Here is a 1,134,960-nt window from a genome sequence, read left to right on the forward strand (position 1 = left end):
CACACTGCTGAGTATAAAGTAGATGAACAATATATCTGTTAAGGATCTCTTAATTGCAAGTGACATTAAAGCAAACTAAAAATGGTTTAAGCAAAAAGGAAATTAATTGGCTCATTTAACTGAATCGACCAGGGTTCACTTTAAATTCCCATTGGGGAAAGGGGGAATTGGGGAACCACACATAATAGTGACTGGTCTTCAGCACATGCTAACGCTGCTGAGCAGGAATGCTCAGGATTCCCTGACTTGGGGTCGTTGCTTTGGTCAGCTGATCTGGGGGACTCCACTGAGCTCTCCCCAAGGCACTCGCCTTTTTTGAGTTATAATCTCCTCGCTTCCAGGCAATTTCTGGGGCAAATACAAAGCCAGAAGTCCTATCAAGTTACCATATTTGAACTCAGAAACTGGCCTGGGAATTTCCATTTCCTAGCAACAGGCCTCTCTTCATTCCCTCTAACCTCAGCCTTGTGGTCTGTATCTTGATCAGTCAAAGGCCAATTTGAAACAATGGCCACCCAGGGAATCAAACTTCTCCCAAACCCTAATTCAATCTCCCACTGTGTTTCTTGGGTCACTGCCTTTGCTCACTCTGTAGACTGGGGGAAAAATCTGTTTTCCATCACTAAAGACTGGAATACCTGGGTGCTCAGCTATCTTAGGTCTCAGGATATAGGCGGAAAGGACTTCCTTAGCAAAACTGTGTTGTCATTCTCTCTTTCTTTTTTACTATACATTTTTATAATTTAAACTTTTAAAAGATTGTTGTTGATTCACATGCAGTTGTAAGAAATAATACAAAGATATCCCTCAGACACTTTTCCCATTTCCATCAGTGGTAATATTTTGCAAAATTATATCATAATATTACAACCAGGATACTGACATTGAAGTAATCTACCAATCTTATTCAGATTCCCCTAGTTTTACTTGTGATTATTTTTGGTTCATGTGTGTGTGTGTGTGTGTGTGTGGTGTGTATGAAAAGATGCTCAACATCATATGTCCTTAAGGAATTGCAAATTAAAACAACAATGAGATACCTCTGCACGCACATCTATTAGAATGGCCAAAATTCAAAACACCAGCAACACCAAATGCTGGTGAGGATGGGAGCAATGGGAATTCTCATTCATTGCTAGTGGGAAAGCAAAATGGTACAGCCACTTTGGAAGACAGTTTGGCAGTTTCTTACAAAACTAAACATACTCTTACCATACAACCAGCAATCATGCTCTCTAGTACTTACCCAAATGAGTTGAAACCTATGTCCTCAAAAAACCCGTGTACAGATGTTTATAGTAGCTTCATTCATAATTGTCCAAGCTTAGAAGCAAGAAAGATATCTTTTGGTAGGTGAATGGGGAAATAAACTATAGTATATCCATACAAGGGAATATTATTCAGCCCTAAAAAGAAATGAGCTATCAAGCCATAAAAAGACATGAAGGAAACTTAAATGCATATTACTAAGTGAATGAAGCCAATTTGAAAGGCTACACATTTTGTGTTACCAACTATAAGACATTATGGAAAAGGTTAAACTAGGGAGACAGTAAAAAAATATCAGTAGGTGCCAGGGGTTGAAGGGAGAGAGAGACAAATAGGCAGAACACAGAGGATTTTTAGGGCAGTGAAAATATTCTGTATGATATTATAATGGCGGAAACATGTCATTATTCTTTTGTCAAAACCCATAGAATATACAACTCTAAGAGTGGACCCTAATGTAAACTATAGACTTTGGGTGATAACAATGTGTCAATGTAGATTCATTTATTGTAACAAATATATCACTCTGATGTGGGATGTTAATAGTGGTGAAGGCTTTTGGGGGGGGGAGGAGGAGTATGTGTATATTCTCTCTACATTTTATTCAATTTTGCTGTGAACCTAAATTTACTCTAAAAAATAAAGTCTATTTTAATAAAATTACTTAAGCAAATTTGTGTGGGTCTATTTCCAGGTTCTCAAATCTGTTCCATTGATTTATATGTCTAACCCTCCACCAATACCACACTGTCTTGATTACTATAGCTATATTCCTTAATATTAGGTAGAGTGATTTCTCTCATTTTATCCTTCTTTTCAAAATTTTTTATCTATTCTAGAGCCTGTAGCTTTCTATATAATTTTACAAGAAGTTTGTCTATGACTACACAAGACATTGCTGGGATATTGATAGAAATTTCATTAAAACTATAGATCAATTTGGGGAAAATTGACATCCTTAAGATGTTAAGTCATCCAATCCATGAACATAGTATTCCTCTCCATGTATTTAGGTCTTATTTGATTTCCTTCATCAACATTTTTCAACTTTCAGCATACATATTCTGTATGTAAAAAAAGAAGTGTGTAACTATATGAGGTGATGGATGTTAACTAAACTTACTGTGGTAATCATTTAGCAATATATACATATATCAAATCATTATGTTGTACACCTTAAACCTATACAATGTTATATGTCGATATGTCAATAAAACTGGGGGAAAAAGATCTGTTTGGAGGCCGGCCCTGTGGTGTAGTGGTTAAGTTTGTGCACTCTCTTTTGGTGGCCCAGGGTTCAAGGGTTCGTATCCTGGGCGCAGACCTACACACTGCTCATCAAGACATGCTGTGGTGGCATCCCACATACAAAATAGAGGAAGATTGCCACAGATGTTAGCTCAGGGACAATCTTCCTCAAGCAAAAAGTGGAAGATGGGCAACAGATGTTGTCTCAGGGCCAACCTTCCTCACCCCCCCCAAAAAAAACAAAACAAAAAAACCCCTGTTTTGTTAAGTGTATACATAAGGGTTTCATTTTCTTTGGAGTGATTTTAAGTGGCGATACCCAATGAAAACTTTAGACTTTTAAGCTAAGGCAAGTTTCTTCAATAGACAACATTTTACACATGCAGTCACAAGTCATTCCTAGAGGAATTAAGTGCATCCTGTGTGACTCCATGAGGAGACCCTTGGAAGCTTGTGCCTGGTTTCCTCCAGACTTCAACTAATACACCTTTTTCCTTTTGCTGATTTTGCTTTCTATCCCTTCAGTGTAATAAACAGGGACCATGAGTATAACAACTTCTGAGTCCTATGAGTCCTTCTAATGAATCATCAAACCTGAGGAGACCTTAGGAACCCCCAAGACACCTTGTTTCAAATGTAAGCATTTAGTGCTATAAATTTTCCTCTCAGGACTGCTTTAGATGCATCTCACAATTTTGATAGATTGTATTTTTCAATATAATTTGGTTCTATGTATTTTTTAATTTACCTTAAGATTTCCTTTTTGACCAATGAGTTATTTAGAAGTGTGTTATTTAATTACATGTTTAGAAATTTTTTCCTATTGCCTTCCTGTTGTTTATTTCTAGTTTGATTCCATTATGGTCAGAGAACATGTGTTGTAATATTTCAATTCTTTTCAATTTATTGAGGTCTATTTTATGGCCCAGTATATGATCTATCTTGGCGAATGTTCCATGGACCTTTGAAAAAAATGTTTATTCTGCTACTGTTGGGTGGAGTTTTTTTAATATGTGAATTAGATACTGTTGGTTGATTGTGTTATTCATATCTTTTATATATTTTCTGATTTTCTGTCTAGGAGTTCTGTCAGTTGCTGAGAGGGGGTATTGAAGTCCTGAATTATAATTACAGATTTGTATATTTCTCCTTTCAGCTCCATTAGTTTTTGCTTGTTGTATTTTGAGGCTCTGTCGTTTGGTATGTATACGTTTAGAATCATTGTGTCTTCCTGGTGGATTGATCCTTTTATATGTAACATGACTCTTTTTCTACTTATCAGATATTAATATACTCACTCCTGCTTTTTTTCCCTTAATGTTTACATAGTATGTCTTTTTCTCTCCTTTTACTTTCATTAGACCTATGTCATTGAATTTGAAGTGTATTTCTTATAAACAGTATTTACTTGGGTTGTTTTTTGTTTGCTTGTTTTGTAATCCACTCTGCCAATCTTTGCCTTTGATTGGTATATTTAGACCATTTACATTTAAGATAATTATTGATATGTTAGTACCTAAGCCTGCCATTTTATTATTTGTTTTCTGTTTGTTTCTTCTGGTTTTTGTTCCTCTGTTTCTCCTTTCTTGACTTCCTATGGGTTACATGAACATTTCTTATAATTCCATCTAGATTTACTTATGGTGTTTTTGAGAGTATTTATTTTTATAGTTTTCTAGTGGTTTCTTTGGGTATTACAACAAACATATATGGCATATCACATTCTCCTAGCGTCAACATTTTATCACTTCAAGTGAGGAGTGGAAACCTCCCTTCCATTTAGGTCCCTTTACCTTCCTCACTTTTAAACATCATTGTCCTGAGTATCAGAAGATGTTAAAATTTTTGTTCTGTCATCAATTATGATTTACAATACTCATGAGGAGTAGGGCAGTCTAGTGTATGTACTCATATTTCCGCTTTTTTTGCTGTTCCTTCTTCCTTCCTAATAGTCCAAGATTTTTTTTTAATCGTTTCCTTTCTGATTGAAGAACTGTCTTTAGCCAATCTTTAAGGACAGGTCTGATAGCAACAAATTCTCCTAATTTCCTTTCATCACAGAATGTCTTAATTTTCTATTCATTTCTGAAGGACAGTTTTGCCAAATAAAGAATATGCAATAGACAGTTCTTCCTTTTAGCACTTAAAAAATGTGCCTTTTCCTTCTGACCTCCATGGCTTCATATGAGAAATCTATTGTCATTCAGATTAGTGATCCCCTATAAGTAAGCCTCATTTCTCTCTGGCTGCTTTCAAGATTTTGAAAGCATTTTGAAAACTAAAGATTGTTTCTTTAGTTTTCAGAAGTTTAATTATGCTGTATCTTAGTGTGGATTTGGGGGGATTTATCCTGTTTGCAATTGCTCAGCTTCTTGAATATGCATGTTTCTGTATTTGCCAAATTCGGGGAGTTTTCAGCTATAACTTTTTTGTATCCTCTTTCAGTCACATTCTCTTTTCCTTTCCTCTGGAACTCTGGTGATGTGAATGTTGGTTTTTTTGTTTTATATTGTCATACAGACTCCTGAGGTTTGGTTTTTTTTTTTCTTTTTTCTCTTAGTCTGTTTTCTGTTATTCAGATTGGGTGAATTCTATCACTCCATCCTCAAGTTCACTGATTCTATTTTTCATGACTTCCCTGCTCCTGTTGAGCCCATTCAATAAGTTTTTTTGTGTCTTATATCATGTTTTTCAGTTCTACGATTTCCATTTGATTCGTTTTTGTAAATTCCATTATTTGCTGAAGTTTTCTGTTTTTTCATTTGTTTCAGACGAATTTTTAATTGATTGTTAAATCATTTTTATGTGGCTGCTTTAAAATCTTTGACAGATAAATCCAATACTGGCTTCGTCTCAGTGTTCGTGCCAGTTGACTGTCTTTTCTCATTCATTCATTGTGATTTTCTTAATTCTTGATATGATGAGTGATTTCCTATTGTGTTCTGGATATTGTGTCTAGTACGTTAGGAAAATCTAGGTCCTATTTAAATCTTTTTATTTTATGACTCCATTTAGATTAAGCATACAGGTAGTTCCTGGACTACTTTTGGGGGCTGTGGTTCCAATAATAGTTTAATTTTCAGAGCATTTTTAGTGTTATTTTTGTCTGTTTGGTTTTTGTGAAGCTACTGGGGCTCCTACTGGTCCCTGCTGGTGCTGCCTGAGGTGGTAGAAGATTCACCAGGTTGGGCCACTGTGTGTCTATTGGTGGGAGAGGTGAGTCTCAAGTCTGTGGGCACAAAGAGGCTCCCTGGCCAGGCATTGTAGTGGTCGGATCCTCCTACCCATGCTCCCCATCATCCTCAGTGTCTCTGGGCAGAAAAGGGGAGTCTCAGGCCAGTAGGGTCAAAAAAGCTTTCCATGCCAGCCTTCTTCTTTTGGCTAAGTCTTTCTTGCTGGTTCTACCCACCTACCCTGATGTCTCTGGGCAGGGGAGGATATTCTCAAGTCCCACTAGGAAGAACACTTCCCTCAGCTGCTCCAGATCAATCTCCCTTGCCAGTGGTGTCTGGCTCACTTAATGTCATCAGAGAGACTCCTATTTAATCTGGGAAGGAATGAGCCTATATGGGCTGCCTTTTGTGGCTAGGTTGGGGGTCAGGAAATTCTGGGTCTCCTTTCTCTGTTTGGTGAGGGGATATAAGGTATCTTGCCACTGTGTTTTTGCTCCAGTCCAGGGGTCCTAAACCAGTTTGTCTTTTTCTTACCACCTTTAGGAGCTCTCCTTTTGGTTGCCTCTTACATTATTTATAGGGTTTATACTCATGCTTAGTGAGGAGGAACACAATCTATGCCATCTTTTCCAGGTATCAATCTCTTTTCACCAATAGGTCAGCTTTAAGCTTAACTGGTCTCTTTCCTATAGAGCTTTGCTGAAGGCCACAAGAAATAGCCAGTAGACTCTAAACATCATGAAAAGTATTGCATACTTCCCAAAGAGTTAAGGAGCTCTCTTTGTCTTTCATCCATCTCAGTCAGTTCTACATTTTTTGGCCATTTCTTTACAACATCTCAGTTCCTGGATCAATTTCTGAACCCCTAGGATCATCGACTTTAAGTAAAATAAATTGACTAACTAAAATTTTAAAAGGATCTTATTGTAAGGAGAGGGATCGCCCCAGAATTGAAGGGAGGCAAGTGGAAGAATCAGACTTGATAGGTTATAAAGAGGCAACCCCAGAAGCCTCAGGAGGAGAAACATCCTGAGAACCTCATCAGTCTCGTCACTAAAATGAATGGACAGGAAACATTTTTTCCATCCTTGGATCATACTATTAAGACTTAAATTACCAGAATAAAGGGCCCCTTTGCCTACATTTGTCACAGACCAATCCCTTGGCCAAAAGAAGGCAGAGCTCTTTAGCAGCCTTTCCAAGACAGTACATGATGGAGGAGAGATAATTCTGTTAAAGAATTTCCCAGGGCTCCATCAGCCCCTTATATTCACTAACTAGTCCTCTAATTTGTAGTCTTCTCTTGGTCTATACCACCACTGCTCTAAATCTTGATTTCATATTTTCTTACCTAAAATAATATAGTCTTCGAACCGATCGTTCTTGTCAAGATTCTTTATATTACAAATGATAGAAATCCAACTCAAACTAGCACAAGCGTACAAAGAAAACGCATTAACTGACGTAACTAGGAAGCTCTAAGGAAAATCTCAGCCATAGTTGGATCCAGGGGTTCAAATGATGTGAAGGGGACCCAGCCTCTCCTCTCCAACTCTCGCTTTTCCTTGACTCTTCTTCAATCTGTAGGATAAGATTTGGCTCCTTAGCACAACTCCTTATCACAAGATCTCCATGACCTGGTACTTCTCTAGCCTCATCTCTTGTATTCTGTGACTTTGACTTCAGATACAGGCAGCTCAACCTCCCTATATATCCCAAAGACACTGAGCCTGGAACACTGTGCTAACTCAACCCTTCTTCACCTACTAACTCCTCAGACCCTCTCCTCTTCCTCAGTGAAGGTTTGTTAAATTATTAGTTACTCTGCATGCAATTTACATGACGTCCTGATTTGTCCTTACGTACCATTCTAAGAATACAATAACAATAATAGATGACCCATAAGAACAAAATCTCTGGAGCCAGACTGTCAAGGTTTGACTCCCAGCTACTAAACTACTGGCCGTATAACCTTAGGCAAACTATGTAACCTCTCCGTGCCTCAATTTCCTCATCTGTAAAATTGAAACAACAATATTATCTATCCCACAGAGTCATTCTAAGTATTTAATTGAGTATATCCATATGAAATACTTAGAACTGTGTCTAGCACATAGAAAGTGCTCAGTAAATATTAATTATTCTTACTGCTATTGTTGAGACCTCCTTATGTGCTAGACACTTGGGACTACATCATGCAATCCTCACAACAATCCCAGTAATTAGATAATATCATTATCCACATTTTAGACATTAGGAAACTGAGGCTTGAAGAGATTAAATAACTTGCCCAGGATCACAGAGCTAGTAAGTGATGGAGCCAAAACTGGTGCATACCTGCCCTGTCGCACCCTAATGACTCTTGGAGTCTCGATGTTAGTACTCAGAGGGGCAAAACTAGATACGCTCGCAGAAAGAATATTGTCTAAGTGAGGCTTCCTCAGTCTGAGTTTGCTACATCTTGCTTGTGAACTGGTCTCTTTAAGTATTTGGTTTTTCTCAATGCCTCCAAGTGTGCCTTCTAATTAATGTATTTTGAGGTCCATTCAGCCTGAGCAGCAAAAGCATAAATCATCCATCTCTTCCCCAGCCTCAGGGATAAAGGCCGAGTGTGTGTTTTGAATACAGCTGTTGTAAGTTAACCACATCCTGGGTAAATCACCTTCACAGACAACCTACTGCTTTCCCAAGGAAGCATCAGCTTTAAGAAACCAGTATTAAGGATTCTTTTTTCTTAAAACGGTTTCATGATGCATGCCTCTTTGTTGGGGCTCCTTATTTGCAGAGACTATTAATCCTAACAGTGCCTTGACCCTTCTAAATCCATTGATCTAATGGGATGCTTTGCAGGCCCCACAAAGGGGTACATACACAGTTATAAATATCAGAATAAAAGATATTCAGTTAGGTTGGGTGTTTGGTGCCATGTTATAATAACCAGCTAAATTTCTCACTTTCTACCTGATTATTACACTGTCAATTGAGGCCAAACTACATTGCAGAGAGTTTCTGTGTCTCAAGATTGCACTCCTTGATCACACAGAAGGGATCCATTGGTAAACTGGTCAGAGATGGCTTCAAGGAGAGCAAAACACGGGGTAGTGGAAAGATCCCAAGGTGCTAGGTTGAAACCTTGGCTCTAGAAAATATTTTAATTACATGTCATCTCTGGGGCCTCATTCTTCTTGTATGAGACTTGTAAATGGGGATGTGTTAGATAATCTCTAAGGCTCCTTTCTGGCCAAAAGTCTATGGGTACAGAACTCACTATTCAAGTGATGGATAGCACAAACCAAATTGGCTTCAATTAACACACAATGCGAAGGAAGACTTTGGAGACGCAGAAGAAATTCCTGACGTGCATATATTCTTGTGTTAACATACACATACAGTCATGCACCGCATACTAATGTTTCTGTCAATGATGGACCAAATAAATGACCCATAAAACTAGTACTATATAGCCTAGGTGTGTAGCAGGCTATACCATCTAGGTTTGCACAAGTACACTGTCGGATGTTCACATAATGACAAAATAGCCTAACGACACACTTCTCAGAATGTATCCCCGTTGTTAAGAAATGCATGATTTCAGAAATATGAACTGTGCTTCCGAAGTGAGAATAACCTCCTCTTGCCTTCTGTCAGTGAGTCATTTTCTTCTGGTGTTTTATTTTTTTGTTTCAGCAAAAGGTTTGCCCACGGATGTTAACACTTTCTTCCTTGGGCCAGTAGTGAAACACAGAGATGGGTTGCAGAATTTGCAGAAGGTGATGGAATTGTAGAAATGAGGCCGCTGAATATGTAAAAAAAAACAATCATGGCTCTGTGGGAAGTGCATCTTCTTGCGTGTGCCATCTAATTATCATCTCTCATGATTTTCCTTCTTTTTACTGCCTTGTGTCTAGACAAAATAAAACTGCTGGAGATATTTACAAAATTATTTCCAATCCAAAAATCTTCTTTTTCATGTTACAGCCCACAGGGGATATTTTCCACTTTAATGATTTAGACCCAAAGAGATATGGTACCCATGCAAACACAAGCAAGCACCTCATGGCTGAAGCATACATCATGTGCTGGCAGCACAAACAGCAATAAGCCCAGGGCCTCGAATGCCACTCCATATGGAACAATTTTGGATTCACTCACTGATTCCCAAGGAATATTTTCTTACCCAGCCTGTACCGTGTTCCCAGCAACTCCCCAATCCTAATGGGCATTTGAGAACTTAGGGAAAGCATGATAGATGTGATGTCAAGCCATTAATTTAGCAATGCTTCAAGGAAGAAGCAAGAACGATTAATTCTTATACTTCAGAAATTATCTCCTTGGGGAAAAAAAAATAAAACCTCAAGATGCCATAGGAAGAGTAAAGAATGAGTGAGGGTAAAAAATCTCAGGCACTTAGGATGGTATATCTTCTTTGATATTCACATGATGCTGTCTGCGGCACTGATGCTGTCCAAAGGTTCTGCCATCATTGTGATTAGTAGTCCAAGGCAGTGTAGACCCAGAAGAGTAGGTGTGAACAAGAATAAAAACTACAAATCCTGCCCTGGTCCAGGACTATGTATTCAAGCTGTTCATTTGTCAGCACTGAGATAATGTTTCCACCACTCCCATTAGCATTGTCTGGGTTCCGACCATGTTCAAAAACCCATACAGGCTCTGTCATGGGGAATTCAACATGACTTTTGACCTCAGGGAGCTTATAAACCAGCAGGGGATTTAGCACATGCATATAAATAATTATGATCCAAAAGGAAATGATGTAATCACAGAGAATTCATAGGAGAGAGAGATTACTTCAAATGGAAGGAGCCTTGAAGCTCTGTTCATTCATGTACTCAACATTTACTGTGACCTCTTCATTGGGCCCAGCTCTCATTGAGAAGGGGTCATACCCAGATGAGAGAAAGCGAGAACAAAGCGCAAGAATACCTCTGATAATACAATGATGGATGCAGGAATAAAGTACCGTGGCTTGGCCTCCTCTCCTTTCGGGTCCCACTTCTCTTCTTGGGAATACTTCCTTAAAACTTTCTTTCACATGAATTCTTCCCTCAGGGTCTGCTTTGGGGAACTCCAACCTAAGGTGGGAACATTAGAAAGATTTTAGAAAAAAGAAGATGGAATGCGAGATGACACTAAAAGTAAGGCAGCCTACTGTGGCAGTGATGTCTTTAGACTGGGAATCAGGAGATGTCATCCCATAGCTAATTGGTAACCTTAGAACAGCAACCTTCTAATTCTGGCCTAAGTGTCCATATGCAAAACTTTTAATTTGGTCCAGAGGAACTGTGTAACTAAACATCAAGTAAGATTTCATTGGAAAAGACAGTTTACTTAAGGCAAATATATATTTTAAAAGGACTACACACACACACACACAACTCAGGAATACACATGTTAAATCTTTTACTTTGTTATCAATTTTCATGGCATCTTTCTCCATCTGCTTGGCCTTGGCAGAAAAAGCCGTATCTGTATTTTCAGGAAAAAAATAAAGCTGCCTGGATTCCAAGATCTTTCCCTGCCTTACACGGGGGCCTTACTGGTTTCAATACTTTTCCTCTTCCCCTCTGGGCTCAGTGAAGACTCATGGGTTTTTGTATCGGTTTTTCTTGGTGGTAGTCTAAGGTAGTGGTGAGGGAGGCTTTTGAAAGAGTTGACTAATAGCCATAAAACAAAAATTGCCTTCCCTGGGCAGTTTCCACTGCAGGAAAAGGATAATGGAAAATGTCTTTAATCTTAAAAATTTTTTTAAAAGAAACCGGTAAATCTTTTCGCAAAGCCTTAAAAACCCTGTTGTAATGTTTCTGTTACACAATCTTTCAATTTTCCCAGTTTGTCAGATGAATCATTCCCCTTTCACTGCATTTCCTTGTTGGGTTTTTGACTTAAAGAATTCCCTGCATAACTATTCTCTACAACTCAGGCCAGGAAAATTTTCCTAGATACTTCCCACAGAAATAAGAAGCTCTGTCTCACATATTTAATCATTGGATCTTTGCAAGAGTCCTGAGAAGTGGACGTGGTCATCAGCCTTACTGAACTGTGTTGTGTTCTCTGAGTCCTCGCAGGCTGTAACTCAGTGCCCAAGAGGAGCAGAGGGTTGACCAACAGTCTGTCTACCAACCAGTGGACCCTGAAAGTCCATCTTGCTGTCATTGACCTAGAAACTCTATGTGCACAGGATGAACCAGTGATCACCAACCAAAACTCAACTGGGCTTTTGCCTTGATTTTCTCAACTCCCTGAACTCAAACCTTACCTCTTACTAGGCTCCTGAAGTCTGCTGAGCTCTTATCAGTTCTATTTCCAGGAGCTGTCTCCCTAGCCAGGGCCCTGCACTTTCTGGATCCTGTCTCTTCCCCTGACTTCAGGCAGCACGCTGCTGCTGCTGGATTTTCCCTTACTCTTTCAGATCCTCTTACTCAGCCTTCCCTCTCTGGCTCCAGCCCCTGCCTGAGCTTGATGTGGATATTGGACCCCTGAATGTAGACCACAGCCTGCCCAAATGCCAAGCTCCTGCAGTGGGCAAGTTTCCTCAGCCTCCAACTCCTTCAGTACCAGGCTTGTCCTTTCCACTGCCAGCCATGTGGCTGTGATCTAAGTACACCCAGGAGCCCAACATTGTTTCAGTTGCACTAAAAATAATCTTACTGTGTGTATATGCAATCTGGCGTGAATATATATTATTAATGACAACAATAACAATTAAAATAGCTACAGTTTAGCAGGTAGTTACTCTGTGCCAGTTTCTATTCCATACACTACACAGATATTTTCCCATTTTACAGATTTAGAACTCAGGTTTAGAGAGGTCAAGTAACCCATTCCAGGATCACTACTTATAATTGACAGAGTAAAAACTGAATCCAAACATTTAATTCTAATATCTGTCCTCTTTTCCACTTTTATTATACCATAAAATGTATAAATCCTGGTATTATTTAGAAGAACATTTTTGAGACATAGTCCTTCTTTTCCCCTAGAGATGAATAGCAATTACGCAAGTCATTCACCCATGCAGATGAAATGGAAAATTGGCCCTAGACATAGATGAATCTACTGTAGCTCTTGCAATAGAGTGTTATGCAGTTGGCCATTAGATTGCATTAATCCTGAAAATACAATTATATCTGTAATTGTAATCCTGCAGTGTTCTTAGAACTGAAATACTATTATGTTTGCCACACAGGATGTTTATCTTTAGTGTAATGCTTTAAAAAATATAAATGAGCATTGATTAAAAATAGACCTTAGCCAATGAAGGGCACAGTTAAATAAACTCTCTAAGGGTACATTTCTGCTTATGCTAGATAAATTAGATCTTCCAGGGTAACAGAGTTTTATTCGGTCATTTTCCAGAAATGTTAATGAATACTCTTGATGGTCTGAAAGAGTTCCTTTTCTTCACCCAGGATGAGTATTACAATTTCAAAGAGCAAATCACACATTGACATAAAATATAATACTATAGCCCTTTCATGGTATACTGTTATTGTAGGTTTAAATGAATTAACTCTAATCCTTGGCTCTGATCATACCATGCCCCTTCTCAAAAACATCCAATGACTCTCCATTTTCTACAGAAGTTCAAAGCTTCTGTCATTCTAGTTTCTTCCCAAGAGGACCAGCAACTGACCTTACCAAATGTCTTCCCCACTTTATGCATCCTAGACCACTGGTCTTTTCTATGCACAATAGTTCCTTCCTGCCTTTGCTTATGCCTTCCTTCACATGGGTATCCTCACTCTACTCTTCATCACCCTTATATATTAAAAACACACCTGTCCTTCAAGGCTCAGCTCAAGTTCCTTCCATTTCATGATGTCCCATCTGATCTCTCCAGCTCTGAAGACCCTGTGAGACTTGATTTATCTCTTTCTTGTAGCGCAGGTAGCAGGCTACCTTGCAGTTATTAATTTATGTTTATGTTTTCTCTCTCTTTTTACTGTTAATTCTTTGAGGAGATGTACTGACTTTAGACATCAAGATTCATTTATTTATCAAACATTTCCTGGATATCTGCCTTGTGCCTACTATTTACAGCAGACATAGACACTAGTAAAACATTGATATTGGATCATTAGATAGAAAAACGAGACATGAAAAAAAAATGAAGTTCCTTGTGCAAGTCCTCCCTACTGTGTATAGCTTAAATGCTGTAGATGGCACTCATCTTTCATAGACCTCATTATTTTGAGAGAGCCGGCTTTCTCCTCTGGTAGTGAAAGTCACTTCTCTTAATGACATCTTTGTGGAAACTTTTGGATCCAGTCAGTAGCCATCTTTGGATCACAACCCAACTACTAGTTTTAAAGGGTGATTCAACCACTAGCCCCAAGCAGAAATGCCAATGTCACCATGCCCTTCTCCAATTCAAAAGAGTGGGCGTCATAGAATTCCAGTTCCATTCCAGCGCTGAAATTGAGGTGGTGAATGGCATGCTCTCAATATACACAAGCCAGTCCCTGGAGGCAGTTGTCGCCCAAAAAATTTCAATGGGCTAAGCAGAGGATTGACTTTGGTGACGGTCTGCTTCTTAGTAAATCAACAAATTGTTCTTTCACTTGGGGTGAAAATATGAAAAATAAAGAGAACACTTAATGTCACAGAAGGTCAAATTCCATAAAAGGCGTGCATGATATGTGGTCCAACCTCATCATTTTGGCAGATGGAAAAACTGAGGCTTGGAAAGAAATTGCTTGCACCAGGTCACAAAAAAAGCCAGTGGAAGCGTCGGGAGACTCTCCACGACCTGACACCCCTAATTCCCAGTCTCAGAGTCTTTGCAGGGCAACTTTTATGCCCCTTTTAATCTGTACCCTCTCCATATTTTTTCCCTCAAAGAAGGAACCTTATTTTCCTAAAAACTCGGACATCATTAGGCCCTATATTCAAGCCAGTATGTTGTGCTTCAGATCCACCTTATCTCTTGGTTTGGATTTAGTCTGCGTATATTCTTTCCTCTGTTTTCTAAACAGAACCCATTTAATGGTGACCTTAGAAGCTAAGCGAAGTAGAAAGGTGCCACAGTATTCTTCTTTGCTTTGCAAAATACTTGGAGAATAAACAATGGATGAACAGTATGGTCAGTGTCACTAGTCACAAGTGGTGGTGGGAACCAGGCCTGCTCTGGCTTGTTTCAGCTGTTCCCTTTCTCTAGGTCTTTGGGCTGAGACCAAGGTTCCAGTTCTAGTCCTGCTGGTGGGTCACCACACATCTCATGCAAGTAACACTCCCCTTCTCCGAACATGAGTTTCCTCCTCCATAAAATAATGTTCCTCCTAGCATTAGCAGATTACACGCTGTGACATGATGTTGTATCTAAATGGCTACAGAAACTATTTTATTTCTTTTTTTTTTTTTTTTCAGCTGAGGAAGATTTACCCAGAGCTAACACCTGTGTCAATCTTCCTCTATCTTGTATGTGGGTCGCTACCACAGCACAGCCACTGACAAGGATCTTGTGCCCAGGATCCAAACCTGGGGTGCTGAAGTGGAGCATACTGAACTTAACCACTAGGCCACCGGGGTTGGCCCGTCATTTTCTATTTTGTTGCACACTTTCTTCGAGCAAGACTGAGGTCATTTTCACCAGGGATCATCAAGTGTGCCCCAAGCAGCTGAGACACAGTGTAAAGGAGCAGTCAGAAGTCCTGGACATGAGGGCTAGCTCTGACACCTGCTCACCCAGTGATTTACATAATCTTTCTGGGACTCTATCTGCTCACCTGCGGACATAAGATAACACCTTCCTCCTTGCTCTTCATTCAAAACCCATTTATTGAAAATCTACAACGTAAAAGGGTTGGCATGAGGTTTTTGAGAAGTAACAGCTATCTAAGCAACTTATAAATTATGAAACACCTCATAGACGGAAAATGTTACCAATATTTTTATTCACCCCTGACTTAAAACTTCCTATATGTCTACCAGACTTGGATGACCCAAAAGAGGATAAAACACCTACTAAAACAGCAGAAAAAACAAATACAGCCAAAAAGCAGGGAATTGGCAAAGAAATTTATTCTTGACAGTTCAAAAAATACATTAAAGTTGTCATCACGGGGAAAAGTTCGTCTTCCTTTGAATTTCTGATGCTTATTTTATGACTTAAGATTTTTTCCAATTCCTAAAGATGAGAGTATTTTAGCTTTTCAATGCTCAGGGCTTCAGGACTTAACCAGCCCTGATATCCCTCAGGTAACTCAATTCACTTCAGCATTTGTTTATGGAGCACCTCACTGATTCAGAAACAGGCCTCTAAAGTCGGCATTAATGACCCAGAAGGATCTCAAGCTTGGGAGACGAGAGGTTGATTTTTACATCAGAATCCAAATTATGAGGCTTGAGATTTGTGTCTGGTTTTATATTTGACATTCAGCATCCTAAGAAAATACAGACCTGCAGAAACAGAAACAGGATGGTTCAGTGTATGGATCTGAGGGTTCCATGCAGAATCAGCTGGGTTCTTCCCCCATTTGCAGGTCCATCTGAGAGTAAACTCAGGTTGTCCAGAAGAAATTAAACTCTCCTCTGCCACCAGAGGGCCCCATCACCAGGTCATAGGACAGAAAATTACCATCTGAGTGAATGGCTCAGACTAGGAAGCATCTGCCTCCCCACTTGAATGTGGCAGCTGAAGCCATGAGCACATCACTCATGCCCTGGGTATGGTTTCTGTTTGCTCCCTAATTAATAACAGTGCTATCTCCCATATATTGGATACTACATGTCATATATTACTTACTTAATCCTCAAAATAGTCCTTGAAGTAGGTACTGTTGTTATTCTCATTTTACAGATAAGGAAAGTGAGACTGAGAGTAGGTAAACAATTTACCCAAATTGCTTAGCCAGAAAGGGACAGAGTCAGGATTTGAACCTGAGACTCTCTGATTTCCAAGTTCAAATTCTTAGCTGCAGTGCTGTCTTTTCCCTGTTACTTGGATAACTTGAGCAGCTTTTAGTTCATCATCCTGGGCCTGGCAGTGAGTTTAGGGAATGTAAGGACCATGCTAAGTGAGAATCCAGCTCGTGGAATGATCCAATTTCTAGGGGGAGGTGGTGGGCCCCTCCTTAACTAAAAGAGGGGGGAGCCTAAAGGAGAAGAGAAGGAAGGGAGAGGAAGTTGAGAAGCCCAGTCCTATCTTAAAATGGCTGTGGTTGGTCTGTGCTTCAAGCATTCGCCAATTCTGTTTTCTTCCACTATACCTAGAGCTGGGATATTATCCAGATAAAGTGCAAAAGGGTCCCAGTGCGAGCTATAGTTGCTCTAAGCCTAGAATTGAGACTAGCCTGGGGAGGCCCGGAGGACCTGTAGAGGGCGTGCTCAGGACTGAACCTACCTAAGGAGTCTCCTGAGAAAAAGGTCAGTCTAAGGAATAGTTGCCAAAGCCCTGGCAGAGATGCCTGAAACTGCCTCTGAGCTGGAGAAGAGGAATGATGTTGAGGACCACCAAATGTCTTCCCCTTAGATGCCACCCAACTCAGTCCCCAGGGACTTGCGCTCAAATCCTAGGGAAAAAAGACCTGCAAATAAGACCTGAATAGTGTGTTTTCACCCATTTTCTCCTTCAAGCTTTGAGAGGAAGAGATCACACCACTGTGGGACCAGTGTAACAGACAATGGTGCAAAGGTGAAAGAAAGGGGTTTTCCCCATTTTGCAGACACGAGCAGCAGTAGCACCAGCATCAGCGGTGGTACCACCTGTAGCAGGCAGGCACAGCAGTGTTCTTAATGGTGGACAGGATGGTATTGTGATTCCATTGGCAGATGCCAAGGGCCTTAGCCACAGCAGGAAGAAAAGCAGCGCCCTGGGGTGGGATTAAGAGAGCAAGAGCAGACAGAACCCTTGGTATAACTCTTTTGTCACCATCCATAGCGCTCACCAGCAGCAGGGACAGTGATGAAACTACCGGGGAAACAGGCACTTTGGTAACCAAGACTGAGAAGGCTTATTTGTACATCCATCAGTGAACCTCTGGGGACACCTGAAAATAATTGGGGGGATGGTTAGAGAGGGATAGAGCTCCAATATTTCACTGTTTTCTTGAATTTCTAGGAGGAGAGAAAAGTCCATTTAATTTTTGTTAAAATTAATTCATCGTCATTAAAATTCATCTCATTCATCCACCACAATGAGAACATCCTGAGAAGATTTATAAGGAACATGATCTCTCACTTCTCAGTTTCATGGAGGCAGGTAAAATTCAAGAGTTATAACCTGGCCCCAGAGTGGCAGGAAGGCATCTTTCCAGTCATTGCCTCTATCAGGAAGAGTTTACACAGCTCTCTTGAGGATGAGATGATGTGTCTTAAAGTAATGGATCCATGGCCTGGTTCCAGTAGATTCTTGAGGTTAAATTATTGGGGAATGGATAATTTTGTACAGAGAATTCCATAGCAGGCTAGAGTTGTGTTAGTTAACTTTTTGGAAGCCACTTCCAGCTCTAATCTGTGGTTCTTCGAAAAGTCAAAAAAATCTGGAGAGAGAGGGAGGTATCTGAGAATGATCTCCTTTCTGATGTGACATGTGGATCAGGACAAGCTTCACCTCTTCTCCTGGCTTTCCAGAAACGACAAGAAAACAAGTGAACATTCTCTATTAATAACTTGGCGTTCAAAACTAGAATGCTACTAAAATTGCAAAAACTTTGTGGCTCTTGGTACATGTTTTCATTGCCATATTCACTTATGGAGTTGCTTCTTTTTCACCACGTGACGAGAAAGAGCAGAAGAAGTTTCCAAACTTCCATGGAGCCTCTAACTGTCTGCACAAAGGGATGTCATGGATTTATTATTTGGCTGTCACTGAAACCTATGTTCTCTCATTTTCCCCCCTGGGTTAAGAATTGCCCTCATCTTGTGGCAACATCCCCCTTTTTAAGGGCTCCACTGAATTCCTAACAGTTTTCATATATTTAACTTCCTAGATAGTTTTCACAACGTGACACTGAAAAGTTCGGAGAGTGCCAAGGATGGGGGAGTATCTGGACCTTGACACCGCCCTAGGACTGAGGTGGAATTGGGCAATTATTGCTTCCTACTTAATGAAGATTCAGCAAGGAATACAAGCCTGCAGACACAGAGAACCAGCTCTAGCTCTACTACGCTCTGTTTCTCTCTGGATGTTTCTATAAAGCAACATCTCCCTACTCAAACTATAATGCTCTGACTATCCTTGTATATGTCTCCTATGGCCCTGTGTAAGTTTCTCTAGGGTATAGATCAGGAGAGCAATTCTGGATCATGGGGTACACATATTCTCAATTTCCTGACCGATTGCTCTCCAGAATGGCTCACCAGTTTACACTCCCAGCAGCAGTGCATGAGGATTCTCATTTCCCCATATCTGTGCTAAGAATGGTATCATCTGACTTTCTAGTTTTCACCAATCTGGTAGATGTTAAATGAGTCTCATTGTGGTTTTAATTTATATCTCTTTGATTACTTGTGATATTGGGATCTCATCATGAGCATGTAGGTAGTTTGGGTTTCCCCTTCTGTGAATTGCCTATTCATATTCCTTGCCAATTTCTCTCTTTTTCTTGTTGATTTGCAGGAATTGCTTAATTATTCTAGATATTAATCCCTTGTCAGTTTTAAATGCTGTAATTATCTTCTCCCAGTCTGTTTCTCATCTGTTACCTTTATCTACAGTGCCCTTCATTGAACAGAAATTCTTAATTTTTATGTAGTCACATCCACCCATTTTTCCCATTATGGTTTGGACATTTTGGGTCTGGTTCAAGAAATCACCTCTCATCCCAAAGTCACCAAGGTGTTTTCCCTCATTTTCTTACTAGCATATAATTTATCTGTACATTTAGATGTTTAATGCATTAGGAATTTTATCAATCTTCATTTTCCTCCATTTATTAAGTCGCTTTTTACAATACTATATGCTAAAAAAATTCATCTTTCTTCCACTGAATTATTATGTCAATCTATTATATATAAGGACATTATATAATTTATAATCCAAACTGGGAGAGATTTGATAGTAACAAGAGATGTTATTTGTAATTTTCCTAGGCTAACAGGCGTAAAGTAGAATTTTCCCAAGAAAATTGGAATAGATAGTCATCTTAATTTTATACCTTATTCCATATGGGACTGTTTATGGTTCTTTAATCTGCTCCACTGTTTTATTTGTCTGTTCATGTTACAGCCCACACGGTTTTCTTTTGCAGTTATGTAGTAACATAGGGTAGAGCAAATATTCCCTTTTGCTCTTTTTTCAAAAAAATTGTCATTTACTTCTATTTTGCAAAATGTATTTTAGACTCAGTATTTCAGCTCTCTCTGCAGAAATTTTGATTGGAATTCCATGCATTGTTTATTTAACTAGGAAAATTTGATATTTTTAAAATGTTAAATTGTCCCATCCACGAACATGGTTTATCTCTACATTTATTCAGAACTCCTTGTATGCCTTTTTGATAGAGATATTAATTTCCCCAAAATCATCTTGTACACTTTTTATTAGGTTAATATATTTATATTTTAAAGTTTTATTGGTATATTGTTAGTGATGAATATATCTAACTTATTTATTACTGATGAGAAGAATATTGTCTATTGTTATAAGATCACCTTTTATCAGACCTAGGGATCTACAGCAAATAGTGTAAAAGATTGTTAGTTTCCATAAATGATTACATCACCTGAAACTCTTTTCTCTTCCAATGTTGATACTTCATTATGCTTCTTGTTTTATTACATTGGTTATATTCTCTAGCACTAGTTTAACTAGTAGTGTGACATAAGGCTTTCTTGTCATATGAAATTTATTTAAAGTTTCTTCTTTAAACAAGATGTTTGCTGAAATTTTTTCATCTATAGTCTTTAACTAGGTTTAGTTTCTCTTCTATGCCTGGTTTTGTGAAAAATTATATTATTAATAGGAATTGAATTTTATAATAATTTTCTATCTCTATTGAATTAAGCATATGATCTGTTTCCTTAGTAAATGAATGTACTATGTTACACTGATAAATTTTCCAACATGGAAAATTTCTTGTAGTACTGAGATAAACCATTTAAGATCATGATATATTCTTTTTTAAAAAATAATGTTATGGGGCTGGCCTGGTGTCCTAGTGGTTAAGTTTGCATGCTCCGCTTTGGTGCCCTGGGGTTCACCGGTTCAGATCCTGGGCACAGACCTACACACTTCTCAACCAGCCATGCTGTGGCAGCGTCCCACATACAAAATAGAGGAGGACTGGCAAAGATATTAGCTCAGAGACAACCTTCCTCAAGCAAAAAGAGGAAGATTGGCAACACATGTTAGTTCAGGGCCACTCTTCCTCACAAAAAATAAAAATAAATAAATAAATAAAAATAATGTTGTAATTTGTGATCTAATGATTACCTTAGAATTTTTACATCTATGATTATAAGTAAAATTGGCCTATAATTTTCTTTACAGATAACATTTTTTTACAGTCAAACATCAATATTACACTAGCTTCAGAAAATGATTTAGGCAGCTCAGCCTCTTTTTCCTTTCATTGTCCAGAATAATTATTTTTATCATTTTTATTGCTTCTTTTCTTGTTGAGACACTTCTTCCAAGCGTGCTTGCAAAGAAGGTCTTTGTGTAATATATCATATATACTCTCTGCCTCCCCACTTCTTCGACAGGGGTCACCTGAAATTTCCTCTCTTGATCTCAACCACTCCTCCATAGAGCTAATCATCAATGGTATAATTAAAGAAAATTGTCTTGTACATATTTATATTTCATTGGCCTAAAACAGTGTCTAGAACACAGTATTCACTAAGTAAAAGTTTGCTGAACGAAGCACTGAATTTGTCTTTAGGTGATAGTCACAGCAGAAAAGGAAAAGCCAACAACATAAGGGATATGGCAAAAAAGACACTAGAGAAAATGTTCATCTGCCATGCAATCTTGCACGTCTTGACTTCCAGAGATATCTACGTCTATACAAACTAGGCTTGATAGAAATGTATAAATATATACAACATCAATCATGTATATATCAGGTATATGTGTACTATATATCTTGTAACGTAGATCAGAATTGCCTTGCTCACTTTTTAACTTTACGTGGTTTTCAGTGTCTCTTCTAATTTTTTTTTTTAATATTTTCTCCAGCAATCGGTGATGGAGTGCAGACATTGATGACAAGAGCCCTCTAATATTGTGGCTAAGGGCACAGACAATGGAGCCAGGTAGTCTAGGTTCAGGCGCTGACTTTGTCTTTTACTAGCTGTGTGATCTTAAATAAATTACTCAACATTTCTGTGCCTTAGTTTCATCATCTGTAAAATGAGATGATGATAATAGAAGCTAATTCATAGGATTGATGAGTGGATTAAATGAGTTAAAAAACATAAAGCACTTAAATAGTTTCTGGCAAACAGTAATATGTGCTAGCTATTATTTTTTAAAAAATGGCATTTGTGAAGCCTTCAATCAAGATTAAATGAATGAATTAAATCTTCTTTTCTTTGTACTTTATTGTGAAGTTTGTATGAACAGCAACAAAATGAAATCCGTCCCATCCCAAGAGAGGTGATCACGCACGATGATCTGCCATTAACCCTTCATGCTTCCAGGGGAGGTGGTACACTGCATTCCCTGGTGTGGTCCACTGCACTCCCTGCACATCCCCACTCCATAGGGTGGGGTGAGGCCAGGGAGCAGGATTAGAGTAACACTTCCAATCTTCTCTTTACTTCTTCCAATGCAAGGGGCTTGCCTACATCTAATCTTTAGTAAATTTAAGTGGGGATAATGGTTGGAAGAATGGGAAACTGGATTTGGTTTTAACTCAAAGCCGAATTATCCAATCCAGATTTATTAGCGAAGATAAAAAGCTGAGTTCAGTGTATTTTGATTCCTGAGTCCTGTGACTTTCAAAACCTATATGAGAAAGGGGTATGATTGACACCTCAGAGAGAGTGTTGCCAGATAAAATACAGGCTGCCCAGTTAAATACGAATTTAAATTTAACTGTCTGTTCATTTTGTTTTGTTTTGATTTTGTTTTTGTCTTTTGCTACATCTGACAACTCTACTCAGAAACCCCAATAATCATCTCACCCAATTCCCTCCTCTTGTGATGGGGAAACTGTGAAATCGATGATGAAATAAAGTCTCCTACATCTAGTGAATGGGCCCCAAGAGTCAAACCCAGGTCTTATGACATCTTTTCTTAAGGGAAGCACAAGAATGTCAGGGGTATTTGTAACAAAGCCAGTGAAAGGGGAGGAAATATCTCTGGTTTCTACTGCTGACCCAGTTACAAAAAATATCTTTCTTAAATTTGGAATCCAGCTTCCAATTTATTTGTGAAGCCCTGTACTACATTACCTTTTTCTTGTTGTTCCTAAAATCATTAACCTATTAAATAAAATGGCGTGGGCCTGCACTGGAAAAGCCTAGTGAATTGCTTTTGTCTGTTCTACAATAAACAACAGCACAGGAGCAGGTTGGCATTAATTACATTAAAGCCCTATTCATCTCTATTGATGTTAGTTCACATGGAATGTTTTATAACATCAACATTTTAAACTGTTTATTCCCTGCTCTTTTGATCAGAAGCAACAGCATCATAAAACAATGCACTTCTAAATGAACCACACTTCCACGCCTGCTTTCAGCTGTGAAAGTCACATCTCCCACATAAACTGGTTCTCTTTTTTCCTCCTTGAACGAATTTAAATTTCAATAAAAAGGTATTATTTTCTCTGGCTCCTTTAGCACAGGATAGCAGACATTATCGTATTAACAATTTCAGGATAGAAAAAAAGGTTCAGTTTTCATTGAACCTCTTCCCAAACTATTCAATTTGCCTAAAATAAATTCTCACATACAACCCACTAAATCACTTTGTTTTTTTCATTGAAAACGCTTATTCAATTCCATCTTCAATAGGAAGTAGACCATGATTAGCAACAGGGAGAAAGTTAAATTGGTCTCCCTTGCTCCTCTATTCCAAGATGCTTGATGTTTTCATTAAAATGCTTGTTATGATCTGTTCTGTAGGCAGGTTATTTATGCATGTGTCTGCCTTGTCTGCCAGATTGGGAGCTCCCTGAGGGCAGGGGTTATGTTGAACCCTAATACATACTGTGATAATAAATTACTACATTTGTTCAGCACTTCACTGTTGACAGAGACAAATGATCATGCTAACTACCATTTATTGAGCTTACCATGCTTCAGGCAATGTGCCTAGCATCTTACCGCCAATACATCACAACAACGCTGAGTAGTAAGAAATATTAGCACACCTCATTTACAGGTTAAAAATAACAAAATTGAGACTTTGAGGAGAGGGGTAATTAAAAACAGCTAGAAAATGCTGGAGCGGGAATTAAAATCTGGATCTCTTTACACTGGAAGAGTTTTATTTTCTTGGCCATTAGCTATAAGATCTCAGATGTGACAGACCATGATCGTGATCCTTCTCCATCCCTGACTTAGTACTGAGGAATGCAGAACAATGCATGCTATTCCAAGGGCTGCAGAAAGTGACCCCAGGGCCCTGGAGAAGAGATCGTTAAGTGACACAGTTGGTCATTTTCCAAAGCTTCATTATCTGGCTTTTCATTGTTTTTGCCACCTTTACACAGTGAGTAATGTGAAGAATGCCTAGGGTCTACTTTAAACATGAGTGTTATTTGGCAAGTAGGGACACCGGGATGCGGATCAGGGAGCTGGAAGCCTAGTCCAGACACTATGATTTATGGGAATTTCTCCATCTGTAAATTTGTGATGTTGAACTATATAATCAAAGTTTCCTTCTAGCTGTCTCTTCCTATAATCCCCTGGGATATGAGTTTCTTGAGAAACCCAGCACCCGGAACACAGCAAGTTCTCAATAATAAATACTTTCATGAAATAATGAATAAATGAATGAACAACAAAGTTATGGCCCTGACTTCAGTTCCAAAGAATCATAAATAAGGTTTCTCTTTACTCCAAGGCACGAGAGAGGATGTAAGCTTACTGTTCGCAATGTTAGCGCTTTCAAGCCTTCCAACACACTTCCATCTGGCCCTGATTTTCCATTTTCCCAATTTGGAACAACTTTTCCCATTCATTGGAATCGCTTCCTTTCTTATGTTTACAAAACAGATGATTTGGGGATTTTACATAATTTTACATATTATTACATAATAGACTAACTCAAACTGAGTCCAAGTACCGTCCACCAGCAGCTTGGACCTCTGCATTGGATGTAAAAAACACGATTCTGTCTGCCTTTGAAAACCTAGTGCAGGACTTCAACCTGACAATACTTTTGATCACAATAATGTTGCCCCTGTGGGCTTGTCCTGCATGCACCATGCATGTATTTATATTCCTAAGCAGAGTTTATAGTGTTTTAGTTCATTACAGTCTGGTTGTTCAAGTGAATGCAGAAAAATGAGATTTTTTTTAGCATAGTTCTGACTTTCTATTTACATATCTTACTTAGTCCAGATGTAAACTTTTAGAACAGCTGCATCCCTTAGATGCAAAGGATTTATTGCTTGCTTATAGGCATTGTGGATCCTGGTGGAGTATGTTTTGGGTTTCTTTTGGCAGGGTCAGCAGAGGCAGAGTGGGGCAGGCTGAGTGGAAATCTACTTGTTTACAAAAGTAGGCCTGAGATATAAATGTAGTGAAAACCACAAGAGTCATCAAGTGAAAAAATTTTATTTTAAGGTTGGTCAAGGAAAAAGGAAAGTGTTGATTTGGGATTTTTGTCCAGTGCCTTCCCACCTTCACTATATAAGCAAACAGCTACATAGCATTGCATGCCAGGTACTTTTCTAAGCACCTTACATATAGTGACTCATCTAAAATTCAGAACACTTTCATCAGCTCCATATTACTTACAAAGAAACAAAAGCCCAGAGAAGTAAAGTCATTTGCGTGAGGTTATTCAGTTATATAAGTGGCATAAATCAGGTTTGAAACCCGTCTGTCTCTGGAGTTGATGCTCTTCACATCCACACCATACCAAGCCGCCTCTGGAGTATCCATTCTTCATTATTGCAGTGGCCTCCTAACGGGCCTCCTTGGCTCCTGTCTTACACCCCCGCTTTCCAACCAATCTTTCACCAGTGTGATCTGTCTATAGTGCAACTTAGATGCATGTCATTCCCCAGTTCAAAACTCTTCGTTGGTTCGCAGCTCTCCTCCCAAATCAAGTGATACATCCTCACCCTGCTACTCCAAGTCTCCTCAACTTGGTCGCAACCCCGCCTTTCAAACTATTTCCTAAATCTCTCCCTCCACAAATCTTGCGTTCCAGCTAAACTTAAACTGCACTTGCCTTTCCCAAAACATAGTTTTGCTTTTCCTGTCTCCATGGTCTTGTCCCAGGGCATGGAAAACCCTCCCTAATACCAAGGCTAATATAAACCTCACCTGCCCTTCAATCTGCAAAAATGACATGCTCTCTTCTATGGACTGAATTATGTCCCCTTAAAATTCATATGTTTGTTGAAGCCCTAAGCCCCAATGTGATTGTATTTGGAGATAGGGTCTTTAAGGAGGTAATTAAGGCTAAATGAAGTCACAAGGGGGAGTACTAATTCAATATGGCTGGTGTCCTTATAAGAAGAGGAAGAGACATCAGGGATGCATGCACAGAGGAAAGGCCGTGTGAAGGCACAGCAAGAAGGTAGCTATTTGCAAACCAGGAAGAGAGGTTTCACCAGATACCAACCTTGTTGGCACCTTGATCTTGGACTTCCAGCCTCTGGAACTAGAAGAAAATAAATTTCTGTTGTTTAAGCCACCCAATCTGTGTCATTTTATAATGGCAGCCCGAGCTGAACACAATCTCCCTCACCCCTTAGAGTAGGGATTCTCAATGTTGAATTCAATGACCATTTTTGATAAATTTTGGTAATGCACTAACAAGGGACTAAAAAAATTGAAAAAAATAACATTGAAAAAAATCACCATTAATGACAACACAGTTACTTCTATGGAAGAACAGTGTCTTTCAATTTAAAAAATCATCCACAGTTATTTCACTTTTTCTGGATTATTGTACAGAATTGTGTTATTTTTTTTTATTGTAGACATATCGACTGATTTGATAGTGCTTTCTTAAATATTTGAAAAACAACACTTGTACATATTCTAGAGAACATTCTAAAGAGCAAGAACAGGCTCGATTACGCCATGTCTCTTCCCTCTTCCTGTCAGTAAGTCACTCCCTGCTCTCCCCCTTATTTCAGAAAAGACGTCAACCTCGGAGTGTGCTCACTCAGTCATACCACAATTCAGTTTAGTGCACTGTTCACATTTCATCAGCACCCATGAGAAGACACATCAGCAAACCAGTTGAGAATTATTACACCTGGGCATCAACCATCTGAGAGTCATAGGATAACACTCTAGATAAATATTAAATTTATTTCTGTTGGCAAAGGACTTAGCTTTAATAAATGCATGGAAACAAAGGACCAGAAAGTGTTGGTAATTAGGAGGAAAGATTACAGGGTGATTTTAGTTTAGTCTTTTTTTTTTTTAAATGTTTCTCTGCATTTCCAAATTTTCTCTGATGATCAGGTATTACTTTTAGAATCAGGGGGAAAAAAGAACAAATTCTCACTGAATAGAATCCCTAGCTATCCAGTCCCATGGGTACCTCTTTATAGAGTCTCAATAGAGCTGCCTTCCCCAATTAGCACCATTCCTGCCCTGCTCCTCGGTCTAGCATCCACACTTGAGGATCATTTGTAGTCACCAAGCCAATGTCCTTTCCCTCAGGTCAGTCGAATAAATTAACCATATTAATAGAAGCTAATGAGTTAATAGGGTTAAGTGTTCTACAACCTTAATTAATATATTTGAATTTTGATGATGACTTCAGAAAACATCCCCCAAATTTGGACTCTCTAGCCCCGGTGCTAGCCAGTGGTCCAACAAAGTGTAGGTGGGGCTAGACCAGCCTTCCAATCACTAATCAGAATGTGGTCACTGATGCAGTAGCCCTTCTCTGTGCTAGAGTAAAAAATTAGTTTTGTGGTATCAAATGGATGGTCACAGCACCATGCCAAATTGCAAAACTCTAATTTATTCCCACACATCTCTCTTACCCACCTTTGCTGACCCCCTCACTCTCAATCTGGAAGAATCAAGAGGCCTTAGAAAAATAAGAAAGTATTAATATGCCTATGCCTTAATCTGCTGGGAGACAATGTAGCATAACGTTTAAGGACTCTATTCAAACAAACAGACTTCATTTTGTTTTGTTTTACTTAGCATATCTTAAATTCCAAATGGACTTGCCCCATGACTGTTCCCTTTTCCATATCCATCTGATGCTTTCAGAGTCCATAAACTCTGCAATTCATTGTGCACGGACCAAGAACAATCTCTGACAGCAAAGAGTAAACCCAAAATAAGAATGTCGTTATTAAAGAGCCTCTCAGGCATCTTCCCAGTCTAAGGAAGATGGTAAAAATTCTTGCTTTAGAAGGAGGAAAGCATAGAATACAAATTAATTTCTCATTGAGACATTCCACTATTTAGTTAAAATAAAATAGTGCCAGACCTTGGGTTAGAACTATATTTTAGAAACCCAGGCCAGGGTTATTTCTGCTACATTAATGATTCTCAACCTTGGCTGCACATTGGACTCACCTACACAGCTTTAATAATTACCGATGTCCAGTCATACTCCAAGAGATTCTGATTTAATTGGTCTGGAGTATGGCCTGCACATCAAGAGTTTTTAAAGATCCCCAGGTGATTCTAATATGCAGCCGAGCTTGCAAACCACTGATCACAATGTGCTGCCTCTTCTGGTGACTAATGGCCAACCAGCTGGGTCCCACAGACAGTGAACAAAGGAGTATATGGCACCCACATTGTTCACCCCAGCCTCCCCTCCCTGCCTTTTCTCCCCATTCACATAAGTACAGATACATACTTAGCATAATGAGTTGTTTATTTAACCAATGGCTGCTGTCTCCTTTTAGAGCAGGATTCTTTAAACATTTTCTTAAAGACCCCAATAGTAAATATTTAGACTTTGCAAGTCATACAGTCTCTGTATGTATGCATGTAGAAACTACTCAACTGTGCCACTGTAGCAAGAAAGAAGCCATAGAAAATATGTAAGTAATGGGTATGGCTGTATTCCAACAAAACTTTATTTATAAAAACAGGCACCCAGCCCACAGGCTATGGTTTGCTGACCTCCAATTTAGGGTCTGTAAGGCAGATAAAGCAATTACTACATATTTTTATAACTGAGGCTGCAATGATTCTGATGCCAGTGGTCTTTAGAATTCCATTACAGTTGTTGGAGCATATTTGCCTGCCAAAAAGGAAGACTTGCTGAAGAATACTTCTACGCCCATTCCTGCTATTGAATAGAGCCACTTTTTCAGAGCGGAGGCCATAGCTTCTCCCCAAGAGCCCATACCCACAAATGTTTGGTACCTCCCTGATATCCCAACAGGGATGTCTCTCCCTCTGGACACCAGCAGCTCCTTCTCTGTACCTTTATTGCATAGCTTGTCACTTTTCACACTATTATTTTACGTGTTCTATTTCTCATTCTAGATCATAAGCAACTGGAGGATAGTTACTGTAAGTAATACTACTACTAATTATTATTATTGTTTTCATTTGCATATGTATGGTGCTTTACAGCTCACAATCCCTTTCACATCCACTAGGCCCTTAGATTAGGACAACCTCCCTGGGAGAGTAGTGGAGCAATTATGATCATCACCCGGATGTTAAGATGAGAAAACTGAGACTCAATCAGATTACTGAGCAGAGTCGAAACTTAAACCAGATCTTGTGATTGCAAGAAAGTGTGTTTAGTGGGAGTGGGGCAACTGCACATGGATTCAGAGAAATCTGTGTTCAAATTCACTTGGCAGTGGCCATGAAGACAATAGAAGACAACATACTTGCATTCACTGTGAATGTCAAGGCCAATGAGCACCAGACCCAACAGGCTACGAAGAAGCTCTATGACACTGATGTAGCCAAGGTCAACACCCTCCCTGATCGGGCCTGATGGAGAGGAAAAGGCATATGTTCCACTGGCTCATGACTATGATGCTTTGGATATTGCCCACAAAATTGGGATCATCTAAACTGAATCCAATTGGCTAAATCTAAATGTACATATTTTTAACTTAAAAAAAGAAATTCTATTGGTAGTTTTGTAATCTTGAGCAAGTCATTCAATCTCAGAATTTTGTTTCTTCAACTATAAAAATATGGATACCAGTGATTACTTACCTTTCTGGGTTATTTTGAGAATTAGAGACAATCTTATTAATGTTCTTCGCATTAATAAGCACTCAGTAATGGCAGCTACCGTTACTACTACCATTAATTCTGTTGTTGCTGATTATCTAGGGCTATTTCCATTTTGCGTACGCTCCCATTCACAGTTACATGCTTCATTGTATTTGGTACATGCCTTTAATTTAATAGGCATTCAATTAATGATAAGTGAATTTAATTAATTAATTAGTTTACTAATGACTTGGTTGTATAGGTGTATATTTAAAAATTTCTCCCACCATAAGCCTTTTAAAAGTAATGAAAATATCACCAAACGTAGAGGAAAATTAGATGGGTCCTTTTTAAAAAGATAATACATAAAGGGAATTTCCCTTCCCAACTCAAAGTCAATCTCTTTAGCCCAGTGTGCATGCCCAGAAACACTATTGTTAACTACGTAAAATAAGGGAACATAATGCCCAACTAATTTTCTCTTCCTCATGGAATCAATAATGCTTAGAAGTCAACAAAAACAAACCTGTCAGCAGGATTTTCTGGATTAGTAGATGCCCCACTCTGGCTGAATCATCAGCAAAAAGGATAAACTCCTGTTGATTTAGAGTTTTCCTTGGAAGACACTCCAAAACACCCCTGCAGAGTTCTGAAGAGGGTCAAAAGTTCAGCCTCAGAACTTGATTTGGAGACACCTCATTCAAGCTCCCCAGTTGCCTCTCATTTGCTCCACTGGGAAATCAGTGAATCGATTAAGACATGCTGAGAACCTACTATGGATCAGACACTTTCCCGGGGAATGAGGTGATGAAAGAAGCAAAAGATGTGGTCCATGTGTTCAAGCAGTTTATGACTTGATGAATAAGAACAGATGTACAATTCTGAAATAGACTCTAAAGTATGCTATGGGGTATTGACTTCAAATTCCAGAGAAAAAGAGAGAGAGAGCAGCATGGGCCAGGATAGGTGGAGAAAGTTCTGAGGGCAAATTCCCAGCTCTAGACTTCTAGTGGTACATCTATTTCTATTGAGTACTAGCATCTGTGCAGGCATTCGAGGAGGTAATGGCTAGAAGAAGAGGAAGAATCTTTACCAGCTGGCTCAAAAGGAGATCTGAAGAACAAGTTTCTGAAGAATTCTTCTCCATGCAGTCACTGAGTCCACACTATCTTATGACTCTCCCCTCCTCTAAGTCCTTGGAGTTTTTGCCATTCAGCCAGAAGGTGAGTGCTAAGAGAGAACGGATCACAAGAGGAAGCTTTTTATGGGCCAAGCCCGAAAGTGGGCACATCACTTCTGTTCTTATTCCATTGGACAGAATTCAGTCATGTGGTCATTCTAAACCACAAGGAAGGTGAGAAAAATTTATCTGTATGCTCAAGAAGAAGAGAATACATCAATATTAAAGAGCACTAGCAACTTTTACCATAGTGTGCCGTTCTCGCCATCATACTTCTGGTTCACTCTTTTTCCAACATATTGAACACACATCCTCCCCAAAGGACACAACACAAAGTCCCATCCAGTCACTGCACCAAACTCAAAGTTCAGGATGTCTCAATGTGTCCTCTCTGTCCTATCTGGATATATCTCCTCATGGTCCAATAATCTACTAGCTACGTGGAATATATAATGGTGGAATAAGGAAGGATTACCAAAATAGAAATGCTCATTCAGAAAAGAAAAGAATGGGAGACACACAGAAGTGATTGATCCGTAGTAATTCTTAATTCCCCCTGAGAGGTATTTTGAAGGCCTCCTGCTTTGGGGGTGAGGAAGATTAGCTGACTAGTTGTTGATGCTGCCCTTGGGAGGAGCTCTCTTGTCCATTTGTTTCTACGGCCACTGGCTCCCTCTCTGGGAAGTCCTTCCTTGTCCACTATCCTCCAGCCACATCTGAAGTGAATGTTTGCACTCTTTTGGAGCAATCCAAATTGCACAGCCGATTTCCTGATGGTACAATTATGAGGACCTGAAGAAAACAGAACAGCATTTTCCATCTTGGGTCATATTTTCTTTGACATTACATTGCACTAGAAAATTTGGTAGGTTTATGATATATTTGCTTCCTGTCATTTCCTCATGCAAATACACACACTCAAAGTCTTTCCTAGATAGAGAAGAGCATGAATATTGGAGAGGGCATTGGTTTCTGCTCTAAATACCACTGTGTAAAAAAGGAGAGAAATAAGAATGTGCATTTATATTTGCTTGTCATTTTAAGAATAAACAGTTGAATGATAAATACAGTGAGCAAGGGAAAACAGAGAAAATAGAGACAGAGTAGGAGCCAGATTTTCTGTTAACATTGTTTGAATTTTTGAAATACATAACTGTATTATTACCATTACCAAAAAATGTATTACTATTTCCAAAAAACAGCAACCTTTAAAACGAACATAAAGAAAACCTGGTGCTCACATGCATTCAAACAGCCTGTTTTCCTTTAGCCCTTCAGCATCAGTTCTCTCTGTGGGCTTCACTGATAATGTTTATTTTCACCAAATTTTGCTTGGACAAAAATGTGAGCAGATCAAATCAGTGGCAAGAGCCACGTGGCAAGATTCACTCCTAAATCCCCAGCCTAATAATATAACTCTCTTCTACTCCTCAGAGGAGGGATGGCAAGAACAAGCCACATAGTTATACATACCCTTAAAAGAAGATTGCAGCAAGGACAACTCTGAGGAAGAAGTGAAGATAAATATTGAGACATGACATTCTTTGGCATACATGAAATGTCTTTAGAAAGTGTCACATTTGGGTAAGTAGATGGAATAAGGAAGAACTTCTCAGACCAGCCTGCAAAAGAGAACTGTGAAACCAACCCATCCAAGGATCAAACTAAATCTATAGTTCATACCTGGCCACCAAAACTGAAATAGGAAACTAGGCAACACAAATTGGCCTTTGAAGTCAGTCAATATGCAAGGCTCAGATCTACAAATGCATTTTAGAGTGATTGGCTGCAATAGGTCTCTATAAATTTTGAAGGGCAGTCTTAAGAGGGAAGAAACTTGGTCTGTATGGTCCCAGAGAACAGAACTAGAAGCCTGGATGAAAGTTCCAAAGTTAAATTTTGTCCCCAATTAAGAAAGTTTTTAAACAGTTGTCTAGAAATGGGATGGATTCCTTTGAAATTTTGAGGAAGGAGTGCCACAGAGGCATGGAGGTCCACTAGTTGGAGGATCTATAGGTGCACTTGGGGCCAGGTGGTCTCTCAATCCATTCCAACCCCTGAAGCCTATGACTCAGTGCCTTGTGGGTGGCTTTGTCCCTCTCACTCTCTCTCATTCTCTCCCTCTCTGTGCCAATGCTTGACCATTATGCATGGGACATAGTGCGGACCAAACAGTAAGCAATACACAAATACAAGCATTGTCTCTGAAACCACAGCTGCAGGTAACAATGGTATGTGAAAAAAATATATTTGTTTTGCTTTTAACACACCTAAGGAGATAAGCTGTAGGGCATACGTTAACAGAACTTTGTTTGGAAGATTCAAAAGCCATTAGAAAAATAATAATAATAGCTAATATTTATTGAGGTCTTGACACATATATGCTAGGTATGATTAAGTGTTTTTCATGCATTAAGTCATCTAACCCATTTGGAGGAGGTGGCCTTTGAGCAATTGCTTAAAAAATAAACAAGACATTGACATGTCAATATAGTGGGCAGGTAGGTAGAATATAATGACTGAGCTCAGGTCCTGGGTGAAGCCTGTGTTGGTTCAGAGCAATATCCCAATAATGTCCTCCAATTCTCTATAGTACTGTAGAATTCTTGTTCAATATTCATCAGAGGAAGGGTGTTGTCTACAGACATGAAAGATGTAGATTCAGAAGAGTTCTTAGAGTAATCATTTATCAACATGCAGCTCCAGGGAGAATGGAGTAAGCAGATTTTTTTCTAAATTATGAAGTTTACAGAGACATTTGGAGAGCTTGGTGTTAAGTATTCTGTTCTATAACCGGAGCAGTTAAACCTTCAGGGACAGACTTAAATGTTTTTGTTGTGGTGATTGAGCATGAAGATAAATAGATTGAGCCAATCAGATTGGCAAGACTGTCCACAGTTCAATAGCTTATATCTAAGAATCACAAGTAACTCCAAATCACAAACTCCTAAGAAAGAGTTTGGACTCTAACAGCAAAGGAGAATAGTAAATACAGGAGCTAGAAGCCAGGGAATCTTGATTTCAAGTCCAAGTTTTGCCACAAGTGTTGATAACATTTGGGACACAATCTCCAATCCTCACATTCAGCAAGGTTCTCATGATGGAGGTGGAGAGGCACAGCCTTGATGCCCCTTCAAGGAAGATCTTCTTGCCCCACCTGCTGGGACTGCTGTCACGGACAGCTTCAGCTGTCAACCCCTCGGGGATTGCCTCAGATGCAGAGCTGTCTTGCCCACAGTGACTACCTTTCTGGTGTGGCACACATCTAAAAACTGATGGAGACTGGGCTGTAAAGGCCTGGCCATTGCAACCAAAGTGGGACAATTCTGTTGGACCATTTTAGCTCCAGAGCTTCTTGTGTTGTTAGTTGAAGTGACCAGACAACTAAGTTCCCCTATGGCAGCTCCATTTCTCCCTCCGCCCACTCCTGCATTCACCCCCCTGAGGGGAGTTGATCTCAAGGATGCTCTCTAGTAAACATTCTGCATACTCATCAATGTATCAATGTCTGCTTCCCAGAGAACTCAACCTTCCCCAGGTCACCAGTCACTGAGTTTGGGCTTACCTGCATCATCTTTCAATAAAACAAATGTCAAATTCACATGGAGTGACCTTGTAAAATTAGTTTACTTCTTTGGGCATCAATTCTCGATCTATAAAGTAGGGGCACCAAACATAAGGGTTCTTCTATATATATGAGCCCATATATTATATGGAATCTGCCCAGTGGCCAGGCAGAACAGGAAAACCCTATCCATATCATGTGAATCCAGAAACTGAATAATTCACTTTGATTAAAATATTACATTTACAATCCAGCTGTCTGGTGCCCACAGTGTCACATTTCTGCTACACAATTTAGAGTTCAGATCTGCTGATAGCTGAAATACAAGGAAATACCTGTGAAATTTACAGATATATCAGTTCTTTTCACAAGAATGGACTTTGGAGGAGGAAAGTAACAAGGAAAAAAGCATAAGAACTCTGGCCTCTGTAGAGGAGAAAGGGGTTTAAAATGTGGAAAACAAATTTCCCTGAATCACATATATGCATCAGGGAGGCCTAGGTACATGAGGCAGGGAACTGCACATTTAATGCTCTTCAATCTAAACCCATCCTATTCTTCATAACCAGAACCCACTAGGTTAAGTAGTATTGTGAAGCAACCACTAGAATTCAAAAGACCTCATCTTGAACCAGGGGTTGCATCAACTAGCTGTGCCACCCAGGGCAACTCAGGCTCTCTGAGGTAAATTCCTCTTCTTTAAAATGGACATGTTATGTTACTGCAATAAACAAAAAATTAAAAAAAATAATAATAATAAAAATAAAATGGACATGTTAGCAATTGCCCTGCCTTCCTTCAAAGGATACTAGGAAGATGAAGTGACATGTGGATATAAAAACACTTTGATGCATGCAACACATACATGGAATATATTTTTTCATCTCTGTATTTCCAATCCTCACAGTCAGAAAGGGTACCTGGTCATTGAGCTCATCTTATCCTTAGCATCTTTCAGTAAAACAAAGGTCAAATTTCCTCAAGGGAGAGAGGATTCTGGGAATATGGTGGAGTAGGAAGCACCAGGAATCTTTTTCCCCACCAAGACAATTGCACTGGCAGAATCCATCTGATGTAACTATTTGGAACTCTGGAGTCTATCAAAGGCTTGTAATTTCCAGGAGAAGTCTTGGAAAGTAAAACACAGTTAATTTCAATCAATTTCAACTCTTAGCACAGTAGCGGCCACCCATCCTCCACCCTCAGCTCAGTGCCAGCAGCTGTGAACATATTCCTGGAGCAGCTTGCACACAACTTAAAGAAGCCAAGGTGGGCAAAAAGGGCTCTATCCTCCAAGTATCTGTAATGGGTGCTCTGATCACTGATTGCTACTTCTGATCACAGTCCTGTAGACAAAGAGGTGGGTGACCATCATTGTTGTACCACCTCCCATTGTTGTAATCCTCTTCCCTTCCAGCTAAAGGGACTTTCAGGGGATTTAAAAGGCTAGTATCCTTTTTTTCCCCTCTCTTTATTTTTCTCTTTTCCCCCTTTTGGGAGTCAGACATTAAAGACTAGGTCATTCAAAAACAATTGCATGTACGGGGAAAATTAAAAAGTGACCATGCATGTCCAAGGAAAGGGACAGACTCATAAAAGACCTGAGAAGACATTATGTTTACATCTCATTCTTATCCTTGGCACAGAGACAGCCTACAACAACCAAAAAATGAACCAAAAAAACCCCAAAAATCAGCAAACCCAGGAGGAGGAGTCAATTCTGATTTCCAGAGTTACCACATTACTAGATTCAAATGTATAGTTTTCAATAAAAAATCATAAGAGAAATGGGAAAGTACGGCACATTCAAAGGAAAAAAAATAAGTGAACAGAAATTGCCCCTGAAAGAGACCTGATGGTAGATCTACTAGACAAAGACTTTAAAATAGTTATCTTAAAGATGCTCAAAGAACTAAAGGATGATGTGGGGAGGTCAAGAAAATGATGTATGAACAAAATGGAAATATCAATAAAGAGACAGAAAACGTAGAAAGAAACCAAAAAGAAATTCTGGGGCTGAAAAGTATAATAACTGAAATAAAAAATTCACTAGAGGGATTCAAAGGAAGATTTGAGCAGGCAGGAAAAAGAACCAGCAAACTTGAAGAAAGAATAATGGAAATTACTGAATCTGAGGAACAGTAAGAAAAAATATTGAAGAAAAGTAAATTGAGCCTAAGGGACATGTGTGACTCCATCAAGTGGACAAACATGCATGTTATGGGAGTTTCAGAATGAGAAAACGCAAAAGGAATATATGAAGAAATTATGGCTAAAAACTTCCCAAATTGAATGAACAGCATGAATATAAACATTCAAGAAGCTCAACAAACTCCAAGTAATATGAATTCAAGGAGGTCCACACTGAGACACATTATAATCAAACTTTTGGAAGACAAAGACAGAGAGAGGATCTTGAAAGCAGCAAAAGAGAAGAGACTTGTCACATACCAGAGATCTTCAATAAGATAAGCAGCAGACTTCTCATCAGAAACTTTGGAGACCAGAATGCAGTGGGCCCATATATTCAAGGTGCTTAAAAAAAAAGAAACTATCAACCCAAAATCCTGTAACTGACAAAATTGTCCTTCAAAAGTGAGGTAGAAATTAAGACATTGTCAAATAAACAAAAGCTTAGGGAGTTTGTCACCACTAGATCTGCCGTGCAAGAAATGTTCATGGGAGTCCTGCAAGGCAAATTGAAAAGATGCTAGACAGTAACTCTAAGCCATATAAAGAAATATAGATCTCAATAAAAGTAAATATATGGGCAATTATAAAAGCCAGTATTATTGTAACAATGGCTTGTAACTCCATTTTTTGTTTCCTACATGATTTAAGAGACTAATACGTTTTCTAAAAAACTATTTTTAGTCTAAAAGCTAGTCTGATAGAAACTTTGGTGACTAATTTCACATTTTGTTTTCTACATGATTTAAGGGACTAATGAATTTAAAAGATTATTAGTCTGTGTTTTGTGGAATATAATGTATAAGGATGTAAGTTTGTGACATCGATAACCAGAAGAAGCAGGGATGGAGCTGTAAAAGAGCAGAGTTTTTGTATGTTATTGAAGTTAAACTGGTATAAATTCAAATAAGATTATAATTTTAGAATGTTAAATGTAAGCTCCATGGTAACCACAAAGAGAATAGTTATAGACTAAACACAAATGGAAATGAGAAAGAAATTTAAACATGTCATTATAAAAAAGTAATTAAACACAAAAGAAGAGAGTAATGCAGAAGATGAGGGGCAAAAATGTATAAGGAATGTAGAAAACAAATAGAAAAATGACAGAAGCCCTTACTTATCAGTGATTACTCTAAATGTAAATGGATTAAATTCTCCAATCAAAAGACAGAGATTATCAGAATGAATAAAAACACCTTATCCAACTATAGGCTGTCTACAAGAGACTCACTTTAAATCCAAAGGCACAAACAGGTTGAAAGTAAAAGAATGGAAGAAGATATTCAATTCAAATAGTAACAAAAAGAGAGCAGGGATGGCTACACTATATAAGACAAAATAGACTTTAAATCAAGAAAGTTTACAAGAGACAAAGAAGGACTTTATAAATTAATAAAAGGTTCAATACAGCAAGAAGAAATAACAATTATAAACATTTATGCATCTAACAGCAGACCATAAAAATACATGAATGAAAAGCTGACAGAATTTAGGCAAAAAATTGACAGATCTATGATAAGATTTGGAGATTTCAATTCCCCACTCTCAATAATGGGTAGAACAATCCCAGGTAAGATAAATTAAAAAAGAGAGGACTTAAACAATACAATAAAACAACTAGAAATATATAGAACACTCTATCCAACAACAACAGCTACACCTTCTTATCAAGTGCACAAGAGACACTTTTCTGGATAAACCTTGTTAGCCCACAAATTAAGTCTTAATAGATTTTGAAAGATAGATATCATACAGGTATCTACTACAATCACAAGATGAAGATGAAGTTAGAAATCAACAACAGAAGTAAAACTGGAAAATTCATAGATTTGTGGAAATTAAATAACAAACTCTTAAACAATGATTGGATCAAAGAAGAAATCACAAGGGAAATTTAAAAAATACTTAGAAATGAATGAAAATAAAAACAACACACCAAAAATTATGGGACACAGTGAAAGCAGTGCTAAAGGGGAAATTTATAGCTATAAGCACGCACGTTAAAAAATAAGAAAGATTTTAAATCAACCACCTGACTTTACAACTTAAGGAACTAGATAAAAAGAGAACAAACTAAAGCTAAAGCTAGCAGAAGGAAGGAAATAATAACGATTACAGATAGATGAAATAGACAATTTTAAAAAATAGAGAAAATCAATGAAACCAAAAGTTGATTCTTTGAATATGTTAGCAAAAGTAACAAACCTTTAGCTTGGAGGACTAAAAAAGAAGAGAGAATATTCAAATTACTAAAATTAGAAATGAAAGTGGAGACATTAATAACAATGTTATAGAAATAAAAGAGATTATAAAAGAATACTATGAAGAATTGTATGCTAACAAATTTCATAACCTAGATGAAGCAAAAAAAATTCCATAAACACAAAATCTACCAATACTAAATCATGCAGATATAGAAAATCTGAATAGACATATAACTAGTAAGGAGATTGAATCAGTAATCAAAAATCTCCCAACAAAGAAAATCCCTAAACCTGAGGGCTTCACTGGTGAATTCTACCAAACATTTAAAAAACTAGTACTGATCTTTCTCAAAATTTTCCAAAAAATTGAAGAGGAAGGAACACTTCCTAACTTATTCTTAGAAGCTAGCATTATGCTGACACCAAAGCCAGGAAAAGATACTACAAGAAAAGATAGCTACAGACCAATATCCGTTATAAACATTAATGCAAAAAATCCTCAATAAAATACTAGCAAACTGAATTCAGCAGCATATTAAAAGGATCATACACCATGATCAAGTGGGATTTATTCTTGGAAAGCAAGGATGATTAGACAGATGAAAATCAATCAATATAATACACCACATTAACAGAATAAAGGAAAAAACTCATATGATCATCTCATTTGATGCAGAGTAAGCATTTGACAAAATTCAATACTCTTTCATGATAAAAAATAATGCTCAACAAACTGGAAATAGAAGGAAATTATCTCAACATAATAAAGCCATATATGAAAAACCCACAGTAAACCTTATACTCAATGGTGAAATATTGGAAGCTTTTCCTCTAAGATCAGAAACAAGGCAAGAATGCCCAATTTCACTACTTCTATTCAACGTAGTACTGGAAGTCCAACCAGAGCAATTAGACAAAAAAGGGAAATAAAAGACATCTAAATTGGTAAGAAAGATGTAAAATTATCTCTGTTCTCAGATGCTATGATCTTACATGTAGCAAACCCTAAAGATTACATACACAAAAAAACGTGTTAGAACTCATAAATGAATTCAGCAAAGTAGCAGGATACAAAGTAAACATGCAAAAATCAGTTGCATTTCTTTATACTAGCAATGAGAAATCTGAAAAGAAAATTATAAATACAAATCCATTTACAATAGAATCACAAAGAATAAAATACTTTGGAATTAACTTAACCTAGGAGGTGAAAGACTTGTACGATGTAAACTACAAACATTGCTGAAAAAAATTAAAGAAGACATAAATAAATGTAAACACATCCCGTGTTCTTGAATTAGAAGGCTTAATATTGTTAAGATGTCAATAGTACCCAAAGCGACCTACAGATTCAATGCAATCTCTATTAAAATCCCAATGATGGGGCCTAGCTTGGTGGCATAGCAGTTAGGTTTGTGCACTCTGCTTCAGAGGCCTGGGGTTTGCAGGTTCAGATCCTGGGCACAGACACACACAGTGCTTCTCAAGCCATGCTGTGGCAGGGGTCCCACATATAAAGTAGAGGAAGATGGGTATGGATGTTAGCACAGGGCAAATCTTCCTCAGCAAAAAAGGAGGATTGGCAACACATTAACATCTGTTAACAACCTCAGGGCTAATCTTCCTCAGCAAAAAAAAGAAAAAATCCCAATGGTGTTTCTTTGTAGGATAGAAAAGTTCATTTTCAAATTGATATGGGATCTCAAGGGACCCCAAATAACCAAAACAACTTTGAAAAAGAAGAACAAAGCTGCAAGATTCTATGAGTATAAGGGCTCAGTCCCACAAGACTGTCCCCTCTTCAGATGCCAGTGATTACTATTGGATCCTCAGGGTACCCACACCTCTATCTGATGTGGCTACAAGTTTGAGGGTTCCCATAACACCCCTCTCCCCTTTACAAGGATCGATAATTTTCTAGAACAACCTACAGAACTCAGGTAATTCTTTTTTTTTTTTTTTTTTTTTTAAAGATTTTATTTATTCATTTTTCCCCCCAAAGCCCCAGTAGATAGTTGTATGTCATAGGTTCACATCCTTCTAGTTGCTGCACGTGGGACTCGGCCTCGCGTTGGACAGAGAAGTGGTGCCTCGGGGCTTGCCCGGGATCCGAACCCGGGCCGCCAGCATCAGAGCGCGCGCACTTAACCGCTAAGCCACGGAGCCGGCCCAGAACTCAGGTAATTCTTTACTTACTGTTTCCAGTTTATTATGAAGGCTACAACTTAGGAAGAGTCAAATGGAAGAGAGGCGTAGGACACAGTATTGGGGTAGGGGAGACAGAGCTTCCATGCCCTCTCCAGACACATCACTCTCCCACCTTGATGTGATGACCAACTCGAAAGTCCTCTGAATCTCACTGTTCAAAAATTTTTATAGAGCTCAACCTCCAGCACCCCCACACACACATTTTCCTGGAGGTTCATGGGTAGGGCTAAAAGTTCCAACCCTCTATTCAGTTGCTCTTTCTAGTAACCAGCCCTATCCTTAGGCCATCTAGGGGCCCCAAACAAAATTACTTCATTAACTTGAACTCAGGTGTGATCAAAAGGAGCTTGTTATGAATAACAAAATATACTCCTATCACTTAGGAAATTCTAAGGGTTTTAGGAGCTCTGTGCCAGGAACTAAGACAAAGACCAAATATATTTTTATATTCCATCACAGCCTCTAGGAATAAAGTTAAATCCTGGTGTATAGAAGAAGGGTCTATCTCTTAGATAAGGCAAACTGGAGAAAAAGAAGAATCACGTGTCTTGAACCAGAAACAGAAATTGTGGGGAGGAGATGAGGAGGAAGTGTGCAGATGAACTAACTGCAAAGGAGGAAGTCTCCCCCCTCACAGTTGGTGATATAAGCATCAAGATGCGTAGGAGAAAATTCCTGGATTTTAGTTGTTCAGATGTGTCTTCCCTGGAGATATTTCCAGGAGCTAGAGAGATAAGACCTATTCAGGAACTTGGGAGGTTGTGCTAGTTCTTTGATGCTGGATGGTAGGTATGAAGGGGAGGAAGACTATCTTCTACCAACACTGGGCCCTTTCTGATTGGGCTACAAATTAAATTGACATGAGACTAAATAGCAGAAGAAAATCAAACAAAGCTCTATAACATGTATACATGGGAGAGACCCAAGAAAAGCTGGGTAACTCTACAAAATGGTGGAGGTGCTCTTCTTAAATACTGTCTTCAGCTAAAGACAAAGGAGGATGTTGGGGGTTGGAGGAGTCAGTTATGGGAGATTACCAGAAAAGCACAGTAAACAAGGGTAAGTTTATTATGCAGATTTAAGACCTCGCCTTCTGCATTGATAAGTTTCTAGAGATGAGGTCATCCCCCCTTCTTCCCAATACAGAAAGGGAAATACCTTTACAAATGGAGATTTCCCTTACAAATGTAAATGTTTGGTAAACAGAACTTTGATAAGAATGGGCTTAGCAAGGACCCTCCCAGTCTATCCATAGCCAGAGCTATCTATGGTGATGGTCTGTCCTGGGGACGGGCTTTCTATCTTAAATCCTTTTAGGCAGTTAGTGGTGGGGAGGTCAAAGTTTCTTTCAGAGTCTTCTGCTCAAAATAATCCACATACCAGAGTGGCACATCTTGGGGCAGCCTGCCCTAAACCCCATCAGTATCTTAGACTGTGAGCTAGTTGGGTAAGATCTAGGGGGATCAACTCATCTCACTTTATCTGGGACTGTCCCAATTTTAAAACTGAAATTCCCATGTCCCAGAAACCTCCTCATCCCCTGGCAAACTAAGATAGTTGGTCACCCTAAAAGATCAGAACTTTGCACTGTATTTTGTAAGCAAAACTTTATATTTTTCTTACCTTTGACTTTATTTCTCTATAGCTTTCCCCAGAATTTGATCTATTTAAAAATCCCAGGAACAATTTTCTGCACTTACAGAAGGTAAGAGTATTTAAAGAGTATTTAAAGGCGACAACCTGATGGTGTCAGTGCGATTACAATGAGAGAGCCCCAGGGGAAAAGTGACATATAAGGGAACAGAATTGGTGCTTCTCAGCCTAGAGATTCTCCTATCTGTGCCAAATCTTGATGATGTTTATCAAAGAAAGAAATGAATAGAGAGGGAGGGAAACATAAGTGATTTTTTCTATGCAAAATAACCAATAACCATTCTATAGATAAGAGAAATAAGGTGAATTCTACTTGAGTCAGAGTGAGGATTATAACCCAGGAAGGCCTTAGAAAGCGTTCCAGAGAAGCATGGTTTTCAATACAGTCTTATATCTTTTTAGAACAAAGAACATACCTTAAACAGACCCAGAGTACATTTTCATCAAAGTTTCAAAGAGACATTTAGTTGCAAATTAGCAGGTCCACATGACTGTGATGTCAGGAAAGGGTCTAATCCAGGTGTTATCATAGGGCATTACCAATAGGGCGTGGGAGGAGAAGTATGCATTCTCATCTTAAGAGAGTGCATTCTTTACTTTAATGGTTAAAGCAGATGTACAATATATGTTTGATAGGCCATAATTCAGCCTTTTTAGTACAAGCTAAATCAGTTTCGAAGTCGAATAGTTAACCCATATATCTCAGTATGCGAAAATCTCCTGTCAATTTGGATTTAAAAAACACATCACTTTGCATTATACCCTCAATGTCCATCCACGTTACCAGAGGGGAAGGGGGGAGGGAGGAGGGTGAGAGGGATAATTTGGTACATGTATGTGGTGATGGGTTGTAATTAGTATTGTGGTGGTGAACATGATGTAATCTATGCAGAAATAGAAGTATAATGATGTACACCTGAAATTTTTACAATGTTATAAACCAATGTTACTGCAATAAACAAAAAATTAAAAAAAAAAAAAAAACACATCAAACTGGCACCGATGAACCTCAATTTCTTTGAGTTGTTTTTCCAGCAATGAAAATGTAATTTATGCCAATTCATCTGCCCTCTCACACCAAGTCCATCTTGTGGTCAAGTTGCTCATAGCTAAGAGATATCAGCAAGACCACCTTTGATACCAGCTCAGCACAAGGTTGACATAAGGGAAGCCATATTGTAGAAAAGAAACCATATTGTAACTTTGAATGACCTCTGATTAACTAATCCAGCAAGATATGCACCCTCCCGAGATATACATGCTCTGTAGATTTTATGGCCGCTCCCAGCTGCAATAAGTCAATAACTTTGTTGTTTTGAGTTCCTAGTAAATGTGATAACCCCTGGGCAGAGAGTCAATGCTGATAGCCATCATCAATGACAACTGAAAAATCTGGGTATAGGGCGTTGCTCTGGTCTCTGATGCATATCCAGTAAAACAAAAGATTATCAGTAACTAAGACCAGATGTCTATTCACTTGAAGATCAGATGGGTGCCCGCACCTGGAGATCAGATGTCTGTGCTACGTGGAGACCAGATATCTGCCTCACCCGAGACCAGATGCCTCCTACACCTGGAGACCATTCCCCTATTTAGCTGGCCTGTAGTCTTTGTTCTGTAAGATGATTCTTTCGGATATTAGTCAGCTATCTTGCCCCTTGCTAGCACGCTGTAATAAAACCCTTTCTCTCCTACCACCTTGCCTCTCAACTATTGGCATGTCTTGCAGGGGTCAAATGACTCCCTTGGGCAGTAACACTTTCTCATAATTTAAGATTCAATTTCAGTATAAAGTGTATTTGATAAACTTTAATATCCTTTCTAGACCAAAAATTATAATAAAATAGGAAGTAGGAATAGATGGATATACCATTATGATTTCTGATCCTTTGTATGTGACAGTTTCTCTCTTCTAGTAGCTTTTAAAAACTTCTGCTTGTCCATGTTGTTCTGGGTCATTGTTAATTCATTATGATAGACACCACATGTATGCTTTCAGTATGAAGAGTCATATCCTTTGGATTTTGGAAATCTGACAAAATTATTACTTGGATAACTTCTCCTCCACTTGTTACCCAGCAAGGGAGTCTGCTGCCCAATGCATATAAAAAGGCAATACTATGGCCGTGGCTTTTGAGAAAAGAAAAGGTTTTATCATTAGGTTGACCAGAAAGGAGACAGGAGGCAGGGCTCTCAAATCTGTCTCCCTGATCCAGGATTTGGGGTCAAATTTAAGGGATTAGGGAGGGCAGGCTGGTGTGCAGAAGCACTGGTAGGACAGGTTTCGACTGGAAGGACTATAACATTTATGGCAAGGTGTGGAAAGGTGCTTTAATACTGGATCTTCATGGACAACAGACCCTTCATTTCTGAAGAGAGTCCAGCTTTTGAGTTCTGGTCGTGCCCTGGTCCTTTGGTTCCGTGGAGGGAGAATCTTTGGTTCAGGGTGTTATTTCAGGTCAAAATTTTCTCCTCTGCACATGCTCTGGCTTCATGACTTGCAGTTTTGGCTCAATGCCCCTATAGGCAATTTTAACATCCAGCCATTGATAAGATGGGGTCAGTTTAAACTGGTCCTGTGGTTACATACTGTTTACTCTGGTCTTTCTTTCTGGAGCTCCTAGAAGTTGGATATTGGAGTTTATGGTTTGATATTTCAGTTTTCTTTTCTTTTCTCTCTTATCAACCATCTCTTTGTTTTTATTCCAATTACTGGGTTATTTCCTTAATTTTATATTCCAACTATTTTTCATACATTTTTATTACGTTATTTTCAATTTTCCAAAAGCTCTGTCTTGTTCTCTGGTTGTTTTTGTTTGTTTTGTCATTAAATGTATAAAACATCTTTTCCTTATTTCCAGGATGTTCTATTTTCTTTTATCTCTCTGAGGTAATTATTTATAATCTTTTAATTGGCTTCTAGGATGATTGCTTTTTTCAAGTTCCATTTTATTGTATTTATTTATTTGTTTAGTCTGTTTTGTGAGAGATGTTTCTCAGATATCTGTCTTTTTTCTTGTAGTTGTCTATCTGTTTCCTTTGCCAAACTTTCTATTAGTCTGAGAAATTTTTCTTGTTGCTATTGAAGAACTCTTTACATATTAAGAAGATCAGCTCTATAGCTCTGTGTGACAACTATTTTTCTACCAATTAATCATTTGTCTTATTTGAGCATCTGCATAGAATATTTTAATTTAAATGGTTAAATTTATCGATCGTTTTATTTCAGAGGTTTTATTGATGCAAGCCTTCCATAATCCAAGACTGTATTTTTAAAAATGTTGCATTTTTTCCTAAAACATTTATGTATATTTATATATATATATATATTTTATATTTTAGTCTATCTGAGACTGATTTTGGTGTAAAAAGTGAGGTAAAAATTCTACTTTGTTTTTCCTCAAATAGCTAGATACTTGTTCCAACATAATTTATTGAGAAATTTATTGATTTGAAATGCCATTGGTATCAATTAGGGTTACATTTGGCTAAATATCTTAGAAACTTGATCAAAGTGATTGAATCAAGTACATTTTTCTGCCACATTTAACCAGAAATCTGAAGATATAAAGTCCTGGACTGGGTTTTGAAATGCCATTAATATCCCAGTCTCCTTCTATTCTGCTCCTTATATCTTTTATTCTCATGGTTGCCTCATGTCATATAAAGGCTGCTTGATCCCTCACATAAAATCAGCATATTCAGGAAGGAAGGAAGAAAAAAAGAGAGGAGAAGGAGAATAAAAAGAAGAAGAAGTATCTTACGGATCTTATGAGTATCTTATGGACGATATTTGCTGCAAGAGAGACTAGTAAATGAGTTTTTAAAGCTATATATATTGCTATCCTAAACAAATATCAGGCTTCCATTAATGAAAGAGAAAGGGAAAATGATTCTGGATACACAACTAACAGTGTCGGGTATTAAATCGTTACACGTGGACTTGATGGATGACCTAGTGCATTTGACTGTGTATAAAGTAATTATGCAGAGTAGTTTATAAAACTGTTAGAGCATCTGGGGATTAATTAGTTATATGTACTTAAAAATGAAGAAAATTAATAGGCAAAGCAATTATTAACTCCAGGAAAAACAAAGAATGGTACAAAAATTCAAGCAATCATGATTTCATATTTGTCTCAACTATAAACCTTGTTTTTATAACCATAATAATGTAAACATTGAAGTCTTGGTGACTTCAAAACAGAAGAAAAACCACTGCAAAGACAGCCTTTAAAGTTCCCATTTTTCCATCCTTGCTCATCTCCTGGCTTCCAGGTTACAGTGCATCAAGAACTTCCCTGAGGAGACTAATAACAAGAAAAATATCACAGACCCACTGGGTTCAAGTGGACTTCACATTAATTAGGACAACTCGCCAGCTTAACTTTTCTCTACAATATCCATGGCAAGTGGTTAGTTGGCTTCTACTTGAACATATCCACTGACAGGGAGCTCATTACTTCTCCAGACAGTCCATTCAATTCCTGGACAGCTCTAACCACTGCCAAATCATTCCCTGTGATCAGGTTAAGGTCAACCTACTCTGACTTCACGCTATTTATCCTTTTCTACTCCCTAAAGTCCTACTGAACATATCCAGTTCCTCTTTCAAAAGAAAATAACCAGCTATTTGAATACTGTTGTCAAGCTACTCACTTACAATCCTCCCCATGTCAAATTCTTCTACAGGCCCCCCCAGCCATTTTTAAATGATATGGTTTCACATTCCAGCGACATTTTGGACCTCTTCTTTAGGATGCACTTCATAGGGTTAATGTCCTTCTTAAAATGTGGCCCCAGAACAGAACACATGATTGACAGCTGGAGTGGGAAAAAAATATGAAAAACAAAGTTTCTGAATTTTACATTATATTAGGAGGCACCTTGTAATATAAGTTTCCTTTTGGGGTCCTTCTGGTAAAAGAGAAGACTGTTAGTCTTTATTAAAACTTATAAAAATTGTGCATTCCATCCCCCAGTCCTTTACCATACACATCTGTCCCCATTCACTATCCACAATACCGAAAAGGTGTCAAAGTCTAGGCATGAAGTAAGAGAGAATGGAGTCTCGGTGAGCCATCCTATCTTTCAGGAATCAAAGAAGAATTGTAAACTAAGGTTCTTTTAACCATCCTGAATATCAGATATCTAAGGATGAGATCTTTTCCCAATAACCTGTGCTACCCATATGGAGAACATGTCACAATTTGTGGGACTCAAACAGCCAGGATCTGTGTCTGATCTGCAGTCCCTTTCAGTATTCTTTTTCTTCGTATCTACTCATTCCTTTTCTTTATACTCATTTAGAACACACTAATGGAAGTAGCCTGCCACGTGGCTTTCTTTTTTGCCGCTTTTTCTCAGGAAATGTGATTAAAGGACTTGTAGTGGGCTGTTTTACACACAAATATTCAGACAGTCTCTTAGCAATAAATGGCTGCAGCTTCTATTATCTGTCTGACTTTGAGTTCTATTATCTGTTCTGAATTGGTGCAGGGCTCTGTAAAACAGTTTTTAGGCAGCCTCATTACTCCCTTCCACACCTTCTGCTCCATCTGAGAGTGCTGCTGCTCTGATTGCTGGGTAATGTTTGCCATTAGACAAGGCACGTAAAAGAATCAAGCTATGACTAATTCACTTGATGGCTGTGTGCCCTGTGTCATGCTCATTAACACCTCTCAACTCTGTTATTAAGGAAAATCACAGAGCAGACCTCAGCAGGCTCACATTTATAATATAAGATGCTTTATTTTTCCATCCGAACCACATCCTTATCACCAACTTATCCTAATCACCCTTACCTTCTACCCCAGGCCTATTCCACCCTGCCACACTTAACTAAGTCTTTCATTGAACAAATAAATGCTTATGGGAGGCTGTTGCCAAGAGATGCCTTTAGATTGTCTGGAAATGGGGATTTATGCCATCTGAAGAATCATCCAATCAGCTTTCAGCTGAAAAGTCATCCATAGATGCTCCTGGTGGAAGTCTAAAGAAAAAACAATAATAACACCTTAAAACATTTGCCAAACATGTTAAAGTATACCCAGCCCTTTTGTAAGCATTATTTCATTTGAGGTTTACAACAACCCTGTGTGGTAGGCTGCATAAATATTATTCAACCATTAGCTTCAACACTAGATTTCTAACTCAGAAGAGGTATTATATAAAAGACAAATAGGTTATCTACAATACTGGGAAAAATATAAAACAATAGTATTATTTATGTTTGACTTTCCCAAGCTTAGTGATCAAAGTAATGGCAAAAGCAGAGAAAGAGAAAGAGAGAGAATATATTTTCCTTAGTACTGATTCACAGTGTTCTGATCTAAGACTATAGAGGCATCATAGTTAGCAGCCTTAATCATTAACTCCAACTGAATAGTCATAAGTCCATATGGTAACCATTACTATTATTCACCAATATCTAGGTAACTTCTACTTCTGAGTACATGGAGGATTGCACTACTCTACCTCTCAAAGTTGGGCAATGGCCATGTGACTTGATTTGACCATGAAATGTGAGTGGAAGTGATATGTGCAGTTTCCATGTGGAAGCATTTAATTGCAGATGCTTAAATCTATAGCTTGGCTTTACCCTTGCCACAGGAATTGTAGAAGCGTGTATGCATATGGATGTACCATAAGATCAAAGCAGCCTGCAACACTGAGTTAGCACATGGGGGACAGTTGCCCTGGAGAAACACCTGGACTTTCAATAGAATTTGAATGATCACTAGTTAAATTTTTGTTATGCTAAATTACTAAGATTTTGGAGTTGTTACCACAGCATATCCTAGTCTATACTGACTGAGGTAGACTTTATTTTCTCTAAGTGTATCATAAAATTAAGCCATTTGTGGAAATGAAAAGTAACGGAGCATGGCTGAATGAAAAAGGAAATAACTGAACTTCATGCCAAAAATTCAAATCCACTCTAAGACATGAACTCTTTCAGGTACCAAGTAATGATTACCAAGGATTTTCACTGCACAAGGATAACCATCTAGTGAGGATGAGTGAAGTTTGAAATCTAATCATGTTTTGTTCACCAAGCTGTGCATTGTGCTTCAAGGCTGTGCCTAACCTTTTTATTTTATTTTTTATTTATTTTTATTTTTTTGGTGAGGAAGAGTAGCCCTGAGCTAACATCTGCAGCCAATCCTCCTCTTTCTGCTGGGCTAACATCTGTGCCCATGTTCCTCTACTTTATATGTGAGACGCCTGCCACAGCATGGCTTGATAAACAGTGTGTAGGTCCATGCCTAGGATCCGAACATGTGAACCCTGGGCCGCTGAAGCAGAGCACGCGAACTTAACCACTATGCCACCAGGCCGGCCCTGCAAACTTTTTCTAATTTACACAAAAGTACTTTATGTGAAAGCTGAATCCGTGAATTCAGATCTCACTTACTTTTTGGATGACCTATAAGACATCACTTAACTTCTCTAAATCTGCTCTTATTTTTCATCTTTAAAACATGAACAAAAATCTTTACCACTTTGATTGTTAGAAGATTTAAGTTGAATGAGATATATAAAAGTAAATACATAGTGTCCACAACATAGACCAATAGCACTCAAACCTAAACTATCAAGTTTGATTGTTGAAAGACTCCATCAGTAAATGTGCAGGTAGTGTTTGTGAATAGGACAAATGATCATTTTCCAAAATAAGTGGTTTGGGAAGCTTCACAAATGTAAATTATATCACACTTGCTTCCAGTTATCATAATATGTGTTTCCAAATGACAGAAATTGGGTGTGAACTAGTTTAGTAAAGAAAAGAATAAAAGAGAAAATAGTAATTAGTTCACATGTAAATAATAAATAAAACAAGATTTGAGTAAGCAAACCATGAGGAGAGATAATATGGACTTTGGAACAACTAGAATCAGGGACTTGAACATGACCACATGTCTCTTTCTTTCCATGTCTTTTTCTTTTTTGCTCTTTTTCTCTCTACGTATCATTTTCCTTTCCTTTCACTGCAAACTGGCTTCTTTCAGATAATAGGATACATAGCTGTCAAGAGTTCTTGAATTTTCTGCCAAAAGACAAAGACTAACTCTCTTTCTCAATTATATTTCAAGAAATTCTAGAAATAATTCTAATTGCCTAATCTGATCAAGGACCCATATTTAGACTGAAGGGAAGCAGAATATGCCACCCCAAAATATGTCACTTTGGCATAATGAATATTTTGAATGAAAGGTATTTGAGAAACAGCCAACACAAAAAGGACACTCAGACCCTTGTCTCGCTGAAAGCAGGAGATAAATCTCCCTTGTGAAAGGTATTCTTCTTGTACCAGGAGGGTAGAAGGCATACTTATCACCAGAGATAGGGAATTTAGGGTTGAGAAGGCTATATAAACAAACCTTGCTACTTCTTCACCAATTTACTACCCCGAGCCTAAACCCCTTTGTCTTGTCAATTCTTCACAAATGTATTGTTTCTTTGTCTAAAAGGTATAAAAACTTCCTGCTTTGGTCACTTATTTGAGTCTCATGTTTTTATGGGCTTCCGTATGTACGAAATTAAACTTGTTTTTCTCCCATTAATCTGTCTTATGTTAGTTTAATTATTAGACCAGCCAAAGAACCTATAAAGGAAAAAGGGAAATTTTTTCCACCCCTACAAGACCAATAAACTATTTTCGGAGAACAAAACACTGATTTGTCCAACTTGAGTAGTATGCCATTGATATACCAAATAAACTGTGACCAAAGATGGGATCAGGGTCATGGAAAATCATGGTAGCCCCAACTGAAAACAATTGGTTGGAATGGGAGAAGAAACGATTTCCAAAAGAAATGAAAGTTGTAGATTACACAATACTATAGATGTCCTCCTTAGATAGTAACTTAGGGTGAATCAGTTGGGAAAAGTGATGAAAACAAAAATAAATTCAACATTCTGTTGGGAAAAGGAGAACTAATTATCTGTATCATGGGTCCAGTGGTAGAATTTAGCAATGTATTTCTAACTATTTGAGTAATTTTCCAGAAATGCAGATTGCCTGGGCCAGCTGGATGTTTTCTTGTCCATCACCTCTCCTATTATAGGGCACCATTCACTCACCAGGGAGATGTAGATAAACCAACAAACTTCTAACTACATATTCCAGAAACCCCTTTGTTGTATGACTCTAAGTTAGAATTTGTCAATAGGAAAAACCCACATGAGATTTTGGAAGGGCAGAAGTGATTTTGGAGGTCAAAGTGGCCCCACAGGTGGCTAGAGGCAAGTTACATAGCTAGCCAAGATAGCTGATTGGGAGTTTTCCCTAATACTCAAGAATTTCAGCAGACTAATGAATGTACTTTAAGAACAATAGAAATTACCCAATCTAAACAGCAGAGGAAAAATGAGCAAAGCTGCAAGGACTTGTGGGAATGGAACAAAAGATCTAACAGTTGTGTTATGGGAGTGGTAGAAAACAGGGAGAAAAAGAGTGGAGCTGAAAAAGTACTTGAAGAAATAATGCATGAAAACTTCCCAAACTTGGCAAAAGAAACAAACACAAAATAACACAAAAACCTACAAATTCAAGAAGCTGAATGAACCCTGGGAGGAAAAATCCAAAGAAATCCATGCCAAGACATATCATAATCAAAGTTTGAAAACTAAAGACAAAGAAAAATATTGAATACAGCAAAAGAGAAATAACACTATACCTAAATGTAAAAGACCATTCAAATGACAGTGTATTTCCCATCAGAAATCACAGAGGCCAGAAGGAAGTGGCACAACACTTTTCAACTGCTTAAATAAAAAAACTGTCAACCCAGAAGGAAACTTCCATAGAAAATATCCTTTAGGAGTGAAAGGGAAATCAGACATTCTCAGAAATAGGAAAATTAAGAGAATTTGTCATCAGAAAACCTACCATAACAGAATGGCTGAGGAAGTTCTCTAAAAAAAAAAAAGAAGGAATCTTGGAACATCAGGAAGGAAGTACATGGTAAGCAAAAATATGGATAAATAAAATAGATTTTCCTTCTTCCCTTGAGTTTTCTAAATTATTTTTGACTATCAAAGCAAAAATTATCATGCTATCTGATGTGGATCTAAATATACATAGAGAAAATATTTAAGAAAATTATATTTTAAATGGAGGAAGGGTAAGAAATGTAAGGGAGGTAAAATTTTCATACTTCACTTGAACTGCTAAAATAACACCAGTAAGCAGTGATGTTATGTACATATCAGATAAAATCTAGAGCAACAACTAAAACAGCTATATGAAGAGATAACATCCAAAAAAGCTATAGAAAAATAAAAACGGGATTTTAAAAAGTGTCCAGTAGCTTAAAGGATGGTAGGAAAAAAGAAAACAGAGAAACAAAAAATAGAATAAATGTAAAACAAAATGGCAACTTAATCCTAAAATACCAATGATTATAATAAATGTAAGTGATCTAAATACATTTAAATGTATTAAATGATCTAAATACAATTAAAAGACAGAGATTGATAGAGGAGAAAAGAAGAATAAGGTGGTAAGAATCACCCTACCCGATATTAAGATTTACCATATACCTACAGTAATCAATACAGTTTGGTATCGGTGGAGGGATAGAAACATAGATCAATGGAACAGGATAGAGAACCCAGAAATAGATTCACAAAAATATGCCCAACTGATTTTTGACAAAGACACAAAAACAGGGAGGAAAGACACCCTTTTCAACAAATGGTGCTGGAGTAATTGGGCATCTGTACGCAAAGAAATAAACTTCAATCTAATCCTCACATCTTATACAAAAATTAACTCAAATGGATCATGGACTCAAGTGTAAAATGCAAAAGTATAAAACTTTTATTAAAAACATATGAAAAGTCTTTGGTATCTTGGGCTAGGCAACAATTTTTATAATTGACACTAAAAGCATGATCCATAAGACAACACAAATAAAGGGGACTTTATACAAATTACAAACTTTTGCTCCAGGAAAGAGCCTATTAAGGAGATGACAGAAGAAGCTACAGGCTAGGAGAAAATATTTACAAATTACATACCCAATGAAGGACTATTATCTAGAATATATAAAAGCTCTCACAACTCAACAGTAAAAACAAATGAACAACCAAGCACATGAAAGATGTCCATTGTCATTTGCCATTAGAGAAATGCAAATTAATACCATAATGTGACACCACTACATACCTATTTGAATGGCTAAAATAAAAAATAGTGACAACACCAAATGCTTGTGAGGCTGCAGAGAAATTGGATCATTCATATGCTGCTGGTGGGAATATAAATGGTACGGACACTCTGAAAACAGTTTGGCTATTTCTTTAAAAACTAAACATGTGATTACCATACAAACCAGCAATTGTACTCCTGGGCAAGTATCCCAAAGAAATGAAGACTTGTATTTATTCAGAAACTTATATACAAATGTTTATGGAACTGCATTAGTTTGTTACTACTGCTGTAACGAAGTACCAATACTGGGTGGCTTAAACAACAGAAATTTATTGTCACACAGTTTTGGAGGCTAGAAGTCCAAGATCAATGTGTCAGCAGGGTTGCTTCCTTCTTACAGTTGTGAGATAGACTGTTCCATGCCTCTCACCTAGCTTCTGGTGTTTTGCTAGCAATTCTTGGTGCTCCTTGCCTTGTTGAAACATCACCCCAATCTCTGACTTCATTTTCACGTTGTGTGCTCTCTGTGTTTGCCTGTCTCCAATTTACCCTTTTTATAAGAACATCAGTTACATTGGATTGGGGTCCATGCTAATAACCTCATCGTAACTTGATTACCTCTGTAAAGACCCTATCTCCAAATACAGTCATAATCTGAGTCACCGTGGGTTAGGACTTCAACATATGAGTTCTGGGGGATACAACGCAATTAATAACAAGCAGCTTTATTTGTAATGTCCCATAAATGGAAACAGCCCAGATGTCTTTCAGTGGGTAAATATTTAAACAAACTGTGGTACATGGTACCATGGAATATCAGTCAGCATTAAAAAGGAAAAACCGCTGATACATCAAACAACCTGGATGATTCCCAGCAAATTATGCTAAGTGAAAAAAGCCAATCCCAAAAGATTATATACTGTATAATTCCATTCACATAACATTCTTAAAATGACAAAATTATAGAAATAGAGAACAGATTTGTGTCTGCCAGGAGTTAAGACGGGGATGGGGCAGGAGGGAAGTGGTAGGGCTATAAAAGGGCAATAAGAAGGGTCTTTGTGGTGATGAAATGTTGTGTATCTTGACTGTATGAAAATCAATATCCTGGCCATGATATTGTGCTATAGTTTTGCAAGTTGTTACCGTAGGTGGAAACTAGGTAAAAGATACACGGGATCTCTCTCTGTTATTTCTTATAGTGCATATCAATTTAAAATTATCTCAAAGTAAGCTTTTAAAATAAATAAATAAGATATTTTTAAAAAAAGTTTGTGCTTGTCTTCCCAGATTATAATAATCATGTACGATAAAAGCAGAAGACAGAAAATAAAGAATAATACATGGAGAAACATTTTAAAATAACTCATTATCTAATATAAGTTTGGACTGTTATTTCTAAAAAGTAATGCTGTTACAATACATACGTAACCTAGATGACATCTGGTATCACCTTGTCCCTTAAAGTATAGATAAGGTTGAGTCAAACACGCCTTTACTCTCATTTCTCTTTCAGTGTTCTATAAAAATTGAAATAGTCTTCAAGATTTCTATTCTTACCTGGAGGTAGGAGTAGGAAGTGACTACAGCTCACAGGTACCTGTGTTTCTGAAATCCTGCTTTGGTTGAATCAGTCCCATATGTGAATCATCCACCAATCCTGTTCATGGCATATCAATGCCATTGCAGCACAGCCCCTTCTCTAAAACTCTGCTATCTTGAGCTAGGTGTGCACTTAGTATGTTTTAGTGATGATCAAAGGAAGGTGGCTGAGGAGAGTACTATGTCATACCAGAAAAATAGATTCAAACTGAGCACCAGACTTCTTTGTTCTAGGAAGACTTTGATTTGCCCACAACTGGGTATTGTTACTGTCCACTTTTCTCCCAAGGTCTTCAGCCTTTTATCCCCTCACATTTCTCCCTACACTCCCAAATTCCTGTTTGTGATTCCTGTTTCATTCAAAGAAGTTTAGCCTTCTCTTTTGTTATCTTGGCTCCTGATAGCCCATGACCTCTGAATATCGCTTTCCCACCAAGCAGTTTTCAAGAAATTTTCTAAACGAAGACATCTTTTCCTTAAGAGAAATTCTTACACCATTTGTTAAGAAAATACCCTTATTTTCCTTACTGTGCACTTGTTACAAAAGAATATGCTGCCACTGGGTACAGGCTGGCCACATCTAGAGACAGATGTGATCAATTACCCTGATCTTTGATTTCTCTGAATCACTTCTAACACTGGCCTCTTCAAAACTGGTTACGTTTGGGGAAAAGAAGGCATCTCAACAATCATTACATGAAAAAATAATAATGCTAATAAGTAAGGACATTTGTGCCAGTCACTCTTCCTTCTTTCTTGTTAACCAAACCCCAATGTTGCCTGAGCAGTAATATAACAAATCCCAGAGGATCAGTCATGATGGGTATTATGGGCTGAATTGTGTCCCCCTCAGAACTCAAATATTGAAGTCTTAACCCCCATTAACTCAGAATGTGACTATATTTGAAGATAGAGTCTTTAAAGAGAGAAATCAACTTAAAAATAAAATCAGTAGAGTGGCTCCTAATCCATTATGACGGTTGTTCTTGTAAGAAGAGGAGATTAAGACAGACACATGTGGAGGAAGGACCATGTGAAGACACAGGTAGACACAGTCATCTACAAGCCAAGAACAGAGACCTCAGAAAAAAAACAACCTAATTTTGGACTTCTAGCCTCCAGAATTATGAGAAAATAAATATCTGTTATTTAAGCCACCTGGTCAGTGGTACGTTGCTATGGCAGCCTTAGGAAACTAATATAATGGGTCTAAGTTAATCACGGAAATTTGGTTTTACTTTGTATACGGTGCAGTTTGGAAAATTAGATACAATGGAAGTTTTTAATGTCTTTTGAAAAAGTTTCTCATGTTGTTTTTTAGACAATATTCTATGAAGTCATGATGCTTGGACTTGTAACAGCCATCTTGAAAGCATGAAAAAAAAAAGAAAAAGAAAAAATTCCAGAGACATTGATCTTAACCTTTGACATCGATGAGTTGCTGATCCAAACCCAGAACTGCTAATCTCTGGACATCTTGTTTTGCGAGTTTTATCAATAAATCTAAATTGTTTGAATTCGTTTTGACAAGTACTCTCTTATTTGCAGTTAAAAGCATCAAAACAGCTACACTTTCCAGCATTGCATGAACTGATTTCGTATGAAGTCAGTCCAACTCTGTCTGAAATCTGGAAGATTCATTGTCAGAGGTAATATTAGTACAACAATCACAAGAATGAATTTCATCACATCAGAAAGTGGAGGAAAATGAATAGAGGTACACTAGTAAAATACCATTAAATTGTACCTAACGTCATTTGGTAGAAAGTACTCCCACCTCCCCCAGCCTTGGCATATTAATTCCTTCGTTTAAGAAACATTTCCTGAGCATCATCTACTTACATTGAGCTTGGTGCCACTTCCAATGAAAAGGATATTGAGCTTATTTATACTTTTGCCTGATTCTGGCGCAAGATTGTTTATTATGTATATGGAGACTAAATATTTTAGCAAGACCCATTTGGCTGATGCATAGAATCGAATGAGTCAGGTAAAACCTGGCCTGTTGCCTTTGGCTCCAAAAGCAGCCAGACACTGTCCTTTCTACTTTCTCCCCCATACCATGATAGAGAGCCCCCTCTAATAGAAAAACCACTGGTCAAAGCAGACAATACCTGAGGAAACAAAGTCAAATGGCACAGCCAGTTGGTAGCCACAGGGGGACTGTGCAGCTGCAAGTCTCTGCTCCAGAAAGCAGCCCGCTGGCACAGGCTGCTGTCCAGAGGGCAATACAGTTTGTAAAAGCATGCTGAGCCACTAAGACATGGTCAACTGCTACTCTCCCTAGAGCCTTGCTGCTCCAGAGGTGGGAGAACAGCCCACACAATTGGTGGCAAGTTAAACCATCCTTCTGAACTAAGCAATTCATAACCGGAGTGAGGAGGGGAAAGTAAAATAAGCCTTGGGTTTTTGTTTTTGTGTGTGTGTGTGTGTGTGTGTGTGTGATGACAGCCAAGAAATCATCCTTTTCCTTCCAGGTGCCCAATAGCTGAAAAGCCGCTTTTGAGGGTGCCAACGCTACCATCTCGGTATTGTTGCTCCACTGCAGGGTGGGTAGGGGTTGGCAATGAGACAGACTGTGTTTTAATTGGCCTCCTCCTGGAAGGGAAAGAGCCAAACATTTGCGGGATGCTTATTCGAGCCAGTTTCAGAGTAATAAAAGTGCATCTTTGATACACAGGGAGTTTATGTTCTTCATAAAAATGCTAATTGCAATCTTTGCAGAAAGGAGTGGCAAGAATGCTTTCCCCCTTAGGTTTTTTAATATGAATACGGTTGTACTCTGTGGATGACCTTGTATTCATTAAAGAGGGACAAGGCTTAATTCCTCTCTACAGCCTTTCAAAACCCACTTTAAGGATTCTACCACTCTGAACCCAAGAGCATTCAAACTCTTTTCATGGAAAACTGGAAAGCAATCTATTTGTTTCTTTTTTAAAAAAAAAATCTCTTAACACAAATACACCGGGGGAACTTAGAATATTTTTTCCTTTAGTGAGTATGTTTTTCCAAGGTCAATTTGGAGGTTCTTCCTATTTGGCTGAGAAAAACCGGAGCCCCGGTAAGCGCGTTCACAGCCCTCTCTGTGGCTTGGAAACCTTCCTCACCTACAGATGCTACAAGAAATTGCTGATGTTTTTCCAGGGCCCCCCTGTTTGCTTCTGTCGCTACAGAGAAGGAAGACAGGGTGATGAGTGAGGTTTTATTTGTCCTGCAGGATGACTCATTCAGCAAGAGTTTCCGACCCAGAATTCTCATCTTTCTTTGCTCTATTCATCCCCCTAACCTCAGCCCCTTTTATTTTTTGGTCCTTGGGCAGGTTTACATTCAGTGTCTCCTGTCATCCTCTCTCTCAAATCTCAAAAAAATAATAATGAGACTTTTTTTTTAGAAAAGAAGTTAAATTTCCCACAATTGCACTCAATTTTCTCTGGGAACTCATTTAAAGGGCAGGGGTTTTGAAACATGATCAACAAAATCATCAATTCTGGGTTATACTACATAGCATCCTTCCAGACTGAGCCAAGCCTTAAGAGGGAAAACAGCTCCCTTCAATCCCTCCCACCATGAATGGGACTCTGTGTCTCAGAAAATTTTTATTGAATATTTCCCGAAATGATGTCTGTCTTTCCAATAGGGAAAGTGTGCAGTCTTTCTCAGAACCCAGTCCCATCTTGAGTCCAGCTGCAGGCAGGTGTTACTCAATAGCCTTGGGCTGCTCTGGTGCTTACAACGTCTCCACAGTAGATGCTCTGCATTCTCAAGAAGTTTGGTCTTTTTTTGAAAAGAACTGGGGTGAAGGGACACTAAATATAAAGGAATCAAAACGTAGTAGACTAACTGAACAAAACATCTTACCATCTACCCAATTTTCATTGCAGCCAGGCAAATCCAGGAAAACAGATACAAAAATTTGCATTCATAAATTTGATTTCTAACATCTCTATCATTTCTTCTAATTTATTATAATGCATACAAGATACTGTTCTTTAAACCTTGTCTTTCCCCATCTGCAAATTGGGCAAAGACAAAGAAGGAACACAGAGCAATAATATTTCTCATGAAGATGCTGCTGCCCAGCTTTATACTGCACAGCCCTTTTATTCTAGGTCACATAATAAATGATCATATGGAAACTGTCTCTTCTGCATGTTCTAAATCTGGCACAGCGCAGTACTGACCAAGGAGCCCAGGTCAATAGTAGCTTCTGTGGCCTGCTGCTTATAGGAGTCAGGCTCTACCCCAGGCAAGAGTGATGAAGGCTGGGAGGGATCAGCCAAATCAAAGATCGTGTGTTAGGGAAAGCAAGGGTTTTAACTCAAGGAAGACTTGCTAGAAACATCAAGTTTAGGTCAAGGCTAGTGTCACAGAACCAAGAGTTCACAGCCAGAGTAATCAGTATCAAATGGTATGATGCTCTCCTAAAGATATGAAAAATGAACAGGTACTTAGTGGTTGGGATGAGGGGATAGAGAAGAAGCTGGTGAGCGTGAGGAGTGCAGAGGTCTTTCTAGAAGTGTTAATATCTGCATTAATGAAAGTATCTCTCCAATTAACCAAGTGAAGAATGGCTGAGTGGAGTGAGGTGAAGAGAGGGTACTACAAGAAGAAGGATCCACCTTAGCAAGGGCGTGGAGACAATACGCAGCATGGTGTGAGAGAGAAGCACAAGAATATGTGAATGATGAGTGAATGAATAAATAAGTGGCATGAAATGAGTAGGTAATAGCAAAGGGCACTCATGGCATTTGAGAAAGAAAGTGACGCAGTCAGATAAATGAATATGGAAACAGTATGCTGCAGGATCTTGGGAGAGTCAGAAGATACAGAGATTTGTGACATCCCCTGTTTTACCCCTACGGTCACACTAAACGTGCTGTTTAATAATTAAAATTTTTAAGTGTGTACCTTCCCCCTTGATAGCAGGTACAGATTCTTTTTTGTCTTGTCCACTTCTGTAACCCCAGCAATGGCTTAGTTCCTACATATAGAATATAGCATATATCCAATCTATATGTGTATTGACTATATGAGCATATTGATAAATAAATGTATAAAATGTAAAGAAGCCTAGGGCAATGACCGCTGGGATAGAAACAGAGATATATCCATGCACGTCTTCGGGACATGTTAAAATCAACAGCACTAGGTAACTGATTAGATTTGGGGCAAGAGAGACGGAGGAGTCAAAGGTGACAGATTTCAGAAATAAGTGTCTGAGAGAATGATGCTGCTTTGGGTGAGGGTGGGAGGCTACGTTCACAAGAGCAAGAGTGGGACCAGGTCCAGATGGGGACGAGGTTGGCTTTGGTCCTATTGAGTTAGGGTACTGATGGCTATCTTGTTGAAATGTCTAAAAAGCTGAAAATACAGAACTGAGGCTCAGAAAAGAGGTCAAAGCTAAAGAGAGAGGTTTGATTGTACCTGTAGAGAGGTGTCAGTTAAAGCTGTGGGTAAGAAAGAACTTGTCAAAGAGGAAGGGCAGAGATGAGAAAGTAGAGACAGAGCCTTTAGGGAGGGTGGCAAGATGAGCTGGGGTCTGAAGTTTGGGAACCGTGTCTTGATCTCAAGATTTAGTTATCTGATCTCTTATCCATCCAGCCAACCTAGAAAACACCACAGATCCTTGTCCTGTCTCGGGAGATGAGGCCTTTAAACGCACACTGTATTCCAGCCATTAACTATTATCACCAGTTCTCATATTAACCATTAACAGCTATGGAGCAGCTCACAGACTTGCCACTTGAGGCTGTGCATTGCAAACTTATTTTTCTCTCTGATGCTATTTAGCTTTTGATGATGTTCCTAAAATGAAAGGATTTTTTTTAATGAGCTGAGAGAGAATCCACTTAACCAAATTGTTCGTAAAAGAAATAAAACACATCAAGACTTTTTGCTTTGCGCCAATCCACCAATATAGGATCCTGCCATTGCAAGAACCTTCTTATGTAAATATTTTCAAGGAGAGTAAAAAAGGAAAGTGGTTTGGGGAGCCACCAGATGGAATAATACAAGAACAAACTTGAATACAGTTAAAATGGGCTACACCAACTACAGGGCATCCTCTCAGGAATCAGCTATTGCCTGGGGGCTGAGGAAGGAAAAATATAAAGGGAAAAGCAGTTTCTGGCAGAGTGTCTCTTGAGCCCCATTTCACCTCATCTCTGAAAACTGGGTTTTTGTTTTTATAAAAATCTTCAAAAACTAATTATAAAAGCTCCCTAATAATAATACTCATGAATTAATTCATTACCCATCATTCCTCTATAACTAACCTGTATTTTCTCCTAAAGTCTTTCAAAAGATACCATTTTGGTGCTTGGGGGTCCTTCAGCAGGAGTGGAGCTTCCTCCTGGGTTGTCCTCCCCTTCGCATTTTACTTCTAATGTTGCAGTCTGTTCACGCGGTTACGCATGAGCCTATGGTGCTTTTTCGGTTTCCATTTCTCCATCTGCCTTGGGGAGCCTGATTACAAAGAAAGGATTATTAAGAGATATATCAATTATATAATGTTTTTGTAACGGCTGTCCTGCCCTCCCCTCACCTCTCAGTGGGCTGCCCTATGCAACCCTTTTCCAACTCAAAGTACATTGGAAGCAAACTTGGCTCCCAATGCATTTTGCAAATAAACCACAAAATAACATGATTGTAAAAATGTTAGCTGCAAAAGTAATAAATAAGGAAATAAATAAGTGCATGACCACAGAGGCTTGTCTGGCTCCTCAGCTCTCTGACCACAGCAGCTCTCTGCTGTCTGTCCTCACTAGCAGGGAGGCCAGGAAAGTGGGATGACAGTTCATCCTTGCGCAGGGGTCTCATAGGTAGAAGTTACACAGAGATACATTTTTTTCCTCTCATTGTGAGGTAGATAGCTCTATGTCAAATCTATCCAACAATGAAAAACATTACCAGAGAGAGGGAGAGGTGGGCTTCTTGCCACCGTCATTTCAGATTCACATACCACTTTTGAGCACATAATAGGAGTCAGGTTCTGTGCCTGGGCACATTCATGTGACATCTCTTTAGTAAACTTGGGAAGTAGATATGATTAGTCCCAATATGCAGATGAGGAAACTGACTGAAGCCCATCAAGAAACAAGTAGAGGTCAGACTACAACGTTTCATAGATGCTATTAAATCTCTGTAATGGTGGGAGTGGGGTGAGGGAGCGTAGGAGAGATATGTGTGATTTTTTTCCCCTACTTTCAAGCCTGGCTGTTGAGATGTCCTCATTTACAAAGATTCTGGAATTAAAACACCAAAGTCTAAATATCAGGCTTGCCAAGTTTTTCACTTTTACTTTGAAATCCTGATAGCTGAAAACTCCTCTTTGCCAGGAGACCTCTAGGGTGGCTGAAGGAATCTGCCAAGAGTATGACCAGTACAATTCAGTTAAAGATGAAATGGGAGGCTGAAAGCTGGGCCTGAAATTGAATAATAGAATGCAAAATTTTCAATTCATGGCCCAGAATCCAGTATTCAACAATATTTTATGCCCCAGGACAGGGCTTAAATATTACAAACGGAAATGAGAGACCCTCATGATTAATATTCATGGAGATAGCAGCATGCTTGGACTTTGGTCAGAGCCCCTGCATCACACAACCTTCGAGGACCCTACTCACATCATGGTCATAGGAACAATGCCCCTCCCCCAGTGTTGTATAGTGCATGTGACCTGCAGAGCCATTTAAGACAGCCTTTCTTCCTGGAGGTACAAAAAGGGATAAAAAAGAAAACAGAAAAAGCACAGCCTCAAATAAGTTAACAGTCAAATGAGGGAGACAGATGAGTAGGCAAATGATAATTAAGGGTCAGGGTAGTTATAAGTGCTGTATGTGGACAAAGAATGGAACCACTGGTCAATTTGCCAATTTCACGTCCATTAATGTCTTTGGTTTTCACAACTCCATGAATAAGAGTTATTATCCCATTTTTCTAATGGGGAAACAGAGGTTCAAAGAAGGAAAGTGATTTTTCTCAAATCTCCAGTTCTTGGGTAGGAAGCCAAGCCCAGTGCCCAAGTCCCTAGACCCGGCCACATGGCTCCGCCCCCACCCCCTCACCACCATACTGGAAATGCTATAGAAGAGGGACCAACAGCCAGTCAGTGTGCCAGACTCAGGAGGAAACTGCTGAAAGCCACAGCCAGGGAAGAAGGAACAGAAACCTTAGGAACACAGGAAGCATAGAGATAACAAGAAGAAGACGGGAAGAGGCATGTATGACATAAAATGACCCACAGCACTTTTAGATTTATTAAAAGTCAAACCAAATTATTTTTTCAAGACATAGCATTCCAATGCTGATGGTTTATGGTTTTAATATAAATTTTATTGTAACTCATTTGGGATGGAACTCTTTCTAAAATAGATTATGCATTTATCTATATTCTAAAACAGAGAATGAAGAATGCAATCTAGTCTTTTTGGGGGGACTAAGGCTGTCACTTCCTTCACTGAACTCTAAGGTACGATGACAGTCTAGAGGACTCTCTATATTTAAAGGACTGCTTGACCTCCACACTCAATCCAGATTGCTATGATTTCTCATTCTTGAGGATTTGTGGTAGGGTTTTGTTTTGTTTTTCTGTCTTCTCACTTCTTATGAAGCCGTCAACCTCGTACTTCTCTCCACTTTTAGTAGCTTGCCTGTGGCAGCCCCTTCTCCCACTTCTGATTTTCTGGGTTTGGTCTCATATGTATTTGTAGGTAACCAAGTGTACTAGCAGTTTGTATGAACTAAAATTAATCAAGCTGTGAGTGAAGGACTGCAGCCCATCAGCAGACTGTGAACTATTGGTGTGTTAAGCTTGAGTCCTCCTTGTGGCTATGCCCAAGTCATTTGCTTATTTCCCAGGTTTATTTGTATTTTCTCAATAAGTGGCCTTCAAGACCTAACTCAAAACCTCCTTCAGAAAACACTCCATGAATACCCAGCAGAAATTACCTCTGCCTCTGAACTCCCAGACTTCCAGATGTGCCCTTTTTCAGTGGGAGGGGGGCAGTCACCACTGGCTACCTTGGGTTTGTTGTCAGTGGGGTTGCTCCTTCCATTACAATTAAAAGTTTAAAGACAGGATTTGCATTTTATTTGTCTTAATATCTTCCCCCAAGAAGGGCTTTATCCATAATTAAGACACAAATGTTGTCCTCAAGGAGATTTAATCCTAGTAGAAGGAGCAAAAGTGAGCAGGAGAAAAGAGAAAAAGTTGGTGGGGAAGGAAGATAGGGAGGGAGGTGGGAAACGGGAGGAAGAGAAAGGAGAAGTGGAAGACCCTTTAGTCCCTTAGCTTAGTCAACTTTTCCAAACAAAGTGGCAGCAGCACCAAGTCAGGGGCCACTTCCGGCATTTCCTGAGTCTCTCACTAGATTCCGTCCAGTGACTGCCAACAAATGTACCAGCTGCCGCCAGATCTAGGACTGAGGGACTGAACACGGGCACCCAGATGACCCCCCAACCATGCCCACCAGAATGGACACCAAAGCTCAGGAGATCCCACTGCCTGGAGGCTGGTGGGAGGAGGGAGCAGCCCCAGCTGGCAGGAGACAATACACTGCTGTCACTGTGGGCTCTGCCCTTTCCTGCCTCCCGGCAGCCTGGTTCCATAGCCTGAGCTTGTCCTGGGGTGAACTCATCAGAGGCCCTCTCACTTTCACACAGGTATTCAAATGAGTGAATGTTTTATTTTAAAAGACTTTGTTTGAAAATATGGTTTCAGAACTTTCTCTGTTCCTCTGGCTCTCAGGCTCACCAATGCCAGGATAAGAAAACTAGGCCAGTTTGAAATCAACAAAATCAAAGCAATTAAACATTGGTTGGACTCCCAATACATGCCCTGTGAATATCCCTGCTTTGGAACTTTCCACAACCTGTCTTCTTTTAGATTTGTTGTGGAGTGAATTGAAGTGCCTCACGCAACGTGGATTCCAGTTCATCACAGTATCATTCCCAATGGGTGCAGCGTGGCGTTGTCACGTAGAGTGATTGTCCTTCCAAGCTCTCACGGCTTTGATTGATGAGGCTACTGTGGTGGGCGCTGCACAGTATCTCTGTTGTTTTGGTCTTTCCAGTACCTACTGTCTCCTATTCTGGCAACAGCACTTCACTCTTCCTTTAAAGAACCACCCCTCCACTCTCAATCCATGTTGCTTATGAGGAACTGACCTCATTCCTCTGGACTCCCATGGTGGAGTTGACCCAGCCTTGGCCAATCAGCATATCTAACCTCACTGGCCACAGTAACTGAATTAGAGATGGACATATCCATGTCAGTCCATTGAGAGTTGGTTGTAAAATTTTTGCCAAAATTACTTGGGAGAAAGAAGAACAAAAAAACTTTTGGTTAAGGTTTTTGAACTGATAGGATATAAATATGCAGCTGCTGAGAAACACCAAGAAAGAGATGCCTGATAAAGAAGCCGACACAGAGAAAAGCACAGCCGATAGATGGAGAGAAACGTAGTTCTGATTTTCTTACTCGATGCCTGTTGCAATTATTCAGTTATGTGCTCAAAATGTGATTTTTCACTTAGTCTACTTTGAGTTGACTTTCTGTTAGTTGCAACCAAAGGAGTCCTGATTAGTCCAGGTGCAGAGACAAATGTAATAAAAAATTCCTATCTTTATAGTTTACAAAGCACCATCATATGCATTTTCTCATTTAAATATTATAAAAATTGCAAAAGTTGGCCGTTATCACGCTCTCTATTTACTATCTGAGAAAATGGAGGTTAACTAAATTGCCCAAGCTCTGGTAGCCCGTAGGTACCAGAGCCATCACAGGAATCTTGTGTTCCTGCTCTGAATTGAGTGGCATCCACTCTTATTTTAGGGAGTTTACAATCAAGAATGGAAGACAAGCTGAGCCTGAGTATAAAGTTAAACAACACAAAACCAGCCGGTCCATGCAATGGTGAAATACACTTCACGAGGCAGCATTTGTTTGTCAGTAAAACTGATGGTCCTTAAAGTAAATGATTTGTGTGTTGAGAGGGGAGAGAGTGCTGAGGCTTGGCCAGCACTAGGGGGATATATTGAGGAGAAGGGATTGCACTGTTGTTAAATTTCCCTAGAGGATTTCAAGGCATCTTGAGATGTCAGATCCAGAAAGGCCTTTAAAAATCTTGTAGTCCAATCCCATCTTTTTTACCAAAAAAAAGGAAACAGGACTGGTAAGAGAAAGGGGCTTGTTATTACTATTGGCTACTCATTGATTATCTACTAAGTTCCAAGCTCTATTTATGTACATTATCACCAATGCTCACATCAACATTGTGAGTTAAGTATTATTATCCCCATTTTTCAGATTTGGAAAATGAAACTCGCAGTTTCTCCCCTTGGTTCTTTTGAATAAACAGTGTTGTTATCTCAAATGCCCTTCCTTTTCTAATCTGAATGAGGAGCACCTCCTTACCTTCTAAGATATCCCTGAAGACCCCTCCCATAGAGATTTTTCTGCCCTTCACCCTTTGCTGTCCTCTCCCTCCACTCGAGCCTCAACCAGCCCGATCAAAGCACAACACTTCATTCGACTTAGAGGCCTTTGTTCACACATCCATCTCCCCTCTGCCAGACTGCAGGTTCCTTAGGTTAGATACTATATTTTACTCATCTTTGTAGCCCCGGTGCCTAGCTTAAAAGCTGGCACCAGAGCTAATGAGAGGAGTGAGAGAAAGAGAAAAGAGAAAACAGAGGACGCGGGCTTAGATCTAGGGAAGTGTCCGAAGTTGTGAGGCTGTGGAAGAACTGGAAAAGGCCAGGATGGAAGTGTTGGAGAAGAACCAGAGGAATGCTGGGTCTCGGGAAACACTGAATGAAAGATTGTCAAAAGTATGCAATGCTGTAGTGAGATACAAGAGAATGGGACTGGAGAAAAGTTCAAGTAGTGGATAAGCATGCTAGTCTTGCAACCTGCTGGTAATTCCTCAGAGGAAATTATCAGGGGTTTCAGATTTACTGAGAGAAATGCTTTTCTCTGCAGGCAATCTGGAGGATTTATGAAGTTCAGCAATGGTGTAATTACACTTCTAGGTCTGGTTTGCCTAAATGACCTAGGTTGAAAGACCTCCAGGGCTTCCAGTTTTCACCTTCAGAGTGGGGACTGGTTGAGGCAGCTTAGCTCACATAGGGGAAAACCCAGCAGGATGATGGTAAAGCATATTTCATATGCCAAGGAAATTAGGATTCAAAGCATAAGCTGAACTGATGATAAGCTTCACAAAGGTTTAGTTAAACACATAGGTAAGAGATTTTTAATGGATTACTATGAGAAATTTAGGGGATCCTCCTTAATTTTGGTTGTTGCAGTTAGGGAGACAAACCAGGCCCTTCTCCAGAATGCTCTTCATGGACACCATCAGAGACCGAATTCTGAGGTGGATTAGCCTTGGGTCTCTTCCCAGGGGGAGGAAAGAACAATGAACCAGAAGACCTAATTTCAGTGCTTCTGATTACCAGATCTGTGACGATTGAGCCAAGACTTTTCCCCCCTCTGAACTTCAGTGTTCTTATCTGTGATGTGGGTAGTATAATGATACCTTCCACACAGGGTTAGTATGGGAATCCAATAAGACACTGACCTTAAAAATTTTTTGTACTCTCTAAAGAGCTATACTAATACTACAAATTTCCAGCATGGTAGAAATGCTCTTATTACCAGTAGAGATCAAAGATGAAAATAGCCCCAAATTTGAAACTCCAGCCCACATAACTCAATCCTTTTCCATTTTTTATTCAGACTTTTAGGATTCATTAATCTTGGTATAAATGTCTGCTGGGATAGGAACTTTCTGGTGTATTCTTTCACTAACTGATTTATTTACCTATTATATTCTAAACATTGTTCTAGACACTGGAGATATGAACAGAAGAACAACAGCAACAATAATAGTAATAAATACCCAGTATTCCTCGAGCACTTTCTATGCTCCAGGTTTTATATTAAGCACTTGACATGTATTAACTCCTTCAATCTTTTTAATGTCACTATGAGGTAGGCATATTTATTAACTTCTTATCGTAGATGAGAAAACTAAGATTTGAAGAGGTCCAGTAATTTGTCCAAAGTCATATAGTGAGCAAGTTGCAAAGCCAGGGCTAGAACTGGGACTGGTCCAGGTTGCCTGTCTCTAAATCCTGTACATTGACCACTGTGCTAGACTGCCAGAATGAGCAGTAGCCTTACTCTCAGGGAACTTAACAGACAAACCAGATATGCAGACAGGTCAACAGGCAGTTACAATCACTGCCTCCGTAGGGGAGCACCTTGGAAGAACAACCTCTCTCAGAGAATGGAAATGTGTAAACCAGTTGATCAGTGCCTGGGAGCCAGGATCTGATGCTTAAGGCAGCACCGACCTCTAACCATATGCTTTGAATACTGAATATGTTTCTCTGAAAGATTTTCAACATTTTAGATCTAATCATAATACTACCCCTCACGTTTCTGTAGGATTTTATGACCTGTTTATAAGGTATTTTACATTCATGATCTCATTTGATCCTCCTAACAGTGATGTGAGATGGGTGGGCCTGGGACAATTATTCTCATTTTACACATGAGGAAACTGAGGCCCTGAGAGACAAGGCTACTGGTCGGGAGTCATCCACTTAGTAAGTGGCAGACCAGGGACTTCAAACCAGATCACCAGACTCAGATCCAGTTTTCACTAACATCTGGCCTCAAGAAAACATCATCTAGCATCTTGGTCCACAAGCTTTGATAAACTGAATTATCTCTCTGCTCAACCTGCAGATGTGTTATAAAAGATCTCAGAGTAGGGTTTTGAAGTTCTACTTTCCATAAACATAAAAATTTTTTTTAATTAAAGCTACTTTGTATTTATAGAGTGTCTTTTGTCATTTGCTTCTAAACAATCTCGGGCTCAGAGTTTAGAGAATTTTGTACTCCTGGGGATGACTCAGCCATTGACTTTGATCCCCCTTGACCTTGTCTAATGTGATCATTTTGGTCATTTTAAAACATTGCTGGTCACAGTACATAGCACTTAGGGAGGCCTGGCACACACAGAGCATATTGGTAGGAGAAATGCACCATACTTATTTCCCGGGGCAAGGAAAGCCCTCCAAGCAGCTTCTTCCACGAGCCGGAGCTGAAGACTAGCATTAGGGTATGAAATTGATTTCTAAGCGTCATGAAAAAGAGTCTGCCGAGACTTTGAACACATTTTCTACTTGCTGAGTATAGCCAATATAGTTTTAAACACCAGAATATGTTTTTTTATTTCCACCCTCTCTGTCTCTCTCCCTCCTTCCCTTCTTCACCAAAAGGCACTCAGCCACCCACTGGGTAGGTGGGAAAACTCCACACAGGCAGTTACTTCAATAGTGATTGACATTTGGTAAGGGACAAAAATTATTACAACCGACTCTTCTGTGTCTCTGTGGTTATGACGAATAAGAAGGTTATGAATGACTGGATTCCATATAGATATTTGAAAACTATTAATTTAAATTTAAGGCCCATTCTCTCCTAAATTTTGTCCAGGGTTGTTTATATAACCAAACATCCTTGAGTTGGATTTCTATTGCTCCTAAATATTTTGGAGAGGTTCTGGGAATAACCAAACTGAACTAGGGATTTTTTTTTTTTTTTTTCAGGAGGCCCAGGTTGAAATATGTTGTAATCTTATTTATCAAACTCAAAATTTGAATATGTGATTTGAAAAGTATGAATATCTTTACAGTGATGACGAAGCAGAAATCCAACACAATCCGTAAATTGCTAGGCATGTGATGATCTCCAGGAAGAAAAGAGTATGGAAGGGAAAGGCCAGCCAGACTGCAATACGAATGCATATCCTGAGAACTCAAGGACATCAGGGCAAGTCACGGACATCATAACTGTGTAAATGATAGCTACTCAAATCTCAACTCTATTCTCCAAAGTTATCCTTTGAAAACCACAGCTCTGATCATGATACTCAGCAGTTTAAAATGCATCCCTTTCCATCTAACTCCCGAGTGGTCCGTGTTCCTCCCTGTCCCCAAGTTGTTGCACATGCTATGTATGCCCTCTACCTGGAATGCCCCTCTCTGTCGTTTTCTCACTGGTAAATCCCTACATCCCAATCTCTGGCAAGCTCAGATGTCACCTCCTCTGAGAAACCTTCCCTGACTACCGGTAGGGTTAGTTGTTCCTTCCTCTGTTCTCCTTTAGCACTTTGTACATACCTCTGGGGTAGCATTAAACATGATGCATTGCAAGTTTTTACAGGTCTCTCCCCTTTGCTATGTTAGACTAGAATCATACCTTATATATCCTCAACGACTCACCCAATGAATGGCACATACCAGGTACTTAAATATTTAATGAAAGAAAGAAAAGAGAAAGAAGGAAGAGAGAGAGGGGGAAAGAAAGAAGGATGCAGGAGGAAACGGAAGAAAGAATGAAAAGAGCCCTGTTTTCCCAACTGATAATCCTGCTACAAAATAGAAATAATCTTTCCTCCCTCTTCACAGATATGGAGAATCCATATTTATTTCACAGTCTCTCAAGTAAGTTGCTCATTTGAATCTAATAAGACATTTATTGACTCTGGGTTTTCTATTGATTCCGAAGAGTCCTCTAGGAAGATTTAATAAGTGTAGAAAAGATAAATAAATGTACAGGTAATAAACTCTACATTACATAAGCAAACATTACTTAATTACATTCCTATTAATACACGGATTCTGTAATGAATTTTTGAGGCATTTAATTATCAATTTGACAAGATAATCTAGGAGTAGTTAATGATTATACCAGTAAATTGTTTTAAAAAATCATTGACAATTATTAAGTCTCGTAACAGACACCACACTAACTTGCTAGAGCTGTCTGGTTAAATAGACAGTAGTTAATTATGAGGTACTTACACATGCCTCAAATTTTAATATGCAAGCCTTTTTAATTGTGTAACGTCAAAAGAGTTGTGTAAGGGAAGAGTTTACCCACAGGGAATACTCATTCCATGCAGTGTGACCACCAGACAAGTAGGAGCATGATCTGTAATGCTTAGCCTGGTTTGTCACAGTTTTCATCTTTGGAAAGAAAGATAGAACTCCCTAAAAGAAACAAACGATTGTCACGTGCAGTCGGGCTTGTGGGGCCATTCAAACTCTCTTTCAGGGGGAACTACGGAAAAGTGGTCACATTACAAAAGTTTAGGATAACGATGGTAGTATTTGCTACCTTATGAGCACCAACTACTGGCCAGACACCGTGAAAAGTGCTCTATATAGACTACCTCTCTTAATGCTCAAAAGATAGAAAATTCCACCAATATGCCGGTTGCCCTTGGAATGTTTAGTGGGAGAGGAGGAACAAGAAATCACACACAGCAGGCCACTAAGATGACTTCATCTTGGCGTAAAATGGCAGCCAAAGGCTGCTGGCCGCACAGTCTGGAACCAGACAGAGGGCAATGGTCCCAGTGTTGAAGACGTAAACCCAGTCGAAGACTGTTTACTTTTCAGTGGTCCAAGTACCTATTTTTCAGCTCTTCCCCCACCAAGACTCTGTGGTTCCAGGAAACCCTTATCTGCTCTCCTGGCTAGGCCACTTTTTATTCAATGAGAAGTGGAGAGAAGAGATTTTACAAAGCACCTTTATTCTGACCCTCACAGTTCCGGATCTGACATTCTTTCTTGAGACTGCCTTATTCACTCCGCATTTTACCATTATTTTTGTACGTGACTTACTCTTCCCCATTAAAACCCAAGTTTCTAGGGTCCTACTCCTCTCCATTAGCCCTCACACTGCTTAATGCAGTGACTGCTGGCACAAACTAAACATTCAAAAGACCATTTCTTGAGTCGAATTGAATTAAACTGAATAGAATTACATTGTATTGGATGGGATTGCATTGCATTGCATTGCATCGGACTGGACTATATGGAATTGAGCCTTATAAGGAAGGAGAACAGACTCCAGAATCTGTATTTCTTTACTTTTAGGCTAAGGTATTTTCAGTGATAATAAAGCAGCATGAGAACCGTGCATGGATTCTGTGGCCAGACTACATAGTCCTAGGTTCAAACCTCAACACCATCACTTACCAGCTCTGTGATATAGGGTAAGTTCCTTAACTTCCTGTGCATCTCTGAGTAAAACTAGGATAATGGTAGTACCTGCTTTATACGACTGCTATGAAGAGTCCATTTAATTAACTAATTCTTGTAAAGTCCTTGGAATAGTGCCTGGCACACACAGCGCACTATATAAGTGTTTTTAAAATAAAAATAATTTTAAAAAACAAAATCACCACTTTGAATTGTATTCCATCTTATATTTTACAAAGTCCTTTCACATACGGCAACTCATATCACATATGCACGGCAAGGATTAGCCCCATCAATCACCATCTTGCCAATAAGAAAACCGAGGTTCACAAAAGCAGGTGCAGATCAAGAAATCAAGCAGGACATAAATGGTCTTAGGACTGGAGCCCAGTTCTGCCTTATTTAAGGCATATTTTCAGTTCAGTACGTACCATCTTCTTATGACATCCCTAACAGTTTTCATATGTAGTCCTGACTACAGTGTGTTTTGGTCACCTAATAGGCAAGAGTTATGCAAAGTCATAGCATCCTCCGTGTTATTGGAATAGCCTTTTTCTTGCCCAATACTCAGGAAAGCAGAAGATTCCAGCCTGGAGTAAGAAGAAAGGTCTGTGGTAGAAATAGCCCCAGTGAGGAAGTCAGGAAACCTGAATTCTGGCCGTGGCTCAACCACTAACTTGTGATATTAATAACTAACATTTATTGAGAACTTACTCTTGCCATGCACTATATTTATATCATTTAAACCTCATAAAAAGCCATGGGCATAGACACGTTTTTTATTCCATTTTGCAGATGAGGAAACTGAGGTACAGAGTCAGTAAGTAACTTGTTCAGGTCAAATTGCTGGTAAGGGCTATAATCAATCTTATTTGTAGAATGAGGGAATTGGACTGCATGACCTCAAAGGCACTTTCCAACCCAGTCCATCTAAAATTGAGTGAGCACTTGCCTAATCCCCACTCCTCTGAGGGGTAATTCTGTGGTTCTGGGCAACTCTATGACAAACCTCAGACATCTCAAGGCCTCCCAGGACACAAGGTTGAAAAACTGGTGAATCGTTGCATAATGTGGGATTTTCTAATCATTGAAAGAATGAGACATAAGTAAAAAAATGACAAAATATAAATATACCAGATCTTCCTCAGATCACCAATTTCATGTACACATTTGTTACATTTGTAATCATGAGATTCACTCTATTTTGCATTTTTCTTTCTTCACTTAATATGCCATCACGAACATCTTTCCAATAATTATTACTAAAATTCTTCGTAATTGTCATTTTCATGACTGTAAACAACCAGCAACAACTACCAAATGATATTTGGTCAAAGTATCATAATAAAATGATTGCCCTGTTGCTAAGTAGTTAAATAGCCTTTGGTGTATTTACTATTACATATAACGCTACAATGAACATCTTCGCACAGTTCATTTTTTTAATCAGTCATATTGTTTCTATAGCATACACTCCCCAAAGGCAAGGCTGAGGCAAAGGGTGTGTCCATGTGTGTGGCTCATACACTCTGAAAAGGGAGAGTGTAATATTGATGGTGACCACAAATGGCCCTGCACTGTTGAAATCTTAGGACATTGAACAGTGAATCTGGTTCCAGATTCTGAGTGAATATGACTGGTTTGCTAAGGTGATAAAACATTAATTTAACACAGGTTTTGAATGCTGAATTCTTGGTACCTGGCTCCAAGGCAAAGCTTACTTACTATTAAGGGGGAAAATGTCTGTAACAAGTACCTACAAGAAACAGACTTACAGGGATAGAAAGAGATCTTACGGGAATTTTCAAGGACCAAACCTTCAAGAGATTAGCATTCAGAAGACACAGTAAACCAGTTCTCTGGGACCTCACTTTGATATTTTAATTTTAATACTAAAGAAACACTGTCGCCAATGTCAGCTCATCAGAAAAGTTGGTTAAAGCTGGAAATCATATGAATGCACATATTTTAACTTCAGACATTCTTTTGCCACTCAAGAGACCAAGTCCTATCTTTAAGCATGCGTTTTCCAATTCCAGAGTTCCTTCCAGTTTTTCTTGACTAACTCACTCCTATAATGTATCCTCCATTATTTCCCATTTCAGGTGTTTTCGCTTTTATTTTGTCTTGTTTATCTGAATGGAAGAAAACTTTAAAAATTTTCAGAATTTTTGCCACTCTGACAGTTGCTTCAGTCGCAAACTAATTTTGAGTATTTTTCAGCAACTCATCCCCCTTGTGCCTTTCCAAGCAATTAATTCAGTTTTCATTGAACAAGTCTCTTTATTTTCATACTTATACTTCATCTGTTTGCATAAATTTAAATTGTAGAATGATATTTACTAATACAACTGCATAAACAGGTTTAGGGGGAAAAAATCAACTGACCCTTAGTAAGCACACAACTCAACTAGTGGGAGTGGGAGGGATACTAGAGAGCAGCCTAACATCCATAAGTTTTTAGTATGCAATGGGCATCTGTCAGAATGCCTTACAAGGGAATGGAGGACTTTGGTCAGTTATGTGGAAGGTACATCTGCTGAATAATCAGTATTCTTCAACACAGAAGAGAAGCAGAGAATGAGAACCGAATCCCTGTACTCTGAGTGCAAAAGCAGTGTATGTCTGCTATCTCTACGTCAACAAGAGGCTGAAGAGACACTAAGTCTAATTCTGTGGAATTAAAGCTAAGTGTCAGAGCTTGTGTCCTTCACTTTCTTGGAAACCTCATTCCACTGTCTATTTTAACTCAGTGATTTTTATAAATTTTGAGGTGATCCTAGACCCTTCCGATGAAATCTAAGAAGGTTTTTCTTAAAGAAAATGCACAGATGCATCAACATCTGGACGCAACTTCAGAGATCTCATAGATGTTCTCATGAAGCCTGATCCTACAGGATTCTGTCAATTCCAGATTAGGGATCCCTCTTCTAAGAGGGAGGAATGCTGTTGTAATGGTAACAGTTTCATCATTTGCTAGGAATTCTCAGCCAAGATACAATGTATGCTTGAAAGCCTTAAACATTTGAGCTGGATAAACCCTTAGAGATTACGAGGTTTCCCTCGTTTTAATAAATTGAGGCTCAGAGAGGGCAGCAGTTTATCTGAGGTCATCTGTCCATGACACAGTGCTCAGTATGGAACAGATTATTTTTCTACGCTCTATTAGCTTAAGAAGATAACTTCTTTTTAATAGCTAGTGAAGAGGACCACAGCTATATTTGAAGCTGAAATATCTGGCCAGGCTCCAGCTTCCAGATTCACTGAAGGAGAAAGACTCTGGGAGATATAGGAATTGGATCTTGAACCTGGAGCACCAGTGAAAGGTCCTGGGCTCCACTTCAAGCTTTACTACAAAGTCACTGTTGTTGGGGAATCATTGCTATTCATTTGGTCTAAGTCCTCTTGTGCAATTAGATAATTTGATTGGAAATTTCTAAGTTTCATTTCCAATTCCAAAACAAAGTCTGGGTTGTCTGCATTTTCTTGGCTTTTTTTCCTTACAGTCCAACCCAGAGATGGTGACCACCAGGGGTCAGACTTCCCAGGAGGAACCCAAGTCTTGGATGTTTTTAGCTGAGAGGAAAGGAGAGAGATCTTCTAGCCTGGCAAGGAGTGCCACATTTAAACTCTTTCAACATGTGAGACTCTATTATATTCTTAAAGATTTCTAAGAAACAGAGGTTTCACAACCCTCTCTTCCAAGAAAGTCTTCCTTGTATTTAACCTAGATCCCGCAAAGTTAATTTCAATCTATTTCTTGTGTGGTGTCTCAGTGGAGACTGGTAATCACTGGCTATTATCCTCCAGGTGTTATATGTGTTCTTCTGAGCAAGCGCCAGTTCATGTCTCAGTGTCTGTATCTGGAAAATGGGGGTCCACAATTAAATTCACTCTGTCACTAAATAGCACCTAAGTACCTGGCACTGTTCACACAAAACACAGACATGGACCAGCCCTCAACAAGCTTTGACAATCTTTGAGACTTCTAGTGTCAGTTTTAAAGTTCAATTATTAAATGAGATTACATGCCATATTCTTAAGTAGGGCCTCATTCTGTACTTTTCAAAATAAGGGAGTCAATAAATGTCTCTTAAAACCTCTTGCAGGTCTACGGCTGTAGGATTGTACGGCTCTGCTTGCTGGGCTAGTCTACTTCTAGTAGTCTTTCTTTCAGAGTTCTTTCTTTCAATCATTTTAATTACACTTTATATCTTTTTTCCCTTCAAAACCTGCCCATATTTTGTGCCTCTGACCCACCTTTTCTCTAAGTACTCTTCTCATCCAGAGCTTGCCATCTCCACTCACTTTCCAGGCTCTGTTTATCCAGTAGCTTTGGCAGAAGGGGAGCCAAGAGACATGCTCCTTGGCTCAGGGAAGCCCTCTTCCCATCCCATAAGGAGCTTAGTTTAGTTGTTGTTTTGTTTTGTCTTTAAAATTTTTTTTGCTGTATTTTAAAATCTCTATATATGTGTAAAAAATTCAAACAATATAAAAGTGTACACATTCAAGGATAAAATTTCTCATTTCCTCCTCTTGCCACAATTGCATACCTCAGAGGTAAAGGATATACACGTTTTGGTGATTATCCTTTCAGATTTTTTATTTCTGCACACACACACAAGCCTTTTGTTTTTACCCATTCAGTATTCTCAAGGAGGTACGTGCACTATTCCCTAAAGTTAGCTTTCTAGTGGGAATGAACAAACTGTCTATAAATACAGGAACAAGAATGAGTGTCAAAAACATTATGTTGAGTGAAAGAAGACTTATCCACACAAGTACATGCTATATTATTCTGTTTATATGAAGTTCTAGAACGGGCCAAACTCATGTATGGTGAAAAAAATCAGAACACTTTCCATCTAGTTGAGGAAGACAGGGCTCGACTGGGAGGAGACGTGAGAGTACCTTACAGGGTGATGTTAATGTGCTATATATCCTAATAGAGGTTTGGGATACACAGAGATGTGTGTTTGTCAAAACTAGGTGAATGTATAATTAAGACTGTGCATTTAAGTGTACATAAATATATATTAAAAAAACAGTAAACAAATATTGAACCCTAATGATGTTCACGCTAAAGAATTTAAGGGGAAGAGTACTGATGTATGCAAATTACTTGGAAATACTTAAAAAAGTAGATTGATGGATGGATAGAGGAATGGATAAATGGATGGATAAATGACGAAGCAAGTTCAGTAAAATGTTAATGGTAGAACCTAAGAAGTGGGTATGTGGGTGTTATAAAATTATTTTATTTTTGCAACAGATTTGAAATTTTTCACAATAAAACAGAAAAAAGAGTGCTTGCAAAAATTTTAGACACATATAGACTATTTTGAACACATTTTAAAACACATTTTAAAAATTTTAAACACAGAAATAGAATAGACTATTATTGATAATAACAACATCATCTTGTATTTTGAGCCCATAAGAAACATCATAAGGGCAAGAGGCCTAATGTTCTCCCCTAGGTCCTCACAAATTAGGAGCTATATTATTTATACAGGCTCCAGGAAAAAGAAAAAACCCTTAGGAAATAATAGTAATAGCTACAGTTTATTGGACACTCCTGCATACTATAAACTTCAAATACATTATTTCACTAAATTGTTTCACTTTGAAAAATAAATATTAGTGTCCCTATTTTAAGGAAAAGTAAGGATAAGGAGGCTCAGAGTTAAGCAAGTAACTCAAAATCACATGGCTGGTGAATGGCTGGGCCAAGCTTAAAACTGGGTCTTATATAACCCCACAGCCCATTTCTGCTCACTGGAATACACTGTCTCTCGCAGAGTGCCCCTCCTCGTCTCTGCCTGCTGGGGAGAACCACCAACCTTGCATCAAGGAATGCAGGAGATGAGGAGAGAGGGGCCCCCAAAGCCGTAACGGAGCAGTAGCTGCCTTGGTCCCCTGGACTGCTGTGGTGATGGGCTGAAGTTGGCTCCAGAAACCCTGGGCATCTCTCAGTGTAGGCTTTGAGATCAAGTGGCAAACTTCAGGCTTTCTAGAGGGAGCTAAAGGCAGTAAACTCTAAGCCAGTAATAAAAATCAAATGTGTTCTGATATGTTGGATCAAAACCTGGGAACTCCATGGGTTCCACCCTACCCCCCCGCAATAACAGCTGCAAATGTTTGTTTTATTCCGCTAACATCTGGCCAGCCCATGTGTAAACAGAATCAAGGGTCAGCATGAGGAAAGGATCTGAATGCTGCATTTCTCAGTCTCTTAAGGATATAGTGAAATGAGACAGAACCTGAATTAGGAAATCCTTTATAATTTCATCGGGATTTGGCAGCAGTTACCAAAGGCTCTTTGTGATCTCTTATCTACGAGTCCTTTCTCATGCCATCGTACAGAGGTAGTGTCGGGGAGTGGTGAGAACTCTGGATTGAGAATAGATGACCCAGATTCCAATTCAGGCTCCTCCAATAACTGCCCATGAAGTTTCGGGAAAATTTTTCTTTCTAGGTCTCATTTTACCATCTGGATTATAAGAGGGTAGAGTCCTCTTTAAGGATTCATCCAGCTTTAATCTTCAAATTTTTGGCATAATGTTAGTGGTTACCTTATTATTGTCTCTGTTTATTCAATAAGTATGTTCCTAGGCACTGCCTCTCCCATTGTCTACATGGTACTTCAAAGATTATCAATCCCCCAAAACTTTTTTATGTCCATTAAGTTTCACTTTGTTTCCCTCCTAAAGAACATGTTAGGACTAACCTCAATGCTAAAGATACGATGCAATCTATCAATTATTGCTTCTGTTGAAAAAGCTAATTATTTAAACAGGGTATTCTGCCGTGTTCAAAATTCTAAGCAGATTAAGTATTTGCTGAGCCTGATTTTTAATGTGAAATGTATGACTTTGAAATTTAAATATACTTTTAAAAATTTCAATACATATTCATTTCCTAAAAACTAGATCAAGGTAAAGTTCTTGTTTAAAATAAGCATGCTATTAGCCTTGATAAATGAAATGCAAACAAAATAATGCATTATGAATTTACAAATATACCTTGAATGCTAAGGTAAAGAATGTTGACTTAATTTAGTAGGCAATGAATGGCTGATGAAAGTTTTTAACTTAAGAAGTAATAAAATCTGAGATTAGAATGGAGTTATTCCGAGAATTGCCCTTTGTAACCCAGCCATTAGGCCTCAAGGAGAAGGTAGAATTCATAATTTTATGCCCATTGCACTAGACCTTATTTCCCCTCTAAATGCTATTTCTTCATCTCAAGATGATCTTTCAGGTGAACTACCACAGTGAATTCTTTCTCCAAATACTAATCAGCAAGATGAAACAAAAGAAAGAAATTGAAATAGAGGGAATGAGAAATAGAGAGGCAAGAGAACTTCATGGGATGGATCCATCTTATTCTGAGCTTGTGTTAAATAGGGGCAGCTCCGAGCTTCCCTGAGTGGGAACTCATCTCTCAAGTAAAGCCCAGTCTTTTTCATCCTTTCAGAGCTCTTGTTGGCCCTGCCTCCAAGATGGTTGAGACCACCGGGTCCTGCTCCAATCCAGCAGAGGGCGCTCTTGGAGCAGAATTGGGGACAGCGATGGGAAACTCTGGGAGGACAACTTGAACCTTCTTCAGCAAAGGGCTGGCTTGGTGTTATCTGAGCCTTCTGTGCTGACCTGAAAGACAGATCATTGGTCCTTCCTGCCTTGCCTTATAGAGTTCTGCTCATAGTCCAGTTAAACTCTGCCGAAGACCCTGTTTTCCAGCTCTACCTCTCTTCCCACTAAGAAAAAAATGACTAACTGGTCTTCAAGAGATAGGAAATCAGTTGAGAAATGTGACATCTAAGCAATTACAAGGAAAATCTTCTGAGAACTGAGAAATCAGCAAAAAGTTAACCAGGTTAAGTGTATGTCAGAGATAGCCAAATCAGTTTAAGCAAGATCACTTGTCTCCCTCTCTCTAACCCCACCCCCATCCACAAGGGAATTCATAAATTAAAAAAAAGTAGTGGCAGATATCATGGACAGAGCCCAAGTAATGACACAAAATGAACCTTGAACTAGGAAAGGGTAGCAGAAATCCACAAAGGTTTTTGAGCCCAGGAGTGATGTAAAAAAGCTTAGCAACTGGGTCGCCTAGCAAAAGATTTATCCATCGCAACCCAGACATTGAGATCCAGCTAGTAGCAAAAAATGAGCACCAAGGAACAGTGCAGATCTGGGCTCTAGCCCTGGCTCTGAGACTTCTTGGCTCTGTGTCTTGGGTCAAGTCCTTGGCGCAAATCTCTTTAAGCCTCAGTTTCCTTGTCTATCAAGGGAGAGAGCTGAACCACACAATCTGTCAGATTCATTTTATATTTTATATTCTGAGTCTATGGGTTTCTAGCATCTTAGAATTAAAATTTAAGTTTTCTTTAGGGAATCCATGTAAGGCAGATTAAAGATAGCTGTCTATGTCATTCAGTCATTATTCAGTGAACACACATGTCGTTTAGGGGGGAGAAGAGCTTGTGTCAGAAACCACCCCCATCCATATAGGCCCTTCAGCCACCTGCAGTGGAGGTGTGGTGTGGGGGCTACAGGTAAGGAAGAGGGCATCAGGTTCTTAGCTGGTTTTTGGACTTTAAGTTGAGTTGGTGGAGTTTGATCAGCCAACCCATGTAGACTGTGACTTTTAGGCAAATAGAACATGAGCACCAGAAGAGACCTCAGAGCTCAACTGCTCTCCCTTATCATTTGGGAAATGCTGAGACACAGATCTCGAGGCCACACAGTAGTTGGTAGAATAAACCTGGATTATGGTGTCCTTATAGGCTAGATTTAACTTCTATCCTAAAACCTCCTCACTTGCTGATCCTATAACCCTACCAGAACTATTTAGATTTTCTTCTTCTAATTATCACTGGGTTCTTGCACTACTCACAGTTCCTTCAAATCTTCTCACGCAAAACTACAACTCAAACACAGAAGCACTAAGTCAATAGTTGGTGTGAAAGCTGCTTTCACCTGTGATGCTCTGACATTTGGATCATTTACTTCAACTAAATTTAGGAGGTCTTCAGTCAATGCACTATTCATAACTAGGCTTATTTCTCCACTTTGCACACTGATTTGGATCCAACTGAACCCTTATTTATTTATTTATTTATTTATTTATGTAAACCTACTTGAGAAAAATATTTGAGTAAGCTTAATAAAAGGCATAAGTATTTTTAAACCCAACTATAAAACAGGAGCATAAATGCAACTATCTCTGAACCTATGAGAACTGTTGCAAACCCCAAAATGACCCCCTAAATTTTTTAAATGATATTTTCTTTTTTACTATATGAGTTCACTGAGAGATTTTCTATGGTGGTCATTACCTAAAAGCCATTAAATAACTTAACAGATGATATCCCAACAGCACCTTCATAATAAAGAATCATCCACACATCAATTTTATAGTGGACCTTGGTAAATGTCAAAGGCATACTGTCAAGGTGTACTTCTAAGGCAGAGTTCTGAGGCCCCAAGCCATGTAGTCCTAGATGGTATAAGGCTTCCTGGAAACCTAATACAAAATAGGGAGAGATCTGAAGCATCTTGAAGCACAGCTGGTTAGCATGAACCTCAATGCAATCTTCTCAAATATCAGCCGTCTCAGCCGGACTAGGAAGTAGATAGCAGACAAGTCTAGACAGAGGTTGCTGACCAGGCCCTAAAGTACAGATATACTGTGTTGGGGCCCAAAGAAAGGCTTTGGGATTTGGACACACAGGGAGTCCTTCAGACCTGCCTGAGATCTTCAGACTGGTCAGGCTTCCTCCCTGAAGAACAAGGCTGCTGGACTTGGCTTTGTATCTTACAGAGCAGTTACCTCATTCCCATCTCTTCCCTTCAACCCAAACACACACATACACATACACGCAGGCTGTTTCCTCGTGGTCTTTACTGTAGAATCACAGTGTGCTAGAGCTATTCGGGGCCATTTTATCAATTTATTTTACAGAGATGGAAACTGAAGCTCAGATGGAGGGGAGCCACCATTTGCTTAAGACCAAACTGGGATCCGAGAGATGCCAGGTCCAGAGTCTGCCCCTCCATCTAATAAAGGCGTCTCACTGAAACACACTGCAGGTCCTGCCATGCCCGTGCTCAGTCACCTCCATTGATCTACCATGGCCCTCAGGAAAGAGTGCAAACCTCTCATCCTGGCATTGAATTCCTCCATAGAATAGTCCTGTTTGCTTTGTATTCCTGTCTCCCTGTCTCCCTTCTTGATTGCTCATGTGACTCTTGCTCCCACTCAAACAGACCAGATTCATTCCCACCTCCGTCTTGAGACTGATTCTCCTGCCCATCCAGTTTCTGAGAGGCTGTTCTCAATGAACTGAGGTGTCCCAGACACTATAGCAGCATCATAAAATGGTCTCACATTATCTCCATGTGTGCCTCTCCAGAGAGTCAAAAACACACAGCACATTTTTACTTCTAATAATATTTTTTTGTGTAGTTACCAAGCCCTCTTAAAGCCTCAGCCCTCTCCTGTGTGGTAAGAATGGCAAATACACCCATTTTATAGGGGAGATGAAGGAAGTGAGACCCAATGCCGAGAAAGGGCATATGATTCATCCTCCAGAAAGCAGTGAGTCAGAGAGAAGGAGAAAGAAGACCCAGGCTTCCTGACGCTGGTGCTCCATTCATGGGCCCAGGCATCTTGCCTGCTGTTATTTCCAAATGCTTGATATCTTTAAAAATAAGTCAACAAACACTCATCCCTCTAGGCTTACTTTTGTGAAAACTTTTTATGATGATGCAAAAGGGCACGGTACCTTGTCTTTCCTAACCTCTGAGCTGTAGAATGTTAATTACATATTTTATAATAAAGCAGCTCTGAGCTTTCCAAATTGTGACCTCCTCCTAAGGCAACTACATAAATGAAGGTAATTCTGGAGAGTGGGACTGTCAAAGAAATTGGGCAAGGCCAAAAATCCAGTTCGGATTGGAAATGAAGGCTTCATCACACAGACCAATTCCCGACCTTCTCCAGTGTCTGATACCTATGTCCAACATCCAGCGGCCGTCCTACTGTTTAGGGGCTGAGAAGGATGGAAAGGGTTGGGCAAGGCAATTTTTTGTTGGGTCAGACAATTTTGAAATCCTGGAAAGGCTTGTCAAAAAGAAAGTGGTACAAGGTCCTTCCGCAGTTCTTCTCTGGGGAAGAGGAAGAGGAACAAACAGTAACACGCCTCCAGGCTGGTGAAAAGAGGAGAGCACAGAGCCCCAGGGAATCCTGTAAGAAACAGCTCTGACATGTTCTTCAAGGCAGTTCATCACATTTACTGTGTCCCTACTAATGTGCCAGGTACTTGGATAGAGATCCTCAGTAAGGTGACCGTGTATTTTATCATCCAAACCAGACACTTCAGGATGAAAGAGGGAGCTATTAATGATTATACCAAGAAAACAGGCACAAACTGGGAAGCAAACCAGGATATATGGTTGCCTTAGCCTTCAGGGATGAGACCAATAGCAAAGGGTCCCTCATCCACAGAGAAATCTCCACTCCATCAGAGGATACAAGGATATAATACGCACGAAGATGGCATAACCCAAGGCTGGCTGGCTATATTGAGACACTCACCATAAAGAAGTCCCAAGGAAGAGCTGAAGGAGAAAGATATATCTAGAGAGAGGAGTTGGCATTTGAGCTGAGTTTTGAGGGATGCAAAGGATCTGAATGTGTGGCAATGAGATTTTTTTTTAATCCGGGTGATTTTTTTTAAAAAAAGCCTCAACCAAAAAAAGCCTGCCACCCAGTGGCAGAGGAGCATGGGGCCTCTGTGGGGCATGGTAAGGAGGCAGAAGAGATCTGATGTGGTTGCAGTGAAAGGCACAGTGACACCAGGGAGGGATGCGGCAGGAAGGGTGCTGATACCCAGTCAGACTTGGTTCTAATCCTGTGGACACCACCAGGGATGAGCTGTCTTCCTTTCACCAGTGGGGTTGCATAGCTCAGCTTCCCTGTGTTGGACTTTGGTGGAGACTGCCCAGACGTCCAGACTCACATGGTGCTGGTCTCACCAGGCCGACTATCTTCCCTCCCACAAGTAAGGGAGTCTCCTTGTTTGAGGAACTGCATGACCTCTTCTGGTTTCAGTACCAAGCACTTTCTCTCTCCATCCAGCTACTGGAGAAGTGGGTTTGGACGTTAGCGGGAAATGTCTGTTTAGCAATCCGGCAGGGATAGACAGCTTGAGGGGGGTAGATTTTAGGGGCTACCCCCTTGTGAATATTCAAACCTTTGAAGCTTCATGGTGAGACCACGTATATTCTTATTTTCCAGGAGGACGCACAAGTCCAGAGGAAGTTCGGACCATGGGGCTTTCAGAGGGGTGGATGTCCAGGTAGTGAGGGAGAATCTGACACTGAGCAAAGCTTTGCAGCTTGTCAGAGCCTTTCACACGTGGCCCCCACAGTTTTGTGAGATAGGTCAGGAAGGTGTTATTACTGCGAACAATTGACATATAAGGGAATTAAGGAGCAGACAAATGGGTGACTCATCCAAGGTCACACAGCAAGTGACAGAGCTCAAGTCTCCTGGAGCCAGGCCGTGTACGCAGGCACCAACCCCACAGCCTGCTCTTGGAAAGGAGACAAGGGAGAGGAATAGGAGGGGAGGGAGGAAGGGGAGGCAGAGCGGGAGGAGGGAAGGAACAAAGAGGAGAATCGGAGGAAAGGGATGGCAAAACCCTTGACTTTAGTTGTGGGGTCTAGGATGGACCTTGAACCTTCTCCCTTAATCCTTTCTTTCCCTACTCCCCTTTTCCACCGGACCCAAGAGAATGGGCCCGAGGCTGTGCGGTGGGGAAGCGCTGCCGGGTAACGTCTCTCCAGAGGCGCGAGCGCGGCCCCGCACGGTTGCTGGGCCTTTCAAAGGCCACTTGTGCACTGGGACGCGGCGCAGGGGCGGCGGAGGGCCCGGGCCAGGAGGAGGGGCCGGCCTGCCTTTGGTGCCTAGAAATCAAAGCAGGCAACCTTGGGCCTTTGCTTCCCCTCACACTGAGGCACTTTTATTGGCGAGATGAAGGGAGGCAGAGCGGGCCTACAGTCCTCGCTTTGCTTTTGGAGGTTAATGACCCAGTTAGCAGCTCTTGGCTGCGTTTCCGACATTTTGCAGACATCAAGCCCCGCGTCTCTGCCAAGTACATTCTGTTCCCTGGAGCTCATCCAATGCATCTCAGATTACTATGTAATGCGACAAAGCGGGAGAGGCCGCGGGGAGGGGCGGCGGGGAGCGGGCGGGGCGAGCGGGCGGGAGGGCAGAGGCGGGACGCAGGAGCGGCGGGGCGGGGTCAGGGGGATGCCACTCTAAATATAGCTGCCCTCCTGCAAACGCATCCGCCACGGTGCTTGTTTACTGCCCCGGCGTGATCCCAAAGTGAGGGTCCGGAGGCCCTGGCGTCCAGGCGGTAACTGAAGGCATCCTGCGGCTGACAGCCAAGCCCCCGACCGGGGTCGAGGGCGGGGGTAGGGGCCGCCGGAGACTCCGGGCGGGGAGGGTCCGGGAGGGGAAGGAGGAGGGGAGGAGCTAAGGGATTAGGCCCCGCCTCCAGGCCCTTCCCGGGCAGCGCCGGCGGCCGCCGCAGCCTGCGCGCTAATTATAGACGTGAATGGAAAGCGGCAGCTTTTGAATGATTGTGTCGCTCGCTCTGCCTTTGGAGGCTGAGGAGCAGGTGCTGCCCTGCTAGATACAGAGTGATTCATCTAACAGCCCTCTGTCACACACGCACACTTACCGACGGACACGAATCCTCTAGCTCTCCCACCACTGCCCGAGGTGGATTCCAGAATTGGTTTAAGAGGCCTTGGCCTGGGGACCCGGGACAGAGACTGGGGGCCTTTTCCTGTCTCTCTCACGCCCTTTTAGAACTCTCCCCGCGGATGAGAAGAACCCCAGGCCTTTTCAAGCTCTTGGAAAATAGTATCTTGTTTTACAGTTGGAGAAAGTGAGGCTAGGAGAGAAGCTGGGATGTGCCTTGGGGCACCTGGTGAGTCAGTGCAGAGCGGAGAAGGAGCTCCGTCTGCTTACTAGGTTGGAACCCGTAGCAGGCTTCCTTCAGTAACATTAATTTGTGGGCATGGATCCTACCCATATGAGCATCCCCCTCCTTCCCTGGTTCAGCTCCTCCTCCATCCTACCCCCACCCCACCCCACTCCCACACAAAAAACTTGCTAATGCCAGCTGATCTCACGGGTAGATTTCCATGAGGCCTGGGAACTGGGTAACATGAAAACTATGCCCATTTTCCTGTCAGTTTTGTATGAGTCAATCTGATGTGCCCTCCATCAGCTTCATCCTGTTAAGAGGAACTGCAGAGGAGGCAAAACCCAGACTGTTCCTCCTCAGCATCTCACATGCACCTAATGCTCACAGTTAGCCAAGTGTTCTCATGAATATCATGACCTAATCCAGGCCACACTAGCACAGTAAAAAGTCTTGTGCCCATTTTACAGAGCCCCTGTAGAAATGGTATCTTGGAAGGGGGAAGTGGCTTGCTCACAATCATCTGCTGGTGAGCGGTCACGTTGCGAGGCAAACCCAGGACTCCACCCCCATCTTGGGCTGTGTCCAGTACTCAGGGTACTGCAAGGGGCAGCAGGGATCAACCTAGTCAGAGAGGGGCTGCTCTACGTGACCGGGATATCTCCAGCCTGGCCACTGGCTTCCTCTCCCCCGGGCCTCTCATACCCCCACCTCCATCCTAGTCCACAGTATGAAACTGGGCATGAACAGCTTCTGTCTTCTCTAGGGCCAGAAGTCTCCAGGCCCACTCACTGCTGCAGACTCTAAATAACAAGGCCAATCCCGCTCACCTCCTGGACCTATCTGCATCCCCTCATCTTTGCTGGCCACTCTAGACCTCACTCTTTCCAGTGTCTCCTCTGGCTATTGCTGTCCCCTCAAGATCTCTACCAGAGCAGATGGATAAAGCTTCAAGTACCATGCTGAAAAAAGAAGGGAGAGGGAATAGGAGTGAAGGATATTCTAACTGTTTCTTATTTGCCTCCTGGAAGCAAGGACTGTATCTTAGTCTTTGTAAGTCCCCACCCAGCCCAACAAACACAGGGTCTGGCCCAATGCACGGAGCATAACAGACACACAGAAATGTTAAAGAAGCATAAGAGTTTCACATGGCTGAGGAAATTCATATATATCTAGGCTGGCCATTGTCACACCTCTCTGACAACACAGATTAGTGGTTCAGAACATGGGTTTTGCATGTACAAAACCAGGCTGTGCCCTGATCAGTTGTACAATATTGGCAAATTGCTTACTGTCTCTAGGTCTCGGTTTTCTCATATGTAAAATGGGCATCGTTATACCTCACAGAGGCAGTGCTGAACAGTACTGGCAGTGCTGAGCCAGGAAAGGAGGGGAATGCTCATATGTGAATGGTTGACTCTATAAACACTACCTAGTTTGAAATCCAAATTCAGCTATGGGACTTAGGTAAGTTTTTTGACCTCCACATGACTCATGTATAAAATGAGGTTAATAAGAATGCCTATCTTAAAGTGTTGTGTGAATTAAATGAGTTAATAGACATAGAGGACTAAAAATAGTGCCTGGCACAGAGTAAGTGTTCAGTACAGATGACTATTGTTTTTTTGGAATTGGATAAAAATTGGATGATGTAATGTGTAGAGAGTTCCTAGCATGATGCCTAGCTGAGAGTTAGCACTCAGCAAATTATTATTATTATTACCTATAAAATGGGATTATGATAGTTCCTCTCACATAGAGTTGTTCTGAGGATTAATTTAGATAATATATATGAACATTCTTTGTAAAACTATATAGGACTGTTCATATATTTTATTATTAACTTTATTATTGGGTCACTGATTCAACAAATATTGTTGTGTGTTAACTGTGCCTCCTGTTTGAGATTCAGAGGTAAATAATATCCGTGCCTTCAAGCTGAGAATAAGAAGGTTAACCTGGGATGGATATACAAATAACTATGTATCACCAGGCAGAGGGTGATGAGCACTCTGATTAGCACAATAAATCAAATGCCATGAGGCATCAGGGAAGAGCAAGCAGATACCCCAAGGTGGGGAGAGGAGTTCAGGAATGGCTGTATCAAGGGTAAAGAAGCATGAACAGAGGCTGGAAGAATGAGCAGGATTTGGGCAAGTGGAGATAGAAGTGAGACAAAGACATTCCTGGTAAAAGGATCAGCAAGAGCAAGGGCCCCAAAGCAGGACTGGAAAGGGAGCGTTGAGAGAACTGCAAGTACACAAGCATTCAGAGAACATGGCCTGGCAGAGAACAGCCCAGGAGGTATGCTAGGAGGTCAGGCAGCAGAGTCCCAGGGGTCAGGGCAAGCCCAGGAGGGCCCTGTGATCCTCACTGATGACCTGGAGAGAAGATGTCCTGGGGATAGTCTAGGGATGATGATTCATGGTCAAACTGAAGAATCTCATGTAACAGAAGTGGAGACAGAGGGGAGGAATGTTTTTCCATGGCCAGAGCTGAAGTGGCAGAAACTGGCGTGTTTGCATAGCTCCTTCACAGCACCTCTCAGATTTCATAATTGCATATTTGCTTTTGTGTTTCGTTCGTTACACTGACATGTAAGCTCCATGAGAGATGGGAACGGGAGTCTTTCCTTCCTTACTTCTCCCTAGGACCTGCCACAGTGACTGGCACATAGTGGGAGCTCAATAAAGACTCGCTGAGCAAATGAGTGTTTCCTTGATCCCGAGGCCAAAAGGACCACAAAATAATCTAGAAGAGGTCAAAAGAGGCTCCAAGGAAGTTTTTCCTACCTTTAACTTCAGCAAACAGGTGGCCCAAGGGTGATGGAGAAGAGTTTAAATTCACTAAACAGGAGTGCAGGACTTGTTTCATGATCCCTCAAATACATCTATTTTTAGAAAATAAAATCAGGGAGAAAGGAAAAAGAAGAAACCTGGAGCAAAAATAAAATTCCTCCTGTAACTTTCCATCTCTTATTTAGTTACCTTAATGAGCCATCTTCTATTTTCAGTCCTCTCTTTCTAAAAAAAGGAAAGAAAAAAAAAAGAAGGAAGGAAGGGAAGAAAGTGAGAGAGAAGAAAAGAAGTTACCCAAGAAAGCTATGAATGTGGGCAACTGGTTTTGTTGCCACATTTGTCTTCTAAAACCCTCTATGACCTGGATGCCTTTCCAGGTCAAGTTGGGAAGCAGAAAAGAAATTCCCATCCTGGTTTCAGTTGTTAATGATTTGGGACAAAGCTAGCTGATAGAAGCTTTGCCTACTCTCCTATGCTAGCCTTCTTTAAAATATCAATGCCGTTTTCTTTCTTCATCTCTCTTCAGAAGGCAATTTGGTGCTATGTTTCTTGATCAGAGGCACAGAATGCTGGAGGTGGAACAAACAGAACCTAGAGGTTATGTAGTGCAACCCCTTTATGTAATAAATGAGAAAACCAAAGAAAAAGAGAGAGGAAATGAGTGGTCCAAGGTCAACAGCTCATCTGTGATGGAGAAGAGGACCCAAGACTTCTAATTTCAAGTTTAGTGCTCTTTCCAAACTCCACGACACCTCCTTTAATGGATTAACATTCATATTATAACATACAATGTTCATATTTCCCTGAAAATAAGGTAGCTTTGAGAGAAGCAGACCTGGGTGTGAATCCCAGTTCTACTGTACACCAGCTGTGTCACCTTAGGTGAGAAGCCAGATCTTCTACAATAGCAATGGCCATCATTGCTGAGCACCTATTTTGAGCCAAGCTCAGAAAAGTTAAGAAACTGGTCCAAGGCAGTGTAAGTTATAAATGGTAGAGCCAGAGTTTGAACTCAAGTCTGTCTGATTCTAAATCCCATAGTTTTTCCATTGTAGTATACTGATTCTCTATGCCTCGGCTCTCTCACCTATAAACTATGGGATTATTTTAGAGAATAAAAGAAATGTAAAGTGTCTAGCACAGTACTTGACACACAGTAGGTGCTTTATAAACAGCAGCTATTATTATTTTGAACAACGCATTTTGAATACTTGTTACATCTTAGGTCTTCCCATTTTGATTGTATTATGTTAGCTACTATCAATCATCATCACCATACTCATCAGCTCCCATCCTCCCAGTCTCAGCTTTACCCTAATGTGTCCTCTCAAGGGCTTGGGTTCCAAACATGGAAGATCTAAGCAGAGCAGGTAAGGCAGGATGGGAACCGAACCCACCTACTGGTGCTGAAATGCTGAGCAGACAGGTCAGTTCCAACAACAGCAGCTACATCCACTCACAGATCAGACGAGCATCAGGCAACAGAGTATCCAGGTACAGGAGCCTGGCTGGTTGTCCTCACTACGGGCCAGAGTACAGCGATTTGGGGTGGACAATGCCTAAGGCAGGTGGATCACAGATTCAGAAAGGCCAAATTATGGGAGCAGGGTCCAAACTAACATTTCTGGAAAGACTTTAGCTAGGAGGAAATAAAGCTGGATAGGAAGATCACCAGAAAAAGAACATAAAAACCAGGATTAAAGCAAAATCCAGTTGGAAGAAATAGAGATTAAAATGGACCTAGGGCTTCTGAACATTACAGATGAGTCTTTTTGCACTTCTAATTGTAAAAACTAATAAATAACCATGAAATTGTCTTGGCCATAAATTGTTTGCGGATACATTCTCTTGGAGTGAGAGTACCAAAACATTCATGGGAATGCTACCCACCAAATTCAGAATAGTGTTTTCCTCTGTAGAGAGTGGGAGGGAGAGAAGGAGAGAGGAAGAGGAAGTGGAAGGTGGGGGCTTTAACTATGTATATTATGTTTATTTCTTTTAAGAAAAGAGATCTGAAGAAAATATGGCAAAATGTTAGCATCTGTTAATTCTGATGATGAGTACATGACATCTGTTATATCTTTCCTGTATGGTTACATATTTAATAGTTTAAAATATAAAGTAATAAATATATTTAAAATCTAATAAATTATATTGGTATTAATATGTGGTCATTGTAGAAAATCTACAGATTTTATGAATAATGACATAGGAAAATAATGAGTTTGAAATATTACAGTGTTGGCTAGATGGTGTGGTATTTCTCAGGTATAACAAGGGGTCTTACTCCAATGAGAATTCATATAAGACCTTCGTGGTAGGTTTGCATACTGACAGTGCATATGTGTGTGTTAGGAGGAAGTTTTCAGGATTCTTCAAATCATACCATCTGGCCAAGCATTCCAGAAATGCCCAACTGTTGACCCCTAACCTGGCTGCCCAGAAAGTCCCATTTTAAGATAAGAACCAGGATCTTATACTCTCATATGAGAAGAAAACCTAAAAAGACTTCTGAATAATCAACGCTAATTTACAAACTTCACGAAGTAAAATTCATGGATAGAAACCCAGCAAGGATATAGAAGAACAGAACACCACCATCAACCACTGGATATAATTGACATTTATAGAACACTCTGCTCAACAAGGGCAGAATACACATTCTTTTTAAGTGCACATGGAACATTCACCAAGATAGACCATATCCTGGGTCATAAAGCTTATGGATGTCTCCCATGAAGCAAAGACCTTCAGACCCTCACTCAGAAACTAGTCTTATTTTACATAAAATTGATGGGCCATCTGGAGTCTCTGACCACAGCATGACAAAAGAGAAAACAGAATTGCTCCGTGATAGGCAATGCTCGTCAGTAATAGCTGGCTGCCAAGCCATTTGGGAGGAGACAGAAGGCTATAAAACATAGACACAGCACCCAGAGCACAGCAGTATGGGGCTATCTAGTTCAGGGGCAATGTATACCAACCCCAGAAATGCCTGAGGCTCTCCTGCACTAGTACACTCAGTGGTTTAGTAGAAAGAGCATGGGAGTCAGCTGAAGAGGGTTTGGTCCTGGCTCTGCCACTAACCCACAACAGGCTGTGGGCCAGTCTCTTTCACTTCTCCTTTCTGGGAACTGGCTTCCTCTTGGGCAAAATGGAGTTACTAGAATCTAGTGACTAGATCTCCAAAATGATTCCACTTCAACCTCTCTGTGACTATTTTTGTGTTCATTCTAATTCCCCCATGTCTTCAAGGAAAGGATGAATAATTCTCAGTAATTTTTGTGTTCAAAGGCAAGGCACCATGTGAGACCTCAGAGGGCATATCTGCTTATGTGGACTGGCTTATGCCCCCCACAATCCTGGATGTGCTCAGATGTGTCTCAAAGGGTTCCACAAGGACATATTTACAAACAGCTTCCAAAAAGCAGTAAAATAGCAAAACAAGCCTTGCAAGAGAATTTCTGTATACCAGACAATTTAATTCTGAACAATGGACCACATGAGGGTGTATAAATAACTAATTACGCTGGACAACATGAACAGCTTTTTTGGATGATTGCAAAATTGGGGAGGAAGGAAATGTGATGGGTATTTATATATTTGGGCTTCAGTCAAAGATTTCATATTCACTCTTAAGCAATTTGACTTACAAAATTAGCTCAGACTGGAACATGGTCAAACGACTGGAAACTGGCAGAAAGTCTGCTATCTGAGGGGGATGGTTTGTGCCCAAGCATCCAGGGGACTGGGATGGAGGGTTGGATGTGTGCTCCTGCAATCTCGGAGAGATGCCTTAGTCTCCGCAGGAACCTAGAGGAGTAGAAACTGTGTGGGGGCATTTGTAATAAGTGTTTCAATGGAAAGTCAACCTCATCTTGTTATCATGTAAGCGCATATTCCTGAGCACTCAATTCCATTTTTCCTGAAGCCTTAGTGTGTGATTAGTACTATGCCAAGTCCTGAAAATACAAAGACTGGATCTCTGTAAGAGGCATGGGGGTGGGCCGGCCCCGTGGCTTGGTGGTTAAGTGCGCGCGCTCCGCTGCTGGCGGCCCGGGGTTCGGATCCCGGGCGCGCACCAACGCACCGCTTCTCCGGCCATGCTGAGGCCGCGTCCCACATACAGCAACTAGAAGGATGTGCAACTGTGACATACAACTATCTACTGGGGCTTTGGGGGGAAAATAAATAAATAAATAAAATTATAAAAAAAAAAGAGGCACGGGGGTACCTCGCTCACCACTGTATATCTGCTGCCTACTTCTGTCTCTGGTACCTACCTACTAGGTGTGCAGAAATACTTGTTGGACCAATGAATTGTTGAATGAAATGAGTAACACATGATCCTTACCCAAACTGAATCCTGGGATTAGTAGTTGACATAAAACTGTGCAATTGTCTTTAATACGGAGCAGTGATCACCAAGGTGCCAAGGGCTCTGTGAGCACAGAGGAGATAGAGCAGTTAATTCTAATCCTAGGGATTGGCAAAGCTCTTTCCTTTCTGCTGCAGGGCCCTCACATACCCATTTCCCCATTGGTACTCTCTGCCTAAATCCTATTCATCTTCCTAACATCACTTCCAGAAAAGCCTTCCCTGACTTCATAGATGTAAATTAATACCCTCTTTCCCCCTCCCCCCTGCATCGTTCTGCCTCATGGCACCATGTTCTTTTTCTTCAAAACATACAGCACAATTACTATTAATATTTTTTATATGTTTACTTGTGTAAAGTCTACTCCTGCAATAGACTAAGAGCAACAGTCTATCTTGTTCATGGCTATCTCACCAACACCTAGCACAGTGTCTGATGCCCAGGAGTGTAGAGTTTTAAGTTTTTCATGGAATACATGAATACCTTTTTACAAAAGAAGTAGGATTTGGGCAGGACTTTGAAAAAGATTCTGACAAAGACAATATATGAGAAGAGAATTCCAGGAGGATGGATCAGCATAACCAGAAGCAAAGACAAGGAAAAGTACAGATAGGAGTGGCTGAAATGATCACTAGGAGCAGACCAGTGTTCACCACAAATGATATGCTAAAGGATAGCAGTGGGAACCATCAGTGGTTTTTGAAGAAAAGAAATAAAATTACCAGAGCCGGGACTTAGAAAAGTGGCTCAAGAAGGTCTATGAAGGATTGATTGGTGGAAAGAGAAACTGGAGAGAAAGAGACTATTAGGAGGCTGCTAAAGTGATCCATGGAAAAGTGATGGGGTCTGACCAGGGCAGCTCTAGTAGGAATGAAAAGATCAAAGACATGGCTGTAGAAGGATTGAATGGAATTGTATGTGAGGAGAAGGGAGAAGGAGATTCAGCAATGACCCTCGAGTTTCTACCTAGGAGAGTGGGTGAAGGGAGTGGAGATGTGAGCAGAGATTGCAAACACAGCAAAAGGAGGAGGAGTTGGAAATGAAGTCAGAGACTCTGATATGGATATCTGGTGTTTGAGGTGTTGAAGAGCCGTCAGTGGGAACTACCCAGGCAAAAGAAGGAAATCAGGACTAAGACGTGGATTTAGGCGACACTTGACGAGAGTGGGTGCTGGAGTTGGTGAGCCTTAGATGACAACTCCCTGGGACACACCGCCTCCATTTTTCCTGCACAGCAGCTCAGCCTGAGCCTCAGATAATGACTCGATAAGAGGGATTCCAGAATTCTCTAGGCTACTAGTACCCTGTTTCTGCCTCCTTTGCTGGATTCTGGACAGCAGAGGCACACCCTACACATCATTTCATTGTTGGCACAAATGTAGGCATTGCTCTTAGATCCTGGAAAATCACCTTTCTGCCTTGACGACCTTCTTGACTATCTCTCCTTCTGCTGTACCCTTCCAACCTGTGCATGTAGCCTGAGCTCACCCTACCTTCATTCTCCCCCATCCTACATTCCAAGCAGCCAAAGCTAAATTCCCCCTTGGCCACGTTGAACCCTGCATCCTCATCAAGAGTATGATGGACTTGGGGGAAAAAATAAACCCACACAGAGCTAGAAAAAATTCTCCCAATAGTAGAAATCTTAGCTCTGACTGATAGAAAGATTACACCCCTAAGCGTTTCCAAACTTAAATAATGAGAAAACCCAGCCAAGTGCCAGACTGGTGTGAAGGAATTTCCTAAGGTGAGGGGTACCACACAGTGCATTGGTCATGATGATCGACAGAGAGAACATTGTTTCTCACCAGTCATCCAGGGTCAGGTGTAGAGATGGGTGAGGCCAGACTAATGCAGACATACTCAGCTCTCAAGGAGTTTTTCCTTGAAAGAGAAAAACAAAGGCAGGATGAGAACTCAACAAGCTGCTTCCTTCGGGAGACCTGCTGCGGCAGAAGTAGCCCCTCACAGATCTGCCAAGAATGAAGCTTTTAAATTACTACTGACAAGGACACAGGGTCAGAAGTTCCTAGAATTGCTTCCTACTTGAGTCGAAGAAGTATAAGAAAGAAAGGGATTTGTTGTCAGATATGAGTGATTTTGAACCCTGGCCCATACTCCAACCCCCTGGAGAATTGGCTACCTCTGGAAGTGAAGGGGGATTCTGCCTAGTGGTGACAATCAGCACAAGTCATTTGTTCTTTCAATCCCCAAAATGTTTAGCTTGAGCCTTTCTATGGGAACAAGAACATTACTGCAAGGCAAATGGCCCTAGGACAGGACCATAGCACTCTTCTCCACCTCTCTAAAGGATGCCTATCATTTTTGCCTCATTTCAAAATTATTTATCTAACCTTTGATGTTGATATTCTTTTCCTTACGATGGGAGGCAGCAAATCTGGATGGGAAAAGCCCAAGTTCAAAAACCCATGCTGCCACTTACAGGCTTCTTGGTTCCCCTGAGCCAAGTATCAAAACAAGAGGACAATCCTTGCCTGAGCATTCTCAGGTTGTTATGAAGAATAGATCATATGTGTACATGGGAAAGGATTTTGTGCTCTTCAACTCTCCACACATCAGAGATTGTAATCATGCACTGACTAAACCTGTCAGGTGGATTTTCTTCTGCCTCAATGACCACTCCATTTTCCCTGAGGGTCATGAAGTATGGTAAGAGGCTGTCACTTGCCTTCTTGGGCTGCTCTCTCTCTGTCTCTGTCTACAATGAAAGTGACAGATCTATGGCTACTCAGCACCTCCAGCCTGTGAGAGCTGCTTGTGCTGCTTATGTTAGAGCAAGTAAGACAGGAAAAGAAAACAGACATTCCCACCATTAATAATCCATAACAAAGCATAGCCAAGCTATTCAGAGAAAACTGGATCAACCAACCTTGCCTAGAACATTCTGAAAATAAGCAACTTCATTCTGATGGATGGGAGCTTGGGTCCAGATTGTCCTGGGTCCCAGGCTCAGTGAGCCTCTTCTTGGCTGGGTGACCCCAACAAGGTCACCTAAATTCTCACAATGTCCTTATCCACATAATGTGGCTAATAACAGCAATGTATGAAAAGAGTTGCCAATGTTAAATTAAATGAGGTAATAACTATGAAAGTGTCTGTCACCTAGTAAGTCCCCAAACATATGGGTTTCCTTCCTTCCTCACAGGAGCAGAGAAAAGAAGTAATAATAATAATAACAGTAGTAAGAGCTAATGTTTATATAGCATTTATAATATAGGAGGCATTGATCTAGGACCTTTACTTATATTGACTCACTTAGTCTTCACAGCAACTGTTTTCATCCACGTGTCATAGGTGGGAGAGCTGAAGCTCATGGAGATGAAGTCCTTCCCTGAAGTCATGGAGCTCAGAGGGGCAGAATCAGGACCCGACGCAGGCGGTCTGACACTCAAAGCGTAGCATTTACCCACCATACTATAGCGCTTCCTATGATTATGGATGTTAACCCACAAGGGTCCTTTCAGGCTTATTCTGAGGTTTGATTCATAGGCTTTTTTCCTCTTATTAATATGGAATGGCTTTCTGGAAAATATATATTCTAATTCATTGTTTTTTCCATTTCACAAATATGCTTTCCTGTCATTTGTAATGATTCAGCTTCTGACAAGCTTGTTAGGGAATGTTATTCTTTCCCCACCTAAACTACCTTTGCAAAGTTCACACATGCAGTTATTTATGGTTTGAGGAAGAGCATCATATATGTAAACTGAAGAATGTTTATTAAAGTTAGAATTAACAGTGATTGATTTGATTTCACTGATGAGGTAATTGGGGAAATGAACAGGTAATTGGGTATTTACAGAAGAAGGTCATGAGCGGTTTCTGGGAGGCGCCAGTCAGATCCGTTCCAGAAGCCTTTGCTCAGCCTTGCCTTTCCCAAAACCACCCCACTGTGGAGCAGGAAAGCAAAGCACCGTGTTGGCATTTGCTGATGGCTGATTCACTTTTCTCACGAAAGCTGCACTCTGCTCTGATCTACTCTGATGCCTCCAAAGGTGCTGTTGTCTATAGAATAAAACCAAGCTTCAGCTGGACTTCAAGGGTCCCCCACCCTTGTCTGGCTTCAGACGACTTCTGCAACACTCAATTCCACCAGCTTCAAACCCTGCTCTTCGCCAGTCACTTTCTGAGCCCTCTCTCCCCTGGGCCTTTGCTCAGGGGAGTCCCTCTCCCTTTCACTCTGCCAATGTTCTAGTAAGTTTTCAAAGCTATTTAAACTGCACCTTCCCCACATGTTATGTCCCAGATACCCCCAATTCAGAATTAATCTTTTCTTGCTTGACTTTTTCACTGCATAGACTTATACCTCCTTTTTAGAATCAATCACTGATCATCTTGCATTATATTTTGTGTGTGTGCCTGCTCCTTCCACTAGAGTGAGCCCTGAATAGGCAGGGTGAAGGTCACATCCATCCCTGAACACCCCTATGGTCCTTCATCAGTATAATTCCTGGTGAAAAGAGGCTTTCAATAAATTTCGATTTAGTACTTGAATTGAGCTTCTCACACAGGAGATTGGAATCACTGTGTAACTATGTATTAAGTTGAGATCCCACCCCCAAAGGCTAAAGTAGCCAGTGAACTCTTCCCACAGTGACTGTAACACAGCACAGGCCATCAGCCTCTGAGAACCAGAGGGAAAACTCAGCTTTAAGCATCCATAGATCGACTTAACTAAAGGAGTCATTCCACCAGAAAGCACAATTATGATTTCTCTTATTATCCAGAGTATGAATAAAAATAGTTACACTGATAAATTAGTGGCAGGAGTCATTGATTTTTAGAAAGGAAAATTAATAATGCACAATGAAATTGTATTTATAGACTCATTCAGGCATTCTTTGCACATACTCCCTAATGATAAGAATTCACTCTATAGCACTTTACAATTGGTACATCAACATGTGATTTTATCCTCATACCAGCACAGAAAAGCTGGATCATTGTCAAGTTACAGTAAGAAAACCAAGTTCTAGGCAGGCAGAGGGACGAAGAATTATTTAGTGCTAGAGTTGGGTCTCAAACTCAGGACCCCTGACTATATCCTGGGTCCTCTTCTCCCAGGCATTGTGATATAGACTGAATGTTTGAGTCACCCCAAATTCATTCGTTTAAACCTAATCCACAATGTGATGGTATTTAGAGGTGGGTCCTTAGGAGGTGATTAGGTCATGAGTGTGGAGCCCTCATGAATGGGATTAGTGCCCTTATCAAAGAAGCCTCAGAGAGCTCCCTAGTCCCTTCTGCCACATGAGGACACAGTGAGAAGACAGCTCTCTGTGAACCATGAAGCATGCCCTCACCAGACACCAAATCTGCCAGCGCCTTGATCTTGGACTTCCCAGCCTCCAGAACTGTGAGAAAGAAATGTTTGTTGTTTAAGCCACCCAGTCTATGGTATGTTTGTTATAGCAGCCTGAACGGACTAAGACACATTGCCGAGGGTCTCAGGAACCTCCTGAGGGTAAGGCTTTCAGGTGAGCAACTTCCTCTCTAGACCCCGGGGTCCTTGTCAGAGGCTTGTGTGTATGTTTGTGCCACACCAGCCACTTGGTGGCACACACTTCAGGTGTCTCAGTGCAATGGAATTGCTCACCCCAGGGTGTTTCAGTCTCCGTGGTTCTCTGATGACATGTCAGAGGCTTACTTTCAATGTTTTTATCTAAGTCCCCTGCCTTCAGGAAATAAATAACCTATGTCCTAACTCTCTATACTGTGCCTTCTCCCTGTCACCTTCACCCTGCATGATAAACTACCTCATTCATTCAAATATCTTCTTTCAAAATGAAATTGGTGACATAACTGTACTCAGAGGAGGGGTTGTTCTGAGTGAGCTAAATCTTCATCTATTTTAGTAAAACATTAATTCACAGTATAAGCTCCCTGGTTGCCTAGAACAGAGCTTGGCACACAGGAGGTGCCCAATACATATTTATTGTTGAAGAAAGCAAATAAAACAAGAAATAATAATATTAATAAGCATATTATTTAGAGTTGTGGAGGTAATCACAATAAAAACTAGAGCAAGGATGGTTAGAAGTCATTGCCCAGGAGTAAAATGACTCACGGTGGGAAGAGCCTGAAGCAGGAGACTGTTCCTGTCTTCTGGAGTATTTGACTTGGGGGAGAAGTCAACCTAATCCAAACTGCAGCCTTTTCTTGGCCTTTCTACCTGCAAACTGAACCCTCCCCACCTGAAAACTGAGAACCACCCACTGGGGAGCGCATAGGCCCTATGTCCGCACCTGTTTCAACTACGTGGCTATCTTACTTTAATAAAAATTCAAACATTAAATATACTTTACAAATCAGTCCGTTTATATTCTTTGTGACTTGTGGTTTCTGGGTTGCATGAACAAAGGACCAAAAGTCTATAGCAAGAGCCCTTCCTTCCATTCTCCTTCTTACAGCCAAATGGAAGAAATAAACAAATGCCAAGAGGGGGCAGGTAGCCCTTTAACACGCTCAACACTGTTGCTTTCAGAATGCTTTGCTAAACCCTGTCCCCACCAATTCTCTCATAAACCTGTACCCAGAGTACACCAGAGCCCCAAACCACCCTGCCCCCATCTCCTGCTGCCCAGGCTGAATCTCAGGCCTCTCTAGCCCTGGGCAGCCCCGCCTGTGCAGACAGTGGAGGAGGAGTCCCTCTGGGCTAGTCTAACAGAAAGATCCCAGGACATGTCCACATGACAGCTGATTAGCCTGACACTGAGGCTGAGTGAGGATGGCATACCATACTGGTCAGGACACAACTTAAGCAATTAAGCTCCAAATAAACGTTTAAGTCTGAAACTAAAGAAGAGCAACAGAGAGCAGTGGGTGGAAGGAAGGAAATGTGTGCTCTGGGCCCCCCTCTGCCGCCAAACGGCTGTGGGTCTCTGACCAAGTCACTTCTCTGGACTACAGGCTGCACCCCCACAAGATGAGGACAAAATCCTGCCTTGCCAGCCTCATAGGGTGGTTGTGACAATAGGAGGATGTTAAAAAGATTGGGGAGCTATAAGGCTCTGCATATTTTGAAAGATTTTTGTTATCATACATTGGGCTGGAAAGAGAAGGAGAAATTGTTTTTTTTCCCTGGGCTGGAACTTTTGAGTCACAAAGCGGCTAACTCAGCAGCTTTGAGGCAGACCTATGGGAGGAATTCTGGCCTCCTGCCTCCTGTCCCAGTTGTTAAAATCCAGCACATTGCTCTAGAATAGAATGCATCATATAGATGTAATCTTTAAAAGCAAACCTACAAGAGCCCATGCACTACTCTCCAGGCACCCCCACAGGACCCCGGAGGACAGTCATGCTGACTCTCTGAACCCTGTGCTTTCTCCCCAGACTTAACCTTTCAGAGCCAGATTCAGAAAATAGGCATTGAGGGCCTACTGTTTCTGGGGGAGTTTCACGCGTTTAGCTAAGTCCCAACATCCCTGTGAGGCAGGTGCTATTATCTTCCCATTTTCAAGATGAGGACTGAGGTGAGGGAAGATGAAGTGAGTTACGCAAGCCTACACAGAGTTCAAGGCCCAGATCTTCTCCGTCTGAGATCCTGGGCTTTCTGGTGACCGGATGTGGGGCCAGGTAACCAACTTGTAGGGTGTCAGAACCTGAGCTCCAGGCTAGACTGGGCCAGAGGTGGGTGGACACATCACCATCCCCTCTCCCTGTAGAGCACCTACTCTCCAGGGAGGTTCTAGAGGCTTCCAGGTGGGGCTTCTCTAAGCCAGTAATAATAGTGCTGCCAACCTGGAGGGAGATGTTAAGAAGCTTTGCTTTCTCAGGTCTGTTCCTTGTTGGTTTCTCCGCTCTAGGAGGCCCTTGCAGGGCACTGTCAAACTCATGACAAATCTACAGCGGTCTCCCTATGGCAGGGGACCTTCTCCAGGTGGCACGCCCACCTCCATCTCACTCAGGCTGAGTGGGCACGGCCTGTGTAGGTTTCCAGCCAGTCATGGCCTCATCTGAGAACATCCTGGTTCCCTGTAGGCATCTGGGGACACCTACAATATGTTCCAGAAGGAGTCTCTTGGTCTCTGGTCAAGACAGGACTCAGGAGAGAGGGCTGTCATCCTGAAGGCGGGACAACTGTTACATTCTCTAACAATCTCGGGAAGCCTTGTGATCTTTGTCTCAGAGTTTGTTCTATCTACCTCAGCCCTTGATGATACAGGTTCCAGTTCAAAATTAGGGGATACTGGCTCTAGGGCACCCTTAAGCCAGGAATTTAACTAAATCTCTGGTTCTGAAAGAAGTTGTGGAGCCAAGGCTGGGATCCCAGATCCCACTGCTCTGTTCACCTGCTCTGCGGTGGTGAGTGTGAGTGCTCCCACAGGCCTAACAGGCAGCTCTGCTCCCTCTCTCCCCAGGCAGCTCCACGTCTTACAGCTATGCTTCAGGGCACCCCCTGGGCCCTCCAGCTCCCTCTCTGGGCCACAGGGAGGAATGTGGGCCTCAGGGGGCCTCTCTGACCATGGCCTGGGGTTTCCTGGTCAGGGTTTGGGGGAGTCAGGCTCTGCGGCTCTAGGAGAGTTGGGTACATAGGCCAGCCTAATTCTGGTCCTGAGAGGCAGAAAAGCATGCAGGCCTGGACTCATTGCCGGGAGCCAGGCACTGTCGGGGAGGGGATCCAGGAGGGCTGAGGGTATGAGGAGGCCACCTCAGGGCTGCTGTGGAGGAAGATGGGTAGAAGCTACTGCATAGGCCACTTCAGCTTCTAGGCCTTCAAGTTAGCTTCCCCAGCCTGTGGCAATGGCCTGTAGGGATCTAATTCTGATGCCTGCATTCTGAAAGGGCAGCTGGATGCAGCCAAGGCAGGCAAGGATCCTGACTGGCCTGTGTAGGCAGGGTATGAAAGGGATCTCTGGGGCTGGAAATGGGCAGGAACTGCCCCTTAGCAGGGTGAAGGCCATGGGTTTGGAGCAGCAAAAGGGGAAGTCACAGAATTACAGGCCTCAGAGTCCAAGGTGTCTTGAAGGTTCTGGGCACCAGCCTGAACCAGAGCTGGTTCAGAGAGAATTTGTGTATCTTCTTGTACCCAGCAAAAGGGAAAGGGCTTGATAATGTCGGGAACATGATTGGGCTTGGTTGGAGGGCTGCACGAGCCACCTCCTTCCCTAAAGTCTCTGGAATAAGCCCATGGGTCTCTCATTCTGAACTTTCGTGGGTCAAGCAGGAGAGGCCATTGCTGGAGAGAGTCTTGCCAAATACTTCTGGCACAAATCCAGGAGCTCACAGGTAGAAGGACTAGGTTGTGAGAGTGTGGTCTATAGTGGCTATCCTGGCCAGACTGGGAGGGCCTGGAAGGTTCAAGTTCAGTCAGCCCCTTCCACCTTTACATCCACTCCCCTAAAGGCTATGGAAAGCCCAGGCTTGTGGGCACAAGCAACTTGTCAGGAGAACATAAGTCTAGGCAAAGAGAGAAGGCTTCCTGGCCAGGTGCTAAGACGGGAAGGTCCTAGGAGGGTCCTGGGTGGTGAGTAGCACATAGCAGTGTGGTTGGGGACAAGCAAGGAACAGAGATGCAGGTAGTGATTGGGGCTTGGGTACCTAGGAGCAGGTACACACTCCCACACCTGGGCCAGGCTCGGGGGCAGGCTGTGTCCTATTAGGGTTGGGAACAGGAGAATGAAGTCAAGGATGTTAGCAATAAGATCCCATTCCAAGACTTTATAAAGGCAGGGCCTCAGGCAGAGGAGCAGTAGGACTAGACTCAGGTTCTATGTGCCGACAGAGGAATTGTAGCACCAGGGCCAAAGGAGACGAGCAGCCAGGCTGACCTGGTCCTTATTTCCCAGAGCTCCTGACCTAGGGCTTCTTCAATTCTAACTGACTTTCTCCCTAATAAGAACAAGAATTTCCCACTGCAGAACCTAGGGCCCGGTTGTGCTTTCACAAAGCCTACATGGAACCTGCTACAGGTTACTGGAAGGAGGCTCGAGAGCCAGGAGGGGCTCTGTAGAGCCCAACTCCATCTCTAAATCCCTGTGTGACTTTTAATAAATCCCATCACCTCCGTGGGTCTTAGGACCTCATGTGTGAAAAGAATAGAAAAAAAGGAGAGAAAGAAGAAAAAACAAAGAAGAATGCTGGACGAGATGATGTCCAAGCTGCTTCAGTCCCGTTGTTCTCTGACTCACGGTGATGCTCTCCTGCCCACATTTTCAAGAACCACTTCTGTTCCTTCCTGCCATCCTCTCAGAGAAGAATCCATACGTACGCCCAGAAAAAGCCACTGGTTAGATCTCATTTCCCAGCTCTGCAGAGCGCTGGCTTGCAGAGGAAGCTGGGGGGTTATGTGGGCTGGGGGGGGGAAATCTGAGGCCCAGAGCTGTAAATCAGGCTCAGAGGTTTGCATTCCCTGCTGTGTGACCTTCAGATGCCCTTCTCCACTCCAGAAACCAGCACACTAACACCCAGACTGAGGGAAGCGCGCCCAGCTCCCAGGCTGCCCCTGGAAGCTGGGCCCACTCTGAGGAGTTGTTTTGATTTTTCAGGAAAAACTGCTCAAAGCCAAACCTTCCCTCCCAAGAACAACATAGGCAGGGATTTTCTATGTGCCTGGGAAATGAAGGCTTTGGGCAGCCCTACGCCATTGCCTGGCTGGTGAGACCCACAGATAACATCCATACCTGAATCAGCACATAAGGTTCATAATTGCTATTGCTTTTTACTCTAAACACTTCTCACTCTTGCCAAGACTCTGGGCCTCCTGATGTATTTTAAATGGTTTTACTCTACCGTTTTCCAACCTGACTGTGTTGCTGCACATCTCTCAATACCCAGCCCACAAGTCCATGAATTCTGCAAGACCTTGGAGATACGGCAAATCCAGATTGAACTAAGGATTTCCTTGATGTGCTCACACACCATCCAATGAGAGCACTCTGCTGCTCTCTCACACAAGAGGAGGATGAGTTGAAACACTCTGAGAGTGTAGGACAGTGGAATGAGCACTGGATGAGGAGTCAAGAGAAGAATTCCCTAGAGCCAGCACTGGCTGACCCTCTTTCTATATGAGCTCAGGTGAATCACTTCCTCTTTGCAGGCCGGTTTCCTGGTCTGTGAAATGAGGGGGATCCTTCACTCATCAACCGACACTTGCCACATGCCTGCTCTCTGGTGAAGTGGTTCTCCTTGACCAAGGTCACGTCTCAAGGAATGGCAAAAAAGCCACACTGGGCAAATTTAACTCTGGAGATCAGTAGAGTATCCAATGTCAAAGTTAGTTTTGCCTCTATAAAGGAAATGGATCAGACACATTCTCATTCCTCTGAAAGCTCACAGCGTAGTGAAGGAGAGTGACACGTCCAAAGACAATCACCTGGCAGTGTGGTAAATGCTTTGATAGCAGTTACCCGGCTATTATGAGATACAGAGAGGGTGGTCCTAGAGTGTGTCCCAGAGAGGTGACAGCTAAGGTGAAATTCAAAGGCTGATCACCAGACAAAGAGGAGAAGGGAGGCAGAGAGAAGAACACGGAAAGGAGAGAGTTTGGTGGGTTGAAGAATTTCAAGTCATTCCCCAATGACATTGTGGGGTGAGAAGGGAAGAGGAAGTAAAGGATTAGGTAAATCAGACCTCCAGAGACCTGAGTACATCAGGCTGTGTGCATGTCAGGGTATGGGATTTATTTTTTTAATTTTTTTCCTGAAGGCACTGGGGAAACACTGCAATGCGGGAAATAACATAATCACATTTGAATTTTAGAAATCTCACTCTGGCTGTCTTGTAGGGGATGGTAGGAGAGGAAAAGAAATGGAAGGCAGGGAGATGGCTCAGGAAGCAAGAGCAAGAGGTGATGGTGTCGCAAGACATGTCAGGCACACCGGGAATGGAGGAGAGGGAACTGAGATCACAGTATATAGTGAGGGCCATGACTAGACGAGCATTTTCCATTTCTAACTTTCTAGGACTCTACTGCTAAAATCTCCCTGCACGCATTTCACCTCCCATTTTTACCCACCCCTCCTCCCACCTCCCACACACTCCGAAGTCTGGCTGGCCCCTCCCACTCCCAGGCTTGGATAATAGGTGTGGCAGCCGGCCCAGGCTGTCCCACCATCTTCTCCACCAGCATGTTCTGCTGCCTGAGCAGTTGGCCGCCGCCATGAGTGTTAATTGGAGAGACATCTGAAGTGACCAGACTGGTTACGCCGCCACCATGATAGACACACTCCATCTGCTCTAACAAGGCGCGTCTCAGTGCACACAGGAGGCCAGCCCGATTCCCTGCACCCGGGACTCGTTAGAAGTGAGACTCGAAGAAGTTAGATTCATAAGCTTTTAAACTGAAAACTCCCTCAGAGAACATTGAGTCCACACCCTTTGGTTTGATGGAGAAGAAAATAAAAGGCCCAGTCTCACTCAGGGTTACACTTGGAGCTCATGGCCAGGTCTCCTGATCTGTCCTCTGACCTTTGTAGGGGGCTAAGGTGTGAAGCTGGGAACTGAGCTTCTAAAATCAGGAACTGACCAGTATGGTTCCCTGCACAGATTTGCTCAAACTGTGTACTAACTGGCAGTGACATGACTTAACTTTAGGATGGAATTTTGTATTGAACCTATCAATTTCATTGAAACTTTTAATTCAAGTTATTCTGTTACATGGCTGGAGAGGACTTTAGAAATAATGTAGTTCAATGGTTTTCTCACTAGTATTTGTTTATTTGCTTTTGTTTCGTTTTAGTAGCAGAGCCTTTTTCAGATGATGAAACTGAGGCTCAGACAGGGGAGCATTTGGGCAAGGTGACACAATGAATAAGTGGTGAAGTACGATTAGAACCAAGCTCTTGGAACCCAAGCACGTGTTCCACATCCATTATCTTAATTTGCTCTTTACAACAACTCCGGTTGCTGCCCACCCAGTGCTCCACGATTCTAGGGACAGAGAGGAGGAGGGTTCCATAATGAATAAGTGTCTGCCTTATTTCAAACCCTAAAATCTTCTAGAACAGAGTCTTTTAATATTACCTAATTGTTGTATGGCATTTTCTATTTATTTATTGACACATATATAATTCCATTTTCGCTGTTTAGAACGTCACATATGCCCATTTTACGGAAGACACAGAGAAAAGAGAAATGAACTGCCATACCCCAGTCCCCTTGAGCCACGCACCACTTAACAAGGGGGATATCTTCTGAGAGGTGCATCATTAGGTGATTTCATTGTTATGTGACTACCATAGTGTGTCCTTACACAAACCTAGGTGGTATAGCCTGCTACACACCTAGGCTATATGGTAGCAATCTTAGGGGACCACTGCTGTTTATGTGGTCCGTCCTTGACCAAAACATTGTTATGTAGTGCATGACTGTAGTTATCTTATCGCTCATCCTGAGAGTACCCACACTCTAGTTAGCTGCCTTTTGTGGACTGAGTTCCAGTGGTGAATAACAGAGAGCCCTTGTTGCTAAGCTGCAGCATTGCAAATAACTGTGTGACTTCCTTGATTGTAGTTCATCAACAAGGGAGATGGAAGTCATTCAAGAGACCAATCTGGGACTTGTAATTAACCAGGAGGAGCAAAAGCATCTTGAACCAGCTGCAATCGGAGATCTCAGTGAAGAGAAGAGACTATTGTGTGCCTTTCCCTTCTGAAAGTCACACAATACCATGAAGCCCCATCCTTGGCTCCCTCTGCTTCCCCAGGTGATGAGAAGGTAAATGTGTCTGGATCTGCCCTGCCAAAAGTACTAAGGCAAAGCTGTGTGGCAGGCACTAAAGTCAGCAAGGTCTGCAATGCAGGTAAGATTGGATGCCATGGGCATGAGGAGGTGCTTCTGGAAAATCCTCGTCATCTGTGGGCCCAAGGCACATCCTCCACATGGATGGAAGAGAGAGGACCATGCCTAGGGGAGGCTCAGGACTGGGTCATCCCCTCTGCCTATGAACACTTTCATAACATCTGGCTATAGTGATCCTGAGGGAGAGAAAAAAGCAGTGAAAAATGCAGCTAAAAGCAGGGCCATAGCTTTTTACAGAAGGGGGCTTCAAATGCGTTCTAATTTAGTCTATTTTTGGTTAAGTGGTGATTGAGGCACTTGGCAACGACAGCTGCCTGATTCTTGGAAGCAGCTAACAATAATAATAGTGATAAAAATAAGAATAGCAGCAATAATTATAAGTATAAATATTATATTAAAATAACTACTATTACTTTAAGGACAGCTAACAGACATAAATAGTTTTTGGTCTGCAACATTCTTTACTGTTCATTATTGCATTTGCTTTTTACCAAACCTGTAAGAGGTGGGCAGGGCAGGATGGCAACCATGCCCACTTTACAGAAGAAGAAACTGAGGCCCAGAGTCAAGGATTGGATTGCTCAAATCACATGATAAATGAGGGGCAGAGCAGCCAGGGTTTGGGGACGAGAGAGTGGAGGAGAAAGTTTAATAATTTGGACCTGCTAAGGCCCAGTGAAGAGGAATGCTGATTTCCCTTTGGAAGGGATGCACATTGTTCATCTTTCTGGGCAAGATGACACTGAGAGGCTATACTGTTGAACGAGTCAAGAATCCTGGAGATGCAGCTGTGTATGTGGAATGTGACTTAAGAGGGACACTTTTAAAAGGTCTGTTCCAGTCTGTGGGCCTTGAGTGGACAATATTCACAGTTGCCTTGGCCTCACCTACGTGACAGAAGCCACAGAACCAATAAAGAAGGGAAAGAATTGATAAGCGGCTGCATATACACACACCTCTAACATCGCTCTTAAAGGTCACGCTTATGTCTCTGTCCTGTCTATCCCCTCCTTCTGCTGATGCAAGCTCCTTGGTGTCTAAGACTTTATCTTTTTCTTTTCTGTGTCCTTGGTGCCTATTACACTGCCGGGCACAGAGTAGTTTTGTTTAATGCGTGTTGAATGCATGTATGTGTAAAGGAATAGATGAATACATCAAGAGGCGACTGACTCTAGAACCGGGGATACACTGAATGCAACTCTTAACTGAGGTAGTGTGCTTCTTCGCACCAAAAACTTGGTCTCTGTGTGTCTTTCCCTATTAGACCACTAATATTTATTCCCTTGGAAAGTTCAGTGAGAACAAAAACAATGTGGAGTCTAAATGACAGAAGGCCAAATAGCAGCATGAGCCCAAAGGCATCACTGAGGGGGACTGCTTAACCGATGTCACATAGATGCTTTCCCTCCATTAGGCCTGGCAGCATCACTAACTGATAAAAAACCAACCGCCTGAAATGATTCCTGTGTATCAGTTCCAGCCCACCTGGATTCACAGGCACAACAGTTTCAATCACGTTCTAGGACTTCACCCAAAAGACGGTTTGATTTAAATTCAGATACCCAAAAGAAGGCATTTGATTTAAATTCAAAGGCATATTAGGCATCTACTTGTGTGAAGCCCCGTGTTAGGCACCCGGGGGATAAGACAATTATTGTGATTGGTCCTTGCTTTCAAGGAGTTTACAATATTATGAAAGACAAGATAGTACAAGACAAAAAATAAATAAATGCTAAGTAAAGTTTATTAGTTTCCTATTGCAGCTTTAACAAATTGCCACAAATTTTGTGGCTTAAAATGATACAAACTTATCATCATACAGTTCTGGAGGTCAGAAGTTTATGGATTCATAGGGCTGCATTCCTTCTGGGGGCTCTGGGAAAGAATCACTTTCCTTACCTTTGCCAGCTTCTAGAGGCCCACCCGCATTCCTCGGCTCCTGGCCCCCTCCCCCATCTTCAAAGCCAGCAGTATAACATCTTCTCTCTGCTCCAACCTCCTGCCTCCTTTTTATAAGGACCCTTTTGATGACACTGGGTCCACTTGGATAATCCAGGATAATTTTCCCATTTCAAGATCGTTAAGGGAATCGCATCTGCAAAGTTCCTTTTGCCATGTAAGGTAACATAGTCATAGGTTCTGGGGATTAGAGCATGAGCATCGTTGGGGGCCATTATTCTGTTGACCACATGAAGGAAAAATTAGAAACTTCAGGAGTACAAAGAAAGCCATGGTGAATTCCAGCAAGAAGCTTAAAGATCAGGAAAGGCATCACAAAGGAGGAGGCATTTGGACTGATCTTGAAAACCAGGATGTTATAGGACAAAATGACAGAGAAAAAGGTGACAAATAATCTGATGAGAGTGGAATATAAGGTGTATGTCGCAGAGAAGCACTGGGAGAAGAGGCTGATGATATTGTCGAGGCCAAACTGAGGAGGACCGTGAACGCCACCAGAAACCATTTGTGCTCCCTATATAAACAGGTACCTCCAACATTTTTGAGAAATGTTCTATCCTTCTGAAAGATCTTTCTAGTAACAGCGTGGAGGATGTACAAGAGAGGCAGCAGGCTAAAGGCAAGGCAACCAATTTGAAGTTATTGCGGTAGCCAAACCAATAGATGATGACTTAAACCATTGGCAATGGGGCTGGAAAAGGGGAAGATTTAGAGACACTGAAGAGGTAAATTTGTCAGGATTTGGTAACAAATTATATATAGAAGGTGAGAAACCCGAAAGAGACAGAGATATAAATGCAATAACTTGAATTGATACCCTTGTATCATTGTTAATTAGATGAACCAGTAGCCAAATTGTGTATGGGAAAAAGTGCAGATTTGGGGAAGAAAGAGGATGAGTTCAGTTTAGGAGTCCAAGGTGCCTGTGGGACTTCCAGGTGGAGATGCTAACAGGTAGGTGGAGTTTCAGAACTGGATCTTAACTGAGAGATCGGGACCCCTTACATCTGGCTACCGCCCCTTTGTCTGGTATAAGGGTCACAGCTAACGTAAGTTTTTAAAATGAGTTGCTGAGAATTGTTATCACATGTCAGAAATTCCAGTTCTTAAGATTGAAGGAAGGGTGACAAGAAGACCCAGCACTATCCCTAGGCTAGTGATTCTCAGATATGACTTTTCCACATGACACAACGAGGCAGCTGTTGTGGGTGTTGTCTTCAAAGAAACAAGAAGCGTGCCCCTGTGTATCTGTGACCAAAGACAGCCTGTGTGGGGCCCAGGCCTGTGAGCAGAGGCAGAGAAGAGTGGGTAAGAACACAGAGCTCTCTAGGGGGTGGGCTTACTCTCCTCCGTATATACATGTTCCAGCCAAACTCTCCTTCCTCTTTCCCGCCTCCGTGACTTATTACGTCTCCTTCTACTTAGATTGCTCTTTCTTCCTTCCCATCAAGCCGCAGCTCAAATGCTACCTCCTTTGGGAAGCCTTCCATGGTTCACCTCAAAGGAAATAATGCTCTCTCCCTACCAGTGGTTGTATTTCTTTTATGATTCTCTGCCTGTAGTATCCATTACTTTGTATTATAATCATCTGTGTATTTAAGGCTCTCTTTCTCACCAAACTCAAAATTTCTTGAGAGTGCAGATTCTGCCTGATCTATTTCTGTGAGCATGCTAGCACCTTACATAATGGCTTGCACACTCTAGGTGCTCCACAAATGTAGAATGAATGGATAAAAATAGTTGGCTGAACACTTATGTTATCCCTTCCTCTCTCTCCTACACTTTATTAAATAGACTTTGTGTGACCTTCTTGTGGGCAGGGGTCAGTTCTTACTAAACTCCCAAGGGACCTCCCACGAATACCTTTCCAACAACTGGAACTCAGTCAACCACTGTTGAACTCAGTTATGTTGATGACTTGTGACTTACAGCAGAGAGACTTGGAGTAATGATGCCCGGGATATGATTATGTTGAACCAATGAGAGCTTAAGGATAGCTCTGCGTTGGCCCATGAGTGGGAGAGGTGAGGCATCTTAGACCCTGGAGAAAAGAGGATCTGGGCCAGAAGCAGGTAGATCTTGGCTAACTGAGCAGACATGTGGACTCAGGATTCAGGAGGAAAACCAGCATGGGTCAGTGAGTACAGCAAAGGAGGTCTCGAGTCCTGGGTGCTAGGCCTGCCCGGGTTGATTTTTTCTTTTTTTTTTTTTTTTTGTAAGGAAGATCAGCCCTGAGGTGACATCCATGCTAATCCTCCTCTTTTTGCTGAGGAAGACCGGTTCTGAGCTAACATCTATTGCCAATCCTTCTCTCTTTTTTTTTTCCCCCCAAAGCCCCAGTAGATGGTTGCACGTCATAGTTGCACATCCTTCTAGTTGCTGTATGTGTGACGCGGTCTCAGCATGGCCGGAGAAGCAGTGCATTGGTACACTCCCGGGATCCGAACCTGGGCCGCCAGTAGCGGAGCGCGCGCACTTAACCGCTAAGCCACCAGGCCGGCCCCTGCCTGGGTTGATTTCTGATTAGCTCTGTGACCTTGAGCAAATTTTTCCATAACTATCATCTTCTCATAGAGGCCTTCACTGACCATTCAAGCTACAAAAGTACCCCTCACCCCCCGTCACCTTATTTTTGATTTGTTATAACACCAATAGAGTACATGAAATCATTGTGTGTTTGTTTGTGGGCTTACTTCCTGCTTCCCCTGCCAGAATACAAACAGATTGAGGGCAGGAACTCTGCCTGGCTGGTTTGTATCAGCAGCCCCATATTTTGAGTTTGCCATATTCTAGGTACTCAATACTTTCTCAGTGTTTGACTACCCATAAGACAGAGAAAGGTTGAGGAGTAGGAAGAGATGATTTCTAAGAAAGTTCTGCTTCTCCTAACTGTACAGTTGTACATTTCATTCTGTATACCTCTGATGCCCTTGGAAATTCCAAAATGATATATAAGTTTAAGTTTCCATTATAATGGCTTGCTCTTTGATATATAGTTGGTGGTCTAATCCTTTCTCAGGCCTCTTGGAAATTATATCAATAATATTCCTTGTTTTTGTTGAGGATGGTAATTTAAAATGCATTTTCTCACTTGATCCTACAACTTCTTGTGGGGAAAGGTATTGGTATCTTATTTCACAAGTGAGAAAACTCAAAGCTCAGAAGGGTAAAGTGATTTGCTCAGGGTCACACAGCTTGGCTTTGGCAGAGGCTCCAGCTCTCTTGATCCCAAGCCCTCTGCTTTCCCATTAGACCTCACTGCATCTCAGCCACCAGTAAGGTAAGGCCCTACATTACATGAAAAATTGTGTTCGTAAGACAAACTCTCCAGTCTGCAGTTGCTGACTCATCCAGGCTGGCGTAAGCAGGTGGGTTCACTGGGCCATTTAATTCTTCTCTCTGCCAATGCAAGATCAGTCCAACTGTGCTGAAACACTGAGTTGTAAGGCCAAGGGATTCTGGTCACAGAGAGAGAGTGTTACAGTGGAAAGTTGAAGATACCTAGACCTCATCTATTTTTAGCTTTTTCAAAGAAATGGAGAGACTGAGGCCCAGAAGAGGAAGTGACTTCCTGGTTCTCCTGAATCCAGATTTTTAAGTCATTGTACCTCAACTACTCAGTGTCTTATGAAGATGTGGGGGCAAGCCAAACTGGATTTTCTGCTTTAGAAAGCAGTGAGCCTGGTCTGCATTTTCTATGACCTGGTGGGGAAGCCTGAATTGATGAGGCAACAAGGAATAAGAGCCCCTCTGTCAGGGAGTGGAGAAGAGTGCAATCCTAGGTCCCTCAGAGCAAACCTCACAGCAAGAGGAATTGAAGCCACTGTCCCTTGAAGAGTGAGTGTGACATCTCTGCCCCTAGCCACATGCTGCCTCTACCTGAGCAGGTGGCCTGCCAACAGGCCAGGCCCATAGGTGAACCTGAGTGGTGCTCCCAGGGGAGGACCCCCTCCAAGAGCCTCCAAGGGACACAAGGTGCAGGACTTGAGTTTCCCTCAACTGACCACAAAAGACAAGCTCAAGTCCACCATTTTCTCCTCTGGAGAGGGTGGCAGGACAGACAGGGGAATTGAAAGAGATTTCATCTGTGACAGATGCTAGCACATCAGACATCATTGTTTTATCTTTACTTCTAAAGTAGCAGACCACTTTATCAACAAACAAGGCTAGAGAAAGGTGTTTTCTGATTTTTGGCTATAACAGTATTTTCTCCATTAGTGCTTAAAGCACTCTATACATTATCAGCATTTTCTAGTTTATTATATGTTTTCATATTCATCATATCCCTTCACCTTGCCAATAACTCTGTGAGGGAGGCAGACCAGGTATTCATTCATTCACCAAAGAGTTACCAGGCAGTTATCAAGACTTTACTCTGTGCCAGGAGCTGGGCTGGGTGCCAGGAACACATGTGTACAATGTGACAGAAGGGGAAACTGAGGCTCAGGAAGACGATGTGATTTTGCCTAAGAGTACAGAGCTATTCAGTGGAGGAACTGGAACTCACACCCAGCTGTGCCATGTGGCCTGGAGCTCTTCCCTTGTCGACACATACCTTACTGTCCACTTCTGCAGAGAAATTCAAAAGGATGATCAGCCCTCTCTTGTCGCTCTCTCCCTCTTCCTTTCTTCTCCTGATTTACATATTGCTAAATGATGAAATTATACAGTACATAATTCCACAGCAACTCTGCTGCTTAAAAAAAATTGGGAATGGAGTAATTAGGCAGAAAGGATTCTCAATTAGGCAGTGGATTCTGTTTCTAAAGCAGTAAATGGGGAAGAGATATTTTTTAACTGTCTCTTGAATATATTGCTAAGCAATGATTGCTGCCTCGGAGAGCAGAAACCCAGCTCTGAACTAGAACCCTCTGGGCTGGCCTCAGTTTTGTATCTGAGTTTCCTGCCTAGTTCTAGACCTTCAGATTTCAGAGGTAACCTCACACTTGAGGATCTCTAGCACGAAGATAGGCAGTCATAACCACCATTTAATTCTAGGTGTCTTCTCTAGTTTTCTATGTTTGTTTTAAGGTAAGAAATGTGAAAAGGAGAGTCCAGTGGTCTTGCCAAGATCCTTTGTGCTGGGAAGCAGCAGAAAATAATTGAAAGTACGTGGGTTTTCTAGAGCTGGTCCTGAATTCCTGATCTTCCACCTTCAAGTAGGGTGGCCCTATAGAATTCCATCTCTCTGAGCTTTAGTGGGCTAATGAACATTGGGTAATTCCAATCCCATACAATAATAGTGAGGATGATGGGAGGTAACGTAGGAGCTAGCATATGGTAGGAGCTAAGTGAAAAGTTCACTCCCTTTCCTAAGAGAGAATGTTCATTATGCTCAAATCAAGGAAGGATTGCCATTGGGAGAAGGGGGCAGATTTGTTCAACCAATTTCTCCTCTGTGGCACCAGAAGTTATAACTAGAATCAGTGGGTAGAAATTCAAGTGAATTATAGCTCAGTATTTAAAAAATGACTTTTTATAGAACTGTTCAACAGTAGAGTGCCTCAGAGGGTGAGTTTCTTGTCACTGGAGATAATCAAGCAGTGGCTCAACAGCTATTTGGAAGAGATACTTTAGAGCAGATTCCAGCTGCCAGTAAATGTTGAACAGCTTGATCACTTAGGTCTTTTCCAAAGCTAAGAGTCCATAATTCTGACTGTGTTCACTTGCCTTTTGTAGCTTGAAGGAAAGACCAATAGCTGGTTCATTTGCAAGGGCTTGTATCTGCCCCAAGGAGAATGAGCCCAGATGTAACTTTTAAGATCCTGGCCTTCTTCCTTCAGCATTACTGCTATTCATTGGGTTAATACAAACAGCATCTCATTCTGTCCCTAGGCCATGATTTCCAGGAGACTGTTAAAGAGAATCCTACGTCAAGTTTAGACTAAAGGCAAAGGAGTGGGCCTCATGGCCTCCTGGGCCCTTCATGCAAAACACAATCTAAAAGGCCCCCATAACTATTCACAGTGGGATACTGGCTTTGCTGGTATTTTATTTACTTGGTTGTTCCCTGGAAGATAAGTCATTTCTTGTGTGTGGACACCAATAAGGAAGCCTCTACTCATTATCCCAAATTCTGCTTGTTCTGGGATGGACTATGCCTTTGCCACAGTAGCCAGTGAAATCTGCCAAGTGTCTTTAATGGGTAAGCCCCACAAAGCTAAATGGATTTGATGCCAGACTTTGAGTGAAATAGAAAGCTTACCCAACCCTCTGAGGTTGACACATCTTAATATTTGCAGGGAAAGCAGGGCTTTTCCTATGAATTTCTTGGCAAGATTCAGTCAGACTGAAATTCATTCTAAGCATATGATGGGAGAACCATTCACAAGAATAATCCTTCACATGGGTACTTACACAGCCATTACTTCAAAACTCTGTTAATTTAAAATGTATGAATACTCTCATTTTATAGTTGGTTACATGACTTTCCCAAGAAAGGATTATAGAATCCACATGTAAGAACCAAGAGTATCAGAGATCAGCTATGGTTTACAAAAAAGATCTAGTCCAAATGATCTAGAGAAATTAGCTGTGCATCATTTTTGTGAAGTCTTACATAAAGCCAAGATTATGCAAAAAAGGGTAAATGTGGGGCTGCTCTGGTGCATGTAGGTAGAAGGCCAGTTGACCAGTTGAGGAAGCTGAGGCAACCACGTTAGGAAGTGACTCATTTGGGATCACACAATGGCAGGATTGAAACAGAGACCTTTTCCCACTTAGCCAGGATAGTAGGAAGGAACTGGCAGAAATGAAAAGAGAGAAATCCCGGTCCCCAGACTCTTGGAAGCACTGGGCTTTCCAACCCTGAGAATGTGTCCCACACTTCAGAATTCTTGGCCCCAGTTTTGACATCCGCTGTAGGAGAGAGTGCAAGGGATGGAGCCTCAGTCATCAGATTTTAAATGTTGGCCTGGTCAGACTGACAGAAGACCTAGACAACCAGGGAGGAGCCGCTGGCATAGGAGAGGAAGCAGCAAATAATCCCAGACAATCAACAAGTGTTCTGGAAACACCTTCTTTAACAGTAATAATGATATTTTACAGTTGCATTGATCTATAGTTTTCAAAGGACTTATTTGCATTGGTCTATAGTTTTCAAAGGACTTGCACATTCACTCTTTAGTTTGATCCTCACAGCAATCCTGTAAAGTAGTGGGGGTCGGTGTCATTATCCTCATTTTACAGGAGAAGAAACTGAAGCTTTGAGAGACTAAGTGATGGGACTGTGGCCAAAGTTAGTAAAAGGTGGTTCTTGAGTGATAACTCAGACCTTACTCCTTGTGAAGTTCTCTTTCTATACCATCGTCTCCTCCTGTTTTGGGTGATATGTGTGAAACAGAAGGAAAGATGTTAGAAATCTTTCTAAACATGTGCAGAGAATAAGTCTGATGTACTGGGAAGGTTTACACCCCCCTTCATTCCTCCCAACCAGGGGCAGATGTTGGTGAAAAGGATATCCATACCCCCAAATGGTGACAACCATATGGCTGACATGAAAACCATCCTTTCTTGCCCTTCTCCCTAAATATTATTAAAGGGAGAATGGTGGAAAGATGTCAGGCAGAGGCACATGGGAGCTGGGATTCTGTGAGGCTCATCAATTTTTAAAGTTTATGAGCTTCAGTCAGTCTTTCAAAAGGGAATACAAGATGACATGTCTGATCTTTCTAGTAGATCATCCGAAGGAGCCCTGATTCTCACTCTAGTTGGAGGATACACAACATGCATTCCAGAAACAATTAACAATTAGAGAATGTATATATGAACAATATATATGTGAAAAAAATATATATTTATGAAAATTTTACATGCAGACAAGGTAAATAATTCTTAAATAAAGATAATGTTTTATAGTTTTCGATAAAGTAATCAATTTACAATGTTTATGTGTCAGTATTAGAAATTTTTATAATATTATTTAACATTTATTGACTATTATAAGATAGGCACCATTCTGAAAGTTTTGCATGTATTAATAATACTAACAAATCCCATGTCTTCCGTATACCACCCTAGCCTGGAAGTAAGTGTGGGGACACGATTTTAGTTCCCCAACAGTCCTTTCCTGGTCCTTATCCACACTTGAACATCTACAATCTTCTATAAACTTCTCTCAAATTATTTCTGAGCAGCCTAGGGGGGGTGACTCATGTGTGCTACTGTACACAGCATCATTTGGAATATTTCATTTTGCTCCCTCCAGTTCCTTCTGTTGACTCTGGCAACTGAACGAGGCAAAATCGCCGTGCTGCTGCCCCAAATTCAAGTGCATGTAGCTGTCAAAGGTGCAGTCACCACTTATAGTTTCACCCTTAAAGCGTTACAGCTGCCTTGTGCTGCCTCCCTCTGTTTTGTAGGATGATGTAGGATGATGTTCCACGGAACCCACCAGCTGCCTGGTGCTCCTAATCTTTACCAACTTTAATAAAACCGCTGTTACAGATTTATTATGAGCACCCATTTTCCTGAGCTCTGGCATGAGTCGAGGAAGCAGGCAGACCAGAGGTATATGAATACAATACTCTGAGAATGACCCCTCTCCTTCCCCCAAGGCCCATGTTCTGTAGACCTTTGTTAGAGGCCTCCACTCACTCTCGTCCCTTAGAAACCTTCCTTCCCAGCAGGTATCTTGGTCCCCACTGCAAATAGTCATCTGCCAACCTACACCACAGACATTCCAGTCTTCTGCAGACAGATCTCCATGCTAGGATGGACTCACCCTAGCTGCACATCAACACTCCCTTATCACAGATGTCCATATTACATACATACATATAATCCACAGAAAATAAATTGTTAGATTGTGCCATACAGGCAACTGGAGTATATAACTTAGTTGAATACAACTCACTATCGGGGAGATTTTTAGACCATCAGGCCACTGCTTCCTCTCTGACCTTGAAAAGTGCAGGAAGCATAGGCTGTTCTAGGGACATGGAATGGGTATCAGGTTGCACTGTATTCTTCCAAGTATGAGTGCCACTGATGTGAAATCCATTTCCATCATTCAGGTGCTCAAGCCAAAGGCTAATGGGGCAGGCTGAGCCCTAGCTGTACTCAGACCTCTCGAGGCAAGTTCTCTAGTCTCCTCTTGCTCTATTTGCAAAAGCACTCAGAGGTCCCTCACCAGACCAACTGCCATCAGCCCAGCAGCGCCTGGCAAATGTCTGAAGCATCCTGCTTGGAGGTTTTACGCTTAGAAGGTAATGCTGAAACTCCTTAGACGAAGAGAACCAAGAAACGATAGATCACTTCCTACGTCCATTTCACAGAGGAAGACAGTATTTCAAGGAAGCGGACGTTTTACATCTACACAGTTTTCCACTTAGCTTCTGACCTCTTCTACTGCCACTGTAAATCTGATGACTGCCCAGCTGTCAGCCTCCCAGACAGCATTTCTCTCCAATGCCCCTTTAGGAGAAGAAAAAGTGCACTGGGGGAGAAAGAGACTGTCTCAGACAAGGTCCTTTCCCTTCTGTCTTTGTGGACAAGGCAAATGGTTGTAGCATGATGTTAATGAGGATTTGAAGGGGGCTGTGCATGTGCACGCACATGTGTGGATGTGTGTGCCTCTTGAAATGCTGTCTTTCTAATGATCCCTTCCTCTTCAGGCCCCTTTTGGAGTTGAAATTGTTGCTCATGAATAAGTTCTGAGATGGCAGTTATGAAAACAATTCTGTTTTAAAGAACTGTATGATTTTAAAGTTGGATTTCAGTCTTATCTCTGGCCGCCAACAAATTAAGCGACCTTGTGTAATTCATTTAAGCCCTTGAGTCTTGCTTTGTTGCATAGTTAAGAAAAATGCATTCACTGCACAAGCATACACGAAGCACCACTCAGTACCACGCTCTCGGCTAATTGTTGTGTGTGTGGGGAAAGGGGGAGAAAGGAGATAAGCAAAACCACAGTCCTTTCTATCAAGTTCTTACCTACTTCTTAATTCTTAACACTCTCTTTTCTTGTTTGTGTGACACCGTTTTCCTTCTCTATGATCATGCCCTGCCTGGCCCCCACCCCCAATCTCATCTTTCCTTTCACATGCGTCTTCCACTGCACATACTTAGACACTCTCTCTCCCTCCCATGCCACCTTCTATATGCTTGCTGTTTTGAACTACAAAGTACATGTGCTGTTTAGACTCCCCAACATTTTTCTACTTATACTCTGAAGGAGCCATTTCTCTCACCTTCATAGCATTATCACAGTTACAATTTTATCTTTATTTTTATCCTTTAATTAATGGCTGTCTCACCCGCTTGACTGAAATTTCCATATAGACAAGGCTCACATCTGTTCTTCTTCACCATTCTCTCTGCAGAGCCTGGCACATTACCTGATACACAGCAGGAGCAGGAACTTAGTATTTGTTAAATAAATGAATTAATGAACATTTGGTTCCTACTCTGCTCTTCAGTATATTCTACTTCAGGCTTGTTTAGCCCAATTGCCTCATTTTACAGATGAGAAAACTGAATTCCTGAGGGAAAGAAATTTGCTCAGCGTCACACTATGACTTAGAGGCTGAGACAGAACTAAACACCAGGTTTCCTGACTCCAGGGAAGGAATCTAGGACTCTTTCCATGCTGTTCTTCTTTTCCTTTTGGAGTGCAATTGAAATGCCTCAGGCATTACCAGTGTGTGATTAAGAAAAAAAAAAAAAAAAAAAAAAAAAAAAAGCAGGGGGCACATTGTTTTTACTGGAATTATGATACTACAAACTCCTACTGGCTTGGTTGCCAGAAATTAGCTTCCTTTAAGATATCTCCCACCTATAGCTGGGAGTCCTCAAAGAGGAGATTCATATGGGCCCACAAAGCAGAATGTCATCCGCCCTAATCTTTTGCCTCTGCTTTCACTGGTCCATAACTGATTCCTGCAGAATGAATGATAGACACCTCACTGCTTCCACCCACCAATGTGAGAACATCAGATTTGGTATTAAGGCTTCTGTCTCCAAGGTTTCTAGTCTGCAGGGTGCAAGATAGTCACTGGTTTCCTGAAGAAGGCAGGACAGCATCTCCTCCTTCCCCCATGCCTTCTGTACAGTTCTCGGTGTTCAGTCTCACAAAGGCTTGTGCAAATCCTCTAGATTCTATCAGCCTCAAACCCTTCTCTCCATAGGAGTCCCAAACCAGTTAGGGAGAGCAGGCACCATTGGTACCCTGAGTCATCTTCCCCAGCACAAGCCCCCAACCAAGTCTATGAAGGGACATTGATGGGGACTGGGACTGGGGGAGTGGGAAGTGGCGTCTACACTACTTTAGCCTGGGTTCGGGCGTCAGAAACATACCTTTTCATCAGTACTTGGGCTGAGGCAGCACAAAAATTTAGTTGTTCAGACAGCAAAGCTGATGACCACGCTTTTCCTTTGTAACAAAGGCACTTTTGCTGAATTCAAAGCATCCCAGGTGAAACTCCCTATTGTCTGTCAGGGGCTTCCTTTATATCATTTTGCATCTTTCACTGAATGCAGCCCACTGTGCTTCTCATGGAAGGCCCCCATAATGCATCTGTTTTGTGTTTATAGCACATCCTACAGACCAACCCAATTGTTTTGATGCTATGGATTTTGTCAAAACAAACACTTGGCTAAAAGTCATATGTCAGTCCGAAGGATGGTGAAATGGAATAAAGCCCTACTTGGCCTCTCATAGCTAAATCCTGATGGGGAAATGGAATTTCTCTACTCTTTCTTCCACCCTTTCATTTACTAATTCACTAGAATTTGGGTTAGATTCTGGGGCTACCACCAAAGATAAGATCCAGGCTTTGGCCTCAAGGTGCATACAGAGTCCAACTGTACAGGACATATGAGAACAGAAACAGTCTAGCATGTAGCATGATATGTGCTGTAAAATGCTGGCCATTGGGGTGTCTGGGAGAGAAGTGGCTAGAATCTAGGTATCAGAGGAGCGTAAGTCAACTCCAGAAAGATCTGAAATAAAAAAAAAGAAATACCCAAACCGGAAATTGGATATAACATGGACAAATAAGGGCCAGGAAACAGAGTGGAGAAGCAGATGGCTAAGTAGGACCAGACAGTAGTCAAGATCACTGAACAATATATATTTAGGTGAAAATAGAACCAAGCCAGAGGAAAAAGAGAGTGTGCACAGGGATCAGAGCATCTACAGCACAGGTATGCTCCTAGGGAAAGTTGGACTGATACAGCCAGTAAAGCAGAAGGGGCAGATCAGACCCTCTGCTGGGCCCGACAGACTTTGCAGGGTCTTTTGCTGTCTGAAGTTTGATGTGTGACTTCAATTTTATAGTGCTCCAATTTTTTTTTTTTTTTTTTTTGGCAACTCTAAGTAACTTGATCAAGGTCATGTCAAAGAAGATTTAGGGCCGTAAATAGGGCCCCGGACTCCACAAATTCTCTCTGTTGTCTGAGGACTCCCAACTCTGCAGAAGACAAGGCACAGAGCGCTCCACTTAGAACTGCGGATGTGGTGGGGAAGTGGAAACCAAGCTGACATTTGGTGTGTTGTAGCATTCCCATCTCTGGTTTAACACAAGCGATGTGTTTCGCTCACAAACTGGCACTGAGAGCTCATTTACATTTAAATAAGAGGCTTGTTAATGCCAGCAGGAGGACGCTGTCAATGCCAAGCCTGGCTCAGGATTCCTGCCAAGGAGTTTCTAAGAGCATCGCTCTAGGAAACTCCCCCAGAAGAGAAGCAAGCATGCCTTCTCATTAAGACAACTCTACCACAGTGACATTTGCCTCAGAGCGGCAAGCCTTTGGCTGGGCTGAAAGCAAGTTGGAGTCTCAGAAAGTTATCTGTTGCCAAGACAGTCATTTAGTTTGATTTGGCTCCACACCCACTCAGAGACCACCTGGCACATGTAGGGTGGCCTGGTTGGGAGGATGGCAGGCTCATTCATTCCCCACCTCTGGCCCCTTCAGTCCTGTCGGGAGGATGGGATGTTACTAAGAAGCACATGAAGAAGACCATCTTACAACATAAAAAAAGAGAGAGTCTACTCTGCTCTTGGACAGCTCTTAATATGGGAAGGTCCTTCCTGATATCAACAGGAAATATGTCTGTCTGTTGAAAGGAGGGTATACCCAAATGCCTACAGATACCAAGCAGGGAAGATAGAGGAGTGAGGCAGGCTGCTTAACCCTCAAAAGTGGTTGGGATTCTGGTAACCTGAAGTGTAGCTGTCTAGACTAAAGGAGAATGCACCACTCAGCAAGAATTGATCTTGGATTTTATAAACATGGATCTTGTCCAAATAGCTTAAAGACTAGTAGGAAAGTCAGATAATTAGGCAGGAATTACAACCCACCTAATAGGTACTATCTACACAGGGAAGTAAAAAGTGCTTAGAAGCACACGGGAGTGATAGGGGTACATACTCCAGAATTTAAAGGTCACAAAGGGACTGATGTTTAAATTCAATATGAAGGTTGAGCAGAAGTTACCTAGGCAAAGATGGATGGGAAGAGAGGGAAGAGAAGGTGCAAAGGCCCTGAGGCAAGAGAGAGCTCAAAGTACATTTGAGAACTGAAAGAAATTTTGTATGGTTAGAGCTTAAAATTCAAGGTCGGGAAAGGATGGAGAAGTAAATAGGAACTAGATTGTGCAGGGCTTTCCAAGCCACTGAAAGAGTTTGGACTTTAACCTAAGAGCAATGAGGTTAAGCAGAGGAGTAACAGGATCAGTCTTCCAAAAGGTAAATACTCCCATTTCTGATAAAGGAAGTAGCATGGTGGATAAAGTAGAGCTTAGGACTTGGAATCAGAAAGCTGTGGGCTCTGGGTCATAGCTCCACCACTCTATGAACATGGGCAGGCCTCATTTATCTCTCCTGTAAAATGGGAAGAACATATACCAATGTTGGTGAAATAATGGGGAGAAGGGAACTGTCATACCTTGGTGTTGGTACAGCAAAATCTTAAATTATTACTAAAACCTTGTCAGGTTTGACAATATGTAATAAAAGCCTTAAGAATGTGCATTCTCTTGGACCCAGCAATTCCATTTCTAATATTCATCTTAAAGAAAAAAGTTAAGTATTGTTTGCAAATATTTAGCTACAATGGTATTCAATGTAGTGCCAAAAAAAAGTGTATTAAGTCTTGCTGACTGGAGAGTCCTTGAACACTTTATCCTGCTGAGGTCATTTTGGCCTTTAATATTTAAACGAGATTGGCTCAGATACTCATCTCACGTGCAGGGGCAACCCTGTGACCCCAATCCCAATGTCTCTGGTGATTCTTGTTCTCCGAGTTGCCTCTGCCTCCAAAATCTGTTTAATTTTCCATCCCCACCATGTATTTTGCACGTGTCCCTTTTTGGCATAATACCACTCTGCATAATGCAATCCACTCCAAATACCCTGCGCTCCCACAGGTACCTTGGACACAAGCAAGGAAGGTGGTCAACTCTCACTAAGCGTTTGGACAATGAAGGGGTTGACATTCAGCAGACAACTCCCTTTCTTAGCAACACCCCATTCTAGGCCCCTTTCCATCTACTCTCCTCCGTTTTCCGGGATCCCTCATTCTTGGCCTCCTCCTTGGACACCCACCCCTCAGCTATTTCCCTTCCCCTTTATTTTTCAAATTCATCTGGCTCTCTACTCCTCAGTTCCTACCCCATCCTAACCAGAGACTCATGGATGGATTCTACTCAGGATCTTACTCGTTAACAGCACAGCAAAGTCTAAAGATTTGCCTCCCTGTCCCTGAGACCCTCTCTCAGTGGTCTTTGTAAGTGAAGGGCACAGTAGACGGATTTGTTTCCCCATTCATACGCATTATTCCAACCTCTTCCCGTTTTAGAAGGCGAAAGAGGCACAATATTTGGTTTTGTTTTTGTTTTAACACTCTCATTAGGTCTTGGAAATAATCTCGATGTCCCACAACGAGAATGAAATAAGTCATGGTACAATTATGTAATGGAGCATAACAGAGACATTAGGATGAAGTTGTGGAACAGGTATCAACATGGGAAAATGTTCAGGATTTATGGTTCAGTGAACAAGGAAAATACAAAATAATGTAAATGCTACAACTCCATTTAAAAATATGCATTCACTTGTATGTGTGCAGGAATAAAGACTGGAAAATGGCATTACTTGTAATCTCCAGAGTGCTGGTTCTCAAAGGAAGTGATTTCACTGCTAGGGGGCATATGGCAATGTCTGGTGACATTTTTGGTTGTTCCAAATGAGGGGCGGCGGGAGACAGTGTACTAATGGCATCTAGTGGGTAGAGGCTAAGGATGCTGCTAAACATCCTGCAATGCACAGGACTGTCCTCACAACAAAGGATTATCCAGCTCAAACTGTCATTGGTGCTGAAGTTAAGAAATCCTCTAGACGTGGGCTTACGGAATACTAAAACTTTCATTTTTGCTGGCTCATATTTTCGAGTTTTTCTGCAATCGCCATACAACTCATAGAGTTCTTTTTCAACGCACGTTAAGTGAATACTTCTGAAAAAGATCTGGAGCAAATGCCTATACTTTTGCTACAAGATAACTCACTTGAAAGTGGTTAGCACAGGGCCTCAGGTTTCCTCACCACCACACTAACTTTCTCTAAACCTGCCCCTTTAAATCGGAACCAAGGGGCAGGGGACCCAATCCCCCAGAAGTAAGAGATGACTCTCTTCCCAGCTGTGCTCCTAGTCATTCTCCCCACGATGGCCCAAGCCTTTGGGCACTTGTGGGTGAGCCAGTGAACTTGCTATTCACTGAAACTTCTTTAACTTTGTCACATATGTGGTCCCCCGAGGCATCTCAACAGGACCAGAGGAGTCTGGCAGGAGGAGACAGGGTGCCTCTGCACACCCAGAGCTCCAGGCTTCTGATCCTTCATTTACGGAGCCACGTCTTGGGGATGCTGTTGCCTTGGAGAACCTTTGCCAGCAAATGGTTCTTGTGGTAATCAAAGGGTGTTCGCCTGGAAGTTTAATCACTTAAAGAAGTGGTTTATTGCCCCCACAGACTCCTCTGCTATGAACATTAGACCTAATTAGTAGCTGAAATAGTGATGATTTAGCAGAGCCTCTGCATTTGATGGCTGTGGTTTCTGGGCCACCAATCACAGTTGAAAAGAAAAAGGCAATCAGCTCTGCCGTGTAATGAATCCTTCTTCCTAATTCCCAGGGAGCTGAAAGGCCCTGTGGGGGCTGGCTTTTCATTTGACCCTAAAACTGGTGGAAAATCAATGGTTATGGTAATGACTCACACCCTGGGAAAATTGAATCCTACAGTTGGAAGGGGCTTTGGTTGATTTTTGAAGGGGCACTGTGCCTCTATGTGAATGCATCTAGCTTTCTACAAGGAAAGGAGCAAAATCTCAGAGAGGGGAGATTTTCCTCCTTACCCAGGGATAGCAGGCTTTCTCTGGAATGGAGCATGGGACAGCCAATCCCTCTGCCACCAGGTTGGTTGGGGAGGAGGAGAAGCTGAGGCTGCTGACTTTCAGGACCAAGCCTAAATGTGGAAACGAATGACTGCAGCCAGGAGGAGTTGGGTGAGGCAGGGGCCGAGATCTTCCAAGATTTTGGAAGGAAAGAAGGAGGGGAGGAAATATTGGGACTCCATGTGGTCTGAAAGGCTTGGATTAGACAATTTTGGCTGTCTATCCTCTGCCATTGGTGTGGGAGAAGCAACCTTTCTGATCTTCCAAAGGTGCAATTAATGGGTGTCCTTCCTCTCTGTTTGTTCTCTTTGAAGACATTCCCAGAGCTTCCGTTCTTGTTCATTTCTCCATTTTCTCTCTGAGAGAAGTCACTACCAATCCTGTCTCCAGTGGTTTAGTCCACATGGAACAAGGTTCCGAATCTCTTTACTCACTGAAAACACCACTTGTTTCCCAGAAGACAGAACTAAGAGGCACGGTCTACAGGGAGGCAGAAGAAACTGCTGGCAGCCCAAAGGTGTGAGGACTTTTTTGGAAGGAACAGAGCTCCTGAAGAAAGAGAATGTTTACATGGAGCCTGAGCAGCTTGGCAGGGGTGTCGTGGCGACACCGCAAATCTCACAATGGGCAGGGAAAGTGTTGGCTCTTCACTAGACGACCTGGGCAGCGTCCTTTCCAGCTTGGATTTCAATATTCTTTGTTGCTTTTGTAAATAACACAGGACAACAAAAACAAAATCCAAGAACAAAAAGTCATTGCTAAACTTAAGGGAACTCTTGGGAGATTTTTTTTCCTCTCAAGTGGTTATGACGTACAGGAAGTCATTCTGTCCAGACGGCAGAGTATAACAACAGCCTGGAACTTTTCCATTCTACTGAGTCAAAAAAAAAAAAAAAAAAAAAGTGCCAGAGGAAGTAATATTAGTCAGTACTTAGTCACACTCGAAAACAATGGGATAGTTTAGACTGGCTTGACATAACACATTTGCATCTGGTTATGGCCAAGAAGAAGCCCTTTCAGTTGGCAAATTTTGTCCGCCGTTGGAAGGGATTAGAGTTCTTCCTCACCCCTGTGTTACAGTAAAGGCTACAAAATGGCTCTTCATGGTCCCTATGGGAGAAAGCTTTCATATACAAACTTAGAAAGATTTGAGAAGGGAAAAAAAGAGTGGAAAATCTCTCAGTGGCAAGAAAGGACAAGTCTATACTGGCTGATCTTCCTCTCCTCCTAGAGAAGTGTAATTGCCTTCCTCTTATTCTGCAACCGCACCTCTCAGTCTCCATTTCCTTTGGGCGCAACTCTGGAAAGACAGCACATCTTAACCCTTACCATCCCATACAGACACACTCATGCATTCATTCATTCCATCTCCACTGAATACTCATTTATTCAAGGTCTGTTATATCACTGGATCAAGGCATATAGAAATGAGTAAAACACAATTTCCAACCTTCAAAGTTTTAGTGGCGGTTTGAATAGAATAAAAGTAAATTTTAGCAGTAAGTATCCTAGTATATGTCTGCTCAAAGTTGTATGGGCTTATACACATAAGAGTGACATACACCATCCTGAAAGTCAAGGAAAGAAAATTTCTGGAGGAGGTAACATGGGGGCTGGGTCTTGGAGTGTGAGCAATGTCAAAGCTAAATAAAGCCAGACATTAGTTAAAGTGGATAAAATGGATTTTTAATCTGTAACTACTGACAGCAGTGGAAAGAGCTGAGCTCCATTTCCATTTGTGCAAGGTGACCAGGTGTTTTAAAGGGAGAATGAGGTAGTAAGGAGGGGAGTGGACCAGGGGCCCAAATAGAGTCAGGGAAGTGAAAAATTACAAAAAGCAAGTAAGAGGGTCCGTTATTGTCAATGCGACTAGGCCAGCTGTGTTTGTCTGCGAGCAATCGTGAAATTAGGATTCTATCCTCCCACAGAGACTGGGAGACAGAGGCCCTGTCCTTCCTGATAATTACATTTCAGAGGAATGGCTTTCAGGTCCTTCAAAGACATTCCCTGGCTGTAGGAGATGCATACATATATTTCTCAAAGGGATAGAGGAAAGATTCACAATTGTGAGTTTTTTAAAACAAATGCTCTAAGAAAGAAGGGGTCAGGGGCCTATCATCAGGTCTTGGCCAGAACAAATGGTAAATTCTTTTGATAGCCTTGAGTTTTCTCAGACAGAAACTCAAAGTGGGGCTGGGTCGTCCTCCCAGGCTGTGGCCTTAGGCTGCCAGCAGCCATGCTAGGGTTGGTCAAGTCTCTTAGTGCAGGGGTTTGGTTGGAATGCTTATGTGCCAGAGTTCTTTTGTAGTTTTCAGTGGGCACCAGAGGGGAAGGGGTAGGGGCAGCCTATATACAAAGTGAGTACAAGGGCATGGAGAACTGAGAAGGCGTGGTCTGTTTGGAAATGTTGCATAGTTTAATGGTGGGTATGTTGGGGGAGGAGTGGAAGTAGATAAATCTGGAAAGATAATTAGAGTCTTCAAGGTCATGCCAAGGAATTTGGGTTGTATCCTGAGGGCAATGGAGAGTAAGTAAAGGTTAAGATCAGGGGAACAGTGTGGTCCGATTTGTGGCTTGGAAACTGTCTGGCCATAGTGGAGGATGGTGTAGAGGTGGGTGTGAGGTGGTTCAGAAAGACTGAGACAGGGAGATAAGTGTGGACTCTGTGGAATGATTTCTCAAAGGAGTGAAAACCTGAACTATGGCAGGGTGGACAAAGTAAGGGAGGTGGGTATTAAGGAGAAGGAAGGGACAGGATACGGGAGCCATTCGATGAGGGAATGGGAGGGATTTGGGACAAAATTGAGGTTTAGGCCATGGGTGATCCAAAGAACACGGCAGACTGTTGACACGACCATCCTGTGTTTGTTTCTTCCTTCTTCCTTTGTTCCCTTGATGAGACAGGAGGGAGGGAGGAGGCTCTCTGACCTGAATTTAGGAATCTTGTTTGTGGTACTTCATGCAGAATTCTCGACCACTGTCAATTTTACATCATCGCAGGGAAGTAATGAGTATTTCATTTACTTCCTGAGCATAACAATCAAGGTAGAAAAGAAGTGAAACGCTTTGCTTTGGACATAAATCTGAAGTGAAGTTGAAAGAGGATCAATTTAATTCCATTGGATAATAATTTTTTTAGGATCTCTGGTGGGACAGGCTATGCTAGATACTTTGGGGACACCTAAATTGATAAGATCATTTCCTTCCCAGAAAAATCTTGATAATTGTTTGGATATGCAGACATGTACACAACTGAGGAGTGAGGATATGCTAGTTTGCACTGTAATGGGAACCTGGAAGAGGGAGAAATCAGTTTCAATAAAGAAAGCAGTGAAGTCTTCATGGAAGAAAAGTCTTTATAGAAGGTGCCAGAGGTAGAGAAGTGTGGGAAGAGACAGGGGAAGTGTCCTATAAGTGCATGGCCCACACTGAGAACTTTGCTCCCCAGTTTCCATTTTCCACTCATCCTCATCTACATTAACTAAAGGGCTTGCTTCCAAGATTTTGTTTAAAAAGTGCTGAGAAGTACTGGGGTTTCCCTTAGCCCTCCCCTAAAGCAGCCTTGATCTCGTGTGTACTGGCCGTGAAGGATGTGTTGTGCACTTGTCTCTGCACTGGAATGGAAAGTGGAGATATCAGGGAGCACTGTTTCTCTTCCTTTCTCTTTTAACTATTATATTATGAAATATATGGTAGATATAGATCACATATTATGATGCAAAATAATAAAATGAATGCCTATGAACCTACAATTCCACTAAAGAAATAGAATATTAATAACATCACTGAAGCTTCCCATAGGCCTTTCGTCAATCACATCTTCCTTCTTTTATCCTATATCCCCAGGATATATCATTAGACAACATAGTTTTGCTTGTTTTGAAATTTCCTATAAATGATATATTTATCCTTTTATGACTGTTTTTTCCTCTACTATTATGTTTCTGATAATTTACCATGTTGATTTATTCAACTATTGTTCTTTAATTTTCACTGTTATACATTATTCTATTGCAGGAATATTCTATTATTTACTTATCAGTTTTCCTTGGATGAGCATTTGTTTTATTGTCAGCTTTTTGCCGTTACAGATAGTACAGCCCTGTATCTTTGTATGTGCCTATGGGGCACATGAGCAAGAGCAGAATTGCTGGTCACAAAATTTACCCATCTTCCCCTTTATTTGATAATGCTAAATTATTTTCCAAAGTGATTTTAGCAACTTACACTCCCACCAGTATCATAGATATATACCCATTGCTCCATGTCATCCCCAATATTTGACATTATTGGACGTTTTGATTTTTGCTCATCTGGTTGGTGTGAAATGGTAACTCGTATTGGTTTTAATTTGCATTTCCCTAGTGACTAACTTAAGCATTCTTTCTTATGTCAGTTGGCTATGTGCATTTCCTTTTCCATGAAATGCCTGTTCTTGTGCCCATTTTTCTGTTGAATTTTCTTTTTGTTAGGAATTCTTTGGATATTCTGGACAGTAATCCTTTGTCAGTTTTATATCTACCAAATAGCTTTTCCCAGCTTGAAGCTATTATGAGTCTTTTGATTAACTATATTTCTTAATTTTAATGAAACCTAAATGGTCAGTTCTTTTATTTACAACTTTCATGCTTTTTATTTTGTTCAAGAAATGTGTCGTATCCTAAAGGTCACAAAAATTTTTTTTTTTAATTTTTTTTAAAATTTTATTTATTTATTTATTTTTTCCCCTAAAGCCCCTGTAGATAGCTGCATGCCATAGATGCACATCCTTCCAGTTGCTGTACATGGGACACAGCCTCAGCATGGCTGGAGAAGTGGTGCATGTGTGCGGGCCCAGGATCCGAACCCGGGCCACCAGCAGTGGAGAGCATGCACTTAACCGCTAAGCCACAGGACCGGCCCACAAAAATTTTTTAATAGGTCTTAAAGTTTTGCTTACATGAGGTAGGCATTGGACATTATTTTTTTCCACATGAAAACCAATTATCTCAGCATCTACCCTTCCCACAGTGATCTGCAATATCATCCAGGTCATATACTAAGCTACCATAAATACATGGTTTTTTTCTAGGATTCTCAACTATGGCCCATTTGTATAATTGTCGTTCTTAAATACAAATAATGTATTGCCTTAATTACTGTAGCTTTATAGAAAGTCTTATCTGGTAAAGAAAATTATCTTTCTTTGTTCTTCAAAAATGTCTTGGGTATTTTTGCATTTGCTTTTCCAAATAAATTTTAGAATTAGCTTATCAAAGTCCATAAAAATTCTGGTGAGATTTAAATTAGAATTTCATTAAATATATGAATCGGTTTAGGGAGAATTTACATTTTTATGATATTATTTCCCTATGTTTAAGTATGGTATATCTTTTGACTTATTTAGATCTACTTTAATGTCTTTTGGTAAAGTTTTATGATTTTCTTCATTAAGGCCTTTTACATTTCAAAAAAGATATTCTTAGATACTTTACATTTTTTGTTACTATTATATATGGTTTATTCAAAAATAAATTATCAAACTCCTTGTGGCTGTTGCACAGAAATAGGATGGATATTTTCACATATTAATGTTATATCCAGTGAACTTGCTTAACTTCTAATGCTAATTATTTTCATATTATTTTGGGTTTCTACATAGAGATCCTATAATTATATCGTCTATGATTCATGGCAGTTTGGTTTCTCATATTCCTTTCTTTATATATTTTATTCATGTTTCTATAACTGCATTGGCTAGAGTCTTCAGTACAAAGTTGAATAGAAGTGGTGATAGTGGGTGTCTTTCTCTTGTTTTTCATTTAAAGTAATTACTTCTAATGTTTCACCATTTAGGGTGATTTTTGCATAGATAGCCTTTACTTAGTCAAGGAAGTTTCTTTCCATTTCTTGTTTGCTAAGGGTTGTTTTTTATTATGAATGTTTTATTGTATTACATTCTTTTTCTTCATCTGCTGAGATATTATGATCACAAGACGTTTCTGTTTTGTTCTGTGAAAGTGTTGAATTACATTAACAGACTTTAATGTTCCACTACTTTCACATTCCTGGGATAAACTCAACTTGATTGAGATTGAATTATGTGATTGTCATTTTCTTTGCTCACCATCCCTTGTTGCACTGATATTCCTTCTTGGTTTATTTCCTTTCTTCCTGAAATATATCTTTTAGAATTCCTGTTAGTTAGGATCTATGGACATTAAGACTTCTCAGTTTTTGTTCATTTTTATATGTATTTATTTTTCCTAGAAATGGAAATTGTAGATAGAACTCTTTTTCCAGTCTCTTCCACATTATTAAAGTCATCAGTATGATAGCACTGGATTTGACAGTCAGGGGGCCAGAACTCAAGATCCAGCCTTGCCATTGTTCTGTGACCTTGGGTAAATTCCTTCATGTTTCCAGGATTTAGTATTCTCTCACAAGTTCGGAGTAAAGGCTCTCTAAGGGCCCCTCTAGTCCTCACATTGCGTGAATAGGAACACATGAATGAAGAGTTAGAATAGCAGTGTTAGGATACAGACAGCAAAAGGGGCTCAAGAACATAAAGAGAGTAATTTGAGAAAAACAGAGGACGGGAAGACAAAATTCCATGTTATATGTCCTTCTTTGTCTATGACTTTCTGGCAAGAAGTTATGAATACCCCGAGTCCCAGGGATTTATCTATCATTTGTTTATTCAAAGGTATCTCTTGTGTCTGGCACCTTTAAAAATGGCGGCCTCTCACTGAGTCCATGAACCTGTAGTTCTCAAACCTCTTAGCAGTAGTAGGCTGCGATGTGATGTTGGAGAGATGAAACCCAAGGCCTAAGTGGGAAAGACGAGGGGTACTCTTTTCTGAATTTCATGGAAGGAGTTTCATGTACCTTCTACATGTCACTTCTAGTCAGTCTTAAGGTTTAGTGGACAGACCACCAAACTGGGTATCAGGAGTACTGGGTTCTACTGCAGACAAGTTACTTAGAAAACGGACAAAAAGTGTTTAGTGAATGAATGGTGATCTTGGGTTATTAATTTCTTGCATTCTCAGCATTTTCATCTATAAAATGAGGATAAAATAATTCCATATCACAGGGCTATTAAAAATGGTATAACGAGCAGTGAAAGTTTTCAAAATGCTGTTACACTCTCCCATGTGTCTGAGTCTTCCTTTCCTTTCCTCATAGTTATTTGTATCCATATCTATTAGCTCTACTAGACTAATGACTCCTTGAAAGCAGGAACTATGTCAGATTCATATCTGTATCCCTCAAGGTGCCTCAGAGAGAGCGGATTCTCAGTGTTTGAAAAATATACATAGTACAGATGAATAAAAGGGTGAAAAAATCAGCCCATTGTTGGTTATGAGTGGAGTACCCCCACCCCCACACCTAGGGACTCATTTACTTAGATCCAGCTTTAAAAGGGAAAAATTCTTTACTTGCAAGGTTAAGACACAGAGTAATCAAGTAATTTTGGAACACAGCCACCCTTAAGATCTTCTGTGCTAACAGTGGAGAAGAGTGGGTGCCTTCATGTTCTTGTTGGCATCATATTTGCTTCAAGAGATATTCCCTTTCTCAGAAGACCATATGGAAAGCAAATGATGTACAAAATGAATCACAGTAAAAGGGGTCAGAAGAAAAGGAAACAGAGATTATGCAACTCAAAAAGAATTCCACACAAAGACAAGTAAAGGTACTAAGTTTATTGGATTTCTAAATATAATAAAGTAGTTGCAGTTCTTTTACAGAAAAGAAGGAATATGATTTTCATATTTATTGGAAAAACATAATTGATAGAAAAAGTGATAGAAGGTAAATAGAAACATGTAATATAGTTAGATAATGCATAAATACAAAAGAAAATACCCAAATCACTTGCTTATAACAGCTTTTATTCTCTTATTTTCTTAAGGAGCCATGTGGGCTATTTTGGATACGTCAGTGATGGTTAGTGATGTAGTGGAGAAATGTAATTCGCTAAGAATAAAATAAGAAAGAGACACCTATATTTTTACGAATATCCTGGCTCTGTCAGTATCACATGTATGAAAAAAGGCATATTCCTGATATGTTTTTGCATGGCTTTCCCTAAGTCAGGGAATGTTATTCAGACTAGCAGCTGATCATGGTGTGGCTATGATTGTACTTGGTGGGAAGTTCTTGCTCTTAGTAAGCACATTCAGCATAGAAGAACCTGGCTGTTCCCTGTCTCCCCCTTCTCCTTGATCTATCCACTTGTAAATATCATTTAACGTTTACATAGTCATGTAAACTCTACCTCTCATAGCCATGATCATCAGATTGAAACCTGGAGCAAAGCCATGTTATCTCTCCCCCAATCCATCTTGCTTCCAAGGAGGAAATCCTCTGTATCCCAATGCTCCTTCTGAGATTGCACAGAGATTTTTGAACTCTTACCTAGCACTAAAATTTGATTCCCTAAAAGATGGAAAATGACTAGTGTTGAAATTGAATAAGGCAAAACCAGAAAAAGAACATCAATAGGAACAGTGGATAATTTTAGTGAAGAGTATCACTCTTTCTCCAAGGAGACAACTGGTCTCATAAAATGACGACAACTAAAGTCGGGTGGTCCACACTCTTGAAATCATGAAATAATAATCTGTTCCACCTCATCCCTAGTTTATGTAGTGGAGCTCCTTATATGGAAGGCAGAATGGTGGCTGACCGCAATGGCATGGAAACCATCTTCCATAGATTAGCCCCCTTTACTTCCATTTGGTGCAACTGGGTGGGGTAGGAGACAACTTTGTGACCAAGAGAACATCAAGAGCTTCTTTGGAGAAAGGATAACTATAGGTTCTTGCTTTCCCAAAGCGGAGGCATATTCAAGTGGATATGGAGCCAACTGACTTAGAAGAAAAGAGAACGAATTGGCAAGTGTAATTTGCCAGCTGGTTGAGTCAGACGACACATTGAGAAAGATCTTTTTTGGAAGCATGTCCTCCCTTCAACCCTTTTCCTAAAATCATGCACTGTCTACCTCGTCCTATTTACTGGACCCTCTCCTATTGCCACACTTGGGTAAGAATCCCTCTTTCTAGGCTGTGCTGCTGCTCCAGCAACAATATCTACAGTTATAATGTCAGTGACAGAGCTATTAAAACAAAAGCCATTAAATAATATGTGCCACTTGTTAGGAGTCAAAGTAAAGATGCTCTAAGGATCTGGCAAGGACATTTGGCCCCCTGAGCCTCTAATCCTCACAGCCAAGACTTCTCTTCAGTTTTCACTGATGTTAGCTTGAGAGATAAAAGAAGTGGAAATGTGCTGACATTCTAAAGCCACCAATGTTCAGTTTATAAAACATACTTATGACACATAACCTAATACAGACTCTGGCTCTATTAATTCTCTTAAACAATCTTTTTCCTGACTAAATGTTCCAATTCCATAAAGCATATATTCCCTTGAAGCAGAGGACAGGAAACCTCAGCAATATGCCACCATCCAGTAGGATATAAATATAAAGTGGCCGTATCAGCAAGGAATGCTCAGGAAACGTGTTTGCAGCCTGTTTCACGGTGCCACTCGAGAGGGGATATTGGAAATGAGTGACTTTCTTCCATTTGGCAAAGGTTTCCTTATCTCAGCACCTACTCCTTTCCATGCTATGTTTTTGAAGGCTGCACAGTATGACTCTGGGTACCGTGTGTACATACATATGTAGGAATAACGTTTATGTTTCTCAGAATAGGCACTTTTTGAAGGCAGTAAATCTAAAAGTAAAGTTAATAGAGACTATATTTAGTGCTCATCTTCTCACTTTGCTGATGTGTATGCTGAAGAGAAGATCACAGATTTGAGTCAGTCTCGCAAAGAGGCCGGAGTCGGCAAATGGCTATATTCAGAACTGGGGAAGTCTTGCCAACTCGAGTGTAGCTGTTAAAAAGGCAGACTTGGAGAAGGTGCAATCGTTTTTCTCAAAGGTGACGGCACAGAAGGAGAAAAGCCTGTGACAAAGCCATGAAATAAAAGCTCGTGTGTGTGGCTCAGAGAAAATTACTATCCTCAGGCTCTGCATCTTCACGTCACATCTACATCGTGGCACCAATTCGCTACTCAGAAAGTTCTTTACCTTCCTTTTTTTGGTGTATCTGATAATTGCACATATTCCCAGTAGAGAAAGAGAGAGCCCCAAATCTGTTAAACTAATGATAAAGGTGAAGTTTAAAAGACAAAACAAAAAAACGAAGTAATTCATTGCATAGATCACGTGGGAAATGTTCAACGCAATATCAGCTGTGAAAGTTTTGCATCTAAGTTTAAATTTTTGCTTAAGGCACATTCAATCACATGATAATTTTATTCATGCTAAAGAATCAGACAATCAAGTGTCATTTCAATTCTATTTGCTCTTTGATATGTTTCCTGAAAAGGAATGAGGGCATAATTCAGATTTTTAGGGGGGAATTATTGTGACTTTGTTTAATAAGGAAACAATTTTTGGATAATTTGCTCATCAGCTTTCCCAAGAGAATAAATGGGTAGTAAAAGGAAGAAAGTCATTTAAAAGTGATTTTGCAACTACTTCATTATACAAGATTGGTGATTAAGATTTAGTTTCCAGGTTCCTAACTCTCGTTCATCAAGGATACACCTCAGTTCAGACATTTCAGTTGAGTTAAAAGACTGGAATGGTCTATACCAGTTTCAATTTGCTACCCAGTGCGGGAGGTCTAAGGCACTTTATACTTTTTTGGCAATTTCACCCTTATATGTTGATGTACTTGACATTCATCTAAAAACTAAGCAGGAGGTATACAGGGTTAGTAAAATGCAGACACTGCCCAAATATCAACTCGCCTTTTACTATCTGCAAGTTAAAATATGAGGCCATTCCTATTGTTGGTATTTAAATAATAAAAATTCCCTTTCCTCTCAAAGTCTGTGTTTGAAGGAATGGAACACATTGGCAGATACATCATAGCCTGGCTGAGCGATTCTCCTACTTCTGGTTTATAATTACTAAATAATCATCAACTGTCACCCAAAGAGAAAGAGAGATGAGAAGGAACTGGATTTTTTTCCCCTTTGTACTTAAGTCTCTCAAGAAAGAAAAGGAAAAATATACCCAGGAAAAGCTAGCTCTCTTCATTTCACATTTTTTAAACTAGTTCAGAAATGGAGTGAAATAATTTGTGAGGAAAGACATTCAGAGTTAATATTTACTCCCTCATCATGGAGGAAATGGAGTCAAGAAAGCAACTCATATTCTTATGCCTCAGCATGAAGCAAAGCAGCCACTGTACACAGTGGTGACAAAATGCAGCAATAATAATGGCCCAAGAATAGTTCTTTACCCTTTTCCCCACAGATAGAACTATAAAGAGAGAAGCAAGCAGGAGAGATAAATACTTTAGTTTCCACCCCCACCTCAAATTGCTTTGGCATATTTTAAGAGAGAAATGGATCCACACGAAATTTAAATAGCTTTTTCTTTTCCTTTTTGGCAGCCACAAAAATGGGTCAGGTCTAGGAATTATTAGTTTCTTGGCCTGAAAAACCCAAGTGTTTTAAAATAAGATTTCTTTTTTGAAGGATCAGCTTTCTTGGAAGATGTTTGTGTGAGTATGTGTGAGCGTGTGTGGGCATGTGTGCATGCACGTGCACGGGTGTGTGTTTCAAATATAAATACAACCCAATTGTATTTTCCCTAACTACAGGGGACTATATTGTATAGAATGGAGGAGGAAAAATTTTTATTAATAATTTTCTTTACTCTTATAAAGATAAATCAGGGTTTCTGGCTTCCTTTTTTTTTAAAGGGCTGCTTTTTCATATTTACTGCCTCACTGTCTTTTATTCTTTCTAATAAGATGTTACAAGTTCCACCCAAGTGAGTCTCTCCTCAGCTGTACTCATCTAGATAATTCTGAAAAGTTCTCAAAATGCTTCTTCTATTAATCCACTTCTGGGTGGGGGTACTCCATCTATTCTACAAGAATCGTCTTCTACTCCATCAGCCATAACATTTATCAAACCTCATAGGAAGATGAGGCACCTTTCCAGTCTCTGAATGTTGCCATCTTAGCCAAGATTACTACTCCGCTGGCACCTTCTGTGTTTCCCAGGTGTAAAGATGGGAAAGGGGTGGGAGGCCATTTGTTATTTAACTTGGCCCTCATTAATCCCAGAGAATAAGCAGATGGATGATGAGACCGGCTTGATGGATGGCAGACTCTAGGGAGGGAAAATGCTTAGAAAGCTTATTAGTTAAGATCATTTCAAAGGTCTCCTGCAGTAGACTGAACTCAGATGAAGAAAGAATATTTTTCAATCAGTTCAGATTTTAACTTAAAGCAAACAACTATAATGAGAAATGAGAGGAAATAAAAATCCAAGAGTACACATCAAAAGGCACAGCTTCCTGAGGGACACAACTCAAGAGAAGGAATGCCCAGTTGTTGAACTGCCATGTAGAGCAGCTTCTGAATATACACGAGGCTTCCAAATAAGTATCCTAGAAACAACACAGTGACAGGCATACTCCCTGATAGGCATAAACAAATCACAAAACTACAACAGCCCGGGGAGCCCAGTCTAGCCCATGGCAAAGACCAGAACTGCAATCAGTCCCATGGCATTCGTTTACGGATGTTTCAAGGTCATGGATTGGTTGTTGGTTCAGAAAAGCCTGATGCAGTGACATACACTTGGTGAGCCTCAATTAATGTAAACTGAGAGAGAATACTATGCATTGTTTACTGATAGCCGTTTCTGCCTCTGTGGGGCATAAATCGTAGCCCACAGGAGAGATACTTGCTTTAAGCCTCAAGTCACCTCCGCACTCCACTGCATTCTAAGTGATATGATCTCAGTTGATATTCTGAACCTCACAGTTCCAGAGAGTTTTTCAGTTAATGTAAGTAAACCAAGTGTCTCTGGGGAAATTTGCTGCAGTGTGCTTCAATGCCACAGTTGTTTGTTCTTAGTGGTGGCCTTTCCCCACCGACCTCATCACTGTGCTGATCAGACAGAATACCTAGTAGTTTCCCAGAAGAGGACACAGAAGATGCATGCAAGCTCTAACTGATCTCAAACACCACAGTACACACATGGATTTGTCGCCTGTTTGCTAAATGGTCTATGCAAATTTCCCCGGATGCCTTTGAATAGGGGACACTTTAGTCTGTGAGAAGCATACATTGTGCTCCGAGGTATTTTGTGCCCTGAGAGTGGCCACTGGAGAGAGAGCACTGGAGACCTGGGTACATCCCCAAATCTGCCACTTAACAGCTGTCTTGCTTTTGGCAAGTCACTTAAAGACTTTTGTTTAATGTGAGGAAGAACTTTCGTAGAAAGAGCTGCCCCAGTGGTAGAATGGACTGCTGTGCACAGTACTACCTATTGGCCAGGTCTAAGCTGTGGGATGGTGACTTGTCAGCAAAATAACAGAGGAGATTCAGATCCTTAAAGGGCCCATGATTCTATGTTTGTCTAGGAAGAGCACTGGTGTGTGGGGTCAGCTGTAACTCTACACTGGTGTAGAACACAAGATGATATAGTGACACTTGTCTCATTCTTGGTATATCATTCTACTCCTGGGGTTGAGAACTGAATTAGAAGCTACATTCAGTGCCAAGCTGATGCATTTGTGGGTTGTTTAATAAAGCTTCTATTTGGGTAAATTAGTTAAATATCTATCCGAGTGACATGAATAAGGTTTTCTCTTGACCCTAAGTAGATGGATCTTGGAAAAATTAATGAAGACATACAGTAAGAAAGGATTAAGGAAAGCATCTTACAGTGCTAAGGAATTAGCTGTAGGGTTTCTTCCTCTCTCTAGTATATCTAACTTTTTGCTTGTAGAATATTAATTTTTGTTTATAACAATGGCTGGAAATAGAGATACTTATTAGTGTGGTAAGATACTGCTGTAAATTAAATAACAATCAGAAAAACAGAGCAAAGATTTTAGTAATTTTTTTTAACTTCAAGGAGGAAATGTCAATGAATTTAATAAAAATGCATCTTCCACACAACTTTCCACAAAATAAGCCACATGCATGTTGGATAACTAAAGTAGAGTCTACAATTTTTTGTACAAGGACCAGGAGAGTAACATAGAAAAAGGAATAAGTATCTTTCCTTTCTATATTGAAGGAAAAATATGCCATTTTATATTTATTTCTCTTTAAACTTAATAAGATAAAGTTAGTTTTCTGTGCTTGCAACTAAAAAAGAGAAGACTGGTACAAATCAATTATAGTATAGTTATTTAGGCAAGACATTACAGAAAGTGGATGACTGAATTTGGGCAAGAGAACCACAGCCCAAAAAATCTCCTCCTTACTGTGCTTACCAGGTTAAGTCCATTGGAAAGGGATAGAACATTGGAAGTGTGAAATAAAAACCTCCAACCTTCAGAGAGGCTTAGGGTGTAGTGCAGCTTGCCTAAGAATACGTCAGAATATGTATCACCATCTGGTGGAAAGATAATGAGCTATGCCCCTCTCTCAGAGGGGATGAAATGACATGATAAGTTCTGGTGTAGTTATGGCCATGTCATGGGGCCTAGCAGCAGCTCTTATTATACTCTCTTCTGACAAGGGAAAAATATATCATTATCCATGTGATTTTTAAACACTTCATAAACTTGGAAATATAAATATTTTACTGGTTTAAACAACTACAATTTTTGATCCCTAAAACCCCTATGAAAATTCTCAGAGTTACACTACATAAGAACTCCCCTGCCGTTGTTTTCATTGTAGACTGCCCCTTCTCTCAAATTCCTCCTTCCCCTCCTGAATCCCACTCTTCTTGGATACAGGTTAAAAAAAACTGTCTGAATATCAAAACCACGAACTCACTGAGATGATCATTAATTCTTGGCAAATTCATTTCTGTATTGAATTAAGTATATATCAGTAAGTATGTTTTACTTTCCTCATATGTGATCCTCCCAAAAAGGAAAGTCAATGTCAACCCCGTGAAAACTTATAGAAAATGGAAGTGAGAAAAGAAACCAAAAATGGAAATATATTCCTAGAATTATAAGTGTTTTTCAAACAAACTTAAAAAAAAAAGGACACAGAGGGCATATTTTTATCAGTATTAGCCACAGTTCAAAAGAATCTTCAGACCCAAATTTTAATAAAATGCTTTACTGAGAGATTTGTTCTTCTCAGGTTGCTTTTTATAAACAGACTAGAAGCCTGTAACCGGTTCTCCAGGAAAAATCTTAGTGCTGATCTAGCCCTTGTAAAATACTGTGATTCAAGTATTAGGATTTAATATTATTGTCATGGGCAAAATGCTACTATGTGTAAAAATTTTGGAAGGATAACAGTTTTCTTCTGCCATAAGGAAAATGATCAAGTTTCATTGGAATAAAATAAGATGCCACCACTTATGATTGTTTTGTTGGTCAAACTGCCTTGGATTTAAAAAAAAAATCTTAACCTAGTCTTAGAAAGATCACTTTGCATATAGCTGAGAAAAGTAGGACAGTCATAAATGAATTTGCCAAGAACTCTATAATCTGAGTCCCTGATGTAAACTCATTAAAATAAAACTGAAAGACTCTATTATCTCATCTCACTTTATGAATAAACACAATCTGGAAAATAGGCCCTTTTAAAGGAAGGATTTATGAATGCTGCATATATTTTGCAGTAGCTTTCTTGTGTTAATATGATCATAATTCCATAAGGATCATAATGCATTGATTTAATTTATTTATGAAAACTCCAAGCAGGATAGCACTAATAGGTAGGATGGAAAGAAGGAATGAAGGGAGAGAGGAAAGAAAGTAAGAAGGAGGGAGAAAAGGAGGGAAAGAGAGAGGAAGAATTCTCACCTAGTCACGAAGAAGCTTTAATCAGATCATTTTTTTAAAGGTTTGAATAGTATGCTAATCAAACAACAGCCTCATGAGAAGAGTTATCTGTCAAGTAAATAACTTGATCTGAAGTGTTCATGGTTGCACCATAATAGTGAATCAGAACCAGGATTCTCAACTTGTTCTGTCCACTATTAAATTAAAAAAACAGACAAACCAAAGAACTATGGCAATTAAAAGTGGATACGCTGAATGAGTGTTAAAGGCTCAAGTTGAAGTCTCTGTCTTCATTATCTGACTAAAACCAGAGAAAGACCAAACATAACCACCACCAACATTCAATACGTCACCTTGCGGCATAAGAATGTTTTCATAATTTAGGAATCCATACGGTACTTTCAAGAGACTGGGAGAAAAGTAATGCTATTAGAATAGATTAAGATGAAGAGTTCAGACTTCTCTGGATTTTGTTTGACTTTTTTGATGAGTATATCTTTGAGACTTGGGGAGTGTTATTTATGTTATAGACTCTTCAGTGGAGTATTCATAGTAGTGTAAAGATTCTTTAAAAATAAGGCACAAATATACTGCTCTCTGATTGTTTCCCATGAAAGTGCACCAAAAGAGCTATCTCAGGAAATGGACTTGAGGCACATTTTGCAGAGGTATATCTTTTTCAGCCTACTGGCTTCCTACAGATGGCTAAAGCAGGGTATGGAACATGCTGTCATATTTCATTCATAACACACATGTACTGTAGCTCTAGGCAACAGATGGACAATCGCTTGTTTAAACTACAAATGTGAAATACTAAGGTAGAATAGCAATATTTCTAGAAATGTATATGGAAAAAACAGCCTTTCTAAGCCAAGAGGAATGGTGAGAGGCTGTGAGGTTACATCAGTGTTTCCCTGATCTCCCTAGCAGCTGCCATAATTTCCCCAACACCCTTCAAAACTTGATAATGGAGGGATCAGGGGGCAGCCGACACAGATTTGACAAGAGAAGCCCAAACCATATCAAATAGAAATAACACTGTTATTCTCGGCTGGTTCACATTAATAGGATTTTTACTAACTAGGAAAACTGTCGGTAGTTGTGTTTTCAGAATCCTGTCTATATTCCATAAACCCTCTCCTACAGCCCCATGGTAAAAGTGCTCTCTTTCTTCCTCTGGACCCAGATATAAAATAACTTGTTTAAATGTAGTTAGAGTTTTATATATTTTAAACATCATCATAAACATCTTTGCAGAATCTTTCACCGTGAGAAAACAATTATAGTGTTGATAACTCTACTGCATTAACCAGCATACACTCAATGAAGTCATTTTGATCAGAGAAGTTGCTCCTACCGAAACAATTTGTTAATGATGGGAAAAAGAACCCACATCTTTGAGCTGCAGAGATATCCAGCATCTCAAAGCCTTGATGCCTTATGTTGGGACACGTGACTTATTTTTGAGTTTTAAAGGCAATTTTTTTTTGCAGATGAGACTCTACATTGGGTCAGCATGAGCTGGGGATCCAAGCAATAAAGAAATCTGGTTTTGAAATGGTCTGCAAAGCCCATGACATAGTGGGTTTTTTTCCCCCTTTTCCATGTCTCTCATGTTACATAAAATTACCAAATATATGTGTTCTTGACATTTTTTTAAACCAGTATATTTTTACAAACTTTCTCTTATAGATTCTATAATTATTTCTATTATTTATATGAATTTAAATGATAACAATCAAGACAATACATCAAAAAACAATAGAATTATAACCGTTAAGGTAATATGATCTTTATATCTCTGTTATAGGCAAAATTTCATGTAACTAAAACAGTAAAGAGTGATTTGGCATTGTTTAAACCAAATGATTAATAGAAAAGACAAGAAAGAAATATAAATCATATATTTAAGAAATTTTGGAATAAAATATTGTAGGATCCTTTCCTTATTATACCGTGTGAAAGAAAAAAATCTAAATCTAAATACTTCTGCATATGTATGTGTGCACATTCATTATTATAAAAGTATAATAAGTCTATATTAAAAAGAGATTTACTTTAAAAATCTTTGGTAGAGATACTCTGAGGTTATGTGATAAAAATGCACTATAAAGATTGTAAGCAAGCAGGATTCTGGCAATGCCACAGTGATGGGTCTGTGACAGCATTTTCTTATAACTTTTTTTTTTGGTATGTAAACATTCAGTTACATAAGGACTTAAATGTAACAAACAAGTAGAATGTTATTGCATTTTATAGTATAAATATTTCATAAATGCTTCCTCTTTCTGCAAAATTTATAATAATATGACTGCACTTCAACAGATAAAATCCATCTCTCAATAAATTGGGCTTTTGGCCTCAAGACAATTTCTCCCAAATATTTCATAGAAAACAAGTTACTGAAGCAATTTAAGCAGATTATATTATCACCCCAATTGTCTAATAGTCAGTGCTCTTGAAAGTCATCAGCATGGTCTGGCCTTTAATTTGGAAGACAGAAATTCAGCAATACAGTTGCTATTGTATCCTAAAATTCACATGCTGCCCAGAGTGAATCCCACTGTGTTTCACATTATGAGAAACCTAAGATCAAGGATTAGAGCAGCAAGGTCAGGGAACGACAGTGGTGGAAGGAAACTCTGAAAACCTATAACTTTGGTGGCTCTAAAACAAAATTGTTAGGTGACCAAAGCAACTGAGCCACAAATTAACTTAGATGAGCTGTAGTGACCACAGGCTTAAGAATTTCTTATTGAAAAAAAAAAATTGCACCACTTTTACGATTATTCCTACAAAAGTAAAATAAGTTGAATCGGAATTCCTGAGGCATGGGTCGCAATTCAAAACATGCACTTGTAATTTTTCATTTCTGTTCTGAGTCTTAAAATTAAAAATTAAAACAAAAAGTCAGACTGGAAAACTGACTTTATCATTTTATAATCATGAAAAAGACATTTGTGGTTCAGGGAAGGGTACAAAAGGGAATGTAACTATATTTGTTATATTTGATTTCTTAAACTGGGTTTTAGGTATACAGGGATTCATTATATTATTATTTATACTTTTCTGTATATTTAAAATACCTCATAATTTAAAAAGTATATACTTGTGGAAGACTTGAAGAAAGGTTTAAGAAATCTCATCCAAAATAATTAGTTTACAAAACGGCAACCTGCCATTACTGAGATAGGTGTCTCTCCTCAAAAGAAACATGTTTGAGCCTAAGGAAGGATGGGTCTGCAGTTGGCAGGCAAGCGTTCCACTGCCCAATAAGAGTCTGAATAAAGATTCCAGGCAGAAACTCTGCATATTTTTAGCTCAGAAAGGCAATTTTTTTCAGTGATTGTTTTTGAAAGTGTGGTGTAAATGTCACATCGATGATATGAAAATGTCTCCTGCAATATGTAATTTGAATTGCAGAAGGATTATGAGAATAATGAAACTGTGGTTTTATAATCTTTTCAAGTTTTCCTGTCTTTTTAAAGTAAATTAAACAAAGCTACACAATTTTATTTTGCATGCCCCAATTTGCGATCGTCAGGCATAAAGGACCTGGGCCTAACGAAAAAAAAGAATTTGATCTGTTCTTTACAGCTATTTCCTCTAGAGAAGTAGTCAACTTTGGTAGTTGTGTTGGATATTAGAAAAACATGGCAATATTTCTGAGCTGAAAGCAGGACAGTATTGGAAATATTATATTCTAGACAAAATCAAGTCTGTCTGGATTATTATGTCCAGAGAGAACGGAAAAGGAAAATCTTAAGATAATATTGTGGGATAATAATGGGCTTTTCAAACATAGCCCCAAAATGCTTTTTCCAGCATGTTTCACCTGTAATTTGTTTAGAAAAAGATTGAACTTTGGATCTCTCACCAATACCTGTCTTCAAATGAGCCCTGACCACTGGTCACTATAGATTTTGTATTTGGACGGTCATAAATTAAATTGGGGCTTGTTTTAACCTATGTAGCTTACAGCTTAAATTTTTTATAGCTTAACATATAAATTGTGCATTTCTTTTTCCCAAGGGACATTTCAATTTAGAGCAACAGAAAGATATACTTTTCAAAACACAGAAAAAGAATGGCTATTCTTTTATGATCACAGGCAGCATGGAAGTGATAGGTTGGAGCCTTCAGGCCTAAAAGCACCTGTGAGTTGGCAGACTCACCCAGGAAAAACTGTGTGATAGCAAATACCACACTAAAAAAAGCCACTCAACCAGATGAAAAGTGAGACAAACATAGGGATTAAAAGTTACAGGAATGCAGAAGTGAATGGGATGGAGCATAATCCGTGCAAAAATGTGGAATTCCTTGGGAACAAAGGCCCATCAAGGTCCTACATGATTAAATGTGAAATGTGTACTTGGTAAGAACTTAAAAAAAAATCTCATAATCTATGTGTTTCTAAAGAAAGGTTAATAGTAGATGAAGAACAGAGACCATCCCATAGCTTGATAGCCTTTCCTCTATTTTCCTATTTCTTTTCTTCTCTTTTTCTTGTGTTTCATTCTTCTCCACACCAGCAGCTAACCAGCTACAACAGGCGAGTGAATTTAAAGGTCGGTGCTGGCCTTGGCGGTCAGCACTCGGATGCGGGCGGAGTTGCAGGCCTTGCAGAGGATGTGTCCATCCAAAGGGTAGCAGCCTTGGTTATCTCCTTCAGACAGGAGACCACCACAATCCTGGAAGAATGAAGACAGAGGGAAAGGATGTCAGTGAAAATGTCAACTATGTGCATGAAGACTGAATTCCTTAACTTTCCATTCAAGCCCTCCAGGAGGTGCCACTTACTACCTTTCCTCTTCATATACCACCTGCCCCCTCCATTCCTTCCCCAGGATATAACATAGTAGGTCTTGAATTAAACTGAATTAGAGATTAGGGGCATAAATACAAACAGGGTGAAATGACCCAGCTAAGGTCACTTAATAGGAAATAGAGGCACAGGAAGAGCCCAAGTTTCTAGGCTCCAAGTAGCAATTTTGCCTCCTCACTCAACAACAACAACAGCAAGAACAAGGGAAACTAAAACAAGAATAGATCCCTAACCACTAATTCATCTTTACCCTTTATTGTTAGTTTAAGGATCTCTCAAAGGGAATACACAGGTGCAGGAATGGAATTTCTCGGTAAAAGCTAAGCAGAAAGAAGGGCCACCGGTGGGCTCTGCATACTTACTCCAACTGTAGTAGGAAAATAAAATCCTAAGGTTTGTGGGGAGTAATGATTTGTACTTCCTAAAGGAGATACCTCAGTGTAGAGGAATGAGTGCTGGACTGGGAGACAGGGCCTCTGGGCACCTCCCTTGGTTCTGCCACTGCCTCTGTCACTGCAGGCAGGGCTGTTGTCACTCTGAAAATAATTCCTGCATTTCCTACCTTACCAAGATGTTGGGAGGATCAAAGAGGATAATGGATGTGAACATACTTTAAAAAAATGCAAAGAGCTACATAACTGTAAAAGATTATCCTTCCGTTGATAGCATCTCTGAGAGGCCATTTTGGGAAGTGTAATATAACAGTAAAATGCTGGCCCTTACCTTTGGAGAAAATAGAAATTTCTTTGAAAAAGAAAAATATACTACTTCATCTAGTGGTGTGTGCCCTTGCTAACTTCAGTAGAAACTCTTTTTTTAAAAGGCCACGACTGCTGCACGTCTCACCTCTGCTGTCTACCATGACAGCAAGGAGGTCATTGGGGCTCATGTCTGCATTTGACAAATAATGAAATTTCAGTTCAAAAAGGGTGTCACCCAGAACACCACAACAGCAGCAACAGCAGCAATAGTAATGCTCCCCAGGAAGGTCGGCTTTACCAAAATGAACAAGCAGATATTTTGCAGCTGTAGAGGCATTCGGGAAACTGAGCAATGGAACTCAATGAAATCTTTTCATTGCAATAAAAAGAAAGAAGAAAATTTCAGAAATGACAAGGTTTTAAGCATTTAATGAGCTAACATCTACAGTCACCTGAGTACCCTAAAGAGCCCAGAGTCGATCACAGTGTTGGAACCATCAATGCCTGGAATCTTAGAACCAAAAGAAGCCATACAAGGCATACAGTTTACAACTTCCTCATTTTATAGATGCGGAAGTGAGGGCAGGGAGGGAAGTGATTTGTCCAGTGTTATGCAGCATCCGTGGCAGGACTTGAACAGTGGTCTGCCCTCTTCTAATTCAGTGTTCCTCCCATTCTATAGTATTGTTTCTAAAAAAATTCACAGTATTTTGAAGCAAACTTAATTTGTATCCTCATCTGCAAAATGATCTTTAAGGAATCTGTTAGCTCTTTCACACTTATGATTCGGGTCAATTTTAGGACTGAACATTGTTGTTCCTCTTTAGTGCTATAAGCCAGTAGTTTTTTATTATCTTTTCTTATGTTAAGGCCAGAGAAAGGCATGCAACTTGGCTCTAGGGCAAAACAAAGCACATGGCATAAACAGGCGGTCAGTTACAGCTAAGGCAGTGACTGGGCTGAATGCAGTCCCAGAGAGCCAGCCTGTGTCTTGGGAACATCTCCTCATGGGACTAGAGGAGCTGATCTCATGAGGACATGATAATAAGGAAGTTTATATTACCCCACGGGGACAAGAGGGAGCTCGTAGTTGCTCAGCACTCAGTTTCTCACTCAGAAGAGCTAGTGGAAAACAAAACCCCTTCAAAAGAGGGACTCTGGGTCACTTACAGAACCAGGATACGAAAATATTTCAAAATCATTTTCTGAATGTGGTATCTTTTGATCCCCAGACTATAGGGGAAAGACTTGCTGCCCTTTGCTGTATAAATGACTACATGTCCCTTGGGCAAGAAGCCTACCTTGTCACTTCTAGCCTAGATTGCAGGTCTCTTGTATGTATTCCCACAGCACCTTGTGCATAGCTGTCCTGTAGCTGTCAGCAGTCATCTGACTCCTGTCTTAAGTGCTCAGTCAGTGCTCGCTAAATTACTGAATCTCCATGATTTTGAACATAAAGTTCCAACCCTGCCTAGAGGAATGAATTCTTATCCTTCTCAATTGGTGACAATGGCATCTCTGCCCCACAGGCGTATCAGAGCCAAAGTGAAAGATTCAGTATAATGATAATGATGATAATAATAATGATACCATTTCTCAATAATTTAGCACTTGATGATTTACAATGTCCCTTAATATATAATTTTGCATTTTAGTCCCACAGCCATATTTGAGGGAGTTAATAAGAATCTGAGTCCTTTTTACAGGTGGGGAAAGTGAGACTGAGACAGGTAAAGTGACATCCAATGTCACTAGCATTAAATGCCCCCGTCAGATCTAAGACCCAGGTCCTATGAACACAGGCACTAGGGCTTTCCTAGATTTAATAATTGTTATGTTTATGAACACTTGACTCTAACGAGCCTCAGTGCCTGCCATGCAGCGTGTGGGGGCGCTGACGACAGACCTCACAGCGGTAGCAGTGAACGTGGAAATCGCGATCCAGAGCCACAATCCGGACAGTCTCCTCCTGGCCCGGGGCTGGCATGATAGGCTCCTTGCACACAGAACATCGGGGTGCAAATTTCCTGAAAATGGAGAGAGAATTCTGGTTAGATACTGAGCAACAGACACTGACAAAGGGGTGAGACCCAGAGGCGAAAAGAAAAGATGTCAGGACATCTGGTCTGCCATGTCCTGTGACCTCGAGCAAGTCACTTGCCTTCTCTGGGTCTGCTTCCTCAGCTATAAAATAAGGGATTTAGACTCAGTGACTGATTAGGTCCTTCTAGATCATAAATATTGTGATAATTGGTGAAGTGGAGGAGTGACTGTGTGAATTGCTTACGCATGAAGAGCACCTAGGAGCTACTGGCCACGCGGCATGTGGCATGAAATTTATCTGTGGATAGATTGCCCTAGGCTTGGGCAGGCTAGCCAGAGGGGAGAACAAAGGTCCTGGTGGCCCCTACTTGTTTCTGACTTTTCCTTCTAGACTTTTGTATGTGCTCCCCAGGCCCTACCCAAATATTCTGAGGTTGGTGACTTTGCCTCATTCCCACTTATTAGAGCCTCTTTCTTTGAAATGTGCCTTGAATTCTAGGAATTAACACAAGAAACCTCAAATACATGTCTTTTCAAAGCAGCAGAAGTTAGAGAGTTTAAATACTCTTTACACCAAACTTACATAGTCAAGTTTGCACTTCTTACATTTTGGCTGTGTTAAATTTTTGTTTGAAAAGAAAAAGTTAAAAAGCTCTCAGGTTCTTTATTCTTTAAAGGATTTTAGCACTTCCAAAGGGTATGTGTATGTGGACACATATATACATACATATACATACACATATACGTGTGTTTTTGAGGTTAACTGTTGGTGAGGAATTGTAATATTTCCTAATCTCCTAATAGTCCTTAATATAACCAATGACCCTAACATTTTTTTCTCATACGGATTAATAGGCTGCAAATATAGGCCGTGCATCCACCTGTATCTTTTGGAAATTAGGGGTGGCATTTGTGAAGGTGTGAAATGAGACACGGTTTGAAATGGACATGGATAAGAACTGAAAAGAGTAAAAATAAGAAAAACAGACTGTGCAATTCTGTTTTTCATGGTAACGGTTTTAAGATTAATGATGTTAAAATTTATCTATTTGTAGTGAGACTGAAAAAGAAATAATGGTTGTAATCTAATACTTTGGAGAGCACTTTATGGTTGTTAAAGCATTTTTACATACATTATACTCTATATGTACATATTAATTTTCCTGGCAGCACCCAAAAGGCATCCGTATGGCTGCAATCTAAATAAATATGAATTAAGCAGCAGATCAATTGATTGCTATGAAAGAAAAATTAAAAGGATCATGGTACAACTGCAGCAGTAATCAGAGTTGTTATAATTGGTATTTTATGCAAGAAGTTTATACTTAGCAGCAACAAAATTGCTTTGGACTACCTGATTATTTTTGAATCTGGGTCATCAGTAGTGAAATAAGCAGGCTTCGGGAATTAATTGCAAAATTTCCTTTCCCCAAACCCATTGGGACTATACACTTTGTGAGGTCAGCAGTATGTCTTGCTTAACACTGTGTCTGTGAGCCTTCCCCAATTCCCCCAAGTAGGATTACTTACTCTTCTAGGATAAAATATCTTTCATTGAATTTGCCTATTTTGGTAGTAATTATTTGCATATCTTTGGGGACCACTACACTGTGAGCTTCCAAAGGACAGGATTTCTCTATTTCTGAGTCTCTAGAAACAACCACTGTGACTGGTGCAGAGAGTAGAAATTCAGGCTATATTCAATGAAATGAAGTATCTGCCATCTTTCTCTACAAAAAGATGTTACTTGGGCCTTTATGTTCAATCTCAAGGTCGTTTCTCTCTGGAAAGGCATAAACTGTATTCTTGCTGAGTAATGATTCCTTCCTACCAATTGGCCTCATTTCTATGATGGGAAAAAGCAAATTAAAAAGACAGGAAGTGGTTTCAACAGTCCCCACAGTGTTCCTTGGCTGGCATTTCGAGGATTGTTCAAAATCCCAGGTGGTCTATTTCAAGGCTCAGCTCACTAAGCAGGCAATAATAATAATAAAAATAAATTTGATAAAAACACCTTTGATGATGAAAATAGCTACCATTTATTGTGTGCTTATTATGTGCCAAGCCTTGTTAAGCACTCTAGACACTTGACCTTATTTTTTACTGACAGCAACATTATGAAGAAATATTTTTATCATTTCTACTTTATAGCCATGCGAGCCAAGGCTCAGAGAGGGATGGTCTTCATCATCTTGTATCCTGGCACATTTCTGGCAATCAACAAATGAATGCTGATTAAACAAATATATGGATGAGTGTAGTATCCCTGATAAGAAGGCACAGATAGTGGAATAAAGACTCAACTTAATGAAAGGGTCAGTTAAATAAGCCTGCTTTTCTGAGTCCACTGTCCTGGTACTGCAAATACAGAAAGAAACTAGGCCTCCAGCCGTCAGACTGGTGGGAGTTCTATATATGTTTGCATTTGTTCTATTAATTTATATATAATTATCCTATAGTATTGCAAAAATGATTTAAGGTGGTTACTCTAAAATTTTATGTGTGTGTGTGCGTGCGTGCGTGTGTGTGTGTGTGTGCTATCGATCGCCAATTTACAAAACTCTATAAAACACAGAGGAGATATAAGTTCAAACATGCGGATAAGGAGGGGCTGAGATCAGAGAAGACTTAGAGGAGATGGTAATTGAGTTGGGCCTTGAAAGATGGCCATTTAGGTGAAATGGCAAAGTGTGTGTGTGTGTGTGTGTGTGTGTGTGTGTGTGTGTGTGTGTGTGTTGGGGGGTTGGGGGTGACATACAGTCAGTCTCCCAGGGAGTTGAGTTTGAGAAGTCATCTGAAATGACGTGGGAAAAACGTTCCTACCTAATAGGCTGGAGGACTTGGGCCAACCCTTACTCAAGATAGTTATGTAGGGGATGGCCCATTACCAAGGCCTCAAAAATAATATTTCAGAAAGTTATTACTCAAAGTGCAGTCCAAGACTACCTGGGAGCTTGTCAGAAATGCAGAATCTTAGGCCCCACCCCAGACCGACTCAATTAGAACCTGCAATTTAATAAGATTCCTAGGTGACTTGTAAGCACATTAAAGTTTGGGAAGCAGTGGTTTCAAAGACAGGATACTAAGCAGGCAAGATAAATCCCTTCTCATGGGTCTCCTGTAACTTCCACTCCTAGGCTGCTCTAGTTATAGCCGAGCAAATCTTCCTTGAGTGTAGAGATGCTTTTCCTAACTCCATGCCCTTGATTTTTGCCCGAGTTGTTTCTTCTGCCAGGAATCTCCTTGTTTCCCACTTAAAACACTCTTCAAATTCTGCTTCCAGAGGCCTACTAAGATCCCAGGGCCAAGCAATCTCGTCTGATGCTGACAGCTCAAGCCTTTGCCTGCGCTTATCTCGTGGCGTTTATAAAGCCCTTTCTGCCTGATATCACACAGATTCTGCACCTACTCTGGCCCCTCCTCCTGGTGAGCTCCTTGCTGACAGCGGCTTCTGTCTATGTATCTGTGCCATTTCTACCTATGCAATTTCTCTCTTTGTCTCTCTCTCCTTTAGCACTTAGCACAGTAATTGGTACACAGAAAGCTCTTTGCAGATGTGGTTGAACTGAATGGAAATACATTTCCTAAAAGCTCACAAAGGCAGACCTTTTCAAAATGACCAAGAACAAGGCCCCCAAAAATTGTAAGCAGAAGGAGGCTGCATCTCCCTATCGATCCTCTCCTTAGCCTTGCAATGCCCACCCTGGGTTGGACTTTTAGCTGCTTTGAGTTCTAGTGCTTTCCACGCCCAGAAACAGAGTTCTGTAAAATTTTCTCATAGTTTCCTTTGGGAAATGAGGAAAAGATCAAAAAGCTTGTTCCCCTACATACCTGCCAGTCATGCAGACAACATTATTTTTAAAAAATAATTTGTGTTTTAACATGCCGTTGAATTATTTGGGGGGATTGGGGGTTTGAGATTATGTTTCCCTTTTAGTTGCTCAAGTCTGCTTTTCTGGAGTGTTCAGACCCACACACTTATGTCACCAGTCTCAAGTCTCTAATTATGCTCCCCACTCTTAGAAATGAAAGATAAATGGCTTAAATACAAACTTACATTTGTCAGAATTGATGTCCTGTTTTAATTGAGGGGTGTAATATATCAGTCTTTTCTAGCAACAGAAACGTATGCTCTGATTATATCTATCAGTCTTTCTTGGGTTAGGGTAAGTAAGAAAGGAGAGAAGCAGTGACAGAAACACACTCCCCATTGGTATTTTTTCACTTCCCTTAAATAGACGCAGGTTTTTTTTCATGTGTAATTACAAGCTAAAAATATCAATAACGTGAAGTACAATTTATGCTGTGACTGCCCTTTCAAAGTGAGCCCTTCCTTGTCTAATTCAGGTTGAGAATTTCTGCCTCTGGGGTTTTTTAATTCATTCAGCCTCACGTCTTTTGGTGAGGTTTTCACTTTCTTTGCTACTAGGCAAGTGGTCAGGAAATTCATTTTTAAAATATGAGTCTCAGGTCCCCAAACTGCTTGTGGCAAGTACCTCCCGGTTGTTGACAATCAACAGAGCGGTGAAAATTAACCCACAAAACTGCACATCTGGAGGCCGTAGAACGGATACCCAAATTGGTGAGCCATGCGAACTTCATCCCTTTGAGAGCCTCAGACTGTCCTCAAAGCCACTGCCCAGCAGAAACAAGCCAGAAAACGTTCGTGTCTACCATTTACAAATCACATCTATGGCTTTCATACCATTCTTAAAAATATGTAACAAATGTGATCTACCAATTTACCAACTAACAAACTGGCTAAATAAAAATAAACAAAACACAAAACTATAGCATTTTCATGAAAACCCCTGCTATAATAGAGGAAAGAGCGACCTACAAATGAGAGAATTGAGGGAGCAGGGACATGGTTTTCCAGGGCCATGAGTAAGTGGTCTTGACGTTGAGGCTCTACTTTCTAAACCTCCTCAAAAGACTGCACATTACTGATTAGTTAATTTTATTAGCAAATATCCTGAGGAAGAGAAGCCCTGGGATGGGAGGGTGTGAATATGTCAATAATGGCATGAAACTGCCTCCAAATATGTGAGATGCTTGCATCAATAAGAGGGACTGAATTGTTCTCTGTGTCCGTCCTCCCATAAACTCTTATCTGTAGAGTGACAGGGATGTAGAGGTCAGCTCTAGAGAGAATTCTGGGCTGTCAAAGCCAGAGAGTTTTAAGACAGGCTCTGGTCTAATGACTAAACCTAAGAGCTCAGAGAAATTGAGCCATTTGTCCAATGTCACACATCTTGTTCAGGTTTAGGCCAGGGAGGGCTACCCCGGGATCCTGGCTCTTTCCAATACACATACTCTGCAGCTGAGTCAACTTTCTCACTATTAAAGCCCCACAAAGATGCGACGGACAAGCCCCAGGGAAGCCTTGAAGCAGATGCCAGGCTGGAGGACCATGTGGATTACCAGATATCAATTCCTGCACTGGGTGAGGGACAAATAAGCTTTTTTTAAGGTCCCACCAAATCTTGAGATTCTATAGCTCTGAGAGAGAAGAATGTGTGGCCCAGAGGCCAGGCAATAAGCACAGACTCCAAGAGGACTGGCAGACTGGAGGAGGGAGAGTAGATTGCCTACTTGTGGAAGTCCTCAATGCAGTGGATGAGGCCGCCAGCATCCACGGTGAACGGGATCCCATCCAGGCTGCGGTGGCACATCACACAGGTAAAGCAGTGAGGATGATAGGCCTTCCCGGTGGCTCGGAGAATCCGCTCCATGATAGGCTTGGAGCATACGCTGCACTGCTCCAGGGTATTCTGTGAAGGGAAGGAAGAGGGCCAGTGTTAGGCTGGGACTTGAGGAGATCCATTTATGCATGACTTACAGCATGACAAGCACTTTTACAGAACACGTTGGCTCATGTGCTTCTTACAGTGCCTGAAGGAAGGCAGAGTGTATATCTTTATTATAATGAGAAAGAAATACAATTAGATGATCAAGTGGCTTTTTTAAGGTCACCCAGGTAATAGGTAACAAATCTAGAATTTAGAACACACAAATTATGGCTTCTACCTTTATTCCTTTCCACTATAGCAGGGATGATGGCAAACCTTTCTGTAAAGGCCCATATAGTAAATAGTTCTGGCTTTCTTGCAACAGCTCAATTTTGCCATTGTAGTATGTAGGGAGCTGTAGACAGTAAGTAAGCAAATAAGCATGCTTGCGTTCTAATAAAATTTTATTTGCAAAAGCAGGTAGTGGGCTGGATTTGGTCCATGGCTGTAGTTTGTTGAGGACAGAACTACACAACCCAGGATCTTCACTTGACGAACACTTCACTATTACTTCTAAAACTTGCTTCAACATCAAAGACCTAGTGGGATCACCAAAGACCCTAACATTTTAGAGCGTGGTCTGTCTGACAACTGACACTCGCAAAGCATGCTAGCTACAGAACCCAATCAGAGCCCGGCATAGTCAATGAGGTTTTTGATCATTTAAGGTCTTGATTCAAATGACATCTCCAAGTTGAGCATTGTGAACTCTTGATGGAAATGTTGAACCTAGAGGGGTTCTGGTTTTAAGAAGTGAATTAAGAAAGTTAATTTATCTGACTTTAAAAATATGCTGAGCTTTAAAAATACATAGCCCCCTGAAAAAGGATATCATTTATTGAGTCAGGACTCAGAAAGATTGACAAAATTAGCTGTTAACTTTCCACCCTTCCCTGGAATCCCATGCTGTCTTACCAAACAACCGTGTTTCACACGTAATATGCTATATTCCACCTGAGATGTCTGGGCTGACTCACTGAGTTTACAACCTAGAATAAATCTGGGATGCGGATCTGGTTAGAAGGATGCAAACTGGAAGGGAAGTGGAAATTAAGGAGTAACTGCCCCCTTACTATGAGAACCTTTAAATGGCCACAAGGCAAGAAATGCCTATGGATAGTTACCTAGAGTGCTGACGTCTCAACTACAGCAATGGTCTCTGATGGGCTTCCTTATTTGCATCTCTCTTCTTCTGTCATACTTCCCCATCCCCAAGTGACTTCCAGTTTCCTTTCCAAAACACAGATGTGACCAAGTAACTTTCCTGCTAGCAAAAACTTATAGGGCTGCATGATGTAAAAAGAGCTAGTTCCTTATCTGACTTTCAATCTCCCTTTCTAGGCTCAGATTCCCCTAATGGCTCAGACTGCTCACTCTTGTTCAAACCTATGAGAAACTTCCATACTTCTGAGCATTGGCTAGTGCCCGGAATGATTCGCAATTTGCCATTCTGACCTTTCAAGGTAGAGGTCAGAAGGCTACTCCACAGTGAAGCCTTTCTCAATGCCCTCAGTTGGAATAAACCGCTTCTTTCTCTCCCCTTCCCAAGCTATTTACGTTGCTTACAGCATGTATTTGTGCATATGTCTATTTCCTCTACTAGACTGCAGTTTCTTTAAGGGCGGGGACTATGTCTTAAGACTGTATTTCTCTGTCCCATACTGCACCCAGTATACTACCTGGAATTAAAATAAGCCCGGGATGAATGCATGCAAAAAGAATGAATGAAGGAATATTGTTTACATCCCACTCTGGCAGCACAGTGCTGGCCCAACTCCCCTGACTCTGGAATCTATCCCAAGATGAATTGGTAAATCCATCATCATGCTCTCCTCAAAGCTGCGGTTGCTGGAGGTTCTGAAATTGCTTAGTACGCCTCTGGTCACAGTCTAAACTCATGGAAACTATTAACCTATTTTTTTCCCCCATTTTGAAGTGGTGAAATTAAAATAGCAGAAGAACATAAGATGAGGGTCTGGTGATGACGATGGTCTGGACAATGAGGGCCCTGCTTCTTTTCTACCCCGGTGATCTGAGCTAATGTGGCTGGAAACTGTCTTCTCAGGGCTTGTGTTTTGCTCCTCTGTGGGTTTTACTTTTTTTGTTTTTTTTTTAAGCCAGCCCTGTAATGGAGTTGAACAAACCAGAAAATGCTTGACCAGAAAATGTTTTTGTTTGCATTGAGGCTTGGCTGCAAGATTCAGCCCATTTACTCAAAGTAGCAGCAACATAAAAGGTTGAGTCAGTTTCTAAGGAAAGACTTTATGGTCTATAGAAGCACTGTTCAAGGACAGGTAATCTGAACATTTCTACTTCAAAGGAAAAACAGTATAAAATATGCCTAAAGTGAGTCTATTGTAAAATGCCCCCAAATCAGAAAATAAAGATTCCAAGAATGTAGCTGACTGGAAGCTTGGTCTAGCAAATGGTGGAGGAGGATATATTAACTTTCTCTAGCCAGTTGCCTTTACTATACTCTTTTCTTTTCAGTCTCCACCTGGTCCACTAGGACCCTTAGATATATCTTCTCTTAGAGAAAGGATAAAGACTCTTACAATGTCAGGGAGGAGGGCACTGGGAGTTCCTTTAGTCCAGGCCTCTGATTTCACAAGTGAGAAAACAGACCTGGAGCACTGATACAGTTGGACTTGAGTCATGGAGTTCATTAGGTGGGACTGGTACCCCAGTTTCCTGACTCTCAATAACTCAGAGAGGAATCTGTTGAATTCATTATGTAACTATAGAGAGGGAAATTTGGTAGGTGAAGAATATGAATTGTCCCTCTGGCTTTGTCAACATCCACTGCATGATTTTGGGCAAATAATGTATTCTCTCTAGACCTCAGTTTTCTCATCTGTAAAATAATGATAATTCCAACTCTGCAATTTTATTACTCTGATATATCAGTGTGAACAAAAGTAGGAAAAGGCCAATGTTTCCATTACTAAAGATATATTAGAAACAACTGGATAACCTCTCATCTGAGGTTTGAAAGTAGGGTTCATGAGCTAGAAACCTGGCCTATATAACCTTTGCAATGTCTTCTCACTTGCAATTCCAGAAATTGCTAGCAGTAGAATTGCAAGGACCGTAGACGATCTCTGTGTCTTCTTATAGAAGGTTATTTTAAAGCCAGATGAAAAGATGTACTCTTCAGATAAACATGAAGCTTCTCTAAAGTAGGTTAAAATGAAATGTTTAATAAAGAAAATAAATAAGAAGTTTTCAAGCAAATAAGTGGAAGAAGGACATTTCTAAGTATATCTACTCAAATCACATCTTGTATGTGGAGTAGGGGTGCTATGTTTGATAGATGGGGAGGTAGGAGGGAAGAGCACACTCCAGCACAAGAACCTACCAAATCAGTAGAGTGCTTCATGACCTGGTTCTGGGTCCATCTCTACTGTTCTTCCCCGTGGACCCACCCTCCAGCTGCCACACTGAGCTCCGCCACATCTTTGATAAGCTATGTTCTTTTACAAGGCCAGACTACCCCATCCATTTTTGCCTAGAGAATATCTACTCATTCTTCAAGGTTAAGCTCAAATGTTACCTCTTCTGCAAAACCTTTCCTAATGCTTCCTCTGCTATACTCCAAGCGAAATAAGTAATTTCTTCCACTCTCATAGGATTGTATGCTGCTTCTCCTATGACACCAAATATGAGGTATTTGAGTTAATGGTTATGTCAATCTCCATGACCAAACTGTGACTATCCCTTTCTCTCCCCATGGAGCCATGGTCATAGGTTGAGTTTCCCAGGAAACAGATTCTGAAACAGAGATTTGCATGCAGGAAGTTATTGAAGAGTATCTTTGAGGTCCACACCTGTAGGAGAGTGCAGGAAAGTTCCTGGGCAGAGGGAGGAGTTGAACTATGATGCATTTACAACAAAGGCTTCTAATGGTTCCATGGAGAAGTCTGGAATGGGGATGGCCCTGCAGAGTTGTCCTTCCTTGGAGCTTGGGATAGGGCCTTTGTACCCCTGCATCTACCAGTTGATAGATACAGGTTCCTCCCAAGAAGGAGGAGTGATCTTGGGTGAAGAGGTTCCCTTCAGTTCAGGGTAATGACCAGAGACAGACTCAGCTATGAACTCCCAGCAGTTGGGGGAATGAGAGCCTGAGTCCTGAAAGGGGACCTGGGCTGTGCACCACAGCATCCACAACAGTAACCCTCCTTGCCCAGGGCCTGCACAGTCCATGAAACACAGCAGGCAACTGTTAACCAGCTGTGAAACCCCTTATAGTTTAAATTGAATGAATAGTCTAGATTTTATTCTTTTCTTAAAATTATAGGCAGTTTGAAGATTTTTTAGAAAATGTTTTAGGCAGTTACTCCAATGAAAGTATGGTTAAAGGAAGATGTCAAAGTACCAGAAAAAACAAGAAATTAGTCAGCTGCTAAAAGGCATAGCTTATAAACTTTTCTGAAATGATGGCAATACAATTGTGATTAAAAACAAAAAGTTAAGTGAAAATAAAAATAAAATCACAAACAAATCTTGTACACAAAACTCCCAAATGCAACTGTTTTTGAATTAGAGATACAATCTGGTTGTATCTTTTCTATCCTTGGATAATGTATAAATAACTTCTCTAATTCACAGGCAGAAGAGGTGGAAGAATCATCTGAATATAAATGAAGCATATAGGTAACATAAGCATTAACTACTAGTTAGACGATAAAGAAAAAGTATTTCTAAAATTTATATATTGCATAGGTGTATATACGTTCAAAATTGAGTATTTTAAATCAAGAGACATAAGTATTTGAAGATTCAGAAGACTATAAAAGGTTGCCATTTAGAAATGTTAAAATTTTCATTTCATAAAATTAAAATGTGTCTTATATTCAGTCTTTATTGTTTTTTTTCTTTTCTTAGGTGTGGAAGCAATATGGAAACAGGAAAGACTCTTGGAAAGGTAATGGTGACATCTCATGTTCTAGATATAGTTTTGGTCTTGTTGGGATAAGAATAAAAAGAAAAAATACGAGAGTTAGAAAGTATTAGACCTCTAAAAGCTTTTAGAGATTACTTTAGTCCAGGAGTATTCAACTCCCTTCACTTGCCTCCCTCTCCCATAATCCTTTTATTGGGGCAACAATTTATCAAGGAAGCACATCCAAAAGAGCCAAAAACCACTTCTGGATGAAGAGCATGAAAGGATGGAACCTGTGGGGGATCCACATTGTACAGTTTAAAAACCATAATTCTGATCTAACTACCAGATTCAAGCAACTAAGGCACAGAGAGGGAAAACAGCTAGTGGCAGATTTGGAGTTAGAATGTAAGTTTCCTAATTCTCCATCCAGTGGGGAATCCCTCTGCTATATCACAATATACCTATTCCATATTTCAGTAGACACACTCCATATTGCAAACATCAGGCATTCAGGCTGACTACCTGCAAGTCACATGCATATAAATAGAGAAAATGGGTTGAGATCTTAAGACAGTTTGTCCACTGTCAGTTTCATTGGCTCCCACAGGATAAGACAGAAAACTCATTGTTGGATTTCCAGCATCCCCAACAGTATCCTTGCACAAAACTGATGGTCCACAAACATTGGTTAGATGATGAATAATAAACTCTGGAGAAGTACTTTACATAAAATAAAATTATTCTATTTAACCATGCAAAACAGCTCTCTAATTCAGAGCTTCTCAACTGGCAGGCTGAGACACAGTGTGCCTGAAGTGGGTTTCAGGTGTACCACATTTGGAAGGGTCAGCAGGGGCCAGAGGTTTCCATAGCCCCTGGGTGGTCACCTCGGGCCAGGAGAAGCCTCATCCACTTAATCCAGTGTGCTGAATGAATGCCATCATTTTCCACATGAATCACGATGTGAAAAAGGTTGGGAAGCACAGCTCAAGTGTAGGTGTTCCCAACGGAATAGCAATGTGGTACAGTAAAAAGAGAACAAGGCTATGATTCAGCAAACCTTCATTGAAATGCCAATGCCAAATAATTATATTACCTAACTTAATTCTGGAATACAAACTTATTCTTGATTCTGATAATCAAGAAGCCTTCTCAAATTATGGCGGTACTTTGGGGTTTCCTTTGCAGATGAAGACATCATTTTACCTTGGTAATTCTCCTAATGAGCCTGCAGTACAAAACGTCCCAACAGCTCTGCCTCCCAGTGAAGCATGCATTTCTTATTAAAACTTTTCTTGCATTGTCCAAGTATCTTTCACCTACATCTATATCTTAATCTTAATCTATATCTGTATCTATATCTATATGTAACATGTGTTTCAAACAGACTGAAAATAATAATGGTAAACCTAGTGTCATCCCATTCCTATGACTCTGATTTTCTCATCCGAATCAAAATTCCTACTTTATGGACGAAAATTCTAATTTTTCAAGATAGGAAAATTTTTGAGTCAATTTATTAGATGGCATCAAACTCTCAAAATATATTTTCTTTTATGTCATGACCCACAAAAAAAGACAGCTATGAAACACATAACTGAAAACTCAGTAAAAGAACTTCAACTTTCTTATTTTTTGTTCACTTCCACTAATGTTTTTGAGTGTAACTCTTTGCATCCAAGGCCCATATTGCCTTAGCTTTCTTATAAATCCCCTTTAAAGAAACTTTTCACATGCTTTTCTGATGAGCCGAGTAGCCACCCCACTAGCACTGAAGAAAGTCTAAAGACTGGAACCAAGGGTTCAGCATCCTGGCTGGTACAGAGGAAGAGAGAAAAGACAAAGGCACCATTCCTGCCCTCAGAGGTTCCCGGTATGGTGGAAGAAGTAGGCAGTTCTATAAATAACTGACTAGAGGCAAAGGGCACAACAAATTGCTATTCAGAGGCTTGAATAATGTGTGATGGGGAACACAGAGAAGAGAGTAATTACTAATGAATGGTGAGGGAGCAGGCAACGTGATAGTGGTGTATGACTCTGGGAACCTATTCTAGGTGGGATTTGAATTAGCTCTTGAAAAAAAATGCTTCATAATCTTTGGAATTAATCTTACAACAAGAGTCTTCATTATCTAAGTCCCAGATATGCTTACACTGAACAAAACCTCAATTCTTAGGAAGAATATTGTAACAAAATCAGTGTATTTGGCAGCATTGAAGAAGAGGAAGTCCATATTGCCAGAGATGAACATCTATGTGTCAAATCAACACAAAACACATGTATGACTATTAACACAGAATTTAGAAAAAAAATTTCTCACAAGAGTTTCTGTTTTTGTTTGGACTAAATAAACTGGAATCAAAATTAAGGAATATGTCCTAAAACCACAAGGAAAAAAGCCAACAGAAAGGACAAAAAGATCAGGACAATTAGGTCACTTATTCAATTTTGCCATGAGCAACAAATGACATTCTTCGCAAAGTAAATAATGCCCTGTTGTTTATTCTGAAGCACTTGGGCTGGGATTATGATCTGAGGTTTAGTAAATTAAAAAAAAAAACAAGACATTAAAGGACATTTAGCTTGTCTCTACCTTAAGGCCCGTAGAGGTGCTATTTTACTTTAAAATGTGTAGACTTTGTGGTATGCTAGTTCTTCCAAAACACTTCTCTTGAAGGTCTCCTAACGCTTGAGAAATGTGATGGGGGTGGGGGGCTGGATGAGTGTGTCAAACCTTCATGCCAGGAGCAAAATGAAAAGATCACAACTCCATCGAGACTATTGTGTGAGGGAAAAAAGAATAGAATTCTTTTCCTTCCAAGCCAAGTCCGATCATGGATTTGCCATCACAGCATCTTCAAGGTACAGTCTGTTGGGACTTGGTAACTCAGGAACCAGAGCAGAGTCTGTCATACACGGTAAGAGAAATAGTGACAGAGATTCAAGAGACCTGGGTTCGAAGTCTAGGCAATTTTCTTGATGTCTCTGGCCTTTGGTTTCCTTGTCTACTAAACAAGATTGAAAGTGTCTACACTGCAGTGTTGTCAGCACTAAATGAGATCACATATATGAAAGCAAGTACTCAGTGTCTGGCTGTATAATAAATGTTAATTTTGGGTAATTCTTACAAATTCTAAGGGGGCTAGGGCATATATTTAATTAACTTGGCATTCTTTGATCATTTAATTGAATTACTATATTTAAGCACTACATTTTTCATTTTTCCTAAATTTTTCCTTTGCCATCAATTTTCCTGTATTTTGTAGCTCTACTTTTTTTTTAATGGATTATTTAAGGAATCCTGCATATGATACTCTGGGACAACTGAATAATGTCATAATATAAAATGGGCTTCTGGATTCCTAAGAGAGTCCACCCCCTGTTTCTCTGAGAATTTTGTGGAAAAGCTGTTCTTACTGCTAAGTAAACATTATTATACCTCAAATCCATGAATTTCTTAGCTCTTCATAAAAGTAATTTACATTATTTTATATTCTCAAAACAAAAACTGATGGCTTGCCCTGGAGAGTCTTCAGAGTTTACTAAGTGTACATAAACAGCACCTCATTTAATCTCCACAACAATCTGTTAAAGTAGGTAGAACTGTAGAATTCTTATCCCCATTACACGCCACAGTACTATAGATGTGGTCAGGATCTGAATCCACGTCTTCTAAGTCCAAAGACAAAACTGTCTACTTCACACTATCCTCCAATTAACAAGTTTCTCCATACCTTTCCATCTAGTTTCATATAATGGCAATTATACTGAATGCAGTTATTAATCTTGAGCAAACTGCTGTGCCACAGCCTTTCACAAATACATAGTTTGCTTGAATTTGAAAAAATTACTAAAATCATCTTGTCCAAGTCTCTCCCTTTATATACGAGGACACCATTCAGGGAAGTTGATTGCCTAATGTAAACTAGTGAAAGAGCTGAGTTCAGGTCTTTCACTGACCTGAAAGACCAGTGCCTGGTCTGACCCCAGATGCCCTGGTTGCTATACAGTGATCTTTCCCAAACCCCAGCCTAGATTCTTTTTGGACTACCAAAACTTCTCTTTGGTGTTCTAGCCCTTGTTAACAATAAGAATGTGATGGCTAATGCTCATTAGTTATTGACATAATTATTTTACATCACTAATGAAAAATCACTAGGCTGAGTATATTACATTACTTGGGTTTTTGCCACTGTCAAAACAAGGCTGTTGCACACTGATAAATATGAGGGCCCTTAGGCCAATAACTCAGAGGAGCCAAGCCTAACCTCAGCCTCGTGGCCCGATGTCTTAGGTCCAGCTTTCACAATTCCTGCTACTAGCAACTTGTAAACAGAGGTCATTAATAGACACTCAGACCAGTCCACTGAGGGAGTCACTTTCCAGAGTAGCTGGAATTTCATAGAATCTTGAATAAAATTCCGTACTCTGAGTGTCAATTTTCTCCTCTGTAGAATGGGATACTAATTATTCTGCCCTGTTACCTCCTAGAGTTGTGAGAATTAAATGAGATAAGAAATGTAAGATGCACCCGTTAAAAATGTAAAGAGATGTAAAGAGATTATTAAAAAGTTCTTTTCTCTGGGCAAAATTGCTGTTCCATGTGAGGATTGACCCTAACTCTTGGTTCTTCAGTCTCTGACTAATCAACTGAGCCCACTTTCCATTACTCGTATTACTAGAGAAGCAGACAACATGAGAAGCACACACAGACATTCACATATCCTGTGCATATTAAGTTTGGGAAAATACAGTGTTGTTTTTTTTCTTTTGTTTTTGTTGTTTTATTTCCAACAGATATTTTTTCTTGTTATATCTTTCTTTAATTTACATACCTGGAACACCTAATAAGTTATGGAGCAGTTACATATCATGCATTCAGATTGCATACAGAGAAGGCTCGTGGAATGAAGAGTTTGCTGCAGGTATACTTGGCAGGGTTCCCAACTAAGCCCCTGACGCCCGGACTGTGAGGCACCATCTTGACAACTCTCAATCATGTTATGTTCAATATAGAGTGAACAGGAGGCCCCAGTGGGGAAAATGATTTATCTTTGGGTCATGATGTTAATGTCAGCACTATTTGAAACTAGAATTGTTGAAATAGATATTTATGGAGACCCTGCATGGTACAGTGACAAAGAGAAATGACCCTAAGCCAAGAGCTGTACTCTAGTCTTGTGAAGGCTAGTCACTGGCATTTGCTTCTCTTGGCCTAAATTCCTTTACTTACAAAATAAGAGACTGACGTTAATAGACCTCTGGGTCCCTTGAAGCTCTGTGATTGATTTGAGGACCGAACAAAAGTTTCAATAAGGCAGGGCTCTTTGTCTTGTTTACTGCTTCATCCGCAGTTCACTGAACAATGCCTGGCACATAAAAGGAACTCAATAAATATTTTATTAAGTAAATGAATGAATGACTGAGAAGGAATACTCCAAAGAGTCATCCAATAGCGCCTACTCCCATAGACATACCCAAAATTTCATCACCGTCCCAGATGGCCTCCCGTCACCACCCTTTTTAAGCAGTCCCCTCTCCCGAGCCAGATTCTATCTCATTACCCTGTTACTTTCTGCACAGTCATTATCACTCTCTGATATCACTTCATGTATTATTTGCTGACATGCTTATTGCTTATCTCCCCACCAGTCTGTCTGAGACACTACTACATTCACAGCCTCTGAAGCAGTGCTTAACATGTAACAGGCACTTAATGAGGATTTGTTGAATGAAAAAAGTAAATGACATTAAACTACCTAACATCTAAGGTCTCTTCCAACTCTTAGGTTCTTTGAGTCTACCTCAGCAAGAGTATATTTCTCCAAAAAATTAGTGCTACAAATTTCGCTAAGAATATAAATGATCTGAAGTTAATTACTCAATGTAGTAGGTCAGACAATGTTCTTTTTACTTAGTATTTGTCTACTACTGGTAACTGATCCGTCCAGGGGCAAAATATAAAACCAGGCTTTAAGCAATGATGTTTTCACCTCTGTGTATACACAGTAATGACTGCTTGCCTGCACATTTCAGATGAGAATTAAATCCATTGTTAATCATCCATTAGAATCAAGATCTGCAAGCAGAGACTAGAAATGTTCCCAATACCATTCTGCTCACGTGTCGGGTCCCTTCAGAGCTGCCTGAAACTCAGCTTTGCCAAGATGTTTATTTTTTACCTGGCTTTATGAATTGCAATCACTTCCTAAATTATAACAAGCCACAAGTGGTCTGAACCAAACAACTAGGTCACGGGAGGTCTCTCCTTGTACTCCTGGGGATGATAGAAAAGCTTGTTTGAACCAAACTTGATCCTCTTTAAAAAGAAGGGGAAAACTTTAAGCCTCTAACTCCTGGGAGTGGCAAAGAGAACAGCCAGAGGGCCATGAGCTAACTTTGATTCGCTGGAGATCAGTTGAACAGATTTGGCAATGATTTGGCTTCTGTTGAAAACAAGCCCGTCTAATTATACTTCTGCCAGTGGAAGACAAAAGCACCACAGCTTAGAAAGGCCGGAATGACATGCCAACATCATGGCTGCGACCGTGTAGTTTCCTTCCAAGCAGAGCACTGTTGACATGTATGTCAAACACTCGGCTCTGGAACCCTCACGAGAATGTGACCTTCTGAGGAGCACAAAGGGAAGTCGGTGAAACGATTTGCTTTCCTTAAACTGTATCTTAGCTGTAATATTTTCTGACACTAGAAATAAAATAATTTCCTTTTTTTTTGGTTCTTCTTTCCACTCCCACCATGACAAACATGGTTAACATTAAGTAGGTATGAAAGGCACAGACAACGGGTACAGAGTTTTCCATTCTGTAACTGTTGAAAGACCAAGGGGACAGAACATACAGATGTTTTCTCCTTGGTGCTGCAAAACGGTGGTGGACTAACTCTTTCAGTGTCTCTGGAATGCAAATTTTCTTTCACAGTTTAGCAGTCTTTTTTGGATTTCAGCACAGTGAACTAACACTTTCCTGGATTCCAAGACCTCCAGAGAACCAGATGGATGAGAGGAATTGGGAAAAAAGAACCCACGCTCCTTGAAAAAGGTATGAATTTCTCACTCTGCATCTAGCCAAAAGCTCTGAAAATTACAAGAGCGAAATCACTTTCGGTTTGTTCAAATGCATGCCATCCTAGAGTTGTTTGTGGTGGGTAAAAAAAAAAAAAAATCTAAAGTGATTTGATGGTTTAGAGTCTGCATTCAGTTTCAGCTAGGAAGCAAACTTTCACAGAGATGATATGTTTACTACCAAAGGCAGGAAAGAATGTACATGGAAGAGATTACACAAGAGGATCATTCTCTATGCTGGTGCTCTACAGCCAGGGACTGCTCCCCAGTGCCAAATTTTTTAACTTAACACTCAAGGCCCTTCAGGATATTGTCTTACCTCTCCTTTCCAGGCACCAACTCCCACCATTCCCCCAAAGCAGTCTTCATTACTGTCAACCCAAACTTTTTAACACTTCCCGCTCCTTGTTCTTGCATGCCTTTACATCCACTGTTGCCTCAGCCTTGAACATTTTCCTTAACAAGTTAGATGACTCAACTTTTAGGGCGTGTGAGTGTTACCTCCTTTATTAAGCATTTCCCTAAACTTCTGTTCTTTCACAGCACTGTTCATACCTTCATTATAGCCAGAACCTAGTGTATAGTGTTTGTATGCTATGGGAAATGCTATGACAAAGTGCACTTTCCAAAGCTGATGACACCGACACATATCCCATCCCACATGCTCTTCCTCCAATGTGATCCTGACAGTCCACCAGGGAGAGTTGAGGCCCTAGGAGGACATCTGTAACTGCCTGGCCAATGGAATGTGGTAGAAGCAATGCTATATGACTCCTGATGTTACTCATAAAATGTGATACAGTTTTCTCTTGAGACATATACCTGTGAAGCCTTGAGTTGCCATGTTAGAAGTTGGGCTATCCTGAAGGTGCCATGCTAGAGAAACTACAGGCAAATAGAAGGAGATGCCTGAAGAACCCCTGTTGGTCCAGAACAGCTGTTCATGTATTCTCAGTCCGGGCACCAGGCATGTAGGTGAAGATGTCTTTGAGAGAACTCAGACCCAAATACCTCATGAGGGACCCCAAGCCGGGAAGTGCTGAGTTGAGATGCTATCAAATTCCTGACCCACCAATCTGTGAGAGATAATAAAAAATTGTTCTTTTCAGCCACTAAATTTTGAGGGGTTAGGCACATAGCCGTAGTAATTGAAATATAGGCATAGCTTGCACATTTGAATATGAGATCTTCAAAAACAAGGAATTAAAAACATATATATGTTTCTAGCAGTGAAGAGAGTGAGTGAAATATGGAAGAGATTGTTTGTTGAATAAATGCTTGAGTGAATGAATATTAACTTTTGGACATAGCCACATAAAATTAACTAATGAGGCTAGTTAGGTTTATTCAGCTACGGTATTTTGAGCAACGATAATGCCCAATTGATATGAATGCAAAATAGACCTTCCTTCTCCACACAGGGGACAATGTGGCTTTCAAATTCTGCAAGCTATTGTTTATTCCTACTAATAGCATGAGAATAAATTGGTACAGGAATATATGTATAATTCTTTTTCTTCAAAAGTATTTAGTACTATTCTTAACATCTTTACATGTGAAAAGACAAAAGCTTTCTTTTAGTGTGGGCATCAATTAATAAAGACAAATTGTCTAATTGTACAGTCAAAAAATTAAGGAGCTAGAATTTTACAGAGAGTTATGGAGGAACATGAGAGTGACGATGACCGTAGGGGTCATCTGCCCAGTCAATCTGATCCATAAATTCCCTCTATGAAACCCCTAGTCAGTCAGTCAGTCAGTCAGTGCTTATGTAGCCCTGGGACTGCCTGCATAGCAGGCATAGCAGACTTTCTTGGAAGGTGTGCATTCTACTGGTAGGTCTAATTGTTAGAACATTTTTTATTTTGATTTAAATGCCTTCTACCTCAGTAGCCTTACTTCTGTCTTCTAAGGACAAGTCTGTTGCCTTTTCTATGTAACAGTCCTAAAGAGTATTAAAAATACTGTCCCCCACTTAGTCTTTTCTTTATTGGGATAAGCACTTAGATTCCTTCAACAATTCCTTATGAGACATGATTTCTGTCATCTTACCCTCCTGAACACCCTCCTCTGCAAAAGTTCTAGTTTGTCAGGTTCCCTTCAAGGTGTACGGCCCAGAAATGAAGACATCATTTTAGGAACTACTGCTGCCCCTGTTCTGCACACTCCTCTTTATATGAGTGCAGCAAAAGAGTGTATTTACTTTTCTGTGGTCCTAGATTGTACTATTAATCTTGGAGTCAAATTGTCTCCCCTACAAGTCTTCATTTTTTTCTACATGAACAGCTGTCAAATTAAATGACCCTCATATGGACTCGTATAGTTAATTTTTTAAGGTAAGAAAAGGATTTGACTTTTGTCTCTCTTAGATTTTATCTCGTTGGATTTGGGTCATTGTTCCAGATAATTGAGAATTTTCACAATATTAGTGACCATCTTTTACGTATTACAATTCCTCCCATCCTTTACCTCAAACCAGGAAGTTCAGATCAGATAAATTTCAAGAGGTACAGTTTTTCTACTTTTGAAAGATGTTTGACATCAGAGTCAGCATCAACTCTCGTTTTCCTACATCCCATCAGGTATCAAGTCCTATTAATTTTGCCCAATAAATATTTTAATTCCATCCATTATTCTTTATCTCTACTATATTATTCTATCATCTCTCACTTAGATAATCACAGTAGCCTCCTAATTGGCCTCTTGGCCTCTCCATTTCTCTCTACTCCAGTCTTCCACCATATTGATTTGCGTACAACACAATAGCACATCAGACTCATCAAGCAACTGTAAAAAGTAAAGATTCTTGGGTCACCCCCAGACCTATGTAACCATAATCTCTGGGGTTGGGGCTCCAACATGCATAACTTTAAGAAAGTTCTATGGTTGTGCCAGAGCTTCTTGATCAAGATTGGCTAGCATTTGTGTTTTTATAAAGCAAAAAAGAACAAAACTATGCATCTAAACAAATTTATTATAGCTATCTGGAGAACAGTTTTGTCAAGGATTTAGATTCTTTTCAATCACTTTCTGGAAACCTAGGTCATCTTAGGGTTGGAGGAAACCTGAGGAAGGAAAGAGAAAGGACATGGGTACTGACATTTCTAGCCATAGATACCTATGGGGTACTAAGCACTGGGCGAGGCCCTTTCATGGATATTGTCCCATTTAATCCTTAAAATAATGCCAGCATGATAATTTTATCACTATTTTAGAGCAGAAACTGAAGTTTGGATTTTTGATTTATATGCACCCAAAGGCACAAATTGGCACACAGGAATTAAACGTGGGTCTGCCTGACTCCTATCTAGAAGGTCTAGGGATTAACAAATACAAAAATTTCTTAAGCAAAGGAGAAACATTGCATCTTGTACGGACACACAAAATGATGAATTTGCATGTATTCAAAGTGGTCTTATAGGCTTTGATTAAAGATCACATGTCTATGAGAAAACTCTATATTGTAGTAGAAAGAGCATTTAATTGGGAGTCAGGAAACAGCATACTAGTCCTGCAAGGTCACTAATTTGTAGTGGTACTCCTTGATGGTTGTTTCCGTAGAGCTGCTCTTCCCTTCTTTCTTTAGAACCTCTAAATTTTAGCTAGGTACACAGCTGCCCAGAATACATACTACATTTTTCAGCCTTCCCTGCAGCTAAGTTTGGCCATGAGACTGAGTTCTTGCCAAAGGGTTGAAGGTGGAATGAAAGTGTTCTCAGAGAGAAAGGCTACAGCCTCGTCCACTGGAAAGCAGGAGCAGCCATCTTGGACCCCTCAGTAGAAGCCACCAGCTGAGCATGGCAGAGGAACACAGAAGGAGATTGGGTCCTTGCCCGCCACTATCCTGGATCTTCTACTTCCTTTGGTGAAAGAAAATGAACTTTGTCTCACTTCATCACTATTACTGTTTTCTGTCACTCCAGCTGAACCCAATCCTAACTAATACACTTGCTTTGTGAATCAAGTCCAGTTATTCCCCTTCTGTGTACCTCAGTTTTCTTATTTATGCAACCAAGATGGACTAGATGACACTTAAGGTCCATTTTAGGTCTCACATTCTCTATGACTGAATGGCATGCCATAAGGAAAAGACTCCAAACTGAAATCAGGATCTCAAAGACACACCTGCACTCCCATGTTCACTGCAGTATTATCCACAGTAGGCAACGTACGGAAACAACCCAAGTGTCCCTTGATGGATGAATGGATAAAGAAAATGTGGTATATACAAACAATGGAATATTACATTGCCTTAAAAAGGAAGGAAATCCTGCTGTTCACAACAACATAGATGAACCTGGAGGATATTATGCTAAGTGAAATAAGTCAGTCACAGAGGGACAAATACTGCATGATTCCACTCACATGAGGTATCTAAAATAGTCAAACTCATAGAAGCAGAGAACACAATAGTGGTTGCCAGGGGCTAGAGGAGAGAGAAATGCGGAGTCATTATTCAATGGTTGTAAAGTTTTGGTTATGCTAGATGAGTAAATTTTAGAGATCTGCTGTACAACATAGTGCCTATAGTTAACAATACGGTCTTGCACACTTTGAAATTTGTTAGGATGGCAGATCTCATGTTAAGTGTCTTACTACAAAAAACAAAAACAAAACAAAACAAAAAACCCAAAGGAACACAAGGAAACTCTGGGAGGTGCTGGATGTATCTATCACCTTGATTGTGGTGATGGTATCATGGGTGTTTGCATGTGTTCAAACCCATCAAATTGTACACATTAAATACGTGTAGTTCTTTGTATACCAATTATACCTTAGGGGCCGCCTGGTGGCGCAAGCGGTTGAGTGCTGGCGCTCTGCTGTGGCGGCCCAGATTTCGCTGGTTAGGATCCCAGGCGCGCACCGACGCACTGCTTGGCAAGCCATGCTGTGGCAGCATCCCATATATAGTGCAGGAAGATGCGCATGGATGTTGGCCCAGGGCCAGTCTTCCTCGGCAAAAAAACGAGGAGGATTGGCAGACGTTAGCACAGGGCTGATCTCACAAAAAAGGTAAAAAAAAAAAAAATTGTACCTCAATAAAGCTGTTAAAGCAAATAAATAAATAAACCAAAAACTTCCTTGCTCCATCAGCTTGGCATGCTGCCGGCTAGTGACTGGTCCATAAGTGTGCTACATCAATACCAGTGTAAGCTACAGGAAGAGAGGGATCCATCCTGTCTAGAATGCCAGTATAACCAGCTATCAAGCAACTGCCTATCACTGGATATTCCAATGATATTCCAGTCAGCTTAGCCCCACCTGGAAGCTCATGAGATAAGGCTTGAGGCTTTGATAGTATCCACAAGTCTCAACTCACAGCTTGTTCTGCCAGTATCACCCCACCGTGGGGACATACATAAGAATTAGATAAGATCATAAATCTCAAATGATTAATTGTAATCATGGCCATGAAATCTCCCAGGATGGAGTATAACACTTTATGATCTATGATCATGAACATTTATGACTTGTTTATTTGCAAACACTCCCTATCAGGGCCAAGACTAGGGTAAAGCAAGTGAGGCACTTGGGGAGCAAAATTTAAGGAGGCGCCCACTTTCAGGGTCCTGCAAGTGCCTGAGAATGTCCTTCAATTTGGTTCCCCAGGAGCCTCACTTCCCTTACCCTAGTCCTGGCCCTGCTTCACGTTTTGTATTAACTATATTTTTCCCCTTAAGAAATTCTACCTAATGACTATAACTCATTTTAAATCTGCATTTTAACATTAACCATTTATTTCACATCAACTGAACTAAGGACTGTTTCCACTGATCCCATTGTGAAATATCATTTGCAGTTACAAGCCCATTCTAGGCACTTCATACATCCTCCTTTCCTTACTTGTTTTCCGGGTTTCAAGAACAGATATTTGCTGACAACTTGGTAGAGTTCAAGATAAAGCGTATGAGACAGACAATGAAAAAAAATATACAACTGCTCGGGTCACAACGGTAAGCTTTCATGCTTTAGCACAGTACCTTCTAACCAACTAGGCTACTGACCTACAAATATATTTTCAACAGTCTTATCATTATTTTCCAAAGCCTTGAACTACAAAGGGCCACACTGCATATACTGTCATCTTTCCAAAGCTTTCTCTTCTGACTTTATGGTAATCCTACCCACTTATCATCCAAAATAAAAACCCCAGAGTCTTCTTTGACTTCTCCATCTCTTTCATCCCTTACACATCTAAGCAATCAGCCCGTCTGTCCTGGCCCGCCTCTCCATCCCCACGGCTCGCACCCTAGTTCAGGTTCTCATCATTCCTGGCAGTACAGCTGCAACATCATTCATCAATGATCTTTGACACCAGGTTTGCTTTACTCCAGAAGTCTCATACTCAAATACAAGATGCAGAAAAACAACATCAATGAGTGACACGCTTTGTGTGTAAGTAATAAACAGTAGGGGCACTGCGGTAAATTGCAGAATGCAATTACTTCTCAGGTGGAAGATACTTCTCAGTTCTAGCTGATTGTTGCCAGGCAGAAATTGTGAACCCCACTTTTTAGTGGAAGCTGCAAATCTAGATTCTCCCAAATTTTAAGTTTGCAATGAGTTTAAGTAATTTAAAAATCTTTTGAATATCAAACAAAATACATCTGAAGATATGTGGTCTGAAAGTAGCCAGTGAGTGACCTCTGCCCTACTCTAGTTGATCACCTGTGCCACAGGTTCCAGAGCATACTGTCTCCATTATCAGTGTTCTCCTTGTCAAGGGTACACGGCATATACCTCAGAGGACATTTATGAAAGAAGTTGGCTATAAGCTCATTTCCAAAACGCAGACAGCATCAGATCTCTGCCTTGCCTGGAAGCCATAAAAAGATCCCCCTATGCCTACAGGAGAAATCCAACTCCTTGGCAGCCTGGTAAGAACGTTCACAACTTTGACTCTGTGGACAGTCAGCCATTCCTCTTATGTACCCTACATTCCAGCCAAATCAGATTGCTAGCATTTCCCTAACTATGTCCTACACTTTCCCCGCTAGTGCCTCTCTTCATATTACTCTTCCCACTTCATCTCTGACTGGACAGCTCCAGACTCCAGCCATATGTGGCCTCTTCTCCAGCACCTTCTCTGAGTGAGTCCCTCTCAGGCAGGACTGGTTGCTACCTCTTTCTTCATCCATAAAACTTTTGCAGGTGTCCTCTTGTGGCATTTGTTACACTGTGTTCTGGTTTTGTGTACATGTCTGTCTCTCCCACCCTATTTTGAGCTCCCGGAGAAGGGACCAAGTCTTACTCATCTTTCGCATCCCCTAGAACAGTGTCTGGTACAAAGCAGTAGGTGTGCAATAAGCGTTCCTTGACTAATGGACAACTAAACAAAAACACAAATTTCAAAAAGCTTTTAAGTTGATTTTGTTGAGGTTAACAGTGTGAATCCTCGTCTGGTTTAGGTAAGACTACACTTTATAGAAGAAAGCTGGGTTTAGAAGACAAAGGGAACAGCCTGGAAGTTTGAGCATCAATTATAACCATTTTCCTTATCCGAGGTAAGCAACAATAATACATGCTCTGTAGTCTTGTAGCATCTTACTCAGATGAACTCTCGGCCTATGGCAGATAGGACTGCCTTCACCTTGTGTGTGCGCCAACTTGCTCCAAGGTCACAGAGTCAGTCTTTGCCAGAAACAACAGATATAAGAACTCTCAACTCCCACGTCAGCGCTCTGAGTTCCAGAGCATACTATCTCCATTATCAGTGTTCTCCTTGTTAAGGGTACACGGAATATACATCAGAGGACATTTATGAAAGAAGTTGGCTGTGAAACCTGCTTAGATATGCTTCTCACTCACTCAGGTTCAATCAAGGAGAACAAATCACAGACACTCCAGTTACCTGAAGAGAGGACCATTCCAAAATACTAGATAAATAATGTATCTCTTGCAAGTGAAAACTCACTTCATGGTGTGAATTTTTTTGTAACTCACTAATCATCCCTCAAGTCCATTGAATTTTTAATCTCTCTCAAGCTTTTTACCATCCTCCCTCATACTTTCTAGTGACGGGGGATGACTTCCAGATTCTGAGGCTGTCTGAGCCTCAACTGCACAATCAGGAGACACATCTCCCCATACAGAGGTCTTATTTCTGCAATGCAGCACAGAGTGCAGTCATTTAATAAACCTTTTCTGATTATGCACCTCTGGTCCTTCACCAGAAAACAGCATGCACCAGGCCTTTAAAATATGATTTTCTGGCTCTAATCACAATTTGGTAAGGTACAAGGCAATAGTTAAAGGTCTCAGATCCAGTGAGTGTGAAAATGAAGTTTACACTTCATTTTGGAAGTTCCAAATTTAAAGTTTAAAACTTTGGACTTTAATGTTGATGTTAGAATGAGAAATAGCAGAAATGACAACCCCAAAGTAATTGCATTGGCACCTTTATTGGGTTCATATCTTGAATATACCATGAATTTTATATGTATTATCTAAGATCCTGAAAACAACCTTGAAAAGTAGACATCATTATTTCCAATTTACAGATAAGAACACTAAGCCTGAAAGAGGTTAGATGATTTTCCCAAAGTTATTTAACTGGAATGTAGCTGGGCCAAGATGTAAAAATAAGCCTTTCTGATTCTGCAAGTCCATGCTCTTTCCAGCCCACTGTGCTGCAAAGAATACATCCAAGGAGATAATAAAAATGATAGATACTCTCCAAATCCATTTTTGCTTAGAGATGGAATTTTGAATTTTCTACTATATATGGGTAAATATACTAACCTCTAAACTCCCTTGGTATCCAAAATGATTATATTATTGACTTAAGAGAAGCTGGAAAAATATCCTCCTTCACCGTTCAACTCCCTCCAGTGTATTTCATGCTAGGAACAGACACTATTTCTTAAACTGAAGCAAAGTTTGCCTTTAAAATAAAAAATTCATAGAAAGCATTTCCCGTAGGGAGAGGGATGTGTTTCAAAGGCCTTTTTTCAATAAATTGGGAAGAGGAGGAGAGGAAATATTAATAAGTTGAGTTCTAAAGTGAAATTGACAGTGCCAAATGAATAATATTAGCCAAGGACTAGGTGAAATATAGGGAGGCCAACACGTTGACCATCTGGTGCCTAAACTCTGATCACAAAACTACTACTACAAATCAGGAGGAAAGAACATAAGTCAACCATTTAGAAGCTACCACCAGAGACAATGGCTAAATGTGGGAGGGAGACAGAAAGAATGAATCCATAAAGTAGTTTTGAAGCATGACAAAAAAATATGATCAAGTATGGTATCTGTTGATTAGTTTTGCAAATTAATAGTATTCTAAGAATACTATTATTCTAAGACAATACTATATTCTAAGACTAATACTATATTCTAAGACAAATAGGTGAAATTTAAGACCCAACACTTTTTAGGGGAGTTTTTCTTTAGACAACACTTCTTCTCTATGCTCCAAGTCTAGAAAAGGGAAGTGTGGGGCATGTGGGGCGTGGGAGAGGAAGAGGGACCAGACAGATTTTCTTGAATAATCTGATGCTTTGGATACTTCACCACAGAGATGCAAATGAGTAAAATCCCAGGATTCACCGAGAAGGATGAGATGTCCAGAGCCCAGAGGAGAATTTTCAAAGGACCATAGGATGTCTGAGATGAAAGACCTGAGAGATTATCCAGTCCAATCAGACCATTTTACTGATGGAGAAATTGAGGCCTGGTGAGGAAGTGGCCAGTTACACTGCCGAGTGGGGGCAGAGCTGCTGTCGGAACCCAGGTCTCTTGGCTCTCAGGCCAGTGTTCTTCCCACTTCCACAAGACACTAGTAGAAACAATGGGGTAATAAATGCCTAATGTTTGTGTTAGGGCCCTTCATGGCAAAAACCTCAGGCCCTGGGGATTGAACAGAAGACGGATTTGATGCGAAGATTCAATACTTATATCCCCATGTTTTCCATGTATGTAAATTCATGACCAAATCAAAAAAGAAGAGAAGCATAAATGAATTGGGGCTACAGTCATACAATGTAAGAGTGCTCAATAACAAAAAGGAACAAATCTCTGATACAACAGCATGGATGAATGGATGAATCTCAAAAAACTGCATGTTGAATGAAAGAAGCTAGGTACAAAAATAAATATGGTATGATTCCACATATCTGAATTAACAGGACAGACAGAAATAATGTATGGTGACAGAAGTCAGAAAGTAGTTGCCTCTAAGGGTGGCAGGTGGGAATTCACTGGACAGAGTCATGAAGGTACTTCCAGGGTGATATATACAATTGGCACATCTCATCAATATTTTAGAGGCCTCAGCAGAGACACTTATAATCTGAGTATTTTATTGCATGTAAATTATGCCTCCATTAAAAATGAGAAAAAAAGTAAGAAGAAAGCAAGAAAGAATACTAACAAGTGATATTATAAATAAATATATTATGTTATAATATACTAATATGTAATAAATAAAATATAAATAAATAAAGTAAATAAACAAAAATAGGTAAAACATTAATTTTATAGCCCATTTAACATAATGAATGTCCTAGCTAGGCAAGGGTTTAACTGTCAAGTGCAAACAAACAAACTAAAATTGTGCTTTTTTCTTTTTTCAAGGAAGGACATCATTAGAAAGGGACGCTCTATTTCTTTGCTGCCTTAAATAGCTCCTATTCATAACTTAACCTTTTTTTCATAATGAGATCTGCAGCTTTTTCAATCAGATCTTTGAATCAACTTTTTACATAGAAAAGTTAAAGAACAATTTTAGAGGAGGAAGGGATATTTGAAATCATCTGGTTCAAGCATATAACTGAGTAGCTGAGAAAACAGATTCAGAAAGGGCAGGTGACTTTACCAGAAGAGGCAGGACTATGAGTTAGTTTTCTAAGTTTTCAGGATGAGCAATTTTTAGTGTACCACACGGTCCCATGGCCTTGAGAGATGGCTTAAAGCTAGCCCGCCTTCAGACAGCTGACTTTATAAAGCACCATCACCAAGAATACTAAAAGCATAAAGGTACAAATTATAGAGATTATTTCTCTAGTGTGTCCTCCACGCGGCTGACAAAAAGAATCCACAAAGACTGTGACTCACAAACACGTTTTATCGCTGGGCTCGTCTTAATGAAGGAGCAACAGTTTAACCACAGCCCAGGTGCTCCCCTGACTCTCTTGACAGGTCAGGGACAGTCTGACGACCCCACAGCCCACAGCAACCTCTGCGTTGGGACCTGAGAGGAAGAAAAGCAAATCCCAAACAGAGCATCATTTCCCAAGTGGTCTGGATGCCTGCCACATCAGAGTGCCCCACCTTTAGTACAAACTGAGCCCGAGCTTGCTCTGGAGGCCTGAGGGAGCCAGAAATGAGGCTGGACGTGGAAAGGAATGGTACTGGATTTCAGAATAGGCCAGGATACAGGTATGACTCATGCAATTTCATGTCGTGGGCAAGTCACTTCACTGTAGTTTCCTCATTTGTAAAATGAGGATAATAATGTCTTTTTGTGGAATTGAGAAAACTAAATGACATAGTGAGAGTCAAAGTCCAGCCCGCTACAAATGCAGGGATTCACTGTTGTAAGAGGTGACATAACGCCTTCGCCTAGCCTTGAGAATAGCAGTATGGCTTCCTTTCCCATTGTTAATATCTGGTCCTTTAGGTCTGAGGAAGACATGGTTGTATGTAGGTAAAACACAGCCTCCAGTGACCCCAACTATCCCTTGAATTCACAGATACTGGTCCCCAAATAGACAAGGGGTTCAACGAAGATCTGAACCATCACTCCCTGCCTCCACCAACAGCTGGAAAAAGGAAGAAGGAAATCCTGAGTTTCTGAGAATACGGAGGAATAGGAAAACACTGTGCTAGGAAAAACTAACTCTGTCTAGTGACAAATCTTTATGTCCCTGGGTATTCTAGGAATTAGGACTGGAATAATACCAATTACCCAAATTAACTTGACTGGTTGGTGCATTTTTCTCATGTCTTACGTGTAAAGCACACATTTATAATTTACTAGTTGTGGACAGTAAAACTCAAGTTCAGAAAAGTTAAGTACTTATCCTCGACGGGCTGTATAACATTTAAGTGGTGAAATTCGGTTTTACACTCAGGCCTGTCTGATTCAACCCTATGGCTCCCCCCCTCTCTTGCTGTTTCCTCAAATAAATGACCCTTTTAGCAGATGTGTTCGCCCAGTTTTGGCAATGATTACCACATTTACTGCTGGTCCTAGAAGTGATGTGCAAAATGTTTGCTGGAGCCTTGGGGGCTCTAACTATAGAGTAAACATCAGTTGTCCTTGTTGACCTCGTAAGGGAGGTGTGGGCCTTGAAATCTAACCTAGAGTAACAATTGACACTTGCAGACAGGTCTTAGATATTTAGATAAGACACTATTAAAAGCACCAATAAAACTGTTTCTCTGTTTATACACCAGACTGTCTGCCAGTTTCAGAGTTTAAAACAGCCTTGTGTAGGCCAAATGCCTTTTCCTACTTGTAGGTGCGGTCAGAAGTCTCTCTTTCCTAAAGAATTTTAGGTAAAGGAAGAAATCCTCTTTGGTGATCCTTATCAAGTTGTGAGAAGACAGAAGTGTGGGAGATACCACTGCAAGTAGTAACTCCTATCCCCCACTTTTAACTTCCAAAGTCTTATAAGAAATTGCATTTTAGATTTGCAAATGGGGAATGACAACCACTCGTGTGAAATGAAACTGGTCCCAACCTAAGGCTGTACATTTTCAAGGAGCAAAGTTCTTTCTAGAGTATTTTGAGAGAAAGAAGAGACAGTGAGGGGTGAGGGGCTGGATAAGCCCAGCCTTTCTATATGACTGACCACGTCAAATGTTTAATACCTCCAGAGCCTTAGGAAAGAACATGGGTTTAGGAGTTTCAAAATGTGGGTTTGAATCTCTCCCATTATTTAGAAGCAAGCTTATGTCACAAAATCCTTTATCTTCCTAGAATCTCTCTTTTTTCATCTGTAAAATGTCGATCACAATATGTCCAACAGTATTGTGGATACTTTAGAATACTAAAGCAAGAGAGAACATTTATTTCAATACTAGAATAACAATAAATAATATTAGCAATAATAGAATGATAAAGTAATAAAGTATTTTGCTAGCCATGAAATGTTAAATAAATATCGGCCATCATTTGAGATTGTTCTTCATCAGAAGCTACCTGACCAAATAAGACTTGGAATAGGAACCATTAGAGATAGTGGTTTTTAATAATATGAGTTTGCATAGATTAATCTCTGGCCCAAAGCTGTTCCACACTTTCCCATACTAGATAGATAGAGAAACAAGGCTTCCAGGGTTCCTGACTTTCCTAAGGTCATAAAGCTAAAAGGACACAGTGCTAGGATTCAGACCCAGATCTTATAAAACCAAGGCAAGGCTCTGCTTATTTCATTACTATTCTACCTCCTTTTCTTGACTCGAGCAATGATCCCTCTATATATCCTAACTCATTCTTGTTAAGTTTTGTTTCTTTCAAAGTAATGACAATATTTAGAAAGATCTCTAAGGTAGAAAACATTCTGGAAAGCAGAGCTGCAGGCACAGAAAAAGCAAAAGATGGCTTTAATACTTGATCACTGGCCGTGAAACTTGAAAGAGGGGCAATTTCAATATTTATCGCAAAATATGAACAAAGTCGCTAGAACAGACTGAATTTTTCAGTTGGTTATGAGAATGACTATTGTTCTTCTTTCCCCTGACCAAAAGCAACCCCAATTTAGCTATGAACACAAAGGACAGAGGTCTCATGCTGGAAATTAGGCAGGTAGTCCAGATTATTTCTCAGCTCTTCTCTATCTCTAGACCCAGTCAGTCTAGGAACAGTCACAAAACAGAGTGATATTACATTTTTATGGAAAAAAATATTGTGAATATACACATAGTATCTTGATTAAGGATAGTGCAAACTCCTAATTCATTCACTAACCATAAAGAATGCAAATATGTCAGCTTCCTCATCTGTAAGTGATAAGGATTTAGATAGGATCTCTAAAAGCCTGTGCAGCTCTGAGACTTTAGGATTTTATGCCACATGAACACCAAATTAGGCAACCAAGCTGGCTATGAAACCCAGGAATCAAGTCTCATGGGCCCAAGGCCATGTTGTGGAAAGATATTGAAAAAATTAACTCTGTAATTGCAAATATTTTAATTTCTATTCATTTGGGCCGTACTGCAAGTAACACAAACCATTTATTGAGTGTTAAAAAGCAATAAGAAATATATATCAATTAAGTGTTTTATGAAAACCTAGGTAGTGCATCTAACAGAATTAAGCAGCTCATGGAATCAAACTGGAAAATTCATCCATGCATTCATTCATGCGTTGAGCCCCTATTGTGTGCAAAGCATAATTATAAGCCCTGCAGGGATAGAGTGAAGAATCAGATCATGGATGCCACCCTTGTCAAGTTGCTTACACAGAAACAATAAGAAGAAACTCCATATAGGATTGGAAAGTTGACAAAACTGAAAAGTCATGGAACACCCAATGCTCATTGTAGAAAGCGAGGGCAGATATGACAGCTAAGACCAGCATCAATTATTGCTATAGAAATATGAACACACAGGAATGTTTTGTGCTTGCCCTCCTCCAAGCCTGTAGACTAAAGAGAATAATCTTTTATTTTATGCTTAAAGGGACAACATCAAAGAGTTTAAGGCTCAAGATGTGGGGAAGCCAAACCTCACACAAAGAGAAATCAAAACAGTAGTTTGGCAGTAGAAGCTTTTGATACATTTTTCTTTATTCTCCTTCTTCTTTAAAGAAAATTAAAATAAACATTTCCCAGAGTTTTGAGAAACCTAACATGACCCTACAGTTCTAGACAGAAGTAATATATGAAATTTATCTGAAATAAAAGGCAAAATGGCCTGAAAACATTTGTTCTAAATCCTAGCAGACAGGTGTTCACAGATATGTAACAAAGCACTTGTTTCCTTATCAAAAATACAAAGACATGCACAGGAACGAGAAGCAAGTGAGACAATTGTAATGGTTTATCTGCAACATAAACTATTGTCCTTGCTTATGAAGACTGCGCAGAGGCTTGTCCTTGATTCAAGAACTGCTAGCTTATTATGGACACCTCTTCTGTTAGGTAGGAATGAGCACTGCCACCCTGCCCACACATACCTCCATCGATATCACAAGATGGAGCCTTTCCTCACAGTAGTGCATGTCCTTCCTTGCTGCCACTACTGAGGGTTGCTGGAGTTATTTCTCACTTGCCTTATAGCTTATTCTCTAGTAGTGCCAGGACCCCGTGAATAATTATTTTATGTAACACTGAATCAAATGTGCTTGCTTTTGGGCTAAAGGATGCAACTAATTTGTATATGTGTCTGTGATACAATGAGGACAGGCAGTAAAGAAAATACACTGAACCAGGTAGGTTTTAGCTCTGCCACAAACTCTTCCCAGGACTTTCAGTGAGGCAATGACCCCCGTCAGGATTGAGTCGCTTCATCTGTGAAACGAGAAGGCTGAAATGAATTTTGTCAAGTTCTATGAATTATAATACTCATTCATCTCTGAACTACTGGGACACGATCCATCTGTAATTTGGGAGCTGCCCACACGGATTTTCACTGATCATTCAGATCTTCTCACTTGGTGTCCCAGATGCTATGGCAAGATCTAGGATTGCATTATCTGGTCCATGGGAAAAATGGAACCTATGAACATTCATTCATTTAGGAAACAAACAGTTATGGAACATCAGCTTTCTGCACGGCCTTATGCTAGCCACTGTCATAATGAACAAGACAAACAGGTTCTCTGCATTGCAAGAGCTGACCACCTAGTGGGGGAAACTGAGGAAATAAATAGATAAATTAAAATTTCAAGGGTGCATTTTATGGTTGGTTGGTGAAAAGTTCTTTAGGATCAAAGATGAGAAAGCAGGTAACTTCCCTGGTGGGGAAGGCCGATAGCATGACATCTGAATCACTGAGATAATCAGCCAGACAAACTCCAAGGAACCAGGTTCAAATAGTTCATACTAGTATTCAAATTAGCAGTGGACCTCAGGCCTAGACTGGAAAACAAAAACAAACAAATGAAAAACCAAAACAAACAAACAAACAAAAAACAACCAAAAAATGAAAACTGAAATCATGGACAAAAACTAGGTTTGATGAAGGATGAAGATACAAGATGCAGCACTGAGAGCACATTTCTATATGTTCCTGCCACTTGACACCACAACATGTACCATCATGCTGACAAGAGAACAGGGTGTGTACAGAGACAGGTAAAAATTCAGACTAAAGGTAGGAAACACTTCTGTGGGACCAAATACACAAGGCTATATAGACATTTGGCAGACTGAACATTTTTTAATCTAAGTTTTTAAAAGGAGGAGTTTGTGGAGGATTTTGGTTTCAATAATGAAATCTTGGTCTTGTTCTTACTAAAGTGGGCAAAACAAATCTACAATAAAATAGCGATACTTTTAATAGTCATGTGAATAGTACAATATAAACATATATATGAAATATACCCTGAAAAATACATGTCTAAACGTATTTTCCTCTTCCAAATGAGGATAACCACAATACATCAATAGTATATACCAAAAGAATTAACAGTGTTTGCTGGGATATCCTCAAAAGGAAAGACTAAACATCCTCATAATTTCTTGGGCTCTGAGGGATTAATTTACTTCTTTGTGGTTCATGGTTGTAGGAAGGACTCTAAAGAAAACAAATGAACTTGGGGCTGACTGAGAGTGTAAAGTGGTTGGATTTGTAAGTGATGACATTTTACTTAGTGAAATCTTTCATCAGATAAACTGCCAAGGCTCCACCAGCCCTTCAAGAACAGACAAACATGTTCAAACCAGTTTCGCCCGCAGACAGAAGGACGCTAATTGCTTTACCCAGATTCTCTTGAACCTTCTTGCATGCAGAAGCATAAAAATAGCCAAGCTGTATACATTGCCTCTAGGATCCAACCCTCCACCTGTGGAAAGGAATTCCAGTTTCAACTCTGTCTTGCTGCCTCAGGTTTGCTTTGGAGCCTAATTACCAACTAAGTTTGATGACAGTGTAACTGGCTCCAGGGGCTTCTTGTTCCTTCCAAACAAAACAAAAAACAAATTCCTGAAGCAAGACCTGAAATGTACTGCTGGGAATCCAGAATTAGTGATGCAATTCCAAACTGAGGCTGGTCTCCTCCTTATCTTCACATCAACAGCTTCCCTGGAGAGCCTGTCTCCATAAGTGTGGGCCAGCTTTGACAAATATTTACTCACAAATGACTATATTTTAATAATAATAATCATTTGCTATCATTTGCTGATTTACAGCCAACAACACTTTCATAGACGCTATCTCACTTGATGGCTACATCTCAGTGAAGAAAATATGCAGAGTAGGGCTCATTAATTTATTTAACTAGAGGAAAGATTACACTGCTGCCGCGTGGTAAAACTTAGAGTAAGACATCCAGCGTTATTGATCTGTCCCATGCATTCCCCTCTAGTCCTTCTTTTATGAAGGAGGAAGACTCTGGACTGTTAGCTACTTGAGACAGTCTAGGGCCAAGAGAACCAGGACCCCCTCACCAGCCTACCTGGGAATTCATGGTATAATGTAAGCTATCTCTGCAGTGTATTACCTTTAGAAGAGCTGACTTTAACAGCATGCAAACCTATTTAATACTGAAATGGGCTGCCCTTGAAATGGTAGCTCTCCGCCACTGAAGATGTTTAAGTAGAACCTTGATAGACACCAACGTGGACAACTGTAGGGGGGAAACTTTATTGGGTGAGGCTTTTCTAGATAATCTCTGTTTAGAAAATTGTGAAGAGTATTGTATTAGCTTTCAACTGCTGCCTAACAATCTTAGTGACTTAAAACAACATACCTCTATTATCTCATAGTTTCTCAGGGTCCATGCATAGTTTTGCTGGGTCCTCTGCTCAGAGTCTCACAGGCTACAATTAAGACGTGGGCTGAGATGCATTCTCATCTGGAGGCTCAAGTGGGGAAGAATCCATTCCCAAACTCATTCAGGTTGTTGGCAAAAGTCATTTCCTTTCAGCTCTATGACTGAGGGCCCTGGCTTTTTGTTGGCTATTAGCTAGAGGCCACCCTTAGGTCCTAAAGGTAGCCCACAGTTGCTAGAGGTCCCTTACAGTTTCCTGCTTCATGGGTTTCTCCAACATAGTCACTTAAATTCCTCAAGCCTAGAAGAACAGCCTCTCGCTCCAATCTGTTAAGATGGACTCTGATATAATGTATTGTAATCATGGTAGTTATAGCCCAATATCTTTGCCATCTTCTATTGATCAGAAGCAAGTTACAGGCCCCACCTGTACTCAAGGAGAAGGAATTACACAAAGACCTTAACAGCAGGTGTCACACTAGAGCCTGTCCTTCACAAATGTCTATGTAGAAAATCTAAGATCCTTTGCAACTTTCCCTTCTAATCTCTCAGAATAAATATGACACCTTTCCTTCTAGTGGAGCGTCATCAAAATCTAGGAGACACATATTTAACACCATCTTTATGAGACCCTCCTTTATTGTTCTGAGGGGAGGAGGTAGTAATGCATATCCAGAGAGTGGCGTGCTTAGCCCAAATGGCCTACAACAGTCATCCTTATGATACATAGTAAGGTACACGTAGCTTGATACATTTTCATAATAAAGGAAGTACTGCTTTATCATGGAGATAGTGCTAGACTGAGAATCAAAAGACTTGAGTTCTCATCCAGTTTTCCCATGGACTCATTGTTGTGGTCTTGGGCCAGCGACATCCAAAATGTTATGATTCTAAAATTAAGTTGAGGAAAACTCCATAAATGCTAAGAGATCTCTCTGACCTGGGTCTCCACCCAGGCAATGCATTGTGTATCCAATACCAAGAAGAGTGGGGTTGGGGGGTCAGGCCCACATGGTTCTCTGCTTGCCCTCCAGGCTCCCTGCTTGGAAAGCGTATCCTTCTCAGATTGTACAGAGTGGAAATGTGCCCAGCTAGAGACCAAAAATATGTCATTTTAAATCCAGGCAAGTGGGACTGGGCTGAGTTCTGGCTGCTTAGGCCTAAAAGAATCAGGAGTCTCCAGCGGCTGTTGGGACAACTACTACCAGGGAACTCCCCTCTCCCCTGGCTGTTGGGCCTGAATCCCTTGAGCTCTACTCCCTAATTTTGCTCTTCATATAGACATCTAGCTGACCCTCTCCATAGTGCCCCAGGACACTCTTGGTCTTTTCACTATCGCTGGTTTCAAAGCTATAGGGATGTTGCCATGCTGTAAGAATGTGCTGCTCATCTCCCTCCTCTCCATCTTTGCCAACTCAGATGATCTCAACCAAAATCCATTAAAATATGGAGCTCTTGCCTGACACCATCTCCTAGTAGTCCCTTGTGCATTCTGGGGAGCATAACAGAATGATTATCAAGAAATCTCAGGATCCTAACACAGATGACTTTCATAATCCAGGCCCCAGATCCTTGCTGCAAATCTTACTTAAATCTATTGAGCATCTATTATAAAATATAAAACACTATAGGTTTGAGATTTTGCAAAAATCTCTATACAACTTTAATATTTCCATGTCCCAAAGGATGGTTGATTAGTGATGCAATAGTCAGTTCAACAACAATCCGGCATAACTACAGAATTTGAATAGGTTCCCGGACTCTGTAATGAACTTGGCCCATAATGCTGAGTCTCTTACTATAAGAAGACAGATCAACACGTCACTAAGCATCACTGAATTGTACAGGTAGATATAGAGACCTCTGGGGTTTGCTTAGTGAATTGGAAATTGCCCAGAAACAACTTTCTTCACTGTTTCTCAAGTGTGTCTGCTCGTTGGGAGGGGGGCTATTTTTAAGTAATATTTAGACTCCGGGGATATTCGTGCATATTCTATTTTTTCATTGTATAAGTCTAAACAAGCTTTCATGAACTATATTCTTTACCATCAGTGTCAAAGCTTAGATATGCCTGAAAATTCTAAAGAGCTTCTGTTTTTCTGGTGTGTGTGGAAATTACCAGAAGTGTCCATTTCTTTCCTTCCCATACATCAGTCATTATATTTTTATAGAGCTTATTCATATCCTTGACATTCATACATGGCAATTTATACTTTCTGAAATTTCTTAACGTGTCTTTTAATCTTCAAAATATTCCTGTGAGTCACAGAGGGCAAGAGTTACTTTTATTTTAAAGAAGTGAAAACTGAGGCTTTAAGGCATTTTCCAGGGTCATATGATGAGTAAATAACAAAGCTGGGATGAGAATTAAGGTCATTCAAGTGCCAAGCATGAGCTTTTTCAACTCAGTATTATTGCTTCAGAACCTAAGATTTCAGGTGTCGACTCTGCCATTTTTAGCCACGCGTACTCGGATTTTTCACTTCACCTCTCTGATCTTCTGTTTCCTTATCAGAAACATGTAGCTGATAATATTTTAAGTTTGTACCTCACACAGTTGTTCTAAGTATCAAACGAGAAAATGTTTGAAATTGGGTCTTCTACTAGAAAGTGTTAAACAGCTGTGGACAAGCATTTTTACTAGAGATATAGGGCATGCATATAGGTTTTGGGAGGGGAGTGGGGACTCCCAACGGACAGAAATGGTTAAGATCATGTGAAGGTGGAACGAGGCTATAGGAACTGGCTGGATCCACAATAAAATGGTCTATGGAAAGCTTCTGTGAAGAAGCAGAGGAGTGTGTGAGTCAGTGAGACAAGGACCATGAGTCTGGCACTCTGTAAGAGATGGGAAGGAATGGTGATTAGAAGGTAGGGAGAGGAGGTGAAGAGAATGCGGCTCTTGTGTAGATGTCATATAAGAATGATGAGTATTAGAGAAGGGTTCTACAAACTGGCTTCCGCAAAAGATTCTTGTGCCTAGGAAAAGGGTATCCCATTGGTTTCTAATTTAGCGAGCAAACATAGAATCCTCTATGTGCCAGGCATGATGGAGGATATGGAGATCAACAAGATGTGGTCCTTGCCTTCAGAAGTTCACAGTCTAGTGGGAGGAAGAGACACAGACGAAAATACAGGTATTTTGAGAAAAATGGAATATTACAGGCACAAAGTTAAATCATAATACTACACATATAACATATACATATATACACAATATATATAATATATAATACAATATGTACCATTGTATTAGTATTAATACAAACAATCATTAAGTGTTTATAGGGGAGCAGGCCCTGAGTTGAGCACTTTACATGTATCATCTCATTTAATCTCCACAAGAACCCAAGAAGATACCAGTTTCCCTTATGATTCCTGATATACAGGTGAGGACACTGAGGCCCAGGGAGCTCTATTAACCTGCCCAGGTCACATGACTGGGAAGGAGGGAGCTGAGACTCCAATTCCAGCCCCACCTGTCTGGCTCTGCGCTGAGACCTTTGGTCCTCTCTCCCCAGCACTCTCTTTTCCCTCCCAGCTTATTTCTCCCCCAGCACTTATTACCTTTTAATGTTCTACACAAATTACCAATTATTTTGTTTATTGTCTGCCCATTCAAATGGAAGCTCCATGAGGGCAGGAATTTTTGTCTGTTTTCTCACTGTTTTGCTTCCTGTTGTATCCTCAACAACCAGAATGGTACCTGGGACACAATAGGTTCCCAATAAAATTTATTGAGCAGATAAATGAATGAATGTTAAGAGATCACATTATCCTATTGTGGGTCACACGGCTAAGGAAACATGTGGCCAGATGGAAACATTTGGAAGCCATGCACCATGAAAAGGTAGACAGAGAGGAAGGTAGGAAAAAGTAATGTAGATAAAGAAAGACTAAAAAGCAGGTGGTTGGGAAGCAGATGGGAGGAATAGGGGTGGTTTGCAGGTCAGTGAGAAGGATGATGAGAGAGATTTACAGTTCACATTCCACAGGCATTCAGCTCAGAACACACTCAGAGCTCTGAATTCACTCACGTATCGCTCTGCTACATACTTGAAGGAAGGAATCTTCTCCCCGCCCTACCATTTGGCTCTTGCCCTCATCCCCTCCTACAGCTGAAGTGCAGGACTCCCAATATTTTCTTCCTCTCTACTCCTCACCCTGTTGTGGGAATGTCAGCCAGCTCAACTTCCACTTCCTTTCGTGCTGTCAGTGACCCGACAGCCTGAACTGCAGTAATTAAGTCTTTCACCAAGTACAAAATTGAGTAAGACGTCTTATCTCCTTACCCGGGCTTCTGAGTCAGCTGTGCAGAACCACCATATGATGGAAGTAGTCATGTTTCCCTCTTAAGTTACTGCTATTTTGTTTGTACTATTTATATCAACAAGGAAATAAATGTATGGGGTGATGTGTGTGGGGTGGGAAATTATCTTCCCACAATCATGTGTGCAAGCAGTAGTATGTTTATGTCACTATTAGTCTAGCCTTGTTTCAAAAGAACATGCTGGGGTGGATGCCAGGTCTGAGTGACAAGTCCTAGTCTGTTATTCCCTTACTATGTTACGTGGACTAGGCACATATAAATCTTGGTTTCCTCATTTGAAAGTAAAGATGGTTAGAGGGGAGGTAGTGGTTAGATCATTTTGAAGTTCTTGTCATTCATATTAAAATTTTATTAATATTAAATATTAAAATTTCTCAAATCTCCTATATAATCAATCTCTTTTCAAAGCTCCAGTCAATGGAAATGCTTGCATCAGCATTCTACATATGGTTTCTGACATTTATTCATTCACCTATTCAATAAGTATTCTTTGAACAGCTATACTGTGTGAGGAAGTAAACCTGCCCCAAATCTGACTAGGGAAGGGGCAGGAGGAGATAAGATAGGAGCCTACCATCATCATGGAATTTCATATCTAGTAGTAGAGCTAAGGCATATTCAACTAAATAACAAATAACACAGGACAAAACGTGATAGAGAATATCAAAAGAAAGAGCTATAGAGATGACAGTGGGGATTCGGAGGAGAGGACTGTCACTTTCAGTCAGGGCAATTAGGGCAATATCTTTTCAGAGGAAGAGGTATTTGATTTGGGTCTTAAGGGACAGTATACACACATGCTGGTGGTGGTGGTGATAATGGTGGTGATGGTGGTAGTGGTGGTGGTGGTGGTGGTGTGGTGATGGTGGTGGTGGTGATGGTGATGATGGTGGTGATGGTGGTGGTGGTGATGACAGTGGTGGTGGTGGTGGTGGCAGTGGTGATGACAGTGGTGGTGATGGTGGTGGTGATGGTGATGGTGGTGAAGGAATTCCAGGCAGAGATAGCAATACAAGCAAAGATATGGAGATGGGAAAATCTATTGCTAATGTGAGGGGAGTATGAAGGGAGTTAGGGGGAATAGAGTGAGAAGTCAGATCATGGAGGACCTGGATGTCAGTCTAAGATATGTAGATATTATGTGATAGATATTATTTGACACTGCACATTAAGCCACATTCCTGTTTGTATGCAGTCTTCTGCCTATTAAAATGTAGAATGTCTATCCTAAGACACACTGACCATGTAGGACTAATAGGGCAGAACTTTCCAGATGAGACCTTGAACTAATTACTGCTGAAAGTTAATGGGGCAAGAATCTACACTGAGGATGGCAGGATGTCTCCAATAAGTAAATCTGCAGAAACAAGAGAGTATTTTGTTAGCCCTCTTACCCAAACCAAACATAAATTGGACGCATTCACAACTGGCAAAAAACCTCAGTGTATAAGAAAGCATGAGTTGCTCTCTCTCAAGAGGTAACCTGTCCACTGGAGTCTGGAAGTGTTTGCAAGTCTTCTCGCCAGCCAGTCCTCTCGCAGCTGCTTCTGTACCAAAATAAGTGACAGGCTATAGAGTATGCGCTGTACTCCACATAGAGCGGCACATAAAGTCCTAGGGGAGGGGAGGGTGAGAGGAGAGGCTGAGGGGGTGGAGAGAGGAAAGAAAGGCTCACCAGGTATCCTAGGTAACCAAAAAACATCTCGTACATTCTGCTTGAGAGTTCAGCGGCACATGGAGGAAAAACGTGCCCTACTTCTGTCAACATCAACAGCATGAGAACAGGACATCTCTGTACCTCAGTCAAGGTGGGAGCAGAGATTTCCAAGGCCTTTAAATCTTAAGCATTTGGCAAGAAAAGAAACACACAGAGTTGGAGTATGTGTGTGTGTGGTGGGGGGGGGGCGGGGGGGGTGGTACTGGAGTATGATGGTGAAGAAAGCTTTCACAGTGCAGAAGTTTGGAGGGAGATCTTATGAAGTTCCCAGGTCATTGAGGTTAACTAGTTTTGAAGGCAACATCCAATCAACTCAAGGGTTGGGGAGACATCCTGCAAGGGAAGGGCTCAACCCAAGTGGCTCACACTCTCCAAAGACAGGACATGTCTTGCTGTCATCTTGTTATCATCCTCAGTTTGGCAGACCACAGGGTTCTGGGAGAAAGAGAGTAACGGCCTTTGTATGTCCACTAACGAGCATAATAGTGCCCTAATAATTATGGCTAATTTATAGCTAATACTATAAATAGCACTTATAATGTCCAAGGAACTGTACTGAGATATATGTATATGCACATACACATATGTATTTACACATGTATGAATATATACCTGTATATATGTAAATGGTATATATGTATGAATATATATATATTTGTATATACACAGACATTCTCATTTAGTCCTCATATCAATCCTGTTATAGGAACTCTTACTATCCTCATTTTAGATATGAAAACTAAAACACAAAGAAGGTAAGTATCTTTGCCAAGGTCACCTAACTAGTTTATGGTGGAACTGGGATTTGAACATAGACAGCTTCGGAGTCCGTGCTGGAAACAAACAGGAGAAACTGCCATGCATAAAGAAAAAAAAGTACTTTCACACACATGCGACCTCTGGTGCAGGTATGCACACACACACACGTGCACACTCACACGAACACTCAGAGAAAGTCAGGCACCACTGCACCTCTACAGAAATGAACCTCAGACTGTCAAGGCAGCATAGCTGGTCACCACTATCTGACTTTATCATAATGTTATAAAAAAATCAGTGATGATATTAATAATCAGTACTAACTATGGTACATGGTCTTATAGTTCACAAACAACTTTCAAAATCAGACATTAACACAGAACGCCGTGAGGTAGCAAACCATAAACAGAAGAGGAAAATGTTTTCTGCTTCTTATGCAGCTGCTTCTGGTCACTTAAGATGAGTTTCTGCCAATCCATAATAGCAACACGATTCTCAGATGTTCCCTCACTCCTCATTCCCAGCACCATTATCCCACTCCACTTCAGCCTTCTAAAGCTCAGTATGTCATCATCACCTTGGCCTTTGATGGCTAAATTTATGCAGGAGACTGTGAGGTTTCATTTTGGAACTCAGATGAAGCCAGAGAAATGTGCCAAAGACGACGCTGGACATATGGTACTTAAAAATGATTCTGATGGAATTCAGAATAAGCGTGCCCACTGATTCCACATCTGTGGTGATGCAGCTGACATGCTGTTCAGCACAATATAACCACTCCCTCGTGCATGCCAGGTTCATGATCTTGCATGTGGTTCAAGGAGAGACAGAGCTCTTTGAGGACTGTACTATTCCAAGCAGCTCACAGAGCAACTCAAAGAGTACCATCCAAAGTTAAACAGCAATTCCAGAACTCTGGAAGGGGCTGTCATTCTAGATCAGAGCTGTCCAACAGAACTCTCTGTGATGATGAAATAGTTCTTCTGTGCTGTCCAATATGGTAGCCACTAGTTATATGTGACTGTTGAGCATTTGAAATGTGGCTAATGCCACTGAGTTGTTGCATTTTTAATTTTAAAAATTAAAATTTTAATTTTATTTAATTTAAATTTAAATAAGCCACATGTGGCTAGTGGCTACCATATTGGACAGTGCAACTCTGGATCATCTAGACCAGAATATTCATTTTGCTCCTACTGTAAGTCATCCCTTTTAAACCTCACATCACCCGAATGAGTGAATACACTTTTCAGAAGATGACACTGGGCTACAGAGGATAAACTGCTTGCTGAAAATCACACAGCCATTCCACAGTAGAGCCAGGATGACAATATAAACGTCCTGATTACTCTTCCACTTAAATACATATTTCTGAGATGAAATTATGATGCAAATAAATAGATGATTAGGAGTCAAATCATGACCATTAACCTCCCATTTTCTCCCTGAAATTAATGACTTTGGTAGTGAAGTATACTTAAGATCTAATGTTTTTAAGAATTAGGAACAGCAACAACAACAAAAGTCAGCCACAGAGATTGAATAGATACACAGAGGGCAGAATATAAAAGTTTACGACTACCAAATAATAGAATTGTCAAGTTGAAGACATAATTTGAAAATCCTATACTAAAAATTATTATTAATAGCGTAATCCTTTTGGACTAAGAAAAATATGCTAAAAAAAAAACCCATGAGAATCTTTGCTAACCAACTACTCTAATTCCACATCTTACCTCTATTATTCGCTGACATTATGTGACTTCATTTGTTCTTTGTCTTTCTATACTAGAGCATTTATAAATTTTCATAAAATCCAAAAGTATTTTGGATTCATGGGAATACAAAAAAGCCTCATCAAAACAAAACATTTTGATTTGTTTTACTTGTTCTTTTCTTATTAACATTTACAACACAGAAATTGTTTGTTTTTTTCCTCCCCCCATCCAAATCTGTACCCAATAAAAAATGTTTCCAAACTGGGATGCCAAGTTTCCATTCAAATCCCATTTTATTTCAGATCCCTGGGTGAACTCTCCTTAAAACAAAGATTTACACTGAAGCTTGGATGGACTTACTGCTGAAACAGTGAAATAAATCACCGCGTGGAGATCTGAGGAGCCCTCCAAGCGTCGATGGCATTGGGAGGGGATCCTTCTAGGGAAAAGTAGCAGCTTTAGCAAGGTCAGTGATGCTCTCTCTCTGACTACTAGGCAAAGTTGCTTATGATCCTGGAGACATTTATTCTCACCTATCTCTTCGAGAAAGGCTGAGAAATTTCACACCTCTTTGCCACATTATTTTGATTGTTATCCTGGCTTGCTTCTCTATGGCTCACAGATTGGCTAGAATTCTAAACAGAAATTCTAAAGAAGGAAGTAATTGAATCAGAAAATGTCCAAGCAAGACCTTTGCAGAAAAAGACACGCCATCTAACCTGTACTCAAGCCTTTGTGCAGGATGGTTGCCTTCCCCAAAAAACTATCCTAGTATAAGGTTTACAGTTTTTCTATATATCTATATAAAAAAACAATTATGAAGGGGGATTTACTTTGGAGGGATTTCACATTGACATAAGAAAGAATTTCCTGTACATATGGTCCCCAATTTTAGACACAATGCATTCCTGGAAATTGTATCATAAAGCAGATCACCAGAAGGGAAAGCTGTGATTGTGCCTGCTTCTTTCATTCAACAAACATCTACCGAATGCCCACTATGTCCCAGGCACAATGACAAGCTCTGTCCCATTTACATGGCCTAGAAAATGATCCATGCATCAGAATGGGTAAGGCAGTAAGAACAGAAATAAGTGTTTCTGAGGCTGTGTGAAATGAGCAGAGCAGCAGAGTGGTGAAGAGGAGGGACCTCTAGGACACTCTCTGGACCACTCAATTTGGAATTCAATCGCATACTACCCCAAGCCGTGACACAGATGTTTTATTTCTGCCTTATTTTCCAAGCAAATTATCAGCATCCTGTGAACATAGGCCATGTCAGACTTAGGTGACCCAAGTCCCAACGGAATTTCAGTGCTCCCATCAATCTGCTGCTTCCTCTATCGCTCTTGACCCATTCCTCCCACAGTTTGGCTCAGAGCTTCCTGATGCCTCAAGCCTCCAAATTCAGCCTCGCTTCTCCTGGCTAAGTAGATGACCTCAACTTTTTATATCAGAGAAGACAGTGTTCATATGCCACATTCCCCAATCTTTTTCTACTTCATCCCAAAGAGTTCTTGTTGTCATTTCATGACATGTTCTTCCTGTCTCAGAGGAGAAGTGTACCCAATGATTTCCAAGATCATGTTGTCAGTTAGCAAGGACTCCTTCAATACCAAGGTTCAATGCTTCTAAACCCCAGGGCGGTTCTGGCTTAAGTTCTGAGTCTTTAGGAAGAGCAGAAAACAGTCATTCCTTCAAATGCCAGGAAGCAATGGGGCACCAGGGAGCTCTTAGGGAGCAACTACTCTCCTGCCCGTGGGAAAAAAACAGCCCATAAAGAAAGGAATCAGGTGTACATCATATCACTTAATTTATTCCCAAAGTAAAAATTGGATTAATGTCCCAAAAGTTGTTTAAGGCTGTTTCCTGCAATCTTAATGTGTAAGAACAGAGGAATGAGGAAATCATAGTGTAATCATTTAGTATAAATGTTACACAAGTATTAAGAACTAGATTCTTAGAGAACATTTTTGGAAATATATGGGAAAATGTCCCTAGAAATAAAACAGATTTGGAATAAAAATACACACACATATTATAATCAACTTACACATAAATATGTAAATAGATGTCAAATAGGTAAGCATAAATATATAAATTTTATATAATATATAAACATGATCTCAATTGTGTTAAAAAAAAAGAAGGAAAAGATTAGCATGTTAGCTATTCCAACATGTTTATAGTGATAAAATAGCGGATTAAGGGATCACAGGTGATTTGAAATTTCCTTATCTTTTTAAAAATGTGTTTCTGTAAAAATAGTGAACATCATAATGAAAAAGATTTAAACCAATAATTCTCAACATTGGAGTCATCTAAAGAGTTCTCAAAATACTGATGCCTGGGACCCACCTCCAGATATTCTGATTTCAGTGGTCTAGGGTGCTGCCTGGGCATCAGGACTTTAAAAGCACCAGGTAATTCTAATGTTTAGCTATAAGTGAGAACCACAGTTTTTAAAATGTTTCTTTTCAACTATATACTTTATTTATTTTAAATATACAAATTAAAAAAAGAATGACGTTACAATTAAAAGTCACATTCATTAGGATTGTTGCAACTAAAATCTGAAAAAAAAAAATCAGAGACTACAGAGAGGGATGGAGGAGAGAACTGTACCAGAAATCTACAAAAGATGGTTACTGTATCACAACATTAAATTTAGGCTTGAGCTTCCTGGCACAAAGAAGGAAATAATATGAAATAAAAATAATTCCTGTTAAAGAAGCCTAGAACTAAATTCTAAGAGGAACTTATCTTGTACATTCAAAAAATGACATTGACATAGTGGAAAATATCTTTAAAACAGTTTCACCAAAAATACAGAGACATCTTTTCTTATAGAAGTTTCTTACACTGACTTCTTGTAAAAGCCAAAGGTAAAAATAAAAGCAAAATGTAAAGTGCTAGATTTTAACTGTGAAAATATGTCAGTGGTGAACTGAGCTAAATGATCTGGGTTTACTATAAGTGACACTATTTATTTATAATAAAATACAAGAACACTGAAAACTAAAAAGTGTATCCTTTTCATTGAACTTCCATATATCTGTACCACAGAAGTTAATTTCTCAGTTTAGTACTTTCTGATATGTAAATTGACCAGATTCAGGAAGTTTAAATTAGGAATATGTTGGGGGGTGGGGTGTAGTGGGGAGAAGCGAAGACAAACGTAGAATGTAATAATTCACATTACCAAATAGGAAAGTAAGGTTTTTGGGAAGAATATTCGATGAGAACTGTTGAGAACTGCTTTCCATACCCTTTACCCCAGTCAGACACACAGATTCACACAGACACAAACAGAGACATGCACACACTTTTTGTTTTATAGAGATAACTTCCAAAGTATATTTATAAATATTTAACTCGAAATAACTTGAAATTTTCAACTTGAATCTCCTCTGGTCTTTACTCAGTTGTGCACACACATGTACACACACACAAGTTTACAGGACAGCAACACACACTGGGGAGTATAGGAAAGAAGTTCTAAGGGGGAGAAATTTTTGACCTTTAACACAGAAGCAATGATTTATTGCTAACAGTACTTAATGTGATGACTTTAGAAATATGCTTACCACACTTCCTTGGGAGAATCTGCTAAAAACAAAACCGGCCCTATTACACAACAGTGAAAATAATTTCAGAGTCTTGTGGACCATGCTTGTGTAGCTGAAGTCACAGACACTGTGTAACCTTTTGAAACTTCTAGTCTGCTTCAAGTTAGGACATAAAGCTTCCTTTTCAAATAAGATGGCCAAAAATATATACTTATTTTTATAATTTAATCTCTCTAGGCTTTTAAATTGGTGGTTGGCAGAGTTAGTTGCTTAAAATACAGGTTTGGTCCTGCTACTCCAGTGCTCACAAATCTTCCTGGTGACCACCAGAGGTAAGTTTACCATTTAGGACCCTTCATGAACCAACCATAAATGATCTTTCTACCTTCATTTACTACTTCTGTCTTTTTGCATTCCTGCCCCACTGGCCAAATGATCACCACCTATGTGTTGATCTTTCCAAGGTCTAATCGTTGGCTCAGCCTCTTCAATCTTTCTCCTCCTTTGCCCCCAACACTATCTGTCGAAGATCCTACTCAGTCTTTAAGACCCAGCTCCCACCTTCTCTACAAAGAATTCCGTGATCACTAGTTAGCATGAATTCCTTTTTCACCCAATTTTATGCTTCTATCATAACACCCTTCAAATTCAACTCTTTTTTTTTTTTTGCAAACTACTTAAGTTTTTTCCTTCCTCTTAGAAACTCCCAGAGGGCAGACCCTTGTGGTGTTAGTCTTTGTAACCCCTACAGCAAGGGTACAGCATCAACAGGTATTCAGTACATACTTTTAAAAATGTATTTGGACCAATCAAATAGAGGCATACAGGAATAACAAGGATGGCAAAATTTCATAAATTATACACATACGCAGATAACATATGTGTTGCAACTCTTTAAAGATAAGGGAAAACGAATCTTTAAATTATCATCAACTGAATTCTCACGACAATTATCAGACAATTATCTTCATGACAAATCATCTTCTCCTCTTCCTACAACCCAAGCTGGGTTGAAAACAGATGCTGATTATAGAATGCTGGGAAGGAAGCTGGCATGAATTATGTGTTTACAAGAAGTCAGGTACTTCATATATATAATCCAATAGAAACACTGTAAGGGAAAGACTTACTCTATTTTTTTTTTTTTTTTGAAGAAACTAAGCCTCAGAAAGGTTAAAAATTTGCCCAAGGCCACATTGCTAGAAAATAGTACAAACCCTGGGCTGTAGAACTACTAAATCTATACCCTTTCCACCCCACCAAGCTCCTTCTCACATATCCATAATTAAGAATTCAGCTGAAGATTAAAAAGAGAGTGATTCTCATACTAGCTTATATTTTTGCAGGGCTTTAGAATAACACCTGTCCAATTGACATGGAACTACAAATCCCCGACAATTGCTTAGAGACTTAAGGGAAGAAATCGCTCAAGAGAGAAAATAGCAATAGAAACTATTATAGCACTCAGAAAAGCTTGAAAATTATTAAAATGAGAATGTATACTTCTATCAACTATTAAGTAGTTTTGTTAGATTAGACACATGGTAGGTTACTATTCACAAAAAAGCATCAGTGGCTGTACTAGAAAAATAAAAGGAACATTGATTAGAAGTCATTAAACTTGGATTTCAGTACAGAAAACTATGGACTTGCTGTGGTATCTTGAGTAAGTCATTTTCTTCACTGGAAATGTTTTTTTTTTTTTTTTTTTGCCTGTTTTCCCAAGAGAGGGGTTGATTATATGATTTCCAACATGCCCTTTATTTCTAACATTCTATAAACCTGAGGCCACTAACTGATAGACCTACAAGATGGCACTAACAAGGAAGAGAGACTCTGTTCATGCCTGCAGTCTGAACATTATTTGATGCACATCAAATTTGATCCACACCATTTTCCTAAAAGTACTTATACCTCATTGAAGATACTAAGTCAAGAATGAGAAGGAAGAACAGAAATGTAAACTCTTTAAATAGGTGTCTGAAGGTGATTCCCTCACTGCTTTCCTTTGAAGTGAGTCCAGACGTCTCACTGCTCTGTAGCATCTGTTTCTTCACTTTGGGTTAGGATTTGGGATTTCAGTTTTGAGACAAACACAGGATCTGGTTTTCCATTTTTGTTCTATATACAGAGCGACGTTACAACCATTTCAAATTCAAGCAGAACTCCTCTCCGTCCCACAGCCCACAAGAATTCTAACAGGGCTGGGATTTATTTTGGGGTGCGGAGTGGCAGTAGCAGTGAAAATACTTGTAAGATGGAAGAAGGTGCAATATGCTGCCCAGAAGGGATGAACTGCCAGGAGCAGCAAGGATGCGAAAACCTGGCATCCTACTTGAAACAGCTGCAGAAGAGGCATCCAGTTTGTTACATTCATGTGTGTATCTCCATACTACAGAGCTAAGTGCTTTTGCAGCCCTTTTGAAATCTGAAAATGGGTTTCCCATTCATTCAGAGCTATATATTGGCTCAAACTAGCTCTTGTTCAGAAAGGTCATCTGGCAGGTCCCTGCCCATTGTACACTGGAGTCTGCATCAAACTTAGATAAAGCTCTGTGAAAACAGGGCAAGTGCTGCTGGGAGGGTCCACAGAACTGCACCCGCATCTACTCCAACCCCAATTCCCTGGTAGCCAGTGCCCACGACACAGGGCGTTCTTACAAACAATAACAAATAATGAAGACATGACAGGAAATGGACACATCCCCGCTAAAAACTTTGTATTGGCTTCTGTATTAGTTCACTTCAAACTTATTTGAAAAGTCTTGTCTTTTCAAGGAGTCAAATTTTCGCTTCTTGATTATTTACAAATGCCTATTTCCATGCAACAATCAAAAAAGGGACTACTTGCTTCTCACTGCTTAGTCTTGAGGGAGAAGAGAGAAGATCAAAAGTAGCTTTTCCTCTATCAATGCAGGGGTTGTTACCAATATTTTGTAAGTAATTCAGATTATTGCAGTATTTTTAGTACCCCTACTGGGTGCTTAGCACTATGCTAAGTGTTTGGGATTACAGAAGACTTTTACATTATTTAGGAACACAAGATTAGTTATTTCATATGACTTGGCCTTGGCTTCCCAAGTACATTCAAGTTCTGTTCACTCCCCAGCAACTAAGTAAAAAACATTAATTCGTTTGGCACTGAATCCAAACGGCATAGGATTTCAGCAAAGGGGGAGGGTACATAAGAGAGAAGATCCCAGGAAAGGTTTCATTAACACTGATTTTAATATATATGGAGGGAGGTATAAGCTCTGACTGATTTAGGAGGTAGAATTGGAAGGGCAAGTCAGAAAACATCCCAGAGGATGAAAGGGGGCATTTGCATTCCGGCTTAGATAAAGAGAGTGAAAGCAATGAGTATGAGGTACAGAAGTACCCAGGGAGCATTTTATAGCTTATCAATTACAGTTTCTGATTTCATATCAAAGATCTCATTTGAAGACAAGGTCAAAAGTGGGCAAAAACTTTAGTCAATTGAAAAGAGAAGAAACCTCAAAAAACTAAAAAATCATATGAGTGAGATATATATTCATTTCTCTCTTATGAAACTTACTTTTGGATCGCTCTGAACAGAATGAAAATAACATAAGTGATCTGTTGATGTGAAGGCCTTTAGTAATGAAACACGCTTCCCCGCAGCCTGTAGGAGCCTGCCTGCAGCCTACCATGGGCTTGAGGCAGAGAAAGCGCCTGGTCTACCCTGAACAGTTGCCAAGGGAACAGCCAGCATTTTATGACATTATGGTCAGATTAGGGGGAAATAGACTGACCCTGTAACAACGCCAGGAGAAGACCAGCTGCTTGGAAAATCACAATGATTATCCAAAGTCTTCTTCCAAAACATGCACACAACAACAGAAAAGCCAAACCAACACATACAACCATGAAAACAATTGCTTTTTTTCAACAAATCCATTGTGGAGTCCTGGGCTAAACATAAAAGTCAATTACTACTTCGTTTTTCTTTTTTTTAAAGCAATTGGAATCCCCTGTTATTTTGTCTCATTCAGAGACATAATCTTAAGCCCAGACTTGCAATATTTTAACCAACATCAGCCAGAAAGGAAATGAGTCTATGTCAAAGTGCTTTAATAGCAAACCTATACCTGGCCCTGCAGTCCTTGAACATCTTGGCTTTCCTCAGAAAATACTCTTGGGAATAGATGCAAAATCTAATTATGCCTGTACCACATCAATGTGTTTATTGAAATGCCAGAAAAGTTATCCAGGTGGCCTAGGAGCTGGCTTGAATACAAGAGATAGGTTTGGGTTTGGAACTAAATCCAAATGGCATAACAAAGCTTTGTTATCCATATTGTAGATATCAGAGTGTAGCGTTAGGGGCACGAAATTCTAATCCATTGAACAAGTACTTGTTTAGTGCCTGGATCTTTGTAGATGTTTAATATATGTTGGCTGAGGATAACAATAACTAGTGTGTTTACTATGCTCTTACTATGTGTGAGGCACTGAGTTGGCTGCTTAGCATGTGTTTTCTCATTTAATCATCACAATTACTCAAAGGGAGGAGGACATATTATCATTATCCCCATTTTTCAGTTATGAACACTGAGTCTTGCAGAGGGGAAAGGTAACTTGCTCAATGCTCCACAGCTCACTGGCAGGGAAGCCTGTCTCCTGGGTCCTGCCTCTTACCATTCTACTATATTGCCTCTCAAGGCTGAGACATTGAAGCAATGCAAGGTCCAACTTCCCAAAGTGGGTGACAGATGGATTAGTAGACATTTGGTCCTGTCCAAAACATCCATAAGACATTTGGTCCACGTCAAAAGGTCCTTGATATTTGGTCCTGTCTAAAACGTCCATAAGACATTTGGTCCATGAGACATTTGGTCCATGCCAAAATGTTCTTGATATTTGCAGGACCATTTGGTCCTGTCTAAAACGTCCATCAGACATTTGGTCTCCACCAATAGGTCCTTGATATCTGGTTATATTTGGTCCTGTACAAATGTCCATGGAGACACTGGGTCCACGCCAAACGGTTCTTGATATTTGGTCCCGTCCAAAACCATTTGGCCCCGACCAAATATGCTCATGGATGTTTTGGATGGGACCAAATGTCAAGGAACTTTTGGCATGGACCCAATGTCTTATGGACCAAATGTCTTATGGACATTTTGGAGAGAACCAAATACCAAGGACCTTTTGGCATGAAGCAAATGTCTTACGGGTGTTTTGGACAGGACCCAATGTCCTGCAAGGAATAGATGAATCACACATTGTTTCTACCCTCTGAGCGGTTACAAAATAGTCTGCATTTAAGTGCATATGTGCGTATGTGTGCAGGAGAGCAAAAGAGAGGTGGAGAATACACATGTGTACAAACAAGTCTCATCCGAGCCAGAATGAATCTGATACTACAAGAGACTAAAGAAGAATTTGGGGAACAACAAAGAGGATTTCCAATCCCACTTGATCTGGAGGAAGCCATTTAATTTATCTGAGAGGAATACATGGAACCCAGGTGAGGGCACAGTCGAGTAGAATTTCAATTACTAGAAGTGAAAAGAAAGGCTTAATCCTCTAATCCAGAGCCACTTCCACAAGAGTGGACTGTAATACTGCAAGGGTATAAAACAGAAAGGGGGAAGGGAGATTTTAAACTTACTCCTGGGGTACTAATTATCTTCACCTCTACTTCTGAACTGAGTCAGTGCTATATAAATGATACTGGTGAATTGAGGTTGTAAAATTGCTCCCAAGCTGACTCCTTATTGTGGCTTGTCTTCTCAGTTACTATCTCAGTGTATATTTTTGGGCAACTTTCTCTTCTACTCAATGAGAAAGCTAGACTGGATGTTCTCCCAACCTAGGCTCGTTAGCATCTCCTAAGGTGATATTGGGATGCATTGCCCATGACAGATACTACATGAGTGTTTTGTTAACCAATTCCCTTGGGGAAGTAGTTCCTTTAAAATAAGCTAGATTTTGCTCAAGTGGATCCCTGAACTCTGCAACAGCATTGTGGAGCCTGGCTGTTCCAAGGGGCAGAGTGTAGCCTTTGTGTGGTGTCTAGCATTATCCGGCTAGGAGATTAAAAATGCAACTAGAAGAGGGCCTAGAAGTCTGCCTGACACATAGTAGGCGTCTAATGATATATTGAATGAATGAGCAAATGAGTACTCATTAAGAATTCATGTTCTGGAGGCACTACTTGGAATTAAATTTTACCACTACCTACCTACTCTTTTAACTTAACAGTAACCTACTTTTCTCTTTCAATATCAAGCAAATGATCATAATAATGGTACTGATTTAATAGATCACTGATATGATTAAATAAGATCAGGCATGCAAAATGCTCAGTACAAAAACTAGCGCAGAATAAAGAATGCATAAAGTGATATTACTGGAGAACCCAGAGGGACACGCATGAATGAATAAATGGGTATTGACGATACTGCACTTAAATAGCCAAGGTATTTGTTACTCTCACTGGAGAGTAATAAATTCACACATATGAGACTGTAGCATATAATTTCTATCATTCAAAGACCATTTTTAATTCAATTCACGAATTCTGTCTGTGTGGCACAAGTCTGTAAGCTCTAAATGTTACATCTGTTGCCAGGACAGGCTCTAGAAATTGGGGGCAACAATAGAAAATTCACACTGATTCAGAAGCTATGTTTTGTTCATAATCACCCATCAATTCTCCTATTTGTTTGGATTCATTTTCCTCCCCTTCCCCTACCCTCACTGACTGATACTCTAATTTAATAAGAGAACATAAAGGACACTAACAGAAGTGTAAATTTTCCTCTTGACTCAAATCTGTACTTGGAACATGAGATGTCTGGAGTAAAATTTATTAGATACAATATACAAAAATAGTAAAATATAATTAGCTCCTAGGGGTGGAGGAAATTTTAAAAAATTACCCATGAATAAGAGAAAAAATGTCACTCTGGGGTTACACCTTTGAATTATTTAATAACCACATCTATAAAGAGCACACTAATCTACCCCTTCAGTGAACATTTTGGAAACTGTTTACTTGGTTTTTAAAATATAATCTTAAAAAATCCTCTATATGCAAAAGAGAAGGGGAAAAATAAACACAGATGCGAAAGAAACAAACTGAATTGTGCTTTTTTGGGTTCTCCTAGTCATTTTTGCAAATTCTTTCAAAGTATGCATTTAGATCTTTTTATGTTCTGATTACATTCACCATTAAAACACTAGGAAAAATCACCATTGCTACCATTGTGGAATTGGAGGTTTATGCTAGCTGCAAGAAATAAGCTTTCCGAATTCTCTGGTTGCATCAAGAATGATGTTTGGCCACTAGCACGGCAAGCACCAATAAAAGGAATTGGGAAGCATTAGAATTAAGAATTTTGTAGCTGAAACACAGAGGGAAATGGACTAACCAGGATTCTCCAGATTCTGCTTTATTCTGTGTTGCCTACATCATCATCTCTGTAAACTACACTTGATTTTGGAAAACAAAACATATTTACAGAATATCTACAAACTTGCTCACCCTTGCCCTTGAACAAGCCAGGAGGAATGTAAGGGAATAAGAATTCTTTCCTTATTTCTGCAAAGATCCACAAAGTACACTACACAAGGTTTTGAGGAGAATAAGAAGACGCGTAAGACTATGGTCTACCACTCTTAGCTTTGAGTATAGCTGAGGGATTTCATCAAATACATATCTCCACAGAGTGCAACCGTGAGCAAATCCTTTCCTCTCCCTGGGCCTCAGTGGTCGCATCTGTGAGTGAGAGTTTTGGATCCAGCGATCTAAGGGTCTGCCATTCCTTAATGAATGGTTCTATGATTATTTCTTCCACAACAAAAGACCCAAATATCCTCAATAATTCCCATAAAACAAGGCCGTATGTTTCCTCCTTGACACGATGACTCTAAGTTCTATGAAATCTCTGAAGAAGATGACTCTAAGATAAAATTGATGAAGGAGGAGGATGCTGCTGCCGCTGCTGCTGCTGATGGCAGCTAATATTTCTTGAACATATAAGAGGTGCATGATGATGCACTGTTTAATTTATGTTGCTATTACGATTATTCACATTTTAGAGAAAGAAAGACTGAGTTTTATTCAGCTAGGGTGTGCAGAACTAGGATTCAAGTCCAAATCTCCAGATTCCAGTTCTTAGCTGCTATCTACAGTACTATAGTTGAAGGTCCAAATTCACTGACACCTTCTCCAATATGCCTTTCCTGATTTTCCCAGTCATGATTTGTCTCTCCTCATTCTTCTCTTTTTTTTGTTGCACAGCACTTGATCACATCCTATCTTTTAAGCTCCTTAATGGCAGTGACTTCATCTTTCATTTTCTAAGTGCCCACTGTGTAACAGGTTCTCAGTTAATGTTTGAGTATGTGAATAATGATAGATTTATCATGTTACAGTTTAAAAGATGTCCTGTGGTTATTTAAGATGGGTGTACCTTTCTACAACTTATACTTCATTGAAGATTTTTTAAAAAATAACTTACAAAAATTATAGATATATAACTTGTAACTCATATATACATATATGTACTCTATAACTTAACAATTCTGCTCCTATGTCTATACCTTACAGAAATATTTACATATGTGCACTAAAAGACATGTGATCAGAGAAGCATTATTTGTAGTAATGGACCCAATTCTAAACACAAATTTTTCTCAATAATAAAATAGAAACAATTATGGTGTTTTTCATACAATGGAAACTATATGTAAATGAAAATAATAAAGTGAGATTTATGGCTTCTGCATAAGATGGAGGAAGCTGGAAGTACTACTGTTTCCATCCTTACAACAAAAAACATGCCAGAAAGTCTGCAAATTCACAACTTCTTCTGAACCTATTAGAGAACTGAAGCTGTATAGCAACCAACTAACCTGAAATCTAAGGAAAGACAGATGCCTCCAAGAAGTGACAGGATGTGAGCACTTCCTTACCTGAGGACAAATGTCTTTGAATGCCATACTATTTGGTAAAAAGAATTCACCTAAAATTATTAACAAATTATTAAAGGCTGGTTGTGGACTAGTATAAGAACATAGAACTCCTGGGCAGTGCAAACAGAGGGGGATTCAATTCACCCTCCTTTGTAGGTTTTCTCCACAGATCCCACCAGATGCTCACAAGAAAGACTTGAGGTAGGGTAAGAGTCCTGATAAAGAGTCTGTCCTGGTGTAGTCCTGGGGAGTGGAACAGCACCAGCTGTGTGACAGGCTTAAACCCCTGCCCAGATCCTTCTACGATACACTCCCTTCAGAACAAAAGCCTTATGCCCCTGGGAAAAGGGCAGTGAATCCTGTTAGCTTTAGAGCACTAGTGAAGATGCACTGTGGCTCAGGGAAGGAAACAAAATAACAACTCTAGTCCTGGAGGAGAGAAGGATCATTGAGACAACCTGCTCCTGACACCCAGAGACACAGTGCCTCCCTAAAACTAGCTGAAACAGATCGGAGAGCACCTCTCTGACTTTATGAACATCAAGTAAAAAGTAACAGCAGTCTAGTATTGAGAGAGAGACTTCTCTGAGATACAGGCACAAAGAGAAGACCTAAATCTGAGAGTGGAGCAGACACTGAGAAAATCTCTTTGATAAACCACTCCCTACTGCAGAGACAAGGTACCATTAGAGGAATTTGAAATCTGTGGTGCACTGAGGGTAACAGGAGCAAAAAAGCACACCTCAAACTAAGGTCAACTCATGATTAGTTTGAGGTCTAGACTGATTCAAACACTCCACACTAAAGGCCTAACAGAAGAGAAGACATGCCTACTTCCAGGCATAAAACATATTGGGCTAAGTCTCTACTATCCTATGCAAGATGTCTGGTTTTCAATAAAAACTCACAATGCATATAAAGAAGCAAAAATAATACACTGTCAAGAGACAAAGCAACCAATAGGAACAGACTCAGATAGAACACAGATAGGGAATTTAAAATAACTATGATTAATGCTAAAGGCTTTAGTGGAAATGGCAGAAAACATGCATGATCAGCAGAGACACAGAGACTATGTCATATGATACTACGTGTCTCATTGTCTCTTACGAGAATAAAATGGAAATGCTAGAAATGAAAAACATAGTAATGGAGAAGGAGAATACTTTCCATAGGTTCATGAGTAGTATCAACAACTGGGGAAAGAATCACTAAACTTGAAAATAGGTCAATAGAAATTATGTAGACAGGAAAAACAAGAGAGTACAAAAGCACAGAACAGAGCACCCAGGAGCTGTAGGACAATAACAAAAACTGTTAGAATAGTTAGAATCCCAGAAGGAAAAGAGAGAGAAAATGAGGCAAGAAACAAACAAACAACAAACAAAAATGTGAAGAGATAATGGCTGAGTATTTTCTGAAATTAAGGACAAACAACCAATTGCAGATCCAAGACCCAAGAAATTAAGAGACCGCCCAGCAGGATACATACATATAAAAACCAAAACTAAAACTAAAATAACTACAAAACCCCATAAACATATTTTCAAACTGTTGAAAAACAAAACAAAAATATCTTGAAACCAGTCAAAGAAAAAATACACACTGCATAGAAAACAAGAAAGAAAAACTTGACAGAGACTTCTTGTCAGAAACTATGCAAGTGAGGGGACAATGGAATGACATCCTCAAAGTAATGAAAGGAAAAAGCTGTCAACAAAATGCTCAACTCAGTAAAAATATCTTTCAAAATGAAGGAGAATTAAAAACTGTTTCAGGCAAACAAAAATTAAGAAGGAATTCATTTCCAGTAGACCTACACTGCAAGACATGTTAGAGGAAGTTCTTAAGGCAGGAGGAATATGATATCAAACAGAAATCTGGATTTACACAAAAAAAATGAAGAGTGCTGGAAAAGTATAAATGAATAAACTTTTTCTTATTTTTAATTGCTCTACAAACTAAAAATTAGCAGCAATGTGATGTGGGTTTATAGCATGTATACAAGTAAAAAGAATGACAGGAGCACCAAGAATGGCAAAGAGATTGAGAGTATACTATTATAAGGTCCTCTACATACAGTGATACAATATTATCTGATGGTAGGCTCTGATTAATTAAAGATGTATATTTCAAATCAAAGGGCAACACTAATAATAAAATCAGGAGTACAAATAATAAGCAAATAGTAAAAATAAATGTAATTGTGAAAAATACTTAATCCAATGAAAGGCAGAAAGAGAAAAATAGAAAGAACAGAGAAAAATTTTAAAAAGCTAGCAAGACGGTTAATTTTAATCCAACCATATTAATAATGACATTAAATATAAATAGTCTAAACATACAAACTAAAATAAAGAGATTGTCAGACTGGATAAAAAAGTAAGACCCAACTATTTGTTGTCTAAAGGCAACCGACTTCAAATATAAAGACATTGATAGAAAAAAACCAAAAGGCTGGAAAAAGAAATACCATGGTAACTAATCAAAGAAAGCTATATTAATACCAGATAAAGTTCAAAACAAGAATGTTTTCAGGGTTAAAAAAGCACATTATGATAATAGCATGAATTCTGGGGTAAAGAAAACATAATAATTCTAATGTGTATGCACTTAATAGCAGGGCTTCAAAATACATTAAAACAAACAAAAAGTATACAACTAAACAGAGAAATAGACAACTCTACAATTATAGATGGGAGTTTCAGTACCCCTCTCTCAGTATTTGATAGAACAAGCAGATAGAAAACCAGGAAGGATAGAGAAAACTGAATAATACTATCAGCCAACTTAACCTAATTGACATTTATAGAACACTCCACTCCAAAACAGCAGAATACATATACTTTTGAAATGCATGGAACATTCACCAAGTTAGATTACATAAAACAAATCTTAACACATTTAAAAGAATTGAAGTTATACAATGTATGTTCAGACCATAAGGAAGTGAACTAGAAGTCAATAACAGAAAGACATAGAAAAAAAATCCAAATATTTGGAAATTAAACAACATACTTCTAAATAACCTTTGGGTCAAAAGGAAATCACGAGGGAAATTAGAAAATATTTTGAATGAAAATCAAAACACAACATATCAAAATTTGTAGGATGCAGCTAAAGCAGTGCTTATTAATTGTTTAAATTAGAAAAGACAAAAGATCTTAAATCAATGATCGAAGCCACAACTTTAAGGAAATAGAGAAGAGCAAATTAAACTCAAGGCTAAAGAAAAAGGAACAGAATAATAGAGTGGAAATCAATGAAATTGAGAGCAGAAGAACAATAGCGAAAATATTGACGGAACCCAAAGATGATTCTTGAGAAAAAAAATAATAAAGCCAATAAACTTTAACCAGACCGACCAATGGGAAAAACTAGATAACAAATAAATTATAAATATCATGAATGAGAGAGGGAACAACACCACAGTATGTACACACATTAAAATGATAATGAGAGAATACTGTAAACACCACTGTGCCTATAAATTCAGCCACTTAAACAGAATGATTTCTCGAGAGATGCGAGCTCTTAAAGTTCACTTAAGAATAAACTAAATTTGTAGATAAAAGCCTTATAACAAAGAAAATTCCAGGTTCAGGTGGCTTCACTGGCAAATTCTACCCAACATTTAAGGAATAACACCAATCCCCACAAATTCTTTCAGAATATAAGAGAGGAGAACACACTTATTAACTCCTTTTACGAGGCTAGCATTAACGTGATACCAAACTTAAATAAAGTCATTACAAAAAATTACCACTTACAAAAGCAATGAACACCTCATTATAAATTTTATAAAGTATGTACAAGATTTCTATGCAGAAAACTGCAAGACACTGATTAAATAAATTAAAAAGCTAAATAAATGGATAGCTACACCGTATTCACATATTGCAAGACTCATTATTGTTAAGATGTCATTTCTCCTTATACTGATGCACAGATTCAACACAATTCTAATCAAAAACCCAGTGGGATTTTTCTTTAAAATTGACAAACTGATTCTAAAATTTATATTGAAAGGTAAAATAACTAGAACAGTCAAAACAATTTTGAAAAAGCAGAACAAATCACACTGCTTGACTTCCAGATTTACTGTAAAACTATAGCTGTCCAGACAGTGTGAAAACCGAAGAATGGACAGACATATAGATTGATGGAACAGAACAGAAAATCCAGAGACAGACTCAAACATGGTTCATATGGTCCATATAATTCATATGGTTCACAACCCACATATGGTTAATTTAAAAAAATTGCACTGGAATATCAAAGAACCTTGATCCATAATTCAAACCTTATGCAAAAATTAACTCAAAATAATTAAAGATCTAAATGTAAAACTTAAAACTATAAAAATTCTAAAAGAAAATTAATGAACTATGTCTATATCTAAAATCTTAGAGGAACCACACAAACATAATGTCTAGCAAAAGAAACCTGCATAAAAGCCTATAACAAAAGTAGATAAAACTAATATGTAGCATTATAAGTCAGGATAGTGGTCATCCTTGGGAAGGAGGAAAGAAATAGTGTTGAGTGGCCGCCATGAGGGGAGCTTCTGAGGTACCATGCACGGCTAATGTTCCATCTCTTCACAGACTGGTGATTACAAGAGTGTGTTCACTTTGTGATATTTCAAGCAACTATACATTTGAGGTTTTTAAACTTATCTGTAAGTTTCATCTGTACAGCAGTAACACCATTTATTACTATTTTTTTAAAAGACACCCGTTGGTTGCTCTTATGAATCCTGTTTGATAATCTTTTCCCTTGAGACTCAGTTCTTCACATATAAAATAAGGAGGTTCAACTAGACCATCTTGGTTCCTTGCTTTGAACAAAATGGTAGCTTGATGAATGTTTCTTAGGTGAATTTAGCTGGTTTAATACTATTTACTTGGGATTGATGGAACAAATAATTTGCATTTCTATTACTGATTCCACAGCTTGAGATGAAGAGTTAAACCTCACAAGGTAAGTAATATGCTCCTTAAATGGATCCTTAAAAAAGCCTACAAGGTTCTAAAAGATCAGCACTCTTTTCCCCAAGTTACCTCTCTGATATCATCTCCTGCTGCTCCCCAGCTTGCTCACTCCTCCACGATTACGTGGACGTTTTGATGTTCCTCCAACACCGAAGGCACACTCCTGACTTAGGGTCTTGCACACAGCACCCTCCCTCACCACTTTCAACTCACTGCTCAAAGATCATTTTGAAGAAGTCAACCCTAACCACCCAATTAAAAATTGCAACCTCCACTTGCACTGCACTCTTGATTTCCTTTATCCTGTTAACTTTTCTTTCCATTGCATATATCACCTTCAAATATGCTGCCTGATTTACTTTTGTGTTAGGTTTATTGTATGTCTTCCCTTGCTAGAATGTAAGCATCAGGAAGGTAGAGGTTTCTGCTGTTTTGTTCTCTGATGCATCCAAAGACCCTGGAATACCTGCTGAAAGGACTTAATAAATAATTATGAAATAACTCTAGATAACAACATTTTTTAAAGGAATAAAGAGATTTTTGAGTATGCAAGAGTAAATTACCTTATAATATAAATATGCACCACTTTCCCATTTTAAAAATCTGTCTTGAATAAGCCTTTGAATAAATCTGTTATAATAAGTCTTATTTAACGATTAAACTGGTATAAAACAGTCTTGTAGATGACTGCAGAAATTAGGGCTTTCTTAAATGAACGAATACAGAAAGAAGTATTCAAAAGAATGCCCTCAGGCTACTACCTTGACCATTTAGAGTTATTACTCTACTCTTTTTTCAGAGAAAATGAAAGAATGAGAGCCACAGCTATCTCCTTTTTTTTCCTTTCAAATCTAAAAAATGAAACTGGGAAAAATCAAGCCCATTTCAGAAGAGACTAGAGCTAAAATATCAACACTGGCGTACATGATACGGGAATATGCTAAAAATAAAGCACATTTAATTACTGCAGTTACTGTCCAAACTAGCAATTCAATTGTTAACCTCATAATAAAGGGCAATAGATACTTAGATTATTCTTCACATGGTACGATGCTATTCACAAAAGATATGAACATTCATTATCCTTCCAACTCTACCCTAGTCAGGATGACGATGCATGCATGAGTACTCTCATTGCAAGAGGCAAGAAAGCACTGAGGCTCAGAGATATTAAGAAGATTTGCCCTAGATTAACCAGCAAAGGATGGCAAAGTGGGAAAAAGTACACAGCACTAGGAGTCAAGACACTAAGGATCTGGGTACCACTTTGATATTAACTACCTGAGTGCCTGCAAAGATTCACTCTCCACTTATAGAATTGAAAGCTTGACCCAAAGCAGCTACTCACAACTGTGGGCAGCAGATTCCTGCTGGGCTTTGAGTTAGCAGAGTCCTCAGATGAACCTGTCATCTATAGACTAAATAAAATAATAGATAATAAAAAAAATAAGAATCAAAATAATAATAAATGAGCCCTGAGCATACGTCTATAGTCATATGCATACTTCTAGTTTCAAACATACGTTGAAGTTATTGTAAAGAATAAAATACACATTAGTAGTAATTATTAGTATTAGTATTATTAAGGTATTATGAACTTTCTAACAGCGGTCTGTAAGCATTTTATGTATATCAACATATATTAATGGTATAGTTTATATTATATAGGTGTTTGAGATAAAATAGGAACTTAACTTTTAATCTCTAAATGCACTTCCAATTTAAAAATGCTAAGTTGCAAAGCCTGAAATATATCACTTTATGACAAATCTAGGGCTCTTCCTCCCATAGCAGTGGTTTTTGACATCTTTTTAGTCCCAGAAGCCTTTGTGTAATTTCAAGCCAAAAGCCCAATATGATATGTAGGTAAAAACTGGGCTGCTCTGCTCAGTATCGTGACTGGAGGGGGCAGGGGAGGTAGGGCCTGAAGAGCCCCTCCAGCCAGGCCACTTCTCCCCGCTCAGGACTTCCTCTAAGGAACTCACAGGGCTCTGCACAGCAGTTTCAAAATAACCACTGACAAAAGGTTAAAACCCATATAACTTCTGATCACATCAATGAGAAAAATAGGAATGACCCAACCAAAAAAAATGGACAAAGGATATGAATAGGCAAGTGGCTACCAGGCATATGAAATGATGCTAAACCCACTGAAAAGCACAAAAATGCAAAAGAAAACAATGGGATCCAATTTTGAGACAATCTTTTTGTCAGAAATTTAAAAGATGAACACGTTCAGGGTTAGTGTGAGTATGTGGAATCAGATATTCTTACACACCATTGAGAAGAATGAAGTGGGACTCTCTTTTTGGAGGGCTATTTCAGTAGGTATCAAAATGGAAATGCACATACACTTTTGACTCAGCAAGCTCAGTCTAGAAATCTATCTGACAGAAAGTCTTAAAATTGCATAAAGATAATTGCACACAGATATTTGCTTTTAATGGCAAAAAATGGAAACAATGTAAATACCTATCAGTGGAGAGATGACTAAAGTTACGGTTCATGAATCCTATAGAATGCTCTGGCATCATTAACAAGACAAAGGTAGACCCATATGTACTATCATTTTCAGAAAGAAACCGAGCATACATTGTTAGGGGAAAAACAAAAGTGAGATGCAAAACAATATGTATACTACTGTCTGTGTGTATAAATATGTGCATATATGTGTTTATAATGCATAAAAAATTCTGGGTTCTGGAAAAAGATACACAGAATTGTTAACAATGGCTTTCTCTAGGAAGAAGAGTTGAGACGAATTTTACTTTTTATTTTAGTTGCTTTTGCATAATTTGATTTTTTACTAGAAGATGAATTACTTGTATAATTAAAAAAGTAAGAACTCTGTACCATGTAGCATGCTGCCTCTCTACATATAAATTGCCTGAATGAGGAAATTTAAGCTTAAGTTACACATGAAGTGCAAGAGAGTATGGTAAACCCCACTTACATACTCTTGCGATGGTAAAGCTTTTAAAATGACGGTGGCACACTTTATGGGGAGTTCAGCACTTACACATTCTGAAGATAGAAAACATTAATACTTTATTGATGGAAAGAAAAAGGATTTTAACAACAATGAAAAAGAATTTAGTGGCATTAATAAAGAACTTCCTTAAAACAGCAAGTCACTGTTAAAATAATTAATAGAGCGAGAAGACATGGAAATGGAAAGCAGAGAATAGTGGAGCCTGGAAGCTTGCAGTCACCCCATGTCAAGCTCCTACAACTCTTGCGAAAAATATCTTCGAGTAAAAGTGGATCAGCATACAGGCCCATAAAAAGAGAGGTTTAATTTTTAAGTGGTTTTATATCTGTTGCAAATAGAAAGGTTAAATGGGTATTAAAAGAGCAGTAATTCTTTCTGATTAAATTTTTATCCAAAGATAGAGAGTAAAATGTTCAAAATGAAGTAAAGACTTGATTAACAGTTACAGGCGATGCCGTGAGAGGTAAAAATCTGACTGGCTGAGTGGGAGCTTTTATTTATTTATTTTTTAAGCTAAAGGTGATGTTGTAAAATCGGAACGTTCCCACTGTGCCAGACTGAATGAAAACTTGTTAAAAGGCAGCTGACTAATTCTGGATTATTTTTCTTATTGAGAAGACTTGGCTTACAACAAAGGGGAAAGAAGCAAAACAACTATGTACACGTAGCTGAACTGGCAATTAAATAATTATTCACCACAAATAGTTAATCACCCTTTTAAGTGAAGAGGGTGGAATCCAAACTGTAGCTGTATTTTAAGACACTGAGCAAGAAAATTCACCAGCAAGTGACAGAGCTCATAAAATCTAAACATGTAGAGGCTTCACAGAGGATGAACGCTCCCTTGCCTGAGGCATCATTCCCCTGTTTCTATTCAGCCTCTTCCCAGCTCGGGCTTCCCCAGTTACTATGAGTGCTTGACCCAGTCAACAAGTGGCTACATTAGGGTCTCACTAAAGTGTTCCTTGACACCAGGAACTATATCTTCTAGGTACTTCTCCCACCTCTCCAAGTAGTATTTCGAAGCAACTATATCCTACACTTCAAGAAGCACATAAAAGAACTGGAGCCTGTCCAAAGCAGAGAGACCAAGATGAACACAGGCAGAGAGCTGAAAACCTGAGCTGTGAGGAAAGATAGAAGGGACTTGGGCATGTTTACCTCGCAGAGAAGGCAGCTTAGGGGAGAACTGAGATTTATCTTTGAATATCTGGGAGAGTGAACAGACTTTATTATGTCCCTGGACAGGGCTAGATTGATGAGTTGCATTGTCTGTTAAGTGATAGTTCAATATGGGCAAGCTATCAAGAAAGCAGTGTCACGAGCACAGGTCCTAAAGTCTGACTGCCTGAATTCAAGTTCCAGTTCCTATAATATCTGTGCCAACTTGGACAAATTACTAAGCTTCTCTAAGTCTCAGTTTTCTCTTCTGAAAAATAAGATGGATCAGAGTACCCAATTCATGGGATGAAAGGCACCACATAAGTATTCACTGAATATTAAAATTATCATTATTAATTATAAGGTATTTTGTATTTCATGTAAAAATTAAATACCAACTGCAGACATATAAATGCATGCAGGATATAAGGTACTCTTTTTGATTATCTACCATAAGTCAAGCCCCACATCAGGAGTTATAAGTTTTCTCATTTATTCCTTACCAAGGAGATACTCCCATTCTCCTGGTGAAGAATTTAGGAGGTTTAGATAGGTTAAGAAACTCGTCCAAGGTCATAAATAAATGGTTGAATCATAGAGCTCAACTTGAACTTAATTCTTACTGACCTTAAAACACTTTTTCCCACTAGAAGGAGCTCTAGGAAACACAAATACAAAGATAAGTTACAGGCCCTTCTTTCAAAAGCTGCTCTTACAGAGAACATAAGACACACACATATAAATGCATAGTATATAAATAAAGATAAGCTACATTATAAAGTGAGCAGGAGAGGTGATGATTACTTCCAAGTGGTGAGACAAAGGGAAGCTTCAGGGATGAGGCAGCATTGGAGTTGGCCATGTAAGATTTAGACTAAAGATGTGGGGAAAGGCATTTCAATGCAGGGAACAGAACCAGCAAAAGCAGAGGGTCAGAAAAGGGTGGGACTTTTTGGGGAATACAAAGCAGGTCAGGATGGTTGGAGTGTAGGATGTGTGAAATGAGATGAAATCAGATAATTCAGGTCATATGCAAGGCTTTGTTCTCTTCAACTCTTCTATATCTAGAAGTCTAGAAGATTCCATGATTTTAATCTGTAGGCAACATTTAATCTGTAGGAATAAATATTCATTAGGCAGCATGGACAGATGGACTGGAGTAACTGCAAAATGCCTTCCCACAATTTTAATCATCGTGAACTCAACCCTCTTCCACGGGCAGTATAATTATGCATGTATCGTAATGCCTGGGATGTATCACACCATGTATTAACAAAATCATGAGCACTCAATAGCTTGACCATGGTTTTCTAGCAAATCCACGACAAAGACAGACTCTGTGTCCTATTAGTTTCTCTCTTCCCCTGCTTTGTTAAGTCACCAAAGCCCACCCTCACCAGTCCAGAGCCCAGTGTTGTGTATCCATGAAAAATATCTGAAGACAGTTCCCTCAAGCAGCCTTTCGATTCAGTGAGAAGAGAGTAAAATCAACAAATTTGTTGTCAGGGCAGATTTTGTGGAGATGGGAGTCTTGAGCTCCAATTTTAAAGTTAGTTAAAGTTTTTAGAAGAAAAAGAAAGGTCCTCTCAGTGGGGAGAAAAAGGGATGAACAATAAGTGACCTGGTTTGATCAGAAGCGATGTTTTTAAGGTTATGGAGAAGGGAGAACTACAATTGGATCTGTGTGGAAAAGTGGAAAGTATAGTGGACTAGGAATCAGAAGGGTGTAATCTAGACCCATTTCTGAAAATAACTGCTAGAAAGTTGGTAATAAGATGGAATTGGCTAGCAGAGGAAAGGCCTGGAAATATGACTCCAAGTCTAATGTGTCTTTCTACTAAATCACCTAGCAGAAAATGCAGACATGGCTCACATTTGGAACAGGAAAAACCTTTCACTCTTCAGGTTGTGTTCTCAACTAAGCCCTGTTTCCCTCAAGCTCATCTTCCTTTTAGCTCTAGGAAACAATGAGGAGAGTCGGAGAGACGTAGACTACATGGCATGTGGCTAAAAACCACAACACTTAGGGAAAAGGTTCCGCCATTCACTTACTCATGATGTTGCTTCCATATCTCCCCTATTGCCAAAGACCTTTCAGGAAAAGCCTGTGATGGATGAGTGGTATAAGAAGTAATGAAATGGCTGGGCTTTCCTTTACTTTTGGGAGCAAGGCCAACATCCTTAGCATGGCCTAAGTCCTGCATGGTCTATCTCTGAAAACTCATCTTGCATCATGCTTCTCCCTCAACCTCTGAGCTCTAACCACACTGGCCTTCTTTCAGTTCCTCAAATCAACATGTTCCACTGTCTGAGATATCTAAACTCCTACGCATTCCTCATAGCTCAGTGAAGTAGCACTTCCTCAGGAATGCTTTCTTGACCCCTCCGTCTAGGTTAAGTTCCTTTGTTTTACTTCTTTTAGGACAATACTCTTTACTTTTAAAACACCCTGTCTACCTCCCTTAATAGAACACAAACTTCCTGAGGGCATGTCACTTGTCTGTTTTTAATCACCACCTAATATCCAGTCACTGACATGAGGTAGGCTCTCAACTAGTATTTGTTGAATAACTGAATAAACATTTTCTTCCTCAAAAATAAAGTACATCCCCCAGTTGTGGACATGGAGGAGTTAGAGGTTAAATTATCTAGTTGGGGCTAATTGAGTCTATTTGTTAGTCATTATTTTAAATCAGACCAAGATAGAAAACACATTAGGAATAAAAATATATTATATTATATAGGAAAAGTGTCTTTTACATGCTTTGTTAAGCTAAGTAACCCAAAAAGTTTGATTTGGAAATTCCAGGAAAGTATACTGATTCAAATTGAGCTATGATGACAACAATGATGATAATGATGATGATGATGATGATGATGATGATGATTAAAGCATGGCAGAGATTAGCTAGATGTAAATGAAACCACTTCCTCTTCTTTTGGGGCACACAGTGTAGCTACATTCCAAGCCTTCTTTGCCACTGTAGCCAAGTGACTTGAGTCCCAGCCAATGGACTATGAGTAGAAAGAACACTATGCCACATTTCCCACTCTGGCCTACAACCATCCCCACCATGACTTCAAGAGTTCCCCAATGTAGATGCAGAGAATCTAGCACAGAACCCCCAGGCTCTAGGGAATAGTGGAGCCAGTGGATGGAATAATCCAGAGCCCTTGATTCCCCAAGTGGAAAGCATCTGCCAAATATCCAGTTGTATTTTATTAGAGAGAAATAAACTATTGTGTTAAACCACTGATATTTGGGGTTTGTTTGCTAAAGCCATTAACATTATTTGCTTAAATAATACGTAAAGTAAGACATTAAGAAAATTATATTTATTTTTTAAGCTTTCAAGTATTATCGAGAAAGCTTCACTTGAGGTGAAAGCATAAGGGTAGATTTGATGAATCAAATCCACTTCTAACATGGCTTTTGTGCCCAGGTCTACTGCTCCATTTTTTCAGCAGTTGTAGATTCCTAGGCCTGGGCATGATCACGGGGCCATTTTGTCTAGCTTCTGGCCAATGCAGAAAGTAAGACTTCTCATCGCAGGTCATCAACAGCCTCAGCCTGAGACCTTCGTAAGAGAGAAAGCACTTATGATGTGGACCCCTCGAGGTAGCTCTTCTCAGCCTGTATTAATCATTATAAAATTACTTCTTGTGCTGAACCCCAAATCTCCTCCATGTTTTTTTCCAATGAATTATTCTTTAAACACTTAAAGAAATGGGTTTAAAAAGGTCACTTGCCTTCTAATATGAAACTATATTCATATAGATAATATATGTAAATTAGGTATATATAAATTGAGAGCAAGATAGAATGGTGGGGGACAACCACAGAGTCACTTAAACTACAGTTGCAAAATATGCGAGAAAATTTGAGGGAAAAAAATCTAAATTCACTTGCTATATGGGTGGTACTTCGGGACTGGGTAGTTATCTTTCTTACAAATGAGTCATTAAAATTCAGACTTTTACGTGATATTTGATTATTAAATGATTTGTAGTAATATATTGCCAATGTCCAAGCCTTACTTTTAAAGATTTTGATTTTATTGTTCTAGGGTGGGGACTTGGGCATCAGAGTAAAAAAAAAATTCTCCTGGTGATTCTAATGTGCAAGAAGAGTTGAGAAACAGTGAGGTACACCTCTCTGTGACTATCAACTATCAATATAAATTATCCATATAGAAATCTTGCAGGGAATAAAATGTAATATTGTTTACAAAGATATCTGTCTAAAATCATCACTAAAATCAAGCTAAATTCATTACCTGAAGAAAAGCAGCTTTTCTTTCCATGATTTTCACTCATTATTTGAGTACCCCAGATTGGACGCTGATGAAGAGTCTTGGTGAGAAAGGCCTGGCTGGAGGTCAACTAAGACAAGGACTTATGTTCTGCAAACCACCTCCAGAGGAAATTATGCCAACAAGTCATCGTATTTATTACACAGGAGAAGCCCAAAGCCCCTTCTAGACATGGGATGTGAGCACCATGAGGGCAGGGACCAGTGTACCTTGTTTCTGGCTCTACTAACACCCATAATACTCGCTCCAGCACCTAAGGACACCAAGTTTTCCTTAAAGATTCTTTGAATGACATTGAACCCAGCTGGAGGGGAGACTGGAAAAGCTCACCCATGGGGGGAGGGGATGGCTTTCAAGAGGCCCTGGATACCCCTTTGTTAATTAAGAAAGCTCATATGCCCCCATATGAGTAGGCTTCACTTAAAGGGCAGGCTGGTGGTTACTCTGGCTTCAGAACATCAGTGAAATGATTGTTTATATCCCTCATCTGGGCCTCAATTTCACTATCAGTACAACGGGAAAAGGAGACTCAACTCTGTTATCGTTATGATCTCTTCCTTCTAGACTTCTAAATAAAAAGAAACTTCTCTGTGCCTCTGACTGCTGTCTGCCAACGCCTCCGACGCTAACAGCAACCACAGCTGGGCTCCCTGTGATGTGGACCAGTGCCCACCAGAGGGACTAGAGGCACACTCACTCGCAGTCCACGGCCCTGACTTCTTCCCCTCCATGGAAGCTGTCCCTTCTCCTCTTTATAAAAATCTTCCTTCACACCAAAAAGTGAGGAAGTTTTAAACTAAATGTAGCATCATCTTTATCTTACTATCCATACAGCTGATGCGGTGCCTCATGTATCCCAAAGGTCTTATTAGCAGGGTGGGGTGACTGAGCAGAGGAATGCACTTTGGTTTTACTTTATTTCTGATTTCATCACACATTATGACTGAGTAGGTAAGAGGAGGGACAAATTAATCTAATCCATTCTTGCTTGCTTTTGGCTACTTCTCCTCTACCTGAGTTGTCCAAGTAGCTTTATTTACTCCTACAAGAAATGTGCCTACTTTTAAATTATTTCCACTGCACCGCACTGTGTCAGAGAAGTTGGTCCTGCTAGAGGAACAGTGGCCCTTCAGAAGAAGAGGGAAGGGCCAATTATAAAATTGTGTCAGCAGAAATTCGAATTCTTAAGACTTCTAACGAGAAGTTTACCGAAACCCTAAACAGAAAGGTAGGTTCAGGGCCCCACTTCGCACCAGTAAACCGGCAATGCCTGGCACAATCTGAGGTGGAGGCAGCGAGTGTCCATGAGGCAGGAGGAGAAGAGTTACTATGATGCTACTACCCAATGGCTCGATGTTGACTGGCACAGGCTGCCTCCATCTGACTGGAGCTGCAAGTAGGAGAGATGGAAAACAATTCTCGAAGCAAGAATCATTCCAGATATTCTATCCTTTCCCTGTTAAACAAAATCTTGAAAGACATTAAATTGTTAACTCCTACCCTGTCCTACGAACTCTGAGAATACAATATGCACGAGTGGGCTGCACACAGTGCTTGGCTGAGGGAAGAGAACAAGGGGAAGGTGGTGAGAAGAGAGCCAGGTATCGGAGGAGCAAAAGCAGGTGATGGGGCTCAGAGACATGCGGTCTGTCTTGTCTAGAGCTCATTCATTCAGTACACACTAACACAGCATCTACTATGTGTCAGGCGCCAGGCTATGGCAGGGGATATAATAGTGTCCTTAATACAAGTGGAGGACAGAAACTTTCCCTGTCCTCAGAGAGTGGATGCAGACAAACAAAACCCAAATCCACACTAAAAAGTAATGGGTGCTCTGAAGGGAAACCCACAGAGCACTATGAGCAGCAATTATCAGCAGGACAAAACAGTCTTGAGAGGCCAGGGAAGCTCCATGGAGGAAGTGAAAACTCAGCTGAGACCTGAAGGATGGGAATGTGTCAGCCAGGCAAAAGCCCAGGGAAGAGTGTTCTAGCCAGAGAAGGATTATGCACCAAGGGCCATGGGTAGACCAATCATGGGGCAACTGGACAACTGAAAGTAGCCCAATGTGATCAGAGCACAGAGGGAGGAGAGGAGGTTGGAGAGATACAAAAGGTCTGTCTTATCTCAGCCACTTAGTGGCAGCAGCGCGTTCATTCAGTACATACATCACCAGCTCAAGGCCAGTGATAAAAGGTCACATAAACAAGGACATATTAACATACGTTAAGAAGCTTTGCTTTTATATACAGAATAACTAGTGACAGAGAGTACTGGGAAGAGGAACCCACTGAAGGGTTTGAAATAGGGGAGCAACACAGTGAGGTTTGAATTTCAGAAAGATCATTCATTTTTCCTTGAGGAAGATATCTTGGAGTAGGAGGCAAGTGCATGTATCTAGGTGACAAAGGGGCCTGAGGGAGCAAAGAGTGGAGGCACTCATTTCTCCCAGACACAGGGTCTGCATCTGCAGAATGAGGCCATTGTTGAGAGCTGATGGGGGCCTCTGGGCCCTTCCACTCTGAGGCTGACATTCCGAGACAGCTGACAGATCACAAGGCGCAGAAAAGGCCAAAGATTAGTCACCTGCTTGCTATTGTTTTGGGGCTGAAGGTGGGAATTCTGACTTACTGAGTGGAATTATTAAATTTTTTTGACTTTAAAAGTTGTATAAATCTAAAGCTTCCAAGGTTTTTTTTTTTTTTTCTTTAAGGTTTTTCTACTTGGGTCAATTAAGTTTTTTTTTTCCTTTAAGGTTTTTCTACCTGGGTCAATTAAGTTGGGCAAACCAATGAAAACCACTGTAGCTCACTGGAATAAGAAAAGCTGTTGAAGATGGATGCCAACTTTTCAAATTTTTATATGCATATACATATATTGATATACTCATTTAAAAACTGAATTGGCATAGAAGGATATAAAGTGAAAAGTAAAACTCCTTCTCAGAGGTAACCCCCCAAAAGTTAACTATTCCTATAATTTTTCTAGGCCTGTATATATGCATGTGTGTGTGTGTGTGAGATCCTCCCTTACACACATATACATTCACACATGAATGTGCATTTTCAAAGTTTTTCTTTAAACACAAATGAGATACTTTATGTACTGTTCTGTAACTGCGTTTTTCTTAAACTAGTTTTTCTTGGGTGTCTTTTATAGTACACATAGATTTACCTTGTTTTTCTAATAGCCTCTATATTATTGCATGAATTTTCCATATCTTATGTATTTTGTAATTTTATTTACTAGTCTCTTTACACTACTGAAAACAATGCCACAAAGTGTATTCTTGAACAGGTACTGCTGTGTCCTTGTGCAAATCTACTAAACAGCATATTACTGTTTGAAATTAAATCATAGTGTCAAACTTTTAGTTCCAAAAGGTTGTTATCAGTTTGTTTTCCGATCAAAAGCACACGAGACTACATGTTTCCCCACACCCTTGCCAAAACCAAGCATCAAACTTGTAAATCTTGGCCATTCTGATAAGGGAAAAATGGTATTTTAAACTGCATTACTTTAAATAAAATAAAGTAGAACATCTTTTCATAGGGTTATTAGCTATTTTTATTGCCTCTTCTATGAAATGCCTGTTGCTGTCTGCATTTTTTGTCTGGTGGAGGGTGCTTTTCATTTTTTTTTTGGTGAAGATGATTGGCTCTGAGCTAACATCTGTCACCAATCTTCCTCTTTTTGCTTGAGGAAGATTGTCCCTGGGCTAACATCTGTGCCAATCTTCCTCTATCTTTTATGTGGGACGCCCACCACAGCATGGCTTGATGAGTGATGTGCAGGTCTGAGCCTGGGATGAGAACCCGTGAACCCTGGGCCACTGAAGGGGAGTGCACAAACTTAACCACTACGCCACCAGGCCAGCCCCTGGAGAGTGCTTTTTAAATCAATTTTCATGAGATCTTTATAGATAATGAAAATTATTGGCTCCATTGTTTATTATTTTTGTTCAGATGAACAAGTTACTGAGCCTCAGTTTCCAAATGTATAAGGATTAAATGTGATAATGGATGAGAAAGCACATTGAGAACTGCCAAGCCCTGGGAACACATTTTTGTATTTTATAGAGATTTCTTCACTGGAGTGTTTTAAATCAATGCACATACATAATCTGGCCACACAGTGGGACAGAATGAGATAAGTGCTTCCCATCATAAAATAAAAAGACCCTTTAAAGGCATCCTGGGTAGTTCTTTGTGAATTACATGGACAGGCACAGTCAGTTGCTCCAGGGCAGTCCGCTAAACCAGGTGGGGTCAGCTTTTTGACTTCCAGCTCAATGTACTTTCCCCTAATCCAGGCATGTTATAATAACTGTTACAAAACAAAAAACGACTCACTGTGGACCTAACATATTAGGTGAAATAACAGCTGAGGTTAGAAGGACAACGGACTGGGAGGTTCAGCAAGGTCCTACTGCGACGAGCCAGCCAGCAGAGTAGCAGCCACAAACCTTAGAAGGGGCTCCAAAGACTTATGAAGCAACACTTACAGTCAGCATGGCTTGGACCCTGAGTCATTCTGGTCTATACAGTGTAGGAGAGAACTTGAAAAAACAATTGAAAAGAGTGCTGGCAAGATTTAGAGGAAATGACTAAAAGGTTTGGAAATCAGGGGCTGTGCAGCAGATATAGAAACTGCAGTCATTTATCCAGTATATGATCATTTACCCCATGGCCACCCTTGAGTGCTTATGCATATGGTTTTGTAGTCAGTGATCTCATCTTTGTTCAATTCAGTACAATCCATCAGTCAAGAAACATGTATTGAGTGCTTACTGTAGGATGCAATGAAGGACAAGATATCATCCCTGCTCTTACAGAGAGCTTATAGCTAATGGGGTACACGAGAAATACATAGGTAATTTAAATACAATCTTCTAAGTGGTATGATGGGAGTAAAGCAGAAGATGCTATCACAGCATGATGGGAGGATAAGGTACAAGAATCACACTCACTCTTGAGGGAAAAGTGATGTCTAAATTGAGGCTGGAAGGAGGGTAATTCTTGGCTAGGTGATGGAGATGGAAGTGAGAAACTGGCGCATTCCAGGAAGGGAAAGATTTGCCCCGCCCCAGAGGTAAGAGACAACCTCTCTGTTTTGGAAATGTATGTGTATGTGAGTGTGTGTATGGGCATGCAAGTGTGTACGTGTGACTATGGGCTTTTTATATGCCCATCTGAGGGGTGTGAAATTTATATTGAAGGGAATGAAAAGTCAATGACGGATTTTGAAGGAACTTGCCGCATAAATGAAGGTAGATATAAAGGGATTCAGAGTATTACACTCGAATTTGGTGAGTGAGTGGGTAAGAGGAGAGAGGGAAAGAAGGGCAGGAATTCAGGACAGCTCCCCCGTCTTCGGTTAGGGCAACCAGGTGGTGCCCCTCACAGAACAGCAACACAGGGAGAAGCGGGTTTAAAAGAGAAAATCATGGGGCTGGCCCCGTGGCTTAGCGGTTACGTGCCCGCGCTCCGCTACTGGCGGCCCGGGTTCAGATCCCGGGGGCGCACCGACGCACCACTTCTCCGGCCATGCTGAGGCCGCATCCCACATACGGTAACTAGAAGGATGTGCAGCTATGACATGCAACTATCTGCTGGGGCTTTGGGGGAAAAAATAAATAAATAAAATTATAAAAAACTATTAAAACTCTTAAAAAAAAAAAAGAGAAAATCGTGAGTTCTTTTTTGAAAGTGTTGAATTTGTGGGCCTCTGAGCCGATTTCTGAAGACTGTCTGGTAAGCTGACAGATACGTAGTCTGGAGCTCAGAGACAGATCTCAGCTGCAGATCTTGGCCAGAGAGTTTTCAGCACATAGATAATATCTGTAGTCACGGGGCCGATGAAATCACTCAGGAGAGTGTAGATTGAGACCAGAAGAGGGATTAGGGCGGAACTCAGAAAAACATTGAACTTAAGGAATGAAGAGAGGAAGGGAAATCTATTAAAAAGAGTGGGAAGTTGTGAGTAGAGAGGTAGGAAGAAAACCCAGAGTGTTCGGTTTCACAGAAGCCAAATGAAGAAAAGTGTTTCAAGGAGATAGTGTCAACAGCTTTAAATGCTGCGAAGGGCTCAAGGAAGATAGGGACTGAAAAGCCCTCAGTGCATTTAGCATCAAAGAAGCCACTGGTGATGTTGAGGAGTATAGTGTAAGTGGAGAGGTGGGACAAAAGCCGCATTGCAGGGAGCTGAGTTGTGAGTAGGAGGTGAGAGAGCAGAGAGAACAAAGCTTAGTAGTGCTGTGTGTACTGGCAAGTGCACGCACAAGTGCATACACACATATTTAATTCTAGGTAATTTTCTTACATGTAAAGATTCATGTATCCACCATCACAGCCAAGATACTGAATAGTTCCCTCAACACAAGGATCCCTCCTGTTGCCCTTTTATAACCACATCCACTCCCCTCATCCTTAACCCCTGACTCCTTCCCTCAACCCTAACCCCAACCCCAGACAACCACTCATTTGTTTTCCATTTCTATAACGTCATTTCAAGAATGTTGCATAAATAAAAAAATACAGTATGTAACCTTTGAGGATTGCCTTTTTCCACCCAGCACCATTCTTCTGAGATTCACCCAAGTTGTGCGTATCAATAATACATTCCTTTTTATTGATGAATAGTATTCCAGAGTAAGAATGCACCACAATTTAACTACTCATCTTGTTGAAGGACACTGGGTTGTTTCCAGTTTGGAGATATTACAAATAGAGCTGCTATGAACAGGTTTTTGAGTGAACACATCTTCATTTCTCTGGGATAAATGCCCAGGAGTCAATTGCTGGGTTATATGGTAGTTGCATGTTTAGTTTTTAAAGAAACTCCTAAAATACTTTCCAGTATGGCTGTACCATTTTACATTCCTACCAGCAATGTATGAGTGATCCAGTTTCTCCACATCCTTTCCAGTATTGATGTTCAACATTATTAGCCATTAGGGAAATGGAAATTAGGAATAAAAAGAGACATCACTACACATCTCTCAGAATGGCTAAAACAAAAAATTGTAATGATACCATCAAGGTACCTATTTGAGACATGTCAGCACATTGATGGTATTGAAAGCTTTGGAGGAAATGAGAGTGACTTAAGAGAGAATTGAGGGAGAAAAGTAGCCTAGAAAAACAAGACACATTAGGAGTCATGGAAGAGGGAGCAAGACAGGAAAGGAAACTGAGAAGTAGATAAATAGAATATCAGAAGGCTGGAGATGTCAAGGAAGTTGGGAGTAGAGCTTTTTAAGGATGAAATGACCATCCCCTGCTGAGGTATCAAGTCAAATGAACACTGACATTGACCTATGGTTTTGGCAATATGGGAGTCACAAGTCACAGATGTCCTCAGCCAGGGTAGAGGAGGTAGGAGTGGTGGTGAGAGGGGCCAGGCAAAAGGAAAGACAGAGTTCATGAGGTAAGGAAACAGAGGGAGCATATGTAATAAACAACTTTCTAGAGCTTGCCTGTGAGGAGGAGAGATAGCGATAGCTAGAGAGAGCTGTGTAGTCAGTGGAGGGAGAATATAGGCCATGCTAGAACACAAATGGACGCTGATGAGAAGAATCCAATCAAGAGAGAAACGTAGGATTAAGAACAGACGATCTATGGGAGCGAGGGCCCTGAGAGGACGAGGAGGATGGGATCAGCACATATGTGTAGATCAATTGGCATTTGATAATCTGATGTCTCTTCTGCTATTGTAACAGAAGGAACAAAGAGAATGGGCACAAATTTGATGGCAGAAGCTGAGGGAGTGTCTTCTGGTGGCTTCCATTTACATTGCTAAGAATGAAGCAGTCATCCCTTGAGGAGGAGGAGGTGGGGATGGGGGCAGTTAGAAATCCGGGTAGAGTGGAGAATGTATGCAACAGCTGAGAGCAGAGTGTAAGAATGTAGGCTGTGAGCGCGGTCAAGGTTGGTCACAATTTATAATAACATCAACATCCTTGGCTGTGTGCTTTTCTCCAGCAACATTCAGCTGCTCTGGTGAGCAAAAGACAAGTGGTTGAGTTCATCCAGATTGCAATACTGCCAAGAGAGTGTGGCAGGAGAGAAAAACAAACGATTGAGGGAAGACATTATAATATAAATTCTTATGGTATATTTATAATCTATTTGTCAGAGAAGGCATGGTATGAGAAGTGTCTTCAGGGTGAATCTCAGTAACATAGCTGGCATTTTATTAAACATCTATTAGGAGGCAGGCACTGTATTTGGCATTTAATTCACACGAACTTATTTAGTCTTCCCAGTAGTCCCACATGGTAAGTAGTATAGACGAGAAACCCTTGCTTTAGAGAACTGAAGAACCTTGACCCTTGTCACAAAGTAGAAAGTGGTAGGGTCTGGGTTCAAATCGATATCACTCTGACTCAAAGGCTGAGTTTTGTGCATTGCCTTCCAGGCTTCAGGTATGTGGAAACTAAGCCAAGTGGCCAGGATGGTCTTGAATGTCATGAGATACTGATTTTGGACTTTGCATCTTGATATTTCCTGATATGAATTTGCAATTGCAGGTGAAGCCAAGAACTCTTTAATTGCAAAAGGCATGGACTGATATTACCATATTATTTCCATCCAGGGCACATGAATAATTATGCTACTCTTTCAAGAAGGTAGGATATACCATGTGGGCTGTTGGTATAAGCATGTCAGGGGATTCATGTACAAACATGTCCTTTTTCTGTGCTCCAATTTTCATATTGGAAAGCCAGGTATAGGTCATTTTCATCCTTGCCAAGAGTCCTGTCCACCACATCTCTGATGAGTGGTCATCTAGTCTCTATCCCTCTCCTTCCAGTGTCAGGATGCTCCTGTTTCATGCGGTGTATCCTATTTCTTTGGATATCTTTCAAGTGTCCACCTTCCTTTTAATGCAGTACATATTGCTGAGAGCTAAATATGTCCCATGAATGGCACTAACCACTGTCCCAAGAAATTTTATTTGATATTCATAAAACCCTTATAAATATTGTTATAGCCATTTTACATAACAAAGAAACTGAAAACCCCGTTTACCTCTCCCAGTGGGTTCCGCCCAATGAACACACACAGGACCAGTCTAACTACTCTTTCACCCAAAAGCTCTCCAGTGCTGTCGTCTGGGTCCAGAAAAGCCTTTCAGCATCTAGATGCATGTTTTAAATACAACTTGAAAAGAGGATTGCTCAATCTCCTTTGAAAGTGTAACCCATTGCCTAACAGCTGAAAATGTCTCCTCCGTTACTGGAATTGGCTGCCCAGTACTGGGATTACTGGAAAGGGCTGTTATGATTGGGACACTTAATCAAACATGCAAATTTTCAGGAGCATTCTGAAAGATAGTGGGCTCCATTTGATAAGGACACAGATGCAGAAACAGAATGGTGTGATGAGAAGGCGCAGGAGGCGGGATGGGTGTGGCGCGATGGTGCTGAGGTCAGGGAGGCATGAGGAGGAGGTTTTTTCACTAGAACGGAAAAACAAGTAGACACATTGGATTTTTACTAAAAGTCCAGACTAAGCACAAGCTTGGGCTTCTGCAGGACTGTGTCCAACTGGCTGGAGAAACTGGCTGGAGACTAGGATCCCCGATGTTGAGTGCTTTCCCTGACTCCATAGCTGAGAGGTTCCATTTGCTGCCTTAGTTTTGGCTCTCACAGACTCCCCAATCTCACACGTTATTACAGATTCATTTTGGATAGGAAGACTGAAATGTTCCAAAGAAATGCTGCTCTAATAGCCCCTAGAAACCCAAAGGATTGCTTTCAAATTTACCAAAAGTCATTGAATTTGAATAACATCTCTGACGAAGGTATAAACATCAAAACTCTCCCTCCCTCCAAACCATTTACAAATACATCCTATCCAGGCAGAAACCAAAGAAGTGACAGGAAATTGACTTACAGATGTCCTAGTGGAAAGGACAAGGTTTAGTGCCACCATACCTTGCATTCAAATCCTCTGACCAAGCTCTGTGTTCTTGGGCAAGTCCTTTAAGCTGTCTGAGCCTTGATTTCCTTATATTAAAGATTTTAAAAAAGGAATTAAAAAAAAAAAAAAGATGGGCCGGCCCAGTGGTGTAGTGGTTAAGTTTGCATGTTCCACTTCGGTGGCCCAGGGTTCACAGGTTTGAATCCGGGGTGCAGACATACATACCGCTCATCAAGCCATGCTGTGGCTGCATCCCACATACAAAATAGAGGAAGATGGGCACAGATGTTAGCTCAACGACAATCTTCCTCAAGCAAAAAGAGGAAGATTGGCAACAGATGTTAGCTCAGGACCAATCTTCCTCATCAAAAAAAAAAAAAAGATGTCTGCACACTAGGCTCAAATTTACATTGGTAACGTTTTACAAACCGGAAAGCACTAAATAGTTATCATTATTGCTCTTTAATTCAACAATTAATGAACATCACGTATACTAGGAAACACTGAGTGCTACAAGTATAAAGAAATGAGTAAGTTACCCCTGCATGGAGATGAAACATATACTTTAATACAAGTTAGAGAATGATAAATATCATATATCTCATTTCTCATGCTTGAAATAGATTGAAGAGAACAAGACCTAACATGCAACCTTACTTTACTGCAACATAACTCAGAATCTTCCTGTTTTTTTCGTTGTCGCTATTTTTCTTTTAAATGAAGTTCTACATGTCCCGTTAGGTTAGGTCAATTTCTTTATTTAAGGCAATGCAAATTCTAAGCACTACACTAGAAGACTGATGTTGACATACTGGATAAATCCAGAAGTAAGTAGTCAGGGTGGTTAAGAGGCCTTGATATCAGGTCAGACAACAGATAGATGGAGGAACTAGAATTTAGCCAGAACAAGAGAAGATTCAGATGAACTTGAGAACTTTCTTCAAATGCCTAAAAGGCTTTTCATGTGGAAGCTGGATTAGCTGTCTTCTCTGTGGACCGACGAGTAGATGTTGTAAGGAAATAAACTTCCATCCAAAATAAGAAGTGACTATAACCTTTAGAGAATTCAACAACGGAAAAAGCTGCTTTGAAAGCTGCTAAATTTCCCATCACTGGAACCATGCTTATTTAAAATAATATAATGATGAAACCATTGCAAAACAACTTTGCAAAATCCATTGCAAAAAGGCTCCTTTTGAAAAGTGAGTAAGGACTACTCTGTTTGTTTCTTTCATAAATTGTTCACTTGGCTAACTGGCACACATTGAAAGTAGACCTCCATATTCCAAGACCCACCCATAGAAAGAGAACCAAAGGCACACTTGAGTTTGAAGGGGCCTTCTATGTACCACTCAGTGAGCCTCTGCCATCATCAGATCTCTGTGCTCCAGCCCACATGGAGACACGCCCCTTCTTGATTTTCTGCTGTCAATTGTACCAAATGAAATAATTCATTGTCTATAAAGTCTGCCTTACAATCCAGTTTTACTCACCAACGGAATGTGTCTGCAATAGGCACTTTCTCCAACATCCCTATCTTTTGAGCACATTATCATCAGGCACCTTTTCAGAAGGGGAGGTGGCAAATTACTTTAAACTGCATGAATTTCTACAAGTGCAGTAACATTCCTCAGTTTTTAAAGGGCATCTTTTTTTTTTTTTTTTTTTTAAAGTTGTCATTTGAATTCAAACTCTTTGGAAAACATGCATAATAATCTTAATGATCCCATTGAGCAGTTTAAATTCAAATTGTGGAGCATTTGAAATACCATGTTGGCAGCACTTTCCATAAATTACTCTCAGATTCAATACATCCCTACACACACACACACACACACACACACACACACACACACACAGCACACTCAAAAATCTTTAAATTATAGTTTCTCTTTTCTTGTCCCATTTAAATTGTTACTTGGTTGATAAATTAGTGCTGTAGTGTCTGCTTATAAATTTCCATATTATTTTTCAAGAAAATAATTTTGTGGCAGGCATAAATTTTTATTTCCCCTAAGGGTAAATGGAGGTTTGTTTTGTTGTGGGGTTCCTGGCTTTCGTGTGAACTTGTGCTTGTGTTTCTATGCACACACGGGTGTGTGTCTTGGTATTTGGCAATGAAGTCTGATTTACTCATTTACCTTGCAATTCACTGTGGATTCTAGTGTTTTTAGGAAATTTACTCATTTACCTTCCAATTCATTTTGTATACTGGCATTTTTAGGAAATGCTGGGAGACTGAATCAAAAGGTCACTTCTGCTAGAGAGACTGCTCACCTAGAATCTTTATAATGAGCTCCTATCTACAGCAGAATAGGATTAATTACATCTTGGGAACTTAATGATTAAAGGAATTTCTTTTAGACATTTGAAAGAAAAGACCTCATTTTCACTTTATTTCTAGTATCTTTGAAAATTAATATTTGTTCACAAAGCTTGCCAGTAAGATTTCAGAAACCAGGAAATGTATATAAATGTGCTGGGAAATATTCTGTTTGTAATATATGGCCAAAATAAAGCAATACAGAAGGCACGCACTGTGCAGCAGAATTCCAAGCTTGTGCAATTCACAAATTTAATCACAACTTTGCTGTGAGGAAAAATTTCCCCATAATTTTGAAAATATGGGTGTTCCTTGTCATTGAATGGCACTGAAATCCATCCCCTTCCTGTGGAAAACGGTTGGAATGTTTGATACGACTTAAAACATCAATGCAACAGTAATGTTTAGATACTTGGAAATAATCAGAATTTTTTTCAGACTGATTGAAGGCTGTTTTGATGTGTTAACAGCCCCTAATGAAAGTGACAATTCACCGACTTAAGAAGAGAATATTTGATACAAGTATAACTTTCTAGACTACAAATTTTGGGTATTAACTAGTTAAAATAGAGTATCAATACTGTATCGAGTATTGCTAGTTGGCATTTAGAATTTATCTAAATATTAACTAAGCTTAATTAGTATTTAGAAGCTATCTCATAAAGTTGTTTATTTTCCTTAAAAATGATTTTTAAAAGGCTAACTCAAATTTATAAATTAAAGACTATTTTACCTAAGGGACAGCAGAAAACCTCTCCAGTGTTATGGAAGTCAGAGGGAAAAATCATCAGCATCATCATCAACAAATATTGACTGAGTGCCCGTGGAGTGTGAGGCTTGGGCAAAGAGCTTCAAGGGACGCAGAGAGACATGTGATGAGGAAAGACATTGATAATCTAGTTGGCGAGACAGGACTGTGACACGCTTAGATATATAGCTACAAAATTAGTCCCTCAATCCTTTATGTCCCTCCTAGCCCCCAAAGACTGTTCATACACTCATTATGCACTTAACATTCCAGATGTTTGTCTGTTTGGATGGCACTCTCTTTCAAATGGTAAGCTCCCCAAGGTCTGGGATTGTTTGTTTTTCAACTTTGTATGCCCAGTGCCCACTACAATATTTGAAACATAGAGGAAGCTCGGTAAATACTCACTGGATGGATAAATGACTGAAGACCATTTAGGCAGGCAACTGAGGTGCAGAGCTAAGAAAACTAGACTTGTAGTCAGAAAATGGATGTCAGAGCCTCAGTTTCTTAGCACTGTGGGCACCTTCTCTGAGCCTCAGTTTTCTCATGTTTAATCCAGGAATAACACCCGCCTGGTGGGATTGTTGTGAACATCAAATGAAAAATAGCTACAAAAGTACTCTAGCCACAAGCATTTAAGTCTAAGGTATTATTATGCTAAGCGATTGGTACAGGTGGTAAATGCTAAAAGATATATAATTAACATAGCTGGAAAACAGATAAATTATTAAGTGAAGTTGCCTAATGCCATCCAACGGTGACTCAGGGAACTGGGAGACAAGTTATTCTTTCCTGAAAAAGCCTAATTAATCATTCTCTTCCATGTGAAGGTAACATATATATCAAATAACAAACTGGTTGTTATATGATTTAGGAAAGTCACATGGTTCTCTTTTACCTGGAAAAACTGCACTCTTACTGGCCTTCAGTTTACTAACCTGCAAAAGGGGCTTGGGTTAGAGGATCTTCAAGGTCCTTTCCAGCTTCAATGGCATCAACAAGGATTTCCACTCAATTCTACCAGCAAAATGGACTTAAACTGGGTAGAGGGACAGTGCAGCTTCTTTCCTAGCTTTTAAGTATCCCACTTTTCAGAAAAGGAAGGACAGCATCAACATGGCTTTTCCCTTGTCTGTTGTTTCTTGTGGTCTCAAGACAAAGGAATTTGGCCTTTGTAATGAATCCCATTAAGATGCCATCAGAGGAAGGTGATGAGTCCAAGACTATCTGTCACGTATGCAAAAAAACCCATGAACCTGAAGGTATTTTTTACCTCCTCTGCTCCCAAATTTTCTGCAGAATAATACACATACAATGAATGTTCAATAAATCCACACTTACCGACAGGCTGATTTCTTTTCCTTTAACCTCAGAAGTTGTAAAGGAGTTCAACATGACAAATAGATGTTTAGAAATTGGAATTGTTCTGGTTCCTTCTTTTCCCCCTATCAAATCCTAGTCCGCTTTCAAGGCCTGGCTCAAATGCTGCATCATCTGGGAAGTCTTTCTTGGTGCTGGTCCCTACCTCCCCTAACTCTTTTCTCTGAGCTCTCACCATTGCCCAAATCTCTCTCACAGATAGATTTTGCCTTGTATTATATTTATGTGCATGTCTGGTGCTTCTCATTCATCTAAGGGCCCTATGAGAGCATGGACTGAGTCTCATGCTGCTCTATGTCTCCCACAGCACTGAACTCAGCCCTTTGTACACAGAAAGTGCTCATTCAATGGCTCTTACAATTGGCAAATAGTTTACTCTTCAGTTAAAAATATTCAAGAGACATGTTTAAATGCTCACTTTTCCCAAGGCAATGAAGACAGTAATCCCCTCCACTTCCTGGATTCTCCTCTATAAGAACTCAAGAGACACCCTTGAGCAAAATTTGACAGCACAATTTCACAAAAACAACCTTCTTCGTTTTATTTTACTTTGAACTTAATTAATAGTAATGCTTAACCTGCCACCTCTTAATTACATTGGCAAGTTGGTGAGGTTTATTGATCCATGCATGAGGAGTTAATTCCAAAAGGGACTTTGACAAAAAGCACTTTATGGGAGAACACATCGTTATTCCAGCAGCTTTGCTGGAATGACCTGCAGACACTGCCTGGCCAGACTCAGGCCAGTCTGGCTTCCTGCCCCTTGTGCCAATTTCCTAATGATCTAATAGGAATGTGCAACAGCCCTCTAAAGAACCAAGTCTTTCTCTTTTCTCTGGTCTTATAAATGAGTTAAGATCTAGCAGGTAAAAAGAGTATCCTTAAGTTAAAATGCAGTGAGGCTATACAAGGTTTAAACATGAATAGGGCCCTACTGAGTGTCTAGCAAAATTCTTTAAAGGCAATAGGATGCTCAACAAACACCTCTTAAACACCTAAGTATGCAGCTTCTGTACCTAGAAACACAAGATATTCTAATCACCATTCCATCAACCAGTGCCAATAATGCATTCACAGACCTATGGCCAAAAGTTGTAATCATTGCTGTGGATTGAACTGTGTCCCTCCAAAAGTCATATGTTGAAGCCCTAACTCCCAATATGATGGTATTTGCAGATGGGGCCTTTGGGAGGCAATTAGGTTTAGATGAAGTTCTGAGGGTAGGGCCCTCAGGATGGGATTAGTGCCCTCTTAAGAGGAGACATCAGAGAGCTTGCTCTCTCTCTCTCCCTGCCCTGTGAAGACACAGTGAGAAGGTGACCTTCTGCATGCCAGGAAGAGAATTCTCACCAGAAGCCCACCATGCTGGCACCTTGATCTTTGACTTCCAGCCTCCAGAACTGTGAGAAATAAACTTCTGTCATTTAAGCTACCCAGTCTATGTAATTTTATTATGGCAGTCTGAGCTAAGACACTCATTTTTTTAAAAAAAGTACTAGATACTTCCCAAAGATGAGAGGTATTGCTCTGGGCACTATTTTGGGAGATGTGGAGTAAAGTTTGGGGGTGAACAGGGAAAAGAGAAACAAAGAACAATAGAAAAATGAGGCTGTTCCTAAGGAGCTCATGGTCTGGATACAGGAGGGTGAGATGGTCTGCCAATATCAGGCGGAGACAGTAAAGGGTTAAAACAAAGGTGAAGGATGAAAACAAAGGTACAGATAACAGCTCTGGGGATACAGGAGAGGGGTTGCTCGTCTTCAGCTGGAAGGGCATGGGGAAGGATTCTTAAAGCAGCGGTAACCAACTGGGACCCGAAGGCTGTAAAAAAGCCTGGCTGATCAAAAGAAGTCCTATCTGATGACAGGCCATCTGTTAGCTTGAATTTATTTAAGAGAAAGGTAGAGGCTAAGATTTAGACCACAGGAGCTTAAAGTTCTACTCTAATCCTTCACTAATTCCTGATTTTCCAGAGACCTTGGTTTTCTAAGCCTTGATTTTGTCAATTTGTAAAAAGGAATAGTAACAGTTCCCACTCATCTGTCAGGGGAATAAATATGTGGTATTAGCAGAAAATAAGATTACCATATGACACACAAGTACAGGCCTCCTCCTCCATGAAGACTTTTTGGATTCCTTTTTTACCTCCCAAATGTCCTTACTCTTCCCCTAGTTCTTTCCTCTGAGGTCCCAACACACTAAGTACTATTTATTTTGCGAAAAATTATTTGTATATTTGTTATGCTTTATAACAGAATTTGACGTCTTTGCCTAAACTAGACTAAAAATATAAATTTTCACTATTTTTGGGCATAAGTTTTAGAAAGTTCAGTTTTATTTTAACTAACGTGTCCCAACGGCTTTATTAATCTAAATTGCCTCAAACATCTTTCAGCATTATTAAAGAGCTCATAAAGTAAGAATAACTTCTGCGGAAGATATTTACTATCCTTTCAAAAAAATTGATATAATTTAAAAACTTCTTACATATGTGTGTTGTGCGTTCAGATTGCTTAAAGAGTTCTCAGTGCATCCATTCAATTGTGACCCCCCTAACCAAGTCTTTTCCCTTCTCTTGGCATCCTATTTTCCCATACTGTAAACATAGAAGTCTAAATTATTAAATAATCTTTAAGTTAAAAAAATAAGCAAATGTTTTTTGAAGACCTACAATATACCACGCCCTGTCACTATGAAGTGTTCAGAAAGAGCACTTGCCTTCTGTAATGATGACACCAACCTTGGCTGGCATTCTCTGATTCTGCAGGGAGGTGAGTAAAAGAGAGATCCAGGAAGCAGATTTTTTTTTCAAGTAAGCCTGGCTGTGGGAGGGAATTATCATGTCCCATTCAAAGTCATCAGAACATCAGACAACTTCCACTCAAACTCTCTGGCAGTTTTCATCTGCCAGTCGGGTTTGTGTGTTTGACCTTGAGTGCGGCAGCTCTTATGATAATTCTACGGCTGGAAGCTAGACAGCTGGCTTCACTCTCACATCTTTCCTTTCAATCTTTTATATTTACATTTCAGCAATGACTGCTCATAGGTTCCCAGAGCCAAGTTCTCCTCTTTGCTTCTTACACACACATAAGAGTCTCAAATTCACGGTACACCAAAGGGCAAAGAGTCAAAGACACTTTGAGGAGGAGACACTGGGGTCTAGAGCGAAACCAGGTCCCCCTCCAGCTCCACCTCCTTGTAAATATCAAAGCAGCGATAGACTCCGCTATTGTGACAAGAACTACAAAAAAGATGAATAAAATGTGACACCCTCCACCACAACACATACACTCGCTAAGGGTTTCAAATCTTGTAAGAGAATGTGTCAAAGACTCGAATGACTAAAATACCAGCTGTAGAGGGTTAAATCCTATGAGAGAGGTAGAAACAAAAGCCTTGCATGTTCAGGAAAGGCCACATCTATTTGGGGAAGTTCCAGGAAAGCTTTTTAAGGTTGCTTGATGTAGATTTTCAAATGATGGAGATGGGGAAAGGCACAAGGAGACCGCAGCCTAGGGCACAAACAGAGAAGACTAAGATATCAATGTCCAGGAGAGAGTCCAGTGTGCCCAAGTGTTGTCAAAAGAATGTGTAGGAGGGAGACGGGAGATAAAAGTGAAGTATTTTGGGACTATTTCTTACATGAGCTGGGCTGGAAGTACAGACATGTGGATTTTAACCTTGAGCATGCATAAGAATTCTCCCCAAGAGCCTTGTAAAAGATGCAAATTTCCTGGCTCCTTGTGCAGAAATTCTGGGGAGTGGCGCAGAATATGACTTTTTTAATGAGGACTGCAAGGCGATCCCAAAACGAGTGACCTGTGACACATTTTGGGAAAACTAAGCTCGCAGAGTCTCATGACTTGCTGCTGCCCCTCAGACTCTGCGAGCTCTCAAACCAGCAGTGTGCAGGTAGCATTCCAGAGACCGAAACGCTGACTCATAATTGTCCTTTGCTGATTCAAGTTAGTAAAAATCCTCCTTTGCAGATTGTGTATGTACGTCCCCAGGGCTTGGTTCTGTGCAGTTATTTACTGCTCAAAGCCCCCACACTTTGATTTTTTCTCAGCCTTGTCAGCATCTCTGAATCCTCATTTAGCTACAAGGTAAGAAATAGTACTTTCATTCTATTTGTGGGGAAATTTAAGGTAAGAGAAATGAGGTGAATGAAGAATAGTAGCTGGTCAAGCTGGGTGCGAATCAGGTCTGACTTGAAATTCCATGTTCTTTCTTAAAATCATTTGCTGCCTCACACCAGGTCCCCTAAGTGAAAGACTGAGTATCTTACTTAGGACTCTTGAACTTATTTTCAGGTTATTATTAATTATTATTTTATAATAATATATTATATTATTAATAAGTATTAATAATATTTTACATAATTATTTTATTATTTTTAAGATCGATTTTAAAGCATAATAACACACACACACACACACACACACACACACACACACACACACAATCACTCCTCTATGCCCCAATCCTTTTTCTTCTAATTGGAAATGTAAGGTTTTAGACATTTTTCTCTTCTGAGAATACAGAGCACTTCAGAAGACCCTACTAACACAGATTCCTTGCTGTAGGAGGGTAATTATCATTCCTTTATCCTTTAAGAGATACCAGACAAATATGAAACAAAATGAGGAACAGACTCCTTCCCTATTTTCTTTCCATCCTTTTATCTCTAAAGTAGGAAGTTTACTGAACCACTGCCAACAATTCACTCAGCCTAATGAAGTGTATAAGTAATAAGATTAAATAATCTTAAACCATTATTACAGTGGCCTGATGCTGACATTCATCCAAACTCTGGCAAATACAGAGAGGTGAGTTCATGCTTGATTTAAAAATAAACAAACTAGGGCAGCGGGAAGGTTCTAGCATAAAGTTTCAGAGGTATTTAACCTGGAAATCTGAGACTCTCCATCTTGGTTGGGGCTGAAGCAAACGCTGTCCTATTTCTACACTCTACAAACAAAATTTACAGAATCCAACATTTTCTAGGGATGTTTCTCTGGGGCCTGTGGCCACATATGGGTAAACCTCTTCACGTGACTCCCAGAGAAAGCAGTTCTTTGAAGGCATCGTCAAGCTCATGGTTTCTATTCTTGCCTCTGTCATTAATAAACCATATAACCTCAGGCAAATCAGTCATCTTTCTTGGGCTTTAGGTTTTCTCAGCTATAAAATGATGTTATTGGATTTCTAAGGTTCCTCATGGCCCATAAAAAGCATTCTAATTCTATGACAACAGAAATTTACATAGTTTGGGATAGGAACTGGAGGAAAATGGTATGTTCAGCTAGGCCTCTTGCTTGTTCTGGGCATCTATTTGAAGGTCTGTACCTCACTATCCTTACCAAAGGCCGCCTTGGAGCCTGCAGGGATGTGGTGAGCAGTAACCAAGATGAGCAAAGGCCTGGGGGCTATTTGGGGAAAAGGGCTAAATAAAAACCATTAGCAAAGGATAGTGGAGTAAGTATTCTTCCCCCACTGAAAGCCTTGCTGTTGTATAATTACAGGGTGATAATATGAATGCCTGTAACACCGAGAGGTGTTTTCCAAAGCATATTCAATCCCCAAATCATTTTGCTCATGAGTTAACTATCCCTGTAAAATTTTATAGCATTCTTCACTTAGCTCATTCATGCTTTTAAGGATTTAAAGATTTACTTATCTTTTATATTTATATATAAATAATTTATTTATATATTATATTTGTTGCTTCTGCATAAAGATTTTTTTCCTGTTATAATTTTTAAACGTAAATTTATTATTTTTATTTTGTCAAGTTAATAAACTTTTGCTAGTCTAATACTTTAGATTTTCTAGAAGAATAATCATATCACTTGTAAATATCTATACATCCTAGTCTCATAATTATGAGTGAAAAAGTCTCAGAAAAAGAGGTATGACAAAATGCCATTCATTTAAAATTAAGGAACACTATCTGCAAAAAATATTATATATTTTTTAGAGATATATAGTAAAAATATAAAGAAATGCATGGATATTAGCGTTAAATGCATTAAAAATGTATTTAAAATTTAGCATAGTGGTCACCTCTGTACAAGAGTTTTGATAATATAATTAGGGGCAAGAATCTAAGGGATTTCAACTAAATTTCTAATTTTTTTTCTTAAATCAGATAATTGGTATATGGAATGTCATCATATTATGCTTTATATCCTTATCTGTATTAGAAAAATTAGCTAATAAATTGAAATATTTATATATAACAAAGAAAAAGCTATATACATGAAAAAGATACATATAAGATTTTTCCTTTGTTTCCCAATTTTTCATTAAAAGGCTAGAATGTTAAGAAAAATATTAATCGTGGTCATCCTGTGCATACCTAGGAAGATCTAGGAAGAAGGCTGGCCATTAGTTTATTTTATCCTATTAAATACAAATCTTCTTTTTTCTTCTAGTTTACTTAGAGCTTGTTTTGTGTTATTGCAATTGTTTTTATTTTTAAACAAGAATGTGTGATAAATTTCATTAAATGCCCTTTTGGCATCTATGGAAATGACTAGGGTTTTTTTTTTTTAATTTGATGTATCAATACAATGAATTATGTTAAAAGGTTCCTAATATTGTCCTAACATGACAGTCATGGAATAACCTGGGATGTTTCATTATGTGGCATTTAATTTGCTAATATTTCATTTAGAATTTCTGTGTTGGTGAAAGTTAGATTAGCATAGGGTTTTCTTTTGCGGGCAACCTAGGTTAGGTATTATTAATTGTGATCAGGCTAGCTTTATAAATAATTATGCAAGCTTATCTTCCCTTGCTAGGCTCTGAAAGTTGAAATAGCACAGGAATCAGTTGTTCCTTAAAGATCTGAAAAATCCTGTCAGTTAAATTTCTTGGGTCTTTCTCAGGTAGTAGCTCTGCATTTCATCAATGTTTATGAGGTTATTCAGGTTTTCTTCCCCTGTATTTCAGATTTGCACAGAAAATAGCCTCTTTTATATAAAATTTTAAGCGCAATAAGTTTTAAATGTCTTTTATACCTATGCTAAGAGCTTCTTTTTCATTCCTAATTCTCCGTAATTTTTGTTTCTCTCTTTCTTTCTTGATTATCTTCACTGGATGTTTATTTTATTTTCAAAGAATCATCTCCTGGACCTAAAAATTCTAAATTTTTTCAGTTTATCAATAACTGCCTTCATTTTAACTAATTTCTTCTTCCTTTAGGTTGATTTTGTTGTCCTTTTCTAGTTTTTTAGGTTACTATATTTGCAGTCTCTCTGGTTGCAATGAATGATCCTAGCTTTACTTAGAATTCAACTTTGGCTGCATCTGCTTTTCGTTGTCATGCAGCCTTATCATCGTCACTACTTTCCAAGAATTCTCGAACCCAAGAGTGTGTTTATCTGCTTATCCTTTCATAGATTTCTTGTCTTACTGTACTGCTAGGGGCAACCCTGCCAGCCAAAGTAGGAACTGTCTACATTTTCCTTTTATACTATAATACGATGCTTTTCTAAGATTTCCATGGAGATTTGGAAAGAAGAAATAATCTCTTTGGTTGAATGGATTAAATCAATCATATTAATCATATTATTCAACTTCTATAATTGGCTTGTCAAAGACTGCAAGAAATGTGTTAAAAGTTTTATAAAGAATATGGTTTTACCATTTTTATCTCATATTTCATCAATATTTTTGTATTATGTATTTCAATGTAATGATATTTAATGAAGAAAGGCTCAGGGCTGTTCTTCAGGAACTGGGACATTTATCAATAAAATAATGTACCTTGGCCTATTTAATAGTTTTATCCTGACTGGTACTTTGTCTGCTATTAATATGGTAGTTAGTAGGTAATTAATATTATTTTCTTTTGGTCTGAATTTGCTATTACATCTTTTCCTATCTCTTTATCTTTAACTATTCATTTTATTGGTTCACTGTTTATCACCATTTTATTTGCCCTGGATATCCCCACACACTTTATTTTGATTAATTTATTTGTCTGCTGGAATATTTGTTTGAGTCACTTTTTCAGGAAGGGTATGTAGGTGATATACATTCTTTCTGAAGGCCCATGGAATATTTAAAACAAACTATTTTTGTAGAAGGCAAAGTTTGATATACTGTTATGTAACAAAAGCAAGTTACTAATTAGAAAGAATGGTATGATCCCATTTTGTGTGTGTGTGTGAACTACACGTACATACATGTGTGATTACATCTATAAACAAATAACTATATTCAAGTATATTGAAATAGAAAAGGTGTGTGGTAAAATGTAAACTGTTATAATATGTAGATGGTAAAGTTATGCATCTTTTTAATACATTTTCTAATTTTTCTCTAGTAAGCATATAATATTTAAAAACAAAGTTTTTTAAAAAAAGAATTACTCTATAAGGAAGAATATTCTGAGCTCAATATTTCTCTAACATGTCTAAAACACAAGGCGAAAGAGTTTGGGTTAACTACGTTTTTTTAATTTGACATTATGAGGAAATGGTAATAAATAAAAAATTAATTAGGAAAAAGGAAACCTAAGAGATGTCCAATGATTTGGTGGGCATGTGGAAAGAGCTGGACTTGAGAATCAAAGGCCAACGTCAAGTCTCAGATCTGACACTCACGCTCTATGGAACCGAGCAAGCTGACTTTTTTAAGACTCAGTTTCTGACTACTGGAAGTAAAGGCAATAATAATTGTACCTATTTTCTAGGATCATTAGAGAGTGACATGAGATAAAAGAAAAGTGCTCTGTAAAAGTTAAAGCACTAAACAAATGTTAGTTATTATTATGCTTATTTTTAACCATAAAAAAAGGTTTTTGCCTTAAAGCCTGAGGCATTGCAGGGAAAGTCACATATAAATGCTCAAAAGACAGGGGTTCATGGTTTTTCACCAGTAGAAATTCGGCATTTCAGGTTCTGTAATACTGGAAGGCATGGTTCATGTGGTCATCAATTAAAATTGTGGTAATGGAAGGCTATAATCACAGGGGGCTGTACACATGTTTATGTTCTTAGGAAGCTGAACATTAATTTCAGAGTGATAGTATAGACCCAGCAATAAAGTGCAAGTTTAGAAGATCTGTTCCTAGTCTTTGTTTTGTCTTTTACTTCGAAAATATCAAAGCCACTGTAAAATGGGACGAATAATCTCCCCCTTGTCTATTTCCCAAGGTTCTAATAGGGATGATAATGTGCAATAATAGAAGCCCAGGAGCACTGTAAAATATAAGGGGCTGTACAGATGGGAGAGATTACTATTCATAGTAGTTAGCATGGTTAAATCTCATAAGGGAATACTTGACAAACTCTCCTCTTTCCTGAACCATTTTCTCCTTCTTGGGAGAGTGCTTGGGGGATGCTAGTGTAACATCAAGAAGAAAGTGTGTATGTGTGTGTGTGTGTGTGTGTGGTGTCATAAAGAGAGACAGACACTCCTTGGAGATGAGAGAGCAAAGGTGGGCAATTAAGAAAAGAGAAGGAGGGAAATTCATGTGGATTTTTCACGTTTAGTCCAAACTCTCAGTTCATTTCCCAACACTCATATAAAGCACCGGCCATAACTGCTTTTAAAACATTTTATTAGGAGCAATTGAGCGTATAAAAGGACAACTTTCCCACAGAGGTACAAAACCTACCTCTTAATGTAGGTTGAAAAGTTAGAATGTTTTAACTGTAGCCATTTAGCAACATAAGGGAGCAAAAGGCCGCTAATGTCTTGGCCACTTATGCGTCAGATTCAGGAACCTTACAGTGTTTAGTCTCCCGTGGAGTTGGCCTCCTATTTCCTGAGACCTTTTAATCACTTGGATTTTAACTCTAATAAAAATGTCTGTACCAACTTCCACTGCTGGAGAGTTAGGAGTTGGATTGGATCCGCTCTGAGTAAGAGCCCTGGTTTAGGGGAAGAACCTTGGCTGCCATTTCATAAACAGACTTTTCCTGAGAATCTCTGTTGTGCTGTGTCTGTAGGCCCAGACTCCTTGGCAATGCTAAGAACACAGCAATTCCTTTGTAAATCTACACTTACGGGTAAACCCGTCTCATTAAAAGCAGAAGGACATGTAAGTGGGGGGCACTGTTGCTGTCCTTCATACGCATACCAATGTTAAAATCTTCTTACGTGAAGCATGAACGTCGTCTTCTCATACATGTCCTCATATTCCTTCTATGACATCTAATTTACTTCAGTATTTCCATAGCAACTGCCGCTATGAAATTACCCTAAACTTAGAGCATTTCTAAATTGTATCAGATTATGCTAAGGGAGAAAGCAATGATAATAATGTTATTAATCAGATTAAGCCCTTCTATTAGTAAACAACTTCATGATTTATAAAATATAACACTTATTCATTCCTTCTCTTTGAAGAAAGAGAGGAAGTTAATATCTCCCTTTAATAAACGGTCCTCAGAAATTAAATGACTTACCCAAGGTCACACCAGGAGAGCAAAGATTAGAACCAATATATTCAATTTATGTCACTTTATTTCCCAAGGAAGCTTAGTGCTCTTAATTTTAATCTGTTCACTTATATAAATCCGTAAGAATAATCAAAACTAAAATTTTAAGAAATCTATCACCAAAATAGAAAAGCATCTTGTTGATTTTGCTAATAATTACACAAAATTAAATTAAAATAACTATCACATAAAGCACTTATTAAATTGGTTCAAAATAAATATAAATAAACCTCTTCAATAGTAGATAGGTTATACTTTTAACATAGTTTCTCATTATTGCTGATGGTTCTGTAAATTGAAAAAATATTTCTAAAGAAATGTAGCAAAAGTTCTCCAAATTGCCATAAAGTAAACTCAGTAATATAAATCTAAGAATTTATGCTGAGGAAGTAATTTAAAATAGAAAAATATAAAAATTTTACTCAGTTATTTATAGGTATGTTATTTATAATACTAAAAGATCAGAAAATACCCAATACTTTTCTAGTGGCAAATGATTTTAAAATGTAGTGTATAAACATAATGTAAAACTAAACAGATAAAAAGCTAAAAATGAAGATTATTAACAATGGAAAGCTATATACATATTTATATTAATTCAATCAGTAGAGTACAAAACAAAACATGTAAAAAATGATGAAAGAGAACTACAATGCCTTAGGAAATCAAATTTGTTTAATTACAGCTATGTATGTGCAAGGATTAAGGAATTAAAAGACTATAGGAAAACACCAATAATCATTGAAGCAAAGATGAAGATATTATTGGCATATTTTCCCTGAAAATTATGTAAATGTTTAATTTAAATATGATTTAAAGTTGATCAATTTAGGCAAGAATAAATTAAATTTATATTAGACTAGTCTCTTCCTGGCCTCAGAGCATCAAACATGGTGGTCCTTACACAGAAATAATTAACTAAACCATTATCTTCAATATCTTATTCCATCAATAAAAAAAAAAAGGTACAGACTGAGACCCAGGGCCTGGGTTCTCTCTGCTTTGCACAGGATGTCTTTCAGACATCAGTTTCCACCGATGGAACAAGAAGAAACTTGACTGGATGACATCGTAGGTGCTTCCTGTTCTAAGGGCTTTGGTTCCAAGAGAGATACACACAGTCCTGGCGTCCTCCTTAATGCAAACTCTAGCTTTAAAACAAACCTACTTCATTTTATTCTCCCAGCTTCCCCAATTCCCCCCAAAGAGAACTCTTTATATTTCTAGTGTGGCAGCTTATCGGACTTATGAAAGTTCAGAGGAAATTAAAATGCAAAAACATCCATCTGAGGGCTTGAGGGCTGTACTGAACTCTGAGATCAATACTGAACAAGGGTCTCTGAGTAAAGCTTAACTGAATTCTGGTAAGAATTAAATTACATTTTAGAGTCACCATGGATAGATCTCATTAAAGAAACATCTTGATTAAAGGTTCTTATGAGGGAGAGAAGTCAAAAAGGATGGTAAGAATTTCCATTATTTGCATTCACCCAGGTCTTCCAAGGATGTGACTGAATATCTTCCTTGTCATAAGCATAGTATAGCATCAGTCAACCATAGCAGAGGAGCTGCATCCTAAAGAATCACTGAGCTCCTACGCCTGGAATGGAAATCGAAACCTGAGCCCACACACTGTAGAAACCCATAATTTAGTCAGATTAGACTCTCTTTGGTCTCATTACACACTCAGGAGAGCAAGCAAAGCATTTAAAAATGGGAGAGGGGTATGTCTAAGAGGTTAAAACAATTTCGTAAAGCCCAATGAATCTCACTGCACATGTAATGTCCTCGTGTTCAGAAATACTAAATAGGCTAAAATCCTATCAAAATTAATCTCAGAATAACATTTACTCTGCTACCATTCCCTCAGCAAGCCAAGTGTGCTTTATAAGGATTGCCTCATTTCATCTTTATAAGCCTTTGGGGAACATCCTGCCATCATCCCCACTGTACAGATGAGGAAATTGAGGCTTAGAAAGATCAAATAACTCTCCCAAGGAAACAAAGCATTAAGTGATGAAACCAAATTCAAACCCATGTTCTTCACATCATGTTATACTGTTTTCCAATATTGTTCATATGATTCCTACCTCATAAGCGACAAAAGAAAAACCGAAGGAGGCTGCCACAGGAGCATCATTAAAGTAGCAAGAATCAACAATGTAGTCAAAAAAGGATGAAAAACAGACACAAGAACTACAAAAAAAACAGCGGTATGTGGTCACTTAGTGTAAGGACAAGCAGTCATAGGTGCTTCTATAGGCTCTGCTGACATCACTGTTACAGAGCTCACTGCAATAAGTAATTTCATAGTGGTGGTCCTAAGTCATTGTGAATGACAGTCTGCACAGTCTGTTTACAAAGGCAGGGAATTTTATAATTTTCTCTTTTCAACAAAGATTTCAAAGGGCAATATGTGAAATATTCTTATTTAATGAAGAGGTAAGCTTTTGTCCACTACACTTTTCCTGATATGCAATTGTTCCTTCTAGATCAATAGGACATTACTGTGTTTGTGTTTATGTTCTGGACAAAGTAAACCATGTGGTGTTTGCAAAGAATATGGGACTAGGGGTGTGAACAACTGGATATAGCCTGGCTCTGACACTAATAAGAGAACATAAAAAGTTCCTTTCTTCCTCTTTGCATCTCTTACTCTCACTTGTAAGGAGAGGAGTTAGACAAATGATCTTAAGACTTTTTTTTCCAGCTCCAACATTGTGTGGCACTATAATGATGCTATATGCGTTTAAGTTGCCTTTGGGGAGGAAAATGAAATAAAATGGGACCTAAGAGATGCAAAACAATATTTAATCCTGCCAGATCTTAATCTTGAACTTTCAGATCTGTGCTACAGACTCCAGGGCTGCAATGAATTAGAGCTGTCAGGTTATGGGAAAATACCAATGAGGCCAGAAACTTCTGCAATAAGCTTGAACCTTGGGGATCTCCAAAGCTACGTATAAGTCCCAATACCTTGCACCCAAGGCTTGTTTTATGTTGAAATGCCTGGGCACAGAAGGCCAAATCATGCCTCTTTTGAGGGTTTGCAAAAAGGCACTACTTTTCCCACTAACAAGTGTTAAACAAAGGTTTAAAATCAAGCAGAAGGATTGCAAAGAAATTTACTTTAGATTAAAAAAAATTTATGTTCATTCATCAAATTGCTCCATTGGAAGACAGCTTAATGTGTAGATTTAAGTACCCTGGCAAAAAACTAAGATAACGTGACCATAGCATTTTTGAGCACTCAGCTATGTTATTAATATAGTTGTTATGTTCTTAAAAAAAGAGAAAACAATTTTTAGCTCAGTCAGCATTACGATTCATTTCCCTTTAAGGTGTTCTACAATAAAGGGTTTCTCTGTTTGCATCATTGAAAACCTACTAGATATGTTAGGAAAGAAATATTCTGGGTAGAAAAGAGGTGATTCAAAGGGCTCAGGAGTTTGAAAGAGCATTGACAAGACCAGAGGCCCTGCAACATTTCTCTACAAATACCACTTCAAGTACAGAGTGAGACCTAATAACAAGAGGTATGACCCTGCTACTTGGGAAACTTTCTGATGCTTCGAGAGAGAACATGCTAACTTGCACACACATGCTTGAAAGCCACTGGGTGATGATCTTCCCAGCAGACCACTAATTGAATGGCAGCCCTATCCCAACGCACCCCTTTCTGACTTCATATGAACATATGGAAAAAATTAAGATATGTTAAGTTACACACACGTGTATTTTGTAGTCTGGGGAGAAGTAAAGATCTGATGGCTACATTCTGTCTGGAGTGATTGGCATTTTGCCAAAGAAGACATCTTTGCAAAGCACCTGAGGATCAAATCTGAACTTACAATGTAGCAGGGCTCGCAGTAGGCTTTCTTCTCCACGGCATAGAAGGGCTGCCCTCGGAGCTTGTTGCTGCAGATGATGCAGGTAAAACAATCCACGTGGAAGACCTGATCCATGGCAGTGCATCCTGTACCTTCCCCAACTACGTTTTCCCCACAGCGAGCACAGCGGCCTGAAACAAAAAAGGGATTGACTGTCAAGAACACACCAAAGAATACCTTCAGTCCTTCTAAAGAAGCCAACATGGGGGAGACAGCAGATTCATAATGTCAGCAGCAGCAATAGGACCACCACTACTGACATCACTATCACAAGCAACATCACCAGCATTAGCCACCTCTATTCCACATAGGGCAGGAGTGATGGGGATTTTACAAGTCAGTTGAGGTGTTGATTCTCACAGCCAAGCTCCCACAGAAAGTGACAGAGTAGGACTCAGGTCTCCTGACATCGAGGCCAGTGCTCTGCCTCTAATCTCATTCTCAAGTGTAAGAGGAACATGACTCAGGATGGTAGGAGTGGAAGGCACAGTCTAGGAAAGCCTTCTCCTCATCTTGTTAGACTGTGAGGGAACTGGGTCCAAACTCAAACTTCAATTCCTTTCACAAAAGCCTGGGTTGTAAAACCTCTGCATCCAGCCCTCGGTGTTGGGCAGATTAAAAGGCAGTCCCTTTTATTTTCAGATAGCTCTGACTGCTAGAAAGTTCTTTTTTATAGTGAGTCGGAATGCCTCCTCAGTTTAACTGCTATCCAATAGTTCCAGTTCTGTCTTTTAGGGTCTCATGGAACAAGTCTCATCTCTTATATTTACTAACCTCTAAGATATTACAATTCAGTTAGCATTGCCTTCAAGTCTGTTCTTAGTTTTAACATCCCTAAATCCTGCAACAGTCCTACATACTACAGGGTTTTGAGTCCCTCATGGCCCCGGGTTCTGCAAAGTGTTAGCATTCTTAAATTAATTTATGGGACCACATATGGACATTAGGTTTAGCTTTAAAAAAATTCACATTAAGTTTTAAATAATACCAATAAAACATAATTTAAGGAAAACATTTATGTCAGTTTGAGGCATTGTGCTGGTTGCAATCTGTATCTATATCTGGCTCTGTCATGAGAATCTTGAGCCAGAGGTTAGATCCACATCCAGTTTCCCCTCTTATACTCTATTTCTACTAATGTAAAAAATCTTAACAAATAGTTAGAAGTTACTGGAAATGTCAGCAAGAAGCTGCAGGCTTTTACAGGTAAGCTATAGAAAATTTAGTGCTTCACATGTATCAGGCATTTTCTAGGCCCTTTTTACACATTAACTTATTTCATATTCACAACCACCTATGTGACAGATACCGTTATTATCTCTATATTACAGATGAGGAAACTGAGTCACAAGAATGGTTAACTAACTTCAAACCCAAGCAGTCCAGCTCCAGGATCTTACCCACTGTGTTCTCTGCCCCTGCCTAGTTCTGTTCATCAGGATTGAACACAGAGCTGACATTATGGAGAGATTTCTCGCTGGAGACTGCTTTCAACACTCCATCACAGTGGATTGACAACTGTTTCACACCTAAAAATGGGAAGGCTAAATGTTTCAACTTGGGAGAAAATAGGCAAATATATTTCTAATCCTCTCTGGTTGCATTGGCCCTAGAAAGTATTTCTTCATATTCTGTTGCAGGATTTGAATGCATCTTTAAAATATAGCCCAAACTATACATCATTTTTTCCCCCTAAGGAATAAGAAATATCAAGTGCTGGAAAAAGAGTTAAACTCTTGGAAACTGAGCTGCCTCCACTATAGTTGATAATATTATGAAGTCTTGATATCTTCACGTTTGATAAAAACTGATGTATAATATTTGTAATAAATTTTGTGGCTTGATTTACAAACTTCTATCCAAGAGTTAACTTGTACCTGTTTCTATTATAAGATGTTTTTCTTATATTCTTATATTCTAGAAAGGTGCCTTTAAAATTTTAGACTTTCATTGTCTTTAGTAACAAAATTAGGTTATTTCATATGGCAAAAACACCTTAATTGGTTTACTAGAAAGTTCACTATGCTGTGTTTGAAAATGATACTAAAATTCTGAGAGCTTCATGCCACCATCTGACAACATTTCATTACAGAAAACATTTTGGGGATTACATCAATCCATAAAGTCTAATTTGTGTGTGTGTGTGTGTGTGTGTGTGTGTGTGTGTGTGTGTGTGAGGAAGATTGGTCCTGAGCTAACATCTCTTGCCAATCTTCCTCTTTGTTTGCCTGAGGAAGATCGTCCCTAAGCTAACATCTGTGCCAATCGTCCTCTATTTTTTCTTTTTTTTTTTTGATATGTGGGATGCAACCACAGCACGGCTTGATGAGCAGTGTGTGGGTCTGCACCCGGGATCCGAACCCGTGAACCCTGGGCCACTGAAGCGGAGTGCATGAACTTAACCACTATGCCACCGGGCCAGCACCCCCATAAAGTCTAATTTTTAAAGAGCCATCATCATACTTAGTATTCAAACTTTTCTTTTTCAACTGCTTATGCAAAATCATCACGTTTGTCTCAGTATGTACTAATTCATTTCCAATATTTATATTGGAATCCTGTTCACTAAAATTTACATTGGTAATATTAATCTGAAGCAGTATTTATGGTATTATCTTTATTGCTATTTTTTTCCACCTTCAATGAATCATATTCAAATCACTGATCTATTTTGCTGAACTGAAGAAATAATGCAATACAATAGTAAAAATGAAAAATGTAGGTTTAGCAGGAGCAGAAAAAATATACTAATGACACGAAAATAGTCTGAGCTGAACAGCACAGTCGCTGAACACTGGTTAAACATCAATCAACACAGTTTTTGTGGTACAGGTGCAATCTTTAAGAATGTGATGATTATTAAGAGCATATTGGATTCCTGTGAAAATTATAATTTTACATTTTAAACTTATTAAATGCAGGTCAACGAAATTATTTTTATTTATTATTCTTTCCCTTTCTAGATGCCAAACTGGACTCCTTGATAGTCCATCAGGGACTATCAGTGATCTGTGGACGACTCTTAGGGAAAAAATTATTCTGGCCAAATGTTACCAACTATTGGTTATGGTGGTCTACGAGGCAGGCAGAGGTAGCAATTCTGATTCAGACTGTGGCTGCCCAAAGAGTAATATCTGGAATCCAAGAGCCTGAGCCTACGTTGTTTATGGAGAATTTGAGAGCTACCCATGAGGATCTGGGATAATTTCAATCACTGGTTAGAGAGAAAGGTCAGAGCAGAGCCCTAAAGGTCAGGCTGAAAAGATAAGCTTTGGAGTTCTCACTGCTGTTCAGCAGACATTCGCCAGGTATTTATTCTTTGCCCAGTACTATATTCTGCTTCTGTATGATATACAAAAATGGATTAGACAATGTCAGTGTCCTTTCCAGTCATTACGAGACTATATACGTCCTACAATTACACGAAAAAATGTGTAGTCACATGAGAAAGTGCCATAGAGATGAGAGAGGAAAATCTTATCTGAGAGGACTCAAGAAAGGTTTTGTGGAGAATGAGGCATTTAAGCCTGACCTTAAAGGATGGAATTCTGACAGGTGGGGATGGAAGAGAGAAAACCATTCTAGTTTCTTCCAAGAAAGAATGAGTGGCTGGGCTTAGTGGACCCAAAAACTCTGCAGTGACTTGGTGCTGGCACAACTAGGTTTTGTCTTCTCAGTTATGAAAGCAGATGGACTATATTCATAAGGAAACATCTTCTCCTTTATATTTTGGAGAATATTCTTCCAGAGCAGGTCAGGCTAATATGCTGGACCCAGACACGACCAGCTTGGCTGTCTCCTGTCTTTTTCCTATTCTTAGGAGAAATCGGGGACACCAGGCTGGAGGGCAGTCAGTCTGGCACCTTTAAAATCACAAGCACAGAAAAAGAGCAAAGAACAAAAATTAAAAATAGCCCTTACACATCAGCAGGACAGAAAAGGTGCTCGAATGTTCTCTTTACAGATTAACAAAGATTTACAAACCATGTCTGTTAGGGAGGCATTCATAATAGAAAGAAAGTTACTCAAGCATCGTGCAGCCTTGCCCCTAAAGGGGCTTACATAGCACATTAATTGAAAGCATACCACAATCATAATGCCCATCTTTTAGACAAGTATCTCAGTCCTTTTAAATGAGAAAAACCAGGGAGCAGTACAAGACTTGAAGGCATCAGAGCACAAAGGTAACATAGTTGATTAGGAAGAGGAAGAAGAGGGTCAAGTTCAGATCCAGGGCTGGTACGAGGAGCTTGTTGGCAAAGCTTAGTACAGTAATGTAAAGAATCCAATGACAGAGGATCAGACAGCACGGGGAGAATTTTGCCAGTGAATTGAGATACCTGAACTAAAAAAAAGCTTGCTTATATATTATTGTTTGCTATATATATTGCTTTATATCGACTGTGGAGCCAGTTCTGGATTCCTCTCACCCCCTTCCCACCTCCCTCCCCAACGACAGCAACCTCTGCAACATCTCTGAAACACTTCCTTTCCACCACATGCCTACTACTTAAATAGGGCTTCATTATCTTTCACGGGCCATTGCAATGGCCTACTGATTGTTCTACTATCTCTGATTTACTTCCTCTGACAAATGGAAAAGCTTTAAGGAAGTCTTAGCACTTTAGCCAAGTCTGCAAGGTTACACAGTTTTTGAACAAGTCATTTTTAGGAATGGCTGGGGGTGACATTCCTGGTAAATCAACAGGTTGAGAAGGCAGGTGGAGTAATGGGATATGGGTTTTCATATTTAATGGTTCCAGCTTTCTCTTTTCGTAATGTAAATTTATTTCCCTTATAATGTGAAAAAATTTCATTTAAAAATGTTTTTCTTGTGATCAGCACACCATTAATACAATAGGCCATAAATGTTCTTTTGCAAATACTGATTGTTTCTGAAGTGGGACCAAAAATGTCCATAGCCATTTTAAGAGTTGGTGACATGCTGATTGGGGGTGACATACTCTCACACTTATTATTCAACATCAAAAGTAAAACAGTAAATTTATGCAGACAAGAAGCCAGGTGACATTTGTCTTCATGGCCTCCTTGCTTTTAAATACAAATTTTAGGCATAAGCAAAATTAATATTCTATCTTTGAATATTATAATGAATTGAAACTCTATATGCCATTTTATGATATATCAGCTTTCTCATTAAGCACCTTTTAAAATATATTCTGAACGAAGTCCTGTTCCAAAAGTTGAATCAATAAGATTATATCAGGGTAGTGAAATGATGGTAAAGTATTCCTAGAATCAAAGCTTGCTCCAATTTATCCTACATATGGCCACTGGAGTGATCTTCCTAAAGCTCCATTAAGCTAATTCAGAAATTATCTTCCACTGAAGGTACAATAAGATAATATAACAAGTTTGCATTCTTTATGTGACAGGTCCATATGACATTCACTGAAGGTTCTAGGATGATGGCATTTTCTAATCACCAAAGCTTTTATTTTATGGAACCCTGTAGTATTAATGCATGTAATAACAGACAATCTGCTTTTTAAATTTAAGTCCTAGGACAGTAATTCTCAACCTTGCCTGTATGTTGGAGTCATCTAGGGGCACTTTAAAAAAATATGATCTCGGGGTTCCCTGCTCCAGAGATTCCGATTTCACTGGTCTGGGGTGGGAGGTCTTAGGATTAGAACTTTTAAAAGCTCTGCAGGTGATTTTAATGTTCAGCCAAGTTGAGCCACTGTTCCGTGGGGTGCCTATTACTGTACTGCTTGTCAGGATAACAGCTGACAAATATCGTCCAATTTCATCTGCATAAAAAACAATTCAGGGACAGACCGTTAACAATGAGTTTGCTGAAAAAAATAAATTTCTGTGGCATCGTAATATTTGTCGCTTTTCACCGAGAGTAATCTCCCTAATGCTGTCTCGTTATGTCTTAGTGTAGAGAGTTTTCGATGGCTTTCCACCCATTGATAACACACATGAACAGAATCAGCTAAGTTTTCTCATAAAATATTTTGCCAGCATTGAGCTAGAGAAAGAAGTTCACTTACAGTAATTAGAAGCGCTCCTATAGAACAGGCCTCTTTTGTGTCATAAATGAATTTATCATATGGTGCAGCTGGATGGTCTCAGACAATACAGACCTCACAAAGAATGTCAACTGAAAGCCATGTTAGGTATGATATCATATATTACATCATACATCAAATTGAGCTTTTACTATTTTCTTGGACTCTGCCTTTAAACAATGTAAGAATATTGTCTTCTATGGTTAGTGCGATTTAGCTCTGTGAGTACTGGAATCCTTATCCTGTCTTAAAAGCTGGACGGTAGGACACTTCAGTTCAGTCACTCTGCTTGTGTATATATAATTGCATTATACTCCTTCACTGTGTTATCGCTTAGATGGTGCTTACAGATTCAATGGGCACATGGATGGCAGGCAGGAGGTGGCAGACAGGTGGCTGTTCCCCTCTTTCTTTCTCTTCCCTATACTCTCTCTCTCATGCACACATATGCACAGACAGACAGCAGGAAAAGGCGCAAAGGCTGCTGTAGTACTAGGACCAGTGCTAGACATATGAAGCGTTCTGAGAAAGACAAAGTGAGAAAAATTTTAGTACAGAATAAAAAATTAAGCTAGGGCAACAACAAAAAAAGCAAAACAGACCAAACGAATCCCAAAATTGTCAGAACAGTTCGGGAATGGGTGGACAAAGGCCTGGGCTAATAACCGATGAGATGGAGGGAAGGCTGAGTGGCCCACTGATAAAAGGAAGTCACTGTGAAGTCTAACAGGAGGTGATTCATTTATAGATATATATTTGCTTAGGTTGGACCTTCAAGTAAGGAGGTAAACTGGGAGGGGGAGTCCCACACAGGGTTGCAAAGCAAGCATGTTTCACTCATTTAAATATATTGCATTGTGAAGAAGCATAACAAAAAACATGAAAGAAAATTATTGAGTTTTTTTCTCTGTGCCAGGCACTGCCCTAAGCAATCTACATACATTCTCTCACTTAATCCCATCAACGCTTATCTATTCTTATTTGGTAGATAAGAAACCTGAGATTAAGTCAGTTGGCCACAGTCTCAGAGGGAGAATGAGGTGGAGCTGGAATTGGAACCAGGTCAGACTTCTAAAGCCCATCTTCTGAATCAGCACGTGTTTTCCTAGGAATCCATTTTATTATTCAATCACAACTGACGTTTTTAGCATTGCTTAGGAGTGGGGCCCATTCCCACTCCTAGGGAAAGAAGAAGAGCCAGTACAGCATCACTTCTCCAACCTCCCCAAGTCTCCTAGCCTCAGGAGCACACAGTGAACGTCAGGATCTGCTACAGGTGGGGAAATCAGTACACGTGAGGGTCCTTCAGAGAAGATCTGGACGTGTTCAACCTCAAACTCTGGCTTCCCACCAGGAAAGCTTTTAAAAAAAAAATACTGATGCCCATGTTCCACTTCCAGAGATTCTGATTTATTTGGTCTGGGGTGGGGCCCTGAAATAACGATGCTAATGTGCAGAGGGTTTGAGAACCATCGCTCTAAAGGGAACCTTGTGTTTATGTGTTCCACCAAGTGTAGTTTGTCCTGGAATGTTCTTAGAAAGCAATGACAGCTAGGAGCAAAAGCCCTGGCCCTATGGAGCTACCTGTTAGGAAACTGCACTTTGTTGGGCTGTTGGAGGCAGTAAGCTGGGCACCATGTACCCTGGTCCCAGCCTTCACTAAACTCATTAACATATACATGCACAGCAGTCAGGACAATCACTTTCTGACAACAACTTCTATTCTCAGGAAAACCAGCACAAACAAAACCAACAACGACAGCAAAAGCAAAACAAAAAACAACACTGCTTTGCAGTTTTGGATATAATACATGGTACCCTTTAAATAAAGTTATATTTAACATGGTGCAAAGGCAATCAGACAGAACTGTGAGTCTTGCCCATGTTACTCACTAGCTATGGGAGCCTGGACAAGTTTCTTAAATTTTCTGAGCCTGAGGTCCCTTGTTTTCAAAACAAGCAACTAAGTAGACTCCCCCAAAGGACAGGTGGTCTTAGTTGAGTCATCTATCCAGCCATTCTGTCAACCCTTCAACAAACGCACTTACTGTGTCTCTATTCTGTGCCAAGTATAGCATGATAGAACTTGTCCTCTAACCTGGCTTTTTTTTACTTTAGAACTCCAAAATTCCTAGAAACATCTGGCCTGGCAGGAAGCTGTATATACCTTACAACATCCCTGACAGGAATATCAGTATCTATTTTGGCTAAAGCAAGATTTATCTTCAAGTTAATTCTTACACATGGATAGTTTCATATTCCCACTCTTAATTTTTAATCTATTCTTCTATATTTAAAATTCATTTTTATGATTGATCTGCTAAAAGAAAAAATCAATATTTACTAGTACAGTCACAACTGCTACTGCAACAATTATTTCGGACTTATGATTCGAGTCTGCTCTATGGCATCTCGCATGGGAATTTGCGTTTCACGCAAGCTCCACTCAAAGCTGAGAAAACTTTAAATTTGCCCAGTTACTTTTAGTTTTTTTTTTTTTTTTTTTTTTGGCAAAAAAAATCTCCAAATAAATTCTGGTTATTTAAAAGCAAACCTAACACTGAGGTAACTCAAGAGGGTGTTTCCAAAACTATTGTAGTTCAATGCTCAACAACAGTGATGATCTTCTCCCTTATGATGTTAACATGCACTTCTTATATTTATATAGTGCTTTAAAATATTAAATGTACTTTCTCACCTGAAGCTACCATAAAGAGCAAAATAAAAGTTATAACTAACATTACTTCTTTTACATTTCTGATACACGAAGATTGAGAGTAATTCTGCAAGTTCACAGAAAATTTCATCATTTCCATTATTTGAATCTTATAGTAACTAAAAGCTAGATAAGATAACTATTCTCTTTTAACAAATGAATTAACCTAGGAATACACTTGTGCACGACTAGACAGGTAGATAAGCAGTGTTGGAATTCAAGCTCAGTTCACCTGGCCCCAAGTCTAGTGGTCTTTGAGCTGGGCCACATTACCTGCACGCATGGCGCTGGACCCAGAGATGGGTGATATTCTCACCCGACACTATGTCCCGGGGAAGCCAATTTGTCTTCCTTGGGTTTTGCTTTTGCTTCTTAGTGCTGAAATGCTCATAATACAATGTTAAGAGGATTTAAAAAGTCCTAGAATATCAGAGCATGTGGAAAACTCAGAAAGCATCCTGTCCGACCTCGTTTACAGATGCAAAAGCAAAGGCTTAGACAGAGGCAGTGCCTTCATTAAGATCCTATAGCAAGCGGACAGCATTGATGGGACCTGAATCCAGGCCTTCAGGCTCTCAGGAGAGTGCTCTTTCAGCTGCACAGAACTATCTCCAAAGCGTGCTCCCTCAAATATTGGTTTCTTTCCACTAGTAGGCGCTGTTGCCTGGACACAAGGACTTTCTCCCTCTACGTATGGTAAAATTTCATTGTAAATGGGAGTATTGTGTGGGACAGTGCAGTCCACAAGGATGACTCCTACATGACTGCAGAGCAAGGTTAACTCCATTACCATCTGAACCAGCACAACCATTCCATTTCTGTCTGAAACATCCTAGTATGTTCTGGATTTGTATGTCTGTGTGTTCTGAAAATCAGAGGAATGGCAGCAAGATGTGGGTAGTGGGTTTTGCAGAGGTCCCTCAGGGCCCAAGAAGGCCAGGCTGGTCTGAACCTATTTGTTTTGTACATTGGAGTTATGCTTAATATTCACTTCATAGAAGGTTTCCAGTTTTATTTTGTTACTTATTTTTTTAAGAATAAAAACCACTCAAGTGGAATGAAAAGAACTGGGTTCTAATCCTAGCTCTACCGTACATATGATCTGTGACTTTGGGCAAGCTACTTGATCCATCTGAGCCAGTTCTAGGTACCTCAGCAGCAATCCCAGCCCTAGGTGACTCAAAGTGTTACTGGGAGGAATATATATACTGAAATATAAATGACAATATAGCGTTAGGAATTCCTTCAAGAAACATTACTGCGAAGTAAATTTTGTCATGAATATTGATACAAATCACATGCACAATAGAGTAGAAGGTACTTATATATCTGGGGCTTCCATCCAGAGATCATGTTCTAAGAAATTCCTATGCAAAAGCTGTAAGACGGATGGTAGTACTGGATGTGAGTGGACAGATTTTGAGGATCTAAGCTTCCTGGAAATGCTGGCGGTGCTGTTTATCTTTTCTCAGTGGAGTGGGCAGACGGATGCCATGAATATTTGACACATGATGCTACATCAGAGCTCAGAGGCAGACCCAGGCACGGAGTCTTAGACCTCAGGCCATCTCTGCCCCTGGGTGTCTGTAAAATCCTTGTTGCTAAACTGCAGTCTGCATCGATTCCATTTCCGGTGCTTGCATAGCAACACTGAGCTCTCTGAGCGCTGGAGTGACGTCTCGGGAACAGTTATTAATACACGTACGTATGCACAAGTATGTGAAAACACGCAAGATTGAAAGTAATTTGTGTATTACTTTTAGGTAATACTTCCCACTGGGACTATGCTCCTGGAAAAATTCCTCTCTCTCTCAAGAAGCTTGCACAGTCATCTGCTATCACTTACCAGAATGTTTGGAATAAAAATGGTGTCAGTTTTAAGGAAACACACTTCTCAATTTTCTTTGTTAACATCTGAATAAAACATGAGAAGTTTCCTACTTTTCCCCTCTCCCCTTTCATTCAGAGAATAAGTCCCTTCACAATCTTGCTTTGTGTGAGAGAGGAAATAAATAGCCACCCTTCTTTGCCACCTCCAGATTAGCAGAATCACTGGGTTTAAAAGTAGAAGAGTTTAAACTCCATTCTAATAAACTCTACTAGCTATCATCATTTCTGCTGGGTAGCACAATGTTTTATAATAAGAACAGAGCAAGAAATCACATTTCTACTTGGTAGGAGCTTACAGCCCCGTGAGATCAGGAGAGAGCTGCAGAAGAAAAGCATAGAAAGTTCTACAGGAAGGATTTGGTTGGGATTGAAGGAACACTTTCTGGACCATATGAGAGTTTGCAAAAATGGAACATTTCCTTAAGAAGCCATGTACCTGGGCTGGGCATATATTTTCTTTCTCCTCTTATAAACTGAATCCACTGAATCAAGTGTTTTTCTAAGCATCTTCCCAGTCTTCAATTTTTCATTTTAAGATAACTTTTATAAGATGAGCACACAAATTGAAGTTAGAGTAAGCCTGTCTGGGGGTAAGGAGAATCCACTCAATGGTCTTTGGACAGTATTTCAAGATCCCAAATTTGTTGAAACACTGTAAAAGTTATGAAATAAAAGAAACAACGAAACCAGGCAATAGGCATGTTCTATTTATGTCAGCAGAGTATTTCTGGGTGATTCCTCTTGTACTAATGTAGTTTCCATTTTTAGATGATCATATTCGGTAAACACACTTAATTTTTACAGGATGACTAATACGCCAGTGCCTAATAACTAGTGAGATAAAGCTTAGCGGGAGCTCCCAGAAACTATATAAATCCACAGAAACTGCACAAAAACAGATAAGCGCAGTAATGGGTTCTTGCATCAGCTCCTGCTATATGGCTTTATTTGTAGTTCTGTCTTGGGCAAGAGATACCACACAACGGGAGTGCAAAGTTGAAGGTCTTTAGCAAAAATTTGGACTGTAAACACAGCTTGGCATTATCAGCATTCTGTTAAGTTCAAAGAAGAGATAGTTACAACAAATACAGCTTGCTTTATTTCTGAAACAAAACTGTGCACATATTTGGGGCCATACTACTAATTAACCTCTAGATTGCTCCTTTCATCTATTCAGTGTGCTTTTCTCCCACTTGTTACAACACGTTGGGGTTATTTTTTCCCATTTGGAATATACTCAAACTATTCTCTTATAGGCACTAGAGAGTAGACTGGTACAGATGATGAAGGGACTAGAGAGACTGACTCGTACAGAAAGATTAAAGGAGCTATATATGTACCTAAAATGAGGCTGAAGGATGACTAAGGAGTGCCATGGGGATGGTCTATAAATATTTGAAAGGTGTAAACACGGAGGAATAATTTAGCTTGGTGCAGGTGGTACAACTGGGAGTGATGGAGTAGCTTAAAGAAAAGGGAAGATCTCTATTAAAAAAACATTTTAAATGTATATGATGTTATCCATGGGAAACAGCAAAATTGGAACAGAAGAGTAGTGGAGAAAGCAAAGGAATAGGAGTCAGAAGACATGAGCTTATGGGTTCGCTTTACCATATATAGCTGTGTGGCCTTAAAAAGGTAAGTTAACCACCATGGGCCTTAGATCCCTCTTTTGTAAATTGAAGTGTGAACCAGAATTAGAGATTTTTAAAGTGTGCTCCAAAGAACCCTAAGGGTTCTGAGGATTCAGGTGTATCGCATCCTTACAACAGGAAGGAAGAGTGGGGGGAGTGGTGACTGACGAGAGCCCCTTTATGAGTTTCATCTCTATACCGTCAACTTCCTCAGAATAAGTTTTCAGGAATTTATTGACGTAAAAAAAGTTTGCACAAGAAATTTACGAGCTTCAGGTTGAAAAAGGTATTAGAGATTGGTTTTAGACCCATTCCTGTTCAAAAGACTTTTGATAAGGCAGAAGACTCATCGAAGTTATGCTTTCACAAAATGTTAATTGCGTACCTACTATGAGCCAATGTAGCAGATACCGCAGTAAGACAGATATGCCCTTGTAGAACACACATTCCAAATGCAACTTTTATATACGATTGCCAAAAGTTCATAAACGAATAGAGGAATAATTCATGTAATTACCTGTTAGATTGAAAATAATTAATTCAATTTAATATTTATTGAGCACCTAACTACCAATCCTTAAGACTAGTGATCAATAATGTGGAGGGTAAACACTCACATTAAACAAATATTGAGCACTTACCATATGTCAGGCACTGTGTGTCAAACTAGGAATCCTCAATTTGTATCCCAGTGGCCCCTCGGTCATATGTCTTTGTGCACAACCAACCAACATGGCTATAAGCACAGCCTCACTCCTGCTCCAACTTGCTACCAGACTCACCTGTGTTTGATCCCAAACCTACTCATATCATTTGAACTTACTGTGATTACACAATTTAATTAACTGGTATATAAATTAATAAAAAAGAGTCACAATGTTTTAATTTAAAAAAATAACATCTAAGTAGAATGCTTTGGAAAAGTTCCATAAAGACATTTAGGAAAAAAAAAAGATAAATTGTTCAGTTAAGTATGAATAAGCAAATTTAAAATATTAGGGGAAAAAAGCTTAAAAATCACAATGCATTCTGTACGCACATTGTCGTACAAGTGTCTTTAAGTTCTTACTCTCCTTTAAAGGAACCCAATCTTAAGTGTGCATTTTGATAAATTTTAAGAAATTCATAGGCCCCTGTAACTACCACCATGATCAAGTTCTAGAACATTCTGGTTATCTCAAAAAGTTCCCTTGTGCCCCATTAGAGTCAATCCTCTCCCCCAGCCTTGTTTTCTATAGATTAAATTTGCCTTTTCTACAATTTCATAAAAATGGAATTATATAGCACATACTCTTTTTGCGGGGAGGGGGCGTAAAAGGGGTCTGGATCCTTTCACTCAGCATAATGTTTGTGAGGTTTTCCCACGTAGCTGTACTTATTAGTAGTTCATTTCCTTATTACTAATGGGTAGCATTCCATCGTAAAGATATAGCACAATTTGATCTTTCACCTGTTGATTGACGTCTGTTTCCAGTTTTTGCCTATTGCAAACAAAGCTGCTATGAACTTTTGTGTACAAGTCTTTGTATGGAAAAAAGACTTTGTCTGGACTCATGCTGGGTCATATGGTAAATATGTATTTAACTTTTAAAGACACTACCAAACTATTTTCCAAAGTGGTCGTACCATTTTACCTCCTCACCAGCAATGAATGAGAATTCCAGTTGCTCCATCTTCTAGTTAACATTTGATACTGTCTTTTTTAAATCTTAACCATTCAGAGGTACTTGATGGAGTTTTAATTTGTATTTCTCTGAAGACTAAAGACTTAGAGCATTTTTCATTTGCTTATTGGTTATTTGTATATTTTATTTAGAGAAGTGTCTGTTCAAATGTTTTGCCTATTTTTTAATTGAATTGTTTGTCTTCTGTTTGAGTTGTATGAGTTCTTTCTATATTCTGGACACAAGTCCTTTGTCAGATACATACAAATTGCGCTTATTTTCTCCCAGTGTATATCATATCATTTTGTAAATGGTGCCTTTTGAAAAGCAGAAGTTTTACATTTTTTATAAAATTCAATTTATCCTTTTTTTTCTTCTTTGGCTTGTATTTTTTTTTTTTTTCTCTAGGAAATCTTTGCCTCCCCCAACGTCATAAGGATTTTCTGTTTTCTTGTAAAAGTTTTATACTTTAGCTTTTATATTTAGGTCTATGATCCAAAATATGTGCAAGACCTTTACAATGAGATCTTTCTCAAAGCATTGCTGAGAGAAATTAAAGAAGATCTGAATAAAGGGAGTAATATACCATGTTCACGTCCTGGAAGACAATATTGTTAAGGTCATTTCTCCACAGTTTGATTTATTAAACATAAATCCTGTCAGATTTTATTGGTATAAATTGGCAGACTGATGGTAAAATTTGTATGGAAATACAAAGAATGCAGAATAGTCCAAACAATTTTCAAAAAGAAGAACAAAGTTGGAGGACTTATACTACCTGATATCAAGATTTGCTCTAAAGCTACCATAATTAAGACAGTGGGGGTACTGGCACAAGGATAAACATAAAGATAAAAATATTAAAATTAAATTTTGGTAATCTCTCTCTCTCTCTCTCAATTGGGATTCCCCAATTCAAAGTGCATTTTGATTAGCTCAGTGGATCCAAATGCACTAAAGAAGGTTCTGTTGTATTTTTTTCCATAAAATTTTGTCATAAAATTTCAAAGTTTTAGTTTAAATAACATGTTCAAGAAAACACTTCCTTTATTCATTTCCTCTAGGAAGACATTAAAAACTAGTGTTTTGATTTTTTTTTTTGATGGTGCATACCAGCGAAACATACTATTGCCTTTTTATTTATTTTCTCTTCCAGTGGGGAATTTGTATATATCTTATCAAATAAATTAATGTTTGCCCCAAATTTGTTTATTTGCTAAAAACAATAATTGTGCACAGTCATGGAAACTGAGAAGGGGCAGAAGATCAGCAGAGAGATTTTACATTTTGTCAGGAAATCAGAATAAGGACCTGGTTTTTGATAAACAAACAAACAAATAAAAACACACACACTTTTCTTTTCTTGGTAGAGTAAAGACGATAATCATTTTGCAGCTCACAAGATTCAAATTTAAAAGTGTTTCATTATAATGAAGTCATCTCTCATAGATCACTACAGAAAGATATGAATTTTTACAACCTGCTGAGCACATCAAATAAGTTTAACTGTACAATCACAATCTGAAGACAAAAGACTTCTAAATGGTCCTTACCCTATGAATTCAGGCTTATCTTTCATTTCTTACCATTTATCGTGCCTGAAATATTTAAAGTAAGTTATGAGGTCCTAAAGTATAAAGCACTCCTTATAAAGGAATGTTCTTCACTAATAAGTGAATGTAATTTTTCTAACGCTGTGGAATAAAATATTCATAATGGATTAATATGAAAGGATAGAGGCACAATTAAATGTAATTTCTCTTTATTAAAATTGATGTCAGATATTGGGCTTGGATAGGTATGCTCTAATAGAAAATATGAATGTAGCACAGCATAAAACATTACTTTCTTCTTGCAGACCTATAATGCAAGAGTATACTCTGAAGTCCACAGGTAGATCCATGAACTCATCGTTACTATCAGGAGCAAATTAAAGTTCAGAGCCTACTAGGCAACTTAGTCCCTATTGCAAAAGCAACATTTAGTAAACTATAGCAACAGAGTAATTGGCTTGATGATGCCTGTGCTAATGTCCACATTAGCTCTCATATTGGCAACCTGGAGGAAACTGCCTTACAGCGTCTGTCAGTATTTATGGGGATACATTTTGGCCTTGGGTTGACATGGATAACACCATTACTGACTTCTGTGGACATTGAGTCTGAGAAGCAAAAGGCAAATCTTTTATAACTCTTTAGTATCAACAAACTCAAGCCAACGATGGCCACTGAACGATAGTCATTGATTATTTGCTCTCATAAAATGTGAGATACAGAAAACCTAAGAAACAACTTTCAGAGATTATTATAAAATGGCACTGTTGTCAGGCAATTGTTTTATTGTCAAGCAAGCATAAAGGATTACTCCAAATTCTGGCCTTTACAGGAGATAAAGATAGGTTGACTGCAATTCAAAAGGTTCTTGCAAATTCTGGTCCTCAGCAGCCTCGTAGATAACACTGTTACATCCATGCAGAGTTGGTTTATCAAGGATATTTGTGATCCTGGAGTAACTAACTCCCATCTTATTTAGGAGTTAGCCTAGTCTCTTGGATGGGAACCAATTTTCAAGAAATTCCAGATTTGTCTTGTCACTCTCTTCTCAGTTTCCCCAGAATTTCATCGCCTAAAAAATTATGCATTGACACACTATTTGAAATTTAAAGCCCTCCATTATAGGACTATAAAATGTGATCCGTATACATCTCCTAAGAACCAGTACAGATCCTCAGTCTTACAGGGAATTAGGTGAGTTGCCTTCATGACTTCTGTTTCTCAAGTGCTCCATGTTTTCCAAACTCTATGTCTTTGTTTAGGTTTTTTCTACCTTCTTAATGCCTTGAATCTCATTTTCAACAATCACAATCATACATTATTATCCAACGCCTGTCTCAATGCTGCCTTCTCCAAAAAGCCAGGCAAGAAATCAGTCCTTTCCTTCTTTCTTTCCTCCTTCCCTCCCTCCCTTCCTTCTCTCTTTCTAATGAATACTGCAACGTTTCCTCTTCTGTGAACTGCCTATTTAAAATATCTTTGGCCATTTTTTCTATTGGGTTGTTCAAGAAGCCTTTCTTTATACCCCCAAAGTATATAGAATGTCTCTGTTCTTCAAATTACTGCAGAGATTTTAACTCTTTTCAGGCAATCATATTATCCATTTTGTGTCACAGGCATTTATATACTTGCCTCTCTCCCCTATAAGTTCTTGAGGAACCTCTACAGCGAAAACTATGCTCATTTGTATATGTACTCCGTGAAGATCCCAACCAATGCCTGACATCAGAAAAATACGTATATGAAGTGGCAAGCCATCATTTTTGAAAGAGTTTTTAAAAACTTAATCAATACAGCAAGTCTCTGCAAGAAAGAAGTTTGATATTTATGCCAGTTAATATTCTTATAGTAAGAGTTGAAAAGTACATCGCTAATTGGTTTATAGGAATTATGTGTTGCCAATGTTAAATAAAGGAAGAAAATGAATGTAACTTGCACAACAAGAGTCAAATATACATCGCACCAGGGATCCAATTATACGTTCAAAGCTAAGAGTTAGGGAACACTAGAAATCTCGGTGTAGCAACTAAGAACTATTTATATCTGTTATTAAAAGCAGTCTGCATTCTATCAAGTGACTATGTTTGGAAATGCGGATCCCTTGCACCTATATAAGTATCACCACGGTGAAATAAAGAACTTTAAATTCACCACTGAGGTAGAATAAAATCCTCCAGACAGTCCAAGTCATATTATTACATTCAAAAAGGAACAATTCAGAGTTTCTGAAGTCATTCTCTGCCTTTAAAACCTGGCTCTGTCACTTACTGGTTGTGCACCCTTGGGCAAGTCACATAACCTATCTGAGCTATAAGTTTCCTTATCTGTAAAACATGGAGATAATCATACCTACTTAATCAGAGTTGCTGTGGAACTTATATAAGTCATTGCTTGAAAAGAGTGTTGGATTGTGCCTGGCACATCCATAGATATCATCTTTATTGTTATTGCCAAAGAGGCTGCAGATTCCCTACATGACCGATCCTTATCATTTGGAAATAACACTGCTGAGGTCTTGTTTGCTATAAAATTTTATTTTCTTATCACAACACATCAAGATGGTGAACTAAGAGCACAATTACACTCCAAGACTCTATTGAAATAAAAGTATACAGATACCAAAAATAATAACAGCAAAAAGAGAGAGGGGAGAAAAAGAATTTATGTGGAGGAGGGAGGTTACAACAGACAAGATATTTCAAATTTATGTCTGGAATAAAAAAAGCAAATGAGAACAGGTTAACGAAGTGGAACAAGCCACATCTTAGAATAAGGTAGGCTGGAGCTGAGAGAGAGGTAAAATGAAGGTTGAACTGTAGAAGTAGTTGAAAGGTTGAACTTTCAAGTAGCACAGATTTTTCTCAACTAAGGGTTTCCTAGACACGATGACTACAATTTCAATCTCATCACACGGTGGGAAAAGGTGGATTAAAGCTTCCACAGTCCATACCTAGAGGGCACTGCCACATTACCTAAGACTACTAAACATTTCAAAATATAACATGATGGGTATATTCAGCAACAAACCATAGCCAAAGTCAGCCAAAAATCACTGTTGTTGAAGTGGTGCCTGGGTCTAGAACTGTCTAAGACTAAAAACATTGCTGAATATTTGCTTCTCCTGTCTCGTAGCTGAGGTCAAGTGGGAAGGGGATAAATGGCATCAGTAATTTCTTAGCTCTCTTCCAGAAGAGTGAAAAAAGGTGACCAATGGGGAGGAGTTCTGAAATCCATCCACAGAAAATTTAATCTGGGCTGCTTACCTGTCTACCAGGGATGTCAGGCTCACAGGTCTATGAGGAACGGCTCTTCGCTAAAATGTTGGCTTATGGAATTTTTGAGCCAGAAGAGACAACCTCAACAAATCTCTCTGGATTTTAGAATCCAGGTCCACTGACTCTGAATCTAGAGATCTCCACTGTCCCACTGACAACTTTCCTTACTTTTTTTTTTCATGCACTCTTATTTTGCTAGTTAGTTTTATTTATTTCTGTTTTTTAAAAGTCTTTTATGATTATAAAAATAACATGTGTTCATTGTAGATAACTTAAAAATTAAGGAAAATTATGTAGAAAATAATCACATATAATCTGATTACTGAGAAATAGGCTGTTTACATTTTAATGTATTTTCTTAGAGACCTTCTATACATATTTTTTATGTTTGATCACACTAAACACACAGGTTTGACCTATTTTCCTCCCTAAAGGGGAGTATTTTCCTACATATATTAAATTCTTCAAATACCTGTATAATGTTTAACAATATTTCATCATTTGGGATCTATAATATTTTATAAAACAAATCCTCTATTTTTGGTAATTTAGACTTTCTATTTGTCACTAGGAATTGTTCCTCAGTGAACATTTTTGTAAATAGACTTTGTTCAAATTCCTATTTCCTTAGGATAGATAGATACTTTTTTTTATATGTACATCTATCTGTCTGTCTGTCTGTCTTTCCATCTGGATTGAGAGATATGAAACATTTAAAGTTCTTGAGGAATATTGCCAAATAATTTTCCAGAAGCATTGGGCAAATTTACACTCTCATCAACTGCAAATCAGAGTAGTTTATTTTCCTAAATCTTTGCTAATTTCATAGATGAAAAACTAGACTTCAGTTGTTTTAATTTTCATTACATATCAGTGAGAATGAAATTTCTTTTAAGTTAATTATCCATTTGTATTTACTCCTTTACAAAAGTCTACCTCCTTTGCCTTTACCTATTGAGACTTTTGCAACAGCATGAAAATTTTCATATGGATATTAATTCTTTATCATATTTATTGCAAATATATTTCCCATTTATTTATTAATTTTATCTCTGCCATTCACATAGACTTAAATTTTTGTCAAATCTATTGATAATTTCTTTTGTGATTGCTCCTTATTACTTTATAAGCTTAAAGCATAAAGAAAGTCCTTCCTCAATACTAGATCAGATCAATATTTATATTACACTCTAGGTTTTTTTAAAAAGTTGCTGTTAGTTTTTAAACATTGAATTCTTTAATCCATTTGGATTGAGTAGATAGTGTGAGTTGAGGATCTTTCTTTTTCTGAAAGCACTACATTTTTGATAAGCCACAGTGCTTAATTTGAAAGAAGTTTAAACTTCAGGAGAGGTTTATGGCTGGCCTGTTTACCTCTCCTAATGAGTCCACTCTCTTCATTCTGCTCATCTAAACCACCTCTCCCACGCAGGGCTCCCCTAAATCATAATCCCGCTAACTCTGCTGGGATAGTCAAATGAAACAGGTGGCCCGGTCCAGGTCTACATTTGCTATCTGGCCACTTTGACACCTGTGTAGATACACAATGATTTTCCAACTGTTGGGTTGTAACTCCAATTCTTACCTCTGAAATATCATTGTGAAAATATCTGGGGGCATTTCTTTTTCTCCATAACTTTAAAATAGATTATTACATTAACATACAATGGAAATTTGATCACTATAAAGGTGATTTGACTTAATTCATTTAAGTATTTCATCTTTGTTACTGTTAGTGCTGTCCAGTCGATTCTGACTCCTAGTGTACAGCAGAGTGGAACCCTGCCCAGTCTTTTTCTGCCATCCTCTCACCTTCTGGCACAATCAGACAATGCTCTGCTGCTATTCATAGAGTTTTCATGGCTTTTTTTTTTTTTTTTTCCCCCGGAAGTGGGTGGCCAGGTCCTTATTCCTGGTTTGTCTAGTCTGGAAGCTCTGCTGAAACCTGTTCACCATGAGTGACCCTGCTGGTATTTGAAATACTGGTGGCATAGCTTTCAGCATCACAGCAACACACAGTAGCCATAGTATGACAACCAACAGATGGGTGGTGTGGTTCCCTGACTGGGAAATGATCCCGGGCTGTGGCAGTAGGAGCGCTGAATCTTAACCATTAGACCACCAACACTGGCTCATTTTGTCTTTCTACTTGTAATAAATTTATTGTTGATATACTTGGGATAGCTCTTCTGAAGGATTAATCAAGCCATTTAATTGCCTGTGACAAACACAGAATCATTTCTGAAGAACAAAGTTAGAAAGAAAAGTCAAGATCAGTGAGTCAGAGCCTAATGGTCTGGCTTAACCAAAAGAATCAGACTCAATAGTGTATTTTAATGTCTAGGTATATATTGGTTGAGCTTTCTGTGAAAAAAAGATTTCTGCTTATGATCAAAGATTTGAACTACTCCAATTTGAACTACATTTGCATATAACTTTCAAGGGTGGAATAAGTGATTGCCAGGTTCACATGTAGAAACCATATGAATGGTAGCAACCATTCATAGCATTCTTGAATTCAGGGCACAGGGTGACACTAAGTGGCTCCAATTTCAAGAAGGGCTGAATACCCAGGCTCTTGACCATATGCTCCCCCAACTTATCAGTGTTCCTCCTGGACTCTTTTCAAACTCACCAAATGCATCCCTTCCATTGAAGTCACTAGGATAGATGACAATCTTCACAGGTCATCTAATCCGTGCACCTGCCTTTAGGCAGGGCTGCTCTTAAAACCACCGCAAACAGATGGTTCTTTGCCGTTCTCAAAATTCCCCAGGGAAGGAAGGAGGTTCCACAGGCTGCCACAATAATCCATTCCCATGTCTCCCAGTCACCCCTAGGACACTGAATCCTAAGCATTAGTTAATAGCAGGTGGCAATGAGACAATTCTTTGTCTCTCCCTGAGGAATTGGAAATTGGCCAAATTAGCCATGGGGCAATTGCCAAAGTGTAAAGGAACCCAATGCTGCTCTGAGCTTTACAAATACCAAGTTAAGTGGGGTCTTTAGTGTTCCCAGCTGACAAAATATCAAATTCAGCAATGAGCTGGGCAAGTTTTATAATGATCTGTCAGGAATTTACATGTCAGTAATAAATTTCAACGCTTAATTTCTTTCAATTTCAAAAATTAGAGAAATAAAAAAGATAAAAATGACTTGGAAACAAATTTCTAAATAATTCTTAGATGGAAGAACACTGAATTATAAAATATTTATAATAAACTTCAAAAGACATATCAAAACCCATGGGATACAGATGAAGTCAGAGGGATATTTATAAATTTAAATGCTTTCATTATTAAACAAAAAAAAAAAAATAGAGAATGAATGAACTAACATTCAGATTAAGATGCGCCAAAAGTGAGTAACTAAATAAACTAAAAGTAGGAAGTAGAAATTAATAAAGCTCAAGACCAAAAGTAATGAGTTAGAGAATAAGCAAACTCCACGCTCATTTACATACACACAGAAGAAAACTTTTAGGGAAGCTTAGATAAGGGCAAAACAGAAAAACCGGATAAAATAAAAAGAGATATAAATACAAATATATTTAAAAAATTATAAGTGAGTAATATGCTAACACATGAGTAATATGCTAACATGAGTAATATCTTAACATGCTAACAACACAGTTAAAAATCTTGATGAAATAGATGATTTTCTAGCAAGATTTAAACTACCAAATGGATTCCAATAGAAATGAAAAAAAAAATCAGCAGCCCAATAATCACTGAAGAAATTTTAAAAGTTTGTTAGAGATCTACTAATAAAAAAGGCTGATATAGCTTTAAAGGTCAGTTCACCCTAATGTTTAAGGAAGACATAATTTCTAAATGATTCAAACTATTCTAGATCATATAAAAAAATGGGAGGTTTTCAAACTGATTTTAGGAGGTTAGCCTACGCTTAACACCAAACCATGATAATGTGCAAAAAGAAAAATATAGGCCAATCCTAAGTTATGAATATGTAGATACAAGGATTTTAAATGAATAACATTAACAACTTGAAGCTACCAGATTATTAAGTAGCACATATTATAAAGTGAGATTTATACTGACAATGTAAGGATGGATCCACTATAGGAATTCTACTAACATAATTCATTTACACGAACAAATAAAATGAGAAAAAAATGTTAAGTAAAGTTGAGTAAATCTACAAACTTAATAAAATTTAATGGTTAATAATTTTAAAAATCCAAGAGAGAAGTAGAATAAAATCTCCTATTAAAAAAAGTATTTAACTGAAACTAGCAGTGAACATTATATCAAAATAAAAACTAAAGGCCTTGCTAATAAAATAAGTAACAAGAAAGGATGTCCAACCCCATCACTATCATTCAATAATATTTCGAAAAATTTTAGTAAAGCCATAAGACAAGAAAATGAGATAAGCAATATAAACATGTGTAAATAACACTTAATGCTTCAAAGAATCCAAGTGACCCCAAGAGTTATAGAACTAATAACAGAATTCAGTAAGGTGTTTGGATAGGCAAGCAAAACTCAAGAGCTTCCTTTTATACAAGCAATAACCACTTAGAAATGGAAACAAAAAGATTATACAATAGCAACAAAACCTGATTTGTCTTGGAATAAAGTTATTGAGAGGAAGTATATGACTTAGATGAAGAAAATTATAAAAATGCATTGAAGGGCATGAAACACAACTTAAATTAAGGGAGAGAATACCATGGTGAAGCCTAATTTTTAAAAAATGACTTTCTACAGATTTATGGGGCAACATGCAAACAGTAAATTATTTTTCAGAAGTATTACAGAACTCTTCAGTTTTTCTACAGAGGTTTTTGTATCTTAATTGAAGCATATTAGCATGTATATATGTACACACACATATATATATACACACACATTTTTTGGTGAAGGAAAACAAAATTCCTAAGATAGGTTGAGAACTCTTTACTATAGACATAGCCACCCTGCAGCACAGAAATACAGGAGTGTTCTCTTTAGACTGTACCTATACGTAGTAAAATGAGACTTGGATTAGAATTAGGACTGCTGTCAAGGTAATCATTTCCAAAGTAACAAAGTTCAGACCAACCGTGGGTGACTATGGCAGCAGGAGATCAAGGAGAGCCAGTCTTAGCAATTTTTCACAGAGTTTGACTTGCACATGGGATTCTCCCACTTTGATACCCGCAGCCAAAGTAGTGGCTGGTCCAACTTTTCTCTCTGGCCCAAGTAAGAGAAAACAAATTACCTTTAAGGTCAGATAATAGAATGAAGAGGAGCACAAAGAAGAACTTTTACAACTCTAACAGTGTAAAGAGTATTTTCACTGATATTATTCAGCTTGATTTATATCCCAGTACTGTAGGAGATATATTTTTCACCTTCATTTTATAAGGAAGAAATATGAATCAGATACCTTAGAAGTTTTTGTCTTTTCTCTTTTTACTAGGATATTCTTTTATGATCAATATTAGTTAATTTAATTGTCATAATCAGCATTAATATGGCAATTTACAGTGCACAGTGGTTCTTGGAAGAGGGAATTTTAGAATGTCAGTGCAAGTGTATCCTTAGGACTATTAGAACACGTTCCTTTATTTCTCCTCCTATCCAGATCTTAGAATAACTTTATTCATTTCTGAATTGTGTCTGACCTGGTTCTCATCGTTGGAAATTAACATTTCCACTTGGGAACCATGTTTGTTTTCTAATTCAGAAAGCATCTATGCTTTGATGAACACGTCCTTTCCCCTAGTACAGTCACAAGATTCCTTAATTCCCTTTAGTGTCTTCCATGGAGTTTTCTACTACTCAATTCTGGAACTCCTGTCTTAACTATTTTCCGAAAACAAAACTGTTTCATAAGACTACCAGAGACTGGCATGGAATTGAGGGTAGAACACCTTTCCTCCCGACCTCTTCTCTTGACCCATATACTCTTTAACACATTTATTTTCCCGCGTCTTTCTTCCCTCACTCCTCTCCTTCCTTTTCCAGCACTTCTTTGTAAATAAAAAGAAGGAAAGAAAGGGAGATGGGGGGAGCGGGGGGAAGAGAGGAAGAAAACAATGAATGAAGGAAGGAAGGAAAAAAAGAAAGGAAAGAAGGAGCCTAGATGCATTAATTGAAGGATTGGACAAGGATGACCAATGTCAAGGGAAACCATAGCTGAGCTTCTAATAACTTATGAGCTTAAATGTTCCATCTAAAGGATCAAGCTTACTTGGGCATCAGGAAATTCATTCTAGAGACTCCAGGACCTTCATGTGGTTGTTGAGTCAGAATGACCTTTCCCGCAGTGTAGCCATCAGCACCACAAAAACTGTAGTCAAACTGCAAGCTTTCCTTTACACCAAGAGTAGAATCTACAGGAAGAGTTGAGCTCCATAAAAGCCAGGCTTTTTGGGGGCACCTCCATGCATGTCCCAAGGACCAGCCTCGCATTATTATCTCTAGACGACCACTGGAAATTTACCAGAAGGGTATTGCAGTAGGTAAGATAATGATTTCCCAAAGACGACCATGTCCTAACCCCTGGAACCTGTAAATATGTTACTGCATATGACAAAAGGGATTTTTCAGATGTGTTTAAGCTAAGGATCTTGAGATAGGGACATTAGCTGAGGTTATCCAGGTGGGCCCAATCTAATCACATAGGCGGTTAATATCAGAGGACCTTTCCAAGCTGTGGTCAGAGGGAAACTTGACTATGGAGAAATGGTCGCTGTGTTGCAGGCTTCGAAGATGGAAGAAATGGGCCAAAACCTAAGGAATGCTGGCAGCCTCTAGAAGTTGGAAAAGGTAAGGAAACGGATTCTCTCCTGAAACTTTCAGAAAGGAATGCAGCCCTACTAACACCTTGAATTTGGCCCATTTAGACCCATGTTGAACTTCTGACCTACAGAAAATAATAAGATAATAAATTTGTATTGTTTTAAGCCACAAAGCTTTTGGTAATTTGTTATAGCAGCAACAGAAAACAAATACAAGCATCATAAACTAATACTGACACAATCCTTTAGAGTCAATAAAATACCCTCATATCATATCAAACCAATTTGAGAGTGAAGAAGGGAGGAGAAGGCCTAAGGTGTTCTCAGGTTTTGCCCACTCATGCCATACCCTTCCCCCTTTTGAAAGATGATTTGAACTAAGATTACATATAATAAATCCAATCATACTTCCTTACCAAATTCCCCAAACATTCTTTTCTTATTTTATCTACATTTATAAGCGAGTACCAAAATATCTGTTACCTTGGGAGAATTCACTCAATTCACAACTACTAAACATTTTACAAATAAGTGATGCAAAAGGAAATAAAGTTTCCAGGGATAATGGAAAGAACCAAGTTTTAGCCTGGGCACTGCCAGTTGGCAGCTGTGGCTTAGACAACTGTTTCTCTCTGGACATCATTTTCTTCATCCAAAAAATGACAGAATTAAGAGATGACTTCAAGGTACTTTCCACTCTAAACCCATATAAATTTTTAAGTTGGCATCAAGACCTTGAAAGGTTTTCTGCTTGAAGGTGGGACCAGCACAAACCACACACACACACACACACACACACACGATGATTTTCTGAGGATTTGCTTATTTTTTGAAAATTGAAAGTAATGTTTAAATCCATATGTTGATATAATACACTTTTAAAATCTGACCGTCCTCCTTCAATTGAATCTGGTGGATTATTCATATAGTAGTCTTCAGCAGTAGTATTGCTGATGTGTGAAACTCAAAATACACACAAAACACACCAAAAACATAGTTGACTTGACTTGCATTTCTGCATACCTAGGCACTTCCTGTTTTGAACTATGAGAAAAAAGATAGCAATACGTTTTTCTTATCCTACAAGTCCCTTAAATTTGTTCTCAAGAAATTTCTAGCTCCATTATCCCTATGAAGTGGCTTCAGACTTTATCTAGGGTATTAGTATTGTTACACGGCAACAAAAGTAGTTATCCCCTCAATTTTTTCACTAATCTGATGTTACTGACTGTTTAACAAGAGTCAACAATTTCCCATTTTGCACAGAAAAAGATTCTTTCTATTACATATCACAGCACATCTCTCATCATTGGGTTCTCTATCCTCCCATGTCCCTCCACTTTTCCTTCAATTCAACTTTGCTTCAGTCCCAGAGAACTTCTGTGATGAAGCCTGCAGTCTTACTATTTCCCAATACATGATGCTTTCTTACCTTTGTTCTTTTGCACATGCTATTTCTTCCCTATGTAACATCCTTCCCTCCTTCTCTACTTAGAAACATTCTGTTCCTCCTTGAAGACTTGGCTCAGATATCACCCCTTAATAACCATACTCACCCCAGAGTCCCCAGACATTCTTTCCCATAGCCATATATGTACAGAACTCCTTTATAACATTTATCCCATGGTAAAGGGATTATTATATATTTTTGATTCCTGTTAACCTCTAATAGTTTATGAGTTTCTTGGGAGCAAAGACCTCTAAATTTAATTATTTATAGCACATTTTTTTCCAGAAAGGATTTACAGTAACTCTTGATTCATCTCACCTAGGTCAGTGATAGATATATAGTAGGCTCTCAACAAATATTTAACAAACAAACCAAATAACCTTATAATATCCTATGTCCTTACTAGACATACTGAGGCACTAGAGAAAAGAAATCACAGAAAATCTAGGAGATAATTCTCCTGCTGAGTTTCACCATCTCTGCTATTTGTTTAGTTATCAAAGGAACAGAAATTGAAAACAGACACAAACAAGCTATGCAACCCACAAACCTACCATTATGAAAATGTGCGTTCCATATTGATGAGCTGTTACTTAACTAGAACCAAGTGACTAGGTGTAGAGCAGCATAATATAATGAACTTATGCTCTCTTGACCAACTAATTTGTTACAGGATTCCAGGCAATTTAATCACACTCTTCTTTTTTTTCTTTCTGAGAAAGATTAGCCCTGAGCTAACATCTGTTGCCAAACCTCCTCTTTTTGCCGAGGAAGATTGGCCCTGGCTAACATCCGTGACCATCTTCCTCTACTTTATACGGGACGCCGCCACAGCATGGCTTCATAAGCAGTGAGTATGTCCATGCCCGGGATCCGAACCTGAGAAACCCAGGCCACCGAAATGGAGCGTGCGAACTTAACCGCTAAGCCACCAGCCGGCCCTGATCACACTCTTCTTTTTGCCTTGCAGTCCTCTAGAACCATCAAGGAGAACACAGTGCATTCCACAAAGGCAGTTTTGAGGAATAAACAAGAGAATTGCCCAGCCTTGAGTTTAGAAGGACTCAGGATCTACATGCAGATACATCATATATTAGCCACTCTCTGGTTCTTAATTTTCATTACATGAAAACTGATTAGTAATTTTCAAACCTTTTTATTTTTTCTCTTCCATCACACTTGGGGAATATGGCATACTGCATCAGCTAAATTTTCTCAGAGTGATAGCATTTTCTCAGTGGAGGTGGGCCTACGGTTACGTCAGAATCAGTGTGCGTGTACCAGGTAGGTGTGCATGGGTGTGTAGGTATAGTGATAAAAGTTCCCTCAAGTGACTCTTAGTTTTCAAGTTGAGAACCAGGAAACTCCCTCCAGGTCCCTCCAGCAAAAAACTATAATTTTATAATTCTATGAATGAGTAGTAGAAATGACACAGAAAGGACAGCAGTGTAAAATGCAGACTAATTGCAGAATATAGTGGCCAGTTGAGAAGAGTATCATCATTAAAAGCAGACATGCTGAGCAAACAGAAACGGAGATTGGTTTATGAAAATCTAGGCTGTGCTTCTTACTCTTATCTGTGTGACCTTGGAGAAGGTACTGAACTGCCTTCGGACTAAATTTTCTCATCTGTAAAATCCAGATAAGAATGCCTCACCACAGTGAGGATTAAGTATGATCAGCCGTGTAAAGCACTCAGCATGGTGCTTGGCACATAGTCAGTACTCAATAAATGAGTACTGTCAACAATTTTGAGGCCAATCTGTGCTAGAGGTACATAAACCAGTAAGAAGTGTCTCTGTCTTTAAAGGCTAGCATCGCATCCTACCTCCGGTTTAGAATCTCACATAACTCAGCTCTAGAATGGATTATCTAGAACTTCTGTGAATGAAATGAATATCAAAGTGTTTTTAATGTGTTTTATATTTACTCAATTACCCAAAGGAACTAGTTAATATTTTAATATCTTAACTGGAAATTCCAGAAGATCTTATGTGTGGCCATCAGCAGAGATTGGTTTCAAGTTTATGCCCAAACACAGAAAGCCGAAGTAATCTACATTATAATGTTCTAACACTCTTGGTATTGCAATAACGTAGTGAATGTTTTCTGACACTGTGTGTCAGGCACTGCTGTAAGTCATTTACATGTTTTACTATTAACTTCTTTGAACCTCAAAAATGTTATCATAAATACTATTATACTCATCCCTATTTTGCAAATGAGGAAACTGGTTCAAAGAGAGGTGAAACTTGCTCGAGGTCACTGTGGCAAAGTAGAAATTCAAATCCAGGAAGTCAGATGCCAGATCCCAAGCTTTGGGCTTCTCTGGTATGGTGGATAATGGTAGGGTCTCTAGATAAGCCTGAATTCTAGACCTACATGGGTGTCCTTGAATAAGCTACTTCCTTACTAGGTCCAGGTTTCTCTGTCTAAACTAAGGGATTTGGATTAAATCTAAGGCCCCCCAGCATCAGGAAAATCAGAATTATTACCCTGGTTCAAATATTGATTCTCTCCTTTCTGTGACTTTCTAACTCAAACTATCCAGCGATTTGAACGACAAGGATTAGGGTTAGAGGGAATCTCCATTTTCTCCCTTTTTTTTTTTTTTTGATATTTATTTTTTTTAGCTGCTGTTTTCTTTTGTTTTTCCTGGCCTGTGTTATGTTGGCAACACAAAGCTTTGTGTATATATCTACGTGTTTGTAAACGTTTATGTTGCTATTGCTGTATATTTCCTTTGTTTAGGAGAAATAATAAGTTATAAAACAAACACAAATGGAAAGGAAACAAAATTAGACCAGATTTCACCAAAAATAGGAAGCTTACAATTACATTTGTTCCATTATTTACTGCGAATTTCCACCTCTATCCCCACTGTGGCACTCACGATCCCCCTTTCCTAGTTAATTTTTCTCTATAGGACACACTACCATCTGATATGCTACAGATTTGACTTATCTTTGTGTTGTCTTTCCTTACTAGAACAGAAGCCCCAGAACAGAGGCTCTTTGTCTGCTTTATTCACTGCTTTTGTGCCAATGCCTACAACAGTGCCTGCACACAGTAGGTACTCAATAAGCATTGACAAATGGAACTAAATTGCTTCCTGATAAGAAGGATCATTGGGGGCTGATGGCATGTCACTATTGAATTTCTGCTTTCTTGGTTCCCTTAATGATATCATCAACCTAAGACAGAAGTCGAGGAATAAGCCTCATCCCTGCCTCTTACTCTCCCCTGACTTGTCACAACACGGCTGCCTTGGTTCAGGCTCTTATCATTCCCTTTAGATAATGCGAATGACACCCAGACTGACCTCTAGTCTCCCAAATCCTCTCCTGTTCAACACCTGTCCCCCCAATAGCACCCAAAGTGATCTTTAATGAATATCTATCAGATCACATCATTCCCTTGTTTAAACCCTTCATTGGATCCTCAGGGCCTTCAAGATAGATTCTAGACTCTTTAGGAAACAAGAAGCTCTTCTGATCTGACCACTGATCATCTTTTTAGTCTCATTTCCCCTCCTATACACTATTCTTTAGTCCTACTGCACTTTTTGCAATTCTCTGTTTGGTCTCTTTGTACCCACTGAATTGCTTGTCTGAAACACCTTTAAATACACAGTTTACCCAGAAAATTCTATTCACATTCAGCCTCAACATGACCTATGTTAGAAAACTTTTCCACTTTTCCAATCATAGTAGGCTGTTCTAACTTTCTTCCTCCACAGTACTTTTTACCTAACTCCAGCAATCCATTTATCATCATAATTGAGGTATTTGTAAACATGCCTCTCTCTATTTTTCAGACTACTGTTTAATGGAAATATCCGGTGCAGTGTTTGGCATTTAGTATGTCTTCAATAACAATTGAATAAATAAATGACGGAACAAATAAATACCATAAATTTCCTATCTAGAAATCCTTATCTTTCTATTTAAAGCATGTTTATAGAAGAAATCAGTTCCCAAATCCTTACATACAACACAAAGTTTAGAATTTTCCTAGTCTTACCTAAACAAATCTCGTGGCCTGTCTAGGGTATCTCTTGACTTCGAAAGTAACTGCAATGCTGAGGCCATTCCTTCCATAGGTATCTTCTTACATGATCTCCAAATGAAAATCCACCTTGAGCCCAATGCATCAGCGAGAATGCTGCTATTACAGACAAATTTTGAATGGCAACCGGATGCACACACCTGAATTGTACTTCCTTGATCTGCCAGAGGAGAACCGGAAGCAACAGTATCCCCACGCCATCTATGACCAGAGATGTAGAGCACGGGAGAATCCAGGATAGTAGGACGTGGGGTAGACTGTTCCCAGTACTGCTTTAGAAGCACAAGAAAAGTTTTCTTTAAAATCAGGGTGTCACAACAGCTGCCTGAAGACACCACACATCCAAAATTAGGAGTGGGAACTAAGTCGAAGAATCAGTTAATCGGTGTCTGGCTTCCTGAACCACCTTAATGAAACAAAATGCCAAAATTCACAGATACATTGACACTCCTGCTGACAGCCTAAAATAGCATCAACTTCCGACCGAGCGAGCCAATTGCTAGCTATTGCACTGAACTCTTCTTCCTGATGACATGTCAATAGGGTGACCTTATTTTCAAGATGAGTTCCCTTCTCCTTGCTCTCTCTCATTTCCACTTTGGCAGTGAGACTGGACTTGGCTTTTTCTAAGGCTCACTAGACTAGAAGATGTCACTGCAGATGGATTGATAAAAATTAAAAGTAACTATTTCCATATGTGAACAAGGCAGCACTGGATTGGGATGAAGCACTGGGGGAAGGGGATTTCTGGGTGGAGATATTGCTAAAATCACAAGAACCAGGTTTCAAGTTCAAGAGGGAACAGAGGACTAGAGATATACATCTCAAGTGCTGTTAACAGAAATAGTGTTACATTTAGCACTTCTCTTATATCATCTGGAGTAAGTGGCCCAGCTGGGCACTATTACTCTTGTAGGAGAGCCAAGACCGTATCCCTGCAGACACCCGGTGTAGCGCAAACAAAGTGATGGTGCACCTGGATTTCTACCCGCTGCCTGGTCAGTGGTGGGACCTTCAATCAGAGGAAATCAAATCATACTAAAAAAGTCTCCCAAGAGAAGCAGAGGGAGAAACAGAATGAGATTTGGCAGAAAAGCCATATGATGAGCACAGACTCTGTGGGCCCAAATTTCTGCCAGGCCTTAACTTAGCTGACCTGCAAAGCTATAGTCATAGGCACAGTACATGCAGGGGTTAAGAGCCAGGCTCTGGGTTCAAATTGTAACTCCAATAATTACTAGACCCTAGGCAAACTATTTAACTTCTCTTTGCTTCAATTTCTTCATCTGTAAAAGAACAGTACCAATGTCATAGGTTTATAGCCCCAAAATATGAGTAATGCATATAAAACTCATAGTATATAGTAAGTGCTCAATATATGCTAGTCTATTTTTCTTTTTAAGATTTTATTTATTTATTTTTTCCCCCCAAAGCCCCAGTACATAGTTGTATGTCATAGCTGCACATCCTTCTAGTTGATGTATGTGGGACGTGGCCTCAGCATGGCCGGAGAAGTGGTACGTCGGTGCGCGCCGGGATCAGAACCCGGGCCGCCAGCAGCGGTGCGCGCGCACTCAACCGCTAAGCCACGGGGCCGGCCCTATGCTAGTCTATTTTAAACAGAACCATTAGTGGGAATATTTAGGATCAAGTCATACTAGAGAATCTCTATTGCATGTAAAAGTCTTGGTGGAGTGGCACAGAGAGATTTAAGGGCTCATTTGGCTCTAACTCCTCATTTTGCTCTTTGGGGAAGAGTAAGATAAGGAAGATGTGGTCTCTCTTCTCGGCGATCTTACAGTAAAGAAGGAGATATAGATATATAAACATATTACATATAATATATATTACATATTATATATAATATATATTACATGTTATATATTATATATTATATGCACATTATATATTATATGCATATTAAATAGTATATATAACATATATACATACGTGTGTGTGTGTATACAGATGAAAAATAAAGGCCATCAAAGTCATGAATAAAATACAACTGTACAAGAATTAGAAGGAAATTAATTCTGACAGGAATTGGAGACTAAGTCCCAGGGTAGTTTACAGTGCCTCTCTATTTGTATAACGCACCTCCCGTTATTTATTTTTTTTAAAGCTACAGTTGCAAGTGAAGTATATTATACATCTGAATCCTGGACCCCAGCAGGACAAAGTCTTCACTTTTCTTTAATCACTCACATCAATAACCCAAGTAAGTTAAATTCAAGGAAGCAGCAATTCCACTCTGGCCTGGTGTCTGTCGCTTTGCTGTCTCCCTGCTCTCTACTGCCTGACAAAAGGACCCTGGGATAAGATGTGGTCCAAGTGTCTCCAGACTCTGATTGGCCTTTAACTGTTCAATAGAGATCACAGGTAAATTTCTTAATGGTTTGGACAACAATTGCTGATGGGTCTCAAACTCTCTTGATGGCAATGCTTTAACCAAGGCAGAAAAAGAAAGACAATTTCAGCAGACAATAGTCAAAGAAAAATTAACTGAGTTTTCTTCTACCTGCAATTCTTAGCCTAGTAGTAATGCACTCTTTGTTCTGCTGAAAAACACTCCATATTGATTATGCTGACACTGACAGTAAGCTGTGTGGTGGCTGGTTTTCTTTAAATTTTTTTTTTCACATCTCAGATGAGAAAGTGGGTTATGATTCATCCTGCACAATCTGAGTCAAAATTCATTTTTGTCTCTTTTCAATTAGTTGTCCTGCATTCCACATTAAAAAGCAAGAGTAGTTTGCTCAGCAAATGAGAACACTGTGGTATGTCTTTGTGTGTTGCTTTCTCACACACAATGACTGAAAAACAATTTTTGTATTCTCTAATGATATTCCAATAACAAGAGAACACCATAAGAAAACACAACAGGTTAGTTCAAATAGAGACAAACACTATTAAAAATTCAGAGAGGTTGATTATTACACACTAATCATAAATGGCAAAAATCAAGTCAGATGCTACGCTGGGAAGTGATGCTAACATCTTGTACACTTCTGATATGTTATGGTTTAGAATGCATTTTCACATCTATTTATTTAACTTGATCCTCACAATAAACATATAAAATAGATAGAGATAATGATATTTTTTAATAGGTGAAATAACTGACATTCAGGAAGGTTAAGAGGTTATATAAAATTGCTGAAACTGTGTGTAATTTAATCCAGAAAAACCTAAGTTAAGTATTTAGTTCCATCTCTTAACCTGTCCTTACATGAGCTGGTTTCTCTGGCAATAGGATAACTCTAATCTCAAAATTGCTTAGATAATGTTTTTAAATAATGCATACCAATACGTTCTAAAGCACATTACAAATGTCAAATGTCACCAATGTCACACAAAGATACAGGATTGACACTTGGATTTCCTGACTCCAAGTCCAGTGCTTGTTTCACTGTGCCATGTAACACAAGATGAATTATTCATTTTTATGACAGTGCTGTATTATCTACACTGAAGACCGTTGTCACATTAATGGTTACTAATATCACTATCACTTTTGTATGCCAAGTACCATTAGTGAACAATATTATTGACCCAGGAAAATCCTTAAACAGTGATGCTAGGGTATCCAGCTCAGTATACAGTATTCCTTATATTCTACAATCCTGTTTTATTTTTATTAACTGACACTTAAAGCTACTTTAAATGCAGAGGACCTTCTCATAAACCTTAAGAAATGAGGAACAGTACAGGGCAGAGTATAAAACGGTCTAGGAAATATAATTCTTGATTGTCTTTTCCAATTCTTCTGCAGAACTCTGAAGCAAGCAATGTTGTAATTCTACAGAGGGCAGCTATTTTCCTACCCACCTCCGTTTTAACAGTATATAGAAGACAACATACGAAAAGTGTTTGAGGCAAAGAAATTAAGAGGCCAAAGGATCCCAATAGATTATTTAGTCCAATCTCCTAACACAAGAGATGAGGCCTATGGAAAAGGGGCTGGCCTAAGATGTCACAGCAAGTCAGCGGGAAAGTGTCAGGCCCAAAATCTGGCCTCTGAATGCTTTATGTCTGGCTCTTTACACCACTTCCCAGCCTCTCATGATAACATGCCAACTCCGGGTATAAAAAAGCTGTTTATTTTATAAAACCTAACTCAATGGGTAACCTTGAGGACATCATTTCACCACGATATTCCATCAATTTGTCTTCTTGTTGAATTATATCCACATTTCTCAATATTTTGAACATTAGAGAGTTCATGGATAAACATTCTAAAATTTAAATATAGTATTTAGCTTAATGTCTTTTAGGGGAAAAAAGCAACTAGTTCTTCAACCCATCAAATCAAACTATGGATATTATTGACATAGATGAAAATAAAGTAGTTTTAAAAGTTAATTGATTTAAACAAAAATAATAGGTAAATACTAGTATAGATAGCTAATGTATATGGTAAAAATTATAAGGGTACCCTCCAATGACCAAAGAATGGGAAGCTCTCAAGATACATGATTTTTAAGTACCACTCTAACTTTGCCATGATCTTAAGGTTGAATAGGGCAGAAAGAGAGGCAGTGGAGGTTAACAACTGTTTTCCATTACCTCCTGCCTACTGCATCCTCTTAGGCTTCTTCAACAAGTCACTCCTGTACAGTGTGTCTGTTCTTGTTAAATTTTAACAAATGATGCTCACTTCCAGGTAGCAGTGGAGCTGGGTCCAGGACTCATAAATTGAAGGTTGATGGGCAGAGAACCAAACGAAGACTGAGATCACAGCTGTGCAGTGTCGTAATGAGCCTGGGATTATTTAACGCAACATGACTGATGTCCGAGTCAGAATTAGGAATAGAATGGGGATAAGGTCATTAATTTGGACCTGCTTCTGAGACTTCCTAGGTTATTGGCCTTGGATGTTTTCCGCTTGTTTTTCTTTAAAAGCAGTCAACTGTCTTTGTCTCTAACCACAGACAGTGCATTGCCAACCAATCTTTCCTCTCCAGCAATGGGTGTCTCTTCACGTGAACTCCTTTGGCATTTTACCTGGCACACGTCAGCTGGTAATAGTGGCAAAAGCCCCTGAACCCAGATGAAAAAGAATGTATTTTCCACTGCCAGTCATGGAATCTGATCTTCATCAAAGCCCTTGATGCTAGAGGATTTAATAAACGCTTTCTCTCCTTGCCCATTACGTTACCTGATTTCTATTATCTCCTATAGTACACACTACAATGGTTGGTCTATAGTAGGCACTCAATAAATATTTGTAGACAAATGAATCCATTCAATTAAAAGTACAACAGATGCCTACCAAGTAGAACTCCACAGATGTTCAAACAATGGCTTTGCTGACAGTCAATTAATTATGCCTTGTGACATTCTAAACTGACAATTCTAATGTCACTTCAAAGTCTGGAAGGAGATGATTATCTGTGTGTTTTAGAGAAAGTTGTGGGGAAAGTGCAGATCGGGGGGGGGGAAGCAGGGGCTGTGTGGAAGGGAAAGAGAATTGAGTTCACAGTTATCTGTATTCGTGTGTTTAAGATCAGAAAATGCATAATTAGCACTTGTAGGTTCAGGTCTCAACTCCACCATGTCTCAGTACACAACCAAAGACAACCTAAGAACTGAGACTTTTTTTGCCATACACAATGTGTGTGCCTACCAGCTCTTTCTCTCCCAAAATGTCGTTTGCCTCCACAGTTATTAGGCAAAGGATGTTTGATTATGAAGTAAAACTTTTCTACTTTTCTTTTCATTCTCTGATAAAGAGAATGGTGATCCCAATGTAAGTGAATGAGTGGGTGTCTGTTGTTTGTACTAAGAGAGTATGAAACACCAACTGTGGGTAGTGTTTCACAGCTTTGAAGGGGCCTAGTTTAAGTGAATGACCTTTCACAACTGGTTGCTATGGAAAACACATGTAAACATGGGAAAAAATGTTTCTTTCAATGTGATGTCCTGCCCATCCGGCCCAATTAAATTTCTTCAACAGAAGAAAATTGAGGATGTAAGAGATTATCCTAGGAACCAAGGACTACAAAGGAACCCCAGAGTAAGGGAAAATGTGATCTAGAACCTAAAAAAGAAAATCTATGTAACCTAACCATTGATCAATTTCAATCCTTAATTTTCACGTGAAATACATGCAAAAGACATCAAGTTCAAGGATGTCAATTTAATTTTGATTGGAGTTCATTGAATGGTGCAACCATGTCTTACTCTACATTATACATTCTCCAGTGCCTTTAAGTGGTTAAAAAAAAGGAATAAGAAAGTCTGAGTTATAATACATGGCTCTGTCACTAACTAGTTTGCAAACCTAGAAAACTCATTTTCATCATTTCTAAAAATGAGGGGATTTTCCTAGGTAGTCTCTAAGATTCCCTCTAGCTCTAATATTATATGATTCATAAGGTTCTAAATAAATATCTGTTAAATGAAAGAAATATTTTCTCCTGTAGTTTACTGTATACCATGTCCTGCCACAGGGAATATGGAATGTCTGCTCACAATTTGCATTTATAGGTACATTAATTAATTAAACAAATATTAAACATCTCCTATGTGCCAGGCCTTGTTCTATGACCGAAGACGGCACACAGCAGTGAACTAAACAAAAATTGTCTTCAATCAGACTTCCATTCTAGTGAGGAAGATAGACAATAAATATTACTATATTTATATTATAATATAATATAAAAGTGAGTAATTTAATGAGGATGAGAAAAAAAGATATTGGGGGTCTCTTCAGTTCTTTTGTATTTGAAAATCAAAGAGCTCAGGACAGTACATATACATAGGTCCTAACAGGTTATTGATTTTATTTTATTATTTATAAGGGCAATGTGTTCTTCACCCAAGTATGAATAAGGAGTATCCAGGTCTGAGTTCACAAAATTAGGAGGCCCACCCTACTTCCTCACCTTTGCGAACAGCCCTGACATTCCTCTTCCCTCCAGCAGAGACTAATTTCTATTCTTTACTCAGAAAGGAAATTTTGGCTATAGAGTTCAAAACACTCCCAGCTGTATGACCTTGAATGAGTCATTTGGGCTTCAGTTTTCTGGAAAGTGAAAGGTTGTCCTAGACAGTTTCTAAGATTAAATTCTTCTTTACAATACTATAAGTCTAGGTTTCCAAGTCAATGCTTAAAAACACACTATATAGCCAAATTAATTAAAAATTAAAGTGTGCTAAGATGGAACACATAAAATGCTTAGGATTATTATTTATTTAGTGCTGTAAACATATATTGCCCCGAGCAAACACTTTACCAGAAATCACTACCACAAAAGGAAATATATTTAATATGCTTCATTAACTAGAAAACATTCTATTCCCACGACCCACAGATACCTTAAACAAAAAGCTGGAGAGGAACAAAACCAAGAAATCCATTTTTTCCCAAATCAATACACCTTTTCTCTAAACCACTCATTTTCTAATTTTTCTTCCATTGTGGTTTTGGAGTTTTTAAGTAATTAGGTCATTTTTCTGTGAAAATAAGATCCTTAAGGCCTCAGGTTCCATCTGTACTAAAGGCAGCTGCCCACCTAGTGTCATTTCCCAGTTTGTAACTGACAGGAGCACTTTGGAAACCATTTTTTTGACACAGAATAATAAAAACAATGACATACAAATTACTGAGCACCTCTCAGTTGAGACCCTCTAAGCACTTTTCAAAGCAGTCACGTTGTTTATTGCACCGATGAAAAAGCTAAAACACAGAGCATGTTAACTGATTTATCTTATAGTCCACAACAAATCCAGCAACATGGTGCTAAGGGAGCACAACGGGGTGGAAAGAGAACAGGATCTGGAGTCAGCAGCCTTGGGCCCCAGTGCAATTCTGCTGCTTAAGGGATCTATGGCTTGTAGGGGCGGTGGTGTTAGCGGCTCCTGGATAGTGGAGAGTCCCTTAATGACTCAGATCCTCTGTGTCTCCATACGCCAAATGGAAATAAACATACTGGCTGTTTTGCAGGGCTGCTGTCTAGTTCAAATGATATAAGAAGTATAAAAGTGCTTTACAAAACATTATATAAATGTTAGTTGTAATCATGTAATAATAATTATAATCTGGGGGTAGAACTAGAAATTGGATGTAAGAAGCTGATTCCCAGGTAAATTTGATGCCTAAGTCACCGATGATCAGAGTTGGACAGTACTTTCAAAATTTAATCTCATAGTCCATGAGATGCTTGAATACCTACCACCACTTCCTCAACCAGGGGTTATTGGGCTTTGGCCTAGACTCTTTCAACTCTGCCAAGAACTTGCTTCTGTCTGTTAAAAAAGTTAATTCACTATACTGAATGGGAGTTTGCCAGCTTCCTCTCACTTGCCTTTGTGGCTAACTTTAGAAACACAAACATTAAGTTTAATTCCTTTTCCACATGGCAGTCCTCCAATAGCGATCAGGGTTCCAGGTGTTCTTTTCTCTGCACCTTCAACCATACCTCAAATACTGGTTTCCACTTTCCTAAGCATTTAGTCCAAGTCCTCTAGACATGCGCACTTATCGACTGGTCTTACTCATAGAAAAGAAATGGACTATCATCCCCACTGTTTGGGGCACGCTGCTTCTATCCATGAACATTCGTTGGACCTCCATTTTGCTCGCAAATGAGAAGATGCATAGCACCACATATGGTGAGCTGGTTCTATCGGTAAAGTCATCATAGCACATGCCCATTCGTGCTTTTCTTCTCCTGAAGCTTACCACGTGCCAGGTCCCCACTGCCTCGTATCTTCCACTTCTGTCCAACAGTCCTTTGAAGCAGTCAAGCCTAGTTCCCCCAGAACATACTTCGGGCTTTATGCAAAATTTCTCAATATATCTCACTAACAATACTTAGAGATAAACAAAAAATTCTTAGATAAATGTCAAGTGCTGTGAAGAGAATTTATTAGTGCTGCTCTGAAGGCATAGTGTTCTTCAAATAGCTCACTAAACAATTTTAAGACTCACACACTTCAGTTTTTTTTAAAAGAAAGAATAAGACAACACTATGTAAACAATGCCAAGATAATTACAGCTTTGTGCTTAAAAATAAGCTGGAAGATATTTTCAGTCCATCCTCAGATATATTACAGTATCTATTTCCAGAGATACTATATTCTAATAGTGTTATCTTCGGCCATAGGGTCTGCACAGCCAGAACACCATCCTTTTGGAGAGAATCATGCCATGGTCACAGACATAGACATGTGGAACCTCTCACATACAAACACGCTTTCTCTTTCAAAATGCATGAAAGCACAAAACTTAGAGGCTCTGGGTGTATCAACCAACATGGAAAACTCTTGGATAAATTCAAAGAGATGTATCAAGGATATCTAGAGACAAACAACTTTCTTTTACATTTCTCCCTCAAAATTGTCTGAAAAATCTAAGCTCCGATGCTGGCAACTAGCCCTGTAAGCTCCCCAATTTTCTAGCAATGATACCTTTCTCCCTCATTCATTTTAATAGCTAATTTTAATATTCTTCCGCTCCTATTTTAAATTCTGAAGTTTACCCTAACTTATAATAATGTATAGTTCACTACCTCTTTCTTTCTATGAATCCATCCCCAGAACTGAGAGTCTCCTCTAGTATAAATATATTTTCCTAGTTGCCCAGAGAAACTGGTTGCTCCAAGATGCACGCACTTGATCCAAGGCATGCAGTCTTACTGCAAATGATTTGGGCTAAAGACTCGTTGCCTGGTTAATTGCATTAGATGAGAATTTTCTCCTATCTCCAACTTTCTTTTATGTTTCCTTTATTCTCCCTACATGGTAGTGTTTTGAGGCCCACTCAAGGACACCATTGCCAACAGAAAGACACTTGGGAATGTGCTATCTACCAAACTTAAGCCCAAGTAGACAGAAAATGTTCATAGCATGAGAGACTTTATCTTCCCTTCAAAGATATGGACTTACTCAACTGCTATATTATGGTTCATTCTTTGTGGCATTTATATAATACTGTAATGCAACAGTCACAATTTTTGATGAAGATGGAAGATAGAGAGCATGGAAACACTAAAATTTGCATATTTTTGAAGAAATCATAAAAAAAAAATAACCAGCTGAGACTCAGTTGAAGGTTCCTGCTTGTAATCTTTTATCAAGGACTGGCTTGAGAAAACAAGATGAGCTGTAGTTATCAGTGATTTGCCTCCCCTCAAGGTCAATAGAAAGACTACAGTCAGCTAACATGGTTGATAGGGAGGTACCAGGTGTGCTATCTTCCTAAAGAATGTATCTGAGCCATGGCAAAAAGGCCACGCTTAGCATCACACCAGTTAATTCAGAATTACAGATAGTTAAAATAGATTGTCAGTGACATTGAAGTTCAGGCTACAAAACTCATGGCTCTGTGCACAGGTGGTCTCTCACTTGAAGATCATGACTTCAGGAGGGAAGGAATGACATGAGGCAGGGATAGCCAACGACTGACAAGCTGGAGGAACAACATATGACTTTCTGTAATGGTTATGAATCAGAACGGACTTGAGATCAGAAGAATAAATCCAAATCCTGAAACTTATTAGCTATGTGACCTTGAACAACTCACTGAGCTTCTCTGAATCTCGGTTTCCTCATCTGAAAAATAAAGACATCATCACCAGATCTGTCAGTCAGACCACGGTTGTGAATAGGCTTTTTAAACTTGTAGAGCTTTAGGTAAGTATCAGCTTCTGTCATCACCATCTTAAGGGTTATCATCTCACCAACAATAAAAAGGGTATGTAAAATAAACATACACAAGAAAGGGAAATCTCAAAGATCCACTATAATTGTTAAAACAGTTAAGTTTAGAAGGCACAGGAATGTGACTCTCTCTACTTCTCCCCCAAGAAAGGAGTCTTAAGATAATTCATTTGCAACAGGCTTCAATACTTCTTTAGGAGGAAGGGGGTCCTGTGTAGCTATGTAGTAGTAGCATCTCTAGCTGTTTTAATCTGAAGTCATTCTGGCTTCCCCACAATATCTATATCAATATCGATATCTGTATCTATCAATCATCCATCTAGACTGTTTCAAAGTAAGTTGTAGACATCATGACACTTCACCCTAAATACTTCAACATGTTACTCCTCAAAATAAGGATATTGTCCTATATAACCACTATGCCATTACTATACTCAAGAAATTAACATTAATGTATTATCTAATATAAACATCATATTCAAATTTCTCTGACCTTGCCCTAACTACTTTATAGTTTTTTTTTGGATCCAGAATCCAATCAAGATTCATGCCTTGCATTTGAATAGCATGTCTCTTTTAATTTCCTTTAATCTACAACAGTCTCTTATAACATTGACATTTTTAAAGAATTCAAGACAATTGTCTTGAAGAATGTCACATCATCTAGATTTGTCTATTTCCTAATGGTTGGATTTAAGTTAAATATTTTAGCAAGACTATTACATAGATGACGTTCTGTATTTCTTACTACATCATATCAGTTGGCACATGTCAATTTGTCCCATTATTGGTGATGCTAAATTTTGTCACTTAGATTAAGAAGGTTTCCTTCAGATCTCTTCATTGTAAAAGTATCTTTTCTCCTTTGTACTTAAGTCATCCGTGAGGTGATCTTTTGATATCCCTCCCAATACCTTTAAGCATACCGCAATTATAGTTAATTATAAAACAACTGTTAAAAGTGATGAGAGGCTCCATAATGAAAACAAACAAACAAACAAAAACACAAAAATATATTTAAGAATCATTGCACTTAAGGAAAAAAAAGAAAAATGGGGCTGCATGGAAAGAAAGCAACGTGATCACGGGGGAACCTACTCTGTTGACAAGATTATTTACATTTTGTTCCCTTTCACTCCCTGCTGCAGCTTGGAATCTAGGAGAGCTTTGACATGAAAGCACTTAACGACCTCCAGCAAATCAGCTATAGCGTCAATGAAAATTCTAGCGTTAAATAGGCAAAGTGATGGAAAAAGAGAATAGGTGATAGGTTGCGGTGGGGCTGGGAATGTTAATGCAAGAGAGTGAAGTTCTTTTAGGGTGGTGCTTGGCAGTGCTATTTCCAGCCCAGAATGGAACTAAGGTAAAATTCTGATGGGGAGCAAGAGAGGACTCATCCATCTCTCTTGGGTCAGCCCCTCTTGTTTGCAAACACACTGATATGTAGCCTTCCTTCTGTCATCTCCAGGCAGACTCATGGACTTCTACACTACGCCTCAGGCAGACCCAACGCAGTGCTGACATGTGCACTGACATCCCTTACATGTCTGCCTCTCTCCTGTCCTTCCCAGGGACTTGTGAATTCCGTGAGGGCAGAGCCTCTGCATCTCGGTGTCCCTAACACCCAGCAGAGGCAGGCATGGAGAATGTGCTTGGGAAATGTTTAATGTTTAAAGAGTGGAACAGTGAACAATAGCTCTGTTAACTCGTCCTTTGTTTCCTGCTTTTACCTAGCCAGTAAGAGGTAGAGCTGGCAATCAAATCAAGGCATTCTGGCTTTGGAGCCCACGGTCTTAACTACTATTCATGAAACAATTCCCATAGCATTTGATCTCGACATGCAAGGGCTCATTATGTAAGATAAAGTCCCTAGCCTTTAGTCAGGCATTAAAAGTCCTCTCCACATTAGTCCCAACCTACTTCCCCAAACTTATTTCCCAATATTTATTCCTTCATAGGTGCTTCACTCCAATGATTTTATTCCCTGTAATGTTAAAATTTCCCTCATCAGAAATGACATCACTTCTCTACTATCATCCCATTTCCAAATCCCTATCAGCATAATTTTAAAGACTTAACACAAAGGCTAACTACTGGATAAACACTTTTCCTTCCTACCTCAGGATGTCCTCTCTACTGTTTCTGAATTCTCAGAGAACTTTGGCTGAACTTCAATTAAGTCACTTGTCATTTTCTGCCTTGCATTATGATTCAACACCAGAACTCTGTACACATCCCCTGTTATACTACATGTACCTTTAAAGGTAGGACTCATGTCTGCCTATCTCCATATGCTCCAACGCCTAGCAGAGTAGCCTTCACGTAACAGGCCCTTGATGGATGTTTTCCACAGAAAGTAAATTTTCCTTGAATAATCCCGGCCTCAACTCAAATTTTGTTCATTCTATCTACTTAGAAGAGAATACCCTCTTATCATTTTCCATCTGTCCAAAGCTGATCTCCTTCATAAACTTTTTCTAAATATCCAGCCTAAACTTGGAGGTGACGGATTTGTTTATCACCTGGACTGTGGTGATGGCAGTACAAATGTATACATACATCCAAACCTACCAAACGGTATACATTATAATTATATGCAGTTTTCTGTATACCTCAATAAAGCTTGGGAAAAATCTTTTAGAAGAAAAACATGCATAGACCTGGAGTCTGGATTCTAATCCAGTCCTGCAATTTATTAGCTGTTGATATTGGGCAGATTACTTAACATTTCTGTGCCTTGATTTCCTAATCTCAAATAATAGCATTTACTTCATGGGGTTTTATTTTTTCCATAAGGATGAAACGAGTTAATTCCTATAAAGTATATAAAATAGTAATGCCATATTGTAAGCACTCAATAAAAGTTAACCATTATTCCATATTCTCTAATTTTCTCTCATGGTTTGTAATCCTCATTTGGCAATGATTATTTACCAACTGGTGATATGTTCTATGTTCTATTTTTGCCAGAAATTTAAATTTAAATCAAGTGTTATTAATTGATTTTTAATGGTCATATCTTGTTTTCTTAAACAAAGCATGGGATAACTTTGATTATTGAGCATATTCTATATGTCAAGAACTTGGCTAAGTGCTTTGTATAAATATTTCATTCATACTCACAAGAACAGTATAAGCTAGCTATTATTTCCGTATTATAGATAAAGCAAAACAAAAACAAAGATTTAGAGAGACTAAGCAATTTGTTCAAGTTTTCTAAGCTGGTAAGTAGTAGAGCTAGGACAACACTTGAAGGCAAAAATAATATTCAGTTTGTATCTGTTTCCCAGAATGATTAATATATATTCATTAACACAATTATCATCTATGTTCTATTTTCTTTATTGCTATGTATTTTGTTGCTATGATATTTGAGGCATATATACTTGGTATGTTAGCTTTTCATTTTTAATATACCTTAATACAGAGACCTTACGTTTCACTTTTAACATAAGTTTATCTTAGACTCTAATATAAACCCTTCTTGTACGTCAATGACAAGAGCATGATATACTTTTAGTACATTAATATAACTAGAGACTTTTTTTTACTCTTCTCCATGCATTTGTGCTAATCTCTATCAATTTATGTTTAGTTTTTAGCTTTGTTATACTTCTTTGGATTAATGCTGTTTCCATAGCGAACTTACTAGTGTTCAAAGAAATGCTAGAGAACACATGCTCCACACCTCTGATTCACCAAGGTGGGAGGGAAATGGGGCTCAGGCAGACAGGGAACATGTCAATATCACTTAGCCAGCGAAGGCAGAAGGGACCAGAATCAGAACTCTTTATTCCCACTATTGTGTTCCTTTTGCTATGCTACACTCCTCCTGCATACAAATAAGTGACATGTTTTTCATATCCTAACCCTGTCCATCTACGACGTGGCTTTGGACCAGTGCCCTCAGTTTACCTGTTGTTACACATTCCCAAATAGGAAGCAAGTGGGGAGACATAAAAATAGGAAATATTTGAAGAAGGAAAAGCCCTGTGCAATTTTTCCACCTCTGTGCCTTTGCTCTCACTGCTCCCCAGATGTAATATCCTTTCTCTAAACGTCCTTAAAGCAGTGCTAGTCAAAATACGGTCCACGGATGGGTATCTGACTAAGAAAGGTTTATCACCCGGTGATGAGACAAGTACAGAAACAGAGAGTGCGTACTTAGAAAATATTATAGCAATTTAATAGAGCAATTTATTCCTGTTGAATCTAATAATGGTAAAACTTGGTGTTCCATTTTGTGTTCTTTTTATTTCATTTGCTTAGTAAGTAATTTTAATTGTACACTACAAAAATATTGGTCTCCAACAGACTTCTACCATCACAGAAAATTTGAGAGGCACTGCTTTAACGGGTCCAGGTTCAAGTGCCACCAATTCTTCTATAGAGCATTCCTGATGTTCCTGATAAATGAGCTTTCAAATTTTATAATGCTTGACCTAAGCCTCTCTTATGCCTCTTATTACTTTCTACTTAGACTAGTAATTATTTGTGTGCTTTTCTCATCTCTTCAGAATAATTACAACCTTCCTGAGGACAGGTTATATATCCATAACACCTCATAATTGGCATATAATTCATAAATTCACATTATACTAATGGACTGGATGGATTAACTGTTCATAACTATTCACAGGTTTGGAGAGGGTAGAAGTCCAAAAAAACACAGAGAGCACAACTTTGCCTGAACTCAGATAGGGAAAGGATTGAGAGAGTACAGAGTTCAGACACTACCCAATTCCATATTTTGTATATGAGTATTTACATCAGTGAGAAACCCGAACATAATACAGAAACCCTTTTTCTCCCTAAAGACAATCTAATAAATTGTCAAAAATTAAGTTTTTAAATCAAACTTGTATCTCAAGAAACTCCACAGTACCCCTGAGATTTTAGTACAAGCTAAACAGATATCACATTATGGCAGTCTCACAAACCAATTTCCAGAACACTCGGTTATGTGGGCAGGCATACCAAATCCAATGCACCCAGACTCAAATCCTTTACCAGTAGAGCTGATAATATTCCCAATTACTAATTAAGGAAAACAGAACAGAGTACTGACTTCCGAAGTCAGCTCTAGACTCCACTCACCAAAGTATTCATCGGCAGGTGGATTTTCCATGTCATACAGCATCTTCTTGGTGAGGTGCTCGAGCTCATCTTCAGGGCGGAATGAGGGGGGAGTAGCCGGAGGCCCCAGTGATCCTGTTTGTCCACCCTGAAAGGCAGAAAAGACATAGTCCTTTAAATGCAATCTAGACATCAACGAAGGCAATCAAGTAGTGTTTGCATCATAGAGGAAAAAGCACTGGACGTGACTATTAGGAGTCCTGGGTTTTAGAATTCAGTTATCCAGTGTCTGACCTTGGAGACACCACTTTATTCACTTGCCTTATCTAGATGACTCATCTATCAGGCTTTAGAAATCCATGTTTACAACAGTAGGACACTATTTCATTCAACAACTGCTGAGTAATCACTATGTACCAGTCATATATTTATACAAAAGCTATATAAATTGAGCCTCCCCCCTTATGGAGCTTACAGTCAAGTGAGAGATATAGGCACACTAATAAGTAAAGATAAAGCTACTGCAGCAAGTGCATAATCAGGGTGCAAATGGGACCTCTCACGGAGCCTGAGAGGAAAAATTCCAGAGAAGAAGCGGCGGCACAGACTAGGACTTATTCAGCTAAAGGAGAGGAAACATACAGGTTAATGTTTCTCATATACAGGTGAGGAAAAGGCCAGGTGGCATAATCCAGGTGGAAGTTGTGTATTTCTGGATCATGCATATAGTTGGAGATAGGAAATAGGAATCTTAACAGGAACAGGGGTCTAGAAAGCGAAGGGATTTCTGATTCTGTTAAGGAGGCTGAGTAATTTTTTTCCCCAGCTCTGCAAACAGCCAGATATCACATGGAGAAGGTACATCAGTAGCATTGACACTGAGCTGGTGTTTAAATAGGTGGGTGAGCCAGATATATTACAGCAATGTAAGGGAATTGAGTGCCAGGTGAAAGAGCACTTGAGGTGATCAACCAAGAATCCAAAGTATGTAGAGAAAGGAGAAAGGCCAGATGCCAGATGTAAAATAGCTTAGAGCTATGTCAGTAAAGGGACTTGATTATATTTTCCTTTGCATGTACTATAACCTTGACCATTTCCAATATCACACCCCAATATCTAAAATCGAAGTGTGAAAAATAGAAAGACCGTTATAAAAGGTTTAGAAATGATTGGGCCGGCCCCGTGGCTTAGCTGTTGGGTGCGCACGCTCCGCTGCTGGCGGCCCGGATTCGGATCCCGGGCGCGCACCAACGCACCGCTTCTCCGGCCATGCTGAGGCCGCGTCCCACATGCAGCAACTAGAAGGATGTACAGCTGTGACATACAACTATCTACTGGGGCTTTGGGGGTAAAATAAATAAATAAATAAAATCTTAAAAAAAAAAAAAAAGAAAAGAAATGATGATGATGTCCACCACGGCTAATGGGCAGATATGAGATTGGGAATGCCCTTCCTTGACGTTTATGCATTCTTAAAATCGTTGACCAAGGGTTTCTCCTCTCATGAATAGTTTATAAGAATCGATTCAATAAAACTTGAAGTTGCATATGCATTCATCTGTTATCTTCACTATACCAAAATGAGTTCTTGGGTGTGAAAATCCTATAAAATACAAATCCTTGTACAAATGCCTCATTCTTACTACCAACATTTATTTCAACAGCTCCAAGATGGGTATTAATTATTTGTGTGATGTCTATAGCATGAAATGCTTCTAAACATAACTGAAACTGTTGATTGGTGTCTATTTGGCCTCTTCTCTATAACTATTTCCCATTTTTCAGTTTTTAAAAATGTACAAAAAGTTGGAGTACAGACATGCAAAAGGCTGAAAAGGCCAAGAATTTTCTATGTTGATCACCCACCTACCCCTGGGATTTTATTTCATTGTTGGACAATGTGGATTGGGGACTGGAAAGCAGTGAATAAATTATGGCATGTGGCAGGCGACAGAGACAAAAATTAGAGCTGCATGCTGGGATCTGAAGAATCATTACCTCAATCTACTTATTGTGAGATAAGGAAATTGACACTCAAGAAGACCAGGGCAGAGCTAGTTATGATAAAGCCAGGACATGAGCCCTTCCTAGACTCACTCATTTATTCAATAAACATTAAATGTTAAACTTAAGGCCTCCTCTAAACTGCAAATAATGCCTGCCCTATAGGGTTGGTATGAGGGTTAAAGGAACTCTTGAATAATTCATTTATACTTTTGCTTATTAGTTTATCTGCTCATTCTTACAGTGTCTATTTACACAAAGATGCATTAGACACAGTCTTTGCCTTTGAGAGGATTGTAGTCTGGTGGGGGTGAGAAGCATGCACAAATGATTAATTATAAAAAGCATAGGATATTGATGGGAGGGGATGTAGACATGGACACTGAAGGAGCGACTTGCTAGTATTATTAAACTTTAAACTGCACTTCTAGGAAAACTTCACAGAAATACTCATAAAATTTGCTCTGATGCTGAAAGCTATGCCACCGATATTTATTTGAAATACTAGGAGGGTTTCCCATAGTGGACAGGTTTCAGCAGAGCTTCCAGACTACGACTGATTAGGAAGAAGGACCTGGCCACCCACTTCCCAAAAAATTGGTCACGAAAATCCTATGAATAGCAGAGGAGCAGTGTCTGATACAGTGCTGGAAGGTGAGAGAATGGCGCGGAAAGACCAGGCAGGGTTCCGTTCTGCTTTACACATGGGTCTTGGAGTAGGAATCAACTCAACAGCTCTGACAACAAACTCATAAAATTATATGACCAAGGTTGTTCACAGAAACTATATCTGAGAGAAGGAGGAAGAAAAAGTAACAATGTAACTATCCATCCATGGGTAAGGCATCACCCAAATAGACAATGATAGACACCTAAAATGGAACGTGAGCAGGTTGCCAAAGAGTACGTTGTAAGTCCATATGTACAAGTATGAAAAGATGACCTAGCCATGTTATCAATGAACAGATCCAGTTGTAGAATAAGCATCTAAATGATGGTCTCACTTTTGTAACATAAGTACAGTTAAATTCTCTACAGATCTATATACAGCTAGGGGAAAAAAGCCTAAAGGACATATACTCTACTGTGAAAGGGGATTATCTCCAGTGTTGGAGTCCTGGGGGGGCTTGCACTTTCTAAGTTTGTTTCTTTATTGTATTGTATGTAATTCTACTTCTGTAATCCATGAAATATAACTTTTTTAATGCAATGAATTTAAGTGATAAAGATATGCTGGATACTAAGAAAACTCTAGAACAGGCTTTTATCCCAGATCAAGTGGGGGACTCTGAGAGGAGCAAAAGGTCAGAGGTGAGAAGCAGTTGGCTGTGAGTGGGGAAAAGTGTAAGTGGTTCTGTGTTTAAGACTGGAGAAGTTAGAGATAGGAAGGGTCAGCTGATAACTGCCATGCCATAGTGAGGTGCTTAGGGCTTCTCTCTGGGCCTGAGGCTCCAGGCCTTGTGTGAGACAATTCTGAAAATCTGATGAGCTAAAATCCCTCTGGGCAGAGAATAGCATCCATAAAAATGCACATAAAATTTACTTACAATTTCAAGAGATTCATAGACTACAGGAAACATATCCAAAGACCCTTAGATAGGAACATCCAGGCAATAGAAACTACAAGAGGGATTTTCAGCAGGGGAGTGAGCTAATCAGATTAGAAAGCTCTGGCTGGAATGGAAGGTGGATGGGAGAGCTATGAGACTAGAGTGAAGTGGGGAATTTATCATAATGTACTTGTGGCCAGAGAGAGTGAAGGGATATACTATGCGGCAGTGACATTACGGCTGGAGACAGACTTCACTATGATACTAACTCGGTGTCCTTAGGTGAGCATGTGAACCTCTCCTAACTTCAGAATCCCTCTGTAGAATGGGCTTGCCAATGCTACCTCACCATCTTTATGAGAAATAAAATGAAATAGCTTGCATCTCATGCTATACAGGGCTTAACTACTTTCAAATCATGCTAACAAAGGGACTCTCTTTGGATCCCTCAACCTGTCTCTGAGGGAGGGGATTATCCCAGTTTAGGTGACAAAATTAAAGACAAAGATAGAAGAATGACCTACACTTTTTTTTTTCTAGGTTTGCAATAGAGAGCTTGAGCTTGAGTCCAAGAGCTTGAGTCCAAAATATGGTGTCAGCTGACTCCAAATTCCATGCATTTTTTCCAACCAAACATTGCTTCCCACCGGGAAAGTGCAGAAAATTATGAAATACTACCACTGATATTAATAGTGCTGGCTGTTTTAATTTAAATCAACAACTATAAAAGAAAACTTGCTAATTCCCGCTTCCAGTCTTAGGGTGGACCCTCAAGGACTGGACACAATTTATTATTGTTTAGGCCCAATATCTGCTTCTCTTTTAACATAAACAGAGGCAAGAAGAAGGCCAAATCTGTTCTCTATAAATCTAAGCCAGCAATTCGGATTCTACCCTTAGCACTTACGTTTCAAGTAGAGGTTTAATTTCAAAGTACATTGTTAGTATTTCACAGATTTTAAGAAAAACATATCATTCCTTTTAATCTCCCAATACTCCTTCCTATTTGCTTGCAGTACTGTTTTTGAAATGACACATTTGAAAAGGCTCTTTCCTTTTCTTTTAGATTCTAATCTCATATAATGCTAATCTTGGATTTCTGGTATTTCTTATGAACAAAGACCCCAAGAGATCATCTGTTCCAGTGTTTCTGAACCTTATTTGGCTACAGGACCCCTCCACCCCCACCTCACACACACCCAGTGCATAATACTCAACATTAATATAGGGAATACATATTGGTAAAAACACAGGTTCCTCAATTTCCAGTTGTCTTTCACACTGAGGAAGACATAGCCCAGGACTTTCTTCAGGGTTCAAGTCCCATAAGTAGTAGTTTAGTACTTTTCTCACTGGCATGAAGAAACCCCTTTTAATTTTTCTCTCTCAGTAGTGCTTAGGACTCAACATGTCCTAAGAAAAATTAGTAACTGTTTCCAATCCATTTTTTAATATGCAGCTTCTAGCATTGTGTTTGAGTAATAGAAAATTTGTGGAGTAGGGGGTTAGATGGGGATGAGTTCCATTATTTTGTTTTTTATTTCTTCAAAAGTAGAAATGTGAATAGTATCAGCAGTGTATTCATTGTAGCATAATAATAACTCCTCATGTTCGTACGACCTTTTTCAAGGTGCCTGCTTTCACATACACACAATCTCAAGTGTTTATACAAGAGGCCCATGGGATCTGTAGTACCATTTTATGGATGAGGAAATTGAGGCTCAGAGAAGAGAAGTGAGCATCCGTGAGTGAAGTACCTCACTGAAGAGCACAGAGCCCTAGACTGAACCCCAGGGGGGCTGAGTTGGGCGTGTTCCTGCTACATAGGGATGCCTCTCAGGGTTCCAATATTGTTGTCTTCAATGTCTTCTAGCTCTGTTCTTCTGTAGCAATGTGGATTTTAATCTTCTGACTCTATTATCTAAGCAAAGACTCTTTCAGAGTGAAGTTTACGGCTAAATAGTGAAACAAAAGCACTGCAAAACAAATATAAACAAAGTCTCTATAGACTTTTCTAAGAAAAAGACATTCTTATAAGTATCAATATTCACCACTAATACTTCTGTTCTTTGAAATGGCTGAACCTCCTAGTAAAGGCAAAAAACATTATAAGACCCACAGATGAGTTACAGAGAAACAGATTTCAGAGGACTCCTTCAAAATTCTCTCAACATACTTTTCTAAGGAATTGCCAAGTGCCAAACACTATCATTACAAAGTCAAATTATTCAGAATTCGTGTCTCGGACAACTCACAGTTTAGGAAGAAAGAGACATGAAAATAGATAATAATAATAAAGTGTAAGTACTGAGACACAGGTATGAATTCAGTGTTCTGAGATGTGAGAAGGCTTCCAGAAAGGAGATGACTTCTTAGTTTGGTCCTGAAGGATAAATTGGATTTAACTAGAAAGGAAGGAAGGAAAGAAGAAAGGAAGAAGGAAAGAAAGAAGGAAAGGAGGAAAGAAAGAAGGAAAGACGGAAAGTAGGAAAGCAAGAAAGAAAGAAAGAAAGAGAGGGAAGGAAAGAAAAAGAGAGAAAGAAAAAAAGTCAAGCTATTCCAAGAATGGTATGTATAAAAGAACATGTATGTTAAAAAAAAATGTTAAGAAACAGAGGAGGAACAGAGCTAGGATGAGGCTAGAGAAATAGGCTGTGGTCAATGTCAGACTTTGTTTTAGGTAATAGAGAATCATTAGGAGATTTAAAAATGGGGACTGATTTTACTAAAGTCATGCTTTTGAAATAAGCATACTGGCAACATCTTCAAACACCACAGCTAATGACGCCTTAAAAGATGCAACCAGACATCATGGTATTTCTGAACAATTTAATGGCTAATACGCTTAAGGACTCTGATATTTACTAAGTGAGGCAGAGTCTGCTAACGGCTCACCAAATCTGCACCCTTGTCTTTCTGAGCACACAGCTGGACTACATTTTCCATTCTCCCTTCCATATGAGGCGCAAGAAGGAAGGAGCTTACCCCATGGAGGATAGCCATCCACTGATCAGGCTGGCCTGTCTCAGACTGTTACAGAAGGGAGACTGGAAAGAAATATGCTCAAAGGTGAATGGTTGAAAGTGATGAGAGAGTGGTTTATATTCTTTTTCTTTATATGTAACTTTTTTCCTGACACTTTCCTGTTAGGAAATAGAAAATGTCCAAGTATCTGCAACTGGTTCTTCTCTGTCATGGTTGTTTACTTGCTATGGGCCCAGCTAGAAATCATTCTAGGAAAGGCTTAATATGAATATCGCAGCCAAATTTGGATTTAGGTCCCTGGTAAAAGTTATGAGTGAGATCGTGCAAAAATGAAGACTGTTTCTGCAAAAAAAATACACATGGATAGAATCCTTGGCGAGCAAGAAAACTCGCCAGACTAAGAATAACACAAATAACAATATGCGTCATGTTTATATAGTACTTCATGGTATTTAAAGTGTTTTATATATTCTTACATAGGAACCCATAAGTACAGAGACCTATTTATCTCTCTAATCTTAGTTCTGCATTTAACTTGTCCAGTAGTTTTGATCAAATCATTTCTATTCTCTGAGCCCAGTATCTTTATGTGTTTTCAAAGATTCCTTTGATTTTATTCTATCATATTTTTGTGCCCATAATATGCAGGGCACATATCATTATGGATATTTATAGTGAAATCACAGATATTCATATTTATGCATACTTTGTAGTCTATAAAAACAGACACACATTGAGTAAGTGGAAACCTCATTATTACAGAGATTTCCATTTACAAGAGGACTTAAACCACTTGTCAGCATCCCCTGAAACAATCTAGAACTTCATTCAGCATTCTGAATCTGAGTAAGCAGCTGGCAGGTCATAGGGTTTCTGCAGCCTACTGAACTTTCACTACACATAGGGCATGAAATCAAGAACATACAAAGGTTAACCACCCCATCCTACCACCACCCCTCCTTGGGTGGAGAAAGAATTCCACTGTCCCTCCTAAAGAGAAAGGAAGCAGGGTAAATAGCCTGCACTAAGGTGCAAACAGTGAAGACCCCTGGAGAACACCCACAACCTTGAATCTTTGTTACCATCAATCTAACTATTTAAATATATGTGCTAAGGATCCATTTGACGACATGGCTACCCAATATCTGTCAACATGTCAGCCTCTTGAGTTACTCTGATATTGACCTCAGTGTGGGTCATTTTTTTCCCATGAGTCCTTACCTGCTGTTGATTTCCTAGTTACATAGTGCGAGATAACTTGAACTTAGTGCACATCCGAACCTTACCAGAAAAGCACCGCCCAGGCAGATAAAACACCAGGAAAGGGCAGCCAAGATATTCAGAGAGATTACATGATAATGAATACTCTATCACTCGCTACCAGAGCTGCTCATTTTTCTTGTCCATTTGTAATGATGTACAAGAGGTTCCTTCTCTCAGAGGGAAAATAACTTCAATTATGTGTTCTTGAAAAAAGAAACATTGAAATTATCTTCTTTCAAAAGGTAGAATTAGCCCCATTTTGGAGCTGAAAGCCTGCCATAAAAAATATATTTCTGATATTTTCGTTCTTTTTTCCCCCCTACTTAACTGTGTCAAGTTTGCAGTTTGCAATTTCTTGAGGCTGCTTCTACTTTCTGACTCTCACTGAATTATCACACTCTACTCTCAACGTCTGTTTAATGGAAGAAGCCCCCCTTCAGGCCGAGGGCAGAAGATTTGCTGGACACCCATACTGCTTCAGGTTAAAGCAATGGGCCACAGAGAAGGAAGGGGCAGGGAAGAACTATCTGTTAACAATGAGAAACCCATAAATGAATGTTCCTCACAGCTTCATGGAGGTAGAAAAGCATTCTCTTAGTTCTTTTATTCATAAGTTCCATTTTCTTGGAGAATGAATGGTAAGGGCACAAAGAAGACACATAAATTTTGACTTTGAAAGTTGGATTCTAGCTTTGAAACCCATTCCAGTTAGTCTTCAACTTTCAAAAGCTTTATTTTCTGATAACTTCTTTTTCATGCCATGCACTGATGCCTCAAAGTCACTTTTCTTAAGACAATTTGGAGTCATGAGGAAGGAGTGATAATTCTGAATTACAGGGTGGTGGAGTTGCTGGATGTTATACCAACAGGGGAAAGTGCTGGGTGTCCACTAAGGGGCCCTGTGGTATGTGCAGAATAGGGTGTTATGGTGATGTAGGCCGAGCTGAAGGAAAGTGGCCTCTACCCCCGCCCACCACTCTTGGCCTTCTCATGTTAGTGTAGCCCCAAGAGTGCCCTGGCTTGGAGCATGCTTGTTCCTAGGCCTGATGTCTAGGGCACCATTTCAGTTCCCGAGGGTTTATTTCTTGATTATTGATTTTCTCATCTATAAACTGGAAGATAATAATATCTAATTCATATGAAGAAGCTTTGTAAAACATTAAACATCAAACAAATGGCCGTTATAATTACCAGGAGGGACAGCTTACAAACCACTAATAAAGATGATTTTCTCCTTCAGAACGTTTGCAGTGGAAGTGGAATGTTTGCAGAGTAATAAAATGTCCCTCCAGTATCTCTCTACTTTCCTATTTGCCTATAAAGTACTTTAGTGTAGGATACGTAAATTTCGTATTAATTGTTTTAGCAAGAGATGTAATTACTCTGAGTTCTTTTAACTATAAATCTTGACATACATGACATTTGGTGAGTGTATGCTTTGCTGGCTCTCCAAATTGTTAACCTTTTTACATCATAGCCTTTGGCACCAAAAGATAAATAATAAAGCAAGGCTCATGTTTGGCTATTTAGAGCAAAGTAGCCTCCCTTATGCTTTCCTGTCTGATGAGCTCCAGGCAGAAAAGGGACAAACCTGGATGCTCGCCCACCTGTTGGCAAAAAGCAGGAAAGGCAAGTAGCAGGAACCCCAGAAGCTCAGGGGCAGGGAGAAGCTAGGTAAAAGACCTCTTGCTAACCTAATTCATAGTTCTCATTTCACTGTCCCTTCCCTCTATAATCCCAGGCAGGACCTCCTTAAAGCAGAAAGTGGGTTGCCTCTGTGGGGCAATAAGATTTCTCTCAATTTGCCCCCCTTTTCTATACCACCTTGCATTGTTCCTACACAAGACTAGAAGAAGCTATTTTCACAATACTATAGCTAAAATCTACATGTGTTTTTTCCCCCATTAATTAGGCTTTATGCATGTTATGAATAAGGGATTTGATATAGCTAAGGCAAGACAATTATAAGACATTATTTCCATTGGCAGGTTTCATATCAACAAGACTCAAGACACAAAATTTGGTGAACGGAATGGACTCTTGTTCAAGGTTGTGTTTTCAAACTAAACCAAGTCTTGCTCTTTGCTGTGCCCCACTAGTGCCCGGCAGCGACCTCCACTGAGAAGACGTTTCATCTTTATTTGGTTGCCTGGAATAATGCCAAGGGGGAGTTGCTCCGACATTGGGAAGAAAGGTTTTACCACAAAGCACTGCTTTCTACATATTGTCCCACAGGAAAGCTATCCACAACCAGAAGCTACACTTTTAATAAAGTCCTATCAAACAGACATCATAGAGGTTCTCTTACCAGGGCTCCAGCCTTGAGGGTGGTTCTAATTCACTGTGTTCAAAATGAGGTTTTACTAATTCCTTATTGTTAGATACTTAGATTGTCTCACGATTCTTGTCATTATCATGCTGAAAACAGGTGGATATTAAAATAGTCCATCTGAAAATTACAAATGTATAAAAATATATATGCAAAAGTGCCAGTGTGTCTGTCTATGTAGGTATAGAAAAACAGATACTAAGAGGAAATATACCAAAATGTTAACAGCTCATGTTAGGATGGTGGGATTATCAGTAATTTAAATTTTTTCTTTATGATTTTTAAATTGTCTAAATAGAATATGGTAAAAAATGGATGGCCACTAGAAAATAATAATATACTTTATAAAACAGGGGGTTACAGTCTTTTCTTTGGTATTTTTAGGCATGAAGCCAGGCGAGAATGGAGAACCTAAAGTGGGGACAATTTGTTGAAAAAATAAAGGCACCTAGATTTTCAGTCTGATATGCACAGAAACACTTTCCTACTGTACAAGCTGTTTCTATCTAGTGGGCTTGACAGATGCCTGAACGTGACACAAGACACTGAAATAACATGCAAATCAGTTTTCGGTTTTAATATGCAAATATGACGCTTGGCACATCACTTTCCATGGCTGAGGTAAATTTCTGTTTTTGAGTTTTTCGTGGGAAATGCATGCCAGCAAACAAATGGTCAACTCCTCATTTTTCACCTAACACAAGTTGGTTTTCATTTGACTCAGAAAGGTCCTTGCTCAGCAATCCAAAGCACTTCGGATGCAAAGAAAGGGCATGTGTTTTGTTCAATAACAATGCCACCCTTGGCAAACAAATCTGACAGACACACTGATCACTGTGGATTTCTGGGCTTTGGTGGGGAGGCAGGCAAAGCGTCTCTGTGAGCATAACAGAGAAAAGGTTTCTTGCTTGACCTGTGAAAATAAAATCAATGTAGCTCAACATGGTGGGAAGATTAGCTTCCGACCAGAGACAAAGAGGAAGAAGTCAAAAGTCTCTGCTTCCAGGATATTCGAGCAGCGTGGAAAACTGTAGCCCCTTGTGAAATCTACATTAAATTATCCACAAATACTAGTAATTCAGCATGAAGGCAGTCATCAAGATAAGTGCAATACGTCCAGTTCAAGGAATTTATAATCCAGCCTGGAAATGAAGGCACATGAGGGAAAAATAGAAGAACAAAGCCAAACACTGACTGATGGGGATTGGTATGGCTTAGATGCTTAAGAGTACAGGCTCTAGGGGCTACCTGCATGAGTTCAAATCCCATATCCACTCCTTACCAATTATGTGACGCAGGGCAAGATGCTCCATTTCACTAAATATTAGTTGCCTAAACCATAAAGTCGGGTCAATAGGATTTACCTTGTGAGTTAAATGAGATGGTCCATTTAAACATTCTGTCTGCACTGATTAAGAAATTATTATTATCCTTAAAAATGTGCTTAAAGATATGCTATGCTGTATAAATAGCACACGAACATATCAATGGATGATATGGATTCAGAGGAGAGAGAGGTTACAGTGGACTGCAGCATACCAAAAACATGCCAAAGAGATAAGGGGTTGAACAGGACTTGAAGGAAGGAGAGAAAACCCTTGACATTTCTATGCTCCTTCACAGGCAACAAGGAACCCCAGTGCAAGACTCACACACACCAGATTTCATTTAATACTTCCCAAAGCATGAGAGCGTATCTTTTTGTATAAAGAAACAAACCAAGTCAGTGGTTTGTTAAAGTGACTATGTTAAGTGACTTAGCCAAAATCACACCCATAGTAAATGGCAGAGCCAGGAGTTAAACACGAGTCTTCTGATCCAAGCACAGTGTTTTTCCACTAATTTACAGCTGCCTCTATATATTCATTTAGAAATATGAAACTTACATGATCTATCATAAAGGTTAATCAAGACAGTCAACCTCACTGATGAAAGCATGGTGCTAATTATACCAGAGGTTGGAGACCAATGTGGCCCCTTTTACTTTCAGAAACACTGATTGTGGTGTAATGGAGAAAGTGTGGGCTTCGGAAGCAGAAAAAGCTGGTTCAAACACTAAGTTCTACCACTTATTTTGTATAACATTTCACAGGTTTTTTTTAAACTTCTCTTAGCATTAGCTTCTTCAACTATAAATGGAATTGGGGGGTGGGTAGGCAGGGGAGAAGGAATGCCTCCATTTCAAGGCCATTGTGAGTAATACCTAAGATGATACATATGGCATGTGCTAATATTTAATAGGGGCTCATGACTTGTATTAAATGCTCACAAACAGTCTGTCAAATCTGAGCTATGGATGTCTTTCAAGTGTGGCAGGAAGGTGGATGAAGCACTATGAATGACTCAGTGTCATCCATCAGCACTGCAGCAGAGGGGAAAAAGATTGTGCTCTGATACTGAGTCTAAAGACCAGTAACATTTAATATTTCTACCTGACCATCAACCATGAATCAGATAAAAGTAATTCTATTGAAGGACTATCTCTTTCCACAAACTCTGAAAGGTAGAAATACGTAAGTGTTTATATATTTATTGATTTATAATTTACGAGACTGAAAATAATTAAGGTATACTGAGTGTATAACAGGGGCTAATGTTCAAAATATTGTACATTAACTCATTTTATCACTACAACAATCCTATCAGATAGTTACTCTTCTGATTTTACAAATGAGAAAGCTCAGGGACAGAGATCACCTTGACAGTAACTGGAAACTTAGGATTTGAATCAAGTCATCAGCAAAAGAGAATGCTTAACTCGAACACAAAGTTCCCCAGCCTCTCAACTCCTCTGCACTTTTTCAGAGGGATTTTATGTCCTATCTGCTTGTGTTTAGGGGAATTTAATCACATATTACAAAGTCTTGAACTATTAAAGGAACACTTTTTAGGGACAAATACTACATTTTATGGTATAATATCTCCTTTATGTAGAAAGATGGCAGCCAAGAAAATAAAACATCTGGGTAATTCTGACGCAGATAGACTAAGGACAAGACTTGGGGAGACATGGCTATTTTTGATGTCTTCACTCACGATTCAGCAAGAGAGGGAGAACTGCTCTTCAGAAGATTGCTTCCTTTATCAACCTCTGATACAATCTAGAGGGTTGATGCTAAATAACACTACACTTAGAGGTGGGGAAAGGGAAAATCATGTAAAAGACACTAATACTCTTTCACATGAAAAACTATGATAATGCCATTTCCTGGTTACAAAAGTAACAATTTTTTTTCTGCTGGGTTATGGCCTAACCATGAATAAAATGCTATCGAAATAGTCTCTTCTACAAGAACTTGGGCCTCTCCAAAATGTGCCAAGCAGCAGTCCATTTTGGAGGATGCTCTAGATTCCCTGCACTCTCTGTGAATTTCAGAAACAGAAGACATGCTAGAGATCAGTCAGTGGTAGATGAATCCTTTCATTTATGAGAACACTGAGAGTCAGGGAGGGAAGTGAGCTGTCCAAGGTCACCCAGAAAATGAGTGCTAGACTCAAGAATATAGCTCACATCAGGAGAGCAGGTCTGATTCGAAACTAGTTAGTTCTCTTTCCACCATGAAAGATTCACTCAGAACAGTGATGCGTTCTTGATGCCCTATAAAGTATTCTTGTTCTTGGCAAAAATTTTGAGAGCCCTCATCTACATTTATGCCGCATTCTGAGATCCCGAGATGGAAGTTGCTGCAAAGTGAAAATCAATGCTGTTATTCTCGGCGAGCCTGCACAGACTGACAACAGCTGGCACAAACAGATGTGGTCCCCAGAGGATTCTGTCAGGCTGTGCTGGTGCCATACCTGTGCAAGTCTCCTTTTCCTCGACTTAATAAAGGCTGTTCCTCCTCAGTTTAGGCAGACTCCGTGAGTTTCTTGTTGTTACAGGTATGTCCAGAGTCCTGATCAAGCTAGCCTCAATCTCTTCTCTTTCCTTTTGACTTAACCACTGTTTCCTAATTACATGACTTTCACAAAGAAATACTTCTGCTACATGGTGAGAATTTTCTTGATCTGGAGCCTTCTACAATGCGTGGGGATTACAATAATAACATTTACGGAGTCACCACTCTGCACATGTCCTTTAACCTTTGAAATAATCCATTGACATAAGTACTTTTGCTACCTCACTTTAAAGATGAGGAAACAGACACAGAAGGGCTAAATAACTTGCTCAAAGTCACAGAGCTGGCATGAGAAGGAATTAGGATTTGCACCCAACCACACAGATTCTAGAAATTGCCTTCCAAGTTCTAGTAATTAAAAATTAAGATCCAGAAGAACGGGGTCCAGACTGTCATTCTAATCAGAATGAAATGGGCTTGATATAATTAAGTGCCATAAACATACAAAGGGTTATCATTATAACACCACCATGAATATCATCAAAAACTCTACACACTTCACCATCGCTATCATTCTAACTATCTTGGGTAATAGGTAGGAAGCAAGGTATTACTGAATTTATTCTTCTTCTAATAAAGACATGTGACTGACCCAGGTCATTCAGCAGTGCCTCAACCCTCATGACAATGCTCAATGTTAGGGACTCAGCCTCCAATGTTTCTTGAATATAAAGAGAGTCTTTTGGAGAAGAACAGGCAACCAGATGTTACAGTACATCGAGCATGTTAAGGACCACGTTGTTTCACGTATGAGATGCAACCTAGCAAGTGTCTAATAACACAAAAACTAAACATAACTGAGGAGACGATTATAAATAATATGTTTACTCAATGTACATTTGCTGAGTGTCTAGTAAGTGCTAGTGCTAAAGAAATAATTAAAACATGTGTCCTGCCCTCTCAGAGATATAGTAGGAAATATTAGACACCTGGGAATATTCCAAAGTAAAACATCCAAAAATAAAATGTTCACAGTAAAATGTTTTAATCATTGCTCTCAGAACACAGAGAAAGAGGAGATGGCTCAAGCTGGGGAGATGAAAGGACACTCACAAGAGAAGGTGGCATTTTAATCAGGTTTTGGATGAAGATAGAATTTGGACATCCAGAGATGTAGCAGGAATGACATTCCAGGTGAAGACCCCAAGAGGTGAGCCGAGGTGACAAGTTACCATCTTTCATTTCGGGTAAAAACATGTGTAACTGACCTCCAGCTCTAATGTCCCTTTACGTTCCTTTTTGTTTGTTTCATCGTCTGTGCTGTGCATGAAGATGTCAGTGATATTTTAGTGAAAGTGAAGGAACTGTCTGCTGGTACAGTCAACCCATATATGAGGCTGGATGAGGGGATATGTCTGCAGATCAGCCCAGAACCCTGGCACAAGAGGTCAGCTGTTCCAGTCTTGGGCAAATGCTACACACTGCAATGTTTGCTTTTTGTTGCCGATCTTAAAAAATGATTGCCTTAATGAGAGGCTGAAGAAAATGAGCAACACTGTGGCTGTGATGACATATGATGCTAACAACTCAACACTCAGAGGAAGGCCAGGGTGGAAAAACATGGGTGCCCTGAGATTTTGCTGCAAGGGCTATACTGACATATAAGGGATGAGAATAACGATGGAAGCTGTTTTTGTTTGCTTTTTTTTTTTTTGATTTTGCAGGTTCCACAGAGTTATGTGCTGTTTTTACGTAAAGCATGGCTCTAAGTTTCCAGGAGTCCCCTCCATTTGCTCAGTAGGCATCTACATCAGTGGCTGTGAGACACTATCACACGCAGCCAGTATTACTATAAAAGCTAGACTGAAAAACTCATTGTGCTTTACTCTCTCTGTAACTTAACCCACAATCTCAGATAGTAACCAGGAATCAAGAATTTCTTTATCCAACTAAGAAATGTCTATAGAAAATAAAGACAGAGCAGCCTGGTTGTTATGAGTTCTAGGTCCCTCTTTACCATAAACTCGCTGAGTGTTATCTAGATAATCATTTCCTCTCTCCAGGCCTTGTTGCCTCAAATCGGTATCATCTTTATCTCCTAATGCACGTTTCTTGTGACAAACAAAGGGAGAAAAGAAATAAAATTACTTAAGTAATTTGTGAACAGCAATATGAATGAAGGGGGCACACGAATCATCATCATCCTCTCTTCCTCTTCACCTTCATCATCATCACAGCTAAAATTTATCAAGCCAGGCCCTATTTTAAATGTTTCAACTGCACCTCATCCTCCCAACCTCCTGCTTGGGTAGTTACTCTTATTGCCCTCATTCAGTGATGAAGAAATTGAAGCCCAGAGTTGCAAGCAGAGTGCTCAAAGCATTGCAGCCAGAATTCAAACAACTACAGTCCCTGGCCTTAACCGCTATACCACGTGTGGTATTATAAGTGTCACATTGTGCGTATTGGTTTTGCCTTGTCTACTTTATAAACTTTTGGCTATGTTATATTGCTCTCATAACTAAAAATTAAAATTCATTAATCCAGATCGTATTTATTGAGTAGGCACAAGGTGGCAGATACTGTATTAGTCAGCATTTTGATTATAAAGGTAAGGATAAAATTAGAAATGCAAAATACCCTATGACACAGTCACTTAAATTGATGTTCAGTGTAGCTGATGCTGTTTCCTCTTTATGGAAAAGACATGGATAGAAGTATCCTAAAGAGTAAAGGAGAAGGTCTTAGGTGAAGATAAAAGCAGTGATAAGAGGTAACCATAATTACCAACTAAAAATGTGCAGGAATTGTACTAAATGAATGTTCTACAAATTACATATAATATCATGAAACCTCTTTCTCCAAATGAGGAAACAGAGGCCCAGGAAAGTTAAGTAGGTTGCCTAAAGTCTTGGAGGTAGGATAGGAAGAGCCAAGACTCAACTCCAGGTCTGTCTGGCTCTAGTGTTTGTGTTCTTAATCACCAAGCTACCTCTAGAAGAGGGAGAATGCTGCGGAAGGAGAGAAGAATACCTTAACTATTCTCTTATTCTACCTGGTTCTGACTACAGGGATTTCGGTGAGTATTTATAGAACCCATCTATATTTTTCACTGCTATTTATCATCCTCTAAAATGTGTTATTGCGAAGGGAACGTAGAAATTAGGCCAACCTCTCACTTCCAACTTGTAGATTAAAGGAACTTGAAACGTTTTTCTGGGACATTAGAAAAATTAGAGGTAGAATTGGTAAATAAAAGAAAACTTCTCTTTAAACAAGTGGAGCAGTTGCTTTGAAGCAACATATTATATTTCACTTCAAAGAGTACTTCATACTAGCATCACTACGGCAAACTTAGATGCTTATAGGTTAGGTTTACCAAGCTCTTATTTCCAAAGGGAAAGCCTAACCCACAGCAAACAGCAAGGAGGTCAGATCGACACTGGGGTGTCATGTACTATGACAAACACTGGATTCAGAAGCCGGAGGTCTAGGATTTAAGCCCTAAATCTGCCACATACTAGTCACATGACCTAGTATATGTCATATAATCTCTCTAGACCTCACTTGCCTATTCTGGATCAGGTGGGTTCTACCTACACTTTACAAGGTAGGTTTGAAGATGACTACCCTTGGAAGCATTATATAATCTTTAAGAGTTTGTCAAATGTAAATATTGACAATATCTTGAATAGAAGACATGGCCTATGATGCAGTAGGTTTACCTTGTGTTAGGGGAAGAGACACACTGATTTCACAGGTCAGAGAAGCACATCAGTCTTAGGAATCCCATTCTGAATTTCCTAAGCTCACTCACTGAGCCAAAAAATGAGCTCAGATCTCCTGATATGCCATCATGTGCCAACCAGACAAAAAGTACTAATTTCTTTCTCGCAGTTTCTCAGATTACAGCAAAACCTCTTCCAACAGACAGTACAAGGAGCTATATGGCTTTGGGCAAGTCACTTTACTTCTGTGGGTCTCAAACTCCCCAGGGACTGAATGAATAGAGTGAAGGGTACTAATTCCTACCATGTGGACCTCAGAGAGACTTTATTAGGAACGGGTGAGATCATGAATTGTGAAAATGCTCTGAAAACATTAAAATGTCCAACAAAGGCCAGGGATAGCCAACACTTCCTCTTTAAGCCACTGTGAGAAGGACTCCATCACTTGCAAATACAATTGATTACACAAGCACAAGCAAATCAACTTCTCCTGCCAAGAAGATCTGTTGCCCTTGGCGAAATAATAGCACTTTGGCCAGAGAGGAAATTTCGTCATTTTCTTTTGACTTTGGTTCTGACTTTTGCAAGATGCATGCCTGGGATTCAGGAACTGAGCATCCAGAACCCAACACTGGCCCTGACTGTAGTTCACAGCCTGGAGTAAGCAACTTGACCACTGACAGAGCTGAGAAGGGATCCGCTAGCTACAGACCCCAGGCTGAAATCCTCCCAACCCGGAGGCACCAGAGTACACAGGCTCTCCAACCAGCCAGGCAGCAGAAGTGTACTGAATGCCTACCAGGTGCCAGGCACTGTGATATAGAAAGATCGACAGCTGCTGCTGTGTCAAGTGCAAGCTATTCTTCTCTCATTTAATCTTTCCACATCCTCAGTGGGACGGGCACTATTAGCCCTGAGGTACAGATCAGTTAACTGATATGAATATAGTAAAAACAATAGAGCTGGGATTGTAATCCAGGTTGAACTCTGAAACTTGCACTTTTTTTCAGTTGAACTAAAGTGCCTGCCCTCCAGGAGCTCACAATCTAGTGGGAAAGTCAGAAAGGCAACTCAATAGACTGTGAGCTCCTTGAGGGCAAGGACCATTTTTTATTCTTTCTTGTATCTTCAGAGCCAAGCATGTTGTCTGCCATGCAGAAGGGACTCAATTAGTGTTTGCTGAATGGATAAACCATAATCAGATGTTTTCCCTCTTAAAATACAAATTTAATTATGTTACTCCTCTGTGCTCACAAACCTCTGCAGGCTGCTCTTTGCCATCCTCCAAGAATTACTTTAAAAAGTTCTTTGCAGTCCTGCCTTCCTAGCTTCAACTTCCATGATTCATTCCCTTCCACATCTCCTGTGCACCACCTCCATATCCTCCAGCCATCTTGGTATATAGGTGGTATTCAACAGATGTTTATTGAATGAACAAACAAATATGAGAAGGGATAGATATGAGCTATATATGAGCCATGAATATAATAATGCCTTGTGAACACCAAGGTTAGATTTATCTATGAAGAAGCGTCACAGAAGACAAGACAATTAATTTGGGCCATCTCACTCTAAAATCTCAAAGGCTAGATGACATTGCACAGGAAAAATTCAATCCTTTTTTACTATTAATTAGACAAATGACATCAGAACAAAACATTTTTCTTTAAATCAGAATATGAGCTGTGCCAAATTCCATCTTCTCCTAAAGGATATGGGTGCAGGCCAAAAGCCCATCATATACATTATTGTTTTTCTTCTCCTAAGTACTTAGGGAAAATTAAGTCTCATCTGGCATGCAGTGGCTCTCAGCAAGGTCATGCTTCTTCTGCAGTGGTGCCTAGGGTAGTTAAGGTAAGAACTATGTTTTCAAAAAGAAGAAACTTTGAAAATAAGACACCTGGCTAGCCAGGATGGGATGGAAATATTCAGGTCGAGGAATCAGAAAGAGTCAGTAAGAGAGTTAGAGACACTGCAAAGTTAGCCCTTCCACCCTTGAACCCAGTGTTGAGTAGACCATGGCGTACTACACGAGGAGACAAGAGATCTGCCTCTATCGTACCATGAGATGTCAGGCATCACTCAGTTTGCTCATCTGTAAAATGAGGCAGCTGGGACTGAACTAGATAATCTCCCATAATTTGGAAACTAGAAATGAGAAAGCACGGAGAAAAAAGATAAGCTGTAACCAAGCAATTAAATCTAATAACTTTATTATTTAGCCAGCAAGGAAGGCTAAGAAAATCTCCACCTTTTCAGAGCACCTGACATTGCGGCTCTCATATCAGTACACATATTTCACCTCAGCACGCATATAGCAGGTGACTTTGCTGTTCCCAAGCTAAAGTCTTAAAGCCCCTGCCTAATATCTATTTGAAGATTAGAAGCAGACTTCACCTTCTTGATGTTGAAGTCCCCCCTCTTTTTTTTTCCGTACTGTTTGCAAATGACACACTGAGATAAGAGATAGAGCAGAAGCAAAGTTTCAGCTAGATGAACAGTGGTTGAGTCTGTTTTACTTCGATTCTTCTCATGGTTGCCTTCAGAGCATTTCCATTTCCTCCCTCGGCTTGCCCATCTTCTATCTCAGTTATGGGTTCTTAATCCTGGCTGCCCATCAGAATCACTTGGGGAGCTTAAAAAATAACAATGCCCACCCTCCCACTCGCCACTCAAGAACAATTAAATCAGTATCTCTGGGGGTGAAGCTCAGGAACTGGTGTGGTTAGAAAGCTCCTCAGATAATTCTGACAAGCAAATTGGGATAAGAACAAGTGTTAGTTTAAACATTGGAAGTCATACACGATGTTAACTTCTCTATCTTTTTTACTATCCGGCATTTCCCCGGGGAATCGTCCATCCATCCTGCATCCATGACACCCATTAGATTTCTCCCCAGAGATGGCTATCAGGGTAACAGTTGCAAGAGGGGCTGTGGGGACAAGTTGGAGCCACTCACCTTAGTTTAAAGGACCCTAGAACTTTCTATACCTTCCCTTTATCATCTCTGCCTTTGGTATAGGCCTGTGACTACACAAAATAAAATCATCTAGAAGAAGAGCCATGTACTTTGACTGGCATGGTTCATCTTCAAAGCTTCAGGTTGTTATCAACAATAATAATGGCTACACTTACTGGTCACTTATGATGTGCAGGGCATTGGGCTAAGTATTTTATATAGATTATTGCATTCAATAATCCAAAAATCTCTGTGAGGCAAATACAGTTAGTATGCTCATTATACAGATGAGGAAACTGAGGTTCAGTGAGGTGAACAATGCATGACGCACTCTGGCCCAGCCTGCCTGACTCCAAAGCCTGTAATCATGCACATTAGGCTGTGGTGATACCCTGACTGCATCACTGTCTTCACAAACACAGAGGGAAAATGAAGCTGTCAGTATGTGAACATGTGACTCCAAGAGTAAGAAGTCATCCTTTGGACCTGTTTATGTGCCTGATAATACCCTGACATTGGCCTGAATAAAGGCCAAACTGGGTGGGGAAAAGGAGGGTGGTGGTTGGTGGAGGTAAGAGACTTTAAAAATCTTTAGAGGAAAATCAGTTGGTAAATTAAGAAATATTTTAAGCATAGGTGATAGAGCTGGCAGCTAAACTCAACACAGACTGTGATATCAAATGTTTTTCCAAAAGATTCAAGTGGTATCTGAAAAACTGAGCTGTGCGGCTCCCAGGCAGTGGGCTTGTCTTGCTGGTTGATCAAGCAAGTTCCATGGAGAAAGGAAGAGGAGCTGCGGCTGTGTGTGAGTGGTTAGAACTGATGCCAGGGAGTGCAAAGATGCTTTCCTCAGCACTTTGCCCTGCTAAAGGGCGCCCCCTTCAGTGGGCTCTTTATTCCTGCCTATCCTCTTCCCAGTGGAGACTTATCCCTACTTAGGAAGGGATGAGCCAGAAATCATTCTTTAAGAAGAGTAGAGAAGGTTGACCAAAGGAGCAAGAAAAATGTATACAACTCAGAATTCCTTGGTTCTAATGGGACACAAGGTTGTACTAAAGCAATGGTTGAATTTGGGAAGCTTCCTTCACCCATAGAGAGGTGAATACTTCTTGGGGAAATGGTCTAGCTTGCTTAATTGAGTTTATGCATCTGAGGGTGTTCTCTCTCAGGACAGCAGGTTTTAGCAGTTAGCTTCTTGACCTCAAGTGAAGTGCTGCTGTGGACACAAGGCATGCTCTTCTTGCCATGCTGGCATCAGACCTATAACTACCTAGTGGTCCCACTTAGACAAATTAGATGAGGTGGATGGGCTCTTTGTTGGACTTTCAAAGCCCCTCATATTCTGGCACTAAGCTTTATTTTCAATCTTATCTTCCACTTAGCTACACTCCCTATTCCAGACCAGTCCACTTACTATTCTCTCAGCACAACCACAGAGGTCATTTTCCACTGCAAGCCCCCTACTCACATTCTGTCCACTGCTATGAATGCCAACAGCCAGACATTCTCAAATATCCTCTGTAGGGTCAGTGCCACCAGTCTGCAAATCCTAATTCAGATGCCTCATTCCTTGATCCACTAAGCCCAAAGCAATTTCTTCTTCCTCTTGCCCCTCAGAGCACAGCATAGTGATTAGGAGCACATATAGCAGAGCCTACTGCCTGGACCCACTGCTATTGACTGTGTGACCTTGGACAGATCACTTACTCTTTCTGTGCCTCAGCTTCCTCAGTGCAAAATGGAGAGAATCATGGCACTCACATTGCAAAGGGCTGTTCTGAGGATGACATGGCTTAATAAAGTACATGGAACAAGTGCTTGACATATAATAAGTGTAATATAAGCACTTGATAAATAAATAAGTACCTCTCTGAGGCACCAATTACTGTCTAGCCAGTAAGTTATACGCTTTTAGCACATCATGGGGACTCTTAAGTGTTTGTCTCACTAATGGTGTCCGTACTTTCCACAGCACCTGACCCAGAGAAGGAAAACAGGAAATGCTCATTGAATTGAATTGGATTGAACTTGAATATCAATACCACATTCCTATGATTCTGCAAACTGAATACCAAAGAAAGAGGCTTTGGCTAAGTTTGAGCACCTTCGTTATCTTATAGCACTTTCCCAATAACACACAGAGAGAACTAGCAAAAAGGAAATTTTGTTTTCCTTTCAGTGTTGTACAATTTTGGTCTCATACTAACATGCCTCAGGGAATAAAATATGTATTTACATAAAAATTTCTGGTAATGGCATTGTGAAAAGTAATTAGATGAAACAACAGATTCTATCTGCTGAGGGTTCCTTCCATTCCCAATACTAGGTATGTGAGGATGTTCTGACGTGAGACCTGGACAGCTTCTCACCCCAAACAGTCTCTATCCATGAGCTGCAGTGAAGGACCTGGCTCACCTATGACTTAACGGAAGGCAGAAATATCTTAGGAATATGCAAACACCTCACAGGCATTGGATTCACTGACACAACTCCATGGGTGTTTCATAATGTAAGAAAGTATACTTCCTTCTTCTCTGCCAGCTTTCACTCCCCAAAAAAGTTCAAGAGAGAATTTAGCAACTAAAAACCGGGAGAAGACTTTAGAATTGCCTAGGTTAATGGTTCTCCACCTCTTGCCCCTGGACCTGGTGTGTCCACGATACCTGTATAATGAAGCCTCAGGGGTTGATTTCAACTTTCAAAAACTCTAAAAATATACAAGCATTTATCTGGGATGAGACTGTTTATTGATAGATTATTAACTTGGTGCGGTGACATTGGTTAGGCAGTTCTGATTGGTCAATGTGTATATGCCTTGGGGTATAAAAACTGGAAAAAGGAATGCATATTTACTTAATAAATGTAGTTTGCTGTGTAGAATCTTCAGCACAAGGGGTCCAAAGTCCAAAAATAAAATGAGGTCCTCTTGATGAAAAGATCCAGCCTGAGGCTAACAGGACGCAACAACTCGGGTTTCCTGACTTCAAGTCTAGTGTTTCTTTAACTACGTCATAGCTGATACTTCTGACTGGAAGGTACTCGCAGAGATGTCACTGTGTCTGCATTTATATTTCACATGTAATGTCTTTGCGTCTACAGAATGACATTTCTTGACCCTCCCACTGTCCACTTACACTGGCTTTCTTATTATTGTTGGCTGTAAACGTATAGACAACTAGAAACACACAACCATGAACACAAACCACTCTCCCCACCCCCCCACACAACTATCACTTCCTAACTGACCATTCATTTTCATAAACTTATTTTTAACAAATTTCAAGGGGTTTTCCCTCATTTGGGGTCTTGTGCCGTTCTGTGAGATTAGGAAATAATCAGAGTGCACAATCAAAAAGCCAGGCGGGCGAGGCAGATGGAAAAAAAAACAGCAGCTTTTACAAACTGTTTCCCTAGGAAACCAGGCAAAAAGCAGGATTTTGACCAAATATAGAACTGGCAGTCAAAATGTGGAAATTGCAACTTCGAGTCATGGACTGATGGGAAACCCCAACAGCCCATCTCTGCAAACCACACACAGGAGGTGAAATCAAAGTAGAGGCATGTTTCATTGGGTGACTCCAGTCAGCTTGGAGGACATGCACTTCCACAAGGATATTCCAGGAAGAGAAGCACACACAGTTCTCCACGGAGTCTCCTGAGTCATTTATGAGAAAGGAAAAGGGAAAGAAATGAGTCCTACCACCACCGAGAAGCCCAAGCGTATAGACTGCAGCCTGACTCATGGTCAAACGGGGAATCAGACTCGTGCATTCGTACAGACATCTCTTTCACCTCACTATGATCTGTCTGAGTGAATATGAAAAGATGCCTTGCAGAGTTCCTGGACTACTCACTGCCATCGCCAGAGTCTGTGACAATGCGTGACTTAAGATAGCCTCGGTACAGCTTTTCACTGACTCATCCCTACCCAAATGGGCTTTAGATAAAAATGAATGCTTGTTTTCTCTTGCACTTTAATACAGGATCCTATACCAATGTATACCTTATGCCCCTTTGTAGTCATCCTGTTTTAAGATAAAAAATAAAAAAACAAAGAGATGCCTGAGAATAGAAAGTGACTGTTGCTACAGCTCGATTTTGCTTCCAGATTCGATATACGTGTCCCCAGTTCCTTCCATGCGTTAGGGCCTTATGGGGTGCCCTTTCATGGCTGATGTGCATGTACCAAATCTGTCTGCAATAGTAGAGACTGCATGCGGTGTCTGGCTTCTGTTTCAGCAAAAAATATTTCATTTGGATTTCAAGGCGATTATTGACATCCTTGGACATTCAGTACAACTCAGTAATTTGCATGGGTGTTTACTCTGCTTGCCAATGTGAGCTACAATTAGGGTGAATATAAACTTTTTACAATAACAACCCAGCCTAGTCCTGCTCCTGAAATGCCTGCTGTCCCACTTCCCTCAAGCTCTTTGCACTTGCCAAAGTAACCGTAATGAACTTTGCTGCATGTCACTTGGCCTTGGCCTGACAAAGCAACAGCCCTGACAGGCACTGGGGATGGTAAAGGCAGGGAGAGCCTACAAGAGGAATTAACAAGAGACTGGAAAAGTACAAGCTGAGAGCTGTGTAGCGTGTTGGTGTGCACTGACACATATGCTAATAAAGGCAAGAGATGGAAAAGAAAGGCTTTTCCTCCTAAAAAATCACACAATCTGTGTTAGCATTGGATTGAAAAGTCAGTAATTTCTTGTGTACGCATCATGAGTTTAAATTTGGAAACAAATTTTCCCCGTGTGACATTTCTTGCTTTGCTATTAATATAGTAGATTCCCAAAAGACAGAAAGAAAAGAATATGGAAATAGAAAATCTAAGTTCAAGTCTTGGTTTGGCCAATAACTAGCTATGTGACCCTGAGCAGGTCTCAAGGCCTCAGTTTTGCTATTTGCAAAAAAGGAGGCTATAGGATGGATATTATATTCACTTCACAAAGTTACGGTGAAGATCAAATGAAGTTCATCTAGCAAATATTTATTGAGCTTTCCCTCCTTGTCAGGCACTTTTCAAGGATCTGGGGATATGTGTGTGTGTGTGTGTGTGTGTATGCGTGTATGTATGTGTGTGTTTATATGAGAGAGAGAGAAGCAATACACACGATATCAGGATGGTGATATAATGCTACGTAAATACACGTGAAAAACCTGTAAATAGTAAAATGGCATAGAAGTCAAAAGTAGTATTTAATATTATTAAATTAGGGCCCTAGATATAAGATTTCTGTAGTTATAATGTTTCTTTCTTTCCCTCCCACCCTGCTTCCCTCCCTTCCTTCCTTCCCTCCTTCCTTCCTTTCTCCTTCCTTCCTTCCATAAATACTGGTTAAGAGCATACTTTGAGAACTGCATCAAGGTGCAGTTGTGAATTGCATTGGGGTGCAGATCCATAAGGGAAGCAGATAAATTAGAAGCAGAGCCTGCCCTCAGGAAGCTTACAGATGCATAAAATTAAATCATTATATAAATTACTGTCGTTCTAGGTACATCCAAATAAAAGCCATCTCAGAGAAGAGTAGGTTTAATGCCGTGGGAATTCCTTCACAGAGAGATCATTTTCCACTTGGGAGGGAAAAGGCTCAGGAAGCCCCTTCTGGAGGTGAGTGGAATGCAGAGCCTGGGGCGGGGAGGGCTGTCCCAGGCAGAAAGGAAGGAGTAACCAATAGGAGACTATCATAACATGGACTTATGACACGGGTGGCTTCCCGTATACAAAAGGGAGATGAACCTGGGAAGACAGAGCAGGGGATCTGTCAGTTCCCAGCAGTGGAGAATTGGCCCACTTACGTTCTCAGCTCCATTTACTCCATAACAGAAAGTCCTTAATTCTGCCAGGAAACTCAGTTCTCCAGCCTCCAAGTTCTCGTCTTAACCAGAGTGAAACAAGATCCGTGTTTCATAATGAGATTTTCCCTAATTTCAAAGTTTTTGGTAGCAATTACACAGGCTCCTTTTCGGTGACAATAGCACAAAAATGATCCTTTCAAAGATGATTTCTAAGTAAAACTCTAAGTAAAGGCATCTTCCTCTATTGGGTCTGCAGCTCTGCTTACTTCCTAAAGACAGACTTTCAGGAAAGCTGAGGCCTACCAATTTAAACAAATGATTCTTTTTTTCTTTTTGCTGTTTGAGTCTGAATGCATTACTGTCATTGTCTGTGGTTGATTTGGGGATAAGGTTTGGTAGTAAGGAAATGTTCTTCCATTACAGCAGGCAACTGTAATATGAAGTTAGAGAAGTTTTGCTTTTTTGGCTTTATTTCAAATACCCTTCTTATTATGAAGGGTGTGAACTGGAAATAAAGATGTCTTCTTTCTTCTGAAAGATTGTGAGCCTTCTTGCTTGATAGTCCAAATACATGGATGCAAGCTGCCAACAGTATGTGGCTTCAATTCAGCTTGTTCTTGAAGCCGCAGAGAACTCAGACAATCTGAAATGATTCAATTTAGAAACACTCCTCTAATTGTTAAGATTTAAGAAAAAAATCCACGCGGAGGGTAAGAAAGCATATAGTCGTAGCCCATGTTTCCAATTTCCCTGTGAGTTGGAAAATAAAAGAAAAAGAAGATGAAGAAGGAGGATAAGGAAGAGCAGCCCCAGTTCTGTGTTTATAAAATAGTGATTTAAGAAAATGCCAGAATAAAATGATTCTTTCCTCTGACGGATGCCCCTTTGGGAGCAAGAAGCATTCAGTACTTGTTGACTCATATTTACCAACAATTCTAATGACCATTTTGCTGCTTCTTCCTCATATCAGAGGAGATTAGAACCAATAAACCAATTAGAAGGTGGTGAGAAAGACTGTGATAGGTGGCACAGTGACAGCAGAAATGGCAGCTGACAGCCTGAGGGGACAGGAGAGAAAAATCACTGAATTTCAGCAGAGCACAATAATAGATGGTCATGACGATGACCTTGAATCATTAAGAGGTTTCAAATGCTTAGAATGGCCTCTATGGAAGGAGAGAAATATGAAATGCATCTTAATAAGGTTTTCATCCAAAACCATTATAATTGTTTATTATTATTATTATTAATTTTGTCTGTGATGGAGGAGAAGCTTAAGCTTTGTGATAAAGTCAGGTATAAGGTATAAAGTGACTCTACAGAGCATCCATATAACACATTCATGAGTACATGTAAATTCACCAGTTCCCCATAGAGGCCAAATATTTTTAAGACTAATTAAACACCACACACACACAGTATTCAAAGTCTTGGCAAGCTAAAGCAAGACAATGACAAAGACTAAAATACTTCGCTTGGCTAGAGTGGACATAGTAATGGCAAAAAAAACCCCATGATTTTTAAAACGGGTGAAAGGAGACAATTTTAAAGAAAGTGGCTCCTATTATATTCTTCATAGTAAAAAAAAAAATAATGGATGAGATTTCCCATAGATTTTCACAGTTTACAACCACACCTGTGCTGTTATCTGCATTTTTTCTAACCACCCTGTGAGGTTTTTCTGTGTTCTCCATTTTACACCTGAGGAGTCTGAGGTGTCTGTGCAGTTAGTGGTTGGCCCAGAGTCACAAGGTTGCTGGGTGACTGGAGTCCAGGGCCACCGAGTTCCAACCCTACATGCCTTCCTCTGCCCAGCACTACTCTTCCCTTAGTTAGGGCTTCTCTGCCAAAGATACCCAAAAGCTCACGTTGTTACTCCGATTATGATTATGGATTCATGCCAGCCACTTCCCATGTTTTCTCATTCAATTTTCCCAACCAATCTGTAAAGCAGAGATTATTAATCCCCATTCTTCACATGAGGAAACAGCTCTCAGAAAGGTCAAGTTACCTCCCTATATCAGCAGATTTGTAATTTAATTGCACTCACTTAAGTCTGGCCTTCTTTTTGTGTATCTTTTTCTTTCTTCCCACAAAACTCAGGATTTAACCTATTTAATTATCTTTTTCCTCATAGGGGCAAGTTCTAGTCCTTATTCATCTGTATATCCCTCATCATATCTAACATGGTACACAGGTGCACAGAAAATGTTAGCTTAATATATGTATATGCATAGTGGAAAAAGTATAAAGTTTGGAATCAGAAAGACTAGAATTTATATCTCTTCTCTGCTATTTTCGAGCTGTGTGTCCTTGGGCAAGTCTTCATAACCTTCAGGAGTTCTCTGCTCACTAGTAAGGCAGAACTATATGACATATCCTGAGCCTAGAAAATAATCAATACTTTCTTGGTTAAGTTACAGCCCAATTGGTTTCCCCACATTCTTTGGGGTGACCCATTCAGAAATGTTTTAGGAATAGTTTAACTAAATGCTTAACCTATAAAAATAAATCTGAACTATAGATAGCTATACCAAATGTAATATCCCTCAAGGGAAGAAGAAATTGGTTTGTTATGATAAAATTTAAGCACTCTCATCTGCTCATTCACTCATGAATATTCACTCATGCAGTCATTCATTCAGGATTGAGGAAAACCTGCTGGAAGACAGCACCATGATGGAAACTGAGGCACCAAAGAAGAGGGGCTTTGCTGATACTGGAACAGAAGCTAGAATGATGTGATGAGTTATAAAGAAAGAAGTATGAAGTGCTATTTCTGGGAATTTTCCAAATGCTCTTTATCTTCTAGTTGGTTGGGTGAGTAGAGAAATGCTAGAGAGCACAGTTGAGAGTTTGGCAATTTCCCACGTAAGTCAGAAGTGGCGTGATCACACCGGGGCCGTGTTTGGGCTACCCCAGGGCTACAACCTGTTTCAGAGTATTAGGATCCTCTGTCATTTCCAAATTGTCAAGCCTCTCTCTTCCAGCACACTATACCAGGGGGGTCACCTAGGCCTGAGGGAGGTGAAAGAACCAGCATTGATGTAGACACATCCACCCTTTGGCCAGTTTGGGTGCCTGCTCCACTTCTGTAACATTCTTCAGGCTGAAGAGCGACCTTGTAATTTAGCTGCTTCACTTTAAGGCTCCTCTTAATGTGATTGTTAACTTAATTTCACCAGTATGCAAATAACAGGGAAGCTCAAAGAAGATCTTCCTACCCCATTTCCCAGCAGAAGTTCTGATAACACCCTCTATGACATAGCCACAGGAAGATTTAAAAATAGCTTTCAGAGAAACTCATCTTCATATAATTCAACTGATTCAACAGGTATTTCTCATTGATTTTCAACCTTATCCATCTTCCTTATAAAGTAGAGTCAAGGGGCATTTCCACTGAAGAGATACCAGAAACTGAGGGCCACATTTATGACCTACACAAAGCCACAGATAAATCAACTCTTAAATAAAATACCCTTAACGATTTTGAGGATGGAGTAAAAAGCCACTTTCACTTAGTAACTATTCTGTATAGAATGAAAGATGAAGCAAATGGTGAATTCTAAAACCATGATTGTATTAACTATTGCTGCATAACAATAAACACTTAGTGGAGTAAAACAATATACATTTATTTTCTCAGTTTCTGTGGGTCATGAGTACAGTCATGGCTTAGCTGGGTCTTCTGCCTTAGGGTCTCACAGATTGTAAGGAAGAAGTCGGCCAGGGTTGTGGTCTCACCATTAGGTTCCACTGGGGAAGGATCTGCTTGCAAGTTTACACGGTTGTTGGCAACATTTAGTTCCTGCAGGCCGCTGGACTGAAGGCTTCAGTTTCTCCCTAGCTACTGGTTGCCCTGAGCTTCTTGGCACATGGCCTTCTCCATATGGCAGCTCACAACATGGCAGCGTGTTTCTTCAAAGCCACCAATGGAGGGAGTCTCCTCACAGGATGGATGTGACAATCTTATGTAACCTAATCCTGTACAAGTCATCATGTACATCCCATCACCTTTGCTTTATTCTCTTGGTTGGAAGCAAGTCAGGTTCTACTCACGCTCAGAGGAAGCGCCATACACAAAGGCACTAATCCCAGGAACTGAGGCTAATTGTGAGCCACCTTAGAGTCTGTCAGACTTCATGACATTTTCTGCCTTCTGCATAAGTATCTGTCTATGAGGCCACATTGGTCCTAAATGCAAGAGAGGAGATTTCATTTTCTGATTGAGAAGGAACCTAGATGTTGACGTAGATTTTACCCTGTCATGATCTGTTTGAAACCAGATGCATGTTTTTTTTTGCCAAGCATAAAGACATATGATAAAGAATGGAGAAAACACTTTTGTTATTGCTGTTTTTAAAACCTTTACAATATAACCCCTGGACAGTTAGAAAAATCAGGGTTTTTTTTGAGATGCATTAATCCTGTTCTGAAGTCTAGCCCTACACTCAACTTGAGCGCTACTGGCCTGTCCTATATCCAACTTAAATCTCATAAGAAGTGGGGAGACACAGGGTAGATGATTGAAAACACTTAATTGAGAGCTGGTACAATCTGCCCTTGGGATAAAGTGTAGCTATTTCAACAATTTGCTGTATCCTCTCAACAAGTATAAGACAGGATTTTATCTAGAGTAATTCATGAATAGACAAATATTCAAGGATTGAATTCCACCAGAATATGGTAGTGACTGCTACCTATTCTTTCTCCAACATGTTCCCTTTTCTAATGCTTTCCTCTTAAAAATATTATCTTTTTATTTCATCTATGTCAGAATAAATTCTGAACTAGAGATGAGTAATCTTTCATGCCTAGTACTCTTTCTCTTTAATAAAAAAGGGGATTTCAATCATCAAAACTTAAAACTGGCCTCCAGTGTAAGAGAGAGGAACACAGCAGCAGTGACATTAAAGTACAAAAAGAAAAACTGGAAATTAAGAATTCTGAATGTATGGTTCCAGAGTGATTCTATAACAAGGTCAGCCTTTAGCATTTTGAGGAGAAAGAACACATCTCTTTTGATGCATATGAAAGGAGTTAATGTATGTCCATGCAATGCAATGGGCAATCGAAGCACACTAAGAACTTGAATTTCATTAAATGCTGGAGTTGAAAGAGAACCTGATGATCCTACTCTAATCCCTACAATTCCAGGAGGACACTGGGGGCCTGAGAGGTTATATGGCTTGCCTAAGGCTATATGATAACTCAGTTGTGGAGCTAGAACTAGGGCTATGGTAAACTGGCTTCTAAACTTAGCATATTTTATCACCACCACTTCTTGATTTGTTGTCTTTCACACATAAACATACAACAAGATGCAGAAAATATAAACTTGAGACTATTTCTCTAATTTGCTTGAGCTATTCATAGTTTCTCTCCTTCCTTCCTTCTTTCCTTCTTCCCTCCCTCCCTCTCTGCCTTCCTTCCTCTCTCCCTTCCATCCTTGCCTCTTTCCTTCTTGTGTTTTTTTGTCGACTTTCCAACAGGTAAGGAAGCCAAATGATAGAAATGGAGATCCAGGCTACCTGTTCAGATCTTACCATTTCCCAGGTTTGGTTAAAACTGACTCCCCTCCCTCTGTGAGGCCTCCTCAGTATACCCCAGCCAACAGTGACATGAACACCCTGCTTCATCTCTATAAATGATTCTAATAATCAGTACCACGAGTCTGAACACTTAAGTTATTTAATTGTTTCAATTCTTCCATCTTTTTAGAAGACGATTCTTCTTATTTTATGGTATACAAATAACTAAGCCTAATGCTAGGCATGTAGAAATTGCTTAAAAATGTTTCTGAATTACTCCTATGGCCTCATAATCATAATTATTCTAAACAGCCCAGGATCAGAATGGCACCAAAAGGTCATTTTGTCAATGATTTATACAACGCAATACTAATATTTCATTCACACCCCTCTAGTTACTAAGGCAGCATTCATGCTAGGGGGTTTTAAATGTTGAAGTAATAAATATGTCATAACCTCTGAAGGCCCTATCTCTTTGTTTTCTACATGGTTTTCCATGAGGTGGAAAGAGTATGGACTTTGAAGTCACAGATGTCTGGGTTCAAAGGTCAGTGTTGCTACCTGTCCTCAAGCAAGGTATCTAATATATCTGGGCTTCAGATTCCACATTGCAAAGTGGAATGGTAAACCACACTTAGCAGGGTTCTCATGAAGATTAGAAGAGAAATGGTACAAGAAGAAGCCTAGCCCGACGTCTGTTGTAAACCAGTAACTCATTACATGTTAGTTTTCCCTCCTTACCTTCACTAAGAGTATGGGATTAAGTTAACTCAGAACCTGGGCAAAATAGTGTCAACAAAACCCACTGAGGCTTACAAATGAAAAATTTCCTAATCTAAATTATATTGTGGTAAGCTAAAAGATTTAAATGCATTACTGTGTATCCAGGGTGGGATGGAGAAGGAGGAGGAAAGCCAAGCCATTTCTGCTATGAATGAAAAGTGGGAAGAGAGAAAGGAAAGAAATCAAGCATAAAACAGTAAAAATTTACCCCAAGTGTTCATAGAAAAGAAACTGAGAAACAATGAGTTGAAGAATAGTAGGAAGAAAAACTATCAGAAACTTCAAAGTTGGGAACTCCTTTGTGCCAAAATTAGGAGTTAAAAAGTTTCCATCTACATTTTTGTAAACTGTTGTATCCGTAGGGTCCCAGAATGTGCTATGTGAACATTTAACCAAATATGACTGGTTCAGAATGGGGCAATTCAATAATGAGGGCTTTTAGGCAAATTCAGTAAACCAAGAGTTCAATAATATATTCCAGAAAGCTACTGGGTTTGTTATGACATGCCCATGGCTATAATGGGTTGAGAATGTTCTTCCCCACATTATACAGGAATGAGATGCAAATGACCCAAGGGGTATATTTCATCAGTCATCTCCTGGAGAGACTGACTCTTACTCAATCTTCTTTGAAGGCAAGACAAAGAAAAAAACAATTACAAAAAAAAAAAGGCTGTAATTTTCCTCAAGAGACGGGGTGTTGGTCTTGGTCATATTCAATTTGCCTCTTTGCAATCACTCCACCAATAAAACCCCCCATGCATCAGTTTCAGCAGAGCATACTAAATTTTCATTTCCTGTCTTCAATATGTAGAAGCAGTAACTTAGTCCAGTTTTTCTGTTCCAAGAGGGGCAGGAAGGTACACAGAATCCAGAACCATAGCTTTAGGGAGGAGAGAATGGTCACCATCAGTGAGTTAAATTAACCCTTAGCTAGTAAGTGAATTCTGCCCAAAGGGCCTCCCCCATGATGTTTTAAAAGTCTCAGAGAGACAGAAAACATGAATCAAATTATCATTGATATAGTTGATACTAATTTAAAATGGGGACGTATCACAGAGAAAGTGCTATGTCCATTGATTATAGAGGTTATATATTGTCAAGCCATTTTATAAATATTTAATAACTTCTACAAATGTTGATACGGGTGAACACATCTTCATCTTTCTTCGTTGCTATTCTGTAGCTGTTTTTTGTTTGTTTGCTGGCTTTCACATGTAGTGCCCTCAGTCATTCAAGAGATGATGTAAACTGACCAAGCTCACAAGGGCCCTCGGAATAAAAATAAGAAAAGATGACATTCTTTATCATCGATTTCCCCAGCTCAAATTGAACTCTCCTGGCTAGAAATAAGCTCTCTCTCACTTCAACCTCCAAAGGTTGTTTTATTTGAACCTCCCTAAGCGTATACTCATCACTTGTAGAAAAGTTATTTATTTATATGTTATTACATTTCCTCTACTTGAACAGACAGACCATGTTGCATCCATATTAGTGTTCCAAATGGGACTTAAGACAGCTTGGGGACTTCCAGTAAATGAGTGCTGAATAGAAGTAAAACAAAAAACAAAATTAAAAAATGGACTTAGTTTTATCCTTGGGCATAGAACTTGTAAGTTAAATTTTATGTAATGAAATATAAAGCAATTTACATATTGTATCGACTCAATTCCTCCAGCTCCTCTCCTTCCAAGGTCCAGACATTTAGAAGAGAAACATGCTATTCGTTTAGCAGCAGCTCAGGGAGCCACCTTAAAAGGTGTTGTCAAAGCAGAGAAGAGAATGAACAAATTTTTTTGTGGAAAGTACCGGTGATTCAAGAGCAGTGAAGGTGTAAATCTTCAAAGGCATTGAGTAGTGGGGAGGGCACAAATAGTTATTCTGTACCTGCCTGCAGCTCCCAGGGTTAGGGAACTGGTTGGCAGCATCAAATAGAAACAAAATGGTGCCTGTAACTCATTCTCTCTTCACCCCACACAGGTATACACACTAAATGTGAGGGAGGGGCAAAAGGCAAATAGCATTTTTTTCTTGGGTCTTTTAACTATCTCCATACAATAATAACAACAAAACAACTGATCAAAAAAGTTGCATGTATTAAAATAAAACAAGAGCCTAGGAGACAATGTACCAAACTCAACAGGTGAGCCCAGGGGAGTAAGGGAGGATATGGGTGCCCTGATACTTTTTCTTTCACATATATCTGCATTGAATGATTTTTTAAAAAAATAACATCTTTTATAACAATCCAAAAATGAAAGACAAAAAGCTCACTCTAAATAGCATTTGGAAAATGAGCCATCTTTTATTAGGACCATGAAAGATTATAATAAACCTGAGTTCTGCCTTCCAGGAATGCAAATAGTTTCCTCATTTTTGCTCCTCCCAATTCGTACTTAAATTCTTGTACAGTCAGTTCAGACTCGTTCAGTCCCTTGATACCTAAAGTGCAAGCAGGAAAGCATTCAAAATACAAAAATGAAGATTAATGGAGGATTTTCAAGTAGTTCCATTTAAATAATGTTTTGCACAGAATGTGTTCTCTCTCTTCTGCGGCAGGGTTGCTCGAGACCACTGAAGAATTCTTATTTTTTTCATAATTGGATGTCCCACAAATGCAGTAAATGATGCAAAAAGAGCACAATGTTCGGAGCTGTCATTTCTAGTTAAATAATTAGTCGATATTACATTCAAATGCTACCTCTGGTATTACAGCCATTCTGGGCCTGAGGTCTCTATGCTTCCATTGAATGCCGGGGCCTATCGCAGTAATTTGTCTAAAACAGACTCCATGCTTTCAGGAGAGAGTGGGTCAACCCCTGTACACCAGTTACATTTAAAAATGCAAATACGGAACAGTAGAGAATTAACTAGAAGTTTTTTTTCCAAACATAACATATGCAACTGCCTCTTGATTGCTTTTTAGTAAGTCGTCTCCTTTATTTAAACCCACACACAAACACACATGTGCACACACACACGTGCACACATATGCTCAGTAAACGTGTTAATTAGGTTATCTTCACTTCAGAAGGAAAATCATGTTTGGAATGGGGCAGATCATTAGGCAACTCTTTGGAAAAACAGACGATACATGGGTATTGAAATTAATTCACTCATTCATGAAATATTTATTGCACCTCTACATGCAAAAGACATTGTGCTGCGTGAGGAATCAAAAGATACACGTGCCACCAGTCCATGCAGAAGTGTACAAGCACAAAGACAAGACAACTATACAACCCTTAACAGAGGAGGTCTGTGTGCTATAGCTATGTTTTAGTTCCAGGCGTTTTCCCAAAACTCAATTATTACTGGTAATACTAGATGTCAAATGGTAAGTAATCTTAGACATCTATAAAAATACTACAGAAGCTCAGAATAAGAAGGCACTCTGTCAGCATCACACAGAAAATGATGACATCTTTGGTTTTTCTCTGCCTCTCCCACCCCACACCCAATCCAGTAACAAATACTATCAACTCTACCTTTGAAATATATCCACTAACTGAGCATGTCAGCTACCATCTACCTTAGTCTCTCGCCCAATCTATTGTAATAGCCTCTTAACTGCTCTCCTGCTTCTGGCCTTTACCTCTACAGTCTATCTCCACAGAGCACCAGAGTCATCCCTTTAAAAAGTCAGTCAGGGGGCCAGCCCGGTGGCGCAGCAGTTAAGTGCACAAGCTCCGCTTTGGCGGCCCAGGGTTCACAGGTTCAAATCCTCGGCATGCACCGACGCACCGATTGTCAAGCCATGCTGTGGCAGCATCCCATATAAAGTAGAGGAAGATGGGCACGGCTGTTAGCCCAGGGCCAATCTTCCTCAGCAAAAAGAGGAGGATTGGCATTGGATGTTACCTCAGGGCTGGTCTTCCTCATCAAAAAAAGGAAGAAAGTCACTCAGCTCATGTCATGCCTCAGCTCAAAATCCTCCTATACTTTCGCAACTCATTCATAAAACCCAAGTTCTTACCATGTGGGGCTTATAAGACCCTACAGTGTCTGGTTCTTGGCTGCCTCTCTGATCTCATCTCCTGTCACTCGCCTCCATCATTGCACTCCAGGCACCTGGCTTTTCTTGTTCCTGAATATTTCAAACATGCTTGTGCCTCAGAGCCTTGCATTGCTGTTCCCTCTGCCTGGCATGTTCTTCCTCAGATCCTTCACACATCCTACACTTCATTCAAGTCTCAATACAAATGGCACCTAATCGAAACAGTACTTCACAATCTACCCAACTGCATCCATACTCCACCTTCTTATTTTTTATTTTTCTTCCTAGCATTTATTATCATTGAACTTAGTGTGAGTATTATGTTTATTGTCCTGCTCTACGCTCTAGAATTTAAGTTCCATGAGAGTAGGGAGTTTATTTTGTTCACGGACGGGCTGAATACTTCAATACCTAGGACAATGCCTACCACATGGTAGGCATTCAATAAATTCTGGAGTAAGTCCTTAAAGGATGGAAGGATCTAGCCATATAAGATGGGGATGGAAGTAGCATCCAAGTCATTCAACCAACAGATATAAATCAAGTTCCAGCACTTTGAGGACATTCATTCATTCAAACTATATTGCATGCCTACTTTGCCTGAGGCACTGTGGAACTTTATGCATAAAAAGTGCAAAATGGAAAATAAGAGTCGCCTATGAGTAGACCAAAGATTACATAAACTCCAAGAGGCTGGGAGATGTAAGACACTTCTCAAAGAAGCTGGACTCAGAGTAGCCACTAAAGTCTATAATGTTAGTTATCACCTACAAGGAGAATGCTAAGAGCACTTGATTTATTAACTAACAGTGACGTCAATCCAATAACCTCACCATTATACTTCGTTATGTTGCTGGAGCTGCATGGAGCCTCAGTGACCCTCTTGACCAACTTTCATTTCAGGTGGCATGAAAGTTATAATTTCAGAACACATCACTTTTCTTCCAATGCCTAATCAGCTCGTTCTAACGGAGAAGCTGAGAGATTTAACACTGGATCAGAGCTGCCCTGGCTCATTTCACTCCAGTGTCACTCAGGTTTGAAGAGTGATCTAGGCCAGATTCCTAGAATTCATAAATTTGTGGGTGAAGGGGGCAAGGGGACAGACTCTTAATATTAACCAAAAATTGTCTCTTTTTATCATATTAAGATGTAATTCTTCCTGTTGCTGTTCTGAAGAGAAAGGGAAGAGGAAGACATTAATCAACTGGATTTGTGCTTTTTGTAGAGAAAATGGCTGAAATTTTTCAATTTCAATAAAGTAAATATTGAAATGTGATAAACTGAAGGAAATGCTGACAGCTCTGCCAACACATCTAGATGTCAACTTTTACAGTTTTTAACTTGATTGCAAAGGAAGTCATGTGAAATTTTTAGGGATAAAGGATATTATGCCAAAACAATTTGTTCCTCATATATTTATTAAGTGAAAGAGAAAATGTGAGGTCCTATGGGGATAGTAACTATGAATACAAACTATTTCTCTTTTTAAACTTTCAATATCTAGCATCAAAATAATAACTATAATCCAAGGTAGACTTTAATAAATGCCATAAAAGAGGCAGGGCCATTTTAGGCTGGGTGGTAATTGATTTGAGATTTAAAACTTGAAAGGATTTTCAAAGGTGGAGAGAGCAATCCAGGAAGAGCTAAACTGCATGAACAAATATGTGGAGAAAAGACAACTTATGTGGAATATGTGGGGGGAACTGAAATTGGCCCATCAGGTTAGAAACATATATAACTGCCAAGAAGCAGCAATGGGCACCAAGGACAAAAAGGCAATGAAAGACAATTATGGAAGGCTTAGGATGGCAATGGGGACAACATTAATCATGGTACTGAAGAAAAAAAAAACCTGTGGCCATGAGATGTGACAGCTCAGAATCACTTGAATTCATTTTTGTCCTCCACTCCTACCCCTTTCAACTATCCAGTTTGGAGGCAAAGGAGGCTGTATCCAAAAATAAGTATAATCTTCAAATATGTTTGTGGTCAAAACTTTAGCACTAACCACATGTATTAAATCCAATGGCAAAATTATAAAGGGGAAGAGGAAGTGATGTGTGTGCCAACACAGAGGTGAGTTTAGTTCAACAGGAGATCCCTGTCTCAAAAATGCCGTTGTCTGGAATTGGTTCAAACCCCAACGGCCAGCCTGAAGTAGCCTTGGGTAACAGTGGACACAAATACAAAACTAAAAGAGTGGAAAGACTTGAATGACGAGAAGCATGGATTCTCATCGGGTTTGTTATTAGTGTTAAATATCTACGCAACTATTGGAAAATCTCTTCCTTACTCAGACCCTTGCTTTTCTCACCTGTAAACAAGGAGCTTGGACTTGGAGAAGATTTAGGGCATGTCTTTCAGCTTCAATAATCTGACTTCACACACTGCGTGCTCTGAGTAGATAAGACTCTACAACCACCTCATGGTGGACATGGAATTTGAAATGGCCTCTTCTGTATCACGATCCCATTGCTGCTGCCCAGTATCAAAAGGCTCTCTACTTCCCTTCTCAGCATTCCTAAGAAGGAAACCTCCATGTGCTCCTTCTTTACTAGTCTATATACCACTTTAATATCCTACTAGACTCATGTTTGTCTTTGATAGAGCCCCTAGCCCAGAGTCTTACAAATAATGATCATTCAATAAATATTTGTGGAGTGAAAGGTGAATGGAATGTCAGAGTTTTTGAGTAACGTAGCAGGTTACATTCATCAAAAAGAATTTCCATAAAAATCTTGCAGGAAGTGTTAACAAAAAATATCAAGGAAGATCACACATCGCTGCTCCTGTTATTTTTTACTTTTGCATCTCTCTTAGAAAATTGGCACGAAAAGAGGAAGCAATTGTCCCATGGAAAAACAGCAAATCATTCAGCCATCTTGCACTTCTATGCCAGACTGTGATTCCTAGCTAAAGGGGGTAGCCACAGATTCACACATCAGTGAGAGAAGTATGAGCCCTGAGCATCTAACATTCAGTCTTGCCTCTTATGCTCAAATACCTATTAAGGAGGCCGATTACATAGTGGTTGTGTCAGTACCACTGGTAATTCTAGAATTAATATTCGTTCAGAACTGAAAATTACTTGTTTGGAAGTGATTACACATACTGCACTTCCTAAGCCATCTAACAATTCTTTAATACCTGAACAGTTAGACAGTTCACAGAGAAGCCATACCACTGAGGGCAGCTTAGAACTTAGTTACGGTGCTGGCTATAAACACCTCCCAACACCCACTCTGCAGATCACATGGCGGGTGTAAACTAAATGACTTCCCATTGTACATTGTTCATGTCACAGGCTAAAATTATAAGAGTTTCCATCCTCAGAGTCAAAAAAAAAGAGGAAATAGCAAAAAAAAAAATAAAAAAAACCACCCCCAAATTTAACACATCATCTTTAAGAATAAATGAGGTTACAAATCTACATTTGGAAGAACAGAATCTAGTCCATATGTACCAGATACCATTTTTTTTTTTGAAACTCAAACTCCGGATTCCAAAATGTATACTCTCTCTATATACTGAGGTAACAGCTTGTCAGAGAAATGTGGCAAGAAACAGCAGGACTCGCACAGCAGATGGGTAGTATTTTTATACTGGCTTTTAAGTGATAATGTGAGTTTACATAGGGTCATCCTAAATATTGTTTCAGTGCATGAGATGACTCGAGTCACTCTATAACCTTGAGGAGGCTGTTTTGCTTTCAGTTCTTGTCTAAATTTGCTGCCGTCAAGGCTTCATCAAGAGAAGTCTATCTTTTCTTTGAAATAGGAGCTGCACACAATTTCTCAGAAACTCTTTTTTCAGATTTTTGTACATGTTTTAAATTGACATGAAAAACACAAGGAAGAAAACAGCTATGAAAACTTCTCTAGTTAACACACTGGACGAACTGAGTCTCTATCAACAGGTCACAAATGATGTATGTTCCAGGTGAAAAAACACAAAGGATTGGACGGTAGTTGGGAGCCCTAGGCTTTCATTTCAGCTCCTGTACTAATTGGTTCCATAGCATCTCCGAGCCTCAGTTTCCAGAACTGGAAGATGTGCTTACCAATAACTACTGTACAGAGTTGTTGAGGTGGGAGGTGTCAAAAGCGATTAAAGCACCTACAAGACTTTCAAGGTTCACGCCCTTCCCTTCTTGTGTCTGAGCCTAGTTCACTTTATGAAAAAATGGAGGCAACAGTCTCACTGACCTTCAAGTTCAATTGCAAAAGATTTTATGGATTTAAAAAAAATCCTATGTAATCAGAGCAAAACTTTCATATAGTTCATTCACAAATAATGTATGTCAATCTTAAGAAAATCTTAAGAAAGAATTGAGATGATAACTCGCATCAGTGCTTTTCCTCTGCACACCTGAAGGATATGAGACTAGAAACAGTGGCTTTCTTTAAAGCAAGACTACTCAAATGGGGATGGGTGAGCTGTAAGAGGAGAATGAAAGTTTTAGGATTTTTGGCAAAGTATTAGGAACGATTTCCTTTGAAAAGCTGGGGCCTTCAATATAATACAGTCAGAATGTAAGCACCCAGGCGGTAGGTATTTTTGATTATTGTGTTCAATACCATATCCCCAGTGCCTAGACGAGTGACTGGTACATAGTAGGTACTCAAAAATATTTATTGAATGACTTGAATAATTGACAGCCTATTGAAGCATAATCCTTTCCCTCTTCCTTGCTGAAAAATCATGGTTCTAAAGAGACCTGTAAGGTATGGTCTCTTTCCCAAATAAGAAAGTAACTGTGTTCAGAATTAAGCATATTACATAAATTTACATTTCCAGAGAGTATCTGAAGCAGGATCCCGCCCTGACTCACAGTTCCCTATTCTTTCTACTAAGCCATACTGCCTTGTAAGTCCATGGCATGGGGTCAATTCATTTGACCACGGACAAGGCTATGAATCCTTCTGTCCTTGCAAGTCTCACACCTACAAGGATGAGTTGATAATAGCACACTTCAGAGATTCCTTGGAGGAAAAGAGATTAAGTCATAAGTAGGTAAATGGTGAAAAAAGAAAGTGTTCTTAAGTCTCTTGGGTACAAATAGGAATAAGTGATTTTGCTTTGTAAGTTACAAAACCCTACAGAAATATTAATAGTTACCAACATTATGATTCCTAGCTTATAAGCTTCTTGAGTCAGGGCACTTATCTTATTCATCCACTTGTGAATGAACTGGCCAGCACTTGATAAATAGTCTCTGGCAAAGTTGGCACTCTGAGATTGAATGACTGGATAAATGAATAACAGTGATGAAATCTTAGAGGGATAAATGTAAATGGCTGCATTTCTGTAAAAACATTAATTGTAGAATTACAGGATGGGTCACAGCCTGCCTAATAAAGCAGAGGCTAAGATAAAATTATGCACTAAATGCAAAATACATAGTTCACCATCTACTTTTTCAACTAAACTGATACATGTTACAAAGGAAAAGACAAGTTGGCCTTAAGACATGTATTTTTAAAATTGTATTTAGGAACAAAATAATACGTTAGCTATGTTTAGAGATGAAATTACAATTTTCTAATAAAATAGTAACTACTCAAACATGAGTTGTAGAAACTATGATGAAATAAAATGATTTACCAGAACCCTTCTTTCTTTTGTCCTAAAATCCTAACCTTTAGGATAGGCTAGGATCTTTCTGGAATTCTGGAAATTTTACATTTTCTAGAACTTAACAATATTCAGCACAGAAAAGGGGCACACACAACTTATGACAATATTCAATGCATTCAATTCCATTAAAATGATAGTTAGATAGGTCAAATAGGGCACATAGCAAATTCTGAATTTGAGAGGGGCCAGAGGAAAGATAAAAAGAGTACGGTCCTCAGGCAACCCTTAACCACAATCAGTCTTAGCGCATAAATCTAGAGAGTGGTTCTCAAAAGATGCAGGAGTGAGAGAATATATTCCTCCAGGGGGCTTAAGGCACTGGGGGTGTTTTTGGTTGTCACAATGGGTGTGTGTGTGACAAGGTGCTACTGGCATTTAGTGGGTAGAGACGTGGCATACTAATGTCCTGTCATGCACTGGACATTGCCAAAAAAGGAAGAACTTTCTTGCCCTAATTGTGAATAGCACCAATTGAAAAACACCAGACTCTACCCTAATTTACTCCCCAGTTTTCCATAATTTTGATCCCTGGCAATATTTCTACAGCTATTTTGGTCGTTAATTTTATGTGTCAATTTGACTGGCTAAAGGATGCCCAGAGAGCCAATGAAACACTATTTCTGGGTGTGTCTGTGAAAGTGTCTCTGGAATAGATTAGCATTTGAATCAGTAGACTGAGTAAAGAAAATTGGCCCTCACCAACGTGGGTGGGCATCATCCAATCCATTGAATGTCTGAATAGAACAAAACTGTGGAGGAGGGTGAATCTGCTCTCTTCTTGAGCTGGGACATCCATCTTCTCCTGCCCTCTGGAAACATTGCTCCAGGTTCTTAGGCCTTGGGACTCTGAGCAGGACTTACACCATCAGTGTTCCACCCCCACCCCTCCCCATCACTCTCCACTCTGATTCTCAGGCCTTTGGGGTCTGACTGAATTACACTACCAGCTTTCCTGGTTCTCCAGCTTGCAGACGGCAGACTGTGGGACTTGTCAGCCTCCAAAACTGCTTGAGCCAATTCCTATTATATATAATCATCATCATCATTATCATCATCATCATCATCATAATGGGTTCTGTTTCTCTGGAAATCCCTGACTAATATAGCTTTCACATACAAAAAAATCAATCTTTGATCAAAAAGGTCACTAACACAGAGTATGAAATGGAAGACACTGGTGGTTTCAAAATTATTTAAATATTTTTATTGTTTCACAAAACTAGAGGACTGAGCCAAGGGGTCAATGAGTCTCTCTCACATGCACACATTCTCTTTCTCTCTCTCTCTCTCTGTTTCTCTCTGTTTCTGTTTCTGAAACAGTAAGTGTAAGTAAAATTTTAAAAATTGTTTTGATCAGGCCACTGAGTATATGGAAGTGTTAGAATATGCAGGACTTGAACTTCACAGTTATTTTAATAAAAACAGAAGTCTTTTGATAGTCAAAGAAATAGGTCAACTTGAAACACCTTGTGTGATTTTGTTTGTTCATTCAAACAAAGTTATGGGACCTTCTAGGTTTTATTCACTTAGCAGCATACCAAAATGAGTCAATAAAAACTCATTTCACAGAGCTTTACATCTACGAGGGGTGCTAAGACATACAGACAATAACTCTAATAAGAAGCAGCAAATTAAAATTTCCATTAAAGTTTCCAGCAAATGATTAAGGGTAATAGGAATTCAGAGAGGGGACATTCAGTTTTAGCTCAAGGATCCGAAAGGCTCACAGGCAAGGTGGCATCTGAAAACAAAAGGTTCCTGCTCTACCCTCCCTGACACTGTCTGAGTATGGCATGTTGTAATAGGTGGCTTGTAATGGATTTAGTGGGCATACGAGGTAATATTAACGGTATAAATTCTACAGCCAATTTCATTATAATACCTTACAAAATCATGTGCCCCAACTACACTCTTCAAAAAAGCATTCTGTAGACGCAAATGAAAATATTTTGCCTTTTTCTCAGTTACAATAGCTTTTCTTATTGCATCAGAAAACAGTGTCATAGCATTGTGTTCTGAATATACGTGTAATATTTATCATGCGAACACATGCCACATACAACAGCCACCCTATTTGCTGCAGTTTTAAGCAGCAACATGCTTGATACTGAATATGACAAAATAAGGTGGAGAAGAGAAGAGCAAAAACTTGTTTGAAAGTGTTTAATTTATTGAGCGCAAAGAGATTTAGAAGACAAAAAAATATAACCTCCTGTGGAAACATTTCATTTACCTAACAGCTTGAAATCTTTACTGCGGATTATCTTTTATGGGAGGCTCCCCAATCCCTTTTTGGAGTTTGTATACTGCAATTAAAGGAGATATAAAGCCTAACAGCCAGAGACATCAGGGCTCTTTAGTCATCCAGATCTGAAACGCCTACTCGTGAAACAGGAACTGGACATCCACGCACATACAGATACTGCACAGGTTCACGTTCAGATAGAGATGCCTTCCAGGGATTTCCATATTCCCACCTCTGCTTCCACTCTGCAACAGTTTGTCCTGGGTTTTTTCTCCCCTGCTGTTTCTCCTATCCCTTCGGTTTTTCAGGGGACTTGTACTGTCTTCTGTTCTGTTTGATAACACCTTGTCAATTAGATGCATTCCATTCAGTTCATAAGTTCATTAAATTCAGATAACACACCAATCTTGCAAGCTGACTGATGTTTATTAATGTAACTTGCAGAATGGCTAATTCAGCAGGGAATTTGAGCCTTTCTTTGCATTACTCAGACCCCTAGAATAATGCAGTGTGCCTGGAATTCATCAGGGGCTTTATAATATTATTTACATATTTAAGAACTCCTGAAAGTCACATGCCTTTGAGAAATTCAGGAATGTGTGCATTGTGTAAAGATAAATCAGATACAGGCAATACGCTGATTCACACACCCCTAAATAGCTTTGATTTTTGTGTCTGCATTGTGGGGGATGGAGAAGGAAAGGGGGCAGAAGAGAGGCAATAGGAAGCTTTTTATGTAATTAAGCTTTGGGTTTTTAATAAGATGTTTGTGTTTATTAACAGCTACAATAATATTAATCTTTAAATTTAAATAGTAAGTGCAATTTTCAAAGTTTTTTTCTGTATTTGTTATCTCATTAAGCTGGGTTTTTCTATTATGCTTTTCTGAAGAATAAAACCAAACATGAATGAAACAAATATTAATTGATCCATCAGTTCTGTCACTTACATAGCCTACCCAGCAGGAAGGATTTCCAAGTATATGCAATGATGAACAAAAACTCAGAGAAGCGCATAGTACCTGGCTCCCTTAAATCTTTATAGCTTTCGTGTCAATTGAGCCCATGGAGATATAGAAGGTAAGAAAAAGCCCAATGACGCCACATCACTTCAGAATAAATAAGGCTAGCCAGTTTAACTCAAGAAACATTGCTTAAACGCCTACTACCTGCTGGGCACTCTTAGATTCTACGAGATAAATCTCTTCCTCTTAGGGAGCTCACAGTTTAGGAAGAAACAAGCACCATGTCTGCATAACTGAGAGAAATAATTTAAATACTGTTATTGTTTCACATAAGCAGAGGATTGAGCCAATAATTCTTCCTTCTTTTCCTTTCTCTCTTCCCTATCTATTTCTGGCCACACTAATAGCAGGTGTTGAAATGTCAGCATGTGTGTACAGGTACATTGCAACAATAGTCAAAAGTTTTACTTAAGAGTTAAAAAGAAGAGAGATTAAGCACTCACTGACCCTCAGGATATTCTCATAACACCCCTCCCCGCACCCCGACCAGGCTGCTTTCTATTACATAAAAGAAAAAAAAGGGATATAAAGTTCTCTAAGAAAAACCAGCTGCTATTTTTTGTTTGTTTGTTTATTTGTTTGTGAGGAAGATCAGCCCTGAGCTAACATCCATGCTAATCCTCCTCTTTTTGCTGAGGAAGACCGGTTCTGAGCTAACATCTATTGCCAATCCTCCTCCTTTTTTTCCCAAAGCCCCAGTAGATAGTTGTATGTCATAGTTGCATATCCTTCTAGTTGCTGTATGTGGGACGCGGCCTCAGCATGGCCGGAGAAGAGGTGCATCGGTGCGTGCCCAGGATCCAAACCCGGGCCGCCAGTAGCGGAGCACGCGCACTTAACCACTAAGCCGCGGGGCTGGCCCCCCAGCTGCTCTTAAGTTAAATTTTAAACCCATTTCATGATATGCTATAGATGACGGAGGGTTCATTGGAGCAAATATGATTGGTCAAAAGCCTATCTTTGTCACGAGAATGAGAGGACAAGCCACAGATGGAAAGAAAACACTTGCAAAAGAGATATCTGATAAAGGACTGTTATTCAAAATATACAAAAAACTCAACAATAAGAAAAAGAACAACCTGATTAAAAAATTGGAAAAGACCTAAGTAGACACCTCACCAAAGAAGATATACAGACGGCAAATAAGCAAATAAAAAGCGGCTAAGGGGCCGGCCGGTGGCGCAAGCGGTTAAGTGCGTGCGCTCAGCTGCAGGGGCCCAGGGTTCGCACCCTGGCACGCACCGACGCACTGCTTGGCAAGCTATGCTGTGGCGGCATTCCATATAAAGTGGAGGAAGATGGGCACGGATGTTAGCCCAGGGCCAGTCTTCCTCAGCAAAAAAAGAGGAGGATTGGCAGATGTTAGCACAGGGCCGATCTCCTCACAAAAAAAAAAAAAAGAAGTTGCTAAACGTATAATGTTATTAGGGAATTGCAAATTAAAATATCAAGATACACTACATATCTACTATAATGGCCAAAATCCAGAACACTGACAACACCAAATGCTGCCCAGGATGTGGAGCAACAGGAATTCTCCTTCGTTGCTGTGGAATTGCAAAATGGTACAGTCACTGTAGAAGACAGTTTGACAGTTTCTTACAAAAATAAACATACTCTTACCATAAGGACCAACAATCACACTCCTTGGTATGTACCCAAATGATCTGAAAATTTATGTCCACACAAAAACCTGCACATGGATGTTTGTAGCAGCTTTATTCATAATCGCCAAAACTTGGAAGCAACTAAGATGTCCTTCAGTAGGTGCATGGATAAATAAACTGCGGTACATCCAGCAATGGAATATTATTCAGTGCTAAAAAGAAATGAGCTATCAAGCCATGAAAAGACATGGAAGAAATTTAAATGTATATTACAAAGTGAAAAAAGTCAGTCTGAAATGGCTACAATACTGTAAGATTCCAACTATATGACATTCTGGAAAAGGCAAAATTATGGAGACTGTAAAAAGATGAGTGGTTGCCAGAGGTAGGGAGGAATAGACAGAGTAGAGTGGGTTTTTAGTGAAGATTTTTAGCAGTAAAACTATGCTGTATGATACTATAATGGGGGATAGATGTCATTATACATTTGTCCAAACCCACAGAGGGTACGACACTAGAGTGAACCTTAAATGGACTTGGGTGATGATGTTGTCAATATAGGTTCATTGATTGTAACAAGTGTACCACTCTGGTGCTGAGATGTTGATAGTGGGGGAGGCTGTGTGTATGTGTGTGTGAAGGCAGGGGGTAAATGGGAACTCTCTGAAAAACTTCCTGCTTAATTTTGCTGTGAGCCTAAAACTGCTCTAAAAAGTAAAGTCTTTAAAATACACACACACATAGATGCACATATATCTTTAGAAATGCACTTTATGCTGGGAAGGCCAAGAAGTCCTATGATGCTTAGTATTGGAGCCTAAAACAGTTGAAAGAAAGAGGGATTTAAGACGAAAGGATGGATTAGACTCCTGGTTCTGATCTTTCCTAGCTGTTTAACAGCTAATCTAACAATCTCCACATCTATAAAATGGGACCAAACACCTACCTATAAGGAGTTTTGTGAGCATGAGAATGAGATAAGGGACACACAAATGCCCCCCACACTTCAAAGCATGTAAACATTATTGCATGGTTCTGCTTTTGGGTGGCTGAAGTAACTTCCTTAAAGAATTGGCTCCAAAGAACAGGTTTTCTGTTTGCATATGCAAAAAGAGAGCAAATGTCACGCTGCTGCACTCACTGTGGGAAATAAATTGGAGTAGGGGGTGACAACCTTGTGACTGGTGGTCTTAGAAGGATTTTCACACATCCTGAGGACAGAGACAGAAGTAAGGAGGTTGGGGATATAAAATAAAAAGCATGCACACAAAAGCATAAATACGTGAGTTGTACCACCTGCCATTCCGCTTCCCTCTGCCTTAAAGGACTTAACCAACGTTGTGCAGAATAAACTCATTTATGTTATATGTAAAGTGAGAAGCACTTGGACAAGAGATGAAGAATGAGGGAAAAAAGATGGAAAACTATAGGGATTACAGACAAAGGTCAAACGGATTGCAAAATCCTTTCCAGCTCTCAAATTGTGTGTGCCATGTGAGAGAGAGAGAGAAACTGCGTGTGTGTGTGTGTGTGTGTGTGTGTGTGTGTAGGAGCCAATCCACAAGTGGAACCAATAATATAAAATCAAAACTGAATAAACTAACCGGATATTTACCTGCACAATGGGTTTCATGTAAGAAGCCTGATGGTGAGAATCCTTGCCAAGCTGTGAGATGGAGCAAGGATCTGGAGCGATCCTCAGGGTCCGAAAAAGAACAAGACTCTAGCGAGGCTTACCCCAAGCTCCCAAATGACCTGCTTGCCTGCCAGACTCTTCTTTAGTATAAATTGAATTTTGCGAAACAACTGAGGAAACATTTGTTGAATAAACGAATGGCAAAAGAATATATTAAAGGCCACCCCAGATTCCATCGTTAGCAACTTGTGAGCTATACAGATAACCAAATACACTAGCTCACTTGACTGTTACACTAAAAATGATTTCAGGGCAAAGATTAGTAATCCTATTTTATAGATACGAAAACTGAGGCACTGAAAGAAGATGTAACACGTGAAGATTGCCTTGCTAGAAAACAGCTGAGTCCAGGTCTCTGGACTTCGATAATAATGTTCTATCTACTGTATCATATTCCAATCACCTCTATACATAATCGTAAAGTCTCTGTGAGGCAGAGAAATATATCATATATAACCAATCTAATGCTGAAGAAAAAATTATTCCCAATACCTAAGAGGTCGTTTTATACCATAAAGAATCCATCAAGATATACTATGATTTGTTAACACTTATTAAGAAACTAGACTATATTTGTTAACAACAAAGTTGAGATATAGGATTGGCTGCCAACTCTGTGGTCACTAAGACCACCCTGTATTTCCTACAAGGACATTGACAATTTCCAAGTCGTTCTATCATTATTTCTCTAAATCCACTCTTGCAATTTTCAAGCCTAAGTGTTGTGTGGAAATGGGGCCTTAGAGGATCATCAAGTAACTCTTTTGGCTCAAAGGCAAACATAATCAACCTAAAACATCAGGTTAGCAACGAAGCCAGCAGCAAGAAAGGACCCGATTGTCACAGTTTTCTGATTTTAGAGGGAGAAGGGCTAATGGCCCCAAAAGCAGGAAGCTCTAAAAAGTCAAACACACACATATAGATGGCATATTCATATCCTTTGTATTGTTAATACACAGATCATGTCTAAAATTCATGAATCCACAGATAGAACACTTGTCTTTTTTTTGAAACATGGAGCAGTGCAAATGGCAGGAGAAACAGCTAAGAGTGTCTCTTGCAAAGTTGGACTGGGACAATGGAGAGGGGTGGGGAAGAAAAAGGATATTGTTTGTTTTACACCTATTGATCTTATTAGACTTCTTAAGCTAGGAGTATGTGTTACTTTAATAAAATAATAATTTAAAAAAAACCTTGAGAAATATGGAACATTTACCCATATGTTTAAATGACAAAAACATTGGTTGCTCACTCATCATCACTGTCACTGTGTTGATTAATAAACAAATATATCAGATAACCCCAAGGAAGTCAAGGACATCAAAATTTAGTATGGATATTAAGATTGCACTCATGTAAGCTGCACCATTATATATTTTTACATGCCACTGTTCAGTTTACAGAACACACTCTCATAGGGCTTTAAAAGAGGCTCAATAATATGCTTTGGCTATGCGGAGGAGGAAATTATTATTTCCATTTGGAGGAATTCGTGAAGGTGTCACAGAGGGGATGTCTTGGAGCTTAGCTAACCTCCATTGGAAAAAGAAAAAGGCATTCTTCACAGGGGAACAATTTGATTAAAAGCAGAGGAATGAACAAAATGGGTTAGTATGCATAGGGACCAGTTCTTTGCTTGGTTTGGGTAAACTGTGGGGATGGTGAGGAATATTGGGAAAAAAGACTGGAAAGGTAACAAAAAAAGTCCATGGATATCAGAAGTACAGGCTTGATTCCATAGTCATGGAGAGATGTTCCAAGTTAAATTAATGAGCAGCAAAGTAATTAAAGCAAAATGAGACAGCACATAAAATATAAAGAAACCAGTAGTAAAGCTAAGTTTAAATTAATGTGTGATCAATGCTTTAAAATATTGAGGAAGACCAAGTATAGCAAATAATATAAGAACAAAAAATGCTGAAATTAAGGTTGCAATCACAGTCACAAAATTCTTTGCCTTTTTATATTGTTTCTTACCTAGATCAAAGGAAAACAACTCTTATAATATTATTTATTTATTCCCCCAAAGCCCCAGTAAATAGTTGTATGTCATAGCTGCACACCCTTCTAGTTGCTGTATGTGGGACGCGGCCTCAGCATGGCCGAAGAAGTGGTGTATCGGTGCGCGCCCAGGATCCGAACCCGGGCCGCCAGCAGCGGAGCGCACGCACTTAACTGCTAAGCCACGGGGCCAGCTGAAAGGAAAACAACTCTTATAAATGTCTTGTACCCTGTTTTGGGGCATACATTCTTTGACAGCTCTGGGAAACTATATGTCACTACAGTATTAAGGAGAGTGTGCACATTGGAAGGGAAAGAGCAGAAAATAATTGAATTCAGATATGATGTCCTGGGACAACCTAAACCCCTCAAACAATTAGGCAATTAATAAAATACCCGAAAACTTGCAAAATATCCCATGGAAATAGGCCAATGTGGACTCTGTTTGGAAAGCCCTGTGAGAAAGCAGGGATCTGGTATCTTCAAAGGAGGTAACAGAATCTCCTTTTCAAGAGCTATTGAATGGGTGGTTAGCTAGAAGCAGGATCATGTAGTAGAAAGAGCAAGTGATGTAATATTGGAAAACCTGGGCTTGAATTCTCGCTTCATATTTTACTGGTCCTGTGATGTTAAGCAAGTCTGTTTTCTACTCCCCAGTTTCCTTGCCTATTTCACAGAGCTGTTGTGAACCCCCAGTGGCATACTTCTAGTGAATGTACAACGCCAACGTTAGTTATTATTCACCATTATTTCCTCAAGTGGAGAGCTTTCATGGAACCTTTACTCCAAATGGAGAAAATCAGCTTGATTTGCTCAATATCACAACTCTAGCCAGTGTGGGAAAGTCACATTGAGAATGGGGGCTCCCAAACTCTTCCAGATTTAATCACTAGAAATGGTTCACTTGTCAATAGGACGCTGCCTAGTGTCATTTGCTATAATTTCACAAAAACAGAAGCTTAGCCACAAGGCCTTGGCAGGTGAGCAAAAAGGTTGTCTCTGTTTTTTTTCCCACACTTTGTTTTTAAATGTAATTGTTTGTTTGCTTTTTTTGAGTCTACACAATCTGTTCTTTGATTTAGGATCTCAAACAGTTTGCTATTGCTTCACGGCTTTGAGGATCAGTTTTAAGAAACGAAACCAACGAGCTGTCAGACTGTGAGCATTAAAAGCAGCCAATATTTGCAGGCATTGCAAGTGGAAGGAGCGCTCAGGTTTGTCTTCAGGACCCTCACTTGGAGGTCTGGCAGCGCCTGGGTACTCCTTGGCATGGGTCCTCTTCTTAAAATCAAAGTGCTTTCTAAATGTGAGATTTTCACTGTTTGCTATTTGCACAAGGAAACATCAACCTCATCAACCTCACAGGTTGATGTTTTCGGAAGTCATAGTTAAAAGCTGCATACAGTAGGTTTTGCCTGAAAAGTTCAGAGCAATGTCAGGATTACCTAATTTAAATAAACTTGCAGATGGACCAATTCTCTCTAATCTCTAGTAGATACATTTGTCTATCCTTTGAGAAGAACTCATTTGAACTACTAGAATTTTGGAATCTTAAGGTTGGAAACAACCCCCATGGTGATCTATTCAACCCCTAAACTCTGCTTCATTTGATGACTGAATTCCCACTGCAATCTTTCAGCCTCTCCAGACATGGCAAACTTACTACTTTAAAAGGCAATGGAGTCTTCTTTCAGAGAGCTATATTTTGGTTTTCCTGTCATTGAGCTAATCCATGCACCTTCCAATCATCACTATTATATTGTGATGTCTATTAAGCAATGTCCCTAAGTCTATCTGCCAATTTTGTCTTATTCATTTTCTAAAATCCACCTTAGGCTTCATTTTTTACTTGAAGCCCAGCAGGACGATTCTACCCGTTTCTGCAGTCCCTTCCCTCATCGTGAATCTGATAGCACTTATTGACTACCAAGCTCTGGGCTCTCTTCTAGGTGCTGCTAAGAACTGAACCTTCTCTTCTGGGCACCATCTTACTCTGGAGTTGAGAGAAGAACAGGGGCATATTTTATACCCACACTGACATTAAGTGCTTAGATCATGCTGATGTGTCAATTAAGGCTAAAAGAACAGTACATCATACTCTTCACTGCAAAACCATACATAAGTCTAAGAACAGTCATTTTGCATCTTCTGTTCATAGTTGTCTTCCCAACAATATAAGTCCAATTAATAACTTCTACCATCCAATTAATAACTTCTACCATTTTATTTATATATATATGTTTTTTCCATAAATCATCAGCCTCCCCCCACCCCACCCCAGGGCAATTTTTGGGATGCCTGTCCATTTCCATAAAACTTCTGGACTGAAACCATTCTATTGGTTTGTTCTCTGGGTGTGATTAGGATTGTTTTCTGCCTGCTGGTGTAACCAAGTTGAAGCTATCTTCCTAATTCTTGACTGACTAAAGGTACAGTAGGTTGGAGTGGTCTGGAATTTATTTGTGAAGAGTTCCTTGCACTTGCAGATGCAGAATCTCCTATCCTCAAATACTTTTTCAAGAAGGGACTGGCTAAGCTATTGGAGACCATGCAGAAAGTCAGCAGGACTGAGAAATATTGATGGACAACATCATTTTGCTGAATGCAGTGCTTAAGCATGCAGTTATTTGCAGAAAATTGAGGAAAATTGCTCCATTTGGTATTGTCATTGATTTGTGGGAAAGTGGAGTTTGTGTGTGTGTACACACACAATTCAGAGAGAAAGAGTTCAGTTGTCTGCATCTTAAGGGTTTTGTTGATTTTTCACCCTAAGTTATAGAGGAATCTTGAAGTAACATGTGTCTACATTAATAAGATGTGCCGTTTTTAAGGCATACTAACAAACACAAACAGATATAATCTCCAGAATTTCCTATTTCTCTGTTTACTCATATTATTTCCTCTATTAGGAATGTCATTCTTCTAATACTTCTGTCCCTGAGGTCACTGATTGTCCAAGTTCAGGTTGGCAAGACTCAATCAACACCACTTTCCTCCTGAACCTCCTCTCAACTCCCAAGGGACGTTGTTCCCCTTCATAGTACTTAGTATACTCTGCTTTCTTTGTGTATTGGTGCAAACCAAATTGGATTTATCTTTGCATAAACCAGAGTACTTTTCCTAGTTCCAGGCATATCATAGGGTCCTCAGAAAATCTTTCAGGGCTTTATTTCCAAAGTATACAATAGGGGTTATGGACATTTTATAAAGAAAGCAATGGAATATCTTCATTAAGACTGAACTCACAGAGGACAGGAGATGCTGGTATGGTAATCTCGCACCCCATTCTACTACCAAGCAATGGGGATGGTGGCAAATCATTAACTGAGCTCAGTTTACAAGCCTGAGGACAGATATGATAGGACAACCAATGAAATATTTGTCAGTTTTACATCTAAGACCCATGAGCAGATGCCATTCAACTACTGACTGTCATTTCTTATTTAATGCATGAAGAAATAGACGAGATCAAAATGCAAAGAAGCAAAAACCAACAGGGAAAATAAATTCACTTCATAAACAAAATGATTGAGGACTATATACCTGACCCTGACTGGTTGCACTGGGGCAGGTTCATTAGAAATGTTTATGAATGCAAATTCAAAAGAACAGTACATTTAATAAAAATATTTTGCAGACTCTCAATTATCTTTCACCATCAAGCTCCTTCTTCAAGTTGGACCATGTCTTATAGATGAGTGCCATCAGTCCGAGAGTTTCTTTGTAATGCATCCTTTTGGAACTCAGGAATTCATTCTCTCATAAAAACAGTACTATAATTGAACGTTAGGTTTCAAGCCTAATCCAAAAATTCTATTAAACCTGTGATTATGTTAACCATATTTTCTGAACCCAAAATGGACATATGGTATAAAGAGTTCAAGGACTTTGAACTATGAAAAATGATAATAATAACTAAAACTTGCACAGCCCGGAACTGTTCTAAGAACTTACCATGTGCTCATTTAATCCTTACAAGAACCCAGTAAGCAGAGCTCTAGCCCAAAGAGGTTAGGTGAGGTGCTTAAGGTCCAGGGCTATTAAGTGAAGTAGCAAGACTGGAATACTGGTAGTCTGATTCCACAGCCCATCTCTTAACCTCTATGCTTTATTACTTCTGGCTAAGAAAAAGTGTACTGAAAGCTCCAACTTATTTTTTTCAAGACCACTCTTGTTGGGGTAAGAACTGGCAGTAGAATCTGTTCTTCCTCTAGCTGCAGACAGACAGTGGGAAGAGAAACATTTCCAACACACATTTCTAACACAGTGTTAGAGGTTTCTATGGTCCAAGACAGAGAACTAAAGAGAAAATAGAGGTTTTAGCGGGGGGTGAAGAGCCTGAACATTTGGTGCTAGGGATCTAGAGAGAAGACTGAGCACATAAAGGTGGAAGAGGCATCTGGAATAGCACTTGGTAAGGGCAGTGAGCCTAAGGATGGAGGCTTGTGGTTACCAGCACTGTGGATAATGAGACTTGGTGAAGGGTGGGATTTGAGGCCCCTCCTCTTCTCTCACATACCAAGGGGTGATGGCATTTAGACCGATTCTCCTCCTTCTGCCCAAGAATCTATTAGTGAAGGCGGGAACTGTGTGATGAGGGGGCACAACTGGTATAGAGTGCCTATGAGCTGGTATCCGCAACAAGTAAGGGGAAAAGGAGAACAGAAAGTAGAGAAATTGTCAAGGAAAGTTGAGAGTAAAAGAGAGTCCTATGACAATCTAATAAGGGCACTCATACATATATAAGAGGAAAGCATATGGAGTCCAGACCACTATTACTTCAACTAGCAGCATGCGCAATAATGTCAGGTGCAGAAAACATTTCTGGGTGATGTCTGAAGCAAGGCAGGTTACTCTAGTGCAGGAATAGTCAAAGGCCCTTTTCTCCTGTATTTCAGACTAATTAAAAGTTCCAAGGAATATTTGTAGACTTAGGCCAGGGAAGTTTGACTCAGGGGGACAGTTCTGTGGCTTTGGAGTCAGAAGAAGGGTCAGATCAATTTTACCGTTTACAAGCAGTGGAACCTTGAGTAAATAACTAAGGATACCCTGATCCTTAGTTTTTAATAAAAAGGAGAAAATGATTATAACCAACCCCCACTGTAAAGACCAAAGAGATAATAGATGACACAGTATTTCATAAACTGTGATGCAGTTATTAGGATACCGACTATTTCAAGGTAGAAGTGAAGCTTCTAGAAATAAAACATTTGTTTCTACTCTTGCTCATCTATCAAGGCTCATGCTTTCAGACACAGGTCAAATTTAAACAACCCTGTGATATCTTTCCCAGAATTCCAAGAAGGCATAGCCTTCTCCATACCTCCTCTCTGCTTCTCTATTCTATCTTCTGGATAGCATCTATCACTGGGAGAAGCATTTGCTGATTTGCATGTCCATCTTTGCTAACAGACTGGGCGCTCAGATTGTGTTGTATTTGCCTGAATATCCAGCATCTGGCAGAAAATCCTGAAACACACAATACCCTCAGAACAAGGTGGCTGAAGAAGAGTGGGAATTATACTTTATGGTTATCTTGTCCATCATCTCTTAGCCCAGGTGTTTTTCTTTTTAATCATTCTGAGTTTTATTGATTGTGAGTTTTAGAACCACATGCTGTATAATTTGAAAAATATGATTAGGGACACTAGAATTTTTTTTTCTTTGTCTGCTTTCCTTCAGAGATTCATAAGTTTTCCTAGATTGGCAAACTTTTTCTATAAAGAGCCAGGTAGCAAATATTGTAGGGTTTGTGGGCCATTTGGTCTCTGTCACAAATACTCAACTCTGCTGGGTAGGCAGAAATCAGCTATAGACAATACATAAACTAATGGGCATGACTGAGTTCTGATAAACTTTATTTACAAACACAGATAGTGGTTTGGATTTCACCCATGGGTCTTAGTTTGCTGACCCCTGTCCTAGATACATAACTCAAATCTCTTTTTCTACTATTTCCAACAGTTCCAAGTCACTTAACGTGAAGTGCTATACATCAAATGCTCTATTGCTCCAACAACCAATCCTAAGTTGCAACCAGGTGCTTAACACTGCTGAAATTGCTTGTGCATTCCGATTTTTAGTCTCTCACCTTCTGACAGTACCTGGTATATGTCTATTGAAACCCAACCATAAGGAGAGAAGAAAGATGAATAGTGGAGCTAATGTGTACATCCCTTGGCTGTGATGGACAGAAGCAGAGGTCCAATCACAATGAGAAGCATTCAGGGTTAGAAACAATATCTCATGATATCAGAAGATCACATGTCTCCACTTTATGCTAGTACAGTATCTGACATGGAATGAATGCTAAGTAAACACTCAGGGGATAAATGATGAGAAAACGTGATTCTGGCTCACAGGCATCATTATCAGCAAGGACTGCCTGAGTTTATGATTATAATAACATCACCTTCAAGAAACTCTCCATATCTTCTTCTTCAACTCTTTTATGGATCTATAACATTTTCTCAGCTGTTTTGGTCTCCATTACTAAATTACATGATACTGCCTAACTGAATTCTGTATCTTCTTTAGGATATAGCAAAATGTCTGTCATATAGAGGGCACGAACTTATGTAGAATGAATGGATGTATAGATGGATTGATGCAAAGTATCAGTCAGACTGTGTTATCACGTGAGGAATCTTTCCTAATCTGAAACATACCATGAGGTGGGAACTCAATACATAGATAGATAGATAGATAGATAGATAGATAGATAGATAGACAGATAGATACATAGATAGATAGATAGATAGATAGATAGATAGATAGATAGATAGATAGATGGGCAGGTAGATGGATGGATAGATAGATAGAAGGTAGAGCAAGCTATAAATATTAAATGGCATTAGAGATATAGAAACAGGACAAGGTGGAAGCCAAATTAATAATTATTACCTATGGCTGAGGCAAATTCCCTCAGGAAGAATTCATCAAAGTCTCCTATGTGTTTCCTTGGTATCCTGTTCATTATACTTAGTTTACAAATTTGGAAATAGCTATTTACACGTCTGTCTTCATTCTTCAATTCCAAGCCCACTGAGAACAGGAATCACAGTTGACTCAGGAATCATGATTGATTCATCTCTCTGTCCCTCTCTGTCTTAGGCCCCACTTTATTTCTTCTGTAGCTCCTTGAATGGCCTGATATAGTGAAAGCCTCCATAACTATTTGAGGACTGAAAGATTTTGGATGCCTGACAGAGAAATGCAGAGATTTTGCTGTCACTGAAGTTCTAGAAAGATGGTCTTTATCTAGCTCACAATTCCATCTGTGGTTATAACTTCGGACACAGGGCTGGGTTTCACTGCGGGAGCTGTGAGTCTCTATGGTCAAGGCCAGTCTCCTTTGGGGAGGCTGAGATGAGGGCTGGTTTGGTTGTAACCACTGTAACTAGAGAAGCATTAAATCAAAGTCCCTCAAGTGTCATCCAAAACCTGGAGTCCACACTGGCAATTAGCCTATCCTCTTCCTCCAAGGATACTTTTTTTTTTTTGCTTGAGTAATTACAGTGTAACAATAGCCTGGGTTAAGTACCATGTTTTACCTGTAAATGGTACTGTCAGAGCATGATGTACTGGAAACTTAAAGCTATTTTAACTTCAGGGTTTCGAGAAATGTGAAACTAATTAGCTTCTCAGTATCAATTTTATTTTATTTTTTGCATTTGAAATTTCCTGTGTTGAATTTATTTAAAATATGGAATATCCTTGGTACGAATAGAAAATTCCTGCTATTAAGTTGAACATGGCAATGATGATAGCAGATAACACAGTGATATAAACATTATGTAGCAAACACCTCATATGCCAGTATCTGAATCAAGCAAACACTCTTTTCCCATCCTGAAGCATTATAGAAAAGAGGAAAGACCTCTTCAGAGAGAAAGAAAAAATATTTTTTGACATGTGCATCTTAGCTTGGTTACAAGAGCTAAGAAACCAACACAACCTAGCAACGTGCTGGCCCAAACTGGCCAATAATAAAATAGAAAGGGGAAAAAATAAACTTCCAGTGCCAGATCCACCTCGAGTGGAAATTTTCTCGGTGCTTGAGGACGAGAGTCATCAGTAAACTCTGGAGAAATTTCCCAGCCTCAGGAATACTGGAAACCAATATCCAAATAAGAGTACCATTTATTTAAAATAAGGGTACCATGCAGAAAATGGTTCAAGAAGTGTGGGTGCTGGAGAGAGGAACAGAAGGAATGGAGGAAGGAAACGAGCACGATAGAGGACAAGGCTTTCACCGCAATAGGCCAAAGGTGATGTCTTGATGACAGCTAAGTCAGGCCTACAAACAAACATCTCGTGGCTCCCCACCAATCTTCCTTGGTGAGCATTCATTATCTGAAAAGAAAGACCCTACATGACAGTCATGAGCACTAACAAGGATCTAACTTTCCATCCTGATTTGGCATTATGAAAACCCCTGTGAGCTCAGTGGATTCCCTGGGTTCATCATCTATAGAATGGAAATTGGGAGCTTATGCTGGTGGTGGAAAGAACTCATCATCCTTTGTGTACCCTGCAAAGCCCACAGAATCACACCGATAGCTCATTTTCTCCAAGTAATTCTTAGGTAAAATTTAATCTGAAGTCAACTGCATCATGTGCTCAGATCAACTACCACTACAATGTAGAGCGGCAATTTATTGATGAGACATGAGGGAAGTCCAATAGAAAATTTCCTATTTATACAGTGCTCTATTGTCTACGAAGCCCTTTCTCATTGAGTCTATCTAACACTTGAACCTCACAATAGCAGAGTGTAATAGATAGGTCAAATATAATTATCTCAGATTTATAAATCAAAACATTGAGGCCCAGTAAGACCTGATGACTTAACTGAAATCCTATCTTCCGACTGCAGACCCTACGTGCTGGCCACCAAACCATGCAGCTCGCTTCACCTGGTGCTGCCTCATCTTTATGGAAGAGTAACACTTCTTGAGAAGGGATACATATGCTAGGGTAGTCAAGGTAGAGCAAAGAAGGATCAGGTCAGGACAGCAGTGATATATTAGGGAAATGATCGGCAGTGACCCTTTTCTTGAAAGAATGTGCTTGAGGTAAGCTTGGGTGCTCAGATGGTCTCTATTAAATCTTTGTGGACAGACTGTAGGTAGTGCTTGTTCTGAGGTCCCCATAACAACCAGGACTCAAGTGAACACACACTCTGTATCATACCCACACCCCTTTTATTGTCTCTTAAAAATGTCCAAGGGGGAACAAGGGGAATGGCAGAGAAAGGTTTCTCTTAACCTTGGAAGAACCTTAGTACCAGCTGTGTCCTGAGGTGTAAACACACTAAATTAAACAAAAACTAAGAGAGGCCAAGAGAAAAGGAGCAAGTGAATCAAGTCTTCTCTTCTGTTTACAGTCCTTCCTGGCAAATATTTTGTTACTAATGAAAGATCCATTCATGAAGCCCTATCTCCCAATCAGGTAGGTGCTTTCAACCAGGCTCTGCAGCAGAAGCCCCTTAGCCAGATCGGGCCAGGTCCCCTGATACAGTAAGTACTGTATGAGGACCGCTGCTAGCATCCCAAGGTAGGCAGTGTCCTGCACAAGACAGGCCCAGAGTTGTCATGGTGGGTGCTGGGGATGCGGGGGTGCATTGTGCTCATCTCCAAATGAGGTCACACAGGTAAATCCAGAGTAGAAATAAATAGTTCAAAACAGCAGTCCCAATAGCATAAGAGGAGGAGTAAGTGGACAAAAAGAAGTAAATATTAGTTGAACATCCATTATGGGCTAAATATTACACCAGGCACTGATGTGTTATCTCGCTTAAAAAATGCCAACACCCTGCTTAGCACATATTATTCACAATGAGCCTCAAGGAAGGGAAGCAACTTGGCTAGACAGAAATGTCCAGGAAGTGGCACAGAGATTTGCACTGAGGTCACAATGATTCCAAAGACTGCACTTGGTCCTTTTATAGTTAACTGACGATTTCCTGGATTTATCTAACCTTTAGCAAATGTGATATAAAGAAATTTGGGTTTTGTTCCTAGCTCAGAAACTTTTTGGCTTTGTTCTGCCAAATGGGGGCACTAGATGAGATGATTTCTAAGGAACATTTCAGATGTAGTAATGTTCCAATTCTGTGGAACTCTAGGGACTTTCTGCACCTAAATGTGGCAAGATACCAGTGGTTTTGAGGTCGTGCTCCACAACATACCAGCTTACCATGGGTAACAGTACTTAGATATCCTTACTTTAATGAGCTACCTTACATCCATGGGCTTCAGTTGACTCACTTGTAAAACGGAGACAGTAACAACTCTACCTTAACTAACTTACAAATTTGCAGGGAGGATCAAATGAGTTTATAGCACTTGCTATACATAGAATTATTTTGCAAATATTATCAGCACTCCTGCGCCTCCAAGAGTTAGCTTGTAGGGTTCCTGATCATTCACTGACAGCCACCATTGCTTCAATATGCAGAATGTTGGGTATAGTCCTGTCTAAGGTATTGCTGCTCCAGGTGACAAATCGAGGTTCTGACTGCCATGCTTGGCCACCCTTCTGGGTAAATCCTGAAGGAACATGGAGGGCAGATTGATACTAGGATAGTAGAATGAGTGACTAAAGCTACCATAGTATATTTCTCCAGCAAAATGCCTTACCATATCAACAACATCATTCCTTCCTGACAACAACCCTTTGACATAGGGAAAGAATATTTTCTCCACTTCACAGGTGAGGAAACATATATAACAACAAAATTAGAACAAATGTTAGAAAGGATTTAGTTTTACTTCTTTGTTTAAATTTAGGAAAACTCAAATCCAAGTTTTGTGAGATAAGGGCAAAAGTATAAAATATAAAGATAAGTTTGCTACTCAACATTTACCTAATGTTTAGAAACATTTTGTTTCCCCTGCAAATTTTGTTTAGAACCACAGTCATTCTTTTGATCTAAATTATTTAATGATTTTTTGAGGAAATTCCTTTCCTTTTTTTATTGTTCAAGGAATTATATTTGGCATTCGGGCAAGGTAAACTATATAATTCTCTTAGGGTAAAAGAAGCATACAACAAATTTCTCCTAAATGTACTATTCCCTTATAAATATTTTCCTATGAGCAAGTCAAGAAGGGCTCAGTAGGTTTCTCCAAAGCTGCCCTTGGTTAAAAGTACCACATGGCAAAACTGATGTTAGAGAGAAGGGATCCAAGTCCCTACACAGCAGCTGTTATTGGACACCTATCATCTAATAAAAAGAAGGTGACAGTGCACTCCATTGGTAAGTCACAGCTCAAGGTTGACATCTGATTTCGAGCCATACATTTCTTAACAGAGATGAGGGCAATAACCTGAAAACAGATGGTCCTCAAAACCATGTTAATGAAGAATTGTTTAAGGACTAGCAATGGCCACCCAGATGAAGAGAATATTGAAGGCATTTGTGAGTACTGTCTTCAATATACTAAAAGAAAGCCATGTAGACAGTTATACCCTTCCTTCCTTTCTCCAATATCAGAAAACAAAAGTTCCAGATCTTAGAAGTAGGACCAGGGTTTAGAAATAATGAGCAAAAACTTTTAGCTTAATAAAAGCAGAATATATCTATTCAAATATGGGACAAGTTGCTTTGGAAGGTAATAAGCATCTCATCACTGGAGATAATTAAGCTTATAATAATTAAGATAACCATTAACTGAGTACACAGTATGTGTCAAACTGGACAAATTGTTTACAAGTATTTTCTCATTTACTTTTTACCACAATCCTGTAGGTAGATGCTATTATACCATTTTGCAAATGAGAAAGCTGAAGCTTAGAGATTCAGTAACTCAACCTCACATAGTTAATAGAAGGCAGAGACAGATTTTGAGCTTAGTTCTGCCTGAATTCAAAATTTATACTAACCCCTTTCTTCCTGTTCCTTTCCTTCTTTGCACCCCACACCAGGCCACCGCCACCTAGGCTTGACTCTTTCCAACAGATATAAGGTTCAGAAGAACTGATTGTCCTTTTGTTGAGCTAACGAATCTGCTATAGTCAGTTTTATGCCACCCGTCACCCATAAGCATGGTATTTCCTCCCAGTTGTTGATCCTTTGAGTTAAAGACACCATCATGCCATATAACAAGCCTCACAGATGAAGCCAACATGTCCCAAATCCTAACACTAAAAGTTAATCTCCTAAAGAGAGACCTTACCAAACACTGCATGAGGACATTTATTCCATTTCTTAGTCCTACACTGCGTGTGGCTGCAGGGAAGTTGTTGACTACTAAACGTTAACCAAACATTCTATTTTTAGAAGAATATTTAGCCCCATCTTTATAGTGTCTGGACTTGTAACTACCCATTTCTCTAACATTAAGCTGAGCCACACAAGAAAATTACTACAGTGATAGTATTTCCAGGGCACACTGAGTCACTGTCCAATGTCTAAAATGGGAAATAAATAATTTGTGAGGATTTGTTGGCACAATGAGAAGGAGGGTACTCCGCTGCTGGTGTTCTGTAGTAAGCCTTAGGGTTTAACAAGGGCAAAATCCTCTATTCCTCCCCAAAGTGGGATGTTAGCTTTTTTCTAAATAATACTTCAGACTTAGGAATAAGAAAATAAGAGTGAGCAGAGGCCAGTATCACTCGTAATTATCAAGCTTAACTACTGTAAAAGCAAGGCTGTGGTTTGCTTCTGATGGTAATAGGCTTCCTTGGGAGAATGAATGATCAGGGCCACCCTACCCAGCAACCAGCCAGGAGAAAGGCCAAGGATCAAAGTCCTCCAGATTCAAAACCCAGGCCACACAGAAAGAAAGGGGCTTCTATCAGAACAGGCCAAATGTCACAGCTATTGTGGGAGGTTGCCCGGTCCTCATATGAATTAACAGAAGCGTTGTGTCTGTACTTTGTCCATCTGAAACCTTCTTTTGCGGCCAACTTTACCTCAAAAGAAAAAAAAAAAAGAAGAAAAAGAAAAACAAAACAACCCCAACTGATTATAGAAGCAATGGTAATATACCTGTCTTCATTGTGGCCAAGAGTATTTTGATCAAACCTAAGCTTCTTGTAAGATCTTTCTCCAGCAAATATTTCTCTACAATTTTGATCTTTTCATAGGTGAAGAGAAAGGAAAGGATAAAAGAAGCAAACAAAACTCAAAATACTATTTACTCTCCCAGCCGAGCAGCATGGTGTAAACAAAAATAATAGTTACACGCCTGGGTTCTGAACCCTCACAGTGTTGCCGCAGAAAATAATTTAAATGGAGAGCCAGAGAGTCTTGCAAAACACATAACGAAGCCATAATAAAATGGGATACTTATCCTGCTGCTCCGATTAAACCACTTCCATTCAATAGTTGTAACTAATGACTTGTTTTTCTTTGGGTATTAGGAGCCCTATTACTGGGCTGAACATAACATACCTCATTTTGTTTTCCTAGCCATGCTTGTCTCTTTCACTGACGACTGCAATTTGATATTTATGAAATCACATAAAAATAGCATATAATCCTCCCTATTACCCTCTCCCAAATTGTATAAAATTATTCAGGGGACAATAGATTAATGTACACTCCAATGCATGTGTCTTTTTCTCTAAACACTTCTAACTGACAATCTCTCTCTCGTGCTCACTCTCTCTCTCTGGCTAGAGAACACAATGTACTTTGGAGATAATTGACTGTGGAATATGATGATGTTTATTCAAAAACAGGTCACACAGACTGCAATTTGAGAGTCTTCCTTTATCCTACTTACTTATTCTCATCCAAGGGAAATGCATAATACTGTTTCCTGCAAATCAGAAATGTGGAGTCTTAATTACTTCTTTAGATTTAACCTACTGAGAAAAATCCACTGCAAATGTACCCTCCTCCCTTGAGACTGGTGACATTTAGAAAACTAACTTCAGATTACTCATTTAGAACAAACTGGGACGAGATAGAGAATGCACTCATGTCATTTTAACAGTACGCTCTGCTGTTTCTGGAAGAGCATATTATGGCATTAGACGTTGTTTTTTCAGGAATGATACAAACGAACAGTAACTTCTGGGTGGAAAGGTGTGGTTGGAAAAACATCTCTGGCTATCAATAATCCCTGGCCTGGTATAGACATGAAGACTGGTCTTTGACCTAAGGTTAGAGCTTTTTCTCCTATCTGCTGCCAGTTACTGACATTCTGACTGATTCAAGTGAAAAATGGAGTTGTCCAAAAGAGATACATGGTAACGCAATGAGAATCCTGCCACTGCAAGTGTGTCCGTGTAAATCATTTATGCTGTAAAAGAGGTAACCATATTGAATGGGTTGGATTTTTACCTTTAAGGTGACTTCCATGGGATGTCATTAGGGATCTAATTTTCAATCTGTGATACCATTAAACTCTCATTTCAAAGATCTATGCCAGACACTGAGTGGAGCAGGTGAATAGTGGCGTATCGTCTCAAAAAAAGAGTCTGTCACTTTCAAGCCGCTTCTCAACACAGTCTAATATAGGCCTGTGTTTAGGAAAAGGACGCGGATCACAATCACAATTATCTCATTCCATTGTCGTCATTTAAGAAATGTTGACTGTGCACTGGCTAGGTGCTCAGAAATATGCTAGGTATCAACTAGAAACATGAAGGGAATGAGATATAAACCTGGAGTTTGGCTAAAAGAAGATAAGAACTATGGACTATTTGACACATCACTATTGATATTTCCATGATATTCTACCTATAGCAGTTCTCAATGAATTTGTGAGTGATTATTAAGCATGTAGATTTCATAGGCTCTTTAGGCCCTTATAAAGAAAAACGTAATCCAATCTCCTTGTTTTATAAAACTGAAGAAAGAGAGATAGAGGACTTGTCTAAAATCACCTACGGGTTACTATTAACTGGAACTAGAGCCCAGGACTCTTGATCCAGCCTAGTATCTTTCCTATGTCTCACACCACTTCATTTTTATCAGGTTGGTCACTGAAATCTCTCCAACACCAAACTCAAATCAGGTATTAAAGTTCATTTAACAAACATTTACTAAGTACTTATTGTGCCATTTGAGAGATTCTAAGTTGGGAATAAATGTTCATTATTTCAAAGGAAGTCATCATTCTCTCCCATCCTCCAGGAGATCCTCTCATTTCTCATGGCATCAAATTACAAAAAAGAGAACTTTCAGATTTTGATAGATCAGAAATGGTATACGAGATGTTGATTTATTGAGGCAATTCCCACGCCCACATACGTGAAGTGGAGCAGCTGAGAGAATCAAGCAGCCTTGCCTGTGTTTCCCTTGTACACAAATGTTCAGCTCTCGCATGGTTCAGAACGCCCTGTCTGAGCATGTCAAAATAGTCTGACAAAGCCTGTTCTCACAGTATTGGGGGGGGGGGGGGGCTAGAACCAAACGTACCGGTAACCTCTTGAGAACAGGCTGTCTTGTGAGATTTATGCTTCACAATTCAAATGAAAGGGCTTGAGAAACACATCCAAACTCTGTGTCTGTCTAGATGCAATGGCAGGCTTTCTAAACTGCCCCTGCTGATGCCCCAAGAGACACTATCACAAAATGAAACCTTTCTAACAACCCAGAATGTGAGATCAGACACTTCTGGAAGCTTAGAGAAATCAGAAATCTATCCTTTCTCCTTCCAGATGTCTGTGGAATTAATAATGAATACAAAACGCATATTTTAAACATAGACTTTCAACATGAAGTCCATGAAATTTGTAACCAGGAACAATAATTATTTCAATCCAGCTATAAATTCTCTGCTATGCCTTGGGGTAGGGAGATGGAGTGGTTGAGGAGAACCAAAATTGAATGGTGGGCTGGGAGATCTTTTTCTAGTCCCCATTCTATCTTCTATACTTATAGGGCCTTGAGCAAATGGCCCTAGGCTTTAGTTCCTCACCTATTTCTTCCTCCACTGAAATGTTTGAGAGCAGGAAATATATCATTTCCATCTCAGTGTATGCAACACTCAGTACAGGGCCTGGCACATGGTAAGAGCCAAATAAATGTCTGTGGACAAATGAGAAGAATAAGGGCTTGAACCAGCTGTTCTATAAATCCCTCTCCAGTGCTAAAGTTTAGTTCAGCCAAGAAAATACCAGGGTGGTCACTTGAATGTCTGAGAAGGAGATGAAAGGGAAAGAAAGCTTTGATTCCAGAATCTGAGGCACTAAGTTCTTCCCAGTACTTTCTTTTCATTAAGGTTTATGTAACTACACTTTATATGGAACATTTTCATTCAGCCTTTTGTACAGATCCCCTGAAAATATATCTTGTGCTGAACTGCTGGACTAACTGAAGCAGGTAGTACAGTTCTGATCTAATCAAGCTCTGCAGTTTATCTGAAAGTTCCACCGCAGACAGAATGAGCCACGTCTGGAACAGAGCAGAAAATGAGATCGGAAAGTTAAACGCCTTCAAATTAATTCCCATGACCAAAAGCAAAAGAGTACAAAGGAAGAGCACTATATTACATTATGTAACATGTTGACAAGGCATCCGTCAAAGATGGACCTGTGATAGTTTGAAGAATTACTGTAAGAATGATATACAGATATATGTTTCAATTATATCCCTGCCATTTTACTTGTAATTATTGTGACTGTATTACCTGCCATGTGTCAGAAGAGTGACTGATTCTTTTTATTGGGATATTCCCCTCACCCCACCCAATTTTATTTTAATATACCCATGCCGTTAGAATAAGTTATCTGGGAAAAAAATCACCACAGGGAGCAAAATGATGTGAGATCTAAATGTGTTTGAGACAAGTGTATTCATTCACTATAAGTGGAAGAGTAGTCTTTGTACAGTCTTTTCTATTATTATTCCTAAAAACTCAGTATACAGACAGCCATTCCCACCAGAGAGTAGTATTAATAGTGCTCACAGGGCTGCTTCTGCCACCATTAAACCTTACAATACCAGTTATGTCAGCAACTGATTCATCATTACCTTTACTCCTCAAGTTACAGTAAGAACAGTCAAGAAAGCCATGACACAATCAATACAATATTTACTGAACACATGATCTGTGCAAAGAACTGTGTCTCGGCAGTGAGGAGGGAGGCACCCAGCTCAGTTCTGTTTAGATTGGTTGGTGCCTGTACACTATCAGTCACCAAGATAATATGTATTTTACTACACAGTTCCTTGCCCTCAAGATGCTCACAGCCCAGTATGGTGGTGATAAAATACCTCTTTCACAAAGATGAAAATAACCAACAGATCTATATGACTTGGCAGAATCATGCAAAGATTGAACATTCAAGTACCTCTGCTGGTTCTTCTACAAGTCACACTGGGTGACGCTGGGTGAACCACTTGTTTCAGGTTGCATATCAGTGAGACACTTTGCTAGACTCTTTTCCCTCTGGGCCAAGGAAAGTTCAGAAGGAAGGTCATGCCTAGAGTCTCTTCTATGGGAGAGAGAAGAGCCACTGGCATAAACAAAACAAAGGAGCAAATGCGAGATGGGAAAAAGAGACAGGAAAAGCAAATACCAAAATTGGGACAGAGTTGAGGACTAGTGAGAGAGAAACAGAGCAAGTCAAAAGTGTAACATCAATGTTGTTATCAAATATCACTGAAGAATAAAATCTGTTTGTCCACAGGTGCTAGTATTGAAACATGGAGTTGTTTGAAATCTATTTCTGGTGAAGTGGATAAAGCTACTGGCTTAATTCCTTCAGATGTTGCCACAGAAACTACTTATGGGATCCCAGAACAGAGATGTGGTCAGATGTCCTGAACCTTGAGCCTTGAAAGAGGCATCAAACTCTGGAGGACATTTCTCAACAGCACTCAGGTGGCCACCAAACCAGGGATTTCATTTAGTTCATTTGTTTTGGCCATGTAACCATATAAAACTTTAAATGTTACAGATACGGGAAATGTCTTGTAGAGGTGCAGCCATATGCAGCACCAGCTCTCTGGAATGCCCTTCTCTCTTCCCAGTATCACCAGTCCCAATCTTACCCATCCTTTATGCCAGATCAAATGTCACGTCCTCATAAAGCCTTCCCTGATCGCCCAGCTGAATGTGACCCCTAAATCATCTGGGTATCCAGTAGATTTTATCTTTAACAGCTTTGGTTACCCATCACTTTATACTTGTGCTGTAGACATCATCATATGTGTCTTATCCCTCCCAACATGGGTTCTGGCGTATGGTATGCACTAAATAAATGTTTGAGGAAGAGAGAGAGAGAAGGAAGGAAGAAGGACAGTAGGAAGGGAATAACTCTTCTCAAGCAAGTACCCAGAGTAGAAGAAATACGTTTAAATAAACATGGATTGACAAGGAAGGAAACGAAGCTTCAGGGCCTCTCGCTTGTGTGGGCCCCTTCTAAGGTCCTAGGGGTGGCCCAAGCAGTGCATTCACTGTTGTCTCTTCCCACTCTGACTGCCCTCTGGCACATGAAGGGTAGTGTTGGAATGGTCTTGGGAATTTGGGGGTTTGGTTAGGACAAGTTGAGTTGAGGATACATTTAGTTGAATACATTGTGGTACATTTATAAGGGTTGCAGTCACTATGGTATGTGCTTAGCCATCACCAGTTATCATTGTCCTGGAATACTTTAAAATCCCCTGGGCCCACTGCTCTCCTAGCTCTGGGACTCAGAGGTATGCAGCCAGAAATCCTGTGACACAAATGTGTCCTGCAACACCCAGCATGTGGACTATGCTGGTGGAGGAGAGAAGTAGGGTGTGAAATGTATGGAGTCAGAAGCTAAGTCAGCTGAACATTCTACCAATCGTCAAATGTGTAAAAGAATACACACAGGGAGGGCTACTCAGTACTCAATGATGCAAAAGGAAGAATGTGTTCAACAACGTATTGGAAGCAATTATAAATGTACCACTGACTTGATTTTCTTTTTTGATGTGAATTTCACAAAATAGAATTTATTAGTGTATGCACTTGCAGCAATAATACAAGTACTTTTGTAACAGCTTACAAATAAAAAAAAAAACTTGGTAGCAGTTTCCCCAAATTTGACAATTATCTTAAATTTTACGACATTACTGATAAAAAGTTGTGCAGATTAAAGGAAGTTTTCCAAACTTATAATAATGACAATATTAATATTAATAATAAATTTCTATCAATCATGCTAGAGGAAATACTGAAATTATCTTTCTTTTCTCCCTATAAAAAATATTACAAAATTAGGTTGCACGGGGAGGTGACCAGAAAGCACATAGCCACAAAATTTAAGAAAAAGTCATTGGGCATTTAATTAATTCACTAACTAAAATGATATTTTTTCTGGATTTTTGTAATATTTCACAGCCTTTTATCAATTTAACATGTGTTGTATTTGCTTTTCTCATTTGAAATAAATATCCATTTTCTCATACAATTGCGACGAGATGAATTATGTCCCCCAAAACTCCTATATTGAAGTGCTAACCTCTAGAACCTCAGATATGACTGTATTTGCAGACAAGGCCTTCAAAGAGACAATTAAGTTAAAATGGGATCATTATGTTGGGCCTAATCCAATGTAACTGATGTTCTTATAAGAAGAGCAGATCAGGACACAGACAAACAGAGGAAAGACCAAGTCAAGATAAAAAGAGAAAATCACCCATGTATAAGCTGAGGAGAGAGGTCTCAGAAAAAGCCAACCCTGCCAACACCTTGATCTCAGAGTTCTAGCCTCCAGAAATACGAGAAAATAAATTTCTGTTGTTTAAGCCATTCAGTCTGTGGTACATCGCTATGGCAGCCCTAGTATACTGATGCAATAATTTTCTGGTAATAATTTTGTATTTTTTAAAGTCTCCCCAAAGTATTAAGCTTCAAAGCTATAGGTCCCACAAAATCTGAATATATCTCAATACACACACACACACACACACACACAACAATCTCACTATTCACTGTTGGGTGAATTAACTATAGTAGCTAAAGCCAATGCCATTATGTCAGAGATCTTGACTTTTTATACATACTTCTTCACAAACACTTTCATCTTGAACAGTCATTTATATTGTAGTAACTACCAACTGGTAAATAGAATTCAATCATATAATCAAAAAGTTTATTTGGCCTCTGAGGTTTGTGTAACCTTATCTACAGAGTCACTATCCACAGACTCTTCTCCGACGGAGGACTGAAGAACACCTAGATAGCACCAGATATCAGCCCAAGGCTTTGATTCAGTATCCTGTTTAATGAATTTCCTATTTTTCAATCTAAATGTTAAGCAACTTCAAGAGGCATTATGTAAACAGAAAAGCTGGGAAATGCCATTTCTTTTAGTTCCACATGTTTCATGCTACAGATGTTATAGACAAGGAACAAGGATTCTACGATTTGTGTGCAAAATTGGGGAAGTGACTTGACTTCTCTGAAATTGTGTCATCATCTGGAAAAGATTATTCACTCTCTGTCCATCTCAACAAGGTTTTTTTTTTTGAGGAGCAAATGAGACAATGGATATGAAAATGCGTTGCACTAAAATGTTCAGTTATTTTATCAAAGGCAATGGTAAAGTCCCTATCAATGAAGACATAGAATCCTGATGTCCAAAATTTAGAGGTTTCAGAATTGTTTTCAAGTCCTAATTCCGCTGTGAGACCTTGGACAGTCATTCTCTAGGCCTTAATTTCTTGTGAATGAGCAAGATGGTTTCTTAGAGAAGCAAAGGCAACCCATTTATTTCATCTCTGACAGCCAAAACAGCTACAAACTGTTCATCATTGAGTAAATTTGTTGTGGTAATTATTAGGTTCCAGAAGACTATTGGGAAAGTTTGTTTTAATTTCTAGGACTTCTTTTTGGCTTTGTAATGGGTTAACAGTCAACATAGAAAACCAGACCTCTTTTGGTAATAGAGAATTTTAACATTAAGCATGGATATAAGCATGATATAAGAAGATATAAAGTGGAAACCAATGACTTTCTCACCTGACAACCTCTTGCTAAAGGAAAGGGTTCTTTGTAAATATGATCTATGTAGTTTAAAAAAAAAAAAAAAGCAAGCAAGCAAGCAGCAGCACACTAGCACACTTGTGCTTGACTCCCTATTAATAGCCTGGTACTAGAACTCATAGAACTGCCACAGAAGGCTGAACAGGCCGGGGCTTTTCACGTGATCAAGTTCACACTTCCATGGTTCTCCAAATAAGGCTTTCCAAACAAACTTGGCCTAGGCTCACTCATCTGGCATTTCTCTAGGAATGCAACTCAATGTTCTACTCAAAGGTTTCAAGAATGACAGTTTTGGATATTTATTTAATCCGCTCTTAGGACAGGCTCATTTTGAATCAATAGCAAATGTGATCAGTAAATGGAACATTCGCTTTGTCTGACTCTAAACTTCAGATATAAATGGGCTGGATTTTACAGCTTAACATTCTCTTTTCCCTTACCCTTTTCTGATCAGCTCTTCAATGACGATGTAAATTACTCATGCAAATATACAAAACAATGTTACTCCTTGCATTTGGCCAGCAGTTCACATGTTTGGGTGAAATCATATTCCTCTTGAAAACTGGTCATTGTTGGTTTTGCCACAAGTCTTTCCTTCTCCCTGAGAGGCATTGTGCTGATGCAGCACATTAGCTCTGAGGAGGTTTTCGGCTTGTCTTGCATCTCTCAGAGCTCAGCACTACTTTCCTCTCCGAGGTTCCAGATTATTGGCTAGATTCTCCTCTATGACATTCTGCTTAACTCCATTCCACAGCCCAAAAATCATACCCCTCACACTTCCATGTGCTTCATAAGTGCCTGGCAGGGAAGACTGGTAGATAAAAAATGAAGAGATGAGCTTAAGTCCTCTATTAGAAAAATAATTAGGAAGCTATCCTGGCAGATAACCTTACAAATGCCTCATGCTAAGAAGAGGGATCCTCAGCTGCTTGGCATATGAGACCTGCTCCAGATCGGGAAAAGAACTTGATTTAAGCTGTAAAGCTGGGTTGCTGCACATCCATTAGGATTTTTGTTAACATCCTTTTATAAAGAGGCAGTGTAGTATAATGGCTAACAGCTTGGGCCATGTGGTCTTGGGTAAGTAACCTAATCCCTCTCTATCTCAGTTTCCCACTCAGTAAAGAATCAAGATATTAATAAATTTTCTTTTTGCAAGGACTAAATGAGTCAATGCACATGAAGGTCTCACAAAGAGAAATAATAACTTATCTTGGGTGATTTCTGGCATTCACACTTGACAGCAGTTTTAAATTTCAGATCACATGGGCATTTTACCACTACAGCTTTTTAAGCTTGAAGTTCCCCAAGTGATTTGAACGTGCTTCCCAAGGAGACATGGGCTCACAGTAGTTAAGAATCACTACTGTAGAATACACAACACTGGGTTAGATGTCACTGACCTACTAACTTTGGCCAGTATCAAAAAGTTATGTTAAGATCTTCATTATACATGCTTGTCTCTCTATTATCAGATGCAAAGATATAAGTGGCGAGCCAGCCTTGAAATTGATCTTATTTTTAGAGGTAGATGGCTACAAAAGTGAAGAATCACAAAAGGCAGTCAATTAATATTAAAATAAATCTAAGTTCAGAAAGATCCTTTGATTCCCCAGCCCTTAGAGGCTCTGGACAATTACACAATCTAATCTTGCCTACTCTCCCACCGCTCATCTCCATTGACTCAAGACTAGTAAAGGCCACACCCTACATGAAGCCTTGTAGAACTGATCCCTCTCTCTCCCTCCTCCGAAGATCACTAGGGCCTTTCTTTTAGCACTTTTATAATTCTTGTTTTGTGTGAGCTATTTGTTCACATGTATCTGATCATGGGGGGAAGGCTCTATTCTCTAAAAACGTGGCAGTTACCTCTATTTTTTTTTTAATAATACTTCATAGTGATGAGTAAGAAGGTAAGAGTGGTCAGAGTCAGTGTCACCAATAATACATATTTGATCTTCCCTACTAGATTTTAAGCTCTTTGAGGATGAGATAAGTTTTAGTTGATTTTTGTATGTCCTTTGGCATCTAGAACAATGGTATCTAGATGGTATGTGTTATTTACTGAAAGTAAAATTTTAAGAATAGTTCTATGCAGCCATATAGTGACAATGGAATTATAACTAAAACCACATATATTGTCAACATTTTTTCCTAAAAATTACTGCATAACTCATATATGCTTGGTGGTGTTAATGGAGTAAATAATGTGGCTAACCTACATATGGCCCTGTCTAGATAGAATTACTTTGTAAGCAGCTCATGAGCTGCACAGAAAGCCCTTAAGATGTCCCAATATTGGTGCTGAGAAAGCAGTCCCCTATTGATAATACACTGTGGACCATTTACACAATGAACTATTAAGGCGACTACAAAGTATTACAGGGGTCTTTTCAAGGCAAAGGGATAACTTGAAAAGGGTAAAGAGAGGAGGGTGAAGGAAAATCAAGCTGATAAAAATCAAGCACATGTCAAGGTGAGTGACACTTGGTGTGAACAGGAAGTCTTGAAGAACAGAAGTAATTATTTGCCTTTTATTGGTTATATTGCCACCGGGGGTAGAGACTGGATGAGGAGATCAGCAAGATTCCTGGCTGCTTAGAAGAACGCTCCTGTTAACCTATTGACCCTGTCATAGAAATAGAAGTAGGTGAAACTTCATCCCTCACCTGTGCCCATGCCTTCCCTCACTTTAGAGTATTCAGTTTTTAACTGCTCAACTGCCATTAAAAAAAAAACAAAAAAAGAAAGAAACAGTGTCGCACTATATATTTTTTGGCTAAGCAATTAAAATCTGAAGATTTTTAAAAATATGCAACTCTAGTCCATCCTCGAAACTCCTAAGTCTCAAACCATTACTGCTTCCATTACTGCTTGCCTTGGGAAAACTTTCCCTGCCACTTGTGAGAGAATAAGTGGTGTGTCTTTTGTATTTTCACTTCTCATTCAACAACCATACCCCTCCACTGCCTCTGGAGCTACAGGCAGTGAGTTTACTTAAGTATACAACTATAGGAATCTGGAGACAGAAATTCTATACCAATAAGGGGGCCCATACCTTCACATTTGTTCATATAAAAGCTCTGCTATTTATGAATAAGAAAGTTCATAAGCCTATCTTTTCAAGAGTTTTAAGGGAAAACACAGAAGCACCAGAGCCTAACAAATCTTCCTACATCCACTTTGATCTTACACAGCAGCTGGGATTCTCTGAAAACAAAACCAGACCCTATCACTCCCTTGCTAAAAATGCTCCAGTGGATTTCGGTTTTACTTAGAATAAAGACAAATTCCTTACCAAAGCCCATAAGGTCTGGACCCTGCTTACTTCTCCCACCTCATTCTATTCCATTCTCTTCCACCGACTACGTTCCAGCCACCTTGGCTTTCTTTCTATCCCTGTAAATGCCAAGGTCAGAGGACTTATCCTTGCTGTTCTCTGCTTGGAATATTCTTCACCCAGAACTTAGAGGACCTGGGTTCTTTACATTATTCAGGTTTCGGCTCAAATGTTACCTATTCAACAGCCTTCCTGAGTTGGCTATCTAAATCAGTCACTCGCTATCCCAATAATAAAATCCTTCTTTTATTTTATTCAGAGCAAGTATCACTGCCTAAAATTATGTCTTATGCCTTTCTTCTGAAAACACTATTAGAATATAAGCTTTAAGAGGAAAGCAATCTTATCCTGTTTCTGACTGTAACCTCAGCAGCAAAAAACAGGCATTGGATAATATTTTAATGAATGAACAAATGAAGCCACATTTATTGGCATTCATAAAATTGATCTCATTTGCTTTAACACTTAGCTTAGTTTATATTCATGAAAGTTTATAAAGAAAGAGTTTCTGGATTGGACAAACTACTTAATCTCTTCAAAACTCAGTTTTTATCTGCAAAATGAAAATAATAACACTATCTACCCAAAAGTGTTACTCAGAAGATTGCATGAGCTAACCCATTGAGAGTGCTTAGCACAGTACCTGCTACAAATGTCCAATCAATATTAGAAGCTATTAATCCATACAGCTGTAAAATATTTAACAGACCCACCTATCACTTAGATTTTTAGTCCCTCTCTTTTAGCCTAAGCCCTTCAAAATATAGTAACAATCTCTTTCATAGAGTACCCCTCATCTGTCATCACACACAACTTTCCCTGTAGTTTGGCACTCACACTCAGATTTGATTTCAAGTACCAGGGTCTTTCTACCATGTAGACATTACCAAAATAGACAACACATGATGTTAAAGGGAAGGCAGGGAAGTTTAGGTAGTGGAAGGTGAGTGGGATAGGGAATACAAAATTTGGGTAAATCATACACAAAGTGGGTGTCATACATAGGAGGACCTCAGGGCTTTGTGCCCTTTCCACATAATAGTTACTTGGATAAAAAGTTATCAGAGGGAATGACTCTGTGCCCAGCACTTGCTCATTCATTTATTAATACATCTTCTCAGAGGACTGACTATTTGCCAGGCACTGTTTGCTATATAGTAGTTAACAAAACAAACACAATTCTCTGCTCTCATGACACATTCTAGGGGGAGAGACACAAAGAATAAATGATTAAAATATATAATATGTTAGATGGTGATAAATATGACAGAAGAAATGAAGTAAAGGTGGATAGGGACACTTTGGGGCAGGGGAGGCATTTTAGATAGGGTGTCCAGGGAAGACTTCTCCGACAACATAGCATTTGTGTAAAGTCCTGCAGGAGCCATGCGGATGTCTGGAGAAAAGCATTTCAGGCAAAGGGTACAGCAGAACAAAGGCCCTGAAACCAGAGTGTGCCTGAATGTAGCAAGGCTGGAGTAGAGGGAAGGAGGGGTGTGGATAGAATGGGTGGACAGAGTCGGGCTTTACAAGCACAGTTCTGGCTTTTTCTCAGACTGAGATGGGAAGCTGTTGTAGGGTTTTGAGCAGGGAAGTGAAGTAATATGACTTGTACAGAGGATCACTCTGTACACGGGTGGAAAGAGCAGAGCCGTAGGAGGTGGTTATGATAACCCAGGAAGATGGGATGGGGCTTGGACCAGGGTACAGGCAGTGGAGGAGGTGAGAAATGATCAGAGTTAGGATATACTGTAAAGGTGGAGATGAAAGCATTTGCTGGGTGAGAGGAAGAGAGGAATCAAGAATGACTTCAGGGGGCCGGCCCCGTGGCTTAGCGGTTAAGTGCGCGCGCTCCGCTACTGGCGGCCCAGGTTTGGATCCCGGGTGCGCACCGACGCACTGCTTCTCCGGCCATGCTGAGGCCGCGTCCCACATACAGCAACTAGAAGGATGTGCAGCTATGACATACAACTATCTACTGGGGCTTTGGGGGAAAAAAAAAAGGAGGAGGATTGGCAATAGATGTTAGCTCAGAGCCAGTCTTCCTCAGCTAAAAAGAGGAGGATTAGCATGGATGTTAGATCAGGGCTGATCTTCCTCACAAAAAAAAAAAAAAAAAAAAGAATGACTTCAGGTTTTAGGCCTGGGATCCCAGAAGAGCAGAACCATTACTGAAAAGGGCAACAACTGTGTGCGGGAGGAGTAGGCTGGGGCAGGATGAGATCAGGAGGTAATGTTTTCCTCAATGATGAAAAAAGCTTCATTGGCTTTACACGTAACACTATGCTGTATTGGACAGAGACAAGAGCAGTTCAAACTGACCACAGTAAAAGAGAAAAATTACAATGATGTAGGCTGGAAAATTAACCTCAGTGACTAAAATAGATTGCATTTGAAAGATTAATCTATTGGTAATACAAGCTAGGCTCTAAAGGCTAGAAGAGACCAGAAACACAGGTGGAATAAAAAATAGAACACCCGTAAAAACACATCTATTTAAAAAAAAAAACACATAACTCAGTACTAGGAACTGTGTGTGGATCCATGTCAATTCAATAAATGTCATTTCACTTACTGATATATAGATAGATAGATTGATTCATTCATTCATTTCATGAGTTCCTGATACATGCAAGGTACTATGCTAGGCATATAAGAAACAAAACTGAATTAGAAATGGCTCACACTCTGTGATCTGTGATCTGAAGATCACAGATGTCTATTTCAGGAGACAGACATATAATGTGATTAAAATCAAATGGGATGTGGAGATGCGGAGAAACTGGAATGCTCATACACTGCTAGTGAGAACGTAAAATGGTATAGCCCTTTCGGAAAGCAGTCCAGCAATTCTTCAAAAAGTTAAACATAAAATTACCATATAACCCAGCAATTCCACTGCCAGATCTATACCCAAGAGAACTGAAAACATAGATCCATACAAAAACTTGTACTCAAATATTGATAGCAGCATTATTCATAATAGCCAAAGTGGAAAAAACCCAAGTGTCCATCAGCTGATGAAAGGGTAAATATAATGAAGTATATCCATACAATGGAATATTATTCAGCAATATAAAGGAATGAAATACTTATATATGCTACAACTTATATATGCTACAACATGGTTAGAACTTGAAAATAGTACACTAAGAATCCAGTCACAAAACGCCATATATTGTTTGATTCCAAATGGCCAGAATTGGAAAATCTATAGATAGAAAAACTAGACTAGTAGTTACCTAGGGCTGGAGGATTTGAAGGAAATGGGGAATGACTGCTAATAGGTAAGGGCTTTCTTTTTGGGGTGAGAAAATTGTCATGGTGGTTGTACTTCAGGAATATACTAAAAAAAAAAATAATTGCATTGAATTGTACATTTTTTTTTTGTGAGGAAGATTGGCCCTGAGCTAACATCTGCCAATCCTTCTCTTTTTGCTGAGGAAGACTGGCCCTGGGTTAACATCCGTGTGCATCTTCCTCCACTTTATATGAGATGCCGCCACAGCATGGCTTGCCAAGCGGTGCATCAGTGCGTGCCGGGATCCGAACCGGTGAACCCCGGGCTGCGCAGCGGAGCGCGCGCACTAAACTGCTTGTGCCACCGGGCCAGCCCCGAATTGTACATTTTAAGTAGGTTAATTCTATTGTATGTGAATTTCTGTCTCAACAGTTATTAAATATTTAAAAATACCCACTAAAATGTGTGTTACAGTAAAGGAATAAAAAAAAATTATAAGAAAATTCAGAGGAAAGGCAAACTAATAATATGTGGAGATTGGATGAACGGTCAAGATTCTCCAAGGAGTTAATATTAGAGACAGACCTTGAAGGCTAAATAGGAGTTCACCAGACTTGGAGAAATAGGAGGGATGTAGAAACTATTCTGCAAGCAGCAGGTTAATTTTTGGTTTTGATAATTAATTCTTCCCTCCCCAAAATTCCTACCGACTGTTGCAACAACCTCCAGCTCAAGATCTCAGATCTATTGGATAAGAAAGAATAGTTTAGGAATATTCTAGTAATTTTAATGAGAATATACATTTTGTAAAGTCCTTCCTATATTTAGATAAGGGGTCAGTAAACTTTTCCAGTAAAGGAACATACAGTAAATGTTTTGGGCTTTGAAGACCATACAGCCTCTGTTGCAACCTTCTCAACTCTACTGCTGTAGTGCAAAAGCAGCCATAGATAATACATGAAAAAGTGAGCATAGCTGTATTTCAATAAAACATTGTTAATAAAACCAGGTGGTGGGTGAGATCTGGCCCGTGGGCTGCAGTTCGCTGGACTCAGGTCCATATTCCTCACCCTGCTGTCCTGAACTCTTCTCCAGGTCTCTGCTGGTCACTAGCAATTTTCCTGCCTCCGCAGGGATCACTAGCATCAGTTGTCTCCTAAAGAGCCTGCTTAACTAATACTTTGAGTCCTTTGGATGGATGGAATAGCAGGACTAAAAATGGGGTTTCCTCTGGAAAAAATTATGAATATCTTTATAGTAACTCTATCCAATTTATTTTAAAGATTGCACGTATGCCCCATGAAAAATAAGTAGTAATAGCTAACAGATCCAGAAACAATACAACCAGCATATATACACCCTCTTATCCTACCTTTTTCACAAGAATCAAAGGTACATCAAAAATAAACAAGGTGTCCTGGTTGAGGAGATATAAATATATCAAATATTTAAAAAGACTGAATAAAAGGGGGCCTATTATCTTGAACTTAGATTTAGGGTATAATTTCAACTCCTTGACTCTTGATATAATGTTGACTGAATCTTGGGTTTCAAATAATGTTAAATATATGTTACATCCCAGAAATGCAACTCTATAAAGTTTTATTCTCTACACTACTGGGTTCAAGGAATATTTGATGTTTGGATAACTGTACAATAAGCTAACACGTGTAAATACACATAGCTTTGAACAGAGGCAAGTGTCATGGAGTGGAAAAACCACTGGGCTGGCAGTCAGAGACCTAAGTTCTCATCCTTCTTCTGGCATTTGGTGTTGGTAGGATACTAGGCAGGTAGCCTATGGACATGTTATAGAGTTTTCCCCAGATATAAAAATGTTTGGCAAATTTTGTAAGGGGTTATAAAATTGTTACATGTTATTGTTATATATTTCAAAATGTTAAGTAAGTAACCTTCTGAAATAAACCACATTTATTTTCTGAAGAACATTCACTGAATTCCAAGGATGAAATAGAGCAAACACCATATTATTTGCTAAGAGTATATCTAAAAGATGAGTTTTCCATATTCCAGAAAACTAAAGAGCTAAAATAACAAGTAAATCTTCACTAATGGGACAATGGCACTTTTGACAGTCAACTATTTGACTTTCACTATGGGATACTTCCTAATACTTTGTGTGTAGAATCTTGCAAAGCTTTTCTATTTAACACTAATCATTATACATCAATAATGATCAAACTTCTTTGTTTGCTGGAGAAGAGAACAACTACAGTCTCTCCTCTGAAATAGGACAGTATGAGTATTTGTATGGCTGGTATGAGCTGGCCAAGAAGGAAATGAGATTCCTAGAGAGACGTATCCCTGAGTTGGGTGGTTGTTTTACAATAGAACTGAAATAAAACAAAGACAAGACCCTGGTAAACTGAAGTGAGTTCCTTTGCTCTATAAACACAAAAAAAATACATATTGCTAGAATCATTTGTTTAAAATGATTTATTTAATATTCCAAAAAGATAGGGACCTGGAATATTTTTAAACATTTAAATCTATGGGAAAGATTAGATGAGTAAAATGAATAAATAATATTCACAGACATTTCTTAGTGTACTAAGACATCCATCCTGATGATAACTTTTAAAATCAAGGTAAGGAGAAATTATGGACTGAATCAAAATCATACAGACCCTAAGAACAAGTTTTTCCACCAGAACTGTGAGACAGAACAAAGATCACTAGAATGATAGCCATTTCTATTATTAAGAGGCCCTACAAACTGATGTGGAGGTCTAAGACTAGTGGATAAGCCCCTTTGGGCAATAGTTATTACACCTTTTAAAGGTCCTTTATACTTCCGATCTCACCGCTCTTGAACCAACGTAGAAAGGAACTGTGGTAAAGAAAAATGCATTAGTTTTCTACTCAAATGTGCCACTTATTAATTGCATAGATAACTCTTCAAGTCACTGTAACTCTTCAGGCTTTAGATCTCTTATCTGTCAATTTAAGGGGTATGACCTAATGATTCTGAAGGTGACTTCTATGTCTGACAGTTTCAACAGGCTAATCTAGAGAAGAAGAGAGTACAGATTTATCATTTATTTTTCAATTTAAATCCTTCAAATTTGTAGGAAACTGTTTCTTCCTCAATCAAGAAGCAAATCTTCCAAACATAGGAAGTTGATGGATAGACCCATATCCATAAAAACAGTAAAAAATGAATCAACAATTTATTTGCAGATGAAATGATCAGGTAGAAAAGCCTAAGGAGTCTTAAAGAAGGTAGCAAAACTGTTAAATTTAACAAGGTCATAAGATACAAGGTCAATATTCAAAGATCAATTGTATTCCAACATACTGACAGCAAACAACTACAAACCGAAATTTTTAAAAATACCTTTTACGATAGCATCCAGACTATGAAATGCTTAGGGATAATTTAACAAAATGTGTGTAAAACTACAATACATTGTTGAGAGAAATTAATGAAAACATAGATAAAATGAGAAGTATACCATGTTCATTGATTGGAAGACTCAATATTGGTAAGATATCAGCTCTTTTTAAATTGATCTGCAGATTCAACAAAATCTCAATCAAAATCACAGTAGGCTATTTTGTGGAAATTTACAAGCTGATGCTAAAATTTATATGGAGATGGAAAGGACTTAGAATAATCAAAACACAAAATCTACTATGAAAATCAGTGATCAAGATAGCATAACACTGGCTTAAGGATAGATAGATAAATAAATTAATGGAATAGAATAGAGGGTCCCGATAGACCCACATATATATGGTCAATAGATTTCTGTCAAAGGTGTCTATGTACTTCAATGAAAGAAAAGACTCTTTTTAACAAATCATACCGCGAAAAACTGGATATCCCAAAGGGGAAAAAATGAATTTTGATTCTTATCTCACAGGATACACAAAAATTAACTTGAAGTGATTTATAGCCCTAACTATACCTGTAAACCATCTAAAAGAAATCACAGAATAAAATTTTTGTGACTAAAAAGAGGTAAAAATATCTAAGGAAACAGAAAGCACAAACTATAGAAGATAAAAGTGATAAATTGACCTTCACCAAAATTATAAATTCTGCTCTTCAGAAAACAACATTAAGAAAATGAAAAGTCAAACCACAAACTAGAAAGAAATATTGGCAATGCGTATATCTAAGGACTCATTCAGAATATATAATGTATTCTCACAACTCTCAATAAAAAGAAACAATCCAATTAAAAAATGGGCCAAAAATTTGATGACATTTCACAAAAGAAGATATGTAAATGGCCAATAAGTGTAAGAACAATATCCACATCACTAGTCAAAAGGAAAACGTAAATATAAACCACAATTAGATACATCTATGCAGCATGAAAATAGCTAAGATTAAGAAGACTGACAATACCAAGTGTTGCCAGGATTGGAGAGCAACTGGACCTCTCAGACACTGCTGAAGAGAATGTAAAATGGTAGATTTAGGAAAAAAATTTGGCAGTTTCTTACAAAGTTAAATAGTTACCACATGACCCAGAAATTCCTCTGCTAGGTATTTATCCAAGAGAAATGAAAACTATGTCCACACAAAGACTGGTACATAAATGTTCATAGCAGATTTATTCATAATTCAAAATGGAAAAAGAAATAAACACCCCCAAACAAGTGAATGGATAAACAAAATGTAGTATATCCATACAATGGAACACTACTTAGCAATAAAAACGAATGAACTACTGATACACATAACAACAGAAATGAATCTCAAAAAATTATAGTGAGTAAAAGAAGTCCACAGACAGGAGTGCATACTATGTGATTCTATTTGTATGGAATTCTAAAAAGGGTAAAAATAATCTATGTTAGAGCCTGGGGCTGAAGGTAAAAGGGATTGACTGCTACCAGGCATGAGGGAGCTCTGTCAGGTACTTGAAATTTTCTCTATCTTGATTGTGGCAGTGGTTACACAGGTGCCTGCATTTGTCAAAGGTCCATTGACTTCTGCATTTAATCGGGCACATTTTATTGTCTGTAAATTAAACCTCAAAAAGTTGATTAAAGAATATGAATCAATAAATTCCTTGGACAATTGGCAAATGTGGAAAGTAAAAAAGACTGTGTACATAACAGTAGACACATACACACACATATCCCAGACAAATGTCAGACCAACAGTGAACAGAAAAATCATCTAGCTACTTTTTGGAAACTGAGTTGTTGATGTCACAATGCTTGTGTTACTGAGGTCACCTACGCTTATTTGATGGAGTAAGTTTGAGTTTTGGCATTTTTCTGAACCATCTATTAAGTTCTAAAGCAGGGCTAGCTCCTTATTTTAGTTGCACATACGAAGTTTCTTCAAGTGTGGTCATTACAAGAATATATTATTCTTAGTTACTCTGGAGGAAACAGAGTTTCTCAGATACCATATCTATCCCCTAAATCTTAGAGTCTAATATATGCTGGGGCATGGATCAGTGGAAGACAGGTACATAAATGACTCTAGTATAGTTGTCACTTGACGGGGATATGTTTTGAGAATTGTGCAGGTAGGAGATTTCATTATTGTGTAAACATCATAGAGTGTACTTACACAAACCCAGATGGTAGAGCTTACTACACACCTAGGCTATATGGTACTAATCCTACAGGACCACAGTCGTATATGCGACCCGTCGTTGACTGAAACATCGTTATATGGTGCAAGACTGTATAGTAAGAATGAAAACTTCTACACAAATGGGTGACATTATGTACAACTTGATTTCAGAATGAGAAGAAGTCTTCACAAGAGAGATTAACACTTTAGCTTGGTTTTAATGGGTCACATTGGATGTGCAAATATTTTATTTATTTGGAGGAGATCTGGGAAGGCATTCCAGGAAGAAGGAGCTCTATGAGAAAAGCTTTACAGATGAGAAATAACTAGGAAAATAACTTCTTAGCTGGAAGTCAGGACGCTTAAAGGGGGAGATAAAACTGGAAATCCAGGCTAGGGTTTCAGTTCATTCTGTAGCTGGCTAGGAACTCCTGAAGGTTTTTTAAAAAGGCAATTAATGACAAGGGGAGAGTTGTACAGTAGAAAGATTAATGTGGGAGCATATGTAAAATGAATGAGTGTGGAGACAGACTGGAGGTGCAGATGCCCATTAAGAGGCCATTTCAATGGCTCAGGTGAGAAATGAGGACAACTGAACTAGGACAGTAGCATGGGGGATTTAGATAAGAAAGTGGATCTGAGACATTATGAAGATAGAAAGAAGGGGACAAATAGTACGTGGATGATGGCGAAGAGGAAGTAGATCCTCATGGCCCCAAGCCTGGGTGCCGAGCAGGGATTTAATGGGTGCTTCCCCCGGTTGATCTCCTGACACTGCACTGTGACAGCCTGAGCCCACTTACATACGTGCCTGTATGTGGGCGATAGCGGAGCCACATTCAGTGGTTGGTGATGCTGATGTGGCTCTCGCGCCACTCAAACACCAAAGCACGCCAACATCCATGGTTGACCAGGGGGAAAGCATGAGGACAATCTTCAGAAGACCTGAATTGGAATTGTGGCTCTCCCATGAATCTGACATATGACCTTAGGTGAGTGACTCTCATGACTGAGCTTTTGAACCCTCATCAGTAAAAGAGAGACAAAAACCTCTATCGGTGCTTAATGCTCACGGATTTTGTGAGGTCCACAAAGCTCTTTAGAAATGGAAAAACCTTGTCCAAAGGGGAATTACTAATAGTACTGTCACTGGTTTCCTCAAGCAATTTCTTCCATCCTCATTGTTATACACACCCAGGTATTAGCACCTGACCTGAGGCATATATCTTCACCCATCTTTCTCCCCACCATAACCATCTCTTCTTTTTTGTTTCTCTGAACCTGGAATTGAGAGATATTTAGCACAGGGATTACCGTAAAGATAGTTCTTTCCAAAATGCCACCAATTCTGTGGAGTACACCTAATATATATGTCCCTCTCTTTTCCTCAATAAAAAGAAATTTAAACATTTTGAGATTACTTGAATGTTTGAAATGCTACTATGTAATCCTTCTCAAATATTTTCTTAATCTTAACAATTTACAAGTCTTGAGAACCCTTCAACACTGACACCAACAGTTCATTACTTTTACTCTCTTCTCTGACCCATTAAATATCCCCCAGATCAAAAACTAAATGAAGAGCAGTGATCTGTTCTAACTCTGAATAAGAAAAGCTTTGTGTTAGATTTATTGAAAGCTGGTTTATTGATCTCCAAGGTCTCACTTTCCTGAAGGATTTGCCAAGGAAATTTTAAGAATAGATGATTTTAGAATTTAACCTGACCCCTACACTAGAAGGGTCTCTACAGCTTTCCTGAGATGCAAAGCACCAGTGCCTTTCACAAACGACGAAGCAAAGAGCTGTCTCTTCAACAAAACTGAGGCTGATATAGATTAGATTTATGACAAGGACGTGGGTGCTAAAGCTGCCCTGCCACTGTGGATTTGAGAGCGACGACCAGCCTCCAGGTCCTGGCTCTGGGCTTGCAAGCTAACTCACCTTATGTGAATATTGGAGAAAATACACATCCCAGGCATGTGAAGATAACACACAGGAAGAGAGTTCTGTTACTACACAGCAACTGGCAGATACCAGCTTTTATATAAATAGCAAAGAGGAGAGATTCCACTGTGTCTTTAAGTGGATTTCCAGTGAGAAGGGAACATTTCTCTCTTATAAAGACTTGCTTAGAACAATATTTTTCAAGGAACGCAGCTCAGATGGTACAGGAAACACATTACGGTCTAGTGTAGCAGGCAAATTCACTGCTCAGCACAAACACAATCACGATCCCTCAAGCTGTGCAGCTTCTGATTTTGTCTCCTTCCTTTCTTCATTCTTCCTTCTTTTTCTTTTTCTTTTCTTTCTTTCCTTCTACTTTCTCCTTCCCTTCTTCTCCTTCTTCTTTTATACTGCACTATGATGTAGGAAACTGAAAGCAGCTCATCTCAAATACAGGAGAAATCTATTTCTTTCACTTTGTAAAAACGTTTTCCTTCGTGGGTTAAATGCCAAATTCCTCAGAACGTCTCAATGTAACAAGAGATAATTGTTTTAAGGCATGAAGGCAAGTTTTCCATGAGTGACTAAAGAATTGGAAATAAATGGGAGCCAGTGAAAAAGCTGAATAGTCCTCACTTGGCAATTATTCAGCCCTTGGAAATTTCCAAGCCCTTTGCAATCATTAATTAATTAGTGAAGATGACATTCCACTTGACTGATGCTAGAAACGTGACAGAAAGAAGTCTAGAGGCTTCCCTCAAGCTGAAAGAGGAATGTCAAGGGAGGAACTGGGATTAGAATTAGGAGCTCATTTCTCAAGCCAGTAGTCACATCATTAAGCCACACAGAGTCAATATCGGGACAATAAGATCCTCTGTGCACAGGTGCAGTTGAATACAGCATCGTTCTGCTCAAAGACCAACTGTGAAAGAGCCCACCCCTTCATCCACCAGTGCCTCCACAACACACAGAGAATATATCTGTAGCTTCGTCAGCCTCTTTCCCCTTTCCCAGAACACAGACAGATGGCTAAATATCAACCTCTAACCATTCTCCTTAATAACCACAGTGACAAGTACATGATTTGATTTTCATTTTTAAAAGGCACAATATGATGTTAAAACACGACACTGTTGAGAAACAAATATTTCAAAATTTTAAAAAAATGACATGAAATCCACTGACATCCAGAATCCCTAAAAATGTAATAGATCATCTTGGATAATTACTTTAATAAGAAGGAAGATAAAGTTTCATGCTTTCTGGTAAGTGGTTACTAAAAGTTCATTCTGTCACCCCGAGTAGGTTGGTGAAGTCAGATCAACTGCTAGTGATGTGGCTGGACCTAACATCTTAGTTCCAGGTCTTGCAGTGGGAGCTAATTCTTTTTCCTGCACCACTGGATTGGTTCCAAACCTTGAAGAGGGACTATCCAGAGTGCCCAGTGACATGATGGGAAAACAGGAAACGCCGAGACTGTCTCAGTACTTCTCACCAGATTATTCCCTCCACCTAGACACTCTTTTGCTCTGTCCCATGTCTGTTTCCCCAGGTGGGGTGAGAAGATCCTTAAACAACTCAGGGCCCATCTCTTTCCCTTAGGAACATCACTCAGCCATCCTGTCAGACAGGCTGCTTCGGACAGGACAAAAATGCATAACTATTTGAACTTAAGTGTTGATGGCAATTGCCCCAAACTAAACTTTGAATCTTCCGTAGGGGAATTTGTTGTGGTTGTACCAAGGTAAGGTAAAGTTGAATAACCCCATTTTTTCTGAACTAGTTGTTTTTGGGGCCAGGAGAGGCTAATGCAAATATACTGTAATGTTAACTAAGGGCAAAACTGTCCAGCTTATAGTTATTTTGGACAAACTTTATTTAAAAACAAAACAAACAAAAGAACCCTCAATTATATTTCCTTTCATAAAGAGATTTTGGAAAGAAAGGCCTTCCAAAAGTAATGTTTCCAAAACACAGCATTGCAACTTAGAATTTCCATGTTGGAAACAATCATGGCTGGCCCACTTTCATGCAACGGGCATTCATAAGGTTGGTGGATGCCTCTAGCTATTCACAGGCCCCAGTTGCTGGGAAGAGTTCTTTTCCTCTAAGGAACCTAAAATTCATTTGGAGCACCATGAATAGAGCAGATCTTTTCACGTGACAATAGTGGTTTAGTAAACACCTTACTCAGAGAGCAAGGATCTGACAAATTTTTGTTATAATTTTAAAAATGTGAATGGATATGTCTGTAAATTGAAAATCTCAAATGGGTAAAGGATTAAAAAAAATATATAGTCCAAACTTCTACTCAATCCATCTCTCCAAATTACCATTCAACTTCTAGCTAATCAAGGGTTCCCCAATTTCTGATTTCTTACAGCTCTGACTAAAAGGAAGGGAGAGCTCAGGTCCAAACCAATGGGTGGAAACTAGCTTGGTTTCTCCATCTCATCCCTTGCAAGTAATTCTCCCTGGTTCTTCTCGTCATGGTGGGAGGAAACATTATCATGTTGGTTCTAATACTCATGGAAAATCCAAGTTGTAGGTGAGTAGGTATGTGTAGTATTGTATCTTACCTATTCACAGAAAGTAATCGAACATTTTGACTTAAAAGACACACATGCTTGCAATTAAATCAAACAACGAAAGAGATAAATGTAAAAAATTTTTAAAAATCGCCTAATAATTTTAATAATTGCCCCTCCAGGTTAAAGCCTGGAGAATAAGATTCTTCCTGGAGGATCACTAATGTGGATAAACAAGGGGTGATAAACAAGGGGTGCCACTACACTGCAGCCCCTTCCCCAAAGAAACTAGACAAGGTGCCTGCATTACCTTAGATCCTCTTGGCCTCACCCAGCTGCTGGGCCCTTGGCCACTTGTTCTGCCCCAGCTCCCACTGTGGTACCAACTTTGCTTGGGTTCTGACCACCTTCACATGAGGCTGACCTGACAGCAGCTCACCTCATGTTGCCCTGTACACGTCTCACCTCCACATCTGAAGATTCCCTGTCCCTGCTGAGACATGAGATGCTGCGGATCTATTTAGTGCCCAAGTAAATACAATATCTAAGTGTGAGGAAGTTTCTGATCCACAGTGGGAAGCTTTGCCCAATAGGAGACAAGAACTGGAAGATAAATTATTTTCCCTTCCTCCCCCCAAACAGATTGTCCTGAGTTGCTATGGTTCACGTGGTCTTTTGGAAGATGATCCTTCAAGACTGAACAATTAGTTGCACTTGATACTAAACAGTAGCCATATTGGTAACATATCTCCATATCCCCAAATAAGATTTCCCCCCTTTCCTGCTTCACTCATGCTTCACTGAGATTACATTTTCTAATGAAATAAAAGTAGCACATACACTTTTGCCTTAGGTTCTGATTTCTGGGGAAGGCAGGCCAAGATAGGCACGCCTTTATTCCCATCACTGTGTTAATGAGTTTCCTACCTTTGCTTGCAGTGGTGGTGCACAGGGGACTGAAACAGGATCTGTGATATAGGTCTTCTTAGGACCAGCAACTGGATACATCGCAGCAGCGTTCTGGTTCCCTGTTCCAGAAGGAGTATACCCTTGTTCCCGCTTCCAGGTATTTGGGTGACCTTGTTGACCATAGGCAGGATCAGGGTCATTTTTGCCCCCATAGCCAGGCCCTGCTGGGCCATAGGCTTCATAATAGCGTCCTTGGTTGGGGGCATACCCATACCCAGGCTCAGGTTGAAGTCCTGGTGGTGGAACATATGTATAATCCACACCTCCCCGGGTTGAAGGAGGTGGAACCTGCCCAGAAACAGGAACTGGTTGAGTGTTATAACCCTGGGGCCCTGGCCCCGGACCATAAAATTGTCCTGGTGAAGGGGCAGCCATGTAATGAGAGCTGGGCTGGGCTGACTTCACTTGCACATTGAAGGTAGGCCTTGAAGGGGTGGATGCCGTAGTGTAGGAGGCTGGGACCGGCTGAGGCTGGGGTTTTAGGGTTCCAATGGGAGCCACGGGGATGGGTCCAGCCTGGGGTGCAGGCTGTGGTTTCAATGTAGACTTTTTGGTTGCTGTTAGAGGAGGTTGATTTGGTATGACCATTCTCTTGTGTCCTGTGACAGGGGTAGAGACTGGAGGAGAGGCTGTTGAACTAGTTGAGCCCTAAAGTGGGAGAGAGAAAAAAAAAGGACAAAGGTTACTGCCAATGAAAAATAAAAATACATAAATGAACAAATATCAATAAGTGCTTTTATTATTTTTGTATTAACTCTGCAAAATACAAATACGGAATGGTTCCTGTCCTCTAAGAGTTCATAGACTAACACAAACATCTGTTGTGTTTCTGTGTACCACCAATGAACAATCGGAAAAGGAAATTAAGGAAACAAATCCATTCACGATAACATCAAAAAGAAGAAAAAATGTTTAAGAATAAACTTAACCAAAAATGTGAAAGACTTGTACACTGTAAAGTATCGAAGGTGGCTGAAATAAAGAAGACACAAACAAATGGAAAGACATCTCGCATTCATGGATTGGAAGACTTAATATCGTAAAGATGTTAATACTACCCAGAGCAATTGCAGATTTAATGCAATTCCTATCAAAATCCCAATGGCACTTTTTTGCAAAAATAGAAAAATCCTGCCTAAAATTCGTATGGAATCTCAAGAGATTCTGAATAGCCAAAACAATCTTGAAAAAGAAGAGCAAAATTGAAGGTCTCACACTGTGCAATTTCAAAACTTATTACAAAGCTACAATAATCAAAACAGCATGGTAGTGGCATAAAGACAGACATATAGACCAATGGAACAGAATAGAGAACCCAGAAATAAACCCTTGTGTATGTGGTCAATTGATTTTTGACAAGGGTGCCAAGACTATTTGACGGAAAAAGGACAGTCTTTTCAACAAATAGTGCTGGGAAAACTGGATATCCACATGTAGAAGAATGAAGTTGGACCCTTACTTTATCCCATATACAAAAAGTCTCCCAAAATTTTAGCTCTAAGTGTAAGAGCTAAAACTATAAAACACTTAGAAGAAAACAAAGGGGAAAAACTTGATGACATTAGATTTGGCAATGATTTTTTTGATATAACACCCAAATCACTAGCAACAAAAGAAAATAACCAAATTGAACATTGTGATCTCAATCAAACTACCCAAAGACTTAGTCACCATACTGCTAAAAGGAGGAACTAGAGAAAGAGGGCTGGAGGACTGGGTAGAGGGAACAAAAAAAGCCAAGTGAGGTGTTGAGAGAAACAAACACCCCTGGCACAACCAAAGAGATGCTAAATTTTAGATCCAAGATTCCCATCAAAGAGTGATTTACCAGAGATAACTCAAATGCAGCCTCTTCCTCCTTTTATATCTTCCTGATTTCTGTTCCATCTATTCCTTTAATTCAGAAATACTTACTGAATGTCCTAAGAAAGTCCTAAGGACACAAGGGTGAAAAGATCTGCTGCCAAACTATAAGACAGCTTGGTTAGGGTGGAGATAAGTAAAGCCTTAAGGAAGGCTTGGAGATTCAAACATTCATCCACAGGCGTTAGTCTATCTGCAAATATACCAGTGACAGAATGTTTTCATTTTGTTCTGTGATACTATGCTTATATTTGTTGATACAACTAGTGAATGACTACACCCTAATTTTGTTGTTTATTAATTTCTAGGCAAATATTAGTACATACAAGAAGAGAGGATGCAAGACTTTCTATTACTCTAGTCTCATTTACCCACACCAAGCCACTAGAGATGTATACATGTGGGACAGATGCTGCTAACCGCTTCCTCATACCCACTTTCCTTCCTCATTACATAAAGAATTTCCATTTTGTTTGGGGCAGCAATGTGCTCACTTAAAACACTTCCCTAGACTACTTTGCAGGTAGGAGTTGCCATGTGACACAGTTCTAGCCAATGAGATATCTGCTAAGCATTTCTGGGAAAACTAGGGCTCTCCTGACACGAGCATCATCTCTTCCTACTTTGTCTTTTTCTTCTTTTCTGCCTGGAATGTGGTTAGGGGGCTGTAGATAGTGCATAGCTATCTTGCTCCCACCATAATATACAAGTCTACTGATTAAGATATATAGCTTTCTGGGAATAGCTTTCTAATAGTGCTCTAGGTTGATTCAGAGATTAAAATGAAAATATCCCCAGGCACATTTGGTTAACATCAAGTGGTTCTTGGTTGGAGAAGAAACCACCTACTGACCAGGGAGAATTTGGAAATGAGTGCAGATATTTTTTGTTATCAAAGTGACTAGCGGATGCTATTATCATTGAATGGGTAGGTGGCAAAACACGGTTATCAAATCCAAGATGGCAACAAGTGCCCATGTTGAGAGTCCCTGATAGACTCTCGGGCCACATTTCTTCTGGCAACCTGACTGTGAAGTTCCCAGCTGTCAGCCAAGGAGGGTCACTGCTGCTCTCTAGGATCTCTCCTCTATAACACTTTCTCTTTCCTGGTTCAACTAACTGCTCTCTCCCCTGGTCCCCTGAGCCTAGAGATGACAGCTCTGACTCTGCTAGCCCCAGATTATCACTCCATCCCTTATGGCTTCTCTACACCCAAATGAGCCTGTTTACACAGCACATTTATAAATCAGCTTCTTGAGAGGAGCTGGTTTCAGCGTGCTATCGTTTTTGTTGGGATCCTGACTGTTACGGCTATTTTTTTCACATATCATGTGTCTCAACTGTAGTTTCCTAGGGATTTTGTAATTCTAGATTTGGTTCTATGTTAAGTTACAGGAGGCTGTTGAACACAGTTATCTCTTTTCCCTTTTTGATACTAGACTTTCAGGAGGCAAACTTGCCATTTACTTTTGTAATTTAAGCAACCTAAAGATTCTTGTCTTGGTGAAGTAGCCTTTCCCTTCTGCAGGAAGGTGGTCCCAACAGGACCCACCAGAAAAAGATGCAGTTTCCTCATTAAGCAATTTATTAAAATATACATCCTGAATAAATTCGTAAATAAATATTCAGTTAAGACCCTGACATTCTGTAGTAGAGAGTATGGAAGAGTCAGCCTGAATCTAGAAAAAATGTAAGGTCAGATTTTTCTAGCCAACCATGTCAGTCTTAAAAAATGTCAGCATGGATGGAATTGAATACAAGAAGGAATAAAGCTTTGCTTTTCTTTGATGACTCAAGATCAGCAGAAACCCAGAGTTCCTATTTTGAACACTTTACAAACCCAACTATAAATGGAGACAGTGACTGAGCAACTGGGCTAATGACGGGCAGGCTCTGCTGCAGCTGTAAAGAATTCTGCCCCTAAAACAGACACTTCAAAAGTCACATATTTTGAAAATGAAAACCAATCACATTCATAAAGCAAACCAAAAGGAATTAATGTAGAACTAACTCCTTAGAAGGAAACTTTTTCAACAAATTTCTGTTTCTCTTTTTCTGCTTGGCGAATGAACGCACGCACACACATACACACACACACACACACAATTTAAACATCTTCAAGTCTTTGAAGAAAGGCATCAGGGCACAATTTCAGGAGCCATTGCTTTCTTCTAGGAAATATCTCACTAGCAGGACTCTCTTCGGGGGATGAGAAGGTTTCTCATAACTTGATTATGAATTCTGCTGTGTATGTGCCGGCATGTTTCTGACTACGTGTGTGAAAATAGCACATTTAGTTATATTTTCTTCCTTTGCAATTTTACATTCTCTACCTCATTGGAGGTGGAAGGGGTAAAGAACAGAAATCATTTTAAAGCATATTTATTTATGTTCTTCATGGTTAAAGAAAGCTATGGCAACACTTTCCTGGCCCACATATTCAACTAAATACATAGTGAATCTTTCCTACTTACTGGATTAGTTGGTGCTTCCAAGTATTTATTTTTGGCATTCCATTTCTTTTTGTTTTTGCAGAAATCCTTGAAGTTTTATCATGATTTAACATTTTCATTTTGAAAATCAAGCACATTTAAAAATTACACTCATACAGAGATATATGCATTTTTTTGTGAGTCTTGAATTTTTGTAGCAGTCTTTTTACATGGTTATTTTTCCCTTAATTATTTTCTAAGCATCTTCAGTGTGGAAAGCTCTGTGGGGTTAATGGATGGAGGATGGTATCCTAGGATGAATAGTGCATGTCTCTCGTCCCCCAGGAGTTTATGGTCCAGTAGAGGGCCTAATATATAATCAATAACTGTTGAATGAGTGTCTCCATCAGCAGGCAGAATTGGCTGTGACCATGGGACAAGAATAGACAGGGGCGAGAGCCCCTCTTGTGCTCATCTTTGGGAGCAGGCTCTAAACTTTCTTTTGGCCAAGCCAGGATATCACCTTACATTCCTCTCTTACCCCTGCCTATCTATTCCCTGAACACACCTGCACGAACACACACACACACACACACACAGCCCCCTAACTTAATCTACTACTATGTCTTCTATATAATCCTGATTATTTCTCACATCCCTGCACTTTATTCCAGTCTCACTTTCTCTTCCCTAGTTTTGGTCTTCATCATCACTTCCCTGAGCTATTTATTGCCATTATCTAACCTCACTTCCCTCTCATCTCTCCTCCTCAATACCGCCAACAGTGATCTCTCTAACGTGGACATCTGACCCTGGCTCTCTGCTGATCCAAATTTGCCAAGGACTCTGCCTTGTATTGAACTCTTTTCATTATGCTGTACTCTCTCTCTTTCTGTTTTTGTTTGTTTTTGTTTTAATATACTTTACAAAGATTCTCCAATCTAGCCCTTGCCTCCCTGTCTAGCCACCTCCCTTTTTCCTCCATCACTCACAGCATACACTCCAGCAATATTAAGCTTACGTAGAGACTGGAATAGACCATGCACTTATATCTGTCAGTTAGGACCTCCTTCTACAGTCTCTGATCCATTCTATTTGACTCTCTATCATGCTTCTCCTCTGCTGCTCAAACACAGCCATCTTCTTTCTGCCTGGCATTGCCTACATATTCTTCAAGTCTCAGATCAAACAGTGCCTCTTCTGTAATGTCTTTCTGGACTCCCCTGGAAGAATTTAGAGGTTCTTTCTACAGTCCTTCAGTTATACTCCCAATGGGCTTTGTCCATACCTCCATTAACATAATTACCTTACAATATTTTTATAATGGACTTGCGTGTTTTATAAGTTGGGAAGAAGTCAGAGTGTAAGCTACAGAAAACCAAATTATCACGGTCTTAAACAGATTTGCCTATCTATCTATCTATCTATCTATCTATCTATCTATCTATCTATCTATCATCTATCTCTATTTAAGAGATTTCTTTTGTCATAGAAAATCCAGGGATAGGCAGCCAAGAACTAGTATGTCTGTTCAACAGTGACAGCAGGCACTCAGGCTCTTTCCAGCTTTCTGCTACAAGTACTTTTCTAATCTTTCTGTAAAATTGTTACTGGTGACATTTGTCAACATATTACCCAATGGCACCTGAATAATGATCCTCTTTGTCTGACACAGAACCTCCTTTCTTCTCTCTCTATTAGCTCTCTCCAGGACCATACTCACAACTTGAAATACCTTCTATGTTATGAAGACTCTCTTGAATTTCTAGTTCCAGAATTCATCCGTACTCTGAATGCTAGCCGCAAATATCCAACTGTGTATTTCACGTGTCTACTTGGATGTCTCATAAGCTCTTCAGGCTCAACATGTTAAAAACTATTTCATTATTTTCCTTGAATCTGCTTTTCATGCTTTTTGTCTGGTTTTCTCATCCACCCAGGTGGATGCTCAAATGAGAACACAAGGAGTCATTCCTGAGCCTCTCCCTCACATCCCATTCATGTACTAAACCCTGTTGATCTTATTCCCTAAATAGGGAATTCTATAACTTTCAAATATATCCACATTTCACCATTTCCTCTGCTGTAACTCTGTTCCAAGATACCACCACCTCTCATCAAGAATTCTCCAACAGCATCCAAACTGGTCTCTCAGTGTCTACTCTTGTTCCCCTTCAATGAATCATTCTGTAGACAGAGTGATTTCTCTCAAGGACAGATCCAATCACATAATTTTCCTGCTTAAAAGTCTTCAATGGCTTACGGGAATGATTTGGATGCAATCTATCTCCTCTGCTTCTCCTTGAGAGTTACATATTATGTCACTATCTGACACTGACTTCTTTCATATCCAATGTGCCAGGTTCTCTTCCATCTCAGGGATTCTACTCATGTGCTTCCTCACCTCTTTTTGAATTCTATGTCTAGCTAATTCCAAAGAACCCTTTAAGTCTCAACCTGAGTGTCAGGTTCCTCCGTGACACTTTGCCTGAATCCTCTGGCACAGTGAGCGCTCTTTACTCTTCCCCTTCTGCACATATCACACTTGTATATGTCTGTTGTCATAGGGTTAGAGACTGTCCCTTTTATTTGCTGCTGCTTCCCTATGGCTTTTTCATATCATAGCACATAGTAGGCATTTAACAAATATTTGAATGAATGAATAATGATCTCCCAAGGAAAAATGCATTTCCCTTGTCAGATTATAACCAAACATGCAGAATATGAGCTATCTCATTTCTCTTATTACTTGACAATCAAGAAACTCTGGTACATTTAACACATGCTTAATTACAGTAATCTCATTAGTCTCTCTCTACCTCTAAATAGTTTAATGACTTTACTTTTGAATTGATTAATATTATTATCTTTCAAAGAAGCATATGAGATGCTTATTTTCATTTTAATGTCATATTGTATATGTAAGTTCTACTTCATGCTGGCTCAAATTTCTTACAAAAATAGTCAAGGGATAGACTTTAAATAAACTTACCATGAAAGGAAAGAGACTAATGCATTTTAAAATAATCTTCAATAACATGTACTGAAACAAAATACATTTTGAATCAACTATATCCCAAACCCCAGTAACATTTAGTTGATTTAGTTATAACAATACAATTATTAGTAATGTAAAAATTAGCACAGAAATTAACCTAAGGAATGTAGGGTGGGTTTGTCAAAATGCCAAGTAGAATTTTATTTCTAAAGCATATTTAATCTGGATAATCTAAAGAATGCATTATCCTCCATATATTAAAAACAAGATAAAACACACAGATTACTAGCTTTCCCATTCCACCCCCATTTATTGTTAGACTTTGGGAAAAGGATGGTTCACTCCTTTTGGACTAAATTATAGTTGTTATGGTAAGCATGCATTTACCACAGTTTTGCCTAATCTCAATCATTGTACTTCCTTCAATTAAATTTTTCTACAGTCACATTGAGGAATAGCACTCCACATGATTGTTCGCAAATAATATCCCAATCCCTAGAAATTTAATTAATCCAAATTATTTATTCAATAAAAATTTATTGAAATTCTGCTGTGTGCTAGTTGCTAAAGCCACAATAAAACAAAGGCAATCAGAGTCACTGTACTCACAGAATTCTTAGTTAATTCAACTTTTTGGACAAAATTTGATGTGATGAGCAAAAATTATTTCTACTTAGAAAGGAAACTTTGTAAGGTAACAGAAGGGAAAAGTATGCAAAAACTAGGACCCTACATGTAAACAACAACATAAAACTCAAAGCCCCTTCCTTACATTTTGATTCCAGCTATTATAATGACATGGAAAAATGTTTAAGATGTTAAATGAAAATGTAAATGTTAAACGAAAAACACAGAACATGAAATCAATCATATGTACAACACAACTCATGCTACATAGAACGATATTTCCATGTGGACAAAGAATAGACAAACTGTGGAAAGGAAGATGGGTAATTTGTTAGAAAGGATTACAAGTATTTCAACCTCAATTTTTTTTTTCTTTGGTGAGGAAGATCCCCCCTGAGCTAACATGCACTGGCAATCTTCCTCTTTTTTTTTTTGCTTGAGGAAGACTAGCCCTGAGCCCTAAGCTAACATCGTGCCAACCTTCTACTACTTTGTATGTGGGATGCCTCCACAACATGGCTGATGAGTGGAGTACGTCTGCACTCGGGATCCGAACCCACAAACCCGGGCCACCTAGTGGAGCGTGTGAAACTTGAACCACTCAGCCACGGGCTAGCCCCTCAACTTCAATTTTATTCTCACAACAATTGTTTAAAATTATTTGAATAAGACCTGATGAACAGTTTTTCACTGTGGTTACCTCCTTTGTCTGAATATCCTTGTGACAGGAAAAACAAACTAAAATACCTATCGGTATCGAAAAAATGTATAATAATAGCAAACATTTATGTAGGATTTACTTTGTGTAAACATTGTGTGTTGAACACAGTTTGTACTTAATCCTCACAAGCACCCTTGAGACAGAAACTATTATTATCCCTATTTTCCAGATGAAGATACTGAAGCACAGAGAAATTAAGTAACCACCCAAGGCTACACAGCTAGCAGGTGGCAGATCCAGGATTCAAACCCACATAGCCTGGCTCCAAAATTTGGGGTTTTAAAAACCATTCTCCCTCTCTCAGGTAAAGAAACAGTAAAACAGATCCATGTGAAAAAAATAACAAAACAAAACAAGAGGACTTCTCAGTCTCTCTATAGTTTTCCTATTTTTAAGAGACAGGCAATCAAGATGAGGATACAGAAAAATATTTCTCCTAGAAGAAAAACAATGAAGTAAATGGGATAACAGACAGCAAAATATACTCAGTGTTGGTACCTGGGAAATAATAGGGTCACGTGGACTACGTAAAACTAAAGAGTTCATATTCTGTCTAAAGGCAGCTGCTATCCTGTGCCAGCTGATTTCTGCTGTGTGAAATATGGATCCAATGTTCCTCTTCTGACTTTAAGGTTTTACTCATTTTTTTACAAATGCTAGGAAGCCAAAAGAAGGATTTCCGCAGGCCCAATGTAATGCATGAGGTGCATTTTGCAACTTACATTCCAAGTTAAGGACACTGGCAAATAGAAATATCACCAGGGAGGATCATCAATTAAATTGAAGAGTCGTGCACTAGAACTCAGGGGAAAAAACTCCAGCTTTGCCACGGTTTAGAGTTGAGTGACACTGAAAAAGTCACATTATTTCTCTACATTGACTCCTCATCTGAACAATGAAGACGACAGAGGAATACGGTTATTTTCTCCGTATCCTTTCTAAATGAGTAGTCTATCTTTTCCTTCAAATAAAAGTCTCTCTACAACCCACATAAAAGATGAGCTTCCCTGGATGAGGCACAGAGTTGAGGCGAACCTGTCCACATGTTTCCTGTTCTTCTAACATTATTCCTCTATAAAAGAAGACACAATGACATTCAAAATCCAGTGACTCCAAGAGTAAATTCTGAATATTTCCAATGAGTTTTAACGGCCAATAAGAGCTTGATCTCATCACTGAGGATTCACAACAGGTAGATCCTTAATAAATAAGGCTGGATGGATGAATGGATACACTTGGTTTGAATTTGTACAATGAGAAAAAATGCAAACACAGCTTACCTCTTTCAGTTATAATGCCATGCGTTACTTATTTGTTACTTGTTTTTTGCTCAATAAAAAAATTACTTCATCATTTTTTCCTAGCCCTTAACATATATAGCTAGATGGATTTATTCTCCAGTTAATAACAGTGGTTATTTTAAGGGAGTGATTTTTGGGTGTTCTGTATATTTTTCATGTTTTCCAAAGTTTCTAACCACATATTACTTTTTTAATCAGTGGAAGATATATAATTTTTAAAAATAATATACAAAATATATAAATTATTTCAATAGTTACACACCAAACAAATAATACTGTATTATCCCAACTTGTGTGTGTGTATACATAGAAAAAAAGGAATATAGTAAAAAATTTAAAGTGATTTAAAAATATTTTTAAAAGGTTAAAATTGTATCAGCTGGCACAATTAATAGAAATTTTTATTTTTATCTTCATATTTTTCTGTATTTTCCACATTAAAGAAAAACATTACCTCATAAATGATAGCTGAAAAGTGGTGAATGGTTAAAACGATCTCAGAAATTACTTTTTGTTTGTGTGTGAGGAAGATCAGCCCTGAGCTAATATCCAATGCCAATCCTCCTCTTTTTTTTGCCAAGGAAGATTGGCCCTGGGCTAACATCTGTGCCCATCTTCCTCTACTTTATATGGGACACTGCCACAGCATGGCTTGACGAGCGGTGCGTCGGTGCGCCCCGAGTCCGAACCTGGGAACCCCCAGCTGCCACAGTGGAGCGCGCACACTTAACCGCTGAGCCACCAGGACGGCCCCTCAAAAATTACTTTTGACATTAAAATCACAGGATTTTAATTGGTGCCACTGAGTTCAAAACATCGTTGCCAATACAGGGACACTACTAATACCCTAATCTTCAGTCGTTGATGGACACCTAAACACACACACACACACACACACACACACACACACTACAAGTTCCCCAAAGAGCTCTTGTGGAGAGATGCAAACAAAAATATCTTACTTCTGTGCATTGTATCAGCACTTGTTCATTTCACAGCGCAGTGCTCTGTGAACACATACTCTAGCTAGTGAGGGGCTATTCTTAATAGCTCCAGAGGTAGAGACAGCAAAATCAGCATGGTCTGGTGTGGCATTCCAGAGTGTTTGTCTTAGAAGCTGTTCCATTTAATTAATTCTCACAACACTTCAGAATGGTATAAGAGACTTTGAAGACAAGTGGCTCCCTGGACTACCGAAGACACCAATGCCAGTATGTCAACTTGTTTTCCCAGAAATAAAATAAAGTCAGTTGGGAGCACCAAGAAGCTACCTTGAAAGTCCTCATTTATTAATCCCTAACTAGTAAACAGAGAAGCAATGATCCAGATGAAGCCTTGCACTCACATGTTCATAAAACTATCATGTCCTCATGTTAAAACAATGAAAGCCAGTATTTTAAGCAGTGATTTTTTCCCCCAAATAACTGTCAAACGAGATGGTAAGTCATCAGTGTTGAACTTGAGAGGTCTCTAAGACTCCTATTTATATAAATACCCATATAATACAGTACACTTAGTCCCTAGCATGCATGCGGCTGGCATTGGATAAAATGCCATTGTGATGAGGGTTAATTCAATCTGAGTGTGTTCTATAATCAAGGAATGTAGTGAGAGAAGAGCCTATTTCCATAGCAAACGACCTCATACACTGAATTATCACCTCAAGGGCCTATGCACTTTTCTCTAATCAGGCCAGGGGTTTAGTGAAATGCATTGAGAGTTGAACCAATTAGCCAAGAAATAATAAAACACAATCAGCCAAGAAATAATAAAACACAATCTCACTGAGTATATGATAGTACAGGTGTATTTTTACATGACTGGCAGCACTGGAACTTGGAATAATAATTTTGGTGGTTAAACTGGCAATGAAGAGTCATTAAAATGGCTATAACTGGGGCGGAGTCAAGATGGCGGCGTAAGGAGACTCGAACTCACCTCCTCCCGTGGACACAGCCAATTTACAACTACTCGTGGAAAAATTACCCCTGAGACAGAACTGAAAACTGGATGAGAGGAACTCCTGCAACAACGGACAATCCTAACTGAGGTGGAAGAGGCAGAGACTCCCTTCTGGAGAGGAAAAACGCCACCTTCACAAGCCGCCAGCTCCACGGCCGCGTGGAGCAGCGCACAGGTTCGCAGCCTCCCTGGAGGCGCGGGGCCCTGAGCCGGGGAGCGCCCCCGCTGTGGGCATTTTGTGGACCCAGCACAATCGAGACCAGTGGCATAATATCTGACTGTGCCTGCTACTAAAACACTGGGGAGAACCCCCAGAAAACCCGGTTCACAAAGAAACTAAAACTGGCTCTTAAAGGGCCCGCGCGCAAACTCACTCGTTTCAGAAAGCATCCTAAAATCACCAGAAAGAAAAGTGTACAGTGCTTTGGTGACAAGAGACTCACCTAATAGGCCCTGAGTGCATCTCGGTGAGGGGTGAGACCTCTCCAGGGACTGGGACATTGGCAGCGGCCATTGTTGTGGCCTGGTGTGGGCGTGCTGACACAGACGCCATTGGAGTTCTCCCTGAGGCCTGCTAGCCCAGGGTCTGCTCCACCCACTAGAGCACCGATTTAATCCAGCTCAGCCAGGGCAGGCAGCCCACCCTAGAGACTGGCCCCACCCAACAACAAGCCCTCAGGCAACTTGTGGGCCTGCATAGATTGGTGACTGGATTCTCTGCAGTCTGGCAAGTGAGCCGACTTGAGCGGGGCAGGGTGTGCACAAGGAGCGGGTGGAGAGTGTGGGGCGGTGGCAGAGTGTGTGGGGCTCCTGCCGTGGAGAGACTGGGTCCACTTGGGGAGGTCGGGGCGTTCACACGGGGGAGGACTGTGTTGACTGTGTGTGTGGACCTGTGGGCGGCAGGGCTTCTCAGCTGCAGAAGGCTTGTGCTTCTCAAAGACCCACAAAGGAGGTTTGCTCCACCTTCCAAAACCTGAAACAATTGGGTGCTCCTGTGCCTGAGGCCAGCCCCACCCAGCTGCAATCCTCAGAGAGCTGACAAGAGACCTAATAGGCTAGAGGATTACAGCAATTGTAAGGCCCTGAGCCTAACAACCTGCCATGCTCGGGGCCTACTCACTTAAAAGAAATACTGCAACACAAATGTGGTATTAGAACTTGCAGCCAACTGTGCTGGGGCTCCCCACACCTGATAAAGAGACTGAAGGGCCCACAACAACTACAAGCAGCTGAGCATTACAACAGCTGGCCAGGAGCATAACTCAGCCTCCCTGGGCGCCTACAGAGAGAGCAAACAGGCCACAGCAGAAGGATACACGTAGCCCACATAGGGGTCACCCCTGGAACATTGAGAACTGAGGGAAGCACACCGGAAGCCTCCTAAGGCATCACTTACATAAGGTCACCTATCCAAGAGCAGGAGACGTAGCTGACCTACCTAATACGAAGACACAAGCACAGGGAAAGAGGCAAAATGAGGAGGCAAAAGAATACATTCCAAGTGAGGGAACAGGACAAAAACCCAGAAAAGGAACTAAGTGAAACAGAAATGAGCAACCTACCCGACAGAGAGTTCAAACTAAGAGTGTTAAGGATGCTCACTGATCTGGGGAGAAGAATAGATGAACTCAGTGAAAATGTCAACAAAGAAATGGAAGATATAAAAAAGAACCAATCAGAACTGAAGAATACAATACTGGAAATGAAAAATTCATTAGAGGGACTCAAAAGCAGAGTAGAGGATACAGAAGAACGGATCTGCGAGCTGGACGAAAGACTAGAAGAAATTACCTGAGGTGAACAGGTAAAAGAGAAAAGAATTAAAAAGAGCGAGGACAGTCTAAGGGACCTCTGGGACAACATCAAGCACACTAACATCCGTGTTATAGGTGTCCCGGAAGGAGAAGAGCGAGACAAGGGGTCAGAGAATCTATTTCAAGAAATAATAGATGAAAACTTCCCTAACCTAAGGAAGGAAACAGACATCCAGGTACAGGAAGCACAGAGAGCCCCAAACAAGATAAACCCAAAGAGGCCCACACCAAGACACATCATAATCAAAATGTCCAGAATTAAAGATAAGGAGAGAATCCTAAAAGCTGCAAGAGAATGTCAAGTTACGTACAAAGGAAACCCCATAAGGTTATCAGCTGACTTCTCAGCAGAAACCTTACAGGCTAGAAGAGAATGGCACGATATATTTAAAGTGCTAAAAGGAAAAAACTTACAGCCAAGAATACTCTACCCAGCAAGGTTATCATTCAAAATGGAAGGAGAGATCAAAATTTTCCCAGATAAGCAAAAATTAAAGGAGTTTGTCACCAAGAAACCACTGCTACAAGAAATGTTAAAGGGACTGATTTAAGGGGAAAAGAGAAGACCACAAATAGGAAAAATCATCTATTTCCATGATTAGAACGTAATGGATACAAATGCACAACAAAGAGGTTAGATATGATATCAAAAACATGAGGGAGGAGGGTAGTTAAAGAGTACAGCTTTCAGACAGAGGTCAAACTAAAGTCACCATCAATTCTGTATAGAAGAAGAAAGGAACAGAGAAGGACTACTAAAACACTGAGAAAAAAAAAAAAGTTAAAAAATGGCAGTAAGTACATACTTATCAATAGCTACTTTAAACGTCAATGGACTAAATGCTCCAATTAAAAGGCATAGGGTGGCTGACTGGATAAAAAAACAAGACCCATATATATGCTGCATACAAGAGACACACTTCAGACCTAAAGACACTCACAAACTGAAAGTGAAGGGATGGAAAAAGATACTCCACGCAAATGGCAATGAAAAGAAAGCTGGGGTAGCAGTACTCATATCAGACAAAATAGACTTTAAAACAAAAACTGTAAAAAGAGACAAAGAAGGGTATTACATAATGATCAAGGGAACAATCCAACAAGAGGATATAACACTTGTAAATATGTACGCACCCAATGTAGGTGCACCTAAATATATAAAACAATTATTAACAGACATAAAAACAGAAATAGACAGTAACACAATAATACTAGGGGACTTTAACACTCCACTTACACCAACGGATAGATCATCCAAACAGAAGATCAATAAGGAAACATTGGCCTTAAACGACACACTACAACAGATGGACCTAGTAGATATATACAGAGCATTCCATCCAAAAACCGAAAAATACACGTTCTTTTCAAAGGCACATGGAACATTCTCCAGGATTGATCACATATTAGGCCACAAAACAAGTCTCCATAAATTTAAGAAGATTGAAATAATACCAAGCATCTTTTGTGACCACAACGGTATGAAACTAGAAATCAACTATAGGAAGAAAATCAGAAAAGCCACAAATACGTGGAGATTAAACAAAATGCTACTGAACAACGACTGGGTTAACGAAGAAAGCAAAGAAGAAATCAAAAAATACCTGGAGACAAATGAAAATGAAAATACGACATGCCAGAATTTATGGGATACAGCAAAAGCAGTTCTAAGAGGGAAGTTTATAGCGATACAGGCCTATCTCAACAAACAAGAAAAATCTCAAATAAACAATCTAACAATGCACCTGAAGGAACTGGAAAAAGAAGAACAAACAAAGCCCAAAATCAGTAGAAGAAGGGAAATAATAAAAATCAGAGCAGAAATAAATGAAATAGAGACCAAAAACAATAGAAAAAATTAATAAAACCAAGAGCTGGTTCTTTGAAAAGATCAACAAAATTGACAAACCTTTAGCTAGACTCACCAAGAAAAAAAGAAAGAAGGCACAAATAAGTAAAATCAGAAATGAAAGAGGAGAGATTACAACAGACACCTCAGAAATACAAAAGATTATAAGAGAATACTATGAAAAGCTATATGCCAACCAATTCGACAATCTGGAAGAAATGGATAAATTCTTAGAATCATACAACCTTCCAAAACTGGATCAAGAAGAAGTAGAAAATTTGAATAGACCAATCACCAGTAAGGAGATCGAAACAGTAATCAAAAACCTCCCCAAAAATAAAAGTCCAGGACCAGACGGCTTTCCTGGTGAATTCTACCAAACATTCAAAAAAGACTTAATACCTATCCTTCTCAAACTCTTCCAAAAAATTGAGGAGGGGGGGAAGCTCCCTAACTCATTCTACGAAGCTGACATTACCCTGATACCAAAACCAGACAAGGACAACACAAAAAAAAGAAAATTACAGGCCAATATCACTGATGAACATCGATGCGAAAATCCTCAATAAAATACTAGCAAATCACATACAAGAATACGTTAAAAAGATTATACACCATGATCAAGCGGGATTTATTCCAGGGATGCAGGGATGGTTTAACATTCGCAAATCAATCAACGTAATACACCACATTAATAAAATGAAGAATAAAAATCACATGATCATCTCAATAGATGCAGCGAAAGCATTTGACAAGATCCAGCATCCATTTATGATAAAAACTCTGAATAAAATGGGTATAGAAGGAAAGTACCTCAACATAATAAAGACCATATATGAGAAACCCACAGCTAATATCATCCTCAATGGTGAAAAACTGAAAGCCATCCCTCTAAGAACAGGAACCAGACAAGGATGCCCACTGTCATCACTCCTATTTAACATAGTACTGGAAGTCCTAGCCAGAGCAATCAGGCAAGAGAAAGAAATAAATGGGATCCAAATTGGAAAGGAAGAAGTGAAACTGTCACTATTTGCAGATGACATGATTTTATATATAGAAAACCCTAAAGAATCCACCAGAAAACTTTTAGAAGTAATAAACGAATATGGTAAAGTTGCAGGATACAAAATCAACATACAAAAATCAGTTGCATTTCTGTACACTAACAACGAAGTAGCAGAAAGAGAAATTAAGAATACCATCCCATTTACAATTGCAACAAAAAGAATAAAATACCTAGGAATAAACTTAACCAAAGAGGTGAAAGATCTCTACACCGAAAACTATAAAACATTTCTGAAAGAAATTGAAGACACAAAGAAATGGAAAGATATTCCGTGCTCTTGGATTGGAAGAATTAACATAGTTAAGATGTCCATACTTCCTAAAGCCATCTATAGATTCAATGCAATCCCTATCAAAGTTCCAACAACATTTTTCACAGAAATAGAACAAAGAATCCTAAAATTTATATGGAACAACAAAAGACCCCGAATAGCTAAAGGAATCCTGAGAAAAAAGAACAAAGCTGGAGGTATCACACTCCCTGATTTCAAAATATACTACAAAGCTGTAGTAACCAAAACAGCACGGTACTGGCACAAAGACAGACACACAGATCAATGGAATAGAATCGAAAGCCCAGAAATAAACCCACACATCTATGGACAGCTAATCTTTGACAAAGGAGCCAAGAACATACAATGGGGAAAAGAAAGTCTCTTCAACAAATGGTGTTGGGAAAACTGGATAGCCATATGCAAAAAAATGAAAGTAGACCCTTACCTTACACCATACACAAAAATTAACTCCAAATGGATTAAAGACTTGAATGTAAGACCTGAAACTGTGAAACTTCTAGAAGAAAACATAGGCAGTACGCTCTTAGACATCAGTCTTAGCAACATCTTTTCAAACACCACGTCTGACCGGGCAAGAGAAACAATAGAAAAAATAAACAAATGGGACTACATCAAACTAAAAAGCTTCTGCACAGCAAAGGAAACCATCAACAAAACGAAAAGACAACCTAACAATTGGGAGAAGATATTTGCAAACCATACTTCTGATAAGGGCTTATTCTCCAAAATATATAAAGAACTCATGCATCTTACCAACAAAAAAACTACCAACCCAATTAAAAAATGGGCAAAAGACCTGAACAGACATTTCTCCAAAGAAGATATACAGATGGCCAACAGACACATGAAAAGATGTTCAAAATCACTAACTATCAGGGAAATGCAAATCAAAACTACAATGAGATATCACCTCACGCCCGTCAGAATGGCTATAATTAACAAGACAGGAAACAACATGTGTTGGAGAGGTTGTGGAGAGAAGGGAACTCTCATACACTGCTGGTGGGAGTGCAAACTGGTGCAGCCACTATGGAAAACAGTATGGAGATTCCTCAAAAAATCAAGGATAGAACTACCATATGATCCAGCTATCCCACTGCTGGGTATTTATCTAAAGAACTTGAAAACACCAATTTGTAAAGGTACATGCACCCATGTGTTCATTGCAGCGTTATTCACAATAGCCAAGACTTGGAAGCAACCTAAGTGCCCATCAAGGGATGAATGGATAAAGAAGATGTGGTATATATACACAATGGAATACTACTCAGCCATAAGAAATGATGAAATCCAGCCATTTGTGACATCATGGATGGGCATTGAGGGTATAATGCAAAGTGAAATAACTCAGAAGGAGAAGGTCAAATACCGTATGATTTCCTTCATTAAGTAGTAGATAATAACAACAATAAACAAACACATAGGGACAGAGATTGGATTGGTGGTTACCAGAGGGGAAGGGGGGAGGGAGGAGGGTGAAAGGGATAATTCGGTACATGTGTGTGGTGATGGGTTGTAATTAGTATTTTGGTGGTGAACATGATGTAATCTATGCAGAAACAGAAGTACAATGATGTACACCTGAAATTTTTACAATGTTATAAACCAATGTTACTGTAATAAACAAAAAATTAAAATAAATAAATAAATAAATTTAAAAAAAATAAAATAAAATGGCTATAACTTATGTTTTATGGTGTATTTTTTAAAAATTAGAGGATAGTTGAGGAAATCATGGTACATCGATCCAATGGAATGTCATGCAGCTGGTAAGCAAGGGCACGTGCATTCAAAATAACAGTCTAGAAAGAAAAGTAAAATAAGAGTGCATATGTATATTGACAAAAATTTTGTAAACCAGTAATATTTCAAGGTTAGTAGGTATCTCAAAGACTTACAGTAATGTGATTGAATCTTATAAATATAGCCATCCTATTTTTTCTTCCCTTGGTATTATAAAAATGGTTGATTCTATCTCCTAATTACCTTCAATCTTTCCAGTTCTCAGTGTCAACTTATTGATACCCTAGTTCAGTCCACTATCATTGGTGCCCTAGTTTACTGCACTATATATATTGCATACATATACACTTATGATTATATATGTATTTTTTGAAAATTGATCTCTTATTGACCTCTAGTAAATTCTCCATGCTGCACCCAGAATATTCCTAAAACCCAAATCAGATCATCGCCTTTCATTATTAAAATCTCCCAAAGGTTCTCATTGCTCTTAGGATGAAGTTGAATTCTTTCCTGATAGAGCCACTGCTTTGCTTTCTAGCCTCCTCTCTTACCTCCCTCCCCCTGGGACTCTATACTCCAGCCAACCTATGGTTATCCAACTTAAATACTTTCCAACCTGCTCCCACCTCCCAACCCCTAACTAGTATTCATCCTTCAGTTTCAAATGAATGACACTTCTTCTAGAGAGCCAGTCCTGAGTCTCCAAGTCTGAGTAAAGTATCCATCATGATGTCCCTTTAACAGACTGTACTTCCCTTGTGATAAGGCTTGTCCATTGTTTTGTAATTCTTTCATTAATGTTCTCTTCCCCTCTAAGCTTCACATGGGCAAGGACTTTGTCTTTCTCATTCAACATTCCATCCTCAACATCTAGCAAACATATACTCCATACATACTTATTCAATGAATGAAAGTTATTTCAATAATGTGTTATTGACAACTGCTATGAGAGAGATGTTCAATAAAATAAAACAATAATGGCAGTAGTTGGCTCAATTATAACTGCCCCACACTCTTCCTCTTCCCCCATCAGTTTTGTGAAGCCAAACCCTTAGTTACTCATCTAAGAAGTATTTAAGTATGACAGAGGGTTTTGTAATTCAATCTAATTTTAAAAAAATATAATCTGAGTTAGTTTATGCATTTTAGGTTTCTTAGCTGTAGGTAACACGAAATGTGGTGAGCAAGCATGGTTCAGTAGTTTTTGGTTATAATCAACTACTGTATTAGAACCAACCATTCCAGTCTATTACTGCTACTCAGAAGCCATTAAAAGACAAAAAGATGAATAAAAGAGTGTGATCCCTTCTCTCAGGAAACCCCCAAGTCCTGTGGGGAATTCTCATTGCTGAAATTTGTGTGTCAGTGGTAGAAGTTAAAATGTGACCACCTTTGAGACACAGTCTGAAAAGACTGTGGGCAGATGTAGGCACAAAGGAATTTTTGAGGAAGAAGAAATAGAGTTGACTTTTTTGTGCATCACTAAAATATACAATATTCTTTAGAGAATCATAGAGTATTAGAGTTTGAAAGAATTTGAAGGTCATAAATTTCTATCTTCTCCTCAAGAAAACAAGGCTCAGGGAAGATTTGCCCAAAGTGAAAAGCCCTTGACAGGGTCAGAACTGAAACTCAGTTTTCCAGACTCTAAGACCAGTGTTCTTACCATCACACCAGACTTAGTAATAAGCCTTACAAAAAGGGAACAATCCCAGTTTTGTTCTCCAACAAAAGTGAAATTCAGCATATAGACACCAGGCAGCACTGCATGGAAATCACCAACAAGGCTCAACGAGGACAAGTTGGGTTGCTGTGTTTTCATACAGGAGTTTCCAAAATAGTAGTGGAATTCAGTAAGGGAAGCCACCAGTGTGAGCAAGTGGCTATATTTGCTTCAGTGGAAACAAACAGACCTTCGTTCACATATTTCCAAAGGAATTTGGGTGACCGAAAGCAAAGCAAAAAAGGAATAGGTGGTGCATTACAGTCCTTAGAGAATTCTGTGAACAAAATTTGCTAAGACCTATCAAATATTTCAAAGAAAATACTGAAAGAACACCATATTTACAGCACATTAAGCTCATAGCAAAGTCACTAGATGTTTGCTCAGTTTTTTTTCTTTTTGCAGAAAATATGCTCATTTTTAAATGATCACTGTATTATTATGATCTGAGTGTACATCATCCACATTATATATTGTATGCAGAAGAAAAGTTTCTCTTCTCTTCACATATTTGTTCTCAGAAATGGAGGCTATTTGTCCACTTATTGTAGACAGATAAAGGGCTGAATCACAGAAGGGTATAATTTCTAAGGAGAGAGCACTTTTGCCAATGAGTAGGAGAAAGGGTGGAAAATGTTTTCATAAAAAGCGACTATTAGGGACAAATAAGAGCTCTATTCACCAAACGTGTACATATCCCTTTATCCTTGTAAAACAGGCTATGAAAGCACATAATGACTAACTGTAGCAAAATTACTCACATTCTAACTTTGCATAATCGCTAAAATGGTTCTGGTTTTTTAACCCTCCCCCTTCAACAACTCTGCACTGTAAAAAAAAATTTTTTTTTCAACCACAGCACAAATGGTTATAGCAAACGAGTGTACTGGGCACATCTGCTGTTCCAGAAAGAATTCACTCTCCTGTGCCAAATCTATGTCTATCGGAAGAAATAAAAATAAATTGCAAGCAGGTTCAGCAAATGCCCAGATAAATCCTGCACTGACCACATGGAGTAGATTCATTTCTGGTAGATGGTGTGGCCTGAGCATGGTGAGGTGATGAAGAGTTGATCTGGAAGCAAAAGTTTCTCTCATGCCTGTCTTTGTCCCTCAATCACTGAGTACACAATTAAGGTAGCTCCTTTCTTGCTTTCTCTGGGCAACTATTTAAATAATAGGATGGAGTTTATATCCTCAGAGGTAAAGGGAAATTAGCAGTGTTTTTCAATATATGGATAGCCTTTTTTAAAAATAACAATGACAAGGGGCTGGCCCGGTGGCACAAGCGGTTAAGTGCGTGTGCTCTGCTTCGGCGGCCCAGGGTTCATGGGTTCAGATCCCGGGCGTGCACTGACGCACCGCTTGTCATGCCATGCTGTGGCAGCGTCCCATGTAAAGTAGAGGAAGACGGGCACAGATGTTAGCTCAGGGCTGATCTCCCTCACAAAAAAATAAAACATAAAAAAAATAACAATGACAAGAGCAACAACAAACAGTCCTGGTCTGAATGGTCCTCCAAGCCACCCCTTGCTATTTGTCCATGTACATTTTTGAAAGCTTTGCTGATAGTGTCTATTTGATATTTTAGATGATGCAGTGCAGTCAACGTGCTAGAATTTGGAGTAGTAAAGAATTTATGTTTTTTCTTTTCTAGATAGCCACTGTCACTTGGAAATTTGAGGATGGCTTGTGGGAGAGATTGCCACTATTTTGACCACGGTATATGGTGACCAAGCTCTACGGGAAAGAAAGGGGATGGTGGCCAGGCCAAGATCAGGATATCAGCACCACGACTACAACTCTTCATCAGCTGAGAGGTACAAGTGGCTGACAGAGCTCAATTACTTGGGATTTATTCCTCCAGTAGAACTTCCTTAAGAGAGTAAAATGAAGAGTTATTTTATCCTCGTTTTCTTTCTTTTTAGAATTACAACATAGCAGACAATAACAAATTCAAAGATAAATATTCTTTGGGACAAAATTTTAAATTGCAACAACAAGGTCTGAAAGCCCTGGGTCAAAACAAATTCACTTTATGTTGTTCTTCGGGTTTCAATTTCCTTTTTATAAGATACAGGGATTTGATTGGAAGAATTCAAAGATCTACGGTAGCTTCAAGTGTCTAAGGACTGCCTTTGATCTCAGATAAATTCTGAGACCTGAGGTCCTGCGGAATGACATATAAACTGAGACCTTTCTCATTCTGATACTACTTTCAAGATTCATTTTGATAAATCTCAAGATCTACCTACGTTACAAAACGTTTAATCCTCTTATGCTGTAATGTTACATGAAAATAACAGGATATAAACTTGTACATATAGCATGGTTAAAGTCTAATATCTGAAGAAGAAAAAACCGACCCGAGTAGTTACTATTGACAATATAGGTATTTTGCTCTTTTTTTTCTTCCTTCATTTTCTTTTATAAAATGAGCACATATACTTATATTTAAAATAAAATAGCTTTATTTACAGAGAAAAACAATCGCATCTCCAAACATCTTTTCCTTTCAGAGAACACATTGCATTTTCTCAAACCACTGAAAAGCAAAGAAATATGATATTAGTTGCCTCTAAACATATGACTTTAGAATTTCTTTTTGAAAAATAGCGTCATTCATAGAGTCATCGACCATTAACTGACCACTTTCTAAATACCAGGAATTTCCCCCCCCCCCAAAGCCCCAGTAGATAGTTGTATGTCACAGTTGCACTTCCTTCTAGTTGCTGTATGTGGGACGCAGCCTCAGCATGGCCAGAGAAGTGGTGCATCGGTGTGCGCCCGGGATCCGAACCCGGGCCGCCAGCAGCGGAGTGCGCGCACTTAACCGCTAAGCCATGGGGCCGGCCCAAAATACCAGGAATTTTGCCAGTTGCTGGGTAACAAGCTATGGTTCCTGGCCTCAATGAATTCAACTACAGTCGGGGGAAACAGGCAGAAAACCAGGGGAAACTTCTCAGATTCCCAGAAGTCTGACAAACTCTACTTGGAATATAATACTCTACTGCAACCCATGAGTTTTTTAAACATCGAGTTGAGTTCCAGCCCACCAAAGACCACTGGTTTAAAAGGCCGAGGACCAGGGTCCTTCATTCTAATCTGTAACTATGGATGACATCAGGCAAGTTGCCTGTCTTCTTGTTACTCAACTCCTTCCCTTCAAGGGGCTGGCTAAAAACACTTCTTCACACTTCACACGGGCAGCTGAATTCCAATATCTTCGCCTAGCCTGCTCTTCCTCTGATATCCCATGTATCTCAGATAAATGCCATCACCTAGGTCATTCTTATGCACTCTCAAGTTTGAGAACTGTTGTTCTAAACTATATAACTAGAGAGTAGGGACCATGTTCTAATATTCATCAATTCATACTTTAATGACACCTAGAACGTGGTAGCACAAAGATTAAGCCACAGTAGGCTATCAAAACATCATGGATGAATAAAGGCATTAATAAATGGATATATTCAAGTATGAAGTTATCCCCCATTTTCTTACTTTTCTTTCTTTAGTCTGTGTGTTTTCGTGTGTGCATGCGTATGTGTGAGCCCTGATGGGTTCTAGGATGATTGGCATTACAGAAATATAGGAACATAGTAAGCAGCATCAACTACATTATTATTTGGTGAAAAAAGGGGAAATCACAGGAAAAAAAATTTTTTAAATTACCACAAGTGATCTCAGGCATAAGAGGTATAATCTACAAAGCTATTCATTTTATTGCTAGATTTCTTCACTCCATACTACAGCAGGTAAAAAAAAAGGGGGGGGGGCAGCAAAACATACAATTTCCCAGGGATACCATCTGTAGGTAGCAGGCAACAGAACTATTCAAGATATTTTACTATTATAAAAAAATAATTTAGCTTTGATTGTATTTATTCCTTGGTGATTCCATGGGTTTTTAATGATGTGTGAACAACATATCATTCACTGTGTCTTAGAGCTGTGTATGAGAGCGCTAGGTGAGTCCTCATGTTAGATACATTTCTTCATTAAAACGTAATACTTATTGCAGAAAATATGGGAAATATTAACAAGATTAATAAAGAAGATGGGAAACACCCGTAATTCAAAACCTTAGTGATAATAACTATTAAATTTTGGTAAATTTCCAAGCTTTTTGTTTCCTACGCATTTACAAGTATATTTGTTTGTATGTGTGTGCACGTATGTTTGCATGCGTGCGGTAGGTATGGCCGTTGGTGTTTAAACATGAACTTTGTTTATATGCAATTTTATATCTTATTTTTTCATTTAACATATTATAGATAGATTACAAATTTAAAATTCTTCAAAAAAGCTGTTTACAGCGTGGTAACCAAGTAGTCAATGTGCCTTAACATATACAAACACTCAAATGCAATAACCTACTATTTATCATACATATTTAATTGCAAAACCAAGACCAGGAAGCAATGCATTAAGATGTTCCCATTGTGCTGAGTTATGATACACTGTCTTCACAAAGTAATTTGTTTCTGATAACAAAGATTTGAGGAGGAGGTGCAATGGTATATCTAAATACCAGGCAGACATTCTAACAAAATGTCAACTCCCCACCTATTCACTTTTCATGTATATCAGATGATCTTCTCTCAATCAGCCACACTATCCACTTGCAATTCAGACCCAAGCCAAATACCTCAGTGTTAAATCCTGTGATATTGAATTCCAAAAGCCTTGCTGTCTCAACATTTGATATTGGAGATGGAGCATCTAAGAGCATTTGTTTATTATTATTGTTATACCATTATTATTATCACATTCCTTCCCTCTCTATAACAGGTTGATTGTTAGGAAGCCAAATGTAGAATGCCAGGAACAGGGCTGTGTTGAAGAAATATTAAGCTGGAAGCCACATGTTTTTGCAGGGAATAAAGGGAGCCAGACAAGAAGCTACTGCTACAAGCCAGGGAAAAAAAGATGAGGCCCTAAGGAGGGACAGAGAATTGGAAGAAAAAGGATCCTAGAGCATTAATTAGAGAGCTGATACCTATACAATTTCTGTCCAAGCATAACTTTTTCTAGCATCTTTTACTTTGTAAAATCATATTTCCAACTATGAGTAGGTATGGAGCAAATGAGATCCACTGGTGTGGCTGATTTGACAGAAACCAAGAAAATATGCTTGAAACGATCACTGTTAACACGGCTACTAAACTAGGGTGTCAGAACAAAGAGAAACAAAATCATGGAATAAGGCTATGTTAAAACTGAAGGCTTCAATTCTGGTAGTCAAAATTAAGTGACATTATTCACATTTAGTAGTCTATGGCTCCTCTGAGAGAGAGGGTGACTTGTTTCTTTTGGGAAAGCAGCACAGCAGTTGTGCATGTGCCTTAACAGTGGGGCTAGACAATCTTGTGAGGAAGCACAATGTACGTGTACAAGAGACCTAAATGGTTTTACTTCTGGCCAAAATTCAAAGATACAATCTTGCCTCTGACTGAAAGTCATTTGGCTGTGGAGATTCCTCAGGGGGAAGGGGGAAACAAAAAAACAACAAAACCCCCCAAATTATACTGTATTTATTTCATATACTTATTAGACTTTGTCTAAATAGTTTACCTAAAATTGGGATTTGGGGTTAGAAAAGAACCACCAATTTGGCTTTGTCAAATACAGCACTAAACTGACTGTCTTCTGGGGTGCTGAATCTCACAAATTGAAGGCCTTAGAGGTGATGGGTCATTAAATAGAACTCAGTCCCAGGGGTCTAGCAACACTGAGTCTGCATTCCTACATACAGCCTGGGTTAAAGCTGCCACACTCCTCACCACTCCCTAGTATTCTGCAATCAGAGGCCAAGTATCAATTAACCATTTGTCTGCTTGCTTGCACCATGGTTTGTCCTCTAACGAAGGGTAAAGTGAAATACTTCTTTTGTAATAACTTGTCTATTTCAAAAATGGAAAGAATATTTGCTTTAGGAAATATGGAAGAAAATGTAGATTATTTCTAGGTGTCCTCTATGCAAACAAGAAGCATCTATAAAGAAAGAATGCAACCTAAAATATCACTATAAAGCAAACCATATGTTTGGTTGGTTTCCACGACTTACCTGGATCCGAGGTATTGCACTAACCACCCTAGAATAAATGAACTGTCATTCCTCACTGAAGAACCATAAAGGTTATTTAAGTCTATGTAAAAGAGACTTAAAGACTAAAAATAGACTTAATTAAGGCTATGTAAAAGAGACTTTCTGTGTGGTGTCACAGAAATAAGAAGCAGACATACCCGCAATGCTGCAAAAACAAACAAAACAATGACAATAACAGAAAGCAAAAACAAAACAAAGTCAAGCAAAAATGCTGTAAAAACCAATAGCAAAACTTTCATATTTTCAAATGGAACTATAAAAACAATACATTTCATCTCTTTAATTCAAAATTTGTATTCTTAAATAAATTCTACAGTCCTTAAGATGTCCAATAATAAAATATCCCCCAATAGAATTCATGAAATTATCATGTTTTATGATTTTACAATTTGTTTTTAAAACACGGTCAAGTAAGTAGCTTCAATGTATAAAAATTAAACTATTTTGAGCCTCAAAAGTTTTCGGTGGCAAAGAAATAATGCAACATAACTTTCATTGTGGAACATAGAGTGTTAAAAATTTATTTTGCAGAGTATAATATATTTTTGTGTGTGTGTGAGGAAGATTAGCCTTGAGCTAACATTCATTGTTGATCCTCCTCTTTTTGCTAAGGAAGATTGGCCCTGGGTTAACGTCTATGCCCATCGTCCTCTACTTTATATGGGATGCCCCCACAGCATGGCTTGAAAGCAGTGTGTAGGTCCCTCGCCCAGGATCTGAACCTGCGAACCCCGGGCTGCAGAAGTGGAGCATGTGAACTTAACTGCTACGCCACTCGGCCGGCCCCCAGAGTATAATATTTTTAAAGATTTAATAGCATTCGAGTTTTCAGAATGTAGTTGTTGGTTTATAACCCACATGAACATGACAAAAAAAATTATACAGGCACTGAGAGTTTCTTGCACAATTTTTATGAATTTAGTATATATGTGCATAAACCGTACGTAGGTAAATGTTCTATTTATCTATCCATTGATAAAAAATGTCATTCATATGATAGAAGTAACAGATCTGCTTTCATTTTCCTTTAAATAAGGAATTTGTCATTCTTTTGCAAAACTATTGAGAGCTAAATGAGGGAAGGAAACCCAAGAGGAACTCACATATTGCTTAAATGGACTAAATGTATTTAGTTTTGTTCCTCCTAATTTTCTGATCTTCACCAATGCCCAGAAGTGATAGGATTAATGCAAAAATAAGAGAACACGTGTCTCAAATAAGAGATATATTAAGAAAAGCGATCCTTGCCAATTAAATAAGCATAGCAGATCACAAGGCACTGGGCTCTTTGGAGTAGGGAGAAATTTATCACATGAGTTCCCTGGATCCAAGGAGTTCACAGACCAGCAAAAGAGAGAAAATAATACTAGTAAATGCCTGTCACATAACAGTTGAGAATGCTAAGCAACACAAGAGAAGTTATTAAGGTTTCAGATGGGTTATTACCAAACTGGCAGGGAGAGAGTGGCTCTCTGAGCTATATCATGTGGGGTGAGTTAGACAGAACACAAACGTGGCTTCATGTTGTGCCTGTGCTTGTGCCTGAGTTGCAGCAGGAGAGTGGATTCTGTTTCAAGCAAATGATGTGAGCAGAGGCACAGACAAAAGGATAAGGCACACAGGGAAAACAGTTCGGCAGGAATTTAATAATAGCTGATACACACTGTGTGCCATCTGTATATAAGTGCTTTACTTATAACTGAGGAAGTGCCTATTATTGTTCCCATTTCATAGATGAAGAAACTGAGCTCTAGGGAGCTTAAGTAACTTGTCCAAGGTCACAGAACAATCTAATGTTGGTATCTGAATCTAGGCTTTGTCGTTCCAAAGTTGTTCTATTAGCCACTTTTACACTAGAAGCAACTACCTAAAGCAAGGCTGAGAAATTGGATCAGGACAGATTGTGAAGGGTAACATCTGCCTTTAATTTTAGTTGACAACTCATCTGATAGAATTACGGGACGAATATTAGGGCATAAGAAGGGCAGGAGAGGGACACTCAGTGTCGAGAAAAAAATACATAGCAAGGAAAACAATTACTCTCTGAAGAAGGGGACTGTTGTTTCATTAAGAGTAAGGACACACACATCTCTGATGCAAATTACTTCTGTTTAGCTGAGGGTGACATTTTCAAACAGTCTTGAAAAAGGCAGCTTACAAAATGTTTTTTTATTAAAGCTCTACTGTCATAGCTATATACATTCTTCTGTATGCACATATGATCTCAGTTTAAAAGAAAATATTATTTTTAAATATCAAAGTTTTTTCTCCATGTGTGGTACCATTTAAAATTCTTTCCCCACAGGACAGCCAGGGAAATGTAACTATTATGTTAACACATTGTGAAAATTAAAACGACATCAACGATGGCCACAGAACCAGAAGCATGAGCTCCCATTCATTAGGAACCATCACCGTCCAATGTACTGTACCCTCGAAATTAACATTTTGTGTATTTCTTGGGTTTTAGAAGGAGTTAGAGGAAAGAGGGAGCACAAACAGGTGAATTATTCCCTAAAGCTCTTAAATAGTGAGCCCACTGAAAAGAAGGAAATCTATTTCATCTTAAAAGAAACAACATAATGCTAGAGCCTACAAGACCCCCTCCTAATTTAAAGTCCTGAGTACATTGCATCAGATAATTCTGGCCATCAATCTCTTAATCTAAATTCAAAATTCAACAGACACAAAGCACATAACCACTTTAGGAAAGGCTGTTTCAAAACACACTGCCTTTTTATTAGCCTATTATACAAAAATTATGGTAATTTTTTAATACAGTTATGGAAACAGGCCACATTATTAATTGTATTGCAAGTATAATATTTAATTAAAGATACATTATGTTGATAGGATTTAGCATCTGGCACTCGGGCTTTGCAGAGTAACAACATGAAAATAATCACTATAAATGCCCTCTTGTGTTCCAGTCCCCAGCAGAGTCAACTTTAGAACAATATTTCAGGTCTATATTTTGTGGAAAATATCTAGCAGGAGGGGAGAAACTCATCCACAATTGTCACATATTACATCACCCAGCATTCGGCAGGTCATTTCTCTTAGGAAATATAAACAGCTTTTCTATAAGCACGTATTAGTGAAATGGCTGCTGCCTGTGGACCCTCGCACACAATCAACTGTTTCTGATTTTTAAAACCGACACTCTACTGACTTTTATTAGTTTAACACCAAGTTTTCTTGTATATACTCCCCAAAGTTTTCTAGATTTTTTTCTAACGTCAATTAAACATAGTCAACGGTGGACTAATGAGACCTATTTAGCAGCGATTCATAATTTACTGCACTTGTGCTGTTCCCTGCAGGGCTTTTCTTCTCCCTCTAAACCACAATCATATCTCATTACTGTTGCTTCATGACTACTTTCTGGTCTAAATTTTGTCACTGGCATTTAGTTCAGAGAGAGACTTTTCCATAATATCTATAGAACCTTTTCGTTTTAAAAATGTCAAATCAAAGTATTCCTAACTTTTAAAAATACTGCAAATTAAGACAGCTAATCTCAATAGCAACAATAAAAACAACAACCAAAGAGGGTTTTTTCCTTCTGGTTTAAAAGTTATTCCATGTTGCCATGAAAACTTAGACAAACCTGCATGTAGCCACTTCTGTAGGTAGCAGTGACCTTGCTCTACTTAAAAGCGGAATGTAAAGGATCTCCACACCTCGTCCTGCCCCAAGGAGACCCCCTCCAAAAAACTGTAATCTTTTATTACAAGATGCAGCCATGGACATTATGTGATAGCATCTCAAAGATGGATGAAGAAACTACAACAGTGTTATCTAATATATGCTCTCTACGTAGATTTATATAAGTATATAAATAAAGATATGTGTTTATGCGTGTGCTTACCTATATTTCATACACATTTAATGAAGGAACAGAAATAATCTTGGCAATTCAGATACAAAACAAACCCATTTATATGCTCCTTATTTTTTCCCCTATGAAATACCCATATAAATATACAGTAATAGTTAGCAGGTTTCAATTGTAAATGGTTTTGACATTTTCAACTTCAGAATGTTAAAACCTGGATTTGTAGCCCAGGGGCAAAAGCAGTATATATATCTAAACTTCAGGACTAAAAGAAGAATGCGAGTCCCCTAGCCTGGTCCATTCAGTTAAAGAAGGGGCCATTTCTCTTTGTATCTTCCCTTCCTCACTGGGGGGCAGTGCTGTCAGAGTTGTGAAAGAACTTTCTCTCCATTCTACTCCCATGAGTCCATTCAGTTGCCAAGGGAATGGCCCAAGCTCAGAAGTCAGTCTTCAAAACTAAGGAGAGGAAGAAGAAAAAAAGTAAAATAACCTGACATACCCTAACATAGAATGGTGAGGCTTAGGAGCAGAAAAATGTAAAAAGGAAGAGGGTCAAGCTAGTGCATTTCAACAATCTATATGAACTTGTTATAAAAACTGGCATTGAAATGCTAAAGGCAAGTTTAATAAGATTCTAACATATTATTCTACCTTTGTGAGGGCTCTGAATCCTCTAAATGAGTCACTGGTTCCCCGCGGAAGTATAAAAAAGTTAAGTTATACCATGTGATTTATTTATTTATCTGTTCCTTTAGGTTGCCAGCTGAAATGCAGGGTCCCTAGAAAAAATTTCAAATGACATGTATATTTCCCAGAACTCAGTGGAAAAGCTTTACCTCTCAGTCATTTTTTACATAAAAAATAAAAACATATTTTCTAAACACTTCAGGCAATGACGTTTCATTTCAACTGTACCAAATAACTTTTGTTCAAGTTTTTAAAACTGTTGTAGAATTGTTATATGGATGGAAATTTTCAGAGAGGGAGGGATTTATATCACAAAAGGAACTTAGACCATTTTCACCAGTGTTAATGTTAAAAAAGAGATTGAAGAGATCGGGGGTTGAGAAGCAAGATGATGTGGAAAGTATTAAAAAATAAGACCCAGATATAGATATACGAAATGAAAAAAAACAGCAAGGGAACAGGATATAGAAATGAATAATTTAGATATAAAACATGAGGAATGAACCATACCAATAAACAGACATAAAAGTCCTGTGATTGTTTTAAGTCATGACCAAACTCACACACACACACAAAAAGACCAAAAGTAAAAAACATCCAAATCTATTTTTTTCTAGTCTAAAACTGGCAATGGGAACTTACTTTTTAAAGAAAAAATCCCTGATTTAATTCTTGCTCTTATCAGAGGACCTTCTTTGTCAGTTTTAACAGCAGATTAATCACTTTCGCAACCTACGGAAAAAGTTTTCTGGAAAGCATAACAGCCTGCAAGTGTAAATGACAGCATTACTTTTCCTGCAGCTCAACCGCCTACAAATTCTCTCTCATCCATGACTCAGCATGAGGTAAAAGGAGCTAATGAAAAGGGCCACATTTCCTTTTAAAATTTGTGAACTTTCTTTCAGCATGCAGAACTGTTAAAAAAAAAAAATCCCCCAAAGCCTCCATAGAAAAGTAAAGCAGCTCTCCATGAATGTTTGTCAGTTACATACCTAGAAACTTCCTTCCAAGTAATGCTAAAAATAGGTTTGTTGTTTGCCCCCCCAATCTGAGACCTAAGGTTGGGGATTTAGTGTATACGCATTTCTATATTGCATTTATAGGATTATGGGGGGAGGATAAAAATCTTGCTTTGCTGAAACCAAGATTTCAAGAGAAAAGAAAGAAAACATAGAACTTTGTGGTCAAGAGAAGGGACTTGTCCTGGGGCTTTCCCTCCTAGTAAAATACCGCTTGATTTGATTGTGTAAACAGCTCTCTAGAAGTAGTCAGTTTCCTAGGGAGCCATTACAGAGGTAGGAGAATTACACTTTATGATACATTTTTTCCTACAGAAGGAATGACACGATCACTTTATTGGAAATGTATGTAAACTAGTGAGATGATCTCATCTATAAACATTCATCAAATATTTACTGAATGCCCCATCTTTGCTAGACAACGTGTTAAGCACTGGGCAGCAGGGACAGGAAGCTTTACACGATGGTCAAGGTCAATGGTCAATGTCCTCATGGAACTCACAATGGGTGGAGAGTATGTGATCATGCAGGAGAAGGAGGCAGAGAGTAAATGAGCATTCACAGGACACAGTGGAAAGTGTGGGGATTAGGAATTTCAAGAAGAAAAATATAGGAGCACATAGCAAGGGCACCTAAGCTAAATAAGAGCAGATGAGGTTGCTGAACATTTCTCAAGGGACATGGCATCTCTGCGGAGACATGGCAATTGAGGGCTGGGTGTGCAGTCAGTGTTCCAGGCAAAGAGAATAGCATGCGACTGTCCAGAGGCAGCTCAATGCCTTCTGGGATCTGAGAGAAGTCCAGTGTGGCTAGAGCATGGATCATAAAAAGGACAGTATTAAGAGAAGAAGCAAAAAGAGTTATAAAATATCTAAAAAGAAAAACGATATTATTAATCCATTTTACATACGTGAATGAACCAAAAATTGTTACTTGTCCAAGATCATATAGCATGTAAGTGAGATTCAAACCCATTTCTATCTGATTCCAGGGCCTGTTTTCTTAATTACTCTGTTATACTGCTGGGCTAAGGAGATAAGGTGTTAGACAAGGGAGTAGTACAGTGAGATTTGCATTTTAGGAACACTTGGGTGGATAAATTTGGGGGGGAGTGGCTATAAGGAAACCAGCTAGGATAGTATTACCAATAGTACATAGGAGATGATGGTGATCTGAAATTGTTTACAGGCAGTGGAGACGGGGATTAGTAGAAGGGTTTGTGAAATATTTAAGAGGTTAAATTGACAACAAGGGAACGAGAGGAGTGTAGAAATAATACCCAGGTTTCTGGGTTAGGAAACTGGTTAGATGGTGACACCACTCAATTTAACAACACAGGAGTAAACAGAATTCCAGGGAGAAGTTGATGAATTTATTTTGGACATACTGAGGCTAAGCTTTCTGCGATATGTCCAAATGCACTTGGCCAATAAGTAGTTTGAAAGATCTGGATCTGAAGTGCAAGGAAGCTTGCTGAAACAGATTTATACAACTATATTACACTACTGGTAGTTGAGGCCACAGAAGTGAGAGAACAAGACTCGAGGAAAGACGCCCCTATCACCACCACCATCAAAGAAAAGCAACATCTAAGGGGAGGCAGAAGAAGAGAAGCTAAGGAGATCCCTGAAAGTGGAATGGGTTAGAAAAGTAGGAAGAAAACCAAGAGAGCACTGTAGGTAAAAACCTAGAGAAGCTGCCAAGTGCCACAGGTTTAAGCAGGGCAGATGCACAAAGTGAAACTCGGGAAAAAGTCCATGGAAAGAAAGTCAGTAGTGGGAAGAGAGGGCTGAAGTATTGAACCATAGAATCTAAGTTGCATAAGAAAAGAAATAGAGACAGAAACTGATGGGGAAATAGAATTAAAGGTAATGGAAGGCAAAGATGCTGAAGAAGAGGAGAGGAGGAGTTGTCCGAATGAGAGCTGGAAGAATATGAGGTTGTATTCAGATGGAGTTTTTGTTTTTTTTAATTTTACGACTAATGAACCAAGCAATGACAAGATCCAGGGTGCAACCCTGGGAGTGGTGACTGCAGCTGAGTGGAGATAAGTCACAGGAGATAAGAGGTCAAGGGACTGAGAAGTCAGGGAGTTGAGCTCTGAAAGCTTCTGACAAGACTGAAAACCTGGACACAGAGGGGAGACCGTGAGCCATTTGCCAAGACGTCAATGAGTAAAAGCCAGGACCAGGAGATTAGGGGATGATGGCAATATGGCAATACGGAGGAAAAAGTATTTTAGTCAGGTGCTTTCAACCTTGAAGAAGCATATAAACATATTACTTAATTGCAACTTAAGAATGCAAAAGAAACTACAATTAACTCTGCTGTTTGTAACTTAGAATTAACACAAAGGAACTATTTGACAAACAAGAGTTCTATTCCCAGAGCAGGTGGGCGAAGCCTCTTCAGGTCTCAACATGCCTGAGGCAGAACACTAGTTTGTCCACATTTACTGTCCCCTACGTCTGTCATCACTTCCAGCCACCAATCTCAAGGATGATGCCGGCATTCTCACAGTTCCTCCTGCACCATTTCTGCTCTACCCGATTCTTGCCTCCAAGTGCCCACAGCTTCTCTACCATAGATTGATCTTCTGTAGAAAATGGCTAGCCTTCTGTGATGGTCAGTTTTATGTGTCAATGTTGCTTGGCTACAGGCCCCAGTTATTCAATCAAACGCTAATCTAGGTATGGATGTGAAGGTATTTTGTGGATGTAATTAAAGCCTGTAATCAATTGACCTTAAGTAAGAGAGATTATCCTAGATAATCGGGGTCAGCCCGATTGAAAGTTGAAAGGCCTTGAGAGCAGAGCTGGGCTTCTTTAAAGGAGAAGAAATTCTACCTGTGGACAATAGTGTCTGCTCCTGGAGCAAAGTTTCAATCTGCCCTGCCTAACGGACTACCCTGTGGATGTAGGATTGCCTAGCCAGCCCACACAATCACATAAGCTAATTCCTTGTAATAAATTTCTTAATATTTATATCCTACTGGTTCTGGTAAAACATTGACTAATATACCTTCTACTAGCATCATCAGTCACACTGGCTGATCTTTTGTAGAAAACAAACCATTCACAAGGCTTGCCAATGTCGCCTCAAGACTCTATGCAGACCATTCTTGCTGCATTATGATTTCCAACCTAAACAAAACTGTAAGGTTGCTTCTGAAGAAACAAGCCTTCCTACTATAAGCTGAGAATACTAGGAATATATCTCCCCAAGAGCCTTTCAACAAGATGGGGACTTCCTGGATCCCTTGGAAAGTTTCAGCTGGCCCACAGGGAGAGGGGAAGCAATTACCTGACACAGAAAGGTACCAAAAATGTCTCAGTACTCTACATAGAAAATGAAGTTACTAAAATCAGAAAGAGAAGAACAAAAGGTAGTAATAACCTTGGAGAAATACATAATGATTGAAGAGGGAGAGGTCCTAGGCATTACTGATAATCGATCCTCTATAGGTTATATCTGCCTTTAATTATAACTAAACACTAAATGCTTTGGGTCATATTTTTTAAAAGTGGTAAAGGAGTGATCTATTGAGAAAAACACAATTTCAGTAGCATTACTCTCATTGGAAATATGACAAAATGGTTTTACCTTTTGCTAAAATAGCTCTGGGTACCTTGTCAATTGTATTGCATATAGTATTTTACTTTTCATAAGTCATGGTTTGAACCTGAGCTCTTAATTCAATGGGGTTTTTATTTATTTATATTTTGTGAGGAAGATCAGCCCTGAGCTAACAACTGCCAATCCTCCTCTTTTTTTTTTGCTGAGGAAGACTGGCCCTGGGCTAACATCCATGCCCGTCTTCCTCCACTTTAACTGGGACGCCGCCACCGCATGGCTCGACAAGCAGTGCATCGGTGCGCGCCTGTGATGTGAACCAGCAAACCCCCGGCCGCCACAGCGGAGCGCGTGCACTTAACCACTTGCGCCACTGCGCAGGCCTCAATGGGGTTTTTAAAAGTATAGTTAGATCCAGGGCCAGGCCCCTGGCTTAGCGGTTAAGTGCCCGCGCTACTGGTGGCCCAGGTTCGGATCTCAGGTGCGCACCGATGCACTGCTTCTCCGGCCATGCTGAGGCTGCATCCCACGTATAGCACATCCACTAGAAGGATGTGCAACTATGACATACAACTATCAACTGGGGCTTGGGGGCGGGGGGAGGCGGATGGAAGAGGATTGGCAATAGATGTTAGCTCAGAACCGGTCTTTCTCAGCAAAAAGAGGAGGATTAGCATGGATGTTAGCTCAGGGCTGATCTTCCTCACCAAAAAAAAAAAAAAAAACAGGTAAAAGTATAGTTAGATCCAGAATTGTTAATGAGTTAGATCACGACTAACTGGAAGTACTATATATATATATTTTTTCATTTTTTAAAATATGATTGCTCTTGTTTTTAGTTTAGTTTATTTTGTTAACACAGAGATATGATGAAAATGCATGAACTTTCTGTGTTGGAATAATTTGAAGCACAGAATATCAATGATGAAAGATCCTAGTCTGACATCCTTATTTTACACATGATAACTAAAGTTCCAGGGAAGGTAGGTAACTTTTTCAGTGTCACGGAGATTAGGTGTAACCAAGTCTAGAATGCAGGTTTCCTCGCTTTTTGCCTGTGTTCTTTCCACTACACAGTGCTGGGTAAGAAAACTTTAAAACACATTCGCATGCACACCTCCAAATCCCTTGCTTTCCCCATCCTTAGCAAAATCCCACAGGATGCTTTTGGCAGGATTCAGAGACTGCTTTGGCAACTCTAACCACATTCCTGGAATCCATTTGCAAATGCTGGTCAGCAAAGCATGCTTCATTCCCTTTTTGGTATTACTCACTCCATAAAGGTTAAGTATATGTGAATTATCATAAGTTTATTTTTATTCTCCCACCACCCCCTTTTTTGGTAAGTGATCATTGACTACCAGGCACAGGAAATACATTTCACTGAATGATTTTCTAAAATCAAAACTCCATCTGGGCTGGAACTGAGACAGACTTAGGGATGATCATTTATAACATCAATACCAGCTACACTAAGCCACTCAAAGACGATCGGCGTTGAGAAAGGGTCTCCACCTTTTCCTGAAAATACTTCCCAATCTGAATCTTGGCTACTCCACTATCTAAGGTGCTGTGTGCAGAGCAGCACACGCAGCTGGTGATTGCATTGTGACTCAGTACACCACGGGGAGAGAGGGCCAGATGAGGAACTAACTCAGAATTGGAGAACGTAAGTCTCAACTAGCAAGTACTAAATGTGGTCTCCTTAGCTGGACAGATCAAATTGAAAAAAGAAAAAAGTGAGAGGATGGACTGCTAAAGTCAGTCTCCTTAAAGTGAGACATAATATTTCCCCTTTAAAAATTTAGAGAGACACACAAACACTTGTTCCCTTCACTCTGGATTAAATTAACGTCATAATAGTTAAAATTAACAGCATAACATGGACTGATGAGGAAAATATCATACAAAGAAAAAGGTATAAGTAGAGCAAGAGTGGTCCCAGGAAGAGGGAATAAAATTCATACTCATAGCAGACATCTGGAGAGAGAAAGTATATAAGCTTTAGTTATTAGGACCCAAATTCCTGGCTGCCACAAAGCTAATCAACCTAGATCTTACAAACAACGTGAAAAGAAAGGAAAATAAATCATAACAGTCACTGGGAACCATGACGGTCACTCAACTTGGAAGAGGGTTACTGTAACCAGCAGACTTGGGTTTTAGTGTTCTGTTCTCTCTCTCACCAAGGTGGCTGGGAAGGAGGGTCACTCTACTCAAATATTGAAATTAGTGTTAAAAATCATAGTTATACTTTTGTTTTGAGATAGGTTCAAGTATCACAATGATACAAGGACAAGCCAACTCCTCTTAAAAAACTCATTTTATTTTTCTAACACACTATATATAAGACAAAGGTTGTCTCAGTTTCTATTCTGAAAGATGCTGGGCAGTGACAAAAGAAAGACAGAGAGAGAAAGATTAGATAGATATGACAGATGGATGGATTAGATAGATAGATAGACAGATAGATACACGAAAGAAAGAAGAGAGAGAAAGAAGAGAAGAGGGAAGGAGGGAGGGAGAGAGGGAGGAAAAAATTTAATAGCTTTTAAATTTGCCCTTGTAGATGTTTATTGCTAAAAGATGTTTTACTTTGCCCAAATACTGTATGTATGTGAATGTACATACATACATATATTTATACAAATTTATAAAAATACACACATTATATTTTATATACATTTATAAAAATATTTATATAAATTAAAATATACACATAAAACAAAAACAAAGTAGGCTCATTATAAAAACTTTAAAAATATGTAGAAAAGCAAAAGAAAGAAATCTTCTCTTCTAACCCTAGAAATAAGTTAGTCTATATATCCCTTTAAATGTTTTAAAATATTCATATGTACTTATATGTGTACGAAAATATATGTCACAATTCATATAATATATAGATTTATATCTAATTAAGAGAAAAATATAACAGATGTGGAATTAACCAGGGTGTTATTTCCCATTTCAAATAGAGAAAATTAGACAAGAAGAATTTGCTACTATCGGAGTTAAAAGCAGAATTAGGATTTTTAAGTCTAAGACCCTACAATTATACATGAGGAATAAATATATTCTCAGATTAAGTTTTGCACAACTGGAAAGTATTGGGGTAGAGAGGAGAATGTGAGACAGATAGCTGGGTGATCCTAAGAATAATGGTACTACCTTACATGAGATCACCACTTTGTAGCTGATAAAATGCTTCTCACTCATTTCTTCAAAACAACTCAACATTTTTACCCAATACTATTGTTGTTCCATTTTTCTCACAGGGAAATGAGGCTCAAAGATGTCAACTACACTGGTTAAGGTCACCAAGCCAGTAAATGGTGGAGCCAGGACTTCAATGAATGTCTTAAACATTTACAGGTGGAAAAGCTAACAGAGTGTGTTATGTTTTAAGATGTAGAATTCTCTCCGCCATTTTGAATTTCTGCTTCTGGAAATCTGCTCACTGGTGACCAATAGTCATGGAAATATCACCTCTTCAGGGGTACAGAATAAGATGTTGCCCCTTCTCCTCCCTGATTACTCTTATTCTAGATAGACCAGACCTACAATAATTTTTTCAAGACAAAATAGTTCTGATGTTAGGACTTCAACAATTCAGATTCAGTGTTTTTAATCCTTGTTTTGTTTTCTGAGATACAGAAGATTGACCTTGAGACATGATAGTATAAAGAACACTGGACTGCATGTCAGGAAGCTATACTCAAAACTCATCATCACTGAACAGCCCTGCAAAGGGAGCAAGCCATCTCTTCCAGCTTTACCTTTACGTCCTCTATAAAATGGAGCTAATAATAGAGCTGATGAAAGTAACTAGGTAATAGGCAGCGTGCCTGGCACAGTGCATAGCATGTAGAAGGAACTAACGCAACATTCTACCAGCCTACCAGTTACCATCTCAGGGAGTGAGCTGACAACCAGCTAGCATGAAGGACACCATTTTCTGAAACCTGGTGCCACTGGACTGGGCACTGACTATATTCATTCAATTCGATTTAAATTCTGTGTACTTAAAAGAAACTCACCAGTCAGTTTGACCAAAGCAAATTCTTGGTCCATCAGAAGTCTGTAAACGGCCAAAGAATATCAAAGAGCTGCATCTTCACCTAAGCTGGATATAAACCAATGGCCAGAAGTAGAAGAACCACTCAAACAGATGATCATGAACCTCAGCCATTCAGATCAGGGCCCTAAATCAGTAGACTGTTGGGGCCTGGGGGTGGCTACTCAGAGGGCAGGGAGCATCCAGTCAGGCTTCTTTCCTGCTGAAAGCCTATGGGCCAAAAAGACAATCCCAGCTTATCCCCCAAATCCAATCAATCACCCAAAGAAGCATTTTTTTTGTTTTGTTTGATGAGTAGGAGAGAATGACCCAAATGGTCCTGAGATCTAAGACAACTGGTGAGCAACCCATTTCTCAGCATCCTTCAATCAAGAAGTCCACGTCATCGGCAACACTAATTTAATAAAAGCGGAGTGGTGGTGCTATAATTGGATTGCCATTCTAGCTAGTGGGTTTCCAGGGTAACCGTGTTCTTTCCACAGATAAAATTCACCTAGTAGCACAAAGATTAAGGGTTTCGGAAGAGTCAGCATCAAACAAGAGGTCAAGAATTCATGCTGAAGAGAAGTACACTAAAAGCAAAATAGTTACGGTGGACTAGATTCAAAATCCCAGCCCTGCCACGTACCAGCTGTATGATTTCAGAAAAACCATTTAACTGCTCTAGGCCTTGTTTCCTCATCTGTAAAATGAGCATAATCACGGTATCTGCCTCATAGGGTTGTCACAAGGGAAAAACAGGGAACTTGAGCACTTATATAGTAATTGGTACATTTTAAACTCTGACTAAATGTTAAAAAACAACAAAAAAAGGCCATGGTAGATGTCCTTAAACCTAGATATTCAGAAGTCTGGAAAACTAGAAAAATAAGTTTTGTTTTCTTTTTAACTTACCACTTTGCAGGGAAAGCACCCTGAAAGCCTCTGAAAGGGGCCAAAAATGGCTTACACAACCACGTTGTCTTACGGTTGTGCTCATGTTATTACTGCCCCCACGGTCCTGACTTCTGGGAATCCACTGCCATGTCAGAGGCAATTCGGCAAGTCTTAATTGAGGAGGCACACAGCTTTTTCAGGCCACAAATTAAGGATTGGGAAATCGTCCTTGCTTAGGGTGTAACAGCTAACTGGAATGTTTCATAGCCATAAATACAGCAGGCCCATTTAACATGTTTCCCCTCAGGAGAAAGACTCAGCTGCTGCAAAAGTAGCAGTTATGAAGAAAAAGGGGAATTTTCTTTTCAAATGAAAAAAGACCAGAAAAAATGAGCACTTTCAAAGATTCTGTAATGTATCAATTCCAGGAGAGGGGGACACCTTTCTTTGTGTCTATTACTATTAGAACAGGTATCTGAAGGTGGATACCAAACTTTCACCTATAAATAACTTCATCTATAAAATCCATCATGCTGAGGTCCCCCCACAGGAAATTAAGCTGGCAAAGGAGAAAGAGAATTACTAATATACGCCCGTGCTCATACTCGCAAAACAACTTCCAGGCAACAAATAGCAAAGCAGTGAGAGAGATGAAGTTTGAAAGCAAGAACATGCATGCACAAAAAAAGTTTCTGTTGTCCTAAGATTAAATGCTGAGGCAGGAAGAGATACTATTCTTGAATCAAGTGAGAAAAGATGGTAAAGTGCGATATTAAAATGCAGCACACTGGAATAAGTTTGCCTCTATAAAAACTGTTATGTTCTGTATGTGATTTAAATTAATGCCTATATTTGTTGGAGATAAAATTAAAATGAAGATAAATGGTGCCAACATATAGCGTGTTCGCTGGAGCAATAAATAAGGCAGTGAAAGGTACTTTACATTTCAGTCACATCTATCCGAACGGAGAGCTCAGAGCATTTGAGGAACATTTGTTAATTAAATGCTGTAATAGGTTTGTGAGGCACCCAGACGGTTAGGATACGCGTCTTTCAAAAAGAGACAGGGAGGTTCAGTGACCCAGGGCCCTCTGGGTGTTGCTGACTTGGAAGCCCAGGGTGCTGAAGGCAGCGTACTTTCCAGTTCAGCCACTGCCCTGGTGGTAGGGCCTGGAACACAGAGCTCTCCTGTCACGGTCCTATAACAAACCTCAGATGTCAAGCTCTCTCTGTTTATTAACTACCTCAGTGGCAGGCATGATTACGGTTTTAGCCAGAGAGAAAGGCAATAATTTTGATACACATTAACAACAAATCTCTCCTTTCACCTTTTACCTTGCAAGAGCATCCCATGAATGATTAAACGCTGTCATAGCATTTAACCTCAGCCTGAAAACTTGCCCAAAGTATTGATTAATGATGCCCTCTCTTCAACTTGAAGCTCTTCAGTCCTATCCTCCACATGGCCCTTCTAATCCTCCCCAGCCCAACACTGCTAGCTGGTCACCGGCTTTCTGTTTTGTGAGTCCTGTTCTCTGAGTCCCACAAACCCAAGGATCTCAGTCTATGTTCAAAGCTCTGCTTGATAGGTGTCCAGATTAACTTACAAAGCTAAATCAAGCAAGATTGGGTGTGCATTGATAATTGAGTACTGATAACTGATAATTCAGTATACTGGGTTGACTTTACTCTTCTGCTCTTACATATGTTTGAATTTCCCAAATAGAAAGTTCAAAGAAGTCAAATGGGGAGCATTCACAGAAAACCCGGCAGCTCATCTACTGGGACAATATTCCTCTCTTGGGGAGTTCCTAGGGAAATGTGCTGGCCAGGGGAGGGCCATCGGCATCTGAGGATAGGGTTGCAAAGGAAACATGGGAGTCACCTTTTCTGCAGGTAATTTTAGGCTGATCCAGGTGAAATTTTAGGGAAACTTAGGGATCACTTAGTCTACTCCCTTGTTTTTCAGAACAGAAGAGTTCTCAACTATATTTGTATCTTCCTTTTACAGTTTAAAAAATTGCATTCAAGTCCATTATAGTTTGATATACATATCAATGCAACAGATGCAAAATCCCTGCTCTTTTTCTTCTGCACAGGTTAGTCTACCTCTTTGTGCCTTGGTTTCCCACCTGTGCAACGGACATCATAAGCGTACCTACTTCATGAGGACTAAAGGACTCCACAAATGTAAAGCACTTATAACAGTGCCTGGTATACAAGAAGCACCCATTGGTTGCTAACCATTATTATTATTACAAATTTTGTGGTAGTCATCAATATTGCTATCCAAATATTTCCAGCTCTCTGCTTTCCGGCACCCTTATGGCTAGTGGAGATGTATGAACAGTTTTGGCTAATAAGTTGTGAGCAAAAGTCCACACGTGCTACATATAGACCAGAGAATGCAATTGCCAGGTCAAGACCCTCAGAGCTTTTTTACTCTGGGATAGGGGCCAGCAAGGTTTGAGATGGTGGATATTCCATCAGCCTGCAGAGAAGTCCTTTGACCCACAATGAACAAGTAGCATAAGCAAAAAAATAAACCCTTCTTTTAAGCATTGAGATTTGGAGAATATTTGTTACCACAGCATTCCCTGAATTATCCTGATACTTCTTACTTTGGTTTACAAAGGGATTTCACTTCTAATATTCAATTTAACCCTTTAATCAAGAGAAAAGGACAGTGTATATGTATTCAGCAGACGGATTTCAGCCCAAGTTAGTGCTGATTGAACTTAGGCAAGTCATGCTGATTTAGCTGCAAATCAAGTTCTCTAGATTTTTGGTAAATCTAAGGCATTCTTTCAATGCCCTCCACTCAGATTCAAAGGCTTTAGGACCCTTAACTTGGACAACATACCTACCCACATTAACCTCAACCCAAATACTAATTAGAACTGCTAATATTTACTGAGTGCTTACTACAATATCCCAATAAAAAAGATGCCAAATTATAGAATGCACCATCAGTTATTGCACCACCAGAAACAAAAAACACTGCCATTTAAATTATGACATAGTGTTTTGTTATTACTTAGAATTTTTATTATATGCTTATTGAAAGAAATGTCTTAAATTATTTAGACAGTTTTTTTAATCATCTCATTCCACTGCATATATACAAAAAATATATATAAGTGAAACGAATTGAAGCATTCCTGAAGCTTCTTCATATTTAGAGTTCAACCCTTTGAACCACTTTTCAACTGAAAATCATGGTAATTTTATGTTTTTTGCCATAATCTTGTCCTCTGGGCCATCAAGAGCAACAATAAAAGAGGGTTCAACTATCATCTCCAGGATTTCCTTCCAAGCAAGTTATGATGTGCATTTGTGACAATGACAACTATGTCATGATTGCCATCTTGCTAACAATAATTAGTCAGAAATATTCAGTGATGTGAATAAATATGGGTCTTAGAATTGACAAAATATCAGTCTGTGAGAAATAGTGCTTTACCGATCTACATAGAGTACTGATTTTCAACCACTACGACAACTACATGAAGTAGCCACTGTATTATTAGAGCCATTTTGAAAACAGAAACTCAGGCATGGAGACATTACATTGTCTGCTGAAGGTCCCACAGCTAGTGAGTGAAGGTATAAATATAAATGGACAATTTTTTTATATAAATGGACAATTTAGTAGGTATCTGGGGCTTCTTTTTGGTTATCTTGAAAGAATTGTTGGAAAGATCTGCACACAGGCCTATCTTTTGAAAATATTGAGATGTATATGCAGTGAACACATATATACATATAATTTCTATACCAACACATACATACATGTGGTAGATCTTTAAACACTTCTGTATCACATTTGGTTTTATTGGTATCTATGTTTCTTCATGGACATTATCTTTGGAAAGGCAAAAAAATCACTGCTAGCTATTAAATATCTGAAAACCAAATGTGTGCTTGATCCTCATGGAGCATGAAATTAGAGTTAACCTATGCACAGAGGGGAAAACCTTACTGAATAAGTATAACAACTGATTTTTTTTTTTAGCAGTTCTTTATCACTTCTCCTTTCTTAAGGACAGTTAGCACAACTGAACAATTCCTTAGAAGGTACAATACAAAGCGTTGAGCGTAGCTCTTTACATACTTATCAAATGAGTATCATAATTTGCTATAATTCTCCCTCCTGATTATATACAGTAGCTATTTCATTCTCTAAATAATATCTTATACTTTTTTTATTTTTAGAAGTTAGTTAAATTGCTTAGGAAAAGAACATTAGGCTCAGTTTCTTTGAAGGGTAATATAGTGGGAGTGACTGTATAATTATCTCTCCCAGGCTCTCACCCACTATACAACGTCGTCTACTCTATCTATCGCTTTCCTGTTGAGAACTCCAGTTAATCCTACTAACCAGCACACAGGAAAATGAGGCAGGCGGATTTTATTTTTAACTTGGGATTGAAAGAATAAGTGAAAGAAATACTAAGATTGATCAAATCTGGTGCATTTGCAATTTTTATTTTAAGACATTTTAGATAGATGTGCTACCAAATAGGTAGAGTAATTCAGGCATTACAGTTACTTGCGTAGCAGTGTCCTATATGGTACTGTCTGCCTGAGACCAATTGTCCTTTAAGCCACTCCACAGTTGGGCTGTTTTATGCCCGGCAATTACTAGTCTATTCTGGATGGAGGGTTTTATTTTATTTAAAATTGATGTGAATTTTATTCTGAAAATGCCGAGCATTCCAAATGCCTCATACATACTAGATTTTTAAAAACAATTCAATGGCTTCCAGCAAAAAGAAATTTAACACAAGTCCTTCGACAAATGCATCAGAATTTCTAGAAGAATTTCATTCTCCAATGTTGTTCAATAGTGTGTCTATTTATGTGTCTGCCTCTCTGAAAGACAGAGAACTCAAGGGAGGGGCAGAGAACTCAAAACTGCCTGGGGCAGTCTTACTCATGTGCATATGACCAAGAACTGACACAGGGCCTGGCCCTTTTACCCTTCTCTGCCCCAAATTATGAATAGAGGACATTAATTGCATGCAGATGTTAAAAATTAGAAGTTTAAACTACGTTATACTCCTGAATTACTGAGTGAGGTTATCAGATTGCTACTATTCAAAACAAACTGTCATTAAACTGCAGTCACACTCATTTAAAGATTGATGACCACTAAAGTAGATTCCAGGTTACCTAGGGTTGAAGGTGAGAATAGAGAGTGACTACTAAAGGATATGATAAGGTTTCTTTTTGGAGTGGAAGAAATGTTTTAAAATTAGATTGGGGTAATGGTTGCAAAATCATTTAATTATTGAGTTGTAAAAAAACAAACAAAAAAAAAAACTGTTTGCCCATAAATCTCTCTCCAGCAACACAATTACTGTTAGTATTTTTTATTGTGCATTCATTCATCATTTCATATATTTAGGCCTCGGAGATAGACTGTCTTGGCTTAAATGTCAGCTCTGCCACTTACTGGCTCCAAGTTACATCTCTCTGGACCACAATCTCCTTATCTTTAAAATGGGAGGAAATGACAGACTACCTCATTGGGTGGCTGCAAGGATCAAGTGAATTAATATATGGAAATGACATATGTAGGAAGTTCTCAATGAATATTAGTTATCATTCCATATCTTTTATTTAATTATAATTTCTTAATATTGGAAAGAATTAACCATTGCTGCAAAGGGTAATTAACAGGTAGAATTTTATATAGAATGTTGGCTAGATAAGCACTATCCTAAACTATATAGAAGACATACTCGTAAGTTTCATTCACAATCCAGAGCTCCTTCAATTCAAGTACATCCAGAGTTATCTTTCTAAAGCACACTTCTAATTTCTTTTCTAAAACCTTCAATGCTTCAATCTTCTCCCAAACTGTGCCCCTACACGTCCAGCTGCCTACAGGATAAAAAGCACAATGTACAAATTCACTACATTGCAAGGAATCTATTGTTAAGCTGCCCTTCCAACTCCCACCAATGTGTTATTTTGGTTATATTCTTTCTCTGTTTCACTTACCTCATCCTCAGGTACTTCAAATTCCTTACTCAGCTCTAAACACTATTCTATTCTGCACATTTCTGCAATTATAGTTCCTTCTGCCTGGACTAACTGTAGTCTGCTTTAAAAAACTCCTAGACATCCTTTGTGACCCAACTCAAATGTCACATCCTTTAGCTGGCCTCATCCTTCTTTGTGACCTCATAGTAAGACATACACATCTCTGTGACAGCACACACTGACAGACTCTCTGCTTGTCACACCTGTCCTTCCCACACTGTCCCCCATGCTCTAACCTTACTGAGTTACTGTGGCTTACTTAACGTTTCACCACTATGGCTTGGCGCATTTTCTTTTTTCTTCCCGAAAAACTCTCCCCTCTCTGTTTTCCCCATACCATCGACCTAGCACACTCCCACAGGTTTCTCAGATCTCTGTTTAGAGATGACCAGCTCTCAGAAACCTCCCCAGCTCTCCCAAGACTGGGTTTTCTTTGTCTCTCTGATGTATTCCTAGAGTACCCCTTGCTGACCCTGAATATTGGTCTCTAACACCGTATGGAAAAGAGTCTGTTGATGGACATTTTGTGTAAGGCTAATATTATCACTATTCATTATAGCAACTGTAATAATCCTGAATTTGTAGAACTGTTGTCAATTTCTGTAACTCCAGCACCTAGAAAGTCCCTGCCACATGACAAATGCTCATAAAATTCTTGTTGAGTGAGTGTATTAATCATCTCTTTTAAAAATAATATGAGTCAGTGAACTGTATGATAAGCAAATTATATATCAAAAAAATCTGTTATAAAAAAAATCTCAGTTACTAATCTATGTTTTTCATTGTAATTTAACCTCTCAGTTGCTGCACAGAAGTCTTATATGCTTGCATCCCTATTGTGGAGCCAGGTACCCATAAATGCTCAATTATATTAGCTGTGATTTAATAAAAATGAAATGTTATGACAGATTCTAAGCCCTTGAACCACTTTCTACAAATGACCAATTTATATGATGCTCCTCAGTAGGTACATGGATAATGATATCACAAATTATGCAGTTAGAAAATTCATTTATTTCAAAATCCACAAGGAATCAGGCTCAGTAAAAGAAATGAATTACCCAAGATCGTGTGGATAGGATCCCCAAAAAATGCTTCCTCCCAAATCAATATCATTAATGGTATCAGACTTAGAAAGATTCATGTCATCACTGAAGTCAGATTTAGTGTTATGAATATGGACTATGCAAGCATCAAATACTGGTGCTAAAAGCTATATTTGGAAATAAATAGATCATCAGTTATTTTTTTTTAATATGATCGGATTAAACAGGTGCTGATAATCATGAAAAGAGGAATAAATAAACTCTTGGCTTGACATGAGTCATTACTCAATGGGCTATTTCAAGACAGAATTGATATTTCTGAACAGCTGATACCAAGAGAGGCAATACCAAAGAACCACGGAAGTGAAAAAAAATCACTAATGATTTCTTTTATGGAACAATTCCATAGACTACGAAAAGTCACCACTTAAGGACTTGTGGTATTGGAAATTTCCACTTGGAAGATTTTAAGCTTTTGAAAAACCCTCCAAAATTGACACCTAGAAGTAAGTATGTGACTCAATTAGATATCATTAGCACTACACGACATTAGAAAACTAACTAGAGAAAATCATTTCATATCTTTGTTCTTTAGAATGCTCACCTAGAAAAGAGGATAAAATAATCCATGTGCTCACCTCTGTCTCTAGAATGCAAGAATTTCCCTAAAGCACCCAAAAAATACAAGCTTATAAGGTGTAGTAAAGAATATCCAAATCCTTTGCTCCTGAGAGAGAAAACTCAGCACGTGCTAGCCGAAGCCTAAAATCACAGCTATCTCCCTCCCTCTCTTAGGACTGTAAGCATCTATTCGCCTGGCGCACCCTGGCTCATTCCACTTCCTTACAAGATCTAAGCTCATTCCTGCCTTGGGGCACATGCCTTATTCTGCAAGTGCAAGTTCTCAACCTGACATTGAGATGTCACGTCACAAGTCAACTCCTCAGAGAGGCATTGCCTGACTTTCTCAGCAAACATCATTCCAGGTACTCTCACCTGCACCTTTTATCCTGTTTCACTATCTGAATTTGTTTACTGGCTTATTGTTTATGTCTTTACACTTCCCTAACCTCTCTTCAGCATGTAAAGTCAGTCAGAGGAAGAACCTCATCTGCCTTAGTTATCTCTCATCCCTAATACTCAGAGTTCATACAACATAGTAGGACTCAATAAAGGTGTGATGAATGAAGTATAAATAAAACAACCTGAGTCCACGGCCTAGGTCTTTCATTTGCCAGTTGTGTGATCTCTGACAAGTCTTCTAGGCTCTATTTATTCAAATAAAGATGAGGAATCATAAGTATATCTGCCTCATAGTGCAGAAGTCAATGAGATTAGGTGCAAACTTCTTACAAACCACAAATATAGTACTCAGACAATGATAACAGTACCACTCTTTAAGACGTATTGTGTGCCAGGCTCTGTTCTAGTAAGCACTTTACACATGCAATATGATGCCTTTGATTGTAAGTGTATTACTTTTTTTTACCACCAAGAAAGAAACAACTGGTGCCAGTTAATCTATAACACAATGATTTCTTATCATATCAATTATAGGATGCAATTCAATCTCAAGGAAAGTAAAGCATAAAAAAAGCTGCTTAATAAAATAGAAAAAATGCAATATTACTATAGATTTAATACTTCTAACATTCCTATGATATAGGTCCTATTGCTATCCCCATTTTACAGCTGTGGAAACTGAGGCACAGGGAGGTTAAGTACCTCGTTCAAGGTACACAACAAGTTTGAACGATGATGAGAAAAGATTAACAGGGACTCATGAAGTTCTACAGCTTCAACTCTCCATAAAATATCAAGATTTAGGTTTGCTTCTCTAAATGATAAAATTGAACCAGGAAATTTTCCTCACTGAAGTGTATGGTGTTCTGAATTCTAACAATTCTCATGGTAAAGTATTATAAAAATAAAAGTAGAAAGATAGCAGTTTTAAACACTGAACTTCAAGTTTTCTTAATTTGCATCCTCTTTGCATTTATATAACTCAGTTTTTACCAGACCAATTTGCACTCATTTAGATTTTGCTTTTAAGTTTTCTTAATCCTTTCATTTATCTGTCTTCCGTATTCATAAAGATACAGGGAGCTATTCTGGAGATGAGTCTATTTGTGTTTCCATCTACTTTCTGTCCTTTTCCACTCTCCACTCTCTTTGCTCTGAGCTTAGTAGGCATTAAATAAATGTTGCTGACTAATTAAAAGCAAAAAGAGATACAATTTGGCATCATATCCCACAGCATGACATTAAAAAAAACACAAGTCAAGCATATATTATCGTTAGCTTCTAGAATGTGATTAGTGGCAATCTTGGTGTAATTTACAGAAAGGGAGAGCATGGCTTTTTGAACTACGCAGAAAATCCGGGAGTATGGAGCGTACACTGGAGGTCAGGGGGCGGGGGGTGTTAAAAAGAACACATACGACACATTCAGAGATGTGACTTTGATATTACCAAGACCTGATGATTGAATAGAGTGCTTAGATGATCATAGCTGAGATTATGATAAAAACAAAATTCTGAGTTAATTGGTGAGGTTATAAGAAATAGCTAATGAAGTTAACATATGAAATATGACACAGATTTAAAAGAGCACAGACCTTATCAATGCTCATTTTCAAAACAATATTCCTTTATGTATAAAATACCTCAAAGCACAGAGAAGTTGTATGCAGAGTCCTGCTCCCACATATATAAAGTCAAGACATGTGACATTCAAAATCACCTGTGAAATTTTAACATACTTACTAAGAAAAGCAATCAAGCGATAAGCTGTTTTATATTATCTTATAATCATGTATGGGAAGATTGAAAAGAAACACAATTGTATACTTTTCTAATTACTCCTCATCAAAGATCTTGGCTAGTTGAGAAGTTACTGACAATGTAAAGCTAAATCTTATTCATTCATTTTTCTATCATATAAAAATTTCTATTAACTACACTCTAAAAGCTTCCTTCCTCACATAGAGGTTAAGAACTAGAGACTGTTCCAAAATCTCTTTGTATCTAAACTCTAAGTGAAGGTACACAATCCCCCACCCACACCATCTCTTAGTGGCAGGTAGAGATGACTTGCAACTTCTGGTGAACATCTTTGTCCATATCTGCAAAACTTCGAAAATTTGTGGGTAAAGGAAGTTCTATACATTTTCCAACCATACGTGTTTATAAAAATAACCTTGAGGCATAGTAAAAGTCCCTTCTGAGTCATCAAATGTTAAATGCTTTCAATTATTTTAATATCAAATATGTTTTATTCTATTTGGTTCTTCAAATTCTTTCCCCACAATCCGTAAGACACGATATGCACTTGACAAAATATTGATGAACAAATAAAAATCCTTCGGGATTTTAAAAAACTACTGGAAATACTAGCTTTGAATGGGCAGAAATAGAATAAAACCTTTTAAAAGTTATCAAAGCCCTAATAATGTCTCACAATTGCTTTTTAATGGGCTCATTACTGTGTTAATTCTGCTTATCAGAACTTTGTAAAGTAAGTGCGTGTATCGCTAATTTGTCCTTTTTAAGGAGTATTCGCACTTTGAAGGAATGTCTCCTTGGACCAGAGCTTACTTGGCCTATACTCGTAGGTCTGTTTGTGCATGAAGGGCATGCTCTGTAAGGAACTTGGCATTTGACACGATAGCATAAGCAGCACAGAAGCGTCAAGGGAGCCAGTTTCTCCTGCAAGGATTTTCCTCAATGCACTTCCACTACACCTCTCTGGCTATTCGTTTTATCATCTGTAAAAAAGGCAAATACCCAAAGTTTTTTTGTATACCTTAAAGACTCATTAAGATATGAACATTACTTGAAATTACTGACAGTAATTTTCTTTATTAATCATGCTCTTATGGGAAGGTTTCCATTTTAGATGCTACCTAAATTTCACCAAGACCTACATATCAGAAATCTAAGCACTCCTTTTAATGTCTGGATCAGTCAAAATGATTATTTTACAAACTCACGCTAAAATCTATCAAAGTAGGCACATCTTATGGCACATAAGGGAACAAGGCTGTGATGTGATACTTCCACTGGAGGCAAGCCCACATGAGCTTTTGTACAAATTTGAACATTAGGAATAATCATATGGTCTACACTGCCTTTCAGCTGGAGTGTGAGAGTGCTAACCAACAGTGTTACAGATAAACAGCTTCTGGAACTGTAGTAAAACCTAAATACTAGTGGAACGTGGACCCAGAATTCAAGGTAGAGGCAGTAGAAAAATGAGAGGAGCAGACTCTAAGTTACAGAACTTGTTAACCTGCAAGCTTCGGGGGAGAAATCCCACCTCAAATATACAGTTCACTCTGACTTCACAACTCCTCCCTCAGTCCTTCCCCACTAACCATTCATGTTCACTCAGCAATACCCACCACCCAGCTATCTTCCAGAGCTCGCCTCCACATATCACCACACTACTTCCAGAACGTGTTCCCTTTTTAATCATATTTGCCTTAGCCATCTGGAGTCTTTTTACCTTTATAAGATATCAAGTCACTCCACATTTATGTAGTCCCTGAAACCCTATTTGGTGATACCAGGCTGGAGGCTAAACCCTTTCATCAACACCTTGAAATAGCACTGGCATTAAATGAAGGGGAAAGTGCACTCCCTACTCCTTGAGTTTTCCATGTGGAGGGACCTTCCATGGAGAAACATTCACAACATCTGTCTATGCCTCACTTGTTCTTCTCTTGAGGATGAGCAATGATTTATTTAACTGATGGATGACTTTGAGGAAAGATACCGGGCAGGTATGGTTCAGCCCCTTTTGGAGTTCCACTAAGAATCTGCTGCCTGCAAAACCATGCTTTTCTCTGCTTTTTCAGGCTCCAATTTGTTTGGAGGGGGGCACCTCAGGAGAAGCCTGCAGGTGACCAGTGCTGACCCCTATCAGGAGGGTAAATTTGTCTATTCAGAGGAAAACAGCAGTAATTTCCCCTGACCTAAAGCTAATGCCAATCATCCCAGGTGCTTTTCTCAGTCACAAGGCTGACATTTTGGTCTCCGTCTCTCTGACTCCTCTATTTCTCAATGGCTCCTGACATGGGTAGAGAAGGGGATACTATTTATTGTGTCCGCTGAAGTCACATAAATTAATACTCAATTAGCCTTGTTCCCTTGTTTATCACCCAGCCTTTTTGCTAGCCTTTAACTAGCAATCACTTGTAGTGTCTTTCTTCTTCCTTTTTTTTTTTTTTTGTAGTTCTGGGGTTGTACAGATTCTTGAGAAAGCCAAGAAACAATGCAGATCTGACCATCAGATTTCAAATGGCCCTCAGTGCTACATCATACCCTTTTCATGGATTTGTTTAGGTTTACCGCATATCTCAAAGGGTCCATCTAAATGTCCTGGGCTTCACACACTTCCATGCCCCCTTCATCACACATAACCTCCCTCTCTACTTTTGAGAAGAGTGAGGCTATGTAGCATAAATTTTCTCATCTAGTTATTCTCTTCTCATCAACCTATCTCTGTTTCCATAGATGTTCTCTTCTCTCTCTGCAGGAACAGAGGAAGAGATGCCCAATCTCCTTGCTAATCAAAGTTTTCCAATCATGTTCTGATTCAAGTCCTCACTGCCTCCTTCAGAACCTTGTTCTCTCATGTACTCCCTTCTCCACACTCAGTATCTTCCATGGCTCCGACTCCACAAGCGCCTTCCCTTCAGCATTTGAACACAGATCTCACTTTTACTTGGAGGAGAGTGGGCACTACTTTAGTCCTCCTCTTCTCTTAAGCTACCCTTATCCTTTTCCACAGCAAACTTCTTGGAAAGATGGAAAAACTGAAACTTAGAGAGGAGAACTAAACTCAAAGAAAGTTCCACTGCTAGTTAGAGTAATGTCACAACCAGAATCGAAGTCTTCTGAATATTTCTTGCGCGTGTGGACTTGAATGCTGCATCCGCAAAACCTTCCATTTGGCTGAGTTAAAAACTCCCTGGGAGAGAGGAGTGCATAAAATGTTGAGGCTCTACCGCATCCACAGCTCTGTTGAAGGAAAGAGCCTCAAAAAGTCGTTTGTTTGTTTTTAATAAATACACTACCACAGCTTTGTAACAGGTAATTCTGAATTCTGGCCACAACTAATTGGATCAGATATTGAACCAAAACCAGATCCATGAGATGTTTTGGAGGAAGAATTCCTTCCCAATTTGTACTGGAGAAGAACCAGCTAAAATAATGGATCACATTGCTTCAAGCATTTGAGTGCAAGGCATACAGAGAAAGAACAGCTGGTAGCAGAAACAGAATGGAACAAAAGCAAGAGATGTACAGAGTAGTATGAAGAAGACTGAGGCAGAAGAGGACATGATATAGTAAAATGGTGTCCAGAAGAAGACTAGACAGAATCACCAACAGGAGGAGCCATAGGCAGCAGAAAGAAAAACTGAGGGAAGCTAAGTCATAGGAATGGAGGCCCACTGGATGAGGAAATACTGGATGTTTACTTTCAAGGGGATGACAAAATCAGCTACTGTTGTGTCCTCAACGACAATCCAAGTTTCCATGAGACTGAGTTGTCTGGCTGCTGACATGGTTTTTTGGACTTCTTTCATTCTCTTTGTATCCTTACCATAAATTCTCACCATCTAAAGTCATCCAAGGTAACTAAGCACATCTTGGCTTCCTGCAACCTGAAAGGACCTAACTACACCAGCCCTGAGAAATAATTTCTTTATCCTAAAAGAACTTAGACAAACAGGATTCTGACCAACACTGGTACATTATGGTTTGAAAAATAACTAAACCTTTTAACAGAATGAAAAAAAAAAAAAAAAAGGATAGAGGGAGAGATCATTTTGTGTCTCTCTGCTTGCAACACATCCATGATTTAGAAATATCCGCGAGAATGCTCTTCTGCAATCTAAATACCATTCAAGCCATTCAGCTTAGCTCTGTTCTCTTCTGGACCCACATTTTCAGATTTTAGCCTCTATTAATTACCTTTGTATAAATACAAAGCAGCTGGGAAAGTGGAAAGAGGCAGGATGGCTTGGGACATAGAATTGACTCTCTGGACCTTCATATTATATAATCAGTACAGAAAGTTCAATCAAATTTTTTAAAAGCCTCATTATGCAAAACACTTGTTTCTTAACAAAGAATAAGCTAAAGGTATTTTTTAGTGCACTACATCATTTGCATTTTTAATCATGGCAGATATTTTTATTGCATTAAGTACCTTATTCTAGTCAAGTGAAGAGTGTAGCTGTTTTAAGTAAACAAAACTGTCTCCAGAATACCCTACTCTTCCTCCACGGTGAATGCTTGTATCCAAACCACAGGGCCATGGAAAATAACCTCCCCAACATTTACTCTCCTGGCCACAGTGTCTGTTTAGAGAAGTGTCTGCATTGGTCTGAACAACACATCCCCAAGCAACTACGTGGAAGCTCAGGTCGATAACATGAGCTAATATGAGGATTCGAACATTTGGGATGGTGGCTGAAACCGACTTTTGATAAAACAACAATTGCTCAAAAAACAAGCAATTCCAATTCTGGACATCTAAGACTGGATTCACACAGACAGAAAGATACACATGCAAGGAAGCTCATCTTAACATTATTTATAATAAAGAAAAGCTGAAGCCCACCCTTAATGCCCATCAGTGTAGAAGAGGTTACATGATAGTACACTCATATTATGGAGCACTAGTCAGGTGTTAAAAACAATATGGCAAATCCCTGTTTACTGACATGAAAAGATCTAGAAGGAAAGAGCAAATTGGAGATAACAGATAATATTATCATACCATTTATGTTTAAAATAAATGTTATCTATCTATCTTTATGTTTGTATTGGTAAAAGATTGAAAAGATGCACAACAAACAGACAATGGTGATTACTTCATGAAAAAGGAGTGGAGTTGGGGGTGTAGAGGAGAAATCAATAGAGTGGGTAGTGAGCAAAGGCTTTTAAGTTCGAGTCTATATACTCCTGACTGCTGGAATCTGTTGTGAAGAGAATTTATTCACACACTCCACACAAATAAGTAGTTCAATGAAGTTAAGGAACAGGATACCTCCAATGTGCTCCAGTGTACTGCACAGCAGTGGTGGCGGTGGTGGTGGTGGGCCTACACAAAACAGTGGAGGAATCACTGGGTTCAAAATCAACAGGATCAGCACGAGGCCTAGCTCTTCCACTTTAGAAGTAGGATTTGGGGCAACTCATTCAATGTTGTGCATAATACTGGGGTAATAGTTTCTGTCCAGGGAAACACACAGACTTGATGTGACGGTGGGATGAGATAACGAACCTGAAGCCGCTCTACATAAATCCAACTACTACTACTATTATTGTCTGTTATTTGACCTTCCTAATTTCCCTGGAGAGAAATTGATAAGTTTGTGATAATAAATAATTTGTTTTAAACTCCTCCATTGGAGCCACATTGCTTTATCCTCTCTGTCTCTTTTCACTAAGGTCTGAAATGAAAACAAACATCAAATGAGGCCGTAGGATTTTATTTTATCTGTCACATCCTGCTGTCATTAAACACACTTGAGATGAGTGGGTTTAGTTCAAATAAAACTGCTTCTTTCCCAAACTCAACAAACACGAAGTGGGGAGAAAATGAAGCCTGCACTTGAATCGTGTTCAGAAGCACTGCACGTTACATTTCAAGAAGACCCATCTGGCAGGCTGACACAGTAATAAGTTCTTTTAATTGTCAGGTCAGGCAGATTACAGATCCAGGCTGTCAATTCTTTTGTTGTAGTTTTATTTTGTTATTGGTAGCTCAAAAAAAAAAAAATCCCCAGTTATTCTATATAAGAAAAACTACCTACCTTCCTTTCTTCCTTCCTAGGAAGTTCAGCAGGCGGAAATTCAATGCAACAAGCATTTACAATGGAGCACCAGCTATGGTGGAACCATGTTTGGTGTTGGAAATTCAAGAAAGACTATATAAAAAGTCCTGTACTGAGGGAAGTCAGAGCCAACAGGGGAGATAAAGTCTTACAACTCAAAATGATACGCACGGATCAAAGACGCTAGTACTCTTGATTTTTCACATCTTATTAAAGGAGTTCCTTCTCAAATGTACAAATCTACTTAATCTTGACAGTTTATCTGCTTGCTAAAATAAAAAGAGCAACAGGCAGTTAGGAGACCCTGAAAAGGGGTGTGTGTGTGTTTGTGTTTGCGTGTGCACGTGCACAGAATACACACTGCAGAGATACTCTGAACTCAGGCCAAACCGCCTTCCTCACAACTTGGTCTCTAACTGCTCACCTCCGTGCACTACAGATTCTCGGTGATGCCCCATTCTCATCAGAACCTGCACTTTCAAACTGCTACATCTGTTCTCATACAGTTTCCTCTTCTGCACGTCTCCCTCCGCCAAGCTTCTATTATACTTTAATTATATTTCACATAGTCAATATTGAATAAATAGCTGTGAAATAAGTAAAGCCTCTTAACTTTGTATGCAACAAGCATTTCCTTGCAAAATGAAAAAATAAAACAATGAAGGATAGTATTCCAATAAATTAGGAGAGAGAATAACATACTGGAGAATTTACCAAACATTAGAGTTGATCTTAGAAACTAGGGCCAGCCCCAGTGGCATAGTGGTTAAGTTTGGTGTGCTCTGCTTCAGCGGCTCAAGTTCAGTTGCCAGGCGCAGACCCACACCACTCGTCTGCCAGTGGCCATGCTTTGGTGGCGGCTCACATACAAAAGAGGAAGATTGGCAAAGATGTTAGCTCAGGGAAAATTTTCCTCAGCAAGAAAAAAAAAACAAAAAACTAGATGTTCAGAGAAGTGAAGTGATTTGCCGAAGTTAAATAATTAGCGGAAGACGAGGGTCTGGAATCTGCTCTTCTGACTTTTTAGTCCAGTGCACTTTCTACATCATGCTGTTCCCTTACATTTTTGAGTAATGACAGGGGCGGGTACTGACAAGCTCCATAGATTAGTAAGTATGGGATGGCATTCCATCAAAGAGAGGGGAGAAAAATCAAGGGTGCTCTTTAAAACAAGTGTACTTCCTTTTACAGTGACAGCCACCCGAGACAATACCCAAGACAATGTACATTCAGGTACCAACTGGACCTCTCTTGCTGATCACAATGAAGAAATGTGTACCACTAAGCTCTGCAGAACCCAAAGGTAACAGTGAATTTTTACACTGGAGTAAAATGTTCTTTGAGCTTAGCAAGGAATTTAAAGTTAGGAATATATTAGAAAAGGAGGAAAATGTAGATCCTATAGGCTTAAGAAAATGTTGAAAGTTTCATTTCATTCTCAGGCAAGAAAAGACAGATTGGCTTAGGGACTAATAAGCACAAAGACAACCTAACTTGGGTTGGGAGTCACATTTACATTCAGAGCAAAGGCCAGGACATTAGTATGGGAGAAGAAGGATGCTACTTGAAATCTAGGCCATGTAGCACTTACTAGAGGGCTCTTGAGCAAATCATTTCATCTTTCTGCCTGTTTCCTCATCTCTGAAATGTGGGTAAGAATCCCCATCTTCAGGACTTATTGTGAGACTTCAATACTAAGAAATAAATGAAGATACTTTGTAAACTCTAAGATATCAGGTGAAAGGGTTAAATTATCATTATCAAGAAGGAAGATCAGCCCTTGAAGGGCCTCTAGATCAACCATGCTGAGAAATGTTACCTGGTGACTATTTCAGGGGTAATGATGGGGACATAGAAAGTTTGAATCCTGGGAAAGGAGAGAAACACAGAACAGGATGGCCCTCAGGACTCGAATAGCCAATAAAGTAAAGCTAAATGAATGGACCTGAACAATCTAAGCAGCTCTAGGGAAACCTGAGGGATAGGACTGTCATTTTAACATGTAGAAGGATTGGCCAGCCCCCGTGGCTTAGCGGTTAAGTGCGCGCGCTCCGCTGCTGGCAGCCCAGGTTTGGATCCCCAGTGTGCAGCAACACACCGCTTCTCTGGCCATGCTGAGGCTGCGTCCCACATACAGCAACTAGAAGGATGTGCAACTATGACATACAACTATCTACTGGGGCTTTGGGGGGAAAAAAAAGGAGGAGGATTGGCAATAGATGTTAGCTCAGAGCCAGTCTTCCTCAGCAAAAAGAGGAGGATTGGCATGGATGTTAGCTCAGGGCTGATCATCCTCACAAAAAAAAAAAAAAAAACATGTAGAAGGAAATGACTTGGCATGGGTCAAAGTCATTTGGGTAGGTTAATCTGAGAGTTAGTACTGGGATCTGGCAGACCCAGATCCCACACTACATTATGTAGGAGACTATGAAACAATAGAAGCCTGAGAAACACACAGGGAAACCAACCTCACAGTGCTGCAGAGATTTCTGGGTAGTGATTTAAGGCCTCTTTAAATGGGATGGGATCCTGATGGATGACGGCAGGGCATTTTTCCCTCCTTATCTGGGCAGTGAAAGACCCCTTGTGGGTAGCGCAGCACAGAGAAACCCCAGGTGAAGAAACAGAGACCCCAGGCCATCTATAGGAAAGGAAGTAAACCTGCACCTACTAGGTGTCAGTCTCTGGGTTGGATGGTCTCTATGCATTCTCTCTCGTAATTCGAGACACGTCAAAAAGTAAATATAATTTTTCCTCTCTTAAAGATGAGGAAATTAGGATCAAGAGAAGTCAAATATCCTACCAGCACTCACAGAGCTGCTGAGTGGTAGAAGGAGAATCTAGGTGCCAGATACCAGAGTAAGACCAGGGGCTCTTCCTGCTTTGCTGGATGAACGGCCCCGCACCACGTCCCAGCCCAGCAGGCGGAAGGGTCTGAGGTGCCGGACAGAGGAGGTCAGGAAAGCTGCTGTGTGGACAGCTGGCATTCAAAGGAGAAAGTGGTTTGGGGAACAGTGTTACATTCACATTTTCTGAAGTGAGTTTATGTAAGGTTAAGTGTTTTCATTTTCTCTGATGAGAAATTAGGGGATTCTGGGTACCTCTTTCAAAGTGAAAATATTTCTCTTTGTGGCATTGGCATGGTAAAAGAATAATAAAATATGCATAAATATAAATATAACTGGTGTGGGTGAGGAGTCAGAATGACTTAGAGAAAGGGGCTCATAGGAAGCTTTGTTTTCCAGTTTCAAGCGAAATAGTTGATTCTGTGAACATAGAAACACAAGAATTAAATCCACACTTACTCACCACAGTTCTATATACTTCACCTCCAGGCTTCATATAACTGGAGCTCTTATTATATCATCATCCTTAACTCATAAAAATCAAATTGTATTACCCTTTTATCATCATGTTCTAAGTCTTTCTCACTCGGTGCATATTTCACATATCATTTTACACTCTAATGAGATCCTGAATAGGTTACATTACATATACATCTGATAGAATATTTAGGACTCAATTTTCACCATCATTGAACAGCTTTATGCAATTCATATATTCAAAAATGTGTGAATAATCAGGTACTTGTGGTCATGATGGTGGGCCAATTAAGAGCTGAAGGTTGGGCCGTATGTCATCGGAAGGAATTACTCCTCAATCCCAACCTACAATTCCAGGCTGGAGGAAGCAGTGGAAATTAACTACTTCAGCTCCCTCATGCTCCATCTGGCAAGACTAAGGCCCAGACAGGGGCAGGACATGTTGAAAGTCACATAGCTAGACAGGGGCAGAGGCAGAGCACTCGCTAGAATCTAGAGATTTCATTTCCTAATCTCTATAATACCTTCTTGTCTCCCATTTGAGGAAAAAAGTTAAGATCTTTGTTTTACAATAACTCCTGTTTTTCCCCCATGGATTTAGAATAGAACAAAGGCACTGCTGCTCAGAGAAAAACAGAGTCACATACACGTCTCTCAGGAGATAAAAAGTTAATCGAAAGTAATTAGTATAATCCCATTCTCCTTTGGATCATTACATTCATTTTTGACCTTTGGGGAACCTGTGGTTTTATTTTGCTTTTATTTAGAATAGCAAGTGGGAGGCAAAATAACTACGGCCTGGCAGTCGTCGTAACTCTAGTCACTGAATTGTTTTAAAGAATGTCAAGGATTTGACTTTTTTCCCCATTCGTCTACATTTGCTCAGCAAACATACACTGAGTGCCTAACCCATACCAAGAGCTGATGTGTTAGATATAATGGAAAACCCAGAAATGGAAGCACAGAAAAATACTATCCCCACACTTAACAAGTTTTCAGTCTAGTCAGAGAAGTAGAATGTACACAGGTGACCATAACTGTATTATAGTATAGAATGTGACAAGTGCCAGAAGAAATGTGTGCATCGAGTCAAATGGGGTGGAAGGCAAGTTTCAAGGTAAAGGGCAAAGGACGAGAGTGGCAGGCAGATAGTGCTGAGTGGCATTATAGGTAGAAACCACTACTAGAGAAAAGACCGAGAGCTGGAAAATTATGGAACCCGTTGGAGAGGTGTGCAACAAGGGAGTATGAACCCAGTAAATTACAGCATAGTGAGGTGGAAGGATAAGGTATGAAGATATGGGTTTTCATCCTGGTGTTTTTAGCATATAATAGTTTACCACAGATTAATTTCAGTTTAAGGGAAACGCTTGTGTTTCTATAGAAGGGCAGAAGAACCGAGAGAGAAACCAGGAACTTACTGGCCAGGACTGGAGATAATAGTTTGTCTGAGTGTCTCTGTGGGAGTGAACAAGCAGGTGTAGACACACATTTGCATGCTGTCTACTCAAGAATATTGATAATATCCATTCTCTATTGGTTTGTGGGATATTGTACAAGTCAGTTCAATTCTCTGTGTCTGTTTGATTTATAACATTAAGTACCGAAACGGGGCCCTCTCAACTCTCATGTCCTCTGATGTTTCGCTTATTGTGTAATTACAAGAACAGAAAGGAAAATACCAGAACATTCACAAGCATTTGAAGGACTTGATAATATCTTGAATAAATTATGGCATTAGCAACAATAGGGTTTGACTTCTACAACCTCTGGTTTCCCTCAGGTTCCTCTTGACTCTTAACCCTTACTCAGGAAAAAATGTTAGCCAATGCACTGTGGTTGTGGCACAGGCTACACAGTGTTCTGAGGAAGGACAAGCCAGTGGGAAGTATGGATATAGCCTCTTCACTAGAAACTTATTACTCCTCATGAAGCAAACTAAGGAGTTGAAAGTATTACCTTTACCACTTAGACTACATCTTTGTGAGAAAGGTAAGAAACACCTGTTGCCATCTTCTGAACTGGTAAGGGAAAGCACAGGAATTAGAGCAGATATTTGCTTATGGAATCTCATTTTGTCCACAGGCACAACTCTTAAAACATACCACTCATGGCTGGAGTTGTTGCTTAATGCACTTCTGGCCCAGTGTTCTTTTAGATTTGAAAACTTGCTTTAAGAATCTTTAAATTCAGGGCCGGCCCCGTGGCTTAGCGGTTAAGTGCATGCGCTCCACTGCTGGCGGCCCGGGTTCGGATCCCGGGCGCGCACCACTTCTCCGGCTATGCTGGGGCCGCGTCCCATATACAGCAACTGGAAGGATGTGCAGCTATGACATACAACTATCTACTGGGGCTTTGGGGGGAAAAAATAAATAAATAAAATCTTTAAAAAAAAAAAAAAGAATCTTTAAATTCAGATTTGTAAAGAGTTACCTTTACTCACATATTTCAAAAAAAAGAAAGGAAACAAATATCAAACCTTGTTTTTTTTTCTAATTCATGAAGACACTTCCAAAACTGTTAAAGATATCATTATTTGAGCTTCTGGGACTACAAATGGGAAGAATTCAAAAGAAGGGCCTATTTTAAGTGCTAGGCACTAGAAAAAGAAAGAAAGTGCAGTCTCCACAGAAGTACCCACCATAGGGCAAGACCACCAACCCCAAAGGTCAAGTGTCCTGAACAATAACTCAGGATCCCTTACAAGGGTGAGAAAATTACAGGGGTTTATTTGTGAAATAATCTATAGAAGAAAGGAAAGATAGATTAAAAAGACACTAAAGAATTATTTTAGAAATTAAAATTCATTTACAAGAAAATACAATAATTAAGATTCTATCCCAGCATTACTACATTGAGTATTAGAATGACCTTGCAGGTGACATCTTGATCAATCCTCAGGACATTCAGAAACCATTTTAATTTCAAGCCTGAAGTGCCCAAAGTGCTGAGCCCTGCATTAAGTTCTGAGATATGAGCAGGATACGGCTTCTTAGGGAGCTCACAATCTAGAGGGAAGAACTATGTGGAAGTAACTAGATTACAATGCAGTCAGTTCACGTCACAATGAGAAAATGCACCAAAAACCAAAACCAAAATCAAAAAAACCCACAGGACATGAAGTAGGACAACCAATTCAGGCTCAATTCTAGAGAGAGATTATGTGATTTTCAAGATAAGAAGAAAATATAAGGCAGGCTTATTTTCGTTAATTTTACACATTGTTCTATTCTTAATCATTAGAGCTAACACTTATTGGTCCTTTACTATGTGACAGATACTGTGCTAAGTGTTTACTTCATTCAGTCATCCCAATAACCCTATGAGGTGGACAATACCATTTCCTCCCTTTAAAAAGAAGCACAGAGGACGGTGAAATGAGTTGTCCAAGCTTAAACAACTAGTAAATATGGAACTAGGGTTGGACTCCCCAGCCATTATTTAGTGTGGGCTCTACCTGGGCAAAGGAAAAGTAAAGCAAGCATTAGCCAACAGCTCAGAAGAGTGGTAAGAACTATTTTTGTGAAGGCAATCCCCATCAAAGATCTAGAACCAACAGTCCAATTTTTAATCCTCATGCATTTGATCCACCAGTGCAGATAACTTGCTCACTCACTCTCAAAGCACTTTTTCACTTTATTTCTTGACAGCATTGTCCCTTGATTCTCCTCCTACCTCAATGTCCCTGTTCATGACATCCATTAACGGTTCCTCTGTGTCTCTCTGAGACATCAAAATATTGGCCCCAGGACTTAATCCATCGCCTTAGATGACGTCACTTAGTCTCAAGGTTTTAAATTTATATCTGCTGATTCCTAAGTCAGTATCAGGTCAAAACTTTGCCCTTGCCCCAGACTTGAACATGCACCTGTCTACTCAACCACTACTTCAAAGTCTAACAGATAGCTCAAATTTAACATAACTGAAACCAAATTCCTAATCATCCCTTCTCCTTTCTTCTCAAAAAAACAAAACAAAACTCTCTTGCTGTCTTCCTGACATTTTACTAAATGGCATGTCTATTCGTTTCATTGCTCAGGCTAAAAACTTAACAGTCATTCTCGACTCTTCTTTTGCTCTCACACTCTACATCTAATTTGTTCACAAAACTTGTTGACGCTACCATTAAAATATATCCAGAAACCCACTACTTTTTAGCGCCTCCCAATATCGACCAACCATCATTTCTACTTTGGATTATCATTATAGCCTACATTCTACTGTCCACAAAGCTGCGAGAGTGATCATTAATATGTCTGATCACATGACTCCAAATGTTCCCCATCTCAGAGGAAGAGCCAAAGTCCTTATGACAGCCTACAGGGCCCTATTTGACAATCAGGGTTCTTGTTATCTACATGATCTCATCTTTTCTCACTCCCCTTAAGATCACTCAGCTCCAACTACCCTTGACTACTTTACTCTTTCCTAAACACCCACTTGCCAGCCAGTTTCCTATCCTAGGGACTTCACTCTTGTGCTTTCCTGTCTGGAACACGCTTCTCTCTGTCCCAAATATCTGCATGGCTCACTCACTCACTTGCTTGAGATTTCTGGTCAAACATCACTTCCTTATAAGGCCTTCTCTAGCCACCTTATGTAAACAGCAACTATTTCTCCACTCCAACCAATGCACTCCTTCTCCTCTTTATCGTGCTTTATTTTTTCTCTACAGCACTTAACCCCATCAAACTTAAATGTTTACTTGTTTATCTGCTTATTATGCCTCACCCCAGAGGAATATGAACTGTTTGAGGGAATACACTTTGTTTGATTCATAGCTATACCCTCATCCTCTAGAAGAGAGCTTGCCACCCAACAAGTGTTCAATAAATATTTGTCATAATAGTGAATAAATGGTTCTTCTGGCTACTCTTATTGGAGTTCTAGAAATAAGAACCAACTTGAAAAATCCAATAGCGTAAAAAGTAATGCAGCAGTGTAAGCACTTCTAAAAGTGGTTTGTTGATTTAGAATCAAAGTAAAATATTATATGTCACCGTAGATTTGGACTATGAGTCATAGACTATTAAACTTGGGAGGCAGCTGTGCTGGACTAGAAAGAAAGTAATTGAGAGTCAGGTGACGATGGCTCCAGTCCTGGCAGTGCCACTGATCTACTGCATGACCACAGACAAACAGCTTCATCCCTATGGGCTCTCGTCTAAATAAAGGACAATTCACCTCAAATCTCCAAATTGTTCTATGGTTTGGTATGAATTCAACTACCACTTGTTCAAAAGATACTCTTTCTGAGTTTGTATAGAGGAGATCATTTCACTGTTGTCAACTCAGTTAATTGGGAAAGAAATAACATTTGAAATTGTGTGCCTTTTCTGAAAAATTATGTCACACCATTAACATCTAAAGTGGGAGATGGAAGGTTCTTCCTCTCCAGGCACCACAGTGGCTGTTAGATATTATCAACTATAACACAGAAAGAACAAGTATTCAGGCTGTTTAACTCTTCCAGAAAAACATAAAAAAAAAAAAAAAATTCACACATGAAAAACAACTTGCAGTTTTCCTTCAAATGTTTTCATTTCCCATTCTTGATATGCAGTCTCACAGATGCATGGGATGTGTTTTCTCATAAGTAGTAGAGATGACCTTTAAAAATACACCCCCCTCTTTATTCCCCAGCCTACAATCCCATGAAGATCAAAGCCAGTTTGCTATTCTGCAATAACATTTCTGTGATCAGATATAATGTGGGCACCTCGATTCTATCTGTGTCAAGATATTTTCACACAAGTGACTCACTTGGTAGAAGCTCAGGCATTGAACAGTGCTCTGACACCATCTCCTTTGAGGTTGATTCCACCTTGGTGGTGTTACAAGCCAACATCCTGTTTAGCTACTTTCCTATGCAACATAGCTTAATTGGAACTGACTGAACAATAAATCTCAATTTCCCTGTTCCATCAGGAGAATCTTTCAATTTAGTAGGCTCCTTTTCTATTCACCAGCTCCTCTTCTGTATTACGAGTCATTGCTGAACAAGCACACAAATTAACTTCCCACTCTTACATTAAAGGTGCAGGGAAGCAGGGCCAATTTTTTCATCAGACATCCTAGATCTGTTCCTTGGGGACCCTAGAGAAAACGGGATGTTGTTCCTGGGTTGAATATATGAAGAGCCCATCCACCTCCAAACTCAGGCTATGTCAGCTCCAGGAAATACAAGTTCAACATGTTGCTGGTCCAAGGAAAACGCATCTCTTTGTCCTCCTAAGTACCCCTTGCTGCTACCAAGTTCCAGTTTCCAAAATCTGAGACACCTTTGCCCAATGAAAGCCTTCCTGAACTTTTTACCCAAAAGTCATAGACCATGAATGGCACATCCTCAGGCTCCAGAAAAACCAAGTGTAGGGAAAGGGTAGAAAAGAACATGGTAAAAAGCGATGAGAACATTAATGATATGCGCATAGCACTGAAATGTGTCCCAAGTACGCGGAGTCAAAAATAGACTTAATTTTCCCATAGAAATAAATGCAGAGGATTGTTGGGTATCATACAGCTACCGTTCCCAGCTGTGGTCAGAGGGAGACATGATTATAGAAGCATGGTCAGAGAGAGGCAATATTGCTGGCTTTGAATTCGGAGGAAGAGACCACAAGCCAAGGAATGTGGGTGACCTCTAGAAGCTGGAAAAGGCAAGAAAACTGATTCTTCTTTAAAGCCTCCAGAAATGAATGCAGCTCGGCTAACAACTTCATTTTAGCAGATGGAACTCGTACTAGATTTCTGACCTACACAATTGTAAGATAATAAACAAATGTGTTGTTTTAAGTCACAAGTTGGTAGCATTTTGTTATAGCAATAATAGAAAACTAATACATACACCAAGCTCACATCTACCTTCTGGCCTTTGCTCATGATGTTTCATGAGGAGATAATGGTCCTTACAGTATCCTCTACTTGTCTTTCAGAGAGTTTTCCAGATCATCTTTAAATCAGCAATACATGATTGCTCTCCCAAACCTAGTTCTCATTGGACTTCTCGTTCCTTGAGCTTACTCAATGCTGGATCCCTAGCACCTAGCACATGTGCTGTAGATCTACTGAAGAAATCACTGCAATTCTACCATAAATATGCATTGAATAAATCATTTCCAGTGTGAGTTTAAGATATAATAATCCAAGGAATTATGAAACATCAGAGATTAGAGTCACAATTTTAGAGATTAGAAAGTAAAAACCCTCATTTGACAGAGGGGGGAATTGAAGATCAGAGATGGGAAGATCCCATGGACACAATGTAATTTTCTTTCAATTAATCAGTTAATATTCAAACTACAGTCATCTGCCACTCAACAATGGGGACACGTTCTGAGAAATGCCTCGTTAGGTGAATATGTTGTTGTAGAACATCATAGAGTGTACTTACACAAACATAGATGGTACAGCCTGCTACACATGTAGGTTATATGGTACTAATCTTATGGGCCTACATTTGTATATGCGGACTGAAAGGTCGTTATGTGGTGCATGACTGCATTTGCACAAGCTTCTCCACCTGTCTTGCAAGGGCCTTCAGGATGGTATCACGTCTTTCTAATTTGGACCATCCCTCCTTTCTCATACTCTACTCCCACAACAAAGCTAAATTACTCAGGTTCCGGAAATGTTCTATGCTAGAGATCTCTTCTCCTAGAGCACCACTCCAATCACTCCAACTCACAGCTAACCAGTTAATAAAGGCCAGGCTCAGCATGATTTTTTTCAATGGAAAACCATCTCCTGGGCAGAAAGTGACTCAACAGCCGCCACCATCCCTCCACTCCCCAACACACACCAAACTGTACATTCTCCACTCTCCTCTGAGACATCAAAGGTCTTCCGCCATGTTCTCTCTTAGTGTATATGTTATAGTTTCCCAACTAAAAGGTAAGTTCCTGGAGGGAAAGTTTATTTTTTATAGCCTGGCAACTAACATAGAATCTGCCCCATCTACACCTATTAGTTTGATGAGATGCCAAAAATTTTGGACATATTAGATGCTTTATAAGCAATTAGGTTTATTATTAAGTTTAATAACAGATTATGAACTCTCTCCAAGAGTTCATAGTGTGGATATGACTTTATGTAGAAACTTATGCAATTCTTACCGAAAATCTCTTACGACCTAGTTTCTTTCTATAGATACAATAAGCTCCCTGAGGCTCATAAGGGGACATTTTGCCAAAGGAGACAAAGACACCAACTAATGCTTGCAGATGTAAATGGCACTTTCACTGATATCATCTCATATAAGACATAACCCCATGAGTTAGGCAGCACAGCTACCACTGTCTCCATTCAGGAAATAAGAGATATCTGTTCATTCAACATTTCTCACCATGATCTATGTGCCCTACCACCTCTAACCAACAGCCTTTCCAGTCAACTCACAGTAACCGTAAGCCTGTAAGTGCAATGGACCAGCAAATTCATGCTTTTTGAAGATCTCAACTGCCAAAAATAAATGAGTGCTCCAGGCATGGCCACCATGGTTAATACCCAAAGACTTTTTTTGTTTGCTTTATTTTTCGAAAACTGTTGTGTTGCCAGCAGCCGCTTTATTTGATTTATTATCCTGCTCTCTCTTGAATTATACTTTTTAAATTTTGTACAAATTGCTATTAAGAACACAGGGGTTTTGTTCAATTAAAGTGAAGAGTGTCGAATAGGGAGATTCTGATAAAGTAAGATTGCCTTTGAAGTATCTTGGTCATGTTAACACCAAAACAGCATCCTTTTTCTCTTACCATAAAGTATCCTGTCAAAATACTACATCATCTGAGACTTACATGAAGTTTGGGAAAGCTTCATGACCAGTGTGCAAACTGATGTTGTAAATATAGTAAGAGAGAACACAAACACTACTTTCCACAAAAGTAGAAATTAACATTTAGCACTAATATGTTAATATACCAACCTTGATCTTCCATGTGTCCATCAACTTCCAAGGCAGGAATGACAAACTAATGAAAAGAGAACTTGACTGGTAATTATAAGTCCTATTTTCTAAATTCCCTATCTTCTAAACGTTAACTGTGCAAATTTAATTCAATCGTATGTCTCTGTTTTTTCATTTACAGTAAGAGCAACATATATGCGGCAGTGCTTTGGAAAAGATAATGCTGGATAGGCCTAAGATACTCGTTCTTGCAGAGAACGGAATTGTACACATCAACTAAGAGCTGTGTCCTGGTTCTGACTATCCCTGCAATGAGGTAATAGCGAAGCCCTTCCAACTATTTGCTAGAATAAACAAGAGGCCACTGAAGAGATCTGAGATATCTTCCCCTCCCTAAGCAAACAACTAGGTGAATGTGTCAAGAGTGGAAGATGGCGTAAGAGGTAATAGGACCAGAGTATGCATACCTCAAATGCAGATAGTTCTGCATGCTAACAGAAATTTTTGGCGTCATCTCAACAGAGCTTAATTATACCTCTATGAGGTTATGAAATGAATTATTTTCTCCATTTATGTACTTGCCCAAAATCATGAGAAAGTGATAAGGATCATAGAAGTTGTGATTTCTACTCCAGACCTATTTCTACCACAATAGGTGACCTCCTTGTCTAGCAAAGTTACAAGATATGAAGTTCAATGTGCAAAGAATTCTGATTTATTTTTGAAGATTCTTCCCGGTAGGGAGCCAAATCCTTTCTGAGTATTATTTCAGAGTACCACTGCGTAGCAGATAGGAGCATGGGCTTTGGAACAGACTGCCACAGCCATAATTCCCACTTACACAGTCATGAGCTGTATGACTTTGGGAAACCTACATAACGTCCCCATGGCTTAGTTTCCTCATCTTTTCAATAGGGATACTAGGAGTACCACTTCTTAAGTGTAAACATTAAATAAGATAATGCATGCAAAACATTTAGGAGAGATCCTGACAAATAACAGGAACTTGAGCAATACCAACTATGACGATTACATCCCCAGACACTAAAGACTGTACCTCCAAGGGGTGCTCAGAATGTATGGGTCTCTCTGTGTGTATATATGTTATATGGGTAGGTGTGTGCATGTGTGTATATGTATATGTGCATGGGGATGTGCACTGCACGTGTGCATGTGCACATGTAAGTGTGTATGTGTGTTTATATAAGTGTGTGAGTATGGGTGTATAAGTGAATGTGTGTACGTGTGTATGCTTGTGTGCATGTGGGGTTGGGGAGAGCTAGGTAAGGGGGAGAAGGAAAATTTAGAGAACTCAAGATCAGGTGGATGGGAGGAAGCTGGTTTACAAATAAAAATAAAAGGCCTTGACAGATAATAGCTTTACAAACACATATCCTGACAAGCAGAAGGGCAATTAGATATCTCACATCACAACAGTGACACATCTTTTGATTAAGTTTCCCATTTTAAAGGCCTCCTCTTTCAAGATATTGCCGAACAGGGAAAGAGGATGGATGTGTAAGCCTACCCACACTTACTGTTCCTTACCCACTTCAAGAAAGGATGTGAGGGGGTCAGAAGAGTGTAAACTCTATTTTTAATGAAACACCCCATTCCCCTGTGAAGAAAAGGAAATGGGTGGTAGCGGTGGCCTCTGCACTACTCAGTCTCGGGCAAGCTGAGTTTATATTGATTGGGTTTATCAGTCTTTTCTGCATCTCAGATGCCGCATGCTAGAGATAATGAGATAAAGCACAATGCCACAGCCTTCAGTGGTAAAGCCAGAGCACTACTATAAAGCAGAATTTCTGGTAATCAGGCTCCGAGCTACCAAAAATACATAAATTACATAAAACTATTATTAAAAAAATCACTGTTTGCAGGTCTCTGCGCTGTCAGTCAATGCTCTTAGGCAGTGGCCACGGCACCAGGAAAAAGGATTTGGAGAGGAGGAAGCCCCACAGTGAGGCTCCATCAATTTATAACTTTCTTGCATTTTTTTAATAATATGGAGCTTTAATATGCAGGGGGAGATAATATAGTCCAGTACTGCAATCATATCTTAATATGTTCCAGGCAAAAAAAAAGGAATCAATAAGTAAAACAAAACAAAGAAATAGAGACTTCTCTTAAAATGTCCCCCAACATCCAGCTTACACGGAGAATCAGTTTGTACTGGAACACATCATAATTATTTTCATAAATTCAAGGCCTCTAAATCCATCAAGTATATTCTGGGAATGACACTGGAGCCTATTGTTATAGAAATATTGTGTCTATGGTTTTCTTTTCCTGCCATTCCTGTGGGAGTCTTGGTTTCTTCTCAACTAGGTCTGACCCCTAGTGCCAAGCAACTGTTGGTGATTGTTTAGGTGGACCTAGGAAGGAGATCAAATCAGCATTGGGGCATCTTAGGACTACCTCGCCCCAGCACCCACTGATTCCCAAAGGAGTGCACTCTCCACGAACTATCCTGTGAGAGGGATGTGCAGCAGCAATGCGAGCAGGCAAGTCAGTCCCCTGTCCAGGCCTTGTCCTCCTCTGTAAGATTGAGGGACTTGATCCAGAAGACCTCCAAGGACCCTGCCCACACCATAGTGTTGGAGAGAGGAAAGTTGAATTGTGCAGCCTTTTGCAAAGGGCTCTGCTGTCAATACTATCTATGCCCCTCCTGGTTTCTACCTGGTCCTTCTTCCTACTTTTAGATTCGAATCAAATCTTTCCTGATTCTTCTAGGACAAGAGACACAGTGGCTGACAATTTTTACACTCACAGCCCTCCTCCTTTTCTGCCTTTCCTCTCTCTCTTCTTCACCCCAAGGATTTCCTCATTTATTATCCCCATATTCAAGGCAGCAACATAAGGCAGGGAGTCTAAAGAAATGTTTGAACCCAGTGAACCAATTCATGGATAAAAAGTGAGTAAGAACTTGAATTCCTGCATGATGATAACTTGTCCAACTCACCAGGTCAAGCTCTTTCTATCCATGAAAAATGACACTTTCAAAACATCTACAAGAGTCATGAAAGGAAGTGTGAGACACCAGGGTTGATCCTCCTTTTGGGGTCTAAGGTGGCAGAAGCTATGTGTCTTCCTCAAGGAATGAAGGCCTCATGGAATATTTCTATCAGAACCTGAGGGGACCTGGAATCCAAATCCTTAGTTTGTGAACTGAAATGCTGGCACAAGAGAAGAGAAGTAGCTTGCCTGATAAAAATCACACAGCAACTTAGGGGCAGAATTAGGATGAGAATTCATGTGTTCTGCCCACTGAACCACATTGCTTTCATCATCTTCTGGTTCTATTATTCTCTCCATTATTCTCTCATGGGCTGGGCTTTGACCCCCAGGAACTCATAGGAGGACCAGTGGGAGAATGGTGTGGCTGACGTCACATGGACAGTGGCTCACTTCCCACATGAATCCTACTCTGGGCAGCAAAATATCATTAGGTCTTCCCCGAGAGTTCCAAGGAAGGGCAGGAAGAATTAGCACAGTGTAATGGGGGTGGTTTTCATCCTAGAGATGGAGACGCCTCAGAGCAGCCTGTGGAGTGAGCAGGATGATGCTCAGCAATGCTCCAGAGCCCCGGCTCCATATTTCAGGCAGATCTGTTCCATTTTAGCCATTTTATGTATCAAGCTTCCAAGGAAGAGTTCATTTGAACAGAGTTTGCAGCTATGGAGGACCACTGATGTACTAGAAATACGTTAGGATTTGGAGATAGAAGATGTGAATTTAAGCACTGGGTTCTCTAGTTTTCTTTTCGTGAGAATTAAGGCAAGTCATTTCACATTTCTAGGCCTCAATTTTGTCATATATCAGATGGATTAACAACTAATTCATATGTGCTAAGTAATACAAGAGACAATGTACTCTAAATGTGCTTTGCATGCAGTCAAATTCTTCCAAATCATGAAAGTCACCACACTACTGCTATTGGCAGGCCCAGCAGCTTTATAAAGAAGGGATGCTGGAGGAGGAAGGCTGACCCTAGTATGTCCAGTGACTTATGATTGGTGTGATTTTACCGTGATGGCACACACGACATTCTAGCCCTCATCTTGACAGTTTTCAGGTGAATTACTGGCATCGAGGTAATTGGACTGAGGACAGATAGAGAGGACTCACAGAGAAATGTAATATTGTGTATGTTTGCTGTTTGTTGCCTGAAATATCTAGTACTGAGTCATCACTGTGTATATAAGGCAGACAAGAAAACAGAAGGAGGAAGTGCATTTGCAGAAACATCTCTACCTGCTTTCCTTTCCAGGCATATCTCATGACACTCTCCCTACATACCCTGAGCTCCAAGCAGGCTGAACTATTTCCAGTTCCTTAATATATCTGTTTAAACGCTGCCTCTGAAAAGCCTCCACTGACCTCTCCAGGAGGAGACTGGAGCACCTCCCATTGTATTTACCATACACTCCTGTCATCAGTTTACACATCTATTTCCTACAAGTTTCTTGTGGGATGGGGAAAGGTAGGAACTGTGCTCCCTTGATTTTAAGTGGCAGTTTCCTGCATTCAATAGGGGCTTAACATTGTTGGCTGAATGAAGAAGTATATGATTCAACGAATAAATAAATTTTAAAAATTGATACAAATTAGCACATAATTGACTGTGGTATTCTTAATTTGTGGTCTGTACTCTGATAAAAATCCCAACATAGAAACCAGTAGGATTTAATTTACTGGATAGATCACCAGGTAGAATACCAGATAGTTGAACTTTTGAGGGACAAGAATAGATGTCCCTCCATTTTTCTAGGTTTGAAATATTGGCCCCTGTTTCCCATTTTCTTTTTTGATCTATCTCTCCTTACTCAGCTGCTCTCCCTGGATTTCCCCAGACTCCCATATGTCTTTTTAAATTAAAGGCAAAATCATCATGGCCACTGCAAACTCTGTATAGAACCAACGACATGTTAAGTTGTTTCTTTCCTTGGGGCCGCCTAGCATTGGCACCCCTGGAGCACGTGGGGACAGGCTCAGACCCATCACTTTCAAAGGTAATACTACTCCCGCATGTGGTTCCCCCCTAGTCAGTCTGCTTCTCCATCTACACTCTCTCTAAAATAGACAGATGGAGACGGGGATGGGAACGGCATGGGTAAGAGAACAGTAAGGACATGATTTGAGATATAGATAAAAACATAGAAACAATCTGGCAGAGGGATTAAAAATATGGGCTCCTAGATCACTTGGATTTGAATCTGATCTCTGCCACTTATGAGCTGGTTTGACCTTATTCAACATCCTTGTGCCTCAGTTTTCTCATCTGTGAAAGTGAGGATAATGACTACCTCACAGGGTTGTTGTATGAATTAAGTGAACTCTAAGAGAATTACAGAGCTTAAAACATGTCTGGCTCTTAGTAAGTACTCAGCAATGGAAACCAATATAATACAACATAAACCATTATAATAAGATATGATAAACTATGACATGATATAACACAATACAATAAAATGGCAGATTGTATTTACCCAACATGGTCACCACAGTATCTCTTGCACACATGATCTTCTAGAATCTTGCCACAACTCCATCAAAAGGTAGAGTATATGTCCCTTGCCCTTGAACCTGGGCAAGTTTTTGTGACTACCTCAACCAACAGTGTATGGTGGAAATGACATTATATGTGACTTCTAAAACTAGGTCATAAAAATGCATGCATTTCCACCTTATTCTCTTGGGATATTTGCTTTTGGAACTCGGCCACCATATTATAAGGAAGCCCTAGTAGTCTGTGCAAAGATCCACATGGAGAGAAACCATAGTTCCTGATGCACAGCTCAAGCCAAGCTCCCAGCACCAACCTGCTGGCCATTAGTTATGTATCTTGAAAGTGAGTCCTCCACACCCAAGTCAAGCCATCTGAGCTGATTTCACAGAGTAGTGATAAGCCATCCTCAGGGAGCACTACCAAAATTGTAGATTCGTGAGCAAAATAAACAACACTATGTTTTGGGGTAATTCATCATGTACCAATAGATGATTGGTACAGATATAGAGACAGATGAAATTATCTGTCTTTTTATGAAATGATACTCATCCTTTCTTGCAAAAGGCGATTCTTGCTTTGCCTCAAACTACACATTATTAATTTCAACAAAACCATGCTTTTTTCTAAATGTTGTTATAGTTTATAAAGAATTTCCACAAACAAGAGCTAACGCATTCATCAGACATAAATAAATCTACATGACAAATGATAGCTCCATGTTACAGACTGACTAACCATATCTCAAGGAAGCTACTTGCTGAAGGTCACAAAGCTACTCAGACACAAATAAAAGTCATGAAGCCATATCTTTTTACTCCAAATCCAGAGCTCTTTCCATTATATCAAGCTGACAATCTGGACAAAGGATTTTGATAACTTCAGTCCAACTCTTGGCTCAGCTACAATCTCTGTGGCCTGAGCAAGGCTCTCTGTAAACCTTGGACTCCTTGAGAAAATGAGGTGGTTAGATCAAAAGACCTCTAAAACCCCATCCAGCTCTAACATTCTCAGAGTGTGGAATTCCTCCTACATCTGGTAGAGCCTTCCATTAAGTCTTGCTCCTTCTAGATTGTAGTCTTCTCTTGACATGGCACTTGCCTGCTCCACTCCTTGACTTCACACACTCACCAGATTCCACAAGCAAATTCACGTTTATGCTAAATCTCTGTGGACAATAAGTCTAACTTCCCTCTCTTCTGTGGTAGGCAGCTTTCTAAGACAGCCTCCAATTATCCCACCTCCTGGTATTCACAGCCTTGCATAATCCCCTCACCCTGAGTGTGGTCTGACCCTAGTTACTTACTTCTAACCAACAGAATATGGTAAATGTGATGGAATGTCACTTCCATGATTAGGTTACAAGCAATTATGACTTACATCTTGCGAGAAGACTCTACCTACTGCCTTCTTTGCTTCCAGGCTTTGATGTAATGAGTTGCCGTGTTGGAGACATTCACATGACAAGGAGCTGAGGGCAGCCCATAGCCAATAGCCAGCTAGAAACTAAGGCCCTCAGTCCAACAACACAGGAGAAACTGAACCCTGACAACAACCATCTGACCTTGGAAGCAGATCATTCCCCAGTCAAGCCTTCAGATGAGACTGTAGACTCTGGGCGAATATCCTGACTTCAGGCTTGTGAGAGACTGTGAACTGATGGTCCAGCTAAGCTGTGCCCAGATTCCTGGCCCACAAAAATATAAGAAAAACTGTGTTTTTTCAAGCTACTAGGTTTTTAAGCAATTTGTTGCACAGCAATAGAGAACTAATAATTTTTTTAACCATGCATTAATAAAGTAGATCCTCTGAATATCACTGAATGGAAAAACTCACTATAAACATGCAAGCCTTGTCACCACCCCACCACCCAACATATCTATCCCAGGGAATCAAAAACAGGACAATCTTCTTACATTTTCAATCATACCAACAGAAACACAGCCCTAAGAAACCCAGGGAGGTCGCCATAGATACCAGCCATATCCTGAGGAAAGGTTTGGAAGAGCTTTATTGTATCAGGATGAAATGCAAACAGCAATTGGGCCTGAGGCATGAAAGGGAAAATATCTTACTAGAATAGACCCAGGTCAACTTGGATGCTCCCTTCAGAGTTTCTCAAGAGGGTAAGGGACGTAATTTAAAAGCCGCCTTATAACTCTAATGTTGTAGACATTGAGAGTGGAGGGAATGAGTAAGAATTAGCCTCATTTACAAATGGGGATCTGAGCTTAGAGAGAGGAACTGACTTATTTTACACAGGCTGTTAATTGCAGAACTGGGAGGAGAATCTATTTCTATTGGCTCAGCTCAGTTCTCTTTCCAATGCAAATGCCAAAAAAAAAAGATTCCATTTCAAGCAAAATAACAACTCACCTATTTCATTCTTACTAAATGTGACTTGTAGGATACCTTACATAAAAGGATATTGTGAGAAAAATTTATAATATGTGCATATGTGTGTGACCACATCTCACACATATGGAAGTATTCAGATGCATAAATAGCTAAATAACATGTTCTAATTGCTTATTTTTAAAAGCAGATTAGGAAAGAAATCGATCTAGGAAGGAAATGAAAGGATTCTATACAAAAGGTGACAAGTTTTTATAATGCACTACTTCCTCCTGAAAACAGTTAGAAAGTCAATATTTACCGTAGCTTGGTGGGGGAAGGATGTGCCTATCACAAAATATATCATATTTAACATGATATTGCATCTGATAACTGGGATAAGTTTGAAAAATATTTGTACAGCGCTTCATAATTTACAAAGCACTTAAATGCACAATATATCATTAACTTCTCACAAAACCATATATGGTAAACAGAGGAGATATTCATATCATGGATGAGGAAAACGAGGTTTGGAGAGATAAAACAGCTGAAATTCATGCTTCCAAACACGGCAGAGCTAGAATTGGAATTCTAGTTTTCTAAATCTAAATGCTTAATCCAACAATTGCAGATGCAAATCATTCTCAAGTGAAAAAAAAAAAAAAAAAGAATTTCCAGATTCTTTCAATTTACTATGTAACCAGGGGAAGACATATCTCTAAGTTAGAGTTTCCTCCTCTAGAAAATGAAGACATTAGACTAGTGTCTGTTGTTGACCCTAGAGCAAGACTTAAGAGTATATAGCTGTAGGTGCCGGCCCTGTGGCATAGTGGTTAAGTGCGTGCGCTCTGCTGCTGGTGGCCCCGGTTCGGATCCCGGGTGCACACCGAGGCACCGCTTGTCAGGCCATGGTGTGGCGGCGTCCCATATAAAGTAGAGGAAGATGGGCACAGATGTTAGCTGAGGGCCAGTCTTCCTCAGCAAAAAGAGGAGGATTGGCAGATGTTAGCTCAGGGCCGATCTTCCTCACAAAAAACAAAAAAAAAGAGTATATAGCTGTAGAGATGGGAAAAAGGAGGAAGAGGGTGCTGCTTACAAAACATTTGATTGACAAGCACCTTTGAAGGGTTCTCAAAGTGTGATCCCAACATCAGTACCATCTGGGCATTTCTTAGAAATACAAATTCTTGAGCCCCACTGCAGATCTACTGAATCAGAAACTCAGGGAGTGGAGCCCCGCACCCTGTGCTTAACAAGCCCTCCAGGGCATTCTGAAGAACAGTAACTTGAATCACAGTTTTCCATGCTGTAGTCTCTGTGCAGGTGAGATATAATGAGAATAAATTACACCAATAGCCCAATGTTAGGCTTATTAAACTGTGACAAGTTCATAATCGATGAGTCATGATTTTAGTTTTTAAAGTGAACCTTATTCAGTTATCAGAGGAATTACCTTGTAATTCACAGAAATAGATGTTGATGATTCGTGCATATGTCAGATGAAAGGACAAGACTGGTTGTTGCTCTAGCTTTGGCTTTAGAGTCCATGCATTAGAAGCATGGAATGAAATAACCAAAAGGACTGGACAAAGGCTCAGTGACAGATAGACCCCACACTCTTTGGGGGCACTGTAAGAGTGATGCCCAGTTTATATTAGATAGATAATCTGTTTCAGGAAGTTAGGTGGATATCACAGACCAAATTTATAAATCAATCTTTTTGCATAAAAGCAAGAATTCAGACAATTTAAGAATAAGTATCTAATTCCCAGTAATAAGATATGCTCATGCAAATAGTGCTAACTATATGCCAAACACTGTTTTAAGTGCTTTATACATGGTAACTCATTTATTCTTCATTATAATCCTATGAGGTAGATACTATAATTATCTTCAATATAGAGATGAAAAAATCTGAGATACAAAAAGTTTAAGTGACTGATCCCAGGTCACACAATTAGAAGGTGGTAGAGCTGAGATTTGAACCCAAGGCAGTCTGGTTCTAGAATCCAAGAGTTTAATCACCACAATATGTTGCCTTTCGAATAATCTTAAATTCTATAAGATTGGTTCCAAACCATCCTGAACATCATGAATTCGGGTTCATCTTATCTTGAAAAACCTGAACTTGGTCTTTCAATTTGCAGATACTTCCCTCTGGTTGCACACAATGACTTCCATCAACTTCAACCCAGTGTTAAAGAAAAATCTTCTATAGCGAAATAATACAGGATAGAAAGGAAAATCAATATAGTTTTTCTTTTATACAGGGCAGAAGCCATACCAGCTCAAAGCTAGAATCACCACAAGAGATCATCTCATTCCTCAAGTTCAATTTATAGATATTGAAATAGACCAGAGAGAGGTAGCGACTACCCATTGAATATCTTGGCCAATCACAGAAATTCTGGACCTCTTAAGACATCTTCAATAATTGTTTCCAGAGGTCTAACCAAGTTGTTTCACTTGTTTGTTATTAACAGATGTCATGTTCTTTACAAGGCTGAGGAAGTAGTCTCCTTCTACTTGATCCTCACACTGTTTCACCTATAACCTTTCTTGGTGTTCACCATGAATATTCATAAAGATCATCTTCCAAGGTCACGGGAGGTTCTTGTCAGTAACAATTCTAATAAATCACACATCTATACTAGCTAGCATGGCAAACAGTACAAAGCTATTATTGAGGCTAAGTAGTTTGCCTAAGGTGCGGAAATAGTCAATTTGGGGGCATGGAATAGAATCAAGGTCTTCTGCCTTTCCTTCCAAGTTTTATATCAGGAAACAGAAAACTCCAAGCCCTGTAACCAAGAATGAGAGTACCATGAAATCCTAGCATCATTCAAATCAATTCTCCCATCTGTTGCCTGAATTCCTCTCCCAGAATTATTGCCAAAATTCATTTGATAATGATGATGGTACCGAAAGCAACAGTAATAATAGTGTTCTTATGTGCAGGATAGTATATTCACACATTATACACACACCCATTATTTCATGTGGTCCTCATATCAACTCTGAGATGTGTTATTAGCTCAGGTTACTAACTTCGGTTTAGCAAGTTTAAAGAACTCACTTGGTAAATGTCAGAGTATCATTTCAAGTGCCTCCAATGAAGGCAAATTTGCCATCTTCTAAGGCAGCCTACACTGAAATTCAACTGCCCTTACTGTTAGAAAGGTACTGTCCTTATATTGTTGAGTGTCTTTCTTGGCTTCTAAATCCTGGTCTTTGTTCTGCTCTCTGGAGCTGCATAGAATCTGATCCTATTTGCAGAGATTCCTAACCAAGTAAGTAGAGGAGGCACAGACAGCTTCCACGACATCCAGACTGTGTTCCACCTCTTCTTCTTCAAGAAACATCCTATATATACTTCTTCCTTATCACGTATACTCTGTGCTGTAATTGTCAGTTTGTATTCTCCCAATAGCTTGTGATCTTCTTTAAGTGGGGACCATACACAATTTTATCTGTTTTATTCCAGGCACACTGTTCAATATAGAGCTGTTTTAAAAAAATTTTTAATTGAGATATAATTCACATACCATAAAATTCACCCTTTAAAAATGTATAATCAGTGGTTCTTAGTATATACAAGGAATTGTGCAATCAATATCACTATCTGATTCTAGAATATTTTAATCATTCCTACAATAACTCCTGTAGCCATTAGTATTCACTCTTTAGTCTCCCCTCCCGCCAGCCACTGGCAACCACTAATCTTTCTGTGTTTATAGATTAGCCTATTCACAAAAATTGAATTTTACAATATTAAGTCTTTTGGATCTGGCTTCTTTCATATAGCATAATTTTGAAGATTCATACATGTTATAGCATGCATCAGTATTTCATTTCATTTTATAACTACATAATATACAATTTTATGGCTATACTACATTTTGTTTATTCATTCATCAATTGATGGATATCTAGGTTGTTTTCATTTTTAGGCTATTATGAATAATGCTGCTATGCACGTTCATGGACAGGTTTTTGAGTGGATATATGTTTCAATTCTCTTGGATATATATATACATATAGGAATATAATTGCTTGATCATATGATAACTCTATGTCTAATCTTTGGAGGAAGCATTAGACTTTTTCCAAAGTGGTTATACCATTTTACAATCAACTAGCAACATATGACAATTCCAATTTCACTACATCCTTGCCAACACATGTTATTGTGTGTCTTTTGTACTATAACCATGAAGTGGTATTTCATTGTAGTTTTGATTTGATCATTTCTCAGATGACTAATGACATTAAGCATTTTTTTCTATGTATATTATCCTCTTGTATATCTTTGAAGAAATGTCTATTCAGATCCTTTGTCCACTTTTTAATTGGGTTATTTGTATTTTTCTTATTGAGTCAATATATTTTAGATACAAATTCCTTATCAGATATTTGATATGCAAAGTATTCTCTCAGTCCACGGTTGGTTGTTCACTTTCTCGACGACGTCGTTTGAAGCACAAACATGTTTAATTTTGAAGAATTCCAATGTATCAACTTTTTCTTTAGCTGTTTGTGCTTTTGGTGTCACTGACTAATCCAAGGTCATGAAGATTGCTCCTACGTTTTCTTCTAGAGTTTTATAGTTTTACCTCTTATATTTATGTCTTTGATCCTTTTTAAGTTAAATTTTGTATAAGATATGAGGTAGAGGTCCAACTTCACTCTTTTGCATGTGGATATCCAGCTGTCCCAGTATTATTTGTTGATAAAACTTTCCCCACTGGGTATCTTGGCACCTTTGTTGCAGATCAATTGGCCATAAATGTAATGGTTTATTTCTGGATTATCAATTCTATTCCATCAATATATATGTATACATTGTGCTAGTAATACACTGCTAGATTCTTGTAGCTTTGTAATAAGTTTTGAAATTGGGAAGTGTGAGTCTTCGCTACTTTTTTTTCAAGATTATTTTGGCTATTCTGGGTCCTTTGAATTTCCAGATGAATTTTATAATTTGCTTGTCAATTTCTACAAAGAAGAAAGTTAGAATTCTGATAGGGTTTGCTTTGAATCTGCAGAACAATTTGGGAAGCATGCCATCTTAACAATACTACATCTTCCAAGCAATAAACACAGGAGGTCTTTCCACTTATTAGATCTTCTTTAATATCTTTCAACAATGCAACAGAGATTTTCTGTTCAATTATAGTCAGTGAATAAAATAAAAAATGAATAAATGAGTGAACAAACCAATCAATGAATAAGGAAGAGAGAAAGAATCTAAGCAGCTCTTGAAACAATACACACAATGACAACTCTCTTGAATCCCATTTCCCTTCTCAGAAAGCCACCTTTTACTCATCCCAATTTTCAAGATAAATTTCAGTCTTTTTCTCACCTTTTCAGCCATAAATTCTATTGTTTCTTTCTCTTTTGCCCATCTGATATGACAGATATTGATAGAGAGGTGATGGCCTGAATGACACATCTTTATTCACATTATTCCTTCAGAAGATACTCCAGGAAGCTTGTTCTAACACAGCTGCAAACAGACTACCCTGATTCTCCCTCTTCTTTCTCCTCTTGGTTGTGAGGTCTGATCTATAAGTGACTGTGAAAGTAGACTTCCCCATAAACAAAGTTAAAAATCATAAATTTTAGCTATGCTAGGCCGGCTGATGTGAAAAGAAGCCCTAAAATTAGTACTACATAGAATATTAAGTCATCCAGGATGCTGTTTATAAAATCTGTTCCTTGGCTTTGACTGTCTTGTAAGGATCAACTTAACATAAGTTGGCCATTTGGGAAATAAAACATCACTCCGTGTATGTTGGGTGGCAGAGCCAAGAAGACTCCTTATTGCTAAGGAGCTTAGCATCTCTAGTAGTACCTAAAAGAAGTAACATTTTCCAATATTTTCATCTAAGTAGTACAATATCAAGATGGAATTAGAAAGAGTTCAAGACACTTCACAAATGATTGCGGTAAGGGACTCATGCATCTGACTACTCGCACTTCAAGCTTTTTGAAACACTACATTTCTTAAAGGAATAAATAAATATTCTATCTCTTTAGCCCACTTTAAATCTTATATTTTATTTATACCAGCATAATATGTTACTTTAATGGGTCCATTGTTTACCATCAATATAAGCAAAGAATCCATTTACAATTAAATTCTCTCTTTCAAAAAAAGTCGGAAGTTTACATATTTTTAAGGATGTTCACAAGCACATACAGATAGAAAATTTATTTTCATTTTAAAAAGCACAGGTTAGGTTTCAGCAGTTAATTAGTCTGGAAATGGTTTGTAATTGGCATATACTTATGACACTTCAAATACGGGTCAGGAGGTATCAGAAACGATGTGGTAAAGGGAGGAGGAGATGACTCATAGACGCTTAAGCAAAAGAGTTATATGATAATTCTGCAGATTTTTTCCTTTTTTTCCTGAAAAAAGGAAGTATATATCAGTTCATCAGTTAGATAACTTTTTGTCTCCTATCACTGAATCCAAAGAATTTATGACATTGATCTTTGTATTAGGAAACAATGAGTAATAGAATGGTCCTCTCTTTTCAGTAGTTCTGTAGAGAAAACAGAAAAGAACTTGATGTTTATTTTCATATCATCCTAATAATGAGAGAATGGGTATAGTATGGAATTATCACCCAAAATAACATCATCTCTCAACCAAGTTCATTGCCTTCAAGTGATACAAGGCAATATACGGATAAAGCTAAAAATTTTAGCTGAATCAACAGCCACCATTAAGTTGTCCTTACAAAACTCATTTGCCTCAGCTGTACTTATTTTTCATTGGTGCGAATACACGTTAATTATGGAAAAATCAGAAAGCAGCTATAACTTTGTCATGCACTAACTCAATGTCAATTCCAGATTCGATTCTCTAGCAGATTTCTAGGGTGTAGATACCTATATCATTACAGCATTTGATGCCCACAGTTACTTATTTATTCAGCAAAAACGAATTTGTATGCCTCTTGTGTGCCAGGACATTAAAGATAATCTTGCCTCAAGGACTTCATAGTCTGGTATTTATCACAATCATTTCTTAGCTGCTCAAGCTTAAGGCATTATACATTTTTATATTGTCTCTACAAGGTGTACTCTGTGAGGTAAAATTATTAGAATTTTTACTTTACATTTGAGTAGTCTGAGATTCAGAACAACAAAACACAATCCAATTCCCTTCTACGGTCCTGAACCTCAATATGACAGCATAGCTTAGATGCATATTTGGGTGAGCACCCAGGGACCAAAGCAGAGAGACAAATTTCAAAATTCACAAGTGGCCCCATCTGCACTTACAAATGAAAACTCTATCTGCTGGATCAATAGCAGCATGTGCCCAATTTGTATCTTTTATTGCAATGAAATTCCAGTTTACAGTTTTATAGGAAAATATGTATGTTCAAATTATGAAACATAACAAATTAAAGTTTCATATTTGTAATTAATATATTCACTGAAATGCAATGTATGACTTTCCTGGTAGTTTTTCCACAGTGTGAAAAGAACTTTAGCCGTTATATGCCATTGTGATATTCTGTGTGGAGGACAGACCGGTTACTCACTATGACAAATGGTGACATGTAGGATGGGTTATTAACCACCTCCACGCATCTGTCTAGGGAGACCACCTTTATCATCACTATACTTTAGTTTGGCTATAAAGCATATTAAAAAAAAATGGATGTCAAAACGGACAAAACAGTATCATATCCTATCTGAGATATGGCTTTTTCTCTTAAAGCACAACACTCCTATGTATTTGCCATGGTCAAGTCCAATCACCTTGAGGAAAAAATACAGCTGGCTTTGTATTTTGTTGTTTATTTGCTTTTTAAATTAACAAAAAAGAAAAAAAAAATGGGACCATGGGGTTTCAGACCAAGGCTACTACCAAAATAGATATTTAAACAGTGGGAGAGGAAGAAAGAAATAGGGAAACCAGTCCTGACAAGAAAGCTCTTGAATTTTGCAAATGCGACGTGTGCTGCTGCATGGACATAGGGCTAATTATTTCCACTAAGATGCGGTTGTAAAATGGAGAAGCTCAACAGGCAGCTTTGTGTTTTTCTTTTTAAACCAATGCCTGGACTGAGCGATTCAGCGTAATATAACACAATCACCTCTGAGCCAAGGTCTTGCGAACAACTCACAGCTAAAGGCAACCACAGGGACCATGGCCAGGGTACCGTAGAAGAGTCCCCCCACGCCATCCCAGGCTCCAGCAGAGCTGGCTTCTCCATGGTACCCTGCAGCAGTTCCTGCTCAGCTTCTCCCGTATCACTGCTGGGAGCTTACCTCCACCATACACTCGGGGCACACTCTTACACTGGTGCATGTAAAATGGACATTTTTGTGCAAAAGTTTTTAAAGCTGCAATCCAAGGTAGATTTTCAGCCTAAATTTCCACTCTGAAAATGTTACATTTTCATGGCACTCAAAACAAAGATTAAAAGCTAACTTTATTATGCTCATCACATATGACACAAACAGAAACATCATCTTCTAAAAAAGGAGGTATAAATGTTATTGAGATGCAATTATATACAATCTAAAAATTAATTGCCCGTCATCAAACTCATGGCATGAAACTCTGAGTCAGCTAACCACCCCTCCACCCCCACCTCATTGTTATTTAACTGTTGAAGTTTTCTGGCAGGTACAGACTAATTCAAAATAACCCAGATCTACTAAACATGGGCATTGCAAAGAATTAGATCCCTTTTTCTTTGAAAATGATATTTTTGCACATTTTATTTTACTGTACTCCAATTAGTATCTAACATATGAGGTTTCTACAATGTTTCAACTTTTACCATAAATCTCAAAGAAAGCTATTAGTAAACAGACAAGACAGATACATAGACAAATCCATTTTTTCAGAAAATCAAGGTATGCCCCTAAATTTTTCTCGGGAGAATATAGGAGGAAGCAGACGACGCCATCCACACCTATTCTCTTTTTAACAGCAGAAGACTCAGTTCCAATCTCAATTCCCAAGAAGCCAAACAAAGAACCAGCAAGCTCCCAGTCTGTAGGGACAGCCTACATCTCATCACACAGTATTAGCATTCTGTAGCTTTCATCTCCCGGTAGCCTACATGTTTGAGTTGCACTAAATAATATGAAATATTAAAAATTTAATTACTAATTAATCTCCCCTGCAGCTGCTCATGGCTTTTGCAAGCTAGAACACGGAGCACAAGAGAATAGAAGATTCATGGCACCAACAGACTCCACCCTGATTACGCTGCCTGCAAGCCCTCAGGCCACATGAATTCCTAATAAAAAGCCTTCCATACAACACACACACACCTGAAATAATTTCTCAGCTTGCCTCACAGATTATTGCTCTATGAAAGGAACTCAGTGTGGGAGCACTGGGATTGTAATTAAAGACGTGTCCCTGCGACCAAACAGCATTTATGTACTCAGTTTCCAAATAGACTAAGAAATTACAATATTTTTTAAATGCTTTAAATGAGAAAGCTAAATATATCATTTATAGGGTAACCAGCATTCAGAAAGGATAAGCCCCAAACCTTCAGAGACCCAAAGCTTTAAAGGAAGCTCCAGACACAGGCTAACAATCCCAACACAAAATGGGAAGGATTGAGTGGACTGTTACTTAAAGCCAACATCCATTTTTTGTAACTCTAGAACAATATGGCATCCCTGCCAAAAGGGAATCATTGTAGTTACCATGCCCGTTTTAGAAATAAGGAAAAGGAAGCTCAGGCTGGTGATGCAGACAGTTCACACAAATGGAGCTCTTTTGAGAGAGGTGATCATAAGGAATTGAGAAGACAATGCTCTTCTTATTGGCAAACTTGGAGCCTAGGCTATTAAACGATGCCCACCTCTATCCTTATCCCCAAAATCTCTCCAAATTTTTTCATACTAGCCTAAATGAGGGTAGTGAAATCACATTTAACCAATTCAAAAGCAACTGGATTCAGAAATTACTAAATCTTCAGTTACTATGAAATATTAATATTAAATATCTGAAAGTTCTTCCAAGTCACCTAGGCACCAGCTCCAACCCTAGCAAACTCACTGTGGGGAAGAAACGGCAGCTTTGTGCTAGGAATTAGAAGACCAGCATTCTAGCCCTGGCTCTGCCAAGAGAAGGAAAACAAGTCATAAGTCCATGATTTATCCTTTGTCTTCTAAGAAATCAAGAGAATTTCCATCTGACCCCCTGTGTAGCTCTTTCAGAGAGTCTAAGCTGTACTTCTACTAACAAATGATGCCAGATGGGTGGGGTCCAGACATCCACTAACTCAAAGATGCTACACTGTCATAAATTTTCTGTTTACCTTTGAGTTATGTTTTTGATTTGTCTACTTCTTTGCTATGTTTCCAAGACATATTTTAGAGAAAGTACCACAAAAGAGAGACATTTTGGAATAAACTAATTGAAATGCTAAAGGGAATCAAACTGTCTCTTGGTTGCTGTTACCATCCACAGAGAACCATTATGTCATCGTTCAGGAAAAATTGAAAGAATCATTCATCCTGCCTCTAACGGAGCCTGATTGGGCTATATCCTTTCCCTCCCTGGGCAAAAACTTTCCTTCTGTAAAGTAAGAGTTGGGCTACATGACCTTGAAGGCCCAGCTAAGCTCTAATACTCTATGATCACGCTGGGTCTGCAATTCACTCCACAACCACCTCCAAACTTCTCACATCTGTTCTTCTAAAACTACTCCTTAATAAACACATTTTAAAATGATTAGAAATTTTAGTTCCAAACACTAAGGTAGTTTAATTGCATAACTCTGTGCAGTGGCACGGATGTATATTTTTACATCTTATATAAAATTTGCTGAAGGAGTTACCCGCAAACCTATTGTAGCCAGAAACACTGTTGCTAATGCCCCTAAATTACTCGTCTTGCTACGAGAGTCTTTGGGCATCCAGAGGCCTACTTACGTACTTCGTGCACGTGATTTCATCTGCCAGTCCCCTGGGCACTCCACATATCCTACATCTCAGTTGAACTATCTTATTCTTCAAACAAGGCATTCACTTTCAACAGTCCCTGACTTTCCCATTCCTGTTATTCTCACACCACGAATCCGATGCTCTTCCCACAATATATGCAGCCAAGTGAACTCAAATGCTACCTGCTCTGTGCTGCCCTCCCCGATGCTTCCCTAGAAAGGCGTAAAGTATAGTATTGATATTCCTATTTTTGATTTCCCAACAATTTCAACATCTGGTGAGTCACGTAATAACTTAAAGTAGCACACTAAAGCCTTTCTTTTGTGTCCTTTTGAATTCTTGTGTGCTTGTCTCTTCTGTAGGACTAGGAACTACTCTAGAGCCAGGACGTGTTGATACTAATCTTTATATTCCCAATGCCTAATCCGTAGTTAGATCTCAATAAATCTTAAGTGAATGAATGAAAATGCAGAATTAAGCCAGATTTCCCAAATAAAGATATGGATAAATAATTGAACAGAATTAACGTTGGGAAATCTGAGAGTGGGAAAGGATCCTTTGGAAAAAGGAGGAAAATGTCACACAAAATCTATTTTCAAGAGCTCAGACATTTTTCAAGGTTGTTATGTGAGCAGAGCTCCTTTGGGCCTCTTACTGTGCAAACATTCCACATATGTGATCATTTTCCCCCATGAGATCCATGAGTCAAAGCAGCCTTACGAGGTGATTCAGAGGTGGGTTCAGGAAGGCACAAAATACATGCTTGAACAATGAGAAATCATAGACCTACTAGCCTACTTTAAGTAGTCAGGTGACTCAACGGGTTTCGCAATTTGCTTTGGCTCAAAAATGGAAACATCAAAGTTGGGCATTAACAGTCTACATTTCTAGGACTTCTCAAGTACCTTTTAATTACAGCACAACACAGTCTACTACAGACAACATCTTCTCTTGGCACATATTTTTAATGTTTTAAGTGTGTGATTATTGTTCTCACAGCATATAATTATGTTAACCAATAAATACTAACATATCTAATTCAGTTCCATCAGAGTGAAGACAATTCAGAAGACTGAACTGTATCTCCCAATTAACTGTCGCTTTCCTAAATCAGAATAACAAAAAAGTTAGAATGGATCACTCTTTAATTTCTGAATGGAAGAGGCACGTCGAAAGTAGATTTTACCCAAATTCTCAACTTATTCTATTGAAGGGTTATCATTATAAATTTTTTTAACCCTCTAAATGTTTTTCTTTTTATAAGAAAGCCATACTCAAGGGACACTGTTACTCACATGACTGGTTTCATAATTTTTGTCATTGGTAAAAACATTAAAAAAAAATTCCTACTATCCTCAACCTGGTTTTAGAACTTAAAAATCAAACATAGACCTGAATTCAAGGTCCAGCTGTGCTCACACTGTAGGCATGTGTCCTGAGCCAAGTCACTTATCTGCTCAGTCATAGTTTCCTCACCCACAAAATAAGCACATCTATATCTCAGAGTTGAGATAGTTACACCTCATTCAAGTGAGAATATGTGTGAAAGTGCTTCACAGTCAGTCAAATACTGTGCAAATATCAGTGATTTTGAGTTTGTGAGCACAGTAAGATTTGCTCAAGCAAAAACACAGCTGCTGAATAAACCCATTCAAATGCAGTGGTTTATGGGAGGCATGTGAAGACACAGCCTTGAAGAACGAAGGCTATATTAAACAAACCTCTAAGCAGCATCTCCCCAATATATATTAGGGTATGAGAATTTAGGAAGGAAAAAAAAAGACTAAACAAAAAACCTATTCAAAAAAAAAAAAGGAAGAGGGCATAGAAATATTTGAGCACATGATAGGTGAGTCCAGTGGCGAAGTCAGTAGCCTTGCTGTCCTGAGAAACTGGGCTTGAGGGATTTGCTCAGCTAGAATTGGAACTATGCTTAACACCAAACAATGGTCAGAAACCATGAAGTAAGCCAGGCTTGCTGGAAAATATTTCTCAGACCTGGGCCCATCCTCTCGCATCTTTCCAGAGTTGGTCTTGTTTCCTACGTTCCTTTTTCAGAATGAATTTTAGCTTTTCTCTGCTGGAAAACCTTCAACTAATCCCCATTATCTACAAAAGGCAGGCCAAAATCTTAATCTGGCGTTCAAACTTGTCCACAGGCTCTCCATAGGAAACCTCCCAGTCCTATAGCCCACTTCAAGCCTCCAATGGCCTCGTCTGCAGCCACCTGGCTCTCTGCAGCTCTCCAAATGCAGCCTGGACCTTCCTGCCCTATGGCTTAGGCTGCTCTCCCCTCTTGCCTCCAACGTTACAATTCCACTCATCCTGCCAGCTGAACACGCCAGTCTTCTGATAAACCTTCTCAGATTCTGCCACCTTCAAAAGAATTTTTCACTCTCTTCCTTGCGCTTCTACAATATCTGCCATAGTTTAACTTGTAATATTAAGGGCTCCTGGGTCCTGGATCCTATTTTTCTCCCTTTCAACCATCCACCTTCTTTCTCCTAACAGTTCCTCTAAAAGACCAGAGTGCCTGCTCCATACCTGCCGCTTAGTACATGTTTACAGAAATGAAGAGCATCTTCACCACTGACAGGGCTGTAGATAGCTAAGGAAGGACTAAACTCTAGTGTGTTTTGCCTTGTGCCTCCATGTAGCTGACAGTTCCATTATGTGTCTAGAAAAGGTAATGGGAATATGTCTAAAGAGGAAAGCACTGCCACCTTATGTGCAGTTCTATGTTGAAATGACTGACAGCAGAGGAGCAGGACTGGTTTTTAATCTGTGAAAGGAACCATTGTGAATTTAGGAGGTGCTGTTCAAGAAGAGGAGCGAGACTCAGAGTGCCATGTGCACTGTCACTTAGTCAATCAAGCATCACGCAAGAGTCAAACAACACGGTCACAACAGTGCCGGGCCAATGTTTGCATTTAAAGTTCTCCTGGCCGGCCTCTGAGGGCTTGAAAGCCCTGAAATTGAGTTGCCATTATCCTCTCAAGACCTGAGAGAGGCAGTGAATGACCACTAGCAGTGGAAGATCAGTTTCTGAAATCTAGATAATAAACTAAGATACAGAAAAACAGCCAAGCTCCAAAGTAAGCCAAGAAATGTAAAGAAAAACTGATAGCAAGTCGTTTCTTACACTTAAAAAACACAGATTAATTGCTATCACCAACTTCTGGTGAGATGGAGGAGGAACTGGTATATTCAAACAGTTGGTGCCAGTACAAGCTATTCAAAACCTTTGGAAAGAAAAGTAAAACAGTGGTCATACTCCTCGAGACAGAAATCCTACTCAGTGGATCTGAGGTAGGGAAATAGCTCCAAAGAAAATATACACAAACATGCCCCTTGTAGCATTATTTACAAAAACAACCAAAAAATGGAAGCCACCTTGATATCCAACATACAAGAAATTTCTTTACAAAAGACATGACGTCACCTTAACTTGAACACAGCCATGCTAAATCATATTTGTGAAGACTATACCAACACGTAACAAAATATCCACAAAGGCAAAACCAGAAAGAGTAGGCCAAAGCAATAAGAATAGATTTAACTTCTACAACATTTTTGTATAATGCTGCTGTGTTATTTTAAAGAAAATACTAATACTATCCATTCAAGAAGTTTCTGTCCATTAACCAACACATGTTTATATTAAATAAAAAGACAACTTAGACTGTTGACTCTGAGAAGATCAAAAAAGAATGAAAAGGCTATAAGAAGCTTCCTCTTTCAGAAACGGGTAGAGAATCTGTGGCCGGCACTGTGGAGACATTCAAGAACAGCTCTTACCTGGGGGGGCCGAGGCTTGTAGGGAGAGCTGCACTCAAGATCAGCCAAGATGCTAGTCAACGAGTCAATCTCAGCATCCAGGCTGGAACGTCTCTCCTCAAGGGTCTTGCCTCCAGGATTTCCCTGTTCGAAGCAACACAGACATGTTAAAAGAGGAAATTTCCAGGGCAGACCCCGTGGCATAGTGGTTGAGTTCTGCGCCCTCTGCTTCGGTGGCCCGGGTTCATGGGTTCGGATCCCGGGCACAGACCTACCACTCGTCAGCCATGCCAAGGGGGCGACCCACATACAACAGAGAGGAAGATTGGCACAGATGTTAGCTCAGGGCCAATCTTACACATACACACACACACACATACACAATGGGAATTTCCAATTTCCATTGATATCAGTCTGAGATCAAATTTCCCAAGTTAGAGCGTGGCTTTGTCCAAGCTTTTCCACACCTTATTTTTTTTAGCTTATATAAAATCTCAGTGAGGTAGTCCAGAGTAGAATTATCCCTTTTTGACAAGTAAGAAAACTGAAAGATATGAGGTGATTTTCCTTAAGGTCACATACTTATTTAGTGGCTTTTTTTTTTGGAGGCATATACACGTAAAAGGAAATAAATGCCTCCAGCCTTGTACTCAAGATACAGATCCAACTGGGGAGATATTGCAAGTTCTTTGTGTTCAGGAACCATTGCATGGAACGATGGCATTTTAGCTGGCACAGGAAGGGGCAAGGGCGGGAGACTTACAGTCCAGGAAGAGGGACCAGTGGATATTAGGTGTGTCCGTTTGAGAGAGAGATGGCGAGTCCCAAGTGATGAGCCCAAAGAGTGAACTAGAATAAGACTACCCAGGGTTCTGGCCACAGGGCTGCAGAGGCAGTATGTGGCAGTGATCACTGATTATGAAGCTGGGGCTCTATGGATTGCATATGTCATCATGTTATCGGTGCTTTGCCATTATCAGAAGCACCGACTTCCACCTGCACTCAGAATCAATAAGGAGCAAGTGAGGGCAATAACACTGCCACAAGGGCATTCCCAGGAACCGTGAGCAGGCTTGGGAAAACCAAGCAAACTGGGTGCCTAGAGCATAAGGCAAGGAAATACAAAGTGAGGTGGCCTTAAGATTTGGAAGCAGGGTGAGGTAAAATAATGTTTTAAGGTAACAAAGTAATAATGATCATGGATTGTAATGGGAGTGTCTCTTAAAACTCCCTCAAGAAACCAAAGTGTATCTGCAGCAAGACCCAATTGAAATGAAATAATGGAAAGTCAGTGTAATCTAATCAACCCCATTGAACTTGTCTAAGGAAGTTACATATCAGGACAGTGTCTGGAAGAGTTTAGAAAAAGCATGAGCCAAGAAACCAGAATATCCTCAGCAACAACAAAAAATACAGTACCCTGAAAAGCTAGCATTAAATCTTACACTTCTCTAACTAAATTTATCTTTTTAGTGAATATGCAGCATCAGGCAATGATAGCATAATAGTATTACCTATTAATATGACTTGTTCCTATTCACCTGGTAGCTTGTTCACCAAACTACCTTTCTTGAGTCTTGGAACTTATTTAAATCTCTGCATAAAATAGACCTAATGGGATCTGGTGTATCAGTAAGTCTCTTGTGAATTTAGCCAGCAAGAGTTAATCCCTCTGGACCTGATCTATACCAGACACATGGATACCATCAATGTCTAGGAAGCTGTGGCCAAGACCCTTGGAGCCAAATTCGAAGACTGCTGTCTTCCCCAGAGGCAGTGGCATCCTTACTTGTGAGTCCTCTTTAAATATGGGTTTTATCTATCAGGTTACCTAAAGCAGCCTTCTCATCATTTTCTCGTTCTGGATGTATTTGTATGTCCTCTCTATGGCACTCTAACCCCTCATCCTACTTTGTTTATTTTTCTCATAATAACTATCACTGTCCAACATCATCTTTTATGTGTATTTGTCTATCGTCAGTCTCCCCAGGAGAATGCAAGCTTCATGAGTGCAAGGCTTTGTTTCGCTCCTTGCTGTTTCCCCAGAATCTTGCTCACATCCACAGAAGTGTTCAATAAATATTTTGAGTAAATAAATGAATAAATAATGACAGACTCTGCCATAGGTCTAGCCAGTAACCTTTCTCACATCAACATCTTTTGCGTAAAAGCAGCTGGAGGTACAACAGGAGCAGTGGATGCTCAGGAACACGAAGTCCACAGTGTGGTTTAGAAGCAGAACCAATAGGCTCAGCGTGCATGTGTGTACACCAATGTGTGTCTGTGCATTGTACGCTGTAAGGCCAAGACTTGAAGGTTGCCCTTGTGAAAATTGAGAGGTTTTCCTCAGTTCCCTGGGCACAGCCAAAAATGGAAAAACAGTGAAATGACAGCTTGGTTATGTTTTCCCAGAGTCTGAATTTCCAGTTTGACCAAGCTCTATAAGGCCAGTGGGTCTTCGCCCTAGGAAGAGACATTTTCAAAGTGCTAATCTCTCTATCAGAGGTGATCTCACCTTCATCCCAATGAGTATCAATAACTGTGAAATATTGTGGTATTGTAAAGAAAAAAATCCCTCCAACACTTAAAATTCATGTGAACATTCTGGCAATGGGCCCTGGTAAAACAAGGCAAGGTAGGACATTATAGTTTTGGAAGGCAATCAAGAAGTGTGTGCATCTGATTCTCTTATGTGCTGATACAAAACATTATAATAAACATGAATTTGATAAATGTTTTTCCATGTACCCATAGACAGCACAATATGTTGGTAAGGATGGAGAATTGGAGCCTGGTTAAATTCTTCCCTGGGCCACAGTTTCCGTACCTATAAAACTAGGAGAACATCACCTGCCCTCCCCAAGCCAGAGGGATGTTACAAGATTCAGATAAGAAAATGGATGGGAAAATACTTTGTGAATTGTGAAGTGCTATAATTATGATGATTTTCATAAATAGCATTAATTATAGCAACCAGTAACTATAAATTAATATGAATAATATAGCTATTGTTAATTATTCTTCTTCTTAAGGGGAGCATCATTCATTAAGTGTTCCCTTGGGGTATGAGTAAAGAGACAGGATTTAATCAGGTCTTCAACATCTGCACTTTACTCTACCAGAAAGCACTTCAACTGCCCCTGCTCTAAGTCCCTGGGATTTCTGACCACAGAGACTCAAAAATCACAGAATTACCCAAAGCTATGCAATGAAACAAGCAATTATAGTGTGCAACTAGCCTGTGCAGGTAAGACTTCAACTGGTATCCAGGCTCCTTATTCATCCTTCCCTCTGAATTGGGATGATCCCCCATTTTAGTTTCTCATATTAGGTTGATGCAATTTAGTAAGTCCCAGCCTAATGCTGTGGGATTTTGCACCAAGAGTCCCCTTGCTGCCCTACTTGACCTTCTGATAAGAGCTTTGCTCCTACATTTCAATCCCCATTATGGAATAGAACAGGCCTCTTTCTTGCCCTTGAGTGCCTATTTTATGTCTCAGTTCAAATGACTGAAGTCCTGCCCAAGTCCCACCACCAAACCTTCTCTCAGTACTCTCATCTACTCTCTCAGCACCTTTAGATTCAGGAACTATCTTGCTACTCTCAACAGTTTATACTAGATACCACACGAGCAGCTACAAAGTGGTCATAGCAATAATAACAATTCTCATACTCTTCAACCATAACTAGAGAGATCCCATTGTCTTAGTCCAGGTTCTGCCAAAAAACAAAGCCAGAGACAAAGGCTTCTGTGCAGGTCATTTATTTTGGGAATTAACCCCAAGAAACAGTATTGAAGGACTAGAAGAGTATCTATCCTTAGGCTCCTGTTCTCCATTGGTTTGGAGCTGCTGATGGGGTTATAAACTCCCTTACATTTGTTCTAAGAAGTGGAGCGGTGGCAGAGAAGCCCCAGGACAGAAAGTAAGAGAAAGGTATTGCAGCTGAGGCAAGGTGCCACCAGGTCATACCTACGCTGCGGTGGCTGCTGCAGCAATGGCTGGTGCATGAAGGTGGGATGAGAGGAAGAGAGGTGAGGTACGAAAGGTGTCCAGTGACTGTACTTCTATTAACAGTTACAAAACCCTCATGAATAAGCCATTCATAAGATATTATTTTCTATACTTATTTTCATTCATTCAATATATATGTAAATAATAAAAACTCACCAAACTCACCAATTGGGGTTTAGTATAACTTGGAAAAGCATAATTATTAGTGGCACTAGTAGAATTACAGAGTGATCACACCCCCATTGTAAATACCTAGGCACAAACTTTAAAACAGAGCCCAGAACCAAAATGTACAGCATGTGAGGCCATTTTCAAAAGTCTGACTTTAGATGGGTCATATTTTGCTCACATATTACTAATCCACTAGCTACATGTGATAGACAAGGAGTATCACTAATGAGTTATGAAGGGTATTCATTTGTGTTAATTTAACCATTCATTCATTCTTTATATCTAATTATCTTATTTTAAAAAAATAATTAAACTCCAGAAAAGTTGAACAAGTAGTAAAATAAACTCCACCCACAAACTCTTCACTCAGATTCATTAATGGCCAACATTTTGCCATACTTGTGCTCTCTCTCTCTCTCTAATAACAAAATGAATATATATAGATGTTTGTTATTGCAGTTAAACCATTTGAAAGTAGCAGAAACTTCCCCTCCGCATACTTTTCCTAAGAATGCCTCATTTTTCAGTACCATTACCACACCTGAGAAATTTAACATGGGTGCAGTATTATCTAATACGCATGCATGCTTACATTTCACCAGCAGTCCCAATAATTTCCTTTTATCTGTTGTTGTTAATTTCCATCCAGAATCCAATCAAAGATCACAATGGAGGTGACATGTCTTTTCAGTCTCTTTTAATTTAGAACATGTCCCCAGCTTATTTTTCTCTTTCATGAAATTGACTTTTCGTAAGAATTCAGGCCAAGTGTTTTATAAAAAGTTCAACAATCTGCCTTTGTCTGATGATTAGATTCAGATTAAACAAGTCTGGCAGGGATATCACATGTATGATGCTGTGTCCATCCTGTTGCATCAACATCAGGAAGCTCTGGATGACAGTTTGGCCCAGTTTGGTGATGCCAAGATTGATGACTTGATTAAGGTGGTATCCACCATATTTCTCCATTGTAAAAGTTCCTCCTCCCTTTTAAACCACTAAACTATTTGTGAGATAATACTTTGAGACTGCTAATATTCCGCTCATCAAGAACCTTTCACCCAATGTTTTAGCATCCATAGATGATCCTTGCCTGAACTAATCATTGCATTGGTGGTTGCAAAATGGTGAGAGTATTCATTATTAATGAATGGAAATAAATGGATCCTGCTTAGCATAACAACAATTTATTAAGTATTCATTTCCATTTTGAGGTGGGGGAACAGGACTAATTGCAAAGTCCTCTGCTATGAAAAAACACCAGGAATCTAATGATCAAATCAACACTGTTAAAAAGGGAGTTCTTGTTCAGGCTGTTAAGAGAAACAAACAATCAAAGGGAAGGGTCTAGTTAATTAAGAACCAGTCTCTGCTCTAGGAAGTTTACATCCTAGAATTAGAGCCAATACCCAGTGTCACACTGAAAATACGCATGATCCTGACCGAATCACAACAACCTCCAGAATCTTTGATGTGGCCTAGCAATCACACTGACACAGCACAGAAGGGGGATCTGAAGAGTCAAGATTTATATGTGACTGCTCAAAACATACCTGAGAAAGAAACCAAATAATTAGCGAGAACACTTGATGTTAGAAGTACTAAATCCGTGATTTTTAAATTGTGTTTCACAAAGCTCAAGAATTTCCTCCAGACTCCATGTGTAACACCAAGGGACTGCCAGCTCCTACCCAAACTTGGGCTTACTTTTGTGATTCATTAGAAAAAGAAAAGCTTGCCCTGATAGCTTAGGAATATAAAACTATTTCATCTTAGGGAAACCTAGAAGGCTACACCCCAAGACAGTACATTTTCTTTACACACAATTTTGATTTTTCTTTTCAATGGTATTACTTAAGCATTAATAATACAGCATGAATTTCATTTCATTTTTATTTTCTTTTATGGTCAGTTAAGGTCCTTATTCCCTTATTTCTAATATCAGTAAGAAAAACAATAGTTCGTGATAACAAGAGGGATAAAAAGAAGCTGTATTATTTATAAACAATAAAACTAAGTATCTGTTTATCATTTATCTATCATTTTTCTGTCTTTGATGAAGCTAAGGACATAATCAATGAATTTCTTTGTTTGTTATCATTTTTATTAAATTTTTCTTCCAAAGCCCCCCTAACACAGGGTAGTGGTAAAATCTCTGGAGTCAGACTGGAGGGGTTTGAAACCTGGATCTGCCACTTACCAGTTCTGTGACCTTAGGCAATTTACCTAAGCTCTCTGGGTCTCAGTTCATCATGCAGTTATTGTAAGGATTAAACAAGTTCATACACGTCAAGCACTGTTCACATCATAAGTATTCAGTAAATGTTAACTACTCAATTATTACCTTGACCACAGTCTCAAAATAAATGCTTTGACTGACATAATCAATTGACTATATAACTTTTATAAGTATTTTGATTCAAAGTAATAATCACTGCTGGGGGCTTCAATTATGAGGCTCCTGTACTTCCTATCACATGTAATCGTGCTAAGAATTAACTGTGAAGAACATAATTCTAGATCAGCGGTCCTCAAACTTTAGCCTGTGTAGAACCACCTGGAGAGCTCGTTAAACACAGATTACTGGTCTCCACCCAGAGTTTCAGATTCCCTAGATCTTGGGTGAAGCCCAAGAACTTATATTTCTTTTTTTTTTTTAATAATTTTATTTTATTTATTTTTCCCCCAAAGCCCCAATAGATAGTTGTATGTCATAGCTGCACATCCTTCTAGCTGCTGCATGTGGGACGCGGCCTCTGCATGGCCAGAGAGGCGGTGCGTCTGTGCGCGCCCAGGATCCAAACCCAGGCCGCCAGTAGCGGAGCGCGCACACTTAACCGCTAAGCCACAGGGCCGGCCCTAGAACTTATATTTCTAACAAGTTCCCAGGTAATGCTGACAGTGCTGGTCTGAAATTTGTCAAATATTTAGTGTGTTGATCAAGTGTGCAATTCAATCCAAAAGAATTTTTTTACACTTACAGCCTCATGGTCATAAAAATAATTAAAAATTAAATTTACATGTATACACACACACACAAATGCACAGCCATGTGTCACTTAATGATGGGGATACATTCTCAGAAATAGTCATTAGGTGATTTTCCCATCGTGTGAATATCAGAGAGCATACTTACGTAAACCTAGATGGTATAGCCAGACACCTAGGCTATACGGTACTAATGTTACGGGACCACCATCGTATATGCAGTCCATCATATATGCCGTCCGTAGCTGACCAAAATATCGTTATGTGGTGCATGACTACGCATATATTTGTGGTAGTTCTCTATGTTCTCATAGTTCTCTATGATATGTATGATATTATGGTTAATAAATGACTTTCAAATATAAAATAGGCTACACTAGGATAAAGTTCTCCCTGGGAATTAGAACGGAAATACAAATTTAGGACGAAAAAGGAACGATATAAAATTTCTGATTATTAAAGAAGAGCTTGTTTATGTATGTTGAAATGGATGATGGTGGATATCAAATCAGTATGATGTTATTTTTCCCTTGCATATTTTCAGAATGATGTAACATTTGTAATATCCCAGGAGTTATGTCCTGTGCAACTTTAAGCGTATGATGAACAATGTTAGATGTTGACTTTAAAATATATGATGAGCCACAAAAAAAAACGAGAACCACTGCTCTAAGTAGATTTCTAACACAATGAACATTTAAAAGGGTAAATGTGTGTGTGTAAGTGTGTGAATGTGTGTGTGTGTGTGAGCAGAAGTGAATTTATAAACTTTTATCCTAAAAACAACATATGTTATGTTACATGGTTAATGATGCCATGAAAATACCAATAGACAATCCAAATAATGGGTAAGAGAGATCTGGATGAAAAAAAACAGAAACAGTAGCATTGTTACTTAATATAATCCCCCATGCTATCTAAGAATATAAGCACCCTCATCATACTGATTCAGGTAATGTCGAGTTGAAATAAGCAGCATTAAGTAGTGAGAATTCCTATTTTGCCTCATAGAAATGTCACTTTATTGAATGAGACCCAATATGTGGGAAAAGAAAAATTGCTTTCATTCATGTTGAGTTGTGCACTCCCCTTCCCATTCATTTAGTTGAAGGACTTGCCTTTCCAAAGACTCACTTATTTATCTTACCAAATGCACTCTCCTCCATGAAGACATGACTGATAACCCAACTGATTCGATAACTGAGTCTTCTTTGTCTAATTCTCTATAAAAGCAATGCTCACAGGGGAACTCTCTTGCTGGTTTGTGTGGGCTCTTCTCCTATGCTGCTCTGTGAAATAGCTTGTGCTAAGTAGCATGCAGTCTAAAGAAGGCATGGAGTTTACAGTCTACCGGATAACATTACTTTCACATCTGCCTGGTGATATCAAATATACCATGTTCTATGGGGCTCTCTATAAAATTATGTGGAGGATACAAAGACTTGAACACAAAAACAATTCCCTTCCCTAAGAAGCTTACTATCTAATGACTGAGAGAAACAACTTAACCTTTTTTTTTTTTTTTTGTGAGGAGATCAACCCTGTGCTAACATCTGCCAATCCTCCTCTTTTTTTGCCGAGGAAGACTGGCCCTGGGCTAACATCCGTGCCCATCTTCCTCCACTTTATATGGGACGCCGCCACAGCATGGCTTGCCAAGCACTGTGTCGGTGCACGCCCGGGATCTGAACCGGCGAACCCCAGGCCGCCACAGCGGAGCGCACGCACTTAACCGCTTGTGCCACCGGGCTGGCCCCACAACTCAACTTTTATAGCGTGCAAAACCAGGCTAAAACCCGAGTCTCATTATTATCTAAGAAGGTTCATTTACCCCACATGTTAAGGGCAGTGGAAAAGTGCCTCAAAAAGCCATCTTGGAAGTAAACATTGTAGCATTCAAAATTGAGATAATATTTTCACTATTGGAAGTAGAATAATAGCTTGATTCTAATCTTTATAAAAAATAATATTGATAATATACTCTTAAAGTAGCCCCTTACAATTAAAATAAAAGTTCATTTGCATGAGAATAGCTACATAATAACATGGAAAAATACATATATTATCCATCTATCCGTTGATAAAATAAGAACTATAAGAATAACCACAATAAGATTAATTATTTGACAGTAAAATAGACATATGGTATGCCTTCTTTAAAGCAGCAGAACCCTCTGGTGAAAATGAAATCATACATGGAACCCCATTATCTAAAACACATAAGCACAGAGCTGCTCTGGTTCAAGTACAAGCAGGGGAAGCCTAGGTTTCCACCCACTGGGTCCTCCCCATTGCCTCCAGCAGTGTCCCCTGAAGCACTTCTAAAAAGACAGTTTGAAAATCACTGTTGCAGATTTTCTAGGCAAGCTATAGACGGAGAAACAGGATCCTTACGAGTCGCTTTGCCAGCCAGGCCACACATCTAGTTTAGCAAATACTATAGCAAGCTGCCTTTTCTGCACTCTGTGTGTGTGTATGTGTGTGTGTAAAAAGGAAGTACATCCAATTGAAATATCTATAAAGATATCTACAAAATCATCTGGGATCATGGAAACTTTCCCAGGAATGCTTTGCATAATACAATTAACACAAAATAATACAAGTAGTAGGAGTTTTAAAAGGTAGAGAAAAAAATAGTTCAGTTTTCCATTAAGGAAACATTAATCTAGGGAAAGGGAGCAAAAGAACAATAATCGTCTGAACCTATGAATTAAATAGACTGACTAAAATCTTTTTGGTCCCCACTGTAGTATGCAGTAGAAAATAGACCATGTCAAGTATTTTTGCTATTGATTTTGTTTTAAAATCTCACGGAAGATAGTGCTCATATTTTCCATTATGATAATACTGAGCCAATGAGTTAGGGCATGATAAATTTCAGAAGCCATTTTCTCACATTCCTCAACAACTCAATAGAAATAACCAAAGCAAAAGTTTCAATACTTAGAAATTTGATGTTAACTTATATATTATCGGCTCATCCTCCTCAAACCCTTTTTCCTTGAATCCTTCCATGACCCCTTAAAATGTCACCAAAATTGAAAACCAAGGAAAGTGTTCACTTCCCACATCAAGAATTTCATGTCAGGTAGCGAGAACTATAAAGCAAAGGAACATGCGCTCAAAGTGGATAAGGGATGAGAAATTTCTTTAAACATTTGTGGTTCTGATTCTATGTGCTAAACACCATCATTCAGGACTTGCTTATAAAGGATGTTTGGGAAAGCGTGAATAGATTACAGATGATTAACATAGAAAAGGTAACTCATGCACACAAACTATTAGAACTGGAAGGGGAATTTAAGTAGCTATTCCAACATTTTCATTTCAAGATAATAAAATTCCTCCCAAGAAGTGATTTAGATGTCTGGGATGATAATTCAGTGAGCGGGCTGAAATAGGATTAAAACCTGAACACCTTATACTGTGAAACATCTTCTCCAAAGCAATATCTCATACATCACTTCATAGGTTCCTCTTAAGAACTTCCTATGAAATAAGCAGCAAGTTACTCTCGTCCCATCTTCCAGATGAGGAAACCTTATGGAAGAAAAGAACACAGGCACTGTCAAAGGATTTCCAATCTCACTGGTGGGACAAGATCAACAAATTAGAGAAGGAGCAAAGTCCATCCTCAAGCCAGTTCAGAATGCTACACTGACACACCAGTGCAAACAAGCACTACAGAAATGTCAGAATGGATGGAGACGCTTAGATTCATAGACATTGGAGATAGGAAGAATCTTACCTAGCATCTATTACGATTCCATGATTGTACCAAAAGGAAACAAAGGACCAGAAAGCATAAGTAATTTACCAATGGTTATACAGCTGAGTGACAAGGATGCGACAAGGAGACCTGAATCAATGCTTCCTAGTCCCAGTTCTCCCACTCAAAACTCACTGTCAAGTAAAAGAAGACAGTACTGGAATTCTTCTCCTAAAAAACTTAGAAGTATGCTAATGTCAGAAGATGACTCTGAATATTTAGAAACGTTGATCTGAAAAGTGATACTTATTATCTTTCCAGTGCAACCACAGAATTCTCCTTAGTGAACAAGGAGGTGGATGTATAGGCAAGGAGCGTAGAGAAGCAATAAACTAGGCATTTCGTTCTGGTTCTGCCATAACTCAATAGGGCGCCAGTGGGCAAATCACTTTTTCTTTCTAAGCTGGTGTGTTCTCAACAGCAAAATGCGAGGTTTGGACTTAATCTCTATGTTTTCTTCCAGTTTAAAAGTTATGTTATTCTAACACATTCATGTAAATGCAACCTACCTAACATTATAAGGAGCTTAAAGTTTTCTGTTGGTGGTGATGACATTTTTTTCACTTATAGCCACTTACTGGAATCAGATTACTCTGTTTCTATTTAGTTTAAGTGTTACTTTGATAGTTGAAAATACAGAAGATACAGAGCAGATACTAACAATATACAATTTGAAATACCCATTTCAAAAATAGGGTCACTGATAACAACTTTATAGAGGAAGCTGCATTCAGTTATACTGTTTTGAGAGTCACTAGCTGATTAATGGAAATGGAAAAAGATACGTAAGAGTGACAACATCCTAGCAAGCAGGCAGGAGGAGAAAAGACAAAACACACATTATGTTTTATCACGAAGACTAAGAATGGAAAAGATATGGGGGAAATTATCTAAAATGGTAGGCATCATATTTTCTAACAATGAAAGATGCATCAGCTCACTAATAATCATATGGAATCTGTTCATCATTTTCTCTTGGTTGAAATTGCTGTTCCAAGACAGTTCTGGGAAATATGCTATGAGCCAGTAGCATTACTAGCCAGTTACCCAGTCCAGTGTACACAGCCTGGGACATAACTCCCTCTGGGAACATGGGAAAAGAAAATCATGGCTCCTTCTGCGCCGCCATTATCAACAGAGAAGTGCCTCAGTCTAGAAAAGCACTTTCAAAAACATTATCTCACTGGATTCTCCCAGCAATCCTGGAGAGTAGTAGGTAGTATTACTCCTATTTTACAAAAGAGGACACCAAGTGTCAAAGAAAAAGAGACTTTTCCAAGTCACTCAGGTAGTGAATGCAAGAACTGGAATTTGAGACTCAAACGTTTTGCTCCAAAGCTCTAGCTCTTATACTTTCCCTGACACCATGTTGGAAATGCAAAAGGGGAAAGGTCTTGCCTTCAAGCATCAAACTGAGATTATCCATACCTACTATAGGGTACCATGGATTAGGCCATGACCGTGACTGCAGTTAAAACCAAGCTCCAATCCTCTCTTTTGCCTTCTACCTCTCCATTTAGCAGTTGTCATTCAGTTTTCCATAAATATTTATCAAATATTCAGCACACATTGATGTGAAAGACAGGAATTATTTAAACAGAGAAAAGAACCAAGGAGGGAAGGAAGGAAGGAAAGGAGGGAGGGAGGGAGGGAAGAAGGATGGAAGGAAAATCAGTGGTTCTCTGCCCTCCAAGTGCTTATAATTGAGTTAGAGAGGTTCGTTTATCCAAAAATAACCATATTACAGGGCTGAAAACAGACAGGTAAGCATTAAAGTATATGAAACACAAGATTCTAGAGGCACACACACACACACACACACACAGATGAGAGAGAGTAGAGAGAGCAGTTAAATAGAAAACTCAGAGAGAGCTGCATGGATGCAGTAAGAATTGATAAGATCTTGGACAGAGAAAAAAATATTTAAGATATTTACCATATGAGCATAAAGATATAGGAGGAATGCTGCAATGTGCACTAACATGTGGCAAATGCAAGTGTTCTTTTAAGTAAAAATAGAGGAAGATCAGACTCAAAGGGTCAGCTGTGGTCAGATTACGCAGGTGTGCAAACCCTAGGCATAGAAGGAGCTTGGCTGGCATCCAGAGTACAGATATCTAAAGGATAAACACGGTCCCCATGACGAAGGAGAGCGTGGGCAGGGTAATTGTATCTTGGGACTTGGTGTTGATGTGGGAACAAACACATGGTGTGAATCACATATATTTTAGGCAGTGCACAGACAATTTACATTAACAACACTCCCAGCAGGAATTCCTATTTTTATGGAAAAGGTTACCATTGATAAAAAGTGAGTACGGGACCATATCAGAAAGCTATTGATCTCACCTTAATCAGGAGTGAATGTGAATCCACAAGATGACAAACATTTATGCCTTTGACTTCAGGAATACAAATTAACAGACTGCTTTGAAAAGACTGCTATTTTCCTAGGTAGAGGCTGAAGAAAACCTAAAGGAGACAAGGGATGATCTGCCTCAAGTCTCGCTATTCTTATCGCAACTTACAAATCCTTTCTCTACTCCAGAATTCTACTCATGCCTCATTCCAGGCTTTCCTGAGAAATGCTTCCTTTTCCATAGAATATTCAAAGTCAAGCGATACTTAAGTGACTGCTATTTACTTAGCAATAGTTTAGTACCGTACCTAGTCCATATTAAAGAACCAAGACAAATAACAAAGGAAGAATGAAAAACTGAAGTGGTCATTTCTACTTTCTCCTCCTTCCTCTACCCTGTTCCAATGTGAACTTTTTTCTTTACGATGTATTCCACTTAAACCAGGCCTAGAGGCTCTGTCCCCATCTGTGGCTCAAACTTAAAGCGGAAGCTGGGCCCCCACTTGGATTTAAATTAAAAGGATGTAAAGCAGTGAGGTATTTGACCAAGTTGTCCCCTCTCAGTTTTAGTGTCCTCTTATGAAATAGGGGAATCATAATACAAACCCCACAGGGACATTTTGAAAACCAGGTGGGATAAGTTTCCCACCTGGGAACCATGTGTCCAGTAGAATGCAAAGTATACAGTAGGTCTTCTGTAAATGTTGGCTAGTAGTGTTCTGTAAATGAGAGGATTACAGGATATACTAGGTGAGTTCTAGGAGACCCTACAGCTATTAAATGAAAAGTCTTGGTCTCAGGGTGAGGCTACATTTTGGTGGCTCAAGACAGGTCCCATAAGAAGGAAAAGGCCGAGGTTTCGAAGGGAAGTTGAGCCTCCTCTGAGGACAGAAGCACCTCAGATGCCCATTAAAGGGAAAATTTAGTCTCTTTCCCAGATTTACTAAAGCTGAATCTTTGGGAGCAGGGCTTAGTAATCTGCATTTAACAAGCCCTTCATCCCTCCCCGAATTCTTTTCCACACTAAATTTGAAATCTGCTGGTCTAGAATTTGGTGGCCCGGTACTAATGCAAGCACCAACAATAACTGGAACAATTTAATTAAAATCCCACAACTCTGAACGCATTTAAGGAGAAATGTTTTCTAACGTATTCTAACCCAATTCCCGGGGACAGGGAAAATACTTCTCTCTCGTTGGACATTTCTCTGTCCTCACCCACAGTGCCAACAGAGCAAACACAATCTACTTCACTTCGCCTCGTCTATAGAAATGGCAACAACGTTTACCACCTCAAAGGGGTGCTGTCAGTTTCCATTTATTGCTGTTTACAAAGTCTTCTGAGTGTTCTGATAAATCAACTATAAGTTGGCATTATTCATAGCACCCTGTTGGAGCTTAATACATATTCAATTAAAAAACAATGACAACAATACAGCAATATCCACAAATTAGCATTAATTATAGCAATGTATTATTCTCACCCTACTGCCACAATTTTATCTAGGCAGAGCTGTTTATGTCTGGAGACTGTATAGTCTCTCTCATTAATGAGGGACAATCTTTGCTCAGTGATGTCAACATTTCCTCTGGTAAAGTTCACATCACCCTTGCCTCAGAGTTCTGATTTTTCAGAAGATCTTTCTATTTGGCAAACACTAGGATAGGAAGAAAACACCTCTCCCCTGAAGAAAGTCAGGATCCTGCAAAGCATCCTGGACTCCTCCATTTCCTGTAGCCCCCTCTTTCCAAATTGCTCTGGACCCTAGCTCCCCTTTGCCATGGTCATGGCCGTCGCTCCAGCTCAGGGCTTCTTCTGCCTCACTAGACTCCTGCAGTCAACTCCAAGCCATTCTACCATCGCCACTTCTGACCAGTGAAGTCCTGCTATATGGTAGAAATCCATCTGCACAGAGATCAGGAAATTTTATTCTCCTTCATAAAGGTCTTCACTGTTTCCTAATGATAACTAATACAGCCTCAGATTGAGAAAATCCCAAAACTGTCATCAAAACTACTACAGAGAAGTAATTCATTTATTCGAATTGAGGGAGTGGCTGTAAGACATTCAGGGAAACTTTTACCAAAGACAGACAGTAGAAAGAGAGACACGCAGGCAGAAGGAACATCTTAAGCAAAGGGCTACAATGCGGTATGCCTCTCTATCTGTGTAGTTCAGGTTCAATTTTCTCTAGGGGGCAACAATCTGGTAGCTGGCCAAGCCATCCACTTATCAAGAAGGAGTGTCACCATTCCCTCCCCCGCCTTCCTTGCCATGTCCCTCTCAGGAACAAGGGCACATCTTGCTGTTCTAGGCTTTGCTGACTCCAGTCTCCCAGTCTGCATGAGCCTTCGACATGCATAGTTGAGGTTGAGGAATCTGTGCCTAGTGGGTTTGAGGTTTCATCAAGAGAAAAAGAAGGAACTTATGTGATTTCACTGAGTAACTATTTTCACTACAAAAAATTCCCATATTTATTTTTCCCCTTTTGAAATGGCACTAAGGAAACACATGCCAGACTGCCATGAACAGGAGCTGTACTTTCCAAACAGTAGCAAGGACTAAAAATAGAAAAGCTTGATTTGCTCAAGATGTATATAACTTCCTCTCCCATTTCCTTTCCTTACCACCCTGAGTCAGTGCACAGAAGTGGTACATGGTGAACCTTTTGTATGTTTACAACAGCATCAAAAGCATCAGAAAAGGGTGATAAGCCCATCTATAGTACATACTTCGTGGATGTTTCCAGAGAATTCCTACTACCTAGTCAAAGAATGAATCAATCAATCAATCCACAGATATCAACCAAATATCCCTCAAGGATATAAAGACTATGGGTGATATAGGAATATGAGTTGTAATTTAGCCTTCAGATAGTTTCTAAAAGGGGAATGAACAGGAGGATAATAGAAAGAGTCCAGGCGTATGAGTCCAGAAATCTCTAGCTGGAGTTGGAGCCAGCTCTCCTACTAACTGTGTCACTTTGGGCAACTCACTTAAGAAAGGTGAGTACCTCGATTCCACATTGCAAGAAAGATGGACTGGATCATGATCCTTTCAAATCTGAGGCTCTATGATTTGTGACATTAAGTGATATCTACAGGTCTCCCCCCTTGTCATACTTTGATTCTGGCTTTATGATATATAGTTTGGAGGTATATGATATAATGACATCAGTCCACAAAAAGGTATATATTAAGTAGCAGAAAAATGAAACATAATTAACTGATTTTTCCATTAACTGATTCATTGTAGCCTTTACTACAACCCAGATACTACTGGATACTCTATATTCTTTATCTTAATTAATCCTCAAAATAACTATCTAAGTTATCATTCCCATTTTGCATGTGAAGATGGATAATGCAACTGGTAAGCAATAGAGCAGGGCTTCCTGGCACTAAACCCTAGGCTCATGTCACTACACCACACTACACAGTCAACAGAGTCAGGATGCAGAGAAGGGAGAGATTGGGTTGAGCTGGTGGTGTCAGAGGTTATGAGGAAGAAAGTGGGATCTGAGTTAGGCTTTTAAAAATGGGAAGGATTTCTGATCAGCTGAGAGAGGAGGATGCTTCAGGCAGCAGGAAAGACACAAGGAAAATTAACTCAGCATGGGAAGCTGACAATGAGGATATCAGCCTCACAAGAGCAAAGACTGTAAAGAGCACAGTGAGAGATAAGGGATGCTTTAAAGGGTGAGGTAGGTCATGGAGTACTTTGAAAATCAACCAAGAGAGAAAATTTAATGTGGCAGGCAATAAAAAGCCATAGGAAGAAAATAATACTTTCTGAAGACGAATTGGTTGGGGATATGCATCTAGAATGGGAAAAAAAAAAAAAAAAAAAAAAAAGAATCAAAGCAATGAGTCTATTGTGATATGGAGAAAGAATGAGCTAGGACAATGAATGGGAAAATGAAGAGACTAAAGCAAACTTGAGGGTCATTTTTAAACCAAAATATATTAGATGCTGGTGATAGATATATTAAAAAAAGCAAGACATATCAATAATGACCACAGAGTTTAAAATCTGGAAGACTAGAAGATATGGTTGTACCTCTCTAACAGAACAGAAGCCTTGGGGGAGGAAGATGAATTCAATTTGGGACATATCGAATGTGAAGAGACAGAAGGTTTTCCCTGTGGAAAGATCCTATGGCTAAATGGCACAGCAGGTGTCAAATAAAAACACAGTGCCAAGAGTCATAACCAGTTCAAGACATTAAATAAACAGATATCGAAGTTGACTCTGTTAGAGTTGTGACTTCTGAGGGAAAACAGAAGGTCAAAAGGGAGAACACTGAGTGGGCACCTAAATTTAGGGTCAGGAAAAAGAAAGAAGGGGGATTTGGTAAGGGAGAGAGAAAATGAATAGTCACAGATATAGCAGAGGAACCAAGGAAGTTCTGTGTAGTGAAAATCGAAGGAGGAAGTGAGGAAGTTCAAATCATCAAGAGTGTTACCTGCCTGAAAGAGGTAGAAGAAGATGTCAGAAAAATATCAGTCATTGGGGAATCAGAGGAGGTGGCAAACACATACAAGACCATTTCAGTAGAGGTGAAATGAGTTAAGTTCATGTTAGGACCGGGGCTTAAATCCCAGTTTACAGAGAGAAACATGGTAGAGCAGGGAAGGGAGGGGAGGAGAAAGAGTCTCATTCAATGAATCTGTAACTATTAAACTACTTCTCTGTAGTTGCCATGGCCCAAAACTGGTTTCTATCCCCACAGTATCAGAAGAAAATTACTAAAGTGACACTTATATGACTCTCAATGAGCCAAAAGGAAATGAAAACAATCCTCTAAGCACATTTCAACTTACAAAATAGCTCGATGTAAAATGGTGATAAAAATGATAAAGTCTCCTGAACGTGCACTGTGAAATACTCTTCTGGTTGCCGTATTTTTTATTCAATTGTTTGACCATCTCTTCATGGAATACATAAGTCTGAGCCAGCCAGGTACTCTATGAAGTCAGGACCCTGACTCTGAAATGCACTTAGTAAGCTATGGCTTGATTCCATAAATCTCTGGGCAGGGGATAGTTTGTCACTCTCTTTCCAATATACACCATACCATCAAATACACCATTTAAAGGCCATGTAATTATTTATTATTCTAAATATGGGGGTGATATAATTTCTAATGGAAAGAATTAAAGCTCAAGGATGTTGAAATAATATTTCGAAACAATTATTTTTAAGGTAAATCCTTTAGTTACTGATTTAGAAAGTGCTATCAAATGGGTTATTTTCAACTGATCATCAAAAAAACCCAGAAGATAAGAGAAATAGGATTATCATACTAGCTCTATGACTGAAGAAACTGAGATCTGGCTCTTAGGGATGATTAAGATCTGTCATCTCAATGTATCGTCTACAGTTCAAAACAGAAGGTGGCTGTAGGACAGACACAGACCTTTTTTTTTTTTTTTAATTTTTTGTTTATTGCAGTAACATTGGTTTATAACATTGTATAAATTTCAGGCAGACACAGACTTTAAGTGAGTCTGGGAATGAGACTAAAGGGGATGAGACAAACTATGGGGAAAGAAGGAAATTTCTGAGTTCCTCCTATGTCTCTCTCTCCCTTTCTTTCTTTTTTTGAGGGGATGGGGAGCTCTCATAAACCAAATCCATTACTTCCAAAAATAACACTAAAATTATATTTCTTAAAATGTGAATCCTCTCTGTCTTGTGTTAACCCCATCCACCTTTTAAAAGACTGCCATAGCAACATTTTTTCTACGAGGTACCACCAATTTTACTTGTTTTCGATAGTAATTACAAATTGATATCTTCATTAAAGTTTATTGGTAAAATAAATTTAAAAACAAACAAAAAATTATGGAAATAATTCCATTTTAAAGGTCTATAAACACCTTTCCTATATTTTAATGTGAAAGTACATTCTTCCAATCCATAAAGATACAGACAATTAGGAAAAAATAAAAGAAGCTGAAGACAATATTGCAATAGAGAATTCGACAACAGAACTCACAAGAGCAAGAGCTTCCCAATAACGAGACTATTTGGAGAAAAACATGACAATTGGTGTTTTGTGTCCTCCATTAAAAAAGAATATAAAGGAAGAGTAATAATAAAGCAGTGATGGCAAAAGAGAGAGAAATGGACTAGCATGACTCAGAAAACTGTAGGGTTTGATTCCTGCCTGGGTCGATTCCTACCATGGAAATCTGGAATATTATTTAACCTCTCTGAGCCTCAGTCAATTCACTAGCACAAGATGGAGAATTATTCCTACCCTTCCCTTTCCATAAGTTTTTTAAAGGCTCAAGTGAGATAAAATATATAAAATTCTTCTACAAAAAAAAAATCTCAAAGTCAATTTTGGAGTTTATGGGGTAGGAGCTTTGGACAGGTCAAACTCACGAAAGCTAATAATAAAATAATGATGACAATAATAGCTTAACCTCTCAAAGGTTGGTATAAGTATTACATGCAATAATATATTTTGTAGGGAGTTCGTAAATACCTGACTTTTGAGTGGATCCAGCAAAATCACCTATACACAGAAAATCTCTCAAAAACATTAGAGTTTCAAAAATAAAATATGAGTTAATGCTCTAGGTTTTTGGTCTTGGCATCCTCTATTCCCTCTTTTACCCATTCTTTCAGATCAAATTGTTTTGTGCCCACGTTGAGTGGATTATGTAAATTACAAAGGAACTGAAGGATTTGTGAGCACAGCAGGACTTCCTTACCAAATCCATGGATAAGAAGAACATGGTACAATCTGTGAGGGGATTGTCAGAGAATATGCTGGAGGCTGGGATGGAAGACATGCTTATTTCCACTAAAGAATTAGAGAGAAAGCTCTCTTGGTGGCCCCTGGCCACCAGCCACGAACACATATTGTTGATGACTTTGGCTGCTTTTTTAGAATTTAAAATGATCTGCCTTCTCTTATTTGTAAGGGAATTGATACTAAGCCAAGAGGCTTACAAGTGCCCAAAATGCATTTTGTTTTTGTTTTTGTCCATTTGAAAATAAATCTCTGCTTCCATGACGCTTGTTTCGAGATTTAAACAAGTTACCTCGACTCTTCGGGCCTTAATTTTTTTTTTGTTAAATTATATTTGCACTGTTCTTATTTGTGAAAATCAAATAAGATAATATAAAGTATTTTGCAGTTGGTAAATCACTATGAGGTTATAAAGAGGCGATATTTTATTACCAAGGTATTGAATTTTAGAGCTGTAAGAGATCGAAAAGATTATTTAATTCAATCACTCATTCTCCAAAGAGAGTTTGTGGGAATATTTCTTTAGCAAAAGGACTTAAAATTCCCAAGCATATATGAGCAAGGGATGGGTTCATTGGTGAACCTTGGGGAGGTATGTTGCAAACCAAAAGACAGTGATAACTGTGCCAGAACTCAGCACAGAGACCAGCTAGCCCAGCATGGCCCAACAGTATTGGCATCACCAGTAAATATTTTCTAAGGCACATAAAATATTCTCTATGTGCATTATTTCTTCAAAACCTCACAGCAACCCAAGGAGGTCAATAATACACTACAATAATACAATAATTATGCCCATTTTACAGATGAGCAAACTAGGGCATGGAAAGGTTAAATAACATGGCCATAGTCATGCAGCTGGTGAGTGGGGCGCCAGATGTGAACCCGGGAAGTCTGGTCCAGCACTTAACAGTGTTAGCCATCATACAATGTTGTCCCTAAGCTTTACTGGCTTAGAGGATGCAAACAGGGACAGCTTTTCTATGGTGGAGCACTCAAGGGCAGGAGAGTGAGCTTAAGATAAATAGCAAAAGATTGCAAAACCTGAGCTGACTTCAAGCTGCCACAACACAAAGGGTGAGCAGTTGGGGGAGCCTCTCGGAAAAAGATGTTTGGACTATAGAATGTCAAAACAGCAGTGCACTCACTCAATGAGTTCATCCTTTCTCATAAAAAGTACTTTGCTACATTCCCTGACACTCGTGGTGACACAGTCACTCTTGGTGACACAGTCATTGAGAGATATGGATGGGGAAATAGTGAGGGAGGAAACTGAAAAGGCTGGAGAGCCAACCAGAGACCACCCCACAGAAGGGCTGTCCACGGCCCACTGCTGCCTCATTTGGCATAGATGTAGGGCATGTGAAATAGGGGTTTTCCTATCTGCCCATGGATCCTCACAACTAATAAGTAGCCTTGAGAACTGGGGTAAAGCTTGCTGGTCTGCTTTTGCTCTGTGTATCTAAGGGAAACTCTTTCCCTGGCCTGCCTCCCCTAATTGCATACACAGGGTGAAGGCTGGATGCAGATACCCACCCTACGGCCGCCATGCTATTTAAAGGACTATATATCCCTGATCTAGATAAGAGATAAAGTTTGGAGCACAAGCCAGCTAGGTCTACCAGAACAGCAGATCCAGAACCACTACAACCACATTTCCCCCCAAATTTAGCTGGATATAGGATTTATAAGTCAAGAGCAGACTATCACCACAAAAATTGAAAATAAAGAAGGGAAGCAAGCAATAGGGTTGCTTTCATATGGTAGAATGATTTAAAAAGAATACCAATGCGAAGGATGAAGAACAAATCCCAAACCATAAAATAGGAGTTCCATAAGGAAGAGAAAGGCAAATGAAAAACTAAAATGCTTTTTCCCAATAACATAAGAAAATCCCCCTTAGCTAAATAAAAACGTGACTCCTCAGATCACACAGATTCACTGAATGCTGAGTAGAAATATTGGGGTGAGGGTGAGAGCACCTGTATCTAGACATAGTCTAGTAAAATTGCTGAATCCCACAAATAAAGCTGACAGGTCAAACAAGAAAAAGTTACTCCATGGGAAAAAGAATTAGACTGGCATCAGATTTCTCATCTACAACACTAAATGCTAAATGATACTAAACAATAGTATCAAAATCTTTGTTGAATACTGAGGTAAAAAAATTTGAGCCCTAGGCCAGCCTTGGTGGCCTAGTGGTTAAGTTAAGCATGCTCTGCTTCGGTGGCCCGGGTCTGGTTCCCAGGCACGGACCTACACCACTCTGTTAGCGGCCATGCTGTGCTGGTGGCCCACATACTAAAAAGCACAGGAAGACTGGCACGGATGTTAGCTCAGGGCAAATCTTCCTTGGCCAAAAAAAAGGGGGGGGGGGGGCTAGAATTCTACTTGCAACCAAACTTAACTATGAAGGCAAAAATAAGCAATTTTCAGATATACAAAGACTCAGGAAATATATCATCCATCCAGCCTTTCCAAAATAAATTACTTGATAAAGTGCTATGTCAGAAAAAAGAAAAAGAAAAGAATCAGGATGATGAATTCAATAAAAAAAATTATCAAACAAGAAGCAGTACAATAAACAAGTAAAAGTTATAGTTTATTGATAATGGGGTGGTACAATTTAATGTGAGAAACGATTCTTGTAAAACAGATGTTATAAAGTTTAAAATATTACAACACATACTCCAAATTCTTTTAATAACACTTTGATGAAGCAGGAGGAGAGTGCTCAAACTTCATACAGTGTATATATTGGGGTTGGGTTTATATGCATATCATAATATTTCCTTGATAGAGAAACATGTTCCAAAATTTTTACTCTACATTGTTTGATTTATTTACATTACTAGAAAAAACATGCATTACTTTTTAGACATAGAAAAAATAAATATATTTCAGCTTTGAAGAAACCACTAAGATTCTTGATGGGAGAGACAAAATGGGATAAAAACTTCCACTGACTCAGAAAGAACCAGCTACGGTTTTACTTAACTTTGGGCAAAGGAAATTTTCTGAAATATGCAAATATTGTAAATTACTCCCTATAAAGAAACTCAAGAGCCAAAGCAAACCTAACCTCATTGGTTATCCCAACATAGAGCAGAACTGACCACAACCAATTTCCCATAAGACTTTTCTTGTCCAGCAATTAACTAATCTCTCACTGCAGACAGCATGCGTGTGTCCGAGATTATTTCAAGGTGGTGGCAGCAGTGGTAATTGAGTTGATAAGGGTGAAGCAGTACGTGTGTGCACATACTCCACTATTGATCCCAGGGAAAAGGTTTACCTCTTTAAATAGATTCTTAAAAAATAAGAAAGAGAAACTATGACATTCCATGAAAAATGTTCAAATCGCTAAATGAAACATTAGAACACTCCCTATCGGTCTAGACCTGCTACTTTCAAAGAAGTTTTTATAAGTCTAGACACCAAAAATATCTCTCTTTTCTCATTTGAATAACTAATCAGAGGATGATTCAGAGCGAAAGACAAACAGAAAAACTTTAACATTTGCTTCTAGAAAGTCACATTGACCAGAGGCAGCGACATGCCTAAGAACCCACCAGCCTGCTAAACATGCACTGACCTACAAATGCAGACTGTAAGAGGAGGAGGCAATCGCGAAGCGAGCTGCTGCTGGCACTGCTGTAGCCAGGGTCACAGACAACCCTACACATCAACTCGGGCTCGCTAACCCAAGGCCCAAAGGAAGAAGAAGGGCCAGGAAGAAATAAGCATCTCAATCTCCCCTTGGGTATGTTTTCATGGATCGAGATATTCTTGTATTCTCACTGCACAGAAAGGACAAGCACTTCAGAGTGGATTAAAGCTTTGCTGAACAATTTGGTTTTGCTCTGGCAATATTGCACGCTACCTCTACTCTTAAACTTTGTAGCCTGGTTTTACCTTCTTTTACCCAGCCTCCTCCTTCCTCACCCCACTACTGGGCAGCAGAGGGGATGCCCTCTATGATAGCATATGTCCAAACCATATAAAGCAAGTCCTGCTGCCTATTTCTGTGAGTTCATGAATGAACATGGCCATGGCTGTGGGCCTGAGTTCTCCATGACTACAAGTAAAATTCTGTCGTTCCATCCCAGAGACCATGATGGTACTAGACTAAGAGTCGTAAGACACAGATTCTAGTGCCAGTTCAGCTAAAACTGAAGTAGACTTTACAATTATTATTCATAAATAAAATACATGAAATGGGTAAGTGGATAAATGACTATAATCCACCATTCACCAGACAAATATATGAGCTTTGAATGTTTTCACAAGAATAGAAATGAGTTGGCCTGCAAACTTTTGGAGACTGACTTTAAGACAAGACCATAAATGATTTCAGAAGTTTCTCTTCTTCCTTCTCTTTTCAACTAACTCTGGGCATTTCCCCGAGTTCAGTGCATACCGTTACACTGTTCTCACTCTCTCCTCAGCAAAGTCACCTCTTTCAGTAGCTTTATTGATCAACTCCTTGAGGCGGACAAAACCTCTCTCTCTCCCAGCCTGACAGTTCCTGCGAATGTGCATCATTTTCTAAGAGGGTAGGAAGAAAATCACTGTGAGTAAATCATAAAGGGACAAATTTCAGTTCAATAAGAGAAAGAAGTTGTTAACATTTGCAGTAACCAGCGATGCACAAATGGTCTGTTCTCTGAAGTGGAGGGACTGGAGTTACAGTAGCAAATGAGACCATCCTGCCTGAATGAGTGGAAAAGGAGAGATGGAAAGTAAAAGTGTATAATCACTGGATAGTTGGCAAGTAAAAGCAAGCCACAGAACTGGGGCACAGAGACAGAGGCAGAGTTAGGAGATACCATCGGGCAGTCATGAAGAAAAGTCAAGCAAAGATGTCATGAAAAGAGGAAGCTAAATATCGGGCACCTAAACTCAAAGCTATCAGGTATCAGCAGATACGTCTCTGTGGAGCTCAAGGAAGTCTACCAGACAACTCAGAGCTGTTTGCATAGGGTTTCCCACAAGTGTGACATATTTTTGCCTTCTGGTGTGTTAAAAGCACCACTTGGCATCCAATAACAGATCTGGGGATGCCACCCTTCTATTTAAAATAATAGCAAACAATTGCAATAAATTGTCAATGGTTTCAGAATAAAGGGCAAATTCCACAGCCTTTCTGGAAATGCAGGCCTACCACACCTACTTTATGCTTTCCTTCCTCTGTAATTACTTTACTGCTGAAAAATTCATTCCGCCATCTGAAAATTAAGGTCCTACCCAGCCATCGAAATTTCAGTTCTATTGCTCCCCAGTCATAGTTAATTTATCCTGCCCCCAACTCTACCATAACATAGAACTTAGATTGTGCTTATGATCACAGCATGATGACTAGGGCATAATTTACCATGAAATACCTTAATTTAAAAGCTGAGTATGTATGCACCTCCAAAACTTGATTTGGGGGTACTGTATCTGATCCATCTCCTTATTCTTCAACATTGCCTCACCTATTATAGTCACCTATAAATATTTTGTTAAATTGAAAAAAATCAGAAGATTTAAACAAAAGAAAGGGGCTTGAGTTATCATCTCTAATTCCCTTGCAAATCTGAAATTTTATGAGACATTCGCCCCCTTTGAAACTGCTTTAAGCAGTGCTATATACCTTCCCATTAGCTGGCTGAAATAGGAAAAAATTACCAACTGTAGCATCACATCAGAACAAAGCTAAAAGTCCCAAGGTTGAAACTCAGGGCACTAGACCCACGATGCCGAGCTCTAAGGCTATAATCCCTAGTACATGTGCCTGACTTATAGAAAGCATTCAATTTATAATAAATGAATGAAGAAAAAGGAATGAATGAAGTGACTGCTCAGTGGTCACTCTAAACCTCACAGGCACTGACGTCAAACTGATCCTGACAGAAAACAAAAAAAAAGATAAAGCCCTCATTTGTTTTCCAAGATTCATTTTTTCCCAATAAAATGAGATTCTCAAAATGCGAATTCTTGACAGTAAATATTTGCCTTTTGTTAAAAAAAAAAAAAATTGTACAGCATATATCAAAACTTCAGAAAGCCAAGCAAAACTCCTGGTCTTTTCAAATAAAAGCATGCAACCCCCTCATCTGAACCTCTGAGCCTTACAAGCTGGTAGAGAAATAAAGCAAAACCATGTGCACAGCCTATTTGGTACAGTGGGAAGAAGGACAAATCCAAGAGTTGAGATTTCTCAAATTCAGTAAGAGCTCTGTCAGCAACTACAGGATCCATACCTTCTTGGGTCTCAGTTTCCCCATTTGCAAAGAGAGAGAGTTAATTCACTTAGCAAGTACTTGAAAAGGTTATAACTAGATGCCTGGCGCCAGAGTCGCACTGAATAATCTCTAAGTTCCCTTCCAGCGCTGAAAATCTTATAATTCTTATAGTCATACTTGGGAGACGTTCTTTTGGCTATGGCCTGAAAATTTGGCTGGAAACATAAACAGACTTCTTCATAAAAACACACATTTACCAACTATAATTTGGACTTGGCAACATGAGCTTTCACCATGGATGAGAGGAAAAAGTGCAAAATTTTCTCCATGATTATATTACTTTGGGCTCCATTAAAGCTTATATCTAAAGGTGGTGCAAACATGGTGAGAGCAGGGCCAAGCCACTATCACATCATGTCACTGCCCCCAAGGGAAGGGCATCCCTGTTTTCTCTTAAACTTGCCAACAATCTTCCATATATTCACTAATAACACGCCTCTCCTACCAGATTTGTCCTTTTCGATTTGGCAAACTCTATTTCATTTTTTATCCTTCCTCCTTCTGTTTTGCAGAGAACATAAGCCAACATGGCAACAGGCTTTTTGTTTATTTCCTTCCATTTCAAAAACAAAGCCATGGTTTCAGTATAGCTATCAGGACAAGGTCTATAAAGAAAAAGACTTTTTGCAATCTTATGAAAGCCCCATGTTGAATTTTTCTCAATGAAACCCTTTGGCAAAGCCTTATTATTATTCCTGCCGTTGTTATTTTTATATAGTAATAATTATAACATCAAAATATCTGTATTGCCATGATACTTTAGCAATTTCAAATCCATATGTATTTCATTTAATTATTAGAGGTAGATATAGTTACCTTATTTTTAATTATGAGGAAAGTAGGACTTAGTGTGACCTGCTCAAGACCACATAACTAGAATTATTACTCAATTAGTATTCAAACACAAGTCTTCTATCACAAGATCAAACAAACTTTTGGAATTAAAGATTTTAAATGCAACAAAATAGTTTCTCTAAAAACCCAAGAGAGCAAATGAACTAAGTGAAGTTTTTAACTGTGTAAATTAAATAATATGCAAAGAACTACCCCCAACAAAATAAGAGTAAAGATATACAAAAGGCAAACTTTTTTCCATTGTTAATAAAAAATGACTAAAAATAAGGAAAATCGACCATGTTATATTTATTTGCTAAAGGATCTATCTGTTGCATAAAATAAACTTTGTAGGACTCCTGTCCATTACTGGCATCTGATCTTTGATTTTACTACCTTACCACAAGATAAAATGTAGGAACTTTGGGACATATATATCTAAGACATAAAACTTTTAATAACCTTTAAAAGATCGAGTCTCCAAACTGAATTGGAGCTCACTGGTTATAACTGGAACTTGCTAATGTCAACTGATCGATAATATAAAAAGCTTCTTCTATTACTTACGATCTACTATATGAAAACATACTCCCTAAGAAATCCACATGGTTTAATCCCTCCTCTCCTCCTCCAAGTCTTTGCTTAGGGGTCACCTTCTCAGTGAGGCCTTCTTGACCACGCCCACCCCAAGTAGGCCATATCCTCTTCCCTTTTCCCCCACCCAGAACACTGGTCTCATTCTAATGTACTTCATAATGTATATATTTTGTTTACTTCCACTACTTTCACTAACATGTAAGTTTCATGAGGGCAGAACCCCGTCTGGCTTTTTGCCATAGAATTCCTGTGCTATAAGGGTGTGTATACAGGCACACAGAATATTTGTTGAATGAATGAATCATTTCTTCCTTTGTCTTTCCCAACCTGAAATTTAGGAGAAAGAAAGGCAGACAATGGACTGAACCATTTCAGTAGTTATTTTCTATGGCTTTTTCTCTTTAAAATTTATTATATAGGGAAGTTTTAAACATATATAAAGGTAGACCAAACAATAGAATAACCCTCCATGCACCCAACAATTATCAACTCATAACAATCTTTTTTCACCTATCATCTCACTCAGGAGCTCCCTATGTTTATTATTTTGAAGCAAATACCAGACACCATTCCATTTCCTCCACAAATATTTATGATTTTTCTCTAAAAGATAAGGACTAATTTTTTTCTCAACATATCTATAGTAACATTTTCACTCCAATATCAATAATTCTATGACTTTGTGATTTAGTTTTCCTTCCTGATATGAATGGCATTTAGCTGCCTAAATGGTGACAGCTGGTCACCAGTGCCCCTATAGGATCACAGGCTGAGAACTACTTCTAATGTTGCTTCTGACTCTAGCCCTGACTTACTTTGTAATCAACATTCTCGGGAGCACAATAGTTGTGTATAACCAAAACGTACTATAATGTGCATCCTTGACCTCACTCAGAAGAGAAAAGGCTAAGGATGTTTGTTGTTGTTTTTGTTAGAAAGATATTGCTGACCAGTTAGGACCCACAGTGACCAACCAGAGCCTGAAAATATCAGCCTTACTCATATAGAATACAATGTGTGTGGATAGAGAAAAAAGGCAATAAGAAAGCATGTTTGTGTGTCCCCAGGATAACAAGAAAATATGGACTTCTCAAATGGCATTCCTAAAAAATAGATTTGAGTTTCAAAACAAAATTAGTAGGTAAAAGGATTTCTAGGGCTTCAGAAGCAAGCCAGCAGAACTCTGAGAAGCTTGAGTTGAGTATTTTGCATTAAGGTACCTTAGCTCTTTGTGAGTTGTAAAGCTTTCTTTAGGCTCTGGATAAACATTTATCCACTACAGAAACAAGCGCAGAATTCATGAGCTTCCTAGCATGGCTTCTAAACATGACTTCAACCACAGATCTTACCTGTGCCCTGAAAGCACCTTCATCAAGCGGTGGTGGAGGAGGGAAGTTTCCAGAGCCAGATGGAAGAGTACTGGGATCCTCTAGAGGTGGAGGTGGAGGTGGGAGAAAATCACCTATAGAGAGGAAATACACACATGAGGTTAATATGGACGCACCATTACAGTACTCTTGTGTGTGTGTGTGTGTGTGTGTGTGTGTGTGTGAGGAATATCAGCCCTGAGCTAACATCTGATGCCAATCGTCCTCTTTTTTCTGGGGAAGACTGGCCCTGAGCTAACATCTGTGCCCATCTTCCTCTACTTTATATGGGACGCCGCCACAGCATGGCTTGACAAGTGGTGTGTCGATGCACGCCCGGGATCCAAACCGGCGAACCCTGGGCCACCACAGCGGAGGGTGCGCACCCAACCACTTGCGCCCCCCGGCCGGCCCCAACATTACAGTACTCTTAAAAAACACATATTTGCTGGCATTTTAGTGCTTTGTAATTGGCTTCAACACAATTTTTTGTCTAGTATAGCAATCATTCCCTATCTTACTTCTCCTCAGTTTAAATAGCAGCATTAACTTTAAGAAGAATGAGGACCAGATTTTATTTAGAAGTGACATAAAAGCTAGTCTAGAGGGGTCAGGTACATTTAGCTAGAACAAGGAAGGTGCTTGGGGTGGTGGATTAAATGAGGTGTATAAGACTCGGTGCTTGCCCTCAATAAAGTTTCAATCAGGAAGAGGAGGGAAAAAAAGTGTACATAAGTAAGGATAATATAAGACGCAATTTATTAAGATGGACAAACTCTTCTGAAACTTAAGATAAAGGAAGGCGTATGTCCAGATAGAGGAACAAGGAAGGCGTCATTGGAGCATTTAAATGGCCCTGAACATTACAATGTAGAGAGCAAGTCCACTCTAGGCAGAGAGACGAGAGAATAAAAGCATAGATCAAAAAGTTCAGGGCCGACAGAATAAAGAGCAAGTTACAATATAGCATAACCATAGGAATGTAAAATAATACTAGTGGGTAATAAAAATCAGAGCAGTGATAAAAATCAGCTTTTAAGCATATTGCACATGTAGCAAAGAGTTTGAATTTTATAAGCGTGCAGTGGGGATCCATCAAGCATTTCTGAGAAGGGAACACTTGGTTTAATATGATTTACTAAAAACTAATCTAAAAGGACATGCAGGACAGATTAGGAGAAACTGGAATAAGAAACATCTGATTTGGAAATTTATATACAATCCAGGCAGGAAGTAATGAGAGTTTAGGATATCAAGAAACCCCAACATCGCTGACCAACAAGACGAGCACACTGAAGTTAGAGTTGTTGGAAGAGTACACCTAATCTCTAAGACTTGAGGTGTAGACATATATCCAAGAGTCCTATGGGTTCATGGTATGGAATCTTTTTAAATGCTCTCTGCAAGAAATTTTATTAGGAAAAGGAAATTTCCAATTTTTAAAAACTTTTCTCTATTTGTTCTTTTCCTTTTAAAAATAATATTTTAGACGTGTTGGGAAAATGTTATCTTCTATTTACGGATAAGTAGCTTTGCCTTGCATTTCAGCTGTTCAACACTTAGTGGTAGGGCAGGAGTCTTTGTCACTCAATGAGTTGCTTTTGGACAATACCAAAACATCACAACTCAGGTCTTCAGAAAAAGACGAGTCTAAATGGCACAGTGCAAGGATGGTGAGTTGGATTGGTTGTTCTGGTACACCTTTAAGATGGTTCACTTGTGCTCCATTTGCCTTACATATTTGCCGTTAGTAGAACTAGAAGAGTAACTAACAGTTGTCAAATGTAGCTCCCAGCCATATTCAGACTACAAAGCAGTCAAACACACTGTCTTTAGAGTACTCTGCTTTTTGGACCCTCACTATGCACCAGGCACTGTACTAAGATTTTTCATAGGATACCTCTTATTCCTACAACAACTTTCTGTGCTGATGGTTCTCAAACTTTAGAGTTCATCAGGATCTCTGGAAGGTCTCTTTAACATAGATTGCTGGATCTCACCCCAGAGCTCCTGATTCAGTAGGTCTGGGATGGGGCCTGATAATTTGCAGTTCTAATAAATTCCCAGGTGATGTTGATGCTATAGGTCCTGAGACCATTAGAAAGGTTCAGTGATTTATGTCATATAGAAACATTTCTACATCTCTTACCCTCTGTGTGTGCACATCTAGAGACATACTTTTTCCATATCTTTATTAGGATTATAAGTCTCATAAACCTTTATTAACTTTACCCAATAGTTCTAAGCATTGTCTACATATTAGAATCACCAAGGAAGCTTTTCTAAAAATGCTGATGCTAAACTTTATCTTACACTAATTCAATCAGGATCTTGGGATGATGGAAAGGGAGTGGGGAGGAGGAGTCAGAGGCCAGTATTCCTTTAAAACGTAGATAATTCTAATGTGCATCCACAATTAAGAAACTCACTTTGCCTTCATTTGGCCAAAAACTACACTAAAAAATATTTAACACCTGTTAACTAAAAAGAATTGTCACCAAGTTATTTTCTGCCTTTAAAAGGCATAACATATGAGATGAATGCTGACAAGGAGATCTTAGATGATCAGCAAAGGAGGTCTAGCTTGATGGAGACCTAACAAATTCTAGTACACAGCATAGTTTTCAGGGTCAAATGTTCTATCTGGACCTATGCCTTCTTCATACCCAATTTAAAAGGGGATTTCTGAGCAGCTTATGCTTCACCAGACTCTGATATGTCCCAGAGAATTGTCAGAGAATTACACAGTACCAGAACGGAATGAAATCTTAGAGATAATAGAATAAAGGTAGAAACAGAAGCCCAAAAAAGCCATAAAAACAGTTCACATTCAACAGCAAATTAGTTTTAGATAAAAAGTACACTGCCTGTCTCTGAGGTCCCTTCCAACGATATTCTTCTTGACTCTATTTCTTTTTTTTTGGGAGAGACGGATCGTCCCTGAGCTAACGTCTGTGCCCATCTTCCTCTATCATGTATGTGGGACGCCACCACAGCATGGCTTGATGAGCGGTGTGTAGGTCCATGCCTGGGATCTGAACCCACAAACCCCGAGCCACCAAAGCAGAGTGCGCAAATTTAACCACTATGCCACCTGGTTGGCCCCTTGATTCTATTTCTGTAACAGAAATTAAATATAGTGAGGCACAGGTTGATGACAATCCTGAAAGGGGGAAAAGGAAAACAGAATCTATTTTTTCAAAGAAATAACTTGAAAACAATGGAAATCTAGACTGTATATTCTAGGTAAGATGAGGTAGATTTTAAAAAGTTGTAATGACAACCTCATAATAATTATCTGCTTTATTTTGCTCAGTTATTAAGTTGGACCAAAGTTTTCAGTTCTTCAGGCTCAACCATCATAGGATTCTTACTGCATTCTTTTTTTTTTCCCCCAAATTCTGACAGTGGCTTTTTTTATTTTATTTCATTTCATTTTATTTCATTTTATTTCATTTTTGTGAGGAAGACCAGCCCCGAGCTAACATCTATTGCCAATCCTCTTCCTTTTTTTCCCTTTTTCTCCCCAAAGCCCCAGTAGATAGTTGTATGTTATAGTTACACATCCTGCTAGTTGCTATACGTGGGATGCCGCCTCAGCACGGCCCGACAAGCGGTGCCTCAGTGTGCGCCCGGGATCCGAACCCAGGCTGCCAGTAGCCAAGTGCGTGCATTTAACTGCTAAGCCATGGGGCCGACCTCCTTACTGCATTCTTTAGAGTGGAGTTCACATTTTAAAACAATGTGGAGGAATGGGTAAATGTCTAGAAAACAGACACACGTGATAAACAATAGAAAACGGGACCTTTGGAAGGAAACATAACGTGTTAAGATAGTTGGAATGAAAAACTCTCAATAACTATCTTAAATCAGACTAAAAACTACTATGGGAATTCTGACATAACTCACCATTTTAACAGGCAAGGAAACAAAGAAGAATGTTTCTAAGTAAGTCACAGTAAAAATAAGTTCAGATTAAGAGAGAAGGCAAAACTTTCATGCTTAAGGAAGATGGCAAAATGGAAAGAATAAAATGTGTATGTGTGTGTGTGTGCACGCATGTGTGTGTGTGTGGCAGGGGTGGGGGCAAGAGGGTGGGAAGGAGATCCTTTCCATTCTAGACTTTTTAAAACAATGAAAGAGCATCTGACTTAGATGGTTAGGTGGAGACCCTCCTCGAGAAAACCATCTGAACCCATCAGCTGCGGTACCTTCACACTGGCAATGCTAAGCTGCAGACCTTCACATTAGTGCATGCTCTGTCCTCTCTACTGCCGGGGAAATCCCAGTGGAACTCCCAGACTCTGTGAATTGCAGGGGCATTGAATAAACCAAGCAGGCAGCCAAAAACAACACACCATCAGACAATTGGGGCGGTGCAGTGATACATAAAATCTAAGATGGAAACATTCAGTTTTAGAAGAAGGGAAGTGGCCACAGACACATGCCTACAAACAGGTTCCCTCCTTGCCCTCTCTTCACCATTCAAAGCCTACCTACATGCAGAATACATTCATCCCTCAATCACCAGGTAAAAGGGTTTACTCAAAGTTACCCGGCTAGTGAAATACAGAGCTGGAAATGGATCCTCACTCTGCGTTTGAGAGAAGCTGGGAAGGACCTCACTTAATTTGTTCCATATCATCCCAAATCATTCCGTTGGTATTCAAAAGGTTTTCATTTTGTGCCAGAGGTAGCACCGTGAGGCAGTTAAAGGCTGAGTTGGGCAAATAAACTATTATATCCCTGATTCCTAAACACCACTTTACGCCAATTTACTTCAGAAAATAGCCTGTTATGCGTACCCCTGACTTGAAAAGACAGTGAAGAAAAACTCCCAAGACCCAGCTGTGCACATTTTCTCAAGGTACTCTTTCAAGTCTAGGTGGCATTGAGGAGATGTGGCTACCTGGTTGCAGCTGAGTTATATCACCACTGTAGCTATCCTAGTAACATGAGTTAGGTATGTATGAATGACATCTATCTGAAGGCAGAGCTCGCTTATCCCTTCATGAAATAAAGGCTTCCATCAGAGGGAAAAAATAACAACAATTTACCAGCAAATAAGGTGATAAATTACTGGTTATGAATAATCATAATGCAAAAACATAAGGGAGTAATTAAACTCAGATCATCCCTGAAGTTTGGATTCATTTGCTATGGTAGATGATAGATAGATAGATAGATAGATAGATAGATAGATAGATAGACAGATAGACAGATAAAAGAAAGAAAGGATAATTCTCTTTCTTCTTCATTCAAACATCCATGTAAACCTACACCCTTACACAGAGATTTAGATAGTAGCCTTTTTATGCCTCAGATACAGTTCTATCATAGCATGTGTAATACTTGATTGTATTTATGTGTTTACGGTCAGTCTCTCCTAGTTAGAACTAAAGCTTCTAACAAGTAGAGCCCATTCATAATTGATCTTTCTACCCCACTACCTGTCATAAGGTTTGGGCCATGGTACATTCTCAGTAAATGCAGGTTGAAAAATTAAATAAATAAAAATCCATTTAATCACTCAACTGACATTTTACAAAATGATCTAATGCTTTTGATTCTTTTCAAACATCAATATGCAAATCAACAAGGGATCTAGACAACTGCAGACTCTGATTCGGCAGGTCTGGTGTGAGGCCTGAGATTCTGCATTTCTAACATGTTCCCAGGGGATGCTGAGGTAGATCCACGGACCGCACATGGAGTAGCACGGCTCTAGGGCTCTTCTCGTTGGCAGTTCTTGGTTCTCCAATTTTCTTACGTGGACAATTTTTGGTTAAGGAAAATCTAAACTTTAAGGTAAGTATAAATAAAATCATTTAGGGGCTTCTCAAATTAAGAATTTAAATTATGAGGGCAAAACAGATTGGGTTGAAACGTCACACACACACACACACACAAACACACACAAAGGTGGAAAAAATTAATCATGGTGACTAAATCATAAGCTTCAAGTAAAGGCAATATTTATTTCCATTACCAGTAACTAATAGAGACAGGAAATATGTTCGAAAGAAAACAGTACAAAAATTTCAAACCCAAAAACTTACACAACCCCAGCTCTACCCTTTACTTCAGAAAACACAATGCTACCATCTCAGGTTCCGTTTTCCTCACCTATTGCACGAGGATAACAATATCCACTTCACGGTGTCGCTCTGCAGATCAAAGCAGCTAAAACAGTGACTGAAGCTTTTTTGACCACAACCCAGAGTAAAGAAATAACCTTTTATATCATGATGCAATACCACTGTCTGGACGTATATAAGTACATGTATATCTGAAACAAGGGATTCATGAAACCAAACTTACTGCATGTAATGCACATTGAAATTTTCTATGTTATACTTATTTATTTTAAAAATGTGGGTTGTTACCCACTAAAGTGACCGTGACCCATGAATGGGTCTCAACCCACAGTTTGAACATTGCTGAGCTAAACTGTATGCAAGTGACTTGTGCAATGTCTACATGACAGATCACAATTCTTTCTTTTCACTTACGCACAAGAGGGTAACTGAGTCTAAACTTGACCACTTAGTAGAGGAGACCAAATCTGAGAAGGTGAAGCTCTCTGAACAAGGCTGAGTAAAGGGAGCAACAGGAAGATGAATCAAATATAACAGGAGTGACAATCTCCATAAGGTGACTGAGTAATGTCACAGCTAAAGCATTCTCCTCCTAGATGAGAGGCAATTCAAACCAACTAATTGAACAAGTACTTAAAGTACTTAAGTACCAAGTTCTTAAACCAAGTAATTGAAGACTTTATTTATAATTCCACCCTCAACTCCATCTTCGGTATACATTAAAACACAAGTGCCAACAGGAAAACTGTGCCAGAAAGCACATTGATTGAAATATTTTAAAAATGAAGCATTCAGATTTAGGAGAGCAGGTATAATATTATCATTTGCATGATAATATATATACTTATATGCCTGTATTATCATGGAGTATCTTTTGAATGAATTCCCAAGAAATTCTTAACAGCAAGTTGCCTCTAAGAAGAAGCTGAATTTTGCAACTGGAGAACAGAGTGGAAGAGAACTTACTTTTCATTATACAAATTTTTTACCTGGCATATTTTACTTATTTATAATTTTAAAATAACACACACAAAACAAAAGAGAAATTTTCAGTACCTAGAAATGTGTCATCTGCAAATGTTGAGCTGAACATAGTTTTAAAAATCACCAGGAAATACTGGGATTTGGCAGAGGTCAAAAAACCATTGAGGTGAAGTCCCATTTAATGCATCACCTCTTAGTCTTCTCAAACTATTTATTATCCATTTGTTGTTACCAAAAATATAAAAGGAATTGCCCTGATTTACTCAATGTGCTGTTCCTATTAGAGATTGGATAAAAATTCTGCTTATTCCTAGAGCCAAAGTCTGTGCAGCATCACAGTGTGACCACAAACCTCTGTCCTGGAGAGATTAAGCACTCATGGAGCTAATAATAAAGCAGGTCCTGGATTCCCATTTTGCTCCTGTTCCTTGAGTATATAGCCCCTTTGAGGACCCTCTGGGAGAAGTGACAATTATCAAGGCCAGGCTGGGCATTCCTGGTTCCCCATCCTCATTGTTATCAAAACAGCAACAACACACCCCCCCTTAAATGGCACATCTTCAACTGTAAATGAATAGATATGTGACCTTCGCAAAGTAACTTCAATTCTTTCAATTTCAATTCTCTCAATTCAGTTCTCACACTACACATTTTTGGAGTTCAGGCTTTTATTATACGTTAGAAAATTAATCTATTCTTCTTCCTTTTTTAACTTTATACTGCTTATCTAAAAAAAATTGTTGATTCTGATTGTACTTAATTTTCTAAGCACTGTCATTTAAATAGAAGGACTAAGACTAAAAATAGTGATAAAATACAATATTGATGATGGTATAGAAAAATCAGCACTCTCGTACGCTACTCGTATATAAATAGGAGTGTTCAAGATAAAACTTTTCTCAAGAAAATTTGGCAACGGGTACCAAAAGCCTTAAAAATATTGATACACTTTGATGCAGCAATACTACTTTTAATAAATTATCCTACTAAAGAAGTAACTGAAGAGTATACCGGGAAGCACGTTCAAGCATCTGCATCACAAAGAAATATAATGGAAATAATCAGAATGTTCATCAATAGTATATTGGAAAAAAAAAATCAATTGCAGTCAGTCACACACACAAATTGTGTAGCCATCAAAACGACGATGGTGATCTAGATTTGACATCTATTTATTCACTGATTGAGTGTCTTCTATGTGTCAGGTATTATTCTAGACACCAGGGGGAAAAAAATCAAACAAACAAATATAGAAAACGAAGAAAAAGTGCTGCGTTCATAGAATTTATACTCTATCAGGAGGAGAACACTTTTAAAAATAAATTAAATAAAACATATTTAATATCAAATGGTGATAAGTACCATATGGAAATATAGAGCAAGAAAGGGGGAAAGGACTGCTAGGATGGTGGTGGAATGTAGCAATTTTAAAGAGAAAAGGTTGGGAAATGGCTCATCAAAGTGGTATTTGAACAAAGACTTAAATCTAGTGAAGGAGTGACTCATGGAGTATCTGGGAGAAGAACACGAAAAACTGCTTCTGATATATTATGATGTGAGGAACAAAGTGGGCTACCGAATAGGGTTTATAATATGGTTCTATTTTTGTATAAACCTATATGCCAACAATGGTTGTCTATAGCTCATGGGATGGCAAGTGTTGGGTTTTTTTTATTCTTTCTCCTTTTGGTTTAATTGTTACACACTAAATGTGAATTATAGGCATGCATTTTTAAAAAATCAAAAGGAAGATATTTTGAAATGAATCGCAGAATCTCCTCAAACCCAGTGTTTAATTTTAATGCACCACTATATTTACCCAAGCCAAAATGTAATGTCTCCGTCATCTTTCTAAATAACTTAACTTGAAATGCTCTTTGAGATTCTCAAATTAAAAGCAAGAAGAATTAATATCCTAAGGTAGATGAAGTCTCCCTGATTTTCAAATGGACAGCTTCACCCTACATTTAGCTAAAACAGAACCCCTGGGTCTTCTTTGAGTTCAAAAGCCCTCATGTTTAATTGCAAATAAATCGTCTGTATGAAGGTGAAACGCATCACATCTAAGCATACTGTATTTCTCCACCACATAGTGGTTTCCATTTGTTGAAAAATTCAATTTCTTACTCAAAAACATTGAATGATTTTCAAATAATATGAAATTAGGAAGACGTGTGGTTCTGCAAATGGACTAGAACCAAATAGCATTTTTGAATCTACCAAATGTCATTTGTCTTACAAAAATATAGTAATTGCTACCCAAACAACAAACCACACCATATATTTTGACTTCCAAAGATGGGCATTCAAAATAAATAGGGCAACGAGTGAAGCCTAAGCTTCAGTCTTCTAGCAGCTATTCAGATATCTTCAGCCTCAATACCAAAAAGTGCAATTTTCTCAGTTTAAAAATGAAATAAAAATAAAATATTCATGTTGTCGACAAAGAATGAGGCAACAGGCCAGGGAAACAAAAAATTATAATTTAACACTGAAAAACGAAGCTGGCAAACAAATATCAGTGTGCTGAGAGACTATTTCCTTTCCCTTAGAGATGGGACATCACTTTGTGGTGGCCATTGAGGCCAGAAGCTTACCTTGCCTCCAAAAATGGTGATGCAGCTAAGGGAGTGTGGTTTCACAACAAAAATGCTTTACGTCGCTTATTTAACTTATTTCACCACTGCTCTACCTGGAGAGATTGAACACCCTCACTTCCAATGACAACATATGGCTCCTTCCTGATTTAGCTCGCTTAGAAAACATAATCTGCTCTTTGTTAGTTTAATTGCATATCTATTGGTTTCTCCTAGTAGACTGTAAGTTCCTTGAGGGCAAGCTGTTTTACTAATCTCTATATGGAGCACATAAGAGATGCTTAATAGTAACAATATTATTATAAATTATTATTATTACAAATCTACATATTAAATCTATATTAAATACATATACAAATCTATATTAAACTCTGAAAGAAGGAGACTATGTATTTTTACCATAGACAACTTTGCCCCTTTCCAATTACTGATATAAAGTCAATATACTACAGTACTGGTCGGTCATAGGTTCTGTACGATGCTACGAGTGGAACAGCTAATAAAATTAATCTAAAAGAAGCCACCTTGTTTTGCTGCTGTTGTTGTTGTCATTGTTGTTGTTGTTTTTACGCAATACCTTACTCAGAGCATGTCTTCAAGATATAGGCACTGAGTCCTCATCCTTAAGTCACCACCTGGTTATGGGGGCACCCTACCTCCAGAAATATTGCAACCATGTGTACTGCACTTGATCTTTCTTCTGCAATAAAAGATTTGTAGACAAGTATTAACAGCATCTATATCTCACAGTGTATCTAGAAACTCCTTCAAATCCTCTGGGAATTTTGACGAGTCAAATCTCCTCCCCTAAAGGAGAGATGGGAATGGAGGAGGAGCAGGGAAATGAAGGAAGAGGAAGGAGAGATGTCATATGGATGGAATCTCAAAATGTTAGTGCTTAAGTCATTGAAACAGATCTGACTTTTAACCAAGGGCATGCCTCAGAATCTCATGGGGCACTTTCTTCTACTACATACACCAGGCCCCACTCTAGAATTCTTAAATTAGAATCTTTGGCGTTGGGACCAAACATCTGGGCAGGCTCCCCGGATGATTCTCATGTGTAGCCCTGGATAAGAGTCTTAACCTCCGTGAAAAACAAAGTCAGAATAAGGACCTATCCTAGATTAAAGAAGACTAAGGAGACACGGCAAGTAAATGCAACTTGTGATTCCAGATAGGATCCTAGACCAGAAAAGGGATATCAGGACAATTGATGAAATCCAGATAGAGTCTACATGGAGGCAAGTAGTATTGTGTCAGTGTGTAATTTCCTGGGTTTGGCAACTATACTGTGATTATATAAGATGCCAACATTTGGGGAAACTGGATAAAGGCTAAATCCTTTACATTATTTTTCATTGTTTATGTAAAGTCTGAAATTATTTCAGAATGAAAAGCAAAAATTTACTTTTAAATTTTAAGAAAAAAAAGTCACTGACCTAGTCCAAAAACTTTATTTCATAGATGGAGAAATTTTCAATTAGTGTGGTAAAGAGACACAAATAGCCTAGAACCATACCAAGAAACCTAATGTGACCCTGTATCGCTTACTTCTATCTGAGGATACATTTATCACAGCACATGGCAAATTCAGTGTGAGAACTAGGACTTCTTAGGAATGACAAGGAAACTTGCTCTGCCTCTACAGCTCCAGAAGACTATGAAGAAGAGAAGTTCTTACTATTTAGGAGACTTGGAAAAGTTGATCAGGAACACATGAAATATCTTCAATAAAATCCAGGCTGACCACAGCATGGATAGGCCAGTAATCCTGGCTCGAAGATCAGCTGCAACGAAATCCCATAAAGCTTCCTTTTCCCCACTGTTAGAGCCCATTCCCCCTGCCTCAGGAGAATCCTTGAGGATAAGCATGGCTATATGAGACCAGGAGCCTTCTGTGATTTCTCCAGTCTTCATCTTTTACGCACAAATGACTTCAAATTCTTCTCACTGAGAAATTCTTGTTACTATTTATATAAAATGATGCCAACCATTACTCACTCTCCTTCAACCCTGCCATTTCATCCAGACTGAGGCTTAGCAAATGCATAAATGCTTTAAAAATAATCAAATAGAGACACTCGTTTCATTGCAAGGTGGTTGTTTTTTGGCATGAATTTTTTTTTTTTCCAAAGGATTACTGGAGCTGACAGGTACTTGCTCTAAAAATTTACTTCACCACCTGCTAGCTGAAATATTGCTTTCATGGATTTATATTGTATTAAAAGGTCACTGGCTGTTTAAGTCTTAAACAGTTTTAATCATACTAAAAGTCTCTTAACAGTAAGAAAAGGAAGCTCAGAACAAACAGCAGCAGGGACTCTAATTAAAAGGGCCAATTCATCTAATTTTATTTGGGGTTAATTATTCAGGATTCACTCTTTGATGTGTAAGGAATAGCAATTAGTAATTTTAGTGATTTGAGAATCATTGGAGGTGTAATCAGTTAAAATGAGTGAGTGTTTACAACACAAGATGGTGAATTAGTCTCTCTCAGCTGGAGAACAGGAACATTAGGCTTCAAGAGATCAAGGCTATGGATTTCAGATCCTAGTAATAACAGTCACTTCAAAATAAAACACATGTCAGCAGCATCCAGCATTCTGTTTACTCTTAGCTAAAACAAGGCACAGAAGCTTCATGACATTACCTTTAACCAGATCTCCAACTTTGCTGCTGTCTCCAACCACTTCCCTCCATTTGGCTCTTGCCACGGTTACGGTAACCGTAAACGCGTTACATTCAAAAAGCAATTCTACATAAATATCCACTTATAAGAAACACAAGACCCAAAATAATCAGGGCATTCATTTATTCCGTGTCTGCATCTCTAATTGATGGCTGGGCATCTCCATCTGAACCTCTAGCTCAGTGCTCAAAACTGAATTAGGGTACCCTAACCAACAGATCTGCTTACCTCCATTTGTGTCTTCTATTTTTCTGTTTACTTCAATACAGTTCTCCCAATCACAAAGGTTGGGAGAAAACCCCTTTTCTCTTTTTTTGTCCCACCCATCCACACTGAATATAGCAAGCTGTATTAAATTATTCCAGATTTTTCAAATCCATTTACTGCTCTCCATTTCTACTGCCACCAAAATATTTAATGCCTAATTACCTCACATCTAGGCTTAAGAAACAGCCTAAATGGTTTCCATTCTTCCTAACCTAGTCCTTCCCAACTAATCTTATACACTGTTGCCAGACTGAAAACTTCCATTGGCCCCCGAATAGCCCAAATAACCTCGAAAAAGGACATAGTTGGAGGACTCTCCCTTCCTGATTTCAAAACTCAGCACAACGCTATAGTAATCAAAACATTATGGAGCTGGCTTAAGGACAGACATAGAGACCAACGACATAGAAGAGACAGCCCAGAAATAAACTCACACACATATGGCCAATTGATTCTATGGCAACAGTGCTAGAGTTTTAGAGAATGATGGTTTGGGAATGGCTAAGAAAAGCCCCTGCTCCAGGCTTCCCAAGATCTGACAGGACTTCATCCTGGACAAGTAGAATCCTGAAACAGGATGGGCCTGTTATGAGAAAATGGAGAGCAACTTACAAGCTCAGTTCACCATATACTCTCCTAAAATGCTCTGGTGAGTATGCATTCTTTGAGATTACTGCAGCAAACAGCAGCTCTGGAACTTTTGCACTTCCGAATGCTCACTTTTGCTAAGCCACATACTCAGCAGTCTGTCGGACAAGCTTCCTTGACTCCAAGAATTCGCTCCTTGACTCCTTGCTTCCTTGACTCCAAGAATTTGCTCATGCCTTTCTCTCCATCAGGACTTCCTTCTCCACTATTTCTTCCTATCGGAACCCAAGCTATTCTTGGAGGCCCAGGTCACCTGCCAAACCTACACAGCTTTCCTTGGCTGCCCCCTGACAAAGGCACCTTCCCAACTCTCACCCTCTGTAGCACTTTTCGAGCACATTCATGGTGTATCTCATTGAGAACACAGGAGCCATTTACCTTACTGCACCTTGTGTTCCTTGAGGGCACACATCATGTATGATTCATCACGCTAGCCCAACAGCACCTCTTTCTATGCCTCATAAAGTTGGGATGGAGAGGGGTTAAGAAAATATTTGCCAAAATGGTATATGCATGAATTCTTGACAACTATAAGTGGCATCCTGGCCAAATAAATTATTCTTTAAAAGAAGAACCTGAGAAACTGAGTGGCTAGCAATCTCAAAATATGTGTGTGTATGTGGTGTGTGGTGTGTGTGTGTGTGTGAGAGAGAGAGAGAGAGAGAGAGAGAATGAAAGAGAGATTGAAAGATTGAAAGAGACTCAATTGAACATCCCCATGGGGATGATTTCTACAAATGGAACATGCTCTTGACTTGATCAGTGACTCAGATAGGTGACTTAGATATATATATAAAAAAATAGCACTGTGGTATTAAAATACATCACTTCCAGTCACATCTGAACCATTTACTAGCTGTGTGAACTTGTGCAAATCATGAAACTTCTGAGTCTCAACTTTTTTGGTTGTAAAATGACAGTAACGGCCCTTGTCTTTTATACCGCCCAGGGTTGTGTAGACCAAGGTAGATAAATTTAGGAACACTTTTAAAACCACAATGCCCATACAAATATAAATTATTTTTATTGTGAAGTCATTACCTATGCGATGTAACCATAAACCCTTTCTTCACATTTAGAAATTTGAATACAAAATATAACTACTTGCTGATATATCCTGAGCTCCTAATATGGTGCTTCACATCCAGTGGTTCCAAAGAGTTAGGGGTAAAGGCGGAGAAAGAGAGAGAAAGGGGAGCAGTGCATAAGAGTGTAACTAAAACAACAGCAAAATGAAGTCTTAGCAGCCAAATAAACAAATACCGGGCTCTCTCTGGAATGTTTAGAAATCTTGGAAAGGAACCACAGAAGGAGCCCCGAGGTGGCACTAACTTGGCACATCAAGGGCTTCTGCAACCGATTAACCCGACATTTCCTTGGGACTGGGAGTATTACTAGGTCACTTTTTTTTTAAACAGACAAACTGTTCTCGAACAATTTGCAAGACATAAACAAGTTTATTGTAACGAATCAATCAAAGAGGTCAGTTTTGTCCTGAAAATCCAGTGAAATAGCCAAGTCAAAACAACCAACACCACCACAACCAGGCAGTCAGACAAAAACAGAACATCCCCAAATCCCAGAGCTCTCTTCTTACTGCTGGATGAGTTCTTCTTGGCCCACTTTGATTCATAAACCCACACCCCCACACTGACAATGGGCAAGACCCATATCAGCACCAAAGTTCGAAAGGCCTCCAAAATCTGCTGGATGCTTATCATTTATGACCTTAGGTCTTTTTGAACTAGAATAGAGAATTCAACAAGTAATCTCTTGAAAAATCAAGCTTTGTCTCTAGGGAGGCACTCTAAGAAAAACCTCATTCCTTGTATTTCATTCATTCTGCTTTCTTCACTCCCTCGGATTAGGAAGTCACATGATGGAAGTCCCAAATGCAAAGTTTGGTGACGTGTTCTGGGCAGAAGTTCAGGCACCTTGTTATTTTAGCAGACCTGGTCTGGCTGCCCAAAGACATAATTCAGCTGAGTGAGGAATGCATCTCCTCATCCTGCTTCATTTGGCCAGTTGCCTCGGGAGGTCTTTCATTCCGGAGGGCAATGGATTTACTGCTCCCTTTTATTTCTCCAACAGTAGTTCCACTTCTCTGAGATTCAAGTTCAGTGAGCTCAGCCTTGGCATTCGAGGTTCTCCTTATGTCTCATCCTTAAGAGCATTTGTCTCAAGTCTGTTTGCCAAGGACATGGTGGCAGTTCCCTTCCTGGCACTTGAGTCTGCAATATTATGCTGCTTCTTATAAACAGTCCCATCCCACCCTCAAGTTGCCTCTCCAAGTCCTACTGGCGCTTTCATGGTTTAACTGGCACTAATGGTACAACTTTATAGACTCACAAAACCACCAGATTAGAAGGAAATTAGAATGGAATAAGGAGGTCTGCTACTCTATGGGTCAGCAAACAATTGTCAAATGGCCAAATCCAGCCCATCTCCTGCTTTTGTAAGTAAAGTTTTATTGGAACACAGCTAAGGTCTTAATTTACTATCATCTAGTGCTGCTTTTTTGTTTTATTGGCAGAACTAAGTAGTCAACACAAAGACCTTATGGCCAGCAAAACCTAACACATTTTCTATCTGGACCTACAGAAAAGTTTGCTAACCCTGATCATCTAGTCCTTGAACTCATTTCACAGATGAGAAGATTAAGATTCAGTAAAGTTAAACGATGTTCTAAGGATGTAAGTAAAATTTTCAAAGCACAATAAGTAGGGCAGTGCTGGGCATATGGTGCATGCACACTGAGTAAATACTAGGTCTCTCCATGACTGACAAGAAATTTTATGTTCCTTTAATGTGAAGCAGTGCTAAGATGATTTTTTTTTAAGACGTTGTTACTCTTGAGAAATTCATTGTCTAGACGAGAGAACAGACACGTAAACAGATACTTCAATATAATATTGTGTGCATTAGCTTTCTATTGTTGCTGCAACAAATTGCCACAAACAATTGTTTAAAACAACACAAATTTATTATCTTATAGTTCTATAAACAAAAAGGCTATCATGGGTATCACTGGGCTAAAATCAAGGTGTCGGCAGGGTTGCATTCCTTGCTGGAGTCTCTAGGGAGAATCTATTCCCTTGGTTTTCCAGCTTTCAGAGGCCACCACCATTCCTTCAAAACCAGCAAAGGCTATTGAGTTCTTTCTCATATCGCATCACTCCAAATACCTCTTCTGTGTCCATCTTCCACTTCTAAGGACCCCTGTGGTAACACCGGGCCCACCCAGATACTTCAGGATAATTTCCCTGTCTTAAGATTATCTGATTAGCAACATTAATTCCATTTCAACCTTAATTCTCTTTTGCCATGTAACTCAACATATCCACAGGTTCCAGAGATTAGGACGTGGACATCTTTTTTTGGGGGTGGGGGGGGAGGTGAACATTATTGTGCTAACAACAAGGTGCCATAAGAAGAGAAGAGTACACACAGTGCTGTAAACCTCAAAGGACAAGTCATGAGCACAGGGGCACAGTGGACAAGAACCAAAGCTCTGTCATGGTACAGATTTTCTGGAATTTCCCATAATTTCCTGAAAATATTTCAGAAAATTTTTAAATTTAAATATATTATTTTAAATAGTTCCATTTTGTTCCATACACATTGTTCTTTTCTTTTGCAACTACCATCTTGACAGCACATTTAAGAAAAGAAAAAAAAGACCCTATTAGATATCAGGTTGAGCAGTTTTAGGAAGGAAGTATGAGCTAGAATTTCAGCAAAACCAGTTACATACTCTCCTTGTGGGCTTGCTTTTCTTAGGTCCATTTTGCAGATGAGGAAACTCAGAAAAAGTGGGATCCTACCCACACAGACCACAGCTAAGACCTAGGGAAAGTGACTTCATCTCTCTGAACTTCATAAACAGAATGAAAAATGTTAGTACAGCATCTTTGTGAGGAGTACATGGCAATGCCCTAAAAAAGGGGGTGATAAAATCTACCACTTTGAGAAAAGTGAATGTTATGATTTAGCAAAAAGGTAGAGCTATCTACAGCATATACCTGAGATGATGGAAACATATTTTTCAAGTATATTTACCTCCTTAGACAAAAATATAACTGAGACTAAAATACATTAAAAAAAAAAGTACCTTTAGTGTTATTATGACATAGAAAGAAAATTTTTAAGTTTGTTTAGAAAAAATACGGAGAGTTTCACAGAAACATTAACAAAGGTATATCAATAAGATGTAACTGCATTTACAAATCCTGAGGCATAACAGTGAAAACTGAAGAGAAATTACCCTGATGTGAGAATGTACGAGTGCCAAAGAACTGGAAGTAGTCAAGCAGAGGCAAGAAGACTAGTTGACATGAATATTATAAAGGAGATCTGAGGTTTCTAAATCCAAGAAACCCAGTAAATGTCCTTTAAAGGCCCTTTCAACACTGATAGTTTATGATCCCATGACTCAAAGTACTAGGGCCAAGTAATGGTAATAAGAGATTCAGGCTTCTTTTTAATGGAGATACTCAGAAAATGCCCCCTGATGCCACGACAGGACACTTACCCTAACTGCAAGTAGGTGCTTACCAAGGAAAGCACGTAAAAATAATTCTCTAGGCAAGATCAGGCAAAAAATAACTCATAATGTGGACAATACCTATGTCTGACCCTGACTCCCATGTCCACTGCCCCATTAAAAATGAAGCTATTTATAGGGCCGGCCCGGTGTGTAGCTTAAGTTCGTGCATTCCGCTTCAGCAGCCCAGGGTTCGCTGGTGCAGAACCTGGGCGTGGACCTACTCATCCTTCATCAAGCCATGCTGAGGCAGTGTCCCACATAGAAGAGCTACAACTCTACAACTATGATACACAACTATGTAGTAGGGCTTTGGGGAGAAAAAAAGAAAAAGAGGAAGATTGGCAACAGATGTTAGTGCAGGACCAATCTTCCTGAAAAAACAAACAAACAAAAAAATTGCAACAAAAAAAATCATCTGACAGCTTTAAAAAAAAAAAATGAAGCTATTTATATTCAGAATTTCCCAAAAAGTTGTATTCTACTCACTATCAGGCCATAATTCTTTGAAGGACAAATGAGTGCTCACCTAGCGGGATGAAAGGAAGCACCTAGGCTGTCAATCCTTGCAAATCCTACCCCACAGGAATCCATAAACTTGCTTCATAGAAACAGCCTATTCCCTTTGACTTAATAGGTATATCAAGATCTGGGAGAAAGGCTTCAAACATGTGAGAACTTTCTGACCCGGCCCTTGTTAACTGAGATGGAGGTGATGCAACAATATTTCTTAAATTAAGGTGTACACATTTCCACCCTTTACAATAAAAACCAAGTAAAATACCAAATTACCAAGACGGAAAATTCCCACTGTAAACAACTAGAGCTACCCAGAAGAGAAAAACAAGCCATCCAGTTACAGGAGCTAAATGCCCTCCTGTTAAGAGAAAATATATACACATTCCCACGCAGAACCCTTTCCTTGTGAATAGAGCTAAAGGTGCAGGAAAGAGTTTGATAGAGACATTATATTACTTGGACAAAACTGAACTAGATAATCTGCTTGTTTATTAGATTATGGCTTTACGAACATTGTTCTTCGCTAAGAGCTCTTGACATGAGCCGACACACACATTCTTTGGAATGAAAGCTTTTGTGAGAATATTTTATGGTACTTAGGCTCTTGAAAGACTTGTGAAAGCTGTCACACCAGAAGATTAAACCCAGTCTTTGGGGTCACCACATAAGGAGGGTCTAGTTCACTTCACACAGCCTTAACTAGGACATAGGAGCTTTCTTGGACATAATACCAAATGGTTCCAACCCATTCATTGTGGAATTTCTCATGTTATCTGCTCCCCACTCATCTTAGTTACAAACCAAACACAAGATCTTAACTACCAATGGATGAAAATGAAAGCAGAGTACTCCAGAAATGGAATTCAACTAGGTTTCATGTCTATCTGTAACTAAAGGGTGAGATATACTCTTGGTTTTATTTTTATTTAAATTTCAGTCAGGGGCATTCTTAAAATAATAAATAAATTCCCAAAACATATCACACTACATATTCTGATTCCATATTTTCCTAACTGGATAAAAGATCATGGCATCTCCCTGGGTTCTAGTTTGTTTTTGTTTGTTTGTTTTCATTGTAAGGCTTTGTCAGCCTTGAAATAGGTCTGAAATCAGACCAGTATGTGGAATTCAAAGTCTCATTTTAAGCTTCCTTAACATTTAAAGGACTCCGAATGGCAGTTCCTCCCAAACCAACAGAGGTATAAATGTGAGAAAACCACATGTTTCTAGAAACAGAAGGACTTCTGACACTTCATTCAAACACCTGCTGCTTTTGTCTCTCTGATAATTAAGGTGTTGGGCTGTGGAGTGTCCTTTAATCCCCTCAGTTATAAAATAGTATAATAAGTATTGATTTAACCCTGTAGTCAATGGTTTATCTGTCTTGCTGCTTTGTTGATTATTGTCTATGAAATCATTTGAAACCATGATATCTCAATGTTTTATCAATCATCAATATTTTAAAGAAAGGGTTCTTTGCACTAAAACTTACAGAAACTGATAAGGTACACCTCAATACATGCCCTTCCTTTTTCCTAAATTGTCCATTTGTAGAATTGTGTAGATCAATGTTGTACAATAGAAATTTCTGCAATTTTGGAAATGTTCTATACCGTGCCAATACTCGTCACGTGTGGCTATAGAATGCTTGAAATGTGGCTAGTGAGTGAAAGACTAAATTTTTAAATTTTATTCAACTTTAATTAATTTAGATTCAAATTCAGATTTGTAGCTACCACATTGGACCTTGCAGATTTAGTCATATTATATTTAAAATGATTTGTTCCACTGTCTATCCCTCCCAAAAATATTCTGCCATAAAAGCAAGAAATCCAACTTTCTGTCTGACTCAAGATTTCAATTACAAATAACTTAAACGTCATTAAAGATTTTAGATTAAGAGCTAGAAACATGAACACACACCTGCATTTCCATTTATTTAAATAGACTAATACCTGTGGGAAGAAGAATCATGCCTTACTTTCTCTCAAAACTCCAAATCCAATACTGTGTCAAGCACGCTTACAAATAAGAACCGTTTTCTTAGTACGCACTGGAAAATGCAAAGTAAAAAGCAACAGTGAACAGCCCCAGGTCTCAGCGCTGGCTCTGCCATGGGCTTGTAAAGCTGGGAAAAATCACTACACAAGACAGTGCCTATGCTTCATAAGGATGGTTTGATGATCAAATTACAGAAAGGACGGAAAAGTTTCTCAGGAAAGCCTAGCATGGAACAGGCAATGAACAAAAGCTAGTTAAAGGCTATTCTCCATCTCAGCAAAAGGGAGGTTAGCAAAAAACTGGTAAGGTTTCTACTCAGGTCTACCCTAGCCACAAGGAGCTAGGATGTTGCTCATGTCCTCTGACACAGAAGAGAGCATTTAATAAAATTAAGTTGGCCAGAACTGGGATCATGCAAGTCCTCTTTCTTTGTAAGGATATTGAAAAGGTGGCTAAGAAAATCTAAAATTACAGGGGGGTGGAGGGGGGAGAAGTGGGGTGTTTACACAAGAACAGATAGACATTAATGGAACAAAACATGCATGCACACACACTAAATATACAGTAAAAGAGATAGCAAAATTAATGAGTAAAGGTCAGATTATTCATTAAATGGATCTGGAAAAACATATGTCACTTAAAAAATTAATTAAGATCCTCACCTTAAACCAAAATTAGTTCCAATTTGGTTAAAAGCTGAATATTAAAAAAAAGTTGAAACTAACTTGTACATGCTTCCAAATTTGAATAAAATTGAAAATAAACACCCAATAAGGTAATGCACATATACACTTATAGATAAAGCTCATACAAATTTTCTAAAGATGCTAATACAACGGTATACAAATGATTTAAAATAAATATTTCACTGAGCAGGAGATACATGTGAGAGACAGTAGAGTATCAGGCTGACGACTACGGAATTTAAAGTAAACCGGGCCGGCCCCGTGGCTTTGTGGTTAAGTGCGTGTGCTCCACTGCTGGCGGCCCAGGTTCCGATCCGGGCGTGCACCCACGCACCGCTTCTCCGGCCATGCTGAGGCCGTGTCCCACATACAGCAACTAGAAGGATGTGCAGCTATGACATACAACTATCTACTGGGGCTTTGGGGGAAAAAATAAATAAATAAAATTATAAAAAAAAAAAAAATTAAAGTAAACCACAAACGTGCCGCTAATTAGCTTCATTACCTTGAGCATATTACTTAGTGTCTCCACTAGTTTCCTCATCTGAAAAATGAGAATAATATTAATAATAACAATAATATCTATTTTAAAAGTTAGTTTAAAGAAGTAGAAGAGGTAATGAATGGGTAAAGAGAATTTAGCACAGTGGCAGACCAAATGTATAACTGGTTTACAAACATGTGAAAAAAGTTGCCATATTAATAACTCAAGAAAAGAAAAAATGTTTTCTCATAAAAGTAGCATATTAAAAAAAATTATCAGCATATGGTTAAATAGGCATTATCATGCATTACTAATGGAAGTATAATTCGATAACTTTAGGATAAAAATTTGGTAAAATAAATCCAGAGCTTTAAAAATGCATCATACTGCTTGATCTAATAATTCCACATATGAGAATCAATCTGAAATACTGGGTGGGACAACAGGAGTGGAGAGATGGGGGTGGAGGGGGTGGGAAAGCTATATGCACAAAGACTTTAATAGAGAAAAACTGAAAACAACCTAAATTTCCAATGTTAGAATATTGGTGACATGGACATTAAAATTCTGCCTCTAATAAATTTATGTTATAAGGCTAGGTATATATAAAAATCATCAATAATAAAAGCAGAGCCATTTAAGCCTGACTCAATAAATGAAAAACATGGGTTAAAAATACTTGATAACACTGTATGGTCCCTTTTATATCAAGTACAAAAATAGGAAAAACTAATCTATGCTGTTAGAAACCACAATGGCAATTTTCTTAAGGAGGTGGGGTAGTCTGGATGATTGGTAAGGTTCTGTTCATGATCTGAGTGTTTTTTGCACAAAAGAATTCAACTTAGAAAAATCACTGAACTGTACATTTATGATATGTGAACTCTTCTATATTTATATATTATATTTTATAAAAAGTTAAAAAATATTTGAAGGAACAATATGTTCATATTGAGTGATGAGAGTATGGCTTGTATTTTCTTTTATGAAACACCCTGTATCATCTGTATAATTTTGTGTTAAAAGGACTATGGGAAGTAAGAAATGTATAGTAGCACATCAAAAAAGTCTTTGGGTTAGAGCAGAAAGTCATCTAGCTAAATCGCAAACTCATCCTTGGATCTCTAGGCTGGAGCTTAAAAATCCTTTAGTGGGAAGGAGCTCACCCATTCCTAGGGTAGCCCATTCTATCTTTGGATTACTCTGTCAGAAGCCATTTTTCTCTATGTTGAATGGAAATCTGCCTCTTTCTAATTTCTGCATTCTGGTTTATCTCTATCATCTGGAGCCCTCCAAATCTCACTCTGGGACCCCTGACCACTGTCTTCTTGAAGTTATTATAACTTCTTTCACCAGTTCCTCATAAGACATGGTGTCAAGCACTCTCTCCATCTTGACTGGTTTTCTCTGGAAGACGATATCTATTTTACAGTGGAGTGCTCAGAATTGAATACCAAGTCTCCCATAGAGGCGTGGCTAGGCCAGAGTACACTTAGACATGAGGAGAACTCCACTCCATTAGTGGACACTCCTTGCTCTCTATTGCTAACTCATATCAAGTTTATCCAAGGAACACATGTCTAATTACACAATTTCAGACATCATCAACTGGCTCTTTATCATCTTAATCATGTTCCTTGTTTTCAACACTTTACCAATGTTCTTTCCAAATAAGAGTTTAGACGTGAAACTTACACATATGGTTTTAGAAACTAAGAACATGGTTTCCTGAAATTTTACCATGCTGTATAAGTTATAAATGAAGAAGCTGGAATAGTCTATTCTCCCTCACTGGGAACAAAATCACGGCTGATAATGGGGGCAAAGGGTTAAGGAGGACGCTATTCCAACAGTAACTGGCCCTGGAACAAGTCAAGATTTCTGCAACAGACAAAGCCTGGCTTTGAAGTCCCACTCTCTCCAGGAGGACATGTTTAATCTGGAGATCAGTCATTCCAAGTCTTCAAAGGACAAAGCAGAGAGAATGGCTAAGGAGTATCTCATTCAATCTCTTTGTATAGGATGGATGAAACGGAGTCTAAAGTGGAGGTGCCATTCTCAAGGGCATACGGATAATTTGTGAGGAGAGCTCTAAACAGCCTTAATACATGCATTCCAATGCCAGCCAAGTCTAAGAACTATGTACCCTTTGTTTATGGATCTTGTTCAGATTCAAAAACAGGAAAGGCAGACATATCCAAGACAGTTGGTGTTAGCATTGATGAATAGAAAGATGTCTTCAAATTAATGAAGCAATTGCTGGCTTTCCAAAAATTTTCATCAAAAGGCAGACAAAACTAAAGCTAGAATTTTTACACAATTGATTAATTTACTCAATGTGCAGGAAATGATTTCATCAAACTGACTACAAAATTGCCAACCATCTCTCCAACAATGTTTCCTTGAATGTATACATTCTAATTTCAAGTAAAAGATTCATGAATACAAGAACAGTAAAAACTGTTGACTAAAACAAAACGTGATGTAACTGGGGCATTCTCTTGATCTCAAAATGAAGGCTCCCCCATGAAAAGTATGCTCTTAATCTGATTCTGTTGATAATAATCAGACATTAAAGCTCAGAAGTAGGTTTGCTGTGGAATATTATGAAACGCAATCTCTCTCTTGAGGTCACATTAGACTAGAAAGGTTCCCATGAAAATGGATTCCCAGAATTTTCTTTTCCATAGTTTATATTTTAAAAAGTAAAACCATACTTAAGAGAACTATTTTGGAAAATAGAGCTAACAAAGCAGGTTTCCTGGAAAAGTCAACACTGAACAGGAAACATATACTTTGAGCAATGGAAATCGGGAACCAGTACATAAATTCTTCTCCATTCCTCCTATTAATAGACTATTCTGAGACACACTAGTGCATGAGGGCTTTGTAAAGATGTGCCATGAAACCAAGCAATCAGGTGCACCTGTTAGGAAGTTGTGGCTGCTTGGTAATGTACCCGCTTTATATCTGCTCTCCCTCCTTCCACATCTCACTCTTCTTTTTCCCTCACTCCTGTGTCCTTGGGTCTACCTGTTCCAATCAAGCAACATCCACTTTGCCTCAGGCTCCATCTTCTAGGTAATCTAGTCCAAGACAAACACCTACTTTGTACCGTGCTTGGTACACAAAGACCCACTTCCTCGACGTAGGGAATGGGAAAAAAAAATCACTGTCACAAAGTGTTGTTAGAGAGTGTGTTCAACCTGGGCTTATTTCAGTATCTTTACTTATAGTACTTTTTAAAATAAAACCACAACTCTGCTATAAATAGAATACTAAAAGATATTCTAGATAATGTACGAATGTTAGTTGTTTTGGCTTCAATGGAAAACGATCGTACTAGTTTATCTGACTAGATAACTAGAGTAAACTCAGACCAATCTGGGGTCTCTCCCAACCAAATATACCACTTAGAGTTCAAACTCTTATCCAATAACAGTCCCACGTAATGCCCCTAAAGCTAAGCCTACCTCCAGAAATAGAGAAACAGGCAAAACAAAAGATTGCATTTTCTAATCTCCTCTTCCGTAAGACAGTAGCCACTCCTACTCTCATGCAAAAACCACAAGATCAATGAATACCTTTCAAAAGAGGCCTCCTAACACATTCTTCTTGGTTGAGAGAACTCATTTAGACACATTTACTAGAGATTAAAATTTACAATGGCAATTAAATGATATGATATCTGGGATTAGTTTCAAAATAATCTTGGGTGGAGGAAAGGAATACGTATATAGATGAAACAAGATTGACTTAAGTCAAATCATTGTCAAAGCTGGATAACACATTCATGGAGGGTCATAATAGTATTCTTGTTACTTTTGGATATGTTTGAATTTTAAATGTTTTAAAAAAACATTTAAAAAGTGAAAAGTATATATTTTTAAAAGTTATGATAGCAAGTTCCACTATCTTAAGGCTAAGAAAGGTAATGCAGCTTAACGGTATTCACCTCATTTCTTATTTAAATGCACTGCCTCATCTTGTTTTATAAAATAAAAAAGTAGACAACTCTTCAAGATCAAGAAAAAGCCCATCTTCCAGCTAGTCTCAGCCAGTATGTTTAATGTGGGTTAGAAGTGCCTTAAATCCCTGCTGAATCTTTTATACACATACACGATTTACCCCATATCCGTGTTCCCCTTCAATTATCTCTTCAAAAGCTTAAAAAGGCGCCTAGTAGATGAAAAACTAATAGAACCACTTGATTCATATTTACTGGAAACTGTTTGCACTGGAAATCTAACTTGTGAATGCCTGAGGTAACTGTGCAAGTATAATATTTGCATTTGCCTAAGGAAATGAACTAAAAATACAAAATCTACTGCTTCATATATCAGCTCATAGCTTAACACCAATACGCTGCACATGACTATCATTAACAATGCCATTATTATTTTGATAGCACCAATCCAGTGACTTCAAAGGATAAGGGGAACACTACCAGATATTAATTCTCAAATCATCTCCCTGAGGAGTGCCAAGTGTTGGGAGAGCTGACACTTAGCATGATTCCAAACATGGGAGCATTTCCCATGCTTAGACCCATCACAGTGAAGAGCTACTATTTCACTCTCAGTGGGGAAACTCTACCTAGGCAAATTCTAGCATTTTAATGGTTTTTTTCTCTCTTTAAAAAACAAGACACAATTAAAATTAGATTGGCACACAAATGTCCCAGTATCCCAGGACATTTTTCCTGTGTAATAGGAACTTTTGAAAATTACATTATTTAACTGTACAACAAGATGGCGAGTTTAGAAAGGGGAGGTTGAGAGCAGGAAAAGAGCTTCATGCCATGGCACCAAGCTCTTATCTCACTGAATTATCTCCTCTCACAGATCTCCCAGGAGTAGTATTGCCCAGACTCAACTCAAAGACTTCAGCACCTTCTGAGGAACCCTGCTCCATTTTTCAACAGGACTATATTCTGGGGAAGATTCCACTACTCAAAATCTACCACTCATGTGCATTCTGAATGTTCACAGAGAAAACGGAATGCTTCTTTATAGTGGTTCTCAAATGATTCTCTTCCAGATGTAAAATTCTATGAATCTTTAGTAAATTTCTGCTTTGGATACCAAAAGGTAGTGCCAGAGTTTCTAAAGAGTTAAAGCAAATACTAGAGCTGCCTAATTTTCTACAAGGAGTAACTTTAGCTCTGGCTAGTTACCTCTTGCCCTTTCCTCAAAGGATTCAGGAAATAAATGACTCCTACATCCCTATATAGGCAATCTTAAAAGTAATTATAGACGATTATCATGTCACTCCACACACTTTTCTTCCTCGGGCTTAGCTCCTTTTCTCATAAATCAACAGGCATTTCCTAATGCTCCAGCTCCGCTCGTTTAGCTTACTTATTTGTTCAATATGCTCATATTCCTCTTAACCTCAGAAGCCAAGGTTGGCTTTGCCATCAGTGCCCAAAAAAAAACCCAAAGTTCCTTTGAAATATTATGGAATGTTTTCACACCTTTAAGCATATTGTCACACATCAATCCCCACCCTGACTCCCATACACCAAACCCCATTCAGAACTGACTGACTGCTCAAGTCCAGCACAAAAGTCATCTGCTCCATTAAAGCTTTGCTAATTCCTTCATTCAAGTTATTTTCTGTTTGCACTGCATTCTCATAGTAGATACCTCTGTCTCCCCTATAGCATTATCACTTTCTTCTTTATGATTACATCTGCATCTACTTACCTGTGACCTCCCTGCTGGTGGAAATTAAGATTGATTTATATGTCCCCTAGAGCAGTTTTTAAGATATTTTTGACCATGACCCATAATAAAAAAATGCACTTTGTGCTGAGATCCAGCACAGACATAGTAAGTACATGCACACATACACAGACACACATGCACGCACAATGAAACAAAAGTTTCCCCAAACAAGACTTACTCTAATTACATGTGAGTTGTTTGTTTTTGCTGGTCATTATCACAACCCATTAATCTGATCCATGACCTACTAATTGGTTGTGATCCACTTTGGTAACACTCTCAGTAGTACATAGCACAAGGGTTTCTTACACAGTGCCAATAAATGCTGAACGAATGAACGAATGAGGCAGCCAACAAAAACAGATGTACTTTTTCACAACCATATTTGTCAAATATAGTTCTCTTTGTTCACTTAATAGAAAGATCTCCTGCAAAATGCTGGACTAAACTACTATCCTCTTTACAGGTTAGGTACTGAGAGCTGGTTTTACCATATCCAGAGCAGGTCATATTTATTTTTCTTTGCCCTAAAAAAATTCACTGACATTGCCCTTCTCCTTCTCCAGTGAGTACATTATGATAGGGAGCTCACTTTAAGCCTAATTTTTAAATCAGTTACACATACCTACTGTTTTCAACCATGCCCTATGTTTTGAATAGAGCAGATAAATGATAGAATTCCAATGACTTAAATCTCATACATGATATCAATTACTTCACCAATCAAGGAAACCAAGGATTTGAGAACTATTCCTCTCAGTGTGATTTCTTCATTCCAAACATTAATTGAGCCCTATTATGAGGAATGTGCAAAACCGAGTCTTAGGCTTCAAGAAAATCATATTTTCCTGGGAATGTGTAGAATCCATTTTACATAAACCATTTAAGAATCTTTCTAGGAATAGAAGGCAGTATATCTGATCAGTCCCTCCTTTTTCCCTCCTTGTTGGGCTTATCATGTTAGTACTTTGCTAATTTCCAAGTGTTGTTATTAATAATGGTCTTGAGATTTCATCAGGCTCCCAACTAAAAGTTTTGTCTACATAAACTGCCCTGAGACCATACAACTTGACAAAGTAGCGCCTGTGTCATCTATTAAATTGTCTTTCACTCTAACTGTCTCGCTCTGGAACTATGACTCCATTCTAGCTCAGCTCTTGTAAAGATGAACATAAAAACACGGTATTAACAATTTGTGTCATCTCACTTATATAAGGGATACTTCTCCAAATGCTCACTAGAAAGAGAAGTTGTATCTCCAATAATATATCATGAATGTCTTTTAGAACACAGGATGAGCAGTTAGCTCATTCTTGTGTATAACGCATAAAACTGGAGTTGTTTTCAAATAATACAAAGATTTTATAGTTGATTCTTTCCAGGAAAGAAAGTTTTCACAATTAGTTTATCTCAAATTATAAGTTTCAAATGTCCACTAATGAGAAATCTTGGAAAATGTTCAAGTCCAAACACACATCAAAGAGATATGTTGGTTTTCCATTGAGAAAGGTTACCGAGGAATATCAGAGCCCATAATTCTCAAACATCATTAACTGAGAATGTCAGTGGCTTTAGGCTTCTATTTTGAGCTCCTACTTACTATAGCATTGCTGGGCAGTTAGGAGCCTAGGCGGTGAAGCCAGACTGCCTGAGTTGGTATTCTGGCTGTCACTTGCTGGCTACATAACCTTAAACAAGTTACTCAACCTTTCTGTGCCTCACTTCCTCATACGTAATGTGGGGACTGCCTTAAAGTACTTTTATGATGGTTAAATTAAATAAACACAAAATATGTGAAACAGTGACTGGAATACACTAAGCACTCAAAAAAGGTAGCCATGATTCCAGTACCCTGCCCTCAACTATACTAAGTAAGGTAGAACTATATAGAATGAGAATATGGTATGGTGGAAAGAATATACCATTTTTAGTTAAAAGATGAGTTAGGACCTCCATAATTCTACTTGCTATATTTGTGGCATGGAGTTATTTAAACTGAGGCCCATTTCCTCATCTGTAGGATGCTAAGAAATAGAACAGAAGTGCCCATAAAGTGTAATAGAAACTCAGAGGAAATCAAAATAACCTTCAGCTAAGGAACCAGAGGAGGCTTAATAGAGAAGGTACTATTTTGATAAAGATTGTAGAATAGATATGTGGAAGTAAAAACATTGAAAAGCGTATTCTAGACAGAGGGAACCATTCAAGCAAAGACACAAGGAAGAAGGACATGGCGTGTTTTCAGAGAGCAGCACATGGTGCAATCTGGCCAGCGCAAAAGGGTGTAAAGGTAAGCAACTGGAGTTGAGGTTAAACAAGCAGATTCAATCAGCAAGGGATCACAGATTCCTGGCTGCACTGGGACTTATTCCCACAGGGAATGTCAATATAGTAAAGGTTGCAATAGGCCGTTAGCAGGATCAGGTCAATATGAAAAGTGTATTCTAGACAGACAGAATACAGAAAGAATTGAGCTCAAGGTGCAGAGTAGTTGGAGGCCCAGGGCCTGGAGAAAAGAAGTTCCTGAGTCCATTAGGGGTCTAAACTAAGCAACTGCCAAAGAGTGGAGGGGAGTGATGTCATGGGATGGCAGAGATGATGGGGAAGTAGAACAGGTGAATTCAACACCTGAGTAAGAAGGAAGAGTCAACGAAAAATGATATGACTATGCAGTGTCACAAACAGATGCCTGAGGAGGAACAGATTTAAAAGAGATGAAATCAAAGAACTCAAAACAGTGGTCCACCTAGGGAGGACTCTTAAACAACCAACTGCAATCTATTCCCTGCAGGCCACTACACACAAATGAGAGCAATGCTCAGGTATGGCTATTACAGCTGACTTTACATTAGAGGTGAGTTTGGAGCCAAAGATCTAGGATAAAGAAAGGAACAGAATGTCCACTTCATCCCTTAGAAAATGAAGCAAGGGCCAGTAAAAAAATCTCCCCTCAATATCAGCCATTTTCCTCTCACAGACTTCGAGGGTAGGGGGCAAAAGTGGTAGGTGTAAAACATTAAGTTGTAAGGTCGGGAAGTCAGGAGTAGGTGGAAATTGTCCAAGGTCTTTTCTTACTTGTTGTTTTCCCTTTTCATCACATGTTAATTAAAAGAAAAGGAGACTGTATCACTCTTGGATAAAATAAAAATAAACTGAAAGAACTGTTGAGCATTTTGCCTGACAATACTGAGTGAGGAGACAATAGTCTGACTTGATTATCATGTAGCAAGTGTGGTCTTTCTGGGGAGAAGAAGAAACGAGGTGTGGAGATCAGTGAGATAAACAATAAGCCCTGAGCCCAAAAGATATCTATTTTTATAGCAATTTTGCACAGGTTATTACCCTTGAACCAGACATAATATATTGCTGGGCTTGTGGTAAAAGAAGAAAAATAAGGAGTGATATTTGCTGATAACAGCAAGGAAACTTAACTGATGTCAAGAATACATCTCTTCTTGACAGTAAAACTTAAAATATTATACTTAGTTCTCAGGCCTCTGTTGAAAAGGGTCCCAGACAACTGAACCACCTTCTGATGAGTGTAAACAGATGGTTAAGAGAGATCTGACACCAGATCATAAAAAATAATGATCATTGGAACATGGGCTGCTTGAATCAGAGAAAATTCAAGGGAGATGGGTACATGATAGAGCCCCTTCCCTGCCTTCCCAGCTTCAACTCACTCACCCCCTAATACTGTCTTGTTCACTGCCATATTCTGGACCATAGTAAGCACTCAATAAAAATGTGTTAAATAAATGAATCCAAACCCTCAAAACAACACTGGTCTTTCCATTCCTTGAAGATATCAGATTCCTTCTTGCCTCTGGGTCCCTGCACAGATTAATCTCTTTGTCTGAATATTCTTTACCTTATCTATAACTTTCCTGACCTACAGCATTCCCATACACTTGCATCAAATAAGCATAAATAGATCAGCTACCTGTACTATATACCCTAGCTCCTTTTTTTTTTTTTTGTGAGGAAGATCAGCCCTGAGCTAACATCCGTGCTAATCCTCCTCTTTTTGCTGAGGAAGACCAGCTCTGAGCTAACATCTATTGCCAATCCTCCTCCTTTTTTTACCCCAAAGCCCCAGTAGATAGTTGTATGTCATAGCTGCACATCCTTCTAGTTGCTGTATGTGGGACGCAGCCTCAGCATGGCCAGAGAGGCGGTGCATCGGCATGCGCCAGGGATCCGAACCCAGGCCGCCAGTAGCGGAGCGTGCGCACTTAACCGCTAAGCTACAGGCCGGCCCTACCCTAGCTCCTTCTGCTTCCCTTTCATAGCACTTGCCACGCTTACACATTTGCATGACTACCTGATCAACAGCTATTCCCCCAACTAGACTAGATGTTCCAAAAACCAAAGGTCATGTCTATTGTGCTCACAATTGTGTTCCCAAGACCCTGTACCTGGGGAAATTCCTAGGGTATGGTTGTCACACAATAAATTACTGAAAAAATGAAGGGAAGAAAGAAGGACCCCTCAGTAACATCAGTAGGATGGCCTGCCCTGACAACACCACTTCCTATTCCCACCCATGAAAACCGCTGGGTAGGCAATATGCCTCTCCTTTGACCACAATCCTAGATATCTATTTGACCAGAAAAGGACACTTTACCATTATGAGAAAAATCACTTTTCTCCCCAGTAATTTTGAAAGACAGAGTCAGCTTACCGTGTATGGAACAAAAGCAGAAACCAGAAGCTACCACTCTACATCTATCATATTAGCAAAAATTATAAAGTCACATGATACCAAGTATTGGGGATGGCTTGGAGAAAAGAAGAATTCTAATATTTTGCTGGAGGAAATGGACCTTGGTGCAGCCTATATGTTAAAAAAAAAATGGCAGAATCTCATGAAATTGAGTGTGAAAATGCACTAGGACCAAGCACCCCACTCCTAGCCACAAACCCTGAGCTAACTTCTATCAATCACTGAGAATACTTATACAAACATGTCCATCATAGCCAAGTTTGTGGGCAGAGAGAATTGGAAGTAGCTTTGAGGTATATCATTAGGGAAATGGATCCATGAAATGCAGTGGATACACACTCTGGAATACTCTGCAGTGTCAGAAGCAGTAAACTTCCTAGAGGCCTGCAATGTGAATGATCTTTAAAAGACTATGTTGATCATGTAGACAAATGCATGTTAATATAATTGTTTAAGCCCATTAGTAATAGTAGAGCAGTAGTTTCCATTCTGTGGGCAGGGTGTATCAGAGATACCGCAGGTGTCCTAACCATTATATGTTTATTGAGCATTATTTGTGTATATAATTAAATATATCTCACACACGCTCGACCAGTTTTAAAGTATACGCAATTTTCTCATCTGTAAAGAAAAAAAAAAAAAATACTGATCTCTTAGAGCTATTCAAATTAAACAATCTAACCCACACAAATAATGTCTGATACAACCTAAACCATCGATAGATGTTATGTATTATAATTAATAATACATATATTACTAATTTGGGGACCAAAAAAAGTCTATGCTGAGCCACAATAACAGAAAAAAAGATAAGAAATAGGACCAGGTCTACAGCACAGTACCATGATCTACAGGAAAAAGAGCCAAGAGTGAGATGTACAGAGTCAGACTGCTTGGGTTTGAATCTTGGCACAGCTACTAACTCACCAGCTATGTCACCTCGGGAAAGTGACTCTCTGTGCCTCACTTTTTGAATCTATAAAACAGGAAAGGTAATAGTCCCTGCCTCACCAAGTTTGTTATGAGAATTATTGAAGTTAACACATTTAAAAGACTTGAAACAGCTTAGCACATGGGAAGTGGGTGATACGTGTTAGGCACTATTATTATGTAAATTAAAATACTACACATTTCTAAAGATTCACACATCTATAAAGACTATTCTGAACACATTAGAGCAGGAATCTATCAGGTGGAAGGGAAATTGGAATGATGTTAAAGGATGAGGCAAAGAAAAAGATTGAAAGAAAAATAAAAACGAAAAAAACAAAGAAACTCCACCAGGACCAGTCATGAAAATTTGCCATCCTTGGAGTCATATAGCTAATGCAGTCTAATGGATCCGGTGTCCATAAAGAGGAAAGAGCAGAGATGTTCATGGACTCAAGCAATGGAAGTGCAACAGAGTGCAAGTCTTAAAACTCCTAGTTCTAAGGACCCCAGAGCTACTGTGGTTCTCCCTTTCATGGCTTTCAACTTCTCTTGGATTTTCTAACATACAGCACACCAACCTTCACTTGGCTAGTGTGAGTTAGTTTCTGTTTCTTGCAACCTTATAGTATTAGACTAAGAAAGGTCCTCAAGTGGGAAAAAAGATCAGACTTGCTCTGTGTTAACTCAGAAGGCAAAAGATTTAAGAAGTCAGAATCCAATATGAAAAACATGTTTCCAGCACTTGGTTTACCCAACAGGCTCTAGGGTGTAATGAGTCACTTATCATTTTGGACGTGCAAGCAGAGTCTATACAACCATTTATCCAGGATGCAAGTTCTAGATGAGAGGCTGAACTAGTTAATTTCCAAGGTTTTTCAGGAATACACGATTCTGGGACTCATGAAAGATCTTTACGAACATAAAAAGCCTCAGGTATACTAAGAAATAGTGCAAAATGCATTTTTGATACTAATGTTGGAAGGGAGGACTAGCATTTGCCTTACAGGTTCAAATGTTTCCTCTCATTGGTACCAACAATGAGGTGAGACTTGTCCATAGTCTGTCACCTAAGTCCTTCTGAATGTCCTAGGCAAAATTGACAGAAATCACCCTTCTCATTGGGCCACATACTTAGTCCTATCTTATTTGCAGTAGCAAATATTAAATAGACTTGCCTTGCTTCAAAATCAACCAACATTTACTGAGTATCTATCGTGTTTGTCAGCTTTCACATATGTCATCTCAAGGAACCCTCCTAAAACTCAGGCAGATGGGAATATTATCTCTATTATAAAGACAGGGGAACGAAAGCTCAAAAGGAACAGAATTTGTCCAAGTTCTAAAACTTCATAAAGACAGAATCATAATTTGAACACAAGATATCTGCCAACAAATATGATGCTATACAACTTGCCAAAAATACCTCTTATGAACAATCCCATATTTTGAAGTATCAAGTCCTAAATCTAAATCCTATGACCCTTTCCTTGAAAATCTATATACATTAGATTAATCAGATACACCAGTTACCCAGATTCCCCTATATCTTGAGTCAAAAGCTTACAAACTCAACCTGTTGATAACGTTGAATACTTTGAGCACTGATCACTCTCTGGTCTACTCTCCCGTGTGGTTCAGACTCGGGAATTCTCCCCACCACTCAGGACCAGAGTAGACAACCTGACACACCAAATGAGAGTAAATGGTAGTAATTGCACTGGAAACAGTGCTGACTAGAAATCAGGAGACATGTGTTCTTGTCTCTACTCTAGGGCCATACTGCTATGAGAGCCTGGGCAAGGCACTTTTGCTTTGGATCTTATTTTCTCTGTGTAAAATCAGGTGGTTTCATAGAATTATATGGGAAGCTTTCATAATGTACTGAGGTGCAGGCCCACTGCAGAACAATTAAATCAGAACCTCTGGAGGGTGAAGCCCTGGTGTTTTTATTTTATAAAAGCTCCACTCCTGATTCTCAGGTATAGCCAGGGGTTGATGACCCAGAGGATCTTTGAGGTTTTTCTCAAGACTTCTAAGGTTCTCGATCCGAAAGCATCAAAGAGTTAGGCCACAATTCCCACTTCAGGCTTTCTGAAGCTTCCACACTTTAGAAAATCTCTTTAATGCCAACAACTGAAGAAAAGACATGATCTCCTCTTCCAATAGTCATGTGGTCACTAGCATCTGCAGTTTAGAAAAAAACAATGAAAACAGCAGTTCTATGGTAGACGTAACATTTCTAGAAGGCTTAGAAATGATAAGGCTAAATGGGACGCAAAGAAAAAGTAAACAGAGCAATGATAAGTGTCCAATTCTACTCCACACAACTTTACTTCATTGCCATTTTGAAAACATACATGTTAGCAAGCAGGGCTCTGAGCTGGGACTCAGGGAACGTCAAGGAGAGGAATGGACCAAAGGGATGCTGACGAGTTTGGCAATAAGTACGGTATTTTACAGTCTTAAAAAATTAAGAAAACTCAGGGAAATGAGGCTAAAAAAGCAGAGAAGGGCTAGATTATTAAAAAGTAAATAAAATTAAAAAATAAAAAGAAAACCCACAGAAGCTTTCAGGTGGCATTGTACAAGCAGTCATTTTAGGAGTTAAAGACAGAGAGGTCAAATGTCACCCACAGTAACCAAGAGGTTACAAAGAAGCTTTTACAAAGAAAGAGCTGAAATGATCTGTGGTCCATTTCATGAAGTGTTGACCCTGACAGCCCACTGGCACAGAGCCTGGAGAGGGGCAGAAAGAGACAGCATTAAGAAAGACTGAAAGCCAAACACCACCTGCTACTTTCACTGGTTCATACAGTCCATGTGAGATTTGAGTGGCGAAAGGAAGCCGAACCTGTAGGCTCACTTCAAATGATGAGACAATTCCAGTGTGCTTACTAAAGAGAGCTGTTTCTAGTCATTTCAGGGGTGCCCTGCAAGCTTTTTTAAGGTAAGTATTGTGGACAGGACTCTCCTGAGATTATTAAGCACAAAACACACGTGTGCAGCCACTACCTTCAAGCAGAGTACGAGAAAATTGTTTTTACTGAAAAATAAAAGCATTAGGTGTAGACAACTCCCACTCCCCACCAGATGGGACATGGAAGGAGCAAATGAAGTAAATAATTCATTATAACAAGAGAGGCCTTTAAGAATGATGAACTGATAGCAAATCATTACATCTATTTTATATCACAGATGACTGGGAATTCTTTATCCCCTTTCCCTGCTGTGGGTGTGTACGTGTGTGTGTGTGATTTTTGCCATTACATATTTATTTCTTTATAGTATATTCTCCTGCTTTTTAAATGTAAAATCCAGTAGGGCAAGGATTTTGGTCATTGTTTATTCTCAGTCCTAAAACAATGTCTGACACATGATGGGTTCTCAAACATTGCTTCACTAAATGAACGGATGAACGAATTAGTGTCTTTTTTCTTTTCTTTCACAAAATCCTGAGAACAATCTAGTTCAGGTATAACAGCTACGTTTTCCTAGTTACTATGTAATCAAAGAAGCAGATGTAATCTTTTGACTTCAAGTTAAGGATTTAGAGGCATAGTTAAAGTTGTAAGACCATTTTGTCCACATTTGTGTTTTAATTTCTCAAAATTTACTTCTATACCTCTTATCTTTTCAAAATATACATGCGTAGATACAAACCCAAACACACATAGATACACATAGACTATTTGTGTTATTAGAAGAAGAATACAACTCAACCATATCAATGCCGTGCAGGCCAAAAAGACGTCAGCCTTGTAGTTTCAAGAATTGAAACCATTTAGTTGTTCTCTTTGCAAGAAGTGAAAAATGCCTGAATTTCCAAAGATGAAATTTCCAGGTTGGAACATTTTAATGAAGGGAAGAAAAACACAGATTCTGAACAGGCTTGAGGCAGATTTTAAGGCGTATTTGAAAATTATGCACTGTATTTGCAGAGAGAAGAATCTCTCCTTAAAGTTCATTCTTTATACACATGCTGACAAAATTAAGGACACACCATCCTTTGCTGAATGAGAGCTTATTAGAAGTGCTAGTGTGAGCCATTTTCTTTTGTTCCCTGGAGAAAAGCTAAGGCATGAAAAATACTTTGTTAATGAATCATCCTAAGCTTGCAAATTTAAAATTTAAGTCAGTAAGACTGATAAATTAAGGTTCTGATGGCAACACGATTCTTTCCTGTCACGCACATGGTAGAGCTATAATAGGAACACTTGTTTCCATCTTAAGGATTGGGGAGGATTGATACAACACGGAGATTCGGCATTGCTGATTAGGAATGTCAGCAAAAGAAGTTCTGAAGCTCTCTGGGCTGGAGTCAAAATGGCAAAGAAAGGTACCTAAGACTCATGCTACCATTTTCTCCTTAGCCAGGGGGTAAAATAATAACAGCCCTTCATATTCATTCAACACTTATTACAATTCACTTTTGCACACACTTGCGATTTGAAGTAGAAGTAAGTGCAGGCCAGTACTGTTTATCCCCATTTGATAAATGGAGAGACTGAGTTCAATAGGGTAAGTGAGCTCCCCTGTGTCACAGAGCCTGCAAGTGATGAAGCCAGGCCTCCAAAGCAGGCCAGTACTTTGTCACTATATGATACAGCTTTACACTGCAGCTACGTAGGCAAGAATTTGTCTTCTGCTCTTTCACTTTGCTTACATTATTTTCAACAACAAACAGGGATTGCCATTCTTGTTGTTGGGATAGTGGTAAATGAATGAACCATTAAATGGAGCTCAAGAATGGAAATGGCTTCTTCTACCTTTAATAAGTATGATGCGTTCCTTTGTATAGGTGTGTCGGTCATAAAAGCACAGAAAATGAAGCTCAAGTAGTGAAAATCAAGTTCTGAGAGGACAGATCACAAACATGCCTTCATCAACTTGTCCATCTGCCTCTATCCTGCCTTTGAAACAGAAGAACAAAGTGTGTTTCTTAGAGTGCTTTTTGTCATCCCTAAAATGGTTTTACAAATAGAGACACAAACCCCTTCAATGTATTCTTAAGCAAGGAGGCCCTGGGAGCTGATCAGAGCTCCACTGGGTTACCCAGATGCTCTGCTGCTCTGTAAAGCAGGTTGACATTCTCAGGACAAAACACCTCCGTCTGAAATATAACAGTAAAAAACACTAGGCACCTTGAAAGAGTAGTTTCCTTAAAAAAGGACTTCGGCAAAAAATGCATACACAGAGCTTGATTCTTAAGTTTAGAAACTTCTCCACAGTGAAAGTATGAACTGAAGCCATGGCCACATAGTAATCTGAGCAAGAAAAGGAAAAGAAACCTATTTCAGGAAGCACCTCACTTGGTTTCATGCTACAGATTATAGAAAGTATATTGTTGTATGAACAATGTCAGTTTTTCCAACAAACTGTTCACTCTAAGTATCAGATTCTGGCAAGAAAGACAGAGAGAGAGAAGAGTAAAGGAGAATGGCAGCATGGATAGTTGAGAGAGGAGTTAAAGAAACAATAATCGGTGGAAAAGGAGAAAGAATAATGAACACATTTAACTTTGCAGAGTCACTCTGAGCCTGACATCTGTACTCATAACTCCCACTGTCCCTCCATTATGACCCAGTAATTCATCCTCATGATCCATTCAGTAAATATACTGTTCTTTCCTAACATTGTTCCCATTCACGAAAAATCTACTTCCCAAGATCCGGATGAAATACATCTCCAGGAAGCCTTGCCTAATGTCCATGATCAGAAGTAATATCTTATCTCTCTCTGCTGTTCCCAACAGGCTTTGCCTAGAGCTCTGTTATAATTCATTTCATATATTTTAAATGCCCCCCATTAAATTATTAGTTTCCGAGGATGGAAATCATACCTTGTTTGTCCCTATAAACTCCAAAGCATCTATGTCAGTGGTTAGAACAGAGGAGGTTTTTAGCAATATTTCATTAAGCTAAATTCAAATACATTCTGGATTTTAAAAGACTGTGTCCATCTCACTTAATCACTTATTCATTCATTTATTAAACAGGTATTTACCAAGCACCTACTGCCTGTCATGCATCATGCTCAGACCTCCAAGATACAATGGTGCCCCCATGGAATTTACAGTTGAGTCTGGAAGGAAGGCAGTGATTAAATAATTACACACATACGCAATTAGAAACTGTGCTAAGTACTGCAACAAATAAGTTTTGGAGGATTTGAGAACATCCATTCAACTCTAACACTGCACCTTTCAGGGACCAGATATCAGAACAGGACAGAGGCATTTGTGATAAAAATAAGGAGAAGAGTAGGAAGGCCCCTAAATGATGACAAATGTAGCTTCGCCGCAGTTTTATTTTTATTAGGAACTTAAGCAACACTACAAAAGAAGTGAATCTTCAACTTCAACCCATATCCACACTTTTAAATTATCTTGCGATATATTCTGATACATATCATGGTGAAAGATTGTAACTGCCTTAGCACTTCAAAAATCTGGATTCAGTCCTTGCTCCAGAACACACTAGTTGTTGACTCTGAACTTCCCCATCTATAAAATAGAGACCATAATCTCTGCTGTGACAACTAGACAGAGTTGATGTGTAAGGCTTCAGTAACAATGGAATATAAACATATTTTGAAAGGTGCATATTGTTTGTACACAAAAATATGTCAACCCAAATGTCTGATATATATATAGACATATACATTCATATACATATATAGTTGGATTTCTCATTATGTTGCCATTTTTTTTCATCACAGCAATTTCTCAGTCACTCTGTTGCCCTTCTTTACGCGATGTTTTCTCCGCCAGTGGAAGATGAAAGAAGGGGGTAAGAAGACGTCAGAGTCTTTCTGCCTGACTCCTCTGCTCACGGGCAGAATAAACAAAGGACCGAGGACCTGAGTCAAACCCCAAAGGTCAAGCTGCACTACTCAATGATGACACTGATTAACATAACTTCTGGTAAAATTGGTGTCAGCAATAAGTATCAGGAAAAATTCTGAAACTTTAATGATACCATGAATTGACACTGAGGGGAAACGGGAGCATAAATTTTATTTAACGTTTTGTCAGCAATCATACAAGATTATGAGATGTATACAACTGAAACAGCGTATTTATATCTAGTTTCCAATATAAAGAAGGGTGATGTGAAATCCTAGACTGCATGTCTCTTCTCTATCAATCATAAAGAACCTCGAGAAAATCCTAGAAGGAAATGCTACTGCTTCATGAGCAGCAGTAAAATCATTTATTAATGATAACAAATTGCTTACTAAGTGCCAGATGCTATTAAAAGAACTTTCAATATAATACCTCAACTTCACGACAACCTAGGAAGTAGGAACTGTTATTACCCTCTTTTTTACAGAAGAGAACACTGAGACTCAGAGAAGCTCATAACTTGTGTAAGATCACACAGCTAGCATTTATCAAACATATGGAACAGCTACCATTTATCTCGCACTATGCTAGGAGGCCGGAAAAGGTGGGGGAGGGGAAAGGTCAAAAAGGAGACATTCCTGATCCAGAAACAAGTCACGCACTGGTTCTACCCAAAGAATTTACTGAAAACTTAAGATATGAACATAAATTACTATAATCTAAGGTAAAAAATTTTAAGTACCACAAGAAATACACAGTTCCCTTTCACTGTTTACATGTATATGGGTAGATGAGGGGGATGGGCCACAGATGAGATGAATTCCAGGCAGCAAAAAATATAGAATTAGCATGAATAACCTTATTCTTCACAACTTTACCTATGTCAGGTGAGGCTTGATTCCTTTAGGATAAGCCTATGGGCTAAGTATTCTCTGAATCTGTTTTCCTGGTGGGTAATTCAGTAATATAGTTCACAGTAACTAGACTGGAAGCTTCCTGAGAGCATGTACTCTGTACTGTATCCTCGGTGCCTAGGATGGTGTCTAGTACACAGTGGTGCCCAAGAGACATGGAATTAGGCATTAAATGAATTAATGAGCTAATGAATTAATTAAAAAGTGAACAAATGAATACAGAAACATAAATCCAGGTGTACACTATTAAGAATTGTAGGGGCTGGCCCAGTGCCGTAGTGGTTAAGTGCATGTGCTCCTCTTTGGCCGCCCGAGGTTCGCAGGTTCAGATCCTGGGCGTTCACCGGTGCACCGCTTGTCAAGCCATGCTGTGGTGGCGTCCCATGTAAAATAGAGGAAGATGGGCATGGATGTTAGCCCCGGGCCAATCTTCCTCAGCAAAAAGAGGAGGATTGGCATTGGATGTTAGCTCAGGGCTAATCTTCCTCACACACACAAAAAAAGAATTATAGACTACACTGGAGTTCATGAACTCTAGTCCCCTGACTGCTAAAGCCCCCGTCCCCAGGTGTAACTTTGCAAAGATGACTACCAAGGGACTTTTTTGCTAGACAGCAGGTGGGAGTTCTCTTAACGGAGAGACCACACTGGTAACCTAATTGGTCAATGATTTCAAGAATACCAAGAAGCAAAACATGAACTTTTGTTATATTCCCCATCATAGCAGGAAGCACAGAGTGAACCACAAAAACTGTATTATCTAGAACTTTCTTGAGAGCTATAAAGTAACTCATTTGCAGAAGTCGTTGATTTTGTACATGGGGACTGTTTGGTGAGATTGAGGAAGCAAATGATGGTTGACTTCCTGGAGTGAGTCACGGCTGTAACCCCCTTTGACAGTATTAATAGAACAGGGGGAAAATTTCCAGGAAACATCAATCACCACAACTACCAAAATAGAAAAGGTGGCTGGTGACTTAATCACTAAACTGTAGGGGAGACTACTCCCTTTCTTTATCAGAAAAAGACAACAATAAATCAAACTAATGCATTTTGAAACTAGTTAACAGCATCCTTTCACACTTTGCAGAGTTCTTTTAATCCTACACTAAGATTTTGCTTTACCAAAATGACCAAACATCCTCCAGGCTACTTACAGTTGAACAAAGGTACTGAGGTCAGGATTAAATCTCCAAGAAACTGACATATGCATTAAGTGATTCATTCATCCATTCATTCTTTCCTTCAAACCTTAAATTAACAGGTATTTAATGGGTACCTATCACTATGTTTCAGATTCATACTCCTACGAAACAAAGAACTAAATAAAAGAGGTAACAACTACAATAAATGTTTTGATCTCTGTTCATTGTTGTGGCTAAATCTCTTCACATTATTTATAGTATATACTGACGTTAGGGCTAAGAGATAAGTTCTCTTCTGTAGCCTCAGAAAGTACAAGGAACCTCAGGTCAATCTAATAGGTCTAAAAACGTAACGATTTTAGTCCTACTCTAAAGGTATGCCACATCTGCCTTCATGGTGTCATCACCTCATAAGCCGGCAGCATAGTGTAATACCTAGGTGTTCAAGCTCTGGGACCAGATTGCCTGAGTTCAAAGCCTAATTCTACTACAGAATGGCTATGTGACTTAGAGTACGTTAGTTCACTCCTCTGTGCCTCAGTTTCCTCATCCATCAAATGTAAATTAATAATAGCACTATTTCATAAGATTATTATGAGGATTAAATGGGCATATATATATTAAATTAGGATATATTTATATAAAAATTTATATACATATTATATGTATTGTGATATAAAGGTATTAAATTATATATAATAGGTTAAATATGTTATATATATAATTTAATACCTTTATATCACTATATATATATTAAAAAATGCTTGAAATAGTATTTGGAACATAGTTAATACTTCAGAAAATTTTACTATTATTCCTATTATTATTACCACAGTTAGTCTAAGATTGGAGTTTTTTCATTATTCTTCACAGAAATAGAATCAGTTCCCCCCATTTGCACAGCTACGACTCTGGTCATGCATGCCAACTGATCTCTGTCTGCTTGCTCACTTATGATCCATCACCGTGCTCTGCTGTTCTGGCTGCAATGAAACTACATGATCCAGCCCAAAAGGATGTTATATCCAGGCAATCTCTTTGGACCCCCTCTCCCTCATGGCTGTTGACTTGCCTCCATTGCCTATTTAAATTCAACAGGCTAAGGAAATAGCCTGCCCATCCCACTCTCACCCACCTCAAACACATAAAAATCTTCTAATCTAACCAGTTGAAACATCCTTTCTGGCCCCAACCAGTTGAAACATCACCACAGCTGTTGCACTTACTGCAGAATGGAATTTAATTAAAAGGATACTTTGGGAAGTACCAATAATAAGCTGGTAATAAACATGCTCCCAATCTCCTAAACATGCTGTCTCCTCAAAAAGCTATACCCATAAAGACCTTCACTACGTTCTCTAACAAAAAACACTAGAAGCAACAGATATGACCACCAATATGGCAAAAGTTAAATAAATTCTGGTATATCTACTCCAAGGACTATAATGCCACTGCTGAATATGATGGGGGAAATTCTTATTCTATAACATTAAATGAAAAAAAATGCAAAATTATCTCTCTCCCTGACCACATATTATCAAAACTATAGATGGATATTGCTGAGGACTAAATCAGTACATAGAAAATGGAGTTGACGTATTGAGGAGACAGGATTGTGGGTATATTTTTTAAATGAATTCGTTTTCTTGTTATAAAATAGCTGTGCACATTTTTAAATGTATTGAAGATCTTCAAATTTACCTGAGTTCACAAAGAAAAAAAAAATCGAAGGAGGATTTATATGACTGAAACATATTAGAAAACTTCAAGTATATAACAAATTATCCTAATAGCAGGAACTTTTCCTCCTGAAGGATACACAAGTACTCCCCAAATTATATCCAGGCATTACTTAGCATGTCACTCAAAGGCAGGCACTTTGGAACGGAAGCTCTCACATCCTTCCAGACCCATTTAGGCCTGAAGCCCACAGAAGAAGCAACGAGCCTAAATCTCATTCATCAGCAGCATTAAGTGCTATTTAGGAAGGTTGCTCACATCAAAGAGCATCATCTTAATTTCTAATTATTACCATGTGTGCAGCTACGTAAATGGTTGGATGAGGTGTGGTCCCTAATTCCAAGGAGTTTACATCCTGAACTCACACTCGGTTCTAGGCTCCAGGTTGGAAGTCTTTACCCTTCCCTCTCTTCCATCACCCCTTCTACACCCAGGAGACCTGGCACTCCCTGCTGGCCTATGCACCGCATCTCCTACTCCCATCAGAGTCACATGTCTATTCCAGCTAACCATCCTCGCAACTCTGCCTGCTTATCACTCACCATCCCACTCCCCATGCCTCACCCCTTAGCTAATCGGTACTCATCCAACATTTAGAACCCAACTGCTTTTGACTATCCAGACCTAAAAATATACACTTTTTCTCAAAATTCCTCCTGAACTTAAAGTCTGGATTATTTTCTAACTAGTTCATTATTTTTTTTAATTTAATTTAATTTTTTTTTTTTGGTGAGGAAGATCAGCCCTGAGCTAACATCCATGCCAATCCTGCTCTTTTTGCTGAGGAAGATTGGCCCTGGGCTAACATCTGTGCCTATCTTCCTCCACTTTTTATATGGGATGCCGCCACAGCAAGGCCTGACAAGCGGTGCCTCAGTGCAAGCCCAGGATCCCAACCTGGGATGCCAACAGTGGAGTGCGAGCACTTAACCACTATGCCACGGGGCCAGCCCTGGTTCATTATTTTAAAATCTCACCCAAAGCACTTTCGAGTCTTTTAAATATAAATCCCAGGTCTTAAGTTTTTGTTGTTGTTTTTTTCCCAAGGCAATTAACAGAAAATATTTGGTCCTAAGTAAATATGTGCTTAAAAGAACATTAATTGTACATAGAAGATAGCAACAATAAATACGAAGTATTTATGAAATGCCCACCCACTTCTCAAATGATACTGGCACTGCACATTGCTACGATTGGAAGAAAGGATCCTGGGAGTGCTAACTCTGTGAGGTACTATGTTTAATACCTGAAAAAGGGAATTGACAATCTGCTTCTGTGTACTGACCCCCGGAACACTAGTACCTCCATTTCTCTCAGCCTCACTGTCTTCATCTAAAATGAAAAGTATTCAAACAGATCATCTGCATTGGACATCAGCAGTGACCCTCCACGATCCACCTAATCCCCCTTGGATCACAAGTCAGAAGCCCTACTATTTTGGTCTTGGCACTATGACTTTATAGGTGAGTGATACTAAAGGGACATCACGTCCGGATATTCAGCTTAAACATCTACAAAATGAGACTAGTAACCCCTGCCATTTACCTATCGAAAGAAAGTTCTGAGGATCAAATAAAATAATGGTTGTCAATGCGTGCTATGAATGTAAAATACCATGCAATATTAAGGAATTTTATTCACCTCTCTCATTGTCAATACTAGGTTTGGGACAGAGGAAGTACTAGGAGTATAATCTGTGGGAATGTTGCTCTAGAAGAGACCTGTGGAGAGGTAGAAAAATAGGTAAATGAACTTCAGTAGACCAATACACCTTTCTGTCTTGTTATGTCAATAGGAAAGCTTTAGAAAATTGGACTGTCGAGTAAGATATGTGAGTGCCTGGAGCCTCCTCAGGGAAAGGCACAAAACAGAAGCAAAATTTACAAACAAAAAGTCTGCAGCTTCATTCTGTATTTTGAGCTTATTTCCCTTAATTAACTTAATAACCAAACCAGTCTTGTCAGAAAGTGATATCACTGAGAACATTATTTCCAATATCCCTAATAATGTGGGTATTTCCATGGTTTATAAACTACTAAAAGATCAGATCAAACAACATAAAGTCTTGCCTAAAAGAGAAAAAGAAAAAGAAAAATATTCAAGCATTATTTGTTCTGAAAGATCACAGGTATTAATTGGTATTTCCTTATTTACTTTTTCCCCTCCTGGGAGAGAAAAAATGTGTCATAACACCTTGTATTTATATAAGCATGTGTCTCCTAGCAGCAGGGAGTACCATACAGATATTATTTAATCAAACTTCACCTTATCACTAGGCAGTGGGCAATGGGTCACTACTGAGGGATCATGATAGTGGGGAAGAAAAAAAACTCATAAAATACAGAAAATTTCAGGGGAAAAGAAACCATCCCTGGTGAGTTCAATGAGGTCAGAAAACATAACTCAGAGGAGGCAATTAAGATTTCATTCTTCTTGGGTCGGCCCCGTGGCTCAGTGGTTAAGTGCGCGCACTCAGCTGCTGGGCAGCCCGGGTTCGGATCCCAGGCGCGCACCGCCACACCGCTTCTCCGGCCATGCTGAGGCCACGTTCCACATACAGCAACTAGAAGGATGTGCAGCTATGACAGACAACTATCTACTGGGGCTTTGGGGGAAAAATAAATAAATAAATAAAATTATAAAAAAAAAAAAAGATTTCATTCTTCCGTTACTAACAATGTTTAGTCTACCTGGAATGTCCTACCATCATCAACCTCTCTGTGTATGAATCTTTTCCTTCCCTCAAAGTCCAGCCCAAAAGCTTCTGCTAGTGTAGACTTCAGTCTTGATCTTCCCAGTCAGATTAAATTATCCTTCTTCTGAGTTTTTATATTTTAATTCTACCCTAACTGTAATGTTTAACAAATCACATCTTTTCTTGAATATAGTTGTGTACATGTCTTTACTCCTATACCAAACTGAGATATCTGAAGTGAAGAACTAGGATTCAATCTTTGGTATACATCTCTTCCTAACAGAGAGCCTTAGAGGAAGTAGGGAGTCTATCAATGGTCTTTTTCTAGAACTGAACCTTGGAAATAAACTGATTTGACTAGATAATTTCTGGGGCTCTTTCCAGCTGTAAATTCCAAGATGTTACAGTCAAAAGGAGTTTATGACATTATCTAATTCAATCCCATCATTAAGCAAGGATGTGTCCAAGTGAGAAAAGGATGTGTCCAAGTAGAAACAAGTCTCCTGAGTCCAGCCCAGTGCTTCTTGGCCACACTATGCCATCTCTCTAAACTGCTGACAGTCCAAGAGGAATTGCCTCAGGTTTATTTCCCTAAATTTCAAGCCAGGATCTTAGGATACATCTACTTGTCAGATGACAAGAAAATATTTAGCTTACATAATCGTTACTCTGAACATCATAACGCTGGCCAAGGGCTTGTCACCATGGTTGAACTTGCTGCTTGGCATCATTTTAATAAAATTAAAATGGAGGGCAAATGCTGACCCTAGACTAGTGTTTTTCAAATTGTAGACAGCAATTCATTAGTGGGTCATAAAATCAATTTACTGGATCTTCAAAAGTATTTTTAAAAACAGAAATAGGATAGAAAACATCAATGTATATCATGTAAAGGAAGAGCATATCCTGCTAAAAGAAATTTTCTTTCATATCTTTATACATATATACATATGTGTGTGTGTGTAGGGAATTATCAATGTAAAATTTATTTCTCATTGCCATTTGTGTCCTAAAAAGTTTGAAAGCCACTACTTTGGACCAAAGTCTATAGCAATAAACATTAATAGCTACAGAGCTGACTGCTTCACAGTTTACAAGCAGGGTGAGCAAAAGCAGGTCTTATAAAACTAATAATACCACCTCTAGACTTTCTTGGGAAAGCAATCCAGGTCTCAATTGGAAATATTGGGTGCAATGAAGTGATAACACCTCCCTCCCCCACATCCTCTCATGCTTTGGACTACCAAGATCCTGTTTTAGGACACAAGGATTCCTTGGTCCCTGCCCATCCTTCACCTCTTTCTCCTTCTTTCTGAGACAAGTTAAAAAAAACAAAAACAAACAAACAAAAAATCACCAAAAGAGAGAGGAAGGAAGGCAGAGAAAAGAAAGGTTTTGATTTTGGAGATTTTTGTTTGTTTATTTCTGCCATTCTCCTCTCTTTCTTTTTCTTTTTTTTGAAGGAGACCCAAACCAGCCTAGAGGAGCTGCCACATAGGAGTCAAGTCCCTGAGTCCTTTCAGCAGACTTTCAGAATATTTTTTCTTTCTAGTTCCCTGGCTGGATGGCCGGGTTGGAGTAATTTTCTCTTTCTCCTGGGGTTGGTTGCTAAGAGACACTCTATTACTTCTCTTTCTCTTATGACCCGATTACTGTGATCAGCAAAGACGGCGGGCAGACAACAACCTAACATGGCTCATACAGGATCGCAGGGCCTGGTTACAAAACGATGGACTCTCTTAACCCTCTCACAGCCATCAGATCAAGATTTCCCAAGTTCTTTTTCACAAGGGTCTAAGGATTTACCCATCTTCCTTTAAATGGTGGTCATGATGGATCCATTGTAACCACCATTGAGCAGCCAATACTCATACTGAAATACATTTCAATAAAGGATCCATGTCACCTCTTCATTTTTAATATCATTTTTTTTCCACAGGTAAATAAATAGACCAAAAAATGTTCTGAGCTCATCTCCAGCCTGGGGCTGTAAGGAGACCCTTAAATAGCTTCTTAGCCAGAATCCTCCAGTCTACTCTCCTTCTTCTGGAGTACAAAGCCAAAGTCAAGGCCACACTTGGTTTCTCTCTCATCCTACACAGCTCTTGGCAGAACACCTTAAATGTCCTAGGTGTTCAATGAATGTTTGCTGAATGAATAAATGACTGAGTGTTCTGATTAAGCTCTTCTTCCCATCCCTTGAACTCCTTATCCACTCCCCCACCCACACATTTCAGTAAAAGGAAAAAGAAATGGTTACAGATTCCTTTTTAAAGGCTGTGATGTCCTCAAAACAGACTAGAATTTAAAAAAAATAAGTCAATGTAAGAAAGTAACAAAGATTCTGGATCTTTATCCACTGTATCTTCCTAGTTTGTATTTCCCTTATATTACCTGGAAGATTCAGGTAGCCAACCAAACATTCATTCATGTATTTATTTCACTCTCCTCCCTACCATGAGGTTAGCTTGGAACAACTTTTATTATTCTAACACTCTTGTTATCACAAGGCCAAGTTCACATATTGTCTATAGCATATAACCAAAGATATCATGGCCCCAGATTCCTCCCCTAATTGATATCTAAACTTTTATCATTAGAACTTCATGCTTCACTTAAGCACGCTTCACATGCTTAACTTAAGCTTCACTTCACAGCTTAAGGCTCTGATTTCTATTAAAAATAGAAGTCCTTCTGGCAAGGTTCCACTTTGGCATACTCTCAAAGACCTAGACCTCTCTCTCTTCTTGATAGCTAGATAGCTAGATAAATATGAATATACAGATATAGGTAGATATAGCTATACATCTGTATCTCAGTGTGAGTACATTTAACAAATATTTCTTTTATAGATTTTAGGAGTCAGCATACAAAACATAATACAGAGATCATGAAGTTTGGACTTAGAAATAGCTGGATTCAAGTCAAAGATTCATTACTTATTAGCCATGAGACATATAAATCTCTCTAAGCCTCAATTTCATTATTTGAACATTGGAAATATTAATACCAAATTTCAAATAATGCTGTAAAGATGATATATCAGATAGTAGGAACAAATAAAATGTTAGCTCCCTCATGAACTATGTGTAGTTAAGAACATGAATTTATATTTTGCTCTGATGTAGGGAAAAGAACGTTTGAGGATATTAGCCTAGAACAGAAGAGTTGAGAGGGCCTGGGCGCAGTAGAGGAACATGCTGAGAGCGTACAGAATGGAGAGTCTATGGCCCATTTCACAGCCTTACTAAATTTGTGATATTCCATGGGAAACATTTTACTTCACGCCTTTCAGGAGTAACCAATTTTATGCAATCTCTGTAGCTGAATCATACTTTCATACAATTTTAGAGCAGGAAGGAAGTGAAGAGATAATATTGTTCAATCTCATTGTTTTACAACTGGGGGAACCAACCCTGGGTGGTTTGGTGATGTACATAGGCCATAAGTGCACAGCAGAGAAGTGTCCTTTCCATTGGACCACACTTCCCTCCAGTTAGCTCTCATCACATGGACCATGCAGTGGTCGCCTCCCTGATGGGCTGCCGCTTCCTATTCAGTGTAGGGAAGGAAAAACTACCTTTATTCTAGCAGGCCCTTTTCTTCTCTTTTTCAAGTGAGTATCCATGCCCAATTCTGAGACTGTATTCAGAACAAAGTCAAACCTTGTGACAGATCTTAGCTATTAACTTGGAATCATGGTTCTTTATACTCCGTCTGGGGAGAAAATAACAAGTGCTACTAGGGTTGGGTTTATTTCTGAAAACAGGATATTTGAAGGGCACTTCAATCATGGTGCCCAGATTCTAACTACAAGGCTTCTGCCCTGACATTCCCTCTGTGACTCTAGCTTTGTCCTTCCTCTACTTCCAGCAAAATGCCCAACTAATGCACGAGTCTATGACCGACAAGAGTCCTGGCAGCTGTTCTAGAGAAGGACAACTCCCTGGGAGTCCCCAAAATGAGCACAGATCCTAAGATGTCTCTTTCCTCAACCCTGGACCGACACTGTTTTCCAGAATAAGAGGACGGAATTCCCAATGACAATTTCAGTCTAGAACTGACAGTATTTTCATACAGATTAATTTCTAGCTGAGCTATATCCAATATAGAGAAAACTGTGTGAGATAAACTGCTTAGGAATGTTATAGATTCATCATTAGCAAAATAGGATGCCTCAAAAAGCCCTCTCTTTAAAGAGAACTATGGCTGTAGCTCTCTAAAACAAACTATTTGGAATCCGAGAAACTTGAGAGAAAAGAAAATTAACTATGACACGGTTCAATTAATTGAAAGAAAAATACCAGAACAAATAAAATCTATATACCCAAAAAAATATGTACATTGGGGTTGGGTGTGTGGGGTTGGTGAAGGGCTCAAAGTCATCAGTGATGGTGTAAAAGTGTTTTCAATTTTATTGAACTTGGCCTTATCCATGGGGCTTTGAATTATGCCTATACCTTCTCAAGTTGCCAAACAGAAAGATGTTAAGAAGCTATAGGAGAGGATCTTGGGCCGGCCCCGTGGCTTAGCGGTTAAGTGCGTGCGCTCCACTGCTGGCCGCCCGGGTTCGGATCCCGGGCGCGCACCGATGCACCACTTCTCCGGCCACGCTGAGGCCGCGTCCCACGTGCAGCGACTGGAGGGATGTGCAACTATGACATACAACAATCTGCTGGGGCTTTGGGGGGAAAAAATAAATAAATAAAATCTTTAAAAAAAAAAAAAGAAGCTACAGGAGAGGATCTTGCCAGCCAGCACTTCCTCTCCAGATGTCTATGGGCATTGAATCATCTGCCTCTAACACTCTATGTGTTCTTTACATTCTACATAAACACATGGAAAAATAAATCACAAAGGTAAGTATAACTGTGGAATGACTGTTGCCATGTCATCACCTTAATTATGTAGGTTGAGTTTTAAGACTTTTGTTCACCTTTCCAACTAACCTATGCTTTAGGCACACTACAACCAAGTAGTGGTAGCATTTAACTGCAGGACCCAAATAATAAACCATTGGTATAGGCAGAGGGAAAGTAGTAGGTTATTCTTCTTCCTTAAAAAAATAAACAAATAAATAAAAATTAAAGAGCTGTAAAACAAACCCATGAACAAGATAACCCAGGGAAAGCTGTTGCAAAAAACAATCGCATAGGTAATTCTGATGATTTTCTTAATAATCGTAGTTTTGCCTTTAATATTACTCATTCTAAACTCTAGCTTTTCCAACTTTTTTCCTCAAAATTTAGACTTGCTTGGGTTCCCAGAACTCCAACTTTATTATTCAACTATAAATCCTATTTGTCTTAATCAAGCTACTGAATCTAATCACAGGAAAGGTCTAAATTCACCTGTTAACCTTCCTATCCTCTAAGACCCTGTATTCTTTTCCACATATAGGGAAAAAGTATTTTCAAAAATATACACATAATTAAAAAAAATAAGTCGACCATAATAATACCACATGGAATAGTCCTGTAAGGGAGCCTGACAAACTGTGCACAAATTGTAAAGGCAATTCTTGGTACTTGCACCTTTGTTTTGGAAAAGGAATTCTATTAGAGAATTCTCTCTTCACTCAATGGCATTATGTTCATTTCTGGGTCCTGACGAATGAGGCTTTCTAGGATAGGCTGGATAAAATAACTAAAAGTTTTAGAAACCTTGCAATGGAACCGTTCAGCTTGGAGGAGGGGAGGAGTGATGGGACGAAGGACATATCACTATCTTGTAAGGCTTGAAGCGCTTGTATAGGGAAGAGGACTTGTTCTTTGCAATCTGCAAGGGCAGAACTAGGACCAAAGCTATATTTGGGGAGCAGTAGGTTTCACCCAAATATGGGGAAATACCTTTTCATTTAAAAAGAACATGGAAAGAAAATTCACTCCCACCTCCACCATATATTCAAGGGAAAGCAAACCTAAGATTACCTAAGTGGACGTATGTGCCCCAGAGGCTTTCCTACTAAGTCATGCATCTGCCCAGACAGCTTGAGGGTTGTTATTTTGGTTTTGTTGTTGTTTGGATGTAGAAGCCTCAAATCTCTTTTTAAATTTGTGCCTTTTAAATCTTATGCTTTATTCCCTCTGCAAAAGGGAGCTTCTCCCACTATATTTTCTAAAGTATTGTTGCATTTAAAAGTATCATTTTTTTATATTTAACTTGAACTGAGTCACCTTTCAATAAACTTCTTTTTAAAGATTTTATTTTATTTTATTTTTTCCCCCCAAAGCCCCAGTGGATAGTTGTATGTCGTAGCTGCACATCCTTCTAGTTGCTGTATGCGGGACTCGGCCTCAGGATGAACGGAGAAGTGGTGCCTCAATGCGCACCCGGGATCCGAACCCGGGCCACCAGCATCGCAGCGCGCGCACTTAACCACCAAGCCACAGGGCCGGCCCTCAATAAACTTCATAATTATTATTTATTCAATAAATATTCACCGAATGCTTCCTCTGAGCCTCAAACACATTAAGCAGCGTGAATTTAATGGTGACCAGCACAGAGTTCCTGCTCCTAAGGCCAAATCGTCTAGTTGACAAGGTAACTCCGACGTCACCTCACTAGCTACCTGTTTTATTTGTTTGTCTGTTTGCTCTTCACCGTTCCTTTCCCAGAGATTAATAACTCAAAAGAGGTGAAGGGGGAGGTCCCATTTAATGAGGACTGGATCATAATCAGGGAGATGTGATCAGATTTTTATAGCCTTTTTTTTCTTTTTGGAGGGCAGGTGGTTACAACTTTAAGTACTAACTAAACTCCATGGCTACATATTACAAATTTTTAAGACTAAGAGATATGCTCACATTTTATAAAGGCAGATTTCAAATCAAAATAAAGACAAACTTTCAAAAAAATCAGAGCTGTCCGAAGACCGACAGGGCAGTTTCAGTTTCCTGCACCAGAAATATTCAAGAGAAACACCTTAGCAGAGATGGTAGGAACTCAAGTATCAGATGAGAGATTGGCCTACCCTAGTGCTTCTAAAACTTGAGACTGACTTTTTTTTTTTTTTTAAAGGTGCCTATTCCAGACCAATTATATTACAATACCCGAGGGTGAGGCCCAAGTCTTGGTATTTTTTTGAAGCTTCCAGGTGATTCTTATGTGTCATAAGGGTAGAGAACCACTGAGAGATATTTAAAGCCCTGTGCAACACAGCATTGGCTGTATTCTAGAAAGTTTGAAGATGTTGATCCTCAAAGTTAAAGGAAAATATGGTAAGGGACATTGGCATAGCCTTTTCCACTTTAGCCAGGTCAACAAGGAGACAAACAAATGAGCAACAACACTGGTTGTAATAAACAAGTCCAAGTTCTAAGATGTGCTCACAAGACAGAAAGGCCAGCACTATCAACAATACATCAGATGCAGACAGAGAAAAGGAGACACACACAGTCTGAGATTCCAGAGATCATTACTCTACCTGGCTCTGCATGCAATAACTGTATTGAGTAAGATATGCATTTTTGGTTGGTAGGAGTTCTTATCCTTTTTCTTTCCTTTATTTATTTTTTTTAACCAGAAAATTCCTTAGTCACGATCTCACCTCTTCCAAAGCTGCATTTAGGTTAATGAGATGTTTGCAAAATTCACTGGAATTTTGGGAAGACTGGCAGGAGAGACAGCTTAGTAAAATTATTATATCAAAGGTAAAGCTATGGCTTTGGGTATAGAACACAGTTCTACCAAAGGCATAAAAGCAAAACGCAGGCATATAAACTAAACTCAAGGTCCCCACTGAATGTCTACGATTTCCAAGCACCACAATATGTTAACACTAGAAAGCAGCCTATTTTTAGTACTTGAAGTTGTTTTTGAAAATCACCATGCCGTTGAACCTTGTTTTTTTTTCCTACTACATCTTTTCCATCCCTTCACAATTATTGATGATGATTGACCAAGATACCCCACAGCAAAAGGGAACAGTGCTAATAAGGTTGGCAGAACCTGGGAAGGGCAAGGTCCACCTCCGCCCTTCAGTGGCTCAGAGGAAGAGAAAGGTAAATGCGGAAGAGAAAGGTGAACGCATTGGTCAAGGCCAGAGTGAAAGCTGGCATTGGCCCCAAGAGAAAAATGCAGAAGTTCTAACTCTCAGTCCTTATTGCAAACCACCAGCCATTCTCACTTCCCCTGCCAACAGAGCTGACTTTTGCCAGGGAGGGAAGAACTAGTTTCACAAACAATTATCACAACAAGAAACGAGGGTGGAGTACTAAGGGATCATAACCAGGGTGAGTTGCTTTTTGACTATAAGATCACGGTCGGGCTTTAAAAAGAAATTTATTTGTTCCTTCAACATTTTACTGGACCAGTTTATAATAAAATCAAGTCAGTAATTGTTTGTTGTACCGATGTAGTCTGCTCAGGAGTACAAAAAGCTTCAGAGGATGGAGAGAGGCGAATGTGACCCGAACAGTTAAACTGCAAAGTAGAAAAGCTGCCAGAAGAGCCACAAATGAGCCAGGGCAGAAAAGCAAAAGGGGATTTTCTACAGCCATTAATTGCCATATTACCATTATTATCATTATATAACACAGTAGCATATGGGGAGCATTAAAGGGTGTACTTTCCAAAGACACTCTGGCCCACTGGGTGAAGCAATGGCCTCCTTGAATCAAAACCTATTGCTCCTTGAGGCTTGCAAAGCTGCCTTGATTAAACACAGCGGCAGGCTCCAGTTGAAGGGACGATTCTTCTTTTTCGAAGGGAGGTGGAATAGAGTAATTGCCAGATGTTTGCAATTTTAGCTATAAAAAGATGGCTGCTTTCCATTCCTAAGTACATTGAATCTTTTTTTTCTTTCTACCCAAGCTATTGTGGTTCACTAAAATAGGCCACTGCACTGATGAATCACCATTCAAAACTGCAATAATGGAAGCAGAACAAATATGACATTTTAAATTCACATATAAGAGAAATAAGTAAAAATGTATGGGTAATAATTATATGCTAAGAAACAGAAAGCATATTGCAGTATAAAGAACTCAAGAATCTCCTCTTGACTACCTCTACCTGCAGGACCAGGTACAAGCCAGCTGCATCACCAAACCTCCATCTCCTCAACTATCAAATGGGGATGAGCAGCCCTCTGTAGCCTCCCTTTCAGAAGAAAGAACCCATGCCTTGTCCATCTCCGTGCCTTGTCTTGCACATACGCTGCCCAGAGGAGATGTGCAACTATATATGAAAGAGTATTGAAATCACATATCATATATGTGTATATATACTACATATTATATTGTATATACATTATATTTTCTAATATAATTATTAGAACCCCCACCACCATCACCACCAAATACTCAGCGCTCTCTTCAGACATTGCCTCTTAAATTTGTTGAGAGGAAAATGAAAACCTGGCTTTTATTTAAGCAGCATCAACATAACTGACTTGGGAGACTGCTGAACTCTTAGGCAGGGAACGTTATCTTTCTTAATGAGTGCCTTAGGCATCTCTTTGAGGGTTTGATGACACATGGACCCTTTCCCTGAAAAAGACATACACATGGACCAAGTTTAAACACAACTCAGCAGACTGGCTAAATTCCAAGTAAACCCCAGAGATGAAGAGAATCCAAGATAAAATTCCCAGCTAAATTAATTAACTATTTTTCTGTGATGATATAATTAATAACATCTCTAAAATCTCTCCGCCTCATTTGATATTTTAGAAAACAAAAGATTTTAAAAATTAATAAAAATCACTAGTTTATACAGTTTGCTTTATACAATGTTCACTTACATTTGTTTTCTGTAATAATAGTTCAATAGTAAAAATGCTCCTTCTTAAAAAGATACTATAAAGAGATACTTTTATTCCACACTGACATAGTTCAAATAAAGTCACTCTCTGAGAAAGGTGTTAGCAAATTCAAAAAAGGACATATCAACACATCACAATTCTAGCAGGGACAAAGGTAAGACAAGCCAATGCTAAAATACCAGTTAGCAAAACATCATCACAGAACAAAAAAGGATAAAACTAAGGTTATTTTAAAAAATGGCCAGTATGTTATATTTAGAAAACTATGATTAAAAATCTATAGATGAAAAAACTATAGATTATAACTCCCAGAGCTAATGTTCACACGTTAATTATAATTATTATAACAATAATAGCGACAATAATGACAGTAGCTTCCATTGACTTAGCTATTATTTGGTGCCGGATACTGTGCCAATTTATTTACATAATTTTGAAAACAACTCTTTGAGATACATATATCTCTATTTTAAGGTAAGAACAAACTGAGAGAGCTTAAGTATCTATTTAACCTAGTTAGCCCAAGTTCCTGGAAAAGGGGTAAAACTCAAATCTTGGACCCAGATCTATCTGACGCTGGAGTCTACGTACTTACCCACTGCCTCCCTGCGAGTCTTCCTTCTTTCATCCATCCAGTCCCGTCCTGCCCCCAAGTTAACTCTTCCTTCTGAGTCCTCTGAGAAGTTAACCATAGAGCCACTTTAAAAATAGAATTTACAGGGACCAGCCTGGTGGCACAAGCGGTTAAGTGCGCACACTCCGCTGCGGTGGCCCGGTGTTCGCCGGTTCGGATCCCGGGTGCGCAGCGACACACTACTTGTCAAGCCATGCTGTGGCAGCGTCCCATATAAAGTAGAGGAAGCTGGGCATGGATGTTAGCCCAGGGCCAGTCTTCCTCAGCAAAAACAGGAGGATTGGCAGGTGTTAGCTCAGGGCCGATCTTCCTCACTAAATAAATAAACAAATAAAATAAAAATAGAATTTACAGCTTTATATTGTTAGCTAACTGGTCATTTTCATATGTCAAGTTTCTAATGAAAATATAAACTGCTTAAGGACTAGGATGTGTTTTTACTCTTTCCCATCTATGATAGAGCCCTGTTCAATGGTATGAAGTGGATCTGAATTGGCCCCAGTAGAGGAACTGAAGTAAATGCAGAGGGTGAGACATGAAAAAGCAAAATCCATCTGCTGGGGACCACATTGGGTGGGCATGTATGACACTTCGAGGTCACCTCAAATGGTGATATTTCTAGATACACATCATTTAACTGGGAAATTTCTTTCCCAGTAAATAATCTTTTCAAGGAAGTACTTAATAAAACCCAAGTCATTATAACATATACGAACAGATCAATAACAAAAATACCAGCAAATTTAAATGTCATTTTAATTTCATTTTAATGTCAATAAAACTACCAATGATATCTAACAAGTTTAAGCAAGATGACATAATTCATCTGAATTAATGGATATTTCAAATGGTTATTCCAAAGGTTTTCTGAAGTAATGTCTTCTCGGTAATGACTTCTAGAGATTACTTTGGCTGTTTTATACTTTCGTACATCATCTCGTACACATCCATGCACAGGTGATTCTAAGTAACTGTCACATGTTATTTGGATGAATTCCATTTTCCAAGAGCTCTAAATGGTAATGACTGAGAAAAGTAACACTGAAAATGTTTTCTTCTTTTAATAAAAAATAATAATAGCACTAACATGAGAGGCAGTGTAGTGCTGAGGAAAAGGTCTAGACTTGAAGTTAGGAGCCAAGGGTTCACGTCCCAGCTTTGCCCCATACTGGTTGTTTCACTTTGCTTTACGTTCTCTTCAAACCGAAGGTGATGATCTTTAACAGAGTAGCTGAAAAGATTAAGTTAACAGTAAAGCTGAATGGACTTAGATAAACTAATAAATCCACTAAAAAGTTTTTCACATCCTTACTACAATGTTCTGCCAGAGAAATTGTTTTAGTAATATTATTATTACTAAATTGTTTTAGTAGATTTTACTAAATTATTATTTAGTAAATTATTATTTAGTAAATATTACTAAATTATTATTACTAAATACTGTATTATAATACAGTGGTTATCCTATATTACCAATACTTTACTTAAGGAAAAATACTAAAATTTGGTCAAATGTGGCCTTCACATGTATAAGACCCAGTGTGGGTCCTCTGAATCTCAGATTTTTCATTTGTCTCTAGGAACCACAATAATGTAGGAACCATAATAATGTTACAGGGCATTGTGGTGATTACATTAGATATTATGTGGGAAAGTGCTTCAAAATCTATTCTCATACAAATACACACATCTTTAAAGTTGCAAGTTGTAATAAATATTTCATAATAAAGTCCTCCTTTCATTGCTTCCTGTTTTCTCAGGATCATCCCAAAGTGGAGATAAGTAAGAGAGCAAAATAGAACAACAACAAAAATTTCTAGTTGGCTCACATCTCACATTCTTAAGGGTGTGTGCTTGAATAGGTAAAAAGGCTGAGTTGACCTAGTTTTGGAAGAATTGCTTTTTTCTCCTTCTTTTTTGTCTCAGCATCTGTATATACAGAAACATTTCATTCTCAAGCATGATAGATGCTTGGAGAGAAAGGGCATGACCCTTCTGGCCAGGACCACCAGGAAGGTGCTTCTTGCCCATGATGTGATAAGATTGGCATGTTCTTGCTTCTAGGTGCTTCATCCCTGTAGCTACCCAAATTCCTGAAGCTATTCCCAGAGGTATGTTTCAGAGCTTACTAGATGTTTGAGTCTACTCATAGTGAACTTTGGTCATAGTGCAAAGCTACTCCCAGGAGGCCAGATGTACCACATCAGGACATCAGCAAAGATCCGCCAAAATTACAAGGCGCCTTTCTCTGCTTTTGCACATGCTATTCCCTTTGCCTGGCATGTTATGCTGTCCACTGCACTCTTCTGCCTGGCTAACAACTAACTCCAAGACTCAGCTCAGATGTCCCCTCCTCTGTGAAGCTTTCCCCAATTCCGTTGAAGGAGGACTTCAACACATCCTGTATATTCTTTTATGGCACTGAATTTACAGAATGCAATTTTATGGGTATATGGTGGCTATTATATGTCCATCTTGACTAGAAGACCATCTATTCTGTTTGAAAACAGCAACATACAGAACAATGTAAAGAATGGATAATAAGAGAGAATGCTGGAAGGTCAAAGTACTCGGAGGCTCGAGGAGTCACATCTCAGGGACCTGTACTCCTCTGTCCCTGGTGCTATCCTCAGCGTTGAGTCTCTGGCTACAGTAAATTTAAGGAAGGATGATAAAAATACAGTACCATGATCTTTTTTTCTTTTACAGCTCCTAGGGTCAATCATTGTTGCAGGGTATGATTTCTTTATATAGTATATTTGCCCAAAGGCTCAGGTGTCGGATTTATTTTTATAATACCCATAATGAATACATTTATAGATGATTTGCACAGACCTGTCATGACCCAAAATCGCCTGAGATTTCAGGCATCACTACCTGAAGTTGCACAATTGCCAGTGCTCTATAATGCAGAAGCTTGAGCACCACAGAGCCATTCTAGAAGAATCCATTTCTTTTTTTTCTCTTCTTTTTACATCTTCTTCTGTATTTGGATCCCCATTAAAATTCCTTAGGACAACATACATGGGAAACTGGTGTTTATGATGAAAGCACAGAAGGAAAAGCATGGCAACATGAAGGATGATTTGAGTCCCAGAATCTCTACATTGTTCATGTGATAAAAGACGTGTAAGACTTCAAAAGCCACTGTCATTAACTAAAGAGAGAGTGTGTATCCACAGATTCTGGAAAAGTTTCAAAGTGCATTAAAACATTGGCCCCTGGAGTTACTGAAATAAATGAATGGCTCCCAAACTCGGGTTGAACATCAGTCAGAACTATCTGGGGAGTTATGTTTTATTTTCTTTTGTTTTTAATGCAGATTCCTGGGGCCCATGCCTGAGATTCTGATTCTGTAGGATTGACATGAGCCCCAGGGATTGTGTTTTTTCTTTTTGTAAAATGTTCCCCAAGTCTTTCTGATGACTGGCCAGCTTTGAAAACCACTGATTTAAACCATACATTGTAATGGTGATCTTCAAAGTGTGGTGCAGGCAATTCAGCATGTGTGCAAGATGGCACCTTGAAAAGGAAAAGAAAACATTATGAAATCTATATGGATGTATTTATCTTGCTATTATTAACTATTTATCTTAAATATAGACTCACAGACAGTTATAAAAATAGTATAAAGACTCCTATGTACCACTCACCCCGCTTCTCCCAATGGTAACATCTGATACAGATATAAGACAAATCACAGCTAGGAACCTGACATTGTTGCATTACTGTTAACTAGCACTTATTCAGTTTTCACAATTTTATAACCTGCATTCATTTGTTTGTGTATATTTCTATGCAATTTTACCCTATGTATAGATTCATGTAACCACCACCATGACCGAGATACAGAACTGTTCCACCAACACAAAAAGACTCTCTGCTGCTTTTTCTTGGTATGAACACCCATTCCCTGCCCCACTCCATCCCCCATTCCTGTCCCCTAGCAACCACCGATCTGCTCTCCATCTCTCAAGTTTTGTCATCTCAAGAACGTCTTACAAATGGAATCACACAGTATATGTAACCTTTCAAGACTGACTATTTCTTTGTTCATTAACCATAACACCCTTGAGGTCAATCCAGGCTCTTGCATATATCACTAGTTCATTCCTTTTTACTAATGAATAGGATTATTCTGCTACATGTTTTAAACCAGAGGCTGTTTAAACATTGACCCACTGAAGAACATTTGGGTTGTTTCCAGCATTTTGTCATTATGAAAAAAGTTGCTATGAACATTCATGTACAGGTTTTTTGTATGAACGTAACTTTTCATGTCTCTGGATTAAATGCCCAAGGGTACAACTGCTGAATCATGTGGTTAGTACATGTTTACTTTGGTGAAAAACTGCCAAAGAGTTTTCCAGAGTGGTTATACCATCTCACACATTCCTACCAGCAGGGGACGAGAGACCCAGTTTCTCCACATCCTGGCCGACATATGATATGATTTTTTGTTTGTTTGTTTGTTTATTGCAGTAACATTGGTTTATAACATTGTAAAAATTTCAGTTGTACATCATTGTACTTCTATTTCTGCATGGACTACATCATGTTCACCACCAAAATACTAATTACAACCCATCACCACACACATGTACCGAATTATCCCTTTCACCCTCCTCCCTCCCCCCTTCCCCTCTGGTAACCACCAATCCAATCTCTGTCCCTATGTGTTTGTTTATTGTTGTTATTATCTACTACTTAATGAAGGAAATCATACGGTTTTTGGCCTTCTCCCTCTGACTTATTTCACTTTGGATTAGACCCTCATTGTCCTTCCATGTTGTCGCAAATGGCTGGATTTCGTTTCTTATGGCTGAGTAGTATTCCATTGTGTATATATACCACAGCTTCTTTATCCATTCGTCCCTTGATGGGCACTTTGGTTGGTTCAAGTCTTGGCTATTGTGAATAAGGCTGCAATGAACACAGGGGTGCATGTACCTTTGCAAATTGGTGTTTTCAAGTTCTTTGGATAAATACCCAACAGTGGAATAGCTGGATCATATGGTAGTTCTATCCTTGATTTTTTGAGGAATCTCCATACTGTTTTCCATAGTGGCTGCACCAGTTTGCACTCCCACCAGCAGTGTATGAGAGTTCCCTTCTCTCCACATCCTCTCCAACACATGTTGTTTCCTGTCTTGTTAATTATAGCCATTCTGACGGGCGTGAGGTGATATCTCATTGTAGTTTTGATTTGCATTTCCCTGATAGTTAGTGATTTTGAACATCTTTTCATGTGTCTGTTGGCCATCTGTATATCTTCTTTGGAGAAATGTCTGTTCAGGTCTTTTGCCCATTTTTTAATTGGGTTGGTAGTTTTTTTGTTGTTGAGATGCATGAGTTCTTTATATATTTTGGAGAATAAGCCCTTATCAGAAGTATGGTTTGCAAATATCTTCTCCCAATTGTTAGGTTGTCTTTTCGTTTTGTTGATGGTTTCCTTTGCTGTGCAGAAGCTTTTTAGTTTGATGTAGTCCCATTTGTTTATTTTTTCTATTGTTTCTCTTGCCCGGTCAGATGTGGTGTTTGAAAAGATGTTGCTAAGACCGATGTCGAAGAGCGTACTGCCTATGTTTTCTTCTAGAACTTTCACAGTTGCAGGTCTTACATTCAAGTCTTTAATCCATTTGGAGTTAATTTTTGTGTATGGTGTAAGGTAAGGGTCTACTTTCATTTTTTTGCATATGGCTATCCAGTTTTCCCAACACCATTTGTTGAAGAGACTTTCTTTTCCCCATTGTATGTTCTTGGCTCCTTTGTCAAAGTTAAGATGTCCATACTTCCTAAAGCCATCTATAGATTCAATGCAATCCCTATCAAAGTTCCAACAACATTTTTCACAGAAATAGAACAAAGAATCCTAAAATTTATATGGAACAACAAAAGACCCCGAATAGCTAAAGGAATCCTGAGAAAAAAGAACAAAGCTGGAGGTATCACACTCCCTGATTTCAAAATATACTACAAAGCTATAGTAACCAAAACAGCATGGTACTGGCACAAAAACAGACACACAGATCAATGGAATAGAATCGAAAGCCCAGAAATAAACCCACACATCTATGGACAGCTAATCTTTGATATGATTTTTTATTTTAGCTGTTCTAATAGGAGTGTGATGATACTTTACTGTGGTTCTATATTTATTTTTATTCTCAAAAAAGAAATTAAGCTTTGTTCAGATTTAATATATGGAGTGAAAATAGTATTACACATTTATATAATTTAAAAATAAAGAAGATTAAAGAGCACCTCACCATACAACTTTGTATTATTCACAGTTTTGGAAGCCAGACAAGTATGAGGGATCTACCACCTTATTAAGGAATTCACTTCAGCAGTTAATTAAGCTGACAGGTTACAAAATAACAGAAATTTTGTCAACAATATATGAACTTCTTTTGTTCTAAAACATCTAGTCCACTCTGTCCATATGTATTAACTCTATCACTGTAGCTTCTACAGAAGTCACCCAAAACACATCAGTGACACAGAACTGTGGGAACCATGGAAGGAATCCACAGGATCAAGGCTCAGCTTTACCACTTACTGTTCCGTAATATTGAACGAGCCACCTGACCTTTCCGAGCCTCTAAAACCGGGTATAATAACCCCTGCCTGTATCCAACAATTTTGATTTGTTATTTACAGCATTCCTAGGGTAAAGACCTAATACCTCATAGAAATGTATTAGAGAATTAACTGTCCTCATCTAGGAAATGAAGGGGTTGTATTAGATAATTTTTAAGATTCACTCCGGTTCTGGAATTTTATAGTTTATATAATATTGAAGCACTGTGATTCCTACCACTGTTATTAGAATAATGTTAATCAGTATTTAACGAATATATTTATTAGTAATAATTATATTTATATTACCACACATTCATTATACAGACATATAGTACTAGTATTATAATTTAGAATAAGTGTTAGTAATAGTATACATTAGATTATGAAATGCATTTATTAAAATAAACACTATTTTATAATTTTATCAATATTACTTATTATTAATAAAAACAATTAGTTCTTTTTATTATAGCAAGAAGTACATTCCACGAGGGCAGGGATTGATCTCTGTTTTGCTCATTGCCATTACTTCAACCCCTAGAAGAGTGCTGGTACAAAATATGTTTTAAGTAAATGATTGTTGAATAAGTATGCAATAGTAATTCCTTAGAAGTGTAAGATATTTTATGCTTTAAAAAACATTTTCACACTCATCATTATATTTGATCCTCAAAACAATCTTGTAAGATAATTCATATTACCAGCCAATCTTGTAAATTAAGGAAACATGGAATAGAAAGTTGTCACATCCAAACTCAAATGTGAAACTGAGGCTTGTTTGTAAATGCCCTGACCGCCAAGTCAGCACCGAATCTTGGCTCTTCTGAGTGTCAACAAGGCCTAAGAAAATTTGGTAAGATCTGATGCCACCCAAAGAATTACAAGTTCTTTTCTCTTCAGGAAGATGCAATGTAAAGACCAAATTAATACAATTATTATCTGACCCTTTAATGAATGAACAGCTTGTCCTTCTCGCCCCACCCCCCCGAGGTTCTGAACAGTAAAACTCATGTACTGCACTCCACAGTGATAGACGGGGCTCAAGATGCTTGCCCTGAACCAGAAAAGGGGCATGCCAGTCAAACCCACGTCTCAGTGAATTTGCGACGGTCCTCAGGAGAGACCATGCATAACTATAACAAACACTGAGTTGCAATTGCTCTTCTGTGATTGCTGGCAACTTCACAGGACTGTCAGGACTACACAATAGAAGATATTTCCCATTTGTACCTCCAAAGTCACAGGCCCGATTCACCCTTCACGGCAGGGAATAGAGACTACAGGACCCCAGAGACAGGAGAGCACACTGCTAGTCTAAATATATAGATATCATTGTTCAGAGTTTGCAATCAGTCCTCATACATTTTCTACCATCGATTATTCCAGGTTTCAAAAATTAAAAAAGGTTTTACTAACTGTAAGAAAAGAAGCAGCACCAAATTGGCCTATATACTAACATAAAAATGGTAGGGAAAATTCATTCTAAATTATTTCTTTAAATATATTGCCATAAGTGGCCATCCATTTCCATCAAATTTTGGCTATCTGTTGAGAAAACAAACATGGCCTGCCTAACGAGATTACATGACTTCACATCACTAACAGCTAGTTCTCCACCAAGTATCAATAATCCAGGACTCACCAATTCCTAGGAACCAAACCCCAATCCTGCCTCTCCCAATCTGAGAGATTGGAGATGCAGTGGAATGAACACATTTAGGAAACCTGGGTTCTGAACCCAGTTCAGCCCAAAACTCTTGAGTAACCTTGGGAATCCATTCTCTTCCATCTCAGACTGAGTTTTCACATCTGACAAATGAAGGAACTGGACTAGATAACCTTCAAATTCTTTTCTAGTTCTGCTGCTCAAAGACTTTGTGATTAAGGCATGAAGAATGGCTCTAGCATGAAAACTGAAAGGAAATAAGCGTGGCTGTCATCTCCATCATGGGAGACTCCATTGTTTATGATGGCATTTGGTTCTAGTTACTATGTCTACCCCAAGTTAGCAATCACTTATAACTATTCCCCCTCCATGGAATGGATTAATAATCTCAGGGTAGTAGAAAGCACAGAGAGATCTAGTAAAAAATTTCAAGGTTTAGGACCTTCATTGAATAGAATTCATTTCACCCATTCTGATCTGACTTTACAAGTCTCGTTGAAACAAAGTAGGCAAAGTTTGATAACAGAGGCCTTACTTATATTACATAAAAGTGTATAAGGTAACATATGTAGGAACAGTTTGTGAAGAGAGCAACCATTTTGAAATTAATTTTAAAGAAGAATCATGAAATAGTAAAATACTAGAGTTAGAACAGAAAGGGCTGTTTAGCCCAATCTCCAATAAATAGAGCCCTTTCAAATGAGCAAGAGCCCTAGATAATGAAGAGTAGAGCCTAGCTCTACTATTTTACTAGCTACATGATTATTGAATAAGTTATTTCACTTCGGGTAGTTTACCATTCATTAAAGTGGCAATAACATCTGTTCTACCTAACTCAGAGAGCTACAGCCAGAATTCTCTTTTGAGAATTAAATGATAAGAATATGGAAGGGCTGGATAAAGTATAAAGGACTGTACCAATATAGAGAGATTATACTGAAAGGGTCACCTTGAATTCATACCCTATGGATTCACTTTTTCAAAAATCTTACATAAAAAATATTTTTTAAAAGAAACTTCAGAGATTGGAGAAAGTCAACTCCAGGTCAAAAGACAATTCCAACTTTACAAACTTTCAAACTTTACAAATCATTCTGGGTGATAATCTATCATAATAATGGATTAAAAATATTATCAAATTTCATTCAGCCAAACTACTAAGAGAGAGAATTCCCAATTCACAGAGTTGTAATAATAGGAAAATTACAAAATCACCTCAAGAAAATAATATATTAGTAAAGCAGGAAAGCTCGCTTACTTTAGTACCTACCAAGAACAGAAAAAGAAAGATCTATACTCCGTCTGCCATCAAAGTCTAAGGCTTTGTGTTTTTTGCAAATTTGAAGCAGAGAGGGGACCCAGATTACAGCATAAAGAACACTACTGGCTAGTACTTTAAAGAGCAGAAGAAAAATTGCATCATCTTGTCGCCCTCATCAGTCTAGAACAGAAGATGATGAGACAAAACCACACATACATACAAGAATCATTCCACAAAAAATGATATAGACACTTAACATAGTAAAATTTGGAAGAAGACAAAACTTAATAAAAAATATATATGAGCTCATAAGCATATAGTACAGGACACAAAAAGCCATTTGGAAATGTAGGGGCATTCCAAGACAGGTGTGGAAACAGAAGTTGTTTAAAAAACGCAGTGAAAAGTATAAGAACAACAGTAGTAAAATAAAAGGACGCTAAAGCCTAAAGAGCTACTAACTGGGAAAAAAGCACACCCCGCTTTTCAGTGTGCCAAAGCCCTTTAGAGAAAGGATATTAGCAGAACATCTTATAAAAGAAAATCATAACACATGGTATCACATAAATATAAGTTGACGTGGAAAACATGTGGGTACTTTTCCATTTTCACAGTCAGAATTAAAAAATAAGAAAGCAAACCCCAGAGAATACAGACATAATAGCAAGGTGAGAAATGTAATCGGTAACTACAAGGTAGCAGTGGTTAAACAACTCGTGGGCTAAAAAGCTCAACGAATGGGTAGAGGACGGTAAAAGTAACTCAAACATGTAGGTTGAGTTGCAGAATCATAAAACCTAATAAGCAGTTGAGAAGCTAGAATCTGTGCCTGGATAAGCAGGTTTTTATTTCTGTGGTTTAACTATTACCTCAAAAATTATTGAGTACTTACCATGTGTCAGGTATCCTGCAAGGTGCTGTTGGGAGTAAAAGCATGAATCCGGTAGCCCCTGCTCCAAAAGTTCTGAGTCTATCGAAGGAGATAGGCTCATATACAAGTAAATCTATTCGAAGGCACATTATGATAAGAATTGTACGAGATGCATCAAGAGGTTACGGCGTGGTGGAAAGCAGTCCTCACCAGAACATAATAAGATGTCCTGGATAACTCTGGACTCAGACAGAGGGCACCTGAGGTCCAGTGCCAGTTCGGCCCTCAGAAGGCCTTGCATCTCTGAGCAAATAACTTACACTCTCTGCTCTATAGTTCTCACATTTACATCAGAAAAAGGTGGACTGTGTGACTTCTATTAGTTCTAACTTTCCGTCTTTGCAGTTGAGCTTCCTGGAGGTCAGCCTCTGAATTAAGTTATGAATGAAAAGATTTTTATGGGCTACAAATTGAGGGACAATGTGTACTATAGGCAAAGAAGAGAGTGAGCTGAGGCACAAGAAACTGGCATCATCAATTCATCCTGTAAACTAAAAACTGTGTTACCTACTGTCTAGGGATCTCACTAATGGTACAGAACATTCTAAACAGACAAAAAAGAAAAAGAAAATGGATATAAACTTTAAAAATGTATAAAAATTTAAAGAGAAATAACATGAATTATAAAAATGTTTAGATAACAGAGAATGTACAAACATTTAAATTAAATATAAAGTAAAGCAAATCTTACACTTCTAACAAGTATCATGTCATAATATATAGCAGATGAATAGATGTAGCTTCATTTAAACAAGAAGTCTGAATATCCACGAACTTTTCCTCATATTTATCTTTAAAATGTATATATGCAAGGGAAATTTCTTCTTACACGTATTCAAAAAAGGTTACATTAAAAAAGAGACAGAGATTGGCAGAATTGCAAGAAAGAATCAAGACTTCAGAAATTAAATGAGACTGAATTGCTTCAAATGAGGATGCCATATTCCAAACTGTTTATTGCAAGAGAAGAATTACTGAGCAGTGCACTCACCCATCCAGCCATCCGCCATCCATCCAAATATATGTATACATAAGAACATACAGACGTACATTTTGACCATACACAATCATTCCTACTAAAAACACTGTCACATAATAAGAGCCAAGAGGAACATAAGGACAAGTGAGAAACCATGTCTTGTTGCTTAAATGGGGAAACAAAGCTTACATTCTTATAAGGAAGTAAGGAAGTATCACCATCATATGGGGCCTGAGTGCCACATATGCCACGAATAGAAGGACAAGCAGTGGTGCACGCTGGGTAAGGACAACAGCCTCACTGTAGAAACCATTGCCCACAAAACCATTGAGAATGTCACCTCTCCTCTCTAAGCTTCCATTTCTTTATGTGAAGAAACACTTACTTCATAGGGTTATATGAGACGGCAGTAAAATGACAATGAAAAAGCATAGTGCCTTACAGAGACTACATGTCCAATACATAACAGAGGAAGAGCAGGAGGAAGAAAAAAGGAAGCAGAAATCTGATAGTCAGAATAAGATGTATGTGGAAACCCAGGGGAAGGGAGTGATTACTTCTGATCTAGGCCATGCCCAGACATTTTGGAGAAGGTGATACAAGCAGGATTTTGACAGGTGACATAGGGTGTGGGGTGACATGTTGAGAAAGAGCAAAGAGTTGTGAGCTGCAGAGTAGTCGAGATTATGCCAGTGTCCCTAGAGAACAAGACAGACAGTGGGTGAACCTCACATAGTACAGTGAAGAGGGTGGGGCATCTCAAGGTAGGGAGAGTCACGCGAGGGGCAGACTCACCATAATTCATAGCATGTGGAGTGAAGGGGCCTGAAAGGAGACCATTACATGCTTCTCTCCTCCCTCTCATACATGCCACTTATTAGCCTACTTAATATAGGACCTGCCCCCACCCTGACCCTTGAGTGTTCATCGACCAGTGTGTCTCCTAAGGCTTCCTCACATGTTTGCCTCCCACTCTGCAGGGACCTGTCTTATTCCTTAATATTAAAGGGAAGTCCATTTTAGCTCCCCCCAAAAGTTAGGAACCAAAATAACAATCCCCCTAGTAAGCAGATAAGGGGAAACATTGAAAAACCAAATGAGAAAGCCAACACATGGCTCCTCCTGTTCTTAGGAAGAGGGATTCTCTTCCAGATCCCATTCCTGAGTCTTGCAGTCACTAAAGAAAGATGAGCTAAAGAAAACCAGCTCCAGTAAGTCCTTGATTAACAGCAAAAGTGTAGTCTCCTTCAAGGCCAATAAAACTCCAGGCACCACTGTGGAGATTAGTAGAACACTAAGGGTGTCATTTACTGTTTTTCCAGAGCTGCTCTCTAATGGTCTTGCTGTTGCCCTTTCTTGGAGAAAGGATACCCAAAGATCCACAGCCACAGCTCAGGTGTGCATGCTGATGCCTGACCTCCCTCACACCTGCCTAAGCACCCATCCACCTTATATAAGCTACACATCTGGACTAGGCTTCTGATTTCGGAAGTCATTAGATAGTAATTAAAACACCAATAGACTAGTGAAGTGTTTACTGGGGGCAGGGAGAGGACTAGGAAGAAAAAAGAAAGACTGAACTATGTCACAGAGTGTGAAAGAGTCTCACGCAAAAGTGCCTAAACAAACACACTAATGTCATCCAAGGAGCAATAAGAAAAATCATGGAGAGGGTAAGGTAACTTTTTTTAAAAGTAAGATGGCAGGGGAGATAAGGAAGAAAATAGAGAAAGGGGTGCTAAATCTCCTTTCACTGTCTCTTTTCTCTCAGCTCCCAGAAGTCTAACATTCTTCTATTTGTCAAAAGTTAGTGTTTCATGGATTTGGATGAGCTGCTGACATTGACTGGTAAAAATATGAAACCTCTTCAACCAAAGAGCATGGCACTCTTCACTTTGCCTGGGGGTTTAGTGTGTGAGTGGGCACATGCATACACACCTGTGATGCTGAGCTCATGTAGATCATCAAACTCCACTTGATGGAAACTGAATGGACTGCTATTAAAATCCCTAAAACTAGGCTTCACTCAAATTTGTCTGTGAGCTTCTACAAATGCAGACCTCACAGAGCTCTCCAGAAAACTTTATCCTACAACCGACTAGGGGAGGAAAAATAGCCCGAGAAGGCAAAACAATTTCAGGTGCCTTATTAGGTTCACTTTGTATGGGTTTCCCATCAGACCACTGCTTGGCAGCATTTTGGGACAGTTGTCCAACAGCAAGAGGGAGGGACAATGGGTGGTAGACACATCTTTATAAGACAATGGGAGGAGGTGGAGGATAACGCTGTAGAAGGGCACTGAGCTATGAATGAAGGGACCAGGGTTCTAGTTTTGGCTCTAGCTCTAACTCATAGTATACCCATAGCCATATAACCCCTAAAAGGTCTCAATCTCTTTATCCCTAAGAGAAGGGGTGGCCTAGATGGTTTCTACGTGTTCTTTAACCTTTGATAGTCTATAAACTATGATAACCACATTACGCGTTCTTGAGCTACCTTCTTCTGACACAACATTGTGCTGTAAGCCACCCATTATATTGAACTCTCCCACTTTGGGCACCCAACTCTCATGTCCCCACACTGACCTTCACCTCCAGATTGCTTGTAGGGGTTGTACTTGGGCTTTGGAGCAACCACTGGTGCAAACTTCTTGGGCGGCTGTTGCGTGGACACTGAAATGCTGGGAGTCCCAAAGGAATGGGTGGTCTCCATCCGCGCAGGCACATGGCCAAAGGGCTCGCCAGTGCTTTTGGGTGGCAGCCACGATGGGTGAGACATGGTTGGAATCTGGAATTAAAAAGAAATTCACACAGTTGTTTTCACAGAAGCATGAATATGTTGGAGGCAACATATCTCACTTCATTATTATTTCATCTTAACCCTTACTTAACAAAATCCTGATGAAGCTGCCTGAAAAGAAGGAAGAAGAAAGATAAAAGATGGAAGAAGGAAGAAAGAACAAGGAGGAGGACAGTGATGAAAACTTACCTTAAGTGGAGGAGGAGAAAAATTAAACACTCCCTTTAACCAATCTTGAAGACCTCTCTTCCGACAGTTACCTCTTTTAGGGCCTAGCACCATTCAGGTGCTAAATAAGAAATGATTTCTAACCTGAAGAAGTTTCTGTGGTAGGAGAATCTTATACCAGCAAGGTTGGAAAAAAGCTTCAATTTTATCAATAATCTATTAAAATGATTACCACACCAATTAAATGGTGATAAGTCACCTAAATGAGGTGATATTACCTAATCGAGCTAAAAAAAAAAAAAGTGTTGCTGGAATGCAGAAAAAGATAAGTTCACTTCTTGCTGGGAGCAGAACGAAGACCTCGTTAATGAGATGACCTTCGGACTGGGCCTGGAGTGCTGAGTGGAGGTCAGGCCTTAACAGTGTTAATAAAACTGCATAGGCAGAAAAGTACACAGCACTTACGTTTAGCATGGCTGGAGAGAGAACAAGGAAAAGTAGCTAGCAAGGAACTAAAATGTGGGATAGAACCAAAGCACAGACAGCTTTGCATGCAAGCTTGAGGAGTTGGAACTTATTCGGTAAGCATTAATGAACTACCAAAAGTTTATTCTTGAAACCAAGACATCACAAGTGTATGTCAGGACACTTTTAAATGATCCCTCTGGCAGGAGCAGTTATGCCCCCCAACCAAGGGGTACTTGAAAATTTGGGGTAGGGGGACATTGTTTGCACAATGTGAGACAATTACTGGCACTTAGTAGCCAGGGACTAGAATGTTCAACACCTGTAATGCACAGGTCAGCCCCGCATGTCAAAGAAATGCCACATTAGGAGCTATGCTGAGCTGATAGCATATTGGACCTTCACGAAAAACTTAACTAGGAGGGGAACAAACCAGCCCAGCCCAGGCGCTGTTCTGATCAGATTACGATAAAGAAAGCAACATGATGTCTGCTGTGCATGTCACGGTAAGCCAATCACCACTCCAGGCAGCCTGCGGGCTGGGGCTGAGCCTCCCAGACTGCTGCTGAGGAGGGCTCTCCAAGGCTGATTGCAAGAACTCTCCAGCACAGGGAGGCCCGGAAGGCACCCTGCACCCACCCCCAGCCCCAAATCCACCCAGTAATTTATTAATTGAACTGAATTAATTGAGAGGGCTACATGATTACCTCCAGATGTCTTTAGAGACAAAGAACACTGGAAATGCAGGAAAAAATAAAAACGTCAGCACGTGCCATGACAATGGAGAGATGGAGGAGAGGGAGAGAGCTAGGGCACAGTGTTGCCTGAGTATTAGCATCGGGCCACACCAGGACGAGTGACACGACCTTGAGCAGCCCCTAACCCCCATCGGGTGCCTCAGGTACCTTCACTCCCTCAAAAATAAGATCAAAGCCCTGTCCTCCTTAACTCACAGAGTTTTTATGACAACCAATGAAATAACGACATTAGAGTGTTTTATATACTGTAAAGTGCCATGCAAAGTGAGGGAAAGAAAAGTGTTGGAGGCATAGTTTTCTCAATAAGAGAGGATGACAGGAATCAATAATGAGGACTCTAAATTGGGAACCAGGAGGCTTCTGTTGCTGAAGCCAGTGGTGACATTGGCTTTTCACTCTGGCTGCAGGGCCCTTCTCTTCCTCTTCCTCTGCTGCACCGTGTGCACGTGCTATGTACATACACACTTGCTAAACTGTGATTTCCTTGAAAGGGCAAAGAGATATTTTACATATCCCTAAACCACCAAGATAAGGCCCAGAACAAAACCAATATAGTAAAACAACCAAAATGTCTGGTTTACTCATGGTTCTTAAACCTAGCAGCACATTAGAATCGTTTGAGAAGATTCTTTTTTTTTTAGATACCAAAACCAAGCCCATCTCTCAGGGTTGAGAAACGCTAATTTTGGTTTTGTATTTTTTTTCAACTGAGTCTCGGTCTTCTACTAAAAGGTGATAAAAGGGACGATTCTGCTTTCAACATGACCAAAGTGAGCATAAGTGGGGAACAAGTAGGATAAAATAAAAGTTTAAAGATTTAAATGTGTCATGAACATTTGTAGTATAAATTTTATTTGTAAATTTTTAAAAGTGGGTTAATATTATCCTTGCAACTTTTCTGTAAATCTAAATTTATTCCAAAATAGAAACTTTAAAAAATGAGTTAATATAGGATGCACTGATTTCTAAAGCAAAGAGGCACATTTCCAGAGCAATCCCAGATTGCCAATTGACTGTGGAATCCTGGCATTTTCAGATACGCCATAGGTATAAAGGAACAGGCAACTTCTGGAAGAGTATAAAAAATGAAAACTTAAGCACCAGTATGCAAATGATTGACTCCATCAGCTTTTCAGTTATCTTCAGCACCATCTATTACCCTGACACTGCCTTCCCCATGGAGACACCTCTAGCTCTACCTTCTGAGAGATTCAAGGTCTGGCCAAGTATCTGTTTACAGATGACCTTAACAGTATCTTCTCGTACCATTCTTCTGTATGTCAACAGTGGCCCAGTGACACCATTCCCAGGATTTGTAATGAACTCTCATGACCTCAAACCCTTGCTCATGCTGTGTCCACCATCTACAATACCATTTCCCTCCCTTCACTTTCTACCAAGCCCTGTTTGTTTTTTTTTCAATCTTAACCCAGCTCAAATGTCTCTGATGTTATGAACATTTCCATAACTCCCCCCTAAAAAGAGTAGCTTAATTCTAGGTTCTTCTAGTACTTGTTTCATACTTATAACAGTCCAAATGGAAGCTATTTATTCATCTGCATATCTCCCCCAAAAGATGGAAGCTCCTGAGTGGTCTCAATATGCCAGCAAAAAGCTTGGCTAGGAAGCCCTGAGAAAAATGTTATGCATGAAGGAGTGAATGAATGAATGCTGATCTCCTTGGTTATTCATCCCTTTCTAGAATCTCTATATCTCCCTCCTTAGCATCCACTGATACAATCATCTGTCTTTCACTCCCTTAATTTAGCAATGTAATGAATCATGTTGATAGATTTCCAAATATTGAACCATCTTTGCATTCCTAGAGAAAAAATCCTACTCATTCACAGTTGTAGTGTTTTTCTATACTGATGAATTAAATATGCTACTTTATATAGAATTTTTGTACCTATAATCATAAGTAAGATCATTCTGTAGTGTGCTTTCTCTACTTGTTTTACTTATCACTGTTAGGTTTTGATATGAGTGTTCTGTATCTTTTTCTACTATTTGGATTAGTTTAATGATGAGATTAGAATTATCTGATCTTTAAAGGTTTATCAGAATTCAGTGTAAAGTCATCTAGATATGATACTTTCTTTAATAATAGATCTTAATCATATTTCCAATAACTTCTATGATAATTGGAAGTTTTATGCTTCTTTTGAGGTTAGTTTTCAGTATTTATATTCTGCTGAAAATTCATCCATTTCCTCTAGGTTTTATCTCTGCTTCCTTTCAATCATGCTACCTCTCAATTAAAAATGATGTCTCATATACCATGCATCATTTAGATCCTGAGCATCACTTCCTACTAGTCCTTAAAGGCATAATTCATATTCTGTATCCTCCAGGTCAAGTTACATACCTTTTTACTACACTTCCACAGCACCTGGAACATTGCCATCAGCACACTTTTCACATGTCACTCTGCCTCTCTGCTTGCCTGTATCTCAAACTAAACTCTTGGAGCCCTGAGAGCAGAAGTGATTATCATTCTCTAATCCCAGGGCCTAATACATGATAGGCACTCAATAACAATGCCTGTTAATTTAATGAATGAATAAATTTATTTGCCTAGCACAGGAGCTCCAGATGAATCAGATTCCCCTCTTGTACTCAAGGAGCTTAAAGCCTACCTGAGGAAGATATATCCACATATGTGAAAAGACAAAGAGAGAAACACAAAGCATACAAAAAAACTGGAGTACATCACAGGAGCTACCACAGGCTTGGCAGGGGTAGCCCTTAACAAGGACTTTGAAAGCTGGGTGGCTCTGAAGAATACATGGAGCAGTAAGGAGGATGCCTGGAAATACTGTGAGCTCAAGGAAGAAGCAAGGCACTTCTGTGGGACAAGGAGCAGACCAGTTGTATTGCAATGAAGGACTCAGGAAGAATACTTAGGGAAAAGGTTTTGAAGATAAAATAAGCTTTGCTTTTTAAAGACTTTATATAGAGAAATAAGACTAGAACTTTTATCTTTGAACAGGAATTTCATGAGTGAAAACTCTATGTAAGAAAAATTAATCCACGCAGGAAAGATCCAAGGATGGCAATAAATACAACAGCATAGACACAGAGTCCCGATGGCCCAAGTTCTAGTCTCAGCTTTGCCAGCGTGACCTTTAACAAGAGAGAAGACTCATTTGCAGAAGGAATGTCTGTAAAGTCCCAATCAGCTCTAATATTCTATAGTGCTTTCTTTCTCTGAAATCTTAATTACAGCCCTTCATTTTGATAAATGGGTTTGAGGAAACCTCACAAGTTTAGTGAACAGATGAACTAGAACAAGCCAGCTTGGGTTTCTCAATTTCTCCGAGAGAGACCAATGTAAACACAAAGATAATCAGCGAAGAGAGCTGGTTTTGCTGGACCAAAACTTACCCTGCTCTTACTTCCTCTGGTTCTAGATCAGTTTCACTCTAAGCTTACAATCATCACGAAAGCAAGAAGTGAAAGGGCTGATCTCCACAGGGGCTCTGAAAACACACAAACACCATGAGAAGAGAGGAAAACAAGAGAAATGGCCCTTGTCTAAGCAAGATGCCTACCACTAAAGGGAATTAGAGAGCTGAGGCTCCCTAGGCACTGGTCTTTCAGGAACTGTCATCAAATGCAAAGCAATTAAGAATCTAAGAGGTTTCACTTATACCCTCTCTCTTGCTTTTCTGTCTTCTTCTCCTAGCTGTTAAGTGGGTACAAGAAAGCCACAAACTGACAATAAATAGCAAGTGTTTACTGAGGACTTACCATACGCCAAGCAATTTTCTAACGGCCACATCATCATCCTGACTATTATATGAGGTAGGATTATCATTCTCCACATTTAGCAGATCAAGATGGTAAGGCTGTAAGAGTTAAAATACTTGCTCAAGGATACACAGTTAACAAATAGTAAAGCTGAAGCTTAGACACAGATCTTCAGCCTCAAATCCATGGTCTTCACCATGGTACCACCTCTCTGTATGACGGCAAAAGGAAAACACTACAACCCAAAGGAAATCATCACTTCAAAACAGTACGTTTCCCTCTTATCTCCATTCATGGCTCCTGGATCCTTCTTGCCATAATGTCTTCTCTATTTTGTTCCATCAAACCTAACCATCATGAGCCACAGGATCACAAACTGATGAAGTCAATAGTCTGACCAAACTAATCAGGGTACAACAGAATGCAAGCAACTACAAAGGCCATATGACGATTAAGACCCTTCCTCTATAGGTGGGAATACAGAGCTATAGGTCAAGTGACATTTAATACTAAAAGCTACTAAGCCTCTCTAAGGATACTATGTGAATGACAAGTCGCGTCGTCCATAAAAATAGAACTAACTAGTGTTTGCTCAAGTTTCTTTTCTTTTGTAAAATCAATATTGTACTCTTCCTTAAACATGTACACAGATCGCCAAAATTTAAAAACAACCAACCAAGCTTTGCATGGTATTATCTAACACCAAGTGCTGAAAGCGTACAGAAGTGGTTTTCAAAACTGTCTGCACACTAGACTCATCTGGGACTCTTTACGTATATATTCTGATACAAGGGTTGAGAATAATTGACTTAGAGCATTTATAGTAATCTTTAAATCATGTTGCATTAGTCCCTAAATCTCCCTTGGCAATTAACCAAAGGCCTGGCTCTTGGTCAATGTTTGCTGAATAAATGAATGATATTGAGGAAAGAGGCAGGTATTAACAACACTATTTTAGTGGGAGAAAAATTGAGAGACTAAGATTCTACGTGACTTAAATATCAGAAATAGTTGATGGCAGACTAAAGTTAAGGATTTACATCCCTTAGCCACATTTTCTTCATTTAAACAAGCAATTAAGATTTAAATAACACTTTTCTTTAACTTTGGAGGGTTTTCACTATCTTTCCTCTTGATGTAAGTCAGTACCTTCCTAGAATTTGAAAACTGCTTTCTTAATGATCTATTAAAATGGTACAATGTGTTTCCCCCTCCAGGCTACAGCTAATCATCCTTTTCTACATTTCAGTATTCAGCTGGAGGATACTTGTCTTCTGCATTCAGACCAAGCTTCCAGTCTTAGCTAGGCCATGAGCTCACAGTGCAACCATTGTTCTCTCTGGGACCACAGTGTCCTCCTCTGAAAATAAGGTGATTGGATTAGATGAGTGCTAATGACAACTCTACTCACAAACTTATTATTCTATGGAAGATCCTGACTCTAGAACTAACCAAAGCAAGCCAATGTCAGCCATGGAGATTCCAAATCATCTATAATTCTCCTCTTAGCTCATCAGTGAGGACACACAGCTCTCTGTTTTTTGTTTTTTTTTTTTTTTCTTGTCACTATTTCCCTGACTCTTCAATCTTTCCCATTGTGGGAGGGAATCTTAGATTGATCTTAGAGATTACCAAGGTATCAATCAAGATTTATTATGCACAAGTAAATAAGCACTTTAGGCAAACCTTTTCCAAACGAGGTAGGTAAGTCCCTACCAGTGTAATTACGAAGCAGATATGCTGTGGCATGTGATGGAAGCGTGGGAAGACAACGTTAAAGAATAAGGCAGGCTGAAAATTACACACAATTGTTAGCTGAACAGCAAATGTAATCACTCTTCCTCTGAAGCATCAGGTCAGATGAAAGCTGGAAGGGCAGAGCAGGATCTGCCATGGGCTGAAAATGTCAATGTATTCACTCAACTTCTCTTTACAGACAGCTTTGGCCCAGCGCTGGCTAAGTGCCCTACTCTCTGCATGGACAGCTGGCATTACTCGGAAGGGGTGACAAGAACAACTCTACAGAAATGCCAAACCTTTATATAGACTATCTGAGAGGCAGTTGGAAATACTGGAAAAAGCACTGGACTTAGATGTAGAGGACTTGGGTGTAATTTCTGGCTCAGCCACTAATTGGCTCTATGACTTTCGTCCCTTGACCTCCTTGAACTTCAGTGTCTCTCTCATCTGTAAACCAAAGATTAGATGCCTGCTACCATTGCTTCCAACTCTCATGCTCCATGATTCCTCCTATAAGTCTGCAAATTGAGTGAACTGAGGTTTCTTACAAAACTCTCTTAACTCCTATGAGTCCCACTGACCAGGGAGTGTAGAGTGAAGGGAGGTAGGATAGGAACCAATACATTACACGCCAACCTGCCTTGCACAGAGTTAGTATGAATACAAATCAATGGTAAAGGAGCAATCCTTATTACTGGCAACACTGTCGGTGGCAAGAAAAACCCAAACGCCTTTGCAGATCCCAGGTAAACTAAGCAGCAGCACAGGAGAAAAGTATCAGTCCAGACAAGTGAACTTTTGTCTCTGATAAAGAAGGGAGGAAGAATAGAGACCTATCGCCACACGGCACTTTCATTTCAGATTCAGAATGTCACACGAAAAGGGAACAATCCACCGTCACACGGAAACAATAGCACTGGTACCCCAGGACTCTCAGGAGAAGGTTAAAGAGAGAATGGAACCAAATCAATTACTAGCTAACTGGTCTTTATTTGCCACAACTCCCATCAGTAATGGGAAAAACAGCCATGAGTGACAATAGCCAGGACAAGCTATTCAATGGCCAAGAGGTCATAGAGTGTCCCAGCTGGAAGAAATCTTAGGGACTAATCTGTTCCTTCTAATTTGAATATTCAAAAACCAAGATTTAGAGAAACTGAAGTGGCTTATCCAAGGTAACACAGTAGCTAGTACACATCAGAGGCTAGATTAAAACCCAATCGTTCTGCTTCCACAAAGTGTTTGTAGTGGAAAAGTTTCACTAAGCAAGCTAGTAACGCTATTGACTGTTCGATGATAACTAGAAAGAGTGGGTAAAAGGCATTGACATGGACACAGGGATAAAGAATTTCTCTCCCCAAAGAGTCAGCACCCATGCCATTGGAAATGAGCACAGAAGTCATGTGACCCCAAACTTGCACTCTAGGTCACATCTAATAGCAATGGTTCTACTTGGCTAAGTGACCAAGAAAATATTTACCCTCTCTGGACCTCAATTTCTCCAGCTCTAAAATAATAAGCATTAAGAAGATGATCTCCAAAATCCCCTCTTACAACAACATTTTATGTTCTGTAATGGTATGGCTAGTCTGTGGAGTGTGCTGTGCTTGCAAAAAATGTGCTCTGAAGGAGGTTTCTTCTAAGTCTCTGATTCTAACAACAGACTTTTTCTGTACAAGGCTGAGAGAAATGGGAAAACAATACCTTGAGCCATTTGAACTCAATAAATCTACTTCTAAAAGTGAAAATCTGGATTTATAAAGACAGATTCTGAGTGCCTGATTCATAAGAGTTTTAAAAATCCTGGTTTATATCTTGCCCCTCCACTAGGATGAAAAAGTGACGATGGGAAAAATCACCAAAGTAATCTCTAATGACGCTTAGCAATCTCTCTGGTGGTATCTGGAATCTCACCATTCCAAACCCACCACTAAGTGGGTAGGTCCACAAGTTAATTGCTGCTCACTTGTCTGCATTCCTCTGACAGCTTGTTCAAACTTGTATTCAAACACACAAACACCATGTTATAGTTATCTGTTTACAAGTCTGCTCTGCCTATTAGACAGGCCATAGAATTTTAATAGCGTTTGACAGATGTTTTAATTGATTTTAATTTTTTTTAATAATTTTCTTTGTATTTTCCTTTATTGCAAATTAACTTTGATATCCCAATAAAAGTAAATAGAATAATAGGAAAAAAATTCTATTTTAGATATAACTTGAAAAAGTAGAAATATTTAATTTTGTCTTCAATGAATACGAGTCCACTATTGACAAATTTCAGGCCATATTTACATCTGACAATACTAGATGTGACTCTGTGAACTAATGTTTATTCAGGCTACGTAACCTGCTAAAAGTAATCACAGCAACAAGATATACAGTTAACTGTTACACTTCAGCCTTCTGAACATTCTATTGCTCACAAAACTGTCATCTGTCAACTGTGCTGTTTGTATATTGTCACACCCACTGGTTGTAAATTAGCTTAGAGCTTTTGCATAGAGGTTGGACACTATAATTTGAATTAATGGTATTGAATTTAGATACTATTATTATCATAAATTAAAGTTTCCAACTTAATCCTTGTTTCCCTAGTACTTAATTTTCATCTTAAATTTCTGTTAAGCCCAAAATCTATTTCATTCTACAGTTAAAATGTAAGGAGATTGTGAAGTTAAATAAAAATGCCTAGACATTGGAAAAATAAAGGGAGAGGGAAGAGAGATACAATTGTCAAACTTCAAGGACCATGAGACACAGTTTTAGAAAACTGAGAGATTCCACTTCATACATTATATGCTCTGAAATAATAATTTTTGTTTAACACCAATCCAAGAGCCTGGAGAAATTTCTCAGCATTTGAAATGGTATGAAAAAGAGACAGGCTTCTCATTAGAATGTGTTATAAATTCAAATTACATAAGAGAGACTAGTTTTGCAATTTACATTTAATACCAAAACAATTGAAACTATTTTCAACTGGTGACCTTTTTCTTAAGTCATGTTGGAAGTTGTTCCACTTTTATTTCAAAATTTTGAAACAGAGACAAAATCTGTAGAAGCATTGACCAATAGCAGCTGAGTAAAAATGAGCCAGGCTGTTTCGGATCAGTTTCAGAACGACATGGGGGGATGTTATTCCCTTTGAAATTTCTCTCGATGAGAGTATTGGTGTTGTGCCTTCTGCATTTTTATTAATTATTGACTACCACGCAAAAAAGCCAACATAATGCATGAAGAATGTACTAAATTGGCTAATACTCTGGAGAAATGAAACAAACACAAACAATTTAGATATTTGTAAGGTAATAGCTAGCGACATAACATTCACCAACACAGAAGTTTAATATCCAAGAAGTATGAAATTGTTAATGAAGATTATTTCTTCTAACATGGAGCTGAAGTTGAAACTTAACCACCATCTGTGAGTTTGCTTGTACATATCCAGTGACCAGGAACTCATTACCTCACAAGGCAGCCTCTTCCATAGCAGAAAAGTTACAGCTGCTAGAAAGTTACATGTGGCTGAAACCTGTATTCCCAAAGAACTGACCTTTGCCCTCTGGAATCACAAGCCCTCTTACACACAGCAGCCCTCCAGATATTGAAAATAATTTTTTAGTTTCCTAATCAGTTTATTTTTCCTGTGTTCCAAGTTTTAAAAGTCTAATTCCTCCTTTTCCAATTGGCTTTACGGCTTTAGAACAATAACATAATATTTAAAATCTCAAACTAGTAGTTTTCAAACTTTTCTTTGGCAAAAAATTGTTTCTTCATGCCAAATCTTTAAGAAATTTCCCAAGAATAAAATAGACGAATTGATGAAAGAATTTCTTGGATTTTATTTAAATCTTCATCCTTGGGCCCTCCTATGAGGGCTATGCTATGAGTCAGGTTGAAAATCCACTGCTCTAAATATTACAACAGTGATTGTGAGTAAATAAAGAATAAAGATGGTGCCTTCCTTTATTCTCCTGATGCCTAATACAGAGCCTGTCCCATCATCAGTGCTCAGCAAGTGATTGTCGTATAAAAGAGAAGGTAAACTTAAATATTTGGGAATATAAAGAGTTAAGCTCTGCTTTTGAATCATGTCAGTTCACATTTCAAACACTGTTCTCCACAGTTCCTTGTAATTAAGGTGACCATACATTCAATTTATGCCTGCTGTTTCGGTGTAATTATTAACAGTGCCCCTTTTCACTCTCAAAAGTGTCCCACTTACGATGATAACTTATATACAGTCACTTTACTTATAACACTGTGATAACAGGGTTCTAGTCAGAGTCCAAGAAAATTCTGAATACGATTGGGTCTTCTCCAAAAGGCTCCATACAGCCAAAGACCTCCCATTCTTTGAGTTTATTACTGCAGTTGCTAAGAGGGCAGAGCGATTAGCAGTGGGAAGTAGAGGAAGCTTTGGGGGCTTCCCTGCTCCAGAAGCACGTGCTTCTCAGTAAAGAAGGCAAGAATGCACCTGAATGATTCTGCTGAAGTAGAAGAATGCAACATACGGCAGAAATCTATCAGAAGCTAGTAGTTGATAGTAGCTCAGCCTCTTTTTCCTGAAGCAAAGAATATCACCTTTTCTAAGAAGATCAAATTATTTAATTCAGTTATATCTTTACCACCTGCCCATTCCTGTGCCCTACACCCATCAATAATACCAGTGATTTTATCATGTCTGCTTGGGTTCAAATAGGACAACAGGTTTGCCTGATTCTTAACTTAGAACAAGAAAAATAAGAGGGTGAACAAACAACAGAAATAAAATGTGTCCAAATTTATGTACTAGGGTACAAAGAGTAAAGATGGAGGGCATTACTTATAATTGTACATTTCTAAATAGGAGTTACATGAAAGTTAAGGGAGAGGAAGTCAAAAGAATTCAATGCAGGCCCATAGGCTATATGTCTACTTAATTTATTTTAAATAAACCATTTTATATTGATTTCTACTGCAGATTCTAAATGTATATTTCACAAGGGGGTTGTGGGACAGGGAAGCCTACAAGATGGAAAGTTGACAACCTCTGCCAAAGATGGAACTCCCCCCAGACATGGTAAGCACTGTTATATCATAATACTGTATGTCTCCTTGTAGTACTTTCCAAGATGTTTGAAACCAAAACAGTTTAGAATACTCTCCCAGCTCAGGATCTTCCCTCCTTACAGCATTTTTTCTGATAAACAGGAATTCCCCTTAGGGATTCCCTAAAGTAAAACTGTCCTATTCCCTTCTGTTATATAAGTCATTACACTGACAAATAGATATAATACAACATAATCATTAACCTATCCTCAATTTAGTATCTACTACACACAGTGCGTTATGGAAGACATGCCCAAAATGGGAAAATCATAATAACCCTTAACTGTGCTGGATATGATGGGTTGGCACTCAAACTTACCACATTGCAGAGGCTGCCTTACAGGTAGGGTTTGATTGCAAAAGAGAGTCTGCTGAAATGTACGTACTGGTTTGAGATTTGGAAGACAAAAGTAAGATAGAGGCCATTTCCCGCTGCTTCCACTTGTTTTCTGCTGGAAGCACGGTCACAGAGACAGGCATTTTTCTGCATCCACATTCCCATCTTCAGTCTTGAGTCTTGTGCTTGTCAAGAAGCAGCTGTGGCAGAGGGGGTAGCTGGACTCCACATCTGAGGGTCCAGTTACCACCTTCCCTATCACAGCTTCTTAATCTCTGGTTCACAAGTACAGTGCTGTACTCTTGAACTCAACAGTTCTGTGATAGCCTCATGAGTCTGCTGTCCTGATGGTGGAAAACATACTAACTTTGTGTGGTTCCAGAATTCCTTACTGGAAGCTCAGCCTTGAGTCTGCTCTGTACAATCCTTCCAATTATTTCAAAGCACTTAAGACCCTGTGTTAAATCTTTTCTGCTTAAAATATCTGGAGTGGTTTCTTTCCCATAGTAAACCCTGACTAAATCCCCCTCAATATCCTTAAAATGTTAGTTTGCCAATAACAATAATGACCTACTATCAGCAAGAGACATGTTGAGATCATTCATTGTGCAAACAAATCCTGAGTGTCTATGCTAAGTGCTCTCATCATCTGTAGGCAGCAGAGCCATGCACAAAGCAGACAGCGACTGCCCTCTCAGAGCCACCATCTGATAGGGAGAGGCATGCTACGACACGGGAAGTACTTAGTGATACGGAGCAAGCCAACAGGAAACCTAATCTAATCTCAGCATTCTAGCCTCAGCTCTATCACTAACTGGCCATGTTTTCTAATCAAGGGGGCTAAGATGGATGAAAGTCCCTTTAAACTCTAACATTCCACAACTCTATGAGTCTTTGTACTCATGAGGGAATTTACTTGGATTCAAGTCCTAACAAAACTTCCTAAATTTCCACTTCCCTAAATCTGAAGGTCAGAACTCAAAGGTCATATAACACACAAACCTCATATAGTTAAAATAAGAACAGGAATCAGTGACCCCCAAATGTTATGTGCTGTGGCAGCCTACAGCTGGAAAGCCTCAGGGAGAAAAGTCGAAAATCGTGGTTGCAGTGGTTATTAAGAATACCCAGGAACAAACACAGTTTCTTCAGGGTGTCTGTCTTCTTCGAAAATGTCTGCCTCACTGTCTGAAGAAAAGGGGAATATTTATATGTCCTGTCTTCTTCTAAAGTACTCAGACCAATAACAGAGTGAAAGAAATATAGGCAAATGCAGTAATGCTTAGATCTCTCAAGAAAAGTCACTAATTTCTTCATATCTCAGACAAGAAAATCCCTGAAACTCATAAAAGAGAAGCAGTTTCGTGGACAGGAAGAAAAATGTCAGGAGAGACAAGGTCATACATCTAATGGCAGTTCTGATACCACCTCCAATGGTGGCCTCAGGTCAGGGCCTTCCAGACATTGCTGGGCCTTAATTTCCTCATCTATAAAATGGAGCCAACAATCTCTCCTTGCTTACTTCAGAGGTAAGTGAGCTTTGCTTATGAGGATCAAGTGAAATACTGGACACAAAAGCATTTCATAAACAGCAGATGATATATATTTAAAGAAAGATTATTAATAAAAGAATTTCTAAGGAAAACTATGAATGGTACTTCTCAAGCCCAGGCAGCAAAAGGAAATATAAATATAGCAATGATTTTACAATTTTATATTCTAGGGGAAGAAAGGGTGATCAGAATTGTGAAAAACAATGATGTCCAAAAGAGAAGAGAAACCAGCTCGGCTCTGTCATAATTGTCTCAGTTCCTGTAGCACACACAACAATGGAAAGATCGCAGGGAGGGGCAGGAGCAGCCTTCCTGATTGCTGCACACCAAGATCATGGAGACACTGGGCCAAGAAAATGACATTTCCACCTCAGCGTTTATAATAATCTCATAGTGTGTGCCCTCGAAGAATTTTTGTGTGGCTCTGTGCAAGGGACTTCACCACTTTCTCAGTCATATCTGTTGGAAAATAGAATTACCATCACTCAGGAGTGAGACATAATACCGAGAGTTCTTTGAAGTAGTGTGATTGTAGGGAGGGAGGCCCAAGCTCTAGGTCTGCTCACCTGGATGGATGGAAATGCAAAGGCAGATGGTGCCCATATCTGGATTTCAGGACCCAAAGGGTAAAGCAGCCTAAGGTAATATTCAGGCGACAGTTAACTCTAAAGGGGCCGGAGGCAGCCTGAGCAGTAGGTCACCACAGCCAAAACCACTCAGGACTGAGAGAGGCAAAGTGGTCCTCCAGCCTCAGTCTACTGGCAAGCAGCCAGGCTAGGACATAGGTAAGATCTGAGCTGAAAATCAAGCCCCAGGTCCTTGGGCACAAAGTCACAAGAAGAGTTATAAGTCATGAAGCAAAATGGTACCTTGTTGGTCCGCATTGGGCTGGAGATACCACAGAGGTCTCCAGGGCATCAGGCGACAAGGAGATGAAATAAGCGAGATAAATTAACCCTACCTGTAATTCACCAGAGAATAGACCTCTTTGGCAAACATATATAGCAAAAATAAATGAATAAACAAAAATAAAATACACACACCTTCAATAGTAGTCAGGGACATGCAGATTAAAACAGCAATGAGGTACTACTTTTCACACAGTTTGGCAAAAAGTTAAAAGCTTCATAAAATTCGCTTTGGGAATGGATGTGTGGGGAAACTGACACTCACAATTTTATGTTTCTTCTTATAAACAGACATATTCTCTACTTATTTACTAGATGTATAACTTGTCTATGGCTGCTTTGGTGCTACAATGGCAGAATTGAGTGGATGTTACAGAGACTGTCTGGCCTTCAAAGCCTAAAATATTTACTGCCTGGCCCTTTACTGAAAAATTTTGCAAACTCCAGTTCTAAACTAAAAAAGTTTTTGTTTCCAATTACTACAAATACAATAAATCTGTTCCTTTTTTCTTCTCTTTTGCAGTGTGTGTGTGTCTGTGTGTGTGTGTGAGGAAGGTCAGCCCTGAGCTAACATCCATGCCAATCCTCCTCTTTTTGCCGAGGAAGGCTGCATCTTCCTCCACTTTATATGGGACGCCGCCACAGCATGGCTTGACAAGCGGTGCCTCAGCGCGCGCCCGGGATCTGAACCCGGCCGCCAGCAGCGGAGCGCTCGCATTTAACCGCTATGCCACCGGGCCAGCCCCTGCGGTGTTTTTTTTTTTTTTTTTTTTAACATGACCTTTACTTCATATCAGGGTCTATTTTGATAGACGCTCATGGTATAACTGTTTTTCACTAATGCCTACCAATTATCCCAACGCTATTAGAATAATCCTTCCTTTTCAGAACGTTGTGAGATGCTCCCTTTATTACATGCTCAGTGCCACATGCAGTTGCTCTGCTTCTGAGTGGGTTACGTTACGGTAATGTTCTTCCATCCCGTCCAGCACCAACACTCCCCCACTTCAATTAGGGTTGCCTTATAACGCGCTTTAGCATCTGTCCAGACTGGTCCCTGTTCCTGATTACTCTTGTTTTTCAAATTTCTCTTAGCTATTTTGCCTGTTCATTATCAAGACAATTTTAGAATTCTTTTGCTAAGATTCAAGAACAATTACCTTAAAAGTTATGCCGAGATTACATGAGATGTAGGGGAAAATAACTACTAACAATCTTTATATTTCCATTTAGGAATAAGATATGCTTTCAATTATTTAATGAGTCCACCATATGACTCTCTATACAAGCCAAGCACACTTCTCATTAAAATATTTACTCTTTGTTTTGCCGCGAATAGGTTCTCAAATCTCACAAAGTATTCATTTACAAATGACATGTACAAAATATAACACGAAATGAGACATGAGGAGACATGTTTAACCTTACAGTAACCAAACAAATGCTAATACCAAAAAAACAATGTATCTAATGCTGGCACCATTAGGAAGATACTGACTCACTCACACATTCCTGCTGCAGTTACAGAACATCCCTTTTAGAACACAAGTCATCAGTGGATTTGAACAACCATAAAATGTTAACTTCTGACTCTGATATTTCAACCTTCTGAGATCATGTTTAAGATTTTTGAGGGACTAAGCTATATTTATGCATAAATATATTAATCACAGTAATATACAAAAATAATGGAATAATTAACTAACATGATATAATCACTCAGTGAAATATTACAGAGATATTAAAATTGTAATTATTCAAGAGTATGCAGCTATATAGAAAACCCTTAATGTATGATGCCAAGTGACAAATAGCACTATGGGTAATCTATGGTACTAGCTAAAGATTAGAAGTGAAAGCACAAAAATGTTAGATTGTACCTGTATTGAGGTGGTGAAATTATGCGTGACATTTTTTCTTCTAAATGTTCTGAGCTTGATACAATGTTGCACCGTTACTTATAAGATAATAAAAAAGAGGGGACCAATTTTTAGGTGCCTTCCAGATCTAAGTTTCACAATTCTTTTGTTATTAAAGGTGGAAAAGTGAGGTTCAGACATGTGAACTGACTTTTCTAAGGCCCACAAATCAAGTCACAGGTAGAAACTGAGACCAGAACCCAGCATTTTGTGCTGTCATTTTTCTATGGGCAAACCAACTCTGGGGTCATTTTAATATTTTTATATATCATGAATAAGTAAATGAAAATAACAATGTTCAATTACCTCTCTAAGAGAGCAACAGCTTTAAAAAGCCTACAAACTGCTTTGATGTGCTGGAGTCTGAATTAAACTTCTTTTCTAAATACAGCTATTCAACAGAGTAGAGGACATCAAAGTGTGTCTTTTCCATGCTTTTGTAGAAATAGTCCTTGTCTCATAAAGTCATAAAGCAATTTCAGTGCTACATTAAGCATTAACTTAAGGTAAATTTCAGCTGTGGACATTTACTTTAGAACCTAAGAAGTTTCAATCTGCAGTATTATCACTCTAGGGGAGAAAATTCCTTCCAAATTCAAAAGATAATGAGAACTGTTTCCTTGACTTTTCTCATTAGAGCCTGACAACAAAGTTGGCGGAAGAAATGTTTATATACCTGTATACACAATGGATAACCATAATTAGTTTCTAGTATTCTTTAATGCCTAAAGATAACATTTGGAGCCCACATGTATAGTAATGTTCTGTGAATTTTGAAGGGTTCTAATTAGGTCTTAGAGGAGGTAATATTTAGAAAGGAACAAGGTAAAAGAAATCATCAAATAAAAGACAGTCAAGAATAAATAGTTAATAAAGCAGAGAGACTGTGTATGTATGTATGTATATGCTATGATTTAAGCATTATCTATTGAAGGCATACTTTTCAAGAGTCTGAACAACCACCTCCAGCAAGTGGTGGGATAGTTTCCTATTTCTTGATATGCTACAGATCTTTCTCCCTAATGCCTCTGGTTTTCCAAACCTTGAGATACACATCAATCATCTCTCATAGCTCTTTCTTTATTATTCAATTTATTTAAGCTAAAAAAGACAAACAAAAACAGTTCACCCATTTCTCCCACCCCCACCCCCTGCCTCTGGCAACCATCGATCTGTTCTGTGTATGTAGGAGCCTGTTCATAGCTCATAGATTCCATATATAAGGGAGATCATACAGTATTTGTCTTTCTCTGACTTATCTCTCTTAGCATAATGCTCTCAAGGTCCATCCATGTTGTCACAAATGGCAAGATTTCATTCTTTTTTATGGCTTAATGATATTCAATTTTGTGTGTGTGTATATATATACACATATATATACATATGTCTACAATTTCTTTACTGATTCATCCATCGATGGACACTTAGGTTGTTTCCATATCTCGGCTATTGTAAATAATGCTGCAATGAACATGGGGGTGCATATCTTTTTGAGTTAGTGTTCCGATAAATACTCAGATGTGTGATTGCTGGATCATATGGTAGTTCTAATTTTAATTTTTTGAGGAATCTCCATAGTCTTTTCCATAGTGTCTGCACCAATTTACATCCCCACCAACAGTGAACAAGGGTTCCCTTTTCTCCACGTCCTTGCCAACACTTGTTATTTCTAGTCTTTTTGATAACAGCCATTCTGACAGGCGTGAGGTGATATCTCATTGTGGTTTTAATGTACATTTCCCTGATGATTAATGATGTAGAGCATCTTTTCATGTGCCTGTTAGCCATCCGTATGCCTTCTTTGGAAAACTGTCTATTCAGATCTGCCCCCCCCCTTTTTTTTTTTGTGGTGAGGAAGATTGGCCCTGAGCTAACATCTGTGCCAATCTTCCTCTATTTTTTGTATGTGGGATCCGCCACAGCATGGTTTGATGAGCAGCGTGTAGGTATGCACCCAGGATCCGAACCCAGGAACCTTGGGTCGCCGAAGCGGAGCGTGTGAACTTAACCACTACACCACCAGGCTGGCCCAGAGAGCTGCCCAGTTTTTAATAGGATTGTTTAGTTTTTTGCTATTGAGTTGTACACGTTCTTTTTTGCTATTGAGTTGTATGAGTTCTTTATATATTTGCGATATTAGCCCCTTATAAGGTATACAATTTGCAAATATTTTCTCCCATTCAGTAGGTTGCCTTTTCATTTTGTTGATGGTTTCCTTTGCTGTGCAGAAGCTTTTTAGTTTGATGTAGTCCCACATGTTTACTTTTGCTTTTGTTGCCTTTCTTTTGTTCACCTTCTGAAAAAAAGCACAAATCTTTCATTCCACTTTGATATTATTCAAATCATGATAAAATAAAAATTGGAGGACTGGGAGTTGGCGTGAGGCAGAAGCCAGGTAAAATTTTATACACTATATAAATAAATCTTTTATATATATATATATATAATTTTACATTATATATAAAGAAGAATCATCTCAGCAGAGAGAAAGTGTTTTGAATTTTGGGGTTAAATATACAATGAAAGATGAGTATACTGGCAACTTCCTGAGAGTCCCCACTCAAGTGTAATCTTTTCTTCTCACATCCTCCTAACACACTTTTGTGCTTTTAATGTTGGAAGTGTCCCAGCCTAGCTAGTATTAGAAACTTCCTGTTAAAATGTCTGTCTCTTCCACCAAATGTAAAGCTCCCGGAGGGCAGGAACTATACCTTAATCATCTTTTCAAGTGATAAAGCATCTTACACAGTGCCTGGTAAAGAAAATACATTTTATTAAATAAAATGTGTATCTATTTGGGGCAAACCAAGCTAAGGAGGGGAGGAGAAAGTAGAGAAAACTGAGAATGATAGTTACCAAAAAAATCAACTATATGTGTGAATTATAGGTGTCCACATTCAACATGATAACACAAACATACTAAATTTTCCACCAATACATGGCAAAATATTTTCTGTGTCTGGTGTCATCCCCGATTATGTCTAGGAACAACTGTACCACAACAGGGTGAAAAAGAGTGCAATTTGAGCTAGAATAGAATGGCATGAAATTGGCTTCAAAAATAGAATCCTCATAAAATTTTAATATGTAACTAAAGTCAGTAATTTCACCCTGAAAACCAAAAAAAAAAAAAAAAAGAAAGAAAAGCAAGAAGCTAAACATTAGTAAGCCTCAATGAAAAGCACAGAATGGGCATCTTCATAAACCAGCCCCCTTATTGACTTGAACCAAACACAGAGAAACCCTCTCTGGGACTTAGTGTCCTATGAGGCAGTTGGACCCTATGTCCCTATAGGATTTTAAGTGCCAGCAGACACATTAACGGCATCGTGGGTGGGGCAGAGTAAAAGTATCAGGACACACCCACCTTAGATGGTGGGAGGACAGCATACATGCAGAGGGTAAGACACAAGAGAGGGGCCCGGAAGGTCAAAGAACAAGCTCTTCAAGGAGAAGTTAACATCCCACTGATTTCCAGGAAAAACGCTTCAAAAAACGCTATAACAGTAACAACAACAATCCAAAAAAAAAGCAAAAGAAAAGAAATAAGACCTTAATTATAATTGTGCATACGAACATCTAATATACAAAGCATTGTTTTAAGTACTGAGGAGGCTAAAAAAAAAAAAAAGTGTATACAAATCCAAAGGAGCTTAGAGTTTATCTGGGAGAGTGAAAACAAACAACATCATTATTATTATTTATTTTTGTGTGTGTGTGAGGAGATTGGCCCTGAGCTAACATCTGCCAATCCTCCTCTGTTTTTGCTGAGGAAGACTGGCCCTGGGCTAACATCCACGCCCATCTTCCTCTACTTTATATGGGACGCAGCCACAGCGTGGCTTGCCAAGCAGTACGTCGGTGCGTGCCTGGGATCCGAACCAGCGAACCCTGGGCCGCCACAGCGGAGCACGCACACTTAAACCCTTGCGCCACCGGGCCGGCCCCAACATCATTATTATTACATGTAAATGTGGGAAAAGGTGATTTCTTTAAACACTCCTTTTAAAGGGCTTTCATATCCATTATCATAGTCAAAAAGTGAACACCAATTCTGAAATCAGCAGGGTAGACATTATTGTTAACCTCATTTTATAGACTTGGGATTTGATGTTGAGAGAAAATCGATCAATCAATCAATCAATCACACAAGTAGCGAATAACAAAGCCTGGACTCAAAGAACAGGTCTACTGATTTCTAAATAAATATGAGTTCCACTGTATAGTGCCACTTCCCTTCCAGCTTTAGTAAATACGCAAGTGACCTGAATGAACACATGATTAAATGACAAAAGGAGATTTACAGGAGTTCAGAGACTAGTGGATATTGCCCAGGTTAGGATCGATTAGGAATGGCTATCTGGGCAAATGGGACTTAAGATTAAGGTGCCACTCTCTGAAGGAAGGGCTTTTCTCTCTCTTCAAAAGTTCCCTGAGCCATCTCCTCTACTGCTATGCTTTCAACAGATCCTGACAATTCTCAACTCTAGTCCTGAACTTTCTCCTAAACTCCAGCCTTGAACATCCAGCAATTCATTTGCAAAACTCTCAAATCTGAAAAGCTAAAGAGAACTCCTCTTCTACCCCATACCCACATAAAAGTGGAGCTTCCTTCAGTATTGCTTATGTCAATGAATGGCACCATCCATTCCCCAAAATCAGAAATCAGAAGCCTACTCTGTATCAGGGTAAGGCATTTGCTTCAGGTATTCCGCGTTCCCTCAACATTGTTTCAAGTGTGACAGCTCCATCGAGAACCTTCTAGAATAAAGAGGTGTTGGCCTCAGAGGAGTAGGACACTCCCCAGGTCCCCTGACCCTAAAACAATTTTAGGAACATTAAAACACTCAATTGCTAATAATTCTGTCTTAGCTCTGAATGAGGTAAGTGCTCAATAATGCTTGTAGAAAGAAGAAGAAAAGAGAGAGAGGAGAGAGGAATAGGGAAGAAGAAAAGGAGACAAGAAGAGAGAGAGGGAAGAGAGAAAGCAAGAAAAAGAAAACTTCTCATCCAACTAGGCTCTTCAAATCCTGTATACATTCACTCTCCCCATCCTGCCCAAGTTAAAATCCTTCAATCGAGCCCCCTCAGAATGTAATTTGTACCTCTGGTTAACATATTTCATTCTGGATGGCGATATAATTATGTTTTGTTATTCCCTTGTCTGCCTCCCCCAACAAACTGTGAATGCTTTCAGAGAAAAAAAACCTGTGTCAGACACTTCCATACCTAGGCCTCTGCTAACCATTAGGTTCTTTTGTGCACATTAGACAAACGTACCTGGTCCTGGCTCGGCAAATAGAGGGAGGGCAGCATCTGAGTCCCATTCGCTCTCCAGTCCTGGAGCAGGACGTAATCTGAAGGGCAGTGAACAGCAGCTCTACCTGTACCCCTCTCCTCTGCACCTCCAACAGTCCAGTAAAATACTTAACCCACAGGAGGCACTCTCAATAACTAAATAAATACATGTGGAACAAAAATGATGAGTCGAAACCATTTCTTACAACAAGACACTCCCCGATTCCAGCAGAAAGCTCAAGGCAGTCGTATTTGGGATTTTCATTACCAGTCGTTTATTTTTGTGTTACTTAACAATGACATGAAAAGTGTTTTTATTACTAATTGGATTAAAGAACTCTGGGTGTGCGTAGGAAATATAGTGAATTATTGTAACACATTTAGGTAGTAAAGAAAAACAGAGAAGTTTTTTCCCTTAAGTCAATTTACAGTTACCAAAACAGGTCATGATACTACAAAAGCCCACCGTCTATAGCAGCGACAGCAAGAAAATGTACTGAAAGGAGTTTTATCATCAACCCCAGTTTTTAAAATGTTCTTCCTCCTCTCAACTTCCACAACACTTGCGCTGAGCACTGACCATTTTCTATCTTATACGAGAGGTGTCTGTGTTCAAGCCTGCTCTCCTGTGCCCATCTTCACCTGGCTAACTCTACTTCTTCCAGGAAACATACTTCCCCCTGCAAACTAGGCCAGAAAAAAAAAAAATTTCCCACAACACCCTGTCCCTGTCCTATGTGGCACCTATCGCAACCATAATTACATAATTATCTGTGAAATTATGAATGTGGTGGTTGCCGCTCCTGGACCACGAGCCCTGGGCGGAGAGGGCTGGTATCTGCCTGGTATCCACAGTTCTGGGTAAGGGCCTAATACTTGATCATGGGTGGGCACTCAAGAACTAGTTGTTGATAGAATTAATGACTCTTCTCCTCTTCAAAGTATGAGGTCCTTGAAAACACGGATTGTGTTTAACTAATTTTGGTATCACCTATTGTACTTATTTCAGTGTCTAATAGGTAGGTAATATCATATAATTTATATGTAGATGAATGAATAAATGAACTCCATTGTGGGTCACTTATGGGGACTGGAGAGGTTATTCATGGTGTGTTAGTAGTAAAATAAGCATGCTAAGTGGATTAGAGTTCAAGGCAACCCTCCAAGAAAGCTGGTCCCAATAAGAGATCTTGGAACAGCACCACACAAAGAAGAAAGGCAGAGTCAGAGATGGGAGATGTCTGCGGTCTAAGATTTATATCAATTTCCCTGGGCTCTAAGAGTCAATTTTCTCCAGATTTCAATGGGTGTGACACTTTCCCAGATGCAACTGCGTTACAAATCTTGTGTTGTATCCAAGCAGAGCCTCCCTCAAAAGAACAAGCCTTTAGAAAAATAAAATAACAGCAAAGCAAAAACTAAGCTGAAGCAGCCGGAAGACTCTGGAAGAGTTAAGCGGCCATGAGAAAGTCAGAGTGCCCACGCCATGCAGAAAACAAACAGGCCACAACTTGAAACATGTCTCTCCTGTGGAGACTTGTCCAGAGTCACACCACAGCAGCCTCAAGTGGCTTTTGATGTGAAAAGGTCATTCTGCCCAACACAGTTTTGGTAGATGCCAGTGGGAGGCCTCACTGAGGGGTTCAAAGAATCTCAAGGTTGGGCAGAAAACAAGCCGTGCGTATACAGGGGGACACTACCGTGTGCCAAACCCTGCGTCAGACACGGAAATACTCCTTCCGGTATTGAAAACCTGCATACAAGATGCTGGGAACCTAATTGTGGAGTTAAATGACAACAGCAACTAAAACCCTAAAGAGCTAAACGATAATCATGAGGCTGATTAGATATGGAGTCTGACAACATGACACACCTGGGATCTCTGGAGAGTTCTGCAAATCTATCTAGACGTCATCATGCTAGGCTACCACTGTAGGGTCTGAATCCCAGCTCCACCACTCACTGGCTGTGCAGCCTTGGGAAAGTTACATGAGCTCTCTGAGCTTATGTGTGTCCTCACCTGCAAAACGAAGGTTATGATAGCCCTCAGTTAAATGTGAGCTCTGATTAATAATAGGTGACTGAGTCTGCGAGGCCCAAAATCTGCCTACCAGAATCACAAATGCCAGAACAGAAGGGCCCTTACATTCAACCAGAGTCCCAGAGTAAAACTCAGGCCCGGGGAAGGGAAGGGACGTGCTCACGACCCAGGAGTAAATCACTGGCTGATCCAGGTAAGCAGCCAGGCCTAGTGACTTACTACTTCTGGTGCTGTTCACTACCACACAGAGCTGCTATCAGAACTGTGAGCTAGTAGGTGTACAATGCTTAAAACGGCACCTGGCGGGCCGGCCCCATGGCTTAGCGGTTAAGTGCGTGCACTCCTCTACTGGTGGCTGCGGGTTCGAATCCTGGGCGCACACCAATGCACTGCTTCTCCGGCCATGCTGAGGCGGCATCCCACATACAGCAACTAGAAGGATGTGCAACTATGACATACCACTATCTACTGGGGCTTTGGGGAAAAAAAAAGGAGGAGGATTGGCAATAGATGTTAGCTCAGGGCCGGTCTTCCTCAGCAAAAAGGAGGATTGGCATAGATGTTAGCTCAGGGCTGATCCCCGTCACAAAAAAAAAAAAAAAAAAAACGGTACCTGGCTCAAAGGTAGGATGTGTATGTGTTTGTTCTTATTATTGATAATAATAATGCCTTACACATATTTATAGGCTGCTTTGTAGTTTACAAAGCCTTTTCATATCCATTATCTCATTTAATCCTCACAACAACTCCAGGAATCACAACTCCCCAAGCCTCAGTGAACAGGTGTGGTCAAAAGAGGCTCAGAGAGGTTTCTTGGTTTTCCCGGGATCCCATAGCTAGTTGGCATAGAAGTGAAGCTAAGAACCCATATTTTCCATCACTGAGTTTAATGCACTCCCTCCAGCACAAGTACAGCTAGCACCAGACTACAGATTTTGTAGTAATTTTTTAATGGGAATTTCCCATTATCTCTAACCTATCCAATCCTTCTATCTAAAGGGAGAAATTCAAAGGCATGAGAATTTTATTCTGCTTTTGCTACAGCTGGGCTAAATCTAGCAGCAGGAATATCTTTCTTGCATCCGAGCTTGCTTTCCTGTCTATGGACGCGATAGCCCTCCTGTTGGAGAGATGGGCAATGGAGAAAGAGGAGAGAGGCTGGAACTGGGAGAAGGGGGAGGGGAAGAGCAGAGAAACAACCACACGATGATTTATAACTAAGCCATATCCCTCAAGCACTTGGTGATGAGCCAGTTCTTCTCCTTATGTTGGAAACTTTCAACACTGCCTTTCTGTAGTGAATCTCTCAGCCTGAAATAAGACAGAGATCAAATGTGGGGCACGACCCTCTCTTTCATACACATCTCTTCCGTCAAAGTGAATCAATTTTTGAAGTGAGCAGTAACAAAGGACTGGCCTGAGGTAGGTGAAGTCCTTCTAAAAGGGAGTCAGCCAAGGACTACGGAGGGTCTTCTTACCATGAGGAGAAAAGAGAGTTTCTAATTATGGGTTTTTATCTATCTCTGCATGTGCGTATCTGTGGATGGATGGATGTATCTATCTATCTACCTTCTATCTAATCAAGAGAAGAAACTAACTCCTTTCTTTTTAACAGAGTATACAATTAAAAACAAAGGTATTGAACAAGTAAGTGAGAGACCTTGATTTTAGTTCTGGTTTTGTCATTAACTAGTAGAGAGACTGGGAAAGGTTTCTAAAGCCTTCTGGGCCTCTATTTCCTCATCTGTCAAGTACGGGCTTGGACAAGATCGACAAGGATCCTTCCAGCTTAACAAAAAAGGCCAGTATCCTAATAAACAGAAGAAAATGTCATGATGGTCAAGCCAACTGTTTCAGAAAAGTTAAAGAAAGTGTTGTTTCCTCCACAAGCCCTGGTTTCCAACGTAAGAAACATGTCACAGTTTAAAATCATTTATATTCATACCTTTGATGGCGAAAAAGTCTACCACCAAAAGCCAACAAAGTTTTGCTTAAAAACAAGCTATTTTCAGGATCAACTCTCTGAGTTAAAGCCCTAATTCACAAAATTGGGTTTGGCTGGTATAACACTGTCTTCTTTCTGCAATTATTAGGCTCTAAAATGTTTTGTTTTGTTTTGTTTTCTCCTAACAACATTTCATTTGAAAAGTGTTTCATGCTGAAATAAACCTGTAACTTCTCCTATGGAGAAGGGAGGGCAGATGGACGTCTATAGTTTAGCCCAAATGACTTTATATTTCACACAAGATTATTACAAGATGACAGATGTGAACCTTAAGAATTTCAACAATAAAGTCATGCTATCCAAAGAATGTTCCGCAAAACACAAGTCTGGGAAATCGTCCACAAAATGGTTCCATTATAAAATAAATTTGACAAAACCTGAATTTAACATAACAGAAAGGAATGTTGTGGTTATTGTTTTTACGTATAGGACTTCTCAGAGAGTTAATCTTGCTAAAGATGCATGGAGAATCTCCAAAATGGGTGGCTCTAAGAGCAACTGATTCCCAAACTGATTTGACCATTTGTGGAGCTAGGACTCCATGGAGCACATTTTAGGAAATGCTGCCATGAAAATGACAACAGATTATGACAAGGACACGGCTTTATCCCTGACAGCATCCCTACTCCTGAAAGGTAAGGCCTACAATCCAATCAAGAACTTGCATGTTTTGGGGCTGGCCCAGTGGCATAGTGGTTTAAGTTCACGCGCTCTGCTTCAGTAGCCCGGGGTTTGCAGGTTTGGATCCCGGGCACGGTCTTATGCACCACTCATCCAACCATGCTGCAGCAGCATCCCACATACAAAATAGAGGAAGATTAGCGTCGATAAACAGATGTTAGCTCAGTGCCAATCTTCCTCAGCAAAAAAGGAAGATTGGCTACATGTGTTAGCTCACGGCCAATCTTCTTCACCAAAAAAAAAAAAAAACAAACAAAAGAACTTGCATGTTTAACTCTGCCTTTATCTACAGCAGATTTTATAATAGATACAATAAATGAACTAAAACCTGTGACAGTAAAAGTGATTCCTATTTCTTGAGGCTTTCTTGTAATATAGAAGGAGCCTCACCCCAGGAGGGCTGGGTTTTCCCCCATCTAAGTAAAAGACTCTGCTGTACACATCAGTATTTGTCTGGGGCCTCAGTTCTCTCACATTCGGAAGGAGGTAAATGGATTTCACGGTCTCACACCTCATTCTATGACTTTTTGGGGTGGCTCATCATTATCTCTGAAGGTCATTCCAAGGATGTTTTGAGCAATGGCAGCAACTTAGGAATAAGTGCTCCCTGTGCCGGAATGGCACCCCAACAAAGGGTGCTGCTTGAATAACTCTACGGCTTGCAAGTACACGTTCCAGGGTGTTGGCTAAAACTTCAGTCTCGGTATTTTGCAACCATGCCATGCAACGTTTGGCCAGCAACATGCACATCACGGTGCCTCATCAGGTCACTTGCTAAAAGTGACAGTAAATTTAAAACCACCTTGACATGGCAGAGAGCTGAGGCAGGGTAGCCACAGTGTTGAAACACAATCACTAACCACCGCAGGGATGCTGGTGGCATCCAGACTTATAATGACCTTGTTCTACAGGAAAGATATTTAAACACTCAGATCTACTGCCCAGAACATAAGGTATTGCAGGAAATACTCTCTTGCCTGACCCCACCCAGGTTTATTTTTAAGGGCAGAAGACAAGAGTGATTTTAGTATGGCTCCTAAGAAAAAGAAGAGATAAGGAGAAAAAAGTGACATTTTGATATTAAAAAAAAAAAAGCAAAGTATTCATATCACCCCTAAAAGTGATCTGAGAAAGATAAAGAGCACTTAATAGCCTTCATTATAATCCCTCTACAAACATCCAACATTTCCCACCTTTGTCTCTCCTTCTCTTCCTCTCTCACATCCCACAGACAAGCAAATGCCCTTTAAAAGACATTGATTAGAATGCACCAGGGACAGAGGGGGCTGGTTCTTCATCATTTTTTTATACAGGACCTGGAGACTATGAAAGCCTCACGCACACACTCACTGGCTTTCCACTTGAGGTCCCACCTGCAATAACAGCTCTCCAGGGGCCTGGATGGTGGCCAGAGGGCAGGATGAGGGAAACATGAAAAAATCAAGTGCAGCTCACACCCTTCACTTAGCCTCTGAAGTCCTTTCCCCTTTTCTACCAGATTAAATTCTACCCAGCCTTCATGTGCCAGATCAAATCCCTCCTCCTCCTGGAAGACTTCCTTCATTTTCTCTACATTTGTCTCCAGTCCCAACCAAAACTAATGTCTCTCTCCTCTTATGACCACAAATCCCTTAACTATACCTCTGAGTATTTAGAGATACTATCTAAATATCTTAACTCTTAATGGAGCTATCTCCAATAAGAGTTATCTGCACTAACTTTCACCAATCCCACTCTCCCACCCTAAAAATCCCTTAAAGGCAGAGACTGGGTCTGGTTGAATTCATTGAATACAAAGATAAAATCTATCTAAAGAAAGAATTAAGGTAACTATATAAATGATTATCATACAGGAAAGACTCTATTAAAGACAAGAAGAACAAATGAAGGAAGTTAAGCAAGTCCATGTCAGATGTGTAACAAGACTTCACATACAGAACAATACATTGCCTTTAAAAAATGGAGGCAGCTAACATTAACTGAGCATAAACTATGAGTCAGGCAGAGCCTTAAACATTTTCCAGATATTAACTCTTATTATCCTCAAAGTAACCTTGCAGGTAGGTACCGTTTTTACCTCCGTGAAATAAAAGGATGAGGCAAATGAACTGCAGAGAGCTCATGCCACTTGCCCAAGCAAAAAGAAGAACTGGCTTCAAACTTCAGCAAAGAGACTCCAGCTAACGTGCTTGACCACCGTGCTCTACTGCTTCTGCAGAAGACACTCAACACCCTGCACGAAGGAAGAGGGATATGGCACTTGCTAAACCCAGTAAAGGAGGGATTTTTGCAAAGCGGCCCAAGAAGTGATACCATACAAGTAAAGGAAAAGGCAAGGATAAACATCACATTCTAGACGTCTACACCTGCATTCTCGGAAAGGTGACACTCTTGGAGTTTGAGAAGGAATGACTAAAGCCACTAATCGGGCTGCAGCCTTTTCTAATTTATCTGGCGTCCTCAAACTGGAACTTACTCTTTGCCGACAGTCATGAGGCTGAACGTGCAGTTGCCCTGTTATTTCGTGAGTGATAGAAACGTGGTTATCTTGACTGTTAACATTAGAAATCCTTTGCGATGATTTGGCCAGCATTTTCCTTCCAGAAAAGGTTAAAGGCCTTTTAGCAAAGAACAAGATGTGAAAAATTGAACTTAAACGGTGAGAGAATCTTGTGGCCAATCTTAATGATACTTAATTCTCAGATGAGGAATTCTGTAGTAAACAACCTCTTGACTCTGTGCAAAACATTTTTAATTTCATGCCCTGCTAATCACACAGCTGTTAAATTTCCCTTCCCATCAGTTGTAAAAAAATAAATAGATAATAATTGTAATAATAATTTAAGAAACAGTTGGGCCTCAAACAAAACTTGAGCCCTAATGAATTTTCCCATCTGGAATTAATAATGTAGTGGATGGTGAAATGGCCTGGATTCAGTTGACGTAAACGTATATTACATTATTATAAGTATCAAAATGTAAGGCTCTGAACATCAAAGGCTTCTGACACGCCGGCCACAGAATGTAAAGTCTACACTGCATTCTCAGACAAGCCTGACACCTGATGTTTCATTCCAACAGATTTTAACAACCTGTTTCCTGTCACTATGACCTTATCTCCTCTTGGCGACAACACGCACTGTACGCATATAAGTACCGACTAGACTTGGCATTATGAGCTTCATGATCCAGAGCCTGCAGAAGACAAAATCGGTGTCTTCATACCGCAAACACATTGATCTAATCAACACAGGGAAATAAAAAAAGGGCTATGGTTAATGCTGCAAATCAAAATGAAAATGAGGAGTAACAGAGGGAGGGGGGTTTAAAATATTTGGGAACAAGAGAAAGAGGAGGTCCAAGGGAGTATAGTTGCAAGGGTTAGCCAACTTTGCAGAAGAGAGAAGCTAATGACCAGGAAAGAAAACTCAAGAAGGGAAGTGGCAAAAAATAATATCCTGTAAAGGAGGGGGCAAATATTCTGAAGGAAATAAAATAAGCATAGTCATATGGACCAGCATATCGGCAGGGGACCTTCAAAGGAGATATTCTCATAGTTCTATGTATCAATACTTTCCCCATAACATTGGCTGGAAAACACTATAGGAAATGCCTGGGATACTAACATACTGTCTCTTCCTCTGGCATGTTCCTTTCTAAAGTTCATTTGCTGAAATCCCTTCACAGTTCTTAAATGTGTGTTCAAATACCATGTCCTGCAGGGAGTCGCCCCTCCTCGTACACCCACTGAAACTCTCCTCCAGATTCCCACAAGTACTGTCTGTACCTCTCCTTTGTCACCTACAGTGTTTTGCTTTGTAAAATGACTAGTTATTTATGTCTGTGTCTCCCATTGGACTGAAAGAAGAAATTACATTTAACCATATTTTTATTCTTTAATGCCAGAGTTAGGCTTTGCATAGTAGGCACTTAAGGAATGGAAATGCTTTCTTAAGAAAACCTAGAAGATGATAATTCCTTTTATGGGTATTCTTGTTATAGGAAACAGAATTTTAAAAATTTATAAATTTACCCACTAGCAAACACCCTACAAACCCTTGTAAATGACAATCTCTATTAATATTTCATGGCTCTACTCAAGTTTACATAAGTTCAGAATATAAACAGGATTTTCATAATCATAATCATGGTCTACCTGAAGAAAAAGTACAATATAAATGTAACATTGCTTTTCTGACCTGAGCACAGGCTCACAACTGTTGGTGTGAAAATCATTTCCAGGAACCTAAAAGAGCTTTCCTGAAATCTCAGCATCCCTTCAGCCCCACCCTCCACACCACATCTCATTGAAAACCAATAACATTTCCTTCATGCCTCATCATTAATGATAAAGTGAATGAGTCAACTGCACAAAACAAACAAAACACCAAAAATAATTTACTGTAAACATCGTTACATTCGTATAGAGCTTTATATTTATCCACTATCTCATTTGATCTTTTCCATGAGCTTCTGCAGCATGAGGAAACGGAATAATTATTTTAGAGATAAGGAAACAACTCTGCAAGATGTGAATTGCCCCAAAATACACAGCTCGTAAGAGGCTGTGACAAGATGTGAATTCAAGATTCAAGATTTCCCATCCAGACTTGTGTGTGTTTGTACAAAGTTGTCTCTCTTATCTAAAGTGTTTAACCAGGCACAAGAAGTTGATAATGGAGCCCCTGAGATGTATATGAATGAAAACTTATCTAATTCAGATAGGGCATCAGATGGGTTCCATGGGAATATGAAAGAAAGAAAGAAAGGAGGGAGGGAAGGAAGAAGAGAGGCAGAGAGAGGGGGCGGTAGGGAGGAAGGGAGGGAGGGGGTGAGGAAGAAAGGAAGAAACCAATTTGGGTTAAGATAGTTAAATTTCCTAGAAAACAGGGGTCTTGAACAGTACTTTAAAGGCATACTAATCAAAGGAAGCCCACAAACTGACAGTTTCAGAATCATCTAGGAGCTTGTCAGAAGTACAAATTCTCCCACACTATGTTCTCAGACCTACCGGACCATAATCTCGGAGGGTGAGATTCCTCAGCTGATTTCAATGCATGCCAAGTTTGAAAAGTGTTGCTTGGAAGTTAAGGTAGGACCTGGGCAAACAACAAGAAGGTAACAGGTGTGTTCGGCGGGGGGCAGACGGATGACATTAAAAATAAGGAGGCCCAGAATCCAGAGAACTCAAAATATGTCAACAAAGAAGGTCTAGAACAATGGGCTGGAGAAGAGGTGTCCTCTGAAGGAGTGGGTTTAGAAAGCTCCAATGAAATTATACTGTAGAGAATGCTGAACGCAGGCAGAGCAGTGCCACATAAGCACATGGACTCCAGAGTCACTCAGACCAAGTTTTGAATCTTAAGGGGAGAAAGGGTGCAGACATAAGGAACAAGACCAGGACTAGAGGTCACACAGGGAACAAGATCATCATGCAATTCAGGACTAGAGGTCATATGAGGCTCTTCAAGGGAGAATCCCTTTTACAACCTAGAGGAACAAGAGTTCACCAGGTGGACAAGTAAGGAAAGGAACGTTGCAAAGGTCTGAGATATAAAACATGATCTGTTCAGCAGCAATGAGGCGGGCACCCTGGGGTTCAGCATCCTCTTCTACAAAACAAGAGATTAATACTCAGACTGTTGAGGGGATTAAGCAAGATAATTTTACATGACGGCTCCTAACATAGTCCAGCATGGAGTAGACACTCAATACATTTACTGCCTTTCTTTCCCATTCAGGCCAATGCAGGGTGAAAGAAAGAAATAGGCATTGAGCCTTCTCTGGGACTAGCTGGTAAGCTACTGACTTTAAGGATGTTTTCTCATAAAATGTTCACAGGGTTGCCTGCTAGGGGAGTTCCTGTGGTTGGTAACTCGTTCTCAGGCACATTCCATTTCAAGACCGGAGGCTCCTTCACTTCCTGCTTCTCACTCTTACTTTTTCAGAGGGGCTGCAGGTTCTCAAGTTTATCTTGAGCACAGCTTTCTTTCTAAATGACACATAATTTCTACAGGCAAAAGTGCTCTAACTTCTTCTTTCAGAATGGGACTTTTGGCTGCCCTGAGAATGGATCTACTTCTACTCTTCGATGATCTTTTGGAAGGTGGACACAAATCAGTACGGCTGGCTGGTTGGAGGAGGTTTCCTGAGTAGTTTAGGGGATGTTAACTAGTGTCGCTCAAAGGAAAAAACAAAGTTTGAGTCAAGTGAAAGCAAGCTGATTGTTGTCCCACAGGGCTTCCTAGAAGATTTAGCATGCTAATGTACATTGTCAATACCTAAGAGGGCGCCAGAGTATGCAACATTTTTCAGACTTACGTGACCACTCTTTTTAGAGTGGTGTCTCCTTGGACTAGTATTTATGGACCATGCATGAGAAAATGATGAGTTAAAGCATGATATAGGTAAGGCGGGGATCATCTATTTGCCTACAGCCTACGGCAGAAAGATTGTGAAGTTTTTTTGTTATGCTTTTTCATCTTCTCATTCAGGACCTACTGACTGTTTCCTCCTCTTCCTCCACAAACCCTTTCCCATTCCTCAATGCACACTCTTTTGGAAAGGATCTGCTAAAATAATCAGCATTCAATGAATTAACACCCTTTTTTCCACCACCCTGCATACTGGCACCTCTGTTCCATCGTTCATTCCCTTTGCTTAGAAAGCATTTCCCTTTACAAAAATCCCATCCATTCAAGACCAACCCAGTGTCATTTCTCCCATGAAGACTTCCTTGATTCCCCGCCCTCCACCCGGGTTAGAAGCGATTATTTTTTTCTCTTCTCAGAACTTTCTCTGCAAGTTTCAACTTTCTACTTTAAATTATACTTATTTGTTTGCTGTCTCACGCTCACCAGTTAGTTCACCCTTTCCCTAATACTTTCATACCTATCATCTTGTCTCAGCCCCACAACATGCTGGGAGGCAGAACAGGCAGGTATAATTATACTCATAGTATGGAGACACTGTAGCTTAGTGGTTAAGAGAGCAGCTGCGGAGCCAGGCCACCTGAGTTCAAGTCCTGGTTTTACCTTTTATGAACTATGCGACCTCGGGCAAGTTGTGTAATGTCTCTGGTTCTCAATTTTTCATCTGTGAAATGGTGAGAATAACAGTACTTTCCTCAGAGATTGGTTGTGAGGATTAAGTAAGTTAATGACGCAAAGAGCTCAGAATAATGCCTAACTCAAGAAGCATTTAGTAAAAGTCCCAGGGAGTTTAGAAGTGGCCAGGTCAGAATTTTCCAGATTTATGTCATGTTTCTTTCCTCAACATGTCTATCTTTCAGTACCACTCATCCATTCAGTAAACATTTATTGAGCTCATTGATGAGCCAGGTGAGACTCTAGGCAACCGAGAAACTTACACCCTAGCAAGGAGGAGAAGGAGGCAGAAGAAAGTCAATGCAAAAGTAGAAGAACTAAACAAATAAGATAGCAAATATTCTTTTTGTTTTGGTTCATCCTCATGTCATCCCCTCCATCCCAACAACCCGTTATACCATTCTACTTTGACTGATCTATACACAGAATGCTTCCTGTTTGATTTAAAACTGTATTTCTAGAGTTCAACATTTGTTTACAACGTTTTTCCTCATCTCACCAGTTTCTTCAGGGAATGAGCAAGGGATCACTCCTGGGTTTTCCTAATTACCCTATACTGTATTCTGGGTCATCCCTCCCTGCCCCCCACCTCTATAAACCCAGGTGCATCCCCAGTGGCTAATATGTGACTCAATAAAAGAACATTCTGTCTTGGCACTCAGCTGCTACTTCTGGGCTCACACCGTTTTTATGAGATTTGTTACCAGAGGGGCATTTCACTACAAGAAAGTGTCGTGTACAAAACTGTAGACTTGACCATTCTCTCCCTTCAGGACTTCAGCTATTAAAAGAGTTAAATCAAACTAATCCCATAATTTGATTCCTGAGGAACTTTGAAAATGATGCTTCTGCATCTAGCAAAATAGACATTCATTCTCTCTCCCATCTTTAGGACACATTTCTCATCTATGAGAACTATTTTCTCCAATTTGATTTCATTATGTTCACACTTAAAGGCTTTTCTATAGTGTTACTAATTCATGTCTGTTGATCACTTGTTGTTCTTACAGTCTCTGCCTTGATTTGTAATTCACAACTTTTTATTTTTGCCTGGCCCACCATTCTGGGGGATATACACAAGGATATGCCCTGCACAGTGGATCAAGGTGGTGGTGGTTGCATATGTATGGAGTAGAGGGAAGGAGAAAGTGATAGATGAATCAAAACTTCAAGTTGTGGGTGCCCAGGCTCCTTCCTAGGCTGGCTTAAACTTTCTAGCTTAAAGAGTAACAGTCACATCCTTGACCAGAAGCAGATGAAACACCTGCCAAAGCTTCTATACCTTCCTCTGTCTGTACTTATTCTAAATAACAATCTTTGCTGACCTGAAAATCTGCTAAGTTGTAAAGCAAATTTATTAAGACTAAAAATATGCAAGGATTAAAATCAGACATAGATATGACCTCAGTTACTGGCCCTTCCCTCAAATCTCAGCATGGAAAATCCTTTGCCACTGAAATGACTTTCATGGAGGCCTCATGGATGCACAGGCAGCTTCTGAGGCCACATTAGCCAAGATCTGTTGGCAGGGTTGCCCACTGAAAACTCTCAAGAAATGAACCACAAGTCAGAGAACACTGAATCTACATCATCTAATAGAATGGTTGCCACCAGGTAGGCGAGTTGGTCATTTAAGCAGTAGAACCTTTTTATTTAAATAAAATAGTATATAAAACTACAGTGAAACAAATTTAAGAATGGGGCTGCTTGGATAGAGTGGCCCAGAGTCCTCACTGCTCACCCCGCACCTCATCATCTGAGGCTGTACATCCATCCAGAACTCTGGGGCTCCTGAAAGCATAATTTTTAAAATTCACTGATGTAATCCAATTTCCACCTTCACAATTCTTCAGAGGACACTGAGGCCGGGGGATTAAGTGTAGAGCTAGGAAGTAGCGTAGCCATAAATTCTCCTGAAAGAAACCATGGTGCCTTTTCCCAAATATATAATATTTATGTGCTATGATTCTGTGCTTTTAGTAAGATGAAGAAGTTGGTGTAATCAATGTGCAAAGGAAAATTCAAAAATGTGCCCAAGATCAAAGAGTGAGCTATAGCAAATAAGGACATCTCAATTATACCCTGGGAAACCCAGCTTAGAGAAACACCAAACATTCATTCTATAAGTTAAAGTTTCATGTGATGGTTCTGCAGTGAAAACACAAAAATTATAGTAGGAGAATTTTTTTTTAGCTACTATACATAAATATGTCAGGCACAAAATCAAACCACTCTAAAATGATGTTAAATCCATTCAGTTTTAAGTACAGAAAAACATAGCAGCATTTGTGCAAGGTGTCGGAGACACGTAACCTACATGTGCTCCCTGGGTTAGTAACTTGAACTAGGAATTCACTGAAAAAGTGTGAGGAGCCTGCAAGAAAGAGCACTGAGCAAAACACATTGTGAGACACATTTGATATAATAGTCATATGATTAACAAACTGTCACATCAAACTTTCCCGCAACGTGGGAACACTTTGACACTTCATATTTTTAAAACTGACATTTTGATTCATTACTGTAAATAGCACGTTGGGTTAAATATTGTGACAAGGAACAGATCATATATATATATATGCACATGTATATGCATTCTATATATTAGATGTGTATATTTTTCCTAGCTCTGTGACATTTTAGAATATACGAAACCTTTTCTTACAGTGACAGTTTGGGCCAGTGTGTAAACAGACTATTGCACTCCTTAACTACCCATTTCGCTTGCAAGTAGGCAGATGGACAACGTTTCTTCATTCCACAGAAAGTCTACGAAGCAGAGGGATTTCAAAAGTGCCAGGATGACTTCTAAAGAGATTCTGAATAAGCCCATCAACTCCAAGCAAAGGATGTTATAAAAGTTGTTTTAATTCACTGCACGTGAGTTCACAAAATCATTGTCATAAACATATATAAACACCTCTCTGGTCTTCAGAGTGCTCCCAATCCACAATCTTTTCTAGGGAAACAGACATATCCATATGCAATGCTCAAGTAATGCAGACTGCTTCAAACATACAAGAAAGGTGCGACGTGCTGCTTCTTTTTTCTTTTTATTTCTTTCCTTGTCTTTATTTATTTAGTGTATATGTGCACTGTTCATAGTAAATAACATCGTACCTAAGCCATTGTTCAGAGCAAACTTATTCAATTGAATTAAACAGAGTATGGGCATCAATGGGGGCTGAAGAAACTTAGAAAGCTTGCAAGAACATTCAGATTCCCAAGGCAAACTTTCTTCTCAAAGATAATACAAAGACAGTGTTTGATTTCCATCTAACACCAAAGAATACAATTTTCTAACTTTTCACTTTACCTGCAACTCTAAAACAAAAGATAAAATATTCATCCCCTTGAACATCCATGGTTCGATTTCAATTTTTTCTTTGGTAATTACAAAGTTATTATGTACTTTCAAAGTACAGAAAACTTCATAAAAAGACCGTAAGCTAATCATACACACACACACACACACACACACACACACACAAAATACAAAAACAGATCCACAAGCATATTTGTCTTATGTATTCAACTTTCTCTATGGACATTATACCATTATTATTCAACTCATCCTCCTCCTTAAACACCTGGAAAGTTAGATACAAAAAGAAAACATGAGATCTATATATACCAAGATATTATACTCACTACAAATCAGCTTTGCGTCTGTTCTGAAATTCAAATTAGGCAATGGTGTTCTTCCTAAGCACATACATAAAAAAAGAAGATTGTTCCACATTTATGTTTTTTCAGAAACAATACAGGATATTAACAATCAAACTCATCCAAATCTTACAATAGTTAGAAAAGCATAATGGATACCATCTAACAAATATGGCAAATATTGAGAAAAACCTACAAAATATTAACATCAGCCAAAATCTAGGCTTTAGCTGCAGCATTCAAAAATTCTTGCATCCTTCTTTTGTAACCAAAAAAAGTGGTCTAATTTTGTTCTTAGCTAAATTAGTCAATTCATTTAGGGCAGAAGGCCTTTTTTCCCCATATTCTGGATGTATCCAAATTTATTAAAAGTTAAAAGAGTCTTATACACTATTTCCAGGTTTATTGCAAACTAAGCAAATTAAAAAATATAGAAATGCACTATTTTTCCCTTGGCTTACTAGGAAAAAAAAATCAGCTAAAGTGTTATCCAAGGTATTATAATAAACCACTGGTTGAACCTGACCTCCTAACTATTTTCCCAACCTCTTAAGGTGTTAGGTTACAACCTAAAAAGGTTGGAGACTCCTCAATAATAAGCTGAACCACTGCCTATGGAACCATACCCCCTCCAAAAGTACTGGGGAAGAGCAGAAGTCACATTACAGTATTAAGACCTAGATGCTAATCAAATCGCCACCATTTATTACTTGAAGCAAGTTTGAGCAGGTCGCTTGACTTTTGTTTCTTCATTGTAAAATGAAGATAATACTGGACAGCATACTAGGGTTTATGAAAATTAAGAGCATACAAGAAGTCTTACAGAATCCAAATTGGTGAGAATGCTGTTCCCCAAAATCATAATTTGCCAACTTTCACCATCAATTAATAAAAATTTTGAGAGGTCATCTGAATTCCACTAAATTCAACTCGACAAAAATTCGCATATGATTTAGGTCTATGCCAGGTGCCATGACTGAAATAATTTGCCAACTTTCACTATCAATTAATAAAAATTTTGAGAGGTCATCTGAATTCCACTAAATTCAACTTGACAAAAATTCGCATATGATTTAGGTCTATGCCAGGTGCCATGACTGAAAGGCTAGGGGGTGGGCGAGTGAAGGGGGAGGTCCATTTAAGTCACGATTTCTGTCCCCTAGAACTCTGTTATCTTGTGGAGGAGGAGACAGTGTTTCACATATGAACTATCTGAAGAATACTCAACATTATATAATAAAGTATAAAAAAACAAAACGATGGTGCTGACAGTGGCTCTTATGGTAGTTTTCTGTGAGGTCCTGCATGAGGTCAGGAAAGGGTTCAGAGCAATAGAGAACATGACATGATTTTTCCCCTGCCCCTTTAAGCATCTACTCCTCAACGAACCAGTCTGTGGAATCGGATAGGAAAGAGCCTCTGAGGATGGGCGTTACTGAGTGGCACCTCGGGCATTTACTCTGGGCATCTATCACCCCCGCACTATCCATTACTCCCCCTCATTTCCTCACTCCTGCCTCTGCACTGAGCTCCTCCCTTCTCTTCACCTCCTCTGCCCATTCCTAGGGACAGTGATGTCCCCAGGCCTGACTCATCTCCATCCACAGCATTCTGGGCTGCAAAGTGCCCTCAGGCAGGGAGAAGTGTGGCACAGCTAGAACATTACAGGGCGGGAATCAGAAGACCTGCATTCCTGTCCCTGCCTTGTCCCTCTTCACTCTGTGACCTTGAGCAAGTCACTTCCACTCAAAGGGCTTCAGAATCCTCACCATCAAACGAGAGCAGAGGATACGTAAAAGCCCTTCTTTCTCCTAAACGCTCAATGTCTGTCCTAACCTACAGTTCCCAACAGTTTGCAAGTGACGACTGGGGGCTCACCAGTCACACAGCTCCTGAAGAGGCACTGACATGACCACATCAACGGTTTCTATTGTGGGGAAGGTCAGGGACTCTTTCAGAAAATAGCCGATCTAAACAGAGCCCAAGGAGTGTCATGGCAACACTGCTTGCAAGCTGCCAGAGGTAGGGAGGAAACACAGCCAATGTGCGTGTGCAGCTGCCACATTTCAGAACAGCACTCAAACCTCGTTAATATCAGCTTGCTTAATACTGAGTCCCATAGATCAGAAGCTATTTTTACTGTGTATTTAACAGATTTGTGTATCGTCTTCCCTGCCAGCATTTTCACCATCCAGTACAGAGGGCTGTGCCATTGGAGAGCCTGTAGGTCTTAGGCGACCCAGGGTTAACTCAGGAGAAGGAGGGACGGGGAGAAGAAAAATGAATAAGAGGGAGAAAAGTATACTCAGTGGGATTGGATGCTAGGGGAGAGGAGGGAGTAAGATGTAATAAGAGCAAGTACAAGCCCATACTACAAACACTGAAGTGTGAAGCTCTCAAGTCCCAGCTCTCCAAAGACTCAGAGATGTATGTGTGGAGGAAAGAGTGGGAGAGCTGAGTCCTATCCTATACTCAGGTGAACACAGGCCCTCCCACTTCAATTTTGATCACAAGCTTGCTTACGTTCACTTGTCTTCACAATCCGTTCCCCTTAGAACAGTCACGCATGCCACTCTGCAGAGTCCTATGCTCATGTTCTAGGAGGTAAGCACCTATCCACTACAGTGAGCCCTTCAGAGCTTAAAGGAAGGGTCTTTTGCTAAATGTTTTATTTACAACCTGTCTCCCACGTGTAGGAGTGGGACTTCTAGCTTATGACGATTGACCAAGCTAAACTATGGGAAAGCACCTGTCACAGGCCTGTCGCATAGTAGATACCCAATAAATGTCTGCTTGTTCCCATCTGTTTCATCCAGCAGCACCAAGTGTACCACCTTTATCCCTAACGGTCTTCAAAGGAGGGAGGAACCCAACCAAGGTCTGCTGAGTGGTAGGCAGGAGCTCAGGGCCAAAACATCCCTCTACTGCTTGGTCAGATGCGGGTGCCCACCTCAGCTCTGCCGCTAACTGGGCAGGTAAAGTAATGTAAGTCATTTCTTCCCTAGGAGTGGGCTCAACTAGACAGACAGTTTTTAACTTCCTTCCCACTTCTGAAATTCTATAAGCCTATAAATCTCATATCCATCTTAGAAACAAGCACTAAACAGAGGGAAAAACTGTTGAAGAACACAGTTATGAGCTTCTTTTTTGAGTATGATATCTAGGGCACTGTGCCAGGAGCTAAATGGAATTAAGAGAAGTAGAATGCAGTCCTTAGATTCAGAACCCTTATAATATGTTCATGTGAGGGGGCAGGAGAAGGGATGGTGTAAGGAAACATGAAAAGTTGACAGTACAAAACAAAGTTTAATTATAAAACAAAGTTCAATGCTAAGACTATACTACAGAGCCAAGGGGTGGAGAGAAAAGCCTTCCTTTGGAGAAGGAATATGTGCTAGTCCTTCAGACAGGCAAGCAAGGCCCACACAGACAAAACGGAGGCAGGTAGCATTTTATAGAGGTGGCCCTCTCCAGTGGAAGGGTCATCAGTATCTAAGATGTTAAATGTCTTATTTGTTTTATGTTTTAGATCATTTTAACATTCTATGTTTCATACATTAAATGCTAGAATGATAGTGGTCACTCTACTCACCCATCATCATAATGCTCTGCAGGTGGTAGCAAGAGCACAGAGACAGGGACAGAACACTTAGTTCTGGGCCCTGCTCTGTTGCCACTATCAGCTGCCAGAGTTTAGCTACATGGCTTATCTGGTTGTGGGATAGAAGATCCTGTAGAATTCCAGTTGGAGTTCTTGAGACTTCTTGAGAACCATCTTGCCCCAAGCTCATGTTTTACAGATGAAGAGACTGAGGCCCACCAGAAAAGAAGTGATTTTTCTCAACGACAAATTTCTATCATCTATGCCCAGTTCTCTGGACACAGCTGGTCTTCACCTCTTGCCTCAAGCTGATTCTTGTTGACCAGAGATTTCCCCTCAACTCCCTGTAATATCCCATCAAATTCCATTCAATCATCTTTCAAAGCCACCTCCAGTACCTGGTTCCATAAGAAACCTCCAGGTAAAAAGTGTTCACCGGGCCAGCCCCAGTGGCCTAGTGGTTAAGTTCGGCATGCTCCACTTTGGCGGCCCGGGTTTGGTTCCTGGGCGCGGACCAGGTTTGGTTCCTGGGCACAGACATATACCACTCGTCTGTCAGTGGCCATGCTGTGGTGGCAGCTCACATACAAAAAGAGGAAGATTGGCTGCGGATATTAGCTCAGGGCGAATCTTCTTCAGAAAAAAAAAAAAGCGTTCCCCAAATTCTCCCACTCACAAAGTATAATTACTGAGCCCACACATCACACTGAGTCTTGGCTAGCCCTGAATCAAACTCACCTCCACACACCTGCCAGCTCCCTCCTTCAATTTCTTAGCAAGCCACCTTGCTTGGTAGTTGCTACGTTGATGCTTATTAAGTCAGCGTGGTCTGGAACCTTGGTTTCCTGACACTCATCCAAGTAGCTTCTCAGACATGTCATGCTGCCTGTGATCATCACAAGCCTAGATGTGTGCAGTCCCCAGAGCAGCCAGAATCATTTCAACCACCTCCAAATCCATCAAGCTATTTACCAGACTGAAAGGAAATGAGAGAAAAAGCAAAGAGCATGGACCACAAATTGGATAAACAGCCATGCCTATGAGCTGAGGAGCACTAGTATTATCACTCCAGTTTTACAAGGAAGAAATCTGCAGTGCAGAGATTCAGTGGTGGGCCCAGGGTCTCACACACAGTTCCCAGTGGAGCAAGGACATCCAGTTCTGAAATCTAAAAGGATACAGATATTACCACTGTGATAAACTGTTAGATGGACAAAGTCTCAATACCTGGCTATCAGCTGGGCAAGCCCATTCAGTAGACTGCAGAGGATGAGAGACATCCAGAAAGGACAAGAATGGCAGCCACCTATAGCAAAGGTCTTATATGGAGTGACGCTCAACCAGCACTGTTGGAGTGAAAGCACGGCAGAAAGATTTATGAGGCAGAGCTGCGTAACTCCAGAGGCAACTCAAGGCACACATCAGATGGGAATTTAAAAAAATTCCTTTAAACACACAAGGACTCAGATGCCAGCACACACAGGGATGGCCCCAGCCAGACAGCAAAGGCATATTGGCACCACTGTAATTTGTCCATTCACCAATATGCTTCCGAAAAACACCCATATGCTTTCTTTTAGCTTCCATATGCTTTTTTAGCAAGGAAACTAAAATATTTCATTAGTTTTGAGTAATTAATAATTACTTATTTCACAATAGTCTCCCTCATTAAAAAACGAAAATAACTGATTAAGCTGCAGGATCCTGGCTTTCAACTCAAGCTTTTTTTTATTTATTTATTTTTTTTTAATTCTTCCCCTCTAGGAATTGAGTAATAGAGTAAAACAGCCAGTGTGGAAATATTTGCACTATGGGGAACGAAGAGTTACCATACACACAGCCCAGCATTCCTCTTGACTGAGACATCATGGTTTAATAAAAAGAACATGGACTTTGGGAGCAGAAACCTTGGGATCCAATCCCAGTTGGACCCCTGGTGAATAGTACTTCTGAGGAAATGAAGGGTGCTGAAAAGATAAAGCTTGTTGGATTCCTTCAACCCAGCCTTCCATTATTCCCAGGGAGCGACTTCACAGGGTTCCCTCCTGCTATCTCAAGGCAGGGGTAAGGCATGCCCCAGAATGCTGGCAGTGGGCCAGCCGTTGTAAGCAGGCCATGGCCAATAGCTCTGAAATTGGTCTCGGGCCTAAAACAATACTTCTCAAACTCTAATGAGCATATGAACTACCTGGGGAACTTATTAAAATGCAGATTATGATTCAGGAGGTCTGGAGTGGGGCCTGAGGTCTGCATTTCTAACAAGCTCCCAGGTGATGCTGATATTCCTGGTCTTCAGAACAAACTTTGAGAAGCAAGGATCTAAAAAGTATCAAGATGAAGTTAGGAAATAGGATCTGTAAAAACAGGATGTGCAGCTGTCTCATTAGGTTATGATGAGGATTATTAGTCATATTGGCAATAATACGTCTGTGTGTTGTACAGCACAATGGTATTTCACTTATCCTCACAACAGTCCTGTCAATACGGTATGGCTTCCGTTTTACAGACAACAAAACTGAGACCCAAAGAAATCTAGTAATGTATCAAAGTCACACGGCTAATAATGCCCGGTTTCCAATCCAGGTGTATCTGCCAGTCAAGTGTGAGTACTATAAGTCAATGGAAGAGAGAAAATATACATAGATATTACTGTAGAGTGCTGGCATAGAATCTGGTTCTTGTTCTGCCATAACCTGCTGCCTGAATTTTGATAAGCTGTGCCGCTTCTCAAAGCCTTGGTTTCCCCATCTGTAAGGTAAAGGGTTGCCCCCGACAATCTCCGAGTCCTCTTCCATCTCTAACACCAGCTTTCCCTCTCATGGCTCCCACATAGACTCACAGTGGGTCACCAAGTGCTGAGCACTAACTTCACACATGTGGCAGTCATTACATCTTGGCACAATCCAAATCGTAGCTGCTCACATCTGCATTTCTGCTGATCTGCATATGGTCAGAAGTCTATCTCTTAAAAATCCCACGCTCAATATAACAAGGAGAAAACAACAAACGGATTCCCCAAAGCATTGAAATTCCAAGTCAGTTGATAACTCACGGTACGATCAGGGCGTGATGACCCTAATCACTGTCTCCTCCTCATCTCACTTACAAAAATGGAGAAATTGAGACCACTAACCTGATAGAAGTACAAAAAAAAAAAGGAAAAATATGAGTTATTTATAACGCATTTTTATACAACTGCCCAGCATTTCTTTTCTGCCTTAAGGTGCCAGATAAGCATTTAATTAATGACTTAGCATATAAATGATGCAGCATATGTGACCTTGTCCCTCTCTGAACTCCCGTAGCACACATTCGCTGTACTCCTCTGGGGCCCATTGGGGGCATTTTCTCCCAGGGATTTCCACAGTTTATAGAATTGTTTCATTGCCCCTATTCATATTCAGTGTTATCGCTGAGGGTATTCACATATTTTGGAGCAGATCGGGATTTAAATCCAGACATTGCAATTTATTAGCTGTATGACTTTGGGCTTATTACTCAACATCTCTGAGCTCAGTTTCTGCATGTGAAAAATGGGAAAAAAAGTAATTTTCTGTTTTATGAGATTAAATGAAATATATTAAAATTGATAGCATTTAGCAGATTCTGGGTTAAAAGTACATTTCAGTGAGTGAGTGAATGAATGAATGAATGTAGCGAGCAGAATATGAGTTTCCGTATTAAATCACTTGACAGTTTGAGACATATAAATGTCCAGAGTCGCAATTGTAAATGAGTCTAACACTCAGAATAGAACAATTGGTGAACTGTGGGAAAAATCCAATAGCAACAGGATATGTATGTTACCCAAATGTCATCTCAGACTTCCCACACTGAAAAACATCTTTTGCTTAGCCTAGAACCTATGTATGGCCTTCAGAAGGTCTACAAACCTGAAATTATAGACAACATTCTATGCAGACATGCATTTTCTAACTACTTCATAGATTCATCTGAGTTTCCAAATATCCCATAATCCTCTCCCCTACCCCCAAACATACACACACACACACACACACACAAATTAAGAACTGCTGGCTTAGGCAAGTCCCGTGACAGAAAGGGACCTGTCAACTGAGAGAGAAAAAGTTTATTTAATAAAACAAGGCTGCAATATACAAACATGCTATTTAGAAAGTATGGACAGTGGAAGTTATCCATGATGAGCACTTCAAACCAGAGAAAGAACTCTGAATTCAAGACTTGGCTTGGCTGCAAACTTGCTATAGGATTGTGGGCAAATCAGAGATCCCTGAAAATCAGAGTTAACGGAACCTCTGACATCATTTCCTCTACCTTCCTCCTCCTCTTCCCATCTCATAGATGGAGAAACTGCAGTTCAGAAAAAGGTCATGCCTTCACTAAAGTCATAGCAAATTAATTAGAGCCAGGATTTGAACCTCAGACTCAGAAAAATGATTTCCACAGTCTGTACCTCAGTATCATGAGGTCCAAGATAAGTGTTTAGACACAGTGGCCTCTAAGTTATCTTCTAACTGATGCATAATTACTACCCTCTTCTCTGGACGTGGAAATCTCACAAAAACATGAGTTTGGTTTTGGCAAACTCCAGCACTCCAGCTGCTTCTCAGTCCTAGCCCAGTCCCACAAGAATGAGGCAGAGAGAAGGTCTGAAAGATGCTGCTATTAATCTTGCATAGCACAGCAACTGGGAATTGCAGGCCTTGAACTAGATTTCACTATGTTGCCTATTGCTCTCCTGTCCTCTTGCTTATTAATCCTTCATCTGTTTTCTCTTTATTAATGTTCCCAGCTATGTGCAGTACACAGCCAGCTAGGAACTCATCCTTAGCTTCCTATAATTCACTGGATCAGAAAAGGGCAGGAGGTAGGTGGAGGAACTAATGGTGATGTCAGGGTCAAGTAATCTCTTTCAGGAAGGACTGTAGGGGAATCCACAGTCTCCTAATAAACACAGAGAGCAGAAGCCAGCCAGAATCCTCTATTCCACTGCCCCATAGAATTAATGAAGAAGGCTGGCATCTATATATGTTTTAAGGCCGTGTCACAATCCTGCACTGACACTGAGATTGGTTTTGCCTGAAAGACAATGGCTCATTAAATATTGGGAAGAGAAAGGACAGTTTATAGAAAGAAATTTTCTCTTAAAACAGAGATACAACTATGAAGTCAGAAGAAAGAATTCTAGACCAGGATCTGCCACTAATCCCACAGACAAATCAGATTTCTTCCCTGACTCCAAAATCTCCATCTCTGAAATGAAATAATTTGGCTAGATTGGTTCTTAAAGTCCCCTCTGACTTTAACATTCCGACCTCTGCTTACAGATCAATGACTCATCCTGAAAAAGTCAAACAACAGAACAGGAACCCATGGATGTTGCCAGTGGATAAGTTGACCAGATCCTCTAAAAAAGAGACCCAGATTAAGAAGTAGAGAAACATGGGAGAAGATGGATTTTTTTTCCTTTCTAACCAGAAACTGAATGTTGCTGGAGGTAGCATATGACCAATGCATAAATGCCCAATCACAGTGTATACATAATTCAAATTCTAACTGTTCTTATGGTATGTAAAAGAATCAAAAGCTAAATAGAAGAATAACAATTTTCACACACTGGCTCTCGAGAAGAGTAATAGGACTTTCCTATGACTTTAGAAAAGTGGCAACAGGAGGGAGAAAGGACTGGATAAGAAATAAAATCACAGATAATAGGACATTTGACTCAAAGTAATGCCAAGATCAACTGGTCCAACTCTATCTGTTGTTAGATGCTGAAATGGAGCCTGGAAGCCCAAAGTGACTCAGCCAGAGCTGGGATTAGAATTAGATTCTCACGACTTCTGGTTCACATAACTAACATAAAACACACTGCTTCACTCCCCAAAACAATGAGATTCTATCCAGGTAACTAAGAAAATATTTTCAATTATAACTACTGCCTCTACCTCCACCTCAAAAAACAATAACTGATTGATTTAAGGCCGACTAGAGCTGTTTCCATCAAATTATAATAAACAATTCACTCTAGCGATATACACAAGTCCATGAGAAGTAATTGGGTATTATTTAGCCTTGCTAATGAATCGCCCTGTGGAAAACAGAGATAATCAACGGTCTACAGGAGGTAGGAAGCCTGTTCTTTATCAAGTACAGAGCTTGCCTATTAAAGAACATTGGGTATCAGCTCTAAATAGTAAGCAGGGTATACCGTTTCAGATTCCATGAAGTGCAGCTTGAAATAGATTTGGTTTGGAAATGGGACAGAGAACACACCACAGTCAGTGGATCAACATTGAAAGCAGAGAAAAACAATGATTACACTCATTAAGTGGGTACCTGTTGACACATCTACTGTCAAGTCTAATTGTTTATTTAAACTGTTATTCTTTCTTCATTCCTGCCACTGATACCAATGATTACAACAAGATTTTTTTAAATTTCTACATCATGCCCCCAGAATATTTACTTTTCCACCTTCCAAAGGTTATTTGAGAAGTTTTTATCTTTCCCTCATCATCAGCTCCCACCTCCAAAATATAGAGGATGGATGGATGGATAGAGAGATAGATAGATAGATAGATAGATAGATAGATAGATAGATAGATAGATAGATAGAGATGAAATCCCTCTTTCTCAAGCGCAATTTTTCACAACCTTTCAAGGCTTGCTTAAATTCCTCTTTGTAGTTTCAAGACAGGTTTCAGTGGGGAAGGGGAGCATAGTTAACCACTTTTTAAAGCTGAGTCTATTAATATTTAATAATTAGCATTTGGAGAAAAGTTAATAACTGCATTTTCTAAATTAATAAGTTAGATCTCTGCCTAGCAGAGCTATCAAAACTATAATATTACATGTCTACAATACATTCTTTTCCGATATATTTATCCACAAAAATACATGAACTATATTAGAAAGGAGTTTTTTCAGGGGCATTTTATGGACTAGAGAGGGACGAAAAGATGAGCAGGAGCATTCCTATATTTTTGGCCATTACATTTTTTTTATAATCCTCTCTTTTGTAGGAATGAGAATAAAATCTAAACAACACACAAGTCACTGCTACGTCTGATCTAGTTATAGAGGAGTTTCACAGCCCATACGTCACCCACCTTGTCTGCACATGATGAGTGCTTATTCCATGTGTATGGTGAATATGAGCTTTGAAAACAATATTAATGAAACACTATCATCTCCACTTAATTCTAAATTGCTAACTCCTAAAAATATGGGGCAGTTCGAACAAACTTCAATTCTTTCAAGGGTCTGTGTAACTAAAGTCATGTTTACAATTCAAGATCATAGAAATAACAAACCAAAGGAATTATGAAAATATTCAGTAGAAAAATTGTTTACAGTACTTTCAATGCTGCCGTCAAATCTTCCACAAAGTTGCTATTCTACAGGGCCTGCAGTTAAGAACACCATATGGGCTACTTCACATTTTTTTGCCCAAGACTTCTAAAAGATGACATCGAACACAGCAGAGCTAACTGGGAAGTGCAAATATCAGCTGGCTAGCTGTAGGAGAAAATTCACATTTTGCAAATTTTAGAATTATCATATTGCCTTTAAATTTTTTTTTTATTGGTCTCTGTTTTCTTGACAAACTCAAAAAGAATGCATTCTTCTGCCAAAGACCTATCTCCTTCACACTAGTCCCCCAGGAGAGTAGCATGCAGATACTATGGGTCCGGGGTTTCAAAAGAGTCTAACTCATTTTCCATATTCTTAGGATTTTTTGTTGCTATTCTGCCTTAGATTATGTCTTTTTGTGATTTTTTTGGGCGGCTAAGAGACAGTGATGGATCCAACTAGTAAAGTTTGCCCCTTCAGAGCCAGGTAACACTGGCAGCATAGTATAGTGAAAAATGTACTCAATCAAGGGCCAGAAAGCTGGAGAGAAAGCCCTCCTGCCACACACTAGCTAAGGATACAAGACAATAGATAAGAACATCCTAGTACATGGCACATTACAGACTCTTAAATACTCGTTAAATCTGAATCTTCCGTGTTGATCAGATTTTTGTGCTTTTGGTATTAAACCTTAAGGGCTAAGAACTGAAAGGGAAAATTAAACCAAGAAGACATAAAAAGAGGGCCATGCTCTGTCTTGGCCATTGTTCAGGTTTTGGTGCTCATGAAATACCTTCGTATTTCTTCTGTTGGGAGTGAAATCAAACTTAAACGTTATTGGCTAAGATGCCTATTAGCATTTCATGAATATGAAGATGCCAATCCTCTCCTACCTCAGATAGCTAGCTCTCAGAATGGTCACTGGACACAAGGTTCAGCAAACTGCAATGCGAGGGTCTGGAAATGAAACAGGCAAAAGTTACTCTTAGGTACGAAACGATATTTATTCACTAATCATCATAAACTCTTATATCTATATAGCAGTTTCTTGTTTTGCAAAACATTTTCACATTCATTATCTCATTTCACCCCACAACAATCTGGTGAAGAAGCAGGAAGAGATTATTCTACTCACTTCATAGGTGAGGAAACAGAAGCTCACAGAGGGATAGGGAGGAAGACAAGGGATCTAACATCTCTCATAATTAACTTCACAAATACCATGTGAAATGAGTATTATTGTCCTCATTTTACAGATGTGGAAACTGAAGTTCAGAAAAGGTAGGTAACTTGCCCAAGACTACACAGTACAGTACATGGCAGGGAGTGACTTTGGACCTTCTGGACTCTGCCTGTTGGTCCAGCAGTCTTTCCTTTACACCTCAGTCTCTCCTAGGATATTAGGTTAGGAAAACACAAAGACAAACAACTCACTGGCTTGATCACTAGCCTTGGTAGAGGAGAGAATAATAAAATAATACCAGCTATTTGATTGATGTGCGGAAGTAGGACAAAACACATGGGATTTAGAGCCAGTCAGACTTGTCTTCCTCTTCCCGATGGCCTTAGGCAAGTTACTTAAACTCTCCGAGTGTCAATTTCCTTATATGTAAATGAGGATTATAATATGTACTTCATAGCCAAAGCTCAGTTAAACTCTGTTTGGAAAATTCTCCTCCATTACTTCATATTTGTAGATATGGACAGTGGTAGTATATAAAACGATACCATGTCTTCCTGAGCCCATGTTTATATGATCAAAGAATGGTGTTATAAACATCACGTATTGCTTTTCTTTTTATTGCCATGTCTTGGATTCATGCCCCTAGCTTTAAAATACCATAATATTTATGTATGTCAATCTCACATGGCCTCATCTAAAAAAACAACACAAAGAACTTTTGTTCCAAAAGACAAAGCTCCAAATTTAAAAATCAAGTGTCCCCTCAACTCACAAAAGCAAAAGATACTGCTTTAGTGAAAGACCTGCAGGTGTATCACATGCCATTCTAAAGTTTGTGCCTGTATGGTGCCTTAGGTTCAGAGAGATGGAGCTTCCCACAGGACAGCAAGAACAAGGGAATTTGTTTTAATACAATGGATAGATTGAGAAGTAAAAGAACTCTGGGAAGTCTTATTAAAATATCCCATTTTCATATAGGACTCAAATCAGATTAAGAAAACAACATGGTTCATAGGATACCCTGCAAGAAATTCTTGCATATGCCATCAAAAGCAAATCATTAATCACCTTTTAACATTATATGTTACAGTTTGAAAAATATTACATGACCATCATATTTTAAATCATCCTCATTATAATTCCAATGAAACTTTATTACCCCAATTTTACCAATAAGGAAACCAAACTTCCAAGATCACACGGTTAATATGGAGCAGATAAAAATTTAACCTTGTATCTTGATACCAAAACCAGTAAGGACTCATCTACTCATGATGCAGCCTCCCATTTGGGAGCGCTCTATGTGGAGGGAAAGGGAAAATGAGCATATACCATATAAAGTCAATTGTCAAGGCACCAAAGCACATTTAGTATCGAGTCCTGCTTCACTGGCAAGTGAAAAGAGAAAGAGAAGACTTTACATCTGTGGTCTAACCAGAAGGTGACACATTACTAAGCTGAGGCAGAAGGAGTGCTCGATGCAGGGTTACCATCAACACTTTCTCAGCTCTCCCCAGTGAAGTTTCAGAGATGCAACATCCTTGGGCAAGCTATCGAAACACAAGCCACAGAAACAACAGAGGTCAGCACCATTGAATTTTCGTGAAGTGGCCTTCATCAATAAGTCTCATGTTAAGCAGTAGAAAAACTGAAGCCTTCTAGCTAGAAAGTTTACCAGCCCTCTTCACGTGGTTTGAGTATCATGTGTCCCAGTAAATCGTGAGTATTTCCTAATGCAATGGAGTTCTCCCCTGGACCCATAAAGACATCTGGGACAACTGACAAATCCCACTCTAGCGTCTTGGTAATGAAGCCAGTTATCCTTGGCTGCCTCTGTGTGTTTTATGACTGCTGACCCAGAACCTGGCAGGTCTGCATCGTTTGTCAAACCACCCATCTTCTCCCAAGAAAAATGTTCTCATCTCCAGAAGCAATTTCAACCAAAAATAAAGAAACCTGCATAATCAACCTCTAAGTTATAAAACTTCAACCTATTAATTAGAAGCTATGCAAAAGCAAGACTTGCCAGACCTAGTTGGGACTAGGATAGAATAATTGATAATTTCTACTATATTTTGGGAAAAACAAGAGGGAACAAATGAAGCCAAAAAAAAAAGAGAGAGAGAGAGAAAGAGAAAGAGAGTGGAAAGAAAAATGATGGGGAAAAAGGAAAAGAGCAGAAAAGAATGGAGGGACATGAGAAATGAAGAGAGCAAAGAGACTTGTTTCAACAGGTTTTTCACAAACCATGGTATCTTTTGAATTGACCACTGCATCCTAGGACAACTTTTAGGCAACATAACTCTAGATGATGATTCTAACATTATGAACAAAAATTCCAACCCATTGGCATTAGAATTGCTAAGACCAATGTAAAGATGCCTCTTAATACTAGATATTTCACAAGTGCTACAGTGCAAATGGGCAACATGATAGGCTGTTAAAACTCCCACTAAGACCATAACTGGGTAACTCTTTAGCCCGGTGGTCCCAGATGTTCTTTTTGAACAGGGGGTGTTATCTTGAAAAAAACATGTGGATTGAGGACATGGGTTCAGCTCTTAGCACTACAATTCCCAAATCTTTTGCATTAGAAGTTGTATGAAATATACATTTTTCTGTTTCTCTTTTCACAGGTCTTGACCTTGGTTGTCCCTAAACCACTGTGAAAAGGTTAGGAATTATTTTGTCTACACTTTGTGCCTTTTGGTAAGTTTTATGTGGTGGTGGAGGTAGGTGTAGTGAGAGGATTACTTATACTAAGATTTGTTTAAATTAAACAATGTCATTATCTTAAACATGATTATTAGGAAGTCTGTCCCCAAAAGCAATTGAAATGTTAGATTAGGCCAAAGGCATTAGATGACAAATATGGCAATTCCTCCACCGCCATCATCAAATCCCGTATGACGAACATTTTTAAATGCACTCTCTCACCTGCCACCCTAAGATACCTATCAAGAATACAACATATTCCATGGCTTATGAATGATTTGGTTGTCTCATTAAAGTAATGTTTGCCAGTATTTAATTGCTTCCCTCCCTGATTTTAATTTCCTCACCTGTCAGCATTTATCAGAGGCACTGAGATCTTCTGACATCCTGGCTGATTGTGTTGAAATTAATCAGATTTTTAAAAAGTAAATTGCTTTGGCCTAAAGGTAATGCTCAACTTCTTCATGTGATATTTATAAGGTTTCTATCAATGGAACTTATAATCTAGAAATTAAATGAAAGATTTTAGGAATCCTAAGCAAAAATATGAGTAGCTTACAAATTTCCTAGACTTTAAAAGATCAAGACTTTCATGGGCCGGCCCCGTGGCTTGGCGGTTGAGTGCGTGCGCTCCGCTGCTGGCGGCCTGGGTTCGGATCCCGGGCGCGCACCGACGCACCGCTTCTCCGGCCATGCTGAGGCTGCGTCCCACATACAGCAACTAGAAGGATGTGCAGCTATGGCATACAACAATCTACTGGGGCTTTGGGTGGAAAAAAATAAATAAATAAAATCTTTAAAAGATCAAGACTTTCAAAAAAATTCAATCAACAAGTGCTTATTGAACATATAGCACTTGCCAGCAATCACTTTTGGGTAAACAGAAGAGTAAAACATGAAGCTACCTCAGAAGTTTGAAGAAGGTAAAAATTAATTAATTAAGCTGAACTCACCTTGACTGAAGTAGCTGACAATCTGGTCACTCAAAAGGTGCATTTTGTATTTACAATTGTGACCAGTTACATACATTATGCTCTCACACAGATTAATGGTTTTACTCTTCACCTCAATCCAGTGAAGTGAAATTGGTGTTATTGTTAATAATAGTAGCAATATTCCCATTTGAAAAATGACAAAGCTGAGACAAAGAGTGGTAAAGGGACTCTTCCCTAGACAACTGATTATGGGCAGACCTGGTCTTGTGATCTAAATAAAAACAGAAAACACAGCATGATCGCTTTGGAATAAAGAGAGAAAAAAATTATTTGCAAATCCTCCACACATAATTATTCAGTGCTAATTCTTGTGCTAATATCTATCAGTAACGGTGCTTAAGACAGCCAGGAGACTCATAAGCACTAAGCTGTTCTATAAGAAGTAAATGAAATGACGGCTAGAGAAATACCTTGTAATGTGTCCTAACATCATGAGATTATTTTTCTATACTTGTTACTATTTCTACTTTGGAATATGGAAATATGCATTCATGCAGTAATTAGATCCCAAAAGTGAGCCTATCTTTCAGTTATTCTGTTGGTTCTAAAGCCCCTAAATTAAACAGAATGAAAAAGGTTGCATGCATGCAATTGGGGGGGCAGGGAATTCAAGGGTAACACATGGAATTTAGAGGTTGGTTTTCACAAAAATGGCTTTATAACCAAACATAACCAAATCCTAGTAGGGTCTTATCTTTCCAGTGGGCTCTGAGCCCCAACTTATCCCTTAAAGTGTCTCCCCTGCTGTCAAGTTTTTCCTGACCCAGAAAGTTTGGGTGAAACAGCCTTTCTGAAGACCACCATAATGCCTGGTTCCATACCTAGATCACTAAAATTACCACAGTCTTATCACTTTTATTTGATTGTATGCCTCAAAGACAGAAATCTTGTCTAACTCAGTTTCTTGAATCCAAACCCCCAATCGAGATTCTGGTCCTTAGTAGGTAGTCAGGAAAATGTTTATTGAATGAATGCACAAACAAATGAAAAAAGTGGTCTGTGTAATTCCTATAGCACCTCACTCAATGCATGTCATATAAGAAGAGCTTAGTAAATGTTGGTTGAATCGCAATTAATTGAACATTTAATTTAAAAAATATAATGTTCAGGGGCCGGCCCCGTGGCTTAGCAGTTAAGTGCACGCGCTCCGCTACTGGCGGCCCAGTTTCAGATCCCGGACGTGCACCAACGCACCGCTTCTCCGGCCATGCTGAGGCCGCGTCCCACATACAGCAACTAGAAGGACGTGCAACTATGACGTACAACTATTTATTGGGGCTTTGGGGAAAAAAAAAGAAAGAGGATTGGCAATAGATGTTAGCTCAGAGCCGGTCTTCCTCAGCAAAAAGAGGAGGATTAGCATGGATGTTAGCTCAGGGCTGATCTTCCTCACAGAAAAAAATATATATATATAATGTTCAACTAAATGATTTTAAAAGCTACTGAGTAAGTGAGGGGTTCAATGAGGAGTTAAGTAACCTGCAATGACCAAGTCATCATTAACCCACTAAAGGGGTGAAGAAATGTTCTTCACAGGAAGAATAATAAAGGCTGAACATATAAGTAAAAATGTAGGCAGGAGTTGAGAAAATTCATGTAGAGAAAAACAATATTTGTCAAGAAAATCATGTTAAGTTCTAGACACAAAATTGCAAAATAAAAGAGGAAACAAATCTAGAGAAACAGAAAAAAATTTTAGGACTATAAATACGAATAAAATCGCAAAAAGGAGAAATGGAGAAAAAGAGAGAGGAAGGGAGAAATTCTTGAAATAATGAATTGTAAAAACCAAGCCATGCGTGTAAAAAAGAAAAAGAAAGAAATCATTGGATAGATCAAAGACAAAAGAGTTACTCAAGCTAAAAGTAACATTCACTAAACACTATGTTTTTGTAACTGAGCTAAGCATTTTACATACTTTAATTCTTAAAAATATTCTTGGAAGTCATTATTATATCCATTTTGCACCGTAAGTAAACCAAGGCTTAGAAGGATGAAGTAATTTGATCAAGTTCAGACACCTAGTAAATTGTGGTACTAGAATTTATATACTAGCCTTTAGACCCACAAACTCATACTGTTCCTGGTATCTAACAGACAAAAGAAGAGGGCTTGAAAGAGGACTATAGAGTTGGATACATGTTGGCAATCTAGAAAGTGATGTGTAAAGAGAGAAGGCATAAAGAAAATGAGCATCCAAACCTTTTTAAGCCCTGGGATGTAAGTAGCAAGAAAAAGACTGAAGGCAGAGAGAAGGTGGATGGGGGAATTGAAGCTACCTGTGAGCATCTGAGGACTGCCATGTATAAGCCATATTATCCTTCCGCAAAATACGCAATGCTAGAACTATTAGGGTTGAAACAATGAAAACTCCAGTTTCAGAGCAATGTAAAGAACTTTAAACATGAAGCTGTCCAGCAGTAGAACAAACTGCCTCACAACGAACTGGAAGTGTTCAAGCAGAGGCTAAACGGCCATCTGTCAGGGAAAGCATGTGTCACATCCTGACAGTGGGAGAGACTCTGCATTAAAAGATGCGCCAGTGCAATTCTGTGTTTCGGAAATTTAGCTGCCCAATACTGAGAGATAAACGACAGCTCAGATCCCTACATAAAAATTTGAAGAATGCCTTTTGAAGAAGAGACCCCTGGATAAAAATAACATTCATTCAATACATCCATGGAACGCCTACCATGTGCCAAGCACAAGACAGTCCCCATGTTCCAGAAATTTAGACAAGGAGGCAGAAAAAGCATTTTAAAGAGTTAAAACAGAACTGCTGCCAGGCAATCTGTGAGCCTAATAAATGGCTAGGAAAAGCCATAACTAGAAGTCTAAGAAAGAAAGAAAAAAGACTAAATGGCTTGTAAGTAACTAAGGGCAGGAAACATCAGTTTTGCAGAAAGAAAAGGAAGTCACCCAAGGCCTAGGTTTAGGGAAGAGCTAATTCAAAGGAATGACCAAAGGTCAAATCAGATCTCACTTTGGGGTAACTGAGACAGACATGGAGAAAGAATCAGAAGAATGTTAGAAAACAGAGTTTAACTGACAAAGATCACAGGTTAGGGAAAGCAATCAAATGTTGGATGGGAAATAGGAAAAAATGAGATCTTGCAAAAGACCATCCAACTTATTTGAAAATGAGAGAACAATACATTTGAGAGTCTGCAAGCCTGCTTTCACGGTTTGCCAGATTTACTCATTTCCATACACTGCAACCTCTCTCAAGACCCAACTCCTCAAAACGCTACTCTAAAACAGGAGAGAAGCATTAAAGAGAAAATCTAATATCTGGGTCTGGTTCTGTTGCGTTTCTCAGCATTCTTCACTACAATTTCACAGTCCAACCAGTTTATATTAAAGAAAACAGATCACATAAAATATTAGCATACGCAAAAGCAAAATTAAGAGTAATTTTTATTGGACAATCTCCCTGCTGCAGGAAGGAAAAAAGAGAGAAAGAGAGAGAGAGAGCTTTGATAGAGAACTGGGGGGAGGCGGTAGCTGTCCAGTGAGATAACTTGTAGTGATATAAAAGATAATGGTTGTGTGTACAATTTCCCTTCTTGTGACTTATAACTAATCTAAGTGAAGAAAGAAGTGGTTGCTTCAACTCAAATTCCCTGATCTTTTTTCCCCACAGAGCTCCAATTCTAAACCAGAAAATGCACAAGCAGTCAACTACTCCTTCAACTTCTCTCTCAGCCTTGGCAAAGACAAAGCACGTTCTGTTTAAAGGGACAGAGTCATTACTATTGAAAAGCAGAAGAGAGAGCAGTGGTGAAAATATGCAGAGTTTAATATGCAAAAAATATGGAAATGTTCACAAATAAGTTCAATAATTATATATATTTGGCATCACCATATTTATAAAAGAAGTTCAGAAACATTTACCTTGAAATTCCTGAAACTGAAATAGGAAAGCAAAAGAAAAAAAAGAGGAATGCACTAACAACTGGGTTCTTGTCCCAGCTCCATCACTAACCAGTGCCATTGTCTTGGTTAAGTCTCTTCCAGCTCTCCTCTCCCATGAAATGAAAGGACTGGATTAGATCCGTGGCTTTCAATATGTGGTCCATAAACACGTAGCGGGCCCTCCAGACCTTTTCAGGGCTCTGCAAGTTCATAATACTAAGATGTGATGACCCTTTTTCACTGTGTTGACATTTGCACCAACGGTGCAAAAGCAATAGTGGGTAAAAATGGCTGGAGTTTTAACATGAACCAAGGCAGTGGCACCAAAATGTACTGATAGTCATTGTACTTTTCACCACCAGACACCCCCAGTAAAGGGAGGAGAGGGCGACTAGTTTCACTTAAGCCTGTCCTTAATGCATTAAAAATTAATTTTATTATATCTCATCCTTGAGTACACACCTTTTTACTATTCTGTGTGATGGAATAGGAAGTATGCAAGAAGCACTTCTGCGGAATCCCAAGCCACAGTGGTTGTCCCGAAGAAATGCACTTGTTGTTTGTTTGATTTGAGAGCTGAACTAACAGCTTTTCACATGGAGTATCATTTTTATTGGAAAGAAGGACTGACAAAGTATGGCCATTCAACTTGGTCACATCAGACATTTTCTCAAAAAGAAGCCAAGAGAGGGGGCCGGCCTGGTGGCGCAAGTGGTTAAGTGCGCGCGCTCTGCTGCAGCAGCCCGGGGTTCGCTGGTTCGGATCCCAGGCATGCACCGACGCACTGCTTGGCAAGCCACGCTGCGGCGGCGTCCCATATAAAGTGGAGGAAGATGGGAACAGATGTTAGCCCAGGGCCAGTCTTCCTCAGCAAAAAAAGAAGAGGATTGGCAGATGCTGGCATAGGGTTGATCTCCTCACAAAAAAAACAATAATAATAAAATTAAATTAAAAAAAAAAAAATAAGCCAAGAGAACCCATCATTCCAAGGAAAACAACTAGTATTGGTTGCCAATGATAAAATTCAAGTTTTAAAGTGAAAATTAGAATTTTAAATATTTTGCATCTACTATTGTACACTTGACGTCTTCCTAATACTTAAAATACTTTTTTGATGAAAGCAGTGGTGATATTAATGAATGTGGTTTTTTTATGTTATAGAATGAAACATGTCAACATTTGGAAGATATGCACAACTCGGTGAACCAATATTTTCCAAATGACCAATGTGTGATGCTACATAACCATAGATGAAGATCAACTCAAAGTGAAAATTAGACCAATGGGTTTTAATATAACAGAGGATAAAAAAGTTTATTGAGGGGCCGGCCCCATGGCACAGTGGTTAAGTTTGGTGCACTCCACTTTGGCGGCCAGGGGTTCGTGGGTTCGGATCCCAGGTGTGGACGTACATCACATGTCAGCCATGCGTAGTGGCAACCCACATACAAAAAGAAGAAGACTGGCACAGATGTTAGCTCAGGGTGAGTCTTCCTCAGGAAAAAAAAAAAGAAAAGGTTATTGATATGATTTCAGATTTCACTTTGTAACTAAACTTTAGGGAACTACTACTTGTCAATTTTTGGTATACTATCAAAGCAGAAAAGTCACAATTGCCTCCTTTTTGCTTCCTTTTCCAATCCTTCCTATAAATCCCGTCTAGATTCGCTTCATAAACTTTAATCAAAACACATATCACAACAAGTTAAATGCAGAAATAAAAATCCAGTTGCCACTTTCCTTGCTAATTTTTTTCGTTTTGGAAAATGTACCTATTTTCATACAAATATTTTTCTTTAAAATATCTTTATTTCTGTTTTTTAATTTCTAATATGATGAATGTTATTTGCTACAACTCACATAAACAAAACCTCATGCTGAACAACGTAAAGAGGTCCTGAGACCATGCCCCTTGCCTAGATGGCCTTCCTGCACGCTCCCTTTCTGCTCAGTACTAATCTCTGATTCTCAGCCATGAGGGAAGATACAGAGTGGTTCAGCTCTACTTTCAGATCCGGCTACCTGTTTACCTGTATGTAGCTGCCAAGTCAGTGAGCATCTGGAAACACTGAAACATCTGTATAACTTCACCACGGAGCAGGCGTTTCATTAGTAACAAATATTCATTGCGCGCCTTCTGTGGGGCAGGCACTGGTTAACAGGGCACCTGGATCAGAATCCAGACTCCATTATTACTTGAGGTATACTCCTGGTCAAGATACAAAATCTCTCTAAACTCGTTTCTTAAATGCAAAATAAGAATGACAATAAGACCTACTTCATAAGATTATTGTGTAGCTCCAATGAAATGATCCATTAAAGAGCTTACTAAACACACTGCTTAGCATATAGTAACAAATCAGTAAATCTTACCCATTGTTATTATAAATAGGATGTCTCCTACCAAACAGACTGTTTATAATGTACATGAAAGAAATAAAAACAGTTTAACCATAGATTACCAGGGGCTCAAAATCGAACCCAGTTGCTGAAGCATTCCATTCCATGGAAGCAGAGAAGCAAAAGTATTCAGGAGTCCTTGTTTCACACCTCAAGAGCAGAGAATCTATTTTTGCTCAGAAATGAAACCAGGGTTGTAAAAATGACCCAGCCGCTGCATAAATTCCTAAACTTTCTGTGGTCAAATGAGCAAGCAGTTCATACTCAACATCACTGTCAGCACTGTGTTGACAGGACAAAGGACAACAGAGGAGTGAGGAGTCAAAGCAAGTTCCTGATTACACAAGAGAGAAGACTTTTACTTTTCCTTTGTTTGGCCAAAAAGTCATGTTCATTTTATCTCTTTACTCCACTTCATTAGAAACCCAGAAGGAATGAAGTTGGGGAAAAATAAGGATGCTCGTCAATCTGAGGTCAGACCAGAAGCAAAAAGGATGCCCTCACATTGCTAAGAGTAGATTACAAGTAGGAGAGAGGAGGCCCTTGATAAATGTCTTTAAATTAAAAATATTTGGAGGAATAGATGCATGCACACTTACCTACAATTTCTTTATAAAGATAGAAAGGAGTCAGTCATTAAACTAGTTATATTAGTGGGGCTCAATTTCATTTTTAAAGTAAAAAACATGAGGCCACCTTTATTTAACTTTATTTCATCAACTCTAAGTACAACCACCTCAAGTATCAATATCTTACTAGCCTGATAAGACTTTAACTGCTGATTTAATAGAATGATGTAAGTTATGCTTCCAGAATAATGTATAGAAATGATCATGCCCCCTTAACAGCACTTGGATCTTCAATCAGGAAATTCAATTTTAGCTGCAAAACTATGTTTTGGCAAAAGTGCAATTGAACTCAGTGTACTTGTCACAATTCTAAATATACTCCGGTCACCATGACAACAAGGGAGACTGATGGATCGCTTAAAAGAGTACGGTATATTTAATTGTCAGCATTTTAAACTGACTCAGAAAAATGCTGTGTGATAGGTCTACTCACCATGGTTACTGTCGACTGAGTCCATAATAATAAAAGATTCACATGCGCACATCAAGAATGTGCGCACAAAGAACGTAAAAGTCGGAAGGCCTTGTATTTCCAACCACGCCAAATGCCAAACTTAAAGCTTCAGAAAAAACTTGTTTGCATTAAGGTACTACTCAAAAACCTCTCTCTCAGAGGTTCTTGCTCCCTCTCTTAGTGTAAAGATAAAGATGAACTCAAGGTTATTTTCCCCTGGGACATATCTGGAACAGGGGGTGAGACAGACTCTTTGTTCTTTCCTTCCATGTGGATTTGTTCTCAAATGATAACCTTCTGGAACCCATTCAATCCCTAACAACCATTTCCTGAGCTCCTCTCCTAGGTCAGGCAATCTTCTACAGGCTAGGAATAGAGCGGCAACAACCAGACATGGTCCCACCTTTAGGGAGTTGACATCCTAAGACAACAGCTGACATCTTCATTATTTAATGAAGAAATAATCCATTAAAGAGAATGAAATAATCCAAATGAACTGACCCATTAGAGCTTACTATATACAGTGCCTAGTATATAGTAAGCACTCAGCAAATCCTCACTGTTATTGTTATAACTAAGAGCTCTTTCACCAAACCAGTTTCCAATGAACGTAAAGAAAACAAAGACATACTAACCCTGCTTTCGGAGAACCATGAGTGCTGTCTATGTAGAATATAAAACAAGTTAATAGGAGAAAGTGATGGGGAAGGGACAGGTGTGCTACTCTAGCTAGAGATTAAGGAAGATCTCTCTGAGATGACATTTGTACTGAGCCTTGAATGACGGCTCCAAGCCAGCAATCAACAGAATCAGAGGAAGGTAGGGTGGGAACAAACTTGGCTTTTATACAGGCAAAAGGAAGGTCTGTGAGTCTGTAGCTTACTGAGTGAAGTGGTTAGGAGTGGGAGGTAAAGGAGAAGTCAGAGCCCACCTCACAGGGCCTTGCAGGCCACAGAAAGGTTTTTCGAACGTTTCTAGATACTATGGAAACTACTGTATGGTTTACGGGGAGGCCGGTGGGGGAGGAGGGGGCAGTTGATACAATCCAATTAACAATTCTAGAAGATCTCTCTGTGTGGTATGGAAAAGGGCCACAAGGGGAAAGCATATTGGTGGTGAGCACGATACAGTCTATACAGAAACTGATATATAATAACGTACACTTGAAATTTACACAATGTTATAAACCAATATGACCTCAATAAAAAAATAAAAATAAAAAAAAAAGTATAGAGACCGTTTCAGAGACTCCATTGCTAAGTCAAGGTAATGGATGGTGACTTTCATTGAGTCACTATACTCCTACTCCAGTGCTTTTCCATGGCTCCACGCTTACCCTCTCAACTTGCAAAAGAGATAGTGAATGCAATCAGACTCAGGAAATATTCTGGAGGCAGAGCAAACACATACTGGCCAAGCATGTACTCTGAGCAAAGAGTGGACTGAGCAAAATGAGTTGGACAGAGTCTCTACAGATGGTGGTTGAATACGCCCCATGATTCAGCAGGTCTGGGTGGGGCTAAAGATGCAGCATTTCTAGCAAGCTGTGAGGCTTGATGGTGATGCTACTGCTCCATGAACCACACTTTGAGAACCAGGGCTCAAGGAGAGTCTGGAGACTGGAACACCCGTAGAGCAGGAGGCTAGGAGAGACTGGCTTAGGGTAATAATAGGTGAATAGAGAAAAGGGTTTAACCCAAGAGATGTAGAAAAAAGAAACTATCTAAGACTTGAGGACAAATAATCCATGAGTGAAAAAAAAAAGATGAGCTTTCTTTAATGATACTGTTCACTATATAGATAGTTTTTATCTATCTAATGCAAAGCACTTTCACAACTAATATTTCCTATAGCCACAGTCTATCCCTATAAGATAGGGCCAGGGAAAATGATTGTGGTTACAGGTAATAATAATAACAATACCAGTCATTTGAGATTGGTTTATTTATTTTTTATTTAATCATGATTATTATTATTTATTATTTGTTTATTGACAGCTTATTCTGTGCCAGGCACATTACAACATGTACTGTCTGCAGTTCTGACAACAACCCTGTTCCTATTTCACAGATGACAAAACTGAAACTCGGAGACATACGTAGCTTGTCCAGAATCACTCCTGCTACAGCTGGATTCAAGCACAGGAACGAACCCTAAAATCCATGACCTTCACCTCCATTCTGCCTAAGAAGTTGAATATCGAGGAGAATTAGATGCCCACTTCGGACGTTCATCCTCAAAGTCAGGATTTCCCTCCATTCTGACGAAGCTTCAAGAAGGTAAGTGGCAAAACTTGATCCATGGACTCTAGTAGCATAGCAGTGAAATACCCAAGGTCAGGTGGCCAGTCTGTAGCAGGACTGTGACTCATCTCACATACTCATAAAATAAATATGAGTGTTTCTGTGCTCATGCTCAGACTCACATCTCTATACTCCTACTGCAATGCTTTTCCACGGCCCCACGCTCACCCTCTCAACTTTATTCTGCTTTTGCTTTACAACTTTTTCTGCCCAGAACAGTACCCAGCTCTCTACACAGTGATGCATTGGGAGCGAGGATGTGAGAAAGAGGCCCTCCTTTGTGAAGATGCATGCTGAACGGTAGTAGATATTGACAAGGCATCAGTAGATAAGAAAGATGAGCTTAGACATTTCCCCAGCCCAGGAAGTGGGTAAGAAATGAGCCACAAGATCTTCCTTCTAGTCACCCACACTGTGCTTTCCCAGGATGATTCACAGGTATGGCTCCACGGACCTGACAAAGGGGACCGTCTTCAGGAAGATGAAAGGATGTTTTTATGCCTGCTCTCTTTTTTTTTTTATTTGTTCCTTCTTGAGTAATAACTATTAATTGTGCTATGCGGGCAGTAGAGAGATGAGTCTACCGGGAAGCCAGCGCAAATCCATCAAGTGCTTTTAGTTCGAGCTTTTTAGAAGCAATTGCTTACCACATTTTCCCTGCTCTTTTTCTCACAGCTAGAATTAAAGTGGATTTTACCACACAATCACCCCATTGCCCTCCTCCCCCACCTCCAAAATGAAAACAGGAGATGACTATCGGTCTATCACCAGCAAAATCACAAGCTGTGTGTGAGAAAACCAATTCATTTAGTGTTTATAAAGCCTAAGTGTTGGTCCCCAACATAGGTACTCCACATACATTAACATATGACAACCCTGTGAAGCAGATATTGTCCAATTTGGACAGATGGAGAAATTAATGCTCAGAGATGATGTTATTTGTCTAGAGTGTGACAACTAGAAAATAGCAGAGCCAGGAAGTAAACATAGGTCTTCTGACTCCAAGGCCAATACTTTCTCCACTCATTACAGCCTCCCCATACACACTTCCAAGAAAACCCACAATCTTCCATTCTGTTCTGCAGAAGAATCAAAGCTTCAAATATTTCTTAGAAATAAGGCTACATATAACCAAAAGGTCTCTTTCAAGAGGCCTTTTCTAGGAATAGTGAGCAACACAGCCACTGTAGATTCTATAGAGCTTGCCTCTGCCCAAGGCAACATGTTCTTAACTATATCTGGATTCAGGAATCAGTTAGAGTCTGCACCATGCCTAATATGGAATCACAGAGGTTCTTGAATTTCCAAGCACAGTGCTCTGACCAAATAACAACATCACACAAAGCATGCCTCCTCACCCACCCCCAGGGCTGTACTGAAGAGGGCAGAATCAGGGGAGTGGACATAATGGAAGACCGAGGGCCTATAAGTCATGTGTTCACAGAAGCTCTGGCTCATTATGAAGCAGAATAAAATAAAATAAAATAAAATAAATGAAAAGTTAATATAGTCCAAGTTTAAACTCATCTTTCATTATTATTCCCACTCTTCATAGTATACATAGATGTCAGAAAGGCTCAAACAAGAGGAAAAATAAGAATAATCCAGTCTTCCGGCCCTTAGATATAGTATTTGAACAAGGTGAGGATTAATATGTGTAAGCAGCGTCATATTCTGTCTCCCCTTACCCAGAGGGGTGGTGAGGTTAAGCATTTTGAAAAGATTCTTTATCATAAGCAGAGCTGACAGGGACACCTGATGGGAATGGGAATTAAATCAAGAGGTAAATAAACACTTGGATCAATGTCCTTTACTTTTGGTGGCTAACTTAAAAAAAAGGGTTGACTTATAAAGGTGGATATTTCTCTCTTCCAACCATAAACAGAGAGTAGCTTCACAAGGTTTTCTCTTTTTTAAAACTTATTTTGTTTCTCAATAAATGCCAGTTAACCACCTTCTATGTGCTAGTTAGTGTGCGGTTTTGGGGGGGAAAATGGTAGAAAGAGAAAAGGACACACTCCCTATTTTCAAAGACTAAAAGTCTGGTACCTGAGGCCAAGCACAAAATGTTGTGATTTTTTTTTTTAAGTCAGCAAGTTATGTTCTCAATTATGAAAATACCAAATGTCAGATTCTTCTCCAGTCCCAGCAATAATGTAAAATGAGCCAACTCTCCTGAATCAGACATTTTTAATGAAAATTATGACTGTTGAAGCTTTTTCCTTGAATGCCAACATTATTAGAACTCAGAGGAGAATACAAGGTCAATTTACTGTGCTTCATATTCTTCCTAGGCTCTAACCAGTGACCAATAAAAAAAATTGGGCCATATATGCAATTTTAAATTTTCTAGTCACCACATTTATAACGAACAGTAAAAGAAATTTATTTTACAAATAGATGCAAAATATTATCCTTTCGACATGTGGCACTAGCCACATTTCAAGTGTTCAACAGCCACATGTGGCTAGTGGCTATCATATTGGACAGCACATCTCCAACCTCTCCTCAACCTTCACTTCTAGTAAGTGAACAGAGCAAAACATTTGTTTGGGAAAGGAGTTAAGTTTGACGATAGTTGTCAAGATACATGGATACCCACAGGCCAACCCGACCCACCCAATATTGCAAAATATTTCTCTCAACCCTATACCTCAAGACCAAGAGACTGCAGGACGCTGTGACAGCAAATGCTGAAGAGGAAAAATGGCTCCATCTCATATGTGAGGATGAGGAAAACCAAACAGGAGCAAGGATTACTACCAACAAAATGGCAACTTAGCCACTCTACCCATTAGGATACTGATATCATCACATACAGGACCTGAGATCTACCCTCCTATCTTTTCTGGCTTGAATCAAGGTTTATTTTCCAACTCTAGTCATCAAGACTTTTGTTTCCCAACCCCACTGTGCATCCTCTGAGAATAATACAGCATAGGTAAAAATTCAGTAAACCTGCAATGCATCAATGCATGGGCTATCGAAAAAGAGGTAAGAAACTCTTCACCTTTTCGTACTTTCTGGTTTTGGTCCCTGGATATGGAAAATTCTGTTTCCTTGTCAAAAGATAAAGAGCTCTCCCTCCATCACTCTCCATTACTTCGTCCTCCAGGATAGGAGGGGGGATGATAATGGCTGACATCCAGTAAGCCATATTAATCAAGGGGAAGGATCATCTCCAGAATCATCAGGAAGGATCGGTGGAGTACTGCTTTCCCTAATATTCTCCTTTCTGCTGGAGATTTGGCTTCTGACGTGGGCCCCAATCCCTGTGTTGTTCACTGGGTAAGAATACACAAAACCAGCACTGTCGATCAACTCTCCCCTCAAGCAGGCCCCAGGGTTACGACTGGAGGACAGATTGTAGCAAGCCCCAACATGGGCCTCAGGTCCAAACCACATTTTGTAATTGAGCTTTGGAAGCCACTTGCTCTGGGATTTTGGGCCTTCCATTAGAATGAAGCTAGTAGTTTGAAGACTAGTCAGTCAAATTACTCACCACTAATTTGCAAAGGTGTTACAGTGCTAATAGTCCCAGACAACTGGTCTTTAGTTAAAACATAATAAAACAAAATTGATCAGCAGCAATGTTAACATCCCAGTAATAGGTCACGTTGATGTTATGAACTCCGTGATATGAAGCCAAGAGAAGGGCTTCACCTCTATGGTGGTCTTCTTGAACATCCACAGTCCCAGTCTAATCTTGAGAAAACATCAGATAAATTCAAATTGAGGGACATTCTATAAAATATCTGCCCAATACACTTAAAAAGGGTCAGGGTCATGAAAAACAAGGAAAGGCTGAGAAACAGTTACAGACAGGAGGAGACTAAGACATGATGACTAAATGCAGAGTAGTACCTTGAATTGGACTACGGAACAGACTAAAGGCATTAGTGGAAAAACTGGAGAAACCCAAATAAAAATCTGTATTTTAATTAATCATGTTGTATAACGATCACTTCTCAGCTTTGATAAATGCAAGCTATGAACATTAGAGGAAGCTGGGTGAAGGGTATACAGGAACTCTCTACTATTTTTGTAATTCACCAGCAGCAACAGATAAACAGTACAGGGCAATGAACACCCTCAGGCTGCTTCCAGCCAAACCGAAACTCAATCAGGAAAAGAGCTGACAACACTGAACTACAAGAAAAGACATTACATAAAATGACTTCTGGCTTTTTGTTGTTCTTATAATAAATTAAAAAGCATTTCCAATGCATTTGATTAGTTAAAAGGCTCACTGGAAGCTAGAAATTAGCTGAATTAAATAGACTTTTTTTAAAAATTACAAATAAATAAAGGAATAAAATGAGAAAGGCCAACTTTGCCAAAAAAGAAACTGGTAATTGAAAAATTCACATTTTTGCTAATTGTTGAAAATTTTTATTTTATATTTGGACTGGCATTATAGAGAGAATCATCTTCCCAAATCACGTTTGAAAGTTTCAGAGATTATATTGGCTTTGTTTTACTGAAAAAAAGTCTGTCTCCACCTATGCTAAGAAGGAAAAAAGCTTAGCCAACACATTCACAGGGTTTTCAGAGGTTCAGTGTGTCCAGACTTTTTAGTCCCCATCCCAAGTGTCTGTGAAATTACATAACCTCACCTGGAAAAAATCCTTTTCAAAGAATCATGATACTTTTTTTTTTCAAATTTTTCTTTCAGCAGTCAGTTTTTCTTCAACTCAGTTTACTTGATTCACCAAATCAACCAAAGTCTAAAGAATAAGAGAAATTAAATTCTAACATCTTCCATAAATAGGTAGGTACGCAGGCAGATGGAGGGATGGATGGATAGATAGATAGATAGATAGATAGATAGATAGATAGATAGATAGATAAAGAATAAAGCCTAAAATTATCTGAGCCCAGTGTACAAGCTGAAGTCCTCCACTAAAGGAAAAGGACTTCTGGAAACATTTTACTCCTTTCCAAACCCTAAGCAAAAATATCAGCATATTCACTGAGTATTTTTTTCTTAATCGTAGTTTTATTTTTTTTTTAATTTTTTGTTTATTGCAGTAACATTGGTTTACAACATTGTAAAAATTTCAGGTGTACATCATTATACTTCTATTTCTGCATAGATTACATCATGTTCACCACCAAAATACTAATTACAACCCATCACCACACACATGTACCAAATTATCCCTTTCACCCTCCTCACTCCCCCCTTCCCCTCTGGTAACCACCAATCCAAACTCTGTCTCTATGTGTTTGTTTATTGTTGTTATTATCTACTACTTAATGAAGGAAATCATACGGTATTTGACCTTCTCCCTCTGATTTATTTCACTTTGCGTTATACCCTTTCACTTTGCATTATACCCTCAATGTCCATCCATGTTGTCACAAATGGCTGGATTTTATCGTTTCTTATGGCTGAGTAGTATTCCATTGTGTATATATACCACAGCTTCTTCATCCATTCGTCCCTTAATCATAGTTTTAGAAAACTGTTTTCCTGTCCACAAAGGTAGTGACTGTTATAGAAACCAAGTCATGGAGCCCAACACTTTTTGGATGAGGAAACAGTGAACCAAAAGTAGAAACGGGGGTCTGGCCCAGTTGCATAGTGGTTAAGTGCTCGCACTCCGCTGCAGCGGCCCAGGGTTCGGATCCCAGGCGCACACCGCCGTACCACTTGTCAAGCCATGCCGTGGCAGCATCCCATATAAAGTGGAGGAAGATGAGCATAGACATTAGCCCAGGGCCAGTCTTCCTCAGCAAAAAGAGGATTGCTGACAGATGATAGCTCAGGGCTAATCTTCCTCTCTCACACACACACACACACACACACACACACACACACAAATAGAAACGGAATTACCCAACTCAGCTCTTCCCTATCAGAACCCCTCCTCAACAGTCCTTCAGATATTCAGCCCTTAAATTAAAAGGTAAGGCCCAAAACAATTTAAAAAAAAAAGGCAAGTACTGTGAACAAAGTACCACGCTAAGTAGCAGGATGCAGAGACAAGTAAAGAAGACATGGCTCTTCTGGCCCCAAGGAGCTTTGGAACCACTCGTACCCTCCTTGGAGGGCATTTAGAGGGCTTTCTTGGAGACGGCTGTTCTCTGAGGATGCTGTTTTTTTTGTTTGTTTGTTTGTTTTTTGTGAGGAAGATCAGCCCTGAGCTAACATCCGTGCCCATCTTCCTCCACTTTGTGTGGGATGCCGCTACAGCATGGCCTGACAAGCGGTGTGTCCGGGCACGCCCAGGATCGGAATCCCTACGCCACCAGGCTGGCCCGGCCCCTGAGGATGCTGTTTTCTCTGAAGCCTCTCTATTTGTGTCTGCCTGTCCTCCTACACTCCAGATACACAGGGTCCAAAGCCAGTGTTGGTATTTTTCTAATTTTCTCTTGTCGCCTCTAGATCATGACTCCAGAATCATGCACCCTGACTTTAGTTTCCTATTCTCTCACCTCTAACTTTTGTTTTTACTTCTCCATTGAGACTTCTAGTTCCTGAGCTCCTCTCTTTTCTCCCTGTGCACCATCGCCCCCATGACAGCATTTTTTCTGAGTTCAAAGTAGAGCCCACATACTACATTTCAGGCATTATTTGGTCCTTATCTGCCCTGACCCTTCCCAATGTTGGATTAATCAACAATCTGCCTTCCCAGCCCTCACACCTACACTCTCTGATTGTACTACACTAATATAACCTTAACAGACTAAGATATCAAAATGCAAAAATAACTTCAATAAAAACCCTCTCAAATTACAGTGTAGAGTTAATGAAGTATTTCTTTACTCACTACCTCATTTGATTCCCACCACTCTAGTGAATTAAGTACAACAGAATTTGATATCCATTTAACAGAAGGGGAAGCAAAGTTGCAGAGATGGAAAGTAACCTTACCAAGGGCTCACAGGAAATTTTTGGCGTCACTGGAACCTGCAACCAAATCTCCTTATACCTGGCCCCGTGTGCTTTCCATTTACCCCATGCTCCCAAGGTTCTAGGAGCCCCTGCACAAAAAATGACACACCAGTAATGCCGAGGACAAATCTTTAATCTACACCACAATTAGACCAGCATTTTTAGTTGACTTAGAAAGGGGGGAAAAAAACTCAAAGGAAAAAAAAAAGTTCTCCAACTGGTTCTGGGAGAGGCGATTAGCAGAAATATCTTGCGAAGAACGTGGGTGTCCTGGAAGACTCATCGTCATCATCATTATAATTTCTAATCATGCTGTGTGGGCAGGTGTCCGTGTAGCAGAAACACCATTGGCACCCAGATTAGCAGTTTCATCAGGAGACTAGAAACTAAGTCTGCAATTCTTAGACCTCAGAGCCTGAATCACAGCTTTCCCCTCAGAGATTAGCAAATATGCAGTCTGCGCCTTAGCAAGGATCGTTGGCCTGCCAAGGGAGGTAATCAAATATCAGGTCCATCAAAAAATGCACACAGGAGCAAGGTACAGACAGCTTCTTGGGAGCCTGGAAATACCACTAGAAGCAGAGACAGAAGGCCGGAGTTGTATTCCCACGTTAAGCCTCTAATTCACTGAGTAACTTTTGAATGAATCACTTGCCTTCTTTGCATTTTTGTTTTCCTTCTCATCTGAAAATTGAAAGTTTTTGAACTAACACTCTTGGTTTTCAAATGAGACACGGGAGGAGGTCAGGAGGGAAGGCAGCCAGCAGCAGTTTTGGGCTTCCCCTGGCTCTGCACCCTCCCTCCGACTACAGCAGGTCTGTTTTTGTCATTTTACACTCTGGACTTGGGCCTCTCTGCAAGATTTAGCTTGAACAAAGGGTCCAAGCCCACAAAAATCATGGGCATGATTTCTACTAACCCGTCGGCTCTAACATTCCGATTCTACTCAAATATGTTTTCTCTGTGCTAATCTTTCCAAAAATCTTTTACTCAGGTTTACTTGATTTGAGGGAAATTGTATTGGTAGACTTTAAAAATAAATCTATTAATAGCATACTCTGAAAATGTAATGTGAAGCATGTCTAATATTTTCTTATGCCTATACTTTAGTAGATACTTAGAGAGAATATCCAAAGATGGCAGAGATGAACTAGAGCAACAGATGGGAACCCGCCACAAACTGCAAAATTATTTCACACGGATTTATTTATTCATACAAATATATTTCTTAAGCACCTGCTATGTGACAGGCACTATGGTAGGCTCGAAATGAATAAACAGACAAGGTTCCTGTCCCCATGAGGCTTACATTATAATTGGATCTGGCATTTTAAAAAACTGTACCTAGTCAAATAACTAAATCAAAAACACTACTTAACAAAATGTGTGGCATACAGCTAAAGCAATCCTTAGAGGGAAATTTATACCTTATTTGTACTAATAAAAAAGCAGAAATAAAAATATGTGAATTAAGAGTCAAGATCAAACAATTAGAAAAACAACAAATAAACCTACGGAAAGCAAAAAAGTGTATTGTTGAAGATTTTAAAGAGAAAATAAAGAACGGTAGAGCTAATAAATAAATGCAAGAGATGTTTTTTGAATAAATAATAAATAAAACTTTTGCTAAACTCATCAAAAAGGGAGATAGAGAAATAAAGAACAAAACCACAAAACTTTAAATAATAATGTGGAAATAACCATAAACAGCGAGGAAATGAATATAATTACAAGAAACTGTAACTTCATGCAAATCAATTTGAAATAGGTGACTTTCCTAAAATACAATTAACAAAAGTAGCCATAGAAACCATATAAAACCAAATTAGTCTGATTAGCTATAGAAGAAATAAAAAGTTGTTAAAGAGTAAACACCTCCCCCCCTCCAAAAAAGGCACCAGGCCAAGGCAATTTCACCAGGGAATTCTATCACAGTTTTAAGGAACGGATTATATAAATGCTATTCGGACTATTTCAAAAAGAAACAAAGAAAATCTTCCAAATTGTTTTCATGATGATTTAAGCAGAACACTGACAACACTAATACACACACATACACAATTTTCAAAGTCACTTATGAAAATTGGTGCAAAAATTGTTAATAATTACTACCTCTAGATTCCAACACTAAAAAACTAATGCATGAACTATGACCAAGTGGATATTATTCCAGGAACACTAGCATGATTTCCTGTTTGAACAATGTATTTATATATATCACCAAATTTACAGGACAAAAGACGAAAATCTAAAATATTTTCTTAGAAAAGAGAAAAGGAGACAATGGACAATTATTTCCATAGTTTCCAAAAAGGCATTAGATAAACATTTAACAACCAGTCTCTATTTTAAAAAATAAAAATAAGAAAACATTCTCAGAATAGGGATGGATAGTTTTTAACACAATATATTTCTCCAACCAAAACCCAACAACACAATTCATAGGGAACATTATAAGCATTCCCACTGAAGTCAGGAAAAAGAGAAGACATTCACTCTAAAACTACTATTTAAAATTTCCTCTTCTTGAGGCATTAGATAAGATGATTAGAAGAAAGCTGTACGACTTATAAATATTAGAGAGAAGAGACTAAATTACAGTTATTGGAAGATGATATGATTACTTAACTAGGAACACAGATAAATTCATCTAAAAATTATTCAAATAATGAGAGAATTCAGTAAGGTGGCTGCATAGAAAGTCAGTATACTGAAATCAAGAGGCTACACACACACATATGTTCAATTAGATAGTATAATATAAGAAATAATTCCAGGGCCCGGCCAGGTAGCACAGCAGTTAAGTGTGCGCGCTCTGCTGCGGCGGCCCATGGTTCGCAGGTTCAGATCCCGGGTGTGCACCGACGCACCGCTCATCAAGCCATGCTGTGGTGGTGTCCCATATAAAGTAGAGGAAGATGGGCACAGGTGTTAGTCCAGGGCCAATCTTCCTCAGCAAAAAAGAGGAGGATTGGCATCGGATGTTAGCTCAGGGCTAATCTTCCCCCCCCAAAAAAAAGAAAGAAAAAAAGAAATAATTCCACTAACAAGAGCAAGCAGAAAATATCTAGGGAAATAAAAATAAACCTGTGAGAAACATGCATGGTCTACACGAAGAAAAATTTAAATGCTCCTGGGGACATAAAGGAAGACTTCAACAAATGGGAAAGGCATAGTGTCTAAGAAAAAGAAATAACATCTCTACAATGCATAATGTATAATGTTAATGAATAAATTTAGAAAAATCTCCATAAAAATATCACCAGGACATTATTTTTAGAACTAGACTAGTTCATTCTAAAGTTCATGGAAAAATAAACAAGTGCAGAAAGATAGAAAAATTCAGAGAAAGAGGAACTAATGAGAGTGGAGTAGCCCCATCAGCTACAGTGATACAGCTACAATAACTGAAAGCATGACAATGGTGCATGATGTTGCAGATGAATGAAACAGAAGGTCCCCAAAATGATGCAAACTCCTAAGTATTAAACATTTAAGTAATTAAACATTAAGAAATTTAATGTATAATAAAGGTGGCTTTTCAAATCAGTGTGCAAAAGGTGGACTATTAATAAATAATGTTTGGACAGTTGGTTCTGGAAAAATAGCAAAATGGATTCCTACCTCATCTTTTGCCAAAATATAATTTCAATGGATCGGTGGTGCGAGACAGAAATAGGGATAAAGAGAGAGACAGAGAGAGACCCAGGTGAAATAACTAGAAGGAAAATTGGAAGACTTTTTTTAAATAATCACAAAGTGGAGAAGGTGTTTCTAAGTGTTACACGAAACCCAAAAACCATAAAACCGAAAGATTGAATTGACTATATAAAAAATTTTTATTTTGATCTGCAAGTTAGACAAGTGCAAAATGGTGGGGTATCGCTCCTACTATCACAGACTAAGGGTTAATTTTTTTAACTGTAATAAATCAATATGCAAAAATCCAACAATCCAACAGGAAAGGAGGTAAAGGGCAGTCACAAAAAGAAAATACAAATGGGCATAGCCTATTTAAAATGATGCCCAAAGTCACTAATAACAACAGAAATGCAAATTAAAACTACAGGATACCAGGGGCCGGCCCCACAGCCTGGTGTTAAGTTCAGCACACTCTGCTTCAGAGGCCCAGGTCCAGTTACCCGGCGTGGACCTACATCAACTTGTCGGTAGCCATATTGTGATGGCGACCCACATACAAAATAGAGGAAGATTGGCACAGACGTTAGCTCAGGGCAAATCTTCCTAGCAAAAAAAAAAAAAAAAAACCTACAAGGTACCAGACATAAGATGCTGATACAGAAATGATTATCTAGATATATGATTATATGAAAAAAGCAAAATGCAAAATAATGTGTGTAGTACGCTCCCTTTTGTGTAAATACTCTTTATATACTGGAATATAGAGGAATATAAATACATATATATGCTTGTTTATACTCAGTTTATTTCTAAAAGGGGATATAAGGAACTGATAATGGTGTTTGCCTCTGGGTGGGAAAAGTAGAGAGATGCACTGATAGAAGAAAGATTTACTTTTCGTTACAAGTCTTTTCGTAACTTTTTAATTTTGTGCTATATTTTTTGTGTTGCTTAGTTCAAATTAATTTTTAGTTTTCTTTAAACAAAGGCTCGACAACAATGTATCAAGGAGAACTTCAAATGCAGGGGAAGGAAGCTAGTTAGACAGCCTGCAACCTTCCAACTCTGCAATTTAATATGGCGTATTGGAATGAGAACGGCAAAGATATCAGGGTTTAAAGCCTAATGCAGCTACGTAGTAGCTTTGACTTTTGAGACGTTCTTTATTCTTGTGGTGCCTCAGTTTCCACAGCTGAGAAACAGAAAGCTACAATTTACATCTCAACAGGTTGTTGTGAAAATTAAATAAGATAACATATATAAAGCACCTAGCCCAAGGTCTGGCAAGGAATATGTGTTCAATAAATATTGGCTGCCACTACTGTAAGGACTGTTCCTCAAATAATAATCATAATAATAATTCTAGTGCTGTTCTGCTCAACCACATATGTACATTTAACCCAACATCCACTCCGCCTCCTCTGGCCTCAGCTTCCCTTCCCATTACCACAACACCCCAAGTCCCCATGAAGTAAGAGTTGAATAAATAACTACCAATTCCAAATACCAGTCAGGAGAATGACTGGAAAACATCTATTTTAAGTCCCACATTTCACTGAGAAATGAACAGGGGCCAGCTGTATTTGAGTAGCTGGCCAAAGGGATGAAAACTCAAATCTATTGACCTCCATTCCACAGACTTGTCACCACAATTCATGTGTCAGCAAGGAATGGGCCTCTTTCCCTCAACTCCACTGGCCCCTCATTTTGAAAGGTTACCTTGGTTTACCTCCAGAGAGCCCCATTTTTATTCTAAAGCACCTACCTAAAGCACTCCTCAATCAGGGGTCCCTGGCCTTTCTCTCCCAGTGAACATAGTCCCAGTACATGCAAAGTCGTCACTTCTGATGCTCACGCACATCAGAAGACAAAATTACCCTTCTTGCAGCAATAAAAGGCCAACATTATCAGTCTTCCAGAAAAGTGAAAAAAGAAAAAGAAAATTAATGAAGACTCTATCCTGACAGAAAAAATGTGGGCCCCTGTCTCTAAAACCTGATGACTTAACAATGGATAGTTAGAGACGCATCCTTAGAGCACTGGGTTTTGTTAGTGGTGATGGTGGTGGTGAGGTTTTGTGTTTATTTTGTTTTATTTTTCTTTCTTTCTGTGTTGGGTCTTTGAGAAAGATTCTATTATGGTTGCTATCAATTCTCATTTAAAGAAACAAGGACAATGGTGTTAATAATGAAACAAAAGTACTCCTTTTTATTCTCTGTGGTCTGCAAGCAGTTTCACATTTCACTCAGATCACAACTCCATGTTTTACTGATGTGAAAGTTTGTGGTTTTTGCGATAGCCGAGTTCTTCTAATATTCAACTTTCTGTTGTTTCTTACTTGCAATTTACAGTAAACGAATCCCAATTTTTCCCCTTTGTCAAAATCAGCCCATTTTCAAAACAACCAGGCCACCTCAGACATGGCACTTTTCATGAATATCATAGAGGCATGAACCTATACAGACCCAGTTTATTGTATTAAACAATCTCAATTATGAAACAGATTGCCCAGATTTCATCTCTGGACTACACAAAACATAACTATTCTGGAGAAGCACAGAATAAAGCCAAGTCCTGCCTTTGCTGAGCTTCTCTTCCCCCTAAAGTCCCCTCAACCTTCTTTTTTGGCTAAATCTGAACAGAGAAATCAGGGGTAGTCAGTCTACAACAGGAGAAAAACCATCACTGTCATTGTTCCCTTAATCATCATCCTCACCTTGGTTCCAGTGCTTCATCTTGAAAAGGTCCTTCATAGATGCTTAGCCCTCCTATCAAGCCTGGGAAATAGGGGATGCCAAAACTACCCAGCCTCGCCATGAATTAGAAGAAACTTAGGATCAAAAAGGGCAAGTGAATTGCCCGGGAGCCCCCAGTAATAAGTGGCAAGAACAGGTCCTCAACCCAAGTTTTATCATTCCAGAACAAGAGGTCTTTCCACTCTCTGCTCTGCCTAAGGAAAGCAACTTGGAGTTCCCCTGGATCCTCTGTACCTCACTGGCTCTTAGCTGCTTCGTCAGGACACACTATGACTCCCTCAGCAAAACTGCCCATCAGCTTGTACTTGATGGTACAATTGTTTATGTCAGGGTCGGTTTTGATCGTTCAGTGCCTGGGCCATACCAGTGGTTAAGTATTTTCACTATCACCAGGGTCCATCAATTGTCAGAAGTGTCACACGCAATTTGTTACTAGTCATCGTTAAAGTCCTAAAGTTCCAAATGAATTGTTTTTATTTAGAAACCAGTGTTCTTTCAAGGTTATCCCTATAGTATTATCACTTACTCACTCATTTACTTCCTTAAGTTGGAGAACAAGAGGCAGAGTTATAGACAGGCCTCCAGTTATTCCACTTAACCTCAGCCTGCCTTCTCTTGGTCAGAGCCCATAGTGTCCTGTTATATGAACATTATCCGTCATAATAGTCTGTGATGAATAAAGGCTGAGAACTACTGTTGTAGGTGGTAGGGGCAGAGTGACCTACAGAAGTTGGCTTTCCTAGAAAGAGACGAGAATATCTGAATTTCCTGTAGGCTGGGTAAACCTATACCATCAGTCCTGAATTTGTTCTATGGCCTGATGTTTGGGTAACAAAACTAAGAATGCCTTGCTTGTAATGCCTAGTTGTCTCATTCAAAAATTGTGCCCAAAGAGAGGTAACATGAGTGTGTCACTTATTACTCAATTTATACACACATACACACATACCAGAGCACCAAATGGATCCAGTCTAGTACAGCAGATGACCAAAAATGCCCCACAGTTCATTTGGTACATGTCAGGACAATTTATCCTAACAACACCTGAAAGATAAACAAGTGTTCCAGATTTCAATGAGGCAGGCTTGACCATCATTGTTATCAGCTTATCTCACAGGACCAAGTAGGTATTATCTGTCTCCCTCACTAAAATATAAGTTCCCTGCAGTGAAGGACCAATTATTCATTCAAACACATATTTACTAAGCACCTACTATGTGCCAGGCACTAATCTAGATGGTGGGCATACAGTAAAAAATGAAAAAAGACTAAATTCCTGCACTCATGGAGCTTACATCCCAGTGGCGAAGGCAGAAAATTCACAAAGGTAAACACATAATTTTCAGAGAGCGACAAATGCTTTTAAAGAAAAATAAAATAGGGTACAGGAGATAGGGAGTACTTGATGTGGAGAAAGTTGTTGTTATCTATATTACTCCTACCTCTGATCATTGATTTAGCTTTTTAAAAAATACCCATGCCTGGGTCCCATCCCCAGATATTCTGACTTAAATAGTGTGGAGGTGGGCTTGGGCAACAGTATTTTTAAGGGTATTCCAGTGATTCTAACAGACCATCAGAGTTGAGAACCACTGGTATGCTTGGTTTCGAAGGTGAACAGTCCTGGGTTTAAAATCCACCTGTTATATGTCATCTGAGTGATTTCAGGAAAGATACTTAATCTCTCTGAGCCTCAGCGTCCTTATCTGTAAATTGGGATGATAATAGTAATACATACCTCTTCCGGTTATTATAAGAATTAAATAATATATGTAAAGATCACAGCAGAGTACCTAGCACATGGAAAGGACTCAGTAAATGTTGGCCATAATTTACTGTTATCTTTATCAGTTAAAAATATGCACAGAAGATGCAAACTGGAGGGCCACAGTTCAAATCTAGTTGTCAGATGAATTCTGCTCGCCATGTACGTGTGGACTTTTAAAGCGTTTTGTTGTTGTTCTGAGCCAAAGTTGATGTTGCTGAGTCAGATCATAAATTGCATTTTTCTCCTTCCTTGAGGAAGTATCTCTTTCAGTGTTTTTAAAATATTTGAATGAGTTGCTAACATTTAAAAGCTTAAAGATTTCACATAAAATTCTGACAATGCATTCCCACGTGGCAAAATTGATTAGCACCAGGCAACAGCGACCTTTTTCAGAGAAAGCCCTCCCAAGCTCTCCCCGTCCCCCATCACGCCCTGTAGCTCTCTCTCCAACACACATGCTCATGTGGCCAAGCACCAGTAGCATTTCATCAGCATACTTGCACTGTTATCTTCCCTATAGTAAAGAGGAAAACAAAATATTTCCTCTACGCAAGACTCTAAAGTGGGAAAAGGAAAGCTAGAGAAGAGGGCTTTGTGTTTCAAGAAAAGGCACTGGAAGCATTTCTTTGCAGAAGTCAAGAATATCTCTGTATATTAACTGTGCAAATGCAGTGTGTCTGTGTCAAAAGCATAAAACTTATATGTCACCTGGTCACTCTTTTACATAACTTACCTGGCTCTGTAGGTGTATGACCTATTATGTCCTGGGCCCTGAAATAGGAGCTTGGCAAACACTAGCTTCTTTAATCATACAAGTCTGTGAGGTATTTTCCATTATCATCATTTTCAAGGAGGAGGAAACTGAACCTTGGAGAGGATAAGCTACAGTCTTGGGTCGCATAAATAATAAATGGCAAAGTTAAGTATGGAACCAGAACTGTTTGACGTCAAAGTTGAAACTTCTTCCACCTTACTATGCTTCCTCCACCCAGGGAACTATTTCATGTAATTTAACTATCGAGAAGAACAACTAGATGGGAAAATTCTTGGAAAGAACACCATTAGTTTAGAACAGTATATTATATCTCTCTCTGGCCAAGGTACTTGCTGTTTATGTCAGTGATGATGAAGACCATCCCAATAATTTCAGACATTGAGAAACCTGAAGATTACACAATGAAACCTGCTCCTCTCTTCCTTTTGACCCACAAAAAGGTAGTTCTACTCTTAAATCTACAGCTAAACAGATGGCAAAAAGAAAAAAACATCATTGTGTGTGTGTGTGTGTATTTATGTGAGTGTTTGTGTGTGTTGTGTTGAGAAAGATCAAAACCAATCACTGAAATGGAAGACCAAGACACATTCAGGTTCATCTCAAACATTGTCTCTTTTTGCCAAAGACTCTCTTGATTCACCTTGTCAGAATTAACCCACCCCCAGGTTATTTGTACCTATCTCAGATTTCTTTGTCACATTATATTTATGTGGTATGTGTCAACATCCCCACTAAACTAGAATACCCTGAGAGAGACAACTGTTTTATTCATTTTTAAACATCTGTCCCAATCCAGTCCCACCAACAATGCTAAACACAAAGCATGGCACAAAGTCAGATGCAAAATAAGAGTGAGTTAAGTGAATAACTGAAGATAAGATGGGTCATTTTCTAACCTTGTTTCTTTAAGTAAATGTATATTGAGTATTAGTACCTACAAAACTAGGCTTTGTGGGGATGCAGAGATTAATTTTTTTTAAGAGCTTCGATTTCAAGATGCTCACCATCGACTGGAAGAGACAAATGTATATATATAACCATAATGCAGAAGAAATAAAAATTAAGTCTCCTAGGAGATACAAGCAAAAAAATTTCTGGTAGTTGAGAGAAATGTGCAAGATATGACATTTTTCAAAATTCTGCTATAATCTTTATTTTAAGTGGTCAATTAAAATACATCTACCAAATAAATATGCAATTTCTTTCTCTGATAATTTACTGACATTTCTTTTTTGAAGTTGCTGACATTTAACTATCAAAAGAGCTGTTAAGAAAGGTCTTAGCTATAATAGGGAATTCAACTTTGTTTTTTTATTAAGGAAGCTTAAGAGAAAGTATCTTTGTATTTTAGCACTTCTGGAAGAACTTGACTTTTCTGACAATATAACTGCAAAGAAACTTGAGTCAAAACACACAAGAAAAGAAAAGATGCTCAAGATATTTCAAGTCTACAATTATTTGCTGAACACATGCTAAGTGCCAGAAAATATGTTAAGCTCTCCAGGGAAACCGAGCTCAGTCTTTATTTGGGGTAACAGTGGGGTACTGGTCCAGGAAAAGACGCTAAGATGTAACTTTGTGATAATCAGCATAGAAGAGGTATGAGCAAAAGGCTATGAGATTCATGGGGGAGAGAAATTATGTAAATTAGAAACTTTATTGATAAATATGGCATGGCACTATGAAAAGAAAACTAAATTGAGTAACTTGGCATTTGCATTATATTCCTGGTTCTGCCAATAATTTGGTGACACAACTTGAGTAAGTCACTGTCTACGTTTTAGACTTCAGATTCCCCCGTCATGAAAAAGGCAACATACGGCCCTCCCAATGGTCACAGTCTACAATTCTGGGCATTAAATTAAACTGCCTTCTGAATTGGAGTTACAGCAAGGGAAAGTGAGTCTTCTACTGTGTTGTTTGAATCCATTTGCCTTTTTAGATGTTTGTCAACCAAGAGATTCAAAAGCAATAAATCTAGTAGCTACACAGAATTTGATATTTTCACTGTAATTTACACAACTGACTAAATTACATGCCATTTCACCATAAAGGCTGGAGTACTCCTACAAGATCACAGGGGATCTATGAAGGCAGGCAGTTAAGTAGGGTAGATTTCCATCAGGCTCCCCCTCCATTCTATGGCACAGAAGGTACAAGGTAATTCTAGGTCCAGCTGCCATCAGTCAATACTGGTTCTGTTGGTAGGAAAAGTAAGAACTTTATTTCCCATCAGAAATGACCCAAGTATATCTTTCCAGTGTCATTACCCACTACTACTTCCTTTCAAATCTTTATTTTATAAACTACTATTGGTCAAACTTGCCTGAAAGTCAGAATCTCCAGGGAAGGTGGAGGGAATCTGTATTATTAATAAAGAGCAATTTCGATGATCAGGCAAGTAAGGGAAATCCTATTACAGAACTTCTGAACTACTCATTATTCACCACAAATGCTCTGCTTCATGGCCCTTTTGTGCATTTCTTCTGCTTGCAGTGTCCTTCTCCCATCTCTGGCTGGTGACATATACTTACCTATCCTTCAGGATCCAGTTAAAATACCACGTGATTCCACTATCCTCCACATTCTCATACATATATTTCTTATCTCCTCTACTGAATTATGAGTTCTTAAAGATCAGAGGAGTCTGATTCATTCAATCATTCGTTCATTTATTCATCAAATATTTATTGAGCATCTACCACATGCCAGGCACTGCTCTGAGCATTAATGACATAGCAATCAAAAAGACCAAGTTCACTATTTCCATGGACATTCTAGCACAGGTGTTTGCAAACTTTGGCCCACAGACCAAATCTGACTCACGGCATGTTGTAAAAAATTTTACTGAAACATAGCCACACTCAATTGTTTACATATTGTCTGTGGCAAAGTTGAGTATTTTATGTATTGTCTGATAGGAGAATGAGTAGCTGCAACTGAGGCCATATGGACCACAATGGCTAAAATATTTACCATCTGTCCCTTTAGAGAAAAGTTTGCTGACCCCTGTTCTAGTATATTCTTCCTACACAGCACCGTGCCTGGTGGACAGTAGGGAATTAATAATGCTTAGAGAATAAAATAAAGATGGAAAGTGAGAACAAGTTCATACAAGGTGGGTCCTATGGCAGAACCTCTTCCACTCAGTCTCCATCTTCATTCTCAATTATGCCAAAAATAATTTCCACCCAGGATATAACGTGATTAGCAACACTACAGTTTAGCATGATAAAAAGGGAGGAGGAAAGCTTTCAAACCTATGGAAAAGTTAAGAACTAAATAAATTTGCTGTGTCTTCAAAAGTCATTACTATTTCAGGCTTATTTGTGATCATAACAGCTGGCCTGGCAAAATATATTACAATAGCTGTCTTTTCTAGATTTCTAGAGCTTACAAAAGTTTGGGAGGAGTTATTGTATTTCATGAGTTTGTTTGCCCTCATTAGATGCATCTGGTGGATGGGACCTTTGTGTCTTTTGGATCAAGCTGACTAATGAGACTCGGGTTAAGTCAAACACAAACACACAGCTGTACACGAGGAAAACCCCATTCTGTCAAATACCAAAGTCAAGTTTATAGATTCAATCTTATATCCATATCCTAAGAACTGTCTTCTTTATCATGTCTACATGCAAACTCTCTCCTCTTTCAAGAAAAGAACTGAAAACTGCTATTTTTTCCTTTTCAGAAGCTGAGTTACTGTAAAATTTAAAGTAGAGAGCTGATACATAGCTAAGGTTTTACAAGTCATCTGCGCAGTGTCAGTAGGGTTTACTGCAAAGAGTAACAGTTTTAGAATCAAACAAGTCTTGATTCTACGAAAGCTGCGTCACTCGTTAACCATGTAAACTTGGGCAAATCATTTAGCCTCTTTGAGTCTCTGCCTCTTATCTACAGAATGGGAATAACACGAGTTACATCCCAGGGCTGATGTGAGAATTAAACAAGATAAGTAAATACAAATCAGCTTTCTCAGAATCAGAGGAAAATAGGTTTCCTTTTTTCCTCTGTAACGGTTCCTTTCCTATAACAAATACAACACTGCTCCCCACACCTCAAAAATATCTGTGTGTGATATATCTAAACTCCTGAAAATGTCACAATATACTTTTTTGAAGTCAATAAATTTGGAGAGATGGAATTTGTACATCTTTGACTCTTTCTTAGTCCAAACTCAAGAAAATTCTTTTCCCTTCTGAATTTACTACTCAGAAGCTATATAACAGTTCTTGTCTATTCTATCTCTGGGAGACTGATTTCTGGACAAATATTAGTTGAAACAACATTCCCCCAAATGCCTTATCTTAAGAACATCCCAATGAGTATCATAGAATGGGTAATCAGATCAGTTCTGAACATCCCTCCTGACTTTGAAGTGAAACAAAAATGGTCGCATTCTAGTCATTTTCACTTTCTGGTTCTCATGCCCTTGGCTCCTGTGATCCCCTTTGTAAAACGCAAAAAAGAAATTCATATGTTCCCATCGAAGCAGTCTCCATTCACTTTACAGATAGATCTGGAAGGGCAAATAGATGGATATGGATGACAGATGAAGATGGAGAAAGATAAATGAGAGAGGTAGGTAAGGACGGCCAGAGGATAGATGATTAAATGGATGATTGGATGGATGGGTTGGTGTATGGACAAATAGAGGGCTGGAACTCAGGGAGATGACAAGATGCTAAGCAGACACAAAGAAATGCATAAAGAGAGGCAAAGAGATAAATCCATGACAAAAAGCTCAATCTCAGGACTGAAACGCTAGCACAGTTCCCTCTCCTAGCCTACTGCTTCTTAAATCTCCATTTTATAAATTATCCAAAGGTCTCTCTTCATCATTATGTCATCACATCCCAAAATGTGGTAACTATAGTAATATGTATATGCCCAGCAACAGAAAATGAACCCTTTGGGCAAAACAAATTTACCACATCCTCCTAATAAGAGAAAATGAAAAGTCTTCCAGGAGGCATAAGGCAACTTATCTAAGGCAGTACATTCATGAGACTAACCATACTGTTTTTCAATGTTTCTCTAATTAATGTTACGTTAATTAAGAGAATTTGGCCTGATAGATTTGGTTGCAGTCAGGATTTTCTCAAAATTAACAATTCTACAGGTCTAATTTTACCTTGACTGAGATCTTAACTAAAAGTATTGCAAAACTCCAGCCTAATACATATTAACTTACAATGAAATAAAATACATCGAATTTCTCAACTGTAAAAATATTGTCAAATGCCCTGGACTTGTTAAAACAAGTTCCCTTCTTGGTAAACAGTCAACACTTAATAATGGAAACAATGGTCAAATATATCACAATACATGCAAATACACCACTCACATAATGCAATATTATGCAGTGATTAAAATGTATACTTTTGAAGAATGTTTAATGACATGGGAATATGTTTACAAGATAATATTATGTAAATAAACATATAAAACTAAATATGTAGAACATGACTCCCCTTTAAAAAAAGAATGGAGTGGTTATGCGTGTAAAATAGAACAGTGGTTATCTCTGGTTGATGGGTTATGGGTGTTTTAATTTTCTTCTTTGTACTTTTGTGCATTTTAATTTTCCAAAATGAGTATACATAACTTTTGTAATTGAAAAAGAAAGGTTTATTTTGTTTTAGGAAAAATACCAGCACCTGTGCTAAGATAACAAACAGGAAGGGTTTATGTGTTTGCTTATTTTCCATTTACAGAGTGTTTTCATATGCATTAACTCATCTGATCCATTCGACAACTCAGAGAGTTGGTTTCGAGGATCCCCGCCTACAGCTGAGCAGTCAATCTCATACAACAAAATGGGACAGAGTAGACCTGACTCATTGTTTCCTGGTGTCCTATCGTCTTCTTTACAGTGTCCATTCACTTATCCCAGGAAAGTTTTGCTTTTTGTTATTTTTTCTAAAGGGGCTGCAAAACTGTTTTGCTTTCCTCCCACCCCAAAGTACCAACATCCTACTTTAAAACAAACAATACTGCACCTATAAGCCTACTTGGGCTCCTAAGCACCTCACCCCACACTGGGAGGGGGAGCCTCTGTTCAAGAACAACAAAATTTCCTACTGCTGCTGTCTTCATAAAGGTATAAAGCCCATTACCCTAACAGGACCAGTCCAATCTACTAAGGGGACAGGATGTCCAGGCACAATTTTTAAAAAGACAGTCTGACCTAGATAAGGAAATCAGAGACAAAGATTCGAAAGCTGCTTAACACCACAGAACACTGAGGGAGGTTTAGAGTCAGCATCGAAGAAGCACCAGAGCTCAAATCTAGCTGGTTTGGGGATGACTCACCAATGCTGCTGTGACGCCTTCCTGCCCATTCATCACACAGGTTTTTCCATTAGAATTTACTGACGATGGGCTTCCCAGTAAGGTGGTAAGATCAATTCTGCAGTTTTAAAATAGGGAAGATATGACTGAAACACTGATTCCACACAGTACACTCAAAAAGCCCAGGGAGAGTGTGACGCTGGTTGAAGGAACACTGGCCTCCGTTTCATCTCCACCAGTGAGCAAACTCACCACAGTCTGCCTATTCTGCGTTTTTTACTAAAGAGTTAACTGATTCTGACAAATCTGGTGCATTAGTAAAGGTATATGACAGATTAATTATGTAGGGAATATATATAGAAAAAGCCTGGGTCAGCTTAGGGCTTAAGGGCGAGAAGGGAAGTTGGGTCTTTATGGAAAGGTTAGCATCCATAGAACAAGACAGAGTCTCATGATTGGCCTCACCTTTAGTAGGGCTGAGCTAAGAACTCCTGCCCTCAAAACCCCTCCTGTGGAAACTTCTAGAATAGAACCCATAGCATATACATATAGGAAAAACAAGAGTGTAGCTGGGCAGAATAAATACTCATTATGAGAATAAGCCTGGGGTATAAAAGAAGCAGATGGTCAGGACATTGAGCCTTTGTTCCCTTGTAGCATCATCCAGCTTCCTCTCCAGCTGAGACCACACCCTTTTCGAGACCTTCTCACTCTCTTTTCATGCCCTGAGTGTCTTTCTCATCCTGAAACCAATGGATTAAATGTCTTTTAAAAAGCTTTTACTCTAAGCACTGCACACCATTAGTAAACTGGTAACAGTGAATTTTAAGCAGGGGGACCGGGCCAGCACGGTGGAGTAGTGGTAAAGTTCATGTGCTCTGCTTCGGCGGCCCGGGCTTTGCAGGTTCAGATCCCGGGAGCGGACCTACGCATCGTTCATCAAGCCATGCTGTGACAGGCGTCCCACATATAAAGTAGAGGAAGATGGTCACGGATCTTGTCCCAGGGCCAATCTTCCTCAGCAAAAAGAGGATTGGCAGCAGATGTTAGCTCAGGGCTAATCTTCCTCACAAAACAAAAAAAAGCATTGGAATTACCTGACAAGGCTTTCAAGAAGCAAACGCCCAAGCCCACACGGAAAGATTTTGGGATGCAGACTGAAAATCCGAGTTCTTGTAAAACTCCTCTAAGGGAAGCTGATCCACAAACTCAGGCGAGAACCCTCGTTGTATGCACCTATCACCAACATGAGTACTCAAGTGAACCAAAGATAAGAAAAGCAATGGAGTACCCAAGCTCGTGTCCCCAGGATGATCAAGTGGCCAGTAAGTAACCTGTGTTCATAGTGGACAAAGGGAGAAAAGGAGGATCAGAGAGTGACTCAGGTAACAGAAGTGTCCTCAAGGTGACAGAAAGCTGCCCCCAAGAGAAGAGCGGTATGATCTGTCAAAGATCTCCAGAAAGGAGAATCCACTTAGGAGTTCTGGAGTGAGGGAAATAGGGAAATTGGGGCAGGATTTGGGTTTGCAGGGATGGGTTTGCAAAAGTATTCACCTTGGAAAGGGTAATTAGTCAATCTATATAATATGTTCAGTTTACAATCTTGAAAAAGATGACAGTGGGGGAAGTAGATGAGCATATCCTCTGCACTTTGCTTTAAATATTGTTGAAACAATAACAGGCTCCACAGAAACCTTGAATTGGAAGGAATATGTCACAGGCCCCCAAATCGAAGATGTATAATCCATCATGGCTGCTAAATTTCTATGACAAATCTCTTCAGCCAAAGTAAGGTGGAGAGCTTAGCTAATTACACCCCCTGATTCCTTTGAATGTCAAAACCAAGTCCAATTCAGTTGTCTTGTGAATCCCTATAAACAAATCCTATTGTTTCACTTCAATATGAAATCCCCAACATAAAACAAAGGATTAAGCTGGATAATAAAACGTAGTCAAAGTGTCCTTGGATAACGCTTTTTATATTTGTCTACTGTTTCTTCATCTGTAAAATGGGAATAATAGACTTTTCTCAGTAGTATACAAAAAGAAACAATGTCCTAGGTAGTTGTTAAATAATGAAATACCTAACTCTAATTGCTAAATAAACTATTGACTTACATTTTTAAAATCTAATATACATTCCTTTGTTTTCTCTAAGCAACATATAGTTCCTAATTTGCATCACCAATCTATTTAATTCTTGATTTGCAAGAATCCCTTCTGCTTTAGCCAAAATTCAAAAAATGGAATTTATCTATTCAACTAGATTCTCCCACTTCTATTATTATTATGGAATTTATGCCTTTAATCCATGAATTTCTTCATCCTATGACGTTCTCTAAAAAGAAGTCTTGGAGGGAAGCAAAGAGTCTCATATTGACATATGATGTCTGAAGTTTAACACTGAGGAGTGGTTTTTATTTCTGAAATGGGGGCTGATTCTTGCACGACCAACCTTAACAGCCTTACACAAGACCTGTGTACTCTAGTTTGAGTTGTCTAAGTGTGTCTGAATTACATCATTCTCTGTTCAGAATACTGTACCCTCACTTCCACAATTTGGCCCTGTCCTACCTTCCAGCCTCCCATTTTTTTCCCTAAAGGAACTATGTTGGGATTTGGGTGAGAGATGGGGTGAGGAGCCTAGTGGCCGCAGAAAACCTCCTTTCTACCTTGTTTTTGCCTTTTCATGTTGGCCTCCCTCCACCCTCCTTGTCCACAGGAGAGGAGGGGGTGAGTTACTCAATTATTGAATTTGGAGAAGGAACTGGGCATGTGCATCTCAGCCTCTTCCTCCCAGTCTTGGGATTTACCTGACTGCTGGAAGCATACACTCCTTGCTGCTTAAGGTAAGGAGTTTTCAGGGACAGTCCCCTGTGGGGGAGCTGTCAAACACAGGAGTTGTCTGAGAGGAAGAGAGAAACTTTGATTCAGAGATGCTTTGTTAGCAAGCCCACTGAGCTAAACAACCTAAAGCCAATTCTACAACCTAAGTCTTTATCTCCAGCTCCCTGTCTGCTGCATTACTTTCAATGGGTTTCTAGACGGGTACAAAAGAATAGGAAGCGGAACAGCAAATGGAGCTGGGACTAAGGCTTGGGGGCAAGGCAGAGGCTAATATCAGTCTCAATTAGTCCCCTCAAGCCTCGATGTATAGTCTACTCTAACCACACTGAATGCACCCTACCTTGCAACTGTGTACAACAGGGCCTCCGCCTTCGTTCATGCTCTTCGTCCATCCTCAAACTACCGTCCCAAACCCTTACCTCACCCTACCTTGACCCCCAGACCAAGATCACCCAGCCTTCACATAAGCAGCCAACCTCAAGGATCGCTCCAGTCCCTGAATCTTCACTGCTCATTATCTCTTCCAAACTTTTGGTCTTTTTTCTGTAATTACAGATGTTTTTAAGCATAAGTCAAATCTCTAGGAGAGTCTAAGTTTCTTCATTGTCAAGGACTGAGCCCCATTTCCCTCCATGTCTTCCTCCCTGGCCCTCCTCTAGTGGCACCAGTTAACTAACAATTTATAGAGAACTTACTATATACCAGGCATGAAACTAAGAGCATTATATTCATCATCTTGTTTAATCTTGCCTAGGAAGTGAGTATAGTTGTCATTCTCTAGAAGGAACAGGATCTGTGCTCAGAAAAGCTCACCATTTCAAGCACATCTTGCTGTCTCTGGGATAACTATGGAAAGGCTTGTAGACTTGAGGCAGAACAGCAGATGGGGATGAGAAGTGACTCAGGGAGGGTAAGTTCAGCTCACAACTAAGGCTTCCACCTTCACTGCCTTGACCTTCATCTATACTGCCCCTGGGTTGAAGAAGAAAAGGAATTCTCACTTTATTAAAAAAATGGAAGATGGAGAAAATAAAAGTCTATATGGTTACTGCTCCATGAAGGGCCTAATTGCTCAATGTGAATAAGTCTCCCCATTCCCAATCCTTCCTCTGAAAACAGAGGTCTGGATAACTGTGGTTTTGTCACTAGATGAATAACAAGCCCAGAGGATTGCTAGAATTACAAGGCCCAGACCAGATCCACTGAATATAGCTGGAAGCTTTCTAGTAACTCTAACCGTGCATGGGGAATGAGCTGCATAGAGAAGTGAGTCACTTACTGGAATCCGTGCTGCCTGCATTACTCAGCTGATATTAATACACCCACTTGTTCATTAAAGTTTAATTGGAGTTCATGTGAATTGGTTTCACGGGATACTTAATCAAAGAAAAGAGTTTGTGTATGAACTGTTCACATATAAAGCTAGAAAGCGCAACTCCCCTCCAAACTCTACACAATCCACTGGCTGCTCTTCTAACTCTGTTGACACAATAAGTTAGTCAGAAAGGGTGGGACAATGATCTTGAACGAGGAGGGGAAACAGCTGTCCAGACAAACACAAAACAAAAGACATAAAAAATCCTTTGTGAGGCACTAGCCACAGTTCCCTAACTCATCAGCTATAACCTGAAATTAGCCAGGACTCCGATGCCAGCTCCTAAATAGGAACTTGTTCCTTTCTGGGGTTCGTTATCAAAGCAGCAGAGCTCCCTTTTGCTCTGGGCACCTGTCTTCCAGTCGTACACCTTTATTTTTAAAATGGGTGGATAAGGAAATTAACCATCATTCAATATAATCACACATTTCTCTTGTACTGACAAGCGAACCATGAACACAATCCCAAACGCCTATTTATATAATCAGGGCTGTCAGTACCATGTTATTTCTTATCGGATATCTCACTAAAGAACATTTCTGGAAGTACAAAATTTTAAAGCTCCTGAAAAGATTGTGCATGAAATTGGGGGAGAAGAGATTTCAAGTTTGGTGGCTCTGGTTGTGTTATCAATGTTTCCCTAAGCGTGGTCATCACTGTTAAGTACGCATGACTTCTTGGCCCAAAACACATCAAGATGAGTTAAAAACTTGATGCTATACATGATTTGATTCGCTGAAGCAAACATCAGAGATTGTAGATTGAAAGGCAATGTACTTTTTTTAAATAGGTTCATTGAGATATAATTCACACACCCTACAATTCACCCATTTAAAGTCTACAATTCAGTTTCTTCTCAGTTACGCAACCATTGCCACCATCTAATTTAAAAACATTTTCATTGCCCCAAAAAGAAACCCTTATCCATTAGCAGTCACTCCCTATCCCCCATTCCATCCCTGCCAGCAACCACTTATCTACTTTTTGGCTCTATAGACTCTATGAATTTGCGTATTATAGACATTTCATATAAATGGAATCATATAACATGTGGTATTTTGTGACTGGCTTCTTTCACTTACCATAATGTTTTCAAGATTCATTCATATTGTAGTGTATATCAGTACTTTATTCCTTTTTTATTGCTGAATAATATTCCATTTTTTGGATACATCACATTCTGTTTACCCATTCAGCAATCTACCTTTTAAAAATAAAACAGTCTCCTATCTACCAAAGAATAGCAAACTACTTAGCACTCAGTTTGACAGCAAGTTTGCTTATCCCCTCAATGATCCATTCATGATTATCCCACTACACATGTGAAGAAAGTGAGGCTGTGTTAGGGACCTCTCAAATGTAGGAGGAGGCAGCAGAGCCTTGTAGCCTAAGCCATTTTAAACTTAAAACTCATCAGGATGACCCATCTGTGCATTGTTTCACAGTTTACAAAGTGCTCTCAACAACATGACATAGCTAGATTGTGGTTTCCTAACAAGGAGCCCTGGTGTCTGCATCTCTGACTTCCCCAAGGTACCCAGCATAGCTTGGAGGGCACTGAAGGAGCAACACCCACAATGATCTCTCTCTCAAGGAAAATCATCTTTTTCTTAACATATGACCCAACTACTTAGTAATAAGCACCTACTATGTGCCAGACACCATCATGGTGATTAATAAGATATGACACCTGCCCTCCAGGAGTTCAAAATCTAGCAGAAGAGACCAGACCAACACACACAGGACAAATCAATGCCAGATTAAACAGAATGAAGGGTTTGAGAGAAACTCAGAGAAGGGAATCCTCAACTTGTTACGTCTCATTTGTCATGCAAGTGATTTCATTTCTAACCTTATTTGTAGAGTTGTAACTAATTATTACAAGACAAACATAGATGGTACGTAGACTTTCATGGAGACAGAAAATTCATAGCTATATGTGTCCTGAAAAACTGCTGCTGATCTGTATCTGGGGCATAAATCAGAGCTAATTTTAGCACCCACATCAGTAACATTACTGGATTATGTAGACCTAGGAAACCATCAAAGATAGAAAGTCAAGGAAGTCACCTGTCCAAACCAAAACACTTTCTGCCTCGTTCTAAAGCAAGCTTTTCAAGACAATGTCAGGAAGCTGGCAATTCACTCAGAAGTTGCCACTTAACAAGGTAGTGTGAAGGAAAGAAATGTTTCCAAAATACATACAATCTAACCCATACTCCAGTACATGAGGCTAATAATACAGCACTGGCCTTACTTGGTGCCACGTGTCTGAGGGACTCAAAGACATTTGCCAAAGAGAACTCAGTCTTTCCCAGCCCTCGAGCAAGCACAGCGCTGCCTCCTAGTCATTAAGAAGTACAAGAGCACCTTCCATTCCTCTGTTCTGTATTCTGAGGACACACCCGAGCTTCCAAATAAAGGCACCTTGTAATCAAAAGTAGAAGTTCAATTTATGCCTCTGTTTTATGGAGTGTAGGGAGGTATACCCCCCTTGGATCCAACTCATGGAAAAGATTAGGTTTTCATGCAAACCAAAAATAATTGATATGCTTCATGAGGACTTCTTTCACTTAAAATTCTACCAGCAGGAAACCTTCTGTAATATACTCATCCAGTTTGTACATCAGTACAAGTGTTCTTCTTCAACTTCCTATAGCAAGTTTGCACATCCTGTTTTCCTAATTACCTCATGCAAAAATGGGAATTTTACCTTTACCTCTCTTGTTCATTAAAACAAGTTTCAGGAAATACTTTGACACTTGATTTTTGAAAAACACATGCTGGTTAACAGAAAGTCCTAGAGATTCATTGCTTGAGGAGATTTATGCTTGGAGATTTATGCTTGGGGATAAACAAGCTAATATCAAATCATAGTTAACTTTTACGATTTGGATAAAGGAAAACAAAGACAAGCATTTTTTAGATTTGTTACAACTCTATATAACCTGGGTAGCACTTGGTAAGAATGACCTCATTACACCCAAATCCAGGTGGTAAAGCAGAGAACCAGAGTTAAAGGTGCTGGGTTTGCATCCATCACTGCTTTAAGAAAACTCGCTTCATCCCTCTGAACCTAAGTTATATCATCTCTAAAAAGGAAATAATAATAGGTTCTGTCTTGCCTACCTCACAGGGATGCTATAAGATGCATGTAAGAAAATGTGTATTTAAGTGCTTTGAAAACCACAAAGCCCAACACACAATGTAAGATATTATCTTAATGTCCTTTCCTATAAAGGCATTTTTAAATGACATGAACAAACACTTTCTCTTTCTGTTTCTATTCCGAATAAGCCAAAGAAACACCCCCAAAATCAACACTACCTATTCCAGGAAGCTTCACACACACACACACACACACACACATACACACACAAGCTTTGTAAAGATAATTATTGTTTAGGACAATAAGCCCAAGAAGGCACAAGATCCTGAAGAGTCTTCCATCTTAGACCTATCCTCAGCAGCACAACTTTAAAATTAAGTGCCTTCCAGTGTATTCTTATTTTTTGAAGGTGGGCAAAATATATGTTAGGGTATATCACCTTTCAAAAAACAGTATGCCACAATTCCCTCCTACTGTCTTCTGGTGTAGGAGAAATGGTCGCAGGAAGAGGTGGCCCCAATGTATCAATGCCTTCTAGAGAGGAGGAAAACGGGAGACAGCCCTGAGGACAGGACACAGACACGGGCAGACTGAGGAAAGACAGAACCTGCCTGGAAGACACCGAAAAAATACCGCCCTACAGGCCATCTTTGAACAGAAAACTGACCCTTGGTAGCCATGTGGCAACCCTCCACTAAGCCAGTTATCAAGAATGTGGATGCATTCCACTTCCCATGCACTCTATCACCTGAAGTTAACTCTCAGCCACTACCTGCAGATAAGCAAAGGTCAAGGATGGAGAAGTCAAGAACTTTTCCAAGGTCATTGGTGGCTGTGCAAATGCAACTCCTGCATTCCGTGTCCTTGAGTGAATAGGCCAGGATCCTAAAACAGTCCTCAACAGTTCCCTTTGTACCTGTCCTTCTTCATCATTGACCTCCGATGGAATAATAAGAGCTAAACACATACACAACTTGCTGTGCTAGGCATTGTTCTATGTGTTTTACATATTTTCTTGAACCTTTGCAACAATCCTATGAAGTAAGTCCATTTTATAGACGAGGAAATTGAGGCACAAAGAGATGAAGTTGTTTGCCTAAGGTCATACAATACTACATGGTGGAACAGATGTAAACCCAGACCATCTGGCTTTGGTGGCTGTTCTAACCAGTACACAAAACTGCCTGTTCATGACACTCCTGCCACTGGCTGAATACCCATCTTAAACCAGGCACCTTTGGAGATTCTCACATACATTTTCTAATTTACTCGCACATTGACATCAGGAGAGAGATTTTATTATCCCTAATTCAAAGGAAGACACTGAAGTAATTTTATTTACTAAGAAGTAATTTAACCGAGGTTTTTACAAACACTAAGAAGCATCCTAGTATTTGAAGACCTCTCTAATTTCAAGTTTAGTGCTCTTTGTAAATATCCAGATTCTGCACCAGCTCTGACATCAATAAACTACACAGTCCCCTACTCATCATTAGCACTGTCTGTCTACCTATCTATATATTCATTCATTTTTTGCCAAGTGGTGCAATGGTAAGAACACATGTTTAAGAGACAGGGAGACCAGAGAGGTTCCACCACTTACTAGCTGTGTGATTTGGAAAAGTTACTTAGCCTCTCTGTGCCTCAGTTTCCTCGTCTAACCAATGTGAACAATAATAGTACTTGCCACTATCTCAGAGGGTTGTTACAAAAATTAAATGAGCTGATGCATGTAAAACACTATGACAATGACTGGTATGTAATAAGTGCTCAAGAAAAATTAATTCAATAAATAACTGTGGAAAACATTAAGATGAAATGGCATAATGTAACAAAATTTCCTATTAGAGTTCCTGTCATATAATAGCTGCTCAAAAACAAAAACAATATTCATTTATTCTTAATATCCTCTCTTATAGTCTAAACATGTCTTGAGTCTCACAGCCCTGTCTGATCTAATCTGTAAACCCCACAGTGGCCAGCACACTACCTTGCATATTAGGGATGTTCAGAGTTAACGATTATATGATCTTTCTCTGAACTTCCTAAGGAAAGAAAATTCAAGACACTAAATTCTATGAAAGTTTAGGAGCTTCAGTTGTCCATTTTCACCCAAAATTTTATCTTCCATTTGAAAATTATTACCCATAATTGAAGCCTAAAACACACTAAAAAGCCTCCATTTAATGTTCTTATTTATTTCTGATTCATTTCTCAAGAGATAAAGAATAAAAATGACTTCTCAATCTCTACATTTTTAAATTTTATCTCTGTCTTCTCTACAAAGACTGTCACGTTACTCATAAAACATTTATTTTGCACCGGGTCCTTCACAGATGGTAATCACAAGTCTTTCCTGAGTCAGTCACTAGCTACAGAGAGAGAGAGAGAGACTGTAAATGCAAGAAATGGAAGACATTTGATACCAAGAGAAAATTCATACGGCAGAATTGCTTCAACCAGGACATCAAAGAAAAAAGTTGCAAGAGTAAATTATTAAATTTGGGGGGAAAAATATGTGTGTGTATGTGTGTGCATATAGACATGTGTGAGTGTGAGAGCATGCATGTGCACACGCATACATGGTAAGAGGTAAAATGAAAACTGTCCATCACAGGGCAAGAGAAACGGCGCCCACACAAGCATTTTGGGGCAAGAATGTGAGGGGTCCAATTGCTTAGACAGGCCTGGGGGCTGGAAGACCAGGTCTTGTAGCTCAGCTCTGCCATTCAACTGCCTCATTTGGAAAAAGTCATTTCAACTCAGTCCTCTATTCTTAGTCCTCACTGGACTGGTGTGAGATTTAAGCAAAAAGAACTACGTGAAAGTGTTTGGAAACACCTGTACAAACATAAATGGGCACTACTACCATTTATTCCAATGCCGAGGACGGTGACTTTTTGTCTGAGCCAACGTGCCTCACAAGTGGAGTCTCTTCCTGTCACAGGCTGCTCCCGGCAATGGAAGAAGGGACGCAGACAATTTTCCAGAGAGGCAATGCTTTTTAATTTCTCTATTATTTCCAAAACAAAAGAGCAAAATCTTTTCTCCCCTTTTTGTTTTTCCAAATAAAAATAAATTATAACCCTAACTTGCTAATAAATGCAGGCTGGAGCTATCCTTAAGTAAAAGCTTTTGATAACAAATTGCCTGCACTAACTGCTATTTTACTGCTGAATTTTTTATTGTTGCTTAAGCACAGCAATTATGCTAATAAGCCTGGGAGGATGGTACATCGAGTATTGAATCTGACAGATAAAATACTCAATAAAATGCTAATCTCACCTGAAAATTGGAATCAGACAGCCTTATTAGTATTTATGGATATGGCATCTAAAACATGTTTTTTTAAGATGGATATATATGAAATCAATGTTGTCTCCCAATACGGCCTGCCATTTCTAGGCCTCTGTGTGCTTTGAATTCAAGGTGACGACTACTCAGTGCCTTAGCTTTGCTTCTTGACAGAGAAACGAGAGCTTACTGGTCATCTCCGCCACATCAAGAATTGGGGAATAGGGGCCGGCCCCGTGGCTTAGTGGTTAAGTGCACGTGCTCCGCTGCTGGCAGCCCGGGTTCAGACCCCGGGCGCATACCGACTCGCTGCTTCTCTGGCCATGCTGAGGCCGCGTCCCACATACAGCAGCTAGAAGGATGTGCAGCTATGACATACAACTATCTACTGGGGCTTTGGGGGAAAATAAATAAATAAATAAAATTATTAAAAAAAAAAAAAGAATTGGGGAATAAAATGTTTTTCTTCCTTCATCCACCTCCTCCCTCTCTGCCCACCCCACTTAATGCCCCAAAAAAGAGAAGGTAAGAACTGTCTGTCTGAGCAAAGAGAGAAGGCAGATTTGACAGCAACAAGAACCATTTGTCAAACCATCTGGCTCCTCTCTTCACCTGACAGGAGGGAAGAGTGATGTGTCAGAAAGAGCAGGAAAGTGAGGATCCAAAGAGCTGGCTTCTACTCTTGATTTTGCCATTTCTTCAACATGTGGCCTTGCCAGCCCTCAGTTTCCTACATAGGGACCTTCTGGAGCCCCATGATCAAGTCTCTACGAGAAGCAAATCTCTGCGGGTTACATTAAAAAATGGGGCCAAAGCCCCAGAATAGAATATTATAATCCGAGGCACATGTAAGCCAAGTGGGAACCTGAGATTCTTGAACTTGTGCGTTGATTTACATTACATGATCCCTTCTTACCACGCATCCCCAATATATATTTGAAATGGTCCAGGCTTAAAGTCAGAGACCTCAGACACCAAATTAAAAAAGACTAGACTGCTTACCAACTGCCCTCAGGAATTTAACTGGTTTTCTTTTTTGGTATCAATACATTTACTTTGGGAGGGAGCAAAGAAGTGAAGTCAGCTGCCTCTTTTAAGGGGCAGAAACTAATGAAATCTGAATATCACAATATTATTTACAAAAAAAAATTCTTCTCTCCTTTGATTTCCATATGAACCTCACGAAGCAGAAAGAGAGAAAATCCTATCCTCCAGAAGTGGACGTAGATAGAGCAACTGAGGATCAGAGAGGACTTTCTCATCCATCCAGAGTACGTGGGTTCTGGGGTCAGGACAAGCAGTTTTGCCTTCTGACTAATTCCAGCCTGCTGCCAAGCACACCACAAGTCCTCTGGGTCACGGGCCTGTTGACTCACCCAAAACCCAAATACTCAAATAACTAGTCACTGCTGGACACGAGGAGCAGTGAACAGGAACTTCAACACCCACAGCAGCAGCCACACCAGACCTCTCCCACGCGCTTCAAGGCTTCAAAGGGCTGATGCCCCTTCTAGAAGTTTCTATCTCCCCCTGGGTAGGTGTTAGGCATGAACAAATCAGGCTTGCATTGAATGGTGGAATTTGACATGTTGTGACAAAACTGGGCATGGATCCCAGGACTCCAGTTCCCTCTGGGTCCTTAGAAAGCCACTTTCCTCCATAAGCCCCCATTTCTTCCTCTGAACCTGTTCATCTTTTCAAGACCAAAGACGTCCCTTGACCATCAGCAGAAGGGAGAAGAGAGAGAAAACGGGCTCCAAAAATACGAAGAGTTCAGTAGAACTTACAAAGGGTCTTCATATCCCTTTCTTCAGCTAATCCTCACAAGGCAGGCAAAGTTGAGTTGATTATTATCCCCACTTTGCAGACAAAGAAATGAAGGCCCAGAAGTTCAGAAATTCTCCCGAGACAACACAGGAGCTAGGAGATCCTCAGCCCCTGGGTGGGGGGCTTCGGGAGTAGGGAGGCATGATGCTACTGGTGGTCAGCCCCAGGCAGGGTAGAACCAAGCAGTCAGCAGATTCTACAGTCGTTAATCACTATGTTCCAAGAACCCCCTAACAAAGAATGTGCTGGCATTACCATAACATTAGAGATCTGCACCACTCACAGGTGCTGACTGATTCACCACTTCCCTCTACTACTTCACGCACGTAGAAATGGAACCCCAGTCCAGATACCCCCTTACCTCTATTGTACTATGACCAACATTGCAATCTGCAAAGCACTGTCACAACAAATTTATCAAATAGGAATCGTTATCCCCCAATTTACTATAGGAAAAGCGGAGGCACAAAGAAGTAGACTCATTTGCCCAATTCTCATAGGTCTCTCAAAGCAGAGCCAGGACTCAGATCCAGGCCTCCTAACCCCTAAAGCCCTGTTCTTTCCACTTGATTATGCCATCTGTGTATCGCCAATGCCACCATTTCTTTAGTAAACAACCACAGCAGAAAGTCAGCTCTGAACTGAGACATCTCCCAACAGAGTAACGATTCGAGTCATACTTCGAGGAATAATTTCTGGGAAAGCAGAGGAGGTGATGCTATCAAACAGTGAAACTTTAAAACTCCTACTCACTACCCGCCTGGGAGGGAGCAGGAAATGGGGCCGAGGCCCTTTCCCTACTCCCCCTGCCCATCTCTGTCGCTCACAGTCATTACTAAACTCAGTACTTTAAGCAAATGAAAGATGTTTCCTAGCTTTATGGCCTTGGGTAAGTCCCCAATCTCTTTGGTCCTGTTACTAACACACACTCATGCACACATGCACATACACGATGCAAACACACATGCATACAGACACACATACATACACACCTAGGACCATCCTTTCATTTACCCAGCGGGATGGTGACAACAGAAAGCCCCTATTTTTCTTATCCTGCCAAGCACTGCAGCTACAGCCTAGCTATTCATACAGTGTCTCCAGCCTCTGCACCCAACACTGATCGGAACCCTCCACCTCTGCCTTAAGCCTCCTAGTTCCCATGCCCTTTCTTCTGCCCAGGCCCTCTTTCCAGCCTCGCTTCTCTATCCTCACCTGCCACTGTCCTAGGTTAGGTCTGGTCACCTCCTCCCTGGACAAGCACTAACTCTCTCTCCATTATCAATCTCAACCTTCTTCTCCCACCCCAAATCCATCTTTCTCTGGGTAAAATACTGTCAGGTCTTCAATAGCTCTTCATATGAAAGCTTTTAAAACATCCTCCACCATATTAGCTGCACTTCTCCATACGTGCTATGGTGTGTATCCTTCTAAAATCAGCATCTCCATAACTAGGTCTATTCTACGCATCTGGTTGCTGGAGAGAAAGGTTTTGTGCCCATGATACAGGAAGGAAATATGGCCATGGAGGGAGACTTCAGTCAATACCTCTGAGGCATGCCACCCCAGGACATATCACCACTCCAGAGAAGCTGGGGCAGCGGCCAGTGTCAATCCCCAGGCCAGATGCTGAGAAACACCACTGTGCTAGGCCCTTTACAAACATTGTCTAATCTTTACAATTTAGTGTGCAAGGTATATTTAATCTCAGATAAAATCCATGTAAACTTGGATTTAGACAGGTTTAGTAACTCAGCCTCATTGAAGGCTGAGTATATAAATCATCCCAATTCAACCAGCTACTGGAACCGGGACTCATAACCAAGTCCAGGCAACTTCACAGGGATACTCTACCGTTGAACAGTGCCAGATGCTATACCTAAATAATCACAGTTAACTTATACAGTGACTCTTCCTAATAATTATTAGTGTCCCCATTTTACAGATCTGGAAACTGAGGCCCCATGTCATACAATATGCCTCTGGCAGATTTAAGACAGACACCAGATGTCCTGGGCTTGCTCTTTTTCTCTTTCCTCTGCATTATGCGTATCTTTTTCCACCTAAATTCTATATCTGTGGCATGTTAAACATAAAGAGTTTCTAGGGCCAGCCCCATGGCCTAGTGGTTAAGTATGGCGCGCTCCACTTCAGCGGCCCGGGTTCGCAGGTTTGGGTTCCAGGCACGGACCTACACAATGCATCAGCCATGCTGTGGCACCGACTCACATACAAAATAGAGGAAGATTGGCACAGATGTTAGCTCATGGCTAATCTTCCTCAAGCAAAAAAAGAGGAAGATTGGCAGCAGATGTCAGCTCAGGGCGAATCTTCCTCAGCAAAAATAAAAAAAATAAAATAAAGTTTTCTGTGCATGAGTCACTGGAAGTAACCTTCAGCAGTACATATAGAATCTGAACTGCAAGCCAGGAAAAGGTGTTTCACAAGCAGCAATTGAGTGAAGATCCCAACAGCGATGGTGGAACATGGATTTACTGGGCACACCATGTGAGCACAGCCTGACCCCACACTGTTCTTAATGGTCAGAATCACAAAATGAGGCTGGAATTTCACTCACTTTCACAAATGTAGCACCTTGGCACGTCTGCCTTCCTTGTGACAAGGGCAACTGCAAAGTCTTCTTCAAGAAGGTTCATAAGCTTCTACAAGGCAAATGAAACCAGGATCAAAACGAACAGGCAACCCACCAGCTGGGAAAAAATATTTGCAAACCACATATCTGACAAGGGATTAATCTCCATAATATATAAAGAACTCACACAACGGAACAACAAAAACAAACAACCAACCAGATCAAAAAATGGGCAGAGGAAATGAACAGACAATTCTCTAAAGAAGATATACAGATGGCCAATAGTTACAGGAAAGGATATCCAACATCGCTAATCATCAGGGAAATGCAAATCAAAACCACATTAAGATATCATCTTACACCTGTTAGAATGGCTATAATCACCAAGACAAAAACAACAAATGCTGGAGAAGCTGTGGAGAAATGGGAACCCTATTTCACTACTGGTGAGAATGCCAACTGGTGCAGCCTCTATGGAAATCAGTATGGAGATTCCTCAAAAAATCAAAAATAGAAATACCTTATGATCCAGCTATCCCACTACTGGGAATCTACCCAACAAACTCAAAATCAACAATCCAAAGAGGCTTATGCACCCCTGTGTTCATTGCAGCATTATTCACTATAGCCAAGACATGGAAGCAACCCAAGTGCCCCTCGACTGATGATTAGATAAAGAAGATGTGGTGTATATATACAATGGAATACTACTCAGCCATAAAAAAAGACAAAATCGTCCTATTTGCAACAACATGGATGGACCTGGAAGGTATTATGTTAAGTGAAATAAGCCAGAAAGAGAAGACAAACACCACATGATTTCACTCATAAGTGGAAGATAAACCAACAGAGAGAACTGTTTGGTGGTTACCAGGGGCGAGGGGGCTGGGGGGTGGGCACAAGGGGTGAAGGGATGAATTTATATGGTGACTGACAAACAACAATGTACAACAAAAATTTCACAATAAAGAAAACTTAAAATAAAATAAATTTTAAAAATAAAAATAAAGGAAGAAAGAAAGTTCATAATTGGGGCTGGCCCGCTGGCGCAGTGGTTAAGTTCGCACGCTCCGCTTCGGAGTCCCAGGTTCGCCGGTTCAGATCCTGGGTGCAGGCCTACACACAGCTCATCAAGCCATGCTGAGGTGGCATCTCACATAGAAGAATTAGAAGGACCTACAACTAGGATATACAAGTATGTACTGGGGCTTTGGGGTGGGGGGGGAAGAAATTCTGAGAATGGGACCCAGCATTAGTATTAAGAAGGTTCATAAACAAAATCAGAAATTCAGAGGTCATCTTGTAAACCACTTCTTCCTCGTCAAAAGCTAAGCTTTTCCGATCGAAAGAGGTTGATACTCTAGAGCTTAAGAGCTAGGAGAAGAGGTGGTGCATTCTGACCTAAACTCACTGGGAATATCACCAGCATCTTAAGCAAACACCAGCTTTCCCTCTGCCTCTAGAGAAACGGGATTAAGAAAGAGGCTGGGGAAAAGCTGATAGCTGCTCTTAAAAGCTATACACTCCTAAAGCAACCTAAGTGCCCATCAAGGGACGAATGGATGAGGAAGATGTGGTATATATACACAATGGAATACTACTCAGCCATAAGAAACGATGAAATCCAGCCATTTGTGTCAACATGGATGGACATAGAGAGTATTATGGTAAGCGAAATAAGTCAGAGGGAGAAAGTCAAATACCCTATGATCTCACCCAGAAGTAGAAGATAAAAACAACAACAAACAAACACATAGAGACAGAGATTCGATTGGCGGTTACCAGAGGAGAAGGAGGAGGGTGAAAGGGATGATTAGGCACGTGTGTGTGGTGATGGAATATAATTAGTCTTTGGGAGGTGAACATGATGCAATCTATGCAGAAATTGAAGCATGAGGATGTACACCTGAAATTTATATAATGTTATAAACCAATGCTACTGCAATTAAAAAAAAAGGTATATGCTCCTAAACCAGTTTCCAGGGGCCCTTGGATTAGTTCCTTGGGTTAACTGTAATTAACCTTCCAACCCCTCAGGCCTCCTTAGTAATTCCATTTAACACACATTTACAGAGTAGCTATAGATGTCAGCCACGGAGCTAGGCTCCAAGGGCTCAGGGATGCCTGCCCTCTGGAGATCGGAGATCAGAAATAGCTAGCACCCACTAAAACACAAGGTGATCTGTGAAAGTGTTTCTGAAAGCACAAACCATGTAACGGGGAATGTAGGAGGGGGGAGACTGACTCCAAATGGGAATGCTGACATTTCTGAGAAGGTGGGATTTGAGGTGGGTGTGGAAGGATGTTGCCTGGCGGAGCCGGCCATGGAGGATGGCCTTCCACATGAGATGAAAAGGATGAGCATGGGGTGTACAGGAGGAGTCAGGGAGCAGGTGGAGAGGTGGCCTGAAGTCAGATCCGGTAGAGTCCTGTGTAGGGATATCACTTATGTTAAGGACACTGGGCAGCCAAAACAACACAGGGCAAGTCTCATGACAGAGGTGCTGAGTTCACTGATCTCAGGGGCACCAGACCAAAATAAAACCTACCCCTCCACAAGCCCAAGGAATGTACATGTATATGCAAGCCACCCTCCTATCACCCTACATACAGGATGGGAAACCATATGACACGTGTATCACTCATGCTCAACATGGCCTCTTGAGGCTGGACAAGGGCATCACAACCTCCAGTGTTAAGGACAAGGACACAGAAGCCAAGAAAATATATTGGTGGGGACCTGACAATTCAGAACTGGAAATAGGTGGCCAAAGCCTGCTTCTCCAAAGGACTATAACAGCATGTAAATGCCTAGTCACTAAGACCCAATTTAAGTGAACGACAAGAGATTTAAAAGAATAATAAAGAAGGGGCCAGCCCGGTTGCGGCATAGTGAGTTCACGCATTCCACTTTGGCGGCCCAGGGTTTGCGGGTTCGGATCCCAGGTGTGGACCTACACACCACTCATCAAGCCATGCTGTGGCGGCGGAGGAAGACTGACACAGTTGTTGGCTCAGGGACTATCTTCTGCAAGCAAAAACATAATAATAATAAAGAAAGGAAGAAAGGCAGAGAGTTAGCAAGGGAGGGAGGGAAGAAAGAACGAGGAGGGAACAGATAAGAAGGGAAGGGAAGGGGAGGGAAGGGAAGGGAAAGTACAAGGAAGGAAGATACAAAGGAAGAGACAAAGAAAAGTCTCCCAATGGCTAGGGTGAAAAGAAGGGAAAACAATATAGGTACCACTCTGCCTATGGATGTAAGGATGATTATACATAAGACAAACATGGTGCCGCAGCTCCAAGTGACTGTTTCAATTTTGATAGTCCTGATAGTTTATGAAAGAACAAAGAATGAAAACTTTGTACAAATAATTTTGGTTTTTTTTTAACTAAAAAAATAAATATATATTTATAGGAATATAACTGTACAGGGGAAAACTAGACACATACCAAATTGTTAATGATGGTTACCTCTTGGGTGAAAAAAGGATGGGGGAGTGGGAAGGGGTTTGGTAACTTGCAAAAATGGTCACAAACTCTCGCCCTTGCAATATAATTTTGAGCCCCCTCCCGCCAAGAGGTAGACTCTTTCTCCACCGACGTTACTAATGGGTGTATATTCATTCATGGACCCATAAATTCATCCACTGGCTATTCCATAATCCAGCCTACATGTCTCTATCTTATCCATAAATATGTAGAATATTTTTAAATGTTTTACTAAATTCAAATGTCTTCCTACTAAGAGCAATGCTAGCAATATTTATTGAATGCTTAATATGGGCAAGGTGTTGTCTTAAACACTTCACAAGCATTAGTTCATTTAGTCTTCACAGCATCCTTAGTCAGTGCCATCATTAGCCCCATTTCACAGTAGAGGAAGCTGAGTCGCAGAAATTAAGTAACTTGTCTAAGGTCATATGGCTACACGCAGAGGACCTTGAATTTAAACCCAGACAACCTGATTCTAACGTCTGTACTATCTACACGTTCTCTATACTGTTACTCTAATCCACCAGCTGGTTAACCCAAACAAAAAGGGAAATGGCTAAGTGACCCTGTTCTGGTTCCTGATAAACACAACTTCCTTTCAAAGACTCATAAATCACCTGTCTAATAAGCCAGTCTAGAAATATACCAGGAATCACAATAAAGTCAGCAGATTCTAGACTCCGGATACCTGTTTTTTTGATAACTGATATCTATTTCCTCATCTCTCACTTCTGGCATTTCTGCTGATTTCCAGGTTTTCTCAAAATTACTGGCAGCAGTTCCACGGTCACCATCAGAAGTTCTCCTCTGTATCCTGAGACACAGTATGTGTGGCTCATGAACTTTGCAATTATTCAGTAGAGCAAATTGCTCTCTAACAACCTCCTCATCTGTTGTGAACATCAATTTCTTCTTAATGATGTCAATTCTATCCTCCCTAGTTTAAAGTTCATCCCTCTTCCCTTGATAGAGATGACTGACAGAGGCAGAAAACAGCCATGCGGCTCCGTTTTCTCTCTGTCTTCTGGGCCATGACATCACCCTCCCCGGGCTACAGAATGCTAGGCATCCCCACAAAAGGACTCCTCTCCTGGAACCCATTCTAATCCCACCTCTGCCCAGGCAGTAACTGAAAATGAAAGGCCCTGATTGGCTGCCAATTACGTCATTGCTCTACAGGCTTGATTAAACTCTTAATTAATTGAATGTCACTTTACTTGTACACCTGACTCTATGGACAAACAAATAACCACAAAGAGAACAGCATAGGGTGAGGGCAGTAATAAACTATAGCTTCTGGCTCAGGTAGGAAAGGAGAACGATTTGCTGGGGTTACCTGTCATTAAGAACGATTTGGTCACCAGGTGGGGACATATAGTTCTCTATATTAAATTAGAGGAATGATTCAAAGGGGACCAGTTTCAGCTGACAAGAGCAAAAAGAAAATCAATTTCAGGTTGCCAGGACAACTAGACTTTTCCTGCAAGAATAAATTTGATACAGCCCTAAAATCTGACAACTAAATGTTTCCTCGCATTACATCACATCCCTAAAACGTGTGTTAAAACCAGTGAGATAATCAAGCCTGCTAATTACTTTCTACAACACCCATAAGAGACAGGATTGATAGTCTTGGCTCCAGTCTTTCCTCTAGCAGCTTCACTCACGATCTCAGTTTTATAGTGAATGAGGTTTATACGCTTCTTAAAATGAATCTGAAGGCATATCGTTGTCAGTTAGTCCTTGGATTCTGGAAAAAAGGTAAGCACCTTTTTATGACATATCCCCTAATGATTTAGATCTATAACCATGTTCCCTGTCACATAATGTATTGGCTACCCCTTCCAGAGAAGGGGTCTAAAGTCATAGAATTATATTTAATACAATGTTAGATCTAAAGGGACTTAAGAGATAACTCTTGTTTTTCCAGAGGGCGAATCTAAGACTTAGATACACAAAGTAGTTGCTCAAGGGCAATATAGCTGGTCAACAGTAGAGTCAGGACTGGAATCCAGGTCTTTTGATAATGGCTTCTATGTGATTTCCTTCAATAGCTGCCATCATTCCAGCTCTGCTTAGAGACTCTGGGAGCTGAAGTTAAGTCCACTTGATCTCCTATTAATCCTCGTGAGGCAATGACCCCAAACAGCCTCATCCCAGGAGTTCAGAGTCCTGACCCCAGATCCAATAATATGTGATGAGATGACCCTTCGCTATGCATTTCTGTTCTCAGAAGGCTGAGTATCAACTTACCTCAAGGGGCTATTAAAAACAAGAACGGCTAATAAATCACTGGAAAGCACTTTGCAAATGTAAAGTAATACAAAAATGCTAAGCACCAATAATATAAGTGCCCCAGGCTGAGGCAGTTCCCCGGAGAGCATGATGATTTCAAGTGGCCAAGCTGTGCCCACCATCATCCACCAGAAGATGTGAAGGCCACGCCTCTCTCCAAACCTCACTCTCGTTTCTTAGACTGCTCCCAAATTCTCCATATGCCTCTAGATTTTATTATAACATAATGTATTATAATGGATATGTAGAATCGTACCTGCTGTCAATTCAAGTGGTCATAGAGTCTTTGCTAAGTGGGGAGAAACCTTGAGAGGAGATCTGAATCCAACATACAGGAAAGCAAATGTCAAGCTGTCCCTAGCTGGTGATAAACCAAGTAAACCATGAAAAACAATGAACGCCTTATAAGGTGTTTGTCAGCGAATGCAGCCTTGAGAGCCAATTTAGAATCTGGTGAGAGGTCAGAAGAATAGAGCACACATTCAATGGCTCTGGCTACAGGTACCAATGGGAGAAGGAGGTGAGGACGGAGCACTCCTTCCAGCCACCTACATGGTCCTTGTTTCTCATATGCAGAGAAGAACCCACTCCAAGCAAGGTGAGCAGAGAAGGGCAGGAGAGGAAGCCAGGTTGAGTAGAGTCGTTCAGAAATCACAAGCTGATGTCAGAGAGATCTGGCTTCTAACCCTGACCCTGCCATTACAAGTTGTGTGAAGCCGGGCAAGTTATTTAAACCTCTCTAAGCCTGAGTCTCCTCATCCATCCAATATGGATAATACTAGTATCTACTACACAGGTTGGCTTTGAGGATTAAATGAAATGAGGTATGGAAAGCAATTTACTCTGCCTGACATTTAGTACACGTGCAATAATGTGAGTTACGGTAACCACACATGATCTAAAGAGAGGTTGGGGGTCTGGGGTCCGGCACAGAAGTAGAAAATGAGAAGTAAAGCATAGGCATAAGTCGTGGGGATGGAGAAGAAAAGATCTATCCCACAAGTTCTACTTTGTATCGACTAAGGATACAAGGAGTCATCACTGGTCCCGTTCCCAAATGTTTGGTTTAGGGGTAGATGACAATAGCCCAGGAATGGTAGGTACCTGCAAACTGCAGGCTTGAGTAGAAATCCAGGGGCACTTGGAAGTCCAACCACTTGGTCAATATAGAGGTCAGCTCTCTGCATGTGAGCTACTAAAATCTAGGACTAAGTATTAGATGCAGATCCAAGGTCTTCACGCCAAAAAGAGGAGCTAGTTTCCATAGGAGGAAAATGCTCCTCCCACCCCCGGTTCATTTAACACAGATGGACATAGTCCATGCCTCCTAGGGAGGTAAGAAATGGGCACAATAACCATGAAATTCAATAGTAAGTCCCATTAAGTTAAGCACAGATAAAGAGACATGAGACTTCAGAGAAGAAAAAAAAGCTAAAATTTATTGAGCTCCTACTCTGGCATAGATGCATAATAAAAACTAAGAGAAAGGAGAGAATCAAGGAAGACTTCCTGAGAGAAGCCCCTTTGAGATGACAATCTGCTGGGGTACCTAGGCTTTTGGGCCACATCCATTTCTTCAGCAGGATCGGGACAATGCAGTACTGCTGGATGGGGACCCAAAAGCCGCAGGGCCACTGGCCTCTCTCACCTCCAGGTTCTGATTCACAACATGGGCATCTACCCTCCGCACCACGCCTTGAGGTGAAGGAGAAGCAAAGGAGCAGCTAGGAATGGATATGAAGTTGGGATCAAGCCAGCATCAAGCCCCAAATGCTTCCTCCCTACATCCTACACGCACAGCACAAGCGGACACAAAGAGGAGACAAAGAAGGGAATGAGAAGAAAACATGGACATCTTGGTAAGGCAAGGTGAGAGAACGAAGGGTGTTGATTCTGGTTAGGCAGAGAAAAAGAAATGGGGGAGAAGAGAAACCGGAGAAGGAAAGGCCAGAAGGAAAGAGCTGTTGTGTTTTTGGTTTGTTGTGTTTGTGTCTTTAAGCATACTTCCGTCAAATCATTTTTTTTTAATCATACTTCTGTTAAATACTTCAAGTGTTAGCTCAAGGGGACTTTGTTTTGTTCACTGACCAGCACCAAGAAGAGTTCTTGGAAGACAGTAGGTGCTCGATAAATATTTACTGATTAAGTGAATAATGCCCAACTACAGTGGGTCACTGTTGCTGAGAAGAAAGAGGCTTTTAAAGCTACTAAGGAAAATAGCAAGGTTCTGTTTATACTTCAGTTCACGCACTTTACTAAGATGGGATAACACAGGTGAAAACATAGTTCGTGGCTCCTGGGGGGCAGCCGCCATATAGTCACCGAATTTGAATCAGAAGGACCCACACTCCAGGACAAAGGAAAGGCAGGCCAGTCCCTGGATGAAATCCCAAGAGAAAAAGCAGGACCTCTCTGTGAAAACAGAAAGGGTAACTGAGGAAATGCAGTCTACACAGGCAGAAGATGTTTTACTCTGAAACTGATGGTTCAAAGCCAGGAGGGGCCCTAGCCGTTCCACTGACTCCTTAGGAGAAAGGTGCCAATTTCCACCTCTTGAGAATACCAACGCTCTGGAACTAAAATAGAGGTGACTACAGACTCCTTAAAAGAAATAACAGTTGAGGAAGAGGACAGGATCTGGAAAGGACTGGATTTAAGCACTGAATTAAAGGACTGAATTAAAGTCTTGCCCTAGAAGACTTGTCTATCAATTCTCATTCTGTTCCTTCGGTCTCTCTCCTAATGATAATGGGCAGGATTAATTCCTAGATAGTTCAGAAAGGAAACTTTGCCCATCATGAGGGATATACAGTGACTTGAAGATAAAACCGCTAATTATAAAATGATGAAGGGAGACAATACCAACCAATTCACTCTTCCACTGGAAGGTCTATCAGAAGTTTCTACATCCTGCAAGGTCGGCACTTCCTTCTGTGGCTGTGCCTAATCTTAAGAGACTATTATTATTTATTACATATGAAGCACTTTCCATCTGCAGAGTGCCTTGGAATCGCTTTTTATTAGTTACTCAGCATTCTTAAATCTAAACACAGCTAAAGCCCTAGTGGAGGGCAGCAAACCCCATGATTTACTTATTCATCACACTGAGCAGGTCCAAACACCTCCCCCAATGACTGGACAAGTTGAGTAAGGGGCAAAGAAAGCACTGAGAATGAGAAATCCAATTCAATCCAACACTCATTTATCAAGGCCACCTGGCCCTGGCTAGGTGTTTGCAGTTGCAGCAAGAGGAGGTACAGAAATAAATCTGACACAGACAGCTCTTGACTTCAAGGAATTTATAGTCTAGGGCTATTTGAGAAGACCTTTCTGGTCCCTTCCAATTTGAAAATTTTGTGGTTCTAAGAAAGTATAAATAGGTTTCAAATATCATGTGTAGGAACATGTTCCTACATGACTCAAAATCTGAGAAATTACATAGATACAATTCTAATCCCAAAAATGAAATTGAAAGGAAAAAATACAGTATGGGCTTATTTCCCCAATTTTCAATTTCCAGAATCAAGATAGGCAGCTTCAAATCACATACAAGGAAATTTTAGGATAAATGAGAGTTAATAATCTCCCAAGAGAGCAGAGGGAGCAAACCAAGAAACTTAATCTAAGAAGAAAACATAAATTTAAGAGAAGGGTTTAGTTTTCATAAAGCCATGTAATAGATGAATAAATTACCATTGATGAAAGTTACAAACAGTTTGTGTATATTTCTAAACATGAAAGGTAACAGCCTTTGGAGCAACTACCCTCTACTATAAGATATCACATAAAATGGTCAAGTACAATTTGACTTAACACCTGGCAAGAATATCAGAGGGGACACTGAGGATGAGAGGGAAGATGGGGTATTCTACATAAATTTTAAAGTCCTTTCCAACCCTTGCTTTATGATTCACTTCTACGAATCAGCACCTAGCACAAAGCCTGGCACATATTAAATGTTCAATAATTATTAGTTCTTTGTTGCCTTAAATAAATGAAAGTACATATGCAAGAATGAACAGTCAGAAACTAGAAATCCTCAATTCTGTTATCCGTCTTGGTGCCCTAGTTAATAATTCAGCTGTGAAAGTGAACCGACCGACACATCACCCCACTAATCACCAAGCTGATTCACCAAATATTATGGCTCACACAATTCACTACTAATTAAACACCATCCTCTACCATCCTCTGATGGGGGAAGTGGGGGTGCGTGTGCATTCTACTTACTAAGCTGAAGCTTCAAAAGGCAGGAAACACGGTGCAGGCCTGAAAGCACTAGACAAGTCTTCGCTATGCCACCTCTTTACCATGTGATACTGACCGGCCTCTGCACTTTATTTGAGCATCACTTTGCTCTTAAGTAAAATGAGGGCAATATTCCTTAGCCTGCCACTCTCATGGACCTGTTGTGAGGATCTGATGAGTTAATGGGTGTTGAAAGGGGTCAGTTCATTTTAAAGCCCTGTACAAACCTGCGTCACATATCATACTCCCCAAAGCATTAGTCATGGTCAATAAATTATTACTGTTTATGATTGGTCTTCCCTGTGGTTTTCTCGTAATAGCACCAAGCATTTGTAACCATTAAAATGTATGCTTTCTACCAAAGTGGAAGTACGTTGTGTTCAGTTTCCCTAAATCTCCCCTAAATTAGTGGTAGAGTCTATCACAGAACTCCAGAATCCTGATTCATTCTTCTCTGTTCCACTCCTGACCCAGTAATGCTGCCATGTCATCGTACAGTTTCCTCTTTTTATATGTACACCTTCCTCCATGGTACCACAGGGCCCACAGCAAGGTCAAATTCAAGATGAATGCCACACACGTGAGGAAAGGCTTGAAGCCCCCATTCCCTAAAACTAGAACCATCAGCTGGAACTGAACGGTGAAGGGAGTTGAATGCTGCACTAAAGAATTTGGTCATAATACTAAGGTGAGCAGGAGCCCACAGAGGAGGCCTCTTGTTTGGGTTCTGTTTGACATTAAGAAGGATAACGGCATGGTCAGAACTTTGTGCATGTTGATCAACTCAATATTACTGGGGATACCAAGTAGGAGCGATACGAGACATGAAGAGACAGTTTGGAAATACATTAAATTCATGTTTTAAGAGCTAGAAGAGACCTTCAAGGCCCACTAGCACTTCACTTTCCTGATAGAGAAATGAAGGCCCAGAGACTTCAAGCATCTTGACCAAGAACACACACCTCTTAGCTCCCTCTCTCTCTGGGGCAATCGCTCTCTGCTTTATCAGTGCCCACTCGCCTCCTTGTCCTCCACCCAGGACTTGGTGGCTGTGCAGTAGCCATCTCCCAGCAAAAGGGCCATCGCAGCAAGGCAAGGCAGAGTCACGCTTGGTTCTTCAGCCTCACAGGGAGAAGGGGATTCCTCTGTGTGCCTGCTGAACCACCATGGCTTCATCAGAGCAATCACTTGCCACAAGCGATCAATGTGCTGGTGGGGCACAGGCTGCCATCAAGACATTAAAGCCCAGGAGCTGAATGAAATATTTTGTCAAGGAACAAAGAAACCTCCCTGTATCTCAGCATAGAAACTAACGCCATGCTTTTAGAAGAAAAAGAGGAGAAGTCAACTTTAGCTAGAACCCGTTCCAAAAGGAGCTGAAAATGGCAAATTTTGCAACATGACTATTGTAGTGTGGTGACAATAGACTACAGAACCGATGAAGACAAAGAGCATTCGAAATCAGGCCTTGTCTCATAAAATAGAAATGACTGTAGTCCTCTCTAGGGCCAGAGTTTTGCATTTCTATTTCTTCTTAACCTTCTTAACATCTGCGACAGGCAAGTGACTCATCCCATTACTGACTGGAAAGCCAACACCTCAGTTTCACATCCCTAGTTCCATTTCCTAAGGTGTGAGGAAGCTATGGGAGCTGCCTCCTGCTAGCCCCACTTCTCCCACAGAGAAGGCAGAATTTGTAAGAGAAGCAGACAACTAACAGGGCGATTAAAAGGCTGCATTTGCTAAGTGCACACCTGTTCCTACAACTCTGTGTTGGGGATACCCCTATTTCTTCTCCAACCACAAGAGGGGCAAGCAGAGGGAGAAGACCATGAAGATGCAGTAAATGTATTCATCTCCACTCTCAGCAAGAAGTTACCTGCCAAGTGAAGGCTAATGATGTGTCCAAAACATATTTAAGGAAATCAAAAAGAAAATTCAAGACCAGGGTTTTATTTTGCCTTTTTAAGTTTAAACCACAGAAACTCTTTGGAAGAATTAGAAACTACTTTCTGTGGGGAATTCCACAGGAAGTGGAAAATCTCAGGCAAAATTAGAACTAAAGAAAATAGAAATAGTAGAGATCTTGGAGATCATCAAATCCAGCCCTGCCACTTTGACATTGAAAAAAACACACCAGAGAGAGAGTTTCACAGCTGGATGTGGTCGAATTGGGCTGAGAACCCATACCTGCTGACTCCAAGAATAATTTCTTAGTCCTCATTCCATGCTAGCGTCGACTTGAACACTGACTCCAAATTAAACCTACATCTGACCAAAAGAAAAAGGGAAAATAAACTGTACCCTGTGGCAGATGCTTAGAACATTGGCTTCTTTCTCAAAACTTCACAGTTGATGTTCTGAATAAGATAGAAATCAATGAGGGTCCTGTTTTGTCAGTTGCGAATGCACATTTCTTAGGAACGCATTGTATGTCTGGCATTCTCCCTCAACTCCCTCTCCCTGTCCCTCTTTTGGCCATATATGGAACTGAGCTCCTGTGCCTGGGTCACAGAACTCAGGCCTGGGGTATGAACGCAATCTGCTCTCTGAGCTGTTTGTCTTTACTGGAAATCTGAAGAATCCATCTAGGAAACATTTACTAAAATGCAAAAGGCAGGGAGAATTGATTCACACCCTGAACTTGGCACAGAGAAAAAGATTTTTCTTTTGCTCACCCAAAGGTCTGCTAACCAGATTCTGAGGAGACAGTAACAAGTTTAACAAATATAGGAGGGTTTCTTTCTCAAGAATTGTGTGTGTGCGCGCATGAGTGCATGCTCACATGTGTGTTGGGGGGAGGGGAGGGCAGTTGTTCCAACGTAAGAGTTAGAAAGATAAAATTGACACTGAGAAAGCAAGACACAGCCAGCTAGCCGATCAGAACATGCATTAGGAATTCATCTTTCTTGATATGACTTACTTATCTCTTCTTGTGGTGTTTGACTTTCTAACTTTTACAAAGTACATTTCAGAAGCAGAAAATCTCTTTGAAAACAGGGATAATCTGTAATTGCCATTCCAATTTAAAACAAGAATTAAGTATCTATAATTCTAAACAATATTTTGGAAGAGAATTCAACAAACACATTCCCTAGGCATGTAAAACTTAGAAGGATAGAATAATCAGAGCAGGAAAGGACAGCTCTTTTAATGGGGGAGAAACCAAGAAAATGGAGGACTCATAATGTCAATGTGGAGTGCATAAAATCTAAAAAGAAAGCAGAAGGGACTGTACAAAGACGTTATGACCTCCAAGAGCAAAGAGAGAAAACTGCCCCCTGCTAACAGTACACAGCACTCAATATCCCATGGGGTAACCCACAAACTAGCTTTCTTATTTTCAAGAGTGCACTTGTCATCTCTTTAGCAAGGACTAAGAATGGGCAGGATCACATCCTGTACTTGAAAGGCCTCCAGAGGCAGGCAGTCCTGGTTAGAATCTGAGGTCCATCAATTCCGTAAAGAACCTTAAGCAAGTTATTTATCCTCTCAATACCTCTAGTGATTCACCTGCAAACTGGACATAATCATTTCTTCCTTATAGTGTAGTTGAAAAGATTAAATGCGCTTTTTATGAAGTGTCTACCTAGCAATGTTTGACATGTAAGTAAGCACTTAATAAATAGTACCTATTAATAGCCTATTCATTCATAATTCCTGCTACAAGGAGAACGAATGGTTTGGTGCAATGGTATAAGTCAGGGAACCTAAGGTTCAAATCCCCACAATTCTTCTCAACCTAACTGTGAACTGTGAGCCTAACAGTGATTATGTCATCTTGTTGAGTCTCCTTTTTCTCAGAGTTGCTGTGAGGCTTAAAGGAGATCTTAGGTGGGAAAAGCTCTTTAGAAACTGTCTTGCAATGTGAAACTGTAAATTATGACCATAAAGGTCAGGACTTTCTTTGGGGAATAGTACAGTGCCATGCGAATGCAAGTACTGCATAAACAGCAGTGGAGGAATGAGAGATGGTCCGTGCTTTACTTTCCTCATAAAAAGTAAACTCAGTACATCAAAAAAAAAAGTTTCCTTAAAAATAGCTTGAGTGCCATGTTACTTCTCTCATAAATGTTCCTGAGAGAGAGGCTGTGGGCCCAGAGCCCCAACAACGGCGGCAAGAATTCACTGAGGGTACTACTCAGCACAGTGTAATGAATAATAAGGAAGTGCTGGCCAAGGGGTGGTGCCCAGACTCGCAAGTCCAGGCACAGGTGTAGGGGCGTGGGGAGGCCTGGGGGTTGACAAGACCCCCTGAGAAGAATCACCTGAAGTGAGAAAACTAAAAGGCCTTCATCACATGGAATTTCAAAGGCAGTGTAAGGAAACCAGCAGGGGTCATGTCTCCCACTGGGCCCACCTTCCTCATCTGTACAGGTGCCACTTGAGAGATGTACAAAGAGGCCAAAAGTTTAAAGAAGGCAGAACCATGGTCATCAGAGCTGCCTGATGGGGTCTTGAAGCACTCCCAATATAGTGGTTTTCAAAGTGGGGTCCTCAGAGGCAGAAGAGTTTTGGAAAGATGACTTGGCCCTAGGCGGAAGCCTATTCGATCTTCTACCATTTAATGACAGCACCCCATTATAACTACACTTTGGTTACATATTGGGATTCTACATCCCGTTTTACGAGAGGTTTAAAAAAGAATTCCAGGAAGGAAAAAGATCTGAAAGTACCAAGGCTCAATGAATCTACTGTCCAAGGTCATGAGCCAGTTAATGTCTAGACCACAAAGAGGTTTCTTGGAGGAAGGCCTGGGAATGAGGGGCTAATAAGAAACAAGCAGAGGAGGGTAAGAAAGTTCCAGAGAGCATGCACTGCAATTAGAGAGGTCAGCCCAGCCCTCCAAAAGGCTGGAAATCTCTAGAAGGATTTGAGAAGCAAGAAGTGAAGGATCATAGTAGCCAGAAGGAACAAGATCATGGGAGCCAGATGGAAGGAGCAGTTATCCTCGGTCTGGAACTCCTTTAGCTTCTCTCCACCATGCTCATCTCTAGGTCTTCACACCCAGGTGAAATTCCTCACAATAAGGTCTTCCTGCTTAGTGGTATGACCCTGAAGGAGAAGGACAAAGCCATAAAGAGGTGAGCACACGCTTTAATTCTTTCTCTGACTCTTCAGACGCTCGCACCCCAGGTAAAAATCCCTTTTGGGTGACAATGGACTTCAGCTTTTCATTGCTCCATCTTTCCACATGCCAAATAGGGATAAGGGGATCCACATCAACCCTGGAGTAGTCTGGCGAAAGCGCAGGGAGGACTCTTCAATCTGCTTAGTAACAGCAATAGAAAGTGCTAAATAAGTGAGTCAAGAAATATTTCTGGAAGAGCTATTCAACCGGAATGCTTGGAGAGCCACCCGCATTGCAATCACTCGATCTGTCCTCATCTTTTAGAACATGCATAAGCCCGGGTTTAAAAAAGAACTTCCTTGCTCCAAAGGCAGCCAAATAAATAAATAAACACATAGAACTCTCTCAGTGGCCTATTGAAGTTATTAGGGAGAAAGTTATGTTGGCAACAAGGACGCGATTTCATTCTTCTCCCCCCCCACCCCACCCCCATTTCACATCTTTTCCCAACCACTTTTGGTAGTGAGCAGTTTGTCATGTATCCAAGGGAAGCGACGCAGTCTCCTCCGTGGCCGATCCATCTAAAAAACATATCATCTGTCTGTGCGGCAGAAAGCCCAGTTGGAATAAGCAAGTTCTGTGCGTTCAACTAGAAAACACTTCTTGTTCTCGCTGTCAAAATAATTCTGTATGAAACTTCTGGGATATGTGACTAATGTGCTTGGAACCTTTTGGAGCGACTAGTTTATTTATTTTAGGGAGGGAAGTGCTGCTGCTGCTGGCGGGGTTGGGGTGGGGGGTTGTTAGGGGAGGAGGAGGAGGATGAGAAAAGGAGGGGGAACAGGATGAGGAACAGTGAAGACCAGGAGCAGGGTCCACTCGGACATCTCACATCAGCTCCGAGGAGCCGGCACTGGCACACTTCATTCCAGAAGCCTGCGAAGGAGCCAAGGCAGGCCGGAAGAGAGAAGAAACGACATATAAAGACACCCAGTGCACACTTCCCAGAGTTAAGGTTGCCTAACAGTTCCTAAAAAGACTCGGAAAATTAAAAAGTAAAAGCAAAACAACACACACACACCAGAATAATCTTATCACAGCTCTTTCCAAAACCCCTAACAGCTCCCTACTGCTTACAGAAAAAAAGCCCCAACACAATAGGGGGACATTTAAAGCTCCTATGATTTGATACAGATGCCTCACCTCCGTGCACCTTCCAGACTCAGCCTGCCATTCCCCGTTGCTCTACATATTCTCATGCCTCTGCTGTTCCCTTTGTCTGGAAGACTCATCTCTCCCTTCCTTGCTTATTAAAGTCCTAGCTATCTTTCAAGGCCCAGAACACACCCCCCAGTGAAGCCTTCCCCAGTGGCAGCAAACAAAACACCTGTCGTCCTGCCTGCTCAAACTCTAACACTGATCACCTTACAGCCTACCTCCAGGTCCTCATTAGTTGTTGGCACACCTATCTACCTATTCCCTGACCCACCCTCCCTCCCTTTCCCCAGAAACCAGTCTCCCCAGAGCACCCACAGTGTACACACAAACACTGAGCACTTTGCAGTCAGAGGCCCTCTTTTTCTATCTCTGCATCCCCCACAGTAGTTTGAGGCCTGCATCCACCAAGCACCGGTCCATGCACGCCCATCATCGAACCTTCATGCCTTCCACAGCAAAGCATCTTTAGCAGTAAACTTGAGAGAGACGTAAAAAAAAACAGCTGAAAAATCCTCAGAAGAAAAAGGTCAGGAATTTGCTCCTGCTAAACCTCTCGAGTCAGCTCTTGAAAGCTGCCCTTCTCCCTTCTCAAATCCAGCTGTGTGGTTAGAGTCCCCTCTCCTGCTTTGAGTCAGAAAGTGGGTAGAAGGTTGGGAGACTAAATGAGGAGGGGAGGCTTTCAGTGGAAAACAGATGAGGTGATCAGGGAAATTAAATCTAAAACAGATTATTTTTATAACCTGGCAAATAATTGTACGTTGAAATCATCTGCTTACTTTGTGTTCTGTTTTGATGTTTTTTCCTCCAGCTTCTTACTTGTAAGAAGGAAGGGAGAGAGGAAGGAAGGAAGGAAGGGAGGGAGGGAGGAAAAAAGGGAGGGAAGAAGGGAAGGAGGGAGGGAAGGAAGGAAGGAAGGAAGGAAGAGGTGTCTAGAGGTGGAGAATGGGAATGGGCGAGTGACCAGGACAATGACAAAAGAAATAGTGAGTCGGCCTGTGTGCTGCTGGTCCCCTTTGGCAGGCCCACCCTCTAAGTTTTCTCTCCAGAGACTTATTTGGCAAAGAGAGCTTCAGAAAACAATTTTCACTTTCCTTCTCCAAACCCCACCTCCCTCCCCCATCTCATTTTAAAAATCAGCTCCAACCTCCTAAAGAGGGAAAGGAAAAGTGAGACCCAATACACTTCACATTTTATACCACTTAAGGAAAACCACTTCTTGGAGCGAATGCCTTAAGGTTCAGAGAACAACCAAGTCTCTCATCCTGTTTCTCTCTACCTCTGCTCTCCTCTCACCCCATCTTCTTGCCTTTCTTCTACTTAGAAGTGGTTCTTTGCTCTCAGACCCAGCCTCATCCTTCTTTCCATTCAAAATCTCTCCTCTCTCTCTCTCTCTGTCTCTCTCACACATACACACACACACACACACAAAGTTTTGTTCCTATTTTCTTGCCTTTTTAGAAGGTAATAAATACACACAAAGTTAGATAATTCTTTATTCATTCATTTATTCACTTTTTTATTTTATTTATTTATTTTTTTTGGTGAGGAAGATTCGCCCTGAGCTAACATCCATTAGCAATCTTCCCCCCCCCTTTTTTTTTTGCTTGAGGATGATTAGCCCTGAGCTAACATCTATGCCAATCATCCTCTATTTTTCATATGTGGGATGCCTCCACAGCATGGCTGATGAGTAGAGTAGGTCCACACCCAGGATCCGAACCCACGAACCCCGGGCCACCAAAGCAGAGTGCGTGGAACTTGAACCATTCAGCCACAGGGCTGGCCCCCATTTATTTACTTTAAATAGAGCTTAATAAGCAGCTACTAATAAGCACCCTACTCTCAAAGAGCTAATGTTCTAGTAACGGAGATCAAACAAACCCATCAGAAACTAAAATGATACCGATGGTGGTCTGTTACGAGAGAGGTATACACGGCAGACCTCCTCTAGCCCAGGAAACCATGGAAGCCTTCCTGGCCACTGTACCTGGCACTGAGCAGGCCCTCTACAAAAATTTGTTAAAGGAATGAATGAATATGTGAATAAACGAAGAAAAAAATGGATGGAGATGCGTTGAGCCCAGCCTTAAAAGGATGAGTAAGATCTGGACAGGCAGCAGTGAGAGAGCCAACCTTTTAAAGGTGTGGGTTATAGCAGCACAGAGACAGGAAAATGCAAGAACCATCTCAAAAACGCCCAGAGGTCTAGTGCAAAAGGGAAATGTTGTCAGTGGAGAAGCTGGAGAGATATTCATTTCATAAACGAATATGTATTTTCCATGTGATGTATTGTGACCTAGTCACTGTTAAACCTCTACAATTACTAACTCATTTAATCCTCATAACAACTCTATTTCCATTTCACATAAGAGGAAACTGAAACATGGGAGGTTCAGAAACCTGCCAGGTAAAAGTGCTTGTTGGTGGTGGAGCAGACTGGCTACAAAATCTGGCTCTTAACTGCTCCATTATTACATCCCCATATTATATCAATGTCTGCTGGAAAGATCATAGAAGACCTTAAATGCCGGACAGAGGAGTCAGTGCTTTGTTCTATATGCCAAAAGAAACAACTGAAGGTTGTGAGAGCTAGAATAACAGGGTCACCTTTAGAGAGAATGAATAATTTGCATTTGTGTATAAGATTCATCAGAGCTTGTGAATGGATTATAGACTCAGAGACGAATCAACCCCAACACCACCTCCTACCCCCTCAGCCATCAGACACTCACTCATAAATCACTTTCATTGTTATGTACATAGTCCAACAGGATATGCAGTAATTTTTCTCTGTGTACACTCAGACCCTTAAATTTGATTTTTATATTAGAATAGTCCGTTCCCATCTGGTTTCCGGGCCAAGATTCCACGGAGCCTGCCATGGAGGGACAGCGTGGCTGCAGTCGGCGTGAATGGCCTTAGTCTAGCCCAAATGCTCCGAGAGGCGGCATTGTACATGCACTGAATGGTCACAAAAATAGCTCAGCCAGAGGACACAAGGAAAAAAACTGCACTCTTTAGAACTGACGTGGTTTTCCTTTTCTCTCTCTGCCACTTCTTCTATGACCTAGTAAGGAGGCATGACTTGTAGAGAGAAAAGGCACAGGACCAGAATTCAGGAGACCTGGGTTTGAGTGTTGACTGCCACTTTTTTTCTTTTTTTTTTTTAACATAATCTTGGACAAGTTCCAGGCCTCAGTATTTCTATCTGTAAAATGAGAGGTTGGTTCTCAACTACAATAATGGTTCCCTTCTGTGTGTGTACGTGTAAAGTTAACATTGGGGGGAATAGGGGTGTCAAATAGATACAAGTGCATTTTGTTTGAGATAGGATTTTTTTTAAATCTTGAATCCTTTAAAAGTGTTATATAAAGTAGAGCTGAGAACTAGGTTGTGGACAGTGAGTTCAGGTAAAAAACCTGGGGTCACATAGTCAAACAGAGTTCCACAAATAAAATGTTACAGTAGTCACCTGCAATGGGTAGGATTACAAGTGATTTTCATTTTCTCTTTATACTTGCCTGTACATTCTAAATTTATAACATAAGCACATATTACTTTTACCCTTAAAAAAAGAAAGACTATTTTTAATATTAATTTTATTAATTAATTTTTATAATACCCAGAATTGTGCTTGACAGGAAATATCGGGGAGACAAGCAGCTCACTAGCTGTGTGAGAAGCAGTCTTCTCATTTTCATCAACGAAGAACAGAATGGACCATCATCATCACCTCTGTGCTCCCACACACGGCCCAAAGCACGTGTGGCTTCTTGGTGTGCCCGCCTCCCACCAGGCTGAGCCGAGGGGGCACAAGCAGCCTCTTACGCTCTTGTTTATCCCTACACCTAGCAGCGTGCTGCCCCATTCTCAGTGCTTGGTCAGTATTTCCTAAATTAACAAACGACTTTGCTAAGAACTACTACAGTAGTAGATGCAGATAATATCCAATTATATCTAAAGAATTGGGTTTTTATTCATGAAGCCATATACATACATGATTTAAAATAATACCACGAGTCCTTAAGAAAAAATTATATATATAAATATATGACTTAAAATATTACTGCCAGTCCTTAAAAAAATTACACTTTATGAGTCTGAGAGATCTATATTTATTGACATAAAAATTTTTTTAAGCCATGTTGTTGAGAGAAAAGGTACATCATAGAAAAGCCTTCAATAATTCATGTAATTGGAAATGCAATCATTCATAAAAATGTCATGCATGTGCACGTATGTGTGTATCTACACACATAGACACACATATATATATATAAGAAATATATATTTATATATAGAGAGAGAGAAAGAGAGAGGCTTTAACAAGTGTTTTCAAAACTTTAACAATGATTATCACTGAAGAATGGATTTGGAGAAATTTTTATTCTCTTCTTTGTACTTTTCTGCATTGTTCAAATTCTCTTCAGTGCTTGGAAAACATTGTTTTTAATAATAAAACTATTTAAAAATAAAAGAGAACAAGACAAAACCTAAAAAGAAGAAAAAATAAAAATAAAAACATACCCACCAGCCCTACACACTTGCCCAAACATGTTTTCTCAGCACAAATCTTACTGCCAGCCCTGGCCAGATCCGGTGTCTACATGATACACTGTGTGAGGGGGTCCCTCATTCTTTAAAATCTCCTCTTGCTCTTTTTTCCTAATTAGCTGGAATCCATTACTCTGTGGTGAAAAGTACTGAGAGGACAGTGGACGCTAAGGTGGCAGCGACCGCGGCAGGCTCGGGGCATCTTCCAGAGAGAAGCAAGAGCCTGCAGGCCTCTCTCAGGAGGTGTTTCCCGCCCCTGCCTCTCGCTGCCCTTAGTCAGGCCTCATCTGGACCCCTCCCAGCCCCCACGCCGGAACACTGCCACCATCCTCCAGAAACACTGTCCTTTTCAACATTGGCTCCACCGATGTCAGCTGCGATGTGGCTTCCCTCACACAGCTGTTGTTGAGGCACAGCTGCTAAAAAAAGACTAGAAGAACTTTGTAAATGTAAGGTGCTTAATCACAGCACAGCCTGTGAAGTCCTTCTCGGGGCTGTAGCAATGGTGACAATATCTATTTCGGTTTAGTTTCAGTGATGATGATGATGATGATGATGACGACGACAACAACAATAATAATAAAAACAGCCCTCCTACAATAATAATAATAATAACAGCCCACCCACTGGACACACTGGCCTTCCTATCAGTTATTAAAAATACAAAGAAGTGGGGCTGGCCCGGTGGCGTGGTGGTTAAGTTCACACGCTCAGCTTCAGTGGCTTGGGGTTTGCAGGTTCGGATACTGGGCACAGACCTACACACGGCTTGTCAAGCCATGCTGTGGTAGCATCCCACATACGAAAAATAGAGGAGGATTGGCATGGATGTTAGCTCAGAGACAATCTTACTCAAGCAAAAAGAGGAAGATTGGCAGCAGATCTTAGCTCAAGGCCAATCTTCCTCACTAAGGAAAAAAAAAATACAAAGAAGCAAATTCCTTTCTCCAAGCACAACAAACCCTACATTATCATGTACTGTTAAAATAGGATAGGTTTTATTAATAATTAAAGACGATTTTTATTTTCTGAATTTCCTACATGAGAACCCATTGCTTTTATGCTTTAAAAAAAAATAGGGAGGGTCATTTTAAAAGACAGGTAAACAACCACCACCAGAAATAAGCCAGGCTCTCCTTTCACAGAGTTTAAACATGAGCCTTCCTCACCAGTGAGCCTGCAGGGGATATTCTGTAACTAGGTCACCGGATTTCACTTCATCACGGTAGACCTCTCCAAATGTTCACCAAAGCTACCCATATCTCATGAGGTTAATTTTGGACAAATGCTGAGTTGAACTAAAAGGAACACATTTATTCAAAAAGCATTTAGGGAATGCCTCCAATATTCTTGGCACAGCAGGAGACACCAAAATTAAGAAGCTGCCCCATCCTCCAGAAGCGTACAGAAGGGGAGGAATTATACACACGCATAAATAAGAACAGCTCAAGGTACAATGTGATAAGTTCTAAAAGTGTTCCCGCTCAGAGCAGTGTGGGGTTCTAGGAAAGGAAAGGTTATTTCTAGCTGCCAGGATGAGGGACGGCTTCAAGACAGAGGTAATGTTTCAGCAGGATGAGACTCGGGAACAAAGGCAGGGATGGGACAGATCCTGGTCCAGGGTACAGTTCAGCTGGCAGGAGCCCAGGGACAGTAAAGAGTGGCCTTGATTCTGAAGAGAAAGACTGGCGTCAGATGGTGGAGAGAGCACTGAATGCCAGGCTGGGCAGTGTGGGTGTACTTCCACCGGAGGAAGGTAGTGTCTCCATATGCATACTGTCTGCCATCGTGTTTACTTCAATCAAAGCCACTCTTTTATATGTAGTAGTAAATTAAATTACTAAACAAAAAGTAGAGACTACAACACATATCCAAGCTAGTGCCAAAAAGCCACAATATGTTCTGGAGTAAAATCATTGGAAGTGATTGCGAATGCCCCAGAAACTAGTGAACACGCCCCTTCAAGGCTGAAAATCTGGGAAGGGTGAGGAGAATGAATTAGGAGGGAGGATGGCAAAAGTCATGGCTCTGTCTTTCGGTTCTTCCCAGTGATTCAATACAATGGCTCTTTCCTCTCCTCTGGGGCCACTAAATTCAGCATCTGTGTCCATTCCTGTAACACCCTCTCCACAGCCTAGGCCACCTCAAAAAAGCATGAATGCTCTTGGTGAGTAAATTCTACCTCTCAATGGAATGATAATATCATAGGACTAAGAGCTCACTGGAGTCAGAAAAAAAAAACTATGCCACACCCACGAAAGAGTAAAAAGAGGGCTTTCTGCCCCTAAAGCATTGGTTCTCCTCTCTGGTTGGACATTAGAAGCCCCCGGAGGACTTATTTTTAAAAAATGCTGATACCCAGGGCTCCACTCCAGCCCATTCAAATTAGAATGTCTTGAGAGGTAAACCAGGCGTAGTTATTAAAAAGTTCCTGAGGTGATTTTAATGTGTAGCCAGGGTTGAGAGTCACTGCTGGAAATCTGGATAAAATGCTCCAAGAAAAGCAAGACGTCAAAACAAATGAGAAGAACTGACTATTCAGCTCAAGCATCACAGTAATCACTAATCGTGGACTGGCTCCTTTTCAAGGCCTCTTTCCCTCTGGTTGGGAAGTCCAGGGTGAGCTCTTTGTAGAAGGGGTGTCAGGTTCCACTGGGCCTGTCAACAGATGCCAGGGAGGGTCATCAGCATCCTGCAATCAATGAAGGTGTGTTCCCGCATCAGAACACAAGTCAAGGACGCCTGGGCAGTAGGAGCCAGTCCTGGCCCATTCCAAGTTCCGCTCATCACTGTGATAGGACAGGAGGAAGGAGGAGCATGTGGATCTCAATTTCTAGCCTTCAATGCCGTGGCAGTGGGGGGTATAAGTAGGGTGCAGATTTTGCAATTAGGCAAATGCTGCCTCTGCCCCTTCCCAAGTAAACTTAAGCAAGTCCTTTCATCTCTCTGAGCCCGTTTCCTTATTTGCAAAGTGGGAATCAGAATATATGCCTTGCATGTTGTTTTCCTTTTAACATTGGGACTGATGTGTGTACATAGGCTGGCACACACTAGGTGCTCAAAAAATGACAGGAATACATTATTATTATTACTGAGCAAATAAAACAACTTAAAATTGTCTCAAAAATGGCACTCCATGACCAAACCATGAACTGAAGATAATAATGAGAAATATATGTGGTAGACAACCAATTTCATATCTCAGAAACCAAGAAGAAAGTATTATTTACACTTTCAACGTCAACTAAAAACCCGCCTATTTAAACCTAGATGTCAATTCCTTGCCCTCAGTCATGCCTCTCAGCAAATACAAACTGGCTTAGACTTCAAGTCATCAGGTCTCACCTTTACTCTATTCAACTCTTATCACATGAGAGAATGACATGGCTGAGAGGCCTCTGGAGGTGACATGACCATCATCCCCACTGTGCAGATAAGAGAAGAAGCCCTGGCTTGCGGGGACGACATGATACATCGGAAGCACGGCCATCCTCAAGAAGGTCGTCAGTTGTAATTAAAGCAAGAAGACATTAGCAGTCGGAATGAAACTATAAACACAACTCTGATTAATGAATTTACCAACACTTCTTCTCGTAAGACGGGCAGTATGGAAATTAAATGCCTTACTCTATGTGTGCCAGGGACAAACAGCTCAAGAGCCAGAACTAAAAGCCAGGTCTGTGGGATTCCAAGCATTGGGATGGAGATGGGGTCAGATGCTAAGGCTCCACCACTGCCTGGCATCCTTGGACAACTAATGCCCTTCACGTCTCTAAGCCACAGGTTCCCTCTCTCTAGCAAGATGATACTCCTTGACTTCCTTAAGGATTACTGCAGAATTAGTGGATGGTGATCATGGAAACAATCTGTAAACAAATTAAAGGTAGATAAATGTGAGGGATTTGTTCTAGTCTGAACTTGACATACCCACCTGTTGCCTCCAGGTACAAAAACACAGAAATCCACTGATAGAAGATTTGCACCCATTACCCATCTTGGCCAAATGCCCAAATAGCTGAGTGTTAAACTCAATATCAAGCCAAAGCTGAGGCTGAAATCTATCACCATCATCATCATCTGAACCTCCTCGATACAAGAATAAATATGAAATTTCTCTGTGTTGAAGATAATTTACCACTGATGTTACTATACATGATTTTGGAGGTTTTCCTGATCATGAAATGTTGAGGGGACAAAGTTGGCATTTGACTTTTAATTTATCTTCAGAAAATGTGAAAAATTCTTAAATAGGTCTTTACTGGAAAGATTCATGGTCTTAAATAAAATTAAATAAAAACTTCAAAACAATTCTTTTTTTGTTTTGTTTTTTGTGAGGAAGATCAGCCCTATGCTAACATCTGCCAATTCTCCTCTCTTTTTGCTGAGGAAGACTGGCCCTGGGCTAACATCCGTGCCCACCTTCCTCTACTTTATATGGGACGCCGCCACAGCGTGGCTTGCCAAGCGGTGCGTCGGTGCGCGCCCAGGATGTAAACCAGCAAACCCCGGGCCACCACAGCAGAGTGCACACACTTAACCACTTGCACCACCGGGCCGACCCTCAAAACAATTCTTAATGGTTATTCTGTTTAATGTTATAAATACATTTACCAAGCAATCCTATAATAATTAGAATTATGATATAATCTAATCTCATAATAATACCTGTTACAATTCATATTTCTATAAACATTTGTTAGCTAAGAATGGATATGATGTTCTTCTCAAGGTTATCTAGCTAATGTGCTCTATTAACTGAGATTTAACTAATCTAATACTGGTATTAACTATCAATTTATTTCCTTATTGTTAAGCTAGTCAAAAGTTCTTAATAGTTGTTTTACCCATAAAATTAATAGCTTTCACAATCATCATTAAATATTGTAGCATTTTACTGTTATAATATATACCTTTATATTTCAATTGATTTGTAGAATCTCAGGGTATAAAGCACTTCAAGAAGATTTTTCACTCCAAGTTACATGCAAAGGTTCACCTATATTTGAAAATAACTATCTGGAAATTAACTTAGTTTTCCAGATATTAATTTTCAATTAATTTTCAATTAATATCTGGATATAAACAACAAATCTGAAATACATGTTTGTTCATGTTACTAATGTATTTATGCTGATATGACAGTAACCTATGTGACGCTAGCATCATTGATCATGGACTCAATCATCCTGCACAAACTCAGAGATGCCCAAAATGTTAATGAAACAGGCATCTGGCTATTTTACCCTTCCAGAGGCTGAAGCAGCGATCTAAGCTGAAGAGCCGCTTTAGGCAAATATTAAAGCAAAAAAGAACGTCAGTGCATCCTTAAAGGTAACTGAGTCGCCTAATTCTAAGACGGCACAGCTAGATTTTTAGTGTCTTAGCATGGAAATACAGCATGGGACCAAAACTAGCATTTTTGATACATATGTATCAAAAGTCTGCCATGAATCAGACACTATACTAAGTAAGACATCTAAAAAAACTCACAGTCCAGCACTGGAGACAAATAAGTACACAATTAACCATTATGGTGTTCCTAGACGTCTGTATACGAAGTATGTGTGATGGGAGGCAGGGTTCAGGAAAGGCTTCACAGAATAGGACATTCAAGCCCCAAATGGAGGCTGGACACTCAGAATCCATGAACAAGATGAAAGAAAGAGTGATGCTCTGGAATGACATGTCAGGCGGCAGGGCGTACAGTAAAAGCCACAAATTTCATGGTTTTTCAGACCTGGTTTTGAGACTCAGTTCTGTGACTACCGCCTCTGTGACCTGGGAGAGTAACATAAGGTTTCTGAGCCTCGGTTTCCTCCTCTGTAAAACAGAGTAGCATCTATATTTTGAGTGGGTGTGGGAAAGACTGTAGGAGGCATCTAGCAAAAGTATCCAGCACAGTCCCCGCCTGTGGACACAGCATTCCACGTCCTTTCTGCTCCTTTCCCAGTATGGATCCAAACACAGCAGATGAGCTCAGCCAACTAGATAAGTCGCCTGCAATACGGATTCAGAACCTTGTTGCTAAAGCAACCAAGATGCTTCCCATACCTCCATCAAGGCAGAGGACACTCTCCCAAGAAGCCAGGGCAAGAACAATACTTAAGTAAGACACTCAAACACTTGATAACTTCCCTGGCAAGAGGTAGGCGTAAGTCAGGATGTGAAAGTTTATCTGTGTTTATCCAGCACTACACAGAGAACACCGACACTATGCTGTGACCGGTAAGCATGGTTGAGAAAGACAAGGCCTTCCAGGCCTCTAAATATTTAGGTATCAGTTGCTATTAGAAGTCTTGTTGGGAGGTTACACTGCAGGAAGGTGACAATCCTTTGGTAACAGTTACCCTGGGTGATTTTTGATCATTTGGCTACACATGCCACATCTTTCACCTGAGGAGAAGCATTGAAGGAATTCTATCCTCTGTGTCTGGTAGGCATGAGGCTGTTGGTGCCCCAAAGAGGAAGACCCCTGTGGGGCAGGGAATATTCTCCTTTAGATCCTTCAGACCCTTTGCTCTGATTCTTCCTTTACCATGCGATGCCTCTGACAACCAGTTCCATTTCCACAGCAGCTGAGGCAGAGCACAGACACGGGCAAGCCAACTAACGCAAAGCTCTTGCTCCCAGGCATGTATGAAAGTGGCATTGAGTTGATCCTGGGCTGCCTTATGCATCTGACTAATGCAAGCCAATTTCCTTCCCATTCCACCACTGGATCCCTGACTTGTTATTTTATAAAATGGGGTGGGGAGTGCCAGGTCTAAAATGATAAGGACAAGATGCACACAATCAAGTGAGGCCCTATCTTGTAACCGGCAGACACTTCCAAATCCCCACAGGCAATACCTAGTGAATTGTAGAATTTTGCTGAACTCATCCTGCCCTTATAAGGGCAGCTTCATTTGTTTTGGCTCTCACCTTCTTTTGTAGTTTTGGAATACATCATTTGTAGAATTTGACTCCTTAAGAACTGGTGGGCAGATCTAATTTAATGTCTAGTAACTTAAATCCATCAGGCATTTCTTGAGCAACAACCACGTGCACAGATGGCCCTGAGCAAGACCCTGGAAGTACAAAGGTGAATTAAGATGCAATCATTGACTCATGCAGCACCATGATTGTGCAGCACTAAGTAAAGGTTAACTGTTGAGCATTCCAATAGGTAAATATTATAAACATCAATGTTAATGTTAAAAGTACAGAACATATTTAACAATAAAAGACTAGTTTAAAAAGCAAGCCCCAGAATAGCAGTCTGCAGTGTATACACACGCACTCACACGATGGAACATTATTCACTATAATGTATTTTGCAGTAATAGGATTATAGGCAATCTAGGTTTTGTTTCTTATACTTTACGTTGTCCAAATTTTCTACAGTGAAAATTAATTATGTATATATTCAAAAAGAGCACCAATAAAATGTTGAAAATGAAGTATAGTAATATTCTAGAGATGGAAACTGAAAGAAAAGAAAAAGAAACTAATAGACTCAGAATTTTAAGCTCTTGTATTAAACCTAGACATTTGACACTCCGGTCCCTACTCGAAGATCTGTGTGTGTGCGCGTGCCCCTGAGCACACATGCATGGTTAAGACTAACCTAAAATATGGGATCCTTTGTGGGATCCTGGCTGGGATGAGAGGGGGTGCAGGGAAGACTGGACAAGCTCCAGGAGATAAGCAGTGATCTTTCAGAGCACCTGAAACAGGAGTATATCAGAGTGGCTCCTGATCAGAAAAGCAATTCAAACATAGAAGATGCATGGGACAGAGAAAACCAACAGTGATTTCCAGTACAACTCTTACACTGAAAGCACTAAGGTAGAGCTCCCAACTGCAGGCATTAGCTTGTGAACTAGCTGCTTCTCCCAGGGGCAATTCTATGTGCCTATTCCTGGGTGACAAGCAGCAACAATTCAATCACCTATTTAATAATGATTCATGATTAAGCTTTACACCTCTAGAGAAGCCAGGGAGTTATACAGATAATTCTTTGCAAATATGTTTATCTATTTTTTTAGACTGAAAAGGAAGAAACTGCTGTTAAAAACATATACATTTGGAAGAGGAACCAAACCAGAAACACCACAACAAGCTAAGTGAGAGCCGACAACTTCAAGCTCAGAAACACCTACTAAATGCCAGGTACTGTGGTAGGTGTTCAAACCACAGCAATGAATAAAACAGGCACAGTTCCTGCCTTATAGGAGCTTAACTTTAGAAGAATTTAGGAGGAAACTATAAAACCAAAAAGTAGATGTGAAATCCTGATACTATGTGATACAATATTGCAGCACTAATAAACTTGACTGTACAGTTCAGAGTATCAAAGCTATTAATGGATGTAGGTGTGGGGAGCAGATTTTTGTTCCTGATCAAATAAATTTGAAAAATTCATACTAAGAGCTCTGAAAAGTCATATAGCAAAGAAACGAGCATAAATTTGCTTAAGCTGTTCTAAACATGTTTGACCACAGAAATCTCCCTTTTCATGGAATACCTATCAACAGCTCAGAGAAGACTAACATTTAGCAAAACTCAGCTTACAAAATGCACATAATGGCTGTGACATCAAAATTAAATTATCATTGAATGAGTTCTTTTAAAAAAGACCAGAAAGTTTATTATGCTTTCTACAAAAGTAACGAATTTTTAAGTTTTGACTCTTGAAAGTATGAAAACTTATTTAGTTGGAATTCTTCCCAAAATCTGGAAGAAAGAGACTTTGATATATTTCCCAACTTGCCAGAGAATTATGGACCTGGAAAGCTAGGCCCCCCAAAACCCCAAAACCTCCAGAGTCTACTTGTCACCCAGTGTGGCTATGGCGTCACCGAAACACCAGCAGTTGGCAGAAGAGGGCACAGTGTGTAATCAACATGTGACTAGGTGCTAGAGACAGCAGACGTAGAGTCACAGGTGCTCACAGAAATGTATCCAGTCAAGTCCTCATAATCTATTTCAGGGAGGAGGAGGGGTTACAGATATTAAGAGGGAAAGGACAGATAATACCTAAACCCCTCTTTTGTTTTAAACTCCTTTTCTGTTAGATATGTTAATCAATTTATTAACAGGAGAAATAGATCAGAGAGGTTGACTTGTAAAAGGGAAAGAGTTCTGGGTTGACAGGAGATTTAGGTTCAAATCCAGTCTCAGGCATTATCTAGCCAGAACCTCATTTTCCTCTGATCACCCTGTTCCACTGTTCACCATCATTCATCCTCCTTCACATCTAGTTATGGTGTAGGTTAAAAAGTAACCACAAATCTCAAATCACAGAGGCAAAGAATTTTCTCACTACACAGTGTTGGGACACTAGATAGCCATTTGGAAAAAAGATAAAATTAGATCCATTCATTATATCATACACAAGAATAAACCGCAAATGAATCAGAGATCTAAATGTGAAAAATGAAACTATACAGATACTGGAAGATAACATGAGTGAACATGGGTGTTATCAAATGCTTTCTAACTATGATCCAAGTCCAGAAGCAATAAAAGATTGTTAAATCTGTCTATATAAATATAAAAACTTTTGCATGACAAAAAAAAGAAAGAAAAACACTGTAAGCAAAGTCAAAAGACAAATAACAAAAATAGTTGTAATATATTTCATAGTTGAAGGGCTGATTTACAAAGACTTTATGAGAAAAAAGACCAAAAATCCAACAGAAAAAAAAAAATGGGTGAAAGACGTGAAAAGAAAATTCACAAAAATGGAACTTATATGGGCCGGCCCCACGGCTTAGCGGTTAAGTGCGCGCACTCCGCTACTGGCGGCCCAGGTTCAGATCCCGGGCGCACACCAACGCACCGCTTCTCCAGCCATGCTGAAGCCGCGTCCCACATACAACAACTAGAAGGATGTGCAGCTATGACATACAACTATCTACTGGGGCTTTAGGGAAAAAAAAAAAGGAGGAAGATTGGCAATAGATGTTAGCTCAGAGCTGGTCTTCCTCAGCAAAAAAAAAAAAAAGGAGGATTAGCATGGATGTTAGCTCAGGGCCGATCTTCCTCACAAAACAAAACAACAACAACAAAAAAAACTATCACTTAAAAAAAAAATGGAACTTATAAAATTAACAAAAATAGGCTTTAAACATAAAAATCTGTTCAACTTCATTCATAATAGGATATATACAAATTAAAACTAAACTGGGATATCATTTCTCAGTCATCAGATTGGCAAAAATTCAAAAGCTTGATAATACACTCTGTGTTTGAGAATGCTGATGGGACACCCCCATGGATAAGGAATTTGGCACTACCTAACAAAACAATTACCTTTGACCCAGTATCCCCACTTTTAGGAATACAGCCTGAAGACATCCCTCCAATTATAGGAAAATAAATATGCATAATAGTATTCATTGCAGAAAACTAGTCAACCATCTGAGTGTAGGAAATTAGTTGGATAAAAAAGAGAGAGAGAGACGGAGAAAAGGAAGGAAGGGAGGGAGGGAGGAAGGAAGGAAGGAAAGAAGGAAGGAAGGGGGGAGGGAGAAAGGAAGGGAGGAAGGGAGGGAGGAAGGAAAGAAAGAAAGAGGGAAGAAGATGAAAAAGAAAGAAGAAAAATATTTTTAAAAAGCAGAATGTAAAAGAGCATATATATATAGCATATCAGCTTTAGTGTAAGAAAGAAGAAGAAATATGAAAACACACATACATCAGATTTAAAAAGAAACACAGGAAGGATAACCAGGAAAACAATGAGGTTAGTTACCTACAAGAGATGCAGGGAGTCACAAGGTGGAAGGAATATTGGGAGGAGGGGCCCTTCTCTGAGTACAGCTTTTTGTATAGATTTGACCTTTGGAAGCATGGTAATGTTTCCCATATTCAAAAATAAATTAAATCAACAAGGCAAGGGTAGGAAGGAGGGAAACTAAAACTAGAAGCAAACTGAAACAATGGAATCCAGATATATCTAAAATGAACAACATAATGACACTGGGGGATTGGGGGTAAGGTTCGTAAAGAAAAAAAGAACCAGGGGCCGGCCCTGTGGCTTAGCGGTTGAGTGCACGCGCTCCGCTACTGGCGGCCCGGGTTCGGATCCCCGGCGCGCACCGATGCACCACTTCTCCCGCCATGCTGAGGCCGCATCCCACATACAGCAACTAGAAGGATGTGCAGCTATGACATACACCTATCTACTGGGGCTTTGGGGGGGGGGGGGAAAGGAGGAGGATTGGCAATAGATGTTAGCTCAGAGCTGGTCTTCCTCAGCAAAAAGAGGAGGATTAGCACGGATATTAGCTCAGGGCTGATCTTCCTCACAAAAAAATAAATAATTAAATAAAACTGTTTAAAAAAGAAAAAGAAAAAAAGAATCAATCCAGATAACTCCTGGACACAGCACTTGACAATATAGCCTCAGTCTTGGGCAGGGTTAAAGTTAGAGGAGAGGGCATTACAAGTAAATCCCAAACTCTTTTTAGCAGGTTTGTTTTGCCTGGTAGTATGGGCAAAAAAATTCACGATTATTATTTGTGTACATATATCTGTATACACATCCATATAGGTAGAGGTATATGTATATGTAAGTGTTATATATACATGCACATGCCCATATACTTTTATGTGTAAAATTTCCTGGCTCTGGCCATTGAAAGGCTATGAGCAAAGGCACCAGAGTAGCAATAAGCAGACTTAGCCCTCAACCATTGATCCCTACACCATTCCGCACTAAAAAGAACCAAGACATATCGAAGAAACGGTTGATTTCAGGGCTTGGGCAGAGAAGATACAAGGTGAAACTAGAACATCTTTTTATTCTAGCAGGTAAATAAGTGATAACAACCACAACAAAGATAGGGATATGTCACAAGGACAATGTGAGCCTCAAAATAATTACATAGCACTAATGAATTATACAAGATTGAAATAGAAATCTGAAAGTCCATACCCATATCAGGAACACAAAGAGAGAAGGCAGGGACTCTGGCTTAGAGTAGAATGCAGAATGCTGAATGATAAGTGTGAAGGAAGTGCTACAGATGGGAAATCATATTTTGCAAGCATCATAGTAAAGATTGATGTAGGTAAGAATTTAGGGGAAAATTTTGATGAGGAAGAGCAATAAAGTATCTCCTCCTGGATGGCTTAATACTTGCAAAGGAAAAAATAGTAACTAGATAGTGGAGAAATTGGACAACACCTTGACCAGGTGATCAAAATCAACATCATGAGCCTCCTCATGTAACACCTAAGCAGTACTCTAACAGGGAATGGATAACTGAGTCCAAACACAAAGACACAACTGACTAACACCAAACGAGGAATACTATATTTCTTAAAAGGGGGAAGGGGCACTGTATTATTCAAAAATGTCAATGCCATAAAAGATAAAGAAAGACTAAGGAAACGTTCCAGATTAAAAGAGACTAAAGAGACATGATAACTAAAGGCACTGCCTCATCCCAGGCTGGATTCTCTACTGGAGGAGAAAAATGCTGTCAAGAACTTAACCATGTAAATTGACAAAACAGGAATATAGACAGTAGATTAAGTATTGAATCAGTGTCAAGTGACTGAAGTTGATAACTATACTGTGAATATGAAAAAAACCACCCTTATTCTTGAGAAATACAGACTTTATTTAGGGGTTAGGGATCACGATATATGTAACTTACTCTCAAATACTTTAGTAAAAAATTATATATATTATATTAACATTAATATATTATATATTATATATATATACACACACATACATGGGGAGAATGCAAATGGGATAACATATGAGCAATAAATGAATCTGGGTAAAAGCATACGGGTATTATTTGGACTACTATTCTTATTCTTGAAACTTTTTTATAAGTTGAAATCATTTACAATAAAAATTAAAGAAAAAACAACCACTGAAAAAGAGAAGGAAAAAAATGTAATTAAGTATTAGCTCTAGGGCCGGCCTGGTGGCATAGTGGTTAAGTTTGCACGCTCTACTGCGGGGCCTGGGGTGCAAAGGTTTGGATCCCGGGCGTGGACCTACACCACTCATCAAGCCATGCTGTGGTGGCATCCCATATACAAACTAGAGGAAGATGGGGACAGATGTTAGCTCAGGGCCAATCTTCCTATGCAAAAAAAAAAAGAAAAGAAAAAAGGAAAAGAAAAAGAATTAGCTCTATTTTCTAACAGGATTTAAAAATAGTAAATAAATTAAGCCCAAGCTACTTCATTCCCTATAACATTTATGTGTACATATATTTCAGAGATATGAAAAAAAATTTTTATATATTTTAATTTCTTAATGTGGAGAAAGATTCTGTAATTTCTTGTAAAACTCTTGGGGGTGAACAATACATAAAATGTCCAAGGCCACAGTGGATATGTAACCAGGGCTACAATTACAAGATTCGTAGGTCAATTCAAGCCTCTGAAATTCCAGTTCACCACATTTGCAATCTGAGTACTATGTTCCTTCTAGAAAGAACAAGTTTAGAGTTGGAAGGTGAGCTATATCTAACAAGGTAATAGCTAACATCAATTTTAAAAATCTATCCACAGTGGCCTTTGAGGTTAAGATTTACCAAATGGGTGGGGGGAGGAGGGGAAACAGAGAGCACTCTTCTGGTCAAAACACGGATTAGGTCACGTGTGCTGCCTTCCACTAGACACCTGAACTTCCCAGCAGAAGGAAACATTAGTGAATCAGGCCTTGAAGTTTCCTTCCTGGGTAAGTTTGGAGAATAAAAAAAAAAAGATATGAAGGTTAGACATTATGAGGTCAAGAACCATCAACCAAATGGAATTTGATGTTTAGCAGAAACAGGTAAAACATCCAGGAAGGCAGCAAAACTCTCAGCCTTCTGATTCCAAAACAGGCTCTGCTGACTGACTATATATATATATATATATACACACACACACACATATATGTATAAAATTAAAAATTATATCACAGCTGAATACTAGGTATTATTCCCTTCCAAAAAGCATTAAAATATAAAGGTCAGTTAGCTTAAATGGTATTTTATTGCACATATTTTAAAAAGACCTTGAATAATTAAAGCAATGAAATATATTCCTTGCTATCATTTTTAAACGTTCTTAGAAGCATAGAAAGAAGTCAGTCTCAATGTAAAAAATGTTAACTCCTTCTCTCCCTTTACACATTTACGTCATGGCCCCACAGAACTCATGAGCCTTTTCAGTAGAGTTGCCAGCGCATTCGCATTCACGTTGTCTGGGTGAATTTCTCGTCATCCAGCAGTTTTCCCTGGGGTGTCAGGGAGGTGGGGGCCCAGAAGAACAGCCTGTGGGGTGAGATGTTAAGCAAGATACCATCAAAGACACAGGTCAAAGATCAGATCAATGGTTCCCCAAGGACCTTGAAAAGAAGACTGGAGCTCAGGCCCTACCCACAGACATCGTGATTCGGGTGAGCAGCTTAGGGACAGAGCATTTTTTTAGGGTTCCTCTGGAGATTTTTATAGATGGCCAAGTTTGCAAACCACTGGACTAGAAGATTCTAAACTCTTTGCAGCTCCTCAGCTCTAGGAAAAGCTTCAACCATCTGCTGCTCTACACTGTGCTCAGACTGACACTGACAGCATCATTTTATTCCCACAGATACAGAATGGCAAAAAGGACAAACCAATTTCACCAGTCTGTAGAAAAAAATATTAATAAATTTTAACGTACTTTGCATATGTGAATATCAGTTTTTACCATCTTCCTTAGGTAATATATAAAACTATTCCTTAACTTTACAAAGATATTGGTTTCCTATCGCTCAACTCATCTATAAACAGTTTAAGCCTCTAAAAATAGCTTCAACCTTTTTTTCCTTATCAAAGTACCTGGCAACTAGTACCTTGGGTGTGGGTTGTACTTGCTCACAGAATCATAGATCCCAAAGTAGGAAGAGCTCCCTGCCTTCATGCAGAAAAGAGGTCATTACCCCATTTCACAGACAGGTCAAGTGAGGCTCGGAAGGCTCAAGTGATTTGAGCTTAGACACACTCAAGTCTGCGCACTCCACACTGACTCGCCTCTCTGACTTCTGAAGGTCAGAGGCTTTCCTGTTGGGCCTTTAAGTATCGACTGAATAGAGTTCCCGTTCTATTTTACCTGAGTGACTTGAGACAACCACAGTCGCCTCTCTGTGCCACGGTTCACTCATCTCTAGCAAAGAAGGCTGAGACCTCATAACCACTCATCTAAGGCTGTAAATGAAAGACAAGCCTTAGATATCAATAAATTAAGTCACTCAATGGATTAGTAACTTTGAGCAAGATATTTAGTGCAAGAGGGAAATAATTCCCTATAATTAAATATTAAAATCTGAGCTTGGGATATGAAAGGAGGCAGAGGACACTAATCACAAACAAATTCGTGCAATGAATTGCAGGATGTCTGCTTTCCAGTGGCTTCTCAAAGATACTGAGTTGATTACATGGGTTTATGGGTCATCATTCCAACTAAAAGGGTAGAAAATGAAATAGATGCCTAGAAATATCTGTCTCTTGCCAAAGCTCTCAGGTGTCATGGATTGAATGTTAATGAAAAAAAAAAGTTGTGGAGATCATCTTGTTCGACAATCTCATTTTAGAGATAAAGAAATAATGAAGGATAAAAAAACTTGCTCAAATGACAAAACAATTAAGACCCAGACAGAACATCCAAAGGATATTCTAATCACTTCTCCATTAGAAAATCCTCATGTTATGTCACACTATTTTATGGTACCAGCCAAAAAATAAAATGGAAAACTTTGAATATATATTTCAACAATTTCAGCCAAGAAATAGAAATCATTTTGTTTTCCTAACAAATTAAGATTTCATAGACAAACGAGAGCAGTAAGGGTGGCACAATATATTTACCATTATTAGATTTTTTTAAAGCAGGGCACACCCAAAAGCAAAGTTATTTTGATCTACAAAAACTGTGGAGACTGGAGAAGGAGACATGCTCTGTTATTTGATTATTAAGTAAACTTTGCAATCTCCATTGTATGGGTGGCATCATGACACCAGCTGGCTCCCGAGAGGAGGTGAAATGCTGGCGACAAAGGCGGTGAAACAAAATTCAAGTCCACAAACATTTACTGAGCATTTTCTCTGTGGATGGCTCTGTGCCAGAACCCATGGGGAACACAATTATGAGAAAACATCATCCCTGCCCACAACCTGTTTAAAATCAAAAGAGGCAGAATTATGCAAACAATTTACCCTAATTCGAGCCATGAATGATGAGCTCAAAAAGAAGGGAAAATATTAACACCAGCAGCAGACCCAGGAGGGGAAACCAATAGTTTCATCGGGGCCCCGTGTAATAGACAGAGGAGCACTTACCCCAACCCCGTTGGGCTCAGAGACCCACAAATGCTCTACGACCTCTGCCAGCCCAGTTTTCCAAAGATACTGAATGTGCCAAGCTAAACAATTTATATCTGAATGTGCCTTCCCTGCCCCAGACCTATCTCCACCTCTCTTCAAGCAATTCAACAAACAGCAGTTGATCACATACTGCATTCAAAGCCCTGGCCTGAACACTCTGTGGAAGAAAGAAACTCATTAGACACGGTCCGTGCCCTCAAGGAACTCACGAGCTGGTGAGGAAATACAGAAGAATCCATCCACTAGGCATTCATTCAACTGACATTGATTGAAAATTTACTATACATCAGGTATCTACAGACATGCTGAGGCTTCAGAAATGAGCAGGACATGGCTGAGTTCACAATCCAGAGCAGAAGACAAGAATAATACCGAGTAAGCACCACGCAGTGTGGTGAGGGCGAAGGAGAGGTATGTGCACCACGAGCTTTAGGAAAAGAGGTTACTCGGAGGAGAGGGGGCGCTTATCAGGGATGACATGGGAAGGGCACCTCTACAACTAATAATTATACTTCTGACTCGAATACGTGCAACACACCGTGAGAGGGTCCCTAGGAGTATTCTGAGCAAAGCCCAAAAGGCAAAGCCCTGCCTTGAAGGCAGGGCAGAATGTCTTCTAATTGCTTGGATGACTCATAGACCAACCAGTGGATCAGATGTGGGAGAAACCTTAGAGAAGGTCGCACGTGGCAAGCAGCAGAAGTAGGACCAGAACCCAGAACTCCAGACAACCAGATAGAAGGCGGTCCTCTGCAAGCCCACCATCCTCCTCTGGGTCTGTGAATGAGCTGGCCACCCCCAGCTATGCCACACGGCCATCCCAGGCTAGCAGGGGGGTGAGGAACCATTTCAGCAAGATGCTCAGACAGGGGCTAAGAGGTTCCCACCTCGGCAATGTGGACCTTCTGTTATTGTTGTCCTGAGGAGACATGCTTGTACTTAAACACTCCCAAGTAAAAGCCATTCCCAGCCTTCCTGCATAAAAAGATGTGAACCTGAACTCAGATTAGAGTCAGTATGAACATTCTGGTTAACCTCCTTTCTCCACAGTGGGGAAACTGGGGCCCAGAGACACTGAGGTCACTCTGCCCAATCACACCACAGGTGAGACAACAATCGAACTAAGGATCAAGCACATTAGACTAAATGCTCCCAGCTTAGTGGCCTATGACCTCATTTGCACAGCCCACAAGAGTGATAGGCACCAGGAGGGAAAGGATCATGCCAAAAGGATACATTAATAGACTATGCATGGGAGAGACAGATCATAGGAAATTAAGAAATAAAGGAAGAGAGAGAAAGAAACCATTTCACAACCCTTTTCTCGCAAGCTTCTCAAAGGGCCTTCTCAGATCTGGCCTTCCGCAACACCACCCCAAGTCCTTTGAGGTTTGCTCTCTAATTAACCTGCCCCAACTCGCACCGTTTTTCTATCAGTATCCAACAGCAAAGGTGGGAGAGGACTGCCAATTTCTTGTGAATCCTGAAGATTTCCTATATGAGTCATGGAAAACTGAAATAACTTGGGAGGCGGGATGACTTTAGAAAGAAACACAGTTTTAAATCCGTTCCCACTAATTTGTTCCGCTGTGTGGTATAACTCTTGAAGACAGAAAAAATTAAGTTTCTAGAGTTGACGCAAAAATAGGAGTTTTTGTTAGGTTGTGTCAATTGTCACTGTGGCATTTCTTATTAGGATTCGTCTTACTGTCATTTTTTTGTTATATTAATTATAGTTTGATCAGTGTAGGAGCTATTTTGAATCCATGGGACTTTCCTAACCAGATTGTTTTGGCATTTTAAAGTCACTCACATCGGGGCCTAAACAATATGGCAAATATCACTTTTTTTCTCTCCTTTATACCCAAATTCTAAACAAAGGAACCATCTGTTCTCTTTCTAAAAACATCGGCCCTTGTTTTCATTTTTCCCATAATAATGCCTCAAACTTATATCAAATTTTTCTCCAACTAGCTCATTAAAGCATTTTGTAGATATTGCCTCATTCATCTTCAACATCTCCCCCTATAAACTGGGAAGAAAGGGGACATGTTTGCCAATTTTCAGTTAGATAAGTGATTTTTGGATGTTTAACGAATTTTGTACAAATGATTGCATATTAGCATCAGAAGGGACCTTGGCCATCACCTAGCCCTGTTCCCGCTCTTACATATGTAAAAGGGAGACCCAGAAAGGAGAAGTCACTTTGTGTTCTATTTGCGTAGTTAGCTGTCTACCCCTGACTGTAAGCCGCGAAGGTAAGAACCGTGTCTTATACATTTTTGTATCTCTGGGCCCTGAGGTGTAAAAAGGGCTCATTTAAATATTTGTTGAATAAATGAAAATGTTTGCGAATAGTTCCACAGGTGGTTGTGGCAGAGCTGGGGTCAGCTGAGCTCAGCTCTCCTGCCCTCTTATTTAGCATGTTATTTTAATAATACCATAGAGACCCGAACCCAAGATGAAGTAAATAAAGAAACCCTCAGAAAAGGGTTAGGAGGAGGGGAGAAGGGATGAGAAACAGGCCTGTGTATATAGGTAAGAAACATGTTGAACAAATCCAGTAGGAATCACCAAGTTTGGCCACTGGCCATGCCAAAACTTGACCCATGTTCAGACTAACTCTGTAAAAGCTCTGCATTCCTTAAGTGCTCCACATATTTGGGGATTTGATGGAGCCAGTCCTTAAACATTACCCAACTGGAAGAAACGATGTGTCTTAGTGCCAAAGGACGGCATGTCTTCATTAACACCCCCGAGCCCAATAAGGGAGCATCCTCTACCCTGCGGTTTACTCTCATCTCTCACTGTAACTCGAGAGCACTTGCAGTCTCAGGATCATGAAATCCACCAGCCTAGAGTTTTCCAACAAGCAGAGAGGTCACTGAAATCAAAACCTTTCTTCCATGGGCCTCGCTGGAAATCAGCAACTCGTTTGGCATGTTTTTCTTATTTTCAGAATGCCCTATTCACCACCACTACTTCCTTGAAACTAAAGGAAAAATAGTTTCTAGAAAAGCAAGTTAAATGTGGGATTCTGTCATCTGAATTGCTTCTACAGTAGTAGTTCTAACAAAGTCAATAACTCCCTGAAGATTCTTCAAAAATAGATTGTCTGCACAGACGAGAAAGCTGGAAGATCGAGGAGACAAGAATAATACTTTTTTTAAGTAAAAGAAAAAAGAAAAGAAATCACAGAGCCAAAGAGAACTCAAGTATATTATAACATGGTCTCACAGAAAGTGAATTAATGACGGACATGAACAGGAAACGAATTAGTTAAAAAATACAAACAAATCAACATAAATGAACTTGCAAATAATTCTGATGATTTTTTGGTCCTTGGGGGAGGTGGGTGAGGATGGGAGGGGAGGAGAAAAAAAAACATGGCGAACAAGTACGTAGACACAAACCCCTGACATGCTGTGTCTCACAGGGACACAGAGGCTGCCACTGGTGTCTGAGATTGCCCAGCACGTGGTGGGAAGCATTTATATCAAGCCATGCTGTATCAGTGGGAGAAATGGACAGCATGTACTTCAGGGCACACGGCTGCAGCGAGGCCCCTGCACAGACGGCAGACACAGCAGGTTGAATTCATGCTATATCTGTAGTCTTGTACTCACTCACCACTCTCTGCTGCTGGAGGCCTTCAGCATCAAGGCTGTCCTCAGGACCATTTATCATTCTCAAAGCCACTACACAGAATGGTAACCCTCTCCCGATATATTTCTGACAAAAGTTTGCCCATTTCATACATATGGACCTTCCTGCTCTCAGGCTACGTCCAAAAATATCAACTAGGACTTTGCATACATACCCTATAATCCAGTGTCTTAACATTCTACATTTAAAAGTGAAAGAGTCCTACATTTAAGAACATACAACAGATCCACAAAATGTTACTTAACTGGCCTTGATCTCCAAACCTAACTTTTTCAGAGGATCATTTGTGAGCCAGCAAGTGGGGAGGCCGGTTAACTAAGTGTTCATCTCATGTCTGATTATGTGTCTGTCATGTCTGCTAGGACAGAGAAGTCCTGCGCTTGGAGCTCTGACAGCCCCTGACGTCTCCCCCTGCCAAAACCACGTCTGAGGAAAGAACCCCAAAGAAGGCAGACACTTCATCTCACATGAGCAGCCCTACTGTTGACCAGTAAACACGATTTAATAGTGATGATTTGTACTTTTCCAAATAAAAGTTTCTATCAAAGGATGTTGCTGGTTTGATATTCTAACTACTCAATTAAAGTTGGATGATTTGGGGCAAGGCTCTCAACCACTCTGGACATCAGTTTCTTTTTCTCCAAAATAAAGAAGTCAAATTCAATTAGTGTTAGACTTCCTTCTGGCTCAGAAATTCTGTGCCTAATTATGAAGTTCCTACTGCCAAGTGGTCTGCCCTCTCCCCCTTAGTTTGTCCATCTCCACTCCACCCTCTCTGTCTCATGCACTCACACACAGACACACACACACACTCTCACCCCCAACTCTCACTTCCTACCAAGTCTACAACCTTGTTACACAGCTACCAGCAATTCCTACCCATATTCCTCATCACTGCTTCTCTAACATTTGATACCAGAAAGACTTTTAAATTAGCTTATGAGAAAAAAATGAGACACACAGACATCACCGACATATAGACCTCACCTTGAGATGAGATCCTCTGTGGGTTCCAGCAGTGTCTCCATCACCCCAGGCCACAGAGGCAGCCATCTGCCAGGGTCCCAGCTGCTCAGGTCCAATCTCCACCTCTTACTCTCTGAGACCTTGAACAAGTCATTTTACCTCTCTGGGCCTCAGTTTCCCTAACTTTAAAGTGAGGTGTTTGAGATATAATAAATGCCAGAGTGTCTACCAATTCTGACATCCTCCTCTAGAGCTCTGAAATTTCATTAGAAATCAAAGCAAACACCCACCAAAGCCCTCTATCTGGTACTGGTGTTTACCCACGGGCTCCCAGATAAATGGAAGTGACTTTTTGCATGATCTTACACAATAAATAATAATAGCACATCAATAGGGGCAAATACTTCTAATTTGTGTTTGTTTATTTGTTTAGTTCCAGGCTAAAGAAGTTGTAGGCACCACCTGCCAAGGGCCTTTGGAGATTCCATGATGCCCTTTTGTTTTTTTTACAATGGGCCAGAAGTTCAGACACTAAAACGGTGGAACTCGAAACCACACAGTAAAAATATGGAGCCTGAAATATTGAGAAAATGATTTAAAGAAAATAATACCACATCCCTCTTTAATACCTTTTTTTAACCAATAATGATAGTAAGAAGGAGTAATATAAAGTAAAAAATAAAATTGAGCGCAGAGAAGGCTCATTTGCCTAGGATCCCTTTCAGCCGTGTAATCGGCACGAACAGCAAAGACTGTAATACTCTTGTTTCTATTTGTTGCCCTCGACTGACATGGTTGGTCGTTTGTTTTGTTTTAAATAAAATGGGGAAGCAACAAATATATTAAATCCATCTGCAAAAAACCCATATTTGCATGTGGAAAACAAATAAGTGGCTGCCTGAATGGGTGATTAGGCATGCAATTGCCCATTTGCACGCGGGGCCCCAGCCTCCCTGCAGGTGTGACTGTCACAGGAGCAGAGAATCGGAAAGGAGGGTCCTCCGTCACGGAGGGTGACAGATAGGAGAGAAACCGGTACCCTCCGCAATCGGACTTGTTCTGAGCCGCCCACCGCTACTGTCCCAGTTCCCCATCCACTGCCCCGTATCTTAAAGCTGAAAACCAGAAATACCTTTTGTCATACTTGTGTTAGATTCCTGCAGATTCTTTAAATCACAAAGTTAATTTTTTTTTTCTGATCATCTTTAACATGTGCTTAAGAAATATTTGTTGTTGCAACTATTTTTATGACCATGAATGACTTCCTCTCCTACACTCTTCACCTCGGTCACTCCACTCCAGCCACACTGGCCTTCTCACTTTTCTGGAATGTACCAAGCACGCTTCGGCCTCAGAGCCCTTGCAAATACTTTCTCTCAGCCCGAAACATTCTTCCTCCTCTTATCTGTGGCTGACTGCCTCACTTCATTCAGGTTCCCCCTCACGCGTGATTTATCAGTAAGATCTTCTCAGACCAATGAATTGAAATCTCTCTTCTCCACCCTCTGTGCCCTTAACCTGCTTTATTTTTCTTCTGAAAATAGATTACAACCTAAATATTATATATTTACTCATTAATTTGTGTTTTGTCTGCCGCCATCAAATAGAAGGTTTGTATAATTTTGTTCACAGTTCTATTTCCAAGTGTCTAGCACACAGTAGGTGCTCAATAAACAGCTGTTAAGTCAATGAGTCATCATTATTTGCAAACCACTACAGTAGGCACCATAGGTCCTCTTGTGGAATAAGACAGGATTCATGCTATTAAGAAGCTTCTATAATCTAGTGGAGAAGGAAGACTGAAATCTGCTTATATAGCAGAACAAAGAATTGAATGTTCTACTGCATGTATAAACAAAGCACTCTGATGGTACAGAAAAAGCAAACTGCTGACAATGGCGGGGGGGATTGAGGGAGACCAACAGAACATGAATTCTCTGGAACTATCTTGAAAAGAAGCACAGAAACCATCTTCAAAAATACATTCAGTACAAAAAAGTACTAAGACATCCTCAGTTAGCCTCCATTCCTTCATCAATAATGCTAAGTGGGAGAAAAGATTGCCCAAGATAAGTCAGCATTTATGCGTGCCAAGATCATAGAGAAAGAAAGAATCACTTTGCTCCACAAAGCCCTCATTTTAAAATAGAAATTATTTAAATGCACACAAAACGTGTCTTCAGAAAATTCCAGACTCTCAGGACAAGGAGGACCATAAAGGGCATCCAGTCCAACTTCTTATCCCTTCTACAAAGGACCCGTCAGTATCAGCCGCTACCTAATACCTGCAGCGATGGAGAACTCAGACCCCTCGAAATGGCACATCCTACTTGTGGTCTGCTCTTGATACTGAGGTTCTTCCTCACACTATCTTTATGTTGCTTCCATCCACTACTCCCAGAACTCTTTCTGAGGTCACAAAGAGCAAGTTTGTGCCCTCTTCCATGGCAGAGTCGCACTCTGCTCTCTCCTCCTCCACCCCCTTTCTCTCTTCTCCACACTAACCACTTCCAACTCTTTCATTCACCCCTCAAAGGTTCTGGTTTCCAGTGCCATCTAAACTGCCCTCTTCCTTTCCCTCCTCTCTCTCTGTCTCTCACTGTTCCAGGACCTTTTTTTTTTTTTTGGACCTGACCTACTGCTCAAGAAATTCAGCACTCTGCTGAGATCTAAGCATTTTTCCTGGGGTCGAGGGGAGGGGCAAAGAGGATCAAAGGATTCATGGGTTAACTCTGTGAGCCCTGACCCAATAAGGCCATTGCAGAGTCACTTAACTTTTTTACCTTGACCTTGAAATGCCAACTTCATAAGTTAGAATAGCGCGAACATTATAACTCCTTGAAAGCAAAGCAGACAAAGAGGTGAAAGACATCTCCTGACCCCACTCCAGCTCAAGGACATACAGAACTTCGGGAGTCTTGTGCCTCCAATAAACCACAGCCCCTGTAGTCCCATTCGTCCCAGCTTCCCAACTCCCACAGCCAGCCTGCATGGATAAATGTGAGATTAAAATAAGTAGTTTTTTGGTTTTTTTTTCTTGTGAGGAGATCAGCCCTCGGCTAACATCTGCCAATCCTCCTCCTTTTTTTGCTGAGGAAGACTGGCCCTAGGCTAACATCCGTGCCCACCTTCCTCTACTTTATATGGGACGCTGCCATAGTATGGCTTGCCAAGCAGTGCGTCGGTGCACGCCGGGGATCCGAACCAGTGAACCCCGGGCCGCTGCAGCAGAGCGCACGCACTTAACCACTTGCGCCACCGGGCCGGCCCCTAGAATAGGTAGTTTTTAACCATCTCTACACCTGAGAATTGGGTTCTAGCCACTGCTTGCCACGTGACCTCGGGCATGACACTTAAAGTCAGCAAATCAAAATATCCCAGAAGGTAAAACAAAAAGAAATCTAAATCATCTAGTCTAAAAATAGCCAAGAGACCTCTTGCATGCTTCCATGCTCCCTTCCCCACCCATAGCCACGGCAGATACTGCTAAATGATCATGGACTCCTTCCTACTCCATCAGGATACAGCTTCAGAATCCTTCTCAACACAGCATCTCAAGGAGCCACTACCAATACATCATGTGGCCAAATGAAATGAAAGCAAAACCACTCATTCTTCAGATGAGGAAAACTGAAGCTGAAAGACAGGCCACGAACTTCCCAGGTCTCAGCGTAGTCTCCGGACAGAACTGGAACTACAAAGGCCCCTTCCCCCATTCTCCTCAATCACTTCTCTTCTAACTCTGATATTCTGTAAACATCCGCTGCAGCGGAGATGAGGAGCTTGCAATCATATTAAATTCTATAAGAAATAAAGATAAAGGCAATCTGAGTAGGGGGCAGAAGCTTCAGAGAAGGCCTGGAGGCAGAAGTGCATTTGAGCTGGCCTGAAGACATCGGCGATCTGTAGCAACCAGTGTGGTATATCCGTCTTTAGCAGAAGAAAATTCAGGATTGGGAAGCATTTCCAGTAGAAGGAACAGCATAAGCAAAGGAAAGGTGAAGACTTTGTGTGCTGAGAGGAGGCTGTGGGCTGCTAAGCAGAGCAGTAGCCATAACAGAAGCCATAGAGTGCCGTGGGGGGAGGAGAGATACAGAAGATGACAAGACAAGATTAGAAGAGTAAACCAGAGTCTTGTTTTAAAGGCTGATTTTTTTTTTTAATTGACTTAAAGGCCTTAAGACTCATAAATGGGAAAAGAAGACAAGAAAAGAGTGGAGGGAAACAGAGAATGTATCTCTATCCTCAATGAAAAAATAGCCTTGCTATAAACTGTATTACAGGAACACTTTCATTATGTAAAAGCCTATTTTGTTTTCATGTCATTCTTAGATTACATCATAGAGTGGCTGCAGCCGTCTCGTACCATATTATAAATAAATCACTAGCTTAATCATAGAATGAGCCAGGGCCCTAGATTTAAAAGGAAAATATTAGATCATTTTTAATAACTGATATAACTCAAGCCAGTCACCATTGAAGCAGGGTGAGGTGATGTCATCCTAAAGAAGTCCAAAGAGGAACCAAAGAGGGTCAGTGCTGGGCACGTTCCAGCGAAGCTTCCATTTACAAAGGACAAGGCAGCTGATGGCAGCTGAGTGGAGCTCACCCTAGACAATCTTGTCTTGAAAACCAACACTTTTCAAGTAGGAATGCCCAAAAGGCCTTCCTCATGAAACATAGTGCACGAATATTTTGTTCCCAGAACTACTATATTTCCAAATACCAGACAACGTGAGCATATTATGGTGTCTGTATTCATGTCTTGGGAGCCATTGAGCAAAATTATAAATGTTAAGGCTTTTAGTTTATTCAGGAAAACATGAAATCTGGGTGACTGATATGCAAATGCTGCAGGTCTAGTCCCAGTTGAGTACAAAGTGGGGACACTGAGATAAGAAAAGAACTGAGAGTGGTTTCTAGCAAAGGAGATCGGAAACTAACTTGAATGGGCACCAACTACGTACTAAGTACCATACTCAATAGGCACTTTATATACATTACACCACTTTGTGAGCACAAAAGAATCTGTGAGGTAGGCACTATTCACCCCATTTTTTTTCAGATATGGAACCCAGTTTAAAAATGATTAAGTGACTGAGGTAAGATTACACAACTAACACCTAGAAGTCTTGGTACTCCAAATTCTAATTTACCATGTTGCCTTCATCTAATTAAAACTATTTCCTACTATGGACTTTCAATAAAAATTAAATAATAAGAAACACTTTGAAAGCACTAAAAGTATAAAAATATTGAGAGTCAAAAGGGGCAACGGAGCTGGGGGAGTATTAACATTCTGGCCAGTGACAGTGGCAATGACTAAAGCTGGATTTCCTTATTTTGGCTGTAGGGCTACTAAAGAGCTTGATCATAATTTTACATCTCCCATTTCCATTAATTTTTTAGGAATGTTAAGGTAGACTCTAAAGGAACCTGTCATCTTCTATAAAATGTACTGCCGAGCTTGGTTTTATAAAAAGACTATTTTGGTGGGGAGAAGAAACGGATGCCCTGGAAAAGAACTTTCTGCCAGACAGAAGGTATTGGCTGAGGTTTTATGTCTGATTCTGTCAGTCTCACAGTAATGTTGTGTATTGGCTCACTTCTTAATACAAATGTTATTCATAACTGCAGAGACACACTGTCTGAGCCAAGTAATACCGATTTATGCAACTTTTCAGGACACAGCATGACTCAACAGGAGACACAGACCCTGAAATTTAACTAAAGGGACAATATCAAGGCTCAGGACTCCAAATTTTTTTTTTTTCAATTTATTTTCCCCCAAAGCCCCAGTAGATAGTTGTGTCATAGCTGCACATCCTTCTAGTTGCTGTATGTGGGACGTGGCCTCAGCATGGCCGGAGAAGCGGTGCATCAGTGCGCGCCCAGGATCCGAACCCGGGCCGCCAGTAGCGGAGCACGCACTTAACCGCTAAGCCACAGGGCCGGCCCAGGACTCCAAATTTTGACCTATTTTCCCCAATCTGTTTCTGGGACAGGATAGAGGCTGCAAAAAGCAGATAAGAGATGCCTACCAGTTGTATAGACTGATTCTGAAGCAGAGACTGGGAGGACAGATAAAGGGGAAGCATTGGACCAGAGTCAAAGGTGTTTTAGATGGTTCCTCCCATGGCTACCCATGGCTCCACAGCCCTGGAAGAGTCTGTCTCCTCTCCAGTCTTGGTGTCTCACCCGTACAAGCAAAGAGCTCAAGCAAGAACATTCAAACATTTCCATCAAAGCATCTCTAACTGCTAAGGAAGGTAAAATGTAGAGTATGGGAGCAGTAGTTGAAAACTTGTGTTTTTCCCCTGAAAGGCCATGCCAGTTTTGCATTCTGTGCAATTATATATATTAACGCTTATATTCAGATTTTAAATGGAGTTTTCCCCAAAAAAGCCTTCAAGTAAAATTGATCCACAGAGGTGTGTTGAGTTTATTCAGTGGCTCTGTGTAATTCCTACTCCCACCTTAGCACATACCATGTAACCTAGGGTATCTATGGTAGGCAGCCCCTAAGATGGCCCCCTATAACTCCACCTCCTGATATTCATGCCCTTATGCAATCCCTCCCTTTAAGTGTGGGCTGGATTTAGTGACTTGCTTTTAGCAAATAGAATGAGGCAGAAGGAATGGTCTGTCACTTCAGGATTAGATTACAAAAAGGCTGTGGCTTGCATCCAAGGGACTCTCTCTTGCTCACTTGCTCTGAGGGAAGCCAGTTGCCATGTTGTGAGCTGCCCCATGGAGAGGGCCACATAGCAAGGAACTGAGGACAGCCTCCAGCCAACAGTCAGCAAGGAACTGAAGCCCTCAGTCCAATATCCACAAAGAACTGAATCCTGCCAACAATCATGTGAGTGAGCTTGGTAGTGGGTCCTCCCCAGCTGAGCCTTCAGATGAGATTGCTGGTCCAGTAGACACCTGGACTGCAACCTCAGGAGAGACCTTGAGGTAGTCATCAAAGCTGCCCCCAGATTCTTGACTCACAGAAACTGTGAGATAATAAATGTTTCTTGTTTTAAGGAATTAAGTTTGGGGTAATTTGTTATGCAGTAATAGATAATGAAGGTAGCATCCAAATTTGAGAGGCCCAGCCCTGGATTATTTTAATGACCCCTATTCAGCTCCACTATTTTTCATGAGGCCTAGGAAGTAGACTATAAGAGATTTGCTATCAGGAACTCTTGAAAAGAACCCTTGTCCCCCAGGATGTAGAGATGCTTTCCAGCTTAGTGATATATAACCAGGCATGCTCTGGCCACACAGAGTTGACCATGGAAATAATGTAGGTCGAAGTAACGTAGCACTTTCAGCAGCAGCATATTGATAGGAAATGAACTGGAGACTGAACCACACATAGAAGGTGAGAGACTCCTTACCTGCCCAGCTGTATTCTGCTAAGGGCTACATCCGCCCTCAGAACCTGTCCACCCCTAGTGGGCCAATCTATGTCCACAGGCCCAACCTACCAAGCCTAAGGGGTTGGCTCTATGGCTCACTGAGAAGTTCTCAGATCAGATCCCTTCCTCCTGGAAACCTCCCCCAATGTTCCCAATTCTTTCTACTCTCCAAACCTTTCATCTAAGCGCCATGAGATCTGAGGCTCTAACTTACCTCGATTTCCCAAGCACTTAATAGGAGGGCTGAAAGATATCCACTGATTAACAAATGTGTGTTGTAAACAGTACCTTTCTAATGTGTAGTTCTCATGTGTGTATCTTTCTCTCCAACTAGACTATTAAGCTTCTCAAGGTCAGGGACTATGCCTAATTTGCCATGGCATCCAAAGGATCCGGAGGTTCACTGACTTCCAGATGAATACTGGGATCAGAGCAGAGAACAAGCACGCACTCTGTTAACCAAGGGTCAACATCTGGCAGCAATCTACAAAGAACTCATGGGGCTCTCCATCCACTTGGCATCAGACCCCTTCTACCACACAGTAAGCTATGAGGGAGAACCTGAGAATTCCTCTGACCTCCAAGGGTCCTCCCCAAGGTAGAGTAGAGGTATCTGCACTGTGCTGAGGTCAGGAAATAGAAGTATGTGGAATTAGGAGGAAGAAAGCAAAAGAGAGAAAGGGAGATAGCTCTACTTTTTACTTTCATGGGCAGCAAACACCTCCTACAAGACATCCCTGGGTTACAGAAGAGGCACAGAGCCTCAGGAGGCTGGATGGGTCCCTGCTCAGACTTAGCAAGTCCTTTTGTAATTTTCGAAGCGATCATATAAACGTAATACAAGCTGGCTAAGCAAATCATCACACAGGCCCAGAAACACCTGACCAAATAAATGTAGGGAGCCAAGATATTCACCTCTGAAAGTGAAGTGGAAGTGACCAATGCTTGGCTTCCGGCAGAGACTAATACCTGATTCTTCTGAGGACCAAAGAGGAAATATTAAAACTGAAAGCCCTTGGCTACTGTCAACAATTGTACACTAGTATCAACTGAGGGAAATAATTTCCTTCCTGACTCCCACTGGGCCAGTCACGCCTGGAGCAGAAGGTGTGATTATCTCATCAAACAAAGCAGGAACCAACCGTCTAGACTGCAGCTTCTAAGAGATTTCTCAAGTACTGAGACATCCTCAGTCTCAGAATCCACCCCCCTCCACCTCCTGCTGCCTAGAGCAAAAACAAACGTGAAAAGTAATAGTAATACACAATTTCATTTCAACTTCAACCACCATCATCGAGTTTCCAGATCTAGCTCCTTTCCAAGACTGAGGACAAAGTAGTGCCCATCCAATCCTGGGATGATAGAGGTGCAGGGTAGGGAGGAAGGACATGCACTGAGCATATAGTGTGCACCCAGCACCGTGCTGGAGACTGCACATTACATTGTCATACTTTTCTTTATATTCAAGATGAATCTTTAACCTAAAGAAGAAAACAACTGTAATAACCTATCACATATGGATCACACTTTACAGTTTGCAAAACAGGTTGGCACCTACCAACCCATTTGCTCTAAACAAACATGAGAGGCAGGCAGGGCAATGATGATTATCCCTAATTCTCAGATCAGGGAAATGAAGGCAGAGGGATGTTGTTTTTCTAGGATTGCACATCTCATAATTGGCAGACCTTCTGATACGCCATCCCACCATACTCACTGCCTTTTTACACACTCACAAACTTCTTAAGCCATACTAGTCCCAAAAGCCTCTTTCTGTCCAGTCATTTGTTTCATTCTCATAAAACCATGCAGTCCAGTCTCATCTGTGCTAGAATTCCTAAAACTCTCCAACAGAGAATTGGCCAGTGCCTGATGGAACACCCTCAGGCAAAGAGACACTCCTATCTTTGGATTTATTCTTTCTATCCATGAAAATGCACTGTGCACCTACTGTGTGCCAGAGATCCCACTAGCCTTTGGGGATACACACGTGACAAGAGAAGCTATCCCTCTTCTGACCAGGTTTTATATTCTTGAACACCATAACCATGTGTGCCCTGCATCCTGCCTTCTCCAAGGTCTCATTCCCATAACAGATCCTGGCGAGACAACATTTCCGGTCATCTCAGCATCCTCATCTGAAGAGTCTAGCTGGCTAATGTCTCTTTCCAAGGATGAGGCAAAGACTAAAGTCCAACACTCTAGGGGCACTCTGACATGAGGATGAGCAGAAGGTTCCTAGTCACCCACATAACTTTAGCCCTCAGTCCCTCTCCTAACAACAGACAGATATTCTTTTGAGGGACCACCTCGTCTCCACTGAGTAGCTGCCATGAGGTTTGAGTGGGATTGTTTCCAAATTCAGAGGAGAACCCCAATTCATACATGCCAATTAGCATAGTCTCCTCCTCGTGGCCTCAGTGTCTGGTGCAAGAATGTGCTGTAACCTAAGTCTGTGGGGATATGGCAAACAAGGCTCTCTTCCCCCAAATGGGAAGGAGGCAGCCTACAGCCCAGGTTGCAGCGGGCAGCCAACCACCTCATGACCATAAGGTGACACATGTTGAGGATGAAGCCAACACACAAAAGAAGGTAGGGCAAGGAGCACTGCAGAGAAAAAGAGCTGGAGTCCTTCTCAAACTGGGCCTGAAGCCCAACTTACCTCTGGACTTGCCTGTTTCCAGCAGGATCCCCCACCCACTTTGTTCTAGATAACATACTTGCTTGAGGCAAAATGTTCAAGACCATATTTGAAATTTTAACAGACTAAAATGTTCAAGAGTCAAAGCCATGGTTTCCAGCCTTTTGTCTTACGCAGATCCATAGGTGCACAGAAAGTCAGTTGTTCTTTTCAGATACACTGATTAAGAAAAGAAAAGGCGGTAAAATGTATCTATAAACTCAGCCACACTTTTAAATGAAGTTAGGTTTTATCAATCACAAAAGCATCTGCTCCATTTTGGAAAACTACAACATAAACATGGCAAGGTATATTATTTGTTCAATATAAAGCTAGTGCTTGGGACACATATGGACTAGCCCTCAGGATGAAGACCACAGATCTAGAATTCTAAATGGAGCCTTTCTCAGAATTCCCCAGCTATTTTCCTCAGATGTCCCCACAGCCCAGGGTAGCCCACAACTCTGATTCTTTTCATCACCCCCATTTTTCAGGACATGATGTCCTATTCTTCCTGGTAAACACAGAGGAATTTCAAAACACAAAGGAAAGCTTATCTTACCTAGTCACCATTTCCCTTTCTGAGTGTGCAACACGATTCAAACTCAGGTCTCAATGGAACTCTAACAGTCTCCTTAAGACACAGGTTCATACCCTTTCCCTAAGCAAATTTAGCCTCCCCTACCTCAAAGGGTTGTTGTGAAAATAAAATGGGATCACAGAAGAAGAAGTACCTTGCACAGGGGTAAGCAAGAGCCACTCAAAAATATTACATTCTTTCCTTGCAAATGCCCATAACACTGTTCATCGAGATTCTCATTTTGGTCTTTCAGTTTCAAGAACACTTCCCTCCATGCCAAAGGAGAAAGAAGGAAGCAATACACTTATTGGCAACCCGAAATCATCATTACTCCAAGTTTTCTTCCAATGTCTCTTCATGCCACCTTCCAAGAGCTGAGTCCTGCCTTTGCTTTGCCACACATTTTATTAACATTATTATATTTTGTCCATCGCCAATGAAGTCTTATCTCGAGAAAAAAAAGGAAGAACATTTCGGTTCTTCTCTAGTTCTTAGTCCATCCCAGTTAGTAGTGCCCGTGCTTTAAAAGGAAGCCACTGAGTTTTAAAACTCATTAAAACATTCACATTGATTATAAAAGGGAAAAGTCTTCTTTTCTGCATAGGACTCACCAGTTGAGGAAAAATATCTTCCCTCCAATGACTGCCCAGTAGAACAATGAAAAAGGTGCTAGACTGGGAATCAGTTGACTGGATTCTGTCTTCGGTTCTCTTTCTGAGTCTCAGTGTTCCCACCTATGGAAAACTGGAGAAGGATGTTGCTTGTGAAACTCTAGGATCTTACCAGCTTTAGAAGTCCCAGATTTATGAAGTCACTGGTTAAGGCTATCCCAGGAATAATGCCAGGCTTAAAACTCACAAATCTAGTGGTTTACCTTTATACCTCCTAAGCCCTCAGTCAGCTCCTGGCACTTCTATTTCACTAAGTTTCTCAGAATGATAGGGAAAGAGGATGCTGGTACCCTAGTGTTCATACCTCAGCTCTCCGGAAAAACAGCTTCATTGTAATATCAGACATGAAAGAGACAGATCAGTTAATTAGACCCTCACATTTTTACCAAGGAAAAAATTAACAGCAAAATCTGAACTCCAACAAAAAAAGAGACAAGGTATATGAGTTTGGAGACAAATTTCTAACTGTGGGACCTAGTGACCCCTGTGAACCTTAGTTTCCTTTCCAGAAAAATGAGAGCCAGTGAGCAGCAGAGAGCTGGATGATCTAGACATTTCCTGATAAGTCTCCATTACAGGTTTTATTTCATTAAGAGCTATTACTATTTTGCTAAGGATTATGCAATATATACTCCAACAGACAAGAATGCCAAGGCAGCAGGCTGTTATAAAATATGTGTTTTGTATATGCAGGAGAATCCACATACCAGAAAAACTGCTACTCCCATTTTCATTGTTGTCATTTTAAACATTATTTAACCAATCACACAATTGTTTCATGTATATTATCTCATTCAGTCTTTAAATACCCATATAAGCTCAAAGTTGGGTGGGACTTTAAAAACGATCCACCTCAACTCTTCCAACTGATAGGAGGAGAAGCTGGGGCCAGAGCAGGGAAATGATGACTCCAGGAGCCCACCATTAATGGCAGGGCTTGCTCCAATGGACCTAGTTATAAGCCACTTTAACAGAGGAGGACACTGACACTCAGTGGGGCAGAGAGACTTGCCCTCGGTCACACAATCACCTTTGGAGCAAACCAGGACTTACATACTCAGGCCTCTGACCATCTGCTTCCAAGCTCTTGCAATATAGCCAAATGTAAAAAGAAATTAAGTTAGAAAGATGGAGCATAATCAAGATGAATTCGCAAAGCAATGAGTTTCCTGAGAGCTAGTGGTCCTCAAGGACACTAGAATTCTCAAAGCCATTCCACTGAAATGAGAGAAAGGCATAATTTCAAACTTGCTGAGGAATGGACTATTAGGAGGCCAACACTGGACCTGTGCACAGTGTAATCTCATAGAAAACAAAAAAACAGCCCCCACCCCAAGCCCAGGAAACCTCAGCTTCTCCTTGCAGAGGAAGATATAAATCAGAACGGTTTCCACAACAGCAGCAAAGGGCATCTGACTGCCCAGATTTCTCAACTTCATTGAAAGGTAAAGCTCTCCACCTTTGGCCCTGGGGGAATCTCTCATACACTTGCCAGCTTCCCTCAACGCACAAATCAAAGTGGTCTCCCTTTTCCACAGTCAACTTCTCTTTTAATAACTTTTTTCTTCTTTTCCATAAAGAGAACAAGCAGCTTTGCTAAAGAACCGCTGTGAAATGATTGAAGTTCCCATGCAAACAAACCATTAGCAGAGTTCAAATGCAATTTAAATTACCAGTTGTTAAAGCGCTCCTCAATTTCATGGTAAGTTTCCAAGGAGAATTACATGCTATATACTATTTAATTGGTTGTTTTCTATTTTTTAACATCCATTTATCCCCCCCTTATATTTTAGAAGTGTCTATAAAAGCTTCCCTTTAAAAAATTATACATTGTTGAATAGATTAGATCTAAAGATTGAAAAGTATCAGAGAAACAGCTGCAGGATTACGCAGCTCAGCAGAAATTGATGGTTTTGACACCACAAAACATGCAAAATTTTAAAATCTTAGGAGTCACCTCATAGTGCCCTCACTCTTTACAGATGAAGACCCCGAGGCCCTGACAGGGGAAGGAGGGGTTGGCTAAAGTCCTCTCAATGGTCAGTGACAGCTTCAAGAGGAGAATCATGGCTCCTAACTCCCACCACCACTGGTTGGAGGAGATGATGGGAAATACTCAAGGCATTTTATTTTCCACCTATAATTTTTTAAAAGAAAATATGACCTCCTCTTCAAATACACTCCTGATCTCAAAAGCAGAGATGGGCAATGGCAACTATCTCCCCAAAACGTAGAAAAAGAAGTAAAGGCTGATGAATGACTGCAGTCAGAGATCAAAATGAGCAAATTCTTGGCAGGAAAAGTCAAGACACTATTCTAGATTATTAAACAAGTTAATGAGACATCAAGAGTATTGACTTCCACTGCTTTATCTGGCCCTGGAGTGAGAGGATAAAGAATCAACAAAGTAAAGGCAGGTCTTGTCACATATGTAAATGCAAAGAATTTCTAGAAGCCGTCATGAGTACAGAAGGAAGTTCAAGGCTTTGATATTGGACTTGTGCAAATTATTTAACCTCCCTGAGCTCAAGCTTCTCTGTCTTCAAAATGGGGCTAATACCACCTACCCATCAGGGTGTATATAATCATTTCCTGGGAATACCATATCCAGCATGCATAGCACAGAGCCTCCACACAATATGCATTAATTAACGTTTACCCTCTTGTCTTCCAAGGTTTCTATAATTTCTCAAAGCCTATAGCTCCGTGGTTCTAATTTATTTGGACTATAACTGAGTCTTATAACTCATGTATGTTCCCTAAGTCGGTTAGATGCTATATGTCCCCCAACTATAAATTCAATTATTTTGTCACTCAAAAAATAAAATGAAATAAAATACATGCAGGAAAACTTACATATCCAAGCATTTTCCTTCAAAAGCAAACTTTTTGGAACTGCTATTTAAAAACGGCCTTTACAAATATATAGTGTAGGTAGTGGATCAACCACTTATAAAGCTAGTATGAGGGTCAAAAGACAAAAGTACTAAAATCATCTATACCTACAATAAGAGGTTAAAGGATACACAAAACTAAAAGAGGTAAAACATGATGTCAAAAACATAAAATGTGGGGTGGGCAGTAAAAATATAAGGCTTGTAGTATGAAGTCAAACTTAAGTGACCATCAACCTAACAGAGATTGCTATACACATAGGTTATTATATATGAATCTCATGGTAACCACAAACCAAAAACCCATCATAAATACACAAAAAATAAAGAGAAAGGAATGCAAACATAACACTAAAGTAAGTCATCCAATTGCAAGGGAAGAGAGCAAGAGAAGAAAAAAGAAACAGATAAGAACTACAAAAAAAATCCAGGAAAAAAGTAACAAAATGGCAATAAGTACATACTTATCAATAGTTACTTTAAATGTAAATGGATTAAATGCTCCAATCAAAAGACATAGGGTTGGGCCAGCCTGGTGGCATAGCAGTTAAGTTCACACGTTCCACTTCGGCAGCCCAGGGTTCACCAGTTTGGATCCTGGGTGCAGACCTACTCCCCATTCATCAAGGCATCTGAGGCGGCATCCCACATAGAAGAGCTACAACTCTACAACTATGATATACAACTATACGCTGGGGCTTTAGGGAGAAAAAAAAAAAAAGAGAAGAAGATTGGCAACAGATGTTAGCATAGGGCCAATCTTCCTCAAAAAAAAAAAAGAAGAGAGATCTGCAGTGTTTAAAAAAAAAAAAGACATAGGGTGGCTGAATGGATAAAAAGACAAGACCTATATAAATACTCCCTACAAGAGACACACTTCAGATGTAAAGACACTCCTGGACTGAAAGTGAAGGGATGGAAAAAGATATTCCATGTAAATGGAAACAAAAAGAAAGCTAGGGTAGCAATACTTATATCAGGCAAAATAGACCTTAAAAAAAAAAAAAAAAAAAAAAGAGACAAAGAGGGGCACTATATAATGATAAAGGGAACAATCCAACAAGAGGATATAACCCTTGTAAATATCTATGCACCCAACATAGGAGCACCTAAATACAGAAAGCAAATATTAACAGACATAAAAGGAGAAACTGACAGTAACACAATAATAGTAGGGAATGTCAACACCCTACTTACATCACTGGATAGAACATCCAGACAGCAGATCAATACGGAAATACTGGCCTTAAATGACACATCAGACCAGATGGACTGAATAGATATATACAGAACATTTTATTCAAAAAGAGCAAAATACATTCTTTTTGAATGCACATGGAACATTCTCCAGGATAGATCACATGTTAGGTCACAAACAAGTCTCAATAAATTTAAGAAGACTGAAATAATATCAAGCATCTCTTCCAACCACAACCGTATGAAACTAGAAATCAACTACAAGAAAAAAACTGGAAAAGTCAAAAATATGTGGAGAATAAACAAAATACTATTGAACAACTATTGGCTCAATGAAGAAATCAAAGCAAAAATCAAAAAATACCTGGAGACAAATGAAAATGAAAATACAATATACCAAAATCTATGCATTACAGCAAAAGCGGTACTGAGGGGGAAGTTTTAGCAATCCAGGCCTACCTCAAAAAACAAGAAAAACCTCAAATAAACAATCTAACATTACACCTAAAAGAACTAGAAAAAGAAGAACAAAGCCCAAAATCAGTAGAAGGAAAGAAATAGTAAAAATCAGAATGGAAATAAAGGAAATAAGAGACTAAAAAGACAATAGAAAAGATCAATCAAACTAATAGCTGGTTCTTTGAAAAGATAAACAATTTTGACAAACTTTTAGCCAGACTTACTACGACAAAAAGAGAGAAGGCTCAAATAAATAAAATCAGAAATGAAAGAGGAGAAATTACAACAGATACCACAGAAATACAAAGGCTTATAAGAGAATAATATGAAAAGCGACACGCCAACAAATTGGATAACCTACAAGAAATGGATAAATTCTTAAAATCATACAACCTTCCAAAACTGAATCAAGAAGAAACAGAGAATCTGTACAGACTGATCACAGTAAGGAGATTGAAACAGTAATCAAAAACCTCCCAAAAAATGAAAGTCCAGCACCAGATGGCTTCCCTGGTGAATGCTGCCAAACATTCAAAGATTTAATACCTATCCTTTTCAAACTCTTCCAAGAAATTAAAGAGGAGGAGATATTTCCTAACTCATTTTACGAGGCCAACATTACCCTGATATCAAAACCAGACACGGACAACAGAAAAAAGGAAAATTACGGGCCAATATTGCTGATGAACATGGATGCAAAAATCCTCAACAAAATACTAGCAAATGAAATACAACAATACAATAAAAAGATCATACACCATGATCTAGTGAAATCTATTCCAGGGATGCAAGGATGGTTCAACATCTGCAAATCAATCAATGTGATACACCACATTAACAAAATGAATAATAAAAATCATATGATCATCTCAATAGATGCAGACAAAGCATTTGACAAGATTCAGTATCCATTTACGATAAAAACTCTCAATAACATGGGTACAGAAGGAAAGTATCTCAATATAACAAAGGCCATATATGACAAACCTATAGTTAACATAATGCTCAATGGTGAAAAACTAAAAGTTATCCCTCTAAGAACAGGAATAAGACAAGGATGCCCCCTTTCACCACTCTTATTCAACATATTGTTGGAAGTCCTAGCCAGAACAATTAGGCAAGAAAAAGAAATAAAAGGGATCCAAATTGGAAAGGAAGAAGTAAAACTGTCACTATTTTGTAGAAGACATGATTTTATATACAGAAAACCACAAAGAATCCACCAAAAAACTATTATAAATAATAAATTAATACAGTAAAGTTACAAGGTACAAAATCAACACACAAAAATCAGTTGTGTTTCTATACACTAACAACAAAATAGCAGAAAGAGAAATCAAAAATACAATCCCATCTACAATTGCAACAAAAAGAATAAAACACCTAAGAATAAATTTAACCAAGAAGGTGAAAGACCTGTACACTGAAAACTATGAAACATTGTTGAAAGAAATCAAAGAAGACACAAAGAAATGGAAAAATATTTCATACTCATGGACTGGAAGAATAAACACAGTTAAAATGTCTGCACTACCTAAAACAATCTACAGATTCAATGCAATCTCTATCAAAGTTCCAAGAACATATTTCATGCAAATACAACAGAGAATTCTAAAGTTTATATGGAACAACAAAAGACCCCAAATAGCCAAAGCATCTTAAGAAAAAAGAACAAAGCTAGAGGCATCACACTCCCTGATTTCAAAGTATACTACAAAGCTATAGTAATCAAAATAGCATGGTACAAGCAGAAAAACAGACACACAGATCAATGCAACAGAATCGAGAGCCCAGAAATAAACCCATATATCTATGGACAGCTAATTTTTGACAAAGGAGCCAAGAACATACCATGGAGAAAGAAAAGTCTCTTCAAAAATGGTGCTGGGAAAACTGGACAGCCAAATGCAAAAGAATGAAAGTAGACCACTATCTTACACCATACACAAAAATTAAAATAGATTAAAGACTTGAATGCAAGACCTGAAACCAAAAAACTCCTAGAAGAAAACATAGGCAGTACACTTTTTGACATCAGTCTTAGTAGTATCTCTTTGAATACCATGTCTCAACAGGCAAGAGAAACAAAAGAAAAAATAAACAAATAGGACTACATCAAACTAAAAATCTTCTGCATGGCAAAAGAAAACATTGACAAAACAAGAAGATATCCTATCAATTGGAAGAAGATATCTGCAAATCATATATCCAATAAGGGATTAATATCCAAAATATATAAAGAACTCACATAACTCAACAACAAAAAAACAAGTGGATTAAAACATGGGCAGAGGAGCTGAACAGACATTTTTCCAAAGAAGATATACAAATGGCCAACAGGCACGTGAAAAGATGTTCAACATCACTAATTATTAGGGAAATGCAGATCAATGCAAATCACCTCACACCCATCAGAATGGCTATTACTACAGAGACAAGAAATAACAAGTGTTGGAGAGGATGTGAAGAAAAGGGAATCCTCATACGTTGCTGGTGGGAATGTAAATTGATGCAGCCACTATGAAAAACAGTATGGAGATTCCTCAAAAAATTAAAAATAGAAATACCATATGATCCAGCTATCCCACTACTGGGTATTTATCCAAAGAACATGAAATTAACAATTCAAAGAGATTTATGCACTCCTATGTTCATTGCAGCACTCTTCACAATAGCCAGGATTTGGAAGCAACCTAAGTGCCCATCAATGGATGAATAGATAAAGAAGATGTGGTATATATACAATGGAACACTACTCAGCCATAAATCTTGCCATTTGTGACAACATGGAAGGACCTTAGGATATTATGCTAAGCAAAATAAGTCAGATGGAGAAAGCCAAATACTGTAAGATTTCACTCATATGTGGAAGATAAAACAACAACAAACAAACACATAAATATAGAGAACAGGTTGGTCGTTACCAGAGGGGAAGGGGGTGAGGGGACAGCAAAAGGGAAAAAGAAGCATATGTGTGTGATGACAGGTGACAACCAGACTTGGTGGTGAACACAATGCAGTCTATACAGAAGTCGAAATCCAATGAGGTACACCTGAAATTTACATAATGTTATAAACCAATGTTATCTCAAGAAAAAAAGTAAATTAAATTAAAATGGCCTTCAAATCCAGTTTATGAACCAGATAGTAGTAAAAATGTCAATTTAAGGTCCAAAACCTCATGTAAACTTTCCATCAATCCTATGAGAAAGACTTCCCAATTGTCCACTGAGGAAACTGATGGTCAAGGAGGTCAAGCAACTGCCCAACATTTTGGGGCTCGTAAATGATAAAGCCAGGACTTGAACCCAAGTCTTCAAAATGAAGCTCCACGGCCCGGGTTCTTACTTTGCAGTTTCAACTATACTACGGACAGCTATTTTGCTGGAGGCAAAAATATACCTAAGAAACTATTTTCACATTTTAAAGAGCTTTGGGATAAAAAAACAAAGTCTAAACTTTCAAACTAAAAACTGTGCACATTAGAAGCAGGTCGATCCTTCCTGAATTCCATCTTGCAGTTATGTTCTTAAGTGAAATAAAAAGTTCAGAGCCCTAGCACTAAGCAGAAATCTGCTGGGTATGTGGGAAACAGGCCTGAGAAAGGTTAGCAATGAGCTGATATCAGGCCAATTCAAAAACAGAGTTCAAATGGCTGGGCTCAAGATCAAACAAATCGTGGGTAACCCTAGTATGAGCTTCTGAACACCCTTCTGGTGCAACTGTTAGCTGACATGATGTCATGTGCTCTGCATTCAGAGGTGCACAAAACAGACATTTGCTAGCACCTCCTGTCCTTAATAAGGCACAGTGTCTGGACCCAGCAGGTGTAGGCACTGAGTTAGAAATGCCTTGATCTCTCAAAGAGCTCACAGGCTCACTGAGGACCCACTCAAATAGACAAGACAGGATGAAAAGTGTGCAAAGCACAAGTACATGCAATGCCCTTTTAAGGGTCTGGAAGAGCCTGCACATGATGATTTCTAAACTGAGCCTGAACACCCAAGAGGATTTCCATGTATAAGGAGGAGGAAAATAGGCCCAGGGAACACGATGTGCTAAGGCCTTGAGGAGGATGAGTTCAGGGTGTTCTTGGGCAAAATGACTAATCTGGTGAGGCCAGTGACAGAGAACATGGAGGGATGCGGTGGGACATGAGGCTGGAAAGGAATGTTGCGGCCAGAACATGGAGGACCTTGTGTGCCAGGCTAAAATACTTGGATCCTGAGACTCGTGGGTATTGCATTTTGGGAAATGACGCAAGAGAAAGTCGAATGGTAGAGCTATCCCTTTAAGACCTGAATCCCCTTTCATGGTCAGCTTCTAAGCCTAGCAATGGTGGGACTGTCTAAAGAAGAGCTCCTCTGAAGGGACCCCTTCTCTGTAGCCCCACCCGTAGAGAAGTCAGAGAGGTAGGTGGCTCTCAAAGTTGCCTGAAACTCACACCTCCCCTAACCCTTTCCTCTAGACTGGAACCCTCACCCACAGAAGAGCCAGGAAAGAAATCAAGTCCCATGTTCCCAGCAGGATTTCCACTTTGCCTTCAGGGAAATGCCATCACTACCCAACTTGACGAATCAGAAGAACAGAGGTAGCACACAGGCTCTAGCCTCTTTCCTGTCACTCAAGAAGGAGCAGGAACCCTAACCCTAACCCTATCCCTAATCCATACTAGGTATGCCCAAAGCTCCACAGCACAGAGCTCCCAACCAAGCCTTATACCGTATGACTGGGGCCTTCAACTAGTAATGAGCCTGCACTGGTGTCACCAGTAAGGTTGCATGGAATCTTTATCCTTAAAGGAGGCTTTGTAGCAGGTCCCATACTTCAGAGGCACAGGCAACATGTGATTCCCTTCCTGCCCTTAAGGAACTCCCAGTCTAGGAGGAGAGATAAGAGGTAAACACACTAGGAGATGTTAAGTGCCACAGAAGAAGCAGAGATAACAATACAAATCCTCATAATAACCTTGTGACTTGGTGTGATTATTTATACACGTTTGACAGAGGAGGGAACTCTGGCTCAAGCAGGTTAACTAACCTGACAGATCACACAGCCAGGAAGTATCACAGCCAAGATTTGAATCCAGATGCCATGCCCATAAGCACCACGCAGTAATACTCTACTGTCCCACAGCCCACTGTGGTGTGAGTTAGCAGAACAGAGAACAGAGAGATCACTTGTAGTGTCGGGGAATGTGGATGGTGGGGAGTGGATGGTGAACAGAGATTACTTCACTCGGAAGGCGGCATCTGCACAGTTTATAGGAGGAGCAGGAGTTCTATGGATGAAGACAGGAGAGGTCATCTCAGGCTAAAGGAACTAAAGTATGAAGGTGAGAAAATGCAGGGTACGTGGGGGAATGGCAGGGAATGTGGCTGACTTAGAGATGAGTATGCGGGAGCATCAAGGAAGCTCACGGTGGACAGGTGTTGCTATCTGGTTATGATGAGCCCTGGGTACCAAGAGCAAAAGTTCTTACTTAATGCCAAAAATACTAGGAAAATGTTATGAAATGACAAAATAAATGATTTTACAGTTGGGGACATACAGCTGAATATACTGGGAAAATAATAAATGTTTCAAAGCAGAACTGTGGAATGGTTTCAGCTTTACTTGAGATTATGTTCTCCAGTGCTAAGGCCATGCATTAACCTTTCAGGACCTGATCCAGGTCAGGAATAATGAGCATTCAGGTCCTTTCAGATCCATGTACAGAGGGACACTGGACCCTTTGGAGGTTAGGACTTCTATACCTATTTCATAGATCCTGATCTTCTTAACAAAAGTCCCCAAAGCTCATTGAACGAATTCCAGGCCCTAGCTGGAGCATAAGTACCCCCAATTGGTGAACAGAGCATGGAGAACAGGAGGAGAGTCATATTATCAAAAGACTTGCACTTGGTTCTTGGATTCTCCACTAATTAACTGTGGAATCCTGAGCAAGTCACATCCTTTTAACGAAGGCACAGTTTCCTCACTTGTAAAATGGAAACAATCATCTTTATATCGCTAGGTTCTGGTGAGAAGTAACAACTAATTTGTAAGATTAAGCATAAGGATACGTGTTCCTACATGCAGGCTGACATGTTTAGAATAGGTGCTTCCCCCAAAAGCCACCACGTTGATAGAAGTAATACAAAAACTACCCAATCCTCTGGTGAAGTATCTAAATCTGGACTCGTCAACAATTTTTCCCCCCCGCTGAAAATTGAGCTGTATTCCCCAGGCAACTCATTACATCTTTTTGTGCCAAATTGTTTTCATCTTTTAAATGACCCAGTAATCCCACTTTGGGCAATATACATAAGGGAATAATCCAAAAGGAAAAAAGAAGGCAATTTGTTCGGAGATGTTATTCATAGTGCTATTTCTAGCTCTTTATATATCCCTCTATTATAGCACTTATCTCACTGTGCTGTAATTATCCACTCCCCTTCCATACGCCTGCAAATTATCTTTGAATCAGTCCCCAGCACCTAGCACAATGCCTGGCATATAGTAAGAACTCAATAAATGTTTGTTGACTAAATGAATGGGTAATATGAAAGAAATTTTGAAAGAAATTTTAAAAGAAATTTCAACGAGCGAAAACCAAACATTGTTTTTAAGAGACGATGTTAAAGACTTAAAAAAAAAGAACCCAGTAACTATAGACTGCAAACTATTTGAAGAGAAGTGTATGAAGAAGCCTCAGAAGTGAATTTACGATCTAATTTATGATCTATATTTATGATTTATGATTTAATTTATGATCTGTGAGCATCTCCAGGGTTAGGCTGAGTGTAATATAAGATGGCCATGAGATATCCAAGAGCATGAGGGCACATGCGAGGTCACTTTGGCGTGGTGGCCAGAGTACAAAGCTCCATCAGGAATCTTGGATTCCCACCCTGACTCAGCCACTACTTTACATTGACTAAATCCCTAACTTCTCTGAGACCAATTTCTCCATTGAAGAATGGAGCATTTACAGGAAAGCCCAGCTCATTAGAAGGAATTATGGGGAGCTGGCAAGGGCCAGCAAGTGCGTCAAATGTAAATGAGCGAGAAGGGCTGGGAGGTGCCCTAGGATCAGGGTCCTCAAGCCAAGGTGGTGTGTTGAAGCCCCAGCTCTTCTGTGCTCTCACTGAGCCTTCCAGATCCATCGTGCAGGGTGATGGAAGGCTCTTCACCAAGGATTTTATAGGAGCCAGGAAATTGCTGCAAGAACAGAGGGCACATCAAGAAAAAACAATATGTTAAATATGGCCCATAAAGTCAACATCACTCTGAATGTTCCGTCTTTTTGGTGGGAAAGAATGCTTTATACAAATACCCAGCGAGAGCAAAGGAAGCAGCATGTTCTGCAGGGCTTATTTCAGGGCGTTCCAGCAGCTCTCAGCCAGGAAGTCAAAGGCAGGAAGCCACTGCCCTCTGTTCCTTGGCCAGAAGCTCAAGGTTAGAAACCAAAGCGGGGAGCACGCAGACTCATTAGACCGAATCACCTGCAAGTCTGTGCACCCCCCACTGCATGTGTTTTCACCTCTGTCAGGGTCTCCCAGATTCCTGCCCGTTGAGCTTGACATTTCTCTGAAGGAAACTGCATTTGATATCCTGTAGACAATCCTTCCAAAACATGTCATGAACCCATCCGCTTCTCTCTGGCCCCATTTCTATCACCCTAATCAAAGGTCCCACCACCTCTCACCTGGATTATTGCAAGAGTCTCCTTCTAACTTTCTTGCCTCTTCTACTCTTACCCACTTCCTTGCAATCCATTTCCCCCCACAGCAGCCAGAATGATGCTTGTAAAACAACTCAGATGCTTCCCGTCACACCTAGACTCAGGTCCAAGCCCCATCCCCTTTCCTAGCTTACTAACACCTACTAGACCTACCCTGCTCTCCTCTCATGCTTCTCCCGCTGCAGCCCACAAACTCCTAGCACACTGAGCTCCTGCTGTTCCTCAAACACAAACTCATTCCCATTCCACAGGCCTTGCATTGACCACGCCGTGTGCCTGTAATGCTCTTCCCTGACTTTTACGTGGCTGGCTCCTTGCCATTTCGATCTCAGCTTAAACATCATGTCCCCAAGTCCTTCCTCCATTCACTCACAGTCAGAGTGCCCTACGTGAATCCTCCTAAGTGTCACTTATCATTATTTAGGAGTAAGTGTCATTTATCATTCTCTTCTATTTACGTGTTCATTTATTATCTGCCTCCTCCAACACCCCTACTAGAATGTAAGTTCCAAGGGATCACTGTTTCCTGTGTCTTTTTCTTTGCTCTAAACCCAGTGCTGTATCAGCGCCCAGAACAGGACGAGGCACATGAGTAGGAATCCAATAAAGATTTAACAAAATCAGATGAATACATGCCACAGATGGAAGAACTCTTACAGCCTGCCTAAGGGCAAGGACCCCAGCCCCGTGGCTAACATCCCGGCTTTGGAGTCAGACATGGATGACTACTGCTTGCACTCAGGACCTGGAGGAGTTGGGGCACATTCTCCCACCTCTCTAGGCTTCCCTTTGCTCAGGTAAAATGGGCATAACAGCACCTGCCTTGTTGGAGAGCTGGGAGAACTGAAGGAGATAAATCGTGGAGACACCTAGTGTAGGTCTCAGCACAGATGAAATGTTCGCTGTCATCAACAGCAACCCCACCTTCCATGTGCAAAAACTGAGACTCAGAAAGAAGCAGTGCATCATTACCCACATTAAGCACTGAGTTAGCAGCACAGCCCAGTCAGAAAATTCAATCTTCAGTCTCTGTCCACTGCTCTACAGACCAAATGATCCTTAGACATAATAATAAAAATACCTGATATGCGATCAATTTATATATTCCACCTTGTTCTATAAAGGATCTGAAGTACCTGCCAAAAGATGCACATAGTTCATGATTTTCCTTAAAGTGAGAAAACTAGGGAGGGAGATGGAAAAATAAGGGGAAGGAAAGGGACAAAAAAATAAGAGCCATATGTCTCATACCATTTGCTAGTGGTAGGATTCAAATTTGGCTCTGAGCTTCCCAGAGCCAATACAAAACAGAGGAAGATACTTGTGTACGGTCCTTTGGAACACTTGGTTATTGAAATGTCACAGCAACACGTGAGGAGGTGTCACTATCCAGTTGAGAATCACCCTGGCTTGTCACATTCTTGCCAGCCACTATCTGCTTACTCCTGATCACTTGGGCTTAAATCTCAGCTCCACTACTGACTGTGTGACTTTGGGCAACTTACTTAATCCTTTGAGGCTTCAGGTTCTTCCTCTATAAAATGGAGGTAAGAAATAGTACCTAAATGCATAAACAAAATGTGATATATACATATAAGGAAATATTATTCAGCCTTAAAAAGGAATGAAATTCTGACACATGCCACAACATGGATGAACCTTGAAGACAGTATGCTGAGTGAAATAAATGAGCCAGTCCCAAAGGGAAAATACTGTATGATTCCACTTATATGAGGTACCTAGAGTAGTCACAGTCATAGAGACAGACAGTAGGATGGAGGTTGTCAGGGGCTGGGGGGAAGAGAGAATGGGGACTTGTTTAAATAGGCACAGTTTTGGTTTTGCAAGATGGAAAGAGTTCTGGAGATGGATTGCACAACACGTGGCTGTACTTGACATTACTGAGCCTTACACTTAAAAACGGTTAAGATGGAGGGCCAGCCCAGTGGCATAGTGGTTAAGTTCGTGTGCTCCGCTTCGCTGGCCCCGGCTTTGTGAGTTCACATCCAGGCGCGGACCTACACGCCACTCATCAGGTCATGCTGTGATGGCATTCCATATACAAAATAGAGGAAGATGGGCACAGATCTTAGCTCAGGGCTAATCTTCCTCAGCAAAAAGAGGAGGATTGGCAATGGATGTTAGCTCAGAGCCAGTCTTCCTCACAAAAAAAAAAAAAAAAAGGTTAAGATGGTAAATGTTACATTATGTGTATTTTACCAAAATTTAAAATAAAGTTTAAAAAAATAGTATCTATTCACAGGTAGCTGTAGTAGTGACTCAGCGATTTAGGTCAAGTGCTTAGCCCATTGCTGGCACCCAGGAAGCAATCAATTCATGTCATTTCTCCTTATTAACAGGAACAGCATTCATATTGTTACTACCAACGCTAACCTCTCAGTGCCCCTGTCTGTCAGCACCACTGCAGTAAAACATCCCAAGCCTTCACGCTTCCAGGAGGCTTCCTCCCACCTTGTGAGCAGGGCCTACAATCATCACCTAGCCACAGGTCATGGAAGGGGAGACAGGCTGCACGCAGGTTCCTGGGAGTCCTGGGAAGCTTAGAGAGCTGCTTCCCTGCCCTCCCACACTGACCAGACAAATATAGGTCTGAGAGCACTTTCTCTGCTCTATTAACATTTGCCACCTAATGCCACTGGCATCAAAGTGCTCCCCCAAAGCACATCTCCATCGTCTTCCCTGCATTGGAGAAAGCGCCCCCCATGTTGATCGAAAACTGAACTGATGACAAAGAGTTACTCATTACAGCCATAGAACACCTGGTGGACTGTAATAGGGTGGTGCCCTCTCAGTCTCTGTCGAAGGCTGTCATAGCATTGAAGAAGGCTAAAGGGGTATGTGTGTGCGTGTGTGTAAAATCTATTCAGAATCAGTGCTCACCTTTGAATGGGAGGGAATGATACCCCAGAATTCTTGCAGCTTCAAGAATAGCGGTTGAGGCTCAGACGGAAAGCCCTGCTCAATTTCATTCAAGGCTCGTGCATAATTTCCACTGCCACGGATGAAACTGAAATAAATTCTCCACTATTCAGTTCTTCCTTTTGGACAAGCTATCATCCTTTCAGGAAAAAAAAAGATACAGGCAGCAAAGCAGATCAGGAAGTAGCAGCTCACATTCAAACAATGTTCATAGGACCAAAAGCGGAAAAAAGTAAGGAGAAACCAAAGAAGGAAAAAAAGTAAAATTTTAAAAACAATATAGTCAGGCGTCTGAGTCCAGGTAACATGACAGAAAGAGGTCTGAACCAGGAGAACTTAGTTCTAGTTCTCAATTTCTCACTAATTAGATCAGTAAGTGTGGGCAACTCTGGCATCTCTTGAGTCTCAATTTCCTCCTCTGCACAATGGGCATCTTCCCTGCCTTTGCCTGAAGGGGTAGCTTAAGTGTAGTGGAAGGAGGAATGAATGAAGAGTGAGAAGATCTGGGTTCTAATCCCACCTAATTAGCCGTGTACCTGCAAGGCAAGTTAGCTGCGCCCCCTGGGCCTCCACTGCCCATTATCATGTTGTAAAATGAGACAGATCAACTGAACAATCTCTAAGACTCCCTCCAACTCTGACAGTCCATCAAATCTACACAGTATCCCACATACCAGGTATTTATGCCAGACTGTGGATGCCGTGTAAATGCTATATAGCAACATTTTACATACTCTTAAGTCCCAACCATAACTCTGCTTTTCAAGCTAAAACCATCCCTCCCGATACATCCACAAATATCCCTTCTGGTTTGTTGCTTTAGCCCGAGCAATCAGACAGACGACAACACTCCCAAATTATCTTTCCACTCAACTCAAGCTAGGCCTCAGGTAGGAGGAAATATCTCTCTAATTTTTTTTTTTAATATACAAATAGAACTTTTCCTCAGGCAGAGCCCGTCTCTAAATCCCACTGGAGAAGTACTCCCCTGGGAAAGCAGATGTCCACACCCCAAATTAAAGCAGCCAGGGCTCCCAGCAACATGCCCCATCACCAAGCAAGCAAGCTAGCCCTCAGGACCGTAAGCCCCGGGTCTGCGAGCAGAAATGCCATTCGCTCTGGCAATAATGATGTACTCACGCGATGTCAGGCCCCACAGGCAGCTGGCCCTCACTCCCTCTCATACACCCTGAGTCCCACTGCAAGGAGGTGGTCCCGAGGCCTGAGGGGAACAGCACTGAGATATTCTATCTTCTGCTTCCAGAACTAGGGGCAAAGGAATGGAGGGGGAGGGGTGGGGGCGGGGGGGGGGTGCGACTTTGTTTCTGGAAACAAGAATTCAAATCCTGCTTCTCCTAAACCCTGAGTCACCTCCTTCCCTTCCAATAGATCAGTGTGGTGGGTAAACATTTCCATATATGGAGAGGCAGGCTGGAGGATGTCAGAAAAATCACCCTTCTCTCCTCTGGCACTTGAAGAACATGCCCCACTTAAGACAGAATTCCTTACTCGGAGTAAACGATTAACCCCAAAAGAAGTGGAGTCTCAACTGTGCCATATGCTTCCCTGTTACAGAGAAAAGGCTCCCCGGCCCAAACAAGGAAGTGACTGGTTTGAAAGGATTTAAGTTCAACTTAGGAATGGGGCCATAGAGACTGCAACTACATTTCCAAGTCAATCTATTAATTTGGGGGAGGGGTTTGGGGGATGCTCCTGAAGAGGTCACCAAGAAGCCAATCCAGTTCTTCTGGTGGCAGATGAGTCCTAAAACAATCCCCACCCTCAGACTCTAATCCCCGACTCCCTTGGCCCAAGGGTCCTCTTGGGAACTTAGTTTTGCATGAGTTGTTCATAGGACAGATACCAGGCAGGAAGACCCAGAATAAAACCAGACATTCAGGAGAACATTAGGGGGTTCAGGGGTAGGAGGATGGAATGGCTAATTTAATTTGCAAGATTAATTCTGATCCGAAGGCCCTGTAAAGTGTTCAATGAGTAAACTGGACAAGTGAAGTCAGTCAGGGGTGAATGTGGTCTAAAATGACTCCAGACTGAATTAGAGGAGGAGAAATGAGAGAGAGATGAACAGCTGGGGAAAACAGCAGAGTGGGAAGGAGGGGTCGGCTCAAGAGAAGGGAAGTCATATCTTGGCTTCTCAGTGTTCTATTTCTTAGCATGATCGTGTTCTACTGTTGGCTGTAAAGGCTTCTGTAGGTCTGATGAGCCATTTTTCAGAATCATCACCCACTTCCTGGCTTTTGGGCCTGAACCATGAGGCTGCTGGTTCTCATCCTCAGAGAATCTTCAAGCAATCAACAGCACTGGTCAGGGAGTAAAGGGACCCAAGCCCTAAGCCCAGAAGAGTCACTCCTTAAGATTCTGGACAAATCAGTTCTCCTCCTGTAGCTTATATCCTCTCATCTACAAACTGGGTAGATATCCCCAAATTGTCCAACCATGAGCTCTAAAAGCAGCTTCTACTTGGTCTATCCAAATAGTCATAACACTTATTTTGATTACTTGTTTTATATTTTTGCAAGCATGCCACAAGTACTTGAAAAACAGCAAACAATTCTTATTTACTGTATGTTTAATAAATGAACACAAATGTAAGTGACCATTAAATGAGGTAAGGAAACAGGATCAGAGAACTTCCACCACATGCCAGAACCAGGACTCAGTACAGAATTCTTGTCGCTGCAGTACTCCCAGGAGGTCCCAGAGGTATGTCTGAAGAGGGTAAAGAGATGGTCCTCATTTGTAACTGAGAAGACAAGCCAGCCATCAGACTTGGTGGTTCTGTGGAAAGACTGTCATCCTGTCAGGAGCTCAGAGTCCCTTCCAATATCCCAATAGGAGCATTGCAGCAGAGGAAAGAGATATTCCATGGAAAATAGCTGCCCACGGATGGCCTGAGAAGTCTGAAAAATCAGGACCAAGGAGGGAGCTACAGGAATAGGTACAAAAACCAGAATGAAAGAGTCCATATCTACCCTCATCTTTGCAAATAGCACTTGAAGATCAGTTTCCACATCCTCCAAAGCACCCTTGATTCCTTAACGCAGACGTACCTCTCCTCCTCTTGACCACTAAAAACCATTGGCTCCAGGGTCTCAAGAGGAGAAAAGACCATAAAGGCCACTGAGGCCCAAGGTCCTTCTTGTTTATGAATCCCCCCATGGTATCCCTAGGGTCTCTAGTGATGTGGAGATCATTATCTCTAGCAGCTGTAAATTCCATCTTTCCAACAAAGTTCTTCCTCATCTGGAAATAAAATTTGGCTCCCTGGCCTTCAACCTCCTGCTTCAACCATTCGGACTCTTCGAACCATACAAACAACCTATGTCTGTCTCATTGGTTTGGAATTTTTGTAGGTGAATATGGATACAGAAATGAAGCTATCCAAGATCTCATCCCTTGGTCACTCTGGCCGTTTCCTGACCATACCACATTGCTAACTCCTAATGCATTTGTTGCCAACTTGAAATCCATCCTTTTCGGGTTTTTCCAATAAGTGTTACTGCTAAGCAACCTATTCTGCACATGTACCTCTGGCCTTGTGGATTCACAAGACGTACCCTATAAATCCCAGTCATTGAGAAACGAGGGGAGATAGACCTTTGAGATCAGTTCCCCACCCACCTCTACCCCATCGTCCGTGCCACGTTCTCATCCTTTGTGGACGAAGCTCAGGGATGCAGATCCGATTCCCAGCTCCCCACTCCTGCTCTCTGGTCCTGCCAGCCCTAAAACTGTCTCCAGGATACAAAGCTATTCCCAGGAACATTAAGAGAAAGCTCTGTAGGAAAAGAGGGCCTTGCCAGCACAAGCACTCTCAGAACAACAAAGCGGCCTGCAGGCAGGACAGCAGGGCCAATTTGCTGATCCCAGGACCGGGAGCTCGTGATGCCTGACAACTCCGGCACCATTCTTTACAAAGAGGGAATGTCTTCACAAAAAGAGGGGAAAATGTTCTTTTCTGTCATAATTCTGATGGCACTGTTTGGATTCATGGAACACATAGTACTGATGCCTCACATTAGAAGCACGCTTCACCATTCGGTAAATGCTCTCCCAGACAGTCTCAGTTCATCTCTAGTGGCAATCACCCCTGTAGGTAGTATTATACCCAATTTAATGATAGGAAAACTGAGGCTCAGAGAGGTTAAGTATCTTCCTGAGGTCACCCCAACAGTAAGTAGTAAAAAGAACACTGGTTTAGGAGTTAGACCACTGGAGATTCCAGTTCCAATTCTGCTACACACTAACCATACGACCTCTGGCCAACTGTTTAACTTTTCTAAACGTCAGTTTCTACACCTGAAAATTAGAGATTAAAAGAGCCCCTCTGTCTACCTCTCAGAGCAGTTATGAGGATCAAATGAGATAATGCTAGTGAAAGCCCTCTGGAAAACGGAGAAGGCGTTACAGAAGTGTAAGGGATTATTGTGTGATTACTTGTAAATGACTGTGCATTCCATTACAAATACAAAAAGCAGTGAGGTCATTCTCAAGACAAAGAAACATTAAGGCTCTGGGAATTAAAAGGAAATGATTTGATGTTCTACAGGGTTCTGTCTATATGCTACCCACTCTTGCAGTTGAAGCTTAGCAGCAACTGTCAGATTTTCAACTGCCAAGTCACATACGTCTACAGGACTGCTCAAGACAAACTCGCCCTTTTCAGCTACAAGCAAATGTTGGGCCAAAAGGAGGTAAGAGAGAAGGACGTTTGGAAGACCCCCTGAGATTCTCAGTTCCGGAAACGTGATCTGCAATGTTTTCCTTGGAGAAGTTGTTAGAAACACAGGCTCCAGTCTCTCTGCAATAAGCCCATGGGGAAATAAACGTACAGCAAGGAGCTATTTACCAGAGAGCACGAAGGAAGCTACCAAGCATGAATTAATCAAGGGCACAGGATATTTCACGTTGCGGATATCAAAAAGAATAGAACTCTCCAATCCATTAAGCCTCCAGCCCAGCTCGCAGAGGCTCAACTTGGAATTCTGGGCATCCCAGGCAGCAGAGGCCCATTTACATATCAGAGGTCCTGCAGCAGGTCACCTGGGAGCCAGAGGGCACCCAAAAAGCTCAGAGAGTGCAGTCGCTGGTCTGGCTTCCTTCAGGCCTCTCCAAATACACTGGTCATCAGGATTCTCTTCAATTTCTGCAAAGATCCAAGTCATCGATGTCACTTATGGAGGGGCCGGAGCTTCCCCAGAAATCCATTCCCAAGGCTGATGAGCACACAGCTCAATGATGATTGCTTTCTGGTTTGCATTTTAACATCTACTTCCTTGTGCTTAACATTAAAGAAAGGCACAAAATTAATTTGTTGCAGAGATGTGTGAGCACCTACTAAGAATGTGTGCCTGAATCCCCGGGGATGCTACTGCAAAGGGCTGTGAGAGGCCGACAACTTCAAGGAGCTCACAAGCACCGTAGGAGAGAGAAGCTGATCATAATGCAGGACAAGATGTGGTCAACTCCATGAGTTCACACTTCAGTAGAGTTCCCCTCAATGAGAAGGAGGGACTTCTGGGCTAAGTATTAAAAGAGAGTGGGACGGGGGTGGGGAGGAGAGGGAGCAAAGGACTTTCCAGGAAAAAGAAAACATTCGAGCCCAAGCAAGGAGGAGCTATGTCCAGTGAAGACTAAGCTCAGAAGATGTATGAGCCACTGGTGGCAGAAGTGGGCAGAAGGGTCGAGACAGACAGAGGTAACTCAGAAAGGTAAACTGAAGCCAAATAATTGTTGTAGGCTAAGGTGATTGAATTCTATTTCTAAAAGCAGAGTGTTTTTTTGAGAAGCAAAGCTCTCATCACACCATTGATCAAGTTAAATAAGTATTCTCTTTGGCTCCTCACTGCCAAATAATAACAATAACCACTATAATTTAATCAGTGTTTACTCTGTGCTGAGCATTGTACTAAGCAGGTTGCATACATTATCCCGTTTAATCCCATCAACAACCCTGTGAGCTAGGCAGTCCCACTCCCATATTACAGATGAGGAAATGAAGGCTTAAAGAAAAAGTAAACAGAGGCAAGTCTCGGAGAGAATAACTGGAAGATGCCAGGATTAACTAACACACAATGCCAACTCAGCCTCTTGCAATTCTAGAACGTACTCTCCAATTTCTAACCTTCTTCTTTCCAATTGCCTGGACTCTCCCTGTCCCATTTCTATGAGATGAACTCATCCCCACATAACTAACACATAATAACCATACATAACAAACATAACTATCTCCAAATATAGTTGACAAAATTCCTTTTTTGTTCCTGTGTCCCCTCCCCAGGCCCTTGGAGTCAGGAACCTTGCCTGTGTTCTCAGCACTCTGCACACAGTAGACATTCAATAATTACATGTATTCAATTAAACAATGTCTCTGAAGGTTGGGCCAGGGAGGTACCACAATACTGGCTGTAATTTCCACTCTCTTCTGCACAGAAATGGAACTAATCTCAGCAAAGTTCCCAAGGTCGAAAGGGGAGGCAGAGGCAAGTTGAAAGATACAGGTCAAGGATGGTGTGCACGGGGCAGCCGCAAGGTTCTGCAGCTAGTCAGAAGCTGCATGCCCCTGATCCTGCAGCTGGGGCTCCAAAGGCCTCAGAGGGAGGTGGGCACAATGCACATTTCCTTGAGAAAGGGGAAAAGCTCCAGGATCCCTCACAACTGTGACCTGTGTTAAACCACTCTGTCTCTCAGCCTTCATAAAAGGACGGACTGGGCTACCGCAGTGGTTTTCAAACTTTTTCTCCCCTTTAAACAAAATGCTTTGCAGAAGCTCAGCTTGTAAAGTAGGTAACAGCAGAGCTGCTCAGGCTGAACTCAAGTTCCCGCCCCCTCCTATTCTTCTCACCACTTGTCACCTCCCCCACCCAGCACCACAACCCCAAGGCCACTCCTGGAGTCTCCCAGGCTCAGGGGAGCACAGCTTGAAAACCATCAGCCTTCTAAGCTCTCCACAGTACCTTCCAGCTCTGATTCGAGTAACCTCCGAGGTATGAGATGTACCTTCTTAATGAGCAGCTCTGCATTTTCACCAGCAAGACAGGCAATATGTGCTGCAGCGGGGAAGAAAGCTCTCAAAGGAGAAAACTCGGATTATAATCTATTTAGGACCTGAGTTCTCACAAGCAAGCTATTTAAATCATGCTAAGCCTCAGTTTTCTCAGCTGTAAAATGAGAAATAATATTGTTATCTACCTAATAAGTTTTTATAAAACTTAACTAATTTAGGGCTGGCCCGGTGACATAGTGGTTAAGCTCGCGCGCTCCGCTTCGGCGGCCCGGGTTTCGCGGGTTCAGATCCTGGACACGGGCCTATGCACCGCTCATCAAGCCACGCTGTGGCAGCGTCCCATATACAAAATAGAGGAAGACTGGCACAGATGTTAGCTCAGGGCCACTCTTCCTCAAGCAAAAAGAGGAAGATTTACAACAGATGTTAGCTCAGGGCTGATCTTCCTCACCAAAAAAATGAAACAACTAATTTAATATGCATAAGCTGCTTTGTAGAATGCCCACAATAAATACTGTGTTATGATTGCTGCATCTTTATCTAAGTCCACAGACAGAGAAGTAGGTAGCACTGTATCCAGGGCAAAGAAGATGCTCAATAAGTGATAGGGGCCCATTTCTTTCCTTCCTTGCTCTCATGGACATTTCCAACCTGAACAAATAATACGACAGCAATAAAAAGCTAGAGGGAGGAACACATTTTGTGTCCCAAATTCCCAACAGCTCATCTTTGAAAAATCTTAACAGCTTGTCTCTGGAATCTTTGAAACTCATGGCCATTTGAGGCTTCCAAGGACGTCAACCTAGACAGTCAAGGGCGGAGAAGGTGAGTTTGACAAACGCAGTGACGCAGGTCAGTGGCACAGGAGGAAGTGTTAGACTTGGTGTCCCAGCCCCCCGCTTCCACACCCACCAGCTGAGTGGTCTGAGAAATCCTATCTGCTCTCTGGGCCTCAATTTCCTTTTCTGTAAAACAAGGATGAGAACAATCCACCTTCTACCTCCCAATAATGTTGAGTAGAACCAAGGAATTAATGGGTGCGAAAACTCTTGAAAACTTCACCGCTCTATACTTGTATAAAATATCATCATGTTTATTATAACCTCAAGTAAAAGTTGAACCACTGCAAAAAATAACTTAGAATGTGACCAAAACTTGGGAATTGCCCTGTCTTGAGGCCTCTGCTCCAATTGCCAGATTCCTTGTCTCTCACCTGAGCTTTGCGACAGGTTCCCTGCACATCCCTGCCAGGTTAACCCTCATTTCATCGTGGCTTTCCTAGTTTCTAGTTGACCCGTCACCAGTGCTCTGAACTGGACAAAAATACTGTCCAGCTGCCCTCAGGCCAGCACTCAGGGCCTCCAGGATGGGCCTCAACCCATCTTTCCAGCCGCATTTCCCATCACATTGCTACATGAACCCCTGGCTCCAGGCAAGAGCGTACCCCCAATTCCTTACAACTCCAAAATTTGGCCATGCTTCCTCCCAAGTGCTGTGCCTCCAAATCTGAATGCAAAATCTCTTTACTGTGCAGTGGGGAAGCGGACCCCTTAGGAGGCTTCTGTGATTGGGGTGTGGTCAACAGTGCCTTCACTGCCCCATCCTTTCTCTAAAGATGGTCCCAACAATTACTGGTCCATAAACAGCCACATCATGATAAGAAGAAATTTCTGTATTTCTTTGTAGTTGGTACATCTTTTGACATGCCCCGCCTTTTTAAATGCATAATGTCAGATATGACTATGACACCCATTTTACAAATGAAGACCGTGAGGGTCCGTAATACAGTAAGTAGCTGAGCCAGCAGCCAAGGGCAGGCTTTTGGCTCCGGAGCCTGTGCACACTACACTCTCTCCTCCAGCAGCAGACTGTAGTTGAAATCCATCTATAAAAGGTGCTGGCCTTGCGGCTAGCTCACTGTGTGACCCTGGCCAAATCACTTTCTTTCTCTGAGCCATAAAACGGGGGCTCTGGGGTCATCCCACACATCTACACACCCCTTTCTCTCTCCTCCTGAAGATTTCAGAAATGAAATCTTAGAGAGGAATGAACAAGGTAATGCCTTACATATGAATTTGGTCAGTTCCACCCGAGCTTTGCTGAAAAAAGGAAGGACTGACCCAAACATCAAAAAGCTACCACGACTCTATGGGACGGCACAGGGAATGCCGTGTGGCAGCATCCCCACGCAGACCAGCAAGCCGCTCCCCAAGAAGAACTGTAGTCGTGGTCACAGCGCATGAACCTTGTCAGCAAATTGCTACTTTGACTGGCAATTTTTAATCAGCTCAAAATGCAAGAGCATTAATGCAGACTGCACAGCATGCGCCTTACATACCTCATGGCCTATGGGCTCCACGAGAGATGGCAATGGAAGAATCCCTCTCTCCTTCAAGATTCTTAAGACACCGGCTTCTCTCTTTAGTGTAGGCAACTACTACCTACCACACACTTTCACTTGGCTGTGGAGATAGTTTCTGTACGGCAGGCTGCCGCCCCCTCTTCAAGTATTCTCCTAAAGTCCAAATGCTGATTACCAGGCTCTGCTAGGACCACAGGATCCTAGATATGGCAAAACTCAGGTATCAACCAGTCCAACTCCTGTAAATGACTTGCCTGGGGCATTCATTCATTCAAAAAGCATCACTGATGTCTACTTGATGCACAGCGATAAGATGAGGCTAGGTTTCTGCTCCCAAGGATGCTGCACCAATATCTTAAGTGGCTTCCCAATGGCAACAGAATAAGTCCAAGTGCTTTATCTAATATCTCAAGTTTCTCAATAACCTGGACTCAACCTTCCAATCCCACCATCAATTCCCTCCCACTGCCACTCAGCACACATTCTTTGCTTTAGTCAGACTGAACTCTTAGTTCACATTATTCCCTTTGCTTGACCTACTTCCTCTCCCACCCCAAGATCAAATATAGATATCCTACACATCCTTCAAGGCCTACTGGTAGTTCTCAACAGGAATGAGATTGCTCTTTAAAGAAAGGCAGTTCTTTCCACAGTGTCTCATATATGACAGGACACCTAGCATCTCTGGCCCTGGCCACTAAACGACAATGGCAGTCTGGTCTCCAGCATTGAGACAACCAAAAACACTCCACCACATCTGCAAATGCCCCTTAAAGAGATGATACTGCCCCCAACTGAAAATCACCCGACCACTATGAAACTTCCCTTGCTTCTCAGTCCAATTCTTCTCTGATTTTGCTCTGCCTGCTATCCAGGACATCAATCATGACCTTCCTTATACTATTCTTACCATGTACTTGACTTATTCCCTTTCCAGAGAGGACTTCCACTGGAAGAATCCATGACTTATCTCTGCCCACAGTGACAAATCTACACAGTGTCAGGCTCACAGTGAGCGTTTAATAAACATTTGTGAACAAATTACGTAAACAAGACAACTGCCCAGGGCCTGACTCCCAGGAGGAGATTAAACTGAACTGAAAAATTATAAATCAACCACTGTTGTCGAAACTCAGGAGAATCCAATTCAGAAACTGAAATTGGGCAAATGGCCTGCTTTTTTGGGATATTAAGTATATTCATGTTACATATTTTATGTAAATGAACAAATATCAAGTAGACTATTATACCTAATTATATTACAGAATTAGAATTAATTATGCATATTAAGTGTTTTAGGATAATAACCTCAGGGCATTTTTAAATGGATGTGTTGGTAGTAGATATATTCTCTGGATGTGGCTCAGGGTTCCTTTGCATCCTCTAAAGTGCCCTCCTGCACTGCAGAAACAGACTGCTCAAGACTACATTTCCCAGACTGCTAAAGACCACATTTCCCAGACTCCCTTGAAGCTAGTAAATTAGGTTCCAGCAATAAGATGTACTTGTGTGAGACTCAGAAGGTAGAAGTGAAGCTACATCTTTCTGCAGCTGTTTCTACTGGCAAGCAACACTGTGGGACCCTAGGAGTCAAATACAGCTCCGTTTGGAAATCCAATGGCCCGCCACCAGCCATGAGGATGTTGAGAAAAGTTTCAGAAGCCCCAGCAGTGACTTCCTAATGCCATCTTCCGTACCCCTGGATTGTGGCTCTGGAATAAATTCTTAAACTCAATAGCTCCAGATGTAACCTCTTGGTTCCCACTGTTCCAGCCTCTCCAACAATTTTGTTAGCATCTCTTCCCTGGAATTAATCTCTTTCCACTTACGTTACGTGTGATGTCCTTCCTGCACTTAAGCCTGACAGGTGCAGAAGGGAAAAAAAAAGCAACAGATCAATTAACTGATCGTCCATTCCTCTATTTCTTGATCTACTCAAGTAAGACCTATGTCTATCTATACCTAAGACTTTCTCCCTGGCCCCTGTGAAGGGAAGAAAAATATCTCACTCTACTGTCATGAGCCAAACAGAACTAAGGGACATAAGTAGCAGATGTCGTAAGCTAATCAGAACTACACAAACTCATTTATGGTCAATGTAAACTTCAATTCATATAAAATGAAGCATGGTTATAGCATCATTACTGCCTCTTTCCTGAGACTTCTTGGCTTGACCTCTTCGTTTTCCAGATTTGCCACTGAATACTTCAGTGCCTCCAAGGCATGCCAGCTGCACACCTAGCCATCTGCTCTGTGCAGCCCCACAGAGCAGGCCTCCAGAAATGTCTGCTCCTGTCCTCGTTTCCTTATTTGTAAAATAGGGAGAGCAACAGTACCTTCCTCAGAGCTTCGTTTATAGGATTAGGTGAAGCACTATAAATAAAGCAGCTACAACAGTGACTGGCACATAGTGATTGCTTGCTAAGGGTCACCTTGTGTGTAAACCCAGAGGCAATCTTAGGACCCAGGTATAAGTCTTATTTTACAAATGAGGAAACTGAGACTCAGAAAGATTATATAACTTGCCCAAGGTCAGACGGCTAATAAGCAAGGGTTGGAGGCAGGATCCCAGTCCAGTTCCACAGCCTTCCACCAAGTCCGAAGCTCTTTGCACCTCAGCATCCTGCTTGCTGATATGCACACCTAATGGAAAAATGTATTAAACTGGAGGAGGAAAAACAGCCCAGACATTAACGAGGCTGTACCTTGGGAGCTCTCCGGGCATCACAGGATGATAAGGCCAATGTCATAAGCCCTGCCCTTCAGCACAGTCAGCTCCTGTGGGTAAAATTAGCTCAGCTCTGCTCCAGTGCTGCCTGGAGCCCCGAGGCAAAATTCACCCCGGGCACAGCGCGACCTCACCTGACCCTCACTCCCAGGAAGGGTCCCTCATGCACCTCATTAGGGCCTGAGATGACTCATTTTGCTCTTTCCTGTCTCTGGCTGCTGAGGTCACCTCTCTGCTATCCAGAAAGGCAGCTCCAAAGAAGTAAAGATGAAAACGCAAGCAACTGCTCCACATCCCTTTCCTCCAGGGCAGCTCACGAGCAAGGATGGGGTGCCTGCCTGCCAGGCCAGCTGTATACTGGGGGAAGGAGGCTCTGCTAAGTTATATAACCCAGCTCAGGACCAAAAACAGACACTAGCCAGATGGACTCCTGAGATTATTCTCCTTATTTTACTCTGGTGATGATGGTATTGACCGGGAGAAGGGCCTATTCTATACTCTTGTGTCCTGTAGAACACAGAACACTGATGATGACCACTAGGGTCCCCTCTGCATCCTCCCAACCCAATGCCACCAGACTTGAAAGCAGAGATCAAATGCCACATTTTCTGGAGCCTTACTTGCTCCCATCCCTACTTAGCTAGAATTTACATCACAAGTTCCACAATGCCTTATCTCTACTGTCTATTATTTGGCATTTACCTCTTGCATGCCTATTTTGGACTTGAGGATACAGAAATGAAAGGAATGACCCTTGCTCTCAAGAAAATGCAACCAACTTCAATAAATAGCTGAAAATGGGGGAAGTGAAGATATCAGAGGTCAGAGGTATATTTCAAGCAGAGGTGATATCAGAGCAAAGTCTTGAAAGACACAGGGGAGCTACCATGATAAGGTGGGGAGAGAAGCAATGTCGCAACAAGGTAACAGTATATGTTAAGTCATGGAGGCTACAGAGAATCCCATCTATATTCCTGGAGTATAGGATCTGTCTCAGGGATTAGTATGATGAGGATGGAAAGAGGCAGAGGCCAAATTACCAAGAGTTTTCTAACTTATGCAAAAGATTTTGGAATTTACCCTGAATGAAGAAATCACTGAAGGATTTTAAAAACAGAGATATGACATGAATGGATTTGCATTTTTAGAAAATTGCTCTGGAAGAAGAACAGAAAATAGAATGGAGGAAGAAAATGAAGGCCAGCTGAGAATTACTGAAACATTGCAGGAGAAAGATGCTGAGGGTCTGAACAGAAGTGGGACAGTGAAGGTGGAGGAGGGGTGGGTAGGAGGAGTCACCATGGTTGATTCAATAAGATCTGAGGATGATTAGATGGAAAGATGAGGGAAGGGGAAGAGGCATCCAGAATGAATCTTGGTGTTCAGGCTTGAGTGACTGAGTAGATAGATGGTGATATCATTTGCCTAGGTGACAATCCTAAGACAGTGAGTCTAAGGTAACTTTACGACTTCTAATTGGAGTGTCCAAAAGGCACTTACAAACATGGGTCTGCAGCGCAGGAGCTCCAAACCAAAAAAAGCCCTAGGAGTCACGAGCACAAAGATATAGAAAGTGGCTGAAGACAAAGCTCTACAATATCAGCATTTATGGGTGGTAAGGAAGAAAGAGAGCCGCCAAATGAACCTTGAGGAGAGGCCAGAGAGGTGGGGGAAGAATGAAGCAAGCCAAGGAAGTGAGAGTGGTCAACAGGGGCAATACCACAGAGGCCAGATCAGAACGGTGCTAAAAAGAAACGAATTTGGCCCCCTAGACCTGGGCGAGAGCAGCTTCCGTCTGACTGAAATAGGCTAAGAAGCCAAAAAAAGGTGAAGAAGTAGAGACAAGCATAAAGGCAGAGAAGGAAAGAAGAGGGATGGCATGTTGTCAGAAAAGGGCATATGGGTATATCTCTTACTTCCCCTACCAGACAACAAGCTTCGAGAGCAGTGCTGCCCAACAGAAATATAATGCAAGCCACAAACGTAATTTATCATCTTCTAGCAGCCACATTTTTTTGTTTCTGGGAAAGATTCGCCCTGACCTAACATCTGTTGCCAATCTTCCTCTTTTTCTTTTTTTTTTTTTCCTCCTCACAGTGCCAGTACATAGTTGTATATTTTATTGTAGGTCCTTCTAGTACTTCTATGCAAGCCACCACCACAGCATAGCTACTGACAGAAGAGTGGTGTGGCTCCACACCCGGGAACCAAACCCGGGCCGCCAAAGCGGAGTGCGTGGAACTCTCTAGCAGCCACATTTTTAAGAAGCAAGAAGAAACAGGAGAAGTTAATTTTAACAATGTATTTTATTTAACCCAATATATCCAAAATATTATCATTTCATAAGTAATGAACATAAAATTCATTGATAAGATATTTTACATTTTTTTATATTAAGCCTTTGAAATCTAATGAGTATTTTACATTTACAGCACATCTCAATTCAAACTGGCCACACTTTAAGTCCTCAACAGCCACATGTCATTCTGATTTAACTTGGATGAATCAGGCTCAGCACGGTAGCTGGCACACTGTATGTTTAAAAAGAAAATGACGAAATGAATGGATGGGTGATGGATGGAAGGATGGATGGATGGATTGTCATTCCATTGAGAAAATTAGTGAACTTTCCACGGCTTCCTTCCCTCTATCAACTATACTTTAAATTTCCAGTCTCGGGTCATATTGTAGGTCCTTCTAGTACTTCTATGCAAGCCACCACCACAGCATAGCTACTGACAGAAGAGTGGTGTGACCTATGGGTCAGTCTTGACTGATGTCTTGGTATAGCTTAATAATAACATAAATAGCATAACATCTATTCCTTCAAAAATCACAAGTGTTCTCAGTCTCCCTAATTTTATTAGAGCAAAACAACTCTGTCAAACACTAGTCAGAAGACCTACCACCCACAGAGATCTCAAGCAGGCCACTTTACCTCCCTGAGGCTCCATTTTCCCTACCACAAAATATAACGCTAACTCTGCATATCGCATAGACTCATTGTAAAACTGAAAATAGTGAAAACACTAAAGTATTATACAAAAGTAAGGTACCACCCAGAAGTCTCCTTATATTATAAATATATATCATACAAGCTTATAATATTATAAACTTCAATCATGTCTATGTGCACACATACATAAACAAATAAAACCCTGTGTGGCTAGGATTAACGTTAGTATTTTAATCTGCAACATCACTATTCTTCCCTTCTCCCTTCGAAAACCACAGAAGATGTGGTCACTCTGATTTTCCTAGGGAAAAACAACTGGGTTTTCCCTGAGCCACCACACTCAAAGGTTTGCAGAACTGGATAAAACTCACCTACAAAGCAGAGACTTAGAAGTGCTGGGGCAGGACATCAGCAAGCCTGGAGATGGCATGGTGGAGGGCTCCATCACCTTTCCACAGATGGGACACAGAAGATGCCCTGTATCAGACTGACATCACTGATAGTTTAATAGTTAAAATCGTCTCCATCCCACCCAACCTCCAGGAGCTGAACGGTAATAACTATTTGGTCTCATTCCGCTTTTTGAGTATGATACACAGAAATACTTTGGGGATTAAAAAAGGAATGAAGTTGAAACGAGGACTTCTAAGTGGCACAATTGCCAAGTGGAGAGAAAAACAATTAAGATGATCAGTTTGTTTCCTTTGCTGATCAGGCTCAACATTGACAGATCTGATTTTAAAAACACTTCCTTCAGTACTCTGCAGCTAACTGACCAAGAATGAGGGCCACTCACAACAGCAGAGATGAAGCAGCTCATCTGACCATCAGGCACCTAATTTCAGTGCGGAAGACACAAGAAGAAGAAGAAGTGGAGGTCCTGCGATGGGGTCAGGGGTGCCCATGGGGTCACACTATGTGAGTGGCAGGGTGGAGCCGTAAACCCTGGTTGGTCAGAATCCAAATCATTGCTGTTTCCTTTTAGGTGACTCCCAACTTTTTTAAAAAAGCCAAATTAAAAATTACCCACTATGGGGCCAGCCCACAGGCGTAGTAGTTAAGTTCACATGCTCCATTTCGGCAGCCCAGGGTTCGCAGGTTCAGATCCTGAGTGAGGACGAACACATTGCTCATCAAGCCATGCTGTGGTGGCATACAAAACAGAGGAAGATGGGCACAGATGTTAGCTCACGGACAATCTTCCTCAGCAAAAAGAGGAGGATTGGCAATGGATGTTAGCTCAAAGCCAATCTTCCTCACCAAAAAAAATAAAATAAAATAAAAATTACCCACTGACTAACCAGCCAGATAAAGCTACTGATACATAGGCTGCAGACTACAACGTCAGGAAAAAACAAAAAATAGATAAATTCAGCTGGAAATGCCATTTAATCCAAACTCTGTTCTACCAGCAAAAGATAAATTCTTGCTCCACTTGGTGTTTCTCAGCCACAGATTTTCCACAGCCAGTAAGGTTCTTGGGGCAAAGCAGCCATCACAACTAGTCTCCGCCAGACCACACACAGAAATGTGTCACCCTTCTGGGTCTGACCACACACAGCAGAAGTCAGACTTGTGCCCTCACCCTCCAGGTCTTAAAGAAAAACCAGAATGCACTAACACATCATGTCATGTAGTATCTTAAACGGCAGTGGAAGGCAGGGCCAGTGTATGAACGTTTGCTGTTGTTGATTAACAAATATTTGTTACATGCCAGGCAATTTTCTAAGCACTTTACAAGTATTAATTCATTTAACCTTCCCAACAGCCCTATGAAGTAGGTACCATTAATCATTATTCTCATTTTACAGATGAGAAAACTGAGGAAACATGGAGACAGAGAGGGAGACACAGAGCTAGACAGTGGCAGAGCTGGGAACTGAATCTAGGCAATCTGGCTCAAGGTCTGTGCTCCGTTTTTTTTTGGTGAGGAAGAGTGGCCCTGAGCTAACATCTGTGCCAATCTTCCTCTATTTTGTATGTGGGATGCCACCACAGCACGGTTTGATGAGCAGTATGTAGGTCTGCCGCAGGATCCGAACCCACGAACCCTGAGCTGCCAAAGCGGAGCGTGCGCTCTTAGCCAATACGCCACGGGACCGGCCCCAAGGTCTGTGCTCTTGACCACCAGTCTATGCTGCCTCTCAGTTGGTTTTGTCTGTCATCCTTTTTTTTATTGTTGGGGGAGGGGGTGCCAGAAAACAAATATTAATGTACAGTAAGAAATATGAAGGGCACACAGACCAACATACTATCCTCATCTCGTCTGACACATGCTCTCCCTAAAGTCAAGTTATAGGAGAGGCCAAGTCTTAACCAGGAGCCACGCTGCTGATTTGCTCTGAGAAAGCCCTGTCACATGACCAGAAACATGCAGCATCCCGCAGGTTCAGTGGTTTCTCTCTGTCACCATCAGGAGGCGGTCTCACTGAGAGTGAAAGTAAGTCAAGGGCTCAGGCGCAGCAGGAGAGACAGACTGAAGCAGCCATCTCCCCATGAGCGGTGTTGCTGAGGGGACCGCAAGGCACCCAAGCCAAGGCACCCTCTTCCCTGAGCACTGCCAACACTTGGAGCAAAGACTCTGGTCCCCATTTTGCAGAAGAGGATACTGACGCCTCCAGTTTTTGTTACAAGTTACACTTCCATGCCAGGAAAGCACCTTGTTCCTCATGGACACCACTACAAATTCATGGGACACAGAGGAGACACGGTGTAGGAATGGAACGTTCCGGCTTTGCAGTCAGACAAACTCGAGTTCAAATCCTGTTCCAGCCATTGCATGACGTTGTGCAAGTCACATGCTGAGTTCTGATTTCTTTCCTCTAAGAGGAAGGAAGGATAAAATCCATACCTCATGGGGTTACTGGGAGATTAGAGACAATGCTGGCAAACTGCCTAATATCTGGTACTTGGCAGTTATCATTTAAAATAAAAGTAAAAATAAAAATTGCCTGTTCCCCGCCTCCGGACCTTTCCCTTCCCTTGTGGGAGGGATAAAATGGATGTGCTGTTCTTCCTCCTCTCTTCCCTGCTCTTTCAACAGCTATGCTCACAGTCACCTGAGCACAAAATCTCTTAAGCCCCAATGCCCCAACCGTCCAGTCAAGTTCTGTGCTCTTTCACACACTGGTGCTCTTGCCCATTGTTCTCCCTTTTTCCTAGAAAGTTCTTTACCAAACTCCTATTTATCTTACAAAACCCAACTCAAGCATCACTGCCTCCATGAAGCCTTTCCAATCATTCCCTCCTCTGTGCCTCATGTGCACATCAATTATTACACCGTTGACACTAAAAGATAATTGAATAACCACAGGCAAGGCTGATATCCACCAGTAAAGAGAGATATGGCAACACAGGTTGCTAAAATATTTAAATATTTCCTTGCCCTCGGGTAAACAGCTTCTGTTTCGAGGCCCCCAAGTGTCCTCTTACCACCCCAATTTTCCCAATCCCTCCTTTAGGACTCCCTGAACCTTCCACAATTTAGCAATGAAAAGGTTCCCCCTGGCAGAGTTGGTGCCCCTTCAGTACGGGGTATTATACACATTTAAATATCATCTCCATCTACATGGATAACTTACCTACTAAACTGAATGTTGATAGACATACTTTTTGGAACAGGAGAGATATTAATTACCGGCAGGATGCTCCTTAAGGGCCAGAAGCACATGACTCCTCAGCATCTGGAACACTCTGCACAGGGAAAGCTCATAGCAAATGCTGCATTGATTCACAATGTCTCCTACGCCTCTCCCTTCTCAGCCATGGCCTGGCACATAGTAGGCCTTCAGTAAGTATTTGTTGCCCAACTGTCCCACTGCATGCAAATCTGAAGTCAAACCCAGTATGACTCCCACCTCCCCAGCTACCCAGCCTATCTCCCTGACCCCAGCTGCTGTCCCTCCAGTCCATCCTCTCCCCTTCCAACGACACAAGCTAGAGGCCAGCTCTGCTCCGCACCTCCAATAGTCCCCTGACGCTGACAAATCCATTCCAAACTCTCCTCAGACTGATATGGGGGTCCTCACTCTTGACCTCACTCTAGGAATAAGAAAATGACCCGAGGAAACATATTTTCTCAAAGCACACAAAAGGCAGTAAATTTACGTAAAAAGAAGTTATCCCTTTAAAAGTTAACTGAAGCTGTTAAAAAACAGCTCTATGTATTTTTATGACCTATTGAGGTTTTAAAAACTCTTCCACAGCAAATTGATGCACTTCTTCCTCCCTCATCATCCAGCAAAGTAGGAAGGAGAAGGATTACTTTCCTTGATATTAATGATGGGGAAGTGATTTCTCCAAGTAACACAGTTGGTTCCTATCACGGCCAGGGCTAAACTCTTAACCTCAGGAATCGCAATCCAGAGCTAGTTGGTTTCCTCGGGTCAGCTCATCTCATTACTGTACAATCTCATGGACTGGGATGTAAAAACACAACATGTAATTCTGTCGCTCGCTGTCTACTAATGCTGCTGTATTCTCCTGAGCAGCACTCTTCACTCTCTGAAACTTTGGCTTTGTTTACTTGGTTGTCTGTCTCGCTTCGTGGACTGCAAGCAATATGAGGCCATGGACTTTGCCTGTCTCCTTCATCACTAGAACAGTCCCCAGCACCTAGAAGAGAGCACAGCAAACTTTTTTTTTCTTTTTTTTTTTTTGTGAGGAAGATCAGCCCTGAGCTAACATCGTTGCTAATCCTCCTCTTTTTGCTGAGGAAGCCCGGCTCTGAGCGAACATCTATTGCCAATCCTCCTCCTTTCTTTTTTTCCCCAAAGCCCCAGTAGATAGTTGTACGTCATAGTTGCACATCCTTCTAGTTGCTGTATGTGGGACGCGGCCTCAGCATGGCCAGAGAAGCGGTGCGCGCCCAGGATCCGAACCCGGGCCGCCAGCAGCGGAGCGCGCGCACTTACCCGCTAAGCCACGGGCCGGCCCAGAGCACAGCAAACTTGACTGCGAAAAGTGTGGAGACAGACCCAATACTGACTTCTTCCACCCTCAGTTACCAGCAGCCTAACCATGGACAAACAACTAAACCTCTCCAAGCCTCAATCTCTTCATTCTTAAAATCCGAATAATGACACCTACTTCCCAGCATGTTTGGGAGGAGGTAAAAAAAAGAATATTCGCCAGTGCTCCACGCGAGATAAGCAGTCTATAAATGCCTGCTTCTCCCTTTACCAGCCCCCAGCTGTGCCTCTTTTATCCCCCACCCACCCCCCAGTGGCTCCTTCTCCCATCAATCAGCCCTCCCTGCCTGCAGGCACTAGGGCCACAAATATGTCCTTCTCCACCTCTGAGTGTCAGCCCCTCCCACAGACCCTTTCTGAGACAGGTGTCTGCAAGAGGGGCCCAGGCAGAGCTCACAGCTGGAGCCAACCACATTTTCATGTCTTCCAGGCTCTGACCTACTTCCCAGCCAAACCAAAGCAGGTGATACTGGTAGTGATTCAGCAAGGTTTTTTGTTTTTTTTTCAAGTCATCATGGACTCGCAGAGCTCAGAGCTACAGGGTCTACAAAGCCCAGCCCATCAGGTCCCACGCTCTTATTTTATAGACGTAGAATCTGTGTTCCAGAGAACAGAAATATCTTAGCCAAGACAAACCCCCAAATTCCCCAAAGATCAGGAAAAGCATCATGGCTCCAATTATATTCTAAGAAAGGACCCTGGCTTGCCTAACACTTTCCCTCACTTCAGAAATGCTTTCTTTATGTCTCACAGCTTAGATTCTTCCTGATTCCATTCCAGGCAAATGTATTCTCTCCACTATTAAATATTCTGCATCTCTGCATATGACGGAAAATTTCTCTAATTTCCAGCCCCATGAAGTACACTTTACACACCTAGAAACAAAATTACAAATGTTTTAAATCATAAGAGAAGGCATAAGAAAAGAGCCATGGACTAGAAGCGAGGAGATACGGAGTATAGACTTAGTTCTGCCACTAACTACTTATCTGACCTTGAGTGAGTCCTCCTCCCCTCCGGGTCCCCTTTTTCTCATATTAAAATGGGACTGTTGGACCAGATCCTCTCCAAGCTGTGATATTCTGGATCTATGTGTCTCATCATCACCTCCAATACAATGTTATCACCCACTATCCAAAATAATTAGACTGTAACTCATTAAGCTCAGAAATTTTCCACAGTGCAACTGGGTATATATCCTTTAGCATATAGTGATCAGTGTTCATCAATGAATTGTAAAGCTTTTCAAAGACAAGGGTCCCATTTTCATGTAATTACGTCACACAGACTTTGTAAATACCACAGAGTAAATATTGCCAGACTGATGAAGTTTTAAAGTAATGCAATGCCCTAGGATGACAATAAAACAATAAGACAGTCTCTTCACTATCTCAGAATGTAGGCTTCCAGTGACTGTGGCTTTCTTCACAGTGGTCCCTTTGTTCTAATAATCCTTCCATTACTCAAATCCTTTCCTTATAAACTATGTGTAGAAGCAGCTGTAGATTTTACAGAATATTCTTTTTTTGTGTGTGAGGAAGATCAGCCCTGAGCTAACATCCATGCTAATCCTCCTCTTTTTGCTGAGGAAGACCAGCTCTGAGCTAACATACAGAATATTCTTAATGGGAGTACCTCTTTGATTTTTGAGAATAAATCTGATTTTTCCAACAGTCACTGAGAGACAATTCTAGTGAATAAAGGAGGTAATCCAGTTGGAGGTGACCATGCTGAGTGATACTTGGCCACAAAAAATTATTACATAAAGTTTTGGGGTGATAAAGAACATCATGGGCATAAATCACAGAGCCTCAGCTAGCCCCAGGGGACTCCCTGAAAGAGGGTGATAGTGGATTCCTAGGCAGTACCAGGTTTGCAGGAAGTCACACTATATCTTCCTAAAGCTGCCAAGAAAACCCAACATGCTGATTCAGAAGTGGTACCTCTCCCCCGCTTCCTCCTGCTCCTTTCCAAAACAAAAGTTTTTTAATAAGTAATGCCAGGTGATTCCCTATTAGGATCTAACACAAGCATAGAATTGTCCTCAAGGATGGAAATGTCCTCAAAGATGATGACACAGGTTTCTTTCCCTACTAAGCACTAATAAAATAAATTAATGAAAAAGGCCTTATACATTAAAATGTTCATAACATTGTTATTTATAAGAGCAGATAATTGGCAACAATCCAAATGCAAAAATATATAAATAACTAAATTTTAAAAATAATAATCCACTCAATGGAATATGAGTGGCCATGAAAAATACGAGAATTATAAAATAATCTAGAAATGTTTATGAATATTCAATGGAGAAAAAAAGAGCAAAAAATCTGCCAAGTAAGAATATGTATAAGAAAAGATTGGATATTTTAATAATATATCTTATTTTGAATAATAATGATGATGACTAACAGCTAATGGTGTGACTCAGGAGAGTCTCCAGGAGAGACTGGAAATATCTGAAGGTGCGATAAAGACACAAGGGTTTAAAAAGAAGAAAGCAATCAGAAACTCTAAAAAAAACAAAAGACTGTATAAGAAATCATGACCCAAATTTAGAGAAACCAATCCAAAATAAAAGAAATAGTTGATGGAACTTTAAGAAGAAACATAAAATAGACTCCAAGCAGGCAAGAGAACAATTAGAAAGACAGAAGATACACAGCCTAGAAAATATAAAGTATGGTAGAAAATAGTTAATTCAAATACTTAATTTTCTTCTCCCAATCAAAAAAAATGCAACCTCAAACTCGAGAAATATTTTTTTAAAAAAAGCAAGAAGCTCATTGTAGAAATAAAATAAGCAAAAGCCTGGGATGATTTTGAACAACCAGAGGAGAATTAGAAGGATCTGTTAGATTTTGATGCTAAGAGAAAGTTCAGTCCCTTGTGAGTGGCTTAAAGGTGGTGACCTCAGAACCCTAGAAAAGGAAATGAAACCACAGCACATGGCTGAGCCCTGTATTGAGCAATATTTACCTAGAAATCATACTGTAAATGTTGTTGATTGTTTTCAGCTTCTGAAATCAACCCACAGACACAGCACAGAAGACTCAGTTATGGTTACAAAACCATATACAAGAGCATGGATACATGTTTTCATTATAAACGCTGGGGATGCAAAAGGTAACATAAAACACAACTGACAAATTACACGAGTAGAGGTGAGAGAGGAAAGGCAGGGAGAAACTCCAACATCTTCATCTTATAAAATGGTAGATGAAGAGACACTGTCAAACGTTGATACACCAAGAAATGGAGATGTATGCATATTATATAACTTATAGAGGAAACTAACAGAGAGAGTAAAACAATGATATAATTGTTAAAAATTGAAATGGGGGATGGGAAGTATCAATGGGGTATAAATGAGCTAGTCCTTGCCTATCAAAAGAGAAAGTCAAGGCATATCTAAGACCAGTAACTCAAAAAATAAAGATAGAAGCATATGATTTAGAGATATGACAACAAGAATTAAAAACAAAAAATGGTTACAAGTGGGGAACGGCACTGGGGTGGGGAGACATGGGACAAGAATTCTTGTTTTTTATAAATGCTTCTGTAGTATTTGATTTGATTTTTACTATGAGCATTTATTTTAACATCTTTTAAATTTTTTTCAAATGAAATATTTCAAAGATAAAGGACTAGCTGCAATAGCATGACCCAGTGGTCACAAAAGTCAAATGTGAAGGAGCTTTATTGGGAAAACCATTACAAAATGTCACTCTTGTGGAGATCACTAAATGCACGATGAGGCCCTCTTTTTTTTTTTTTTCACCTTGCTGCCTCTTAAAAACTGCCCTCTTCCGCTTCTCTCCCCAAGTTCTTTAACTCTCTCCCAACGTGCTCCTATAACATTATGAACAGTCTATGACCCTCAACGCTCTTTGCTGACTTCAAAATAAAAAGCAGTCCCTAATGAAAACTTGTAAATGTAAAGAATCCCTTAGGAAACCCCAAAATCAACAGACAGCTCAGGCCATGCAGTCCTGTGGCCTAGAAGCGCGCCCAGGCCTGGAGGTTGGAGCTATAATTAGCTGCTTCTGGGCAGACAACAAGGACTCCTGTTCCCTGGAAAGGAGGTAATTAAAGGAGGCAGATTTAGGCCTGAGGTGGTAAGTCTCAAGGAACTGTGGCTCCGGGCAATCCCAGCCTGCACCCTGAATGAGGAAATAGGAACCCACAGGCCTGACACTCCGTTCCCAAACCATTTTCTCTTGTCCTCTCTGGTTTCTAAAACCAGGCGAATGCCAGCCATCAGCCTGATCATTTCTTTTTCCCAGTCACCTAAGACCTTTACTGGGCACCAGCTACGTGCCAGGCATGTGCTCAGTGCTGAGGAGAGCAGAGATGAATCAGACCCGAACCCTGACCCCAGGGAGCTGACAGGTGAGATGAGTGTAAACAGAACTCAGCACACAGCACTAGATAAAAAATGATCCACATCACGAGAGAAGGATGCAAGGAGGCCGCTGCCTACTGGGATGCCCAGGGACGGCATCCTAGAAACCAGGCAGAGGCTCAACCTGAACAAATGGAAATAATATGAACATATGAAGGAAACTGGCTTTCTAGAAGGAAGAAATTACATGAACAAAGGCACAAAGTCTGCAAACTGGGCATATGGGAGGAGAGAGTTCTCCACTGTAGATGGAACAAGGGCAGGGAAAGAAGATTAATGTTCAGGACTCTCATTTACCAGGTGCCTCCCATGTGCCAGCACGGATTCTTTTTTCATTTGTTTTTTGTTCTGTTTTTTTTTTTTTTTTTTTGGTAAGGAAGATCAGCCCTGAGCTAACACCTGTGCTAATCTTCCTCTTTTTGCTTGAGGAAGATTGTCCTTGAGCTAACATCTGTGCCAATCTTTCTCTATTTTGTATGTGGGACGCCACCAGAGCATGGCTTGACAAGTGGTGTAGGTCCGTGCCCAGGATCTGAACCCGAGAACCCAGGCCACCGAAGCGGAGCACATCGAACTTAACCACTATGCCACAGGGCTGGCCCCCAGCAAGGACTCTTGATAGATATTCTCTCCCTACAACCACCCTACAGGGTAAGACTATTTTCCCCCTGTCTTACAGATGAAGAATCTGGAGCTCAGGGAGGAGAAACAACTTTCCCAAGGTCACAGAGTTGTCAAGTAACAGAGCACACATTCAAAACCAGGCCTCTGGCTATGAAACTGAAGCCTTTTCTCCCCGTGCCACCAAAAGGAGTAGAAAATGAAGGCATCTCTGCACAGAGGGCTGAGGAGATGAGGCAGTGACCACGTGCAAACATTTCTGAGCTCAGAGCAGCACTCTCATGGACTTCTGGTTTTAGAGATTTCCAAAATTTCACGCTGCACCTATGTCTGTGTTTAATGCCTCCTTCTCATAATGTCCAACACCTTAGCTGTCACCATCTCAGCATTTAGAGCCTTTCAAAACCTGGGCACTGATGCAGCGTTCATCTCCCAGGATTTCACACTCCACAGGATCCCTGCTTTGTTCAGTAGGAAGAGATCATATAGCATGACCCTCCGAAAACCCATGGGTCTGAGTCTCGTCGCCATGAGCCTAGGAAATCAGGAGCTCTGGCTTCATGCCCCGTCTCACATCTCAGCATCCACTTGAGACCCTCCAAATACAGCCAGGCCCCTCAGGTGAGTGGCCCAGGAGAGCAGCTCTGCCTGGCACATGTCTTTCAATACACTGCACAGGTCTGCCTTCTGCACTCTACGTCCATCTGCTTATTTGCCCTGCATATCCATCAAAAATTTTCCCCATAAAATTGATAGCAGCGACGCCAAACTTCCTGTTTTGGAAGGAGAAAAGCAGCGTCAAACAGGACTGGATCATGACCTTGTCACGAAACAAAAGTGTGAGATCCAACTCAGCTACAGGATAGGCCAATGTCCCCATTCCACGTGGCAACTCCACGATTTAGGGACATTATTGCTTTGTTATCCTGTACAAAAAAAACTCAAAGTTTGGAGTTCAACTGAAAAAACAGCCTGAGGATTGCTCTCCCTCCATCACATCCACTGATCAGTTTCTCTCACCTCAACCCTTCTTGTATACACATGCACACTCCTGGCCCTTTATCTGGATATCACGAAATCTGAACCAAGGTTGGCACTGTGCTTAGCTACTTAAATATAGCTGTGCACGGCATGCCCCTCCCATGTTTGTAAGTTTGCCACACATTAGCAAGTGTTCACCTGGCTACCAGCTACCTAGATACTCCCATGAGAATTTTCCACGAATTCTTCAAAACTTTCCAGCTTATGAATTTAAGGGTACTTTCCAGGCATTCTCTCACCCATCCTTAACGGCTTTATACTGTAATAGCAGGTAAGAAGTAACCTACATTGGGGGCAGGCATATGAAGGCAGACAAGGAAAGTCTTTCACTCATACATCTGGCAAAAATGTATTGAGCAACTAGTTGGCAGAAGCACTATGCTATGTTAAGTGCCTGGGTACAGAGCTGAGTAACAGACGGAAGCTGCCCTCGAAATATTCAGCCTATTAGGAAGGCATGGAAAAGCAAATTATTAAACAAGTGTTGGCACAGATAAAACTATGCCATCCACTCCCTTGGGAGCAATGCATATTTCCCATAAGCCAGCACTCCTGGACCGAATGCTCAAACATACTCTTCCCGTCTCTTAGCACTTCCCCTAGCTGGAAGCAGTGGGAGGAAGATAAAGGACCTGATAGGTTAGTAATACACAGTGGAATCTATTTCATGCTGAAGGAAGGGAAAAACAGATAGAGATAAAAAGGAACTTTTTCCAAGAGCTTCAAGTCACTCTTCTTCCTCAGCTTTCAATTACTAGAAGGCACCAGACAAAGAGAAAGAGATCAAAGTACCGGGAATTTCCCAGGTCTTTCTGGCTCCACATACCAAGGCACTGAATCCAGGTCTGCCAGCTTTGTCAAGATCAAGGAGAGCAGAGATGCACGACCCTTCCCCATCTCAACCTCACTGAGAGAACCAAGTCTCGTCCACACCTTTCCCTGCACAGCTCTCTCTTCCTGATGGGCCCCCACCCTACCTTTCCTTCCAGCTCACTCCTGCTCATCCTTAGAGGTCAGCTCAGCTGGCTCCAGCCACAGCAGCCACACAGCAAAAAATAAATAAAATAAAATTGTTAAACAGATCCCTATTAACTTTAGGAAGAAGCCCAAGAGGCTCGCTCTTCAACCTCTTACCATCCAAGGCCCTTGACACTACAGCCTGACGTGCCCTCCCAGTGCACAGCTCAGTGTACTTCACCTGAAGGAGTCCATGTATCCTTCAAAGGCCAGCTCAAGTCCAAAATTTTAAAAGCACAATTCCCTGCTCATAGAACCCACCCTTCTTCTAAGCTCCCAAGGCACGATCCTGTCCACTTTCCCCATACTGTCTGGTCTTGGATAGTTTATCTTTTCACGGGAGCATGTCCTCCCACCCCTATGGGATGGGGAGCTCCCTGTGGGCAGGTCCTCACACTCAGAACACTCCCAGAGCCTAGCAGCCATGGCACATCATAGGCACACAGAAACCATCGCGGCACAACCCTCATAGCTGGAAGTGGGCTGTAAAAAATCAAAAACTTCAGCATCTTGCTAGTGCCCAATCTACACATTTTTACCTAATACACTTTTTATTGTTTTATGACTGGATCCCCCAGTTAGATTCACAACATCTTGGCCAGTCGAATCCCCATCTGACAGTCTCCCACCAAGAGGCACATGATCTCTCCTTGAACACCTCCAACGACCAGAAATCTTCCACCACTTTGTGCAATCCACTCCATTTTTTGATATCTCTTACCATGTGTTCTTAAATATTGAGTTCAATCTATCTCCATGGGCTTTTTGGTTAAATCCCCGGGAGCGGCAAGTGAAGAGGGGATGCGCACAGGACCAGCTAGGAAGCACGCAGCACGACAACTAAGATCGTGGACTTTGAAATCAAGCAGAACTGGGTTTCCATCCCAGCCTGCCACTTGGGGGAAGGCATCAACCCACCCCCTACCCCAGGCCTCTCATGGCTATTAAAGCAGTAACGGAAATATAATTCAGGCAGAGTGCCCGGCACAGCGAGCACTCGCTAAACGGCAGCTATCATGGTAATTAGTTCTATTCCTGTTTCCCATTGCAGCCCGCCACGTAATCAGAGTGCTAATCACACCCTTGGCCTCTACGATGTCTGTACACACTTCCATAGCATGTCTCTGCGAAGCCTCAGCCAATACGCCATTCTGTGTGCTGCTGGTTGGCATGACTGGAAGCAAGGATTGACCAGGCTTCCCATTAAAAACTCCGGCACTGAGGGGACAGTGAAAAATCAGAGAGGACGCAGCTTCTCTTGCAACTGCCTTTAAGGGTGCTGTCCGCCACTCTGCAAAGGTGAAGAAGGACGTCAGATGCCACAGCAGCTGCCTCGGTCACTTGGAGCTGGCGACATTCTCAAGCCTCTCCAATCATAGTCCCCCAAACAGGCACCAGGAAGGAGGGCAAAGGTGGAGAGGGAAAGGGAAAAGAAGAGTGCATGACTTGGTGTCTCCTCTCTATGCCCAGGCTGCCACGTCACTCGCCGCAGTGTGACACATCTGCTTGGGAGCACCGCGGACAGGGTGCAACCTCTTCACCCAGTTCTACGTCCTACGCCTCACTGGAGGTTGGCAAGCAGTACAGCATGCTGAGAAGTGCATCCTCGGGCAAACGACAAAGGATCCGGGCCTGGCTTTGTCCTAAAATCTGTATGACCTTGGGAGGCTCGGTGACTTCTGTGAGCCTGACTTTCCTCATCTATACAACAGGATACTGGCCTAGACTGTTGGTTCCTTAACCAGGGATGCTGACAGAAACACCTAGGGAATTTTTTCTTAGTACTCGTGACCAGACCTATCTCTGAGATTCTGATGCAGGACTGGGGTGGGAGTTGAGCATGTATATATGTTTTAAATTCTCTGGCTGATTCTGAAGGTTAACAATCACCAGCCTTATAGATCCCTATGTCCCCTTCGGCTGAGACCATCATGCCTCACCCTTGGGAGAACGTGTATAAAGAGCTTGGCACAGGGCCTGGCGTACACCAGGCACTAATTAAAAGTTTGCTCCTTCTACCATGCCATCTATCCCCGGCCAAAAGCAGTGGCAGCCACATAGGCTCCACTAGACAAGATGGCAGCTGGTGCCACATGCGAAACCAACTGTGTTGGCCTACCAGGCCAATGCTCAAATTAGTGAATACCCATGGTCCATTCCCAGAAGGCTCCTACCCATGGAAAAAATGAGGAGGGGATGCTTGTAAATAAATATATGCCCCAAAGAGTGGAGGTGAGCTCTAGAGTAATGCTTCTCAAACCTTACTGTGCACACACATCACTGGAGGAATTTGTAAGATGCAGATTCTGAGGTGGGGCTGAGATTCTTCTACCGGCCCAAGAAACAAACCTTGAATAGCAATGTTCTGAACATAGGCATTTTGAAGGGGCAAACTTGCACACAAATTTGCTGAGCATCTACTAAGTACCACTTGGTACAGTACCACTGTGCTGGGGCTGGAAAGACAGACATGAATAAGACATAAAAAGAGACATCTCAGCAAATATTCACAATAAAAAGTGATTTGAATTGTCTATCAGAGGCATAGCCAAGGCCTCATGGGCATTCCAGCAAGAAGCCATTAATAATATTTGGGCAGCAGAAAACCACGAGGAACAATGAGGAGGTAGTTACCTTGTGGAGAACAATTACAAAATAGTATGTATAGGATGATCCCACTCTGGAGGCTAGAACCAGGTCGGCAAACTATATTTGTACGACCCACTAACCAGGAACGGTTTTTATATTTTTAAAAGATAGAACAAAAAGAAGACATATGTGACAGAAACTATATGAGGTCTACAAAGCCTAAAATATTTACTATCTGGCTCTTTACAGAAAATGTTTGCCCATCCCCTGGGCTAGAAAGACAGTGAGATGCACAGATACAATTATACACCACGTTTCACACTGGTTAGTGCAAGTGGCTACAGGTGGTTTTTATTTTCTTCTCTGTGCTTTTCCATGTGTTCCTAATTTTCTTCAGTGACCATGAGTTATTTTGAAATTAAGGGTGAAAAAAAGTTCTTGCCCTTTGAGCAAGCAATTTCTTGTCCTAGTAATCTATCTTAGAAAATAATCAGAGGTGCCGATAAAGAATTTTGTAAAAAGGATGTTCATCACAGTGCTTTTTAAATGATGAAAAATTAGAAACTCAAATTTTAGCTACTAAAAAAAAAAGATTAAACAATTATAGTATAGTCTTAAGACGGGAATAACATGCGATCATCAAAACTTACGTCTGAAGAATTCCTAACGCCGTGAGAAGGTGCCCGTGCTCTATTGTTGGGTGAAATGGCAACATTTAAAACTGTATATACAGTAAGACATCATGTCAGTAAAATGCAAATTCACAAAAAGTAATGAAAGGAACTACTCAAGAATAGTAAAAACATAAAAGGTGATTGTATCTAACTAGTGGATTTAGGAGTGATTCTCATTTTCTTCTTTCTTTGGTTCTATACTTTTGAAATATTTAATTATGAGCATGTATACTCTTAGAACAATACCACACATAATAAAATGTGGATTGGTTTTTGCTCACAGTTCTTCCTGAGGGATTGAGGGGAGGATCGAGAGCAGAAGATATCTGTGCTGCATTTTGAGGGCTGAGCAGGCGTTCACCAGATGGAAACAAAGGGGCCTCCGGCCAACAGGAAAGCACATGTTAAGACACACTGATGTGCAAGCCAGTGTGACCAGTAACACACTCAGGGAAGCTGAAGCACAGAGTGTGACTGGCAGGGATGGCAGGAGACAATCCTGGAACCGAGGCAAGGTCAGATGATGGCAGGTGTGCATGGGGAGGATTTTACCCACAGGCCATGGGAGATGGTGCGTGAAAAGGCAGGAAGCCAGCTGGGAAGCTGAAGGAGAAATGCTTTCCCCGAAGCAGAGTCAGATGGAGGAAGCCCACGTCGGGCAGGGCAGGAAGAAAACTGGTAAGCGTCTTCCACTCGGTTCCACTCACAAAACAGTTCTCCTTAATCTTCTCCTAACAGAGCTGTGCATATATTTGTATCTAGAAATAAAATTAATTGGCAAATCAAACCAACACATGCTTATTGCCCCAGACATTGCTAGAGGGCCATTCTGATTTCCTCCTAAAAGTAGACCCAACCAACCCTCCATGTTGCTTCACATGTTACTTCTGATCGTCCGACACAGACGCCAGGCAAAGAACAAGGTCTGACTGAAGGTGCCATTCTCTGTCCAATGGATCCAAGGCAGGATGAGGCTGATTGGAAGAGGAGGAAGAGGAAGAAAGCCTCACACAACAGGGACAAGGGGGATGACGTAAGTCAGGGCCAGGAGGGTCACTTCTCCAGCCGGAGGTCATGATCTTGGAGGAGAAGAGGCTGCAGAGAGGCTGTGCTGAAGTCCCCTTCACGGCTGGATTCCTAGCAGGATGAGAAATGGGGTTCCTGTAAACCAGAAGGAATGCTGCTGGCAGGAGACTCTCAGACCTGCTCAAGAGGGCTTTAAATGGAAATATGAGAGCAAGGGAGGAAACTGTGAGGGCAGAGCATGCACTGGGCAAACAAGTGTCTGAAATGGGCACTTCAGAGGGGCAGAGGCTCTGGAATCACAGGGGAAACTAAGGGAGAAAAACCAGTCGGGGCAGCCCTCCAAGCCCCTCGTGGCACTGGGACTGAGGCAGGAAGTCAGCCGGAGAGCTGAGGCAGGAGCCTGGGCAAACAGCACAGTGCTACTACGGAAGGCTGCCCATCAGAGGTATGTGGAGGAGCCAGAGAGGGATGCTCCACCCAAAGATAGGAGGCAGCGCAACAGCAGGCCACTGTGGAAGAGTCAGCACAGCCTTCAGGGGTGGTACATTCAAAAGCCCTGGGGGTCAGCAGGCTTCCATGATTAATAGGGAATAGGGAGAAATGTGGCTAGGTAGGACCCACATCAATGCTTTCAAAATGCTTCTTTTTTTTCTTTCTCGGTAGCCAAACATGTTTGCATGTTGGCAGAGTCACGGATCTGCAACCCTGATGGGCTCTCTCAACCACCCTGCTGCTGGGACACTTCCTCTGCATATTGTACATACACACCCATACGACGACACTTCATCCGCTGCCCCAATTTGGTTTGCATGTCTGTTTCCTGTGTAGACCACAACCTCCTAGCTGGCTGAAACGGTGCCTTATTCATCTTATTCACCCAGCCCCTGGAATGGCCGACAAGAAACACGGCGTCAACAAATGTCCTTTGCTGCTGCCCAAGTCAGCTATGACTCTCCATTTGCAAAGAGCAAAAGGTCTGATGGATTCTCACTCTGACTAATCAACAGTGTCACCCACAGCTAAGGGAACCATAGAGGTAAATGATTACTAGGGGATTAATTCCAAACAAGGAAGAGCAGTGTGATGCACTGGGCAGAAGACAGACATTGGAAGAATGATACTGTATTGTCTTGAGTTAAGATCTGAAGAAAGGGAGATTCCAAGACCTTGGAAAAGCCGACAGTAGCCAGCAACCAGCAAGGTGCTTAGTGTAGTCCTTGGGCAACAGAGAAAGGAGACTCACAACGGTGGTGGAGAAAGGGAAAACATGAGTGATTGGCCTAACTGGGGTACAGCATGAGGGGGGAACTAGGACTGCCATAGAGAAAGAAGGAGGAGCGTGAAGAGAGGGGCTGTGAAGAGGAGGAGGAGGCACTTCCTGTGGGCACTACTAGACAGGGGACAGACTTGCCAGCGCGGCTTGCTCTCCCCGTCAGTGAAATGAGCTGAATCCCTGAGGTCTCTCCAAGAACAGACTGGCTATGAAGTGACAAGAGCCTGGACACGCTAGGAGCCCCATCCACCCCCTCACTCTTCTCACCCTTGTGAACCTGGTGCGCTGCAGTGTCTGCCCCATCGGAGCCCCTGTGCCAAAAGCTCTATGGGCATGAAAGGAAAAGAGTATGAATCAGCCTGGGCTCAGCAACATTTTCATGGACTCTTAAACCCTACACAATCATCACAGTCACCTCCTCCCAGCATCCCTGTCCTGCCTAGGGCAGCAGCTCTCATAGTCCTCCCCCAGGATGACTTCCCAGAGTCCTGTGGGTAGCTCCATCTCTCCATCCCTCATTCTCCTCCAGCTCTCTGGTGCCTTCCTGTAATATGAACACTATGTACTTCTCAGGTATTTCGTAACCAAGAATTGCCTTCCTACCGACAAGGACTTTAATCCTTAATGCAGACAGAATAGATAACATCAGCATAATCACCGTCATCACTCCCATTTTACAGATGAGGAAACTGAGGCTGTGGAAGACCTTATCTTTATCTTTCCTGGGACTACTCCAAATTCTAGCCAGGCCTCTCCCAGCTCCTGAACCAATCATGAAAGATACAGCAATCATAATCTCTTTGCTCCTAAATAAATCCAGAAATCAAAATGCCAAGGTCAATCCTGGGTTCTAATCACTGCACTGTCTTTGACCCTCCTGTGGTGGTCCAGGGTGCAGAACCACGAATGTGCCTCAAGGGCCCACTCCAAAGCAGATGCCCTCTCTCTGGCCCAACTACCCAGTCCTGCTCCAATGGTGGTCCCCACCTCACTTCAACCAGCCCTCCCAGTCTTGGAGGCTCTCCACTGGTGAGGACCCTAACATGGGAGTGAGGACATCTCTCCTGGATTGCAGGCAAGCCCCTCTCTGGGGTAGCCAGCCCAGTCAACCATCACTGGACCACCCCCAGGCCTGTTGCCCCTTCCAACACCAAGCCTCAGGCCACTCAACTCCTCCTTCAGTAAGATTCATTCCCAAAATTTGCACCTGGCAAACAGATTCCCACTTCTTCCCAATTTCCATCCTTCCTCTTGCTCATTATGCTTTCCTATTAGACTAAGTCTACCTGCTTCAAATTACAGCTTGGAGAGGTCAGGTGACTTGCCCAAGACCACACAGCTAATAAGTGGCAAAGCTGGGACTTGAACTCAGCTCTCCTAATTCCAAGCCATGTGTCTGGTCCACTAATTCCCAGTTTCACTCTGTTGTAACACTCAGGAAGCCCCCTATGCATGAGAGGGTGGAGGATCACATCTTATCCTCTTCAGTAATAATGACTGCAACAAGAGCTAACACTCATGGAGTGTGCACTGAGGGTCAGGCACATGCTCAGTGCTTGACCCGCAGCCCTAAGAGGTATTACTGTCCTCAATTCCAGATGAGAAAATGAAAAAGTAATTTACTCAAAGTCTGACTAGCTGAAGCCCACCCTCTCAGATTACCACGGGACTACACTACTTCCAGTTCAAATGCAATTTCTAGTGAACAGCAGTGGTCAAAAGTACAAGTTAACTGAATAAGAAAATGTGGTTCAAGATAGCCAAATGGAAGGCCCTGGAAAATAAGTTTGTGACCAGATCAGTCAAAGTTGGTGAAACCTAGCTAGCACTCTGCAGTAGAACCAAAAATAATATTGCAGTGTGGAACAGACTGTGAGTCAGGATTCCTGGCTTTGACTCTAGCTTTGCTCCCGACAGCTGTGTGACTCTGGGCAAGTCCTTTCCACCTATCTCGGGATCTCATTTCCCTATCTATAACAAACTAACAAACCAGCAGTTGGACTAGGTCAATGGTCCGTATCAGCATTGGCACCACCTATGAGCTTATCAGAAACGCAAATTCATGATCTACTGCGTCAGAATCTCTGGGATGGGGCCCAGCAAACCCTCCTGGATGACTTGATGCTTCTTTGAGTTCGAGATCCACTAGACTCGATGATCTCTATGATCCTTCCAGCTCTACCACTCTGAGAACCCTAAGCTTCCTCAATTCAGCATCATCAAACTCCTCCCAGTTTTGACCCTCTGATTTCGATCTGGCATGAGCTTAAGTCAGCTGGCTCTCTCGTCTGGCCATGTGTGACGCTTCCTCCTGTGATTAATCCAGACGGCCCCAAGAAACAGACAGTTTACTCCGCTGCACTTCTTTTTTCCATTTACCACCTCAGCGGTATGCATGCTGTCACTGTACTAAAAAATAAAAGTAAAAACATTAGCAAGGAAGCCCAACCACGAGCACTGTGGCATCCTGGCACCATCCTTTAAAAAACTGGAAAGGAGGCTTATCCCTGAGGCAAGTCAGTAAAGAACTGCCATAAAATCTGAGAGACAGTGCCTTTCTCAACCCAGCAATCTCTCTTTTGCACAAAGCCAGCTGAAGGAATGAGAGAGCATTTGCTTGTACACCAATGACACGTGTAGATGAAACAAACCATTTCTTGCTTAGTCCTTAAGTGTCAAAAGACAAAAAAATCCAGATAAACCTTACAAGTATGAAAACACATCCCAAAGAGTGCTATTTTCTCCGTGCAGACTATCAACAAATGGACTATTCATTGCCATTGCTGCAACCCTGAAATAGCACCTGAAACTCTAGGGTGGAATGAATGAACAAATGAATGAATGAATGAGAGAGCACCTTCTCAGTGCTGGTTCTGGGGGATGTGGAGATGAGCAAGTTAAAATCTTACTCTAAAGGGACTAAGTTTTAGGGTAAGTGTGGGCAGTGTCAAAACTGGCCACCCATCCATCCATCCATCAGTTCATCCCTTCAACAAGTGTTTGCTATACGTCTGCAAGATTCCAGGCAGGAATGAATGTCTTAAAGGAGTTAAAAGTCCAAAATAAGATGAACACATAGATAACTACAACAGAAGGTGCAAAGTGCTCAGGGCTGGGCAAGCAGCACAGATAAAGCTCCATGGGTGATCATAAGAGGAAAGGATTATTTCCTGCTTAGGGCAAATGGTGGAAATCAAGGCCAGCTTCATGGAGGAGGTGCTGGACCTTGAAGATGAATTCAGATCAAACAGGTGATGATGGCAGAAGACAGCAATCTGACTGAGGATACCCTGTGACAAAGGCAAGAGGGAGGGAAAGCAATGGAGATGGGGTTCCACAAGTCAGTTGGTCCCATTCAACAAGAGCACAGCAGGATAAAAAGTATATTCACGGACAACAGTAAAAAGATCAGTGGTTGCCAGGGGTTGAAGTTGGGGGGAGGGATGAATAGGTTGATGACAGAGTATTTTAGGGCAATGAAAATACTCTGTATGATACTCTATGGTAGACACACATCATTATACATTTGTCCAAAGCCACAGAATGTACAACATTGAGAGTAAACCCTAACAAATGTACCACAGTGGTGGGGGATGTTGATAATGGGGTGGGGAGACTATGCATGTGTGAAGGCAGGGGGGATATGAGAAATCTCTGTACCTTCCTCTCAATTATGCTGTGAACCTAAAACTGTTGTTAAAAAATAAAGTCTTTAAAATAAAAAAAAAATTGTTCAGGATATACAGAGGGTTTACTTCTCTGAGTTCATTGCCGTCACTGCCCTCAGCTTCTTCACCCAGCCTCCCCACTGGAGATGGCCTCCCTCCACCTCTCTTGGCACTGAACACGAGGCTGTGCTTCTGCTCACCTCATCCAGCTCCCGCTCCCATGCCTTCTCCTGCCTCATCCATGTCTCCCTCCTAGGTCTCGTGCCTACCACAGGCTTCACTGTACTCACTACGCCATGTCTTCACACTACTGTTTTCTATAATTTATAAAACACATACTGCCCACGAGTTTGTATTTTTAATTCCTGTAAGAAGTTTTGGGATTCAATTTGTGTGAAATTCGACTGCAACATAATGTAGTATTGTATGATAAAGCCTCCAAGAATAAAAACAGACAGTACAGCCTGCTTATCACAAACTCAAACACTGGTTCCATTCCTGAGTGTCACAGATTTCCTGACAAACGACTGTTCTTTGTTTTGCGTGGATTTGTCTCAGTCTTCTTGAAATAAGTTCTAAAGTTTCCTAATTTTCAAGCCTTCTTTTTTCAAGCATTTGTTAAGAACCAAGTATGTTTCAGGTGATGCTAAAAGTAAGCAGCCTGGCTCACTTAACTTTCACGAGGTAAGACGGTGGTACTTTGTGAGCGTTAAGTACTGTGAGGTATCACTGACCGCCGAACCCACTTTACAGAAATGGAAAATTGAGGAGTAGAGTGGAAGAGCCTGGATCCAAACCCAGCTCTTCCAGAGTCCCTAACTGTTGCCCACTCATCCATTCAACAACATGGACAGGATCAGGGCATTTCTACGATCCTTTTTTGACCTTCTCTGGACTTTCAGCTTCACCTAGCCTTGTCGCTCCATTTTGGTGTGTCAGTCTCCTCCCCGGAAAACAAGGAGGCTGGATTGTGGCGATATTCATGCCCTGCTTTGCCAGAGCCCCTTCAAATAGAAACAAAAGAGCAGGGCAAAAAAGGTGGGTCCCACCCCGCCCCACTCCATCCATAGCTATTCCAGTTTATTCGTTCAATGTTAAGGTTGTAACATCCTTCCCTAGCTATTAAAAAAAATGAAAGTTGTAAAGCCACTCTAGGCTAGGGAGATATGACAACTAAATGCAGTGGGTACCCTGGACTGCATCCTGGAAAAGAAAGAAGACAGTAATGGAAAAATGGGTGAAATCCGCATAGAATCTGGAGTATAGTCAATAGCAATGTACCAAGGTCCATTTCTTACCAGTACCATGGTAATGAAAGACGTCAAAAATGAGAGAAATTGAGTGAGGGATGTATGGAAATTCTCTGTACAATCTTTATAACTTTTCTATAAACTTAAAACAATTCCAAAATTAAAAGTTTATTTAAAAAGACAACAATAAGAGGGCCAGCCCGGTGGCGTAATAGTTAAGTTCACACGCTTTGCTTCAGCAGCTAGGGGTTCACAGGTTTCGATCCCCAGCGCAGACCTACGCACCGCTTATCAAGCTATGCTGTGGCAGTGTCCCACATATAAAGTAGAGGAAGATGGGCACAGATGTTAGCCCAGGGCCAATCTTCCTCAGCAAAAAGAGGAGGATTGGCAATAGATGTTAGCTCAGGGCTAATCTTCCTCACCAAAAAAAAGAAAAAAAGACAACAACAACAAAAAAAACCCCACTCATCTAATATCTTTCCCAAATCACAAATTTCTGACTCTATAAGGATAACACATAATAACAGTAACTAATATTTAATGGGTGCTTAGCATGTGTCAGGCTCTGTTTTAAGGGCTTGATATGTATTAACTCATTTAATCCTCACAACAAGGAGAGAGGTAATTTTCTTATTCCCATTTTACGGATAAGGTTAACAGAGGCCTAAAGAGATTAAGCAACAAGTCAAGATATTAATGGTTGATCCAGGACGCAGTCCAGGTCCAGAGCCCATGCTCTTAAGTGTGACACAGATGAAAACTTTCAAAATGTTTCTGCATTTTTCAAGTGGGCATATATAACTGGGAAAATCCAAAGGATTAATCCCAAAGACTGAAAGGTGAGTATTATGTTTAATACAAAGAAGAGGAAGCAAAAGGACTCTCGAGGTACATTCCTAGCTTTTGTAAATCTTTTCTGGAGCAGAACCAAACCTCACTGCCACGACCAACGGCCTCTCCACATGTGAACGACATCTCTGGGCTTGTGCTGTGTCTCGTGTTCTCTGCCACATCATTCTTGATGATTTGCACCACCAGCTCATGTTATGCCTTCTGGTCTGCCACTTGCCAGGCTGCCTGCTGACATTTTCATCCCTAAAGCATTGTCCACGTCGATGGTGAAATGAAACACGCAGGCTGCCTTTTCAAGGTCTGCGAAACAAGCTTAAGCTTTCCAGATGACTAGTTTTCCTAGATGCTTAAGAATCCATGCCGAGAACCTAATGCATTGCCCAACTCTAGAAAGCAAAAACCCCTCCTCTCCAATTTATAATGTTCCTCATGAGCTGTGGTTTCCACCAACTGTCAAAGAGAAGTCAGAAAGCTTCTTACCTCCACTGTGGGCTCCCTAAGGGCAAGACTTCATCTCATTCATTGAACAATATTTGTTCAATGAAGAAATGGTTCTGAAGAACAGACAGTCTCCTGGAAAGATCTGCAGCTGGCCAGGATGGCCACTCACCAATCTGCCCCGCCACTCTAGCCATATGTCTTTAGAAGGTTCCACAGTGGACACTCTCCATGGGCAGAGCCAGAAGGGAAAAAGGAATCCTCAAGAGATAAGGGGAGAGGGAGCTATCCAGCTGGGGAATGGAGAGGAAAATTTACAGCAGGGAGAGTGTAGGCAAAGAAGAGAGAAGCTTGAGTGGCAGAGAAGAAGGAGATATGACTAAAAAGAAAGTGGCAATATAAAGAAAATGAGTTCTGAAGGAGGCTGGGTGTAGAAGAACCAGTTTCCACTGAATGCCTGCTATGTATGGGCATGGAGCTTTGCTCACTGCACATTTCATCATATTGCCAGACTCAATAATGTATGTCTGATCAAACAATCCAGATTGACTTCAGCTTATGTTAACTCAGCAAACGTTAACACTCAACATTTTTAGTTGAAAGGAACCTAAGAGTGCACCTAGTCTACACCTAACATTTTATAGATGGTTAAACTGAGGCTCAGAGAGGGGAAAACTCATGCCCAGAAATAGAACCCAGATCTCCCCATCCTTGCCTGTACTCCTTTCCAAACAGATGTGGATAACAAGGTAGGTATTGAAAGAACACAGCCTGAGGTCAAATCTCTCATGGTATGGTGGACCAGATTTGTAGATCATCCTCTATTTCATCTAGCATATTCCATCTGCTGGTTGCTACTAGAGAGAAGAAAATCGGTAGCATCATTTTAAATGACGTAGATGACTGACTCTTCAGGAAGAAGATAAAAGGGTAGCTTGCCTTAGATGAAAAGGATGATACAGATAGATAAGAATGAAAAATGAAGACAAAGGGGATTCATCAGAATAAGGGAAGGTAGAGAGGAAGGAAAGGTGGAGAAAGTGGTATGTGGTGGGGCAAATGGAAACTAGACTTGCTAAAATGAAGCTATCCACGAGAGAGCCAAGACTCACTCTTAAAAGAGATTGTGATTCACAAGACAGAGGCTCTGCCCCAGAGAGAGTGTCAGAATGCCTTACAGAAATGATCACTTCCACAGATGGGCAGTCACTCAGTTGGAACAAGGCCTAAAGCAGAGAGTTCTGCACCAAAAAGTCTGCTGCCTCTTACCTCTCCAGATTTAGGCTATCACAAAAACTGGTCTAAGTTGTATCCATGTGTTGGGGTGTCTCAACCAAATCAGTCATGTCAGAATTTCACAGTTGTTCTGTTCCCAAGGACTCTTTGGCAATCTTCCAGGCCTCTCCACTTATATAAAATTGTCTCTCTCTCACAAGCCCAGCTCTCCTCCATGAGGAAAGCCTGTTCTGATTTCACACCCTCAACCCCAGCCAGAAGTCCCTATGTCTGAAATCACCCACTTTATCCGCACACCTTTCATAAAAACTAGAACCTCCAACCCTGTATCAGTTACTAGGGTGCATGCCTGAGCACCCCTCCTAGGCTGAGATGCTGGTAGACAGAACCCGTGGCTCACAGCAGCTTTTCCCAAAGCACATTGGAACCCTAAGCCCCAGAAATGTCTTAGGGGATAAAAAGGAAGGTGGTGATGCAGGGATTCTAGGATCAAATAACTTTGGGAAACAAACCTCTTGGGAGGTCACAGTGTGCATTATAAAGGCTCAGAAAAGTCCCATGGTAAGTATACCCATTTAATTTTAACTCAAAACTTTTCCAAACTTACCTAGCTTCAGGACTTTTTTCTCATAGAACATTCAACACTTTGGGAAACACTGTCTTACAGAATCACAGGATTCTAAGGGACCTCAGTGTTCCTACAGCAGCACCTTATCCAATCTTTCTACTACTGCACCTCTCATACTGGATGGTGTGCCTTCCTTAAGAGCAAGGGCCTTGTCCAAATCATCATGATATCCCTGACACACAGTGAAGAGCCTTACAAACTGCAGGCCAGTAAAGTGTGTTAAATGAGGGAACTAAACCCAATTATCTCATTTCTAAGATGAGAAAATAAAACCAAATATGTCAACATGACCTTTTCTATATTTTGCTAAGTGTTTGAAAGTATGTCTTACACAAAGAATGTGCTCAATAATTCTTGAGGAATGGAATGGAATGGAATGAAATGGAAGTTTCTCAGCTACGCCCCAAGCCAGAAGTTCCCAAAACAGGATGGACTCCTATCTCTTCTCCTCCTCCTTCACCCAAGTTGGGTGTCAACCGGAAAAAAATGAAGATGACAAATCAGAAGAGGAAAGCTACGGGAAAACCAAAGGCCCTTTGGGGTGGGAGGTGGGGAAATGGTGTTTGCAAACTGATAGGGATACACAAGACCTGTTTGTATCTAATTTAGACTTAATAAGATAGTTTGCTGAATGTTAATTAAATACTCAGTGGTTGTTACCAACTGTGGTGATTAACTTAATTTTGAATTAAATAAGCAATAAATGCTTAACTGAAGTTCTATTAAATTTTACCCAGCAAGTAAAGAATATGAGGCTCTTAATTGACTTTAAACAAGATAGTTATGGCAAGTTAGTTGAATTTTTATTACCTGAAGATAACTGCCTTATTAAATCTAAATTGACTATTTTATTTGATAGAGAAATATGTCATCTGTTCTTCTCATTTACCAAAAACATGTCCAGAAATGTTCACAGTTGGTCCAAACTGCTTGGTTGGGGGTTATTTTGTTTTCTAGTCCTGCTTTAACAATAAGTTTATTCATTTAATAATGAATGTAAATGTAAGAGGCAGAGAAGTCTAGGAAGGAGTGATATATAAGACTGAAGAACCAGGTGATGATATTTTCTAAATCAAAAATCAGGACTCTGCTTTCTCAATGTAGGTACAGTTTGGAGATGTTGTTAGGATGTCACAATTCTGAAATTTCCAGTATGTTTCCATGGTTTAAAAGGCTATTGATACAAAACATGAAATCACAGTTACTGTTCCAATAAATGGTTGGCTCTGCTACTGAACAAGCTATATGACCCTAGGTAATTAACCTCACTCTTCTAGGTCCCACCTACCACAAATGGGGAGGTTGGATTGGAGATCATTGACTTTATTCATCTATTTTTTTCTTTGTAGTATGTATAGCCTCCGGAACAGTGCCTGGCACATAGTAGGTACTCAATAAATATTGACTGAATAAATGAATGAATGAATGAATATGTAAACTAAATTTTAGACACCTCAAAAAACCATTTTTAGCCCTTTCATTCAAGCTTCTCCAGTCCCGACCATTTTTAAATATTACCACTTGACAATTCACACAAGGGAAAACACAAACTCTAAACCACTACTTGAGAAATTTGCTTAGTAATTAAAGGAATGCAAATTAAAACAATAACGAAATATCACTTCTTTTTTTTATTTTTTTTGTGAGGAAGATTAGCCCTGAGCTAACATCTGATGACAATCCTCCTTTTTTTGCTGAGGAAGATTGGCCCTGGGCTAACATCCATGCCCATCTTCCTCTACTTTACGTGGCTTGACAAGCGGTGCGTCAGTGCACGCCAGGGATCTGAACCCGCGAACCCCGGGCCACCGAAGCGGAGGTTATATGGCTAACAAATAGCAGAGCCATAATTTGAACGCAAACCAATCTGACTCTCCAACCATCCATGCATTTTCTACTACATCCCTACAGAGATAAGATACATATTCACATAACCACATAATACAAGGGCCAGAATGGCAACCACCATAAGGGAAAGTGGAAGTGCTAAAGAAATAATTGTCTTTAGGAAATAATTTAGAAGCAAGTAAAAGCTATTTGTCCACTGATGTTTACACTGCATTTTTTAACATATTGAATTGCATTTAATTTTTTAAAAAACTGAAAACTATCTTAGTGCCCACATGGGTAATGTTTAAAGCAGGATTTATTGATTTCAACAAATCTTTAGTTATGTAAAAGATAAATATAAAGCCGAGGCAAAAAGAAGGAAATACTATGAAGTGGAAGGAAACATCGTCCATGTACAGAAAAGTGGAGATGCACTTTTGGGGGTTCGGATTAGGGTTATGGTCTCGTGAGAGATCAGAGAGAGGTATTCAGGTAAAAGAGTTTTGGTGGGGAGTTTTTGGTGTTCTTTTTAATGAAGTTGAGTAAATGTATTCTAAGCAAGTTCTTTTTCATTGTCTTTTGATAACACACTGATTAATGTTTAAAGGAGCTCAATTAGGTTTTTCTATTACTAAACATATTCTTAAAACTCAAGTTGTCATTTATAACTTCATTTATATTATTCATTCATTCATATGTTCATTCAACAAACATTTATTAAATTGTTACCACCTATCAGGATGCACAATGGATGTTAAGGATATGAATGTGAACAAAAGCTAGAGTCTGTCTCGGGGATCTGCACAGGCTGGGAGCAAGAGGAATCTGAAATTGTGCTAACAGAAAACTCAAGTTCAAGTCCTGGTTCTATGTCCAACTAGCTTGGGCCCTGGGCAAGCCATTTAATCTTTCTCAGCCTCATGTTCTTGATCAGCAAAATTTGGACAATAATAACTACTTAGAGGACTATTGTAAGGATTTACCTGTAATTTTAGGAAAACAAGATTAACTCTAAAGCACTATAAAAACGGCCACCGGTCAAAAGTGTCCTAACTATACTGATGGATTCCATGTCGATTAGGATCATGCAGGCTGGCCTAGGCTGCAAAGATCTCCCTGGTGCTGGTAAGCGTTAGCTTATTGTCACCAAAATGGTTGTTCCGTTGCTACTCTGCCCACCGTTCTTAGTGCCTAATCATCCATTTTTAACTCTCTCTGCCTTCTGTCCAATTTGACTACAATGCTCCTGAGGAGCCAAATGGATAGAAGACCCCCAAGTAAGACTGTTACAAGTATCTTTTCCCAGGAAGGAAGGAAAGAAGGAAGGGATAAACAAAAAGAGTCAGGGTTAATAGACCTCAAAGACATTCTAGATCAAGTCTTGAACCAATGCCTGAGTTTTCACCATAACATCTCAATCAGCCACTGCTTGAATATCTCCAGTGATCAGAGATTCAATAACTCTAGAAAGAGCCAATTCTACTTGGAATTAAGAGATTTCATAGAATTCTTAAAAAATAAGAAAGGACGGAGATCCTCCTCTTGACAAACAGCTATTTCAACAATCATGCACTCTGTCATTCTTCCAAAGAGACTGGGCAGAGGATGAGATGATCTTGTGGTTATGCTGGAACGAGGACTGTGGACTTGGCATGTGTCACCTGCTCCGGGTCTGGGTTTCCTCTCGTTTCAATGAGAAGACTGGATGACCTCTCTTCTACCTGTGAAGTGTTCCTCATATCCATTGCCTCAACCCTTACACAGCTTCCCTTTATCTTTTGCCTGGACTATTGCGGTACATTCACCATCTCTAGTACTGTCCCCTCCAATCCATCCAGCACACGGTAAACAATTACTTTCCAAAAGCACAGATCCAATCACTTCACTTTCTTACTTGATGCTCCTTTCAGAGTGCAGTCTCAACTCTTTAGTCAGCAATTTAAGCCCCAACCCATCTTTTCACCCTCATTTCCATGGCCTATCTACTATGTAGTCCATCCCCAATAACTCCAATTTTCCAAGGCACCATGCACTTTCTCACTTCCATATCTCTGCCCGTGTTATTTGGACACAGACATGGCTACCCTCTCCTCCTCTAGTGCACCAAACAAATTCCCACTCGTCCTTCAAAGCCCAATCAAATGACAATCTTTTCATCTGTGAAGTTTCCCCCAGGTCCCCAGAGTTAACCGTGGTCCAATCAGAGCCACCAGATATTTTTGGCATTCGTGTTTTCATCCCCAAAACCCAGACTAGAGTTTCACTCATTCATTCACAAGTACACCTGGCACATGATGTCAAATGAACAAATACACAAATGTGTCAAATCGATGGTATCTTAAGGGTCCTATCCAGTTGCCATTACTGGAACCCTAATATGTATTCTTCAAGTGAAGCTGCTAGGCTGTGCCCAACAAGAGAGATTTCAAGGTTGGAAAGGACCAGAATACTGGAAAGTTGACCTGCCTTTCACCTCATTCTAAGGAAAGGTGCCACTTACCCTCCAGGTGGCTGCAGAGTTTGCCTTTCCCATGAGTCAGGACGCACCCCACCCTCTGGGTGGCAACTCCCTACTGCAGTTCCTGAAAATGATTCCTTTTCATACCAAACAAGACAGACGCTCCAAGTGCCAACTAAGTGTTTTTCTTCCTGGGAACTAAACAAGAACCATCTTCAGTGGAAATTCATTAGGAAGAACATGTGCAGGTTACGTTAGTGACCTCTGGGCATAGAATTTAGTACCACACTGGCCTTCCACAGTTATAGTTAGAAATCATTATCAAGATGGGCCAAAGGATGGAAAGTAATAGATTCAAAAACCCAGCGAAAGTACACACACGGACAGAGAATCAATCTTATTTCTTAAGCATTGGGAGCCAGAGCAATTTTAGCTGCCCCATCACATCTTGGACTGAGCCTTCCTGTCCTTCAATGTCTAACCCATGACTCAGAACTTCCAACAAGCTTCTGCACATGCTTCAGTGGACTCACGTGTGCCATCGGTGCTCCATTTGTACCACTCTCATGGCACTTTCTTATATTCTAAATCGAATATAGGTATTTACATGTTTTTATCAACCCTAATAAACTCTGAGTGCATACAATCTTGACATCCCCTTCAAACATCCTCAAACCTTACCTTTATAAAAGTAGTTCACTGAACAAACACCTTTTGAGCACCTAACATCTCCTCTAACAAAAACAGTCGATGTTTGTTGAGTTTTTACCCTAGGCCTGGCCTTATGCACATTACCCATGCTACTTCACTCAATACTCACCAACAAGAAGAGTGACCAGACAATTTATCCTCCAAATCAGAACACCTCTGAGAGTGAAAGGGGACACTCTTAATACTATACTGGGACACAGGCATAAACCAGGGCTGTGCTGAGCAAACCAGAAAGCACAGTCCCTCTATCTGTGAAGCAAGTACTGTTGCTACAGCTGTTTTTATAGACAAGAAACTGATGCTGACATTAAGGACAGGAATCATTTAATATCCAAAAAGTGGTCTGCTAAAGACGCCAAGAAACTTGTACTACATACGTCCATGGCCATCTTCTTCTAAGGGAGATGGGACTTATACCTCCTGAAGCTGTCTCAACATGGCAGCTGATCTGCTGGTGTAATGGCCTGAGTGACTAAGGAATGCTGACAATGGTTATGGCAGGAAAAGTGCCCATATTGGGGGTGGAACAAGGCCAAAGCACACTTCTTGAAGGTCAGTGAAATAAGCCTGCCCTGTCCTGATCCTCCTGCGTACCTGCCCCGTGAAAGGTTCCCACACCAGTTTCTCAGGGAGGCCTAGCACCACCCTCAGCACCAGCTGTCCATTAGCACAGGGGGCTTTGATGTGAGGCCATGACACAAGCAATTACTGCAGCCCTGCAGGGCTGAAAAACCCAAACACAACACAAACAAAACCCAAGAGATAGTGGGATGGTCACAATGGAAGAAGGGACACTGCACAGCCATTCACTGGTGACAAACCGTCTCTCTGCACAGCCTGGAAATGTCTGTGAACGTCTGTGGCACTCATTCCACTTTGCAGAGCACGCTATTCTCTACAGCAGTGCCTAAAAATCAGAAAATCAGTAAACCAAATGGGGCCTGTGACCACCCCAGGGAGCAGCCTCCATTAAGGGGCACAGCTGGAATTTGAGGTTGGAGCTATGTGGGTCTAAATCCCATGATCTCCACCAGTAGGGTAAGGTGTCATCACTGCATGCTAGACACCATGCTGGGTACCGGGAACTGCCATATGTGCACAGCACATGGCCTCATTACACATTATATTACTCTTCATAAAGCATCAAGTCATGAAAATTTCTCTGGTTCTCACAAATGCATTGTGATATACCATATGATCTCTATTTGAAGGTAATAGAGGCTCAGGGATGTTCTGGAACTTGCTTTAGATCACAGGGCCAGTGGATGGCTCAAACACAGGTCTTTGTTTTTCCGACACCAAAAACTGGTGGTGGTGGTACTGCCGAATGATAGCACAGTGAAGCCCAGACACTCAGGGTTCCGGGGTCTCCAACCTCATCCTCAGTTGTCATCCTAAGTCACAGACAGAGGCAGCTAATACTACTAATTAGCACACAATGAAATAATACGAACAATGGTTTCTCACCTATGTATAGGGCTTACTAAGGACTTTCACATCAATTTCTCAAGCTCACCTGCGGAAGTTAGGGAGCAGGACAGGAGCTTTGAAGACGGGAGTCGGAGTCTCACGCTGCCACTTAAGGCCAAGCATCCCCATGGGAAGGTTTCCTCACCCCTGAATTCTTGCCCACACTCTGCAAGACAAGCCCAATCTTGCTGATCCATCTCTTGGATTGCAACTGGGAGCTAAGCCATAAAAACAATTGTAAAATGCACTCGCCACATCAAAAGTGCTATGAGATCTATGAAATACTATTGGGTTCTGTGAGATGGGTTGTAATGGGCAAGTTTAAGAAGGAAGGAAAAAACAGGAGGATCTACCCGGTCATGGATCTAATACTGGCAGCCTGAAAACCCTTGGGCAAGCAAAAATAAGTAAAAATAAAAGGGGATTGCTGCGGTGGGGGTGGGGCCTGTCACGGGCAAGGAACCTTGAAGTTATCTGGAGTCAGAAGCTTGGTTCTTGCAAATAAATGACAGGCATAAATGGCAGCAAAGGAAATAAATCCCCAACTGCACACACACTCAAACTGAACTGTCTTAATCACTTTGTTTTCAAAGTGCAAAGCACAAGGTTCAAGCCCAGTAATAATGATCTCCAAGTCACATCTCCTCTCAAACTCTCCAAAGCAAAGCCCCTGGGGGTGGGGGTGGGGGCGGGGTGGAGAAGGAATGTGTCTGACCAGGCTCAGCAGAGACAGAATCAAAAACACCTTGGAAAGAGGGCTGGCAGGGGAGTGAGGGCCGCGGCTCAAGTCCAGCTCAGCTGACAAGGGGGTGACTGAGCAAGTCTGTCCCTTTCCCGGGGTATCAGTTTCCTCACCTGTACAATGAGGGATGATCAGGTCACTCTCGTCACCAAAGCCCCAGCCCACACTTCCAAGGTAGGAACTGGATTGCAGTTCACTGCTTCTCCTGCTGCCTACAAGCTTTGGTGTCTATAAATTAGTTTTCTCCAGCCAAGGCTGATAAGCTGGCAAATAATTAGAAGAACAAGAGTAGGAACTAAGCTGCCTGATACAATTCTAATAGCTAACAGCTCCTGGAATCTGTTTTTCCCTCTCTGCTCTGCTGACCTGGTACAGGCCCGGGGTCTCCCACCCTGGAACATTTCAGGAGCCTCCTAAGCAGGGCCCCTGGCTCTGGTCTTGACCTGCTGTCACTCTGCCACCAGTGCTTTCTGACAAACAGATCCAACAACACCTTCCTTTGCTCAAAAAGTAACAAAAGCCCTCCTGTCCCCCGTACCCCCAACCCCACCCCCACCATCATATGTGCATGGTGAAGCCCAGACCCTCAGGGTTCCGGGGTCTCCAACCTCATTCTCAGTTGTCTTCCAAAGTCACAGACATAGACAGCTAATGCTACTAATTAGCATACAATGAAATAATAAGAACAATGGTTTCTCACCTGTATACAGGGCTTGCTAAGGACTTGCATATCAATTTCTCCTGCTCACTTGCAGAAGTTAAGGAGCAGGAAATGAGCTCTAGAGATGGGAGTTTCCACTGTACACACCACTATGCATATATATCAAGGTCTCTCTGCCTGGAAAACTCTTCCACCCCTGTACACCATATAAACTCCTACTCACTCTTCAAAACTCAACCCAAATGTCTTCTTTTCCATGAGCATTTGCCTTCCAGGGGTTGGTCACTTCTTGTTTAGTGCTCCCATGAGCCCTGCGTTCATCACTCTAGTAGGGCCTTACCATGTTCTATTTCAGTCTCTCTCCTATGCTGCAATGAAGATCCTTGAAGACAGAGCCTTAGTTGTCTTTGTAAGCCTGTCTCCAGCATTTCTGTCTGACATACGGTAATCACTCAATACACACGCGCTGAACTGAAGACAAGAGATTGAGGTGTATGTGATCACACATGTATGTGGGGTAGAAGGAATGGGTTCATGGCACAAGGTGGATTTTTGGCTTCTAACTCAAAGGATTAAAGATTCACAACAGGCAGAGATGACGGAAAGGCCCGCAACTCCAGGTAGAGAAAAGAGCAGAAGCAAAGGCACAGATAAGAAAACAGGAATGTTCAAAGACAACACAACCACCTGGTTGTGTGAGGGAAAGTGAAGGAGCAGTTTCAACCGCATTACTCTTAGGATAGCTTGTTTAGAGATTCCACTCGACATTTCCACCCCTTAACCTTGACCCCGACGGGGGACTGCCCAGCGCCACCTGTAGCAGCCACTGCATAGATGATTCTGAGTCCAGTCCTGGGACCCCACAGGCCCACGCTTCTGGGTCAGCAAAAGCAGTTCCTCTCCCCCATCATTGCTATCTTCTGGTTGCAATAACTAAGTCAATCCCTTTCTTCATGTAACAAATATTTCCGGAGCGCCTACCATGTGCCAGACACTCCTCCCGGTGCCAGAACACGGCCATTAACAAAGGAGGCATCCTTGTGATCGAGTGGAGCGAAGACAAAGACCAGCAAATACATATGGTCAAGTGGTGATTCGTGCTTACATTGTGGCAGTAAACATTGTCCATTCATTTAACAAACTGATGTTACTGAACATCTTCAGGGCACCAGAGACAGAGGGATTCAAAGATGAGAAAGCCAAGGTCTTACTTACTTTGCCCTTCCTAGGGTCTGTCTCCTTTCACCAGAAAAGGCCTTTATCTGTGAGTTATCAAAATGCAAATGACCCGCCTGATGCAAGTAGGCCACTGGAAGGACTTGAGTTGATCTTCAGAGTCCTGAGCCAGAAAGCCTTCTTAGAAGAAGGGGTCCGCATGAACCAGGGGATGGCAGGATCCAACATGAGCTATTTGGCTCAACTCCAGAGGACATCTAGCATTGTCACAAGAGCCATACATAGATCAAGGGCAATGACGAGATCAAGACCCTGCACCACCGCCCTACTTTGTTATTTTATTGCCCCAACTGCCTCTCTATGGGGATTCATCAAATCCTTATCACTACAGGGGACTGGCGAGGGATGGTATTAGGAGGGGCAGACGGTTTGCTAAAGAGGCTCCGTCCTCTCCGGTTAAATTTGGGGAGAGAAAACACTCAGAGGGCAGAGGGAATGGTAGCATCTTAAGAGAGAAGCGGCTGGGACAGCACCAGGGTAGAACTAAGAAGCCTGTTCGCCCACATAAACCCTCAACTGTGGTCCCACCGAGGCCCAATGAATGTGTACTGAATTAAATTCCAAGGAAGAACACAGAAAAACAAAGTCAATTTACACTTTTTGTTCTGTGGGCACAGAAGAGACAGGCAAAGGTTCCAAACTCGGCCGTTTAGTAGTTGTGCAACCTTATCTAACCAAACTCATTTTCTCATCTGCAAAATGAGATCGATAATCATAAAACCTATTTTAATGAATCAGTAGAAGAATTGTACAAGCACATGGTAAGCACTCCAGAAATTTTCAAAATTATATTATTTTTATTACTATTAAGAAAGAATAGGGGCCGGCCCCGTGGTGTAGCAGTTAAGCGCGCGTGCTCTGCTGCTGACGGCCCGGGTTCGGATCCGGGCGCGCACCGGCGCACCGCTTGTCAAGCCATGCTGTGGTGGCGTCCCGTATGTATAAAGTGGAGGAAGATGGGCACAGATGTTAGCCCAAGGCCAGTCTTCCTCAGCAAAAAGAGGAGGATTGGCATGGATGTTAGCTCAGGGCTAATCTTCCTCACAAAAAAAAAAAAAAAGAAAGGAAAAGAAAGAATGATAGGAAGATAAACATTTTCAAGCCTCAATTCTGTGGTTTACCTGCTTCCCAGCATAAATGCCATTAACCCTCTGGCCACCCACCCACCCCATTTGTAGAAAGTCAAAAGAGGTGCAATTCTTTCTCTTTTCTGTGACCTCCATTAGGAATGCACCCACCATTGCCTCCAGGCAAGCTAGAGCAGACTCCCACAACACACTTCCATGCCTTCCTCCCTTCCCCTCACCCCTGCCTCACACACCTCAAGCCCATGGATTTCCATCCAGTAGTTTCCAGCACGAAGCACAACTTCACCTCCCCCTTCCTCACCTGGCTTTCTTATAGCAAGAAGCAGCCTTCCAATGTCGAACTCCAGGAAAAGTCCCCACCCACCAACAGGCATACTGAGCTGGGACTCCTAATTATTGCCTAGGGTCAAAGTCTCAGGTTCACCGAACCAGTTACTAAATGTGTTACTCTTCTTCCGGCATTACCATCTCAATACCTAATCCCAGGGATGGTTCCAGAGCCCCTGTCCAGGTTTGTCCTCCTGTCAGTCTCCAGGTTTAATGGCCTCCATACATTTAATGGCCTCTATAGCCTATAAGATAATTTAAATCTACTTAAAAAATAAAAGTCCTCCCCTTTCTCCATTTTCCACAGCCCCCTTCATGCTGGCCACTCAAAATACAGCCTCAATAATAAATCTTCTTCCCTAAGTGTGCATATGGCTAACAGGTCCTTCTTCCACTTGGGCAACTCCTATGTAGCCCTCAAGATTCTCTTCAACATCACTCCCTCTGTGGTTGACTCTCCTCAGTGCAGAGCAGCCAAAACATAGCCCTAGAACAGAACTCCCTCCCCACACACACACAGGCCCATGTGCTCCTCAAAGACAGGGACCATGTCCTCTCATCTTTGTACTCCCAGGGCCAGCCTGTTCCTGGTTCACAGGAGGTAGGCTCCACACTTGTGTGCCTCATGCACTGCTCTGCTCTGCTCTTTTCTGTAGAAACAGCAGTGTGCTTCATTCTCTGGTTTTACCATCCTACCTGGCATCTTCTATCTCCCTGTCCTTTTTCTATTTAACACAGCAAGTCTCTGGGCTAAGGGGACTTCCCAGTCCTCCTGAGTTACACTCCGCCCTTGGCCAAAATCCCATCATCAATCCAGAATCTTAAACCATAGTTCTGAAATCAAATCCAATCAGACTTTTCTGTTCCCAATTAACCCATGCTAGTTCCACAGCAGGGTAAAGCATGTATTAACACCACGAGTCAAAGTTCTGGGTTGTAATTTTGAGCACATCTCTAATTAGCTGTGTAACCTTGGGCAAGAGTTAAAATGGAGATGACAGTGTCACCAGGCCCAATTCTCAGGGAATTTTTCAGATTCAAATAGAATATTTGATAGGAAAGTGTTTTATAAAGCACAAAGCACTGTACATTCATAAAGGGTATGATTTACAAATTTTATCAAAGCTCAACCATGGACTGTAAGATGTACCATTACCAACTTAGAATGAAAAACTGCTCGACTATGCCACATCTGTGATTACAAGACAACCCAATTTCAGCGATATTAAAATGTGAAAAAGTGTGTTTTAGAACTGATGAAATACAATTTATTTGTCTCAATAAAATACAGGAACCGGCTATAAAATTATCACATTTGCCAATGGCACATAATAGGTACTCAGTAATATATGTCAAGTAAATGAGCAAACACCCACAATAACATTCGTAGGCCAAATTATTGCCTCTCTCACTGGAATTGGGCAGCAGAAGGCTTCCCAATGCCAATTCCTCCCCTCCCAATCACATCTCAGCCTGCTCAAAACCCTCAAATGACGACTTTGAGTCATAGCCAAACTCCCAAGCCTAGCATTTTTAAGGCCCTTCATAATCGAGCCCTGTTTCCCACCAACCACTGCCTGAAACTGTCTACCCCCTACTCCCCCAGAACAATGACTTCTCCACCAGACTATGTCACCTCAAGAAGGGTCCTACTCAGTCCCAGCCACAGTAAGCAGCTCAGCTTCTCCTTCCTCTGCCCACCCCGAAAGCCACTTCTAGGCCCACCCAATGCTTACAGGGAGCGTGACCCTGGGCGAATGCCTGACCCAAAGGCCCCAGGCCTTCCCTCCTACCATTCAGACAGCTAATCTCAACTACTTCCTACCATTCAGACAGCTAATCTCAACTACTTATCTCCTATCCAGAGTCTACATTCTAGACTGTAAGGCCTAGTCTTGGGCTTGGGGGACTGCCTTGCAAAGATTAAATGTAAGATACACTCTTCCTTTCAGTTGCCCCCTGGTGCTGGCAGGAGCCCTGGAAGGAAGAAGGCTGGTCATGGGGTAGAGAGAACCCTATTGGGAGTTCTGGCTCCCCACCACCCACCTTTATTACTGTAGCCTTTAAGACTAGCACCCACCTTCCTGGGCCTTTATTTTTGTTTCCTTCCCCGTAGGAGTGAGGGAGGGTGAGGACTGGGGGAGGGGGAGTTAGCTGCTTTCTCTCCCTCCACTTACAGGCTTTCTTAAAACGCACATGTCTGGGAGAGGTAAGCCATGAAGTCACTAACAACTTAGTGAGAAAGAGCTTTCTTGGGAGGCAAGCAATTTAGAAAATGTGGAGATGGCGGAAAGAGAAAAAGGATTGGAAACAAAGTTAAGTGAGTATGGTACTAGGAAAAGAACCAGAGATGACCCCACATTTTTGCATTTTGTGTTGAAAGCTGGAAGGCAGTGGATCCCCGGGGAAGGGACGGGAAGCCAGAGAGATCTTTTAGTCCCCCTCGCTCCTAGAGTCCCAAAGATACTGCTCTGTCGGAGTCCTTAGGCACAATTCTACTGATTATCTCATCTAACGTACCCCACCCCCCAACACAGTAACATTTACAGTATCATCTGCACTCTCCGCATTTTATTTAGTCTTCTCTGGTCTGCAGTTCCCGCGCGCAAATGGCCTTCCTCCATGTCGTTGTCTGGCTTCAGAAAACTCCCCATCCTTCAAAAGCCCTGAAGAAGGGCGACCCCCTCCAAAGGGCCATCTCAGATCCCTCGCCAGGGACCAGGAAATCAAACACCTCTCGCTGAGCCCCTTAAAACTTTATCCACGCCTTTTCCCCAACACTTCGCACTTTCTGTCTTACATTAGGTTTGGCTCCTCCGTTGATTGAGCGCTTCCTGAGAGCAAGAACTAGGCCTCATCCTCCTGACCCAACAACCCAGCGCGGCGCCTAGCACACAGTGGGTGCTTGAAAAATGCTGGGAAAAAGGGAACCAGGAGTAGGGAGCCATATATTTTAATTATGGCTCGGCCTCCAGAGAGTGACTTTGGGGGACACCTTCCTTCTCTCTGGACCTCAGTTGCCCCAACTATAAAATGGGGGCACTTGGATGACTAGGTTCCTAGGCCCCTTCTACTGTGACAACTGTGATTCCGCGAAAGCTCTAAGCGTCGGGGTGTGGCCCCGCCCCCTGGGCGCCCAGAAAAGCCCCGGCGGGGGGCGCGCGGTGCAGGGCTGCAACCCCGCCCAGCCCACGGTCGACGCTTCCCGAAAAACTCGGGGTCCCCCTCCCCCATGGCGTGCACCCCGTGATTGCGCCGCGCCTGGCACTTCCGCACCGCGGGCCCTGCGGCCCGGGCAGGGCGCGCACTCCGCGCCCTGCGCCCGCGTTCCTGCCACCTCGGAGGCGCCCGCGCCCGGAGACGGCTGGGGGTTCCCGAGGCGCCCGCGGGCGGAGGGTGGGGGGAAGGAAGGAGGATTTGCAACAATACCTCAGGGAGGAGGCAGCCGGGGCAGCGGCGGCGGCGGCGGCGGCTGGAGGCGGAGGCAGAGGCGAAGGAGGAGGTGCCCGGGCACTCCCCCTCCCATTGTCCCCAGCCCCGGAGAGGCCCGGCCCCGCGCCCCGCACCGCGCCCCGCGCCCCGGGCCCCGGGCCGTGCAGCCAGCCCTTACCTTGCAGCGCCCGGCTCTCCCCCGCTCGCTAAAGCTACTTATCCCGGGAAAGCTCGCGCGGGGCCCGGGAGCGAACCCACAGACAAAAAGTGAAACTTCGGCAAGGCTGGAGCGGCTGCTGGTTGGTGCCTTTCCCCCTCCTTCCTCCCCACCGTCCCCACCCCCTCCCCTCGGTCTCCCGTGCGGTGCCCTGAGAGCTGGAGGCTGACGTCAGGGGCCTGAATTCCTGACTTTGCCTGCACGCATTTGTCCATGTAAGGTATGGGAAGGCGTGTGCCCGCGGGGCCGCCGCGCCACGCTCGCCTGGCGCGGGAGGGGGCGCCCGCAGCGGGCGGTGGCTTTGCCAGAAGGTGGGCGCACAGAGGGCATTTATTTCCTGGGAGGAAGAGGAGGAGACGCGGGGATGCAGGGAGCTTGGAAAGGAGGAAGGAAAAGAGGGAGGTGGGGGGGGTTCTGCCTGCACTGGAGGAAGAGGAAGGAGACGTAGAAGGAGGAAGCCGCCGAGAGGAGGGGCTGCAGGAGAGAGGGGGGAACCTGCGCCTGCTATTAAGGCGCCAAATTGGGGCGCTGAGCCAGAGCAGAAGAGATTCTGCCATGGAATCCCCTTCCAAGATCTTACTCGTGAGCCCCGCCCTAGATTCCCAGCAAGACTCAAGACATACTGGATGTCAGAGCTGGCAAAGACCAGCTTCCAACCCGTCCACACGCACAGGAGAAAACTGAAGCTCCCGGAAGAGAAATGACTTGTCCAGGGTCATACATGCCACAGATCCAGGCGCGGGACCCAGTTGCTCAGCCCCCCTACCATGTCCCCCCCCCCCCCCCGCTCCCAGGCAGGGCCCTGAGTCCCTCCTTCCCACTCAGCAGTGAACAGGTTAGATGTCAGCGGACAAGGCGGACCACTCTGTGAAGAGATTTCGAACTTCCCTTGTCCCGGATATCAGTTCCTGAAAGGTTCTGATAGATAGTGAGCCCTGAATAGCAATGACAATCAGTTCCTGAGGGCAACTTCCTCTGTCCGGTGCTCAAAGAAAAGAACCCCTGGAGTTGAACGTTTACTTCACAGCCCTGTCCGGAAGCCCGGAAAGTGTACTTTGTGCTTATAGTTTCAAAAAACGTCTGCGAACTGGGTGAACTGGTTTCAATAAAGGCAAGCGTGTTCTTGGAAAGTTTTAGTCGAATTTTTTTCCTCTGACGTTTGTAAATATGAGCAACCATGAGAATCACCCTTTACTCTATCAAGGGGTCACCATAATGTGTATAATGCGCGGCTGCCATTGCCTGGAAGGCGTTCCAGCCTGGAGACTTTGTTTCCTTGTATTGCTGTCCTATTGTTATCTAAAATAATCCCTGACTCAGCACATCATAAAAGCACTTTCTCACCGGCTTCTTAGATCTTCGTGTTAGATAGGACAAATTGTAGTCCCTCTTTTACATTTGGGGAAAAAACTCGGGAATGTGACTTGCCCAACACAAAAGTACCTGAACTCACCTCCCCCGGTCCAGGTCACCTGACTAATTCCGTGATATTTCCACCCAACAAGGACACCCAGACCTCCAGCAGGCCGTAATTCCCATTCATGAATGTTGAGGGTACACTGAGTTACCTACTCATGACACTTCCAAAACTTGGTTCTTCTGGGATTTCTTTGACCAAGAATTAAAGAAATAAATGTAGTAAGAGATATTATTGAACTTGCCATATATTGCACACTTTCTTTGTTCAAGGTCTTTGAATTCAGACATTCCTGGGTTCAAATTTCTTAATCTGTCTTACTCTCAATTTCTCATCTACACAGACAAAAATATGAAAATAGGGGCAGAGATAAGGTCACGAGTACCTATTCCACGCAATAATGAAATATTTTTCTCTTTGCAACTAATATAGTTTGAAATAGGACATATCAGCTTTTAAAGAGATTTTGATCTGGGGCTTTAAAAACATCAGACAACACAATTCACTTACTCTGTCTTCAGCATTCCAACAAACCAACATTCTGAGTGCTCTTGTTTAATATGAAAAAATTCTGATATCACTCAAAGTAATGATGGATTCACCCCATCCCCATCAGATATAACGGGACTGGACCAGCATTTCTCTTTTCTTTTCCCCAGTAACCTACTTATAAAGAATAATAGAGTTCTAATGAGGATTAATAAGATTTAATAAGGTATAATTAGAGTCATTCATTTCCTCCATCACACACATTATAAGAGTGCTGTATTGGATCCAGAAATGCTACTAATTATGTTGAAACTGTTGTATGGGTGTGTTGGGGAAGATCACTGTGTTTCTCCTCCTGAAATATTTATGAATTGCTCAGGTGAGCACAGGGTTAGCACAAGCATTCTATAAAGTTAATCACAAAAGATAATTTCGACTCACGAGGCACTCACCGGGACTATCAGAGGCAAAGTCATAAATTGGATGCTTGACCAACCACATGCTGTGTTGTCATCAGTGCCAACCCAAACCAAAAGGCTCACTCTCATTTGCTGCTCTGGTTTCTTTTGTCTTCTCACTTTTCTCAACATTCCTATTAAAACCTGCTGCATTCAGGGACTGGGGAAAGAAGGGAAAGTTGTGTAAATTTGCAGACTCAATGGAAGGGAAATACAGGTTTACCAATTCAGAGACTAAAAGAAGCATGGAATTTCTGATGGAGTAGAGGTCTTGTGATCGGAGGATTGCACACTGGTCACCTGAAGGCCTATAGAAGCATTCTTTTTGGTCCAGTGACAGCACAGAAGGCTTTGAGGAGGGCTGGGCTGTGTTCCCACCATTCCCTTGTGTTTAGTACAGTCCCTTACCCAAAGACCTTTGTTAGCTCATGTCAGTACTTTGTTCATGCTGATGATATGCCAGGCAATAGTCTAAGGACTTTTCATATGCATTTCATTTAACCCTCCCAAAACGCTTCTGAGGTTGCCGTTATTATTTGCTCTGTTTTGTCCATGAGGGAAGTAAAGCCCAAGAAGGTTAAGTACGTTGCACTTAACACAGAGCTAGAATGTGGGTAAGCTGAGGTTCCTTCCAGAGCCCAGGCGGCCTGAAGCTTTGCTCACCCACTGCTGAGTGACCGTCTGGTCTCACTTGGAACACTCCAATGTGCAGAACTCATAATCTGCCACAGCTGACCAAGAGGAAAAGATATGAAGAGGCTACTGGAAAAATAATAAGGACAAGAGGGGAGTGGAAGATGGAAGGTAAATACCAATCGGATATGCCTCTTCCCAGCTTCAAACCCATCATGTGGTCGAACTTCGTGTGGTTTCACAGCCTTTCAACCTCATTTCTGCCAGTCCTTCACATGCCCCCACCCTCTAGCCAACTGAAATTCTAGTGGTTTCCCAAACACGCCTCACCTGTCCATGCTTATCTGCCTTTACATAGGTTCTTCTCTCTCTGAGAGCACCATTTCTTCTCCATCCACCTGGCAACCCTTACCTAGCCTCTTCAGACTCCTCTTAAATATCACATCGTCTGAGAGGCCTTGTCGCCCCTACTGCCCCCTCTGATGGATGCATTTCCCCTACAGAGTGATCCTGTCGCTCTGTACTAACCCTCAGTCCATATGACTTTGGATCATGTCTTTGGTCATCTTGTCTTTCTCTGCTACTGAACTGAGAGTCTAATTCATCTCTGACTCCTTAACTTAGTGCCTACCTTGATTATTGTAAGCATTCAACTGTTTTTTTTCTTCTTCTTCCTGTTCCTGATCAGAGGCAGAGGAAGATGGAGAAGGTATAGGGCCTGGATGTTTAAATAAAGTCAGATAACTTGCTCAAGAGATGAGGCCTGGATGTAAATGGCCTGGATGTAAACAGACCAGTGGGAAGGGAGAGACAGAGCCAGAGGATCCGGCCATTTGGGAGTAGGACAAGGACTGGCATGAAGAGACAAAGGAGAGGGAGGTTTATTGTCCTTTCCCTGCCCTAAAACTGCTGTGTAACCTCTTGGCAAGTCACTTCCTGTCTCTTCTCAGTTTCTTTATCCATACAATTAGGTTCTTAGATTTGATGTTTTCCAACATGCTCTCAGCTCTTCAATTTGGTGCTACTTTCAACTTGTTGACCAAACTCATCTTCCCAAAGCATAGCATGCCACATTATACTCCAAAACTTGCAAAGCTTCCATGATATCAACCGAATTAAGCCCAGGATCTTCAGCTGCCCCTTCTTCATTCCATGATCAAGCCCTAATGGACTTTTCCAACTACAGACTGCACCTCCAACCCTCCACCCTCACCACACACACGCACACACACACCCCGAGCTTCCTGCACTTCCTGCCTCTGGCCTTCTTCTCACTTAGTTTCCTCCTCCTGAAATACTTTCCCAGGCCCATCTCCACAAATGCAGATGTCCCATTAGCTCCCTCTCAAGCAATCTCCTTCCTGTTGCTCATTCCCTTCAACCATCCTTCACTAATGTGAAAATAATATCACTATCTTCTAGGAAAGGTACACCCTTGATTATCCCATTGCATTGTAATTTTTCATAGGTGTGTTTGATCTTCTCCTCTCAAACATAAAACCCTTTAGAGTAGGGCTTCGTATCTTGTTCATTTCTTCTCCCCAGCAGCCAAGGCAGTACCAGGGTCTTATGATCAAATGTTATCCAGTGAGTGAGTGAGTCTTTCATCTTGGCCAGGAAAGCAACACAATTAATGCCCTCTCTCTGGAAGATTGGTTATGCCGTCTTACACCATGACTCTGGGAAAGTGCTAGAAGGGATGAGGGAGAGGAAGAGGATTAATATTTGTCATTTGTTACAATGTGCCCTGTGTGCACTGTTCTAGGCTTCTCACATTTAGCATATATGAATTTTATAAAATATCTAAGGATATAATTCTGCTATAGGAGTAGACACAGAATTAAAGCAATAGTTATTTTGCAACTTTATATCAAATAAATTCTTTTTCCAGGAAGAACTAAGCACAAGTGACAGTTTTAGTATTTGATGTATCCTGCTCTATAGTTGAGCATAGTTCTCTTCCTAAGACCATTGTACCAGTGTGTGATGCAAATAAGACCCCTGGGTGATGGTGACTCAGCCCAGTCAGATAAGCATCAGCCTTTCATAAAGAGATGAAAACTTGATATGGTAAACAGTAGTGGAAGGCTTTTACTAAATGCAGCATTAAAGATAATGAAGCAGTTGGCCAGCCCAGTGGCTTAGCGGTTAAGTGCGCGCACTCCGCTGCTGGTGGCCCTGGTTCGGATCCCTGGCGCGCACCAACGCGCCGCTTCTCCGGCGGTGCTGAGGCCGCGTCCCACATACAGCAACTGGAAGGATGTGCAGCTATGACATACAACTATCTACTGGGGCTTTGGGGGAAAAAAAATAAATAAAATTATAAAAAAAAAAGATAACGAAGCAGTTTATAAAAGGTTTGCTCTCTGTTCTTCATACATCATTGTACAATGGGAAAAAATGATCTCAATGTAAAAAAAAGAGTACATCATCAGACTTCCCAAAGGAATATTTTCTCGTTTTTTTGAGTACTAGGTCTTTTCTGAGGGAAAAATGGTGTCACAAGCTACTACTTTTTTTATTGGTTTAGATGAATCAAACCAATGATGATGATGAACAAATGATGACTTGTATCTTCCCGTGGATTTCTGCACAATTTTACAGTTTTCAAGCCCAGTTTTCAGTCAGTGGCTCTAGAGTAATCACTGTTTGCATCTTGCCAGATCATAGGATGTGGCATGTATTTTGGCCTATCCCAACTCAGCCCTCTTCACAAGTCTACTGGCTTTTGACCTCCAGTAAGCCTGGAACATAGGAGAGCTGTGACTAGGCCTGGAAGCCAATGGACGGACCCTCAGAGGTCAGGCAGTACAGTCTGTCTGGGGGCACCGGTCTATGGTAGCGCAAATGTTGATGGATGGAGGTTTAATCCCTCTTGGGGTCCACTAACGATGAAAAGTTTCAAAGTGGCTCAAACACAAAATGTATGGACAGTCTATACCACCTTTTTATTCTAACAGCAAGTATCTACTATGCACCTGCTAACTGTATTAGGCCTAGAAATACAATGTTGAGAAAGACGGACGCAGTCCCTATCCTACATGCTAACACAAAGATAATGCGTCATACCAACTCCAAGGGAAAGGGTCAGTGAGATAGCTTGGGTGAGACCTCTCAATGGACCACTGGATGGACTGGACCTGCTACTTCAGCTCTGAGACTCCTTTGATGGTGATTGAGCAGGCAACGATGAGCCTGGAGACACACTCCAGGGCCTGTTGGGGGAACACAAACATAGAGTGCACAATTTTGTCTTCACACAACAGCAGGAGGTAGAGGATGATATCCAAGGGTTCCATGTCTGCAGGCATGGTCTTGACAGCCTCACTGGCTCCTTTACAAAGCTGTGTAGAGCTGCTTGACTGCTGAAGAAGGTCTGCTAGTTGGCGATCTGGGCATCTGGGGCTAGGCTTTAGGATGTGCTTTGCCTCATTCATGGCTGTAATACACAGCCTCACCCACTCTTGGGGAATCACAGCAGGCATTAGGGCAGGAGAGAGCATGTCTGCCCAAGAACATGGATTTGATTAGACTTATATTTCCAACTGTAGTTTTAGGTGAGTGAAAAGAGGTCCATGATAGGGGCCAGCCCAGTGATGTAATGGTTAAGTTCACGCACTCTGCTTCGGCATCCAAGGATTCGCATGCCTGGATGCCAGGCACAGACCTACACACCGCTCATCAAGCCATGCTGTGGTGGTGTCCCATATACAAAATAGAGAAAGACTGGCACAGATGTTATCTCAGGGACAATCTTCCTCAAGCAAAAAGAGGAAGATTGTCAACAGATGCTAGCTTAGGGCCAATCTTCTTCACCAAAAAAAAAAAAAAGAGGTCCATGATACATATTTTGACAGCTTAATCAAGGTATAATTTATATACCATAAAGTTCACTCATTTTAAGCATACAAGTGATTTTTAATAGATTCGTGGAATTGTATAACCATCACTGCATTCTAATATTAGAACAGTTCCATCATCCCAAAAAGAAACCTTGCACCCATTTACAGTCATTCCTCATTCCTGCTTGCAGCCTCAGGCAACCACTAATCTGCTTTCTGTCTCTATAGATTTGCCTATTCTGGACATTTCATATAAGTAGAATCATACAATGTGTAGACTTTTGCATCTGGCTTCTTTCACTTAGCATAATATTTTTAAGGTTCATCCATGTGGTAGCATGTCTTAATACTTTGTTCTTTTTTTATGGACAAGTAGTATTCCTTTGTATGGATATACCATATTCTGTTTATCCATTCTTCAGTTGCTGAATATTTGGGGCTATTATGAACGATGCTGCTATGAGCATTTCATGTACAACTCTTTGTGTGGTCATATACTCTTATTTCTCTTAAGTATATGATATTTTAAAGTAGAAGAAAAAAGTATAGATGTATGAAAAAGGATCTGAAAGGGTATGAGCCAAGGTTTTAAAAGTGGTTATCTTAAATGCTAGGATGATTTCTTCTTTTTACTTGTCTAAATTTTCTTACAATAACATATCCTTTAAATTTTCCTATGTGTCTGTAGTAAGACAAGGACAATAAAGCTCTTCTTTTTTAAGACAAACCAACAAATATTTGGAAATTTGCAATCCCTCTTTTGACGCTTGAATCTTCTTAGGAATCCATGCCAGATGGTTTATGGTGGGATATTATTTTGAAATATTTGATGAGATTTTTTTACCCATAGTTCTAACCTGTGGTCCTTCACTCACCCAGTTAGCTAAGACAGTCTGTTTTAGTACATTCCCAGAGAAAGAGTAGGGTAAACCTCAAATTGAATGGGTCTAGGTTCCTCCTACTTTGCAGAAGAAATTTAATTTTAATCGGAAGTTCCCATTTATAGACAATTTTCTAATTTTTATTTCTTGCTTTTGAGTTGTGGACTAAACTTAGTGTCCTCCATAGGTTATCCAACCTTTATTTGAGAACCTTCAAACTCAACATGGCTCTAAGTTGAACATGCCTCAGATCTCCCTTCCCCACACCTCCCATTCCAAGTACCCCAGTCACAACCCAGGGTCATTCTTGACTTCTCTCTCTCCCCAACTCCTCTGGCCAATGAGTTATCAAGTCTCACTAATTCTTCCCTAAAAAGTTCTCTTCCATTTGTCCCCTTCTCTGAGGTTAGGTTCTCATTACAGTGCAGTCCTATCATTATGCATTTAACATTCACAAATTCCATGTGCGAGCAGAGAGAAGAGAGAGGTGACAATTTAAATGCCACTAGTGGTCCTCTCTACCGGGGTTCTCGTGACCAGGAGATGCAAGGTGTGAACCTACTGTCCCACACTGGATCTTGCCATCTCTGCTTGCCTTTCATAGTGCACTCTCTCACCTCGCTGATTTTGTTGTTTAAAGATACCCATTTTTTATTCAGCATGGCCCCCAGTTAAGAGCCAGCTGCTTCTTCTGGTGATCAACCAACAAACAGCAATTAGTCCTAAAGCTGGAGGAAAAATGGGCTGGCTTGGGCTCCAACATGACACCTTCTTAAGTATTTTTCAGGTAAAAGTTTCTACTGTATGCTTTCATTTCTGTCACTAACCCTGATGTGAGATGGGGCTGCACTGTATGGTCACCAGGAAAATTCAAATGCATTTGAGTACACAATATTAGCTCAATTCTACCAAAAAAAAAAAAAAGAATAAAAATAGAAATCCATAAAGAACAATAGGTCAATAATTCATGTTTGCACCCCTACAATGATTTTTTAAACCAAAGGGGCTGGTGTTTTCAACTTCCATTTGAACCTTACAAAGACCCAGTCAGGTACGTGGTATTAGTTCATTTGTCGGGTTGACTCATAGAGCACCACACTTCCCTAACATCTCACCTTCAGATCCTGAGGCCCCTTTAGTCCCAGATCAGGCAGCTGCAACTGTGTAACTAGAGGCTCAGGACGCTGAGAAGACTCTGGCTATAAGATGTAGCTTCCTTTCAGCAGGCTAGTTTATTATAAGCTCTCTCTTTCCCCATGACACATGGCATAATAGACAGGCCAGGAAAGAACTGGAATGCTTCAGAATTTCCTGAACAGAAATATAAGCAGTGTGAATGGTTTTAGTGGCATTTGCAAATTCCAAGTAGGACAGGTCACTTTTTTTTTAGGTCTCCCATACCATGCACACATGAAGCACTCAACCACATAACTGAGCACAGGGGAAGATGCTCAGGGAAGGAGTCAAGAGACTTGGATTCTAGTCCCGACTCTGTTAATAAAGGTATAACCATGAGCAAGTCATTTCCTGTCCCAGGGCCTTAGTCGTTCATTCATTCATCTACTGGATGTGGATCTACTATCCCGCCTTCCTCTGTATCTTTATGGCATGAATCAGATAGAACAATGAATGTGTAAGCAAACAGTAAAAACTATGCAAATCTATGAAACTAGTGTTATTGGAGTCCCTAATTCCTAGCACTGCTTTTCGTATCCCCACTCAACTTTTCTAACACTCCTTTCAAAGTTAGCCTTCAGTATTTTCTCTGGGTCTATTTACCCCTTAATTTGTCAACCTATTGATAACAATGGATCTACTAAACCACAAACTGACCCAAATGCAATGTATATTGAGCCTTGATTTCCCAAAATAGAGCATGGATAAGAAGACTTTCCCTCATCAAGCTCTTAACTGGGGATTACTGAACAAATATTTAAATGCTCTAAGTGCTTTTTCTTTAACGAAAAAAAAGTGGTTTCTGCATTGGGATGATGGCTGAATCTCCAATTAAATTCTTTAAAGAACATGGCTTTGACATTTTATTCCTGCCTTTGATTACAATTAAAGGATTATGCTTGATCACTGTGGCAGAGGTAGAAGAAACAGATTTGATTTTGTTTCCTTCTATTTTATGATGACTAATTATTACAGTTCAAAAATTATCTAAATTGCAGTGTCTCCCATTGCATATGCCCCTCTTAATCAAAAGGCAAGTAGTATTCATGGGATAAAGAATAAAAAGAGAATCAAGAATGCTGGGTAGTTTATCTGTCCCTCTCACTAACTCACTGCTTACTATTTGACTGGGAGATGATAATACTTCATATTCAGTTTGTCCTTTTATTTAGATAGTGGCTATAATGCCAGAAGCTCTCCCTGACCCAGCACATTCTATCCTAAATCAAAGTCTACAGAACAACTATTAATGATCTGGCAAAGAGGTGTTGCTACCTAAATAGGGTGATTGTGCGTCCCAGTTCCCCTGGACAGTCCCAACTTATGTCTATTGTCTCAGAGAAATTGTTAATAGCACTGCCTTTCACTCTCAACAGTGGCCCATTTTGGACAGTTGATTTTTTTGGTTACCCAGCAGTACAGGACTTCTTCAAATAACATTTCTTGAGTACCCTTAATGTGGAAGCCCCTGAACATGGCATTTACTTGAAGCAATCATGAATTCTACTCTAAAAGAATGGAGTCTAATAAGCTGTATATAAATACTTCACATAGAGAAGAAAGTCATTGTATTTTAAAGTGCTATGCATGTTCAGAGTTGGGGAGGAGGTACTTCTAATTATTCTTTCACAAATATTTTCAAGTACCTACTACAAGTACCTGCAGACACTTGACTAAGTATTAGGGATACAATAGAGAATAAGGCATAGCCGAGGGATTTGCTAGAGGGTAGTCAATGTTCTAAACAAATATATATACACATGCACACACCTATATACACACACACACGCACACACACAATTACTATATATAGTGATTTGTGTTAAGGATGAGTCAGAGTGTCATGGGAGTCCATAGAAGGAACACTTCAGTCTTGCAGAGGAGGAGTGCAGAGAAGATTTGCTAAAAGAAACGGTAGGCAAGATGAGACCCAAGAGAAGAGTAAGCATTAAATGAAGAAATGTATGGTAAGGAGGAGTCCTCCAGGCAAAGGATACAGCACAAGCAAAGAGTGGGAATTGTGAGATCATGATAGGATCAGGGAATTAAAAATAGTTCATAATGGATTGAGCATAGAATATGGGGAGAATAGGAAAAGATAAGCTTATGAGGGAGGAGGCAATGGAGCTAGCGAAATTTGGACGAAAGTGGGGAGGGGACATAATTTAGAGAAAAAAACAGGGAAAACCATTAGCATTTGGCAGAGCAATAGGCAATCTATCCTGGCCATTGACTTTATCTAAAGTCCATGGGGGATTTTTGAGCATGGGATGGGCTGCCCAGAGCTGTGCTCAGGATGGCTGTTCTAAACAGTGGGACTGGGAGTGTGTGAGTTCGGTTCCTATCTCTGGTCCCTCTTAGCCTGTCTCATCACCTGTGGGTCAACCTGCATGCATATACGAGTATGCAGCCTTTAGGAATCACTGAATCCCACCCTCCGATTTAATAGGTGAGGAAACTGAACCTCTGGGCAAGGTCTGTACCAGAGAGAGTACTGGGTAGCTATCCCTTTCCCCATCAGACCTCTATTTCTACTTTCTCAGAGCTAGGAAATCCCAGCCCCAACCAACAGACCTGCACAGGATGAAAGCCTCAAGACACCAGGAATTGGGCCAGAAATGGAGTATGACATCAGCTCTCCTCTGGGAATGAGTTTGAAAAAGACCTAGGTGAACAGAATGGAATCAAGGGTCTACTGTGTCAGAATAGCAGATGACCACTCGTTTGAGGAATGATAAGCAGAAAATAAGAAAACTATGGGGTCTATTGAAAAGATATTGATTGTATCTGGCAGAGTTCTTAGTTGTAAGATATGAAGTGGACTCTGACAATATAAGGAGAAAATAAATTCATTAAAAAGGTATTGAGGAGCTGCCAGAGTCTACTTTGAGACTAAAGAACAGATTCAGAGACTATACAACTAGGGATGAAGCTATTTAATTGGTCCACTGGTGACATTCCTAATGCCACAGCTGGCCATGGACGTGACTTCTTATATCACCGACATCCCCAACACTGGGTGCTGCCTTTAGAACTACTGCCAGGCTGCCTCTGGAAACTGGAGTGGGCCAGTTCTCTTCTGCTTGCTTGAACCACTTGTGTAGTTCATTGCCTAGAGCAGATATATCTAACTGGCGGAGCCTAATCCACGTGCCCTAACTGCAAGGGAGACTGAGAAATTGAGTTTCCGGCATTTTCAGTTTTTATATGGAAGATAAGCTTTGCTTCATAAAATGGGTGATTCTCCAAATGTTGGCAGTGAGAAGGAGGAGATTCAGATGCTGAGACACAAAAAGAATGACAAATTACACTACAGAACAAGGGAAAAGAGAACATTATCCTGAAAATACAGAGGGAGAACAACCTTCTGGAAATGATTTGCTGGAGGAACCAGAAGAAAATGACAAAAAAGTTTTTGGCATTCTCTAAAACCTTAAAGGCCATGCCTTTTTGAAACAAGCACATAGGTAATGAAGAGAGAGTCCAATATGAAAAACAACAGAATAACTGAAGTAGGAAATGGCTAAAATGGAAAAATATGTTAGGAAATTTTAAAAGTGTAATAGTAGAATTAACATCCACTTTGGGCGGCAAGAACCAAGAGCAGAAATGACTAGGAAAAATCTAGTCAATGATATAAAGGATAAACTTGAGAATCTCTTCTATAGAGAAATGCCTAAAGAGATTAAAATAAGAGGAGAAAATGGTCCATAGAATCATAGGTCTCAGATTGGATTCTGAGAATTAAGGAAAGTCCTTAGGAAGAAAGCAGGACCTTGGTCAGGAACAGTTATGGATCAGAAACAACAGGGGAGCATAATTAGAGGAAGCTTCCCTCAGCTGCAAAAAGTTAACCTGAGAATGGAAGCCAAAAGGTCCACCCCCCATTTAAGGCAATATCCAAGACAAGAGATTCACACTTAGACACATCAGGGTGAAATGTTTGTAACACCGGAATAAAGCAAAACGACAACCACGAATCCTTTTAACATCCGGGTGGCAAAAAGAGTTTACCCAGAAAGGAATCAAAATCTCATTGGCCTCGGCTTTTTCAGCCACAATAAAATGTCAAAAGTAAATAAAACAATATTTATGTAGATTTGTGGGAAAAAGGTTTTGGCCAAGTGAATTTTGTTTTACTCGTGTGAAAGCAACAAAAAGATATCTTGGTATGAAAAAGAAAATACTCTAACATCTTGCTTCTGAAAGTGTGGTCTGCGGACCAGCAGCAGTGGCATCCTCCGGGAGCTTGTTAGAAATGCAGATTCTCCAGCCCATCCCAGACCTGCTGAATCAGAATCTGCATTTTAACCAGAGTCCCAGGTCATTCCTATGCACGTTACTGTCCGAGAAACACTGGTTTAGGACGTACTCCACAGACAGAACGGAGCAGAAGTTAGGAACTCAGGAATGGTGAAGCGATGGTTTAAATGATTGGCAAACTGCTCTGTGAACTGTCGACAGAGCTCCCACCGGGTCAGGAGATCCCTGAGGAACATGGTCAATATCATCCTTGACTGAACAGGTGGGGCAATGCCTCTGCAGCAACAGGGAAGGTTGGTGCCCTCTCGCAGCAGCATCTGGATCAGTTTCCCTTTAATTCCTTTCATTGTGGCTTTTTATTTCTTGGGAGACTAATGCTGTAATTGGACATAAGAAATTTATCTTGCGGGGCCGATCTCTCATATAGGTATAACATTATTGAGAAAACCAATTAAATATGATTAGAAGAACAATATTTTTAAAAAAGTCAAAGCAGCTATGTCTGTTAAAAAATACTGGAAGGAAATAGAGCAAATTATTAAATAATAAAAATTATTTTTTAAATCTCTACATTTTTCAAGTTTTCTTGAATGAGCTGATTATTATAGATAAAAATAAACTTAAAAAAATGTTTTCTATCATCATGAGAATAGCCAGTTAAGGTGACGGCTTCTCCATGAAGACTTACCTGATTGTTAGAAACCCTGGTATTCTAACCCTCCTTCAACTCCCTGTATGTCTCTTCAGGTCTTTAATGCTTCATATCTCATATTATTAGTAGTAATAGTAGTAGCAGTTGTACATTCTAATGCCTTTGCTGAACTGCGAGCTCTTCAGGACCCTTTGGAGTTTTGAAAATACACTGATTATAGTAAGCATCAATAGGTGATTGCTAAATGAATGATTAATAATTTGTCCTAGGATTTGAGGCACGTCCAAAAGATTGTGGAAACATCATGCTATTTCTTCTATCTTTTAACAGTTGTGTACCATGGCTTTGAATTTGCTTAATATAGGAACCCAGTGGTTTAAGTATCAGTAGCTTTTTAGGCTTGACAAATGGAAATCCCCAGAAAATACATAAGTGTTTGTTTTTTAAAACACCAAAGGATCGTGTTGTAGCTCTCTTTATTTAGAACAACTTGCTATCCTACCTTGGGCAACTTGCTTCCTGGGATCCAGAGGAACTGTTTGCTCTAAAATTAGAAGAAATGAGTTTGGATTAAGGGTTCTCCAAGGCCCCTTCCAAATCTAGCCTTCCATAATCCTAAAATGATGATAAAGCCAAGTTTGGCTTTTAGGAATTTCAGTTGTTGTGTTCCAAATATTATAAAGTCAAAATACTGTAATTATTCATAATGCTTAGTATTTACAGAATGCTCAATCTGATTCTCTCTTGATTCTCATATCATCTAGTCTCTGCTATAGTGTTATTTTTTCTTTCTAGAACAACCTAAAGCCAAAGGCTTCCTCTCTGATCTGTTTGCCTTCTCAAGTGGAGGCACGCCGTCTATAGTCACAGCTGTCCCCAATTTACCTTTTTCCTAGTCACCAGGCCAGTGCCTGGGCCCCATGACTCAGCAATCTGAAGGAGCCCATCATCATGACAAACAATCAAAAATTAAATTTCCTCGCACACTGGTTCTCAGTTAGGCAAGTACCACTTCACAGTGTTTATCTCAAGCTCCAATTAAATGACCAACTTTTAATAGATTCAATGGAAATATTATTGATAATCTATTAGATACACAGTTATACCTTGTAAGCTGGGATGATACATAACACATCATCTACCATAACACAGACAACTAACATTTATTTTCACCTTTACAGTTTATGGATGGTTTCTGCATATACGTGTGCCATATTATCTCCTAGAATTCATTTCAGTGATTGTTGAGTTGACTTTTAAATGTGTTGTAGTTAAGAAGCATCGAGAGAGGCTTGCTCCCGACAAGTTGTGGCCAATATAGAGCAGAGTCCAATAGTCAGCACTGCTGCGTAGATAGAGATGGAGACATTCTATTTTGTTCATTCAACCATAAGTGATCACTCAGTCTATCCATATATCCTCTTCCCTATACTTCATCTATTATGTTTTTATTTGTATTATATTTTTAAAAAATTTATTACATTTTTTCTCACTGTTCTTATTTTATATCCTATACCACTCTATGAATACCCACCCTAGACTCATTGAATCAGAGTCTAAGGGTTATCTGTAATTATGAAAAGCCTCATGGCTTATAGGTGGAGCCAGGGGCATCTGTGTTAAGTGCAGGAACCATATGCCTAAGTCACCTGTCCCCTGAGAGACAGTAGAACATAGTGGTTAAGAGCCCAGGTACTGGCGTACCAGACTGCTTGGGTTCACATCCCAGCTCCGCCACTTACAAGCCAGGCCTTCAGCAAGTCACTTAACCACTGTGAACTTAATGTGTAATGGGGTTATAATAGTACCTGTCTCATAGGCTTACCGTGAGCTTAAACGAGTCAATGTGTATAAGCATTAGGAGTGCCTGGTGCTTAGTACATGCTGTGTGTGTCAGCTGTTGTTGTCCCCTATGGTAACCTCTGCCCGGAAGCTGCTTTCTGATTGGATACATAAAACCATATACACATAATCCTACTGATGTGAAGCAGGATCACATGCGAATAATTGAATCACATATGTCTCAGGAGACTGAGGGGAACTAACTGATTTAGATTAATAAATCAGAGCCCTCTGTGATCTTTACAAAGCATATTTACTAGTATACATGCATTATTTCATTTTTGTGTTTTTACAGCTGACCACTTTCTTCTCTCTGTGGCAAAGTCCATTCATGGACCGTGTAATTGTTGCCAGCAAACATCAAGCACAGAGCATGCCTGAAGACTGCATTGGCTTAACCATGCATGCCATGGGTTGAGAATCCCCCAGTAGAGGACTTTCACGGGTCATTTCCCAGTGATATGTGACAAACTGAAATCCTAACAGAAGCCTCAAGTGAGTGAGGCAAGTGAGTGCACAGGCCAGACGTGGGGAAGCTGTGGGCAAGAGATAAGGCATTAGAGTAGTCCAGACAAATGAAGGACTCAGATTTATTTTCACTTTCTCTATAATTTGTATATAGTTTGGTTCCCAATTGCGTTTTTTGTATGCTATACCTTGTTTAAATATCAGGGAGTCAGAATATCAAGTGTAATATTTTTAAGCAAAAACTGACATTGTTTGGGACAATAGCGTGTTTGCAAAGGTGGCCACAATAATCTCACCCATCCCTGTATGCACATACCTTTGCAATGTGACTTTGCTATTCCTCCTATGAAGAGGTGGAGTCTATTTATCCTTCCTTTTATTCTGGCCTTGTGACTTTGACCAATAGAAGAATACAGCAGAAGTAACATTTTGCAACTTCTGAGCCTAGGCCTCAAGAAATCTTGCAGCTTCTGCTCTTCCCCTCTGTTGCTCTGTTTACAACCCAACTTCATGTGAAAAAGCCTGAGCTAGCCTGCTAGATGCTAGAGACACACAGCCTAGCTAAACGCCAGCACTAATCAGCTCTAAGCCAACCTGCCAGTTGACTGTAGCTGCATGAGTGTGCCCAGGCAAGTTGATCAGAATGACCACCTAGCTGAGCCCAGCACAAATTACTGACCATGGGAATTGTGAGCTAATAAATGACTATTTTAGGCCACTAAGTTTTGAGCTGGTTTGTTACACAGCAAAGACCACCTGATACACATAGTGCAAGGCATTGAAAGAAAAATCTGCCCTTAGGTTCAGTGAAGATATTTGGACTGTTGAGGACTTCCAACAGTTGAGGACTCTTCTTGGCCTTTTGGGACTTTTAGAGGGGTCTGAGATGAAAGTGGCCATTATAAGAGTGTGGGCACAAGCTCACCACAGAGAAAAAATATGGAATGGGTGGTTCTGAGGGACAGAGTTTTCACTGCAGAGGCTCTGACATTTTTAGGAATGAGGTAACTACATACTCGGGATTTACAAAGAACTGGCCTTTCAAAATGACTCACAGTAACCTTTACATGTACAGTCCAGTTTATAGTGTCTCAAATACTTTCAACTACAATATCTCTTATGGCTTGGAATAAAGAAATTGTTAGAGCTGACCAGAGCCATAAATTCAGGGGGTTTCAAACATGGCGTCACAGAGTTGGAAATGACCTGGGGACTGTCACACCAACCTTCTCTTTTATCAATTTTTAAGTATTAAAGGCCCAATTAAGATTTCACTCTAAGAAAGTGTCAAGTGGCTACAAATGTGTGCAACGACATTTACATAGCTCAAATGGCTCATTCACAGACAGAAACCAAAATAAGTTAATGAACCCTCCCCACCACACACATGTGAACTCAGATTTCCAGACTTCTTTACCACAGACTCTACAGCTCCATCCTAATCTCCATTTTCCACAGATGAGGGACCTGGACTCGGATACTTGCTTGAGATCATTTAGACTGGGTAAGGCTCTGGCAAAAGTTTACTGATTCTACCCAGATCTTTCACCCTTGCCAATGATGTTTGGGAGCTGATAACTCTGTTGACTTAAAGCTCAACCACAGGAAAATTATATACTATACGTATAATTGCCCACTTGTCATGGTAACCATAAACCAAGATTTATGATTAATTGTTAGAGAGTGAAATAGCCTATGTTTTAACATTCTTGTAGAAAGTCTTGCACCCTGATGTTAGAAGAGCAATGGCTTTCTTCCTTCACCAACCTGCAGAAAAGGAACGAACTTGTCCTTGTGACCCCAGAGGTATAGAAGTAGAATCAAAAGTTGGAAATAACAAGAGGTAGATGGTAGCTTATATTAAAAAAAAAAAATTCTTTTTTAACCTAATTGCTGTCATAAAATTGGGAGCTCCTGTCCCTAAGGTGTCTGGAATGGTGCAGACAGAACTGCAGGGCTGTTTAGGAGGCTGGATAATCCAACATCTAAGATTCCTATAAGGAAGTTTATAAAAACTCAGGTCCTTGGTCTTAAGTGAGGATTACTGCTTTTATTGACTCTCTGGAAAATCTTGTCCCCAAAGAAGAGTCCTGTTGCATCTGTTTCCCCAAACATTGAGGAACACTTTATTCAGGACTCTTTTAGAACATAAAGAACGTTTATTCTGATCAGTTAGCCCGGCACCTGAAATTCACCAGCCTTTCATATGTGCACACTGCTTTACCAAAAACATCTATGGTCGGGTTTTCAGGTGTCTCAAATAACCTTGGCCAAATGTCTTCCGTATTGGGGAGATAGGCTTCTCCGAGAAGAAAAACCTCCTTGTGGCTTTGTCTATTTCAGTTCTCTCACATATGCCAAGGTAGGAAGAAGTGAGGCGGGGAGATGGTAGGAAAGGAACAAACTTGTACTGGCCGGTATGCCCGGCCCTGGGCTAGGGGCTTTGCAAAAGTGATCCTCTTTAATCCTCTTGCCCACCGTAGAGGCAGCAAGTTTTATTCTCCCTGTTTTGCAAATAGGTGAACTGAAGCTCTGACAGGTTAACTTGTCCAAGATCACCTTGCTAAAAGCGGCAAGCTGGCTCTAAAGCCCCCACTTTTCACCCCAGCAGCCCTGCAGGAAGGCTTTGGTGAAAGTAACTCAGTTTCTTTACTGGAATTCAAATGAATGATGTATCAGTATTCTTTTTTTTTTTTTTTATAATTTTATTTATTTATTTATTTTTCCCCCAAAGCCCCAGTAGATAGTTGTATGTCATAGCTGCACATCCTTCCAGTTGCTGTATGTGGGACATGGCCTCAGCATGGCCAGAGAAGCGGTGCGTTGGTGCGCGCCCGGGATCCGAACTCGGGCCGCCAGCAGCGGAGCACGTGCACTTAACTGCTAAGCCATGGGGCTGGCCACTGTATCAGTATTCTTTAGCCACCTAATCTGTGTTGTACATGCAAACCCTCACCACCTCAGGAAGCCCCTAAGGAAGAGAAAACTTCCAATTCAGCGGAAAGCCCACTTAACTGACCAAACGTCCTTCTGCTCTTAGCTCCAGTTTGTCCACTTGTAAATAAGAGAATTTGGACTACTTGCTTTCCTAGGCCCTGTTTCTAGCTCTGAAAAATTTCCATAGAATCAGTCAAATAAATTGTTATCTGAGAAATATGTGTTAAGGAATTTCTTTCAATAGCAGAGAATCCCTACCTCTGTGAGTTTTAGTTTGAAACTTTTTTTTTTTTTTCACGTGCATACTTGGTATGAGTAGAAGGTGTCAAAGCAGGGATCTTTATATATTCCCAGGGTGTTTTTGGCATAAGCAGGAACCACAGGGAGAGCTTCCCCCACACATGAGTGTCACAGACACCTCTCCGACGGGGTGAGAGCAGAGACCCACTCAGCCTCTGCTGAGAAGATAGCAGCCTGCCAGGTGGGGCTGGAGGTGACAGGGAACAGGGTGGGAGACAGCTGGGAAGAACACGGTGTTAGGCATCATGAGATGCCATTCTAGCATGGACCCCAACTCAAAGTGTGATGTCAGGCAAGACATGGTTCTTCCAGGCCCCCAGTTTCTCTGCTCAGAAGGAGGCACCTGGGCTGACAGATGGCTAACGAACCTAGTAAGATGGACCGTGCATGATCATATAACTTCATTCATTGATTATAGACTTCAGTCTTTTAGAGTTGGATCTGAAAATATGCCTTTTGGACCCTCTTTTGGCCTCATAGATCATCTTGGGCTAGTCTAGTCCACCTTGTAGATGGTGTGCCTGTGAATTAGCTACCTTGTGGATTATCTGATTCAAGATTCCAGCCCCAGGAACAGAATAAGATTTTGCTCTTTATAGAACAAAAAGGCATTATTGAAATTGTGCAAAGAACCAACTGGGAAGCATCTTGAGTTAGACAAAAATGACTATGGGGTGAGTACCCACTTGTCATTGAGAATGGGGCTCGCTGCCTCTCACAAACAATCAAGTAATTGATCTAGATTTAACTCTGTCTCAAGGAGACCAGAGAAATGTGCTAACTTCAGCCCTTCCCACTGCTGCTCAGCCCAAGTCCCTACTCTTCCAGCCTGAGAGCCTTCAGTGAGTCACAGCCAGCTGAGAGGCATAGCTGGACTAGGACCATAGGTCTCTAGCATTTGGAAAACATTTCCCAACAAGTTGACTAGATTCTAGTCCATTCTCCTGCCAAATCCAAGAATCCTTTCCAGAGCATCCCTGGCAAATGATTGCTTCTTCTTTGTTTCAACTTTTCTAGCAACTGGAAACATACTGCTTTAATGTGGCAGCTGGTCCCTTTCCTGTACAGCAATTAGTTATAAAGTTATACTGCGATTGCAGTCTCTCAATAACTGACTAGAAGATGTCTTTCTGTCATTCATTTGTAATAAGCTTTCTAAGGGAGGAGCCATCTCCTTTAGAACTAATCAGGATTGTTGGCTGTAAGCAACAGAAACAAACTCTGGTTATCTCATGTTAAAAGGTACTACATGGAAGTGATATTAGGGATTGCAAAATAAGTGGGAGATTGAAAGAATGAGCATGGGCAATAGGCAGGATCTATAGTCAAGGTCAAGATCATATGTCAGGAACAGTCTGGTCCATGTGTAGGTGCTCTGAACTGCCTGAGCTGCAAATGTTTCCTCCATCTGTGCCTCGTTCCCTAAGCATTCAAAATCCTGGGAGCAAGTTTGTGATTGGACAAATGCAAGTCATGTAGTTTAGACTTGGCATTTGGCATTGGTGTTAACTTAGACATATAGGTCAGCTTTTCTTCTAAAGCAGTGACAATAAAGCCATTGCCATTGAACTCTCTGAGTACATATATGTGACTTACTTTTTTGTACCCTAACTGTGCCCTGCACAGACTAAGTGCCCACTACCTGTATCCAGTAGAGACACATAGTTCTCCACTAGAAGACAACTTTGGAAAGGTGAAGAAATGAATTCTGCCATCAAATCAGTTGTACCTTCCAGCTCATTAATGCCACGTGTGACTTTACACTTCTATTACCTGCACTAAAACACACCAGTATCACTTAATGAACTTTTTAATTGGCTCTTTAAAATAGTAGTGCAATCAGGCTCCTCATGTGATTCATGCACAAAAATCTGCAGACAGGCTGAAAGGGAAAATGTGAATCACAGTTTAAATAGATGCTTTTCAACTGCTCTGTAAGACAAACAGATGTATTAATTAGCACATATTTTAGGGCATGTTTTATCCTTAATGGAGGAAGGAGAACAGAATATCATCTAGCCAGAGGCAATAAGAAAGATTTGAGCTCTGACCCCAGAAACAAAATGGCATCTTGTTTTCAGAAATGCCTATTTCTGAGAACAATGAATCGGGGGTTTATAGTAGGGCTCTGAGGGCCTGAGCAGGCCAGAGAAATGCTCTCTGGATTTATGTAACAAGGAGGCTCTTGTCTAAGAGGTGTATAAGAAGTAGACCACGGCCTTAGTAATGAGGGAAAAGCCTTTTAACATAGATTTGTATGAAGAAATCCAGTAGTCACAGAGCTAAGACATTTTAAAAGGTCTTTAGTAACACAATTGTGCCCTTATACGCGCAGAACTTAAATATAAGACGATTTAGGCTGAGGGTGGAGGTGAAATTCTGGACGTGCATAGTGTTATGCTAAGTGTTATTGAGATAATAACATGACAGGGTCCTTACCTCGCAGGAGATTTGAAGAGATCATGTGGACACGGGCATGAATTTAATGTAGTGTGTTTTCTTATTATGGTAAATTCACGTTTGTTTGTTTTATTTTTACCTGAAAGATGAGAAGAAACTTTTCCTTAGGATGACGATCATGTGATTCTTTCTTCCCTTGAGCTTCTTTGGCCTCCATCCGCAGCCACCTTGTATCGTTATTTGTGTGTAGATCTTACCTTACTGGACTTCAAACAGGAGAGAAAAGACTATGTCTTGTTCCTTTCTTTTTCTTCCCCCTACAACGCTTGCCTAACACATACAGGAGTCTCAGTATGTGTGTGCTGAATGAATGAAGGATGAAACAGAATGCAGACAACATAGGACTCCTTGTAGTCCAGGAATTCTCCTAGACCCCTTTAAAAAAGGCTGTGTGAACTAGGCAAGTAAATTCATCTTTCTGGGGCTTTCCTGTAAAATGAAGGCGTAAAGTGTTGGCTAGATTGGGGATGGTAAATAGGTTTCAACTTACATGCCTACTCAGATCAATTGGTACTGGCTGAAGTGAGCTCCAGTTTGAAAAGGATTTGGAGGCTGCCTCTGGGCTTAGCCAGGAAGAGGACTGTGATTGATTAGCCAAGTCTGTCATGGGCATTGGAGTAGCAAGTGGTTGCTTGTGTCATCTCTCAGCCAGAAGATATTTGCATCTAGGACTGTTTAACTGTTACTCAAACTGAGGGCTTCATTGGGAAAATAAGATGGAGATGGACCAAGGAGATCATCACCTTCTCTGGGCTTTTAGACTGGACAGATTGCAAACTTCTGATATAGGCTGGAAGGATGCTTCCTGATACAAAAGAAACAGGACAGTTTGAAGCTTCTGTGTAACTGATAACCCATATGCCCTGCTCACCTATAGGTTGCTATATCTACATTGTTTCATAGAGTGAGAAAGTAAATGATTTGTAAAAGAATAACATTAACAGAATGCAAAAGGTATGGGAGAGTCATTGCCTGCCCTGTCATGTAATTATCTTCTTAGGCTCCAGGCAGTTCCCTAGAAAAATCGTAGTTAGCAAGTGTGCAGGTGAAACTGAGCAGGCGAGGTTGTAGAATACCCTGGATTTCCAAATGGATCCTGATATGCTGATAACCACCTAAGATACTTGTTTTAGGTATAGCTTCCTGCATCCTCCTCTAGAACAAATGAATCAAAATCTTGACAGCTTAGAAGGAATATTTATGCTCAAAAAATTTCCTTGATGATTCTGATATGAAGCCAGGATGGAAAGCACTGTTTTTGATGGCTGAATCATAGTCCAAAAGTGTCTGAAAAAGGTGAACAAACAAGATAAAATGTCAGACAAATGTAAATTCCTCAACTTTACAATAACAAGAACTGGAAAAACCTAGCTGACAGCAGCATGTGTAATGAATCTGCAGTATTTAGTTGTCTGTAAGCTCAGGATAAACTAACTCTGAGACATAGCCTACCGAGATAGCTACGATGGTGTTAGACTGAATGCATATGAATGCAATGTCCAGAGCAGGGGACGACATTCCCCTTTCCTATTCTGTAGTCTCGGAAGACAACTGGATTATATTCTTGATTTAATAGTAGTAATTGTCAATTTTAGTAGTAATATCTAGCAGCAGTAATAATTTTTTATACAGCACTTCATCATTTACAAGCTTTCTGTGTTCAACATTTTATTTACCCTAAATAAATACTTCAATTCAACTGTGTTTATGGAATACAGCCCATTGGTGGATGCACAATTCAAACCTAGTCCTTTCATCCCCCTAGTCCCCTGTCATGTTTGACAATTTGGGGAATTTACAGACCAGGAGAGTAAGATAGCTGAAAACCACATTATTAGAAGAACTAGAGTCCTTATCCTGGAGAAGACATAATAAGGACCTGCCTTCTGTCTCCAAAGGTCTGATGGGTTTTTATGGGAAAAGAGAGGACAGACTTGCCTCGGGAGGCCTCAGAGCACATATCTGGCCAATGGTAGAATTTACAGGAAGACAGACTTTGACACACACCTTGACCCAAGATATTTCTTATAGTCATTGCCCTCTAAGATGGAATAGGCTGCCTTCAGGCAGAGGCTGGAAAACTATTTACCAGGAATGCATGGCAAGAATTTTGGGGTTGATGACCTCAGAGGTCCTAGAAGGGGCTCTGAGTTATGAAACCCAGGCCCATCTAATCTTCTGATGATCAGGATTTCTGGAACAGCATATCTAGAGGCAGGGATTGTGTGGGAGAATGATGACCTCAAACATGGGAAGCTCCCACTCAGTGCCCAAGTGGTCAAGAGCCTCACCCTTTCACCCTCTGACTTGTACTGGAGAACCTCATGCTTTCGGCTGAGTTAGAACACTAGGAGCAGCCTGAAATCCCTTTATGCTTTTGGCAACCCCAGCCTCTCTCCTTTTACATCTGTTTAGTGAGCCCCGATTTAGTCAGAACCACAGATTTCCAGAGCTAGAGGCACTTAGAGGTCATTTGGTCCAAGCTGGCCACCTTATAGGTGGGGAAACAGTGAAATATGTGACTTGAATCACAAACGCCATTAGATATGAGAGTTGGAAAGGGATCTTAGGGAACATCTAGCCATGCTCCTTCATTTTCCTGAGACCTGAGAAGGGAGTGGTTGCCTACGATCACCAAATGAGTGATGGCATGGTTGTGACTGAGACTGCAGCCTTGTCCCTTGTCTCTCAGCATAGTGTGTTATACATTTCACCTTCTGTGTTTTACTGAGGATCTGTTCTTTCTATCTGTCCCACTATGGACAGTACCCTCTGCCGTGGGATGGGGAGATGCTGGAGCTGAGCTCATAGAGGGCCAGCCCTGTCACGCACAGTGCCACCTTCACTCCAAGCTGGGCGTTGGGAACGTGTGCAACACTGCCATGGCTCCATGCAGAGTTCTGCAAGGATGAGGCAAAATGCAAGTGTTTTATAAGCTGCAACTCACATCACTGAGTTTTCAAATAACACTAAACTTTCTTTTGAGTAATTCTACATATTAATCCTTCCCTGCGTTCGTTTTTTGTGTGTATTTGTGTGTTGGGGACAGAGTTAGTATTATGGGTGGAAAATAGAGTTTAGAATAGAATAGAATTTATCTTTATAACAGTTGAGAATTTTATAATGGGGTGAGGAGAGAAACAGTATTTAGCTATTTTCTTCTTTCTTGCTTCCTTCCTTGTTTCCTTCCTTCCTTCCTTCCTTCTTTCTGTCCTCTCTTCCTTCCCTCTCTCCTTCCCTTGCTCCTTCTCTCCCTTCCTCTCTTTTTCCTTCTTTTCCTGAGGAATTTTCCAAGTCAGGGCTGCAGGTGTTCATCAATTGAACAATGAGTGTCCTCACTCTAAGACCTAGTACATATCGCTCTAATTTAAGGATGCTCGATTCTGTTTCTCAGCTTCTTTGCCCACCTAAGAACACAATTCTAGAGAACTGGGCCATCAGACACTTTTCTTTGGGAAAGTCTATACCCAAAGCCAGAGCGAAATCCCTCTTAAGTCTGACTAACACACTCATTTGTTCTGAAGCTATTATCTCTGCAAGGCCTAGCATTTGCAGTAACAAATATCAGAGGTTACCAAATGCCTGTCCTGTCTGTTTCAAAATTCGTCTTCGCAATTGCTCACTACTCTTTGAGAAATTTTCCTTTCTCCACTGGAATTTTCCATCAAATACTCTACCCTAAAGGTGAATTTTTCTAGTGAGGAAATGTGAATATCTCATTTACAGATTTTTTTTTTTTTTAATCATGACTGTGCTTGCCGTTGTAAGCAGGAAAAAAATTCCCAAACTAGAAGACCCAACTCTCCCACATCTAACTGCCCTAGGAAGTGACTCTCTAAGGTAAGAACTTTTCCCTAAATGTATTCAAGAAAGAAGAGTTTGGAAACTACTGATGTCACTTCCTGAGAGAATGGAATGAATGTGAAAGAGCAGGGGCCTCCTTGGGATGGAAGACCTGGGCTCATCTCCTATTTCCACTTCTTATAACCTAGACTGCCAGGTCTACCATTTACAAACTGTGTGACCTTGAGCAAGTGACTTAACCTCTCTGTACTTCACGTGGGGATAAGACTGCTACATATTTCAAGTTTGTTGTGAGGCATAAATGAATCACTGGATCTGAAGCACAGTGAGAGAGCTTCCCTGGTAACAGAAGAGCCACAGCAGAGGCCTGGAGGCTGGAGTGAGGTGCGTGTGTGGGTGACAGACGGTGAGAAGAGAGGGTATCTGATCTGGGCAGGGCAACAGCAAAGAGCAGTGGGGCAACAGGAGGCCAGGGCTGGCCACTTGCCCACTGAGGGCCTTGGGAACATCAGGCTAACTGAGGGTGCATCAGAAAGCTGCGATTCCCTCTTCTCAAATGAAGAGATGGAATTCACAGCTGAGAGTAGGAAGTGGGGTCAGACTTGTTTTAGAAATTAAACCATATAACAAGTTGCCAGAATTGCAAAGATCACCTGTCTGAAAGATAGGAGAGCTCAACCTTGTCTCAGCATGCTAGGAACTTGCTATTTGACTGTAGGCAGGTCACTTACTCTTTCTAAGGCTCAATTTCCTTTTTGCTCAATAAAAGAAGGGGGGCTAGGTTACTAGATTTTCTCCTCTGACTCTGATATTCAGTGATTTCTGATTTGTGAGCATTCTCCTTAGTGCTTAACAAGGAGAGAAAAGATTATGCTGAATTGTAATCAAAAGAAAAACAGAAAGGAAACCTTTAAGATTTAACAGAATTAGTGAACTATGCACCATTTCTAGCAATCCCTGGCAAATGTTTCATAACAGTAGCAGCTTGCTTACCCCTTATGGAATATTTGTAGAAAAGGAGGTACAGATTGTAAGCAGGAAGACACTCGTGATGTTGAATATCTTTGAATGTCTGATAAGAAAAGGGAAAGGGGAAATGGCATTTGATGTTAATTTTATTCATTCAATAAACATATGTCAAGTGCATGCTGTGAGCCTGTGCACCCGGCCCACGTGAATCCCACTTGATTCGGGTCCTTGAGAAGTCACAGTTTAGTATAGGAGACAGACATGTAATAAAAAACCCACTCTACAAGACTTAATAAAATAAGAACTGGAGAAAGGAGGGATTCATTCCAACTGGGGGGATTAGGAAAGGCTTCATACAGGGTGACGTTGAACTAGCCCTTAAACCATGAGTAAGCTTTTGATAGATCAGAGAATGAGGAAAAGGGGGCATTCCAGGCTGAGATAATGACATGAATAAAGGATTGCAAGTGGGAAAGTCTGGGTATTTTTAGGGCACAGTGGTAGGCCACATTGCTGAAACACAGAAGCATGGGAGATCTCAGAGAAGTGACTAGAAAGATAGGATTTTTTTATTTTGTTTTTAGTTGCTTTAATTGTAATTGACTTACCTTACGGTTCTTAATAGAGAATTTTGCCCAATATTCATTTGAGGGACAAAGAACCATTAATAAGATACTTGGAAAAATAATGTCAATATTTAATAATCCAATCAAGGTGTGATTTGCAAGTCTGGAGACCAGAGCATATGGAAATGGCTGAGATTCTTAAGAAATGGATCTTGATGTTCATTCTTTGGCTTGTTATTAATAGTAAGAAATCTGTTGTGCTCAGAGTGACAGACTGGGGACTCAGTGATTGTGGTTAGGGGATGTGGAGAAGTCAGTTTATATCTCCAGAATTCTCTAGATGAATGACCTGGAGTGAGTTAAGGGTGATTTTCAAAAATAAAGATGCTGTGTCCATATATTCAAAGCTAATGCGGTCCCATCACAGACAAACTCTGTGACCTTAGACCAAATCAACTGACCTTTTGTTGTCTTAGTTTCTTCCTCAGAAAACTGGCAATTCTAGAGTGCCCTGAGTCACTGTGGGAGGCCCATGGTGGGGGTGTGAGGAGCCCGGGGGCAGGAGTCAGGAGATGGGGCTTCCAGGGTAGCACTTCATGTTACTCAGGCCGCCCTCATGCTCGCCATAACCTGCTCTCCTCATTCTAAGAGTAGCAATAGTACTATCTACCTCATAGGCTTGCATGAGAATTAAACGAGATCATGAATATGTAACAAAAACCATAACGAAGCTACAAAATGTGCTTATATATGATTATTTAAAAGTTAAATAATTTATATATGATTATTTTAAAAATTAGTTAATAAACATACATACGGAGTCTATTGAATCAAAATACAAGTTTACTAGACAAATCACACATATTTAGCGCAAAATCCACCTATAGTGCAACAATCAGAAAAATTTAGGATGGAAGGTTGCAAGGAATATAAGATTTTTCTTGAAGAACTTTTTTGGGATAAAAAATATAAAATGCAAAAGCACCTGTTCAGGTGCAGTTTAAGACCTGGGTCAGAAGATGCCTCAAAAATTGTCCCTTCCATGCGGAGGCTGAGCATTGTTGTTGGCACAGGGCAGGTTAGTCCCCCGAGGAGATCCAGCCTCCCTTGGGGCAGCTTTCAAGTTGGAAAGTTCCTTCTTGTGTTGAGTCATTGTCTGCTCCCTCGACTTTTGGAATCTTAGAAATTTAGAAATGGAAGTGTCCTTTGAGTTCATCTAAGCACACCCCCACAAAGTGCAGAAATACCTTCTACAACCCAGCTACTCGGGCTGGGGGTCTCCTGACCTCTACTTGAATATTTTCCCTGATGAGTTCCTCAGTTCGCCAAGAGAAAGTCATGCCATTATTAAGCAGATCTAATTGTTAGAAAAGATGTGCCTCTTTCTTGGCTGTGGTCCTGGTTCTCTGAGACCCCTACTGACTATGTAGCCTTAGGCCCAATTAGCTGATATTCGGAATCTGAACTTTACAGAGCAAGTTGTGCCTCCTTTGATTTGATCATCCTTCAGATACATGGAAACCCAGAATTATCTGTTTTTTCCAAGGAATTATTCCCAGTTCCTTCAGGCATTCCTCATTTCACTCCTTCCACCAAACCCTACCTCGCTTGGAGCCCTCTCTTAATCTCTAAGTCAATAGCCTCGCCCCTAACATCTTCCTGCTTGAGTCCTTCCATTTGTGGAAGCCTGGGCCCTTTCTCCAAGACATTTCCTGCCCCCCCTTAGAAATGATCTTTCCTTCATTCAGACTCCAGTGGTGCCTTACTCTCTACCGTCTTCATTTCTGCCTTGTCTACATATATGAGATTATATATTGAAAAGAAAAGTCACACTTACTTCTCATTGACCTACATTATCGGGAGCGTTGAAGTTATCATTCACCTTCAACTTGAAGAGTGTATAACCTCCTCTGTGTATCAGCCTTGGCTAATTATGCACTTAACATTTATACCCATGTGGAGATATCGGAAAAGGAGTATTATTCCCTGAATGTCTGCTATAAGAAAATTCGGTGGGATGGCTGACATTATGTGAGAGGTCACATGCTGTCAGGAGCACAAACCAGAAGACATGAGTCTCAGCAGATGGACAATCTTGGGTCTATTGTTTAACCTGCCTGTGCCTCATTTTATATCAACTCTAAAATGCAGATAATAATATCCTCAAGATAGAGCTTTTTTGAGAATCAAATGAAGTACTGTGTGACAGTGCCTCACTTTTAGGAGTTGCTCCATAAATGGTAGATGAAGCCAAGTAAAGTAGAATTGCAATTCAGCATGACCCCTTAAATTAGAGAAGTTGACATGAATGTGCAGGATTATGCTTAATTGAGGGAAAATGAGCTCTCTGACAGAAGAAGAGTAAACAACTATTATTCAAGAAGGGGGGATGACTGCTTATGCTCAAAATAAATATCAGAGTACCATACAAATATCAGAAGGTATTATGTGAAGGATGCAAAAATTAGAAATTAGTGTAAGTTAAATATTATTTAATGATACGCTATTATCAAAATTCCTTAGGCTTTGTTTACAGTTCTTTGTCTCAACACTATAACCGTGTAAACATAAGCAAGACTGTATACATTGGAATCTCAATTCTCATGTGCAAAATCTAGATGTTTGGAAGAATTGATCTTTTTTTTTTTTTGTGAGGAAGATCAGCCCTGAGCTAACATCCATGCTAATCCTCCTCTTTTTGCTGAGAAAGACTGGCTCTGAGCTAACATCTATTGCCAATCCTCCTCCTTTTTTCCCCCAAAGCCCCAGTAGATAGTTGTATGTCATAGTTGCACATCCTTCTAGTTGCTGTATGTGGGACGCGGCCTCAGCATGGCCGGAGAAGCGGTGCGTCGGTGCGCACCCAGGATCCGAACCCTGGGCCGCCAGCAGCGGAGCGCGCGCACTTAACTACTAAGCCACGGGGCCGGCCCTGGAAGAATTGATCTTTAAGATCACATGCAGCTCTAAAATTCTCAGACTAGCATTTTTAACTCAATGTAAAAACTCTCGGATTAAAACAAGAACAAAAAACCACTGCATTTATGTGCAATGAGTATTGGGAAATGCTACGGAAGAGTTATCTCAATACCGACCATCAGGCGGCAGAAAGGATATGACTGTAAGGGGAGGGGTATGGGGGTTTGTGTGAATAGCTTTTTTCCATTTCCATTGAAGACAGAGCCAAAGCAAACTCATTTGAATTGCATAAGGGGGGTCTTTCCAACTATCTGGGGTGTGTAAACCAGAAACAGTTACCAAAGATAGCTTGGGAAATCAGGTCTTTAGGAACAGCAGAGGAAAGAGTTTCGGCACACGGCCTTGTGAAGGTCTCCCCAGCCCACTGGCTCTCAGGCACATCTCCGTGCTAGGTCGACCGGCAGGCACCTCCTGGCTCTGTATCCTGGCCTGGTTTAGTCCACCTCACTTTCACTCATTGTTACTAGGGAGTGTGACTCAGAGCCAAATGGGGTGAGCTAGACTCCTAGTTGCTCAATGTTTTATTATTAGCAGTTAGGTGACACTGTGTATGGTGCTAATATGCTTTACAATGAGTTTTATTAGCTGCTCTTTGCAATTATTTTGAAGCACATTTGCTGTTTCCCTATTTTTTAAGACGGAAATGCTGACACTCGAAGAGATGAGGGCAAAGTCAGAGATAGCACTGGAATGCATAACGTTCCCTGGCCTGAGCCCTTAACTTAGTCTTCTCAGATCCATGTTACCTATTAAGTCCTACTAAGTCCTGATGGGTCCCTACTTAACAAATATGAGAAATGGAGCATGAGAGTGAGGGGCAGGAAAACAGGTAATCTACACACCAGAAAACTTTACCGCGTATCCCAGAGATAGAAAATTCAGCCAAATGCTGCAAATGTTTGGTGTCATGAGAATCATTGCAATAGAGGTAAACATGGTCTTCAGCCTGTGCCAAGGTTTGTGACCTGAGTGCCTGGGACCATAGACCTGTGGGAGTATGTCCAATACGTCCTCTCTTGAAAAATCTAGAGTGGCTTAAAGAAAAGAATGGTGCAAGAGTGGTATTCAGAGACCTGGGTTCTAGTCTTGGAATGCCATGAACTTGCTGTGGGAACTTGGGCAAGCTCTGGGCCTTAGTTTCCTTCTCTGTGTTGAGGCAAGTCTGCAGCTGTTGGGGAGCAGGAGTTGTGGTCAGTCCATGGTGAACAGCCTCTTTCTGCTCCTGTGGCAGTGAGTGACATCAGTGTGGACATGTGGATTCTCTAGGGCAAGGTGCTGTTGCAAGGTGGGTCTCACAGCCTCTGGAGGATCATGAGTATCGGAATTATCCAGGACTTTCAGACCACAGCTAGTACCACTGCCACATGGCAGTGCCATATACAGAGTGGGTATTCAGCAAGTGTCTGCTACGGGAATGCATTTGGCTCAGCAGTGGGCAGCAAGGACCTGAAAAACAGTGGTTTGGACAAGACAGAATTTTATTTCTCTACCACCGCGTAGCAGGCCTCACAAAGATGTCCATCTCCTGTTCTCCAGAACCTGTGAATATGTTAGGTTATGTGGCAAAGGGGAATTAAGGACACAGGTAGAATTAAGGTTGCTAATAAACTGACCTTAAAATACAGAGATAATCCTGAATTGTCTAGGTGGGCCCAATGTAATCCTAAGGATCCTTAAAAGTAGAAGAGGGAATTGGAAGAGAGAACCAGAGTGATGGCAGCATGAGAAAGATTGCCCTGATTGTGAAGATGGTTGCTGGCTTTGGAGACAGAAGAAGAAGGTCATGATCCAAGGAATGTGGGCAGCTTCTAGAAGCTGGAAAAGACAAGGAAACAGATTTTCCCCTAAGCCTCCGGAGAAAAAAATACGCTCTGCTGACACCTTGATCTTAACCCAGTGAGATGCCTGTTAGACTTCTGACCTACAAACTGTATGGTAAAAAAAAAAAAAAAATTGTTTGGTTTAAGCCACTAAGTTTGTGGTAATTTGTCAGAGCAGCAATCAGAAACTAATACAATCATCTAAAAGACGTCTGAGGTAGGCGGCCTGAGCTAGGGAGTTACAGGCCCGGGGATCAAGGACCCAGGCTCCTTCTCTCTTGTTGCTCTACTGTGTGACTTCCATTTGCGTGGCCAGCTCAAGGACAAAGATGACTGCTGAGACTCCAACCGTTCCATCTGCAGGCTGAGTAGAAGAAAGAGTGAAGAGAGAAGTTGTCCCTCTAAGAAGAGTTTCTGGAAGGCACACATACATCTGCTGACTTCTCACTGACTGGGACTTAGTCATATGGGTGCATCAAGCTGCAGGAGACGCTGGGAAATTCAGCTGACTGATTTTCTGCCCAGTCAGTTACTGAAAAGGAGAGACTGGATGTTGGGAGGCAATTAGCAGACTCTGGCACAGTAATGGCAGTCTTTTTTCCTCTCTCTAAAACAGAATTTAAGGACCTGAGTTCTTCTCTCAAAATCTGCTTTGATGCACAGTGAGAAAGCATGTAGCCTCTCAGGGTGTCATTTACTCGTCTTCCAACCCTTTCTTCTTGGCCCAACACACTCTGGCATTCTTCTCTGCTTGGCCGCCTTTCAGAGCTCATCACTCTCCACCTTGATTGCCCCTGTCTTTGCTTGGGCAGAGGCTCATTACCTCTTTTCTGAATTCTTTCTGAAGCATTTGGCACTCTGTTGAGGTAGACAGAATAGGTATAATTATCCCCAGTTTCCTCCAGATGAGGAAAGTGAAGCACAGAGAGGTGAAGTGAGTTGACCAAGGTCCTCGCTGCTGAATGGCAGGCGAGCAATGTTGGAAGGTGCTTGGCTGGGTGTTGGATGCCTAATTGCACATTTTCCATTGTTAACCAGGCCCCTGGACGGGAAATGCATTTACTGAGAATACTCTGGGATAAGTTTTCTAACTTATCAAAAATTGTGGCAATTTATAATCTACTACCTCTAACATGGAGTGGGAAAAGTGCTAAGCAAGAGGGCAGGAGTGGGAGAAGAAGAGATAGAAAACAAGGACAAAGGTTGGCTATGAGGGGGGCTTCCTCTTTCTTAGTATCTGTGTTGACGTGTTGGTATTCCCCAAATAGAATTTCTCTGTAAATCTACTGTCCCACTCCCTACCCCCATCATGAAAGTCTCTATTTCTATGTTTCCAGAGTAGAAACGTTGGGATAATCTTTTATTCCTCCCTCTCTTACCAGCAACTTCACTCTATCCCTCATCATCTAGTTATTGCCAAATCCTACGGATTATAAGTCAGCAATGCTTCTTTTACCTATTTCCTTCTTGCATTCCCACTGAACTGCTCCTCTGTTTTATATTTCAGTAGCTGCCCGAGGGTCTACCTTCCTCCTGTCTGTCCCTCCTTCTTTCCTGCAATGCTGTCAAACTAACTTTCTAAAGTGTAGCTAATTATTCCACCACTCAGAAAACTTCAGTGGCTCTCCCATTACTCCAGAACGTAGTCCAAAGCCTGCCCTTTTCTGCTTTGCTGCCCTCCTTCACACTTTGCCCTTTAAATGGAGTTCCCTTCCCCTACTGCCATTCGATAGCCAAAGCTCACACAACCTTCAAAACTGGCAAAAACGGTATGTTATCTATAAAACCTTCTTTGATACCCCTCCTCCTCCTCCTGTACCCAAGGTAGGAGCAATTCCCCCTCCTCCCCTACGATCCTCTAAAATTTTATTTTTCTATTAGTAATTTTATATTTATTTGCATGATTATTTGGCTATGGTCTACTTCCTCCAATCCTGTGTAAGTTCCGTGAAGACATGGTCCATGTCACTTTTGGTCACTATTGTATGACCAGGGCACAGTGCCTGGCACGTTATAGGTACTACATAAATATTTCTTGAATGAATGAATGAATGCATCAGTTGGGTTAGTTCTCATGGTTGCCTGGTCACACCAATATCACTTGAATATTTATATAAATAAATTAAAAAACATATATATATAAAGATATATGTAGATATATCTACTTTTATTTATCTATAGATATATAGATATCTTAACATACACACACACACACACACACACGTATATATATGTAGAGAGAGAGAGACACTGAGGCTCCTCATACCCACCCACCCACCAACTAACCAAACAACCAACAAAGAAACAATCAAAATCATTCTGAATAAGAAGCTCAAGGGGGGAGGAGTTCAACATATTCTGGAAAAACTCCTAAGGTGGTTCCATTAAGAATGCTTTCTTACCCCCACTCCTTCTGCCCCTGCCCCTGATAAGAGCTACAATGTTCGCTTTCTATCTTGTGTTAAAGTTCGTTGTGTGTGTGCCTTTCTTTGGTCACCTAGACTAAACCTTTAAAGTGCTGGACAGTGTCTAACTCATCTCTGTATCTCTACCCTCCAGCACCTTGGACGTGTCATGCCTTCAGAAAGTGAATGACAAACGAACTAGATGCTATGGAGGACTGCATATTGAAAATTTAGGAAACATCATTTTCTTATTTTTCCCAGAGCAAAGGAATATGTAGAAAGCCCAACCTCTTACCTCTGCCACAGAGAGCCCTTTTGATAAAGAGAATGCTTGGTTATATAAAAAAAAGTTTCAAAGCAAAGGCCAAACATTTCAAAAGGCAAGCAGATGGGCCCTGCAGGTAGTGTTCACTGACTAACTGGGATGCTTTCAACTGCCCGTGCTAAAATTGGTCCTAGGGGCTAATGCCTTGCTTGTCTTGCCTCATTAGAAAGTCTTTCTCTTTCTAAGACGTGTTTCAGGATAAGAAGAAAGAGAAATGAAGGGGAGAGAAAAAGACAGCTGCTGGGTTGCCACTGGAGGGAAACAGGGTCTGAAGATGAAGAACATAGTGAAGAACAGACTGATCCGTCCCGTCTTTCATCTCTTTTTATTACTACTCCACACTCCCATATCAAGCTTCATTTTCTATTAGGCTCCTTCCAAAGAAAGGAGCTTGCCTTTCTTCTGCCTCCCCTAAGCTTCCAAAGGCATTTCTGAACTCTTTACCAAGAACTAGCTGAGCAGGGCTGCGACCTCTCTCTTTCCTGCCGCTCTGAGGAGAAACGGAAAGCAGGGAAGGTGTGGGGCAGGGGACCTACCTTACAGTGGGAGTAGGGAGTGCTTTGCCTAAATTAGCATCACAGGGAGAGTTCCAGGCTCTCCTTGATTCTGGCATCAGAGTCTGGTTCACAGTGGCAGTCTGAAGTGGATGCTGGGGGGGTGCAGGCAAGAGAGGCAGAAAGTATTGTGGTTAATTTACCATTTTACACACAGAGAGAGGGCAGAGGGAGGGTGGCAAAACGATAACAAGTGACAACAAATAGTAGATTATCCCAAATCCACATACAGAAACATCTGCTGAAGCCATGGCACAGAGCTGGCTTGGAGTCTGAAAGAAAATGGCTTGGAAAGAAACGTTTGTTACTGATTTTCTGCAAAGTGGATGAATGAGAATTTACCCCTTCGTTTAGACAAAATATCATTTTACAATGGTAATACTCTTCTTTGTACTTTCTACTGTTGAAAGAACACATAATTCAGGGTTGCTTGGCTATTGGTGCATTGATCTTAAACTTATTATTTTTTTCAGGGAATAATACTGGATTAAAAGGCAGTTCAAAGCATGCCAGGAGGAATTGTGATTATCTGCTCTAGGAGCCCTGTCCACACCAAGAATTATCGATCACCCTGGACCTGTCTCTTTTGAGTCATTGACAAGTGAAGGAGACGTCTAGTTTAAAACTGTGCCTTAGACTCTGGCCACTGAAAACAGGTAGACCATGTCAGGTTAACAACAAATACCTCCCCCTCTCCATTGGGAGATGACTAGGTGGGAGAAGCAGGAATGTCCTCTTCAACACAACACAGTGCCCACCCTAGAGAAATGACTCAGTGGCAGACATTGGACCGGGAGATGTGTATGCACCGAACAAATACACCACCCCTCCAGCAAAGGTTGTTAGAGAAGAGCTCCAACAGAAACACGGGACTATCAGAAGAACCCAAGGGAACTCTCTACTCTGTCTATGGACATGTACCAAGCCTGGAATGACTTCTCATTTGGAGATGAGGGAAGAGAAAGAGCCCCAATGTGGGCTCTTTTTAAAAATCCTACCATATGAAAGAAGGAATACTTTGTACTCAAGATGAGAGAGAAGACACCCGTTTGGAAAGACACTGTTGGGCCCAGGTCTGCAGTCGTCCCTGATATGCAGCCTTCTTCCACATGGCTGCCAAACCTGAAGCCAGCCCCTGCAGAGAGGCAAATGAAATCTTGTGAATTGGAATGAAGGCTGCTTTCTCTGGACAAGAGTTCTGCTCTCAGAGCTCTTGTGCCCTTCATCCTCAGTCTTGTCTCTCTGCCATCCCTGAAGCATGGACCTTATACTCATGGTCCAAGATACTGGCTAGAATTCTAACCATGTCATGAACACTCCAGGCATCAGGATAACAGAAGAGATAAAGGAGCACACTCATTATCTTTTAGCAAAGTTACCAGGAGCTGCTATATAACACTTCTGCTTACATCCTATTGGTCAAATTTTATCACACGGCCACCCTTAATTGCAAAACATATGTACTAGTCTCACATTAGTTTAAAGTACATATCCTTATCTTATTTAAACAAATGAGATCACTCTGCTAGGCAATTTGCATTCTTGCTCAAACTACCTTGCACACGCAAACACACTAAGTTGTTTCCATTCCTCTTTTGCGTGAGGAAGATTAGCTCTGAACTAACATCTGTTGCCAATCCTCCTCTTTTTGCTGAGGAAGATTGGCCCTGAGCTGTGCCCCTCTTTGTCCATTTTATATGTGGGATGCCTGCCACAGCATGGCTTGATAAGTGGTGCCTAGGTCCTTACTCGGGATCCGAACCCATGAATCTGTGAACCCCAGGCCGCGAAGCGGAGTGTGCGAACTTAACCATTATGCCACTGGGCCAGCCCCGTAAGTTGTTTCTAATAGTTGAATGGTATTTCATTGTATGCATGTACGTTTATTGAATTAATCATTTGACCTTTAAATGACCTCTTCCCCTTCTTCCCCCCAACCAATCCTGCAGTAAACATCCTTGACTATCCCTCTAGTGTACTTTGTAAGCAGCACTTTTTCTGTTGTTCTTTGTTGTATCCTGGGTTCTCCAGAAGTCAAAATTGAAGTAGACGAACTATATCATTCTACTTTATTAAAGAATTCCAACTTAGGCAACACGAGAGAAAAAGGGAGCAAAGTGGGGAAGAGAGAGAATCAATATAAAAATGGTTATTGAGCTGGTCATTACTAAGTGATACTGATTGCTCAGTAAGTGGGACTACAGCCCCAAGCAGCCTGAGAAACTGCCTCTAAAGAGAAACTGCCTCCCCTCTAAATGAGGGGAGAAAAGAGAAGGCGTTTGTCCCCTGGCTCATGTCTGCCATTGGTCAAAGGTTTACTCCACAGCGTGTTCAGTCCCCTACACTTCCAGCTTGTGCATGCGTGTTCAGAGATACTGACCTGGTCCTGCAGCAACGTTAATAAGAAAGCCCTGGAGTAGGAGACGAGCAGTGTTTGGTGTGAACAAGAGACTGTCAGTTTGTACGTATATAGTTCACCAGAATCCGCACAGAACTGAAACAAGGAACATGTGAGGCCAAGTGGATCTGCCCTGGTACAAGGGGTGGACTGTATTAGACATCTGTTATGCACCCCTGCAGATCTGCTCATTCTCCTTATTATATCTGGTTCCCGTACTGCAATAGGGAATAAACTCGATGAGAACAAGATGCCCTCACTTCCTTTCTATGAGGGGAGATAAAAGTTCAGTCAGTCAGAGTCTTCTTCAAGATGGACTTGAGGCCATAATTGAGATTTGTTATATCTCTCTTTAATCCCTTTTCCTAAATTTCCTTCTTAGATAGCTCTTCAGCTGGTCTGGACCGCATGCCTGGTGGAGGGACCGGTTACACATCTGACTTTAACGGCATCATATACCCTCCAGCTGTTCCCTCAACCTAACTCATGCTACCACTACCTTAGTTCAGATCTGCTTCATCTCTTGCCTCGATTATTGCCATAGGGCTTTAAGTGATCTCCTCAGTTTTCATCTCTTCAGCTCTCCATTCCATAATCATGTCTATTACTAGACGAAACTTTATAAAACTATAGCTTGAGTCATAGGATTCTCCACACAAAAATGGCTTTTCATTGCTCATGCAATGAAGTCTGAAGTCTTTAGCTGCAAATTTAAAGCCCTTGTCAATTATGAACTGATCCCTATCTGATTCCCCAGCATTATCTCTTCCTTTACATCCCCTCTGGTCTCATGTACTCTAATCCCAGATAACTACTCTCATTCTGTGCTTTCCTGTCATCATGCCTTTTTCCATGCTGTTCTTATCACATGTGTGCATATCCAAGCCCTAATTATCTTCCAAGGCCCAATACGATGAAGATATTTACTAAGAGGGGTGAGGGATAGAGTCAGGGGGAAATTGAAGAGAGGGGCTCAGGTGCCATCCCAAGGCAAACGGGGAGGTCAGTCAATAATCCATTTAGGGACCCCTTGTCATATTACTGGGCACTCTCTCTCTCTCTCTAATACCCTATCCAGAGTGTTCTTCTTATGAATTTTTGTTTTTAACACACTTCTCTGGTTTTGATAAATCACTCTTTGTTTAGATCAAAGACTTCAGAACCAGGAAGAGATTTAATGCTGAAAATTAATATGTAATATTTTAGACTAAACAGGATAAAAATAATTTGTGTGAATTCTTTGATTTGCAAGGGAAACCACACTGATATACTCTCACGTTTAATTGACTGTGTCACCTCAACAAACTTGCTTCTATTTTTTTAGATAGATCAACCCAAAAGAGGGATATAAAAGGCTTTACATATATGCATGTGCTGAGCAATAAGTCACTTATGTTTTCTGGAATTTTTCTAGAGAGTATATTCAACAAATATTGCAACAATTATTTGTAGATTAACTAGTATATTCCAGGCACTATGCTGGGGGTGAATAAGGCACACTTTGCCACTAAAAGGTTTCAATACTAGTCAACAAACTAGACAGGTGGGTAGGAAGTTAAATATAGGAGGAAAAACAGTACTATGGGACTATATTTGGAGCTAGCAAGGGGATGGAAATGTGTGACACCTGGATAGAGGATTGGAGAAAAATGGCAGGTGAGCTGAGTCAGTCTAAGAGTAGGTCTCTGTCTCACGCATTCATTCATCTGCTTCTTTGCTCGTTATTCAATCATTCACTTTCATTCCTTCCGATAGATCTCTATTGGAAGCTGTGGCAGACACTCTTGGTTGACCTAACTTTCACTTCCAACCCTTTTATTTATTCCTAATCACCTTTCAAATAAGGGTGGTCATTTGACCCAATTCTAGCCAATAAGATAAAAGGGTAAAACTGCTGCGGGAGTCCTAGAAATATTTTCATTCCCTGACAAAGATGCCACCATTTTCATTTCCTCTTTCTTCTCATTGGATTATATGTACAACGGTTGTAGCTGCTGCAGCCAGAATGTGACCATGAGGGAAAAGCCCAGAGAATTTCAGCTTAACAGAATTTTGGTGACTTCACTGAACCTCTAAGCTAGCACCAGCAATCATCTACCACTGTACGTTTTATGTGAGAAAAATAAACTTTCACTTGTTTAAGTCACTCTAGTTGAGTTTTCTGTTACTTTTGCAACTGGAAGCCTCCTTAACAAAGTTGGGAGCGTGCTGTGGGCCAGGCCTTTGGTTTGGTGAGCTCTTAATAAAGTTGTCTGTTGCAAACAGCTTAGAAAGGAGAGCCCCCTACAAAGGAGCAGGTGATAACATCTCTTCATTTGCTCCTCTTCTGTGAATGAGGCCCTAATATTTATAAACGGGAGATCCAGACAAGAGTTATAGGTGTCTGGCCCCCTGTCTCAGCACCATCGTCTATTTCCTTAATGAAGTGCGAGACCAGAACTCCATAAATTCACATAGCAGCAGAAGCGGGCAGCAACTCGTCAGTGGAGCTATTCAGGGAGCCCAGCATCACTCTTGGCGTATTAGAGAAGTTCACAGCTGGTTAAAAATAGGCTTGGAGAGAAGTCGCTTTTAGACCACAGCTCATTTTGGATTTCTCTAGAGCCCCATTCTGGGCCACAATGTATTTCCTTTTTCCTTTCGTTCGAGTAAGAGCACCCAGGAGGTTCAGAGACAATAGATGCGTGGTTATCTTTAGGTCTGTTGTGCACTGAAAGCAGAACTAGGGAGAAACAACAGTACCCGTTGGGCAGAGGGAGTGTTACAGCTTTTTAATAAGTGTCAACGCTGACTGAGCCTTTACTATGGGCCAGGCTTTGTGCTTTAAATCCTCAAAACAACCCATGGGAAAAATCCTATTAATAGCCTCCTTTCTCTGAGGAAAAACCTGAGGTTCAGGGCAGATAAGCAACTTGTTTAAGGTCACACAGCTAGCAAGTAGCAGGACCAGGGTTTGAACCAAGGTCTGTCTGATTCTGTTCAGAGGCTGTGCTCTTCGCCCCTACTCAAGCTGATCACACGGGGCTTTCTGCTTCACTTCATTTTGATCCCCAGAGCAGCCTTGTGAAGTCGGCAGGGCAGGGAGGCTACTCCAGTTTACAGAAGAGAAGACTGACGGCCAGAGGAGTGAAATGATCGGCCAAGGTCAACAGTCCGTGTTCAGTAAACGAGGACTTGAACCCCCTGTCTGACTTTGAGTCTCGTGCTCTTCCAGTAGAAGCTGAGCGCTCAACCCACTCAGCTCTGAAAGCAGGACATTCTGAATTTTGGGGGGTTGACTTCTGAGATTGAACAGCAGAATATTTGACTCAAGGAACCCGATACCCCAGGGCTAACCTGATTTATTCAGGGTCTCTTATAGATAAGTTCCTACCTAGTACATCTGTTAAATGATATTTGGTTCTGACATTTAAAATCCCCAATATAATATTATTTTCACTGTTAATTTAGCAGGCCTTCAAATAGTGGGTGGAGAATGAGCTGGAAGGGATAGACGTCTTTAATAGGGGACTGCCAATTTAGCTGATAAAGCTAGTATAATATCTCTTTGAACATTTAAATTATCTAGTGACAAGGAAGCTGCGAATTAGCTTATAAGGGGGAGAGGGTAGGTATTGTACATGGGAATATTTTTTTTAAACACCTGAGTTTTGAAAAATAAAAGTGGTCTGCCCACATTTTCTAGCACAGTGATCATCAAAGGAGAGCTCTGCGGGGGTAATAATACCTTGTGTTTAAATACTGCTTGTCTCTGAAGTGCTCAAAGCATGCTATAATCATTTCCTTATTATGATTCTCAAAACTTCCTGGGTCAAAAAGTTACAAAGTTTATATTTTAGAAGTCTGGCCTCAGTTTCCTGTCTGGGAATTTGAGACGAGAAAGCAGGCTGCTGTCTAAGAACTCCATCAGTGCCAAAATCTGTCCCATTCTCTGCCCACCTGCCCCTCCCGTCTCCCCAGGCCCCTGTCCTTGTCACTCTCCTGCTCTATGTAGCCTATCTTCTTTTTTTCTAGATCTAACTGATTACTCTCATGACATAGAACCCTACACTATTTTAATTAGAAGAGTTTCACTCCAGTGAGCTGGAGGCTATGCAAATATTTCGGGGTGGGGGGAGGGGGGCTTCAGTGAAAGTGGTTCCATTTTTAACTGCTTTTATTCATTGGAGATCTGCGTGAGATTTCCCTTTAAAGAGGATTTTTGCTGTTAAAAAAATTGAAATCTGCTAGTCCAGTCTAACTCCTTCATTTTGATGGAGAAACTGAGGACCCCAGCAGGGGAGTAACTTGTTCAAGGTTCCACTCCAGCGATTGGGTGGCCCATCCGTCCTTGAACGCTGGTCTCTGGGTGCCATTCTGGGGCTCTTGGCAGGCCACCAGGTTGCTTTCATCCGCCAGCTGTCACTTTCACTGACATAACCCCAGTCCCAAATGTAGGCCCGCAGCTATGAGCTTACCCCTAGGGTGACTTGAATGCTCCTGACAGAACAAAATCTGCTTCCTTTTTTAGAGTTAAAGGGACTTATTTTACCTGGGATTGTTAGACGAGACCATGCAAGAAGAAATGGGTAGAATTAGTATGGGCCATTTTCACCTAGTCCCAAAATGGTTCTCCACCTCAACTAGGTCACGAAGAAAGAAAGTGTAAGTACAAGCATACACATACATCTGTATAGTTACTGTCTTCCAGTGAGCTCAAAGCATGTATATATACATATATATACACACGCATGTGTGCACATGCACACGCACACATGCACACACACACTTGATTGGTTCTCCTGGGAGTAAAGGACTCCCAGCCTCATTTTGTAGTGAGAAAATCCAAGCACAGAATAAACTGATCATAACTCAATCCAGGGCCTGAATTAGTGGTGTTGACACAAGAATATCTAAACACTTGTTGTATCATATTGTGCTCCAGGAGCAAAGTCTGGGAAGTTGAGGACCCACACTCTAGACCTGAATGGGCTGACCTTGGGCACGTGCTTCACCCTCTGAGCCTCAGTTTCCCCATATGGTAAACGGATAGGGGAGGGAAGTTGACTGTTTTCTCTCTACAGCTCCTTTCTCTGTACTGGAAGCTATGGGTGGAGAGGTTGAAAGGAGCAAGCAGCAGGGCTGTGCCTGGAGCAGCCCTCCTGGAGGGGATGTGGCTGCCCCTCGCTTCTCCAGCCCCGGGGGTTCCAGCCTTTGCAGAATGTGCCTCGTGTATCCTGTGGAATGGTTTCACTGGGGCCCTGGACCAGACCACATACTACGTGTTGGGGCTGCCCCATAAAGGGAATCCAAGTCTCAGCTGCTGCTATGTAATCCTGGAGCTGAAAATGAGGATGGGGTGTGTTTATGTGTGTGTGGGGCTGGGTAGGGCTATTCAGCGGGTTGTGTGTAGTGAGTGGTGTGTGGTGGACGCAGACTCTAAGGCGTGCAGATGCCTGAATGGTTCTGCTGGTGTGGAGCTTGCCATCCGGGCCTCAAAGAGGCAGGTCAGAAGCAAGATGGGGGACTGGCTCTGTTAGATACCCCAGAAGTACCCTGGGTGTTAGTAGTAACTTTAAGCTATTCTTAGCTTTCTTCCCTTTCCTTGTCCCTAGGCTATTAGTTGTCCCATTAAGTTATCCCTGATATTTCCCTAAAGAAGATACACAAATAGCCAACAAGCACATGAGAAGATGCTCAATATTATTAGCCACTAGGGAAATGCAAATCAAAACCACAGTGTGATACCACTTCCCACCCACTAGAGCGGCTATAATTAAAAAAATGGAAAATAACAAGTGTTGGAGAGGATGTGGAGAAATGGAACTTCTGTATATTGCTGGTGGGAATGTAAAATGGTGCAGCCACTGAGGAAAACAGTTTTGTGGTTCCTCAACAAGTTAAACACAGAATTATCATATGATCCAGCAATTTCAGTCTTAGGTATATACCCAAGGAGTTGGAAACAGGGACCCAAAGAGATACATGTACATCAGTATTCATTGTTGCATTATTCACAACAGTCAAATAGTGGATACAACCAAATGTCCATCAATGGATAAATGGATAAACAAATTGTGGCATATATCTACAATGGAATATTACTCAGACATAAAAAGGAAAGAAGTACTGTAGCTTCAGAATCATGCATAAGATGAGATTAGATTAGGATCAGAAATGAGAAAGAGAGAGAGAACAAGGTCTGCCCCCAATATTTGCAAAGTCTAAGGCAAGTGTACAAAATGAGGCCCCTGGCTTGTAGCTTGCCTCCTTCTTTTCCCACCCATGCTTGCTAATGCATTATACGTGCCTGACACGTGTGCACGTGGGATCCAGCCTCATGAAAAACATCCATCCACAACCAATCCCCACTCTGGCCCATCCCTACACCATGCACACATTAACATCCTGTTTTGTCCTCCACAGCACAGACCTGGGGAAGCAAGTTTCTAGCAATGGGTTCAGGGCCATGTGGGCAGGGAATTCTGGAGTCCTGGCTCATGGAGGGTGGTCTAGAAGCTGAATATGACTCTAGGTGAGCATGTCCCCAAGGCCTGGTGGACTCCTCACCCAGCGGAGAGGAGTAGACCTGCAGAAGGGGCAGCCTGGGGCTTCGAAAGTTCAAGGTCCTGCTAGACCATCCAGGTCAGGAGCCTGGGATGCTATAGTCTAAAGCAAGACTAGAAGGAACTATGATTTATTGAGCCTGGCCATGGCAGGGCCCTTTGTGTTTGTCATTTGATCCTTATTACAATCTGAGAAAGCGTTACTTGCCCCATTTTACAGGTGAGACTTGTGAAAGTGAGGTGACTTATGTAGGGACACACAGTGAGTAAGTGGCAGTGATTGTAAAGTCTGTGTTCTTTTCAAGAGCTGTGTTTTTCCATGAACAATTGGAGAAGGCACCAGACTATTCTAAGGATGTTTTCTAGACACAGCTGGTGGTTTTTGCCGTCAGAAGTCAGTCAGGCCATGCAGCATGCTAGGTAGTCTCTTGCCCTCGTGTTTGCTTGGTAACAAGGGAGTGTCTTTTGCAGGCTTCCTCTGCTGCTCTGCTCGGGCCACCCAGAGCATGTCGTTTGGTGTTCCCAGCAGTTCAGGTTGACAGTCTGACAGCGAGTCGCAGCACAGCCACATCTGTCCGGGACCACACAGCCCTCTGTCTAAACACTTCCACTCAGCACAGCTGTGCGAAAGGCACCCTTGAGTTCTCTGGTAAACAAGGCAGGGTGGTTGCCTTGGTGTCTTTCCATCCCTCTTAGTCTCTTAGGAGATTATCCACATCATAGTCCAGAAGCCGAGAAGCCTCTGAGCAGCACAGTGAGATAAATTAAACCACAATTTTCCTTGCTCCTTAAGAAAAAGCATCCTATTCTCTTATGGTGCCTTGGTTTCCTTGTTTGGAAATGAGGCACGTAGGTACTAGCTTGATATGGTGAAGGGCTTTAAAATGTGTTCTTATTGTTGCTTTTTAAATAATCAGAGCTGTTCAAGTTTGGAGGAGTTGAATGGACTACCTGGGAGGTAGTGAGTTCCCCCGAACTGTGGATTTTTAAACAGATGACGGAAGACTTGGCAGTGGTGTGAGGAAGATTTAAGAACCAGATGATCTCTTAAGTCCCTTTTAGCCTTATGACTAAATAATAAATATTCTTCATTATAAAAGAAGAGAAATTGTGTTAAGTACCATGAAGAGGAACAGATTGGACCCTAATAAAGATATCACGTGGAGAAGGGGTTGTTTTTGGCTGGGAGAGTTGTAGGAGGCTTCATGGAAGGGATATCACTTGAATTTGGCCTGGAGAAATGGCTAGAATTCGATGGGAGGGACAGTAGCAGCAAAGGTATGGAGTGTGGGGCAGCAATGCATGAGGACCGTTTGTGTAGTCAAATGGGAGTAGTTTATTCTTTTTGAAATGTGATGTAGAAAGTGGGGGATATTGCTGGTTTAGTAATTTGAGGTTAGATTGAGAAGATGGAAGACCTTGAAGCCTAAGACATTTTGGCTTTATTCTGAAAAACATGGGGATATATCAGTTCGCTTGCTTGCTTTTTAAGCATAAGAGTAATATAATAGTCATTCATGCTATTCACTGAGTATTTTTGGGTCCACGCTTTATGGACACTAATGGGATTGTACTTCCTAGCCACCTGTGGGTGGGGCCATGGGATCAGTTCCGCCCAATGAACTGTGAGCAGAAGTGGTTTTTGCCACCCCCAGGCAAACCTTTAATTATCCATGTGAGACCTTCTAGAGCTCTCTCTTCTCTCTTCTACAGCCTCAGCAATGTTTCAGATAGTGACTGTCATCAGCCTGGGTCTCAGAGTGGGTACAATAATGATGTGGAGCTGAATCCCCAGAGGCCAAAGATGGACATGTAGCGAGTGAGAAATAAGCCTTTCCTGTTTTGAGTCACTGTAATGTTGGGTTTGTCTGTTACTGCGGCATAGCCCAACCTGTCCTGACTGACACGAGTAACAGGTCATACAGGGTTGTACTTCAGGAGTATTGTGTGCTGTGGTATGCAAGATAGGTTGTCTTTAGGAGAGATTGGAGGCAGGAAGAAGAGTTAGGAGAGAGTGCAATAGGCCAAACAAGAGATAATGAACATATGCGGGAGGGCAGTGGCCAGGTAGATGGGGTGAAAGGTATAGATCGGATGACTTTCAAAGGTGACTGAAAATGGAGCAGTCACGGGACCTGGCAAACAATTAGATTTATCTGCAGACAGATTTTTGATTATATTCAGTGCCTCGCTCTAGTACAACAAGCAGGATTGCCTAAAAATATCCCTGGGAACTCATTCTGGATTGCCAGGACAATTAATCTTTTGGGACCAGAGGCTTCCTCTTCTCCCAGCAGGAGGAGGTGCACCCAATCCAGATTCCGATGGGACCTAGCAGGTTTCTTCTCCCAGGTAGGAGGGTCTGTTTCTGTACCCAACTTCCTATGATCTCCAGGGTTTGCAGGCACTAGTTAGCTTTTTTAGGTAACTCCTATAAACATCGAGACTCACTGGCATATAAAAACCAGACAGCCTGGTACCCATGCAATCCACAGTCCCCCTACCCCCCACATAAACATTTAGGTATGCTTTCAAGTGTGACCTTTAAAAAGGAACATGCAGCCCTGGCAGATCTAGCAGTGTGTCCTGGCCCTAGCACGCCTCTCCGTAGAAAAGGAAGAGACTGGTCCACGTGCCTTCTACTGCTGACCTTTCCTGTGTAAGTTTTCCTAATAAGCCCTGTTCTGTAACCCATACCATGCCCTGAGCCCTGTTGCATGTTGCATGACAGGTGTGACAACAAAGGGACTTGTTATGCACAACCACTATGGATGCAAACGTACTCTGCAGCTCCTCAGACTAGGGAGATGGGAGAACAGTCATGCAGAGGGCCTGACAGATGGACCCTGGCCCCGGAGTCAAACAGGAAGACTGACAACACTTGCAATCAGAGTGAACACAGTGCCTAAAGTGGAAACATAACAGTTCCCCAGGATGTATACTCCACTCCATCCTGGCAAAAATTGTTTGATTGAATTCAATAAATCAGCATTTTTTGAAAAGAGGGTCAATATTGTTCAAAATGATTAGCCTGCACATTTCCATTTTTCAACTCCATCACATGGCTCCTACAGGAATTCTTTAAGGATCACAAAGCATGCACCGTTTACCTGTGAGTTGGTTCTTTGGGGCTGAGGGCATGCTTACGGATGATGCTTTAAATGGTAAGCCAAGCCCCAACCCATTGCTCTAAAGGCTCTGGGCCCCATTATATAATTGAAGCATAGTATGTTTGTATTAATAATAGTAAAACACACTCTAGTAATTTGAAATATAGGGTAATATTTTTGTTTGAGTTTTTAGGTGGCTTGAAGAAAACAGAAGATGAGTGTATTGATAGGGACTTTTGCACAATTTCTCAAAATAACTTCTGGGCATTTTCAAAGACTTTAAGGGAATGATGAAACAGGTTTTTTGTAATGCTAATTTCACTACAAAATGAACGTCTTCCTTCGCCTTTCAGTTGGTGTATCATTAGCACTACCCTTAGGGCTATCAGTCTGAGAGCTTGGTTTAGGGCTCATGTTGAGCTGATGAAGGAAAGAGAAGGGAAAAGAGAGATTTCCTGTGTGTGGTAAATGAGAGAGAGCTGGAGAAGAGACAGGTGGAGAGGGCCAGGGGGCTGTGTTTCATATGTAAAAGAGAAATGGCTTGAGGGGCGTCACCTCAGTGGTAAGTGGTGAAAGGAGGGGGGAAAGGAGGAAGGTAGGTAAATGCAAGATCCCCTGAGGGGGAAGAAACCCTGTGGGAAAGACAGCCCCCCGCCAGCCATTTTGGTTTCTACTAATGCCTTGTGTGTGGGGATGTGCCACAGGTGGCATGCCTGTGGTATTTGACCCACTGGAGTGTGGTTCTTGGTGACCACAGCAGCAGTGTGTTGTCAGAGACATCGAAGTTCTTATCCTGACTTTTACTTTAATTCACTAAATGTGTAATGAGTGCCTGCTATGTGCCAGGTGATAGGTGCTGGAGGATCAAGAGTGATGCTGACATCTTGAGGAACTTGGGTCTGATGAAGAACCAGCTGCCTCTACCTGCTGTGTTCTGTGGTGGTGTCACTTAACCTCTCTGGAGAGTGTGGTTTATAACTCTGGGTAGTGGACTTCCTAATACTGAACTCAGGATTATGTTGACTTATCCATCCTGCCAACAACAGTGCTGGACCAATAGAGTTCTCCCACATGTCCAAGGCCTTGATTGCTACGTTTACACTGGGACCAGAGCAGTGGAGAACACAGACTCTCCAAGGGCAGGCTGGCTCAGGAGAGGAAAAGAGAGGAAGTGGGAAGGTGCACAGGCCACAGCCCCACTTCCAAAGGGCCTGTCAGAGAAGTCACTCTGGTTTTCTCTACCCAGGTAAGGGTGCAGAGAGACCAGGGGTATCCCACTTTTGTAGCTCCCAACACTGAAGGAACCATCAGAATGGAGAGTAGGGAAGAGGTCTTCCCCTCCTAATGGACATATAGTAGGGAGATTTATTCTAGTCCCTAACTGTCTTACCAATTCCCACTGGGATAACAGTCCTCTAAACTGGATAGGAAATGAGAGCAAAACAGGACCAAAATACATGAAGAATGATGTATGAACCTCAATCTCAACACATTCTAGTGGGAAAGAAATAATTAAACGCTGACCAAAAGATTGCTCCAGTATCACCTGGTTTCAGATTACTATAAAAAGATATAAATGATATTCACTAATTTCGTTTAAAATGTAATAGCTTATCTGTTTTCATATCCAGTTCTAATTTTTTTTTTTTTGCGTATTGTAAAACTGAGCAACAAAGTTCCTCTAAACTGAAATAGATTAGAACCTTGATATGATCGATAAAAGAAACTTGACCACAAAGTGTCCTCAAGCTGTTGGAGCATAAACCTGAACCAATATTGTGTGTCGGTTGCAATTTGCTTTTATTTATCCATCAGCATCCTCTCCAACTAAATATAAGTGTGTGTGAAGAACAGCTGCTGATATAGATGGGCATCGGCGTCTCTAGAATTATTAAGAATCACTGACCTGTGAAATATCACTGTTCAAAAGTTCTGATTTCTCCTGTGAGGTGCTTTTCATATCTTATTTGGATAACTGAATGCAAATGAACCTCAGTAAACCCTTCCTCACCTGTGTTCTTTGCATGGTGGTGCAACTGTGTCTGTTTATTGCAGACTATTAACAAATGTATATCCCAGTTTAGATTTATACAAATCAACTACAGTAGACACGTTACCAAAAAAATATTTGAAGGTAAAAACAAGCCCATCTTTAATTGCAGCTCTGTTGATTCTCGGCTTTCTATAATTATTAGGATTTGCAAGAGTGTGTAGGTATGTTCAATGCCAAGAACTCCAAAGCAAGAATGGAGAGTTTGAGTCCAGGCTCTACCATTTATTAACTCTTGGATCTGAGCAGTCACTCCTCTATCTGACCTTGAGAAAATTGGGATAAGCCTCCTTTCCGTGTCTATCTTCCTGGCTTGTTGAGGGGCTTAGATAACAGGATAGATGTGATAGCTCTTGGTGGGATTATCCACACATGAGAAGAAGAGCATGACTCTGCTTAGAAGAGCCCAGGAGAACAAGGGACACATCTGCTTGTGTCCCTAGGAGATGCACAGACACCAAGAGCTCTCAGAAAAAGTACTTTTGCTGTTGTTTGTTTCAATCATTCCCATCATTTAACAGCTATGACCCTACGTAATAGTAATCCCACCTCTCCCTGTTAGGAGCCTCCTACATTTTGCATATATTTAATTCAACAAGCGCTGATTCAGCGCCTACTGTGCACCAGGCACTGTTGCAGGGGATACAGAGTTGGGTAAGAAACGTTCTTACAGCTCACAAATAATTCTAATGAAAGGCAGAAGTGCGAACAGGCTCTTTGTTGAAGGAGAGTTTAATTCTCACGGGGAGTGGGTTCGAAGGGTGCTCGAGGAGAAGGTGAGATTTAAGCAGGTCTTTCAAGGGCCTGACACAGATGTCTGCTGGATACTTCCTGGAAGAATGGACAAAAGAATCACTTTTAGCAGCATGGTTAGCTGAGTCTGGCCCTGGCTGGCAGACTTGGCAAACTGATGTCTTTTTTCCTCTTCTTTGTGTCTGAATGTCCGGGGTTTAGCAGACGACTAGCACACAGTGGCCGCTCAGCAAGCGTCATGGAGGGAATTACTGAGCACAGTCACCTTGTGTTTCGAGTGTAGTTGAGTGGCTCAGATTCTAAACAGAGGGAGTTCACTTTGCTCCAAGACCTTGGCCAGGTGACTTTCTTTCTTTTCTCGTCAGGACACTGGAGACGCACATCTGATCTGCCTTACGGGCTTGTGAGCCGTTTGTTGCCTGGGAGGTCTCTGGAATTGACTCCCAAGTAGCAAGAATAAAGCAACTTCCTGGAAGCATGCTGGGGACGATAATGACTATCATATGTGATTTAGGATGGGGAGAGTGTCATGGAAGGAGCCATCACTATTCTGTACAGAAGAACTAACCTGAACACTAATACTCGAAAGAAAGGAAAAGGTGATTAACAAAGGTAATTGTCTATTGTGTCGAGGAAAGCTTCCCAGGGCACTTTTCTTTAAGAAGGTTAATTATCTTCATAGATAGCTAGAATATTAGGGTTATTAGAGGGGAAAAACTGCTGATGTTTAATCTGTAATTATTGATGGCATGCTAATGAGTTGAGAAAAATAAAGCTGATTGGCCCAAAGGCTTAGCACGGAAAGCTCATTGTGCAATAACAGAAGGGGTTGGCCAACCCTTCAGTTATTGCCATTATCAAGTACTTGCCAATTATCAAGTAGTCAGTGCTTCCTGTTTTAGCAGCGACAATGTCAGAGGAGTAGGCAGGGGCTTGTGGGCACAATGATTGCACTTTGGGGGGAGTCTCTGAAAGGTGCAGTCAGCACTGTCAAGAGCAGCCTATGCCTACGTAGTCTCCCACCTGCAGGACTAATTTTGTCTTTGTTTTGGCTGCTGGTGGAGTCTTTCAGTTGCAAGTCTCCTTTGCATAAAGTGTGATGTTTCATAAGTATATAAAACACTTTTAAATATTTGGATTAGTTTTGTCCTGTTTACAAGAGTCAGAGAAATGAGGTCAATAGAACTCAGGTTATAGGAGTTGAATATTAGGGAGAAATTAAGAGTAAAGCCTCTTTGTGGCTGTGAGGCTGGGCCTCAGGCTATTAGAAATCGTTTGCTGTCACTCTGGAAACAGCTGCCATGACTTTTGGCCATGCTGTCATTTGTGGAGGCCCATCACTGCTCCTCAATCACTCTGGCATCCCCATGCCTCAGCCTGTCCTCGCTTTTAGTTCTTCTGCCTATAGTGGCTGCTGACTTCTTTGGTCTACTTTTCTCCTGTCTCCTGGCTTCTCCTGTCTGGTGCTTCAACTCACTCCTAGGTCTCTAAGAGTCCATTTCTGCACCACTTTATTGTCCCTAGTTGTGTTCATACTCCCCTCAGAAGGGAAACTATGCAACCCAGAGGATCTCTGTTGGCAGGATTAGCTTCACGGGTGTACAAATTGTGCAGTCACACAGCGCCCTGTGCTCAGAAGAGGCCTGCACTTGGTTTAGTTTTCTTCTTGGGGAAGACTCTCAGCCGTTGACACCTCCATAAAAGCACACACCACATTGTAATGTTTTTATCTGCTTGTTTGTCTGTCTTGTCTAATATATTGTTAGCTCCTTGAGAGCAAGAAGCAAGTCTTTTTCATCTCTGTGTCCCTGGCACCTACCACAATATTCAGCATATGGTAGGTACTCATTAAATATCTGCAGAATGAAAACAAGGGCCCACAGTTGGTTGGCCCACAGTAGCACTGGGACTATAACCAAATTCTCCCATCTCTCTATGTTGGGCTTGGACAACTGCACCAAAATATTCAAATGGATTTGCAATTGACAGTTCTTATGGAGACTTTCCTCTTTTTTGTCTTTTTTTTTTGGTGAGGAAGATTGGCCCCGGGCTAACATCTGTTGCTAATCTTCCTCTTTTTGCTTGAGGAAGATTGTCCTTGAGCTAACATCTGTGCCAGTCTTCCTCTATTTTGTATGCAGGATGCCACCACAGCATGGCTTGATGAGCAGCATGCAGGTCCGCACCTGGGATCCAAACCTGCGAAGCCCAGGCTGCTGAAGCAGAGCGCTTGAACTTAATCACTAAGCCACCAAGCTGGCCCCTCTTTTTTGTCTTCTCAAGGTGGGTTCCTAAACCAACAAAACCTGCTGCTCAACTCTTCCTTGAAAGTCAAACCACGTTCAGGTGAGCTCTGCATCTCCAGGGGACAGACACTGCCCACAGAGTGATGAGAGCTCAAAAGCACCAGAAGTGGTTTAGCTTGGACCCTGCTGGGACATTGGTTGCAAGCAACAGAGATGGGCGAAGAAGAAAGCACAAAGAAAATTCCAGTTTTGGAAGGCTGGAAAGGGAAAGGAAGTTGTAGAATACAGAGTGGTCGTTCTTTTCTTTTTCCAGGTTTCTTGGTTTCTGTCATAGTTTTGTTATTTAATAATTGTATGACCTAGAGCATGTCACTTAACCTTGACAAAATTCATCAATAACGCAAGATAATGACATCTCTATTGCTTACCTCATGGTATTTTAATAGCCTGAAATTTGAAAGTGTTTATAAAAATGCTTTGTAAAATTCATAAAGGATAATGCTCATATAAAGGTCTGTTATTATCAAATATATTTATCATACATGTGGCTTTCTATGAAGCTCCTTCACTGAATTTTGGCCAGGCTTGACTATCCCAACCGAACATTGGTTCTTAAGGTAAAAATAGAGATTTTCAGCAGTCATGAAAACCCAGAAGTACTTTTATTCACATGAAAATACGGATTGTAGGCAAGCCTTATTGTTGTCTCTGGGCAGGACAAATGTTATCAGTTTTGGTCCTTGCACCTTGAAGAAGTTGTCTGCTGCTCTGACTTTTCCCCACCAATTCCACTTCAAATAAAGTCAAAATATATTTACTTATGACCTCATACTATGTACCAGGCATAAGGGATAATGTAAGATATCCTTGTCTGAAGTCTGAAGAGAAAAACCAGATGCCCACATAAATAATTATAACCCAAGGTAGACCATCAAAGAAGTAACAACAATGGTCTTTGACAGCTTTGAAGAGGAGAAATGACATCCTACTGGAAGGCTGAGGAATGACTCATGAAGTCTATCTCCAAGTCTTGTGGTTCTTTGATAAAGGAAAAGCCCTCCAATGTTCTTACAGAGCTGGTGGAGCAGGAGGGAGAATGCATCTTCAGGAGTCTTTCTCAGAGCCTGGGAATAGCATTGTCAGATTGTCTCAGTCTCTCTCTCCCTGCGAGGCCCAGAGCTCTGCACAGCTGAAGTTTGAAGTGCTTGGCCTCCTAGAATCTTGTTTGGGTAGCCCCTAGGCAAGACCCTTAGACTCTCAGCTTTCTCATCTGGAAAATGGACATCATAATACTTACTTCAAAGGGATGTTGTAACATTTAATTGATGTTTGCAAAACCTTCTGAGATCTACAGATGAAAGACCTTAGAGAAGAACACAACATGATTATTATACAGGAATTAATACCTTCATCAGCTTTTGGGAGTTCCCTGTTTGTTCAATCTGTACCCTCTTCAGGGGTCACTGCATTGCATTTCCAGATGCAAAACATTCTTACAGGAAGAAACAAGTGGTTCTTGATTTCCTAGTCACTGCCTGGGACTTTCTCTGTTTAACACCATCCCTAGACTATCACTCTCTCTCCTTCTTTTTCTCCCACTCTTGGGGCAAAAGCCTTGCTCCTTCACACCTGGTTAGGAGTCAGCATGTCTCACCCTGGAGCATGCTACGAGTGAGAAGCAGCCGACCCATCAGTAGTAAGTTTGTTAACTTCAAAGACTCAATACTTTCTGCTTTTTGAGCTATGGAGAAAATGTCATGCCCAGTCTTAGATATCAGTGACAGCTTCTTAGCTCCTCAGAAAACATATCTCCCTTGTCTGGAATCAGATACTCTTCATCTCTTCATTCTGAAAATGAGATGAGTGTTCTTGGCCTGTGATTGCCTAGTGGGAAGAGTGGGACCCCACTGAAGTCTAATAATTTCCTTTGAATTTATCGTTCATCTGCTTCTCTCAGCCTTTCCTTTCTTTAGATTCCTCAACTGTAAATTACATAGTTGGTATATAGGTATAATAATTCTTCTACTAATTTTCTCAAAAATTTGTTCTGAGGAGTTAATGAGATTGTATAATTGACAGCACATTGTAAATGCTAAAGGGTGTGTAGATAAACAGAGGTGAGGTAGAGTATTATCTGATCCATAATGTAGAAATCAATGGATAAAGCCAACGCTCATAGAAACAGATTTGGAGTGAGAAATAAAGTCATTAAGATGAGCCCCACTGTTCCCAAGTTTGCTGAAAGAATCTCCTCTTCAAATTCCCTGTCTATTCATCATCGGACCTCTGAACACCTCCAGTCATGGGGAGCTCACTACTTATCAACACAGTCTTTTTCATGCTTGGAAGCTTGTCACTGTTAAAAAGTCCTTTCTCTGGCTAAGATGACATCAGTCTCTCTGTCTCTTCCAAAACAGGTCTGTAATTCTGGTTCCTGGCTCCACATCAAGAAGATCAAACCCTCCTTTCCTATAATATTTCTTCAGATTTGTGAAGTCTAGGATCATGTCTCTCCTGGTTCTCTCATTACCAACGAAAACTCCCCAGTTCCTTTAATTTTTCTCATGACACTGTTTCAGGCCTTTCATCATTCCAGAAGTAGGATCAATGATTTGCCCAACAAATGGGGGAAGCAGAGGCCCAGGACCAGCAGCAGAGCAGGGTGGGAACAGTTGGATCCCTGTGTACTCGAGGTTACAAGAACAGCATGGAAAGGACATTTTATCACATAGACTAGAGCCAGCTAGTTCGCACCCAATATTGTCAGTGCCTTACACCCAGTTGGAGCTGAATGAATAAATACGGTGAATAAATGCAGTGAAAGCTTTGTTGTCCATAATAGATATATATTTCTATTCCTCCAGAGCACTGTGATTTTGGAATATCTTTTAATAATTTTTCAGCTACTATATCATTGTGGAGGGACAGGGCAGCTTTTAGTTTCTTCTTCAATGCTGAGATATACTGAATCCCTCCAAAGTTCTGCCTTTGTGTCTCACGCTTTAGGTGCACATGAAACAATGAGAAATGAGGACAAATTGGAGAGTGGTTCAGATAGGGAGCCATCCCGAGACCTCTTGTACTGCTCTTTGTAACCCATTCTCATACTCAGTCTTATAGTCACAAAACTTTTGGCCTGGAACAGAAGTGAGGTCCCAAAGCACTAAAAAGGAGGTAGGACCTGAGACACAAATCTGAGGGGAAGAAACAGTGGATGTCAGCCAGTCCAGTCTAGCACCTGACGATTGATCTCCTTTGTAACACCGGATTCTGATATGGTTACTATTTACTGAGCAGTTTCGATGTGCCAGGCACTGTGCTAGAAGCTTTCACACACAATCTCTTACTTAATCCCCTCTTTTATGCGATGAGAAGGGTGTTACCACCTCCCAGAGTCGAGAGAGATTTAACATCAACAACACTGACCTGCAGTTAATACTCTTCTCATCTTCCAAGGGAGCATGTTTCATTCATTCATCAAAAAATATCCATGAAGCCCTCAGCAATGGTTCCCAAACTCTGGATTGTTTTAAGCCTATGGAGTTATTGCAAGGGAATCTCTGAATCCATGTGTGTGCTCAAGATTGTTTAGAGACTGCAAAAGACAGGCATATTTTACTCATGTGTACTTAATTTGTCAAGTGTGCATGGGTACTATTGTGATTAATCAAATATAATTTTTAAAACCATGCTACTAAAACCATAGTGTTTTTGTCTTCATATACTTTATCAGTCATTAGAATTTTTAATTAATATACATTATTTTTTGAGCAGAGGTTTACAGAAAATTTGAGTGGAAAGTACAGCAAATTCCCATACACTTCCCCCCAAGTTTCCCCCATTATTAACTTCTTGCATTAATGTGGTGTATTTGTTATTGTTGATGAGCGAATATTGATACATTATTATGAAAAGAAGTCCGTAGTTTACATTAGGGTTTACTGTTTGTGCTGTGTATTCTATGGGTTTTGATAAATGTATAATGACAAGTATCCACTATTACAGTATCATACAGAATAGTTTCACTGCCCTAAAAATCCTCTGCACTCCACCAATTAATCCCTCTTTCCTCTCCCTGAACCACTAATCTTTTTACTGTCTCTATAGTTTTACCGTTTGTAGAATGTCACATAGTTGGGATCATGTAGTATGTAACCTTTTCAGATTGCCATCTTTCACATAGTAACAAGCATTTAAGGTTCCTCTGCGTCTTTCCATGGTTTGATGGCTCATTTCTTTTTATCACTGAAAAATATTTCATTATATGCATGGACCCTAGTTTGTTTATCCATTTTCCTGTTGAAGGACATCTCGGTTGCTTCCAAGTTTTAGCAACTGTGAAAAAGGTTGCTATAAACTTCGATGTGCAAGCTTTTGTGTGAACATAAGTTTTCAATTCATCTGAGAAAATACCAAGGAATGAGATTGCTGAGTTATATGGTAAAAGCACGTTATTTTTGTAAGAAATTGCCAAACTGTCTTCCAAAGTGGCTGTACCATTTTGCACTCCCACCAACGTGAATGAGAGTTCCTGTTGCTCTACACCCTCATCAGCATTTGGTGTTCTCAGTGTTCTGGATTTTGGCCATTCTAATAGGTGTATAGTGGTATCTCAGTGTTGTATTAATTTGAAATTCCCTATTGACATATGTTGTTGAACATCTTTTCATATGTTAATTTGCCATATATATATCTTCTTAGGTGAGGCATTTGTTCAGATCTTTTGCCCATTTTTAAATTTGGTTGTTTGTTTTCCAATTGTTGAGTTTTAGGAGTTCTTTGTATATTTTGGATAACAGTTCTTTATCAAACATGTGTTTTGCAGATATTTTCTCCCAGTCTGTAGCTTATCTTTTTTTTTTTTTTAAAGATTTTATTTATTTATTTATCTTTCCCCTCAAAGCCCCAGTAGATAGTTGTATGTCATAGCTGCACATCCTTCTAGTTGCTGTATGTGGGACACGGCCTCAGCATGGCCGGAGAAGCGGTGCGTCGGTGCGCGCCCGGGATCCGAACCCGGGTCGCCAGCAGTGGAGCGTGCTCACTTAACCGCTAAGCCACGGGGCTGGCCCAGTAGCTTATCTTTTAATTCTTTTAACAGTGTCTTTCAAGAGTAGAAGTTTTTAATTTTAATGACAGCAAACATCAATTTTTTCTCTCATGGACTGTGCTTTTGGTGTTGTTTCTAATAGTCATTGGCAAACCCAAAGTCACCAAGATTTTCTCCTACGTTATCTTCTGGGAGTTGTATAGTTTTGAATTATATTTAGGTCTATGACTCATTTTGAGTTAATTTTTGTGAAAGATGTAAAGTCTGTATCTAGGTTCACTTTTTTGCATGTGAATATGCAGTTGTACCAGCACCGTTTGTTGAAAAGACTGTCCTTTCTCCATTGAATTGCCTTTGCTCATTTGTCAAAGATCAGCTGACTATACTTGTGTGAGTCTGTTTCTGGGCTCTCTCTTCTGTTCCACTGGTTTATCTGTCTATTCTTTGCTAGTGCCGTACTGTCTTGATTACCATAGCTTTATAGCAAGTCTTGTAGTTGGATAGTGTTAGTATTCCAACTTTATTGTTCTTGAATATTGGTCATTCTGGGTCTTTTGCGTTTCCATATCAACTTTAGAATCACTTTGTTGATATCCACAAAATGGCTTCCTGGGATTAATAATCCCTTGAATAAAATCGCATTGACTTTATAGATCAAGTTGAGAAGAACTGATATCTTCATGACATTGAGTTTTCCTATCCTTGTACATGGAATATCTCTTTATTTATTTAGATCTTTAATTTCTTTTATCAGAGTTCTGTGGTTTTTCTCACATAGATCTTGTACATATTTTGTTAAATTTATACTTAAATATTGCAGTTTTTTTGGTGCTAATATAAATGGTATTGTGTCATTAAATTTTGAAAGTATGACTAGTATCAAGTGGGAGGTCGGTGATATTTTTTAGGTTCAAACGTGGTCTGTATAATCCAAAAGACGAAAAACTGCTGGCTTACGTGATGTTGGACATGAAGTAGCTAACAGTAGAGCTCTGAGCTCCTGCTGCCAGAAGGGTGTCTAATAGTGTTACTGTGGCAATGTCACAGTGCACTGGAAGGAGGAATCTCATTTGCAGCTGAGACTCTAAGAATGAAATAACTTTTTCCATCCAAAAGGGTTTAAAACTCTTCTCCCTTGCCAAGATCCCATAGAGAAATGGACAACAAACATCCTGTGCAGAGGGTGCAGGTTAGAGGAATGGAGAGCTGTGGCATCACCCAATCATTTTTTTTTTCACTAGTAGAGTAAATAACTAACAATGCTCATAGAATAAAGATAGAAATTCTTACCATAGCCTACAAGCCTGGAATGGTCTGGCCTCTATCAACCACTTGAACTGTGTGTTCCCTCCTCTGCTAGGCCACTCTGGCTTTGCACATCCTTTTCTTTGCCATGCTTCTGCCATGGGGCCTTTGCACATGCTGTTTCTTCCCCTTTTTAGCCAGGTCATAGATCACTTCTTTGATCTTTGCAGGCCAGGCCTCCAAAAGCACTGTATACTTCTGAGACTTATCACATTGTGATTTTACATTTATTTATGTGATTAGCTGATTATAAGACTGTAAGTTTCATGAGGGAAGGCACTATGATTGTTTTGCACATCATTATGGTCCCAGTGCCATAATTGTTGAGTGAATGGATGATTGATCGGATATTCTACAGAATCATGAACTGCATATATTTCTTATTTTAGGGTATGAGGACCACTCAATGAATCATTTTATTGTCCTAGAGGGCTCTTCTAGGTATGAGTGTATATTTAGATACCTGGTATGGGTTCCCCACCCAAACACTATGATCAATATTCTGGTTCCTGGAGCAGTACAAACTGAGTCAACAGCTTCCTTTACAGAGTGCTGGCTTAGTGAGGCCTATAGTGGTTTGAGTAAAACTTAATCTGATTTTTTAAAAGTATATTTAGCACACATTTATTAAATGTCCACTGTCTGACACACACTATGCTAAATGAGAACCATGTATGGAACCTCTTAGCCATAGTCTCCATCTTGGAAGACTGGTGTCACAGTGTGGGAGGGATGCTCATCAATTCCATGCCAAGCTGAATGGTCAGGGGTGGAGTCATAGTAGGGGCTGTAAATTGTTGGCTCTGGGGCCCAGTCAGCAAGTTGTTTTGGCTGTACAGTCTTTCTGAAACTTTTGGACCTGAATGCCTTAGGTGGGTCCTGCACATTTTGTTCCCTCAGTCTCCTACCACTCCCTACTGTCTCACAACAGCTGGCTTGAAATTTCTTGTGTTTCCACTGCCTGCCTAAGCCCTAAGTGCATCCAGTTGGTGACCTTTGGCTGAGTCCAGTCCTCCTCTGGGGTCAGTGGCTGGTCAGAGAAGGGCTGTCTTTCACATTCCTATTTTGTGCAAGGAACTGTGGGAGCCACAGAGCTGGATCACACTGGTCCTGATGAAGAACTCACAGTCCTGTCAAGGAAGTGACACACACATAAGTGGCCAGAACACTCTGTCCCCGAGTGTTTACAAAAGCAGCTGTGAGAAGGGAAGAGACTGGAACACATGCTTGTGACTCGTGTGTTTGTGGGTCTGTTCACAGCGTGGTGGAGGGGTGGGCAAATGTGAGGCATAAGCAGCCATTCAGGCCTTTATCTTGTTCTCCATCCGTGAAATGAACTGTTGCTCTGTTGCTTTGGGACCCTGATCAAGTTACTTCAACTTTACCTCTTTGAGCCTCAGTTTCTATAACTATAAATTGGAGGTCATATTAGGGGACAATAGGGTTGTTGTGAGGTTTAAAAACAGAATGCACATGAAAATGCGTGGCGTAAGGCTTCCTAGAGAAGAGACAACCGACGACTGTTGAATTTGAATCCTACTTTGTAGGAACCTTTATGGTGAATATTGCAGAATATGTTTTGGCAACTTGTGGGTCCAGCTTTCTTAGGAAGCCTCAGTAGGGGATCGGGCAATCCTCTTCCTTGCCTAGCCATCGGCTGCATAGAACACCCTGTGCCAGCCGCAGGCCTGGCCATGTGACCTCTTCTCCTTCTTGGCTGTTCCCACTGGCAAGCCATGAATAGTGAGAGAGACACCCTCCATAGTGCTGAGAGCTTTTCCCAAGGAGCCCAGAGGGAAGAATGTTCTGTGTTTTTCCAAAGCCTGACCCTCTTCTGGAGCCAATTTTGGTGGAGATACAGAGAACCTAATTGTTTTATGTTCTTCAGGTCCCCTCTATTTGTGGCCACTTAAGCCCTCCTTTAACACAATGAATGAAATGCTTCAAAGAGTCAGTATCTGACAATCTCAGCTTCCAACGATCACAGGAGCACCAAGAGTTTCAGGTTTACAGATTCAGAGAGTGTCAGAGCAGGAAGGTGTTCCAAGCTTGTTTGTCCAACTCTCTCACTTTACAGCTATGCAAATTGAGGCCCAAAGAGACAAAGCCAGTGACAGACCTAGGTCTCCTGCCTTCCAGGCCTGGGCTTCTGCCGTGACACCATGCTGCCTTCCATGCGTGGAAAGAAACATTGAGCATGAATGTATGTGTGTGGTTCCACTAATGTCGGTTATTGCAAATGATAGAACATCAGAATCAACGGAAAAAAAAAAAAAAAAAAAGAGTGTGCATGTAGGTGAGATTTATTAGCTTATGTACCTGAGATGTCCAGGAGGACATCTGACTTTGTCATGTTCTTGGGTTTCACCCTTTCCATCTCTTAGGTCCTCTTTCTTTATATTACCTCCATTCTAAGATTCTCTTTTCCTTCAAGAAGGCCACCAGAAGTTTCCAGGGCTAAATCCTTTCAGGATCATGTGTAATGGGAAAATATGAAAGTTCTCTGTCTCAGCTTTCTCTGCAAAAGCCCCAAAGTTCACTCTGATTGGCTTTCTTGTATCACGTGCCCTGCTGTGAGCCAATCACTCGGACTGGAGACTGCAAGGTGCTCATTGATATAGGCCTGGGCCATGTGCTTCAACCCAGGGCTGGGGCTGGGGCCCACTCAGACCCTGTGGGTTGAGAGTGGGGTGCTGCTAGGAAAGGGAAATGGACCTCAGGGGCCAAAACATGAAAAATGACCTCTATGCCTCCACAGGGCTCCCATGTCTGATAATAAATTTGATTGTGTTTTAGGTTTATCAAATCTTCCATCTCCTCAAATTAGAGAGTGCTTTGCTCTCTAGTAAACAGTGCAGTAGTGACAGTAGAAGTTAACTCAGAGGAGACTGGGGCATTTCCTGGGTGAAGTGGAGGTTCAGAGTGTAGGTAACTTACGTCCTACTGTCCACCAACTAACCTAGGTCTTGCTCTGCGTGTGCTTCTATTAAATAAAAAACAAGACAAGCAAACAAACAAAACCCCAAACCAACCAACCAAGAAATAAACAAAAATGCAGAAGCCTAATCTGCATCAGTTTATTCACCCTATAAAAGTCAGGTGATATCTAATACTTACACAGTGCTGGCTATTTATGAAGCACTGTCACAACAACCATTTCACAACCTGGACGAAGGCACAGTACTGCCAATCTCCATTCTATAGACAGGAAAGTGAGGCTAAGAGAGGTTGAGCAACTTGCCAGAGGCCACCTAGCTTGTCAGTGGTAGATCTAAGCAGCCAGCCCAGGCCTTTTGACCCCAGAAGGCCCCAGAAACCTTTATCTTTCAATATGTCAAGTTTTCTCTGGAGAAAGTTAATACATTTTCAGTGTTAACACTTTTTATTACTTCCCCTTTTTTTTTTTTTTTTGTGAGGAAGATCAGCCCTGAGCTAACATCCATGCTAATCCTCCTCTTTTTGCTGAGGAAGACTGGCTCTGAGCTAACATCTATTGCCAATCCTCCTCCTTTTTTTCCCCCAAAGCCCCAGTAGATAGTTGTATGTCATAGCTGCACATCCTTCTAGTAGCTGTATGTGGGACGCGGCCTCAGCATGGCTGGAGAAGCGGTGCGTCAGTGTGCGCCCGGGATCGGAACCCGGGCTGCCAGTAGCGGAGCACGTGCACTTAACCGCTAAGCCGCGGGGCGGGCCCAATTACTTCCCATTTTAAAAGGAAATATATTTGAAATGCAAATTAACATCAACAACGCATATTCTTTTTACTATCAGATTGGCAAAAAAAAATAATAATAATTAAATGGCTTGATGATACCAAGGTTTAGCAAGAGTGTAAGAAAATAGGTCCTCTAATACACTATTGGTCAGTCTGCAAATCAGCACAATACCTTCGGAGTCAAATTTGGCAATTATCTTTTAGAATGTAATATACAGCATTTTGTGTGAGTGTGTGTGTGTTTCTAAGGTGGCACATACAAAAATGTTCATTGCAGCATTTTTTGTAATAGAGAAAAAGAGACCACTAAAGGTCCATTCACAGCAGAATGGCTTAGCTGTGGTGTGGTGATATTATGAAATACAACAGACTATAGCACATCTACGGCAGCTAACGTGGCTAGATGTCCACCATGTGCTAAGTTTTAAAAAAATTGTAGAACAATATATACAACATTAGACCATTTATACAAGAAACTGCAAAATAAATTGAGGCATTTCTGTATGCACATGTAATTAGCTGCTTAGAGTGAAGGGCTAAAATCATACTGATAAGTACTAACAGTGGGTGTGGGGTGGGGACAAGGAGGAGAAGGGTTGGGAGTTAGCAAGGAGCAGGGATGGGGTCAGGAGGGGCAGTCAACGGGACGTTTGCTTTTAGATTTTTGAGTTTTTTGCAATAAAAATACATTCATGTTCTATTTATGCAATTTAAAATATTAAAATATAAAATAACATGGAGTTCTTACTAAAATATACTAAGTCACTTGAATTAAGAAATGTTTTATTGGTAGCTGAGTTTAGAGGGAAAAAATGCTGACCTCTTCCACAGTTTTCTGATCATAACAAATACTCATCGAAAGCCTCTGATAAATTTGTAGGTCTATAGAACTTTAATGCTAGAAGGAACTTAAAGATCACTAATGTTCACCTACAGAGAGGCAGGCCCCATGGGGGACTAGAGTCAAGTTACTTTCCTGGTGCTTTTCCAGATGACCCATCTGAGAGTCAGGTCAGGGCCACATGCCTGGAATTCCATCTCTCAAAGCCTCAGATTTTGCCTCTGTAGAGAAGAGATAACCATAATGCTTCTTTCCCTGCTTTCTTATAAGAATTAAATCAGCCAGCTATTATGAAATTATTAGGGAGCTGTCAAACATAATAAAAATTTTAGAGAGTGATGTCGTTGCTCTTATTTCCATTTTCTCAGCCTCAAAGTTGAAACAATTTGCCTAAAGACACGCGGCTGCAGGACAAGTTCGGCTCAGTCTTTCTCACAGTCCTGGTGGCACTTTGCAATAATGCTCATATCACATTGTCCACAAATTGTGAGTATTTCCATATTCCCTACCAGGTGGAGAGCTCTGTGATGTTCAAGACCAGACCCCAGTCATTTTCTTACCCCAGCGTCTGTCTAAAGTCTAGCAGGCCTTCAGGGAATGTGAGTTATGTATGAAACTTTCTGGACTCAGCTTCTCCTTCTCTAAATAAGGAATGTGGGCTAAATTGCTAATATCCTTTTCAGCCACGAGGGTCTGTGATTTTAAGATCTAAGTCTTCACTTCAACAACACTCTTCATCTTTAGCCAGATGGTCAACCCTCCCCCAAATCCTCCAAAGCTGGGGAATTTCAGCTGGATGAGAAACTGAAGGATCAGCCAGTCCTTTCACGTGCGGGGAGAGAGGAGATTTCTGCTGAAACCTTGACTGTGATGTCCTTGGCTGATGCCAGCTTGGAAGTAATAACACCTTGTGTTTATGTAGCCTCTTCCTTCTGAGGAGCTCAAAGGACTTCCCAGACATTATCTCACTGTTTCTCATTATCATGCCCTGCACACCCAGCTCCAATGGGTTAAGTGGTTTTCCCACAACCATTTGGTGGCAGAGTTAGGACCAGGACTCAGGTCGCCAGACTTCTGGCCTTCCAGCCTGCTCATTGTGTCATTGCAGCTTTCAGGATTGACGACCTGCCTCCCGGAGAAGAGATGATTTACCATCACTGTTGTAAAGTTTTGAGACATCTGCTGGATGTCTGGGGGAAAAGACTCCTCACTCCTGCTCCAGGCTCATGAAGTTGATGATGTATGAACTGATATAGAGAAAGATTTGAGCAAGGGGTGACTCATCCTCTGGAGGAATCTGGCAATGAATCAGGAGACGATTCTCAATGCCAGAGTGGAATATGTGGGGACATTGGAAGACTGGTGCAGTGGCCTTACAGGCTCAGTGGGTATTGTGCTTTCATAATACAACATCAGAAACCTTAGTTGGACCACCAAATTCATTCCTTGATTATTTCCTAAGTGACAAAATAACATTATGGAAGACAGGGAAAAAGACTGGTCTTATAGTCACGCGGTCTGGGTTTTATTCAAGTATTATGTATTCTGGTGCCATGTGCTATTGGGAAAATTACTTAATCTCTCTGTTCTTCAATTTCCCCATTCATGAAAACAGGTAATACCTGCTTCATCAGTTTGTTATAAAAAACAAACAAGAGATAATATAAGCCAGCCATGGTTTTCCAAACATTTGGGATACTTGATAGTGCCAGGGAATGCTAAAAGCCATAGTGATATCAACTTTAGTACAGATTTTGGGAAGATCAATTTTACATTAAAATAAGCACAAGTTTATTATAAAGTAGTAAGCTAAAATTGAATAAATTTAAATATAAATTTCACCTTGCCCAGAGGTAGAGGGGGGCGTGATTGATCCTCTACCTCCAAATCCCACAGGGTAGAATTTCACTTTTCTCTGTCATTGGGTGCTATTAGGAATATTGGGTGGAGAATTTTGAGAAGTGTTTGTTTAAATGATCCATTCCTTTGATTTTTCTGAGTTGTATTTTTATGTTAATTTTGGTCACTTGATGGTGTTAGCTCAGGTTCCTGTAGCAATGACTTTGATACAGAACCTCCTAATCTGAAGTTTGTGTGCCCAGTGCACAATAAGCCAATCCCTGAGACATCAGCGCTTGGAGATGGAGAAAGGTTTATTTGAATTGGTCAAAATGAGAAGGCAAGAAGACAAGTTCTCTGAAATCCACCTTAACTAAAGAAGGAAGCAGACAGTTTTTATAGAGCTAAGGGGCTTTGGAGGAGGAGTTTTGGAGAAACAAAGGGGAAACCCATGTTTCTTTCACTCCAGATAAGCCCTTGGGTAACCAGACTTCTGGGCCTCAATGGCAGCTGGGGGCTGTTTATCTGGTGATTGTAATTTCCTTGAAGGCATTCTCTTTCTTCTGCAAAACAAGCTCATAAATCCTTGGGACCCTTGAGTCACCGCTCAGGTTAAACAAGAAAATAGCAAATTAACAAGAGTAACTTCTTTTCATCTGTGTCTTTGTCTGAGCAAGGTTGAAGGGTAATCACGTTCTTATTGAATGTTTACCTCAGGTATCTGGTTTCAACTTCATAACTTTTTTAATATCATGTCCTTAGATTTTATCAGGTGTCAATATAATAAATGGTTATGTGGAGAGTGATTCTGCGTTGCTTGCACAATCATTGTTGAAGAGCTGGTCCCTTATGATCCTTATGTCTCCTATATAAGGGTGCAGGTGATAAAACTCTTCCTCAAATTTTTTTCCCAGTAGAAGGTTGTCTCCTCTGAAGAATGGGTATTTGTACTTTTTTTGGGGGTGGAGGGATATTTGTACTTTTGATCACATAATAAAATCCAGGTAACTTATCACTTTCCTATTTTTACCTTGGCAGTCAGGGGGCTCAGTGCTGTTTTATTCTTGTGTTTAGTAAAAATTGTATCTGAGGCTCCTGGCATGATTATCTCCTTTCTTTCATACAGTGGCAGGTCTGTATATTTAGCCATCTGGTGTTTTTACTATAAGCCTTCTCCAGTTTTTTGTTTTTGTTTTTTTAGAAATAGAAGAGGTATCAATGATAAGGAAACCGATTCTGAGATAGCTTTATTCCGAAGCAAGCTGAAGAGGTGCTAAGTCACATTTAAAATATAAAATCAAATTCCTCCAGAGGTGAGCCCTGACACAAGCTTGGGAAGGAGCCTGGGCTTGCCTGTGGCCCTCGAAGTGACCAATTAGACTGTTCTTGCTTAGGAAGAACATCGCCACTTAGCTGCCCACTCTTCTTCCCACCACCTCCCCCAACATGGGTCCTTTGCAGCCTGTTGTTCTGTGGCAGCAAGCCCCCCACCCCAACATTTGCAGGCCAGGTAAGAGTATCAGTGGAGGCTGCTGGTCACACCCCCACCCCACCCCCCACCCAATTTCTTCCATCTCCCCCTCTGCTACACTGGCATTGATGGGCGTTGGCACCCCAAAGACAAATGCCCTGCAAACTTTCTGCCCAAGTTTTTCTGAGGTCAGGAAGAGTGGGATGTGGAGGGAGAGCATCAATCACACCCTCCACCCCTGGACTATGCCCCAGGGGCAAATGCCCTAGGGGTGTGCACCCTGGGGCTGTGATCTGCTCTGGGGATGAGGAACCAAGGGAGAGACCTGGAATCAGACATCGGGCCATTTGCACAGGAAATTTCAGGGTCCCAGGTATCCAGTTTGCTCTGGAAGGGGGATATGGGCTCCAGGTACACATGTTCATGGGCCCAATGCACTTCCTGCCCTGTGGGAAAGGCCAGAGCTGGGCACCTTAAGGCATGGGGCCCAGGGAGGGGTAGTGTAGTGGTTGCCTGGTTCTACTGTTACATGGCAACCCTGCTGCTTAGTAAGACTGCCCTTGTCATCAAAACTGACCTGCTCTCTGTCCCCTTCAGTCCTGGGGTCTGGAGTATTGAAGCTGGAAGCCGTTATAGAGACCGGTGCTCACTCCTCATTTGAAAGATGGGAATATTGAAGACTAGAGAGGCAATTAACTGGCTCAAATCCTTTAAATTGTATTCTAAATATTTGTATCAAGTCCTCTAAGGATGGGGTTAGAGTAAGGAGAGAGAGAGAGAGATTTATAACACTATGTGATGCTATAGCATAGCCAGATCCACTGGGTTTAATACATCTGTGATTAAAAATTCCTAGAGGTTAGTGGATGAACAAGATGTGAGAAATGAAAGGTGAGAAGAGAAAAAATATTCACATCCAACTTCCACCGTCAGAAAAAGTATTTTTCCCCCTTGGATATATTGTATTCACTCAGATATGCCATTGCACAGCAGAGATAAAAATTAATAGCTTTGTTTCCTGTGATCTCTTTATCAGCCAAAGCACAGGACTACGGCTCTCAGTTATTTTAATGGAAAAACTAAGGTTGTATTATCAGGGGATAAGGTGTGTCAGGTGTTATTTTATTCTCTTATCTCCCTTGTTCAAGGTGAGGTGTTCTAGCCCAGATGGATGAGCAGGGCTACTGCAACTGTGATGTTCACTGTGCCTTGATCTCGTCCATCTTTTAAGATATCTGTGGCAGGTGAGAGAGGACTCTGGGGCCAGCTGATTCTGAGCACAGATCCCAGGGAAGGCTGTGATGGCTGGGGTTCTTGCTGCAGGACAGGTGGCTTGAGGGCTTTGCAGACTCAGTCACATGGCCCAGGTCACCTGCACTGCAGACTTTTTCATGACTCCTCCAGGAGAATTTATTCAGCAAGCACTAACTGGTGATCTCGGATGCTCCCAGTGTAATGTCTGATAGTGAGAGAAAGATGAGTCATGCTGGTCCCTGCTACCCTAGGGAAGCGCATGCCGACAGAGGTTTGCAAGTTTAATTGACGGGAAGGCCACTTAGTCACATCCTCCTCTTCTGGGCTTATGGGGCACATCTACCTATCTGCACGCCAGCTTCTGTCACCATGTGTGGTCATTTGTTTGTGTCTCTGTTTCTTTTCCTATGAGAATGTGTGCTCCTCTGGGGCAGAGACCAGGTCTTAGACATGGTCTCAGGTCCATCTTCAGTGCCCAGCTGAAGCATAATCAATGTTTGTGTACTAAATTAATGTGTGAGCAAATTCAATTATTTGTCTGTTCATTCATTCATTCATGATCCAATGTCTGTTGTCAATTTCCATTATCTAACACTACCTCTAGTCAAACCTATCACTGATATCAGAGATTTAAGAAAGGAGTAGCTTTGTGAGAGTGTCAGGTGTGGCTCATGAAGCAGGACAAAGGAATCTCCTGCCTCAGCTCCTTGTCACTCCCACAAAGTCCCCTGGCTTCTCTTACTTTGTCAGCCCTAGTGGTGATTCAAAACTGGCTGTGGAAGAGACAGACCCCTTGGATGTTGTAAAATGAGTGCTGGCCACCAGTGGGACAGATTGGGCTCTGACTGACCCAGTTCTGCCGCTTCTGAGATAGGTGACAGGGGGCAGGTTACTTCCCCTCTCTGAGCCTCAGTTACTTCATCAGGGAAATGGGGATAATATAACTCTATTTTGCCTTCTTCACAAGGTTATGGAAGGAGTCATATGGAAATGGGTGTGAATGGTAAAATTGGTCTGGGGAAAACAAAGATTATTGGAAAATAAGGCAGCTGCCTCTTCACCCTACCCTAGGACCCTTCACGTGCTTTGGAAAAAAGCCTTCCCTTAGGTGAACACCCTGCCTTCCTTTTTGCATGTAGAATAATTATTTTTTCCATTTATTATGTTTCAGAGACTCTGGAGGAGTGGCTTGGGAAGCAGTGGGACCAGATCCCCAAATTGCCATCATATGGCAGTGTCCACATGTCACTGGATCCCACGTGGAGCTCATGGAAGAGTGCATCCCCAGCAGGGGCTTTCTTATGGAGATTTTACAGTGATTGGCTACAAAGCCAGTAGAACAACAGTCTTTGGCTAAAGAGCCAAGGAAAATCCTCCAGGCCTGCATGACTCGGCCCCAGGAGAGGCTCATTCCACGTTAAAATAAAGGGACGTGCTGAAGCAAGGTGAGGCACAGGCAGGCATCTAAGGTGAAAGACAGCGTCTATCAAAACACAATTCCAGATTGCTCCTCTCACTCCTGCTGGCATGGAATTGAAATAATGATATCTCCTTTCAGCGGGTCGGAGTCCTGGAGCCCTGGGTCCTGGGAATGACTCTGCGGCAGTGATCTTGGACAAGTCCTTGACCTGTTTAGTCTTCCAGGCTCTTATCTGTCAAGTGAGCAGGCTGATTCATTCCCAAGGTCCCTGGCAGCTTTGATATTTTGTGAGTCTATGATACGCATCTGCTGTTTGATTCCTGAATACTCTGAGGTTAATTTATAAGCATGAGGCCCTTGTCTTATGATTCCCCCAATGTACCTTTGGGGGGCCTGAGCTCCTATCTCCACATGAGGCCCCACATATCCACTAGCAGGGTGTGGGGGACCAACAGCTGCAGCCCTACTTCTCCAGGACCTGATCCTGCATTAGCACTGACCCCTGTTGGGTTTAAGCTGAATATTGGACCGGGAGGCAGAACACTGGTTCTAGTCTAGATCAGCTGTGACTCACTTAATCCCTTCAAGGCTCATCTCCAGTGAACTCTTTTTTATGAAGCTTTCCCAAATTCCCATCCAGAAGATTCTGTCTCTCCCCACCCTCCTCTTAGTTCTCTTAGCAATCTGTAAGTATGATGGGGGCCAGCAGAGTCATCTGGCTTCCCAAAGATCCCGGGAAAGTTTTGTACATGGTAGGTGCTCCGTAAACATGACCCAGTGACCTGAGGAATTTGAGATTGAGATTTGAGTTAGATATGATTGAGATTGTACAGATGTAACAAACTCATTTCTATGATCTCCTTGGTGCTTGGTTAATGATTTCCAACCAGGGACCCCTGGAGCCCAGAGATCTATTTACGTAGTAATGAGTAATGAGGAGCAGACACAAGTATTTGTTGCAAGTGACAAAAGGCCAACTCAAACTGGCTAAAGTGAAAAAGGGTATTTTGGGGGCAGAGCTGGTTTCCAGTTTGGCAATCAGTATGTTTGAGCTTCTGCTCTCCATCTTTCATCTTTGCTTCCTTCTGTGTTGATTCCATGCTCAGGCACACGCCTCGTGGTGGCAACATGGCTGGTTGCAACCGCAAGGAAAATGAAAACCCATTTCTTCCCTAACTTTTTCAAAAGAGTACTGGACTTATTTCTTAAAGGTTGTTATCAGTTAAGAGTCCTTGTAGCCAAAGGGGAAGTATACTCTGGCCTAAGCCCATCCCTGAAGCCGGGGGAGGTTTAGGGACTGAGGTTGGGGAGGGTCTACCTAAAGGAAAACAGGGCAGCACTAGAACCAGAAGAAGGGAATTGATTCTCTTGGCAAAACCAACAAAATGTGTCTTCAAAATATTTTCAGGGCTTCAAAAAACCTAACAGAAATAGCCCATTTGCTAATATTAAAGCCATAGAAGCTAACGAACACGTCAAGTTTTTTTGACTTTGTCTGAAATTGTATCAGCTCAGTTTGGGAACACTGGATATCCCTTGTTGACCAGAAGCTCTTTTCCTTGTAAAGAATGGAAAGGAGAGTGAATTTCTGGCATACCCACTTAACAACACTGATTCATTTTAACCCTAATTTCTATGAAATTTTTTTCTTGAAACATATTGTATCATACATATCATATCATAAATAGTTCCACCTGGGATTGGAGTGCTAGTGTATGCTCTCAGCCAATAAGAGCTGAATAAACTTGACTGTGCTCTTTCAGCCGATAATCATTACTGATCTGCACTACAAAGGGCTAAATGGGCATTCCAACTGCACTTTGAGAATTGAGAGTCTTTGGTAACTTGCATTTTTTCCCCTGGGACTCTCCCTTTCTGCCATATATGTTGTGCTCTGGTCAACAGCTTTAGCTTCTATACCTGAAAGGGTATGGGAGTATAAGTATTGGGGGATGATGAATAAATGAAGTCGAATAACTTACTAGAGCTTAAAATGCAAGACTCAAGAGGCCTTCAAAGAAAGGGTCCAGAGTCAAGATGTAGAAGCAATTAGGCAATTGTGGAAGTTCTTTGACCTTGGGGAGGGCCTGGTGAGCACACTTGAGCCCAGTGGGAAAGAACTTGTAATTATAAGTAGGAGAAACCATGGCCAGGGCAAATCGTAGCTTTAGGGCTTTGGAAGGAACCAGAAGATCCATTACCTAGGGGAGCCAGAGGCTGGAAGTAACCTTTTTCTTGGGTCAAGCTACAATAGTTGGCTCTCAAATTTTAAGGATTTACAAATGTTAAAGAAAAATTTTGTAATTGTTTTATATAGTCATTAGAATATCTTAATGAAGAAAAAAAGAACATCTCCTTTGCCTAGCATCCCTTAACTGTAAGGAACTCACTGTCTTTCCAAGTTTTATTTTTTCTGTGTAGTTCAATTTGATTAAACTGGGGCATCATCCTATGTAGTGGGCTGGAGGGGGTGGATTCGAGCAGGAACAGGGATCTAGAGGACCAGGCACTTCCTAGACATTCCTGCCCAAGGACAGGTGGTGGTTTGGGGGGCTACTATCTGAGGACCTAAAGTTGTGAAGAGGAGAGCAGTCACAGAGAGCACACTGTGGATGGTGTGCAGTGGGGAGGAACTGGCAGAGAACCCCTGAACCCCTCCACGGTTCATACTGAGCTATTTGAGAATGAGTACTTGTATTTGGGTTAAATGCTTCTGTAATCATATGGCTTGTTTGGGCTACTGAGGTAACCTAGAGCAAGGCAGGGACCCAGCCTGTTCCCAAGTCATAAGATCTCCGTTGCCTGGATCAGGAAGAGATCCTTATCCAATGTCCTTATTCCACACATGGGGAAATGGAGGCTCAGAGAAGGGAGGAAGATTTGCCTACAGCTGGCGGGCTTTTGGTATGTTTGTGCCATCATCTAGTTGTATCAGGATCAACTAGGAGTGCTGGTTAAAATGCTGATTCTTGGGAGCCATCTCAGACTTATGAGATCAGATGCTCTGGAAGTGGACCCAGGAATATGCATTTTAGAAAGTACCCCAGGTGATTTCTAGACACCCCAAGTTTGAGAAGCACTAGTCTAAAGTTCCAAAGCTGGTTCATGAGCAGCTCTGCAGAGGGGTTCCTGACTCCAGGCTCAGTGCTCACTCTTTGACACCAGAGCCCTGCGGGAGCTGGTGACTATGGAGAAAGACGAACCCAGCAGGGTGAGTTGGCGAGCTATGAAGAGTGAGGTCTTGTTTCTAATTCTTCCTGCAGTCTGAGAAGGCCTGGTTGCATCTTTTCAGACTAGATGTAAAGAAATTGAGCAAATGACTTCTGTTTGCCTTCAAGCACCATGATGTTTAAATATGTGTCTTGAAACACTGTTAGTCTCTAAACTCCAACTGATCATTTGACAGATGAAAAAACTCACACAAACTCCTATTTCTCTTTTTTTAAGTTACTAGCTCCTCGCCAGTCTCCACTACTTCATGTGTAACAGTTTAACAGATTGGCCTGCATCCTTCTATGGCTTTCACATCCCAAACAAACTTAAGTTGCTGAAAACCGCAAGAGATGATCTCTAAATCTTAACTACGGAGATTAAAATGGGAAGAATTGTTTTTTTCTGTTGTTTTTAAAATTACATAGTTCTTTACTGAAAGTTAAAATAGCATTTACCCCTTGTTATAAATTGTGTATTGTTTTACAGTTCATTACGTGAAGACTTCTTTCAGCATTTTAAGCTGGATTCCTTTGGGATGTCGTAGGAACCCAATGTAACTAGATGTTAGTGACTAAAATTTTATTTTTCAAATATAAAAAGTCAATAAGTCGTTCATCAAGTTACTAGTAAGGATTAAACAAAAGAATAAAATAGGTTTTCTCTTGAACGTAGATGTTTCTATAGAACATTTGACTGGGATTCAGGACAGGGATCTGATGCCAGCTCTGTTCTAAATATGCCGTGTGAACTTGGACAAGGCACCAGCCTTCTCTGGGCCTCAGTTTCCCCCTCCACAGAACAAGATCAGACAGGTGATTTCTGAAGACCTCTCCAGCTCTGAAGGTTTCAGGGTAAAGTACCAAGGGGTTAAGAAATGTCCCACAGTGTGGGAAGGAACAAATATGTCATGATTTCGTTCCAGTTCAATCTGTTTCACATTTAGTGTAGTCCAACCTGTGAGAGGTCCCCTGTGGAACACAGATGACTCACTTCCTGTCCTAAGTGGGTCTTCTCTGAGGTGTGGAACAGATCCTTCCTTCAGATATCAAGCCAACCAAGGGGGTCAAGTCTATGGGCCTCTAAGCAAAATATGCATATTCTGTATCTGTGTCAAATTAAACCCAGTAATCAGTGCACATGCACACACACACATGGACATTTGAGGACACAGCAGTTTAGAAGCTACATATTCCTGAAAAGTGTGCCCATCAAGTTTTTATAAACACACTCACATTTGAAATAAAGTAGACTAGTTGGCAATTGAAATGAAGATTAGGGTGAAACTTTTTGTAAGGTGACAGATGTCTTTTGTGTAAGTAATTATGAAGGCTCGAAAAGCCCAGTGTATTTACCACTTCCTCCAGGGAGGTGCCCCTGACTACAGCTGACTGCTGGTGCCTTCATTCATCTACCTCCCCAGTGAATTCTGCTCTACTTTAAGAGTTGGACCCACATTAGAAGGTACAAAATTACTATCTTAAAGCCACAGATTCCTAAAATGTTAGAGCCAAAAGGGAACTTTGAAATGTCAAATCTCCTCACTTCATCTTTATCATTCATTCAGTTGCTTATTCATTCATTCACTTAACTTATTTAATGCCTGCCGTGTGTTAAGCACTGTGCTGGGCAGAAGACATAGAACAAAAAACAAGGCAAAGAAGGTTCCTACCCTCATGGAATTTATAGTTTGTGTGTGGTGGGAGGGGCAAGCCATAAACAAGTAAACAAAGCATGTGATAATTAATAGGTTGATGGAATGGGGAATTACTGGTCAGGTAGGGAGAGCTACTTTAGATAGGATAGGCTGAGAAGATTTCTGTAAGGAGGTGACATTTACACAGGTATCTGAAGAAGGAGAAGGAGCTAACCATGGCGAGTGCTTCGGGGTGGAGAGAAGAAATAACTGGTCGGGGTCGATGGGGAGGAAGAACTGAGAGAGTTTAGAGACCTGCAGGGGGGACAGGAGTAAAAAGGGGACTGGGCTAGTGTTGTTGCAGTAGGATGCAGGGAAGTGGACAGTTTCAGATAAATTTTGGAGGTGGATACACAAGACACGTGTCTGGATTGGAAAAGGGGTTGAGAAGTAGGAAGGAATCAGGGATGACTCCTTACCTTTTAGGTTGAGAACTGGGTGGAAGGTTCTTTACTGAGATGGGAAGACTGGGACAACACAATATAGCTTCGGGAGGAAATCCAAGATAACTATTTTGGATGTAGTGAGTTTGGTGTTGGACAAGGCACTGATTCTTCTTGAAAGACCACTTAATTATTTCAAAGGTGTTAACTCTTTCTCTTGAACTAGACCAAAATTCCGCTGAAGGCAGGCATGACATATTTCATATTTCTTCTATCTCCTCCACAGAATTCAGAGTGAGATGAAAGTAACAAAATTTTTATATTCTTATGTTCTGGAATTAGAAGGACCTAGTGTGCTGAGTCTGCTTGCACCACTCACAAGAGCGAATGGCTAAAATTTCAGAAATGTTGCGAGTCAATTGTTAAACCATCCTTGCATTTCGCTATGGCACGAGTACTTACACATGGAATTTGGCAAACTCTACTACTCAGGACTTTTTTTCTTCAGAGAGCCAGCTTATCAGTACATCACAATAAGACCCAGAGTCACCCACTCAAATGCCCGTTGGGGAAAGGAAGATTACATTTATAAATGATTTGTCTAGGTCTAGAAACATTTCTCACAATGAAGTATCAAAGCATTCTGGGCCCTGGCTAGGCTAAAATTAAAACCTAATTAAGTCCAGAAACATAAATTTCTCAATCTAAAATATATGTATATATATCCAGGTTATTACAAAACATTCCATTCCCCTCTCACCCTCTCCCATAAGCATTTTTAAATTCAAATGGTAGAAAAACCATGATTGACATTTTCCCTGAATTCATACAGTCTGCCTCAAGATGAAGCCAAACTTTCACCTTCAATTAGGGAGAGATGCATCCCCTCTAAAAGAGTAAAGCTTTAAGATGTCAGTTGTCAAGACTGCAGTCCAGTGTTGCTAGATCTTATGCTTTTTCAAGAGAAATCAGAAATCTAAGTTTTAATGAGAAACTTCCCAGTTGTTAAAAGTTGACTTAATTTTTTTTAGAAGTACTGTGGGCCAAAGAAAGAAAACAAAAACAAAACACTTGCACAGACTTCACTGGGCCCAAGGGCCAACAGTGTGCAACTCTATTTGAAGTTCTTGTACATGGTCATCCATCTGAGGGAGAGGGGAGGACCCCCAGAATATGCCAGAAGTCAACTTTCCTGTCAACCCTGGCATGTGGGAGCCACCTCAAATTCATTTGATTAAGAAACCCAGTTTAAGTGACGTATGTTGTACTCCAGCATGGTGGAGTAAGTGCTCATCAGTTATATTTGTTTTTCCCACCAGGCTGTGGGCTCCTCTAGGCCAGCACCATGATTGCATCTTTGAATTCTCCAAGCATGTGGTACTGAGGACAGCCAATAGGAGCTTGCTATGGGAGAAGCCTTAGAGACATCTTGCCCCGTCTTTTGAAGAAATTGGCTTCCAAAGAGAAGTCACTTGCCCTTGGCTTCAATAGCGAATTAGTGAAGAACTGGGACTAGAACACAGCTCTCTAAATGATAGATCCTAGGGCTGGAAAAGACCTATGGTTCTTGGGAAATATTTGCTGAATTAATGAGTACATGAAATAATGATAGAAGAACTAATGGATGTTTGAACAAGTGAACACAATTTGAAATGACCAACTGGTTTATGGAATACAATTTAAAGTAAGAATCAAGTGAACTGGGACTAGTTTCAGTTCTTCCACTACCTACCATGTTGCCTTAGGCATGTCCTTCATCTTCTCTGGTCCTTGACTTTCTTATTTATAAGCTGTCTTGTCTCTCAGTGTTGTTTCAAAAACCATAAACTAATAGTAATAGTCAAAATTATTGAACACTGTATGCCAGCCTTGAGCTAAATGCTTTGCATGGATTTTGTCAATGCTTACAATGGTTCTATGAAGTGAACACTATTTTTATCACCTCTGTTTCATAGATGAAGAAACTGGTGTACAATACTATAACTCACCTGTCCAAGTTCATACAATTTGTAAGTAAACAGTAGATGGGATTTGAAGCTAGGCATTTTATTCTGGAAATATAATAGCAATAAAAGTGCTATGAAAAATAAAAGGATGACACATATGTAGGATCAGAACACTTTTGGGAGGCTCGGGGCTTGGCATTCCTAAGGATCTTGAAAAGAATGGTGCTTGCCACTGAGAGACTTTTTTTCTGTGCTTCACAATGTAGAATTGACATAAGAATCAACTTGAAGATTGGATTAAGTGACCTCTGAGGGACCTTTTAGACTAATACAGAGATCTGGCTTCTAGTCCTGTAACTTCTTTGGGTAATCTTGAGCAAATCCTCTCAGTTTCTCTCTGTTTACAATGGACTTGAACGTTAGAAGTTCCTTCAGTTCTGATATTCAGAGGTTTTTTAGAGGATTTAATAAGAAGCTGACAGGAGTCGGGATTCTTTTTGGGTGCAAATTACAGAAATCTAACTCAAACTAGTCCAAAACATAGAGGGGATTTATTAGCTCAGTAATAAAAAAGCCTAAGCATAGTCTTGCTTTAGGCCTGGCTATATCCAAGGGCTCAGATAATATCATCAGGTTGTCTTCTTTCCAGCTCTCTCTATTTGTGGGCAGGAGAGCTACCTTCAAGACTCACATTCTATCAACTAAGGAAACCCAATGGGGAAAAATTATCATCTTCACTGAAAGCAGAAAAGTCATGGTGAGGAATTGGGATGAGTCACTTTTGTCTCATATTCACCTTCACCATGACCTTCATTTTCTTATGGGGACCAGGCCCAGGCCATATGTTTGCCTCTTTGGCTATGTGGGAGGAGTGTGTCTCTTACATAATACATGGGATGGGTTTTCCACTGAATAAGAACTTTCTGTGTGAAAGAAAGAGAGAAGGTGCTGGGCAAGTAGAAACACAGAAGTTGACTCCAGACAGCTTTGCCTCCCACTTAAACGGAAGACTGACAGAATGGGCATCCTGGGTCTGAACCTTCAGCTCAGAATCACAAGCTGTGTTGTTGGTCTTCAGTACTAGAAACAAGTCATCACTATATATGTCTTTTGGAAAGTTTTCCCTCCATCTTCAGGGACTTTTGGTCTCAAACAGTGACATCAATGAATGTCATGGAGTCATTATTTTGCCTTGTAGTTACAGTTCCTTAGAGAAATATATACAGCGATGATCTCAGTACAGGTAATAAATTAGGAAATAAATGATCAGGCTTTGAGCAAAGCTTGCCAGACCCATATTAATTTATGAGGAACCAGCTAATTAGGCAACTTGGCTAAAGCCTCTAATTTAACTCAATACCCATGGTTAGTACTGAAGATGGTGACCAGCCCCTTTGCCTCTTTTAGCTGACAAAAGTAATTATTTGTGCTAATCAGCAGTAGGGAAAAGGGGCACTGGGCAAAGGGCCAAGAAATACCTACCAGCAAATTGTGATGACAAAATCTCCCCTGGGCAGTGACTCCTATGAGGATAACGGACAGAAAAGAATTTGATCAACTCTCCACTCAAAAACATCTGTACTTACAGTGTGGATACTCACAACTTGTTAGAGCTGGAAGAATGTTTAGATTTTACCTAATCCAACTCTTTTATTTTACAAATGAAGAAACTGAGGCCCAGAGAGGGGAAATAACTTGGTCCAGGCAGTGTTGCAAAGGAGTAGATGAACCAGAACTTGAACCCAAGGCTCCTTATTGTTTTCCAAGTGCTTATCCCTGCATGGCAAGCTCTCTTTAGTTCTGCCTTCAGGATTCTGATAACCATTTTGAATTCTGGAAGCTTCGTCCACAGGGAAACTTCATTTAATTTGATCGTTGCTGGAAGTGCAGGGAAGAGAAATGAATGGCTGTTGCTATGTCTTAAACTTAAATTTTCTGAACTCTTACTTCTCCAAGCTAAAGGAAGGGAGGAATAGCTTGAGGTTCCCCAACTTTGGAAAAGCAAAAGGTAATACATGAGTCTTTGAAAGGTGGTGAAGGGATATAGGTTAGGTTTACTGTCCTAAGTATATTTGTGTTTAGTTAATATTAAGTGAGTGCTCAAGGAGGACTTTGGGGATCTAAATTCTACTTGGATGTGGATCTTGATGGCTAATCTTGGACAACGCATTCTCTCTGGGTTTTGGTTTCCTCATCTGTAAATTTAGCTGATTCTTAAGATCCTGGTCAACTTCAAGCTTTGGGGGTCTAAAAAAGTCTTTATGCTTTGAGTATCTTTGTTATGGATAAAGAAGTAACTTTTTGGATGGAAGGTGGTCAGCCTAAAGCCAGTCTGCGTTTTCAGATTAAAAGCCCTCCTTCCTAACCTGGCCCGATGGAACAAGCACAGGGTTAAGATTCTAGGACATGGCTGTGCTTCCCCTTGCTCCATGACCTTGGGCAAGTCTTTGACTTTCTCTAGGCCTTTTTATTAAAACTCTAAAATGGGATTAATACCTTCACATATTTGCCTCACAGGGCTGTTTCATGGAGATAAAGGATGTAGAAATGCTTTATAATACACAAGCTCTTTTATATATATGACTTAATAATGAATTTGCCCTTGGTGACTGAGAACAATGTAAAAACAACCTGTAGAACCAGTCAAAAGTTCAGTGTGGCCAAAATGACACTGAAATTTCTTTTTCTCAAGGTCATTTTGTTTTTCCAGTAATAGTGCAAGTTGAAACATGACTTAATAAAATGCCCATACATCCAATTTGCCTGGGATAGTTCTATTTGCTACTGTCATCCTGGTGTAATCATTAGTAATGCACTTTTTTACTTTCAAAAGTGTCTCTTTTTTGGCAATAAATTAAATATACCCCTAAATTTAAATATCATTCTATTCAACCTCTTCATTTTACGTATTGGGAAATGGAGACTTGGAGAAGAGAAATGACTTCCCAAATCTACCCAGAGTTTGCCCAGAGCCTGGACTTGGCAAACTCCTTCTCTTTGTACGTGAGAAGAAAGGGGAGGGGAATACAGGGTGAGAGAATGGTGCCTTTTGTCTGCTCTAAATCTTCTTGAAGCAACTCCTTAACAGGAGCAGTCCCACCTCTCTCTCGATTTCCTGGAAAGTGATCAGCAACAGTGTGGCTGCGAGTGGCCAAGAGGGAGCTGGGGGATGGAGCAAACATTACAGGATCCTGGAAAAGGAAGCTTTTTTCTCTTCTGTACTCAGAGGAACATCCTCAAGGGGAGAACCACTGTCTATTAACAACTAGTCCTTATTTAGGCACACAGTTATTTTGTTAGATCTTTCATAAAGCACTTTCATATCCATAATCTAATCCATCTAATTCTTACTGCTTTTGGAGATGACCTTGGAGGCATCATTGTTCCTATTTTGTCATTGAGAAAACTAAGACCTCCAAAGACAGTTGACTTGCTTTAGGTTTCACAGTGAGCGTCAGAGTTGAGAGCAGAACCTGTTCTACCTCCTAGCTCAGTATTCCTTCTGCTTCTCCTTGCTTCCTGTAAGGTCTACCCTTAGGCATCTTCTAGGAGAAACCTCATTACAATAAAGTCTTTTCGATATTCAAGTAAATAAATCCTTTTGGATGGAGCCCAAGGCAGACTCACCTTATATCCTGAATTTCGCTCTCTGGCAAATAGTGTTAGAACACGGTTCATGATCAACTGTGGGCTTTGTCTCACAAACATCATCTCTGAGAAAATGAGCATGTGGACAGAGAACAGGGTATTTCATCCTGGGTTAAGATTTTCTCCTTTAAAATTGTTGCTAGGATCATGGGGGATAGAGGCTCGCTATGGTTCTTAACTGTGCTGTGCTTGCAAATCACTGACCCAATAATGTGCAGAAACCCCATTTCAGAAAGATTTGTTCTGGTGGAGGCTAAAATTCTTTATTTGGAACTTGACACATCCCAGACCCATAAGAACTCAGCTCGACAAGATACGTGGCTTCATCCATCATTACTCTGCCCTACGCAGGCAACTCTGCAGGGGCAAAGCCTTGGGAGGGAAAGAGTCAGGGACCCCAGGTGTGGTCCCCATTCTGTGCGTGACTCGTGTGATGTTCAGAAAGCCACTTTTCTTTCAGGGAGCTCAGTTTCTTCAACTGTCAAATGTTGAGACTGGATTAATCAGTGTGCTTTGAACTTCTAAAGCCATCAGATTCTTTTTTCTGAGAATGCTGTGGGAACTTAGCATGGATAAATGATAAAAGAGGTGGCACTGGGGAATGGGAGCCCCTTCATTTAATCCACTTGTGTGGCCATGTGACATCCGCATGGAAACGATTGGATAATTTCCAGAGGCCCTTTTAGCCCCCAACACTGGCATTCTAAGGACCAGTCATGTCTTGGTGACAGATGTTAAGCACCTGAGGGATTGCAGTGAGCCTAGAATTCAGGCTACAGAACTAGGCAAACAGGGAGAGGGGTTATGATGGTGAAACAAAGAGTAGAATTTGCTGTGGAGGGAAGTGTGATACAGTTGTTACCCTTCACAGGTACACAGCACTTCACAGTTTACAAAGTATTTGCACATCAATTGTCTCTTTTCAGCCTGCCCAACACTGTAGGTTCAGGCATTTACACAACCGTCTTGCAGGAAGCACTGATGATGTGATTATGTGCCCGGTTCCGTGACAGAGCTCAGGAATATAAGGAGGAAGAGGAGACCATTTGAACCTGAAGGAGCTCATCATCAGATACAGGAAAAGGCGTGTAAACAAATTATTGCAATTGCAAAATAGAAAGGCTGTAAGAGAGGTGTGTACAAATGCTGAGGAGAGAAGAGAAAATGATTCCTTTTTCCTGGGGAGAGGAGGAAGGCATGCTTCAGGTGAGCCTGGCTGGTGAGTCCCCTCGGCATTTAATCGGGGACATTCCGTGTGCAGGAAGCCCTGGTGGCCTGAGAAAGCATAGTGCATGTGGGGGAGAGGAGAGGAGTTTGGGGGACCGGCCATGGGATAGCAAACAGAGGTGAAGCTGTGAAGGTAGTCTGACCGGGAAGGGCTTTGAAGACAATGTAAAGACTTTGGACCCTGTGGCAATTAGATCTCCGCTCTCCAGATGAGGAAACAGGCTCACAGAAGTTAGGACCTTCGCTGAAGCCACACGCGCAGGTGAGGGAACCTCAGGGCCGTCCTCTTGCTCTTTCTGCTACCCTGTGCTGCCTCCAGCAGGCCTGAGCCGAGGCAGGCCCTGCGTGGGAGAGGCCTCTGGGCTGTTTATCCTGCTCAGTGGGGCTGGCTCTGGCAGGGAATGGAAGAGGGTGGGGTGGGGGCCGTGGAGGCAAGGAGGAGCCTGACAACAAGGGCTGCATTCAAGGCCTGCACTGGAGCCGGTGAGGAGAATGGAAAGCTACAGTCTGTCGGAGCGTCCAGCCTTGGCAAGGCAGTTGGGGCCTTATAAGGAAATGTTGTTCTCTCCCAGCCAGTGGGGCTGGGACGGAGCCCTGTGCCCACAGGACAGAGCTGCCCTTGTGGTGGTAGGCTGGGGGTGCCATCCGCCCCTCTGCTGTGAGCAGGAGCTCTCAATGGGCCACTTCTGCAGGCTCAGCATTCCCTCTCAGCCCCAGTGTGCGTGCAGCCCCCACCAGCTCCATGCCCTCCCACTCCCCAGTGCCCTGGGCTGATTGGAGGAAAGGAAAAAAACAAAACAAAACAAAGACTTGGCAAGATCCCAGGCCTCCTTGCTGTTTGATGCCGAATTATCCAGAATACAGGCTCCAGTCAAATTCTCTCTTTTCCCTGAAGGATGCATGAGTAAAGGGGTCGCTCTTTGCCCTCCTTTCCTACCCTGCACCCTTGTCGTCTCCTCCTTGTAACTACGGAACTCCCAGCGCTGGGCCCTGTCCAGGGCAGAGAGGCAGGACCTGAGACAGAGTGGGAAGGAGGCAGTCTCGTGCTGGTGCCCAGGGAAGGGCAGGAGCCAGGGGAGCATTCCTAGGAGATGGGCGACTCTCTTCAGACTCCTTCCCTGTGTGGGGCAGGCCAGAGGGCCTGAGAGACTCAAGACTGTGGCGCAGAGGAGAAATAACTCGCTCAGAAAGCAACAGAGAGTGCTCCTCGGGAAGGAACAGTCAGCATTAGTCAACCCTTGGAAGGAGCGCCTTTCCATGGCGAGGAGCCATGAGGTGTGATTTAAGCATTGATCCCTAACGGAGCTCCCTGACCCTGAGACTGGGGGTAGGAGCAGAAAAGACGCTTAGAATGGCATTTTGCTTTGCCTCGTCATAGATTCACAGATGCATGCAACCTGGAGCTTCAAGGAAACAGGTCAGCCAGCCCAGCTCTCCACCTAAATCAAGCTTGGCAGACCTTTGGCCAGCCTGTGCTCTCCCTGAGACCATGGACTCAGTCCCTCAAGTAAGTCCCTCCCAGATCTACTGGTGACCCCCTGCGTGTCCGCTGTATGGACCCAAGGTAGTTTCCAGAGCAAAGCCATGAGAAGCACACAGTGAACAAAAAGTGAAGGAGAAAGTTAGGAGCCCTAAGAAAAACACAGAGAAGATGACCTTACAGTTGAGATGAGAGAGAAATTCCTCTTGACTAGGTGTGCAGAGCAGCGGACAAGTAAAAGTCTTACCGAAGAGATGACATTTGGGGTGAAGAAAAGCTAAGAGTTCAAAAAGGGACATTTTGAGAACTTGGAAAGTGGGGAAATGGTTTCCAGGGGGAGGGGCTGGCATAAGCAAACACAAGGTGGTGGGAGAGTTTGGGTCTTGCTTGGTGCCTGTGGAGAGACGGGCATGGCTAGGTGTGTACAACTGCGAGAGGATGGAGCTATGGTTGGAAAATAGGTTAGCACCGGATTTTGGGGTCCCTGAATGCCAAATGGAAGAAGAGAGTCAAATGAAAGACAGCTGGGAGCCACTGAAAACTTCTGAGCATCAGAGAGACGAGACCAGTGCTATGATTTAGGCAGTGTGTTTTGGTAACACGTGCAGGAAGAATTGGAGAGAGGGGCACACTTTCCCCCTTTCAGGGAAGTCAAGAAAGTGCTCCTTCCCCATGCAGAGCCCTGGGTGGGTCAGATTCCCCTTTCCAGGGGATGGAGGCCTAGCTCTCCAGACAGCCACCTAGATCCCAGGGTTTCAAGTGCCACTGGGTCTTAGAGGTGCTTTTTTAACAACCAGCAACGCTTCTCCCAGGACAGGATTAGGACTGGCTGCTTTGGATCGTTTCTCTTTTCCTGTTGAGGCTTTTTGTAAACAATTCACTCTGTTCAGATGGGGTTAAGATGCTGATAACAGACTGGCGGCCTCCTCCTTGTTTTCGCCTCTATTGCTTCCTTTGCTTCTTTTTGAGGCCTGTCCCCATCGAGGTACCACCACACTGAGGAGGTTGGGGTCTTTGCAAGGTGCCTTGGGCCCCTGTGGGAGGGGAGCAGGAATAACTCCTTGCCCGTAGAGAACATCTGAGGTGCTCTCGGGCACAGCAATGGGCTTTCTCAATGTTCTGGCCTTGGGTTCTGGCCAGTCAGGCTGACCGTGTCCACTGCCCAGCGTGGCTGGCTCCGCAGCGGGATTGTGAAGGACTTGAACCTGATCCTCACACCTGGTTCCTGCCTTGTGGCCGTGAGAGCTGAAACCGAGGAGCTGATGCTGTGAATCTCCGCAGCAAATCTTGCTTCCCATCAACTTTTTCTTCGTCCACAATGCAGACACTGAACTTTGGGCTGCAGAGCTACAGTTCCAGTCATGGAGGAACTGGCTGCTCCCTTGCCCCTTCAATGGGTAGGGTTCATTTTAAATCTGTATTAGATGACAATGAATTGATTTCTTCTCTTTTGAGGGCATATGTGAGCATTTTATGGTGAGATATTATCTTAACTCTAAAGAGAGAATTTCAGATAACAAACTCAGATGATGGCTAGGGTCCTATATGGGAAGCAGGAGTCTTCTTGGTACCCTTAATTTTTACCACCACCACCTGAATTGTCTGCTAGCCTCAGCCTCCAATTCAGGGAAATGTTGCTGGCAAATCTCCCACACAGACTTTCATTGTATTTAATTTTATCTAACCGTTCATTCATTATTCACCCATTTATTTGATTTGGTCATGAGTTGTTCAAAAAAATAGAATAGTGTAAAGAGAAGACAGGAAAGTCTTCCTCTCATCCTTTCTCCAATTACCCTGATGTTCTCCCCCAAAGCAGCCCATGTTACCATTTTCTTGTGTATCCTCCGCTGTGATGTTTTTCTGGGGATAATTATCAAGGACTTTCCTCATCCAGCGGACAGAGCTCATTCAGGAGGAAGCAGCCTGTTCAAACAAAATTCTCCAGGGGCGGTTGCTCTCCCAGGTTTGCCTGCTCAGGGTGCTCAACCCTGATTCTGGATGTCAGATCGCCCTCGCCTGACCCAGGTGTCTATGGAGTGATTCTTGATGCCCTTTAGCCTGGCCCTTCGTCACGATGTGCTGAGGACGCCTGAGCACACTCCCTGGAATGAAACGTCAATACCATCCCCTGCATGATCTTATAGAAAATGAATCATACAAAGACTGTATGTGGTGCTAAATTGCGAAGGATCGGGGTGGGGGTGGGGGATTTGGTATCCAGGTGGTTAGTGGAAGAGGTCCTGCAGTGTTAGCAGCCTCTGTTTTGGGCCATATTTCTCCGGTTCCTCATAGCCCGATCTGGACTGAAATGCCCATCACTTGTTCTAGATCTCCACTTACTGACCACAGAGAAACTTTAGTCTGTGCTTGCTGACCCTGGGATTGGCAGCTCCACTAATGCCACAGCTGCTCACTGATCATGCTAGAGCACTGTCTCGCTCACCGATCATGTTGGAGCACCGTCTTGCTCACCCATCATGCTTGAGCACTGTCTCGCTCACCCATCATGCTGGAGCACTGTCTCGCTCACTGTCATGCTGGAGCGTTGTCTTGCTCACCCATCATGCTGGAGCACCGTCGTGCTCACCCATCATGCTGGAGCACCGTCGTGCTCACCCATCGTGCTGGAGCACTGTCTCGCTCACCCATCATGCTGGAGCACTGTCTCGCTCACCCATCATGCTGGAGCACTGTCTCACTCACCGATCATGCTGGAGCACTGTCTTGCTCACCCATCATGCTGGAGCACTGTCGTGCTCACCCATCATGCTGGAGCACTGTCTCGCTCACTGTCATGCTGGAGCGCTGTCTTGCTCACCCATCATGCTGGAGCACTGTCTTGTTCATCAGTGGTGCTGGAGCTGCATTTTCTCAGTGAGGATCAGGATTCATCAGTCCCGGCAGCTCTGGTCTCTGCATGCCGGTTTCTGGGATGGGTTTTAAAGCCTCTTTGGTTGGAAGAGTCTCTTCCTGATCAGAGTCCAAACTGAAAATGGATCCTCCATTTGCAAGCACAATGACACTTCCAGTGCAGTATCATTAGACGTCTCCCAAGAAACAGCAGCCTGGAACAATATTGTTTAGTCACTTCTTGCCTCAATTCATGTAGGTTTCACTTATAGAAGGATCTACATGGTAAGTGAGGTAAGAACAAGTCAGCACAAACAGAACTGTGAATATCTTGATAGAGACAGATGTATGAAATCTAACTGGGTGGGGAAAACATGTTGATAAACAGCTGGATAAGAATACAGGTTTGAACCCACTGAAATACTAAGAAGGCGATATAAAAGACAACATTAAAGAAAACGTTACCTATGGTTCTTTCACCTTTTCAATAATTTTTGTTTTCCATAGTCCCCTGAATCTTCTTGTCCATAAAAGATGCACAATTTTACATAGCTGCAATCATATTGCACATACTATTCAGTCTGTGTTTTCCCTTAATATTGTAAGCACTTGCCATATTGCTCCAATCTTTATTTTATGGCTGCAGAAATGCCATTGTGGTGATTCACAACACATTTCTTGCTTTTACCTATTGTTGCAATTTTATGTCTCCAGATGCTTAGTGTTATGGATAATTTTGTAAAGGACATCTTAGGATATTTAGCTTTGTGTTTTTGTTGATTTCCTTAGGAGCAAATTCAAGGAGGAAGATGAATTGGACAAACGGTACAAACCCCCTTATGAAGAGCAGCATTCCCTCTGGTACAAGGCTAACTATGTTGGGCAGAGCGCTAAGCCTCCATACTGGTGTTATTGGCTTGGTGCTTTAAGCCAGTAAATAGCATGTCATCTGGCAACTGAGTAGAAGAGCAGAAGTTTACTAGGCCCTGAGCGAGATCTGTTACTGCACAAGTTCTCTACTTTTGACAGCAGAATATACGTGGGTGCCATTCCAGGGCTCTGTCTTATTTGCAAAGGTTGTTCATTTGTGGATGCCATATAAGGGCCTGTGAACGGATAATTGTTTGGGAGCAAAAGCAAACCAGTGCTGAGATCCCAGTTCTTGGACTGTGGCTGCAGGAGTGAGGGCCGCAGGGTGCAAGTAAGTGTACTCTTAGTGTGAGGACACCGCGGCCCTCATCAGTGGTACTACCCATGGGCACAGCCCTCCTGGCAGGTGTTTAGTTACGTGCAACCCAGATGTCAGCCAAAGCTTTCAGAGGTCTGATTAAACTTGACCCAAACCCCAATGCCAAGCCTTGTGAGAGCCTCAAATCCACAGCCCGATTTCCGTGAGTGCCCACAGTGTATGTCGTCATGCCTCGCTCAGCCATCATGCCCTCTCACCTGCGTATGCTGCCTGGTTCTGCCCCACATCAATTCAAGGAGCAAAGCCCAGTTCCTTCCCTGATGTTCACAAAAATCCAGTTGCACCCAGGCCTTTGTGAGTTCGGTAATTTCACTGCAGATGGAGGGTCTTGAGGAGGAGTCTCATCACAGACTGGGAAGCCTTCTGCTTTCTTTTCACCCCCTCCCATCTCTCTCAACATCATTCCCCTGAGCAACAAGCAACTGATTTCCCCCTGTCTTCCTCAGCAGAGTTCCCCCATCTTCAGGCCCCTTCTATGCCCATCTGAGTATTTTCCCCAAGTAAATACATATCACTCCCTGAAAGGAATTCTGGTGGATAACATTTCTCCATCCGCTATCAATAACCATGCCCTCAAAGAAGGTGGCTAGTGGGGAGTTTTGTTTTGTTAAGCAAGATAAAAGTTCACACAATGAGGAGTGGTTTGCAGGGTACTTTGCAGATACTGTCTCATTCGGGCCTCCCAGTGGCGCTGGCAGGTAGCCAGCTGGACAGGCTTTATTGTTCTGCCTTAGAGGTTGGAGACTATGGCTCGGAGAGGGGAAAAACCTGTCTTAGGCCACTCACTTGATTATCTGATGAGCTGGACCCGGAACCCAGATCTCTCCCAGGCTCGGTGTATGGTCCTTTTCTATATCACACTGCCAGACCATCTGTTTGGGTGCCTCACAGAGCTTCAACCATGGCAGGCATCGATAATGCCCATTCAATAGGCTTTCCCAAGCCCTTGCTCTCTCCCTGCTTTCAAAGAGTGCAGAGTGGAGGACGCATGAATAAAGTGAGGGACTACTTATTACCCCAGTACCCATTCTTAGTTAAAATCAGGCGTGATAGATCAAATGTGGTATATACACACAATGGAATATTACTCTGCCACAAAAAGAAATCAAGTGCTGACACATGCTACAACAGGGATGGAGCTCCAACACATTATACCAAGTGAGAGAAGCCAGACACAAAAGGCCACATATGCTATGATTCCATTTATTTGAAACATCCAGAAAAGGCAAATCCATAGAGGCAGAAAGCAGACTGCTGGTTGCTAGTCTTGGGGGAGGAAGAAATGGGAGTGACTGCTTAATGGGTATGGGGTTTTCTTTTGAGTGATGAAATTGTCTTGGAATTAGCTAGGGGTGATGGTTGCACCACATCGTGACTCTCCTAAATGCCACTAAATTGTAGACTTTAAAATGCTTCATTTAGGTTATGTGACTTTCACTTCAATTAAAAAAAAAACAACAACAAACCAACACACAGAATCTAGGTACGAAGTTATTCTCCCTGCCTTCCGCTTGTACCTCCTTGCCTGGTTCCAGTCATAATGTTCCTTCCCTGGACAGGGATTGAAGATGTGCAGAGTCAATTCACAATTCTGTCACTTATTAGCTGTGTGGCCTTGAGTAGTTTATGCCTCTCTCTGGACCTCTGCTTCCCCATCTGCAAGATGAGGAGATTGTCCCAGATTTTATCCAAAGTCCCTCTCAGGTAGACTTTCTTGGATCTTGAGCACAGAAAGAGGGATGAAATTCAGTGAGGGGAGAGAGGCATTCTCTGAATTTCTTTTGAACCTTTCTCTTCTTGGCTAGTGGACTGCAGTGATTTTTAATTTCCTCTGTCCCCAGGCACCAGGGAAAGAGTCACACAGATAACCGCTTTGGCTCCTGACCTGGCTGGCACCACTGGGGCTCCCACCACGCTTCATTGAGCAACACGAGCCCCTCGGTAATCCTGTGAAGCTGCCGGGGCAATGAGTCATTTCCATACCACCCAAACCCCTTCCTGTGGTGTCCCAGCAAGGAGAGGCGCTCCAGCCAGAACGTTAAGACTTGACCTGCAGCAACGTTCTCAACATAAATCGGAGCTTTTAATTGGGTTGTGACTTGGAAACCCATCATGCCTAAATCAGCACTCAGAAGAGCTCGAACTGTGCTCAGTCGTTCACTTATTACCCTTTTCTGAGCCCCTGTGACATCCCAGGCACTGTGCTAAGCTTCAGGAAGACATAGATCTAGACTCTGTCTTCAAGAAATTCAATGTCCACTGGAAGAGATAGACTCGTAAACAAGAGGGAAATGTGGCATTACAAGGACAACTAACAAAAGCATAAACAGAACAATAAGCCAACCAGAGGAGAGAAGGGTGGAGGTGAGGGGCTGGGGTGGAGGGTCAGGAAGGTCTTTACCAATGAAGTTACACCTAGGCTGGGCTTTGAAGGACAGTGGGGGCCTTCCACGTTCCACTGTGCTCCCCAGGAGTGTGATGTTTAAAGAGATCTGCCCTAGTGGGGAGTAGTTTATCACTGTTGATGTTTAGAATTGCCAGTGCAAGGTGACAATAAAGAGAAGACTAAATTTTAGTGAGTTTTATCACTGATTTTAAATTCCTACAAGCAATGCATCCCTTATTGCTCTACTGGGCTAGATTGCTCCCCCCACCCCCTCCACCCCCCCACTACTACTAGGCACACAAGATGGGGAAGGGCATTTGAAGTAGGGGGAGCAGCATGTGCCAAAAGCACAGAAGTAGGAAACTCTAGAACATATTAATGGAATGGCAAGCAATTTGGTATGATGGGGCACAGGCTGTTTGGAACAAGAGAGCTGGAGAAGACCTGAAAATGAAACTGGGCCCATTCCTGAGGGCCCAGGATACTGTGTGAAGTCTGGGTTCTATTCTAAAAGGCAGTGGGGACCCGTAGAGTGTTGTAAGCGTGAGCTTGATGTAATCAACTCTGTTGTTGATGCTGTGTTTTGACAGCTGGTGATGGATAAGATGGGGAAGAGTTCGGAGGAAGGAGACTGGTCAGGAGGCCCTTGCCGTCCTCCAGGAGAGGCAGGATGAGGATTATACCAAAGCTGGCTCACGAGAGTGGAAAGCAAAGGATGGGCTTGAGGGATGTTTAGAAGTTATACATAAAGGCTTAGGGTTTGATGGGAGGTATAGGTGGGAGAAGGAAGATCTAAATGTTGAATCCTACTTCTCATCCCCTGCTAATGTCAGAGTTGGAGGGATGTTTAGGACCACCTGCTCAATTGTCTTTGTGGCCGAGAGAATGCACGGTACTTACTGCCCAAGCTTGGGTGCTGGTGGCAGAGCAGCGTGGGATCCCAGTTCTCTAAGTCCCAGTGGCCAGGCCTCTGTCTTCTGTTGTGGACGCCCTCCTTTTGCCGTGACCTTGCCCTCCACCCGCCTCTGCTGGCTGAGCATCACCACGGGCAGATGAGGCCTGTATTCTGCACTTACACTGCCCTCAAAACAGTGACCTCCAGGAAGATCCTCCCGTCTTTTCATCCCCTCTCTGTCTTTTCATCCCCAAATGAAAAAGGCCTGCAAATGGGAGGCTTCTCCATTTTTTTTCCCTCTTGCTTTCTGGTTTTTGACTTTTTATTTACTACAGTCCCTTGACATTTCTTCCTGCCTTACATTAGACCCACTTCACTTGTTTATACAGATCTGCCTGGACCTGAGGGCATTGTGCCTCTGCCATCCTGGCCTGGATCTCCTCCGAAGACTCTCTATCTGGTCTCCAAACAGTCAGGGCTTGTCAGGGTAGAGGAGACCGTCTCTCAGAGCTGCCTTCCTGGCACTGGGTCGCCACCCCCTCCCTGGCCCAGAAAGCCTGCCTCTTTCTCTTCCCCTGCTCTCCCTGGATTCTCTGCCCCTAGAGCAACGTCACCAAATGTGGCTGTTGTGGATCCACAGCTGTGTCTGCTGGACCCAGGTGCAGCTCTGGTCATTCTCTTTTGGAAGGAAACAGCTTTGAGGCCTGTGAGCTGTGAAGACAGTGTCCTCAGCGTGGAGCATGGACGAGCCCACCTTGCCTGTTCTCGTGGGGCATCGCAGTCTCTTGGATCAGGTGCCTCAGGGGCAGATCTCAAGGAGAGAAAGTGGTTTAGGGGGGTTTCCTCCTCAAACCCTCTCCTTCTCCCTTCTTGCCTCCCCCATTCTCAAGTGGCAGGAGATGAGAGACTCAGAATTGCAGGGGAGAGGTGGGGGATTCTCAGAGGCCCTGGGACCACCCTTCCAGCAAATGCAGAATCCCCCCTGTGACTTTCCTGTCCTTTAGTCTTTTAGCCTTCATTTGAACACTTCTTACACTTCATGTGTGACTGTGCAGGGCAGCTTGTCCTGTCCTAGTTTAGAACAGTCTTCTGGATAATGATGAAAACTGCCTTCTTGTAGCTCCCAGTGATTGGTCCTCTCAGATTATGCCAGATCTCAGATTATGCCTCTCTTAGAAGACAGTCTTTTGAGTGTATAAAAAAAGATCATATACTCTACTCCCATTCAACTCCTTTCTCTTCTGCAGATTATCACATCTTTTATGTCATACAGTTGCCTTATTCTCAGGATGTGGTGCCTCCGAAAGATTCCAGCTACGAGTTAACTAACTTCTGTAACAAACAAACCAGAAATGCCAGTAGCCTAACACAGAGGAAGTTTATTTCTCCCTCTATAACCGCCTGGTCAGTGGGTGGTCTCTTTCACATGGTGATTCAGGGGCCCAGGTCCCTGCTAACTTGAATCTCCACCACCTCCTGCCGGCGATGGAGGGAGAGGGGCTGGAGAAAGCACAGAGGCCAGCCTGGGAGGGACACTTACCTTTCCATTCACACCCCACTGGCGAGAGCCAGTCCTATGGTCTCACCTCACACTAACACAAACTGGGAAACACAGTCCCTGGCTGGTCTGCTGCCCCTTGGAGACAGTTTTACACAGTGGAGGTGGGAGAGGGGGGATATTTGGGGCCAGCAGGCCATCTCTGCTGCATCAGAGTGACTCTTCCGCTGCTCACTTCTGAGCAGCCAGTGTGGGGGACGTGTTAGAGGCTGAGAATGGGGCCCCCTCTTGTTTCTAATTGGTAGCAGTGTTTTCCTAAAGTTCAGTTTTGCAAACACCATCTTTGAGATTTTGGCTAGATCTTCATAACACCTGTACTATAAGTGACTTAATATTCACTTTAAATTGATTCACTTTTTAATTTAGTTTCACCTGAATAATAATATCTGGGAAATCCTGGTTTTGATGTGCTAATTGTCTTTTCCCTAATATACCACAAAATAAATTTATAATTATTCCAATAAAAATATTTTGCACATATACCACTATAAATATTTGCACACTGGTGGCATGCATTGCACAATTGGGGAAATACTGTGATTGAGTCTGTGGAAAGCCTTCTACGATCTGCCCCCTGCCTTTCTCTCTGACCTCATGTTCTGCTCGTTCCCTCTTGCCCACAACCTTCCAGGTTCATGGACCTTTTTGTTCCTCAAACCCGCCAAGCTTATTCCCACCTCAGGGCCTTTGAACTGGCTGCTATCTCTGTCAGGAACACTTCCCTCACATTTTTACATGTCTTGCCTTTCTAGACATTAAGATCTTAGCTCAGATGGCTCCTCCCCAGGGAACCACCTAGTCTAGCTGTCTCACACCCCCCTCCACCCCACCTTGCTCAGTTACTCCTCATTTCAGCCCCTTCAAAGCAATTTTCAAGATCCGACATGGTCTGTTTCTCTATTTACTAATTTGTTTATTGTTTCTCTGTGCCCAGTAAAATGTAAACTCTGTAAAAGCAGAGATCTTATCTATTCTGTTTACTTCACTTTCCCAGCACTTAGCACAGGGCCTGGCACATAATTCATGCTCCAAAAATATTTGTTAAATGAATAAAAACTGTAGAAAATAGACACATAGGTCACTAGTCAAATGAAGATTAAAATAAAGTTTTTGTCAACTGCTTGGTAATCCCTAAAATGCATCTGGTCAACTGCTGGAAAAGGCAGCTTAGAGGTGAGGCCATCGTGGGGCCTCCAACTCCATCCCTGCAATTCACAGGTGCACAGGCCAGCTGGTTTGCTACCCAGCCACAGAGAGAGAAGCTGGGCAAGGGAGAGCTGGAGGGCCACAGCTTCTAGAGGCCCTTGCAGCGAGGAGGCAGGCGGTGAGGAGAGAATAGGCCAAGGACTAAACATCCGTGCTTGGGGCCACAAGCAGCCACAGTGGCCCAGAGTGCCCCTCCACAGGGAGCACGTGGTTCCGAGGTTGTCCAGCCTCTACCAGACTGGCACCTGCCCCTTCTCCTTGGGGAAGTGGGAGAGTAAAAATAAGGGAAGTTGAAAAATCTGCAAGAGTCCAATCCACACCTTGAAATGGGGACTGGGAACAGGGAACTGGGAACTTCCTTCCTTATGAAGAGGGTGGACATGGTTTTCCATGCAAAAGCAGTTAGTCCACAGAAGAAATCCGAGATGAGGGAAAAGTTCAACGTCCGCATCTCCCCCTCTCTCCAGAGAAGCATTGTCTTGGACGCTGCGATGCACCTCCCTGACCCCACTTCAGAACCGAGGCACTCATTCCTGCCACTCAGTACTGCTGGGATCACAGCTGAGTCTCTTCTTAGGAATTGTTCTAGGCTGAAGGGAGCTGCCTTACCCAAGGTAACACCTCCACCCTGGGGACAGTTCATATTCAATGCCTAGATGTGGGGTACAAAGGCTGGGACCTTGCCTCAATAGAGGACAATTCTGAAGGGCCATGCCAGCTCTAGACCAAACTTGCCTGCTCTCCAATCCTGCTTCCTTCACATTCCCAATAAACTTCTTGCTCACACAGTTCCATCTCTGAGTCTGTTTCCCAGGGAACCCTAGGACAACATGTGTAAAACCCTAATTGGTTGTATCCTCCGCAGTCAGTTGCCAGATTGCCTAGGCGAGAACTAATTTCTCTCCAAAGCCTTTTATTAGGTTTGCTTCCTGTACTTGAAGTTGAGAAAGCCATATCCAAATAAATGACATGTGAGTATACTTGGAAGAATAGAGGCTCATTCCTTTAAAACTACTCAAGACAATAAAGGTTAAAATTAAAGGAAGGCAGTAAACACAGCTAAAGTAAAGTACTATTTGTATAGCAGGTGACATTTTCCAAATCTGTTTCACGTGAAGCATTGGACTCATTTTATGTGCTGCTCCATTTGCTTGGCCCCACCTGTCCCCCTGGGCCCTCAACATGCTCAGGGATGAGACCCTGCATCTCCTACACCCCACCCCCAGCTTTCTCAGCCACTGCATCCCCCTCACGCCAGGGCTGGGCTGTGGCGAGAACCTCACTGTAGCAGCTCAGGGCCCAGGACTGACCATCTAGATTCAGACGATGAGTCAGATCTCGGATTCTCAGTGGCCGCCAAGAGGAGCAAGGTGGTACCACCTGGAAGTCCAGGAACGTTCATTCCCCATGGGGTGAAGTTTGACCATTGAGAGAACAGAAGTGGAATGGAGGTGACTGTTATACCCTCACTCTTCCTCCATGCCCTCCCTGTTCCAAGAACAGACTGTTGCGCAGAGCAGAGGGTCCGTCAGGCCTATCTGAGGACATCTAACCAAACAAAGCACCAGCCGCATTTTCTGGCTATTCTGTGGCCAGTATGGTGCTCTGGTGCTCCCCTTCTTGGACTTGTTTCTCCTTTCTGCCTTCCCTCCCCTTCTCCCCTCACTCTTGACACTCTGGGATTACAAACCGCGCCCCCCCACACACACACCAAGAAAGCATCAGCATGTAAACTTTACGTAAGCTTTGCTTCACATTTTTCCTAGACAACCCAGGTGAGGACACAGTCATTAACTTATTTGATTGATTTTCACAAAAAGTCCTTCTGTGTGGTAGGAATTATTACTTTCATTTTTTTTCAGTTGAGTAAACTAGAGGCAAAATGAACTACCCAAGGCCAAAGCTACACTGTTTGTGGTAGATCAGGACTCAGTCTACCTGTTTTGGCTTCAAATTTGGTGTTTCTGTTACACTTGAAAATCAGTTTTCATCAAGAACCAATTAACTATTTCTTTTCCTCAAAAGGCCGTTTCTAGGGGTGGGCATGGGGCAGCAATTGCTAGGAAGGAGACTGCAAACCTCCTGAAAGGAGACGGAGGAATTGAGATGATAGACCCGTTGACTCTTGCAAGCTTTCACTTTCCAAAGGTTCAAAATCAAATGTGTGCTGATAGGATTGATGACAGTAAAGAGAACAGTGTGGCCAGGTATTTTAGATTCATAGGGCTGCCTTAACAAATCACCACAAACTGTGTGGCTTAAAACAACAGAAATGTATTCGCTCACGGCTCTGGAGGCCAGAAGTCTCAAATCGAGGTGTCAGCAGGGCCACGCTCCCTCTGGAGGCTCTAGGGGAGAATCTGTTCCTTGCCCCTTCTGGCTTCTGGTGTTGCCCGCAATCCTTGACTAACTGTTGGTCACATCTCTCTACTCAGTCTTCATACGCCTTTCTCCTGTGTGCTGCATCAGCATCCTTTGCTTTTCTCTTATAAGGACACTTGTGATGGCATTCAGGGCCCTCCCAGATAGTCCAGGGTAATTTCCTCATCTCAAATGCTTAATTTAATTACATCTGCAAAGAGTCTTTTTCCAAAAAGGTAACATCTACAAATTCTAGACCTTAGGTCTTCATATATTTGGGCGGCTATTTTTCAACCTACATTATATAACAGGCCACTTTGCCTGGAGACATTGGTGTGTTTTTAACCAAGCTTAAAGTGCTCCTTTACACTACACTGTTTGTCCTATCAGCTGGCGCAGAGGAGCCTGGGTTGTAGAGGTGGCTGAAGTCAAGCTTTCTGTGGACCTCGCGGTGAGCTAGAAGGGGCACTAGAGGGGAATTTGCCCTGCCTCGCCACCCAGCCTTACGTATGGGAGAAGGACTCTCAGCTGTTTGGATGGTGACATGATTCTCCTACTGCTGGGACCATGGGGGACACAGGGCTGAATTGCCTGCATTTGAGTTTTCAGTTGCCATCAATCACCCTGCTCTAATATTTATATTTTGCAGAAATATCTCATGGCAAGTTTGGGAGGAAAGAATCTTCCTAATCACAAATATTTACAGTGCTTGACCTTGTTGCACTGTGGCCAGTGGTGTTGACAGTGGAGTCCTGTGCAGCCCTGGGGGACCCTACAGACCTGCCTGTTTGAGCAATTTACGGGCAGTGCCGTCTTCTCACGCCTTGTGAATAATACGGAGCTGCTAAAGGGAAAGGAGAACAAGCCGTGCCTGACCCGGGGCCAGATGCCATGCGAAGAAGGTCTGAGCAAATATCAGTTTCCTTCTTTTGTTTATTCTTAGGCAGCTTCCTCTCCATTTTCCTCATGGGCTTCTAATTTTGTTAATTTTCATCTTTTTCTGCAAGTTCCTATCCAATTCACAACTCCTTGTTTCTAGCAGTCAATATCACTTCCTATTTCTAGAAAGTTGAGGCATCTCAATTCCTACCTGCCCCTGTACCTGTAAACCTACCTTCAAACCCTCCTTTCCTCCTCCTCTCAGTCTTAGAGCCGTTCAAATCTGTCTCTGCCGTTGACATGGAGGTTTAGCCTTTCTACGTCCTCCAGGCCTTCTTTCCATCAGTTAGCCCCTGCAGGCTTTTTTTTTTTTTTTTGGTGAGGAGATCAGCTCTGTGCTGACATCTGCCAATCCTCCTCTTTTTTTGCTGAGGAAGACTGGCCCTGGGCTAACATCCATGCCCGTCTTCCTCTACTTTATACGGGACGCCGCCACAGCATGGCTTGACAAGTGGTGCATCTGTGCGCGCCCAGGATCCGAACCGTTGAACGGTTGAACCCCGGGCCACCGCAGCAGAGATCAAGCACTTAACTGCTTGCACCACTGGGCTGCCCCCGCCCCTCCCACAGGCTTTTAATAGCAGCTTTTTTGAGATATAATTCATATACCATAAAGCTCCCCTTTCAAAGTGTAAAATTTGGTGTTTTCCAGTGTATTGATAGACTTTTGCATGAATCAACACTATCTAATTCTAGAATATCTTCATCATCCCGAAAAGAAACCCCATACCCATTAGCAGTCAATCCTTGTTCCCATTCCCTCCCTCCCTTATCTGTGACCCTCCCTCCAGCTCTAGGCAACCACTTATCTACTTTCTGTTTCCATAGTTTTTTCTATTCTGGACATTTCATATAAAAGGAATCATGTGATAAGTATGAATAAGCGGCTTCTTTGAGTTAGCATAATGTTTCCAAGTTTTATTTATGCTGTATCATGTATCAGTACTTCATTCCTTTTTATGGGTAAATAATATTCCATCACATTTTTTAAACTCATTTATCAGTTCATGGATATTTGGGTTGTTTCCACTTTTTGGCTCTTATGAATATGATGCTATGAACACTCATGCACACATTTTCATGTGGACATATGTTTTCTGTTCTCTTGGGTATATACCTAGCAGCAGAATTGCTGAGTCTTACTGTAACCCTATATTTAACATTTTGAGGAACAGCCACATTGTTCCCCAAAGCATCTACATAATTGTACATTCCCACCAGCAATGTATGGGGCTTCTAATTTTTCCACATCCTTGCCAACATTTACTATTATCTGCCTTTTTGATTATACTCATCCTAGTGGATGTGACATGGTATCCCATTGTATTTTTTTTTTGCTGAGGAAAATTCACTCTGAGCTAACATCTGCTGCCAATCTGCCTCTTTTTTTGCTTGAGGAAGATTTGCCCTGAGCCAACATCTGTGCCAATCTTCCTCTATTTTGTATGTGGGTCATCACCACAGCATGGCTGCTAACAAGTGGTATAGGGCCATGCCCAGGAACTGAACCTGGGCTGCCGAAGTGGAGCGAGCCAAACTTAACCATCAGGCCTCGGGGCAGGCTCCCCGAGGAGCCTGGTGACTCACTAGTGACTAATAATATTGAACATCTTTTCATGTGCTTATTGGCTATTTGTAAGTCTTCTATAGAGAAATGTTTATTCAGATTCTTTGCCCATTTTTTTCTTTTTTTTCGTGAGGAAGACCAGCCCTGAGCTAACATCCGATGTCAATCCTCTTCTTTTATGCTGAGGAAGACTGGCCCTGGGCTAACATCCATGCCTGTCTTCCTCTACTCTATATGGGACACAGCCACAGCATGGGTTAACAAGCAGTGCGTTGGTGCGTGCCCGGGATCCGAACCGGCGAACCCCAGGCCCCCGCAGCGGAGCATGTGCACTTAACCACTTGCGCCACTGCGCCGGCCCCTCTTTGCCCATTTTAAATAGAAATCTTATCTTTTATTACTGAGTTATGTTTTATATGTATATTCTGGATGCTAGTCCCTTATCAGACACATGATTTGCAAATATTTTCTCCCATTCTGTGGATTATCTTTTTACTTTCTTGATTTTCTTTTCACTTTTACTTTCTTTTCACTTTTGCTTTCTTGTGCTTCTAAAAGCACAAAAGTTTTAAAATTTGATGAAGTCCGATTTATCTATTTTTGTTGTTATTGCTTATGCTTTTGGTATGCTGTCTAGGAAACCATTGCCAAGTTCAATAGCACAAAGATTGACTCATATTTCTTCTAAGAGTTTTATAGCTTTTTTCTTACATTTAGGTCTAGATCCATTTTGAGTTAATTTTTGTATATGGTATAAATTAGGGGCCTAATTTATTCTTTCACATGTGGATATCCAGTTGTCCCAGCACTATCTGTTGAAAAGAATATTCTTTCCCCCATGAATTGTCTTCACTCTCTTGTCAAAAATCAATTGATCATAAATGTAAGGCTTTATTTCTTGATCCTCATTTTTATTCTATTGATCTATATATCTTCTTTATGCCAGTATACACTATCTTGATTGCTATAGCTTTATAGGAAGTTTTGAAATTGGAACATGGGATTTCTCCAACTTTGTTCTTTTTCAAGATGTTTTGGTTTTTCTGGGTCTCTTGCATTTCCATGTGAATGTTAGGATCAACTACCAATTTCTGCAAAGACTGGGATTTTAATAGGGGTTGCACTGAATCTGTTGATCAGTTTGGGGAGTATTGCCATCTTAACATTCAGTCTTTTGACCCAAGAACATAGGATGTCCTTCCATTTATTTAGATATTCTTTAATTTCTTTTAACATTGTCATTTTCAATGGAGAAAGCAAGTCTTGTACTTCTTTTGTTAATTTTTTGTTGTTGTTAGTGCCATTGGGTAGATTCTGACTCCTAGCAACTCGGTGTACAGCAGAGTGGAATCCTTTCCGGTCTTTTTGCGCCATCCTCTCACCTTCTGGCACTATATCAGACAATGCTCTGCTGCTATTCATAGGGTTTTCATGGCCAATTTTTCCAGAAATGGGTTGGGTGGCCAGTCTGAAAGCTCTGCTGAAACCTATGCACCATGGGTGACCCCGCTGCTGTTTGAAATACCAGTGGCACAGCTTTTCATCATCACAGTGACCCGCAACCACCACAATATGGCAACTGACAGATGGGTGGTGTGGTTCCCTGACCAGGAAATGAACCCAGGCCATGGTGGTGAGGGCACCAGATCTTGGCCTCTAGACCACCAGGGCTGGTTTGTTTAGCTTATTCTGAAGTATTTTATTCTTTTTAATATTATTGTGAATGGAATTGTTTTCTTAATTTCATTTGAAATTTTTTCATTTCTAGTGTATAAAAATATAACTGATTTTTGTATATTGATTTTTGTATCCTGAAACCTTGCTGAGCCTATTATTAGTTCTAATAGTTTTTTTGTGGATTACTTAGGATTTTCTGTATACAAGATTATGTCACAGGTGACTAGAGGTAGTTTTAGTTTTCCTTTTCACTCTTGATGTGTTTTAATTTCTTTTTCTTGCCTAATTGTCCTGGCTAGAACCTCTAGTACTAGCATTGAATAAAAGTGATAGTGGAGTCCTTGTCTTGTTCCTCATCTTACAGAGGAAGCTTTCAGTCTTTGACCATTAAGTATAATGTTAGCTGTGGGCTTTCACAGATGCCCTTTATCAGGGTGAGGAACTTCCCTTCTATTCCTAGCTTTTGAGTGTTTTCATCATGAAATGGTGTTGGATTTTGGCAAATAATTTTTCTGTGTATATTGAAATGATCATTTGTTTCTCTTTGTCTTCTTAACATGGTGCATTGATTTTCATATGTCAAACCAACCTTCCATCCCTGGGATAAATCCCACTTGGTCATGGTATATAACCCTTTTTATATGTTGCTGGAGTCCCTCTTTCTCTTATAGCTTCCATATTTTTACTCTCTTGATTTCTTTCCTTTAGCTAATAAACATACTCAAATTTCTTTCATAATAACAGAGAACCAAACAAACTTACCTCATGGGTTCTATGTCCCCAAGCTACTGTCCTAACCCTCTTCTTCCATTTTAATTCAAGCTTTGGAAAGTGTTGTCCTCTTGTTAGCTTAATACCAGTTCATAACTGAACCATAATGGAAACTGCTTTCATTAAGATCATGAAGGACTTTGCAATTACCAAAGTCCTTGAACACATTTCAGCCCTGACGTTATTGGGCTTTTATAACATTCTACAGTTTCCCTCTTTCTTCCTTTTTGAAATTTTCAAATCCCTGGTTTTCTTTGTATCTTTTTGAGTATAGTTTATTGCTCTCCTTTATGGGCACTTTTTTTCCTGCCTATAAAATATCTGTATTCCTTAAGGTTCTGAGTTCAGTGATCTTCTCTTCTCCCTTTATACCTTGTCTGGGATATCTTGTGGACGCTCAGCATTTTGACTGTCATCTGTATGCTGATGAATATTAAATTGTTACCTTTTCTCAGATCCAGCCAGGTATATCCAAACACTTCCCGGACATCAACCCTTGAAAATCCCACAGGCTTGTCAAATACAAGAAGTCAAAACACAACTTTGAAACCTTCTTATCCTGTCCAACCTGTTCTTCTTCTAGTTTGAAGCAAATCTCTGGAACTTGGGAAATTCTAAACAGCTTCCTAGATGAGGTGAGAATTGCCTCAGCTTACCAAGGCAAGTTAGCAGTCTTGCCTTTTCCTTGGTGTGAGATGCTGTGTAGCAGAAAGAGAGAAGTCTACATTTTACCCTCTCCTCAGAGAGCTTTCAGTCTTAAGCAAGAGACAAGAATGAACACAGCTGACTGGGTTCCAAAGCAGATTAAGAAAAGTGTGACAGCAAAAAAAAAAACCAAGAAACAAAAAAACAAAAGAATGTTAATGGAAACTCAAAGGAGAATGAACTTGGTTCTGCCTGGGAAGGTGGCAGATAGGAGTGAGGAGACATCCCAGAGATGGTGACTTCTGAACTCGGACAGGAAGGTGAGTGGGACTTGGACAGATGGGGCAGAGTGATAGAGAACTGGCTGAGCTGTCATGGGGGATAAAGCCACTATGTGCAGAGAGGAGCATATAGTTTGGTGTGTCTGGTGGGAGATTAGAGGAAGGTAGCAGGTGTCAAGGTGGAGGCTAGAATTTGAAGTGTCTTGAATGCCACCATGAGGAATTTGAAGTTTTATTCTCTAGACAGGAGAGACTCATTCAAGCGGTTAAGCAGAGTAGTGACAGGGTCCAAGTCATATTTTAGGAATATTCAAGGAGTCCTATGCATCTAGTGCACATGCATTTAAAAAAAATTATTCCTGGGCACCTCAGAGTCAGTGAAGTGGAAAAGGGTCTTGAGAGATCACCTGTCCTTGTTCCTGCTCTGGAATTTGTGGTTCTTATATTTAAAAGTAAGTAGATAATGAAGCAGCATCGAACATTAGCCTGCCAAAGTTTGGCCATATCTGCCCAGGGCTCTTCCTTCCCACACTCTCTGACATTGTTCCTTGCCAAAACTGAAATGTGGGTCACTGTGTCCTGAAGGCAGGAGGAAAAAAATATGCATTAAACAAACAGGAAAAAACACACACACAAAAAAACCCACCAACAGCCATACATGGCAGGTGTACAGACTCTTCTTCATTCCACAGCCCTCCCCCACCCCGCCATTCTGTAACGCTGGTGAGTAGGACCCGGGCTTCTCGGTAGAAATAGAGGAGGGGCTTCCTCAGAGTAGAGCACATAAAACTCTTCTTATACTTCATGACCTGCTCCAGGGCTCCTCTTCCTTGAAGACTCTCTTCTCTTCCCTAATAGGAAGAAGTCTCTCCCTTCTCTGCTTTCACAAGACGCTCTGATATCTGTGAGGTTCTTATGGCATTTGTTCCTGGACTGCCCGTGACATCCCAAGGGCAGGGCTGTGTTATCCACTGCTGTGTTCTTCGTGACGCCCAGCACAAAAGCCTAGATGTCTAGGCTCCTCAGGGAAGTGATCTACAAAGTGTGCGCAGCCTTGGGGGATATAAAGAACGATCTTTTGGAGAGTGAGAAGAAAAACTAGAACTTCATTTATGCTTATTTCTAATCCAAAATAAGAAACAAATCAAGCTTTATTATTCTTTAATGTATAGATTGACAGGAGTATGTACATATAAAATATGAATACATGTATTGAGATGAATGCTCAAACCTTTTTTGTTGATGAACTTGGATTAAAAAATGTTTGGGGGGCTGGCCCTGTGGTGTAGTGGTTTCACTATGTACTCCACTTTGGCACGCTCCACTTTGGTGGCCGAGGTTTGCGTGTTTGGATCCTGGGCGCAGACCTACACCACTCATCAAACCATGCTGTGGTGGTGACCCACATACAAAATAGAAGAAGATTGGCACAAATGTTAGCTCAGTGCTAATCTTCCTCAAGCGAAAAAAGAGGGAGATTGGCAGCAGATGTTAGCTCAGAGTGAATTTTCCTCACCAAAAAAAAATGTTTGGGACCACTGCTCTAGGTGCTGAATTAGTGATTGTTGTATGAAGTAACTCTAAAGTATTTGGTGATGAACAGGAAAATTCATTATCAAAGAGGGGGATGGGTCATTAATTTATTCATTTATTCTTGCCAATAAACAAATACAAATATTAAATAGCAACTTCTACATGCCAAGCAATGTGCTAGGCTCTGTGGGTTGTTTTGTTGTTTAAAGATGAATACAATATATTGTATTGTAGGAAGGACTTTGAAGAAGTTTTAACTCCACGTAATATAACAACAGAATGTGAGTGAGGTTATAGGGGAGCATATAGGAGTACGGGCACCCTCATTTCCTTCGGGGGGGGGTATTTGGGCACTTTTCTGGAGGACATTTTGACAAATATGTCAAAGACCTCTCAAAAGTTCATACTTGACCCAGCAAGTCCACTTCTAAGAATTTATCTAAGTATAATTAAGGATTTGTGCAAATGTTTAGCTACAAGAATGATTATCACAGCATCATTTCTAATATTGAAAAATCAGAAACAACCCAAATTTCCGACAATGTGGGATTGCTTACATAATATGTTATATCCATTCAGTAGAACACAACCCAGCCATTAAAAATTGATATGTAGATACATATTTAATTACATTGAAAGGTATTTATAACATTTTAAAATTAAAATGGATTATACAAAATAGAATTGAGGGCCCAGAAATAAATCCAAGAATATACAGTCAACTAATATTTTACAAGGGAGCCAAGACTACTCAGTGGAGCAAAGACAGTCTTTTCAATAAATGGTGCTGGGAAAATTGAATATTCACATGTAAAAGAATGAAACTGGACCCATACCTTACATTACACACAAAAATTAACACAAAAATGAATTAAAAACTTAAATGTAAGACATGAAACCCCTAGAAGAAAACATAAGAATAAAGTTCCTTGACATGGGTATTGGTACTTATTTTTTTGGCTATGACACCTAAAGCACAGACAACAAAATCAAAAATAGACAAGTGGGACTACGTCAAACTAAAAAGCTTCTGCCCAGAAAAAGAAATCATCAACAAAATGAAAAGACAACCTACAGAATGGGGAAAAAAATTTGAAAATCATATATCTGATAAGGGTTTAATATCCAAAATATATTAAAAAACTCATACAACTCAATATAAAAACATAACCCAATTAAAAAATGGGCAAAGGACCTGAATGGGCATTTCTCCAAAGAAGATATACGAAAAGACAACAGGTATATGAAAAGATGCTCAATATCACTAGTCATTAGGGAAATGTAAATTAAAACCACAATGAAATATCACCTCACGCCCGTTGGAATGGGTATTATCAAAAAGACAAGAGATAACAGGTGCTGGCATGGATGTGGAGAAAATGAAATCTCGGTTTACTGTTGGGATTGTAAATTGGTACAGCCACTATGGAAAACCGTATGGAGATCCCCAAAATATTAAAAACTATGTGATTGAGCAATTCCACTGCTGGAATATATCCAAAGGAAACCAAAAAACTAACTTGAAAAGGTATCTCCACCCTCATCTTCAGAGCAGCATTATTTACAATAGCCAAGAGATGGAAACAACGTAAGTGTCCATGAATGGATGAATAGATAAAGATGTTGTGGCATATGCATACAATGGAATATTATCCAGCTATAAAAAATTAGAGAGTCCTACCATTTGTGACAACATGGAAGACATTATGCTAAGCGAAATAAGTCAGACAAAGAAAGACAAATACTGTACGATCTCACTTATAGGCGGAATCTGAAAAAAAAATAATGTAGAAAAAGAGATCACACTTGTGGTTACCAGAGGCAGAGGATGGGAGGAGGGAAAATTGGAGGAAGGTGGTGAAAAGGTACAAACTTCCAGTTATAAGATAAATAAGTACTAGGGATGTAATGTACAACATGGTGACTACAGCTAACACGGCTGCAGGATATATAGGAAAGTTATTCAGAGAGTAGATCCTGTGAGTTCTTATCACAAGCAGAAATTTTTTTCCTTTTTCCTTTTTATTGTATCTATGTGGGAAGACAGATCTTAGCTGAACCTATTGTGGTAATCATATCAAAATATATGTAAATCAAACCATCATGCCATATGCTGTAAACTTATACAGTGATGTATGTCAATTATTTTTCAATCAAACTGGAAAAAATGGGTTATACAGTATTATCTAGTACAAAATTTTATTAATATACATGCATATAGGAAATGATTCAGATGGAGTGTGCTTTTTAGTTTTTGTTTTTATTTTATTTTATTTATTTATTTTTTGTGTGAGGAAGATTGTCCCTGAGCTAACATTTCTGCCAATCGTCCTCTATTTTGCATGTGGGACGCCACCACAGCATGGCTTGATGAGTGGTGTGTAGGTCTGAACCCGAACCCACAAATCCTGGGCCACTGAAGTGGAGCGTGTGAACTCAACCACTATGCCACCAGGCCGGCCCCTAGTTTTCATTTTTAAATTGACATACTGTAAAGTACAGTTCTATGAGTTTTAACTATGCATAAATTTGTATAACCACCACAATGATAAGGATGGACAATTCTATCACTTAAAAAAAAACAAACAAACCTCATGCTGCCCTTTGGAGTTACACCCAAATCCCTGGCAACCACTAACGTGTTCTCTGTTGCTATAGTTTGACCTTTTCCAGAATGTCATGTAAATGGGATTATACAGTATGTATCTTAAAAACTGACTTCTTTCACTCAGTGTAATGCCTTTGAGATATGGCACTAAAGGTTCCTTTCTTTCTATTGCTGTGGTATTCCATTGAATGGCTGTACCACAGTTGTTTATTCATTCACATGTTGAAGAACATTGGGTTGTTTCTACTTTAGGGGGGGTACTATGAATAGAGTTGCTATAAACATTTGTGTACGGTTTTTTCTGTAAATTTATGTTTTGCTGGGTCGTATGGTAAGTGTACGTTTTACCTTACAAAAAAATTCCAATGCCATTTTTCACAGAACTAGAACAAATAATTCTAAAATTTGAGTGCAGCCACAAAAGACCCCGAATAGCCAAAGCAATCTCTTGAGAAAGAATAACAAAGCTAGAGGCATCGTTCTCCCTGATTTCAAACTGTACCACAGAGCTATAGTTATCAAAACAGTATGGTACTGGCATAAAAGCAGACACACAGATCAATGGAACAGAATAGAGAGCCAATAAATAAACCCACACATATATGGACAATTAATTTATGAGAAAGGAGCCAACAATATACAATGGGGAAAGGATGGTCTCTTTAACAAATGGTGTTGGGAAAACTGGACAGCCACATGAAAAGAATAAATCTAGACCACTATTTTATACTATACACAAAAATTAACACAAAATGGATTAAAGACTTAAATACAAGGCCTGAAACCATAACATTCCTAGAAGAAAACATAGGCTATAAGCTCCTTGACATCAGTTTTAGCAATGTTTTTTTTTGAGCTGACTCCAAAGGCAAGGGAAACAAAAGTAAAAATAAACAAATGGGACTACGTTAAACTAAAAAGTTTTATACAGCAAACGAAACCATCCACAAAACAAAAAGGCAACCTACTGAATGGAATAAGATATTTGCAAATCATATCTCTGATAAGGGATTAATATCCAAATTATATAAAGAACTCATACAACTCAACAACAAACAAACAACCTAGCTAAAAAATTAGCAGAGAATCTGAATAGATATTTTTCTAAAGAAGACATACAGATGTGAAAAGATATTCAACATCACAAATTATCAGGGAAATGCAAGTAAAACCATAGTGAGATATCATCTCATACCTGTTAAAATGGTTATTATCAAAAAAACAAGAAATAACAAGTGTTGGAGAGGATGTGGAGAAAAGGGAACACTTGTACAACATTGGTGGGAATGTATATTGGTGCATCCACTAAGGAAAATGGTATGGACATTTCTCAAGAAATTAAAAATAAAACTACCATAGGATCCAGCTATTCCACTTCTGGGTATCTATCTGAAGAATACAGAAATATCAATTTGCAAAGATGTATGCACCCCTATGTTCATTGCAACATTATTTACAATAATGAAAATATGTAAACAACATAAGTGTCTGTTGATCAATGAATAGATAAAGAAGATGTGGTATATATGTACAATGGAATACTATGCACACATAAAAAAGGGGAAATCTTGCCATTTGCTACAACATGGATGGACCTTGTGGGTAGTAGTATGTTAAGTGAAATAAGTAAGACAGAGAAAGACTAATACCACATGATTTTGCTTTTACATGGAATCTAATAAACAAAACAAATGAACAAACTAAACAAAACAAAAACAAACTCATAGATACAAAGAACAGATAGGTGGTAACCAGAGGGGAAGGGGGCTGGGGGTTAGTCAAAATGGGTGAAGGGGATCAATTGTACGCTGACGGATGGTAACTAGATTTATGGTGGTGATCACTTTGTAGTGTATACAAATATTGAATTATAATGTTGTACACCTGAAACTTATGTTATATACCAATATGACCTCGATAATAAAGAAAAAAAACTACTAAACTGTTTTACAGAGTGTTTTACCTCTATACTTTCCCACCAGCAATGTATGAGAGTACCAGTTGCTCTGTATTCTTGCCACCACTTGGTATTATCAGGTTGGTGTTTTTCTTCTTTTTTCTATTTTATTCATTCTAATAAGTATGTGGTGGTATCTCATCGTGGTTTTCATTTTCATTTCCTAATGGCTAATGATGTCAACAAGTGCTTATTTGCCATCTGCATATCCTCTGTGATGAAATGTCTATTCAAGTCTCTTGTCAATTTTGAAAAATTGGATTGTATGTTTTCTTATAGTTGAGTTTTAAAGTTCTTTATATATTCTAGATGCAAGTCCTTTGTCAGATATGTGATTTGCAACTATATTCTTCCAGTCTTTACCTTGTCTTTTCATTCTCTTGTTAGTATCTTTCACAGAGAAAAAGTTTTTAATTTTTATGAAGACTGATTAATTTATTAATTTTTTCTTTTATGTCTTTTAGTGTCATAACTAAGAAATCTTTGCCTAACCCCAGGTCTTGATTTTCTCCTGTTTCACTTCTAAAAGTTTTATAGATTTACATTTTATATTCATATCTGAGATGCATTTTAAGTTAGTTTTTTTCTATAAGGTGTGAGGTTTAGGTTGAAGCGATTCATATTTTTGCATATAGATGTTCAATGGTTCCAATATGATTTTTTGAAAATAAATTAAATTGTCTTTGTGTCTCTGTAAAAAATCGATTGGCCATACTTGTGTGAGTCTATTTATGGACTCTCTACTCTGTTCCAATGATCTCTGTGTCTATCCTTTTGCCAATACCACACTGCCTGATTACTTTATAGTAGGTCCTAAAATCAGGAAAGGTGAATTCTCCAACTTTATTCTTCTTTTTCAAATTTGTTTTAGTTATTCTAGTTCCTTTGCCTTTCCATATAAACTTTAGAATCAGCTTCTTTGTATGCACAAAAAAAACTTATTAGAATTTTTATTGACATTTTATGTGTCAATTCTTTAAGAATTGACTATATTGAATCTTCCAATCCATGAACATGGTATATGTCTCCATTTGCACTGATTTTAACAAAGTTTTTAGTTAGATTATTGTCATTTTCTTTTTGTTTATTTTCTTACTTGGATAGTGTCTTTTAAAATTAATTTTATCTTTAATTTAAAAATTGAAAGGCTTTTAGTAGGCAATGGACTGGGCAGATCAGGAGAAGAGTGAAACTAGAGATTAGAGATGCCCTTCATGTTGAGCTGGGAGTAGACCCAGCTTCTAGTGGGGTGAGGAATCCCAGTAGATAGACATGGCATCTGGAGAGCGTGGTGAGAGGTGGCTGATGTTCAGAAACAGGGAGTACCAGAGAGAGGTGGAGATTCCATCAGAAAATCTGCCAGTGATGAGATAGTGCCACATGCTGATGTAGGCAGGGTCTGAGCATCATAAGAGATCAAGAAGCAGGGTCCTAGCTATTGGGATTCAGGAGGGAGACATCCAATCTCTAGTGGGGGTGGAGACAGTTAGCAAGGGCCTGGGATAGGTAGCAAGTGCTCCAGATACTAAAACTGGTGTGCACATGGGGGCTATGGGAGAGGAACAAGGCAGTGATCTAAATATAGACTCAACATCACTGTGGGAAGATGGACCAGGTACACCAAATTCTGAGTTTTTTGAGAATCTGGACTAAGGCCCCTGAAATTCTGCTTGACTAAATCCTAAATTGGTCCAGGAATGATAGAGTGTTGAGCCTAAAGGTGGAATTCAAGTGGCCTCAGCTGTGAGAAGAAGAGGAATGTTGGGGTAGGAAGCCAGGTGGAGCATTGCTCATTTGTTCACTTATTCACCCAACATTTACTACATGAAAGGCATTCTTACTGTTATTGCTACAGTCCCTGTTAATGCTGTCTACTTGTGGAATGAGCAGATAGTATGCATACACACGCTTGAACACACCCACCCATTCACATACGCATGTGCTCATGTACACAAGCATGGGTGCTTGCACAGGAGGAACGGCAAGCATTGGCCAAATGCCAGCTGGGAAACCCACAGTGATGCTCAGCCTCAGGCACTGGGAGCACCATGGATCAGTTCACAAGGTAGCCGCTAACATCAAAGAGCATCAAGATTGTTCCAGAACTGGGCCAAAGGGTAGCTGTAACCCTGAGGTCTTGTGACACCAGAGAATAAGCTGATGCATTTCCCTGGGATTGAAAAAAATTTTAGGTGACATTTGAACAGGTTAGCCTAAGGACACAACGAATGGCGAAAGAGAGGAAGAGGACCTATAAAAAAATATATCAAATAGTTCTTAATTTAGGTAGCAACATAAGTGAGGTTATGTTTTTTTCCAATAGGAAAGGGGATTAGCAGCTTCTTTTCAGCATCTAAGAGCAAAAAGATAGGTAGTCTCTTAAACTTGAATTTGCTTATTATAAGCCCTTATCATAAACCATCGCTCTCTGTGTATTGATTTCTAGCCAACAATTAACCAGATGTGACCTTAGAGCCTTGATAATGGCTAGGGAACTCACTCAACAGAGGGAAGCCTGCTAATTTATGGACAAAGCAAGTATTTACAGACCCCCTCAGCCCCAGCTGAGTACTTTTCCATCCAAGTGGCATAAGAAATCACAAGCACAGAGATCTGACGGGCCCCGTGAGCTTGTGCTCACCATCTGGAAGGATGAGGCGGTCTAGATCTGACTGGAAATGACTCAATGCCCAAATTATGAGACCAGCCACCGGCCGCAGAGGGTCAAAATTCAATGTCTTGTCCCCACACAACAGAATTACTGATAATAATACCATTCACTTGTGTATACATTACACTTTACAAAATTTTTTTACATCCATTATCATGACAATATTTTTTTCTGTATGATTCCATTTATATTAAGTTCAAAAATAAACTCAAGTAAACTATATTGTTCAGCCAAGTCAAGGAAATGACCACAATAATGTTAGGAAAGCAGTGATTCTAAGAGGGAAAAAGCAGGTGTGATTGGGAAGGGGGAAGTGTGGGCCTTTTGAGGTGCTGGCCATGTTCTATTTCTTCACTCGGGTGGAAGTTACACAGAGGTTCACTTTGTAATAATTTGTTAAGCTGTATATTTATGACCTATGCACTTTTTGCATGAGTATATGTTTTATTTACACACATCAGGCAAACAAGCAGAAAGCCAAAGAAGACAAGAAAATCAGTTCCTTCCTTTGTGTCATTCCAACCATGATTGGTTGTCAGTTACTGAGATTCTAGGCTAGAGACAGCTAAAGCTATGCAATATATAATGTGTCACTGCCTTGGCGGTATTTTGGATAAACTGACTTTTCATATCCCTTATTTAAAAAAATATCAATCTCTATGTATAGTCCCGGTCTGAAAGCCCCACAGAAGGACTAAGAAACTCGCTCAAGGTCATGAGCTAATGTCAAGAGTTAGAACTTAAGTCCGGTGTTCTGACTCCACAGCTAATGCTCTTGGGTGATGATGCTAGTATTCCATTCCTAGCTTAGAAAATTCCACAGATCTCTTTATTTCAAATGGAACTGAGTTGGATATCTTGGCTGACTGTGGAATTGTCCGTTGGTTTTCAAACTTGCTTTAAAAGATGAAGAATGCTTGGCTTTGTACTAGTCACATATGCCAAAGAAAGGTTCACTTAGCACTGTGAGTTAAACTAGTGGGAAAGATGCACCTGGTTTCCTAGTAACGATGGCATCTTGAAAAATTAGAGTCTTTTATATATAGGGTTCAATCTCATTATAATATTTTTATATTACATATTCATTGTAAAACATTTAGAAAAATTCAGGAGAGATAAAGAAGGAAATAAAATCCCCCATAATCCCAATCTTTGGAGATAAGCATTGTTCAGTATTGGTATGTTTTTAATCTATATTTGTTTAAAAAGTGTTTGCAAAATTGATATCCTAAAAATACTATTTTATTTTATTTTTTTTAATTTTATTTATTTATTTTTTTCACCCAAAGCCCCAGTAGATAGTTGTATGTCATAGCTGCACATCCTTGTAGTTGCTGTATGTGGGACACGACCTCAGCATGGCGGGAGAAGCGGTGCGGCGGTGCGCACCCGGGATCCAAACCCAGGCGGCCAGCAGCGGAGCGCGCGCACTTAACCGCTAAGCCATGGGGCCGGCCCTAAAAATACTATTTTAAAACTTTTTGATCTTAACAGTGTATTGTGAATATTTTTTTCCCATTAATAATTCTTCTATAACACAATGTTTAAGGCCTGTGTCATATATCATTGTATAAATGGATGTATCTTGCTTTTACAAAGCCAATTTCCTTTTGTCGGCAATTTGGTTTTTTCTAATTACTGCAATTGTAAATAGCGTTGCAATAAGCATCTTTGTAAATAAATCTTTGCACACACCCAGTATTATTTCCTTAGAATAAATTCCTAGAAGTGAAATCATTGGGTCTGGGTCAAAGGGTATGCACACTTTAAAGATTTTTGATATATTTGCCAAATTGCCTTTCAGAAAGATTATCTCAATTTATGCTCCCACAAGGAGTGTATAAAAGTGTTTCCCCCAGCCATGCCAATGCTAGATATTCTAATTTGAAATGTAAAAAAAGTAAAAAAAGATACTGTTTACTAGTAAGTTTCCATTTTTTTCATGTGCTTTTTAGTCCTCATGTTGATTTGATTCCTTTAGTCCTTCAAGTTAAATTGTATGTTATCTCACCTATAGGAGACCTGACGACCAAACGTGAATTACAGGACTGAAATACCTCATGTATGTACATGTTTAAAATTTTCCACTTAGAACATGAAGGGAATCCACTATTAAGAAAAAGGAGAGTAGACTTTTGTCTGTGTTAACACTATAGTTCTCAACTGAATCACATATTTACCGAACTAATGCCCTATTAGGCGTTCTAAGCACGTTCACATATTGTTAAAATACCTAATGATCATTCACAGAAATGGGAAGACAAACAAGCCCAGTGTATCAATTTGCCAAATTCAACAAACTCCTTGGCAATGTGCTTACAAGACCCTATGGGGGACAGCAGTCGTGAATAGGTTAGACAACCCATTAGCTTATGAAAAGAGCTGTCGACGCAATCATAATCTATCTGCCTGCATTTCACCCACATTTTCTCTGAGCTTATGGTGATACAAAGCTATTTCCCACATTCCTACACAGGCACTCAGTGGAACGATGGACAGGTTAAATCCTAATAAAACAAATATTGCTATGATGTGAATCTTTCTATAACTGAAAGAATGTGAGGCCCCAGGTGGAATTCCATTTATTTGAAATATTTTTTTGATTTCATAAAATCCTAACACAACAAAATAATTGGGACAATGCTTGGCCTGCATTCTATTGGGATTTGACTTATTAGTGATAGCTTGATTAACAAGGCTTCTGGAAAGAAATCTCCTTTGATTAAAACATCAGCCTGGGGGAGAGGAGTTTGAGAGAAGTATGGACTTATTCTTTGTTATTCCAGAACTCTAGAGGGTAGAACTAAGGTCAATGGGTGGAAGTAACAGAGAGTTTGATTATAGATGATCTTAAGGAATAAATTTCTAACCATCAGAGTTGTGCTAAGAATGGTTGCCTTTTGAGGTAGGAAATGCTCTTTTTCTTTTAAGGGTCCAAACTCCCACTGGAAGAGTAGTCGGGAATGCTGAAGAGGCATTTCCTTTATTGTGGGGCCCAGGGTCTGGGTTTTCAGAGGGGATCCCATGGACGTAGTTGAAGTGGGTTGCTCCACCAATCGCTGTTTACTAAGGAACAAGAAAGATAAAAAATTCCAAGTTAATATTTTTCAAATGGCTTTTTTATGGAATAATATACTAGCCGAATACAGATCACAAGGGTGAGGGCCAATATTAGTTGAGTTAAGCCAAAGTGTCATGCTAAATTATTCTCCCCAAATCTCAAAAATATCTATTTCTTTCTCACAGAAACTTCACTGAGGGCCAGATGGTTCTCCAAGGCAGCTCCCTTTCAATCAGTGACTCAAGGATCCAGTCTACTTTAGTTTTGTACCTCCCTATGTCAATATACGACTTCTGTGGTCTCCATGGCAGCAGAAGAGAGCATGGAAGACTCATATACGCTCTCCAATGCCTCTGCTTATGTCACTTCTACTTATATACTGGTTAGAACTAGTGATGTGGTCCATTCTAGTTGCAAAGGAGAGTGGGAAATACAATCTTCCTGTGCTCCCAGGAAGAGATAAGTGAACTAGCTCTCGTGAACCTATAGCATTATTTTTTGCCGAGATGCTCATGGGTTTTCTTTATCTTTATATTCTACCTTGAATAAAAATATGTGAACTTTACCCCATCATGGAACAAACTGTAGCATGACTTATGTTTTACTACATAAACAACCGATTTTATGTAGTTTTAGCAGTTGTTTTACTTTCTCCACAGTTGAAAAAGTTTGTCTTCTCTGAGAAGTTGGGAGTAGGTATTCTCCATGTACATCCATACCCTCTCTCCTGATGCTATATTTATTTGGAGTAGGGTTAACAAAGATGGTTTCTGAGCCTTTAGTATAGTTCTAACATATTGCTGACTTTCAGCTTTGGATTCCTTAGTGCTGGGCCTCCTGAACACTCGCTGTTGAGGAAGAGGAGTGTGTTAGTTTGCTCGGGTTGTTGTAACAAAGCATCACAACCTGGGTGGCTTAAACAACAGAAATTTATTGTCTCACAGGTCTGAGGCTAGAAGTCCAAGATTAAGATGTTCCATCCGAGGGCTCTGAGGGAGAATCTTCCATGCTTCTCTCCTGGCCTTTCGTGATTTGCTGACAGTCTTGGGCGTTCCTTGGCTTGAAGAAGCATCTCCCTGATCCCTACGTTCATCTTCACACGGTGTTCTGCTTGTTTGTTCATCTTTCTCAGTGCCCAAATTTCTCCTTTTTATAGGTACACCAGTTATATTGGATTAGGGACCACCCTAATGACCTCATTTTAACTTGATGACCTCTGTAAAGACACTATCTTCAAATGAGGTCACATTCTGAGGCAAGAAACCTGAGTTTGGACCCACTTTCCTTTTTTGAACCTCTGTGCTTTAATCTATAAGAAGAGGGGGTTGGGCTGGTGAACTTCGAAGTCCTAGCCTGCTCTGAGCCTCTATTATACAGTTGGTGACACTATGAGATATAAAGGCATCATGGCTAGAAGCGTCTCTGTGGCTTTCTGGGACCCTTATCTCTCACTACAGCTTGGCTTAGGTGCAGGGAAAAGCCACATGTGGTTTATGTACTGAGGGTCTTACCCTCGCAGGCAAGCTTGAATGCAGACTCTCTCTCACACACATGTACATATATGCACATAGCTTTGTTTTTGGCTAGGGGAGGGAAATATTTTTAATAGCAGAGTTTTTTTATCTCCTCTTTTTTTTTTTTTTCCTGGAAAAAGATGAAATCATCCATTTATTCTGGACCAATTACAAGCACTAGAAAGCACAGCAGAGAGCTTGATTACAAATAAATATACACTGGGTATGGAGGAAACTGTTATTGATTGGCCTTGTAAAATCTGCTGCTGAATCGATAGCAATTTCTGGAAATGCCATTTATTTTGTGTGGCTTGAACAGCGGAGATAATAATAAATGTACTTACGAAGTGGGTCTCTTGACACTATTTCCTTGAGCCCTTTATAACAACACACATACATAATGGGTATGATAATTATACAAGCTAGAGTGAACAGACTTCAGATTTAAACCCCAGGCTGAGTTGCCCATCAACAACCTCTCCTCTGGGCTGGACATAGCATTCGAATAAGTCTCTATTAAAGAAGCACAGACAATTCACGTGTGTGAAGGGATGATAGAGGTGTCCTCATCAGTTGCGGAAAGGCAGGCCTGGGCTTGTTCTGATGCTCGGGGAAGAAAATCAGAAGCTGAGACTGCTGGACCCTGCCTGGTCATTCTGAATTTCTGAACCTGCTCTCTTATCCACGCTTCCTTCAGCCCCTGTCCGAGTTTTGTCCATTGTTTCTTTCAAACAATGAGCAGCTTACTTTATGCACAGGCTCCCTCACCCCGCTCTTCATCCTCAGCTGGTCCTTTCTCCCTACTCCTGTGCGAGGACATTTGATAATCCTGCCAGGGCCATTAGGCCTGAGAAAATACTCAGTGGTGTTACAGGAATAGGGAAATTGCTCAGTGTGCTTTGGCGTAGTAGAAATAGTCACCATTTATTGAGCACTTATCATGTGCTATGTGTTTTACACTCATGACCTCATTTATTTCTCATAATAACCCTTCGAGTTATTATTCTTCACATAATTTTTTTTGGTAAGAAACTGAGGCTTATCAAGGCTAAATAACTTGCCCAAGATCATGAGGCTGTATGAGACTGGGCTAGATTTGAATTCAAATCTGATTCTAGATTCTATATTCTTTCCATTCTGCTTTTGCCTGTGTGGTGTGTAACTGGGATGGTGGGAGGTGAAGTTGGAACATGCAGAGGGCCTTGAATGCCAGATGAAGGCATGTCAACACTATTCCTGTGCAAAAGGGAATGTATGGAGGTTTTTTTGAAACTACAGATGATACGATCAGAGTTAAGTTTTGGGACATCATTTTGGTGCTTGTGTTTAGGATAGACTGATGCAGGGAAACACACAGGCTGTGAGGCCAAATTAAAGGACACAGCAGCATATATGGTGGGAGACAAAGAGGCCCAGACTAGGAGGGGGACAATGGAATCACTAAGAGTGGCTCTTGACAGTCACAAGAATGGATAATATTTCCCTTTCTCTCCACTTTGTTTCATTCCCACCTCTGCCTCCCTTCCTAGCCACTTCACCTTCTCCTATTTTGGGATGGTGAGAGGATTCCCTGGAGAATATTCATTCCCAGCCTGGGCCTCTCGATGCAAAGTCAATCTCGATGATATTGTTGGATGAAGATGCCTGCTGAGCTAGAAATAGATGGAGATCACTTTTCCATCCTGCTTCCTTAACACATCTCCATTTGATATGGTGTGACTAAGGAGAATTTGAACTATTAATTTGGATGGTGGAAGAAGGTGTTCTTTTCGTAAATTGGTAAATTTCCAGATCCCTGGCTGTGTCCCATCTCTTCATAATGAACCTGTAGTTTTATGAAACAGTCTTTATAGTTCTGAAGGCCATAGTATGTCTTTCCCTTGAGATCTGGCTTAATGCTGAGAGTGACACTTTCCTTGCAACTACTCAAGGAACCAGCCCTCTTCAGATGCTAATTCAATCCCTGTTTCAAGAGCTCATCCTGGGAAATAGCCCTTAAATACCTGAAGATGGGAAGTCAAGTGACTACCTAGATGGACCATCATGTGAGTTGATTTTTCAGAAGTCCTTTGTGGGTGTATTTTGTGCCATACCCTGTGTCAGGGCCTATGGAGAAAGCCAAGAAGAATCATACAGGGTTTCATCCCTCAGAGAGCTCATAGTCTAGTAGGGGATATAAGTTCACACTCACAAATGACTTCTATATGAGGCAGTATCCAGTTCACAGCACAGAACTGCCACAGACAATATGTGCCCATAGAGTTCAAGGGGAAATAGGAAACATAGGTGGCAGTTTTTGAGTGGCCCTTGAATGAGAGGGAAAAATTTTTTGAAATTTTGGGAGTATTCCAGGTGTAGAGAATGACCACAGCAAAGTGAGGCAGTGAGAAAGCAGAGAGTGTGCAAGGAATCCCAGAGTGGAATCCAATTCACTGAGATCCCAGTTCACTGAGATTCACTGAGCCTGTGGAAGGAAGAAGTAAGACACTGAAGAGGTAGGTGAGTTAGAGTTGGATAGAGAAGACTTTAAACATCAGGCAGACGCGACAACTTTATACGCAAAGATTTGGCAACTTGGATGAAATGACCAATTCCTCAAAAACTACCACAACTTATCCAATATGATATAGATAATTTGAATATCCCTATAACTATTATGAAAATTGTGTTCTTAATTTTAAAAACTGTCAAAAAGGAAATCTCCAGCCCCAGATGGTTTCACAGAAGAATTCTTCCAAACGTTCAAAGAAGAGTTAACACCAATTTTATGTATGCCCTAGAAAATAGAAGAGGAGGGAACTACACCCAACTCATTTTATGAAGGTGGTATCACCCTGATACTAAAACTAGACAAACACAGTACAAATAAAGAAAACTACAGACTAACATTCCTAAAGAATATAGAAGCGAAATCTTAAAAAAAAAAAAAAAAAAAGGAAAAAAAGAATGGAACAAAACAGAACAAGACATGAAATAGAATTCAGCAATTATAAAAGGAATTATGCACCATGACCAAGTAGGGTTTATTCCAAAGATGCAAGTCTGGTTCAATATTAAAAAATCAATTAATATTAATCTACCACATTCACTGTCTGAATAAGAAAAACCACATAATCATATCAGTCAAAGCAGAGAAAGCGTTTGACAAAATTCAACACTCATTCCTGATAAAAACTCTAAGAAATCTAGGATTAGAGGAAAGTGTCCTCAACTTGATAAAGAGTATCTATAAAAACCCTACAGCTACTGTTATATTTAATGGTGAAAGATTAATCCTTTCCTCCTTAGATCAGGAATGAGGCAAGGATGTCTACTCTCACCTCTCTTATCCATAGTGTTGGAAGTTCTAGGCAATGCAATAAGGCAAGAAAAGGAAACAAAAGGAATAAAGATCAGAAAGAAAGAAATAAAATTGCCCATATTTATAGATGACATGATCATCTACATAGAAAATTACAAGGAAGCTAAAACAAAACCTCTTAGAACTAATAAGTGAGTTCAGCAAATTTGCAGGATATAAAATAAACATACAAAAATCAATTGTATTTCTATATACTAGCACTGAATACAAAGACATTGAAATTAAGAATAAAATAAGACCATCGCTCAAAAAATGAAATACTTAAATGTGAATGTAACAAAACACATCAGGACTTGTACACTGAAAACTATAAAATGTTGAAGAAAGAAATCAAAGGAGATCTAAATAAATGGAGAAACATATCATTCCTACTGATTGACTAGAAGACTCAACATAGTTGTATTAGTTTCCCATTTCTGCTGTAACAAATTACCACAAATTTAGGGCTTAAAACAATGCAAATTTACTTTCTTACGGCTCTGGATTGGGTCTCAAATCAAAATCAAAGTGATCAGGGCTGGTTCCTCTTGGAGGCTCTGAGAGGAGAATCCACTTCCTTGCCTTTTCAGCTTCTAGAAGCCACCTGCATTCCTTGATTTATGGACCTGTTCTCTATCTTCAAAGCCAGCAGCATAGTACCTTCCAATCTCTTTCTGATCTCTGCTTGCATGTCACATCTCCCTTCCTCTGACTGTGGCCTTCTTATCTCCCTTGTGTAAGGACCTTGTGATTACCTTGGGCCCACCTGGATAATCCACAATAAACTTTTCATCTCTGGGTCATTAACTTAATCATATTGGCAAGGTCCCTTTTACCACATAAAGTAACGTATTTACAGTTTCCAGGGATTAAGATAGGAATCTTTGAGGGGCCATTATTCTGTCTACCATACTAGTGAATATGTCAATTTTCCCCAAAGTGATATACAGCTTTATCATAATTCCTCTTAAAATCACAGTAAGATTTTTGGTAGGCATGAACGAGACTATTCTAAAATTTATATGAAAAGGCAAAGGAACTTGAATAGCTAAAACAATTTTGAAAAAGAAAAATAAGAGTAATCTGTCCGTCAAATTTCAATACATATCATATAGCTACTATAAGTGAGACTGTGGATTTTCAGAGAGATAGACACACAGATCAACAGAACAGAATAGAGAGCCCAGAAAGAGCCTCACACAAATATTCCCATCTGTTTTTGACAAAGGTGCAAAAGCAATTCACTGGGGGAAAGACAGTCTTTTCAACATATGATACTGGAGTAATTGGACATCCATAGGTAAAAACAAACAAACAAATAAACAAGGGAGCAAGCCTCAACCCGTCTCACACCTGATATGAAAATTAACTCAAAATAGATCATGGATTTAAATGTAAACCGTGAAATTATAAAACTTTTAGGAAAAAAAAGTGGGAGGAAATATCCAGGATCTAGAACTAGGTAAAGTATTCTTAGACTTGATACCAAAAGAACAATAAATAAAAGAAAAACAAAATATTGATAAATAAGACTTGTTCACAATTAAAAAATTTTGCTTCGCAAGAGGCCCTGTTAATAGGATGAAAAGACAAGGTATTAACTGGGAAGAAAATATTTGTAAATCACATATCTGACAAAGAACTAATACCTAGAATATATACAGAACTCTCAAAACTCAACAGTTGAAAAACAAACAATCCAATACGAAATCAACAAAAGATGAGAAGAGACATTCTACCAAAGAGTATGTACAGATGGCAAGTAAACACATGGAAAGATATTCAACATCATTAGTGATGAAGGAAATGCGAATTAAAAACACGTGAGATATCACTATACACCCGAGTGGCTAAAATAACAAAAAGTAGTGACAACACCAAGTGCTAATAAGTATGCAGAGAAACTGGATCACTCATACATTGCTGGTGGGAAAGTAAAATGATACACTCTCTCTGGAAAATAGTTTGGCAGCGTCTTAAAAAAAACTAGACATGTAACACCATACGTCCCAACAATTTCACTCCTGAGCGTTTATCTCAGAGAGACGAAGGTTTATGCTCACACAAATCCTGTACAGAAGTGTTTACAGCAAACCTTTTCATAGTAGCCCCAAACTGGAAACAACTCAAATGTCTTTCAATGGGTGAATAAACTTTGGTACATTCATACAAGGAACACTACTCAATAATATAAAGGAACTAACTTAATACACACCTAAACTGGATGAGTCTCCTGATAGGAATTATCCTGATAGGAAAAGCCAATTCCAAAAGGTTACATATGGTATAATTCCATTCTTAATTGACAAGATTTTAGAAATGGAGAACAGAATGGTGGTTGCCAGGGATTAAGGAGGGGGTGGGGGCAGTAGGGAATTGGATTTGGCTATAAAAGGGCAACATGAGAGATCCTTGTGGTGATGGAAATATTCTCTGTCTTGACTGTATTAACATCGATATATTGATTATGATATTGTACTATAGTTTTGCAAGAAATTAACATTGAGGGAAGCTGGGTAAAGGGTATACAGGCTTTCTCTCTATTATTTTTTACAGCCACATTTGAATCTATAGGTACTTACAAATAAAAAGTTTAATTAGAAAAATTAGTTCAGAGGTGAAGCACACTAGGACACTGATAGTGGTAGCAGGACTGGTCTTGGTGGGGGAGGTGATGGAGACAGGCATGAATGAGAGAACCAATTTGAAGAGCTATTTTAGCTGTCACTCCCCACCCCACCCCACCCCCCCCCGTCATGATATCTCTGGGTTGACTGGGGTTGTTCATGTCTCTGAGTGACAGCATCTCTCTTCTTTGCTCACTTACTTGATAGAAAGAATGGTGAGGGACTTCTCCACCTAGTGTCCACTGTTGAAGTATTGCCCTGTTCTGATTTATCTCAGTGACTTCTGGAGGCAAATCAGAGGCATTCATAAAAGGCTTTGAGCGGCCGAACTGCCCTCTCACTGGTCCCGGAGTCGAAGTTTGGAAAGGTCACACAAAGAAATTTTCTAAAACTCTCCAAGCCAGTGGAGTGGTAGTGGAGGCAGGATGGGTGTGAACTGAACGTGAGCTTGCCTGGTAAGTTCACAGGATTAATAAAGAGAAAGAACAAATGCAAGGGAACGTTGGCTTCTAGAGTGGGTTTGAGGTTACTCTCCTTTCTCCTTCACATCCGTGTCCATGTCCACATGCATACTCCACCCTCAAGGATGAATCAGGGTCAAAACCCAGGGTATTATGGGCTCCTGACTTAGGGAGGGGGCTTTTGCAGGGCCGAGCTGAGAGCTTGGATGTTCCGTCCCCGCTGCTTGGGAGGGGGCTCTACTTGGAAGGTGACTGTCCCTGGGAAGGCCTGGGGGAAGAAGGCTCAGGAGGGTTTTGTGCTGTATTCAGCCTGTCTCCTGAGCAGGAGGAGGCCTGATAGGTCTTAGCCACCCAGCTCAATAGGAGCCTAATTGAGGTCTGGGGCCTGGGCCCAAGCTGGTGGTAATATGTTGCTCCTGACCTGACTGTGCAGCCACATGGCACCCTCGGAAGCGGCCGTGGAAGTTGGCTTGAGGCTTTGGATCCTGGATCAGGATTCCAGATCTGAGAGAGAGACAGAGGGTGAGCACAAGTGAATGGGATATGGCCGCTTCCTTCTCTGTCTTTCTTCTGCCTCTCACTTTTTCTTTCCCTGTCTTCTTTGCCAATCTTAACCAGCTCTACATGCTTTTGTTGTTGTTTTTTGTTTTGTTTTGCATTTTACTCTTGTGTTTTATTTTAGTTTTGCCTTTGTTTGTTTGTTTTGGTTTTGAGTAAATGATAGCAAATTCCCTAAGTCAATTCCAATTCTGTATAATGGTCTACATGGTATATCCCCAGCCTCCACTCCCTGTCTCTCCACCCTTTCCCCCTTCCTCCCTCCAGTCCAGCCTCTTTACTGTTCTTTGCAGGTGCCAGGAAGGTCCTACCTCAGAGCTTGACACTTGCTGACTCCTCCCTACCCCAAATGTCCACATGGCTTGCTTGCTCACTTCTTCAGGTTTTGACTTAAACATCACATTTCAGGGAGATCATTGCTGAACATCCTATGTAAAATTGTATCACCACCCAAACACTTCTTACCCTCCTTTCTGATTTCTTTACTCTTCAAAGCATGTACAGATCTCTAACATACTCTGTATTTGACTTTTGTCTCATTCACTGAGTTCCTCCATTAGAATGTAAGCGTTCTGAAGGCAGGGCTTTGTGTCAATTTTATTCACTATTGAATGTGTCTTGAACAAAGCCTGGCAGAGAGCAGGCAGTCAATAAATATTTGATAGAGGAATGAATGGAATGAGGGAGTGAATGAACTTCTTACTGGTATTAGGTAGGACATATGTACATTTAATATATTTAACATATTGTTTAATACTTTAAATTAAATATATTAATTTTTATTAATTATTAAATATATTTAAAATAAGTATAGTACATATTTATCCGTTTATTAAAGGTCTGTGACCTTGAAAAGAACCTTGACTCGAGTTGGAAGAGTTGGGGTCAGTTCTGGCCTCTTCAAAACAGACGCGACTGGGAAGAAGCATTTCCTTCCCCTGCCTTGGTATTTACACTTGTGAAATAGGTATAATGTTCCCTGTGTACCTCACAGGATTATCATGAGAATCAAATAAAATATTGGACATGGAAATATAAAAACTAAAAGGCAAATCACACATATGCTCAAACCTGTGCAAGGATAAAATACTGTTATATTAATGTTTAGTCATCACGTAGTGAAAGAATTCGGAGAGCACTCCTACTTATCCTACTGGTGATAGAAACACGTAATAGGACAAGAGAGCTGAGTGTTCTGTAGGACTTAATCTTCACGGACACTGTGCAGTTCTCTGAGAAACTTATCTTATGAAACCTGAGTGTTATTCGGGAGCTTATCAGGAGTGTTTCATGACGGGAAAGGAGAACAGAGCCTGGCTGTGTCATGGAATATTCCTTAGTTTCTTCCATTCCGCCATGCCCTGTGCTGTTGCATTTCTTGCTGTGTATTATTGACAGAGGAAATGCTGATTCATGGGTCTGAGTTACAGGAAACCTTGTTTCCTGGTGAAGAAACAAGCCTGGTGGTGCTGCCAGTTTCTACCACATGCCCCTCTCCTGGGCCTGCACCCAGACCAACTGGGAAGGGGTAGGGCCAGCTCCAGCTTAACCAATGAGCTCACTTTCCCTTGGAACTGAATTAAGCACAGGCCCCTCACTGTGCCTCTCTAGGCCTTTCTGCTCTGACCCCATGATACCTTTCCAGCTCATCTCCCACTGCTTCATTCTTGCACCCGGTGCTGTGGCCACACATGACTACTCCCGGATCTTTGTGAACACCTTGTATTTTCCAGTCTCTTTGCTTTGGCTCATGATGTTCCCTGCCTGGAATGGCCCCTGACCCAGTGTTGGCTCATTGAAATCCTACCCATGCTTCAATTCTGCTCAGCTGCCACCTGCTACGTGAAGCCTGCTAGATTTCCTTATTTATTTTTATTTTTAGTAAGGGTATTTTCAAATATGCACAAAGGTAGACAGAGCTGTATGATGAACTTCTTTGTGCCCATCTGCCAGCTTCAACAATTATGATTCTCCTTAAATATCACTTGATCCCTCCTTCTTTGAGCTCCTCTAGTAGCTCTCATGTTCTGTGCTGAACCTACATTTGCTGAATGACATGGGAAGAAAGTGAATCAGTGGATTTAAAAGACTCTATTTACTCACCTCTCACAATGGGGAAACTGAGGCCCAGAGAAGCAAAGTGAGTTGCCCAATGTCATAAGACAGGTAATGGCAAGCTGAGACCAGATCCTTCTGAAGGGCCTTATAGTTTAATTGGAAGGTGTGGATAATATACTCATAACAAGTATGTGCTAGTGGAGCTCAAATACTGTATGAGTTCAGGTGAAGTGATTATAAGTGTGTGTTGAACAAATAAATTAATCTTCTATCCAATTCATTAATAAGATAACTTAAGCTGGGCACCAAGCAGTCCCTTGGTCCTCTCCATTCTATAATCTGATGTCGATATGCTGAAGGCATTGGAGATACCCAACTTTTATGGAGAGAAAAGCCATTTAATTATAAAGGCCAGTAAGAGTTAGTGAAAAGTTTAAATTGAGAAATATTTTAAAATAAATTCTGTGTTATTATTACACGGAGCAGAGAGTAGGTATTCCATATCTGAAGTTCAAACCTAAATGCTCCTAAGTTAGTTTGGACTAGAAAGTAGGAAGAGAAATTAAGGGAGTCTTAAGTTCTGAGGTTTGGAGTACTTGTGCATTTAGATAATTTGGGAGGAAGGCATGAAGAAAAAGTGTGGAAAGATAAATCAAGAAATAAAAAACCAGTAGGGGAATAGTGGCTATTTTTTCATCTTGATCCAGATCTGGCTTAAACCTAGATTTTGGAAGTACAGCAAGAGGTCATCTGGATGTCTAATCTGAGGCACTCCGCCTTTACTATGTCAAAATGGAGGTGGGGATCTGGTCACCAGTGAAGAAGCTGTTGCCAGTGAGATGGAATATAGAAAGTATGTGGATTTTCCTCACAAAATGGAGCTAAAACACAATTTGAGACCCTTTCCTTGAAAAAAAATCTCTTGAATCATATTCTTTCTAAGGGTCACATATAAACAGCATGTAATCGGTGTATCCCCTTGGTAAGGCAAGATGGGTGGGAGGAAGAGAGATGCAGGGGCTCCGACCAGACCAAGAATCTCCCAGGCACTCTTTCTGCACTGTCTCATTGGTCTATTAAAATGGTGTCAGTCACACCAATGACTAGGTCACTCCGAGGTTCACCAAAGTGATGGACAGAAAGTGATTTGTAAACTGTGAATTACTTCATTAAGGTCATGGCATCTGCCATTACTAGAAGCACAATAGTAGTAATCTGATGACAGGAGATGTTGCCCAGAAGGCCAGAGGGGAGAATAAGGAGGAGACGAAGAAGGGTGATTAGAATGATAGCTCACATTTCACGCTTATTGGGGGCCAGAGACCTGGGAAAGGAGAATGTAGGAGAGAATTCTGGAACTTTTGTCCTTTCCCTATGTTTGTCATTCAGTTGGTGTCCCTGTGAAGATTATCACTAAAGGTGTCAAAACGAAACCGTGGCCTATGTGCCTATTTTAGAGGCGGCAAGTCAAGGGGTGGGTATGTGGGAGGAAGTGGGGTGGTGGAAAATGTTTTGCATTCTGCAGGTAGTCTGGAATTGTGAAGAGAGGAAAATGGGTAGAATTTGTGGATTGTGTGGGGAGAAAAGAGGATTTAAGGTTTAGTGGGCAGAAGGATGGGGTGTATTCCCATTTGGGCTGTGGAAGTCCTTTCAAGTACAAGTAGGAACAAAATACTGCTAAAAGGAGACCCATGATAGTCATCACAGATAGTAGGATTCCACTATAGCAGATGATGGTTTGCCCTCTAAAATCCATGAGAACGCATTTCCCCACAAGGAAAAATATTCCTCTCTCCACCCTACCATGCACATGCCCACCCACCTATTTATTAGCTTAATGAGTATTTCTTCAAAGGGATATAAAGGTAAGTGTGGCCCAGCACTAAGTAACCGTTATAAACTCCAAATGTGGTCCTAGGTTCAGCAAATCTGAACTGCACACCACTGAAGGGCAGGGCAGTTGCTCAGCCCTCTGAGGTACACAAACTGGAGCAGGATTTGGGCCCTCAAAATGCTTACACCTTCAGGAAAAAGAAGGAAAGACAGAGCTTCCTTTTTTGTGTAAAGGATTTGTCTTCTTCCACACCCTCTTGGCTACGGGACAACAGTGTCTCCAAGCCAGAAACATTCAGGGAGTGGCATGAAGGGCATGGTCATTTAGAGTCTGGAAGACTTTCATCAGAGAGCTCAGGTGTAGGCCTCGGCCCCTGGAGCCTGCATGACCAGGAGGGAGCTCGGCAGGATGAAAACGCTTTGGCCATGCTGAGCAGATCTCATTAGCAGTTGGGTTAATTCTGAGATTAATGTATATTTTTTAGCCTTTTATGTTGCCTGGTGTCATGTTTCCATTCCTAAGCTGAGAGTTGTTCTGTAGACTTTGGCATAGATTTAGCTGCATTCTCACCGAAACGCAAGGCCAGTCTGTGTCCATAAGAAAACTTATGAGGTCTTCCCTTAAAAGGGCTACACTTGAGTGTTCAGGTCAGATGATCAAGTCCACAGAAGGTGCAGAAAGAATGAAGGGTCCCCAGTGGTGTGCCTGTAAATGTTTAACAAGTAACTCTCCAGGGGAAAGAGCCCTATTGCATTGTTTGCTGATTTCTGTGGTGTAAATAGTCCCACCATCGCTGATTTCAAGTTACCAACATGATGGTCACTGAGCATGCAGTTGGGAAGAGATGCCAACGATCAGCTCTCATGAGCTAGTAGGAGCTGCTCCAGCACACCACCAGCCAGCAGTCAGAATAGACACAGGAGAACTCACCCAGAGGATCAGGAGGAGTCGGAACTCAGAGGCCAGACGAGGTGGTTAGGTAGGTGTGGGTGTGGGCAGTGCAGAAGCACATGGGGACAGACAGGAGGCGACAGCCCAGGGGGCAGTCAGCATCAAGCCAGCCATATAGATGGTCATCCAAAGAAAAACCACTACTCCTCACTGAGCCATACTATGTGTCAAACTCTCTGCATCTTCACTAATTCTCACAGCATTTCTGTCAGGGTATTTTTATTCCTATTTTACAAATGAGGAAATTGAGGCCCAGAGAGATGAAATGGCTGGTCATGTAAGAAATGGTGGAGTGAGAATTCAAATCTGGAGTCTGTTTCCACTATACCATGAGGCCCGGGGGTGGCTGGGGGCAAGTCCTGTTCCTAAACGTGCCAGACAGGCTATATGGGTGCTGGTAGTCAATGCTCGTTCCTGGGAGGGCTGACAGCTCGGTAGGAACGAGGGCACCGGGTGGGTTATGAAATCAGGGATTCAGTATCAGGGATACGATGAGTCATTGGACCTAGGGTGCAAGGTCAGAAATGGATGAACTTGATGCTGGGTCACAGGAGAGGCCTTCAGCCCTGGAGTGGAGTTAAACGTTATTAAGTTGGGAACGCTCTGAGCATCACCTCGTCGGAGTATTAGTCACCAAGTCCTTGTGACAGTTGGGACTTCTGAGGAAGAACTCTATGTAGGATAACTATAGATACCTGTGTTTTTTATCAATGTGGCATCTACAGTACTTCAAAACTGTAATACAGTGTATGGAAGCTAATTTGAAAATGAAAATGTGTATTCGATTAATAAATTCCTTATGACTCTACATGATTCAAAGGCAGAGTTGAGGCTGTTAGGCAGCTGTGCACCGTCTAAGGCATGAAGGTTGGATGAGGGAGGAGCTGTGTGGTCACCGTGGGGATGTAGACCTGGTGAGTGAGGTACTGGGAGATGGATGCAACAAAGTGTTCAGAAATTGGACAGAGATGAAGGCCGAAGGATGAGATCCGGAAGGAGGAATAGAAGTAAAGGTTTTCTTTAATACCTGGAAATGGTGTTAAAGAAAACCAGAGGAAGACCACCTTCCAGGTGGAGGATCGAGAAGGCCAAGCACTGGGAAGAGCCTGGAAGGCATCCAGGGACTTAATGTGGGCTGGTTCGAAAGGTAAGCCTGGGTGCTGATAAGATGCTGAGAAATCAGATTTAACTTCACTGGAATTTCTTATTTATAGATAGTTTATGTTATGAAGTTCCTTTCCTGAGTAGAAGACTTTAACTTTATCTCTTAACTCTCGGTATTTGTGCGTGTTGAATCGCAGTGGCGCAAGGTGGGAAATCAGGGTATTAAAAACCAGTGGGAGATTGATGGTGGGATGCTGTGATTGTGGACATCCTGTGTATGAAGGACAAACCTCCCATTTCACTCTTGGGTACTAGTAGCCAAAGTTCATGCCATTCCATGGGTGATTCCATTTCCTACTGCCACCTTATGCACTGGGTTCTATTATCCTCATTTTACATCATAGAGAGGAAAAATCACCCTGCTAATAAGTGTCAGAGGGGGGATTTGAATCTCAGATGCTCTTCAGAGCCAGAACCTATGTTATAAGGGCAAACAATACGAAATGGTCTTTCTTTTAGATCTTTTACATTGAATGTCACGGACATTTTGGCCCTCTGGGTACTGAGTGTCCTACAGGTGAACAGATCTTGCTCTCCCAGTGAGCAGATACAGTCATCAATCTCAGGGGCATTGTGTCCTGCCTGTTGTGTCCCATGTGATGTTAGCAAGGGCAAAGGAACATTTTCAGGAGCCAGGGTGATGAACGTGTGAGATTTGCAAACCTGCAGAAGTTACGTGAATGGCTTCCCTTAGGGAAATGGACACTGGATAGAGACCTAGGAAGCGATCGTCTACATGGTGAGCTGCTTGGGAGAACCAGCACGGTTTAGGCACATAGTGTTGAATTAATGGTGAACAAAGAACTGTAAGATCTCACACTGAGATTACATAATAACATGACTCTCCCTATCGAATACATTCGCCACTCGCCAATTCAATCTCTTGGCACATGGTTGAAATTTTGGACCAGAGCAAATTTTGGCACAGCCAATGGTGCTGAGGTGGAAGAGTCAGCATTTGCCCAAATTCTTCTTCCACTGGCTGAGCCAGATGCCTTCAGGAATATTGCTCACACCTCCTAGGGCCTATGTTAAGTGGACAGGCTTATTCTTTCCAGCTTTCTCTCTAGATAATTGGGAGGATCTTAACAGCTTAGAGAAAGTAAGTCTAAGTGAGTTTAGAAAGAAAATAAATATTGTTTAAGGTAGGAAGCAAAAGGTTTAATCTTATAGGAAAAAGAGAGAAGCAACATGGTGGCTAGTTTGGAAGTCTGGAAAGGCTCACAGTCAGTGGGATTGTAGACAGGTCAAAGGGAAGAGTGATACAGCACTCCTGACACTTTGCCCAAGCCTGGCCCAGTACCTGACTTTCTACTGATGCCACATCCCCGTGCCTCTGCCCTCTGACTCAGTGCCTTCACCTGCTGCAGGGGGCGATTAGCACCAGTGCCCACCACCACAGCTGTGGGCTTCCTGCCCCTGCCGGGCCTCTCTCAGCCTCATTTCTCCCGGCCTCCTCCCCTTCCCCCTTTTTGGAACAACTGTGCATAATCCCCTCTCCCCTTCCTTCCCCATCCCCAGCACTCCCACCTGCCCCTTCTGATTCCGTGCCAGCAGCTGGTCAGTGAGCAGCGCCAAGTCAAACAGATGTGTGTGGTATTGGCCGGCACGTGTTAGCAGGCCGTGTCCAGCCCTGTGCCTGACCAGGGCTCTCTCAACTGGTTGAAGGCTGGACACCCCCTTTCAGGGGCGCTGCAGGGCCTGGAACAGAGAGCTGGTCAGATGCCATCACCTTCTGACCCTCTGTCTCCCTCCTCTTCCTCTTGCAATTCTCTTTATTTCTTTCAGTTCAGCACCTCTTCCCCTACTTTGCTTGTCTTATTTTTTTTTAATTCTTCCTCATTAATCAAGCTCACGAACCTTTTAAAGATTACCTCAAAAAGAAGGCAAAACATGATCTTTTAAAACAGGTTTTAAAGTTCGAGTTCTCCCAGACTCATAAAAGACATCACAACAAGCCAGAAACCAGCCAGAAGAAGAATAACAGCTGGTCTGCTTCACCGCAGTCCGCCCAAGCCCAGGATCTTAAAGATGTCACTTCCTTCCTTCCTTTCTTAGTCAGTGGCATACAAAATTCATGGTAATTGTCAGAAGTAGGTACCCTTGCAAGCGTCTTTGATTTTTCTGTGCAATTGGCTAATTCTACTCACTCCCACCTACCTGTCTAAGTGGGGATGGCTTGAGAACAGCAGCAATTAACCCGAGAGCCCTGTGACAGATCAAAGCCCTCTGGAGCACTGAAATCTTGTTGAAAATACAATTAGCAGGTCTAGCATAATGATACGAGGATTGCTAAGTGTTTTAAAGTATATACACTTCTTCTCACAAACACGAGAAGTGAAATGACTTGCATTCTGCATAGCTGCTAGCTGAGAAGGAGTCCCAACAGAAATAAAAAAGCAACAAAGAAATAGTTTATTAATTCACACGGATGATTTTCTAAAACATCGGTCAGAAATGTTGACAGTGGTTTGTGCATACCTGTATGTCTCAAATTCCACAGACATGCATGCCTTTTGCATTTGTCAAATGAACAGACAATGCAAGATTACTGGATTAGGCCTTGCCTAGTCATCTGTATGTTGCTTAAGAGAGCATCGGCATTCAAGAAATATTAAATTATAATAATGTGTTTCCCATTTTGCCCTGACTTCCAGGAAGCTCTGAGGAAACTGATGCTCAATCCAACAATTCTATTAGCCTTTGCCATTTCTTTTCGCTTTAATCTAAATTTCTAGTTTTTTTTATATGTCACTGTTTATCTTGTTTTGTTATAAATCTTCCAAAATCCTTTTTTAAAAAGGATGGTATGTTAAATAAAGGGAACGCCATAAAAATGATTTCTAATAATGATGATGATAATGATTCATGACACTTCACCTTCTGCCTTTAATTAGTTATTTATATACTTGTTGTAAGGTCCTCATTAGACTGCAAATTTCCTGAGGGCAGAGCCGGGCCTGCTGTGTCCCTGCATCTCCCCTGGGTGGGTGTTTAGTAAGATTCTGTTGGATAAATACAGCCTTAGGATTAATTTTAGAGGAAATAGAATGAGGATTTCTTCCCCTTTCTTTTCTATTGCTTTCCTTTCCTTTTTTTATTTCTTCGGAGAAGACTCTATTGATGTAACGTTTGCATTCAGGCAGCTCTGAGCTAATTTATGGGGCTGCTTCTCTGGTGCTGGGTGAGAAGTTATATGCTCCTCCTTCTCCTTCGAAGCCCATCATAAATTTTTTCTTTCTCTACATTGTTCTCCCCCTCTTCCTGCATAATACTCAGTAATGTTCTCCTACATAAATAATAACCACTTACATTTACATAAGCACCGGTAACATTGGCACATTCCTTCCAAAAAGGATTTGAGATGGACATCTTGGAGGATTTTTAAATTTCACAACGAACTCTAAGAGGCTGCTGCTGCTGTTCTTAGCTAATATTTATTGCATTCTTACCATGTGCCAGGCACTAGGCAAGGGCTTTTGTAACTGTCTCATTCAGTCCTCACAGTGCCAACTTTCAATACAAGGAAACCGGGAGGCTCTGGAGCTTGCCCAAGGTCGCACAGGCAGGAGGGAGCAGGACTGTGACTGGATCCTTGACCTCTGACTACAAACCCGGCTCGCAGCCTCTGACTACATGTCATCCCTTTGGGTCATTACTTCAACCCAGTGAAATGGGCAAAGTAGGGTGATGAACTCTGTTGTACAAATGAGAGGAAAGAGGAGGAACAGTGTTTCCTGAGATGGTGTCCAGGGCATTATGAGTGACTCACAATATCTCTGTTAGTCTTTCCGGTCATCCTACAAGGTGGACATCAATATCTGTATCACAAAACGGGGCCAGAAGCTGCAAGTGCTTGGTTAACTTGCATCAGCTCTCGGACGAGAAGGCAGGACTTGATCCCCATCCGTTTGGCTCTAAAGTCCATATTTTTTCCATGGTACGTGTGGAGAAACAGGCCCAAGTTCACTTGGTGGGTTACAAAAAAACACCATAAGGTTTGGTCGAACTAGAATTCTTTTAACTGCCCTTTTCAGGTTCTGATGTCCTGCTGGGGTCAAAAAGTGCAGTGTCTGTCTGGCTCCTGTGTCTTTGCCCACATGACCTTGTGGGGGGAACATCTTATTGTGGCTTGACAAGGCGAATGCAATTGAATTTCCATTTCATTCAGAGCAGAGAGAGAATAGCTTTGGGAACGAGGCTAGCTTGAAACAAGAACTCCTGAAGCCAATTAAAAGCCAGACCGAGCTGTGCTTTTCATTCCTTGAGAATGTTCGACCTCATTAAACAGGAAAAAGCAAGTGGAATTTTCTGATTTTTTTTCAGGTTCTGCAGCGGGTGGGGACGCTGAGCAAGTGGGATATATCTCTACGGCCTCCAGCCTGCAGAGAGCCAGCAGTGACATCGCTGTTGTGACGACGACTCACCCCTCTCAAGTGCTTATCCCCCTGGGAGGATCGTAACTTGGCAAAGCAGACACAGAAGGACATCATGCTTGCTGCTTCAGGCTCCCCATCCCCAGCACAGCCTCCTCCGGCCATCACAGGGTGTGGAGAAAACGTTTGCAGGCTCAAGCATGGTGGAACAAATGGTTGGTCTTCGTAAAGGCCTCCTTTGGCTCTTTCACAGACACCTGGAGATAACTGGCACTCACGGGCACAAGGTTCCAGCCAAAAGAAACAGAAAACTTCACAGACTTTCCCTGTGGCCTCTGGATGGAATAGAAGAGCCCTAAACATTGTTCTAACGTTTGGATTTAGAGCTCACAGTGGCCAGCCAGAAGTCAGAGGCCGTGTGCTCAAGCCACTGAGATGCCTGCGACTGCGAAGACAAAAGATCAGGCTGGCAGAGGCTTAGACTGGAAATCTTTAGATTTTGATTTAAAAACCGCCATTTATGGGGTGCCCACTGGATGCCAGGCACTATGCTAGCAGCTTTGCATATATTCTATCTAATCTTTCCAGCCAATCTGCAAAGTAGGTGTTACTATCCGTACTTTAGAGGTGAGGAAGCAGAGGTGCTGGCTATGGTCTTCCTCTTCATGGCTCTTGGTCCTTGCTCAGTTAATAGAGCACAATTGGACTAACCTTAGTTTTGCAAAGTATCAGAACTGAGAGGGATATTAGAGATCATGTCTACCTTCTGAGGATAATGATGAAAAAAGATCCAAAGCCAGAGATGTAAATTAATTTGCTCAAGGACACACAGCTGAGCTGGCGTCTCCAGCAGGGCCTCTGGGCTTGCAGTGTGGACCTGTGTTTTCTTCTTCATGTAACAGCAGGGAAACACAGAGAGCTGATTGCCACCTGGGGTGAAAGGAAGCACTGTTAAGGCCTGCTCTGGCTCTGTCTCTAAACAATGCTTACCATAGACATGGCAGATCTCAAAGGGTTTCTTACTGGACTTGCTCAACATCTCTTAAAAATGAGGGAAGGGGAAGCTTTGCAGTTCTGGAAGGTGAAGTAACTTGCCAATGATGAAAATGGACATCTATGTCTATAAGATGCTTTAAGCCTCTCAGAAGACAGGTGCAGGAGGAGAGTAAACTGTTTTGGTATTTTCTTATTTTTGTCATCTGTTGATCTTAGGTGTCACACATTGTTAAATCTTCCCCTCAACATAGTGACGAGTTTGCTTCTCTCACTTCTTGGTTTTCTCCAAAATGCTTGGGGTTCCAGCAGAAAGCTCTTCTAGAAATGCCCCTGTCTTGTCTCACAAAGTCTCTAGGGAGTGTATAGTCTACATTCACAGCCGTAACATAAACACCAATCTCTTTGAGCCACACACAGGACTGCCCAGACCCAGGCATCTTAGAACTCAGAAATGGTTTCATGTGCTGAGTGTGGCTGCAGCACAATATTCAGGATAGTTAAGAAGTGTCGAGGCTGAAAGGAATCTTGGAGGCTATTGCAAACTCCTGTTTTCTGAATCAAATTGTTTTTCATTTGAGCAGTGTCCTTCAGAAATTCTTAGATCGTGAACCTGTTGGTAGAGTGATGTCAGGGTCATTTGCAAGAGCACAGACTGTGTAGTTCAGATGCTCGATTCTACTTTTCACTTAGAATATTCTTTATGATCTAATTTTATTCATCTGTTAAGTGAATAAAATAATGGATGAACCCACATTTTTAAATTGAATGAAATGTAAAATCCATACACATTCAAGGGTCTCTCCAAGCTAGTCTTAGCTATGTTCTCTACACTTCAGCCACTGGATGGCTTGCTGGTCCCTGAATATGTCATGGTAGTGCCCACCTAAAATAATACTGATAACTTCTCTGATTTGTTATCAGTGATTTACACTGTTATCAAAAATGATCAGAAGCTTTAAAGTTAAACTTTCACATATATTTTCCCACTTAACCTTCAAAAGCACCCTGTGAAGTAGATGGCAAAAGGATCTTTATTCCCATTCTGCAAATGAGCAAACTGAGGCATAGGCAGGTGAAATAAGGAGACCAAGGTCACACAGTGTGTTAGATACAGGAACAATGGGTGTCCTGAATTCCAATCCAGAATTCTTTCCTCTGTATTATATGGGAGAAGTGCTTAACTCTCCTACATTTGGACACTAATGCTTTCTCCCAAGATGGGAAAAACACCTGGCTGTTGCTTGCCACACCACGGTAGTGACCGCATACATCATGTGCACCCAAGCTTCCCTGCCTTGATTCTCGCTGTACCCTCTGCTGGGAATGACCTCCCCTCCCCTCTCTGAATGACCGACTCCTTCTAATTGAGTCTGAGGCCAACTCAAATCCTACCTACTCTCCACACATTCCCTGATGAATTTCCTCTTCTCCGTCTCCACGGTGCTCTGCACGCCTCTGCTACAGCACATCAGTGTGCAGTAAGCGGTAGCCAGGGTTTCTCAGAGAGTCACAGAAGGGAGAGAACCCAGTGAGTGACCACCTAGAGGGGAAGCTTGTTGAGATCTGGGATCAGATCTTCGTTTTTATACTTCCATCACTTAGCATAGTGCCTGGAATATAGTAGATTTTTTTTTTTTAAAGATTTTATTTATTTATTTTTTCCCCCAAAGCCCCAGTAGATAGTTGTACGTCATAGCTGCACATCCTTCTAGTTGCTGTATGTGGGACGCGGCCTCAGCATGGCCGGAGAAGCGGTGCGTCGGTGCGCGCCCGGGATCCGAACCCGGGCCGCCAGCAGCGGAGCGCGCTCACTTAACCGCTAAGCCACGGGGCCGGCCCTATAGTAGATTTTTGATTAAAAGCTGCCCACTGCCTGAAAATTAAGCTGCTCCTAAAAAGAAACAAGGTGGCAGGCAAAGAGTAATGTAGTAAAAATGGAAACCAGGATCTCAGCCTTCAGATTTCAAAGTGGATTTCCTGGGGCTATGGATAACTTCCCGCAAGCTGTCCATCTGAGGAGGTTATGAACATTTTGGAGGCTGAGCGACTCTCGGAACCTCTTGTGAGACGGGTCTACCAGCAGTTCCTGGTCTGAGTGAGCATGAGCTCCCTTAACTAATGCCTTGGGAGCTGAATACTGGTGTCCCATCTACTGCTGCCTTAGCCCTGATTTTTCCATCTAAGCGTCAAAAACAACTTTAGATGAAGAAAATGAATTGAGTGGGGGAGAATAAATCCATGAGGCCCAGAATAACCTCTAGCTTGGTAATGATTTATCCTATTTCACTGTTAATTTTGCAATTAAGAAAGAGTACTTTATATGCCTGAATGACCCATGGATTGTATCTTAATCAAATTAATGTGTCTGTAACATAAGACTGATTCAGTGTCCAACTATCAGAATGACAAATGATGCAAAGCCCGAGTTTTCTCTCTCCTTCCTCTCCCCTCTCCCCACAAAACCCTCCCTCATGAAAGGTCAACCGACTGAAAGCCTGTTGTTTTGATGACTGACATGAGATTCTATTGGTTAAAAATGTGAGAAGGCCGGCTACCTTCCCTCACCTCACTTTAAACCAACTGTATGTGTGTGTGACAGTGTGTGTTTAAGTGTGCTTGAAAAAAAATTGTGGTTACTTCTTCTTGTTGTATACTTCCTGCCACTGACATTTGTTGCTGCTGCTGTGTAATGAGGTTGAGGCTGGGTGGGAGAATCAGATGCAAATGACCGATATATTTATTCCCCACTTGTGACTACCCTTCTCAACTTCTGTTCTTGGAAAACCTGGAAAGTAGAAAAAGGTGACTAGGGAAGCCAGCTAGACATTGCCTTACTCTGAAGCAATGCCCTAGGATTTTAGGTCATCTGGGTGGAAAAGAAATTTGAAAAAATATGTTTTTGTTTAATAAAATGACATATATTTTTTAGATTATAAATCATAAATATTTTTTTTTAAAAAGGCTTTTGTGGTTTGGGTCAAGAACTAGAACTTATGTTTCCCTGGGCTCTATACATCAATTTTTTTTTTTTTTTTTTTTTGGTGAGGAAGGTTAGCCCTGAGCTAACATCTGACAATCCTCTGTTTTTGCTGAGGAAGATTGGCCCCGAGCTAACATCTGTGCCCCTTTTCCTCTATTTTATATGCGGGACACCTGCCATGGCATGGCTTGATAAGCGGTGCATAGGTCCGTGCCCGGGATCTGAACCCACAAACTCCAGGTCGTGAAAGCAGAGCACATGAACTCACCCACTACACCACTGGGCTGGCCCCTATACAACAACTTTTACAGAGACTTCAGCAATAGTTTCTCATCTTCATCCAATCCATTTCCCACAATTAGCGGGGTAATTTTTTATCAGTGTTAATCAGATCACATCTCTTCCCTGTTTAAAAGCCTTCAATGACTTTCCATTGCACTTAGCCCCTATAATAAAGTCTAAAGTTCTTGCCATGGCTTAGAAGGCCCTACATAATATGCCCCTGCCTTGCCCTCTGACCTTCTCTTTTACCCTGCTCCCCCACCTTGTGACACTGGCCACTAACTTTCCAGCCTCAGGACCTTTGCACAGGCTGTTCCTGCTGCCTCTTGCCCCTCTGTCCTTTCCTGGCTCACAGCACAATGTCATCTCTTTAGACAGGACTTCCTTGACCCACCAGTGTAATTGATGCCCTTCCTTCTGTGATGTTTTCTCACACTTCCTGTGCTTTCCCTCTCATTACTGTATCACAATTTGTAATTTTATATTTATTTGTATGCTAAATTTTTATTTAATATCTGTTTACTCATGACTCTATAAGCTTTATGTCTGCTTTGTTTGCCACTGTATCCATTTCTGGGCATATAGTAGGAGCTTAATTAATATTTATTGAGAGAAAGAATGGACAACCTACTGACTTTCATCATACTTAGAATTCCTTTATCACAAAATGGAAATCATCATCTTTATTCTACAGCTAGCTATGAAGCTCATTTTCATATTTGTTTTACACTGAACTTTGAGATGTTAGGATATGGCTTGGACACGGAAGGAATGCAAGACTGAGAGTTTTGTTTTTCCCCTCTGTTCAAAGTTCACTGGCTCATGCAGTAGAGATTAGACACAGCCCCTATTCCTCAACCCATGGCAGGCCAGAGCAGCCACACCGTTGCTGCATCCCCTTTCCTTTGGCCCCTTCAGTCTTCCTCTCTGCCTTTAACCGGAGAACACGTAAGTCAACAGGTCAAGACTCACTCCTCACCGCTCCCCCTTTCTTTAGGAGTTTCCTGTTGTCTAAAGAACCTTGGAGACTTTAAAAGAGATGCTCAAAAATTTTGGAGAAGACACCAAGTGCAAAATGCCACTGTTCTCCTAATCCCTTCTCAACAGGCTCCAGGTCCAGCCCCTCTGCTGTCTGCTCGGCCTTCCCTTCCCTCGTCTCTCCCAGTTCTGAGATGCCAGAGCCTAGAGTTTCTCCAGGTGTGTTTGCATAGAACCCATGGCTCTGATTTCCTTCTAGTCCCCAAATTTCCTCCAGAATGGGCACAGAAACCTGAGAGAAGGTGAGAATAAAAAGAGTCAAAAGGAGCTACACATCTTCAGGAAAGCCAGTGAATAGCTCTGAACTTTGAATTACCTATAAAATGAGGTTTAAAAATACCAACCTTACAGGGCATTTAAGACTAAATTAAATCACATACGTAACAGTATTTTTACAATGTTTGATACTCAATGCTCAATAAATGTCAACTGATTGTTAATCTACTGCTTTCACATCTCTCTGCTCTTTTTTGGCCATTCCAGAATCCATGTGATTCCTTCAGCCCAGGATGGGAGGAGAGTGTCACTATAGTTGGTTCACCTGTTTGTCAGGAGAGGGGGAAAGTGGGTTGAGTTTAGAAGATGAATCAGTTAGGAGCATTGACCTCACATCGGATTTTCCATCTCAGCTGTGTATGTGTGCTAGATTTCAGCCTCTAGAATTCCAGTATGCGGAGGGGTTTTAATGGTAAGCAAATTCAATTTCCCCCACTCATTCATAACTTGCAATGGAGTGAACAAAGGAGTCTTTGGTAGAGCCACCCCACTGTCTGATTTTGCAAACTTGCTACATTTCCAATTCCTAAGGGAGAAAATCCTAGAAAGAATGTGAGATGACCAGAAGAGAAATAAAGAAGATGTAGCCTAACTACTGGCAAATTCCACCATCAAAACAGAACTTTAAGCTTATTATGTTGGCCTAGAGAAAAATGGTTGAGTTCTCAATCAGCGAGCGTTTTTAAAAAAAAAAATCCGTTCCCATAAGACAGTAGAGTCGTTGACCTCAAAGAAGCTAAGTGGATGGGGGATATGAAAAGATGCTTATAGAAGACCAAAGATCTGCCTTGGACAAGAGGATGCCTGCCTGGAAGACATGAGTAGGCCGCCAACATTTGGAAAGGGTGAGAGAAACTCCTGGTTTCCAGCTGTTTCTCTCCAATATTGTGCGCCTTCCAGTAGAACTGGTTTTTGGTCCTGCTGCTTTGTTTTTCTTTTGTCTGCTGTGTAGGATTCTGCTAAGGTTCTCAAGCGGGTAGAGAGCTTCCAGCTCTGTGCCAGATACCTCTTCCGAGATTTCCATTCCTTGAAAGGTGCCAGCCTGGAGTTGAAAAGTTGATCAATTTAAGTTGGTGGATCTGAGTTCACGCACCAGTTCTGCCATTTACAGCAGTGTGACCACAGTAGTCACTTTACCTGTTAGTGCCATAGTTTCCTTATTGGTAACCGGAGGAAGATGGTGTCTACCTCACAGAGTTGTTATGAGAGATTATGTGTGACCCTGAGAGGGCCTGGCACTTGGTCAACAATCAAGGGTAGTTGGTGCCCTTCCTTGCCCCACCTCCCCATATTCCATCATATTCTGTTCTGCTGAAGGAGCCTCGCAAATATCAGGGACTATGAGGAAGATAAAGGAGAAAAATTTCAGGTGGAAATGGCCTCAGGGGTTGAAGAAGGAGGTGAGGAGCCCCCTTTATCAGGTAAATTTTGTACATGAAAGAATCTTATCTTCGGAACTCTCACCAAAGTTTAGCTGGGGAGGGACTGGGGCCTGGAAATGAAATCGAAACTGTAGACAAATTTCCTAGTCTGGATTTATGGTGCTATTTTGAAATACACCAAAAATCCCAGAGGAAGAATTCCGTTTCAAGTTTATATATGATTTTTTTTTTTTTTTTGCTTTTTGCTTTTTGCTGAAAGTGGTCTTTTCAGCAAAGGAGCAAGAGCATCAAGGTTTATCAGTTAAGAGACTCGTGTCAAGTTAATATTAGAGCAAATAAGAGAGATGCCCACTTTGTTGTGGCTGACTTTTCAGCAGAGAAGACAGAATATTAAACTAGTAATCACAATAAATTGAGCAAGTGCTCTGAGAGGGGTAGCAAACAGTGCCCTGAGAAGACAGTAGCCGGGGCACCTAACCTAGTTTGGTAGTGGTGGGGGAAGTGGGTGTGGTCAGGGAAGGCTTCCTGGAGGAGTGGCATTTAAATTGAGACCTGAAGTGTGAGTAAAGGAAATCTGCATGCAGAGAGTCAGAAGACTGTTCCAGGTTGAGAAACTAGCATATGCAAAGGCCTCAGGGGAAAGAGCGTGAAGCAAGGTAGAGGACTGAAGGAAGTGCGGTTGGGCTGGAGTAGAAGGCAGTAGGTGGGGATTAGCTCATGAACATTCTGAGAAGCCAAGCTGAGGGATTTAGACTCTATCCTTGAACCATGAAGCGTTTTGCTCAAAAAGTGATTCTAATCAGCAATGCTGGCTGCTGGATGGGGCTTGTCTAGACACGTGTCAAGCAAGAGATGAAGGTGGCCTCGACTCAGGTATTGACAATGGAGAAGGAGAGAAGAGGAGGGATCAAGAGATGTTTCAGGGGAACATTGACAGGACTTGGCAATGGGGTGGATGTGGGGTGCTTGAGGCGGAAGGAGGTTCCGAGGATGACACCGGGGATTCAGCGCTGGGTGAGGTTCAGTGAGAAAGGAACCCAGAGCAAGAAGCAGGTGTTGGCAGAGAAGGGTGAAGTTCAGTGTGAGCAGGGTTGTGGGGTTTAGTTAGCAGACAAGAGCTAAGATGGGGACAAAGATTTGGGGGTTATCAGAATGTAGATCATTGTTCCTCAAATTATATTTCAGGTACCACCTGCATCAGGCCCACCTGTGGTATTCGATAAACAGACATTACTGGAGAAGGCTGGGAGAACGGCTAAAGACTTGTTAGACATTTTGCCCATGAAATGAGCACAGAGAATATAAATTTGGATATTCTTTCAAAATAAGTGGCGCTTAAAATAATGATGTCTGAATATTCCTGGTGTGGAGCAATAGCAAAACTGTTGGAGAAGTGGGAAGGGTGCCTTTAATTTTTCCTCCTCTTGCCTTCTCCTCTGCTTATCTATTCCACACCCCTTGGCCCCCAGCATACGCTAATTGTGTTTGTTTTGTTTGGGGGGAGGAATGGTACAAATGAGGCCCAGCCCCACTCTTTTTTTTTTTCTTTTCTTCTTTTTTTAGTCTAATTCGGGACCAAAAAAGCTTCCATCGAAAGAACACATGTCATCAGCTTTGGTCTTTTGTGGTGGTTTTATTTTATTTTATTAAAAAAAAAATCTCCTGCAGATGAGGCTCATTTAAACATAACGAGGAGGCAACAAAAGATCGCGCACAGAGGCGCTTCAGATTCGGTTTGACTCGGGAGGGAGAGCAAACAAGGAGATGTCCTGTCCATTTGGCTCCCCTTTATAGGGCCCCAGCAGCTGCATTTCAGATGCAAATGGGAGAGGAGGGTGGGGGCCGGGGGAGGGGAGTGGAAATGCCCAGGAAGCTGACACGCAGGTGTTGAGGATTCCAGACATCGCTGCAGCAACAGGCTCTGCAAACACAGAGCTCAAAGACAGAGCGGGCTTGAGAGCGCTCGCTTGGAGGGCTCAAGTGGACCCGCAGCTGCACTGGACATTCCTTTTCATAGCCATCAATGGGCCCTGTATTGAAAATATGAGAGCCAGCAAATGGCACGTTCGGAGAAAGGAAATGCTTTGGAAATGCAGCAAACACCAGGCTGATGGGGCTTCCCTTTGGTGACGCTCATTATTTAAATCCACGTACATGCATAAAATAGATATCCGATACATGACACCGGCATCCTGAGGCTGGAAGGAATCCATGGAATCATCAACTCCATCCCTCTCATTCTGTAGATGAGGAAATATGTGCCAGGGGGCTGAGCGACTTGCCCCAGGTCACATAGCACGTGATGGAACAGAGTTAGGACACAGGGGCAGAGTTAGGAATGGGGGCAGTGACATTTATTGAGCCTTCTCTGCATTAGACACTGTCCAATATTTGGTGTGCATGATTTTGTTTAATTTGCACAACAGACTGATGAGCGAGTTTTCATTATTTCCATTTTTAGTATCAGGAAATTGAGGATTCAGTGAATTCAAAACTTGTCAAAAAGCTAGTAAGTCGCAGTCAGGATTTGAACCCAGGTATGTATGTCTTATTCTAAAACTCATGGTTTTTTCATTACATTTCATTCCTGACTCCTGGGCAAGCATTCTTTTCTCTCAAACACACACACACACACACACACACACACACACACACACACGCACACACACGTCTGTACATATGCAAATATTGTTTCTATTCCTATATATGTAAAACGCATGAACATATATATATATTAAAACCTTGAAACATGAATATTCAGACATATAAATATTAAGGGACAGCACTATCGAATTCAGCTATGGAATAGTTATGGTTAAGGTTGGTGACAATCCCTTGTGCTGTGTCTGGCACATAGTAAGTCCTCAAAAAATATTTGGATTTGAATTGTCTCTTTTTATTTGAAAAGGTGCTTTTCCTTAGAGACAGAACTTGGTGTCTACCAATATTATTACTTCTGTGAAGCCTACATGTTTGCATTGTGCCTGTGTTTACGAGGTACATTCACATGCATTAGTTCATTGCATTTTGGTAATACCTATGCGAGGAAAATAAGCAGGGCCACTAGTCCCATTTTATAGATGAGAAAACTGAGGCTCAGGGCTATCAAATAATTTCCCCAGAGAAAGCTGCAAGGTGAACTCAGGTCTGCTGATGCCAGTATACTGGCAGAAGCTGTTTAGTGAGGGGCAGGCTGATGATGGAGGTCAGAGGAGGAGAGCCATCAGAATACAGGTGTACCTGTCTACCTGCTGAAAGATGCTATGGTCTGATGGGTAAAACTCCAGATTTGCAGACAGACAGCCCGACACTCTGTGGGCGTGTGAGTGTGTGGGTGGTGCTGGGAGGTGCAGGGATCACGAAGACAGTGAACCGTGGGAGGTGAGACTGTGTGGGTGGCTTCCTTTGCACAGATGTGTCACCCTCCGTGCCTGTATGAGGACTGCGACAATGCCTGTGTGAGTGCCCACAAACAAGCACCCACGTGGGTGGACGATACCCATGACTGTGCTGGGGACATGGCCAGAGTCCCGGCCTGTGGTGGTGTGGGTCCTGGGTTTCTGGGTCCCTCTGTAGAGCACTGGCTTTGAGCAGTTCTGTGACTTCACTCAGAGCTTCTGAGACCGCCATTTTGCAGTGTGGGTAGACCCACAGTCCCACTCCTTCCTTGGGAAAAATAACTCAGCAATATCTCCTACTAATGAGTGGGCCAGAAGTGTGAACTCTATATTTGAAGGATAATGCAGTATAAAATCTGAGGCTGGTCGAGTCGTAAGGTACCTCGATCAGATACCTACTTTATGGATGGAAACATTGAGGACCAGAGGACTTCACTACCTCATGCCTGTCTTTAATAGTTCATTCATTCAAAAAATATTCGTTGAGTAGGCATTCTGTGGAAGGACTTACCTTCAAAGTTCTTGCAGTCTAGTGGAAAGAGGCATGTATAAAGAAGTCACAATGCCAACAGGTGCTTAATAAGAGTGACCATGTTTAGAGATAGCTCAGAGAAGGAGCTACCAACTCATTTCTGGGTGCCTCGGAGGGCCGCACAGCAGAGATGACACTTGAGCCAAATCTGGAAAGACAAACAATTTTGCCAAAGGCAAAGAAGTGCTTCCCTGTGAGAAGGAATGACAAGTTCAAAGACCCAGAGGTAGGAAGAGCACGGCATGATACAAGGATTCTGTGGGCTGGCTGGAATTTAGGGTGTGTCTCTGTATGCATGAATTGTGGGGTGGGGTTAGCAGGTAAAACCAGAAGGTGGGCAGGCTCTGGATTGTGAAGGGCTTTATATGCCAGACTAATGAGTCTGGACTATGTCCTGTAGGAACTGGGAAACCGTTGAAGAATGATAAGATTAGAAACAAGATTTGAACATATCATTCTGAGGAAAGTCTGGAAAATGGATTAGAGAGAGACTGGAGGCAGGGAGACTAGTTAGAAGATGTCGGAAAGAGTCATAGTGAACAATGATGAAGGCCCGGTCAGAGTCAGCTGCAGTGGAGAAGGGAAGAAGGAAATGGATGTGAGAAATTCAGGAACTGGAATTGACATGGATATTGGAGTGATGGGGAATAGGGGCGGAGGAGGGGCCCAGGATATCTCAGGGCCTAGGTTGGATGACTGGGGAGATGGTGGTACAGCCAACCAGGAGAGGAACTGAGGGAGGTGGGTGGCAGGGCATTGTGTGTTGAGTTTTAAACTTGTTGCATGTGCAATGTTTGGGGATATCAAAGTGGTGGTGTGAGTGGAGAAGACAGTCTGGAGTCCAGGAGAGAGGCTGTGGTTGGAAATCAGGTCAGCATCAGGATTAGAACCCAGGCGCACTGATTTCAGTGGTGTGGAACACTTTTTAAAAACCAGTTCATCAAAAGCAGTATTCAAATGTGTCTCAGTGCTTGGGCTGAAAGTCTCCAGAGGCAGAAGGATGCCCAGTGTTCGCTCTGGAAGGTGCCCCTGGGCCAGCAGTGAGTTCACCATGAGGGGAGGAGGAGGGAGTCATGGTAAAGCCTCAGGCTCCTGCTTGTCTGCCCTGTCTCAGAGCCAGGAACCCACCAGGGCTAAATCCCTTGATCTGGGAGCCATCCTTCATCAGATACAGTGTTCACTCATTTCCTCTCCAGCCCCCATGCCCTTCCCACCACCACCACCTCCTCACCTTAGTCACTGGAGCTGAGTCATCCTTTGAGCCTATTCTTGTCATCTTCCCCTCTATCAGGATGGAAAAGTGTTGGGCGGGAGCCAAAGGGCATAGGTATTGCCATCTTCCGGCCAGATGGGAATAGGGGAAGGGTCCTAGACTCTGGGTTCTAATCCTTTTACCACTGTTCCCTTCCCAGGAGGCAGAGGGAGAAGTGGGGCTGGCCAGTCTCTGTGACTCCCAGGCAGGAGGAGAGAACAAGGAGCTGACATGGACAGAGCACTTCCAGAGTGCCAGCCAAATGCCAGGTGTATTAACATGCACTCTCCATTGCGTTGGCCTTAGGGCAGTGGCGTTATCCTCAGATGGGGAACATGAGACTGGTGAGGTTAAGCCATTTTCCCAAGGTCACATAGCAAGTATATCTGAATGGTTTCAAAACTCACTCTATTTCAACTACATTGCTCTGCCTCCCTACATCATCTCTAGGGGAGGATGGCATTCAAGTCAACTTGTGGTTGAGTACCTACTATGTGCAAAACACTGCACCAGAAGTGGTTAACAGAGGCATCCTGCTCTCGAGAAGCTCAACATCTCATGTTGGAAACCCCTGATCCTTTGATTCAGTCACTCAATATTATCTAAGCAGCACCTATGAGCAGAGGCCACACAGGGGCTATGGAGATAGATAACCCAGGGACTCAACCCTGGCACATTGTAACATTGACAACAGGAGGCAGGGGTCAAGCGAAGGAAGGGGTATTTCTATGAAGAGTTCAAGGAAGATTTCTCAGAGCTACTTTTAGACTGACATTGATGGTTGAGGCTATCACAGACAAGGAACCTTGGGAAGGGAAACAGGGCTGTAGGAACTGCAAACTCACTGTGGTGAGGAAGTTCAGGAAATGTGAGCTGTAAAGAAAGAGTAGCATGGGTTGGCAGATGTTGGGGAGTTGTTGAGTTGTTGAGAAAATCTTGTAAAGCCCTACTAGCAAGAGATGAATTACTGAAGATTTGAGTATTTGTGTGTTCTTCTGTTGACCCATCAGCTCTTTATTGCATTCACTCCCTTTCTTTCTTCCTTGGTACCAGATGCAGGTCTAGGAGTTTAGGGGTACAGTGGAGAATAAAAGGCAGGGCCAGTCCCTGCCATCAAATAGGTTGGAGACCTGTATCAGATGGTCACAATTCAGTGGATGTTTGCAAACTTGGAGAATGTTCAAAAGGAAAGGAAGATGGTGTGAGAGACCATGGAACAGGGGATCTATTTTGGGGGGTGGTGATGGTAAGGAAGGGCCTCTTTGAAGAAATAGCACTTAAGCTGAATCTAAAAATGTCAATGGGAGTAATCAGACCATGTGTGTGTTGAGGAGTGGTGGAGATGGGATAGGGAGAGGAAATATTGTCCCAGAAGGATGGCATTAACAGAGAAAAGACAAATGAAATAACAAGCATTCTAGCAAAATAAAAGTGCAGAGTGGTCTGGAAGCTGGTGGCACCTTGTTGGGGTTATCGAAGCCTTGCCCTTGTGCACATCCTAGGAAGCGGCAGCTGATCCCTGGTCTTGGATCTTCCAGTGGCTTCCACTCCTGGGTTTTGCTCTGTGACTAGGACATTTGCGTCTCAGTGTCTTCATCTATAAAGTGGAATAGAACACACCTATGCACCTTTCAGAATACTGATGTTAATAAGAAGTGACAAAATACAAGTTGTCTCTAGATATTCACTCAAGGAATAACAATTTGGAGTTGATGTAAAAAGTCAGAAAAGAGCTTCGGAGTGTTGATTAAACATACACACATGCACACACACAGTCCAGGACTTAATATTGTCAGCCTCTAGTAGCCAGGTGTGGGTTTTCATTTCCATGTCCGCCTATGCCTAAATGAAGAGATGGGCTTTGAATAGATGCAGAGTACTGACACCACCGCTGTGCTTCCTGGGATGCTCCTGAAAAGAGAAAACTGCCTTCATTTTCCTTAATTTCTAGCACCCTTTTTCTTCTTGGGCTACAAAGGGGCTTCAGTTTGGATCTGAAGCACATTAGACATGAGAATTAGTGTCTGAACTAGTAGGATCCAGATTTCCACAGCCCTGAACTGCCACTTTCTGAGAGCTGAAGCCCTGGCAGAGTTTTCTGGTTTGTTGTACAACAGCCTAAGAGTGCTTAGATTCTGCAACCTTCAGAAACAAATGAGAAAATGTGTTCACGTTATTCAATAAATTCCTATCCCTAAGAGCTTGAAGGGCAGTGATAGTCCTCAGATTGTCAGTGGGCATTTTGGCCTCTAGCTTCGGTTCTGCCACACAGTGGTTGTGTGACCTTGGACACAGTCATCTCCACAAGCTGAGGCCCGGTTTCCCCATCTCCACAACAAGGTGGTTGCTCCAAGATTTCTGAGTCTTTGTAGCCCCTGACATGCTGTGTTTCTAGTACTTGAAGCCTTCACAGGAAGACCTTGGGTAGTATTAGATCCTGGCAGATCCTGGGTTTGGATCACCACTGGCCTATGTTTGTTGTCTGGAAGGGCCCATTCTCTTTCTTGCTGTCGTCCTATCTCCTAATTCCAAGCTGCAAATAAGCTTTCTCTACAATACTTTCAGTACCAGAATTTCATGGATGACTTCTCCATAATTTCAAGTCTTTCTGTTGATGAGGGCCCAGTGAGTCTGAACTGATGCCAAATTAAGTTTCATTTATAATACAGGCAGTGCAGTGATCAATCAGAGTAGGGCAAGGGAAAGGTGATGGATAGCACCATCAGGCATAGCCAGGTAGGGATGGGCAGATTGGTTTGCTCCAAACAACTGGTAATTAAAGCTTTCCCCTTCACCCCCACTATCCAGTGCTCTCCTTCCCAGCTCCTAACTGAGAATGAATTTCTCTGACAGTTAAGAGTTTGCTTTTTAAATTTGATAAGTTTTGTAAAAATACATTTACAATTATATGTGTGTGCATGTATGTGTATGTGCATACATATATATCCTATGGTTTGATTCCTGTGTCTTTCCTGATGTTTATACATCTTTGATTCCTGAGGTTGGTTCGGAACAGGAAAGGGAAGCGGCGAGAGCCGTAATGCTAGAAAAAGCCTATTATTGATGAGCTTTCTCATCTCTTCCATACTAAAGACTTGTAGAAAATAAGAAAGTAAATTTCATTCTCCTGACTTGAATCAGGGCCACCCCCAACTCATATTGTTTTCCTTGGATGCTCATGACAACCGTGTGAGGTGGCTAGGCCTGGATGAGAAAAGACAGGCTCAGAAATTCACCCAGCGAGGAAGTTGCAGCACTAGAATTCAACTGCTACCTTAAAAAAAAAAAAAGAATGTGGAACTGTATGTGTCTCTCATTAGGCACATATTAATCTAGTTTTGTAGATGAGGGAACAGAGGCTCCATAGCTAATCTCCAACGTGTCCCCTGGTTTGCTACCTGGCCTGGCTCTACTGAGGACTTGGGCACATTCCTGTCATGTGGTGGTGCTTCTTTTTTGCTCCATTATGAGCGTTACCACTCTGGTGAGACAGTTTTCATCATGGCTTGCATGTTTGTCATTCTCTGTCCCTTTGAAAACCCATTTCATGGTCCAATAGAGCGGAGTTTCATCCAATAGCACTTTGACTTGGTGGCTTCAAAGTGTGATGCCTACCCCCTGGCTGGGTTTGGGGCAGTAAAGCTTGACATTCTGGTAGTTAAATTAGAAACAACAATAACACAGCAGTCAGGTTTGGTCTGACACCCTAATGATTCCCAATCTTCATGCTGTAAGTGGAATAGGTAGAAGGCGATGGATGGGTTTGTGATGCTTCCATAGAATTCCTGCCTTGTCTTCTGTAGCCAGACAGAGCAAGAAAACCCATTTAACCATGGACTAAAATATTACCCCATGGTTGGAAAAACTTGTGCTGTGTAGACCACCTCTCAAGGCTCAATGCTGACAGGGTGGAAATAAACTAGAATAATTAATTCTAAAATTATCCCAAGACAAACCTTTTTTCCAAAGGTCTGGATTGGTTGAATGTCTAGAGTGTGTGCTATTTGAGTTTTTCTTCCAAACATTGATGAATTTGTACATCTAGCTCTGGCCCCTAGAGCTCCAGGGGCCCCAGAAATGGAGTATCCCAACTTGTGTCTGTACCCTTTCCAGGTTAGCCCTTGCATGAAGGCCCCACTGCGATGAGACAATGGACTTTCAGAGTTCAGTACCCTCACATGCTCCAATCAGAGCAGCTTGGTTTGCGGTTCACCTCAGGACAATGCAAACTGAGCTATGCATTTACTGTAATTCTAATCAGATGACTCTATAATTGGAAGAACACCAGTGGCGTTCTGTCTTTGGAGTCTTCTCCATTAAGTGCCTGAATGAGGGCCAGGGGAACTTTGCTTGTCCCAAGTACAGGTCATGATAGAGACTTTGGGATCTGGGTACTATGTTCCATTCTGTAATAGGATCAAGTTCTTTCTTCTCTCTTGGTAAGATTCTATATCAGTCTGGAACTGGCGTGTGTATAGCAGTGACTTCCCCTCTACTCTCAGTAAGTTATGGCCAATTGCTCTTCTAATGGTGAAGAGCAAATGTATGTGTGTATGTAGGAGGGGGGTGGTCTGTGTATATGCTTGATTACAGTGACCGAATATTTTAGGTAAACATTTCCAAGTCTAGATCATAATCATACATGGCAATGGTTGTCTAAAATAAGAATAATAATCTGAATTTCTTCATCTCGCTGGATATCTCAATTACAGACAGAAAGAAACATTAAAGACAAATGTATTGAGGAACCAGTTTGTGGTAGGAACTTTGCAAAGTATCATGTGGCTTTGGGAAATATAGAAATGAATCAGACCTAGACCTTGACCTTGACCTTGAAGGGCTCATAATTTAGAGTGTGAGATAAATCATGCTCATAAAAATTATAATCCAAGGTAGAAACTGCAGGGTCTGGAGCACTGGGGTTTAGAGGAAGGAAAGATCACTCTCCAGTGGGAAGATTTGGCTTGGCTTCTTGGAGGAGGTGGATTGTGAAGCAGACTTCAAAGAATGGGAAGGATTTGATCCATGGAAAAACCAGGAGAAGAGGTCATTGCAGGAACAAAGGTGAGAAGGGAAGTGTGAGGATGTGGGGAGTGATGACTGTTGTCTTCAGGCAGCCAGGATGAGTAAAGACCACCAGGGTCAGGAAATTGGGTCAGATTCTTTATATCAGCGTTTCTCAACCTTTCTGTGCAGACCCCTGGAGATCTTATTAAAATACAATTCCTGATGCAGTAAGTGTAGGGTGGGGTCCGAAACTCTGCATTTCTAATAGACTCCCAGATGATGTTGACGCTGCTGGCTATGGACCACTCCGAGCGTCGGGGAATCACTGAGGATTTTAAACAGTAGGGAAGGAGTTCCTGCTATCACCAGCCTTACACATCCCTTTGACATCTGAGGTTGCACACACACACACACACACACACACGACTGGTACAGCAAGTGGGGTCCATGTGAGCATCTGCTTTATATCCTCCTTTCCTCAGTTGTACTGACTCAAAATAAAAATCCAGTTAGAAGGTGAAAGTGGACAAGGGGCGGAAAGATGCTGAAGACCTGGATTATAGAAACCAGATATGACACAAACCACAATGTAAATGCTGTTTTGGTTTCAGAAATGCTTTCTCCTCCTAGACTGTTTATTGAAGGGCAGAAGTGAGCTAATGAGTGCCTTTATATTTGAAAATGATTTAAATACCAGCCTGCTGGCTTGGTCATTAATATAGTTTTATAATAAGGTAACAATACTTTAATTGTACTATGGAGAAAGAATCAGAATTAGAGTCAGAAGATCTGACTTTAAGTCTTTCAACCTCTCTGGGCCTCACATGAACTTCCTCATCTAGAACACGGGAGAATAATCCTTTCTCTGGCTAGCTCTCAGTTCTTCATAAAAGTCAAATGAGCTAATGGGTATGAAAGTGCTTTGCAGACTGAGAAGTGCGTTACAGGTGACATGCTTTGCAGGTGTAATGGCCACCTCTTGTTAATACAGATGGGGACATTAGTCTCTTCTCTACTCCTGGGGGAATTGCTGGTGGAATGACTTAGCCACTATGGGAAGGGGGCTGCGACAGCCTCAGGGACAAGGCCCCAGGTAATATGGTGAGAGATCCTCCTGTGGAGTTTGCTCCCCCTGTCAGAGCAGGATGCACCTGCGGCCGGCGGGTCAGACTTACTCTTGCATCTGGCTGTGTAGCTTCCTGTGACCTCTGAGGAAGTATTATCAGCAGCAATATTGCCGTGCAAAGCATCCTCTGGGAGTGACTTTTGGGGCCAGACTCAGGTGCCCGTGAGCTGTTTGATGTCCTGTGTTCTCTGCTGCCCAGTGAGGGTTTATCCGGCCCCATCCCCAGAGTGAGTAACACTGGCAGCTAGGGGGATATTTGTTATGTGAGGGGGACTCCAGAGCATTAGGGCTCCAAGGGCTAACAGAAAAAAATACAAGACACCAGGAAACGGTCTTTCAGCAGATAGAGGAAGGCAAACAGGTGGCATTCAGGGTGTGGGGAGACAAGAAGACAAATCCTGAGAGTCAAACCAACAAAATCAATAACCCAAACCAGAAAGCTCACTTTTAAGGAAGACTCTACTGCATTTCATATTTGATGGAACTGGGTGTTTTAAAAACAATAGGCATTAGAAATAACCGTGGGAGTCAGATTCAATTCCCTTGCTTTGCACGTGAGGAGATTGAAGGATTTGGCAGTAAAAGTCTTGCCCTGGTTACTCTGAGTTAATAGAAGACCCCACAGTGAATGCCAGCTCTCTTGATTCTCTATCTATTGCTGTTTGGGAAGGGTCATCCTTTTGGCCTCACCTGGCCTCAGTTTTTTCATTTGGAAAATAAAGAGATTGGAAGAACTGTTCTCTCCCTTCTAGACTCTTCCAGCTCAATTATTTGATGAATTCCGGGGACCCGGGTTTCAGTCTAGGCCTGGACCAGCTCCCCATCCAGGCCCTCCTCCCTTATTCTCCCCAGGGAATCTGCAATAATGCTTAATCCCTGCTGCCAGACTCACTTTCACAAGAGGAAATCAATAGATTCTTCAAGCGGTTGGACCACAGGATGATGCCGGGGCCTATTTTGTCAACCAGGTGGCTCTGGTGAGGGAAGTTGTATGAGTCATTGTCGGCCAGAAATGTAAATCTGGCCTGAGGCTTCCCTTGCAGCAAAATTTAGGTCATTAATAATAGTGAACGTTTGTGCAGCACGTTACAGTTGCAAAGCACTTTACATAGCTCATTTGTTTATCACCACTATCCGGAGATGTTGGTGTTATTGTTATGCCCATTTTACAGATGAGGAAAGCGTACCCTGGAGGTATGGTGACTTGTCCAAGGTGACGGGAAGTGTGAGTGGCAGACCTGAGGCTCAGTTAAATCTTTGGACTTTATGATCCGTGCTCTAGGCACCACATCTCTTCGGATCAGGCTTCCCACTGCCAACTCAGCCTCCGTGGAAATAAACAAAAACAAGGAAGGTCAACCTGCTCAAAGTCGTTTATAGGGAGGGCCGTTTCTGAAGAAGAGATAATTGCAGCATCAGTGTGGGTATGACAATCATGGTGACAGGCCTGGGAACAGACTTTTGGGCTGATAGCCTTACTACTTCTGTCCGCCCACTCTGTCTCTCTCACTTTCCATTCCTCAGTCCAAAGCCCAAGCCTGCTGATTCCCAAACCAGGGCTTTTTGTTCTGTTTTATAAAATATGAAACATAATTCACATAGGTAAAAGAGGATGACAAGTACCATAATAAACACTCATTGCGGTAAACTTTCTCGTTGTTAGCCAGATATTTCCAGTTCTTTCCTTCTGGGCATGTGGTGGAATTGCACTTGCTGGCTCCCTTGGGCAAGGTAGGACCATGGGACTAGTTCTGGCCAATTCGTTGTGAGAGGAGGTGACTTGTGTCACTTCTAGGCTGGAGCACGTAATTGCTCTTTCCCTCTGGCACAGCCACCAGCAAGGAGGTGGTGGCTACTCTGTTAGCCTTGGTCCCTACGTGACAACAATAAGCAGAACCCCTCCATGTATGAACACAAAAGAAATCTTTGTTGTTGGAAGACACTGAGATTCAGGGTTTTTGTTACTGCGGCAAAAGCTAACCTGTCCCGACCTTTACATTCATAGTCCCACCATCCTGACTTTTAAGAATGTTAACATTTCCTTACGCCTCCTTCAGCTTTTTAAAGAAACAAACATCACCAAAAATAACTGAGTTCCTTTGTACCTTGCCTCTTCACAGCCCTTCTCCTTTTCCCCCACCACAACTACCATCCCAAAGATGGTATGCTTCTATCCTGTCCATGTTTGGTACATTTACTCCATAAGAATGTATCCAACATAATGTATCCAACATTATATATAATAAAACAACATGTTGTTTCATGTTTCTAAAATTTGCACGAATGCTATAACTGATTTATTATGCAAATTGCTTTTTTCATTCAATGTTTTTGTTTTACATGTACTGATATGGATACATCAGTTTTAGCTTATTCACTTTAACTTCTATATCATATTCTTTTTTATGAATGTGTCACAATTTATTAAGGATTTCCCTATCAGTGGGCTTTTAAATTTCTTTTCCCTCTTATAAACAATGATGCAGTGAACATCCTTGTATAAAGCTCTTTGGGTATATGTGCAAGAATTTCTCTCAGTTGTATACTTGAGAGTGGAATTGCTGGGATATAAAGTGTATGTCACCTCAAATTTAGCAGATATTACCAAATTTCTCTCTAAAGTGTTTGTACCCATTTACAGTTCTATTATCAGTGTGTTTGTGCTCTGTTGTTGCTTTATATCTTCATATAAACACTTTAATTGTCAGACTTGAAAAACTTTGCCCAATCTGATGTGTGTGAAATACCTTCTCTTAATTTTTAAATTTGCATGTCTTTGATTATTGGTGAAATTGAGCATCCTTCCATATGCCAAGGATCATGTTCTTTTCTGTGATCTGCTTGTTCATATAGTCTGCCAATTTATTTCTATTGTTTTTTTCTTCTTCTTGTGGATGTGTAGGATTTCTCCCCATGTATTTTGGATATTAATCATTTGTCAGTTACATAAGTTGTAAACGCATCTGTGACTGACTTTTATTTTGTTCATTGCCCGGTTCTTATTCTCTTGCAAGACGCTGGCTGCCTGTTTCTGCACATACTTGATTTTTCAGGTCACAGAAACTACACGGTGAAAATGGCTTGGAGGTGTATTTTGAAAAGCCTGTGTGAATGAATGTTCCCTGACTCTAAATATCTGTAGTAGGCTAAGGAATGTGTTCTTAAAAGAGAATTTGTGAAGGATCTATTTTGCTTACTCAAGGATCTCATTTGCTAAGACAATTGTGTAGTGAAAGCAAAAGAACCAGGTGTAAGTGGAAAAAACCTTACTCACTAAGGCTTGTTTGGGCTGCTCAGTGCTGAATAGCAGGGGTGACTGGTTTCCCCTCCCACAGTGAATCCTGGCATGATTTGCCTGGCTGTTTTGACATTTTGTAGACCCAACATATATGGGAGGACACCTGAGGGAAGTTTGGCACTCAAGTGGTCGCTCCACTCCGCACACATACCTTAGAGAGTCTTCACAAGGGTGTGAGGATGGGAAGGCTGGGACACTTTCATCAGAAGGTAGGAAAAAGCAGTGTGCTGGGAGAGCTTTTAGCTTTCCAATGGGGACAGTCACTTTAAAGCTTTGTTTATCTCTTGTGCCTCAGCTGACCCCAAGAGAAAACCTTAGCTCGGGACAGGAAGCTCAGAGCACCCAAAAGGATGACAACACAACTGAAGACTATTTATGTCTGCCTCTTACACGTCCCTCCATGCTATTCCCCAGGAGGCCGAGGTGTGCTGGTGCTGTAGGGAACCTGAATATACCATCACCCCCTAGGAAACCAACAGGTATGGTGGAAACTGAGCTCTGGGATCAATTACACTAGTAAAACTACGATGGCAAGGGCTGAGCCAGAAGTGTTGTGGCTTAGCAACAACTTGCTGAAAAAAGACTTGATGTTTCCAAGTGGAACCCAGTGGCCCCAGGGGAGGTGACCCCGGCTATCTGGTCGACCAGCCAGAGTGCTGGGTCCGAGAAGACAGGACACACCTTCCATTCCAGTTGACTCATTTGAGTGGCAAATTCTTTTCTCCTGCACAATCCTCTCATCTTCAAAGGGAACTCATGAAGCTGCACACTGCCATCGGCACTTGGCCAGGTGTCGTACTGGTCCATTAGGTGGATACAGGCCATGGCCCCAGGGAGCGTGCCCAACCAGGTGTAGGATGGCAGCTGAGACCTGTTAACATCCCCTGAGATTGTTCTGAAAGACTTTCTATAAACCTTCCAGCTGTTGAAAACTATTTGTGTGTGGCTCTCAGCGCATGCTGTGTTCTTTCTCCATCCCTTGCTTCAGCTCACTCCGTTCCCTTTACCTGGAATGCTCTTCCACTCTGTCTGCTCAGTACACTCAAATGCCACCTACTAGATGGAGCCTTCTCTGATAACCCCAGGCAGAATCGGCCACTCTGCATTCTGTGTGTCCCCATAACGTTTTGTATCCTTGTTAATATTGCACATACCACCTTATGCTGGAATCATCTGCTTATATGTTTATCTCCCCTAATGGACTTTGAATTTCTTGAAGATAGATTCTCTGTCTTATTCACCTTCATTTCCCCAGCAAGAATTTAGTAGGTGCTCAGTAAATATGTGCTGGATTAAATGCAACAAGGGACGTAACTCATGCTTTCATCGGATTCTGCCTCATGGTATGACTGCAAGCAGGTCACGTCTCTCTGAGTCTGTGTTTCCTTCTCTGTAAAATGGGTGGGGGGGAGGATAAATTAGAAAAATGGCCTCTAAGAGGTTTTCTGACTCTATTGTCTGTGACTTTAAAATTCTGGTCTCCTGGTGGAACACTGAGAGTTTCTCAGAACTCTATAAAGACCAGGGTGATGGTTTCATTTGCATTTATTAACGAGCCCACTGTTTCCTTCCCATCTCTAGTCTGTCACCTTCAAAAAATGTGTATTATTTAGCATTTTGCAAAGTCTCTAATTAAAGTTTCAAGAAATTCGTGGGGTAGATTGATTACAGGAAGTGTATACATTTTATCTTCCCCTGGGGAATAGAATGGTTGAATTGATTTTTTGAAAGGAATTTCTGATTGTATTTTCTGATGACATTTGTCAGCCTGGATGTATGCGGACGGGGGTCACTGCATAGCTGTGATGTCACGCCAGTGTTTCTCTTCCCACTGACGCAGGTCGTGCTGTACAGGCCACGCCCAGTAGCACCTGACCCACGAGACCCGTGCTTTTCCTATGCTACCACCCTGCCCCTTGAGTTACAGGTTTGGAATATCCTGCACAGATTGGATTAAGTATCCCTCATATTCTGAGAACACATTTATAAGGTGCTAATAATACATAACTGTGATCTTCATAACCAGCCTATGAGATGAGGCAGGATAGAGGTTATTTTTGACCCATTTTGCAGATTGTACCAAGACTCAGAGAAGTGAAATGACTTGCATAAGGCCACATGGCTAAGAAGATCTGCTATGAGGCCTATTTATTCTCCACTGTTCTAAATTTCATTGATTCCTTTGAAAATTTGTTAAATTACTGCTTTATCGACTGGCTGCTTCCAGGCCCACTATCTGGTGAAACCAGAGGCAGATGAATTCCATCAGAAGGAAAGAAGGGGTCCCAACCCTCTCCTGATTTTGTGGGACAAAGTGGCTGCATTCATTAGTGAAGAGGGAAGTCAGATTAGCTAGAATGGTCCATTTGGTGGTTTCTACCATTAGCATCTCACTATGCCAGTAAGTGAGTTGTTGAAGCCTGAAGTAGGGCCTCCCTCTGAAAGCATGAGAGGACCCCAATCTGTAGGGCACAGTGGGGGACATCTCAGGAGCACAGGGTCTCAATATCCTCCTTTAATTCTGCAAATCCAGCTCAGACGGAGCACAACTTATTAGTGTACCTCTCTGAGACTCAGTTTCTGTATCTATGAAATGGGGATGATAAATCCTTCCCAGTCTTCCTCAAGGAGTGGCTGTGAGGGTCACATACGATGTTGGAGCTGACACTGCTCTGGAGACGGAAAATGCTGGGCGAAAATCAGGGAGCATTATTTTCAATCTTGTTATTATACTTCCTCAGCCATGAATGGTCTTAGCGGAGGGAAGGAAACCCAGCTCAGTATTCCTTCCCTAAAAGTGGCTCCAAGAGACATTACACAAGAGGACACATAGCTACAAAGTGTGCACAACCACAGTTCCTGCTCTGCCTACCTGTCGGAACACTGGAGAGCATTAAGTTAGAGAATAATGCAAGGGCATTTTAAAAGTACAACAATTGCTATTATTATGATGTATTCTTTTTCCTCAAAGGTTAAAGGTAGCCCCTAACCTGAAAGGAATTTACCCAAACTCTCTATGATGCTATTTATGTTGTGGTCCCGCTTCATTCTGGGAGTAAAAAGTGCCACTTGGCTGAGAAGCAGGAAAGGAGCTGGGTTGGATTCATCTGCTTAGATATTGTTCCTCATTCCTTTTTGATGCTCTCTTTGGATCAATGGCTCTGGCTTTCTATAACGATCTGCAAGCTTCTGGCCCCCTGGGCTCTACCTAGTCCCCAAGGACCTTTTCAAAGAGGGCTTTTTTTGTTTTCTCTCTTTACTTGGGGGAAGAATAATTACTCTTACAGATTATAAAGAGAAACTCCTTCTCAGGAGCCTAAAAGATGTTTGAAGTGGATAGGGCCCAGCCTTAACTTAATAATATCAAATGAAAACATAACATACTTTTTATTTCCAAAGAGAAGTGGAGGCAGCTTATAATATGGGACAAACACTGAGGATATTAATTTGTAAATCAAAAATTAAAGCCATAAAAAGGCAAGAAAGCAACTATGTTAGTTATAAGGCTTAGTATAACCATTGCAATTGAGTATTAAATATAACTCCGAGCTTCCTGGCAGGCAGGGCAAAAAAGTAAACATGATGACTTATGTAATTTTTTTATCTGATTGAAAGGAGTATCTTGATTGTTTGAAATTTTTTTTTTTTCTGGTACTAGTTTTGAAAAGGAATTTAGTACTGAGTAATTCTCAAGGGTAATGAATATGCCTTTAGCAAGAGTGTTACATCTAATGCAGGAAATTCCTTCTCATATTTCCATCTCATTTCCCTTTTTGAACTCCAGGCCCATATTAACTACTGACTAAATTTCTTCACCTAGATAATCTGGAGTCACCTCAAACTGAATATATTCCAAACTGAACTTGTTAACGTCTTTCTGAAATTAGTTCATCGCCTTGTGTTCGTTATCTTGGTTAAAACATCACATACACAAGCTGTTCTTGCCAGAAAAATCTCAGGTTGTTTAGATGACTCCTCCGCCAACCTCCAGCCCACATCCAATCAAACCTGGAGACTCTGTCTCCTTGATTTTGTTTAAATCCCTCCTCTCCTCTTCACCCCCATCACCACCACTTTCTGTCAAGCCCTCACCATCTGTCACCTGGGCTATTGCAATGGCTTCTTAACTTACCTTCTTATTATTTCAACCTGTTCTCCACACGGCCTCTCTAGAAACTGATCTATAATAAATGGAAATCTAATCGTTCTGAAAACCCTCCAAAAGCTGCCCTTTGCCTTGAAGGTGAAATCTAAACTCCTGGCTTGGCAGAGGCGGCCTTTCACCTGCTCAGTTTCCGGCCTCGTCTGCTGCCACACCTCTTACAAATTCTCTAACACAGGCTCTTTGCTTCCTCAGGATGCATCACTGCTTGTGCCTCTATGCTTTACACAGGCTATTCCTTCTGTGCAGAAATCCCTCCTTCTTTGCACACCTGGTGTCCTCCATTCTGGGAAGCTTTTCTGATCCTCTTTCAACATCTACCCTAGTTAGGTTCGCCCCTCCATATCTCCCAGTTCCTGAGTGTATCTCAGTTATACTTACCACGTGGTGCTGTAACTGCTTAGTTTCTCAATCCTCCTAGAATATCAACTCCTTAAAGACAGAAATGGAATCTCAGTCATCCTAGATTTCCAACTCTATACATGTACGTGACATACTTGGAGCCTGATAAATACTTGTTGACCAAATGGGTGGATGAGAAGATAGAGCACTGTTTTATGTGGCCCAGTGGGATTGAGTTAGGATGTGTTGAGTGGTCGTATGGGGGTCAACAGAACTCTTCCTTTAGAATATCTGGAGCAGTAGGTGGATAGACAGCTCCTTAGATAAACCTCTCTGAATTCATCTCTCTGTGCTAGCCTCTGGTAGAAGCTGGTGGCTGACATGAATGGTTTTGCTATTTGCAGAGGCCTCACTGGCTGACTTTCTGTGTGCCTGACCAGGCAAATCTGTATACCTTGACCATCCTGTGTGTGGGTGGGTTGGAGGAAAGGTAGGGCAGGTAATATTATATTAAGGGAAAGAAGAAGCCCCACCCACCAGGAAATGGATTTTAAGAGTGTCTCCCTGTATACCCAGGGTTTCCCCCAAGAGATATTGCTTTCTATCAAGTACCTGGCATAGCATCCATGGAGAATTCTTTCCTTGCTCCGCTCCACCAAGTTTCATATCATATAGAGTTTTTGTCAAGTGTACCTGAATTAACTGGGGCACTTGTTTAAAATGCACATTCCCCATGTTTCCTTGCACACACCCCCCCAGACCCCTGCCTCAAAGATGGCCTCAAAGTTGGCTAGAGAAAATTTTCAAGCAGGCCCCGTTGCCTAGCTCCTGGGTGGTACTGTTATAGCTCTAAATTTACAGAGCATGGGCTTGATCTTGTTTTTCACCTCCTCGGGCCATTTGGTGTGAAGGTGTGTAGGCACAGGCTGTTTCCAATGCCCCCAGGCGCAGTTCAATAGAGCTAAGCTGCCCCACAGACCCCGGGGGCCATTCTTTTCATGTCACACAGGCCCCACCTGAACTCGGCTCTACTTAGCAGAGACACCGTAGAGGCTTATACTCTGGCTAGAGGATGCTAGCTCCTGCGCAGGGCTTGGCCAGAAGAGCATACAGTGGTAATTATTATGAATAATAATGTCCAGTAATCAATTTTTGAAGTAAATAATCATCATTCAAAGCCAAATAGGCTTTTGCTGTTCTCAAAACTCTTGCAGTTGCATTATTTCCTTTGATCTCATAATAGTCCTGCGAGGCAGGCAAACTAGAGCTGTTCCCATTTTACAGATGTAGAAACTGAGACTCAGAGAAGGCGGGTGACTGGTACAAGCTCACACAGATGAGATTGCTAGCACCTGATCCCAGTTTTCCTGACTCCATTTTCACGCTGTGTTCCATTCCACCTGGCTTGCTGATCTCTTACACTATCAGGTTGGAAAGTTGAGGAACGTTACTAAGGATGATAGAACTATATTTGAGGCCTCAATAATGTCCATAAAGGAATTTGCAATTATGATTTGCTATAAAAATGCCAAGTACAAATTTAAATAAAAATAAGAATCCCTATTTTTGAATTATTGGAGGAGTAGACACTGTGGCTGTCTGTTAGAACTTGAATCCCATGTATCGAGAAGGATTCCAAAGTTCGTTATACCAATGTAAGCCTTCAGTCAAGTTTCCGTGGTGAGCTGGAGCTGGCTTGCACCCACTAGTGAGAGCCAGTTGTGGGCATCTTTTCCTCACTTCGTGGTTTCGTGATGTCACAGCAGTAGCTTGAAATCGGCTATGGTGCAAGAATTTACACCATGGAAATCAGCCCACGTTACCATCCAGGGCTTTTTCATCCCAGACAGCCAGTTGAACATTTACCAGCACATCACTGCTTACAGCTGACAGTGACAGGCACAAACTGAGAGTTTGAAAATTCTCCTCTGTCATCTGCATGGGATCATCTTCCGTGTCAGTTTTGCCTCTAACCACAAGTCATACTCCATTCATGGGATCATGCCATTCCTTACATCACAGACTCTCTCTGTCTGAGCTTGCAAAGTCAGATGGATGGTTTTCTACTTATATCCCTCATATTTGTATAGTTTGCAAAGTGTTTTCGTATCCCTCATCACTTGTGAGCTTTGCGTGGTCTGCGGGGCAGATGCCTTCTCCTCTTGGTAGAGAGGAAGGGCCTGAAGATCTGACAAATGACGCGACCACTCCCAGAGTTATAGGACCACCAAGTGGCAGACAGGAGCTTGAACTGGGTCTTCTGCCTCCTTGTTCTGTACTCCTTCCCCTTGTACCAGGCCCTCTCCTTCACCCAGGACACCTACAACACCTGTAGCTCAGTCTCCTGTCTGGGGCGTAGAGAAGGGATGCTGGGCAGCAGCCTGGGATAGAACATCTGTATTAGCCCTTGATGGAAAAGGACAGATATGCTGCTTGGGAGTATCTGCAAACAACTGCTAGCCTCACTTTACTGAGCCCGTGTGATGAAAGGAGTCCCCTTTCACTCCCCTTTTGTCCTTGGTCCTCTCTTTCAGTCCTTTAAAAACTTTTATGGGAACCTTATGTCTTTAGGTCCTCCTGTAGGTCCTGCCCTCAGCAGAAATTTGGAACCTTCTGAGTGAGCCGGCATGAATGCCCTGCTTCCCCTCTTGCACAACTCATGGCTTCTCTACTGCCTGCTGATGGAATTATTGATTGGTAAGCATTTCACAATACATTTTCAAAAATGCTGAAGGTCAAGAATTAATGACTCATGGGCAGTCACATTTCTTTCTGCCTTGGCCCCTCTGTACGATATTGGTGGAGCTGGTTAACGGAAATCATTGAAGAAACTGAGCTAAAAGTTGTCTCTGTCCAACCTTGGCCAACAGGACTATTAAGTGGCTTGAAAAAAATAATTCTTGATCTGCTATTTAGTCATTGAAGTGCTAAATCACTTTGGTTTTTAATACCAAGTCTCTTGAAAAATATAAGATAAGAATTAAAGGATTTCGGTGCTGGTTTTGCCACCAACTTGTCCCGGAGCACCTGGGTACCAGAGAGGTACTGAGCTGAAGAAAAAGACTTGGGAGATTTCTGGGGTGATCTTTGTTGCTTTGATAGCCTCTGATTGTACATCAGTACTTGAGAGAACAAAGACATAACCGCCGATCCAGGCTTGTAGATAATTATTTACCTCTCTGCTTGAGGCCAATAACAGCTGCCCATGGGACAGTGTGGAAGAATGCCTTAGAGCACGGTAGCAGAGAGAGTTCTTGACCAGGAGGCAGGGGATCTGGGTTAACTCTCACCTTTGCCACCTGTGGTTTGAATACACTAACAAGTTGCTAGACCTGTTAGACCCTCAATTTCCTTACCTATAGAATGGAGACATTGACAACTGCTTTCTTTCAAAAGGCTCTTTCAAAGATCAAGTGATATAATGTGTGTGAACTTTTTTTGGTACAAACTTTAATGCATGGAAAGACCTATAGTCTGATTCTAAATGGGCCAGTTAAAAGTTTTGAGGGAAAAGAACATCAAGGTGAAATTTTTTTCTTCTTGATATGAAAATATTTTTCTCACTTTTTTTCCCTCAAAAAATAATCTAATTTGCAGAATTAGAGTTTCTGAATGCCTTTTCAGGAAAGTCATGGGACTGAAAGTTTCTTAATAGTTTTGTAGGTTTTTATACTTTAAATACTCTGAAGGTCCTTTAATTCTAATATAATATAATCATAGAAATAAGAAGTGTGATACAGTTGAAGTAATTAGTGATGTCAGCACCTCCTTTACTCATCAGCATAGCACCCCCCAACATATATACCTGTATATTCACCCTCTCCATGCTGGTGTGGGCAGCTTTGCTCCCCTTGCTCCTGACTAGAAAATGAGCCATTAAAGAAGGAAGCAAATTCAGTTATGTAAAGTGCATTCTGGGTAAGGAAAGGCAAGTGTGTGTTTCAACTTGACTGAAATTGCTTTTTTCTCACCAGTTTGTCATATCGTCAAGACATGTCAGAACTTGCAGAGACCTTGGCAGTCACAGCTCCCAACTCTTCACTGGACAAAAGAGCAGCCTAAGGCTCAGACCTGAGAAGTGATTTCACCAGGGTCACACAGCCAGCTTGGGGCAGAATTGGGATTCAGGCACCTGTCTCTTGACTTCTCCTGTCTCCTCTCTCCATTGCACCAGACGTGGAGAGAACACAGAGAACCTAAAAGAAGAAAGAAAAAAAAAGATTCTTGTTGAATATCTTGGGTTTCTAGCTTTCAAGGACAGTTTTCTGATTAGCAGCAACGATGCCTCAAAAGCTATGGTAGCTAGCTTGAATGAACTTACGTAACAAATATTTATCACAGAACATGTGGCATCAGACACCTGCTAGATCTGAGCGTTGGCGCCAAAGCTGCTTTCACTGTCAAAGGAAAGAGGGGGAAAAGGAACTTGGCTGAACAACGCTAGCAGACCTTTTACTAGAAAATTCAGAGGTAATTTCTGGAGGAACAGGAACATATTTCCAAGGCCCTTAAAATGTAGTTAAATGTGATTGGGTGAATTTAGTAGTTAAAAAAATGAAGGGCACTGAGGACCATTTGGTTCCTAAGGCCTCTTCCAGACAGGGCCCTTCTGTCTGCCTAGGTCATAGAGTCCTGGAAGCCTCAAGGTGGGTAGGCCCTGAGGTTGCCCAGAGCAATGTCTGAGGTTGTAGGTCTCCATCTAGGCTCCCATATAAACACATCCCAATGAACTCATGGTTCTCACTGGAATCTCTTCTCATTAGTAGAACATGACCAAAGTCAAAGAGACATGGGCCATTTGTTTCTAAAATGGAGTCCATCCATACAAAGTGGATTCTTTGACCTATTTTGGAGGTCAACCTACAACAACAAAATGGGACAGTTGCCAAATATGTTCCCTTTGGCTACTCACAGTTCCCTTTGGCTACTCACAAACTCTTGAACTGTAAGATCTGTTCATTTGTCGACTCAATTAATAACTATCATTGAGAGAGCATTGGACTAGAAAACCTGTTGCACCTGCCAGTGTAACAAGCTCTCTGAACCTCAGTTTCCTCACGCATAAGATACTACTCATTATCTGCCTTGCAGACCTCACTTAGTTATTGTGAGCATCAAAATGTATGACACATGGAAGCACTATTTAAACTCTAAAGCCTGCCATGAGTGTGAAGGATTGTTGCTACTACTCTGTGCCCAACAGTGTGCTAGGCACTGGGGGGTAACAAAAGAAATGTAAGAAATGATCCCTACCCTCCAGAAACTTACAACTCCGTATTGGGAAACCAAGATACACCCAAACTAAACAGGTATGTCACACCTCAAGGCTGTATTTACTACTTAAATGATAGCTAAAGACTCCGAGCCCTTTAGGAGTGCAGAGAAGTGGGAGATCATTAATTGGCTGGAGAAGTTGAGAATACCTCCTGGAGGAGGTGGGGCGTGAGTTGGGTGTTGTAGTAGACAGAGAAGATTAAGAAGGTCTTCATGGGTGTGGCACAACTCAGTTAACCAGTGGAGGGTTTTCTTGGTAGACTTTGGGTAGACCAATTTACTTGGAGTTAGAACTTCCAGTCAAGCTGGAGTTAGGGATTTAAGAATTTGAGGAGAGTTACAGGTAAGGGGAAGTCAGAGCAGTTTTTAGACCAATGCTAGGTTATGATGAAATGATGACTTGGGAGGATGTATATGTAAAAGAAGGACTTGTAGGGAGATACAGGAGGGAAGAGGCTGCTGTAGAAATCCAGGCTGGGGATGATGTGGTTCTGGACCAGATCAATGGAAATGATAAGAGAAAGAAATCCATGTAAGTGAAGGATAGTTATGTTTGTAGCAGGAGGACAAGTCATGTCCTCCTCTCTTGGTGTCTAAACTTTGGGATTTGAGTTAAACTGGGCAAGGAGGGGCAAAAGTAGGGAGTATCTTTATATGTACATTGGAAGATTCTTGAAAATCCAAATTGATCTCACAGTGTCTATTCATCTATCTATCAAAAAGAATTTGAAGTTGTCGGCTAATCCACAGAATCATAGATTTTCAGAGTTGGATGGGACCACAAAGGTTACCCAGTCATATGTGTGGCCATTTAAGAATTTCTGCTCCAATATCCCCACCAAGTTCTAATCCATCCTCTTCCTGAACCTCTCTAATGGTGGGAGTTCATTACCACTTGAAGACCTTTCCATGGTTGGATCTGTCTGTAGTTTCACAGTGTTTTAATTTTGAGCTTTTGTGAATTTTCCTGATTGGATTTCTTATTGGCCTCCAGGGTCATAGAGAACACTTTAAACTCCTCTTACATCTTCTTGATTCAGCCATTTAATTGAAGATGCAGGCCCCGTCTTCCTGAGTTTTCCTCACCCCGCTCATTTGTAAATTACTGTTTACATTAAATAAGTAAAGTGCCACAAAATCTCATCACTTCTATTTTTATTTATCACTTGACCCAAAGACAAGAGAGTCAGATTCTGGACCTTACAGAATAAATAAATACATAAAAAACAAAGAAAGACTTATGAGATCCTTCTTACCCTTCTTCTTTACTTCCACTGGGGGATTTTTTTGCCCTTGCACGAAATTCAGGTCCCACGAACCCATAATATAGATGTTTTCATCTCTTTCCTTTTTCAACTGGTCAGCTGGACATCTTTCCAGAGATTTGGTGTCAGAAATAAAATCCAATGAGTGGGAAGTTTGACTAGGTTCAGAACAATCTTGCCAAATAGCCAGACAGAGAGGGTGAAGTCAGGTCAGTTAGAGGGGGCAGCAAAAACGAAGCTTATAAATAGAGGTACTGTATATTTGGAGTAGGAAAGGGCTTCCATCAGTAGTAGTCGATATTAATAAGACACAAAAACAAAAGAAATAGTAATAATAATAAACAACCAGGCAAACCTTGAAACTTCTTAACTGATACAGAGGGAAGGAGATCTGTACAAACACACCATTGCCCTACGATGGCCTTTACCGTTACGTAAGCAAGGTATATTGCCACCGTCTGTTTCAGGCTGTGTTGCAAAAAATTTTAGGACTCACTTTAAAAGTTTAGGGTAGAAAGGATAATCTCTATCAGAACATAGAAAATGCTCCATCAGATCAAAACAAACAAGCCAGCAAACAGAAGCAGGTCAATTTGCTCGTTTTTGGCACTGGGCAGGACCATATGCTTCCAGAGATGAGAGTTTAAAAATAGCTTGTCACACAGCTCACGTTGTAGCCTGGGGACATGGTGGGGGTGGGGAGGATTGCTTCACACTTAATAATAGCGACACTTCACATTTATACCAACTGCTTCTCAAGGTAACCAAGAGTGCTTTCCAGTGATTTTTCTTTCTTTTAAAAACATCAAATCTTCCTGATGTCCGTTAAGTTGAGTAGGAGGTGGTACAATTCTTCCCACTTTACAGAGAAGATGACTGAGGTATCGAAAGGTAAAGTCATTCACTCAGGATTGCAGAGTGACTCAGGGATTAGTTCTGTACTGTTCAAAACACACTGGGCTGCCAACTGCAGCAATATCCTGGGCTGTGAGAGCCACTAGTTCATAGGATGTTGCACAAAAAAGAGAGAAGTTTGCTTCCCATTGCTTCTGTTTTGAAATGCACTTGCCTTTCATTTTCAGCATTTCATCATTTTCCAATTTTAAGGCAAATTGCTTATAAGCCATGGTGACCTATATTTGCAGACATTTGAAATCAAAATCCCACACCCGTAATTGCCTTAGATTTGCATTTGGTGCCATCATATAGGGTCATAATAATAATGTAATTTTGCACATCTCCATAATTCCTTGCACTTGAGATGGTTTTGCATTTACCATCTCATCAGATCTGTGCAACAAGCTGTCATTTAGGCAGGGCCAGAGTTACGACAAGAGGGAACAGAAGCTCAGGGTGTGAGGGAATCTTCTCACTTGGTAAGTGCAACAGACATTGACGGAAACCCAGGTCTTCTCTCTGCAAGTCAGGGGTGTTTCCCTACCAGCCACACTGTCACCTAGGTACATGCGATGCGGTGAGACTCGGCTGCAGAGTGTATGTTACTAGGAAAGATGTTCCCCTCTGTGCTCAGAAGTGGCTCTTCCTTCCAGTTTGCTGCCCAACCCTCAGTTTCTAATTGGTTGCATAACTCTGAAGGGGGGATTCTAGATGCTTCGAGAATCAAGAGAAGTCAGTAATGAGCTCCTTTTTCAGGGGAAGGACAACTCTGGGCATATTGATGGTCCAAGCAGACAGTTTGGATATACGTGGAATCCTATGATGTTGTGTTACTGACCAGCCTTAACTCCTATCCCAGCCTTAACTCTCTCTGCTATGTATCATAACCACTCTCTTTCCAACACCTTAAATTCCTTTGCTCCTTTTCCCTTCATTGTACCTTGGGGCAAAACCTCAATCCTGGTAAAATGTAATTATCCTCTCCCTCCTCCTTTGCTTGCACCTAAGCAGCAGAATGCTGTTAAAACATTGCAGACCATACTGACCAACTCACTTTAAATTTATGACCACAAACCTCAAATGGACCCTGCCAGAGGGCCCTATAACACTTCTAGAATATTTGCTTTTTCAGTCTCTGGATCAACTCTTTTGCACCTTTACTTCCCTCCTTAAATCTCCACCATGCTTTACCCTCTCCACACCCCAGGGTGATGACCTTCCTTCTTCGCTATGAGAGAATTATTCCATCTTTCTACCACCAAATTCTTAACTCACCTGCATCTGTACCCACATACACCACCTCCCTCCTATTACACTGGAGGGAGTGACATGGCTTCTAATGTCAATCCTTCCACTTGTCTGGATTCTATCTCCTTTCATGTACTTTTCTGCCACATTGTTTTCTTTTGTTCAGTTACACCCATCCTGTCAGCATACAAATATGCCTTTACAACAACCATTAAAAAACAACAACTCTCCCATGACCTTACATGTCCCTCCAGCTACCACCCTATTTTTTTGATGACTTCACAAAAAACATCAAAAAGTAAGATCTACATTTCCTGTCTCTATTTGTCACCTCTCTCATTCTCTCCTCAACTCTTCTCCAAGTTTCTTCTGATCCTTTCACTCCACTTAAATAGCTCTTATCAAAGTCACCAATGATCTACGTGTTTCCAAAGCCAAAAGTACTCAGCTAACTGGACTATTCAGTAGAAGTTGCCATGATTAATACTTCCTACTTCTTTGAACATTTTCTTCTCTAGGCTTCTGTGATTCCACACTCACCCCGTTTGCCTTTACTTACCTGTCTCCTTGTCTGGCTCTTCCTCCTCTACACCAAATTTTGGATTGCTCTGGGGTTCTTGTCTCTATTCTGTCTCTACATTTCCTGGGTGAACTTATTGAGTCCCATGGCTTTAGTATACCATCTATATGCAGATAACTCCAAATCTCTATCTCCATCTGACTTCTCCCTTGAGCTCCAGACTTGATAACTCTAATTGTGTATTTAATAGGCACTTCACACAAACCATGACCCAAACCAAACAATTGATTTACCCCTTCCCCACTCCCAAGTCATCCCTGTCATAGTAAGTGGGAGCTGAGCCTCCTAGCCGCTTGTTCAGGGTAAATAACTGAGTCATTCTAGTTTTCTTTCTTTCCCTCAAACCCCACGTTTAATCCCTCACTAAGTCCTAGTGACCTAGTGACCATCTGAAGTATACGTCAACTTAGACCATTTTTCCTCATCTCAACTGCTGACCATCTTATTCCAACTATCGTCATGTTTTTCCTGTCCAAAGTTTTGCCCCCTGAAGTCCGCTTTTCATGCAGTAGGCAGAATGATGTTTTTAAAGCCATAAATCACAAAGTCACCTCTCTGTTGAATCCTCTCAATGTGAGCTATAAAACTCTACAGGGCCTGGCCCCTGACTGCCTGTCTAGCATCATCTCTCTCCATTCTCAGACTAGTCCACGGTGTTCACTGGCCTTTTTCTCCTTCAAACCTGCCAATACTCTCCAATTTGAGGACCTTTGCACTTGCTTTTTCTTCTATTTAGATGCTCTTCTTCCAGATCTCCAATGGCTGCTTCATCTTGCCATTCAGGCCTCAGCACAAATGTCATTCACCTGACCAGTGTTGCTAAGGTATTCCTCTCTAGGACCATGTACATAAGTATCCCAACCCCACAGGAGAAGTGTTTTCATTTAGTTGAATTTAGGTGAATTATACCCTCAATTTTTATAGTGAGTTAATATAAAAATTGACGTTGAAATTTGTGCTTCCCTGTCCCTTGTGATTCCCGAGGACATTATTCACCATGTCACTCAGTGCCCTTTTCTATAAAGCCCTGTATGAGGAATTCTTTTAAGTCTAAGTGCTAGAAAAGCTTTGCTTCCCTTGAGGAACTGGTCATGACACAAGTGACTTAGCTTGGTTTTTTGGCTGTGCTAACGCAAAGCTCAGAACCAAAATTTTGGCTGAATTATTGTAAATGTGTAGGACTGTAGGACCTAGTTACCTGTCTAGACAACACTGTCTAATAGAACTTTCTAGAATCGTGGAAATATTCTGTATTTGCAATGTCCAATAAGTAAGCACTAGCCACATGTGGCTACTGAGCACTTGAAATGCGGCTGGTGAACTTGAGGAACTAAATTTTTTATCGTGTTTAATTTTAATTAATTTAAATTTAAATAGACACATGTGCCTGGTGGCTACCACATTGGACAGCACGGGCCTGGATATCCTAGGTTTATTTGTAAGATATTAGAGTTTATTGTCATGCACACTACTTGATTCATTATTGTATTCCCTATAAGTTGCCTTAACTCTTTGTGGCTGGTAGGAAAAAAAGAAAGGAAGAAAACACATTTAAATGAGTAATTGAGTTTGCAGGGCAAGTCAGTATGTTTATAGGCTTGGGTGACATGGTCAGTGTATGCAGAAAATGAGTCTTAAATCCTACCTTTCTTTATGAGTTCTGTGGAAAGAGCACTGGCAGCAAGTCTGAGATCCAAGTTCTAGTCTTCATTTTGCTATTGAACACGATGTGTGACTCTGAGTGAACCAGAGATTCAGCATGTTCACACATAAAATGCGGCTTCTGGATGGATGACTGAGTGCGTTTGGCATCTGGGATGCTAGGTGTGTAGCAGCTGTACCCGTTCCATGACTTCAGAGGCCAAGGAAGCAGGTCCTTGGCTGCCTACTTGGAATATGAGGCAAAATTCCAGGAGGTCATCTCATTCATGCCCGTGCCTAAGGCAGGGTCACTGGTAAACCAATTTAAAATGATATGAATAGTCCTATCTTCCAAACTTCATCAGGGAAGGAGAACCCACCCTAAATACTAAGGAATTTGGATACTTTTTAATACAGAGTGATATATCATTCCCTGTGTTATATAAAAGCACAGGACTGAACTGAAATTTGAAGACTTGGGTTCTAGTCCCAGCTCAGCTGCTAGCTAGCTGTGTGACTTTGATCGAGCCAAAGTCTCCTCTTCTCTCAAATGAGAGGATTGGACCAGATGACCTTTAATTTCCCGTCTTGCACCAGCCGTAATAATGATAGCTAACATTTATTGAGTCCTTAGAATATGCTGAGGTGCATTCCCTTATTTAGTCCTATGGAGGTTGAGAATATTGTTTCCTTTTCCAAGACAGAGGAAACTGAGCTTTAATGTTTCCAGAAGGCACCAAGTTGGCAAATGGTGGATTCTCTATCTGAATCCCATGGTCTGGTTCCAGGACCCACCTTCTTACCTGTTTTGCCTTCTCTAGAATTTTGTGATTTTTCATAGACCAGAACACCATTGTTTTTCTGCTTCAACAAGGAGTTGCCCTAATCCTTTCAACAAAGTCTTCCCAAATCTGGACCCCAATGGGCTCAAATATTGTCTCCCCAGTCCTTGGAGGGCCAGGAAGGGCCCAGAACAGCCTGATTTAATGGGTTGGTTGCCACCAAGCAAGAGCAGCCTTGTTCATTTGCCCAGTGTACTGTACAAATAACATCATTTTCTAAGTATGCCTTGATACGAAAAATGTTGGGAAGCATGTGGTCTTCACGTGTCGTGATTCATTAGGGTTTAGCAGGGGCCTTGCATAAGTCATATCACACATATTTCACAAAAACCCACCATGAGGGGCTGCTTTACCCCAAAAATCTCAATCATCACTCCCTGAGAGTGGGGTATCTCAGTTATCGCTGTACCTTTATCATATCCATCTCAGAACCTGGCCCTAAGCTGACCCTCAATAAAGGAGTTCCTTTGCTACCTACTATATGGATAGAGCAGCATCCTGATGTTGGTTAGAATCCTAGAAAGTTGGAGCCAGAAGGAGATTTAGAAATTTTAAGTCCAACCGTAAGAGAGTAGAGGATTATCTCAAGGTCAGTGTCAAAGATGGAACTAGAACTCTGATCTTCTCATGCCTGGTCCGGGGCCCCTTCCCTAACCACCTCCCCCTCCCCCGACTGATAGACTTACTTCCTTGGGAGATGAGGCAGAGAAAACATAACTGAAATTTCATCTTGCCTCTAGAGATGTCAGAAGCAATGGAGCACCAGTGTCAGGAGAACCCACCTCCCCTGGCTCCATCAAAGCCGCAGACCCATGAGAACCATCCAGCCTAGCCTGAGCCACAGGCCTGGAGGCCACAGCAGTGTGCAGGAAAGTGAGAGGAAGTGGAAACGTGCGAGCAGAGGGCTCAAAGCAACGGGCTCACCACCGGAAAAAAAAATAAAAATAAACACGCTCAGAAATAGTGTAACTGATATGCAAAGAAGATCAAAACAAGGGTTTTAAAATATCTTGGCTGCTTTAGAGGAGGTGGGGGTGGTAAATGAAGCGAGATTGCAAATTTGTGTTAGGGGAGGGGGGCGGTTAAGGATGGTTCACTGCAGCCTGCCAGGCCACGGGACCCCGGAACCCAAGCGTATTTCAGACGAAAATGCGGGAGGTGTAACTTGCCAGGGATAGGTCAGAGGCAGGCATGGACTCGGGAGCAAAAACCCTGGAGTCCCTCAGCCCCAAATTCCTCCCTCCCTAACCCCCTTGCTGTTCCCTGAGGTTCTGCCCCATTTGGAGTCATGGATATTCGTCCCAGGGCAAGGCACTGAGGCTCAAACAAGCCAACAGGGGAGGCTCCCAGAAGTCCACCCAACTTGGCTGAATGTCAAGGCTCAAGTAGCAGTTTGGAACGAGTGTTCCAGGGTTAAGGGCTGGGGCTGAGCAAACTCACGGAAGACAAATTCCCCAATCTTGCAAAGCGCAATTCTCCTTCCTTTCAGTGTGTTGTGAAGAACTGCTGAAATGCACTCTCTTTAAAGGAAAGGTTTTATGTTGAAACTGGTTACTGAAATGGGAAACCAAAATGTTAGAGATGGCCATGCTGGCTGTTTATAGCCTCCCTCTGCCAATCTAACCATCCCTAATAATAGCTCAAGGATCATGGGACATTTCCAGCATCAGAGGGCCATCAGTCAACAGTATAGGTACAAAAGGGAGTATTCACTCCTCTATGGATCCAAATGGTCTCACGGATTTTAGCAGGGGAAAGACATTGGGCAGGGTTGGGGAGGAGGCATGGTCTGGGCTTTGAAAATTAACTGTCCCACATATAGGTCTAGTATTCACACTTACAAAACACAGTCATATCTATTATCCAGTGAGATGGGCTGGGCAGAAACAATCACCCGCATTTTCCTGTTGGGAAACCTGAGGCTCCAATGCGAAATGGAATAAGGATACCACTAGTGACCCATGGTGCTGGGACTCTGCTCCTGGTGCTGTCTGTTCATTAGAAGGCGCTGAGGAGCCGGAGATGAGAATCAGACCTCTTTGCTCTGAACTTGAGCATCCCTCTCCAGCCTCTCCTCCTCCCCACCCTTTCTCTTCCTCCTTTGACAAAGGAGGGCACATTTAATACTTTGGTGATGGAATTAAAGTTTTTTACTTTTGATCCAACATTTTTTCTACTGTGTTTCTTGTTTAGTCAGGAGAAGGCAAATCCTACCCCAAACTCTTCTTGAACCTGATATTTAGCAGAGAACCACCAATAGATGCATGTGATAACCCTTTCCTGACATGCTAAGCCCAGCCCAGGGCTGAGGTGGGAGATGGAAGGTAGAGTCAAGTTTCAATCCCAGCCTGATGCAAGCTTGTTCTCTACGCCCAGAGAGTACTGTGGTTGACAAAGGCTGTGTAATTTCACAAGGAGAGTTCACTGTGGGCTGGGGGTATCCAGGGGAGACTTCTAGCAGGAGGTAGCACTTAATGAAGCAGCACCTTGAAGGATAAATCGGAGCTGAAGTGTGGGGAGGTCTAGGGAAGCGGCAAGATAAAGGTCTAAAGGTTTAACAAGTGCATAGGACATTGCAGGAAATTCAAATAGACTCACCAGGCTGAAGCCATGGAAATAATGTTGGGGAGATACTTTGGAGTCATGCTGTGGAGGAAGGCCTTGAAAGATCGGCTGAATGACTGGAATTCTATCCTGCAGGTATTTAGGAGGCTCTGAAGCTTTGTGAATATGAGAGTAGTCTGAGAAGAATGGTGTTCTAAAAAGTTCCTTTTAGCTGGGTATGCAAGATAGATAATAAGGAAAGTAGATGGGAGAAGAAAGATCATAAGGAGCACTGAACTTGGAGTCAGGAGGCTGACTGTCCTGTTTTCTAACTGTGTCAACTTGGTCAGATCAGTCCCAGATATATACATAAATATATACGATTATCTCCTCTCTAAAGGGAAAATCTGCCTTGACTATCCTTCAGGGAGATCCTGGACATCACATACAATGAGGTTAAAATGCTTCGTAAACTGTAAAATGGCTGAACAAATGTGGGAGATAATGACCCAGGCTGGTGGGATACAATGGAAGCATGAATTGGTTGGTGGCCCTGGGGTGGGTGGTTTGGGGGAGATTGAGTGAATGGCAAGTCTATATGTGGGGGGCATCTTCCTTCTAGAGGGATATCCTGTTTCCTCCCTGACCCCTCCTGTGTCACCTGGCATAGACAGGGAGCTAACAGAAGATGGAGGTGTGTCAAGTTGGTAGTCAGGAGTCAAAGACCAGAAATCCCTCAGGTCTCTAGCAACTTCCTCAAGTGAAAGAAAAAAATACAAAGCTAGCTTTTCAATCTTGAACTTGAAATAAAAATAAACAGTTGGGTTACTGTTTTGCAGAGTTGCCGAGTAATTGTGGAGGGCAAGGAGGAGTCAGTTTGCACAAGGTGATTGCTCAATGGAAAGGTCTTGCCAGTAAAGGTGTCCGGGAAGGTGCAAGCAGAAGTCGGCTCAGCTGTTCTCAGGGGCTGCTCATTGGAAGGCAGGCCTTGGCCTCGTGGGGAAGACAGGTTAACACCAAAGAGTGAGCTGAAAACTGCTGAATTGAGACTAGGTTAGGAGGATTGGGAGAGACCCACCCAGGTTTTCAGTCAGCCCTGGGCTTCTAATGGAAGCATTTCACAACCTCCTCCTTTCTTCGTGGGTTATGTCCTTGGATTGAACAGCCCTTGGGGGCATCTTGAGGGAGTGGAGAGTGCACCAGATTGAGAGCCAGAGCCCTGCGTTCCAGGGCTGGCTCCATCACCGCCCAATGGTGTGACTCTTCCCCTCAGGGCCAGTCTTAGACTAGACTGCATGGTCCCTGGAGCTCCTTTCAGATCTTAACTCCTGGGAGGTGTGGGGCAGGCCAGCCTGTCTCTTCAGGTCAGAATTCAGAGAGGACAGCTACTGTGAGTGAACTGACCTACAGCCTAGAGCGACTGAGTCCTGTGAGCAGGCTTTAGCTCTGGCCACAGCTGCAGCACAGAGAATTTCAAATGAGGTCAGCTTGGGGCAGAGGCAACTGTGCGCCTGCCAACCACGGCTTGCGGTTCAGATGAATCAGAAAGGTGGGACCCTTCTGCGTTCACCCTCCTCAAGCTGTGGAGCTCCGTGTACCTAGGAGGAGGATTTGCCTAACAAAGTCCATGTACAGGCAGCACCTTCCCTTTGAGCCTGGGGCAGCATAAGCCACAGATCGTTTCCCTCCCACTGCCATTTTCCTTCCCCAAGTCTCAGAGAATAGGATCGCTTCTCCTCCCCTTCTCCCATTTCCCAAGCAGACTTTCAGTGGTAATGCAGCACTTTCTCACACTTACTTCCCCTGTTCTTTCTGGTGACCAAGAACAGCACTTCTCCCAGCTTTGGGAAGTAGGGTGTTGGGGCATGAGGGCAAAGTTCACAGAGCTAACCAGTTGGTCCCTCTGGCTGCCCAGGCTGTGCTGTGTGTCCCTGTGGGCAGAGTCCCACAGTGAGTGGCTCTTTCTCATCTCTGAAGAGGGACCCATCACTCTCCAGCAGCTCAGGATCACCATCGACATTCTCTGGCCCTCCTTCCAGGGTCCAGAGGAATATAGAAATGAAAAAAACCTTTACTGAGCACCTACGAAATGCCAGGATCTAGTTTTAGGTGAGACAAAGGATCCAGAGGTGGGTCAGTCACATTCCCTGCTTCCAAAGAGGGACATGGGATAAGTGGGAAAACCACTATAATAGCACGTAGAATATGGGAATGGCCACCAGGACAGGTCTCTTGGATAGCATCATTTTGTAAATGAAGAACATGAGGCTCAGAGAGTTTAAGTAATTTTCCCAAGGCCTTCCAGCTAGTAAATGATTAGAGCCCACGGTTTCCATGGAGGTATGCAGGTGAGGTATTCTTAGTGGAGGATAAAGAACGACAACTTGGAGTTGAAAAGCATGGCATCATTTTGATTGGTCAGGGGAGGCATGGGGGTTAAGACCAGTGGGACCTGAGGGCCAGTGAGGAGTTTGACTGTGTCCTGGAGGCTGCAGGGAACCTGGGAGTGTGGAGCAGGAAGTTGGCTCCTGGAGTGGTGATTTAGCAGCGAGTGCAGGTGGCCTCAGAGAGGTCTGAAGGCGAGGGGGTGGCTGAGAGACTGGAGTATAAGGTGACAGTGATGCAGGCTTGAGCCAGAGGTGTCGGGGGGGAAAGAGAAGAGCAACATGAGTCTGAACATCTCTCGGTCCTCCCCTGCTCTCAGCATCAAAGGCACAGCAAACAGAAAAGGAGATGTATAAAGACAGCCTGCACCCTGGGAGGTTCCGCAGGTGTCTGGGGAGCTTTCCTGTCACTCATGTCTCATGCCAGGCACCAGCGAGGCCACGGGCACTCTTGCCTCATCTTCAGTGGGCAGCACACCCTCCGAATGAGAACTCTGTACACATCCAATTTGTACCATTTCTCCATCACTCTCTTTTCCTCACTCCCAAAACCCCAAAGCAGCAGAATCAAATAAAGTATGGAGTTATTTTCATGGAATCAGGGTCTGACGGAGAACACCTGGGTGGAACCAGGAGTGGCTTCTGAGTCCTCGGCCACCTTCAAGAGATCAAACGGGAGGCGGATCAGGGAGAGACGGAGAGGGAGGACGAGAGGCGGGAGAGGGCCCAGCGCCTGCTTGGTGCAGTGATCTGACAACGCCGTGGAGATCATAGTGGGCACACTCTCGTTTCCAAGCTCCCAAGGAGCCTCCTGCGATGGCTTTGGCTAAGGCCAAGGCCAAAATGAAAGTTGCAGAGGCTTTTGCTTCAGCCATGTGAGCCACTGCAGAGTTCAGCCTCAGGTGATCATCCTTTCCCTTGGCACTTCCAAAGAGCTGTCTTTACATCTCGGAGAGCAGCACAGGGTAGGATTTCCAGTGTAACTGTCCCAGCAAGGAATGCCATCACCATGATAGTGAAAGACAGGGGCCCCTAGGCAGTATTTAATCCAATCTGTGAGTGCCCAGAGTGGGCATGTAACTAACAGAGACTCGTATAGTCTCCTGTTTTCTTAGTTTATTTACTCTACAAACACATGGTGCTTGTTTTGTCCCAGGCACTGTGCTAGGCACTTTTTAAATTATTAACTTATTCAATTCTCATAACAGTCCTATAAGGTAAGTACCTTTGCCCCATTTTACTGATGAGGAAACTGAGGCACGGATATGTGAAGTAATTTGGCCAAGGCCTCACGGTAATTGCTAGAATCAGGATGAGCCCAGGCGGTTTGGCTACAGAGCCCAAACTCTGAACCCCTACACTCTGATCCTTTTCATTCTAGTTTCTATGCTAAGACTCTAGCACTTCTACAAAAAGGGAGATGAGAGCCAATCATTTCTAAAGTTGCACCAAGCTCTAACACTTTGTGATTCAGTGGAATCGTTAAGTGGTTAGGGCTCAGGCTGTGTGTTGTCAGTGGGCTGTTAAGTATGCTCTGGTGTGCCACAGATACCTGTGTCTGTTAGTGTCACTGAGTTCTGGCAATGGCTTGCCACCACCCCAGCTGTGAATTGGGTAGATCTGCTGACCCATTGCAGGGCCGCGGATCTTCACATCAGGGACTCATAGATTCTGCACCTGTATGTAAACCTCTAGCCAAGGGGATTGTGAAAACAGTGCTCAATCTAAGTGAAGAAGTGAGATGGGGAAGTAACTGTAAAGATTTGGGCTGTAGGGGTATAGTGATTCAGTGAGATAAGGCCGGGAGGAAATACGTGGCCTTGAGTGCTGGCTATGCAGTCAGAGGCTTCAGTTTCTTTAACAAGGAGGGTGAAGCAGATGATTGGCTGTTGGCAATGGGGTTACTTGAGTGGAAGAAACGTAACCTTTCCAGTGGCCCAAATAAGAAAGGCTCTGTATGGTAATACTATCTCAAATTTCCTAGTTTGTTTAAACATTCAAATGGGATATGGTTAAATTCACATTGTAGATTCCCTGGTGGGAAGTAGTAGGTATGCAGAGTGGAAAGAACACTGGCCTGGCATTGGGACATCTAGGTTTCAACCCTAGATCTTCTCCTAACTAGGTGAGAGGCATTAGGGAAGTCACATCCTTCCTTGGCCCCAGTTTACCTGTAACTGTGACTATTTATTGAGTATTTTCCATGCCAGGAACTGTTCTCAGAGCTTGACATGTATTACCCTATCTGATTCTTATAGCAGTTCCTTGAGGGAGGCACTATAATTATTGTCATAGCCCAGAGGAGGAAAAGGAGGCTCAGAGACATGAAGGAACTCACTCAAAGTGGTACACTAAGCAGTGGGGTTGGGAATTGTCCCCCCATAGGGAGTCCAACTCTCTCTCTTGTTCTGAGACACAGCACTATACTGCCCTTGTCTTTATAAAGAGAGGGTGGGCTCTCTGGATGTACTACGGACAATCCTATTTAGGATATTTGTGTTGAAGATGGTCCTTCCAAGAGCAGTAAAGGGCTTTGCTCAGTCTTGGGCTCTGGATTGAGCCACTCGTTGCTCATGTGTTTGTTTCCGTGAAGTTTGGTGGCTTCCGTCAACCTCCTCTGGATGGTCAGCTCTGTGTGGGCAGAGCTCCATCACTGTATTCCTAGTGATAGGCACTGTGCCTGACTTGTAGTAGATGTTCAATGAATGTTTGTTGAGTGAATGTATGGAAGAATGATTGAATCTGGTGGGGTAGAGGAGCAGTTGGATTGGAGTGCTGGGAAATCTGAGAGAAGCAGAACAGAACTAGCTCAGTGGAGTGTGAACTGGTCCAGACAGGCTGAAAGCTGGAGATCTTCACTAAGAGTTAAGATTTTTGCTTTCACATCAAAAGCTATAATGTAGCTTATTATCCCTTTGTAACAAACAAACTCTCCTTTGAAGAGAGTGAAGAGGCCGTGTATGGAAATGTCTGCTGAAGGCTACCCCGTAGAGTCTGGCTGCTAAAGAAGGGCCTTGAGAGCAGAGCCCAATTCTGCCAATTCTCAGGAAGGCCCCGGCAAAGGCCGTCAGCCTTTCCGGGCTGGGCTTTCCTCCTGCATCCAGTTCCCCCTCTAGCTAGTTGCGGCTGGGACTAAGCCCCTAATCTCTATGTCTCCACTGAGCTTTCCTCCCTTCATAGGGAACATATCAAGCTCCCGCCACCTGCTGCCCATCACAACTTACCTGTCCTATGTCCTGTCGCTTTGGGATCCTGTCCTCTGATAAGTGACATTTATTATTAGCTACTCTAATGAACACACCTGCTGGCGTGCTCTTGTGTATTCATGCGCTTTGCCCCTGTAAAATATTCACATTTTACCATGCCCTTGAAGACATAGGTTATGATGGGACTTTTCAGCCCTGGGATAGGTTTGTAGGGGAAAGATTGTTAATGACAATTATAACAACCAATGATACAATCAACAAAACACTTCCTCGTCCTTTATCTCACTCGACTGTCATGTGCAAGGGCAGGTAGGAGTGGCACTATGGGACTGTTAGAAGAGACCTGTGTGGTCCCAGCTCTGCCACTAACTCTGGGACCTCTTTCTCAGGTTCCTCTTTTTATATGAGAGAAAGTTGAGATAATTCTAGGGCTTCTTTGGCTTCAACCTTCCTCAAATCTAAGTATTAGGAGCTGTGTTTTACAGAGAGCAAACGAGGTTTATGTGGTCTAGGTCATTTGGCATCTACAGCATTCTTACATGGTGTACTTACGGGGAATTCTTACGTGGCTTCCTTATGTGGCATTCTTATGTGGCTTCCTTATGCGGCATTCTTACGTGGCTTCCCAGTGTGTAAAGTGCTGGCCTGCCCTGAGACAGGCAGCACAGAGATGATTATTATTATACTCATTTCACAGACAAGGACAAAGAGACTCGGAGAGATTAAATGAATTGTCTAGGGTCACACAAAGCAAAATGAAGGAACTGGGATTTAAACTCAGGCCCCAGGATGGCCAATGCTGCATGTGGGGTTAGTAGAGTCTCTTGAGAGTTCTTGGTTTGGTTTTTCTTATGCTCCCCCGAGACCCAGGGCCAGATTGGCTCCCAGAGAGCTGCAGCTGGGCTCTGGGGTGACTCCACTCTGGGAGGACCAGGCTACCATCTCCCCCTCAAATTCCAGCCCCTCAGACTCTATGCCATGTCCCCTTCCCCCAATTTCTTGGCTATAGTAGCTGCCAGAAGCTGTGTGACCCTCCAAACCTATTCTCCCTCCTTCTCTTCCTGCCTCTCCAGGTGGCTGACCTTTGTGGAGATCAGTAGGTTCCCATGCCCTCTGGCTTCTGGTTGGATTCAGCCCAGCACTGACTAGGTGATCTGAGAGTGGGAGAAGGGAGAAGTGTGGCTGTCTCTTCCCCTAGCCCCCTCTTTGCTGGCTATAGGTTGGCAATGGCTGCACGCTTCTGTCAAAGGCCACAGCTCCTATTGGGCAGCCCTCTCCTAACTTAGCAGCACAGTTGACAGATTCTGGTAACTGCCTCTCCCTTTACCCTTTCAGACCAAGGACTGGTAACAGCTCTCAGTTGTTGTTAGCCTCAGGGTGCATCGCCATCTCTTGGTTTTCCTTAACCCTACCCACACCTTTGTAAATTATTCTTTAATTAATCTCTCTTTGGTCACCTTCTTTCGAGTGTGTCCTCTGCTTCCTCCCAGGACAACGACTGATATAAGCTGCGTCATTCTTCCTTGTCTCTAGTCTTCCATTTCTTAAAAGCATTTATGACTCCAGGCTTTTAACATAAAGGTCTGTAGATATTGCTCCTTGCAATGTTTAACCAAAAAATAAAATCAAGCTAGAGAGAGAAGCAAAAGTTTGGGATTGTATGGGGTATGGTAAAGGGCACTGAGTTTGGACCTGGAGGCTGAAAACCCAAGTTTGCCACCTATTAGCTCTGCCATCTTGCTGAGTTACCTGGCCTGTCCATTAAATAGAAATAAGAATCATTTTTGCCTTATCTTTCCCATAAGCCCCTTGGGAAGATCAAATGAGGCAATGCTGGTGGAAGTTGTCTGTAAACGCTGAAGCATTTTCTGAGCATTAGATATGACTGTTGTTGTTTTTATCATACATGGCATGTGGACAAAATCCTCAAAAGGCCATGTGCTGCATTTTCCAGTGCACTCAAATTTCCCTGTCGCCTCTGTGCCTCCTGGATTAGAAGACCTGGCATTTGTGGAATCCAAGATTAATGTCCAGGGAGAGTTGGCCAAGCATGTGCCCACAAGAGCATAGCTAAAAATACCTTTGACCTCAGTGGGAGCATCTCAGTCCTGAAGGGGGTGGGCCTAAGGGACAGGGAGGCTGTGGGGGAAATGGCTTCCATCATTCGTCAGCTGCGTTTAGGAGAGGGCAGGGAGAAGGTGGCTGTCACAAGTCCGTCCTTTTCAAGAGACATTGGGAACACTGGCTTGATTCCTCTCTCTCTGTCTCTCTTTCCTCTGTGTGTGTTGGGGTGGCGGGTGGGGGTGGAGAGGATTTGCCTGAAACTTTTGTATTTTTCTGTTAGAGTGAAGGCTACACCTTAGAGCTCTTCTTCATGGCCAAGCCTCTTAAGGATTTTCCCAGACTGCCTTGTGGAGACGATAGATACTTAGAACCATAGGGAGGTAAGAAGGAGACCATCCTAGAATCTTGGTTTGGAGTTGATTGCAGAGCTGACTTCAATCCAGAGAAGGAGAATCTAAGCCAGGAGACTTGGTTTAATAGCTCGAGGGATGAGGACTAGGGAGGCTCATTGTCTCTCTATCCTAAAGACCAGTGGTTTTCAAACTATAATCCTAGAGCTCTAGACTCTTGCTACTTAAAGTGTGGTCCATGGATCACCAGCATCAACATCAACCGGGATCTTGTTAGAAATGCAGAATTCCAGCTCCCATCCCAGACCTCTAAATCAGAATCTGCATTTGAATGAGATCCACTATGGATTTGTATGCACATTAAAGTTGGGGAAGCATTGTTCTAGAATCCCTCTGAAGTATCTGAGGGGGTCACTAACAGGTGCTGTCCAGTTGTATATTTGGGGTCCCATAGAAAATAACATTTGAAAAGAGGTTCCATTTGCACTTGAAAAAAGAGAAAAAAGGTTGAAATCAATGTGGTCTTTCCCTTCCTTTGGTAGAAGAGGAAATTCTGCTGATGTTAGGACCCTGCTCCCTGTCACTCCTTCAGGGCCAGGCCCCCCCACTCCCCTGCTTTTCCCATTAGCTCCTTGAATGCCTAGCACAAGCCTGGCACGGGGGAGGCTCCATAAATGAGAGATTGTGTTAGGAGACTAGTGGGACATCGGATTGTTTCCCAGGCCATATCCTTCCTAGCTCCGAGGGTCTAGCCTTGACAGGGCTGTCTGGTGAGGCACGGATGACAAAACAGAAGCTTGTCACGACCTGAGAGCTTAGAACTCAGCTTTGAAAGGGGAGGGCAGAAGGATGCAAGATTCCTCCTCTGTAGGTGGAATTATGCGGGGAGCTTAGTGTTTGTTGTATGAGGAACAGCCTGGCAGGAGCTGAGAAGAGATAAGTTGGCTTCCAGCTGGGATTTGGGCACAGCCCCACAGCAGCAGGTTTTCAGGATTTCCAGAGGGAGTGCTTGGCGGACCGCAGCAATGTCTTTTCAGTCTCAGTTTGCTGCATTTATAAATAACTGTGATTTGCATTCCCTTCACACCCTACCCTGGAGGAGTTCAACACATTGTGCTATTGCTTCCCCCTGCCCCACCTTCACACAGGTCACTTACAGGCAACACTCATGGCTTCCATTTTACAGAAGGGGAAACTGAGGCTCTAAGAAGCCACAGAGGGGCGGCACCTACTCCTGGGCTGATCTAGTGCTGGCAAACTCTGGGAAGAAGTCCTTCAAACACTAGCCCCAGGCTTTCTGGTCTGAACTCTCACTCTTCCTCATCTTTCATCCTACCCTCAGCCTGGACCATCCACCCCTGCTTGCCTTCCCTGAACATACGGACACACTAGTTGTGCGGATGTGTTCCCTTCTCTGCCCTCCCACCTCTACACCCCCAGATACACATCTGTACCTCTCTGGTGACAGGGCTATCCTCCTTTGATTGGAGCTATCTGACAATATGTCTCCCCCTATCCCCCACCTTCGCCAGCCTTCAAAATCTTGAAGGCAGGGGTGTGGTTGAGCCCCCTCAGTCCCAGCACAGCACCATCATCAGTAAATGCTTGTGTAATGATGAATGAACTGAAAGACGGAAACATACCAGCTAGTGGTCGAAGCAGAGAAAGTCTGTATCTCATAGACTCTCATGGGTGAAAGGAGCATGTCATTGGACAGTTCTGATACTTTGTAGGGGCCCATGCAAAAAAAATTTGGAGCCAAAGCTGCAGCTCCCTAATGAAAAATCTCCCTGTGGTTTTGAGAGATCTTAGGCACTCAGCTGGCACCAGCTTATGACTCAAGACAAGACACTTGAGTTGTCCGAGTCTTGGGGTTTTTTTTTTTTTTTTTTTGGTGAGGAAGACTGGCCCTGAACTAACATCTGTGCCCATCTTCCTCTATTTTGTATGTGGGATGCCACCACAGCATGGCTTGATGAGCAGTGCGTAGGTCTGTGCCCGAGATCTGAGCCTGCGAATCCCGGGCCACCAAAGCAGCGTGTGCTAACTTAACCACTACACCACCGGGCCGGCCCCTTAGGGTTCTTTTTTTAACCTGAAAATGCAGATACTGAGATTATTTACCACCTAAGATTGTTATGAAGATGGAATAAGGTGAGTTACATGTAAAATGTTTATTGGAGGATTGACACCTCAAAGTTCTTGATATTTGTCAGCTACTAGCTAATAGGAAGAATCATCCTTTCTTTTCCCAGCGTGGAGCCCACTAGTGCCTGAAGAAGAGGTGAGAAGGTCCATAGGCACTTCCAAATTTGGAACTTGAGTCTTTCTTTTCAGGACATGAATGTTCTGGATCTTAGGAAATGGTTATCCAGGATGCTAATACAACATTTAAAAGAAATGGGATCTGATCCAGCTCACACTAAGTTCTTCTTTAGTTCCAATTATGTAACTATTCGCCAATAATTTGGGAGTTAAGCAAGCCCAGCTTCTGGGCCAGTGGCCTCCATTGTGGCTTCAATTTTGAGATCCAGGGATGTGGGGCGGGAAAAGGACTAGCCTGGGATCCTCAGGACCTAGGTTTGTCCTCTGATTCACCTTGTGACCATGGACCATTCACTCCCTCTTTTTGCGCTTCAGTTTCCTCATCTGTCAAATGAGGAGACTGGACTAGATGCTTCACACTGCCAGTCAACTTAGATCTATTGTGGAAAACAGGGACCCCTTCAACTTCTGCTCTCTAGGCGTCTATATTTCTCTTTCTTCTCTCCATGTCTACATATCCTAATGAGTGGTCTGAGTTGAATGAGAATAAGCCTACGAAATAGTGTTTTACGTATACAGAGTGGGTCCATACTCACTTACCTTATTCTAGTTTTACAAACAGCTCAGTGGAGGCAGATAAGGTGGATGTCATAATCCTTATTTGATAGACATCAAAACTGAGGCTCAGAGAGAGAAAGAGACCCAAGGTCACATTGCTCAGTAGAGACAAAGCAGAACTTTTGCATTCCCAGTTCTGATTTTCTCTGCCAGTGACTCCCAGGACTGATGGTGGTTATACAGCTGGGTTGTCCCACTGGGCCAAAATGAGCCCCTCTTTTTTCCTCCCAGTATCCCTCCCCTGACCAGACTCTTATCTTATTCCTTGCTTGGCCTCCCAGTAAGAGAGGGACGTGGTGGAGTTGAGTCCAGGGTGGGTACAAAAGATGAAGTCGGATGAGGGCTCCCTTTCACCCCCTTCGCCACTTCCTCCTCTATCCTGTGCTAAAGTCTCTGCCCAGGTTTCACCTTCCGACCAAACCTCCACATGAGGGCACAGGAGACTTAGAGCTATCGTTCTCCAAGTACGCAGACGAAGAGTGCTGATGACAGAGACAGTGCACGGGAGCAACCTAGGCCAAGTGTGACAGTGAGACTTCTGAGCTGCACGGTTGACCTGCTCTGATGGGTTGAAGACAAGTAATTGGGCAGAAAGTCATGCACCTGGAAGATAAAAAGATAAGCTTCCAAAGAGGGGGCAGGGAAGGTAGTATGAGACCAGCAATGAAAATGGGTGTGAGTTATTGAGGAGAATCAGTCCAGGAGATTTGGAAGAACTTAGGCATCTCTGTTGAAACATTTCTCACACCCATTCCTTCCCTCCATTTTCACTGCCACCACCCTCTCACTTCTCACCCAGAAGGTTGCAAATGCCTCTCAGCTAGTCTCTCTGCTCCAGTCTCCTCCTGCTCCATTCCACCCCCACATGGATCCCAACCTACCTGTTGAGCCATATCCCTCAGTGCTCCGCCTGAGCATGCAGCGCTGCAGCCCGGGTGAACTACTCACTCTTCCTGGTCCTGTACTTTTCCATCTCTGGGCTTTGCTGGTGTTTTTTTCCCTTCATCTCTACTCTCCCTCTGAGTGCAGATCCAAATTCATTCTTTCAGGTCCCACTTCAATGCCACCTCCGCTACGACGTCTTTCCTGGTCCTGCCCTCTCCCCTCTCCCAGGGGAGTGATCCCTCACGCCTTTGAGTGTATATAATACCTGATGGCTCGGTCTCTTCTTTTAAGGCTTTTATTGCCATCTATCTCATAGCATAATAATTTCTGTGCATGTCTTATCTCTCCTACTAGACTGAGATCACCTTGCAGTCAAGAAAGTGATCACTTTCAAGTTTGTATTCCTTAGTGTCTTGGCTGCTATTTAGTTATTTGATGAATTAATAAAGACATTAGTGAATGAGTACTTGTTGGGACAGGAGATAGAAGAGCTCTAGCATCTATGCTTCAAATAAAGTTAACCATAAAACCAAAATTAAACTGACAATATTGTTTTGAGGCACGTGTTGAGGGAAATGCAAATAAATACATTCAAAGAAAGGTGGATCAGAAAGAAAAGATCCTGGCACAGGGGTGCAACTCAGGGGACCAAGAAAATAGGTAGAAGGGAAACGACAGTGTTTGCATTTGCCTGGTAACAGGAGAAGCCAACAGAAGCTGGAAGAAGCATCTTAGGGTGCGACCGGATGAATCATAAGTCTTCCATTTAACCCTTAATTGGTCCCACGTGTCTTTCTCGCGGTAGAAGCCAGAGGAAAGAAGATGCCTGACACATTAGTGGGCATGAAGTTATTGAAATTATCCAAGTTTAGTACTTACCTCGAGTCAGGCCCGTGAAGAATATCAACATGGGCAAGACACAACTCTTGTCCCAAAGAGTTCATAGTCTACTTGGAAAAAGATGACATAGTTCTAAATAATCAGACAAAGCATACTGCAAATGTGCCATAAGAATGTACAAAACACATGCCATGGGACTATGGAAGAAGCAACAGATAATTCAAAATAAGGCAAGGAGGAGCCAAGGACGAAGATGAGGGAAGATGTTATGGAGAACATGTTCGAGGAGCAGAGACTTCAAGAACGGGCCAGATTTCCACTGATCTCCAGAAGCTGTTTGTGAGAAGGAGCTATGGTATACAGAGTTAAAGTTGGAAGGCTGTCCCAGAAAGGCGAACCTGACTGGGTCAGAGCACAGGGGACTATGATGCCCAGTTAGGCAGTAATGCTGGCCTGTCTTTTCCAAGACTAAGGGGTATTGACTGACCAGTGTTTATGTCTTAGAATGACTAAATAAGCTCACACTGTTTTGTGTGTGTCTGTGGGTGTGTATGTATGTGTGTGGTGAGTAGGAACGCTAAACAAAACTATGAAATAGAAAACCCTACTGAAAACCCTACATCAATTCCTCCTTATCCAAACCTAGTCCTACTGTGCAGGTGGAATGCAGGATTGAGTCCTAAGGGAGAGGGCGCTGGAAAGGGAGCCTCATCTTGGCCACTCTTGACTTAGGGAAAGTGAAATGCTGCGAAGAGCATGATGAATGAGAGCCTTTTCACTTTTGCAGACTGTGTTTATTCATAGCCTCATCTGCATAGGTAAATCGGAGCGGTCAGCGGTGCAGGATGCAGCAGCTGTCGCTGTGCAGCTGCGTGGAGAGGCTCTGGCAGTGGCAGCGGTGGGGAGTCCCCGAAATCACTCTGGGCTACCAGCACCCGCACTGTTTGGGGCTGGATGGAAGAAACAAGGGAATAATGGAATGAGAGGCTGTCAGAGAAGGACGGGGCCCTGGTGTCATTTTGGCTAACTCCTCTATTCTGCATGTGGGGACAGGAGTCAAGAGGCAATGGGCTTGTCCATGGTCCAACAGGCAGTGACTGTCGGTAGCTTGGCTAGAATCCACATCTTCTGACTTGAGGGCTAGTGCTGCATCCTGTCCCCTTGCAAGATTGGGGTGGATGAGAAGGATGGGCAAGGTAGACGACTAGGGGTGAAGCGCCCCTGGTACCCCACAAGACTCGCAGGCACTCGCTCCTGACCAGCTGTTCTCTGTAGGTCAGCTTCTGTCTTTATCCCACTCACGTTCCCAGCCACCATTCTTCCAGGGCCACGGGAAGTTTGGGGGGAATATATGTCTTCGATAAGAAAGATATTCACAACCTCCATGAAATTTGCAAGCTATTTTTGTTCGTTTGCTTGTTTTGTTTTGTTTTTAAGTTTAGTGGAACCTTTTAAATCTCTTGAATGTTGCTTTCGTGGGCAGAGAATTTACAGTCACCAATTATATCTGAAGGATTTGAATGGCAAAAAGACAAGCATTAAGAAATTTATGCGTGTTCCACAAATTTAACTTTATGTTTCGAAGAGATTAACCTCAATTTTATTTTAGGTTTTTAAAGTGATTAAGCTGAGAGGCAGCTATGCTCTACTGAGAAGAGCACTAACCTTGACATCAGGAAACCTGGGCTCAAATGCCAGCTCTGCTGTTTCCTAATCTTTTTTATTTTCATCAAATCAATTTATCTCTCTGATCCTCAATTAAGATGAGGATATTAATAATATTTAACGTATTAATTTGCTTATTTAAATTCATTACACAGATATTTATTGAGCTCTTGTTATGTGCCAGGTGATATTCTTGAGAGTGAGTTAACATCATGAGCAAGACAGCTGAAATCCCTGCTCCCTCAAAGTTTATGTGATAATAGAGATTAAATTTGATGACATGTGTTAATGAGCTTAGCACAATGCTGGGCGTGGAGTAGCTGCTTAATAAATTATAAAGTTATAGCTCTCACAACGTCGGATACCTGGGGGAGCTGTTCTAGTTTAGTTGTGCCATTAACTAGCTGGGAGACCTTGGGAATCTCTGGACACCTACGTACTTTCCAACACTGCCCCTTGCCTAATATGACCTTCTTCAGCACAAATGCTTGGGGACCCTCCTCTGTTTCACCATCTCATAGGGTTTTCACAGACAAGAAACTCCTTTGTTCAGGTAACTCCCATTCATGTAGGGACAGGATCAGGGTCACTGGCCCTAAACATGTCTATTGAGTGGTCCTTGTCCCATGGATCAGGTTCAATATATGCAACTAAATTTCTAACTGTTCTTGCTGTTTCTTGCTTGCTTTCTACATATTAACTTTTCTCTGGCTATTAGTAAGCAGCTTAGCCGAAAATGAACAAAATCTGATGAAATCTGCTCTATCGTCAGATGAACTTGCTTTCACAGGGAAAGGAGGTAGGGGAGTTAGTGCCCAATAATCATGATCAATGAAATTTCCACCCACTGGTGTTGGTCCATCTTAAGGGACTGGTAAAACTCCTCTCCAGTGATCACATATTGAAGGAAGTTTCAGAAGTTTAGATTTGGGTCTCAGAACCACCACTGGTTAACTAAGTTTAAGCCAGAGAATCATGGGCAGAAGGGAAAACAAACACTATTTTGTTCAACCTCTTTATCTTACAGTTAAAAGAACCGTGGTTCATTGCCACAATGGCCAAGACGTGGAAGCATCCTAAACGTCCATCAACAGATGAATAGATAAAGAAGAAGTAGAATATATATATATATATACACACACACAAACACAATGGAATATTTTTCAGCCATGAGAAAGAAAGAAATCCTGCCATTTGAGACAACACGGATGGACCTTGAGGGCATTATGTTAAGTGAAAAATGTCAGACACAGAAAGACAAATACTGTATGATCTCACTTGTATGTGGAATCTTAGAAAGCCAAACTCATAGAAACAGATACTATAATGGTGGTTGCCAGGGGCTGGGGTAGGGGGAAAGGGAAGACGTTGGTTAAAAAGCACAAACTTCTAGTTATAAGATGAGTAAGTTCCGAGGATCTAATGTACAGCATAGTGATTAGAGTTAACAATACTGTATTATATACTTGAAAATTGCTAAGAGAGTAGATCTTAAGTGTTCTTACCACAAAAAAGAAATGGTAATTATGTGACGTGATACAGGTGTTAACTTACTCTATGGTGGTAATCATTTTGCAATATAAAAGTGTATCGAATCAACATCTTAACTTCTACAATGTTATATGTCAATTATATCTCAATTAAACTGAAAAAAAGGAGTGTATGTGGGAGTAAAAGGCAGTGAATTTGGTGTTGGACATACTTAGTGTAAATTGCCTGCTGGATATGAAAATAAAGATATTCATAAGGCAATTGGAAAATGATTCTGAAGGTTAAGGAGAGAGGGATGTGTTAAAAAAAAAAAAAAAAAAAAAAAACAGGAGAGAGAGAGAGAACTGTGGTCCAGAAATGCGAGGTCCCTGCCCTCTAAGATCCATCTACTTACTAGTGGCAGATACGGTGACATGGACTTCATATAAAAAGTCACAGAACCCGAATAGAACCTATGTCTCCTGATTCCCAGTTCATACTTATTCCTTTAGCCCTCTCACAGCTGGAAACACCACACTGCACTCTTTTTTAGAATTTTGAAAGTCCCCCTAAACAATTGCTGGCTAGATATGATTTCTGTTCAAGACATTGATTTCAACAGTTAGGAGTAAGGGCTGCATTTAAATACCCGATGGGATATAAAAAGGAAGCGTCTTCGAATTTGTTGTGTGAAATCCTAAAGGCAGAGAAAGATCCAAAATGGATGTAATAAATAGAGATAAGTTTTGATTAAACCTAAGAAAGATCTTTATGACATGCAGAGCTGTCAATAGCTGGAACGATCTGCCTTGGGAGAGAGTAAGCTCTTTGCCATTGGAGATGACCAAGTGGATGCCCATGACGTAGGAGGTTGGGTCTGGTGATCTTCAAGGTCTCACACCTCTTTATTAAACCCATGTAGAATTTATGAGTATTTGTGGTATTTAAATAATCCCTTCTTAAGCCCATTTGTGCATCTGCACTCCCAGTCAGTTACTATCTTTTGGGCTCATTAAGTTTACTATCTACTATGTAAAGTAGTACTTCCTTTTATTTTCTCTAAATTTAACTCTTGCAAACTTGGGGGTAAGAGGATGTTGGGATAGTTCTGTTTTTCTGAGATTTGCTGATTAAGTATATAGTTCCATTCTATCAAGCATTGTCATTTACCCTGTTGGTCTTCTCTTTTTTGATTGAGGAAATCTAATTTTGTTGTCTATCTTTATACCAACAAGCACCATCATATTACTGATTTGAATAATTCTCTGGCCTTCCCTCACCTTCCCAGCTCCACTGAATTTTTCTTGAAGGCCTGAGAATAGAACTGCCACATTTTTCCTGAGCCCACACACTGCTTTGATTTGAACATGGGATAATGCCTTTCTATTTGGCTTCCATACTCTTTCCGATGAAATCCAACATTCCTGTGAGTGTCTCAGCTTAAGTAGCTACTGGAGTTCACATTTGTCAGAGCTGATTTCAATTTCTGCCCTGCCACTTACTCCTGTGTGACCCTGGACAGGTCTCTAATTTTCCTTTCTAAAATGGGGGAAATAATACTTCAAAAATTTGTTAAGAGACTCCAGAAAGAGAAGATCCATGCAAACGGTCTGCATGGTACCTGGTTCAGAGTCCGTGCTCAATACCTCATTATGGGAGTGAAATGAAGTGAACTTAAATCATTTCTTGAGTTGCGATACATTAGAGTCCATCGTTTTATAAATACAGACTGGAGTATATTTTACCTAAGAGCACTGCTTTAGATTTGCCCCAACTGAAGCTCAGTTGTTACATTTTTTTTTTTTTTCTCATTCTCCTGAGATCTTTATGCCCCGAGATTTAAAGTCAGGGGACTCCGGTTTGAATCCTTTCTCTATGATTTATTAGCTCTGCGATTTTGGTTCATTAACATCCCTAAATTCATTTCTTTGACTGTAGCATTGAGATAATAGAAATATTCGACCTGGAAACACAGGTTTTGAACTCAAATAGACTCAGGACTCAAATCCTAGCTCCATCAATTTCTAGCTTTCTGATCATGAACAAGCTGCTTAACCTTGCACAGTTTCCTAAAATGTAGATAGAAATAATAACATTCTTCTCAGAGAGACTGTCATAATTCCATGAGACAACTACGTGCAGCATCTGATGTAACTCCTGGTCCAACACAGCAGGTTCTCTGCAATTAGTTGTGTTCCTTCCCGTCACAAAGTTGTCCAGATGCTTTGCAACTTCTAAAGAGGTGTGCAGATATTAGAAGCTATGGTTTGTTGTGGTATTTCTTTACCTGGAAACAACATTGTGTAACAGAAAGAGCACTGGATTTGGAGTCCAACTGGAACTGAAGCGATGAAAGCTTTAGAAAGAAGTTCTACTCCCTGAGGCTTGGGTTCCTCATCTCAAATGGGAGTGATAGATCTGTCTCTGCTTACCTCACCGGGCACCTTGAGCATCGATGAGATACTAATGGCGAAACCATTAAGGTAGTCTGAAAATGAGGCATCATGATGACTAGAAATGTTCAGTGACATTTACAAAATTAGAAGTTTCACTCCTTCGTATTCCTTCTTCCATGTCTTTTATTAAAATGTGAAGTAAAACCCAATTCGGGGTGATTTCTAATTTCTGGAGATCTCTCTGTTAATATTCTCTCTTCAGCGAAGTTGCAACAATATTACCATATTATTTCCATGATGCTTGTCAAAGATGACATAGTACCATGCCAACCAATTCTGGAATCAAGCTGCTCTTTGATGTAAAAATCCAATCACAGATATCTTGAATCTATGAAAATTGAAAGCATTGTGTGTCAATAGTTCCCTACTTAGACTCTAGCCCTAGTCTCTTAGAGAACATTGGTTTGTTCAAGTCCTTCTATTTTCTTTTCCCATAATAGCTTGCGTTTGTTACATTTCCATGATCCCACTCTTTATTGTAGATTCCAGACATGGCAGTGAGATTCAGTGGCTTATAATTCCCAGGTAGCCCTTCATTTGGGTGGAATCCCATTGGCAGTGTGACAACCCCCCTGGTTCAGTGGCCATTTATAAAGAGAGGACTCTTTATTCTGGAAATTTTCATTCTGGAAATTAGGCTCTACAATTCTACCCATGACTTACTTCAGAATTCTGGGGTAAATGCCATCTGGTCTAGGTGATTTATTTATTTAGTTTGTCCATTCCATTTAGTTGGAGGGGGGCAGAACTACTACAGCATGGAGCTCCGATTTGAGAGGCAAGAGATCTGAACTCTTGACCCAAATATGCCACTAACTTGTTGGATAAACCTGAGAAAGTCACTTCTCTCTATAGCTCAGTGTCCCCATCGGAGACTTGAAGGGGTTGGATGAGATGATCTCTAATGTACCTTCCAGTTTTATCATTTTTCGGTTCTAAAATATACTGTCATTCTTAGTTCTTCCTGGCAAGGTCCCTAAGGGGCAAGGCTGGGTTACCTGAAACATCTGATCATGTACCTCCTCTCCCTCGCCTTCAAATAAACTCTGAGTGAACATCCCTAACGAAGCACACTAGGGTCTGTGGACCTCAGCATCGAGAACGGCATCTTAGACCAGACAAGAGCTTGGAGGAGAAGAGGGAAAATCATTTGTATTGATTTTCTATTAGTCAAGTTAATTGCAAAAATACCCATAAATGAAATTCAGAGTAAAAATAAAAGGGGAAAGAGATTGTCCTGCTTGTTTCCTAGTGCTGGCACTGGAACTCTATCATCATTAGGGCCTCGTGCAGAGGAAAGGGACTTGAACCAGACAGTCCGCTAAGTACCATCCTGATGGCGTTCTCTGGGCAGGTCTAACTCCCGCTTTGAGCCCTTATTTCCTCCACCTGCTGAGAGTCTGGGGCTCAGGCAGTGCTTCTCAAAGTGTAACGTGCGTATGAATCATCTAGAGATCTTGGTAAAATGCAGATCCTGGCTCTGTAATTCTGGAGTGGGGCCTCAGATTCTGCAGTTCTAACAAGCTCCTCAATGCTGCTGCTCCTGGTCTTTCACTAGTGGAGAAGCAGGCGGCTAAATAATTTTTTTTTTTTTTTTTTTTTTGCTGAGGAAGGTTCGCCCTGAGCTGACATCCATGCCAATCCTCCTCTATTGCTTTGTACGTGGGACATCTCCACCACATGGCTGGTGAGTGGAGTGTATCCGCACCCGGGATCCGAACCTGCGAACCCGGGCCACCGAAGCAGAGCGTGTGGAAATTTAACCACTCTGCCACGGCTCTGGGCACTAGATAATTTTTAAGGTCCTTTTTGGCTGTGAACACTCCCTGATTCAAACAGTCCCCAGTACTAAGGCCTCTTTAGATAGTACACCATTACATAAAATACTCTTTTGCTGAAAAGAGGTAAGGATAGAATTCCTAAGCCTGGGCTTAAGCAAGAAAGAAGATGGGCACTGATGGGGATATTTGCTCTGAAGCCTGAGAGAGTCTGAAATGATATCAATGCTTGAAAAGAAAAGAGAGGAACAAGGCAGCAAGTTTGCCTGAGGCAGGAAAAGTCTTGGAACAACCATCCACCAAAACCACAGGTGTTGGTGTTGGAGATGGTTGTAGAAAAGCAACAAAGAGCTTAATGCTAATTCTGCAGAGATGCATGTGTGGCCTGTGTTTTATAGATATTATCTCGTGTACCCTCACAGCATTCCTTCAAAGCTGCAAGGGAACAGCAGGGCTCTCCCCATCATGGAGGGGAACTCGGTGGAGAGAAAGAAGGGGCCAAGGCAGAGAGCACTGAGAGAGGGGAGCCTCTGGGGTCCAGCAGGCAGATCCTTGGCTCAGACATTGCAGCGAGCAGCCTGGGGAATGGTGTATCTCCGTACACACTTGGGCATAACCTGCTGAGGCTCTCCTCATGTCACTCCTTTGGATCTGCCCGTGGGCAGCGGTGTGGGGGAAGGAAAGTGTCTCAGCAGAACCTTGGTTTCACTTCCTGCCTCAAACACAGAGAGTCATTATATAAATATCAACCTCAGCAGCTGCTCCTCTCACCCTTCTTCTCGCTATTACTCCCAAGGCCCAGCTCACAGGCAGGGCGCCTGCAGCCTCTCACTTTCCCCTGGTCCCACAGCCCTTGCACTAGGCCAGCCAGGTGGGTGCCTGGGGCAGAAATGAATCACAACCTTTCTCTGGCCCTCCAGCCAGCCATGCCCAGTGGCCCTCGCTTCGCTGAGCAGGGGAGGTTGTCCTGACCAGTGGCCCACGTTAATCAAATTAAACCTCGTTGACAGACGTGACAGGCAGTCAGCCCATCTGTGGAGGCCACAGAATGCACCGTCAGCACTCGTGCTGATGGAGGTGGGGCACCTTCATATATGGATATTCTATTCTATGAAATGAATGATAAAATTCCCAAAACTTCCAAACGAGTTTTGAGTCAGGAAGGTAGTGTAGCTTGATATAAAGAGCAGTCTGGAAGGAAAGATCAAAAATGAGTTCAAGTCTCCACTCCACTACGAACGAATTAAATCTTCTATTAATCTTCAACCATAAGAAACTCCCCTTTGAACATTGGCTCAGTTTTGTTTACTTCTTTTATTTCTGAAGATATTATTTAGAAGACGGAACAAAACAGAAACCTCAGGCATGTACATGTAATCTCCCTTGTCCTCTATATCTCATCTTTAAAATGATGACGTGAGCCCTGCTTCTCTTCCAGGGTTGTTACAAGGAATGTATGAGATGTGTGGTGTCTCTCTCTCTGCCTACCGAGCACACTGATTGACATGTAATAGGGGGTGCATGTGTGTGTGTGTGTGTGTGTGTGTGTACGTGTGTAAAAGAGGTTAGCAAATTGAAAGCTGTTATTCCAAGCTATTATAATTACTCATGTCCTAACAATGTTATAGCCATGGCCATCTTAGGGAATTTTAGAAAATCTCAGGCAGACTCTGTTAAAATGGCTCCATTGGGCCCTTGAAACAATGGAAAGCAGTGTTTAGGGATCTCCACTTCTACGCGTTACTCAACAGATCAAATGTTGTCTAAATATTATGCTCATTCTCTCACTTGATCCACTTATGACCTGACTAAATATTTTGGATTTATTATTAAATGACCAAAACATTGTTAAGCAGTTTGTTTAGTATGAATCCACTAAACAGATTATATACAGGCTTTGATAAAAAAGACTGAAAAAGGATGGATGTTCACCAAAATGTTAACTACTAGTAATCCCTGGATGGTGACATTTGGATGGATTAAATTTCTTTCTCTAGGCTTTTCTGGCATCATCCAAATTGGATATAACAAGCATCAGAGAAATTGGCCCCTTAAAGAACATGGAGGTTTGGTGGTGGTAGTTTTTTCCTCTTCCTTTAAACACACCTGTGAGGTGTCAAGTGATGAGAAACCAAAGGTGAGAGAGCTAAAGCAGGTCACCATGGGTCCAAGCAGAGTGAGCAGCTGGAGTTACTAATTTTTTTAAATCTGTTTCTCAAGAGTAATTAATTGATTCCTATGCCAGTCTTTCATTCATTCATTCATCCCATCATCGTTCATTCATTTGGTCATCAAATAGTTATTGATTGAATATGCAATGTAGAGGAAGGGCGTGGACTGGTTTTTAGAAGACAGAGGTTCAAGTTCTCCTACCATTTTTCTGAGGCCATGAACCCTTTGCCCCTTTGCACCACCTGAGGCTCCCTGATCTATAAAATGGGACTCATGATGAACGTGAAAGCTCTTCGAGAACTCCACGGGAGCAGGGAAGGAGTTTCTGTGAAGTGCAAAACACTATGCCAGCAGTGCAAGAGAGAAAGGCAAGTCATATAGAACCTGGGCTCCTGAGACGCTTACCTTGAGGTAGTCTGCTGGCTTAATGCCAAGTCTAGCAGTATGGGGCTTGAAAAGAATCTCTTAACTGGAATCCAGGAAGCCTGGGTTCCATGTTAGTCTGAGCTGCTGACATGCTATGTGACTATGAGCCACTCAATTTCCTCCTCTGACTCCTGATTTTTTACCTATCTCATAAAGGGATTGCTATTAAGCCCGATTATCTCCAAGGCACCCTCCAGCTTGGACATTCTATGAAATGAATGAAATCAGAAGAAATTTGAGACATGTTAAAATAGTCATCATGAACCAACATGCATTGTGTGTTGGTTTCTGTCTGTACAGCAAAGACACGGGAATGTTTTAGATAGCATTGGCAGGTCCTGGGTCTGTTGAGGCTGGTTTTCTGCTGGATCTCTGCTTCCCTGTTTAGCTTCCGTCACTTCAGGAGAGAGAATGTCTGTATTTGGTATTTGCAATACCTTTTGGTCATGTTTCTGAGCTGTTTCTCAAGCCTTACTGTGAAGTGAGTCTGAATGGGAGAGGCAGAAAGTGTGAGCAGTGGGGAGTCTCAGCTTGGTAATCTGGACCCCAGCATCTAGTACCAGCTCAACCAGTAACTGGCCAGTGACATTCATTTATTCTTTCACTCACTTATTCAGGAAGCATTTATGGAGTACCTACTATGTGTGTTAGGCACTGGGTAAGACACTGGAGATTAAGATGAATAGGACATAGTTTACTAGACTATGTGTTTCCTGAAAGCAAGTGTCTTGTCCTTATTTCTCCAGTGCCTGAACATGACCCTGCCTTGGAGCACGTAAACTAGTAGAATCTTTGGACAAGCAATTTCCTTTCCTGGAACTCAGTGTTCTCATTTGTAAAACGGTTTGGGAAGACTGGACTTAATGATCTCCTAGATCCCTTCTAACATGAGTGTTCTGTTCTGTTGTTACATTACCTGGTGTTCTGCAGTGAGAAAGGTTTGCATACAGAGATGGAGCAAAGTCACAGAACAATCTTCAGCAAAGGTGAAATGAAACCGCAAAGCCTCCGGGGAGTGCGTGAAGCCAGGACATCCCTTTCCCCGAGATGGCTGTGAGACAAAGGCTGGTCCAGAAACGCAAACAGGTGTGCTTAGGCACTGCAGGAACAACAGCCTTGGCTCTGGGTTTCTGGACTCTTCCTCTAGGGCAGGGATGAGGCTTATCTGGAATCATGCTGGACAGTGCCACGGCCGGCATACTGGAGTCACATGTTGTAGCTGAACACACGTGGGACAGAGAACCAGAATCGCTGAGTTCCTGTCACAGTCCCCCTCCCTCCGCTTTTACCTGTGTCACCAAAAGTCTCCGGGGATGGCAACACCCACCTCACATATTACTGCGATGATTAAATGTGAAACACATATGAAAGGTCTTCGTAAACTCTGAAGTGCTTTATACATGGAAAATAGAATTAATATTCGTGAAGGAGGGAGAAATAAAAGGGCATCTTAAAGAATGAATAGGCACCATCTAAGTGGATAGCTGTGTGCCAGGCACTGAAGTAAACACTTCATACCAATCAACTCATTTAAACCCCATGATATGAGGTAGGCGCTATTATTTTCCCCATTCTACAAGTGAGGAAACTGAGTCCCTGGAAGTTTAAGTAACTTGGGGTCACCCCACCAGTGAGTGGTAAGACTAAGACTCACACCAAGGAGGCTGGCTTCAGAATCTGTGCTCTTAACCAACATGTCGTTCTGCCTCCTTGCATGGAAAAATGTTTTCTAATCTGAGTCAATTCCAGCCAAGAAATGTGGCCTGAGAGCCAGACTGGGCACTGGCACATGATGATGAAGACACAGGGGCATAAGCAAATAAGGAAACATTCCAAGGAATAAGGAAATAGATACCACAAATATGATTGGTATTGAAATAATGTAAAGAAAAATGTGGAGATGGAAAAGATGAAGAGTGTTCCGGAGGCTCTGCATTTAACAGACTAGAGAACTAGGTGGTGGATAAAGGATCATTCAAGATGAGGCTGAAAAGGTGAGACGTTGGAGCCTGCTGGTGAAGGATCTTGAGTGCCAGGCTAACGTGATTGGTGTGTAGCCTGGACTTGATAGGGAACTATGAAGGGTTTCAGAGCAGGGGAGTATGTAGTGCATCAAAAGTGGAATTTTAAGAGAGTTAAATTAATAAAATAGGAGAAAGCCATTCATCTTGGACCAGCACTATTACCATAATCTGTGGACTGGTAAAGATGAAGGTAGATGAAAATTAATTTTTCAAGTTGGACTCATCATGAAAAAGAGGGGATGAAATTTCAGGAATTTAGTAGATCATTGATTCTCAAAATGGTGAAGAATGGAGAGGTAGTCACAGAAGATTGGATGGAAGGGATCTTAGGAGTGACATGTCCCCATCCCGTGCTTGACTTTCCCCACTTCACCGTTGGGGTGGTGGCCTGGCTTCTGGTGGACCCCTCCAGTGATGGGGAATCTTTACCCCAGGAAGCAACCTGCTCTCCTTGGACAGGTCTGACTGCTAGGATGAGTTTTTGTTCTTTTGTTTTCTTTCTTATTTAACAACAGTTGCTCAGCACTGTTTTATTCCAATCTAAGAATGTCTTTATCTCAGTATCACCATGTTGGTAACCCCCACAGGCCTAAAACCTATTGTGCAAGGGAATTTTGTAGGGACTGGATTCACGAGGCTCAGGACCCTCAAGAAAGACAAACTTAGCTAGAATAGGGGAAGGAAGTCCACCTGGCTGGACTTCCTTCCTAAGACACGGTGCTTAGAGGTGGAAGTTAAGAAGGAACTACTGTCCCTGTGGCCTCTTCAGCCAAAACCCATGAGCAGGGCTTCAGGAATCACTTTGTTAGTCACAGATGAAGAACCCAAAATGAATCTCAACTCTAACTCCTTTTGAGAAGCCTCTACTTCTTTTAGCTGAATGATTGGGGAAGACTCACAGATCTGGGTGCCAGGCAGGGAAATTCACAATTGGGTTATCCATGGCTCCTGTCTCTGAGGGGCTCACACTCTAGGAGGTAGATAAAGGGGTAAGCCCCCGCCAAATTATATAAAGATTCTAAAATGTATACGTACAAGGCCACCAGTCTCAGCCTGATGAGGTCAGGACTGTGTCTGTTTCCTTCACATCACTGTAACCCCAGTGCCTAGAAAGAGGACTGGCACATTCTCAATAAGTATTTATTGGATGAATAAATGAGTGAGTGAGTTAATGAACAAGCGTCTGATAGCATCTGAGTTAAAACCATAATGAAGTTCTTCTGACATTCAACTCAGTACTTTATTCACTATAACCTGGTGATCCCTATTTTGTAAGGTCCCCTTGTGAGGCTTGTCTTAGCAAATAGATATGAACCAACTGAACAAAGGCACAAGGGAATCTACTGCTTTATATGATAACAATGTCCATCCCAGTACTGGTTCCTTGGCCACATGTCAAATCAACGAGAGCCCGACTTGTTGAGTGAACTTGGGCAAGTCACTTACCCTCTTTGAACTTCAATTTCTTATCTGTTAAAGAAAGGGAGCATCACACCTAGTTTATATAGCTATTAAATAATTTCATTCTGGGAAAGAGCTTGGCCTTGTTGAGAAAGGATCCAAACGGAATCAGTGGGCCTCTTTCTGGAAGCAGCTCCATCTTTTCGAAGCATTCAGACTCAAAGGTTAGCCCTAGGGAGCCGCTGACATTAGAGGGGTATTTGAACCTGTGAACTTTTGGCTTAAAAGTAAGAGTTCAGCTCTCCCCCAGTTCTCTCTGGTGTTGCAATCTTGGCCAAGGGTGGCTGCTGCTCTCTGCGTAAAACCGGAAACCCCAAATTGGGTTTGCATCAGTCTGACTGAGGTACCTTCCCCAGCTCCACCTCCAGATGTTCCATGGGGGTTTGAGGTGTGGAGGAGGAGTTAACGGAGCTTGGTGTCTCTGATAGAGGCGAGTGTGTGCACCGCCATGCACGAGAGAGCTGGGGGCGGGAGTGTCCCAGCCTGCTTCTGTGAACGTGTGCCGCAGACAGCTACAGGCCGCGTTAGCCAGAAGGAAAATGCTTCTGTAATCACAAGAGAGAGGCTTCCCCATCTCCTCTCTGAGAAAGTTTGGAGGCCATTTCTTTTTCAGCAAACTGCCAAGCTTTTCCCTACATCAGTAATATTTCAATGACTTTTATAAACTTGCCTGCCTGCTTTTTAATAAGCAGGGCTTTGCATTGATGGTACATGTGCAAGGTCTGACCTTTTCATAGGAAAAAACATTCATAACCGAAGCCTATATATAGAAGCTTAAGACTGGAGCAGATAAAGATGTAGGTCATATGACTTTTTTGTGTGTGAAGCATAATGCAAGAGGGACGCAGCAGACAATTCAAAACTCATGAAATACTGCCACTGGCTTGAGCCTTCCTAATATTTAGCAAAGGCTTTAAATAATGACTTTGTTTTCAACTGGGAATTATAATGCCACCCTCTATCCCTGAACATAGGGTTTTTTTCTATAGGGGAAATTTACTTAGTTTAAAAATGTATTTTGCTACCTAGTTAACTCAACTATTCCTGTTAAAGGAAAGAACAACAGTTACCATAAAAAACTTATTCAATGAACAAATATTAAAAATAATATGATAAGTAAACAAAGAATCTGATTTGTGTCACTTATCAGGGGAAAACAGTTCCCCGGGCTCATCATCACCTAAGCGAACATAAACCAAATTCCTCGGCATTCAAGGCTAACATGACCTGGAATGACCTGGAAGTTGTCTGCCTTTCCAACATCTTCTCAGTACCCCTTTCTATACTCTTTGTTCCACCAAATCTTACACGCCTATGCCTCCATATTCCTTTAGCTTTGTCTTTACTCTCTTTACTCTCTCCTCTTGGGACACTCTTTCCTAGACATCTCTGCATGTCCAAGTCTATTCTGAAATATATGGCTCAAATACAGTTGCCTCCATGAATCCTTCCTTCACTCCTTTTCCTGCCCATCCCAAGCTCTTTGCTTTTTTCTGAGCTGATCATAGTCTGCTCTGGGTTATATCAACTGGTGTCCATGTCTTATATCCCGTTGTGCTAGACCATGAGCTCTTTGTGGGCAGGGCAAGAGCAATGTTTGAGGCACTTTGTACCCCCATAGTACCTAATACTGGAGACAATGTACTTCAGGAAGCACTGGTAAAATACGTTTCTACAGAATGTTTATTTATTTTATTTTATTTTATTTTTTGGTGATGAAGATTAACCCTGAGCTAACGTCTGTTGCCAAGCCTCCTCTTTTTGCAGAGGAAGACTGGCCCTGGGCTAACATCCGTGCCCATCTTCCTCCACTTTATATGTGGGATGCCTGCCACAGCATGGCTTCATGAGTGGTGTGTATGTCTGTGCCCAGGATCTGAACCAGCAAACTCTGGGCCACCAAAGCGGAACATGCGTAACCAGTATGCCACTGGGCCAGTCCTGCAAAATGTTTATTGAGGGAATGCATTTGGCTTTGGAATCCATTAATAGTGATTTGTCAAGCATTTATTATGTATAGCAACTGTGCTAAGCATTATCTCATTTAAGCATCACCAATAAACCCATGAAGTTGTTATTACTGTGTCACCTTCAACAGCTGAAGAAACTAAAGCTCAGAGAAGTTCAAAACCTCACCCAATGTCACACAGCTAGCAGAATGATAGGCCAAGATTCCAACTCACATCTGACTCTCAGGAGGTGACTTGTTCCAGATTAAAAGAGCTGTAACATTACCAAGAATTTTGTGAACTGGTTGAAAAGTACAACCATTATTAAAAATTAAATCATGTAAACATATAAATAAATTATATGAAACGAAGGTAAATACTCAAAATTCACCACTTTCTATTTATTCTATGACATTTTATAATTATATATGCTCTTGAGGTCATTAATATTTCTTGTATCTATATGTTAGAAATATTAAATGATGGTGTTCTGCTGTGTGTCTCTTCCAAACTCCACATTTAGGATTGCTGCACTGGTAGCTTGAAAGGGGCCATGGCGGGAATATTTATACCAGGGATATTGGGAAATATGACAAATGAGGGCTTCTTCTCACCAATTCCCTTCCCTTTGGAGCCAGTTGTTAAACATTTACCAGCATACCACTGATCTGGCCTCAAAGCCAGACAACACTTCAATAAGTAATAGGCTTTGGGCCCAAGACACACACAGATTCCTTGTTTCCAGGCTCAACTTTCACCTAGTAGAGACTAGCTTTGGACCATCACAGAAAAGCTTCTTCCTGATGATAGAAAATTAGCTTTTACAAGGCTCCTTTGGGCTTCAAGTTTGGGGTGAAAGTAATTCTTAGTAGCTATTTTATGCCTATAGTCATATATCCTAAACCTTCACCACAGATTTAATTATGATCTTCATCACATTTTATACACAAGAATATAGGAAGAATCTCTTGTCGAGTAAAATAGGAATTCTAAATCAGAGATATAAATTTATTTCCCCAAATTTACATTAAGATAGTAACCTATTGTTTTATCTATATATCCTCAGAACCTGGATTCACATACATAGTTTCCACACTATGTATCTTATATGTGGTCTCATGAAATAGGATCTGAACGTTGAATCAGAGGTTATGGGTTTCGGTACCAGTTCTTTAACTCAATAGCAGGTCAGTTAACATCACTGGGCCTCAGTTTCCTCATCTGTCCAATGGGGAGTTTGGTCTAGACGTCCTTTAAAGATCCTCTGGTGCTACTTCTAAATAACAGTACATGTTGCTTCTCTTCTCTAGGGCGTAGTTTGTGCATCTGTAAACAACAAAAGCTTGAACAGATAGTTCCTAATGTCCTTGGCGGCTCCATAAGCTTGTGGATCGATGTGAAAAGCCATGTTTTCTACCTAATGTGTCATTCCAGTCAGACACCATCACGCTTTATCACCCTAAAAATGCCAGGTAGCCTGCTGAACACCCGGAAAGCTGATGCCAAGTGATGGCTGGGAGATGGAGGAGGTTTTCTGGAAGGGAGCATTAACTGCCACCAGGCTAGGCTGCCACAGCCCTCAAAACAAAGGGAAATGTGTGGGTGGAGGGAGCGCCTCTGCTGTTTTCTTTTAGATGGTCTAGAAGACTAAAGAAGTGAGGGTGAAATATCTGTACGGAGGTTTTGATTTGACACTCCAGCTGGGTCTGCAGTGAGGAGGGTGGGGGGAAGGAAGGCGCAAGACGTAAGGCAGGCGATACTTTCTATTGGACTAAGGGGACAGAGGAGTGATGGTGGTAAGGAAAGGGTTACACAGGAGCTACTGGTGTAGTTCTCAGGGTGGGCAGAGTACAGGCGCTCAGATAGAACATCTCCCTCCCTGCCCTTATCTGTTGACCCTGAACCTACAGCTCATTTATATCTTTATGGAAAATCAAAAAATGCTCTTAACTTCTCTACATCTTCATCCTCATCCTCACCCACACAACCCTTATGCTTTTCAGGTTGCAAGCACTTTGGCATCCATAATCTCATCTGACCCGCAAGACAGCTATATGAAATAGATATTATTACTCAGAATTTTCAGAGGAAGAATTGGAGGTTCAGAAAGGAAACTGAGGTTGTTCAAGATCCCCCAGGTGTAGTGCTGAGACTGGAACTGAGCTCGTACTTTTGACTGTAAAATTGGTGCACTTTTCCAGCCCCAGTAAAATGGCCTTTATTTGATGATGTCAAGACTATGAGCTGAAATGACAAGTTTCTGAGCTTCTGCTCACCTGACGACTCACCGAGCCACACTAGAGAAAGAAGGAATTGATACTTTCATAGGCTCAGTGAATCCTAGAAGTGGAGGGAGATCTACACATCCCCGGGCCCACTCCTTCAATTTTCGGATGGGGGATATGCAGCCCACAGAGGCACATGGCACGTCCAAGGTCATGTACAGAGTCAGGATCAAAGCTGGGACCTCACTTGCTTGTCATTGCCATTTTCTCAGGCATTGTTTATTTTTGCTGGCTTTATCCACCAGCAAAATTAAAGATCATAACTACTTTAAAACCCTTGACCAACACTGTGAGGGCAATGTAACATTTTCTACCAGCATGGACATGGACTGAAGACTCTGGATGGAGAGGGGCCAACATGCTCCAATCTCAGCTGTCGTTTTGCATTTGATCCATTCTGTGCCAGCAATTGGATTTATTGCTGGTGAGAACAGTGACTCATGCTCTTTTGACGCCAGCCAACTAATTTATCCTGCCATGGCTTGGTAGGTACAAATGTTTAGTATGTGATCAAAAATAGTGACCCCTGTCATCCCGTTCCTTAGGATTGGTCTTGCCTGAGGACTTTCTCAAACCCAAATCAAACTTTTACCCCAAATGTAACCAGATAGGCTTTATTTTAGGAATCACTGCCTTGTAACTGAGTCATGAAGACTAGCCAAATGTGATAGGGAAAGGAGGCTCGTTTGGGAGTGACCTGTCCTGAGTCTACTCCACTTCTTTTATTAAATTGATCTGTCACCTTTGGCAACTCATTTCCTCTCTGTGGACCACATTATCCCCATCTGCCAAATGAGAGGGTTAAACTAGGTGACCTTTGGGGAAATGTCTATTTTAATGAGCTCCTTATAAGATTACACCTTTATCAGAGGCATCTCGTTACATCTCAGTTTTTCTATATGGTTTTGCTATGCTTTGGGGATGAGGTTTGTCCTGTGTCCTCATAGGGTTCTGCTCTGTTTCTAAAAGGGTAAGGAACTCTTTGAAAGCTAAGATGAATTATATCAATTTAACGTGTATGAAGTTAACTTCAGGATCAACAGTGGGGAGTACAACCAACTTCAGATCTTGACATGACTTAAGCTTCCTCTCTCTCATTACAATATTTCTTTTGAAACCTACTTTCCAGGCCACCCACCATGACCATCCAAGAGGTGAAGATGAGTACAGAGGAAAACCCTACAGGGCTAAAAACAAAGGAGATGTTTTATTTTAAAAGTCACAGATAGTTGTCTCAAGATTCAGCTGGCTTCGACCCTGGAGATCTGGCTGTATTAATTTTTCTAACATGACTGTGAGAACTCAGATCTGAAACTTGGGTCTCTTCATTCATTTACACAACTGATATTTCCTATGTGCCAATGCACTGCCAGGCACTCTGCTACGGCTGTGGGAAAACAGGGATAACTTTAATACCACCTTGATCATAAGGAACTTAGAGTCTTACAGAGATGATTTGGCGTGTGCACAGATTTCTGTCATTTAAGGCAGGGGCTTCAATGCCACGAGAGCTCTGGGTTGTTCAGAGGAGAGTGAGATTCTGTCTCATTGAAAGTGCTTCCCAGAGAAGCGGCATCTTCAGTCTCGATGGCAGTCAGGCAGAGTTTTAATTCAGTGTAATGAGCCAGAGATTGGGGAGTTTACTTCTCTGTGACTCGGTTTTTTCGTCTGTAGAATGGGATTAAACAGTATCAACCTCATAGACTTCTGAGTAATATGTGAGTTCATATGTATTAAAGCTCTTAGAAAAGTTGCCGGGGCATTGTAAGTGCTCAACAACATTAATCATTATTTTTATTCTTAGCATCAGAATAAAATTACCCAAAACTTTCTTGCAGTCTCTAAAGAGAGATCCACGGAGGGGAGATGCATGCTCATAGAATTTCTTTGCATGTTGCAGTAAAACCTACTCAGATCTTTGCAGGTGTCCATGCTGTGTAGTTCACAAGCGTGTTCTCACTTTCTCTCCCTCTCCTCCTTAACTTGTCTTTCTCTGTCTCTCAATCTCAAACACACACACACACACACACACACACACACACACACAACTGTTTCTGTCTGTAAAAGCTGGACTGTTTATCAAAAGCCCCGGAGTGTAGGAGGGTTTCAAATGATTTTTGGAAACTGAAATGATTTCAGAGATAAGAGGCATCAAGACTGTGGGTGTGAAATACAAACAATAGGCAAGTTCATATCGAAATCTTTACATTTAGGAGAGGTGGGTTTTCCTTTTTGTTGCTTTTTTTTTTTTTTTTCCAAAAGCATCATCATTTATGTGGTTTGAAAACGATCTTTCCTCTGGAAATTAGACATCGCAACATTCAACACAGAGATGTAGCTGATTAATCGTAGGAAGGGCTCAATCTCTTTTGAGAGAGGCTTCATCCTCTTTCAGGCATGGCAGCCTATAAGAATAACTTTGCTTTGAGTCATATATTTTACATAAACCAAAGAGGTTACCCCTAAGATGAACTGTCTGGCCCATTGTTCCCCACCCCCACCGCGTCCCACATACCATCACAGGAAAGCATTAGCGGTTTCAAAACTTGAACTTTCTCTCAAAAATTTCTTTACTTGAACCAAGCAGGATTTCTACATTAAAAAATAATCGTCACTGTGCCAGCTGTAATTAATGATTACGGGTATGTTGACCTTTTAGATGTAAAGATAATGAGCTAACATTTCTCACTCACCAGGAGTGTGGCAAATAGTGGGAAAGGTTTGCCCTCCTGGATCCAGCTGTGTTTTTGTCTCTTCTGTTTACATTGTGAACAGGGACAAGTAGTTGCAAGAGGCTGAACAGGATAAGGGCTCTTGGAGCTGTTCTAGTTCATCCCACACCTCTTCCATTTTACAGATGGAGAAGCTGAGGGCCAAAGAGAGAAAGTAACTTGCCTAAGGTCATGCAGGGGTTAGAACCCAGGGCTTCTGAATTGCAGTCCAGGATTCTAACAATAGAACAAAAGATTAAAATGCTAGCCCATAACCACAGCCTCAGAAACACCAGTGCTTTCATAAAGTGTAATGACATGGTACAATAATATCTGACCTGAAATGGCTGTTATGGGGATAAATAAGCTAATGAATGCGAAATATTCATGTAAAATCTTAAAGCACTAACTAGATGGTTGATAAAGACTGCAAAATACCCACCCCTGTCAAGAGAAAAGTGAGAATTCTTTTCTTATTGCAAATAAAACGGAAGTCCCAAGGCCTTTTTTTTTTTTTTGTGAGGAAGATCAGCCCTGAGCTAACATCTGATCCCAATCCTCCTCTTTTTTCCTGAGGAAGCTTGGCACTGAGCCAACATCCGTGCCCATCTTCCTCTACTTTACACGGGACGCTGCCACAGCATGGCTTGACAAGCAGTGCGTCGGTGCGCGCCTGGGATCCGAACTGGCGAACCCCGGGCCGCCGCAGCGGAGCGCGCGCACTTAACTGCTTGTGCCACCAGGCCAGGTCCCCAAGGCCATTTTAAATGTCTGTTTGCCTATATACTTTCTTTCAGCCTGAAGTTTCCTTTGCATAGTTCAGTACTAGGAAGTTTCATGTCATTCTAGAACTAAGTTTGTCTCAGTCTATCATACAGCTAGCAATCTTCAACCAAGCACAGTGTGGCTGAGGTCAAAAGCAGAAACATTACACTCAAGATGGCATTTGCTGACCTAGACCCAGGGCAGGAAGTCTAAACTGAGTGGAGGATCCCCAATCAAATAGGTCAATAATACCTTTGGCACCACAAAGACTTTCCCTCTAGAGCAAGAGAGACTGGAGGAGGTGATCCAAGAGTGATTCACAAGGTACGCTGGGCTCCAGAATGGAAGTACGCGCTGCTCATGGGACTTTTAAGATATGGATTTAAGACAAGTAGAGGCAGCTGCCAGACTGGCAGAGATGCATTTCGTGTTTGTGGAAGAAAGATCAGATGTGTTTGGAGCCAACCATAGGAGGAAGTTCTCACAAGACAGAGTGTGGTTCAGAACTTTTGAACAATCTAAACTATTGAAATGTGGAGCCAGGCTGCCTCTGAGAAAGAGAGCGTCACATCCCAGGAGCTGTTTGAGAGAGGCTGTGGAAGGGATGCTGAAGGACAAGAGTCAAGCTAAGAGGGCCTGCAGAGTGGATAAAGCCTCCTGTGGTCTGTCACACCTAAGAGCCTCTCTGAGAGTCTAGAATTCCTTTTTCCAAAGAGGAAGGGGCTGGAGGAGCCATGGGAGTCAGAATGACAATAGCAGAATGGAAAATCCTTCACTGGCCTCGCCTTTCTTCTCCACAATAGGACAATGATGGGATCCTGCTCTTGGGGAAATGAAAGGACAGTTAGTTTCCAGGGCAACAAAAAGAGCTGCCTCTAGTCCTCTGTTCAGGCAATACGTGGAAGTGCTTGCTTCCAGATGGATTGTGGGGGTTTTGTCAGCACAAAGGCTTCTGTGGCTGAAGTGATGTGCTCCACATTGTGCAGCTGGGTGCTCAGTGCTGGTGGTACCGGGCTTAGAGGAGCACCCTCCATGGCCTAACAAGTGCAGCACTGGTGTGGGGTGCAGTGGAGGGTGGTGGTGCTGGGGTGGTTGGAATTTATGCTGCTGCTTTGAGACACCAATGGGATCATCAAAAAATGTCCCACTCTTTATCAAAATGGGCTCCATAGAATGCTAATTCCATAAGATCCATGTCCTAGGCCAACTTAAAGGAATGTTGCCCATCCATAGCCTCCCCTCCCCTTGTAGATTTGCATGTAAAGGCTCTGAGAAGAGCTGGAGCAAAGAAACATGTTTCATTTTGAATAATCCTGCTTTTCTCTAACTTGTTTGACCATGGTAACCATTTTTACCTAATACTACTATCGTTCTGGGAGCTGATGCTCCACAGTGAACAGTTTGGGTAACATTTTTGGGTAATCTCAGGATTCAGTAGTCACTGACACAGGGGCACACAGAATGTTAGAACTGAGAGTAACACAGAATTTAATGCCATTCCTCTATTTTTTTTTTTTTTTCTTGTGAGGAGATCAGCCCTGTGCTAACATCTGCCAATCTTCCTCTTATTTTATTTTTTGCTGAGGAAGATGGGCCCTGGGCTAACATCCGTCCCATCTTCCTCCACTTTATATGGGACGCTGCCACAGCATGGCTTGCCAAGCAGTGTGTCGGTGCACGCTCGGGGTCCAAACTGGCGAACCTCAGGCCGCTGCAGCGGAATGCGTGCACTTAACCGCTTGTGCCACTGGGCCAGCCCCCCATTCCTCTATTTTTTTAAATAAAGAAAGCAGAGGCCTGAAAGGGTTATACAAAAGTAATGACCAATGGCCATTAACCCTATAAGAACCTGAAATTTAAAAATGTCAACAAATGACTGCTTAGTATTAGCTCATGGATTATGATGTAATATTATATTATATATAAGGTTAGATGGGAGTTACAAGAACACTGGACTTGGAATCCGTTGAACTGGCTTCTGCTCTGAGATCTCTGGCTTTTCCACTGTTACTACTTGGGCCCATCACTCCACTTTTGTTAACACTGGGTACTTTCTTCTCAAACTGAGAGAATAATGCTTGTCTGGCTGATTCACAAGTTCTGGTGAGAATCAAGACAGAGAGAGATCACGAATGTGGTTTATAAATTGTAAAGTACTACATAAATGGTGAAGATCCTTCTTCCTCCTAACATGTTGACGTTATTGCTGGCATCAGGAGGATGAGTATATTTTCTGTTGCTTTCCTGTTTCGTGAGAGTGGTTTGCATGACTCTCTCCACAGACTCCATCTTTTGAACCACTTTGACGGGTTAGTGAGGTGACCTGTTACCTAAGTGTGGAAGTTCTCAGCGAAGTCAATTGCCCTCTGGACTGGGACATTGAATCTGTGAACTTTCACTCACACCCAGCCAAGCTGACTAGCAAGGGAAAGCAGAAAGCTATGAGTAGGGTCAAACCCTCAGCAGAGTTTTAGGTATTGGCTCCTAATTCTCATGAACACCTGTGAAGAGAAAAAAGGCCTCCAAATTCTGTGTTGTCAGGACTAAGAAAAAAGAAGAAAAGAAGACGCAGTCAGCATCACCACCACCAAAAGAAAAGAGAGCGAAAGAGACAGAATGACCCAGTTGATGAAGCCTTGGTATCTTATCTCTGGAATGTTATTGATGATCTGAATGTAGTGTGAGATCTTAAGTGAAATGAATTGGTGGTTTCAGTTCCGGATATAGTATGCAAAGAAAAAAAATCGCTCTTTGAAATTCAGAGCTTCCTCGTCTGTGCTTCAGGAAGCCACACGCCTGAAGCTGAGCGTGGAAACTGACTCATTTCTAGCCCTTTGAGATTAGCCTCTCCAGCCCCCAGACTGTGGGCAGGATCTGAGGCCTAATGGGAAACCAGAATTGGGTCTCCTCTCTGGAGGAGATCAGAGAGAAGGTTGTCGGGTGCACATCTCTGATAGGGTGCTTGGCCTCTCAGAAGGTTCTACAGGCAGTAGACCTTCTGGACTAACTATCCCCAAAGCTTTTCAACTTGCAGTTGGTGGTAGGTAGGTGGCTCGAACTGAGAGAAAACAAAAATACAAATGTAGCATTTACCTTATTTTCAAAGTCACATTAAGGCAGGTTGGTTGACTGGCCCACCTGAGGGAACAACATGACCCTGAGGCTCTGCGTATAGAAGCTATCGTGAGTTTTCACACCAACAAGCCCTAAGAAGCAATGAAGTGTTTGTCTCCTTGACTGTCCCAACAATCTGTGGATTTGGTATTCTGCGTGCCACTCAAGTACTTGGGAGGCCTAGGAGAGGTATTTTAAATAACTTATTTAGAAGAGAAAAGCATGTTAGAGATCATGTTTTCCCCATTTTCCCTTTATACCTCAAACAGAGTTGCACATGATGTGTCAGTTAAATTGAAGCATGGAATCCCAGGATGGTAGGAGGGAGCTCAGATCTTCTGGAAGTGACCATTTCAAGCTTGACCCTTTAGACCTTAGATCAGTGGTTTCCAGACTTTCTGCAGATGATCTCAGAAAGAGAAATAACCACTAAGTTGGTCTTTTGCTTCAATCTGATCAACACATTAAAAACACAAACAAACAACTTAGGTAAGGATATTGAGAAGAATGCTGGTTTAAATGAGAAGTCAGTGAGGGACGAGATGATGTCAAGAGAGCAGGGAACAACAAAAGACCTGGCTTAGCGTGAAAAGATCTGTGTTTACTAACTCTGTGACCTCTGGCAAGCCACTTAATCTCTCTAAACTTCACTTTTCTCATCTGTAAAGTGTGAACACTAATTACAAAATGAGAACACATATTTGAATGCATTTACCTTATGAATGGTAAGGACTGTGCAAAAGTTCATAGTTACTACTATATATAAGCTTTTAAATAGTCACGATTAATTTGTGTTAGAAGTGAAATTTCAGACTTCATCATAGAATAAGCATTAATCTTCCAAATTTTCTCATCTGGAAAGCACTTGTGAAACATATTAGTCCACATTATTGATTTATTAGCATGACACTTCCAAAAAGTATTCAAAGCAACTTTATAAGATATAGAGACAACAGCATCATCAAAACACAGATAAAAAGATTAATATCTGGTCTTGAAAGAAAAGAACAGTGAGGAAGAAGAAAACTCAGAGTAATTTTAATGAAGCATATAGTGTGATTTTGAGCTTCCTAGCAGCTTAGACAAAAAGGGAAATGTATTGTATTATACAGTCCTCTTCGTCTAATAAAGGAAGAACAGCTGTGTATGGATGGGGGGCAGGGAGATGGACCAAATCATTCCTGGCCCTAAACCCCATAAGAAATGTATCATAGGCATCTTTAGTAAAGGGATATCAAAAAATAAAATGGGCTCTATCTTCAAAAGGAGATGCAGCAAAGATAACTGTTCCAGTCTAACCACTAGGTGATATTTCCCTCTGTGAATCAGTGTTGCCTTCCCAGAACAAACAAACAGCAAGATGATTAATAGAAGGAGCAGGCTGCCTTTAAAAAATAGGGCAGTGAAAATCAGAATGTTTGCCCCTGGCTGGGGCGTGCCACCAGCCCAGGTACTCATGAGGCAGTCACCACTCTTTAGGGGAGTCGAGTAGGCAAGGCAATCTGCAAGATGCCTTGCACAAGGTCACTTGGTGTCTCTGAAACTGACTCTGCATTCTGAGTTCCTTAATATGATTTTTTAGGTCACAATGTTCTAGGCAAATCTCCCTGTTGATGTACATCTCTCATGCAAGATTTAGATCACCTCTTTTTGGGCAGAGCTCCATGGAAACACCGCCCATGATTTCTGAAGTGGAGTCTGATTGGGTCCTGGTAATGCCCAGCTGGAGTGGACAGTGATCTCTGCAGTTGACACATTGCTGGACAGTTGGCAAGCCAGAGACTACCAGAATTTAGTTCTTGGAGGCTATTATTATGTTAATGCCATAGTAAATTCCTGTTTACCTCAGATGGCTAGGCAATGGGGTATTCTGGGCAATGGAAAATTCTGGTTCATCTGGTTACCATCTATATCATTTACTGATTCTTGGTTTCCAAAGAAGTAAATTATGACACACTTTGTAAACACTAAAATCATGCACTGGTATAATTTAAGCTTTCTTTGATCATTCATAAGATACTTCAGGATCTATTAACATTCAATACCATCATGAAGATTGTAACCTCTTTTTCTGGAATACTGGGTGGAATGCAGAAGGTGGGAACATTGGGCTGCATCTGTAGCAAGCCCCAATCAGGCCATTGGAGTTGCTCTTGTGGTCGAGTTGAATCATTTCATCCTGGATATCAGTTTGTTGACAAGTGAAATAGTAAAAGTAAACAGATTAGCACAGTATCTGGTATATGATAAGTTACTATTTTACCATTTATTTTTTTCCCTAAAGAACATCAGGAAAAAAAAGAAAAGAATCTCATTCATTTAATCGACCAGTTCAGTGTCTGAACAAATTCAGTTCATAGTTCAGTTCATTAGTTTTGTCGGGGACCAAAGAAATAACATGCCTAATTCAATGGATTCTTATAAAAGAAAACTAAGGCCCAGAGAGGGTGAGTCTGCTATAGTCTTGTGGCTGTGAAGGGTCAGAGTGGATGGTAGAGCCCACGCCTCCTGGGGCTAAGGCCAGGGCTCTTTTTAGCAGGCTGACTCCTACAATAGGCAGAGTTTCTGCACAGCGGGAAACAGAGAGACGGAGAAGCAATGTTCCCTTTGCACAGGGATGCTAGGAACTCACCATTATCAATACTGTTTAAAGGTCATCAAAGTCCTCTTCTGTGTAAAAGCTCTGGCCCTTCTCTGAGACAGTTCCCAGGGTAAAGAACTAATGAAGTCCCCAGGATCCAGTCAAAATGAAAACTTTTCAAAAATAGCAAAGAGCCATACACCTCCCCACATCTGCAAGAGTAACTTTATAAAAAGCCACCAGTTGGGTTTAAATTCCTAGCATCCTTCTTTGCATTGCCTATGTTTTGAGGCTTGCTTCACTCCTATCTCTACCTGTTGGATACTTTCAAAAGTAAGTTTGTACTCACTTAACTTCCAAATTAATTGACCCTAAACACCTCTCTGTCTAGGAAGAGGAAGAAGGAAATTAATGATTCTAATGCTGATTGTATTTTTGAAAGGCAGGACTCAATCTCTTTAAAATGAGCTGCTCTGTTGGTTTAGAGGTGTTTTCTTTTCTGTAGTTTCAAAGTCTGATTTGTCTCTTTTCCTCTTACCATTCTCTGTGCTCTCACTCCTGCCTTTGATCACGGCCTGGAAATCTGCTGTTGCGCATGCGAAACCACAGAGGGCTGAGATCTCCACTGCCTTCCAGAGTGAAGGAGGAAATCTCACCTGAGACCCATCCTAGGCTCTGAGGGCCCCAACTCCTGCTATTACTGTTACCAGAAAGGTACTTTTGATCTCTGGCCTTCTATTTCTATCTTTGTAGCTCCAGGTGATTTCTTCTCAGAGGTGTGTGTGTGTGCGCACATATGTTATCCTGATATATTCTGTAAAAGCTTTGTGTTGACTGATCACAGAATCTCCTAAGAAAGGATCATAAAAGTCATGGTTCCAAGCCCCCATGAGGCTTGAGTGATGTCACTCCCAAGCCACTTCTGCCAGTGGTCATGTAGGTAAGAAAGGGAAGCAGTCAGAGTAAGGCTCTCCATACTGTCTACCTCATCCCCTCTGGGGATTCTCCAGTGACCCCCGCTACCAAAAGAATGCACTCTAAACCTTGGAGATTGGCACTCAAAGATGGGAACAGGGCCTGGCAAAAACTGGCACTGGGTAAGTACTGTTGGAACAAATAATGAGGCAGGTCTCTAAGACCTGGCTGAGCCCTTCAGTCCCACCCTTTCCAGCATGGTGAAAAGTCCCCCTTCCTTCTCTTATACACCCTCTGCTGTAGTCAAACACACTGCCTGCCTTCCTCTACTGCCTTGTGCTCCGATCCCTCCAGACACTTGTTCAAGTACTTTTCCTGACTGACATGGTCAATGCCATTTCTGTCTGGTGCATACACTTCCTCCTTTGTGAAGTATTCCTTCTTCCTCCTCCAACCTTCATCCACATGGACTTTCTTTCTTCTCTGCTCCCCAAAGAACTTACCTACATCATCTTAAGAACATTTCTGATCTCCCTCTCTAGACTGCAAACTCTTTGAGGACAGGACCCATTTCATCCCTCTTTGTATTCTCCATAGCACCTCTTATAAGGCTGAGCGCGTGGCTGGCATCAAGACAGGCCCTCTGGCTTGAACTGAATCTGAGGTCACCTTCTCCTTTAGCCTGATAGAGAGGAAATGGTGCATCCTCACTCTTTTCCCCTCCATTGAAAGCTAAGTTAGGAATTATTTCTGTCGTCACCTCTGACCTACATCTACACTAGTCTATCCTGAAAACCACACCCACAGATTATGGGATAAGCAAAGGCAGACACTGGAACTAAGTAACATAGCGGCCCATGCTCGCCTGTCCAGGCCCTCACGTGGCCCAGGAAATTTACAGGAATGTATAGTTGCGCTTTTGCTGAGCTGTCTTGAAACCTGTTTTGCTTGAGGCTTCTTCCCTCAGTAGGTATGTTGAGGTATGGTGAGTGTTGCCAACTAGGACAGGAGGACACCCAGCCCATGCCCAGGTTTTATTTATCCCAGTGCAGCAGGGCTCCATGAGCTTTTTGATCCTTAGTCGTGAACCTGGGAGCCTTTTGAATTCTCTCAAGCAGTCAAGCCAAGAAGGCTTTCTGACTCCAATGGCGATAACCAGTCGTGATTTATAGACTCTCAGAACCAGGAACATCAGAGCTGGAGGTAACCTTAAAAATCATCTAGTCTGATACTTCATTTCACAGATGATGAACCAGACAGTTGCCTTGCTTTTAAAATGAGGGGGATAGACTCTATTCATTCACTTAGTAATTCTTTCAACCACCTACCCATCCTTCCATCCAATGATGTATCAACCAACTCGCTTGCTAAATATCCACTAACACTAGGTGCTTGGCCTGTGTTTGGCTCTGGATATAAAAACATGACTAAGACATGATCCCTGCTCGCCATGTACACACACATAAATAGTTATGATTCAGTGTGATGTGTTTTAATGCAAGTGTGAACAAAGCATGTTATGAGTGCATCGAAGGCAGTGAGTCACCTGCTCTGCCTGGAAAAGTAAGGGAAGACTTTTAAGAAGAGGTGACATTCAAACAAAACCTGAAAGGAAGAGAAAGAGTTTTATAAACAAAGAGGGAGGAAGGGGATCATAGAGTGAGGGCAGCCTGTGCAAATGCGAAGAGAGCAGTGAGCATCCAGTGGGACACTTGAAGAGCCTGTGTGGGTGGGGTGTGGGACGTGTTATGGCCCAGGTGAACGTGATGTGTAGGCCTACTGTGGAGATCTCAAAGCTGTGCCAAGTGCTTGAGCTCTATCTTGGGGGTGGCAAGCAGCTTTTGAAAGTTTCCAGATGGAGAAGTGTCACATCAGATTTACATTTTATTAAGACCACTTTGGCCACAGCAAAAAGAGACAGAGACTGCTGCTGAGGGGGCCATTGCAATTGTCCTAATAATAAAGGCAGCCAGGGAGCTTTCAAATGTATAAATCAGATCATATCCCCTCCTTGCTTACGACCCTCCATATTCCATACTTCTCTCCTACTTGGTTATTGTTCATCACAAATTCCTGTTGTCGTTTTTCAGTGGTACTCACTACTGTATTAAATCATCTTATGTATTTGTATGCCCGTGAATCGTATGTCTCCAATCGTAACTTGAGAGGACCATCAGAGCCAGAGCTATGTGTCTTTCTCACCACTGTATCTCCAGGTAGTATAGCACCTGCGATGTAACAGGTGCCCACAAAGTGTTTACAGAATGATTGACAAGGCCTTGACCTCTGGAAGTGGTAATGAGGATGGGGAGGAGATGGCCTTTAAAGGCAGAAACACAGATCCTCCCTTTCCAGTTTCATTATGTACTTAATGAGTGGATGGGAGCTGGTCTTCTGTAGATGATGAGGTTATGTTCTTAACTGACTGAATTTACTATCCACATCTGAGAATTTTTATGACAGGCCTCCCTATTTTTCCTCTTGCCTTCTTTGCTCCACAGATTATCAGTCTCCACAAATTACCAGTCCCTGGAATACAAACTTCCACAGATCCTCTACTTTGTGCTTCCATGTTCTAGTCCCAGCTCTGCCACTAAAATTGTGGGGCAGACAGGCTACTTTTCTCAGGGCTTCCGTTTCCTTAACTGTCAAATGAGAGTGTTAGCCAAGGACCTATAAGATGTTTTCAAACTTACACGCTAGGAATCTCAAATTTCCCTAGCTAGGGCAAGAGTTCTTCTGTTTTCATTTTTTAAGGTATACAAACAATGATTATATACAAAATCTCATAAAATAAAATAGTTTTTTATATTTCTCTGTTGTCCCTTTCAACTTCTAGCCATAAGTATTTTTACAGAGTTATAATCAGAGCACAAGTACAATTTTGCAATTCACCCTCATCCTTGAACGTTATTTATTATATGCCTTTCATGTTGCCACAAAGTCTTCCCATTTATCATTTTAATGGCTACATAATTTTCCATGGAGTTAATATATCATAAATTATTTAACCATTTCCAAATTGTTGGGAATTTGGATTCTTTCCAGGTTTTGATATTTTAAAGAGCATTGAACATACAGGTTTTTTCTTTTTTGGAGTTATTTTCATTAGGGTAAATCCCTTGGAGTGGGATTATTAGATGAGTTTTATGGCTCTTGAAAAGTATTGCCAAATGGCTCTCCAAAAGGATTGTTTCAATTTGTATTCAATTTCTGTTCCACACACGGGTGTGCCAGCTTCACAGAAACCTTGCCAGCATGTTTTTAAAAATCAATTTCCTTTATTTTTTCAAGTTGAACTTGTATGAAATGGGGCTTCCTGATTGTTGCTGTATCGGAATTATCATCAGTCAGACTAAAGTTATAATATGGTGCTTGGCAAATAGAAGCACTCAATAGCCTCTACTGTTATTATTAGAGAAAGAGGGATCTTAGGAGGACCAAGCATGCTTTTCTTACCCTCAAACTCAATTTTTTTCTACCTCTGTGTCCAGTTCAGTTTGCTGCAAATGCTTACCCCTTTCCTTCAATATTTCCTCCAATGCAAGTGCCACCAAGTGTCCTCTATTCCCAGGTGGCCAAGGTTCCATAGACTTAGAAGTCATGAGCCAACCTCCCTCCCTTGCTGATTCTCTCCTCCCTTCAACTTTCTTTTGAGAGATGGTCCTCACTAGAGGTGGGATGCTGACTTCCTTTCCCAAAGATTCTGCTTATGTTCATCTGAAGTCATCCCCCACATAGTTAGTTTCTCCCATTCCTCATCTTCCCCAAGACAGCCCTTTGACTATTTGAAGATGACAATTAATTCCTCAGTGAGTATTCCCAAGTTGGAGATCTCATTTTCTAAGCTATCCCTATCCCTTCCAAATTTTCACAGTCTTGGTTGCACTCCTCTGAGTTCCACTTTGTAAAGTTCTCCCTTTAAGTGTTGGGCCTATTCATTTATTAAAATTGACTGAGCATCTTCTAAGTGATAAGCAGGATATGAATATTAAAACAACCTAGTTCCTGAACTCAATATGCTCAGAGTCCAGTGGGTCAGAGAAGAGCTCAGCCCTCCAAGGTTTTGATCTTAAAGAACTCTTAGGCAGCATGCTGATGAGGATGTCGGGGGATGACACCCTCAGGAAAATCTGATAGTCGTTTGTATTACCAACCCCATGTATGCTTCACTGGTAAAATGATGACTGTCCTACCAAGCAGAAGCTACCATATAACATTTGGTAGAAATGTCGTAGCCTCCTAGACCCTGAATTTCTGAGGTTTAGACCATGAGAAGAGTTCTAAGAAAGGTAGAGGATGACTGCCCACCAAGCGGAACTGATCCAGGGCCATGCCTATGATGGAGGCTAAAACACCTAGGCAGATGCACTATTGAGGCTGCTGGTTATTCAGAGAGCTGGTAGGAGTCTAAGGAAAGCCAGTTTCTTATGATGAAAGGAAGTCTACTATTAACCAGCACGGAGATGAATGGAGAAAACTCTGGTCCTGGTCTGCCACTGTTGGGTCACCTGGGTTATGTCTCTTAACTTCTCCGAACCTCAGTTTCTTCATGTATAGAAATGGGTAGGGTTGAACAGTTTGATCTGTAATGTTCCTTCCAACTCTGATAATCTATGATCCACAGAAGATCAGATCTTGATTTGCCCCTCTTCAATGACATCTTGCATCCTCTCTCACCCTTCCCAGAAAAGAAAGTGACCTCATCAGTCACTGGGCAGATGTTGGAGAGTCCACTGGGATTCCATGACCTCTGTAGCTACTATGGTGATCATGCCCAGTGGCAGCTAAAATCGGTTGCTTGCAGGATTTGGACCCAGTCTATGGAGTCTGGTGCTGTAGCTGTTGCCTCTTACTTCCTCTCATTAAGGCAAACCACTGTCTTATTTTGTGTTGTTTTCCCACATGTTTTGAGTTTGCTGCTTCCCAGCTCTTGTTATTAGAACAGACATAATTAATAACTCCTGGCACATGGAGCGGCCAGATTGGACAATCTGCCTTTTGCTTTCTCAAACTGTCTTCTGAGCAATCTGCGAGCCTGAATTTATAGCCTGGACCCCATACAATGAATTGTTTTGTAATCCCCAGAAAGAATCAGGAACTCACCACATTGCCAGCTTCAAAAAATAAAATTATCTTTGTAGCTCATAGTGGAAGTTGTATCCAACCTCTTCAAGTCAAGAACTGAAAGCAACATGTGGTCTCATCCTTTCTTCAACCTCCCTTGAGAAGGCAATTCTGTGGACTTCTTTGGTCGCCATTCTAGAACTTTCCATTCTGGATAATGGAAAGTTGGTTGGTTCCTAAGTTCTAACCCACTCAACTTCTGTGGTAGCCTAAACCTGTTTCCTTAGCAGAGATCAAAAACAAACACATACCATTCTCTTTTTCCTTTTCTTGTGATTGGAGACAATTGTTAAGGACCTTATCAGTGTCCTCTGTTTTGACCCGAAGCAATCACAATTCTGTGGCCTTTTCTATTTCAGGAAACACTCCAAAACATCAGGCATTTCCAATCCTGTTGTTTGGACTCTTGTTAATTTGTCCATGTTTAAATTGATAGAACCTAAATTGGACAGATATGATCATTTAATAACACTCATTGAGCTACTATTTTTTTTTTCTTGGTGCTGTGGGGGACACAAATTTGAATAAAATAAGATTTCTGCTCTCAAGTAGCTTACAGTTTATAATCATGGCAAGTATAATACAGGGCTGAGTTATGTCGAGTTATAACAGTAGTATGAACTTGTCTGCACTTTGAATCTCCTGGGGAGCTTAAGAAACTATTGATGGCTGTATCCCATTCCCCCAGAGATTCTGATTTAATTTGTTTGAGGCGTGTCCTGGGTTTTGGAAGTTTTAAAAGATCCCCAGGAGATTCTAATGTGCAAACCACTTTGGAAACCACTGGTATAATGGAAGAACTGGGAGACACAAAAAAGTAAAAAGACATTTTAATAGAGAAATTGAGAAAGTTTTTCTGGAAGAGTTTGTATAAAATTCTATTGGAGATTCAGTTTAACAGTGAGGATTAATTTGTTGGCTTCGAGGTTATGCAGACTGGAATTTGAACCTCAGCTCTGTCTCTCAGTGGGTGCATGTTCTTGGGTGAGTTACTTACTCTCTCTGAGAAACAGCCATGAGCAAGAGCACACAGAATCTGGAGCAAGGTAGTGCACATCAAAGAAGTGGTGGGGGGTAATGTGCAAGGTGGGGAGTCATAGTTTTTCCTGCTGAGAGGAGTTGGGAATTTGTAAGAGGACAGGCTCAGAGGAGATGGAAAGGTAGTGGTGGATGAGGTAGATGTTATAGAAGATAGTCTTTTCCTAATGTCCAAAATATCTTTCCTCTCTGTTCCACCCAAGTCAAAGCCAGTTCAATTGAATTCCTGTTATCACTTAGAATACAAATCAAGAAGCTATGGCTAAAGAGCCAGACCAGAGTCACATTCTGAGCAATTGATTCTCATGAGCAGAGTCCATACAGTAACCTCTTCATCAGCTACTTCCTATGCTCTTTCTTACTCAGACCCTTAGCCATCCCAAAGGAAATTATGAAAAAATTTCATATCAAATATGTAAGGAATTAGAAATTGAGAGCACAGAGAAGGTTGAGAATAAAATACCTTAGCTCTGAATAAACCCGGATCTGCCCAAGTTAACATTAACTGCTTTTAATGGTTTCATTGTAAGGTTTAGGTAACAAGTGGTTATTACACTGAGACTATTGGTTCCCTAAGTTCTGTCATGAGGCCCATGAAGGACTGAAAGGAAATAAATCTACACTTCAGAATGAAGAACTAGTTTTGATAGTGTATACTGATATTTCAATGAGAACGTCACATGAACAGCAAATGCTTAGAGGAGGAAGCTGTAGACATTTTGCAGAATAGAATCAAGTCATTAAATGTAGGGGCTAGAAAGTGTTTTGGAATTCATCTCATCCAACCTTCATGTGCATAGATGAGGAGAGAGGGCCCAGAGTGGTAATGTGATTTGTACAGTGTCACATAGTGGAATAACTGCTGAAAAAAGAAGGGAAATTAGGTCTTTTGTTGCCTAGTGCTCATTTGCCATAAGAAAAAAAAATCTTTTTGATTTTTCAATCAGGAATAGCTGGGCTTTTCTTGAGTGACAGGTTACCTTACAACGGCTGAACCTTGTCATACACCTGTATCGTGGCCACAGGATTCTTCATGCATTTTGCAAATCAGCCTGATTTTTTTCTTTCTTTCTTTTTTTTTTTTGTGAGGAAGATTAGCCCTGAGCTAACATCCGTTGTCAATCCTCCTCTTTGTTTGCTGAGGAAGATTGGCCCTGGGCTAACATTCATGCCCTGCCCGTCTTCCTCTACTTATATGTGGGACGCCTGCCACATCATGGCTTGATAATCAGTGTGTAGGTCCACACCCAAACCTGTGAACCCCGGGGAAGCCGAAGCAGAGCATGTGCACTTAACCACTATACCACCAGGCTGGCCCGTAGCCTGATCTCTTGGGTCCAAATTTATCATCATTACTTTCCTTTGCCTCATTTTTCTTTTCCGTTTTTTGCGTTAATTTCACTTTGGTATATTAGAAGCATCAGTACAAATTGCCTTAATTCCTTTGTGGAACAAGGTAGGGTAAAAATATACGTAGCTTCATTCCACTTGAACCATGATCTCATCATAGAAGAGAACTTATATTTCTTGATATCCACTATGTGCTTATATATATTATTTCTTTTAGTTCTCTCAACATCACCATGAGGTATGTATTATCATTATCTTCATTTTACATGGGGAAATTGAGTCTCATAGAATTGGAGAAATTGCCTGAATCTCACAACTGGCAAGTGGGAGGGATGAGGTTAAATCCAGGTTTGACTGACCCCAATGCCCGTGTTCCTCCCCCGATACTGGGTGACTCTGGAGATGTTTATTGCCCTGGAGCGGGAAAGCTGCCCGAGGTCTGCTGAATGGCTTGAGTGCGCTGTTTTCCCACAATGCTTTGCTGCTTGATTCTTTAGAAGTGCCTAATTATTTCACTCAGCAAGACCTCAAATCTTACTCCAAACAACTGGCTTCCAAAGAATTGGCTCTTTTCTCTGTTTTTAATGTTGGGGAAAGAAACCCAACCAGCTATTTTTCTTTTTTACTCTATGACTTTACAAGAACAAAAATAATCATATTAAGATGTCAAAAATAAATTTTAAATGTGCAAATGTGGGAAGAAGACACCTCCTGTCTGGGAGAATCCAAAAGAAAATTTAAATAGACTCATGTGTGTTTTTTGTGTGAAATGCAGTGGCCACAATTCAAATTAAGCTGTTAACAGGACATTAATAAGAATGAGCTGGAGACAAACACAGGAATTGGGAAATAAGTTCACAAAGTCATTTTAGTGAGGAGCACATTGTGTGAATGGGAGTCTGTACCACCCTGTCCTTTTAATCCATGTGACCCCTCAGAGACAGGCATCCATGCTATTGCTTCTTCTACTGAGTAGATTGGGATACCTTCTCTGCGCCCAGCCCTGAGCCAGATCCTACAGGAGAACAAAGGCACTAGTTTGTTCCCTTAAAGAGCTCCAGTACCATTGATGATTTTGACTTCAGTTACAGTGAGCAAAGCTTATGCCCAACAAACTATTAGAGTTCATCTTACCAGGCAGGGTAAGCTTCAGGGCTGAATGAAGTGACACTGCAATTTTGGACTGCAATCAAGTCTTACAGAGATGGAGCTTGAGGGAACCTCAGAGATACCAGCCTGAACCTTTATTTTTATACCGAGAGTTTCTCAGGAGGCCCAGAGAGAGGAAGAGGCTGGCTCAGGGCAACACAATTAATTCATGGTAATAATCATAGCTATTTGCTAGGTTCCAGACCCTGTGCTACACACTTTACATATTCAACTTCTTATATAATCCATGACAATGCTATGAAGTAGTTATTATCCCCATTTGGAGATGAGAAAACTAAAACATCGACTTGGGAGTTGCTTGCCTGAGATCTCACAACTAGTAAGTTGCAGAGGTGGGAGTTGAACATACATCTGACTGCAAAGTCCATCTTTTTTTTTTAACCATTAACAACAGAACTGGGACTAGCATCCAGAGTCAATGCAGTGTGATGTAATGCTCCTTTCAGCATAGAGAACCTTTGAGTATATTGACTGATGTATTTGATATGTATTTTCCTATGGTCCCACTATGAGCAGATCTTGGGCTAGACTCTGGGGATGTTAAAAATTAACAAGTGCAGGTTCTTAACCTCCTGGATCTTAAAGTATAATGGACTGACACTTGAAAAGGAAAATTATAGTACAGTGTGGTAAGTGTTATTTGGAGATATAAACAAGTGCTGTGGGAGATCAGGACAGAGCAAATAGTTTTGCCTGGAAGGAATAAGGGTGACCTCACAGAGATGGTGAAATGTGAGTAAGTAAGGTCATGAAATATGACTGAGTTTTCCAATCAGAGAAGGGAAGAAGTACATTCCAGAAAAGGGGAACAGCATGTGCAAAAGCCCAAAATTGTGCAAGACATTGGTATGTTGGGGTAAGAAGTTCAGGGTGACTACGTGGGTGAGCAGCCAGGAGATGAAGATGGGATCAGATTGTGAAAGGTGTTATGTACCCCTGCCGAGGAATTTTGCCTCAATTCTGTAGGCAATGGAGCGTTAACAGGGATTCCTAAGCAAGAGCATATCTTGGTTAGATTTGCTTTTTAAGAAGATAACCCAAGGAGACCTGGAGGGCAGAGAGCAAATGTTGCAGTGGTCCCACTGAAAACTAGTGAACGCTTGAGCCAGGCCGTCATGGATGGAGAGGCAGGATGCATGAGAGATGTTAGTTTCTGAAGTTAAGCTCCTAGGGTTGATGACTGGCATGTGGAGGGTGAGGGAAGGAAGCGTCTGAGGGTGACCCAGTGATTTCTAGCTTTAGATGTGAATGCTATTAACCAGGGCTGACCACAAAGGATGTGGAGCAGGTTTAGTAAAGCTGGAGTGAGAGGTGGGGAAAGTGAGTTCTCTTTTGAGCATACTGTTTTAAGCTTCTGCAGAAATACTCCACTGGAGATGTGGGGTGCATTTGGGAAGACGAATGTGGTAGTTGGAATAGAAGTAGGGGCTGGAGATAGAGATACAGGAGACCTCAGGATGTTGATGGTGCTTAAAAGTCTAGAACTAAGTGAGCGTCCTGAGGGAGGTCTGCGGAGTGGGGACAGATGAAGACCCAAGGTGGAACCTGAGTATACTTTGAAGGCCCTTCTTGGACCCAGAGTTCTTATGAGACAGGGACTCGCCAGGACAGTTCTCATTGAGGTCAGCCCGGCTTCTTTGAGTGGGACATGGACAAATAGATTGTTTCATGCTTACTTCAAAGTCTCTACTAATTTACCATTCTTTTCAAATAATTTTCTAAAATTATTAACCCAATGACTATTTATTGAGAGCATAGTGCCTAGTGGGGAGTAAAGTGATGAGTCAGACATGGTCTCTGTCTTCAAGGAGTTTCTGTCTAATGTTAGGGGGAGCTAAACAGCAAATTAAACAGCAAGTGTGAAAGTGCTTAGCAAGGTGCCTGATTTAATAGGGGAGAAATTATTTTCATTCAGAAAGTGATGTACATGAATATCTGAGAGAAGGGATAAAGATGGTTCAGAGGAAGAGGAGATTCCTAGATTTCACTAGAGGCATGAGGAAGGCTTCCTAGAAGAGGTGGGATATAGGCACAAAGCGCGGGTAGGATTTGAGCAGGCAGAGGTGGTGGTTGTTAGGGATGGGGGCGCATTTCAGGTGGAGAGAGCTTGTCTGATAAGCAACTGTGTTTACAGGTGGAATCAACTGTTGAGACCTCAGGCAGTTTCTTGCCTCCCGTCCTGCAGCAATGGCGTGCCAGAGCTGAGACTCACGCCAAATGCTGGATTCTCAGGGCTGGACGACCATAAGCAGGACTAGTTCCCAAGAAGGGTCAGAAGGCTCTGGGCGCCCCTCCCTGCCCCCCTCCTGACTCATTGTGGGACCAAGCTGTTTTAGTGCTTCATTTCCCTTGGTCAAACCAGAATGATTTGAATGCACCTGCCTCTCTTCCGTCCCCCCTGCCTGGTGAGGGTGGCCGTTGTGAGGGGCAGGGAGCGCTTCCTAATTGTGGTCCTGTGGCCCAAGCCCCACGTGAAGGCTTTTGGCGGTCTCACTCAAATGAGGTGGCGGCCGGCTGACTGCTCAGCCACACTTGCAGGATGCCCTAGTTATTCCTTCTCAGTGTTACGGTCTGGTTTTGAAGTTGCAAATTTTAGAAGGTTGATGCTGCTCTTTAAAAAGGTGAGGGAGGAGAGGGAGAGTTGAAGTGAAATTTTACCTGCCAGAGAGCTGACTGGTCTCAGGACTTGCCAGCAGCACTCTGCATCTCACTCTCCATTGCTATCAATTACCTCCCAACCCCCTCCTCCCCACCACATTAGACACATTGGAAATGCAGACCAAATGGTCTCATTGAAAAAAGAATAAAGACAGGAGGGAAAAAAAACCCCAAAAAACTGTAAAAGCTATAAAATATCACCATGCACCTGGAAGGGTCAGTGTCCTTTCACACAAATTAAATTTTTCTGGGAACTCCTGCTTTATAGAGCAAGGGGCCACTTTTTTATCTGCAAGGGCACAGGAACTTGGTTTATCCATTCAGGGCTCTGCTCCCATCAGCCACACCTGCACAGTGGTCAGGAAACCACAGAACCCTGAGATGTGTTATTATGACACTGTCCCCAGGGACTGCAAGATGGTAGGGTCAATGTTTTAAACACAGCAATTAGAGGTGTTGACCTGTATGCATTCTCTCGGTCTCCGGGGCAGTTGATGATAATGATGATGATGATAATGATGATGATCACGCCATCAATAACTTTCTATAGTAGTGAGTCATACTGCTACAAAGCACTTTCACATTTATTGGTTCATTTTCTCTCAAAAACACACTGGAGATCCCAGTCACCTTCACAGTATTCCCAAAAGATAAACTACCACTTCTAGTAAAGTGGACTTAAGCGTAGATTCATTATTTAGAGCTGCGTGTAGTGAAACTTTTGGGATTTGCATTGTGGTCTTGCCCTTACCAGCTGGGTGACCTTGGGCAAATCTCTTCATCCCTTCTAGACTTAGCTTCTTCATATGTAAAATGTGTTAATAATAACTGTCTCAGAGGGTTATTGTAGAGATTTAAATGACTTCATGTAAATAAAAAAGGACATTATAAACTCTAAAGCATTATGCAAATATTAATTACCTTCTATACAAGGGTGAGCTATTTGCAAAAATGAATGTAAATATAGTGTTGAGATGGCGGGTGTGATGTGCCTGAAAGAGCACGTTACTTGGAATCACAAGATATGGGTTCTATTTTGTCCCCTACACGTCAGGTGGCAGCGAAGAGTGTGGCTTTCAGACAAGCAAACATAGCCATGCAAGTGATGCATTTACCAGCAAAAAAACGGCTGTCACCATCCACCTGTCACCTTGTCACCTGTAGTAGGCTGAGTAATGGCCCCAAAGGTGCCCATATTCTAATCGCAGGAACCTGTGAATATGTTACCTTACAGAGTAAAGGGACTTTATAGATGTGATTAAGTTAAGGATCTTGAGATGGGTAGATTATCCTGGATTATGCAGATGAGCCCAATGTAATCACAAAGGTCTTTATAAGAGGGATGTGACAGAGTCAGAGTCAGAGAGATGGCTATGTGACAATGGAAGCAGAGACTGGAGTGATAATCTGTGAAGATGGAGGAAGGGGCCACAAAGCAAAGAATACAAGTAGCCTCTAGAAATTGAAATAGGCAAAGAAACAAATTCTCCTTTACAGCCTCCAGACGGAGCCCTCCCTGCAGACATCTTGACTTCAAAGCCCCAAAAAACTAAATTTGGATTTCTGGCTTCCAGAACTGTAAGAGAATAGCTTTGTTGCTTTAAGCCATCCAGTTTGTGGTAATTTGTTACAGCAGCAATAGGAAACTCACGTTACTTCTACCTTGAGCTCCCCAGTCCCCAAGCACTAAGACTCCTGTTTTCTTCCTCCCAACTTGTACCCAGCTTCTGAGTAGGCTAGTGGGCTGTGCCCAAGTCTCCCTCTACCTGCTCTCCTTCGTTGGTGGGCCAGCATGGAGCTCCTGCATTGCTGGGATTTATAACTGATAAACTCATGGGCTCCATGCCTGGAGGTTGCCGGAAGTCTTCCTGGGGCACTCGGGCTCAGGAAATGCAGCTTGACTTTGGGCCAGTCACTTAAACCCCAGACTCTCTATTTTCCCAACTGTCTCTCGGGGATAAAATTTCTTTCCGTATCTACCTCACAGGGTAGCTGGGAGACTTAAGAGAAAAGAGAGCAATGAAATCTCTTTACCGCCTATAAAATGCTCTACAAGTGTGAACTCCTGTTATCATCATCATCATTATTTTAGAAACATAGAATTTTCCAGCTTAATCTCTTCTTCACTCAACACATACGTTGTGGCATGTGACAAACACTCTGATTCTAAAAAAGGGAGAAAAGTTTTTGTAAGGAAAATAACTAGGTGTGTATTGGATTTTGGACATCTGGGTTATCCGTGAACTTGCACTTTCAATATGCACCTAAAAATATAAATAAAACAGATTTTTTTCCCCAAATATCACCCATTTGGAGATGGTGAGGTAGGGCAAATTTCACTTGCCTTTCTCTTTGTGGAACTAAAAATAGAAATGACACTTTGCTAATCAGTAACAGGGTCATCGGAGCACAGGGGCTTTTAAAACATCTTTGGCCAGAAGATTGCCAAGAGCAGAGGAGCTTTGCATTACTGCAAATCCATGCTTGCTGCATTTCGCCCCCGAAAAATGGAAACCCCCACTAGTTATGGGCTCTTTCTCAAACATTAAAACCACAATTTACCTAAAACTCACCCTTGACCCTCAGAATGGTTTATGCACCACGACCTCACTAGCCTTCTCTGACTTGATTAGGATCAGAGAAAATCTAGCAACTGTCTGGTAAATTTGGTCAGAAGAGCAGAGAATATTAGAATGCACGGGGAAGGAGTTGGTGGAAGGGAAATAGCATTTATCAACCACTTAGTTCAAGATACAAGGCTACACTTTTCCATACATACCATCTAATTTAATTCTCACTACAACCTTGTTATGTAGCTATTATTCCTGTTTTACAGATGTGGAAGCTGGGGTTCAGAAGGATTAAGTAATGTTCTGGAACATCACAGTAGAACATGGTAGAGCTGGCTATCCATACCACTTCTAGTTGATCCCTTTACAAAAGAAAGAAAGTTAGAGGAATTGATTGCCCCCAAGTCATGTATTTATTTAGTGCTCCTTATGACTTCCAAAATTTAAGTTTACTAAATAATTTGTCTTAACTCTTCCCTTTGACACTACCTTAAAGCTCTCTGAGTCCTTGCAAACCCAAGAGAACTGAATAACATTCAAAGGCCTTCTTCCTTGGGCCCCAGATTTGGCTCTTCTCAGGTGTACTACCTGGGGTTCTGCATGTGTTGAGGCACAAGACTTTCCCATAAGAGGCTGAAGTCCCTTCCTTGACTCTTTGTAGGTTCTGCTTCATGATGACCAGCACCCACTGGAAGTGGTGAGCAGAGCTTTTGCAAAATTTTTCCCCGTGCCCAAAGCAAGGAGTAAAACAAGTATTGGCTTTGAAGCCACAATACTGGAGGTCAAGACTCAGCTTGGCTCTTATCTCATTCTGCAATTGTGGGCTAACCAGGAGCAGGACTAGATAACCTCCCAGATCTGGATTTCTCAATTCCAGGAGATCAGTTTGATGGGGTTGGTTGAAATTCCAAATATATGAGGTTAGTGATGGGAAGCTCTAAATGGATTCTGGCTCTGGCTATCTGAAATCTAAACTCTTGTTCATTCATGGAGAATTCCACACAATCCAGCTCCCCTTCCCAAGAGAGTGCACCTCATGTTTCTTTGAGAGTGATGATCCAAGGGGACACTATAGGGCCTTGATAGACTGAGTCTCTACTGAATTGGGAGAGCTAAAGATGGAGAGAAGGTTGGTTAGGTGCAGCAGGCAAAATGGAGCAGATTCTCAGAGAAGAAAGATAGAATATAAGTGGAGAGAAACGAAAGCAGGTCAGGAACCCTGATATTTCATGGGATTGTGCCAACCAAGGCTAGATTCCAGAAATCTTCTGGACTCTGGTTCCAACTGGACCAGGTGCTCCTTGGATTTACCTAAGTCATTCAACCTCTCTGGATATCCTTTTCCTCAACTGGGCAAGAGGGATAATGACATCTTCCCTCACCAGGTTGTTGTAAATATTAACATGAGACAGTGTATGTGGACATTGTCAGGAAATCGTGGAGTGTTGTACAATATCATAAAAATTGTTATCTGTAGAGCCCTCACAGATTGTCCTATTGAGCAACAATTCTTATTCCCCTTTTCCTGTTGAGGGAAACCAGGTCTGAGATGTCGTGATCTTCCTAAGAGCATTCGTGTGGTAGGTGACAGAGCCAGCGTGCATTGCTCTTACCAAATAGCAGAAGAAAGGAGCATGGATGAATGTTTTCCATGATTCCCTGGCATGTGTCTATGCTGCTGTAACAGATTCAGCAGCAGGATGGAGAAAAGGGCATATTCTAGTTGCTATTGCAGCAAACAAAGCATCCTAAAACCTAGTGGTTTAAACTGTGGGTTAGGAGTTTGGGAGGGGCTAGGCTGGGCATTTCTGGCTCAGAGGCTCTCATGTGGTTGCACACAGTGGGAAGAGTTGGGAAGGGAGTACTGCAGCAGCTGAGAGCTGGCCAGGCATCTCTCAGGGCTCCTCCATGTGGTCCCTCTGTGTGGGCCACTTTGAGCTTCCCCACAGCATGGCAGCCTCAGGGCAGTCAGACTGCTTACTTGGCAGCTCAGGGCTCCTCATGAACAAGGAAGAAACAGCATCATTGCCTTTCACGATGTAGCTTCAGAAATCATACAGCATCACTTACACTGTACTGAAATGATTGCAAGTGCGTCACAACCACACCCAGATTCAAAAGGAGATTTAGACCCCACCTTTTGATGGGAGGAATGGCAAGTTTCTAGAAGAGCACATGGTGTGGGAGAGATTGTTGCAGTCATCTTCAAAAAATGCAGTCTGCCTAAAAAATAACAAATGTTGGAGAGGATATGGAGAAAATGGAACCCTCATACATTGCTGGTGGGAATGCAAACTGGTACAGCTACTGTGGAAAACAGTATGGAGATTCTTCAAAAAATTAAGACTAGAAATACCATAGGACCCAGCTGTCCCTACACTACTGAGTAGTTATCTAAAGAACTTGAAATCAACAGTTCAGAGAGACTTATGCACCCCTATGTTCATTGCAGCATTATTCACAATAGCCAAGATGTGGAAGCAACCCAAGTGCCTATCAATTGATGAATGGGTAAAGAAGATGTGGTATATGTATACAATGAATATTACTCCACTGTAAAAAAAGACAAAATCGTCCCATTTGCAACAATACGGATGGACCTTGAGGGTATTATGTTAAGAGAAATAGCCAGACAGAGAAAGACAATCACCGCATGATTTCACTCATATGTGGAAGATAAACAAATACGTGGACAAAGAGAACAGATTAGGGTTACCAGAGGGGAAGGGGGTTTGGGGTGGGCAAACGGGGTAAAGGGCACATATATATGGTGACTGATAAATAATAATGTACACCAGAAATTTCACAACGTTATAAACTATTACGACCTCAATAAAATAATAATTAAAAAAATGCAGTCTGCCAAGGAAGGAAAGGCTGTAACACTCTCAGAGAAAAGATTAAGGGTCTCAAACCCTGGGAAGAAGGGGCAGGTATTTCTGCACCAAGTAAGTTAATTATAAAGCATAGTCTCTTATTGACAGACAAGTCCCTTAGTGAAGAGGCTGAAAAAATACCAGCAACGTCCTATCATTTAACAAAGGAGTATGTTAAACTGGCAGTGGGAGGGGGCGTATTAGGGAAGGTCCTAAAATTGTATTTCTGCAGATTAATCAGTGTAGTGAAAAGCTAACAGAGAGGATGTTTATGAAAGAGCTCTTTACAAAGTTCCAGATTATATCTTATAGACTCAACTTCTCGTTTGAAAACGTTTACAAGCTCAGGTTTTCTACAGGGTTTAGTTATCTTGGAACATCCTTATCCTCCCCTTGGCTTAGCTGAAAGTTGGTGGATTCTGAATAGAAAGCAAAGATCCTTTCCCACTCAATTAACCGTCAATGAAGCTATTTTTAAAGAAGAAATATTAATTTATCTATCAGGTTGCTCTTTATTTTATATATATATACACACATATGTATTTTACTGAAGAAGATTCACCCTGAGCTAACATCTGTTGCCAATCTTCCTCTTTCTGCTTGAGGAAGATTAGCCCTGAACTAACATCCATGCCAATCTTCCTCTATTTTGTATGTAGGTCACCACCACAGCATGACTGACGAGTGGTGTAGGTCCATGCCTGGGAACTGAACCCGCGAACCCCAGCCACTGAAGTGGACTGTGCTAAACTTAACCACTACACTACGAGGCCAGCCCCTACTTTATATTTATTTATTTACTTTTAACTGATATTTACCTTGTGCAAAGTACTGCGATATCTCCTCGGGCAAACAAACATGAGGAGAGTGCCCTGCTCTCAACAGCCAAGAGCCACCCATTCAATGGAAAGGGGGTGCGTGAGAGAAGGGGGAAGCAAGTGTGGCCTGGGAACGGAACGCCAGGCCCAGGCTTCTGGACTGTAGAGTTGAAGGTAGTGTGTGAGAGATCGTGTTTAAATCCTGCTGTGTATAAGACCTGGTTTAAACCCTGCCCCAAGTATATGGTTATTGGTGAGAGTCTTTCTTGGGTCTTTGCAGGAATCAAAAGAAATGCTGTATGTGAAGGATTTGACATGTGGTAGGCGTTCAGAAAAGTGTGCACTGTTGTTGTTATTAGATTGTGTTTTATTATAATTTAATACTAACATTAAAGTATGAATAATGACTTCCTGTTTACAAATCACTTTGATATTTTTCATCTCCTTTAATTATCATAAAAATCCTGTAATTTAGGCAATGTAATTATGGTCCCCCCCCCATTTTATGGATTAGAACATTGATACTCAGGGAGCTCAAGTGACTTACCTGGGGTTTCTTAGCTAATAAGTGGCAGAGCTGGGATTTGGAACTAGGTTATTACCACCCAAAGCTACCCCTTTCCACCCTACCGTGATGTTTCCTAAATTGCCAAGTGACCTTGTGCAAGCGTGCCATGTCCCATCCTCCAGTCTGGCCTTTGATTTCTACATCTGCAAAGTGAGAGGAATTAAATCATACCCAAGGTCCCATCCAGGTCCCAGCACTTCTGATTAAAAGCGTATGTTCAGGAATGGCTCCTGCTTGCTGCTGCAGTCCTTGTGCATATTGAAGCCCAGGCTCAGAGGGGGCTGGAGCCTGGAGCTGTGCCCAAATCGCAGGCCTGGCTTGGCGTTCATCCCTGTATCTGATTGCCAAAAGGACAGAATTCTCTAGAGGACCTGAGTCCAATTTGGCCAACTTCTAATGGCCTTAAGTTATCCTCTGACCTCGAACTTCTGATTATCTGAAGCTTATTTTTAAGAAGGCTTAGGAATAACCATTATATCTCTCTGGAGACCCGCTTCCTTTCTTCCATTATGTTCCTTCAACAACAAGGAAAGGGAACTGGAAGACCCGCAATCTGCATGTAATTTTTGCCTCTGCTGCTGCCTTTCTTGTAACTCTGGGCAAGTCACATCAAAAGCAGGATTTCCAATAAGGGTTCTCCTGGCTTGAGCGTTTGTGAAGCCATGTGGCTTCCTCTTGAGGAAGAAATAAAAGACTTAGGTTATATGTGCCTTTAAGATAAGAAACCAATCAGATTTTCTAATAACAATGTCTGATATTCAGGGCTGGTCCACTTCAATTGCTCTTTTTAAAACAGCTTTTCTACTATATTGCAAAGGAAATAGGTAAGGAAAATGCTTTCTGTATCTGGCCCCAAGAGAAGCTGTAAATCTCAAAGGCGATGTTAGATTTAAAGCATAATTCTTTTTCCTTCTGCATATCCCCTGCTCCATTTCTAGTTGGGATCTGAAGTGACTCAGAGTCACTCAGAAAGTAAGTCTTTGAGCCGTGGGGATAGAGTCTTTCTGCACCTTGACCCAGTGGTGCTTCTCCTGGGTCAAGTGCCTTGTTCTGGTTCTCACTCAGCATCTGGCTTCATTCTGCAGAGACTCAGGCAGGAGATCCACCTACCTCTGGAGAAGAGCCTTCACACCCAGGTGTGAGTAGTGCTGGGGCTCTTCATAAGCAGAGGATGAGGGGCACCTCTTCTCCAGCATCTCTACTCCCTAAGTTAAGGAGTTTGGTTTTGGCTTCATTTTACCAGACAGAGGAAAGAAAGAGCTGATTTGATCCTTGCTCCACTTCCAGGGTAGAGACTGCTCAGACCTCTCTCTGGCACCCTCTGCATGCTGCCAGCAGTCCTAAGGGATAGAGAAGAGGGCAATTGCAACAGCCTTGGGACAGCACTTGCACAATTCACCACAAGACCACAAGGCAGCTTGGAAGGGATGATTCTAGCCGTGTGGGGCAGTAGATAAAATGCTGGCCTGGGCTCTGGTCACCACTGTGCTACCAACACACTGTGTGACCTTAGGCAAGTTATTCAACCTCTGTAAGCCTCCTTTTCATCACCTGTCAAACTGGGAAATGGGATGCTTTGTAGAATAGAAAAGTATCAGATTCGAAAAGTACCTTTTAACCCAACCTGTTTATTTTATACCCTGGGAAACTGAGGCGTAGATGCGTAGATGGGGGAGTAACTTGCCTAATGTTACACGGCAGGTAAATAACAGGGTTGTTTCTAGAAGACAAGACCCCTACCTCATGTTGCAGTGCTGCTTTCTCTTCCAGATGATCTCCAAGGTTTTCTCCAGCTCCAGGAGTCCATCACTCTGAAGACATAGTCCCATACCAGCTCTGGCTGCTGTCTTTGGGCTTAGTATTGTGTTGATCACCATGTGCTTCTTTTGGGACTCTTGGTGACCCATTGTGTCCAGCTACTTCCCTCATTGCAGAGTTCTTCAATTTCATGTAAGGCTGGGCAAGTGATCTGCTCAGCAAAGCTTCTGGAAGGCCTGTTGTAATGCTTATGATGGTCTAGGCTCATTTCAGGCAGAATCTTCAGACAGGGTGTTGGGCAGAGTCAGCTTGGCAACCTGGCCTTGTATATAGACAGAGACATTGCAGTACCCAACAAGAGACCCATGTTCTAGGTCTATCTTGGTCCCTGAATCACCTTGTGACCTTGGACAAGCCTCACCCACTTCCAAGCCTCAGTTTCCCCATATTTAAAACAAGTTGATTGAACTAAATAATCCCTAAGCTACCTTCCAGCTCTGACATTCCATAGCAGAATATTGCCCAATACTTTTCTTCCTTAGGGGAATTTGCTTAGCAACTAGGATGATCTTTGCCACAGGAAGTCTGGGAATGCTTGCAAGCCTTAGGATTTAAAACAAATATTAGAAAAGAAACATAAGAATATTATGCTGTCCTGTGCTCTTGGCTCGTATTTTCTAAGGTCCATATCAAATGTTCACAGCACAACCACATTTTAATTTTCATATGTGGAGAGGAAGAAGGGAAGATAGAAGTAACACTTGCTATGAAAATTAACCATGCTCTGTCCAAATATTATTGCAGTTGATTACATTTGGTGGAACACGATTGGATCCTCAGCTTCATAGGCATAGATCTTGCCTTCAGAGCTCATATCTACCAGGGAGCTCAGACATGGATATAAATAACTCAAACAGAATACGACATTTTAAAGTGAATAGAAAGGACTTTAGAGGGGAGAGAGATCCCTTACTGTTTGTATAGCTATCAGGAAAGTCTTTGTGGAGGAGTTTGCATTTGAACTTGGTTTTGGTAAAGGAATGGCCCTGAGAAGCAAGAGGAGGCCAATCAGAGACAGGGAAACCATGTGAAGTTTGGTGACTAGTGAATGGGTAGTTTGTTTGGCTAGAGCACAGGGTTGGGAAATGAAGTAGTGGGAAAAAAGACTAATTATATTTATATGTCATATCTCCCTGGCTAGTACATATGTTCTTTTAGAGCAAAAATCTTTGTTCAATTCATCTTTGTATTCCTACCAAAGGTGATGCATAAGCATCTCTCAAAAGTTGTTTAATGAATAAATAACTTATATTATATGGTACTTTTTCCTCCACACCATCAATGAATTGTGTGATTATATCTTAGAATCTCAGAAGTCAAGTTGAACCTGATACTTATCCTGTTGACCGTCATGGATGTAAAGTGTCATTCCTCAGCCCTGGAAATGTAGATGGGTTATTTCACCTGGGGAAGGAGGTTGTGTCACTCTCATTAACTTCCAAAAGTTAAAATGTGATGTGTATAGGACAAGAACAAGATGCGAATTCAGCAACTCTGATGCAGAAATAAGCCCATCAACCATAGTCCTTTGCAATGGCCTATGGGGTTGGTTCTAGGGACAATAGAACAAAAGAGATCCTAGAAAACACCTATGAGTTGTAACATATGAAATCTCTTAAGAAAATGGGTTGATAATTACTCACTGAGTTTCTGTCACTTAGTATTACAGTATCCAGACTTCTGCAGAAACAATAAAAAGAAACCTGAATTTATTTGGATCTTAACTGTGGTAGTGGATAACAAGCCTACACATGTGATACAATTGTATAGAACTAAATACACCCACACAAATTGGAACTATGAGTAAGATAGATGGACTGTATCAATGTCAATATCTTGATTGTGATATTGCACTATAGTAGTGAAAGATGTTATCATTGGGGGAAACTGGATAAAGGGCACATGGGATCTTTCTGTATTATTTCTTGTGCCTGTATGTGAATCTATAAAAATCTCAGTAAAATTTTCATTTAAAAAAATGTGGCCCAGATAGATTTAATGGTGAATTCTACAAAACATTTAAGGAAGAAATAATATAAATTCTCTACAATCTCTTCCATAAGACAGAAGCAGAGGGAATACTTCCTAAATCACTGTATGAGGCCAGCATTACTTAATATGAAAACCAGACAAAGACAAAGAAAACTACAGATCAATATCTCTCATAAACATAGTTGCAAAGATCCTCAAAATATATTAGCAAATTGAATCCAACAATGTATAAAAAGATTTATACACCATGACCAAGTGAAATTTATTCTAGGTATGCAAGACTTATTCAATATTTGAAAATCAATTAATGTAATCCATCATATCAATGGGCTAAAGAAGAAATATCACATGATCACATCAACAGATGCAGAAAAAACATTTGACAAAATCCAAAACCCATTCATGATAAAAACTCTCAGCAATTTAAGAATAAAGGGGAACTTCCTCAATTTGACAAAAAATAGCCATAAAAAATCTACCATGGGGCCATCCCCATGGCCTAGTGGTTAATTTTGGTGCACTCTGCTTCACGGGCCCGGGTTCAGTTCCAGGCGAGGACCTATACCACTTGTTGGCAGCCATGCTGTGGCAATGCCCCACATACAAAAGAGAGGAAGATTGGCACAGATGTTAGCTCAGGGTGAGTCTTCCTCAAGCAAAAAGAGGAAGATTGGCAATAGATGTTGGCTCAGCGCTAATATTCCTCAGCAAAAAAAAAAAACCTATAGCTAACATCATACTTTATGAAGAGAAACTCAAAGCTTTCCTGCTAAGATCAGGAACAAGGCAAAGATGTATTCTCCCACAACTGCTTTTCAACATCATACTGAAAGTCCTTGCTAATGCAATAAGGCATGAAAAGTAAATAAAAGGTATACAGATTGGGAAGAAAAAAATAAAACTGTCTTTGATCTCAGTTGACTTGATTGTCTATGTAGCAAATCTGAAAGAATCAATTAAAAAAACCTCTTGGAACTAATAAGTGTTTATAGCAAAGCTGCAGGATACAAGATTAATATATAAAAGTCAATCACTTCCCTATATACCAGCAATGAACAAGTAAAATTTGAAATTAAAAACACTACCATTTACATTAGTACTCTAAAAAAATGACATAGTTAGGTATGACTCTAGCAAAATATGTACAAGACCTTTATGAGGAAAACCACAAAACTCTGATGAAAGATATCAAAGAAGAACTAAATAAATGAAGAGCTATTCCATGTTTATGGATAGGAAGATTCAATATTGCCAAGATGCCAGATCTTCCCAACATGATCTATAGATTCAATGCAATCCCAATCAAAATTACAGAAAGTTATTTTGTGGATATTGACAAACTAATTCTACAGTTTTCATGGAGAGGCAAAAGACCCAGAGTAGCCAACTCACATTGAAGAAGACCAAAGCCAGAGGACTGACACTACCCAACTTCAAGACTTACCTTAAAGCTACAGTAATCAAGATAGTGTGGTATTGGTAAAAGAATAGACAGATCAATGGAACAGAATAGAGAGCTTAGAAATAGATCCTCGTAAATATAGTCAGCTGATCTTTGACAAAGGGGCAAAGGCAATATAATGGAACAAACATAGTCTTTTCAACAAATGGTGCTGGAACAAATGGATATGCAGATGCAAAAAAATTAATCTAGACACAGACCTTACACTCTTTACAAAAATTAACTCAAAATGGATCATAGACCTAAATGTAACATGCACAACTATAAAATTCCTTGGAGATAACATAGGAGAAAATCTAGATGACTTCAGATATGGCAATGACTTTTTAGACACAATACCAAAGACATGATCAATGAAAGAAATAATTGATAAACTGGACTTTACTAAAATTAAAAACTTCTGCTTTATGAAAGACAATGTCAAGAGAATGAGGAGACAAGCCACAGATTGGAAGAAAATATTAGCAAAAGACACATCTGATAAAAAACTGTTATCCAAAATATGCAAAGAACTCTTAAAACTCAATAACAGGAAATAGAACTAATAGATTAAAATATAGGCAAAGGACCTGAACAGATATCTTGCCAAAGAAGATATACAGATGGCAATAAGCATTTGAAAAGATGCTCTATATCATATGTAGTCAGGGAATTGAAAATTAATACAATGAGATACCACTACATATCTATTAGAATGGCCAAAATCTGGAACACTGACAGCACCAAATGCTAACACGGATATAGAGCAATAGGAACTCTCATTCATTGTTTGTGGAAATGCAAAACAGTACTATCACTTTAGAAGACAGTTTGGCAGTTTCTTGCAAAACTAAACATACACTTACCATAAATCCAATGATCCTGCTCTTTGGTATTTACCCAAATGAATTGAAAACTTATGTCCACACAAAAACTTACACATGGATGTTTAGCCTTATTCATAATTGCTAAAACTTGGAAGTGACCAAGATGTCCTTCAGTAGGTGAATGGATAAATAAACTGTGGTACATCCAAACAATGGAATATTTTTCAGCACTAATAAGAAATAAGCTATCAAGCCATGAAAAGACATGGAGGAAACTTAAGTGCATATTACTAAGTGAAACAAGCCAATCTGAAAAGACTACATACTAAATGATTCCAATTATATGACATTCTGGAAAAGGCAAAATTATGGAGACAGTAAAAAGATAAGTGGTTGCCAGGAATTAGGGGGCAAGAAGGGATCAATAGGCAGAGCATAGAGGATTTTTAGGGCAATTATATTTTTAGGGAAACTATTCTCTTGGATGCTACAGTGGCAGATACATATCATTATACATTTGTCCAAACTCATAGAATGTGCAACACTAAGAGTAAAACCTACTCTGAACTATGGACTCTGGGTGATAATGATGTGTCAGTTCAATTGTAACAAATGTACCACTCTAGCCAGGGAGGGTGATAATGGAGGGGGCTATACATGTGTAGGAGCAGGGAGTATACGAGAAATCTCTCTACTTTCCACGCAATTTTGCTGTGAACCTAACACTGCTCTAAAATATCAAGTAGACAGAAAGAAAAGAAAGAAAGAGAGAGAGAGAGAGGGAGAGAGGAAGAGGGGGAGAGAGAGAGAGAAAGAAAGAAAGAGACGGAAATATATAGCTGAAAAAACTCTAAGATTTGGACTACCATGAAAGCCATGATAAGAAGTATTTTTCCTGTTTCCTATATCCAAGGTAAATAAATATTCCCAACAGCAGTTACCAGAGTTAAGGGAGTGTCTACGGATGTGAAAAAGATATAGCCACACCCCTTGGCTTTCTCCAAGGATGAGCTGTTTAATTGCTCTGCACTGGAGAACAATCAGCTTTCCTCCTTCAATGTCAGGGTGACATTTACAAATTCCTGCAGGCGCTAAGTCTTATTTACAAATCCCTTTACATCTCTTCCAACTTGGCTGCTGCAAGGGTATTTTCCTTCACAGCCAGCATTCTGGACAGCCTGAACAGGTCATGGAAAGTAGGGTATAGCTACCAAGTGCTCTATATGGACTCTGAGGGTATGCTACTGAGGACATCGTCTTCAGCAGATAATGTTACATTTTTCCTTTATTGTTTCTGTGATGTTTTATTCAAGGTTCTTGATGAAAATATTTTCAAAGTTTCTGAGTTTTGCTTAGCAGATGATCCTTAGAAGGAGCCTGTGGGAGGGGGTGAATGGCTCCAAGTCCAGTTTCCAGGAAAAAGGACTTGGTATCAAACAGCTGACCACATTTCCCTCTACCAGCTAGAGATGTTCCGTGTGATTTTATAAGCTGAGAGAGATTTACACCTCCCCAAAATTGTGCATACACAATCCTAGAATTTTGGAGCTGAGGGGAGATTTGGGCCAACCTATCCATTTTTATAGATGAGGAAAATGAGGCCTGAAGAGAGGAAACCAATTCTCCCAGGTCAGCCAGAGCCATGGTCTTCAAAAAGGGCATGTTTGGGAGTGCACCAAACAATCAAATGAGATGCCAAAAAGGTATTAGAACTTTTGTTTTTGTAACTTTTGACATAATTATAGATTCATAGGAAGTTGCAAAAACAAAATTAAAGGAGATCACATTGTACTCTTCACCTAGTTTTCCCCAGAGATAGCATTTTGCATAACTATAGTCCAATGTCAAAAGAAGGATATCAACATCAGTACAGTTGACAAAGCTTGTTCACATTTCCCCAATTTTTACTTAAACTTATTTGTGTGTATGTATATGTATGTGTGTGGTTCTATGCAATTTTTTCACATGTGTAGATTTGTGTGACCACCAAGAACTTCTATTTTTATATTTTAAATCTAAAAAAATAGAAAACTTTGCCAATGTTTAATAAATGGGCGGGTGCTGCTACCCATTTCGGTGTCCATACATACGTGAGATAATCGCATCCTTGTAAACATACCTGAGACTCTTGAAGGGAGAACAGATGTTGAATGGTGTGGCAATCACTCTCATTCTTTCTTAGGCTCTCAGAGTATTGTGACATTCTTTAGTTTACGTGAGCCCCATCAAGTGGATCTATGGATTACATTATCCAATTTCAACTAAACTAACCTTTTCAAAATGGACCTCAATGAGTTAAAATGATTTCTGCCTTAAAAGATTTTGACAAGCAGTAGATTGAAGAAAATACCTATGCTGCAAGCACAACCAAACAAGGAAATGACAGAGCTCACCCTTCTACTCCTGGTAAAAACTCTCTGCCACACATTTCAAGGAAAACACGGTAATCATCTCACTTGAGCTGATAGGAAGTTGACCAAAAAGTAATTGAAATTATCAAGAAGATATTTTGAAGATGAATTTATATCCACAGTTGTCCACAACGTACATGTATATTGTGTCATGAGATGCATATTTTGTCAATGATGGGATGAGCCATCATGATTTCTAAGACATCTTGAACATGATGACAAGCCTTTATAAAATTTTCAGGGATGTTTAAAATCATGTGATATACAATATGAGACAAAATACATACCATTAAGGAAACATTTAGTATTCTTCTTACAATGTAGCGACAAACTAAAGTGCAACCCTTTGCTCACTTGTTATCTGTGAGACCTTGGGTATAACGCTATGCCTCTCACATGGGGCTGTCGAAGGACCAAGGAAGAAAAAGATGTGAATGTGCTTTGTAAATGCTAAAGTTCTGTGCTAATGTGACATTATTATTATTAATTATATGACATGAAGTTTCAGAAGAAAATTAATTGAACAGGAATGTTATTATCTAATAGGTAAATATTTCAATCTCAGATGAGTATATTTTTTGGTAGTCTGGATGGAGAAATAATTCTTTGAGGCAGAAAAATATATTCAAGGGTAACAGCATGGTAGAGTGTCTCCAGACCTGGATTTCAATGCTGATTTGCTACTGCTGTGATGTTGGATCAGACACTTATTCTCTCCAAGCATCTGTTTCCTCATTTGTAAAGCCATCTAATAAATAACCCATCTTGTAGAGTCATCGTGAGAATTGAGGAAGACAATGTATGTAAAGAGATTCGCACAGAACCTGACACATCTCAGGTTCTCAAAACACAATAGTCCTCCTCTTCCTCTCTCTCTTTTAGGTACCTCCTGAAACATAACCATGCAGAAAGCCTCCATTCTACCACCATTACTTTTATTTCTAACACAGAATTTTCTTAGGTGACTGGATGGAGTATCCAAATTTCTTCAGAAAATGCACAACATTTAATAGTTTTCTGCTTGCAGTAGGTTCTTAACAAAAGCTTATTAGATGAATGGTTGAAATTAATGATTTCTAAAAGGGAGGAAATGTGGGGCCTCAGGTCAAGGTCCTTTGATATCAGGGTTTCAGACACTGACTGCCACTAAAGGATTATTAAGAGTGCCTTCCTAGCTTAAGCCCTTAGTGGATGGATATAACATAAATATAAGAATTCCTTTGATTAGTACAGAACATTACAGTTTCTGAAGCACTTTCATGTCTGTCATCATATTTAATCCACACAACAAACTTTTGAGTTACTCAGGCAGGTATTCCTAAAGAGAAGTTTTAGGCCCAGAAAAATAGAGTGGTTGATCTAATGCTGCTAGGCCAGGTGTGGGACACAATACAGATACCAGCTACCACTCTCTGAGCACATGCTTTGTGCTAGGTAATTTATGTTGAGTTATTTTATTCAGCCCTCAGAAAAATCTTTGATTCAGTTTTTATTGCTGCTTTAAAAACTACCCTCAAACTTAGTGGTATAAAACAACAATTTTATTATGAGCATGGATTCTGTGGGTCAGGAATTCAGGAAGGTCATAAAAGAGACAGCTTGTTTCTGCTCCATGATGTCTGAGTCCTCAGCTGAAAGATGCAAAATCTGAGGGGCTCAACAGCTGTGAATTGGAATCTTCTGGAGGCATCATCAATCACAGGTCTGGCAGTTGCTACTACCTGTCTACAGGGACGGGAGCAGCTATATGTGGCCTCTCTCTGTGGCCTGGGCTTCCTCACAGCATGGTGGCCTCATGGTAATCAAATTTCTTACACTGAGGCTCTGTGCTCCAAAAGCAAGTGTTTCAGAAAAAAAAAGCTGGGAGCTGGGTCACCTTTTGTGACCAACTCTGAAGTCACAGTGTATTCTTTTTGCTTTACTCTATTGGTTATAAGCAAGTCACTAGCGTACCTATATTCCAAGGGAAGGGACATAGATCCGACCCTTTGTGGGAAGAGAGCTCAGGTAGGATGGCAGATATTGCTGTGACCCCTCTGGAAAATACAGCCTGCCACGCTCCTAAAAGAACATAAGAATGAGGAAATCAAAGTTCAGGGAGATTGAGAGACATATACAAAGTCACATAGTTCATACAATGGAATAGCATCTCACCCAGGGGTCGGGATTTCAAAATCAAGGTAAACAGTGCTCGTAGTCAAAATTACATTGGAAATCCTTTAATTTGTCAGTAAAGTACAGTATATGTGGTTTTGCGAAAGCAACAGATTCTTACGTGTCATCTCAGGCTCACTGGGGTATGTCTGCCAACTTAATGAAACGATGGGCGGAATCATATGCACTATTTAAATTGTTCTCTCATTTTTCAGAGTACTAATATTTAAATTCCCAGAGATTTGATGTATTTTAAAGGGTAAATCCAGAATTGACTCAAGTCAGCCTGACTCCAAAGCCCTAGCTCTTTCCACACTGCTGCCTAGAAACCGCCTCTGGGAGACTGGGAAAGGGATCAGAATTTCAGGCCCACCTAGAGTGCCACTACTGACACAGGTGGGGATCACCAGAATCAAGCCTCAGCCTGGATGTGATTTGCAGACTCTGTCACTGGCTTAATTCTATATGTCTAAACGTTGTCCATATTAAAGCTGCAGCTATTCCTGAGCACCTGGATAGTCCCACCCTCCCTGACCACTGCCCTCTCCCTCTGGGACATCATAGAATATGAAGAAGGGGACTGATATTTGAAAATGAGAGAAATGTCAACAGATAAGGATAAGGGCATTTCGGATAGACTGAACAGCGTGAGCAAAGGCAGGGTGGTGTGAAACTGCAGGAAATATTCAAGGATTGGTGAGTAATGCAGAGGTATTTTGCTGGGGAAAGATCACTGAGGTCCTATAATACCCAGCCAAAGACTTGATTCTAGAGCTAGTGATATAGGAAAAGTAATCTGGTCAGCTTTGCAGCTTAGCAGTAACACTGTGGAGGCAGTATGGGGGACAACTGTAAGGGAGGGTAGGGCTTGAGGTAAGGAGACTAGTTAGGATACTACTGCTGCAGGAGAAGCAAACCCCTGCCTCTGGTTAATGTCAGGATGTCTGAGCATGGAAATTTAGGATCTTTGCCCATGACCTTCTAAACAGGTTTGGTACCAATATTTAAGGAACTAGGCCGGCCTCCAGGGCTAATGGAGCAAATGGCCACTAAAATGCGTGACTCAAAGAGCTCTCCTGCTCAAAGAAATCTCCACCTCCAGGGCCTCTGCCTTAAGTCTCCCATTTGAAATATTTCTTTTAGATCTCAGGGACTTGGAACTGGATTAATCACAATCCTTGTTTCATGTATTCCACTATTGTATTTATTTACTTAGTTAATCTAATATAATAAGCATTCATGAATGATTCTTCAATGTGAAAACTAGGACTTTGATAGTAACTTGACCACATCTTCCCCTGTGGTCTTCCCCTGCTCAACCCCTGCTACCCACACCCAAGGTAACCACCATCATGCATCTTGTATTCATCATTCCTTTGCTTTCCTTTTTAGTTTTATCTCATTTATATGCATTCCTTTAAAAGTACATTTTATTAACATTGTTCTTAATATTGTAGAAAAGACATCATGCTTTGATATTTTTACTTTGTTGTTGTTGTTTTTTTTTTTTTTTGGTGAGGAGGACTGGCTCTGAGCTAACATCCATCACCAATCCTCCTCTTTTTGCTGAGGAAGATTAGCTCTGAGCTAACATCTGTGCCCATCTTCCTCTATTTTTTGTATATGGGATGCTGCCACAGCATGGCTTGACGAGCGATGCATCAGTCTGAGCCCGTGGTTCAAATCTGCGAACCCCGGGCTGCTGAAGCGGAGTGCACAAACTTAACCACTATGCCACTGGACTGGCCCCTTACTTTTTAATTGATATTATATTGTGAAGATTTGTCCATATTATTGCTTCTTCCTGTAGTTCATTTAATTTGAATATGCCATAGCTTATTCATCAACTCCCCTATTGATGAGAATTTTTTTGTCTGTTAATATGTACAGTAGTGCTATGAACACTCTGATCTGCATTTTCTGGTGTACATATGCAAGTGATTCTTTTAAGCGTAGTCATAGGAGGAGAATTGCTGAGTTATAGGGTTCATAAAGTTCAATTTTATGACGTACAGTCATGCACTGCATAATGACGTTTCAGTCAATGACAGATGACATATACAATGGTGATCTTATACGATTAGTACCATAGAGCCTAGGTAAGAAGTAGGCTGTACCACCCAGGTGTGTATAAGTGCACTCTATGATGTTCATATAACAAAATCACCTAACGACGCATTTCTCAGAATGTCTCTCTGTTGTTAAGCGATGTGTGACTGTAATATCAAGATGTTTTTCTAGGTGGTTTTACAAACTTCCAGTTCCAGCCATGACTAAGCTTCTCACCAAAAACAACCATGAAAACTGGTCAAAAAAAATAACATCACCTGAAAATAATTTTATTTCCTCCTTTTCAATTCTTAAGCTTCTAATATCTTTTTCTTTTCTTATTGTACTAGCAATATTTAGCTGATATGGTGAATTATGTTTATAGATTTTCTGATGTTAAAACTATCCTCATATACCTGGGGAAAGCTGAGTGTGGCATATGGTAATTTTAATGCACTATTGGATTTGATTTACCAAAACTTTCTTTAGGACTTTTATATCTATAGCAATAAGTGGCATAGCTATGTGATTGTCCTTTCTTACAGCTCTTTGTTAGTTTTGGTTTAAAGGTTGCAATCTTCATGTTATCTGATAATATTATATATATATATTTTTATTTTTTTTTCTTTTTTTTGTGAGGGAGGTCAGCCCTGAGCTAACATCTGTGCTAATCCTCCTCTTTTTGCTGAGGAAGACCAGCTCTGAGCTAACATCTATTGCCAATCCTCCTCCTTTTTTTCTTCCCCAAAGCCCCGTTAGATAGTTGTATATCATAGTTGCACACCCTTCTAGTTGCTGTATGTGGGACATGGCCTCAGCATGGCGGGAGAAGCGGTGCGTCAGTGCGCGGCTGGGATCCCAACCCGGGCCACGAGTAGCGAGGTGCGTGCACTTAACTGCTAAGCCACCGGGCCTGTCCTCTGATAATATTATATTGACAGTAGCTTTATTTTGCTCTACTTGCCTGATTAATCATTTTTCATCCTTTTATTTTCATCTTTTGCATGTATGTTGCTTTAGAACGTGTCTAGTGAGTAGCAGATACCTGGATTTTGTTTTTTATTTGGCGAGTTAGTTCATTTTCATTTATAGCAGTTATCCATACATCAGGACCTTCTTCTACTCGATTAGTTGATTATTTCAGTTTGTCACACTTCTTTCTATGTTTTTTATTCTTTTGTTTATTGTTTTAAAGTTGTCTATGTTTTCTTTCAGATAAGACAAGGGCATTGATATGATCAGATGTCCTTTGGCTCCCCCCTACTCCATCATGTTGAGTTTATCTAGAATTTTAATTCTTGTTTTTTATGGATATGCTTTTGCTTTCTCTTTTTTTTTGGTCTCAGTTATTTTTTAAGACAACCACAAACTTTACACATGTATTTAATCACCTTTACTTCACGTATTTCTTCCATCATCCCTTAGATTTGTTTCTATCTATGTAAGTATGTCATTAAAAAATGTTTTACACATGGGTCTTTGTGTGGCAAACGCTCTGAGACTCTGTAGGTCTTAGAGTATTTTTATCATGCTTTCACATTTGAATGAAAGTGTAGCTGGATATGAAATTCTGTACTTTCAAAATTTTGAAAACACTTCTCTATTGCCTTCTTGCTTCTTTGCATACTGCTGAAAATCTGATATCAGTACTATTCTTGTTCCTTTGATAGTGATCTTTCCTTTTCTCTCTGAAAGTTTTACAGTTTTACCTTGTCTTTGATATTCTTAAATTTCAACATAATTTATGTCTAGAAGTATGATTTTCCTTCTGTCTCCTCTTTTGCTCTCTAGGGATCCTTTCAATCTAAGGCTTTTATTTTTCATTAATTCTGGGTGAATTATCTCCCTATTCCTTCAAATATTTCCTCCTCTCCATTTGTATCTATTTTTTTTCTTTCTGGGACTACTTTTGCTTTTTATACTTTAACTTTTATATTTTCTATTTTTTAAATAATTTTCTGGTAGGGGGAATTCCTCAATCTGATCCCCCAGTTCACTAATTCATTCCTCAGTGGAATCCATTCTACTTATTACCGTTTATTGTGTTCATTATCTCAACTATTATATTTTTCATACTTCACATTTCCGCTTGATTCATTTTATGGTTTCAGGTTTTCATTATACATTGCTAATATCATCCCTTATTTTTTAAATATAAAAATTTAATAAATTCTTAAAAATGTATGTAAATTCTTGATCTGTCAGTTCTAGTACCCCTGGTTCCTCTGGAATCTGAAATTCAGCTTGTTGTTTTTCTTTGGAAATATTCGTGCTTTTCTTTTGGTTCATGAGCTTCCATTCCTCTGGGATTATAGGCTAGTCTGTCCAGCAATGCCGATGGAGGAAGGGCTGCAGTCCAGACCTCCATCTGTGTCGGCACCAGTGTGTTCAAAGTCAGGGGTTGAGAATGGAGGATGAACCTAGAGTGGAGGGTTCCAAGCATCAGAAAAGCAGAGCTAATCATTCCTCACCCCACCAAACAGCTCCTCAGATGTGTTTTTTACTTTGGGAAGAATTAGTATCTAGAAGAGCAGTTGTAATCCACCAGCCTTGGGGGTTTCGAAGGAGAGGGCAGTGACCACCTGAGACCAGTCAATCTTTGTGTGTTTTTCTCACCTCCCATCAGGTGCAGGGCTTCTGCACTGCCCTGGTTTTACACCTGAGGAGCACTTGCTCAAGAAGTGTAAGCTCGAGTCCTGTCTGTCCTAAGGCAATGGGGGTAAGGGTAGAGGGGAGATGAAGACTCTAAAAAGCAACTGTTCCTTTCTTATTTTGTCCTGCCACAGCAGCCTGGATACTCTCTACCTTAGGTTAGGACCATTCCAGACACACATACATGCCCGTCAAAACTGCTTTTCTCTCTTTAGGGGGTTCTCACAGCTTTCTCTCCAACCTAATCTTTTTCCTCCATATTTCCTCAGAGTTGACCTTGGGGGAATGAGCCAATAGTTCAGGCTAGTGCAGCATCTTCTTAGGAACTCCACTTGACCGTCCTTATAGGTCACACATCATCCTTCCATTTAACTCATAGGTATCCCTGGGATGGTAGCACCCTGAGTACTGGTGTGAGGGGGTGCACTGGGTCAGTGCTTCCCCTGACCTGGAAGAAGAGGCAGCACGTAGGGAAAGTGGAAGGAGGACCAATTGGAAGTCAGGGCTGGGCTTGTGTTCTCATTCAATTATTGACTTGCTGTGTGGCCTTAGACAAGTCATTTCACTTCCCCGATTCTCAGGATCCTTCTGAAAAGTAAATAATAACACCAACCTCACTGGGCTGATGCAAGATTCAAATGAGATATTGGATGTGAAAGGGCTCTGTAAACTGTAACGTGAAGTGATTTTATTGATCATCTGGAGGCAGGGAAAGGAGTCTTGGGCTAGGTGAAAGTTCACTTTGCCAACCTCAAAATTTTACTAAGTGTTGGCCCTGCTAAAAAAGCCAGATGCAACTGAACATTCTATTATTATAGAAAATGACAAATTTGTGTTTGACGCCATTGTTCAAAGAGTGAAGACTTTTATGGGCCCCTAGAAGCTCTGTCGGGGACTATTTCTGAGGACGGGAACATTGTGCCTTGTTGGCAAGACTTGTTAAACCAAGGCCACTTGTGGTCGTTGAAGAATCTGGATCTGCCTTTGCAACTGTGGGAGCGAGATATCAGATCCTGCCCTCCGACGTTTGCCTATTTGGATACACGGCTTCTGCTAAACTTGGTGCCTTTTGCTTCCTTGTTTGATGAGGGTCTTTTTCCCGTCTAGTTAGGGGGGTAAGAAGTGGGAGAAGAGGATGGAGCCGGTCCAAATCAAAGACAAGTAGTAGAGGTAGAAATGAATAAGAACGATGTGTTCTTTGGGAATTTATACAAGGACAAGGCTAATGAGACTTTGTTTTCAATTACTTAAAATGTAGTCTGTCATTGAAAAGGTGATGTAATGACTTTAAAACAGAAAACAAGCCAGGATCCTGCATCATATTCAACTATTTATATTTTTATACATTCTTGTCTATTGCTTGTAGTCATTATCATGCATGCATAATGCACATTTCATTTTATGGCCTGATTTTTTTTCCACTTAACATTATTTAATAAGCATTTTCATTCTAAAGTTTGCATTTTAATGACTAGATAATACAATTTTTGATACTGTTTTATAATTAATAAAATCATTCCCTTACTTTGAGACATTTGCATTGTCTTTAATCTTTTTGTTGTTTCTTTGCTTTTTTGCTATTATAGTGAATGCTGTCATGGACATCCTTGTCCCTTTTGCATATTTTGCTTTTTGTTTTTGTAGCTGTTGAGTTGTTACCTTTGCACAAATTCTAAAATCCATATGAATGGGATGACTGGGGAAGTCTTTATGACTTTTGTATACTACTTAAAAAAAAGTGTTAATTTAAAATACTGTTAACCAAGTGAACCACAACTCTTCCACGCATGGCTTGAAGTTTTTTTCTACTTAAATATATAGAAAACAGTGCTTCAAATTTGTTGTCATTTGTACTTCTCTGTTTAGTAGCAAAGTTTAATGCTTTCCATGTGTTTTTCTTCTTGTCTAGATCATATTATTAAAATTAAAAATAAGCTGCCATAAATTTTCAGAATTTTTTGAAGAGGAACACAAATTTCCATATTAATGAGATATAAGTGCTTTGTGGCCAAAGCAAAGAGAAGTGTCAAATTAATTTGTCTTTTGTTTAGCTGGTTGAGTGTAATTCAAGTCCTGTCAGGAATGTTTTAAGGGATATTGAAAATAAGACATGACGTTACCCTCCAAAAGTTTACATTCAAGTAGAGCTATTATTATATGACTGACCAGGATTCAAAAACTGCTAAATGTTGTAAGAAAAGGACAGGACAAGAGCTAAGGAAATTCAGAGAATAGAGAGATTATTTCTAATTTGAGTGATGGAATGTGATGAGTCAGAGAAGTCTTCTTAGAGGAAATTGCATCTGAGCTGAATGTATAGGATCTGAGGTAGGGGCCTATTTGAGGGCAGTGAGGGAAGCGTATTGGTGAGAATGTTTTGCTCATTTTACTTGACGGAGCTCCTGAGATTTAACTGTCTTCAAAGTTATAGCTACTGTTCTCCAGATGGCAAATGGAGTCAGGCAGGGATGACTAACCCATGGTCACTAGGTCGCATGGAATGGAGAGGATCCACATAAGTATAACTTAAAAAAATATATATGAAGAAAACAAAATGGCCGGTTTCAACTGTCTCCACAATATTGAAATTATATTGTGCATTTTGAAAGATCTAAAATTTACAGTGAAGCTCAGTGCTTCCCAAACCCTTCCATGACATGGCACACAAAGAAACTGATATATTTCTTTGTTATACTGGGGTAAACAGAGAAGGCTGCTTGCTACTGGAGGCAACTGGTCCAGAATCCTGGCTGCTCTAGGTCCAGAAGGCTGATAGCATCAATTTCTGCCCACTTTTGGAACCCATTGGGCAAACACTATGTGGGAAGTTCTGAAGGTAGATAAATATGACTAATAAAAATAGTTACCAAATTTATTCTGCCCAATAAATAATCAATGAATTGGGCATTGAGACTGGTAAAGAAAACAAAAGAACAATTATTGATCTTTGATTGGTCCTATCTTGACTAGGCTGTTTACCATGAGATAGAGAAATTTCTAGTATTACACAGAAAATAACATAATAGAACCCTGGAACTGTGGTCACAGCAGTCTAACCTTGAAAAGCATCCAGAGATAGGAAATTTGCCTATGGAATAGGTTATGGGACTGGCTGATAAGAATAATATTTTGCGTTTATCTAGTGGTCTCATTCTAGTGAGTTCAAAACGTGGGATCAAATAATGCTCACATGCCAAGCAGGTGGAAAGACAGCAAACAGATTTCCTAAAATCTCCATTCAACAAATAGAGCAATTTAGTCTAAGTATTTGTTTATTTATTTAAACCCTATCTCATTCTAGAAATTGTTTCAACTAGACAGAGTACATTAGTCACTCAGGTTTCAATTGTTCAAAGGTGGAAAGGTTAGAAAACAATTTAAAAGAAGGTCTTTGCATAATAGTGAAAAGTACATTTGCATGGATATAAAAAAAATTACACAATTGGGTGCAGTGTTCTTGTGGAAAAATTCCTAAAAATCTTTGGTGCACCACCATACTTATTATTATATTAAAAATTCTAGCAGCTGTGCTTTTCTTCTAAATTAAGAAAATAAAGCAATATCATGACCTAATGCCACATCAAAGTGGCATGTTTCAACACTTCAATGTCATGTGTTGCCAGAGTTGAGTTTTCCAGGAACCCTGGCTCACCCCACTCTTCTTGGAGGCAGATGTTGGAGTGGTCACTCCAGGCCAGGCAAGTCAGCGTTTCTTGGTTCTCCTTCCAGATTGTGGTGAGGCTCTGGATATGCTTTATCCCACCTCAGTTTCTCTGGTGAGGCCCTTTGCCATGTAGAGGGGTTGTGGTCAAATGGAAATATTTGAAGGGTTGCCGTGTGGAAGAGGGATTTAGGCCTATTCTGCATGGTCCCAGAAGATAGAACTAGGACGAAGAAGATGGTAATTGCTCCAGAGAGATGGATTTGGACTCTACATAAAGATGAACTACAAGGTACATAAGTCCTCTTCCTAGAACAAACACTTTATCTGCGCTATTTAGTTTAATTCCTTCAACAACCCATGAGGTAAGTATAATTAATTTTTGTCGACTAGGAAACTGAGAGAGGGTAAATAACTTAACCAAGGTCACACCACTACTGGATGTGCAAGAACTAAGACCTGGATCAAGCCAAGACTTAAACCTGATCGGTTGTATGAAATTAACTCGTGGAATTAACCACTGAGTTACACTCCCTTAAAGAAAATGGAGTACAAAAAAAAAGTGTCAAAATCAAATATTACTTAGCAAGCAACAAGTAACTGTGGGATTTGTGAATGATCAAGATGGGCCTAAAGTGTGAAGGCTATGATTTGGGATTGGAAGTGGGAACACCTGCTGAGGCAATCCATCTACAAGTATGACCTGTGTGGAAGGATAATCCTCCCGGGGAAAACCAAGCTATTTTTCCAGAGACAGATCCCCAAAAAATAGTTGGTGAGCTGACCACCGACAGCATTGAGGTGTGTTTAAATAAGGAAGCTGTCAGCTTTCCTTCAAAAAACTTTCTAATAGACAGAACTGTCCCAGACAGAATGGGGAGTTGGTGAGATCCTTGCTTCTGGGGATGTTCAGACAGATCCTGGATGTGTATATGTTGAGATAGAAGAAGATCAAGATATAAAGACCCTAAGATCACTTCTAACCCAGAGAGTCTGTAATTTGCTCTGTGCAGGGTGTCTGACCTAAAATATTAACAAAACGAAGGAGAAGGGAACACACTTGAAGGAATTAGAGGAGATCAAGGTCTATAACGTACGCAGGTTTCCACAAATTTCTGTAAACACAGAGTCAGAACTGAGGCCATGGCCTGCTCCAAAGAATTCTCATGTAAAAATGAGCCATGTTAGCTACGTGACCAGTGTTTTGAAGAAAGAATCCCAGGCAATAGGAGAAGAGATCTCCCTGCTCCACCCCTGTCAAGGGAAAGAAGATCTTCCTTTCATGACCTTGTAGAGGAGTGGACATATATGACTTAAAACCAATGAGGTCTAGAGAAAGGATATAATTTTCCCAGGGTCCCCCAGCAAAACAAAATCAAGCTCTGCACAGGAACCCAGTTCTCCCGACTCCCAAGCTTATGGAGGCTCTTTCCACTGAGCAGCCCTGCCTGTCTGTCCCCATTCTTAGTGAGGATGTTACTTTGCCCCAGGCTGTGGGCTCCGTGAGGGCAGGGCTTATCTCTCACAGATCTCCCTCATTTTAACCTCTGTTCGCCCAGTGGTAGGTCCTCCATTAATCGTTGGGACCCCAACCTACTTTCCTAATTTGATGTCCACTATTCCCATTTACCAAGCTAAGGTACTCTACTTGCCTAAAAATACCCATTAGAAATGGAAAGTGTCTCAGAGGTCATCTAATTTAACCCTGGCATTTTACAGATGAGAAAACAGGAAGCTCAGAGAGAAGTTAGTGTCTCAGTCACTGATCAACCGTGTGCGCAGTACCTATCATGAGCCATGCCTGGTGCTAGGAGGTGCCAGGGGCTGCCACAGCCTATGAAAACTCGGCCTCTTCTCCCCAGGAGGCCACAAAGCGGGAAGAGGGAAGAGTCCGGTGGCTGAGCGTGAGAAGTGGGATTGATTCCCGGGTTCTGGTGTTTTATGATACTGATTCACAGGCAGATGTTGAATCTTTTCTGGGCTTCAGTTTCTCCAATGATACCATGAGAGGGTGAGTGTTTTCCACATTTCTCCTCTCGGGGCTGGTGTGGTGATAGCAGGATCGCACTTGGGGAACTTTGGAGAGGGCGCTCCAGTGGAGCTGGAGGCAGTGTGATGTGTTTGACAGGGCACTGAAGAGTGTTCTGCCTGTGAGTTCACCTTGTTGATTCAGAGGAGATGGTCTGGGGAGAAACTGGGGGTGGAGTTTAGGATTGGGTGGATGGGAGTTGGGAGACCTGAGTTCCTGTGCAGAGCCTGACTTTGTTTTTCTGGGAGACCTTGGGAAAATTGCTTCCTTTCTCTGGATGGATGGTTGTGAAGATACAATTGTCTTATTTATTTATTTATTGAAGTATAATTGACAAACAGTATTATATTAGTTTCAGGTGTACAACGTAGTGATTCGACGTTTATGTACACTACAAAGTGATCGCCATGATACATCTAGTAACCATCTGTCACCATACAAAGTTATTACAATATTATTGACTATATTCTCTATGCTGTACATTACACCTCTGTGGCTTATTTATTTTATAAGTGAAAGTTTGTACCTGTTAACCCCCACACCTATTTCACCCATCTTCCCACCTGCTTCCCCTCTAGTGACCACCAGTTTGTCCTTTGTATCTATAAGTGTGTTTCTGTTTTGTCTTGTTTGTTCATTTGTTTTTTTTTTCTTTATAATTTTATTTATTTATTTTTTCCCCCAAAGCCCCAGTAGATAGTTGTATGACATAGCTGCACATCCTTCCAGTTGCTGTATGTGGGACACTGCCACAGCGTGGCTGGAGAAGCGGTGCGTTGGTGCGTGCCCGGGATCCGAACCCAGGCCGCCAGCAGCAGAGTGCGTGCACTTAACCGCTAAGCCACGGGTCCGGCCCTGTTTTGTTTTTTAATTCCACATATAGGTGAAATCATATGGTATTTGTCTTTCTCTGTCTGACTTATTTCACTTAGTGTAATACACTCTAGGTCCGTCCATGTTGTCACAAATGGCAAGATTTCATTCTTTTTTATGACTGGAGTAATAGTCCATTGTATATATATATACAAAATCTTCTTTATCAATTCATCTATCAGTGGACACTTAGGTTGCTTCTGTATCTTGGCTATTGTAAATAATGCTGCAATGAACATAGGGGTGTATATTTCTTTTCAAATTAGTGTTTTAATTTTCTTCAAATAGATACCCAGAAGTGGAATTGCTGGAAACAAAAAGGCAATCTACTGAATGGGAGAAAATATTTGCAAATGATATACAAAAAATATAAATATATATATATCTCCAAGGGGTTAATATCCAAAATATGTAAAGAACTCATACAACTGAATATCAACAAAAAAAAATCTGATTAAAAAATGGGGGGAAGACCTAAATAGACTTCTTTCCAAAGAAGACATACAGAGGCCAACAGACACACAAAAAGATGCTCACCATATCTAATCATCAGGGAAATGCAAATCAAAACCACAATGAAATAATACCTCATACCTGTCAGAATGGCTATTATCAAAAAGAAAACAAATAACAAATGTTGATGAGGCTATGGAGAAAAGGGAACCCTTGTTCATTGTTGGTGGGAATATAAATTGGTGCAGCCACTATGGAAAATAGTATGGAGGTTCCTCAAAAAATTAAAAATAGAACTACCATAGAATCCAGCAATTCCACATGAAATTGCTTTAAAAAGGCTGACACACTTATTATCTGTAGGCAGGTAGTGGTACTTACTATAAGTTAGCTCCCTTTCCTTGCTTTTGTCTGGTGGATATGAATATCCAGCCTATTGTCAACAACAAAGATTTGCTTAATTCAGGTGGTCTTGACAGGATAGGCTGTATCTACTCGGAAGGGGTTTAAGACCACTGGCACACCTATCCTTTGAAATGTGCCAGGGGTAAAGGAGAACAAATACATATTATTTGGTTGGAGGTGAGAGTGGACGGACACAACCAGCAGTACCCCAGCATGTGAGAAATAATTTTAGGGACCCTGTTTACCTTAGGTCATATAAACTATGCACATTGTTCCACAACATATCCAGCTTTACTTTGATATTAAAACAGTGCTTAAAACAGTACCTGGCATATAGCGAAGGCTCAATAAATATCTGTTAAACAAATGATTTAATTTTTGGATGAAAAATAATGTTTTAAAGTGTTTGCCATGAAGTAAAATTGATGATCCAGGAAGATAAGATTATACTTAACTGTGGCCTCCAGTATCTTGCTGCATAATCCCGCACCCCTACCCTGAGGAACACGAACCCTACAGAAATTCATCCTTTTATTCTACCCCTGAGAAATCTAGGTTCACATATGTAAAGTAATAAATACTGAGTTGGTCTAAAACCCAGGTCTCCAGAGCCCCAGCCCAGGCTCATCACACTGAAACACACTGCTTTGCCCTCAAGTTTCAAGATCTTCAAGCTTTTAGCTTCTGTGCAACATGTCCTCCTTAGATTCCTCCATATACAATATTTAGAGATTAGAATTAAACTTTGCTAGGACTGTGTTTCACAATTGTGACAAATACTCTGACTGTGTGTGTTTTCAGAATCCTCAATATTAACTGCTTGAATAGTATTATTTGTGAAGGGCTTTATGATTGTTTTGATTATGTCTTCCATTTTTGTCTCGAGAGTATTTAAGTAAGAAGCTTTTTGGGGCTTCTGAGAAAAATGCCAAATCTGGCCTTGTTTCTAAGGAGAGGAAACTGAGGTCCAGAGTGAAGAAAACTCAGCCAGATGTCGTCCCCAGAATGACAACATGAGCTCTCTAACTTTGTTCCTTTCAGGGCCCTGTAGCATACCAGTTTGTCTGCTTGGGCACAATCTCCCTGAGGCCCGATCTGGGAAATCCAGATGGAGACATCCAGTTTTGCTAACCTTGCTGCCACCTCACCCAAGATATTTTCTTCCCGCTGTACCAAACATTTCCTCTTTCCTCCTGTCCCCTCCCTTCGCTCCCTCCCCTAGAACTCTTCCTCTGTGCAACATTTCCCTGGCTGTCAGAACCTGTTTCCTGTCAGTTGCATCTCCCTAAGCCTAGATCCATCCCAGTGCAGTATCCCTGACAGAACAATGTCATGCGGTGATGCAACAGCCCAAGGTGTCCAAATAGGTAATTAAAGCAGGGAAAGGTTAGGATTTCTTCTGTCTGGAAAGACAAACATGCCCACAAAGAGAAAAGCTAAACAAGGAAGCCAGTTTCACATCCCTTGTCTCTCCCTTGCCCCTTGGCCCTGATCCCAAAGCCCCTGTACCTACAATTGGTCTTCTCCGGGCTAAGAACCACCTGACTTAGAAGGTGTGGCAACTTTGAGCACCAAGGAATAGAACATTTTCAAGGTTTCAACATACTCCTTGTTTTGCCTTCCTTATTTGTTTTTACATCAGCCCCACCCTAAGCTCCTGCTGCTGCAATGGCCTCAGCTAGTGGCTCAATGCCAGGGATAGGACATTGCTCAAAGGGGGCTGTGTGTGCTCAAGGCAGTCTCCTCCTAGAAAACCAAGCCCCCAGGTCACCTTCCCTTGGTTCTTACTTGTTTATTCATTCAACACTCAAGAGTTATTAAGCCTACTGTATCTTAGGGATTCTGCTTGGAGCATGGGGATGGGGGCAGAGAGAATGCGGAGATCAATATGAAATGGCCTCTGTCATCCAGGAGCTCACTGTCTAGAGAGAAAGCTGGACATAGAGGGAAATATCATGGTCTGTGTTGAGGAGGCTCTAACTTAGATCTGAATGAAACTCTAGAGGCCTCGGAAGAGGGTGTGACTAAACCCCTGTGAGGATCTAGGAACAAGTGACCCAGGAGGTGACATTTGAATTATAACTCAAAGGATGAGTAAAGTTTCTCCAGACAGGTGGGAGGGAAACAGGGCATTCTAGGTAGAGGAACAGCATATTCAAAGGTGGGAGGGACGAAAGAGCATATTGTTTTCTGAGAATATGGAGTTCTTGGAGACTAAAATCAGGGCTATGTTGGGGGTAGGTGAGAATGGAGGAGATATCTCTGAATAAGTTGGTTGGGGAAAGATTGGGGCTATTCTTAACAAGAAGCCAAGGAGTGTGTCCTGTCCTGAAGGCACCACAGTACCAGTAGAGATTTTTGAGTGGAGTAGAGATGCGAGTAGATCTACGTGCTCTCTTCCCCAGTCACCTTCCTGCTGGGAATCCACACTCTCAGGTTTCATCTCATCAACCTTCAGTCCTACTCTCCTCAGCCATAAAATAAGGCAGATTTCAGCACCAACCTCTTCTCAGAAAGAGCTTCCCTTCAGGTGATCGACTCCAGGGAGCTAGGTGCTCTCCCATCCACAGCTCAGCCGTCCGTATGAGGTGAGACAGTGGAGTGGTTAGACAGAGAGATTTGGCTTCAGATAGTCCTAGTTTTGAAAGTTGGCTCTGCCTCTTATCAGCTCTATTATCTTGAGCAAGTTACTTCCCTCTTCTAAAGCCTCAGTTTGTCCTCTGAAAAATGGATTTGAAGGATACTAATGCTTTCCTCAGTGTTTCCTTGAGGAGGGCCTGATTTGTAGCACATGGAAGCGCTTCATCAATTATGTGTGTGATAGGCCTGTGCAACCGGTGTTTCCTAGCACTGTTATTTAACACAGCCATGTGACTCTTGACGGTGCTGCCCTAAGACCCAGGCAAGAGGGCTCCTGGCTTTACTCTTGAGGACAGATATCACATTCGAAAACAAATAAATCTGAAAAAGAAGACATGGGCACTTTGTCATTCAGGATCCAGTACTCAGAGCTGGCACAGCAAGACTTATAACCAAAAACATCCACTCTTATGACAAACACCATTCAGGCTCCCACGTCTTCAGATCTTTTGCCCTATGTCCTTGAAACAAAAGGCAACTATGTCTGGATGCTCTCAAAGTTTAAGGGTTGTGCCTTTATCCACTTTGAAGGAAAATACTGCTTTGGAGAAGGGAGCATTTGAATGGTTAAAGCACTTAGGTAAGAGAAATTAAACAATGAATTAACTTGTCAAATCCCTCCTTTCAGGTAGCATAAATGCATAGAGCTTTGATCAGAAAGTAGTGCTGAGTGTCCATTTTCTTACTTCTCTTTATGTTATAATTCATGACTCTGGAGGTAGTCCTGAATTAGCATGGATTTCCAACTGTTTTACATGGCAGCTGAGGAATATTTTGCAAAATTAAACGGTTCATATTACTCTTAAATTTGTGTATATGTAGGTTGTCATATAATCTATATGCCAAGTGTGATACAGATTCATAACATTTTCAACTAAGTAGACATTAAAAGCCGGCATTGTAAATAGTTTAATTTTTAAAGAAATATATAAAATTTAATTAAATTTTTAAAAAATTAAATTAAAAATATTAGCTTTACTTAAATAATTTTTAGTTAGATGTTGATATCTATTAATTTTAACTTATTTGTAGTTTCCTTTTTATTTTTAATTTATAATTTTTGATATTTAAAATATTTTTGAAGAAATATTTTTGAAAATATAGATGGAAAGGAATTTTAATTTTTAACTTTTTTACACTTATTTTCATTTACATTTTTAATGAAAATATATTCAAATTTTATACCCTTATAATACAATTAACAATTTGTTTTATAATCCTTTAGCTCAGCACTGTCCAGTAGAACTTTCTGCTGTGATGGAAATAGTCTACGTCTGTGCTGTCTAGATAGTAGTCACTAGACATATGTAGCTATTGAGCATATGAAATGTGACTAGTGCAAGTGAAGAACTTTTAATTTAGTTTATATTAAATTTTAACTGATTTAAATTTAAATATCCACCTGTGGCTGGTGGCTTTTATATTGGACAACACATTTTCAGGTCATTGACAATGAGCAGAAGTCTAGGTGATAATAGAAATAGGAAAAGCACAGGAAGACCTAAGAAAAGAAGAAAGTTTGAAGAGAAGAATAAGTAAAGAGGTGATCTGCCTAACTCTTTAAAATAGAAGTAATGAAAGCGAGCAGACTGACCTGCGCAGAAACAGCCTATGTGCAATTACATGAACCGAAAAAAAATGCTGGAAAAAATAGTAACTGTGAAGATAAAGACAAAGCAAATGCTTGAATGTTAGTAGGAAGTTTTCATAGTAATATTATTTAGTGAATACTTAGCCAAATATGATGCTTTTCATGGCATAAATGGATCCATCTTTTCAGGAATATTTCATTGGTTTTACATCTCTCGTAAAAAAGCACAGGTTTTTATTTAAGTAAAAGACTAAAAAAGCAATTTTCAGCTTTTAGTGTTTATTTAGAAGGTTGCCATTTGTATGTCTTCTTTGGAGAAATGCCTATTCAATTCCTCTGCCCACTTTTTTTCTTTTTTTTTTTTTTTTTTGGTGAGGAAGATTAGCCCTGAGCTAAGATCTGTTGCCAATCCTCCTCTTTTTGCTTGAGGAAGACTGGCCCTGAGCTAACATCTTTGCCCGTCTTCCTCTAGTTTGTATACGGGATGCCACCACAGCATGGCTTGATGAGTGGTGTAGGTCCACACCCAGGATCCAAACCTGCAAACCCCAGGCTGCTGAAGTGGAGTGTGTGAACTTAACCACTATGTTACTTGGCCAGCCTCCTCTCTGCCCATTTTTAAACTGGATTATTTGTTGTTTGCTATTGAGTTTTAGGAGTTCCTTACATATTTTGGATTTTAACCCTTTATCAGATATATGATTTGCAACTATTTCTCCCATTCTGTAGGTTGCCTTTTCATTTTGTTGATTGTTTCCTTTGCTGTGCAGAGCTTTTTAGTTTGATGTAGTCCCACTTGTCTATTTTGCTTTTGTTGTCTGTGCTTTTGGTGTCATATTCAAGAAATCATGCCAAGGCCAGTGTCTAGAAGCTTTTTCCCTATGTTTTCTTCTAGGAGTTTTACAGCGTCAGATCTTATGTTTAAGTCTTTAAGCCATTTTGACATGCTACCACTTATAAGGGGAATATAAAATAGTCAAACTCATAGAAGCAGAGAGTAGAATGGTGGTTGCCAGGGGTTGGGGAGAGGGAGAAATGAGTTAATATTAGTCAAAGTGTACAACGTTTCAGTTACACAAGATGAGTAAGTCCTAGACATCTACTGTACGGCATAGTGCCTATAGTTAACAATGCTGTATGGTATACTAAAAAACTTGCAAAGAGCGTAGATCTTACGTTAAGTGTTCGTAACACAATAATAATAATAATAATAAGTAAATAAGTAAATAAAAGAGTGCAGGAGGAAACTTGTGGAGGTGATGGATATGTTTATGGCATAGATTGTAGTGATGGTTTCATGAGTGGATACTTATCTCCAAACTCATTAAGTTGTGTGAGTTAAATATGTGTAAACTTTTTTTATGTCAATTATATCTCAATAAAGTGGTTTAAAAAAGAAAGGTTGTCAAAGGCAAACCTATAATGATAATGACGCTAACATAGATGATAAGGAAAAGAATATATACACTGGGGTTTTACCCAAAATACAAAAGCATTCTTTGTGCTATATATGGTTCATAGTTTAAATTTGTTACCAAAAGATGAGCCTCAGTCATGGTAATTGAAATCACATTCTTTGGAACAATTCAAAGATTATATTCCTTTTTTGTGGATCTTCCAAAGACAGAGCAACATCCATCATATTTGACCTGACAAGGATTCTTGAACACCTGATGGAGAATGCTATTAAAGCAATTAAATTTAATAGAAATAAGATATAAAATGCACTAGAAGAAATAAGCAAAACAGTAGAAGATCCTCAAAGAAACATTGAATTATGATCTTTGGAGGAAAATAAAATTAATTTTGAATTTACCCTAACCCCTGTTATTTAATATGAATTATTGCTTGCTGTTAATACTATTAGCAATCTATTACAACCAAACAGATCAAAGTTTGACTTTCTCACTTTTAAAAGTTTATTCATTTATTTAGAGAAAATGGTTTTTCTAAATTGAAAACTATGTCAAATATAAAATATAAGTGATACTCCAATAAAATATAATAAAATCAGAAGAAAAAACATGAGAAAGAGGATTCATATATAAATAACCCCAAACTAACTATAGAATCTACTTTCTGGCTATTATAGATCTGGCTATTTAAAGAGAAACTTGAATAAATTGAGGAATCTACTTCTATATTCAGTTTTTTGTTATAACATTTCAGCATTAAAAAAAATTGGAAAAAACTAAGAAATACTATGGGCACTAGAACGTTAAAGGCCTGTGGAAATTGCGATGTACTTAATAGAGACATATACTTGCCTTCTGTGATAGTAATACTCTATAAAACGTGATTCATAACAATGCTTAAAAATGATATGCAAAACTTATCAGTTCATTTTTTTAATCTAAGTATTGCTTTAATACTGTTATCAACAATTGCAGTTGCTAGTGTCTGAGGCAAGTGGATGAACAGGATAATCTGATGTTGAACCACCCAAGAAAGACCTGGAATTTTTTCTGAGAGTTAGAGAAATAAGATTCCTGAAAGGCAGACATCCAGCTCTTTAAGAAAGGGGAAGGAGTGTTTTTGGATTTATTGTGATGATTTCCTTCTTATTGTTGACTTTGATACTTATTGAGAATGTGGACTAGTAATCTTTCTGTGAGCTCAAAGATGTCTGGGTTTTCCAATTGCTAAGATATTTGGCAGGGCTAACTCCCAGGACCAAGTGACAAGGTGACTGGGGAAAGACAGGTGGTGTCTGGGTGTCTGGGAAACATTTGAAAACAAGATCAGAACTTTTTCCCACTTGGATCCCTTAAACACAGTCTCCCTTGGTTTTTTAAGCTCTCACGCATTTTGAAGGATATTTATAGTCACACATTCATAATTTTTCTGCTCGTCATATACAGGAGTCATTTTGTGTGAGGCATTTGATACATGAGGGAACTCATGAGGTGTATCTTTCATGGGAAATTGTGTCTATATCCATATCTGTATCCATATCCATGTCTGTATCTGTATCTATAGCTATGTATCCAAAGTCTTTCTGACTTTCAAGTATGCAATTTCAAACTTGTTACCAGAGAGAGAAATCTAAACTGGACCTGTGTTTGAAGATGAGAGTATGAAAAGAAACATGTTTGATATTTAGCTTCTCTGAAATGACCGCTGGGTGCAACACACCTTTTGTTAAGGTGCTTTTCATTTAAATATCTGATTAACATAAATTTTTTTATATTATACGAAAACATAATACCATGATTATGGAAATAAAAAGCCACCCACAAGCTTACTATCTTTATAAATCATCTATTTTCATTCTTTCCTGTCTTTTCCAAAAAAGCATCTTTTCTCACAGTGTTGGACATGCAGCACAAATATAATTTTGCATTCTTATCTTTTTCATAAGCATCATACAATGAACAATTCCAATGTGGTCTTTATAATGACCTATTTGAATGGCTTCAAAATATTACTCTAGTGAATATACTGTCATTTATATCAGCATTCCAAAATTATTGTGAGACATTTATTTTATCTCCAATTTACTTCTGTTATCAATAATACCTCTTTGGCCACTTTTCTGCCATCCCTTTTCCTAGTCTTGGATTATTTTCTTAGAATAAATCTCCAACAGTGGAATTGTTGGGTCAAAAGAGATGGGAACTTGATGAAATTGTTGGTTGTTACTTCCTTCAATTTATTTATTTTTAATCACAGTCTTCCTCCCTCATTTAAGCAAACTAACTCATTAGTTTACCAACTCACTAATTAACTAGCTCAAGGTCTCAGTTTCCTGATTTGTCCCTGTTCACATTTAACTTGTTCACAGAGTCCTTTATATTTGCTCCTTCCTGAAAATGAACTCTGCTTTATATATCTTCTTTACGCAAATAAGTTGCAGTGATAACTTTTCACCCTGAAGCTTGATCACTTCAAAGGTCTATTGTCTGGCTTCAGAGAATTCCTCATCTGCAAAAGCATCCATGAGACACAGTTACAGTGATTGTGAAAGGGGCATACTGATAAGCCAGGTAAAGACTGGGATCCTGGCCATCTGCTCTTACCAATTAAGTCTTTGTCATGGCACCTTGGGCTCTGCCACCAACATGTCCCACCAGCTCTTGCCAAAGTGCAGGCAACCATGGGAACGTGGGCACTGGCAATCACCATGCACGCACTCTGCCTAGAACTGACCTAGATCCTCAGAGGGACCCATTGGACACTCAGATGTAATCTTTACCCTCAAGAACCCTGTGTACTGAAGAGATAAGATATATATGCTCTAAGAATATGGCTGAGTCTGTGATTCTATAGAGGTTCAGAAGAGATGGATAACATCATGGGCCCTAAGCTGGGGCTAGAAAGACAGATCGGAATAGAAGAGGCAGAAAGGAGTATGGAGGACATTTAGTTTGGAGGCATTCTTTTATTCATCATTCAATCGATAAGCATCTACCACATGCCAGGCTCTGAGCTAGGTGCTGGGCACACACAGATGAGTTAGATAACATCTCAGTTCTTCAGGAGATCACAGTCCCATGGGAGAGGACACTCATAAGAAGATGATCATCATATGGTGTAACGCATGCTTTCACAGAGGAATTGACCAAGCCATGTTAAAGCAATGGCCGGATCTGCCTGGGGAAGACAAAAGGTCTGACAGAGAAGGAAAATTCCCTCCAGACCAAAGTGATCTGGATTATTTTATGAAGAGCACATGAACAAAATGGGGAGATAGCCATAGTGGAGTGGAAAGAGGACTCTGCTTTTAGCCTGAAGACCTGGGTTTTCACCTGACTACTATTTTCCAGCTGTGTTATTGCGATCGGGTTCCTCAAAATCTCTGGGTCTCGGTTTTGTCACACGTAAAATGAGGATTATTGCACTTTCACAGGAACTGCTGAGAGATTGAAAGAGAAAGGAGGTGATAAAGGGCCAAGTAAAAGAATTTATTATTATTATCATCGTCATCGTCATCATCATCACCGTTGATATCATCACCTGTGCAAGCACTTCGGAAATTCTCTAGCCCAGTATAAATGAGCAGAGTTATTGGCATGATGACTTAATTATTACCACGATGACCTGTCCCTGTACTCCAGGCTGTTGCTTACATCTGGAAACAAGAGGGTGTGGCTCCGAATGAGCAGTTTACTCTTGCCACCCACCACATCTTTCTTCTTTGGGTAAATCCCACCCTGTAAGGCCTCACAATGTTCACTTTGCATTTGTAAGTCCTCCTGAACAGGATTAGTAGCATTTTTTTTTTCTTTAAGGAAATTAAATCACATAAAGTCTACTAAAGTGAAGGATGTTTAAAGTGCGTGGAGAGTTGGCCACATGCCCGGGGTTCACCTATTCACCCAGGCATTACTGCGCAGGCCATTTATTTCATAATTTCTCACGAGAAACTGTGGCAATAGCCAGAGATGACAGAGGTGACAGATGAGTCAAGGAGAGAGGGTGAGTCAGAGGCAACCATCTCAGCTCCCCCTAACTAGCATCTTTGAGCTTGCTGGCTTCCATAGAAATTTATACTTTTGTTTGGATATTGCTTTAAGGAGATTAAAGGATCTGTATTCCTGGAAGCCTCCTTCCCCTTTTGTTCCCCGGGGCCCTTCAGACCAGGCTCCAATTCATTCTTTTGTAACGAGAAGAATTCACATTCCTTGGGAACTTATTCTATGCCAGGAATTGTGCTCTGCCTTTTACACTTATTATCTTATTTACTTCTCATCACTAATGCACAGGTAAATGGTTATCGCCATTTTACAGATGAGGAAACTAGCGTGAAGAAAGTAAGTAGTTAGCCAAGGTGAGTCCAGGAATACCCAGTAGAGCTGGACATAGGTTGTCTACCTCCAGAGGCCATGCCTCTGACCATTCTGGAATTCTGCCTCCTTCAGGTAGGAAAGCCTGGAACCCCCATGTCACACGACAAGTTCAGTCACCTCAATGGTGAGTCAAAACTGAGGACTGTCTTAGAATTGGCTTCTCATAAAGCACGGAGGAGTGGAAATTAGCTGAAGGATGTTCTAGGCAGTCTTCTTCCTGTGCAGGCAGCCAGAGAAAGCCTGGCTCAGGGAACATGTCCTACATAGCTCCCGCTGGTGGTTTGACGAGGTCAGTGGTTTACCTTAGTAGGAAAGAGAGAACAACATTTTTGGAAGAGGAAGAGCCAAGCTGTTGAATGACTCTCTTCCAGACTCCACTTTCCTGCATTCATTGTGCAACACATTCTTTTTTTTCCTTGAGAAAATGTGATGTGGTTTATAATCTCAAACTCAGCTCTGATCATGTCTCCCACTGCTCAAGAGCCTCCAATAGTGGTCTCCTATGGCCCCAGTCAGCAGCTTTTCTGAGTATGTAGCCCCATCAGGAAAAAGATTTGCCTGCTTCAAACAGATTTATAATATGTGTGTGAATGTGTGTAAAACCACGTCAATACGTTATGCATGTTCTAAAAATAAAAAATAGAAATTATAAAAGAAGAGATAAATAGGAAATAAAGAATACTTTAAAATGTCTGGTTATCTTCATAACATCATACTATCTTTTCTACTATCTCAATGTATAATCAACACTCCAGGTGGAGTTCATCATTAATAATAGTGAATGTAAACCCATATTTCAAGTATTCTTCCTAAGAATTTTGAAATTTTTTTTTTTTTTGGCTGACTGCTTGCTGTATCTGATTAGGTCATCATTGGCTTTAACCCCTGAAATGTGGCCAGTGGAAAGCCAGGAATAGGAGAAAACTCAGCTCTGCCATTTTCTTGTTGTTTGCTTGTGTTTGTTTTAAGTATTATTCTCAATCCACGGGTTCTTTGCAGGAATCTTTTAAAACCACTTGTCCATTTTGTGAGGGTTTATTTAGTAAAATATAGGTAAAGAATCTATAAATCCAAGAAACTAGTTAAATGAGAACAGCAGTATGGGTACCTCATGGACTTTCTGGGGCATAGAATCCCTACCCCTTCCTCAAAATAACCTTAGCTGGAGGTGTGACGAATTCATTTGACATAGGGATTCAAGAAGGGTCCCATAGTCAAACTATATGGGAAATAATAGGAATTTTTACCTTCTTTTATGTAAATAAATGAAATATAAATGAAGATTTCAGTATGATTTACACACCCTCCTGGGAGCATACACTCCTCTTTAGAAACCCCTTATCTACCAAGATCAGATTCCTTAGCCTTCCGAGATCAGTGACCTACTTCTTTAGACATACCTCCAACCGTCACCAGCCCTGCCCATTCCCATAATCACCCACACACTGCACTATACAAACACACAGGGCTGCTCATCTTTCTCTGAAAACTTTCCTCCTATGGGCCTTTGCTCAGGTTGTTCCCTCTGCTTGGAACACCCTTGCTCTCCACTGCTATCTTTCAAAGTTTTACTGAGCCTCCACCTCCCGTGTAAAATAATAACAATATCAGCTAAAATTTATTGACCTCTTACTACCTACCAGACCCTGTATTATCTCATTTAACCTTCACAATAATTCCAAGAGACAGGTACAATTATGAGAAAGCCGAGAGACAGAGACCTGCCCAAAGCCACAGAGCTAGGAAATGGGGAAGCCAGGAACCAAATCCAGGAGGATTCCAAATTCCCACACTCTATCACTGTGTGTGTGTTTTAGTTTAATTTTACTTGTTTAAACAAGTAAAGCTTTCACTAAACCCTCCTCCTCTCCCTACGAATGGGGAGATGGAATTAGCTGCTCTCTCCTTGAGTTTCCATGACAGCTTATTTGTAAATATCATGTGGTACTTACTTCATCCTGCCATATATTGCTGTTATGTGTGCACATCTCTCATTTCCCGAGCTATACTGTGAGCTCTTTAGACAAGGTACCACACTGGATCCTTCACAGCACATAGCAGAGACGTAGTAAGCGTGGTCATTGAATGAATGAAGTAGTGGATGGATGGAAGAATGAATGGATGGGTGGAAAAAAGCCAAAGCCCTAGGTTGGGTGTGGTTTCTTTAGAATGTAACTTGATATTTTTCCTGATGGCCTGAGGTGCAAACTACAAAGATATACGGGCCTGTAATATATTACAAAGATTTCAACTAAAATGGAAGACAAGAGTTTCATTTCCCAATATTTATAAAAGCATGTAAGAGTTATGCTATACTCTTTAACATATGTTGATTGGTTGATAAAGACTCAAACTTATATTTATATAATCTAACTTTCCAAAAAACTGAGTACAACAAAGAACTGTCACCTTACAAACTGGCACTTGATATCTTGGATGACTGGAGAAGGACTTTGAGGCAGACCATTCTAAAGGTGACAATAGTTAATGCAGTTTACAGAGGAAACTTGAGCTCATTTAATCCTGAAAATAACAAACACACAACATCCCCCCACAGACAGTTTAGGAATTTTTCTTTCTCCAGCTTACTGATTCAGAAACTGAGACTTATAGGGTGAAGTGACAAGCCCAATAATCATATAGCGAAGAAGTGACAGATCCCATATCCAAACCCAGTCTTTTGGACTCAAATCCCTTAATCTTTCTCTGCTCTGCTCCTCAAACAGAAAATGAATCCTAGAACATCAGACATTTGAGCTATCAGAAACTCTTTACCATAGCCATAGAATAAATAGCCTCCATTTTGGTGTTTTGAAGTGCTGTTCTGTATGAGCCTGCAGTCTTGAAGATTGTGCATGGCAGGGGGCACTAGTGGCTTCTAATCCCTGAACAGAAGCCCAGTCCATCTGTGATAAATATCCCGTCCAATGGCCACAGGCGCACACGACAGAGTGAGCCTCTTTCTTTTCCGCCTCAGTGCCGAAACCATCACAGAAGCATTCCATCCTCCACTCAGTCAGTTAATCCTTCCTTCCTTTTTTAATTTTCTTATTAATGTTTGACTGTGCCCTTATGCAGAGGTATGATAAACAGCACTCTGATTGATAAGCTGCCTAGTAAAATGGACTGGCCTCCATGCACCTGCTGGAGTCAGGGACGTGAGGATGTATAGGGAGGGCCCCAATCCTAGTCCTCGAGGGCTGGAAGAGACCAAGGCAGAACCCAGTGTCTCAATGCCACATTTCCCACCTTCTCCGAACATATCATCCATACCTGGTCAGATGGCAACCACGGGCTCCCTTAAGGAAAGGCCATTGGAGCTACCTTCAAGTACATTCTATATAAAAAGGGTAGAAGTAGGGGTAGAAGCTAGATTTACTTTGAGGAGTCCCTAGCAGACAGAATTAGAGGAAAGAGGTGCAAATTAAAAGCAACCAGCTTCCTACTCCTTATAAGGCAGTGCTTCCTGACAGAGGTGTACAACAGAGAAAGGGGCTGCCTTCTGGAATAGTGAGGTTGCTGTCCTTGGAAGCATTCAAGCAGAGGCTGGAACATCCCTCCTTGAGAGTGGTGTACAGAGCATATATTTAGATAGTAGATGGTTTGGCTAGATAACAGCTAAAATACCCCTTCCAGCAATGGAATTTTGTGTTCCTCCAAATATTCTACACTTGGATGCCTTGGAAGATGGGTTCAGACAAAGCTCATCTGTACTTGGCCACCGTACAACGCCTGCTGCTTGGTCACAAAGCATTTCACAGACAGCTGTTACAACTTCTATTTCAGAAATGTGGTGAAAAGGGAGTTCAGAGACTGTTGAGGGGCCTGCCACCACATGAGCAGGTGGGAAGAGGCCCCTAGTTCCAGAACTGCCCAGCACCTGAGCCTACACACTTCTCAACTGGATCTTGACTCAGTGATTTCCAACCACACACCATGATCCCACCACCCCCCGGGAACTCCTTTGAGTTTTTCCCTTCTAGGTGATAAAGTTACACAGTGTCAGGGTGAGAATAGTCTCTGAAGTCAGGGAGTCAAGCTCTCTGGAATCCACAGGAAAGCAATGTTTCCCACTGACTCTAATTGTGATGTAGAAAATGGAATGAGCCCCATGGAATTCTAAGGAATTCTGTCTGGGCCCAGGGATAAGTAGGGCAAAAGTCAAAGCCAACTCTGCTGCTAGCCTGCCCCAAGGAAGCACAGAGTGCATCTTTACGGAGGGAAGAGACGGAGTTCCAGGAGCGGGGGAAATGTAATATAGTTTGTTAAGATTGCAAGTGTTTGGAGCAACAAGAAACGATAATGGCACAACTAGGAGTAATCTGTCTCTTGAAAGGTCTTTGCATTTCACAGATGGGGAAGCAGCAGGATCCAGGAGAAAGCAATGAACTGGGAATCAGGAAACCTGTGCCACCACTGACTTGCTGCTTGATCTCAGGAGAACACTTAACCTCTCTGAGTCTCGGTTTCCTCACAAGGGTGACAATTGGTACCCAGGCTTGATTGGAGGATCAGATGAGATCATGGATGTGAAGCACTTTGTAACATTAGATAAATGGGAGGTGCTAATATGATGATGCTTGCTTTATGTGCTTTTTCTGAAGCAACTTGATGTTATTATTCTCTATTTCGAGATGCTGAAATCAAGGCGCAGAGATGTGAAGGTACGTGAGTCCTGCTCCATAGAACCTGGACCAAGAGGTCTCCCTACGTTGGGAGGACTTCAGTGCCTGCCCACGGCCTGGTACTTCCTCTCCTTCTGAGAATGACACCATTACATAACTGTCTGGGGCAGTGCCCCAGACCACGGAGATTTCCTTCTGCCCAGCTGCAGGAGGGCACACATATCCTGCGATGGAATCAGGAAGATGGCCACTTTCACATCAAATGGGTTGCCCCAGCACCTACTTCTCTTCTTCACACATTCCCACTGCTCACCCCCCCCACTCCCCGCCCCCCCGCCACCCTCTGCTATTGGTATGGGCTTTGCTCTAGGGCAAAGGGCGCATCCTCTGGTCCTCCCTTAGATCAGGGAAGTAATCTCTGGCCTCTCTCTGGTTCTCTGCCCTTGAAGAATCTCCCAGCCGTCATCTACCTTTTATAACTGTCTCCAGAGCATTCTCTCTTCTGCTTCTCCAACAGTGTGGCCTCTTCTGTGAAGTTCTCTAACCATGGGTTTCCCCAACACCTCCCCACCCCCCACAGGCTCCCCCTCACCATCATCTTCATCTCAGAAAAAGAATGAAAAAGAAAGTGAAGTGACTCATCAGGGCATGTAGCAGGAGGGGAGAAGCAGAGAGAGGGAGTTTGTGGGTCCAGATGAGTATGTCTGCAGGCCTCTTGATTGCTTCGCACGATCTGCTGAGCTTCATGAAAGGGAAGATATAAAAATCTGAGTGGTGCCATATTGTCTCTAAAAGCAGCCAGCATGAAAATGAAGTGTGACTGCTGCCTCCCCATAACGCAGGGCAGCTCCTGCCTCACACGCTCAAATGTGGCTCAGCGGCTGGCGGGGCAGCCTCAGGACAGACGCCTATCGGTCAGCACCACGGGCTTCAGCCACTCTCCTAGGTCAGGGCTCCCCCAGGCCTCAAGGCTGCCATCCCCATGGCCTGGGGTCCCACTCCATGTCAGGCTTCCTGGATACACAGCAGTGTCTGCTGGGGGAGTGAGCACGGAGCCAGCAAGGGGTGCCTTCTTGGGAGGCATGGTCCACTGGCAGCGCCGGGCTTGGCAAGTCTTGAATCCTATACTCTTTTGCCGGCTGGAGGGCTGCTAGACCGGGGAGTCTTATCCACCTGAGTGCCCATGATGAGGGAGAGTCAGAGTGGGTGGGCCTGGCCCCTCCATCAACCAGAGGGGCTCTGCTCTAATCCACTTTACATATTGGGCATCTGCCTGAGATTTCATTGGGAAAAACTAAACAAGAAAGAGTCCACTGCAATTACAAACAAAAAAACAGACAACCTCGGAAGCCCCCGTTGATCTAGCCCAGTGTTTCTCGAACTTGAGCATGCCTCGGATCTCCTGGAGGGCTAGATAAAACACAGATGGCTGGGTCCCTCCCTAGAGGTGCTGAGTCAATATGTTGGGGTGGGGCTGATATTCTGTATTGCTAACCAGCTCCCACGGGTCCCCAGTGTTATTGTTCTGGGGATGAGCTGTGAGAACCACTGATCCAGACCAAATTTTCCCTTCAGAGCCAGGAGAGGAGAGGAGACTCCTCCAAGATACCTTAGCAAGTTAGAGACATCTAGAATAGAGCCCTACTCTCTGACAGCCCCTCCCCCTACCTCCCACCCACCTCGTCCAGGGCTTGTCCATCACACCCCGCACCTACAACAGCACAACAGGGCCCTGGACAGAGATGGCCTCTCGGCCCTGGGCTCTGGGGTGGCTTTATCCCTGGGACAGTGATGAAAGGGGAGCATTTCTAACCCAGAGCCCGTGCTCAGCCAGCAAGTGTCCCCCGTTTTGGGAAGTTGCATTATATTGCCAGGTCATCAGGATGCTTGCTTCTCCAAACTTCACTTAGTTCATAACCTTTGCATCATCTAACCTTCCACGATCTCATTCCTTTATTCTTTCACCAAACACTTCCTTACTAAGACTTCTAGGTGCTGGTCGCTGTTCTAGATCCTGAGATACAGAAACCTTTGAGACACACGTTCTTCCCTGCCCTCGAGGACGTCACAGTCAGGGAGGAAAATGAACCTAATCAAGAGACTACCTTGTGAAAGGGAAAGAAGGGAGTGCCTCAGAAGGTGAGTGGAGGAGAGGAGTGGGGAGGGTTTCATCTGGCAGGCAGGAAGATGTTAACTGACAAGGGCCACAGGGTGGGGAGGACATATTCAGTGTAAGGATTAAGTAATGAGAAGCATTAATTGAGTATTCACTGTACATCAATGGCTTTTTATACTTTTATCCTCACAACCATCCCTACAGGAGGTACCATTATTAAACCCTCGTTTACAGGTGATGAGGAAACTAAAGCTCAGAGAGGTTATGCAACTCACCCAAGGCCACACAACTACTTACACTTAGGTTTTCTGACTCCAGAACCCCGTCTTTTAACTATGACACCATCTTATCACTCTCGGCAAGGGATGGACAGCTAGAGCTTGCACGGAGGGCAGCGAGGAGTATGTTGACTGAAGCACTGGACAGGTGAGGGGAGAGTAGTTGGAATGCAGAGGGAAAGGAAGGTTGGGGCTTAGTTTGTTGAGGGGCTTGACTGCCAGGGCGAGTCATTTGAACCTAACTCAGAAGGCTGCAGGGGCCACTGAAGTGTTATGAACAGGAGGGGGCCGCACGCTACTACTGTGTTTCAGGGAAAGTCCTCCAATAGCAGTGGGCAGGTTGGGTTGGAAAGGGGAGGCGCTGGTGACCAGAAGACTGCACTGGAGGCTACTGCAGAATTTCAGAAATGAGAAAACCAGGGCCCGGCTTCGGGCAGGTGACAGGCACGGAGGGAGACTCAAGGGCAGATACTCTCTCATCACTGTAATTGCAAATATTTTTTCACCACTGACCACATGCTTTCCCTATATTAACTCATTTAATCCTAACAGTAGCTTCTAAGTCAGATCCCTCTCCTTTTGACACTTCCTGCCCCTCCTTTATCTCTACTGGTGGATCCCCACTCCTGGCAGCTTTTCTGTTTGGGGATCCAGACCTGAAACTTCTCCCTTGAATGTAGGACACATGGGCTGAGACAACTCAGGATCGAGAAATCATGATCAATCTCAGAATGATTTATTCTCTCTATTATACAGCTGAGGAAGCTGAGGCCTGGAGAGGATCGTTAACTTGTCCCATCTAGGAAGCAACAGAGCCTGGACCAGAGGTGGGAAGTCTCTCTCCTACCTACACCATGTTCCCATCCTCCGGCCTCCCAGGGCCAGGCTGGAGGCCCTGCAGCTGTGGTGGGTGCCAGATGGCATCTCAGTCACCAGGTTGGAGGGCGCCTGAGGACCCTGTGGTCAGCCCCAGGCTGGCAGCCCATCTCCCACACTGGCACTGCGGGCACAGGGCGGAGGCTCTGAGTGAAGGAAGCACGTGCAGGGAGACTACAAGAATGTGGGTGACTCACGCCCTTTGTAGTGTTGTCACAGCTGTTCCAGGAGCATCCCAGCCTGGATGAGGCAGCTGCCATCTTCACTTTGTCAGAGAGTCACTCTGGACCCAGGCAGCTACCAGGCTAAGAGCAGAGGAGAGGGAGTTAGGCTCTACACGGGCAGTACTGTGCAGAAGAGACGGTGCCTACCGTTGAGTTAGAAAACTTCAGCTCCACTCGCAGCTCTGCTCTTGCTCTTTCCAGTGGTGTGACCTTGGCCTGTTGTCACGTAAACTTGATGAGCCTCATTCTTCTCATCTGTTTATGGGTACAATGGTCTTTACTTGCCCTATCTGGGAGATGTGGAGAGTTGTCAGTAGGCTAATGCATGAAAAAAGAAGGCTTTTGCAAACCTAGAAGGTTGTGCACGTGTTTTAGTCTGTTCAGGCTGCTACAACAAAACGTCACAGACTGGGTGCTTTATAAGGAACAGAAAATTATGTCTTACAGTTCTGGAAGCTGGGAAGTCCAAGATCAAGGCACCAGCGTGGTCATGTTCAGCTGAGGGCCCACTTTCTGATTCATAGCTGGCACTTTCTTCTGTGTCCTCACATGGTGGAAGAGCAAAGGAGCTGTCAGGAACCTCAGTTTATAAGGACACTAATCCCATTCATGAGAGCTTCTTCCTCATGACCTAATCACCTCCGAAAGGGCCCACCTCCGAATACCATCACCTTCGGGGTTAAGATTTCAACATATGAATTTTGGTTCTATTATCATTGTTAATGCTAATATTAATATCATTAAACATTCTCAAAGGAAACATAGTGGTAAAATGTAAACAAATCTCTGTGAGGCATCTCTCCCCATACTTTGTAGTATGAATGAAGGACACATGGGCTGAGACAACTTTGTAGTATTTTTGCAACCCTTCTGTAAGTTTGAAATTACTTCAAAATAAAATGTTAAAAAAAAGTTACATTCTCTTTAATTACATTCTCTTTCATTCAACAAGTTTCACCATGACGCAGGCATACTTCAGTGAACAAGAGAGAACTCTGTCCTTGGAGCTTACATGCTAGCAGGGAGAGACAAACATTAATCCACACAAGAAACATGAAAAGTGTCTGTTAATACAATCTAATACAGAAAGTGTTCAGTCTTATGGGGGAAAAAGTGGAACAGAATATGGGAGAGCAGAAGTCCCAGGTTTGGGGTGATGGGGAGGGACCTGCAGGCTGTCACATCAACGGTCAAGGGGGACTTGCTTGAGAAGATGAGATTCGAGTAGACTTGAAGGACAGGAGGGAGTTAACCAAGCAGATATCTTGGTCGGGAAGAGCATGCCAGGGGAAGGCAGAGGTCTAGACAAGAGCAGCCTCTAGGAACACCCAGGAGGTCTGCAGGGCTAGGGTAGTGTGATTGGGCTTGGTCTGGGAGGGTAGTAGGAGGTAAGGTCGGAGAGACTGTGCAAAGCCAGGTCCTGTAGGGCCTTGTAGGCTATTTTGAGGACTGGGGGTTTCTCTTGGAGAGAAATGGGACACCAAGGTAGGGATTTCAGCAGAGGAGTGGAACTATTCGATGCACATTTTGAAAGGGTATTCTGACTTCTGAGTTGAGAATATACTAAGGAGCACAAGGGTAGAAGCAGGAAAACCAGGTAGGAGGCGATTGCAACAATCCAGGGAGGGATAGCTGCAGGGGGTGAAAAGTGATTAGATTCTGCATGTATATTTTCAAGATGGAACCAACACAATTTCCTTGACCCAAGGTCAATCTCTATGGTCCCTTCTACCCCTAAAATTCCTTGACTGCACTAGAATCCCATCATCACCTCCACAAATTTTCCTGCACAAGTATGGGGAGAGATGCCGTGCTACGTTTCTAAATAGATCCAAATTCTCTCAAGGCTCCTGCTTCTTGACTTGAATATTAAGCCCACGTGAAAGTCGTGACTCCCATTCCACTGCCTGAGGTTCCTGGGATGATGTTTACTTGTTCCTGTTCTGTGCCCAAGTATAAATATGGCGTGAAAGAAATACAGAAGGAAAGGCTGTCTTTCCCTCAATCGGAGGAACTGCCAAGCCCAGAGGCCAACCCAGAGGGACAATGGAGAAGCTGGAAGTGTCAACAAAAGGGAGGTCCAAGCAAAAATGTATAATCCCTATGAAGTGCCTGGTCCCCTGAGAATGAACCCCATCTTTGTCATTGTTTCTGACTGAGGCAAATGTGTATGATCTGTCACCCAGACAATCACTGTCATCACTGCCTGGTCCCCCTGACCCAGCCCTCCCCTTAACCCATCCTCCACATTGCCACTGCAGATGGTCCCCAAGCACAGTGAGGATGGTGTCCTCTGCACTGGCATTCTCTTGCCCTTGCTCTGCCCTTGCACATTGGGATCTAGCTAGGCCACAGCTTTAAGAAGGCCTCTTCTCCATAGAAAACCACCCCCTGCTCCCCCAGATGCCCCAGTCAGTGGTAGAGGACATCCAGTTGGGGCAGGAGGCTGAATTCAATTTGAAGGCATTGCATTCTCTTGACCTCGATTCCACCTTGGCAGCTTCAGGGCCATGCAGCCTTCTTCACTTCCTGCCCTAAGTGCTGTGCAGTGTTACCGTGGGCTGTTAAACAGCTGCCACCTTCCACCCCAGACCTGGATGTCATCGAAGCACAAGTTAAAATATTCCTCCCTTCACATAAATTGTTGGAGTAGCCTTCTGGAAGAAACATGTTCAGGAAATGTGCAGCATCACTGGGGCCCATGCAGTGGTTTTGGCCTGTCCCCGCCATTGCCTAGCTTCTTTGGAATTGGGCTCCCTGTTGGTTCTTCTTCCCTCAACCACCCCCTTCCATGCTCCCTTCTTAAAGTTTGTGGATGCAGTTGAGAGTTCTGGCCTAGAATCTAAGGATCATAAAACATTTCAGCTGGAGGAAACTCAGAAGTCACCCCTTTTTTCCTAAGCAGTGGAACCTCCTCCCTTTTTCCCCCCAAACCTGCTCTAGACCCCCAATATCTAAAGTATTTAAAGGCAAACGCCTCTGGTGGAAGAGCGGTTGGGGGGCCTAGTTTACTTGCCCTCTGCCCGGTGGTGTGGAGAACAAGCTACCAAACCGGTAAGCCTCAAATTGGTTCAAACGTTTTCATTTTAGAAATGAAATAGTTGTGGAGGCCTAGAGGCTTATCCTAATTCACTCAGTGAGTCAAGAGAAGAAGTGGAATTGGACCCTGGTCCTGATATTCAGCTCAGGTGGTTTAAAGAGCTCAGGCTTTAGGTCATCAGGTGCAGAGAACTCTGTGCCCAACTGTAGAGCGCTGGGGAGGCTGTGGCAGTAGTGTGCTGGAGTCGCATCCACCAGCTCCCGGAGCCAATGGTACACATCCCCTCCCATCTCTACTTTCAATGAGTTCATGTCAAAAGCTTGAAATTGGTCATGGTGGGAAATTGACAAGTACTACAAATCAGGGCTTCCCCTCTCCCTTCCCCTGAGAGCTGATTATTAAATATTTACCAGCACACCACTGGCTTGGGTGTATTCAGTCTGGTCTACTAGGTCCAGAAATAGACCTTCTTGTGGAATATGACCCTTCCTTCTTAGTCTTTAAAGACTTGCAGGGGATAGTCATGAAATGTGAGCACTCAAGGAGACCTTTGGATGGTCTCATCCAGGGAAGACGAACTTAAATGCTTGAAGACCCAGCTGATAGAGTAAATGGACCAAGCAGCTGGGTGGAAGAAAATAGAGAATGGTACAGAATGTGGGGAAAAACCCAAAGTGTTTAAATTAAAAAACAGACCAACACAAAAAAAAAATACTTTTTTTTTTTTTGCTAGGACTGCCATAACAAAGTATTATAGATTGGGTGGCTTAAACAACAGGAATTTATTATCTTACAGTTCTGGAGACTACAAGTCTGAAGGCAAGGTATTGATAGAGTTTCTTCCTTCTGAGAGCTCTGAGGAAAGATCTGCTCCAGGCCACTCTCCTTGGCTTGTAGATGGCTGTCTTCAAGTTCACAGGTCATTCTCCCCATATGCATGTCTGTTTAATAAGGACACCAGTCATATCGGATTAGAGCCCACCCTAATGACCTCATTTTAACTTGATTCTCTCTGTAAAGACCTCTTCTCCAAATAAGGTCACATTCTGAGATACTAAGGGTTAGGACTTCAACATGTGAATTTTGAGGAGACACAATTCAGTGCATAACATATGAGCAGGACAAAAACAAATCTGAGGGTCAGAGCTGCCTGCTGAGTGCCCTGATTCTAGTCCATTTGCCAAATTTTGCAGGTATGGAAACTGAAACTCTAAGAGGGAAGTAAGTGGTTCTCCAAAGGTCATGGGTAGAAAAAGGCAGAGACAGGCCTTCTGATTCTGGCTGGGGGCCTTTCCCTTCTACTTATCTGCCTCCTCTGATTTGGACTATTTCACCCATGTGTGTGTGTCATGTTGGAAAGCCTGTAAGCAGTCTGAGGGCCGGGATGTATCTGATGCCTATCTCCACATTAGTGAGATAAAACTCTCCACAGCTTACAGCAGGGGTGAAATACACAGTAGACACAAAATCTGTGCTGAATTCATCTACCTCAGTTCTCTGTCCTTAGCAGGGCTTCTGGGTGCTCCTGGGCTCCAGATTAATTGGTAGCCCCTGCACCCTAGGTTGTCCTTAGATGCTTTGAGACTCTTGTTTTTCAATAATGCTTTCTTATTATAGACCAACAAGGTGAGGATAGAGAGGATTGGCAGCAGGGCTTCAGGATTCTCCCACTCTTGTTGATAGTAACTGAGAGCACAAGTCAGACAATTTGGTTCCAATCCTAGACCTACTAGATCAAACATGTCTACTATAGCGTAACCACTTACCAACCGTCTCTGAGCCTCCTTTTTCTTATCTGAAAATTGGGGACTAAAATTACTTAGCTCACTCAATAACTCATTCAGTTTTTCCTTCAACATCGTAGGGGGTATTCTACGTGCTAAGAACCGCCCTATGCACTGGGCTCATCCCAATGAAAAGAGAGACGTCCCCTGTCCTTCTGAAGCTCCCCCTTTAATGAGGAAAATAGATCGCAGTCTAAAGTTACACTCTGATAATGCGTGATAGAGGAAATTCTGGATACTGAGGAAACATGGACAGGGAAAACCTAGGCAGACTTGGGCTTGGGCTAAATCTTGAAGGGGAAGAGTTATCCAGGTGAAGAGTGGACTGAGAAGGGGCAAATGCTGTTGAGGGAGAAGAGGGATCCAAAAAAATGTTCTGAGCACATGGATTCCCTTGTCCAAAGATCTAGATGGGAGAGAGCGTGGTGGTAAGGATTAGTGAGATCGTGAGATAGTATATGTAGAAAATGTATCACATAGTGCCTAGCACATAGGAGGCTCTCAGGAAATGCCACTTGCCCTTTTCTTTTAACAACATACATATAGATTTCATTTTCTCAAATCCTAGAGCAGAGATGTAGGCATAAGATTGAAAATTATACTTTAGTAAAATGGCTCTAAAATTACTGAAATCCGTGTCCTCATTTATTATATTCTAAACAAGGCATAGTTATCTATTGGGAAAACATGCATTTCATTTTTCAGATACATAGAAGAAAATTATGTAAATATATTTATATGTGTGTATTTAAAAAAAAAATTTTTGTATGAAGCAACCACTCTTTCTTGTCCACACAAGGAATTTACTCCCTTCTGATTTCGGATATGAGTGAACACAAATTATATTGTTTGTTCCGTAACCTCTAATTATCTCCACACACCTTTCACTCTTTGATCATTGCAGGCTTTTCACGTGGAATTCTCAGCTAAACTGGAGACTGGACTGCAGAAAATTTATGAAGCCTCAGACTGCGGGGAACTCACTCAGGAACTCTGTTAATAAAAACAAGAATGAGAGCAACAAACTCCAATGCGTGTGTGTTTTTATTTTTCTTGGAGTGTTTTTATAATATATGTGTCAACAGAAAATACATCCTCTCTTTTTTCAAAGCAATATTGGCTTATATTGTACAGATTAATAGTACCATCTTGACCAATTCATTGGTAACAGGATACCAGTGTGAATAGACACAAGAGGAGATAGAAAAATTAGGAAAGAATTTAATAGGCATTTAGTATTTTTTCAAGATATGCATCAGCCCTGAGTATATGTCTTCCTTCCTTTTCTTTTTTGAAATAAAATATCTTACTTATAATAAACTTCTCTTTGTCCAGTACTTTGCCAACTAAAATGTGCATCCTCATTTTTTCCTTCACAGTATACTGTAAGGAAGGTAGTTCTTATTTTTATCATCATTCTCATTTCTCAGTGACATAAACTTGTCCAAAGTTGTATAGGTTTTGAGTGACTGACTCTGAATCATTACTCCAAATTGTGGCTTCAATTTTTCATGCCATGCTTCTTTTTCCATTATGTCCATCCAGACAGTCTCTAAGATCTCTTCCAGTTCTGAAATTTGGCAGAGTGAAAGCTTCCTGAGGGCAGAGACCTGGTCTGTTTGGTTGAGCATTCTTTTTTTTGTGTGAGGAAGATTAGCCCTGAGCTAACATCCGATGCCAATCCTCCTCTTTTTGCTGAGGAAGATTGGTCCTGGGCTAACATCCATGTCCATCTTCCTCTACTTTATATGAGATGCCGCCACAGCATGACTTGACAAGTGGTGCGTCGGTCTGCGCCCAGGATCCGAACCTGCAAATCCCAGGCCACCAAAGCAGAGCTCGAGAACTTAACTGCTACGCTGCTGGGCTGGCCCCTGGTTCGGCATTCAATCTCCATTGTTTAGCACAGTGCCTGGAAAGTGCAAGGAGTTTGTTTTTTATTAAATGGAAGTCAATACCCCATACCCCTTTTATAGCCTCAAGAGTTGGTGCTGAATTGATTACTTGTTGAGTGATACCAAGCAGCTGGTACCCAAGAAGGTGAAAACCTAAAACCTATATGAGACCCAGGGATATACAGAATGACATAGAGCTGTGCCACAGCAGCAAACACAGCACCCACAAGTATAGAGATTTATATCACATGCAAACACCACTGCTGCTGGTGATCGGGGGATGGGGTGAGGAGGCTGGTGGGACATCCCCTGACTTCCATTCTTGCATCTTCTTTTCCCTAAAGACGTTGCTACAGGATACTGGAGCTCTGAGGGTTTCCTATAATTTGGTCTGAAAAATTTACAGGGTTTTTCCAATCTGTTAGTACTTCCTCCTTAAAGCTTTAGCTTCTCAAATTGGTAAGCATTTAATTTCAGTTACAAAATTAGTTGCTTGTTGGTATGACATATTAAACTGATAATCTACTGAACAATCTCTTATAATTTACACAGCATCTTCACAAGACAACCATTTTACAGAGAAGGAAGGACGATCAGGAGAGGTAAATGTTTTGCCCCAGATCACACAGCTGATAATTTATGATGCCAAATTCAGGCCTTCTAACTCCAGATGCTCAAGTCATTCCATTGTGACACTTCCACTGAGACCTTGGTACAGTCTAACAAAAAATCCACGGAAATAATAGGCTGTAAGGGAATCCGGGAAGCCTACTTGCTCCTGATCGAGATCCTTCCTTTGTTCATTATGAATTCCATAAACAGAGCCCACTCTTTTCCAATACCCCTTCCCAAATCCCACCTTATTAGGTCTGCAGTGGTGATGAGGCAATGTCCCTGAACACTTAAAGTGGAGTCAGAGGACCTCTTTTCTGAGTACCTTGCCTTCTTGTCACTTTCATGAAAATGTTCTCCGGGTATGTATCTTCAGCATATAAAAAACTAAGCTCATCATACTCTCCCCAAACTTTCTCCTTCTTCTGTGGTCCTTAGCTCTTTCCCTGGCATGCTCATCCACCTAGATGCCTAGGTTAGTACCCCAGAAGTCATCCTAAGCTGTTCTCCCTCTCTTTCCTTCTCTCTACTATCCAATTCCTAAGACTGTTTGGTTCTTCCTCTCAAGTCTTTCTTTAGTCTGTGTCCACTTCCTCACCCTAATGCCACTTTTTAGTCCCCATTGTATCCCATTTGAGTTTCTGCAATAGTCTATCTGATCTCCCACTCTTACTTCCCATTGATGTCTTTATAAAATGAGGAGCATAACATTTGATATACACAGTGAAAGCAACAGGCCAGGGCCAATGTAAAATGCTCTACAAGCCTTTCCAAGAACAGGCAGTAGACATCGCCAGTACGTGCATTTGTGGTCCTTTGCCAACTTCCTCCCACCTTGCTCTGTTCACAGTTGTCTTCAAAGAAACCACACTGCTGAACAACAGTTGGACATTCTAAGGTAGGACTCTATACTTGGTCAGTAGAAACCGGCATCCTGGCTTAGGCCAGAGGGAAGATTACAGGTGACAACATCTAAGAGGAAGCAAGACATGACCACAAAACATACATTAAACTTGTGTGCTGGACAGGGGCTAGGGCTCCCCCAGGGAGGGTTCTCAGCAGACGTACCCAAAACATTTGCCCGCAGCCCTCTTAGGGAGCTCACAATCTGCTCTAAATCTCTGTTATTCTGGCTGTGTTCACAATCTCCTGCTCTCTGGGGAGCTTGTCCACAACAAGGGCCAGGTGAAGAGGAAGGGGACCAGATGTGGAGCCAGAAGACCCCTGGTGACCGTGGCTAGCTGTCTTCACTTCTTAGAGCCTGTTTCCCCACCTGTCAAACGAGGATAGTGAGCCTCACCAAATTCACCTCCTGGGTCACAGTGAGAAATGAGAATCATAACATATTGAGGTCGATGTTTGAGAGAGTGTGGGACATTGGTTTCTGAGTCAGAATAACTGGGGTTTAGCTCCAAGCTGTGCTACCCTCTGTCTGATCTAGAGGCCAGTAAGCCTCTCTGAACCTCAGTGTCTTCATCTGCTAAATGTAATTAATAATACACCCTTCCTGCAGGGCTCATGCAGGTGAGACTATACCTGTGAATCATAAAGCATAATCCACATGTTGTGTGATAATATTATTCTAGTGCATATAGAGTGCTTTCCAGAATGTTATATCATCCCGGGGTTCTCTTCACAACCTAGACCTGCATCTTGCTCTTCAGAGATGCTCACTGGGAGTCTGCAGTCTGGGACTCATCACACTGAGCCTCTTGACCCCACCTGCCTGGGGAGAGCATGCCTCCGGGGCGTGTGTGATGCAGAGCTGGAAACTCCCAGTGGAAGGGATCCTGGCTTGCCTGGAGAAGGTCTCTTGCTGTGGGTGGTCTGGACCAAACAATCATTAAGTATGAATCAGGCTCCAGCAACGGTGCAAGCACCACAAGATGAGGCAGATCCTTCCAGGGGTGGAGCCCTTACAGAATTCCTGGGAGCATTTTGGTTGGGATTGCCTGTTTTTATGTGAGTGTGCTCACATGTGTGTTTCAAGGTTATGTGTGTGTGTGTGTGTGTGTGTCTGTGCATGTTTGAGAAGAGCAGCCAGTAGTGGCCTATCTTTGACCTGTTCAGGTTCTTCAGCCAAGTCAGCCATTCCTTCAGTGGAGGTCAGGAAGAGTAGAAAGAGCACCGTGCTGGCACCACGAGGCAGTGCTTCACCCTGTCCCCGCTCTGCCTCTACTAGGCTGGACCTCAGTCACATCCCTCCCTCTCTCTGAGCCTCAGCTTCCCTTTCTGGAGAGCTCGACCCACCTCACAGGAGTCTGCCGGAGTCATGGCAGGTGTCAAGGAGCAGAAAGCCTTCTGTGAAGTGAGAAGGTCCTCCCTTGGTAGAGGTATGCTGCAGGAACAAAGAAGACCTGTATTCCCCAAAGCCAGGATCCATTTCTACTTGTAGTACTGCTGGCAGCGCCTGCTATAGGGAAGATTTGCTTCCACAACTTCTGGTACCCAGGATCTGCCATGCCACATAGGGGCTCCCTGAATATAAAAGGCAATATGACTAAAAGTCTTGATTGCTTATGGATGAAAGGTAAATAAGTAGGACACTGTGACCTGAAGACAAGTTTAAGAAAACTGAGACTTAAAATTGCTGAGATGGTTAAAAAAAAAAAAAAGTAAAAAATAAAAGAATGCTAGGGGGTCAAGCTTTACCTAGTAATGAGAATTAACCGGGAAGAAGGGGCACTAGACCAGGGCTCAGAAAGCCTGTGTTCTTTCCTGCTCTTCCAATGTGGCCTGTAAGCTCCCTGAGGATGGGGTCATGTTTTGCTCATAATTGTGTCTCACTGTGCCTGGCACATACTAGAAGCTGTTTAAAAACATGTACTTGTGGCATATTGGCATAATAATACCCTCACAACATATCATGGTGGGTTACAAAAGTGCTATAGACAGTGTGTATTTATTTCCATAGGGAAAAGACTGGAAGGATATTAACATATTATATTAACAGCATTATCTTTGCATGATATGACTACAAGTTAATTTTCTTCTGTTTTATTTCTGTTCTGTAACTTCCTACATATAACATATATTAGTGTATAATAAAAAAGTTTAAAAAGTACATATAAATATATAACTATAATTTCAGTACTTCCTTCAGTTTTTCATTTCCCTTTGGGTGATCACAGTAAACTGTAAAATAGAGATTTGGGAGTTTGAAAAAAATGTTAATTCATATAAAAATTAAAATGTTTGCAAAAATTGTCATCCAGAAGCAATTACGGAGGCTGGTTTTGTTCCCAATGATGCACAGAGCACAGTTCAATGTGAGATACTAACACATAGCAGGAACTTGGAAAGTCTTCAGGCACTCTACCTGTTAATTCCAATCAAACTGAAAATGGCTCAAATACTCAAAAATAAATACCTGGCCCACCAAACCACAACATATCTACACTTTGGATCATTACAGTGCTTTAAAGATATTTCATAGTTTTAAAATGTCAAGTATGCTCAATATGGCACTTTACATAAAAGAATGCCAAGTTGCCTACATATACTTATGATTCTGTGAAAAAGTTTATTAAGAAAGACCAAAATTCAAACAACGTGAAATAGACCTGGGTCAGTCCCTCATTTTGTAGTATTTTCAGTTTTATAATTTTTGTGAAAACCAAGTGGAAAATAGTGAATGTCTGTATACAAGTAGTTAAAATAATTTCTAAAGTTCCTTGGAGTTCTAGAAAATTATGTGTAAAAGGTAATAGAGAAACAAATGCTCATATACTACACAGCTGCTGGGAGTGTAAATAGACCCAAGTTTTCCAAAGCATAGGTCAAACTTTTAAAGTGTCATTCTGTTACTTCCACCAATTCTATTTTGAGAATTTCATCCAGGAATAACCAAAGACCCAGAGATATATATCTCTCTATTATTTGTGATGGGAAAAAAGAGGAGCTACCAAAATTTTCAACAGTAAGAAATGGGTTGAATGGATAGATCACTAGAATGGAATAACTAGGTAGCCATTAAAAAACATCCCATGGAAGAACATTTAGTATTATTAAAAAAAGTTTCATTAGAACATACAGTTATTAGATTGCCAAGTAGAACACGCCATATAACTACATTGAAAAAAAAACAAGACATTGAAAAATGTAAACCAAAATATTGACAAAGGTTGTTTGTAGGTGGTGGAATTATGGATAGTTTTAATTCTTTTACATTTCTTTTAACTTGCAAATTTTCTGTAATAAACATATGTTACTTTTCAGTTAATGATTGTTCAAAACAGGTAGTAGGCAAAATTGTGGGGTGGACTCTTCATTTTTAGTTCAGTTGAAGATAGACATTTCATCCACCATATGCAAGTCCTTTTAATTATACCTGCAAACATATCCACTTCTCCACTGCCCATTCCTCCCTGATACGTAGGAAAACTTCTCAGTGCAATCCTGGTTCCTGGTATCAAATACATACGTGCAGGCGCGCGCGCGCGCGCGCACACACACACACACACACACACACACACACACACATTGGGCTGGTTTGGTGGGAGGAGCAGTACCCAGGGACCGAGATCCCTCCTCTGGCCCAGCCCACCTCACTCTCTGCACACCCTTAGACAGGGCACTCCCCTTATCTGGGTCTCAGTCTCATCCAATAAGTGGATGAATTGACCTGGAATGTTTACAGTGGCTCTCAGCACTGGTGGTATTTTATTCTAGGGGAAATGTTTCTTGATGGGAAGAAGATTTGTAAGGGAAGGGGAAATAAATCTCCTTAGGGGCTCTATCCCCACCTTCTGGGCCCCTTTTCTCCTTTGGATTTGAAATGAAAAAAGGAGTTCTTATGAGGCTCCTATCAGGGGACTGGGGGATGTGGCAGGGGCTGTTTTGGAAAGCTACCTCTCAGAAGGGGTGGGAAGAATGGAAAGGGTTAATGAGCTTGGGCTAAAATCTCAGGAAGGTTAGAACCAGCCACAGGCTGGGCAACGGGATTTTATTGCCTGCAGGGCCTCAGGTCAGCGCACTTGCTTTAGCATCCCACAGAGGAGGCGTGGGGTGCTGTAGGGCTCCAGGAAGCAGAGGAAACTGCATGACCAGGGTGGGAGCTGTGTTGGAGGTGGAGCCCTGGGTCTCACGTGACTCTCCTGCTTCCCAGCTGTGACATCTTTGCTCTGGGCCTGTTTTTCAGGTCAGCTAGTATCAGTTGAAAATTGGACGATCTATCTTCCCAGAGCCTCAGTTTCCTCATCTGTGAAATGAAAGGTTGGACTAGATCAATTCAGAAGTCCTCTCCAAATTTGGCCCTGAATAAAAGCCCTGCATTCGCATCTTACAAACACTTCTCCTGGTTTGGCTTATGCAGAACATGTACATAATATCAATACTGGACATTAATGAAACTTGGAATGTCGTGAGGGTTTTCCCCTCTTGTGTGAATAGTAGAACACTTCAAGTTGCACAAAGCCTTTAGACCTTTATCTGCCTCCCTTCAGTGTCCTCGAAGAGAAATATGGGCATTTGACCTAACTGTTGTAGCAATTAAAGTTTGTTTCTTACCAGTTTTTCCAACATATTCTAATTTATTTGCCATTTTTTTCTTTCTTTCTTCTTCTTCTTTTTAAAAATTTTTGGTGTGTCATACATAAGATAGAGGCCATAAATTTCCCTGTATCCCTTCTGGATAGGGGAGCCGGGAAAGCCCAATTTCATATTGAACAGCAGACTCTATTGCCCAAGATACTCTAGTTTGAAATCCAAAATTGAATTTTTATTCTAGTTTGATATCTAGAAATTGACAACCACATTAAAAATTAAACATGAGTCCCAGTCCATGTTTACTACGTACAACAAGATAGTTTTGAAGTCACATTTCATCATTACATATAAAAAGTGAAGTGTTAAACACTAATTGTATGCCTGGCACCTGTGTAGGAATTCTTCCCTCCAGCCAGCCTCAGCCCTCCACTTGGGGAGACTCACAGAGTAGAGAGGGCTCCACCCAGGGTGCGGCATCTGCCTGGGCGGGGGAGAACAGCAGGCTCACCCGGTGGTGTGCTGTCGGATGTGTAAGCAGGTCTCTTGTCCACTAACAAGATCTTGACCATGGACCGTTTATAATCTCACCTTCCAGTCTGGAAGCATAGCATTCGAGGTACAGTAGGATCCTAGGCCCCAAAGCTTCCATTTTCATCAATTCTCCATCGACTTTGTAGAAAAGTTATTTTCTCCACAGATGAAGTAGATGGATTCATTCATTCATTCTAGTGCCAGGGTTTAGCAATGGATGAGACTTGCTCATTGAAGAGCTCACCACAGGGAAGGTCAGAGTGCTGGCTCCGGACCAGGCTGCCTGGTTTTGAATCCCGGGTCTTCCCCTTCCTAGTTTTGAAAGCCTGGGTGAATCATTTAACTTTTCTGGTCCCCAGCTGTCTTGTCTACAAAATGGAAATAACAATAACAACACTTACCTCATTAGGTTGTTGTTAGGATTGAATGAGTGCTCAAAATAGTTTCTGGCACAAATTCAGCATACAATTCGTGTCAGCTATCCCCGTTAATGGGAGCGAGAGACTTGTCAATCATTAAAGGGCAGCATGGTGTGTTGTGTGCTTTTATAGAAGTGCACAGCCGAGAGATGCTTGATTCTGAGGGATTCACAGAAGACTCCTGATCAGTTAGAGTGCCATCAGAGAAGCAGAACCACTACGTGTGATATAGAATCAGATTCACTAGGGGGGCTCAAGCCTCATAATTGTAGGAACTGGCTCATCTGAGGCTGCGGCTTCAGAGTTTGGTGCTCGACTTGGAATTGGCAGGGCAGGCAGTTGGAAAGACAAACGGGCATGAAGTGGAAAAAGCAAGGATAGACTGCAACCTGCATGGACAAACTGGAGCCTGTTTCTGCTTCTCACTGCCTCCACGTGATGATGTTAAAGACCTGCAGGACAAGCTGGGCTTCCCCATGGAGTTCTCCATGCTGATCCAGGAATCAGAGGAGCTACAAGAGGAGATCTGGTGGGAACTGGAGGAGCTGAGGGCTCAGCTGCTGCCCCACCTCAACAGGTGAGCCAGCAGATCAGGAACAACCTGCGTAAGACATGGCAGGTTGTGGCCTGTGGCCAACATGACTATGGACCTATGCAGGGAAGAGGAGTCTGGGAAACACAGTTCCAGCTTACCTAAGTTGAGCCAGAACAAATCCACCACAGTTCCACAGAGAAAGTGATGGAATTGGGTCTGAAAGGGTAAGCGTTTGTCAGGAGGAGAACGGGGAAGGATATTCCAGATGCGGGGCATAATGTGCAGAGCATGAAAAGATCTGTTGTCTTCAGGATGTTCAGAGTGGCTGCAGCATAAGGTGTTTTTGTTACGAAGTCACAGAATCAGCCCAACACAACCATGAGCCGCTGTAGTTTGAGGAAGTACAGATCTGTCTATCCATTGGGTCATAAATTTTCCTTAAACAAAGATTGACTTCTCTTCCTATCAGGCTAATGTCTTTCCCACTACCAAGGCAATTAGACAACAGCAGTGAAGGCAGCCTGGAGCCAGGAGATCTGAGTTTTAATCCCAGTCTTGCCCCACACTCCATAGGTGACTTTGGACAACCCTTCCACCCTCTGAACCTCAGTAACCTAATCTCTAAAAGAAGGGAATTGAACTGAAGTGATAGCCAAATCTCTACAGTCATTTCAAACTTTAACATTCTCTGGTTTTCTGGCAATTACCAGGAGATAAAATGGGCACAGCAATTTTCATTCCAATGAAAGCCAAAACAGAAAATGCAGGGCCCTTTGCCACATCACATGACTTTATCTCTAAATCCTGGAAGCAGGCACAAGACAATGCAGCCTCCCACGGTTGTTCCTGGGGTCTAGGTCAGGCCTGGGTTAGGTGTCCAAGGCCAGGTCAAGGCTAAATTATATTTGTCTTGGTAACATCAGTCTTGCACTGTGCCAGAAGCATCTGAGGCTGTCAATAAATGTTGGATGAATGAACTTGTGGGATCTGGTCCCGGTTACTCCATAGGTTTGGGAACTGGTGTACGGGCCACTTTGAGGAGATACTATGTACTCCCTCTTAGGGGAGACTGAATCAGAAACAGGTTCTTCAAGTCCACTGTAATCTTGCCCTATATCCTTGGGAGGATTACAGGATTGAATAACAAGGGAGGGGGTCAGAACAAAAAGCCTCGTGCATGTTTGAAGTAACATGAATTCTAAACAAAGAAACAGCCACCTGGCCTTTAATATGGATATATTAGTAAATGTTTCTGATTAGAATATTTCTAGAGGTAAGTGTCCCCTCTCTTCAAAATTATTGGGGAAAGTCAGACTAATGCCTTGCATTCTCTGCCTGTTTTTAAAGATGATCAGACGTTGGAGCCCAGGGAAACCATGATGTTGTTCTTTGTGGAACCCAATGAAATGTTGATATATTTCATTTCCGTCTCTTATGGAAAAGCAAGTTTGCTAACAAACAATATGGCTGTGTTTTATGCATGCAATTTAGGATTGTGGAAAATGTGGGCTTTAGAGTGAGGAAAGCTGGCTTCAAATCTGGGCTTTACTGCTTAACAATTGTGTGTGTACTAGGCAAATTATTTCATCTCAGCCTCAGTGCCTTCTCCTGTAAAGATAACACTGATTGTTTAAACATCTTAAATAAGATGATGTATATAAACTGTAGTAAGTGTCCAATAAATATTATTTATTTTCCTTCCTATACCTCAAAAAGTAAGAATGATGAAGATATCATATTTCTGAGTTTCCCTATTGCTATTTTTCTATTAGTTTATTTGTTGTGTTATATGCTCGTCCTGGCAAGCAGACAAGTGATAACATGCACAAAGAGCTTGAGAAAAAAAGTCGTAAAAAAATAAAACTGAACTTATTATTTTTTGCATACAAATTGCTACAAGACACTGTTATTCTATTTTGGAGGCAGAACCCTTTTATCCCCTACAGTTTGAAAATGCTGGCAGTGTGTTATTGTAGCAGTCAATTTCTGGCCTCATACCATCATGTTCTAGGCAAGAAATAGCTCTGAGCCTTGTTTTCTAGATCCACAGGCCATCAGAGCTGAAAGGTTCTTAGAGGTCATCCAGCAAAGCCCTTCCGTGGATGGGGAAACTGAGGCTCAGAAAGGGAAGTGAGTTCCTCAAGATCCCACATGATTAGAGATAGTGTGAGGACTGGAATTTATGTCTTCTGATGCCTCATCCAGTAATAGCATGTTGCCTCAGAGCCTGTGCTGATTCATCATATAATCTTGGAAAATTCCCTTGTTTCCTGTATACCAGTCTTTCCACGAAACAAAAGATGGCATGGACAACTCATGATCCATACCTCATGGAGATGCCTGTGGATTTGTCAGACCCAGGCTGCAATAAATATTCAACTCCCTGGAGTTGGGCAAAATCCATTCATTATTTATACATGACACCTGAGCATTACAAAGAGTGCTGCTTTGTACTTGTCAGATGGAAGGACCCTCCTTCTACACGGCTGGGAGAATGGATGGTTGTAGTCCATTGGTATGCTGGGTAACCCCGGATAAGTCACTTACCCTCTCTCAGCTCCATTATACTCATCTGTAAAGTGAGGAATATGGTCCAGAGTATCACTAAATTTCCTTTTAGCCCTAATAGTTCAAGGTTCTATCAGTTACTTCAATTTAGGACACGATCATGGCCTGACTAACTGCATTTCCCGATGACAGGGACCCATAGCAACTTAAAGTCACCAATGAAAATCAAAAAAGCTAATGAGAATGAGATTGAAAGTAGGAAAAGAATATGGATTCTTTTTAAGCATTGCTTATCTGGTTTATAATCATAACCATGTAAAGATGCACTAAGACCTCTTAACCTTGGATAAGATTTCTAATCAATGTTTCAGAAGTATTCGAGGTTTCCTATCTCTCTTCTTAGGGTAAACATCTTTCCATGGACTCAATCTATGGACACGTATTGACAAGCAGTGATGAAAAACTAGGATAAGTGTATCCTGGCCAGGATTTAGGACCAGGCTTTTGTCTTTATTTAATTTCACTTTCTCCCAGAATGAAAGACAGCATGGGGGATAGTTATGGGCCCTGGCCAGGGAAGTTGAGGAGACCTGTCACTGGCTGGCTATGTAAGCCTCAGCCTTACTTGTTCCACTCTGAGCCTCGGTTTCCTCCTATGTGAGAGAAAGGGCTTGGGTTAGATGTTCTTTAAAGTTCATTTAAGGGCTAATATTCCACTAGTTGGCTTGCCTGGGTTTTCGGAGCAGAGTCCTCAAAGCAAGCATCCTCACAGCCCAGAGATCCTCGTTTATTTTCCCTCAAGGGTTCCAGTACAAGGATTGTGTTTAGTTCATTTGCAACTGAAATCTGTTTCCTTGCAACGAATATTTGTGTTCCAATAATTTTTTAAAAGCTTGCAATAAATAAAGCCAAAGGCCTTCCTCAAGGAGCTGCAATTAAGGGTGCATTAATGGTAGAGGGTGGGGATGGAAGGGGAGTTGGAGGAGGGGGACCGGGCTTTCCCTTGGAATCCCGCTGAACACAAGCAGCCACAGCTCTGGTACCCTGAAACTGCTGAGTTGACAATGCCTTAATGACATCACCTCTCCCCAGCCTCAGCTCAATATGTTCCCACAAAGAATCCTTCATCTGTGAAGACAGGGACAAGTTGATACATTCATTTAGAGTTCTTTTAAAAATAAACCTAATGAGTCCACTCTCATTTTAGGAGGCTTGGGCATTAATCTGCAGATGAAAGAGTTAAAATTTCACTGGCTTGAGCTAGACAACAGGCAAGCCCCAGCTGAACGTTTGAGAAGTAAACACACAAACAGAGAAGGGCAAAGTTCTTCAGGTTCAAAGGCTTGTTTTGGAAAAGGACCCAAAAAGTTCAGATGCTTTTGCTGAAGCTTATCTGATTTATTCAAGCTGGGGACGGGAGAACGCAGAGGCATTTGTAGAGCCGACTGAACACGAGATGTATTCTCGCTTCCCCGTTGCTGCCTTTGCTTTTAAGCTCACGTGTGCTTTGAGGGGAAATCTAATCCACATGTTTCGAATCCTTTGCACTTGAATGCATGGAGGTGCTGGTTGGTGAGAGAGCAGCCCAGATGGCCAGGTGGCTGGTAAAGAGTATGGTAATCCTCTCGGGAGAAATGCTTCAAAGAATGGAGACCAGTTGTTTCCTCAAGTGCAGGTCAAGAATGAGGCAGAAAAATAGGGGATAGACTGGGGACAAGCAAAGAGACAGGATAGGACATAGTCTGTGACCCTGTATGGAGGTTGGAGGACAGTACAAAAAATGCTAAATTTGGAATTAGAAAATGCGGCTGATAAACAAGTACTAGGGATGTAATGTACAACATGGTGACTACAGCTAACACTGCTGTAGGATATATAGGAAAGTTGTTCAGAGAGTAGATCCTGAGAGCTCTTATCACAGGGAGAAATTTTTTTCCTTCTCTTCTTTTCTTTTTATTGTATCTATATGAGAAGATGGATGTTAGCTGAACCTATTGCGGTAACCGTTTCACAGCATACGTAAATCAAACCATCATGCTGTACGCCTTAAACTTATACAGTGATGGATGTCCATTATTTCTCAATAAAACCAGAAAAAAAGAAAAAGAAAACTGGGGTTTGAATCTCTTCAGTAACCATAGCCTTAGTTTCCTCACCTGTAACATGGACATTTTGATCAATAATTCCTACTCCATGTCCTTGTGAAGATTAAATGAAATAATGTTTATGAAAGTTCATGGTTCTGCCCTTGGCACCAAATAGGCACTGAATAAATATTTATTATTTATTTAATGTTTAAGTTCAACACAAATCTTGATTCCTTTATGTGTTCCTCAAACTGGTTTACCCTGCCTCCCACCCACGAACTCTAATTGTCAACTTGAGAGCCTCAAGAAGTACGCTCTCTCTGGAAAGTACAATCTCCCTCTCTGGAAAACGATATAAATTGGCTCACATAGTTTTTCACACCAAACAGCATGATTTCAAAATGCTCAAAAAAACCAGAGCCAAAGCAAATTCTCTCTCTGCCCTCACTCCCCCCACCCCGCCATCCCCCACGAACTTTTAAACTTTGGAAATCAGACAAGGGAGAGGAAAAAAAAAAAAGAAAAAGCCCAACCTTCCATTGCTTCACATAGTATATATCTCGAGTTCACTTCACAAACACAAAGTGCACTGTCAGAAGTGCCTTGGGCAAAGTTTGTACTTTGCTTGAGTTCTAACTTTTGTTTACCAAGGTAATAAACCAGTCCTCTGCTGCTCCAGGTGTAAAGCTATTATGAAAAGGCATATTTGTATTTCACCCCGCCTCAGTCGTGTGGTATGTGGGATATCCTGCACTGTAAGAGCAGTCAGGATTTATTTACAGAGAGAGGCACCCAAGTGTGGAGAGGAGTGTCGTCAGGCTGGGAAAGACTGAGCCCTGGCAATGACTCGACCGTCTAACCTTCCTCTTCCTCGTCATCCACCTGCCCCTCAGACAGCAGCTCTCGTCCTCCTCACATTGACTAATAACCTGGGCTGCAGGCGACCATCCAGGGGCCTTTGCCTTCTCTGTTTAGACAAGTTACAACCTCTTTGGCTTTTTGTCCTTAGTTTTCCAACCAACCCATCACTGACACATTTTGTACAGCCAGAATAGAGCAGATAACTGCAGCAGCTGCAGAAACTTTTGCTCCAGTCCTGTGCCTGAAAATCTCCACGGCGTTTCTTCCCCCACCTTCACGCAGGCTGTCACACTCTGATGGGTTATCTGAGGCCTGGGGTGGGTGGAAGGAAACTTTCACCCAAATCTCTGGCTGAGCTAAATGGCCTGAAACCCCCCCTAAATCATCGACTGAAATCTTGGCACGGGAAGGAAGAAAGAATGTATGGAAAAGGGCAGATTAGAATGCCAGGGCCGTTAGCCTGGGCAAGTGGGAGAGCTGCTGAGGGGTCACTGCAATGTTGGTGCCTGCAGGCAAGCCTGACAGACCACCCAGAAACTTGCACTCAGGCACATAGCAGCGGTAGCAGAGTCCCACCTTAACACATAAGCTGCAGGTCACAGGCAATTCTCTTGGTCCTCGGTCCCCCGCTGGAACCAGGGGCCTCCCTTTCGGCTCCTGGGAAGTAATTCCAATGTTTTTGAACTTTGGGTTCTCCTATTTCCTAAGCCCCTACTAGGTGCAGAAGCTTCAGCCAAGGGCTAGCACATCACAGGCACTCCATAAATGTTTGGACCAATGAATTAATTCCAGCTTCGTCTCTTGAAAAAGTAAGATCTTGAACAAGTTAATTAACCCTTCTGAGTTCAGATTCATCATCTGTAAAATGGGAATCATAATAGTAATTTCCTTTCAGAGTTATCATAAGACTCAAGTGAAGAGCCCTTTGTAAACTCTAAAGAGGGGCACAAACATTGGTAGTTACAGCAATGTAGAGCTCCTCCTTCAACTCATGCTTCTAGAGCATGCTTTGTCATTCGTTGTCTCTCTCCTGCTGCCTAGAAACTCAGTGCAACACACATCCCTTGAACATCTACTAAGGTTTTGATTCAATGGCAAGCACCAAGAGTACAGAGATTAATATAACACTTCCCTTTCCCCCAGAAGATTGGTAGGTAAGGAGTGAGGGCAAGAAAGAGACATTCCATCACTGAATGCATAATTATTGAGTGCCTAACATTCAGTCATTCAATAGCAATTAAGGGTCCATTGCTGACCAGGCATTGGGAATTCTTGGCATTGGGAATTGTTTTAGTTAGGGTAGGCTAATGTCATGACTCAGCACAAAACACATTTATTTCTTGTTCACCTAACAGTCTTGGATAGGTGTATAGGTTGCTAGGGCAACTCTCCTTCACTTAGTCACTCAAGAGCCCAGGTTTCTTTCGTCTTGTGCCTCTACCATCCCCTAGGGCCTTGTCATCACCTGGTAGAAGGTGAAAAACATCCAGGAGTATGCTGGGAGGTTTTCACCGCCAGGCTGGAAGCAGCACCATGCATTTCCACTCACGTTCCATTAGCTAGAACTCTGTCACATTTAATTACAAACGAATCTGAAATGAGCCTTGCTCTGTTTGCAGGAAGAAGGAACAGATTTTGGTGTATCCAGAGTTGGTGTATCCAGCCAACTCTGATACAAGGAAATAGCAAGTAACAAGACAGGACCTCTAACCTCAAGGAGCTTACAGTTTGGGGAAGGTTATGATAAACAAGTAAACATAACCAAGATAATTTCAGGCAATAATGGGTGCTCTGAAGAAAATAAAATAAGGGGCTATGATGGTGACTTTGGGCAAGGGAGCCTATCTTAGATGGGGGAGGGTGTTATCTGAGCCGAGATGCGAATGATGAAAAGGGGTCAGCTGGGGAAGAGACAGGGGTGAGGAGTCCAGCAGAGGCCAGAACAAAACAAGTACAAGGTCCTGAGATGGGACTTGCTGGCATGTTGAGAACAGAGCAAAGCCCAATGTGGTGAGGGTGCTGTGAATGAGGGGAGAACTTTACAGGATGAGGGCAGAGAAGTTAGAAAAAGGCCAGATTATGTAGGCTGCAAGAAGCCATGGTAAAGAATTTGGATTTTAAATAATAAATTATGTTTCCAGATTCGTGGTGATCAATGCAGAAAGGAGGTGTGTGACAGTCTTGGGCCTGTTCATCCTTAGATCCACTAACCCATTCACTGCTCTTCCCCAGCTCTGCTCTGTGCTGTGGGACGGCTGACCCCTGTGTATCCCAGGCTGCCATCTCAGCTGTCTTTCAGCTGGCAACAGCCAATGGGAGGCTTTGGCAGGAGACTGGAGGGCAAGAGAAAGGGAGAAACCAGAGTATCTCTCTCTCTCCCTTTCTGCCTCAGGCAGCATCTACTGCAGGGCTCTGTCCCCTCCATGGCCCCAGCTCCTGCTGGACAGGCCCATCATGGTCCATCTGCCACCAGGTGACTCTGGCCTCTGGACTCCGGTAACATGACCTCTTCTCTTTGTCCTTCTAGCCCAGCTTAGCAGCAACCTTTGCTATTGCTAATGGCTGGATTGGCTTCTCAACTTCTTCTGTCACCTGGACAGCCAATGATCTGTATTAGATTACCTGTGTTTAGACATTTAGAGTGGCTTCAGTTTCCCTGGTTGGACCCTGATGACTGGTACAAGGTACAAACCACAAGGAAGCTCTAGGGGAGACCGAATTTTCTTGTCTTTTCCAGATTGTAGAGACTGCCCACATTCCTTGGTTCATGGCCCCTTCCTAGACATTCGAAGCCAGCATGGCAGCCTGAGTCTTTCTCATCATGACACCACTCTGGTTCTGACTCTTCTGCTTCTGTCTTCTCTATTAAGGATCTTTGTGATTACAGTGTGGCCACATGGATAATCCTGGATAATCCTTCTATTTTTTAAGATCAACTGACTAGCACGCTTAATTCCATCTACAATCTTAGCTACCCCTTGCCATGTAACATAACATATTCACAGCTTCTGGATATTAGGATGTGGACATCTTTGGGGAGCCATTGTTCTGCCTGCCACAGTGACTAACTGAGCAAAGTCAGACTCAGGGGAGGGAGGTTACAGAGGCTTGCTAAAGGAGCCAGTAGCTTGGTGCCTTATACTGCACACGGTAAGAACTCAATGCCCATGAACTGAACTAAATACAGAGCCTACAGTACTCTGGAGGGAGAATTTGTATCATCTGGTTCACAGGGTCTCTCCAGCGATGCTTGAAGCATGGCTTGCTGTTGGAAACCCCTCAGAGTGTGTTCTTGCCTGCCATGCCTGGGATGTGATGCTGGGACACAGCTCCTGTTCGTCTCTCACCCAGGATGGCATGTAGGTTTCTTGTTTTCCCTGGGAAAAGTTCATCTCAGAGAGGGGAGTGGGTGAAAGCAAACTGTTGGCTGCAGCACGTGAGGCCCATCGGTTCCAATTCAGGGACAAGTGGAGTTGATGCAGGCGTTCCCTCCAAATGTAAGCAAATGCCTCCTGTTGCCAGACAACGTGTTATTCAGTGAGGGGCTGGTGGAGGGGTTGTGAATCCAAGACGCCTTCTGTAACTTTATCAGATGGGTACTGGGAGGAGAGGAAGGAGAGCAGAGAGGGAAATTCACTTCACTGGTAAATAAACTTCCAAATTGTAGCAGTTTCCTGAAAAACTCTTGACACTGCCTACTGGAAGAAGAGCCACAATGAGGTAGTGGGCAGCACATACTCACCGTGATTTGTGACAATGTGAGCCTGTGGGGCAGTGCATGGCACCAGCTCTCAAGGAAAATTCTGGGTTCCACTCCTCCACTTCTTTGTGTGTGGGGTGGGGAGGTGAGTTTGAAAAGCACAGAGTTTGGGTAAGTATAGAATGGCTTTCTCTATTTTGTGCTAGATTTTATGGAAATGACTTTCTTTAAATTGCTTCATTGGAACTGGAATTCCCCCACCGACTCTTCGCACACTGCCTAGCCCAGCACCGTAGGGCAGAGCAAGATGAAGAAATCCTTGCCACACTTGAACTTGGGAGATGGGGAGTCCTGCCATTAGGGACATAGGCCTGGGGTCAATGTCTTAGTCACTATGACCCAGACACATGCAGACTCTGATTTCAAGTTCTCAGCTTTTTGAACCACCATGGAGGTACTGGGAACATCTCAGGGACATCTTTGGGACAGAGGCCTGTGAAGGGATTGTATCATGATGAAGCACCTCCAACTACCTTTGTCAGTTGAGAATATTATTTAGAAAGAGTTGCACTGTGTAATCCTGGTTATGTAACTGGCGTAAAGGTGGCATAATTGTGTCTTTTATCAGCACAGATACATTACATTAGGGACATGTTTTGTTCTTATAGACAATTTTTGGTTCCTGAAAACCTTGAAGGATTAAGGGCTACCAACTCACTCAAAAAATGTACAATGGTAGGCACAGGACTCCTCTCAAAGGTTACTTACATGAGAGACTTGGGAGAAAGCTGGGGGGTGGGAGGAAGCTGTGGGAGATAGACTGACTTTTTACTGTCTGCCCTTTTGTGCCTCTTCAGTTTTGTACCTTATGCGTGTGTTATTTATTCAAAAAAGAAATAAAATATATTTTGTAATGTACAGAATCAGTATGATCTCAATTACATAAAATCAGACAGGAAGATCAAGGGAACTCCAATGAAATTTAATGACACCCAACTTGCTGTGATGAGATTGTTTCTCTTATCTATATCTTTAGATATTTTCTATATCATCCTAATGAGGAACAATAATAGAGTTTTTCTAGTGATTTCAAAACCTACATTTTTTAAACAGTCAGGGGAAACAGTATTTCCATATGCAACTGCTACATTAATCTATAGATCAGGCTTAAGCTAAGATTGTCCCCGCCCATATGACTTTTCCATTTTCCAGTTTCTTTTCAGTTTGCCAATGAGTAGGCTGCATTTCTAGGTCTGATTCGTGGATCTCTTGTTGATCACTCAGTCATAGTGAAATGTCGTACGTACATCACCCTTCGTGACGGCTGGGTTTCGGTTCAGTTAACCTCCCTGTTATCATTTCATCTCCGCCGTCATCCAGCACCATCACCCACTGTCAGCAAGCTTCTCTCAGTTCAGTGCCATACGCATTTTTGAGCGCTTGCAACCTTTGGCCATGTGCTGTGGAGGATGTGGAGGTGAATCTGAACTGTTTCACCCCCTGAGATACTCCCTCTCAGAAGGGAGAGAGCATATATGGAGTTAGCTTTGATTGGAACCAGAAAGTGGTAAGGGCTTTCAAAGGTACCGTGACGTATTGTGACTGTCAGATGAGAGAAACAGGGAATGAATGCGTCGGGGAGGAAACCTTCCTTCCTTTGATCCTCCCGAGTTCTTCATCTGTGCTTCTCTCTCTGGTCTTCATCCCAGTCTGCAGTGCCCTATGTGCTTATCTGGGTCCTTTTTATTGCCTACTATGGCACAAGTGAGTGCCATAGTGTAATAGAGATACCAACAAAATGCTATGGATCTTGGAGGAGGCTGAAATTAATTCCATTCTGGAGGCAGAATTTGTAGAGGAGCTAGCATTTGAACAGATCCAAGGGACAGATGGCATTTAGATAGCAGATATAGAAGGAAGTGTCACTTGAGAGGAAGAGTAGGGCAAAGGGGTGTGGGGATACACTTGTCTGAACTTTAGATTCCCCATCTGCAACGAGAAGATGATTATACCACTGACCTCAGAGGTTGCTGTGAGCATGAAGTAGCACATCAAAGAGTACAGCTAACATTGACATAGCACCCACTGGGTGTCCACGATCGCACAGCTAGCAAGGAGCAGAGCCAGGATACACACTCGGGGCTCAGAAGTGAATGCGCTTAGCCACTCTTCTATATTTCCCTCAAAGGACGAACAAGTGATCCATAAATCAAAGCATTTACAAGTGCGAGTTACATTATTCTTTCTAACTTGAACCTGTCCCTTGGGCCCTAGAGGTTTCTGATCTGAAATTCTACATTGTTTCTGAGCTAGTTAAGCTTCCTGGACAGTCACCAGCCTGTTGGCCTGGTATCTAGACTGCTTACTAGGCTGTTACTCTAGATGTGAACTTTCCCACAACTGGAGAGTGCAGTTCTAACCCTGGGCCCAGCGTGATTTGGCTTGGCCTGAGGCGTTGGGAGGGCCGCCCTTGCAAGAGCTCCTTGACTCCCCCTCTGAGGAACCAGCCAACATTCAAAAGCCTCTCTTAGTTCTGAAGTTCTTAGTTGCTAAAGACATGGGTCACCTAGCCACCTTCCAGGGTGATAGCCTTGTTGACAAGTGAGTGTAGGGCCAAGTTACTTACAGGTACCTGAACAGCCAAATGGTACATTCTTGCCTTTGCCTAACACCATGATTCCTTCTTTGAGGAGGCCTTTCATTTCTACTGGAAAAATGCTAACTCATGACCCAATGGAAATCAAATCTTGGAGCTGGCACTGTGACAGTATTCCCTGAGAATGTTCTCCATTATTTGTTGTCTTCATTACTGCAGTGGTGGTACCTACAACGTCACCATTACTGCTCTTGACAGAAAAATTATCCAGGAATAAATTTCCTTTTCTGTGCTCTCTTAGGGAAAAAAAATCTTCAGAATGATAACACATATTTGACTTGTGCTTTTTTAGCTCACAGTGTCTTTCACATACATTACTTTCAGCCTTCCTAACAACATTTTGGTGGTGTGTGTGGAAGATGGAAGGAAGATTCACGGAGGGGAGGTATTACATCCTTTGGATTTATGGGGACTCTGAGGCTCAGAGAGGTTAAGCAGTATGATGAAGATCACACAGCCAATCGGTGATAATGCAGGGATTCAAATGCCAATTTCCTGCCTCCAGACCCTGTGTACTTCTATCTTTCCCAAGCTCCCTGGGTTGCCCCACCTCCAAGTCCTTAAGAGTGAAGGAAGCCTCCGTGCCTGGTTTCCACACCCTCCCAAGTCCATCCTCAGCTGTGTTATTCTAAGGAATCTGTCAGTTTCAGTTGGGAATGCAACTCAGGCACTGTGGTTCTTAACTGGATCAGCCAAATATTCAGAGCTGAATGGGGAAACTGAGGCCCAGAGAAAATTGGTGACTGCTCAGGGTCACCCAGCTAATATGTGGTGGAGAAAGAACAGGCTCATTCTCAGGCCCCAAGTTGAATGCATTTTGTACTTGATCATGCTAAATTCTCTCTCACTAGCTCTGCTTTGAGCTATTTTCTGACTCACTGATTCAACAAATGTGATCTGAATATGCTCGCCGACACAGACCTGCTCACAGCTTATTCTAATACAAACCGAGGAGACGTGAAACGACCTAATACAATGTGAGAAGAACCTCATCAATTCTGCCTCAGTTCCCTTTGTGTCTTCAGACCCAGGCCCCCTGCACAGCTGCTGGGCGGAGGGGCTTTTCCTCAGTCCTTAGGAGACAGAAGGTCAAAGCTCTCTACTGGAAATGAAACTGACACCGCCTAAGACCTCTGGTTTCCTTTCAGGAGGCACATTACTGAAAATACCTAAGTTTCTTGGAACTGAAAGATTTTTTTCTTATTTGATTTTTTGTAGCTTGTTCTGTTGGTTTAATGTTTGTTTTTTACTCAGCCAGTCAGTGAAACTGGGTTGGTCAGTGAAACTTTCTAGGGACTGGAGGTTTCACTTTCGGGGTCTGAAAGTTTTGGTTTGGGCTCTTACAGCCTCCAAAAAGACATTTAGGATGTTCAGCATTCTAGGCCGAGAGTGAGTGCAAAATTACATGAACACAAAAAATGCCTCAATAGTATATATTTAGTCGATTAATTCGTACAAAATATTTATTCAACATGTGCTCTGTGTTAGACTCCGCGGTGGGCAATAGAGATGCAACCCCAAGCAAGACCAAGATGTTCCCTTCCTTCAATTGCTTACAGTCTGGCTGGGGAAGTGAGTCAGTAAAAGCTCCCATCTTCTCTCCAAAACACCCTTTATTCACTTTATTAGGAAGTTAGTTCAAATTTTATTCTCTTTCTAGAATATTCTTACCTTTTTTTCTTTGTCAAATTCCTATTTAGTCTTCGAGGACAAGATCAGATGCCAACTCATTCAAAAAAGCTTTAGAAATCTCCCTAGATAATCAGGAAATGTTTGTTCACTGTATCTTCAATCTCTCCTCCAAATGGCTTCAAAACCGTTCAGCATTGATTGTGGCACCTTGTAGGGAAGCAATGTAGCTTGGTTGTTAAGAGTCACCTGTGTTCAAATCTAAATCATATCACATACCTGCTGGTGCCTTGGGCAGGTTACTTAGCCTCATTCTGAGCCCGGTTTCCTGATCTGCTGGGAGGATGAAATGTCACAAAACCTGTGCAGTACCTGGCATATGGCAACTGCTCAGTACAGAGCGAGCCTAAGTGCCAGGCACTAGGCTCTGTGCTATAGAGGATGCAAAAACCCAAGTGACATGGGCACTTCTCCCCAGGAGCTCATAATATAAGAAGTAGACAGAAAGGTTCATAAAATCTCTGCAAAAGAGTGACCACACAATGTGTTAGAACATTTGCTATAAGAAGTATTTGGGAGCAGGTGAAAATTAATTCTGAATGGGTGGATCTGATCTCTGCAAAGGTTCTTGGAAAGAATAGAATTTAAACTAGATCTTGATGAGGGGATAGGATCCTTTAAGCAAATCCCTGTAGGCAGGGGAATAGGGGAAAAAAGTATATTGGGTATTCTCAAAAGAGGGAATGGCTTACCCAAAGACAGTGAATGTGAGAGTACTGGGTGTGGTCAAGCTGTTGTGTACCTAAAGAATGAGATTCCAGAGGTTAAGTGGGGTGAGAATAAGAGGGTTTGGGATTGGGATGGGATTGAATATGGGTCGATTAGCACAGTTAATTGGAAAGATAGTTAGACCCAAACTCTTAAGGGCTTTAAATGTCCAATATAAAGGTTTGGACTTCCCCCTGAGGGCAAAAGGGAGCCACCTAAGGTTTCTGACTTGGTAGGATGGCTTCTGTTGATCATATCCCTGCCATCAAGGAGCTCATAGGCTGGTCAAGGAGAGAGACAGGTGGAGAAAGAACAGGAAAGAGGACGTAATGAGTGAGATGCTAGAAACAAGAAAAAAAAGTGCTATGAGGGGCATGGAGGAAGCAGGCTTAGGAAGCAACTAAGGAAGAAGCTTTTAGGAGAGGAAAGGAAGAAATCTAACATTCTGAGCGTTCCTCCCCCATCGAAGTCCCGCATCGTATTGTACTTACCTTTAGTTTTGTCTGCCTTCCTCTCTGGACTGTGAGCTCCTTAAGGTCCAGGCACAGTGTCTACGTTCAACAAACCTTCAGAGAATGTTGGTTAAAATGAAAGATTGGAGATAATTCTAGGCATGGCGTGTGTAATGGATTGGGAAGGAAGATTATTGAGGCTGAGAGACCACTTAGGATGTTTTTGCAACATTTCAAATGAGAGCTGGTGAGGCTGGAAGAAGAGCAATGGAGTGGGCAGGGAATGGAGAGGAGGGACCAGAGATAGACACTGAGAAAGGATAAACACTGGGGACTGGTTGAAGGTGAAGTGGATGAGAGAAGAGGAGGGGGTCAGAATTTACCCAAGATGTCGAGTCTGGGTACTTGGAAGGATGATGATGCCATCAACCTATCAACCCAAAGCAGAAGGACTCAAATCACGTGGACATAGCACAAGTAGGAATTCAGTAAATGTTTGTGGAAAGGATGGATGGATGGATGGATGGATGGATGGATGAATGGATAGATGGATGGATGGATGGGTCTTCAACACTAGTCAGGGAATTATGGACTCATTTATTATTGGGCCTGAAGTGGAGCTTACATATCATCCATCCTCCCATTCTATAGTGAGTGAAATGAGGTAAGATAGGGGAATTGACTGCTTTTGATCACATAGCTACTAGGTGATAAATTTAGGGCATGAAATTAAATCTCTGGACGCCTAGGCTAGTGTTCTTTCCAGTATGTTATATGGTTATTTTCTTCAATTCTTAAAAAGAATTTCAGAGGAAATGGTATGCATGAATATCATATACCACTTGTAATTTGTTTTTTTTTTTAACTAAAAGCTACATTGGAATTTCATTTCTGTTTCGCTGATTAAAATAGGAATTCCGAAAGTCATGCATATTGATTGAGGAGTCCTTGGCTTTGGGGCCAAATTCTTCCAGTGGCTGTTACCTTCTGAAATCCCATTTCCCCAGACATTCCTCTCTGGCCCACCCAGATCCACAACTTGCAGCTGAAGAATGTGAGGCATGCCCTGGTGAACGTGTGCAGCGGAGAGGCTAGCGCCGTTCTGAGGGTAGTTGAGGGTACGTTCCTCACTTTGCAAAGGTGAAATTGACTTTTAGATAAATAGCCACATGGTGATGTAATCAATAAACACCTATGAGACACGACTCTAAAGCAAAGGGACTGGTTTCCTTAAATCACACCAAAACCCAGTCCTGTTACTTTTCCCCATTTTGTGTGTATTGAGTGCCAATCATGGGCTCCTCAACACACTAGTTGTCATAGTGGGAGAGATCATAAAAGAAGTTTAAGATATGATCCCTCCTTTAAAGAGTTTGCATCCTAATAGAAGAAAGGAAACTCATGTGAAAAAAAAAACACACAATAATTTATGACAATAACTGTCTCTTTCTTCTTGGTAACCTTTGGGCATTAAACAACCAATAGAGTGAGAGAATCTCAAACTTGTAAGTTTATCACTTCAAATTCCTTCTGGCTATTTGAGGATGACTATAGCATCCTAGCCTATAGGTCATCAGTCTCTGATGTTGGAGAACATAGCTTCTCACTTTCTTGTCCTCCAGGGACAGTATTATGGTGGACAATGAATCAACTAAGTAAATTTAATGTTGTGAAGAGGCAGGCACAGTGTTCTGGGAGGACAGGAGAAGGAGCATTGCACCCAGCCTGGGAGGAGCTCCCTGGAGCCTCCCTGCCTCTCTTCTCTCTCCTCTCTAGTCCATCTTCCACACTGAACCAGCTATTAAAAGCTTCTAATAGGTCCCTATCATGGCGGTGTGCTTTACTAATAGCAACAACCAACATTTATTGAGCACTTACATTGTGCCAGGCATAGTCCTTAATATTTTACATGCATTATCTCATTGTATAGTGACAATAGATCTGAAATCTTGGTGTCAGCCTTGCCAAAACCTAGGTGTGTGTTATTAGATAACTGCTAATCCTCTCTATGCCATGTCTTCATCCGTCAAATGATGAGGCAGTTCAAGCATTGGAGGGCGAGTGTAGAAGAGGTACGCCCATTCAATTGTCTGTTGGAGTGTAAACTAGTCCAAACTTTTTAAAAAGAATAATTCCTAATAAGATGTAAAATGTGCCTATTCTTTGATTTAACAACCTAACCTCTAGAAATCCATCTGTAGAGATAATAGCAAGAATACATAAGGATTCCTGTGCGAGGATGTTTTGTAACATCAGCATTTGTAAAAGCAAACAGGTGGAATTATCGTAAATGTCTATCAAGAGAAAAATAGTTGAAACTTATGATATATCTAGTCTATGGACTAGACTGTATATGAAGTATGGCATTGGAAAGTTTTTCACAATATATTTTTAAATAAAAAATCAGAACAATGTGCAAGGCATAATTTCCTTTCTATAAATATGTGTACGTGAGTGTACATGTATATATGTAGAGAAAGATATATTTGATTTAACTCAGGAAAATATCTTGACTGATAAATGTTAACAGACTGAAGGAGGAAACTTTTGCTTCGTTATGTAATTTTTACTTTTTTGTACTTTTAGAACTTTTCAAATATAAACTAACACCTGCCTTCTAAGGAAGGAGGATCTGGGTAAACAGGAGGTTCTTTGGTTCTCTGATTACCTACCATTACCTAGAGGAGATCCAACAGAGAATTTCCTGTGCCTGGGTGCAGTCTGCAGGGATGGATGAGGACTTGAGATGGCAGAGAATGTAGAGAAAAACCACTGAGACAGCATGAGACTGGGGGCCACCACAGAGGGTAAAGCAGTCACTGAAAACATCCTAGTAGGTCTCTTAAGAGAAGAGGAGTAACACATTTAGTTCTAAATTATTTGAGGTGCTCTCCTGTCCCCTTCCTCTGTGTCCAACCTCAGGCACTCTTCAATAAAGTCTATTTCACTCACACTCACAAAATTGAAAAAAACAAGTACAATGACAAAGATGACTTCCATCATCTCTAAGCTCCCTTCTGACTAAAATTTTGTGTGTCTCTGTGACTTTATATTTCCCTATCCTTGTCTGGACCCACGTCCATCCCCCTTATCTTTTGCCAGGCCTGGTGTCTGCCACCATTCATCCCCCAGATGAGACACCTGGGCTTCTACGCCTTCTCACGTTCACCTGGGTTTCCCTTGGTCTAGAAGCATTCTGCTTTCTCTGCCTGATGGATCTTAGCCAATCTTTAAGGCTGTGCTCAAATGTGCCCTTCCTAGAAACCGTGTCAGTCACATTCCCTTCCGTGCTCCCAACACACTCAGTGCACACTTTCTGTTATGTTAAGTAGAGGGAGCACTTGTCACCATTGCTTTCCCCCGAGGGCAGCAAATATGTTGACTTATCTCTTCAACATTTAGCACAGTGCCCCATACACTATAAATGCTCAAAAATTGTTGGAAAGATAATGAATGTATGAATTAATGAATCCCGCTTTTGTCTAGCTTTGATTTCAAAGTCCTTCCTGGCGCTGAAATCTTTCTCCCTATAATGTGCATCCTGTTGTGCAAGATCTATGGGAACATTCTGCTCCAGACCCCTCCTGCTCCACCCACAAATATGCTCCAGGATCATCACATCAATTGGATGTACCAGGCTGTGCTGGCCCCTGGCAGATCCTTGAAGCCTGTTCAGATTCCCTATGGCCAATTCCCCTGGGCCAACGGGCACGGTCTAACTGAGTCCAGGGCTGGGCCACCCAGAAAGGTGGTGGCCGGGCCAGCAGAGGTGATGTCAGCACAGGAAGATGGTTTTTCTCAGGGTAAAAGGCTGATTCGGCCCTGCAGCTGATGGCCCTTTAATAGCTTAATGGTCATGTGAGAGTCCTTGGCCTGGCCTGGCCGGGTGCTGAGAACTGGCAGTGCCAGGCCTGGCACAGGAGGCTCCACCCAGGTTAATTGATCTGTTTCTGTCCTCCGACAGGCCCTGGGCAGGAGTCAGCACATTTTCTTCTGTGTACAGATCTTCCCCATGCCAGGCTCACAAAAGAGTTTCCCGAGCTGAGCAAATCAGGTAGGCTTTAAGTTGTCGGTGTCTTGTGCATGCACCCACACTCCTTCACTGCTCTCCTACTTCTTTTCTCGCCTCAAATTTTTCTTCCATTCCCAACCTAGTTCTGATTTTCTCTCTGGATGTTTGTGCTTTTCTCTTTTTCTCATTTTAACTTCCTTTCCTTCCTTCCTTCCTTCCTTCCTTCCCTCCTTCCTTCCTTTCTTCTTTCTTTCCTTCCTTCCTTCCTTCCATCCTTCCTTCCCCCTCCCTCCCTCCCTCTCTCTTCCTTCCTTCTTCCCTCCCCTCCCTCCTCCCCTCCTTCCTTCTTTCCTTCCTTTCTTCTTTCTTCCTTCCCTCCTTCCCTTCCTTCTCATGTTTATTTGTTCTCAGTCTTTCTTATCTCTGCCTCTCATTCCCGCATCCTCAGTCCAGACTCTTCCTCCCTCTCCTGTCCATAAGGACTTCTTCTCACTCCCCACCCCCATGCCAACTCATCTTTCACCAACATTTGAGAAGCCTCTCCTTTGCTCTCCTGCTTGTACGGTTGGACAGAAGTCAGATGGCTTTATGTATTATCTCCTCCTCCTTCTCCTCCTCTAAGCCTCTGAGCAAAGAGGCCATACAGCCTCCCACTCTACCCAAAATTGTTTCAGGTACCACCCCTGGTGCCTCACCCTTGCCAGGATTCCCTTCCAATGGCCAGGTTGACCAATGTTGATGCACAGAGAACAGACCCAGACCCCTGTCCAAAGCCAGTGGGGGGTTGGCTCTGAGATGCCCGCATGCTGAGACGAGCAACCCAAAGTTTAGGAGTTGGCGTCTTGCTCTTTTCTCTCATCTCCTAAGCCTGGGCAGAGTCTCTCTGTGTACTCTGGCCACCCATGAGTGATCGTGGAGGACTGCTGTGAATTTACAGTCATAAAGACATAGACAGGAGATCTGATGCAGCCAGGACAGATCTGCTCATTCTCTGACCTCTCCTGTTCTTTGTAACAGATACAAAGGAGGCCACGGCTAAGCTTATCATCACCCTGAGGGGCTTCTAGGGCACAATCTGGATACAGATGAAGTGCCTCTTTCTTCCACTAATTTATTCAATAAACATAACTGAGCAGCATTTCTGGGCTTGGAAACAGGGATACAAAGATGTTCCCAGTTCTCCAAGAGCTTACAATGCAGCAGAGGGGAGGGACTTGTACACAGGGAAATTAGAAAAGCTTGACGTAATTGCTAGGGAAAGTATGGATGAGGCATTGGAATATAGACTTACTGGCAGATGGGAAGATACACAAAAAGGAGATATTTGAGCTGTTAATTTTTGCAAAAAAAAAGAAGAAAACACCTTGTGTAAAAACAAGGTGATCGGGGGACTGGTATTAATTACAAAGGCAAAAACCAAAAAACTTGGGCAAGAAAGTATGAAAAAATGAGTGAAGCCCTAAAAAACACTAACATCAAAGATTTAATCCACTTTCCTACTGATATATTTTTTTAAAGAGGACGTATCTTCATCGATCCCTAAGCCCCGATTCCAGGTTCGACATCCTAAAGCCAAGGAAGAAAGACACTGTGGAAAGAGGATTTAGAACCAAGAGGTTGGATCATAGCTGTTGTTAACATGCCACTTGGAGCAATTCCCTTCTTGTTTAGCACTTAATTATTCCAAGGACCCATCAACTTTAACTATGATGTTTGTTTCTCAGACTGATAGCATTCTAGTGGGTTTTGCCATGCCCCTGCCAAGTGGACCTTCTGTGTCCGCCATGCCTTCTGTGTTCCTAAAGCCACAATCTTTCAAGGAAGAAAATGTGGAGTGCATTTTCACATATTTTATAAATGATGAATAGAAAAATATATGAATCCTACACCCCACTCCACGACATCTTTCAGGCAAGTAGATTTACCACATTCACCACATTTTTTCAGACAAGTAGGTGGGAATAGGCAGATAAAAGACTTGAGTTACATCTTTAAAAGGGTAAAAAAACTATATGGAATAAAGCAAAAAGATAACCCAGTTCAGCTCCTAATTTTAAGGCTGGGGAAACTGAGGCCCAGAAAGATCAGGTGGCTTGGCCAAGTTTACATAGCAAGTTAATGACACAGCTAGGACTCAGAGTCCTGTTGAGCCAGCTGCCAGTGCTCTTCTTTACTACACCAAACGTTCCCACGTCTCCGCCTCAGTTCCTCAGGTGCTCCATGGCCAGTTTGCCTCTCCATTCTGACACCTAACACGAGCAGTGAGGCTCCATCCTTGACCGATACATACCATGTTCTAGAGGGCATGTCAAGGCCACTCCAAAGTGTGCACTGGTGAGTTCACGGGAATTGCCACCCTTCTCCAGGGTGGGCCATTGTGGCAGGTGTCTTATTGGCAAAGGCCAACATTGCTTTGTGCAAGTGGGCTTCTGGGGTCAGATCTGCTGACAATCTTGAGACACAGCAAATCTTCTCATCCGTGCAGAGAATGGCATGAGGCACAAGGAAGAGGTAGGGCAGAGGAGATGGAGCCCTACCCTGTTTGTTGGCTAGAGGACAAATACCTTTAAATTCCAAACAGGACAGCATGCACAGAATCATGGTTCTCCCTCCTAACCCTCAGGAAAGAAAACCGATCATTTAGCTGTTGAAATAACGTGACCGAGATCAGGAAGGGTGAGTGTAAGTTATCATTGTGGACATTTATATAAATAATAATTTTCGAGTGGGAACTGCAAACTCTCCTTGTCTCTTCTATTTTTAAATGCTAATTGCTTCTGATTTTGTTTACGTAGGCGGAGCTAATAAGAACGTTTGCTTCGTAACCATTGAACTTAATGTATCTGTTTTTGGACACTTGTGATTTATTTTTGCACACATGATCCAAATTGGTGCTAATTACTTTAAAGGATCAGGGTTTCTATTCCAAGAGGGATGACGACAGAATGTCAATTTGCAGGCTCTGAGCATAGTGTCCCAATTATCAATGCATTCCAGACCAGAATGGACTTGGCACCTTCTTGAAGGGATTTGGCTGCACTTTTATCAGCCAGTCCCTGGACGTAGATTCATTAAAACTTGCTTTCTAGTAACTTGTGGGTGTGCCTATACTTTCCTCTGTCTCAAAGGCCCTTTAGTGCCATATCAGTATTCTAAATACCTACCTTTCCATGTTCAGGTTGAATACTCTCCCTTAGAGCCTTCTTTGATCTCTTTGGCTGAAGATAAATTTTACTTCCTATGAAAGTCCCAGAACACTTTGCTGATCCCTTCCTCAAAGGACTTAGGACTTTCTACATTGTATTGGAATTACTTATTCACCTTATTTCCTTTCTGTGCTATACACCCCTAGTGACAATACCTCATCTGAGTTATCTTTCTCCCACTGCACACTGAAACTTCTCCTAGTGCCCAATGCATAATAAGTGCTTTGTACATTGATTTAATTGAGGGATTTTTTTTCTAATGTCCTATCTGCTCCAGAAAGGTTTTAAGGTAGGTTTAAATAAATATTCATGAAACAAACAATTGAATACATCAATACACACACAAATAAAATGACTTAAGTCTATAATGAATTATATGAAGTGTATCTGGATAGTCCAATATTTACCTATCATACCTAAGAAAAAAATAAAACACTATGCTACGGGGGATGGTAGGGAGGGTGGTGACAAAGGATTTAAAACTTGACCACTCCCACCAAAGGAAACAAAACTTTTGATATGGTATTTGCTCAACCAAATGTTTAGATGAGCACAGCAGATGGAAATCATCCTGCCAGGAGTTCACTGACTATATAGGACGAATGTGGAACATATTGTGATCAAGGAGGTCTATCCTAATTTGATCTCTTACCATTCATTTATTCATCCAACAAAGTTTTATGTAGAATCCTCTATGTGACACACTATGCTCACACTGTGGATACAAAGGTGAATAAGAACATCTAGTTTAGCTGTTTAGACCAGGGGTCAATCAACTACACCCAATGGGCCAAATCTAGCTCTCCATCTGTTTTTGTGAATAAAGTTTCATTGGGGCACAGCACGCCCATTCATCTATGTATTGTCTATGGCTGCTTTCCCTCTACAACTGCAGAGTTGAGTAGTTCTGGCAGAGACTATCTGTCTTGCAAAGCCAAATATACGTATTATCTGTCATCTGTCCCTTTACAGAAAAAGTTTGTTGACCTGGTTTATACCCTGGTTTAAAAGTGCTTAAAATACGCTGGAGACAGTGCCATGTGTGATAAGGACAGGGGTCCACGGGAGACCTAGCACAGTCTTAGAAAGTCAAAGAAGGCCTCTTAGACTAACACCGTAGGGGCAGAAACCATGTATGTCTTGCTCACTGTTGTATTACAAGTGCCTATATGGTGCTTGGAACATAGTAGGCTGCTCAGTAAATATTTATTAAATGAATGAAAGAACAAGGTTACTTCTAAGGTGAGAGTGAAAGGATGATTGGAGTAATCCGAAAGTGTGGAAGGATGGGTAGAGAAGGAGTATGGAACGTGCAATGATCCTGAGGCCAAGAGAGAGCCAAGTGCCATGGAGAGCAGGTGCAGTCCAGCTGAGGGTATGTGGAGTTTAGGAATGGGGTATGGGAGTAAGAAGGAGATAAGACTGGAATGTAAGTAGGAGTCAGATGAGGCTGGCCGCTTAAACTTCATTATGGAGTTAGGACTTTATCCTGAAGGCCATTGATAAGTTTTAAGCAGGACAAGTACAAGTTCAGAGAGTTGCGTCAGAAAGACCACTTTGGCTGCTTTGTGGAAAATCAATTAGAAGGAGGGCAAGCCCAGGGCATAGCTGGTTAAGAACTGTGGCAGAAATCCAGGGGCCTGCACTAAGGTAGTAACATTGGTGATAGGGATCAGTGGACTGATCTGAGAGATATTTAGGAAGTAGAGTTGATAAGACTTGGTGGTTGAGTGTTGGGGGATGAGGAGTCAAAGAGAGGGAGGAGTTGATGATGACAAGATTTCTATCTTGAGAAACTTGGTGGAAGGTAGGTGGAAGGGCCCTTCTCTGAGATGGGGAACACATGAGGAATAAAAGGTTAAGAAGAAGCAAAAATATGGCTAAATTAGGGGCACGCTGATATAAGGTGCATACGAGATATCCACAAGAAAGTTAAATATGTGGGTTTGAAACTCCATGGGTAATCCAGTATAAAGATCTAAAATTGGGAGGCGTTAGAATCTAGAGAGTAATTAAAGCCATTAGAGCAGATAAAATTTCCTAGGGAGAGTACATAGAGTGAGAAAAGAAAAGGGTCAAAGAAAAAATTTTAAAGCCCAAGGAATGCCAACATTTAATAGAGGAACAGAGTTCAAGTAGTCCTTAAAAGAGACTGAGCAAGAGCATCCAGAAAGATAAGAAGAAAACCAGTAGAGTTCAGTGTCACAGGACCAAGGAATGTGATCTAGCAAGGGCCAGAGTTTCAAGTAATTAGGAAATGTCTACTGCAATAAAGATGGAAGCAGAGATAGGGCCAGGACAAATTTATTATTGCCCTAATGACAGCAGCTCCAGCAGAATGGTGAGAGCAGAAGCAAGACTGCAGTGAGCTGAACCACGAATGGGAGATATGGATGTGGAGACAGCGCAGACCATGTATGAAGGAATTCGGAGAGATAGGACAGCTGCTAAGGGTAGTCAAGGAAGGTCTCTTTTATTTTCTTTCATGATCTTTTTAAGTTAGGAGAGATTTGATTATGCTTAAACATTAACTGGAAGGAAACAATAGTCTCATTTTAATAAATCACTAGGAAAACTTGGCTTCTGTAGGTGACTGCACAAGTTTTGTCCCATTAGAAAAAGAAAATTCGGTAACTCAACGTGTTCTCTTTTTGTGCTTAGTTTCCAGGAAGCTTAGAATCAAATTCAGTTCCCCATATATGTCTGGTAATATTTACTGCCACTTCCTTCACCTGCTTTCTGTTCTGTTTTATATCTAAATATCTTATTTTTAAAGAATAATTACTGTGAGCAGTTTACAAGGCACTTGCACACATGATATCTCATAGCAACCGTCCTCCATTCAGCTCGAATTTCTTGAGTCACGACTGTGGCCATGCACTTGACTCTGTGCAGCAGACACGATGAGGAGAACAGCACTGTTGCTGCTTTTACAATCTAGTTGAGGATATTGACATTAACCAAATTAATATACTAATAATTACAACTGTGGTGAGTGGAGCAAAGGAAAGTACTGGAAGCCCCAAGAATCTGAGGAGTCAGGAAAAGTGTTCTTGAGACTGAAGGTTGAGACTTGGAGATGGCTAGTGTAACCTCCATTCAGAATGAAATCTCCCCTTTGGAAACATCATAAGTGATCATTCAGCTCCTGCCTGGACACTTGCGGTGATGGGAACCAGTGTTGCATCTTTGGAGAGTGCTAATAGTCAAAATGGAGCAGAATTTGGCTCGTGCAACCTCCACCCAGAGGTCTATACCTTGAGCCCACACAAATAAACTTAACTTCTCTCTAGTTTGGCCCTTCATAACTGGAAGATGGCACAATAAACCAGTATATACACATACTTATAGATAGATCTGTTCTCTCACAGTTAAAAACAGGTTTTCCAGTTTTCTTTTTTCTGTTTCCAGATGATGTCATGTTTATAAAGACTTCTAATTGTTTTCAAATATTAATTTGTAGCTTCTTTAGAAATACAATTCCTTGTTCCCATATACAGAATTGTTAGCTGGAAATCTGGCTGTCCAGAAAAAAAAGGTTATATTTTCCAGCTTCTCCTGCAGCTAGGTGCAGCAGATTACAGGTAAATGTTTAAAAATCAGCTCTCATGAAAGGGAAAATAAGCCCTGATTTGTAGCATTTGCTAATATTAGTGGTCTTAGTTCTCCCATGGCTGATTTTAACCTACCAACATGACTCATTGAACATGGAGTTGGGAGGAAATGTACACAATTGGCTCTCACATGCCACAGGAGTGGGCTCCAGCATACCACTGGAGACGTGAGACTATACGATGAATTTCTCCATGGGATGTGAGTGGAAGCAACTGCCCAGTTGTACCTTAAGTGGAAGTGGGGGACCTTCACTTCCCCTTTTCCTCCTTCCAATGGTCTGGAATACAGACATGATGAAGAATCCATTTTATACCATGTAGATAAGGGTAACATTCTAGAGATGGCAGAGCAACAAGATAGGAGGAGTCTGGCTTCCAAATGTTTTAGTGCTACCTGGCTAGCCCTAGTTTCCTTGTGGGTGATTTTTATGTAAACAAGTAAGACATTTCTAATTTGTTTCAGCCATTATAATTTTGGGTCTGTGTTAGAATGGCTGTGCCCGTATCTTCACTGATGTAGTCATCCATCACAGAATGGCAACCAGACCACTGCTCTATGATCATGTAAAACCCTGCTACTTACAAAGTACAGTGTGAGCAGGTGAATTAGGCATGCTCCCTGCTCCAGGGAGCCCAGCCCAGGACAAAAGATGGCACGTACTCAAATTGCTATGAGGCAAGGGAGAGGTCATGAGTGTGCTAAGGCAGTGCAGATGGTCAAACACATGAATTTAAAGGAGGGGATTATTATTATTATTATTATTATTATTATGAATGAAGCAATATTTGAACTCAATCTTCAAAGATGGTTAGAATTTTGACAAGTGAAAAAGAGCAACAAAACATTTCAGGCAGAGGGATTATACTTTTCATTCAGATTTTAGATTCCAATCATTCTGAAAATGTGATCCCTCAGAAAATCCCTACACTGCTATTTTTTCCTCTATAATAGAACAAATTAATATTGTAAAACTATGACAAAAATGTTTAAAATATTTAAGAGAATGAATTGTTTTCCGAGTCTCTGATCTCCCCATTTACAAAGAAGCCCTTGATTTGTTCATTTCAAAGAATTTGGTGGATTAATTAAAGCATTCCTCTAAGTGCTTTCCTAAGCAGTGCTTTCTGGGCTTATTTTGAATTACTAAAGGTGCATAAAGACACTAAAACTTCATTCCTTTTTTAAAAAAATCTATAATGCAAACTTTTCACTAATGCAAACAGGCCTCTCTTCCAATTAGTTTTCCTTGAGGGAAGAAATGATGTCCTCTGTTTCTTTTTTATTGCTTCCCAGTGACCAGTACAGCAGTGAGCACAAGAGAAGCTTTCAGCAAATATTTATTAGTCTGAATGGGAGTCACAGAATTTGAGACTATGAAGGAGGATGCTGGGATTGTGGGGTGCGGAAGGTACTGCATAAATGGCCTGGAGATGTGAAGAAAAAGTCTGCCATGCACATGGTAGTCTTAGGAATGAGCCTTTGAGATCTCCTAGCAGATCCTGGCAGCAAGACCCCAGGCTCCTCTTCGCTTCATTTCACAGGTCAGAAAGTTGAGGCCCTGAAGGAAAATGGCCTTGATGAAAGTGACAAAGCTCCTGAGTCTAGAGCTGGGTCTAGCTTTTTGTGCCTTCCCAAGTTAACTGATGCTTGTTTTCATTTTTTTTTTCAAAGTTGTTTTACCATAAACATAATAAAAAGAATCCTATGCATTTTTGACAGTCAAATTCACACTGTGTTCCTTCCTCAAAAAATTAATACACAAATAAACATAAAGTAGTGAGAACAAAGTCACATATGGAAATTCCAAGACTTGAAAATGTAAATCCTTTTTGTGAAGGAACAAAAACATTAAAGTTTGGAGGTTCTCCCGACCCATCAGAACATGTAGGTATTATCTGCTTAGCTTCTTGCTCTCCATAAAGTGAGAGGATACAAGCCAGGCAGGCAGATTCCCCAAGGAAAAGCAGTCAGAGCAGAAGAACTATAATTCCCATGGGGCTGTGTGAGGACAGAGTGTGAGACAGAGAGAGGAGATCAAGGGACCAAGATGGTGTGGTCAGAACAACATGGATGGGAGCCAGTTCATGTCAGGTGCTGAAGAAACGGAGAGGACTGGGGTTCTTAACAGGAGTAGCCATAGATGATCAACTTGAATCGCTGTAACATATTAGCAACAAAGTATATTTATAAGGACAATTTTTGTGGAGGAGACAACATGCGGGACTGAGATCAGGTTCTGGTCCAAACTTAGTAATTTTGGGGTAATTTGGACAGTTTATCTCCCTTCTGAGTCTCAGTTTCTTCATTTACAAAGTGAGATCTCTTCCACGTCTAGCGACCTGTGCCTCTTTCATATGTTAAGATAACACTATGAGTTCTGAGAGAATTTCAATTTTTCTGATTGTAGTATACTCTACTTTACCATTAACTTCTGTAGAGTCCTGTGAATTATTTTCTTTTGCTTCTTTTATCACTTAACAGTTGGCTGAATTATGCAGCTCAAAACCCATTTAATGATTCAAGTTGTATAAGAACCAAGAGAAGTAATATGGAATGTTACTTTATTTTCCAGAGTTGAAAGGAAAAATTATATATACTTATCAAAGATAATATTTATTTGCATTACTCTAGAGAGGTAGAAACAGTCACATAACTTTAAATTGAGTTTAAATTTTCCTGAACTCTCTCCCATAGTTCAAGCCTTTAAAGATTAGTTATCTCTACATTTGGCCCAGAGATTTATTTTGGGCCAACAGTATAGATTATTATGGTCCAAGCTACAATCATTTTCTGCTTAAACTCTTGGATTAGTCTATTTATCCATCTCCCTTCTCCTCACCATACTCACCTCCCTTCTCTGCCCACCCTACCAAGTCTATTCTCCACATAGCAGCCAGGGTAATCCATTTGAAACCTAAGTCAGATCACATGACACCTCTACTCAAAATGCTCCGGTGACTTCCTGTCTCATTCAGAGTCAGAGCCATAATCCCAGTCAGGCCCTGACAGGCTCTAAGCCTCCCCTGCTGCCTCTCAGACCTCATCTCCTACCCCTTTTCCCTCATGAATTCTGCCCAGCCACACTGGCCTTCTTGCTGTTCCAAGGACACCCAAACATACTTCCATCACAAGAGCTTTACAAATGATGTTCCCATCATCTGGAACACTCTTCCCCCAGATGGCAACAGGGTGTGCTCCTTCCTTCAGACCTCAGTTCAAATCTCACCTATACTAAATAGTAACCCTCTGCCCCCATCAGTCTTTATCTCTCTTCCCCGAATGTATTCTTCTGCATAGTGTTTAACATCCCATCACCATGTCTTTATATTTCCTATCCATGTCTCTCTTATCTGTTTCTTCCTGCTAGAATGTAAGCTCTATGGGTTCAGAGATTTTTGTCTATTGCATTCATTCATTCTTGTATCTCCAGTGCTTAGAGGTGTGTGTGGTATATAGTAGACATTCAATAAATATTTATTAAATGAATATTCAGAGTGAGCTACTTTTTTCATATATTGACTATTTTATTTTATTTTATTGGGCAATGTGTACTCTCTCTGACAGAATAATTCGAATTAGGAAAAATTTATTTTTTCTCAGATATAAAAACAGTGACCACAAAGAGTATTAAAAGTCCCTCTGAGATCATTACCAAGCATGGAGAATTTCAGGGCACTGTGGAAGGGCCAAGCGAGCAGTCAACTGGACAAAGTTCAGGAGACTTGAAGGCCCAGAAGTCCTATTCTGTCACTCATCATGGGGCCATTTCTACCAAGTTGTAGAGCATGTACAAATGACCAATGTTTTCTTTCCTCCTGGGAAACTTAAACAGTTTTACAGAGAGAGGTGCCATGTAACCATGTCATCCATGACAGTGACTGTACTGTTGTGAAGCTCTTTCTTTAGATTGTAAGGCTCTCATATTATCTTGATTCTATGAGTGTTAACATTATCAGATGGCTTGGGCTCAGGTAGGCGGTATTCCTGTTTAGCTGGTTAAGACGTCAGGAGGTGTCAGAGATACACACAAAGAAAGAGCCCTGAGAACAGGGCCCAGAGCCTCGGTGGAAGATTTCAAATCTGGGCTCAGCCACTCCACACTGGAGTTAAGCAAGCCACTTAACTTCCCCAGACCGCAGTCTTCTCTTCTGCAAAATATGAGTCACAAACGATTCCTGCTTTGCCTCCTCATGGCATGAAATAACCAGCATGAGAATTTCTTAAAGTATACAGGACTCCACACTCAAAAACTGCTCAATAAATGACTAAATACCATTACCTGGGTCTGTAGGCTGATTCCTGAAAAGATGAGTGGGCATGTGTAGATAAACAGTGTCGCCTGAGCCCTGCCCATCACCAAGAGAATGAAACTAGGGGAGGGAGAAGTCCAGTTTTATGGCGTCTGATTTAGGTGCTATACTTGGGGATTTGCTCATTCACCCAACAACACATCTGCTGAGCACGCACTATGTGCAAGGTGTTGAAACTCAGACTCTGTGGGGAGAATAGACTTGAATGTAATCTGGCTCTTGTCCTTAGAGGCTCACACAGAATAGTGGGGAGGACCACACACACATACCCCAAAAACCTCTCATACAACACAGAAAGGGATTTGTCAAAAGGAAGACCCCTGGAATGAAATCAATTCACACAGCCTTGGCAGTCACTTCAGTTCTTTGGGCTTTAGTTTCCTCTACTGCAAAAGCATAGTAACCACAGAGTGATTATGAGGATCAGGATGGGATCCTATTTTGTTTAGGTGCTTTGCAAACTGTGAATTGCCATCCAAGAGTCAGTAACTTCTTCCCTTTCTCCTTCTTTCCCTTCTCCTCCTCCCCTTTCTTTTCCTTCCCTCCACCCCTCCTCTTGACTCCCTCTTGCTTCTTCTCCTTTTCTCTGCTCCTTCTTTGCTTTGATAGGTGCCCCACTGTTTATCACTGAGACATTCTCACAATTAGCTGGATCTAGTTTGATCATTAAAGTGACAGCCTAGTTAGAAACTTTTTGATCCAACATGTTTCCTTATTTAATCACACGATGGCTAAGAATTGCTAATGGATCTAACCCTTACCTGACTTAGATGACATTTTTTCCAGTTTGTTGCTACACAGGATGTAGAATAGAATCAAGGTGAATAATGACCTTTACTTCCTAAGGGTTTGAATATAACTGGGGGAGAGAGTTGTTTAGACACAAAATGTAAAATGCTCAATATTTCAAATCAATTAGCATTTAAGAACCAAATAGACACACTCACAACTTCTGGATTCAATCCTTTCATGTTCTCTTTCTCTAGCCAAATCTTGATTGCCTGGAATTTGTGATGGAATATCAAGGCTGAAAGAAACCTTAGAGATCAGATTACCTGATGTCCATTTTTTTCATATGGTAAACTGAGGCCCAGAAAGGAGAAGGATCTGACCAAGGTCATACTATTGAATTAGCAACAAAAAGTCTAGAATTCAGATCTTCTGGGTTTTGGTCCATTCTTTTCCCCTATCGCTTGGGCTAGCCTCCAGGCCCAATGGGCTGGGTAGGCACAGGCTCTTATTCTTTCTATAAGCCCTCACCCTTTCTCTTTACGGTTTGGACATCCCCCCACCCCTCCTGCCCCATCTCCACACACACCTTTTTCTGATTCACATCTTCTGACAGCCAAGACTCTCAAGTCTTTAGGGCCATCAAAGCCAAAGTCCGATTTGTATATAGCCAGGCATCACGTGCCCTGTGCTCCAAGCTTCTGTTCCCACAGTAAGCACTGTCTCATTTAATCTTCATGAAAATCGGTGAGGTGTCATTATTCTAACCTTATAGACTAGCCAAATGAAGCTCAGGGGACTGTCTTACTTGCCTCAGGTCACACAGCTGGCAAGTAGTAGGGCCAAGGTTTACATCAGATCTAGTGCCAGAGCTGATTACTGCCTCATTGTCCCTTCAGCACAGCCTGACCTTGGAAAAGGGAACCCAGGGGTTTAAGGGAATACCAAGGGGTAATTGACTCCTAGCTCTTCAATTGGACTCTGTGATCCTGGACTCCTGAACATTTTTGAATCCCTTAACCACACACTAAGCAGTGAGAGCTAGGACAAGTCACTGTACTCTTCCTCAGATAGGATAAGTAGTAATGCCTCCCTAACAAGAGTTGTGAAAATTAGGACAGGAACAGATAACGTTTGAGAAAGCACCAGGTAGTCTGTAAAGGTCTATATAACTATTTGGTTTCAATAAATGCTCATGGTTTTTCTAATCCAAAGGTAATAATAATAATGTTTACACTATTTTATTGTAAGTCTTCTCAAATACTTTGATTAAATGGGTAGTCTATAGATAATAAGTGCATGAATAATTAAAATATTTTATTAGATTTTTTTATCTGACCTCTTACGAGAAAAGAAGTTGGTTTTTTAGCTTATAAATGCATATACATCATTGTGCCAATCCTTTCGCCTAGACAAAAAAAATCACTGTTGTCAACTTGAGCATTTATTGAGCACATGATATGTGCCAGAGACTGGGCTAAATACTCTATTCTCCATCATCTTATTTACTTATCAAGAGGTAGGTACCATTATCATCTCCATTTTATAGATGAGGAAACTGAAGCCCAAAGCATCTAAATAACTTGACTAAGGTCACACAAGTGTTAAGTGAAAAAGACAAGTTTTTAGAAGTATACATGGTATATTTGATATTACTTTACACCACGTCTGTCAAAATAAAACTTTTCAAAAGTCTTGAGAGGCTTACAATCAAGGTATCAGCACAACAGAACATAGGCAAAATGTTAAAACCTAACTAGTGAATTTGTGTGTCTGTCTGAGCGTGTGTTAGAAGGCAGGGGAAACAGGCAGAAAAGCATAAGAAAATTGAAGCTAAAGAAAACCACTGTAATTGACCACAGATTGTAGCTCTGCACTTCTTCACACAGACAGACACTTGCACACTTACTAACTGATTCATTGACCAACAAATGATCAAGCACTTCCCGTGTGCAAGGACAGTTGTTCAAGTCTGGAGAACACAGAACACGTGGTCACAGAGCCTCCTCCTTGGACCTCACAAACTCCTGGATAAATTGTCAGATAAATGCACTTAAATTATTTTGTGTGTGTGTGTACACCTCTGAAGTAAATTGCCTCTGGGGTGTGCTCAAAAGTTGGTTCTTATCCAAACTGCCCTTTTATACAACTGCTTAAGGAAAGGAATAAGGGAGAATGTCTGACTTTGGGAAATATGAGAATAGGATTTGGAGAAAAAGAAAGTGAGTTACTGAAATTGGTCAAGACACTGGGACATAGGATACTTTTATCTTCAGTGGAACTTGGAGCTCTTTGCAAAAAAAATCCAATGTTCTGAAAGCTAAATAAAGCAAACTGGGCCTCTGATTCCCCAAGGTTCAGACTAAGAGCCCAAGTCTTCTGTGGAGGATGGGAGGAATGAGAGACTGGATTTCCATTATAAATAACCCAAGTTCAGTCAATAACAATTTCTTTTGAATCCCTTTAAGAAACTTGGGATGAGGCCAGAGGAAAGGTACCCACTAGGCCAAGCCAGAAGAGCAGGGAAATATCTATAGCTGATTTCGTTTTGCATAGCACTTACTGCTGCAAATCACAGCAGAGGAGAGCAGCCGGTTCTGGAAGAAGTAACCCCAGCTGGAGAGCCCCGTTATCAAAATTTCTCTTCTCCGCCACTCAGGCAACATGGCCTTGGCTTCCCTCTTGCAGTCTCTTTGAATTCCCCCACCTCAGAAAACAGAAAGTCTTGGGATCAGAAGCCATGACCTTCGCATCCCAGTCCATCCAGGTAACAGCTCTTGCCACAGGCAGGTTGTCTCACCTGTCCATGTGAGTTTCTTCATCTGTCCATGTGGCCTACTTCATAGGGCTGCTGAGTCACTCGGGTGACATGACGGATGTTAAAGCACATTGGGAGGTGATCAAATTTCCCAACATGAAGGAGTAAATAACTTAAAATCTAAAAGGTTTGAATACAGATGTCCATACCCATCCACAGTTGAAAACAAAAATGAAATTAGAGAATGATGTACACAAATTCACAGATATACCTGGTCTATATGGAATGAAACTCAAACTCCTTGACTGGTTTTCAAGGTCCTCCCCAAGACATTTCCTACTGTTTTCTCTAAGATTATCTCTCTCTATCCTCATTATGCCTCTTGTACTCCTATCAAATTAATTGCCCAGTCACTCAGGATCCCAGAATATGGGCTTGCTCTTAATACCTCCATGTATTTGTTGGGCTATTTCCACCTCCTGGAATGCCTTTCCTCCACATGTCAACATGTCCAAACCAGCTTAAATTCAGCCTCATTCAGGAAGCATGCCATCTCTGATTTCTCTGTTGTAAATCATCTCTACTGAAGCATTTTTCTTTGTACCTCATATTCTAATAATTTATATTCTCATTAATTTGTTGGTTCCTTGAGAAGAAGGATTATCTCTACTTCCTCTTAGTTTCACCTACCAAGGAAATGATAATAGCTAATGGCTAAGATTTATTGAGCACTTAACATGTGTGATCTCCTTTAATCCCTACAGCTAACTGAGGATGTTGATACTGGTATTTCTCTCAATTTGCAAATGAGAAAACAGAGTCCTAGAGAGGTTAAGAAAGTTGCCCAAGTACACAGCTATTAAGAGGTGATGTCAAATTGGAAACTATGGATTTCTAGTCTAATTTACGGTTTTTATAACATCTATGCCACCATTCACTGCATCTTCTTAGCATAGGAAGTACTCAAGAAATGCGTATTGAGTGAATGAGGTGAATGAAGAACGTGTGAATCTTCAAGCATGAATATTCTCATTCTATGCACGGACTTTACATGCCCTTTCAGGCAGTGGACACTCAAAGAATATTTGCTGAGTTAATGACTGAAGGAATCGATGTCAGGGAGCTGCTGAGTCTAGAAAGCCCTCAAAGAGGAGTCACTCATTCTTTCAACATTCATCAAAAGGCTGCTATGTACTGGGCAGATGGTATAGGAATAAAGACTAAATCAGACATGAGTCCTGGTCTTTGGGTGCATATATTTTGGTAAGATAAGAACTGACCAGTATTTTTCAGGCCTAAGAAAGAGTAGACACTGGCAGAGTAAAGATAATTCAAACTATGGGAATGACCACAAAAATTTAGAGGTGACCAATAAAATCAGCCGAATGCTGACCAGGAAGAATCCTCTCCATAAAGAGGAAATTCAGCTGAAGATCACGAAGAATAACTGGATGACTCACCCATCAAAATAGGAAGATCTGTCTGGTAAGGAAGATGGTTGCATCGAGGTGGAAGAAACCGTGAAGACTCTGCTCAAACATTTACCACAGTAGACTTCACCCTTCTTACTTGGGCTACTGTCTGTGGAGTGGAGAATCTGCTCACTGGCCAGGGCTCCATGGAGGCAGCGTAGCATCGTGGTAGGAGATCCCAGGCTCCTGGAGTCACTGCCTCACTCTGAACAAAGGCTTCCTCCTGTAGCACCTCTGCAAACTGGGGCATATATAAAAGTGGAGATAGTAACAATTCCTCTTTCACTAGGTTGTTGTGAAGACCAAAGAGTTAATATCCATAAAGTGCACAGAACAACGCCTGGCTTATAGGAAGCACTCACTGAAGTTTAGCTATTTTTATTGTGCTTCTACCATTGACTCTAATTGTTTGTATATTTGAACTGAAGGGTTCCCCAGTGAATTTTAGAAGGAAGAGAGGATGCTTACATTTCACTTGGGTGTGAAATAGGAGTATACATACATCTTGCATCTCATAACAGCTTCATTCATAGGATGACAGTTCTCTCATCGGCCCAGGGACTGGCTTCTCTAAACTGCCATATAATTGTCCTCTGCAGTAGAACTCCAAGTGGAGCATGATGTTCCATGTTTGTGGACTTTAACCCAAGACTTTAAGAGGAGCATTGAATGATTCTGCTAAAGTCACACAATTACATTTTCTTTCACTTTACCAGACCATTGCACCTCTCAGAATCCATTTTTGGTATATAAACGTTACTCTAACCTAGAAGGTAGATATTGCTTTATTAAAGCAATGCTTATTTAATCCATGTATTTCTTTTCTATTTAAAACATCAAAATGTGTATTTTAAAAATATCTATATTAAAGAAAAAAATTATTTATGCAAAGAATTTATAACCAGATGCTGGACCTAGCTCTGCTGCAAAAACGTTTTGATTTTAAATTTTGTAGATAGTCTTTTAATATAAACATGTTTTAGTACAAACAGCAGCTTTAAAGATTATGACTAATGAATAAATATTTTCAGAATGTTAATATTTCTATTTATTTGTGTTTACATATCAAACAGTGCAACTTACTACCAGATGTTAGGGTCTTAATTTGCTCTGTTTTCTATAAGATACATTAAATATGAAGAACACACCAATAAATAGGGGAGATATTTCCCAAATTGACTAATGAGATAACTAAGTTGAACAGTCAAGGAATTCCTAAAAATATATCAAGTTTATTCCACACCAGCACCAGCCATATAACATGTTTAGGACTTGTCATTGGATGGGGCACAGGAGTAGGTTTGCGATAATCTAGAGAAGGTGGTGGCTATGTGAATATGACACAGGCGTTGAAGCCAGGAAGACTGGGCCCCAAATTTTGACTCTGCCACACTGGCTATGTGTCTTCTGAACCTCCGTTTATTTGCCTGAAAAACAATCATAATAACACCAACCTCACAGAGTCATCGGAAGGATTAGAGCTAATAAGGTATATAAAGTGCCTGGAACACAGCAGATAGATGTTCAATGACCAGCAGTTCTTATGATGGGGATCATTTTGATATATTCACATGCAGATACAGTTAGATGGTGTTTGCAGTGTATTTATGGGTTGTGGATTGATATTTTAAAATGCATGTTAGCAATCCTTATTCTATGAGGTTGCTACCTCTCCTGGAACCAGGAAAGGCTGGCTTATTCCTCTATTCCATAAAACTTTCTATAGTGCCTGTTTCAAAGCATACTGGAGAGACCATCACTCTCTGTACATACTCAACATATTATCATTGATAATGGAAGAGTAGAGCACTCTACTAGGAGTAGGGAGAGCTGTGATCTAGTCCTGACTCTATCTCAAAAGGGCCCTGTGACCTTGGGTCAGTTATCTCCTCTCTCTGGGCCTCAGTTACCTAGTTTTAAGATGAGGAAATAAGATAAGATTTCTTCTGGGAAACTTCCAGTTCTAAAACTGTACTAGGTACCCAACCTTATGATTTTTTGACTTAGGCATAGGTTTATGAGGAAGAAAACCTGTAGAAATGACCAAGGTGGTGGGAGAGATTAACTGTCTATCTCATGTCTGAAAAAGTGTGATACTGACCTGATTTTCACATGTTCTCTTAAAAGCTAAAGTCGAAGTAGATCAGATCAAATTCCTTTCTCTGTGACCGAGGAAGGATTTCCACACAAGCCTTATCGTCAGTACCTAAGACCGTTGTTTGTAAATATTTCTCTAGTCCTGGCAAGAGATATGCACTATGTGCAGCATACAATTTTTTCTGTCCACTCTGCTTTCCAAGGACTTACATATGGGTTGGGATTTGGGGTATGGTCTGTGGTCATGGATCCTATTTGCATCCATTGAGATCACCAACCACACACAGCCCCAAATATCTTTGGTAAGTGCTACCTTGGTATGATGAATCCCTTCCTATAATTGAACCAATAATTAAGTCCAAGTTTAAACTTCTGAATCTGACCAACTGTGGAATGGGCCACCTTGGGAGGCAGAGAGTTCCAGACTGGAGATATCTAGGAGGGAGTTCCATGACACTTTGTTAGGGGTGTTAGGGGAGATTCAGATATGGAGTGATCTGTAAAGTCCTTTCAAACCCAACAATTTTGTGATTTTCTAGCTCTACCCACTCTTATCAGGCTAATTCTGGGAATGTGGGTGATGTGTTTTATCTTTATATTAAAAAATAAATGAGTTGTTCAAACCTGTAGAGGAAGAGAGAGAAGCCAACTTTGCACATAGGCTAATTGAGTCTTTTAACACTAAAGACACCAATATTCCAGGATTCTGGGCCATGGGTTTCTGGGTAATGAATTTTGATTAAATATAGATGGCAGTATTGTGAAAAAAGTTCAGTAGAGGTAACTGACATGCCCAAACCTGGACTTGGCAAACAGGAGGGGGCAAGATCACCTTTCTGGTATTTGCTATGGTACCTGAAAATTATCTGCCTCCCCACTTCTCCCTGGATCCTCTGAGAATCCCGGCTTGGTCTGTGCTCAGCTCAGTGCCCATGGTTCAAAGCATTGTTCAATAGTTTAATCAAATCCTTCTCCTCTTGGCATGCTGCCTGTTCAACTCAGAAGTTAAAAGGTTGCACTTCCTTAAAATGTAGTATTTCCCAACTGAACCTGCATCAATCAACTGATAAGTATAACTGCGCATGCACTGCTCAAGGCTCAACACTGGCTGATGATCTCTGGCTTTGTCTTTGCCAGGCTGGTCTTTCCTTGATCCAGCTGAGAACTGACCACTTGAAAGAAGGTGCATGGGAAGATCTGAAATGCAACAGGGAGAACACCGTGTCAAATTGCCATTGTCGTACAAGAGGTAGTTTACAGCATCTGTCCAGATCTGGTAAGGCGGTTGAGTCCTGGTTTGAACTGTGGGGTGTGAAGAGTAACTCAGGAGTTAAAGAATGGCATAGTAAAGGAGCTACTGAAGAAGTTTCCTACCCTAACTCTCTTCTAGGGCTCTTTAGAAGGCCCTATGCTCCCCTCGTTTTTTCTGATTTCCATGACTCACCTTGGGTTTGTGTTGATTCGCTGGCTGGATAAAGGAGTAGTGTAGTCCAATGCTGGTAGGCATGGCAGCTTGGTCTGTGTGGATCAAGAAAGGTTCGGAATCTTTACAGGACTCACCCTGGCTTCAGGCAGAACTGAAGACCGGGAGAGAAGCCCATCCCTAGAAGGATTGTAACTGAAAGGCCAGGTCCATGCTTGTCAATGCTGGGCAGGGTGTTAAGGCCTGGCTCACTCCAGTGTTCTCTCTCAGGAACCACTAATGTGTGGTAACAATAGTTGTAGAGCAGGGCTCGTGTTTCTTCTCCTGCCTGCTCCTGTCTGGGGTTGCTGTGACCTTCTCTGTTTGAAGAAAACTATTTGGCTCTAAACTAAAATGTCAGTCTCATTAACCATCCTCCTTCCAAAGACTGCAACCGTATCTCTCTCTTTCTGCCCTCTCTCCTCTTCCTCTGCCTCCATCTTCCTTTTGGTTGCTTAGGTTGTGGTACATGTTCAAGCAGGGTATTTAAATGTTTAACGTGGTCATCAGAGAAGCCCAGACATAAAGGTTTTGAATCTGTTGGTGAAAAAAGGGAAATGATACTGGCCATGGGGTGAGTGGTGACATCAAAGAGAAGCCCATGTTCTGTTCCCTACAGTGTGGCTGGGATTTTTTTACTCCAAGAAGAAGATTAAACAACATAGCTTTCCAGGAAAAGAATGACTTATTTTTTTGCTCCTTCTACCTTCTTTTCCCAATCCACTCAGAAACACAAGCATCTGATACCTGGAGACCAATTTTGTGGAGAGGCCTAATGCTATTGAAAACTAATACTAAAACTATAATTAGTGAAAATAAAAATATCCCAATGTTTTCATACCCACTGTGTTGATCCTCTGAACAACATAGTAGGGTTTGAAAGGACAAGTATGAATATTATCCCAATTTTTCCTGGAGGAAACCAGGGCCAGAAAGGGAAGTGCTTGGCTCAGGGTCATCCACCTGATAGAAAGAAGCACCGAAACACAGTCACTTTTCTGACTTTAGGCTCAGCATGTTTTTTTCTACACCTTGCTGCCTCTTTCCACACAATAATCTCTTAAGATTCAGTCTTTAGACTCTAGAGTTGGATCCATGGAGTTACTAAAAGGACTAGGAAAAATGGAGCTTTGAAAAGGTTATGTTTTCATCCTTCTTTCTCTGAACAATGTCTAAGTTTCAAGGGGAAGGATTATTTTTTAAGACTACTTTGAACATTCACTGGCCCAAGATTACTTGATTAATGCCAGTAATAAAATTCTGTATATCAAAACCATACTCTTTTTGGTTTTTCTTGGCTCATTACTTGTCTTAGCTGAGTGGCCAGCTCTGTGCAAGTGTACTGGTAGGAAGGTTTTCTGGGAGCAATGACTGATGATGAAGTTTCTGTTGAGATCCAGGGAGCAACTTTAGGCAGGTGTATATCTGTTCTGAGTGTGAGAAACAAGATGAAGAGCACATGTCAAGTTAGTCGGCACTGCCCGAGAGCTTTTTCTAGCAGCATCTAGACTGTTTGATAACCACTTGGATCACTTCTGGAATACTGGGAAGAGAAGCGAGGATGGTTGGAACAGAAGCTGGGTCTGCTGCTATGAGAAGTCCAGAATCTTAAAGAAAGCTAACCAATTTAGTGTGCCTACCGGTGGGAGACATTTTCCAGTTCCTACTAAATAAGGCTAAGATTAAAGGGCCTTTCCTTCTCTCTCTCCTCCTCTCTCGATCATTATCAGCCTCATAACACCAACCACGGGTGGGACCTTGGAGAGCTCAAGGTATGGTGGAGAGTGCACTCAGCTAGGAGTGTGACGTCTCCTCTTCTCTCCAGGCTCTGCGTGGTCTTAGACAAATGATTTGACTTTGTGAGTTTCAGTGTCCTCATCTATCAAATGGGAAGTTAGACTTTATGGCCTTTGACACTTCCAGGCCCGAAATTCTTTGATTCTATCTAGAATATCAGATTCTGGTCTGAACATGCATAACCAAGAATGCCAAAAGTTCCCCAAGCATTTTGTCTTGAGTTTGCCTCTCTCTTACCACTGTTGCCAGGATGACAGTGGGCAGGAGGAATAGCCCCTTTTTCCAATGGTAGTTAGAGGTTTCACTGTGATCACCCAGATGCCCACCCCCCACCCACCCCAGTCCTTTCCTCTGCCCGGTGACCTTAGATGCTGGCAAATGAAACACACAGACACACTGGGAAACCCCTTATGCAGAGGGCTCTCACTTTAAAGAGGAGAAAAGGGAGTCACAGGGAGTGTGAGACCTGGTCAGTTCCTGCGATGGTCCTGGACTCCAGCCCAGAGGCCCTGACACCCCAGCTGAGATGCCCTACCACTACCATGCTGGATATTTCTTTCTTTAAGCTCTCACTTGGATAAAATAATATCTTCTGTTCATGACTCAGGATCCAGAGGATTAAATTTACTAACTTAAATCAAGCGATTACCTACCCTGCATTCCTACTCTATATTCATTCTAACTCCTTCTTCCACCTGGTCTCTTCCCCATAATTAGCTTTATAATCGTAAAGGCTTCCAATACATTGTTTTTTAATAGAAAAAAGGTGTTAGGTAAAGTAAGAAATAAATGAACAATAAATATTAACAATTAATTTCTGATTTGAATACCTGTTTACTGTACAAAATTAGAATGCAAGTAAATGAAAGTAAAAATAAAACTTCTCATTATCCCATCACTCAGAAATATCCTCTGTGAACATTTTGGTGAGTTTCTTTCCAGTGTTCTTTCTGTACGTATACGTACATATTTACTGTTAATACTTTTTCATTGGTATTTCAAAGGGGTTTTTAGAACTTATCATCACTACAAACCTTCGGTCTTATATCAGTTGGAAAGATCTAGTTCCTGTACTTCCGTATCACTTGTCATGCTTCTCTTTCCTACTTGAACCTTGATTGATACAGAGCATGTTGCTGAAACTCCTAAAACATGTCAGGTCTGGATTTTGCTATTGGCTTCCCCACCTGGACATAGTCCAGAAAAGAATTTTGGAGCTCCAGGGTTTTTAAAAAGTCAGCCATTGTCTATTACATTTAACATTTCTTGAACATCTGCTCTACATGTGAGACATTGTGCCAAGTGATTTACATGTATTATATTACCTAAACCTAACTCCCCAGGGGTAAGTACATCATTGCTCCCATTTTATAGATGAAGAAACTGGGGCTTAGGGAAGTTACACGGCCCAAGTGGTGGAGTCATGATTCAAACCCAGGCAGTTTGGTTCTAGAGTCCACCCTCTGGACTCAAAGTTAAGTCACTTACTAACACACCAAGCTGCAGAGGCCTCACCTCTTGGTAGGAGGGCAGGGTCTCGGGGCAGTTGCTTATACTACGGGAATATATAACATTGTAAGAGGAGTCCTACTGAGGAAGGCAGCAGGTGTGCTGGAATGAGCACTGGACTTGGAGTCACACAGACATGGGCTCCAATCCTGCTCTTCCAACATGCCAGCCATGCGACCCTGGCCACGTCACTTTCCTGTCTGAGTGTCAGTGTTCTCATCTGTAAAAGGGGGATGATGGTATTAGTCTTGGAGGTTGTAGTGAGGATTAAAAAAGATCAGTGTAGAGCCAGCCCTGATGGCCTAGCAATTAAAGTTCAGCACACTCTGCTTTGGTGGCCCAGGTTCGGTTCCTGGGCATGGAACCACACCAGTTGTCTATCAGTAGCCACGCTGTGGCAATGGCTCACATAGAAGTACCAGAAGAATTTACAACTATACACAACTATGTACTGAGGCTTTGGGAGAGAAAAAGGAAGAAAAAGGAGGAAGATTGGCAATAGATGTTAGCTTAGGGTGAATCTTCCCCTGCAAAAAAAAAAAAGAAACGGCAAGCCTGGAAGTTAAAAAAAAAAAGAATGATCAATGTAAAAGCACCTGGGATGTTTCCAGGCATATAGGAAATGCTAATAGAGTTTAGTTGAACCTGAATCTGAGCAGAAAGTTTCGAGTTGAGGTGACGTGGTTTTTAGTCTTGGATCGAACACACTTGGTATATGATTTTGAACAAGATTCTGGGGACTTTCTAGGCCCAAGTTCCTCATCTTTCTAGGATGTGGTTGAACTAGACAATCTCTACCATCCTGTCTAGGATTCCAGGACTTCAGTTGGTCTTAGGAGGGAGGAATGTGGTTAATGGTGTCTTCCCTTCTCATATCAGCCTAAAACGAGGCCGGAGTTGGCAGAGTACAGCGTGTACATCCCTCTGCCCTGTGGATATTCTTGACTAGATCCACACACTTGGAACTTTCTGCAACGTCTGAAGTTCTGATGAAAATGACAAATATTTCTGAGAAGGGAGGGGTAAAGCCTTTGACTGCCAGGACGCTAGTGTTCTTATTAGCCCTTCTAGGAAAGGAGGGATCACAGCTTTATATGTTTCCCAATAATGAAAGAGAATAACTCCTTGACTTGCTCCAGAAGAATGTAGTTGGGAAATCACAAAGCCAGAAGATTTCTTGGGTCCCTTACACTCGATCGTCTTGTGATTCAGCTGTAAGACAACTGGTTGAGTTTTAACTGAAAGGCTCCCAAATGCTGACCACTGTAGACAGTGGAGAAGTGAAATGATTCTCACTCTGAAGGTGCCTCTAGTCTGCCTCCATCAAGGAAACATAACCCAAGAGTTGAAGAGGATGGACAAGTTTCGTTAGGATTTTGCAGAAAGGTTAATTAAGGTTTTCTCCTCTCTCCCTGGCCACTCCTTGAATGAAGATGGCTGGTGTCTTCTCCAAACCTGTAACCGGGGGGCGTCCCAAGGCTCAGCCATTGGACCTCTTCTTGTTCTGTGCGTACTTCCCTGGGGATCTTGCTCAGTTTCACAGTTTTAATAAAATCTTAATGCTGACAACTCCTAAATTTCTATCTCCAGTTTAGATTTCTCTCTGTAACTCCAGACTCAGAATCCAGCTGCCTGCTCAGCCATCTCCCCTTGACTGTCTCTTTGGCTTCTCTAACTGAACTCATCCAAATTAGAGTTCCTGATGTGCCCCTAACTCCTTCAAATCTGCTCCACCTACTGCCTGTCCATTTGGAGAAAGAACAATTCTATTTGTTACAGTTGCTCAGGCCAAAGAACTTGGAGCCGGGCTTGACTCCTGTTTCACCACAACCCACATCCAAACTACCAGTAACTCTTTTGGCTCTGCCTTAAATACATGTATAGAATTTGAACACTTCTCACCATGTCCTAGTCCAAGTTCCCATCATCTCTCTCCGGGATTATTCTAATAATCCACTTCCTAAGTGGTCTCTATGATCCTACCTTGCCCATGTCAACAGGGCAGCCAGAGACATTCTGTGAAAATAAACTCGAGATCCTGTCCAAACCATCAATGTCTTTCCATCTCATCCAGGGTAATAGAAAGTTCTTCCAGTGCCCTATGAGGTGTATACAAAGTACTTCCTTTTCCTCTCCATCCTCCTCTTCCACCGCCCCACCCTCCTCCACTCCGCTGTAGCTGCACCAGCCTCCTCTCTGTTCCTCAAACATGCCAGGCACACTCAGCTCAGGGCCTTGGTGCACGCGGCTCCCTCTGTCTGGTGCCCTTATTCCAGATACCCAATGGTTCTCTCCTTCACCTCTTCTCAGTCTTTAATGTAACCTGCGCAGTGGTGCCTTCCCTGGGACCCTATCTCACATTGCATCCTTCCCCCTCACACATGCCCTGTCGCTCTTCCCTGTTTTTTCCCCTTTTTTAGCCTTTATTACTATAAAAATTACTGTACATATTTACTATCGAGTTTATTGTTTGTTTTTGCCCTTTAGAAGGAGACTCCAAAGGACAGTGGAGCACAGTGCCTGGCATTCAGCAAATATTAGTTGAAGAAATGGGTGGGGGGGGCTGACCAAAGGCTTCAGAGAGGAGCCTGGGTTTGAGCAATGCTCTGAACCAGAGGAGGATCTGAGGGACCACAGGCTGAGAAAAAAGTGCTTGGGAAAGAGAGACACTGGGCAAAGGCTGCGTGGGGCCCCATGGGATGGGGAGGGCTGGACTAACTGACCCGTTCTCCGTCTGCCTTTACCTCCCTAGTTTTATTTCTTCCAGAATACGTATTGTCTGTCTTTTAGTATGGAGTAAAAATCTCATGGCTGTGTGGTATAATAGAAAGCTCCTGGATGGAACTCAGAGTCATAGACCTGAATCTAGAAGTGTGACCCCGGATGAGCCACTTAACCTCTCTAACCCTCTGCTTGGTCATCTGTCAAAGAAGGATAACAACACCGGTTTGTGTTCTCATGGGGTCCTTGTAAAGATCAAATGAGGTAATGGCTGGGAAAGTGCTTCACACTCTGAGAGCTGGGCGGTTGTAGTGGGGATTAGTGAAATGCATGAGCGTGCCGCTGAAATAATTGCTCAGACTCACATATAGATTATCTACCTCAGTGGCAAGGAAAGCGGGGGAGAGGGTTCCAAATTGGTGACTAATTCAGAAATCCTTCATCTGGGCTTTCTAGGATGAGAGGGACGCAGGAGGGGGACTGGAAGGTGCACCTTCCCGAGGACGTGGCTAGTGTCCCAGTGAGGTGCTATTTATTACCTGTGCACCAGGTTCTGGGGATTACTTCTTCTGCTTTCACCCTCACATACATTTGTGAGTTGGGCATCATTACCCCCTTCTTTACAGATAAGCAAACAAGGCTCAGAGAGGTAAAGTAACTTGCCCATAGTCACACAGGTATTTGGTGTCAGAGTCAGAAGAAACCAGCTTTGTCTCAAGAGTCTGTGTTCTTTCCAGGCTGCCTTTTCAGAGACCTTGATGCAAACAGTTCAGCAGCGACAGCGCTGCCTCAGTTGCCTGAATTTGGGCAAGTGAATAATACACGAGTCTAACATCAGGGGTCCAGGCAGAGAGCTAATAAATGTAATTCTAAAAGTGAAAAGCAACGTTGGTATGTCCCCTGTGAGTCCCAAACCTCCTGTAGGCCACTGCCTTGGCCTATGAATGGTTGCTTGCAGGAGTACATGGTAGCAATTTAGAAGAAACGAGAATTTCAAGCTAAAGTATCAGTAAGAGCATAAGAATAATTAAGCTGGGAACAGTGCCCATTGGTCTTTCTAAGTATCAGAAATTTTTTTAAAAGCAGTGGTATAAGAAATGATGCGACTTTTTGGATGATTAGCAATCTCAGTCTCAATTTTAACTGGTGACACTTCTGCAGCAACTCGCCTGTTGCCTGCCACATACTGGGGCTTAACCAATGTCACTGAATATATGCAGGTATCTCTGTGTATATGTATAACATGTATGGTAATGGGTATCAGTTTTGGTAATTAGGTATGTGAATTCATTTGGATGGTTGATGGATGTACAGATGGATGGATTCTGGGCCCATTGGTCAGAGAAATGCCTCCCCCCCCCAAAAAATAGCCTGTAACAATGTATAGGATGCTGACAGAATATTCGCTTTAAAAATTTATGCGCCAGGAAGTTTATTGACTACCTACTGGTTACTGGTGGAAAGAAATGGGAGGCATATCTCTTTGCATGGGCCTCAGATAACCATAAGAAACATAAACAGACACTTTTAAATAAGTGATGTTTGCAGGTAAGAACCACTTAGATTTGGAGGCAAAGCAGGACCATTATCCCTTTGGTGTGAAGCACCAATTACAGAGTGTTAGGGGCAAAAGAGACCTGCCTCATCGGGGGCACTCAGCCATTTTAGATTACAAAATTGAGCTGCACAAAGGAGGGTTACACGATGATTCATAGACAGACTTCTCTTTCTTTCTTTCTTTCTTTCTTTCTTTTTTTGTTGAGGAAGATGGTCCCTGAGCTAACATCTGTGCCAATCTTCCTCTACTTTGTATATGGGATGCCAACACAGCATGGCTTGACGAGCGGTGCGTAGGTTCATGCCCGGGATCCAAACCTGCGAAACTCAGGCCACCGAAGCGGAGCGCACGAACCTACCACTACATCACCGGGCCAGCCCCATAGTCAGACTTTTAAAAAATAAAAATAAGAACTCTCTCCCTAGCCATCACTGTTTTCTGTAGATGCTATGGAAACCCTGAAAAATGGGTCTTTCAAGGAAGCAGAAAACTTTGTTAGACGGTGTAAGGTCAAGAACACGGGCTTTGTGTTTAGCTCAACCAGGGATTGAATCCCAGTCATCTGCTTATTATCTCTTTGATCTCAGGGAGGCTATTTCCAAGAACCTCTGGCTCTTGACTTACGAAATGAAGACAACTGCCTATGTCTCCCGTCAGTATGAAATAAGATTATATCGTAAGGGGCTCAGCAGAGTAGCTGGCTCATAGCATTTCTCAGTATGTCACCTGTCCCCACACCCGCAAACACTCACTCAGCCTCGAACTCCTCGGCACCCTTGGGCAAGGCACTTATGGCCTTCTCCCTTCTCCTCTACCACATTCAGATGTTCGGCCAGATGATCTCTAAAGTTCTGTTAAATGAGTCTAAAGATCTAGTCCTATTTTTCACCAGATGGCTGGGATAGCTGGACAGTATATCAAACAGTCTACTCTCTACACATTTTTGTTAATGAGCCATTTACTGTGCTTTACTGCATTTAATCCTCAAAAGAAGACCTGTGAGGTAGCAATTGCTTACCCCTTTTACAACTAAGGGAACCAAGGCAAGAGGCACGGAGAGAAATCCTCTTAGACCTTTGGTGTGGCATCCAGCCTGCAGGGAATACTCTTTTGAAAGGCTTGACAACAGCACGAAAAAACAAGGACCTTCGGTATACCCCTAGCCTTGAAGTGGAAACTTCCCAATTTTCACTCCATCCATTCTCTCTCCTCTTGCACTAAAAGCGTCAGTCATCTTCTCTCTCTTCTTTGTTGTCTCCTTCAAATGTTGCCATTCAAGGCTGAGGTCATGACTCTCCTAAGAGCCTTAATCAAAAACAGAAGGCAGCAGGACTGAACACAGAGTCTTCATACCTGGTTCCTGCACTGAACATGCACAAACAAAGCTGGTGCTCGGGAATGCAGCCCCTGCTGCCTGAGGCTGTGGGCTGGCTGTGAATTTTTACCGGCTCTTGCCTGACTCTTTCTTTGGCATTTGATGTACTTGTCCTTGTATCCACGGTAGAGCCAGCCTCTTTCTCTAGCCACTGATTCCTACTCCCCTCAGAGAGCCTAGAACCACGCTCTACACAGCCGGTACTCACTGAGCTGGAGCTGGTACGGCCAACCCGTGCGGTTCCCAGAGTACATCAAGTATTTCAGCAACTGCACCAAACTGCTGGCCAGCCTTGAATGTCTGGTCAGCCTTATGCCCAAACTTTCCCTCAAAGATTCACAAAGCCCAGTTTCAACCAATTCCTAATAACACAATTACATTTTTGGAAACTGAAGCCGAGTTTCATATTTAAATGTTGACTTTGACCACACAGGAAAGGTTGGCCAAATGCAGGAGTGACTGGAAGATTCTGACAAAAAGATTAATTGGGATTTTCCATTCTCAAGAAGCTGCATGTGCTAATGCACAGGTGATGCTCCATCCCCAGGGGTTCCCAGGGACCAAAGAGAGGGCAAAGCATGAAACTGAAAACCAACATGCCTCATGGGAAATTGCTAGTATTTTCAAAAAAAAAAAAGTCAAGTAGAGGCAGAAGTGAACTGTTTCCTCTTTTGAAATGTAACAACACCTACCTCTCAGGGCTACTGTGGAGATGAAATGAGGACATATATGAAAAGGTTAGCACACGGCCTTGCTCAGAGTAGGGAGCCATGAATGTGTTTACTTGTCAATACTGCAACATGGCACAGGCACTTGCCTGAAGTTAAACGACCAGGTTTTGAACCTCACATGGCAGTTAACTAGCCCGCTGGTATCTTCCCATTGTAGGTCCCAATTTCCTCGTCTTTCTAATTGGAATAATAACTTGGCATACTTCACAGGGTCACAATGAGGAGCACATTAAAGAATGGCTGAGAAAGTTCTTTGCAAACTAGTCAGCTTTCCAGACCCAATAAAGCACTATGAGGTGTATAAATCTCTAATCTCTGTGCCATTGTTTCAGCTCTTCTCTCTGCCTGAAATGCCCTCCTTCCCCACATCCCCTCTCCTTAACCTGATGATGAAGTCCTACCCTTCATTCAGAAGGCAGCAGAGCATAAAGGCTAAGAGCAAAGACTTAAATTGCTACAGTTTAAATCCCAACTCTCCTGTTTGTCCTAGGTAAGTTACTTAACCTTTCTGTGCTTCAGCTCTCCATCTGTAAAGTGAGAATAACAACATCACCCATTTTATAAGATTGTTGTAAGGATTAAAGAAGTTAACAAGTGTAAAGTACTTAGAACAATATATCCTAAGTACCATACAAATGTTAACACATTATTTCAAGGCTATGCTTGTTGTTTTGATGTTTATTATTTCAAGGACATGTTCATTATCTTATTATTTTGTTCAAACTCCACCCCTCCAAGAAATTTTCCTAGATCTCTTCATTTAAAGCAATCATGTTCCCGTATTCAACCAAAATATATTGGTTGTAGCTCAGTGATAGCCCTCATCACTGTGTGTGTGTTGAGATCTCTCCCACATGGGCCCTCGAGCCCTGAGTGATAGAGCCTTCCTTTTATACCTCTGTGCACATAGTCGATACACATTAAATCTTTGTTGAGTTGGATGGAAGGGAAGCAAATGTATACTCGTAAATAAACCTGAATATTATGGACAATAGCTAATAACGACCTCTACATGATAACTGTATTTTAAAGACTGAACAAAATTAAACTTTTTAGCACCATGCCTGACACATAGTATGTGCTCAGTGAATGTATTTACTTGGAAGGATGGATAGATAACTAAAGGTGCATAAACTCCAACAAAAGGATTCAGTTTAATGGGTTCCATTCAAAATCTGTATTAGATGGGTACGTTACTTATCCTAGGTGCCAGGGCTGGATTAAGATACCAAGGAGAAGAAAAAACAGCTCCTGATATTCACATTAAAGAGGAAAAACAGTCCAGTTACTAAATAATGACAGGGGGACACAGGTGCTAAATGAGTAGGATGGAAGTACACAGGAATGTGCCTCCAGCAGCTCAGTCCCCACTCTAAGTCCTGGACCTCCTTGATATC

The 1,134,960-nt window shown here is 40.8% G+C and overlaps 1 protein-coding gene and 1 long non-coding RNA gene across 10 annotated transcripts; one reads left to right on the forward strand and one right to left on the reverse strand.

The window, feature by feature from the left end:
* Positions 1–133,749: 133,749 nt before the first annotated feature.
* LPP (LIM domain containing preferred translocation partner in lipoma) lies at positions 133,750–799,598 on the reverse strand. Of its 9 annotated transcripts, XM_087439863.1 has the most exons (12): positions 799,456–799,598; positions 729,283–729,415; positions 625,250–625,313; positions 575,712–575,913; positions 505,042–505,154; positions 475,930–476,052; positions 384,544–385,233; positions 295,108–295,234; positions 248,265–248,434; positions 155,031–155,209; positions 149,299–149,419; positions 133,750–146,557 (listed from the first exon to the last, which is right to left on the reverse strand). In XM_087439863.1, the coding sequence occupies exons 4-12, from the start codon at positions 575,902–575,904 to the stop codon at positions 146,429–146,431; spliced, it is 1,845 nt and encodes a 614-aa protein (XP_087295989.1). In that variant the 5' UTR covers positions 575,905–575,913; positions 625,250–625,313; positions 729,283–729,415; positions 799,456–799,598; the 3' UTR covers positions 133,750–146,428. The 9 variants fall into 9 exon arrangements, with proteins under 9 accessions (XP_087295989.1, XP_087295996.1, XP_087295994.1 ...); XM_087439870.1 differs by lacking the exon at positions 625,250–625,313; XM_087439868.1 differs by lacking the exon at positions 729,283–729,415 and having other exon boundaries at positions 799,456–799,596.
* A 139,364-nt stretch (positions 799,599–938,962) lies between these two features.
* LOC147915163 (uncharacterized) lies at positions 938,963–940,043 on the forward strand. Its single transcript, XR_015554455.1, has 2 exons — positions 938,963–939,249; positions 939,562–940,043. It is a non-coding gene; the product is annotated as an uncharacterized LOC147915163 (long non-coding RNA).
* The last annotated feature ends 194,917 nt before the right edge of the window (positions 940,044–1,134,960 follow it).

The sequence above is a fragment of the Ceratotherium simum genome, chromosome 15, assembly GCF_057802395.1.
Source record: "Ceratotherium simum simum isolate JZ-2026a chromosome 15, ASM5780239v1, whole genome shotgun sequence".
NCBI classification, from domain to species: Eukaryota; Metazoa; Chordata; class Mammalia; order Perissodactyla; family Rhinocerotidae; genus Ceratotherium; species Ceratotherium simum.

Excerpts from the sequence above, each read along its gene's own strand:
- LPP (XM_087439870.1), bottom strand. The coding sequence starts at position 575,904 with ATGTCTCACCCATCGTGGCTGCCACCCAAAAGCACTGGCGAGCCCTTT. Across the intron at positions 385,234-475,929 it reads ACAAGCCTCGGCCCCCCCAG|GGCTCAACTAGTTCAACAGC; the intron begins GTAAGAGCTGTT and ends CTCCCACTTTAG. Across the intron at positions 149,420-155,030 it reads TGCATTGAGGACTTCCACAA|GAAATTTGCACCCCGATGTT; the intron begins GTAGGCAATCTA and ends CTCCATTTTCAG.